The 1,153,433-nt window shown below is 35.0% G+C and overlaps 6 protein-coding genes and 2 pseudogenes across 47 annotated transcripts; 4 read left to right on the top strand and 4 right to left on the bottom strand.

Moving 5' to 3' along the window:
- Positions 1-29,928: 29,928 nt before the first annotated feature.
- On the bottom strand, positions 29,929-595,259 carry LOC129397991 (protein eyes shut homolog). Of its 40 annotated transcripts, none has more exons than XM_063605366.1 (14): positions 594,987-595,190; positions 594,349-594,483; positions 406,843-406,952; positions 397,600-397,714; positions 300,962-301,081; positions 252,520-252,654; positions 251,324-252,268; positions 247,264-247,377; positions 160,653-160,846; positions 157,952-158,079; positions 139,848-139,962; positions 108,642-108,801; positions 99,232-99,371; positions 86,655-90,358 (listed from the first exon to the last, which is right to left on the bottom strand). In XM_063605366.1, exons 7-14 carry the CDS (start codon positions 252,069-252,071, stop codon positions 90,089-90,091), a joined length of 1,869 nt encoding a protein of 622 aa, XP_063461436.1. In that variant the 5' UTR covers positions 252,072-252,268; positions 252,520-252,654; positions 300,962-301,081; positions 397,600-397,714; positions 406,843-406,952; positions 594,349-594,483; positions 594,987-595,190; the 3' UTR covers positions 86,655-90,088. The 40 variants fall into 40 exon arrangements, with proteins under 40 accessions (XP_063461413.1, XP_063461414.1, XP_063461415.1 ...); XM_063605364.1 differs by lacking the exon at positions 300,962-301,081 and adding an exon at positions 274,817-274,957 and having other exon boundaries at positions 594,982-595,108; XM_063605344.1 differs by lacking the exons at positions 300,962-301,081; positions 406,843-406,952 and adding an exon at positions 29,935-30,610 and having other exon boundaries at positions 90,192-90,358.
- Positions 35,411-42,310, top strand: LOC129397998 (zinc finger CCCH domain-containing protein 11C-like). Its single transcript, XM_055113775.2, has one exon. The coding sequence runs from the start codon at positions 37,065-37,067 to the stop codon at positions 39,294-39,296; it is 2,232 nt and encodes a 743-aa protein (XP_054969750.1). The 5' UTR covers positions 35,411-37,064; the 3' UTR covers positions 39,297-42,310.
- On the top strand, positions 51,582-63,667 carry LOC129397995 (zinc finger CCCH domain-containing protein 11C-like). The gene is made up of 2 exons (XM_063605342.1): positions 51,582-56,603; positions 56,971-63,667. Exon 2 carries the CDS (start codon positions 57,494-57,496, stop codon positions 59,723-59,725), a length of 2,232 nt encoding a protein of 743 aa, XP_063461412.1. The 5' UTR covers positions 51,582-56,603; positions 56,971-57,493; the 3' UTR covers positions 59,726-63,667.
- LOC129398008 (nucleoside diphosphate kinase 7-like) lies at positions 238,613-239,779 on the bottom strand. The gene has a single exon (XM_055113847.2). The coding sequence runs from the start codon at positions 239,696-239,698 to the stop codon at positions 238,628-238,630; it is 1,071 nt and encodes a 356-aa protein (XP_054969822.2). The 5' UTR covers positions 239,699-239,779; the 3' UTR covers positions 238,613-238,627.
- On the top strand, positions 456,198-505,533 carry LOC129398007 (probable small intestine urate exporter). Of its 3 annotated transcripts, XM_055113846.2 has the most exons (13): positions 456,964-458,513; positions 478,777-478,811; positions 487,315-487,441; positions 494,369-494,574; positions 495,457-495,690; positions 495,774-495,861; positions 496,316-496,402; positions 498,664-498,782; positions 498,902-499,063; positions 501,994-502,126; positions 502,211-502,358; positions 503,305-503,395; positions 504,433-505,533. In XM_055113846.2, exons 3-13 carry the CDS (start codon positions 487,351-487,353, stop codon positions 504,565-504,567), a joined length of 1,494 nt encoding a protein of 497 aa, XP_054969821.2. In that variant the 5' UTR covers positions 456,964-458,513; positions 478,777-478,811; positions 487,315-487,350; the 3' UTR covers positions 504,568-505,533. The 3 variants fall into 3 exon arrangements, 1 of the variants encoding a protein (XP_054969821.2); XR_010112437.1 differs by lacking the exons at positions 478,777-478,811; positions 487,315-487,441; positions 494,369-494,574; ... (7 more) ...; positions 503,305-503,395; positions 504,433-505,533 and adding an exon at positions 462,633-468,783 and having other exon boundaries at positions 456,198-458,915; XR_010112438.1 differs by lacking the exons at positions 478,777-478,811; positions 487,315-487,441; positions 494,369-494,574; ... (7 more) ...; positions 503,305-503,395; positions 504,433-505,533 and adding an exon at positions 462,633-468,783 and having other exon boundaries at positions 456,971-458,513.
- Positions 595,260-595,675: 416 nt separating the features above from the next.
- On the top strand, positions 595,676-596,546 carry LOC129398009 (mitochondrial nicotinamide adenine dinucleotide transporter SLC25A51-like; annotated as a pseudogene).
- A 46,246-nt stretch (positions 596,547-642,792) lies between these two features.
- Positions 642,793-646,867, bottom strand: LOC134730598 (alcohol dehydrogenase class-3-like). Its single transcript, XM_063605372.1, has one exon. The coding sequence runs from the start codon at positions 645,180-645,182 to the stop codon at positions 644,163-644,165; it is 1,020 nt and encodes a 339-aa protein (XP_063461442.1). The 5' UTR covers positions 645,183-646,867; the 3' UTR covers positions 642,793-644,162.
- Positions 646,868-905,981: 259,114 nt separating this feature from the next.
- On the bottom strand, positions 905,982-907,979 carry LOC117980817 (FMR1-interacting protein NUFIP1-like; annotated as a pseudogene).
- Between the last annotated feature and the right edge of the window lie 245,454 nt (positions 907,980-1,153,433).

Below are 1,153,433 nucleotides of genomic sequence, written 5' to 3' on the forward strand. Positions count from 1 at the left end.
TTTTGACCCTGCTTTTGAAGAATATATCAAATGTAACTTACAGAGTAAGGATATGTGGGAAGAACATAGGCTGTGGATTTCAGAAAATGCTCTTATTTTTTAGCTATGCAAACTTAAGCCATTTAACCTAGGATTCTATTTTCTAATCTGTAAAATGAAGGTAACAGCACTCACCTTAACTTACTGGGTGTTTTGAGGTTTAAATGAAATACAGAATTTGATAATATTTTGTAGTTTCTGAGTACACATCTAAAATTTTTTCATCTATTTCTTTAGGCCATCAGAGAATAAAAAAATTAACATTTAAGAAAAAAATATGTTTGCCTTGTAAGTAAGAAATACAGTATTATCCTTCCATATCTCATTCTTGATTTTACTATATCCAAGTTGATAATATAGAGAGAATTTTTATATTTTATTTTGCAGTGTACCAGATAATCCTTCAGATAATTGGTATAACTGTTCAATCAACTTAAGATTATGATATTCTTTACTATTCATTCTAGTTATTGCAACACCTGTAGAACCTATATCTTACTTTCCTGTCAGGCAGCTAGGGGACCATACAGACTTTAAGGACTGGTTAGAGAATGATAATATTGATAGAATAGAAATTGATTCTGAAACAGTGAAAGAGGTTTGACTCTTACATATAAGACTATAAATCTATGAAGGCGGAACTCCATATACTTTTTTCACCATTATTTTCTTTCACTTTGATGCATGGCACCTAAAAGCTACTTTACAAAGATTTGTTGCATGCATGCATGAATGAATGAATGAATGAATGGATGAATGAATGAAATTTAAAAATAAAATTTTAAATCCACAAAAATGTTTTATGTAAATTGATCGTGGTGCATAAGCCTTTTGATGTGCTGCAGGATTCGGTTTGCCAGTATTTTATTGAGGATTTTTGCATCAATGTTCATCAGGGATATTGGCCTGAAATTTTATTTTTTTGTTGTATCTCTGCCAGGTTTTTACAATACTGTGTTAAAATATTAAAAACTAGTTCATTAGTATCATGAGCTCAAAGCAAGAAAGAACATATAAAAAATTTTCAGTGTTAATTTCTACTTAAGCTACTCTACAATATCTGTTTAATAAAAAAACACTGAAAATTTTAAATTAACATTTATAGTTGTTATAAATACACATCTTAATGTGTGTGCATATATATATATATACATCTTGAGACATATATACACAAACATTGATATATATATACACACACACACATACCTTGACATATATATATATATATAGAGAGAGAGAGAGAGATCACACATGTAAAAAATTTGAATTAAGCCCTATTTTTGGTTCACAAATCTTGCTTCTTCCAGAATTTTTCTGTACATGTCTCTCAAGCAGACAAGTACCTCGGCTTTTCAGAAGCATGTGTGATCCTGAAGAGATTTGAAAATATGGACTCCTGGTGCTTTATGCAAGGCTATAGAAAAGCTCCACTTTTCAATTATGATTGGGTAAAATATTTCTCAGTTATATAATATTTTTCTTGATATTAATTCTGCAATTTTCTTTTCAGATTTTCTAGACTGTAATAACATTCCACTGATATATAATAATTCTATAGTTGGGAAAATGACTAATCGCATGAAAAAGAAAGGGTACTGTGAGACCATCACTTGACAAAAATATCAATCATTGTCTGCCTCAACTTGAGAGGCACAGTCTTTATAAGACATTTAATTTGTCATAGTACATTGCCTGCAGGAGTGTTACACAGAAGTCCAACCAGTGTTTTCCATGGGGTTTCACCCTAGATCTGATGAATCATAATTTATCGGATGAAGCACAATAACATATGTTTATATGTTCTTTTTAATACCTCTCTTATATTTTACTTACGTATGTATTTTTCTGTCCTTAGGTTTAGGGGATACATGTACAGATGTTACCCTCAGCAGTGTATAAGCTAGAACACAGGTTCGTAACAATTCCGATTGGTAACTATCATGCAACCAGCTAAATTCCAGGTAAACATATGAGAATCAAAATACCAAAACTTTAAAATTCAAACAAACAAACAAACAAGCAAATGGAAATCTGTTTCCTGCAAAGTATGAAATATTTTACATTTTTCTATCCAATTTCTTCAAAAAACCAAGATGGATCTCTTCTTAAACCTATACCTCTTCAAAAATTGGCCATATTGAAATTAACCTTAGAAAATGTGTGTCTCACTATCTCTCCCCTCTAAACACACACACACCCACACACACACACACACACAAAAGCATATAAAGAAAACATACTTGTGTCTTATTATGCACAGGATATTTGCTAATGTAATAGGCAATTATATTCAGAAATGATTTGCATATTCACAATGTAAAAATGCTGTTATGCTGTGGATATGCAATGAATAATTAATCAGTTACACTTGAAACAATACCTATGAAACACACACTGGTGTTTAGCAATAATCATGAAAGAATCATTGCAAATATGTATATGAAATAGATTACAAATCTATCATTAAAATTGATTCAGCAATTTAAGATATTTGATTTCCACCTACCAAATTATTAAAGAGATAAACTTTACTAGGTAACCCATGGTTTTGGTTGTAGATTGTATGATAAAAAGGATAAATTATAGATTTGAAAAGATCATGAATATTATGTATTTCAATATCATACTTAGTTTTATAAGTAATATAAGTAAACAATAGTTATGATGTTTAGATATAATTTACATCCTCCCTTTTTCCCTACTCCATAAAATATATTTGAGAAAACATACAATCAAACATTAATACAAATAAAGTCATTGATAAAAATAGAGATCACAAGAGCAATTCCCTGAAGATAGGGAGAATAATAGAAATGGTTATGAAAGCATTGCAACCAAGTTAGAACAGTTACTGAGCTTGGAAAGAAACATTTAACTTTGAACTTTTTAGCAACTATATCGAAATTGGAAATGTAAGGGATTGTATCATTCTCATTCTCTAGAAAGAAGAACATCATCGTTTGATCTGGAAAGAAAAACTGCTAGAACTAAACGCAAGAGGAATTGTTTTTTGTAACATAACGTGGTATTTCAACATAAGCTTTTTTTTAAAAAAAAAGATGCTAAGATCTCTTGATATAATTTTATTTTACATTTCTAATATCCTACTAATGGTTAGCTTTAATGATTGTAAAACTTTCAAAAATGCAGTCAAATCAGTAAATTTCATTATAATTTTCTTTTCAAAATTTATAATTGATACCTTAATTTCTCATATTACAAATACTTAAAGAATAAAAAAAGAAGGCAAATATTATCTCCAATCTAAGCCTAATAATAGTCATTATTCAGCCTTGTCATCACCCTGATCATTTTTTCTTGACTCTAGGCTCTGTTTGTCAGTATCAGCTCTTAAAATGACAACCAAATCCTGCTCAATAATTCAAATATAGTTTCTAGTCAATCTTTGTCCTTCATGTCTTTGAACATATTCCCTATATTTCATAATCACCCACACTGTGTGTCCCACTTCCCAAAGCATAAGTTCAAACAAACAAAGAAACAAACAAGCATGTCTAGATTATCTTGGAGTTTAGGTATATGTGTGTGACTCAGATTCTAGATATCACAGTGAGAGAACTGGATTTAAAAGGGAGCAACCTGTGGAGGCAATTGTATAAGGGGGATGTCATCTCCAGACAAGTGTCATGTGTAGGTATTTCCTGAAACAAGCAGTAAAGAACTTGTGACATCCAGCCCTGAGTCTTATAAGACTTGGTAGTTCTGAGTTTCTGCTACAGCAGCTACTGTGATATGTGGGTTAGATGTGATTCCTATCTGTAAAGCTACAGAATCTGAGTTATGGCACTCGTGGAGACTGTCTTAATTCAGCCTGCTATAACAAAGTACCATATACTAGGTGGCCTATACACAACAGAAATTATTTCTCACAGTTCTAGACACTGGAAAATTGAGATGAGGGTGCCAGGATGGTGGGGATCTGGTGAGGGTCCTCTTCCTCTTCCAAGTTTCAGACTGCTCACTTCTCGTGCATCTTCACATGGCAGACCGAGGGCAAGCTAGTCTCTGACCTCTTCTTACAAGTACACTGCTAATCATGAGGGTGGAGTCTTCATGACCTAATTACCTCCCAAAGACCCTACCTCCAAATATCCTTACATTGCGGGTTAGAGGGAAAGAAATATTCAATTCATAACTTTCTATTCTTCCCCCCAAATTCATGTCATTCTCACATGCAAAATATATTCAACTTAACAGCCCCAAAAGTTAACTTACACTAGCATCACCTCTAAAGTTTAAAATGCAAAGTCTTACCTAAATATCATCTAAATTAGATATAGGTGCAACTTGAAAGCCAATTCATCCTGAGGCAAAATTCCTCTCCAGCTGTGAATTTTTGAAACCAAACAAATTGTGTGCATCCAAGCTACAATAGTAGGACAGGCATAAGATAAACATTCTCATTCCAAAAGGGAGAAATAGGAAAGAAGGAAGGGGTGATGGGTCTCAAGCAAGTTCAAAACCTAGCAAGGAAACTCCAGGTGATCTTAAGGTTCAAGGATAATTCTCTTTCGCTAGATGCTCTTCCTTCTGATCCCACTGGGGTAGGTGTCCTGTCTTCCAGAATTATTGGATCAGGAGTTACATCTTTATTGCTTTGGGTGACCCTACCCTCACAGTTTGGGGCAGCCCCTCTGCTCATGGTTTTGAGTGAAGGCCATTTGTACTGTTGAAAGCAACGTGAAGTCCCCAACACCAACACAAAATACATCCTAACTGTTCTCGCTTAACACACTTTCTCATTTTTTTTGTGATATGGATAGGCTGAGAATTTTCTCAATATTTAATTTCTAGTTCTTTTTTCTTAATAATTTGGTCTTCAAGTCATTTATCTCATCACACATTTTACTATGAAAAGTCAGAAAGAAGCAAGCACTTCTTCAACATTTTGCTGAGAAGTTTCTTCAATTAAATATTAATTTTATTGATTGCAACCCCTACCTTCCACAAAACAACTAGAACATAAATAAAATTCAGCAAAGTTCTTTGCTAGTTTATAACACAGATCACTTCTGTTCCATTGTCCAATAACATGTTTCTCGTTTTCACCTGAGACCATAATGGCAGCCATAATGCAGTGTTCTATATATGATTTATGTATTATTTAAGAAAACAGAAACTTTCTCTACCTCTCTTCTCTTTCTGAGCCCTCACCAGAATTGTCTTTAAAAGTCTCTTCACAAGAGTCTTAGCTTCTTCTAGCATATTCTTCTTTCAGCTTCTATCCATTATCCAGTTCTAAAATTGCTTTCACATTTTTAGGTACTTATCATAACAACATCCCACCCTCTCGATACCAAAATCTGTTTTAGGATTCTCCAGAGAAACAGAATCAATAGATTTTATATATATATATATATATATATATATAGATATATATATATATATGAAGATTTATTATAAGAAATTGGCTCACAGGAAGCTGGAAGTTGAGAAATTCCACAATCTGCTGTCTGCCAATTGGAGACCCAGAAAAGTTGCTGGCATAATTTGAAGTTCTGAGACCCAGAGAGTCAATGATGGTTCCAGTCTGGGTATGAAGGCATGAGAACCAGAAGCACTCATGGCAAAAGATCAATGTCTCAGCTCACACAGTAGGGAAGAGGGCAAATTCAACCTTCCTCCAACTTTTTATTCTATTCAAGCTCTCAACAAATTGGATGGTGCCCACCCACACCTGGGAGGGCCACATGCTTTACTCAGCCCACCAATTCAAATGCTAATCTCTTCCAGAAACATCCTTAAAGACATACCCAGAAATAATGTTTAACCAGCTATCTGGGAATCCAGTGGCCCAGTCAAGTTTTAAATTTTTTATTATTTTATTTTATTTTTTTAGTTGGAGTCTTGCTCTGTCACTCAGGCTGTTGTACAGTGGTATGATCTCGGCTCACTACATCCTGTGCCCCCCGGGTTCAAGCAATTCTCCTGCCTCAATCTCCCTCGTAGCTGAGATTACAGGAGTGCACTACCACATCCAGCTAATTTTTTGTATTTTTAGTACAGACTGCATTTCACCACGTTGGCCAGGCTGGTCTTGAACTCCTGACGTCAAGTGATCCACCTGCCTCAGCCTCCCAAAGTGCTGGAATTGCAGGCCTGAGCCACTGCACCCAGCCCCAGTCAAAACATAAAATTCACCATCACAGAGACCATGAGCTCTACCTTCAGCCAGTTGAAGGATAAAATCCTGAATTTGACTTTCAGCATTCTTAGTCCTATGTCTACAGGAGGTAAAGTTCTCAGCATACATACAGCTTTCAGATTGTGTATATGCTGCTTAAACTAGTAATTCAAATTCCTGAGCTCATCCTTTTCTTTTCCCAGTCTGTCTAGCAACATTAGGAACAATCAGCCAATTACTTTATATTTCTAAATTTGAGACAAATATTCAAAAGTATCATATACTCAGTCACCGAGATCTTTGCTTCTTATAAGTGGTTGGTTAGGAGTACCCAATGGTGACTATTTATTTATCTCTATTGCCAGATCATGCCATGGGCAATCAGTGCTCTTTGAACTGCTGAAAATAGTGTCATTATGAGAGGAGAGTGCTCCCTTGACTTTGAACCCCTTGACCTTGACCTTGTCCCTTCATGAGCAGGAACCGAAGGGGCTCATTTCACTCAGCCTGCAGTCCATGGATGGCTAAGAGTTAACAGCTCACTAAAGGGTGACTTAGGGCCAAGATTCCAGGCTTGAGGGTAGAGTTTAGCCAGGAGCCCAGCCATTCTGCATCAATCAGAATCTAAATCTAATCATGTTCCAGAGTCAATTCCAAAAACCCCAGAACCATTTCTGAACAAACTCATCTTTAAAAATCTCTTCCTTTTGAACCATTCTCAGTATCAAAATCTGTATTAGTTATGGAAACAGAACCATTAGGATATATATTACTCCATTCATGTATTATAATTATTACATATATATAAATGTCATTCTAAACACAGTAATGAATACATTAATGTTATATTGAAGAAATTTAAAACTCATTCTCACGGATAAGTAGAATGAGCATTCAAAATATCTTGACATTAAAAAGTATAATATATCTAAAAATAACTTTATGCATAAATATATTGGCATGAGCGGCCTTAATCTCCCACAGATGAATAAGATTAAGATTAGGATGATAGGGCCTACCATAAGCATGTGTGCGATCAAGTTTAATTTATAAATTAGTCACAGTGCTCTTGCATTTTGGGGTCTTTATTAAGTAATGTAAACGTTACTTGAACACAAACACTGCAATAACCATAACAGTCAATTTAATAATCAGGATGGCTAATTGAATAATATGTGATACACTGGATAAAAAAAGATTCATGTCCTAAGAAGGAGGGAGAAAGATGATGTGAGATTTCATCATGCTACTCAGAATGGCACATAATTTAAAATAGCTGAACGGTTTATTTCTGGAATTTTCCATTTAATATTTTGGACAGTAGTCAACTACTTTGACTATACAGTTACCACAGGTAACTGAAACCATGGAAAGTGAAACTACAGATAAGTGGGGACTACTGGACTGTTACTCTTTCTGCCAGCATTCCACAAGTGACTCCACAGCCTTTTACCAGTGTAACTCTGCATTAAGGGAAGGGAAACAATCATGAGATAGAAACTTAAAAATAAATATGCATTCATTCACTCTAAGGAAAGTAACAGGCAAGGCAAGGGTTACAAAGAAAAGAACAAACTTTACTCTACCTAGCAAGCTCACTTCAAGGACAATTATAAGGTAACACTGTCCGGAAAGGCAAGGCCAAAGAAATGGGCTCCAGACACCCCCAATCCAGAGCAAGGTTGAAGAGGAAAAAAAGAGAAAGACAAATTATTTCCCTGGTTTCTTAAGCATGATTATGTTTTACAAATTTCTGTATTTATCCCGTTCTTGTTTTCCTTGCAATGCAGCTACAAGGTCACCAGCTATGCAAGGCCACAAGTTATGTTATGCTATACGTTACGTGACATATCACTGTATGATTAACTGCTTTTGTTTTGCTTCTGTAGGTCTGCTTATAAAAACCCCACTCTGTCTTTGTTCAAGGTTCAGCTTTTTGTATGCAAATGCACTGAGCCAGTGCGTACCTAAAATAAACAATCCTCCTGTTCTCCATATTGGTCTCTCCTGTCCTCAGTTTCCCACAACAATCAGACCTTTTAAGGACTACTGGACACTGTCCCTGAACCCATACTAACTTCAGGAGACATAAAACATCACTGGTGTCTACCAGTTAGAACTGGGGCTTATGGAGGTCAGGTGAGCAGTGGAGTTTTTACACAGGTTCAAATCACAAGGGGCCCAGTGAGTCCCCAGACACACCCTGTGGTTACTTCCCCAGTTCTGGAATGCACAATAGGAATATACATACTCAGCAGCTGACTTGTGGAGTGAAGATTGTTATGGTAGAAAAGGACAAGTGGAAGCCACTAGAACTATCTCTAACCAGGAAAACTGTAAACCGAAAGCAGTATAGTATTTATGAAAAGATTGCAGAGGTTAGTTCCATCACGAAGAATTGAAAAATGCAGGGGTGGTGATTTCCATCTTATCCCAATTCAACTCCTCTATTTGATCTGTGCAGAAGACAGATGGATCTTGGAGAATGACAGTGGATTATCAAAATCTTAACCACGTGGTAATCCCAATTGCAGCTGCTGTACAAGATGTAGCTTTATTGCTTGAGCAAATTAGCACATCTCCTTGTCCCTAGTATACAGCTATTGATCTAGCAAACTGTTTTCTTCATTCTTGTTCATAAGGACCACCAGAAGTAGTCTGTTTTCAGCTGGCACTACCAGAAGTATACTTTTTCTGTTTTACCTCAGGGTTATAAAAATTCTTCAGGCCATTGTCATAATTTGGTTCACAGGGATCTTTATTATCTTTACTTTCTATAAGATATCATGCTGGTTCATTACACTGATAACATCATGTTAATTAGACCAAGTGAGCAAGAAGTAGCAACTACTCTGGACCAATTGGTAAGACATTTACATATCAGAGGGTATAAATCCAACAGAAAATCAGGGGACTTCTAACTCAGTAACATTTCTAGGGGTCCATAGGTCCTGTCAAGATATCATTTCTGAGTTGAAGGATAAGTTGCTGCATCTGGTTCCTCCTACAGCCAAAAAAAAAAAGGAGAGAGAGAGAGAGAGAGACAATACCTAGTGGCCTCTTTAGATTTTAGAGCTAAAATATTCTTTATTTGGGTATTCCCATTTACCTAGTGATCTGAAAAGCTGCTAGTTTGAGTGGGACCCATAATAAGGGAGGGCTTTACGGGAGGTCCAGATTGCTGTGCAAGCTACTCTGTCCCTTGGGTTGTATGATCCAGTAGATCCAATGGTGCTCAAAACGGCAGTGACAGGCATCCTGTTTGGAGCCTTTGATAGGTTCCTATAGGTAAATCATAGTACAGGCCCTTAGGAACAAAATCTTGCCATCCGCTGTGGCTAACTATGCTCCTTTTGAGAAACAGCTGTTGGTATGTTACTGGACCTTAGTCGGAACTGAATTTTCACATGGGTGATAATTCAACCATGTGACCTGAGTTTCCCATAATGAATTAGATGTTATTAACCCACCAAGTCACAACATTGTACCTTACATAGCAGCACTTCATCATCAAATAGAACTTTTATGTATGTGATTGGGCTTGAGAAGGCCCTGAAGGCACAAGTAAGTTACATAAAGTGGCCCAAATGCCCATGGTTGCCACTTCTGCCACACTGTCTTCTCTCTTTGAGCCTGCATCTATGGCTTCATAAGGAGTTTCCTAGGATGACATGAAAAGGAAAGAAGACTTAGGCCAGGTTGTTCCCTGTGCTTGGAAGAAGAAATGGCCAAAAGGGCAATCATAGATGGATTCATGGGCTGTTTCTGTAGCCAATGGTTCGACTGGATGATCTCAGACTTGAAAAGAATATAAATTGGAAATTTGGGAAAGAAGTTTGTAGATAGATCTGGCCCCAAATATGGCACCATTCCCCAGGGTGATCAGCCAGCTAGCTACCTGGTGGCAGATTGGTTACTTGAAACATTGTCATCACAGAAGGGGCATCATTTTGTTTTTAATAAAATAGAAAATTACTCTGGATATGATTTGCCTTCTCTGCATGCACTGCTTCTGTCAAAACTACTATCCATGCACTTACCAAATACCTTATCACCATCATGGTATTCCACATAACACTGCTTCTAATAAAAAAACAAAACAAACAAACAAACAAGAAAACCTCATTTCATGGCAAATGAAGTGATGCATTGGGCCCATGCTCATAGATTTCCCTGGTCTTACCATGTTTCCCACTATTCTGAGATGACTGGTTTGATAAAACAGTAGAAGAGTTTTCTGAAAGCTCAGTTATAGTGCCAGTGAGGTGACAATATCTCACAAGATGGAACAAGGTTCTTTAGAAGGCTGTATATGCTCTAAATCAGTGTCCATAGATGAGTTATTTCTCCCATTGCCAGGACTCATGGTCCAGGATAGGAAGAGTAGAAATAGAAGTAGCACCATTATTCCTAGTGACCCACTAAAAAATTTTTGCTTTTTGTTTCTGAAACCTTATGCTCTGCTAACCTAGAGATCTTAGTTACAAAGAGGGAAGTGCTTTCACCCAGAAAAGAAAAAAAAAAAGATTCCTGACACTTAGTTAAGACTGCCACTGGGTCACTTAGAACTCCTCATGCCTCAGGATCAACAGGCAAAGAAGAGTTACTACACTGCTTGTAGTTATTGACTCTGACTACTAGAGTAGATTGGTCTACTGTTTTACAACAGAGGTAAGGAAGGCTATATCTGGAATAAAGATCATTGAAAGCATTTCTTGGTATTACAATGCTCTTTGATGAAGGTCAAAGGAAAACAGAAAACAACTGAATCCAGTCAAGACTACTAATGGCTAAGTTTCTTCAAGAATAAACGTCTAGGTCACCCAAGATCAGCTGAGGTAGTTAATGAAGCCAAAAGAAATACAGATTGGGTAGTAGAAGAAGCAGGGATTTATCCTAGGTCACAGCCAGCTGTGACCATGTGACTAGTTACAGAAAAAGATAACTGTAATTGACATGAGCATTTCCTTCTTATTTTGGTATAAATATGTGCATGTTTGTATAAAATATTTTTTATTGTCTCTCTTATTTCCTGGTCATGCAACATAAGACATATAACAAAGTATTGAAGTATTGTTAATTTTACATCATGACAACAAACTACATGTTTATGTTCCCCCAAAATTCACATGTTGAAATCGTTGCTCCTAGTGTGATGCCATTAGAAAATGAGGCCACTGGGAGGTAACTATTAGACGTAAGAAGGTGGAGTCCTCACGAATGGGATTGGTGCCCTTACAAAAGGGACCCCAGGGCTGGGTGCGGTGGCTCATGCCTGTAATTCCAGCACTTTGGGAGGCCAAGGTGGGTAGATCACGAGGTCAGGAGATCGAGACCTTCCTGGCCAGCATGATGAAACACCATCTCTACTAAAAATACAAAAATTAGCTGGGCATGGTGGCACAAACCTGTAGTCCCAGCTACTCAGGAGGCAGAGGCAAAAGAATCGCTTGAACCCGGGAGCCAGAGGTTGCAGTGAGCTGAGATCATGCCACTGCACTCCAGCCTGGCCACAGAGTGAGATTCCATAAAAAAAAAAAAAAGTTAATTAATTTTAAAAAAAGCGCCCCAGAAAACTTTTTTTCCTCTTCTGCTATGTGAGGATACAAGGAGTCAGCAGTCTGTATTCTGGGAAAGAACCCTTACCTGAACTCAATCATGCTGGCACCCTCATTTTGAACATCTATCCTTAAGAACAGTGAAAAATAAATTTCTGCTTTATAAGCCACCCAGTCTGTGGTACTTTGTCATATGAAACCAAACTGACTAATCCATCATAGTAATTAAGTTATGGGATATGAAGAAAAGCAAATGTCACTCAATGACTTTACCTCCTTTTTAGAGCAGGTGGTGATACATTTTCCACTGTACACAAGATAGATGTATCAAGTTAGGAGATTCAGACCTTGCTATTGTCTTCATTTGGAGATTGGGTATGAAAGAGATGCATATGGGTGGTTAAATTAACAAGGGATGGACTTACAATGTTTATTTGTCAATTTTACTGGGCCACATGGTACTCAGATATTTGCTTAAACATTGCGGGTGTTTCTATAAAGGTGCTTTTGCATGACTTTACATTTAAATTGGTAGACCCAGTAAAGCACATTGCCATCCTTAATGTGGGCAGGCCTCATCCAATCAGTTAGATGCCAGAAAAGACCTAAAGGCTTACCTCCCTGGATAAGGAGGGATTCCTTCTGTCTGACTACCTTTTAGCTGGGACACCAGGTTGTTTTCTTTTCTTTTCTTTTTTTCTGCCTTCCATCTTAAACTGAAAGATTGGCTCCTGGGTCTAGAGCCTGTTGGCCTGTGGACTGGAATTATAGCTTTGGCTGTCTTGGATCTCAGGCCTTTGGACTGGGAGTGTTATGGCATTGGCTCTTCTGGTGTAGACTGCAGATCTGGCTGCTTGTTAACCTGCATAATCATGTGGGTCAATTCCTTATAATAAATCTCTTTCTATATATATTCTATATATATATTTATAGAAATCTATATATATTCTATAGAAATCTATATATATATAGAATTCAATCTATATTCTATATATAGAATATATATTATATATATTTTATAGAAATATATTTATATATATATATATCTCCTATTGGTTCTGTTTCTCTGGAGAACCCTAATACAGCAGCTCATATCTATATATTACATTATTCAAAAATTATTTTTTCTAATAATGCCATTCTTTTGCTGCAATCTTTTTGGATATTGACTCTACTTTTTATTTCCGAGGATCAATTTCAAGGTTATTCAGTGTGGCATAAATGTATTCACCCCAGTTACTGATAGGGTTTTGTTTTTAATTTGAATTAAACACAAGGCCCAAGTCAGAGGAGTTTACTTTGTCATGCTCACTATTGTATATAATTTATCATTTGTTGCTGACTCTTCTAGTCAATTCATAATTGTTTCTATTGTGCCAGATGACATGAGATTGTACAACAGTTCTGTGAAATATACTACATTTACTACCACTCAGCCATTGAGTTTTATTCAAATAGTATCTGAGTCTCAGATGTCATGATTAACTCTTGGTCAGTCATGGCTCTAAGAGGGTCCTATGAGGTGTTACATAATATGATACCCATGGCCTAGCCCGGTGGCTCCTGCTTGTAATCCCAGCACTTTGGGAGGCCAAGGTGGGCAGATCACCTGAGGTCAGGAGTTTGAGAACAGCCTGGCCACCATGGCTAAACTCCATCTCTACTAAAAATACAAAAATATTAGTTGGATGTGGTGGCATCCTGTAGTCCTAGCTAATCAGGAGGCTGAGGTGAGAGGATCGCTTGAACCCAGGTAGTGGAGGTTGACAATGAGCCAAGATCACGCCACTGCACTTCACCCTGGGCGACAGAGTGAGGCTCTGGCTCTATAAAAAAGAATAATAATAACAAATAACAAATATGGTACCTGTGTACCTCAAGATGTCTGTGCTTAGGGCTCTCTCTTCCTACAACTTTCTTTCCCCCTGACTTTCTCATAGTTATTTCTCTTATTTTTTCTAGATCTCTGCTTAAATGTCATTTCCTTAGAGTTCTCCCTTTGCTATCAATCTAAAATAGCTTTCTACTCACCATATCATCTTCTCCTATTGCCTCACTTTATTTTCCTCTGTAGCAAGTGATAACATTAGGCAACATACCACACTTTCCCTAACTTATATTTTTCAGTCTTCTCCAGTAAAATTTTAGCTTCCCAAAAGAAGACAGGCTTTTTCTTTGTTCATCTGTGTTTTCTTTTTTTTTTTTCCCTAACCATTCCCCCAAAATAGTTGCATGTCTGACAAGCAGTAAGTATAACAACTGATAATATTCTGTTGGGTGAATATATGAATGACTAAATGAGTGAATAAATAAACTTTTATTTTAAGTACTCATCAAGCATCCTTTAAATAATTCTGGCATCACGTTAAAATCAACAGAAATCCTTCCCTTTTTTTTAAATGTAGACTTACATAAACCTTTCTTATGTGACATCTTGATTGTTTACATCTTGCTAAAGATTTTATAAAAAGACAACGTCTTCATTCTTTTTCCAACATGGTTTCAATTCTATAATTTTGACATTCACCGGCCCAGAAAATACAGGAGTTCCTCAGATTATTTAATTTTCCTAGGAGACAATCTCTGAAATAATGAATACCTCAGGAAAGGAGGCTTTCCTAGAGCATTTTCAGTATCACTTGGAAATAGACCCAGGATAGCAACCACTTATTTTTTTGTGGTATCCTCTTATAAAGTCACTTAATAAAGTACTGGATAAAAGAAGTAGATTTATATTATTTCTGCTCTTCTCAGAGGAGCTTTAGTTTAGACTTAACTGACTTCCCCTACCTACTAAACAGCATCTCTAAAAGAATGTTACTAATTTCCAGTTTGTTAGCCACTCTTCCAATCCACAAACAATGACTCATTAGTCAACAGAACATCCCTTCACTCAGCCCCTCCCTCCATTCTGCCATCGACGCCACCTCCAGCACTGCACGACTACTGAGTGTTCTCACTAGGAAATGTGTTTATTCTCAAAAACAAATGTCTGTATCAGACATGTTGGGTGAATTATAACTTTAGTTTTTATGTAGTACGTATATTTTCAAGATATAATAGCTAATTAGAGGCACTTGGAAATTATTAATAGTGAAGTTACCTATTTGAGCACCCTGACGTTTCACATAGAATGCTAGTTTCAAGCTATACTAAGAAATTAATGCTGTATAATTTATATCATAACTAGCTGTAATTTTTTCTTATGAATTTAGGTTTAATAAATATTTGTAAGTTACTTTTACATGATTTCATTTTTTTAATTCGGTCTGTGGGGGATATAATTTTCACATACCTGTAATGTAAAATTACAATTTCCAGTGCTATTTTATGATATTAATTCATCTGATACATATAAATAATAACACCTGGCCGGGCGCAGTGGCTCACGCCTGTAATCCCAGCACTTTGGGAGGCCAAGGTGGGCGGATCGCCTGAGGTCGGGAGTTCGAGACCAGCCTGACCAGCAAAGTGAAACCCCGTCTGTACTAAAAAAAAAAAAAATATATATATATATATATAAAAATATATATATATAGAAATATATATATATAAAAATATATATATATATAGAAATATATATATATATAAAAATATATATATATATAGAAATATATATATATATATATATCAGCTGAGTGTGGTGGTGTGTGCCTGTAATCCTAGCTACTTGGGAAGCTGAGACAGGAGAATCGCTTGAACCCAGGAGATGGAGGTTGCAATGAGCCAAGATCATGCCATTGCACTCCAGCCTGGGCAACAGAGTGAGATGCCATCTCAAAAAAAAAAAAAAAAAGAAAAGAAATAATAACACCTAACTATTGAGGTAAATTCTTTTTTGTCATATATATGTATATGTACATATGCATCATTAATAAAGTGATACTTGGAAAATCTAGAATATTATCTATACCACCTCTCATTAAGTAACATTATTAAGTTAACAATCACTTATATTTTGTTTTCTATTTTGAGTATATTAATTTGATATTCAACTACTCTTATTAGAAGTAGTACTTGTAAGTAAAACTAGCAAAATTAAAGATAAATGTTAATATTCAACAGAATATTTCAGATGTATTTTCACTATAATTAACACTAAAATAATTTCCTTTTATAACTCACAATGTATGTAGTTCTTATTGTGGGATAATTAGTCTCTGTCTAGTCACTGAAAATTACTTTGAAGTACAGTTTTAAACATTGGAAATAGTGTCCTGAGCTTGTGTGTTATATTATTTTCTTGTATTTCAGAAAGATCACTCTCAGTATAACTCTGTGAATGCTTGCAGCTGCACACTTTTGAAAGATCACATAAATGTACATTTGAACATGTAATCATTCTTGCATATGTCAGTACTTTACTTGAAATCTCAACTAAGAAAGGATAAAGCCTTGATAGTCACATATAGCATGAGAGAGAAAAACCATATATTTCTACTAGGCCTCATATCATAAAGAGAATAGGTATGGATTGAATACTAATGACATTGGGGACTTCTTTTGAAAGCTCATAACAGATCAACCAGGTTCTATAAGTTCTTCTGAAGGAAAACTCCATTTCTAGATAAATATGTCTCCTAGTTTTTACCTATAGTTTTGTATTTCTAATTTTATTTAGTATTTGGGTAATTTAAACATATTTAAACAGTACATCTATGTTAAAATTTTTTATCCATTCATCTGTTGATGGATAATAGGTTGATTCCATATATTTGCTATTGTGAATAGTACTGAAATGAATGCTTAATATGTGGAATCTTAAACGATTCAAGTCATAGCAACAGAGTAGAGTGACTGTTACAGAGGATGGAGGATTTGATTGGGGGTGGGGGGTGATGATTAATGAATACAAAATTTCAGACAGGAGGGAAAAAATATATATATAGTTCTATGGCACAGCATGGTGAATATAGGTTAATAATAGAGTATTAAATACATTTCAAAATTACTAGGAGAGTACATTTCAAATGTTCTCATCACAAACATATTAAATATTTAAGGTGATGGATCTGTTAACTAGTTTGATTTAATTACTCCACATTCTATTTATAAATCAAAACATTGCTTTGTACATCATACATTTATAAAAAGTATCGATTTACAATTCAACAAATTTCTAACAATATACTGAATAACAAAATGAACTAAAATTAAATAAAAACATAACATTGGCTCTTAAAATGTCTGAAAGTAGAAAAAATAGTAATAGTTTTAAAAGTAAAACAAAAATAAGTTGTTAACACGTGAGCAAATTTTTAAGTATGTTACTGTGTGCAATGCTGATTTTCAAATTTTACTACATGATTAGAGAACAGAAAACTTTAACTCGGAAAATATAGCCAATTTTTCATAAGCACTGTAAACATTCCATACTTTCTGGGGCCGAATGAGATAATACATTTTTACTGTCAATAATTGATGTCACAGATATTAACAAAATAGCTCACTAATAATGGCTTTCCATAAAGACATGTGCACATTTTAACTTTATATTCTAGGTACAATGCTTTTGTTAGTATTACTTCATTGCTCTATAACTATAATATTTTTATTAATAAATACAGTAGCATTTGTATACTGTTGACTATTGGTCTTATTTGTACAATTAAATGGCTCAGTCTGCAGAGTTTCTTAAATTGTTTCATTTCTCAAAAAGTTTCATGTAACTTAGCATATCTTCTCCAAATGCCATTCATTTTACAGGTAGGCAAAATTAAATATATATACATCCACGTGCTAAAATTTGTCATTTTAGTGACTGTTTATATGTTATTAGACATGTCTATCATCTTACAAAATGCATAATTTAAAAAATTTGATATTTGTTAATATATTACATTTTCAACTACCCAAAGCAATACTAATTTTTCTTTTCTCCCAGAAAATTAAAACAATATGACTCAATATTATTTGTTAGTTAATATTTTTCCTATCAGAACTCCATAGCTAATGTTCTACTTGATCTTTTTGGCACTGAACTTTAAAAAGAACAAGTCTCATTCTGTAATAATTTTATTTTTATTTTAAAAAATATTTCAGCTCATGATGTTAAACCAGATACATCGATATTTATTTTACAATTCCAAATGATAATATCAGTTGTTTATATGGATTAGAAATTAGTTTTATATCTTACTTTTGATTATTCTTTGTTAGCATTTAGTAGCAACATTTATCAATATGGTGGCAGTTCATTGTCGTGACTATTTGTTAATAACATCTTTTATTTTTTCTATTTTTTTACATTTAAAATATTCTAAATTCCTTTCTCATATTATAGACTTGACATTTGTAATACTAATCCCATTCTTTACTGATTTTAATGGAGATTATTTTACTATGCCAATAGTAAAATAGAGTTACTCTGTTTACTTTTCTCCAATTTTATTCAAGTGGCTATTCATTTTTACGGTGGTCTCATTTCATAACCTTTTTTCCACAGTATCTATGCCTTTTTAAGAAAATATTTGTGTCAAGCTAGCTTTCTCATCTCTAGCAGATCTCATAAAGAATTATACTTTTCAGTGTCAATATTCGTTTCTATTTTGGTTTATGTTGCAAATTTTTATGGGCTGTATTTGAGCTTTGTATATTAAGTGAATTAATTTGTATGAGCAGAAATCTGAACAATCTAAATAATTGCTTACAAAATAGTAGGTTATTTTTATTTTAATCTTCTTGCCATTTCTGTGGCCACTATTAAAATCTTAGGTGATCTAAACTCGATTGACTGAATGTTATATACGTTTTCCATCAAAGCGATGCACCAGTACTCCTGGAAGAGTTGAAAGATTCTGGAGCGATTGCTTTCTCACCTGCCAAGAATTGAAATGGCACATAGGAATTCCTGTGTGGCTGTGGGCTCCAGTTAGCCTCTGTTCGCTTGCTAGGTTCATGTTGTACGCTGCGCAATGCCCTAGCCACAAACTTTGGGAAAGCTAATGGCTACCAGATAACAGAAAATCTATCTTCTCAAAAAGAAGTCTGGCCAAATTTTGTGCTTTTTATTTTGCTAAAAATAACTTATGTGAAAATCCTGCTTCTGCCATTTTGTTTTTAATAATACATTTTGCCTGTCTCAGTTGTCATATGAAAAAAGCTACTACTTTTTTTTTGCAGGTGATTTTTAAAAAGTCAGAAGCTGTTAAGTATACCATAAGAAAAAATATCATTTTAAAAACTATTTTTACCATGTATGCTTATAACTATTAAAATAGAAAAGTTAATATCTATTATAATGAATATTATCTAATGCTATATAATGAGAACGCACCTATGCTTCTCTGAAAATATCCTGGCTTACAGATCTATCCAGCTTGAGCTTAACTAATATAACTCCAATCATCATTCATTTTTGGTGTATAAATAAAAAAGGAACAACATAGCTAAATGGTTTTAAATATATAATTAATCACTATGGCCTCATTATACTTGATACCTTGTGCCAAGGTAAGTAAATACAAGTATGGAAGAATAAACAGGTTGTTAACAGATGAATGGATGGATGAATCCATAATACATAACTTTGTTAAAGCATATTTAAAAATACCTAACTTATTGAAAGATTGTTTGAAGCAATAAGCTTAGATTATCCTATAACTTATCTGATTAATTTGCATGTTTACATAGTGTTCATGTAACAAGAGGTATTCTATTTGTAATGAAATAAAAACACTAAAACATCTTTAAAAGCAAACAAATCTATTTTCCTTCTTTCTTAAACATGTGCATATTTATTGTAAGTGTTTGATGTTTTCTGGCTATGTTTTTCTATTAAAGGTCTTCCCTGAAAAAAAAAAAAAAAGAATGACATGTAATGGAAGCTTTCAAAGTGATTGTTGATACGTGGTATCTTTTACAAAATTGAGAAATATATGTTAAAATTTAAAACATCAAATAAACCCTTTGAGGATTGTGTTTAAATTTGTGTTATTTTCTGCTACATTTTGTGGCCTAATTATGTGAAATTTTACTCTGCAATTGTATTTTGCAGCTATTTTACTATGAATAATTTGCATTTTTTTCTATTTTCCATGGAATTTAAATTAAAGACAATCAACTTTTCATTTATGAGAGCAGGGCAGTATCACCTTTACATTGTAGCAAAAATAACAAAAGATAGAGAAATCACTTAGTTTTCTGAGAAATGCAAAAAATGTATCTTTCCTCTCTTGCATTTTTGGATGCTGTTTTATAATGCTTTTTACATTTACTCAGCATTTTTGAAAATTGTACAGATTAGAAATCTTTTAAGAAGTGCCCTAACAGCAAGAAAAGCCATGCTATCTTCTATTCATAAAAAAGATTATTTTGGAAAGGTACTTTCCTTCAGTAGCTTTTGGAGGCTGTTTATATAATGTAGCTGCAAAATAACATTTTCAGATAAATTTTAAAAACTACGAAAATATAAATTGTATAGTGTCAACAAATATGACTGTATTAAATGATAGAAAATGTCCTAAGTGTACAAATCGAGAAATATTACTGTCATATCACATTGAATTATAAATGCAGAGCTAACCTGGTATCTGTTAGAAAGAGAATGGAATTTGACAACTACATCATTTAACTTATAATGGTATAAAAAATCAGGAGAAAAAGTTCCCCAGGTATTGTAGGAACTTACACAACTTTTATCAGTATTCTGGAGGGTGACCAAATTGGTAGTTCACTGATTATTTTGGCCTTCACCCATCGTGAGGTTGCCTAGGTTAACACCAAAATTTTTCTGGGTTAGCAAAGCTACTAGGTCACAGGAGGGAAATTCTAACCGATCACTTCCATACTATGCCTTAAAAAATCTAAACACAGAAATTATGTTAGAATTTGCAGCCAGAAAATTAATTCTGATTGAAAATGTGTCATTTTCATACTTAGACCTGTTCATTTTAATCTCTATTCTCATTTACTCTCATTTAGTTATTTCTCAGTTGCTTGATAATTAAAATAATTATACAGTATGCATATATCACACTTCCAAATTAAGCTGGCCTTTTATACATTATCTCAATCTCTGCCAAATGTAGATTTGTCTTTCTCTCACTTCTTTCTTGTTTACAGTTACCTTGCATTTCATGGAGTATTGGAAGACTCAGTTTCATCCCATTCATCTTTCAAGGATCAGCTCAAATATTACATTTTCTAATACCACAGGCAAAAGTCATTGACTATCCATCAAGACAGATTCTTGATTAAATTTTTAAAAATACATTTCTACATGTGTTGAATTAAAAATCAGGACCTGTAACCCACAGAAATATACATATATCTTCAAAATTTAACATGTGATGTCTTTAATGTTGATAAAACGATATTATCCATGTACATAAGTTATAGAAATGAATACCAAAAATTCTACCCAAAGAATAACAGTAATTCTTTCTTTGAGAGTACTAAAAATGTTCTGAATAAAAAGGGAAGAAAAACAAGCTATCAAAATAAAGTCTCAGTGATATGCCACTTAGTTATGCTGTGTAAATTCACATTAAAATTAAAAACCCACACTTTAAAATTATCTGTGGTCTTGGGCTGCTTGATATTTGATTTAAAAGCAGTTAATTGAAGAGTAGTAATTTTAAAAGTAGTGAATGGGGTTTTAGTTTTGTATTTGTTCATTTGTATGGGTGCTGTATTGTTGATTGATTTCTTAATGGGATTCTTTTAACTTCAATGGGAATGTGTAAGAAAATTAAATTACGTAAAGCTGGGAGCAGCTTATAAAAGTCTTGGGCTCAGTAGTGTTATCACCTTATATTAATATATTGGATTTCCCGCAGGAAGCTCAAGATCCTTTCAGTATTTATCCTAATAGTAAAGTAGGGCAGGTATACAGAGGGGAAATAGAATGTCTATACACCAATAATGGGAAAATTGAAAAAAAATAAGATATTTCATATTTAGATGAAACAGAATCAGAAACCAGGTCTCCTTTAGCTACTTTGGTACAGAATGAATGGTGCTCACACTTATAATTTTACTACCATTTACTTTGGAACACTCCACAGTGTAGAAATGGGCTCAGCATAAATGCTAAACATATCATTACAAATACTTCATGTTATGATGAATATATTTGGTCATTTCCCTTGGGGTCACTTCCCAAGATGGTTATTTTATAACACTTTAATATAAATGCTTAACCTTTAAAAATGTAGTTCTTTTGGAGAAAATCCCAGATGTGCATACAATTAGAACCAACATCAAATATTTTGTGTTGCCAGATCACTAATTAAATTCCTGCACATAACCTTTTCCTTCCTGAAATGCAACATTTAGTAAATTATTTTATAATTATGCAAACAATGTTTTGTATAGCTTTTGCATTTTAATGAGTTTGGGAGAAACCAATTTAGAATTAAATCAGATTCTGAAAAAAAATGAAACAAAACATGTGTTGTACTAAAGAGCTGCCATCTAATTGTAATAACACACACTACTTTCCATGAGTCTGTAATTCCTTTGCCATTTAAAAAGTCACAAATTTTCTGCTTAATTTTTGTTTTTTTGCCTTTTTATGGGAAGATGTTTAAATATTTAAATTCACAAAGGACTCATAAGAATCTTCCAAAGTGAAGAAAAACTGTTCTGTCTCCCATAACCTTTTCTTTAATATTACCTTTCAAAAAAGTTTCTAGAGCTCCTATATTCTATTTGGTTAGATTAGCCTTCAGTACACTCAAAGTCCAGGGATCAAAGTAGGCAAAAATATAATGCCCAACTTTATTTCCCTGATTTCATCAATAATTTCATCAGACATTGTATAGAACAGTATTCTATTAATAGGACTAAATATGCATTAGTTGTTAAATAAAATGAAAATTATGTAGCAGAATAATTATCTTGAAATATTGGACTTTTAAAATTTGTTAAATATCTTTAGCCCCCTTTCTATTTCCTGTTTTTCAGAATGTAAGGTGTATAAATGACCTGTAGGAAATGGCAAACTTATGTCTGAGGGACAAACATATTGACAAACATATTATGTCTGAGGGAATCCTATAAATAAGGAACTGGAGTGAATAGCTGAAGTTCTGACAAAAAATAAGGGAAATATTTGGTATTATAGCTGTCTGAGTCTTCCACTAAATTCTTTGTACCATGGTGTGCTTTAAAAAAATACAGGAATGGACAAAGAGGAGTCAAAGTTATTATAGGACTAAGAATACGAGACAGATACAAACAAACACATATGTATATATGTGTTCATAGATACAAACACACACATGTGTGTGTGTATATATATATATATATATATATATGTTTTGGTACAGTTCTTTCATTTTACTTAATTAATATTGACCTCCTACCATCAAACATCTTTTAAGTATAAAGGTGAAAGGAAGAGGTAATTAGAGAATGGAGAATTCAACACACGAGAGCTACTTAAAAAGTTACCATACATATGGCAATTTGTATGGAATTTCACAAATGTAGGAGATAAGGGCAATAAAATAGTACAATGTGGGTAAATCTAATATTGGATCTATAAAATGATAACAATGTCTCCTGCTATTTTAAAGATATATGGAATAATACATATGCACATATATGTGAAGGGGATTAAATGTGGTTAAATATTTATGACCTTTACCTTGTCTGGAATGTGTAACAAGTACCAATTTCTATTAAAATATGGTAAGCTAATTAAAAGTATTGCAATCCCTAGGTTAAGCACTTAAAGAGTAGTAAAGGTAAGTGTTAATATCAATAAAGGGGAAATTGGACAGACAAAATAATCAATTGAAAAGAATACATAAAAAGGAAAAATATAACATAGAATGGATGAAACAAATAAAAAACAAATAGTGTTGGCATATATTTAGACCTTAATATAAACTAATTACATAAAATGAAAGTAGGTGAAGTCTCCAAATAAAAGATAAAGGCAAAAGTAGTATCCCATAAATAGATTTAAATAAGAAAATATGTTTATTTTATACAAATATGGATTAAAATAAGAAACTTTTAAGTATATGCTAAATAATATAGCTCAAAATTTAAAAGGTAAAATTTTAGAACTGCTTGAAACTTATTAAAACCAACTGGCGTGAGGACCTCTAACTCATTTATATTGGGTTTGTGTGTATGTATATACATTTATGTTTATTATAAATAGATGTAAATGTTATATAGTCAAATTTCCAACATTTAGCTACACTTTAAAACCACATGGGAGTATGTTATATAGATTGAAACATTGGGTTTTTTCTTGAGGACTACTCCCAAATATGTGGATGTGTTATATTTGAGGTGGCATCAAAATACTGCTTTCGGAAAAATGTATTCAGGTAATTCTTACCCCCAGCCTGATATATATACCACAGAAAAAGACATTTTAAAGCATATGCGTAAGGTAAATTTCTTCCAAATATCCAAGCACTGTTCAAAAATTATCACATGCTAAGCCAAGCATAACAGATGAGTCATAGGAATCCAACATTCCTAACTCCTTCCTAAATTCACACATTACTAACAAATCATAGCAGTATTTCTGCCAAACTTTAGGAATTTTTCTCGGCACCCTTCCTTTCAGTCCTCTTGGTAGGTGCTAGAAATTCTCTACAATTGGAAGAATAATAAGAAATAATTTTACATTTCTGTATTTTTCAAAAAAATTAAGAGCAAAAATATACCAAAAAGCAATGATTAGTAATCATATTCTTTATTAATGATACATTAACACTGAAAATTAGTACCAAAAGAGTAAAAAGTATTGCCAAGTAAATTTAGAAGTCTTTTCTTTCAAATGCCATATTTACTCATAAATGGAAATGAAAATCAAGTCTGAAATCTATTTAGAAAATAGTACAAATAAGAAACTTTAATTTAACATTTTTAGAATACAGGCAAAGCAATACCCAAAGTATTTATAGCTCCAAACTTGTTATTATTAAACAACAAACAGAATAAAAAATTGACTAAGGGTTAACAAAACATCAAAAATTAAAGAACACAAAGAACAAAGCATTGTAAAGTTTAGTAAAGATGGAGAAAGGACTCTATCATTAAACATATAAAGTATTAAACAAAAATCAGAGAAAACCTTGAGAATAAATCTATGAAAATAAGTTCTTGAAAATAACAATGATATGTAGAAAAATCTAACTATTATAAGAGAAAATACAAAAGATGAAAAAAATTGATTTTGATTTTATGTCTATATTTTTTTCTCATGTTTTATTAGTTTTTGATTGGAACAGCTAGAATTTTGCATATCATTGAATTGTTATTCTATGACAATTATACTTTTAAATGTGAATATTATAAGTAACTCCAGTAATATACATTAGCAAATTCTTAGCAAATCCTAAGGAATTTTTAAAATGTTTGTAACCATTATGATTCATCTCACTCTATTTAAAACATTTTAGAGTTTAGAGTCAGAAGTACTTTCCATATCTTTGTATAAAGTCAGCACAAGATTGTAAGGCCATAAACAAAACTTCTAATAAACGCATCTAAAAGACCAAAATTGTTAGTGCATCAGTGTGTGCAATTTGCAAAATCTTTAAAAATTATGAAAGTAAAATATCAGTTTATTAAACAGCTGTTGTGCTAAATTATTGCTTCCCCTTCTATTCCTATTTAATGTGTTTTAATTAGAAATGATATCATCTTATTTATCATCTCCTTAATATCAAGCCATCACCATGTTTAATGATAGCAAAATCTAAAGTCCTTTGAAATTCAGGAAGAAAAAAATGGGTGTTTACTCTCACCATTAATACTGTACTTTGTCTTAGAAATTTGATCAAATGGTATTAAACAACAACATAATATTAGTTCAGTAAATAATAAAAAGAAAATAAAAACTACCTTTATTTGCAGATGTAATTCTCTCTAGAAATAATAAGAAAAGTTGTATCTTTAAATTATAAAGAACTATAGCAACTAAGTAAGATACACTTCTCAGGAAAACATGGTAAAGAGCCTGTAAAAATTTCACATTGTAAGCACTCAATGTTTTTTTGCTGCTGCAAGAAGTGAAAATCAAAATGAGATATAATCTGATACATAAGAGTGGAGGAAAGTCAAAACCATAGTGATTAATAATTGGCATAGTGAATGTGTAAACCAAATGGTCCTCCTACACACTGTTGTTTGAAGTGTAAATGAGGACAGAGAATTTGGTTGTACCAAATCAACAACCACTCACATGCTTTTTTTGATTTAGCAATTTTCTTCAAGTTAGGTGCATGCATTTACATAAATACTTCGAAGCCATAAAAAGTGAGGTTGTATATTTATCTTATTGATATACACTGATGGTCAACATTCATGTGTTATTTTAAAAAAAGGAGGTTATAAACATATGTACATGAAATCCACTGTTAACCTTTCATAAGGGAGGTTGTTCTTTCCATGACATGAATGGGTAGGAAGTTGACAAAAACTAAAGGAAAATGCTCCAGGAGCTCATCTCTGGGAATTTAGGAATGAATACTCCTAGAGACAGATCAGCTCTGTGGAGACTCATCTTGGGAGTCTACTAAAAGAGTTATGTTGCTTCGAAGATGAGGCTCATTTTCATGAAGAACTAAATTCTCAGTACATCGAAAGAGTAGGATCCTGCTTCTACCTACATCAAAGATCTTAAGCCACTAGCTGAGTGGTTTAAGAGCCAGTATGTCAGAATATAGTGCAAAGTGATGAAATTGAGCTTGACGTGATCCTACAATATGTCTTGAAAGCCCTGAGCAGATACAAAAGGTTAATGGAATTTTTATGAAGAGAGGGATGTACATGCAGCTCCATGAGAGACAGAATATACTGGGATAAGTGATACCAACAAAAAAAATAGTGAATTTAAGGCACAACCCCAGTGACTAAAAACAAAATATTTTCTGAAGGAAGACTACAATATCATGGTGAATTTTGGGGAAAACCATAAATACAAGCAACAGGCTTATATAATATCTCCTACTTTCTCCTCTTAGGCATAAATTACAAAAGAAAATATATACAAAATAAAAGCAATTACATAAGATATAAAATCAATGTTATTTGTGCATTGGTGTTTTTAAAAGATCAGAACACAAAATAGGCTACACTATAAATTTGTTTTCTGTAAAACTATCCATGAGGTCTTAACAGAATTGGTGATTATAACGGCTAGGTTAATTAAATGTCTATTCAAAGTATAGAGACTGGAATGTGGAAGGAAGCAATCAAGGGTAAAAGTCTTACTAACTGGGTCAGTTTTGAACACCCGACATGAAGTAGTTCAATTCTAATGTGGACGAGATAGTCTTGGGCAGTGTGATCACTCCAGTGAGTGTTCTAGAAGTACGAAGGCACCTAGAAGTTTCTCTCTTTGTATATAACTCCTTTGTATATAAAGTACCCCCTTTAGGTACTTGTAGACTGCTTTGGGTAAAATGAAATTATAACCTGAAGGAATATAGTACAACAGTGAAAATTAGGCATCAATAATTGGCACTGTACAGTGGGAGCTAGGTTCCAGCTGAAATGCAAACGTGGTTGAAACATACTAGTACACTTCTACAGAAATAAAAGTTAGCAGACAAGGAAGGAAAGAGGCCTATGGAAAAAAAATTAATCCTGGAATTTAAACAGTTTTGTGTTGCCACGGTAACTTAGACCTAAAAATAGAATAAAGTTGTCTGGTTGGCATTTTGGAGAATAGAGTCATAAAGATTTGCAAGTCAAATTTATAATATATAAGATTGTATCAGAAAAGGAGTTTGCTTTAGGATAGCAGCCTCATGGAAATTAGATGAAAACTAGCAAATCTATCAGTAAGGCTTATCTCAGTCTCATCTCAAACAGGAAACGGCTGGGCTTGATATTGTCTAAGAACTTGAATCCTCCTATTGGTTAAAGGAGAACTTTCTAGACTTCTCTGGTAATCAAGACAATTATAAGAAAAGTAAGATGAGAAGATGGTTACTCAAATCAAGAAGGACGATAAACTTGCATGGTCTTGTTTTGACCATGAAAAAATTTTAGAGAATAGTAGTGCTGAACGTGTCAAAAGGATGAGGGAAGAATATCAACTAAAAAAACAAAAAATCAATTTTGAGTTCATTACTAAAATATTATAGACATAAATAATACTGGAATTGCAAAAAGGTTATAACCTGAAAAAACACATTCTTTGAAATTATTTCCAGACTTAAAAATCTTTGGAGAGTTTCAGAAAATTGATTGGAATCAGTTTTAAATCCTGTAGGATTCACTCAAGCATATGGCCTTACCAAATGAATGTATCAGCTTCTTCAAGAACTCCAGAGATTAGTGGTTTTCTGCAGAGAAGATTGGACTAGCTGCTTTCCTCATGCTGTGTTTCATGGTAGTTCACACTCAGAAGTGAATTTTACATCTTAGGATCCATACAACTCCTCTTCATTAACATAATTTACTGGGTTTAGAACAGTTTTCTTAAAGTGGTTCACAGATCAGCAGTGTAAGGATCACCCCCGACATACTGGACGCTAGAGCTACCAACTGAGAAACTCCTAACGTGGGGCCAATAACTGGTGTTGTAACAAGACCTCCAGGTGATTCTACTAACCTAACGTCTGTGATCCTCTGGGCTGGAGATACAGAGACTGACATTTAATCTGGAAATTTGACCGTAAGGCTAAAACTTCCAAAAATGTGATGGGGATCAGGGAAATAAAAGGTGATTATACTTGATATAAAAGCCATGGTTACGTTGTTTTTAAAATGTTAACAAATGCCTTCAGAAAGCACATGAGTTTGGAGATGGAGGGAGAGAAAGCAAATGGAGGGGGGAAAAGAGACAGCAAGGAGAAATCAAATGGAAAGGGAGAAAGGGAAGGAGGAGGATCATATGATGGGGAGAGAAACCAGGTGGAAACGGAGAAATCAGATGGGAAGAATTCAAGATGAAGGGAGATACAACTAACAGAAGGAACCAGATAGAGGAAGAGAAGGGGGCTGGAGAGAAAGAGGGGCATCTACTTTAAACTGCCCCCAAAAGATTCCACTTTTAGTGGGATTAACTCTGCATCCCTGGGAAAGTTTAGGCAGATCAGTTCCTTTACTTCTCACCGTGTGAAGAGTTTAGAAGTAGGACTGAACTGAGGAAAGCCAGAGGATTTTTTATAATTCAGTGGAAAGAAAAAGACACAATAGAAAATACGGGCCTTGCTTATAATATGGGCCTGTGAAGCTTGTGTTGGGTTTAATTTGAAAAGTGAAAGAAACATAATAGCGTTTAACCCCACCTGGAGAAGTAGGCCATACCAATTTTATATTATATTCCAGTAATAAGTATTATGTATATATGTGGTAAAACTATATAGTTTATATACAATATATATTTAATGATAATATAATGTACAACCAATATAGAGTTGATATATAAAATAATAGATGATTCATTGATCATGTTTGCAAATACACATATGTATTTAGCCATGCAAAAGGATTATGGCAAATTACATATTCTATTAGTAATGGCATTATGCAGAGTTAAATTCATTCTTTCTCTTATGTAAAATTACTACTTAACTATATATTTACTGATATTTGGAAGATTGTTAAAGAAATGATATATATCTATTTTCTAAGACAGACACCTATATTTTAACAATGCTAGCACATTTATGCAATTTTATTTTTACTTAGAATATGTTTGAATGTGAAGTAATATGACCAACTTTTTAGTAAGCTTACCAGAATTTTTGCGCTCAAATTTATTTTTGCCTTAAAATAGCTAATCTGGATGGCTATACATTTATTCCAATGATATCACCATTTCCATTTTTGGAATTTATCTTTAAATTGCTTCCAAAACCTTCAACATATTACTTTAAATACCAAGCAGGGAAAATATTTTTCGTGTTACGATGAAAATCCAAATAACTTTTCGAATTGGGTCTGCTTAATAAAATGGAATATCCAACTGGACAACACTTAAAAAATGTTGTTTTATAAGTGATAATGTAATTGTTTTTCTGTATGGCCACTGTTCTGATTTTATAAGGCAATCATAATAAGTTTGAAATTACTATAAATAATTATATCAATGTAAGACCAATCAGAAAAATGTCAAGTAATTAAATTTGAATGCTTAATTTCTGACATTTAACCTTAAAAGCTGCCTTATTACTACACTGAATCTTGTTCTCTATGACTGTACAGAGAAAATAGTATGTTTGTGACTTCACTTTTTCTTAAATGTTATTAACGTCACGGCATCAAACTGACCTAGACAATACTGAAACCAAATTTTATTCTTAAACTAGAAAAAATTGTCACTCCATGTGCTTATGCAGCCAAACAAAAGGTTGAAATGCAGTACTAAGCTGTTTAGGCAAAATTATTTGGAGCTTATGGCTGCCTGCTTTTCCCTTCAGACCTTTGACATATACCATCATATTCCCAATGCTTCAGCCTGACCTTATTAGTCTTATTTGCATGAGCAAGGCTGTGTAGTCAGATTAAATTGCCCAAAGAAGCAATCCTATTATTCAAGTGAATGCATTTTTTTTTTACTTTGCCAAATAAGAAATGAGACAACAATACCAATCAATAGACACATTTGAGATATATCAAATAAATATATTAACAACATTATTTACTAGAAAATTTAATTTATCAGGAAAAAAAAAACTTGCCTTTAAATCCTGGGACACACTTGCAGAAGAAATATCCCCTTAAATGTGTACTAGTTGTTCCATTTTTGCAGGACGCAGATTTGCAGTCTTCAGTATCTATCTCACAGATGTTCCTTTCATATCTTTGCAGACCGCTACAGTTACAATTGTGCGAAAGGGCCAGGCAGAGGCCATGCACTGATATACTCTGGTTCCCTAAGCAATAGTCAACATTGACAACACACAATCTGCCAATGTAACTAAGAGAACAGCTGCATCTGAAACACAGAAAAATGAAAAACCCAATTAGTCATATACTTTATTTTGATATATTTAAGTATTTAAATCACACATTTATTTAAAAACACAGAAATAAATATTTAATGAAGATAGTTGTGGGGTGCATTTAAAAAATATTTTCATAAAGTGTCCATTCTTGGCAAAATTACTTTTGATTACTGTGCAGAATTATGAGTGAAAATAACTTTGGTGCTGAATATATCTAGTCTCAAAAACATATTCTGCCACTTAATTGCTATGTTAGCTGGGATAACATCATGAACTCTGCCTATGCTAATGTGTGTGTGTGTGTGTGTGTATTCATATATTATTAGGTTGGTGCAAAAGTAATGGTGGTTTTTGTCATTGAAAGTAATGGAAAAAAATCACAATTACTTTTGTAACAACTATATATATATATACATATATATAAGATTATTCAAACTCAGTTTGTCACTCAGTGCAATTATTTAAGATGTAGCTGTAAGGCAATGCCAGGTATTCTTATATTATTCTTTAAATCTATAATATTTTGAATTTTAAAATATCTGTACTCTTGAATACATGAACATAATTCATGCATTCATTATTTTAGTTTTTTAGATACATTTTTAATGAATTTGCAAATTTCGACGAGATTTTCCCATAGTAATTTCAATTTATCCAATATATTTTTCTAGTAGTTTTTTACATAGTTTTCTTGTAAGTGAAGACAATTGTGAAATAGTCTGCAATTTATGTAAATGTATTTTAAATATGTTTTAGGTTTAATGCTGAGAACTATGTTGGCTATCAACAAAAGTGGGGATATTTTTCTGGAGTTAGAGAGACAAAGATTTTTCACTTTTTTCTTCCTTTCAAATACAGATGTGCACAGAAACACACACACATCTGTTCAAGGCCTAATTTATTTGATCATTATACATTGAACAACTTTTCTTGGGTTCCTCTATATCTAGGCATAGTTATAAGTTATTAATATAAATTCTTAGATCATTTTAATATAATAATACATTATATAATATATCCATATGCATTTCTTTGAATATTTTATATACATACATAATTGAAAAAGAAAACAAAAGATGAAAAAAAATTAAAGTATCATGATTTTCAAGAATTCTTTACCAAGCATTCAAAGGGCACTTAACATTAGCATATAAATATGTCAATGGGCTGAGAAAAGCAATGTCAAATCACTTTGCTTGTTATTATTAATACAAATTAACCTACTGAACCTAAGTCATTACACTTATAACTGTATATGACGGTAAGTGTTTGGAGCCAGCAAAAATGTTAAAGGTGAATTAGTTCAAGCCTTTCTTCTTGTAGTTGTAAAGAACTTAGCCATTTAATGCAATTTGTCAAGGATCACTGAGATTATTAATGGTAGGAAGTGTAGTGGATGCTTTGATGTGTTCAAATCACTGGTCTTGGAGAGAAAACTTTGGTTTTAATTCTTTTCAAACATGTATTAAACAAATATATTTGTGCCTGTTTTCCTCATCTGCAAAATTCTCAGTTGCACATCTATTTCACAGAAGAGTATTGAATGCATATTTTACTGGGCAAGTAACTGTTACCTACTATATCAAACACCCTTCCAACAAAGTTACCTGAAATAAAATCATAGAACACAGTTACTTCCCTTCAATACCTTTCCTCTTCTCCCTCCACATACAGAAAAAGAAAAAAAAACCTAGGTAAATTCAAAACAACTGCCACATGGCAAAAAATTGTTGGCCTGTGCTAGGCCTTGTTTAACTGTATCTTTGTAAATTGTTAATAGTGCTCTTTCACTTTTAACAGTGTTCTGATTGGGGTGGTAGATTACATGGGGCCCTATGTATAATGCCAAGATTATTACATAGTTCTGTGCCTCTACTATGCAAGCTTTAGTCATAATGCTGTTTGTTATTCCATGAAAATGAAAAGAAAATTTTAGAAAGTTCCTTCCTAAATGAACAGGATATCCTGTACAAGAATACGAAGGCATATCTTTATAATTCTTCCTGAGCTAATCTCTAGTTTATTAAATCTCAATAAAGGCATCAAGAGGTAGACTCTAAATTATATATGGGAAGCTTACGGCATTGAGAATATTTTTGAAAATTAAGAGTAATATGGAAGTACTAGCTCAGATACTATAACAAACAAAAACTGTACTAATTGAAAGAGAGTTTGCCACTTAACTATTAGGATCTTGCTTAAGTCTCTAATCTGAGCTGTGTGGAGATAGTGACACCTTTTATTAAGAGGAAGATTTAATAGGAGAAAATTTGGGGTAGAAACTAGGAATCTGCATTTGGCCACAGCAAATTTGAAATGGTAATTGACCTATTTTTATATTTCATTATATTTCATGTATTTTTATATTGACCTCTTGATGTTTGTTTTATTGAGCTTTAATGTCCTCAAGAGAATACTTTTTCTTGTGTACTCGTCTTTTTAAAATTTGACGAGTTGTGGTTAGAGCAACAACCTACTTGTTCCCAATTTTTGAATTTTTCAAATTTTATTTTTGACACAACTTAGGCACATTCCCTTATTGTTTAGCATTACCATTTCTATATCAACCTACCTACAATACAAACCTACCTACACATACATATTTTTATATATATATATTTAAATTCTCAAAAGTGATTATATCTTAGTAATATATAATGCTCTGAAATTTTATCTTTCCATTTAATGATATGTCTGAGATACCAATCCAAATTAGCACATTTTGTTTTCAAAGGTTGCAAATATTCTATTATATGAATGTACCATAATATTTCACCCTCAGAAGGCACTGTAGTTACTATGTGTTTTAATTTGTTGTGTTAATATTTATACAGAAATGGAAGTCCTTGTATAAATATATCAGTGGATTCTATAAAGAGGATCCATAGGATAAATCCCTTGCAAAATTGGCCCTAATCAAAAGGAAATCAAGTGTTTAATTTTAATAGTTCTTATCAAAGCCCTCTCTATAAAGGTTGATGTTCAGAATGCTGGGCTTCCCAAACACTGGCGAGTTCTGCATATCATAAAATGTTTTAGTATTTACCAGTCTGATTAGAAAATCTGTCCTATTTTGCTATGATTTTTATGTGTTTAATTCATGAATTGCACTTTTTTTGCAAAGTTACTGGTCATTTACCTTTTTGTTTTCCTAATAACAACCTATTTTTGGTAATTTTTCTACAATAAATAACATATTTTTAACACTAATTTTATAATTAGCACAAAAGAAAATAAGATAGCAACACTTCCTTTTCCTTTGCACCACACCTTCCCCTGACCCCCCCAAAAAACAACTTGGCAATCTATTGCTTTCTAATGGCCATTGTTTGAAAGCTCATTGGGATGTTCTTAGGAAAGTGTCGCTTCTGATGCATTGGAAGTAGTCCAAAATTTCTGAAATGCCAGGCGTTTTGGTTTTAAATTTATTTCCAAGTTTTAATATTCTGGTTTATTTTAATTTATATTTTCATCAAATACTATGGAAATATTCCTATAATAATGCAAATATTTCTTATAGAATAACTATAGTGTCTTCTGAGGGTCAAATATTACAGTGCGTTTCCATTTCTAACTCATCCTGCCACCTATATATAACTACTTTAAGATGTTTAACTATTTTTGTGTTTTCATTTATCTCAATATTTCCGAATAAAATATTTTACATTTATTACTTAATAAAAAAGCACATTTAAACATTATTCATTGATGTCATCCTATGGAAGAGAAGTATTTACATTTCTTACACTGCTCCTTACCCCAAAACACACACACACACGCACACACACACACACAGACACACAGATAAACACACCAAGCCCATATATCATTCTCCCAATATAAAATTAGGTTAATTTTGTAATAAATTAACATTCATTTTATATAATTATGTGTTTAGTGATATCATTTGTAGCTGAAAGAGGTCGTATGCATTTACTTTTACAGAACATTTTTGTTTTCCTGGCAGTTTTTAATCACTATATTTTTAGTTTTGTTTACTTATTCTAAGCACCCAGTCATCATTACTTCCCCATGTCCCTCAATATGCAAAATACATTGGATATTCTCTCAGCCTCAGTCTTTTTGTCCTTAGAAATGCCTCTTCTGAATGGGTAGATCCACAGGCTCACTTCATAGTGTTTTCTGGGATGACTCTTCACCTTCATCCTGGGAAGCTTTACCGCCTGTCTTCTGGTTTGGATCCTCAGTTTCCTAAATTCCTCATCTTTTCCTTACTTGACTTCCTATTTTAAGCGAAGTATATTATTTTTAGGTTAGACCTCTTAGAACTAAAAATGTTCACATATTGTAGATCTGAAAACTATTTTTTCTACCTTTTTCTTATTACTTTGAGGGCAGTAGTCTTAAGTTTTGGAGTTTTTTTCAAAAGTTTAACATGCAACTCTTCTTTGTATTTCCTCTGAATTTTCTCCCTACCTTCCAACTGACTTTGGTCTCTGGCTGTGAAGTTAGAGAATTTCTTAACTTACATGGTTATGCTTGACTCTCCACTTATATTGAAAAATAAATCACCAAAAAATATGGTTTGAAATTCCATGTATTCATTGTGAGTGGTTTTCTAGTGACTTTATTGCACTGTGATCAAAGAGACCTGGCTGATTTGTTTAAGAACTCTCTAATTCTCTCAGAGTCTGTATTCTTTAACCTACATCCACTCAGTGACAGTCAGGGGAAGTGGCCTGACCACCCACATTTTTAGAGCAGAATAGGGAAAAATACCTTGTTACCTTTGTTTTGGGAGTAGATTTTTACTTAATTTCTCCTCTGTAGTATTGCACCACATCCCTGGGCTCTGTGTATTGCTCAAGAATGGAACAGGCTGTTCACACAGATAAAAGAGAGAATTCAGGAGTTTAACTGTGTGCTCATAAAGCTTTCAACCAATTCTTTGATTTTCAGCTTTACCATGGTCCCACCCTCAGGAATGACTGATGAGTACAATGCCTGTCTTTCGAGTATTCGGCTTATTTAGTGGCTTCCCCTCTGCTACCAACTTAGTTTGGTGGTTCTAGTCTTTCCTGATCCTTTGCATTTTAAATAATTTTTGTTAGGATGTTAGACATTGTAAATATTTTATTGAAAGTCTAGATTTGGGGCTGGGCGTGGTAACTCATGCCTGTAATCCCAGCACTTTGGGAGGCGGAGGCGGGCAGATCACGAGGTCAGGAGATCGAGACCATCCTGGCTAACACGGTGAAACCCCGTCTCTACCAAAGATATATGAAATTAGATCTTAGGCATCGCGTCATAGAGGAACTACGTCTTCCAGAACCCTCGCGCCCTGCGTCGTGCTGGCACTTTTACCGGCCGGGCCTTAGAGCGGAGCCTGTAGCCGGGCGCCATCTTTGACGCTGGCAGTCTTGGTTTTCTGCTAGTGCTGCTGCTGCTCGGAGGACGACGGACGGCAGCGGCCAAGCAAGAAGAAAGACGTAGCAGCAAGCGGGAGTCGGGGATAGTGTCATCAGTTCGGGTCCCACGACTTTGGAGCTTGTCTCAAACTCCACATACAGAAAGCCACCGACCTTATTCCGGTATCCTACACCCATTCCCCACCCTCATTACACTCCCACCCCTGGCCCTCAGCGTGGGAGTCAAGAGCAACAGGGACACTTCCGTACTCCTTGTAGGATTGGTGAAACCGTAATGAAGAACACCCCTAAACTCCCATAATCGGTGCGGATTCCTGTGGGGAAGGCCTATAGTGTTGACATCTTCCAGGCCTTGATTCTGGACCTTGAGAAGGAGGCTGTGGAACTAGAGATAGCGATGCTTTTTAGGATTTGGGGATATTCCCTGCCCAAAAAATTCCTGGAAAATTGACTAGTATTAAGTGTGAAGAAATCTTGAAGACCAGAAATTGGATCTTACTGAAAAACTGATGTTTTTTTTGTTTTTCAGATTATATTGTTCAGCTATGGAAGATGGATTTTTTTTCATGATCCTTTGACTCTCAAGTTCATCTTTAAATGAACTCTTTTTTTTGTTTTTTTTTTGTTTGTTTGTTTTGTTTTGTTTTTGAGGAGATAACTAACCCTAGCTGTCTCCAGTCTGACAAAGGTTATTTGAATGGACTTAATCTCCCAGTAGTTGGGAGATGTTTTAAAAACACATGCTGTGTTTGAATTGTGGCTGAGAGGTTTTCTTGGCAATGTGAGGAGGAAAATTTTTTCTGCCTCATTATTATTAATTCATGGATTGAGTGTTGGTTCGACCTACAGGCGTAATAGATTGGAACTCAGTGAAGACACAGACGTTCCTGTTGAGAGCAACCAGCTAATGATTACAGTTTAAAGACAATTTCTGTGATCAAGTTGTCATTTGGAAGATTAAACCCATTTCACGAGGACTTGGAGCCTTGTCCTTGCTTTGAGGAAGCAGTGGCTTGTTTCAAGAAGCCACTTCTGATCTAAGAATCTACCCAGCATGCCTAATCAAGGAGAAGACTGCTATTTTTTTTTCTATTCTACATGTACCAAAGGTGACAGCTGCCCATTCCGTCACTGTGAAGCTGCACTAGGAAATGAAACTGTTTGCACATTATGGCGAGAAGGGCGCTGTTTTCGACGGGTGTGCAGGTTTCGGCACATGGAGATTGATAAAAAACGCAGTGAAGTTCCTTGTTATTGGGAAAATCAGCCAACAGGATGTCAAAAATTAAACTGCGCTTTCCATCACAATAGAGGACGATATGTTGATGGCCTTTTCCTACCTCCGAGCACAACTGTGCCTGAGTCACCAGAAGAGGAAGTGAAGGCTAGCCAACTTTCAGTTCAGCAGAACAAATTGTCTGTCCAGTCCAATCCTTCCCCTCAGCTGCGGAGCGTTATGAAAGTAGAAAGTTCCGAAAATGTTCCTAGCCCCAAGCATCCACCAGTTGTAATTAATGCTGCAGATGATGATGAAGATGATGATGATCAGTTTCCTGATGAAACCAAAACACCTACCCTGCAACCAACTCCTGAAGTTCACAATGGATTACGAGTGACTTCTGTCCGGAGACCTGCAGTCAATATAAAGCAAGGTGAATGTTTGCATTTTGGAATAAAAACTCTTGAGGAAATTAAGTCAGAGAAAATGAAGGAAAAATCTAAGAAGCAAGGTGAGGGTTCTTCAGGAGTTTCCAGTCTTTTGCTCCACCCTGAGCCTGTTCCAGGTCCTGAAAAAGAAAATGTCAGGACTGTGGTGAAGACAGTAACTCTCTCCACCAAACAAGGAGAAGAACCCTTGGTTAGATTGGGTCTTACTGAGAGACTGGGGAAACGAAAATTTTCGGCAGGCGCTGACAGTGATCCTCCATTAAAGCGTAGCCTGGCACAGAGGCTAGGGAAGAAAGTTGAAGCTCCGGAAACTAACACTGACGAAACACCAAAGACAGCTCAAGTTTCCAAGTCTCTTAAGGAGCGATTAGGCATGTCAGCTGATCCAAATAATGAGGACGCAACAGATAAAGTTAATAAAGTTGGTGAGATCCATGTGAAGACATTAGAAGAAATGCTTCTTGAAAGAGCCAGTCAGAAACATGGGGAATCGCAAACTAAACTCAAGACAGAAGGACCTTCAAAAACTGATGATTCTACTTCAGGAGCAAGAAGCTCCTCCACTCTCCGTATCAAAACCTTCTCTGAGGTCCTGGCTGAAGAAGAACATAGGCAGCAGGAAGCAGAGAGACAAAAAAGCAAAAAGGATACAACTTGCATGAAGCTAAAGACTGATAGTGAAATTAAAAAAACAGTAGTTTTGCCACCCATTGTTGCCAGCAAAGGACAATCAGAGGAGCCTGCAGGTAAAACAAAGTCCATGCAGGAGGTGCACATGAAGACGCTGGAAGAAATTAAACTGGAGAAGGCACTGAGGGTGCAGCAGAGCTCCGAGAGCAGCACCAGCTCCCCGTCTCAACATGAGGCCACTCCGGGGGCAAGGTTGCTGCTGCGAGTCACCCAAAGAACATGGAGGAAAGAAGAGAAGATACTTCAGGAAGGAAATGAAGTTGATTTTCAGAGCCGTATTAGAATGGAAGCTACAGAGGCTTCAGTTGAGACCACAGGAGTTGACATCAGTAAAATTCAAGTCAAGAGATGTGCGACCATGAGAGAGATGCGCATGCGGAAACAGCAGGAGAGGGAAAAATCAGTCTCGACACCTCTTCAGGGAGATGTAGCCTCTTGCAATACCCGAGTGGCAGAGAAACCAGTGCTCACTGCTGTGCCAGGAATCACATGGCACCTGACCAAGCAGCTTCCCACAAAGTCATCCCAGAAGGTGGAGGTAGAAACCTCAGGGATTGCAGACTCATTCTTGAATGTGAAATGGGCAGCACAGACCTTGGAAAAAAGGGGTGAAGCTAAACCCAAAGTGAACGTGAAGCAATCTGTGGTTAAAGTTGTGTCATCCCCCAAATTGGCCCCAAAACGTAAGGCAGTGGAGATGCACCTTGCTGTCACTGCCGCTGTGAAGCCACTCAGCTCCAGCAGCGTCCTACAGGAACCCCCAGCCAAAAAGGCAGCTGTGGATGCTGTTGTCCTGCTTGTCTCTGAGGACAAATCAGTCACTGTGCCTGAAGCAGAAAATCCTAGAGACAGTCTTTTTTTCTTTTTCTTTTTCTTTTTCTTTTTTTTTTCTTTCTTTCTTTTTTTTTTAATATACTGTAAGTTTTAGGGTACACGTGCACATTGTGCAGGTTAGTTACATCTGTATACATGTGCCATGCTGGTGCGCTGCACCCACTAACTCGTCATCTAGCAGTAGGTATATCTCCCAGTGCTATCCCTCCCCCCTCCCCCCACCCCACCACAGTCCCCAGAGTGTGATATTCCCCTTCCTGTGTCCATGTGATCTCATTGCTCAATTCCCACCTATGAGTGAGAATATGCGGTGTTTGGTTAGAGACAGTCTTGTGCTGCCTCCAACCCAGTCCTCTTCAGATTCCTCACCCCCGGAGGCGTCTGGCCCTTCCTCACCCCAAATGAGCATGAAAACTCGCCGACTCAGCTCTGCCTCAACAGGAAAGCCCCCACTCTCTGTGGAGGATGATTTTGAGAAACTAACGTGGGAGATTTCAGGAGGCAAATGGGAAGCTGAGGTTGACCTGGATCCTGGGAAAGATGAAGATGACCTTCCGCTTGAGCTATGAGAAATGATTGATAGCTGAAGGTGGTAGTGAGGACACTTTAAAAAAAAAAAAAACCGCCAAAAAACTGGACTTAGTTTCATCTATTGTAACATTTACCTGAGACGATCATTTCTTTAGTCTAGAATTTGCCCCAAATCAGAAGTATACCTCTGAATTATCTGTATGTGTCCTGGATTCCTTGGGGTCAGATTTTTAAAGTTACTTTATAACCATTTTGTCCATTTGATGCCATTGTTTATCATCTTTTGAGAAAAAAGTTCTGTCATACCCTTCTCTCCACAAAAAAGAGACTGAGAGGGAGATCAAGTGAAAGGGTGTAAGCAAACTTAATGACTCCTTGAGGTGTTTGTCAGTTTTGGCTTTTTTCTCCTTTGTTGTATTCTTTATGTATTGTCTTGATGTACTTAATATTACCTGAGTTTGAAATGGATGAAGACAGCTGCTACCATTAAGGACCAAATTTTATGCTACCACTAAACAAAAATACCCACTCAGTCTGCGTTAAATTGTATGTCTTTGTAAAGGTATTTAGAGATTCAACTAAGCTTTAAAGAGGGCTGAGCAGCTCAGGAAGCCTGTAATGTGGGCATAACTCTTTGGACCTGATCTTGATGCTTCTGCTGCTCTGTTGGCCTCTGAAGAGCAATATCTAATTTATTATTACTGTAATTTTTTAAAAGGCTTTAAAGTGCCTCAGGGGTCCCCTGAAACTAATTTTCTATTTCTGGGATTCCCTGGATTCATTATATGAGATGGTGACATGATTAGAGGAATTCTTTTTTCGTATGAAAATTGTCCCTTTTCTTCTTCAGTACTTGCCTCCTTGCTGGCATTGAATTAACACAGGGACAAAATTTGGTTAATTTTTTATTTCTAATTCTCCCAACAAACCCCTGTTGCCCAGTATTTATGTGGTGGCCTTTAACCACCTGAGGGAAAAAATGAGCTTATTCAAGCTGCCAATATTTATCTATGGGCTGTAGCAGTACACCGAATTGTACTGTGCCAGGGATATTGAGATGCTCTGGGGGTGTATTGTATACCTGCCAGTTTTCTTCATTTCTGAATTGAGTTTTCTTTTCTTGATGTTGGTTTCCTTCATATCACCTCAAGGTTTAGATTTGTGAAGGAATAAGCATGACGGAAATAATAGTCTTGAAAGGAGATATGTTGTATATAATCAGAAGGAAGAGGAAGGAAGGATTTACCCATTTTGATATTTTGCTGTAGGTGGCCAGTTTTGTTTCTCATAGGGAAATCTGACCCACCTGTCATGTTGGCTCCTAAGGAACTGCTGTTGTAAGCGGCTCATCAAGAGTTGAACTTCACGTAGCCTTGTTGGGAATATGGAAAAGGAAGAAAGCCACAGGACTGCCCATTCAGTCTTGTTAAGATTGGGATGATTCTGCACAAGCAAAAATGACTTGAAATTTATGTATCGACACACCTCTAGCAATCCATCTTCAGCTGACTGAATGTTGTATGATAGCCCTTCTCCAAAGCAGGGGTAGAATGTTCAGGTTTCACCACGGATTTTCTACTTATTTCGCTTTTGGAATCAGCTTACAGATTCCAGGTCCCTTTTGTATATATTCTTTATTCTTTTGCTTTTTTAAAAAATAAACTTGTATTAGTCAATGTTTCGTGTTCCGCATTATTTGAACCATTTGCCCTTACAGAAAGAGAAATACTTGTTTGTGTTTTAAATACAACCGATGTAGGAAAAAAAAAAAAAAGAAAGAAAGAAAGAAAGAAAGAAATTAGCCAGGCGTGGTGGTGGGTGCCTGTAGTCCCAGCTACTTGGGAGGCTGAGGCAGGAGAATGGCGTGAACCTGGGAGGCGGAGGTTGCAGTGAGCTGAGATCGTGCCACTGCACTCCAGCCTGGGCAGCAGAGCAAGAGTCCGTCTCAAAAAAAAAAAAAGAAAGTCTAGATTTTGTAGTCTTCCTCTGGAAAGCCGAATTTTGTTTTGCCGGGGAGTTCAGTTACTTACCATTCAACCTGATCCTTTTTAAGCGTATTTTTAAGTTTGGGAGTATGCGTCTAGAGTAAGTTTTTCTTTAGGGCTAATTTAATTATCCTTTTGAAGCACGCCTCTTCAGGAGGCTCGAGGAAATATTCAGGGTGGTCAGCAATGCCTCCATTCTGGCTGGCTGCAACTCAACCCCCAGCTCACAAATCCCAGTAGCTGTTTTTGCCTGGCCTCATAGAGTTTCATTTCATGCATATGTAGCCTAATATTCAATGAAGGACTCAGGATAGCTGCCTGTATAGATTTCTGGAGTTCTTTCTCTCTGTGCCTCACATTTCAGCTCTTTTAGCTCCTTTAACTCTGATCTCTGTCTATTAAATTCAGTAAGTTGGATCTGCCTTGTCATGGTTCCTCCTCTCTTACTGCAGTCTTGGAAGTGCCTACATCCAGAAAGCCATGTTGGTTATAGGGCTTACCTCATTTCTTTTCCTGTTCTGAAGACTCACACTTCTGTGCTGTGTCTGTTTTCTAACGTCTGAAAACAGCTGTCTCATGTATTTTGTCCAATTTCCTAGCCGTTTACGGCAGAGAGACAGATTTGGTACCAGTTATTCTATCACATTGAGAAGTGACAGTCCCTAAACTTGCTCTAAACATGTTTAGATTTAATGTGAACAACTAATGTTTCCATTTTCAGTTTCTCTTAGCAGTTTTCATGAGCTTCAATCCGTTAATTCTCAAATACATCCATAAATCACTTGGAATATCTTAATGCATTGTATGAAAGATAATTCCTCCTCTGTACCCATCAGCAGCACTCTTCCTTTAAATTGTGGGATATGTTTTTCTGAGACTGTGGCTTTAGCGTGTACGAGAACAATTCAGTTGTTATCCCCTCATTTTGGGGAGTAAAAATCATAAGAACGAGGAGCATTATAGTATCTCATCTTGTCCAACAAAAACCTAGGTAACTTTGGAAGTTTTCTTCTCTCTCCCCCACTCTCCCACTTCTATGTGTGTATAAGTGTGTTTATTGAATAAAGAGCCTTTTATTTTTATTTATTTATTTATTTGAGATGATGTCTCACTGTCATCCAGGCTGGAGTGCAGTGGTGTGATCTCAGCTCACTGCAGCCTCCACCTCCCGGGTTCAAGCGATTCTTCTGCCTCAGCCTCCCTAGCAGTTGGGACAGACTACAGGCACATCCCACCACGCCCAGCTAATTTTTTGTGTTTTTATTAGAGACAGGGTTTCACTTGTTGGCCAGGCTGGTCTTGAACTCCTGACCTCAGGTGATCCACCTGCCTTGGCCTCCCAAAGTGCTAGAATTACAGGCGTGAGCCACTGCCTCAGGCTGAATAAAGAGCCTTTTAGATAATGTCTTGCCTGACAAGTTTAAAACAACTTTCTTACCAGATATGCCATAATAAAAATCTCCAAGAAATTTTCCTTAGGCTACATCTCAATGGGCCATTTACTACTATATCAATAAACTTTATTACATAATAAGATCTTGGTGTTTATCAGAAAGGGATTTGAGCCAGGGTGTTTTAAGTTGATTAGTATCTTGAGTGAGAAAGATCTCTGTTTTCATTAGCCTTCTCAGAAAAAATTCCCCCTATTTATCAGGAATGCAAATGTTTCAGATTGAAGTGGGTACCCAGACATAGCTCAACATTGCACAAACAGGTGCCAAGGGGAATCTGTTTCCTTTTCTATCTAACTCCAACTCCTTTGAATTTTTTTGACAGGTACTTAGAAAAACTGGGATTGACAAAGTGATACAGTTTGAGTTATATGTTGCCATAGAAAGAGGCAAGTTGGCAAATATTTTGGTAAATCATTTCAAGATAGCTTTGAGGAGGTCCTCAAAGCTTAGTATTATACATAGAGCAAGAGGATTATATGAAGTATGAAGAGAAAATTTCTTCTGATTTTCTAAGGAAGATATTGTTTAAGATCCAAGACTAGAAAACCAGTTGAATAATGTAATAGTAGTGCTTGGGCGAATCAAACCTTTTGGTGTGTTAAGTTTAAATTCTCAGGAGGATTGGGAAATCCATGGAACCAGATGGCTCCTAATTGTTTACAAGGAGAAAAAAGTCATGCAGAGGTTGAGAATTGCATGGTATTAAAACCTATAGGGTTAAAAAAATTAGAAAAAAACTAGTGTGGAGTTTGGAGTATTTCAACTGGTAATCAAATACAGAATGTTATGAGATAGCTGATGAGATATTATTTCGCTAGATTTCCTCAAATAAATAAAGGCTGTTGATGGTTCCATCAAGACGGTTTTGCGTGTAGGGAAATAATTAGCATGTGTTTTATTTCCGTTAACATATGTTCGTAATTGCACCCATACACTTCCTTAGAAGGGGAAAGTTTGCAGGCCTCTGAAATGACCATTGTACTTCCATAGCAGAATTCAAAACCAACACTATAGAAAGCATCTATAGCTGCCTTAAAGAAAAAAATTGGTGAATCAGCCAAGGGTGACGGGAAACATGGGGCCTGGTAGACTTGTCATATCTTGTTACAAATGTTCTCAAAAAAGCATTATTCATGTGCCTCTGGTTCCTACGACTAGATATCAGATATCACCAAGTCTCTGTCACTGAGGAGCTTATAGCTTAAAAGGGGGACTTTTAAATAAGTAAGCACACTAGTAGACATTAATCAGCTCACCAACCCCAAAATATTGGAGCATTAGGAAGAACTGAATTCGAATCTTTGCTCTGGTACTTAAAGTGTGATTATGGGAATGTGTTTTAATTTTAATGAACATCAGTTCCCATCTCAGTTAATAGCAACCAAGCTTCCCGGTAAAAATTCTATGGTTATCCTTTATGTATCTTTCCCCTTGCCTCTTACTGCCAATTTAGCAGCACGTCCAATTGATCCTACTTTCAAACAGACGTGACTACTTCTCTCCCTTTCACAGTGACATCCAAGGCCTCAACATCTATTGCCTAGACAATTGGCCTCCAGTCTACTTCTACTTTTGTCTTCCTCCCCTTGATCCCTGTTCAATTTTTCTTGGTTGAATAGCCATATTGATCCTTTCAGGATGCATTGGATCACAATACTATCTTGCTCTAACCCCTTCAGGTCCCTCCCATTGCACTGGACTATACAAACTCTTGGCTGGGCATGGTGGCTCATGCCTGTGATCCCAGCACTTTGAGAGGCCAAGGTAGACAGATCACTTGAGGTCAGGAGTTTGAGACCAGGCTGGCCAACATGGTGAAACCTCAACTCTACTAAAAATATAAAAATTAGTCAGGCAAGGTGGCATGTGCCTGTAATCCCAGCTACTCGGGAGGCTGAGGCAGGAGAATTGCTTGAACCCAGGAGGCAGAGGTTGCAGTGAGCCGAGATCATGACACTGCACTCCAGCCTGGGTGATGGAGTGAGACTCTGTCTAAATCTATCTATCTATCTATCTATCTATCTATCTATCTATCTATCTATCTATAGATATATCTGGGATTAGTGGTGACCAGCTTCCAAGATGACCCTCAATGATCCTGCCTGCCTCCGAGTACCCACACTCTTGTGAAGTTCCCTCCCTCACACACTATGCCAGGGTTAGTCAAAAACAAAAACAAGGAAATAAAAAAACCCAAACTCTTCAGTATGCCCTTCAAGGCTCCACGTGACCTTGCCGTGTCTACCTCTTCTGCCTCATCTGAACCTTAGCTCTTTCCACACCCTTCTCATTCTGCTACAGTCATCTAGTTCTTACTGTTCTATGAGCAGCTCATTTGCTAAGCTCATTTCTTCTCCAAGGAGTGGCTCCATTTCTCGAGCGATTCCCATTTCCACTGGCTGGTTTATCATTATCATATAAGCTCCATGTCTAACTCAAGTGTTACCACTTCAAATGGGTTTTCACCATCCTAGCTAAAATAGCAGCCACTGTCTCTCTTGCTCTGTTTTATATCTTCATGGCAATATTGCCAACTGAAATTTTATTGTTATTATTTTAAAATATTATTTATTTCTTACTAGAAGGTTAGTTCTGTAATGACCAACTTTTCCTGTCGTGTTCACTATTGTTTTCCAAGCGCATAATCGATACCCATTAAATATCTGTCAAATGAATACATAATTTTTAATGGGGATGATAAATAAAATATTATTTTTTGAGGAGGGAATAAAAGAACATACGTATATCTATAAATACTACGCTTGATCTTCGCCAAAAGGCCGAGAAGCGATACGTATATCTATAAATACTTAAAAAGTATGAAGTACTACAATATTAATATTCATAGATATATAACTAAAAGGGTTGGATGGTAAACAAAGTACTTGGACATGTTTCTGGTAAGTTTCTCTATGAGCTGGGACATAAGTTTTACATTTAATCCTATTTTCTATGTCAAAGGAGGATAAGTGAGTTTTACCCATTGAACAAATAGACCCATTACTCATATTTCACAATTAGCTGCTTTATGCATATTTGACCAATGTTGCACTTTAAGCAATTACAGATAACACTTAGTCCTGGACTTACAGATGGTTTGACTTATGGATGGGGAACGCAGTAGAATATTGTGTTCCCAATAATGCTGCCTATTTACAAAAGCAGCGTTTCCATCCTTTTCATTAGTTAAAAGTGAATAGTTTTTACTAATTAAATTAATATTTAATATTTAATTTGTGTCAATTAAATATGCACGAATTCTGCACAACCCTCAGCCCCCTTTTGCAGATTCTGATATGACAGTTGAGTATTATTATATGAGTAATGATAACTGTCAGGGCCAATGTTGGAAGCAACCATGTGACCTACTAATACAATATTTATCCTCTGTCCCTTTGATTTTCTGTTTAGTAGGCTCTCCAAATTATCACTCATTATGTATCCCAAAGCAGAAATCAGTGTAGGTAGCATTACTAAACTTAGCGAATAAAAATATGGGATGCCAAGTTAAATGTGAATTTCAGAAAAACGAGTGCTTTTCTGGTATAAGTATGTCCTATGCATAAGTATGTAGGGGTACAGTTTTGCTAAAAATTATTTATTGTATATTTGAAATTTATATTTAGCTGGATATCATGTATTTTATCTGGTAAACATATATATAGGATATAGCCAGTGACATAATTCCTGATGCCATCACTGGTCCTTTGGCTCAGACCACAGTATTTCTAATATCAGCGGAGCACAGCTAGATTGTTCAACTGTTGCATCTGTTAAGGTGGTTAGAAGATGGTATTTCATGGAACAAGAATATTTACTATGCCTTCCTTTATCTAAGTGCCTTTAATATGTTTCCTTTTATTTGAATACCTTTGAGTGAGAAATAGACATAAAGGAGAGTTTTCCTATGATGCCTGACTAACTCTGAATACTTCCTGGCACTTGTAAGATAAACTTGGTCATGATAAATTAAGTGATCAGTTATTGCTCCCAAGGTTTCTGTCATCTGGGTTTAGGGTCAGAGGTGGATTTTCTGTGAAGTTAGGAAAACTATAGCTTTAGGGCCGTCACTCGCATAGGTCACTTCCATGGCCCCGTGCCTAATTTTGCATTCTTTTTCTTAAATACAAAACAAAGAGACCTCCCACACTCTATAAGTGCCATGAAAACCTGCATTCTACCCCCTCATCCCCCACCCATGTCTAGGGATAAACAGTCTAGCATGCTAGCTCTAGATAATTGCTGCTTTGGATAATTTCCAGATAAAATGCCCAAATTGACAAGACAAATGTTTTACATGTAAACAAGTTGCACTTACTTATCTTAGGCCCCCAACAACCTGATTCATTTCAGCTATTGGCTTTTTCTTTTCTCTATGGTCACAGTTATCACAGTATGCTCTCAGGAACATGGGGGCAGAGCTTCAACGTTAAACAGGTCTTTCTGTTTTCCTTTCCACTGGGAGATACCTAGTTCAATGTTCCTGTAACCAGTTGGAATATATGCCAATCTCAAAGTTAAATTCTGGCTCTTTAGGAGGGAGCTTTCATCTGAAGACCTGGGATCTTCAGATTATCACTGCGTTGTCACTTCCCCTAATTTAACAGCTGCTTGTTTTGCTTTACTCCAGTCCTCAACCCCCAGATGAGGTAGTAGAGATTCCCTACTGTTTCGTGGAACACCAGCAACATGGACACAAAGGCAAACTCCAGCTTTCCTCACACCTCTTAAAGAGCATCTTGAACCCTACAAGTCTAGATGGCCCTGGCCTATTCCCTGGGGGATATTTTTTCCCCATAGGTAGGGCTGGTGAGATATTATGTTGGAGTCACCCGGGGCCTATTCTTGTACCTCTTCTGTCTTTCTTCGGGTACTTTCATTCACTTGGTAATCCCATCTTTTGTCATGGCTCTAAAAACCATCCAAATGTTGACAGCTCCCTAGTTTATATCTGGGAAATTATAGGAGGGTTTAGAGTAAAGAAGTGACCCCATACATGCGTGATTAACACATGCTTAAAGGATCAGCCCCGAATTCTCCCTTGACTCAAAACTTATTCAACTGTCTATCTGGGTGTCCTTTAGGCATCTCAGACATACTGTGATCACAGCTGAGCTCCTGATCTTGCCTCCAGATATGGTCTTTCTGCAGTTTTCCGTATCTCGATAAATGACAACTTCATCTTCCCAGTGTTTCAGGCCAAAAATCTTGGAGTCATTTCTGACTCCTCTGTTATTCTCACGTTAGCTGTTCAAACTATCTAAATAACAGTCTACCTACTAAATACCCTTTGTCTCTACCTTCAGAGTATATCCAGAATCTGATCCCTTCTCAGTATCTTCACAGCAAACACCTGGCCCAGGCCACCTCATCTCCTACGTGGCCTTGTAATTGCCTCCTAACTGGTCTCCCTGCTTCTGTTTTCAGCCAGCTTTAGTCTGTACTCAATGTAGCAGTCAAAGCAGTCTTTTCAATACATAAGTCAGAGCATGTTAGTTATCCTCTGCTCAAAAGCCTCCAAGAGCTTCCCACATTAATAGGAATAAAAGCCCAAGTCCTATAATGGCCTGCAAGGTGGTATCTGATCAGACCCTCTGCAATGACTATTGTCCTTGTCTTCTCAAATTTTATCCACCACCCACTCCCCTCCAGCCTTGCTGACCTTGCTGTTTTTCACAGAAGCCAAACATTTCCCCACTTAGTGCCTTTCCATTGGCTGTTCCATCTGCCTGGGTTGCTCTTCCTTCAGGTGTGTCTATCTGTGTGTGTGTGTGTATGTGCGTGTGTGTGTATACATGCTTACATGCTTCCTTACCTCCTTCAAGTACTTTCTCAAATGTTACCTTCTCAATGATCACCCCATTTAAAATCAAAACCCCCCCTCCACAATTGTTAATCCTTGTTTTGATTTTTCTCCATAGCATTCATTACTTCTAAGAGAGGTTTTTAAAAGTTTTTTATTCTGTCTCTTCCAATTAAATATAAGCTCCATGAAATCGGGTTTTTATCTGTTTTCGTTCCTGCTCTATCATTCCTAGCACTCAGAATAGTGCCTGTCACAAGAAATGGAGGGCACTCAACATATATCCATTGAATGCATAAAACAGGATAAGAAAGTCTTAAACATTTGCTTAATGTGTCTTCATCAATCCTTAAAGGTTCAAAAGCACTCAACCCTCTTTCTCTTCTTTGGACTTCCCCTTATGGTATGTGTGTGTGTGTGTGTGTGTGTGTGTGTGTGTGTGTGTGTGTGTGTTTTCCAGCTAAAACCTAATATCCTTGAGTTACACCATTAAGAGAGTTGCAGCTAGCTCTTCAGAAATCTTGTATCTACTGAACTCCAAGAACATCATTTATTCAGTACCCAAGGATGGGACATAGCCAATGATGATGATGGGAACATTTTCAGGAACTGTGCTCACTCACATAGATTTTTGTTCATGGAATAAGTTTCTGAAGGTCTGTTTATCAGGGTAAAACTTCAGTCCTGTATCAACTAACAATCCCATACAGAAGGGTCACTGTTTACATTTCTCCAAAGCCTGGTCAAAATAACTTTGACTAATTTGATTAAATTGATTGATAACTCAAAGTAAATCATATCACCAAAACACTTCTCATTCCAATGCTTGATAGTTATGGAATTTGCTGAGACCACCCACTGAATACCCGTTCAAATGAATGGAATCTCACAGAGCACACATAATCATCTCTGACTTTTGTAGCCGTAGGGATACATTAATACCTGTGCCTCATACTTAACTGAAAATCACCAGTTGTCTGCTGAGTAGTTTACTGCATGTCAAATCTGAGGTCCAGTGTAATAGACTGTTTTACTACTTCTATTCAGAATTTTCTAATTCATAGACATTCTAATTTTATTTGTCTTTTTCTCTCAAATACCATGATAGGGTGAAAGTTTGAGCTTTTGTATCTTAATGTTTATTGAACATTAAGATACATAGAGAATACTCTACTATACATAAATGCATACCACTCAATGAATTGTCCTTGGATGAACATTGCTGTAAAACTACTCAAGTTAAAAAATAATATTTCCAGTATCCAGAAGTCTTCTGATGTCTCCTCCCCATCACTACTCCCTTCTTCCTCCCCAATGTAACTGTTACGCTCATTCTAACACTGGAGTTCAGTTGTGTCTCTTTTCCAACTTTCTATAAATGAAATCATCTGTATAAATCTTGCATCTGGCTTCTTTTGCTCCATATTATGTTTGTGAAATTCATCTATATTATTGAATATAATAACTGTGGTTCATTCAGTATTACTGCTTCATAGTATTCCACTTTATGAATTTATCACAATATATTGTTTCTAGCTTTTCATTTTTATAAATCATGTTGCTCTGGGCATTCTTGGAAATATTTTTGGTTACCATGATCCCCTTTCTGTTGAATATACACTTTGGAGTGCAATATCTGTGTCATAGGTATGTACATGTTCAACTTTAGTAGATAATGTAAGCAGTTTTCCTAAATCATTGTCCCAATTTAACTCCCACCAGCAATATAAGAGACATCCTATTGCTACATATCCATGTCAGCAGTTAGGATTATCTCTCTTCTTTATTTTAGTTATTCTCCTTGGTAAATAGTAGTAGTATCTCATTGAGGTTTTAATTTGCATTTCTCTGACTACAAATAAGATTGAAAATATGCAGATATCCTTTTCCTGAAGTGTCCACTCAAGTATTTCCTTCTTTTCTCTATTGCATTATTTATCTAGTTATAGTTAATTTGTAAAAGTTTAAAAATTATTTATCTGGATGCAAGTCTTTTGTTAGTTATGTGTGTGGCAAATATCTTTCCTCACTCTGTGACTTGTTTTTGTAGTCTCTAAATGGTGTTTGTGTTGAAAAGAAGTTTTTAATTTTAACATCCAATGTATCCATCTTTTCTTATGAACAGTCATTTTTGGTCCCAATTTATCAAATCCTTACCTGTCCTAAAGTCTTGAAGGTATTATCTGCGTTATAGTCTTAGATTATCTTCTAATTGCTTTATTATTTTCTCTTTCACACTTTTCACAGTTACATCTACAATCACCCAGAATGGATTTTCATGTGTGGTGGGTGGTAAGGGTCGTTTCTTTTTTAAATCGTCAGCTTTTTAAAAAAATTATTTTTATACTTTAAGTTCTGGGATGTATGTGTAGAACATACAGGTTTGTTACATAGGTATACAAGTGCCACGGTGGTTTGCTGCACCCATCAACCCATCATCCACATTAGGTATTTCTCCTGATGCTATCCCTCCCCTAGCCCCTCTCCCCCTGGCAGGCCCCAGTGTGTGATGTTCCCCTCCCTGTGTCATGTGTTCTCATTGTTCAACTCCCACTTATGAGTGAGAACGTGCAGTGTTTGGTTTTCCGTTCCTGTATTAGTCTGCTAAGAATGATGGTTTCCAGCTTCATCCACGTCCCTGCAAAGGACACGAACTCATCCTTCGTTGTGGCTGCATAGTATTCCAAGTTGCATATGTGCCACATTTTCTTTATCCAGTCTATCACCGATGGGCACTTGGGTTGGTTCCAAGTCTTTGCTATTGTGAACAGTGCTGCAATAAACATACATGTGCATGTGTCTTGAATTGACCCAGCATCATTTGTTGAAAAGACTATATTCTGTGTGGATTTCAATTTGAAAATTTTATAGAATAAATATTGTATCTATATTTATAACTATGATTTCTCTTTATGTTTGTAAGGCTTAGCAATTAGGATATGCTATCAATTTATCATTTTAAGGCTGATTTTGTCTTTTTTTAAATGTCAAAGTATTTATTTTACCTCAATTGTTGGAAGAACTCATTGGTTGGAGCAGCTAAACCTAGATCTTTGTGGAGAGATAATGGAAAAAATCTGTAATAGGTGTTTGATTTTCTACTTAAATCTATTCACTGATTACTAATTTGCTCAGTTTATTATCTGGAGTCAATTTTTAGTCATTTATATTTCTCCAGAAAATTATACATTTAAAGGCATGTTTTATTTTTACTAATATAAAGCTACATTTAATATTCTGTTAAATGTGTGAACAATTCTTGTAAATACTGTTTTTCATTTGTAGTTTTGGTATGATTTTTGTTTTCCTATTGTTACGGTCTGTATATTTTATAAAATGAATGTCTTTGATTCTGTTATCTATTGCTGTGAAACAAATTACTCCAACACTTAGTGGCTTAAAACAACAAACATTTAGTATCTCATGCAATTTCTGAGGCAAGGAAATCTAGGGGCAGCTTGGCTGGTTCAACATCTCTCACAAAGTCACAGTCAAGCTTTTCTTCCTGGGCTGCCATTGTCTCAAGGCTTGGCTGGGGCTGGAGAATGCACTGCTAAGCTCACTCACTTGGATACCGACAGAGCTCGATTCCTTGCTAGCTCTTGGCTGGAGGCTACATTTCCTTTCTTTCTTTCTTTGAGACAGAGTCTCCCTCTGTTGCCCAGGCTGGAGGGCAGTGGTGCGATCTCGGCTCACCGCAACCTCCTCCTCCGGGGTTCAAGCAATTCTCCTGCCTCAGCCTCCAGAGTAGCTGGGATGACAGGCGCCCGCCACCACGCCCAGCTAATTGTTTGTATTTTCAGTAGAGACGGGATTTCACCATGTTAGCCAGGATGGTCTTGATTTCCTGACCTCATGATCCGCCCACCTCGGCCTCCCAAAGTGCTGGGATTACATGCGTGAGCCACCGCGCCCGGCTGGAGGCTCCATTTTTTTTTTTTACCGTGCAGTCCTCTCCATAGAACTGTTCACAATATGGCAACTTGCTTTTCACTCCTTTCCCCTTCTCACTCCTCTTTTCCAGCAATAGATCAGAGAGAGAGAGAGAGACAAAGACACAAAGAGACAGAGAGAACAAGAGAGCTCAACGTGGAAATTATACTCTTTCAAAGTCTAATCTCAGAAATGACTTACCATCACTTCCACATCTGCTATTGTTCAAACAGACTAACCCTGGTATAGTGCGTGTGGGAGGAGACTTCACAAGAGTGTGGGTACTCGGAGGCAGGCAGGGTCATTGAGGGTCATCTTGGAGGCTGGTCACCACTGATCCTGGTTATATACATATTTTATATATATATTATATATTTTTTATATATTATATGTATTACATATATTTTGTATATATAATTTATATGTAATATAATATATATAAAAGATATATAATTTATACATATAATATATATGTATTTTTTAAGACAGAGTCTCATTCCATCACCCAGGCTGGAGTGCAGGGGCACGATCTCGGCTCATTGCAGCCTCCGCCTCCTGGGTTCAAGCGATTCTCCTTCCTTAGCCACTGAAGTAGCTGGGACAACAGGCATGTGCCACCATGCCTGGCTATTTTTTGAATCTTTAGTAGAGATGGGGTTTCACCATGTTGGCCAGGCTGGTCTCAAACTCCTGAGCTCAAGGGATCCACCCGCCTTGGCCTGCGAAACTGCTGGGATTACCGTCGTGAGCCACTGCGCCCAGCCTGGTAATAGTTTTGTTGTGAATTCTATTTTTTTCTGATATTAATATTATTTTCTACTTTTGATTTGTGTATTTACATATATATATGTTTACATGATTTTTATCTTTATATTTTTAAACTTTTAAAATGTCACTATTTGGCTGGGTGTGGTGTCTCAGGCCTGTAATCCCAGCACTTTGAGAGGCCAAGGCAGGTGGATCACTTGAGGTCAGGAGTTCGAGACCAAACTGGCCAACATGGCAAAACCCCGTCTCTACTAAAAATGCAAAAAAACAAAGACAAAAAAAAACAAAAAAAAAACAAAAAAACAATTAGGGCATCGTGGCACATGCCTGTAATCCCAGCTACTTGGGAGGCGGAGGCAGGAGAATCTCTTTAACCCAGGAAGCGGAGGTTGTGGTGAGCCAAGATCACATCACCACACTCCAGCCTGGGCAACAGAGTGAGTCTCCATCTCAAAATATATATATATATATATTTTTTTTAAATTAAAATGCCACTCTATTTTAGCAAATCATGGGTTTTGTTCATTGAATCTGAAAGTCTTCAGTTTTCCATAGAAGAACCGAAAACATTTAAATGTACTGTCCTGATACTTGGCCTTACTTCTTATTCCTCTTATTTTCAAAAACATTGTTGAATTATATTTGTGTCTTTATTAAGATGATGTCCAAACAGGAGTTTAAAATTTCTTCTGTATAATCATGGAACATTCTCTGAACTGGCACATTGTAGACACTCAATAAGTATTTGTTGAATCAGTGATACAGATAGATGGATGGTTGGTTGAAAGAGGAATGATGCCGCTTTGCTAGGGGAGGTGAGTGTAGGACTCCCTCCCTCAAAGTAGTCTGTTAAACAGGGAAGTGGCTGCTTGGTTATCTCAACAAGTATTCACTCCATATTTTGAGCTAGACATAATCATTGAAAGAGAGCTAGAATGCCTTCCTATTGACTTCCTGGTCTGCTGGGAAATTTTGCTTCCTTCTCCCCCAGCCATCCAATTTTTCAAGAAAAATTTTCTGTTTGCCAGCTTATTTCCCCAACTCCCCTACTCTTTTGCCTTTCCTACCCTCTAAAGAGAGTCTAGGTCTCACAGGTGATCTTTTGTAGCTCTGTGATGCCTAATAATAGAACGGAAAAGGAGATGGGGAAGAACTGACAGAAAGACTAAAGAAAGGAATTAACTAGCGAGTGTAAATGGAGCTGCCTAAGGATGCAATGCAGGGGAAAAAAATAAAAATAAAAATAACACACACAAAAAATGGATGGGGACTACATGCTGAAGGGACTCAAGTCAAGAGGGAGAATTTGGGCTGCGAGTCAGCCAATGAGAGATTCCAAAAGGAATAGAAAGTGCTGAGAAGACAAAAGCACATGTAGCCTGATAAGGGCATGGTGACCAGGAGCTCAGGTCCCTCAGAAATGAGTGTCTAGTTCATGCCATCAGGTAAGCTACTAAGACTAGCAGAGCTGCAGCCTGATATAGGAGGAATCCAGATGGATAATGGAGGAAGGAGATGATGAGTATCAGTTGCAGCCCTGGGACTGGTGCAGAAGCAGGGGTGGAGTTCCTCCTATTAACTTCCCCTATTGTAGATTTCACTGGGAAGAGATGCCTCTTGGTACAGTGGAGGAACTGCTCCTTGAATGTATTCAAGTGGCACATTTGGCTCCTTGAAGTGGATCCAAGTGGCACATGGGATAGATGGTGGTAGAAACAGAGATGTGCATCTCAGAAGGACATGTTGTCCTTCTGCCAGTTATAGTTCTGCCAGTAGATAGCCTCTAGGGCTCAGCCCCTTCAGGGATTCTTTTAGCTGCAGAGGTGCAGCTTAAACAGGTGGCCTTAAGGTGGCCCTTAACAAGTGGCCTTAAACAGGTGGCCTGAAAAAGGTGGCCTTAGCTAAGGCCACCACCCCCATCCCCTCAAAGGTTGGCATGCAGTGACTGATGGAGGGCCATGTTCACCCTAAGTGAGGCAACTCCAGCAGGCACCTACAGCTTCCTGTGGAGTTGGCTAAGGCAATCAGGTCTGCATCACAACCTGACTTCTCCCTCTGCTCAATTGTTTTCCCCTTCTTTTCACAGCTGTTGGTCCCAAGGGATACCCTAGAAATATACTAAACGCTAAACATTGTTTCAGGTCTGCTGTTGGACAACTCAACCCATGGCAGTGCTCTGTAAGACTACGGAGATTTTGTGGGATTAAAACTAGTAGAGGGTATGAAAGCCTTTTTTTTTTTTTTTTTTTTTTTGGCAGATGCAGTATTCTGAGAAATGGATTAACATGATTTAAAATGGTGGCCAAGAAATATGATTCTTCTTATTTCATTGGAAGGCCTGGAAGTGTAAGAGGCTAAAATATAAAAATCTGTTTGTATTGACTTATTTTTCTCCTGTTATGGCTTGTACTTTGCTGATCCTTTGCATTTTAAATAATTTTTGTTAGGATGTTAGACATTGTAAATATTTTATTGAAAGTCTAGATTTGGGGCTGGGTGTGGTAACTCATGCCTGTAATCCCAGCACTTTGGGAGGCGGAGGCGGGCAGATCACGAGGTCAGGAGATCGAGACCATCCTGGCTAACACGGTGAAACCCCGTCTCTACCAAAGATATATGAAATTAGATCTTAGGCATCGCGTCATAGAGGAACTACGTCTTCCAGAACCCTCGCGCCCTGCGTCGTGCTGGCACTTTTACCGGCCGGGCCTTAGAGCGGAGCCTGTAGCCGGGCGCCATCTTTGACGCTGGCAGTCTTGGTTTTCTGCTAGTGCTGCTGCTGCTCGGAGGACGACGGACGGCAGCGGCCAAGCAAGAAGAAAGACGTAGCAGCAAGCGGGAGTCGGGGATAGTGTCATCGGTTCGGGTCCCACGACTTTGGAGCTTGTCTCAAACTCCACATACAGAAAGCCACCGACCTTATTCCGGTATCCTACACCCATTCCCCACCCTCATTACACTCCCACCCCTGGCCCTCAGCGTGGGAGTCAAGAGCAACAGGGACACTTCCGTACTCCTTGTAGGATTGGTGAAACCGTAATGAAGAACACCCCTGAACTCCCATAATCGGTGCGGATTCCTGTGGGGAAGGCCTATAGTGTTGACATCTTCCAGGCCTTGATTCTGGACCTTGAGAAGGAGGCTGTGGAACTAGAGATAGCGATGCTTTTTAGGATTTGGGGATATTCCCTGCCCAAAAAATTCCTGGAAAATTGACTAGTATTAAGTGTGAAGAAATCTTGAAGACCAGAAATTGGATCTTACTGAAAAACTGATGTTTTTTTTGTTTTTCAGATTATATTGTTCAGCTATGGAAGATGGATTTTTTTTCATGATCCTTTGACTCTCAAGTTCATCTTTAAATGAACTCTTTTTTTTGTTTTTTTTCTTTGTTTGTTTTGTTTTGTTTTTGAGGAGATAACTAACCCTAGCTGTCTCCAGTCTGACAAAGGTTATTTGAATGGACTTAATCTCCCAGTAGTTGGGAGATGTTTTAAAAACACATGCTGTGTTTGAATTGTGGCTGAGAGGTTTTCTTGGCAATGTGAGGAGGAAAATTTTTTCTGCCTCATTATTATTAATTCATGGATTGAGTGTTGGTTCGACCTACAGGCGTAATAGATTGGAACTCAGTGAAGACACAGACGTTCCTGTTGAGAGCAACCAGCTAATGATTACAGTTTAAAGACAATTTCTGTGATCAAGTTGTCATTTGGAAGATTAAACCCATTTCACGAGGACTTGGAGCCTTGTCCTTGCTTTGAGGAAGCAGTGGCTTGTTTCAAGAAGCCACTTCTGATCTAAGAATCTACCCAGCATGCCTAATCAAGGAGAAGACTGCTATTTTTTTTTCTATTCTACATGTACCAAAGGTGACAGCTGCCCATTCCGTCACTGTGAAGCTGCACTAGGAAATGAAACTGTTTGCACATTATGGCGAGAAGGGCGCTGTTTTCGACGGGTGTGCAGGTTTCGGCACATGGAGATTGATAAAAAACGCAGTGAAGTTCCTTGTTATTGGGAAAATCAGCCAACAGGATGTCAAAAATTAAACTGCGCTTTCCATCACAATAGAGGACGATATGTTGATGGCCTTTTCCTACCTCCGAGCACAACTGTGCCTGAGTCACCAGAAGAGGAAGTGAAGGCTAGCCAACTTTCAGTTCAGCAGAACAAATTGTCTGTCCAGTCCAATCCTTCCCCTCAGCTGCGGAGCGTTATGAAAGTAGAAAGTTCCGAAAATGTTCCTAGCCCCAAGCATCCACCAGTTGTAATTAATGCTGCAGATGATGATGAAGATGATGATGATCAGTTTCCTGATGAAACCAAAACACCTACCCTGCAACCAACTCCTGAAGTTCACAATGGATTACGAGTGACTTCTGTCCGGAGACCTGCAGTCAATATAAAGCAAGGTGAATGTTTGCATTTTGGAATAAAAACTCTTGAGGAAATTAAGTCAGAGAAAATGAAGGAAAAATCTAAGAAGCAAGGTGAGGGTTCTTCAGGAGTTTCCAGTCTTTTGCTCCACCCTGAGCCTGTTCCAGGTCCTGAAAAAGAAAATGTCAGGACTGTGGTGAAGACAGTAACTCTCTCCACCAAACAAGGAGAAGAACCCTTGGTTAGATTGGGTCTTACTGAGAGACTGGGGAAACGAAAATTTTCGGCAGGCGCTGACAGTGATCCTCCATTAAAGCGTAGCCTGGCACAGAGGCTAGGGAAGAAAGTTGAAGCTCCGGAAACTAACACTGACGAAACACCAAAGACAGCTCAAGTTTCCAAGTCTCTTAAGGAGCGATTAGGCATGTCAGCTGATCCAAATAATGAGGACGCAACAGATAAAGTTAATAAAGTTGGTGAGATCCATGTGAAGACATTAGAAGAAATGCTTCTTGAAAGAGCCAGTCAGAAACATGGGGAATCGCAAACTAAACTCAAGACAGAAGGACCTTCAAAAACTGATGATTCTACTTCAGGAGCAAGAAGCTCCTCCACTCTCCGTATCAAAACCTTCTCTGAGGTCCTGGCTGAAGAAGAACATAGGCAGCAGGAAGCAGAGAGACAAAAAAGCAAAAAGGATACAACTTGCATGAAGCTAAAGACTGATAGTGAAATTAAAAAAACAGTAGTTTTGCCACCCATTGTTGCCAGCAAAGGACAATCAGAGGAGCCTGCAGGTAAAACAAAGTCCATGCAGGAGGTGCACATGAAGACGCTGGAAGAAATTAAACTGGAGAAGGCACTGAGGGTGCAGCAGAGCTCTGAGAGCAGCACCAGCTCCCCGTCTCAACATGAGGCCACTCCGGGGGCAAGGTTGCTGCTGCGAGTCACCCAAAGAACATGGAGGAAAGAAGAGAAGATACTTCAGGAAGGAAATGAAGTTGATTTTCAGAGCCGTATTAGAATGGAAGCTACAGAGGCTTCAGTTGAGACCACAGGAGTTGACATCAGTAAAATTCAAGTCAAGAGATGTGCGACCATGAGAGAGATGCGCATGCGGAAACAGCAGGAGAGGGAAAAATCAGTCTCGACACCTCTTCAGGGAGATGTAGCCTCTTGCAATACCCGAGTGGCAGAGAAACCAGTGCTCACTGCTGTGCCAGGAATCACATGGCACCTGACCAAGCAGCTTCCCACAAAGTCATCCCAGAAGGTGGAGGTAGAAACCTCAGGGATTGCAGACTCATTCTTGAATGTGAAATGGGCAGCACAGACCTTGGAAAAAAGGGGTGAAGCTAAACCCAAAGTGAACGTGAAGCAATCTGTGGTTAAAGTTGTGTCATCCCCCAAATTGGCCCCAAAACGTAAGGCAGTGGAGATGCACCTTGCTGTCACTGCCGCTGTGAAGCCACTCAGCTCCAGCAGCGTCCTACAGGAACCCCCAGCCAAAAAGGCAGCTGTGGATGCTGTTGTCCTGCTTGTCTCTGAGGACAAATCAGTCACTGTGCCTGAAGCAGAAAATCCTAGAGACAGTCTTTTTTTCTTTTTCTTTTTCTTTTTCTTTTTTTTTTCTTTCTTTCTTTTTTTTTTAATATACTGTAAGTTTTAGGGTACACGTGCACATTGTGCAGGTTAGTTACATCTGTATACATGTGCCATGCTGGTGCGCTGCACCCACTAACTCGTCATCTAGCAGTAGGTATATCTCCCAGTGCTATCCCTCCCCCCTCCCCCCACCCCACCACAGTCCCCAGAGTGTGATATTCCCCTTCCTGTGTCCATGTGATCTCATTGCTCAATTCCCACCTATGAGTGAGAATATGCGGTGTTTGGTTAGAGACAGTCTTGTGCTGCCTCCAACCCAGTCCTCTTCAGATTCCTCACCCCCGGAGGCGTCTGGCCCTTCCTCACCCCAAATGAGCATGAAAACTCGCCGACTCAGCTCTGCCTCAACAGGAAAGCCCCCACTCTCTGTGGAGGATGATTTTGAGAAACTAACGTGGGAGATTTCAGGAGGCAAATGGGAAGCTGAGGTTGACCTGGATCCTGGGAAAGATGAAGATGACCTTCCGCTTGAGCTATGAGAAATGATTGATAGCTGAAGGTGGTAGTGAGGACACTTTAAAAAAAAAAAAAACCGCCAAAAAACTGGACTTAGTTTCATCTATTGTAACATTTACCTGAGACGATCATTTCTTTAGTCTAGAATTTGCCCCAAATCAGAAGTATACCTCTGAATTATCTGTATGTGTCCTGGATTCCTTGGGGTCAGATTTTTATAGTTACTTTATAACCATTTTGTCCATTTGATGCCATTGTTTATCATCTTTTGAGAAAAAAGTTCTGTCATACCCTTCTCTCCACAAAAAAGAGACTGAGAGGGAGATCAAGTGAAAGGGTGTAAGCAAACTTAATGACTCCTTGAGGTGTTTGTCAGTTTTGGCTTTTTTCTCCTTTGTTGTATTCTTTATGTATTGTCTTGATGTACTTAATATTACCTGAGTTTGAAATGGATGAAGACAGCTGCTACCATTAAGGACCAAATTTTATGCTACCACTAAACAAAAATACCCACTCAGTCTGCGTTAAATTGTATGTCTTTGTAAAGGTATTTAGAGATTCAACTAAGCTTTAAAGAGGGCTGAGCAGCTCAGGAAGCCTGTAATGTGGGCATAACTCTTTGGACCTGATCTTGATGCTTCTGCTGCTCTGTTGGCCTCTGAAGAGCAATATCTAATTTATTATTACTGTAATTTTTTAAAAGGCTTTAAAGTGCCTCAGGGGTCCCCTGAAACTAATTTTCTATTTCTGGGATTCCCTGGATTCATTATATGAGATGGTGACATGATTAGAGGAATTCTTTTTTCGTATGAAAATTGTCCCTTTTCTTCTTCAGTACTTGCCTCCTTGCTGGCATTGAATTAACACAGGGACAAAATTTGGTTAATTTTTTATTTCTAATTCTCCCAACAAACCCCTGTTGCCCAGTATTTATGTGGTGGCCTTTAACCACCTGAGGGAAAAAATGAGCTTATTCAAGCTGCCAATATTTATCTATGGGCTGTAGCAGTACACCGAATTGTACTGTGCCAGGGATATTGAGATGCTCTGGGGGTGTATTGTATACCTGCCAGTTTTCTTCATTTCTGAATTGAGTTTTCTTTTCTTGATGTTGGTTTCCTTCATATCACCTCAAGGTTTAGATTTGTGAAGGAATAAGCATGACGGAAATAATAGTCTTGAAAGGAGATATGTTGTATATAATCAGAAGGAAGAGGAAGGAAGGATTTACCCATTTTGATATTTTGCTGTAGGTGGCCAGTTTTGTTTCTCATAGGGAAATCTGACCCACCTGTCATGTTGGCTCCTAAGGAACTGCTGTTGTAAGCGGCTCATCAAGAGTTGAACTTCACGTAGCCTTGTTGGGAATATGGAAAAGGAAGAAAGCCACAGGACTGCCCATTCAGTCTTGTTAAGATTGGGATGATTCTGCACAAGCAAAAATGACTTGAAATTTATGTATCGACACACCTCTAGCAATCCATCTTCAGCTGACTGAATGTTGTATGATAGCCCTTCTCCAAAGCAGGGGTAGAATGTTCAGGTTTCACCACGGATTTTCTACTTATTTCGCTTTTGGAATCAGCTTACAGATTCCAGGTCCCTTTTGTATATATTCTTTATTCTTTTGCTTTTTTAAAAAATAAACTTGTATTAGTCAATGTTTCGTGTTCCGCATTATTTGAACCATTTGCCCTTACAGAAAGAGAAATACTTGTTTGTGTTTTAAATACAACCGATGTAGGAAAAAAAAAAAAAAAAAAAGAAAGAAAGAAATTAGCCAGGCGTGGTGGTGGGTGCCTGTAGTCCCAGCTACTTGGGAGGCTGAGGCAGGAGAATGGCGTGAACCTGGGAGGCGGAGGTTGCAGTGAGCTGAGATCGTGCCACTGCACTCCAGCCTGGGCAGCAGAGCAAGAGTCCGTCTCAAAAAAAAAAAAAAAAAAAAAAAAGAAAGTCTAGATTTTGTAGTCTTCCTCTGGAAAGCCGAATTTTGTTTTGCCGGGGAGTTCAGTTACTTACCATTCAACCTGATCCTTTTTAAGCGTATTTTTAAGTTTGGGAGTATACGTCTAGAGTAAGTTTTTCTTTAGGGCTAATTTAATTATCCTTTTGAAGCACGCCTCTTCAGGAGGCTCGAGGAAATATTCAGGGTGGTCAGCAATGCCTCCATTCTGGCTGGCTGCAACTCAACCCCCAGCTCACAAATCCCAGTAGCTGTTTTTGCCTGGCCTCATAGAGTTTCATTTCATGCATATGTAGCCTAATATTCAATGAAGGACTCAGGATAGCTGCCTGTATAGATTTCTGGAGTTCTTTCTCTCTGTGCCTCACATTTCAGCTCTTTTAGCTCCTTTAACTCTGATCTCTGTCTATTAAATTCAGTAAGTTGGATCTGCCTTGTCATGGTTCCTCCTCTCTTACTGCAGTCTTGGAAGTGCCTACATCCAGAAAGCCATGTTGGTTATAGGGCTTACCTCATTTCTTTTCCTGTTCTGAAGACTCACACTTCTGTGCTGTGTCTGTTTTCTAACGTCTGAAAACAGCTGTCTCATGTATTTTGTCCAATTTCCTAGCCGTTTACGGCAGAGAGACAGATTTGGTACCAGTTATTCTATCACATTGAGAAGTGACAGTCCCTAAACTTGCTCTAAACATGTTTAGATTTAATGTGAACAACTAATGTTTCCATTTTCAGTTTCTCTTAGCAGTTTTCACGAGCTTCAATCCGTTAATTCTCAAATACATCCATAAATCACTTGGAATATCTTAATGCATTGTATGAAAGATAATTCCTCCTCTGTACCCATCAGCAGCACTCTTCCTTTAAATTGTGGGATATGTTTTTCTGAGACTGTGGCTTTAGCGTGTACGAGAACAATTCAGTTGTTATCCCCTCATTTTGGGGAGTAAAAATCATAAGAACGAGGAGCATTATAGTATCTCATCTTGTCCAACAAAAACCTAGGTAACTTTGGAAGTTTTCTTCTCTCTCCCCCACTCTCCCACTTCTATGTGTGTATAAGTGTGTTTATTGAATAAAGAGCCTTTTATTTTTATTTATTTATTTATTTGAGATGATGTCTCACTGTCATCCAGGCTGGAGTGCAGTGGTGTGATCTCAGCTCACTGCAGCCTCCACCTCCCGGGTTCAAGCGATTCTTCTGCCTCAGCCTCCCTAGCAGTTGGGACAGACTACAGGCACATCCCACCACGCCCAGCTAATTTTTTGTGTTTTTATTAGAGACAGGGTTTCACTTGTTGGCCAGGCTGGTCTTGAACTCCTGACCTCAGGTGATCCACCTGCCTTGGCCTCCCAAAGTGCTAGAATTACAGGCGTGAGCCACTGCCTCAGGCTGAATAAAGAGCCTTTTAGATAATGTCTTGCCTGACAAGTTTAAAACAACTTTCTTACCAGATATGCCATAATAAAAATCTCCAAGAAATTTTCCTTAGGCTACATCTCAATGGGCCATTTACTACTATATCAATAAACTTTATTACATAATAAGATCTTGGTGTTTATCAGAAAGGGATTTGAGCCAGGGTGTTTTAAGTTGATTAGTATCTTGAGTGAGAAAGATCTCTGTTTTCATTAGCCTTCTCAGAAAAAATTCCCCCTATTTATCAGGAATGCAAATGTTTCAGATTGAAGTGGGTACCCAGACATAGCTCAACATTGCACAAACAGGTGCCAAGGGGAATCTGTTTCCTTTTCTATCTAACTCCAACTCCTTTGAATTTTTTTGACAGGTACTTAGAAAAACTGGGATTGACAAAGTGATACAGTTTGAGTTATATGTTGCCATAGAAAGAGGCAAGTTGGCAAATATTTTGGTAAATCATTTCAAGATAGCTTTGAGGAGGTCCTCAAAGCTTAGTATTATACATAGAGCAAGAGGATTATATGAAGTATGAAGAGAAAATTTCTTCTGATTTTCTAAGGAAGATATTGTTTAAGATCCAAGACTAGAAAACCAGTTGAATAATGTAATAGTAGTGCTTGGGCGAATCAAACCTTTTGGTGTGTTAAGTTTAAATTCTCAGGAGGATCGGGAAATCCATGGAACCAGATGGCTCCTAATTGTTTACAAGGAGAAAAAAGTCATGCAGAGGTTGAGAATTGCATGGTATTAAAACCTATAGGGTTAAAAAAATTAGAAAAAAACTAGTGTGGAGTTTGGAGTATTTCAACTGGTAATCAAATACAGAATGTTATGAGATAGCTGATGAGATATTATTTCGCTAGATTTCCTCAAATAAATAAAGGCTGTTGATGGTTCCATCAAGACGGTTTTGCGTGTAGGGAAATAATTAGCATGTGTTTTATTTCCGTTAACATATGTTCGTAATTGCACCCATACACTTCCTTAGAAGGGGAAAGTTTGCAGGCCTCTGAAATGACCATTGTACTTCCATAGCAGAATTCAAAACCAACACTATAGAAAGCATCTATAGCTGCCTTAAAGAAAAAAATTGGTGAATCAGCCAAGGGTGACGGGAAACATGGGGCCTGGTAGACTTGTCATATCTTGTTACAAATGTTCTCAAAAAAGCATTATTCATGTGCCTCTGGTTCCTACGACTAGATATCAGATATCACCAAGTCTCTGTCACTGAGGAGCTTATAGCTTAAAAGGGGGACTTTTAAATAAGTAAGCACACTAGTAGACATTAATCAGCTCACCAACCCCAAAATATTGGAGCATTAGGAAGAACTGAATTCGAATCTTTGCTCTGGTACTTAAAGTGTGATTATGGGAATGTGTTTTAATTTTAATGAACATCAGTTCCCATCTCAGTTAATAGCAACCAAGCTTCCCGGTAAAAATTCTATGGTTATCCTTTATGTATCTTTCCCCTTGCCTCTTACTGCCAATTTAGCAGCACGTCCAATTGATCCTACTTTCAAACAGACGTGACTACTTCTCTCCCTTTCACAGTGACATCCAAGGCCTCAACATCTATTGCCTAGACAATTGGCCTCCAGTCTACTTCTACTTTTGTCTTCCTCCCCTTGATCCCTGTTCAATTTTTCTTGGTTGAATAGCCATATTGATCCTTTCAGGATGCATTGGATCACAATACTATCTTGCTCTAACCCCTTCAGGTCCCTCCCATTGCACTGGACTATACAAACTCTTGGCTGGGCATGGTGGCTCATGCCTGTGATCCCAGCACTTTGAGAGGCCAAGGTAGACAGATCACTTGAGGTCAGGAGTTTGAGACCAGGCTGGCCAACATGGTGAAACCTCAACTCTACTAAAAATATAAAAATTAGTCAGGCAAGGTGGCATGTGCCTGTAATCCCAGCTACTCGGGAGGCTGAGGCAGGAGAATTGCTTGAACCCAGGAGGCAGAGGTTGCAGTGAGCCGAGATCATGACACTGCACTCCAGCCTGGGTGATGGAGTGAGACTCTGTGTAAATCTATCTATCTATCTATCTATCTATCTATCTATCTATCTATCTATAGATATATCTGGGATTAGTGGTGACCAGCTTCCAAGATGACCCTCAATGATCCTGCCTGCCTCCGAGTACCCACACTCTTGTGAAGTTCCCTCCCTCACACACTATGCCAGGGTTAGTCTGTTTGACTAACCCTGGTTAGTCAAAAACAAAAACAAGGAAATAAAAAAACCCAAACTCTTCAGTATGCCCTTCAAGGCTCCACGTGACCTTGCCGTGTCTACCTCTTCTGCCTCATCTGAACCTTAGCTCTTTCCACACCCTTCTCATTCTGCTACAGTCATCTAGTTCTTACTGTTCTATGAGCAGCTCATTTGCTAAGCTCATTTCTTCTCCAAGGAGTGGCTCCATTTCTCGAGCGATTCCCATTTCCACTGGCTGGTTTATCATTATCATATAAGCTCCATGTCTAACTCAAGTGTTACCACTTCAAATGGGTTTTCACCATCCTAGCTAAAATAGCAGCCACTGTCTCTCTTGCTCTGTTTTATATCTTCATGGCAATATTGCCAACTGAAATTTTATTGTTATTATTTTAAAATATTATTTATTTCTTACTAGAAGGTTAGTTCTGTAATGACCAACTTTTCCTGTCGTGTTCACTATTGTTTTCCAAGCGCATAATCGATACCCATTAAATATCTGTCAAATGAATACATAATTTTTAATGGGGATGATAAATAAAATATTATTTTTTGAGGAGGGAATAAAAGAACATACGTATATCTATAAATACTACGCTTGATCTTCACCAAAAGGCCGAGAAGCGATACGTATATCTATAAATACTTAAAAAGTATGAAGTACTACAATATTAATATTCATAGATATATAACTAAAAGGGTTGGATGGTAAACAAAGTACTTGGACATGTTTCTGGTAAGTTTCTCTATGAGCTGGGACATAAGTTTTACATTTAATCCTATTTTCTATGTCAAAGGAGGATAAGTGAGTTTTACCCATTGAACAAATAGACCCATTACTCATATTTCACAATTAGCTGCTTTATGCATATTTGACCAATGTTGCACTTTAAGCAATTACAGATAACACTTAGTCCTGGACTTACAGATGGTTTGACTTATGGATGGGGAACGCAGTAGAATATTGTGTTCCCAATAATGCTGCCTATTTACAAAAGCAGCGTTTCCATCCTTTTCATTAGTTAAAAGTGAATAGTTTTTACTAATTAAATTAATATTTAATATTTAATTTGTGTCAATTAAATATGCACGAATTCTGCACAACCCTCAGCCCCCTTTTGCAGATTCTGATATGACAGTTGAGTATTATTATATGAGTAATGATAACTGTCAGGGCCAATGTTGGAAGCAACCATGTGACCTACTAATACAATATTTATCCTCTGTCCCTTTGATTTTCTGTTTAGTAGGCTCTCCAAATTATCACTCATTATGTATCCCAAAGCAGAAATCAGTGTAGGTAGCATTACTAAACTTAGCGAATAAAAATATGGGATGCCAAGTTAAATGTGAATTTCAGAAAAACGAGTGCTTTTCTGGTATAAGTATGTCCTATGCATAAGTATGTAGGGGTACAGTTTTGCTAAAAATTATTTATTGTATATTTGAAATTTATATTTAGCTGGATATCATGTATTTTATCTGGTAAACATATATATAGGATATAGCCAGTGACATAATTCCTGATGCCATCACTGGTCCTTTGGCTCAGACCACAGTATTTCTAATATCAGCGGAGCACAGCTAGATTGTTCAACTGTTGCATCTGTTAAGGTGGTTAGAAGATGGTATTTCATGGAACAAGAATATTTACTATGCCTTCCTTTATCTAAGTGCCTTTAATATGTTTCCTTTTATTTGAATACCTTTGAGTGAGAAATAGACATAAAGGAGAGTTTTCCTATGATGCCTGACTAACTCTGAATACTTCCTGGCACTTGTAAGATAAACTTGGTCATGATAAATTAAGTGATCAGTTATTGCTCCCAAGGTTTCTGTCATCTGGGTTTAGGGTCAGAGGTGGATTTTCTGTGAAGTTAGGAAAACTATAGCTTTAGGGCCGTCACTCGCATAGGTCACTTCCATGGCCCCGTGCCTAATTTTGCATTCTTTTTCTTAAATACAAAACAAAGAGACCTCCCACACTCTATAAGTGCCATGAAAACCTGCATTCTACCCCCTCATCCCCCACCCATGTCTAGGGATAAACAGTCTAGCATGCTAGCTCTAGATAATTGCTGCTTTGGATAATTTCCAGATAAAATGCCCAAATTGACAAGACAAATGTTTTACATGTAAACAAGTTGCACTTACTTATCTTAGGCCCCCAACAACCTGATTCATTTCAGCTATTGGCTTTTTCTTTTCTCTATGGTCACAGTTATCACAGTATGCTCTCAGGAACATGGGGGCAGAGCTTCAACGTTAAACAGGTCTTTCTGTTTTCCTTTCCACTGGGAGATACCTAGTTCAATGTTCCTGTAACCAGTTGGAATATATGCCAATCTCAAAGTTAAATTCTGGCTCTTTAGGAGGGAGCTTTCATCTGAAGACCTGGGATCTTCAGATTATCACTGCGTTGTCACTTCCCCTAATTTAACAGCTGCTTGTTTTGCTTTACTCCAGTCCTCAACCCCCAGATGAGGTAGTAGAGATTCCCTACTGTTTCGTGGAACACCAGCAACATGGACACAAAGGCAAACTCCAGCTTTCCTCACACCTCTTAAAGAGCATCTTGAACCCTACAAGTCTAGATGGCCCTGGCCTATTCCCTGGGGGATATTTTTTCCCCATAGGTAGGGCTGGTGAGATATTATGTTGGAGTCACCCGGGGCCTATTCTTGTACCTCTTCTGTCTTTCTTCGGGTACTTTCATTCACTTGGTAATCCCATCTTTTGTCATGGCTCTAAAAACCATCCAAATGTTGACAGCTCCCTAGTTTATATCTGGGAAATTATAGGAGGGTTTAGAGTAAAGAAGTGACCCCATACATGCGTGATTAACACATGCTTAAAGGATCAGCCCCGAATTCTCCCTTGACTCAAAACTTATTCAACTGTCTATCTGGGTGTCCTTTAGGCATCTCAGACATACTGTGATCACAGCTGAGCTCCTGATCTTGCCTCCAGACATGGTCTTTCTGCAGTTTTCCGTATCTCGATAAATGACAACTTCATCTTCCCAGTGTTTCAGGCCAAAAATCTTGGAGTCATTTCTGACTCCTCTGTTATTCTCACGTTAGCTGTTCAAACTATCTAAATAACAGTCTACCTACTAAATACCCTTTGTCTCTACCTTCAGAGTATATCCAGAATCTGATCCCTTCTCAGTATCTTCACAGCAAACACCTGGCCCAGGCCACCTCATCTCCTACGTGGCCTTGTAATTGCCTCCTAACTGGTCTCCCTGCTTCTGTTTTCAGCCAGCTTTAGTCTGTACTCAATGTAGCAGTCAAAGCAGTCTTTTCAATACATAAGTCAGAGCATGTTAGTTATCCTCTGCTCAAAAGCCTCCAAGAGCTTCCCACATTAATAGGAATAAAAGCCCAAGTCCTATAATGGCCTGCAAGGTGGTATCTGATCAGACCCTCTGCAATGACTATTGTCCTTGTCTTCTCAAATTTTATCCACCACCCACTCCCCTCCAGCCTTGCTGACCTTGCTGTTTTTCACAGAAGCCAAACATTTCCCCACTTAGTGCCTTTCCATTGGCTGTTCCATCTGCCTGGGTTGCTCTTCCTTCAGGTGTGTCTATCTGTGTGTGTGTGTGTATGTGCGTGTGTGTGTATACATGCTTACATGCTTCCTTACCTCCTTCAAGTACTTTCTCAAATGTTACCTTCTCAATGATCACCCCATTTAAAATCAAAACCCCCCCTCCACAATTGTTAATCCTTGTTTTGATTTTTCTCCATAGCATTCATTACTTCTAAGAGAGGTTTTTAAAAGTTTTTTATTCTGTCTCTTCCAATTAAATATAAGCTCCATGAAATCGGGTTTTTATCTGTTTTCGTTCCTGCTCTATCATTCCTAGCACTCAGAATAGTGCCTGTCACAAGAAATGGAGGGCACTCAACATATATCCATTGAATGCATAAAACAGGATAAGAAAGTCTTAAACATTTGCTTAATGTGTCTTCATCAATCCTTAAAGGTTCAAAAGCACTCAACCCTCTTTCTCTTCTTTGGACTTCCCCTTATGGTATGTGTGTGTGTGTGTGTGTGTGTGTGTGTGTGTGTGTGTGTTTTCCAGCTAAAACCTAATATCCTTGAGTTACACCATTAAGAGAGTTGCAGCTAGCTCTTCAGAAATCTTGTATCTACTGAACTCCAAGAACATCATTTATTCAGTACCCAAGGATGGGACATAGCCAATGATGATGATGGGAACATTTTCAGGAACTGTGCTCACTCACATAGATTTTTGTTCATGGAATAAGTTTCTGAAGGTCTGTTTATCAGGGTAAAACTTCAGTCCTGTATCAACTAACAATCCCATACAGAAGGGTCACTGTTTACATTTCTCCAAAGCCTGGTCAAAATAACTTTGACTAATTTGATTAAATTGATTGATAACTCAAAGTAAATCATATCACCAAAACACTTCTCATTCCAATGCTTGATAGTTATGGAATTTGCTGAGACCACCCACTGAATACCCGTTCAAATGAATGGAATCTCACAGAGCACACATAATCATCTCTGACTTTTGTAGCCGTAGGGATACATTAATACCTGTGCCTCATACTTAACTGAAAATCACCAGTTGTCTGCTGAGTAGTTTACTGCATGTCAAATCTGAGGTCCAGTGTAATAGACTGTTTTACTACTTCTATTCAGAATTTTCTAATTCATAGACATTCTAATTTTATTTGTCTTTTTCTCTCAAATACCATGATAGGGTGAAAGTTTGAGCTTTTGTATCTTAATGTTTATTGAACATTAAGATACATAGAGAATACTCTACTATACATAAATGCATACCACTCAATGAATTGTCCTTGGATGAACATTGCTGTAAAACTACTCAAGTTAAAAAATAATATTTCCAGTATCCAGAAGTCTTCTGATGTCTCCTCCCCATCACTACTCCCTTCTTCCTCCCCAATGTAACTGTTACGCTCATTCTAACACTGGAGTTCAGTTGTGTCTCTTTTCCAACTTTCTATAAATGAAATCATCTGTATAAATCTTGCATCTGGCTTCTTTTGCTCCATATTATGTTTGTGAAATTCATCTATATTATTGAATATAATAACTGTGGTTCATTCAGTATTACTGCTTCATAGTATTCCACTTTATGAATTTATCACAATATATTGTTTCTAGCTTTTCATTTTTATAAATCATGTTGCTCTGGGCATTCTTGGAAATATTTTTGGTTACCATGATCCCCTTTCTGTTGAATATACACTTTGGAGTGCAATATCTGTGTCATAGGTATGTACATGTTCAACTTTAGTAGATAATGTAAGCAGTTTTCCTAAATCATTGTCCCAATTTAACTCCCACCAGCAATATAAGAGACATCCTATTGCTACATATCCATGTCAGCAGTTAGGATTATCTCTCTTCTTTATTTTAGTTATTCTCCTTGGTAAATAGTAGTAGTATCTCATTGAGGTTTTAATTTGCATTTCTCTGACTACAAATAAGATTGAAAATATGCAGATATCCTTTTCCTGAAGTGTCCACTCAAGTATTTCCTTCTTTTCTCTATTGCATTATTTATCTAGTTATAGTTAATTTGTAAAAGTTTAAAAATTATTTATCTGGATGCAAGTCTTTTGTTAGTTATGTGTGTGGCAAATATCTTTCCTCACTCTGTGACTTGTTTTTGTAGTCTCTAAATGGTGTTTGTGTTGAAAAGAAGTTTTTAATTTTAACATCCAATGTATCCATCTTTTCTTATGAACAGTCATTTTTGGTCCCAATTTATCAAATCCTTACCTGTCCTAAAGTCTTGAAGGTATTATCTGCGTTATAGTCTTAGATTATCTTCTAATTGCTTTATTATTTTCTCTTTCACACTTTTCACAGTTACATCTACAATCACCCAGAATGGATTTTCATGTGTGGTGGGTGGTAAGGGTCGTTTCTTTTTTAAATCGTCAACTTTTTAAAAAAATTATTTTTATACTTTAAGTTCTGGGATGTATGTGTAGAACATACAGGTTTGTTACATAGGTATACAAGTGCCACGGTGGTTTGCTGCACCCATCAACCCATCATCCACATTAGGTATTTCTCCTGATGCTATCCCTCCCCTAGCCCCTCTCCCCCTGGCAGGCCCCAGTGTGTGATGTTCCCCTCCCTGTGTCATGTGTTCTCATTGTTCAACTCCCACTTATGAGTGAGAACGTGCAGTGTTTGGTTTTCCGTTCCTGTATTAGTCTGCTAAGAATGATGGTTTCCAGCTTCATCCACGTCCCTGCAAAGGACACGAACTCATCCTTCGTTGTGGCTGCATAGTATTCCAAGTTGCATATGTGCCACATTTTCTTTATCCAGTCTATCACCGATGGGCACTTGGGTTGGTTCCAAGTCTTTGCTATTGTGAACAGTGCTGCAATAAACATACATGTGCATGTGTCTTGAATTGACCCAGCATCATTTGTTGAAAAGACTATATTCTGTGTGGATTTCAATTTGAAAATTTTATAGAATAAATATTGTATCTATATTTATAACTATGATTTCTCTTTATGTTTGTAAGGCTTAGCAATTAGGATATGCTATCAATTTATCATTTTAAGGCTGATTTTGTCTTTTTTTAAATGTCAAAGTATTTATTTTACCTCAATTGTTGGAAGAACTCATTGGTTGGAGCAGCTAAACCTAGATCTTTGTGGAGAGATAATGGAAAAAATCTGTAATAGGTGTTTGATTTTCTACTTAAATCTATTCACTGATTACTAATTTGCTCAGTTTATTATCTGGAGTCAATTTTTAGTCATTTATATTTCTCCAGAAAATTATACATTTAAAGGCATGTTTTATTTTTACTAATATAAAGCTACATTTAATATTCTGTTAAATGTGTGAACAATTCTTGTAAATACTGTTTTTCATTTGTAGTTTTGGTATGATTTTTGTTTTCCTATTGTTACGGTCTGTATATTTTATAAAATGAATGTCTTTGATTCTGTTATCTATTGCTGTGAAACAAATTACTCCAACACTTAGTGGCTTAAAACAACAAACATTTAGTATCTCATGCAATTTCTGAGGCAAGGAAATCTAGGGGCAGCTTGGCTGGTTCAACATCTCTCACAAAGTCACAGTCAAGCTTTTCTTCCTGGGCTGCCATTGTCTCAAGGCTTGGCTGGGGCTGGAGAATGCACTGCTAAGCTCACTCACTTGGATACCGACAGAGCTCGATTCCTTGCTAGCTCTTGGCTGGAGGCTACATTTCCTTTCTTTCTTTCTTTGAGACAGAGTCTCCCTCTGTTGCCCAGGCTGGAGGGCAGTGGTGCGATCTCGGCTCACCGCAACCTCCTCCTCCGGGGTTCAAGCAATTCTCCTGCCTCAGCCTCCAGAGTAGCTGGGATGACAGGCGCCCGCCACCACGCCCAGCTAATTGTTTGTATTTTCAGTAGAGACGGGATTTCACCATGTTAGCCAGGATGGTCTTGATTTCCTGACCTCATGATCCGCCCACCTCGGCCTCCCAAAGTGCTGGGATTACATGCGTGAGCCACCGCACCCGGCTGGAGGCTCCATTTTTTTTTTTTTTTTACCGTGCAGCCCTCTCCATAGAACTGTTCACAATATGGCAACTTGCTTTTCACTCCTTTCCCCTTCTCACTCCTCTTTTCCAGCAATAGATCAGAGAGAGAGAGAGAGACAAAGACACAAAGAGACAGAGAGAACAAGAGAGCTCAACGTGGAAATTATACTCTTTCAAAGTCTAATCTCAGAAATGACTTACCATCACTTCCACATCTGCTATTGTTCAAACAGACTAACCCTGGTATAGTGCGTGTGGGAGGAGACTTCACAAGAGTGTGGGTACTCGGAGGCAGGCAGGGTCATTGAGGGTCATCTTGGAGGCTGGTCACCACTGATCCTGGTTATATACATATTTTATATATATATTATATATTTTTTATATATTATATGTATTACATATATTTTGTATATATAATTTATATGTAATATAATATATATAAAAGATATATAATTTATACATATAATATATATGTATTTTTTAAGACAGAGTCTCATTCCATCACCCAGGCTGGAGTGCAGGGGCACGATCTCGGCTCATTGCAGCCTCCGCCTCCTGGGTTCAAGCGATTCTCCTTCCTTAGCCACTGAAGTAGCTGGGACAACAGGCATGTGCCACCATGCCTGGCTATTTTTTGAATCTTTAGTAGAGATGGGGTTTCACCATGTTGGCCAGGCTGGTCTCAAACTCCTGAGCTCAAGGGATCCACCCGCCTTGGCCTGCGAAACTGCTGGGATTACCGTCGTGAGCCACTGCGCCCAGCCTGGTAATAGTTTTGTTGTGAATTCTATTTTTTTCTGATATTAATATTATTTTCTACTTTTGATTTGTGTATTTACATATATATATGTTTACATGATTTTTATCTTTATATTTTTAAACTTTTAAAATGTCACTATTTGGCTGGGTGTGGTGTCTCAGGCCTGTAATCCCAGCACTTTGAGAGGCCAAGGCAGGTGGATCACTTGAGGTCAGGAGTTCGAGACCAAACTGGCCAACATGGCAAAACCCCGTCTCTACTAAAAATGCAAAAAAACAAAGACAAAAAAAAACAAAAAAAAACAAAAAAACAATTAGGGCATCGTGGCACATGCCTGTAATCCCAGCTACTTGGGAGGCGGAGGCAGGAGAATCTCTTTAACCCAGGAAGCGGAGGTTGTGGTGAGCCAAGATCACATCACCACACTCCAGCCTGGGCAACAGAGTGAGTCTCCATCTCAAAATATATATATATATATATATTTTTTAAATTAAAATGCCACTCTATTTTAGCAAATCATGGGTTTTGTTCATTGAATCTGAAAGTCTTCAGTTTTCCATAGAAGAACCGAAAACATTTAAATGTACTGTCCTGATACTTGGCCTTACTTCTTATTCCTCTTATTTTCAAAAACATTGTTGAATTATATTTGTGTCTTTATTAAGATGATGTCCAAACAGGAGTTTAAAATTTCTTCTGTATAATCATGGAACATTCTCTGAACTGGCACATTGTAGACACTCAATAAGTATTTGTTGAATCAGTGATACAGATAGATGGATGGTTGGTTGAAAGAGGAATGATGCCGCTTTGCTAGGGGAGGTGAGTGTAGGACTCCCTCCCTCAAAGTAGTCTGTTAAACAGGGAAGTGGCTGCTTGGTTATCTCAACAAGTATTCACTCCATATTTTGAGCTAGACATAATCATTGAAAGAGAGCTAGAATGCCTTCCTATTGACTTCCTGGTCTGCTGGGAATTTTTGCTTCCTTCTCCCCCAGCCATCCAATTTTTCAAGAAAAATTTTCTGTTTGCCAGCTTATTTCCCCAACTCCCCTACTCTTTTGCCTTTCCTACCCTCTAAAGAGAGTCTAGGTCTCACAGGTGATCTTTTGTAGCTCTGTGATGCCTAATAATAGAACGGAAAAGGAGATGGGGAAGAACTGACAGAAAGACTAAAGAAAGGAATTAACTAGCGAGTGTAAATGGAGCTGCCTAAGGATGCAATGCAGGGGAAAAAAAAAAAAAAAAAATAACACACACAAAAAATGGATGGGGACTACATGCTGAAGGGACTCAAGTCAAGAGGGAGAATTTGGGCTGCGAGTCAGCCAATGAGAGATTCCAAAAGGAATAGAAAGTGCTGAGAATACAAAAGCACATGTAGCCTGATAAGGGCATGGTGACCAGGAGCTCAGGTCCCTCAGAAATGAGTGTCTAGTTCATGCCATCAGGTAAGCTACTAAGACTAGCAGAGCTGCAGCCTGATATAGGAGGAATCCAGATGGATAATGGAGGAAGGAGATGATGAGTATCAGTTGCAGCCCTGGGACTGGTGCAGAAGCAGGGGTGGAGTTCCTCCTATTAACTTCCCCTATTGTAGATTTCACTGGGAAGAGATGCCTCTTGGTACAGTGGAGGAACTGCTCCTTGAATGTATTCAAGTGGCACATTTGGCTCCTTGAAGTGGATCCAAGTGGCACATGGGATAGATGGTGGTAGAAACAGAGATGTGCATCTCAGAAGGACATGTTGTCCTTCTGCCAGTTATAGTTCTGCCAGTAGATAGCCTCTAGGGCTCAGCCCCTTCAGGGATTCTTTTAGCTGCAGAGGTGCAGCTTAAACAGGTGGCCTTAAGGTGGCCCTTAACAAGTGGCCTTAAACAGGTGGCCTGAAAAAGGTGGCCTTAGCTAAGGCCACCACCCCCATCCCCTCAAAGGTTGGCATGCAGTGACTGATGGAGGGCCATGTTCACCCTAAGTGAGGCAACTCCAGCAGGCACCTACAGCTTCCTGTGGAGTTGGCTAAGGCAATCAGGTCTGCATCACAACCTGACTTCTCCCTCTGCTCAATTGTTTTCCCCTTCTTTTCACAGCTGTTGGTCCCAAGGGATACCCTAGAGATACACTAAATGCTAAACATTGTTTCAGGTCTGCTGTTGGACAACTCAACCCATGGCAGTGCTCTGTAAGACTACGGAGATTTTGTGGGATTAAAACTAGTAGAGAGTATGAAAGCCTTTTTTTTTTTTTTTTTTTTTTTTTTTTGGCAGATGCAGTATTCTGAGAAATGGATTAACATGATTTAAAATGGTGGCCAAGAAATATGATTCTTCTTGTTTCATTGGATGGCCTGGAAGTGTAAGACGGTAAAATATAAAACAGACTGGGAATTTGTTTCAGGAGTCTAAGAGTAAATCCACAGGCTAAAAGAGGGTTGCAGTTGGAGGGAAAAAATGTACTTGCTATTTTTCAAAAAAGAGTTGGAAAGATTTGGTGTCAACCTGGATGTGAGGATGAAGACAAGCCAGCTAGAATAAATATTGATTCCAAGATTGAGGGCAGAGGTTTCTGGGAGTGTCACGGATGGGAACAGACAAAATGGAAAGAGACTTAATGAAGAAGATAATATCCTCAAGTTTTGACATCTCTAATTTAAAATGTCAACAAGCTATTTAAGAGGAAGTTTCTTTGTGTTGGGAGCCACCTTAGTTGTCCAGCCATATTAAGGGGCTGCAATACAGTCATGAAGGCTATAACCAGCACTATGGTATCATGCCCAGTCTAAAATGAGGCTGAGCTCTGGCCAATGTGGGGCTGCATGTGCCAGGAAGAAGGGGTGCCTTTTCTGACTGGCACAAAGATGTTGTGTGAGCTGGTAGGGGGCCTGGCCATTGCCTCAAAATCAGTGAGAGAGACAATGTGATGCCTGGTGAAATGCACAAATTAGGTTTAGATTAGAGATGGAAAGTTAGTGAAGGAGAAAAGGCTTTAGTAAGTTAGATTTCTTTAGGGTCAGAGAATAGGCAAGTCACTTAAACCTTCTGAATCTCATTTTCCTTATTTGTGTGGCAGGATGCTTTTCTTTTCTCCACTCCCTCACAGCTTCCTCGTACCAAGATATGATAACTGAATGAGATATTTGGCAAGGCAGAGAAAAGAGATGGAGATGCTTAGCCCAATTAATGTGCTACACTTATGCCAAGAAGGGATTCTATGCTTACCTAGCAGATAATTTACCCTGAAACTGGACTAGGCAGGTCACCTTTTTCTTCATTTTATTCTTGCATATGCAGGATCTAATTATCCAGACGTATCCACAGAGAGAGGAACCAGATGAAATGCGGAAAGCACGGTTCACCTTCAAGAGAAAGAAGTAGGACTCTGGGGTTTTAAGCTGAGGCATGAAATGTACCGATTAATAGCGTCATTTTGTAACCACAGGTCTCAGGAGTTTTGGGAAGGTTAGTATGAGCTTGTCAGCATTGCTTATTAATAACAGTGAGATTGCTGCTTTGCACCTGATCTCAGTCAGACCGCAGAGGCTCAGCCACTGGGGCTAGTTATGCAGCAGGAATATATCCATGCGACCAGCAGGGTGTAAGAAGTCCAGGCCAGGACGGGCGCAGTGGCTTATGCCTGTAATCCCAGCACTTTGGGAGACCAAGGTGGGTGGATCACAAAGTCAAGAGATCGAGACCATCCTGGCCAACATGGTGAAATCCCGTCTCTACTAAAAATACAAAACTTAGCTGGGCCTGGGGGTGCGCGCCTGTAGTCCCAGCTACTCAGGAGGCTGAGGCAGGAGAATCACTTGAATCCAGGAGGCAGAGGTTGCAAGTGAGCCAAGATTGTGCCACTGCACTCCAGCCCAGGTGAGAGAGCAAGAATCCGTCTCAAAAAAAAAAAAAAAGAAAGAAAAAAGTCCAGGCCAGACTCCATCTCAGGCTCACTGGTTCCAATGTGTTCCATCCATACCTCAGTGGCTCTTGATTTAGGGAAAAAAGCACATCCTGCTATTTAATTTGCAAAAATTAAATAACTACTTGATGTGTCTTTTGTGCAGATAATACCCACAAAATATTAATTTTTGCCCTTTTCCCCTTATAATTTTAACATACTTATTTTCTTTACTTGTCTCATGTTTTCTTTCAGAGATTCTAACTCTCTTTGCTAAATGGATATAGGAATAAATACTCTTAAAATACATTTTTTATTGTATTGATGTGGAAAATGTAGAAAAGCACAAAGCGATTTTTTTAAAACTCTGCAATATCATCCACCAGTCATAATCATTATTAAGATGTTTTCACAGATATTCCCAGCTTTTATTCTATAAATAAGACTCTCATGATTCACTTATCCCTCACTTGTCTAACTATTTTCTACTTTTTGACGCACTAAGATTCTAAAATGAACCATAAAAGCTGGCACATATTTATAGTAATCAGTTTTCTTATTTAAGAGGATGAGATAGATGAGTGTAAATAATCTTGCTATACACAAAATTGTTTCTGCTACTCTGAAGACAAGGTGTTCTTACATCTCAGTCTTTGAGCATATATGTAATAAAGTTTTGCGTAAGGTTGCAGACTTTGTCTTTAATACAAAGGAAAACAACAGGTATAGCCTTCATATAAATTATCTCATTTAATCCATACCGTGATTTTATGAGATTGGTATTGTTACCTTCATGTTACTGATGAGGGACCTGAGCCAGGAGAGGCAAAATATCTCAGTCAAAGTAGCCCAACTGCTAAATGATTCTGCCTTTGAAAAATCACCTGCCATTGACACCTTTGTCACCGTCACCTCCATCTCTGTCTGAGCCACCATGATCTTTTTTGACCTATTGCAAAATCTATTTAACTGCTACCTCTACCTTGGCCCCTGTATAGTGACCAAAGTGAGCCTTTCAAAAACATAAAGCAGATCATGTCATTCCTCTGCTTAAACCTTTCACTGGCATATCCCTCAGGGTAAAATCCAGAGCATTAGTAGGGCTTCTAAGGTTCTATATAATCTATTCCCCACTCCCTCACTTTCCCAGTCACTCTGGTCTCACCTCTCCCTCTTGCTTCCTGAACTCAGTGTTGCCATTCTCCACACAGCTTGACATGTTCCTACCTCAGGGCCTTTACACCTGCTCTGTCTCCTTTGCCAGAAATCTATCACTTTATTCCCATCTCTGATTAAATGTCACTGCTCCTTCAAACCCTTGCCTGGCTACGCTATATAAAATAGCCCCTTTCCCAACTTTCTTTATCAATTACCCCGATTCATTGTTTTTCCCATGGTATTTGTTACCACCTGGCTTTTATTTGTTTATTTCTTCATTTGTTTATTTTCTGTTTTCTCCTGCAAGAATGTTACTGTATGAGAGTGGGGACTTTGTTTTATTTGTTCTATTTCCAGGCCCAAAACAGAGCCTGGGCCCACTAAGGAAAATTTGTTAATGAGTGACAGAAAGGAAGGAGCCAGATTTCCCGTTCACATCTTTACCCTAAGTCCAGGCTATTTCCTCTAGGCATTCTGAATACCAGAGCCACTTGAAGGAAGGAACATACAGCGAAACACCGGTGATATTGTAAACCCTCCTTGCAACCCTCTTCGCTTGCCTTGCTGAGATTAGGAAGATTGGAATGAGTCAAAGCCAGAGTCCTTCCTCGGAAGGTCACTCTAGCATTTGCTCTTCTCCACTGTCAGGAAAGAAGAGAAAGCATAGAGAAAATGGTACCTATAACAGTGAATTCACAAGAAAGAGGACATGAGACCATTTGATTGTACATAAGTAACCTGGACTTTGGATCAGAGGACCCTGGCTCTGCTGTGTGACTTGGAAAAACTTTTTAAAAACCTTTCTAAGGTTGTTTTTATCATTTTTAAAATGAAATTAATGATCCTTCCTTTGGTCATGAGAGTCAGGTTCTCTAAAAAGCCAAAGGAACTGTTTCCTCACAAAGTGTCAGAGAGATTTTTGAAAGAGCTAGATACTGTATCTCTGGGATTAAAGTGACAAAGCATGGCCTTTAAGAGATCAGAAGTAAAAGATATTTTAGCACAGTGGATTGTCAGTCTGCATTAGCAGGTGGTGGAAGAGCTTTTGGCAGACATGCCCCTATAACTTCAGTTAGTGGCAGCACCATTGGCACAGGTACACCCCCAGGCAGCTGGCCCTGGTAACAAGGTGGCAGCAAGGGGAATTCACATTTAGAGGCAATGGAGGCAGCTGTCGCCACCATCATAAACTTCTCCTCCTCCTCCTCCCTTACTCTTCCTCATAATTCTCCTTTCTCCCTCTTCTCCCCTCCTCCTCTCCCTTCTTCATCCTCCTCATCCTTCTTCATCTAGCTGTGATATTTTTTTGTCCTGGATTTAGGTTGTACTGGTGAGGATAGAGACAGCAAATCAATAATAATATTTTAAATAAATTTTTAAGCACATATACAACAAACGCTGCATTTGATACATACACTGTCTCATTTCATCATTATTTAATCTCCCTTAAGGTAGGTATAGTAACTCTGCAATGGAGTTGAGAGAAATGAGGCATAGGAGGGAGAATGACTTGCTTAAGGTCTCACAATTCATAAGTGATGGCAGGAGGATTTGAACTTCTCTTGGAGGTTCAGATTTGAACCTGGAGTCTCTGACTCCAGGACACTTGTTCTAAAGTCACTCAGATTCAAAAGGTAGAATCAGATGGCTTAGTGATTGGATGTGTCAGGGACAGGGGACTGTGAGGAGGAGAAGGGGTCTAAAATACTTCCTAGTTTTCTGATTTGGGTGGCCTGTTGAAATGTTAATGGTGCTTTACCCAGGGTAGGGACACTCTGACTCCTAGAAATAGTTCCAGCCTCTAATTAGTGTCGAGATCATTTTTTAGGTTAAAAATGAGCTTTGGGCTAGAGTTACAGGAATTCTTATTTCAATCTTTCACTTGGTTTTGCCTGTAATAGACTGGCTAAACTGTAAGAGGCCTCCTATTAATTTTAAACTGTCTTGAACTCAAAATAGTCAAAGTATTAAGCTAATGAAAGAGCAGTGTTCTTGTTGTTGAGTAATCTACTTATTTATTCTATAGCTTCCTCTCCCATGCTCTTTGTTCCCTTTGATCATAATTTTAATGGGTTTTGGAAAAAATAGAAACCCATGTACTACATTGGCTATATTTAACAGGAGTACCTATAAAATATCATTTTGTCTAATGTACTGTAAATATTTTTTTCCAGATGCTTGAATGTTTTTGGAGTTTATACCTTTATAAATTATACATTTTTATATAACACCTGTATCTGTTTTTCCTTTAATTGCTTCTCAATCTTGTGTCACATTTAGAAAAGCCTCCCCATTTTAAGATATACAAATATTCACTCTCATTGTCTTTTAGAAAGCGATAGATTTATTTCATAAATTATCTGATAAATTTTTAAATGGTGTAATTTTTTTCTACCATTGATTAGAAATGCTATGTATATTAAAATAAATTCATATAGATAAGTACATATATTTATATATAAGATATACATATGCATATGACTCATATATATGAGTCAGTGTCCCCCTCAGTAGAATGTTTGATTTAACACCCCAGAACATATTTTAATACCTTGTTTTAATATCTTTTCTCATACTCCTATAGTTTTTCTTTCTTTCAACTTTTATCCTTTTTATATACACAGTAAAACAAAAAATTTATTTTTGTTTTATATGAGACCATATAGAATTTATATATGAATTTAGAATTACCATATCTAAAACATTGAGCCTTTCTACCCAAGAACATGCTATGCAATTGAAAGCATTTAATAATCTTTCATAAATCATTCATTATAATTTTAAGATTTTCTTTTGTTATGCATTTATAACAGTTTATTCCTTGGTGTTTTATCTTTTGGGTTACTATTGTAAATAAAATATTAGTCTTCATTTTATTTTCTAAATGACATTTATCTCTTATTGGAAATCTATACATTTCTTACAAAGATTTGTCAGTAGACCACAAAATAAAATTATTTTATTTCTAATAAGTTTTTTAAATCAATTCTTTTGTTTTACTATATTCATAATCATATCTATAAACCACAATAATTGTGTTTCTTCCTATCCAATTTATACTTCCTCATTTTTTGACTTGTTTATATACTTAAATACTTTCAGGAGCCTAAATTAATAGCAGGCATTATTGATTGTAATGCAAAATGCTTTATTACGTCAACATAAAGCTAAATAAAAACTACTTTTTATCTGGTTTAACACTTTCTATCCTAAATTCCACCTTGATATATCAAGTCTGTAGTTCCAGCCTTGTTCTCATTAAGATCTCTCCAGTAAGTTTTTCTGTTGTGTATTTTTGATCCTTCTAAGTCAAAGTGTTATAATGAACCTCTTAACCTAGAATTGCTCTTACTTTGATTTTTGAGGTAATTTAATAGATGTTAATAACCAATATGTCTTTCATGTGTTTATAATATTTTTGTTTTCTATTTTGAAATGTGAATTGTGTTTTATTTATTTATTTTGTGGTTTGTGATGTTATTTATTTCTTATAATTTTGAAATATTTGTCTGCTTTTGATCCTCCATTATACTTTTAAAGGTGTATGATCTACTTAGCTTTGTACTTCCTGAAATGGATACACTAAAATCAATGAGACCAATATTTTCTGTTAATAGTGCATTTTTGGTTTTTGTAGCACACACTTTACTTCATACAATGGAATTCATAATGTATCCTACCTACACACCTAATATTAAAAATTAACCAAGATAATTCCCTAACTCTAATATAAAAAGTATAAGAGACCACTAATTTACAAGACCACTATTTCTATACAAAAGATACTAAGGAATGACTGAACTAGAAGATACATTGAAGTGGTTAGCTCTTTGCACTCATACACAGAATTACCATGGGTTTGGTAGCCATAAATAAAGACTGATAATAGTCATTTCCTATTAGACACTCAAGTAGGATGATGTATTTTTTTCAATATAGTTAAAAAATTCTAAGAAATTTCTGAATGAAAAATAATATTTATTGACTTAACATAAAAAATTTATTCCTGATATAGTCAATGATTATTAAAATTGTGTAAAAATATTTTGTGCCAATATGTGACATGAAATTCAGATCTAGGCTTAGATATTCATGTATAGGTTTTATACACACATTAACATATGCTGTGACTTTTAGAAATTGTGCAATCTGTGAAAAACGTTTGCTTTGCCTGAACTGTTCTGTGAATTGAAAGATTTATAACATTCATCATTCACTACCCATATCCTAAAATTAAACTGTTCCAGTCAATTATTCTGAATATTGACAATGACTCTAGAAATTCCCAAGATGCCTCTAGAAGACAAAATACTCTCCCTGAAAATCACTGAGCTGAAATAAATTTCTCCAATTTACAAAAGCACTCATCACTTTTCACCCAACCATGTACTAGTACGTCTAGCATTTTGTCATCATAATTAATAAATTCAAATAAATTGTAATATATATGTGTACATTGATATTGAGTACTAAGAGAAATGGCTATCAGATTGAAAGCTTTTCAGTGAGTACATCAATTTTGCTAAAATATCAATTTTGATGAAAATTATAGTAACCTATAAATGTTATTGATATCTTGAAAATATGTAAATCTAAAGAAATTTTCTTTGAGAAATCAAATTGGACTAAAATAATTTATGAATGTATTACTAACTGTATTAAATATATACATTTTAAAATATAAATGGGAAACAAGTGAATAATATGATAAAAAGTAAAAAGCAGAAGTCTACTAGGTAAAATTATATAAGTTAAAAATATGATCTAATGTGAAAATATTATAATTATTAGTTTTTTATCATTTATGTTTTTAATGAAAAAAATTCTAGGAATAGAAAAACTAAAATGTATTCCTTTACACATTATCCTGAATCCTAAAGTTATGACCCAAATACCTTATAAACTGTGGATGCTCAATTACTGTTGCATTAATATGGTCAACAAATGCATTTTAAACTTGAACAAGCTATGCTTAAGACAAAGGTCACCTTTTAAAGATTCTGCATAAAAGGCTGCATGAAACTCCAAGTCTTAGAAAATAATTTGAAAAGCAATGCTAAAAGGTTATACCTATAAAAACGATTTAAATATAAATTTAAATAAAAATCTGGCTTAGGTAGTATAAAACTATATAACATGCGCAAATCATTTTATTGTTTGAGATATGAAATTGAAGTATGAAAAGTCATAAAACCTGAAGCTATAATATGGTCAAACTTTAATTTTAAATATATAACTTATGTATTTGGGAAAAATATGTGAGAGATAATTGTGTATAGATGAGTTAAATTTCAACCCATATGAAACTTGAAACTTTATTATTCAAAAATGCTTCATTTAATGAAGTTTGTTATAATAATTTTGGTATGTGTATGGGTAATACAATGATATGTACTCTAGAATTGCTTAAATGAATGATTTCTATATCATTTTACTATAAGGATTTAAGAACCAAGATTATTTGGTTTTCTAGAGCATAATAAAGAGAGAAAATGTATCAGTGTATGTAAGTGCCTTAGACAAAAAGATTTAGACACTTGATCTAGTGGTTTCAAGACTGGCCCCAACCCAAAAATACATTCAATATGACACTTTCATATGCAGTTCAATATCTTTTTTGCTTTAAAGGTAAAAATATACCCACATAAAACTTTTACTTGAAGGCAGAAAAGTTTGCATAGTATAGCCAAAATAAATAAATAAACCTAAAACCAACTATTCAACTTGTTAATAAAATCACAGACATCACGGCAGAAATTACAATAGTCTTAGAATAAATAATTATTAGACTTTTGGGATCAGAAATAATTTAAGAAAATCCTGGTCAAATTATACTATACTTTTGTGCCAAATTCACATAAAGCTCTATTTTTACAAGCCTCCTGACTCTACAGAAATAGTTTTTGAAACTTCACCTGATTTTCTTATGGACTTTTAGATTCTACACTTTGAAACAGAACTCTTACTTATAACTGAAAATTACGTTTTGGATATATTTAACATTACACAGAAAATGTGAATCTCCTAAAATAGCCTGTAAAGGAAACAGGTTAAATTTAAAACTTCCAGAAAGAAAGCCAGAAGACACACTGCTATAATCAAGCAACTTGTATGTTCAGAAAGTGAAAAAAATAATTACTTTAGTACTTTAAAAATGTGTTCACTTTCTAAATGAAACAGAAGAACCATGAGATGTGTTCTGAAGAGTATATAATCTTACCTATGTATAGTACATTACCTGGGGACAGGTATCATGTCTCATTGTCATAACATTTTGAAAAATATCTTCCAGTTAGAGGAGATTCAATAAATAATAAACGTATGAATGAATATATTTCATTCTGTTATGATATTTCTGGTAGCAAGTAGGGATTGGTGACTTAGACATAAATTTGAGGCTTCAAAAACAGGTGGGAGTCATGAACACTTCACAGTCTGGGCATGGTATTAAGAAATTAACATCCCAGACTTAGCAAATCTTTCCTGGTCTTAAGTAACAATATGGCTGGTATGATTTAGTCTTTGGCTCATTCAACATTTTATAAACTCCCAGAAAAATTTTTTGAAGATTTCAGGGCAAAAAAAATGTGGTAATATGCAGACCTGTTTGAAATACATCATTTATATGATGAATTTTAATCTGCACCCATTTAAAATACACTTTAAAAGAAAATGTTTATACGTTATTCATTAACTTTGTGTCTGTTAACATCATCAACATTATTAGTGTCTATCATTATAATACTATCATTATTTTGCCTTATAAATTGAGTTTAATTGAAAAATTTCTCCATCCCGAAATCACAAAGATATTTTTCTACATTTCTTTCATTTATATCGTCATTTTACCTTAAACTTTTAGATCCCTATACACATTTAGAGTCTACTTCTATATAAGGTATAAGGTTGTAATCCAGTTTCATTTAAGGTCTCATTATGAGCCATTTCCTCAATACCATTTACTAAAGAACCCTGTATGTTCAAATGAAATTATAGCCAAATTTCTCATATATTGAATTCCCGTATATACTCGGGTTGTTGTCAGAGCTCTCTGTTGACCCATTATTATTTTTTTTCCTTTAAAGGCACCCATATGTGTTATGTAGTCTGTCATGTCATATGGTTCATGAGATCCCACCCCATTAGTCTTCCTTTTCAAAGATGACTTCATAATTTAGAAAATATTATTCATAAATATATATAATATGATCATTAGTTTCTAAAATAACTTGCAATATTTTTACTATTGCATTAAATGTGTGAATTAATTTGGGAAGAATTAATATTTTAGCTAATTTAAGGCCTAATATTTAACTCCATGCATTATATTTCCATTTATTCAGTGTATATATAATTTTCTCTTTTTCATTGAGCTTAGTGGTATATAGAGTGTCTTTTTAATGGAGAATTAGAGCATCTTTTTTTTAATTCTAAAGATTTTGCATATCTTTTGACATTATAACAGGTGGTATCACACATATAATTTCTAGATATTGCAACTGATATAGAGAAATTTAATTTTATATAAAATACTGGTATCTGCAACATTTGTTGGGCTCCATTGTTAGTATTAATTATGAGACAATATCAAGAACTCATTAAAGTGTTGATAAATTACAAAAATTTTGTAATTTATCCAAGGTTCTCTGGATATCAAAAAATAATGGCAAACAAAAGAGAATCACAAAATCAGAAAAAAGGAAATAACATCACAAAACGAAGGATAATTTTCTTAATAAATAAAAAAGCTTCTGAAAATCATTGTTTCATTAAACAAGTATTTGTTGAGCACTATTCTATGTGTCTTTTGTGGCTTACTACTTTTCCTTATCAAAATGTTTTCAATGTTTATTCGTATTGAAGCACATATCAGTAATTCATCTTTGTCTATTGCTGAATAACATTTCATTGTATGGATATAACAAATTTTATATATCCATTCATCAGTTGATGGTCATTTGGGTTGTTTCAACTTTTTGACTCTTTCGAACAAAACTGTAAACATTCACATACAAATTTTTGTAAGAACATATATTTTCAATTTTTTGAGTATATACTAGAAGTAGAATTGCTGGGTGTAAAGTGTTATCTCATTGTTTTGATTTAAAATTCCAGTCTTTCAGCCTTCCACCGTAAAGTATAATGTTAGTTATGTTTCTTCATTCTTCTTATTTTTTTTAACTTCTCTTATCAGATTGTGGAAGTTCCCTTTTATTCTTTATTTGTTGAGTGTTTGTTTCATAAAGTGTTGTGAGATTCTGTAATACAATTTTTTTCTCCATCTACATTATCATGCATTTTCTTCTTTATTTATTCTATTGATACATTAAATTACATTAATTGATTTTAAGCCACTAAATCAAACTTATATTCTTACGATAAATCTCACCTGGTCATGCTGTATAAACCTTTCTATATGTTGCTGAATTTGGTGTGGTATCACCGTGTTGAGGATTCTTGTGTGAATTAATTTGGGAAGAATTAATATTTTAGCTAACTTAAGGCCTAATATTTAAGTCTATGCATTATATTTCCATTTATTCAGAGTATATACAATTTTCTCATTTTCATTGAGCTTAGTGGTATACAGAGGGTTTATAGTGCTATATAGATGGATTGAAAACATAGATTTGCCTATAGTTTTCTTGTGATTTGTCTGGTTGTGCTATTGTAATATTGGCCTCATAAAATGAGTTGGGAAATGTTCTCTTCTCTTCTATTTTTGGAGGAGGTGGTGAATAACTACTCTTAATTTTGCTTTAAATATTTGTTACAATGTCTCAGTGAAGTCATCTAGGCATGAGCATTTCATAGTGTTAATTTTTGTTAGTTTGTTTAATTACTGATTCAATTTTTTACTTGTTATAGGTTAGATTTCCTATTTCTTCTTGAATCAATTTCAGTAGTTGGTATTTTTCTATTTTATCGAAGTTAACTAATTTTTTTAATTTACAGTTGTTCATAGCATTTCTTTATAATTATTTTTCTTTCTGTAATTTCAGTAATATTTTATATCTTATTCCTGATTTTAGTATATTTGTTAATGTTTAAAACAAATGAAATTTTGTTTTTTGATATTCTTTATTGTTTATCTATATTTTATTTTATTAATTTTACTCTACATTTTATGATTTCCTTCTTTCTACTTATTTTATTTAGGTTTAGTTTCCTCTCTTATCCATTGTGTTGTGGAAGTTTAGGCTATTGAGGTATTTACGGCTATAAATTTTATTCGCAGCACTGCATCACCCACATCCCATGAGTTTTGGTATCCATTTTCAATAATCTCAAAGTCTTTTCTAATTTCTCTTGCAATTTCACTTTGATTCATTGTTTAATAAAGATTGTGTTATTTAACTTCCATGTAATTGTAAATTTATCAAGTTACTTATTGATTTTGATGTTTAATCTCATTCAATTTTGGTCAGATAATGTCCTTTTTATTATTTCAATTTTTTGAAATATATTACAGCTTGCTTTATAGCATAGCATAGGATATGATCTATCCTGGAGAGTGTGCCATGTACATTTAAGAAGGTTATTCTGCTGTTGTTGGGTAATGTGTTTTATAGCTATCTACTATTTCTAGATGATTTATAGTGTTGTTTGAATCTCCTATATCTTAGTTGATTTATAGCCAAGTGTTATATCTGCTATTGAAAGTAGAATATTAGAGCCTCTAATTGTTATTGTTGAATTGGCTATTTCTCCCTTAAATTATTTTTTAGCTTCATTATTTTGAGGCTCTGTTGTTAGTTGTGTATATACATATATATATACACACACATATATGTTTGTAATCACTACCTTTTCTGATAGTTTGACTCTTTTATAATTATAAAATATCTTTCTTTTTCTCTACTAAGTGTTTCATTTTTTCTCTTAATATCTATTTTTTCCCTGATGTTAGTATAGGCACTCCAGTTTTCTTCTTGATGCAGTTTGAATGATATTTTTTTTTATTGCTTTACTTTCAGCTTATTTGTATCTTTGAATCTAAAGTGTCTTCCGTAAACCATATATATATATACACACACACATATACATAAAGTGTATCTTCTATAGATCATATATAGTTGACTAAATCAGAAAACAGCCAGTCTAAACATCTCTAAATTTTGACTGAATTTCTGAGATCACTTTATTTAAATATTTTTGATATATTTGAATTTATGCCTGCCATTTTACTTTTTGTTTTCCACATGTCTTATATCTCTTTTGTACCTGTATTTTTTTTCATTGTAATTATTCTAATACTAGTTTCTTTTATACTAAGTAAATCTCTAGGGCAATATTTTATTTTATTGTATTTATTCTCTCGTGATAGGGTCTCACTCTGTTGCCCAGGCTGGAGTGCAGTGGCACAATCATAGCTCATTGAAACTTCTAACTCCTGGGCTCAAGTGATACTTCTTCCTCAGCCTCCCAAGTAGCTAGGGCTAGGAGTACAGGTGTGCACAACCACACCTGGCTGATTTTTTAAATTTTTTGTAGAGACAAATTATCACTATGTTGCCCAGGCGGGTCTCAAACTCCTGGCCTCAAGCTATTCTCTTGCCCTGGCCTCCCAAAACACTGAGATTACAGGCTTAAGTCACTGTGCCAGACCCTGAGGGCAACATTTTAATTTTGTTAATGCTAATTTTACTAAAGCATATGAGTTTTTGTTTGTTTTGTTGTTGTTTTTTGTAGTTGCTTTGGAGCTAATCGTACACATCTTAACTTAGCAGAATTTACCACAGATTTATGCTAACTTAATTCTACAATGACATAGAAAAGTTATTTCTATACAGATATATTCCTTCTTCCCTCCTTTTATTGTGCTAGAATTGTTATACATAACATGTATTATGTAACATAATATATAATAACTATATATGTATATGTAAGTGTTTGTTATGGAAATTCCAATCATTTTAATCAACAAAAACATTGTTACCATGAAACAGTTCGATGACTATCAATTTAATTATAACTTTTTGAAATGTGATATTATCTGCGCAAATGATACATAAATACCTGGGTCTTTTAATTTCATCTTTACAAATAGCTTCATGTTGACACTCATTTTCTTGATCATCAGTTGTATTTTCCAGATACATGTTGCCAGCCCATCTGAGAAAACATAGATACCGATATTCCTGACTGTCTTCTTCACTCAAACAACTGCATCCATTTGCACAAATCTATAGCAACAAAAGAAGTAAAAATGTTATGAATTCCCATCACTTACTACAATATTACAATTGTGACCTGAGAGATCACGATAGATGCCTCTCTGTCTACTAAGATGAAACCTAGGGTTAAGGAAACAGAAGGTAACTATTGGACAAGGGTTCAAAGCTTGGCTGGCACAGCAATTCCCTAAATTTCTAGAGCTACAAGAAAAACCACACCCTTGCTAAACTCCCTAATAGGAGCTATCAGTCAAATTGTCATTTCATTTCTAACTCTGATTTACAACCAAGGCCACCATAACCCTTATCAGACAGAGAATCGCCTTACAAAACACTTTTCTGATAAGCAATTGTAGGCCTCAAACCAGTTTCAGCCAGTTTATACAGACAGGACATAAACTGTCTTTGTGTCCTATAGTTCACTTTTTTTATGTGAACTGCCAAATTCCACCTCATTTTAAAGCTAAAACCCTGCTTCAAAGAGAACATGGGATGTATGTTACATACATGTTTACTCATTGAACATGTGCTTGCCTGTCCCCCATAAATATGTATTGCTTTCCCCACAAACTTGCTGAATATGTCTGACTCTATTTTGAACACAGACCTTATGAGGCACAAAAATCACCTTGCCCTTTACCACTTCTAGGAGAGCACCCTGGGTCCACATCAGAGATGAAGTTTTCCCAGTTATATTATTTTGCTCTGTTTCCTCAGCCAAATCTCATGTTGAATTGCGATTCTGACTGTTGGAGGTGGGGCCTGATGGGAGATGATTAAATCATGGGGGCAGTTTCCCCCTTGCTGTTCTCCTGATACTGAGTGAGTTCTCCTGAGATCTGGTTGTGTAAAAGTATATAACACCTCTCCCTTTACTCTCTCTCCTGCTGCCATGTGAAGACCATGCTTGCTTCCCCTTCACTTTCTGCCATGATTGTAAGTTTCCTCAGGCCTCCCAGCCATGCCTCCTGTAGAGCCTGTGGAACTGTGTGACAATTAAACCTCTTTTCTTTATAAATCACCGAGTCTCAGGTAGTTCTTTATAGCAGTGTGAGAATTGACTAATACACCCAGTTAGCAAACTGATATCACAAATAAACTCTTCTTTCTACTGTTTAGTCTTTTTGGTAGTCTTTTGGATGACACAATCATTTCAAAGTTTGAATTTCAAGCTTTCATTTATTTGTTGAAATAATATGTTTCTTCAGCAAAGGTTAAAAAAATCAGCTTTGATTTATGTCAAAATCATTTTTAATAGTCAAATTGTTTATACTCAAATTGTGACAGAAATATATATGTATGTGTAAATATATGTATGTATATATGTATTGAATATATGTACATTTATTACACAATTTTTTAAAATTCCATTTTATTTTAACCAAATTTTTATAGACATTATTTAAATACTAACTGATGTGATGGAAATAGCATTGTATTGATAGACAGATCCATGGAAAATCTATTTGTGGTTTTGCGAAATACTTTTATCCTTCAGTGCTTTACTTGTTTTCTCCTTTGAACTGATAGCAAAGCTTTACTGGATTCCTTATTAAAAGTAAATTAAATAATATCTTTCACACATATTTGTTTAATATTTTCATAAAGTTATGATGCTGTGTTTTATTGAAAATTATATTTATATTTTTAACAGCTTTAAACATCTTCCACAGATATGCCCAGTGGATTCACCTGATGGTTAGGTAAACTGTCAGAAGAGAAATGCACTTCTTATGGAGTGCTTAAACACAGGTATATATTTATATATTTACATATACATATATTCCTAATTTCTACAAGTAAATTCAAATGACAATAGAATTTTACTATCTTTAAAATCATTTCTCTGCATATTTTCACATTTTCTTTTTGGTTTTGGTTCATAGCCAACAAGTTATTTTCCATCTGTAGCAACAAAGATTAGGAATTTGGTTTCATGGTCTGATCCTTTATTGATATCTACATAGATGAATGTTTCATAGAGATTCACTCTCTGTTGAATTAGAATCAAATGAGAATCTGTCTTTTCACTTTTTACATAGAGCTCAAAACAAGTAAGAAAGTCAAATCTACTAGGAAGTAGAATAGTTCTTTGACATGAACAGATAATAAAGTGTTAATTACACTTGCCCCAAGTCTAAAATATTACAATTGAAGCTATAAGTTTTCTCTGTGTCTGTATGTCTATGTGTTTGTAATTCACAAAGGCTTTCATTTCTGTTTGAGTATGTAATGATTTTCTACATCCAGAGGATATTAGTTGTAAAGTTTTTTTTCAATTAAAGGAGCACTTTTATAACTGGCTTACAAATTTAATAAACACTCGTATAAGAAGCAACAAATTCTAGCATTTTATGACAGTACTTTATTTTTCTATCTATCTCTATCTCTATATCAACAGGTAGTTTAGCTTCCTGAGATTTGAGACTATATTGAACATTGTAACTTACTGTGCTTTTCTTTAAAAAAAGAGAATATTCTCTTTTGTTACCTCAGAAAAATTACCAAAGTTAGAAAGTTGACTTGGCTATAAAGCTATATTTTCTAGCTTATAAGCCTTATTCAAAATTTGTTAATTTTTAAAATATTCTTTATGGAAAAATGCCTAATGTATCATTTCTGCACCTTATATATAATTAGAAAATATGAAACACCAAAACTTCAAATTACCCATTGTATTTTTAATAATTATATATCTATATTACAAAATAATACATAATGAAATCTTGAAAGAGAGCAATATTTTAACAAGGAATATTAGTATGGAATTTGGAATAGGACAGACTTACTTCATATAACCATGTGCTTTCCCTTTTATTTTCAAAATAATTATTACTGGGATTTAAGAAAATCTGAAAGAACTAAAGTTGAATAATGAGTTTTTCTCTTGGCTATACCTCAAAAACCACATAACATTTTTTCTAAGGGATGTGATATGAACACCTAAATTATATCTAATGCTCTGGTTGAGATGCTTTTATTAAATGGAAAAGATGGTGAATTATTTTATGCTGCAGTTATGTACTATATCTAGGACTAAAAAATAATTTTGGATTTCAACATGATTTCTCATCTGTTCAGGTAGTCTAGACATCTACTAGAATTTTGGTTTTCTATAAAATTTACAGATAAGAAGTCTCTCAGAAAAATTAGCAAGAGAGTAAATTATATCGGTAGACATATAGAAACTTGAATCTGCCTTGTAAAGCAGAGGAAAGATTTCTCAACTTTGTGTATACAGAGAATCAAAGATCTGCTTAAAGGAGTCCATTAATCTTTAAAATTTTTATACAAAAAATTATATTAAACATTCTATCAAAACATTACATCAAACGTGTTAACAAACTTTGGACTGAATAGGGGTCGGCAACCCTAACTCCTGTATTTCACAGGTCAACTGTATATATATTATGTACATAAAATATATAATTAATTATTAAACTTTGATTGCACAAAAACCTCCATATTACAAAATACACACAAATTAAATTAGAAGTTTTATTCTAGATATTTTAAAATGTTTACTTGATGAAGGAATGCAATAAAATCATGATTTTGGGCAGTGGAAGATCTTTTCTTCCCGAAGGAAACAGAAGTAAAACAAACGGCTGGAAATTCCCTTTTTGATAATTCATTACTAGTAATGTATATACATAACACAATATTATTACCCCAAAGTCACTTCATCTGTAGAGAAATTAACCTTCCTGAAGGATATTTATAACATACTTACAGAAAATGTTCTGCATAGGTAAATAAACAACTCTAGTTAAATAATGCCAGCTATCATTTCAGGGAATATCGTGTAATTTTCTAGAAATAATTTTGTCATATCCACATTATATTAGTACATAAGGTCACTTGGCAAAGGACTCTGTGGGAAAAAATTCTGTAAGATCTAATATATGCCCTTTATTTTGCCATTTTGACTCTTGTTATTAAATAGATAAATAAAGTGACTTCAGAGGTGAAAGTGACTTTTCTTAATCATGAAAGGTAGAAAGCTGGATCCTTAAAATAATATCTGTCAAGGTAAAAATTGCACCAAAGTTAGATAGGTAATTAAATTTTATTAAAGACTATTGAAATAAGGGAGAGAAACTAAACTCAATTCTCCAAAAATAGGAAGCAGGAGAGATTTTAATTGCGAACTTGAACTAATAAAAAATGACAGCAGTCCTCCCTTATTGTTGGTTTCACTTTCCATGCTTTCAGTTACCACGGTTCAAAAATATGTTAGTGTGGTTTAGTAAGACATCTTGAAAAAGAGAGACCATAGTCACATAACTTTTATTATAGTATACTGTTATAATTGTTCTATTTTTATTAGTAATTGTTGTTAATCTCTTTTTGTGCCTGATTTATAAATTAAACTTCATCATAGGTATGTATGTATAGAAAAAAATACAGTAAATACAGGGTTTGGTACTATTCACAGTTTCAGGCATACACTGGGGTCTTGGAAAGTATCCCTGCAGTTAAGAGGGAAGACTGTTATACTTGATGTCACTGGAGAAGAGTTTGATCAATGAAATGTGTCAAGCAGATTGAGTTATTATTGAGTTTGCAAAGATTTTGCTCTGTGAGTAGGCCTTCTGTAGAGTACACAGGGAAGTAAGAGTACTATTTTCTTTGATGTTTACATTTCAGAGACATGGTTCCAAGGTCCTTGATAAAGACATCCCATGCATCCTTAAACTGGCAAGAGGTTGGAAGAAGATTTACATACATTTCAAAAAGGCAGATAATTTACAACTGCAAAAATTTTAAAGTACATCCTATAAGAAAAAAAGAGTGCAGGGGCCTGTAGGCAATAAGAAACCTGTCTGAAGTTTACTCAAGGTGAGGGAAAGAGGAAGGTTGTTTTGGCTCTATATTTAGCTAACTAAAAGGGAACAGATTTTAAAAATCATATCTGGATGAATTAAAGTTCAAATTTATACTGGATTAAGACCTAGTCATAAATTCTGAAATAAAATAAACTTGGTAAAAACCTTTCACATCCCAAATTTTAGTGCTCCATGGACTCTTCTACTTTGTTTGAAATTCACCTTCCCGTCCCAGTAACTCATAATAATATATAATTTCATAACATTTTTGTAGCAGGGGTGTAGAAAATAAGGTAAACTTATTTGTAATTATGTGTTTCCACTCCAGAAGCATTTGCATTTAAAAGGACCTCACTCAGAGAAGGAACACATTTTAATACAAAAAAAATTAAAACAACACTCTTGGAATTTCTGTCTTTGATGATGAAAACTAAAATAAACCTAATTTCCCATCATATGTTTCAAAATACTGAGAAAAAGCAAGACTAACTTACTATTTACTCTATGAAATACTTGCTTCTGGAACATAAGACTGTGAACCAACTAAAATAAGTTATTTACAAAAACTAACAGTTTGCACATCGAGACTCACTTTAAAGATTCTCAGTATATTGTGCCACCAATTCGAAGCTTTCCTTCATAAACTCTAACCAATCCCCACTAAATACCCTCTACAACTGACTCAAGGCTCTACACCAAATAAATAACTTTCCACAACTTCTCCCATCTGATGCACTACCAAGACTCTACTAAGGTGTTGTTTTCCCTTATTGAAAGAAGTCTAAAATAATTAGTTTTTCTCCATCAGCAGAATAGTCTGGTGGTCTTTTGGAGGGTAAAAAGTGAATAAATCCAAAGTTTCACAAAATCTCTTTAAAATGCCCTCACTCTCAAGGCTGGATAGCAACCAGTGCACTACGCTGAGACCACTGGATATTCTCTCCAACTGTGAAAGTGACATAGGTACAGTATCAAGTCTAAACTCCAATATTTTTCATCAACTTCACAAATGCCATGTTTCTGTTGTTTCTTAAGAATAAAAAAAATTCGAATATATATAAATAGGAAAACTCTCCGTCTTCATCACTTTTTCAGGTGAGTCTATACGAGGAAGCTCAGCTGGGAGAGGAAAGTGTGGGTTCTATAAGTACATCATTCAAGTGTTCTAAATAAGCGATGAGTTCAGATGATCACATCACTCTGGTGTTCCTTTGGGCAACATTTTTATTGTCACCTTTTAAAAAATCTTCTAAACAGTCTTAGTTGATTTGAAATCGATAGATCTTTTGAATTTTCTGGAGACATGATATTGTACAAATGCTTGCTGACATAAGTTTTCACGGGTTCTTCTCAGTCTTTTATACCTGGACACCACACATTCCTCCCCTCATATTGTAAGCCATATACATATCTCTCTAATTGGCATAATTTCTCAAAGGACAATGTGAAATTGCAGTGACCACCCTGGGGAAATTTTGACATGAACAAGATTATTTATTTGACAGATCTAATAGAACAAAAAGGGAAAAATCCTCATGAGGAGATTCTCTGTCCTGTATATCTAATAGAGAGATTACTGTGTATTATACAAAACCTCCTCTTTCATTTTCATGCTTCTGGGATTAAGAAGCACTAGATTTTTAATTATATGGCTCTGTGGAATTGTCAAGTATGTGAGTTGTTTAAACTGTCTATAATAATTTGTTCTTGTGTGTTTGAAAATAGGTTTTTCTTCATTTAAGCATCTCCAATGCTGTTCAGAAGGGAGATAATCAAACTTTGCAATCATAATTTTACATCTACCAGAATCTAGATAAACTTCATTTATTCATTTTTCACTTTTTCTCCTTTTCTGTTTTGCTTAGAAAAAATAGAAATTAATTGATCATAAATATTTTTATAACATTCTATATTGCCATTCTAGGATGATTTTTCAGATAGTCTACATTTTACAATGAAAGGAAACGATTAACTGTGCTTTATTTACATGATTTCTCTTCCCAAATTTTAACAAATCAGGAAAAGCATTCATGTGTATGGGTAATATTGTTAGTCTTTTAGTTGAGAAAAAAATTGGGCTCCACAGAGCTTTGGCTTAATCCTAAAGTTCTGATTTTTCAAAATACATAAATACTGAGGTTTGCTTATTTATATTAGTACATATGTATTTATTTATTCTAAAGAGGTTTATTTATTTAAAAAGGACTCATGTAATTTTTAAATAAATGACGCTTCAGAAAAATTAGCCTGATTTAATTTAACTTTAAGAGAAATACTCTATAATTATGTCCTCAAATTGTCTGATTACACAATCTAAAATTGATATAATCGAAATTTTAAATAACAGATATAATTTAAAAGGGTTGAATCTTGTGAATTCTTACTAATTCTACTACACTGATGTATTAGAATATTTTATTGATGATACTGCAAATCATAAGAACTTAAAATGATTGTGTAAGTTTGCAATTTCTAAATATTTAGTCAACATTAAGAACTTACACAGATATTTAATCAAATTAATCAAATTATTTTGGATGCCTGAACAATTAATCAAATTAATCAAATTATTTTGGTTGCCTGAACAATTCCTAATTAAGAAAATTATAAAAATATAGTCTCTAAATATAGATTTAAATTACCTCTGTCCTTATAGAATGGAAATAAGGTGTGCAAATACAGTTGAAGGATGTGTATTTATATTTATTTTGCCTATGATAAAAGTTGTTAAAGTTATATAAAATATGTAATCATAAAGTAATAAAATAGCCAAAATGATCTTAGATTGCTATATTTGTGTATTTTCTTGAGTCTAAAGAAATTGTCTAATTTAATTAAAGTTGGTGATTTATATTATAAAAGGATACTGAGAACTAGAAATACATAAACAAAACAACAAATATGATTTGCTTGTTCCTAACAAAGGTTTACAGTTACTGAATTATTAAGTGTATTATAATATGTAACTATTTTTAATATACAGATAAAGCTAAAAGTCTTAAAGATAAAGCTGTAATGTAATCATCTATGTGTATAGTGATGTATATGTGATTGGCTAAATATATATATATGTAAGAACGTATTAAGCTTACTTCATATATTTATGACTTGTAAACATATATCAAAATATATTTTAGGGCATACTTTTAGATGTTCTGTGGTATTTGAAGTCTTTTTGCCTGTAGTTGTAATGCCTCTAGATGAATTCGAAGGAAATAGTGACTTGTATCAGTTTTTACAAGGTTGACTCAATATAAATTGATACATTAATAAAGAAAAGGGCTTATGAGTCTTTACTGAAATGTATACAATATGCAGAATTAAAACATGGCTTTCTTAAAATGACCAAATTAGGATGTATCAAGACAAGATAGGTTACAAATACTTTGTTAATTCTCTTTTGGGAAAATTCTTGAATCATTTTAACAAAAAGTTCCTACTCCTAAGTTGTTTAAAATGAAGATTCTTAAATTTTTCTTAATTATTGTTACATATTAAAAAATATAATCTTAATTTGTATAAGACAGTGGTGAGGGGATAAAAGGAGGGCCTCTCTTTTATTCTTGCCATAGGCCTCACAATTTTTAGTGATGGAACTGCCTAGAGATTAGAAATTATTTTCATTTATTTTTATTTATTTTATTTTTTAAGTAGCTTGCTCGTGTAAGAGATTAGAAATCTCTCAGAGATTTAAACATATCCAAAAGACAAATGCATTTCATTATGATCTGTAAGCAAAAAAAGTGGCATAATCACAACTGTATCTGAGAGGCTTTAGTCAGCCTGCAAATTATAACATTAATAAAAAACAAGAAGACTAGGAACAAAATGATTCTTCAAAATTTTTACTTTCCCATATTATAAATGTATGACGTAAATATAAATTTCCAAGTAGACTGTTGAGAATTTGTTTACGAAGTTATATTTAAACTATGCAAACTATATATTTTGAATATTGAAGAATCTGTAACCTAAACATTTCTAACTTTCTAAAAATCAGACAATTACAAGCTAAAGATAAAAATGAAAAGCAACTACATAAAATTACCTTACCTCTTTTGTGCCTTCATGTGGGAACCAACATGAAGAATTATTATCTTCAGGATCGTTCACATAGGTTGCATCTTCAGTGCAGTTTGCAGCCAGAAAGAAATAGGCATCAATAACCCCTTGGCACTTTTCACCTTCAGATCCTTTAAAAAAAAAAGAGATAAAAAATTAAATAAACTCTTACAAACTTGAATTCAGAATGAATTATTAAGGACTGTGGTGAAATTACTTGAAAAGATAAACTTGACAACATCTGCCACAAAATAAGTTCCTGTATGCATATGATATTGAATTTGAAGAAGACCTCAAAGCCCAACACTCTCATTTTAAACATGAACTGAGAAATACAGCATCACAAGAAGAAGAAGAGACAGCTCCCAGGCCAATTCATTTTTTAAAATAATCAAATGTTGACTAAACTGTAATTAATAATTATAAGAAAGGATGGTAGAACGATAAAAAGAGCACTGTCCTATAACAAAAATAAAAGCAGAGATTGCAAAAGAGCAGAAGAAAGAAGTGACCTATATTCAAGAGAATGTGACCTATATTCAAGAGGAAAACTAAAATTTTAAGGCCCAGACCTAGAATTCTCAGACAAGGACTTTAAAATGATTATATTAAACTTTCTGAAAAATCAACAGGAAAAGATGAATAAAATAGATAATTAGATAAGGAATTAGGGGATGAGAGATTTTGAAATTGTAGGAAAAACCAAACAAAAAAATGGTAAATCTCAGAATTGTAGGGAAAAAGGAGTTAATTAAACTGGGCTGAAAACCCATTATTGGTCATTAATAGTGGTAATAAAAGAACATAGAAGACCTGATCCAATCTTTTTGTAAACATGACTACATCTCCTAGTAAACAAACAAAAAATATTTGTCAGAGGACAGTATTTATCTAAAGAATCTTTTAGCAAAATATCTCTGGCTTTGGATTGCTTATAGTAAACAAATCTAAACTCTAGGGACTCGCAAGGCATCATTTCTTGGAAAATAGAATGTAAGCTATGCATTTTACAACAGAGTTGTAAATTAGAAATGATTCATAAACTGACGTCTCCCTACCGTGTGAATATTTCACCAAGAAATCTCACTTATTACTGGAAAAAAGGAAGGAGCTAGGAACCAAGCACAATATCCCAAATCTCTTCAATCATATGTATGTAATTTGACTGTTTATAAATTTAAGATTACAGAAAATTATGGCTATGTTAATAAAACAATTAATGGATGAGATTATCAGATCAAACACAAGAGAAGAAAAGATCAGTAAATTTAATGATAGGTCAATAAAAATTCTACCTGTAACATTCTGAGAGTAATTAACTCAAACAGGATTATGCTAGCTCCATATAATTAATTGATATGTGTTCCTCCCTCTGTGTTTTTGTGCAAATTTATGTAGTATTAGAATGAATACTTTATTGAAAATTTGGAGAACTTTAATAGAAGGCCATATATTTCAAGTATGCTTTTGTGGGATGATTTTTAAAACTATTTTATTCAGTTATTTAAGAAATTGTAGGATTATTTAGAATTGAAATTTATGATTTGCTCAGTTTTTCCAACTAGTATTTTTTTAGAAATTTATCCATTTCATTTAAATTGTCCAATTTATTAGTATAAAGTTTTTCATAATGATGTATCTGACTAAACATTTGGATTTAACTCTTAACATCTTCCCTCTGCCTCCCAAGACCTCAAGAAAACAGAGAATTAAAAAAATAAATAAAACAAACATTTTAACCCACAAAAAAGAGTGAGAAGATGAAAAAAAATGATACACTGACTAAATTAGCAGAAAGGCTACAGCCAAAACACAAGTGAGGGGACATAATTATGAAAAAAAATTGGACTAGCAGAAATACTGAGATGCTCTGGGTTTAAAAAGCATCTGAGAATCTGATACTAAGGTGGGCTCTGGAAACACGATTAGCTGGCACTGAGAGTCTCTCTCCCAACTCAGTGATCCAGATTATTATTCTAACTCCTCACTCAGCTTTACAAACAAACAATTTCCGAGATTTGTTTTCAGGAGTTAAAGAATCTCAGGAGCTCCTGCCTTAAGGATACCAAGCTCCTTGAGGGTCCCCTAGCGAAAGCCTAGTTGCCATCCTGCAACCCTGTCATAGAGCTCCAGTCATCATGGCCCATCCTTGTATGGTCAGTTTCCAGTCAGCCTTCTTAGTTCCTCTCCATTAAATATGATCACCCCACATTTGGCAGAAAGACTCCAAACGAGAGAGAACAAATCTTTATAAACAGTATTTACAGAAAACTGAGACACTAGGCAAAAAAGAAGAAAATTAAAACAAACAAAACTATAACATTTTTAGAGAGAGAAGAAAAGCCATTTTACCCTTATTGAAAAAAAAAAAATGGCCGAAGTGTGTATAATTTAAAGGATGGAAAACTGCCCTAGATTATTACAAATATAGTAAAACAAATTAAAAATTCAAACTCATTTTGAGATATTCAATTGGAGGAATGGAGTAGAAAATAAAGCAATATGAAAAGAAATAGGAAAGAGAAAAGAAATTATGAGAAAACGAGAGGATGAATTTAGGAGATGTGATACCCAATTTTTGGAATTGGGGCTACAGAAAGAAACAGGAAAAAGGACTTTTTAGGGGAAAAAATACAGAAACTACCTAAAAATGGAAAGACCCATGCTTCCAAATAGAAGAGTTTAACAAGAGACAACAAGAACATACTATGTAAAAGTCTCAACATTGTGAAATTTCAGAACACTGAGCAAAAAACATGGAAAAGTGTTCCACAGAAATAAACACAAATTATATATAAAGAAGCACAAGGTTGTCTACTATACACATGATTCTACACTGCTGCATGCCTTTCTTTCACCTTATCATGTATCTCAGTCCTAGATGAATTCTGCATTCATTTCCATATTTATGTTTATTTTTTTCTTAATAACCAATGATACAAGGTATAAAATTACACCTATATTATTTAGCATGTGGATGTATTCTCAATGATCAGAAGGCTAGGTCAAATGGTATAGAATTTGTAATATTGACGGATATTGCAAAACTATCCCACTTAGATATTATAGTGATTTTACATTATTGCCAGCAATGGATAGTCATTAAATTGTCCAATTCTAAAATTTTTACCAGGCTAAGAGGAGAAAAATTATATACTTACAGTGTTTTTTTAAATTTGCTTTGATTGCATTATGAATAGAGCTTAGCATTTTCCCCACATATTTAGGGATACTCTCTGTGTCTTCGTATGTAAACTGGGTGTTTATATTACTGACTTACCTTTCAGCTTTTTCAGTTTTTCCTTCTTAATTTCTAAGTTATTGATATATTCTCGATCCTAATCTATCTTTTGTGAAGTAAAATGTTTGTGCAGTGTTTCTTTTGCATTTTGATTTTTATGTCTTTCATAAGCAGATATTTTTACTTGTCTTGTAGTGAAATTCACCAGTCTTTTCTTTCTGACATTAACATTTTTAGTATTAACTATAAACATCTTCCCCATCCATTTTTTTTTGTTTGTTTTTCCCTTTGAGTTTTTGTGGGTAAATACTAGGTGTATATATTTATGGGTTACATGAGATATTTTGCTACAGGCATACAATGTATAGAAATCACCTCAGGGAAAATAGTGTGTCCATCACTTCGAGCATTTATCCTTTCTTTGTGTTACAGATAACCCAATTATATTCTTTTAATTACTTAAAAATGTACAGTAAATTATTGTTGCCTGTAGTCACCCTGTGGTTCTATCAGATACTAGATCTTACTAATTATATCTAATTATATTTTTGTACCCATTATCTATCCCCACTTCCATCCACCTCACTATCCTTCCAAACCTCTGGTAACCATCATTCTACTCTCTATCTGTATGAGTTCCATTGTTTTAATTTTAAGCTCCTACAAATACATGAGAACATGTGAATTTGTCTTTCTGTGCCTGGCTTATTTCACTTAACATAATGACCTCTATCTAGTTCCATCCATGTTGTTGCAAATGACAGGATCTCATTTTTTTCTATAGCTGAATAGTATTCTATTGAGTAAATATACCATATTTCCCTTACTCATTCATCTGTTGGTGGACACCCAGGTTGCTTCAAAATCTTGGCTATTGTGAACAGTGCTGAAGTAAACATGGAAATGCAGATATCTCTTCAATATACTTATCCCCTTTCATTTGAGTATATACCTAGCGGTGGGATTGCTGGATCATATGGCAGTTCTATTTTTAGTATTTTTTAGGAACCTCCAAACTGTTGTCCACAGTGATTGTACTAATTTACATTCCCACCAACAGTGTACAAGGGTTCCCTTTTCTATACATTCCTGCTAGCATTTGTTATTGCCTGTCCTTTGCACTAGGGTGAGATGACATCTCATTTTAGTTATGATTTGCATTTATCTGATGACTAATAATGTTGAGCACATTTTCATATGCCTGTTTGCTATTTGCATATCTTCTTTTGAGCCACATCTATTTAGATCTTTTTTCCCATTTCTAAAAATCATATTATTATTTTATTCCTGTAGAGTTGTTTGAGCTCCTTTTGTATTCTGGTTATTAATCCCTTGTCAGACAGATAGTTTGCAAATATGATATACCATTCTGTGAGTTTTGTCTTTGTTGTTTCCTTTCTTCTACAGAAGCATTTTAACTTGGTGTGAGATCATTTGTCTATTTTTTGTTTGATTACTAGTGCTTGTGGGGTATTACTCAAGAAATCTTTGCCCAGTCCAATATGCTGGATAGTTTCCCCAATGTTTTCTTTTAGTAGTTTCATAGTTTGAAGTCTTAGATGCAAGTCTTTAATCCATTTTGATTTGCTTTTTGTATATGGTGAGAGATAGGGGTTTAGTTTCATTCTTCCCCCATCCAAATTTACAAAGCATTTCTCCAACATTCTCTAATATTTTTATACTTTCTTTTTTATGTATTAAAACTTTTATCTATTTCAGTTTAATCCAGAGAATGTTTAAAGGCATAAACAAGTCGAATTTTTTTTTCAGACGGCTATCCAGTTGTTCCATGTTAATTATTAAATAGTCCCTACTTATTCTAATAATCTGAGATGGCAGTTTTATTATATGTTTTTTCTTTCATGTTTTGGATTCATTTTGAGACTTTGTGTTTTGTCATATTTGTTGACTTGCATGCGGTGGTGCTATGCTTTTCATTAATGAAGCTATGTAATCTAATTTAATATATGGCAGAGCTCATTCTATACACCACTTGTCCAAACAATGCACTTTCGCAGAGTACACTTGGCTTTATTTGTCTTTTATTCCATGTGAACATTAAGAAATAAGATGTCAATTTCATAGAACACAAAAATAACACCATTATTTTATTAAAATCTCAATAAACCTACAAAATAATATGAAGAATTGAAATCTTTAAAAGTTGTATGTCCAGTATAATATAAGTTTTTCAGGGGGAAGGTTATTATTATTTTAAATTTACAGATGAAACCGTATGTATCATACATAAGGTTATGATTATGTATGTATGATATACAACATGATATTTTGAAGTATATACACATTGCAGAATGACCAAATCTAGCTAATTAACATATGCATTACCTCATATAGTTATCATGTTTGTGGTAAGAACACTTCTGAAATTATAAAACTCACTGGCAAAAGTAAACACATTGTAAAATTCAGAATACTCAAATAGTGTATGGTAGTGTGTAAATCACTAATATAATTAGTATGAAGTTTGAAAGAAAAAACTATTAAGAATAATAGTAGCTACAGTGTAATATATCTTTAGGATTTTCTTTCAGATTATGTATGCATGCGCCTATACTACAGCAATATCTAAAGTTTTCTCCATGTAGAAGTTGCATGTTTTTGTTACTTTTAGTCCAATGCATTTTAACATTTTAATTCTTGTTTGTAAGAAATATTTTCTTCCTTATGATTTAATTAGCTTTATTCTGTTTATTAAAGTTGTTTATTTCTAATTAGCTACTTAATTAAGAGAATTCTCTTTCAAAGCATGTAAAAATGCTTTAAAAACTTACTATTAAGTGATATGAATGAAAAATACTAAACCAGTTTTTTTAATACTCAGTTTTTTAAAAAGCCTTCAACTAAAGATTAAAACTAAAGTCCCTAAAATACTTAATAGATATATAAATAGCAGGCATTTGACAAAAGAAGACTTGAAGGTAGAACAATATACTAAGAAAAATAGATTTTGATAAAGATTGCTTTGTTGATACAGCATTTCCTATTTTCACAAAAATCGTTTAAAATTTAAGAAGTAACGTATAATGCATAGATTATAATTAATATTCTGGAAGGTGTTCTACCAGAAGATCCATTACTTTATAAAGGAAAAATAAAACTTTCAAAGTAAATATTTGTTTGCAATATCAACTCACAAATGCAACAATCACTATTTATTTAGAAAAAAAGTTCACTAGTACATGTTAAGTGTTTTAACTCTATGTTTAACTTGGATAAGCAAACTGAAATAATGACATGCTTCAAGAAGAAAGAGATTTAAAAGAATTTCTCTTATTTTCTTTTTTTGTCTAGGATTTTGTCTTTTCTTAAGCATGATTCATATTGTCTTACTTCACTTCGCAACTCTTTATCCACTCTGTCAGTAGCTCTTTTCCTCAAACTTAATAATACACATAATGAACATAGATGATGACACTGAAAAGAAACAGTGCATGTCAGCTCTTTCTCAAGATGTGCACTGTCGACCAATTGTCCTTGAAGGGGCTTCTTCTAATTAATTACCATCCCTTCTCTGTAGAGCAATCATATTGGCAAGAATTGATTGGGCGTGTAAGACACTTAATTTAGTTGTTAGAAAAATCCCTTAATTAAAATAATTTTCCTGCTGGTAAAATTAATGCACCCCATGCAAAATTACCAGCATGATTTTAAAGTTCCTCTTCAATTACATTTTATATTTCATGAGGAAAAATAAAAGAAGATCTTAATGGCAGTTATCAAAAGAAATAAGAAGGAATTTTGCAATACGTAAAATGTATAATTCTATTTACATATTTTTCATTTATTTTAACTTCTATTTTGTTTTGAAAACTTGAGAAGTTTCACTGCTGAATCTTCATATTGAAATTCAAAATGAGTTTAAGTGTTTTACTTAAACATTCATTCGGTCTGTGCATTATCACACTGTTTCTTTTCCATTGGAAAGCCCAAGTCATTTAGATTCTCAGATGTAGCGGTCACATAATTTTAATTTTTGTTATAATTAGCTATATTCAGTAAGTTCTGTCCAGTAATTCAGGAAGGAATAATGATTAAATATGCATACACTGTTTTGAAGATAATTGCTTTCTTCTAAGTTTTCCATGAGTAATTTTAAATTTGTATTACACCACCCATTTTCTAAAACATATATTTGTTATTTTACTGCCATTCATAAAGTTGACTATATTTGCTCAAAGCTGATTTATCCATGAGCAATTTGACTTGCTATTATTCCTTCCATTTTCCCTCAAAAATACTTTTGCCATTTCATCATTGTGAATATGTTCCCTGTAGCAATTTATAGTTCTCAAAAGAAGTTTAATATTTAAAAATAACCAAACATATGAAAGCATTATTCCTACTATGAGACAAAGGAAAATGAAGTGCAAAAATGATGCAAGCACTGAAATATGTGAACTAATTTGGTTGTAACAGTAGAGAGCATTTCTCAATCTGCACATTGAAAGCATTTAGGGAACCTCAAAAAATACTCTGTCCATCTCACTACAATTCCAGTTTGATTGTTCTGTAATGAGAGTTCACCATTAGTATGTTTCAAGAGCTCCTTCAGATGATTCTAATATGTGGTCAGGGTTTAAAAACAACTGAACTGACACAATCCCTAAATAGTACTGAGGTTAATTCCTCTAACCTCAACTCTATTTATTTCTTTGTTTCGTCTGATTGTGTCATTTATAAAATAGTAAGTATTCATAACAGAGTCTCTGAAAGTTCCTTTCAGCATCAACATAGTATAATCAACAATGCTTTGCTCTCTTCTACCACTTTTGGTCTTCAGTGTGATCCGATTAATGAACTGATAACTATTTCTGTCACTAAAGGTTGTTAACTCTACAGTATACTATTTTATGAGCATGGTGAAATAAATTATCATGTTTTCTGTTTAAAAGGCTAATTGTTAGTTTACTTCAACACTGTTGTGATGTAATACAATGTTAGAAATTCAGCTGCTGTTGGTTAGCTGTTACTCAAAAACAGAGACATCAAACTGTTAATTTGCTGGTTGTTTGTAAACTGAAGTGCCAAAATATCACTGTCAGAGGAAATATTCTTTAAAAGAATGAAAATACCATATAGTCTTAAGAATGTAAATCAAATTTGCATCAGCTAAGTTAAATAATATTAGAAATGTAATCAAAGAATGACAATTAAGCTCATCAAAACAGATTGCGATAGAAATTGAAACTCTATAATATAAACAAAAACATATATGGGAACACAAGTGCTGGAATGATTTCATTTCAAGTGTGTAAGACAGAAAACTAGGAGTCCTGTTGACACCTTCATCACTTGCTATTTCCAATTCATAAACAAGATCTTCCATTTATTTCAAGCTTCCAGCATTATGACTCACATTATTACTCCAACCAACTCCCTAGCTTTTTTCCTTCTCTTCCATGTGTTTCTCTACTTGTTATAAACTTATCGAATGTGTCAAAACCTATAGTAATTTTCTATTCCTTTTAGAATAGAAATCAAAATATCTAACCCAGCATTTTAGTTCTGGCTTCACCCCCTCCATGGAATTGTTATTAGTCTTTTCTCACAGCCCCAGACAGGCCTTCAAAGAAGCCATTTCTTCTAATATAATGTTTTTACAAATACAATTCCCTCAACCCAGAATCCTCTCTTCTCCAACTTCTCTGCCATGACATTATTCTCTATATCTCTCTTCAGGGGTCATTTTCTCGTGGAAACCTTTTCTGGCAACCCAACTCAATATCTCAATTGCCAAGTTTTTTTTTTTCTTTTTTTCTAAATAGGCTCATTGCTTATAAGCATTCATGGAATGCTACCTGTTCTCATAAGAGCATTTTGTTTTTAAATAAAATTACATAGTTATCACTGTATTTGTCCATTAACCACTCCCTTCCAACAAATGGATTTATGAAAGTAGGAAATAGCTCTAGTTTACTTCACTATTATCTCTCTTGTACCAAGTAGATTTCCTAGGATGTAGTCAGTGTTAAACATGTCAGTTAAAGGAATACATCAGAAAATAAGAGTATTAATTTTATTTTTAGTTTATATTATGTTTTGAGATGTAAAATACTTTGTGTGTTTAGAAAATGAATACGTGACTAGCAAATTTTGAAATGATTCAAGCAGATTGAAAAAAATTACATAAATTTGTTACCTGCAAATCCCAATTGCCACATGTATTCAAATTGAGCAGGACCTTTATCTTGGCAAATACCATGGAAGGTGACTCCACAGTAGCAGAGGTGTTGATGAATTAGGTAAACATTCTTCAAAAACCAACATGGATTTTTTGTGCACCCTGGAATGCATACATACTACAAAAAGGAAACAAGGAAAAATGGTAAATTGTTTTTTGATGTATTTTTCAATATATACATATAACATAAACAACTAATTTTTAAAACCACAGTGATTATAGAAAACTTTATGGGACACACATTTTATACTTCTCTTTATTTCTTCTATTTCTTTATCTTTTCTTTCTGTACTATCTTTTGTCATATCCATGTTCAAAAGCCTATATGATAATCTTTTAGCTTTGACTCACTCTCAATATACAGCAGTCCCTAATCTTCTGTTTGATGGGCTATAATACATCTTTCCCCTCACAAATTAAAAATACCTATGGTATAAATTAAGAGATACACCATTTAAAACACTTATAACAGTAGAATTAGCACAATAAATGTCATGGTGTGTTCAAATTAGACTTTTGCTATCATTTGAAAATAGTTGAAGATAATCAGGGCATATTGTCTAATAATATGATTTGTTTATGGTAATCTCCAGCATCTTCAAATACAAAAATCATATATAGTTATATCCACAATTGAACTAACTAAATGTAAACCATTTTAGGTCACATTGAGGTCATCACTAAGTTTTAGTACATGCTGCGCTACTTGGGTATTAGGAAGACATCAACCAGCATGAAATGTAAGCCCTAGAGACAAACTAGGGCTATGTATTCTCTTTAGGGCATACCCCTCAATTATTTCTACTTCTCCACGTTTTTTATTAACAAATCTCCCTTGAATTTGGCAGAGAAAAGCACAGCTGAGACATGCAGTACAAGGAATCTGACAGTTCCATTAATGAAATTACTACACTAAGTAAGCATTGTTCTGTTTCAAGTCATGGTGGTCTACCTGGATTTGCAATCACAATTTCCTAATTGCACAACAACCCTAAAGTATGAGTCAACAATAAATGTGAGGAAAAAAAAAATTGGCCAGGCGTGGTGCCTCATGCCTGTAATCCTAGCACTTTGGGAGGCCAAGGCGGATGGATTACCTGAGGTTGGGAGTTCAAGACCAGCCTGGCTAACAGGGTGAAACACTGTCTCTACTAAAAATACAAAAACTGAGTCAGGTGCAGTGGCGTGCACCTGTAATCCCACCTACTCTGGAGGCTGAGGCAGGAGAATCACTTGAACTAGGGACACAGAGATTGCGGTGAGCTGAGATCACACCACTGCACTCCAGCCTGGGCTACAGAATAAGACTTTGTCTCAAAAAAAAAAAGAAAAAGAAAGAAAAAAAAAGAAATAATTTTAAAAATAATTATCATTTAATTATATTAAATGATTACCAAAAAATACAATTTTATGATATATTTCCAAGTTGTGAGATGATCAAAAGCTTTAACCCATTACTTTTATACTGAGACATCAAATGTTGAACTCTACAAATGGCATTAATCAATCTTCACCGTCAGTGGAGATTGTCTTTATTGGATTTGGGTCCTCATTGTGATAGAAAATATGAAGGCCTAATAAATTCTGAATATATGACTGTACAAAATAAACTTAGCAGAATAGTACATTATTCATATAGATAGGATCCTGTAGAGTCATTTCTTCACTTAAAACTTAACAAAACAATAGACAGTTTTTATCTCTCATCCCCCTCTCACCCTTCCCTCTGAGTCCCCAAAGACTGCATATTGAGTACAGTGTAAACTGCTTTGGTGACTGGTCAACCAAAATCTAAGAAATCACCACTAAAGAACTTATTCATGTAACTAAAAACCACCTGTACCCCCAAAAGTATTGAAATAAAAATTTAAAAATAATTTCAGAATATCCTCTTCTGGACACTGGCCTAGGAAGAGAACTCATGACTGAGATCTCAAAGTACAAGCAACTAAGACAAAAATAAACAAATAAGACTTGATTAACCTAAAATGCTTCTGCACAGCAAAAGAAATAATCAATAAAGTGAACAGACAACCTTCAGATTGGGAGAAAATATTTGCAAATTATGCATCCAACAGGGGACTAAAATCCAGAATTTATAAGGAACTCAAGCAACTCAACATCTTCAAAATACAACCAAATAACCCAATTAAAAAGTGGACAAATGACATGAATAGACATTTTTCAAAAGAAGACATACAAATAGCCAGCCCACATATGGAAAAATGCTCAACATCACCAATCATCAGAGACATGCAAATTAAAACCATAATGAGACATCATCTTATACCAATCAGAATGGCCATTATTAAAAAGTCAAAAAACAATAGATGTTGGTGAAGATGCAGAGAAATGGAATGCTTATGCCCTGCTGATAGGAATGTAAATTAGTACAACCACTGTGGAAAATAGTATGGGAATTTCTCAGAGAACAAGAAACAGAAATGTGATTTGATCCAGCAATCGCACTACCGGATATCTGCGCAAAGGAAAAGAAATCATTATATAAAAGAGATACCAGCACAAGTATGTTTAGATTCATTATTCATGATACCAAAAATGTGGAATCAATCTAAGTGTCCACCAATTGATGACTAGATAAAGAAAATTGTTTATACACACATACACGTACATATACATACACACAATGGAATACTATTTAGCAATAACAAAGAATAAAATCATGTCTTCTGCGGCAAAAAAATAACAAAACAGCAACAACAAAAACTAAGTTTGAATTAAGTCCTGTCTGAGGTATTTTGTTTTGTCTGCAATTGTTTTTGTTCTTGTTTGTTTGTTTTTTGAACTAAGAATATCAGAGGAAGTTGGATCAAAGATATGAATCCCTGTTTCTGCCACTCAGGAGCTAAGGAACCATTTAAAAATGAGACATTAAGTATTCTGTAACAACCTTGAGAGAGATGAGCTGGTAAGGAGCAATGAGAGATGCCAGGAAAAATGACACAAATAATATGAATCCCTGCTCACAGGGGTGCTGTGGTATTCTTCCTACTACTTTAACCTGAAGACCAAATTTGACTTCTGGCTTTTCTTAATGAAAAAAACAAAGTCACCCAGGATATATTTCAATGGGTGTCTGAACGATTTATCTGTACTTATAACCTTCTATATTGAATAAGGACACTATGAAGATATTATAACTTTAGATACAATTTGGATTTAGAGGGAGTTATTTGTGATTGCAGCTCTTAATACCTTTTTAAAATTATTGCAACACCAGTACATTATCCTCTAACATAACAACCTGAATGTTAAGAGCAGTTAATTTAAAAGAGCAATTTATTTAAGCCATATGTAGAGGCTAGGAGTATTTTCATATAGGTCTATCTCTGATTCTGACCTCTCATTTATACCTTGTGTGTTCATGTGAGGATGCTGATACACACACACATTTCACAGCACCAACATGAAAATAGATGTACAATATAACTTTTAAAGCATGTTAATATAAGTAAAGTATGATGGTGAGATGGAAGAGTGGAAGCACTTTTTGTGTAAAACATTTAACTTAATGGTCTTTTGTAGGAATTAGATGCATCACCGCTGTATTACAAATGAGCCATTAATCTTGAAGCTTCATCAGTATTAACTTGGTTCAATTTCATCATGTTGTTGAGAGGCTCATCATTTCTGTAGAGGTTCAACAGAAAGGCCTTTTGAGCAGTGTACAAGTTCTTTTTGTATATTTACAAAAGCTTTATTCAGTTTGTTAACTTCTTAATCATTCATAATGTTTATCTTCTTAAGATTAGTGGTAACTGGTGTTGCTTTGTTTTTAGTCTTAAAGTGTTTTTTGGCTTGCTATATGAAATACATTCCTGGCCTTTTCTCTCTTAATTTGTTCTTGTCCATTGTCTATAATACGCATGTGCACCTTCTTAAGCTTCAAGTGATGCCATCTATTGAGTGAATAAACTAAATGTTTGTCTTTAAATTGCTCTGACCTTTCTAGAAGCCAAGGGAAAAGGGGAAACATTAAAATATACCACAGCTGTTTTTTATTGATTAATTTTATACTGGTAGATTCATTTTGGTTTATTGGATGAACCAGATTTCCAGTTGATATTCCTAAGGAACAATTGTTATATGGTGGAGAATATAAAACAAATGACAATACTCTGGTAATACTATTATGAAAAAATATTTATTATATTGACCAGGAGTCTGCAAAGTGTTTTCTTAAGTACTATGTTTTACAAGTAAGATGATTTTTAACTAAATCAACTTCCTTTTTTTGAGTATGAAGTTCAAAAATGCTGCCAATAAAAGAAAAGTAATTATTTCAAATTCACAGTGAAATGGCGACTAATGTAATGCTCATTGCTTGCTGAAACACTATTTTTTTCATTTTTGTAAACTTAAATAAAAAGACAATTAAGTGAGTCAAACGTTATTTGTATGACCAGATAGCTGTCTTTGTGGAATTCAGTTATTTTAATGTGACCTCTCTTTTAAAATGAAGTTAATTTTCAGTAGAATGATGATCTTCTCTGTTAAGATATCTTAAGTTTCACAGTGACCTCAGGTACTATGGTAATATTAACTTTGGCCCATCAATCTTATTTAGAACCAAAGAGATTAAAAATTAGTTAGTTTACATGGAAGTGTTCACTTAGTTTGATTTTTTAATTTATTTAAATTAATATTTGGAATTAATGCTTTAAAATAATCCCATTTTAAATACTATTTCCCATTTAATTCATAGATTAGGTGACAAATATTTAACAGAAAATTTTCTGTGGTCTGGGAATTTATATCAAAATTTATACATTTCAAACTTTACCTCTGAAATAGAAGTATGATTATCTTCATTTAAATAAGTTCACTTATTATGGTATGGCGAATTTAAGGTGATCAACTTAACTGTTTGCTTGGGACTTTCTTTTTTTAAAAGCTAAAAGTCTTATGTCTACCGAACTACTCATTCCTAGGCAAACTGGGATGGTTTCTTTTCCTAAGTGTTGATTATACACTCAAAGCTTTATTTCTGAAATTAAGGAGGATGAGTAGTAGAGCTGTATTTGGCATGCCATGAGAGAGAGAAATGATCCTCTGTTGCTGTAGGTTTCTGAAGTGTGTGTGTGTGTGTGTGTGTGTGTGTGTGTGTGTGTGTGTGTGTGTTGGGAGAAGGGGGGATTTAGTTACCATAGAATAACCCAACTTAACATGCTTATCAGAAGTTTCCTCCACCTATAGGTGAGACTAAACTCATTATCAAATATATTAAATTAGACCTTATACTATAAAATGTATAGCTCACATTTCTATAAGAAAATAAAAATTACATTAATTGCAGTAAACAATAGGTGTTTATAAGTTGCTAATAACAATATACATGAAAAATAGCAATGTGTTAATCTATCCTGTACTTGACAGCCCACTCGATATATAAAAACTGAAAAGAGGAATCAATTCAGCATTTGATCTATTTCTTCTTTTAGTGAGTTGAATGCCAAGGTTTGGAAATACACAAACATGCCTTTGGAAGCAAACATCTATCTTACTTTTGACAGTGAACTAATTAACTGGTACATATTAGACAACTAAACTTGAACTGACTTGGAACCTCAATAAGCTTGTGAGAGGAGTAATTCTGGTAAGCAAACAGTGAAATTAAGACAAAGATGAAATGGTTTCACAATGACAGTAAAAAGAAACAAGAGAATCAAGAAAATTGTCTATAAAAAGGAAAGTAATCTATTTCTTGTATCTCACGTCACATCAGAAATAAGCAAATTTTACAGTATCAAAGTTTTGTGATTTTTATTTGATTGACACAAAATACATATTTATAACAATTTTATAACCTTAACCAACTGATTTGTCATTTCATGTGCCAAATATATTCAATGTTGCTTTCCTTAAGGCTTTTCTATTTTATAAGGGAAAACTAATTTTGATTGCTAGTATGAAGAGGATTTTAAAGCAACTTTAGATGCTGATTTCTTATTTCAGCAGCAACCTTTCTTAGGAAAGATAAGGATTTCCATTAGAAATCTTGCTTTTCATGATGTATTAAGCATTGTAAACTTCTCTTTCTTAAAGAAACTATATCATGAAATTATGGCATATACCTAGAATTACAGCATCTATATTCCCTGGTGATTCTATTTATATTTATTTAAAGCATTTGCTAGTTTTTAGAAACCATACAGAAAAATGAAAAGAAATTCCTTCATATAGGCAGATATTAATAGTGGGAAAACCTCACCTCTCTCTCTTTCTCTTTTTTCTTAGTATTTGTATATGTGGCCATTTTACCACATATGTGAATTCATTGTTCAAATGGGTTCAAAAGCATTAACTCATTCTATTCATTTCATCATTTTTTTCAATAGCCTGGATAGAATATTTGTATATTCATTTCCATACTTCAGATAAGGAAATAAAAATTATAGAATTTTTTTCAACTCACACACCTCAATTCTCACAGGTCTAAGACATAAAACCTTTATACTTAGGTTTCAAATCTCATCAATTGTTACTTTATTTTAAAATTTATTCTCTATTCCCCAATAAAAATATTTTCAATGGAAGTTTTAATTAACACATAAGAACTATTATTGTTAAAAATTGGAAGTATATAACCTTATAATTCTGATGTTTTATTGTTTTTATGACACCACCTTCTTGCTTGGACATCACTTATTCACTTATCCTTCTGAAGTTTAAGTACTAATAAATTATTAACAGATTATTTCTAAAATATCTTATTCTATCCAGTTTAAAGAAATGTAATGATCCTTCAAAAAGCAATGATGAATTTACATAAATTAATGTTCAATTTCCACTCATAGTCAAAATCTTCTATGGAAAATTAATAAAGTAAAATCAATAGTAATTATATTATTTAAATTAAAAAAACATTAGAATTATTTTTCCTCTAGCTTTTCTAGGTAGCACCTAAATTTAGGAACCGTATCAAAAAAATGTAGAATAATGCAAAATAAAAAACAAAGCTGGCCTATTTTGGCTCTCTGGGGACCAAGGGAAATCTGATTTTAACAGAAAATTCTCAAGTAGTTTGGGAAATTATATAAGATCATTTTCTGGTCTCCTATTATTACTTTAACATTTTTCCATAAATCACAGTAGTTGCTGACAACTCCACGACCATACTATATTCTAGAGAAATGTGAAAATTCAACAAATATTTTCTGAAATATAACTCTTCTCCAACTTGTTATGCTAAAAAGAGACAAAAAGTTTAAATTACGGCATCCTTGCTCTCACTGAGCTCACAGTCTAATGTGTGTTTACGGTCATTCCAAGAAATCCCATTTAGTGTAGTCACTGCTATGTAGAAAGACAGTATTGCAAACAATGGGAACAGAAAGGAAGAAGTAGTCGACATAATCACAAATGTTGTGAGGTAGTTTCATTCTGGATGAAGGCATGTATTGGGATAGACATGAAATAGGAAATGCAATCTTTTCCATATTTCCATCTATATTTCTACATATAAAATTGTGACTGGAGTTCAAGGAATGGTAGGTGACCATAAATTATTGAATATCTGTACTTTTACCCAAGATATTATAATTAATTTCTAAATTTCCTTTAGAAATACCATCATTCTCAGCAAACTATCGCAAGGACAATAAAACAAACACCGCATGTTCTCACTCATAGGTGGGAATTGTACAATGAGAACACATGGACACAGGAAGGGGAACATCACATACCGGGGCCTGTTGTGAGGTGGGGAGTGGGGGAGGAGGGATAGCATTTGCAGATATACTTAATGTTAAATGATGAGTTACTGGGTGCAGCACACCAACATGGCACATGTATACATATGTAACTAACCTGCACGTTGTGCACATGTACCCTAAAACTTAAAGTATAATAAAAAAAAGAAATACTCATATATGGATATGTGAATGATCAATTTAATTTAATGACTTGTGAGGTGACTGACAGGAATTTCTTTCTCTTTCTTTTTTCTTTCCTTCCTTCCTTCTTTCGTTCGTTCGTTCTTTTTTTTTTTTTTTTTTGGTCTGTGTCTCTCTCTATCGCCCAGGCTGGAATGCAGTAGTGCTATATCTGCCCACCGCAACAACCTCCACCTCCTGGGCTCAAGCCATCTGCCCATGTCAGCCTCCTGAGTAGCTGGGACTGCAGACATGCACCACCATGCCTGGCTATTTACATATTTTGTAGAAATGGGGTTTTGCTATGTTGCTCAGGTTGGTCTCCAGCTCATGAGGTCAAGTGATCTGTCCATTTCAGCCTCCCAACATGCTGGGATTACAGGCGTGCACCACCATGCTCATCCTGAAAGTAATTTCTTAGACTACAGTGATTCATTATCTAATGTTTCCCTCCAAAAATAACACAGATAACACAAAGCAAAACAAGTAAAGCCTCTTATTTTCTAATTATGAGAAAATGACTGAAGAAATTGAGCAAATACTGGAATTTTTCATGATTGTGAAGAAATGTACACTATTCTAAAACATATATGAGTAACTAATTTATTATTCACAATCTGTAGTATCCCATAAAAGTGCACCATAGCTAATGGCCAGAGAACCTGTTCTTCCCCTATTTTCATTTATTTCCTTTTAAAGATTTCTTTGATTTTCAAAAGTATTACTACAAGAACAAAAATGTGGCTACCTAATTCATCACCAAGTATTTGATTTTCTTGTTTTAAGACATGATAATCACTATTATTCAAGATCACTTCTTTATTCAATAGGTATTTATTTTAAGTATGCTCTGGGGAGTTATTAATCACATATGGCACAAAGAAAGTAAAAGAATGAAATTGTCCCAGTTCTCTTAGATATAACTTTAAAATGAACACAAACAAACAAATGAAAATCTCACAATTCCTAAAGGCAATACATTCTAGGACATCGTTAATCCAAGATGCTGCAAGTTGAGTATGTCATTTAAACACACGTAGATATATTTTACTATTTGGGAGTAAAGTAAAATTGACATATATGTATTTATGGGCATGTGTATATATATATGCGTGTGTGTGTTTGTATAAATGTATATACACATGCATATACATTACATATATGTATGTATACACATTACACATTATTATATATATACATATATGTACGTATACATTTATATATATGCCTATATATGTAATGTACATGCATGTGTATATATGTAATGTTTTTACTACAAGTGTTTAAAGATTTTCTTCTTAGGAGACAGTTTCTTCCCCTTCTTAAATATATACATTTTCTTTAAAAATTTCTACATTAGTATTTTATATCACTGTAGACAAAGTGTAATATTCTCCAGTGCTATACTGTTCTCTGATTCTGATGTATTTATTTTTTCTCAAGGACTTTCATTTTTAAACTTTATAAATACAGTGTCTCTTATTAAACTCTTATCATAGCTTTAAATTCAAAAAAAATAGAAAAGTTATGGGAAATCTTTAGAGAGTGAAGTCACCCTTTTCTTTTCAACAGGAAAGCAAGCAGTCTCAAAGAACCATGAAAATGATCTGATTGCATTTAGTCCTAAATCAACTTTCAGCTGCTGAGGTAAAAATGCCTTTGCCGTGACATTACACCTTTGTAGTTGTCTCTCACATACTACATAGACTTGCATGCCAAATGTCATTCAACTTCAGAAATGAATGTGATCATCATGGGCTACAAAAGAAGATAAATGATCACCTTACTCATTTAAAATGATATTAAAACTCTTTTTTTTGCAGTTAAATCTTCCTTTTGCTCTTATAGGCTACATAACATCTATTTATTTCATTTTTCTATCAAACAAATGACTGTAGAAAAACAAAATCCCTATTTTCCTTTCCCAGCTAATTGCTAATGCAAACTTCTTTTAATAGTGGCATAATATTAAATAAACAATCAATTAAGCAATTAAATATACAGCTTTAGGTTCAAGATAACCTACATTGACTCTACTCATTTTTTGTTACAGTTATATTTAATCATTTCAGAAGAAAAATAACTCCTTTAAGTATATGTCATTTTGTTTCCACAACATTATAAATGTTCTGATTGATGCTGTTTTTCACGGCATAGACAGACATATCTGATAACGTTGCCATCTCAGGAAGAGTACATCTTTAACAGGCTAAAAGTGACTTTAATGTTCTTTTTAATTTTCATAATTAGTTAAAAACTTAGATTGATAATTGACGATTTAACTCTTTTAATACAAGTCAAGTTTATTTAGTAGCATTTATTTAGATTACTTCAATCTATCAGTAGTTTGCATTTTGTAATTTAACTAAAAACTTAGATTAAATATATGTGTCACATATTTTTTCCAATTGTAGAAGTGTATGTGAACTAAATTTTCCCTCAAAATACCTTATTATAATTTTTTAATATAATTTTTATATAATCAAACTTTACCCCACTGATTTCAGTTTATAAATTCAGAAAATGACTTTAAATATATTCTTGCATTTGATTTTCTCTATTTTAATTTAATTATCTTTTTTATTGTGCTACAATAATATCTTAATTATTGGGGCTTTATAATTAATTTTTTCACCTGGTATTCCAAGTACTTCTTTGGTATTTTTTCAAAGTTTCCCTATATATTTTTAAATTTGTTTTTCCAAATAAATTCTTGGATATTTTTTCTTAAATATCCCTTATATGTAAATTATTAAATAACATCTGATACATCACATCATTTGATTTTGTCTTTGTGAATTTTTGAAACTGTAGGGTAATATGATTTTTCTCAGGCTTTGACTAAAAAATAAAATCAACTAAATGGTTTTTTTTTTCAATTTTTTTTCAATTCATGGTAGAACATTGATTAGAACATTTCCTTCCATAAGAAGTAGTAAATAATCAACCTCAGAATTGTATTAGTCATTACATAGGAAACATTTACAGATATACTAGAGTAATAATATAGAAATACAAAATGAATAAAACTTTAAAATATGATAACCTTGCATGAGTTGAAAAAATTTTTTTCAAATAGTCCACTCATTACAGATATGCGCTTCAGATATATTTTAATTCATGGTCCTCATAAAAGAGATCAAGTTGGACTATATTAAAAATATTAAGACTTATTATGATATCCTTCTCTTTAGGTTTGATTTTAGGTAATTTTATAATTATTTCAGATATTTTTTATATCTACCTTTTATATCAGGCATTTTAACGAGATAGTTCAGGGACAATGTTCTCTTCTGGGTTAATTTGGGTACTTTTAAAGTTCAGCTCCTTCTCCCCGGATGACACCATGGAGCTCTCCTATTTTAAGTAGGAGTATCCTACTTAAAGAGATAGGATGCATGTATTAAAAACAAGTACTTGGCCAATTAGAATATTATGGAGTTAGAAGAGAGGCAGCTAAATTTTTAAAAAATGAAATGTGTTTCTTCAGATTTCTATATTCATTATTCAAATGCGAAAAGCAACTTTTTCTTTGGATGAAAATCTCAGTGATAGTGTGTGTCAAACATTTTTGGTACAATTGCATAATTAAACTCTCCACCTCATTTTAAGGAGTTCTGGTCATCTGCATACTGTCAAAAGGATTTTTTTGTGAGTTGAGATAGATTGCTTAAAAAAGTCATCCTAACTCTGAAGAACAGCTGGAAAAATAAACAGTCAGGACTTCAGACAACTATCAATCTAGGGAAACTTGGTAACCAACAAAGAATGAATAAATTCCTTTTTCTGTTCTCATAACAGAAGTAAGAATAGTCAAGAACTGACCTATATTTGCTAATAGTAAGCTTATCCAAAATACAATAGCAACAACCAACAAAAAACTCACTCATATTTTTCCAGGACCTAGGAGGATTCCTGTTTTGGCCCTCCATCTGCCTGCCTTCTTACGCCTGAAAAATTTTCTGCCTGATCCCAGGTTTAGATTGGAAATGATTATGAAGAACTGAGCAAAAGATAGAAAATATTAACCTGTGGATCTCTGTCTCCGTCTCCTGTATCTCCCCCTGTGTGAGTGCGTATGTGTGGTCAGTCCCTCCTCAGTAACAGGTGGACACTATTTTCAAATCTGAACTTTCAGCAACTGATGTTAGGTTTCTCTTTTATCTTTTATTTTGTTTGCAATTAAAGTTAAGATATATATCTCATTGAGTGACTATTACAAAACATAAGGTAAGATCATGGCCTGTCTTCTTCAACATTGTGTGCCTGGAGTTGAGAGTTTCCACAATGCAATGTTTTTGATATTCTTTCAATGAGCTGTACTAGTTACATAGCACTAAGAGATTACAAAAGAATTAGAGAGAGATTTTCCTGAAAGACAAGTGACTAAAGATTTCACCAAAACTTACTGAGGCCAAACAAAAGTTACTTAGTCCATGGGCCTCTTGTAATACCCGTGATTACATCTGCAATCAGAATGTTGGCTGTCTAGTAAATTATGTATGATTCTCACTTTGTAATGTGGATTGCCTTATTTTTTAAATCAGTGTTTCTGTTGACTTTTGAGTACAAGGTGAAAACATGACTTCGCAATTGTTATAGATAACATAAGAATCATGCAGACACCAATTTCTAAACATTAGATGTTCATATTGGGAAGAATACCAGTTAGTGCCTTTTGTGTAAACCAGACCTAGTTTAATGCCTGTTACTCCAGCCAAGCAACTGTTCGGACTCTTTTTCATTCTCAAATGTGTCCTAGTATGAATGATAAATTAGTAAAGTATGTACACATGCAGGATATGGCATTAGCACGGGCTATTCCTGTCTGCGTTAGAAATGGGACAGCAAAATGTTACAAGCCAAGATCTCATTTGTGAAAGTCTGCTGTTTCACTAAGCAGTTGACAAATGGATCTCCTAAACGTGCCAACCATGTCAAGGTAAATGCAGAATTTTAACTAATGAAAGTTAAATCCATTTGTTCTGAGATATGCAACTAACTAAACATCTTGCTGTTTTGGTTTTTCCTGATCTACACTCAATCCACTTGTATCAGTTAGTTCAGATGGATCTAAAAGCTAAGACTAAAAATGACTGCTAAGAATAAATCTTGATTGACTTCTTTTGTGTATTTTATATACATTTTTAGAGAGGACCTATCACCATATTTACATTCAAATTTATGTGTTCAGTTAGAGAGCTTCTTGAATGATTTTCAGCTAGCAAGTTTACATTGGTGTAAATTTTAGAATAAAATTTCTTGAAGCCTTTGTGGATTTGCTTTCTATTGCTGCTGTAATGAAACACTACAGATGCAGTGGCATAAAACAACATTTATTCTCCAACATTTCTGGAGGGCATAAATCTGGAATCAGTCTTATTGATGTAAAGTCAAGGTGTCAGCAAGACTGGCTTCTTCTGCAGGTTCTGAGGGGGAAATCTGTTTCTTTATCTTTTTCTCAGCTTCTATTGGTAGCCTATATTATTTGGCTTGTACCTTCCTTCCTTCAGCTTTAAAAAATAACACTCCAATCTCTGCTTTGTTATCATATCACCTTCTCTGTCTCTGATTCTGTATGCAACATTTTAATAAGGACCTCTGTGATTATATCAGGCCCCATCTGATAATCAGGATAATCTCTTCATCTCAAGATACTTATCTTCAACGTATCTGCAAAGTCCTTTTTGCCATGTTAGATAACATCCATAGGTTATGGGGATTAGGCCACAGAGGAAAATTTGGGTACCATTATTCAGCCCAGCATACTCTGGATGCTCAGAAACTGTTGAAGAAAGTTTATGTTCTGGTTTCTTTCCCAAATATTTGTGAAACTCCTTCTAAAGTACTGAGCTTTACCATATGTACAGATAGAATGGCTCTAAATCCTTGTTAATAAGCATCTTGGTAGAAGAGCTGCTATCTTAAGGATCCAAAACATAATATGAAATAGATTCACATAAATAACCTGACCTTATTTTGTTTTTCTTTCACAAATGATTTTTTCTTAACCATAGCAGGCAAATTTTTAAATAATAAAACTTGTTAAAACAAGTTTTTTTCAATTATTTTTCCTGTTCCAGCACTAGTAAAGACATTGTGACATTCTCAATTTCTCTAAGACATTTAAAATGTTTATATGTTTCCTTTAAATATGAATGTTTTAACTATTCACAAGCATTGCACTAATTTGAATGAATTAATCTATCACTTCTTATAGTTGTTTTAATTTATTTTATCACTTACAAAACTTCCGCTGAAAAAAAGCAAGATAAAAGATAAACTTGCAACTCCTTTGGTGCTTACTCTTGTAAATGGATAATAGCATAAAAATCAAGTTTAAAAGTGTGAGAGAAGAAGCTTATGAATTCATTATTAGAGGTCTCCCTTAAATATTTCCTACTCTATAGCTAATATCAATTATTATAGCCAATCAACAGAAAACATGTGGAATTATAAAGTACTTCTCATTGGAAATTAGTTAATTTACATATCATGCATGTAGAGGTAACATTGGCATAGCACTAATTCCTGAGCATTTCTGTATTAGTCCATTCTCATACTGCTAATAAAGACATACCTGAGACTGGGTAATTTATAAGGGATAGAGGTTTAATTGCCTCACAGTTCAGCATGGGTGGGAAAGCCTCAGGAAACTTACAATCATGGCAAAAGGGGAAGCAAATATGTCCTTTTTCACATGGCAGCAGGAAGGAGAAGTGCTGAGCAAAAGGGCAAAAAAGCTCCTTAAAAAAAACCATCAGATCTTGTGAGAACTCACTCACTATCACAAGAACAGCAGCATGGGGGAAACCGCCCCCATGATTCAATTACCTCCTACTGGTTCCCTCCCATAACACATGGGGATTATGGGAACTACAAGTCAAGATGAGATTTGGGTAGGGACACAGAAAAACCAATGTTAATTTTTATTTTTGTCCTAGATCTATTAAGATACTGGTAAATTTCCTGTACATCAAATCCTTCACACATAATGGAAGTTATGTGGTAACTTTGATTTCTATTAATCTTCTCAGTTGAACACATCTGAAGCTTTATTATTGTTTGCTGCCTAGGAAAGGACAAGCCAAAAGGCCCCAGATAATACTATTTATGGTTGACCAAAAATAAAGTTTCTACCACTTTGAATGACTAACAATTTTATGGCAATAAAACCATTTGAGAATGACTTAAACATGAATCCTGTGAAAGATGCTTCTTACGTTATTTGAAAAAATTCTTCCAAGTAAAAGCACATTGTTGTTTGCTTATTTAAAATATGAGAGTAATTTAAATTATTAAAATATATCATAGAACTAGAAAAACAGTAACACATGCACATGAACAATATTTAAAAGTGAACAGCTAGTTTGAGGATGCTGCTCTCTTTCAAGTAGTACTTTAAGCATAAGCCAACTTCCCTCCCAAGAGTCAGTACAAGTACAGGATAAACTACTCAGTTAATGAAGTTCTTTCAGAGAGCCATTGAGAAATATGTCCATGAAAGAGAGAGATGAGAGGAGATGTAAGGCATAGACCAGGACATGAATGAAATGGATCATGATCGTATGGTATTATTGAAGCTACATCAGAGCAATTCAGTGGCTATTTGATTTTGTTATTTTATGCTTAATACATCTGGGATCCTACCTCTTTCTCCCCGTTTTCTTAAAAATGAAGTAGAGCAAGCTCTCTGTTATTATCACACAAGTTCATTCTACTTAACAAAACTCTTTCAAATTTTTCACCTACATGACTAATAATATACATAGAGGAAAAAATCAAGCAAATTTAATGTAAGCAAGCATTTCAGAAGGAAGAACTGAAAAGCAAAGTTTGTGACCAAGCAGTACATATATATATATATACACACACATTTGTGACCAAGCAGTGTGTGTGTGTGTATATATATATATTATATATATTATATATATTTATATATATTATATATATTATATATATTTATATATATTATATATATTATATATATTTATATATATATATTATATATATTTATATATATTATATATATTATATATATTTATATATATTATATATATTTTTATATATTATATATATTATATATATTTATATATATTATATATATTATATATATTTATATATATTATATATATTATATATATTTATATATATTATATATATATTATATATATATAATATATATATATCTCATTCTGAACCAAAAGTGCTTAGTCTGTTCCAACAAAGCAAGAAAATAACAAGGAAACAATTTGTCCTAACCAATTATGTGCATCTAACTGTCAGACGCAATGCCCACATGAACCAGAAAAAGATTTCCCAATCTGGAATCTATCTCCTGTTATTATGGTCTGCTAGTCTGAAACAGTTTTTCTTTTGTAAGTCTGGGGTTCTCTAACTTTCATAAAGTTGTATGCATTTGATCTTTCCTTTTTTCTTACTATTTTCCATTTTCTGCAACCTAAACTTCCTCTAAGGAAGAATTTTTCAACCACAACGATATTGGCATTTTGGACTCAATATTGCTTTATTGTAGGAAACTCTCCTGTGCACTGTAGGATCCTTAGCAGCAACTTGGCTTCTATAGCCAAACGCCAGTAGCAGCCCTGATCTCTACTTGTGACAACTAAAAATGTCTTTAGACATTGCCACATATTACCTAAGGGGCAAAATCACACTTGGTTCCTTCAGGGATCTTCCTGATTCTGACTCTAACTATTCCTTTTCAAAGATGTCTGCGACTCTCAGCACAAATTATGGCACTGACAACCCAGTCCCTAAGTGTGAAGAAACTGTCTCCGAAGACTGATAAATAATGAATATATTGGTGTGTTTATTTGGTTTGGGGTACAATCAGAAGGTATCTTTCACAGATTAAAATGTAATTGGTAAGGTGATAGATGGTCACAGTATTCCTGTTTAATTCAGGCTTTAGTAGATCAGCATAGCATGAATTTCAGATTTTGCAATTTTGTGTATATTTGAATACTAATATTTTGAGTGTCATAACATACTTAGCTTACCCAATGCCTCTTCTTTCTTTCTTTCTTTCTTTCCCTCCCTCCATTTCTTTCTTTCTTTCTTTCTTTCTCTTTCTTTCTTTCTTCTTTCTTTCTTTCCTATTTCTTTCTTTCTTTCTCTCTCTTTCTTTTTTTTTTTTTTTGAAACAGGATCTTACTCTATTACCCCAGGATGAAGTGCAGCAGCACAACCATAGCTCACTGCAGTCTTAATTCCTGGGCTCAAAGTGATTATCCTACTCCAGCTTCCCAAGTAGCCAGGACTATGGATGCGTGCCACCAGATCACACTAATTAAAAAAAAAAAATAGAAATTGCATCTCATGATGTATTCCAGGCTGGTCTCGAACTCCTGGCCTCAAGCCATCCTTCTATCTCAGTCTCCTTGTTAGTTTGGATTACAGGCCTGGCTGTAACGCTTCTTTCTTTGACCAACTTTTATATTTTTTTACATAAAACCATAATGCAAATGTTTTTTATGCATCACTTAATTTTTCCCACCTTTCAACAAATGCATCTTTTCCCATGTTCTATGTATTGCTATAAAATGTAATCTGGCTTTCCAGGCTTGGTCAAATTAGCTCTGACTATCTCATTACTAAGAAAGAGTTCTCCTGGTCAGTTTCTATAGTCTGCGCACTTCCTATAAGGGAGTCCCTCCAAATAGGGTTCCACCAACTACATTTGGCATAATTTGCCTTTAGGGCAATTTTTCTGCCTTCCCTGGAAGAAAGTTAGTACCATACAAAGAAACAAATATATCTTTCTTCATAGAGATTACATTTCAGCCTAATCTAGTCTTCTAGTCAATAAAAATAATGTTTGAAGAACTATGTTGTAAACTGGGAAGCCAGATGGCAATAATTGTCAAGAAAAAAAAAAACCACAGAAAGTGGAGATGACACATATGGGCTGGATGAGAGTATGGGAGTGTGGCTGGCTCTCCTTCTCCATGAGTTCTGCATCCATGGATTCAACCAACTGTGGCTGAAAATATTTTTTAAGACAAATGATGGTGGCCTCTGTATGAAACACACAGACTCCTTTTTCTTGTCATTATTCCTTTCAAAATACAGTATAACAACATAGCATTTACTTTGTGTTAGGTATTACAAGTAATCTATAGATAATGTAAAGTATACGGGAGGATGTAGACTGGTTATATGAAAACACTATGTCCTTTTATATAAGACACTGGAGCATCCATGAAGTATCCAAGTGGGTGGAGGTCCCTAGTACCAACACTCCACGGATACCTAGGGAGGACTGTATATAACATTTTAGATTGGGTTTCTACAGAAGGACAAACCGAGGATGTAACATTTGAGAAAATACCTGCACAGAATGAAGAAACTGATGAATAATAAATGTGGGTGAAAATTTGGGTGTAAATGCTCACAAAAAAGGCCTCAAGCAGGAATATGCCTGAGTTCTTATGGGAACTTCCAGGATGATATCGATGTTATTGTAGAGCAAACCAGGAGAAGTATGATAATATTGAGCCTCTGGTTAAAAGCTTACCTGCTTTCCTCTCTGCAAAGTTTAATTATGTGAGCCTTCAAATTCCTCTCTCTCTCTCTCTCTCTCTCTCTCTCTCTCTGTGTGTGTGTGTGTGTGTGTGTGTGTGTGTAATGGGGGAAGTGGGGACAAGGAGAGAGGGACAGACAGAATGAGAGAGAAAGACAGAGACAGAGAGAGATTTTCTTTAGATTTTCAATTGTTGCAACTAAAATTTAAAACTTTTAATCCTACCCGAATGCAAATTGTACTCATATGGAATTCTAATTCGAGCTTTACTTCTTCCAGCGTGAGTTTACATAAGTCACTCTTGTTGAGGATAATTGTAAAAAAAAAAAAAGCAAAAATGATTTAACTGGAGGATAGAAATAGAAGACAGAAATAAAGCAGATGGTGAAGTTAAAGTAGATTAGTTTTAAATTTTGTGTTTTTTTCTTTGTTCTCTAATGACGCCTTATAGGAGATTTAAAAAAAAAAGATAAAACATAAACCGAATTCTTATATATACACTTCTGAGCCAGTTGCAAAAGAAGAGAATCAAAGGAGCTTTGTATAAAGCTCTGATGCTATTTTCTTTGATATAACAAACAACACTCGATAACTTTAAGTCATAACATTAGGAAGTTATACAATATTTGAATAGACACAAACCAGAAAGTGCATTTCTAACTATATGTATTAAAATAAAATAAATGAAAATAAATGTGTCAGTAAATTACTGAAACTCTAAGGAAAAGAATGCCTGAATCATTGCGGTAAGGCATAATAAATAGTATTTAATTGCATAGTACCTGTATTTTACAATTATAATATGCATAATATCAAACATTTTTAAATGTATTGGATGCCATTTATTTATATAAACATGAAAATAACTATAGGATTTTTTTTGCCATGAGCTCTTAATCTCTTCAATAGTTTATACATATGTGATGGTGATTAGAAACCTAACACCCTCAATTGTAAAGCAACAATTGTTTTATCATTGAGGCCATTTATATTATTAATATTGAGAATGCAATTGACATTGTGAATGTGCTTGATTAGATATTCCTCATCACAATTTCAATGAGGAAGTTCGCCATCCTTACGCCACTTCAATTATAAAGAAAATGAATTGAAAATAGAGAAATTTAACTCATAATGAAGAGCATGACTTAGAATTAATAAGGTTCTGACCTACAGGGTTTTTTTATCTCCTCATATTTTCCAGCCTATTTTATTAATATCAGCTTCCTAATCTTAATGTTACTCTGAAGAATGCTTTATTCTTCATAAAATTTCATTAAATGCATATTAAAAAAGAAACATTTTTGTTCTCTTTTTAATTTTAGTCTAATCCCATTAACAAGAGTAAACCACTATTAAATTTGTTGGTTTATTTTCTTATAGCTTATTTAATACACATCTGCACAAATACAAATTTCATCCTGGCCCAACTGGCCATCAAAACTCTGATTAAACTTGGTCTTAAGTTAAATCCTCATACTAACAGAGCCACTCTGTGAATTCCAAATCCATTCTTCCCCATGTTTCTCTTTGGATCCTTGCTTCGGTGTCCCTGTCTGTTTCAATTTATCCCTGGGCCAGGTAGGTCACAGGCTCTGGAAATTTTAATGTTTCCATCAAACCAAATCAAATATGCTAAGAAAATTTCATGTTAAATGCTAAATGAGAATGGGGATGGATGACATCAAATACCACATCACCTTTTGCCATCTAAATGGCTCCCCTCCCTTATGCTTTCTGCTGCTTGGGAAAGCCTCTGCTCCTGATATATAATATTTTCTAGTGTCTATACCACTCTGGGAGGTAAAATCAATTTCTGAGGGAGCAGTCCTGGAATGACTTCTAACATTTTCAGCACCTCAGAAAATACATAAAAATTATTTTTTTACAAGTGGATAAATACATACAAATATCTAAAACCAAATAATAGAATGATACAGATGCTTTTCACAAAACATTTTAACTTGAGCATTTTCAATGTGATTAATAACCTTCAAAAACAAGGCCAAATGGATTCATCTTTTATTATATGGATACACTATAATTTTTAATATTCTTGTTGTTTAATTTGATTAATTTTCCTTTACAATAAATAATATTATAATGAACATTTTATATGCATGTTTTATATAATCTTTTAAATTTACTTTAGATATTTCTAGATACTGAATTATTACCGGTTGAAAAATTTCAGGCACATACTGCTAAATTGCCATTCAGTGGACTTATTACAAGTCATATTTTCCCTGGATACATGTGAACATACTCTCTCAATTTTCCTTTGTGATACAGAAATATAAACTGCGTATGCTTTTATGTTCTGTGATATGAAAATATCAAATGATATCTTCATAGTGCCTTAAATAATATTTCATTAATTTTTTGACAGTTTGGATTACCAACTGTAGTAAGATGGCTGAATAGGAACAGCTCCACTCTGCAGCTCTCAGCAAGACTAACACAGAAGGCAGGTGATTTCTGATTTCTGTATTTCCAACTGAGGTACCCTGTTCATCTCATTGAGACTGCTTAGGCAGTGAGTGCGGCCCACCAAGGGTGAGCAGAAGCAGGGTGGGGCATTGCCTCACCTAGGAAGTGGGAGTTTACATAAGGGGTCAGGGACCTCCCTACCCTAGCTAAGGGAAGCCATGAGGGTTTGTGCCATGAGGGACTGGGCTATCTGGCCCAGATACTACACTTTTCCCATGGTTTTTGCAATCCGCAGACCAGGAGATTCCCTCGTGTGTCTACATTCCCCGGGCCCTGGGTTTCAAGCACAAAACTGGGAGGCTGTTGGGGCAGACACTGAGCTACCTGCGGAGTTTTTTTTTTTTTTTCGTACCCCACTGATACCTGGAACTCCAGTGAGAGAGAACCATTTACTCCCCTGGAAAGCGGGCTGAAGCCAGGGAGCAAAGTGGTCTGGCTCAGCGGGTCCCACTCCCTTAAGCCCAGCAAGCTAAGAACCATTGGCTTGAAATTCTCACTGCCATCACAGCAGTCTGAAGTCGACCTGGGATCATCAAACTTGGTGGGGATGGGGTATCCGCCTTTACTGAGGCTTGAGTAGGAGACTTTCCCGTGACCCTTCTAAAGACTGGGCGGAACGCATCACAGCACAGCAAAGCTGCTATAGCCAGACTGTCTTGCTAGATTCCTCTTCACTGGGTAGGGCATCTCGGAAAGAAAGGCAGCTGCCCCAGTCAGGGGATTATAAATAAAACTCCCACCTCCCTAGGACAGAGAACCTGGGGGAAGGGGCGGCTGTGGGCGCAGCTTCAGTGGACTTAAGCATTCCTGCCTGTCAGCTCTGAAAAGAGCAGTGGATCTCCCAGCACAGCGCTCCAGCTCTGCTAAGGGATAGACCGCCTCCTCAAGTGGGTTCCCTGACCCCTGTGCCTCCTGACTGTGAGAGACCTCCCAACAGAGGTCGACAGACACCTCGTATGGGAGAGCTCTGGCTGGCATCTGGTGGGTGCCCCTCTGGGACGAAGCTTCCAGAGGAGGGAACAGGCAGCAATCTTTTCTGTTCTTCAGCCTCTGCTGGTGATACCCAAGCAAACAGGGTCTGCAGTGGACCTCCAGCAAACTGCAGCAGACCTGCAGAAGAGGGGCCTGACCATCAGAAGAAAAACCAACAAACAGCAAGCAATAACATCAAAGTCAATAAAAAGGACCCCCACACACAGAAACCCCATCAAAAGGTCATCAGCCTCAAAGGTCAAAGGTAGATAAATCCATGGAGATGAGGAAAAACCAGCAAAAAAATGCTGAAAATTCCAAAAACCAGAATGCTTCTTCTCCTCCAAATGATCACAACTCCTCTCCAGCAAGGGCACAAAACTGGACAGAGAATGAGTTTGATGAACTGACAGAAGCAGGCTTCAGAAAGTGGGTAATAACAAACTCCTCTGAGCTAAAGGAAGCAACGCAAGGAAGCTAAGAACCTTGACAAAAGGTTACAGGAATTGCTAACTAGAATAACCAGTTTAGAGAAGAACATAAATGACCGGATGGAGCTGAAAAACACAGCATGAGAACTTTGTGAAGCATACACAAGTATCAATAGCTGAGTTGCTCAAGCAGAAGAAAGGATATCAGAGATTGAAGATCAACTTAATGAAATAAAGCATGAAGACAAGATTACAACAAAAAGAATGAAAAAGAACGAACAAAGCCTCAAAGAAATATGGGACCATATGGGAAGACCAAAGATATGATTGACTGGGGTCCCTTAAAGTCATGGGGAGAATGGAAGCAAGTTGGAAAACACTTCAGAATATTATCCAGGAGAACTTCCCCAACCTAGCAAGACAGGCCAGCATTCAAATCCAGAAATACAGAGAATGCCACTAAGATACTCCTTGAGAAGAACAACCCCAAGACAAACAATTCTCAGATTCTCCAAGGTTGAAACAAAGGAAAAAATGTTAAGGGCAGCCAGAGAGAAAGTTCAGGTTACCTACAAAGGGTAGCCCATCAGATTAACAGTGGGTCTCTCTGCACAAACCCTACAAGCCAGAAAAGAGTGGTGCCCAATAGTCAACATTCTTAAAGAAAAGATTTTGCAAACCAGAATTTCATATCCAGCCAAACTAAGTTTCATAAGTGAAGGAGAAATAAAATCCTTTACAGACAAGCAAACGTTGAAGGATTTTGTGACCACCAGGCTTGCCTTACAAGGACTCCTGAAGGAAGTACTAAATATAGAAAGGAAAAACTGATACCAGCCACTGCAAAAACATACCAAAATATAAAGAACAATGAAACTAAGAAGAAACTGCATCAACTAATGTGCAAAATGACCAGCTAGCATCATAATGACAGGATCAAATTCACACATACCAATATTAACATTAAATGTAAATGGGCTAAATGCCCCAATTCAAAGACACAGAATGGCAAGTTGGATAGAGTCAAGACCCACTGGTGTGCTGTATTCAGAAGACCCATCTCATACGCAAAGACACGTATAGGCTCAAAATAAAGGGATGGAGGACTATTTACCAACAAATGGAAAGCAAAAAAAGCAGGGGTTGCAGTCCTAGTCTCTGATAAAACAGACGTTAAACCAAGAAATGTCAAAAAAGACAAAGAAGGGCATTACATAATGGTAAAGGGATCAATGCAACAAGAAGAGCTAATTATCCTAAATATATATGCACTCAATACAAAAGTGCCCAGATTCATAAAAATAAATTCTTAGAGGCCTACAAAGAGACGTAGACTCCCTCACAGTAATAGTGGGAGACTTTTTAACACTCCACTGTCAATATTCGACAGATCAATGAGACAGAAAATTAACGAGGATATTCAGGACTTGAACTCACCTCTGGACCAAGCAGCCCTAATAGATATCTACAGAACTGTCCACATCAAATCAACAGAATATACATTTTTATCAGCATCACATAGCACTTACTCTAAAATCAACCACATAATTGGAAGTAAAACACTCCTCAACAAATGCAAAAGAATGGATGCAAATGTAAAAAAACAGCCTCTTAGACCACAGTTTAATCAAATTAGAACTCAGGATTAAGAAAGTTACTCAAAACCACACAATTTTGTGGAAACTGAACAACTTGCTCCTCAATGACTCTTGGGTAAGTAACAAAAATAAGGCAGAAATAACAAAGTTCTTTGAAACCAATGAAAACAGACAACGTACCAGAATCTCTGGGACAGAGCTAAAGCAGTATTTACAGGGAAAGTTATAGCACCAAATGCCCACATCAGAAAGCAGGAAAGATCTAAAATTGACACCCTAACATCACAATTAAAAGAAATAGAGAAGCAAGAGCAAACAAATTCAAAAGCTAGCAGAAGACAAGAAATAACTAAGATCAGAGCAGAACCGAAGGAGATAGAGGCACGAAAAACCCTTCAAAAAATCATTGAATCAAGGAGCTGTTCTTTTGAAAAGATTAAAAAAATAGATAGACCACTAGCCAGACTAAAAAAGGAGAAAAGAGAGAGAAATCAAATAGACACAATAAAAAATGATAAAGGGGATATCAACACCGATCCCACAGAAATAAAAACTACCAACAGAGAATACTATAAACACCTCTATGCAAAAACAAAACAAAACAAAACAAAACAAAAACTAGAAAATCTAGAAGAAATGGATAAATTCCTGGACACATACATCCTCCCAGGAGGAAGAAAATCCGTAACTAAACCACGAAGAAGTCAAATCGTGAATAGACCAATAAAAAGTTCTGAAATTGAGGCATTAATTAATACCCTACCAACCAAAAAAAGCCAAGGACCAGATGAATTCACAGCTGAATTCTATCAGAGGTACAAAGAGGAGCTGGGACCATTCCTTCTGAAACTATTCTAAACAATAGATAGACAAATGCAATCTAATTAAACTAAAGAGCTTCTGCACAGCAAAGGAAACTATCATCAGAGTGAACAGGCAACCTGCAGAATGGGAGAAAAATTCTGCAATCTATCCATCTGACAAAGGGCTAATATCCAGAATCTACAAAGAACTTAAACAAATTTACAAGACAAAAACAATCAACCTCATCAAAAAGTGGGTGAAGGATATGAACAGGCACTTCTCCAAAAGAAGACATTTATGCAGTCAACAAACATATGAAAAAAAGCTAATCATCACTGGTCATTAGAGAAATGCAAATCAAAACCACAATGAGATACCATCTCATGGCAGTTATAATGACGATCATTAAATGTCAGGAATCAACAGATGCTGGAGAGGATGTGGAGAAATAGGAACGCTTTTACACTGTTGGTGGGAGTGTAAATTAGTTCAATCATTGTAGAAGACAGTGTGGCAATTCCTCAAGGATCTGGAATTAGAAATACCATTTGACCCAGCAATCCCATTACTGGGTATATATCCAAAGGATTATAATTCATTCTACTATAAAGACACATGCACACAAAAGTTTATTGTGGCACTGTTCACAATAGCAAAGACTTGGAACCAACCCAAATGCCCATCAATGATAGACTGGATAAAGAAAATGTGGCAAATATACACCATGGAATACTATGCATTCATAAAAAAGGATGAGTTAATGTTCTTTGCAGGGACATGGATGAAGATGGAAACCATCATTCTCAGCAAACTAACACAGGAACATAATACCGAACACCACATGTTCTCACTCATAAGTGGGAGATGAACAATGAGAACACATGGAGACAGGGAGGGGAACATCACACACCGGGGCCTGTCAGGGGGTGGGGGACTAGTGGAGGGATAACATTAGGAGAAATATATAATGTAGATGACAGTTTGATGGGTGCAGCAAAACACCATGTCACATGTATACCTATGTAACAAACCTGCACATTCTGCACATGTACCCCAGAACTTAATGTACAATAATAAAAAAGATAAACAAGAAAAAAATAAATAAATAAAATAAAACAGAAAAAAAAGAGAGGGACTCCTCCCTAACTCATTTTATGAGTCCAGCATCATCCTGATTCCAAAACCTGGAAGAGACACAATGAGAAAATAAAATTTCAGGCCAATATCACTGATGAACTTCGATGTGAAAATCCTCAATAAAATACTGGCAAATGGAATCCAGCAGTACATCAAAAAGCTTATCCACCACGACCAATTTGGCTTTATCCCTGGGATGCAAAGATAGTTCAACATATGCAAATCAATAAACATAATCCATCACATAAACAGAACCAATGACAAAAACCACATGATTATCTCAATAGATGCAGAAAAGGCCTTCGACAAAATTCAACACCGCTTCATGCTAAAAACTCTCAATAAACTAGGTGTTGGTGGAACATATATCAAAATAATAAGGGCTACTTATGACGAACCCATAGCCAATATCATACTGAATGGGCAAAAGCTGAAAGCATTCCCTTTGAAAACCGACACAAGACAAGGATGCCCTCTCTCACCACTCCTGTTCAACATAATGTTGGAAGTTCTGGCTAGAGCAATCAAGCAAGAGAAAGAAATAAAGGGTATTCAAATAGGAAGAGAGAAAGTCAAATTGTGTCTGTTTGCAGAATACATGATTGTATATTTAGAAAACCCCATCGTCTCAGCCCAACAACTCCTTAAGCTGATATGCAACTTCAGCAAAGTCTCAGGATACAATATCAATGTGCAAAAATCACAAGCATTCCTATACACCACTAACAGACAAGCAGAGAGGCAAATTATGAGTGAACTCCCATTGAGAATTGCTACAAAGAGAATAAAATACCTAGGAATACAACTTACAAGAGATGTGAAGGACCTCTTCAAGGAGAACTACAAACCACTGCTCAAGGAAATAAGAGATGACACAAACAAATGGAAAAAATCATTCCATGCTCATGGACAGGAAGAATCAATATTGTGAAAATGGCCATACTGCCCGAAGAAATTTATAGATTCAATGCTATTCCCATCAATCTTCCATCGACTTTCTTCACAGAACTAGAAAAAAATACTTTAAATTTCATATGCAACGAAAAAAAGGCCATATTTCCAAGACAGTCCTAAGCAAAAAGAACAAAGCTGGAGGCATCATGCTACCTAACTTCAAACTATACTTCAAGGCTACACAGTAACCAAAACAGCATGGTACTGGTACCAAAATATATATATAGACCAATGGAACACAACAAAGGTTTCAGAAGTAACACCACACATCTACAAGCATCTGAGCTTTGACAAACATGACAAAAACAAGCAATGGGGAAAGAATTCCCTATTTAATAAATGGTTTTGGGAAAACTGGCTAGCCATATGCGGAAAACTGAAACTGGACCTCTTCCTTACACCTTATACAAAAATTAACTAAAGGTGGATTAAAGACTTAAATGTAAAATTTAAAACCATAAAAACCCTAGAAGAAAACCTAGGCAATACCATTCAGGACATAGGCATGGGCAAGTACTTCATGACTAAAACACCAAAAGCAATTGCAACAAAAGCCAAAATTGACAAATGGGATCTAATCAAAATGAAGAGCTTCTGCTCAGCAAAAGAAACTGTCCTCAGAGTGAACAGGCAACCTACAGAATGGGAGAAAAATTTTGCAAACTATCCATCTGACAAAGGGCTAATATCTAGAATCTACAAGGAAGTTAAACAAATTTACAAGAAAAAAACAACCTCACCAAAAAATGGGCAAAGTTTATCAACAGACACCCATCAAAAGAAGTCATTTATGCAGCCAGCAAACATATTAAAAAAAGCTCATCATCACTGGTCATTAGAGAAATGCAAATCCAAACCACAACGAGATACCATCTCATGCCAGTTAGAATGATGATCATTAAAACGTGGAAATAATAGATGCCATTGAGGATGCGGAGAAATAGGAACGCATTTACACTTTTGGTGGGAGTGTAAATTAGTTCAACCATTGTGGAAGACAGTGTGGTGATTCCTCAAGGATATAGAACTAGAAATACCATTTGACCCAGCAATCCCATTACTGAGTATATACCCAAATGATTATAAATCATTCTACTATAAAGACGCATGCACACGTATGTTTATTGCAGCACTATTTACAACAGCAAAGACTTGGGACCAACCCAAATGCCCATCAATGATAGGCTGGATAAAGAAACTGTGGCACATATACACCATGGAATATTATGCAGTATAAAAAAGAATGAGTTCATGTCCTTTGCAGAGATGTGGATGAAGCTGGAAACCATCATCCTCAGCAAAGCAACATAGGAACAGAAAAGCAAACACCACATGTTCTCACTCATAAGTGGGAGCTGAACAGTGTGAACACATGGAGATAGGGAGGGAAATATCACACACCAAGGCCTGTTAGGCAGAGTGGCGGGAAGGAGAGGGAGTGTATTAGGACAAATACCTAATGCATGTGGGGCTTAAAACCTATATGACGGGTTGATAGGTGCAGCAAACCACCATACTACATGTATACCAATGTAACGAACGTTTACATTCAGTACATCTATCCCAGAACTTAAAGCAAAATAAAATTAAATTTAAAAATTTGAGACAGTTTGAACATTTAAAATGTGTATTTACCTTTATTTTCATTTATATCTAAAGATTATCTATACAATATATTTTCTAATTTTATTTGTTCTTTCCCTTTAAAAATTAACAATATAACTCACACATAGTTTTTCATGAAGAAACAAATACACCCCACCGTGAAAGAGGATTTATTAATTTCTTAATTTTAAGAATTTTAAAAATCAGAATTTTATGATTTCTGATTTTAAGTTTTAAGGTCTGTTTTACATAAAAGTAAGGTAGGCATCAACTGGTTTCTGGTTAGTATTTCTCTCAATTTTTTCCATCATTTTGTTTCAATAAAGACATTTTATTTCATATTATCTCATGTGAACAGTACATACCTCTATTATGATTATGTTTATTTCTAATGTAAATTTAGGTGGGTAATCACTGGTTATTGTTGTCTTTTTAAAAATTATTTTGATGCACAGAAGTTTTTAAATTTAATTAAGTTCAATAAACCAATTAATTTGTGCCCTATCTAACAAAGTTTAGTCTAATACATGGTCATGAAGAACCTCATCCTTTGGTGTTTTTTTTTTTTTTTTTTTTTTGCTCCATTTTATTCTCAAGAAGTTTTATAAATTTCTCTTTAACTCTCAGGTTTATGCTTCATGTCAAATTAATTATTGTGTGGTTTGACGTAGGGGATATGGACTCACTTTTTTTCCACGTGTGTTTTGATAAGATGTTCCTTTGTTAGTTAAATTACCTTGGTGTTTTTGACAGAATTCAACAGAAATTTCCCTGTGGATCTATCTTTGAAGTCTCCTTTCCTCTGTATGTGTGTGTGTGTGTGTGTGTGTGTGTGTGTGTGTGTGTGTGTGTGATCTTCTAGTTCATCCTTATGCTATGTATTAGTCAGGGTTCTCTAGAGGGACAGAACTAATAGGATAGATTTATACGAAAAGGGGAGTTTATTAAGGAGTATTAACTCATACTATCACAGGGTCCCACAGTAGGCTGTCTGCAAGCTGAGGAGCAAGGAAGCCAGTCTGAGTCCCAAAGCAAAGAACTTGGAGTCCAATGTTCGACAGCAGGAAGTATCCAGCACAGAAGAAAGATGTAGGCTGGGAGGCTAAGCCTGTCTAGCCCATTTATGTTTTTCTGCCTGCTTTACATTTTGGCTGTGATGGCAGATGATTAGATGGTGCCCACCTAGACTAAGGGTGGGTCTCCCTTCCCCAGCCCACCAACTCAAATGTTAATCTCCTTTGACAACACCCTCACAGACACACCCAGGGTCAATACTTGACATCCTTGAATCCAATCAAGTTGACCCTCAGTATTAAGCATCACATGCTAGTACCACATTGCCTTGATACTCTAGCTTGAAAGTAACTCCTGAAATCAGGTTGGTAAAATCCTTCAGATTTGCTGTTATTTTTGATTGCTTAGCTATTGAAGTCCTTTGATGTTTCATATCAGTTTTATAATCAGCTTACCCATTTCTACAAAACATTTGTTAATATCAGTAAGAAGAAAGGACATCATAAAATATTAATTTTTCTAATTCATAAATATTTTATAACTTTATTTATAGGGCATATTCCATTTCCCTCTAATCTTTTTTTTAGTTTTCAGCATAGAGATATTAGCCACATTTTGTTAAATGTTTTCTGAAGTGTTTTGATACAATTATAATCATACTTTATTTCACTTTTATAGTATTAATTTTTAGTGTCATGTCTTAATTAGTTGTTGCCATATTACAGAAGCACTATTGGTTTCTAAAAAGTTATAATGAATCCTGGGATTTTGCCATATTTAACTTGTTAGTTCTACTTTTTAATTTTTATAGCGTTCCAATGAATAGTAATGAGGAATGCTTATCAAAACCATACCATTTTATTTATTCTATCTTCATGTTGTATTTATTTTTCTTGCCTTATTTCTCAAAAAAATTATTTTTTGAAAAAAAAAAGCTTTGGGGAAACATTGGAAGTTCCCTTTGTACTCTCCCTGATTTCATTCTCCCATCTACCTCCCTATAGTTTGCCTTTCAAATAAAGCTGGTGTGTGTAATCCTCAAGTTTATAAAATTTTAAAATTCAATATTTTGATATTTGTAAGTATTAATACATATAGCTATTGTCTATTCATTTTAACTAGTTTTTATAATTCCATTGTAAGACTACACCATGACGAAATTGTCCGTTCTCTTATTTACCAGGTTTAGTTTCAGATTTGAAGTGAAAATTCCTGTGTAGGTCTCTCAGTAAATACCTGATAATTTCTCTAATACACACACCTACAAGTAACATTGCTAGGTTGTGGAATATCCCTTACCATGTGTAGTACAGATATATTGTATTTGTAAAGTAATTTCCAAAACTATTCACTAAAAAAGCATATTTTATGGACCCTAACAATCAACCACTAGACTGATTTTATTTCTCATCTAGTTAAAGAGCTTAAAGTATTAGTAACTGGGGTTTTATATACTAAGAAGTATATCACCAGGCCTCAATTAGCTTTATACTTACTTTATAATAAAAACACCTCCTAGAACATTTATTAATTCCCTCCCAACATAATTCTTATAAATTAAAACCCCTATTGCTAAGCTTTACATAACTCACATTTAAATATAAATATAAGGATATATTTCTCTGGCTAAGATTAATAAGAGCATTTGAAATATAGACTAACTGAGTCTATTGTATTTTGAAGGGCTAAATTATGTTGCCATGTATTAAATTACTTACTTTGAATCTTCCAATTATATTGAAACACCATTCTTCATTCAGACAGTTGATGCTCAGCAGTCTACAGTGGTCAATTGCTTTCTCACAGTTTTTTTCAGTAAATCCTGATATACAGCTGTAAATACATCAGTGTAAATTAGAAAAATTATAATTTAAATGTTTTCAGAAAAGCCTATTAACATTATTCCAAAAGGAATAAGGCTTTGTTTAAATTATATGGTACTATTAATCATTTTTTTATACATACCTGTGATCTTAGCCAAAAAGCTCCTATTTATGTATTTGGAAAGAATTACAGTAAACTAAATTTTCAATGTATGCTCTTAATGATCTCTTTTGGGAATTTAAGAATAAAATAAACTTTGGCCTAAACTGATACTTAACAATACAGTATATGTTTTGGAAAACTAGTGGAATATGAAGAAAAAACATGACAAATGTGATTTTTTTAATGTTTAGTAGAGCCAGTATATACTGATGATGTGCTAGCAGGAGTTAATGATGACTACATGAATTTGAGACAGGATAGACTGCCAGTGGATGATAATGGTCTAGTTATAGTTGGGCTACTTATAGGACTTCTGTTTGTTAGTTGTCATTTTTAAAATTGTTTTTCAAACAATCTATATTCCAGTCTACTGTATTTCATTAACTGCAATCTATAAGTTGCTAAAGAACACACACTGGTGTTCTGGCTTCTACTGCCCTCACTTCTAATTAATTTGTAGGAAACAGTCCTGTGCCTTAATTTTTAGGCACTTAATATTTAGTAAACCTTCTATTATAAAATAAATGGGACCCCAAATGAAAGAATGTTTTTTCTAATGTAAACACCAAATATTTTAAGACCAAAAATATGACTTCTCATGACTTTAAGTTGGTAGAAGCTGATTTATTAATGAAGTGAATTTAACTATACATTTATTATTTTAAATCTGTTATAAGAACACAAAATAATTTCATAAAAGGGATCAAAGGCCGTGTTGGCACAATTTCACTGAAATAGCATCAATAAAATGCTGTAGTAATTTACCTTTCCTATAGTTTGAGGCATACAGCTTTGCATTTTCATCTTACAGAATTAAATTATTTCTCCATTCATATCAGAAATAATCATCCACTTTTTTTCAGCACCCATCATATGCCAGCCACTAGGCTAATTACCTTTACACAATTTTCTTAAGTTCTCATTCAATTCTTGTAAGTTGTGAAATATATTATTATTTATCACTTTTATAAATGAGGAAACATACCCATAGAAATTACATTAGTTGCTTTGGCCATATTACTTACAAATTTTAGAGTGGTTAATAAAATTAAGTTTGTCCTAACTTTAAGTGCATTATTATACTCTGCTATTCCATAGATGAAGACCTTTATGTATTTTACTCTACCACTCCACAGATAGTAAGATATATTTACTTTACGTCTCTCATTCTGAGGGGCTGGCTAGATATCCAGAAATCACTCCAAATACCAACTTAATGAGAGGTAGCATCGCTTCCTATTGAGGATGAGCATGTAATAGCATAGAGAAGAAGAGAAGAGCTTTAGCACATCCTAAAAGTTGATGAGTTTCAATTTTCCTTTTGAGTTGGAATGGACTGAATTGACCAAGAGCAGTTAAAGACACATGTGACATTTGGGCTTACTTTGTGTTGCAGTTTCCAAAGAACAGGATCAGGTCTATGAATTGAAGAACCAATATTTAGCCACTAAGAAGAATCAGATCCAAATGGTGTTGGATGAACACTGGGCAGCAGCAACTCTGAGAAAGTGTTTCTAAACAGAGCAAGTTTTATTGATCCAAAAAAAAAAAAAAGGCCAAAGATTTTCTACTCTCAGTACACACTAGGTAAGAGACCCCCCAAATACTATCTGCAATGTGTGGCTCAGAGAGGTTTGACCCAAAGGCGGAGGACTAATGTGTACTAGGCTTAATACCTGGATGATAAAATAATCTGTACAACAAATCCCCATGACCCAAGTTTACCTATGTAAGAAACCTGCACTTGTATCCCTGAACTTAAAAGTTTTTTTTTTTTTTTTTTTTTTCAAAAAGGGAAAACTTTCCTACTGAGTTTCAGGCAATCATCTCCAATCCCCCACTCCCAGTGATGGCTTGAAATCTAAGAGGCACTTCCAAGTCTTACTCATAAGAAAAATGTCATCCTATCAACTCAGCCTGCTGTCAAGGAAAAAGAAGTTTCAATAGTAGCCTTGACATTTAAGAATGTAAAACAGAGAAAACAAAAGCAAAGTAAACAAAAGCAAACTCTGAAACAACATGGACCTTTTTAATAAATGTGTTTACAAAAGTGCATTAACTTCTGTTGAAATGCTCAGAGAGACTTATTGCTAACTAATTTGAGCTACTCTAGGTGTCCAGCAGCCATTTTAGTCAGAGGCCAATTGTTTTAAATACAGGGGGAGAGAAAGGAAAGACCTTTCAGATCACCATGTTTCTAAAACATCCAATTTATAGTTTGTTTTTATATAAAACTATTTTGAGACTTTAGGGTAAGGGTAACCTCATGATTGTGATGGAAATATTTAAGGTGTCATTTTAGTGGTAAAATGGGAAATGATACATAGGAAAGCAGCGAGGATCTGTGAAGATACATGAAAGGGAAGGAAAAAAATAATGAAAATAAAATATAATAGTGGAAAAGAGGAGACAAAAACAATACTCTTATCCTCTTTTACTTTTTCCTTCCTAAAATGATTTCTTACCACTGATTTAAATATCTTTCTACTATTAGGTTTCCTTTTGCCAATAAAGCCAATATTCATTAGTTAATTAGCTTTACTCTATTTCTTGGACATAACATTCCAAACTTGTCCAGTGACCTATGGAATGCACACTACTGATTTTAATGAGAAGTGTCAGGCACTGTTGGGAACACAGCATTAATAGAGTAGGGACAGCAATATCAGAACAAAATTCCATCACCAGCATTTTGGTAAATGTTTTATGTAATACAGAACTACTAGTATTTATAACTGCTATTTATTTTTAAAGTTAATTTATCAATTAAGGTAAAAATCAGTGAAACAATATTTACTACATTTTAAATAGGTTTCAAAATGTATTTTTTCAAAATATTAAGAAAAGCCCATAAATTTAATACAATTAAAAATAAAATGTTCAATATTTTACTAACAGTTAGTAAAAATTATTACTGTATTAAAATAATAATTTCATAAAGCAAAAAATTAGAAAAAATATTTTTTAAAGAGTTAACTTCAAATTGGAAGTATACTTCTGCTTAAAGTTTTCTAGCTGCTGAAATAGCTTTTTCAAACTCTATACTATTCTAGCAAATGGAAAGGAGATAGTTATAAACTAACTTCAGATAGTTTTCTCTGCCTGTGGTAACTTGAAATACTCTCATCACTTGTTTGAAAACTTGGAATCAACTTTTGATACATTTTTTTCCAGGAAATGAACAGTTATATTTGTAATTTTTATAATGTTTAAGTTGTAATTTTTGTCTTAAAGCATTGTAGTTCACATTTGTCTCTTTGGTTTCATCATGCAGACATGGGGATTCTGATGGAAAGTTCCTTGTATCAGTTTCAATGCTGTCATTGAACCTGTTCCGCTACTTGGGCAAAAAACCCTTCGAAGTAAATTAAGATTTATTCTTATAATAGAATCTTTGCAATACTATTGCATGCTTACATACTGTGACTTGTGTGGGCATAGACAAATGTCCAGACCTATGGACTACTTCATATGACGAATTTATCTTTTAAGCATAAACTGAGCAACAAGGTCACTGCCTGGATTTCGGAAAGCAAATAATTCAGATGTAAAAGTTATTTAAAGATGAAAATAAGAATCTTAGACAAAACCATCCATATTTGATAAGTAAAATTAACATGCTATACCTCTATCCTAGAATATAGAAAGCTAGTATTAAACCTATTAAAACAGCAACTCCTCTGCCTTATTATACATTCGTTTATGGGGAAGGGAGAGAAAATTATAAATACATGAGTATAATGACAGATAGGGAGAGGTGCTATATAATTAATAAATTAAATCCGATAAAAGTGGAGGGAGAAATTGAGATTAGGTATTTCCAGGCTGTGTCAGGATCAACAGGAAAGACATCTTTGAGGAGATAATATTTGAGTGAATGGCTGAAGGAAGTGTACAAATTGCTACTGTGCTTTCTGGGAAATGTGCACTTCAGAAAAGGGAACGGCAAATACCGAGGATTGAAGCAAGAGGTCCTTGAGATATTCAGGAAACATCTCAAAGACCAAAGTGGTGACTTAGTAGGAGATGGTGGCAGAGAGATAGGCAGGAGGAAAATATGGCTCACCTTGTAAGCATTTTAAATCCTTTAGGTTTTATTAATGTACGGGAACCCCCTGAATGGCATTGGCAGAGGAATAACATGATTTTAAAACATATATATTCTTTTTTTGTGGATAAAAAATGATAAACAAGCAAACTATTTTACAGTTACTTTACCTGTAACTTTCAGCATCTAAAATAATCACAATCTGTTTTCTAGTTGCTCAGGTCAAAAACTATGGAGCCAATATATTTGTTCTTTTTCTTTCTCATTCAATCCGCTCTAAAGAAACATTGTATTGACTCCATCTTAAATATACATCCACAATCCAACCCCTTCTTATTATGCCCTCTCTCCAATTCTAATCTAAGTCACTGTCCTACCCAGTTTGCTATACTGTAATTACTATAATAGCTTATTAACAGGTCTCTTTGCATGTGCCCTTGTGTCTGTACAGTTTCCTTTCAAAACAACAGTCACACAACAATTCAAAAATATAAACCAAATAAAGTAACTCATTTGCCAGCAACACTGCAATACTTGCCATTGTACTTAGAGTGAAAATGAAGGACGTTACAAAGGCATTCATGATCTAAAGCTGCCCCAGATTCTGGTTTCTCTTCTAACTTCATTGCTGCTACTTCCCTTGCTTTCTCCAGAGCAGTTAGTCTGGACTCATGCATGGATAGGGTCTGAATAGGCCAAGGATTTTGCAATAGGTACTCCCTCTGCCATGAACACTCTTCCTTAGACAGCTGCACATTCCCTCACATCATTCAAATCTCCGCCAAAATATTAGCTTTTTTGATGAGACTTCCATTCACTATTTGACATGTACCTGAATGAAGGTTCAAAACAATGAGGTCAAGAGGGAAGCTATTGAAATGTTCCAGCTGAGAATTTGGCTTGAACAAGGGTGTTAACATTCCTAATGATAAAAGTGTTCATATCCATGATACGTAGTTATGGGAGAGTTTAAAGGATTTGTTGATGGACAAGACGTGTCAAAAGAGAGAAAAGAAGAAATAAAAGAGTAATGTAAATGAATACTGGCAGAAAAGAAGCTTTGTCCAGGGCTCAGTAATCAATTATGAATTTGGAATACATTAAGTTTGAGCTGCTATATTAGATATATATAAAATGGACAAGAGTTTAATGGTAGGATGAGAATTAAACAGGTTTGATGTTTTCAGGTCAATGGAACATAGAAAAAGAGAATCAAGGAATTTGAAAGTGGATGTGTAAGTATGTTTTTTAAAAGAAAATGGGGACCTGCAGGGGATACTAGACACAGGAATGTCAAATGTAGTCATATAATTGGAGGTCCTGTTGCTTTTTTAAAAATTTATGAAATTTTGTCATTACAGTACATGAGTGAGTGAACTTGAAATACAGGAAGTGGGGATCAGAGAGTGAAAGAATTTAAATTAAAGGTATTTCAGGGTGTGCAATTAAAGGCATGATAACTTATAGGATAAGACCATGGGAGATGGACTGAGGTGAAGGAGAGGGGGAAATTAGCAAAATAATTATCAAAAAATTTAAACAACCAGAGTGAGTGGATTTCCAAGAGGGATACCAAAGTTATCAAAAAATATGACCACAGTGGTGATAAAGAAAAGGTCAGCAAGCTAGATGCTAAAACATTTAGTAAAGGATAAGCAGAAACTGAGAGAAAAGCTACTAGAAAAGGAGCGAGGGAGAGGGGGAGGGGGAGAGAGAGTCAGAGAGAGAGAGAAGATACAGCTGCTGGCTAGGGTTTTCAGAAGGAGAAGGGAAAAAATGGCCTGAATATGGCAACAAGGGCAACACTGTCTATACACTTCACTGTCTGTGGTACACAACTGTAGAAGAATGAATAGTGACCAACTCAGAAGGCTACAAGAAAAACTGTCCTCAGGTTTCAGTGAGAAAAAGAAAGAAAGTGTAGAAAAAATATTGTGGGCTGGGTGTGGTGGCTTATATCTGTAATCCCAGCACTTTCGGAGGCTGAGGCAGGAGGATTGCTTGACTCCAAGAGTTCCAGACCAGCCTGGGCAACATAGTAAGACCCCATATCCACAATTTCTTTTTTTCAAAAAATTAGCCAGGTGAATAGCCCCAGCTACTCGGTTACTTGGGAGGCTGAGGTGAGAGGATTGCTTGAGCCCAGGAGGTTGAGACTGACATGAGCTTGGTTCACAACACTACATGCCAGCCTGGGTGAAAACATGAGACCCCGTCTCTAAAAAATAAAAAAATAAAGAAAAAGAAAATACATTGTGGATACTTGGAAAATATTCTGCGGACAAAATGAGATACAGAGGGCACAGTGGAAGAATACTGGATATTAAGAAATATTGGAGGTTGTGCAAAGCATTATGGGGCTAAGATTCCTTTAATCAGGTATGCCAGGAAGACTTAAAGATTTCATGATGTTGATTCAAATTTTATCTGCACATGTCTGTACTAACTTACTATTTTTTATATGGAAATTAATACATTGAAGGAAGGAAGAAAGTTTATACTGATGAGAACATATGTTCTTAAATGGGGCATTTAGGGGGCCAGATTACAGGATACCTCCTGTCCCCTATAACAATATTGCAGAATGTAAAGTTGTACTAATAGTAGCAAAAGCTACTCTTGATGAGAAAATGGCAACAATGTCCTAGATATTTTTAATAGTTATATAGTTTATGACCAGAAACTGAAGTTAAAAACTATGTTTAGACTTTAAAAAACTTTTCCCTATGTTAAATTTCAGAATGATTGATTCAAGAAAACCCCACTGTCTCAGCCCAAAATCTCCTTAAGCTGATAAGCAACTTCAGCAAAGTCTCAGGATACAAAATCAATGTACAAAAATCACAAGCATTCTTATACACCAACAACAGACAAACAGAGAGCCAAATCATGAGTGAACTCCCATTCACAATTGCTTCAAAGAGAATAAAATACCTAGGAATCCAACTTACAAGGGATGTGAAGGACCTCTTCAAGGAGAACTACAAACCACTGCTCAAGGAAATAAAAGAGGATACAAAAAAATGGAAGAATATTCCATGCTCATGGGTAGGAAGAATCAATATTGTGAAAATGGCCATACTGCCCAAGGTAATTTACAGATTCAATGCCATACCCATCAAGCTACCAATGACTTTCTTCACAGAATTGGAAAAAACTACTTTAAAGTTCATATGGAACCAAAAAAGAGCCCGCATCACCAAGTCAATCCTAAGCCAAAAGAACAAAGCTGGAGGCATCATGCTACCTGACTTCAAACTATACTACAAGGCTATAGTAACCAAAACAGCATGGTACTGGTACCAAAACAGAGATATAGATCAATGGAACAGAACAGAGCCCTCAGAAATAACGCCACATATCTACAACTATCTGATCTTTGACAAACCTGAGAAAAACAAGCAATGGGGAAAGGATTCCCTATTTAATAAATGGTGCTGGGGAAACTGGCTAGCCATATGTAGAAAGCTGAAACTGGATCCCTTCCTTACACCTTATACAAAAATCAATTCAAGATGGATTAAAGACTTAAACGTTAGACCTAAAACCATAAAACCCTAGAAGAAAACCTAGGCATTACCATTCAGGACATAGGCATGGGCAAGGACTTCATGTCTAAAACACCAAAAGCAATGGCAACAAAAGCCAAAATTGACAAATGGGATCTAATTAAGCTAAAGAGCTTCTGCACAGCCAAAGAAACTACCATCAGAGTGAACAGGCAACCGACAAAATGGGAGAAAATTTTCGCAATCTGCTCATCTGACAAAGGGATAATATCCAGAATCTACAATGAACTCAAACAAATTTACAAGAAAACAACAAACAACCCCATCAAAAAGTGGGCAAAGGATATGAACAGAGACTTCTCAAAAGAAGACATTTATGCAGGCAAAAGACACATGAAAAAATGCTCACCATCACTAGCCATCAGAGAAATGCAAATCAAAACCACAATGAGATACCATCTCACACCAGTTAGAATGGCAATCATTAAAAAGTCAGGAAACAACAGGTGGTGGAGAGGATGTGGAGAAATAGGAACACTTTTACACTGTTGGTGGGACTGTAAACTAGTTCAACCATTGTGGAAGTCAGTGTGGCAATTCCTCAGGGATCTAGAACTAGAAATACCATTTGACCCAGCCATCCCATTACTGGGTATATACCCAAAGGAATATAAATCATGCTGCTATAAAGACACATGCACACATATGTTTATTGCGGCATTATTCACAATAGCAAAGACTTGGAACCAACCCAAATGTCCAACAATGATAGACTGGATTAAGAAAACGTGTCACATATACACCATGGAATACTATGCAGCCATAAAAAATGATGAGTTCATGTCCTGTGTAGAGACATGGATGAAATTGGAAATCATCACAAGAACAAAAAACCAAACACGGTATCTTCTCACTCATAGGTGGGAATTGAACAATGAGAACACATGGACACAGGAAGGGGAACATCACACTCTGGGGACTGTTGTGGGGTGGGGGGAGGGGGGAGGGATAGCATTGGGAGATATACCTAATGCTAGATGATGAGTTAGTGGGTGCAGCGCACCAGCATGGCACATGTATACATATGTAACTAACCTGCACATTGTGCACATGTACCCTAAAACTTAAAGTATAATAAAAAAAATAGCCTTATAAATGTGACTATTGATTTCAAGCAAAGAAAAATGTAGCAGCCCAGCTTTTGAGATAATTAACTCCAAAAGATTAAGCTTTCCTGTTGAAAATTATTGAGTGACCAAGTGGAAGCATTCCATTAATTAATACATTCCTCATGCAAATATGTGATTGCTATTTTTAAAATCATTTTTCAAAATTAATAAGAAAATATAATTTTATTATATGTTGAAATATGTCAACCTATGCATTTCTGCAAATGCAGTGTCTTATTTCATAGTCACAGTGCATACTTAGTTAGTTATATTTGTGACATAAACTGAAAACCTTAGTTATATTTGTGACATAAACTGAAAACCTTAACTTTACCCATGACTGACATGGTGAGATTTATCACAAGCCAAATAAAATAAATGCTGAAACTGACTTGGGGATGGGGGTGGGGGAAGTTATGTTAATACATCAAATCGAAATTTAAGTAGTGTAAATTATAATAATCTAAATCCAGTGAGTAGAAAACAGAAAAAAAAACACAATAAGCTGAGAATATAAAAGAGAATATCATTATTGTTGAAATATCTCAGAATTTTGGAGGAGAAAATAAAAGGCTTAGAAAGCAAAATTCTCTATATCACAACATTTCTGATTTTTAAAAACATAGTATTCATATTTCTCTAATATTTAGTCAGTGGCATATTTTACAAAGTTTTCTCCCGATTAATTTGGTTAAATAGTTGATTTTCAGACTTGAAAAATTTTTATGAGGAAGACACCAGCTGGTTTAATGAAACTTTATTTCCTGGCTCATTTCCTCATTTTACTCTAAATAGAAAAATTTGATCCTCCTGATATGTTGAGAATATTGGAGTCATTGCATTCAGTAAAAATTAGTGTGTGTGTGTGTGCGCGTGCGCACGTGTGTGTGTGTGTATGCAAAATGGCAATACTAATAATGTAGTTCATGATAATCTTCAAAGCCATTAAGTGATTTTGGTGAATAAACACTTTCCACTCTACAAAAGTGGGAAGTATGGTGGAGAATTCAGAAATCTACATGTCAGGTCACAATGAGTTTCCCTTCTCTACCCATGAACCTCCATCCAAGAGGTGATCAGAGACCCTAGGAAGCATCACTGGAGCTGTGTCCTGTAGCGCCGTGGACACTGCCACCTGTGTAAGTGAAGTGCAGCACAGAGTCTTGTAGCTGTAGCACTGCCTTTGGAGAAATTTCCAAATGTCTATCCAGCTCTGTGAGCTTCTGACAGAACCCAGCACTATTAACTTTATGCCAACTCTCACAATCAACCCACCATGATCTACCTTTGAGGCCATTAAAATTAATCCCTTATTACCATTACCTCAGATATCCCAGGAAGCCAGTGGTTTCCAAGTCATCCCTCACTGTGTGGTTCTTTTCCCCCAAGCAGCTCTGTACACTTCTTTCATATTCTTCTTAGGAATCTCTTTCCTTTGACTGTAAACTCTCAAGTGGTGGTTATTCTTTCTCCCTCTTCTCTCACAGCTCAATGTCTACATGTTATATAGTTGTCTTCATCTTTTCCTCATGTCCCGTCCTCTTCCTTAAAAGCTTTACTTATTTCAAGATGATGCCATCAAACCATGCTACCCATATCTTCTCCTTGTCATAGTCATAGTCAACCTTCCTGAGCATCCCCTCTAATTCTTTAACATTTAACCTCTGACATGTTATATCTTTCTCTAATGTAATCCCAACCTTACTTTATTTGTTTGTCTGTCTGTTTTGAGACAGAGTTTCGCTCTTGAGGCCCAGGCTGGAGTGCAATGGCGCGATCTTAGCTCACTGCAACCTCTGCCTCCCAGATTCTATTGATTCTTCTGCCTCAGCCTCCCAAGTAGCTAGGATTAAAGGCATGCACCACCATACCCAGCTAATTTTGTATTTTTAGTAGAGACGGGGTTTCTCCATGTTGGTCAAGCTGGTCTTGAACTCCCAACCTCAGGTGATCCTCCCGCCTCAGCCTCCCAAAGTGCTGGGATTATAGGCTTGAGCCACTGAGCCCAGCAATCTCAACCTTACTTTGCTATTTTTTTCCAACTTTATCGAAGCATAATTGACAAAGTTGTACAAATTTAAAGTGTAAAGTGTGATAATGACTTGGTATATTATATATTGTGAAACGATTATCCTGAGTTAACATATCTGTCACCTTGCACAGTTATCATTTGTATGTGTGGGGGATAGCAGGTAAGATCTATTCTCTTAGCAAATTTCAAGAATGCAATGCATCATTTTTAGCTATAGTCATTACCTTGAACATTAATTCCCCAGAAGTTATTCATCTTTTTTGCCTTTATTTTTTTATTGATAACTACTGTTTGTACATATTTATGAGATACACGTGATGTTTTGTTTCATGCTGAGAATGTGTGATAATCAAGTCAGATTTAGGGCATCCATCACTTCAAGTATTTACCATTTCTATGTCTTGGAAACATTTCAAGTTCTCCCTTCTAACTCTACTGAAATATACAATATTATAACCCTTTGAACACCCCCGCATTTCTCTCAGTCCCAATTGCCTGAAAACCAGTATTCTGTTTCTATGACTTTGACTTTTAAAAATTTTACATATTAGTTAGATGATACAGTGTTTGTCTTTATCTGGCTGATTCATTTCACTAAGCATAATGCCATCAACATTCATCCATGCTGTCGCAGATGACAAAATTTCCTTCTTTATGTGGCTGTGTAATATTACATACATACACATGCAAACACATCACATCCTCTTTATCACAATAGCCAAGGCATGGAGAACACCTAAGTGCCTTCATTATTTCAATATCTGCAAAGTTTATTTATTTGCAACATTAGCATCTCCTAGGAGCATACTGTCTCAACTCAAAGATCTGAATCTTCCCTCTAACTCTACAACCTACTCCTACTCTAGTATGCTCTATACTACCATAATATATAACTATGTCATCTTCTCAATGTTAACTTACATAATCTTAATGTTAAGTATTTTATATTTTATGCACGGCCTCATTTCTCTTTCTAATTTACTCCTTGTAGTCCTTTTCTCCCCCAACGTTTATTCCATCCCACGATCCATTGACCCTACCAACCTTCAGTGTCTGTCATCCCCATCATATTCTCTATTGCCTCCTTGTGTGAATTAGATTACACCTTTTACTTCTATAATCACTAATTGCATACACCCTTAAATCACTCTTTCCCCTCCATTGTCATAGCCTGATAAAGCTCAACCCTACTTTAATTCAACACCCTAGCTATTTCTGATGGGCATATGAGTAAATTACACTTGGTTTGAGATTGACACATATTATTGCAGGCTGAACTTACTTTAAATTCATGTTCACTAACTTCAAGGAGATGCTGTAGCATATCAGTAATACTCTATTTTCCTCATACTCACTTGGATTACTATTTCATTAGACATTGCTGCTTATTTCACTTGAGTAACAGAGCCATCAGAAGACACTTTCCAAATGATTCAACAACCACACATTCAAAGCAACCTATTCTATTTTTCCTTCTATGACAATTCATTTAACATCTGCCATCCTATCTAAGCTAACTCTTCTGCTTGTGCCCTATATCCCAACCCATTTCTACTACTATCTAAATATAAACTACTTTGAAGTTTCCTTAGTTGCCAGTTTATTAGCTTCTCTAATAATTGTCTGTATTTTTATCATCTTAACTCACGGAGTCCTTTTAAATCTCATGTTCTAATCCATTAACTCCCTCAAATATGAGTGTACCAAGTCTCATTCGAAAACCTTCTCTTGTTCCTATCTGGGTTCAATGTGAGGTAATTTCATTGAGTTTCCTGTTGTATTTTTTATTTTTTTCTAAGCTAACCTCTTTTATTTATTTATTTATTTTACATTTAGAGACTACAAGTGCAGTTTTTTGTTTGTTTGCTTGTTTTTTGTTATTTTAACATGGGTATATTACATAGCAGTGAAGTCTGGGCTTTTAGTGTACCCATAACCCGAATAGTGAACATTTTACCCAATAGTTCATATTTCATTCTTACACCCTCTCCCACCATCCCACCTTTTAGAGTCTCCAATATCTATTATTTTGCCCTGTATGTCAGTGTGTACCCATTGTCTAGTTCCCACTTATAAGCGAAAAGATTAGGTTTTTTACTTTCTGGTTCCGAGTCATTTCACTTATGATAATGGCCTCCAGTTCCATCCATGCTACTGCAAAGACATGATTTTATTATTTTGGATGGCTAAGTTGTATTTCATGGTGTGTGTGTGTGTGTGTGTGTATCATGTTTTTAATCCAGTCATCCATTGATGGACACTTAGGCTGATTCCATGACTTTGCTATTGTGAATTGTACTGTGATAAACATATGAGTGCAGGTGCTATTTTGATATAATGATTCCTTTTCTTTTGGCTAGATATCCAGTAGTAGCATTGCTGGATAAAATGGTAGTTCTATTTTTAGCTCTTTGAGAAATCTTCATACTGTTTTCCATAGAGATGTACTAATTTATTTTTCTATCAACAGTGTGTAAGCATACCCTTCTCTCTGCATCCTTGCCAACATCTGTTGTTTCTTGACTTTTTAGTAATAACCATTCTGATTGGTGTAAAATGGCATCTCACTGTGGTTTTAATTTGTATTTATCTGATGATTAAAGATGTAGAGCATTTTTTATATGTTTGTTGACTGCTTTTATATCTTCTTTTAAAAAATATTTGTTCATGCCTTTTGCTGACTTTTTAGTGGGGTTATTTGATTTTTTCCTTGCAGAGGTGTTTGAGTTTCTTGTAGATTCTGAATACTAGCCTTTTGATGTATGTTTTCCTTGAAAATGTTTCTCCTATTCTATAGTTTGTCTGTTTACTCTGTTGACTTAAAATTATACTAAAAGGTTATAGTAACCAAAACAGCATGGTATTGATATATAAAAATAGACACATAGATTAATGAAACAGAATAGAGAACCACATACCTACAACAAATTGATCTTTGAAAAAGTCAACAAAAATATACATTGGGGAAAGAATATCCTATTCAATAAATAGTGCTGGGAAAAATAAAGAATTATATGCAGAAGAATAAAACTAGACCCCTATCTTTTACCATATTCAAAAATTAACTCAAGTTAGATTAGAAACTTAAACATAAGACCTGTCATTTTAAAAATCCTAGAAAAAAAAACTAGGAGAAACTCTTCCAGACATTGGCCTAGGCAAAGAATTAATGACTAAGTTCTCAAAAGGAAATGCAACAAAACAAAAATAGACAAAAATGGAATATAATTAAACTAAAAGGTTTCTGCACAGCAAGTTTCCTGGTTTTAAATGTCATGTCTCTGGCACTGGCTTCCAAATTTATATATTTAGCCCTGATAGCTTCTCTAAAATGGAAACATACTTGATATCTACTTCAATATCTCTACTTGGCTCTATTAGGTGTCTTGTCTAACATGTTCAAAACTGACATCTTGTTTTCCACTCCTGCCAACCAGGCCCTTCTTTCTACAGATTTTTCCATTTTGGAAATGGTATTAGAAAACAGTTAAGGTTTATTTCCCAACCTTTCAATTAAGCAAACAACCTTAGAGTTACCCTTGACTTATTTCTGTTACCTCACATCTAATCCTTCAGCAAAAGATTGAACTATTCTTAGAAATATATTCCAGATCTGATCCTTAATTACCATCATCGCGAGTCATCTTGATGGCAGTGTCAGTCACCACCAACTCTGGGCTACATACTCATAGTAGCTTTCTAGCTGGTCTCCCTTCCCTTGGGAACATACACCAATGCTCTATTTAATAAAATTGACTCAGAGTGATCATTTAAAGCAGTATCTGCCTACTGGAATGTAAGTTTCTAACGAAAAGAGCTTTTTTTCTTTTTAATTTTTTTGGCCTTTTTTATGGTTGCAGAAGAGTTTTACTTAGAGTAGGAAAGTTTCTGAAAAATATATAAATATTCTTTAAATTAAACAGATTAGTCTTTTCATATCACCGCCCAAGTCAAGACCTTCCATTTCAATCAGTAAGATCCAAAATAATTATTATAAACAAATTATATAATGAATCAAATAAATTAGTTAGAAAATATTCTATACATAGCACAGTAAAATAATTTACAAATACAGTCATGAATAAAACACATTCTTCTTGAATATCTTACAGTAGAGTACAATTTCATAGTAATTCAAAATCATTTTCATAGAGTACTCAGCAATATTACAGAAATATTTGATTTTCTTTTAGTAGATAACTAATAATTGAGTGAGCAATAAAACTACTTGTATGGTTGAAGATTAACCATTTAAAATATGTGAGCAATCTAACTCAGTGGTTTGTAAAGAATTTCAGTATATTTACATGGAAAGTTTTCAGTGGTAAATAACATAATGCTAACTCAAACAGACTAAACCAATGCAGGGAATTATTGGCTCATATTGTTAAACTGTCTATAGGTAGTTCTTTCTTCATAAAGAATCTGATCATTGTTCTGGCTCTCCTTTTAATCCTTTCAGCTCTATATCTGTTTTGGCTTTGTCACCTTGCTGGACTTCATGGTTGCAAAATGACCTCCAGTTGCACAATTACATGCTGCAATACAGTTTCTTAGTGTTACTGTAGAGTGTGACTTTCATTTCCCTTTAAAACCTCTGGTAGGAGTTTCACTGTTAATCTTAAGTGCAGACTTTCTTCCAAATGGTTCAAGTATCAACATGCAAAAGTGCCAAATATACCTTGAAAAAATTTACCTTCTAGGGCCAAACAAGCAAGTAGGGGGTAAAAAAGTTATTTCACTTTTGTAGACGGAAAGCAGTAATGCTGGAGAAGAGTGAGAGGAATTCTCTAGGAATTCCTAGTATTTGGATGGCTAAACCGCCACCCAAATAATGTTCAAGTATCCTTTTTAAAATATTTGTTTCTTTTTTTGCAGTTGCTGTATTTCACAAACTCCATTTTATTTTCAAATCATTTTCCAAAGTATTCACATAAACAATCAAACCATTCTTCTATAATTTAAGAGAGTCACCAAAGTTGTATTCTATCTGTCTGATACCTCCAAGACATCAATTATTCCTTTTCCTTTCCTATCAGACTCTACTTGTGTGCTACCTGCTCCCAGCATTGCCCCTTTTGATACTTTACAACTCTTTCTGCTCATAATAATAACATTTTTATGCTAACTTCCCATAGACATCTAAAGCTTTCAGTCTTCTAGGTGGTAAGGAATTTTCTGATTTTTAACTACTGGAGAAAATTAATTTCTTTCTAACTGTATTGCTTTAAGTTACTAGGTACCAAATAAAAATTTCCATAACCAATGTTTCACTGTCTTTCTCAGGGAGGTAATTTTGTTTCAGTTTCTCTCTCATCTACCCATATAAATTTAGATCTATAGCATATGTTCAGGTAGGGAAACTAATATCATTATAATCACTCTATTCTTCTCCTTTCCACATTTGACTCCTTTTCACCTTAACACATTTTTTTTTCTCCCAAATTCAGAAGAGTAAAACTTCAGTAGAAAAGAGTAGTTAAACTAGTTGGAAGGTATAAGACAATTTCCCTCATTGAAGCTGTTTAAGGCCAAGCTCATCTTGACTAATAGTTCTCAAAGTATGGTGTCTCCAGATCAGGACCATCAGCATCACTTACGACTTGATTGGAAATGTACATTTGCAATCCTCATCCCAGATCTATTAAATTATAAACACTAGAGACAAAGAACAACCATTTGTACTTTAGCTCTTCAAGAAGTTCTAATTTCAAAGTGTTAGAGTCACTGACCTAGGAAAACATACCTCATAAGTTAGTAACACACAGATAAATCCTTAACATAAAAGCATTGAAGTCAAGTCGTTTTTATTTTTATTATTATATTCACTGATATTCTTTGACTCATATGAGAACAGAAAAATAGATTTCAAGATTAATTTCCTGTCATTTTTTTCAACTTCATACTTAATTAATATTTATTATATCTCCATTATTTCACCTGAGTCAGAGTTAGCAATTTTTTTTAATCAGTCAGTTTTATGTTTGGGGAGGAGATGTATTTGGTTTTTTTTTTTAAGATGATCACTTTTCTAAGTACATTCACTAATCTACTAGCACATTGAGGCATAGAAATAGAATTGTAAATTAAAAGTAAATATTTTTAAAGGGATAACATTCAGGTTTATTGATGAATTAATATACGATTGAAGGCATGCAAAAATTTGACGGAATGGGTTAGAGTTTTCAATATCTTGATATAATGATAAGGTTTATTGTCACTTCTTTTGAAAAAGTCACATTTCAAAAGGTTAATTTTAAAAAAAACCTTTAAATTTGGATTCCTTTGAAATAGATTAAAGTATCGTACAGTGTGAAGTGGATGCATATTCTAAGTTTCTTTTCAGTGTGTTCCAAGGCTATTCTGTACCCCGCATGTTAATTTTCTGCCTTTATGAATATTCTAAAATTTTGAGGCTACTTACTGCTTTTCAATAATGCCCAACAGAATTTACTTTAAGCAGTCAGATAAAAGTCAGGCAAGTGTGAGGAGTATAAATTGTATTTCTTAATGATGTGAGAAAATGTCTATAAAGCTATTTAAAATTGACTAAATTATACGCCCAGATATTTGGGTCACTTCTGCCATTTATAAATGAGTAATCTGTGGCAAATTTTTACTTAAAGAAAGAATGAATTCCTAAAAGTCTGCCTAAAGACCCTAACTAATATCTATCTGCTGAGGTTTGTGAAATACAGGAAGAAATATTCTATTATTTTAAAATATTTCAACGTTATATATGTATAACAGAAATAATACTATGGAGACATATATCTCTCTTTTCTTTCTAGACCTTCAATTATTATTTGATTATATTAAAACCTCCATTATGAAACAAAATATTTTTTTGATAACCGTATACCTAAATTATGCTTGAGAATTTCTCAAATATTTATTTTAAATTAATACCACAACAATTAACCCAAAACATGCAAAAAAATTTACTTTAACTTCAAATAGAATATTATATACCATTAAGTAAAAGTTAGGATTAAAACCAGAACATCATTATATTTTTGTTCACGTGATTTAAAAACCATGTATTTTGTATTAAAAATAAACAGAAAATTAGTTATACCTGCAAGGATAATCTTTCTCACATTTCTTACACGTAGCGTTATTCCTCAAAGGAAATGACTCACATGATGTTTGAATGCTCTTACAAAGCAAATCTGTAAATATTGGTGAACAGATGCACATAACATCCTAGGAAAGATTAAAAAAAATTTTTACAAAGTATTTTGGATATTTCAAAGGTAATGAATGGGTTCTTACCTGGAGAAGGGTTAAAATTATTTTCATGAACTTGGAGTAGAAATTATCTGTCAGCAATGTGGCAGATTCTATTTTCCAAAATGTCACAACACCATCTCCCATCTCACACACTCTTCCTGCTATGTGAAATCAAAGCTCCTCTATTAAGAGTTAGCAACTATATTCCCTTCCTCTTGAATGTAAGCAAGATTGTGATCATGGAGACAATGATGCTTTAAAGGCCATATAGATTCTATCTAATTATCTTAGAATGCTTGCTCTTTGAACCCAGCCACCATGCTCTCAGGAAGCGCAGGCCACATGGAGAAATCATGTTTAGGATTGTGGCTAATAGGCCCAGTTCTGGGCCAAGCTAACAGCCAACATTTACTACCAGACATATGAATAAGAAAACCTTCAAGATGAAGTCCAAGTCTAGACACTTTCCGATGGCAACCTCAGAGGGACTCTAAACAATATCCTAGCTGAGACAAGTCAGCTCACAGTACCATAAGAGATAATAATAAAACAATTATTTTAAGCCACCAAGTTTTGGGGTGACTATGCATAGAAAATAAACCATTGGCACCTGAAACAAGTCCATGCATCCATGGGCAGGTAAAAATAAAATGAAATTAAATTTGCTGGGCAAAAGTTAATTTCACCTGCATTCAAAATACAACCTAGTCATCATATTTCTTCCTCTTGCTGTCCTCCTTATTTTTTCCTCTCTTTTTTCTTTGTTATCCTTATCATCAACATCATCATCATTACCATCATTTTCATTATCATATTTATCTGAACAATAAGATTTATTAAGATTCCAAGGTAAAAAGCCCGTATACTTAAAATTGATGATTTTTTTATTCTCATGGAATCCAATCAAAATTTATTTAATTTAACCCAAAATTAACGTTGAAAGAGGTATATAGCTTGTCCAACCTCATACATGGTAGCAGTACAAATGATAACATGTACAATTTTCCAAGTAATTTATCTACAAAATAATTCTTCTAATGAATAATAGAGAATATTAAATAATGAGAATATTAAATAGAGAATATAAATAATGAATAATAGAGAAGCAAAATAGAATTAAAGTACTTCTATGAATTAATAGTTAAGCATACATCCATTAAAAGTCGCTTCTTATATTAAGATTCTTTTAACTAGTAAAGTTATAGAATGTGTTCAATTGTTCATTATTGTCAACTTTAAAAGCAAAACATTTTAAATGATACTATTAATAGTTCTTGATAGATTATTGTATTAGTTTTCTATTTATATAACAACTTTTTATTTAAATAGCAAATTCTTACAAACTTAGTAGCTTGAAGCAACAACAACAACAAAAAATCATTATCTTAGAGTTCCAGAGGTCATAAGTCTGAAAAGTTTCAGAAGGCTAAAACCAAGATGTCTGCTGTGTCCCTTCTGTAGGCTCTACAGGAAAATGTTCCCCTGACTTTTCTAGCTTATTCTAGAGGATGCATTCATTTTTTCATTTATGGTCCCTTCCTCCATCTTTAAAACCAGCCTCATTACATCATCAAATCCCCCTTTGACTCTGATTCTTCCATCTCTCTCTTCCACTTTAAAGGACCCTTGTGATTACACTGGATCCACCCAAATAATCCAAGATAACATCAGCTGATTAGCAGCCTTTATTCCATCTGCGATCTTAATTTCCTCTTGCTGGGTAACATAACACATGCACATATTCCCAGGATTAGTGCATGGACATATTTATTTATTTTATTTTTATTTTATTTTTTGGTGGAGGATGAGGGGCATACATAGTCTGCTTACTACAATAATAGTTTCCTTGATTTTTAGAAGAAGCATGTATTATTGCTCTTTGCCCTTGTATCTCCAAATATTTGGGGCTAGTATATGGTACATTGGTAACAAATATTTGCATATTGTAGAAGAAATTTCAGGTGGAGTAAAAAATGTTCTTCTATAAACTTTTATCTGTGTGTTATGTTCTATATAATGTAACTAATTCTTCTCAGCAAAAGTTCAGCAATTTTTTTGATAAAATGGACAATTCTCCAGGGGAAAAAAATTTCCTTTTCAGAGTGTTAGTAACAAAAAGTTTAGGAGGTTGGAAAAATAATCTCTTAAGGTTCTTTAAAGAATAAATGACAAATATGAATCTAAAATGAAAAGACAGTAATTTGTGAGAAGAGCTAATGAAATATTTCCTACTCTTATTTATTTAAATGTTAAATTGAAAAGTTAAAGTATAACAATATTGAATAACTAAAAGATGAAAAAAAGCAATAAGTAAAAATGAAGAGTGTACAAATTTATATTCTTTTAAAAGGGAAAATACTGATGGAAGAGCAAAGTTTTTTCCTATATAAATGGGAAAAATTAAAATAAGTAGACCGTTCTTGTTCGTCTGAGTTTAACAATTAAACTACCTTAATAAGGATTCTAATTATTTATTCTTTCCAAATTGCTTGGTAATAGTAAAAAAAATTTAAAACCACTCACTTATATGTTAGATTGAGACTTACATTTGATATTTTGATGCAGTCAGTACCATTCTGACATGGTACTAATGAAAACTCACTGACATCAGTTTCACCATTTTGGCTGGAAGATCCTTTTGGGCATTCATAAGTATAAGCAGAACTGCTATTTGGGCAAATTCCTCTTTTCCAAAAAAGCAGAGAAACACAAGGTTTTGCTGACACCTCACAGAATGGACCTTAAAAAAATCACACACAAGGAAGAAAAAAAAAAGAAAAGGAAGGAAGGAAAGAAGAAATGAGCATAGATATGTAGCAAAACATTCTAGAAAATTTCTCTAGAGTTTATGAAATATTTTTATTTAACAAATGCATTGCAGTGTAAGTTATATATTATAAAATTCATTCACTGCAATTCTAGAGTAACTTTTGCAAATGTATAGAGCTACTCAAGCATCATCACAATACAGTTTTAGCACAATTCCATTACCCAAAGAAGAGCTCTTTTGTAGTCAATCTTTGTACCCAAGCCCAGTTCCAGGCATTTCATTAGAAAGGTATGATGGACTATGTGGTCTTTTGCGACTGGCTTCTTTTGCATAGCAATGTTTTTTAAAGAATTTTCATGTTGTATCATGTATCAGTAGTTGGTACTTTATATTGCTAAAGAGTAATTCACAATATATACATTTTGTTAATCCATTCATCCTTCAGTGGACATCTGTTTTCAGTTTTTGGTTCTCATGAATCATGAATTCATATACAATTATTTGAGGGAATTTTTTTTATATTTCTTGAAAAGATTCCCAGGAATGGAATTGCTGGATTTTATGGAAAATTCATGTTTAATATTTTAGGAAACTGCTAAACTGTTTTCCAAAGTAGCTGTGCCATTTTAACATTCCCACCAGCGATGTGTCAGGTTTATGTTGCTCCACATTCTTGCCAACATTTGATATTGTCCGTTTTCTTTGTTGTACTCATTCTAGTAAATGTACAATGGTATCTCACTGAGGCTTCAATTTTCATTCACTAATGACTAATTATTTTTAGCATCTTCTGGTATGTGTATTAATCATTTGTATATCTTCAAAAATGAAATGTCTTTTTAAATCTATTAACTATTTTTAAATTGTGTTATCAGCTTTCTTATGATTGAGAGCATTTTTTGAGTGAGTTCTTTGTATATATTGAATAAAAGTCCTTTATGATATATGTGATTTGGCTTTCCATTTTCTCACTTGTTGACATTTGGATAGCAAAAGTTTTTATTTCATGAAATCCAATTTTTCTACTTTTCCTTTAATTGAGTCCATTTTGTCATTTTTATATCATATATTTTGGTATCATATAATTGGTGTCTAATAATATTTTGCCTAACCCAAGGTCATGAAGACATTTTAATATATTTTATAATTTTAGCTCCTATGTTTAGATTCCTAATCCATTTGAGTTTATTTTTTATATGGTGTGGGATAATGATTTAGCTTATATGTTTCACGTATACACGTACAATTGTTATGACACTTTTTTCTTTTAAGACTGTCCTTCCCTCATTTCTTTGTTTGTTTGTTTAAAAACTGTTAAAACTGACCTATTATATGCCTTTTTATGTGCAATAAAGTTGCACATAGATATGCAAGAAAGTTGATTTCTGGCATATCTATTTTTTTCCTGACTTATATGCCTTTTTATGTGCAATAACCCATTGACCAGATAAATACATAATGCATATAGCTATATAGTAGGTTTTGAAATTGGGTAGTCATTCAACCTTTCCTTCTTTTTTTCCAAAAATAATTTTGGCTATGCTATGGATTCTTTTTATAGTTTCCTATAAATTTTTCTATGAGCTTGTCAATTTCTACACAGAAGCCTGCTGGAATATTATAGGAATTTTATTAAATCAATAGATAAAATTGGGAAAAATTTCCATCCCAACAAGATTGAATTCCAATCGATGAATATGCAATGTATCTCCATTTCTTTGGCTATTCTTGCATTTCTCTCAGCATTGTTGCATAGCTTTATGTTAAAGTCTTGCATTTATTTGTTAAATTCATATCTAAGCATTTTGAAGGTCATGTAACTAGAATTGCTTTCTTAATTTTATTTTTGAATTTTATTTTTATTCATTTATTTTTTTCAGTCATAGTCTAGCTGTGTTTTCTTGTGGCAGCTTTGTCTTTGGTTTTGGTATGAGGGTAATACTGGCCTGATAGCATGACTTCAAAAGTGTTCCTTTCTCTTCTCTTTTTTCCTTTTCTCTTCTTTTAAGAGATTAGTGCCAGTTATCGAGGATTGGTACTAATCTCTTAAATATCTGGCAGGTCTATATGAATTTTCCATTTCTTCTTGAGTCACTGTTAGTAATTTACATATATTTAAGAATTTATTCATTTCCTCTAAGTCGTCACATTTGTTGGCCTAATGTTGTTCATAATACCTCCTTATAATCTTTTAAATTTTGAGTGGTCATTAATGAGTCCTCACTTCCAATGCTTATTTTATTTACTTGTGTCTTTCCTTGTATTTTTTCCTTGTTCATTCCGACTAAAGATTTGTCCATCTTGTTTTCCTCAAAAATCAATTTTTTTGTTTCATTGATTTTCTCTAAGAAGTTTTAATGATTTCTGTGCAAATCTTACTGTCCTCTTTTGTTTGTATGCTTTGCACTTAATGTGGTTTTTTTCCATTTATTTAAGGCTGAAGCTTAAAATATTGATTTGAGAGTTCTTTTTCTGGTGTAGAAACTTGGAACTATAAGCACTGTTATAAGTACTTAAGCACAGTATAAGCACTGTTTTAGCTAAGCACTGTCTTAGCTGCATTTCATAATTTTTCATATGGTTCCATGTTATTTTTTTCTTCTTTACTCTCAGGTTATTTCAGAAATATGTTGTTTATAATAATTTCCAGATATGTGAAGATTTCTAGAAACAACATCTGTTGTTAATTTCTAATTAGTTTTGTGAGGGTTGAGGAACATATATGATATGATTTGTATTCCTTTAGATTTATTAAGACTAATTTTCTTGCCATGCCTATTCGTCGATACACTATCAACAGCAGAGTTGTACAGTGAGGTTTGGCACTTGAAGGGATGTGAAAGCAAATGCCTCTTTAAACTTGATTTCCTAGGCAAGTCACTTGCCTCCCCTTAGTCCCCACCCTACTAAGATTATGCAAATAGAGTTAACAAACTAGTATTATTAAGGTCCAAGCCTGGGGTACCCACTGCAGCTTGTATAGAACTTGGATCAGCAGGTGTTTCACTTCACAGTTAACAAATACTTGTCAATCTGTTCAATGTGCTGTCATTAGGCACACCATAGTGACATTAAAACGTAACTGCAGTAGTAGGCTGACAGGCCTTGCCATCTCTGTGAACTTCTAGATTTTGAAAACAAATTTTACTCTTTTACTCCTCTTACCTTGAGTAAGGCTTTGGACAATTGATACATGTTAGAAAAAACTGAAAAGGGAGATATCTGACTCCTAGCTAAAAATGATATATGTGGACTTTGAAAATTAAGGTATTTGTACTTCAAGTTTATAACCATTTTCATCCAAATCACTATATAGTGTAAGAGTTTTTAGTAAACAACATATTTATTGAAAAATTTCTTATATCCAACTCATTTATTACTATGTGAAGAGGAGCACCAAGAAATATTTATCTACAAAATATTAAGTTACTTAGTGACAACTTACTAGCCAGAAAACACTGCTTAGATTATATAATATTAATTCATTTGGATTTTGGATTGTGTCAGTTTCTAAAACAGACAGTCATAAAGGCAGTATAAAATGTTCAGTGACCACACCATTGACATTATTATTTGAAAACAACTCAACCTTTAATTTGTGGATATTTATTAATATATAAGCTTTTATTTTGATCATACAAAGAGTAAATATGTATTTCTCCATGTTACGATACATTAACATAATGTTTTCCTTTTAAATAATCAAATATTGACGATATTTGATTAGATATTTAGTGGTACTTAATTAGACATAAATATTACTTGAAATTATAGTAAAACATTGTTTGAATGATCCTACCTTATAAGTATGTAATTCTTGGCATTTCCATAGTGCTTACATCCATAAAGATTTGATAAAATTCTTAAAACAAAACCTGAAATTTATAGAGGTCTATTCTTACCCAGTTTTATTTTAGTTGACACATTGTAATGGTACATATTTATTGAGTATATTTTGACATTTTGAAACATATCCATGTGGTATAATGATCCAATCGGGATAGTTAGTATATCTATCACCTCATGCCTTTATCATTTATTCGTGGCAAGAACATTCAAAACCATCTCTTCTAGCCCTTTTGTAATATATAGCACCTTACTTAAGCATAGTCACTCTGTGCAATCAAACAGCAAAACTTCTTCTTCTTATCTCATTGTACTTTGTACCTGTTGACCAACCTCTACCCATTTTCCCTCTTCCCTCCCCTCTCCAGTCTCTAGTAACCACTGTCCTACTTCTATGATACCAGCTTTTTTTTTTTTTTTTTTTTTTAGATTTCACTTATGAGTGAGATCATGAAGTTTTTGCAGTTTTTGTGTTTCTGTGTCTGGCCTATTTCAGTTAATATGATGTATATCTCCAAAAGGAATTGAAGTCAGTATACCAAAGGGATATTTTTACCCCCTGTTTATTGCAGCATGATTTATAATAGCCAACAAATGGAATCAACCTAAGTGTTCCACAATGGAAGAATGGATAAAGAAAATGTTAACTATATACACAATAGTATACTATTCAGACATATAAAATAATTAAATTCTGCTATTTGTGAGAAGGATGGAAATGGTGGATATTATGTTAAGTAAAATAAATGAGTTGTATATTTTCATTTTATTTTATTTAAAAGAAACTAATTTTTCTAGATGTTAAGCAATTTGCCACATGTCACACATCTGGTTAATTAATGGAAGATTGATAATTTTAAAAACCGCATACCACCTAATCCCATAATAATTCCATGCTCTTTTCACAGCAATACATGTCCAGATTAATTCTGTACAAAAAATAGAAGACTCAAATGCCATTTGATTGTTAGTACTAGACCAATATTTCTACTCTCAGATAAAATGTTGTTCAACATCATATGTTGAATATAAAAATATACAAAAACAAATGCATTTTATTTGGCTTCTTCCAGAAACAAACAAAATTCTCCCAATGTATAAATATATCCTGTGTGTATATTTGTCATGGCAGTTTCCAAAGTAATCCATTGGGTAACATAGTAAACAGTGAAATGTGTGATTTTTCACATTTCATTTTGAAATAGTAATAGATTCATAGGAAATTACAAAGTTAATACCAGGAAATCCTGAGTATGTTTACATCTTATGTAACTATAACACTATATCAAACTAGAAAATTGGCATTAGCATAATATTTGGGTATAGTTCTATGTCATTTCATCACATGTGTAGATTGAGGTAATCACCACTATAAAAATGTGAACCATTCCATGATTACAAAGATCTCTCTCATGCTATCCCGTTATAATCTTTCCCACTTCTCTGCCCTCTACCATTTCCTGATCACTGACAACCATCGATTTTCTCCATCTCTATAGTTGAGCTATTTTGATAATGTTCTTTAAATGAAACCATACAATATGTAACTTTTTGGAATTGTCTTTTTTGTCCCTCTTGTTATAATGCCCTTGAGATACATTAAAGCTCTTATGTGTACCAATAGGTCTTTTTTTTTTTTCGGTTAATTGGTAAATAGTAGTATCTGGTATGAATGTACCACAGTTTGTTTAACCATTCACTTATTGAAGGACACTTTTATTGTTTCCAGTTTTTCACTATTACAAATTGCTAGGGACTGAAAATTTGTGTCCCCCACATATTATGTTGAAACCTAATCCTCAATACAATAGATTTGGGGTGGGAATTTTGGGATGTAATTAGATTATGACAGTGGAGCTCTCGTGTATAAGATTAGTACCCTTATAATAATCAGATAGCTTGCTCTCCCTTTCTCAGCTCTTTACCATGTGAAGGATACAACAAAAAGACAGCCATTGACAAACCATGAAGTGTGCCTCACCAGGCAACAGATCTTCTGCGACCTTGATCTCTATTGCCCAGCCTTCAGGACTGTGATAAATAAATGTTTAAGCCACTTAATCTGTGTTAATTTGTTATAGTAGCCTAAACTGACTAAGACACAAATAAAGCTACCACAAATAATATATAGGCTTCAGTGTGAAAGTAAATTTTTATCCTACTAGGATTTGCTGGGTCATATGGTTAAGGCATGTATAGTTTTTAAAGAAACTGTCAAATTGTTTTCCAAAGTGGCTGTACTAGTTTACATTTTCCACAGCAATGTATAAGAGATTTAGTTACCCCTCATATGCACCAGCATTTTGTGTTACCATTTTTTTATTTTAGCTATTTTAATAGGTATGTAGCAACATATTATTGTGGCCTTAATTTGCATTTATCTCATGGTCAGTGACATTGAACATCTTTTCATGTACTTATTTGCTATCCTTATAGCTTCTTCAGTGAATTTTCTCCTTGTATTTTTTGTCTATTATTTATCGAGATTTTTGGATTTTCATGGTATTGAGTTTTGAGATGCCTTTCTGTCATCTATATATGAGTCCTTTGTCATATATGTGGTTTGCAAGCCTATCATTTGTCTTTTAATCTTCTTAACATGGTATTTCTGGAAAAAAAATAGTTTATTTTTATGAACACTGATTTATCTATTTAGTTTTTCTTTTATGAGTTGTGCTTTTAGTGCCATATCTAAGAGCTCTTGCAGTGATCCATTCTCATAAGCTTGACCCCAAGATTTCAAAATGGGGACAACTGCTTTTCCTGAGGTGAAAGCATTTTGTTGTGCACATTTTAAGATGTGATTTTCTGTGCCTTGGCTTTTTAATTTACCTGATCCAATCACTTCTCAATTTCCCCAGAATTCCTGAATAAAAAGTCTGATAATGGTCTCCATGTTATGCTTCAGAAACACCGTATTTGTTTATTTTTATGGAATGTTTGATGAAAAGAAAATGATCGTATATGCTTAGACCCCCAAATTAAGATATCAGACTTTTTCTTATGTAAAATATTCTTCATCACAGCTATGAAGCAATTAAAGTAATACTTTAATTAATTTAGAATAATGTGTCTATTGACACTGATTATATGTCAAGAAATAGTCTATATACTTGGATTATAGCAATGTACAAAATAGATTTTAACCTCATGAAGTCATGAATTTACAAGGAAATAGAACACATTTAAAATACATATAATCAATTAATTATACAGTATGTTTACTAGTAATAAATGATGTTAAGAAAAATAAATCAGTAAAAGGATTTCTAAGAAGAGTTCTTAAGAGAGGGGGCACATTGTGCAGCCTCAAAGATGCAAGGAATATCTAAGATTTATAGAAATAATGGAATGAGTCCTGTGGATAGGTTGTTTAAGAGCAAAGTGGGCCAGGTGCTGTGGCTCACACCTATAATCCCAGCACTTTGGGAGGCTGAGGCACACCGATCATGAGGTCAGGAGTTCGAGACCAGCCTGGCCAAGATGGTGAAACCCGTCTCTACTAAAATACAAAAATTAGCCAGACATGGTGGCAGGCACCTGTAACCCCAGCTACTCGGAAGGCTGAGGCAGGAGAATTGCTCGAACCCAGGAGGCAGAGCTTGCAGTGAGCGGAGATTGCGCCACTGCACTCCAGTCTGGGCGACAGAGGGAGACTTTGTCTTAAAAAAAAAAAAAGGAATAATGTGAACACCAACTTCCCTCATCTTGTTGTATTTACACTTTTCAGTTCAGATAATGTTCTAAAATAATATATTATATAAGGATTTGTGTATATAATATGTTTCCTTCATTTAAATATAAGCTCTACTTGGGCAGGTAATTCTGTTTGTTTTATTGGCTGATTTATTACAAGCAAATAGAATGCTGCTACCCCACAATAGATTCTCAATAAATATTTGGTGAAAAAACAAGTAAATGAATAAATAAAGAGCATATCAACAGAGAAAACAACAAATGCAAAGACTTTGAGTTGAGAGCATGCTTAGGTATTCAAGAAACAGAATGAAAGCTAAGAGACTGAGTCAACAATTGTATGGGTATGGAGATGAGCTCAGAGGAGGATGTAATAAACTATTTCAGGAATTCTGGCATTTACTGCTTTTAGATTCTATGGAAAGATTACGGAGCATTTTGTTCTAAATAGTGGCATGATTTCACATTTTCAAAATATTTCTTCACAAGTAGCCTGTAGATGTCCAAGAAGGAAAGCAGAGAGACAAGATTTTAGACTACTGCAGTATTGCAGTAATGGAATTATAGAGACTGGATTAGGATGCTAGTGAAGAAGACAGTGAGAAAAAAATCATGCTCTAAATATATTTTGAAAGTACAGTCATCTACATTTGTTGATGGATTTAAAGTGAAGGAAAAGGAAAAGGAAGATTTAATCTTTTTTTTTTTTATGTAAGTAACCAGAAAGAAAGGATTAATCTTTTCTAAGATAGGGAAAAAGAATTTAAGGGAAGAAATCAGAATCACTTTTAGATATGTTAATTTCAAGATATTTATTACACATCCAAGTGAGGTTGGTTTATAGGCAGTTAATTAGAGCGATCTGCAGTTTCTGAGGTGAGGTCATAAGTGAAGATAAATATTTGAGATTTGCCTGTATGAGGATAGTATTTAAAGCCAAGAGAACAGGTATGATCCTTTAGGGAAAAAATGGAGAGAGAGATGGCAACACTGATATTTAATGTTACTATAGCAGAGTTGTGCTATCAATGTATAGAATGTGCACTTCAATGTATAGAAAATATAAAGATGTGAAGGTACCTGAAAAGTTATTAAGAAAGAACAACCAAGGAAGGGGGAATGTAGGAGAAACAAGAGTGTGATGTTTTAAAAATACAAAATTTGTCAAATACTGCAAATGGTTTATAAAAGACGAAGAATTAGACTGAATTAATTAAAGATTAAATTTAGCAATGGCGATTTAATAAACATTAGTAGAACTGTTTCTATGGTATAGTGGGGATAAACATTAGTTGCATAGGTTCAAGAGGAAATGAGAAGAATAAAAATGGAAAGAGGTAGTATATAATTCCTGGCAATTCAAAGGATGGTCCCTGAACCAGTAGAATCAAGATTTCACCTGGTATCTCATTAGAAATGCACTCCAGACCAACTGAAGGAGAATCCGATTTAACCAAGAGTCCCACATGATTCATATGTAAATAAAAATTTGTGAAGCATTGATCCAAATATCTCTTCTGAGTTGTATGAAGTACAGTGGTATGAAGTAGCAACTAAGGAGGTCTTAGAGGTTGTCAGGTCATATTTGTGAACAGATGGGATGATTAACTAGAGAAAGAAAATTGATAATGAATGCAATAAAGGGGACAGATTCTAGATTAATGTCTATAAGTAAGGTAGAGTGACACATGGAATCCCACCCACCGGTAAAGGGATTATCAGGTAAGAGACATCAATATAACAGGAGAAAAGACAAAAATAGATGGGCAAATAATCAAGTTAACTGGTGGCATCCAGGCAGAGCCTGGAGATCTCTTTTTCTGGTTGTTTCTGCTGTTTACTAAAATATGAAGCAAAGACAAAAATGAAGTCTAATGAAAGGGGTGGAAGTTTGAGTAAGGAAGAGACGTAATAAATGGTTGCCTAGCATATTGAGAGAAAAAAATGTACACATTAGAAAAACCTATCAAAATTTATGGGCAGTGTCTACGAACTCCTTGAAATTAGTGAATATATGAGACCAGGTAGCATGGTTCCATGTATATTTTACTGCAAACAAATTAATAAGTAGAGATAAATTTAACAGGTTTGTAATTTTGCAGGGGGTTACAACGCGAGGAGAGAGGAACAAGAAATTGAGAATGTGAAAAAGTGGTAGTAATGACAGACCATATAATTTAATTGCACAAGAAGAGAAAGGCATCACAAGGAGGAAATAATGAAAGTATGGTAAAGGCTCAATAGACTTTGTTGTTTGAGGGAATGAAAAACCAACAGAATTTGGAATCCTAGAAGGAACAAATTTGAAAAGTGAGACAGGGTTATATTCTTGGAGTAGAATGCTTAAAAGTTTATCTAAATACAAAAAATACATAGTGTGGGTTTGCTATAAGAGTACAGTACATTTTTCATAGTAACAGTAAGTGTGGCATAAATAAGGAGCCATTTATTAAAAGATGTCCATGATAAAGAAACAATTCTCCAGGTGTAAGTTATTATCATTTTTATCTCAAAAAAGTCTCTCTCTGTCTCTCTCTCTCATACACACACATGTACAAACATACAGACATAACCCAAATAATTTGAAGTAAAATATTTAAGCAGCAATCCTATTAAAATTATCTAAGTAATTTTTATTTTAGTAGAAATCATAATGGGGCTTCTATAAAACAAACTAGCTCTGCTATCCTAACAATGTGCATATATCCATAAAAAAATCACAATGAATAAAAGATTATTTTAGACCATTATGTTTTATTACAATTTCAGTAAATTCTTTTGGTCAATCCTCTGATGAAGTGTCAAAAATTTCTGAAGCAATTCTGTGTAAAATAACGCACTGCAGTTAGTTGAGTATTTTATTCACTCAAGTTCGTTTTAGTCTACTTTCCTGTAAGAATGAAGCTATTATACTCTTAGGATAGGCAACACAAAGGCATCACCAAGTAGCATGATAATTTGCCTTTCATTTCTATGGGGAGAGAAAGAAATGGTTGCTAGGGGCTCTGTTCAAGAACTTGAAAAGTGACAGAAGAAGTAAATACAAGAAAATTGAAGAAAGACAGCTAACTTGTTTACCCATGTTTGATTACATTTTTAAGAGTTTGCCAAGACAAAGAATTGCTCCAAAATAAGAAAGAACATTTAATGAAAATACTCAGTTATTCATCCATGGTAAAAGTAATTATGTAAAAAGTTGCTAGTTTAGCATTTCAGATAAACAAAAAAATATTTTAAGTTATTCATTGTAAACATACCTTAACAAATACCATTTAAGTAAAGTTATTATCTTGTTATTAATTCAGTTTTGGCCATGCAGGATATGAAAGTTTAGCAGTTAAAAGTACTGACTTTGCTAAGTTTCTAATGTGTGACTCTCACCACTCAGCTCTTCCACTTAAATTACCAGGATTGAGCACACAACCTATTGCAAGGAGATTAAAACCCAATATATTCCTCCATTGTATGGATCTGCAATTTTTTTTCTCTAAAGAAGCAGATAGTAATTATTTTGGGCTTTGTGGGCCATCAGGTCTCTTGGATTATTCAACTCTGCTCTTGTAGTATGAGAGGAAAGATTATACATAAATGCATAAGAATGATTGTTATATTGCTTTTCATCTATGTCTTTAATAAACCACACAGTGCTCTAAGCCCTTTATATGTAATAATGCAGCAACTTTTATAAAGTAGATATTGTCGTTATGCCTATTAGAAGCAAGGTGACTGAGGCACAAGGGGGATAGTCTAGAAACATTCCATCTCTACATTATTCATCAGAAACTTCGAGGAATGGCTGCCAGAAGCCCAAAATGCAATACTGGATTTAAGAAAGTACCTAAAAACATGTAAATCATGCATAGAATACCAACAACAAAAAGCACATGGGGAGCAAATAGATATGGCCCCTAAAATAAATCCATTCACATCTCTTACTTTGAAGAAGCAGGAGACTGAAATAAAAAGGGCTCCCAGAGCACTGAATTATGATATGAGAAGGGTGTGGTAGAATTCAAAACAGACTGTGAGGTATAATTGTTGGAAAAATATGCATATGTTACATATCCTGTTGTGCAATTTTAGGTTAGGCTACATGGGACTACGTTGTACATACCAGCCTAAGTTCCTATTTAATAAATTCAAGTATTCCTAGTAGAAAAACTACATTTCCAGTTAGAAAAGTAATTTTGAGCAACACAATCAAAATGATGTAAACAAAAAGTAATACAGAGAAGACCTGTCAAATGGTATGTCTGGTTCTAGATCCTTGAGGAATCACCATACTGTCTTCCATCATGGTTGAACTAATTTACATTTCCAATAACTCTGTAAAAGCATTCCTATTATTCTGCTATAAGGAGACATGCACACATATGTTTATTTCAGCACTATTTACAATAGCAAAGACATGGAACCAAACCAAATGCCCATCAATGATAGGCTGGATAAAGAAAATGTGGTACATAAACACCATGAAATACTATGCAGCCATAAAAAGGAATGAGATCATGTCCTTTGTCCTTTGCAGGGACATAGATGAAGCTGAAAGCCATCATCCTTAGCAAACTAACACAGGAACAGGAAACCAAACACCACATGTTTTCACTTATAAGTGGGAGTTGAACATTGAGAACGCATGGAAACAGAGAGGGGAACAATACACAACAGGACCTGTTGGGGGTTGGTAGGTGAGGGGAGGGAACGTAGAGGATGGGTCAATAGGTGCAGCAAACCATCATGACAAACGTATACCTGTGTAACAAACCTTCACGTTCTGCACATGTATCCCATTTTTTTAGAAGAAATAAAGAGAAAAAATCTGTCATGAATACTAAAAGTATGGTCTCAAGCCACAATTAGCAAACTACCAATTGTGGTTGGACAGTGAAGCCTCTCTACATCTAATTTTATTTTCATGTTTCATCAAAGCTTTAAAGCTTTGATCAGGGGCTTGCCTAATCTCTGGCTGAAATCACCTCAACCCCTAATACCATGCAGATTTAGTCATTTCTCTGGGAGAATGAGAGAAAAGAGAAAATAAGGCAGACATATGAAGAGTTAATATTCAAAAGAAAAGTTGAAAAATAAGGCAGTCATTTTTTTTCAGGAGCAGAGCTATTGGAAGGTGAATAAAATATAAATGTAAAACTTACGGATGTATAAACCCAAACATGAGGCTTTAAAAAACAAATAAAGCAATCAGTCCTTTAGTAGTTCTTATTTAAAAAGTGAGAGAACATATCTACACCTCATTAAGAATATTAAAATAGAAATTTTATAATTTGATTATATGTGTTTTAAAAGACTGAAAATATAAGAGAATGATGAACAATTCTGTTCTAGTAAAATTGCAATCTAAACATGTACAAAAATTCACACAAATAAATTTATAGTGGTTGAAAATACCAATAACAAAATATAATTTATCAAAAAAAAATCAGAGAATTAACCTCCAAAAACACATTGAGCCTAAATTTTGATTCTTTAAAACCTGTGTAATCTGTACAATTTTGTTCATTATGTTCTAGAACAGCTCCATTCAAGAGAAACAGAACATTTCACATGCGATTTTAAATTTTCTAGTCATCACATTTTAAAAAATAAAGCAAGTAATATTCATTTTAATAATATTTAATGTACCTCAATATATCCAAAATAAAATTATCATAACACATTATCAATATAAAACATTATTAACATTATATTTTAAGTTTTGTTTATACTAAGTTTTTGAAAACCAAAGTGGTAAAGTGCGTACAGGCATATCCTGGAGCTATTGCAGGTAGGTTTCCAGATCACTACAATAAAGTCAATATCAATCTGAAGCAAGTCACACAAATGTTTTGGCTTCCCAATGCATATGAAAGTTATGTTTACACTATATTATAATCTATTAAGTGTGCAATAACTTCATATCTGAGGAAAACAATGTACATGCCTTAATTTGCAAATACTCTATTGCCAGAAAATGCTAACAATCATCCATGCTTTCAGCAAATCCTAATATTTTTGCTGATGGAAGTTCTTTCCTCAATGTTCATGGTCACTGATGGATCAGGGTGGTGGTTGCTAAAGATTGGAGAAGCTGTGATAATTTCTTAAAATAAGACAACAAGCTTTCATTTCATGAAATATTTCTCTGTAGCATGCAATGCCATTTGAGAGCATTTTGCCCACAATAGAACTTTTTTCAGAATTAAAGTTGGTCCTCGCAAACCCTGCACTTGGTTTTACCAACCAAATTAATGTAATATTCTAAATCTTTTGTTGTAACTTCAACAATGTTCACAGCAGCCTCACCAGGAGTAGATTATATTTGAAGAAACCACTTTCTTTGCTCATTCGTAAGAAACAATCTTCATCCATTAAAGTTGTATCACGAAATGGCAGCAATTCATTCACCTCTTTAGGCTCCACTTTTCATTCTAGTGTTCTTGCTATTTCCACTACATTTGCAGTTGCTTCTTCTACTGATGTTTTAAACCACTCAAAGTCACCCATGAAGGTTGGAATTACTACCTCCAAATTCCTGTTATTGTTGACATTTTGATCTCCTCTAATGAATCACAAATATTCTTAATGGCATCTAGAATGGTGAATTCTTTCCAGAAAGCTTTCAATTGACTTTGCTTAGATCCATCAGAGGAATCACTGTCTATGGAAGCTATAGCCTTACAAAAAGCATTTCTTAAATAAAAAGACTTGAAAGTAAAAATATTCTTTTATTGGTGGGCTACAAAAGGGATGCCATGTTAGCAGTCATGAAAACAATATTTATCTCCTTGTATAACTCCATCAGATCTCTTGGGTGATCCGTTGCATTGTCACTGAGCAGTAACATCTTGAAAGGAATATTTTTTTTTTTCCTGAGCAGCAGGTCACAATGGTGGGCTTAAAATATTCACTAAACTATGCTGTAAACAGGTGTGTGGTCATTCAGACTTTGTTCATCCATTTCTAGAGGGCAGGCAGAGTAAATTTAGCATCTTTCTTAAGGAACCTAGGATTTTTGGAATGGAAGATAAGCATTGGCTCCAACTAAAATTCACCGGCTGCATTAACCCCTAGCAAGAGAAGCACTCTGTTCTTTGAAGGTTTAAAGTCAGCACTGACTTTTCCTCTCTAGCTGTGAAAGTCCTAGGTGGCACTATCTTCTGATACTAGGCTGTTTTTTTTCACATTGAAAATATGTTGTTTAGTATAACAACCTTCATCAATAATCTTAGCTAGATCAGGAATTCCTGCTTCACATTGCACTATTATGTTATGGAAGTAGCTTTTTTCCATAAATTTCATGAGTCTATCTCTGCTAGCTTCAAACTTTTCTTCTATACCTTCCTCACCTCTCTCAGCCTTTATAGATTGAAGAGAGCTAGAGTCTTGCTCTGGATTAGGTTTTGGCTTGAGGAAATGTTGTGGCTGGTTTGGTCTTCTATTCAGACCACTAACATTTTCTTCATATCAACAATAAGGCTCTTTAGGTTTCTTAACTTTCATGTATTTACTATAGTAGCACTCTTAATTGCCTTCAAGAATTGTTCCTTTGCATTCACAACTTGGCTAACTGTTAGGAGCACAAGGCCTAGCTTCTGGGCTATCTGAGCTTTCCACATGATTTCCTCATTAAGCTTCTTTCTACAAACATACATTGTCTCATTTAAATTGAGAGATGTGTGACTTTTCCTTTCACTGAAACACTTAGAGGTCATTGTAGGGCTATTCATTGGTCTAATTTCAATATTGTTGTGTTTCAGGGACTGTGGAGACATGAGAAGAGGGGGGAGAGAAAGCAGAACGGTCAGTCGGAAGCAATCAGAACCACACGACATTTATCTACTAAGTTTTCCGTATTATATCGATGCAGTTGGTGGTGTTCCAAAGCAATTACAATAGTAACATCAAAGATCAATGATCACAGAGCCCCATGTAGATATAACAATAAAAAAGTTTGAAATATTGTGAGAATTACCAAAAGGTGACAGAGACACAAAGTGAGCACATGGTGTTAGAAAAACTGGTGCTGATAGATCTTCTTGACTCAGGATTGCCACAAACTTTCAATTTGTAGAAACTGAAGTATCTGTGAAGCCCATTACAGCAAGGCACAAGAAAACAATGTATGTCTGTATTTTATGCTTATAGCATATTTAACTTTGAAATAACTAAATTTCAAGTGCTCAATAGCCACATGGCTTGTGGTTCTATACTGAGTAGCACATTTTTAGAGCATGGAAAATAAATAAAGCTTCCAATCTAATCTCAAGAAGTTATTGTAACTTGATACAAATACCTTATAATGTACCATATTTAATTCTAGTCCCATGACTGACTAAAGTTGGAAGAATCTTAAAAGAAATATGAGCAATTACATTTTATTAGTATTGACATGTAGCAATAAACAGAACCAAATTGGATCCACTTTAATACTGAAAATTTTAGAAAATCTGTGAATATAATAAGTTACATTTATACTCAATAGGAAAAGAAATTTAATAAGAAAAATACACTTCACATAGAAAAAATGCAAATGCCCAATAAACATGCAAAGCTTTTATATCATTAATAAACATAAAATTAAACAAAAAACTGCTGCTACCTAATTGCCAGAGTGGCTGAAATAAACATCTGTGACCCACAGAGTAATGTGTTCATATGAAGCAACAGGAAATATCCTACACATCTAACAGGAGGGTAAGTTGGAACAATCACTTTGGAAACAATGTGTTATCATTTAATAACATTTAACAAATACATAAATCAGGACCAAAAAGCCTCTCTCTATATAGAGAGACATATATATATACATATATACACACATATGTATATATGTATGTTTATGTGTACATCCTACAAAGGAACAACAGACAAGTGCAAGAAAGCTTATGGTAGCATCATTCATAATAACTCCAAACTTAAAATTACCTAAATTCTGTCCATCATCATTATAACAGATATATAATTTTGATATGTTCATTCAGTCAAAAAGCACATGACGATAGAAATAATTGCTAAAACTAAACACAACATGATCACACAAACATCCTATAAATAGAAAAAGGATAAAGAGAATAGAGAATATACTGCATAATCCTCACCCACATAGAAATTAAATGAGGGAAAACAAAACTAAAATTTAAAAATTCAGATTGGTTTTTATCGTTGGGGCATATTTACTGAGAAGGGGGAGGAGTAAAGATCTGAGAACGCTGGCAACATTTTATTTCTTGATCTATGTCACATGTATGTGGGATTTTGCTTTGTGAGAATTTTGTATTCAAAATGTTAAATTATTCAATTTTAAAATACATGTAATTAAACCATGCATAAAATTAAAAGGCAGGTAATTTGTTAAAATGTAATGTGTGTGACAGGCAGATGTTCTTCAGTGTTTTTAGCTGTTTGCTTGTGTCACTGGGAGTGAAATGTTAGCCAATGTCAGAATCACAGGGACAGCTTTTTAGAACAGATCCCGGGACCTAGCTTCCAAAACTTCTGATTCAGTGGGTCTACATTAGGTATCATAAATTGAGAATTTTTATTGCCATGTTCCCAGGTGATTCTGATGCTGCTGATACAGGACCACACATTATAAACCTCTGGCTTTTGCTATGCCCATTGAAATATACTTCCCTCCGTCCTCACAGTCACCTAGCTAACTCACTTTTACATTCACCCTAGGCCCAACTCCAGCAAGGCCGCATAATTAGGTTACCCTCTCCTCCCAAACCTACCATTATCTTCAGGGAGCCCGCTTCTATTCTTTCATAATATTTTCCTGAGAAATTTACTTAAGATATTTTATCTCTCTGTCTAGCCTTCTAATTGCCCCACTATAAGCGACATTCTCTAGGGTTTACTTTATCCCTGAGAGTGTTTATTTAATTATATCTGTTGAATAAATAAATCCCATCCATTGACTTTTCAATTCCTTTCAGTTGTCAATTTGTCTTTTAGGTTCCTATGTGTCTTGCCTTTAGCCCCCTATTTCAAAGTCTAACTTTAATCCCAGCTTTCTTGGGAACACCTTCCTTCCAGGTTTCTAAGGTGTAATGAATTTAACGTGAAATTTGTGTCCTGGCAGCCTCCTTCTTCATTAACTCAGCCAAAGACTGCCAACATTTTTCTATACATTGGAAGTTTTACTTGCTTCTTTCTTGGTAGGGTGCACTGTCCTTCTTACTAAGTTGCCAGAAGATTAACAATCCATAACCTCCCTTTCATTATGTTCCCTAGCAATTTTATTTCTATTATTTTCTTTCTTTTCCTCATATAACCTTGCTCTTAAGATTTTTCTGATGGTCTGTGAATTACCTTATTATTTTCTTTAGTCTTACTATTTTCTTTAGTCTTACTCTCCACAAAAATACTTTATGGAAAATGAATATTTATCCTATGTCCTTCACTTTGTGGCTTCGGAAATAATGCTTCCTTTGTTACTTCCTTTCTCTCTTCCTTTCACGGCCATTGAAACCTATTTTTAATACACAGTATTAAATAAATGCATTCATCCTCTTGTGCTTGAAAATATATTACAGATTTTCCATGTTTAATGAAAGGCATCTGTTTTATATTACATCAAATCTAACTCATTTTACCAATCAGTACACAATTATATTTTTAAGAAGTGACGTTTTGAGAGTAGGTATCCTAAGTTTATAAATGCTTTGGTATTTTGCTGCTACCTCAGAAATATTTAAATATTCTGGTATCCAGATGATGTGTGTTACATTAACTGAGGCATGTACAGGTTAATGGATCTCTCACCTCTGTCTGAAGATGGAAGAAATAGTATGCCTTCAATAACCCTCAAACCTAGAAGCTATTATTAATAAAAAGCAGGGAGATTTTCTCTGCATTCCAACCTCAAGTGCATATGAACTATTACTCTATATTTTCTGCCCAAATGAAATTTACTCCAGGAAGGCAAATAATAAATGAAGCTAGAGATTGTTTTTCTTGTTTGGTGTCTCTGTGTCTAAGGGTGTTATTGCAGACATTGATAATGAATAAAAATTGAATGGCTAATGTAATTATATGTGCAATTCAGTACCAAAGCGCTCCTTTGACTAACTATCTTGGTCAGCTGAAAAGCCTTTAGCTGTATAAATGTATATTTGATTACAAAGGTAATGTTGAATATTGTGGTTAGTTATTCTTTCAACAGGGAAGGAAAATATTATTTTTGTATATGGATAATGACTGTAAAGGGTACATTAAAATACTTGAATTACAAACTAATCTGTCTCTAGATGTGTTCTCCATGATCATGAAGAGAATTAATATAGTCAATTTTAAATAGATTTAGTAAACGTGCAAAACAAGTAAAATTTTGAAATGTGTTTTCTGGTTCAAGACTGTGGCTTCCATATACACTTGTTTTCTTTATGATTTTAGAGCATATTAAAATGGTGCCATTAAATTACTCATATATTGAGGAAAGCTAAAAAATCAATAGACCCAGATTGCAAAGAGGCTGAGTAGGTAATTTAATTGTTTTTGCTTTTCATAATTGTTGGGGAGGCTATCTTGCTTTATAAAACAAGATTAACTTCAATAATATCTATGTGTTTTAGAGGTGAAAACAATGTCTAAAGCATTTATGTTAAACTTGGTTGGATTTGATTTCTTCTTATGAGGTTGTCCTTCCATAAGAAATTTAAACAGCGAGCAGAGGCTAAGAATCCTTTTATTACTCATAAAATTTTGGCTTTGATGGACAAGTGTTTATAGTTCATGGTGAGGGACCAGTCTTTTAAAGCATTTTCATCTTTGCCAAAGTCTCTTCCTGGATTTAACTGGTCATCTCAGCAGGTATTACAGCACTTTATGGCTTTATGATGACGAATTTTCTCTCTAGAAGTGATGGCAGAAATGTTAGGTGTTTTTCAGCTGTATTTATCCACCAAACTCAAGTGCATGTAACCAAACTGAAGACTACAGAACAAAGACTTCTTAATAAGTCAAACAGAAGAATTCCATTTTAAGTTTTAGAAAGAGAGTCTCACTCTGTCCCATAAGCTAGAGTGTAGTGGCACAATCATAGCCCACTGCAGCCTCAAACTCCTGGGCTAAGTGATCCCACAGCCTCATCCTCAAAAGTATCTAAGACTAGAGGTGTATGCCACCTCACCCAGCTAATTTTTATTTTTGTATTTTGTAGAGGTGGGTTCTTGCTACGTTGCTTAGGCTGGTTTCAAACTTACGGCTTCAAGGGATCCTACCTTGGCCTCCTAAAGTGATGAGATTACTTAAGGCATAAGCCACTACACATAGCCAAAATTCTGTTTTATTATTATTAACTTTTCATTTCCTGTGCTGAAACAAATTGCTCTCCATCTGTTGTTGGCTACTAAATAAAATACAGGGGTAACCTTGCATTTAGTGGCTCTGATGTATGGATATACATAAATAAATATATTTTATTATTATCTTTAATGTCTAAAAAATCACTGAATGAATGAGATTGTCCCACTTTGGATAAGAGGCAATGTGGTAAAATGTCTGCTAGACCTAAGCAGATTAATTTTCTGATCCTATATTCTTTGGAGCATGTTTTCCTAAATAAAGTTGCCTGCTGAATCATCTCCACTTTTTAAATTGCCCTGTTCTTTTTGTCTATCAAAGCTGATTTTATAAAAGTTAATTAGGAAGAACAGAGATAATATGATGAATAAATCGTAGGGTTGTGAGACTTTTCTTTTACTATATATCCTTCTACACTATTTTCCTTTTTAATCATAGGCAAGAAATTTACAATACATATTGTAATGTAAAAATTTTGTTTTAGGAGTTTCAACAGCCGTTAATAAGTTATAAACCTTAATTTAGTAATTTACATGACTAAATATGTAACACCTAAAAATGAATCTTTTGTTTACATATATGGAAATGTTGTGGCTTGATGTAAACTTTATGGATTTTTAATTATTAGAAGTTCTTAATATTAATGTAGTTAAATACATAAATATTTTCTTTTAGGTTTAATTTTTGAATGTGTGTGTTGTATCTCTGTATGTTTTTAAGGAAATATTTCCCATAGTGAAGCCATAATCTTCTCTATTATAACCTTAAATAAAATTTGTAAAGTTTAGCCCCCTGAAGCTTTTTCTTTAAATGGTGTAGGGTAACCCTTACTCTAGTTCCACCTTCATAAGCAGTCTTGATATCTGCCAGGGCATTTCACTTCACTTTTTCTTCAGGAGCATCATAGTTATTCTTTGGCCTTCCATTCAAATTTTGTAATCATTTTAGCACATTTCTTGGAAAATTCTTTTGGAATATTAATTAAAATTATAGATGAAGTTTAAAATTAATTGAGATGATGAATTATCTCAAGGAGATGATGAAGTCTCCTTGTGCATGAATATGCTATTTCCCTCAATACATTTACACGTTTAAATTTTTCAAAATACAGATATGCATTGACTATCTCATGTTAGATTTGTTTCATAGTTAACATGTATTTTTGGTTAATACTATAAAATATTTCCCTTTAAATTGTGTTTTCAATAGCCTATTAATGTAATTATAAACATATATTTTAAAAATAAATATAATGTACATAAAAAATAGAATTTTTTTTTCATTACAGGGGTAGAATAAGAATTACTTCGAAGATAGGCAGCATATTTGAGTCAACATAAAATATGCTCTCATCAATTGCAGACATGCAACAGTAAAAGGGGCACCATTATGGTGTAGAAGTACCCCGCTGAATGCTGAATTATATCATTCAGTATTAACTGAATTAATATCATTCAGTATTAACCATCTGTAATAAAAATTGCAAAAGAAATTCATACAGATTTGAAATAATCAAAATAGTATAAAATGCAATATATGATTTATTATATTCAGGATATAATTCATGACATACTAAGGAGAGAAAGCAGGAGATTCAAAATTATATATTTAGGATGTTTCCACATATAAGTGATATCAAGAACATGATATATAATTACAAAAGTATACATGATACATTCTATGGTATGAAAGTACAAGTCAAGAAAATTTCATTTTATTAGTAATAAAATGTAAATTTAAAATATTAACACGTTATACATAATAAGTGAAATTTGATGTTCAACTTAGCAAATATTTTTTAATTTTTGGAATGATATCAACTACTGCTGGTGAGAGTGATGTACAATGGCCTCTTTTATACAGCAATAATGGAATTACAAACTTGCTCATCAATTCTCAGAGGGAATTTCTTAGTATGCTTATGTTCATTATTTTGAACATTGACCCAGTTATTCTATGTCTGAAAATTTATTCTAAAATACAAATATATACTCAAAGATCTAGATTTATATGACAGTATTTTTTAATAAAGGCAATATTAAAAAGTGAATGTATACATAGAATGGTTAAATAAATACATTGAAATGATAAAAGGCCAAGTAGTCATTAAATTTCATAATAATTACATCAAACACTTGTATTGTGCTAATTATGTGCCAATCATTGCTATTCATTTTTACGTATAACTCATTTAAATATCACATATTTTTCTATGAAATAGTCACTGTCATTAAACTCATTTTTTTTTTTAGCAATATTGAGGTTAAGTAACTATCCAAGCTGGAATTGTATGCCAAATCTATGCTGTTTTTTGATTCTCCTTCTTCTCAAGCCATTAACAGACAAGACAATGGACTGACCACTTCGACACATAAAATTCTCCTTCCCTTAAACTCCACCCATGCCCTCAGGTCTTCAATAAAATAATATAAAATATAGATAATCTTACATCATATTGGGAACTGAAAATCACTGAGGAATTTTTGTTAAATATAATGTAAGTTGGATCAAATTGCAGTAAAGATACCAAAAACTGTCAAATGCATCTTGAAGCACTGTGCTTCATTGCTAATAAATCCCCCACATGAGGCACCAATATGAAATTGTGGCCTATAAATAAAAGATGTTCTGAGCTGGGCGTGGTGGCTCATGCCTATAATCCTAGCACTTTGGGAGGCCGAGGCGGGCAGATCACCTGAGGTCTGGAGTTCGAGACCAGCCTGACAAACATGGAGAAACACTGTCTCTACTAAAAATACAAAATTAGCCGGGCATGGTGGCACATGCCTGAAATCCCAGCTACTCGGGAGGCTGAGGCAGAAGAATTGCTTGAACCCAGGAGGCAGGGGTTGTGGTGAGTGGAGATGCACCATTACACTACTGCCTGGGCAACAAGAGCAAAATCATCTCAAAAAAAAAAAAATGTTCTGGCACAACACTTGTAGCAACAATTAACTGGAAGAGAAATTACCAGGGGCCAGTGCATGGTGTACAACTAGAAATATACTATGTGGAATCTCCCTTTAATAATCACTAATCCTCAAACGTATTATAAAGCAGCTTACTCTTCCAGCCTCTGGGATTCTTCCACTTGGATATAAAAAATTGAAACCAAAACAAAACAAAACAGTGAGGCAGAGTTATTCAATTCATTTTCCAGCAGGCAAAGAAATGAAGCTAAATACTAACAGCTTCATTTCTTACAGCCTTATAGCTAAAGAGAAAGCTAAATACTAATATCTGAGCCCTACCATAGTGGCTTCATTGTCCGTATACAGTAGTACCAAGCACACTCTAATATCCTTACTTCATTGGTTCCAAACCCAATTTGCTAATTTATGTTGGTAACACCAACCCTCCAGATTACACACTATAAACAAAGTGATATTGGGACTTGACTATACAATAAAACAAGCAAAAGAGAATAAAATGTATTATCTATGGAGAAACATTGAGAATGATTTTTTTTTTCTTATTTATGATGAGTTTCCAAAAACAGATACACAAATAATTTCAGGCTAATGAAAATGTCTTGGAAAATAAATGAAGAAAATAACACTTGATAGACAGAGAAGAGATACTTTTAATTATTGTAATGACAATAATAGTCAATGTTTTGTAATAATACTTTTAGTAATACTTTTAGTTTACTACGCCAAGCAGTGTTTCAATACCTTTACATGGATAGCTGTTTTAATCCTCATAATAACCTATCAGATAGTAGCATTATTATTCCCGTTACAGATAAGTGAAGCATAGGAAAGATGAGTAATTTGCTCAAATTGACACTGCTACAAATGATAAACTCTTGTGTCTGAACCAGGGGTTGAGAGGTAGAGCAAGATGGCAGAATAGAAGTCTCCATCAATCATCCCCCCCTTCAGGGACACAAAGTTAACAACTATCTACAAAGGAAAAACACGTCACAATAACCAAAATCAGGTGAGCACTCATAGTATCCTGTTTTAACTTCATATCACTGAAAGAGGCACTGAACTCAGTGCTGTTCTGTTAGAGCAGAAAGAAAAACCAGACCGAACTCATCTGACACCCGCCCACAAATGGAGCATTTAAACAACCCTAGCCAGAGGTGAACCACTAATCCCAGCAGTCCTGACTTGAGTGCCCACAAACCTCACACTGAGGTCCAAAATGCCGGTCTCTGAGTAAACTTGAAAGGCATAAGGCATAAGTTTCTAGGCCATAGGGACTGCAACTCACAGGCAAGTCCTAGCACTGAACTAAGCTGATACAGTTGACTTGTAGGGAATGTGACATACAAAGACACCAGCTGGGGCAGCTATGGGAATGCTGGCATTACCCCTCCCCTAGACCCAGGCTAACCGTAACCCTTTCCTTCTGCTTGAGCAGAGGAGAGAAAAGAGTGGGGAGGACTTTATCTTGCATCTTTGATCTTGATCAGCCACAGGATAGGACACTGGTCAGAGTCATGAGGCCCCTGTTCCAGGCCCTAGCTGCCAGATGGCATTTCTAGGCACATCCTGGGCCAGAAAGGAATCTGCTGACTTGCAGGAAAGGATTCAGTCCTGGCAGCATTCATTACCTGCTAACTGAAGAGCCCTTGTGTCCTGAAAAACCAGCAGTAACACCCAGGTACTATGTGGAGGGCCTTGGGTGAGCCTCTGAGACTTGCTGTCCTCAGGTGAGATGCAGCACATTACCAACCTTGGTGGCCATGGGGGAAAAAAATCCTTCTTGAGGAAAGAGAGGAAAAAGAAGAGGGAACTTTGTCTTACACTTTAGATACGAGTACTGCCACAGTCAGGCAGAGCACCAAGTGGGCACTTAAGAATCTTCTACACTACTACTTTCAATTTGCCTTTTCTACCACCACTCCAGATTGTGGACAAGATCACTAACAACCATCTTACTTCAGAATCCGTTGTGAACTCTTTCACCATTTTTGTTAATTGACCTGTCAGCAAAGCAGCATTTAAAGTGTGGGTCATAACCTCCTTTTGAGAAACACCTTTTCCTTTACTCCTTAATATCACCATCCTGTATCTTGGGTTGTTACTTCTCAATGCCCTTTGTGTCAGTGTCTCTTTGTCACATACTTCACTTTCACTTTAATTGCTGGTATTCCTCCTTATTCTGTTCTGAAGATAGTTTTCTTCTATTCAGCTTTTTTCCTTTGGTGGATACTACCAGATCCCAGGAAGTCAACTAATATGTATATGATATTTATGACAATAAAATAAATAATATATTATTTGTAATTTACTATTCTCTCTTCTGGGGAGCTTTCCTTCTTTAAATATGTTGAAAACACTACATTATTTATCATAAATATTTGTTCATTATATATGACAGTAACATTATTAGGTGGAAATATTATGTGTTGGAAAAAATTGCTCAAATTATATTCATGATCACTGGCTGTTCTAAAATCAATTTTATTAGGTAATATCTGTGTCACATTATCTCTAAATTTCTGTAATTTTCATAATGAAAATGAAGAATAAAATCAAACTAAGTTTTAAAATGTGAGCTAGTAATTTTAGTTATCATGTTTATTTTAACATTAAACTCATGAATAAATAACAAAATTAAATGCAATTCATCATTCTTTGAACATTTCTGAATTTTTGAAGATCAAATATAAATCTTTCACAAGGCTTGTATTGACAATGTTGAGCAACTATCTCTGGTGGGAGGTTGTTATTGTACATTTTAAAAATAATTTAGAATACCAAAAACAATTCCTCACTAGATTCCTTCTGGAAACCAAGAAAATATCCAATAATAATGGCATTCTCTAAACCCAGTTAATTAAAATCTTATGATCCATAAAAGTAAGATAAATATTACTCATATTTGTAGATAGAACATTAGAGGATTGTTGCTGTATTTTCAGAGTAAGGGTAAAGATTAATCTTTTCATAAGACAGGATTGCAATAGCTGTTTTATAAATAGGGTTTTTGGAAGTTAATTATTTATATGAAACATAAAATTATTGTGTCAGATGCTTTCCTAGGGACTGGAGATAAAATAATGAACAAAACAGATAACCATATATCACCTCCTGGAACTTAAATTCTGGTGGGAGAACACAGAAAAATAAGTACATACATAGGTACATACATACACACAAAACCTATGATTATGTAATAACCATTATAATTTATAATAATTTAGATGCAGACGAGTATTATGAAAAAAATGAAACAAAAGAGGGTGGGGTTGCTCAGGTATGGGTATAGGTTCATTTTTAAATAATGTGGTAAGGAAATGCCTAACTGTGCAGAACAAGAAGGAGACCAAGATGACTGTGAAAGAATGAGAGGAGTACAGACGTGGGAGACCAGGTCCAAAAGGAAAGGAGGTCAGACAATTTAGGTCCAGGACATTTTGAAGGCTCCTCTTCTTAGTGATGTAAAAGCTTCTACACAGAAGGGGATTTAGCAAATTGACATGGTCTGACCCACATTTGAGCAGAATTGTTCTCCCTGCTGTTGGAGGTAAAAGGCAGAAGCTGCCACTGACATGGCAGCAATGAAATGGGTGAGAAGTGGTCAGATTTTAAATGTATTTTGTAGGTAAGAGCAACAAACTTTTCTGAGAGATTAAGTAAGAATGTAAGAGAAAGGAGAAGTCAAGAAAAAAAAAGACTGCAAGGTTTTTGTTTGTTTTTTAACCTTGGCCAACTGAGAAGATAGACTGATAATTCAGGGAGGAATGGGAGGGGGTGGATATCACGTGTTTGTTTTGTGAAATTAAGTTACAGTGTTGAATTTAAGATACATCAATATATAATAGGTACCATTAAGGAAACACATCAAGTGGGCAGTTAGATACAAAACTATGGAGTCCATGGGAAAAGTCTATTGAGCCTTTTCAGGTTATGGATTGTTTTTAAATATATAAAACTAGACAAGAATCCAAAGGAAATGAAGATAGCAAAGACATGGAAGCCAATATGTAGTGTCCTGGAGTCCAAGTGAAGACGGTATTTTAAAGGGCAAGGAAGGATCAATTTTATGACAATCACTAGCTCTTCTAGAATGTCAGTCACTTCAACTGCAATTGGAGGCATTGGAACCTGACCTGATGGACTCTATTCATTCCGGGTCTTAACATTTTGTGGGACTCACCAGGGTACATGATTAAAAAAAAAAACAGTATGCCTCAACAAGATTATATTTTCATGGTCATCTCTTTTCAGTGCTGTAAATGTGTGATTAAGAGAATGTTTGAGATTAATCATGGAAATAATTAAATCATGTCTAAACTCATTATATGAGAGATGAAAGTAATAACACCCAGCCAAATTTAGTGGCTGTGAAACATTTAAAATTTGGGGTCAGCCTACAGACTCTTAGGGACAGATTTAGTACGTTTTTCAGAAGGCAAAACAGAAATATTTCGGGAGTTGTTAATAATTTGATAGCTTTATAAGATTATTTGTTAATAAAAATGGTACTAGAATGAACCAAGTAATGACTTTAACATTTGAATATGCACTTACTTTTTATTTTACTTGATCACGATTTGGCTCTTTATTAATTTCATTTACTTTTAATCTTTCTTTTGGCCCAGAGGAAAAATTAACAAGTTGAAATGCCATGTTTGGGTTTAATTTGAGAATGAGATTTGAAATATGAAATATACCTCTTCTTCAAATCACTTCTGTGGCTTAGAGAATGACAAAGACCTCTATTTCCTACCACATCAGTCACAGCTCTCCCTAAGCATCACACTTTCAACAGAAATACAGCTGACCTCATAATCATCCCAGATAAACCATTTTTTATTTTCCCTGATCTTCAGTGAACATTTTAAAAAGGCAGAGTGATTGGAGAGCAATGTGGAGGAGTGAATAGTGCAGCATAGTGCTGAGAGCCCTCAAGAACTAAGCTTTGCTAAGAATGTGGACCTTGTTGAAGACATAAGTCATTATCCAGAGATGAAGAGAAGCACCAAGTATTGTGACACAAAATTTTGCAGAAGGAAGAGGCAATATTAAAACAACAACAACAGGTTATATCAGGGACATTTTCCTAGGTTTGCATAATTTTTTTTTTTTTTTTGAGACGGAGTCTCGCTCTGTTGCCCAGGCTGGAGTGCAGTGGTGCAATCTCGGCTCACTGCAAGCTCTGCCTCCCACGTTCACGCCATTCTCCTGCCTCAGCCTCCCGAGTAGCTGGGACTACAGGCGCCCGCCACCACGCCCAGCTAATTTTTTGTATTTTTAGCAGAGACGGGGTTTCACCATGTTAGCCAGGACGGTTTCGATCTCCTGACCTTGTGATCGGCCCGCCTTGGCCTCCAAAGTGTTGAGATTACAGGCATGAGCCACCGCGCCCGGCCACAAAAATTTTTAAATAAGGAAAATTTTAAAATTGTCACTTCAACTTAAATGTTTCATCTATGAGAGGCTGCATAGCGCCTAAAATCTCTCATCATCCTTCTTCTCCTGAAAGATGCATTTAATGCTAGAAACATTGACATATGCTACTCTTTATATCTAAAATGTTCCCTTAATATGAAAATGTATTAATATTTTAAGGCTTAATTTATATTGCTACTTCTCTGTGAAGACCTGTTTGTCTCATTTCAATTAAATATCTCTTTCTTTTCTGTACCTTTATTATCTAATTATCTCTACTATTCCTAGTATTCTTAATATTTATTATACATAGGCTCTTGGGGACAGAAGGACTAGTATTCTGCATGGCTTGTATTTTGCATTATTACTGGGTTAGTATATTAAATAATTAATAGATGAGTAAATTAATATCACACATCTAAAGTCACCAGATTTTATGTTAAATAAGATATTTTCTATCTGATTTAAGAAAAAAAATTGAAAGACAAATTACTGTACCTATTGGGTTTCATTAATTGGTTACAGAGTTATAAAATAACCTCAAAAAACAACATGTTTAAAATGTTACCTATATAATTAAATGTTGACCTTGTGGGACAGTAGATGAAAGTATCAATGTAATATTAATTATTTATGATGATAAAGCCTTTATGAGACTTAAAGGAATTTCTGTAAGTCAAAGATTATAACAGTTCACATGTTATGATTTGCTATTTAGTAGTTCTATTTTCACAAATTTTCTAATAAAATTTTGTTTTATATATATGAATACAAATACATATTATTTAACAATAGATGTCTTTTTATGGGCTGATTATCACAAAAACTTAAAAGGAAATGATTATGTAAGCATGTTTACAGTCTCTTATGGAATTACTAAGTAAAAAGAGAGAGATTAAACTGTTAACTTTAAAGTTAACAATTTTAACTGGGTGAAGGGCCCATGGAATCCTCCTTTATTATTTCCTACAAGTGCATGTGAATCTACAATTATCTCTAAATGAAAAAAACCTTAATAGAAATATTTTCACACTTACTAAGGACTGAATTGTGTCCTTGTCAAAATTCATTTGGTGAAGTCCCAGCCCCCACCCCAATAATTCAGAAAGTAACTGTATTTTTACATAGGGCCTTTAATGATATAATTAAGGTAAATGAGGACATGTGGGTGGGCCCTAATCCAATATGATTAGTGTCCTTATAAGTAAAGGAGATTAGGACATAGAGGCACAGAGGGAAGACCATGTGAGGACACAAGATGGCCATTTAAAAGCCGAAAACAGAGAGGCCTATGAAGAAACAACCCTGCTGACACTTTAATCTCTAACTTCTAGTCTCCGGAAATGTGAAAATATTAAATTTTAGTTTTTAAGCCATCCAGTACATGGCACTTTTTTTTACGATTGTCCTAACAAATCAATATAACACTAAACAGAGCATTTTATTTTAAAATACATATAACCAAAAGTAGAAGAAAAGTCTAATAGCAAAGAAAACTATCAATGTAATTGGCCATATTAGCAGATGGAATGAAACAAAATCATGGCTCATCTTTTTGGATGCTGGAATAAATATTTAATAAAATTCCACATACTTTTGAAGATTAAATGCCAGAGCATTTGGAATGAAACGGAAATCTCTAAATCTGACAATGGCTACTTACTAACAACCAACAACAGACATTATTTTTTTCATCATTTTTAAGGGTGAAACATTACAAATGTTTTATTTGAAAATGAGGAGCAAGAGAAGGTAGACTGCAATCACCACATCTATTCAAATCCATATGAAAGGACTCGGCCAGAGCAATGTGACAAGAAGAAAAAAGAAGAAAAAAAAATGATGTTTTGATTGTCTATTCAGTGCTTCCCAGCATTTTTCATTTCAGGGGAAACACAGAAATTGCTAAAGGAACCAGATCAATATCTTCCCTCAATTGTAAACCATTTGTGACACAGCAGTATTCTGCTGCAAATGGTTGAGAACCCTGTTCTATATTGTAAATCAACATAGTGACAATCTTCCAGAAAAAGTATTCATCTAGATTGCTGAGGAAATATCAATATACAAAATAGATAAATGTCCTATATACCTTCAATAAATAATTAGAAAAGATGTTCAAGATATGTATAAAGATAATTATAAATCTTTATTGAAATAAAAAATATCTGAATAGATATAAAGAATGGTTGAAATTTTAATATTTTATTTAAAGAAACCATTCTCCCAAAAATAATTTACAAATTCAGGAAATTTCTAATCAAAACCTACAACTTAATACACAAAAACAGAGTCAAGAATGGCCAAGACAATTCTGTAGCAAGCATAAAGGGAAAGCAGGTTTTAACAGGTGTGTAAAGTAAAAATTAGAAATCTACAGTAAGTAATAAAGTATAGTATTTTGGTGTAAGCTGGCTGATTGGTAGCAGAATAGAAAGTCTGTATATAAAAGGAAAACTTAATTTATTATGTTTCTCTTTTTCTTTATACTACAGAAAATGTTGCAGATGATTCCACTGAATTTATGCAACTCTGTTGTTTTACTAAAATGGCTCATAATGTGAAATTTATTTTAAAATAATAAAGCAATATCCTAACAACTGCAGTTATGGGTGTGCTCAGTGTCAAAAATTAATTAAAGGATTAAAGAGAGAAAAACATATATTAGTGTTTTTTAATGGTAACATGAGATTAAAAGCTGTTTTCTATTAGGATACTTGCAAATTCATGAATGAACATTAACTCTTAGATGATAGTTGAAATATAGAAAGAAAAAGGGAATTTTGGGATTTCTTCAGTATGCAGTTTTTTCACGGAAATCAGTTTCTTTCATTGTTATCGCCACAATTATAATGGGAAATTGAGAAAATAAAGATAGCAATTTAGATTGGTTACCATATGATATTTAAGTACAGAACTTACTTTACCCACAGAATAACATATGGACATGTTAATATAACTTAAAATTTTAAAGAGTACTTCATGTATGCTTCTTTAAGAACTGTATAGAAGAATCTTCTTTAAGAAACTTGGCATCCAAAACTGTTACAAAAATATTTTCAAGTGGGGAAGATTCATTTTTATTCCTATTATAATGGCTTAGAGATTTTGATATCTCCTTTATGCAAACGTTTGATAAAACAGTCTCTGGCATTATGCTTTTTGTCAATTTCAAACACCTCCAAATTTAAACATTCATATTTTGGGTTTTATTTCAGTTTTTCTTTTTTTCAATTATACTTTAAGTTCTAGGGTACATGTGCATAACGTGCAGGTTTGTTACATATGTAAACATGTGCCATGTTGGTGTGCTGCACCCATTAACTCATCATTTACATTAGGTATATCTCCTAATGCTATCCCTCTCCCCTCCCCCCACCCCACGACAGGCCTCAGTGTGTGATGTTCCCTGCCCTGTGTTCAAGTGTTCTTATTGTTCAATTCCCACCTATGAGTGAGAACATGTAGTGTTTGGTTTTTTGTCTTTGCAATAGTTTGCTGAGAATGATGGTTTCCAGCTTCATCCATGTCCCTACAAAGGACATGAACTCATCCTTTTTCATGGCTGCATAGTATTCCATGGTGTATATGTGCCACATTTTCTTAATCCAGTCTATCATTGATGGACATTGGGGTTGGTTCCAAGTCTTTGCTATTGTGAATAGTGCTGCAATAAACATACGTGTGCATGTGTCTTTATAGCAGCATGATTTATAATCCTTTGGGTATATACCCAGTAACGGGATGGCTGGGTCAAATGGTATTTCTAATTCTAGATCCTTGAGGAATCGCCATACTGTCTTCTACAATGGTTGAACTAGTTTACAGTCCCACCAACAGTGTAAAAGTGTTCCTATTTCTCCACATCCTCTCTAGCACCTGTTGTTTCCTGACTTTTTAATGATCGCCATTCTAACTGGTGTGAGATGCTATCTCATTGCGGTTTTGATTTGCATTTCTCTGATGGCCAGTGATGATGAGCATTTTTTTCATGTGTCTGTTGGCTGCATAAATGTTTTCTTTTGAGAAGTGTCTGTTCATATCCTTTGCCCACTTTTTGATGGGGTTGTTTTTTTCTTGTAAGTTTGTTTCAGTTCTTTGTAGATTCTGGATATTAGCCCTTTGTCAGATGAGTAGATTGCAAAAATTTTCTCCCATTTTCTAGGTTGCCTGTTCACTCTGATGGTAGTTTCTTTTGCTGTGCAGAAGCTCTTTAGTTTAATTAGATCCCATTTGTCAATTTTGGCTTTTGTTACCATTGCTTTTGGTGATTTAGACATGAAGTCCTTGCCCATGCCTATGTCCTGAATGGTAGTGCCTAGGTTTTCTTCTAGGGTTTTTATGGTTTTAGGTCTAACATTTAAGTCTTTAATCCATCTTGAATTAATTTTTGTATAAGGTGTAAGGAAGGGATCCAGTTTCAGCTTTACACATATGGCTAGCCAGTTTTCCCTGCACCATTTATTAAATAGGGAATCATTTTCCCATTTTTTGTTTTTGTCAGGTTTGTCAAATTCAGATGGTTGTAGATGTGTGGTATTATTTCTGAGGGCTGTGTTCTGTTCCATTGGTCTATATCTCTGTTTTGGTAACAGTACCAAGCTGTTTTGGTTACTGTAGCCTTGCAGTATAGTCAGGTAGAGTGATACCTCCAGCTTTGTTCTTTTGGCTTAGGATTGACTTGGCAATGCAGGCTCTTTTTTGGTTCCATATGAACTTTAAAGTAGTTTTTTTCCAATTCTGTGGAGAAAGTCATTGGTAGCTTGATGGGGATGGTATTGAGTCTTTAAATTACCTTGGGCAGCATGGCCATTTTTCATGATATTGATTCGTCCTATCCATGAGCATGGAATGTTCTTCCATTTGTTTGTGTCCTCTTTTATTTCGTTGAGCAGTGGTTTGTAGTTCTCCTTGAGGAGGTCCTTCACATCCCTTGTAAGTTGGATTCCTAGGTATTTTATTCTCTTTGAAGCAACTGTGAATGGGAGTTCACTCATGATTTGGCTCTCTGTTTTTCTGTTATTGGTGTATAAGAATGCTTATGACTTTTGCACATTGATTTTGTATCCTGAGACTTTGCTGAAGTTGCTTATCAGGTTAAGGACATTTGCTCTTATGTGTGTCCTCACAATTTCAACCCCAATCATGCCCAGTTCTCATTCCTGTATTTCAATTTAATTAAACTCAACAAACATTCATAGACATAAAACTATAATATGAAAAGTACTGTAACGGATCTATCTTTAAACAGCAGCTGATAAAAGACAAATGAGTGAACAGTTCATAATGGCCAGATGAAACCAAAGATAAAAGGTGACAGTGGAGGGCAAATAAGTGCTTGTCAAGCAGACAAGGAGGAGGGGGTGTTTCGGACAAATAAAACAGCATTGGAAAGGTTAAACAGCTGTTTTAGTGCATAGAGTTTTCAGAGAAAAAATTAAGTGATTCAAAAAGGATAAATCACATAATTGTGAAAGTCAATGGAACAAATGGATAAATACAGATGAGCTTAAAATAAAGGTGAAGTTAAAGTTGCAGTGGCTTTTTAAGCAATTGTTCAAGCATGCATTTTACTCTATACCAGTGATACGTAAACAATGCTCACTGGACAGGGCCTTCTATGCATAAATAGTTCCAAGATGAACAGGAGTGAGAAACATTTGATAGATTCAATACCATATGTCTACTTGAAACTGTCTTGAAAACTTACAATGCATGTTAGTTTATAAACAACCTTCAATAAAAAAAAAAATTAAAACCCCAAAAACAAAACCAAAAACCCCCTTGACTTTAATACATTTTCTAAATTTTATGAAAATGAAAATTTTCCTCATTTGGAAGACCCATTATAATATCAAGAAAAAAATCCCAGAGAATAGAGTTTGAGAAACGTATTAATAGGACGTGCAAGCTGGTGATATCTTTTACTTTACTGCTCACAAGTAATTTTTGCTTGTCTTTAATGAGTCTTCCCCACATTTCCTCCATAAACATCCTCATAAAGCTGACCATGTAAAGCTAATTTTTTTTGTACTCACACCATATACTTCTACACTGGAAGGTGTTTGGGATGTAGCATAAAGTATCGTTGAGAAATTTTTTTGATATGGCTAATAACATTAATTTATATTAATGTCTGCTTCACCAGGAATACTGCTTTAGGAACCTGACTTAATTCCTTTGTGTAGAAAAAAAATATATGTGTGTGTATATATATAATATATATTTATTTATTTATATTATGTATTTATATTATATATATGTTTATATATAATATATATATTTAAACAGTATATATATAAAAAACAGTATCTGTATATGTATATAAATATATATATTAAACAGTGTATATATATATCTATATATATTAAACTGTGTGTGTGTGTTTGGCACATCATAGGAACTAAATATATGCTTCTGAAAAATAATAAGATTAATTAATTAAATTCATTAATGACTTGATTTGTCATGTTTTGTGAATCATGGAGCAATAACAAATGTGTGTATTTTGCTGATAATATTTTTTGCTACAAACCATTTTTATTAGTATTTATTTTCAACGTTTAATATCAACATAGCATAATACTGAATTTTATGAAATTCACTCATTGCACATTATGTCTCTTCAGGATTTAAATTTTTATATTTTGTATCATCTCAATATTTATATTTTTAAGAACTTTTACTTTTTAATATTTTTGCACTATATTTTGACACTATATGTGTTAGTTTTAGATCTGTTCTATTTACGAATGTTCATGAACAGATTTTCCCATTTTCTAAAACTCTTATTTGAAAATGCATTATGAAAGAATTGTATTTTAGAAATCATGACTCCTCTGAGATGGAATGACAAAATCTTTCCAGGACTTATAAAAAATTCACTAAACAGTTAGGTCTTTCAGCTGTTCTATGTGTTGACAGACGGTTGCAGATCAAAACTGTGCATCAAAAAGATTATGTTAATATAATTACAGTGGAAAATATTCTGAGGAACACAGGAACTTTTCCTTAGCACCATTTAAATGTGCTAAGGAAATAGGTAAAGTAAGCAAAGTCAACCTACGAAATAGGTAAAGTAAGCAAAGTCAACCTAAAAACACAGAACTGTAGAACTTGAAGGGACTAAATATATATCTACTTCAAATTCTCCTGCTTTCAGAGGAGGACACTGAGAACCAGAGAAATGAATTGACCTTTGCAAGGACATTCAGAAGTACTATTTTCTAAATCCTGCTCAGACATATCAAGGAATGACACAGCAAGTTCAAGGCCAAAGTCATATCTGAAGCCGTTAAATTTGCTTGCTTGAAAAACTAAATGTCATTTCTTCATAGAGGCCTTCTGGAGATCTTTTTCTTTTTTGTGACATGATTCATTCCCAAAAATATGACTGTACTGTAACTGAAAGCCTGGTTTATTTACTTCATACACCCCGTTAGAATTTATAGTAATTTTATTTAAATTGTGTTGCTTTTAGACCATTGAATTATTTGTGTTTTCTTCTTTAAAAAATATGACTATAATTTTTCTAATAATTAGAGTTCTTCATATATGAAAATTTCAGCATTTCTTAGTGACTCCTGAAATACCTGATACTTTATTTCCTATCTAAATATCAATATCTTATAGTCGATATTCATTACTTGGTCTCACCTCAGGACTATTGATTTTGATTATTGGGTTTGAATTATATGGGCTTAGAATTCTAAATTTTGAATATTCTTATGCATTCTAAAGTTTAAGAACTTAGAAATTTTATTATTTATTTTATGGTAAGGCAATTTTATTACTTCATACTGCTGTAAACTACTGTTTTTCATGAATTTAAAAAATGAATAGGCCAGGCACAGTGGTTCATGCCTGTAATCCCAGCACTTTGGGAGGTCAGGGGGGCAGATCACGAGGTCAGGAGATTGAGACCATCCTGGCTAACATAGTGAAACCCCGTCTCTACTAAAACTACAAAAAAATTAGCAGGGCTTAGTGGAGCATGCATATAGTCCCAGGTATCTGGGTGTCTGAGGCAGGAGAATTGTTTGAACCCAGGAGGTGGAGGTTGCAGTGAGTCAAGATTGTGCCACTGCACTCCAGGCTGGGTGACAGAGCGAGACTCCATCTCAAAAAATAAAAATAAAAATAAATAAATAAATAAATATATATATAGACACACACACATGCATATGTGTATATGTACATATATACATACATATACACATACATATGTACATATATACATACATATACACATACATATGTACATATATGTATATACACATATATACATACACATACATATGTACATATATGTATATACATATACACATGCACAGACATATGTACATATATGTATATATACATATACACATGCACAGACATATGTACATATATGTATATATACATATACACATGCACAGACATATGTACATATATGTATATATACATATGTACATACACATGTACATATATGTATATATACACATATACATACATATGTACATATATGTATATACACATATACATGCACATACATATGTACATATATGTATATACATATATACATACACATACATATGTGCGTATATGTATATGTACACATATCTGTAAATATACACACATATATACATATAGACATATGGGAGTATGCATATATGTGATATGTATGTGTCTATACATACATGCATATGCATATACATATATGTGGATCATATATGTACACATCATACACATACATGTACACATCATACACATATATGCGCACATATATGTACACATCATATACACATATATGTGAACATATAGACATATGTGTATACATATATGCAAACATATGCACACATATAGACATGTATGCATACATATATGCATACATATATGTACACATATAGCCATATATGCACATATATGTACACATATAGCCATATATGCATACATGTATGTACACATATAGACATATATGTATACATGTATGTACACATATAGCCATATGTACATGTACGCCATACACATATGCACATATATACACATATGTGCATATACTTATATGTATAGACACATGTATGTATATACATATATTTATGGACACATGATACGCATACATGTATACACACATATGTGTATATACACATATACATATACATCATATACACATATACACACATATAAACATGTGTATAGGCACATATATGTCTATACACATACGTATACATCATATACACACATACACATATATACACATATGTGCATATACACATATATACACATACGTGCATATACACATATATACACATACGTGCATATACACATATATTCATATATAGTTACATATACATTATGTACACATATATGTAGTAATATTCCCTTACTGTTAAGAATATTAATCAAATATAAGTCTAAATTAAATGAAAAAAATCTAAGTTAATCCTCATGTTAGTTCCTATACCTTTTTCTTTATATCCATAAGATCAGAAGAACACTTTAAATAATTAACCTAAGCTGGATGGAACAAGTAATAATAATAGTAATAATAGACTTTAATAATAATTATTAAAGCATGGTTCAATGGTTAAAAGTAAGGTCCCTGTGTCTGTGTCTGAAATCTAAAGACTGCAGTTTTATTAGAAGGACATTAACTATACGCATATTACTGAAAATTGCTGTCAAGGAACCAGAGTAGTCAATTTCCTTAACCCACATATTCCCATTGTACACTAGAGTCACTATTCTTCAATATAGTCTCAAAATATATATTTTTACTAATTTCAGGCACTATTTTTTAAAAGCTTATCTTCAATAAACCTTCCCATACTAAATTTTGGCTTTGTGGATTCTAAAGACAACAACACAGTGCTAACTTTTGACTTTAAACAAGTACAGGATGGGACTCAAAGTCTTCTAGTTTAAAGTTGATGTAATTGATTTATTCTCCCCTCCTTCACAAGAAAGTTTATATAAAAAGAACATAAACAAGTGGTGTTTATTTTGCCACAAGGCCTACTAATACAGGGAGACCAGGATGCTGGGCAGGTTAGCGGAAAGGTCAGTCTTTGGAGAGGGTTGGATTGTAATCCTTTAAGGCACCTATAAACTATGTGACTTTAGGCCAATTATAAAGTATTTCTGATCCTCCTTTTAAATATTGGGTTTTGTTGTTCTATAAAATAAAAAGAATAATACCAGGTAAACATTCTGCTAGGCAGTCTACCTTAGGTCTTCTATGTTAGGAGCTTCTATTCTAGCCAAGATTAACATTTAGTATAAATATTATTAGTTGCAATTATGACATTTTCTGCTATAGAGCCCAACAGGTCATCTTTACAAATTCCTTTATTTCACAGAAAAGTAATGAACTATATCAACTATTTGATTATATTTATACTTAGATGCTAGAAGCAGGACCAATATATTGCGCTTCCATTTCTCAATGATGTATTCAATTAATTCATGCTTTTTCAGTCTTCACTAGCTTGTTACCTGTCTACACCTAAGACCTTATCTTGTTTCTATTTTAACATCCAAATACTTTATGCATAGCATTTGTTTCTCGATTAATCTGACAAAAGATCTCTAGAATAAATGCTGCATTAACAAATGAAAGTGAATTTAATGCCTGCCAAGTTGGTACCTGAAAAAAAAAAAAGGTCTTTAAAACTCCTTGGATAGTTTTGATTGTTAATGTTTTGATAATTATTTTTGTGGTTATTTAAGTGTTCCTAGTATGACAAGCCAAAGGTCTAGGTTCACCAATCCACCATGATTGAATATTTCTTATAACTTTTTGTACTAGGTGGAAAATGATCACTTTTATTAATCCTGTGTACTGATCACATAAAAATAGCTAAGGCTTGCTTTGCTCAGGCCTATAGTTTAACTTAATTTATTAGGGAAGTATAATAGTATTCATCTTTAACAACTAAACTATAAAGTTCTCCTAAGAGAAAATCAGAGCGATAAATATTTTGAATAAAATTTTACCACTTTTTTTTAAACAAAAAAGCATAAAATTAAATTTGCCTGCTAATTTATATTTTAACTTGTTAAACTTGAAGCCCTTTTTGGATCTAATGATTTCCTCCTTCATGTGATTTTAGGTTTATTCAAACTTACTTTTGATTATGAAAAAATTTACCTGACAGCCAAAGCATACATTCAAACAGATAGCAAAATCATTGGTTAATAAGATGTGTACTAAGACACAGTCTCAACAGTGCAGAAATAAACCAAAAAGGTATTCTTTTAAAATATTTGCCTTTATATAGAAATAATATATCATGTCTTCATATTTAACCGTCATGGAAAATCTTGAATTCAGTTCTACTTTATTGATGTTCTCTGAACTTCCTTTTTAAGAGATAATATTTTAGAAACAAGTTAATATGTACTGAATGTTTAAATTCCTAAACTATTTGTTTCCATAATGTTATGATATATAATTTTCCACATAAAATTTCCCAATTAGCTTATAATATCAATAAGATTCATGTTTACTACTCATAATTCAGGAGAAATAAAATTTGAACTAAAAGTAGTAGAGTTTGAAATTTTTCATAGTATAAATAACATGGTTTTAACCCAGAGGTTTTTTAAATCAATCATAGCAAAATATTTTCAAAAACTCAGTCACTTTGCCTAATGTCAATTAGTGGACCCAATTGATCACTTGTTTTATCATATATGTAGCAAATTTATAGTTTATCATTTGTCCAAAGGGTGTTAAGACACAAGAGATAATACATCAATATTGAGTAATAAACACAGAAACAGTAGTTTTAGAAAAAACAATAAAATGTTAATACTTTTAATGAAGCCATTAATTTTTTTGGCAAAATCACCTTCAATAATTATAGCTAATTAATACTTTTTCATCAAGTAAAATTTTACCAGATAGTGTGTTTAAACTATATTAACTTCAAAGAGAAAACTGTCAGAACTAAAAGTATTTTTAAGCCTGAAAGTTTAAATGATATAAATGTTTTTAAATGCTTTGATTTGAAGAGGTACAATCCTCTGTTTTCATGACTTTGATTCATTGCTGTGTACACAGAATTAAACTCAAGATAATACTGAGAGTTGTGCTAGCTGTTAAGTTCACAGTGATTAATGGCAAGACAAGATATCAGGCATCTAAGAGTTGAGAAAGTATTAACTTGAGAGAAAGCTGAAAAAGCCAGAGGGAAATAAGTCACAGTAACGAAAAGCAAAGAAAAAGCAAAACATTGTTCTTGATTGTACTTTGATACATTCCTGAATTCATCCTAAATTGTCAAAAGACATGTTAAAGCAGTGTTCATGGGATCTAAATCTAAACTGGCCTATGAAATAAATAACTAATATATTATTACATAAAAATTAAGAAACATATAAAATATTATAAGCAAATTTTCTGGTTTTGAGTACAAAATGTAGTAAGAAATATTAATTCTTAAAACCTTATGAGAAAAAGAGAAGGCACAGAAAAAAAGCCATTCTAATAATTTATACAGTTTTCATATAATATTAGTTATCAATTATTAAAGACTTCTCACATTCCAGACATCGTCTTAGATGATTGTATAACCTATCTTAATCCTCATAACATAATCACCAGTATGTGAGAGGAAGTGTCTCCTTTTAAATTTTATATATTTTGTAAGCTAAAATTCAGAAAGATTCAGTACTTTTTTAAAGATTGCACAGAAGTAAGACTTTAAATACAGTTCAGACCAGTAATTAAACTTTGTTTTATTCATTTGCTTAATCATCTGTCTTCCCCAATGTTGCAATATTTGTGAGGGTAGGTACCAATATTGGCTTTTCTACTTCTAATTTCCAGCAATTTTCACAGAACCTGACTCTCTCTCTTTCTTTCTCTCTGTGTGTGTGTGTATATATATATGTATATATATGTAAATATATGTATATAATTATATATAATTAGAATTATAAATTTACTATACTGTGTCATAAATCTTTCATAATTTTTTTAGTGTATATGTGTGATATTTCTTTCAAAACAAGAGCACTTTCCCAGATCAAACATTGTAACATGTATTTCTATGTATTTCTTTTTTTGCATAGATTTACTCACTTTTTCATATGCTCTTTGTATTTTTTTTTCATTTGACATTAATTGGGCACTTAATGAACACATAGATTTCAATGTGCTAGAGTCTCCATATGTAAAGACGAATAAGAAGTGATTCATTGTCTGAAGGCAGCAGCATGCAAACAACATTAAATCAGACAAACAGGTGCACACATCGTATTAGTGGAATGGTTTGTGTTTTGCGGATGCAGAGAGATAAATAACTAATGAATCATGAGGGAGCTAGGGAACACTTTGCTAAGGAAGCCACCTGTGGGCTGAAACTGGGAAAAGTAGTTAGTTGTCTAGCTTCATGTTGGCAGAGAATGGAAGAAAGGAAAAGCATTTCAGGAAAAGGAAACAATGTACAAAGACCCAGGTTAAAGAAGATAGGATGCTCAGTTTGCCTGTGATGTAGTGTGTGAATTAGAATGAAATGAATGTAAGCTAGCAGAAATACAGTCAAGTCAGATTACGATGAAGTGTTGTTCAGCAGAACTATTACTGGCAATTTGGACAAATTTTTCTTTGTTCAGACAAATTATTTGAGGGAAGTTAAACATCACTTGCCCTATCCACTAAATTCCAAGTACTCCCTAGTATTTGCAACAAGCTGATACAAACACAACTCACCCATTTCTCCCATCACTTTTCCAAGTGCCTCCATCAGGAATTGTAATCTCACACATACACACACTGCACGGCATTAAGGGCCAATGTGAAGTACTGAGGAATTTGGACAATATTCAATGACAAATGAAGATAAAGAAGATGTTAGATGACTAACATGATTGTATTATGCTTTCTAATTTTCCAATTTTAATTCCTTAATATGATTAGCCCAAACTGTAAGAGGAAAGCTGAAATCATTCTTAAAACTGTGAAAAGTTTTATTAAAATTCATAGAGATTGCAGTTATGAAATGTGCTAATTTTCAGGTTATGACAACTTAACACTTGTCCATTACTGCTTCATTGACATGAAACTGCATTAGAACATGTCCTTATTCTATTAACACTTTTTTATGGCCTTCAAAGATAAACACAATAGGATATTTTGTTCATTGGCACACACACTCATATACATACACAGTCACATAGACTTGTATACACTGCTTTACTGCTTTATAAAGCTCTTACAAACGTATTTTTGAACAGTAAGTTTTTGACTTCTTTGAAATAATTGTTTTCTATTTTTTTAACAATTTGGCAATATCAAATGCAATGTTTTTAGTAATTATATTATGAAAACAAAAAGCAACTTAAGACTTGATGAAAATAATGGTCAAAGCAAATAAACACAGTTTATGTTTCAGCCAAATTACTGCATTCAAGAAGGCTGTGTCCACAATGTATGATTCTTTTCAACATGATTACATAATCTTATCTGTAAGCAATACAGCATGCCATTCTAGTTAGAAACAACAGTTCTGATTTAATGTTAGGTTTGTGAATTTGGTTCTCACCTTAAGAAACTAACACCCACATCCATATGCAATGCTTAATTTGCTTCCACTTTATTCACTTTCTTTCATAAGCTATGGACCGAGCACAAAAATAACCTAGTCCAAAAGATTCTTGGGGCCATCTGCTCTGTTTTGCCTTCTGAGGCTTCTGTTGTTTTCCTTTACTAAAGAATGGTTTCCTTGATGTTCTCAATGACCTATTGTTTTGCTGATGGTTATCTTGGCTCTCTTCCTGTAAGAAATTCAAGAATTGTCTCCAGCTGCCTATAGCATGGATGGCCAGTCATATGACATTTCCCTTATTGGGATGCATATAAGACAGGTGAAGAACTTTCTAATTAAAATATTTGAGTTGTCAATTCATAGAAGAAAATAATTTCTTAGGAGATTTTTCTGAAATTTTTATAATTAAAAGAATGCATTGGGTTGTTATCTTTCTCAAACCTTATAAATTTCTATTGAAATCTGTACAATTGAAAACAAAAGAACAACACTGAGATTAAGGTTAGTATACATTGTTGCCTATAATTATTAAGTATTGGAAATAGAAAGCTACTAGTAGCTGAATGGAATTTCATTTTGGTCAGATTCAATTGTGAGATAAAATCAAACAAAATCAAACAATTCATTCAAGTACACAAAGATGATTTTGGTATCTCATTTTAAAGCAAAGGCAAGAAAAATAAGCCTTACGAAGAAAAGACCTTGTTCATTTCCTCCCTTTACTTTCCTCAGAATATTTTGTTTCCTTTTTTTCCGCTCATTTCCCACCTTCTGTTCTTCAATTCTACTCTTCTCTGTTTTAAAGTAATTTCTTCCTTTAGCTGGGCCTCTCAACTTTTTATCTTCCTGGTTTTTATTACAACCTCTCTAGGACCTCTTCCTCATTTTAGATGCTAATTAGCACTTACTAATTGAAATTTTAAAAGCTGAGTATTTTAAACACTTTAGCACATCAAAAAATTCTGTGATCATAGGCAGATTTCAAAATAGTTTAGTGTGTAAAACAGAAGATACTAGAGACTCTGCTGCCTTTTAAAGAAAGTGTGAAAAACAAGATATGTGTCTAAATTTTACACTTATTTTAACATTGCATGTCTAATTCTGACATTCTTACACAGTTTGAAAACAAACCAGGTTTTTGTTGGGTTCTGGCTTGTGTGATTACTGTCATCAGAATCCTAGCCTATTCATTTCTTCAAATACAACACAGTTATCACAGATTTTATAGCATTTTTTTCTAGATTCTGCCATGTCTGTTCCATGCTTTCTACAGAAAATCAGCTATGAATAAATGTAACTTTATCCTAGGTACAGGGGGAAAAGCAGTCATTCTTATGAAGTGCAATTTTATATATAATTATTTTTAAAAGTTACATTGTATTTACGAGATGTTACAGATTGGATTCTCTGGGAATCAGATGTTGAGACAGAGTTTAGTGTGTGGAATCAAGGGGGAAAGAAAGTAGTCCTGACAGAGGTAGAAGTGGATTTCCATATGGTGACCAGAAACTTAGCTGACCCAGTGATTTATGAAGGTAAAAATGACCAATCAGAGTTGTTTTGCTTGAAGTGGAAGTGGCCTAGGCCTCTATATCCCTCCCTCTGTCAGTCACAGATATGCAGATGTGCCCTGCTCTGGAAATGGGTGTGACCTTGGGCAGGGCAGCTTCTCAACTCAGGCAATCCCTTAAGGGGCTGAAGCTTTCCTGCCACCTACACTCCTAAGACCAGTGGCAATAGGATACTTCCTGCGAAATGGGGGTGACCCATCTCCACATCCAACACCTAAGAAACATTTAACATCCCTAGACTTATGCTGAAGAATTTTGTTTTAAAATATTGATGCCTTCTTAGCTCATCATTAATATGAAAATTTCTGACAAACTCAAAACTCACCCTTTTTTGGTATTACCCATTTTATTCACATATACTTTATCTTCCTTTTAACTTTTATTCATGGGTCAGAGATACTGCTGTATATACATGCTTTGTACTCACATAGTTCTTTTAATTTTTGCTTTATTTTTCCTTTGGCGTACTTATAATTATAAACTACTGGTATTAGTGTTGTTATCACTTATTCTTCACTTGTCTTTGCTATTTTCTAGATTAATAGAATGTTTCTATTCTATTAATCTAAATTTCTAGATTAATAGAAAAACAATGCATGCAGATAAGTAGTGTAGCCAATTCTAAGTCGGAGCCTTTAATTGTGGCACAAAGTAGAGAAAGATAATAAAGACTCATGTTTGTAGTGTTTACTAATAGCACATTTGAGGATAAATGAGAAAATACCATTAATTTGTTTATTTACACCCCTCACACACAATTTTGACCATGCTTTCATTTGTTTAATTCAAAGAATTTATGTATTTACTACCTCAATCAAAATGCATTATTTGACACTCTAGTAACGACTCAGATGCCCCTTTAGCATCTAATAATTCTTGTTTCACTGTAAATGCTCAATAAATAAATATCTGAAAGATACACAATCACAGATCCTTAAGAGTTCTTTAGGGATATACAGTATTGTCAAATACTTTAGGGATACATAGTACTTTAGAGATATATAGTATTGTCACATTTTAAACTCACATAACTTGGATTTGTCATTAGCTTAAAGAGTTTGCTCAAATACAATAAAAAATAAAGTTAGCAAACATAAAGTCATTTGAGTATGAAACACACTGTTTTTACAATTGCTACTTCCACAGTGAAAACTTCTCATTATAATTAGCACTTCTTAAATATAGGCACTGATCTATACTTTTTATTTCTTTTTATTAAATGCATATTCCAACATTTTATCTTTATAAACATTGATTCCAAATTAAAGTGTCTAATTTTTTAAAAAATGTATTCAATGGTATGTTATTAATGAACAACTGTAATTTGAACAATTCATTTAAAATAAATAATTTTATATCTTTTGCCTTGTTAAATGTTTTAAAGGAAAATTAATTTTTAATTTGAAAATTATTCACAGAAACTTTGAGAAGTTTTACTAATCTTAATTTTTAATATGCTTACATGCAACTATTAGTAGAATTTAATAATAATTTAATTAAATGAGTTAATATATGTCATACACTTGTAATAGTACCTTATGACCTCACACTTAGTGTGAAATGGAGGTCAGCTCTTATTAACAGCAAGAAGTAAACAAATAACTAGGGTATAAAAAAACTTGCTAATAGTAAGATTATCAGCCTAAAATTTAAGGGATATTTTTATCATTTTTATAGAAAACAATGTATTTTGATTTTAATAAAACATGAAAAACATGTTAAAGACAGAAGTAAGAACATGGAAAGATTTTTTTTTTACAAAATTAAATATTTTCTGAATTAAATAAGATGTTCTAATATTGAGCCAGATTTATCTGCTTAAAATAATTAAGTTTTTTAGTGTGTATCAGACATATGTATAGACGCCACTAGGTAGGATTAATTAAATTATAGCTTGCAATGTATTACCTCATTCGAGATAATAATATGTAATTAGTTGACTTCACTGGGAATTTTCAATTTATATTCCTAATAAAAAATATTATGTAATTGAAACCAACATCTGCCTAAAATCAAAATGTCATTTAGAAGATTTGCAGACTACTGCTAAAGTCAATGGACGTTGTCCCTAAGGAAGTTCTCAAAGAAGTGTTGTAGTAAAGAACTTTCTGTGAATTATTCCAGCCTGAGGGAACTATGTTAGCAAGTATCTTACAGTCCAAGACATTGGTCTTCTTATATATGGGCAAGTAATAAATCACTGTACTTGCATATGTCATGTACGTGGCCCATATCAACAATCAGAGAAGATGTAAATTTGTTGAATACAAATATGAACAAACATCCATTGACCAACAAACTGTAACAGGCAATCAATCTGATAATGAGAAATCCAAAAGAAGACTTTCTTTTAAAGAAAGACATGAAGGACATTAGATCACAGACAAGCTCCGTAATGTTCTCAAAAAACAAATTCATCTACAAAGCACAGGGAAGGATTTATAAGTACACAGCCTGAAGTTGATTACTTGTTTGTTCATATTTTTCAAAATAAATGGCCTAATATACCCTAAAAGAACAAATTTTCACAGACATATGTGTGGTTGGTATGTATGGGCAGGTTTATTGTTCAAAGTCCATATACAAACATAGCGTGTATTTAACTATTTATGTATTTAACTTCTATACTGTTTTCAAGCAAACTGTACCATCTAATTGCACCATGTATAGAGGAGTAGGCTAGGACATTTAGATAGCATTTGGCATTTTATTCCAAATTCTAGGAGGAACACCAATAATCTCAGCTTATGTATTTAAAAATTAGAACTGATTTTAAAACTCAAATTTATTTAAAAAATTTATTTAAAACAACAGAATTCCATTCTTTTTGATGGCTAGATAGTATTCCATTGAGTATAAACACCATATTTTCTTCATCCATTCGTCCCTTGTTGGACTTTTAGGTTGATTCTATATCTTGGAAATTATAAATCGTGCTGTAATAAGTATGAAAGTGCAGATATCTCTTTGAATACTGATGTCATTTTCTTTGGATACATAACCACTGGGGGATTGCTGGATCATATGGTAGTTCTATTTTTCATTTTTTGAGGAATTTCTATACTTCTTTCCATAATGTCTCTACTAGATTACAATGTGTGTAAGTGTTCCCTTTTCCCCATATCCTTGCCAACACTTGTTTTCTTTAGTCTTTTTGATAATAACCATTCTAACTAGAGTAAAGTGGTATTTCATTGTGGTTTTGATTTGCATTTCCCTGATGACTAGTGATGTTGGGTATATTTTATATACCTGTTGATCACTTGTCTTCTTTTGAGAAATGTATATTAAGTTTTTTTGCCCACTGCTAAATCAGATTATTTGTTCTTTTGCTGTTAAATTTCTTATATATTGTGAATATAAATCCTTTGTTAGATGTATAATTTGCACATATTTTCTCTCATTTGTAGGTTGTTTCAACTTGGCTAATAGTTTCCTTTTCTGTGTAAAAGCATGTTAGTTTGATGTAATCAAATTAGCCTATTTTTGCTTTTGTTGCCTGTGCTTTAGAGGTTTTATTTAAAAAAAAAAAATCCTTGCCCAGCCCAAAGTTGTAAAGCATCTCTCCTGTTTTCTAATAGTTTCATATTTTCAGATTTTACATATAAATATTTGATTCATATTGAGTTGATTTTGTATATGGTGAGAGTTTGGGGTCTAGTATCATTCTTCATGTAAATATCCAATTTTCCTGGCACCATTTGTTGAAGGGATTGTCTTTTCCTCAATGTGTGTTCTTCTTACCTTTGTTGAAAATCAGTTCACTGTAGATGTGTGAATTTATTTCTGGGATCCCTATTGTGTTCCATTGATTCATGTATCTGTTTTTATGCCAGTACCATGCTCTTTTGGTTACTTTAGTTTTGTAGTGTATGTTGAAGTAAGGTAGCCCGATTTCTCTAGCTTTGTGATATTTGCTTAGGGTTGCTTTGGCTATTTAGCATCTTTTTGTGGTTCCATATACATTTTGGAATTATTTTTCTTTTGTGAAGAATGTCACTGGTATTTTGATAGGGATTGTAATAAATGCATAGGTTGCTTATGGTAGTACAGCCACGTAACAATACCAATTCTTCCAATTTGTAAACATGGGATTATGTCCGTTTATTTCTGTCCTCTTTGATTTCTTTTATCAAAGTTTTATACTTTTCAGTTTAGAGATCTTTCTCCTTCTTGGTTGAGTTGATTCTTATGTATCTTATTTTTTATAGCTCTTGCAAATGAAATTGCTTTCTTGAATTCTTTTTCAGATAGTTCACTATTAGTGTATACACATACTACTAAGTTTTGTATGATGATTTTACATCCTGAAACTTTACTGAATTTATTAGTTCCAACAGTTTTTCCTGATAGAATCTTTAAGGTTTTCTATAAAGAATTTTAAGATAGAAACTAAAAGCAATTTTAAAGGTGAACAAAATAAAGAGTTGGATGATTGAAAAGATAAAATTCACAAATCTTTAACTAAACTAAGAAAAAATGAGAAAAGACTCAAATAAGTAAAATCAGGTGAAAAATGCATCATTACAGCTGACACCACAGAAATACAAAAGGAGATGTGAGAGTATTAAGAACAACTATATGCCAACAAATTAGATAACATAGAAAAAACTGATATGTTTCTGGATACGTACACTCTGCTAAGATTAAATTTTGTAGAAATACAAAATCTGAACGGAACAAAAATTAGTAAGAAAATTGAATCAGTAACAAAAAGTCTTCCATCAAAGAGAAGCTCAGGGTCTAATGGGTTCACTGCTGAATTCTACCAAAAATTTAAAGAAGAATTAATAGTAATTTTCCTCAACCTATTCCAAATAATTGAACGGAATGAAATACTTCCAAATTAATTTTACAAGGGTAGCGCTACTTTGATTTTAATACCATACAAGGATGCAGGAAAGACGGAAGGAAGGAAGGAAGGAAGGAAGGAGAAAGAAAGAAAGAAAGAAAGAGAGAGAGAAAGAAAAAGAAAGAAAGAAAGAAGGAAGGAAGGAAGGAAGGGAAGAAAGAAAGAAAGAGAAAGAAAGAAAGAAAGAAAGAAAGAAAGAAAGAAGGAAAGAGAGAGAGATGCAAGCTACAAGCCATATCTCTGAGGGACACAGATACAAAAAAGTTCAGCAATATCCTAAAAAATTCAATCCCACAGTACACTAAAAAGAACAGGCCAGGCGAGGTAGCTCACACCCGTAACCCTAGCACTTTGGGAAGCTGAGGCAGGAGAATCACGAGGTCAGGAGAGCGAGACCATCCTGGCCAACATGGTGAAACCCCATCTCTATTAAAAAATACAAAAATTAGCTGTGCATGGTGGAGTGTGCCGGTAGTCCCAGCTACTCAGGAGGCTGAGGCAGGAGGACCACTTGAACCTGAGAGGCGGAGGTTGCAGTGAGTTGAGATCACACCACTGCACTCCAGCCTAGCGACAGAGTGAGACTGTCTCAAAAAAAAAAATTTACTCTTAATGACTTAATACAATTCAGTTTTAATTTTAAGATTCATTACCACTGTTCTTGTATAATTATTTTATAATTATAAAAAAAAGAACATTCACTATGATCAAGTGGAAATCATCCCAGGCATGCAATGAGGGTTTAATTTATGCAAATAAATACATGTGATACATATCCCATTAACAGAAAAACAAAAGCATATGATAATTTTAATAAATGCATAAAAAGCATTTGACAAAATTCAACATACCTTCACGATAAAAAAAAAACCTCACAACAAATTAGAAGTATGTAACTTTATGCCTAATTTCACCATTTCTATTCAGCATAGTACTGAAAGTTCTAGCCAGTTATTAGGCATGAGAAAGTAATAAAATGTATCCATATTAGAAAGGAGGAAGTCAAACTGTCCCTATTTGTAGACAACATGATCTTATATAGAGAAATTCAAGTGTTTCTGACTTCAAAACTGTTGAAGACGTTAGTGCTACTTACCATTATCTCCTGAGCACATGAGGGTCAGTATAGAACTTCTTTACCCCCTTGAGTTTAGGCATAGCTTTATGATTGGTTTTAGCTAAATAAATCTATGCAGATGGAACATATGCCATGTGTCACTTAAAGATGGAAGCAATTAATTGCTGATAGAAGCCTCTCCAAGGTTGTTTTCTCTCTTTTTTTGTTGTTGTTGTTGTTGTGTTTTATTTATTTATTTTTTTAGACTAGGTCTCCCTCTGTCATGTGGGCTGGAGTGCAGAGGCATAAACACGGCTCTTAAAGCCTTGACCTCATGGGCTTAAGTGATTCTCCTGTCTCAGACTCCTATGTTTCTGTGACCACAGGCATGCGGTCACAGCTAATTCTTTTTTTTTTTTTTCTGTAGAGATGGGGTCTCACTTTGTTGCCCAAGCTGGTCTCATATTCCTGGCCTCAAGCAATCCTCCCACCTCAGCCTTCCTAAGTGCTAGAATTATACATGTGAGGCACTGTGCCTGGCCGAAGGTTCTCTTTCAATGCAGTGGCAATCCTCGATTGGAATTGATGTTGGAATTGCAAAGTTGAACTATCCTTTGCTTGATGGTTGCCTTGGAATATCATCTGAAACTGCAGTTTCCTTGTATAAGTAAGAAATAAATCTTTCTTGTTCTAAATAAGTGCTATTATTTGTTTTGTTATCCTAAAATAATCTAGCACACTCTGATGAATAAAAAAAAAATCAAGTTTACCCTAATATGCTACATTGTCACGGAATCAAGCTGAAAGTTACCAAGCTAAAGATAATTAATATTTTCACCTACAAATCAAGCTTAAACATTCTTATATATGTTCCTAGACCTAATTAGATGTGTACAAGTTTGGTACAAATTCTCAAATATCAGTCATCTCATCTTTTTAAATGGCCCACAGTAGTAGCCATTTAAAGCTTGAGTAGCTCAAGCTCAGCAAGTACAAAATTAGACCATTATTTCTGCCTACCCTCAAACCTATATTATCTTCTTAATCATATCCAGGGAGAACCAGGGAGCAATCCTGCTTCTTAACTCTTCATCCCTCCCATAAAAACCTTTATGGAAAATCATGTGGATTTTGAACATGTATCTATCATTGTCTGTTTCCTTATTGGCACTACTAAGTTTGGACCAACATCTTTGGAATATAACTAGGTTAGTTGCAACCTCCCAAACTCTGAATTATCCTCTAATCTTGTCATTCAAGATATCACTGTAAAATTCAAATCTGATCATGCATAAAGTACTTTACTGAATGTTTGTTATAGCAACCATATATTCTCTACCGTGGCACGTCACATCTTCCACCATAATTTCTTTGTATACATTTCTGTCTTCATTCTCCACCAACCTGTGACTTGCTCGAGGACAGAAACTACAGATTCATCTTTGTAGTCTTAGTTCTCAATCCTCCCTCACCCATCTTATACTTGTTCCCAGCCTAACCTCAGGGAATATCCCATGAGAATCCTAGTTGTCAAATGAAGACAAAACATTAATACCTAAAAACAGCATAATTTATGCTGACTCAAAAAAGGTGCTCTCAGAAATGTTTCGAGAACTTCAAGACTAATTTTCCAATTCCTATTTATCACTGCAAAGCTGAAGTAATGTCACTTATTTCTGTTAATAGAATTGCTCAGAAATAGTTTCTGTTGTTAAGTTCAGGATTTACATAATTTAATCAAGTACATGTAATGCATTAAAAGTTTGTAATTTAGGGTATACCCAATCTAAGCTACCTGTTTATATTTGCCTACAAAGCACATACACACTTATATAATTGTGAAAACAGTTTGGGTAGACAAAGACTTTTTTTGTTGCCTACTAAAAATACTGAATTTTGCCAGACACTGAGGAGAAATTGCAATGTTTCAAATAAAACATCATTGCGGGTACTATTGTAAGCCTAATAGCATATATATATTTAGAGAGAGAGAGGTAATAGGGAGACTTATTGTCACAACTTTGTAATGTACTTGCAAAATAATCTTACAAAAAATTTAATTAAAAAGTATAGAATTTTAAAATTGTTGATATTTAATAGGATTTGTTCTAAAAAATGCTTTTACATTTTCATTACAAAAATCAGAGAAAAACACTTTTGCTATGATAGAATTATACACACAGTCATTAAAATCTGATAAGACGGCTCCTGCTAAGTGAACTTTGCCAAAATTAATTGAGCAAGATGCACCTGCTGGCTTGAAAGGGCAGCTGTAACAGTATATGAAAGAATGAGAGAGAGGATGTGCTGAGTGTATATGTCACAGAGACTAGGGATATTCAATTAATATTTTCACTTATTAGAAAAGATGAAGCAATTGATGTTCCTAGTGATATTTTAAATGCCAGTGGTATTAATTCTGAATAATTGCTGTCATTATCTGTATATTGTTTTGCACAGGTAAGCAGAGTAAATTTAGAGAACATTATAGTTTAAGTGTGAAACAAAATGACTAAAGAACCTACTATAACTTTCAAAATCAATATTTGGAATATGCAAATGATTAAGATAATAAGAATGTACATATAATGAAGAGTATATGATATTTTAAATCTGACAATTTAATGAATGAAAAGATAAAATAAAATATTATTATACAACTTTAAACCAAAGATGCTAAGGCAAGAAGTGCCTGACACCTGGTAGATGTTTGATAAATATTTGTTAAATGAATGAATGGATAAAAAAGAGTTTCATAGAGAGTCTTGAACAGAAGACTGTTCAAGAGATCTCAAATATCTGTTTACATGGAGAGACAAATATTTTTTAGCCCATAAATATTTAAAACCAACTGAAATATTTGAAAATATATTTACAGTCATAGTATGATAAATTGTCCATTCTCACAAAGTAGTCACTGTATTTTGGTTGGCTTTCTTAAACAGAAATTACCTAAACTAAAAGGATTACTACTGTATCTTTTCTTATTTTTCCATACTTTTTCTGGTACGTGTGTGTGTGTGTGTTTGTGCATTTTATATATATATATATATATAATTTTATTGTATGTATTAATATAATATATATCACTGATATATGTGTGTATATATGTATATATGTATACACACACACACACAGACATACATATAAAATATCCTCTAAGAGAAAAGAAAGAATGGAGAGAGAAAAAATAAAAGGAAAGAGGAAATTATCCAGAGAGACACCATGAGTTATGGTATCTACTCTTTCCTCCCTAGAGATAATCACATCTTTCTAAACTTACATATAAATTAATAAATCCACAAAGTAAGAAATAGGCAAAAATTTCTATTATATATAAAATACAAATTTACACTAGCCATACTATAAATGTTTGCATTGTTAATATGCAGATAAAAATGTAACTTCTGTCAAATATCTAAGAAGATAAAGTCCCCTTGTTCTTCCATCTTGATTAATTATTTTCTCTTTTGAGAACATATGGTACAGAAAGAAAGAACTCTCCATAGTTGTGAAACTGTTTAGCTCATCTCATCAGACCTGATAATTTGGACCTTATGACCAGGCCAGTTGAAAATAATTATAGTGTTAATAATGGAAAAAATGAGATTAAATCAAAATTAGTTCTATTTAGCTCAGATTCATGCTGACGTAGAGCCAAAAGCCAGCTTTAGTTTACTCAGTCTTCCTTTGGCAATTTTTCAGTCAAGTACATGAACATTTATTCCGGTAATATCTAGTGGTGTTTTGGCCTGAACAAATCAATGGATTACTACAAACAACACAATAGTTGCCAAATAAACTTAAAATATAGATCAATTAGTTCACATACAAACACACTGACTGCTTCACACTATATTATTAAATTGAAAAACTATTCCATTAACACGATGCATTACTATAAAAGATTTGGCATATATGAATTTCTTAACATGCTCCCAACTCTACTTCTAAATAAGGAAGTTTACTAAATGATCCATAATATTCTTCATACATGAAGGTCAAACACTGTTTCTATATCAAACATTAAAATAATAAATTACCAAAGATGTATTTTCCAAGTTTGGTTTATCCAGATATTGATAAAATATTATGATTCTCTATTCAGAAATTGTATTACTCAATTGATGTGATTGATTGGATCAAATGCCATATATAGTTGTACTTTCTTCTGTCATATAAATGAGGCAACAATGGCCTTGGTAAATTAACTCTACCATTGTTTACTTCTTCACAGAAGGCTAAGACCATTACCTCAAAAGCCCAATGGTGCCAAACACAAATTTTCACACATGCAATTGTTCTGAACAAACTCCTGATAAGCATTATTTTTAGCAATTTAGAGCCTAGCTCCATTACATATCTAGGAAAACTTCACTCAACATTTGTTAGTCATAGATAAGACACATCCTGAGGCTATAGATGACACCAAGCGACTGTTGATCTTTGGAGTTCTCTAACTCATCGACTTCCAGTTATAGTGCTGAGCTGCATCACCCAGATGTATAAGCTCTCTCTCATATTCCTTTCTTCCTGGAGCTCCTTTGCCCTCTCTGCGATTTGGGTTCTGGCCTTCTGCTTCTGTTTCTGAAACATCTGCTGTGTATGCCCCTCCCACGTAATCCTAAATCTACACAATTAAATGTTATTGCCACTTCATGATCATGTCTTTTTCCTTGATCAGCCCTGAAACCCTCAAGTTTTAAGCATACCTTCTTAAGTTTTAAGGGCACTGAATAAATTTTAAATATAATCGTTAAAATATTTTATATCACAAGCTGCTTGCTACACAATTATTAGAATAACTAAAACAATAGAAGAGTAAAATTATTAATTAAAATGCCAAGTAACAGGGACTCTCATACTTTACTGATAGGAAGTAGTATTACAGTATTGCCATTCCGAAAAATGGTTTATCAGTCTCTTATGAAATTAAACTATACTTTCATATGACTTAGCAATGCTATTCTTGGGTATTTACCATAGAGAATGAAAACCTATTACTCTAGAGAATGAAACATTAATCCTATTCATGAACGCTTATAGCAGTTTTAATTCATAATCATTAAAAGTGGAAATAACTCAAATGTCTTTAAATGAGTGAATATCTTATACTGGCCACTGCATAACAAATTTTGGGACATTTGTATAATAGGAAACTACTGAGAAATAAAAATAAGTGAACTATAAATATAAACAACACTTGGATGAATCTCAAAGATATGCTGAGTGAAAGAAGTCAACTTAAATAATTCATGTAATGTATGATACTTTTATATAATGTTCTTGAAAAGTCAAACTATAATGACAAAGAACAGATGAGTGATTGGTAGGGTTTGGAGTGAGGGAGAGTGTGGCTGCACAGGGATAGTGTGAAGGAAGTTTTGGTGTGAATGGAAATGTTTTGTATCCTTATTATAACGGTGATTACAAAAATCTTTATGTGTAAAGATTCATAGAACTCTGCACACACACAAAATCAATTTTGGGTATGCTCCTTTAAAAAGTTAAATTTAAGTCTTTACATTGAACAATAACTGGAAGTAGAAATATTAGAATTCTATTTATTATTTACAGTATATTTTATTATTTGTAGTGTATTATTTACAGTATATTTTCTCTTAGGATTGTGTATGTCTTTACTACAACATACAAGCAACTGTTGAAATATTCCATTATTATTTTCACTGTGTTTTGATGTCACACCATTACTCTTAAATTTTACAGGAACTTTAATGTCTATAATTTCATAGTCATTAAATTTAAAACTATTCATTCTCTCACAATAGATATTTAAAATTGTGAGTTATATGGCTTACATTTTAAATATGTATACTTTTTATGGTTCTTAATATGTGTTGTCAATGTGTCAAATTTTTAACATGTACACATTTCATTCTCATTATATTTACATTTTATTTGGCTGAATTTTTTTCTATACTTCAATAATCAAGCTTGTTCTCTTGATTTCCAAGGTATTCAAAATAATATTATTTCATGGAAAATTTCTTTTCTCACATGGATAACTGGAGAAGACATTTAACTGGCTTTCCTGCTTCTATTCCTGCCCTCATCTCTGCCGTATTTCCCTCTCACCACAGCAGTCAGAATGACTGTTTCCAAACATGTCAGACCTTGTTACCCCTCTGCTCAAAACTCTGCAGTAGCTCCCCATTTCAGGGTCAAAATTAAAGTCTTTCAGATGGTCTCTGAGGTTCTGACTCTTACTTGCTTATCTGACATAATTCTCTATTATTACCACTCTTTAAATTGCACCCCTGACACACTCCTGGTTGTGCACTAGCTGTTTCTTTTGTCTACAACTTTATTTCCCAAACAATTGTCACTGTTCATTGCCTGACACCCCCAAATATTAGATGAAATATCACTTTCTCAATGAGATTTCTTCTAATCACCTTGTAAACAATTGATATAAAATTGGTAAACCTATTCTCTTAGCATTTGCTGATTTTCTCATATTGTTTTACTGTTTTCTATTTTTATTAACCTATCATATATTAACATAAAATTATTTATATTTCCAAGTACCTAATACAGTGCTTGACATATAGAAGGTGATCAATACATATTTGTTCAATGCCAGAGAATAATTTATAAATTAATTTGTGCAAGAAGTATTTTATGTATGCATATAAAAATAATAATTCATGATCAAATATTGCTTGATGTGTTTATTTAAAAAAGTATGGTTTGTCTCCTTAAAATATTTGTCAGGAAAATAAACGTTGAATTTAAAATAAAATATAATTATGTAAATGACAACTCAGTCTTGAACATTGAGATATACTTCAAGTTCCCTCTTGACCCATTTATGCCTAGTGTTCCATTATTGGAGTGCTAAGCATGTGGGAGTTATTTATATTCTATTGCTCAAGGTCATCACCAAGGTCTGACTGCAAAAATTCAAAAAATTGCAACCTCAGGCATAAATGGGTTAACTGTGATGGTATATAATTTTAATATATTGTGATACTATATACTTTTAATATATTTAATTTCATACAAATGTATGATTTGGTGCTTTTATCTTTATCCTAAACAAAAATCTACCTATTTTCTTTTTTCAAATTTCAGTTATGTTTTCAATTTTCTTCTATCTATTGGATTCCGATAAATGGATGTAAATTGTCATGTAGTCTAACCTTATGCAATTACGCGGTCCCCAGTTAATGCAGAGATCATTCAAAAGTATACACATTGATGCATTTTAATTGTTATTTTGTACATACAACCAAGATCACAGGAGACACAGGAGATAAGAAGCAAAGAAGACTTTTTGGATACAGTTTGTAAGATTAGATATACAACTACAGGGGGTAGATATTTCTAATATTTATCTTGGCTGTCCCATGAAGGTAGTTAAATTTTGTTTACTACAGAATAGCAAATTACACTGTCTGGCTTAAAGAATGTCTGAGTTGTAGTGCATGATAAGATATCTCCCAAATTATGTCAAATATATCTGTGAAAACTGAAAATAAGACTAAAGTTTGTAATACAACTAAATGCCAAAGTTGAATCTCTACCAACATCAAAGTTAATGTAATCAATATACAAATATTTTGTCTTCTCATCATCTAAAAGAAAGTAAAAAGTTTCATCATCCATCTACATGCCACCTTTTAATAAATTGGAGCCCTATCTCCTCTAAACCATCTCCTCTCCCCAGTCGTTTTGCATCTATTCTGAAACAGCAACTCCATATGATACTCCAAGTGAGCATACAGGAGAGAGTCTGGAAACTTCGGTTTCTCATGCTTCCATTGATTCAGAGCATAGAAGCAGAATCCACCACAGTAGACTAGAGAATCTGTAGATGTTCAACAAGAACCAATGACTAGGTTGGAAACTTACCTTGTGTTCCACGTGTGGGACTGAGAAATTTATTTTGCCATTACTCAGTGAAGAGAGATGAGGCTTAAAGGTATCCACATGACCTAATTACTAAAAATTTCTGAATTGGGGTAGCTTTCACTTCTTTAAGTAGTGTTGAAAAAAAAACAGCAATATTTATAGATAGTTCTACAAAAATAGAGAATAGAACCATTGTTCTGAATACTGAAATAAAATATAATTTAGATAATAGTCTACTGCATTAATAAGAAAAACCTTTTGCCATATTCAAGAACATACAATGTCTATAAAATGAAAAGAGAAGAACACCAAGAGAGAAATAAATGAGATAAAAAGATAGCAGAAACCAGTTGTGGTGCTTCACGTCTGTAATTCCAGCACTTTGGGAGGCTGAAGAGGGAGGATCACATGAGGCCAGGAGTTTGAGGCCAGCCTGAGCAACATAATGGGACCTCATCTCCCCCCATTTTTTTTAATTAGCCAGCTGTGGTGATGCACACCTGCAGTGTTAGCTACTTCAGAACCTCAGGTGGGAAAATCACTTGAATCCAGGAGGTCCAGGTGGCAGTGAGCCACGATTGTGCCACTGTATTCCAGCCTGGGTGACAGAGTGAGGCTCTGTCACAAACAAACAAACAAACAAACAAACACCAAGCAAACAAACAAAAAAGACAGATAATAGAATGAAATGGAAAAGAAGGGTAACATAAGTTAGAATTTATAGACAAATAAAAATTGGAATTAAATTTACATCAGAGTCAGAGAAAAGCACAATTAGCGTTGAGATAAATAAATATATTTTTAAAATTCAAATTGGAGGAACTTTCTAATACCAAAACAAAATCAGGCCAGGCATGGTCGCTTACTCCCACTCTTGTAACTGCAGCACTTTAGGTGGCCAAGGCAGGAGGATCACTTGAGTCCAGGAGTTCACAACCAGCCTGGGCAACATCATGACACTCCAACTCTACAAAATTTTTTAAATCAGCGGAATGTGTTGGCTGATCCCAGCTACTCATGAGGTTGTGGTGGGAGGATCCCTTGAGGCTGGGAAATTGAGGCTGCAGTGAGCTGTGATTGTGCCACTGCCCCACAGCCTGGATGAAGAGTAAGACCCTGTATCAATCAATCAATCAATCAATAATAAATAAGAGAAAGAAAATTCTACAATTTTGAGAAAGAAGAAATGTTAATGGGACAGAGAATTAGAAAAACAATTTAGAAATTGCATTGCCCTCAGCAATATACAATGTATAATAGTGTAACAATTTTTAATAATTTTTCTAGATCATTATATTATAATGTGTATATGATTTCAAATACCACCACTAAAACCAAGAATTGGAACTAAAAAAGGCATTGAGGTAATGGAAGCAGTAAATATAAGATAATATTTTCTTGAAGAATTTTGTATATACTGTTTTTATTAAGGGATTCAGTTAAAGAGATATTTCATTGTTGACACTTAGACCTAGAATATAAAATACGACATTAAGCAAATGAGTTGAAAGAAATAAATCCTCAAAATAAAATATAATATGTACCATTTAATAGAAACAAATTCATTCAGGATAGTTACAAATAAAGCCATGGGAGAATATGTTGGACAATGTATATTTCATATGAAATGGAAAAATTAAATTAATTCCCTTTAATATGAGGAACATTGTTAAAATTCTCACTGTTACAACCATTTACTACTGTCCTAGAGGTCTTGGTCAAACCAAAATGAAAAAAAAAAGGAAATAAGAGATATTTGGAGATTGGAAAGATTTGGGGGTTGATCAAGGAAAACAGATGTGATGAAAAAAGACAGTAACGCACACACAAACTTCATTGAATGGCACTTGGACAGGGTTGCATGAGAAGGGACGTCTCTCTAACTTAAGACCTTCAGACACTAATTGTGAGGAGGCCACCATCCAGAAGAGAAGGAACACAAGGAAACTCCTGAGGTAAAAGGGAATCCGAGAGAGACTTACTTGTCCAAGTGATAACTAAGCAGCACCACGGAAAGTTTCTGGGTCAGAGAGCTCTTAAGGGCAGTAGCAGCTTAGGCTTTATCACCACAAAGCTCTAGCTCATCAATGCCCAGCAGATGCTATATGTAGTTTTACAGGTTATACAAAGTAGGCAGGCTCTAAATATTAGTTTGGTGCAAAAGTAATTCAGGTTTTTGCCATTGAAAGTAATGGCCAAAAACACAGTCACTTTTGCACCCACCTAATAGCTAAAAATCTTCTTGTTTGGACTATTTTTAAAACCATTATGTATGTAAAAATTTTAATGTGGTACCAGCTGGCATTTGAGCTAACAGATATCAGCCTGTAGTGAAGAAATATCAATGTAGGGGCCAATATACAGAGGCCTTTTTGCCTCACTTATATAACAAAATTTAAAAATTGGAAGATAAGTTAGTTATTCTAACCATATGCAGAGAAACTGGATTATCTAGCAAGTAAATGCATAGAACAAATAGGTAAAATACTGAATTTTTTTCACAGACAAAGATTTCCACAAGGTTGCAGAATACAAGATTGATGCCCAACATTCAATGCCATTTCCTTACCAAAAGACTAACAGTTATAAAAAAAATCAGAAATAAGATATTATTCCCTAGAATGACAAAACTGATACACATGACTATTTAAACACACACACACACACATACACACACACACAAACACTCATACAAAACCCATATGAGAGAAACTATCATAATGAAGACTTAAAAATCTGAATAAATGAAGAGATATGTCACTTTATGAGATTTCATGAATTAACAGTATACTGTCTGTTCTCTCCAAATTATCCTATTAATTTAAGCCAAATTAAATTATATATTTAATAATGCTTAATAACATTACTTAAAAATACATAGGTAAAAAGGAGCCGCAAATGTAGGTTAACACTAGAAAATAATAGTGTGGGGGTAATTGTCCAGACAAAATAAAAATATATGACAGAATTATATTAAGAAGAATGTGTAGATTTTGATTATAGCTTTTCTTTTGATTAAAAAAAGCCACAGACAAAGATAATATATTAAGAGATATACCTAAAATGTCTCCAAACTAGAAGGGATTAATTACTATCATGCACACATTACTTTTGAAAATAAAGAATGCACATCACTGACTGTGGGAACTCCAATGCCCTGTTTGCTCCTTTCCCCAAAGTCTCAAACTAGACTCTCAGTGGTTTCTCTGTTGGGTTTATACCAGAGAAGAACTAAGGGCAACTCAGGAAAATTAACCTCCTGAGCACTCCTATGACACTTTATCCTTAAAGGGAAAGTAACAAAAAGCTGTTTCCAGAACCTTAAACAGGGAATCATGGCAAGAGATGTTCTGATGCTTCTTCCTAATCAGAGCCGAAGCTACAAGAAGAGACAGTGACACATATAACTTATTTTTGCTGTTTTCTTTTTTCAAAGCCTTCTTCTCATGCTTTTTGGGGCAAGAATAGGGGAAATTTTATTCTTACTTCCTCTAGGACTTTGCTATTATTCCCAGTAAGCTAGATTAGCTACTTTACATTTAGTTAAATAATATTATGCACAGTGAGGGAGAAGTCTATGACCTGGGTGCTTCAGGATGGACTTACAACATAACAGCCAGCCTTTTAAAGTTATTTATTTATTTATTTAGTTAGTTAGTTAGTTATTTAGTTATTTATTTATTTTTGTTGCATGGCCCTATTTTGCATGTCAGGAGCTGAATATAACCTCCTTTTTCATTATGACTCTTATGTATTCCAGCGTCCTTTTAAGTATTTGGGTGCCTTTGGTTAATTCGAACAAAAGTTACCTATTAAGGAAATCACAAATAAAAAACATATACCTTGATATACCTATGATTGCAAAGCAGTGTAAGTTTTATGGAAGCCCAATAGAAGGAGAATTCTGAGAGAGAAATTTCAGTTCTGGTGATTGTTACATTTCAAGAAAAACCAAAACTGAAGCTCTATTCCACAGAAATGTCTCATTCATTTCTGTGAAGGATATCTTTAATGTCCTTCACAGATGTTAAAACTTTAAGATTCTATGAGATATGGCATCAGGAATATCTCACTCTTTTTAATATTTTATGTAGTCTCTACTTAAATACTTTACTTCTTTGATCTAATGAATTTTTCTGTGAAACAAAGAAGAAATCAAAGTTCAAATTCACCTCTAGGGTTGCCAGATAATATATATCGTACACTATTAAATTTGAATTGCTGATAGAACAATATTTTTCAGTATAAGTATTTCCCATTCAAGATATGAGATATAATAATACATCCATTCCTTTTCTGAAATTCAAATTTAACTGGACTTTTTTCTGTTTTTATTTGCCAATTCTAGCGACCTTATATAATACATCAAATTTTATGAGTTCATAAACTTTGTTAACCATGAAATTGGAAGAAGTATGGTAACAACCAATTTTTTGACATGTAATATCATAAGTAGTTCAAACTGAAAAAGTTTAAAACAACATTTTTATTTCAGTGAAATTCTTTCAGTTATACTTTTGAATCTTCATAAAAAATATTTTCAGTCTGGTAAATATACATAGATATGTATTTCTTTTCCATTAAAATTTTTAAGGACATAATGTTTTCATATATTCTTTTATCAAATATTTTAGGTCAGTGAATCTAAAAATAGGATCAAAACTCAATGTATGAAAGAAAATGTATACACCTTCAAATCTATGAGTCACATGAACTTCACCAAAATCAAATGTTGTTTTTCTTTTAAAATTATTCTTCTCTGTATTTTTTATTTCTTTAATTTTCTTGAAAATTTGTATTGTTCAAGAAAGAGGGACATTTTGCCATTAGTACTGGTGAATACCATTCAGCTCTTTTTTTTTTAGTCACAAAAAGCCAGAGGAATTCAAACTTCAACACATCTCTCACTATCCTCAAAAAACTTTCTTCCTCAGCTATACATAGGCATCTATTCTGCCAAGCATCTGTTGAGGAAATGATGTAAGTAAATTTCCAAAGATTTTAAGTCCCTAGCTTTAGCCTAAGTATAGCAATTGCCAGATTGCACTGTGACTTAAAATCATATCAAAGAAAAATGCACAAGCTTCCTCCACATGGCATTTTAAATTTTATGTATGGCTTTTAAAAATTGTCTATATAAGAGATTAGATACAAAATAATACTTTCTCAGGAAAAGGATGTTTCTAGAGGAGTTTATGATAATACCATCTTCCTTAAAATGTGCTTACTTTAAAGGACGGATAGCAAGCAAGAGAAGAGTATATGCCAGCAATTAAAATATTGTCTCCAACTGAGCATCAAGGAGAAAAATATGCTGATGGCATTAATGTTTAAAAACATTCCTTTTACTGCAAGTAAGGTATAGACTTAAGAAATTTTTAAACTCATGAAAGCCTTCTGAGCTTTCTTTTCTCTAATTAATGGGTGCAATGGGAAGTAAAGTGGCAAATACTATTTGGTATCATTCTGAAGATTAAATGTAAATAATGCATAAAATACAATGAACACATTGCCCAACATGTAGCGAGTACTCAATAAATAGAACTTATTATTATTTTTAATTCAATTTTAATTTAATATATTAGATTGGTTTTAAAATTTATGAAGCTAGATGTCCTTGATGCAGTCTGACCAATCTAAATATACATTCTAATATTTTTGCATTAAAAGCAATATTCATTAATCAAGAATACAATATATTGTCACTAACCATTCTATACAATAGATATCACATTTAAATGTTAAATGATTACATATGGCTAGTACTGTGTTAGCCAGTCCAAAGACATGAAAATAATCTGAAATTTTTAAGTAACTGAGCTGATAGAAAGACTGATGATTATATGATAGTACTATAATCAAAGAGAGCTAACTGTAAATCTCTGGAATTTGACATGTCATCCACATTAATGTATAAGTTGTTAAGTGTGATACCAAGAAGAGAAATTGTTACCTACACGCCAAAGTCACTTAAGAAGATGGATGTGGATATAGTGTTTAGTTCTAAAATTAAAGGTGAAGCTATAAAAAAAGGATGGCTTGGGAGGCTGAGGAGGGCAGATCATGAGGTCAGGAGTTTGAGGCCAGCCTGTTCAATACAGTGAAACCCTGTCTCTACTAACAATACAAAAATTAGCTGGGCGTGGTGGCACGCACCTGTAATCCCAACTACTTGGGAGACTGAGGCAGGAGAATCGCTTGAACTCAGGAGGCAGAGGTTGCAGTGAGCTGAGATCGCGCCACTGCACTCCAGCCTGGGTGACAGAGCACGACGCCGTCTCAAAAAACAAACAAACAAAAACGAAAAAAAAAGGATGGCATAGAATGTTTACAAAAGCACCAGCCTGGGCAACATAGTGAGACCTCATCTTTACAAAAAAAAAAAAAAAAAAAAAAAAAAATTGTCAGGTTTGGTAGGGTGCCTGTAGTCCCAGCTACACAATGGCTGAAGTGGGAGGATTACTTGAGCCCAAGAGGTTGAGGCTGCTGTGGGTTGACATCACATCACTGCACTCTAGCCTGGGCAACAAAGTGAGACCCTGTTTTAAAAACAAAAACAAAAAAAAGGAGTTTATAAAATCAACTAATAAAATAAAGATAAATGACGATGAATTCTGGGATTGTATATTATATTAGTACAAGAGAGTAAAACCAATGATTTTCAGATCTTGGACAACTTGCTTAGCATATCACAACCAGCTTTTCACTAACTCCTGCTTTGACATCATTGTAATTTATGTTGACGTAATTGAAAATTCAGAATATGACCTCATTACCTCTGTAGCCAGAGCCATTAGAAAGAAAAATATTCCTTACTGTAAAATAAATGATATGGAAAATACTAGTTGACTATTTTTTCTCTTCTATGAATCATAATTATTTGTATTCTTGTTCACAATAGAAATCATGTGATTATGTAAATTACCATTACTATTCTATTTCTAATAAAATATTTTAAGATATTTTAACCTTAAGATAACATGGTATTGTCATGTTAAACTATATTTCATAATATTTTTCATGGCATTATCCTTTTAAATGAGACATATTTGAAAACTAAATATAGAACCTAAATGGGAGAAGAAATTTGGATAGATTATGCTATGTTTTATAGCGTTAAACTCTTCTATATATAGTTTATATGAAGATTATTACATTTGTTCATCTTGCTTTAATTCATATTACTCAGTGCCTGAATAAACAGTACATTTTTTTATGGACACAAACTAACAACATATTGTCAGTTTCCATGCACTTTGAAGGGGATCATGTGATACACGGCAATACGTATTTGTTTAATTACTTCTCAAAAACGAAATCATAGAGTTGGAAGATCCATATAAAGAAGTGTGTACCAATGTTGAAGATGAAATGTAATTATAACAAAATATTTTGTAAGTCTGAAAGCCATTTATGTCTGGTAAACATAACCATCATGGAAGAATATGGGTATGTTTGGCAGATCCATGTTTTCTCTTGGAAGGCAGTACGTTATGATGATCACAAAACGGGAGATGTTTTATAATTATTTTGCAAATTATATTTTCAATATCTACACTAAAATGTCAGATACATATTCTTATGGAAAAGTTTGTGGAACAAATTTAACTTAAAAATTTTTTAATGTAAGCAGTTACAAATTTGATGAGCTTTTGAATAACATGCCTTGAATTTCCTGAACAACTCTTCATTATGGCTTACAAATTATTTGGAATTCACTAGAGTATAGGATTCAATAATATAGCACATAAACAGAAATATAAAGTGTCTTATTTGTACAAAAATGTGATTTTACTGACAGGAAAAATTTACAGATGAGATAAAGTTCAAAAGAGAGGAAGTCAAACACTAAACTACATATATTTGTGTATTTGAGCGCCATCACTCCATCTCATTAACTGGTTTATGTATTTAGGCATATTTTATTTAAAACTCACTATTTTTCTTACTTAATTCTAGGTTGGTTCTTGTAAATATTGTCTTTATAAAATTGTTTCTCTCTTAAGATTTATTTTTTTTAATAATATGCTCTTATTTGGTATATCCCCTCTTGTGGGTCCAAACTCCTAAGGTCCCTAGGTTACTGTGTCAATACCTAAGAAAAGATGGAAATAATGTATTGGCAGTAGTGCTGAGACTAGAGGCCACTGTATTTTTAAAGCTATAAAAAATGTTGGGATTTCCACCAACTGTGGTCAGTAACTGTGACACCTGGGTTTTGATTAATTACTAAAGAACAAAAATTTATGCAAGAGAAAACCAATAATTAATAATTTGGTACTATCTAGATGCTAAGCACAATATTTATATTTTAGATACAAGATCTAACTAAACTTCAGAATAATTCTCTTTTTTGTTTTTTACTCAACTACTGCACATGAAAAAATTTAGCTTCAGAAAAGTTAAATGTTTTGGACAAGATTAATAAATAGTAGATATGGGGTGACATTGAAGTCCTTGAACTTCAAAAGAAATATTTTCCCAGCAAATAAAATTTCCTCCACAGGAAAAACAACAATGTTGGTTATGGGATTTTTGTCTCAAAAAAAAAAAAAAAAGGAAATGTAGAATGATTCAGAAAGTGAGAGAACTAGAAGTGTAACAAGGCCCAGTGTTTTTTAGAGTAATGATGAGGTTCTTGGCACTTTTGTGGATGAGTTGCTACATTAAAGTGGTTGTGATTTTCCTTGCAGTTAAGGAGACCAAAAAATTTGAAGTAAGATTTTAAAATACTGATGACAAGTTTTGTATTTGAAAAGAAAGACTATCAAGTAGGTGTATCCATCAATTAGGAGAAACCAAGAAGACAGTAAATGACAAAGCTAAAAGCAGTAGCAAAGCTGATATAAGGTGACATGGAGCTCAAAGAAGAAGCAGATTTTGAATAATATGTGTAAAGCAGTAGTTTCATAAATGCAATTGTTAGCTTAGAGAAAGTAATAATGACCCCCATGGGGAATGGTATATGGTAGAATGCGTAGCTTTCTATGATTCTATAGCAAACTGCAGAAAGAGAAAAAAGAACTTGTGGTGTGGTAGCCTATCAAAAATATCTTCAGCAAAATTTCCAACCAAAATTGGTCTTACAGACCTTTCTCTACCCCTTTATCCTAAATGAGCTTCTATAAAATCCTCAGCAAATATAATATACAGAGAATGACAATGTATGATTTCTGAAGATGTCATAAAAGTTAATACAGCTCATTGTCTCTATTGAAGCTTATTGTGGAATTTAGTACCATGTATAAAGAAGCCAATGCCATGTAGAAAGTCAGTATGTAAGTCTTCCAACAGATAGCATCAGCAACATCTAAGCCAATGGCTGGCATCAACTTCCAGATTTGGGAGGAAGCAATCTTTAGATAATTCTAGCACCCAGTCTTTGCAATGACAATGATCAGAGCAAAATCAAAATAAAATTGCTGATTTATGAAAATAAATGTTGTCATTGTTTTAAACCACTTAATTTAGGGTTAGTTTATTACACAGAAACAGATGACCAGTAAAAACTTTGAGCAGTGAAGATGAAAGAGCACTAAGAATTAAAAGTGCTGAAAGAACTGGAAGTGAACGACAGAGGAGGAAAAGTTAGGAAAGAAATGAGAGCTCCGGAGAATGTAAAAAACAGAGAGACTTGCATTTTGGCTGAGGATAAGAAGAACATAGATCAAAGGCACAGAGAAAAAATATGCTTGTAATATATACTAAAATCCCAGAGTTTCAGCTATTGATAAAAGTCAGATTTTTTCAGACAAAAGTATTTTATCAGCATTCAAAATAAATTACTCAGAAAATTATAGTGTCTCTTGTGGGAAAACTAACCACCTCCTAGTCCAACTGTCATATATATATATATAGCACTTAATGGTTATTGTATTTATTTTCTCATAGTTAAAATCACTGAAGGCCATCTTTGTATAAAAACATTGTACAGAGTTCAAAACACTAAAAATACACAAGTAGTTCTTGGTTTTGGGTCATTAAAACAAACTACGTTAGGTGAGATAAAAGAGCTACTGCTTTTCATTCATTCAATAATAAGTACATTGAATCTTTCTAGCATTGGTCTTTATATATACCCAGTGGAACAATGTTTATTAATAATATTTTGAAATTTTAAAATAAACTGAAAATTCAAAATTATAGGCTAAATTTACACATAATCATAATGCTATACTAATAAAATTCTGTGTGGTCAAGGATATTTATTTGAAAATAATTTTATATTTAGTTAATGATAAGTAGCCAGATCATTACTTTTCTATGAAAAAATTCTGAAAAGTATAAGAAGGCACCATTTTCAAATTAACATCTGGGATTTACTCAGAAAGTCATTGGTCAATAACTGTTTTAAAATAACTGAAATAAAAATCATCTGACATATGTTGTTTACCTTACCTAAAGTATATACTCATTTTATAAATTTTTGTACCCCAACAGACAGACAGACAGACAGACACACACACACACACACACACACACACACACACACACAGAGAGAGAGACAGAGAGAGAGAGAGAGGGAGAGAGAGAGAGAAAGAGAGACATTAGCAGTTTTCCCAGCTTTCTCTTCATGGAGTAATTAAATTTACTCCATTTTTAAAATCTTAGACTCAGAAAATAATAAATAAGGAATATTACAGAACCGATTACATGATTTCAGTAAGCCAAAAATGATGTTCACTCTGTATTTCTTACTATCTCAATGATATTCTTCATTATACAAGTATAACACCTCTTAAGAGCAATTATTTAAGTAAAATTTTGTCAGGGAGAAGATATGAGGATTACTCTCTTATTAAAAAAAATTTTTTTTAAAGTAACTTGCCAAAAAAAGGCATGATTGAATTAGAGAAGCTCCCGTTTTTTGCGACCCTGCTCCTGAAGTGAAACCTTGGGTTCTAAACACCAAATGGTGGCCTCATCTGCCATGACGCATGATATTTGTTTTATCAAACAGAATAAACTCTGTTAAAGATGCTCCTTAAAAGCTCTAATTTCAATTATACCCTGCTATCAGAGTTGGTCTACCATAGATAGACTAACAAATACTAATAGAATAAAATCTAATGCATAAAGGACAGAAAAAGGAATTACATTTTTCCCCAAATTTACAAAATTGCTCATTAAGATATTTATATGTACATCTTAATTTAATTCACTTATCTCAGATTATTTTTAAATTTGCTTTTAAACTTGATGGAAAATTCTCCTGAATTGTGGCATAATTTGAGTTCAAAATATATTAATTATTTCCAAATCTTTATCTTGAATCAGGAAATGTTCATTTATTACAAGCCATTTCTAAAACTGCTTTTCTTTTTTTGAGACAAAGTCTCGCTGTGTCACCAGGCTGAAGTGCAGTGTGGTGCGATCTCAGCTCACTGCAACCTCCACCTCCCAGGATCAAGTGATTCTCCTGCCTCAGCCTCCCTAGTAGCTGGGACTACAGGCGCGTGCCACCAGGCCCAGCTAATTTTTATATTTGTAGTAGAGACGGGGTTTCACCATGTTGGGCAGGATGGTCTCAATCTCTTGACCTTGTGATCCACTGGCCTCGGCCTCCCAAAGTGCTGGGATTACAGGCATGAGCCACAGTGGCCAGCCTAAAATTGCTTTTAAACCTATACAATAAGAATTTGATTGGGTTATTAAGGTAAGCCTGAATATGATTAAGTAGGTTGTAAAAATTTCGAATTTTTATTCACGCTAATCAAATCAACATTCTAAGAAATCCAGTATGGTATCTATCGAAAGGATGATGACACTTTAATAATTATGGTATTGTGCTTTTATAGCCAGCTTCTGAAACTGTAATATCACTGAGTAGCACAGACAAGATACAATAATAAGGTTACCCACAGAGAAAAGGTAAAATGCCTTGTAAATTTAACTTTTTAGATTTTCATTTTCAAGTTTTTGTACTAAATAAAAACTGAAGCCATATGTTCAGAAGTGTTCCTGTATCTGAAAAATAAGCTTATGGCATTTCCCCATAAAACACATTTCTAAGTCCCAAGATGGAGTAATTAGAGAGATGTTTCTACATGGAGTTCTATAAATTGTCACACCTGTTTAGTTGAACAAAGAATGAAAATATGCAGACTTCAACAGAATTCAAGAACTCATTAAAAGACTTACACTTTACCAGCAGAAATTACTTAATATAGGAAAAACGTCAGTCATTTTTCAGGCAGTCATGAAGTGATTTTTAAATCACTGAAAATGACAAATTAGAAGTGGAAAATTATCACAATTATATAAGCAGTATTACTGCGATGTATAGAACATCTGCCACCAGTGATAGCCAATTCAACATTCTACAAGGGAAGCCAATTGACGCATTCAATATTACAAGGCTAAAGGCAGTTATTACATTTTTTTCACTTTTAAAACAAAGAAAGCAATCATGTAATTTTCAGTTAGTATAAAAATTGAATACACTCTGAGTCAAAAATAAGCAGGTATCATATTTTCCATATGGCCATTTGTAGCAAATCATACATTTCATTTTTAAGAAATGATATATTTTTCAATCTTTTTTCTGTGTGTTAATAAAACATGGAGAGAAAGCTGTGATTCTTTTCGTTCTACACATGGCCATAAGAATGTCAGTACTCAAATATAACTCTGTGATTTCAGACTAAAAAATTGTGTCATACCTATTTTCAAATATGTCTGTCAGAAGAGAATGATAATACTTTGAACTTCTTTTAAGATTAAGAACATCCCCACATCTCATATTCTCCTGATTATCAAATATTTATTCAATACCTTATATGTGCTGTAAAATAGGGCTGTAAATTTGAATCGATCACAGGCTTTGCTGTCAAGAACTTTACAAATCAGTAGGAGGAGTAAAGGAAGTGGATTTTTGCAGAAGTGAAGGAGAAGGAGAGAGACTTCATTCTAGAGAAGATATAATATATGAATGACAGCAGAGAAAATATGAATGTATATGGCTTGTTTATGACACAATCACTAAGACTAGTTGATTAGAGCAAACGACTGGTTAAGAAAATATTGAAAAATGCTTATAAAAGTAGATAGACATAAATTACATAAACACCTGAATGCCATAAAAAGGATACTGGATTTGGCTATATTCACAAAATGGTGGACATAAAATTGAATGAGAAGTTGTTATGCCAAACAATAACAAAAGTAGCAAAAGCTAAAATTAATTATGTGCTTACCAAGTATTTTACATGAATTGGTTCATTTAGTCTTAAGAAAAACACATGAAAGATGCTACTCAATTCTCTTTCCCCTTAAATTCACCCTCTTGACAGTGCTCCATTTACTGGTTTCCTCATTTATATTAGTGAATTTCATTTTTAAACAATTACCAAATTATAGTGAAGTCAGGACCACTTTACAAGAAATTGATCTTTACGCCTAATTATACATAATTGATTTTAGTTAAATATCCCAAATTACTGTTTCTACTTGGAAGGGCCCTGTTTAGAACCACTGAAGAGTTGCTTGTTTCACTGAAAACACAGAAAAGTTCTTAAAATTAAAAAGAAAAAGAGAGAGAGAAAGCCACATTGACATTTGCTATTCTGTGTTGGTGGTGTCACTTTTTTCAGATGAACTCTCTCACTGAAAACTACAAAAATTCTGTATAAAAACACACAGAAATCTGCAAAGTCCTTTAAGAACGAACAAAACCAGGCAAAAATAGAATGCATGAGTAAATGCAGAAATTTATCCAACGAAATTATCTAATCTGTAGAATAGTGAGAGGACCACAAATGGTTGAACTAAAATGAATAGAGCCTCAGTGACCAGTAGGAGAATTCTTAATCTACCATACGTGTAACTGTAGAAGGAAAGGAAGGAGACATTCTGGCAAATAACTCCTTGGCATATATTTGGCAAATATCAAAAGAGGCTGAATTAAAATTCTGGTAGAATTTTTAAAATAAATTGACAAGTGGATTCTAAGATTTATATGTATATGCAAAGGATCTAGAATAGTCAGAACAATCTTAATAAAGACTAAGAAACTGGAAGATTTGTTTTATAGAACCTCAAATTTGATATAAATATACACTAACCAAGAAACACTAGTATTGGCTAAGGAAATAAAAATAGACCAATAGAATAGAACAGAGATTACAGAACTAGACATACACACATATATATTTAATTTATTTATGATAAGATCTCAAGCAAATCTATGGGTAAAAGGAAGTTGCCACATGGTGCTAAACTGTATTTCCATATATTAAAAAATTAAACCAACCTTCTATGAAATGTAAAAATTAACTGAGTGGATTATAAACCTAAACAGAGGACTAAAACTGTAAGTCTTCTAGAAGAACGCATTGGATAAATTCTTTGGGATTTTGGAACATGCAAATGTTTCATAAAGAAGGCACAAAACATACAAAATGTGTTTTAAAATGATAAATTTATTTTATTAACATTGAAAACTTTTGCTCATCAAAGTACATGGAAAAAAATTTTAAAGTATGCTGGGTGTGGTGGCTCACACCTGTAATCCCAGCACTTGGGGAGGCCAAGGCAGGTGGATCAGGAGGTCAGGAGATGGAGACCATTCCGGCCAACATGGTGAAATCCTGTCTCTACTAAAAATACAAAAAAAAAAAAAAAAAAATTAGTTGTGCATGGTGGCACGTGCCTGTAGTCCCAGCTACTTGGGAGGCTGAGGTAGGAGAATCGCTTGAACCCAGGAGGCACAGGTTGCAGTGAGCTGAGATTGCACCACTGCACTCCAGCCTAGTGACAGAGCAAAACTCCATCTCAAATAAGTAAAATTAATTAATTAATTAAAAGGCAAGTCAGAGACAGAAAAAAAATTTTGTATTATATGCATACATGACAAGTGACCTCTATCCAGGACATATACAGTTTTTCTACATATCACTAATAAAAAGACAACTTAAAAATGGCAGAGTGAGTGAGCCATACTGGCTTTCAATGACTACAGGATATTACGGGCCTTATATAAATATACACAGATACTACCATATTATTAAATATTTCATTGACATTTTCATGAATAAACCAGAGAAGCAACATATTATATTGATTTAAGATCAAATCACTGGAGTCAAATAATTCCAAATTATACTTATATTTCTGCCATTCCCTCAAATGGTAAAATAGAGATGAGATTATCTATTTTATTTACTACTTTATGGACTTTCTGATAAAAAGAAAGGTGCATATTAAATAGTAGTTAAAAATAACCAAAGGACATTAAATTAGTATACCAAAGGGATAGCTGAACCCCCATATTTATTATAGCATTATTCATAATAGTCAATATATGGAATCAACCTAGATGTCCATCAAGAGATGCTTGGATGAAGAAAATGTGGTCTATATACACAATGGTATACTATTCGGTCATAAAAAGAATGGAATCCTGTCATTCCTGGCAACATGGATAAACCTGTAGGATATTATATTAAGCGAGATAGGTCAGGCACAGAAAGATAAATACTGCATGTTCTCACTCATATGGGAGAACTAAATAAAATTTGAGCTCATGGAAGTAGTGAGTAGAATTGTGAGTATTAGATGCTGGGAAGGGTAGGGAAAAGGAGGATAGGGACAGTTTGGTTACTGGATACAAAATTATAGCTAGATAGAAGGAATGGTTTATGGTGTTCTACAACATTGTAAGGTGAATGTGGTTAACCGTAATTTATTATATATTTTCAAAAAGCTAGAAGGGAGTATTCTGAATGTTCACAACACAAAGAAATGATAAATGCTTAAAGTGATGGATAAGTTAATTACTCTGATTTGATCCTTACATATTGTATAGATATATCAAAATATCACTCTGTATCTTATAAATATAATTATTAAGTGTCAACCAAAAAAAGCAAAAGGAAAAAATAAGTATTCTATACATTGAACAACAATAAAAAGACGTTCAAATTGGCATATATGTATATCTGTTTAATAACTTTAGCTAAATTTATGCTTTATTGAGCATTCAGCTCTTTTCATTTTATAATCAATTTACACTCTCATTTCTCAATATAAGCAATAAAGTTTCATTAGCATCCTGAGATCTCATAATTATCAATAATTACTATTTATTAAGTATAGTATACACTACCTTGTTGGTAGACACAAACTATTTTGAGACAATTTTTTGTTTGTTTGTTTGTTTTGTTTTGAGACGGAGTCTCGCTCTGTCGCCCAGGCTGAAGTGCAGTGGCGCGATCTCGGCTCACTGCAAGCTCTGCCTCCTGGGTTCACGCCATTCTCCTGCCTCATCCTCCTGAGTAGCTGGGACTACAGGCGCCCGCCACCAAGCTCGGCTAATTTTTTGTATTTTTTTTTTTTTTTTTTTTTTTTTTTTTTTTTTTTTTTTTTTTTTAGGAGAGATGGGATTTCACTGTGTTAGCCAGGATGGTCTCGATCTCCTGACCTCATGATCCATCCACCTCAGCCTCCCAAACTGCTGGGATTACAGGCGTGAGCCACTGCGCCCAGTCCAATTTTGAGACAATTTATAGTAGGGTGGAGAGCACTTGGAAATAATGTTTTGCCAATAAATCTATGGAGGATTCATCACAATGGAAGAAATTAATTGGAAGATTCAGAGGAAGACTCAGTTCTTTATCTGGATGGAATACGGTAGCAAAGGAAATTGTTCATGTTAGTAATTGATACAGAGCCTTTGCTTTTAAATGTTGTGTTATTGTGGATTATGCTGTGTTTGGAAATAACAGTCACCATCAATGCCAATAATTATCATAGTGACTAGAGAAACAAGAAGAAAAATGCTACAAAATAAAGTTTGACAATGTAAAACTCATAGCAACCTAGAATAAGCTTATATAAACACCTGCCTATTCAATGCCTTAAAAATTATTTACATTATTAAATGTGTTAAACATTTGCCATAAATTATCATTCCAAATTTTATAAATACTAAGTCTTAACATTGACTATACATGTGTGCTTATCAGCTCATGTGACTCCATTATTTTTTAAAATTCCACTTATGAGAGCAAGGACTAGTTCAATTCTCTACATGGCAGGGGGTTAGAGATAGGGTTAAATTGACAGAGATTAATTTTCCAAACTCTATCAGAATTGAGTCTCAAAATAGGATTAAAGTTCAATTATTAAAAATGAAGAAAGTTATATCTGATTTAGCTCCTGCCTGCTTTTCTTTCCATGAGCAAAATTCTATTCTTCACAAATTCTACCCACTGGTGAGGATTACTCAAATGGAGAAATACGTACTTTACATTGGAAAATATTTTGTCTACCCTCTGATCTAAACTGCTAACTAAATGTCTTACACTATTCTCTACTAGTCAGATTGGATCTCTTGTTATCTATCCAAAATGGTAGCTGAAGTTACCATCATTGAATGCCATTGCAAAACCTTTTTAACATCACTCATCTTGGATTCAAACATCCCAGCATCCTTACAAATAAACTTTCCTATCTTGAAACTAAATTTGTTTATGGTAGCTTTAATTTAGTCAAACTAAAAACAGTTTATTTTCTGACAATCACCTGTTTCTATGTCAAATTCACACTTGAAAATGTGTCATTAACTAATAATGTATAGCATAATAATTTTAACATTTCCTGGCATTGATCAAAAATACACATGTAAAAATTTAGCAATAAATCTTATAAAATTTGAATAAATCACTTTCTAATGGATGCATAAATCTTACATAACATTTCAAATTTGGGATTACAATTAAGAATACATTTTCATGTGGTCTTATGTTATATTTTAATTCTTTTTTTTTTCTTTTTTTTTTATTAATTTATTTATTTTTATTGATCATTCTTGGGTGTTTCTCACAGAGGGGGATTTGGCAGGGTCATAGGACAATAGTGGAGGGAGGGTCAGCAGATAAACAAGTGAACAAAGGTCTCTGGTTTTCCTATGCAGAGGACCCTGCGGCCTTCCGTAGTGTTTGTGTCCCTGGGTATTTGAGATTAGGGAGTGGTGATGACTCTTAACGAGCATGCTGCCTTCAAGCATCTGTATAACAAAGCACATCTTGCACCACCCTTAATCCATTTAACCCTGAGTGGACACAGCACATGTTTCAGAGAGCACAGAGTTGGGGGTAAGGTCACCGATCAACAGGATCACAAGGCAGAAGAATTTTTCCCAGTACAGAACAAAATGAAAAGTCTCCCGTGTCTACCTCCCTCTACACAGACATGGCAACCATCCGATCTCTCAATCCCTTCCCCGCCTTTCCCCCACTTCTATTCCACAAAACTGCCATTGTCATCATGGCCCATTCCCAATGAGCTGCCGGGTACACCTCCCAGACGGGGCGGTGGCCGGGCAGAGGGGCTCCTCACTTCCCAGTAGGGGCGGCCGGGCAGAGGCGCCCCTCACCTCCCGGACGGGGCGGCTGGCCGGGCAGGGGGGCTGACCCCCCCACCTCCCTCCCGGACGGGGCGGCTGGCCGGGCAGAGGGGCTCCTCACTTCCCAGTAGGGGCGGCCAGGCAGAGGCACCCCTCACCTCCCGGACGGGGCGGCTGGCCGGGCGGGGGGCTGACCCCCCACCTCCCTCCCGGACGGGGCGGCTGGCCTGGTGGGGGCTGACCCCCACCTCCCTCCTGGATGGGGTGGCTGCCGGGCAGAGACGCTCCTCACTTCCCAGACGGGGTGGCTGCCGGGCGGAGGGGCTCCTCACTTCTCATATGGGGTGGTTGCCAGGCGGAGGGTCTCCTCACTTCTCAGACGGGGCGGCTGGGCAGAGACGCTCCTCACCTCCCAGACGGGGTCGCGGCCGGGTGGGGTCGCGGCCGGGTAGAGGCGCTCCTCACTTCCCAGACGGGGCGGCGGGGCAGAGGCGCTCCCCACATCTCAGACGATGGGCGGCTGGGCAGAGACGCTCCTCACTTCCTAGATGGGATGGTGGCCGGGAAGAGGCGCTCCTCACTTCCTAGATGGGATGGCGGCCGGGCAGAGACGCTCCTCACTTTCCAGACTGGGTAGGCAGGCAGAGGGGCTCCTCACGTCCCAGATGATGGGCGGCCAGGCAGAGACTCTCCTCACTTCCCAGACGGGGTGGCGGCCCGGCAGAGGCTGCAATCTCGGCACTTTGGGAGGCCAAGGCAGGCGGCATGCTTCGCCGGGTGGTCAGCTATTCGCCCATAGTCCGTAGCCCAGAGCCGGGGCTGCTCGGCTCTCCGTCCTGGGGGGCCGGGGCCGGGCTGGAGGCATGCGAGCCTCTCATCGCCGCCTCCCAGCGCAGCCACCCGAGCCAATCCTGGACTTTTTAATAGGACCATATTCTATTTCGAAAAATCTATTCATTTGTCCAGTACATGACTCTAGATGTATTCTTCCATTCATTTGTTCCACCATCAACTATTTATCAAGTGTTTTCCACATTCTAGGTACTCTGCTACATGCTAGAAATACTAAGATGAATAAAACATGATCTTGGGGAACAATTTCAGGAAGTAGACAGACGGTAAATAAATAAGTACAGTAAAATTTAACAGGTGATATAAAAATAGTATATATAGGGTAAAATGAGGCCACAAAAGAGGAAGTAGCCATTCTGTCTGAGGGTGGTGGGACCAATATTTAATTCTCAGGTGCTTGGGCAAAGTTTCAATAGCTGAGGAAGTTTCTCTGTAGTCCCAGCTACTCAGACGGCTGAGGCAGGAGAATCACTAGAGCCTGGGAGGTGGAGTTTGCAGTGAGCCGAGATTGCACCGCTGCACTCTACACTGGGCAACAGAGTGAGACTCCAAAGGATCAGCAGGTCCACAAAATTCTCGAAATGTCTTTGTAGCATTATTCTGTTGAATCTCCATTGCTACACAAGGGCCAGAATACATTTCTGTCACCATGTCATGATATTCGGTCACTACTCCTTTATAAACTTCATAGAATTCCTCAACATTAACCCGATCCATATTGAACATCTGCATAGCTGAGATTTCAAAACCTGCATCTCGGATAGCCATCAGGATCTTTCCCAACAGTCCTTCACTGACAGCATGGGGTTTAACAATGCAACAGGTACAATTATTAAATTTAGCAGTGTTTGCCGGCCCACAACCTCCACTTGAAGGAAAAAACAACTCCATTTCTCTGGCCGCAGAAGCAAAAGAATCAGGGCCATGCGCTGCATTTCTTATGCCATCTGTTCCAAAGAGGGCTCTAATGCTTTCAGAAGCATCTGTGCGTGCCACTCCAGAGTTTGCAGGTCCCAGCAGTCTTTTCCATTCACATATAGCATCATCTCTTAAAATCTCCATGGCAATAATAGGACCAGTTGTAATAAACTGGATCAGCTCATTGAAAAAGGGTCTTGATTGGTGATCTACATGAAAATCCAATGCTTCTTTCCTTGAAAGCATCATCATTTTGAGTTTGGTTATAGTAAATCCAGCTTTGTTTATTATTTCAATTATTTCTCCAGCCTTTGATATTGCATCTGGTTTAATTAGGGCTAGCGTTTTTTCTTTCCTACTGCCCAGCTGGCGAGCTGTATATTGATCACCATAGTCAATTAATACCAATTGTCGAGAAAAGACATTCACTTTGTTGCCTATAAATAAATCTTCCAAGTGCAGGTTATCATATTTGGTCCGCTTTAAAAAGGTGCGATGATTCTTTACATCATGCATTTCAACAGATCCATCCCCTGGGTAAAATAAAAGCTCATAACGTCGAAGAAGTGAAGCATTTGGATCATACCACTCTGCAATGAAAACGAATCTTTCACTATGATTCATTGTCTCAGGATCTCAGCACTAGAAAATAGGTATCGTTGAGACAGGAAGACACCACCACCACCACCATCATACGGTTACTCAGGCAACCTATATTTTAATTCTTAATTTTACTTTTATAATGTTTGAAATTGAAGTCTGACCTTATGGCTAATGATTCTTATTTTTACTCTATTTCACAATATGTGAGATATCTGAAAAATCAAGAATTTGTTTTTCTAAGGGCTCTTAAGTTTTGAAATATGATTGGCATACTCTATACCATATTTATTTGCAGTCTTAATGTAAATTTGCATTAGATGTGGGTTATTAAACTGCTTTAGGTATGACAATTATAATATTCCAAATTATATGAATTCCAAAATTCTGTTTGGAAGGAAATTCAAGAGCAATGAGAACTTGACATAATGGCTAATTTTATAATAATCACTGGTTGATATGGCATTAGGAATATTAATTTTCTATAGTTTTACTGTGGCTCATTAGAACATAATATTGATTATGAATCCAGACTCATATTTCAAATAATATATATTAATATGCACAGTTGATCATGGTAGAAAAATATACATATATTGGTTTCTGAAGAGTTTTGAAGAAACCAATAATAAAATATTAGAAAATATGTATCAAATAAAGAGATAGATGGTGTATTAGTTCGTTTTCATGCTGCTGATTAAGACATACCTGAGAATGGGCAATTTGCAAAAGAAAGAGGTTTAATGGACCTACAGTTCCACGTGGCTGGGGAAGCCTCACAATCCTGGTGGAAGGCAAGGAGGAGCAAGTCACATCTTACATGGATGGCAGCAAGCAAAGACGGAGAGCTTGTGCAGGGGAACTCCTTTTTTTAAAACCATCGGCTCTCGTGAGACTTATTCACTATCATGAGAACAGCATGGGAAAGATGTGCCCCCATGATTCAATTACTTCCTACCGGGTCCCTCCCACAACACGTGGGAATTCAAGATGAGATTGGGGTGGGGACACAGTCAAGCCATATCCGATGGATAGATATAGACATATTTTATACATCTTTTAAATGTGATGCTTCCTGTATACATTTGGCACAGGCTGTACATCTCAAAATATTTTTTAAAAAAACCCTATTATAGTTACCAAACCTTTATAGGGTAATCACTCTAGTTTGCTCAAGATAGCACCAGTTTATGCTCATGGGGTAGAAGACAGAATATTGCTGAAGTATCTCAGTTCTCTCCAAATATTAAAATGCCATTTGTCCTGGATGTTTTAACCAAGTACTATTATTTATGGTTGCACTAAAACAAATAGGGATGAGTTTGATAAATCACCACTTGGTATTTTATATTCTGCCATCATCTTTTCCAGAAGTGTGAGATATAGAGTTATACATAAGCAGAAAATTATTTTTAACATGAGGATAATATGGTAATATAACCAGTGATAACACACCTCTCTTTCTCAATGCTTTCCAGATGCAGATTTTATTGTATCAATCATTCAAAGACAGCTTGTTGGACTTTGAAGACCCAAGCAGACAAAAGTAGGTAATTCCTTCTTATTTCAGTTGGTATGCAGAGAAGCTACTAATAATGCTACTCTTCCAGCACAATGTTTCCAGGCTGCCAGTGAGCTTGGTCAGTAGGAACACAGGAAATTATGAGTTATGTCTATGTTATATATGAGAGGAAAATTGAGGCTACTAGTTTTGTCATAGGGTTTATAGATAATTGTCTGTATGTTCTTGCTATAGAGGTTTGGTCAATTATTGTGTGGTACAAAACAGTGGTCAGTAAACTATAGCTGTAAGCTGAATAAGGCCTTCCACCTATTTTTGTAAACAAAGTTTTATTGATATAGTGAAATCCACACATTTATGTTTGTCTATGGCTGCTTTCATGCTGCAATAGCAGAGTTGAATCATTGTGATAGAGACCATATGGATCAAGAAGTCTAAAATATTTACTATCTAACTCTTTACAGAAAAATTTGCCAGCCCTTGGTATAAATCTACAACTATTTACATACTTTACTATGCACTGATGAACATTTCTTATTCTACAATAAATACTTACTTTTTAATAAAACTAAGTTTCAAATTTGTTTCCCTAGAAAATCAATGATGAATATGTAGTTGCCCCTAAACTGTGCCACTATTAATGATCCACTGTAGGATATTAGTGACATTACTGACTATATACAAACCAGAATGCATACATTAGTTGAGCAATCATCAGCATCTACTTTTAAAAATGTTAGTAAATATTTTAGAAGACTGTCTTCTGATGATGAGCTAGGTTCATAGGCAGGTCTTCTTACATATCACTCTGTGAAGCACGTCTTTTCATTTAGATCAAATGACTGTCCCAAAATTATTTTTGTCATTTTTTATCACAAGTTCCTCTGTGCATACAAAAAGTAAAGTGATAGTTGTCAAAGTGTCAGCTCAGCTAGTAGACAACTTCACTTACAGTTAAAAAATGCCAGCTTGGGCTGTGCGTGGTGGCTCACTCCTGTAATTCCAGCACTTTGGGAGGCCAAGGCAAGTGGATCGCTGGAGGACAAAAGTTTGGGACCAGCCTGGCCAACATGGCAAAATCCCGTCACTACTAAAAATACAAAACTTAGCCGGCTGTGGTGGCATGCACCTATAATTCCAGCTACTTGGGAGCGTAAGACAGGAAACTCACTGGAGCTTCGGAGGCGGAGGTTGCAGTGAGCCGAGATTCACCACTGCACTCCAACCTGGGTGAAACAGTGAGACTCTGCCTCAAAAAAAAAAAAAAAAAAAAAAAGTGAGCCATATTAATAAAAGCAGAAACTTCAAATTGATAATCAGTTAATTCCAACAATGGTTTTCTTTTTCCCTCCAATTCATTAAATTAAAATAAAGTTTTGCAAGTTTATTCTGTCAAAGGCAAGACATCTGACAATGTTGGTAGTGCCATTGGGAATTTGTGAATTCAGCAAACAATATTCAAAAATAAAGTTATTGGTTCCTGTGGTGAAATTTTAAATACACATTTTGTTAAGTATGTGGCATAATACATTGTTTTGATCAAATATAGAAAAATGTGGAGCAGAAAATATAGGAAATGTATTGTGGTTCACACATAGTTCATATTTTGTTTCAAATCAGTCATGATATTCACACAACTAAAATAAAAACTGTAGTTTCAAAATTCACAAATAATTTTAAATACTTATAGAGTAATGGAACTAATTTGTTGTGACAAAACTATTATTGAAAAAATTGTAACATGGCATAATGTGCTTTTTTTCTTGCTTCTTTTCATCAACATTCAAATTTAGAAATGTTTAAGTCTCTAAAGAATGACTTTGAAAATGAATCTAAGGGTGCAGGGAAGCTTTGACATTTTGGTAACAGAATGCTCTAGCTGCATCTTGCTCAAAATCAGTTTCAAAAATTTGATTAAACAGCTAAAAAAATTTAAGTACCAAAGAAATCAGTTTTTGAACATTACAGTAAGTTGCATTTTTTAGATAAAGCATTGAAGTTTATTCCTCCATGATTCAAGAAAGACACTTAGCAAATTTAATAAGATTTCAAAAGTATATAAGATTTTAAATATTATAACAGTGCTTTGGAATAGCTGGGCTTGTGGGAAGCATTTGAGGGGGCTCCTAAATTTCAAGGATAAACTTACATACTAGAGCATAATGGAAATAAATTGAGAGAGTCAACAACTTTGCAGTATCTAAATTTAGCCAAACGTTCTAAAGAATAATAAATAGAAATCATTTACTTCATGAATATCTTGGAAAATGTTATCTAACAAACTGATTTTGAATAAGTAAAATATAGAACTCCTAAAAAATATTTTATCCTGGAAGAGGTCCTTCACATCCCTTGTAAGTTCTTTCCTAGGTATTTTATTCTCTTTGCAGCAATTGTGAATGGGAGTTCACTCATGATTTGGCTCTCTGTTTGCCTGTTATTGGTATATAGGAATGCTTGTGATTTTTGCACAATGATTTTGTATCCTGAGACTTTGCTGAAGTTCCTTATCAGCTCAAGGAGATTTTGGGCTGAGACAATGGGGTTTTCTAGATATACAATCATGTCATCTGCAAAAAGAGACAATTTGACTTCCTCTCTTCCTATTTGAAAACCTTTATTTCCTTCTCTTGCCTGATTGCCCTGGCCAGAACTTCCAACACTATGTTGAATAGGAGTGGTGAGAGAGGACATCCTTGTCTTCTGCCAGTTTTCAAAGGGAATGCTTCCAGTTTTTGCCCATTCAGTATGATACCGGCTGTGGGTTTGTCATAAATAGCTCTTATTATGTTGAGATACGTTCCATGGATACCTAGTTTATTGAGAGTTTTTAGCATGAAAGGCTGTTGAATTTTGTCGAAGGCCTTTTCTGCATCTATTGAGATAATCATGTGCTTTTTGTCGTTGGTTCTGTTTATGCAATGGATGACATTTGTTGATTTGCGTATGTTGAACTGGCATTGCATCTCAGGTATGAAGCCGACTTGATCGTGGTAGACAAGCTTTCTGATGTGCTGCTGGATTCTCCTTGCCAGTATTTTACTGAGGATTTTTGCATCAATGTTCATCAGGGATATTGACCTAAAATTCTCTTTTTTTGTTTTGTCTCTGCCAGGCTTTGGTATCAGGACGATGCTGGCCTCATAAAATGAGTTAGGGAGGATTCCCTCTTTTTCTGTTGATCGGAATAATTTCAGAAGGAATGGTACCAGCTCATTTTTGTACTTATGGTAGAATTCGGCTGTGAATCCATCTGGACCTGGACTTTTTTTGGCTGGTAGGCTATTAATTATTGCCTCAATTTCAGAACCTGTTACTGGTCTATTCAGAGATTAAAATTCTTCCTGGTTTAGTCTTGGGAGGGTGTATGTGTCCAGGGATTTGTCCATTTCTTCTATATTTTCTAGTTTATTTGCATAGAGGTGTCTATACTATTCTCTGATGGTAGTTTGTATTTCTGTGAGATCGGTGGTGATATCCCCTTTATCATTTTTTATTGCATCTATTTAATTCTGCTCTCTTTTCTTCTTTAGTAGTCTGGCTAGTGGTATATCTATTTTGTTGATCTTTTCAAAGAACCAGCTCCTGGATTCATTGATTTTTTCAAAGTTTTTTATGTCTCTATCTCCTTCAGTTCTGCTCTGATCTTAGTTATTTCTTGTCTTCTGCTAGCTTTTGAATGTGTTTGCTCTTGCTTCTCTAGTTCTTTTAATTGTGATGTTAGGATGTCGATTTTAGATCTCTCCTCCTTTCTCTTGTGGGCATTTAGGGCTATAAATTTCCCTGTACACACTGCTTTCAGTGTGTCCCAGAGATTCTGGTACGTTGTGTCTTTGTTCTCATTGGTTTCAAAAAACATCTTTATTTCTGCCTTCATTTTGTGAAGGACGTCTTCAAGGAAAACTACAAACCACTGCTCAAGGAGATAAGAGAGGACACAAACAAATGGAAAAACATTCCATGTTCATGGATAGGAAGAATCAATATCTTGAAAATGGCCTTACTTCCCAAAGTAATTTATAGATTAAATGTTATCCCCATCAAGCTACCACTGACTTTCTTCACAGAATTGGAAAACTCTACTATAAACTTCATATGGAACCAAAAAAGAGCCCACATAGCCAAGACAATCCTGGGCAAGAAGAACAAAGCTGGAGGTATCATGCTACCTAACTTCAAATTTTACTACAAGGCTACAGTAACCAAAACAGCATGGTACTGGTACCAAAACAGATACATAGACCAATGGAACAGAATGGAGACCTCAGAAATAACACCACACATCTACCACCATCTGATCTTCAACAAACCTGACACACAGAAGCAATGGGGAAAAGATGCCCTATTTAAGAAATGGTGTTGGGAAAACTGGCTAGCCATATGCTGAAAACTAAAACTGGACCCCTTCCTTACTCCTTATACAAAAATCAACTCAAGATGGATCAAAGACTTAAACATAAGACCTGGAATCATAAAAATCCTAGAAGAAAACCTGGGGAATACCATTCAGGACATAGGCAAGGGCAAAGACTTCATGTCTGAAACACGAAAAGCAATGGCAAAAAAAGCCAAAATTGACAAATGGGATCTAACTAAACTAAAGAGCTTCCACACAGCAAAAGAAATTGCCGTCAGAGTGAACAGGCAACCTACAGAATGGGAGAAAAATTTTGCAATCTATCCATCTGACAAAGGGTTAATATCCAGAATCTACAAAGAACTTACAAATTTACAAGAAGAAAGCAAGCAACCCCATCAAAAAATGGGCAAAGGATATGAATAGACACTTTGCAAAAGAATACCTTTATGCAGCCAATAGATATGTGAAAAAATGCTCATCATCACTGGTCATTAGAGAAATGCAAATCAAAGCCACAATGAGATACCATCTTATGCCATTTAGAATGGTGATCATTAAAAAGTCAGGAAACAACAGATGCTAGAGAGGTTGTGGAAAAATAGGAATGCTTTTACACTGTTGGTGGGAGTGTAAATTAGTTCAACCATTGTGGAAGACAGTGTGGTGATTCCTCAAGGATCTAGAACTAGAAATACCATTTGACCAGCAATCCCATTGCTGGCATATACCCAAAGGATTATAATCATTCTACAATAAAGACACATGCACACATATGTTTACTGCAGCACAATTCACAATAGCAAAGACTTGGAACTAACCCAAATGTCCATCAATGATAGACTGGATAAAGAAAATGTGGCACATATACACCATGGAATGCTATGCAGCCATAAAAAAAAAAAGGATGATTTCATGTCCTTTGTAGGGACATGGATGAAGCTGGAAACCATCATTCTCAGCAAACTATCGCAAGATCGGCAAACTATCGCAAGATCAGTAAACCAAACGCTGGAAGTTCTCAGTCATAAATGGGGGTTGAACAATGAGAACACATGGACACAGGGAGGGGAACATCACACATTGGGGCCTGTTGGGGGTTGGCGGCTAGGGGAGGGATAGCATTAGGAGAAATACCTAATATAGGTGACGGGTTGATGGGTGAGCAAACCACCATGGCACATGGCATACCTATGTAACAAAATTGCCCATCCTTCACATGTAACCCAGAACTTAAAGTGTAATTTAAAAATATATATTTTATCTGCATTTTATATCAAAAAAAGATGTAATAATATCTTCCTTTAGCAGACTTTTTTTAAAGAAATTAACAGAAACCTCAACATGTGTTCAGTGAAAATGTCCATAATTTAAAATTTAATGGTTAAGAAGTGTCAAATAAACACATGAATAATTTCAAATTCATTGGTCATAAATGCAAGTCTGAAGAAAGATGTAAGTAATTTTATGGTGAAAAGCATGTGAACTGTTGTTCAGACTCTTCTTATGCCATAAAACATTTAGCAGTAGTATGATTTAATTGTATTAACCAAATTGATTTATTAAACTTTACCATAAAAGAGTTCAGTATATATAAATTCTAAAATCGTATTTTTCAATAATAAAGGAAATATTTCACATTTAATTTGAAATACATAGATAAAATTAAAGTTACTTGTGTATATGGATGTATATATATGCATTTTTTACCTGAAAATTGCTCATCACATTCACAAATGAAACTATTTGAAGTAATATTGCTGCAGTTTCCATGGAAACAGACATGTGGTTGACATTGGCCAATTATTTCTGAGCAATTCTTTCCTATAACAATGAAAAAAAGTTTTTTTTACATTGGATATCAATATTATAACCATCAGTTTTCCCTCAATTCTTTAATAATGAAAATATCAAATTCTGACTAAAGTAATTTCAGTTATGAAACCATGTTATACGATGATGCATTTAAATTGAAATAAAAATTAATTTTGATACTTTACATAAGTTTTCATCTTCTGACCCTAGACTATAATATCCAAATATTTTTTCTGGCTTGTAGTATTTGAGCTTTATTTAATTTACATAATATTTTAAAATTTTAATTGTATTTTCATGATAGATAATATTCATACATTTAAGTACCAGTTTTTCAACATACATTCATAGTATTGCAGTGATAATTTACAAAATGACACATTCAAATGTGTACTGTTTCTCAGACTTACCCCCTAGCCAAGGGAACAATTCAAAAGCAGAAATGGCTGCCTGGATTCTCAGAATATGTGCACAAACTTCCAAATTCAACACTTCTTTGCACTTGCTGGCATATCAAATTTTCCAAATCTCACTTACACATACTATTGTGGTCCCACTATATCAGATATATATATATATATATATATATATACACACACACACACACACACACACACACACACACACAGCCTTCCATAACATACTCATTCTATGCATATTTAATCATCTTATAATACCTTAGTAGAGGAATGTGCCTTGAAAATCCCAGGGCATAGCAAGTGGACAAATGTTGTTACAAACCAACTGCATGTAATTTGGCAATATGTTTTTTCCCCAGTTTAATTAAGCTCTTAATTTAATTTATGAGCAGTTTTTGCCATTATCATTGATATCTTTCAAATTCCTTATATACTGACATCCCTGCCTCACTAATGCAGAACTTTTTTCTTCATTTGCCTCCAAGCAACCCTAAATGTAATGAAAATATAAATAATGAAAATATAAATAAAAATCATTCTGTTTCAAAAGGTTTTCCAAACATAAAAACTAAATTAACAGTATAATGCTCAATAGGCCACACCCTAATTAAAACTTAGTGAGTTTTATGAGCTAAATTGTGCCCACCCACCCCCGCCAAATTCATATGTTGAAGTTCTAACCCTCAGCATCACAGAGTATCTATATTTGGAGATAATATCTTTAGAGAAGTACGCAATTAAGGTTAAATAAGGTCAGTAGGGTGCGTCCTAATCCAATGTGACTGGTGTGCTTTCAAGAGGAGAACATTTACACACAGATACATACAGAGAAATGACAATATAAAGACACAGGGAGAAGACAGCAGTCTATGGACCAAGCAAATAGATCTCAGAAGAAACCATATCTGCCAATCTTTGACTTTTGGCATCTAAAACTGTGAGAAAATAAGTTTCTGTTTAAGCCATCCAGTCTATGGTACTTTGTTATGACAGCTCTAGCAAACTAATGCAGTAAGCATTCTCAATTGTTTTGACAATTCTACATATTTCATTATCTTCTTTGATTTTTAAAATTGAAGTAATTATTTATAATTAAAGTGGCAAATGGAGTATTCTTAATGTTATAAAAATAAGTAAGCATTATTTAGGCATTTTATAGTGCTCAAAGCTTAATGATTTAAAGCACCTATGGCTGTAAGAAAGAAAGAGAAAGAAAGAGAAAGAAAGAAACAAACAAAGAGAAAGACAGAAAGAGAGAAAGGAAGGAAGGAAGCAAAGAAGGAAAGAAGGAAGGAAGGAAGGAAATTGAGTAGGAAGCAAACCATTCTATGCAGTTATAATAAAACCACTAAAATAATATCCCATAAACTATGAATGCATACACGCAAATTAATATTCTGACACATAGTAGAAATTTTCTGGCCAAATGTTCTTTAAAACTCTTTGGACAGGTGAAAATGGATGCTTTAAAGACTGTCTATTAAATTGCTTTATCATTCACTCCAAATCAGCAATTTGAGTGTTTTCACATTTTCTCTAGTCTTCCTTAACTTTAATCACCTGATATACCCCAGCGGAAAGAAGACGTATAACTTGCACCTTCTATCACCAATGCCAACACAGTCAAATGAGAATTTGATCCACGTTATAGAGACAATATATTCAGTGGCTATTATTGGTATTAACTTCTATAAGGATCTTGGTACTGAGCTACCAAGTTCAAAATGACTATTTGAAAGATTGGATTAGGTGAATTTTACAGCCTACAATGGCTTATTGAGGTCTTCTACTACATCTTTTTATTTTATCTTATTTTATTTTTTGAGACAGTCTCCCTTCATCGCCCAGGCTGGAGTGCAATGGCGCGATCTCAGCTCACTACAAACTCTACCTCCTGGTTCAAGGTATTCTTCCGCCTCAGCCTCCCGAGTAGCTGGGATTACAGGCACCCGCCATTATGCCCGGCTAATTTTTGTATTTTTGTAGAGACGAGGTTTCACCATGTTGGCCAGGCTGGTCTTGAACTCCTTACCTCAGGTGATCTGCCTGCCTGGGCCTCCCAAAGTGCTGGGATTACAGGCATGAGCCGCCTCCAAGTCGGCTCCCATTACATGTTATCACACAGCCTCTTTAAACTTGGCTCCAATGGAGTCAGCCTCAGGCACAGGGGAGAAGGAATCCCCCTAAAGCCTGCCTAACAAAAGTACAGTTATCCCTGCAGGTGATCTGCTCTAGATATATCTCTGCTCTAACCTTCCTTCCTCTTTTATGACCAAAATACATACCAATCTGCTGTTTTCCTATACTATTATTATCAGCCGTGTCAAATATTTCTCTTTGTTAGATCATCGTGGTCTTATTTCACTTGTAACTCTCCATGCCAGGTCTGTCAAACCCTCAAATAAATTCTTTCACAAGTTTCCAAGCTTTAAATGTTCCCTACATTTTTTCAATCTTTCTCCTCACTTTCCTCCGATGACCCAGATTCCTCTAGTATATTCTCAAGTAGAGAGAGTTTTATTCCCTTCAAACTTCACGTTAGCCTCAGGCAGCATCATTTACAGTTTTTTTAGATTGCCTTTCCTCTGGCTTAATTACTCACCAAACATCTTTTTACAACCTTCTTTGATTATTGCCTTTTATTGAGCTTATTACAACCGTTATTAATTATAACATCTTCTTTCCATCCTTGTCACTATTGGTTATAAATCACCATTTGGATGCCACACCAACATCCATTTAAAACATTGCTCTTGGCTCACAATTATCTGTTCCTCTCCAATTCTGCCAAGCAGTTTCAATCACTTCCCTTCAACCATAGTTCCCTAACTTCCTCTACTGAGATGCATAATTTATTTTCAAGTTATCACCTATCTAAATACCATAATCTTGGGAATTCATTCAGTGACTAAAAGCTTTTATATTATTCTGATAATCTTATGTTTTAATGTATGAGACGTTAAGAATGAATGTTGGGAAAGATGTAGATATAGATATTTCACTATTAAACATGTTTCTAAGAGCCCTCTTTCAGTTAAGCAAAAAGCTTATTTTGGAGGATCCCTGATAGGATTTGTATATGTCCAGAATCTATATTCAGCCAAATCTAAGGAATCTATTAAATTTTTTATTTATTTTTATTTATTTTATTTTTATTTTTATCTTTTTTGAGACGGAGTCTCGCTCTTTTGCCCAGGCCGGACTGCAGTGGCGCTATCTCGGCTCACTGCAAGCTCCACCTCCCGGGTTCACCCCATTCTCCTGCCTCAGCCTCCCGAGTAGCTGGGACTACAAGCGCCCGCCACCACGCTCGGCTAATTTTTTTTTTGTATTTTTAGTAGAGACGGGGTTTCACCGTGTTAGCCAGGATGGTCTCGCTCTCCTGACCTCGTGGTCCACCCGCCTCGGCCTCCCAAAGTGCTGGGATTACAGGTGTGAGCCACCGCGTTTAAAATGTACTTTGATTTCTGTTAACAGTTTATAAATGCACTGTGTTTCTCTATTTTAATAAAATTATATATTTTAAACAATCTTACCTGTAAATGGTGGGTGACAGACACATTCATATGCTTGCTCATCCCAATTTTCTCTTTTATTAATGCAACTGCCATTATTTTTACATGGTTTAAAAGAACATGCATCAAGTTCCTGGCAGTATTTTCCAGAAAATGGAGGCTGGCAATGGCAGCTATATGTCTTGCTCCAAACTTCACTAAGACATTTACCATGACCAGAGCAAAATTCTGAACTCAGAGATTCCTGGCAGAACTGCTGTTTCACTGTCACATTTAGTCGAAGTCCCAGTGGACAAGGTGATGGACCACTTGCCATAACTGTGATAAAATAATGTGTCCCAACACTCAGCCACTTAGAATTAACAGTGTGCATTCCTTTTAGTCTGCAGCCAAAAAGTAACTGATCTTCCGTTGTGGTATTTTGCACACAGCCAACGAAAGATGTTTCAGAAACATTCATCAAATTTATTTCTGGAAATTGAAGAGATGGTTCAGAAGAAATTACAAGGATATCTCCTAATTGAATTTGCAAAGGGCGAATCTGGGGAACAGCTCGATTGCCTGAAGTATCTATTTTAGTGTTTACACCCAAAAACCAGCAATCTCTGTAGAAGTCCAAGCAGATGTTTTCTGTTAGTGTCCAATTTACCGCATATGATGAGGGTTGTGGATGCCATTCTTCCACCAATTGCCGTCTACATGTTTTTCCATTTATGAAAGAGCTGTGAAAAACCATCAGGCTCAGAATGATGATTGATTTGTCAGTCATTTTTGGGTAACTGTATTTTACAGTTTATCATAAAGAATTGCTGCAAAATGGTGTTTTAAGTATTACCGGAAATTTCCAAGTAAAGTTGTGGTTAGGGATTCCTGGGAATTGGAATTGACCTTTTTTCTATCCCCAAAGTAGCTTTGATGACAGTGTGCTTTGATGGAGAAACAGGAATTCAAATGTTGTAAATATTCCTTTAAACAGAAAAAAACATATATTGTTAGTGAAGTTTTCCCTAAATTAATAATATAGAAAATGCTAGCTCTTTTTGTAGATTTCATAAGAGCCTACACTGCAAAGATAGTGTCACCAGCAGCTGGGGACCTTCTTTGGGAAAGAAGGCCAAGAAAAACATGATCAAGATATGTTGATCTGGTCAAGCTTTATATAGTCACCTGATTCTGAAAAGTTCTGGTTTCATGACATAATTAAGCCAGCAACTTACTGCGGTCTTTTGTGTTTTCTCTTTACACCAAACTTCAATCTAATCAAAACACAGCACAGCCAAGATTCTTTTACAGATGGTTTCAATTTTCTTGGGAGATAAGCATTCCTCTTCTGATTAGTTTTCAAAAAACACCTTTAAAACATAGAAGAGTAAACACCATTTAAACATATTTTTCATGTAATATTTTATATAAAAATAAGCCTTAAAATAACTGATAGTGATAATCATGTTCCTTTTATGATAATCCAGAGGATGGGAACTCCCATATATATGTAAAATTCTGTTGTGCAAATGACTAACCTAGAATGAGTCTTCTGTAGGAATGGTGGAAGGTGCCAGATAAAGAGGGAAAAGAAAGTCACAAAGCAGTAATGAAAAGATTATAAATATAAGTAAATAAAGTAAAAATAAATATAAGTTAAATGGTAGTAACTGAAAGGAGGGGTCAGCCCATCAATTCTGTTGTTCCAGAGGGCAAGAAAACATAAAGGATTTCTGAGTTTAATATATTGACCTATTTTTTTTAAAGGGTAACTACCAATTATTGAAGGTTTTCTCTGTACAAATCACTCTACTACTTGATTAACAAAGAAACTGCAATCCTCACAATTAAACTCAAATTTTGAGAGGAAAGGTAAATGACGTTAGTGAAAAAAACGTGTTCTTTGGATCTCAGTTATGTTATTCGTTTGTTTAATGTCCTTAGGCAACCTGAGATTTAATTCTCTCCACTTTCAAATAGGTACACCAGGGAGAAGTACACCTAATTAACAAGGTAGTATTGAAGATGGAATGACTACGTAAACATATATGAGTCACTCAATAAATAGTAGCTTTTATTTTTGTTATTGTACAATTTCATCCAGCAGGTAAGTGGTATATGTTGGATTAAAATTCAGGTTTGTCAGATTCAAAATATCGGCATTTTCTACTGTACCATAAAGATCAATTAAATGTTGTTAAAATACATTATGGTATGCCATTATATAATTTATTTGTTAATTCATATCAAATCTTTATGGTAAGTCTAACATTTTAATGGGTATTTTAGATCAGGCAGAAATCAAATTTGAATTATAAATTACCTCTTTGCAATTTCAGTTCTACATATTATAAATCTATGAAATATAAATTCATGTGACAAATAACACAAATATGCATATAGAAAGATAAAATACAACTTCTACATAATTAAATGTTCTACATAATCATGTCAATTTCAAATATATTAATCACCTTGTTAATTTTATAGATTTAAATTATCAATCTTGCTAAAGGTTTAAAAAATAATTCAAACAAGTATATTTGAGCTCAATCTATGTGCAAGGCAATATGCTCAGTACCAAGATTCATCAATAATCAGTTGGAATAGGGTATCAATGGAAGGAATTAAGAACTCAATGAAGGAGACAGATCATTAGACAAGCAACATCATCAAATTGCTATCAACAAAATAGTCTAATGGTCTGAGACATGTAGCAAGGACATTTAGTCCAATCCAGGAAACAAAATCTAAGCTAAAATGATAAAACGGAATCACCTGGGAAAATTGCCAAAGGAAAAATGTTCCAGGAGAGAGCATCTACATCTAAAGATTTTGAGGTGAATGTGACGCTGGATGCCTTTAAGGAAGTAAGAGAAGTGGAGCTTTCTCATCAAAGAGGGAAAAGGAATTACAATTAAAGATAAGCACTCCATTTAGGAAGAGATTATATCAAGAAGGAGCAGCCATTCTCAGTAAAGGAGCTCATATTTTATTCGAGAGCAATGAAGAGCCTCTTGAAGATTTCACATGGATGATTAACAAAATAAATAAATAAATAAATCCTCACTTAACTTTGTCCATAGGTTCTTGGAAACTGCGACTTCAAAACAACATATGACAAAATCAATTTTGTTCTCTCTTCAATGTTATAATGAAAAGACAGAGAAGGAAAAGATGTTGAGGACCAACATGTTGTGTGTCGTTTTGCTTAAAGTCACAATTTTGAAGAACCTGTCAACTACATTGAGAACTCACTATAATTTAATAGCATTAGTCTAGTTTCAAGGTGAGGAACATATTGGTGAGTGCAATTAAAAGAATTGAGACACTTGTGGAGGAGAAAACAACACTAATGTAGTGAAACAATAATGAAGACTAATTAGTACAGAGGCAATACAAATATAACACTCGTGAAGTCCATAAATATTGAAATGGTAGAATTACTACATCTCCAAGGCTGTTGGCCTAAAGAAAGAGAAGAAAATCCAGGAAGACCAGTTGGAGCAGTAAGACGGCAAGGAAGAGGGGAGAAGTCTGATTCACTTGTGCATACGCTCAGTTTAAGGCCTATCTGAGTGATTTTCTAGCACAAGTGTTCAGAAATCACAAGAGAGAAAGTGAGGTTTTAGAGAAAGATATGGATCACTAGGCAATATTGAAATACTTTTGTACCTGTAAATCACAAATTTACAGTAGTAGCAACCTGCACAGGTGTATTATTTTCCCAGCAGCTTAGTTGAAAAGGATACACTAAAGATTAAATAGCAAATGAGTTAAACACAGTCACAAATTTATTTCCACATGTAAATGCGAGGAAACAAATTACATTTGCATTGAAGCAAAATTAGGCCTATGTGACATTTTTAGACCGACTGCAGATGTGAGCCCACATTATTGTGGGGCTAATCCCACGGTTCTTAGAGCACGCTGGGTCTCTAGTTATTGTGCATTTATGTTTTCAAAGAGAAAGTGGCTTGATGCATTGCATTTCCGCCTTGTGAAAATTTAAATAAATGAAAATAGCAGCAAAGGAAAAAAAAACACTAACAGAAAAACATCTATGAAGTCACTGTATATCTATACATGCTGAATACAAAATGCTTTGGATTTTATTGGGAACTAGAGTAATATAAACATTATAAATTTGAAAAAGGTGATGTAATTTTGACCCCAAAGGTATGATGTTATGTGTCTCAGTTTTTCATTTATAAAGACATTTTTCAAACTCTGTCAAAATAGCAAGCCAAATGGCATTCTCCTCAATTCTAAACACACATATTGATTAAAATCAGGAAGTAATTTTATCCCAGGTGATATTACCATTAACATCTGATAAATTCTTGAGCCAAGAAGTCCAGAAACCCAGAACTACGATGGAGCCATTGACAGCATTTCACATAATTACAACCATAACATCACTTGACAGGTTACGTTACCAGAAAAATATTTCACAGGAAAATATGTGTAATTTCAGAACTGTATGAACTGTATCACTTTTATAGTAGCTTTGTAGTTAGGTTATTCTAACAAATAAAGTCCAACTTAAATTCAGTAGTTAAGAAAACATGAACAATATTTCTTCTTTCACAAACAGCTGTCATCTTAAATTACATCTTTTTAAAAAAAGGTAATAAGTTTAAACAAATAAGTTTTATATAAGCCAAAAAATAATTTGAATAGAACATGCTCATTATAATAGTTGGCATATAATAGGCATTCAATTAAAGATAGTTGAGTAGAGATTGGAGATGATGGATGTAATTTATTTCTATTTGCACTCAATAGACAGTATTATGAACTGTGGAAGCCTTTAATAAGCTTGTAGTTGATTCTATATACCTGATATTTTTCATGTTTCACTTCTTTAAGAACTATGGCCTCCACAATAAGCAGCTTTTTATTTGTATAAATTATACATTGTACTTTCAAAACATATACAAAGAGGAAAATTAGAAATAGAAGAGATAAAATTAACAGATATAAAAGTTCTCATAATTTATGCCTGTGCTCTAGAAAGTAAGCAACAAATTTTACCTACCACAGATTGGACTAAAATTATAGGAGTGAAAATGTGTGTTTCAGAAATGCTACCAGCAGTGTGAATGATGAACATTTTAGCAAGGATACTAGAAAAGGGAAAAAAATGGTAAATTTTAAAATAAAACTGAGAGTACTAGTGAAGAGACAGCTGATGTATTCATATTTTTTAAGGGAGTAGTGACTGACTTTATCAATTATGCTCCTACTATTGGGAGACACCGGTCCTTCTTTAGTACACTGTCTTGATTATGACAATGATCCTGTGAGGTACATAGTCACGGCCCTATTTTAAAAATGAGAAAACTTAAGTCACCATAGTGTCCAAAGAAATAAAAATAAAAAGAGTAAAAAATAAAAAATAAAATGAGAAAACTGAAGCACAGAAAGATTAAGGACTTGCCCAAGCTCACACAATCAATAAGCAGTGGTGCATATATTGACCTGACTCCAAAACACATGCTCTCAGTCACATTTACCATCTCATACACAAATGCACACACCCAGTTAGGCTTCTGAGGCAAAGGAGGCAGGTAATTTAGGAGAAAGAATATTCACAACATGATTGCCAATAAGGCATAGGATTAAACAAAGTGGCTCAGGCAAAAGATGATAAACAATCCTGGAGAACAATAATATTCAAGAGACAAGTGAAAGAAGGTATCTCAAGTTATCCTTGCATTTTGTTAAGAAAAACAAAGAAAAAGGTTTTCAGAATTTTTAGAGTTGGCACTTTTATAAATTATGAAGTGAGTTTTCTATATTTGATTATCATAATGGTGGTAAACTCAGTAACTGGTCAGTTGATGCTATAAGAGCAGGTAGATTTGAGTGGTATGGTGAGATTATGGGAGAGAAAAATCAAATTTAAAAAATCTTTGAAAAAATTGTCTATGGAAGAAGAGTAATTAAGTAAACAAGTTGCCAAAATAGAGTTAAAATCTCATTTCCTACATCAACTTCTTCATAAAGCTGTGTTTAAACTCAGATCTCTACAAGTGCCTTCACATTATAGTATCCTTTTTGAAGAAGAAATAATAGGTAGAAATGTACCTTCATTCAATTCCCTCTTATTTCTGTCTCCCAGGTTTATATAATCCTAAAGTAAATAAACAGTCAGGAATGAAGTGATTGTAGGGAATGTGCAAGGGTCAGTGATGTCAGGAGGTAGAAAGAGCCACAAGACTGTCACAGATGAGCTGAAGAATGAAGTGCATTGTGGATTACGCTTGGGGGTGGGGGAAGGTCAGAACTTTTTGTTTTGCTCATCACTCAGCTACTTACAAATGTATAATTTTATAATGCTTTTTAACATGCTTAAATGTTTAGGGATTAAATTTAATATGTCAGTATTTTTAAAATATTTTCCTTTTTAATCCGCACACTCTATGAGTAGGCCTCAGAAATTTTAAATAGCTGTATTAAAGAGTACTTATTAGAAACAGTTTGTCTTCTGTGAAGTGAAATCGATTTTCTGTAAGTAATCTAGAATGGAAAATAATTGACAATAGTATCACTATATCTGTGAATGTCCATGTATACATGTGCGTTTGTCCGTGTGTGGGAGAAGGGAGGTGTATGCAGCCTTCATCTCAATTTGAGTCATCACAGCATATTGGTATTGTTAGTTATTTCTCTTTTGTAGATGATTAAAATGAGAATTTAAATGATTACATTGAGGTTTCATTATTCTACTCTTTTAAGATCATATTTCCTATCTCTTAACAGAGATAATATATTTTTTCTAGAATATTTTATATTTTAATAAGGAAAAACTACATTTAAGAAAAACACCTAAATTATCGTTGCCATTATACAGTTGGTCTATAGTATATGGATTAAAAGTGGTAAAGGAAATGGAAAGAAACATCAATATATTGTAACTGGAGTAAAGAATGACGCTTGGTAACTCACTGATTATAGAGTATAAAAGATTTACCATTCAAGATATCATTTCAATTGCAATTATAAATTTTGCATTAACATTTCTTTAGCTTGTGGTTAAATTTTTATCAAAATATATAATTCCATATATGACATTATTAAAAAGTATAGAGATTATTGTTGACATATTAAAATATGCTGTAAGAAATTAGTTTTTTTGAAACACTTTAAGCTTGCCTTAAAAAATATTATCTAGACAACTTTGCCGTTATCTAGAGGGTGAAAATATTATTATTAAACAGAAATGGATGAGACCATAGCATCATACATTTACCAACATGATTATCTGCTTTTAAAAAACAGAGCTGGTTTTATAAAAGAGATTTTAAATAAATTATGCCTTATTTTGTACTTCCTTTTCCTTTCTCCACATATGGTCTTATAGATTATTCATTTTTTAAAAAATATAAGTATAACTTCTTTTCCATTGTCTATGTTTTAGCTTTCATGAAAAAAGGTTCTCTGTTTAAACATTGACCTGTCATTGAAATTAAGATAGCTTAAGTATATAAAAGTCAAAGGCTATATGCGACTTATAGACAAAAATGTTTTGCTTCCATGTTTTGACAATTATGAATAAAGCTGCTATAAAGAGCATAAGGATGTCTTACAAAACAAAACATACTCTTACCATGTGATCCAATAATCATACTCAACTCACACAAATCATACTTTGGGTATTAACTCAAAGAAGTTGAAAAATTACATCCCAGAAAATCCTGCACATGGATCTTTATTATATTAACTTTTTAAATACATATTTTGTTAAAAAAATTTAGTAGAGTTTTAAATTTACAGAGTTATTAGGAAGAGAGTGCCGAATGTTCTCATGTATACCATATTGTCCAGTTTCTATGATTTTTAATGTTTCATATTAGTATAACACATTTGTCACAATTAATGAGTTAATATTAGTATATTAACTAATGAATTTTACTTAATGTCAATGCTTTATTCAGACTTTTTCATTTTTTACATTATGTTCCCTTTTCTTTTCTAGGATCCTATTCAGGCTACTACGTTACATATAGTAGTCATATCTTCTTAGGCTCTTCCTGGTTGTTACTTGCCTTGTTTTGATGACCTTGAGATTTTTTAGGACTATTGGTTAAGTATTTGTAGAACACCCTGCAGTTATGATTCATCTGATTTCTTATCCATTGTTGTACAAAAGTAATATGTACTGGGGAGAAAGGCCACGGAAGTAAAATCTTCTTTAAGAAGTGAAGCAGTAAAGTGTCATTTTCATCACATCATATGGTATATAAGTAGTCACCATTAATGTTAACCTTGATCACCTGTCTTGAGGTAGTATTTGTCAAGTTTCACCACCACTCTTTTAACCCTGCCTCCACTGCCATACTAATTCTTTGGAATGTAATAAACTATACTTAGTTTTGGAAGAAACTATTAAACTGTTTTCCAAAGTGGTGGTACCATGATTTTAAAAAAATGTTTACCAGAAATTAATCAGGAGTTATTATTACTTTGCATCTTTGCTAGCGGTAGCAGTGTGAGTTCTTTGGATTTTAGCCATTTAAATAGGTATTTACTGGTATCTCATTGTTGCTTGCTTAAATTTCTAATGACAAATGATGTTGAACACCATTTTATATGTTTATTTACCATCTGTATATTTTGGGGGTCGAATTGTCTATTCAGATCTTATGCACGTTTAATTAGTTCTTTGTTTTATTATTATTGAGTTTTAAGAATCCTTTTACATTTGGATAAAAATCCTTTATTAGATATGTGTTTTGCCAATATTTCTCCAAGTAGCTATTTTTGTTCTCTTAACAGTGTCACTTCAGAGCAGATTTTACTTTTAATAAAGTCCAAATTTCCATTTTCTGTCATGAATTATGCTTTCGGTGTTGTATCAAAAAATGTATTGCCAAGCCCAGGGTCATCTACATTTTATCCTATGTTTTCTCCTAGAAATTTTGTAGTGAAGTGTTTTACATTTAGGTATGTAATTCATTTTGATCTAATTTTTGTGAAGAGTGTAAGTTGTAAATTCAATGCCTATGTTCATTTTATTTGCATATGAATATCAAATTCTTCCAAAACCAATTAATAAGAAGACTATACTTTTGGCTTTGAATTACATTTGATTATTTATCACAAATTAGTTGACTACATTTGTGTGGGTCTATGTTTGGACTATCTATTCTGTTCCATTGATCTACATGCTTGCTCTTTTGTCAATACCAGGCTACCTTGATTATTGTTGCTTAATGGTTAAGTGTTGAAATAAGGCAGAGTGTATTCTCCAACCTTATTTTCTTCAGTATTTTGGTGGTTATTCTAGTCTTTTGCCTTACCATAAAAACTCTATAACCAGGGTGCCAATATTGGCAAAATAGCTTGATGTAATTTTGATTGGGATTTTACTGAATCTATGGATCAAACAGGTAAAAAGAGCCTTAATTATGTTGAGGCTCCCAGTCAATGAACATGAAATCTCTTTCTATTTATTTATAATATTTATTTAGATTTTTATCAGAGTTTAGTTTTCCACATATAGGTCAGTACATAGTTTTATAGGTATATACCCAATTATTTATTTATTTTGGATACTATTACAAATGGTATTATTTTTCCTTTAAATATTAGTTGTTCATTGCTGTTACAGGGGAAAGCAGTTGACTTTGTATACAGTATTAAATTTTATCCTGGACCCATGCTATACTGACTTATTTAAGGCAATTTTTAATATTTGGGAATACAGACCATTTTATGTCTTTCTTATTAGTCTGCATATATTTTCATGCTTTTATTTTCTAATTGCACTAGCTAGAATTTCCTAGTGTTGAATAGCAGTGATGAGAGGACATTCTTGCCTTGTTCCAGACCTTTGGAGGAAAGTATCCATTTTTCTACACGAATTAGCATAACTGTAGGATTTTACAGATGTTCTTTACTAAATTGCTGTTTTTCTCCTCTATTTTTGGCTTTCTGAGAGTTTTCATCCAGATTAGTTGTTAAATTTTGTAAAATATTTTTTCTGTGTCAGTTCATATAATTATAAAATATTTTTCCTTTAGAGTATCGATATGGTAGATTACAATGATTAATTTTAAAATGGAGACCTAACTTTGCACTGTGGAATAAATTACTGTTTATTTATTTCTATAATAAATAAAAAATTTATTATTCTTTTTACTTATTGTTGGATTCAAGTTTAAATATTTGTTGAGAATGTTGTGTCTATGTTCATGAGAGTTATTAGTCTATAGTTTTCCTTTATTTTAATACATTGGTCTACTTTTGGAATTAGGGTAATGTTAGCCTCAGGAAATGACTTAGGAAGTGTTCCATCTGCTTCTATTTTACTGGAAGAGGTTATTTAGAATTGGCATCATTTCTTCCTTTCACAGTTGATAGAATTTACCAGTGAATTAATCTGAGGTGATTTATTTTATGAAAGAGTATTAGTTATTGATTCAATTTCTTTAATATATGGAGGCCTATTCAGATGATCTTTTCTTACATGAGTATTGATAGTTTGTGTCATTCAATAAATTTGTCTATTTTATCAACATTTTCAAATATTGAGACAGAAAATTGTTTTTAGTATCCTTTTATATATCCTCTTAATGCCCATAGGAACAATAATGGCAATCCCTGTTTGATTTATTATATTAATAACTTGTGTCCTCTCTCTCTTTTCTCCCTTGATTAGCCTGACTAGAGTCTTTACCAATTTTATTAATATTTTCAAATAATAACTTTTGTATTAGTTTATTTTCTTTATTGTTTTTCTATTTTTAATCTTACTGAGGTCTGTTCTAATTTTAATTATTTCTCTTCTTTTGCTTAGTTTGGCTGTTATTTCTCTAGCTTCTTAAAGTAGAAGCTTAAGTTATTGATTATAGATTTTACTTTCTAATATATGCATTTAATGTTATACGTTTGTCTCTGTGCACTGCTTTTTCTGGATCTCACATGATTTGACCAGTTATAGTTTCATTTTCATTTAGTTCAAAATATTTTTTAAGTTTCTCTTCAGACTTCTTTGACCAATGTGTTATTCAAAGTACACTGTTAAATTTCAAATAATTTGACATTTCTTCAACTATCTTTCTTTTACTGAATCCTACTTTTATTCCACTGTGGCATGGGGATATATGTTTTATGATTTCATTTTGTCTTCATGTGCTCAGGTGTGTTTTATGGTCTAGAATGTGTGCTATCTTGCTAAATGTTCTACACAGTCTCAAAAGAATTCCTCCTGCTGTTGGACAGAGTACTCTATAATTGCCAATTATATCAAGCTGTATTATAGTGCTGATTGGTCAAGCATATCTTTATGAGGTTTCTGCCTGCTTGGCTTATCAGTTACAAATAGGGGTATTTAATGTATCCAACCATAATGGTGGGTTTTCTCTTATTCCTGTCTGTTTTATCACTTGTCTAATATATTTTGGCATAACGTTGCTAGGTGCATGCACATATAGGATTGTTATGTCTGTTTGCAGAATTGATTCCCTGAAGACTGCTTTATCTGAAATTACTTGAGCTACTGAAGATTTCTTTTGATTAGTGGGAGCATAATATATCTTTTCTCGTCTCTTTTAACCTACCTGAGTCTTTATATTTAAAGTGTTTCTTGTAAATAGATTATAGGTGGGTCTTGTTTATTTGTTTTTCTCCACTCTGATAAGCAATTTTTTTGTAACTGTATTTCATTGATTTCCATATTCCTCTTTTTCTATGTGCTCTGGTTTTAGTTGGGTACTTTACATGATTATTTTTATCTTCTCTCTTAGAGCACCAATTACACTTCTTTTAATTATTGTATTGATTGTCCTGAGGTTTACAATATCCTTCCTTCCTTTCTTTCTTTTTTTTTTTTTTTTTTTTTTTTTTTTGGCAGAGTCTTGCTGTTGCCAAGGCTAAAGTGCAATAGTTTGGTCATAGCTCACTGTAACCTTGATCTCCTCGACTCAAGGAATCCTCTGCCTCAGCCTCCCGAGTAGCTGGGTCTACCAGCACATGTCACCAGAGCAGACTATGAATTTTTTTTTTTTTTTGAGACAAAATCTTGCTATGTTGCCCAGGTCTTGAACTCCTGCCTTCAAATGATTCTCTTACCTCAGCTTCACAAAGTGCTGGGATTACAGGCATGAGCCATCACACCCAGTCACAATATCCTTTTTTAACTAATTTACTTTGATTTTTAAATAACAGTATTCTGCTTCATGTGTAGCACCTGTACCCTATAACAGAGTATTCCTAATTTATCTATCCTGATCTTTCTGACATGACTGTTATTTCACCTATCCATAGGCTACAATCACCCAATATATGGTTATCAGGTTATCATTATTACTTTGAAGTTATTTCTATAACTATTAATAAGGAAAAGAAGGCATTTTATTTTATCTTTACTTATTCCTTCTCTGTCTTCCTTTCCTCATGTAGATCTGAGTTTCTGACCTATATTATTTCACTCTCCCTTTTTCAATATTGTTTGCATGACATGTCTGCCTTCATTAAAATCTCTCAGATTTTGTTAGTCTGAGAAAGTTTTTACTTCTTCACTTTTAAAGTATCATTTTACTAGGTATAGAATTCTAGGTTAGTGGGCTTTTTCTCTTGAAAGGTGTATCATTGCACTCTTCTCATTTGTATAGTTTCTGATAAGAGGTGGGCTGTAATTCTGATCCTTGTTCCTGTATAGAAAAAGTGTTTTTTTAATCCCTCTGGCTTTATTTAAGATTTTTCCTTTGTCTTTCATTTTCTGCAGTTTGCATATGACATGCCTAGAGAAATTTTTTTGTTTGTTTTGTTTTTATCTTTATAACTTATTTAGCTTAGTGTTCTCTCAACTTCCAGGACATGAGAATCATTTGTCACTCATTTTGGAAAGTTTTCAGCCATTATTTTTTCAAATATTTTTTCAGCTCTGTTCTCTTTCTTCTCCTTCTAATATTACAATAACACATAATACACTTTTTGAAATTGTCCCACAGTACTTAGATACTCTGCTGTGATTTTATTTTATTTTATTTTTTCCTCTTTGAGTTTTAGTTTGGGAAATTTCTGTTGAAATATTTTCAAGCCCACTGATCTTTCCTTAGCTTTCTACCTATGTCCATTCTCTAATGAACCTATCAATGGTGTTTATTTCTATTATGGTATTTTTTATTTCAAGCATTTTCTTTCAGTTCTTTCTTAGAGTCTCCATCTCCCTGTTTACTCATTTGTTCTTGCATTCTGTCTTCCTTTTTTATTAGATCTCTTAACATATTATTCATAGTTATTTTAAATTATCTATGTGGTATTTACAACATCCTCGTGATGTATGAATTTGGTTCTGATGATTACTTTGTCTCTTCAGATTATTCTTTCTTTCCTTTAGGTATGCCTTGCAAATTTTTGTTGAAATTCAAGCATACTGTATCGGGTAATAGGAACTGAGATGAATAGGCCTCTAATGTGGAGATCTCTGTCAATGTGGTTGGGCTTTGGCTTTATTTAGAGTTTGCTATACCTAACGGTGCCTAAGACTTGATTTCAAATTCCTTTAGTGTCTGGTTTTGTTGTCCCTTTTGCTTTGGACTTTCCTAAGTACTCATCTACAGAGAATGTCTATGATTTGCAGCTTTCAACTATTGTCTTTTATGGTATTGAGGTTCTGTTGGTTTGATGGTAACGTATAAGAGAGGGAAATGATATAATCTATGATCTATGGTCTATGATCCTCCAGTTAAATCTCAGTCTTTTCTTGGGTCTGTGTCTCTAGCCTGTAGCCTTAAGAAATGTTTCTTCTGCCGGGAGTGGTGGCTCACACCTGTAATCCCAGCACTTTGAGAGGCCTAGATGGGCAGATCACGAGGTCAGGAGATCGAGACCATCCTGGCTAACATGGCGAAACCCCATCTCTACTAAAAAATACAAAAAATTAGCTGGGCATGGTGGCGGGCGCCTGTAGTCCCAGCTAGTCAGGAGGCTGAGGCAGGAGAATGATGTGAACCCAGGAGGCAGAGCCGAGATCACGCCACTGCACTCCACCCTGGGTGACAGAGCAAGACTCCGTCTCAAAAAAAAAAAAAAAAAAAAAAAAAGAAATGTTTCTTCTTATATGAATTTCCCATTTTCATTGAGATAGAAAGTATACAGGGGGCTAGAGTATGATAAATGCCCTTGCTAACAGTCCTGGCATGACTCTGGCCAAACTCTTCCCCACTGGAGAGTAGGCCTTTGTTAGAAAGAAGATCTGGGTTCATTTAAAAAGGATAACTCTTCCCTCCCCACTCCCTGGATCCCACAGAATCATTCTCAGATCTTTACAGTGAGAGCGTGGAGAAAAATCCTGGAGGAAAAGCCTCTGAAAGTGTGGGGACCTACCTAAGACTGCAGTGTAGCCCCAGGGAGATTCTCCCTCACACGAATCACATGAATACACAAAGTGTATTTTGTTAGATGACTCAGGACCCAGAGGTATCCAATGAGTAAATTGGAGATGAAAATAAACATAACATAAGAGTAGTAACATACTATAAACAGAAAGAACATTCATCTTCCTTTCGTTGATTGGATGACAGAAGAATGCCAGAAAGGAAGCAGAGCCTCTGCAGGAGCTACAGACTGACAGATCGTAACAGATTCTCCTTAGAGAATTTAAGATGGTTAATGTGGAATCTAGAAAATTTAAGATGGTTGGTGTAGAATTCTAGCTTTTCTCTAAGATTTTTTTCATCATAAATGGTTTATATTACACATTCCCATCAGCAGTTTTTGAGGGTTCCAATTACTCTGTATCATCTCCAATACTTGGTATGGGTGGTCTTTTTAACTTTTTAACTATTTTAACTAAACTAAAATATTTTATTGTGGTTTAATTTAGTTATCAATTATGTCAAACATCTTTTTAATCCTTGTTTGCCACCTTCATATCTTCTTTGGTAAAATAACTGTTCAAACATATTGCCTACTGTTATTTGGGTTTTTTGTTTTTGTATTACTGAGTGTTTAGAGTGCTTTAAACATTCTAGATGAAAACTCTATGCTAGACATATGACTTGCAAATATTTCCTAACAATCTGTGGATTAAATTTTCATTTTCTGATGAAGTAGCTCTTAAGATTTTCATTTGATAATGTCCAATTAATAATTTTTCTCAGTGCTTTCAAACTTAAATGTAAACCTCCTGTCAATATGGTGAAATACAGCAAGCAATTCCTTTCTGTTTACTTGTTTGTTTCCCCACTGTAGACTCCCACCTTGGAATGCTGCAATGTGAAGTGACTTCTTCTAGATGTTAACTCAGCTGTACTTCTGAAACCTCCTATCAGCGTCAATCTGCCTATTACTATTGCCTCACTTCTCTGTTGGATCCTTGTTTCCTGGACCACACATATTATTGTTATAATCTCTCTTTTTGCTGGAGAAAATTTTCTTTTTTTTTTCTTTTTTTTATTATTATTATACTTTAAGTTTTAGGGTACATGTGCACAATGTGCAGGTTAGTTACATATGTATACATGTGCCATGCTGGTGTGCTGCACCCACTAACTCGCCATCTAGCATTAGGTATATCTCCCAATGCTATCCCTCCCCCCTCCCCCCACCCCACAACAGTCCCCAGAGTGTGATGTTCCCCTTCATGAGTCCATGTGTTCTCATTGTTCATTTCCCACCTATGAGTGAGAATATGCGGTGTTTGGTTTTTTGTTCTTGCGATAGTTTACTGAGAATGATGATTTCCAATTTCATCCATGTCCCTACAAAGGACATGAACTCATCATTTTTTATGGCTGCATAGTATTCCATGGTGTATATGTGCCATATTTTCTTAATCCAGTCTATCATTGTTGGACATTTGGGAAAATTTTCCAATAGGTCTCTCAGCAAGGTGAAATGGGATATGCATTTTTAAAACTTCAAATATCCCAAAAATATCATTTGATTCACACTTTTGATTAATATTTTTTGACTGAAGTAGAGTGCTGGGTTGAAGATCATTTTCCTGTAGGAAAGGTATTTCTTCATCTCTTCCAGTTTCTTTGATGTAAAAGTCCATTATTCTTCTTACTTCAAATCCTTTGATTATGACCTTATTTTTGGTATGTTTTTCTCCCACGAATCCTTATCTCTATTGTTAAAAAATTTTCAGTGATTAAGACTTGAAGTATGTCAGTTTTCATTCATTTAGATGTATCAAAATAAGGCATGTATGTGTGTTGTTGTTAATTTAGAAATTTGTTATTTAGTTCTAAAATAGTATTACTCAAGGCAATTATTTCATTCAATGGTTTCTTATTCCATTGGTAAATATGGTGCAATGTTTGATGATGCACATAATATTCTCTGTCTGCCTCTTGCTCTTTTTGAGGCTGAACTTCAAAAGCATTCTTTGACTGTACTTAAAACACTTTAAGGCGAGGGTTAATTTGTGAAGAATTTGTGAATAGGAGTTACTTTCTCACCAATTCCTTAAGGATATATTTGTTTTTAAATTTTACCTACAGAGATTCCAATTCCATTCTCACAGTCATGCAATAAAATTGACAAACAGTAACTAGACTATTTTATTTTCTTGCAATAAGAATACATTATACATGACATTACTTAAAAGAGCTGTAGGAAAATAGCACACCTGCTGCTTTTCCCACTAATGGTATATGCTTTTCATCTACTAGGGAGAAATTACTCTTTAAAGAGTATGTAAATAATTCTATTTTAAACCAGAGAAAATTATTAATTAACACTATTAACTTCTTAATACAAATGCATTCGGTGTGTGTGTGTGCGCGTGAGAGAGAGAGAGAGAAAAGAGAGATCTAGAGAGATGGAATTGTAGCATGTATTCAGAATATTTTTACAAGACGAAAGTCTATCAGAACTCCTAAAGTATAGAAATTAGATTTAAATACTCACCTATCTAGGACCTAAGGTTAACAACCTAACCTTCTCTTTGCTTACTTCATCTCCCATCTACATGCTTCTACATATGCTTTATCACACAGTCTTATAGGCAAACTGCTTATAATATGATGTGTATTGTGGAATCCACCTGCCCTAACCTAGATTAGGTAAATTTTTTTAATTGTTATTCCAGTCTTCCCAGGTAGGTACTATTTTTTTCCAATTTATGGATTAGCAAAATTGATGTCAAAAAGATCCAATAACTCAGGACAGGCGAGGTGACTCATGCCTATAATCTCAGCATTTTGGTAGGCTAAGACAGGGGGCTCACTTGACGTCAGAAGTTCAAGACCAGCCTGGTCAACATGGCAAAAAGTCATCTCTACTAAAAATACAGAAACTAGCCGGGTGTGATGGCACACACTCCTATAATCTCAGCTACTTGAGAGGCTGAGGCAAGAGAATCACTTGAACCTGGGAGGCGGAGGTTGCAGTGAGCCGAGATTATGCCACTGCACTCCAGCCTGGGTGATGCAGCAAGACTCTGTCTCAGAAAAAAAAAAAAAAAAAAAAAAAAAATCACATGACTCATCTAAAATCATATAAATTGTATATGTTAAATTGAAATTGAGGATTCAAAACCTAGTGGCTAACTCTTAATATGTTGATCACCTTCAGGTTACCATTTCTGTGAAATTTTCCCCTACCTTTCCGGCACACTTAGACATTACTACCGGCAGTTACTCATACGCCTTACAGATCGTCTTAGTATAAAAATTACATTGTAGGCTGGGCACGGTGGCTCATGCCTGGAATCCCATCACTTTGGGAGGCCAAGGCAGGCGGTTCACGAGGTCAGGAGATCAAGACCATCCTGATTAACACGGTGAAACCCCATCTCCACTAAAAATACAAAAAATTAGCCTGGCGTGGCAAGCGCCTGTAGTCCCAGCTACTCAGGAGGCTGAGGCAGGAGAATGGCATGAACCCAGGAGGTGGAGCTTGAAGTGAGCCGAGATCGCGCCACTGCACTCCATCCAGCCTGGGCGACAGAGCAAGACTCCATCTCAAAAAAAACAAACAAAAAAAATTACATTGTAAGGTAATTTTAATTATAAAAATGCTTCTTCACAAATGTAAAAGAACAGAAATTATAACAAACTGTCTCTCAGACCACAGTGCAATCAAACTAGAACTCACGATTAAGAAACTCATTCAAAACCGCTCAACTAAATGGAAACTGAACAACCTGCTCCTGAATGACTACTGGGCACATAACGAAATGAAGGCAGAAATAAAGATGTTCTTTGAAACCAACGAGAACAAAGACACAACATAATCTCTGGGACACATTCAAAGCAGTGTGTAGAGGGAAATTTATAGCACCAAATGCCCACAAGAGAAAGCAGGAAAGATCCAAAATTGACACCCTAACATCACAATTAAAAGAACTAGAAAAGCAAGAGTAAACACATTCAAAAGCTAGCAGAAGGCAAGAAGTAACTAAAATCAGAGCAGAACTGAAGGAAACAGAGACACAAAAAACCCTTCAAAAAATTAATGAATCCAGGAGCTGGTTTTTTGAAAGGATCAACAAAATTGATAGACCGCTAGCAAGACTAATAAAGAAGAAAAGAGAGAAGAATCAAATAGATGCAATAAAAAAGGATAAAGGGGATATCACCACCGATCCCACAGAAATACAAACTACCATCAGAGAATACTACACACAACTCTATGCAAATAAACTAGAAAATCTAGAAGAAATGGATAAATTCCTCCACACATACACCATCCCAAGACTAAACCAGGAAGAAGCTGAATCTCTGAATAGACCAATAACAGGCTCTGAAATTGTGGCAATAATCAATAGCTTACCAACCAAAAAGAGTCCAGGACCAGATGGATTCACAGCCGAATTCTACCAGAGGTACAAGGAGGAACTGGCACCATTCCTTCTGAAACTTTTCCAATCAATAGAAAAAGAGGGAATCCTCCCTAACTCATTTTATGAGGCCAGCATCATCCCGATACCAAAGCCAGGCAGAGACACAACAAAAAAAGAGAATTTTAGACCAATATCCTTGATGAACATTGATGCAAAAGTCCTCAATAAAATACTGGCAAACCGAATCCAGCAGCACATCAAAAAGCTTATCCACCATGATCAAGTGGGCTTCATCCCTGGGATGCAAGGCTGGTTCAATATACTCAAATCAATAAATGTAATCCAGCATATAAACAGAACCAAAGACAAAAACCACATGATTATCTCAATAGATGCAGAAAAGGCCTTTGACAAAATTCAACAACCCTTCATGCTAAAAACTCTCAATAAATGAGGTATTGATGGGATGTATCTCAAAATAATAAGAGCTATCTATGAAAAACCCACAGCCAATATCATACTGAATGGGCAAAAGCTGGAAGCATTCCCTTTGAAAACTGGCACAAGACAGGGATGCCCTCTCTCACCACTCCTATTCAACATAGTGTTGGAAGTTCTGCCTAGGGCAATTAGGCAGGAGAAGGAAATCAAGGGTATTCAATTCGGAAAAGAGGAAGTCAAATTGTCCGTGCTTGCAGATGACATGATTGTATATCTAGAAAAGCCCATGTCTCAGCCCAAAATCTCCTTAAGCTGATAAGCAACTTCAGCAAAGTCTCAGGATACAAAATCAATGTACAAAAATCACAAGCATTCTTATACACCAATAACAACAGACAAACAGAGAGCCAAATCATGAGTGAACTCCCATTCACAATTCCTTCAAAGAGAATAAAATACCTAGGAATCCAACTTACAAGGGACGTGAAGGACCTCTTCAAGGAGAACTACAAACCACTGCTCAATGAAATAAAAGAGGATACAAAGAAATGGAAGAACATTCCATGTTTATGGGTAGGAAGAATCAATATCGTGAAAATGGCCACACTGCCCAAGGTAATTTATAGATTCAATGCCATCCCCATCAAACTACCAATGACTTTCTTCACAGAACTGGAAAAAACTGCTTTAAAGTTCATATGGAACCAAAAAAGAGCTTGCATTGCCAAGTCAATCCTAAGCCAAAAGAACAAAGCTGGAGGCATCACGCTACTTGACTGCAAACCATACTACAAGCCTACAGTAACCAAAACAGCATGGTACTGGTACCAAAACAGAGATATAGATTAATGGAACAGAACAGAGCCCTCAGAAATAACGCCGCATATCTACAACTATCTGATCTTTGACAAACCTGAGAAAAACAAGCAATGGGGAAAGGATTCCCTATTTAATAAATGGTGCTGGGAAAACTGGCTAGCCATATGTAGAAAGCTGAAACTGGATCCCTTCCTTACACCTTATACAAAAATTAATTCAAGATGGATTAAAGACTTAAACGATAGACCTAAAACCATAAAAACCCTAGAAGAAAACCTAGGCATTACCATTCAGGACATAGGCATGGGCAAGGACTTCATGTCTAAAACACCAAAACCAATGGCAACAAAAGCCAAAATTGACAAATGGGATCTAACTAAGCTAAAGAGCTTCTGCGCAGCAAAAGAAACTACCATCAGAGTGAACAGGCAACCTACAAAATGGGAGAAAATTTTCACAACCTACTCATCTGACAAAGGGCTAATATCCAGAATCTACAATGAACTCAAACAAATTTACAAGAAAAAAACAAACAACCCCATCAAAAAGTGGGCAAAGGACATGAACAGACACTTCTCAAAAGAAGACATTTTTGCAGCCACCAGACATATGAAAAAAATGCTTATCATCACTGGTCATCAGAGAAATGCAAATCAAAACCACAATGAGATACTATCTCATACCAGTTAGAATGGCAATCATTAAAAAGTCAGGAAACAACAGGTGCTGGAGAGTATGTGGAAAAATAGGAATACTTTTATACTGTTGGTGGGACTGTAAACTAGTTCAACCATTGTGGAAGTCGGTGTGGTGATACCTCGGGGATCTAGAACTGGAAATACCATTTGACCCAGCCATCCCATTACTGGGTATATACCCAAAGGACTATAAATCATGCTGCTATAAAGACACATGCACATGTATGTTTATTGTGACACTATTCACAATAGCAAAGACTTGGAACCAATCTAAACGTCCAACAATGATAGACTGGATTAAGAAAATGTAGCACATATACACCATGGAATAGTATGCAGCCATAAAAAATGATGAGTTCATGTCCTTTGTAGTGACATGGATGAAACTGGAAATCATCATTCTCAGTAAAGTATCACAAGGACAAAAAACCAAACACCACATGTTCTCACTCATAGGTGGGAATTGAACAATGAGAACACACGGACACAGGAAGGGGAACATCACACTCTGGGGACTGTTGTGGGGTGGGGGGAGGGGGGAGGGAAAGCATTAGGAGATATACCTAATGCTAAATGACGAGTTAATGGGTGCAGCACACCAGCATGGCACATGTATACATATGTAACTAACCTGCACATTGTGCACATGTACCCTAAAACTTAAAGTAAAATAATAAAATAAAATAAAATAAAATGCTTCTTCAATATACTAAAGTTCTTTAGGGAAATATTATATATGTAATCCACATCCCCTAGGCACATATTAAGACTGAAAAATATTTATAGTATAGCTAAATAAGGGAAGAAAATGAATGAAAAAGAAAAGAAGGAAGGAAAGAAATAAGAAAGGTATAAAGCATAAGGATGCTGAAACCATTAAAAGAGAACATATATATTAAAATAATTCTGGCACATAGCAGGTTTTCAGTTAATTTTTGTATAATGTGACAAATTAGTTCCCTGCCCATGTATATGAATAAATCTTTTATTTATATACTTGCATGTTCTATATGTGAAAGCCAATATTTCTCATGGAAATCTGTCTACTTCTAAGCATTTAGGCCTGTGGCTAGACAAAGACCACTGCTAATCCTCACAGCTATTTAGGTACTTTTAATGATGATAGGTTTAAAGTCCCTACAAATGTGAATTTAATAATGAAAGGAGAAATTATGACATGTAAACAACTTTCAGAAGTCTTGTTTAGGATTAGGACTGACAAGACATAGTAGAAGCATGAATGGTAGTTTATGTTTCAGGAGAAAATATAGGGAAATAGACAAATAGATATTTCAGTATAGAGTGAGATAATTTCTTAAAGATGTCAGGGCAAGAGTTACAATTTTATTAAGGGCTTAATCTGCATCAGGCCCAATGATAAGTGTTTTGTATGTTTTATTCTTTTAATCTACAGTCTTTGAAATTAGTACAAATATTTACATCCATTTTACATGAGGATGTACAAAGGCACAAGGATGCCTGGTATTACTAACTCCTCTTTTCTCCAAAATTCTCTAAAAATTGTCCTCAAAAAATTTTTCTCAAAGAGAATACAATGCAAAAGGAAGAAGAGTTTATGAGAAAACAAATTAGATTCTACTCTAGATTCTGACACTTCCTAGTCAGAGAATACAATCTCTTACTGGGAACAAAAGAGTTTCAAGTTAACACACACTTTTCAACTATAACACTGTATGATGTTGTTATTTTTCCTTTAAAATGATAATAAAAAATACTATGTGGATAATAGCTCTATTATTTATAGTGCTCTCAATGTCTATTACATGAACTTATTTATCCATTTGCAAATAATTCTTAGCCTCAGTTTCCTTAGCTATAACATGATATTAATGAAAAATATACCTGCTCTTGGAACATGGAAATTGGATTTATACCAAAGCAACTACTGCGTGTGGAAGGGCTGTAAATCTAAGGATATTATATTATTTTATTTTCCATTATAAACCTAGGATATATTTTATACCTCATATTTTAATAGCTTATTTTCTGTCCCATTTTTTAAATAAAAATAATTGTCTGTAACAAAAGTATTTTGGAATCTGTTTTTTTCAAAAAAAAAAAAAAAAGAAAGAAAACAAAAGCCCAAACCTTAAACCAGTTTCTTTGAATAACTAAAATCAATCTTCTTACTCTACCTGAATTCATCACTCAAAAATCTTTAACAATGAATTAATCTGCCTTTACATCCAAGCTAATAAAATTACAGTTGAAGCAATACTTATGTATTATGTAAAGTGAGGTTACGGGTAAATAAACTATTTTAAAATGATGCTGTAATTACATCCTCATTAGGTCTATGTTTAGGCAAGTCATTTTGGGCTTTTTATCAACTTATCTGTGCTAAATAAAACTAACATTTTAAAGTAAAATAAATAAAATTTACATTTGGAAATTAACATTTAAGAATAGTAGTATGAAATTACAGTTTAATTATTTCAACCAAGTAAAGGTAAGTACAGGCATACATGACACCAATGACAGATTATTACCATTGTTGCGAATTACAGATATTAATCATTAAAGGGAATAAAAAAATTCAAGAATATACAAGTTTGCACGTGTAAGTTTGAGGCAGGATAGTAAAAATTCAACTCCAAACACGTTCTATGTGTAAGAGTTTCCAGTGATTTGGAAGTGGTTCCTGCACTCAACAATCTTGATGTTTAGATAGAAAAAATAAACAAAAAGCTAAGGATAATAAAAATAATTAACAACATGATTCTTAATAGACACTCTTCCTTTAACAAGCTTAACATATATACATTATCTAAATCTCACAACAGCTTTAAGAGGTAACATTATTACCTCTATTTGATAAATGAAGAAACTGAGTCTCAGAAAAGTAATGTTCCCAACGTCTTACAGCTGGTATTTGGCAGAATCCAAACTTATATCCAAGCATTCTGTTATCAGTGCCTGAGTCCTTAATTACTGTCCTAGAGTAGACTAAATTGAAAGAAAAATTTTACTTCTATAAAATTAACAAACATATTATGAAAAATCTGGAGCATTACCCATATCTTATAAAAATTATGGTTTTCACCTCCAACTTTCCACCTTCATCTCTTCTCCAAAAAGGGCAGGCAATACATCTCAGTTTTTGTATTTGTATTTCACTAGTACAACAAGTTGGCAAACACAAGGTAAATGTTCAATAATATATTAAAGTGTCACAGGATTCCATGAACATTAAAGAAGGAAATAGACATTTTGAAATATGTATGTTCTATATTTAGTGAACACATTATCTAATCAAGAAGGTAAGATTTATTTTATTTATTTTCTTTAGGTCATGCAAAATTGTGGTATCATCTTAAAATTAGAATATAAACCCCATGAGGGCAAAAGCTATTGTCTTTTCTTGTTCATTGCTATAAATATAGCAATATGTGTGTATTAGTCGGTTCTCACACTGCTAATAAAGACATACCCAAGACTCGGTAATTTATAAAGGAAAGAGGTTTAATGGACTCACAGTTCTGCAGGGCTGGGGAGGCCTCACAATCATGGCAGAAGGCAAAGGTGTAGCAAAATCAGGTCTTGCACTCGCCTTTATACAACATCAGATCTGGGAGACTTACTATCATGAGAACAGCATGAGAAAGACCCGCCCCCATGATTCAATTACCTCCCACCAGGTCTCTCCCATGACACGTGGAAATTATGGGAGCTACAATTCAAGGTGAGATTTAGGTGGGGACATAGCCAAACCATATAAATGTGTAATGCCCATGTCAGAAAAACAAATTGTGAAATTCTTTGAAATGAAGAAAAATGATTCTTGTGTGTTCTATCAAGCACATCCTTCTGGGATATCCCTCTCTTTCATTGTGTTTGAGTTGTTTTACAATTCGGTAAATTGTAGCATACTATTAATAATGCTAATAATGCTTGGTCGTTGACATGCAATTTGTGTCCAATGGAGATACAATTGATTATTGGATTGTGGATATTTATCAATTTTGCATCTATTTGTACATTCAATTCAATATACATTGTTGCCTCTGTGTGTGTTTGTGTGTGTGTGTGTGTGTGTGTGTGGCGGTGGTGGTGGCAAATTAAACTTTAAATGAGTTTGAACATTGTGCTAGTTTCCTCTTCAATTCATGAGTTAAATTAAACTTTTATCATGTATTGATATTTAAGAGTTATGATTTTACCTTAAACATTATTTTTAACATCTAAATTAGTAAACAAAGGCATACCAAATACTAGATAACTAATAAATATATGTATATTAATCTATAAAGGTTAATATAAATTAATAATAGAATACTAAATTAATAATTGAATTAATGAGTGAATAAGATATTTTTTATGAAATTACACAATTAATTGTTACGGTCTCTATTAGTCTGCATTCATTGTTATAATATTCTTGGCCAGGTGACTGAGAACACTTGCAAAAACTGTAGTAACTATATATATATATATATATTTTTTTTTTTTTTTTTTTTTTTTTTGAGATAAGGTCCTGCTCTGTCACCCAGGCTGGAGTGTAGTGGAGTGCTCACAGTTCACTGCAGCCTCAACCTCCCACGGCTTAGGTGATCCTCCCACCTCAACCTCCTGACTAGCTAGGATTACAGGCACATGCCATCACACTTGGCTAATTTTTGTATTTTTTTTTTTTTGTAGAGATGAGGTTTCACCATGTTGCCTAGGAATCAATACTTTTCTAAACCATGTATGGATTTTCACTCTTTATAGATTAATTTTACTCTTTATAGATTCACCCTTTAAGTTTACTATGCATATTAGATTAACTTTTCAAATATGTACAACATATTTCATGTATTTCAGTAGTACTTGATACACATCACCCCCTCTGGCTATCCAAAATAAAATAATTGTGTTATATAGAAAATGTGTACTTGCAAAAGAATTCCATTATCATTTGAAAACTCAGAAAGCATACGGGGCCAATACTTCTGAATTTGGCCACTGTACTTTTTGATATCAGATAAGATACAGAAATAATTTATATATGATAAAAAGAAACTCAATTTGATTTCCACAAAATTTATAGTTCTAGACATTTAAAAATGTGTTTATTTTTAATGAGTGTAACAAGGATATTGCTAAGATAACAAGACATATGTTGAACTGGCTAATTTTCTTCAAGATGTAATGAGCCCTCTTGGGAAGTAGGCCTTGTGCTGGACACTAAGGAAATTTGAAGTTATAATGTCCAAGTTTTCATAATATAGTGCAGAATATGGAAACATGAGAAGTAAAAATGTTACACAATATGTGTTATTGCAGAGGTACAATTATATATACACATATATATCATTTATATAACAGTCTATTCCTGATATGTATATATATGTGTGTATATATGTATATACATATATCAGAGGAATATAATGTATACATATATACATATATGTATATATCAGGAATAGACTAGAATAAGGATTGACTGATAATTGTGAGTTACTGTTATGTCTACCCTATTTACAGGGTCTCTAAGCAAGACCAGTGTCTTTGTCTGCAATGTTTCTTCTACCTTCTTTTTTATTAACAACATAAATCATGGATTTTACAGAGTGAGAATTTCATTGGACGAAGGGTAGTCCAATTTTAGTGCTTGATTGCATATTTCTTTGCAATTGGAGAGGCAATTAAAAATTAAGAGTAACAATCATCTTCTCAAAATCCTAAATTTGAGGACAAATATGAAATTATGACTGCTGATGGACTAGGCTCACATGTTCCAATTTGCTGTTTGCAAGGCTGACACCAAAAAATTATTACAATTTCTATCATTCTGAACAAGTTTATATGGATGCATTTGCTGCAATTAAGATAAAAATATAGTTTGTTCAGGCTTATCTTATCAATTTTTATTCTCACATAATTAGACGCTGAGTAAAACTTTTGTTTTAGAGATGTAGAAATCATGACAGAGAATGACCATCTGCTCAACATATATACGTGTTGTATCAAATCACTGCAGTACTTAAGTACAGAGGCTCTGGAGTCAAAATCCCTGGGGGAAGAAATCTGGGTGTGTTTGCTTTCTACCTTTCTTACACTGAATAAATTACTGAACACAGTTTCCCCATCAGTGAAAAGAAGGTAATGCTTGTTCTTATCTCAAAAAATCATGTGAGGACTAAATTATATAAATCATAAAAGTATTTTTGAGAACTCAGACCTTCCAAATAGAAAGTTAGTAAATTTATTACTTTAATGAAATAGTATATGCGTGAAGAAATCCAATAATCAGGTTTTGTTAAAAAACCCCTCTATCCCATATCTTAGTCTAACTTACATAGCCGAACATACCTGACAGTTCATATCAAAAAATCTACAGTAAGAAAATTTTGACAATTTGAATAAGGTTTCTTATGGAATTAGGTCTCATTATTTTGGAAGAAAGTAATTTGTTTGATTGGCTATATTTAAAGTATTCATTTCTTCTAATCTTGTTTTATCACACTTAGCAGAGTTACAGAAGATTTTAAATGTAATTTTTTTATTAATGCCACTCCGTGTTAAGGGTCCTCAAATTATGAAGGGCAGAGATTCTAATATCTCCTACTCATCAAAATATTCTCAGTGTCTCGTAGGGTTCTTGGTATATAACGGATGTTTTAAAAATATTTTATTTGATTAATAGTCAACAATGTAAGTGAATAAATGATAATTTAATTCATTTTTGCTCATAAATAATTTTATTGTTCAGAGTTTGAGGAATTTTACCTTCAAATTTCCTGTGGGTCTCTTCTTACAAAAAATCACTTTTAACATTTATAACAATTCTATCAAATCATGGTGACATGTTATACTTTCCTCAGCACTTGCAAAAATATTTAGTATTTCTAAAAAAATACTCTGATGTAAATCTATTACATAAGCTTTAGATTTCATTCTACTTGAATTATTTATCTAAGGTATATAGAGTAATTATTCTGGTAAATTGAAAATAAGATTCTATATATTCTGATCTCTGAAATGAATTATATATTCCTCTGTAATAGTATAACATAGTTTTTATAGCTGTAAATTAAATGAGAAATTAGTGGGCCAGCACAGTGGTTCATGCCTGTAATCCCAGCACTTTGGGAGGCTGAGGCCAGAGGATCACTTGAAAACAGTGGCTCAAGATCAGCCTGGGTAATGAAGTGAGACACTGCCTGCACATTAAAAATAATAGTGAAAGTATTTTGTGTGGATCGTCCTTAAGTCTGTGTGTGGAGTGGGGTGGAGATGGGTTGTTTGTTTTTGAGAGAGTCTTGATCTGTCATCCAGGCTGGGGTGTTAGTGTTCTTAAGTTTTGAAATATGTATGCATATTTTTGTATCAAAACACATACAAGCATAAATACTTTAAGAATTTCAATGCAATTTTGCTTCCAAATTATATGCTAATTTTTATTATGTATTTTGCATATTATATAGTTTAATCTTTGAAAGTTATTGAATATGTATTTGATTTAATTTGATCTTCCCTTATATTCTCACATTTTTGATACCTTTTGTGCAGCTGTGCTATAAAATCTAATGCATCTGAACATTTTTATAATAACTGAACTTTTCACATTTTATGGCTAATTCTGCCTTTTAACCTTTTCCTTGATCCTCTATGAACAATTTAGTGTAACATTTAATTATAATTACCAGAACACAACAAAACATGAAAATAAAGTTAAATGTAGGATATTACATTTTTGTGTTCAAATAGTTTCAATTTTTAATTTAATATCTGATTATTTTGTGAGAATTATATGTACAATTACATGTAAATAGAATCTTCAAATACATAGATTAACAATTAAAAAAACACTTGTTGTCATATGACATGCAAACCCCAAGAGCAGTCCTGTTATATATCATTTTTTGAAATGTCTATGATTTTTATTAGTAACATTTTATAAATGCATTATGGGGTAATGTATTCTTTAATTACCTACATTTTACCATTCCACAACATATATATACCTCAAAACATCATACTGTAAATTATAAAAACACTTATGTGACAGTTAAAAAAATAAATTGTGATACACACACACAAACACAGAGAGACAGACAGAATGGCGTACTATTTAGCCTGAAAAAACAAAGAAATCCTGCCATTTGAAACAACATAGGTAAATCCGGAGGACATTATGCTAAGTGAAATAAGCCAGACACAGAGAGAAAAATAGTGCATGATCTCACTTATATGTGGAATCTAAAACAGTACATCTCTTAGAAGCAGAGAGCAAACAGTTGTTATGAAGAATGAGGAGGTGGGAAAATGGGGAAATTTTGGGCAAAGAGCACAAAGTTGCAGCTATGTAGGATGAATAAGTCTAGATGTCTAATGTAAAGTAATCATTTCACTATGTATATGTCTATAAAAAATTGTGTTGTATACCCTAAATATGCCCAATTTTATTAAAAATAACTTTTTAAAAAAAAAAAAGTTTAAATGTTTATATACTGCTAGATGGCAGGTGGGTGGAAATTATATAGCTACATCAGGGGTAGTCTACGTTATGAGAGAACAAGTTCTCCATACGGATGGTTTGCTGAGTTAGTGTTTCTCAAGGATATATTCCAGACATACTTTTCCTTACAGCCAACGTGGAATAAAAGTCCAACTTTTTTTTTTTTTTTTGAGACAGAGTCTCACTCTTGTCGCCTAGTCTAGAGTGAAATGGCACGATCCCAGCTCACTGCAAACTCCACCTCCTGGGTTCAAGTGATTCTTCTGCCTCAGCCTCCTGAGTAACTGGGATTACAGACACACAACACCACGCCCTGCTAATTTTTGTATTTTTAGTAGAGACGGGGTTTCACCATGTTGGCCAGGCTGGTCTCGAACTCCCAACCTCAGGTGATCCGCCCACCTTGGCCTCCCAAAGTGCTGGGATTACAGGCTTGAGCCACCGCACCTGGCCAGAAGTCCAATTTTCCTATAGCAGTCAGAATTAATCACCCTGGCCTGCACAGTAACTCTCTTCTTTGTCTGTTTATTCAGAGGCATGAGGAGTCCAAAGTGGCCATATGGCAGTCTTAACTTTCATTTCAATGGAATAATTGTTGTGTCTCCTGGTGGAAGCATTCTCCTTTTTGGAACTAACGGATTTAGGTCAGCAGAGCACAAGGTCACAGAAACAGGAAGTAAGCATTTTGCTACTGGGTCAGTAGGAGTAACAGTGAGTGGTACCACTTTCATTTCCACTCTCTAAATGTTGGACCGTGAATCATATACATGAAGGATATACAGCCTTCTAGAGAACATTTTCCCAGCCCTTCAAGATGTTGCCACCTAGCTGGTACTGTAACCAGCTCTTCAAAACAGAATTTCACTGTTTTATCTAACCACTTACTTCAGGTTGATGGGAAGACATGGAAACACTGGTGAAATCTATGAGTGTGGTTTCACTGCCACACTTCATTTGCCATGAAGTGAATTCCTTAGAATCAATGTTGTGTGAAATACCATGATGATAGAAATGTATTCTGTAAGCCCATGAATGGTAGTTCTAGCAGAAGGATTGCATGTAGGGAATACAAATCCATATCCAAAGTATCTAATATAGCAAGAACAAAATGCTGCCTCTTTTATGACAGAAGTGTCTCATGTTATTAACTTGCCATCAGAAAGCTGGCTGATCACCTTTGAGTGTCATGTGAGGGCCTCAGTGTTTATCGTTGCTGCTGGCAAATTGAGCACTGAGCGATGGCTTTAGCCAGGTCAACCATGGTGACTGGAAGTCCACGTTGCTGGGCCCATGCATAATTTCCATCCTTGCCACCATGGCCACTTTTTCTAAACTGATTCTTTTTTTGCTTTTTTTGTTTTTGTTTTTTTTTCAATTTTACTTTAAGTTCTGGGATACATGTGCTGAACATGCAGGTTTGTTACATAGGTATACATGTGCCATGGTGGTTTCTAAACCCATTTTAAAGTCATATGTTGAAAGCATTTGAAGATAGGGCTCAATGAAACCACTGAGAAGTCACTGAAAAAACTGGGGAATCATGACTGGTATCCACAGAAAAAGTCATCCTATCAACTTGATTATTGTAATCATCCTCTGCAGAGGTCACTGTTTACCAAGCATCTGAGTGAAAACAAATATTTTCACATTATTTGCCCATTCATAAAGGTCTATTATACACACCTCTTACCAGACCTCCTCAACACTGATTTTCCAATCAAGTCACTTCCAAGTGCCTGGCCATCCATTCTAACCGGAAAATTCAACTTAACTCATGATCTGCTAGCCTTCCCAGCCTTTCTGATTCCCCTCGCCCACCATCAATTACTCTCACAGGCATCTCTCTAATAAAATCTTTGATTAATCCTGTCTTATTGTTTGTTTCTCAAAGAAATTAATCTAACAAAGGTATTGTTAGTGGAGATCAGCAACACAGAGTATGGCATTTGACATGAAGTAACTAATCACTGACTCTTTTGTTTTCCATATCCATAAACAGGAAGTATCTAAAGCAGTTTACTTTTAGATGAAATGGACAACAGTATATCTTTCCAGTCTTGCCTCATGGCAATGAGTGCTCCTACTTTATCTAACAGAGTAGCTCAGAAGTCTTGATTGTTTTGGAATTTCACAAAGTAGCACTCTTGCCCATTTATGAATTATATTCTCTTAATTAGACTACTAATAACATAAGAAATGTCTTAAATGTTCTAGTAATTACATACATGGCAGTGAGTCTGGAGTGTTTTAGTCCATTTTCTTTTGCTATAATTACAAATTACCCTGAGACTGGGTGATTTATAAAGAAAATAAGTTATTTTGGTCTGGTTCCTAGAGGCTGAGAAGTCCAAGGTCAGGGAGGCATATCTGGTGAGAGCCGTGTCATAACTTAGTGAAGGGTATCACATGGTGAGAGAGCAATAGCATGTCAGTTAGGGCTTTTCTTCCTCTTCTTACAAAACCACCTGTCCCGTTATGGGCCTCATTCTATTGACCTTATCTAATCCTAGTTATCTTCCAATGGCATCAAATCTGATTCCCATTGACATATGATTTGGGGAATTAAGTTTTCAATACATGATATTTACAGAAAAAATCAAACCACGGCAGGTGTAGAACACAAAGATTCAGAGATCAATTGTAAGTAAAATTTTGAGAAGGTCCTTTGGTCCGAAATATCTTAGAATATTTCTTTTCTCTTAAAAGATGCCATCACTCTTCTCATCTCTCATCACCAAGCATAATGCACAGCACTTGATAAGTCTCTTTAGATCTGTAGCTAGCAAACATTTGGAAACACTGCTCCAACCTGTCTTTTTTAGTTTATTCAAAAGGCTGCTTGGCTCACGCCTGTAATCCCTGCGCTTTGGGAGGCCGAGGCGGGTGAATCATGAGGTCAGGAGATTGAGACCATCCTGGCTAACACGGTGAAACCCCGTCTCTACTAAAAAATACAAAAAATTACCTGGGCGTGGTGTCGGGCGCCTGTAGTCCCAGCTACTCAGAAGGCTGAGGCAGGAGAATGGCGTGAACTCGGAAGGCGGAGCTTGCAGTGAGCCCAGATCGCGCCACTGCACTCCAGCCTGGGCGACAGAGCAAGACTCTGTCTCAAAAAATAAAATTAAATGTAAAAAAGACTGCTAATCTTGAGTGGAATCGAAATAACGAGAGGGCACTGCATAAAGTCCAGGTGGCAGTATAAGCTTCTCTAAAACTCAACCCAAATAATTCAGTATATTTTATAAAGCTATAGGAATCGGTGTTGGAACAGGAGTGTGTGGAGTTTTGGGTAGCCCAAAGGGATGAGTCCCTAGGTTTCTGGAGAAAGGTTAAGCAATTTTCTCCTTCTCATCACTTAAAAATTTCCATGTCTGTTACTGGACCATAGTAAAAACTAAGTGTCAGTCCATGGGACAGAATGACTTTCAATGAGGTGCATGTCCTTAGGTACATGAAGGTTAGTCAATCTCAGCAACAACCTCTTGTGGCCTAGGAGTAGTATATTCTGGTTAACCCCAAGTAACTCTAGAAAGCATTTTAAATTACAGACACCTATATCACCTCCCTAACTCACACTATATTCACAAAAGGAGTTTCCTTATGACTAATTAATGGTAGAGAAATATACTGGGGTATGACTCACGTATGGGTTGGTTTATGGTAGCACTATTCAAAACTGCACATCTTCTTCATTATAGGCCTACACAGGACAGCCCAGTAGCATGATGGAGAACAGAAATCCTTTCAGAGGATAGATCTCTGAGCACTAAATTGATCACACCTTTCAACAGAACAGATGACATACCTTTCAAAAGTCATCCAGTTTCTCTTCAGGTCACCCCAGTGTTAGCACAGAAAAGTCATAAATGTCATGGTGGCACAAAAGGTTATGCACAGGCCCAATAATACAGATGCCTTCTCATCCAAACTGATCTAGTTATTTCCACTAGTCTATGTCTGACTTGCCAGTATAATTGGACGCTGTCTTTGCTATCACACTGTTACTCAGGGAGACCGGGCATACACCTATTACAATCAAATGCATTGACACGAAATGAAAGTCATTCATCCATAGTAGACATGATAAACTGTGTAGATATGGGTTTGATTTTCCACACATGGGACCTCCCTAAACAGCTTTAGTTAAGGGTTACAAAGTAACACATCCATCAACATGATAATCCATACAACATTGTCTGAAATTAAGAAGCTCATTTTATGGCAAAGGAGTTGGTTCAACAGGCTCACGACTATTGGATTCACTGGTTGTGCCATGTGAAATAGCCTAGGATCAGTTTTTAAAAACTATTAACTGAATGGCTGAAAGTGTTACTAAGGCATCAGCTCGAGCACTATACTTTCAGTGTTGAGAAACTGTCCTTCTGGTAACAGCACATATGTTGAAACAATGGCCAATATAATGAGATTGTAACTTAATATGAATTGAGAAAATAAAGGTGAAAGTAGAAATAATTTATATTTCAAAATGTCCATATTGTGGAATTCTCTCCTCACAAACTCAGTCTCTGTTTCTGATTGTTAGGAGCAACATTTCTCCAAGGGGAACATAGAAAAAAATTTCACTGAAATAGAATTGATAACTACAATCTACCAACTAGGTTCTAATGCTATTGATAAGCAGACAAAATGTATTTGCTGTGCAGGCTGGGTGTCCTGGTTATAATGAGGATCTATGATTGATGTTATCTACTATGGTTTGAATGTTTGTTGTGTTGAAATTTAATTGCTGTTGTAACACAATTAAGAGGTAGGACTTTTAAGAGTTGATTAGGCTATGAGGGCTCTACCCTCCTGAGAGGAATGGGTTCCTTTGTAAAAAAGTAACTTGACCCCCTCTTGCCATCTCTCACCCTCTTGCCTTCTGCCATGTCATGGCCCAGCAAGAAGGCCCTTGACAAATTCCAGTGTCTTGATATTGAACTTCTCAGTCTCCTGAACTATGAGCCAATATATTTCCAATCATTATAAATTACCTAGTCTCGACTATTCTGTTATAGCAGCACAAAACGGACTAAGACACTAACCAATCAATTGGGGAAATTTATTTACATATAAAGTAAAGAGAATTCACTCATTATTCCATGTTCCTTGAAAATTCTTTATGGAAATTTCAATAATAACAAACCAATAAGAACATGGTAATTAAAGGTTCAGACCCTTAAGAAATAAGGTTCTAGGTTTCTTTTCTTGGCAAGCTCTGAGACAAGCTAAAGTCTTTTGCAAATTTTCAGAAATCTAGAATGGATGATTCAAGAGAAAGAGAAGAAATATCAATTAATTGCTCAAGAGGAGATGCAGAAGCAAGTATTATAGATGACTTCTTTAACCGTCTTAAGTTCTCTAGAAGATCAAAATTAGCCACCATCTTGAAGTGGATATTATGACCGATTAGGCTTTAGATTTCATCTTGGGGGCTTGCTATTCTTAAAAGAAAAATAGTATGGGATCTTGGCATAATGAAAGGACATTTCAAGCAATCGTGAATGTTGCAAGGAGTGACACATTTTAAGCTTTACCTAAAATTATCTCAACCTTATGATGTTCTGGCTTTTGGATGCTTACTTCCTCATAATTCTGTGTAAGTAACCACTCTGATGAGGCCTATATGCTTGTATCACCTAAAGCAAATATCTGGAGTCTCTGGGCTCAGATGAATTACCAAAGAATGTGAAGAAAGATCTGGCTTCCCAGAAGCTGCTTAAGATACCAGGTGATACAATTCAGAAGTACAGGAGAACTAAAATCCCCTAGAACAAACTTTGACAGATGAAACACAGGACACCAGAGGAAGTTGATTAATAAATTGCCTTTCTATTACTTCCCCTGAAGCAATAATTTCTTATATACGTTCCCCTCAGAGTTGTCTTGTAAGCATGAAACACATGTTCTTCATGAAATATCAACCAGCCTGATAACACATTATTATGGACTGAATGTTTGTGTCCACCCAAAATTAACATATTGATATCATAATCCCCAAGACGAAGGTATTAAGTGTTGGGCCTTCATGATTAAATCATGATGTAATAATCATTACAGCCCTCATGAATGGGATTAATGCCTTTATGAAAGAGACCCCAGAGAGCTCCCTTGCTCTTTCCATCATGTGAGGACACAGTGAGAATGCTGTCTATGAATGAGGAAGCAGACCCTCACTAGAACCCAATAATGTTGGCATTTTGATCTTGGAATTCCAGCCTCTAGAAGTAGGAAAAATAATTTTCTGTTGTTTAGAAGCCATTCAATTTATGGAACTTAGTTATATCAGCTCAAAATGATGAAGAAAATATTATCTTTTGTTTGCTTTTTACATTTCCCTGCCTGTCTCATATTTTTATTGTTATTGTTTTTGTCTCAGCCTTGGGATTGTATCCTATAATAAATCATTAAAATCCATCTCAGGTTTTTGGTTTTATAAAGAAACTAAGATTAATATAATGAGATAATCAACAGTGAGCTTACCATTTGTCAGTCAGTAATTTAAATGGGAAGATATTCCCAATTATTTTGCTTGGTAGCCTACTTGGTGAAACTTCTAGAGACAGCAATTTCTCAGTGTCTATCAAACTCTAAATTCACATACTCTTTGACCCAGCTCCAAAGTAGGAGTCAGCAAACAATGGCCCATGGGACTCCAAATTCAGCCCACCACCTGTCTTTGTAATACAGTTTTTCAAAACGCAGTAATGCACATTAGTTTAAGTATTGTCTATGACTTCTAAGCTACAAGATCAGGATTGTGCCAAAGATTGCATGGCTTAAAGAGTCTAAAATATCTACCTAGACTTAACAGAAATGCTGGTGGACCCCTGGCTTAAATGTCAACAGTTGTTATTATTTTAAAAAGCTTATAAAAACATAATTTTTGTATCATTCCAAGAATTAAACTGGATTCATACTCTGTTTTTCATGACTCATTTTTTTCTTATAATAAAATATACCTGCCGTCTTGACAAAATCATTTAGTTAACCTCAGTCAAGTTACTAAACTGCTTTACACCTCAGTTTATGAAAAGGAATGTGGAAAGACAACATACATTTCCACTGAATTTGAAAAGACATCATGTATGTAGAGTGTTTAGGTATGGCCAAAAGTTTTTAGGGCCATTTGGTCTGCATACTTTTTGTTCCTTGTGCTTGCACTTAAAAATATGAAGTCCCATATTTTTCTCTTTAAATAATTCCAATAAACATATTTTTCTAGAAAAATAAAGAATCTAAATTGCCTACAAAATTTTAATATGATAGTTAATACAATCACTCGCTCCTTTAAGAAAAATAGTAATAGATTAAAGAATTTTCTGTATTTAGATCTCCTTTACAGTAGAAATATAAATGCATAATCTGTGTTTGTTATGGCACAATGGAAAGTGTGGATGACCTTACTGAAATTTAATTATTCAGTTCTTTTAAAACTCTTTGATCCATGATGCCTTATGATCTCTGATCAGGAAATAAGGAATGCCACAGAGTTCAGGATAGGAAATTTTATAGAAATTAATATTCTCCCGGCAAGAGGGAAATAAACAGGCATTTATCTCTTAAAGGAAATGGCTTTAAGAGGCAATACCTATGTTATCATCATTGTATTTGCCACATTTATCATGGCATGAGTTATAAAGAAAATGCTTCATAAATGTTTTTCAATAACTGAATGAATACATGAGTGAAATACAAAGGTCTATGTTATGTTCAGCATTCGGGATTCTGGGATTAAATGGAACATGAGGCAAGAAAGAAGATACAGTGTGGCCTCATTATAATCTGACAGAACCAGAGCGGTATAACTAACTGAAAGCCCAATCCCCAAAGTCAGACTACATGAAAGGAAACATTCAAGTCCTAGTATGCACATAGGAGCCTTTGTTCAGAGTTTTAAATGGATAGGGAGATCCCTATGAGCAGCATAAATATTAAAGTCAAGGCAGAATCTATTTCCTCTTCATTTTATGCACGCTGCTCAGTGTGGGCAAACAAGGTTGGTATGAATTTGTGGGCTGGGTGCCAGAGCTGGGAGCAGTAATCAACAGGTGCCCACAGATGCTGATTGAAAGATAGAAAACAGCTAAAATAGATTTGAGCTATCTAATTAGGAGCCACCATAAGAAGCAACTGACACATTAACCTTTTGTTTCATCGGTAATATATAGAACATCTTGATTTTTAAAACATCTTTCATTAACCTAATTCACAAGATCTGCTTGGTGATGTAAATTCTTTGAACCTAGAAGGGAATTTGTTAACTCTGTGTAAGTTACTGTGTGATGTGGATAATATATGATAAAATTCTTATTATTATACTAGGCACTTATTAAACACTCTACATATGTAAATTATTGTTGTTATTATTTCTATTGCTGTTATAGAAAATGTATAAAAATGAAATATGAATATTTTAAATACTTTAAAAGGTGGTGTTTTTTATTTTAATTTAAACAATTATTGAACTCAACTACCTGCTAAATTATATATAATCATATGCTTAACAAATTTTTTAAAATTAAAACAAAAATCTAAGATTATAACCAGTATTATAACTCTACATGTAAGAAAGTCTATATTTACTCTGCTACTTATTTTAAAGCCTTCATATTTCTATTCAATCTGAATGATCTCAAGTCATAATATTTTTCTTTGATCCAAAATTGTTTGATATCCATATTATGGTGCATGATGTTAGAATACTTGTTTTGTTCTGCCATGTGCTGGTGAATTAATTCTGTCTAATTCTTCTAGTTCTGACTTAGCCTTTCTTCAAGATTAGATCAAAACATTAAGTATTACAGCTACAGTCCCTGATGCATTATTAGTTCAAGAAGCAATGTAATATCACATTTGTTACTGTTTTATCAAGCTAGGTATAAAAATTGCTTTACGCTTAAAGGGGAAAAAGTGAAAATTCCAGCAAAGCAGCCTCGATTTCACACCGGGACAATCAGGAATATTTTCTCACTTTTGCTGTCCTGGAGCACAGGTCTGACAAATAACAGAGATTAGAAATGATTCTAATGCTTCCCTTTCCCACATTCCCTAGATGGATATGTACTAAAAAGCTTTAGAGTAAACATTACCAACAGAAAAAAAATATGGCAAGTATTTTTTTAGATAAACTAAAGGGTATAATCTCTACTTCTGCTTTCTAAAGTTTCCACTTTTACACTGTTGGTGGGAGTGTAAACTAGTTCAACTATCCTTTTTAATGAAGTTTGTTTTAGGATCTTTAAAAATATCTCTACAATTTATTGTAATTGCTTCCTCAATTTTAACTTTGCAATTGTCGATTTTATAGATTTTTAATAATAAAAAAGGATAAATTTTGTTTTTAATTAAAAATATGTATAAAAGTTACTAATATTAGCTGCTTTAAAAGATTGCTAAGCTCTATTTGTGTATAATTTATTGCCATATTAAATAGAAAATAAGTATTTATGATCATAATGAACAACACCGATCCCACAGAAATACGAATTACCCTCAGAGAATACTATAAACACCTTTATGGAAATAAACTAGAAAACTTATAAGAAATGGATAAATTCCTGGACACATACACACTCCCAAGACTAAATCAGGGAGAAGTTGAATCTCTGAATAGACCAATAACAGGTTCTGAAATTGAGGCAATAATTAACAGCCTACCAACCAAAAAAAAGTCCAGGCCCAGACGGATTCACAGCAGAATTCTACCACAGGTACCAAGAGGAGCTGGTACCATTCCTTCTGAAACTACCCCAATCAATAGAAAAAGAGGGAATTCTTCTTAACCCATTTTATGAGGCCAGCATCATCCTGATACCAAAGCCTGGGAGAGACACAATAAAAAAAGAGAATTTTAGACCAATATCCCTGATGAACATCGATGCAAAAATCCTCAATAAAATACTGGCAAACCAAATCCAGCAGCACATCACAAAGCTTATCCACCACGATCAAGTTGGTTTCATCCCTGGGATGCAAGGCTTGTTCAACATACGCAAATCAATAATCCATCACATAAACAGAACCAATGACAAAAACCACATGATTATCTCAATAGATGCAGAAAAGGCCTTCAACAAAATTCAACAGTCCTTCAGGCTAAAACCTCTCAGTAAACAAGGTATTGATGGAACGTATCTCAAAATAATAAGAGCTATTTATGACAAACCCACAGACAATATCATATTGAATGGGCAAAAACTGGAAGCATTCCCTTTGAACACCAGCACAAGACAGGGATGCCTTCTCTCACCACTCCTATTCAACATAGTGTTGGAAGTTCTGGCCAGGGCAATCAGGCAAGAGAAAGAAATAAAAGGTATTCAATTAGGAAAAGAGGAAGTCAAATTGTCTCTGTTTGCAGATGACGTGATTGTATATTTAGAAACCCCATCATCTCAGCCCAAAATCTCCTCAAGCTGATAAACAACGTCAGCAAAGTCTCAGGATACAAAATCAATGTGTAAAAATCACAAGCATTCCTATACACCAATAACAGAAAAACAGAGAGCCAAATCATGAGTGAACTCCCATTCACAAATGCTTCAAAGAGAATAAAATACCTAGGAATACAACTTACAAGGGATGTGAAGAACTACAAACCACTGCTCAACAAAATAAAAGAGGACACAAACAAATGGAAGAACATTTCATGCTCATGGATAGGAAGAATCAATATCATGAATATGGCCATACTGCCCAAGGTAATTTATAGATTCAATGCCATCCCCATAAAGCTACCAATGACTTTCTTCACAGAATTGGAAAAAACTACTTTAAAGTTCATATGGGACCAAAAATGAGTCCACATTGCCAAGATAAACCTAAGCAAGAAGAACAAAGCTGGATGCCTCACACTACCTGACTTCAAACTATACTACAAGGCTACAGTAAACAAAACAGCATGGTACTGGTACCAAAACAGATATATAGACCAATGGAACAGAACAGAGCCCTCAGAAATAACACCATACATCTACAGCCATCTGATCTTAGACAAACTTGATAAAACAAGAAATGGGGAAAGGATTCCCTATTTAATAAATGGTGCTGGGAAAACTGGCTAGCCATATGTAGAAAGCTGAAACTGGATCCCTTCCTTACACCTTATACAAAAATTAATTCAAGACGGATTAAAGACTTAAATGTTAGACCTAAAACCATAAAAACCGTAGAAGAAAACCTAGGCAATACCATTCAGGACATAGGCATGGGCAAGGACTTCATGACTAAAACATCAAAAGCAATGGCAACAAAAGCCAAAATTGACAAATGGGATCTCATTAAACTAAAGAGTTTCTGCACTGCAAAAGAAACTACCATCAGAGTGAACAGGCAACCTACTTAACGGGAGAAAATTTTTGCAATCTACCCTCTGACAAAGGGTTAATATCCAGAATCTACAAAGAACCTAGACAAATTTACAAGAAAAAAAATATCGAAAAGTGGGCAAAGGATATGAACAGACACTTCTCAAAAGAAGATATTTTTGCAGCCACCAGACATATGAAAAAAATGCTTATCATCACTGGTCATCAGAGAAATGCAAATCAAAACCACAATGAGATACCATCTCATACCAGTTAGAATGGCAATCATTAAAAAGTCAGGAAACAACAGATGCTGGAGAGGATGTGGAGAAATAGGAACACTTTTACACTGTTGGTAGGAGTGTAAACTAGTTCAACCATTGTAGAAGACAGTGTGATGATTCCTCAAGGATCTAGAACTAGAAATACCATTTGACCCAGCCATCCCATTACTGGGTATACACCCAAAGGATTACAAATCATGCTATAAAGACACATGCACATATATGTTTATTGTGGCACTATTCGCAATACAAAGACTTGGAACTAACCCTAATATCCATCAGTGATAGACTGGATTAAGAAAATGTGGCACATATACACCATGGAATACGAGGTAGCCATAAAAAAGGATGAGTTCGCAATACAAAGACTTGGAACTAACCCTAATGTCCATCAGTGATAGACTGGATTAAGAAAATGTGGCACATATACACCATGGAATACGAGGTAGCCATAAAAAAGGATGAGTTCATGTCCTTTGCAGGGACACGGATGCAGCTGGAAACCATCATTCTGAGCAAACTATCACAAGGACAGAAAACCAAACACTGCATGTTCTCACTCATAGGTGGTAATTGAACAATGAGAACACTTGGCCACAGGGTGGGGAACATCATGGGGTGGAGGGATGGGGGAGGGATAGCATCAGGAGAAATACCTACTGTAAATGATGACTTAATGGGTGCAGCAAACCAACACGGCACATGTATACCTATGTAACAAACCTGCACGTTGTGCACATGTACCCTAGAACTTAAAGTATAATAATAATAAAAAAAATTAAACTTCAGAGTTCCAAATAAGACTACGGCTTTTTCATTCCAACAGCCTCCAACCAGGGTCTTCCCTTTTTTTTCACTATAAAACTTTCCCACTCCTCCATCTGCTTTTGAGTCTAGGCCAAACACAAGTGATTGTTCCCAACTCCCTTGCTATATAGCATATTCTGAATAAATAGCTTTTGTTTGTTCTCACTTGGGTAGTAATGGCTTAACTGTGCTCTCCCCATCCCTTCAAATGTTTAGGTCCTAATCCCCAGTATGCCAACATTTGACTGTATTTGTAGAGAGGGCTTTTAAATAAGTAATTAAAGTTTAACTAGGTCATTAGGGTGAGCCCTAGTCCAATATGGCCAATGTCATTATGAGAAGAGGAGATCAAGACACAGACACACAGAGGAAAGATCATGTGGAGACCCAGAGAAAAGAGGGCTACTTACAAGCCAAGGAGAGAGGCTCTCAAAAGAAACCAACCTTGCCTACATCTCAGTCTTAAACTGCTAGCCTCCAGGATTATGAGAAAATAAATTTCCGTTGTTCAATCCACCAAGTAGGTAGTATTTTGCTGTATTCATCAGACCCTAGGTAATTCTAAAGTTGAATTCAACAACCTTTATGGGGCAATTGACCAAATACCTAAAAGAGACTGACAGAGATCCAAATATGTAACCTAGCTAGTACTATAAATTGCCAGGGCTGGAAACACTGACTCAGATATGAGCTCCAAAATAAGGTAACTGCTGATTATACAGGCACACTATCTGGAGAAATTACTGCCTCATTGTTTATGCAATCAGAGCATTGTTCCCATTGGTGGCAATCATGCAGCTAGAAAAGACTGTAAAAGAACTAACACTTAATACTATAGTCTGAATGTTTGTGTCCCCAAAAATTTCATATGTTGAAACCTAATCCCTAATGTGGTGGTACTGAGAGATGTGAATTGGGGGAGATGATTAGGTTAGAGGCCTCTGTCCTAATGAATAAGTGCCTTTATAAAAGAGTCCCAAAGGAGCTTGTTCACCCATTCAGCAATATGAGGACACATAGAAGATGCCATCTATGAGAAACAGGCTTTCACCACATATGGAGTCTGCTGGCACCTTGATCTTGAATTTCTCAGCCTCTAGAACTGAAAAAAATACATTTCTGTTGTTTATAAGCCACCCAATTTATGTCATTTTAGTACAGCAGCCTGAATGGACTAAGACACTCACTCTGGCAGAAGTTATTGATGATATTGCCTTTGTCCGAGGTAGAAACACAGATCAATCTCAACTCATTGGCATGGGTAGTGATAGACAATAACATTACCCTAATTTTTTTTTTTTTTGTCTTTTAGTCATCCTGGTGTCTGTGCCATTGCTCATACTTCTTGTACTTGGATCAAAGAAACAAGCAAGTTGGAACTATTTATATATTGTTTTAAAGTATAAGCTATTTGGCTCTCTAAGGTTAATCTTCATGGTCTATCAAATTTGTTATTTTGGCCTTGATTTGGCAATTGAGGTTCCTAGTTCCAAATCACCTTATAGGAACTATTAATCATTCTGGCTTTGTGAGAGAGGCATGATGCTGCGTGCTATCTAGATTTTTAAAAGGTTCTGCACATCTGCTCTCTAGTCAGAAAATCACTATGATAATACAACAAAAAGGTCAAGAATATTTTGTAATACCGTTTTATATGAACTTTACTGAATAATCTCTGAGTGGTAAAGAGCTGGATTTGCAGCTTTCCTTAAATTGGCTAACCTCTTGAAAGTAAGAGAATGACCAAAAGGGGTGACTATGAGCCGGAATATACAAACACAATGGCCAGACCATATATGAAAGTAGAGCTCTGACCCACCTCTACAGCAACCAGTCCAGAAAGCCAAAAAACAACCCCATAGCAACTAGCTGAAAAACAGCCAGCACTTCATTGACTGACGGCTTCCTTAATTTTTGCATCTGCTTGCAACTTAGGACCAAATGAAGAAAGTCAAAGATGCACACATAACCAATCACATTGGATGTCCTGGTTCTAGTTAGCTTATCTACAGCTTCTCCATGGCAACAGCCTCCAATCAGGGCACAACTGAAGCCTTCCCCTTTTTCCACCGTAAAGCTTCACACTCCACTGCTTGCCTTTAAGTCTTTGCCAAATACAAGTGATAATTCCTGACTCCATTGCTCTGAATAAACAACTTTTACTTCTCATTTGGGTGGTTTATGTTTATTTCTACACTCATTTACCTGATTTAGCTGCTGCTGGAAAACACGATGTTTCTGTTTTCACATTTCAAATATTCTTTTACACGCATCTCATTGAATCAAAAATCATCCTGATGAGAGACAGTCTGGAAAATGTGCTTGTATTAGTCAGGGTTCTCCAGGAAAACAAAAGCAATAGGAGATATTTTGTTAGTTACTATAAGGAATTGGCTCCTCCAGTTATAGAGGCCAGCAAATCCCAAGATCTGTAGGGTGAGTTAGTAAACTGGAGACCCAGGATAGCTGATGTTTTAATCTCAGTCTGAGTCTGAAGGCCTGAGAACCAGGAATGCCTATGTAGTTCCAGTCTAAAGGTCAGTGGCCTTGGGACCCAGAAAGAGCTTGATATGGTTTGGCTGTGTCCCCACCCAAATTTCATCTTGAATTTTAGCTCCCATAATTCCCATTTTGTTTTGGGAGGGACCCAGTGGGAGGTAATTGAATCATGGGGGCAGGTCTTTCCTGTGTGTGCTGTTCTCATGGTAGTGAATAAGTCTCACGAGATCTGATGGTTTTATAGATGGGAGTTCCCCTGCACAAGCCCTCTTGCCTGCTGCCAAGTAAGATGTGATTTTGCTTCTCCTTTGCCTTCTGCCATGATTATGAGGCCTCTGCAGCCATGTGGAAGTGTGAGTCCTTTAAACTTTCTTCCTTTATAAATTACCCAGTCTCAGGTATGTCTTTATTAGCAGCATGAGAACAGAGTAATATAGAGCTGATATTTTAGTTTAAGTCTAAAGGCAGAAGAAAGGCCAATATTCCAGTCTGAAGGCTGTTCCTTACTCAGCGATGTCAAACTTTTTGTTCTATTCATGCCTTCAACTGATTAAATGATGCCCACCCACATTAGGAAAGGCCATCTGTTTTACTCAGTTTATCACTTTAAATGTTAATTTCACTTAAAAACACCCTCACAGAAACACCCAGAATAATGTTGGTCCAAGTATCTGAGCAGCCCAGGGCATAGTTAAGTTGACATGTAAAATCAACCATCACAGTAATATACAGGTGTCTAGACCCTACCACACAGAAAAGAGTGGAAACAGTGCTATCAATGGACAATATAAAGCACGAAGTCAAACTATCTGAGATAAGGAAAAAGAGGAAATCATGGAAGAAATTTAAATGTGGTGACGTGATGATGAATTTACTTCAGATACATTTAATTTGAGATAGAATGATATATTCAAGTAAATACGGGGAAGAAGACAATGACACTAAATAGATAAACTTGAGAATCATACGACTATAGAAGACAAGCAAAGCATGGTGATAGGAGAGATACCTTGTTAAAGACTATAGTTAAATAAAAAAATAGCACCGAGACCTGAGTTCTGAGAAATTCTAGTATTTAGAGGCCAGATAGGAAGATAATATAGGGCAAGTGGTTGAGAAGGAGTAGCAGAGATTTTTTTTTTTTTCAGGTAGACAGGGAATAAAGTGTCTTGAAAAACAAATAGAGGAAATGTTTACAAAATCTAGGTGACACCTTTATCAAATGGTACTGGGGAGACTAATAAGTTGAATGAATATTAACAATTATGTTTCACAACATGGAGGTAATTATTGGAGTTATCAAGGGCTGTTTCTTTAGAGTAGTTCAAGAAAAAGCCAGCCTGATGTGGTTTGCAGAGGCTTCAAACTTCTGGTTTTAATGCTATAGTGCACTAGCTATTTGGATAATATCTAAAAATGCTAGAAAAATGTGATAGTAATATTTTTTACATGCTTGTCTGAGATGGTGTAAAACAGAAGAAAGTAGTGAAGGCCACAAATCAAACGAAAATTAGATAAGACCTCAACAAAGAAAAGGATAATCAACCCTTATAAAAGACATAAAGCATGCACAACCCTTTGGGGAGATATAATATGCTTGTGGGCAGAAAGACTCAATATTGTCAGGTTGTTAAACGTCTCTAAATTAACCTATAAATTTCAATCCAAGGCACCCAAAATAAAAATCACAATTGGACTTTTTTCATAGAAACTGAGAATATTATTCTTAAACTCATATGGCAACGCTAATAACTAATAATTACTAAAACAAGTTTTATAACTAAACAGATGTGTATTGATGTATGTAGCCACATATGAATACATGGACATAGAATGAGTTCATGTCCCTTGCAGGGACAGGGATGAAGCTAGAAACCATCATTCTCAGCAAACTAACTCATGAAGAGAAAAACAAACACTGCATGTTCTCACTCATAAGTGGGAGTTGAACAGTGAGAACACACGGATACAGGGAGGGGAACATCACACACTGGTGCCTGTCAGGGGGCAGGGGGCAAGGGGATGAATAGCAATAGGAGAAATACCTAATGTAGATGACGGGTTGATGGGAGCAGCAAACCAACATGGCACATGTATACCTATGTAACAAACCTCCAAGTTCTGCACATGTATCCCCTAACTTAAAGTATAATAATAAAAAATCATGCTATGTGGAATATCATACCCTTCAAGTATGTGTATATGTAAATTAAACCCTAAACATTAAATATTTCCTACGATTTATATACATTTATGCATAAACAATAATTAAATAAGACTTGTTTATGCATACATAACACACTTGTTATATTTATATATAACATGCACACACACACATATATTTATATATACAGAGAGAGAAAGAGAGAGAGAGAGATCTGGGAGGATAAACATTAAATTATGAATGTATTTACTATTAGTTGGAAAATCAAAAATTCATTTCAAAAGGAAACAGAAATTAAAGAAACAGACACTGAAGACTAATGGATACTTTAAGATGATCGTCTCTGATAAAAATTATTGCTACCAGAAAAGACTTGTAGATATGCAAAATACTAGAACACGCTTGAATATTCATCGGATGAGCCATTAGCATGGGACAGCTAGAGAAACAGAAGATGAATAATGGAAGAATCAAAATCCAGGAAATATGAAGACAGATTGGACTTTACTGATAGCAGGATCCCTGCAGTAAGTGCTGATGCTGAGAGGATTTTCAAATTAGTATTGAGAATGATTAAGAGTCAAACTCTTTGGTCAGGCTGAGTCTGAATCTGAATTTCCTGCTTTGCCTCTTAGTAGCTGTGTAAGCCTGGGAAAGTTACTTATGCCTTTCTGTGTGTCAATTTCCTCATTTTATTAAATAGCAATAAAAAATATAACTTGATTAGGTGAATTGTTAAGAAGACCAATAAAATGTACTTTAAAGAGTTCCTAGCAAAATAAGTGTTTAATATTGGTGGACAATTATTACAATCCTTTGTTTTCCACAATAAATGGTAAGGATATAAGTTGAAAGAAAAGGTAAATGTCTTTAGGAGAATTAAGAAAGCAAGAAGAGTGGCTGAAGGAAATAATAAAGAATAATAATAAGGAAATATAGTTTGATTGTTGGACAGTTCCAAGGGTCCAATAGAGGTTGGCAATTGAGAATCTATATTTTAACAAACTGTCTTGGCATTACATTATCATACTTATGCACAGAAAAAGATGGTTACAGGTATCCAGGACATACTTATATTTAGCATTCCCTTTGTACCAGATCCTGTTGTTAAGTGCTTCACAAATATTACCTCATTTAACACTTAAAAATTGCTATTTGTAAAACAAGTACTTCCAGGTTCACCTTCCTAACAAATAAAACATATATTGAGTATCTCCCAAAAAAAGTAGGTAATTAAGCAGAGAATGTCATGAATAGACCACTGCTATATTTTAATGTTTGAATGGATAATGACCCATATAATATAATGACCCATTTATCCATTCAAACACTAAAATATAGTCGCAACAATTCTTTCAAAGTTTAAGGAGACTTTTTTGTTTGAAACCCTTCCATGACTCCTCCTAGTATTCAAAATTCCATACCATAATAAGCCTTACAAACCCTACATAATCTGGCATCCTGCTAAGTCTCTGACCTCACCCCTCTGCCTTCACTCACTGCATTCCAGCCATACTAGTGTTGCCACACCTTGAGTATTGCAAAGATATATGCCATCCTCAGGGACTGAAAACACAATTTCTGTTAATATTCTGGCAACAAGTTTAATGCAGTTAAAGCATAAGTGAACTAAATGGAAATTAATAAAAAGAAATAGAGAGCTTATTAGAATAATTATGTCTTTAAGGTAAATTATTCTCCATTGTATTTAAAGTGTTTATTATTTTATTGCACTGCAAAATATATAAACTCTGCAGATTAAAGAATATCTAACTGGAAATTGCATTAATTCTGCTTCTCCAGTCTTGTAGCTGGTGCACAAAAATATGCATCATTGCATCACTAAGGAGATTCAATAATTTCCAAAATTATTTGACCTCAGAACACATCTCATAGAATAATATTTCTCAGAAACATTTTTGGAAATGCACTAGGAGACGAAGTTCTTCGGCCATCTTTGTTCCTTACTTTGATTTAAATTATAACACTACATAAGCCAAAGACATAGTTCTCATTCAGTAAAATTTCCTAAAACAAACTTATAGAAGACTAATCAGATAGCAATTTCTGAGAAAGCTATGATATACAATACAAATATATTGGACCGATTCATTGAGAATGATTAGAATTAAACAGAATGATAACACTCAACATAGTTTATAATGAATCACATTTGCAAATGATGACATTATAATAATACTCCGAATCACCATGCTAATTTAGACAGGTAGGCATATATCCTTAAAATGGTTCTTATATATATCAAATATGTGTTGTATTTCTAGCTACTAAGAATGACATAAAACAAATGTTTGAAAGTATATCACGGTCTGATGAAGCTTCATTTTCAATATAAATAAATATTACAGCAGTTTGCTGGAAAAAATTAAGATGAAAACTATGTTCTTTGAAGTAAAATTGATGAGTGAAAAGTTTCAATCTTGAAAGTATTAAAAATATTCATGAACTGTCTACTGATCGAATTCTCTCTGAAGTATAGTCCTTCAAACACCTTCTGTCATGCATTTCATCCAACCAGATGTGTAAGCTCAAGACCATGAAAAGAAAGGGAGAAAGCTCATAATGCTTTGCTGCCACTATAGCACGCAGCCATCTGTGAAGCCTTGTTTTAACATTATTGCTTCAGCGGGTGTTTATCTTTGCATAAAAAAGTTTAGACTGATATATTCCCATGTCTTTGCACACACTAAACACTTACATTTGTAGTAAAGGGGAATCTTATTTTAGTTTTTAACAGAATCATAAATCCAGAAGGGACATAAGAGAAGAGCTGGGTTTAGATGGAAGTTTTCTGTCCCCAGCTCAATGCTTTCTCCATTAAGCCACCATTCCAATGATACCAAGCACATTGTATTCTAAGAAAATGGAACAAACTCTCTAACCTGCCCCACTATCTAGTTTTAGTGGCATAAATACTTTGTGGGCAACAAAGGAAATGAAATAAAGAGGGTGAGGAGAAAGGGGAGGCATCAAAATTCAGAGCTGATGCTTTAGAACCTCTTCAGCGATGCCATATTTGTTAAATGCAAGCAGATAAAAACATGCCACATTTTAAAGCCAATTTGTGCCTCTAGAGACAAGAATTATAAAGTCTATTGATCAGAACGAGGTAATGTTAGAAGGGAATTAATTATTTTAGCTGATGCCAAATATACATAAAATTCTTAGCATACTTTTAAATACCAATATTAAAGCAAAATTAATGTGAGCACATACTTTTATATAGTAGGAAGCAATATTCTTTTAAAACTTAGAGAAAGGTGGCTGGGTGTGGTGGCTCACGCCTGTAATCCCAGCACTTTAGGAGGCCAAGGCAGGCAGATTACCTGAGGTCAGGAGTTCGAGACCAGCCTGACTAACATGGTGAAACCCCGTCTCTACTAAAAATACAAAAAAAAATTAGCCGAGTGTAGTGGTGGGCACCTGTGATCTCAGCTACCAGGGAGGCTGAGGCAGGAGAATCGCTTGAATCCGGGAAGCAGAGGTAGCAGTGAGCCGAGATCACGCCATTGCACACTCCAACCTAGGCAACAGTGCGAGACTCTATCTCAAAAAAATTAGAGAAAGGTAATTAAAAATCACTACCATAAAACTGACATAAGTATCACAATTTTTATTTTTATTTAGTACTTATATTTATTCCTTCATTTTAGTAAATAAAATTGCCTATGTAGTTTGCATAAATTTATTCACATCTTCAATCTTGCTGACACTTTTTTTTCCTGTTGGCCTCATATTCCTTTTCTGCAAATTTTCTCACAGCAAAATCTGGAAATATAGCCCTTAAAGTTAGGTGGTGCCACTTTATCACACAAATGTACATTAAATAGTTCAAAACTATGTTCCTTTAATCTAATATACAAATTGTATACTGATTGTAGGAGATTCTGAGTTAATTTAAACATTGCTATTAATAGTGTATAACCACTGATGAGTAAGACTCTTTGTTGAGTAAACAAGTTTGATTTCAGAGATTATTGAAGTTTACGAACATTTGTTCATGAATCAATATTTGGCCATTATGTAAGTTGTATTTTTTTAGAAGATTAATTGAGCTGATTAAGCCATCTTGTTTAAACTGAATTTGGAGGTTAATTCTGAATCTCTTGTGTTTCAAAATCACAACAATGTTATCCATTATTTTGTTATAATCCAGACTATATTTTAACACATCTTTCAACTTAATTGCTAATTTAATTTGAATTTTAAATATTAACTTTCCCATCAAAAAACTTTATCTGCCTTTCCAAGATTTAATCACTAGATGCATAACATTTTTCCCCAAGGGTTGATACAAGCTGTCTTACAAATTAGCCTACCCTTGTCCCATGTGGATAATAGTGTATTTATTAGAAACTATAGTCAGATCTTGTATGCTGCCCAACAATACTGCTTTAAATAGATATATAAGCTATCTCTTTGCTCAAAATGAAGATGTGTTCCAATAAGATTCCTTTGATGAATGCCTACAGAACATTTAAGACATGAGTGATGTATATTAGCCAAGTGCTCACCATCACGGAGGATGGAATGCAATTACCTGGGAACCTGGAATGATAGAAGGTTTGATTTTCTAATAAGCTAGAAGGCTAGTAAAGCATAAAATTTCTAGCATGGTTGGAAAGCTTAAAGAGAGCTTACACAAATCAAATTAATAATATTTAAATACAAATACATTAATGTGCAAGGAATTGACTGCACACTTTGCAAATATTTAACTTCATTTATTCTAAATATACAGATAGATTTGACTTTTTAGCAGTTTTCATTGAGTAGTTTATGAATTCTAAGATTATTTCCAACTATGGGATTATTTCCAGGCACTTCTTTACTCCTAACTGGTTTTAAATACATTACAAAAAATATTTCATAAAATCAACTAGATATAGTAGGCATCTATCTTCCAATAATAGCTAGATTTGACTCAGACTTGATAGTTTACAAAGTATTTTACAATATACCATTAAATTTGTATTTGAGTGAACATTGTATAACCACCAGTCTATCGAATTTTAAAATACCTAATATTCTTTTCCAAATAGTATTTCATATGGAGATTTTTCAAAAAAATAACTGTGGCTATGGATAACAATAGAATGTGTGTGTGTGTGTGTGTGTGTGTGTGTGTGTGTTATGTTTGGAAACACTAAGGATATGTGTCAACACCAATCATATGTTCACTGTATTAAAAAATTAGAATATTTGGTCTTGACAGCAACCTCGGTCATATTCCAAATTCCATTTTTAATTTGTTTGAAGATTAAAAGCTGATTAATTAGATTTTAAGTTATTTAAGGGATGGCTCAAAGATGATTTATAACCCCAACTCTATTTCAATGACATAAACACCTGCTACTTGATAAACCTTGATATTGGCAACATTAAAAATGACATTGGTAAATACTATTATGAGCAAATCTACCAATGACTTGAATTTTTGTAAAGACATGCATATTTTAAGCATTCAAATATATTTCTACACAAAATATTTATCTGCACTGTTACTTTGATAACATGAATAAAAGCACCAACATTTATACTAACATCTCTTCTCTGAACTAATTGCACAAACCACATGAAAAATTAAATTAGACAATTATATAATTAGAATGTGATCACAGTTCTCTGTTTTATTTACTTTTATTTATTTATTTAGAGACAGAGTTTCAGTCTTTCACCCAGGCTGGAGAGAAGTGGCGTGATCTCGGCTCACTGCAACATCTGCCCCCCAGGCTCAAGTGATTCTCCTGCTTCAGCCTCCGGAGTAGCTGGGATTATAGGCACTTGCCACCATGCCGGGCTAATTTTTGTATTTTTAGTAGAGACGGGATTTCACCATGTTGGCCAGGCTGGTCTCAAGCTCCTGACCTCAGATGAACAACCTGCCTCGGCCTCCCAAAGTGCCAGGATTACAGATGTGAGCCACTGCACACAGTCAGCTGTTTTTTTACATTATTTTACATTGGTATTTTCCTACTTAACTAATTATCTTTTGCTAAATATTTATATATATTATATAATTATATATGTAAATATATAATATATAAATGTATATTATGTATAAATACATTATATATTATGTATACTGTTTATATATTAATTATGTGTGTGTATATATCTATATATATATAATTATATTATAGTCCCAATAGTTTTACCATGTGAGAATTGATAAAATGTTTATCTCTTCATAGAAAAGGGAATCTCTCAGACCAGGTGTTTTCAAGATTTTGTTGTTTTGCTTTGTAATCACTTCAATCTTTGTTATTCATTAATCGTCTCCCTATGATTTAAAACCATAGTCAGCACTGATTGCACCAGAGTCTACAATTGCTTAAAATTCAGATTTAAGTAGAGTCATGACTATGATATTTTTTGCTTTTGCTCTAACATTGTGAATCACAATTTGTTAGTTTCTAAAATAACAGATGACTTTGAGTGGAACAATCCTTGCTCCATAAAAATAGTCTGCTGCAGTGAATAGTAATTCGTCAACTTCTCTCTACCATTGCTGGAGTGAAGGGTATGAGGGATCATAGTAGAGATGGCCTTGCTTTTGAGTTGAGAGTGAAAAATTTCAGTGTGAACACAGAATCAAACTTTTCCACTTATTATTGAAAAGGAGAAAGTGTGTGTGTGTGTGTGTGTGTGTGTGAGAAAGACAGAGAGAGAGAAAGAGACCTCTTTACAGACCCTATATGGAAGATCTGTTTTGTTTTGTTTTGTTTTGTTTTTCCATTTAACTCTTTCATGACCACATGTGTGGCCTTTGGTTTGTAACTTGGATATGGATGTTGTTTGTCACTGCACTTTGTATTTTATAGCAGTAGCTCATTACTCATGAGAACACATGAAGTTCTTACTGAAAAACAGTTTTTAAAAATTCATTTAAGTCTATTTTGCAGAATGTCATTTTGTGCATATTTTCCAATTTAATAGTTGCATCTGGCTGGTAACTTTGGCTAAAATTATTTTTGGACTAAAGTATCCTGTATATACTGTGATACGGTCTGGCTGTGTCCCCTCCCAAATCTCATCTTCAATTGTAGTTCCAGTTTCCCCCATCTGTTTTCATGATACTGGGTGAGTTATCATAGATCTGATGGTAAGGGGCTTTTCCCCCTTTTGCTCTGCACTTCTCCTTGCTGCCACCATGTGAAGAAGAATGTGTTCACTTCCCCTTCCGCCATGATTGTAAGTTTCCTGAAGCTTCCCCAGCCCTGAAGAACTGTGACACAATTAAACCTCTTTCCTTTATAAATTACCCAGTCTCAGGTATGTCCTTATAGCAGTGTGAGAATGGACTAACATGTGCTGAGTAAAATTTTTAATATAGAGAAAAGTAAAAATAAAAGCCATCAAAACTTTTAAATGTGAAATTCCATGCCAGTGATCTAAACAGTTTGAGAAAATTCTGTCTTGGTGTCTCATTGAGGCAAAAGAATAACTAACATGATTATTTTAATAGATTTTTTTGACATAATTCATTCTAACCAAAGTACATGTTTACAAAAATCTTCTTTATAAAATAATTTAAAAGAACTGATAATCACAAGACAGATTACTAATAATTTTTAAAGTTCTATGTAAAAAGTTATTTTATTCAAAAGTATTAAGGCAGTTACTTGGGCAGTGAATCTAATTTTGCTTTAAATATAACGGAAAATTACATTTTACTGGAAAATAAATTGGGAAACAGACTTTTCAGTACTCTTACATTCATTAGTTTAAAGAAAGAAGATGTTAAAAAGAAAAAAGTTGCCTCTAAACTAAAAAATTGCCTCAGCTTCCCAAAGTTCTAGAATTACAGGTGCGAGCCACTGTTCCTGGCCTAGATTTTTTTTACTCTGTTTTTTTTTTCTCTGATCATTATTGCCTCTAAAGATTAAAATAAAATGTTATTTAGTTAGAATATATGACTGGTTGTGAATAGGTGCTTGGTTTAGTACTACAGATTTTAAATTAGTATTTAGATATTAGCCAACATTTTTATACATGTTTATTTTTTAAAGTGATTTTATGGAGCTTGATATGAGTAGCAAAATCACATGGCAATGATCTCAAAATTGAATTGTGTTTTAAGAATCTCATGTCAATATAAATAATCTTTCAACCCATAAATGTCAATGAAGAAAGTGGGATCAAAGAGTATATTATCTGGGTTATGTTATAATTACAAGAGACAGAATTACAACTTGCTGTTTTAAATTTCAATATGTATGTTGTATATGTATGTAATGTAAATTGATAAAGAAGTATCAACTCAATTTTCAATACAAATGGCTAAATCAAAATAAGCTACGTATTTATGGAAGGATTAAAGGATTAAAAGCAATGAACAAACATGGAATATCTTCAAATTTAATAGTTAAGAAAGACCATCAAATAAAATTTACAAAGACCAATTATTTCATGACTATTATGGAAGATCCAGTGCTGAATACAAGATTAGATAATTATGCAAGATTATACAAGATTTGATGCTGATTGATGAAATAGTTAAACTTGTATACACTAGCATTGCTGTTGAACCATTTTAGTATTTATATTATTTAGCAAACTTATAAGCATCTTGGCAAACCTTTTTAGATTTGTAAAAAATTTAATTAAAAAATATTTTAACTTTTTTTTTTTTTTTTTTGAGATAGAGTCTGGATCTGTCACTCAGGCTGGAGTGTAGTGGCGTGATCATGACTCACTGCAGCCTGTACTTCCCGGGCTCAAGCGATCCTCCACTTCAGTCTCTTGAGTAACTGGGACCACAGGAGCACACGACTACATCTGTCTAGTTTTTTTTTTTTTTTTAATATATAGGGACAGGGTTTTGCCATATTGCCCAGGTTGTTGCTGGGCAAGCTATCTGCCTACCTCAGCCTCCCAAAATTCTGGGATTCTCCCAAAGTTCAGCCTAGACTTTTTTTTTTTTTTTAATTCTAAGTTTTATCTCTGGTCATTAATTACATTGAAAATGTATAATTTTCAAAATGGTAAAACTGTGACTCTGTAAATATAAAATAAACATATGTCATTCATTTTATTTAACTTACTGATTAATGTGAATATAAATGAAATAAGTCAATTCAAATGAGAATTTGGCTTACAAAGAGTTTTATTCTCCACTAGACAACATTCATTTGTATTTTTTAATTTTTTTAATACAACTCGATCTTTTTGTTTGCTTGTTTGTTTTTTGTTTTTTGAGACAGAGCCTTGCTCTGTTGTCCAGGCTGTCAAGATCTTGGCTCACTGCAACTTCTGCCTCCTGGGTTCAAGAGATTCTCATGCCTCAGCCTCCTGAGTAACTGGGATTACAGGCGCCCGCCACCATGCCCAGCTACTTTTGTATTTTTAGTAGAGATGGGGTTTCACCCTGTTGGCCGGGGCGGTCTTGAAATACTGACCTCAAGTGATCTACCCACATTGGCCTCCCAAAGTGCTGGGACTACAGGCATGAGCCACCACACCAGGCCATTCATTTGCACTTTAATGAAGAAAAAGTATCTTCACGGCTAGGAGCAGGCAGCATTTGCCGTTAAGTTTTCTACAACTCTACTACTCCTTCAGAGTTATAAATAGCTTAATCAATCTAAAACAACTAAAGGTACACACTTCTATAGAATCAGAAGGTTCACTAGACAATGTCGAGAATGCCACTACGAAAAAACTGCCAGTCATCTCTTCTGCCTGTTTCAAGTCTGACAAATTTTGCTGACTGTAACCCCAACTCCTCTTTATAGGTCTTATCTACTTCCTGCCACTGTATGCATATTCTTATGCAAAATGTTCTTTATAGAGTTGAGCTCATCTAGTATAGCCAATTTTAAATTTCACTATTTCCACAGATATTTTCATATCATTAGGAAATCCTTAGAAAGATTTCAATGGCTGCATGATATGAATCTACTAAAAACGATATAAGCCCTCTTCTAATGTTGGTCATAGAGGGTATTCAAGTGTTTGCTATCTTAAATGGATCTGAGAACAGCAGTATACATACCATATTCAACTACAAAATAAATTTTAATAATATTACAGTAATGAATGTTTTATACTACTTCTAGAATTAGATCTATGTAGATAAAATATGTTCCTGATTACTTGTATGTGTGTGTGTATGTATGTGAATGTTTGCATGCCTACTTTTAATATTAGTGTATATAGTGTCTGTATTGTATTGGGATTATTGGATTTTGTAGTATCTAATATCATAGGCAAAATACAACACTTGTAAAAGTTGTATTTATGCAATAACTGAAATGGAAAATATTTTATATATTTATGTGCCATTTGAATTTTTTACTTTGAAAATTGTCTGTATCTTTTGGAATTTTGTTGTTGTTATTCTTTTCAGGTTAAGGGAATCAAATGTAATTGGTTATAGTGACAATGTTGCAACTTGCCTAAGCCCTATACTCCCTGAAACAGAGAATGTCAAGAAATCTTCCTAATCCTTTTGTGATTTGGGCAACAGCTTCTGAAACACTCTTCCCAATATGATTTAAACAGATACAGAGGCCTCCTTATTTACCTTGACAAGGCTAGACAGACTCTCCAAATTCCCATTCTTTATCTCATAAATGGTTGGCTGAGCTGTTTTCCCCACTGACAAATTTAGATAAAACTTAATCAAACTTTAGTCAGACTTCTCTCCTTCACCCAGGCCCCTGAACTTTGACCCACACTTTGGTATATAGTTTATTCTTAAATTATAAAAATAGTGGTGTTATCTGCTACTAAAAAACTACAAAAGTGAAAATGTCCAAAGAACTATTCTACAAATAAGTAATGTGACATGATCATACTTAATGCAGAATTTATTGATAAAGAAAGATACTTATGTAAGGAAATGAAATATATTTTCATTATTTGTGATTATTTAAATTTTAGTTTGCTAAATTGAAGGTAAATTCCGTAAACCTGTATTCACTGAATCAATTAGGTTATCAATTATGGCAACTTCTTTTTCTAATTATTATTTTTATAGGACATTAAAAAATTGCAACTTGTCAAAGCTTTTAATAACTGAATGAAGTCATTTCATAATAACTGTAGACTTCTGTAGACCCAGCACAGTAGTACCTCTTGAAAAGTAAATGTACACTTTTATTTTTAAGTTGTACTGCAAAGGAACTATCCAATGGAAGTTTCTACAGCGATTCAATCTGTTCCTTTTTCCCAATCCATTTCCAAGAAATTCTGTATCTGTCTGATTCCCGGCACTTATCTCCACCTCTTCTCTATGATTGTATCCTTTCCAATTTGAACCCGATGATCTAAATTCATGCTTCTCCTTATGAACTCACTTCAATTTTCTGCAACTGTTCTACAGTGTAAGATTTGCTGAGTATTAAACCCACCCTATGAAGCCCTGCTTCAGCATTCTCTGGATACAAATACACAGACAATTCAACTCAAACTTGCTCAAAGACTAACTCAGTTTTATGCCTGAGGAAGGAGGTGTGCTCCTGATGTTCTGTAGCACAGTGGTTCCCAACCTTTTCGGCACCTGGGACCAGTTTCCTGGAAGACAATTTTTCCACCAGATGGGAGGGGAGGGTGGTTTCAGGATGAAAGTGTTCCACCTCAGATCATCAGGCATTAGATCCCTCATATGCGCAGTTCAAATAGGGTTTGAGCACCAGTAAGGCTCTAATGCACCCCTGATCTGACAGGAGGCAAAGCTCAGGCAGTCATGCTCTCTCACCCTCCCCTCACCTCCTGCTGTGAGGCCTGGTTCCTAAATGGACACAAACCGGCACTGGTCCCTGGCCCAGGGGCTGAGGACGCTTGCTGTAGCAGATATTCCTGGACTAATAGATCTTACTACAATAATCTGTATCCAATTTTACAGCAGAAAATGTATTAACTAAACCTAATGCAGAGACTTAAAGCTATATCACCAAATGTCCATGGGGAGAACTGGAGATGCAGTATGTTTCCTATATAAACTATTTTAAAATACTTTGGCTCTACTTTGTTATGCTCTATACCAGAATTTGGCAAACTGCAGCCTGAACCCATATATGCCTGCCTTCCTGTTTTGGTAAATAAAATTTTATGAGACCACACCTCTGCTCATTACTGCTGTGTGTAGCTGCTTTTGTGCTTGTAGCTGTGTAGTTGCTATAAAGACCTTATCTGTTGTATTCCTAGGGCTGTCTTTACAAACATGTGCCCAGTGCACTCCCACAGGGTACCACACAGAGAAGGGCTTATATTTAAGGTCTAATTTTCTGCAATTACGTTATTGAAATTCTTAAAACATTCATTTTTGAATTAGTGTTTATAAAGTCTGCTGGGATAACATATGATATACTGGGGGCTTAATGCCTCAGCTCATGTTTTTCCAACCTGACTTTCTCCTCAGGAAGAATTTTTCTGACAGCTGCTCCCAGTCAACCCTGTCTGCCTATCCTTGTCCTTCCTGATCTGGTTCAATGGCTGCCGCCCATTGGCCAGAACAGTTACAGATTACATTAGTCAGGGAGATCCATGTTCCACCATACAGATGTCCTGGTCTGGAATGCAGGGAGCATTGGGCTCTGGAGTTGGCCAGAAATGTCTCAGGGCCCTGGGCAAGGTGGCAACCATCCTCCCCGGACCAGCAGTGGTACAGTGAATTCCCCAAATGACTAGGCAGATGCTTTTTGTCCACTCCCATCCATTATTTTTCACTGAGCCCTTTTATAGCTGAACCTGTTTTTCCCCTAAGCCTGTCAGAAGTTAATATCTGACTCTACTATATATTTCTGATCAGGGAAAAACCTCAAGGCAAAATGGATTCAGATTCCAGACTTACCTCTTATCTCCTTATCTTTCACGGCATCTCAAACTTGTTATCTCGACTACTTTGCTAGCTTTATGTTGTCTTTAAAGATTGCTTTTACATTTATTTGGAACTTTTTCAGTGACCCTAAGCAAAAGTGATCCATCTTTATTAGAAGTAAAAATCCACTAACTAAGAAATAAACATTGTTCTCTCAAGTTGTTCAAGACATTTTAACAGGAGTTTATTTTTAAAAATCTTGTAATCATTATACTTAACATGAAAATGAAATTGCCTTGATGATTCAAATTATTTTAAATAATTTTACTTTAAACTGCAATTTTCTTTTCAAATACTGCACAAACCACCAATTCAGCAGGTAACATTTGAAGACCTGCTGAATTTCTCATATATCGAGAATGACACCATACACATAGCTGAAGCTGAAATTTTCAATTTATTAATCATGTGCAGATGCATTCTCTCCTGCAATTTAATTTATTTAATGCCCAGGAACAAATGGATAAGATGTTTATGTGTCATATTAATGGGGACATAGCATCTTTCTCACAAGGGGATCAAACCATTTTTAAATTTAATTTACTCTCAAACTGTGATGATACTAATGTAATTATCTTTCACATTAGAGCTAAGATTCAAAATAAAAGGAGTAACCAAAATTGCCAGAAATTATGAGATTCAAATTTGTGATCAGAGGCAAAAGCCTTTCAGTTCTAAGGTACTTATTTTAAACAATAAAGCCAAATATCGAGGAAATTGCATTAATGAAAAATATATTCACTATCTGTTGTTTCTTTTAAATGAAGAATTGATTCAAATCGGCACTTTGGTTTTGGGAACAAGGTATTGGAGTTAGAATCTCACCTGAATTTATATGATGCAAGTGATGGCAGACTAATTCATTGTTTTTAAGTTTCTATGTCCACAGCTCTACTGAAATCATTCTGACAAAAATCATTAGAAAAATATAAATTCACTTCTATAGTGATATCCTCCTAAAATGATAACCTGACATGTCTTATTTTTGCCAAGTGGCTTCATCTGAAACAGCATATTGTAATGTGAAAAGGATTTAGTAATCAGAAGCAGTTTAGAAATGTCAGTGTAGGCAACAGAAGATCACAGCAATCTATTACTGAGGTTCCTTTCGTGGGATATAGGATAGATCATAATGTTTTGTTCAATAAAAGGAAAATGTAAAACTGTAGAAACATGAAAACAAAGTGATAAACAGGAAGCTATGTCCAGCATCTAAAACAAGAATCTGGATTATGCTCCTGTCAGTACTTTTGTCTAAAACGAGCACAGGGAATTCAATGATTTATATCTTAGAGTGATATTGTACTATTGAGGGAAATCATATTAATAGGAAAAAAAAGTTTACCTATGAGACTTTGGTTATTGTTAATTTGATGAAAATTTACCAGTTCCTTCATTAAGATTAACACTTAGAAATCTTGCTTGTAAAAACAAATTAAAACAAAACAAACAAAAACATCTCTAAAACACCATAATAATCTTTTATAAAATAATGATGAGTTATAGGTAGTTAATTTTTGCCAACGTATTAGAACATGAGGTGTTCTGTACTCCTTTTTAAGCAATTGATAATGTCCAAATCTCAAGCTGATTTTTACATTTAAATAAAGGAAGTTATTTATTATTATATACTCATATTCATTAATCAAAGTATATAAAATATTTTAAAAATATGTCAATGGAAAGAAACCTTTCTGTTATAAACTTCATATATGTGTCCTTCTAAAATTCACAAGATGAAATTCCAACTACCCATGTGACATTAGGAAGTGGTACCTTTGAGAGGTAATTGGGTCATGAGGGCTCTGCCTTTATGAGAGAAACTCCAGAAAACTCACTAGTTCTCTTTTTGCCATGTAAGGATATGAGAAGATGGCAATTGGCAATCTGAAGCATTCCATCACTAGGATCCTATCGTCCTGTCACTGGGTCTCTGTCTTCTAGCCTCTGGAGCTGTGTTAAATTTTTGTTGTTTATAAGCCATCCAGGCTATGGTACTTGTTATAGTAGCCCAAAGATACAAAGATACTTTCCCTTTCCTGTGAGGGTTTTTCAAAGATTTAGTATCCGCATGATATGTTCTAACACCTATCAAGCAATTATTTGACTACATTTTTATTATTGTATCTTTGAACAAGAAATTAATTAAACAATCTCTTTCCTGAACTTTCTCTCAACCTCCTTCTTTATTTTTTGGTTTGCTTTTATACTGATATCAGCCAAGAAAATATTCCCTTTTCTTTTAAGAATCCTTCCCTAGCCCATCTTCTTTTGATAGATGCTTTTCCTATATGTTCACTCTATTACAGTTTCCATAACTTTGTCATGGTATGCCATATTTGCCTACTTATCTATCTGCCTTCTACAGTAATTACTATACACCACTTTTACTTTCTGTCCTCTTCACCATTTCCCCCAGACACAAGACTTAGTACTTCACATTTTGCAGGTACTCAGTTGAATAGATAAAGTCCTCAGTTAAAAGTAGCAATGCCCTATCAGAAAGATTACTAAGTGAATGACGGCCTTCTGTTCCCTGATTTATAAAATGGCACAAAGGCTAATTACAGAAAGCAATGTCTAGCCAAGAAGGAGTAGAAGGCTTTAAGTCAGTGCATACAGTGCACCACAATTAAAGTTAGAAATATCCCAGTTTTGTCTGGTATCAGCCCTGATCTCAACATATATTTCACTACAAAACTCTTAATTTGCACAATTATGCATTCATATGTTGTTTTCAATTTCTTCTTGGTCATAAAAGTATTGATTTTGTACTGTAACTTTACACAAGGAAAAAAAAAAGAAACGATTCAAATTGTACCTGGTGTAATTATATTCCAAAGACTGTTTCAAAGCAAATTTCAGAGCACAAACCCAAGATGATCATCAGGCTATAGAATGTGATAGTTACAGTCACTATCAATTAAAAGTAATAAAAGTGATTTCTGACCAAATAATAAAATTTATGTTTTCATTATCTTTATGGTACACCTAAAACGACCATGAAATAAACTAATTCATTCTACTTTGTGAAATAAACTGAATTTACTTCACATTATTACTAGCAATTCTACTTTAATAGATTTATAAATTACCAAATAACATTCCTGACGGTGTAGTAAGAAATAAATTTACCACCTAGAGTTTTATTTCTTCTCTTATCTTTTACAATGCATATGACTGCTTAAATGATCTATTTAGCCCTTTACTTTATTTTTTCACTATATATTAGTTCATATTACTTAGCAATATACTTTTATTATTATACATTTATTCAAGAAAAAATGTTTATATATTTAATTTTCACTTTGCATAAAACTACATTTGACACTTTTATTAAAAACATTCATATTGTAATTTAATTTTACTTTGAAGTTGTGATTACTCACAGAAGCTGGTTCAAATATTTTTTAGTCTTAAAACACTCACACCTCATTATTGTCTAGCCAAATTTTGTTGGCAAATTAATAACTGTTTCTTACTTTCGTAATTAGTTTTTGGGACTCTAATTTACATTTTAGAATTGAACTGTCTGAGACAATAATGAATAGTCACTATTAGACATGTAAAATTTGAGTAGTTCAAATTCAGGTGTGCTGTAAGTATAAAAAATGCAGATTTTCAAAAACAGTAAAAAGATGAATACTGTAAAATATCTCAATAAGGCAATTGAAACTTTTAAAATATATTGGAGTCAATCAAATATATAATTAAAATTAATTTTACCTTTATTTTCACTTTTTTAACATGGCTACTAGAAATTTTAAAATTGCATAAATAGCTTGCCTTTGTGGCTCACATTATATTTCCTTTGGTCTATGCTGTTCTAGCTTTGCTCAATGGTCCTTCTGCATATTGTTGCCCTCATTTTTCTTTCAATCTTTAACTATTTTGTTTTTCCACCTGAAAAATACTGTTTTAGGGGGTCATTTTCACATTATTGGTACCAACCTATAATACTTAAACTCTTAAGTTGGGTGCAGTGGCACACACCTGTAGTCCTAGCTGTTCAGAAGGCTGAGGCAGGAGGATTTCTTGAGACCAGGAGTTTGAGGACAGCCTGGGCAACATAGAAAGACCCCATTTATTTTTAAAAATATATGCATAACTGAACTCATAAAATTTCCCTTACAGCTTTACTATTTAATATGTGGAGGAGACTGCTGGGTTTGTGTGTGTGTGTGTGTATGTGTGACTAAGAGAGAATTTTGAAGGACTAACGTGTGTCAGATCCTCTTTTAGTGATATTACATGAGATGTCTCATTTTAATTAAAGTCCATGTAAGAGAGATATCATTCCTATTTTACAGACAGAGAAAGAATCTTGAGGAAGATTGAGTAACTTGTCCAGTATGTGCTTCTCTAAAGAAAACATTATCTTACTTGATGAAATCTTTACAATACCATATTATGATAATGTAGGTATTTTCAGAAAAAAATATTAGCAATATTAGTTCCATGGGCATTATAAATTTTAATATCCTCAAAATTTTCTTGTAATATCTCTTTAGTTTTTTCAGGTGTACCTTGACTTAATTTTGCAACAATTCACTTAAGGTTGCTGGTACTTTTATCTTGTCCAATGTTACTGTCTTTTCATATGAATTCTATATAACTTAATGAATATGAACTTTAAGTGTTTTAAAATTGTCTCTAATATCACATGTACTTAATTCTTAGGATAATTTGGATAATAAAAGTAGAAAACAAATACCATTATTTGTATCATAACAGTATATGGTAATAATATATGTCATAGATCTGGTTTCAGTATATTAAGAACTGTTTTGAAATCAATATAAAGAGATTTTAGTCATTAAAAATGTACAGATGGTATAGTTATGATAAATTGTTGATATTCCAAAGTAAATTATAACAAGAATTATAACAATGTCGCAAGATCCTTCGGGTATCACTTCACCAGCCAGACACCTCTGTGGCCAGTAAAGCCTCTGCTTGAGATTTGCTGGCACCTGCTAGGCTTGTTCCGCCCACCCAGCCCAGCAGGCTTCACTCATCTCACGCTGCCAGCCCAGATCCCACACCTGCCAAGGCTGAGCCAGGTGCAGAGTGGTGAGGAGTGTGTGCATGAAAGAGTGCAGGGTCCAGCCACTGCATACAGGCAGGCATGCCAGCTACTGCTACTGCAGTGGGGCAGGCAGCTCCAGGCCCTGGCACAGGTGCGAGTTTGTGTGAGGCTAAAGCTGGACCAGACATACAACATGCCACAAGCAGTCTCTGCTGCAGGCACCAGCATCCAGAGGAGGAGAACACAGTGGCAACTGAGAGCTCAAAGATGCCAGGAACTGCGGAGCCCCAAAGAGGGTGTTACAACATGTCACAGGCCTGGCTCGTGGAGCTCTTAGGTCTGGGCTCCCAGAACTGCCACTCTTTACTCTTACAGTCTGGGAGTGCGTCACCACCTGCAGCTCAGCAAGCCAGCCAGGAACATGTTACAGCTCCTTTCACTCCCGAGGTTTGGTGGGTCCTGAGTTCTTTTCCTGAATCCAAGAAGGATGAGGTTACACTGACAACTGGAGGGTTAGCAAGGCAGAGAGGAGTTTTATTGAGTGACAGAATAGCTCTCAGGAGACCCAAAATGGGTCCTTTCCACAGACAGGTCTTTGTGTAGAGGAGACCCAAAGTGGGTAGCTCCTATCTACAAGGAGGTCATCAGGAAGAGTGTCTGAATCTGGCTGAGTCCTGGGGTTTTTATGAGCTCACAAGGGAGGAAATCCATGCTGATTGGTTCATGGGTGGCCATGGGAGGACCTGGAAAAAGTACCATAAGTTCTCACTCTGGTCACAGACTCCACCCAGAACTGGCATCCGAGCCCCCAGGCTTCAGGCTGTCCATTGCTCTTGCTTGAAGGTGGGGTTTCACTGGGGACCTTCTTTCCTGCCTAGAAACCTGTCTGCCTCCTACTGCCATCAACATGCCATCCAGCGTGCCCAGGCTGTCTGTGCCAAGGGGCAACTGCAGGCCAGCACCAAGCTGACCTCAGACACCTGGCCTCCCTCCCAAGCTCACCAGCACCCAAAGCCTGGAGGGGGTCAAGGCGGCAGTAGGGGTGGTGTGTCAGTGCAGCCTTGAGTGTGTGCACAGCAGGCTGGCTTATGACGGTGCCTGGGCTCGGCCACAACTTTGCTCTGCACTGGAGCAGGCATTGGGAGTGCGGAGAGGCCAGAGACCAGGAGCAGGCACTTACAAACCTGCAGGGGCAGGGGGTTTCCCCGGATCCCAAGAGCACAAGGATATCTGGGTCAGGAGCCACAGCTGGGTGGCTGCCACTGCACCTGGGAACACTGGGCAGCCCCTGCCAGCTCCACAGATTGCACATCCCCAGTCAAGCCTCCTCCACTGCAGCTGGCTTCCATGTAGTAGCTGTTCCAGATGGGCCACCACTGCCACCAACAAGATGAACAACAAGAATACAGCAAGAAACACAACTTCGGATATAGCAAAAAGAAAAATGGGACTGAAAGAAATTACCTTTCTACTTGACCCCAAGATGCACTGTCATGTCATTTATTCCGCAAATGCATCAGCCTGGCCTATGTCTGGAGAACACACAGAGGATAATTCTAACAATGTCAAATCTAGGTAAGTTCTACACTGTTTTGCTCCGTAACTCCAGAAAAGTCACAACCTCACCATATCCTAGTTTCCTTAATTATAATGAGAGAGTTTGATGAAATGGAAGATTTTAAACAATCTCCCACTTTTAATAATATCACAGTCCTTTAAAATCTGTTTAGAAACATCAAAGTTAATATTATACAAAATCCATAAAACATGAAATAGAATAAAGAGAGAAGCTATAATAAATAAAAACCTAAGGAAAATAAATAAAAGCAGGCCGGGTGCAGTGGCTGATGCCTGTAATCCCAACACTTTGAGAGGCTGATGATGTGGGCAGATCACTTGAGGCCAGGAATTTGAAATCAGTCTTTAGTTCTTTTCTGGCCAATATGGCAAAACCCCATTTCTGCTAAAAATACAAAAATTAGCTGGGCATGGTGGCTTATGCCTGTAATCCCAGATACTACAAAGGCTGAGGCACAAGAACTGCTCGAACCTGGGAGGCCAAGGTTGCAGTGAGCTGAGATCACGTCACTGCACTCCAGCCTGTGCAAGAGTAAGCACTATCTCAAAAAGAGAAAAAAAGAAAAGAAAGAAAAGAAAAAAAAATTGTTTTGGCTACTCCCAATAGATTTTGCATGTAACTACTGGGTTGTTTTTCTGCAGGTACAGAAATGATTGCCACATATTCACTCCCCAAGATTAGGCTGTAAGGTTTTTCATGGGCATAAATATAATTTTTCATCTTTGCGTCTTAATAACCAAACTCAAACAGGAATAACTCAATCTCAGTTAACTATTAATAAAGTAAAAAGAAATACTATGTTTTTACTATAGTTTACATCATCAAATAAAGTATACAGTTGAGCGATCTTCTGAATAATTATCATTTAAATACCATGTTTAATTATTTCATTAAATGTATCTCTGATATTTTGATACACTAATAATACAGTTATAAAACTTTTCCAATAAAGTTGTCCAATTTTTGAATTTATGGTACTGAAAATTACTTTATAGCTAATTTTTGATGTATATTTTAGCTTGTACCTTTCAAGCAGCATTAATTTAGAATTTACAGTCCTTTGAATTTTAAAAATTAGTTCAAAGATTTTTATTGCAGTCTTACTTAAAATACTTTCTAGTTTCTTTAAAATATTTCAAACACTTTGATGACATTTTTTTCAAATGATATTAAAGAATGTATTTCAGTTTTAGTTTATGTTTTGTCAAATATTTATAATGATCAATGATCATATCCTACATTATGTCTATTACTCAAAACATTGACAAACTATAATCTGCATTTACTAATATACTAAGATGCTAATATTCATTCATTCATACTAAGCTATGTCAATCACTATAATACTTGTAATAATAATATTTATACTTATATTTATATTATAAAATATAATAATTATAATATATTATAATTATATACGATTATATATAATATATAACATATAACATATTAATATAACATATAATAATATATAATATATTATTAATATAACATATAATATGTTATATATTGTATATAATGTAACATAAAATAATACATTATTATATATTGTGTATAATATATAACAATTATATAATAACAATATTCAAAACTTGTATATATTGCAGGACACAAATAAAGGTGTTAGACTGTTCTTGGTGTCCATTATTTTGTAATTTTCACTTCAAAAATACGTGTGTGTATGTGGTGTACGTGTGTGTATTTAAGCAAGACTTTTACTCATTGTATAGAAAATATTGTTCAACATGCACTGAAATGATGGCATGCATCTCTGCCATCCAAAGGCAGACATAATTCTGCATGTCTTTCACATATTTTATTCTTTCTGAAGAATCTAAAGGCACACAACTTTTAAGTTAAAGCATATTAAATGGATATATATAATGAATATGTGTAATATAATGAATATACAAAGTACAACATTTACATTAAAGAGTATAAAGTGAGTATGTATATTATTATATATACTGGTCCCATACACAGTATCTTCTTATTCTATGGGTACATCCATGTCATTATATTTTTTAAAGCTTTCCAGTTGTTGTAAGTTGCAGAGAGATTTGACAACCAATGGTCTAGCCATAATCTTCAAGCCTGAAGATTTTTTTTTAAAGACCTATTGGTACTTTGTTATTTTTTCATCATCTCGTATTTTGATTGTTGCTACCTTGGATAATTCACAGATATTCTCAGATTAAAAGTTGTTTGCTCTTGAATTTACTCTGTATCTTGCGGACAATACTAATGAAAATGTGATTGGAAAGACCCAGAGCATCAGTGTTATGTCCTGCTAAGGCTGACAATCAACTTTGCCCCCAGTGGCATTTATTTTTCTACAGGCAAGTTGGGACCCACATCTTAGACTGCCATCCATAGGCAGAGATAATTTAAAACTCCATGTTGGATATTTTCATGTAAGCTCTACTATTAACATTACACTCTGTAACACAAAATTGGCTTGGGCAAACACTTTCCATTAACCAAACCTAAACCTTTAATGCTCCCAATTAGCTGAAGAGACTTCTTGAGTCACCATTTACTTCTCTCTCAAGGGTCCCTCTATTAGTTCTATTTCTCAAATATTTATAGTGCAGTCCCCCTTTTCTATTTCATTTGTCATTGAATTCAGACCCTCATTATCTCTTACATTTTTTGTTGACCTAATTGTTAACTCCCAGGTGTATCACATTCGTGTGTCTCATTTTGCTTTTCTAATGGGTAATGGTATGTATTAAATGGTGTCTTTTAGATATATTCAAAAGGTAATGTAACAGTTTTATTTTTAAGTGTCAATATGTACAATGTTTTAGAAATTACCACCTTTTAAATATTTAAACTAATAAATTTTAGATGGCATCTTAAAAACATGTAGGGCTGTCAACGGTTTTTCAAAATACTTTTGGGGGTTAGAAATGCAAAAGCAATGAAAACCACTACTCTACTTCTATTACAAATCTTTTAAAATACATGTTATTATAACCTTGAAAGTGCTGATTCATACCATGAATATTATTTAGTTAATATTAATAAGCAGAATTTAATATAACATTTAATATTATCAGAAAGTAATTTTCTAAATTAGTTAAATGGTTATAAAAATACAGTATTTTAATGTAAATATTTTACAATATCCTGATTTCTCCACCAACTTTTTCATTGTAAAATTTTTTGTATATTATATAAACATGCTATATATGTATATAATAATTTTTGTATATAATAATTACAGAAAATTACCATATACACCATATACACATATAGCATGCATGTTTAGTAAAGACAAAAAAAAATTAGCCTACTATCTGACTACTATATTTCCTCTGGAAGAAGCTATGTTTGTTCAAGAGGCAATTTGACATTTTATATTTGCAAAAGGTTATCAGCAAATATCAGGAACAAACATCAGATGTGAGCTAGCAAAGACAAGAAAACATCAAATTTGAATGAGGCAGTTTAATAATAAAACATATAGCAGGATACATATCACCCATGGGGTCATAGCCAAACAATTTGAAGAGGAAGAGTTAATATATTTTAATAGTCACCTATAACTTATTGTAGTGTATTCCCATACTGTTATCCAAAATTTGTAGTTAACATAGGGACAGAATGGAAAGAATGAAATAAATGAAAAAACCCCTGAAATATTAGAAATCTTCCAAATTTAATAAACATAGGAATCTTGAAGTAGGTATACCATGGTCTCTGGACCTCCACATAGCAAGACCCTGGAGATAGTTGGTCAGGGTGCTCAATTTCCCAAAATATATAAAGTTTGAGGCAATTTTATTTTAAATTTCACAGGGACAGAATGCCTTCAGTAGATATGACTTATATATAATTAGCCTGACTGAAATGAAATGAAATGAAATAAATACTGTGTTAATTAAGTTAATTTTATTTCTATAGTCTGTTGTAAAAGTTTCCTTTGGTAACTGTTAAAAATGTGCTGTGATTTTAACAGTCCTCTGCATGAAGTACAGTTTAAATAATTTTGTAAAAATGTGATATTAATTGGCTAAGACTTCCAAAGCAATTATAATATCTGTGGGTGGTTTGAAGCTGATACTGATCATTGATGCTTCATCAAGTTTAATAAAATGGTTCTTTTTTTGCCTGAATACATTCTAAGCCAGTGAGCCATGTAGTACCACTTTTTAAGCAACACTTATAGAATTCATACAATGTTAGTTCTAGAAAGAATTAAGTATCCTTTCATCCAACTGCTTCTTTTTACTGATAAAGAAATTGCAGTCGAGAGAATTTGAATAAATTGTTCAAACAATTATATAACAAGCCCCGGCTTGTGAGACAAACTTGAATTTATGTCTCCAGCTTCCTAGTTTAGTACATACTCATTTCAACACAAAACACTGCCAAGGTTTCAGTGAAAAGGATATCAGTAATTCATTACCAATTATACCAGTTGCAAAATTAAATCAAAATATCTCAGAAATTCAGTAGAATATTCAATAATTATTTCGAGTTCATTCACTAAATATGTAGTAATATTACAGAGTAATTGCAGGAGAAAATTAATATAAAACTATGTTATATTTTTATTTTTGTTAATTTAATATTCAGCTACAGTTTCATGTATGATCAAAATTTATTTGTTATAGAAAACCATTCAATTTCAGCAATATTTTATAAAGCATGGTATCTCTTTTGAAATATATAACAAAATTAAGACTATAAATCTCCAAAAGTTAATTCTGCAGTTTTTTTTTCCTAAAGAAAACCCCACTTTCCAATTGACAACCATTATGACATTGTACACAGAGAATATAAAAATTTAGTTAACTAATGCATGGCACTTAAAACTGTGAATCAGATTCAGGTTTGCTATGAAGTTAGAGTAGGTAGATAGGCAGATAATAGTAGGGCAGGATAGTGCCCCAAGTAATGTCAGGTGACTGTCTTGTAATTGTCAGGTGGCCCCTTAATTGTGGGCCACAACTCCCAATAAAATCCTAAGAATTGAGCAAACATGTGGCAGATGACACGATTGTATATTTAGAAAATCCCATCGTCTCAGCCCAAAATCTCCTTAAGCTTATGAGCAACTTCAGCAAAGTGTCAAGGTACAAAATCAACGTGCAAAAATCACAAACAATCTTATACACCAATAATAGAGAGCCAAATCATGAGTGAACTCCCATTCACAATTGCTACAAAGAGAATAAAAATACCTAGGAATACAACTTACAAGGGATGTGAAGGACCGCTTCAGGGAGAACTACAAACCACTGCTCAAGGAAATGAGAGAGGACACAAACAAATGGAAAAACATTGCGTGCTCATAGATACGAATAACCAATATTGAAAAAATGGCCATACTGCCCAAAGTAATTTATAGATTCAATGTTATCCCCATTAAGTAATCATTGACTTTCTTCAAAGAATTAGAAAAAAACTACATTAAATTTCATATGGAACCAAAAAAGAGCCCATATAGCCAAGACAATCCTAAGCAAAAAGAACAAAGTGGGAGGCATCATGCTACCTGACTTCAAACTATCCTACAAGGCTACAGTAACGAAAACAGCATGGTACCGGTACCAAAACAGATATACAGAGCAACGGAACAGAACAGAGGCCTCAGAAGTAATGCCACACATCTACAGTCATCTGATCTTTGACAAACCTGACAAAAACAGGCAATGGGGAAAGGATTCCCTATTTAATAAATGGTGTTGGGAAAACTGGCTAGCCACATGCAGAAAACTGAAACTGGACCCCTTCCTTACACCTTATACAAAAATTAACTCAAGATGGATTAAAGCTTTTAACATAAGACCTAAAACCATAAAAAACCTAGAAGAAAACCTAGGCAATACCATTCAGGACATAGGCATGGGCAAAGACTTCATGACTTTTAAAACACCAAAAGCAATGGCAACAAAAGCCAAAATTGACAAATGGGATCTAATTAAACTAAAGAGCTTCTGCACAGCAAAAGAAACGATCATCACAGTGAACAGGCAACCTACAGAATGGGAGAAATTTTTCTCAATCTATCCATCTGACAAAGGGATAATATCCAGAATCTACAAGGAACTTAAACAAATTTAAAAGAAACAAACAACCCCATTAAAAAGTGGGTGAAGGATATGAACAGACACTTCTCAAAAGAAGACATTTATGTGGCCAACAAACATGAAAAAAAGCTCACCATCACTGGTCATTAGATAAATGCAAATCAAAACCACAATGAGATACCATCTTATGCCAGTTAGAATGGCGATCATTAAAAAGTCAGGAAACAACAGATGCTGGAGAGGATATGGAGGAATAGGAATGCTTTTACACTGTTGGTGGGAGTATAAATTAGTGCAACCATTGTGGAAGACAGTGTGGCAATTCCTCAAGGATCTAGAACCAGAAATACCATTTGACTCAGCAATCCCATTACTGGGTATATAATTATATATCATGCTACTATATATAATTATATATCATGCTACTATAAAGACATACACACATGTATGTTTATTGTGGCACTGTTCACAATAGCAAAGACTTGGAACCAACCCAAATGCCTATCAGCGATAGGCTGGATAAAGAAAATGTGGCACATATACAACATGGAACACTATGCAGCCATAAAAAAGGACTAGTTCATGTCCTTTGTAGGGACATGGATGAAGCTGGAAACCATCATTCTCAGCAAACTAACACAGGAACAGAAAACCAAACACCACATGTTCTCACTCATAAGTGGGAGTTGAACAATGAGAACATATGGACACAGGGAGGGGAACATCACACACCAGGGCCTGTTGTGGGGTGGGGGGCTAGGAGAGTGATAGCATTCAGAGAAATACCTAATGTAGATGATGGGTTGATGGGTACAGCAAACCACCATGGCACGTGTATACCTATGTAACAAACCTGTACATTCTGCACATGTATCCCAGAACTGAAAGTATTAAAAAAAAAAAAAAAAGAATTGAGCAAACATATTCAGGCATGGGCAGTAAGGGCAAAATGTTGGAATTTGACTTTCCTTGGGGACATGTATAGGTGTTTACAGTAAGGGTCAAAATGGTGGAGTTTGACCTTCCACCAGATGCACTAGACTGGTAAGGGAAAAGTTCCCCAAGAGAGCATGCCTGTAACTTCAACCACCAAGTGGCGCACTCAGCTCCTCCAGTATACTGGCAAGTCACTGAGCATGCGGTGATTAGCCAACAGCTCACACAAGGGGAAGGATGAGGGGACAAGACCTGGAAAAAAAAAAGAACAGGAAATAACAATTCTTTAAGAGCCTTGAACCAACAATCAGGTAGGGCACTCGATCTGTTGAGTTGCCCACTTGGTTTCTTCCAAGTGTGTTTTTCTTTGCATCAGTAAACTCTCATTTCTGCCTTAAATCTACTTTTGTGTGTTGGCTGAATTCTTTCTCTGAACAAGACAAGAATTGAGGACTGCAGAGTCTACCCAGACTTGCCACCAGTAACAAAAGTTAAAAAACAAAAACAAACAAACAAAAACCTCTATATTTAATCATGGTGTCATCAGCCTAGCTCTATGACCTTAAGAAGCTAACTTAACATGTTAGAGCCTAAATTTCATCATCTAAAAAGTAATAAAATTATACACAATTAATTCAGAGTTTCCTTCTTCTCTAGGTTTATATGATTTAGTAGTTTAAAAAATCATACCCAAAGAGTTAGCTCAGAAATTAACAGAAAGTACAAAATTACAATATGACTGCATTTTTAAAAATCAAAGAAAATTTGTTTACCACAGAAACATAGGTTAAATTACTTAGCACATCATCATGATTTTAATGTGTCCCCCCAGATTTCATGGGTTGGAAACTTACTCCCCAGTTCAAGTGTTGGTAGGTGGGGCCAAATAAAGGTGCTTAGATCATGAGGGCTCTGCCCTCATGAATGGATTAATGCTGTTATTGTGGGAATGGATTGTTATAAAATCTAGCTCAGTCCCTTCTTGCTCTTGCCCTCTCTTGTCCTTCCACCTTCTGCCATGAGAAAACATTGCAAGAAGGCTGTCACGAGATCCAGGCACTTCAACCTGGGAATGCCCACTCTTCAGAACTGTCAGAAATATATATGTGTATGAATAATATATATATATATATACACACACACATATATAATATATACATATAAATTAAATATAAGTTACCTGTTCTAACAGATACATTTTCTAAAATGGTGACCCAAATGAAATGAAAAAGTATTTATATTTGTATAGTAATAAAAGAGAAGTAAAAATTTTAAATTATAAATTGGTGTTTATTAAATATATATTAGTCAACATTCTATCTAAACTCTATAGTCTAAAAAGAGTAGGTAATAAAAATGACGCAGCTTTTTAAATAAGGCCAGATGATCGCTGAATGTCTTCTAATATTCCACTGAAGAATTGCTTCAAAAATTCAAGTCCAGTAAGGATTATTCAGGTTTCTAGGAAATATATCATTATTTTATATTTCATATTTGCTATTAATGAAAGCCTTACACTTGGTGAAGTTAGATGTTAACCTCTAGTTTTCAGACCAATTAAAATAAATTTTGGTAGTAAAAAAGATAACCCCTAGCGGATTTATAGTTATGCAGGGTTTTAACCAGTTTCTTTTCTAAGCTAGTTATATTATTCAAATACTGTCTTTGAATATTGCTCCCTTAAGTGGGCCTTTCTGGACCCTTAACTGAACTCATAATTGCCTAATTAGCTTGCTAATGTTGTGGCTCAGAAAACAACAGCTCAGAAAACAATACCCCAAAATATGGCATTTTGACATGCTGAACTGAAGATGAAGCTCAAGTTCTCTGATTTTTCCCCACCTCTCCATGTATCTCCCACAGATGTTGAAGTTTCCGTTTTCCCACCTAGAACAATAATTATTTTTTCTTCCCCCTCCCTATTACCTCATTATCTATTGCAGAAAAGAAGATCAAGAGTAACAACACCTGAGCAAACCCTTTTACAATTATGATGACTGTCTCTGAGGATTATTTAAATCCCCAACTGAACTATTTACAAGTTAATCTCTGTTCCTGATCCATGTCCATTCATTCCTCCCTAGAAACCATTTATTGTCCTTCAATAGAATTCCTCTTCTCCCCTCTCCCATAATCTGTTTTACCAGAATCTGAGCTCCCACTTTCTTTTTTTCTTTGTAACCTTAAGATGGTATATAAGGTTCCTCATAACTCGTTGGAAAGTTGGGTCTTCATTTTAAAGGCTTCTGTGTATATACACTAAATACATTTGCATGCCATTTTTCTTATCAGTCTATCTGCCTCATGTCAGGGATTTTTCAATGACTCTTTAAGGGACAAAGAGCCCATGGCCCCCTCACTAGCTATTTAAACAATTAAATAAACTTTTAAACACATGTTTATGTTTTACATAAGTGAAAATTATACTTCAAATTAAAAACAGAAAATAATAGCAAAAGAGTTGAGCATGACTTTTCAATGACAAAATTAGACTAGGAAATTTGTATGTGGTCATGTCCTCCAAGCTGCTTTTGTTTCGAAAGTGGCTCACTTATTTGATTTTCTCAGGAGAAGCAGTTGAGAAATAGTGCTGTGTATGTCAGGCTGTCTTTTCTAATTGACAAAAGTTACTCATGACTTATCTCAAGAATACAAAATTGAAGAATTAGAGACAAATGTAAGTATAAAAAACACTGATGAAACCACATTTGCAAAAATGATCACAGTGAGAATATTATGACAGTGAAAGTGATCTGACCTGAGTCCATCTTGCCTCTAACTTCCAAACTGTCCTTGTTCATCCCTGGGCATAGGCCAAACTAACTTTGTGAGGAACTTAGTTTACAGTTTAACTTTGAGACAAAGATGATAACTGTCAGGCCTCTGAGCCCAAGCTAAACCATCATATCCCCAGTGACCTGCATGTATACATCCAGATGGCCTGAAGTAACTAAAGAATGACAAAAGAAGTGAAAATGGATTGTTTCTGCCTTAACTGATGACATTACCTTGTGAAATTCCTTCTCCTGGCTCATCCCGGCTCAAAAGCTCCCCCACTGAGCACCCTGTGACCCCCGCCCCTGCCCGCGGGGAACTACCCCCTTTGACTGTAATTTTCCTTTACCTACCCAAATGCTATAAAACGGCCCCACCCTTATTTCCCTTCACTGACTCTTTTTTGGACTCAGCCCGCCTGCACCCAGATGAAATAAACTGCCTTGCTGCTCACACAAAGCCTGTTTGGTGATCTCTTCACAGGGACACGAGTGAAAATAACAGTTTTTCGAAAACAAATTTTCTTCTTGCCTGGGGACCAGACTGCCATTGCAGAACTAACAAATTAGCTACATGATTACAAATTATGGCTTAGGAGTCATGCAGCTGGTGGCCACAAGATTCTGAACCTCCTCAATTGTTCCTAGGGTTAACACCACTCTCCTAAAACCTAAGATTGGTGCTCAAGATATTCTTCAGACTCTGCACTCAGTGGATCAGTTGCCCCCACCCAAATCAATAAACTGGCTCATCTGGTTTTGTGGTCTCAACCCAGGATCTGACTCAACACAAAGGACAGCTTTGATTCCCTCTGATTTTAACTCCAACCCGACCAATCATCAATGCTCACTCCCTGGCCCCCTACCTGCCAAATTATCCTCAAAAAGATCCAGTCTCCGAACTGGGGGTGAGACTAATTTGAGTAATAATAAAACTCAGGTCTTCCTTTCAGACTGCTCTGTGTGAATTAAGCTCTTTCTCTATTTTAATTCTTTTATCTTGATAAATCAGCTCAATCTAGGCAGTAGGCAAAATGAACCTGTTGAGTGGTTACATTGATGTGGAAGGACAAGGGAGGTGGAATGAGGGAAAGAGGAGTCAGCCATGAAAGAAAGATTCAAATATTCTAAGCATGGACTCTTATTCCAACCTCAATGCCTGGCAGGTTTTCAGCTCTAGGTGTGTGGGGATAGGTGGAAAATAAAAAATAAAAAAAAAAAAGTTATTTTCCTCTAGGGAAAAAGTAAAAGGTATTCAAGGGGATAGGTTTCCTCCTCCAATTCTGCCAGTATACTTGAGATTACTGAACAATTTCCCTAACAACTAAATGAAGCTTGCAAAGAAAGAAGAGCCTAGACCTTTCTTAAGAATGGTCATGAATTAGCATCATAAATAGCCTATGCAGAAAACATGCTAAATTATGCTTAGCAAATAGGTTCTCTATACTCTTCAATGATTTACCAGGACCTTTTTTGGGAACTCATCAGCAAGTCATTTTGAAGTTATCATGCTGTGATTAACTGCTGTGCCATTTTTCCCCTCAAAATTCATGAAAAATGCAGAGTTACTATCTACTTCACCCACTGTATGAGTTTCACAACTGATTTTTATCATGATCTCTCATGCTGGGTTTATAGATTGCTTGAACTGGGGGTGAGAACTCCTGCTGATACTGTCACAGAGCAGTCTAGTTAGGTTCCACCAAGTGAATCTGTTAAAACTGTCAACAAAAAATAGCCAATAACTTTTAAGATAAACAGAGATGGACTCTTTCCTACAATGTATCTAGAAATGGAAGCTGAATAAAGTCTCAATAAAAGGAAAGGTTTTGTTTATTTTCATTCCTTTCCTTTTGCATTATTGTTTGGACTGCTTCTGGAAACTTCAGCCTTAGAAATAAATAGAAGTGAATACCTTTTAAAATGAATGTCTTCAGTAGATTAAAAGTAACTGAAGATTTTTTTCAATGTATTTTTTACTTGTTCCTTTGTTTATATTCTAAAAGAAATGTACTTGGAGGCCATATGTTTTAGAAACTCCATTACACATGTACATTTGTTTCTCATTATTCACATCAGTTATGTTCTGTAAGGTTGCCATAAATACTGAATAATTGCTTTGGTGGGGTGGGAGAATATATATTACACATATTATACTTTAGAAAAACAATAGTTTTCATTCTATCCTTCTAGGTTTTCAGCTGGGGCATTTGTAAAAAAAGACAGATTAACAAGAGAAAAACAAACATGTATATCTCATACATACATGGGAGAAAAGACAGAGCAATCAACTCTCAAAGGGGTAGCTCAGCATTTAAACTTAAATACCATCTTCAGCTAAAAAATATATATATATATAAAGAGAAGGATATCTGAGAGGTAAGTTATGGCAAGGTGACCATGAAAACCAAGGTGAACAAGAATAAAAGTTGATAGGCAGATTTACGTCAGTGTCTTCTCCATAGATAAAATTACCTTGTGATTTAGAGTCATATACTCTTTCTGGTACAGAGAAGGATAGACTTTTACAAATAGAAATTTCCTTTATAAATATACTTTTCCCTTATAAAAGTGTAATTTCTACTCTGGTTTTAGAGTTTCTATTATATCTGCTGTTTCTCAAAATAATCTTATAGGCCAAAAAAAGTGTATTTTTTATTTTGGGATGACATAATCTGGTCTCCTATAGCCATAGTCCTGGGTAACAGATTCTGATCCACTATAATATAAATTCCATGTACTATGATCAGTTGCATTTCTAAACAACAACAGTTCGATAATGAAATTTTTCAAATGCTTTTGATAAAAATGTATAATGCCCAAGTCCAGTCTATATAGAAAGCTTTTATAAAAAACATTTTTTAAAAAACCTTCGAAAAACAGTAAAGAAGATCCAAATCAATGAAAATATATGTTTATGGATATAAGGTTTAATACATTCAAGATGTCAATTATGCCTAAATTTATCAATAGATTTTAAGAAATCTCAATCAAATTTTCAGCAGATCATTTGTAAAACTTGAAAAGAATGTAATGAGATGCATATGGAAATGCAAAAGCCCAAAGTTACAAACATTAAATAATTTTTTTTAAGGAACATTACCTAAAATGAGAAAGGAAAATCTTCTCTGGTGAATATCAAAACATGAAAAGCTATGCTTGTAAGATACCATAATTTTACTCCATTAATTCCTTTTAAATCAACTCATGAAACAGAATATGGCGTTTAATTATTGAATAAATATGACAGTGTAGACAAGCTGGAGAATTATAGACTCTTCAATAAATCATGCTGGAATAACTGTATATCCTTACAGAGATACAAAATTATATAGCAGTCTTTCATATTCAAAAATCAATTTCTTGTAAATTAAATACATACATGTGAAACATAATGTTAAAAACTTTTAAAATATATGTCTTGGTTCTAGATAGAGAAACAGTTCTTTAAAAAGGCACAGAAGCCAAAAATAATAATAAACAATGTTGTTAAGTCTCAGAAAATACAAATCATAAGTAAAGAAAATTAAATGATAAGCCACAAATTAGAAGAAATTTTTGTCATACATGAAAAATCGATGTGGGGAAGGATAAATTATATTTCTTTCTACTAGTTTTATCATATGCAGGGGAAATGAAATTAAAATATACAGTCATGTGCCACATAACAGTATTTCAGTCAATAATGAACCGTATATAAGATGGTGATCAGAGCAACAGGCTATACTGTGTAGTCTAGGTATGTAGTAGTGAGTACCATCTCGGGCTGTGTAAGTATACTCTTGGATGTTCATACAATGGCAAAATTGTCCAACAATGCATTTCTCAGAATGTGTACCTTTTGCTAAGCAAAACATTAATATATTTATATATGTACTCCCCCATTAGTCTTATGTTTTATACAGGAACATCTATTTTAAAAATTGCAAAAAAACCATGATTAAGCATTTTAAAAATCTATTTGCATGCTTTCCATTAAACAAAACTACATTTTTCTCCAGGCAGCTTATATCTGCTTTTTGATAGATGTGATCAAGACAATTGATGATTTACTTCAATGGGCTGAGGAGATAATTCCATGGAAGCTCTTAAAGATCTAATATGTGTGCTTCTGAAACATCTATAATTTAGCCTTTATGGTTATGTTAATATAGGCAATGAGAATCAGGAAATTCACCTTGGGAGTGATGTCACAAAGACTGCGGAGTGGGCATAGCAGCTCTCATCTCCCCCCTCAGAAAAACTACAGACAGCTATTCAAAATCAAAAATAGGCCAGAGAGGGCTCAAGAGCTCATTAATGAATCTGCCACAACATGTTGAAGCAAAAATGGAAAACATGTATATAGAAAGGATCACTGATGAGATCAGAATACCCAAGATGTCAGTGCAAGCAAAGAAGAAATGTAAAAGCTACTGATATCAGCTACATGGTCGGAACTACTGTGGTCTCCACAAGTCTGCTCTGCAAAGGAGACCAACATCTTTTGCCACTGAAGGAATCAATAGCTATCCTGGCTGAGGAACCCAGAGAGGGAAACACCACTGTTTACTCTTCTCCCATACAAGAATTGGCTGCTGTTCAGTCACCTCAGGAAAGAAGCTTCTTCAGGAAAAGAACTGCCACAGATACATGCATACGTTCACGCAGGTATTCTGCGCAAAACCTGACTCTGAAGCCCAGCCTCCCTGTAAGTGCCCATGTTTCAGCTCCAGGCTCTGTGGCTGTACTGGTACAGCCTGCCTTTCAGATACTGGAACCACAGCTATAAGATGTTAGTTTGCACACATAGGCTCCAGGGCCAAATTCTTGCAGTATATGCCCATGCTTTGAACATCAGCCCAGCTGTGATGAATACCTGTTTCTGAAGCTGCTCTAAACCTGCACACACCTGCATTCCCATTCTCATCTTCTCAACTATTTCATGAGTATACTGTTTCATGATCACCTTGCATACTGTTACTAATGTGGCAGTGTAAGCCTCTATGACCCAGGCACTAGCTCAGCTGCCTAGAGAGTTAAGCAGTATCCTAGTCCTGGGGCTGCTCTAACACTGTGCATGCCTATTCTGTCATTCTTGGCACTCTGGCTAGTTCACAATCATCCATGCCTCACAGACAGTAACCAACATGGCAGTGGGAGTCCCTGCACCCTAGACACTAGTGTTATTACTGCCCCAGTTCCCAAAACTGTAGTTTCTCCACACATTCTCATTCTTTAGTCCTCAGCTTTGTGACTGTTCCATGTGTGCCACCCAGACATCAGTGCCACTGGCACCTCTAGTGGGACCCTAAACCATTCCGAGTGCCAAGAGCAACCCACTAGCTACAACAAATATCTAGGTACAGGAAATTCAAAGGCCTCCAATCAAATTCGGTCCAAACAAGACTACACAAAGACACGATATAATCAAACTGTCCAAAATCAAAGACAAAGAGATGGTCCTGCAAGCAGCAAGAGAAAAAAAGCATAACACATAAGAATATATGTACACTGAGAGTGAAAGAATGGAAAAGATATTCTATGCAAGTGGATACCAAAAGAGAACAGGAGTAGCTAGCTATGCGTGTATCAGGTAAAATAAACTTTAAGTAAAAAACTCTAAAACAAGACAAAGAAGGGCAATATATAATGATAAATGTATTAATTAATCAAGATGTAATGATTGTAAACATATATAACCAACATTGGAGAAGCTAAGTAATAGTAATATATCTGAAGAGAGAAATAGACTGTAATACAACAATAGTAGGAGTCTTCAATACTCCACTTTCAAAAATGGGCAGATCATCCAGACAGAAAATCAGTAAGGAAACATCGGACTTGAACTATATGCTTTAGACCAAATGGCCTAACAGACATATACAGAACATTCTAACCCACAGCTACAGAAAACAAATTTCTCTCAAGTGCACATGGCACATTCTCCAGCATAGATTATACTTTAGTCCACAAAAGAAGTCTTAACAAATTTAAGAAGATTGAAATCATATTAAATATATTTTTGACCATAGTGTTATGAAACTAAAAATACGTGCTAAGAGAAATTTCAAAAAAGAATAGAACTATTTGAAAATTAAACAGCATGGTCCTAAGCAACAAACAGGTCAAGAATAAATTATGGCTGGATGTGGTGGCTCACGCCTATAATCCTAGCACTTTGAAGGCCAAGGTGCATGGATCACTTGAGGTCAGGAGTTCGAGACCAGCCTGGTCAACATAGTGGAACCTCATCTCTACTAAAAATACAAAATTTTTTTGTATTGCAAGTGTGTATTGCACACTTGTAACCCCAGCTACTCCGAAGGCTGAAGCAGGTGAATCACTTGAATCTGGGAGGTGGAAGGTGCAGTGAGCTGAGATCATGCCACTGCACTCCAGCCTGGGTGACAGAGTGGGACTTCCTCTCAAAATAAATAAATAAATAAATATATATTAATTAAAAGAAAAAAGTTTAAAAATATCTTCAGAGAAACAAAAATGGAAACACAACATATTCAAAATTAAAACATTTAGCAAAAGTATTTCTAAGAAGGAAGTTTAGTAATAAATGTCTACAAAGAAAAAGGAAAAGATCCCAGATAAACAACCTAATGTGACAGACATATCAAGGAACTAGAAAAAGAACAATATAAACCCAAAGTTTGTAGCATGAATGATACAATAAAGACTACAGTAGAAATAAATAATATAGACATGAGAAAAGCAACAGAAAAGAAATCAACCAAATTAAAATTTGTGTTCTTTTAAACTAAACGAAATTGACTAACTTTTAGCTAGACCAACAGGGAAAAAAAAGAAAGACTCAAATACATGAAACCAGAAATTAAAGAGGAGATATTACAATTGATAACACAGAAATATAAAGGATCTTGAGACCACTTTAAACAATTATACACCAATAAATTGGATAACCTAGAAAAAATGGATAAATTCCTAGACACATACAAAATACCAACACTATTTTGTGAGGAAAAAGAAAGTTTGATCAAAACAATAACAAGTAAAGAGATTAAATCAGTAATGAATATTCTTCCATCAAAGAAAAGTCCAAGACTTGATGGTTTCAGTGCTGAATTCTAGCAAACAATTAACACCAATTCTTCTCAAACTCCTCCAAAAATTAAAGAGGAGATAATACTTTCAAATGGATTTTATGAAGTCAGCATTACCCAAATACCAAATTCAGACAGCACACTACAACAAAAGAAAATTACAGGTCAATAATCTTAATGAACATAGGTGCAAATTCCTCAACAAAATAATAGCAAAAAGATTTCAACAGCACACTAAAAGGATCACTTACTATGATCAAGTGGAGGATTTATCCTTGGATGCAAGGATAATTTAATATATGCAAACCAGTAAATGTGATTCACTACATTAACAAAATGAAGGACAAAAGCGATATGATTATCTCAATGCATGCATCAAATAAGTTTGAAAAAAATCAACATTCTTCTATTATAAAAACTCTCAATAAATTAAATATGGAAAGAATGTACCTCAACACAACAAAGGCCATGTATGAAAAGCCCATAGCTAACATTATACTAAATGGTAAAAAGTTGGAAGATTTTCCTGTAAGATGAGGAATAAGACAAGTATGCCCACTCTCCCCATTTTATTCAAAAATAGAGCTGGATGTCCTAGCCAGAGAAATTAGTCAAGAGAAAGAAATAAAATGCATCCTCTTTAGAAAACAAGAAGTGAAATCATTTTGGTTTTCAGATTACATAATCTTATATATAGAAAACCCTAAAAACTCCATCCAAAAACTGTTAGAACTAATAAATTCAGTAAAGTTTCAGGATACAAAATCAACATACAAAATTGATTAGTGTTTCTATACACTAACAACAAACTATTTTAAAAAAGTCAAAAAACAAGATTATTCACCACAGCTATAAAACAAATACTTAGGAATACATTTAAACAAAGAAATGAAAGACTTTGTATACTGAAAACTCTAAACACTGATGAAAGATATTAAAGAAAAAACATAAATAAATAAAACATATCTCCTCTTCATGGACTAGAATAATTAATATTGTTAAGATGTCCATACTACCCAAAGCAATCTATGAATTTTATACAATTTACATCAAAATTTCAATGACATTTTTCACAAAAATAGACAAAATAATTTTAAAATTTAAATGAAAACACATACAAGAAAACCTAATAGCCAAAGCAATCTTGAGTAAAAAGAACAAAGCCAGATATATCACACTACCTGATTTCTAAATCTATTACAAAGGTATAATAATCAAAACAGCATGGTACTGGCAAAACAAGCAAACAAACAAAAACCTGTAGTCCAATGGAACAGAATAGAAACTCCAAAAATAAAATCCATACATTTATGGTAAATTTATTTTTGACAAAATTTCCAAGAACACAGAATGAGGAAATGACAGTCTTTAAAAAATGGCACTGAGAAAACTGGATATCCCTATGCAAAAGGATGAAGTTAGACTCTCATCTCTATCTAAAATCAACTCAAAATAAATCAAAGCCTTTAACATAAGACATGAAACTATACAACTACTAGGAAAAAACATAGAGGAAAAGCTCCATGACATTAGTCAGGGTAATAATGTTTTTGGATATAACCCCAAAGACACAGACAACAAATCAAAAATAGACAAAGTTGATTACATTAAACTAAAAAGTTTCTGCACTGCAAAGGAAACAATCAACACAGTGAAGAGGCAGTCTACCAAATTGTAGAATATATTAGTAAACCATACATCTGATAAGGACTTTATATCCAAACTATATAAAGAACTTAACTCAATAATATTAATAATAATAAAAGCCTGTTTTAAAAAAAAAAAAAACGGACAAAATACCTGAATAAATATTTCTCAAAAGGAGACATACAAATGGCTAGTTGGTATGTGAAAAAAATGCTCAAATTACTAATCATCAGAGAAATGTAAATCAATCCAAAATGAGATCTCACCTCATGCCTGTTAGAATAGTTATTATAAAAAGAGGAAAGATAACTGCTGGAGAGGATGTTGAGAAAAGGGAACAACTGTACACTTGTTGGAATATAAATTAGTAAAGACCTTATGAAAAACAGTGTGGAGGTTTCTCAAAAAATTGAAAATAGGAGCACTAAATGATCCAGCAATCTCCCCAATAGGGATATATCCAAAGAATATGAAATCAGTATGTCAAAGAGATATGTCTACACTACACTTTTTGCAGCACTATTCACAATAGCCAAGGTATAGATTAAACAGGAGTGTAGATCTACAGATGAACAGATAATGAAAATATATATTTTATATATATATATATATACACACAATAGAATACTACTTAGCCTTTAAAAAGAAGGAAGTCCTATCATTTGTGACAACGTGGATGAACCTAGAGTACATTATGTTAAATGAAATAAGCCAGGCACAGAAAGACAAATACTGCATGATCCTACTTACATGTGAAAACTAAAAAAGTCAAATTCGTAGAAAACTAAAAAAGTCAAATTCATAGAAACAGAGTAAAATTGTTGTTACGAGAGGCTTTGGGGTGGAATTCTTGGGAGGATGTTGGTCAAAGGACACAAAATTTCAGTTAGAGAAATAAATATAATAGATCTATTATACATCATGGTGACCACAGTAAATAACAATATATTGTATACTTAAAAATTGCAAAGCAATAGATTTTGAAGTGTTCTCAGTATTTAAAAAAATGATAAGTGTGTGAGGTAATGCATAGGTAAAATAGCTTGGTTCAGTTATTTCACAATTTATACACATACCAATACATGTTGTATACCACAAATATATACATAATTTTTACTTAACTAAAAATTAAATTTACAAAAACAGAAAAGAAATTGGACTCATCTTTCACACACTTAATTTAATCTTGCAACAAAATAACCTCATAATAAATTGAGGACTATAATTTATTAATCCTTTTATAAAATGTTCTTGCATATTGACTGAGGCATTAAAGAAGCACAAAGATTACAACGTACCCCATTCTCTTATGGTCACACAGTATTTAATTAGATAATTAAAACTTTGTTTATGTATGCTTCTAGTTTAAATTATTTTCCAAAGCCATGTAAGAATAAATCCAGCACACAAAAGAAAACACATTTCGTCCAGTTACTTTTGCTCTGACTGGATTAAGTTTTCTTCAAATATGGCAGTGACCTAATGGCCAATTCAACTTTGACTAATGAGAAACTTTTGACGATTATTCGTTTGCCTGTATACATGTGTTTTTTTGTTCCTTTCTTAGGGAACTTAAGCATACTTGAAAATAGCAAGTACTTAAAAAACATAAGCCAGTTACAAGAATCAAGAAGATACAACATATATTAGATTTAGAAACTTGAAATATGAGGCAGCTTTATAGACATTGAAATACAAGGATTTCCAAAGTATAATTTTAGTGAAGAAAAGGGGGAATATAAACAGTATGCTGATATTTGTACAGAAAATACATATATTTACAATATATTTCTGGAAATATATATCAGAGACGGCAAAGGTCTTTGTGTATTAGCCAGCTCGGCTTCCAAAAGAAAATATCATAGACTGGGTGGTTTAAACAACAGAAATATATTTTCTCACAGTTCTGGAAGCTGAAACTTTGAGATCAGGGTGCCAGCACGGTGAGGTTCTGGTGAGGCCTCTCTTTCTTCCTTCCAGATGACCACCTTCTCCATGAGTCCTCACGTGGCCTTACCTATGTATGTGCTATGGAGGCAGAGAGACAGAAATCTGTCTCTTTCTTTTTATAAGGTCACCCATTCTATCGAGTTAGAAACCCACAGTTATAATCTCACATAACGTTAATTACCTCCTAAAAGCCCTATCTCCAAATATAGTCACACTAAGGGTAAATGTTGCAACATATGAATTTTGAGAGGGCAAAATTCAGTCTGTAGAACCTTGTCTCCAGGGAGATAATTTGCATTGTCAGGAGACAAAAAAGAGAAGGAGACGTTTCTCACTCTACTCTTTTGTAATTTCCATCTTTTAAATGTGAATGTGAAATTTACTCAGAAAGGTAAGTTACATAAAATTTAAATAATAGGGTTATTGTATCTACATGGTCATGTAAATATTAAGTATCTCCATTACCATGGCATTTTACTAAATAATATATCAGAATATAATTAATTCAATAATTTTGTTTTACAGACCTAAGACACATGCATCAGTACTTTGTTAGGTTTTGAAAAATGTCACAGAAAAATGTCTGTATCCTCAGGAAGGAATAGCCCATTAAAATATTATTCAAAATCAACAAGTATATTCCAAGATTAATTCAGCAAAAGTGGAGTGTATTTAGTAAAATTGCAAATGTTCTATTTGGAGAAAAGATTGCTTTGAAATAAAAGTTAATTCAACTCAGAGAGAAAACAACTATAAATATTAAGGATACGATCAATAAAGTTACTAAAAATATGGCTGTGCTTATTCAAGATTTAGAATCCAAACAGAACTCATTGGGTCTAGTAACTACTAGCCTGAAATTAGGAAGATTTGTAGACAACAAATTACAAAAGTAATTAAGAGACTAAGAAGATTTAGGACAATAAATGTAAGAAATTCTCTTTTAATTGAAAACCTAATTTTGTAGAATGCTTAAAATATAACTAATCAGTCATAGATAAAATAGCATTTGTAAGTACTCTACACATTGCATTCTTTGAAGCAATTATTAATGATTAATACTTTACTCTGTGCTGTTATTTGAATGTCATAGATCTGTATAAAAATTAAAATGAAATGAGACAGAGTCCATTCAAAATGGCATAATGCATAATTGGATACAATTTTAACCTTGACTCCATTGTTCTATATAAAGCTACTATTTCAATTTAATATAGCTAATGTTCTAACCAGAAATTTATAATGTTAAATACTTCATCCTAAAACTTCAAGTGTCATGTCTCCCCCAGACAGAGATATTAAAGGCCATTTTTTATCTCAAGGTAAGCCTGAAATATAGATAATATATTAATATTCCAGTATTTCAAATTGTAAGCATTAAAATGTCATCTAATGAATTTTGTGGTTAAATATAATTTGACATATTTTAATCTATTCAGTTGCAATGAGTAATTTTGGCACTTTGTTTCAACTTTTAAAAAAGTGAATTTCTCATAATGGATCTCTTAAGGAATTATCTATTAACATAATTAGAAATTAATACATGTTATTAATGGCTTAATCAAAGAAACTGTAAATTGATGTGGGACTTCTTTGCAACTTTGCTGTGGGTCTAATCAGTAATATTTCATGTACTCGTTGTCTTCACCCACCCCATCCTTTATTAAATATAGAGGGGAAAAAAGTGGCTCATGTAGACTAGGACTGGTTCAAGAATTTTATGAATATATGATTTATAAAGTGATATGGAGGAAAGACATGAAAACAGAACTGACTTATTGTACAGCAAACGTTTTAAAAGCCACTTAACAAAAATTAATGCTATATTTGTTCTATTTCTATACAATCGGAAACCATTAATAAATATATATCTTTCATCTATAATGGCCAGAATTATTCTTAGTAGGCCTCAGGAATGGTCAAAGTAAAATTTTTGCCAGGGAAACACAATAATTGCCAATGTTCAATACTTGGTGTGCCAGTCAATGAGGGAAACAAAAATGTTGCTTTACAACAATCCCTTCTAATGTTTAATGTTACTGTTAATTGCTTTATGTAAACTCTATGATCTTAGTTCCTTAGTGATGCTCTTATTAACCAAAATTCTTGTAATACTTAAATAAGTACCTATATTCACCTAACCAAAAATGTGTATATACATCATGCTTTTATTAGTCCCATTAGTAAATAATGAAAATCATTTATAAAAATGACAAATAAATATCTGTAAAAATAAAAAAAAATAGTAGCAAGATAAATCCATTATATCTCTATTATGTATACATCCAAGTCTTTAGTGCACTGTGATTCCTATTGGTGATTTTTTTCAAAATGATTTTAAAATCTAAAAGCTTGGCTGGGCATGGTGGCTCACACCTGTCATCCCAGCACTTTGGGAGGCTGAGGCCAGCAGATCATGAGGTGAGGAGTTTGAGACCAGCTTGGATAGCATGGTGAAAACCTGTTTCTACTAAAAAAAATATATATATACATATATATATATATATATATATATGTATATATATATATAAATTAGCCAAGTATGGTGGTGCACACCTGTAATCCCAGCTACTCGGGAGGCTGAGGCAGGAGAATCGCTTGAACCCGGGAGGCGGAGGTTGCAATGAACTGAGATGGCGCCACTGCACTCCAGCCTGGTTGACAGAGTGAGACTCCATCTCAACAAATAAATAAATAAATAAAAGCTTTCTGAGAACATTTGATCTTTTACCAGTGTTTTGTTGGAAAAGCAGGCGTGAAGTTATTTCATTTATAGGGAATACTTTATATTACTTCATGAATTTCTGGAGTTATGTATTAAGACATCACCCACAGTCAGGACCAGGAAACTTAATAAATAGAAATTCAGTTTTAAGATTGTCTAACGAATTTATAAATTTCTCCTTAGTCCTGTTTATAGAAGCTTAGGTAGATTAGTTTTCAAAGAACAAAGGCTAGCTCTCATGTCAACTGTATTCATTTCTGCATGTCATTCTGAACCAAATAAATGGATGAAACTCATCTGTACTTTTGACTGAGGGAATTACATGATATTTTGCTATCATTGGAAAACAGAATAAAATGATCTTTCTTTACTTTCAACAAACCCATACACTCCCCCATCACTATCCACACACCATCATGATTCTACAGAAATAAATAAATTCATTTAGCCTATCCCAACAGAGGGATTTCATAAATTTAGAATACCATAACCAAGTAGTTTGGAATACTCCTGTACAAACAAGACAGATTACATGTGTAATAAGTGACAAAGAAATATACCTAAGCAATGTTATAATTGTCACTATTTTATGGACTTTTTTGTTTTGTTTTTTGAAAGATGTAACCATATTAAAATGTTTATGCCTAGTATCTTACTTGCAAACTCTAGGAATGACTTTATAACAATAGTAGCTAACACTCATGTTACTAATATACTGATAGTAGTATACTACTACTTCATTTCATCACAGTAATGGCAAGCGGATTGTAATATTGATCACTATAATGCAATTTTAAAAGTTATTTTTAAATTTAATTTAAGTTACATAAGTGACAAAAAAAGAAATTTGAATTCCATGTCTATAACTCAAAGGTACTGTTCTAATTGTTAGATAATACTGCCGTAAAATCTTTTTAATTCCCTTCTGCTCTGGAATAAAATCTAGGTTATAATACTCCAGATTTTAAATGGGGGCTCAAGTATACTTATTTTAATATTGTTTTCTCTTAAACTAATTTGCCGTAAGAAGAATTTCATAAAGAATATTAAATATAAAAATGCAGAGGATAGTTTAATGGTATATTTATGTCACATTTTCAGTAAGGCAATTACTATGCTTTTCCTTAAGTATGAATTACTTTATACAAGTGGTAGAAGTTTTCTTGTAGTGCTTTATACGCCTTAAGGATGCCAAAAGTAAAACAAAATGGCAAGTCCGAGCCGGTATTCCACTACAAATAATATTTTAATTCTATGACTCTCATTTCATTTGGATAGCTTTGAACTCCATCTGGTCACTGACAGGAGGAAAAAAAAGTTTGAGTTCCCATTTTCATTAATATCTTCACTTTTTAAAGTGGAAAATGGAAAGCTTCAACTGCTAACAAATCAGCAACTAATACATTCATAAATGAACCTGCTCCTATAATGGTCTAAAGTGGCTCTCTGTTTAAGAAAGCAATTGATGCAATTGGAACTTCCTATTATTTTCTTTAAATAATCAAGTTATTTGTTTTTAAAATACGAGTGCATTTATATTCACAGTTTACATGAGTGGACAATATTATATTTGGTTTTATGTTTTACACAAAATAGGGATATTGACAGAATGTTAATATGTTCATATTAACATATTACCTAACATATCTTATGAACATATTACTTAATGTATCTTATGACCTAACATACCTTATGAACATATTACTTAAAATAAAAAAAAAAATTTCAGACTACAGAAAGTTAAAGTGGAAACTTTTATTGACTGGATGAATTCTAAGGGTGAATAGGAAATATATTTCAGCCAGCTATGACAAATAGAGAAAAACACAACTGAAAAAGAACCCCAGCCATCTCTCTTTGATACTATGTCTCTAGTTAGCTACATGAATTTAATAACTCATGGAGTATTTCTGCATCATAGTCTTATTACCTGGAAAATAGGTAGGTTGTATTAGATCAACAGTTCTTTGCTGGCTGATTTTGCATCCCTACGGGACATTTGGCAACGGTTGAAGACATTGTTTATATCACGACAGTGGGAAGGGGGTTAGGGCTGGCAATACTGGCATCTACTAGGTAAAATGGAACAGGAGAACTCCACACAACAGAACATTATCCAATCCAAAAGAGTAATGTCAACATTAGGAGACCCTAGAACAGGCGGTATTTATGGTTTCTATATCTGGGATTTCAGGATGAGTTTTTTAGAGTTAATTGGGGAACATGAGGTAGAGTGAGGGGCTGAGATGCCTTTTTACCAATTAGGTTTTTTTCAAACAAAAATTTGAAGAATTAGTAACTTTTAGTTCAAACTGTATTATCCAGAATGTTTATAAAATACCTTCAAATGAATCATTTTTCTTTGAAAATACTATGTTAAGGCTAATCTTTCACTTTTCAATGTGGAGGTCCCCATCCAAAGTTTATGGCATTTATTTATCCAGTCTTACAATAATATCTTACATTGCTATATAATTATAATATGAATATTATGGATGATATACCTATCTTTATAATCCATTTAAATCACTTCTAAAGCATGAATAATATATATGTCTTTTACACATGATTGTATACACGCAAATACAATTTACTTATAAACATATTAAGAAGTTAGCACTATAGGAATATTATATATATTATATATACATATAACATTTTTCATCTCTCTGTCCCCAAACTTTGTGATTTTATAATTTCAATAAAAGTACAATTTTGTTCAAACTGTATTTGTATCTTATGTTTCTGTTCATGCTTCTGCAGGATATTTTACAAGATGAAAGTGTGGTCCATTGCTATTTGCTTTACTAAAGTTCTAAATTTTAAATAGTACTAAGACCACCAGGAAAATACTTTCTAATTTATTAGAAAATATTTACAATAAAGCATTAATTTGATAATTCAAGAATGCCAATATAAATACATGAAATGGAACACAGTAAAAAATAAATGTATGAACAGTCACATAAACCATTTCATGTCATCATTTTCTGTATTTACCAAAGTTATAGCTCTTTTGAATGATTATTGCTAATGTATCCATCTCTGACAAAGAACAATTATTTATTTAAATGAATGAACAAAAGAAATAAACAGACTGGCTCATTTTCATGGGTGACTGACTGAAGGAATTTAAGACTTGCTTCAATAATCCTCAATTCATGAATCTAGATGGTATAAACACATATTGATAATTTTAAAACTAAAATAATCAAAAATGTACATTAAAATATTTTTAAAATAAACTGAATTATTATTCACATAAAGAATTTGAAGTGATATAAAAATGTTAAATAAATAATACAATACAATTCAGTATATTATTTCAATAAGTTTTTAGTGTACTCTTTGAAGCAGAAATATTATAACATTCTTTGTCATAATGAGAAGACAATTTTAAACATCTTTTCCAAATATTAAGGTTGTCTGGCATATGAGACTACATTTATGTGACTGTATGTTGTATTTCAATGATGAAGGAGTTTTACCTAGAAAAGATTAATAGAAGATTTTAATAAAAGTAAACTATATGAGAGTCTTACAGTTATTGTTGTAAGAGCTAAAATAAAAGCTTCACTTATAGAAAAAAATACTAAAAGGTTTAGTAACTACTCAATATGAATTTGCCTGTTACTAAAATATTTTATTATTAGGTTGTTGCAAAAGTAATTGTGGCTTTTACCATTACTTTTAAAGGCAAAAAGAGCAATTACTTGTGCACCTAGCTATTCATAGAAGGAGGAAAATCAATATTTTATTTAACATTCCATGTTATGTGGCCACTCAATTATTTGGTGGTTTCAGGCTCCATTTTGGGGAATTCTAGAGTTTCTTTATGGTTTCAGGAATGTCTGCATTAGGAGAGGTTGGGAGAGAGGGTATTTTGTTGGATGTAATTTCTTCATTTTACTTTAATCAAAATAGTTTCTCTTGTAACTATACACATAGAGAAATTCAGAAGAGGCTTTTAACTGAACAGAGGGATTTATAGAACAACAACAACAAAGGTAGATAATTTCAAATTAATATGGTAATATGCACTGCTGTTACACTGATCTCTTGGTCAAGTAATTTAAAACAAGAATTAAAAACTAAAATTGAAGTTTAGGTAATTAAATTCTATGAATAATTTTATAACCAAAAGGGGCAACTATTGAGATGCTGGAGATTAAGGGTATCCTATCTTAAGGAATGTAGCCATTGTGGAATTAGGACAGCACTTTTAAATGTAGAACATACCTGCATTTGTTTCTTGTCAAGTTCACCATTAGAGACAAAACTGATTGTCAGAACTGTGGAACATTTGAGTAGCAACATACTTTTTATACTGAAAATTAGGTTGAAACAACTGAAGAATGAAACGCATAAAGAAGTGTGTTCATTCCCACCACAGAATAAGAATTGCACTTAAAAAGTTAAGGAAATATAATTTTGATAGGAAAATATTTGTTATTAGAGGGAATAAAGAAATTTTGTAAAGTAAAAAATAAACCCATTGACATATTGAGTAGTAGTGTGTACATTCCCTGTCCAATTCTATTACAAGCAAGTCTAAATCTAGAGCCACTAAAATTTCTATGATAGACAGTTTATCTTTAACTAGATGTATTTTTTTCTTTTCAACTAAAATGCCTTAGTAATTTCAGTACGATTTTTTTTTCTTAGATGTCAAACATCTTTTAAAATTCAAGTTATGGATCACTTAACTCTAAATACATGCTTTTATTTTATTTCCAAAGCTTAGAAGACAAAGATTATTAAAATCTGAGTGTTCAAATATAAAATATCTTGAAGTATATGCATTAAATGTTCCATATTTTAGGCTACCATTGAGAAGATGTTTCTCTAAGCAACATTTGATAACACTAATCATGAAACTAAACAGCCAGCTGTTTAGATTATAGTACAATCCTTGCTGCCATGTATAACACTATTATCATCATTGGTTTTACAATCCTTTGGCTCAACTTACTACTTGCTGGAGATAGCCGAAGAGAACTAACAAAGTTTTTAATGTGATGGTGTTAAAAGGTGATATGGTTCAGTTGTGTCCCCACCCAAATCTCATCTTAAATTGTAGTTCCCATAATCCCCAGGTATCGTGAGAGGGACCCCATGGGAGGTAATTGAATCATGGGGGCCATGTCCCCAATTCTATTCTCATGATAGTGAGAAAGTTCTCATGAGATCTGATGGTTTTTATAAGGGGCTTCCCCCTTCCCTTAACTCTCTCCTTCCTGCTGCCATGTGAAGAAAGAGGTGATTGCTTCCCCTTCTGCCATGACTGCAAATTTCCTGAGGCCTCTTCAGCCCTGCAGATCTGTCAGTCAATTAAACTGCTTTCCTTTATAAATACTCAGTCTCAGGTATGTCTTCATTGGCAGTGTGAGAATGGACTTACACAAAAGGCCAACATAAATCCCTTTCTATTGGGACAACAGTATTTGGAGTTAAGAGTTAAAAAGAAAACATAAAAAGATGAACTGTAAACCTTCATTCAAAAATAAAACAGCATATTATATTACACTTTCATATGCAATAATATTTTTAGAAGTTCACTGTAAGTATAAATTTGTGTGAGATATAACCAACTTATTATAGTTGTAGTTTCATAAATTAAAAGATGTGGATGAAGTTCCAAGATTTGAAATTACTGAGCTTTTATTATCAAAGTTAAAGATGGCAGAGTAATAATAATTATCTTAAGTTTGAACAATAAATCATTCAGAGGGTGGTGCCCAGCTGGTTGTTTACTTTTCCCCTTAGAGAAGATTGAGGAAATAGTGTTAAGATTTACTATTAGAAAGATGTTTAGAAGAATAATTTTGTGACAGTGATTAAATTCTAAAATCCTTGATCCAAAAGGGAATTGAGAGTATGAAATTAGATAATGAAATTTCCTGCTGTGTATCACATGCCATCACTGAATAAATTCTCTTGCCACATATTTTTGTATTGTGTTTCTTTTCCTCTGTGTCATAAACCTCTATCCACCTCATTTAACATTTTTACTGATTTTTTTCTCCCACAAATCATATTCTTATTGTGCCAAATACTATTAATATAAAATCTAACAGGCTAACATAAAGAAAGAGATGTCACTTTATCCTTAGAGGTATCTCCAGATGTGGGCCTGTCATGTGGCGGGGGGAGTATCTGCTGAGCCTCTTAAGACTGTGGAGATGGCAGAAGCAGTTTTATGCCTCTGAGGTCTCAGCAAATTGGCATCAGTCACACTTGCCTGTCTGTTTCCTTCCCTGATCTCTTTTAAGCTATTTCTAAACCTTCCCCCTGTCCATATCGTGCCTCTGTATTCGAAATATAATATTATTAGACACAGAATTTTACTTAAAAATACATGCTCACAGGAAAATAATGAGACTTTCTCAAAGAAAGATCATTCCTATATTTTTGGCAAAGGGATGGGCTCCTCTGGGAAGCCTTTCAGAGAGCTACATTGACACATTTGTATAAAAATAAATGAAACAGTATTCATCATAACTATGTGTCTCTTGCAGGACTCTATAACCCCTAAACTAACATTCTGCAGATGGCATGCCAATATATATATTCAAGAGGGATCATATATAATTTGGATAGTTTTGATATATTAATAGGATATATACATCAGGCTTTCTTTTTAAAAAGTGAAATAAACGTATATGATCTTAGAGGCAAATCAATGACTTTTATATTTTTGAAACCCCTAAATTAACTTTTTAAACCAAATGAGGCTATTATATAATAGTCATCATTCTTTAAAAGTTTCTACTTCCATTTCTTCCCCTCCTGATAAGTTTATTTTCTCCTGTATCACACCACTCAAATTTCTAGTAACCTCTTAACTTCCAAAAGGAATAATGGTGTGTTCCTCATGCCCTGTGACTTCCTACCAGGATTTGCTTACAGTCACTATCCCTGAATGGAAACTATTTTTCTCTGATCCCAAGATCCTAAGCAGAGCATTGTGTGCATGTTGTACTCTACTTCCAACCAACCCTTTAAAGCACCAGGCACTCTGCATGTTGCATTCTGGCCAGAGTGCACTGCTTTGAATTCCTCTCATTTGACTCCTTGACGATCCTTACTCAGTGCTCTTCTTCAGCCTGTTTCGTCAGTCTGCAATTATCTTTTTTTTCTTTACCTCCAGTTGAAATTTTACTTCTATTTCAATATCTATTTTAAATACTTTCTCCTTTTAATGATTACCCTCACACCCACTTAAGTACATACACTTGTACACACAGTCACTACCTCTCTAGATAGAAATGGTTGATTCTTGTCTTGAATTCTGCTTGTACTCTTATGTAGCAAATTTTTTCAAACAGCCAATATATAAACTTCAATTGGACTTATCGCTGTATTGAAGGCCCAGATTATTATTTTTTTTAGAAATTGGCTACATTCTAGAATGCCTAGAAAACCAAACTAGATTCTATACTTAAAAAATTAAATTAAATCTTAAAAGTACATATTAATATTTCTAATAATTCAACTGAGAAAAAACACTTTCTCTGAATGTAGCATTTTACCATTTTCCTGACATTTCTATTTTCTAATGTATTAGAAATAAATGTTAAAGGTTTTGGGGGGTGATAATGGCCTATGTTTTAACTTCGGCTTAATGTTTATTAATCTGTTACTTCTGAAATCAATTATTTCTATAATTGTTAAATATGTCTTTATAATGTCTACAATTGTTAAATATATCTTTATAATTTAAAAAGTCATATGCTGAAAGCAAAACCATTGGCAAAATGAACACGTTGGACATTTTTAAAGCATATAAGAAAGAAAGAAAGGATTACAGCACAATACTAGAGACCTTAGTGCTTAATAAAATTCTTTGTGTTTTCCCACAATTCCACTTTAATATTAAGTGTAATTGTAAAATGATTCTGAAGATGTAGCAAGATGAGTGTCAATTATAGGCAAAAGCAAGGAAGGGGTAGCATGGAACCTTCTAGTTCTTTCTTCCACTACCACAGTAACCAATGAAGCAATGTGCAACAGACGGTATAGCCTCCATCAACCTGAAGCAGAATATCCTGCTGCCTACAATACACATAAACATATCAACACAAAACTTTTTCTTTTTAAATTTTTAACTGACACGTAATATTTATACATATTTATGGGATACAGTGTGATGTTTCAATACATGTATAAAATATGTAATGATTAGGGTAACTAGCATATCTATAACCTCAAATATTTATCATTTCTTTGTGGTGAGAACATTCCAAATTCTCTTTTCTACCTATTTAAAAATATACAATATATTATTGTTAACTATAGTCACTTGACTGTACAACAGAACACTAAATATTATTCTTGCTATCTCACTGTAACTTTGTACCCACTGGACAACTTCTTATTCCCCCACTCCCAAATCCCTCTAGGCCTCTGCTAGCAACTATTCTACTCTTTACTTCTAGAAGATCAACTTTTGAAGATTCCGTTTATGAGATCACGTGGCATTTGTCTTTCTATGCCTGGCTTGTTTCACTTAACATATTGTCCTCCAGGCAATTTCGTGTTGCCTCAAAAAACAGAATTTTAATTTTTTTTTTATGGCTGAATAATATTACATTGGGTAAATATACCACATTTTTTAAATCCATTCTTCAGTTGATGGACACTTAGATTCCATAACTTGGCTATTGTGAATAGTGCTACAATAAACATAAGAGTTCAGATATTTCTTCATCATATTTATTTCATTTCCTGTGAATATATACCCAGTGCTGGGATTGCTATATCATACTAAAGTTCAATTTTTAATTATTTGAGGGATCTCCATACTTTTTTGCAAAATGGCTGCACTAATTTACATTCCCACCAACAGTGTGTGAAGGTTCCCCTTTCTCGCCACATGGCCTCTCCAACATTTGTTATTTTTTGTCTTTTGATAATAGCCATTGAAGGTGAGGTGAGATGGTATTTTACAGTGGTTTGTTTGTTTGCTTGTTTTGAGACAGGGTCTCACTCTGTCACCCAGGCTGGAATACAGTGGTGCCATCACAGCTTATTGCAGCCCTGACTCCATCTCAATCAATCCTCCCCCCTCAGCCTCCCAAGTAGCTACTTACTATATACTTAATCTCTGTGTGTGTGTGTGTGTGTGTGTGTGTATATATATGTGTGCCTGTGTGTGTTTCTCATAATGCCTTTCCATAATGTAACGAACATATTGAGAAGGTCCTTGGAATTGCAGTAAACACAATACATTTAAAAGAAAACAACCCATTTCATAGTTCTAGATATTATCTTTTCTCTTTCTCTTTCTAGTTCTTGGTTTATTTTCTTGCCTTTTTAGACTAAATCTCTGACTCACTTTTTGAAGCTCCAAATAATGCAAAAATTTCTTCTGAATTTACTAATTTAACCTCTTTTGTTATATTCACCCACACATTATATGCATGTCACCATTCTCTCTGTCTGGAATAATCTTTCCCCTGATTTTTGCCTGGTTATGTACTACTGATTCTTCAGCTATCACTTGACATGCCTTTGCATTGGAAAACCTCTGGGTCCTGGACTTATATACTCTCTCATAATTTGCATTCTTAACTCTTTTTATTCTTAACAAAATTGAAAATTAAATTATTTTTTATATTTAATAAGGCATTTCTGTATCCACCATTAAGCCATATGCTACCTAAAGACAAGCACCATGTGTCATTATCTCTGACATATCTTGTCACAGGCAAGCACAGTGCTATGATGAGAACATAACAGATACACAAAAGCATGTGATGGATAACTGCAGTACCTTATAATCAACTATTTTGAAAACGGTATTTCTAGGCTAATCATACTTAGCATCATTGTACCAATTTGTATGTTCATCTTAATATTTGCTAATTTTGATCATTTTTTCAAAACACATTTCTATTCTATAGCTTTCACTTTTCATAATTAAAGTTTAATAAAAAATGAACATTTTCATAACTTCAAAAAAAGGCTTTATCAATTATTCTAACGGCATTCAGAGTAAAAGGCAACTTAATTTGATTAATTTTGGATTTAGTTAAGTTAGAAGTTGCCAAATTATAATATAGTATATAACTGAATTCTATATATGTTAGATATTTACAAATTATGCATTGAATTCAAGTTTTAATATTTAACATCTGGTAACTTTTATGAAACAGATATTTTATTACTATATTTCAAAGTTTCCTGTTTTATTGCATTTTATTTACTTGAAATAAATAAATAACTGAAATACAGGATGAAGACAATAACAAAACTCACAGCTAACATTTATCATGAGCAGGTATAGGATAAGTGATTGACATATGCTATCTTATGTAACCCTCACAACCACCCAGAGGGGTAAACGCCACTATTCTCATTTAGACATGAGGAAACTATAGTCATAACTAGGTATCCAGTTCTAAAAAAGAAGCTTAACTCAAATGCTTGAGGCCCTGCCATGATGCACCACTACTTCATTGCATTAAACACAGTTTAAAATTAAACTACACATATCCTTAAAATTTATCTGTGGGAGCAGGAGAAATAAAACTAAGAAGAATGGTTGGTTTTATTAAAATCCCTTTCCTAATGTCACTGAGCAGTACAACATGTTTATAATTAAAATGAATGAAACTTAACATTGGCTTTATTCTTTTGTGATTCCTGCACGTAGCATCCTTCTCTACCACATAGCACAACATTATGGACAACAGCATGAGAACCATCTTTAATTCCGCCTCCTGTTTCCAGTAACTCCAGCAATAGGAGTCAATGTTGAAGATAATATGTAAATAAATCACTAATAATTCAGCATTACCCCTAGTTGGGCTAGGGAAGAGCATATATTATTTCAATGTACAGTCCAGTAAATCCTTTGTTTTTGGCCTCTGATGCGTAACCATTAAAGGTGCACCTTATTAAGAAATTCTTATGTAACATTTCTAGACATAAATGTCATCTGTCTTTCCAAAACTGTCTTTCAAAACAAACTTCTATTCAGCTATCTTTACATAGTTGAGTAGTATAGGACATTTGTTAAACATAAATGGAAAAAACCATATTCTTCAGAAACAAAATATTATTCATATTAGAAGATCAAATTGAGACTTTTTGCTTCTCTATAATATTTTATTAGTTCTCTGTTTTTCTTCTGATACTTCGGGTGAAACTGGTGCAAGCTAAGAGTTGAAAATCAATGCCTTAGGGCATGGGCTTTTAATACTACTACATATTAGAATCACCTTGAAATAGTAAATACATGAAAGCTGACAGCCCACCTCAGAACACTTAAGTTGTAATTGGATGGGGCCAGAATGTTTAGAGTTTGAAAAGTTTCAAGGTGTTTCTCATATGCATACACTATTGAAAACTACTCTTAAGAGGTAAGAAACCTAAACAAATAAAGTCTATTCTTAAAATTCAATTTTTCTACATACTCTCCCGTAACAAATTTCATGTATTTCCCACGATATTATTTTTTTATTCTCCCCATATACATTACAAAGAGGTCATTAGTACTCTAATTATATTTTGTCCTTCTCTTTAGGAAGTGTTTCTGTCAGGTATTATAATTATTTTACTTTATAATTATAATGCAATAATATTTTGCATTAAAAATTAATTAACACATAGAATGTACCAGGTATTGTTCCAAAAAACTTTTCCAATACTGAGTCTACAGCACTATCGCTATCTTCATTTCACAAACAAGGAACTTGGAGCATAGAGAAGGTCAAATAACTTGACTAAAAATCAGTCAGCTGTTAGGTAGCATAGACATGATACAACCCCAGAGCAGCATGGTGCTTGACTAATAATAACAAAATAATGAGTTGATAGTTATATAGCAATTAGAACAGCTCTGGCAAGTGTTAGGTTATTGCTTACTTCACTGTTATCATTATGATCATGATTATTATTATTTACTGTGTGATTACCATGTACTAGGCATAATGCTAAGAACTTTACATAGTTACACGGTTGTATATGCTTTATTTCATTTTAACCTCACAATATCCCTGTGAGATGAGAACACTTATTGCTGTAAGCAACTTGTCTCAGTCACCCAACCAATAAGCAGATGAGCCTGAACAAAAACCCATAGTTAAAACCATGGCGTTTTTCTTTTTCATTTTGTATCCTGTACAGGATTTAATAATAGTTTTCTAAAACAGTAGTAAACTATTATTTATTGAATTGAATTAAATTGAATTTGTATATCTATGATTCAAACTTAGTTACATTACTTTGCAGTAGAGACATTTTCCTTTTTTTATATATATTTTTGTCTGTCTTACTTAATATCTGTTAGCCTGACGTTCTTAAAAAATATCAGTTTATCAGATGAGTAGATTGCAAAAATTTTCTCCCATTCTGTAGGTTGCCTGTTCATTCTGATGGTAGTTTCTTTTGCTGTGCAGAAGCTCTTTGGTTTAATTAGATCCCATTTGTCAACTTTGGCTTTTGTTGCCATTGCTTTTGGTGTTTTAGACATGAAGTCCTTGCCCATGCCTATGTCCTGAATGGTATTGCCTAGGTTTTCTTCTAGGGTTTTTATGGTTTTAGGTCTAACATTTAAGTCTTTAATCCATCTTGAATTAATTTTTGTATAAGGTGTAAGGAAGGGACCCAGTTTCAGCTTTCTACATATGGCTAGCCAGTTTTCCCAGCACCATTTATTAAATAGGGAATCCTTTCCCCATTTCTTGTTTTGGTCAGGTTTGTCAAAGATCAGATGGTTGTAGATGTGCAGTATTATTTCTGAGGGCTCTGTTCTGTTCCATTGGTCTGTATCTCTGTTTTGGTACCAGTACCCTGCTGTTTTGGTTAGTGTAGCCTTGTAGTATAGTTTGATAGACTGGATTAAGAAAATGTGGCACATATACACCATGGAATATTATGCAGCCACAAAAAATGATGAGTTCATGTCCTTTGTAGGGACATGGATGAAGCTGGAAACCATCATTCTCAGCAAACTATCACAAGAACAAAAAACCAAACACCACATGTTCTCACTCATAGGTGGGAATTGAACAATGAGAACACATGGACACAGGAAGGGGAACATCACACACTGGGACCTGTTGTGTGGTAGGTGGAGGGGGGAGGGATAGCATTAGGAGATATACCTAATGTAAATGATGAGTTAATGGGTGCGGCACACCAACATGGCACATGTATACATATGTAACAAACCTGTACGTTGTGCACATGTACCCTAGAACTTAAAGTATAATTAAAAAAAAAAAGAATCCATCATCCACATAACCTTGAGCCAATGACCTCCACAAGCTTCACTTTCCTTATCTGTAAATTCAGATAATGGTACTTCACAGGACCGTTTGGAATCTAAGGAGTTAATGCATGTAAAATACCTAGCACATAAAGCGTCAATAAAGCAGCTCTTTTATCTCAAAAAAAAATCAGTTTAGTTAAATAAAGGTTTATCTCTTTGGGAAATGTAAGAGAGAAAACAGTCTAGAATTGCGACATCACTGTCTTTTCACCAAATACAGAATATGGGTGTGGTAGGCAGCTTCTAAGGTGACCGCCAATGATCTCTGAGTCTTGGTATTCCTACTGTTGAGTCTGGGTTGGATTTAAAGACTTGTTTTTAATGAATGGAAAATATCAGAAATAATGGGATATTACTTTTGAGATTAAGTTATAAAAAGAAAGTATCTTCAGCCTTGAGCTCTGAGTGTTGCTATTTCTCTCTCCAACCCCCTACCTCAGTGGAAAAACAGCCTATTGCGAGCACCCCTATGAGGAGAGAGGTCCATCTGAAGACGAATTGATATCTCTCATCAACAGCCAGTAAAATTCTGAGGCCTGCCTATAGCTACATGAGTGAGTGTGAAAGAGCGTCTTTTGAGGCCTACTCTCAGTCCCTTTGACAAGTTTTGGGGTGGATTATCTTCCAATTCAGCTCTAAGATGACTGTGGCTAAATAACATCTTGGATAAGCTGATTCACTTAGGTGTCCTTAGAGACCTTGAGCCAGAGGAACACAACTGAACTACATTCACAACTGTGAGATAAGCTTTTTCTTAAGGCACTTCATTTGGGGATAAATTTTTATGCAGCAATAGATAACTAATAATTTATATTTTGGTTATGTGATATATGTGAATTCATTTTGGAATCTTCACATAAACTTCAAACAGATAGATATATATGCAGCTAGAACCAAATAAAAACAAAGGCCTACATTACTGAATATTGGGAAAGATGTGATTTTTATGTAAATGCACCATATGTGCAGATAACAAAAATGTGACCAATATGAATCCTGAAATGAAAGACAGGAGCAGGCACTATGAATTACAGGTTTTCATGTACAGTGAGGCTTCTCTCACAGACCAGTTCTCCACAGCATATTCTAGGTTAAATGCAGGAAGAATTTTTTTTTTTAAGTAAAGGTGTTTGATAATTCTCCTTATTAATGCCAAATATGTCAGTAGGCTTTCCATAAAAAAATAAGGAATGGTACATCATTTTCTTACTTTTTATTTATAAAACTAGAAATATTCATTACCATTAGAAAAATTGATTTGGATAACAAAGCATTTAAAATTGATATGGATGAAAAAGCATTGTTAATATCTTATTCTAACTATTTAGAGGGATGATAAGATTTTTGTTTCAGTAGTTCTAACAGAACAAAGTCATCAATTAGGGAAATGATAGTCCTTCAAGAACATCATTAGAATGATGCACTTCTGCTGAAGCCAGAGAACTGAAGCAACTCAAATTTGATACAGATTCACAAAGGATCAGAAGTTCAAAATATACTAATGCATATGAACATTATATTAGAGACCATTGCATCCCAAACTGGTATTTTACCTAATAATATATAAGCAGTTATAATATTTTTAAAAATGATTCATGCTCAAATAAGTTTGAGAAAAAAATGCTGGTTAGACAGGCTTGTTAATTGTAGGGCTCTCCTGTGCTTTAAATTACTAATACGCACGATTAATCTCTAAGAGTGAGCCAAGAAACAGCATTTCCTACCTTCATTTGAGCATTGAGATTTTTGTGAAGGCTAAACGATTAGCCTTGCCCAGAGTAATGTTCCATGGAACAATAAATGAGGAACACTCTTAAGTATCATAATTCAAAGAGTTCACAGTAAGCTACAAGAAAGCAGGAACCACCTTTAGCCACTCCCAGTGTACTCCCAGTACTAAGTACAGTACTGACAGTGCAGGCTTTTACTAGGAAATTACTGATGAATGAATAGATAGACACCCCCAAACTGTACATTGGAAAGTATTAGCTACATGCATATATTATTTTCAATTGTAGTCTTGCATCAAATAATGATTTATTTCTCTTCATCTTTCTACCAGCATCTCAATGCAAGGTCACTTCAGAAGTCTGAAGGCTTCTATAACAGCACACAGGATCAAAGGAAGGACCCTCCACTCAAGAATAATCTGTCATGACTGCGGCTAATATCAACGTTATCCAAGACCTTATTTAGGTTCCTTGAAAGCTGGTATCTGTGCAGCTTCCATTCAGGTGGAAGGTATTGAAATCATCATAGACTGGCAAAAATGGCCAAGCGCAGTGGCTTACACCTGTAATCCCAATACTTTGGGAGGTCAAGGCGGGCAGATCACTTGAGCTCAGTAGTTCGAAACCAGCATGGGCAACATGGTAAAACCCTGTCTCAACTGAAATAAAAAAGTTAACTGGACATGGTGGCATGCACCTGTAGTCCCAGCTGCTCAGGAAGCTGAGGTGGGAGGATCATTTCAGCCTGGGAAGTCAAGGCTGCAGTGAGCTGTGATCCGGCCACTGCACTCTAAACCTGGCAACAGAACAAAACCTTGTCAAAACAAAAACAAAACAAAACAAAACAAAACAAACAAACAAACAAACAAAAAAACTCTATTTTTAAGTCCTCACTGCTAAATGCAAAATTTTCTACCACAGGGTGGTAGTAATAGATTTCTGTTATTGAGAAGACTCTCCTCCCCACCCACCCAAAAAAAAAAAAAAAAAAAAAAAAAACTAAAACTTTTCTCTCCAGGTATTTAGTAATTCCTTCTTTTTTTCTCTTTTATCAGGAAAACTGATACACTATTTTCAATGAGTTTTGGATTTTCTAAGGGCACACACAGAGAGAATAACTTTAGGCTACTTCTTGAAGATATAATTCAACGATTTTTAACCAATATTTATACCATCCAGCATCACCTGGATTATAGCCAATCGAACAAAGCATATGAACCAAGTAATCACACAATATCTGCATTGATGTGTTGCCTACATGCAGCAGAATGATCTGGATAGCTCACCAAAAACATAATTCATATATACCTTTTTTACTCCATTTGCCAACATACTTTATTTCAGAGAAATTTTAAATTATATCTCAGCTGTTTCTCAGAGCTCCTTTGTGGAAATTACATCCTGGTTTCTGTTCCATACTTGGGTAAACTACAGGCTTTCCAGTACATTGTCCATTGGACCAAAATCTGGAGCAAGAGAAATAGTGTTATGGCAGTCAGGACACAGTAGCTGGAGACAAACTATCTCGGTTCAAATTTTCGCTCTGTCACTTACTAACTCTTTATCCTTGAATGTATTATTTAACCTCTTTGCCTCATTTTCCACAACTGTCATCAAAGGGAGTAGTAATAGTATGAGTTAGGGTCATCACTTAAATTGAATGTATTAATACATGCATCACTTAGAACAGGTGTGTGGTGTACATATCTATATCTATATTTATATATCTATATCTATACAATCATCCCTCAGTATCCTCAGGGGATTGGGTTCAGGACTGCCTGCATATACCAAAATCCATGCATACTCAAGTCCCGCAGTCAGCCTTGTGGAAATCATGGACACAAAATGTTGGCCTTCCATATATGCGGATTTAGCTTCCTGCAAATACTATTTTTCTAGCTGATTTTGGCAGATGAATGTGAATGAGGAACCCACGTATAGTGATGGCCAACTGTAATTATTGAAAAAAATCTGCATATAAATGGATCTGCCTAGTTCAAACCATGTTGTTCAACGGTAAACTGTATATCTCTTCTGGACTCTCCATTTGGAAACACATGGACCCAGAGGATTTCTTCCTTTGCTTGTTTATTTTTATGTGAGTGTGGGCCCACATTTATCTCTATTGGCTGATCCAGAAGATTCACAGAGGTTATGTTCTTCATCTTGCTATCCCAACCGTCAGGTCCAAGACTTTGTATTATCTTTTTCTCTTACTTCATTGACTTGTAGATGCCCCTGGTCCTTGATCCATCTTTGTGAACTTAATGATTCAAACTCTCTTGTTTATAGCAGGTTTAAAAGAACAGCTCTTATTACTAGATGTTCAGAAAAATATAAATTTTATGTTTCTATTAAATTTAGAAGATCCTACCCATTTTTAGCATTAAAAATATGAAATGTTTATTCAGATAAAAATTTAGTCCAGTAGATTTTCAGTGTCTTCTAGGTAAAAATGTTTAGTCTCCCAGACACCTTTCCTTCTTAGTTTTTGTCTCCTTAAGATAGTGCCTATTCATAGGGGAGGGGTTGGGGGGATAAATGGAACTTATTTTATAAGGTTTCATGGTGGTAGGGGAAGCAAACAAACAAATACCTTGAGGGCTATGTCCTCAGATTTCTACGGTTTCCAAAGAATTGGTTATGTGCTGTTGACACAGAATTGGTTATGTGCTGTTGACATCTGCTAGTGATCACTGCTGATTCTGTATCGAGTGTGAGTCTCTCAGCTTAGAAAGAATGTAAAAGTGATCATGTGATCAAGTGATCTTGATCAAGTGGAAGGTTCATCTCAGCTTCCACTGCACCTGTCACTTATGAGCTCTCGCTATAATTTCATTTTCCTTCATCTGGGGATAGCAGGTAGTGATTCCTAACCTTTTGTGCAAAGACCTCTGACTTCATACGTTCTCCCATCAGCCTCTTGGTAAATTCTGAGTCCTGTTGTAACTCTGGAACCCAGGGTGGTTCCAAAAGGCTACAACATAGGGCCTTTTCTCCCTGACCTGTTGCATTGCTAAGTAATTATAGCTGAGCCCCTAGTGATTCAAGTAAACCTTCAAGAAGAACCTCATCCCAGACTCCTGGACTATGGGCAAGAGTTTTCTCCTCATTGTTATTCCTTCAATATATGTAACATACCTCATGGATAAGGATGGCTCTTATATTCTTATATAATCCTAAATTAAATGTCAACTATTAAGTATTATCTCTGACATCATCTTTATATTCCCTCCATCCTTATTCTCAAGCAAATGAAAGCTATACAACAACATAGGGAGGTACTCAGAAATGCAAATGATGAAAGCATAATGTCCCCTCATGAACACGAAAACAAGTTCCTGGTAATTTATGTGCATTTTGTGGTACCGCCAAATCCCAATCAGGAGAATAAGTACTGTGTATTGAAATTGTACCTCTGATTTCAAAATTAAAACATAAAAATTTTTAGTAGTTATATAATTATGTTAGTTGCATGAAATTTGTTTCTAAAATATGACTTTGACAAAGATATATATAGGACACATAGTAATCAAAACAAAAGTGGCAATTTTCTTGGTAGTACTATCTACCCTCATGGGCTATTCTATGGAATTCCTTTCCCTATTGTTTCAGGTAAGCCGTTAGTATATCTGTTTTGCAAAGAAAATAATGATACTGGGATTTTAGTACAAGTCATGTCACTTAGTTTCCATGTCTATTTCTTTATATGAGTTATTTTTCCTTTTAAAACTATCATTTATGTATCGTGATAGATTCAAAATATATCTAAATACACATTGCTTATTATGAATACTAAAGTTAAGTAATGCAGAATTTATAGATTCATACTCCAGTTTAAAATTAGGTAGCTTACATAGGGGCATTTATATTGTTTCATGGAAGCAAGTTTATTAGTGCTTTCCTTTCAAGCATAGCCTAAATACATTAAGATTAAATACATTAAGGTTAATTTGAGAGTAGTTTTAATTCCATAGGAACATACATTAGCCATATCTTTTCATCTGGAAAAAATTATAACAATAGCAAAACAATAAGTCTAATAATGTCTACAAAGAAACCATATGAGATTAGAAATATGAAACCTTGTATAAATCCCTCTTATCAGTCCCCATACAATTGTCTGAATCCCCATGGCTACAGTCAGTTATGCTTTTTTTTCCCCCACAGAGATACCAGCACCAATAAGAGAACAGTTTATTCTGCCTCTTGCAGTGATTTTTGTGAATATCTCGAAATATCGATAATAAGAAATGGGTCCAGTCAATGCATCTGATGGATGCTAATTCTATCCAGGAGACAATATTAACCTTTACCACTGTAAGCCTATCAAATACTAGAGATCTAAGATGGAATAATAGCTCAAAATGAATTTCTCCATGAAATAAAAATAGAACTGATTGTTAATTTTTCTCGAAACACAGATTAGTAAAACTGCAGCTGTTTCAAGAAGTGAATATGTGGGAAAATGTCAAGTGTGAGACATTTTTCTTTCTTGACCAATTAAAAGTAATAACATGCCAACTTTGAGAATAATGGTGTGGGAAATAGTGGCAGTTTTTAAACTTTGTAAATAGAAATATCAAAACATATAATTAGTTTCAAATTTTTGGTTAATTAAACACAAATACCTATTTATCTGTTGTATTTTGCTTTCATAGTGGGCTTATAATGTTGGTATGAAGAAAATAAAAATAGCTTTATTGTTACAGCCTATGTAACAAAGCATGACAAAAACATCCAGATATCTAATTTCTCACTGGTCTGGGTCTTTCGCAGTGTGGATGCATAATTTTGTTATCAAATTGAATGGATATTTTTAAGGATATAATTACGTTTCTTGGGGAAGTTCAACAATTTAAAGTATCTTGTCAATGTTTTATATTTTCCATTCCTCCAAAACTTAAAATTAAGTAGTGAGTCACTGATTCAACAAGATGTACACAAAAGTATGTCTACTAGTATAAATTATAAATGTGAAATTATAGTTTAGAACTCTCATCATTAAAGTTATTGGGTTATAATAGAAACACATGTAATACATGTAAAAATGTATAACACAAGCTCAAGTTGAGTTATAAAAACACGTTTTGCTCATGAAATTTAATTTTTTACTAAATTTGATTCGTTGAGGCTTTTAAATAAACATAAACATTAATGAATTAAATAATGTATAATTCCACAAATGTTTTCTCCACATGCATCTTAGGCTATGGAAAAATATTTATCCATTCTTTCCACAAATATTTATTGAGCTTTGAAATATGCCAGACACTGTTGTTGGAAGCAAGAACACATGAATAAACAAAAACATTCTAAATGCTGGCCTTTGTGGTACTTGTGCTCATGTTTTGTATATTAAATAAAAAAGACAAAAACTATTTTTGTGACATTTGCAGTTTGTGGTTAAGCAGGCAGTAAACTCTTCTTCACACAAGTCAACAGGGGAAGCACAGGTTGTAAATATCTGAATGAAAGAGTGATGTGATACAGAATAATGTGTGAAGGCCCATTGTAGGGAAGAGACAGGGAAGCCTTTTTGAAGTGATAACTCCATGGCGTCACACACTTTTAAGTTTGCCTAAGACAGTTTTAATTCACATTTGTTGTCCTAACAGTCTGTCAGAGTAGCCTTTGCTCCACTCAAATATTTAGGAGAATGACTAAGGTAAAGTAGGAGACTGATTGTAAGCATTGAAGCAGGTTCGGTAAGGGATGGTTTTGATTGGGTTTAGGGTGATAGTAACTGAGATTCAGAAATGTGGATACACTTGATACAAATACTCTAAATAATCTTCTTTTCCATTCCTGTATTTAAGTCACTTATCTATTCAAAGAAAAAGTAGCATTCAAGACTCTAAAGTTCAAATAACAGAATGATACACCACTTCCTGCTTTAGAGGCTCACAGCCCATTTGAAAGAGACAGACAAATAAACACATGCATATAACTTAGAGCTACAGGAATCCTAGTGTAATTGGCAATGGGTAAGTGGATCACCAAGGAAAGAGAGGTGAATTCTAACTATATTCAAAAACAAAAAAGATTCACAGAGTAATGGACCATGGACTTGAGATTTAGAAGTGAATGATGGTCATTTGTCAATTGGGATAATATCTCTGTAGGTGTATGAGGTCCTAACTTTGGTGAATGAAAACTACAATTTGCCTTCATAAATTGCTTACATTTTTTCTGAAGAAAGATAGTTTTATAATTCCATTTATTAATATTTCTTTGAACCCCCTGTTACCTGAGAAGGCAATCTATTTTGAAATGAAAATAATAGAAGCTTAATACATTAACCTGGAAACACTTTATAATACATATCACATTGAAGAGTTCCTACATAAATACTCTTCTGTTCATTTTAAACTTGAGCTTTATTATCTGTTTTTTGTAAACCCCAGAGCTTTCTTAATGAGCACTATGAAAAATCTTTTAAATAAGACAAAAACATTTTAGGTTTCTATTCCTTTTTCCCCTCAGTGCTTTCAAAGAAATTTCTGAGCATAACCTGTTGTATAAATTATACTAGCAGGTTATGATTGTTTGGGGTACTTCCTTGATTTTTCACATTTAAAAATAAAACTGCTCATGTTTTTTTTGTTTGTTTCAAACAGCAAGTAGAAAAATTGTCATACAGAATGTTACCTGCAAACTTTATCTTTGTTCATGTTTTAGATTTTTTTCCTTGATTTGAATGACTTTTTTTTTCTTTTCAGGTACTTATATGTGAATTATTTTCAAATTGTACTTTTTAAGCAATAGATGCGGAAAAAATAGGAATACTGACTTATTATGTCCTCAAAGTCTCCTCTCAACAAATACCAAGAGATTTCCAGTTTTCTCTTACATAGTTTGGTTGGAATTAGCTCTGTTTTGATTAATAGTCATGAACAATGTGTTTGTTCTGCCCTGTTTTTTAAATATGGGAGGGAGTTGATGTTGGTAATTATTCATTATTTCTCTCAACTTTGCTATAAAACAGGAGGAATTTCATTCAACTTCCGATCACATTTGAATTAGATACCAGAAGACTAATAATAAGTAATTTTACAATGTTGATGTGCGGGCAATTCTAGGGAAGACTCAAAACCCAGAATACATAAAAGGGAAAATTCACACAATTAATTACGTTTAAAAATTCACATGGAAACACATTAAAGAGTTCAAAAGAGAAAAGGGAAAAGTAAAGCCATGAAATACAAACTATCCACATGAGTACTAAAATATCAAAGTGTGGGTTATACATGTGTATATATTTGTCAAAATTTGGAATGTACACTTAGGGTTTGTGCATTTTATTATATGTAAATTTACATTAAAATAAATAAATTTGAACTCTAGTTAATGATAGTAATAATAAGGTATTTAAGCGAAAGTACGCTGATTCCTGCAAAGTATTTTAAATTGCATCCAAAAATAAGGTAGAATAATATATGGATAGGATGAAGGAAATATGGATTGGTTTGTGCCACAAGTTTAAATAAATATTAGTGTTAGAATCTAGGTGGTAGATCAATGATGTTCATTGTAAAAGACCTTTAAATTCACTGCCCTTTTTTTTTTTTTTTTTTTTTTTGAGACAGGGTCTTGCTCTGTCACACAGGCTGGAGTTCAGTGGCACAATCATGACTCACTGCGGCCTCAATTTCCCAGGCTCAAGCTAGTCTCCCACCTTAGTTTCCTGAGTAGTTGGGACTAAACGTGTGGCCGACCACGCACAGCTATTTTTTTTTTTTTTTTTTTTTGTAGAGACTGGGGTCTCACTATTTTTCCCAGGCTGGTCTTGAACTCCTGGACTCAAGCAATCCTCCTGCCTTGGCCTCCCAAATTGCTGAGATTACAGGCATGAGTCACCATACTGGCTTTCACTGCACATTTGAAATTTTCATAATAAAATGTTGAAAAATTTCTACATGATGACTTCTAATAAATAATATAATGCAATTGAATACCAATTAAAAATTGCATTGACATGAATGGTATCAATAAAAAATTTAAAATAAACACACAAGTGAAAAAAAATGAAAATAACGCATAACTTCATTGTCGATCACATAAATTAAAATTAAATTGATATTTATTCTATTATGTCTTGAAAGAAGAAAATAAATTATAATACACAAGGTTTTTGAGTGTGAGGGTGTTGAGAATTATATACAATGTCCACGTGTATATAAATTTGTACAGCCTTTTAGAAATACTCCTTTTGAATATATGTCTAATAAATTTAATGACATTACCTTTGATTCAGCAATTCAAATTTTAAAAATGTATTTTCATAAAACATTGAAAGACTGGACGCAAAGATATATATCCATAAGTTTATAGTTATCAAATTGAAAGTACATAACATACATATTTAGCAAAATTATTTGATTAAATACATTTGGTATAAATAATATGATTAAACTTTTTTATTGTATTGTAAGCACTGATATAGATTTATATTTATGGACATAAAAAGATAGCCACACTTTTTTGAGTGAAAAAGGCAAGCTATGAAAAATTATGTTGAATATATATGTGTGTGTAAGTGTGTATATATTTATATATGTTTGTATGCATAAAAGAATAAATGTCTGAAAATGCAGAATAAAATAAAATTTGCTATCTCTGGAAATGCTGTATTGTGCTCAATGTTTACTTTTATATATTTCCTTTTACACATTTCCTTTTACATATTTCAGTAGTTTGAAAAGTAAAAATAAACATTTACAGATAAAAACTTGAGGAAATATTTCACATCAGATATAATGAATAATTAATATTCTTAAAGTACCGAGTTCTTACAGTTAAAAACTACCAACAGTCGCAAATTTTTAAAAACAATATTTATTTACATGACAAAATGGTAGTCTCTAGGAAACACAGAGAATAAGAAATATAGAGAATAAGTATTCTTTACCTTCCACATATTTACAACCAGTATTCAAAAATAGTTTTAAAAACATGTTTAACCACTCTAAATGTACATTAATATTCTATACACACAAGTGTGAAATGATCACATCAAAGTAAAACTATTTATTGCTTTATATTTACTTACTACATATTCTAAGCTATACTAAAATGTATTTAAAATGTAATTGTAATTGCCTAAAGAAAGCATACGAGTTTGTATAAATAAAATACCATTTTCGTAAAATGAAATTCTAAGATAAATTTGTTGAATTTTGTTTTTTTGAAAAGGATTATAAATAACATTCAGATTATATCATCATTCATGAGTTCAAAGAAGAAATGAAATCTCCTTTGAATGTAGCACCATTCTGCCCTGATTAGATCAATTTTGGACATTGACCATGGTAATCAATTACTCTTAGCCTTCAGGATGATGCACAACTCAAAATGTGGAAAACTGAAATTCTATAACAAATACAACTGGCTTTACAACATCTGAACCATTTAATACATTTAAAATTACTTAAATGAAAAGTAAAAGTTAAAGTTATTGACTCAAAATTTTAATCAGCTTGACTATCCTTCTGCATCTAAACATGAATTAAACAATCTTAAAGCTAGAAATCTAACCACAGACAGATATAAGTAAAAAAAGAGAAGTTTACCAGTTTACTTTTTTCTAATATCTGAGTTGAATTAGTCTCTTCCAAAGTATTTTTTTTTTGCAATTTTGAATTTACTGGTTATTTTAATGAATGAAGAAATAATAATGGGATATAATGTCTTAAGCAGGAATGAGTAGAATATACAAAAATCTAATCTAAGAACAGGAATGAGATATTGGATATTTATTTATGAAAACTGAATAACTAATAAAAATGATCTCAGCAAATATGCTTAATTTAGATATTGTGACAATTTCTTGTGAAACTTTTGAAGTTAATGTTTTGAGGGAACTTTAAATTCTCTCAACCACTTGCAATTTAATTAATTAGCTATCAGGCATCAGTGATATTCAAACTTGCCTCCAGAATCTCATTTATGAGATTTCACCCTGGATCACATTTTTAGTTTGTCATAAAAGTTGGCACTCTGCACAAAATTGGCAAGGCAAAATATTTATTTTCCTCTGTAGTCACTTTAAAAAAAAATACTGTCACATCTGACAGAAACCATAGTAACTTCTCTCTAAAGTTATTCTTTCTCAAGTTTTTTACCCTTTGTGCTCTTGACAACTTTTCTGCAAATTTCATTGTAACAGAACCAATACAACTAATAAGATTCCTGCTGTAACTTTCCTCACGCCTTCTATTTATTTTTGTCTGTTTATTAAAATAGTACTTTTTATAAGAGTCGCCCTATGATATTACTGCTTCTTTTAATTACTTTTTGAAAAATAAATACTTTTATTTTTAAGAAGTATGTTTAATCAAACTCATCTTAAATTTATTTTGCATACCTTCAAATATGCATTGTTATCTGAGATAATTAATCTGTTTTAATATGGCCAAACAAAATTTGTGCTTTAAAGTTCATTATCTCAGCGAAAAGAATGGAGTGAAAATCAATTATATTTAAAACCACACACATACATTATGCAGAATTTTCTCCTTTCAGAATTGATATTCACAGAAATAAAATGCCACTCTTATTGTTTAGTTGGAAATACAGTTAGAAAATTACATTTCATCTTATGTGTCAATCTCTGCACAGAAAAGCAAATTAGCTTTCCCTGGAATGTGAGAAAGCAGCAAAAGCAAAACACTCTAAAATTATAATTTCATATTCTTATATTTTTATTTTTACCTTGCTAAAGAATAAGAATAGATTCCACTCAAAAATTCTTGATTTTGTGGAGGAAACACATTCAGCAATCTTTAGAATGATATAGTTAAGTGTCACTTAATTATGAGGATACATTCTGAGAAATGTGTCATTAGGCAATTTTGTTATTGTGTGAACATCACAGAGTGTGCTTACAGAAACCTAAATGGGATAGCCTCCTACACACCTAGACTAAATGCTATAGCCTATTGCTCCTAGGCTACAAACCTGTATGAGGTACTACTGTACTGAATACTGGAGACAACTGTATCACATGGTAAGTATTTTAATATATTTAAACAGGAAAAGGTACGGTAAAAATACAGTTTAAAAGACTTAAAATGGTACACTGTATAGGGCACTTGCCACAAATAGAATTTGCAGGAGTGAAAGTTGCTCTGGGTGAGTCAGTGATTGAGTGCTGAGTGAATGTGGAGGCCTAGGATGTTACACTATTGTATGCTTTACAAACACTGTACACTTTATAAACAGTGTACACTTTATAAACACTGTACACTTAGGCTACACTACATTTACTAAAAATATATTTTATTTTTTCAATGATAAATTAACTCACCATAACATTTTAGGTTTATTTACTTTTTAATGGTTTTAACTCTTTGACTTTTCTGTAATAACACTTAGGTTAAAACACAAAAACATTCCACAACCGTAAAAAATATGTTCTTGCTTTATATCCTTATTATAGAAGCTTTTTCCTTTATATCCTTACTATACAAGATTTTATAAAAATTTTTAAAAATTTATTTTCGTTTGTAGTTTCTAAACTTTCTTGTTAAAAACTAAGATACGAACACACATATTAGTCTATGCCTACACAGTGTCAAGATCATCAATATCACTGCCCTTCACCTCCACATTTTGTCCCACAGAAAGGTCTTCAGAGGAAATAACACACACGGAGCTGTTATCTCCTATGATAATAATGCCTTCTTCTGGAATACCTTCTGAAAGGCCTACCTGAGGCTGTTTCACAGTTAAATCTTTTTTAAGAAGTAGAAAGAATACAATCTAAAATAATGATTAAAAACATAGTATAGTAAATACACAAATCAATAACATAATCTTTTATTATAAAGTAGCACATAATTATATTTGCTTATATTTTTTATATGACTGGCAGAGCAGTAGGTTTGTTTTCACCATCATCACCACAAGCACGTGACTAATGCATTGCACTACTACATTACCATGACTACCACCACTAAGAGATAGGAATTTTCCAGCTCTATTATTATCTTATAGGACCACCTTAGTATATGTGGTCCATCCTTGACTGAAACAACTTTACCTGGTGTACAACTGTACGTATCCAAGATAGCCAAAAAAAAAAAAAAAAATCTAATACTAACATTGTAAGAACTGTATAAAATTTAATTTTAAAATTACATGAATCTTTTAAAATAGAGAATGTACCCTTGTTACTCCTAATACTTAGCTGACTCTCCTTTTTCTAGATGAGAAAAATATCATCACAATTGCAAATCATCTTAAAAGGAGATTCTCATTCAGTATAATATAATTTCACTTACACTGAATATCACTTTTTATTTCCTTTATTGCATTATCTCACACACTTGGAAAGGTTTGAATTGCCACCTGGCAGTGTATTATAATATATTTTACATTCACTCTTTATCAGATATCTAACATGGAAATTCAAGTTCATATTTCTTTGCAGACAAAACCAATGACAAAAAGTTCTTTAAACAATCAGTTTCTCCAAAGCTATTCTAAATACATTTAATCCTCTGAATCAAATGCATAATATGAATATGTATCATGTTCATAAGCAAGTTACATAAAACTAAATTGTTATGCCACTAAAAATATATAGGCCACATATCATGTGTCTACACTTATCTTTTTGAATGCATTGTGTTTCACCTTTTGAGATATAGTTCACACACTGGATATAAAAATATCCAGCCCAGGCTGGAATGCAATGGTGCAATTTTAGGTCATTGCAGCCTTGAACTCCTGGGCTCAAGTATCCTTTTGAATCAGCCTCCCTAGCAGTTGGGACTACAGGTGCATGCCACCACGCCTGGCTAGTTTTTTCATTTTTTTTATTTTTGTAGAGACAGTATCTTACTAAGTTGTCCAGACTTGAAGCAAACTCAGGCCACAAGTGAACCTTTCCACTTAGACTCCCAAAACACTGGGATTACAAATATGAGCTGCCATGCCCGGCCTATTAAACTATTCCTTATTTGTTGGTGGTTTTTTTTTTTTTGGTTTCTTTGTATTGTGTTGTTCTTTTTTTCCCCCTTTTTTTAACTATTCTTAACATATCAGAGTTTGTCTACTCAGATTTGCATGACTTCAAACTCATAGGGATTATTTATCTTCATTAGTCATTAATTGCTAACAATGAAATCTAAATTGGTGAGGGCAGAGAAGGATACGCAGATAAATTTTGTTCCATCATTTAGATACATTTTTATGTTTATATTTTCCTATTATGATACTTTTAGGTTTCTGGAGCTGCAAATTCCAGACTTTCTACTTCTCTTTGTCAAAAGGTGCATTTTTTCATTGCAAATATTCTAACCTATGTGCCATAACTACAGGGGAACATCCTATATATAAAGCAAATTATTCTATTCAAATTTGACACATGTCCTCTGTCTCTGACAATATTTCAAAGTCTTCCTAACTGTACTTTATTTAAAACTTCTATAACTTTTCTAGTTTTATTAACGGATTAATTTTCACAGGATGATTATGATGCTTGCAATATTCAGCTTCCTTATGATCAAAGCCAATTCTAACTCTGCTATTTACTCACAAGCATACTAATTACTTTTTAAAATATCGTGTTTATAATGATCAAAATATCTCTCTGTGTAACTGATTCTTTTTCCTAGCAAAAAGCTCATTAGCAGTCATAGGACTCGATAATGTTAATATTCCCAGGATGAATGATACAAAAGATTCATTATCTTTATGCCACACTGGAATCATTGAACTGAATCATTTTATACGATTACAATTATCTTTCAGGCAATGTACTCATATAAATTTAACTAAATGCTTAAATGGCCTGTTGACCCAAAGGGCACTATTAGTTTTGGCTTGATAATTTAATAAATTAATGCCCAGGAAATAATACATACTTTTTATTCCACACTTTTCTCTTTTATGTTTTGAATCAAATAATCATGTGGGTATAATTAGAATATTGAAAAAAAAAAGCTTCCTTTCTTCTTGGCTACCCTTCCTTGGTATATGCATGTCTTCTTCACTGATTATGATGAAGAATTGAGAGAATTCAACCTACATAAGTTCATTTTCTGTATAATTGCAATTTAAAACTTTAAGCAGCATGCTTCCAACCAGTTTTGGTGAAACTCTAAGAACATAAATAAATTATTTGAAAAGTCAGTATAAAGTATACCTTCAGTATGAATATAATATGGGTATATAAGAAAGACTATTTCTTGTTTTCTCATGAAATCTTAATTTTCTTAGTTTTATGTTTAGCTTTCTTTTTATAGATAAATTCCTTAAAGGCCTAAGTCATGATAAGCAGAAAAAGACTGAAAAGATCTCGAATTAAAATTATTTTATCGTAAAAATTATATTGATTGATCAGAGACAGTTAAATATTATATTTACAAATTCCAGTCTGTTTAAATGTCCTATTAGTACACATAAAGTTGTAATAGTATGGCATTTGCGATTTATCGCAAGATTTCTATACCTTTACAGTACAGTTCTCTGACATTGGCTGCACACAGCAATTTCCCATAGAGCTTTAAAAAATACTAATAAAAGGGCCTCAAACCCACTACTTCTGGCTTAATTGGCCTAGGATGTTGCCTCATCATCAGGATCGTTAAAAGATCCCCAAGAAGTTCTATTCTTGAGCCAAGCTTAGGAAACATTGCTCAAAAGGTATATCAACAGAAGAATAAAGTCTAAAGTGCAAAGTAGACATTTGCTTTAAACTTGTCACATTTCTCAAAATTTATCTAGTAATACAGAAAACATTATTTGCATATATAAGCCATTTAAAATGGCCCTAACAATACTTATTATCTTAACAATTTCACTAGCAAACCCCAAAAGAACACTCATAATGGTATAAAAATATATTAAATTATTTAGACATAGCCAGCATTTTAGACACCTAACAGGATGTTAAAATAATTAATATAACGGTGCTTGGATTGGCATGTGTCTTTGAATGTAAACCCTGTATATATATGTATATATATGATATATATGTGTATATGTATATATCATATATATTTATTATGTATGACATATAATCCTGGGTATTACTATTTTAATCAAAAGATAATTCAGAGCTCATGAAATATGATGAATTGAACTTCCTTGATACTGATTCGGATTGTTGTTTGGTCCATCTATCTGATTACTGCTTAAAGAAAAACACAGGTACTAAATTTACCATGAACTGATTAAATTAGGTAATACTAAATTTATTATGCACTGACTAAACTAATTCTTGCAAGCTATAAACTAAATTGTATTTATTAACTGCATTATGGAATAAAAATATTCTCATAAACAAATTCCTAACCCTCTGGAAAAATAATACTTTATTTTAAATATTTCTATTGCTGAGTTAACTAAGCAACAACTAAACATTCTACAATATGAAATGTTAATATCATTTAATTAAAACACATTGTGGATATTGGTATTACATAATCACTCATTCTATAGTATTAATCATAGAAGTTTTCTTTTCATATATTTTATAGAATGTTATTAATCTTTATTCTGGTGTGTTATTTATTATAACTTAAAAAAAGCAAGCGATTAAATTTAAATTGAGATAGTTTATATTAGTTGATTGGGGAAAAATAGAATTGCTCATCATATTTTCCCTCCTTTTAAGTATTTTTTTTTTTACTTATTTTACTTTTTCTGGTTAGAATTTCATCAATTTTATCAAAAATATGAAGGCTGTTTAGGTATGAATTTTTCTTGAGCATTACTGTGTAAACAAGATAAATATATAAAGAAAATAACAATCTTAAAACTTAAATTAACTTTTTTCTAACCACCCCAGAAGTCTCTGTAAATGAAACAGCTACAGAGGCATCTCAGTTTATAGATGGTTTTTGCTTCAACTATTTCCATTGCACAGATATACACGTCTGTCTTATAACTTTAATTTTCTTGTCTTTCTTATGAATATAACAGTACATGCAAAATCACATTATTTAGTGTTGCAGAAATCAATATATTAAATTAGAGGTGTCTGGAATACAATAGATGTTCAGAATATTGGTATATTTGTTGACTAAATTAATTTTATTATTTAATATGGTGGTGACTTCTCTATGGATAAGGTGAGAGACCTAGTTGAATCCTTTCTATGAATATTCTTCAAGCAATCTTGTCAATAATTCACTGTTCATCATAGTAATTATGAACATAAAAAGGAAAAACATCTGCAGTGTGGGAAATCTGAATTTGAAGTATAATTTTCAGTCTGGTACACTGGGTAAGATCATTTTTAAGTGGAAAAGAAAGAAATGAACCCTGAAATATTCTGTGTGTGAGCATTAGCAGCAATTGAAATACATGATCTGATTGCCAGCCAAACAGAATTTATTTAAATATGTACACAAGTAAATGGGTTTACATGATTTAGGGTAGTTTTTACAGGTACTAAAAGTTAGCAGATAACTTTGTCTTGAATGTAAGCCATGTGTACAACAGAATGTAAGGATCCAGGCAATTCGTTTAACTGAGTATTGACTTTTTTGAATTACGATGAATTATGATAAAGTGATTAAAAACACACTACCTCAGTCTTCACATAATACATGTTTTCATTTGTAATATGATTTCCTACTTTGATAACTTCAAACCTAATTTTTTTTATGTTTTTCATATGGATGGTTTATGGTTATTAGGTAAAAATATTTATTTAGATTATGAAATAAAAGAGCCTAAATTAATAAAGTTGGAAACTTTTGCATAATTTTCTTAAACAACTGAAAAAAAAGCAATTTAGTTACTACAGGCAACATGGTGTCCATGATTAGTACAAAATTTAATTATTCACAGAGTGCCAGGCACATGGGATATACAATATGACATGTCTTTAAATTTTACTTATTTCATTTTCCATTATCTTTAGGTTTATATTATTTCACAGATAATAACTACACATTTCATAACTAAATCTGAAATCTATATAAATGCACATTATGAGTGTTTTTGGAGATATGGACCCCCAAACAGATGGTGAGATGCTGAAAATTTAGACTACAATATAAAAATTACTCTTGCTACACTGTACTTCACCAAAATACACAGGACTAGTTAACAATTACACCCTAATTAAAGAATCTTGTTGTCTGGGGTCAAAGCTTTAATTCATTTAATGTCCATATATTTGGTAAAAATGGTAATATCTATGGATATCTCCAGAAAAGTTCGCCACCTAGCAATATCTATGCCTGTGAAAGGATCCAGAATACCTTGTATTAAAAAATTATATATATGTTGGATGTAGTCCAATGAATGTCATGACTCAGAAGAAAGTACAATAAACCATCTTCCCCATAGATGACCAGTTGTCTCCACAAAATGTACATTTGTTATAAAATGCATAAAAATGAACTAGGTGTACTTAAAATGGATCTACATGAGGTTTACTCTACTTGGCAAGAAAAACATTTATATTATTAGATAGAGAAAGTGGTTGCATCAATTATAGCAAATAAATGACAGTATTTGTTTTTTATTTGTCATTATTCTTAAATCCTCTAGAGGCAAAATGGTTAATGAAATACTTCTCAGCCTGCATTTATATGCCAGCCTTTTAAATAAAATCTGTAAATATTCAAATACAATCTATGCATATTCTGTAGTAATCTTTAAAGATTATCAATAAAGATTATAGACATAAACATATACATGCATGTTTGTGTGTGCATGTATACATACTACAAAGGCTAGTCCTTGCAAAAGATGAGAGGTATGTTCTCATTGTTCATTAGCTATTCAAAACCACTAGCTTACTGCTACACTGTGCAGAATCAAACAAAACTTTCTAGAACATACCAAAAGGCGAAATTCAATCATCGTGTTTGCTATTTCAAAAATCTGAAAAATGTTGCTTAGTAACTTGTCTGCAAGTAGGTTAATTGAATTCGAATAATTATTTTAAAATACTTTGCAAATTACTTTGTCCTTTCATTTTTAATTTTACATCTACATTACTATTGATCAATACCTTGCTTGAGACAAAGTTTAGGGTACTTTGCAGTTTTCATCTTTTGAACAAGACTGGCAAGTAGTGGGTATTAAATGAGCATTGGCCAATTTAAATGAATACTCTGAGAAAAATAATTCATCCCAGTTATCCGAATATTCAAAACCGAGTTCATTTTATTTATATATATATATATGTGTGTGTGTGTATATATAAATATATATATTTAGTACATATATATGTACTCTATTATCTATGTAGGCACAAGGCTAAATGATGTTTACTGTGCCACATTTTTACTGTCTTTTGGATAATATGATTTTTAATTTTTTAAATATTATGTTTTCTTGAGACCAGATATATATATTTGATTTTTAAAGTATGTTTTCCCCCAGGGCATCTACACGAATACTTCTCAGATATGGTTACTTAGCAAAAAAAGTTCTCAGCCAGGTGCGGTGGCTCATGCCTGTAATCCCAGCACTTTGGGAGGCCAAGGCGGGCAGATCATGAGGTCAGGAGATCAAAGTCAACCTGGCTAACACGGTGAAACCCTGTCTCTACTAAAAATACAAAAAATTAGCCGGTCGTGGTGGCGGACGCCTGCAGTCCCAGCTACTTGGGAGGCTGAGGCGAGAGAATGGCGTGAGGCCAGGAGGCGGAGCATGCAGTGAGCTGAGATCGCACCACTGCACTCCAGCCTGGGCGACAGAGCGAGACTCCGTCTCAAAAAAGAAAAAAAAAAAAAGAAAAAATAATTATCAAATAGTATGAACACAAATTAATTTGATGTGAACTTCTTGACACAAAATTGTATCAAGAGTTAGAAGAACATGTTAATGCATTAGCATCAAGTATTAAACGTTTACTCTTACAGTTTTTCAGTTTTAAGTAATTAATTTTATTAAATTATATATTTTAGTATAATGGAAGGCTGATATCCAATTTTTAAAGCCAGCTTTTATTCTACATGTTTTACTCATTTTTTCTGATGTAATGACATTTTTCTAGTGTTAATAGTCATATAAAATGTTTCTGCTCTGTGAGTTTCTTCACTAATTCTTGTGTTTAAGTCTTCTCTGAGTTTGTTTTAATTCACTCAAAATTATTTGTTCACTCTCTAGAAATTCATTACTCTTGCAAATAATCAAATCACTGTTTAAGACAATTAATGTGTTAACCTTGTTTGCTTCAAATAATAAACCCACAAGTTAGACCAATTTTAAGACTAATTTTATTGAACCAGATAACTTAATATGGCATTATTTTCCTATATGTTTTAAGAAGTAAATCTTTAGGCCGGGCGCAGTGGATAACACCTGTAATCCTAGCACTTTGGGAGGCCTAGGTGGGTGGATCACGAGGTCAAGAGATTGAGACCATCCTGGCCAAAATGGTGAAACCCTGTGTCTACTAAAAATACAAAAATTAGCTGGGCGTGGTGGCACGTGCCTGTACTCCTAGCTACTAGGAAGGCTGAGGCAGGAGAATAGCTTGAACCCGGGACGTCAAGGTTGCAGTGAGCCGAGATAACGCCACTGCACTCCAGCCTGGTGACAGAGTGAGACTGTCTCAAAAAAAAAAAAGTAAGCCTTTATTTTCTAATAAAACTAAGAAAAAATAAATACGTATATAGTTAGTTCAGTATTTTTACTTCGATTGGTGACTGATCACTATGACTAACTAATACATTGAAGCTTCTAAAAATGTTATTATTTCCCTGGCTTATTTATACGAATTAAGTATTGAATATGTGTATAAACATTAAAACAAATAAAAATTAAACATCATATGCAGTTACAACAAATGATTTCTAACATTAGGACATGGATTTTTATGGAAAAGGAGAAATATTTTTATACTTTCTTTGATCTTTAGTTCAGGTGATTTTAAATAACTTTAACGTGCTTCTTTCTGCAGACATTCATTAAACATCTAGAGTGTTAGAAACCTATGTATAACTAAGAAATGTTGACTTGGAGAAAAAATATTGTTTAAACTCTGATCTATATTTGATAATAATTCAGCAGGTTGACAATATAACAAGAGCCTGTGAACGAAGCTACTGATTTACTTATGAGAGACTTAAAATATCTAGTTTACTAGTGACAGTCAGAATGCAAATTAATAGGGAAAAAGAAACTCACTTGTTACGACTTCAAAAACTATTCTATCACATATCTATTGGTAAATGTTTAATGATACCTGAATTAAAATTATATAAAATTAGCAAGGTATATTGGTAAATGTTTAATGAGACCTGAATTAAAATTATATAAAATTAGCAAAATAAGTTCATATGGTATTATTTATAATTTTTTTAAGTTTATTATTATTGTACTTTAAGTTTTAGGGTACATGTGCACAATGTGCAGGTTAGTTACATATGTATACATGTGCCATGCTGGTGAGCTGCACCCACTAACTCGTCATCTAGCATTAGGTATATCTCCCAATGCTATCCCTCCCCCCTCCCCCCACCCCACAACAGTCCTCAGAATGTGATGTTCCCCTTCCTGTGTCCATGTGATCTCATTGTTCAATTCCCACCTATGAGTGAGAATATGTGGTGTTTGGTTTTTTGTTCTTGCAATAGTTTACTGAGAATGATGATTTCCAATTTCATCCATGTCCCTACAAAGGACGTGAACTCATCATTTTTTATGGCTGCATAGTATTCCATGGTGTATATGTGCCACATTTTCTTAATCCAATCTATCATTGTTGGAAATTTGGGTTGGTTCCAAGTCTTTGCTATTGTGAATAATGCTGCAATAAACATATATGTGCATGTGTATTTATAGCAGCATGATTTATAGTCCTTTGGGTATATACCCAGTAATGGGATGGCTGGGTAAAATGGTATTTCCAGTTCTAGATCCCTGAGGAATCGCCACACTGACTTCCACAATGGTTGAACTACTTTACAGTCCAACCAACAGTGTAAAAGTGTTCCTATTTCTCCACATCCTCTCCAGCACCTGTTGTTTCCTGACTTTTTAATGATTGCCATTCTAACTGGTGTGAGATGGTATCTCATTGTGGTTTTGATTTGCATTTCTCTGATGGCCAGTGATGGTGAGCATTTTTTCATGTGTTTTTTGGCTGCATAAATGTCTTCTTTTGAGAAGTGTCTGTTCATGTCCTTTGCCCACTTTTTGATGTTTTTTTTTTTTTTGTAAATTTGTTTGAGTTCATTGTAGATTCTGGATATTAGCCCTTTGTCAGATGAGTAGGTTGGGAAAATTTTCTCCCATTTTGTAGGTTGCCTGTTCACTCTGATGGTAGTTTCTTTTGCTGTGCAGAAGCTCTTTAGTTTAATGAGATCCCATTTGTCAATTTTGGCTTTGGTTGCCATTGCTTTTGGTGTTTTAGACGTGAAGTCCTTGCCCATGCCTATGTCCTGAATGGGAATGCCTAGGTTTTCTTCTAGGGTTTTTATGGTTTTAGGTCTAACGTTTAAGTCTTTAATCCATCTTGAATTGATTTTTGTATAAGGTGTAAGGAAGGGATCCAGTTTCAGCTTTCTACATATGGTTAGCCAGTTTTCCCAGCACCATTTATTAAATAGGGAATCCTTTCCCCATTGCTTGTTTTTCTCAGGTTTGTCAAAGATCAGATAGTTGTAGATATGCGGCGTTATTTCTGAGGGCACTGTTCTGTTCCATTGATCTATATCTGTGTTTTGATAACAGTACCATGCTGTTTTGGTTACTGTAGCTTTGTAGTATAGTTTGAAGTCAGGTAGTGTGATGCCTCCAGCTTTGTTCTTTTGGCTTAGGATTGACTTGGCCATGTGGGCTCATTTTGGTTCCATATGAACTTTAAAGTAGTTTTTTCCAATTCCGTGAAGAAAGTCATTGGTAGCTTGATGGGGATGGCATTGAATCTATAAATTACCTTGGGCAGTATGGCCATTTTCATGATATTGATTCTTCCTACCCATGAACATGGAATGTTCTTCCATTTGTTTGTATCCTCTTTTATTTCATTGAGCAGTGGTTTGTAGTTCTCCTTGAAGAGGTCCTTCACATCCCTTGTAAGTTGGATTCCTAGGTATTTTATTCTCTTTGAAGCAATTGTGAATGGGAGTTCACTCATGATTTGGCTGTCTGTTTGTCTGTTGTTGGTGTATAAGAATGCTTGTGATTTTTGTACATTGATTTTGTATCCTGAGACTTTGCTGAAGTTGCTTATCAGCTTAAGGAGATTTTGGGCTGAGACAATGGGGTTTTCTAGATATACAATCATGTCGTCTGCAAGCAGGGACAGTTTGACTTCCTCTTTTCCTAATTGAATACCCTTTATTTTCTTCTCCTGACTAATTGCCCTGGCCAGAACTTCCAACACTATGTTGAATAGGAGTGGTGAGAGAGGGCATCCCTGTCTTGTGCCAGTTTTCAAAGGGAATGCTTCCAGTTTTTGCCCATTCAGTATGATATTGGCTGTGGGTTTGTCATAGATAGCTCTTATTATTTTGAGATACGTCCCATCAATACCTCATTTATTGAGAGTTTTTAGCATGAAGGGTTGTTGAATTTTGTCAAAGGCCTTTTCTGCATCTATTGAGATAATCATGGGGTTTTTGTCTTTGGTTCTGTTTATATGCTGGATTACATTTATTGATTTGTGTATATTGAACCAGCCTTGCATCCCAGGGATGAAGCCCACTTGATCATGGTGGATAAGCTTTTTGATCTGCTGCTGGATTTGGTTTGCCAGTATTTTATTGAGGATTTTTGCATCAATGTTCATCAAGGATATTGGTCTAAAATTCTCTTTTTTGGTTGTGTCTCTGCCCAGCTTTGGTATCAGGATGATGCTGGCCTCATAAAATGAGTTAGGGAGGATTCCCTCTTTTTCTATTGATTGGAATAGTTTCAGAAGGAATGGTACCAGTTCCTCCTTGTACCTCTGGTAGAATTCGGCTGTGAATCCATCTGGTCCTGGACTCTTTTTGGTTGGTAAGCTATTGATTATTGCCACAATTTCAGATCCTGTTATTGGTCTATTCAGAGATTCAACTTCTTCCTGGTTTAGTCTTGGGAGGGTGTACGTGTCAAGGAATTTATCCATTTCTTCTAGATGTTCTAGTTTATTTGCGTAGAGGTGTTTGTAGTATTCTCTGATGGTAGTTTGTATTTCTGTGGGATCAGTGGTGATATCCCGTTTATCATTTTTTATTGCGTCTATTTGATTCTTCTCTCTTTTTTTCTTTATTAGTCTTGCTAGTGGTCTACCAATTTTGTTGATCCTTTCAAAAAACCAGCTCCTGGATTCATTAATTTTTTGAAGGGCTTTTTTGTCTCTATTTCCTTCAGTTCTGCTCTGATTTTAGTTATTTCTTGCCTTCTGCTAGCTTTTGAATATGTTTGCTCTTGCTTTCCTGGTTCTTTCAATTGTGATGTTAGGGTGTCAATTTTGGATCTTCCCTGCTTTCTCTTGTGGGCATTTAGTGCTATAAATTTCCCTCTACACACTGCTTTGAATGTGTCCCAGAGATTCTGGTATGTTGTGTCTTTGTTCTCGTTGGTTTCAAAGAACATCTTTATTTCTGCCTTCATTTCGTTATGTACCCAGTAGTCATTCAGGAGCAGGTTGTTCAGTTTCCATGTAGTTGAGCAGTTTTGAGTGGGATTCTTAATCCTGAGTTCTAGTTTGATTGCACTGTGGTCTGAGAGATAGTTTGTTATAATTTCTGTTCTTTTACATTTGCCGAGGAGAGCTTTACTTCCAACTATGTGGTCAATTTTGGAATAGGTGTGGTGTGGTGCTGAAAAAAATGTATACTCTGTTGATTTGGGGTGGAGAGTTCTGTAGATGTCTATTAGGTCCGCTTGGTGCAGAGCTGAGTTCAATTCCTGGGTATCCTTGTTGACTTTCTGTCTCGTTGATCTGTCTAATGTTGACAGTTGGGTGTTAAAGTCTCCCACTATTAATGTGTGGGAGTCTAAGTCTCTTTGTAGGTCGCTCAGGACTTGCTTTATGAATCTGGGTGCTCCTGTATTGGGTACATATATATTTAGGATAGTTAGCTCTTCTTGTTGAATTGATCCCTTTACCATTATGTAATGGCCTTCTTCATCTCTTTTGATCTTTGTTGGTTTAAAGTCTGTTTTATCAGAGACTAGGATTGCAACCCCTGCCTTTTTTTGTCTTCCATTTGCTTGGTAGATCTTCCTCTATCCTTTTGTTTTGAGCCTATGTGTGTCTCTGCACGTGAGATGGGTTTCCTGAATACAGCACACTGATGGGTCTTGACTCTATCCAATTTGCCAGTCTGTGTCTTTTAATTGGAGCATTTAGTCCATTTACATTTAAAGTTAATATTGTTATGTGTGAATTTGATCCTGTCATTATGATGTTAGCTGGTTATTTTGCTTGTTAGTTCATGCAGTTTCTTCCTAGTCTCGATGGTCTTTACATTTTGGCGTGATTTTGCAGCGGCTGGTATTGGTCGTTCCTTTCCATGTTTAGCGCTTCCTTCAGGAGCTCTTTTAGGGCAGGCCTGGTGGTGACAAAATCTCTCAGCATTTGCTTGTCTGTAAAGTATAATTTTTATTTTTAAATGTTTCCTTGATGTGTCTCTTTTACTGAGCTCTAATATGATGAATCACCAAATACAGATAATCATAGCATTCAATGAAGAGAAGTTAAGTGAATTAATTAACAGGTGTTTATAAAGCTGTGGTGTTACGCTTTCACTAATCTTTCCTTGTGGCAAATATTGTGGCACATTATAGAAACAATAATAAAACTAAACAAAACAAAAAATAAGCAGTTCCCAAGTCTCCAAGCACAAGACAGAGATGCCTATAAATTTTACTGAACAACTTTTCCAGTTTATGTCAGCAATAAAGGGATATCTAAACGGAGACCAGAATGAGACAGAATCGTTTGTCCTTCTCAGCTGATTCTCTCTGGGGCTCACTCTTCTCCCCAGTTGGTTAATCCATTGTTTTCTTCATACAGGTTAGACACAGAGGAGAACTTTGGAGATGAGAAATTTGAACTTTATATTTTTCTTCTTTATTTCTACAGGCTACACTGAAAACAGTTGCTCTGTATCTGGTTAGCCATAAGTTAGAGCACCAACTTAAATTACCTTGAAATACATCAACTTTTTATAAATTTTCTGATTTAGAGATTTCAAAATTACTTCTGCTATTAATCAAATTTTCGTTAGAAATGTTTTCCATTATTATTGTAATATTATTATTATTAAAATAATAGTAGTAGCTACATTCTTTTATACATTATTCAATTATGGTAAGTAATTTGCATATTTTTTCCTATTTAAGATCTATACAACAGTTTTATGGGATGGTGGTGTTAAAATTATTTTTCCTTGGAATAATAAGAATAAATATTTGGGACACCTGGTTTGGATTATTGCATTGGAGAAAAACGTACTTCAAAGCAGACTATCATTGTTAAGATTGTTGCATTTCTTGAGTTAATCAAGAGTAAGACCACATTTTTAATGAATATCTCTTACTATATAGGAATAATCTTTCTTTTTTTTTTTTTTTCTGGTTTTGAAACAGTATCTCCCTGTCACCCAGGCAGGAGTGCAGTGGGGCAGCTGCAGCTCATTGCAGCCTCAACCTCCCGGGTCCGGTGGTCCTCCCAACATCACCCTCCCAAGTAGCTGGAACTATAGGCATGCACAACACCACCCGACTAATTTTCAAATTATTCGTACAGCTGAGATCTGTCTATGTTGCCCAGGCTGGTCTCAAAATCCTGGGCTCATGTGATTCTCCCACCTCAGACTCCCAAAGTACTGAGATTGTAGGCCTGGGCCTCCACGCTTGGCGATTCTCCTTTTTAATACCTTAATTTGAGATATGGCCAGGCAAACAGTAGACCTTACTTCTAATTACAGAATTGGGAGGAAAGAAAGAGTCTGAGCTCTGGGCACACAAGCTGATGCAGTTGATGGACAATGTCCTGCTGGATAACCTCCAAAGACTTGGTTGTAATTTTCTCAATCTCTATTTTTCGTAGGAACCTAGTAGAAAGCAGGGGACAGCGAAGTCGTCATCCAGGAGGAACTAACATGAAAAACATTTTGCATATATATTATTATTTTAAAATCATTTGCCTTAATTTTTAAACTGCTTATATAAAATGAATGTTTATCCCTTGAAATGAACTACATTAAAATTTAATGCAGATATTTCAGGTGGCTTCAGCTCAAAATAATTTGGGTAATTTTCAACAATTGTTTATAATAAATAAATTTATCTTTAAAGGACAGCTGAGATAAATAATTTTTATGAATTTACACGTACAAATTTTTAGTATAGTATTGTGCCTAGGGGAAAGTTTAATACATAATAGGTATTCACTAAAAACTTTTTGAAAAAAAAATTGAAGCGATAATAGGTTAGCCTGGATTTGCCATTTAATCAGTTCAGTTCAGAGTCTTGAGTATGTACATATGAATCATTGTTAAATAAACATGGAATTATTTTGTGAATTAAAAGTAATGTATGTACATTTCTTAGATGATGTCTAACATGCAGTAGACGTCCAATGAGTCATAAATGGTGCATAGTGTTTACTTTTGGAATAAAGTGAGACAGAAGAGAATTGGTATTTTCTCTGTCTCTCTTGTATAACCTAGCATAACTCACCTTTCTTGAACATAGGCTCATGTTGAGTGGGAAGCAAGGGAGTAATCACATGGAAGAATGTTCTGCTTTCAGGAATTAATGCATCCTATTCCTAAATAATTAACTACAGGTAAGTATATGATAGATGGATGGATAGATAGATAGGCAGACAGGCAGATATTCTCAAACAGCAATTAAAGTAAACATTACAACTTAATTCAATATCTCATATTACAGTTCAAGAATCTGAGAAAATATTTTCTAAAATAATGATATTAGGCATAGAAGAGACACACTTAGTGGCTATATAGAAATCTCAAACTTATACAAAAGCAATGAAAGTTCCCCTGATAGATATCAGTATGGGAATGTTATGTTTACATTAAACCCTGTATTTTAAAATGACTTAGTATTGGGGTTGGCAGTTTTGCCCCCTTAATCTTCAATCCCTTGATATTGCACCTACGAATATGTCAGCTTACATGCTAAAAGAAACTTTGCAGAGGTGATGAAGGGTATGATGAGGAGACTATCCTGGATTAGACAGTTTCAGTCTAATCACTCTAGTCCTTAAAGGAGGAGAGCCTTTTTTCAGCTGAATTCAGAAAGATGCTGTGATGGTTAATATTGAGTGTCAGCTTGATTGGATCGAAGGATGCAAAGTATTGTTCCTGGGTGTGTTTGTGAGGGTGTTGCCAAAGGAGATTAACATTTGAGTTAGTGTGCATAGGGAGAGGCAGACCCACCCTCAATCTGGGTGGGCATCATCTATCAGCTGCCAGAGCAGCTAGAATAAAGCAGGCAGGAGAAGGTGGAAGAGCAGACCCGCTGAGTCTTCCTGCCTTCATTTTTCTTCTGTGCTGGATGGTTCCTGCTCTTGAACACCGAACTGCAAGTTCTTCAGCTTTGGACCTTTTGGACTTACACTACTGTATGTCAGGGGCTCTTGGGCCTTTGGCCAGAGACTAAAGATTGCACTGTTGGCTTCCCTACTTTTCAGATTTTGGGACTTGGACTGGCTTCCTTGCTCCTCAGCTTTCAGACGGCCTACTGTGGGACGTCACCTTGTGATCGTGTGAGTCAATTCTCCTTAATAAACTCCCCTTTATATACACATCTATCCTATTAATGTTGTTCCTCTAGTGAGCCCTGAATAATACAGATGCTCTGGAAAAGGGAGGGAGGGGAGAAATTCAAAGCCTGAGAAAATTTCAACCTAGAGGAAGGGGGCTGTTATACAGGGAAAGTGGGCTGCCTCTAGAGGCTGAGAAGACCTCAAGCCAATTGTCAGAAGGAAAACAGGGACCTCAATCTCAAAATCAAAATGCACTGAATTCTGCCAGCAATCTGAGCGAGCAAGGAAACAGATTATCTTATATTCCCCGAAAAGCCATGGTACTCTGTCAACATTTCGACTTCTTCCTGGGGAGACTTGGAGCAGAGAAACTAGCTGAAATCACCAAATTCTGACCTCTTGAAACTGTGAGATAATCTATTTGTGTTGTTTTATTTCACTAAGGTTGTGGCAATTTGTTATAGCAACAGAAAACTAATGCAGGCATAATGGAGGATTCAGATAATTACAAATTTATCCAGCTTTCATTTGCTTACTTTTAAATCTTTCCAATATGAACAACAAAAACATGTTAATTTTGTGACTTGCCTCAGTTAACAAAAGGAAAGTTCTGGTGTGAAAATGTCAATATAATACCGCATATTTTAGGCAAAGAGAGGTTATGAAATAGTCTCATATAATTATAACATACATGTTTTCTATTTTTATGTTTACTGAATAAATGAAATTTAACTAGTTTGAGTTAAGTTTCTGAAAATTAAACACAATTGCTTATATGCAAATTGAAAACTTGCATCTAACTATTTTGTTTTGTTTTATATTTGAAATTACAGTGACAATGATTTCCATTTAGCTCTAAAGCCATTAAGCAAGGCAAATTTCTCAAGAAAAGGTTCTTAATGTAGTCCCTGAAGTTAAATGTAACAATTGTCTATCTAAAGTTGCTCTTGGAATTCTACATCGCAATAATCATTTGCAAATGTAATATTTTTCAGTTACCAAAACTATTTTATCTTTACTGAACTTTCCTGTGGATGTTCTGAAATTATTCCTTCCCTTCCTTTAATTGCAGATTTTTCAAATGTAGCTTCCAGATAGCAGCTTCCAGGTAGCAATCATGATCTAAATCACTGAAGCCTGTGTAGTGATGTGTATAGTCTCTTAGTCCCTAAGAGGTTCCACAAATATCATCTCCTGTACACGTTTTGAACCTCCTAGACGATGATACAAAGCACTTATAGTCAGACTATTCAGTCCTGGGAGATTTTTGAGGTCTAAAATCTCACAGTGATTATTTGGTTCTTGAATTTGTAGTTCATCAAGTCACACAGTTCATCAAATTCATTTCTGGCTCAGACCTTGCCATATTTAGGGGCTAAAACAGAGCCACTACCTAGAGTTTGCTTGAATTCTAAGGCCAAGATCATAGTCTTTGTTTTCTTGTTGTTGTTGTTATCTTCTATATGCATTTAGTAATCTCATATCACTGGGAAGTCTGGAATGTCCAAAAGCCTAGATGATGTACTGTGGAACTCACATGATCCCTCTGATAAGGGTGAGAGTCTATACAGGGATAGATACAATGAATAAACTAAACCTTAATCCACTCCCTGTATAATTGAATCTGTTTTAAACAAACCCTAATTTTTTAATTAAAGCTCCTCTGACCATTGAAATCAATTGTATTTGTATAACTAAAACAAGCCATGGACCTGAATAAGGAGTAGATTAGAATACAGACCAGGAATGGAGTAAAGAGGTCAAAAGTGAGGAATGACTAATTTACAAAATAACAAATTCAAAGATAGTAACAAATATCCCAGCCTCAAAGTTGTAATTAATAATGATAGTAATAGTAATAATAGATACATATTGACTATGTGTGTTCTCGGCAGTGTTTTATGTATTGTATGGACTCATAAGAACAGAGAGCCCCCGGCTCAATGGAAATGGGCATATTATGTAAAAAACACACACACACACACACACACAAACTGTCTTGTTAAAAACCAATATATTTCAGGTTTTCTTTTCTTTCTTTCTTTCCTTCTTTCAGCCTGCCTTTCTTTCTCTCTCTGCCCTTTCTTTCTTTCTCTTTCTTTCTCTTTCTTTGTTTCATCTCTTTCCTTTCCCAGTTTATCTTCGTATAAATATTGATTACCTGAAATTGGTGCTACTGTAACAATGACAATAAAATGCACAGTATTTACTTTAAGTCTGGGCAGTAAACAGCAAGGGAACTCTTACTGGAGGCTGTAAGAATGGCAATTTGTATTATGCAAGAGTGAAACATAAAACTGTCACTTGTGATACCATGAAAGAGAGAAAATATCCCAGTGAACTTGTAGCTTTAGGTCAAAAGTTGAACAAGTTTAACAGAGAATTTGTGATGGTTGCATTTGTAATGGTACTGAGAGGTGACAGCGTGCTGGCAGTCCTCACATCCCTCGCTCACTCTTGGCGCCTCCTCTGCCTGGGCTCCCACTTTGGCGGCACTTGAGGAGCCCTTCGGCCGCCGCTGCACTGTGGGAGCCCCTTTCTGGGCTGGCCAAGGCTGCAGCCCACTCCCTCAGCTTGCAGGGAGGTGTGGAGGGAGAGGCGCGAGCAGGAACCGGGGCTGCCTGCCGCGCTTGCGGGCCAGCTGGAGTTCTGGGTCAGCTGGAGTTCCGGGTGGGCGTGGTCTTGGCGGCCCCACACTCGGAGCAGCTGGCCAGCCCTGCTGGCACCGGGCAATGAGGGACTTAGCACCCAGGCCAGTGGCTGCGGAGAGTGAACTGGGTCCCCCAGCAGTGCCAGCCCACCGATGCTGCGCTCGATTTCTCACCGAGCCTTAGCTGCCTTCCCGCGGGGTAGGGCTCGGGACCTGCAGCCCGCCATGCCTAAGCCTCCTACCCACTCCATGAGCTCCTGTGCCGCCCGAGCCTCCCCAGCGAGCACCACCCCCTGCTCCACGGCGCCCAGTCCCATCGACCACCCAAGGGCTGAGGAATGCGAGTGCACGGCGCAGGACTGGCAGGCAGCTCCACCTGCAGCCCCGGTGCGGGATCCACTAGGTGAAGCCAGCTGGGCTCCTGAGTCTGGTGGGGACGTGGAGAGTCTTTATATCTAGCTCAGGGATTGTAAACACACCAATCAGCACCCTGTGTCTAGCTCAAGGTTTGTGAGTGCACCAGTCGACACTCTGTATCTAGCTGCTCTGGTGGGGCCTTGGAGAACCTTTATGTCTAGCTCAGGGATTGTAAATACACCAATCAGCACCCTGTGTTTAACTCAAGGTTTGTGAGTGCACCAATCGACACTCTGTAACTAGCTGCTCTGGTGGGGCCTTGGAGAACCTTTATGTCTAGCTCAGGGATTGTAAATACACCAATCAGCACCCTGTGTTTAGCTCAAGGTTTGTGAGTGCACCAATCGACACTCCGTATCTAGCTGCTCTGGTGGGGCCTTGGAGAACCTGTGTGTGGAAACTCTGTATCTAACTAATCTAATGGGGATGTGAAGAACCTTTGTATCTAGCTCAGGGATTGTAAACGCACCAATCAGCACCCTGACAAAACAGGCCACTCGGCTCTACCAATCAGCAGGATGTGGGTGGGGCCAGATAAGAGAATAAAAGCAGGCTGCCCAAGCCAGCAATGGCAACCCGCTGGGGTCCCCTTCCACAGTGTGGAAGCTTTGTTCTTTCGCTCTTTGCAATAAATCTTGCTACTGCTCACTCTTTGGGTCCATGCTGCTTTTATGAGCTGTAACACTCACCGCGAAGATCTGCAGCTTCACTCCTGAGCCCAGCAAGACCAGGAGCCCACCGGGAGGAACGAACAACTCCAGACGCGCTACCTTAAGAGCTGTAACACTCACCGCGAGGGTCCGCGGCTTCATTCTTGAAGTCAGTGAGACCAAGAACCCACCAATTCCAGACACAGTACTATAGGAAAGAGATGAGCTTGGAAAATAATTCAATGGTTTTCATGCAAAAATATGATGGCATTGTTTAGAATTTTAGGGTGTGTAGGGTTGAAACACATTTTTAACCACAACCATTAAAAAGCAAAATTGAGAAATGATTTGATCAGCAAAGGTCAATCAAAACTCAGATTCACAGTAAAGTCAAGTGTATGACTATCACACTCACTGTTAAAACTATACGGTAGTTTAAGATGATGCTCAGTCAATCCTTTCAGTTGAACAAATAGTGCAAGGAAATGAGACTGAAGGTAAGCCTGTTCTACAGATTCCTGGCAGGATCAAGGTACCCAAAATTAAATCTAAAGGGAGAGTCATATCATTAAAAGAATAGTATGTTTTATAACCAGAAGTTATCACACACACACAAAAGACTTGAATCTTTAAGGGGGTTATTCTGAAGCTGTCAACACAGGGTTAACAAGAATTCTGGACAGAAATATAGTTACAAGTGTGCATTAGTCAGGCTGCAATTTGATTCACTTCCTTGTAACCAAAATCAAAGTCACTAGATATCGACCATTTGCATGTCCATTGTTCTTCTAGGTAGGATATCTAAAGTTAGAATCATAAGACTTTTAAGAATCCTGAATTCCAGCAGAACAGATGATGCCAACCCAAAAACCCCACATGAGAACTAAATCAGCATGAGAATGCAGTTTCTTCTTCTCCCTGTCTCATGACTGCACCCTGCACTCTTCAACTAATCAACAATCTCCACACATCAGTCCACTCCAAAACCTTTAAAAACCCTACCCTCAAACTCCTCGAGAAGACAGCCTTCAGGTTTCCTCCTGTCTCTTTGTTTGGCGGCCCTACAATTAAACCTCCTTCTCTGCTGCAACCTGATGTCTTGGTGTATTGATTTGTCTTGTGCGTAGGGCAATGGGCAATGAACCTTTTGAGGCTATAATTCCACTAAGTAATCTACCTCTCTGGAATAAAAAATAAAATGACCTCAATATTCTAAAGATGTAAAACAAGCCTATAAAAAAATCCTGCACAGCCTCCAGAGAAGACAAATTCTCAAATTCCCACTTTAAGTGAAGACAAGAAGGATAATAGAAAGTTAAAGAACTCCCAAAGGTCAATCCCATGGATGATGGAGAACAAGGTACAGAACTGGATTGCTAATCCTAGGAAGTGAAATTAGGGTCTAATCAAGGAATACACTTCCAGTGTAAAAGCACCTCATAAATTCCACACAGCTGGATTTCAGAATTGCTGTTGATCAATGACCATTATATCTCCTGTTCTTCCCATGTCAAAATGGTCACTGTGGTTGTCTTGTGTCTGCTTCACTATGTAATATTTGGTAGGGGAAAGGGGATCATTGACACTTAGGTCAATAGGAATCACATCCAGACTTCATTTGGAGACTATCACATTACCTAGATTCATGGATTTTAGTTAGATACTAAGATTGCTTGGGACTTTGTGTTCCCCCCGCCTGGGGAAACAGGAGAAACAGAAGAAGTAAACAGTTACACCTTATGGAACATCTTCTCCATTAATATTTTCTTAATAGAGCATTTTTCTGCTTTTTCTATCCAAACTAGTAGAACTTACATATTTCTCAATGTAAATATTTTGACCAATATTTATCTAAAAAAATTTCAAAAACTCAATAGCAATATTTTAGCAAAAATGGTATATGTGAAAGTCTCAGGTTGCATAACAAATACATTTGACAGAACTTCTAAATCATATGCAGATATCTTGAAAACTTGCAGAGTATCAACAAAAGAAATACCATTCTTATATGAAGCACATCACAGTGTCATTGTCAGTTAAAATATTCTGTGACTTTGTACTTGTGTTGAACATCTTGCCACGTTACTTTTTATATTTCTATAGTACTTGTCTAAAATAGTAAAACAAGTCCTCCAAACAATAAAGAAATTTGTATAAAAATTATTGAGAAAAGCTGTATCAATGGAAGAAAACTTACTGAATGCAAAAGAACTGCTTGTTAACAACCGTATTAGTTGTTTGGTAGTTAAGAACCAAAGATGTAAGCAATTTATATACTTAGGCAATAGTTCATAATGTGTATTCTTCAATGCATTTTAAAAAGTAATATATTGGTTGTAAATATTTGACTGATGTGTAACTCATTAGGAATATTTTTCATTTAAATTATTAAGAAATAGACTACTTGTTAGTATTTTCACACATAAACCTCTAATTCGCAGGAATAAATTACTGTGATTAATGGGAGACCCCTGTAAAAAAGAGGATCAACCAAGTTTTTGGTGACAATGAAGACAGATGTGACCATTATTTGTGCTGTTGAAAAATATCCTCATTCTCCAGCCCACCTTCTGGACACAAGGTAGTTGCACTTCCTGAATTCTGTCTGGAGGATGGGGCTGGGTGGTGAGTTTCAGTCCGTGAGGTGTGGGTGGAAGAATGCACATCATTTCTGGACCAAAGTACTTAATCCACTATGCTATCCTCCAGTGTGTTATTTCCTCCAGCTACTGTGAAAAGTAATATTAGCTTTGGTCCTTGAATGAGGATGGCATATACACCAGATGGGCTATAATGGACACCTAACATGAATGGAAAAAAAAAAAAAATCCTGTCTTGTTTTCCCTCTTTGGGGCAAGTGGGAGGTGAGTTTTACTTGAAAAATTTAGTCTGATCTCTGTTTCTCTACAACTTCATTATGACTGAACAAGCGCAAATACTGTCATCTCTACTCTGATTTACTATAACAGACTTATAATTGATTTTTCTCTTTCATGTTCATAATCTGCAAGTCTTCTTTCCATAGAGGGAGAATAAATTTTTTTAACATGCAAATAAGATTCTGTCAGCAGTTCTAATGTGCCTATGGATAATTCGAGTAGAGTATAAGTAAAATTTACTAGTAGGTGTTCCAGGAACTGTGAGGCCAAATTTTAGAAAGTCCATTATTATGGATGTTAGAGTTCCCAAGCATAAAAGAGAATAATGAATGGAAAGAAAGGTTATAATTCAGTTAGTGGCTAAAGTCATTGAATATTTACAATGTGGCAGACACTCTTTAGTTCTCACATCACTCTAATTCTCTTACAACTTCTCTTACTTTATATATGAGGAAATTTAATGACAGAAAGATTATGGTAAACAATATGTCTTAGGTAACACAATTGTTAACGTAATAGAAGTGGGATTCAAACTTGCCACAGAGTCTAACACTTAACTGCCAAAAACCAAAAAAAAATCCTGAAAGTTCTATGGACAGAACCAATAAAAAGTAGGCAAAATGAGCTCATGAGGAGTTTATGAAAGTGCCTGTTACAATGCTGAATGCAAAGCAACTGCATGCTTTGTACTTATATTCTTATCTGGATGCTTTATAGGTACCAGATTTTCTCTGCTCGTTCATCAGTAGACAGATGAATGTTCCTGATTTCCACTTGACAAGTTAATGCATTTTGGAAGTGTAAATACTTAAATAAAATTCAAAATCAATGTCTAATAAAATTTTTCTGAGCCTGGACTCCACCACTAGACAACGTATGCATGTAAGAAATCCGCACTTATACTCACTAACTCTATAAAGAAAAAAAAACACAAATTTTCTTCTTTTTCCTATAGTATAAAGAGCTCCCTTGGTGCGGGTGAGCATGTTATTATTCATGCTCTATCATATTCCAAATTTCATTTTATGCTACAGGTTAGCATATCAACTACTATCCTCATTTTCCATTGAAAGGTCAGTGTTGCTGTTTGTGTGGTTTTTGAGCAGAAGAAATATGCATTCTGAACAGTGTTATAAATGTATTAGTTATTCCTTAATAACTTATTATGCTACTTGGATGACTATAAGAATGTAATATATACCACTAGGTAAGTTATATTTTCTCAAGTAGAAACAAAGAATTGAAAAACTAGAAGATTATCTTATGATACCTAGTTTAACTTCCATGTTCCATAGGTGAAGAAATTGAGTCCCAAGTAAGTTAAATAATTTTCCCTGAATTTCAGAGGATACTAGTAAATAGGGATAAATCGAGGACCATAACTGAGGGCCCTTGAATCTGTGTTCCATGTAGCTTATGTAATTAATAAAATAAAAGCCTCAATGTTACACAGCAAATATGTCTATCTACAGAAATTTATTAAATAGTATTTTTAATAGTAAATGAGAAGTCAAAAAGGTTGGCTCATATAAAGATACTATATAAAGCATTTTTCTTGCTACCACAACGTAATCATTGCATTGTTAGGGTTGTGTTTTCTCTGAACTATCCATCATAAGATTTATTTTTTGACTTTTGTATATCTAATGCTTTCTCACTTAGATCTTCTAGTAATTCACATCTGAGTTCACTTTGCTCTCACCACTTTTCTAAGCAGGGTTAGGCTACAATGGTAACACTTTACCTTCTTGCAGTGTGCTATATTTCATTTTGTAATTATATGAAAAGACATTGTAAAAAAGAGGAAAGAAAAGCTCAATGTATTTTACAGAATGCATTTTGTGCCAAGTCTGAAGTACCACATACTTGTGAATACCAGAGAGTTTTCAAAGCATTTTCATTTTATTTCACATTATTTCATTTAATTCTCCCACTAATCTGTAGAGGTAGGCGAAGTAGGTTTTAATGTCTCTGTTTTATAGATGAGAAAACTTGGCATTAGAAGGATAAGTGACTTGCCCAAGTTCACACTGGTATTAAGTGGTGAAGCTGTCCATTATTCAGTGCTTCTCCCTCTACAGTTTACTGAGATAATCAGTGTTGCTTAATAGTAGCTGCCTAGAATACATCTACTATAATTATGAAATACCTACCCTCAAAGCCACAAACTGGCCCTTTTCCAATTTCTCACACTTTTATAGAGCAGAGGTCAGCAAACTAAAGCCCACAGATCAAATTGGAGTCCTTCCTACTTTTGTAAATAAAGTTTATTAAAACACAACCACAGTCATTCATTTACATATTGTCTATGGCTGTTTGCCCGCTGCAATGGCACAGGTAAGTAGTTGGGAGAAAGGTCACATGGTCCCAAAGTCTTCAGTGCTCTTTGGCCTTTGCCTTGAATGTGTGCTGACCCCTGCTAGAGAATATGAAAAGCCAAAGTATACTTCCAGACTCTTGCAGCTATTCTTTCAGAAACTACAGAAATCTCTAAGTAATCTTTCCAGGAAATGTTTTTAAAATAAGCAGACTTGACTGGCTTGGCTCTTCTTTTCTTTGTCCCTTTCCTATATTTGCTTCTTCCAACCTGTATTGTGAACAACACCTGGGATTGCAGTCGTTACTTTGTATACATGAAGAGACAAACATATGGACAAATGAGGACGGATAGAAAGAAAACAGAGTTAGGGTGCCTAATTACATTTCTGAGCAACTTCTTCAGCCCTGGACTTCGTGGATCTATAAAGGATTCTCTACATATTAAATACACTGTTAGTAGTGTTACTTGATTATAATTTTAAAAAATTATAATGGATGCATTCAAATGTCCTGTCATTTACTGAGTCATAACAATAGTGTTAGCTTCCATGTTAAGGCCACTAAATATTGAATCACTTTAGGATTCAGCATTTTACTCCTTTATCTACACCCACTCCCTTAGCGATCTTATATAACCTCATGAATATACAGTGTTTATGTGATGATTAATCTTAATTCTATCACAAGGCCAGTCATCTATTCAGCTAGCTACTTGTCAACTCTACATGGAAGTTTATCCGTATTTCAAACTTGACTTCTGCAAAACCTGATTCTCTTGAAGATTTCCCCATTCCAGTTAATAGCAATTTAATGTTTCAGTGCTTGTGCCAACAACTGTGGAGTCATCCTTGATTTCTCTCTGTCATCTACATTCCATATTTTTAGCAAATCTAGTCGTAACCCCATCAAAATATTTCCTGAGGCCCTGCAAGCTGAAGCTTAGTCCTTGTTATACAGGTGAGAAGAATATGTCAGATTGCCAGTGCCTTCCTCTTCTATAACTAAAAGTTCTTTGAGTCTAACATCTGGATAAATTGTGCCCAACATTAAACTTCATTTTTCTTCTGTCTCTATGAAATGCCTCTTATTAAAAATCAATTTGCCTTCATCACAGACAGAAGCCTAGACCACCTGAGATGCCATCTCCTCATATTGGAAACAGCTGTTTAACTGAACTGATCTAGTTTCAGGACTAGTCTGCAGTTCATTTAAGTGCTGTGCTAAAACTGTTGGTAAGGATATCAACATCTTTGACACATAAGCCTAGGAACACTAACTGGGAACCCCATGAGTAGATGCAGATAACTGCAAAGTGGTTTTATTTTTATTTCCCTTGTGCATAACCCACCTCAACCCCACAACTATGCCTCTTGTCAACAGGAAGAAGCTAGAGTGATCATCAGCCTTTTCCCATCTCTATAGCCAACACCTTAAGAGTAAGGTGCTATGGAGCCCAAAGCAGGGTTTAAAACTACCTTTGCAAATTATATCAGGGAGAAAATTATGACAGTAAAAGAGATCTGATTTAACCACCCCGCCCCATCTTGCCTTTCCCTTCAACATTCCTGAGCTTAGGCTAAGCTAACTTTGAGAGACATTTAGTTTATGACTTTTATCTTATTTTGTTATTTTTATAGAGATGAGGTCTCCCTATATTGCCCAGGCTTGTATCAAACTCCTGGATTCAAGCAATCCTCCCACCTTGGCCTCCCAAAGTACAAGGATTACAGGCACGAGCCACAGCACCCATTCAATATAAAATTTAGTTTTAAATGATAATAGGCCTCTCCCAAAACTCAACCACCTTTGTAAATCTAATGAAACATTATCAGGCTAGGGGGAAGAGCTAAGGTGTGGTCTGATCACAAGATATGCAACATCACTATAGTATATTGCCCTTTTGAGATATTTGTTCAGGTTTTTTGCCTGTCTGACACCTGGACCTGATTGCTCCTATGGCTCCACATGGAAGCAACTCAGCTTAAGAGGATAGCTGTGCCCTCCTACAATTTCATCTCTGCCTGAACCAATCAGCAGCAAGTACCCATTACCTGGCCACCCCATCCCTTCCCTCAAACTGTCTTTGAAAAACTGCTAACCTAAAAGCCTGAGATGAGATTGATTTGAGTAACAACCCCATCTTCTGTGTAGTGTGGCAGGCCTTGTGTCAATTAAACTTTTCTTTAGTGCAATGCCATGGTCTTTATTTATGCAGCGGGCAGGAAGAACTGATCAAGCAATTATCCTTCTACTCTTGTCTTATTTGGTCTATTCTCTATACCTCAGTCAGAATGACCCAGTAAAACTGAAAAGAAGACAAGGTCATTTCTCTGCTCAAAATTTTTCAATGATTTGCTGTCTTTCTTAAACAGAAGCCAAAATCTTTGACAACAACCTACAAAATGTTTTGCAGTCAGTCCCACTTCCTCCCCAACCCTACCTTGTTATTTCCATGACCTCAATTCATATTATAGCCTCTTTCATTCATTGTCCTCTGGCTACACTTTTTTGCTTGCTTGTCTTCCTGAACATGCCAAGCATTCTCCTGTCTGGAAGTCTACTCTGGTTATTCTTTGTTTGCATTGCTCTTCACCCAACTAGCTACATGGATATCTCATCTCTTGCAAATTTCTGCTCAAATTTGATTACCTCAGTGAGCTCTTCCTTGACTATTCTGTATAAAACAGCCAACAATTAACCACTTCCCTTAAGATGACAGCAAGAATGAGGAAAATAAAAATAAAAATAAATAAAAGCATAAAAGATTATCCACTTCTCTTTCCCATTAGTACTTCCTATATTCTCTAATCTTCCATTCTTTGTTTATTTCTATCATTAACGTTTTATTATGATATATAATTTATGTACTATAATATACACTACTCTTAAGTATTTGCTTTTTCTCCTTAACTCGTGTCTTCTATGACACTATATACTTTACTTTTATTTATTTAGTTATTTATTTTTTGAGGCAGGATCTCAATTCTGTCACCCAGGCTGCAGTGCAGTGGTGTCATCACAGCTCATCAATGCAGCCTCAACCTCCCAGCCTCAAGCAATCCTCCCACCTCAGCCTCCTGAATAGCTGGGACTACCAGTTTACACCACCACAGTTGGATATGTTGTTTTTTAAAAAAATTTTGTAGCAATGGCATCCCCCTATGTTGTGCAGGCTGGTCTTTAAGTCCTGGGCTCAAGCGATCCTCCACCTCTGCGTCTAAGATTAAAGGCTAAGCTTAAAGGCATGAGCCAACACACTTGGTCACATTTATTTATTATTTACTACATGTCTTCCTGAATTTAATTTAAAAACGATAAAGGCAGAAATTTTGTTTGTTTTATTTGTAGAGAGCCCACAGATTTTTTAGTAAGTTTCTGGTGAAGTATTTAATATGCATTTTCTCATTTAATCCTCACATTAATGAGTTATTTCCGCCACAGAAAAAAGGAAAAAACTCAAATTTATTATATTTAAAATAATTGGCATTAGTCACATTGCTAGTAACTAGTGATGGAAGTGACAACCAGTGTGGAGCAGCTGCTGCAAGGATGCTGGTTGCACAGCATGAGACATGGACAGGGTTGCATGCTCTGCAGAGCTGGTGGGAGCCAGGAGCAGGCGAGAGCCCAGACCCCTACTTAGTTGATGAGGCAGAAGCCCGTGCTCCCTGGCACAGCTGCAGCCACCCAGCTGTGGCTCTGGACTCCAGCATCACTGCACTCTTTGGGGGCCCAGGAAGCTCCTTGCCATCGCAGGCTTGAAAGTACCTGCTCCTGCTCCCTGGCCTCTCCCCACTTCTAGCACCCACTCTGGCATGGAGCAAAGTTGTGACCAAGCCTGGGCACTGTTGCAACTCTACCAAGTGTGCGGGCACTCGGGACAGCACTGACACACCAGCTCCCTGCTGCCTCAGCCTCCTCCAGACTTGGGCACCAACAAGCACAGGAGGGAGGCTGGCGGGCGGGGTGGGTGGTGAGAGCAGGTCAGCATGGGCCTGCAGCACCCCTCAACACAAACAGCCTGGGCACTGGGGACAGCATGTTGATGGTGGCAAGAGGCAGACAGGCCCTTGGGTGGAAAGAGGTGCATCCCAGGTGAAACCCCACCTTCAAGGCAGGGATGGCCTGAAGCCTGGGGGCCGGGTTGTCAGTTCCAGCTGGAGTCCACTACCCAGAGTGAGAACTTACGGTGCTTTTTTCGGGCCTGCCAATGACAGCCCATGGACAAATAAGCGCATATTTCCTCCCTTCTGAGCCCACTGAAACCCTGGACTCAGCCAGACTCGGACATATGTCGGGACTACCAGCTGTGGGAAGGAACTACCCACTTCAGGTCTCCTGGAGTGATAAGGATGACCTGTCTGCAGAAAGGAGCGATCCACTAGGGGTCTCCTCTGAGCTGTTCTGTAGCTCAATAAAGCTCCTCTCCACCTTGCTCACCCTCCAGTTGTCCGCATACCTTATTTTTTTAAGAGGCAGGACAAGAAGTCAAGACCAACTGAATGGTGGGAATGAAAGAGCTGTAACACAAACAGGGCTGAAACTCCCCCCGATCGCCATGCTGTGGACGATGAAAAGGAGAGAAGAGCTGAAGAGGCCCTTTGGGGACGCCAGACCTAGGGGCTCCCCGAGCCAGAGCCGTGACACCCTCTTTGGGGCTCTGTGGTTCCTGGCGTCTCAAAGCTTCTGGGTGCCACCGCAGTCCCCTCATCCAGACACAGGTGCCCACAGTGGAAGCTGCTTGTGGTATATCTGATCCAGCCACAGCCTTACACAGAGCCCGCACCTGTGCCGGTGCCTGGAGCTGCCCACCGCGCTGCAGCAGCCAGCATGCCTGGCTGTGCGCAGTGGGTGGACCCCACGCTCACTTTCTCACATATCCCTTGCCACTCCGTGCCTGGCTTACCCTTGGCCGGCGTGGGATCCTAGCCGGTGGTGCAAGCCAAGCACAGCCTGGCAGGCTGACGGGGCAGAACGAGCCAGTGGGCCCAAGCAAAACTCAGGCAAACGCGCCACTGGCCACAGAGGTTTCCAGCTGGAAAAGCAACACCCTAAGGAACTCAAGACAGCAGTGTTGCCAAGATTTTAATTTAGAAATTGTGAAGTCACACAATACCCTCTTAATTACCATGCTCTATATTCTCCTAGCTGCTCTGTAGAAAAAAGTTCAGACAAAACAAATAGTAACATGATTGAAATGGAGATTGGCAGGATACTAGAACAAGCAGATATCAAGCTACTTCAGAACAATATCCTATTAGTTGCCAAATCTAAGAGAAAAAGCAAATAAGCTCATAATAAAATACAGAGAACAAAAAAGCTGAGAATGTATGATTAAGATAATATCAATATGAGAAAATACTACATTTAAAACTAGTTGTCAGTAGAAGGAGTAGAGAAAGGAAGAGAATAGAACTCTATTAAGTCAAGTTTCAGGAAGAATTTTCCAGTCTGAAAAAATAAGAAAAGTTATTAGGGAAGTAATAAAGGGTCACTTCTAGAAGAATAAAAACCTGTATATGTTTATCCATTAACTCAAAAAAAAATTTTTCAACCCTTTCATCTTGAAAGAGAAAGAGATGCATTTAATAATGGATTATTTAAATGCATCTCTTTCTCTTTCCAAGGCCCAAATAATGTTATGACAAAGTAACACCAACAATGTGAAAACCCATAGAATTGTGACTACAAAAATTGAGATATTTCAGCACACTTTTAGCGGATCTAAAGTGAATTTAAGAGGTAGGAACCATTTAGTAGAGCCAAAAACGATAAAACCTGAAATTCTCCAGAGTAGGATGTTAATGAATGGTGAAAGATTCTGAATAAGGAAGCAAAAATTGCCATGGAAAGCAGGGAATGAGGCAAGATTATAAAAATACAGAACCTGTTTTTTCCTCATGACTCTTATCCTTACCTCAAGTACACAGGTTCCGTTGCTGTTTGAGATCAGTGTTTTATTTGCTAAATAAATATGGAGCAGAGGATCCAGACTTGACTCCCCAGGTGTAAGAGAAGAGTGAGGCACAAAGCTGGAAAAAAAGAAATAAGAAAAATTATTTTATCTTTCAGTTTCTTCTCATCATCCCTAAGCTCTCCCACATCTTATGGAGGGATATAATCCCCTCCTTTCAGATTAGCCAGTATCCTGCCTTTAGCTATAGTCCTGCATTTATTGTCTGTGTAATTACTGAGAGAAATAAGATGGTAATTAACTTTCAAAATGGGCAGTGTAGCTGTGACAAAGTCTTTGAAAGCAATTGACATGCAAAAATTCTACAAATAAAAGTAAGTATAAGCTCAAATAATACAATAGTACATTATTTATAGAATAATGCTTTTCCCATTCCATTGTATTTTAAACCTATGAACCCAAATGCCATACTGGAAAGAAATGTTAGGGAAATGTCAGCAGTAATTCAGTGGGTCCATGAAAGGGCTTCAACTTGGCAGGAAACCTCTAAAATTACATGCAGGATCATATTTGTATTTTCATAGTGATGATTTTCATGAGAGTATCTCTAAATGAATTTCAAAAATAATTCTTTCATTAAAAAGAGTTTTTTTTTCCTTTAGGAAACTTTTTAATACATAGGCTATCCGTGAAATATGTATATGTCTTCAGTTGCTGTTGAAAGCAAGATCAGCTACTCCTCTGTCTGAAAAGTATTTTACTTCATCTTCATTCTTGAAGGGTATTTTCAAGGCATATAGAATTCAAGGTTGGGAGTTTTGCTGTTATTGTTCTTTCTGTGTTGTTCTGGGTTTTTATTTGGCATGTTGAGAATATCATTTTACTGTTTTCTGACTTTTATTGCTGCTATTGACAAGTCACCTTTCAACTTAATATTTTCTCTTGGGCCATTTTTTAAGATTTTTTTATGGTGTATTTGATGAGGTACAGTTTCATTATAATGTTTCTAGTTGTGGATTTATTTTTATTTCTTTTTTCCTGAAATTACTTAGGATCCTTGACTCTATGGATTTCTGTCATTGACCATTTCTGAAAAATTATCAGCCACAATTTTTTTTTACCCTTGGCCGGTAAAATTTATTATCTGTGCCCTATTTCTTTTTTTCTCCTCTTAGGACTTCAGTTGAAATAATGTTACATTTTCTCACTCTGTCCTGTATATACTTTATTCTCTTCCTGTATTTTCCTTTTATTTCTTTGTCTCCCATGCTTGTGGTGTTTTTTACAGTGTAAACTTAGCTTAGCTAGAAATATGTTTTCCATATGTGCTTCCCTATATGCTTCCAGGTTATAGTGGGCCAAAATAGAAGTTTGTACATGATTTGGAAAGTGGAGAGGAAGAAACAGCCATAACCTCTGTTGGTTGTTTTGGTGTTAGGCTGTAAGAACCAGAAGCATCAATGCTCAGAGAAGCAAATTCAAAATTAACCATACTCTTCCCAACTCTGCATTTGTAATATTCACCTGCTAGCCCTATTGACCAAGAGTGACCTCAGGCCTACTCCATCTCAGATGCAAAGGCAATACCCTGACACAGATGTCTCCACTAGTTCTCCTTAATGGTCCCATTCTGCAAGTCAGCCATGCCTGGTTTCTGAGATCTCTGGCAAGTTCTAATTTGTCCACCCATACTGGTTCTTCAGAGAGGAGGAGAGCAAATTTTTCTCATCCTCTAACTCACCCATTCTGACCCTTACTTACCCAGTGTCTTGTGTAGTTGTCTAAAGTTTTAGTGCTATAATAAATGTCCTATTCTGTATTACTTACAGTGGTAGTGCTCACATGGTTGAACTTTGTCTGTACTGCGTACTGTTTTACTGCACTCTTTTTAAGAACACTAACTTCACATCCTTGTATATAATTAGCTATGAGGTCTATGCAATGAATTTTTAATTTATTAAATTTTGGAGATCTTTATGTTCTTTATATCCTTTTTTACATCTGTAGCATCACATTTTATTTCCCTGTTTCTGTTGATATCCTTAACTTTTGTTTTTGACTTCTTTAAGTTAAAAAGCTTAAGAGTTTCTTCTGCCTTGACCTCCTGGGCTCTAGTGGTCTTTCTGGCCTGAAATTAGTCATCTCACAGAGTAATCCACGAAAAGATTTAGAAACAACTGAGCTCAAACCAAAGCTTGGACCAGTTCCTAAGTAATAAATAAGTTCTCCTTGTTTAACATCACACTAGATTGTAAAGTCCTTATAAAAAATAGATTTGCTTATTTTATCCACAACTGAATATATAGGGCCTCGAGGAGTTCTGAGTATCTGAGAGGTACTCAATACATATTTGTTGAATAAAAGCATGGCCAAAAAAGGATAAATTATTTTGTGCTCTCCCTGATGATTTCAATAGGATGTACTTCTGGGTCTATTTATTTTGTTGTTTGTGTTTCGGTGGGTACATGCTTTTGGTGTGTTTTTACTTTATGTACCTGGCTATCTTTGATCGAGCTAAGCATTACACATAATTAATTGTATAATTAAGCATAATTAAGCACTGCATAATTATTTGTAGGAATAATTAGAGGACTGAGATGAAGGAAAGCCTTCATCCAGAGAGGATTTCTGTTTGTTTCAGTCAATGGGGGCATTACTTGTCCTCAGTCACATTCAACAATTTGAATATGTTAGATTACTGAAGCCTCCAGACTTTTAAAATTGGGCTACAATTCTTCAAGAAAGCCAATCATTTTATTTTTTTAATACACCTTTGTCCCAAAGGTGTATTTATTAGGTAGCAACTTATTGTGGGACACTTACCTGTTAGATTCTTCATTTTGTTCTATATTTTTTAACTATAGATATGTCAGTACAAATATTCACATTTATGTAACTAACAAATACTACTATTAGTTCTAGTTTTCCCTTTGATTTCAGTCTAATAACTATTTCTTTTCTTACAAGACCTGCAGTGATTTTAAGAAGATATTTTAAAATATATCTTATGCAGATTTTTAGAAGTTTTTAATAGAATTGTTTGTACAAACAATCCTCCCATTATGGGAAACACCTAGCCTCCAGAAAATAACTTTAAGAATAATTTAGAGAGCTTTGATTAAAAATGTAGATAGGAGGCAGGACTAGCTTGCAGTTCCTGCTTGGACAGACAGAGCAGTGTGTGAAGACTTACATCATAAAATTTTGCTCCAAGAACTACCACAGGAAAATACCAGGAAAGCTGAGAGAATTATCTGACCCTTTGAAGGAACTGGATTGCTACTGCAGGCTCCCTGAGATGCCAAAACATTGTGAGTGTACTTGCTTTCTCAGCAGGGACGCTGGTGGTCTGAGGCAAGTTCTCAGCCCTGGTCACCAGCTGCCTAAAAATAGACTCAGTGTTGTTGGGGGGACACAGTGGGAGTAAGACTGGCCTTTAGGACTGTGGGCTGTGTGGGAGCAGGGTGAGTCCTGTGACTGCTGACTTTCCCCCACTTCTTTGGTGACCTGTACGACTCAGCAGAGGCAACCTAATACACCTGGGAATAAAACTCCATTGGCCTGGGAACCACATTCCCATTCCACACAGCAGCTGCAGCAAGCCCCACCCAAGGAGAGCCTGAACTAAGACATGCCTATCCATGCTACCACCCGGTGGTCTTTCTCTAACCAGTGTAGTTGCGAAAGAAAAAGGACATAATCTCTTGGGAGCTCTATGGCCTTGTCCACTGGCTGAGAAACCTGAATACTTAACCAGACATTCCTAGGGCAAGTTTGCATCCTCCCTATAGTATCACAGCTGATGCACTCTTGAAAGCGCCACCTCCTGCCTGGAGGGCAACCAACACAAAACGAGCGCACTGAACAAAAACACAACCAAAGACCCTCACAGAGTCCACCTCACTCCCCTACTATCTCCACCAGAGCAGGTTACTGGTATCCACAGCTGAAAGACCTGAAGATGAATCACATCAGAGGACTCCCCAGTACCGGCCCAGAGCTCAGTACCTCTGCTTGGTGGCTAGATCCAAAAAAGCAAAAACAATCACTGAAGTTCACCTCTCAAGAAGCCCTATCCCTAGGGGGAGGGGGTACAAGAATGCCACATCAAGGGAGCACGCGGTGGGACAAAAAAATCTGAACAGCAGCTCTTGAGTCCCAGATCTTCCCTCTGACATAGTCTACCCAATGAGAAGAAAACATAAAAACAATTCTGGTAACATGACAAAACAAGGTTTTTTAACACCCTTAAAAGATCACACCAGCTCACTAGCAATGGATCCAAACCAAGATGAAATCTCTGAATTGCCAGAAAAAAAATTCAGAAGGTTGATTATTAAGCTAATCAATGAGGCATCAGAGTAAAGTGAAATCCAACTTGAAATCAAAAACATGATACAGGTTATTAAAGAAAAAACCTTCAGTGAAATAGATAGCATAAATAAAAACAATCACAACTTATAGAAAGAAGGATACACTTAGAGAAATCCAAAGTGTACTGGAAAGTCTCAGCAATAGAATAGAACAAGCAAAAGAAAGAACTTCAGAGCTTGAAGACAAGGCTTTCAAATTAACCCAATCCATCAAAGACAAAAAAGTAATAAATAAATGAACAAAGCCTACAAAAAGTTTGGGACAATGTTAAGCATTCAAACCTAAGAATAACTGGTGTTTCTGTGGAAGAAGAGAAATCAAAAAGTTTGGAAAACATACTTGAGGGAACAATCAAAGACAACATCCCCAGCCTTGCTAGAGATCTAGACATCCAAATACAAAACACTCAAAGAACACCTGGGAAATTCATCGCAAAAAGATCATTGCCTAGGCACATAGTCATTAGGTTATCTGAAGTCAAGACAAAGGAAAGAATCTTAACAGCAGTGAGGCAAAAGCATCAGGTAACCTATAAAGAAAAACCTATCAGATTAACAGCAGATTTCTCAGCAGAAACCCTGCAAGCCAGAAGGGATTGGGGGTCCTATTTTTAGCCTCCTTAAACAAAACAATTATCAGCCGAGAATTTTGTATCCACTGAAATAAGCTTTATAAATGAAGGAAAGATACAGTCTTTTCCAGACAAACAAAAGCTGTGAGAATTCGCCACTACCAAGCCAGCACTACGAGAACCGCTAAAAGGAGCTATAAGACTTCAAAATAAACCAAAATAGAACCTCCTTAAAGCATAAATCTCACAGGACTTATACAACAATAACATAATGAAACAAACAAGGTATTCAGACAACAAATAGCATGATGAATAGGATAATAATACCTCACATCTCAGTACTAATGTTGAAAATGAACTAATATAGGGACTTTAGCACTCCACTGACAGCACTAGACAGGTCATTAAGATACAAAGTCAACAAAGAAACAATGGACTTAGACTATACCCTACAGCAAATGGATTTAATAGATATTTACAGAACATTCTACCCAACAATTGCAGGATATACATTCTGTTCATCAGCATATGGAACATTCTACAAGATAAACCATATGATAGGCCACAAATAAGTCTCAGTAAATTTAAGAAAATCAAAATTATATAAAGTACTCTTTCAGACCACAGTGGAATAAAACTAGAAATCAACTCCAAAAGGAGCCTTCAAAACCATGCAAATACATGGAAATTAAATAAACTGTTCCTGATTGATCAGCAGTCAACAATAAAGTGAAGATGGATATTAAAAATGTTTTGAACTGAATAATAGTGACACAACCTATCTAACCCTCTGGGATACAGCAAAAGTGGTGCTAAGAGGAATGTTCATAGGATTAAATGCCTATATCAAAAAGTCTAAAAGGGCACAAATAGACAATCTAAGGTCACACCTCATGGAACCAGAGAAACAAGAACCATACAAACTCAAACACAGCAGAAGAAAATAAATAATGAATATAAGATCAGAACTAAATGAAACTGAAACAAAAAAACTACAAAAGATAATGAAACAAAAAGCTAGTTATTTGAAAAGAGAAATAAAATTGATAGGCCATTAGTGAGATTAACCAACAAAAGAAGAGAGAAGTTTGAAGTATGCTCAATTAGAGATGAAATGGGAGATATTACTATTGATACCACAGAAATACAAAAGATTATTCAAGTCTACTATGAACACCTTTATGCACATAAACTAGAAAACCTAGAGGAGATGGTTAAATTCCTGGAAATAAACAACTCTCCTAGAATATACCAGGAAGATAAAGAAACTCTGAACAAACCAATAAGAAGCAGCGAGATTGAAATGGTAATAAAAAAAATTCCCAGCTAAAAAAAGTGCAGAATCAGATGGATTCACAGCTGAATTCCTTCAGACATTCAAAGAAGAATTCAAACGAATTCTACTGATACTATTCCACAAAGTAAAGAAAGATGGAATCCTCCCTAAATCATTCTATAAAGCCGGTATCACCCTAATACCAAAACCAGAGAAGGACATCACAACTACAACAAGAACAACAAAACTGCAGACCAATATCCCTGTTGAGCACAAGGACAAAATACTAGCTAATGAAATGCAACATCATATTAAAAAGATAATCCACTATGATCAAGTGGGTTTATACCGGGGATGCAGGGATGGTTTAATATCTGCAAGTCAATAAATGTGATACCCAACATAAACAGAATTAAAAACGAAAGTCACATGATTATATCAATAGATGCAGACAAAGCATTTGATAAAATACAGCATCCTTTATGAATAAAACCTTCAGCAAAAGTGGAATAGAAGGGACATACCTTAAGGTAATAAAAACCATCTATGACATACCCACAGCCAACATTATACTGCATGGGAAGAAGCTGAATGCATTCCTTCTGAGAACCAGAACAAGACTAGGATGCCCACTTTCACCACTTCTATTCAACACAGTACTTGAAGTTCTAGCTAGAGCAATCAGAGCAGAAAGAGATAAAAGACATCCAATTTGGTAAAGAGGAAGTCAAACTGTCACTGTCTGCTGATATGATCGTATACCTAGAAAACCCTAAAGACTTATCTAAAAAGCTCCTAGAACTGATGAATGACTCAGCAAAGTTTCAGGATACAAAATTAATGTACACAAATCAGTAGCTTTGCTATACACCAGCAGCGACCAAGCTAAAAATCAAATTAAGAACTTAACCACTTTTACAATAACTGCATAAAAAATAAAATACTTCAAAAAATACCTAACCAAGAAGATGAAAGACCTCTGCAAGGAAAACTACAAAACACTACTGAAAGAAATCACAGATGATACAAACAAATGGAAACACATTCCATGCTCATCTCATGGGTAGAATTGAAATCATGAAAATGACCATACTGCCAAAAGCAACCTGCAAATTAAATGCAATTCTCATTAAAATACCACCATCATTCTTCACAGAAGTAGAAAAAAAATCTGAAAAATTTATACGGAACTAAAACAGAGGCCATATAGCCAAAGCAAGACTAAGCAAAAAGAATAAATCTGCAGGTATCACATTACGTGACTTCACACTATACTATAAAGCCATAGTCACCAAAACAGCATGGTACAGGTATAAAAATAGGCACATAGACCAATGGAACAGAATATATAACCCTGAAATAAAGCCAAATATTTACAGCCAACTGATCTTCGACAAAGCAAACAAAAACATAAAGTGGGGAAAGGACAAACTATTCTACAAATGATGCTGGGATAATTGGCAAGCCACATGTAGAAGAATGAAGCTGGATCCTCATCTCTCACCTTATATAAAAATCAACTCAAGATGCATCAAAGTCTTAAATGTAAGACCTGAAACCATAAAGATTCTAGAATATAACATCAGAAAAACCGTTGCAGACATTGGCTTTGCCAAAGAGTTCATGACTAAGAACCCAAAAGCAAATGCCACAAAAACAAAGATATTGTAAATAGATGGGAGTTAATTAACCAAAAAGCTTTTGCTCAACAAGATAAATAATTAGCAGAGTTAACAGACAACCCAGTAACTGGGGGTAAATTTTCACAATTTATATATCCAACAAAGGACTAATATGCAGAATCTACAAAGAACTCAAACAAATCAGTGAGAAACAAACAAACAAACAAACAAAATCTTAGCAAAATGTGGGCTAAGGACATGAAAAGACAATCCTCAAAAAAAGATATACAAATGGCCAGCAAACATATAGAAAAATGCGTAACATCACTAATTATCAGGAAAATACAAATCAAAACCACAATGTGCTACCATCTTACTGCTGCAAGAATGGCCAAAATAAAATAAAAAATAAAAAATAATAGATCTTGGCGTGGATGTGGTGAAAAGGAAACGCTTTTACACTGTTGGTGGGAATGTAAACTAATACAACCACTATGGAAAACAATGTGGAGATTCCTTAAAGAATTAAAAGTAGATCTACCATTTGATCACGCAATTCCATTACTAGGTATCTACCCAGAGGAAAATAAGTCATTATAACAAAAAGATACTTGCACGCACATGTTTATAGCAGCACAATCTGCAATTGCAAAAAATGGAATGAACCCAAATGTCCATCAATCAATGAGTGGATAAAGAAAATATGTGTGTGTGTGTGTGTGTGTGTGTGTGTATACCATGGAATACTACGCAGCCATAAAAAGGAATGAAATAATGGTATTTGCAGCAACCTGGATGGTATTGGAGACTATTATTCTAAGTGAAGTAACTCAGGAATGGAAAGCCAAACATCGTATGTTCTCATTCATATGTGGGAACAGAGCTATGAGGACACAAAGGCGTAAGAATGATACAATAGACTTTGGGGACTTGGGAGAAATGGTGGGAGGGTCGTGAGGAGTAAAAGAGTACACATTGGGTACATTGTACACTGCTTGGGTGATGGGTGCACCAAAATCTCAGAAATCACCATTAGAGTACTTATTCATATAACCAAACACCACCTGTTCCCCAAACACCCATTGAAATTAAAAAAAAAATCAATTTATAAAACAAACAGAGAAAAGGGAAGAAAAAAGAAAACAACCTTCATTCATATTTAACTGAAATTGGTGGCTGAACAACGCACTATTCCACCTAGGCTTTTACACATGTAAGAAAGAGAACAAAAGATTTTTTAAAAGTGTCCAGGCTTTGTGGCTCATGCCTGTAATCCCAGCACTTTGGGAGGCCGAGGAGAAGGTAGATCACGAGGTCAGGAGATAGACACCATCCTGGCTAACATGCTGATACCCCATCTCTACTAAAAATACAAAAAATTAGCTGGGCATGGTGGCACACACCTGTAGTCTCAGCTACTCGGGAGGCTGAGGCAGGAGAATCACTTGAACCTGGGAGGCCGGTGAGCCGAGATCGCGCCACTGCACTCCAGCCTGTGTGACAGAGCGAGACTCTGTCTCAAAAAAAAAAAAAAAAAAGGAAAAAAGAAAAACTTAAACAATAAAAATTGACATTACTTGCAAGACCCAACTATTTTCTATGATTTCCTTTATTCTAGCAAGAGTTTTGTATGTGTTTTGTTTTGTTTGTTTTGTGTTTAAGATTGGACGCCTTTTCAAAGACCTTAACCTATGTGTTTGTGCATAATGTGTATAGCATAGGTTCTTTTCTGAAAGTGTGTCCAATCTTAAAATACACACACACACATACACACATTCATGTGCATTTGTAATAACTGAAACTAAAAGAAGCTGATTACTAAGAATATAATGAACCTTATTGTTTACTCTTCATCAAACATATAATCATCAAATATCCATTTAAATTATAAATAAAAATAAGTGATTTCATAAGATAAGTTTGATGCCAGAAAACAGGATTGAACTGGTTTGATCCATGAAATGCTGATACATGCAAAATAGAACTCCATTTGTAATTTCTTTAAAGTAATACTCCATTCTTTTTTATTAGACCATTGATGAGTTCGCTCCTTTCTCTAGATCAGAACTATTTAGATTTTTTTTACAAATTCAGTATGAAGGAATTTGTTTTTTAATAGGTGTGAATAGCATCGATGTAATGATGTGTCATTGAGCCCCACATTTCTGTCACTAGAGTGGTAAAATGACACAGAGGATGAACCAAAAGTCACCTGTAGATGACAATGGGTGAAAGAAAACACACTTAATTTACATAGAAACATACAGAATGTCAAGAGTTAAAATTCATGAATAAAATTTCATTAAAAATGCATTCTAAAATATTAGTTAAATATACACTACTTAAGAATGATTTAAAACTAGCATTAAATGTATTAAAATGGATATATTTTGCAGGAAAAGGATGCCTGTGTTTTCAGTGTTTTATCTGAATTATTTAATGGTTTACATAACTTTCTGTGAATGAAGGGAAAGCAGTTTTTTATCTGAGTATTCTCAGGGTTATCTGAGCATTCTCATTGCCTACATAACTTATTCTGAATGAAGGCAGGCAAAATAGAGAGAAAAAACTGAGTATCTATACCATATAATACTTTAAATAGAAAACATTAGCCCTTTGTTACATATCTATAGGCTGAATAAGAACTCAAACACAGCTCTTCCAACTCAACACACAATGCTATCTTTGAGGTCTGAAGGTTATAAGGCTATACTCATAACAGATTCTCAGTCTCACAATTAAACTAAAATCTAGGCTTGAAGAGATTAACACTATTTAGCATGCCAGGCTGGGTTGTAACACAGTAGCCATATATTTATTTTATTTCATTTTGATTTTAGACCTGCAGTGTATTGCCAGACGCCAGGTGAGTTTGAAATATTGCAATGGTTATTTCAGAATACTTTGTGTGGCTTTACTGTCATTTATGTTAAAGGTAAACAGGATTCTCTGTTCGATCATTGACATCAAAGGCAAAGATGAATGATAAATTATTTTCCCTCTATTCTTGCATTTTGAGACAATTTTTGTTGAAGTTCAAATTTACAAGTGTTTCGGGAGGATGTTTTCTTCTGGGGAAACAACATTCACAGCAGTCCAGACTGAGGGTACACAGAGAGCAAAAACAGCTCTAGCTGCTGAGTGTCCTGCTTATACTCTCACATTTGCCCATCTACTAATCTCTATTACTGTTTTATCTTATTTTTACAGATCCTACATATCTAGGAGGTTCCTTTTAAAATGCAACTAAAATACCTAAATGGGAGTGTCACTGACTTCATTATCATTCATCAACGCCATAACAGGGATTATTTTATCACATTAGTTTGCTTCAGAGAGTTGAGCTGCAAGAAAATGGGACTGAATTCACTTATGTTTTGAAAATGAAAGTGCTGGATAACAAGGTAGCAGTTTCCAACAAATTTAAATATAAAAACCTTTATTAATATAATAAAATGTCTAATATCTATTAAATTATATAGTGGCAAAAGTCTTAGAGAACTCAGGGACGTGTTAATATTATCAATTACAAATTGTACTCGAGAAAGCTACTCCAAATGGGTGGAAATCAAAGAAGCTGATCATTTTCCAGGGAATGACCTTGCATGCTTTTACCTAAAGGAACTGTTTAAATTTTTAGATCAGAAAAATAAGTGAAAAAAAACCAGAAGAATGGTCTAAAATATATACATATATTTAATGTTACTGTCAGAAAATATAGGCTTGTAAGAGAGCTTGGATTTCAATTTTAGAAAGAAACTTCGGTTTCTTTGGAGACAATGTTTATATTAATTCAATAGTGTTTCTGTACATATATATCTGATATTGACTGCCATTGTCTCTTCTATAACTTTCTTTGAGTCCTAGGTTTATATTTAATCTTATGATATCTTCGTGTATATCTCCTATAAATATTTCAAACTTAAATTTTTAAAAGCATAAGACATCATTTCCCCTCTCCAGTTGGAAAACTCTTCCTTCTTTGTAAATGAATGAATAACACAGCAACCGCTAGAGGATGCAGGCTAGAATCTTGGAAGTCTTACTTTATTTCTTCTCTTATCTCATTATGTCCTTACTTTCATATTTACTTTTGAAACTATCCAGTTCTCTCTTTTTCTGTAAAAAATCCGGAGTCTCCTATTATCCAGTCAAAATTTCTGCTGTAGTTGTGTAACCAGTCTCTTTAATCCAACGTGTATTTTCAGTGCTATATTAGCAGTCATACTGAAAAAATAAACTAACCATTCTTATTTGGGATAATTTGTTATGCAGCAATAAATAACTAATACGCTAAATTGAGAACTCCTGGAAAGAGAGAAAAACATATAAAAGATCCTTTCTTTTACACTAAATCCCTAGGCTCCATCTCACTTTGATGGTATTAGACACAATAGAAACTCCATTTTTTTCTGATGTGTGTAGAATTAAAATAAATAAAAGCAAAACATCAATAATTAAAACAACTATAAAAATGTGTAGCTCAAACTAGAGGGAAGCTGGAATGGCTTGAGGAAGGAAAATGATAAATGAAATCAAAGAATTGATTGATGTGAAATAAAAGAAAAATGCTTTTTGCAAACAATACTGCTTACTAAAGGGTATACATCTTAGGAAATGAAATAATTTATTTTTTTGCTCACTGAACACTATGATGGAGTTATAGATGCAGAAGTAATTTTGTAGTTGACTTTGAAAATTGTTTTGAAAAGCAGAAGAAACGAGTTAGATGTTTATTGAGGCAATTGGAGGAAGAATTGTGCTGAAGTTAAGGAGGATAGGGAGGAGGAGACAGGAAGAGAAAGAAAACATCCCAGAGAAGTGTAATGGTGGTGGCATTGGATGGCTTGTTGGTGTCACTTTTTTAATATTTTGAAATTTTTTAATGTATGTTCAAATCACAGAAAGGACTGATTCCACTTCTGTGTAGTTAGTGTAAATATAGAGAGCACCTACTCAGTGAAAAGAAAATTAATAAGCTTAAATAATTTAGAAGAAGATGGAACTCTTAGCTAGAGGTCACTAAAAAAAGAACATCAGGAATGTAAAGACATACTAGGGAGAATATTGAACTTTCCCCTAAAATACAGTAAAATTTTGAGCTGATATTGTCTAGATCTTTAAGGCAGGAAGGGTGCAGATGAAATACCAGTTATCTAATATCAAGATGAGCTTAGTTTAATGAATCATGAGATTGTACTTATGTTAAATAACTACATTTTGAATCAGTGATAACTATCCAGGATATAAGAAATCATTTCAAGTATTTTCCATAACAGGACTGTGATGCAGAGGTTTGGTTACACAGATGATGGAGAAGCCAAATATCTCCCAGTAGGAAGTCACTACCAATACTAATTAGGAGGGATAAACGAAGAGGAGGTTCAACCTAAGCCAGAAGATAGTGTTAACAGGCAGAAGCTACAATCATGTGGACATGTCCTGAAAAAGTGGGAGCCACAAAGGATACACAGATTCTGGATACTACCTAATTCAGAGAGAAAGGGCGAGGGAGAGAGAAATACCCTGTGTTTTTTATTTCTTTAATTAATTTTTATCTGTGCCTACCTTTGTCCAAAACCACCCAGAAGCAGATGACAGGGTTTCCCAGAAAATACAAGATTATCATTCCTGTTACACAGAGCACAGCAAGAAAAGAACAAATAATTGGTCAAACACACCCAGGATGGGCATAGTTTATATGTAAGGGGGACCAAATTATCAAATAACTTGATAAAAAGAGTGAATCTAGAGATATAAAGTAACAATGAAGATAAAATTGCCACCAAACAAGTTTGCCTAGCACTAGCTTTGATATACACTGATTTCAGAGCCCCATTAGGATACTGGTGCCACTGAGACAATTAAATTTCAGAACCCATTTAATTTTATACAGGAACCCACTTCAGCTCAGATATCATATCATTGCCGTATTCACAACATTTAAACTGATTTGCGGGCAATCCAACTTTTAATTCTGACTCATGTAAGTCTTCTTGATTTACAGCAACACCATGTTGAACTGCACTGGTTTGTCATCTCTCCCATTCCAGGATCTGTTTATATTCAGCACTGTATCTCAAGGACAGGCAAATAGAGTCAGATTTTTGACATAGCCGAAGAGTGGTGACTTTAGAGAACCCTATTTCCTCTTATAAGAGCTTTTTAGGAAATAACCAGTTACTAGCAGCAGGTTTAATGCATTGGCAAAGTCCAAGTGTCCTCTACATCTCACATCCTTTGTGTCATCTATAAGGACATAGGAAGGCAACTTCCAGAAGCAAAAATATGTCTGTATCTTCTGCCCTCACTTTTTAGGTCAACACAGTCACCACAACCCGAGCTGCCATTTTCACTTCCTGCCATGGATATCTGACAGTCCTTCATACTGAAGAAAAGTTTCATTGATATAAAAAGTTATAGGATTATTAGAAGTATTTATACTTATTTTTGTTTTTAGCATGCCCACTAAATACTTCAGAGTTAGTCATAAATTGACAAGACAACCCCTCGGCTTTACTCCTTTCATTATTTATTAGTTCTCAAAACAATTTTCTCAAAGTGTGAAAGTTTCTTTTAAAAAAGGTAGCATGAAACTATTTCAGCCAGAAATAGCCTATGAATTCATAGTATATATGTCACTTTCCTTTGCCTTTCTGTAATAGTTACTCACAGACCTGAGCTTCTGTAATTGGCTTATTTTATTACTTGGAATAAATAAGATTGTATATAAGAAATCCTGTAGGAGAGGAAAACACAATTCTTGGGCGTGGATATTATTCTTTGACAACCCAAAGATTTTTCCAAATGGTTAATAAATGGACCATTATCTTATTTACTCTTGAGGAAACTTCTTTTCCAGCATCTGAGGTAATGACTTCCCAGTTTTTGACCTGCCACTGTAAGGTTTAAATTTGGTTTTCCTCAAAACTGATAAATATCAGAAATTACATCTAAAGTGTTAAAGATTCTGAGCTACATAGTACTGGGTGTCAAAAGGTTACAGAGACATCCCTATACCAGGTGAGAGTCCATTAAAAAGGTCACTCACTTCTATTCTCACAAGTATTGTTCACTGAATTGAGTCAAGAAACGCTCAATAAAAGGGAAAAAGAACTAAAATTGTTCCTGAGAATTACCTGACAAAAGTGAGATCACCGAAAGAAATGATTTAGGACCATACCACGGAGAGACACAAAGTGGTACCAGAGACCAGCTCATTAAGTTTACCATAAACAACTATGGTAATTTGTTTTTAAAAGATATTCTAAAACAGGTAAGTCAAAGTTTCACATATGGAAATATGTCCAAATTAAAATGTGCTTGTCTTCCTGAAGAGTCTGGGTCATTCATTAAAAAAAAAAAAGTGTTTGTCCAAGATTTTAGAGCAGGAATAAAATATCTTCATGAGAATTACTTTTCTATTCATAACAGGAATTTGTAGTAACTCAATGCATTTTTATAATTAAAATGTATTATTAATTTTGTGTAATACAAATGAAATCGGATTTAGAGATAAGTTTCTGGATGACATTGAAAACTCATTATTAGAAAAATTCCAAATAATTTATAGAGAATTCTCAATAATTTATTTAAATACTCTGCCATCAAGTAGATACAGCATAACTGCTCACCACTTAAGTATGAGATGCATATAGTGACTTCCTTCTAAAGAATATAGTATGAAAATGAGGGGAAAAATAACATCTGTACAATCAAGATACCTGGAAAATACTGCTTTAGTGAGTTAATCAAGGTTAACATCATTAATAAGTTGTTGTTTATAGTATATATAGTATATATACCAATTATAAATATATGTTGATAGTGTATCCCCTTGAAATGGTACAATGAAAATGGCACTTTACCTCTTTATTTTCCTTGAAATAGATAAACCATATCTAGCCATGAGAAAAACCCAGACTTAAGGATTTTTCATAAAATATCTCATCATGTTCCTCAACACTTTTAAAATAGGCCTACTTTGTTTTATTGTGCTTTGCTGATGCTGTGTGTTTTTTTATTTGTTTGTTTGTTTTTTAACAAATTGAAGGGTTGTGGTAACTGTGTCCAGCAAGATGTGACTGAATTGCTGCAATCTTATGATCAAACTTGGAGAGATGAGAGTTGCTTTTTATGGATGAGCAAATAACGTGGTTTCTTGAGATGTAATCTATTCCTGGCGAAGATGCTGTGAACAATGTTGAAATAACAGGGATTTAGCATATTACATAAAGTTAGTTGAGAAAGCAGTGGCAGGGTTTGAGAGGATTGACTCTAATTTTGAAAGAAGTACATTGGTGTCATTTTTCCAACACCATGTGCTCACTTCGTGTCTCTGCGTCACATTTTCGTAATTCTCACCATATTTCAGACTTTTTCATTATTATATCTGTTAAGGTGATTAGTGACCTTTGGTGTTACCATTGTAATTGTTTTGGGGCACCACAAACCATGCCCATATAAGATCACAAACCTAATCAACAAATGTATGTATTCTGACTGCTCCACCCACTGGCGATTCCCTCTTTCCTCCCTGTCTCCTCAGTCTCTCTATTCTTTGAGAAACAACAATATTGAAATTATGCCAATTAGAAACTCTACAATAGCCTTTAAATCTTCAAGTGAAAGGAAGAGTAGCACATCTCTCATTTAAAATCAAAAGCTAGAAATGATTATGCTTAGAGAGGAAGGCAGGCTGAAAGCTGAGATAGGTTGAAAGCCAGGCCTCTTGCACCAAACAGTTAACCAAGTTATGAATGCAAAGCGGAAGTTCGTGAGGGAAAGTGCTATTTCAGTGAACATATGAATGATAAAAACAGGCTTATGGCTGTGTGATCTGGATAGAAGATAAAACCAGCTAAAACATTTGCCCAAGCCAAAGTTTAATCTGCAGCAAGGTTCTAACTCTCTTCAATTCCGTGAAGACAGAGAGATGAGGAAGTTACAGAAGAAAAGTTTGAAAGTAACTGGGAAGTCATTACCTCAGATGCTGGAAAAGAAGTTTGAAACTAGCAGATGTTTGTTCATGAGGTTTACAGAAAGGAGTCATTCCTATAATATAAAACTGCAAAGTAGAGCAGCAAGTGCTAATGTAGAAGCTGCAGCAAGTTATTCAGAAGATCTAGCTAAGATAATTGATGAAGATGATTAAGATGAACAATGGATTTTCAATGGAAACAAAACAGTTTAATATGAGAAGAAGGTCCAAATAGGAATTTCATAGCTAGAGAACAGAAGTCAATGCCTGGTTTCACAGCTTCAAAGGACAGGCTGACTTTCTTGTTAGAGGCTAATGTAGCTGGTGATTTTAAAGTTGAAACTGAATCTCATTTACTATTTTGAACATTTTAGGCCCCTTAAGAATTATGTTCAATCTACTCTGCCTGTCCTCTAGAAATGGAGGAACAAAGCCTCAATGATAGCACATCTGTTTACAGCATGATTTACTGACTATGTTAAGCCCACTCTTGAGACATACTGCTCAGGAAAAGATTTGTTTCAAAATATTACTATTTATAGATAATGCACCTGGTCACTCAAGGGTTCTAACAGAGGTATACAATGGAGAAGCATGTTGCTTTCATGCCTGCTAACAAAATATCCTTCTGTAGCCCATGGATTGAGGAGTGATTTTTACTTTCAAATTTTATTGTTTAAGAAATAAATTTCATAAGGCTACAGATGCCGTAGATCGTGATTTCTCTGAGGGATCTTCCGGAAAAGATTCACCATTCTAAATTCCATTAAGAACATTAGTGTTTCATGGTAGGAAGTCAACATATCAACAATACTAGAAGTTTGGAAAAAGTTGATTCCAAGTCTCATAGATGACATTGAGGACCCAAGATTTGAATGGAGGGAGTAACTACAGATGTGGTAGAAATAGCAAGAGAACTAGAAGTGGGAGAGGAGCTGAAAGATGTGACTGAATTGCTGTAATCTCATGATCAAACTTGAAGAGATGAGAATTGCTTTTTATGGATGAGCAAATAACGTGGTTTCTTGAGATGTAATCTATTCCTGGTGAAGATGCTGTGAACAGCGTTGAAATAACAGGGATTTAGCATATTACATAAAGTTAGTTGAGAAAGCAGTGGCAGGGTTTGAGAGGATTGACTCTAATTTTGAAAGAAGTTCTACTGTGGGTAAAATGTTATCAAATAGCATTGCGTGCTACAGAAAAATCTTTCATGAAAGGAAGTTAATTGATGTATCAAACTTTATTGTTGTCTTATTTTAAGAAATTGTCAAAGATATCCCAACCTTCCTTCATCAGTCAGCAAAAGCCAATATTGAGGCAAGATCCTCCACCAGCACAAACATCATAACTTGCTGGAGAGTCAGATGATCACTGGAATTTTTTAGCAAGAAAGTATTTTTAATTTAAGATATGCACATTGTTTTTTAGGCATAATGTTATTGCACACTTAATAGATTACAGTATAGTGTAAGCATAAGCTTTATATGTGCTGGGAACCAAATAGCTTGTGGGATTTACTTTATTGAGGTTGCCTGGAACTGAACTCACAATATCTATGAGGTATGCCTGTATTATCAAAAGCAAGGAAAGTCTGAGAAACTGTCACAGTCTATATGAGCTCAAGGAGATAAGACCACCAAATGTAAAATAATGTCCTATATAGGACCCTATAACAGAAAAATGAAATGACATAAAAACTATAAAAATCTGAAAACTGTATGGACTTTTGTTAATCATAATGTATCAATATCAGTTCATTAGTTGCAACAGATGTATCACGGGGAAACTAGGTGTGAAATTTAAGAGAAGACTATTATTCCTGCAACTCTTCCATAAACTTAAAACTATTATAAAATGAAAAGTTTATTTTTTTAAAAACTTAGATTAGTAAAATATAGTTAAAATATTAATAAACTCCCTGAAAACTATGAATAATGATAACTATGACTAACATGATTGTATTTTGAGTGATCAATCTACTCAGATATTCAGTATATTTCAAATTTAATGTTTGCTTAATGGAAACATACTTAAAAGTAAAACATTGCCCAGAAGTAAATGAGTAAAGTTAAATTTTAAATTATGATACACATGTAACATATATGGAATTGAACTGCAGCCTTTCCTAACTTAATATGGAGCATCTCCACCTCCCTACTTGCCAATTCCAACACTAACCCAACTCTAAGCACACTGGCAAATCATATTGTGTTTACAGATATTGTCTTGGGATGGGGATAAAGGAAAGAATACATTGTATCTCATATAGAAAGCATTATAAAAATGAACTTTAAACATTTTTTTTCTTTTTTTTAATGAAAGGTCTGGAAGGTTTGTTTAGCTTTATTCTCACACTCTCCAGAATCTTTTTCTTTTTCTCTTTTTGAAGACCACATGGGTGCAGCTTTATTTCACTCTTAGTTTATCTAGATCCTATTGTTTTTGTAGTCAATTTAAATCTCTCTTGATTTATTTAATTTATAGCCTTACATATCAATATCCTGGAACAACTTGAAAATGTTCCTTTAGATTTTTATTTTTAAGAAGGAAAAATAAAAGTATTGCAGATAACTTTTTAAACTTCCTTTATTATTTGCTCTGTCACAAACAACATATATTATATTCAGTATTTTTTTCCAGGATTAACAAAAGGAAACTTTGTTTTCAACAATTTTTATTGTGCAGGAGTACTATCTGGCAATACAAGTTTATTTGAAACAGAACTGCATGACACTCACATATTAAGCACTTTATGAAGGAAAACCGTAAGAAAATATCCTAGAAAGTAAAATGTTGGAATATAAAATAAGGAATCCTGTGCTAAATCTCTGCCTTTGGTGATTTCAATGATTGAGACCAAACTCAGATTTCCATCAAGATTCATAAAACTTATCATGCCATTGTTGAATTCACTACTGGAGTACATATACTGTTCCTGATCAATTTTTAGAAACAGCTGAGCTGATAAAAGTTAAAAGAATCACAAGGAGAACTGGAAATACTGTGTTATGGGAGATACTAAATATCCTTAGATTCATATACTATGAAAAAATGTTTTGCTGTCTTCTTAGCTGCTATGCTTTCTATTTCTTTTTTTTTTTTTGAGACACAAACATTAGAATTTTCAAACAAATTTACTAATTTTATGAACTTACTATTTTATTTATTTATTATTCTAAGTACAGTATTCCATTACTATACAATGAAGAGTATATTTTCTTTCATTTTTAGGTGGTTAATAAAATAATGCACACAAGGTTATGGCTAATCAAATTATTGTAGTCAAGAAGTCAGAATTGCAGATAACAGCTCTTGGAAGTCCACCCCTAAGTATGGAGGGTGTTCATGAGTTTAGAGAAATTTTTGTGAACTGACTAGTCACATAAACTGGTTTCTACTATAGTTGGGGACAGGACTGGCTGTATAAATGACAGGGTATAGTGCAAAATGAAGATAAGGAGCTGCTTATTAAAAATTTATTCAGAATTTTAAAATGGTGTCAAAAGATCATGAAACCAACAGCAAGAACCTTCTAAGCATTGAGTCCTGTGCAAATGTAAAAAATCATGAAGCTGGTCCTGCATAGGGGTAGTGAGAATTAGGGAATAAATACTATTTTCCTTTTGGTAACTTAGTGATCCCCTGTTTTAAGTATGAATCCATAATCTTAAACTATTTTCTCTTCTTTGGTATACCATTGCATGTACTATCTCTCCTTTTAAGCTTTTCTGCTTTTCTCTTGTATTTATTTAATTGATAAACCTTCAAATACATGAAATATGATGAGGGGACAGTTCCTCATGTAGCACTTAGTCATAGGTGAGGAGTGGAAAAGCGCTTCATGGCTCTTTATTTTAATGTTTAATTTATATAACTATATGCCTTTTTGAAACCTGTAAGGACAAACAACTGAACATCTAAAGACAGATATCCATATGTACTGTAATTTCCTGAATTCTACATTTTTAGGAAAAAAGATGTTCTTCTGTGGTAAGGGAAATATATGTATACTCACACAAACACACTCACACACAATTATATATTTTTAGTACCCTATTATGTTTGAATATAACATGAAATAACAGACGTATGCAATGTTTACAGAAAATTGATATATTAACTTTCTGATACTGTGATCACCTTAATTTCTTGATAATTCATTTTATTTGCATGTGAAGCTTTGTAAACTTATATTTTGAAATTGAAAGAGTCAATTAGAAAGCACCTCAGGACTCATAGTGTCCTTCTTTTATTGCTTTGTAACACACTGCTCTTATGTAATTGCTTTAATACTCTACTATGTAGCACTAGTATGACAATGATTATTATGATAATGATGATAATAAAAGCGATATTTAATAATATAAATTGTGCCTTGAAATAAGCTGTAAGTACAGTCTACAGAGCTTAAATGCTAAATTCTCAAAATAACTCGGTCTATAAGTGGTAGTCTTTTATTTGTTTTTCTGCAGCTCCTAAACACTTTCCAAAATGTATTCAGAAAGTGATTATAATGGAAAGATGGTCTTCCTTACCAAAGGAATGTTTAGATCCTTTCTGAGACCTAGGGACTATATCTCACCTCCAGAGAACCATACTTAGGTTTATATAACCACCATATATGAGACGGTAAAATATTAATTACAACAATAAGCATCTTTTGAGAACTTTTTCCAGGCTATATCAGAAGCAAAAAAGGTTTTGTTTGGTGTTTGTTTTTGCTTTGTTCTATGCCCCTTCCATGTAGTGACCATTATTATACGTATCTTGAGGGAACTGAGGCTTAAAAAGATTATATAAATTTAAACAGAGTAAATTTGCACAAGGTTATGCTACAATGTTAAAATACTTTCACAGAACTTTACAACTTACAAAGTATTTTCCTACTTAGCTCAATAATAAACACATAAACAAAGTCACTTAGGCTCCAATAATAATACAATTTTGAATGAATGAGATATTCTTGCCTTACACTTCCGTGGAAGAGAAAGGAATTGCATTATACACTATTTTCATGATTTAGTTACAGACATATTGCTATGTGAACAGAAAGGAGGATAAGGCAAATTCTACCTGGAACTTTCGGATGATTTCATGAGTGGTCATTTGTACCACTTCTTCCAAGCAGTTTTAGAATTATATGAGCAAATGTATGAAGATGGTAAAAATCTGTGCCTGCACAAGGAACAATACACAGTCTGGTTTGGTTAGAGAATAGAACACAAAATGGCAGCTATTCTTGGAAAATGCATATTAGGCTGATCTATAAAACTTTGAATTCCTACTTATATGTACAGGATCTTTCTGTGTCAGTTTTGAATGGAGGCATAATGAAAGGATGGAGAGGCAAGAAGGAGGTTACTTAAAAGGCTACAGCTAAGGCAAAGTTAATAATCACCAGAGATTAGACAGTAGGGAAGAAACTGGATGCAAATTCGCCACACTCATTTTACTTTTTTTCTGGTCACACCATATTTCTAGACTTCCTTTAAGTAAAGGTTAAGGATAAATTAAGGTTAAGGATTTAAAAAAAGGCGAAAGTAAATAAATTATTTGCAACCTATCATACATATCTAACAACAGAATAAAAAGATAAAAGGTACTGATTCTGAACATTCCCAAAATTTACCACTTAATTTCTGGAAGAGGTTTATCTTCTACTCAAATTTAGTGAAGAGAGAAGGTCACTGTGGCTTAATGAAATGGCTCATCTCCAAGCTAATGTCCAATCTCATATCAGCCAAAGTATGATCACCAAGTTACATTAAGGATGAGCTTGATATATATTTTTTCACTCAAACACCCATCAGCTTTGCAATGCAATATTCTCTCTCAAAGGCAAGGGAGACATCGATGTTAAATAAAAAACAAAAGAATTTAGAACAATCTATTTTGCATTGTTACATACTTATACAATTGCAATTAATATTTGCTTTATTTTAATCTACCATAAAATTGTCTGTAAATGGAATTTCTCCCCAATAAATGAGTGCTCCACATCTTTTGCCCCATCTTTCAGCTCAATAATCCATGCTCAGGGTGGATGTGGAAACCCCGTATTGAAGAAGGCAGCATGTCAAGAACCACAGTGTTGAAATGACTACATGCTCTGTTATAAACACTAAAATTTTAAGGTTTATCTTTAATATCTGCTAGCATTATCTGGAATGCTAAACAGTACTATAGAGAAAAAATAAAAGGGAAGGTGGAAGAAAAATAACAAGTTAGTCAAGGTTGTTATAAAATGTGACGATTTAGATAAACAATAAAATTTTACCTCTGGTAAACTAGGATGTTGGCACTATAATACCCAAAATGGGATACATAAGAAAAAATGAATCTACTCTGAAATGTAATGATGATCAGGCTAAGCGTATGTTAGGGTTTAGAGGGAGCGCCCCTAAAATATAAGAAAAATATTTGAAAATAATACTTTGAAACTATTTTTGACAGCTCAAAGAAGCAGCAGCTTCTTTCTTGAAGCAGCAAAGTAATCATACGGGGGTAATCACAATGTTTCTTATGCTCTTATATGCACTCTACAGTTTGGCATTGTTTATCAATTTCATTCTTTCCAGCGATTAGAGCCTCTAAAAATTCATGCTAGTTTAGAAGTATGTCTGTGTTTAGGTATCTAGAGAACAGGAAGAGAGTTCGATATGTTGCTCAGCAGAGAAACCAATTCTAAGAGTATATGGCACAGGAGTCAAACCCTTAGAAAGATTGTTAGAGCCATGAATTTGTATAGGACCACAGGAGACACCATAGAAAAATAAGAGTAGAGTGTCATCAGGCTATAGTCCCATTTACAAAAAGGAAGGGTAATTAGCAAAACTAAATATAGTCAAGAGATAGGAGAAGAAACTTAAAGAAAGGAATTATCACTAGCAAATATAATGAGAATATACCATCTTGGACTTATCCTTACTGGAGGCATCAGGGAAACCAAATGGGTTCATTGGCCAAAGTGGGCAGAAAGATAGCTTTGAAATGCATCTGTCATGGTTTGGATCACGGTACAAAAGCAAGTTAAACTTATGTAGATACATCATTAGTAGATAAAATCTTTATTTATTTATTTATTTATTTATTTTTTGAGATGGAGTCTCGCTCTCTTGCCCAGGCTGGAGTGCAGTGGCAGGATCTCAGCTCACTGCAAGCTCCGCCTCCCGGGTTCAGGCCATTTCTGCCTCAGCCTCCCGAGTAGCTGGGACTACGGGCGCCCGCCACCACGCCCAGCTAATTTTTTGTTTTTTCTTTCTTTCTTTTTTTTTTTTTTTTTTTTTTTGAGACGGAGTCTCGCTCTGTCATCCAGGCTGGAGTGCAGTGGCGCGATCTCGGATCACTGCAAGCTCCGCCTCCCGGGTTCAGGCCATTCTCCTGCCTCAGTCCCCAGAACAGCTGGGACTACAGGTGCGGCCACCACGCCCGGCTAATTTTTTGTATTTTTAGTGGAGATGGGGTTTCACCGTGTTAGCCGTGATGGTCTCCATCTCCTGACCTCGTGATCCGCCTGCCTCGGCCTCCCAGAGTGCCGGGATTACAGGCATGAGCCACCGCGCCCGGCCCATAAATTTTTATATATTTCAACCAAAATTAGAAAAACAGAATAATAATAGTGAAAGAACCAGAAAGTGACAATCTTCACCAAACGTTCAGTCTCAAATGGTATGGGCAAAAGCACACCATGCACACAGAAGAAAGGGCAGACTGAGATGAATGTGGGTCATTAGGGTTCAAGAAGTGTTATGGAAATGAAGGGAGTAAAGAAAAGAACATCAATCCAGGATACAAAACCCATGGATAACTTCAGACAATGCATTTTTACAGCTGTGAATATTTTAATATGATAGCTAAGTAAAGCAAACATATTAAAGAAAGTTGAAGAGAGGAGTTACAAAAGAAGTATTGTCTAGAGGAGTCAGAGGGAAATATAATTTGATAGAGAAAAGAAGACAACGGCATTAATAAGCACTTAGTATATATGAGAAAGTTGCTAGAGAGGATGGTGGGCAGAGGAGAAGGATTCTCTGGGTTCAATATGAAATTTCTCCACTTATAAATTATTTCACCTTAGGGAAGTTATTCATTTTTAATATGCTCACAAATAAACAGGATAATAATTTGTTTTCATATTATTTCTTTCAGAGGGAGTAAACAGAGATCCTTTTAATAATTATGATGTGACAACAGGTGCAAAACTTAGACAAACTAAGGTATCTGATCACCATATTTACTAGGCAAAATATTGAGGTTAAAAGAATTTGTGCTTTGTGTTTTCTTTTCAGTTTTCAACGTTCTCATCCCAGTAGATAACAAAAGGTCTGTGACAAGATGGGACATAGCAATTCTGTCTCTGTGATCTGCCCATCAGGAAAAGAGCTCTTAATAATCCAGGCTAAACTTTTCTGCAGTTAAATGTACCCAGTTTCCTCCTTCAGTGGTATGATCTTAGACATCAGCTTTCTTTGAGGGAAATCTTCATAGAGACATTGAGAGAAATCTTTACAATCTAAAATTACATAATGGAATAGGTCTGTGGTTATAGTTCAGTTTTAACTAGGGACATACAAGTCATAATGTCTTAACTTCAAATATCGAAAATCCATAAGAAGTTAAGGTATGAGAACTGAAGGACAGAAAAGGCAGTCTTACTTGTGCTATGAGATGTTCTTAAATCCCTCACATAATTGCGCCAGGAAGTATACTTTCTTTCTTCATTTATCTCTTAAAGCTCGGTCTTAAGACGAAGGGGCTAAAGGCCTGAGTTTCAATTTATATTTGTTTCATAATAGCTGTGACCCCTCAAGAAATGGCCACTAAACTGTGGGAAACAATGAATTCCTACACAGTAAAATAGATTATTTTCTTAAAAATGGCACAAGGTTTTATGAGAATTACAGCAGAAACATTGCTTAGCATCATGCATGGCATGTACTAAATATTCAGTCTATGCTACTTAGGTATCCTTGATGTTATAATATGAAATTGTGGATATTTGTAAATATGCAGTCTCCTAATACATAGTTGTAAAAATGTGTGAAGGGGTCCAGTGAGCAATTAATAGATTCTTAAATAATATTCCATTCTTACCCTTCATGATTTGTATGAAAGATTTAGAGAATGAAACAAAACTCTGGGATCTGTACCTTTTAACTGAAACAACCACCAGATCTAAATTTACATAACCATGATAAATAAATCTCTAAATAAGATAAGAATGGATAAACTTTGTAAACTTTCTCTTTTTAAGATACAAACAACAATAATAGTGTGGGTTATTTCTTCATAAATCATATACACTCCCAGTTATTTGTGTCAAACTTCTCTCTTGTGCCTGATGGTTTCCAATTCAAAACATGGTAATATTTTTCCAGTATTCAAAGGAAGTTCTGATTTGTCAGTACATAGAACTTACCATCTCCAGGCATACGTATTGATGGAATGTAAGTTAACAATTCAAATCTTTTTTTTTTTTTTACATTGGGTGGTAATTTAGATTTATGTTTCTTTAAAACTAAGTCATTGGTGTCATGTTCATTTCCCTATAGCTAAGATTCCATCATACTAAACCAGAAAGAAATAGTATGTGTGTACAAAAATGTAAGAAATCAGTACTCCAAGCTATATAATAGGTTGTCAAACATTATTCTCATAAAATATCTATAGACACATTGGCCAATATTTACTTATTTTTTTATAGTAATGTAGAAGCAATAGTAGTTAAAAACAGGGACTTTGGAGCCAGAATAATCTGTATTGGCTCCCATCTCCATTTCTTATTTGCTTTGTTCTCTAACAAGTCTCAAAATTTCTTGTCTCAGTTTTCTCAGTTTTAAAATGGGGATAATTATACATATGCTTTTCATAGCATATTTAAATTACTAATTACTGTAGTAATTAAATGTTAGCATAACTAAAGTTTATACCTGTCAGGTAGTAAATATTATGTGGTTATACTAAATAGTAAGCTGTGGTTGTCAATTCTAATATTCTTAATAGTACACACTTCATTGTGTTCTACAGATATTGATTAAATATAATTTTTGAGAAATTTAAATTTTGACTTTTCTCTAACATATTAAAATATTCTAAAATATAGAATTGCTGGGTTCATGAGACTATAGAAACCATATGTGAAAATAAAGTAATATCAGCATCCTATAGACATCTTCTAGAATCATAGAATAAAAAAGGTTCTTTATCTGTTATTTTTATTTCATTTTATTAAGCTAAGAAAGATTAAGGATAAATACTCTTGAAAAATACATAAAAATAATAAAAATTAAAAATAAATAAAAAATACATAAAAATATAAAAAATAGAAATGTAAATCTACATTGCCACCCAATGTAAAAAAAAAAAAGATTTGAATTGTTAACTTAAATTCCATCAATACATATGCCTGGAGATGGTAAGTTCTAGGTACTAACAAATCAGAACTTCCTTTGAAGAGATTTATTAAGAGATTTGATGAAAGTGATTTTAAAAATGCAAACACAGAATTAATCTCTTGCTCTGACTAGTGCCCTATCTCCTAATTTGTTGTTCTACTTCTGTTCTTGCTCTTACTTATTCTATTTTTCCCACAGTAGCCAGAGCAATTTTTGTAAAACATGAAACTGATTATGTGACTGTTCTGCTAAAACTCTTCAAATTCTTCCACTGTGCTTAAAATACAACTAAATTCCTCACCCTTGTTTACAAAACTCATGTAATCTGTTCCTTGCCTAATGCTCTCACTTAAATTCATACCATTCTCTTTCTCACTTATTTGGCTTCACCCATAACTTTCTATTTCTGGAACACATTTATGTTCATTTCCAGCAAAGACACTTTGTAATTGCCATTTCCTCTGACTGGTAAGCATTGGATCTAGATTTTAGCACCATTACCATATTCTTATGATTCAGATCTTAACTCAGTGACGCCTCTTTTCAGAGGACTTTCCCAACTACCAAATCAATTGTTGTTTAAATTCCATTCTTATCACGAATACCCTTATTAATTGTCAATCACATTACTCTTGTAGCATATTAACATGATTGTTCTCAGAAATTATCTGTTCATTCATCTACCTCTTGATTGCAAGATTGCAAGCTCCTTGAGACCAAAGATTTTGCTGGCATTTTCCACTGGTACATTTTTCCCACCCAGAACAATATTTCCTAAATTACAGTATCACAATACATATTTGTGTAAGCAATGAATAAAAGGACATAAATCAAAAGAGAAGCTTGTTGATATGCTAATATGAAGATGCTGATGTTCAAACAGAATTTTATCAGTAAATTTGGAATAAAAAGTGTTGGAAAAGATATTCAATGGTAATGGGGTGAGTGGCTGATATGTATTGTACAACAGCAACTGAGAAACATTAAGTGTGAATAGAAATATCAGCAAATGCACCATTGAAGTAGTATCAGTAGTACACAAAGCCAATTCATCACGAAATAGTTTACACTCTAACTCTTCCATAAGTTTCATATTTGGCTCTTTCTTTAGATCCCCTTTGCCCACTTTATTTTGGGCTATCATATTTCTTCCCGTCTTCTAATTAGGTGTTGTCTTTATACTGTGAATCTTAGTCTTACTTGAATCAATGATTAGTAGAAATCACTGTTGTGACTAACACGCTTCTTCACATATGTGTTTAAAAGTACCCTAAAATCAATTCATTTAAAGTGAAAGCCTGACTGTTTTCTAAAATATCTTTCAATACTACTTCATTATCACATTAAATAGGCAATAACCTTGCACCTCATTATTTTATATTGGGTCTTGGCTAACTGTGGCTCTTGGACTAAATCCAGCTGGCAGCTGTTTTTGTAATCATGATTTTATTGAATCACAGCCACACCTATTTATTTATTGTCTATGACTGCTTTCACTCTACAATGACAGGATCATTGCAACAGAGACTGTACAGCCAACAAAACAAAAGAATATGTATTATCTGCCCTTTATCAGAAAGCTTCCTTGTCCCTACTTTAAACCACTGTTTTACAGAGATTAAAAAGTATATAAAATTCAAATCATTTTCTTCCATCAGCTTTACTGAGTCATATCTGTCTCTCTCCCTTTCCATACAATATAAAGATTACCTTTCAAGATCTCTTATTAGCCTTTAAACATTGAAGACATTGGCAAACAGACACTACTTCGTTTTCACTAGTTTCTTAATAAAACTGTTAATTGACAAGTTACCTTATTTAGCAGGAAGCCAATAAACCACAGTGTAAATCAGTAGATTACGCTGCTTTAAGCTTTTGAAAAAATGATTAGTTTCACTAAAGGGGTGGGCAATTACTGCCACTGCTAACTAATTTTGTACCTGGAAATAAAGATCTGCAATTTGTTGCCCATAGCTATAGCACACAGCCTGTTGACTTAGTACCTATACAGTTATAAACTATGGATTCTAAGAAAATTTAAATGTATGATGTTTATTTAAGTATATATGGTTATGATGTTATCTAAAGTACATTTATTATGAATTTCTTGGTATATAATCATTCATGCAGATAGGAGGATCTCTCATTTTGCAATAAAACTTTTAATTTTGACCCACAACAAGGTAAAGAGATGCTCTTGAGGTACCTGCTTCTAAACTACAGGTGATGAATGTGTGTGTGGACTCATTGGTGAATCCTCATATGTAAACAAAGTAGATGATATATTCATGCTAAAAGGAATCTGACTTGGAGCTAAGGCCCTTTTCTAGAGGCATAAGATTTAGTCATACAAAAACACTTAAATAATTTTAAAGGCATCAGACTCTCTGTACAGTAGGGATTATAAAAGACTGAAATTTCCCTTTTGTAATAGGGTTTCTGGCCTCTCTGGCCCTCCAGAAATATTAGGTATAGCTTAAAATCAGAGAAAAATAATACCAATTGCCAGAGAATGCTTTGTCCTTCATGATGTCAATAGCTGTCCCTCACTGGTTGCTCTGATCTCTTCTTTCTGTCAGCTTCTCTTCACCTATACACAGACAACTATGATTTGCAGGCCAGAAATGTAAGAGCTATGCATATTGGTGCCACATTAAATCCATGGTCATCACCATTAAATGAGTCCTTAATATATCAAGACCAGCTTGTTTCATTTTTTCTGTAAACTCCTGTTTCCTTCATTACTATCATTGTGTAAAAACTGTGTGTCAAATAGAGTTATTAACACCCGCACAGTTGGACATATGCGAGTTAACTATGGCTTTGTCACACAAGAATGGCATGATCTGGAAAAAATGGGTTAAACTCTCCATCTCTTAGTTTTTTCTCCTGTAAAATGATGACAATAATATTTATAACATATACTTGTGATAGCATTAATGGTACATAGCATATAGTTAGTCCTAATAAAAATGATTTATTGTCTCCATCATGCCTCTCTGACTCCTCCTCCTCCTCATCGTTTTTGAACATGTAACCCATATGCTACTCTTTCACCTGAGAAATTAGAACAAATACAACAAGATTAACCCTGCACCTGTCTGTTTCTCCTTTTATCATCTTTCAATGGAGGACTTGGCTTCTTTCTAAGGGCCATTTCTCTCTGTCCTCTAGTTTAGATGCCTTCTAACTGAATGCTATTTACTGTTCAACTACTTGTTATTTTCTTAACATTTCCTTGTAATATAAACACTCTCTCATTAAAAGTCAATTATGGAACCAAAGAACTTCTGTTGCATATCTCCTTTTGCATGGATGGACCTTTTGGTTTCCCTTATCTCTTTGGGTTTAGGGGTGGTAAGGGATTCCCATTGTTGCTAGGCATGAGGTATTTCAACATTCTGTTAAGGTTTCCTCACCCTGTTCACACTTCTGTAAATAGTTATTTCATTGAAATATCATATTAAACTCTGTGTGTGCTACTGTTCTGTGCCAGGACCTTGACTGATACAGATGCCTATGATCTTTATGGAGTCAGTAGAAGTGTTAGTCTAAGTTTCAGGGTTAATCATCCAAACTCTATTAATAGCTTATTACATGCCAGATACTGAGAAATTTGAACAATTGATAATGAATGCTAACTTAAGACTAATAAGATCAAACAATCAGACCTTATTTCAAGAAAAAAGCCCTGCTACTTACCTTAGGAACTAATTTCTCTTCTTTTCCAAAATATATGCCATTTCAAATGATCAGTTTACCCTCGACACTAGAATATTTTCTCTTCATCATTCCATATTTAAAAACATTTATTTAACATAAAAAGAGCAAGTTAATTACAATCCTTGTTTCCTTGGCCACAGTTATAGCTATCTCACAGAGGAGAAAACACATTTTATATGAATGGCACCTATATTTCTTTTCACCGAGACACATTTAACAACCCATCTTTTAAAGCACAAAGAAAGGAGAAAACCTTCAGAAATATGTCTTTTCAAATGTTCTTAAACATTGATTTGTCTGATTATTATAACTTGAGATAGTCCTTATTGTAGTAATTGAATACTTAAAATTTAAGAATTTATGCCATGTTATATGTTAATTTTATGCATCCACTTTCTATTTCTCCTGTTCCAGCCTCCCACATCCTAGGGCATCTGTGAAGATAACAAAATTGCAAATGCCAGATGGTAGTATGATTATTAAATTAAAATCAGTTCCACTCTTGTTTCAATCATGAAACAGAACGATCAAATTTGTAAATGTTTCTATTTTGGATATTATTTTATTTTACATGAAAACAAAGAGTTGTACTTTAAAAACATTACATTGGTAAATTACAGTATTTTTTACTCTACTAATCTTATTTTGTAAGGTTCTAAAATTTGGTTGACTAACACTTGTGTTCTGCAAATTAGTTTACCTAAAAAGAGGAATAAATAATAATAAACTTTGAACAAAAGAAAACTAATATAAAATACTGTTATATTTCACATAACTAATGGAAAAAAAATTCTGACAGGCTTTCTTGACACAATAATATTAGGAATAAATTTTGTTCCTTGTTGCACGGTGAAGTAAGGAAGATGGCTGAATAAGTACCAAACCCTCCTCTGAAAGGGACACCAACTCAACAATATGCAAAACATTCTCCTTTGTGAGAAACCCAGAGACCAGCCAAGAGACTCCTGTAGCCCAAGTGAGTATCATGCCAGCCACACTGAAGTTGATGGGAAAATTTGTGGCACCCACTTGCCAAAGCCCTGCCCTTAGCTCAGAAATGTGCAATCAGAAGGAAGATCCTAACTCCTCACTTCTCCCTGGGGAGGAAATAGAAGACTGGAACATATGTCTAATGTTCAGATTTGGAGGGCACTACCTAAGAGACTGATTTCTTCCCTATTTGAATCTAAGTGCTGACAGGAAAGGGTGTCAGATAAGAAACCAGTGGAAACAGAGGCAGCCCTTTGAACTAGCACACACTCAGTTACCATCATCTTTCTCCCCAGCTCAGCATAACAGTTTCACCTGACTTGGCATACTGACAGGAATTTGAATGCTCTAGATGCTTGAGGATACTGAAAACAAACATAAGAGCTCCGGAGGACCTACAGTATAGCAGACAGAAGCTGATTCAACTTGACAGTTTGTCCCTCAGGGGGAAAAGAGAAGAATAAAAGGTGTGTCAAATATTCTGACTTTCGGGAGGAGCTGCCTGAAAAACTGGTTGTTTACTTGCTAGTCTCAGAGCACTAAAGGGAGCTGGCATACTCTAAACGCCTGAGGCCAATGAGGAGAAAAAGAAATGAGTGACTTACAGTAACATCAAAGGATCTTCATTAGTGGAGACAGACACCATAAGAAGGAGGAAATTTCAGCTTCTAAAAAAGGAAACCAGTAAAATCTCCCTAATTAGGAATTTACAAATTCACAGAAAACATTTGAGAGACCCGCAAAATATGTAGCTGGGTCATTTCAAGAAAAACTTTCCCTGTTTGGAGCTGGTCCACAAATACTGGGAGAGGGGGCTACTTTTCAAATGCATAGATCCCAACAAAAAGTAACAAGGCACATGAAGAAACTGTTGTAACCAACAGTTGGGCACATGAACCAAGCAAAGTATCAAAAAACTGTCTCCAGAAATAAGTCCTAAAGAAATGGAGATATATGAATTACTCAACAAAAAATTCAAAATTACCATTGTAAAGATGCTCAATGAATACAGAAAATAAATACATAAAATGACAATATCAACAAAGACAGAAAATTTTCATGCGAGTCTGTGTGAAGAGACCACCAAACAGGCTTTGTGTGGCAATAAAGCTTTTTAATCACCTGGGTGCAGGCGGGCTGAGTCCAAAAAGAGAGTCAGCGAAGGGAGATGGGGTGTGGCCATTTTATAGGATTTGGTTGGGTAGTGGAAAATTACAGTCAAAGGGGGTTGCTCTCTGGCGGCAGGGGCAGGGGTCACAAGGTGCTCAGTGGGGAGCTTCTGAGCCAGGAGAAGGAATTTCACAAGGTAATGCCATCAGTTAAGGCAGGAACCAGCCACTTTCACTTCTTTTGTGATTCTTCAGTTGCTTCAGGCTGTCTGGATGTATATGTGCAGGTCACAGGGGATATGATGGCTTAGCTCGGATCAGAGGCCTGACATTCCTGTCTTTTATATTAATAAGAAAAATAAAACAAAATAGTGTTGAAGTGTTGGAGTGGCGAAAATTTTGGGAGGTGGTATGGAGAGATAATGGGCGATGTTTCTCAGGGCTGCTGTCAGTGGGATTGGGGCAGCGTGGGAACGTAGAGTGGGAGAGATTAAGCCGAAGGAAGATTTTGTGGTAAGAGGCAATATTGTGGGGTTGTTAAAAGAAGCATTTGTCATACACAATGATTGGTGATGGCCTGGATGTGGTTTTGTATGAACTGAGAAACTAAACAGAAGATACAAGGTCTGAATAAGAGAAAGAGAAAAACAGGTATTTAAGGAGTAAGAATTGGGAGGACCCAGGACATACACTTAGAGAGTGGCCAAGGGGGTTCAGCGTAAGTTTTTGGGCTCTATCCTTGTCAGAGTTCTCCTTTTTAAGTTGGAGGCTGAGCTTGATGAGGCGTGTTTTTAAAAGACCATTAGTCCATTCTACGTTTCCTGAAGATTGAGGACAGTAAGGGGTATGAAAGTTCCACTGAATACCAAGAGCCTGAGAAACTGCTTGGGTGATTTGACTAATAAAGGCCGGTCTGTTACTGGACTGTATAGAGGTGGGAAGACCAAACTGAGGTATTATGTCTTACAGAAGGGAAGATATAACCGCGGTGGCCTTTTCAGACCCTGTGGGAAAGGCCTCTACCCATACAGTCAAAGTGTCTAACTAGACCAAGAGGCATTTTAGTTTCCTGATATGAGTAAAGTCAATTTGCCAGTCCTGGGCAGGGGCAAATCCCCAAGCTTGATGTGTAGGGAAGGGAGGGGGTGCAAAACTAATAAAAATAAACACACAGAAATTTTGAAACTAAAGAATAAAATTATATAATTAAATAATTCTCTAGAAGAACTCAAAAGCAGGCTTAATTGTGCAGAAGAAAAACGGTGAACTTTTGAAATGATCCAGACAAGCAAAAAGAAAAAGAATGAAGAGTGAAGAAAGCCTAAAAGACTGATGTGACTCCATCAAGGGAACAAATACACATTATGAGAGTTTTAGAAGGGGAAGAGTTAAAGAGGTAAAATTCTTGTTGGAAGAAATAATGGCAGAAGACTTCCCAAATTGGGGCAAGGAAATGAACATCCACGTTGAAGAAGTCCAGTGGCATAAACTCAAAGAAGACAACAATAAGACACAATGTTATCACATTGTCAGAAATAAAAGACAAAGAGAGGATTTTAAAAGCCAGCACAATATTGCAGTGAGGCGAGATCACACCACTGTATTCCAGCCTGAGTGACAGAGCGAGACTCCGTCTCAAAAAAAAAAAAAAAAAAAAAGCAGCACAATAAAAGTGATTCATTATATACAAGAAATCCTCCATAAAACTAACACAGGATTCCTCAGCAGAAATATTGAAGGCCAGAAGGACTAAAATGACATATTCAAAGTGCTGAAATAAATAAAGTTGCCAACCAAGATTACTATATGGAACAAATCTGTCCTTCAAAAATGAAAAAGAAATAAAGACATTTCCAGATTAACAAAAGTTGAGGTAGTTTATAATTATACTTGCCTTACAAAAAATACTAAAGGGAGTCCTTCAATTGTAAACAAAAGAATGCTAGATAGCAACAAAAAAAACATATTAAAGTATACAGCTTGATAGCAAAGGTAAATATTTAATGAATACAGAATCCTTCAATACTATAATGGTAGCATATGAATCACTTTTAGTTCTGGTGTATAATGAAAGTATTAGTATAAAAATATAACTAAAATAAATTTATACACAATATAAGAAAGTATAATTGTGACATCAGTAACAGAAAGTGTATGTGTGGAGGAGGAAGTAAATATGTAAAGTTTTTTGTATGCAATTGAAATTATGTGTTATCAGCTTAAAATAGATTGTTATAATTATAAGACGTTTTATGGAAGCCCCATGGTAACTGCAAAGAAAATATCTATAAGAGATATGCAAAAGAAAATAACAAAGCAATTAAACACTGACAGTATAAAAGTCAATGGGAAGAAAAGACTGCAAGAGAGGAAAAGAGGAACAAGAAAAGCTACAAGATAGACAGAAAACAATGAATAATATGGCAATAATAAGTCTTTATCAATAAATATTTTAAATATAAACAAATTAAAATCCCCAATAAAAAGATATAGAGTAGCTAAACAGATTAAGATAAAAACCAAAACCATGATTTAACTATAAGCACCCTACAAGAGACTCACTTTAGCTTTAAGGATGCACATAGGTTGAAAATGAAAGGATGAAAAAAAGATATTGTGTGTAAGTGGTTAGCAAAAGAACGCAGAGGTAGCCATATTTGTATCAGACAAAATATAATTTAAGTCAAAATCTGTCATAAAACAAAAATAACATCTTAGAATTATAAAAGGGTGAAGTCACTAGGAATGTATACCAAATATATATGCACATAGCACCCAAATATGTAAAGTAAAATAGGCAGAACTGGAGTGAGATAGAGAGTAACATGATGATAGCAGGAAATTCCACACTCCCCTTTTAATTATGGATAGAAAACCAGATAGTTGACCAACAAGGAATAAGAGAGCTTGAACAACACTATAGTCTGATTGAACCCAACTGATACATAGAATCAGTCTACACAAAACCAGTAGAATAAACATTCTTCTCAAGTGTACATATTCTTCTCCAGGTAAGAATACATTGTAGGTTGCAAAACAAGTCTTAAGAAATTTAAAACGATTGAAATCACACCAAGTATCTTTCTTGCACACAACTGAATAAAAATAGAAATCAATACAAGAAGGAGAAGTGGAAAATTTACAATTATATGAAAACTAACACACTACCAATGGATCAAAGACAAAATCAAGGGAAATTAGAATATGTACTGAGACAAACAAAAATGAAAACCTAACATACCAAAATTTATGAGCTGTAGCAAAAGCAGCACTAGGAAAGACCTTCATCATGATAAACACCTACATTATAAAGAAAAGGTATCTCAAATAAACAACCTAACTTTATACCATAAGAAACTAGAAAAAGAAGAACAAAATAAGCCCAAAGTTAGCAGAAGGAAGGAATTTTAATGATTAGAGCAGAAACAAATAAAATAGAAAATAGAAAAACAATTTTAAAAATCAACAAAAATAAGAATTGGTTTATTGAAATATCAACAAAATTGACAAAACCTCAGCTAGACTAAGACAAAAAGAGAGAGTATTGAAATAAAATTATAAATTGAGACATTACAACTGATGCCACAGAAATTAAGATTATAAAAGAGTATTACAAAAATTATACGTCTACAAATTGAATAACGTCAAAGAAATGGATCAATTCCCAGACACATACAACCTACTAAGACTAAATCATGAAGAAATAGAAAGTGTTAACAGGCATATATCTAGTAAGAAAATTGAATCAATAAGCAAAAACCTCTCAACAGAAATAAAGTCTAGGACTAGATGGCTTAACTGGTGAATTCTACCAAATATGTAGAGAGGAATTAATGTCAATCTTTTCCCACTTGCTAAAATATTGAAGAGGAGACAATACTTCCAACATCATTTTATGAGGCCAGCCTTATTCTGAGATTAAAGCTAGATTAAAAACACTAGAAAAAAATTGCATACCAATATTCCAGATGAATACAGATGTAAAAATCCTCTGAAATTTCCTAGGAAACCAAATTCAATAGTATCTTAATAGAATCATAGACCATGACCAAGTGGGATTTCTCTCAGGTATGAAGGGACTGTTCAACATAGGAAAATCTATCGATATGATACACCACATTTACAGAATTAAGAGTGAAAACCACCTGATCACCTTCATAGATGTAGAAAAAATTTGACAAAACTCAGCACTGATTATGATTAAAAAAATTTAAAAAATTAGAAATTGAAAAAAAAATCTCAACACGATGAAGGTAAAATATGTAAAGCCCATAGCTTTATCACAGTCATTGGTGAAAAAAAAAAAAAAAAAAAAAAAGAAAGAAAGCTTTTCTGGTAAGATCAGGGATAAGGCAAGAATGTGCACTCTTATCACTTCTATTCAACATAGCACCAGAAGTCCTAGCTAGAGAAATTAGGCAAGAGAAAGAAATAAAAGGCAACCAAATCAGAAAGGAAGAAATAAAATCAATTATATTCACATAGGATATGACCTTACATGTAGAAAACACAATAGATCTCATATAAAAACTGTTAGAACTAGTAAATGAATTCGGAAAATTTCCGGGATAAAAAATCAACATATAGAATCAGTTGTGTTTCTACACGTTAACAAAGAACAATTTTGAAAAATAAGTTAAAAACAATACCATTTACAATGACATCAAAAAGAAGAAAAAAATACTTGGGAATTATCTTAACCAAGGGAATGAATGACTATAAAACATTGATGAAAGAAATTAAAGGAGACACAAATAAATGGAAAGATATCCTGTATAAATATTGGAAGCCTTAATATTATTAAAATGTCATTACCACCTGAAGTGATCTATAGGGTTGCGGCAATCCCATCAAAATCCCAATGCCATTTCATTTTTCAGAAATAGACAAAATAATCCTAAAATTCATAAAGAACCACAAACGACCCCCAATAGCCAGACAGTCTCATGCAACAACAAAGCTAGAGGGCTAACTTCAAAACATACTACAAAGCTACAGTAAGCAAAATAACATGATACAGGCATAAAGGCAGATATATAAACCAATGAAACAAGTTTGAGGGTGCAGAAATAAGCCCATGCACATATAGTCAACTGATCTTCAACAATACACAATGTTGAAAGGATAGTATCTGTGTTAGTCCATTGTTGTGTTGCTGTAAAGGAATAGTGGAGGCTGGGTAATTTATAAAGAAAAGAGTTAGTTGCCTAATGGTTCTGCAGGCTGTACAAGCATGTCTCCAGCATTTGCTTCTGGTGAGGGATTCAGGAAGCTTATAATCATTGTGAAGGGAACGGGAGCCAGCATGTCACATGATGAGAGCGTGAGCAAGGGGATGTGGGGTACCACGCTCTTTTAAACAACTAGATCTCGTGTGAACTCAGAGTGAGAACTCACTCATTATTGCAATAATGGCCATTAATGAGGGATCTGCCCCCATGAGCCAAACATTCCCCACGAAGCCCTATCTCCAACATTGGGGATTACATTTCAACATGAGATCTGGAGGGGACAAACATTAAAATTATATCAGTATCTTCAATAAAAGGTGTTGGGAAAAATTGAATTTTTTTCACATGCCAAAGATATTCAGATGCAATAGAATAAAATTGTATTCTTATCTAACAGCATAAACATAAATTAACTCAAAACAGATTAAAGACTTAACTATAAGACATGAAACTATAAAATTCCCAGAGGAAAACATAGTGGAAAGCTTTATAATGTTGGTGCAGGTCACGATTTTATGAATATGACACAAAAAGCACAGGAAACAAAAGCAAAAACAGACAAGTGAGACGGTGTCAAACTAAAATACTTCAACACAGCAAAGTAAAAAATCAACAGAGTAAAAAGGCAACCTGTAGAATAGAAAACAATATTTGCAAACCATATGTCTAATAAACAGCAATATCCAATATATGAGGAACTTGTAAAACTCAATAGAAAAAAAGAAATTATCCAATTATAAATGGGCAAAGGACATGAAAAGATACATCTCCAAAAAAAAAAAAAAGACATACAAATGACCCACATCTTCATGAAAAGATGCTAAATCTTTTTAAACAGGAAAAAACAGATCAAAACCACAATGAAATATCAAGTCATCCCTCTTATAGATGGCCGACATCAAAACAAAACAAAACAGAAAATAATCAGTAAGGATGTGATAATAATAATAATCCTCAATAATCCTCAATAATCAGAGAGGATGTGAATACATTGAAACCCATATCCCCTCTTGGTGTTACTGTAAAATCGTGCTGGGGCTATAAGAAATAGTGTGAAGATATCTCAAAAATTAAAAATAGAACTACTATATGATCTAGAAATTCTACTCCTACATACTTATCTAAAGTAACTGAAAGCAGGATCTTGGAGAGATACTTGCACTTTCATGCTCACTGCACCTTTATTCACAAAAACCAAGACATGAAAACATAAATGTCCACTGACAGATGAATGTTTAAAAAGTTGCATATGTGTGTGTGTATGTGTGTGCATGTGTGTATGTAAGTGTATGTATAAAATAGAATATTATTCAGCTTTAAAAAAGAAGGAAGTCCTGTCATCTGTAACAACATAAATGACACTTGAGGACATCATGCTAAGTGGAAAAAGCCAATCACCAGGACAGATACTGCATGATTCCACTTTTATGAGTCACCAAAAAATAGTCAAACTCATAGAAGCAGAAAGTAGAATGTTGGTTGCCAGAGTCCAAAGAAATGGGGAAATGAGGAGTTATTGTCTAATAAGTATAGAGTTTCAGTCATACAAGATGAAAATGTTTTAGAAACCTTTTCTACAACAAAGTATATATAGTTAACAACACTGTACTGTATAACTAAAAAACTGTTAATAAGATATATTTCATGTTGTGTGAGATTTTTTCACCACAATAAAAAGTATTCCTTGTTATGACAAATTAAAAACAAGAAAATCACTACAGTATAGTAAAGGAAACTGCATCCTGAAATATTTATGAATTATTTGAGATCATGTTGTAATCTGTTATTAATCTCAAGTCGTACAATAGCAATTTGTTTCTTCTACCAATTTCTCACAAAGTGTGGTCTGCAGTAGCCTTCAGTCAGAATAAAAACTCTGGTATCTAAGAACATCTCCAGACCTACTGAATCAGAATTATGGTGGATGGTACACAGGAATCTGTATTTTAAGTATTCTTTCCAGGTGAAAATTATGTACATAAAACTTGTGACATGGCTTTATATGAAAGCTTATATTCATATATATTATGCCCTCCTAAATTTTCACACACACACACACACACACACACAAAGCAAATGTTCTTAATCAATATAAGTTACATTGAAGTTAAATTCATTGTTTGACTTTGACTCTAAGATGTGGGTCACGTATCTTCACTAAACTCTTCTAATCTTACTGATCACACTTGATAATCCATACTAATTTCAGATCTAGAAAATTAAGTAAAACTATTCAAAGTTCCTTAACAATACGAACTAGATTTGAAAGTTCCAACCACTTTCAACATTACATAAGATCCTGATAATCATACTATTTGTTTTCAACCTCAGAAATAGCAAAAAAATTTAATTTTGAAAAGCAAAGAATTGGTGGTTTTGAACTTTATTAAAAGCATCATCAGCATTTTATTCATTCTATAGTAAAGAAAATAATATAAGAACTTAAAAGTCTATTAATGACAGTAAAGTAAACTAGTTTATTTTGTTTTCTAAGATTCAAGAAAAATGGATCACTTCTATGGCCAAACTAATATCTTGAAATTCCTTTATTATAGACCTAAAAATGTAAATATGGTTTAAAGACTGCAATTTGTTTAGGTTAGCCCTGTGATTGACTCTGATTTATATGCTGAGTTCAATTTCAGCTTTCTATTATAAATGACCTAATAACAAATATTCTCACAATTCTCTTCCGACAGAGGAGATGTGGGGATTCCTCACCATCAGCAAAGAAGTGATCAATTCTGCAGAAACACCAGCTGGGCTAACTCAATTCAATTCAATTCAATTCTCACACTCTACCTCGATGTAGCAACTGAGCTACATCTAATTCTATTCAATTCTCACACTCTACCTTGATGTAGCAACTGAGCCACAGGTTGAAGGTTCAGTTTCATGAGATTGCCTCCCATTGGCCACCGGTGATCATTTTAACCTTCAGCCCCAACTCGTCCCTAGAGCCTTGGTCTATCTGGCAACCAACTGTCATCATCTATGGGGGCCAACAGCTGTCAGCCAACTTATTAGCATATTAGAAGACTTTGGAGATTCTAAGGATTCAATTCAATTCTCTAACTCAATTCAGTTCTCACACTCTACCTCGTAGCAAATGAGCCACAGGTTGAAGGCTCAGTTTCATGAGATTGCCTCCCATTGGCCACCAGTGATCATTTTAACCTTCAGCCCCAACTCATCCCTAGAGCCTTGGTCTATCTGGCAACCAACTGTCATCATCTGTGGGGGCTAACAGCTATCAGCCAACTCATTAGCATATGAAAAGACTTTGGAGATTCTAAGGATTTTAGGAGTTGTATTCCAGGAAATGGGGTCAAAGACCAAATATATATTACATAATACCACACTTTGAAGAAAAATTTAAGTGAAATTAAATCAATATCAATATTTCAGTGGAAAGCTTCAGTGAGGAAGATAATTTAACAAAGGAATTAACTTTTTGCTTTACGTTAATGATCTTCACGATATAGCAGAGCTGAATTACAATGGTAGGCTACAAGCCTTTATTTAAATTTTCCCCTTAGACATGAACAATGTGTTTTATGCTAGCAGAAGACATGAGACTCCTGGGCCAGAGACAAAAGACCTTATTACTTATGGCTTAACAGGCAGCATAAATATCATTCTCCTGTCCTCTGACCAAGACAATTTTAATGTTCCCCTCAGCTTGAGTAAATGCTAAACAGATTTCTTCTTGATTTTAGGCCCCTGACTTCCTTCGCCCTTTGAGATGTAAAGCATCTTTGAGCCTCTTGCTAGTTTTATAGCTCACGTATATTTGTCTTAAGAACTTGAGAGCCATCCTTCTAAAAATCTAATCGTTAAGAAATATAGTGCCTCTACCTGTCAAGCTCTGTGAGAGAGTGGGACTCTGACTTTGGTAAGTGCCAATCAGCAAACACAGCCTAATCACGTTGACCCCTACCTAACAAATAGTCTTCAATACTTTCCCACTAGGCTACTCCAGCAATTAAAAACTCTCCTGCCTTTTGTTTCAGTGGTGTTGAGTTCAATCTCTCCCCTATTGCAATAGTCTTAACCACAATTGCAATATTGTTGAATAAAGTTTGCCTCCCTGTTTAGCTGTCAGGTGCAATTTTTCTTTGAAATTCTGAAGTCTCTTGGGAGCAATGAAGAGTGGTCCAGGTAGAAGCTGCAGTAATAGTTTGTTTATGTCACTGCTGAGAAATACAAGCATAGGAAACTCCAGTTTCATCAGAGGGTTGCTAGCAAGTCTGTCCAATCTTAGCTACAGAGTGGGAAGAAAACATGGTATTTATTATCCTGATTAGGAGACAAATCTTGTCTCTGACCCAAAAGGAAACCTTATCTGTATCTTCCAAGGCTTTTAGCTATCCTAACATATGTCATCAATAATTTTATATATAAGAGTTAATACTTACATAATAAATGTTTGTTCATTTGGTATATTATAATTTGAAAATATTAAAATATAGTTATTTCTTGAAATACAAATATTTTTATTATTCAATCACATATTAATTTATTTAATACAGTGTTCAACAAACATTTTTATAGATTGCCTAATATATATCACATGCTATGATCAAGAGCTATAAGACACAGTAAATTCATGCTCTCCAGGAGCTCCAATATAGCAGCTAAATAATTTTCTAGTTGTGTACCACATTCAAAGAAATCAGAGCCAGAGCACAGAGACAAATACAGAGTTTCAAGAGGTGATGCTAAATTTATCAGACAAGGAGAAGGAAAGGCCATGTATATAGTAAAAAGAAAGAAAAGAAGGTAAAATGGCTTTAATATGGAGTATCTGAGGGAACAGTAAATACCATATGAGAGAGGCTAGAATTACCTGGAAATATAAATGCGGTCATGGCAGAAAGGAAAGTTTAGGCCACTATCAATAAGTTGGGCTTTATTTGTAAATGATGTGGTGCCATTTAAGCATTTTATGCAGAACAGTACTATGTTCAGATATGGATCAAAGAGAGGCAATGCTCTACACAGAGACTGTTATTAGAAACTGTCATAGTCTTGAATTAACTACAGGGAATATAAATTCCCAAACCTTCTTTACCCATGGTGTATTCATTTCAAAAATATATTTGATGTGTTTTTATCACTCATGATAAAAATTGCCAAATTGTTTCTCAAAAATATTTTACAGCAGTATTATATCTTCATTAGAATTTAGTTTTAATGTCAGCACATCTGATGAAAAATAGTCTAAAGTCAAAATTATCCTTGTCAGTTTCTGATAAAGGTGCCATTTTGAAGATCCACAATCTGTCTTTCAAAGTACTAGGTTACTCCAGCAATGAAAAACTCTCCTGCCTTTTGTTTCAGTGGTGTTGAGTTCAATCTTTCCCCTCTTGCAATAGTCTTAACTACTATTGCAATAATGTTGAATAAAGTTTGCTTGCCTGTTTAACTTTCAGGTGCAAATTATCCTTGTCAGTTTCTGATAAAGGTGCCATTTTGAAGATCCACAATCTGTCTTTCAAAATAACAACACTACTTTTTTCTCCATGGTAAAACAGTTTACAATTCCTCCATGGAAATATCAGATGAAGTAGTGGCTTGTATTTAGGGTCCATGTTTTATTAAGATAAGTACTGTGTTTTTAAAAACTAGCGGCACATTCAGTGCTCACTGAAGCTCACAGTATCAGGGACATGAGTTGGAACTGACAAGGATTGAGAGAGCAGCAGATTCATATTTTCTTCCACAACCCACTGGGTCTAGGACATATACTCAGCAGAATGGTAGGCAACATTTCCAACAGTATCTGAATGTATCCACTCCCTCTCTCAACCATGTATAGTTAAAGCCAAGTAATTTAAATAGAACCAGTGCAAATGGACTATACTGTGTTTTTACTTCATTTTCTTTGCAATAATGCTAATTTTGGACCAAAGTTTTAGGCAAAGGGTATCATCACTGTTAAAAGGGGAAAAAGCTGGTTTTCCTTTTGGTTTCTGTTTATTCTTTAGTGGATTGTAGATTAATATTCATTGCCTTAGAATTTATTAAAGTCATGATACTTGCCAATCAATTTTTGTATAAGCAATTTGTTTGGTGGAGATGTAACATGATAACAATAAGGACTGATTTATTGTCTTCAAATTCTGATAAAACCAGGATTGAAAACAATAGGAGACAAACATTCTGCTATGTTACAGAAGGGTGCGAGACACAGTCATGCAGGATTTAGTTAAAAATAGCAAATCCTCTTATCTCCCCAAGCTCTACAAGAAAATAATAACATTTTAATGGATTATTTGAAGGGAATTAATAGGCTATAAAGAAAGCTGTGGCACTTCCTCTGTCAGATGGTGGGAGGGGGTCCTTTTCCTAAAGCCAAACGTGGGAGCACGTTCAAAAGAATGTAGAGAGGACACCCGCCAGCACCTTCTTTCTCAAACAATGTTTGCTGAGCTGCAGAAATGTATAGACGCTACATGGTACAGAAATGAAGTGTTGTGTGAGAGTTTTTGATACACGTTTGTGTGTGTTCTAGAGAATTTGGTAATATACATGAAGCTAGGGGCTGTTTTCCACTGGAGAAGTTTAAAAGCAGCAGCAGTCTGTTTTGAGATACTTCCCATGGTAAGGTGAGGAGAGAAGGGTCAGCAGTTAAACATGTGTCCTTTTTTTTCCAACTTTTATTTTAGGTTTAAGGGGTACATGGTTAGGTTTATTACATGGGTACATCGTGTGTCACGGGGTTTTGGTGTTCAGATTATTTCATCACCCAAGTGATAAGCATAGATCTGATAAGTAGTTTTTTGTTGTTGTTGTTTTCTCTTCTTTTGTTTTTGTTTTTCTTTTATCTTCAACCTCCTCCCACCTCCCATCCTCCACCCTCAAGTGGGCCCCGGTGTCTGTTGTTCCCCTCTTTGTGTCCATAGGTACTCAATGTTTAACTCCAACTTATGAATGAAAACAGGCAGCCTAAAGATGTATAGGGCTTCTATGGCCTGAGGAGACGATGCGGATAATGGGCTGGCTCCTGTTATTTTTATGTAGTCCAACCTATAATAGGGTTAGAGTGAGGGTAATAATATATGGAAGGAATGTTTTCACATGGGTCACTCTATAAGGGCATAGCCTATACTAGACAGGTGAGTAGGGACAAAGTCCCTGTAGCACTTCCAAAAAACAGCAAGCCTGATACATGAAGAAGAACCTCAATTTGAATGATGGACACATAGAGACGTCAATGGCCATATTTCAGCAGCATTTTTTCTCTAATTCCTTTGCTCACTTCCTCTATTGTTTCTTAAACCTAGAATCAAGAATCAAGTCTGTGCTGGGAAGAAAGAAGCTACAACTACGACATCAAATTGAAGGTTTGTTTATATAAACTAGACATTTTAATGTCTGAATGTGTCAGAATTACCATAATAAAAATTTTCTTTTAATTGAAATTGATTGGAAAGCCAATAGATAGACTTAAGGTTCAGCAAAAAGAATTTACTAGAGTATAATTGAAGGCAAGGTCTGGAGAAAAGTAAAGTATTTTCCTATTTATATCACATAGAGTTCAACCTTCATTCCCTGTTCAATATACCAGCTGCAAGAATATTAATCATTTGACATATTTGCCTTAATATTCTCTTTTTGTTGTCTTAACCTCTTTTTATTTCCATTACAGCGAAATGTGTGTTTCCATGCATATGTGAGAGAAGACAGTTAATATGTCCAAATTTCATATTTTCCTTTGTAATCTATATCTTTTATGTACTGAATGAGTCATTCATATTCTAGAAGGTACAATAATGTTGCAATATATTCTCATTAAAATTCTAATGCCTTCAATCCTCAAATTAATATTCTAAACATTAAATTCATATAAAATATATTTGATCACTGTTCTAAGGTAAGTACAGAAGACCATATGGTGTGCTTCCCAGATCTCCGTTCAAGACTGAAAAACTTATTCCCCCATCTACTGGAAGTGCATTGCGAGATTATTTCGAGCTCTTCCTCAACTTCAGGAATTGTTCTACCTGAAGAATGTTGCCTTGATTAAGATCATGTTCTTCCCAGTGTCACCCTACATCTAATGATAGCCAGATGCAGGTATAAAACAAACTAACAGACTGAAAACTTAATCCTTTCTTTTCAACTTAAGACAACCTGAAGGGACATCTCTAGAGGTCTTTATTTAGACTGTATCAGAGCCCATTTTCTCTGGCGTTCTTCCCGGCTCTTCCCCAGAAGACAATGCTAAGAGCCCTTAATTGATACTGATGTCTACCTCTGCATCTTGAAAAATCTAATATGGGACAGAAAAGACTGAAATCAGTCCTCCTCCAAGGTCAAAAGCCATTTATTACAATGCCATTTTTTAGTAATTATTATTTTCTTTCTGGTGCTCCAATGGCTCCTTGATCATACAGTAAGGAGGCCTATGTAGTGGAGTCGACGCGATTATGTGGTTATGCATGTGTATGCTTCTGTGCTTGTGCTAGCACCCACACAAACACATACGAATACATAAACACACATATATAACATATGCTCACACATAAATGGGGAGAACAGGAGGATTCATATGTTTGTTAAACAAACTACAAAATGAAAGATAAATACAAATGAACTTTTAAAATATCACTTTAAGGAATTCTTATTTATCCCTTGGGTAATGGGTTGTTTTTAAAGCAAGAGAGTATTATTATCTGAATGTTTTCCTAAAAGGCAAATAGTAGCCATGTGTTGTATACATAAACAGGACCAATGCAAAGGTTATTATAACACATGAGGTGAGAGATGATGAATACCTGAAGCTGGGTATTGACACTGGTAAAAGTTAAGAGGTACTCATTGGAAGCTAGATTTGATGGGGCTTGGTGACAACATGAAAAATTGAAAGGGAGCTTTTTTTTTTAATGTTATAGGCTATTTAAATAGATTTTATTAGAACACAAAAAAGTTATTTTTAATTTAAAGTATTAGAAGTATAATTATTCTATAGAAATAAAAGGCATAATATATTCTTTAGTCACACATTTATACCTAGACTAGTTTCACGCATGAGTGATAAATGATGCATTAGCCATATTATTGTTCTTCTTGTGTTTTTGAAACCAAGAAATATTCAGATTTAAGTTTATACATCTTTAAAGCATAAAAAATGCAACTGAATAATTTATGAGCAGTAGCACTGAGACTACTTCAAAAGAATACAGCAGTATTTGAAAAATTACATACTAAAAATGCAAGGTTATATATGCAAGAAAAAAGATAAACTCAAGATAATATTTCAGGATCTATAAACATAACAGTCCAGTTGGAAATTTCCAGCTTTAAATATGACATATGCTGAAGTGAATGACAATAGAAAAAATCGGAATAATTTAGGGACATATCAAGGTCAAATAACTCCCTACTTTTCCGCCTTTTGTAATAAATTACCACCTCACTTTTCCAGCAGTAAACCAACCTCTAAGTAGAAAGATTCTAAACATAAACAGATAAAGATTATGTGGGATGCCCTCTCTCACCACTCCTATTCAACATAGTGTTGGAAGTTCTGGCCAGGACAATCAGGCAGGAGAAGGAAATAAAGGGCATTCAATTAGGAAAAGAGGAAGTCAAATTGTCCCTGTTTGCAGACGACATGATTAGATATCTAGAAAACCCCATCGTCTCAGCCCAAAATCTCCTTAAGCTGATAAGCAACTTCAGCAAAGTCTCAGGATACAAAATCAATGTGCAAAAATCACAAGCATTCTTATACACCAATAACAGACAAACGCAGAGCCAAATCATGAGTGAACTCCCATTCACAATTGCTTCAAAGAGAATAAAATACCTAGGAATCCAACTTACAAGGGATGTGAAGGACCTCTTCAAGGAGAACTACAAACCACTGCTAGATGAAATAAAAGAGGATACAAACAAATGGAAGAACATTCCATGCTCATGAGTAGGAAGAATCAATATCGTGAAAATGGCCATATGGCCCAAGGTAATTTATAGATCCAATGCCTCCCCATCAATCTACCAATGACTTTCTTCACAGAATTGGAAAAAAAATACTTTAAAGTTCATATGGAACCAAAAATGAGCCCACATTGCCAAATCAATCCTAAGCCAAAAGAACAAAGCTGGAGGCATCACACTACCTGACTTCAAACTATACTACAAGGCTACAGTAACCAAAACAGCATGGTACTGGTACCAAAACAGAGATATAGACTAATGGAACAGAACAAAGCCCTCAGAAATAATGCTGCATATCTACAACCATCTGATCTTTGACAAGGCTGACAAAAACAAGAAATGGGAAAAGGATTCCCTATTTAATAAATGGTGCTGGGAAAACTGGCTGGCCATATGTAGAAAGCTGAAACTGGATCCCTTCCTTATACCTTATACAAAAATTAATTGAAGATGGATTAAAGACCTAAATGTTAGACCTAAAACCATAAAAACCCTAGAAGAAAACCTAGGCAATACCATTCAGGACATAGGCATGGGGAAGGACTTCATGTCTAAAACACCAAAAGCGATGGCAACAAAAGCCAAAATTGACAAATGGGATCGAATTAAACTAAACCTACGGAATAGGAGAAAATTTTTGCAAACTACTCATCTGACAAAGGGATAATATCCAGAATCTACAATGAACTGAAACAAATTTACAAGAAAAAACAAACAACCCCATCAACAAGTGGGCAAAGGATATGAACAGACACTTCTCAAAAGAAGACATTTATGCAGCCAAAAGACACATGAAAAAATGCTCATCATCACTGGCCATCAGAGAAATGCAAATCAAAACCACAATGAGATACCATCTCACACCAGTTAGAATGGCGATCATTAAAAAGTCAGGAAACAACAGGTGCTGGAGAGGATGTGGAGAAATAGGAAGACTTTTACACTGTTGGTGGGACTGTAAACTAGTTCAACCATTGTGGAAGTCAGTGTGGCGATTCCTCAGGGATCTAGAACTAGAAATACCATTTGACCCAGCCATCCCATTACTGGGTATATACCCAAAGGATTATAAATCTTGCTGCTATAAAGACACATGTGCATGTATGTTTATTGCGGCACTGTTCACAATAGCAAAGACTTGGAACCAACCCAAACGTCCAACAATGATAGACTGGATTAAGAAAATGTGGTACATATTCACCATGGAATACTATGCAGCCATAAAAAAGGATGAATTCATGTCCCTTGTAGGGACATGGATGAAGCTGGAAACCATCATTCTCAGTAAACTATCGCAAGGACAAAAAACCAAACACCGCATGTTCTCACTCATAGGTGGGAATTGAACAATGAGAACACATGGACACAGGAAGGGGAACATCACACACTGGGGCCTGTTGTGGAGTGGGGGTAGGGGGGAGGGATAGCATTTGGAGATATACCTAATGTTAAATGACGATTTACTGGGTGCAGCACACCAACATGGCACGTGTATACATATGTAACTAACCTGCACATTGTGCACATTTACCCTAAAACTTAAAGTATAATAAAAAAATTATGTGTCAAAATTAAGATAAATTGAAAAGTAGAAAAAATTATCCTATATTATTTTGAGTTGCTGTGATATATATGAATATAGATATGTTTAATAATAACATAAGTATTTTACTGCTTCATCCTGTTTTCAACTTTATATGATCTTCCTTTAGAAAATCTACTTTTTTATATATACACTTTAAGTTCTGGGATACATGTGCAGAATGTGCAGATTTGTTACATAGGTATACATGTGCCATGGTGGTTTGCTGCACCCCTCAACCCAACATCACCAGATATTGTGGGATCTGGCCAGCAGCCCTCAATGCAATGGGGATCTCTCTTTGTTCCCAGACGGATCGGCAGGTCGAGAAATAACAGACACACACAAGATAGTGAAAGCTGGGTCCAGGGGGGTCACCGCATTCTGGTCCCGCAGTGCCAACAATGCACTGGATATACCAGCATTCATTACTAAGTTTAGTGAGGGCGGGGGTAGGTTAGTGAGGGATTTAGGGTCATTTCATTATGAGGTGAGATGGTCACATGGGGATGAAGTAATTCTTTAACATAACATCTGTATGCAGAAGTACAGTATACAGAGGTAAGAATTTACAATATAGTGTGTGCATCAGTAATTTCTAACAGAGCCTTAAAACAGAAACAGTCTTTCTATAACCTATGATTAGCAAGATATTAATCAGCAGTAACAGTTGCAGCAAAAGCTGGTTACAAACAATCCATGGAAGCAGGACGTGAAGCTAGACAACCAGTTAGACCAGAAATTCTCAGAAGGGAGTATGCCTTAACCCTAAACAGGCCTAGAAGACCTGTGCCAAGATGAGGGCGTTTATAGCCCTATCTTATCCATATGGACAGGCGCCCCTCATGCGTCCGTTTATAAACTCCCCACAAGGGTCGCATTCCATTCCCAGAGCTATGAACATCTGCTTTTCTGGGATAGGAATCTTGGTGATGTGAAACCTCCCTGACTGCACGTCCATTCGTAGGCTCTCTGCAGGCGGAAGCACATCACGCGCTGTTGGCTCATTCTGGCAGTCCAACCTAGCATTGTCTTAACACAATCCTGCATGCAATTTTGTATTTACAATAATCAGGAGCATTTCATCTTTTATTCCGTAGCAATAGTTTCACGGGGTCTGCCTACATCAACCCATCATCCACATTAGGTATTTCTCCTAATGCTATCCCTCCTCTAGCCCCCCACCCCACAACAGGCCCCCAAGTGTGTGAGGTTCCCCTCCCTGTGTCCATGTATTCTCATTGTTCAGCTCTCACTTATGAGTGAGAACATGTGGTGTTCGGTTTTCTGTTCTTGTGTTAGTTTGCTGAGAATGATGCTTTCCAGCTTCAACCATGTCCCCAAAAAGGACATGAACTCATCCTTTTTTATGGCTGCACAGTATTCCATGGTGTATATGTGCCACATTTTTTAAACCCAGTCTATCATTGATGGGCATTTGGGTTGGTTCCAAGTCTTTGCTATTGTGAATAGTGCTACAATAAACATACATGTGCATGTGTCTTTATAGTACAATGATTTATAATCTTTGGGTATATCCTAGTAATGGGATCACTGGGTCAAATGGTACTTCTGGTTCTAGATCCTTGAGAAACCGCCATTCTGCCTTCCACAATGGTTGAACTAATTTACACTGCCGCCAACAGTGTAAAAGTGTTCCTATTTCTCCACATTCTCTCCAGCACCTGTTGCTTCCTGACTTTTTAATGATCACCATTCTAACTGGTGTAAGATGGTACCTCATTGTGGTTTTGATTTGCCTTTAACTAATGACCAGTGATGATGAGCTTTTTTTCATACAATTGTTGGCCGCATAAATATCTTCTTTTGAGAAGTGTCTGTTCATATCCTTTGCCCACTTTTTGATAGGGTTGTTTGTTTTTTTACTGTAAATTTGTTTAAGTCCTTTGTAGATTCTGGATATTAGCCCTTTGTCAGATGGATAGATTGCAAAAATATTCTCCCATTCTGTAGGCTGCCTGTTCACTCTGATGATAGGTTCTTTTGTTGTGCAGAAAATCTTTAGTTTAATTTGATCCCATTTGTCAATTTTGGCTTTTGTTGCCATCGCTTTTAATGTTTTAGTCATGAAGTCTTTGCCCATGCCTATGTCCTGAATGGTATTTCCTAGGTTTTCTTCTAGGGCTTTAGGGTTTTAGGTCTTACATTTAAGTTTTTAATCCATCTTGAGTTAATTTTTGTATAAAGTGTAAGGAAGGGGTCCAGTTTCAGCTTTCCACAAATGGCTAGCCAATTTTCCCAACACCATTTATTAAATAGGGAATCCTTTTCCCATTTCTTGTTTTTGTCAGGTTTGCCTAAGATCAGATGGTTATAGATGTGTGGTGTTGTTTGTGGTGTTGTTTCTGAGGCCTCCGTTAAGTTCCATTGGTCTATATATCTGTTTTGGCACCAGTACAAGATACCTCACTTGTATGTTTATTGCAGCACTTCTCACAATAGGAGATATGAAATACACTTAAGAGTCCATCAATGGATTATTGGATAAAGAAAATTTGTACACATAAACACAGACCATGCAATACTACTCAGGAATAAAAAAGAATAAAATTATGTCTTTTAGGTGGAACTGGAGGCCATTATACCAAGTGACAAAGTCAGAGACAGAAAGTCAAATATTGCATATTTTCACTTGTAAGTAAGAACTAAATAATGTTAACAGTGAACATAGAGAGTGGAATAATAGGCATAGGAGACTTGGAAAGTGGGGAGGTGACGAATGAGAAATTACCAACGGGTACAAAGTACAGTATTTGGGTGATGTTTACACTGAAGGAGTGAACTTCACCACTATGCAATATAGCCATATAATAATACCACACTTGTGCTCCCTAAAACTATAAAAATAAAATTAAAAAGAAGCAGAATATGAAAAAATTGACATAATTCATAGAAAACACTAAATATTAATTTGAGGTACTTAGTTTATTAAAAGAAGATCTTTTCATACTTGTTTCCTGGTAATGAAAAAAGTGGATATACATTTTTCCTTGTGATATTATAATTGTAAAAGATGTCACTACAATGACAAATATAAATGGAAAGTATAATTTTCCAATTAATCATTTATAAGAATTGTTTTCCATAAGGAACTACAAAGGGACTAAAACATATAATTTTTTTGGTTCTAACACGACATGTAATATTTATAAACATGTAGAACTATCCAGTTCTGGAGAAAGAAAGTCATTCTTTAAAATATGTTTTCAAATTGCTACAATTTTAAAAAAAGGTGGAAAGACAATTTTCAATGCTTTGCATTATATTTTGTTTGAAAGATATACTCTAGGCTAATTTTCAACTCATAGAGAAGGTTTATATTTTACTTTTTAGAACTTTGGAAATAATAACTGCACCATTACATTGTAAGTTTTTGATCCCTTCTTTCATATGGTCTTGGCTCCTGAGATACCTAGATGCTCAGACATCTATTAAGCAAATAAATAAATAAATAAATAAATAAATAAATACCATACACTTCAAGGTGAGACAAAGCTTTGTAAAATGGTCTTCATAAGTAGCACTACGCAAGAAAATAATATAAGGCATTCTATCAAATTTCCCAATAATAACAAGAAGTCAAATAGATTTCATCGTTTCCTTCCTTTCTTCCTATTTTCCTTCCTTCTCTTTCTTTTCTTCTCTCTCCAGCCTTACTTCTGTTTTATTTTTTCCCTCTTTCCTCCCTTTTTCCTCTCTCTTTTCTCCCATTTTTCTCCTTATGTATTCTACAATGAATTTATGCTGCATAATTTTACAGTTCATATAGCTTGTAACTTTGTAAAAATGAAGAAAACATGTAGGAGAGCTCTGATAGAGACACAGCCCTCAAAAGCAAACAATCTTCTTTTTTCCTTTCCTTTTTTTTTTTTTTTTTAAGTCTTGGGCCATAGTTACAACAAAACTGTACCAGTGGTGGTTTATAAAATGCAAGAGAAAGGAGGATGTTTGGCATTTTAGGGACACATTTGCTAGTACCATCCTGATTTTTAACATGAGGTTATAAAAAAAAACCTATTTTACAATAAAACCTGCAGAAGTCACTAGTCTGATATTTAATATTAGAGAAGTATTAAGATTTGGAAAATTATAGAATTTCAAGTATAAAGATAATGACAGAGAAAATTAGGAAAGGATAATAGGAGGAGTAAGAACTTGCTTTTATGCATCTGAGTTTAGAAAATCCATCTGAATTTTTTTAAAAAGACATGAAGTAAACGCAATGAGATATGGAAGAACCTATGTGTCTTGTGAAACAATGGCTCATAAGACACTGAGGAAATGGTCAATAGACAAATCTAAGCACCCATCTCAGCTTGCACAGTACATTGCTGGTTTCTATGGGTTGTCCTAGACCTTTGTTTTCATTTTAATTGCTCTAGTGTTTACTACTTTTAAGAATGTCCTGATTTTGATGCTATAGTCACCTGATGAATACAGAACCCCCACAAGGAGGATGAAGAAAGTAGATAATATCTAAGATCAATGAAAAGACTGAAACTTTTGTTCTATAACTGAACATGATTGTTTAAAAATTATAATAACAAAATTAGCCAGGCGTGGTGGCACATGCCTGTCTGTAATCCCAGCTACGCTACTCAGGAGGCTGAGGCAGGAGAATTGCTTGAACCCGGGAAGCAGAGGTTGTGGTGAGCCAAGATTGTGCCATTGCACTCCAGCCTGGGCAACAAGAGCAAAACTCTATCTCAAAAAAAATAAAAAATAAAATATATATATATGTATGTATAATAAAACATATGCACTCTGCGTAAACTAGTATGTAAATATTTTTAAATCTAGTAACTTATGGAGTTTAATCATATTGCCATTTGATTCTTCATTTTTTTTTGTCTCTTGAAGTTGTGATGCAATTTAATATTTTTGGTGATTGTTAAAAGAAATTTCTTCAGGTATATTTTTAAAAAGACAAATATTTGCATTTAAACTAAATTACTCCTTCTTGATTATAATTTCTAAGCAGAGATCGCCCTTGTGTAATCAGTAGTATAGAAGAGGCTCAGGTAACTAAAACTATAAATATAGTTAACAGTGTACTTTCTGGGGTCAGCCTGCCTGACTTGGAATCCCAGACCCAACACTGACTGGTTATTTCACCTTCTGCAAATTGATGCACTTGTGCAAAATGATGTTAACTAGCAACGAGGTAAACCATTGGCTTGTTGTGGATTTAAAAAAAAAAAAAAAAACTTTGTAAAACCCTTAGCCATTTATATTTGCCCATAGTTTGCTCTGCCATGTTAGATTGGGAAGACAAAGGAAAAATGTTCATTTTCTTCCTTCAAAGTGTTTAATAATCTCAAGAAAAGACAGTATTGCGTAAGAAAAATTATTAATAAAATATAAAATTTGATATAATGACTAAGAGAGAAAATTCCTTAATCTCCCTGATAAAGTTATAAAAATTTTCAAAATGAAGGAGAATTTGAGGTGAGACCAGAAAGCTTAGGAAGAGTTGAAAGAGAGCAGAGGCAATAATTTGTGAAAAATATACATTTTACAAGAAAACTATATATCATTCAGTAATACTGAAATATAATATGCAAGGGCAAATTAGGTGTCCATGTACATAGAAATAAATGTTCATTTAGTTTCTTAAATGATTAGGCACCACTGAGAAATTTTCAACAGCAAGTTATGTGTGTAATATTTTAAAATTATCAACCTCTGGGAAAAGTTAAATATAGATTGCAAAATTAGAAGAGACATGGTATTTATCACCCTTGTTTGGCAAGATTATGACAAATAATATTACAGTAGGATTAATAATATTTCCCGAAACTCTCAGAAGGTATATGGCTAGTAAAGAGCAGAATTAAAACACAATTCTGTTATTAAACTGCAGGTGTTCTGAGAAATTCTACTGCATTTATTGAATTTTAATTTGATATATACCTCAGATCCAATGTAATCTTTTGATTTTTCTTCATATATCATGTGATAAAAGAGTTTTCAGTGGGAAAATAGGAGAATGGTAGAAGTCAGTGAAGGAAAAAGAGAGAGGAAGTTGGGTCACAGCCATATTAAGTTGATGCCTATTAAATATCAAGGAGTCAATCATTGTTATTTTTTTTTTACTTTGCCTACTTTAGCAATGTTATATCTATATGTAACTATTTCTACAATAACATTTTATAAATACATGCACATACAGGTAATATGGCTCTGTCAAAAAGTTGATTTTTTTGTTGACTTTTATAGAAAACTATCTTTATAGTCAAGTATGAAGCTATATAAACATAGTTATATAATTACAAAGTAGCAATTTGGCTATTCTATATCCTGTGAATATTCAAACACATACAGAAACACACATGGTTCTGTATTTATAGTGTTAAGAAATGACAAGTTAACTGCAACTTGAGCATTTTACTCAAATTTGGTCTAAAATAATTATTCTAAAGCCGTATGAAATCCCAGAATTCAGCTGGGATTAGAGGGAATGATCTAGCTTGTTTTGGCAGGAGAATATATAAAAGGTAATATAATAGGTCTCTTTCCTACTCAGCAATCCTATAAAACAAAACAAAAGTTCCTCTGCCTGCAGTAGTGTATACTGAGATGAAAGTCAAAGATTCTGTTGTATTCTTCAAAACGACTGATCTTGGTTCCTGAGCCAGTATGCCTGTTCTGATTAAACATTTTCTGGCAAATTCTCAGAGATATATTTAAAAATGTCATACTCCTGGTTAAAAAAAAATCTGTATTATTTATCTAAACATCTTTATTTACTTTACCATATTTGGTTTAAAATGTAAACTGATTCTAAAATACAATTCGTTGTTTTCAAATTATATTACCTAAATATGCTATAAGAATATTAGACAACTTTTGAAGTTAGTAACTTTGAGCTGATTTTAATCGTTTATTTTGAGAGGAAACTATTTGTACATTTATTCATTTTGTGCGGTTGTTCTTAACGGTAGTCTTGATTTTCTTAGTTGCTATCATTATTACAAACCTCTTTCTCTGTTTTTGATAAGCTAGATTATTAAATGAAGGAAAATTAATGGAAAATATAGGGGGAGCTAAGAGATGGAAACCTCTCCAAATTCTCAATTATATAACAATACATAAAAGTATCGCATAAATTATCTCACTGGTAAGGTAAGGCGGTACTTGAGTCTTGCACATCCTAAAAATGAAATGCTATTTTAATAATGATAAATAATTCAACGATCACTTAAGCCATTGTAAATAAAATATTAAACTTTGAAATGTATTTTATGCACTGCTTAAATAAATTGACAAAAATATTTCTAAAGAAAATTTAAAAATCATCCAGAGTACTTAGAATGTAGAATTCTTAATCTATATTGTTTCTTCTGCTAAAGGTAAGAGCTATCGAATAGCATATGTCTTCACTTTTAAAATACACCATATTGAATTCTGTAAGCTTAGTCTGGTTTTTGTCAGGATACCAAAGGCATGAAAAGATTCGATAGTTAAAAAATTCAAACTGCAGCCAGATTACATATATTCTGAGGCATGTATATCTCACATATATGTTTTTGTGTGTTTGTGTGTGTGTATATACATATACATATGATAATTCACTTTGAATAAAAAGGTATGTTTTGTCTCTTAGTTTTAAAATTATTATAATTAACAGTCTAATAATTAAAATGATATAGATTAAAAAGTCAATTCTCAGTGTATATCATGACGAATAGCTACTTCATCATGTATACTTTAGACAATTTAAAACTATTCTTCACAAGCTAATGTGAAATTCATGTTAAGTGCATATTCACATCAAAGTCACTTTTACATTAAGTGTTTACTGCAGGCATGCTTTCCACATGATCATCAAGGCTTGAGTGACCATTTGAGGTTTCATCTTGCATTCTATTTGTGCAGGTAGTCTTTCATTAGATCTGACATTGATCGTCTGTCAATTTGATTTTCTAATCTTATGAGACTCATTGTAAACAAAATAACTAAATGTTTGCAGGCCCACAGAGAAAACACAAGAGCTCTGCATTTTATTTCTGACAGAAGCATTCTTTTCAATCAAGCTTAAAAATAGAAGAAAATAACAGTATTTTTTCACTTTATGAATTCTTACCAAACGATTGGGTCCGAGGCATTTAGAATTTAAAAACAACTAATCTAAATATAGAAAGAGCCTGGCTTGTGAAGTTTTAAAATTAGACGATGGAACCAATAACGAGCATATGTTAATGAAGACATGAAATCATCACGGCATTACATCTATCTTAGTCACAGCCTGGCAGTGTGCCCATTGCCTAATAAATTGTATCCTTAGTCACAGTTTATAAGACACAAGAAGACATTTTCAGAACCTACAAATGAAGCCAATACGTGACATTTCAAAACTGCCACAATTAGTGGAAAATATTGGCTTAAAGCTAGGCGCCTTTGGCCTGGCCTGGCCTAGCCCTAGCCTGGCCTAGCCCTAGCCCTGGCCTAGCCCTAGCCCTGGCCTAGCCCTAGCCTAGCCCTGGCCTAGCCCTAGCCTAGCCCTAGCCTAGCCCAGCCCAGCGCAGCCCAGCCTAGCCCCGCCCAGCCCCGCCCCGCCCCGCCCAGCCCAGCCCCGCCCCACCCAGCCCCGCCCCGCCCCGCCCAGCCCAGCCTAGCCCCGCCCAGCCCCGCCCAGCCCCGCCCCACCCAGCCCCGCCCCGCCCAGCCCAGCCCAGCCCAGCCCAGCCCCGCCCAGCCCCGCCCAGCTCAGCTGATGGTCGAGCGCTTGTCATAATGCGCCAGGCGGGAAGCCTCACAGGCAATGCACTCAAAAATATCACTAACAAAAGAATTCATGAGGCCGGGCGCGGTGGCTCACGCCTGTAATCCCAGCACTTTGGGAGGCCGAGGCGGGCGGATCACGAGGTCAGGAGATCGAGACCATCTTGGCTAACACGGTGAAACCCCGTCTCTACTAAAAATACAAAAAATTAGCCGGGCGACGTGGCGGGCGTCTGTAGTCCCAGCTATTCGGGAGGCTGAGGCAGGAGAATGGCGTAAACCCCGGGGGGCGGAGCCTGCAGTGAGCCGAGATCGCGCCACTGCACTCCAGCCTGGGCGACAGAGCGAGACTCTGTCTCAAAAAAAAAAAAAAAAAAAGAATTCATGATACTCATGGCCTTGGAAGAGATTCCAGTGTCCGCGTGGATCTGCTTCAGCACCTTGTAGATGTAATTAGAATAGCTCTCTTTGCGGCATCTCTTCTGCTTTTTGTCCTCCTTCGAGTTTTAGCGACTGCCTTCTTAAAGCCCTTTTAGGAAATGGTAGTGCCCTTTGAAGCAAGCTCCAGCATGTTTATCTTCCAAGTTCACGGGGAGATCACTAACTGATGTTTGACTGGAGTGAAGGGTGATATTTACAGGCATGGCCCTCAACCTACCTCATTTACATCCAACATCTGGTTGGATAATAGGCACAGTATGTAAATAAGGCAATAGCAGTATGGTTCTCTGATTGGATAGATGGCTATCAGCCAATCAATCAGAGAATCCACAATCTGCTCTCAGACTAGAAATACGCTGAGTGCCCGTTTTAACGGGTGTCTTTTTCCGTTATAACTTTTAGTTTTGGGCTATGGCTTAGACTAGGGAAGCTCGGGGGAAGGGTACGCGCTATTCATTCAGAGAGGTTCTGCAGTTCCCCGTGGGCGGTGTCAACCGGCTGCTCAGCAAGGGCAACCATGCCGAGAGGGTCGGGGGCTGCACACTAGCGTACCTGCCGGCGGTTCTGGAGTACCTGGCCTCCGACATCCTGGAGTTGGCGGGCAATGCCGTCGGAACAAGAAGCCTAGCGAAGCCTAGCCTAGCCTAGCCCAGCCTAGCCTAGCCCAGCCCAGCCTAGCCTAGCCCAGCTGATGGTCGAGCGCTTGTCATAATGCGCCAGGCGGGAAGCCTCACAGGCAATGCGCTCAAAAATATCACTAACAAAAGAATTCATGATACTCATGGCCTTGGAAGAGATTCCAGTGTCCGCGTGGACCTGCTTCAGCACCTTCTAGATGTAAATAGAATAGCTCTCTTTGCGGCATCTCTTCTGCTTTTTGTCCTCCTTCGAGTTTTAGCGACTGCTTTCTTAAAGCCCTTTTTGGAAATGGTAGTGCCCTTTGAAGCAAGCTCCAGCATGTTTATCTTCCAAGTTCACGGGGAGATCACTAACTGATGTTTGACTGGAGTGAAGGGTGATATTTACAGGCATGGCCCTCAACCTACGTCATTTGCATCCAACATCTGATTGGATAATAGGTAGAGTATGTAAATAAGGCAATAGCAGTAAGGTTCTCCGATTGGATAGATGGCTATCAGCCAATCAATCAGATAATCCACAATCTGCTCTCAGACTAGAAATACGCTGAGTACCCGTTTTAACGGATGTCTTTTTCCGTTATAACTTTTAGTTTTGGGCTATGGCTTAGACTAGGGAAGCTCGGGGGAAGGGTACGCGCTATTCATTCAGAGAGGTTCTGCAGTTCCCCGTGGGCGGTGTCAACCGGCTGCTCAGCAAGGGCAACGATGCCGAGAGGGTCGGGGGCTGCACGCTAGCGTACCTGCCGGCGGTTCTGGAGTACCTGGCCTCCGACACCCTGGAGTTGGCAGGCAACGCCGTCGGAACAAGAAGAAGACCCGCATCATCCCGCGCCACCTGCAGCTGGCCATCCGCAACGACAAGGAGCTCGACAAGCTGCTGGCCCGAGTGACAATGGCTTAGGGTGACGTTTTGCCCAACATCCAAGCTGTGCTGCTGTCCCAAAGGATTGGGAGCCACTACCACAAAGTCCAGTATGAATAACCACGCAAGTTGTAAAAGCCAGCGAAGTGACTTGAATGTCTAATGTGTAGAAGAAACAAAAACAAAAACAAAAACCACAAAGCTGAAATCAAAGGCCCTTTTCAGAGCCACTCAATTTCTGAGAAAGAGCTAGTTTACAATAGATTTACACAATGCTGTTTCGTCAATAAGACTACAGCTTTCGTAAACAGGACTCAGAACAGTTCTGGTTATTGGGGTATCCGAAGCAGTTTCCTTTAACACTCGGTAGTATTGACAGCAGAACTTGATGTTTCTGAGTGGAACTGTTTCAGCACCTACTTCAGGTAGGCAGAGCAGTGATTATAGCAGGCTCCTGGAAGGGAAAATGCCACTCTTCTTGGGAAAATGAACAAACAAATTAGGACGTTATTGTGACGACCTATGTAATTCCTGAGAAAAATAATATGAAGATGGGGAATCATATTTTGGGGGTTGAATTTTAGTTAGAGTGTCGAATTAGACTAAATGATTAGAAGCAAAGGAAGATTTGTAAACTTGCAGCTTTCAGCACAACTCTTGTTGGGAGAGCATGACTGTATGGACATCAGTCAAGGAATGGGCATATCTAAACATACTCCTAGGGCGCATGTTTTCTTCTGCCAAAGAATTACCTTCCGAGAATTCTAGGATGGTTATATGTCTAGAAGACCGTAGCCATGCTATGTTAATAAACCAAAAGATAAAAGGTACATACAGATATGTGATACCTTACTTATGTGAAGTGCTTAATACACTATAATAAAGTTTATAAGGTTTATAAGGTTTATAACATACACACTAAGATACAAACCTATAATTAGCCTTTGGTTTGAGATATAATGGACACACTGAGATATAAATATGTTCATACTTATAAATACTCGTATTTATAAGTATAAAGATACTAATATTTTAGTATGTGGGTTATATCTCAAACCAAAGCCTAATACTGTGTGTGTGTGTGTGTGTGTGTGTGTGTGTGTGTGTATGTGTGTGTGTATGACAGAGTATTGCTCTGTCACCCAGGCTGGAGTGCAGTGGTACAATCTCACTGCAACCTCCACCTCCTGGGTTCCAGTGATTCTCCTGCCTCAGCCTCCCGAGTAGCTGGGATTACATGCACGTGCCACTATACCCGGCTAGTTTTTTGTATTTTTAGTAGAGACGGGGTTTCACCACGATGGTTAGGTTGATCTCAAACTCCTGACCTCAGGTGATCCGCCCACCTGAGCCTCCCAAAGTGCTGGGATTACAAGGGTGAGCCACTGCGCACGGCCAAAAGTTATTTTCTTCACAATCCTTGTGTCCATAAAATTATTACCCTAAACCTATAGAATTAAATAAATATAAGAGCTATTTGTTGAAAACAATTATTAAACCTCCTGGGAACTTAATTTAGATAGAGATATTTAGGAATTGTTTTAAGGTTACAAGGACATAGTTTAAAAAAACCTATGTTAACATATTTGAAAATATTGAAGAAATGTGAGAGTTTCTGAAAAAATAGAAATTGCTTAAATTAAACCTAGAAAGCAGTGAGGATTAAGACGAATGGGGAAAAAAATGAGGTTACCAATGAGCTAACATCCTCAAATATCAGGCTTCTTCTTAGACATTTAAGAAAAGGATAAATCTATAGCTAACGAAATGGTTTCCAATTATTAAAAAAATCCCAAAAGTGAATGCAGAAGGCATGCTACTAAGTGCAGCACATTCTCAGTTATAAGTAAATATACACAAATCTTCCATTAAATATGAGCAATCAACTCTGGTAGCCAATTAAAAAGTTAACAGTGATAAACCAGGATCCATCTACGAGTGTAAGGATGTTTGAATGCTGAGTAAAATGCAAACCTGTTTGCTAAAGGAAAAATAAATCTTAAACTCAGTAGATGCTTAAAAGGCATTTGTTAATATGTTTAGATGGATAATCTTTGTTTCTTAGTGGAATACTGGTAGTTGTTGTTAGAGGACTTTTAAAATCACTGTTATTTAATAATGTTCTTGATGATTAGACAAATCTTTAAAAAGGGTATTAAAAAGATTCTCCTATACTAGTAGAAGGAAAATAAAATCAGATTTAAGTAACAACTGCAGGGCAATGCCCCACAATTAACTGGGAAATAATTGTTGGAAATCAACAGTTCTCCTCGGAGCCACACACCCTTTCAGAAAAGGAGCTGTGATCAAGTTTCAAAAAATATCATTTCAGTAACTCGCTTATGTTCAATGTAGTAATTGCAGCTGCTTCAAAATGATGGCATTAATCTATCATCCTTAGTTCATGCAGATTGTATTATATGACAAGGGATTTTAATAGGTAAAACAGAACATTTTTGGTGAGTGTTGGCTATTTTTCATTTATAAATTCAGAAAGCCATAGTAAACATTTGCTAAAGGAAATGACAATATTCTACTGTAATTATACTGTGGAAAATAGGGAATGTAGCGGGATTAAAGACAAATGAAATGGAGAATGAGCAAGGACACATAATACTTGGTGTTAAAGCCCAGAAGGGACATAAGTACATCTGATTACCCTCTAAAGTGGGTGAATGAGGAGCAGAGAGATTAAGTGAGCAATCATGCTCTAATGCAGTCTGTTCTGCAAAAGACCAAACAAGGGAACAGTCTTACTGCTGTAACACATCACAAACTCCTAATCTGGAAACATCAACATTGACTGAATTCAAGTACCCAAACCATACAGTAGAGCTAAAAGTTTTTTCACTTTTTTTTTTTTAACTACAACAAACATTTAAGAAATACCTTTTATTCCATGACCCAAAGTCACAGTTAGGGAAACATGTACACACCAAGAGCTAAAACAAAAGTTTTCAAAAACAATATGCTATGGTGGAAGCATTCTGACATTACTTTCTAAATTATTGTGTTGTGTTCTATTGTTTTATTGTATGTTCTATTTCACAAGTGGTTCATGACTTGCTCTTCAGAACAAGATTGGGATGATGAAAATGGTCAATCAGGGCAGTCCACTCTGCACTCAGGTTTAATCAATAAAGGAACTGCACTCACTGGGGTACCATGATTGGTTCAAAGGTTGGGCATGCCACCCAAGCTGAGCCAGTAAGAATCTTTTCTGATATGTTCAGACCTGGAGATTGAAGAGACATATTTATAGGGTTGCAGGACAAATAAAAAATTTTAGAAAATTAATCCAGAGCTGCCAGTGGCTGAATCTCTTGCTCTTGGAGCACTTAAAAAAATAAAGGTGACATCAGAAATAAAAACTTCTGTGGCTGTTGAAAGAGAAGGTGGTGGGGGTGGGGTGGTAGGGGGAATGTCTGTGTATCTCAGATTCCACTCTCTGAGGACTTCAGTCCCAGCAGCTTTTCTTTCTAGTCTACGGTTACCCTAGAAGAGAACTGTTAATGGGCCCCACCCTTTCCTCCTTAATTTATCTCAATAATGAGTTTCTTTTGTAAGAACATCTGTCTGACAAATTTAAGCAAAATTTTCGGCTTGACACAATAAAAACCCCTCCCCAAAATCATAGTCAATTAAATGTGTTTGGTCTTTAACCATGGCCCCGTATCTCAGTACTCATTTCGGTGAGATTAAATGGCTTTGTTCTTAATCCGGGTGTGCCAGAAGGGATAAGAATAAGGAAGAAGCATGAAATTAAGCTAAAAGATGGAATTGTTCTCTTTCCTTTAATACTGTAAAGCAATTAGAAGACACATTTAGAGCCAAACAAGGGGTATGGCTGGTGCTTTGAGAAGATTTTTGGATCCTCAGAACATTTTGACTCCCTTCCATGGGGTCATTAACCCATTCCTTCCTTCTACTGTTAAGAACCCATATCAGACCAGTGGGATGGGCAGGTCTGACTCTCAGTGTCTTCTGTCACACCAAGATTCTTTTAAAATCCTGAAATGTATCAGAACTGGACCATATTTAACTAAATTGTTCTCAAGGTCTTTCTACACAGTAAAAATAAAATTAACACCCTATTATCTTTTCCATTAAATTGTACAAAATTACATGGTCCAACTGAACTCATTATAAAATCACATTTGCAAAAATTGTAACAGTGAGAAAATTATGACAGTGAAAGAGATCTGACCTAACCAACTTCATCTTGCTAGATCTTGTTAGATCTTACCTAACTAACCTCCAAACCGCCCTTGGTTATTTCTGGGCATGGGCCAAGCTAACTTTGGGAGAAATTTAGTTTCTAGTTTAAGTTATAATAGCCCTTCTCAATAAATTAAACCACCTTTGTACAACTAATGAAAGCCTACCAGGTTAGGAGGACGAGAGGGTCTTAATTTGTAGTTGAAACATTATTCCATTACCAGCCATTATTCTATAGGTGACAAGATTTGCAACTTCTCCAATTACTCTTGTAAATAATGTCATTAGTGTAGAATCTAAGATTGGATTTTTGGATGTCTTTTCAGGCTTTTGCATTTCTGATGACTGGATGGCCCCACTGGATCCATGACTCTTGACTCAACTGGTCCTATGGCCACTACTCAGAAGTGGACTCAGCTTCAGGAAGGCCATTTTCCCTATCCCTATGATTGCTTTCTCAATCAATCAGCAGCACCCATTCCCTAGCCCCCTGCTTGCCAAACTATCTTTGAAAAACCCTAGCCTCCAAATTTTCGGGGAGGTTAGTTTGAGTAGTAATAAAACTCTAGTCTCCCTTCTAGCCTGTTTTACATGTATTAAACTGTTTCTCTATTGCAATTTCCTTATATTGATAAATTGGCTTTATCTGGGCAGCAGGCAAAAGAAACCCATTGGGTGGTTACAACTGCTATTACAACCAGTAATATATGACCATCATATGGCACCCAAATAACATGATTTTGGAAATAAAAGTTACTGCCTTCCAATGAAATAACAATGTTACTAGATCACTGACAGTTTCCCCCTTTCAAAATATAATAACAAAATTAGGAATTCCTTCAAAAGAGTCTTCTCTACGATTGTTATGACAGAGAAATATAAGTCCTACATTATATAAAGTGTTTTATTCTTAACATGTTTCTTCTGATTCCCCTTAATCCTAGACATTCAGATTCTACCTGGATTCTAGATTGGTATCTAAGATCAGGAGCAAGGCGAAATGTTCACTCACAATTAAATTCAACTGTATACTGGAAGTCCTTGCTAGTACAACAGGGCAAGAAAAAGAAATTAAGGGCATATGTATTTGGGAGAAAATAAAACTCCCTATATTCGCAGATGATATGATTGTTTATGTGAAAAATCACACTAAATCTTAAAAGTACAAGTAAAAGGAACTAGAACATCTAAAACTATTTTGAAAAAGAATAAAGTGGTAGGGATAACTGTAACCAAATTCAGGACTTATTATATAATATAGTCATCAACACTGTGTAGTAATGGCAGAATAGATCAATGGAACAGAAGAGAGAACACACAGATAGTCCTACACAAGTATGACCAACTGAGTTTTGACAAAGATTAAAAAACAATTTAATGAAGGAAGGATAGTGTTTTCAATAGCTGATGCTAGAGCAATAGGCAAAAATATGTATGTTGACTTAAACCTTACACCTTGCCTAAAATTAACTCATATAGATCATATATTTAAATATGAAAAATGTAAAACTATAAACCTTTTAGAAAAAATACGTAGGAGAAAAGTCTTTTGAGTCTAGATGTATGCAAAAAGTTTTTAGACATGAAATCAAAACAATCCAGAAAAGAAAAAAAAAGTAAAAGCTTTTGTTCTGTGAAAGTCTCTGTGAAGAAAAAAACGACAGGCTGCAGACTTACAGAATATATTTGCAAACCATATATATGGTAAAATACTTGATCTATGTTAATATAAAGAATTCTCAAATCTCAACAATAAAAAACCAAACTATCCCAGTAAAAAATGAACAATATTCATGAAGAAACATTTCACTGCCAAGGACACACAAAGGGCAAAAAAGCACATGAGGAGATGTTTAACATTAATGCTCATTAGGAAAGTGTAAATTAAGACTAGGATGAGGTATCACTACACACTTACTGGGCAACTAAAATAAAAAAATTGACAACATCAAATGATGGCATGAATATGGGAAAACTTGATCTCCCATACATTGCTGGTAAAACTATAAAATGGTACAGATCACCTTGGGAAACATTTTGCAGTTTCTGTAAAATCAAAACATATACTTACAACATGATCTAGTACCCCCGCTATGGAACATTCATCCCAGAGAAATGAAAATGTATGTGTTTTAGTCAGTTTGGGCTGTTACAACAAAAATACTATAGACCAAGTAGCTTAAACAAACAAGCAAAAATATTTCTCGCAGTTCTGAAATCTGGGAAGTCTAAGATCCGGGTGCTGGCAGATCTGATCTCTGGTGAGGGAACTCTTTTTGGTTTGTGGATAGCCTTCTTGTATCCTCACGTGGCAGAGAGAGAAGAGAGATAGAAAGCAAGCTTTCTGGATTCTCTTCTCATAAGGGCACTAATCTCATTCATGAGGGCTCTACACTTATGACATAATTACATTCCCGAAACTCCACCTCCTAATACCATCACACTGGAAGTTAGAATTTCAACATGCGAATTGAGGGGACACAAACATATGAACTAAGGGACACAAATATTCAGTCTATAATGTTATGCTCACACAAAAATCTGTATGCATATATCCATAGCAGATTGTTTTTAATAGGTAAGCCTTAGAAACAATTAAGATGTCCTGTAATGAGTGAATGTTTAAACACACTGTGGTATATTTATACCGTGAAATATTACTCAGCAACAAAAAAGAAAAGCTATTGGTATACAGAATGAGTAGAATGGACTTCTAGGAAATTATGTTGACTGAAAATAAAGCCAATATCAAAAGATTACATACTGTATGATTCCATTTATATAACATTTCAAAATAAAGTCATAGGGATGGAGAATAACTTAATGGTTTCCAGGGGTTTGGGATGGTGAGGCCGAGGGGATAGCATGAGGTGTGGTTATTAAGGTGTAACATTAAGGAGATCCTTGTGATGATAGAATTGTTCTGTACTTTGATTGTGATGGTTACACAAATCTACACACATCATAAAATTATATGGAACTATTCACACATTGTACCAATGTCACATGCCTGGTTTTGAAATTGTGCTATAGTAATTAAGATAAGGCCACTGGGATAAAATTAATGAAGGATACAGGGCACCTCTGTATACTAGCCTTGCACCTTCCTGTGAACCTATAATTATTTCAAAACAAAAAGTTAAAACCAGCCCCTTTTAGCTATGAGGCAACAGTATAACTGATATCCATTAGTTACTAGGGAAAACAAAGCCAGAGCTGGAGAAATCTGGGATCAAATAACATTATAAAAATAAATTAAAATTTTATGAAGAGAAATGTAAAGTCACAGGCTGGAGCAGGAACTGACTGACATAAGGGAAGACAATGATCCTAAACCTTAGTTACTTAGAAAACTAAAATATGATCCACATTCTCCAGACAATGGAAAAAACAAACCAAACACCTGGATATTTACAAGATATAACAACTTCAAGCATCTACGAAGTCATTTTTTTTTAATTGGGTTTCTCAAATATTAGAACTTATTGATTAATATAAGTTATTTGTTGTATTACAACAGTTATTAAACTGAACTTCTAATTTCATTAGGAAAAGAATAAATAACAGTAGGGGTGGTTTAAAATTACAATAAAATATAAGTCGCAAAAAATTTAATCACCAAAGAATGGACTATATGGAATGCAAGATACTGACTTTACTGATGAGCTCCTTTCTCAGAAAAGTGAGTTTATTCTGAGATTTTTATAAAGATAATTCTGAAAATAAAATGGTTCAAAAAATGAATCTCAATTGTAACACATTAAGAAAATATATAAAATATCTGCACTTCCATGTTAATTATAGCATAACTCACAATAGCCAAGAAATGGAATCAACTTAAGTGTCCATCAATGGATGACTGGAATTAAAAAATGTGCTATATATGCACAGTGCAATACTATTCAGCCTTAAAAAAGGAAATCCTGTCATTAGCAGCAACGTGGGCGAACCTGGAGGATGTTAAGTGAAATAAGACAGGCATAGAAAGAAAAATATCACATGTTCTCAGTCATATGTGGGAGCTAAAAAAGTTGATCTCATGGAGATAGAAAGTAAAATTATGGTTACCAGAGACTGTGAAAGGTGGAGGAGGTGGTAGGGAATGAAGTAAGGTTGGTTAATAGGTAGAAAATAAAAGGAAAAAGTTCTACCATTTGATAGCACAGTAGGATGAGTATAGTTAATAATCACTTATTATATATTTTAAATTAGCTAAAAGAGAAGATTTGTAATGTTCCCAACACAAAGAAATGATAAACATTTGAGGCGATGGATATCCTAATTACCCTGATTTAATGATTACACATTGAATGCATGTATCTAAATATCACATTGTTAAAGTATACAAAATATGGCTGGGCACTGTGGCTCACACCTGTAATCCCAGCACTTTGGGAGGCTAAGGTGGGTGTATCACTTGAGGTCAGGAGTTTGAGATCAGCCTGGCCAACATGGCAAAACCCCGTCTCTACTAAGAATCCAAAAAAAAAAAAACAAAAAAAGGGTGCAGTGGGTCACGCCTGTAATACCAGCACTTTGGGAGGCCGAGGTGAGTAGATTACCTGAGGTCAGGAGTTTGAGACCAGCCTGGCCAACATGGTGAAACCCTGTCTGTACTGAAGATACAAAAATTAGCTGGGCGTGGTGATGGGCCGCCTGTAATCCCAGCTACTCAGGAGGCTGAGACAGGAGAATCGCTTGGACCCAGGAGGCAGAGGTTGCCATGAGCCCAGATCACTCCACTGCACTCCAGTCTGGGTGACAGAGCGAGACTCTGTCTCAAAAACAACAACAAAAATACAAAAAGAAAAAAAGAAAATTAGCCGAGCATGGTTGTGCATGCCTGTAATCCCAGCTAGTCGGGTGGCTGAGGCAGAGAATCCTTTGAACTTGGGAGGCAGAGGTTGCAGTGAGCGGAGATCACACCAAGACAGAGTGAGACTCTGTCTAAAAAAAAAAAAAATGTATACAAAATATCACATTGTTGAAGTATATCCTTGGCCGACAGACAAAATGGACTCCCTGTGACAAACTGAGACTCTCAAACTTCAAACAGAACCAGAGGGCCACAGCTGGGTGAGGGAGCATTCAAATACTCTGTGTTCTCAGAAAAATGTTGTAAAAGTATCACAAAACTTCCCTTTCTATAATCAAGCCAAACCGGTCATTGTTGGTGCCAAGGTAAAACTACAGCCAAAGCCTCTGGGCAACCACTTCCAAGGTTAAAAGAATCATCTGTCCCAGAGACTTCTGGGCTTGGAAGCCAACCAATCAGTGTTCAACTATGGTGGCCAATCAGAGTTCAGCCATATCAGGACTTGACTGTATTGACCAATCAGAACTAAGTTACATTGACCGATCAGAACTAAGTGAATTTAAATCCTTTATTTGCATAAATGGGCCTGACTGGGAACCTGGGCAGGAAACTTTTGTTATAAAACCAAAACCCAGTGGGGCATAGTGACTCATGCCTATAATCCCATTATTTAGAGAGGTCAAGGAGGGAGGATGGCTTGAGACCATGAAGACTAGCCTGGACAACATATTGAAATGCTGTTTTACAAAAACAAACAAAAAACAAAATAAAAAAAAAAAAACAGCTGGGTGTGGTGGTATGCACCTGTAATCCTAGTTACTGGGGACTCCAAGGCTGTAAGAGAAATAGGCACACTCATACAGCTGCTGGTGGAAGTGAACAATGGTATAATATGTATGGCGGGAAATTTAGTCGGGTGTGGTGGCACACACCTGTAGTCCTAGCTACTCAAGGGGCTGAGGTGGGAGAATTCCTTGAGCCCAGGAGTTCAAGGCTGCAGTTAGCTATGATCCTGCCACTGCACTGGGCAACAGAGGGAAACCCCATTTCTCAAAAAATAATAATAAAATAAAAACACAAATTAATACATTTTGTGCGGAATTTAGTAAAACCTAACAAAATAACATATGCCTTAACCATGGACCCAGGAATTCTCCTGACAATCTATCCTGAAAATACAACTCCACATATATGAAACAACAAAGATGTACAAGGTTGTACATGCAGATTATTTGTAATTTAAAAAATTGGAAATAATGTTAAAGTCTATCCACAGGGGAAATGTTGAGTAATGTCTAGAACAGACTCACAGTAGAACACCTGGGAAGCCATGGAAATGAATGAGAATCATCTCCATGTGTTGGTACAGAAATCTCCATGATATATTTGAAGTTTTTATAAAAAAGGTGAAAAAACTGTGTATTGAGTACTACTTTTTTTTGTAAAAAGGAGTAACAATTTAAACCATGTTAATGATTTACAAGCTCAAGAAACAAAATTAAATCAAAAGGAAAATAAGCAAACTCTGACACTGAAAGCAAACTGAAACGAATGAAATAAATTGTATTTTGTATTGGTAACATGATTACACAGAGAACAGATTATTTCCAATGACTTTTGAATATAGTTCTCTGATGATACATTCTTTATGAGATGCCTTCTATTTTTGCCAGAAACTTAAAAAAAACTTTCTAGGTTTTATAAACCAATTCAAAGCATAGGAAAATATAGCACCTTCTATGTAATTCTGTGAGTTAGTGTTACCATGAAATCAAAACTAGACGAAAGAAAAACAAGACAACCTGAAGCTAATCTCAATTACTAGAGTAGATGCAGAAGTCCTAAACAGAATAATATGAAATTCAATTAAGTAGTTTATTAAGAAAAAATATATTGTGAAAGTACTTGATTTATGCTTGCAATGCCAGTATAGTTAAGGTCTTAAATGTCATCCACATTAAACAAGGGTTACTGAGCATGCACATATGACAGATACTGCTCCTGGCCTGGGAAAATTAGGTAATGTTTCAAGGAGTTTATGTGTAATAAAATGGATAAATAAATAAACCACATGCTTTCAGAAAATCATAAATGTGAAAGAAAGCTGTGCTATAGCAGATATATGTACAAAAGTTCATGAGAATTACTGGGTTGAGCATATGGTTCTGACTGGAGGGAGAAGAGAGTGAGAAAAGTTTCCCAAGGAGAAGAATATTTGAGTCAGATCTGGAAAAGGGTGTCACTAAGTTCCATGCAGAGAAAAGGGCAAGGTCCATTCAGGGAGATAGAAGAGAGTCATTGAAGGCACTGAGGTGTGGCCAGCCATGGCTTCTTTGAGTAATAAAGACTAATCTAATATGACTAGAGAACATGGACATAGAGTGGGGAGATATGACTGGATGGCAGCTTAAGGTCAGTTGACACAAACCTTTGTGTGGCATGCTAAGGAGATTGGAAACTCTAATTTAAAAAGTAGACATCCAAGGCTTCTGAGTACAGGAGTGAAATGGTCAGATGTGTGAGTAATCAAGAAACTGGTAGCATCAGTGTGGATGGATTGCAATGGGGAAGTGGTGAAATATGAGGAAACACACCTGTCCAGTTTGCTTGAGACAGAAAGTTGGGATTCTCTTAAGCAGTCACTTAATCTTAATCTCTATAAGCAGTCACAGAGCCAGGGTTGTGCTGGAGCTGGCTCAAATGAATGCAATCTTACTCACAAGGACCAATTATTAAAATTGCAGGAATTTTACAAACTGGTTGTTAAACACCACCATTATTAAAAATTAAATTATATAAAATTACAGTTAAATTAAATTTAGAAAGGTGAAAATATGGTACATTTTACTATTTGCTCTCCATGCTCTTGAGGTTATTTATGTCAATACTATCTGAATTGTAGAAATGCTATTTAATGGTATGCTATTGTGCATCTCTTCCCAACTCTGCATTCAATAATGTGTAGGTAGCTGGAAATCAGCCTGGTGGACATTCCTACACCATGGAAATCAACAACCACTATAAATTAGGACTTTATTATTGATTGTCTAGACTTAAGAAAATCTTGGAGAAAATGTTAATAATGTAGATTAAACTTAAAAGTGTGACATATCTATAGCTATTACATTCTGAATAGCCCGAAATATTAAGGAAATATTATTTCAGTACCCCAAAACTATTATCCAATTCAGCAAGTAGTTGCTCATGCCATTGACATCTGAGCAAAGTTTTGACATACTTTCATTTTCCTTCATTTTTTTTTGAAACCTGAAATAAAAGCACATAACCAACATTTATGTCAGGACTGCACCCATTAGTTAATGTGTAAGTGACTTCTCTGATCAAACAGATAGTAATCAAGCAGTTTGCAGTCTGATTTTGTGACACTATTGTTGGCAATAAAATTCTAAAAATTGATAGAATTTTTACAAGAAATAGTAATTCTTCTGAAGTTATAGGTCTAAACTGAAAATCAAGAAAGCAGTTTAGCTTAAAATTTATTTCTCAAATTATATACAGAAATGTTAGTGGAAGTTTTTACTTTAACTTGTAAGGGGTACCATGGATTTTATTAACATATGTATGTATGGATATAGGTGTGTAAATGTTTTGTGTATGTATATGTGCGTATTCACTTTTCTCTTAGAGCCAGTTGTTAAAAACATACCAGCACATAACTATCTACAAACTATACATTTGAGAGAGGCCTCCAAAGGAAATACGTGTACGGAGGACAATGAGAGAGAAAGGAATACTTTAACATTTACTTGGTCTTTGGTCTGAAATTCACACGTTTCCCAATGTGGGTAAGGCCAGATCATGGCAAGAACACCTTTTCCCTTCACTAAAAAACATAGAGAAAAAGTAAAACTTGCTCAGTCTTTGTGTTACAGACTTCCCTAAGTTGGAGGCCTCTTCTTAGGCTCCAGGTCTTTCTATTTCAGACCTACAGAATAACAAATCATCAAAGTAACCAAAACAGATGATCTGGCCTCTTTCTAGAAGGAACTAATCCATTACTCACAATACTCTGATATTGTGGCTGAAAGGTCTGAGGGACCAAACCCAGGTGGGCATCATCAGGGCATTTATTAGTTGTTTCTTTAGAGCTTCTCCCTTATATGAAAAATTGGTTCTACCATATTTCATCTGTAAAGTTCAGCCAACAGACCCTGATAGGCTTTGTAGAAAAAGTGCCATTGGACAAGATTGCTTCAGAAGTCTTTAAAGATATACTTGGAAGTAAATTCACATATTTGACTTAAAAGACAGAGAGGATCACTCATGAGCAGATTTCGCAATCCTAACGATAAATAGTATTAGCCGTTATCAATCTAGTGAACTTAAATGTTTACTGCAGCTTCAGATAATAAATTCAGCAAAAATGCATCATGTCTTATCTATATTACCTGTCTTATCAAATTAACTGTATGATTCATAAATAGCATATAAATATGGAAAGCATATAAATATGGAAACCATAGTTAATCACAGCTCTTATTTTTAAAACTTAGTTGCTCTGAAAAACCTTTAGTTTTGATGATCCTTCAGCAGCTTATTTTCAGGTGGAGCCTCATGGAGTTCCTCTTCAAAGTGCAAGGATGTCCATGATTCCAGTATAACATTTATAAAGGTAATTAACTAAATAAGTCAATACTGATAAAATATTATATTCCTGACAATAGTTGCTAAAATGCATTAAAAATGCTAGCTATGGGCTCTTTAAAGTTTAAAGCTCTTAATAAACTGGGGGTAATGGGATAAATTATAAAAATTGTTGAATGAATACATCCCAAAAGAAGGAGCAGCATCCTAAGTTCAGTAGTAAGATAGTTTTATTGCCATTAGAATCAGAAACCTCCAAAAAAAATCAAATTCTTATCACCACCCTATGCCTTGTTGTGGAATATTAGACAAGTTATTAAGCATAGAATTTAGCCATGGTCAACTATAAGACAGTATCATACTTTTGGATGACTTAATTGTAGTCCTAGTATAATAGCTAGCTTCTAAGGTGGCACCCTATTATTCCTGCCTCCTGCTATTCCAACCTTGTGTATCCCCTTCTGACCCTGTACCAGGGTTGGCCTGTGCAACCAATGAAAAACAATATGGCAGGATTGATGGTATGCCACTTTAGAGGTTAGGTTATAATATGTAATGCAACTTCTTTCAGTCACAAAGTAGGAAACAGAGCCAAAAAGCTACTGACTGATTCATCAGGGATAGACTGACAATAAAAAACAGTACTTTTGTCACAACTCTTATAAGTTCACAGTATGCTAAAAAGTATCTTTGATTGTAATAACAGGGGCCTCTCAAAGCAGTTCACCAACAATATCACCAACAGAGAAACTCATGATGTTTAAGGCTGCAGAAAGGATGCCAGTATCAAAGTGGATCTACTTTAGCACCTCCTACAGGTAGCAGAGTAATCAACCCAGTGCATTCCTGCAGCAACATTGCCATTCTTCCGGGTTAGGGCATTCAGGGTAAAGAAGCAAAGTGCAATTGTTCTGGCATTCTGACAACAACACAGTTCCTGAGAAAGAAGAATAAATATGTAGATCATGGTAGATCCATGGGGAAATCTTATTTTATGGCTTCCATTTCCACAATGTAAGAGCTAGGCTTAAATGCTGGTTGGACTAGAAACAATGAAAGGAGGCATGTAAACTTGCAGCCTTCAGCTCAACTGTCTGATTGGAGAATATGACTCTAGGATGTCAGTAAATCAGCCAACAAATAACACTACACCTCCAAAGCTGCACAAATTCTTCAAGTATATTTTAGCCAAAAATATTCTTCCAAGAAACCTACTGTTATGGACTGAATGTTTGAGTCTCCCTCAAATTCATATGTTAAAATCCTAACCACCAACGGGATGAGATTAGGAAATGATTAGATCATGAGGCTGGATTCCTCATGAATGAGATTAGTGCCTTTATAAGAAGAGACATGAGAGCATGCTTTCTCTGTTGTTCACCACTAGAGGATACAACTCTTTGGAGTTGGAGAAGACAGCTGTCCACAAATTGGGAAGTGGGCCCTCATCAGATACTGAGTCTGGCAGTATCTTGAACTTCTCAGCCTTCAGAATTGTGAGAAATACATTTCTGTTGTTTAAGCCATCCAGTCTATGGTATTCTGTTATAGCAGCCCAAATTGACTAAGATGCCTAGGATATATTGACATTTGGAAATCTATAATATGGAATTTATAATTCCAAGCCAAAAGATTCAGAAAAGTGAATTCAAAAAACTCAAAATTTGCTAGAAGGGCATATGTGTATATTTGTTACTTATTTTACATGAAAAAACACTTAGTAAAACAAGAATAACATTATTCTTAATACATGGGCCAAATATACCTTAACCTAAACCCCAATGTCTTGTTTCATGATGAAAAATCAGTACTATGTCTATGACAGTCAGGAACACAAAAGGTCTCAGACTGGTGTTACTGAACAGAGGCAAACAAAAAACCTCTCTGGAGAAACAATCTCTCAATTCATGGCAGGGTTAGCTGAGGTGAAACTCATTAAATATGAGCTCACAATCTGAAATTACACAACACACCTGAAACAATCCCATATGAGCAAGAATCAGGAGAACACAAAAAGATTGGACATCCTACTCCAGATCTTGAGATAATAAAACACCATAAGAAATTACAGAAACTAAGAAAATAGATATATAAAACACCAATAAACTATTTATAAAGACTAGAAGAAAAGGGAAAAAATGGGAGGAGTGAAGGGATGGCCTGCCCCTCCACACCTGTGGGTATATCTCGTCAGGTGGGACGAGAGACTGAGAAAAGAAATAAGACACACAGACAAAGTATAGAGAAAGAACAGTGGGCTCAGGAGACTGGCGCTCAGCATACGGAGGACCTGCACCAGCACCGGTCTCTGAGTTTCCTCAGTATTTATTGATTACTGTTTTCACTGTCTCAGCAAGAGGAATGTGGTAGGAGAGCAGGGTGATAGTGGGGAGAAGGTCAGCAAGAAAACATGTGAGCAAAGGAATCTGTGTCACAAATAAGTTCAAGGGAAGGCACTATGCCTGGATGTGCACGTAAGCCAGATTTATGCTTCTCTCCACCCAAACATCTCAGTGGAGTAAAGAATAACAGAGCAGCATTGCTGCCAACATGTCTCGCCTCCCGCCACAGGGCAGTTTTTCTCCTATCTCAGAATTGAACAAATGTACAATTGTGTTTTGTACCGAGACATTCCATTCCCAGGGGCAGGCAGGAGACAGAGGCCTTCCTCTTATCTCAACTGCAAGAGGCCTTCCTCTTTTACTAATCCTCCTCAGCACAGACCCTTCACAGGTGTCAGGCTGGGGGACGGTGAGGTCTTTCTCATCCCACGAGGCCATATTTCAGACTATCACATGGGGAGAAACCTTGAACAATACCCAGCTTTCCAGGCAGAGGTCCCTGCGGCTTTCCGCAGTGCATTGTGCCCCTGGTTTATTGAGAATAGAGAATGGCGATGACTTTTACCAAGCATACTGCCTGTAAACATTTTGTTAACAAGGCACATCCTGCACAGCCCTAGATCCCTTAAACCTTGATTCCATACAACACGTTTTTGTGAGCTCAAGGTTGGGGCAAAGTTACAGATTAACAGCATCTCAGGGCAAAGCAATTGTTCAGGGTACAGGTCAAAATGGAGTTTCTTATGTCTTCCTTTTCTACATAGACACAATAACAGTCTGATCTCTTTTTCTTTTCCCGACAAGGAGACAAAACCTAAAAAAATGAAGTCATTGAAAATAAAACTCAATACAAGTGAGTTTGATATCAAATTAGACACTGCTTACTTCTTGAACTGTATACAGGTAATGGCTTAAACAAATAGATTTTTATTTTTCCCAATTTATAGGCAGTTCAGATCTGGTATACCAGTTCAATAAAGCCAGAGGGACTCAAGTTTTTTTTTTTATTTTTCTACTCGACCCCATGGTAGAATATATTACTGTTCACAGATACTTGCTGCCTTCTTCATACTTCTTGGCTGCATTAATATCCATCTGGATCATGTGACTTACTTTGATCAATTCAATTTAATTAGAAATAACGTTTCCAGCCATAAGTTTCTTCACATATTCTCTCTTTTCTGTGCCATGAGACTGGCTGTAATGTTTCAAATGGAAGCTGCCTATAAGCCTGGTCCCAACATGAGGATGATGTGGATCACAGCTGCTGCTGGCCTGTGCTAGACACGTATCTTGAAGCAGGAAATAAAATTACATTGTATGCCACTAATTAAGGCTTCATCTCTTACCACAGCCTAACTTCTCCTTTCCTAACCAACACAGAAATTAGTGCAAGGCATAGCATAGGGTGTTGCCATAGATTAAAAACAAAATAAAACAAAGCACCGCCTTTTTTGGGGCATTGGCTTCAGGGATGGGATAGGAGCAGAAAAGAAGCTGTTATTAGAGTTTAGAAGGGCAGTAGTACTTAATTTGCATAGGTGAAACATTTAGAAAACTTTAGAAATGAATTTATAGGTAATTTCCCTATTGAGCTTATTATTTTTGGTGAAGTTCTTGGCATAGTTAATGTAAATCGTGTGATTTACTATTGACTATATTTCACAAAGTATAATAAAACAAGACATAATCTCAAAAAGTAATTAGCTGGTTTGAAAATCAGAATGAAGGAAATTGAGAGAAACTAAAAACTGTAGACTTACTGAGTTGAAAGACACTATTTCTCAACTCCCAACAGTTAAAGATAAAACTGAGAAATGATTTAAGTAAGAAAGTCCTTTTAAAGCTTGGTCTTGTGCAAGTATCAAATCAAGGTGGTAACCATTCATAAAAATAATGAAGCAAAGGTTATGGCTTTTCTATTGAAGCCTGGTAGGCTCAAAGTAACCCATGTCAGAGAGAGAGAGAGAGAGAGAGAGAGAGAGAGAAAGGAGGGAAGGATAAGCACTTGTATAGGAAACTGGTTATGATTTTGAGTGACATAATACCACAGAACTACCAACCTGGATAAAGGAGACTGTGACTTATCAAGGGTTATGTCACTTGTGTGTGTGGGGGGGGGAGGGGAGTGTCCTATTTAAAGAAAATTTTTTTTGTCAGCAATGGGCCTAGCATTCTGCCCAGTCTGCAAGGACTATTCAAATATGGTCAAAGGAGATATTGGAAAAGGAAGGACTGGCCAGAGCATGGAGCCAAGACCTGTGAAAAATAATATCCTAGGGGAATTACTCATGGCATGCACAGCCACAGATTAATTAGGGACTATCACATATGGGGAGATAGGAGGAAGACTGAAATAGCTACCCACATGATCTCAGATTTCTCTGAACTACAAACTCCTGTGCAATTCTGTCTGCAATTATCTTTTCTGTGTCCTAGCATGACACATTGGGTGTGCATGGGTGTGTAGGGGAAGCAGACACCTTGTCTCGTTAGTTCATGAGTTTCTGGAGCAAGACAAGTCATATTCAACCTGACGAGATAATATCATAAAATTGTCAACATCAGCCCTGAAGCTATAATTAAATGAGACTTTGACTTGGCTTTTCATAGGAAGGGATTAAATATATTTTGTGTGCAGAAAGGATAGTTAACTAACTAAATAATTTTGAATTGAAGCTTGGACAGTGATAGCTTATATGACTGTTCAAAAATTTTCCCTGGCTCTGCCCTGGAAAGAATTGTATTTCTCTATTTTGGTTCTATTGGGCTTGGCCATCTGACTTGCTTTGCCCAGTGAAATTTGAGTGGAAGTGACACCCAGGCAAAACCTGTAAGAGCAAGCACTTGGCTCACCATAATTTCTCTTTTACTTCTGCCATGAGACCATCCATATTCCAAATAAAGCCTGATTTGTCAAACTGGGCCCCTAAGTGAGGAAAACATGGTGAGAAGCTGTAGCCAAGACACAATGGTCATGAATTGTGAACAGCACATAAAACATTGTTATTATAAGCAACTGAGATTTTTGGGTCATCTGTTATCCCAGTGTAACTTAGCTTATCCTGACTGATAGAGCCATCATCAGTTTATTGGCTTTCATCTTGCTGTTGTCTCATGAGCATCAGGTACTTGCCACACCTCAAGACCTGATATCCACTGTTATGGCAGAAGGAAAAAGAAAAAAGAAAAAAAAAGATGAGACACAGGCCTACTTCTTTTTATGCATCAATGGCCAGAAATGTGTAGGCCCCATTTGTTTCAAGGAAGCCACAGAAATGAAGTTTTTGTTTCTATATGCCTTATAGTAGATACAAGCTAGGGCACAGAAATTTGGAAATGTGGTTTTGCTTAACCAATTAATAATGCTGGCCACAGAAACTCATCTACTGCTTCTTCTCCCCACAGAGCATGTGCTGTATATTTGCTATAATACAAACACGCGACGCTTAACCATAGGAATACATTCTGAGAAATGTGCTGTGCGGCAGTTTTGTTGTGTGGATACCATAGAGTGCAGTTACACAAACCTAGATGGTAGAGCTTGCTATACACCTAGGTTATGTGGTCTAGCCCATTGCTCCTAGGCTACAAACCTGTACCACATGTTACTATACTGAATATTGCAGGCAATTAAAACAGTGATATCTGAGAATCTGAACATATCTAAACATAGAAAAGGTACAGTAAAAAGATAAAAAATGGTACGTCTAGGAGACTTATCATAAATGGAGCTTGTGGGACTGGAAGTTACTCTGGGTGAGGCAGTGAGTGAATGTGAAGGCCCAGGACATGCCTGTACACTGCTGTAGACTTTGTAAACACTGTGCACTTAAGCTACACTAAGTTTATAAAAAAATTTTATTTCTTCAATAATAAATTCTAGCTTACTATTTCATTTTGACTTTATAAACTTTTAAATGTTTTTAAACTTTTTGACTCTTGTAATCACAGCTTAAAACACAAACATATTGTACTGCTGTACAAAAATATTTTCTTTAGGCAAGGCGCGGTGGCTCACGCCTGTAATCCCAGCACTTTGTGAGGCCGAGGCGGGCGGATCACGAGGTCAGGAGATCGAGACCATCCTGGCTAACATGGTGAAACCAAGTCTCTACTAAAAATACAAAAAATTAGCTGGGCGTGGTGGCAGGCGCCTGTAGTCCCAGCTACTCGGGAGGCTGAGGCAGGAGAATGGCATGAACCCGGGAGACAGAGCTTGCAGTGAGCCGAGATCACGCCACTGCAGTCCAGCCTGGGCAACAGTCTGAGAGTCCGTTTAAAAAAAAAAACAACAAAAAAAAAACCCAAACATTTTCTTTATACCCTTATTCTATAAGCTTTGATCTATTTTTAATTTTTAAAAATTAAAAAAGATGTATTAAAACTAAGACACAAATATGCAAGTTAGCCTAGGCTGACACAAAATCAAGACCATATTAGAGGCTTCTTGGAAAATCTATTTTCAAGTGTTTTACTTTTCTAACAACATTGGTAAAACACTTGGTAATCATCTTGGGGAATTGGGCATCACTGACAGGAGGAACTGCAAGTGTAAAGGCCTTGAACTTCATGGACGAGGCAGAACTGGTTGGAATTTAGTGAGGGAAGAACAGCAGGGCAGAGGTCAGTAAGGCTGGTGTGTCCAAGGTGATGTAAGGTGTTGGAGCACCTTCAGGAAGGTGAATTTGCTCTCTTTTCTCCTAGGTTCTCTGGGAAGGCTTTGGAAGACTTTTATACCAGTAAGTAACATGATCATATGTACATTTCCAACATTCTGCCTGCTATGTGGGGTGGATTAAAAGAGAGAGAATGGAAACAGTGGGGCCAGGTAAATAATCATTTTATTTACCCTGGTGATAGATGATTGTGATAGGAATGGAGAAAATAAAAAATAATGGAAAGAGATGAAGGTGGAACTGATAGAACATACTGTTGGAATTAATGTTGATGGAAAGTATAGAATGAAGGCTGACTTTTTTTGGCAAGATTAACAGGGAAATGGTAATGCCATTAACCAAGATGGGGGATCCTGGGCCAGGAGTAGGGTTGGAGGGAGATTCAGTTCTGCTTGCAGTCATAAGACTGAGATACCTAATGGGTACTCAAGGAGAGATGGATGAAGTTGAAGTCGAAGCTCAGAGAAGAGGTCAGAATTGGGTGTGAAAGGAAAGGGGACTGGCTGAGATCTCCTTGGGAGCGAGTTTAGATAGGGAGGAAGTTCAAGGACAGAGTCTTAGGCATATCAACATTAGAAACCAGAGAAAAGATAAGGATTCAGCAAAACGTATTGACAAGGAACAACCAATGAGACACGAGGAAAATCAGATCTGAATGAATTAAATGAAATAAGGCATCAAGAAGGAACGAGTGGTGGAATCTGTCAAGCACTGACAGATGGGGCCTGGGATGTGACCACTGGATTTGCTGGCAGAGAGGCTGGTGATGGCTTTGCTAAGGGCTGTCTTGTTGCTGATGGATTCATGAGAAAACTAGAGGTAGGGAACCAGAATGCAAATATGTATGAGTCTTCTGAAATGTTTTGCCATAAAAGGGAGGAGAATCACAGAGTTAATTTTCATGGAAAACTCAATGGCCTTTGTGCAAAAAATTACAATCAGAAAACCATAAAAATCACTCAAGTCGACCAAAATGTATTAAGTCTCTCCTCTTTGGAAAGCTCAGTTCTATTAAACAGCAGGATGGTGGAAAAGGGACTCAAAAGGGGCAAAATATACCCCATCTCCATGAAGATTATAATAACTCTGAGAGACCCCAGAAGGGGACAGTGCTGTCAGTGAAACATGTGGGGTGTCAGGATCCTTATAAGAAGGGACATTGATTCTGATTAAGGATGAGGGAAGACATAGGTGACCTCAGCTGGGCTTGAAGCATGAGGAAGATTTAATGAGCTTGATTTGCTTATCAATCAAACAATAAAATGTAAAGTTAAAAATTAAACCACTGAGCCAATAAAATTCTCCAAGCTGGTAACATAAGGGCTAAAGGTTTTGGGTAATTATTTACCTCCCAGAATTAGACAATTGCAAAGAGCTTAGAAAATTTATTTGAAAGGAATGAGGATCCTGCACTCTTCCTCCCTCAGGTTAGTTAGCTTTCAAACTTTTACCCTTAATATTCTGCTTTTGAGATGATGGGAATGGGTCTGTTTCCGTTAGAGAGCAGCTTAATTTGCTGTTTAGGGGCAGAGATTGTGGGAGTGGAGAAGAGAATGCCTGTGTCCTGAGATAATTCTGGTAAGTGAGAAGGGATGTTGCATTAAGAGCCCTGGAACTACAGGGAATTAATTCAAGAGAATGAAATTTTCTAAAAGTATAGCTGAACAGAGACAGACAGACAGACACACACACACACATACACACACACACACACACACACAGAGGAAGAAAGAGAGAGGAAGAGACAGAGAGAAACTAAATGATATATTTGGATTGTTTTTGTGAAATACATTAATTTTTTTAAGCAGTGATCAAATCCACAGTGAGACAATAAATGCCAATACTGAATTCTCAGAGAGGAAGATTTTCATCATGCCTAAAAAATTAATGAAAACCAAATGGTTCTGGTTTGGTTCCAGCGAATTTATGGGAAAGCAAAATAAATGAAATCTAATATGGCTTTGGGAAGTAGTTAATGATGAAGAGTTTAGGGCAGAGGACTTTATTTGCAAACTGTGAATAAGAGCCATGGGCTGTTTCTCATAAGGAGGAAAAATGTTCAGTGCTGAGACCACATAAGATGACATTTGAGCTGTTAATAGCTCTGCACAGCACCTTAAGGAAAAGTCTCATTCTACAGTGAACTGATAACTAGCAGAGGAACAGGGTGCATATGAATCCAAAAAGAACAGACACAAGCAGTCTTGGCAAGAAAAACTGATGAGAAATTGATATAAGAATGGCTGGCTCCATTTCTTTGCTGTTTTTTTCCTCATTTACCTGGTTTCAAAATAAATAGATAAGGCTGATGACTCACACATTTATATTTCTACAAAGGCCCTTCTGTTCTTAGCTATGGACTCACAGACACAAAACTTACCTGTCAATCTTCCCTTCTGGGTCTAACAGGAGTCTAAACCCCAAGTGTCCAAAATAAAGTTCTTGCTTTTCCTCTGGAACCTGCTGCCCTCCCTGCTCATTTCGCCAACTTCTTTGAGTGCAACACTATTCACTCATTTGCTCAAGCCGTAAGTCTAGAAGTCTCTGATGAGTCTTCCCTTTCTCTCATTCCCATATACACCTCATTAGCAAGTCTTAGTGGCATATCTCCAAAACAGGTCCTGAATGTGGTCTTTTTCACCACAGCTAGCCTAGCCCATCCACCATCAACACTTGTGCAGGTGAAGAAACAACTTCTTGTTCAGTCTCTTGGTTCTCAATCTTGTCCTTTACAGCCCATGTGCCACACAGTGGTCATAGTAGATCCAGTCCCCTTACCAGGCCTATAGGACCCAAAATGGTCTGGCCATTTTGGGAGATCGAGACCATCCTGCCCACCCCTTTGATCTCATCTCCTACCATTAACCTCCTCATTCACTCTGCATCGCCATGTTGGACTACCTTCTGCCTAGAAAAACGTGACAAACTTGCTGGTTCCTCTGCCTGGAATTGTTCTTGCTCAGCGCTGTCTCCTTCTCAGTGTTCCCGTTTCAGCTCAAATATAACCATTTCACACAACCACACTAGGTAAGTGGTTAGACTAGGCAGAGTGCTTGCCCTCCTCTCCTGATGCTAATGACCTAGTTGCTGTCAATGCTACTCTTGTTTTTTTCATACCATGTGGCATTCTTACTTCTTTCTTTTCATATGTGCCCCTCCTGGGATGTAACTTTCTCGCAGGTGTACTGTCCGTGCCTGCATCACGCTGTCCCCACAACAGCGCTGTCCTCCCTTCACCCTCGGCTGTCTGTTCCCACTGCTCTCATTAACGCCAGCAAAACCATGATCGCCCGTTACTGAAAAAACTGGCAATTGATTTCTGGTTATAATAAGTAAAAGGAGAGGGCAATTTAATGAGAACTAAGTTCTTCAGTCATGCAGGAGATGGAGCTATGAAAGCACAACATTGCATTCATTGATTCAATAAATGTTTACTGAATCAATGAATGAACTTGCGGCCAGTGAACTCTTAGACATTGGAACACTCGAAGAGTCTGTGTGGGTATAGCTTGTGGAAAAAAATGTTGCCCTGAAAGCTGTGTCTTTAGTTCTTGTAACTGATATGATTTTTTCAATTCAACTAATTGCCCTGAGGTGTGAAAATTAATGATAAGCAAATTATTTTTCCAGCAGACTATTCAGTCCCCTCATTTTACCAAGTTTCTTTTCAGAATTACCAGAACCATTCCATTTGCCAATGAGTATTTGTTTGGATTTCAATTCAATTTTGAGTGTGTTTTCGAATTCCAGTGCAGACTAGAGGGTTCCATGGTCTAACATCTGTGGTTTTGAATGACATCATTGAGGCAACTTCTCTGTCAGTTGCTTACTTACCAGCTTTAGTGGTACGTTACATAACATTTCCACTTATCTTTAAACACAATAGCACCAAAGGATCAGGTCTATTTTCTTTTATATTAATAAGAATAGTCCTTCACAGAGAGCACATGGAAAATGATTTCATTTCACCAGCACCTACTGCTTATCCCTGTACATTTTATTCCTTTACATCTGCTTGGTGCTGTAACTTTATATCTGCTTGGTGCTGTAACTTCTCTGATCATTGTCAGTAGTAATAGATTTATTGCTTATTTGTAGTCTTCAAATAATCTCATTTTTTAATTAATAGGTCCAGTCCAGTGAAAACCAGAAAATTCCAAACTTGATCTAAAAGTATACCTTCTTTCCCCTGCCCCCCAACCCGCTGCTCCAGTTTGGGCCTGGGGAGGGAAGGGATCATTTGGTTGGTTTCTTGATCCCTTTCTCTGTCAGCAACTCCTCTCACCCCTCTTGCTAGCTGTGGCTTCTGATCTTTCCAGGGCTGGTGGGTAGGGAGTTAGAAGCAAGAAGCAGGAAGTGTCTTTCTTAGCTGGAGCTCTTGTGACCTGGCATTGGTGGTCTCTGGGTTGGATGAATGTTCAATGCTGAATCCTTTATTGTACCCCACTGGGGGCATCCACCAGTCCTCCCATGTCAGGGGTGATATGTGTTCACTAACTCAGCAGTTAGGGTTCCTTTCTCAGGTGTTGGGCATCAGGCAGTCCGCCCTGTCTTTTGGGGTCGTGTGGCTTCTCCAGACAGTTGTCATTTAAGAGATTGTAAACTGGATTTTTCCTGAGTCATCCGTATCTGGTTCACAAGGGACCTGCTGGTCTCCACCTGTGCATCTTCACCTCTGCTGCCGTGGGACGTATCACAGCCTCCAGTGTGGTGTAGACCTTTGCTGTGCTCTGCAGACTCAGACCAAGAGTCACCACCTCATGCCCTTAGATTCTGAGGCATGTGTCACTCACCTTTACGCACACACATGCACACACACATAGGGGACATATGTCAAGCTCCCTGAATGACCCCCTTGCAGGCAGCTCCTATAATTTGACTTGAAGTGACGGGGCAGTGCCCTCCTCCTTTCTTTCCTGGAGTGAGAGTGAATACCTGACAGAGAATACCAGCAACTGTCTCTAAAAACATTCTCACCTTTTTCATCTCAGCCTACCTGTGTCCCTGAAATTTATTTTTAATTACAGTAATAATTCAAATTACATTATTGTTGTAGCACATGTAAACACCAAAGACAAAGTTCAACGCCTGCATGGCCGTTCCTACCCTCCCCATTCCTTTGCAGAGAGAGTTTCTATTTCTTCCTGGTTTAATCTAGGAGGGTTTTATATTTCCAGGAATTTATCCATCTCCTCTACATTTTCTAGTTTACACACGTAAAGGTGTTTATAGTAGTCTTGAATGATATTTTGTATTTCTCTGGTATCAATTGTAATATCTCCCGTTTTGTTTCAAATTGAGCTTATTTGGATCTTCTCTCTTTTTTCCTTGGTTAATGTCTCTGATGGTCTGGCAATTTTATTTATCTTTTCAAAGAACCAGCTTTTTGTTTCATTTATCTTTTGTATTTTTTGTTTGTTTGTTTCAATTTCCACTTAGTTTTGCTCTGATCTTGGTTATTTCTTTTCTTCTGCTGGGTTTGGGTTTGGTTTGTTCTTGTTTCTCTAGTTCCTTGAGGTGTAAACTTAGATTGTCTATTTGTGCTCTTTCAGACTTTTTGATGTAGGCATTTAATGGTATGAACTTTCCTCTTAGCACCGCTTTTGCTGTATCCCAGAGGTTTTGATAGGTTATGTCACGGTTGTCGTTCAGTTCAAAGAATTTTTAAATTTTCACCTTGATTTCATTGTTGAGCCAATGATCATTTAGGAGCAGCTTATTTAATTTCCATGTATTTGCACAGCTTTGAGAGTTCCTTTTGGAGTTGATTTCCAATTTTATTCCACTGTGGTCTGAGGGAGTACTTGATATAATTTCGATTTCCTTAAATTTGTTGAGACTTGTTTTGTGGCCTATCATATGGTCTGTCTTGGAGAATGTTCCATGTGCTGATGAATAGAATGTATATTCTGCAGTTGTTGGGTAGAGTGTTCTGTAAATATCTGTTAAGTCTATTTGTTCTAGGGTATAGTTTAAGTCCATTGTTTCTTTGCTGACTTTCTGTCTTGATGACCTGTCTAGTGCTGTCTGTGGAGTACTGAAGTCCCCCACTATTATTATGTTGCTGTCTATCTCATTTCTTAGGTCTAGTAGTAATTGTTTTATAAACTTAAGAGCTCCAGTGTTAGGTGCATATATATTTAGGATTGTGATATTTTCCTGTAGTCCTTTTGTTGTTATATAATGTCTCTCTTCATCTTTTTCAACTGCTGTTGCTTATAAGTTTGTTTTGTCTGATATAAGAATAGCTACTCCTCACTCCAGCCTGGGCGGCAGAGTGAGACTCCATCTCAAAAAACAAAACACAAACAAACAAAAAAAGAATAGCTACTCCTGCTCCCTTTTGGTGTCCATTTGCATGGAATATCTAGTCCCACCTCTTTACCTTAAGTTTATGTGAATCCTTAGATGTTAGGTGAGTCTCTTGAAGACTATAGATACTTGGTTGTTTACCTGTCTTTTAAATCTTTATATGCTTTTATATATGTATCCAATTCTTTGATAGCTGTATAGTAGTTCAGAAAATATCTGCATTTAACTATGCAAATATTAAATAATCATTAGTTAGCTCCTGACTTTTTGCTTTTACAAATATTGCTTTAAGGAATGTCCTGAAACATATTATTCTGTGTGGCTGTGCTTATTAGTCTCTGGTACACACCATGAAGCAGCAATACAAGTGGGAGGATGCAGCTTGACTCCCTCAAACAATAGCTCATTTCCCCACATTTTTGCCTAAGCTTGGTGATCATAGTCTTTTAAAATGTTTATGAAAACTGATAGGTAAGAAATAATAGGATCTGGTTCTTTTAATATCCATGTCCTTGATAGCGAAGTGAAGCACATTTTCCCATGTTTGTTCTTAATCTATATTCATATATTATTCCAATAGTTTCCTACTTTTTACCAATTTATTGTATTTTATTTTTTTTTTAGCTTGAAGAAGTTGAACAAATGCTACTCCATATCTGATAGAATGCTGTAATTAATTTATCCCCTTCTATAAGTGATCTTTTATGGTATCTATTATTATAAATAAGTTTTGTTCTTTTTGTGTCCTGCAGTATCCTTAAAGATGTTTAGGTGTAAATTTCATTTCATTTCTCTAGCTTGAGACTCATTTTGATTCCTGAATCTGAGAAATCTTGTGGTTTCATCTCTTCTGAAAAATTCCTATTCGTTATTTCCTAAAGAATTGCCTTTTCTCAGTTCTCTTTATTTTGTCCTCCTAGAAGTCCTATTCGACATACATTGGACCTTTTCACTCCATTTTCCAGGTTCTTAACTTTGCTGTCATCCTTCATCATCTCACTGAGCTTTATTCTGTACAATTTACATAGCTCATTACCGTTGATTTTGCTAATTCTTTCATTAGCTATGTCTAGTCACTTAGTTTCAAATTTTAATGCCTAATTTTTTTTGTATTTCAAGTAGTATCTTTCCTAAATCTGCCTATTCTTTTTGGTATCTTTTTATGTTCTAGGGTCCCTATTTTATTTCTTCAATTATTTAAAGCATACTTACATAATGTCTTTGTCAGTTTATTCTATTTTTGGAAGTTCTCAGTAGTTTAATTTTGCTACACATTGAATCTGAAAACTTGTTTTGGATGGATCACTTCTTTGAGTGTTTATAATTTTTTATTTTGAGCTCATAATATATAGAGCTTCATCTGCAGTAATTCTGTGTAATCTGTTTTGAGTGAATCAGACTGGGCTTGGTTCTTTGGTCAGTTTTTTAGCTGGAGATGAGTTCTCAGACAATGAAGACAGTATGAATTCCAACCCTCAATTCTCCATAACCTAGATATGAACTTTCGCAATTTTCAGGTGAAGTACTTTATTTTCAAACCATAACTCAGGACAAAGAGGGTTGTCACTGTTATTGTTGAAAGGGGAAGAGCCTCTGTAACCAAGTTTTGAACCCCTGTGAGGCATCTGACTCTATATTAGAATCTCCCTTATAATCGCCTCCCTGGCATGGGCCTAAGGCTTCATCCTTCATCCCCACAGGCACTTAGATCTCAGGCCCCCACATCACTGAAATTGATGCCTCTGTGACACAATCTCATGGTCACTGAAGTTAGCACAGACATCTAACTCGGTGGAGATATCTCTTACTGTCTTTGCAGCTACGTAAAAGGGTGTTTGCTATATTTTATGTAATATGTATAGGTGTTTATAATAGTTTTTCAGGTAATTTAATCCACTGGAATCTCCTAGATGAAATTTCAAATAAGGTTGTCAAGTTTTCATGTCCATTTGATACTAGTATCAATTTAGAGACATGGGAACACAGAACTAGAAAGGATGTTACAATTTATGAAGGCAATCCAGGCCAGATTTCTCACTTGCGAGATATAAATACTAAGACCCAGGGTAAACTGCGACCTTTCAAAGACCAACCAATTGATTAGTGATAGAGCCAGGATGACAAGTTAGTTTTCATAAACCCTAATCTACCACTTTTCTTATACAGCAACATTTGCTCCTAGTTCTTAGAAAGAATTGGGGTAATATCATATAAGATTCTCCCTGTATTTGCTTTTGTATTCTTTTTATTTCAGTAAGTAAATGCCAGTCCCTAGGAAGAGAGAACCAAAATGTCTACCGGACCAGATGTCAAGGCTACAGTGGGGGACATTTCCAGTGATGGCAATTTAAACGTGGCTCAAGAGGAATGCTCCAGGAAAGGTAAAATCATGCACAGTAATCTGGTAGTAAATAAAACTAGGATCTGTGGCACTGTAACTTGTGGTACTAAATAAAACTAGGATCTGTGGCATCTTTTGTTGATACACATCATTTTCCTTGCTACCACCAATTGCCAATAATTCTATATGGTTATACATTGTTATTGATAATTATTTCATTTCTCATAAGAAACTTTGAAGGTATATAAGACAGGCAGGTATCATGACATTATTTAGAGATGAAGGAAAAAAATCAGAACAGGTTCTAAGTAGGAAATATAGAAACCAACCTTGGCTTGTCTGATTCTAAGTCCAAGACATGTCCTATTAGATCTCTCTGCTCATGCTAAATCCAGACCTGACCCTGAACCCCAAAATGGGCTTTTCGCTTCTACCATGTCATAGAAGTCACCTTTCTCCCTTTCTCTTATCTATATTACAACATCATGCTTTTTATAATATGCATTAAGGGAAACTGTAGAACATCTTATTTTACCCTAAATGCTTAATGAGTTATAACTATGTTATCCATTAATTCTTTTAAGGATATAGTCATTTCATAAGATAATGACTTCAAAAGGCAAAACCCTAACCAAGATGGAATGCTTTGTAATACTCAACATTTTAGCCAGTTTGTCTGTTAAGAATTATGCATATCTTCAAGAAAAGAGATTTCTCCTAATCTCAACCATCACAGAAGAAATCAGGAAATGTGCATGTTAGTACTCATCCTACAACTAGTCACCATTTGACCCAGAATGAATACTATTCCAGTAGTCTCGGCTGAAGGTCTCATCTGTTTCTAAGGATTTCAGAGTCTACTAGACTATACCATTGGCCAAATTCTTTTATCCTATCATTCTGTCTCTCCCTCAAAATTAATAATACGAAGAACTTATGTGTAAAATTTTACCAAGGTGCAGTATGGCATACTGGGTAAAAGCACAGGTCAGAAATCAGAATGCTTGAGTTTCCAATCCTGATTTTGCCATTTATGAGCTTATTATTACCACTCACATAGTGTCCCTTCCTCAGCCCACCTTTGGGCAGTCATTGGAAAGTTCATTTATAATTTGTCTAAAGTGGAACTTCTATGGTCTTTCTGGTTCCTTCTATAGTCTCCTACAACATCTGGCCTACCATGCCACCCAGTCCTCTGGTGACTACTCCAGGCTATAACTATATCAGACAACAACTTTGTAACCCACTTTACCCTGGCCTGTTGTTTCAAACAGCATCATGCTACTAACACTCATCCTGTTTTGGTAGTCTCATCCTACCTAATAAAGCAGAACCCCAGCTACTCCTCCAAGCCTTACCAAGTTATTTTGTTGTGTATCCAAGTATTTCTCACAAATGCTTAGGAATAAACCTTGCAGAGTGCTTTGTCAGTTGGTGTCCAACATCAGTTTTATTCTCATCTCCTTCTCTGGCTCATGCTTACTGGACATGGCTGGATCTTCTGTATTAGACTCCCAGGGCACTGCTGGGGCTTTCTCTGGGTACCAGTACCCCCATCTCCAAAGGCCACTCATATCTTTGCTGTGTTTCTAAGGCACTCAGTGAGCTGAATCCAGGTGTTCCATGGGATGTGGAGAAATGCCCCCTCCCCCATTATCTGGTCACCTGCTTATGCAAAGTAACTGTTCCAATAACCCAGAAACCTTGAGTGAAAAAAGCTGGGCCTTCAGGTTCTGCCTGAAGATCAGTAGTTTTTCTCTATCAGTCTCAGTTAGGGATTTCTGGGGCCAGGCTGTAGACAGACATCACTTTGACCTTCTGATCCCCTTTTCCCCCAGAAGTCCATGAGCTTCTTTCTGTATCAGTCAGGGTTATATCACAAAATCAAAAGCAAATCTAGGTATTTCTGAGAAGAAAGAAGATTAATATAGGGGACTGGAAGATTCCACAGACGTTGGAAGGCTAGGGAAGCAAAAGTCAGGTTGGTTACTTTCAGAAAATCCAGGACATGACACTGCCAATGATCCCAGCCATGTGCATCACAAAGTGGGTATTTTTCAGGAAGACACCCTAAAGTCATAGGCAGAAATCCCATGTCTAACATGACTGATCCTCACTTATCCACCTGCAGCTGCCTCCAGAGCACAGTGGTTTCTCATTGAGTTCGGCCTGCCACCTTGGGCCAGAATGCCCTCATTTGTGGAATCTGAATGGAATCCTGAGGATTGTAGCTTCCAGATATTTGTCCCTCTGTTACTGTGGAGACTAGAGAAGGGTGGGAAAGGCACTGAGAACAATATCAGGGACGGTATCCTTTCTCCATATCAAATGCCTGCAGGAAAGATATACTGCCCCCCACCATGGGGAAGAATGCCATCTGAAGGACAATTTACAACAACATCCCCTTCTGAAAGCCATGGAAATGAATAAAACAAGCACAACACTTTGAGAAAGTACTTCCATCTAGATTGAAACTAAGGAATTATTCCTACCACACACTACAAACTCTAAATCTTGCAGACAGATTTAATACAATTTGGAAGAAATTGAGAGAGGAGCCAAGAGCTCATAAAACTCCCATCCTTGAGGCATGGTGCAGTGTTATAGGAATAACAAAGAGGATGCTGTGGAGCTTCAGCTTGTGCTCCTCAGCTTGGAGTGGCAGTGTCCAGAAGCTGGGCAGACCACAGACCCCATGAGCCCCTCAAGGGTCTGCAGTGCTGGGATGTGCTGGGTGAAGCGTGCATGGGTCCACATCCTGCAGCTTTCCCCTCACACTTCACTGGCCTTTCTGATCTGCAATTTAGCATCAGGAGCCAGTGCTACAAAGCAGAGGAAAATATGAGTAACTGCAGAAATCAACTTGGAAATTTGGAAGGCTTTCTCTCAAATTATACAATGTTATTGCAGAATTAAAATGGTACAGTAGTTAGCTTCCCTTGAATTGGTGAAAGAATTCCCTACCTCCTCCTCCCCACCCCTGCCACCAGCCCACCCACATACACCACCACATCACAGCTGGGCCTCAAACCAGCATGGGTGGCCCTGTGCAGGGGTTTCAAAATGTGAGAACAAAGTCACACACAACTGGCTTTTATGGTCCAAGGCTGTAGGGGTGGACTACAAGGAACCTACGTAAATATGTTTGCACAAAGGAAAGAATAAGATAAGGCATATGTTAGATAAAAAAAGAAATTGACAGGTACACTTATGAAAGATAACAGTTCATTATATAGCTGTCACATAATGAGTGCATGCCCTGTGTTAGACACTGTTCTAAGCAGTCTTTATGTATTAATTCATTGAATTCTCACAACAATCCTTCAGGAAAAGTGCTACTAGCATCATCCCCATTTTGTAGGAGCCTGCTCAGGCACAGAGGGATGAAGTAACACATCTTAATCATCCAGGCACAAAGAGGTAGCAGCTGGATTTAAACCAGCTGTTGTTAGCTTTTACATCACACTGCTGTGCTTACGTTATTACGGGGAAATTGAGGAATATTTTCATCTTCAATTTCTTAAAGTTCTCAATAATGACAATAACAATAATAATAAAACATAGAGTGTAGGAAGTAAATCAACAGAAGAATATGGAAGAAGTCCCAATATAGATGAGAAAGGAAACTAAGGAGGAAAAAAATGTCACTGCAGAGTTAAAATGGAATTAGTAGCAGCAAGGAGAAGGTAGATTTGAGAAAGGGAAGAAAACAAAGATTGTGTAATAAAAAATGAAAACTAGTTAATTAAACATCCAATTCACTGAGCCTACAACTTCAAGGAAATTACATAGAAAAATGAAATAGACAACTTATAGAAAATAATGTGAACTCAAATCATGAAAAAATTGGATTAAAAATACATACAAGAGCTGGTTCTTTGATAAAAATGATGCTATTCAAGGCAATAAAACAATCCACTACTCAGATTAATCAGGCAGAGAGATTAAATACAAGCAATTATGAGAAAATAGGAGACAGAAGCATTGAAAATGTATAATATGCTAATTATAGGGAAAGTACATAAGTAAATGATTTTCTAGGAATTATAATTTATAATTATAAAAACTTTAATTACATAATCATAATTAACTTATTAAAATTTAATATTTAAAATATAATTTAATTATAATTTTCTAGAAATTATTATTTCTAAGAATTACACATTTTTATGTTTCTAATTTATAAATATGAATAAAGAAAAAATTATACATGTCAAAAAACAACTAAGTGAAGAAAATTGTCAAAAAGTTATTCCTTTTAAAACAAACACAGAAACAAACAAATATATTCTAGTAGTTTCACTAGAAAAATTATATGAGATTTTTAAGGAGAGGAAAATGCCTATTTATCCTGTGCAGAAGAGTTCCAAATAGTTCATATAGCACTCTACCTTCTGAAGATGGAGCTTAGCTCCTTGCTCCTTAAGTGTGACTGGTGCTTGTGACTTCTTCCAGAGTACATTTGTACATATTAATTCATACAAAAAATTAAAAGGAGAAAAAGAAAAAAGAGAGTAATTTTACAGTGGAGCAACCTGACAAACACTACCTCAAGCCAGGGCACCAAGATCAACTCAACAGTAAGAAGTCTTGTTGACAGTGTGTGGCCTTAATATGATGTGATGAGAATGAGTTTACCTCCATGGCCTTCCTCTCAAAAACACATAATCCCAGTCTAATCATGAGAAAAATATCAGACAAATTTCAATTAAGGGATGCCCCACAAAACACCTGACTGGTGCGTTTCAAAACTATCAAGGTCTTTAGACATTTTAGACTACAAAGTATTTAGAATACATTTTAGAAACAAGGTAAGTCTGAGAAAGTGTCATACCAAAGAAGAGCCCAAGGAGACATGACAACTAAGTGTAATGTGGCTCCCTATATGGGATTCTGGAACAGAAAAAGGACATTAGTTAAAAACTAAGAGATCTGAATAAACTGTGGACTTTAGTAGTTAATAATATATCACTGCAGGTTTATTAATTGCAACAAATGCACCATAAGATGTTAATAACAGGAAATTTTGTGTGAGATATAGAGGAACTCAACAATTCTATATATCTAAAACTGTCCTAAAATTAAAAGTTTATTAAGAAAAATGGCTATGTACCTAAAACATTTCAGATCACAGATTGAGATGGAAGCTTATAACTTTTAAAAAAGAACAAAGCTAGTATAGCAAAAAATAACACATACATATGTACATAAACAACATTTTAAGCTCAACTATATATACTAGATAAAATTCCAGCTAAAATGCTAGCAAAATACATCATGTTTTTAAATTTTGTAATAGCCTATTAAGAATAAGAAGAGATCATCCCAATAATACGAAGGTGGTAGGCTATTATAATTATAATAAACTTACATAAACTTATTCAGTTGTTATCACAGTGCCTTGAGGTAGACTCTATTATTAATCTCATTTTTCAGGCAAAATTTGGGGGCCACAGAGAGCTCAGTACCTTGCCCCAGAATACACAGCTATAAGTAGACCACACAAGCTGGAATTGGAATGCAGGTGTCTGATTCTAGGATTAAAATACATTTTATAAAACTTATGTATCCCCATAAAAATATTTAAAAGTAGGAACAGAGTAGTTTAATATAATTAAAGGACATGTCACACCAACAACTAGCAGCATACCTAGTGGTGTAATGTGAGAAGCATTCTCAGTAAATGCAAATATAGGTGAGGTGCCCATTCTTACCATTCCTGCTTTGTCCATTTTTTTGAAAATGCTGGTGAATTAAATTACCCAGGAGAATGAAATATGTGTTGCAAACGGTAAACATAATCAACTATATTTTTCATTATTTGTCCATAATTTGTCTTTCTTTATTGAATCAAAACTCAGTGGGGGAAAAGCTGATGAATATGATAGGAAAAAGAACAGTTACACAACAATAAAAAGTAATTTACAAAATTTGTGAAGGCCTTAACTGAAGATAACTATAAAATTCTACCTCGGACTGAGTAAAAGACCAATACTGGTACATGGGTAGGTATCTCTTCTTGACTAGAAGACAATCCTACAAATGTGGCAATCCTTCTTAATTTAATCTGTCATATCAATATGACTGATCAAAATTCCAATGTAGATTTTCATGGGTGGTGCATTGGCTGGGTTGGGGATGGGGAACTAAATGCTCTCAGAGTTGAACCAAAGGTAAGAGCTAGAACTTAGCAAGAGCATTACTACACAAAATGAAACCATGCTGTCCATTCCAAGAGCATTTGCTCCCTTTCAGGAACCAAGAAAATGGGATCTTCATACCTTGTGATCATACATTACCTCTGGGATTTCTCTACAGGGATAGTGGATGAATTCTTCCCACTGTTGTCAAACTAATGTATATGGACTCAACCACAGGGATATCCCCAGAGCTCCTATGGAACACTAGCAAATTTTGTGTAAGCATAGATTATAGTATTAAGATGAAGTTTAAATACTTCTATGATCTAACCATAGCCTATCTTTCAAGTTTCATCTCTCCCCAGCCCCAGACAAGCTAATCTTCCATGTTTCCTGGTTATAAATGGCACTTCCAGCTATCCCAGCTGCCCAAGCAGGGAACTTGGGAGTCATCTCCAGCAGTTTCCTCTCTCTCACTGTCCATACCCAATCGGTCACTGCTCCCAGCCAATTCTTTCTCTAAATCCATTTCTTCCCATTCCTATTCTAATCTTCTCATCCCAGAGCCCTGCCTAAAAAGCTCTCCCCTAATGCTTGTTCTGACCAACTCCACACATTCCTCAAGTCTCTGAGAAATGCTTCTGAGGGAGCCACCTCCCCCATTACCTCCCAGGGGGACAAAATTCCACTACACACCTACAGAGGAATGTCTGCTCTCCCTATATTTCTGCATCTCAGACAGATACCAATCTTCTCCTTCTTCCAGACTTAGGGAGAGTGGGAGAAAAGCATTCTGATTGTGATTTTTCATGCCCTTTTCCTCTCAGGTTTTTGTTCAGTCCGACATGGGCTGGCCCTCATCTTGCAGCTCTGTAATTTTTCAATTTACACCCAACAAATGAACTTGAGCATTGCCATCCCAGCTATGGTGAACAACACAGCCCCACCTAGCCAGCCCAATGCCTCCACAGAACGGCCCTCCACTGACTCCCAGGGCTACTGGAATGAAACTCTAAAAGAATTTAAAGCAATGGTAAGTTTAATGAGACTCTGGACTCTTTCTTTGACTCAAATAATTTGACTTAAAGAGTTATAAAAGAGTGAGATTCATTTAACCACTAAGTATTTACTGAACATGTACTATGTGCCAGGAATGGCACAAGTACCTAAGTATCAGGCCGAGCATGGTGGCTCACACCTTTAGTCCCAGCACTTTGGGAGGCTGAGGCATCTTTACTAAAAATATGAAAATCAGCCAGGCATGGTCATAGGCACCTGTAATCCCAGCTACTCTGGAGGCTGAGACAGAAGAATCTCTTGAACTGGGGAGGCAGAAGTTGCAGTGAGCGGAGATCGTGCCACTGCACTCTGGTCTGGGTGACAGAGTGAGATTCTGTCTTAAAAAGAAAAAAAAAAAAAAAGAAAGAAAGAAAAGAAAGGAATAAAGAACATAATAAGTATCTAAGGGGATTGCATCCCTACTTAGTGTCTATGAGTGTAACCAGGGACTAAGTTAGAATAAATGAAACATTTTACTATTTAGTGGACATAAATTCTTCCCCTACAATGATGAAAGTCACTACAAAATATGTTTCACAGATTTGTCTGCTTTTTCTTCCTTCCACGTATTTTTTTTTTTTTACTACCTTGCTTATGATGCTTTCTTCTTTATAGCCTTTGTTTCTTTACGAACTCTCTTATATTTTAATTTTTGGTTAATTGTGTCAGGGTGAGCGGAAAGAGTATATTGGGCATATATTTAGGGTTTTTAAATACATGATACTGGTATATTGGAGGAACTGGAGAAATGTAAAAAGAAAGATAACTGCCAATTAATTTTTGCCTCTCAAGTCCTCACAATGAAAACTGTCAATCCTTCAACTAAAGACAAACAGTAACTCTCTTTGTCATCTAGGCCCCTGCATATGACTGGAGTCCTGAAATCCAAGGAATCATCCTCAGCTCCCTCAACTATGGCTCATTCTTGGCTCCAATCCCCAGTGGCTATGTGGCTGGAATATTTGGAGCCAAGTATGTGGTTGGTGCTGGCTTGTTTATTTCCTCATTCCTGACCCTCTTCATTCCACTGGCAGCTAATGCGGGAGTGGCCTTGCTCATTGTCCTCCGGATTGTACAAGGCATAGCCCAGGTACCAAGATGTTTTCCAGGTATAAGTGGAATATAGGTTCCAGAATGACCTCAGATCTCCAAGAATGGAATTTTCCCCCCCAGGTTATGGTATTAACTGGTCAGTATTCAATTTGGGTCAAATGGGCTCCCCCACTGGAAAGGAGTCAACTCACCACCATTGCTGGATCAGGTAACTGATACCCTAAACCCCACTTTACATGCACTGTCCAAGAGAACTCAGCAAAGTCCTGCCAACAGAACCAAGATCTTATATATCAATCTCTGTGTCTTCATAGTCCTTTCCTTAAAGCACTACCCCATACTGCCTTACTTGATTGTAACTGAATGAACTGATTGCTTACTATGTGCCAAACATTCTTGTGTTTTGCACATATTTTCATCTTATCCTCAAAATAATTTTATAAGTCAGCTATATATAATTACTTCCATTTCACACAAATGGAATTTCAGACACAAATAGACTAATAACTTCTCCAAGATCACATAGTTACCAAGTGAAGGAACCTAGATAGTTTGGCTTGAAACTCATACCTTCACTCACTGTGCAACTCAGCATTGTAGAAAGCGCATAGAGCCCCAAGAAGAGTCCTTTCACCCAGAACATCCTCGTCTCTTCTGTTCAGGGTCAATGCTGGGGTCCTTCATTGTTCTACTTGCTGGTGGTCTCCTCTGCCAGACCATAGGATGGCCTTACGTCTTCTATATCTTTGGTGAGTGTGCTTTTCAAATCTCCAATTTTTATGACAGAGACTTCTGTGATGCAATTTATCTATGGTTAACCAAATCCTAATAGATATAGATATTTACATAGCTAAAGCTGGTAGTGTTCAGAGCCAACTACATTTAACATTTAAGTTTCAGCAGCCCGAGTGTGTAGCTAGAATAATCTTATGACATTAGAGGCATCATAACATTCCTTACTGCTTCTAAATTTGACCTAAAGGAATTCAGAGCAAATTATCTCATAAAATGTTGAAAATACTACCTTAGGCTAGGCGTGGTAGCTCAAGCCTGTAATCCCAGCACTTTGGGAGGCTGAGGCAGGTGGATCACATGAGGCCAGGAGTTTGAAACCAGCCTGGCCAACATGGTTAAACCCCATCTCTACTAAAAATATAAAAATTAGCCGAGTGTGATGGTGCATGCCTGTAATCCCAGCTACTCGGGAGGCTGAGGTGGGAGAATTGCTTGAACCCAGGAGGTAGAGGGTGCAGTGAGCCAAGATCACACTACTGCACTCCAGCCTGTGTGACAGAGTGAGACCCTGTCTCAAGAGAAAAAAAAAAGAAAATGTTATTTTAGTCAGATTACATTTTAGTCATGCTTTTTAATTTAATATATTCTTTAAAATTTCTCCAGTTATTATTATGGCAAAAACCACAATTACTTTTGCACCAATCTAATATCATAGCTAGAAAATTGTGTGACTGTGACCTAATCATAGGTAAAATACTAATTAGAGTAGAGAATCAACTAGTGGAGACTGCAGGACAGGGCAGATTATGTGAGGTTCAGGAGTGGACATAATACACAGAGAGATGCTGCAGAAAGTTTCCAAAGACACTTGGAAAGTTCCAAAGGCAGTATTTTACTGCGTTACAGTTTTACCTTCATGGAGCTGTGGTTGGAATCTGCCTAGCTGCTGTTACCTTTAGTTTGTTTAATATTTGAAACATTCTCCAAAATCGCACCCCTAAATTGTTTATGGTAATACCTTATAGTCCCACTAGTGTGTTCATTAGAGGACAGGCCTGTTAGATCAAGGGTCTCTGTAAAATCAGGTGAATATATTCACCAAAAATAAAATATGTAATGATTCCATAGCATATCAACCTTTAAAGTTTTTATCATGAAAACTTTGAAAGGGCAGATTACAAAAATTATTCAAACAACAAGAAAATCTTACTGTGCTTATGGTTTCGAGAAACAGTAAGGAGCATGTACACAATAGGAACTCACTAAATATTTGTTGAATAAATATTAACATCCTCCAACCCCAATGTGCAACATTGCTAATTTTCATATCTATCCCTCCGCACTTGATTAAGTTCCTCGATGGCAAAATTGTGTCTTCACCATTTTATATTCTCAAAATTTAGCAAAAAGCCTGGTGTATAGTGGCTGCTGTATGATGTTTGTGAAGGAATTTGTAAATGACATGCTAGCCAAACAAAGAGAGCTCATAAGATTTCTTAAGATTCTAAAAAGGGAATTTGAAGATGGGCCATATTTCCACTCAATACTGATAATGTTAAATTCCCAACCCTGTAATAATGTACATATTAGAAAAAATGTCTTTGCTGAGGATTCATTTCATTTCATATCTACAAATTGGGTAATTAATTTCACATAATGTACTGCTGCTCACTCTTATGTGCTTTGAGGAAGATAAGAGATAGATACGGAAAGGTTTAATGATGAAAGGAACTCTGCAAAGCAGGACTAGCAGGAGGGATGCTGACTGGTACGTGAATGGTGAGGGCATTTTCAAGCACGTGGGGCAAACACACTACTAACTTGTAAGGGTGCTATAGCTTTAATAATAGTGCATTTCAAAACCTCCCAAAACTCAGTGGTTTAAAACAATAATCATTTATTCCCATGGTTCTTTGTGGGACAGCTGGGTGGCTCCACTCTCTGTGTCTGTCATCTGCCTTGGTCAATGGATGAGCTGGAGCATAGTCTTCCAATAGCAGTGGGCAAGACCCAAGAGGATAAGTTTAAAAAAATGCTTTTTCATGCCTAGGCTTGAAACTCCTCCATGCCATTGGCAAAAGCAAGTTGTATGGCCAAGGCCAAAGTCAAGTGGTGAGGAAGTACCCTCCCCTATGATAGGGCCATGCAAGGGATAGATGTCAGGAAGAGTGGTGTACTGAGGCCAGTCACTCTCTCAACCACAGGAATCATCTTAGAGTCAAACTGAAAGAAGTACTTCAATCCATCCAGTGCTAACTGGATCCCCTTTTCCTAGGAGGAATTGGCTGTGCCTGTTGTCTTCTCTGGTTTCCTCTCATTTATGATGATCCTGTGAATCATCCCTTTATCAGTGCTGCTGAGAAGAGATACATTGTATGTTCATTGGCTCAGCAGGTACATTGAGGAACTCCTCTGACATTTCTCTATGTCCCTCTAGACGTCTCAGAGATGAAGAATGTGATAGAGAGAGCTGCCTTCTGATGGAGGGGACATTGATGTGTGCTTTCTTCCAGGACTGTTCACCAGGCTGGTCTCTTCCCATTAGGGCTATGATCAAATCCTTACCACTCTGGGCCATTTTAGTCTCTTATTTCTGTGAATACTGGCTTTTTTATACCATTATGGCGTACACACCAACGTATATCAGCTCGGTACTTCAAGCCAACCTCAGAGATGTAAGTATAGAGAAAGCTCATTCTGATCTTCTGTTTAAAGGCTTAAATAATGAGAGCTCATATATAATCCTCTGTCCCATAGTCACAAAATCGGGGGATTAGGACCAGGCAGGACCTCCATATAGGAAATGCAATCTAGTTAATTTGGATTCTGATTGATCTCAATGTGGTTCACTACTTACTGCAGGAGGATGATACATATGGTTCTAGTTTGATTTTCATATACTATCATATTTTATTATACTATTTTCATATACTATTCATATTTATCATATTTTAAGGGCCCTGTGCAAAAATTTTATACTCAATCCCATCAAAATTTGCAAACAAGATGCTCTGCTGGCAGCATAAATAATAAAGATTAACCAAACAAATTCTGCCTTTGAGAAAATTGTGACAGAGAAATATAAACAACATATGCTGAAAATAAGACATTAATAGGACATAAAGTCCCAAATAAGACTTACATAGACATTCGTGGAGTAATGTTTGTTTTAAAAAATCATTTTTATTCAAGTATAACATAGAGAAAGAAAAGTGTGTATATGTGTACAGCTCTCTGAATTTTTACAAAATAGACAGATACTCTGAATGGCTGACAGGAGCCTTTCAGTTCCTGCTGGATGGATGTCTTAAAAGTGGCTATCAGATTTCATAACATGTTAGTGACAGTTCACAAAGCCAGTGTTATTCTTGTACTCTCACTCTGTACTCAGGAAGAAGCCTTCTCGTATTGATTGGGTTCCTCTGGTGAAAATGTGCTAAGTAGCCAACAGAGAGCTGACCTTCTTAGCAGTAGTCAGCATCTGCATGCAAGCAGGCTGCAGGCACTGAGATTAGAAAGCCCCAGGAGGGAGTGGCTCTGGGTCTTTTCAAAGAGGAGGAGGGCCAGAAATTAAACCAGAACCTTAATCCAGGGGATTGGGACACCAGATAAGCAGGAGTCCAGTGCTAAGCAACAGACTTCCTGAGGCTGGCTGTTGGGAATGATTTGTCTTTGGTGTGAGGCTGGGTGGGCTTGACCCTCAGAGGCCAAGGCTGAGGAAGAGGAAAATGGGAAAATGAATGGAAAGACAAGTAGTGACCAGAAAGCAGAGCTTTCCAGGCTAAAAAGTCAAGAGACCTGGATTCTCATTGCCTTCAGGGCATTTTCTCACAAAGTCACATAACCTTGACTGCCTCGGCTTACTCATCTGTAAAATGAACTACTTGAACCAGGTGAGTGCTGAATCCTTTCCATTGTTTGGATTATATACAACAGAGGAGTCTCCTTTTCATTGCATTATATTTGATAGAATTTTAGTTTAGAAGTTTAATTGATAACAACAAGGTTCAACTTTTAAAAACTATATTGAAACATAGAGTGGGTCAGGTGTGGTGGCTCATGCCTATAATCCCAACACTTTGGGAGGATGAGGCAGGTGGATCATCTGAGGTCAGGTGTTTGAGACCAGCCTGGCCAACATGGTGAACCCCCTGTCTCTACTAAAACTACAAAAAAATTAGCCAGGCGTTGTGGCATCTGCCTGTAGTCCCAGCTACTTAGGAGGCTGAGGCATGAGAATCGCTTGAGCTGGTGAGGCGGAGGTTTCAGTGAGCCGAGATTATGACATTGCACTCCAGCCTGGGCAACAAGAGCTAAACTCTGTCTAAAAAAAAAAAAAGAAAGACTGAAAAATCTTTCTTTCATTACTCTTCCTAATCTGCCCTGTCCTCCCAGCCCATTCCAATGATAATTCTTTCTATGTCTTTTTTCTTTTTCTTTCTTTCTTTTGAGACAACATCTCACTGTGTTGCCCAGGCTGGAGTGCAGTGTTTCACTCATGGCTCACTAAAGCTTCGACCTCCCAGGCTCAAGCAATCCTCCTACCTCAGCCTCCCGAGTAGCTGGGACCACAGGCGTGTACCACCATGCCTGGCTAATTTTTTGTGGAGATGAGGTCTTGTTATATTGGCTAGGCTGGTCTCGAACTCCTGAGCTCAAGTGATCCTCCCACTACAGCCTCCCAAAGTGCTGGGATTACAGGTGTGAGCCACCATGGCTGGCCTAAATTTCCTATATATATTCTTTCTTTGTTTCTTTATGAGAATGCAAGCATACATGAATGTGTATTCTTATTTTCCCAACTTTTAAAATACAAAACAGTATACTCTGTAATATGCCGCTATGCTTATATACTAGGTTTTTGCCAATTAATATGTCATGGAAATCTTCATATCAGTACATGAGAACCTTGCTGAGCAGTATTTGGATTGTTTCCCATCTTTGAGCAATGCTGCAGTGAAAACCTTGTTCATTTCTCATACCTTTGTGCAACCCTCTGTGGAGTAAATTTCTGCATATGAGATTATTGAGTCAAAGGGTAAATGCACTATAAACTTTTATATTTGTTGTCAAATTGCCCTCAAGAGAGCACCAGTAATATTTGTGAGAACCTGATTCTCCACAGTGTTAGCACAGAGCATGCCAAAAAAAAAATGGGTGTTTTTGCCAATCTGATCCATGAAAAATAATATCTCACCATAGTTTTACTTTGTATTTCTTTCATTATGAGTAAAGTTGGATACCTTTTAACATGTTTAGGAGCCACTTATTTTTCTTTTTTTCTTCTTTTCTTTTTTAAATTGTCTGTTATTATCCTTTGCCTATTTTTGTACTGGGTTTTGGTCTTTTAAATATTTATTTCCAGGTGATTTTTATATATAAAGAGAGCCTTGTTCTTTTTTTTTTTTTTTTTTTTTTTTGCAAGCAGAGCTATGAACATATACATACTAAAAGTATATTGGCTCATTATAGTAACATGGAATTTGTATTAAAAGTGATGCGTATATAAAGAAAAGCCGCAAATGTGGACAGTCTGTCCAAGGTTGTCTGTGTCGTGGTGGGGGTGGTAAGGGCACATGCACCTGACCTAGTCTCTGGTCCTCAGAGTGGGATCCTGTCTGCCTTGCCGTTTGTTGTTGGATGTATCTGCATTATCCTTGGAGGTCTACTGGCAGACTTTCTTCTCTCCAGAAAAATCCTCAGACTCATCACCATCAGGAAACTCTTCACTGCCATTGGTAAGGGAGAGACTGGACACAGGGGTGAACGTGGGAAGCTCAGAGCAGCCTTCAGTTTACTCTGTGTTTGTCCTCCTACCCCAGGGGTTCTCTTCCCATCCGTGATCCTCGTGTCCCTGCCCTGGGTCAGATCCAGCCACAGCATGACCATGACCTTCTTGGTGCTGTCTTCTGCCATCAGCAGCTTCTGTGAATCAGGAGCCCTTGTTAACTTCTTGGATATTGCTCCTCGGTAGGGACCTCTTTTGCCTCATCCTTTCAGACACTCAATTCAAGTCTAGCAGCCCTAAATCTACTCTGATGTGAAAGTAAAATGTGGCAGGTACAACAGGTTGCAGGAAATGTCAGCACCAGCTCTACATCCTACATCTAAATAATTCCTGGAAGAGACTCAAAGCTGGTGGACCATTGTGAACTTAGTTTTTCTGGGTGTGAACAAGAGGAGTCAGTGGCCATGCTCAGAGTCAACTGAGGGAGACTCACACAAACCTCTCTCTGTTGAGGAATGCAGCACTTGCCTAAGGTGGAATCACTGAAAGAATTCTTGAGATTCTATAGGGTATGCTCATGAAAATCTTTAATGAAGGCAAAGGACACAGGACTGCAGGAGAAATATCTGTCTCTGATACAGTAAAAACAGTTGACTGAGACTTCCAAACATAGCTCCCAGGGTGCTGTCCCAGTCAACAGGACATCCTTCATCTTCAGATAATGAACCACCAAGAAATGTGAGAGATGCCCTTGTCACAGGGGAGCCAACGTCTCATCTGGTGAGGGGTCTTTTATACCCACGGCGCGTATAAAAGTTACAAGATCAGACTCCACAGCAGAAGCCAAAACAACAACAACAACAACAACAAAAAACCTTACAAACCAGGTGCAGACCATCAATCTGACCATCTTGCATAAACAATGTTGACAAGTTAATAGAGGTTACCCCCTTGGGAGTACCAGTCCCTAGCACAGGATTATACTAATCATTGGTCAGTACATTTCATTCAGGTTTCACCAAGGCTTACACAATTCCAGTCATCTCCAGAGATAAGCACAGAGTTGCAGCAGACCAGCTGATATTAACCCTTTGTTTGCACAGGAATATTTGCCTCCCTCTCTCGGGTATTGAGACTTTCAAACATAGGTATACTTGGTTATAATAGAGTACCATCTCTCTCTCTCAGGTACACTGGCTTTCTCAAAGGACTATTGCAAGTCTTTGCACACATAGCTGGAGCCATCTCTCCTACTGCTGCTGGATTTTTCATCAGTCAGGTGAGGTCAAATGTTCTGATGAATATTCATAAAAGAAACCTATAGAGGCATGGTTTTTTCACATATGCACGGCCTTGTATCCTAGAAGATGCTTTTAAAGTAGTCAAAAATAAACTAATTTACATGATGACTTAAGAATTAAAGAAACTTAAGATTCTTAAGTTTCCTAAGAATCTTACTGGTATAAACTTTACATGAATAAAGAAGTATGTGGCATTCTTATTTTCTGCCATATACTTCATTTACTGGAAAAAAACACTGCCATATACCATTCACTTACTGGTGAAAAACCACAGGAAAGTTAAAGAATGACTTTCCTGTGGTTTTTCACTGGTAAATCAGAAAAATAAATGAAGAATAACAAAGAAAGAGTATTCTTTATGAAATCAAGTCCCTTCTCTTTTCTTGAAGCTTCAGTTCCCTCCCAGGCACTAGCATACTGTCAGGAAATGGTTGTTTAAAATGCAAATTCTCAAACTGCTCTTGTTTCTCCTGTCATTCAATGACTTATTCATTCATTCATTCAATAAATATTAAACAGTAGTATGTGCTACGTGCTATTTAAGTGAATAAAACACAATTCCTTCCCTTGTGAAACCTATATTGTAGAAAAGAAACAGAAAGAAATCTATGAAAGTAAAATATATGACATATTGAATGGTAACAGGAGAATAGCAAATGCTTAGCAAATGCTAAGAGGAGAATAAAGGACAAGGGGTGGAATTTCTAACTACAATGATCAAGGAAGGACTCACCGTAATCACTTGCTTAAAAAGAACACTTAAGCAAGGACTGAAAGGGAGTGAAGGTGTGAGACAAATAGGTATCTGTAGGAGGAGCATTCCAGCCAAGGAAATGCCCAGTGCTTTGGACTCATGGCAGAAATGTACTTGAGTATTCTAGGACCAACTGGGAAGCCCATGGAAGCCAGAGTGGAGGTCGGGGAGGGAGCAGGAGGACACAGAGCCAAAGCCTTTCTGAACCAAGAGGGACAGGAATTGGGTGACCGTTAATAACTTGTAATTTTCTGCCTCCAGGATTCAGAGTTTGGTTGGAGAAATGTCTTCTTGCTTTCAGCTGCTGTTAACATATCGGGCCTGGTTTTCTACCTCATCTTTGGCCGAGCAGATGTGCAGGACTGGGCTAAAGAGCAGACATTCACCCACCTCTGAGCAAACTGAGAGACGTGCTAGATCCTGGTGCTTAGTTCATCATTGTTTTCCCTCACAGACATTTCTCTTTCATGCCTGCTTGACTGATAAGCCATTAGCTAGACCCTGACTATGTAACGCTAAAGATTTTACCATGCCTGGAAATTTTACAGGGGAAGAAAACACACTAGTTATTTAACTGCAAGCTACTAAAAGCATAGGTGTGTTGAGATTTCTGTGTTCTCCACTCTTCCACTGTTATCCTAGTAAAAGCATCAGGGGCTGGGGACAATTTCTTTCCAAAGCAAAAGAGGAAGCCAGACCTTGGGACCGAGAACTGAGAATCACAAGGGAGTTGCGCCCAACATGCAGAACATGAATCCTCTGAGCTGTCCTCAAAAGAAAGCCCCAAACAACAGAAAGCATAGTGTTGCCCTGCCCTGCCCTGCCCAGCCCTGCCCAGCCCAGCCCTGCCCAGCCCTGCCCTGCCCAGCCCAGCCCAGCCCAGCCCAGCCCAGCCCAGCCCAGCCCAGCCCAGCCCAGCCTATCCCAGCCCAGCCCAGCCCAGCCTAGTGGCTTAAAGACCAGCCTAGTGGCTTAAAGACTTGCCTAGCTCATCAGCTTCCTATGAAACATTGTCAGGTAATATTTATGTGTGTCAGGGTGGGAGGGAGACGGATATGGTTTAGGTCAGACGCTGGGGGAAGGAATGTATTATTTCAAATACGGTATCTGGGAAATACTTATTTGTCTGACAAAGGTGCATCATTATACATAAAGAATAGTTGCCTTCCTAAGCACTGACACAAATAAATATTTATCTTCCGTACATAGATGACTTGCATTAAAATTTGTAAATTTTTTATTGCTTAATTGAGAAGCATAATCTCTGAATATTAATAGACAACATGGAGAGTTAATGAAGTTTTTGTCATAATGCAGTACATTTCTCCAACATTCTCTAATAAAAGTATTTGTAGCTAACTCAAAATACTGGTGGGTCCTATATAATTAATGCATCGATTAAATATGAACTACAGGTTATATCAACAATATAAGACTTTTTCTTGAATTATAAATCAAAAAGAGATAAGAGCTGATGAAAACTATCCACATTTACTTTTAGGATGCTAAAAAAATGAAGAATGCATCTAGAAATTGTATTCTATGTAACTCAGATGGATTCTATCTAACTCAGATGTTATATCACATCTTCCTCTGAGTGTTCTCCCACAGCTGTGGTGTGCACTACTGTTTTTTGTGAATTTCAAGGCACCTTCTGGTTTCTATTACATGAATTGCTAAAACATTTACCATGCTGCAGGTGTCTATACATGTTATCCTTTGACTTCCTCATATACCTTTCCTTACTAAAATTCTACAACTTTGCATCAGCACAGTGTTTGCTAGTTAATTCTTGAAGTTTTTTCTAAAATTCCCCACAGAAACCATTAAACATGGATTGTTTCACCATAAGAAAAACTAAAGAATCAATCTTCCTGATATTATTCAAAACAGATTACTTTTTCCTACAATTACTTTTCTAAACTGATACAACATAATGTGTATTTCTTCAAACTAGTCAATAAGTAGAACAAAATCACCAGAGTTTTCACATTTGATTCAGCACGAGCTTTATTTGCTATTCATGAATTGGATTTACTTCCTATATAAATATTTCTCCCAATTTTTCTTACCATTTGGTCAATGTTAACAATGGCACTTGATTCTTGCCAAGTGAAAATAATTTTAATTTATTATCTTCTACTTGCATACGTATTCATTTTAGATCACATCTATATTTCTGTTTTATTATTTTTACTATGGCTAGATATGATATTTTGGATGCTTATTTGTGCTTATAATGAAGTTGAAGTTTCACATAATTTTATTCCTCTTTACAAGTATTTTTATCAAAATTATGAAACCCTATTTTACATATAATTGAAAATTGAAACTAATTATGAATTTCCCTTACTTAATAAATATTTGTCAAATTTTGCTCAATATTATGGTTCATACTGGGCAATGGTAATTACAAAACAAAAAAAAAGAACGATGCAGACCTTGCTTTGAACAAGTTCACAATGTGGTAGGGAATAAGCCAATAGATGTAAGTAGTAGTCCTGTACCCAATTTCACAGAAAAAGTCTGACATGAACATGTATAGTAGCTGCATAATAACCTGGTGTGTGTAATCTATTCATCCTAAGGCAAGGAGATTTTTAACTGATGGGGTACTTATCAGCAAACAGTCGAGAGAGAAGACATGAACATTCTTCTGTAAAATGACAGGAAGCCAAAGTGCTGGAATGACTGGACAAAGGAGGTGAATGGTGAAATATGGAAAGGGACAGTCCTAATCAAAGTCTTATTAATGAAGGCCATGAACCAACCAAGCTGAGTTTGGATTATTCCCTTAAAACTATATTAAAACAGGCCGGGCGCGGTGGCTCACGCCTGTAATCCCAGCACTTTGGGAGGCCGAGGCGGGCGGATCACGAGGTCAGGAGATCGAGACCATCCTGGCTAACATGGTGAAACCCCGTCTCTACTAAAAATACAAAAAAATTAGCCGGGCGTGGTGGCGGGCACCTGTAGTCCCAGCTAGTCGGGAGGCTGAGGCAGGAGAGTGGCGTGAACCCAGGAGGCGGAGCTTGCAGTGAGCGGAGATCGTGCCACTGCACTCCAGGCTGGGTGACAGAGCGAGACTCCGTCTCAAAAAAAAAAAAACAACTATATTAAAACATCACAAGGATTTATGAAAGGGAGTTAAATAATCACATTTTCACTTTTGGAGAGATCATAGCTGCTCACAAGACTGGACCCTGGGAGACCAATTAGGAAACCATGGCAATAATCCAAGTGAGAGACAATCAGAACTTAAACTAAGACCGTGACAGTGACATGGAAAAAAGAGGGAAGCATTTTAATGATAGATATTAGGAAACAGAGTCTGCAAGAGCTTTTGACAATTGGGAAACAGAAAAGCCCAGGAATCAAGTAGGCTACACCAGAAATATCCAAAGGCCAAATGGGGATACTGTGGCTACATATATGTTAAATATTCTATGTTACACTTTAATTATTTTAACTTTTAAAACTTTTAATTTGTATGGTAGTATTGATCTAAATGTTTTTCTTTATCCTACTTCTTTAATATTTTAAATTAAACCTCTGGTGCGTAATATTGAGCTATAATATTTACTATATTCATTAAGCCTCACTCAGGCATACTTTTTTACATTTGCCGTGTCAGAAATTGGAACGCACCTTATATTTCTTCTTACTGTTAACATATTACCATCAACACAAAGCCCATTTCATGTTTGGGTTTTCCCTTATTTCTTAATCCCCATCCCATCTGTTTCCTTTCATAGGAAACCATTTGTAATGTGTTTGCCGTATGTTCTTCAGCATAGATATAGTCTTGTAAAATATAGTGTGGGTTTTGTGTATTTTCAGTTCCATTAAGGGTTTTGTAAATCCCATCTCTGTCCTACTTTACTCATCCAGCCTTGTTTGGGGACCAATCTATGTCACATATCTGGTTTATTGTTTCATATTGCTATACAGCATCTCATAGTGTGATTTACTGTATTTTATTAATCCATTCTTCTGGAGATGGATACACAGGTTGCTTTCAACTCCCTAATGCCATATACACCATCCTTGTATAGATCTTTGCAATAATTTCTCAGGAGTATATATCCAGGAGAGGAATCCTTGCCTGTACTTTTTAAATATATTTCTTCCTCAAAGAGTATTGGAAAATTTATTTGACTATGAATATAAAAATATTTAAAATTATCCTCCCATTATTGAATAAATGGGATTGTGGCAACAGGCTACCTATGTGCATAAAATAACACGAATGTCTATTTTACTCCTTATGCCAAAATAAATCACAGATGGATAAGTATTCAAACACTAAGAAGAAATGAAGTCATATTAATACTGGGAGAAAGAACATGGGAAAATTGAAAATAAATCTGTCCATTTTTCTAGGTTCCCTATTATCATCCTCCTTCACACTTGCTCATCTCTCTGCAGTCAAGTCTCCTCACACAACTGCCAGATGATTATTTTAAAACAACTGACCAATAATACTCTTGCACTGTTATAAAAATCTCAGTTTAAACATTAACTTGCACTGCAATGCTTCCTGACCACCCAGTCTAAAATACCCTCCCAGGCAATGTCTTCTCACCCTATTTGAATTCTCTGGATAGCTTTTATTATTTATTATTTTCTTCCTTATTTATTTCTTGATTTTTTTTTCTCACACCTCTCCAGAAATAAAAGCTTAACAAAATTCACAATCTTTGTTGTCTAATTTGTCACTGTTTTCTCAGGACCTAGAATGTGCAGGGAATATTAACAGTGCATTTGTTGCATAAATAAATAAAAGGGCATATACATATAGAGAGAGAGATAGAGAGAGAGAGTTTTTTGGAACAGGAAGCTTTGTAATATCACAGTTTAGAAATATTTCATAAGGCATTGAGTTGCATTCTTTTAATACTTGAACATATTTCTCTGACTTCAGTGCAAACCCACAAAGGTAGTATCGGACATTTAACCATCAAGCTGAAGCCAAACTTATATTTAACGAGCTAATATCAACATGTTGTGCCCTATGGGGTAATGACTGACATGTGCTTAACAAATCGTCACCGCCACAGGGTAGGGAGATGATTAGGATCAGTTTTCTGCCCTACCATATCCTCAATGGCTCTCAGTTATTTCTTCCGTGTTTTGGAGAGAATATTTCTCTACTTTGTTTCTTTGACTATTTTCTTTCAAAAATAAAAGAATCTTTTTTTCTCATTACATTTTATTTGTAATTGCTGAAGCTACTTAATTTTACATTAATTTTCAATGTTTCAAAATAAGTTGTAGTTTATGAACAACAAAAAAGCTCACTAAGCTTAATGACAGTATTTACACTAATTTGATGATTGGCTTACTTATTTTCTGTAATAACCAAGAAAACAGATTAGCTTATAAAGCATATAAGGTGGCCAGGTGCGGTGGCTCATGCCTTGTAATTCCAGCATTTTGGGGGACCCAGGTGAGTAAATTACTTGAGGTCAGGATTTTGAGACCAGCCTAGCCAACACGGTGAAAGCTTGTCTCTACTAAAAATACAAAAATTAGCCAGGCGTGGTAGCACTTGCCTGTATTCCCAACTAATTGGGATGCAGAGGCAGGAGAATCGCTTGACCCTGGGAGGTGGTGGTTGCAGTGAGAAGAGACAGCACCAGGGCATTCCTGCCTGGGTGACAGAGTGAGACTCCACGTCAAAAAATAAATAAATAATAAATAAATAAATAATAAAATAAAATATATAAGGCAGTGTATAAATACATAAATACATATGTGTGTGTGTGGGTGTTTGTGTGTGCCTGTGTGTGCGTGTGTGCATAATGATGATTAATTTTATGTGTCAACTTGGCTAGGCCATGGTGCCATAGTATCTACTTTTTGGTCAAACATCAGTTTAGATGTTGCTATGAAGGTAATTTTTTAGATGTTATTAACATTTAAATCAGGAGACTTAGAGTAAAGAAAAGTGCCTTCCACAATGTGAGTGAGCTTCATCCAATAACATTAAGGCTTTTAGAGAAAAGACTGAGGTCCTCTAAAAAGAAAAGCATTCAGCCTCTAAACTGCCTTCCAATTAGAGCTGCAGCATTAACCCTTCCCTAGATCTTCAGCAGCTGGCCATGCAAATATCAGACATGCCAACCTGCACAATCCCATGAACCAATTCCTTAAAGTGCCTCTCTCTCTCTGTCTCTCCTCTCTCTCTCTCTCTCTATATATATACTGTTACTCTCTATATATGTATGTATTGTTACTCTGGAGAATTCTGACTAATGCATGCACATATACAGGCAGATAGATACATAAACCATAAACAGATACATAGAAAGATACATGGATAGATAGATATATAATAAGAAAATATGTGAGCAATAATTCTTTTTTTATAAATTTAACTATGTTAGTTGCTAATTTCCAGACTTATATCCTAAAATGTAAATAATACATTGAATAAACCACTTTAATGGTTGCATATTAACTTATAAAATAGATTTTTGCTAATATTACATTTTTATTGATAATATATTCCTATCAAAAATTTGAATGAGAAAGGTGCATTGGTTCCATGTGTATTTATTTTCTACATATAAAAATTGAATTTATATTTATATTTAAAAATATTAAAATTATCTATTATCTATATTTACATTGAAGTTACAACTCTATGAATGATAAATTAATACTTTGGAAGTAATGAAAGAAAGCTCCTAGAAGAAATCTGATATTTTGAACTAACAATGTGAGAAATTCACATTATCTCAATTAAAGTATTTTATTCATATTTGGGACATCTAATGACCTTCTCTCCAAGACCTTGAGGACAGAAAAATGAATTGTTTCTGAAAATTAACTGTAAATTCATTATGTAATGGATTGGCATGGTGCTACAAAGTCACTTCAAAGATGCTGTCCAAGACTGTCAGATCTGGCTGTAATCTGTTAAACACAGTATTAACATGTCTGGAGAACGACTGAGCGAATTGAAAGTGGGGGTTGCTGAGAAGGAAGGTGAAAAGAAGAGCCATGGAAGCAATATTAGGCAGAGTCTTCGAGCAGATTCTAAGGAGGAGTAAACGCTGATATAAAAAACTCCACTGGAACAAGCCCAGTATTAAATATGCCACCACTGTGCATGTGGGTGCTTTGAACTTTCTTTGTGTAATAAAGCATGCAAATCACATAACTCATAATCCTTAATATGTATTGAGTTCTCAGCTCACAAATACAGTGCATAGCACATTACATACAATAGTTTATGTAAGCTTCAACTCAACTAGATGAGATGTGTACTATTGTCTCCATTTCATAAAAATTATCTCCATTTTATGAAAATTCATTTGCTAAAAATTGCAAAGTTAATGAGTGACAGACTAATAGTCTTAAACCAGTGTGTCTGACTTCAGAGCCCATGCTCGATTACTCTGCTAAGCTAATATTTTCCAGATTCAGATTCTAAATTCAACAAGTTCAGTTACAATTATAATTCAGGTTTACATTTACTTGTTCAAAGAAAGAATGTGTGCTTGATGGAGAGTATATCTCTTCAGACTTTGATGTGGTTCTATTTCTTGTCACAAAATAATAGACTGTTATACATTTATAACTTAATATTCGGTTATATTTGATTTCTCAGTAGCTTTCCCAAATAGATAAAATATAATAACTCAAGAATAGACACCTTCTATTCATCAGAAATTTTAGTTAGCATCATGAATTTAGTAAATACTATTTTGATCATTAGAAAATGCACTTGGTGAAAATAAGCATAACACTGAAAGTAAAATGCACCAAACCTTACACAGCAGTGATGCACTCACTCTCTGAGTTCTCTTGGGGCAAAACCCAGAATATGACCTGAGGCACATTTTCTAATCTTTGTTTCTTCCAGTTCATTCAAAGTTGAAAATTGTTTTCATCTTTATTCAGCATTATTTTCCAGGGTTATCTTCTGAAGTGTTAGTTTTATTATATTTAAAAATAGAATTTCCTCTGGGAACACATGGTTTTCTTAAAATGGTATTTTTTTCACTTTTTTATTTCAATGATAGAGAAGTGTAATCGGCATTTATTTATATCAGTTGGGCTAGCAAAAACTTGTATGATTAGACCACCTTCTCCAGTGTTATATGGGCGCCATAAAAGTTACTATGAGCCTCTGCAAGCATACATGATTTTCATTAAGATTATGAAGTGGTTAGCTCCTGACAACTTAGGGCACTCACAGGGAGCAATTAACTCTTTGGCTACTGCCATTTAGGGCAGGAGCTTGGCCAGAGTTAAAGAATCTGGGCTGCATAAGAGGAAAATTTATTCATGCAACAGCTAAGCATAGCTTAACGTACTCAGGGCTTGTTGGCCACTCTTCACCAGAAATGTTTTATTTCTTTTGGTCCTTTCCTCTTTTTTGTTTTCCCTAAGTTTTTTGTTATTGTTTTAAGGATGCTACAGAAGGGGAAAGTGGAACCAAGTAAGTCAATACAGTTTTGTTTTGTTTTTTAACGCATTAACTCAATATTTGTGGAATGCCTCCAAATCAAGGTTTGGTATTAGGTTTTAGTAATTCCATGGAAAAAGGGGCATTGTGCTTATTCCCTATGCTCACAAGTTATTATCTAGTTGGTTAAAATGCAGAAAATTATACAAATTTTGTCTGTCATTTATTTATGGCAACTGCAAACATGGAAGTTTCTTCATGGTTTGGGATTTGAGTTCTTGAATATTGAGTATAGTCAGGATTAAATCAATATCAATGCCCTTTTCCTTTCTAAATAGTAAAATGTTGCAAACACTTTTGTTTAAAAGGGCCATTTTTAGGCCAATTAAAACTATTAAGTTAAAAACTGAGAATTATTTTTAAAAAATCTGAATTATTAACAATTGCAATTTTTGTTGATAATAAAAACACACTTTATCCACTAGTAATATTGTATTTCCTTAATCCTGCTAATAATATAAACTGAATCATTATTACCTAAATATTAAGTTTTAAATAAAAACTTGTTAGAATTGATAATATAAATATAGTACGAAAATTAACTGCAAAGTAATATATATCAAAATTAATGGCAAAATAATATATATCAATATGTTGCATGCTTCAATATTCATTTCATATGTATTTTATGAAATCACATTTAATAATTTTAGGCAGAATGATTGATAGACATATACTCATATGATATAGATGATATGAGTATATATATGAGCATATATACACATGAGTATATATATCAATAGTTTCTAATATTATGCAATTAACTTTGAAAATAACATTAACCTTTAAGGTAAGCAATGGTCCCTTATTTTAATATTGTATACTAAGTAATTACAAATAGTTCAACATACCTGATTTCTGAAATATTTAAATAATAAAGATTTTTAAGCTCATTAAAGTCATAAGAATTAAACAGAACTAATAAATCTTATTGAACCATAAATCTCCTAAATAATAAGACTGGTAGTGTATTAATAAGGTAAGAGTGTTGGACCTGTGAAACACCTTTACGTTTTCTTTTTAAAAATAAATAATCACACTACAGCTGTTAAAAAATCATCATATCTGATCAGTTGTAAGAAAACTTAAACAACCACGTACAAAGGAAACACTATCCTCACAGTGCCATTGAAGAGGAAAAAAATGTTGATCATTAACATGAGAATAAACATCACCTCCAACAAAACTAGTATGAGTATCTCTAGATTTATGGCCAAAATCTTTTCTAAACAAACTGAAAAATCATACAATTTCATTTGCAATTGACATTTCATGGCCCTATGTATATGCTAGCAGACAATGGGGGAAAACCTCAAAAATCGAAAGCAATCATAAGTACTTCATGACTAAATAAAGATTCTCTAGCAATCCCCCAAATCCTGTATCTCAAAGGAGGTGAAAATTATATTATTTGTATATCCAAGGAATATAAAGCACATGTTGTTCTTGATTCAAACAGAATGAATATCCTTAAGCAAATGACAGAGAAAATTTAGTGAAAATGTTTTATATATAATAAGTAAAAATAACTGGTTAAAGAAATGCTTATGATTATAATTAGAGATCTTTGTAGTTGTGTTCAGCTAGGCAGTGTTTTTATCTAGTAACAGAAAAATAATTTCTAGGTGGAATCAAGTATAACTTACCCCAACCATTAGCCAAGGAGGCTTGCAACCCTAGGAGGCTTCTGATTACCGTTAATGTCTGGACATGCCTAGCGTGTATCACTTTGTTTCTTAGAAGCCTAATCCAATAAAGCTTCTTTTATATGTGGCTTCTGAAACATAGCACTAAAAGCCTTAACCTTTTGCAGTACAAAGGTAAAGTCATTAAAGCCATGTGCAGGCTGACATAAGGCCTGGCCTTTATTTAGCTAATCTGGAGATGAATATAGCAAATCACCATCTGGAGCTTTGTGTAAATCCATAAGCAAAATACTTCTCTACAATTTAATTATTCCTTATTTTATTTGTAACTCACCATTTTCATTGCTAACTTCGTATGTCTCAGTCTGAATGCTTTCTTGTGTTTTTAGAGATTATTACAATTTTTTTTTTGTTTTTGTAAAAAACTCATATACAGACAGTGGGAGAAAGAAAAAAGCTTTCTGTTGCTAGGGAAACCTGATGCTGAAGGTTTAGTAACAACCTCAGATGGTGTTGTACAGCAAAGGCTGTCAGCATAAGAGAACAGAAAGGGGGCCTGCTGATGTGAAGAACGATTTTAGTATGTTACTTATTGATTCTATGATGATCTTTATAAAAGAAGTAATACAGAATCTATCTTTTCCTAAAGAAGAATTATGGGACTATAATAAAGAAAGCCTCAAGAAATTTATACCATTGAAAGGTAGAATAAATGAAATCTCACCTCTATCTGTGAGATTATAGAAAGAACAGTTACTGAGTGCATTAGAATTTTGTCAAATTAAGATTCTATTAGTATATCCTGAACCCACAGTCCCAGTTGGACACTGGCTTTAATACTATCCTTATATTTTCAAATTACTAAATTAAACATAAATCATTTGTATTACACTTGATCCTGCAGTAAGTGTGTGAAACATATATTTAATCACTCTCCTAATGAAAGAAAAGTAATATCTTAAAATATTAAAATCACACTGTAGAAAAAAATTTCTATTTGTAGCAATAAATAAAATTATACATGTGTATATGTTTTAATATGATTTATTCTTTATATAATTTATATAATGTTTACACATTTTTCATGAATCAATATGCTACTAACATTTTCTTATCTAAAGGGAAGAACTTTTATATGTTGACTCATGGAAATGAGTTATTCATGATTATACACTGTGGCCTCCCAAGACAATTTACGGTGAACATAACATAGTATCATGATGCACATATCCATTTATATCTGGAAAACAGTTCATCTACTATATCTTGCTTCTTGTAAGACTTAGAAGTTTCCTCCCTTTCCCCCTCTCTTCCTTTCTCTCCCTTCTTTATCTTTCTCCCTCTGTTACTTTCTCTTCCTTCTTCCTTCCTTTCTTCACTTTTCTTTCTCCTGCATCTCCCCCTATTATTTCTTTCATCCTTTCTTATATCTTTCCCCTACCTTCCCCCTCCCTTCCTCCTCCTCCTTCTCTTCCCTTCCCCCTCCCTGTGTCCCTTCTCTTCCCCTCCCCTTCCCTTCCCTCCCCTTTCCCCTCCTCCTCGTCTCCTCTCCCCCCTCCTCTCCTTGCCCTCTGCTCCCCCTTCTCCACTCCCCCCATTCCCTTCCCTTCCCTCTTTGCTCCCTCTCCCCCTTCCCTTCCTCCTCCTTTTCCCCATTCCCTTCCCTTCCCTCTCTGCTCCCCTCCCCCTTCCCTCTCTGCTCCCCTCCCCCTTCCCTTCCCCCTCCTCTCACCCATTTCCTTCCCTTCCCCCTCAGCTCCCCTCTCCCCTTCCCCCTCTGCTCCCCTCTCCCCTTCCCCCTCCCCTCTTGCCTTCCAGTTCGCCTCCTCCTTTCCCTTCCCCCTCCCCTCCCCACTCCCTTCCCTTGCACCTCCCCTCCCCTTTCTTTTCCCTTCCCTTCCCCCCGCCGCTAACCCTCCAACCCTTCCCTTCCCCTCCTCTCCGCTTCCCTCCTCCTCCCCTCCCCTTTCCTCCTCCCTCCCCTCCACTCCTCTCCACTCCCCTCCCCCTTCCATCCCCCTTCCCTTACATCTCTCCTCCTCCCTTCCATCACCCTCCAGTCCCCTCTCCCATTCCCCTCCCCCTCCCCTCCCTCTCCCTTCCACCCCTCCCCTTCTGTCCTCTCCCTCCCTGTCCTCTCCCCTCCTCCCTTTCTCATCCCTTTAATTCTTGCTTTCTTTTTCTTTCTTTTTTTTTCTGAAGCCAAGTCTCACTCTGTCATCCAGGCTGGAGTGCAATGGCACGATCTTAGCTCACTGCAACCTTTGCCTTCCGGGTTCAAGTGATTTTCCTGCCTCAGCACCCCCAGTAGCTGGGATTATAGGCACCCCCTCCACCATGCCCAGCCAATTTTTATATTTTTAGTAGAGATGAGTTTTCGTCATGTTGGCCAGACTGGTCTCAAACTCCTGCCCTCAAGTGATCCACCTACCTTGGCTTCCCAAAGTGCTAGGATTACAGGTGTGAGCCACCGCACCTGGCCCCTTTCCTTCTTACTTTCAAGTGACATTTGATAGAAGAACAAAAAGAAACAAAGACAGAAATTTAACTATGCAGACATCGGTGGAAGAGATATTTAGGTAGAGAAAACACTGATTAAAAATATCCTAAAGCAGGCCAGAGATGACTGGAGTAGAAACTATAATTGGGAGCATGACAGGACAAGAGGCTAAAGCGGTAAAGGATAAATCAGAATGTGAATGTCTCCCTATTGGCCATTTTATGGACTTTGGCTTTTACTTTAAATCTCATAGAAAGTTCATGGAGGTTTTGAGAAGAGAAAATACATGACTTGACTAACAATTAAAGGATTAATTTTGCGGTGACTAGAGTGAGAGGTTGGTGGAAATGGGAAGATACTAAACCAGATTAGAGGCTATTATATTCATTCAGACACAGGCTAGCAGTGGCTTGGATCAAGTTGGCAGTAATGAAGGTAATGTTGGATTCTGGATATAGTTTTGAACAGAATTTAGAGAAGAGATGATGAATTTGTTGTGAGGTATGAAAGAAATATATCCCAAATCTGTAAAAATTTAAATTTAAGACCTCAAACTATAAGAATCTTAGAAAATAATCTAGGGAACACCATTCTGGACATTATCCTTGGGAAAGAATTTATGACTAGGACCTCAAAAGCAATTGCAATAAAACCAAAAATTCACAAGTGGGACCTAATTAAACTAAAGAGGTTCTACATAGCAAAAGAAACTATCATCATGGTAAACAAATACCCTACAGAATGGGAGAAAATATTTGCAAGAAAAAAAAAAACACAACAAAAAAGACATAAACAGACACTTCTCAAAAGAAGACATCCCAGTGGCCAAGAAACATGAAAAAATGCTCAACATCAGAGAAAAACTGATCATCAGAGAAATGCACATCAAAACCATGCAATATCCTCACATACCAGTAAGAATGGCTATTATGAAAAAGTAAAAAAAAAAAAAAAACAGATGTTGGTGAGGCTGCTGAGAAAGAAAGAATGCTTACACACTCCTGGTGGGAATGTAAATTAGTTCAGCCACTGTGGAAAGCAGTGTGGAGATTTCTCAAAGAACTGAGAACTACCATTTGAACCAGCAATCCCATTACTGTGTATATATCCAAAAGCACATAAATTGTTCCACTAAAAAGACACAAGCACTTACATGTTCATTTCAGCACTATTCACAATAGCAAAGATATAAACTCAACATAGGCGCCCATCAATGGTGGACTGGATAAACAAAACGTAGTAGTTATTCAACATGGAATACTATGAATCTATAAAAAAAGAAGAAAATCATGTCCTTTGCAGTAGGATAGATGCATCTGGAGGACATTATCCTAAGTGAATTAACGAGAAACAGAAAACCAAATTCTTCACGTTCTCATTTATTAGTGGGAGCTCAACATTGGGCACTCATGGACATAAAGATGGCAACAACAGACGCTGGACACTACTAGAGGAGGAAGGAAGAGAGAGAGAGAGAGGCAAGAGTTGAAAGACTGTTGAATTCTTTTAGTGCCAGGGTGATGGGATCATTCTTACACCCAACCTCAGCTTCACACAATGTGCCCAGGTAACAAGCCTGCACATGTGCTCCCAAATCTAAAATAAAAGTTGAAAAAAAAGAAAGATATCACAAATTTAACCACTGCGCATTATTTTCACTGCTGTCACTGGCTGAAACCGTCACCGTTTATCCCAAGAGTTAATGCAAACGTCCTTTAATAGATCTTTTTGTTTCCACTCTTGCCCACCTCCCTCTTCCCATGTTTATTTTTGGGAGAATAGCCACAGTGATCCTTTTAGAAATTAAGATATATAGTGGCAAATATTTACCCAAATTTTGTATTATTTTTTATTTCACTTAGAATAACAGACCAGAGTGGTTACAAGGACCTGAAAGGCCTTTCAGGATCTGTCCTTCTGTTACCTCTTTGATTTTCTTTATTGATTACCCTGTTCCAAACACATTAGTTTTCATGCTTTTTCTCAGAGATAGCAAGGAGGTTAGCGCTTTAGCTTCTTTTCTTAGTGTTCCCCTTCTTAGAACACTCTTCTCTCAGCTATCTTGACTCAGGTAAACTGTCTCACCTTCAAGTGTATGAGTGCCCTTACCTTCCAGAATATACCTACCTTAACCTTTCCACTTAATATTATAACTTACTATTCTCATTCCAATCTGCTCCACCCAGCTCCATTTTTGTTTGTCCAGAATATGTCACCATTGAGATACTATTTAACTGCTTATTAATATGTGTACTGTATAGTTTTCATCCTTCCTCTTGATTGAAATCACTAAGAGTCTAGGGATCTTTGTTTTTTTCCATCATGTACAATTGCATAGGACACTGTCCCTCTTAGTAAGTGCTCAATAATTTTTTGCTGAATAAGCAAATGAAATAATAATAACTAAGTCTTATGACCTGGGATAATAGAGAAGTCAAGTTTTATTTTACAAGTGGGGGAAGAATATGAAAAAAGTAGGTTTGGGGTGGGGTGGGAAAGGAGGTCAAGTATTAGCACTTGGCATTTTAAGTTTGAGAGGACTATTAAACATGCAAGTGATGAAACTATGAAAGTAGGTAAATAGCCAATGTTTGTAGTTCAGAGAAGGGATCCAAGTTAGACATAAACATTTGGGAGTTGTTAACACATAGATTATTCATAAAGCTATGGGACTAGAAGAGATTTCAGCAAAATTTAGAGATGTTGGAAATGAAGAAGAATCAGCAGATGAAAATGCAAAGGAATACTAGCTGAAATGGAAGAAAAAATAAGAGAATGAGGTCCCTGAGGCAGGTGAAGTAAACATTTCAAGAAGGGAATGATAATCTGTGCCATATACTGCAGACAGATATTTAGAACACTGGACTACAGGCATTTTCAATATATAACTTGCATATGTAGCTGAAGAAATGAGAATCATCATTCTCCCACAACAGTCCAAGGAAGTGTGATCCAGTAGGCTACCTCAGGCTTCTCTGTTTCTGGCATCCAGCATGACTATCTCTACTTTATACCTCAATATCTATGAGGTAAGGAAGGTATCTCTCAAAATTCTTGATGAGAGTAGGACCACAGATCCTTCCTAGTCTGAGTTCCCTATACTTAAAAAGGAAGTTATTTTCTTCCCCAACTCTCTCAGCCTGAAAGCAAGGGGAAAAAAATTCTTCCTCAAACCCCATTCTCTCTAAATAACCTCTCCTTTATTCATGGATTGAGTTTTTGGAACTATAAGCTCCCCCATCCCCAAAATTGCCAGTTGCCATTGAGTACTTTGTTTTCTTTAAGTGCCATTAGAAAAATCATTAGTGAGAGAATATATTATTATAGAATTATTATTAGAGACTATATGAGACAATTATTATTGTCCCACATATTCCATTCAAGATGGTAAAGGAAAGTAACAGTATTAAAGTTTGTTAATATGTCTTCTGGGAAAATTAGCCCACCCTGTCACAGATTCGATGTGCTGCACAGATTTATCCCATGGGGTTTGGGAATTTAGACAGCTAAACCTAATTTTTCATGCCAATGTTGTTCTCTTTTCAGATCTTTAAAAACAGTCACTCATATCTGAAAAAAATTCTCACTTATTTGTAGGGAATTTTCTTATCTCATGGCTCCTGACAACAATAATCAGACAATAAATTATTTTCCCAATATCTGGGTTTTGCAGAGACAATAGAGTGTAGTTGAAAACTTGGGCCCTAGAATCACAGGACCTCAAATCAAACTTGGCTCTTCCAGTTACCAGTTATGCGACCTTGAGAAAATTACAAATTTATATATCTGTAAAACTAATATCGTAGTAATGCCTATATTTGAGGACTGTTAAGAGGATCACAAATCAATGCATGTGACACACATGCACGCACACACACACACAAGAGAGAGAAAGCACATGAAAAGTATTTAGCACCTGGCTAGTGTTCCACATATGTTAACTGGTATTATTTCAAATTCATGGCCAGAGGTGCACATCACCATGTCAGATGCTCTTATGGTTTCGTGACTGTGTGAGATGAAAATATGTCTCTATGTTTTTTCTGTCTTCATTTACTCTTTGCTCTTGATATTTTGCAGTTGTTTCTTGAACAAAAGCAAAGGCATGGACCTATACACAAACACACACACACACACACACACACACACACTCTTAAACACTCTTACAATACTTACAAACATTTACCGAACAGATACATAAGGGGAATTCAAGAATGTGACTCTACACACAACAAAATCAGCCATTTAAAACATTAGGGATCCCATTTCTTTCTTGAGTGTTTCAAACATCACCATTCTTCAGTGGAAACTTTACCTAAACTTTCCACAAACATTCTCCAAAATAAAGAATCTTTTTGTTATCAGAAAAAGTTCAAATTCTCAAAATAAATAAAATACTGTAAATAACAAGCACGGTAAAAAACTAAAACAATAGACCATTCTGTCATTTAAAGTACTAAAAATATTTAAGTATGACTATTTCAATTCTCAGAGCAACTCATTGCAGAGATTTATAATGTTTTATAGCTCATGAAACTTTATTCCCGGCAACCTGCCCACTAGCAATTTTAATTCCTTCCATCCCTGGGGATTTCCCCTTTGACACTGTTAATCCCTTGAGTTAGTTAATGTTTGTCTCCTTTTTCTTAAAACTTGAAAGACTAGTGCCCCTTTTTCTTGTTATCTGCTTACTTTTAAATCTCTTTCAAACTCTCTTATGCTTCCACAATCCCCCTAAAATAACTTTCTTGATGGTGACCAGTAACCTCCTTATTACTACTTCAAAAGGCCTCATAATTCTTTTTCTAACATCTAGGATTAAATTTCAGTTCTATCTTTTACTATTTGTATGACCTTTGTCAATCCATTAAAATTATATGAATCTCAGACTTTTACTTCTCAGATTGGTTGTAAAGAGAAGACTCTAAAACATTTCTGAAAGCACCCAATATAATAAATGGGATTTTTCTTTCTGACTCTGTTCATTTTGCCTTCCTTTTGCCTGTTTAAATCTTTTGACTCTGGCCACTTCCCTGAAAATTTCGGTTTGTGTGGCTACTATACTACACTCTGTTACACCTTTGTCTTTCTTTCACTGATCCAGCCCTGCGCTCCTGACTCCAAAGTGCGGTGTACTGACATTTGATGGTACTGACTTGGCCCTCAGTTCTGCCCAGTCTCTCTCTCTCATCAACCTATTTTATGTTTGTGGAAATCTAGGCTTGTAATTTCAAATTTTACATGGCTCTAATGAACATCTAAATTTATTCTTAATTTTTAGTAGAGATAAGGTATTGCCATGTTGCCCAGGGTGGTCTCAAACCCGTGGGCTCAAGTGATCCTCCTGCCTTGGCTTTCCAAATGTTGGGACTACAGCCATGAGCCACCACATCCAGCCTCTAATGAATACTTTTATCTTTATTAAAAATATCAATTCTTCATTTGTTTTCTAAGTACCTACTCACAGGCTCTCATCATGTCCCTGATTTCAGTCCTCTTCTTGCATGACTGTAGGCATAAAAATGACCAAGAAGGTCATTTGATCAATGCTACCTATTGGGGAGTTTTTTCTGAACTGGTTATTTTTCCAGTACCTGAACTTCAAATCAATTCCACATTAAAAAAAAAAAATAGCTCTGATGAGATCAGAGCTTCCCACATCACAAACTTCTACTGGCCTGTGCAAACTAATATTAGTTGTGGTATAACTTAACCACATGCTCACTACTTGTTAGTTTGTTCAAGATGCTATAAAAAAGTACCATATACTGGGTAGCGTATAAACAAAAGAAAATTATTTCTTGCAGTTCTGGAGACAGAGAAGTCCAAGATCAGGGCTCTAGCAGCTACAATGTCTGGTGACGGCTAGTTTCCTGGTTCAAAGAAAGTACCTTTTTGCTGCATCCACACATGATGGAAGGGCAGAACTCTAGTCTCTTTAGCCTCTTGTAAGCCCACTAATCATATTCATGAGGGCTCTGCCCTATGATCTAATTACCTCCTCAGGACTCTATCTCTTAATACCAATACCTTGGGGGTTAGAATCTCAACATATACATTTTTTTCGGCGGGGGGTTGGGCATAAATATTCAGACCCTAGCAATACCTTGTGTTCTATTAAATAATATACAAACATTGTCATATTTGTATACAAATGGAACCTAATGAAGTGGGTATTTTCTCCCATTGTTCAAACGAATGTCAGGAAAATTAAGCAGAATGTGTAAAGATCACAAAACTTTTGATTCATTCTCAGAAACTGTAGGCTTCAAAATCTGTACACTTCCTACTGAACTATATCACTTCCAAGACAAGGTAGGAATCCACTTCCAGATTCCTTAACAGAGCTACTTCATTATCTGGCCTCAAATCTTGTTTCAGTTTTATTTTCTACTCATCTTCACATACTATATTATTCTTAAGTAAAACTGACCAATTTATATCACATTCTGGAAAAGACAAAACTGTAGCAACAGAAAATAGAGGGGTTAACTACCAACAGATGAGGGAAACTTTTTGAGGTCTTGGAAATGCTCTATATCTAGATTGGGTGGTGTTTATGCAACTATATGTGTTTGTCAAAACTTGTGTACTATACACTAAAGATGATAAATTTTTCTGGATGTAAATTATAACTTGATAAATACTTTTTAAAGCTACCTAAAACATTGTATTCACCAGGGTTCTCCAGAGAAACACAACCATAGAAGGAGCTCTCTCTCTATATATATATTTACATATATATACACACACACAGTATATATATACATACATGTATATACACACATATATACACACATATATACACACACACACGTACATATATAGTACAGTACCATATAGACAGATAATGTTTTATATATGTGAGATATATATATACACACACACATGCACACACACACTGAGCGTAATAAATATACTCAAAAGAGTTTTATTCTGTTCTCTCACTTGATTGTAACAGTCAACACAGAAGACTTCTGTGACCAAATGTATAGGGGTTTCTCTTCACCACCAAGCAATCAATTCTGCGGTGGACACCAACTGGGTGACCTCCAATTCAATTCTGTCACTATATACCTAAAGACGGCATCAGATCCCACCGGTTGAGAGTTCAGTTTCACAAAACTGCCCCTCACCCTCTTCCCCACTTCACACACCAGTAACAAGGCTGGGCCTCCAGATCTTCTGACCAATAAGCTTCAAGTTGGGGTTCCCACAACCCTCTCTTTGGCTTCAATTAATTTGCTACAATGGCTGACAGAGCTCAGGGAAACATTTATGTTTATCAGTTTATTATGAAGGGTATTACGAAGGATACAGATAAAGAAATGATTAGAGTAAGTTATCAGGAAATAGGTGAAGGGCTTTCATGCCCTCACTCAGTGTACCACCCTCCAGAAACTGCCACATGTTCAGCTGTCCAGAAGCTCTCCAAACCCAGGTTTGGGAGTTTTATGGAAGCTTCATCACATAAGCATGATTGACAACCATGTAGAAATGTGATTGGAAAAAAGAGGTGTGATCTAACACTAATAGACCACATGGGGAAACCCCGCAAGGCCTGTCTGTTCAGATTTTTCTTCATCTCTCTGTGGAGCATTCATTCTTCCAGAATATGGGGCAGGATGCCTTCTGAGATGAGGGGCTTAAGATTACAGTCCTGCCTTTGGCAGATGAAAGTGAGGCCCCTACACAGAGTCCCTACTGGGGCACTGCCTACTGGAGCTGTGAGAAGAGGGCCACCATCCTCCAGACCCTAGAATGGTAGATCCACTCACAGCTTCCACGGTGTGCCTGAAAAAGCCAGACACTCAATGCCAACCCATGAAAGCAGCTGAGAAAGGAGACAGACCCTGCAAAAGCCACAAGGGTGAAGCTGCCCAAGGCTGTGGGAGCATACCTCTTGCATCAGTGTGACCTGGGCATGAGACACGGTATCAAAGGAGATCATTTTGGAGCTCTAAGATTTAACTGCACTGCTGGATTTCAGACTTGCATGGGGCCTGCAGTCCCTTTTTTGGCCAATTTCTCCCATTTGGAATGGCTGTATTTACCCAATGCCTGTACCATCACTGAATCTAGGAAGTATCTAACTAGCTTTTGATTTTTCAGGCTCATAGGCAGAAGGGACTTGCCTTGTCTCAGGTGAAACTTTGGACTGTGGACTTTTGAGTTAATGCTGAAATGAGTTAAGATCTTGGAGGACTGTTGGGAAGGAATGATTTGTTTTGAAATGTGAGGACATGACATTTGGGAGGAGCCTGAGGTGCCATGATATGGTTTGGCTGTGTCCCCACCCAAATCTAATCTTGAATTTCTATGTGTTGTGGGAGGGACCTGGTGGGAGGTAACTGAATCATGGCGGCAGGTCTTTTTCATACTGTTCTTGTGATAGTGAATAAGTCTCACAAGATTTGATGGTTTTAAAAAGGGGAGTTTCCCTGCACAAGCTCTTTTCTCTTGTCTGCCACCATGTGGGACATGCCTTTTACTTTGCACCATGATTGTGATGCCTCCCTAGCCATGTGGAACTGTAAGCCTATTAAAACTCTTTCTTTTGTAAATTGCCCAGTCTCAAGTATATCTTTACCAGCAGCATGAAAACAAACTAAGACAACTGCAAAGCCACCCTCCTTTTTAATTAGTTAAATTTTACATTTTCAAGGTCTAGATTTAGAATTACTGACTTCAATATTTGAAAATAACAATGATTCATTATCCATATATTAATAATCATGGCATTAAGAAGGATAATTTCAATAAAAATGCTATGACTAATTAAACCTCTCATTAATATCAGAAATAATTTGAAAAATTTTAAGTGTATTAAAAAGAAAAACAATAAGCAAATGGTCAAGAGAAAAGAAAGAGAAGGACAAATAAAATGAATATTTTTGAGTACCTAATTTTTGTCATGCCTGATGTTAGCATTTTCACATAATATACAACTGTATTCTCACAATAGCAACTTTACAAAGTAAGTACAGTTATGCACCACATAATAAAATTTCAGTCAACAATATACTGCATATACAATGGTGATCTCATAAGTTTATAATGGAGCTAAAAAATTTAAATTACCTAGTGGCATCTTGGTGATTTTGATTCTGTGTAAGCCTAGACTAATGTGTGTGTTTCTGTCTTAGTTTTAAACAAAAATTTAAAAAGTAAAAATATATTAAAAATGAAAATTAGAGAAAAACATATAGAATAAGTATATGGAGAAATAAAACATTTTTGTATAACTGTACAATGTGTTTGTTTTAAGCTAAGTGTTGTTACCAGAGTCAAAAAGTTAAAAAAGAATTTAAAAGTTTATAAAGTAAAAATGTTACAGTAAGTTGAGGTTAATTTATTATTAAAAAAATATTTTAAATTTACTGTAGTATAAGTATACAGTGTTTATAAAGTCTATAGTAGCGTACAATAATGTCCTAGGCCTTCACATTCACCACCACTCATTCACTGATTCACCCAGGGCAACTGCCAGTCCTATGAGTGCCGTTTATGGTAAGTGCCCTATACAGGTGTACTGTATTTTATATTTTATGCAATATTTTCAGTGTACTTTTTCATTTTTAGATAGGTGTAGGTAGACAAATAATTTATCATTGTGTTACAGTTGCCTACAATATTCATTATAGTAACATGTTGTACAGTTTTACAGCCTGTATTTATCAGATTCACATACACACTATTAAAATTGTGATTAGTTACACTGATATGGTTTGGTTCTGTGTCTCCACCCAAATCTCATCTTGAATTGTAATCCTCAAAATGCCCAAGTGTAGAGGGAGGAACCTGGTGGGAGGTGATTGGATCACGGGTGCAGTTTCCCCCATACTGTTCTTCTTTTAGTGAGTTCTCACAAGAGCTGATGGTTTCATAAGTTTGACAGTTCCTCCTTCAAACACACACTCTCTCTCTCTCTCTCCCTCCTGCGACCATGTAAGATGTGCCTACTTCCCCTTCTGCCATGATTGTATGTTTCCTGAGGCCTCCCCAGTCATGAGAAACTGTGTCAATTAAATCTCTTTCCTTTATAAATTATCGAGTCTTGGGCATTTCTTTACAGAAGTGTGAGAACACACTAATACATACACCAATAATAAGCATGCATTTACATGGTGGTTTAGAAGTAAATAAAATTCATCTAAAAATTAATTGTCTGTCAAATAAATGGGTAAACTTTAGAGGACATAAGTTTTATTATCTTCATATGGGAAATTGAGAGCTGTTTTAATAAGTGTGCATTTTTGGCATTTTCAGTAAAAAGGTTGTGACATCTTAACCTGATCATCCTTTCAGAGAAATTGAACGTCAGGGCAACATACCTAATAAACTTTTACTAAAGTTTCCATGTTGCCAAGAAAAACAACTATTTTACTTACTAAAAGAGAGTTACAGATTACTAATTAATGCAATGATTTAAATTAAAATTAAGCCAAAGTTGAAGTTTTAATAAACACAGTCTAAAAAATTGATTGATCAAGTTTTAGTAATTGCAAATTGCACCTTTTTTTATTACTTGTATATTCCACTACAGAATTTCATACTCAAATTCCAGTATCATTTTTATAAAGAAGTTAATTGACTGTATGCATGTCCTACTAAATATTAAGAATATATTTTTATTGTATTAGGCAAAGTATATAGTGTTATCCATATTTTTGAAAACACATGATGTTCAATGCTTAACTCTGACATCGAAAATGAGAATTATTCATTTAAATATTGTTACATTAATGTTTTGCTTTAGGCATAAAAATAAGTATTAGGCAATTGCAACAACAAAAACCAATTTTTTAACAACATCAGTATTACTTGGGGGTACATACAAATAATACAAATCATAAATAAATTATTTTTTGCTGATTTAGAATGTACTGCTGTTTTTGTCATATGTAAATTTGGTCTTAGCTTTTTATTTCAAAAACAAATGCCAAAATCAGGGTTGTTTACATTTTTTATCTGAAATTGTGAATCAACTGCTTACCTATGAGAAAAGTAAAAAAAAGGTTAAGAAAATTTCCACACAGAATGCAATACAGATATTTGTATAAGAATGGGTATTAAGCAGACAGATGAATGAACATTTCAAGTGAAATGATTTGATAAAGGCTTTTAAAAATAGACAATATTTGAAAGGTCCCTGTGAAATTTTACTGGAATTTATACACACACACACACACACATACACACACACACACACACACACATACACACACACACACACACACACTTCTATGAAATAGTTTCCAAGTTTGATTATTTTCATGCTTTTTGTTAAGATAACTTTTGAAAGATATTTGTTTTCTATTACTCTCTACCTATACACAGGAATAGCTATAGCTAGTAGTCATAATGATTAAACTTCAACAAAGATAAAACTGCATTATTTTTAGAACTAGATATCTAATAGTCATTTGCTAATCTTAGTATAATATATTCATATATGTAATTGGAAACAAAATGTCTGTTGCCTCTGGGTACTAAGTTTCTTCAAAGTATTGCTATAACCATCTTCTTTTTTGTTTTATTATTATTATTTTAAATTTAACTTTTATTTTAAGTTCAGGCATACAAATGCAGGTTTGTTACATAGGTAACCTTGTGTCATGGAATTTGTTTTACAGATTATTTCATCATCCAGATATTAACCCTAGTACCCATTAGTTACTTTTCTTAATCCTCTCCCTCCTCCCACCCTCAACCTGCTGATCAACGCCAGTGTGTGTTGTTCCCCTCTATGTGTCCACGTGCTCTCATCATTTAGCTTGCACTTATAAATCAGAACATGTGGAATTTGGTTTTCCATTGCTACACTAGTTTGCTAAGGATAATGGCCTCCAGATCATCCTTGTCCCTGCAAAGGACATGATCTTGTTCTTTTTTATGGCTGAATAGTATTCCATTGTATACATGTACCACATTTTCTTTATCCAGTGTATCACTGATGGGCATTTAGGTTGATTCCATGTCTTTGGTATTGTGACTAGTGATACAAAACATATGCGTTTATGTATCTTTATGATAGAATGATTTATATTCCTTTGGGTATATACCCAGTAATGGGATTGCTGGGTCGAATGGTATTTCTGTCTTTAGGTCTTTAAGGAATCACCATACTGACTTCCAAAATGGTTGAATTAATTTACACTCCCACCAACAGTGTATAAGTGTTTAATTTACACTCCCACCAACAGTGTATAAGTGTTCCTTTTTCTCTGTAATCTCACCAGTGTCTGTGTTTTTTTGACTTTGTAACAACAGCCATTCTGACTGGTATAAGATGGTATCCCTCTTCTTTAGTAGTTAATTAAGACAACATGAATCCTCATATATTGAGAGAACAAGTATATTCCATAATTTATTCTTGGATTGTTGGGAGTGAGTCTACTATGATTCCTTATGTCTTTCTCCTGTAATCTTTAGCCTTTCACTTCCACCAAGTTCTGCATCTCTGCTCTTGACTCCTATTGGTGTTACATTTCCAGACAATATTGATCAGCAATAGATGTTACCCCAACTCCTGACTTTTCAAAATACCATTAAAATGAGGCTGTGTTATTTGTGGAATATTTTACTGATGATTTAAGGAAAATGATGAAAACTGATAGTATTGTACTGTATAAACAGCAACTCAGACCTGAATATTAGCCATTATTAAACTACACTTAATTAACCATTTACTACCATGAAATATTTCTTACTATAGCCTGCACTTGAAGCAACTGCTCCTGTCTCCTGCTTTACCCTTTACCACATTTTTAACTGTTCATAGATTATAAATTTTTCCTATATTTCTATGAAAAAAGTGATTTTATTTTATCTACAGTCATCTAACTTAAGCCTTTTAGTATCTTCTACTTTCATTGGCAAACAGGAATTTTGTTAATTTTTTTCTATTTTTCTTACTCATTTTTTCTTACTATTTCAATTTCCTAGATAATATCAGTGAGTTGTGTTTGTCTTAAGTAGTTTACTGCCTTTTATATAATAAAATCCTTCTGAGCTGTATTAAATTTAATTCACTAAAAGCTAAGTAGTTATTGTAGACCTAAACTTTGAAAAGTGGGTATTCAAGTCAATGATGTTAAATATTTTATCTTAACTAGCCCAGATTCTCAAGTTTTGAGAATGACTTCACTGAGGAGATCATATATTTTTCATTCAGGTAATGATGACTAACAGAAAGTTGTACTTAATAAAATTTACTTCACTGAGATAATACTTTAATGTATCTTATGTGTGACACTTTCTATAAGTATACTAAGATTGGGTGTACAAAATAAATGCTCTGCATTAAATATTGATCAAAGTATATTTCTATAAAAATGATAAAGGTAAGTTAAACATTATATTCATTCATAAAAATACCTTATTTCTAAAAATCATCGAAAAACTTTGTTTTATTTGGTCACATTATACTGTAAAGTACTGAATCACAGACATCTTGGTGGTCATAAGCGCCATCGACAGTTAAGGCTCATTACTCCAGTATTAATGGAGTAATTACTCTATTGTAAGTATTTTTAGACCAGGCATAGTGGCTCATGCCTGTAATCCCAGCACTTCGGGAGGCCGAAGTGGGCAGATCACCTGAGGTCAGGAGTTCAAGACCAGTCTGGTCAACATGGTGAAACCCCATCTCTACTAAAAACATAAAAAGTAGCTGGGCATGGTGGCGCATGCTTATAAGTCCCAGCTACTGGGGAGGCTGAGGCAGGAGAATCACTTGAATCTGGGAGGTGGAGGTTGCAGTAAGCCAAGATCGTGCCACCTCACTCCAGCCTGGGTGACAAAGCAAGATTGTCTCAAAAAAAAAAAATAAATAAAGTATTTTTACTTATTCATATAAAAGGAAAATAATTAGAAGTATCTGTCTATTTTCATTAGAACAGGTTTTTTTTCTTTAATGAGAAATATGTATTAAATAAAATTTTAGGTTCCTTTGGACTCTAGCCAGAATGCATTTATTTGTGATTTCCCAGCCATGCAAATACAAACCATATTCACAAGATCCTGATGAAACTTTTTAACTTTTACTTCGAATTCTTCCTTCTACCAAAAATAGAGACAACTTCTATCCTTTGTATTAAAAAATATGAAGTTTATATTTTCCTATTGTGTCAGGAATGTAATTAATTACACAGCTAGTTGTGTAATCTTCTTGATAAACTACAGATTCTCTATGAAACATAAACAGAAAAGTCAAAAATGATTTAATTAGACAATAATACTGAGAAAATTATTAAGCATCTTAAGTGAGTCCTGTTTATCTGTGAACTCATTCTTCATCCCCTTTTGTGATTTATTTTTATCATCCCAAGCCATCTCCCCGTTGTTGTCCTTCTGTCAGCCTTTAGGTTGTTCCTAGTTATGCGTTCTCCTACTGAGGTACATGCATCCCAAGCAATTCTTCATACTCCAAATCTGTCTTTCTTTCTTTGCCTACATTAAAGCTAACAATAATAGGCCTTAGATTAACAAAGCTTAACTTGTGTGCAACTAATTAATTATAGAAAAGTTTATTCATAGCCAGATATGTATATATGTGCATAGGAGGATCTTTATTATTGGACTTCTTAGTACATTTTAATTTTAACAAAACATGCAATCAATTTGCCGAAATCTTGCAAAATAACAGCCTTGAAAAATGTAATAGGGATAACAGAATACCATTGCTAAGTTATTTCAGTTTTCCCATCTATATATGTGTATTTATATTTAATTTTACCTTATCAGGAACAGTTCAGTTAAAACTTGTTTTTAGTATATTTTGGTGATTGTTAATGATATCATGAATACTTTCTTTTCTTTAATGGATAATCTGATAGTACAGTAAATACTGTTTAAACATCAGAACACAAATTATTTAAGGTAGAACTATTTGCACAAGTTGTTTCCATTACAATTTAATTCAAAAAGGTTCTCTGAACAAAGGTAAATTAACACACAATATTTACAGGCAGAATAGCCTGAATATATGCCTAATTTTAGTTTCAAGCAGGTTCTTCTGCTCTTGTCATAGATTCAGAAATTGAATTGTGTTTATCACTGTCATGCAGATGTGATGTACATTTATTTTTCTACTCTTCAGTGATATATAGGATAAATCATCGGGGCTACTGAAATGTCTGTTAGATATTAAATCACTGATGTCAGCTGCCAAGTCATCTCACTTAACTCAAAAGGAAAAACTCTGGCTCCTGACTTTTTTGTGTGTATTTTTGCTTCTTTAGCTAGTACCAACTAAATATCAACTGCCTGTATGTCCAAGGTGAGGAATACTATTTGTAAGGCACTGAGACTCATTAACTCATTATCACTTAGGCTATACATTACAGTTATGCATTCCTTCATTTCTTGAACTTAAAATGTTAAAGCCTGCAAGTCTCTCTTAAAACCCAAATTAATGTAATTTTTGTCTACCACCTGAATAGGTCTAATATATATGGTAATTTGGCTCAAACTAGTTGACAGAATTCATGTCAAGATAAAATAATAAGAATGAATTTCACAATTAAATTTCCCCATTGACTACTTTAAATTTTAAATGCATTGATTTAAAATTACTTCATTACTTAGAGATACCTTATGCCCAGACTAATGTAATTTATGTACTATACTTCCAACATGCTTTGGTATACATTGACATTTAAAGACACAAATCTTTTAAAGTTGTACTCATAAGTTGCACGTATGAATATACTGTCAAGGCACTTCTCTTTTAAGATCAATTTCTCTTGGTTTTCATTTTTTCAGGGATTTAAATTTAGTTTTTAATGATTCTTGGAACATTTTTTATCTTACTGAAAACAATAAAGACTTCTGAACTTTGTTTCTCCAGAAATTTTAGACATTAATTTTTGACTACATTGATGCTGTTTTAGAAAATGTATTTTACACACCCACACACCCACATGCTCACACACATTCACTTTTTCCTTTTCTTTAGATTATTATGTTAAACTCCACAACAAAATTGCATTTTATCAACTATCTGTAAACTGTGCTACAGCTTTATACACCTATGCCAAAGCAAAACTTGCCCCCAAATTAGAGTGTTAAGGAAGGAAAATTAAAGTGTTAAGGAAGACTTTAGGCTATTTAAATACAAGACAGACACCAGAATATAGTTTAATTCAGTTCTCCTAAAACTAAAGGAAGGAAGGTTTTTAATTTCTGGAGCGAATAGTGAGAAAGATTAGAGAATTTTGAGGGGGGACCAATGGAATGTGTGGACTGCCTTGAGTTATTCCTGAGTTTGCAAATGTTTTTCTCTGTGATTAGGGCATCGTCGCTCACTAATCGGTGCCACCAGAAATTAGACAATTACCCTCCTTCAGAAACTGGGAAATAGGGCACAATCTTCTTTGAAGATTTCAAAGGGATGACTTTCAGGTCGTATAACAAGACATTCCTAGGTCATAAAACTGGCAAAAGGCTTTTAAGAAGATTTACTCCCAAAGAGGCAGATAAATAATTTACAGTTACAAGTTTTCTAAAGTAAATGCTCAAAGAAAAGGGACGTCAGGGCCTAGAGTCAGAAAGAAATGCTTTTGAAGCATAGTCAAGTTAAGGGGAACACTAAGGTTGCCTTGGACAAATATAAAAAAAAGACTGTGATGGAATTCATCCTTATTTTATATTTTTGAGTAACTATTTCTCAGGTATAGAATTTTCAACTATGTCATGTAACTATTTTGCCTTACCCAATAACATAAATTTCACAAAACAGAATTTAATTTGCTTCATTATATATTTTAAGCCCCTAGAATAATCTCTAACACATACTTAGATTTCAATAAATGTCTATTGAATAAATGAATTAATTAGAAACAATTTTTTATTATACTTTAAGTTCTGGGATACAGAGGCAGAACGTGCAGGTTTGTTACATAGGTACACACGTGCCATGGTGGTTTGCTGCACCCATCAACCTGTCATCTACATTAGGTATTTCTCCTAATGCTGTATCTCCCCTAGCCCCCCACCCCCTGACAGGCCCTGGTGTGTGATTTTCCCCTCCCTGTGTCCGTGTATTCTCTTTGTTCAACTCCCACTTACGAGTGAGAACATGTGGTGTTTGGTTTTCTGTTCCTGTGTTAGTTTGCTGAGAATGATGGCTTCTAGCTTCATCCATGTCCCCGCAAAGGACATGAGCTCATCCTTTCTTTTTATGGCTGCATAGTATTCCATGGTGTTTATGTGCCACCTTTTCTTTATCCAGTCTATCATTGATGGGCATTTGGGTTGGTTCCAAGCCTTTGCTATTGTGAATAGTGCTGCAGTAAACATACGTGTGCATGTGTCTTTATAGTAGAATAATGTGTAATCCTTTGGGTATATACCCAGTAATGGGATTGCTGGGTCAAATGGTATTTCTGGTTCTGTATCCTTAAGGAATCGCCACACTGTTTTCCACAATGGTTGAACTAATTTATACTCCCACCAATAGTGTAAAAGCATTCCTACATCTCCACATTCTCTCCAGCATCTGTTGTTTCCTGACTTTTTAATGATCGCCATTCTAAATGGCATGAGATGGCATCTCATTGTGGTTTTGATTTGCATTTCTCTAATGACCAGGGATGATAAACTTCTTTTCATATGTTTGTTGGCCACATAAATGTCTTCTTTTGAGAAGTGTCTATTCATATCCTTTGCCCACTTTTTGATGGGTTTTTTTTTCTTGTAAATTTGTTTAAGTTCCTTGTAGATTCTGGATATTATCCCTTTGTCAGATGGATAGATTGCAAAAAATCAGAGTAGGTTGCCTGCTCACTCTGATGATAGTTTCTTTTGCTGTGCAGAAGCTCTTTACTTTAATTAGATCCCGTTTGTCAATTTTGGCTTCAGTTGCCATTGCTTTTGATGTTTTGGTCATGAAGTCTCTGCCCATGCCTATGTCCTGAATGGTATTGCCTAGGTTTTCTTCTAAGGTTTTTATGGTTGTATGTCTTGCTATTAAGTCTTTACTCCATCTTGAGTTAATTTTTGTGTAAGGTGTAAGGAAGGGGTCCAGTTTCAGTTTTCTGCATATGGCTAGAAACAATTTTATTCCCAATATTTTTATAATTAAAAGAAACAAAAGACTTTGCAATTGTTCTCTGAGGGATGATATAGCCATTCAAGGTAATTTGTGCCACTAACACATGACTTTCATACTAAATAGTCAAGCAAAGTAAAGGCATTCAAAAATAGAAGAGTGACAGGACAAATAGAGGGTATTGCAGAATTAGTGAATAATATTGAATGTCAAAGTATTATATCAGAACCCTAAAACAGTCTTATTTGTCTTCTCCATTTCAATTTTTCCTTTTGCTATTTCCCACCAGACAGGAAGGATTATATCTTTAAAACTGAACTCTGGCCATATCATCTCCCTGATTAAAATCCTTGAGACACACACACAAACACACACACACACACACACACACACACACAGCAAGATACTAATCTAAGCACTTCACATTCATTAACTCAAATATTCCTCAAAGCAAGCCTATGAAGTAGATGCTTATTATCCCCATATTTACAGGTGAGAAATCTGAGGTACAGAAAAGATAAATAACTTCCCCAAAGTTCAAATATCTAGTAAGTGTTACAAGCTAGGTTCTATTCACCAAGTCTGGTTTCAGTCCATGACCTTATCCCCTCTTCAAGCTGAATCTAATATCCCCATCTTGGCCTACACAGCTCCCCCTGACCTAGCCCCTGCCTAAGTTTCTGTCTATATCTCATTCAGTTCTTCCTCTTGTCTAGTGTGCTCCAGCCACTCCAGATTCCTCACCTTGCCACCTAAAGGGCTTAATGCTCTCCAACCACCCTTCTGCCCTGTACATGTTTTGGAGGCCTTCTCATTCATTAAGTCTCAGCCTAAATATCACTTCCCTTATCTCCTTATCCAAATACCTCCTGAACTCCTCGTATCATTACTGCTCTCCCCTTCTTCTATCCATTTTCTTCATTCATCTTATCACAACTTGTAATTATATATTTGTTTATTTATTTATTTACTCTGATTCTTCTCTAGACTTTAAGCTCCATAAATACAGGAGACACGTCACCAACGTCTGCCTGGTTCTTAGCATTGTAGGACTTCAATAAATATTTATTCATTAAAGAAATAAAATGTTTATAATTACAAGAAAATTTGTCAAGGTGTATTAATACATTCAGAAGTTATGTAAACTTAATCAGCAACAGTAGCAGGTTTTATTTTGTTTTCAATAAGACTACATTAGTCTGAAGGTACAGTTGAGGTTTTACAAAAAGCAATAAATATTTTCTAATATAGCATAGTAGCAACAGACTTTGTTTAGTTTGAATTCTACCTCCAAAATGGTGGGGTTGAGAAAGGTAAATTCAGAATTTTCACATCCTCGTGGTCTCTTAGTTTCCATTGTACTTAGGTAGAGTCCAGCAGCTTCAAAGTAGCTGGAGGCCTCCTACCACTGATGCTGGCACTACCAAGGACAAATGCCACATTGATATGACCCTGATGCCACCAAGACAAAGCTTCTCCAGGGCTGTTATTCTCACTTAGGCTACTGACTCACGATTGCTGTCTTATGTATCAGTGCCTGCACTGCTGTCTTAGGGATTCACTACCTCAGGCCCAGTTTATCTGCAACTTTAACATTCCCACTCCCCCTCCTTTGACAGTGAAACAGCAGCTGCTTTTACTCTTTTGTACTCTGGACCCTATAAAAAACCTTCTTGATTAGTTCAATAATTCAGGCCAGACAATATCTCACTGTAGCCCAAGGTTGTTTTTGTAGATCTTTTTGTTCTCCTTCTTCTGAAGGATTGACAGGAAGCAAATTGATCCTCTTGCTTTTTTCCCCATGGAGTAGAACTGAGTGAGTTCTAGAAAGGGAGGCTCAGCCTGGGGATAGCATACCCACTGCTGGGCGCCTGCCTCCTTCCCACCCTTTCGTCTGGATGGCTCCTTAACCCAGAGGAGTTAAGGAAGTTAAGTTGGCAAGTTTAAACTATTCTTTCTCTCTTAAAGTCTTTTGTTGCACAACCATAAACTAAATGTTCTGAGATTTTGACACTAATCATAACCTGGAAGATTTAAAGCTTCCTGAAAGAGATGAGGCTTAAGAAAAGGAAAGCCAAAGGGGAGGACGTCATTCTGAGCACAGACAGTGATGAATTTTGAAATTAAAAAAAATGAGTGCACGTTATACTCATGTTATTAGAGCAGAGGTGGAAGAAAAATGAGGTAAACATAATGGGATCAAGTGAAGTGGGTGCATTTACCTTACCATAATTTACCAAACTCCATAAGGAGTTTGGATTTATGGATACAGTTTTACAAGAATTAAAGATTTTTAACAAGAGTTAAAGATGGCCGGGCGTGGTGGCTCATGCCTGTAATCCCAGCACTTTTGGAGGCCGAGGCAGGTGGATCACTAGAGGTCAGGAGTTCAAGACCAGCCTGACCATCATGGTGAAACCCTGTCTCTACTAAAAATATAAAAATTAGCTGGGTGTGGTGGTGGGTGCCTGTAATCTCAGCTACTCAGGAGGCAGATGCACGAGAGTTGCTTGAATCCAGGAGGCAGAGGTTGCAGTGAGCCAAGATCACACCACTTGACTCCAGCTTGGGTGACAGAGTGAAACTCCGTCTCAAAAAAAAAAAAAAAAAAAAAAACGGCTTTGCAATCAGACAGCTTCAGTTTGGATTTTGATTCCATGGCTTATTAGCTTTGTGACTTTGTCAAGACACTTAACCTTTATAAGGTTCAGTGTGTTCATATTGGTAATATTATAATATACACCTCAGATTGATATAAACATACATCAAAGCACTTATTGGGTTGTAAGTAGCAAAGCACACAAAGAGGCACCACTCCCTTTGTGCTCGCCACCACTGTTACCATTATCAGTGTTATTTAATCCAAAAGAACAACTATATTCAGCCAAATAGGAGGGGGCACTCATGAGAAAGTCTCCAGTTTTACAACGTATTACATAGCAGATATTCAATAACCATTTAACAAGGAAACAAAAGTTATAGCATGTAGAGTAGGCTACTTGGGGAAAGTTTTGATAAGAAGACGACATCGATAATGTGATCTACAGTATTTTAAAAGCATGCACAGAATGTTGTGCTAAGCAACATAGCAACAGGCATTCATATCATTTTCTGTCTAATCCCTTGCTAGATGAGTGATGGATTAGAATTCAAATATGGCTGAAGACGGTCATTCCTGGCTACTTATTGTTTCTATATTCAGCAGTTAAAAGGTTAAAGCATTGTCCAAAAAATCCAAAAACACCTAGCAGTATTGTCTCACTCTATCCAGTATTTTCAGTAAAGAAACTTTTGAATTGAGAAAAAATTTGAGAATCTACACATTTTTAAATGAAGACAATTAGTATTAAGACCTTACGAGCTTCACATTTTACAGAGTAAACCTAAATAAGCTAAAGTTGGCTTTTCTTAAACACCAAGATCCAAAAATTGTTGAGGAAGGGCTTCTCTTGTTTTTTGGTTTTAAATATACTGTGTAGGAGAGACAAGTGAAAGCACCTCAGAAGCTGCGTGGCCTGGAGAGTGGCACTTAAGCGTCGCCTATATCACTTCTCCAGGTCTCCTCTGCTAGAGATCTTTAGTTCAAAGGCAGACAAATGAGGTTACAATGTGCTTAGAGCTCCCCTGAAAGAATGCCCAATTTTACTATTTGTAGAGCTTTATGACCTCTCTATCAACAGGTAATTTTTCAGGGTTCCATTTAGGGGATAGGACTCATGGACAATATTTGACTCCATGACTGTAATAAAATAACAAGCATAAAGTTTACCTAAAAATATTTGAGTATTACTTTATTTAACAAAACAAAACTTCTAAGCTGAGTGTGAGTGACCTCTGTATATTCTCTTTGGGTCCCCATGAACTTGAAGTATTATGTATGTCAGGTAACAGAGGATGTCTGTCTAAAAGGGGAAAATGATTTTTATTTCCCGGTAGGAAATTCAGTTTGAACTGCCAAAATTTCCCAAAAGCTCAAAAGGAAACCCCATACAAAACTGATTTAAAACCATAGTTACACTCATAATGAAAAGATTATACTGGATCTGGGGTACTCCAACGAGCATTCCCACATGTGCTGTGCTGTATAGTACAAGCCTGGCCTTCTATGCCTGGGCCTCTTCAGACCACCTTATTTTAAATTCCCTGGACCTACTTTTCTATCCACTTTTTGTCACTGAACCTTTCTTTCTTGGATCCTACTGTCTTGGCTTCTCCTTGTGCAGTCTTATAATAGCTTATGCTTGATAACATGTTGCATTAAACAACAACAAAATGTAAGAGCATTATTGGATTGCTGTCTCTGCTGGGATGTTGCCTCTGAATAGCCTTTTGCAGCCATAGTGCTTCTTCTTTGAGACTCATTTACTGGTATTATGTATTTCAAATTTAGGTAATCAAAGATCACCATTACTCTATCTGTATGTGGAGATTAATTTTTTAAGATTAATATTGACATATAGGTATATATAGCTAAATGTAGACCCATCACTCACCTAACTTTGACCTCTAAGTAAATAAAAGTAATATATTTTGTTTTAATCTCTAGTCAGAAAATTGAAGTTGAAAATTCACCATACAAGAGTAGAGATTCAGAGCAACTGCATTTGATCAAGACTTTCAAGTGCTGAACTCAATCTTCCTCTCTTACTAATTTTGTGATCATTAATACCTCAAACTCTCTGTGACCCAGTTCTCTTACCTGAGAAAATAGGGATAAGAAAAACAAAAATAATAATCACTTTGAAGGGATAATTAATATAAAAAATCTCAGAAGCATGCTTGTCACACAGTAGATACTCAAGAAATATAAACTATTATCATAAACAGAAATTACATCATTGGAGGCTGATAGGTACAGCTTTACTAACAAAGAGACCCTGCAAAAGTAGTCCTATTCATTTGACTTAGTATGAGTATTCATTCATACAGTGTTTCAGGTGCCATGCTACATGCTGAGATAGTAAATTGTTGTAGGAATGGCACAGTTCTGCCAAAAAGGTATGACAACTACTAGGAGGGGTGGCAGATATATAAACAGAAATTTTTAAGTGAGATTGACAGAGCACTTACAATGATCTGAGTTTTCAGGGAAGGTTTAATGAAGGGAATGTTACTTGAAATAAGTAATGAAGAATGAAAATTGGCAAGATAAATGAAGTAAGGGGGACTCTTCCAGGAAGAGAAAGTCACAAGCAAAGATACAGTCGATAAAAAGTGGTATGTAAATGAACAGCATAAAGTTCAGTATTACTGGAGCAGATATCAGTGTAAATGTACACACAAAGAGAAATAGTGGTCAGGTTGTACACTCATTATATTAGTCAGTTTAGGCTGTTATAACAAAATTATCGTCTCGGAGTTTTGGAGGCTGGGAAATCAAAAATTAAGGGAATGACAGGTCTGGTGTTTGGTGAGAGCTTGCTTTCTGGCTTGTAGACCCCTCTAATACCTTCTTAAATACCTCTATACGAGAGCAAAACAAGAGGCAATGTTATGTCTCTATTTATAAGGGCAATAATCCCATCATGAGGCCCCACCCGCATGACTCAATTATCTCTCAAATATCTGACTTTCTAATACCATGTAATTAGGGGTTAAATACTAACATACGTGTTTTAGGGGAAACCAAACATGCAATGCTTAACAAGTATTGATTTTCAGGTTTTTTTAAAAAAAAACTCAAACTTTCTTCTTGTGAAAACTTGGTTTAACTCTACATAGTGGCAAATAAATTGTTCTGAAAGAGATATGATGAGATCTGAACAAAAGCAGTGGAAATAGAAATAAAGTGAAAAACATTAAACATTAAAAGAAATATTCAGAAAAAATTTCTGTCAGAATGTATTATGCTATGGATACATGGAAAAAGAATATGAGATTTCATAGTTTAGCATTCTAGTTTATGTTTTGCATAAACAGTTATACCACTATAACACATTATTAGAAGCAATCTAAGAAAGTTATGGATTCTGAACTCTGCAATGTGGTCTATGCAAAAGAAATTTGTGTATAAGTGTCTGAAAATTGAAGACAAAGACAAAAATAGAGACATTTGAAAATCTTTAAGAGTTAAAATAAATGCAGTGGAAAGAACTGTCAAGATTAGTATGCAGAGAGAAAAGCACTGGGGCAGGATCAAACAGAAAACCACAAAGTCCAAAGAAGAACATATTTAATTTACACAAAGGTTGATAAGAACAGATGATCAGAACAGTAAAAAGAAACCCGGTGAAGGAAGATCAAAGATAGAACAGAAATTAATATAAAGTAGGTACGAACAGAGTCAAACACATCAAAGAATTTCAGCAAAATAAGGAGACTAAAATTTACCCATTAGATTTTGCAATTGGAAAGAAATTGGTGGGGCTGACCAGGAAGAATTAGTAATTAGTGGCAGGAGAAGACATGTGCTGGATTGATGTAGAAGGAGACATGGGTGAAGGCCAAATAAACTCATAGTATACAAACTGAGCTTTTATGAAACTTGGCTAATAATGAGAAGGAATGTATAAAAATATTTTGACAAAGGGGAATAAGAAAGACTTGATTATGTTTATTGACAAATAGTTAAGTTCATGGAGAGATACTGTAAGACAATAGATGAGATAACTGATGGAAGAAGCTCTTGGAGAAACAGGAAATAAGATTTTCCTCAGATAGATGGAAAGGCTGTTTGTTCTATGAGATATAAGAATATTATAGATTTAGAAAAGTATGAAGGATCAAAGAATGGGTGTTTCCTCAAGGGGATAAAACAGATGATATGGTGGAATAATAGAGAAGCAAAAATATAGGGAGATGTGTCCTTTCCCTAGTGCATATTTTTGTTGAATTTGTCAAAGATCAGTTGATTATAGATGTGTGGCTTCATTTCTGGTTCTCTATTGTGCTCCATTTATCTACGTGTCTACTTTTATACCAGCACCATGCTATTTTGGTTGCCATAGCTTCGTATTATAATTTGAGGTCAGGTAATGTGATTCCTCCAGTGTTGTTAATTTTGATTACGATTGCTTTGACTATTCAGGCTCTTTTATCAGTTCCATATGAATTTTAGGATTGTTCTCTCAAATTCTGTGAAAAATGACATTGGTATTTTGATAGAGATTGTATTGAATGTGTATATTGCTTTGGGCAATACAGTCATTTTAACAGATATGAGTTCTTCAGATCCATTAGCATGAAATGTTTTTCCATTTGTTTGTATCATCTAAAATTTATTTCATCTTTGTTTTGTGATTTTCTTTGTAGAGATATTTTATTTCTTTTGTTCAATACATTCCAGAGTATTTTATTAATTTTTAAAGCTATTATAAATGGTATTGTCTTCTTGATTTTGTTTTCAGCTTGATGTTTCTTCTATGCCAAGTTCATTGAGTTTTCTATCATGAAGGAAATGCTGTATTTTATCCAGTGTATTTTCTGTACCTATGAGATAATCACATGGTTTTTGTTTTTAATGTCAGTTTATGTGATGAATCACATTTATTGATTTGTGTATACTGAACCATCCTTGCATCACTGGAATAAAACCCACTCAGTCAGGGTGTATTATCTTTTCAATGTGATTTTTAGATTTTGTTTGCTAGTATTTTGTTGAGAAATTTTGGAAAATTGGGTTGTCATATGCAGAAGAATAAAACTGGCCCCTATCTCTCACCATATAAAAAATCAACAGAAGATGAGTTAAAAACTTAGATGTGAGACCCGAAATGATAAAATACTACAAGAAAACTTAGGGGAAACACTTCTGGACATTGGTTTAGGAAATGAGTTCATGGCTAAGAACTAAAAGGCATCAGCAACAAAAATAAAAATAGACAAATGGGACTTATTTAAACCAAAAAGCTTCTGCACTGCAAAATAAAAATATAAATAGACAAATGGGACTTAGTTAAACTAAAAAGCCTTTGCACCACAAATAATAATTATTATCATTATAATTATCATTAATCATTATTATTATAAACAGAGTAAAGGGATAGCCTGCTGAGTGGGAGAAAATATTTGCAAACTCTGCATCTGACATAGGACTAATATCCAGAATTTACAGGTAACTCAGCAACAATAAAAACACAAATAAACCCATTAAAAAGTGGGCAATGGACATAAATAGACATTTTTCAAAAGAAGATATACAGATTGCCAACAAGCATATGAAAAATAATGCTCAACATTACTCATTATCAGAGAAATGCAAATCAAAACCACAATGTGATGTAATCTTTTCCTGGACAGAATGGCTATTGTCAAAAGTCAAAAAATAAAAGATACTGGTAAGGATAATGAGGAAAGGGAACACTTAAACACTGTTGATGGGAATGTAAATTAGTGCAATATCCATGGAAAGCAGAAAGGAAAAGATATCATCATATTAAAAATATATCTGCACTTATACGTTTATTGCAGCACTCTTCACAATAGCAAAGATAGAGAATCAATCTAAGCATCTATCAACAAATGACTGGATAAATAAAATGTGGTACATATACAGAATAAAACACTATTCAGCCATAAAAAGTATAAAATCATGTCTTTTGCAGCAATATGGATGGAACTAAAGGGTATTATCTTAAATGAAATAACTCTGAACCAGAATTTCAAATACCCCATGTTCTTATTTCTAAGTGGGAGCTAAATAATGTATTCACATGGAAATAGAGTCTAGAATAATAGTCCAAAGGAGAACCAGAAGGGTGGGAGAGTGAGGGTGTTGAGGAATGAGAAATTACCTAATGAATACAATGTACATTCTTTGGATGATGGTTACACTAAAAGCCCAGACTTCACCATCACACAATAACATGGAACAAAACTCTACTTGTACCCCTTAAATTTACATCAATAAAAAGCATACAGGAAGGTATTACCAAGAGTAAAATATCAGAATTTAACACAGCAGAATGAATTGGGAGAATAAAAAACCAACAATCAAAATTGTGAGGTTGTCAAGAAGTCTGTGAAACAGGTTTTATTTTGTGTTTGAGAAAATGTAAGGATCACTGAAATAACCAAAAGATTGAAAGAAACTGCAACATGCAAGCTTTGTACAAAATCACACACAGACTTGACTCCCTGAGACTGTCAGCAGCATCATAGTGACCAGATGGACAGCAGGATCAGGGAACAGTGAGATAGTAACTCAAGTGAGACTTCTACTACTTTTCTTATAAATTGAAGACTAAAATGACTATTCAACAGTTTTTTCAAAATAAATCAAACATATAAACCTTTGACCTTACCACTTTTCACTAACTCCATTGGCCTCGTATCACATCCCTCCTTACTCATCTTACAGTCTAGTGTACATCATTTCAATTGCTCTCCTAAAGCCATCTGTAATCTCGTTCCATTTTTATTTTATTTAAATATCCGAACGATGGCAAATGCTATTTTCTGCTTAGTCCATGACAGAACTTCTTTACAACTTAATTTGTTTGATAAAACAGTCAGTACTGCTAAATAGCTCACCTTTAAATTTATGACTACAACCTCAGAGTTATCAGATATGCTTCATAATTATATAATATTTCTATAGACAATTTACTATCACTATGAAAATACCATTTCATGGTTTTTTCTCTCTTCTTGTGTAATTGTGAAATAAAAGCTATCAGACAAGAAATTTTACATGTCCCCACTACTGTGCCTGCCACACTGCCTCACATCTGGATGCTCATACTTTGTCTTTCCACCGGTTATGGTGAAAACTGTCTATATTTCTAGGACCAGTAATTCCACTTGAACACTAGAACCAAATGCCCTTTTACAGCCATTGCCCTAGAAATCATTCACTTTTCCATCGTACAACAAACTTATTCTCTCTTAATTAGACAATTCTCAGCAGTATGCAAAGATTTTCTGATATATTCCATATATGTCATTCTATATATATATATCTCTATATATACACATAGATATATACTCTCTCTATATATATATGTGTGTGTATATATATATACTCTCTCTATATATGTGTGTGTGTATATATATATATACTCTCTATATACATAACTTAATTTATCCCCATCACCTGTGGATACTTCTGTATTTCTTTACTCTGCTTTAAAGCAAAACTCTTATGAGAGTGTTCTATTTTCTGTATTTACTTGCTCTCCTCCTGCTTTCCCTAGAACCCACTTCAGACAATCTTTGCCCCCAACTTTCTATTGAAATATTTCCTTTAAGAGTATCTTTATGGATGGGCATGGTGGCTCATCCCTGTAATCTCAGCACTTTGGGAGGCTGAGGCAGGTGGGTCACTTGAGGTCAGGAGCTCAAGACCAGCTTGGCCAGCATGGTGAAACCCTATCTTTACTAAAAATACAAAACAAATTAGCCAGAAAAAAATTAGCTGGGCTCTGTGGCACACAGCTGTAATCCCAGCTACTCAGGAGGCTGAGACACAAGAATCGAGAATCGCTTGAACCTGGGGGACAGAGGTTGCAGTGAGCCAAGATTGCACCACTGCACTCCAGCCTGGGCAACAGAGTGAGACTCTGTTTAAAAAAAAATAGTATCTTTATGTAACAAAGCAAGATGAACTCTCTGATAATAACATTTGATACAGTCTTTCCCTGCTTGAGTCTTGAAATACTTTCTACTCTGCCAGGAGACCACATTTTTTTTTCCTGGTTTTCCTCTTACTTCACTATACTTTCTTGATTCTACACATCCTTACCCTCCTCCAAATAAATTCTGGAATTTTAAGATTTTTAATACACTGCATCTATAGCTATAATTTCTAACTATAAGAAAAGCCATTACCTAGTATTTATATTTTTGTTTTCATTCTAACTAGAATATTATAAGGTAGGTAATACTATTTTTCCCCTCTCCTAGATAGAAAAAATTAATCATAGGACAATCACAAAGGTAATTTATACTTTTCATATATATATGTATAACTTCACTCTCTACCCCATCAGTAAACTTCAGGTTTATACATCCAAGTAACTCTTAATATGTCTACCAGGATGTCTAATAGATATTGCAAAAACACTATTCACTCATGTTGTAGAGAGAATAATGATCACCCAAAGACGTCCACATTTTAATCCATAAAACCTGAGAATGTTACCTTAAGATACAGTTTTGATCTTTGTCCCCACCCAAATCTCAACATGAAATGTAATCCCCAATGCTGGATGCTGGGCCTGGTGGGAGCCAGTGGGATCATGGGGGCAGATTTTCGCCCTTTGGTGCTGTTCTCATGATAGGGTCCTCACAAGATGTGGTTGTTTAAAAGTGTGTTGCCCCTCCCTTGCCCCATCTTCCTGCTCTGGCCATGTAGGACATGCCTGCTTCCCATTCGTCTTCCACCATGATTGTAAGTTTCCTGAGGCCTCCCCAGGAGCAGAAGCTGCTGGACTTTCTGTACAGCCTGCAGAACTGAAAGCCAATTAAACTTCTTTTCTTTATGAATTACCCAGTCTCAGCTATTTTGTTATAGCAGTACGAGAACGAACTAATATGCCTTACATGGCAAAAGGGATTCGCCAGATGTGGTAAAGATAAGGATCTTCATGTGGAGAGATTTTCTGAGGATATCTTGGTGGATCTCATATAACCATAAGCCTTTTTGTGAAAGAGAGACAAGGGGGTCAAAATTAGAGATAGAGATTTGATGAAACAGAGGTCAGATGATGTCATTGCTAGAAGGGGACCATGAGCAAAGGAATGCAGGTGGCCTCTACAAGCTAAAAGAAGCAAACGATAAACTCTCCCCTAACCTACAGAAGTAATACAGTCTTTCTGAAGCCTTCCTTTTAAAACTTGTGGCCTCTCACACTGTAATATAAGAAGTTTCTATTGTTTAAGCTACTAAATTTATGGTAATTTGTTATAGCAGCAATAGAAAATGAAAGCATTCAGGATGTACTCAGCATAATCAACTTTTTCCTTCTACAGTTTTCCCCATTTTGATACATTTAACTGCAGGTAATCGAATTGCAGCTGCAGAGTCACAATTTGGTAGGAAGTTACCCTGAGGAGGAGAAAGAGAATCCCAGACCTAAGGGCTTATTATAGATGATTCAATGGAATAATAATCCACCAAAAAACACTGGGCTAATGCCATGACATTTGACATTCCTTTTGCAACACATGTTCGCTAGCATATGTGTTCTGTATGATTAGGCAGTACCAAAGCTGGCACTGGGAAATGGCTGTAAAATTGATCCAACGTAAGTTGAGGATACTCCTTTAAGGAGTTACGGAAGTGCCAGAAAATCCAGGCCAGTTGTATATTTGTTCACAATGAGCCAGGCACCACTTCATGAAAACTTATTTACACATTCAAATGAAATAAGAAAAAGGTTAGCTTACGAAGGGAAGGAGGAATGAAGCTGCTTCACAGCTTTGAGGATAACATTCCACAACATTTTTTTCAGGCAACACATAGGAACTGCTTAATTATGGCAGAAATTGTTCAGAAAATGGTGAATTGCGTATCATTGTATGTTTAATTTCTCAGAAATATAACCTCCTACCACAAAGCAAGCAAATATAAAAATTCTTGAAGCCTTCATCGGAATAGTAAAATAGGAACCACCTTTCGTTTCTATTTTCAAGATGGGTAACATGTTTTCTGAGAAATAAAATCGATAAGGACTTGATTACTCTTTTTTTTTTTTTTTTTTTGAGACAGAGTCTGGCTCTGTCACCCAGGCTGGAGTGCAGTGCGGCGATCTTGGCTCACTGGCTCACTGCAAGCTCCACCTCCCGAGTTCACGCCATTCTCCTACCTCAGCCTCCCAGGTAGCTGGGACTACAGGTGCCCACCATCACGCCCGGCTAATTTTTTGTATTTTTAGTAGCGACGGGGTTTCACCACGGTAGCCAGGATGATCTCGATCTCCTGACCTCGTGATCCATCCGCCTTGGCCTCCCAAAGTGCTGGGATTACAGGCCTGAGCCACTGCGCCCGGCCTGATTACTCTCTTGTTTAATAAAAGTTTCCCTTATCCTGACAGTTGTAATTTAACATCTAAGAAGCTAAACATTTTGAACATTTGTTTGTGTGTGTGGTCTGGTATCATTTTCTATTACTTTTAGACAGAGAATTTTCTCTGAAGATACTGTGTGTGTGATAGAGTGGAGCGAGAGATAATAATAATTCAGGAATTATTATTCAAATCTATATGAAACCTGATGAAATAATGTTTACTTTACCTTAGAGGAAGGCTGCAAAGAAAAGGAATTGGTGTGTTGTAGGAAGAGTGAAATGATTGATGGTAAAATTCACAAAAATGTTATTCAAACTTTCACATTAGAGTATAATACATATACTCTATATGTATTATATACTCTCAATATTGAGAGAGAGAAAATGACAGAACTGTTGGCCTATGTGTATTGTATTCATACACACATATACACACATTCTCAGAATCACAAGAACAAGGGCAGTAAAAGGAGATATGGGTTAATGAACTTTATAATAAAATAGGGGGTGAAAATCTGTGTCTTAGTACACTTTTTAGCACAAAAGCTTGATATCATTGTGTACCTTTGGTGTTGTTTTTGTATTGATCTTCAAGACAGACTGAACAAGATACTTGAGGACACTAAACCTCTCATCATATTATAATGACCTAATCACACAAGGAAATACTGGCTGCAAGAGCAGGTTATGCCAATGAGCATCATTCTGAGTCTAACTAGAAGAGAGTATAGATGGATTGAGATCAGTGTTAGATGGAAACTAATCGAAGTATTTGGAGAGATGTCTATAGGTCCAGGACTACAAGTGGCACATGTATTTTCTTCTTAGTCACTATTGGTCAAACCTTAGCCGAATGGCCCCAACTAAATGCAAAGCTTGGAAATAGAGTTCATGTTCAACAGCCACTTCTCAGCAAAACTCTACACTGTAGGAAAAGCTACTCTTCTCTACTACAATTTGCACACATTCTAGTTTCTCAAAACGATAGGAGGGAAATTCTAAGACCTAATATTAGGTTATGTACTGCTTGCCAAATATTGAAATCTTTCATAACTTTTTATTATTTATTGCTCTTTATCATTCAATAAGCTGTTAAATTGTTCAGCCTGGTCTCAGACATGTTTCAGCCTGGAAGGTCTTACTGTGACAAGAGTGTTAAAGTAGGAGTAGAGAATACATACATAAGCAGCATTGAATTGACAACGTTAGTTAGTTAATTCCAGCAAATGTGGGAGAATTTCCATACATAATACGTCATGTTCCAGTTCCTACATCCTATCATCTTTCCTAAGTTCCCAAGGTTACCTTTCTAAAACTTAAATGATCTAATGTTCAAATACATTTAACAGACAGTTGCTATTTTTTAAATTTTGTTTATGAAATTTAAAAAAGAATATGTTGAACTATAAAATACAAATCATAATCCTTTTCCTGAGCTTAATATTTAATGTTTTCCATTATTGTTAAAATCTTACCATTAAAAATAAGCGGATGTTCTATATTGACTACCATAATCAGGAAAGTAAATACGCATATAAGCAGCTAAATAATTACCTACTTGAAATTCATAACAAAATTGTATTCATGACTTTCTCTTCATTGTTAACTTGTGTCGTAGAAATCATTGATTATACAAAGAAGGTTTCTGTTTGTTTGTTTTTTTTTCAATTTAAGCTACTAGGTTTCCATTTTCTATTACATGAAGAAGTAAAAAGACCATCTTCTAACTTCAAATACCAAAAAACAAAAACAGCCTTTTTTTAGTAAAATAAACCATTTCTGAATGTGGAATAAAGTATATTCACCTCAAACTCTGGGTTACAAAAATATTACAGGAATACCAGAAACATTCTATAACATTATTGCTTACAGAAAACACACAGTGTTGCACAGCATTGAACATAAGTGGAGATATGTGTAGCTTCCATAAATTATAAATCAGTCATCAGAACACAGACTAAAAAAAAATATGATACAGAAAATGATACAATCCACAGATGAGAAAAAGCACAAATATCACACTACAAGTCTGGCTTCAAAAATCCGTCAGTTATTTCTTACAGTGTGTTAACTGAAGGAGAAAAATAAAGCTGTAGGCTATATGGCCTTGTAGCATTTCAACTGGAGTCTCCTAATTGTGGAGATTCAAAAGCTATTCTTCCTTTTCAACTCAAAAAAAAAAAAAGTGATGTTTTCTGACCAGAGGGCAACTTGTTCAAATTTCAGATTGTACTCTTCCTTGCCTCATATGATTTTATTACAGTTGGTTTGTAGTGGCACATAACTTTTGTTTACCCAGAAGAATAAAATGATACTTTTTCTCAATAGTAAATGTTTCAAAATTTGAACTTTTGCAACTAAATTTTTCTTATACTTTTATTTTATTTAGCTTGCTTTAGATGATGTACAAATATAATACATTTCTAAAAGCCTTTATATATATGAAAACTCTAAGAGAAAGATGATAAATATGGTTCTTATATAAATTAGGTAATTAAGACTTTAAAATTAATTGTACCTTTCTATTGAATTAGATAGTATAGGGAAAGCAATTTAATTTTTTAAATAATTTGTGTATATTAATAATAATTGTCATGATAAATGAACCTATATATTTTAAAGTTAAAATGGAACAGATTGTAAGAATCTGTTCTCAAAAAGACTGAAGTATGTATAATATTGCAGATAAATGAAATAAACTAACCAAGTACACATTTCCTCCAAAATTTTTTCCTGAATTTTCTGAATATTTCAGCACATATGCCTTTTATTTTCTTACACTTCAACATTTTATTCATAGATTATATTCTAGTCTTTCAGAAAAAAAGTGGAAATTTCTACACATTTTACCATATACTTGCAGTTTTCAATGTGGATAACATAATTTGAATCCAGTCAAATATTTTAGTAGACTTTGCTGTAGAGACAATGTTTTAAAAGTTTGGTCCAATGTTCTTCCAAAGAACCAGAGAAGGTATGCATCTTCATGTTCTGAGTTAACTGCAGAACTTTTCTAGATGGAATTTTGTTAATGTAATCCAAAGTATTTTTGAAGCCCATTGCTTCTAAGGGTTTAAAATATATACTGCTTCAAGACTTGCTACAAGTTTCTCAATTTTATTAGCCTTTCAAAGAGCCAACTTTATATTTCACTCATTTTCTCTGTTATTTTCTCATTTTCAATTTCAATGATTTCTACTTTTAATTTTCCTCCTTCTCTTTGTGTTGGGTTATTTTTCTTTACAATTTCTAGTCTGTTGAGATACACTATTCATTTGATGTTTTCCTCATTTCTAATGTAAGCATTTAATGCTGTACATTTCCCTCTCAGCATTACTTTAGCTGCATCCCATATATATGTTTGGTGTATTGTATTTTCATCGTCATTCTATTCTATGTAAATGTTAAAAGCTTTCGCTGAGACTTACTCTTTGACATATGGATTATCTGGAAGTATTTAATTTCCAAGTGTTGAGAAATGTTCCTGTTGTCTTTCTGTTATTGATTTACAGTCAGAGTCCATTTTGGGTGGAGAACACATTTTTGTATGATTTGAATTATTTTAGATGACTTTTCAAGAGAGCCGACTAGAAGCAGCTAGTGTGTGTGGCTCTTATGGAGGGGAACAGAAGGGGCAAATAAGTACAGTACCTTCAACTCAAACATTCAGCTACTCACATTGGAATAAATCGAGGAAACAACTTGATCCATAGAAAATGGAGAAAAGCAAGGCAGGACAATGGCCCACCTAGGAGAGACATGGAGCAAAGGGAAGTTCCCCAACCCAGGAAAGTGGTGAGTGAATGTGCAACCCCAGGAACCCATGCTTCTCCCATGGATCTTAGCAACCTTTGGGTCAGGAGATCCCCTTGTAAACTCACTCCACTAAACCCAGGCCTTCAGTCTGACACACACAACTGCATGGAATCTCGGCAGAGCAGCCACTCAGGCATGCACAGAGACCTAAGAGCTTTAGATACTCCAGCTTTCTGGAGGTCTTAACAAAAGTAGTTGCAACTTTGGCAAAGAGGGATGTTAGATCTCCGTATATACTCCTAGGAAAGAGGCTGAATCCAAGGGGCCTACCAGCAATGGCCTTCAGGCCCCACTTCCATGGGCCACACAAGATAAGACCCACTGGATTGGAATTTCAGCCAGCAACTTCTAGCAGCCTTGTGCCTCCCTGGGATGAAACTCCCAGAGGGAGGGGCGGGCTGCCATCTCTGCTCTTTGGGCGACTTAGCTGTTCCAGCCTTCCGGCTTTGGACAGTCCAAACTGACTGGGGGTGAAAGGGATCCCCCAGTACAGCACAACTTCTCTACCAAAACATGGCCAGACTGCTTCTTTAAATGGGTTCCCAATACCGTTCCTCCTCACTGGGCAAGACCTCCCGACCAGGGTCTCTGGACACCCCTCCCAGTGTTCTCCAGCTGATAGAGAACCCATCGCCCTGGGACGAAGCGCCCAGGGAGAGGGGGCAAAACACTGGTTTTGCTGTTTGGGCAACTTAGCCCTTTTAGCCTGTAGGCTTCAGAGTGCCCTAGGCGACTGAGGGCTGAAGTGGACCCTCAGCACAGCACAGCTGCTCTATCCAAATGTGACCAGACTACTTTTTAAAGTGGCTCCCCAATCCTGTTCCTCCTGACTGGGGTCTTCAGCCACTTTCTACAAGTGCATTCAGGCTGGCAACAAGCTCATACTACCTGGGCAGAGCTCCCAGAGGGAGTGGCAGGCCACCATCTTTGCTGCTTTGTAGCCTTCATTGATGACACCTCTAGGTACCAGAAAAATCTGAGGTGACTAGGGACCGGAGCAGACCCCCAGCATACTGCAGCAGCCCTATGGAAAATTGGCCAGACTGTTATGTGGTTGCCTGTTTCCATATCTCCTCAATGGGCAGGTCCTCCAATCCTGGGCCTCTAGCCATCTTCTGCCAGAGCTGTCAAGTCAGTAGCAAATCAGCAACTCCCTAGGCAGAGCCTCCCAGGGAAACTGAAAGCCTCTCTGACACTGCCTCTTCAGTGGAACTGTCCTTACTACCCTTAGACTAACAAAGGAGCAAAGACCCTAAGTGCCTTATCTATACCTCCAACAAGCTGCGGTCAACCCAAGGATAGGAGACCAGTCTGACTTCCATGGGTCCCAAACACCCCTTACTGCTTGTCACCAGACAGAGAACCCCAGTCTTGAGCTCACAGCACAGACTCTGCATCCTGGGTTTATTGCACTGAGCAATTGCTGACTCACATCTCTTCGGGGTGGAGCCCTTAGGAGACAAGCAAAGTGGGGGAGCAGCAAGCCAACTGATGTGGAGCCCACAGGGTTTTGTGCAGGAGCTTCTGCAGCAGAGCATGGCTAGGGATGACCAACCCTCTAGGTTTGACTTGCTCCCATAAGAGACTTTAGCCCTAGGGGAATTGTCAGACCTGATCTCTGCAGGGTGGTCTTGCACATCAGAGAGGGCTGATCTGACCTGAGAACTCTTGGTTTGCTGGCCTCTCCTGGGGCCTCAGCCTGGCCATGCTTGCTTACAGAACAGTCCTGGGTGCCCTGGGGCTCCACACCATTGCTTCTGTGCTGTTGGATCATGCCTGATCAGTGGGGAGCTCCAGGAGATTGACCCCTACAGTCGCACACCAACCTGCACACTCCAACCCCATGCTGCAGCTTCTCCTGAGCCCTCAGAAACTGCCCACATTACTTTGCTGGCATGTGTCTGCACGAGCAGGTTTTGCCTTACTTGCCTCACCAGTAAGTGTGAGTGCAGTACAACCCCTGACCCTTGTTGACTGCCACTGCAAACAAAGCCTTGGTGGGTACGCAGCCAGCAAGTTCCAACACTGCCAGTACCCCTACTCTTGTGCTAACACTGCACTGAGAACAGGGGATCCTCCCACACCCCAACCGATCACTCCTGGTTGCAAGGCACACAGAACGCACCCAGACCTGCGCTGCCCAGCACCCACCCCAAACCAACACCACCTCCAATGCAACAGCTTACAAGTTCTCCAGCTGGTGTCCTCCACTCCCGACCCTCACACCAACTGCTTTGCCTCTGACACTGTGGTGAAAGCCTGCAGGGAGGCAGGCACCCCAACATCCTCTAGCACTCAGCTGTAGGCTTCTGCACATTGGTCCTCCCAGTGCAGTAGACTCCCACTCTCAAGGAGCCAGAGAACAAAGTTGAGGCCCAAAACAAGTCCCCCAGAGTTAGTACATGCAGTCTAGGAGTTGGGATCTGAATGTTGGCCCACTAAAATTTTCCAGAAATGATGCCCGGTGACTGAACCCACCTTATATCATAATCAAACCCTCAAGGCCATCAAATAGAATAAAAGAAAAAAAAATCCAACAGTTGGCAGCCTCAAAGATTGAAGGTAGATAAACCCACAAAGATGACAAAGAATCAGTGCAAGAACACTGAAAACTCAAAAAGTCAGAGTACCTTCTTTCCTCTAAGTGACTGCATTGCTTCTTCAGCAAGGGTTCAGAAGCAGGCTGAGCTGAGATGGTTGAAATGACAGAAGTAGAGCTCAAAATATGGATAGAAGTGAAGTTCACTGAGCTAAAGGCATATGTTGTAACCCAATGCAAGGAAGCTAAAAATCATGATAAAACATTGCAGGAGCTGACAGAATAGCAAGTATAGAGAATAATGCAACTGACCTGTTGAGCTGAAAAACATACTACAAGAATTTCATAATGCAATCAAAAGTATTAATAACAGAGTACACCAAGTAGAGTAACAAAGCTCAGAAGTTGAAGACTACCTTTCTGAAATAAAACAGGTAGATAAGAATAGAGAAAAAAGGAAGAAAAAGAATGAACTAAACCTCCTCTAAATATGGGATCATGTAAAGAGACTAAATCTATGACTGACTGGTTACCTGAAAGAAATGAGAAGACTGGCACCAACTTGGAAGAGACATATTTCAGGATATAATCCATGAGAACTTCCCCAGCCTAGCTAGAGAGGCTGACATTCAAATTCAGGAAATCAAGAGAACTCCAATAAGATACTCTATGAGAAGATCATCCCCAATTCACATAATCATCAGATTCTCCAAGGGCAAAAGAAACAAAAAATGTTAAGGGCAGCTAGAGAGAAAGGCCAGGTCACCAGCAAAGGGAAGCCCATCAGACTAACAGCAGATCTCTCAGTTGAAATCATACAAACCAGAAGATAACTGGGGGTCAATATTTAACATTCTTAAAGAAAAGAAATTTCAACCCAGAATTTCATATCTGGCCAAACTAAACTTCATAAGCAGGGGAAAAATAACATCCTTTTCAGATAAGCAAATGTTGAGGAAATTCATTACCACCAGACCTCCCTTACAAGAGCTCCTGAAGGAAGCACTAAATATGGAGAGGAAAGATCGTTACCAGCCACCACAAAAACACACTGAAGTAAACAGACTAGTAACACTATAAAGCAACCACATAAGCAAGTCTGCAAAATAGCCAGCTAACATTATGATGACAGGATAAAATCCACACATATCATACCAACCTTAAATGTAAATGGGCTTAATGTACCAATTAAAAGACACAAAGTGGTAAGTTGGCTAAAGGACCAAGACCCATCAATATGCTGTCTTCAAGAGACCCAAATCATGGCAATGACAGACATAGGTTCAAAATAAAAGGATGGAGAAAAATCTACCAAGTATATAGAGAACAGAAAAAAAGTAGCAATTGCAATTCTAATTTCTGACAAAACAGATTTGAAACAGACAAATATCAAAAAAGACAAAGAAGGGCATTACATAATGGTAAAGATTTCAGTTCAACAAAGAAAAATCTCTAACTATTATAAATATATAAGCACCCAACACAGGAGCACCCATATTCATAAAGCAAATTCTTAGACACCTTCAAAGAGACTTAGACTCCCAAACAATAATGGTGGGCAATTTTAACACCCCACAGACAATATTAGACAGATCACTGAGACAGAAAATTAGCAAAGATACTTAGGACCTAAAATCAGCACTGGATCAAATGGAACTGAATATCTATATATATATATCTCCACCCCAATATGACACACTATACATCCTTCTCATCACTTCTCATCACCACATGACATATACTCTATAACTGATCACATATCAAAAGTAAAACACTCCTCACCAAATGTGAAAAAACTGAAATAACAGTCTCTCAGATCACAGCGCAATCAAATTAGAAACCAAGGACTAAGAAATTCACTTAAAACCATGCAATTACATGGAAATTGAATAAACTGCTCCTGAATGACTTTTGGGTATGTAATGAAATTAAGGCAGAAATCAAGAAGTTCTTTGAAACTAATGAGAACAGAGATACAACATACTGGAATCTCTGAGACACAGCTAAGGAATTGTTAAGAGGGAGACTTATAGCAAAAAAGTTAATGCCCACATTTAAATGCCCACATCAACAAGTTACAAATATCTCAAGTTAACAACTTAACATCACAACTAAAATAACTAGAGATCCAAGGGCAAACAAATCCAAAAGCTAGCAGAAGACAAGAAATAACCAAAATTGGAGCTGAACTTAAAAAGATAGAGACACCAAAACCCATTCAAAATATCAACAAATCCAGGAGCTGGGTTTTTTTTTTATCTGAAAAAAAATGATAAAATAGATAGACTGTTAGCTAGACTAATGTAGAACAGAGAAAATCCAAATAAACACAATCACAAATGAAGGAGGTATATTACCACTGACCCGATAGAAATACAAACAACCATCACAAAATATTATAAACACCTCTATTCATATAAACTAGAGAATCTAGAAAAAAACAGATAAATTCCTGGACACATACACCCTCCCAAGATTGAACCAGGAAAAACCTGAATCCCTGAACAACCAATAATGAGCTCTGAAATGGAAGCAGTAATAAATATCCTACCAACCAAGGCTCAAAACCAGAAGGTTTTACAGCTGAATTCTACCAGATGTACAAAGAAGAGCTGATACCATTTCTACTGAAACTATTCCAAAAATTCAAGGATAAAGGACTTTTCCCTAACTCATTCTATGAGGCTAGCATCATCCTAATATCAAAACCTGGCAGAGATAAGAAAAAAAAAAAAAAAGAGAGAGAGAGAGAAAACTTCAAGTCAATATCTTTGATGAACATCACTGCAAAAGTCCTAAACAAAACATGGACAAACCAATACCAGCAGCACATCAAAAATCTTATCCATTGAGATCAGGTAGGCTTTAATCCTGGGATGCAAGGTTGGATCAACACACGCAAATAAATAAATGTGATTCATCACATAAACGAACTAAAGTTCAAAACCACACAATTATCTCAATAGATGCAGAAAAGGTTTTCAATAAAATTCAATATCCCATCATATTAAAAACTCTCAATAAACTAGGTATTAAAGGAACATACTTCAAAACAATAAGAGCCATGTATGACAAACCATATCAGACAACATCATACAGAGTGGGCAAAAGCCAGAAGCATTCCCCTTGAAAACCAGCACAAGACAAGAATGCCCTCTTTCACCATTCCTATTTAACATAGTATTGAAAGTTCTGGCCAGGGCCATCAGTGAACGGAAAAAAATAAAGTGCATTGAAATAGGAAGATAGGAAGTCAAACTATCCCTGTTTGCAGACAACATGATCCTATATCTAGAAAAACCCATAGTCTCAGCCCAAAAGCTTCCTAAGCTGATAAACAACTTCAGGAAGTTTCAGGATATAAAATTAATGTGCAAAAATCACTAACATTCCTATACACGAACACCAATCATGCCAAATCAGAGCCAAATCAGAAATGAACTCTCATTCACAATTGCCACAAAAAGAATAAAATACAAAAATCATAACAAACAGTATTTCGGGCCACAGGGCAATCAAATTAGCATTCAGGAATAAGAAACTCACTCAAAATGGCACAACTGTATGGAAACTGAACAACCTGCTCCTGAATGACTATTGGGTAAATAATGAAATAAAGGCAGAAATAAAGATATTCTTTGAAACCAATGAGAACAAAGACACAGTGTACCAGAATTTCTGGGACACATTTAAAGCAGTGTGAGAAATTTATAGCAATAAATGGCCACAAGAGAAAGCAAGAGAGATCTAAAATTGATACACTAACATCACAAGTAAAAGAACTAGAGAAGCAAGAGCAAACAAATTCAAAAGCTAGCAGAAGACGAGAAATAACTAAGATCAGAGCAGAACTGAAGGAGATAGAGACATGAAAAACACTTCAAAAAATCAGTGACTACAGGAGCTGGCTTTTTGAAAAGATCAACAAAGTAGATAGACTGCTAGCCAGACTAATAAAGAAGAAAAGAGAGAAGAATCAAATAGACGCAATAAAAAATGATAAAGGGGATATCACCGCCGATCCCAGAGAAATACAAACTACCATCAGAGAAAACCACAAACACCTCTATGCAAATAAACAAGAAAATCCAGAAGAAATGGATAAATTTCTAGACATACACACCCTCCCAAGACTAAACCAGGAAGAAGTTGAATCCCTGAACAGACCAATAACAAGTTCTGAAATTGAGGCAGTAATTAATAGCCTACCAACCAAAACAAGTCCAGGACCAGACAGATTCACAGCTGAATTCTACCAGAGGTGCAAACAGGAGCTGGTACCATTCCTTCTGAAACTATTCCAAACAATTGAAAAAGAGGGACTCCTCCCTAACTCATTTTATGAGGCCAGCATCATTCTGATACCAAAACCTGGCAGAGAGAAAACAAAAAAAAAAAAAAGAAAATTTCAGGCGAATAGCCCTGATGATCATCGACGCAAAAATCCTCAATAAAATACTGGCAAACTGAATCCAACAGCACATCAAAAAGCTTATCCACCATGATCAAGTTGGCTTCATCCCTGGGATGCAAGGCTGGTTCAACATATGCAAATCAATAAACATAACCCATCACATAAACAGAACCAATGACAAAAACCAAATGATTATCTCAATAGATGCAGAAAAGGCCTTTGACAAAATTCAACAGCCCTTCATGCTAAAAAGTCTTAATAAACTAGTTATTGATGGAACATATCTCAAAATAATAAGAGCTATTTACGACAAACCCACAGCCAATATTATACAGAATGGGACAAAACTGGAAACATTCCTTTTGAAAACAGGCAGAAGACAAGGATGCCCTCTCTCACCACTCCTATTCAACATAGTACTGGAAGTTCTGGCCAGGGCAATGAGGCAAGAGAAAGCAATAAAGAGCATTCAATTAGGAAAAGAGGAAGCCAAATTCTCTCTGTTTGCAGATGACATGCTTGTATACTTAGAAAACCCCATTGTCTCAGCCCAAAATCTCCTTAAGCTGATAAACAACTTCAGCAAAGTCTCAGGATACAAAATCAACGTGCAAAAGTCACAAGCATTCCTATACACCAGTAATAGACAAACAGAGAGCCAAATCATGAGTCAACTCCCATTCACAATTGCTACAAAGAGAATAAAATACCTAGGAATACAACTTAAAAGGGACATGATGGAACTCTTCAAGGAGAAATACAAACCACTGCTCAAGGAAAAAAGAGAAAACACAAACAAATGGAAAAAAAAACATTCCATGCTCATGGATAGGAAGAATCAATATCCTGAAAAAGGCCATACTGCCCCAAGTAATTTATAGACTCAATGCTATCTCCATCAAGCTACCATTGACTTTCTTCATAGAAGTGGAAAAAACTACTTTAAATTTCATATGGAACCAAAAAACAGCCTGCATAGCTAAGACAGTCCCAAGGAAAAAGAACAAAGCTGGATGCCTCACACTACCTGACTTCAAACTATACTACAAGGCTACAGTAACCAAAACAGCATGGTACCAAAACATATATATAGACCAATGGGATAGAACAGAGGCCACAGAAACAACACCACACATCTACAACCATCTCATCTTTGACAAACCTGACAAAAACAACCAATGGGGAAATGATTCCCTATTTAATAAATAGTGTTGGGAAAATTGGCGAGCTATATGCAGAAAGCTGAAACTGGATCCCTTCCTTACATCTTATACAAAATTAATGCAAGATGGATTAAAGACTTAAATGTAAGACCTAAAACCATAAAAATCCTAGAAGAAAACCTAGGCAATACCATTCAGGACATAGGCATGGGCAAAGACCTCAAGACTAAAACACCAAAAGCAATGGCAACAAAAGTCAAAATTGACAAATGGGATCTAATTAAACTAAAGAGCTTCTGCACAGCAAAAGAAACTATCATAAGAGTGAACAGGCAACCTACAGAATAGGAGAAAATTTTTGCAATCTATCTATCTGAAAAAGGGCTAATATCCAGAATTTACAAAGAACTTAAACAAATTTACAAGAAAAAAATAAACAATCCCATCAAAAAATGGGCAAAGGATATGAACAGACACTTCTCAAAAGAAGATATTTAGGCAGCCAATAAACATATGAAAAAAACCTCATCGTGAAATCCCATTCACAATTGCTTCAAAGAGAATAAAATACCTAGGAATCCAACTTACAAGGGATGTGAAGGACCTCTTCAAGGAGAACTGCAAACCACTGCTCAATGAAATAAAAGAGGATACAAACAAATGGAAGAACATTCCATGCTCATGAGTAGGAAGAATCAATATCATGAAAATGGCCATACTGTCCAAGGTAATTTATAGATTCAACACCATCCCCATCAAGCTACCAATGACTTTCTTCACAGAATTGGAAAAAACTAAAGTTCATATGGAACCAAAAAAGAGCCCGCATTGCCAAGTCAATCCTAAGCCAAAAGAACAAAGCTGGAGGCATCATGCTACCTGACTTCAAACTATACTACAAGGCTACAGTAACCAAAACAGCATGGTACTGGTACAAAAACAGAGATATAGACCCATGGAACAGAACAGAGCCCTCAGAAATAACGCCGCATATCTACAACCATCTGATCTTTGACAAACCTCACAAAAACAAGAAATGGGGAAAGGATTCCCTATTTAATAAATGGTGCTGGGAAAACTGGCTAGCCATATGCAGAAAGCTGAAACTGGATCCCTTCCTTACACCTTATACAAAAATTAATTCAAGATGGATTAAAGACTTAAATGTTAGACCTAAAACCATAAATACCCTAGAAGAAAACCTAGGCAATACCGTTTAGGACATAGGCATAGGCAAGGACTTCATGACTAAAACACCAAAAGCAATGGCAACAAAAGCCAAAATTGACAAATGGGATCTAATTAAACTGAAGAGTTTCTGCACAGCAAAAGAAACTACCATCAGAGTTAACAGGCAACCTACAGAATGGGAGAAAATTTTTGCAATCTACTCATCTGACAAAGGGTTAATATCCAGAATCTACAATGAACTCAAACAAATTTACAAGAAAAAAACAAACAACCCTATCCAAAAGTGGGCTAAGGATATGAACAGACACTTCTCAAAAGAAGACATTTAAGCAGCCAAAAGACACATGAAAAAATGCTCATCATCACTGGCCATCAGAGAAATGCAAATCAAAACCACAATGAGATACCATCTCACACCAGTTAGAATGGCGATCATTAAAAACTCAGGAAACAACAGGTGCTGGAGAGGATGTGGAGAAATAGGAAGACTTTTACACTGTTGGTGGGACTGTAAACTAGTTCAACCATTGAGGAAGTCAGTGTGGCAATTCCTCAGGGATCTAGAACTAGAAATACCATTTGACCCAGCCATCCCATTACTGGGTATATACCCAAAGGATTATAAATCATTCTACTATAAAGACACATGCACACATATGTTTATTGCAGCACTATTCACAATAGCAAAGACTTGGAACCAACCCAAATGTCCAACAATGATAGACTGGATTAAGAAAATGTGGCACATATACACCATGGAATACCATGAAGCCATAAAAAATGATGAGCTCATGTCCTTTGTAGGGACATGGATGAAGCTGGAAACCATCATTCTCAGCAAACTATCGCAAAGACAAAAAACCAAACACCGCATGTTCTTGCTCATAAGTGGGAACTGAACAATGAGAACACATGGACACAGGAAGGGGAACATCACACACCAGGGCCTGTTGTGGGGTGGGGGTAGGGGGGAGGGATAGCATTTGGAGATATACATAACGTTAAATGACGATTTACTGGGTGCAGCACACCGACATGGCACATGTATACATATGTAACTTACCTGCACGTTGTGCACATGTACTCTAAAACTTAAAGTATAATAAAAAATGAAATAAAATAAAATGAAATTAAAAAAAGAAAAAAACCTCATCATCACTGGCCATCAGAGAAATGCAGATTAAAACCACAATTAGATACCATCTCACGCCAGTTAAAATGGTGATCATTAAAAAGTCAGGAAACAACAGATGCTGGAGAGGATGTGGAGAAATAGGAATGCTTTTACACTGTTGTTGGGAGTGTAAATTAGTTCAACCATTGTGGAAGGCAGTATGGCGATTCCTCAAGGATCTAGAACTAGAGATACCATTTGACCTAGCAATCCTGTTACTGGGTATATACCCAAAAGATTATAAATCATTCTACTATAAAGACACATGCACACATATGTTTATTGCAGCACTGTTCACAATAGCAAAGACTTGGAACCAACCCAAATGCCCATCAATGATAGACTGAATAAAGAAAATGTGGCACATATACACCATGGAATACTATGCAGCCATGAAAAAGGATGAGTTCATGTCCTTTGCAGGGACATGGATGAAGCTGGAAACCATCATTCTCAGCAAACTAACACAAGAACTGAACACCAAACACCACATGTTCTCAATCATGAGTGGCAGTTGAACAATGAGAACACGTGGTCACCGTAAGAGGACCATCACACACTGGGACCTGTCGGGGTGGGGGGCTAGGGGAGGGATAGCATTAGGAGTAATACTTAATGTAAATGACGGGTTGATGGGTGCAGTAACCCACCATGGCACATGTATACAAATGTAATAAACCTGCATGTTCTGCATATGTACCCCAGAACTTACATATATATATATATATATATATATATATATATATATATAATAAAATACTTAGGATACATCTAACTAGAGAGGTGAAAAATCTCTACAAAGAGAACAACAAACCACTACTCAAAGAAATCAGAGATGAGAAAAACAAGTGAAAAATATTTCATGCTCATGGATATGAGGAATCAATACATTCAATGCTATGCCTATTAAACTGCCATTGACATTGTTCACGGAACTAGAAAAAAGTATTTTAAAATTCATATGGAACCAAATAGAGTTTGAATAACCAAGGCAGTCCTAAGTCAATTGAGTAAAGCTAGAGGCATCATGCTACCAGACTTCAAACTATATTACAGGGTTCCAGTAACCTAAACAATATGCTACGGGTATAAAAACAGATACATGGACCACTGGAACAGAATAGAGAACCCAGAAATAAGACTGCACACCTACAATGATCTGATCTTCAACAAACCTGACAAAAACAAGCAATGGGGAAAGGATTCTCTATTCAATAAATGGTGCTAGAATAACTGGTGAGCCATATGCAGAAGATAAAAACTGGACCCTTCTTTTAGCAATATACAAAAATTAACTCAAGATGGATTACAGACTTAAATTTAAAGCCCCAAACTATAAAAGCCCTGAAAGACAACATTTGCAATAACATTTCAGGACATATACAGGCAAAGGTTTCATGAAGACAATGTGAAAAGCAATTGCAACAAAAGCAAAAATTGACAAATGGAATGTAATTAAACTACAGAGGCTCTGCACAGCAAAAGAAACTTTTGACAGAGTAAACATAAAACCTACAGAATAGGAGAAAACTTTTGCAAACTGCACATTGAACAAAGCTCTAATAACCAGCATTCATAACTTAAACAAATTTACAACAAAAATATCCCACAAAAAAGTGGGCAAAGGACATGAACAGACGTTTTTAAAAGAAGACATACATGCAGCCAACAATCATGTGAAACAAAGCTCAACATCATTGATCATTACAGAAATGTTCATCAAAACCACAATGGGGTACTGTTTCACACCATTCAGAATGGCTATTACTAAAAAGTCAGCAACAACAACAAAAAGCAAAACAAAACAAAAACAAATGCTGGCAAGGTTGTGGACACAAAAAAACACTTATACACTGTTGGTGAGATTGTGAATTAGCTCACGCATTGTGGAGAACAGTGTGGCAATTCCTCAAAGACGTAAAGACAGAAATATCATTCGACCCAGCAATCTAATTACTGGGTATATACCCAAAGGAATATAAATCTTTCTATTATAAAGACACCTGCAAGCATATGTTCATTGCAACACCATTCACAATAGCAAAGACATGGAATCAACCTAAATACCTGTCAATGACAGACTGGATAAAGAAAATATGATATATAATATATGTATATAATTATATATGTTGTAATTTATATAACATAAAATACCATTTGCCCCAGCAATCCCCACTACTGGGTATCTACCTAGAAGAAAATAAGTCATAATATGAAACAGACACTTGCACATGCATGTTTATAGCAGCACAATTCATAATTTAAAAAATATGGAACCAGCCCACATTCCCATCAACCAGGGAGTGGATAAAGAAAATATGATTATATAATATATATTATATATATAAAGTATATATTATATATCCCATTTATATGATATATATGTGATATATATCACATATTATTGATTGTGATTTTGTAATTGCTGATACATATATCACATTTTCTTTATCCACTCCCTGGTTGATGGGAATTTGGGCTGGATCCGTATTTTTGCAATTGTGTGAATTGTGCTGCTATAAATAAACATGCATGCGCAAGTGTCTTTTTCATATTATGACTTATTTTCCCCTAGGTAGATAACCAGTAATGGGGATTGCTGGGTCAAATGGTATTTCTACTTTTATTTCTTCAAGGAATCTTCATAATGTTTTCCACAGTGGTTGTACTAGTTTAAATTTCCACCAGCAGTGTAAAAATGCTCTCTTCTCACATTTACTCCAATATCTATCATTTTTTTATTTTTAAATTATGGCCATTCTTGCAGAAGTAAAGTGGTATCACAATGTAGTTTTGACTGGCATTTTCCTAATATTTACTGACATTGAGCATTTTTTCATATGGGTTGACCATTTGTGTATCTTCTTTTAAGAAATGTCTATTCATGTCTTTATTCACTCTTTGATGGGATTTTTTTTCTTGCTAATTTGTTTGGGTTCTTTGTAGATTTTGGATATTAATCTTTTGTTGGATGCATAGATTTTCTTGCACTCTGTGGGTTGCCTGTTAACTCTGCTGATTATTCCTTTTGCTGTGCAGAAGCTTTTAGTTTAATCAAGTCCCATCTATTTATCTTCGTTACAATTGCTTTTGGGTTTTTGGTCATGAACTCTTTGCCTAAGCCAATGTCTAGAAGAGTTTTTACAACGTTATCTTCTAGAATTGTTATCATTTCAGGACTTAGATTTATGTCTTTGATCCATCACGAGTTGATTTTTGTATAAAGTGAGAAATGAGGATTCAGTTTCATTCTTCTACATGTGGCTAGCCAATTATCCCAGCATCATTTGTTGAATACGGTGTCCTTTCCTCACTTTATGTTTTTGTTTGCTTTGTCAAAGATCAGTTGGCTGTAAGAATTTGGCTTTATTTCTGCGTTATCCATTCTGTTTCATTGGTCTCTGCGCCTGTTTGTAATACCAGTACCATGCCTTTTTGGTAACTATAGCCTTATATTACAGTTTGAAGTCAGGTAATATGATGCCTCAAGATTTGTTATTTTGCTTAGTCTTGCTTTGATTATGCGCGCTCTTTTTCAGTTCTGTATGAATTTTAGGATTTTTTTTTCTAGTTCTGTGAGGAATGATGATGGTATTGTACGGGAATTGCATTGAATTTATAGATTGCTTTTGGCAATAAGGTCATTTTATGTCAGTTTTTCCTTCATAAATTTTGAAGCTCTGTGTTTTGCACACATTTATGATTATTTCTCTTCATACGGTATTAATTCTTTATTAATTATATAATATCCTTTTTTAATAATTTTATTTCCCCTGAAATCTACTTTATCAAATATTAATATAGACAATTGTGCTTTTCTTTTCATTAATATTTGCATGACATACCTTTTTCCATCCTTTCACTTTTGGCTTATCTATATCATTAAATTTAAAGAATTTCTTATAAACAACATATAGGTATTTTTTAGCCAACACTATGCATATCTGTCTTCTAATCAGTGTATTTAGACCATTTACATTAAAGATAATTGTTGATCTTCTGAATCATAATTTTGCAATTTTATTATTTGCTTTTTGTTTGTTTCTCTTTCTTGTCTTTCTTTGGGCTACTCAAACATTTTCTAGAATCCAATCTTAACTAATTTATAGTGCTTTTGAGTTGATCTCTTTGTATTGTCTTTGTAGTTGTTGATTTTTAGTAATACATTATATACATGTAGCTTATCAAAGTCTACTGGAGTTTTTACAATTTCAAGTGAAATATGAAAATCTTACTTACATTTAGTCACGTTATCTTCCCTTAACACCATCAGATGGTATTATAGTTTATTTCAATCATCAAATATAATTTATATAACTCATTAGAAGCTTATGCTGTCTTTATTTCTGCTGTTTCCACTGTTCTTTCTCCATCTGCTGATGCTCTAAGGTTTTTATTTTTATTTTTTCATTTCCTTTTTTTTTTGAAGGAATTTCTTTTTTTTTTTTTTTTTTTTTTTTTGAGATGGAGTCTCGCTCTGTCGCCCAGGCTGGAGTGCAGTGGCACGATCTCACTGCAACCTCCGCCTCCCAGGTTCAAGCAATTCTCCTGCCTCAACTTCCCGAGTAGCTGGGACTACAGGTGTGCGCCACCACACCACACCCGGCTAATATTTGTATTTTTAGTAGAGACCAGGTTTCACCATATTGGTCAAGCTGATCTTGAACTCCTGACCTCGTGATCTGCTCGCCTGGGCCTCCCAAATTGCTGGGATTACAGGTGTGAGCCACCACGCCCGGCCTAATATGCATTTCTATGATTTTAAGTGAATCATTAGGAATTCTGTATATCTAACCTGTGTATGCCTAAACTGTGTTAAAGCTACCTACATTAAAAATTAATTGGGAAATTTCTAAATAGGAACAATCCTAGGCTTTCAAAATCAGATTTCTGAGAACAGAGTCAGAGAACCTGTATTCAATATAAAGACAAATTCAAGTCTTGACAGAAGTAATAAAAATAATATAATAAAAATATACCTTTTAACAAATGAGCAAATAATATTTAAGTATTTTGTAGGTTGATCACATTATGTGTAAAATCTAAAACCTTGCCTTACTTCCAAAAGGTCTTCATCTCTTTCAGAAGATTAATCTCCTTCAGAAGATTAAATGGTCACCTGTGCTATTTAGTCAAAAGAATCTAATTTAAAAATTCTATCATTTGTATGAAGAAAACTACACTGAAGCTTATGGAAAACTTAATATTTGAAAATAATATTTTTACAAGTTAAAAAGTGGTAGATATTTGTAGGATGAGCAAGCCATAAGATCTACTGTACAACATGAGGACTATTGTAATCAGGATTTTTGCTAAATTAGTAGATTATAGCTGTTCTAGCCACAAGGGGAGAAATGGGTAACTATGTGAGATGTTGGAAATGTTTGTTTCACTATTTCATTTTACTATATATATGCACGTGGGGTGTGGTATCTTATAACATCATATTGAATACCTTCAACATGTTCAATAAAATTTATTTCTGAAAAAGTAATTATGTATATACCCTAAAAGAGAGAAAAGGTTTTGTTCACAATACTTTATCTCTTTGAAGAATTACTGAACAAAACACATGGTAGGATGGGGACAGTGGTGCTGTAGTTAGGATGACTAAAGCAGAGTTGACCTAGTCTGCCCTAGGATGTTTCATTGGTGAGTCATCCAACTCATCAGGGAAAGGCATTGTCCTGATACTACTGTGTGGGCGGATGGACTCCAATATAGCAGTTGTGCTTTTTCAATTTTGAAGTTTAGTCACCTGTTCATGGGTAACCTAGTATCCATAGGTTGCCTCAGATTTTCTTTATGTCACCAAGATCCAAAGCTTGGTCCTTTTGTTGGATTTCATAATAAAAGTCTACACACACAGAAACATTTAGTGAAATTTGGACTATGTTAAACATTAAGAGGTCCTTGGGATAGCAAAGCAGACAATCTTTTGCAAAAGCTGCCTTACTTCCCTTTCCTTCTTCTCTCTCAGTTAACAGAACTTGGATATTTTTGTAATATATCTTCTACTTTAAATGAATTTATCAAGAAATGTATTGTAAATGCAGATAATTCCATCTATAAAAGGATATCTGAAGAAATATCTTTTCCCCATGAGAGAATGAAAGTTCTCATCAGGTATGAATTTTTGCTTGCTTTTGCATTACTCCTAGCAAGAGGGGGGGTGGGGATGTGATAGACTGAGTCACATCCGTATCAACCCCAGATCCTTAAATGAGGCTAATGTTGCTGGTCCCTACCTGGCTGCTTGGTCTTGCTTTCTATGATTAATTGGAGTTTTTCCTTTTCACTCATCTTAAGAAGTAACTACAAATATTTAATATTGTTTTCTTGGTCTGATACAAGTTCTTCGTTTCTGGGAACATGGAATACCCTACTTCCTCAATTGGGAGTGCTGTGTCTCTTCACAAATTGCCCTGTGAATTTTTTTTAGAACTGGGGATTTTTGTTTGTTTGTTTTCCAATCTATAGTTTCAGCCACTGGAATAGGGTGAGTGAAATGATGTAATTCAAGGATGTGCACTGTTCTAGTCGCTGCTCTAGATATGTCACCTTCCAAGAGCTACAGCATCTATACATCTTATAAGCATCATAAGCAGCTGAAATCAAGCGAAAATGAGAAAGGGAAATGAGAGGATGAGAGAAGTCAGTAGAGAGGATGTTGGCAGCAGCCATTCATGGATCATTTATAAAGGCAATGTTCAGAGGCAGAGAACTGTCTAATTTTTTAAAACTATAGTAAGATTTGTTTGCAAGTGTTTTCTATTATCATAAAATTCTATCCTGCTGCACAGCAGATAGAATTTGATTTTTGCTCCCTGAAAATAATCACTTGACATGTAATATAAGTCTTTGCACTTTAAAAATTGTTTTATCACTTGTCTCCAGGATGGTTATTTTACAATCCAATATAAATGTAATAATCTGAATAAGAATGTATGAGGCTCTGACAATTTTAGAAACAAGAACTCATAGGATATCATTTCCCCAATACTAATGTGGTAACTCTTTTAGTATTGAAGGTAACAAATCTTTAGTAATAAAGAAATATAAGGCCTCTCATTTTTGTTTGCCAAGCGGCATTTCATGAGAATTCTTGCCTGTGTCATTAGCCATGGAGGAAATATTAGTTTTACAATGGAAATACTGTACAGCGAACCTGCAATCACCGGATTGTCTACATAAGTAACATCAATGTGGATTTCCATCCAATAATTCACACTCTTTCAGCTCCACTGAACTGCAGTAGAAATGGATGTTATATATAGGCCTTATCCAAATAAACTCATAAATTTTAAGAGTAATCTCCAACCACGATTCATGCCATGCCCTTTTTCTCCCTCCTCATGTCAGAGATGTTGCTGCTGCCTTTGTCATGATAAATGCTGAAAACAAAGCAACAACTCACACATGAACTCCAGTTTTCAGAAAGTAGGTAAGTTCAGAAATAGCAGCTGGAAAGTAGTAGAACCTGAAAAAATAATTTGAACCATTGAACCATGTAACAGATTCAGGTAGGGCAGACTTCTCTATGTGCTTAAATCCAAATATTCCTATTCCACTGGTTAGGCTCAGGGGAAATCTATCTTCCTCTGAAAATGCATTAAAATGTATACTTCACTTTGATATCCAGAAAAGTCCAAACAATAAAATAATTAAAGGGGTGCATAAATATAATATTTCTTAGTCATCACCCTCCAACAACAGTTGTGCTAGTAAAATTATTAGAACAATATAAAATGCTAAACAAATGGAATATTTAGCTTTCAGGAGATGAGAAAGAAATGCATGCATGTAGTTAGGATAAACTTTATTTATGAAAACAAGTGTCCAGCCCACTTTGTGAAACAATTGTCAGATTAGTTTGCCAATATGATTCCTTCAAATAATAATATCACAATAACTATTATTTATTTGGTTACTAAGTTTTCTGGTGAGCTCCTAAATTTTGTGTCTTATTTGCCTCACCCTAGTCATGGTCTTGAGTGCCAAAGATGAGTGGTACATATTTTGAATTCTTTTCAGTGGCCTGTCTTGCATTCAGGATGCTGAAAATACCCTTTTCCATTGTTTTCTCTCCTTTATGCAACAGGGCTCCTTGACCATGACAAACCAAGTTACGTGGTATTAGCTAGGGACTGAGTTACATCGATATCTTGTATTTTGTTACTATCATTTTAATAGCATGTTTCTAGGATAATGTGTTTTAAGCTCCAAGTAGTCAAGCAATTATTTTTAAGAGTTTTGTTTGGAGAATGGGAGAAGAAGGGGTTGATATTTACACATTCACACACATGAACACACACATATTCTTCTAGGAGTCTTCCTTTAGGACTTTAGGAACCAAGGGCAGTTGTCTTTTGGAGAGATACTCAGGTTGTCTTGAGGAATGCCTGATTTACTGGTAGAATTTCCTTAAAGTCATACAGGTCTCTTATGACCACCGAAAGTTCCAGATCACCATGTTTTGGGGAGGGAAGCAAGTTAATGTCTGGTTCCACAGAGAAAACACAGTCCCTGGAGTGTATATGGTATATACAAAATGGTATTGACAATTGTGCAGGAGTACCAAGCATGGCCTAATATAACCAGGGGAAGTTGACAATGCCTCCAGTGTGGTTCTCCAAACAGATGGTCAACCTCACAACTCCCATTTCAGTTAAAATGTTTGAGTGTAGTCCCTGGTTTTGGAATGACTCCCTGGGGGCTTTCATTCAGCCTTTCTTATTATTTCCATTGAGAGCTAGGATTTATGTCCCTTCCCTTGAAACTGGGTAGGCTTCTGTTTCAACCAACAGAGTGTGATGGAAGGGAGCCAGTGATTTCCAAGGCTAGGTCATAAAAAGCGACTCAACTTCTGCCTTTCTTGCTGGTACACTTTCATTTCTACTACCTTCAGCTGCCATGCTAGCAATCTGATTGCCCGGAGACTACATAGAGAGAGATGACCTGGGGAAGCTCTGAGACCCATGGATCTGGAGAGAGAGAGAGAGAGAGAGAGAGAGAGATCTAGTCCTCAACTATTCCATCTCTCCACTGGTACAGCTCCAGTCACAGCTGACTGCAGCCAACTGAGGGACTCTGGGCCAGAATCATCAAGCTGAAAATTTCCAGAATTTTTGTCCCAATGAAAGTATAAAAGAAAATAAAATCATTGCTTCAATTTTAAGTTTAAATTTAACTAAATTTTGGGGTGATTCATTTCCAAGAAATGAATTACCAGAATTTTGAGTTTTCACTGTGTGAGGCTAGCCCCACAAGATGGCCAAATATCTACTATCTTTTTATTTCCTTACAGTTTGTCTACTCAGGTGAATAGAAACAGTTTGTACCAGATCTGGAAAATAGAGGAAAAAAATAACTGGCAATCATTAGCTCATTTCAAAGGACTTTTCTTTCTCTGAAATTTTAACTCATTAAGTCCTTGTTGCTTCCTTCAGTCTCCGCTGTCTTTACAAACACATTTTTTTTGCAATTTATTTTCTTTTCCAGTTACTGTAGTAAAATTCTTGGTCTGCCGAGACCAAATCCATCCTACTCATACCCCTGTTTAAAGGTTAATTCTGCCTGTACTTCCCATACTCATTTCCAGCTTAGTTTTTTCATCATCTGTCACTATTCAGAACAAAGCATACTTCACACAGACACACACACACAGACACACACACACACACACAAAACATACATTTTTTTCACTTTGTTGTAGTACCTAGAAAATTGATTAATAAAGACTCTAATATATTCTCACTCCAAAATAAAGTTATAAATATTCTGTTTCTTATCTTTTTTTTTTTTTTTTTTGAGACGGAGTCTCACATTTTTGCCCAGGCTGGAGTGCAGTGGCGCCATTTCGGCTCACTGCAAGCTCCGCCTCCCGGGTTCATGCCATTCTCCTGCCTCAGCCTCCCTAGTAGCTGGGACTACAGGCGCCGCCACCACGCCCGGCTGATTTTTTGTATTTTTAGTAGATACGGGGTTTCACCCTGTTAGCCAGGTTGGTCTCAATCTCTTGACCTTGTGATCTGCCCGCCTCGGCCTCCGAAAGTGCTGGTATTACAAGCGTGAGCCACCGTGCCTGGCCTCTGTTTCTTATCTTAAATGATGGTTTATTTCCTCAAGTTTTATCTATTTAGAGTGTTATGAAAGTAGATGACAAAAACCTTCATATCCAGAGCAAACAGATAACTTCAAAAAAAAACAAAAACTATTGCAATTCTTAATAGCCACATTGGACCACACACCCTTACGTGACCAACCGCTATAATGCACCCTGGGATCTAGTAATTAGTATAAGCCAAGGCCCACTCCTGGATTTGACAGTAGGGCAGTCACTAAGAATTTGTGGGCTCTGAAAGAATGGGGATGGAAATGTAGCAGTTAGCATTCTTAATACCGAACCGCATAAAACAACTTTGCTATTAAGTTGGTGCAAACGTAATTGCAGTTTTTGCCCTTGGCAAAAATGTTTGCACCAACCTAATAATTTCTGCTAAAAATATTATTGGAAAGCTGTTAAAAGTCCTATAGAACTTATTATCTAGGTAAACAGTTATAGAAATGGTGTAAGGCACAAATAAAAGAACCACCATACATCCAAGATCTGTCATTTTTTAAAGATATTTTCGAGATAGTAAAAAATAACACTTTCAAAATATTATTATTTCTATCTTTTATTAATGTACATGTAAGTCTTTTCTTAATGTACATATAAGCCTTAGACACTTCCTAAATTGCACATTTAAAATAATAATAATCCTAAAAATCTAAATGCAGTTGGTATAAACATGATTTTTCTTCATATTATGAGTATGGAGGATGACAAATAATTCATATTGATTGTCAACCTTGACTTGGCTTAGGTTTCCTACTTCGCAATCTGTTGAGAAGAATTATATTATTCAATTTCAAGCTCTTAAGTGCTTTAAATTAATATAACTGATATCTAGGTATCAAAATCACACAATTTACATATCTCTCAAAGCACAACAAATGTATCCATTGTGTATATTTATTTTACATGTCAGCAGCAATGAAATTACCTACTGTATTAAAATCTAAAGACTTTTGACTTATATAGGCTTATCTGACTTCAATAAATATAAAAGTTTTACTTTCGTCTAACACTGTCTACTTTCCACAGACTCAGGAGCATGTTTCCGATTAATAGTAAAGAGAATTTAGTTGACAACTGGCTACAGCTGTTTCAATCAGCTTAGTCTCAACATTTAGCCTAGGGGTAAATGTTCCTTTATTACTAAGAAACAAAATACAAATTAGACCTTTATTCATCTCCTTAAGTTTGGAGACTATTAAGGAGCTCCATACTTGTACTCTTCACCAAAGGAATGTAAGTGCACAGTAGACATTTTATTTAGTCAAGTTCTATCAATATTTTTTGAGTAATTATCAGTGTTGAGTTGACAGTATGATTCAACTCATGTACCAACACATAAGGGATGATAAGTGGAGTATAGTGTTGAAAAGGACTCTAAGGCTTAACCTGAGTTCAGTATCAAGGGTGCTATGTTAACTAGTGACACTGCCTGGTGGTGTGCAAGACTGAGAAAGGGGCTTGAATGCCACATATCTGCCATCACGTAAAGGCAATGAACAAGTAATAGATGAATGTCCATCCCCAATACCAATATTTCTCAATCTTTAGAGTATAAGAATCATCTTGTGAGCTGTGAGAAATTCAAATTGCTGGTGTCCACTTGTAGCTATTATTATTTAGTATATTTAGGCCAGGGTTTATTAACTGGCTTTTGTTTCAAGAACCCATATGAGCCTGGTGACAGTGGAATAATAACCATGCTTTGAAAGCACTGCTCTTTATAGCATACTTTCTGTTCTCACTAAAGCTCTGAAAATGCCAATCAACTAGATATTTTATTGAAATGGTATAAGGTCAAAAGTAGTGAAAATGTGAGGAGTTGGCCTAACACCTAATCCTTTATATGTACTCTTGCTATAAATAAACAAAGTTCATTCCATAAAGATAATTATCTAGATTGCTTACATAACCCCAAACACTCATGATGTCCCAGGGTACCACTGATGATTTTAAGTGTCGAGCTAATGTATCAGTAGCTAAACTCAGTTGTCATTTGAGACAAGTCCAAGTAATACTAATCGCTTTTTCACAAGCGGTCTTCATACATATTTTTTCTTTTCTAAGTAAATCTCTTTCTTTAATAGGTCCCTGCATTTGTAGTTTAAGACCTTTTTCCATCTGAGTTGCTTAGCAGTTTGCTAATAACATTCACAGTGATGTTTGCCCAGGCTTAAACATGGTTTTCCATGTGCTTCTAGTCATATGCAGTTAGTTTGACCCACTTTCCTCATCTAGTCATTTCATACCCATTAATGTCATGATTCAGCAAAGTCCTGAAGAGATTTTGGTATAGTTGAGTGGGTTAATACATAGACTTGGCTTGAAGGAGAAATGGGTTTTACTTTTGGCTTTGTTACTTATATGTCTGAAATTGAGCAAGATTGTTACATATGGATGGATAGTAAATAATTTTTCAGGAAATGTGTTTAATTCATTTTACTTTTAGAAAACATGCCAAAAATTCATAGCAAATTTATTAATAACTCCTGAATGAAAAATTTGGTTATGTTTTAGTTTCCTCTGGACCTGGACATAAAATTAAAATGAAAAATAAGATGTAAGTATAATTATGATGGGTAAGTTACTAGCTGCACAGGGAATAAAATTACATGACCAGATCCTTATCATCCCAAATTGAACTACTCACATTAGCACAGCAAACATGGTCTTTTCTAGAGCTAATATTTCCTCTGCCAAAATGTCCTATTTGCTTGGATTATATCAACAAATTGGCAGACCCGCCCAGCTACTGCCTTCGCCTGTCTATACATATCTTGGCCATCAGAGGCCTTGAACTCCATGCCAAATAAGCTAATCTCCTTTACCCCATTCCACAAACATTTTTCTTTTATCATTTACTCTGATTTACCTAATTATTGTCCTTAATCCTTGTGGCAGAAACTGCCATTTGCCTATATTTTATCCATTCTTGTCTTTTACCTTAACAACAGAAAGCTGATTTTATTGGAAATGAAATGCACTGGCAAAGAAAAATGCAATTTCTTGCCCCCTAGACAAGTAGGACTAGCCTTGTAACTGCTTACTTCTGGCTAAAGAGCTTTAACAGTAGTTTTAGGTCATGAAACTGGAATCTTAAAGGGAAGTAGGGGTGAGGAGTCAACTAGCATATGCCATTTTGTCTTTTTTTTTTTTCTACCTGAAAAGCAAATGGGATGGTAGGCATCCTAGTGGCTATCTCATAACCATGAGGTCACCTCAAGTATGGTAGCCTAAGGATGGCAGAACACATATATGGAAACAAGAGGGAAATCAATGTGATTGAGTGGCTCCCTTGGGTCTGGACTTCCCAATGTACATCTCATTATTTAGAACAAGTATGAGTTCCTAACTTATTTTAAGAATTATTGACTGATTTCTGTTACTTATAGACTACCACATTGATTCATTACTCTGATAGAGGCAACTCAGATAAAAATGATTTTTAATGGGTGTAGCACACCAACATGGCACATGTATACATATGTAACAAACCTGCATGTTGTGCACATGTACCCTAAAACTTAAAGTATAATAATAATACAATTTTAAAAATGATTTTGACAATGGCTTTATAGAATCTGGTAATTTTCCAATAAAACCCTTTCCTATATGTAAACTTTGTTTTTCTTTTATTTCAACTAAAAAGGGGGCAATTATGGCAGAAGGTATTGCCAGTTATTTGAATTACCAAAAAGTTAGAAGAAATTTAATCTAAATTCATAAGTTTTCTACTTGCTTGTGATAAATAGTTTGAGGAACACAGTAAGCCATCATATACGGTAAAATATTGTTTGTACAATTCTTAACTGATGAAATAGTCATATCCCTTAAAATATGTTAGAAAAAAGACCCTTACCAGTATTGAGGTATTACTGGAACTTTAAGTGGAACAATAACTTCGAGTTAGGAGTTGCCCTGTTTCTGGCAAAAGTTTAACATTTCTGCATCCCACCCACCCAACACTGTATTCTATGCATTTATTGTGTGGGTCAAAAATGCCTCTGGGGAGACACTGCCTCTCTGCCCCTCCTCTTATACTTCTTTCTCTTCTATCAACCCCCATTGAAAAACTGCTGGATCAAGAAGAATCTGAGACAATTCTGCCTTAAGAACATATCCATTTATTCCTCTATTTTATCTGTTCTACATTTAAGTCTCTATCTCTATTGATTTAAAATATTGAAGATATATAAACTCTATTATTCTCTAATAATAAAATTATGTCCATTCGAACCCCTTTTATCTCTCATTTTCATGAAATATGTCAGAAGATGGCAATCAACACAAATTTTTAGAAGTATGTGTAAATGAAATTATTATGAATGTATAATGGGTACAACAGAGATTTTTAGTCTAGAGTCGCCATTAACTTGCTACAAACTTCTTAGAGATTTTATTTATCAATGAAGTGTAGTTAACAAAACCTTCAAATTCTATGACATGGTAATGTTATTACAATAATATAGAATGATGTGTGTGTGATCATTTTACATGAAACGCTGGGATAGTGTTATTTCTTTAAAGTGGGGAAAATTTAATGTGTCCAGATATTCATGTATTCACAAATATATGTCTTGAGGCTTAAAGAATCTGATCACTAGATTCATCAGTTTCTGGCTAGTTATATAAGATGTACAGTGATAAACAAATTATGAATATGACACCATCCCCTTATTTATACTTATATTTAAATTTGTACTTAGTGTGACCGTGAATCACATATATTTGTAACCATTTTCCATTAGTAATGAAGTTTTCTATATTGATACTACTGAAGTATGTTAAAATAGTACCTAATTTCCAGAAAAAAAGCTCTTAAACATGTACATAGTACATAATTAGTACCCAACCCTGTCTACCAGTATTAAGTAATTCCATAAATCTAACCAACAAAAAAACAAAAATACTATTACTACTTCATTTTAAAGACGATGAAACAAAATCACAGAGAGTCTTAAAAAGTGTAAAAACTTACATGGCAATTAAGCACTGGAATCCACATTATAATTCAGGTAATCTGACTAAAAAGTATATATTCTTCGCCACTAACAATACAAAGAATGTATATATTTTATGTAAAAATAATTTTGATTTGATAGTCATTTTATTTTAAATTTTAAAAGGCATTTTGAGCTCTAAAAATCAAATATCCTTCAAGTTTGCCACCTGGTAGCTGCTTTGACAAAATTCTATTTTAATTTTCTTCAAAAATTAATATCTGAATTAAGTGTTGAATGGAAGCTGCGATTTGTGAATGTCCAATTTGTTTTTCTCTTGCTAGTCATGTCAACAATCGAATTGGACATTTTTACTTATACATAGTAGGTAGAATTCTGGCAGGAAAGAATATGACAGAGAGGGAAGATGAAAAATATTAATCAACTATAAGGTATCAATCAACACGTTTATGAGAAGAACTTTATAAACTGCTAATCTTTCCCTAATAACACATGACACACAAATGGGGGTGGGACAAGATGATATTAAATTTTAAGAATATTCTGCTAACATTTTAAATTATGCATTATTCCATGTTTTTATACATCCAACATTTAAATAAAATTTATTTGGTATAAAAGCCTGTCTAATAAAGTAACATCACTAATACATTTGATTGTTTCAATGCTCAAGTACAGATAATGTGTTGCTACCATAGAATACATTTCACACCTTTCTACAACAATTCACTTTCTGAATATATGTCAAGGGCATGTAATTTATCTTTTTCGTCAAAGCTAGCTAAAATATTTACAGTTTTAAGGTGAGCATTTTATGATATACTGCATTATTTTCTTATTATCTGTATGTCATCATAAGTATCTTTTGATTTCTATTATTAAATTTTAAAGTACAATGGAATTTTAACCAGTCTCATTTTGGCAATTTTAAAGTTAAAATTAATACACAAAATAGAAATCTCACCTAGACTTGGATGCTGCTTCTGATTATATCAAGTTTATGAAAATTACTAACAAGCCTCTATCTTTTCCAAACGTTTGTTGTGTTTTTTTTTTCTCAATACAGTGCTTGACATACACCTGATAACAAGAATGATAAGAAATATTTGGACAATTTTACATGAGGCTATAAAATAAAAAATAATTATTTGATCATGAAACCTAGGTCTCAATTAGTGACTTCAAGTCCCTCCCTGGGTCTCAAATAGTGACTTCAAATTCCTCCCTGCTGCAAGGGAAGAAATAAGAACATACCAGCAGAAATTATATTACATTAATTCAAACTATTTCTTATTCTCTAAAAAACTGATAAAGATCCTAAGAGATGTTTATTTATTTCTCATGATGTTAAACATATTGCATAATTATAAATTATTAATGAATATAATGAATTATAAAGGATCTCAATTAGAAAAGGAAACTTTGAAGCCTTTTTCATTGCATTTTAAATAAAATATATAGATTGGGAGCCAAGATGGATGATTAGATGCAGCCAGGAAGAGCATCTCCCACAGAGATCAGATGATCAAGAAGGATGGTATACTCTGGTTCCTGGCCCCCGGGGGCTCTGGGGGAAGAGGTGAATTAAATAGGTGAGGAGTGACCCATTCTCACCACAGACCTCCAGAATCCTAGCTGCAGGAGACCCCATGACCTCCATGGACATTTGAGCTAACAGGGAGAGCTGCTTGGAGAGGTGTTGGGGATAAGATTCCAGCCTATGTAGAGCCAAGAGGGTTTGGCATGGGAACAGCTGCCATGGAACATGACCAAGACATCGATCCCCCAAGGCTTGCTATGCTCCTTTAGGAGGCATTGGCTTTTGTTGACTGTCGAACCTGGACACAGCAGTGTGGTCTTACCTGTGGGAGGGGAAAGTCTAATCTCAGTGCCCCACTGTGTGCTGGCCTCTGACACGGTCATTGCCTGGTCATGCCCACTTGCAGCACAGCCTTGGATGCCTGAGGGGGTGTGGGGCAGTTTCTTGGCAGCTGACATTATAGCTCCTTTGCCAGCAGACCAAGCACAACCATTGAAGAGATTCAAAAGACGAGTCCCTGCTGATGGGCACCCACCCATCCACAGCCTCCTCCCATCGCTTTGACAGCATGCATTTGCTCATGGACTTCTGCACCACTTTGCTGGTGCAAGAGGGTACACAGAACTCACTGCCCCATTGCCACCCGCACATGCATGTGCAGATCTCATGGAGGCCACCCTGCCTCCACTAGCATGTTTGCACCCTGCCTCACCACCACTACTGATGCGAATGTGCACACACAGACCTGCCACCCAACTTCTGCTGTTGCCCCACCCCAGCTGACACACATACCCCACTTCACCACCACTGCCACTAACACATGTGCATAAGCATGGACCCCACTGCTGACTCCACTTTGCCACCACTGCCACTAACACATGTGTACAAGCATGGATCCCACTTCATCAGCACCATGATAAAACAGTTTGGCTGGTACTCCCGACCTGAGTGTTACTGTTAACAAATGAGGAACACCTTGCCCCCTCCAGGGCAGGAGGTGCTCAACCTCGAGAGGCCAGAGAACAAAGCCATGGGCCAGGTACCAGCCCCCAAGTGTTACAGCATGCAGCCCAGGAGTGCTGGGTTGAGCCTTGGCCCAGTACAATCTTCCAGAAATGAAGTTAGTCAACGGAACCCTCTTTATACCACTCTCAAGGACATCAAATAATATAAAAACAAAACAAAAAAAAACCCATCCGAAGGACAACAACTTCAAAGATTAAAAGAACATCAGTCCACAATGATGAGAAAGAACCAACACAAGAAGTCTGGCAACTCAAAAAGCCAGAGTGTCTTCTTATTGCCAAATGATGTACCAGATCCCCAACAATAGTTCTCAACCAGGCTGAAATGGCTGCAATGAGACACACAGAATTCAGAATCTGGATTAGGATGATAATCAAGCCTCAGGAGAAAGTTGAAACCCAATCTAAGGAATCCAATAAAATGATATAAGAGCTGAAAAACAAAATAGTCATTTTAAGAGAAAAAACAAAACCAACCCCATAGGGCTGAAAAGCTTACTCTAGGAATTCGATGATAAAATTAGAAATATTAGCAGCAGAATAGACCAAACTGAAGAAATAATCTCAGAGATCAAAGACTTGTTCTTCAAATCAACACAGTCAGACAAAAATAAAGAAAAAATAATTTAAATAATGAACAAAACCTCCAAGAAATGTGGGATTATGTAATGTGTAAATGTGAGATTAGTGCTACACATGAAATCAAACCTAGGATTTATTTGCATCCCTGAAAGAGAGGGAGAGACAAGAACCAACTTGGAAAAAGTATTTGATGATATTGTCAATGAACATTTCCTCTACGTTGTTAGAAACATCAACATTCTAACTCAGAAAAGGCAGAGAACCCCTGTGAGATACTATACAAGATGTCCTTCCCCAAGACACATAATCATCAGATTTCCCAACGTCAATGTGAAATAAGAAAATATTAAAAGCATTTAGAGACAGGCCACTAACAAAGGGCACTCCATCAGGCTAACAGCAAACCTTTCAATAGAAACCCTATAAGCCAGAAGAGATTGAGGACTTATACACAGCATTCTTAAAGAAACACAATTCTAAGCAATAATTTCATATCCAGTCAACTAAGCTTTATAAGCAAAGAAGAAATAAGACCCTTTTCAGACAAGCAAATGTGAAGGGAATTTGTTACCATCAGACCTGCTTACAAGAAATCTTTATGGGAGTGCTATACATGAAAGTAAAAGACTGTTACTAGCCACCACAAAAGCACACTTAAGTACACAGACCATTAACACTAAAAAAGGAGCCACACAATCAAATCTGCATAACAAGGAGCTAAAAACAAGATGACAGAAGCAAATCCACACGTATCAATATTAACATTGAATGTAAACAGAATAAATGCCCCAATTAAAAGGCACAGAGTGGCAAGTTGGATAAAAAAGCAAGACCCAACTATATGCTATCTTTAAGGGACCAATCTCACATGTAGTAACACCCATTGACTCAAAGTAAAGGAATGGATAAAAATCTACCAAGCAAATAGAATACAAAAAAGAGCAGGTGTTGCTATTCTAATTTGAGACAAAACAGACTTCTTCAAACAAACAGTGATCAAAAAGACAAATAAGGGCATAACATAATGATAAAGGGTTCAATTAAACAAGAAGAATTAACTATCCCAAATATATATGCACTCAACGCTGGGACACCCAGATTCATAAACCAAGTTCATAGGGATCTATGGTGAGATTTAAATGACCATACACTAATAGTGGGAGACTTCAACACCCTGCTGACAGTATTAGACAAATCACTGGGGCTGAAAACTAACAGAGATAACTGGGAGCTAAACTTGGCACTTGACCAAATGAATCTATCACATGTCTACAGAACACTTCACCCAACAACAGAATATACATTATTCTCATCTGCACATGATACATAATCTAAAATCGACCACACAATCAACCATAAAACAAATCAACAAATTCACAAAACCAAAAACATATCAACCACAATCTTGGACCACCGTGCAATAAGCAAAGAAATAAGTACCAAGAAGATCTCTCAAAACCATGCAATAACATGGAAAATAAACAACCTGCTTCTGAACGAGTTTTGGGTAAACAAAGCAGAAATCATGAAATTCTTTGAAACCAATGAAAACAAATAAACAACATACAAGAATCTCTGGGACACAGCTAAAGCAGTGTTATAAGAAAAGTCATAAGAAAAGTTTTAGCACTAAATGTCCATCTCAAAAGTTAGAAAGATCTCAAATTAACAAGCTAACATCACACCTAGAAGAACTAAATAAACAACTCCAACACTAGCAGAAGAAAAGAAATAACCAAAATCAGAGCTGAACTGAATGAAATGGAGACATGAAAACCCATACAAAGGATCAATGAAACCAGAGTTAGTTCTTTGAAAGAATAAATAATATTGATGGACTGGTAGGTAGACTAATAAAAAAAGGAGAAAATACAAATAAACACAATCAGAAATGATAAAGGTGATATAACCACTGACATCACAGAAATACAAAAACAAACAAACAAAAACCTTCAGACAAGACATTATTACAAACATCTCTAGGCACACAAACTAGAAAACCTACAAGAAGTGGATAAATTTCTGAAAACATTCAAACTCCCAAGATTGAACTAAAAATAAACTAAAACGCAGAACAGGCCAATAATGACTTTTGAAATTGAATCAATAATAAAAGCCTGCCAACCAGAAAAAGCCCTATACCAGACAGATTCACAGCTGAATTTTACCGGATGTATAAGGAAGAGGTAGTAACAAACCTACTGAAACTATTCCAAAAAATTTAGGAGAAGGGATTCCTCCCTAACTCATCCTGATATCAAATCCTGGCAGAAACACAGCAGAAAAAGTTAAAACTTCAGGCCAATTTCCCTGATGAACATAGATACAAAAATCCTCAAGAAAATACTGTATTCAGCAAACTGAATACAATAGCATATCAAAAAGTGAAGTCACCACAATCAAGTAGGGTTTATCCCTGGGATGTAAAGTTGGTTCAACATACATGAATCAATAAATATGGTTCATCACATAAACAGAACTAAAAGCAAAAAACATATGATTGCCTCAATAGATGCAGAAAAAGCATCTGATAAAATTCAACATCCTTTATATTAAACATCCTCAATAAACTAGGCATTGAAGACACACACTTCAAAATAACATGACAAGAGCCATCTCTGACAAGTTCACAGCCAAAATCATATTGAATGGGCAAAAACTGGAAGCATTCCCTCTGAGAACTGGAAGAAGAGTATTACTCTCACTACTTTTATTCGACATAGTACCGGATGTCCTAGCCAGAGCAATCAGGCAAGAGAAAGAAATAAAAGGCATCCAAATAGGAAGAGATGAAATCAAGCTATCTTTCTTCACATACATAATGATTTTATACCTAAAAAAAAAAACAGGGTTTCTGCCTAAAAGCTTCTAGAGCTGATAAACAACTTCACCAATGCCTCAGGATACAAAATCAATGTGCAAAATTTACTAGCATATCTATTCACCAACAACATCCAAGCTGGAAGCCAAGTCAAGAACAAAATACCATTCACAATAGCCACAACAATATTAAAATACCGAGGAATACAGCTAACAAGGGAGGTGAAAAACCTCTAGAATGAGAATTTTAAAACCCTGAATTAAGAAATCAGAAACAACACAAACAAATGGAAAAATATTCCATACTCATGGATAGGAAGAGTCAATATTGTTAAAATGGCTATATGGTCCAAACCAATGTACAGATTTAACACTCTTCTTATCAAACTACCAATGGCATTTTTCACAGAATTAGGAAAATATATTCTAAAATTTATATGGATATAAGGGGTTTCATAGCAATATATTCAAGCTTCTGTACAAGGCACTTGAGGTCAGGGCATAGAAAAACACTGAGGTACTGTGTGTATGTTGTTTGTGCATGAGACTGTAACTCCTTGACCCTGAAAACAGGACAAGTAATTGAGTGTGTGATACGGAATGCTGAAAACAGTCTCCTAAGAATGTAGTTTAACTGCTTTTACAAGGCCATATGTATCTCATGACCCGATGGCAAAATGCCATCTGGTGGATGTCTGTAGTAGCAAGCCCTTTCAATAAATACTTGGTGGATGGATTCTGGGGGGCACTCTCTCAGAAGAGCTGCCCCTCACCCCGCTCAGCTGGAATTGTCTGAGTACTCATTCTTAGCATTCACTGAAAGCTATAAGCTGCAATGGAACCAAAAGAGAACCCAAATACCCATGATAATCCAAAGCAAAATTACAAAGATGAAGGCATCATACTATCTGACTTCAAACTACACTACAAGGATACAGTAAACAAAACACCATAGTACTGCTTAAAAAGTAGACACATAAACCAATGAAACAGGTTACAGAACCCAGAAATAAAGCCTCACACCTACAATCACCTGATCTTCGACAAAGCCAACAAAAACAAGCCATGAAGAAAGGGAACCCTATTCAATTAATGGCAAAATAAATGACTAGTCATATGCAGAAGATTAAAAACGGACCCTTTCCTTTCACCATATACAAAAATCAACTCAAGATAGACTAAAGACTTAAATGTAAAACCAAAAACAATAGAAAACCTTGAAGAAAACCTAGAAAACACCATTCTAGACATAAGCCCTGGCAAAGACTTCATGTCGCAGATGTCAAATGCAATTACACCAAAAACAAAATTGGCAGAAGGGACCTAATTAAACTAAAGTTTCTGCACAGCAAAATAAACTATCAACAGAGTAAACAGACAACCTACAGAATGGGAGAAAATATTTGCAAACTACGCAACCAACAAAGGCTTAATATCCAGAATTTATAAGGATTTTAACAAACGAACAAGTAAAAAACAAACAACCCCATTATAAATTGAGCAAAAGATATAAACAGACATTTTTCAAAAGAAGTTACACACATGACCAACAAGCATATGAAAAAATGCTCAACATCTCTAATCATTAGAGAAATGTAAATCAAAACCACTGTGAGATACTATCTCACACAAATCAATCAGAATAGCCAACATTAAGAAGTCAAAAAATAAGAGATTCTGGTGAGGTCATGGATAAAAGAAAACATTTATACACTGCTAGTGGGAAGAGAAATTAGTTCAGTCACTGTGGAAAGCAGTTTGGAGATTTCTCAAAGAACTTAAAACAGAACTACCATTCCAACCTAGCAATCCCATTATTGGGTATATACCTAAAGGAACACAAATCATCCTACTTTAAAGACACATGCACACATGTGTTCACTGCAGCACTACTCACAATCAAAGATGTGGAATATACCTAAATGCCCATCAAAGGTAAACTGAATAAAGAAAATGTGATACATATACACCATGGAATTCTATACAGCCATAAAAGAGAATGAAATCATGCAGCAACATGGATAGTGCTGTAGGCCATTATGCTAAGTGAATTAATTTAGGAACAGAAAAGAAAATATTGCCTGTTCTCACTTGTGTTTGAGAGATGAACATCAAGTACACACGGACGCAAAGAAATGAACAACAGACACCAAGGCCTACTTGAGAGCTGAGAGTGGGAGGAAGATAAAAATAAAAAATCTACCCATCAAGTACTATGCTTATTATGTTAGTGATGAAATACTCTGTGCACCAAACCCCCATGACACACAATTTACGCATGTAAGAAACCTGCATGTGTACCCCTGAACCTAAAATAAAAGTTGAAAATAAAATAAATATATAAATAAAATGAAAGTTTTTGTAATCACCTTAGCTTACTTTCTTAGAAAATTCTGTTATCAATAGGAATATAATTTATTCATGATGTAATATTTCATATTTTTAATATTTAAAAGCATATAAATAGCATGTCAATTTTATATATGTGAATTAGTCCATATGTAAATGGGACATAATTATACAATAATGAATTATTTACTAAACTTATAATTCCCAAATTTCCAAACTCATGTTTTATATTTATACACATTTTTTTTTGGATACAGAGTCTCGCTCTTTTGCCCAGGCTGGAGTGCAGTGACTCTCGGCTCACTGCAACTTCCACATCTCAAGTTCAAGTGATTCTCCTGCCTCAGCCTCCCAAATAGAGGTATATGCTTTTTATGTGGTAAGCTTTGGTGATGTCTGAATATTTAATAACTTGCATGGCACAGACACAGAACAGACACTAGCTTTGACAAAAAGAAAAGGACAATCATTAGTGTGCAAATTTAGAAAATATCACCCCTTGTAGGTCACATTACAATTTAGTAATTAATAGAAATCTTTGACCTAATTCTTACTCTTGGAACCATTCTTCCTTTCATATCCAAGTGACTTTCCTCCCTTATCTTCTTTGTCTTTGCACAACTATCACCTTTACAGTGACTACTCCTTGACCATCCTATTTAAAATGGCACATGTACTTTCCATCTTCCTCATTCTGCTTAATATTTCTCTATAGCACTTATTGTGAATAAAATTTTATTGACACATAGCCATACCCATATATTTAGCTATTGTCTGGGGTTGCTTTGTCACCACAGTGCCAGTTTGTAAAAGTATGAGAGATCCCGTGGCTGGCAAAGCCTAAAGAAGTATATAATATCTGGTCCTTTGCAGAAAGGTTTGCCAATCCACACCCTGCATAATTCACTTATTTATGATGTTCATTGTCTGTCTCACCTCAGTAGATTATAAACTCCATGGAAACAGAAGTTTTGTCTTTTTTGTTCTTTGCATCACTTTTCTATCCCAATTACCTATTAACAGCACTTGACACATAGTAGGCACTTAATAAATATTGGTAAAAAAAGGAATGGATAAATGGAAAACTAAACAAAATGTTTATCACATTTTCCATATATTTGCTCTCTTCACTAGTTATGTTTTTAAAAGACTTCTGCACAGCAAAAGAAACTACCATCAGAGTGAACAGGCAACCTACAAAATGGGAGAAAATTTTCGTGACCTACTCATCTGACAAAGGGATAATATCCAGAATCTACAATGAACTCAAACAAATTTACAAGAAAAAAACAAACAACCCCATCAAAAAGTGGGCGAAGGACATGAACAGACACTTCTCAAAAGAAGACATTTATGCAGCCAAAAAACACATGAAAAAAATGCTCACCATCACTGGCTATCAAAGAAATGCAAATCAAAACCACAATGAGATACCATCTCACACCAGTTAGAATGGCAATCATTAAAAAGTCAGGAAACAACAGGTGCTGGAGAGGATGTGGAGAAATAGGAACACTTTTACACTGTTGGTGGGACTGTAAACTAGTTCAACCATTGTGGAAGTCAGTGTGGCGATTCCTCAGGGATCTAGAACTGGAAATACCATTTGACCCAGCCATCCCATTACTGGGTATATACCCAAAGGACTATAAATCATTCTGCTATAAAGACACATGCACACATATGTTTATTGCGGCATTATTCACAATAGCAAAGACTTGGAACCAACCCAAATGTCCAACAATGATAGACTGGATTAAGAAAATGTGGCACATATACACCATGGAATACTATGCAGCCATAAAAAATGATGAGTTCATGTCCTTTGTAGGGACGTGGATGAAATTGGAAATCATCATTCTCAGTAAACTATCACAGGAACAAAAAACCAAACACCACATATTCTCACTCATAGGTGGGAATTGAACAATGAGATCACATGGACACAGGAAGGGGAATATCACACTCTGGGGACTGTTGTGGGGTGGGGGGAGGGGGGAGGGATAGCATTGGGAGATATATCTAATGCTAGATGACGAGTTAGTGGGTGCAGTGCACCAGCATGGCACATGTATACATATGTAACTAACCTGCACAATGTGCACATGTACCCTAAAACTTAAAGTATAATAATAAAAAAAAGTTTACAGTTTCATTAAAAATAGGTATATGAGAACTTAAAAAATAAAAAGCAGTATGTAAATTTTTTTATGGCAGGCATTATAAATTGTGGCCAATTATTCATAATAAAAATAAAAATAAATTGTTTAATGATTTCATGACTTTTAATATATTATAGAAATATGTAATATATTTAATTTTTGTATTGTCAGACATAATTCACTGGCAGATGGAAAAATAGGAGTACTTTACCCATTTGAAAGTAAAAGTGAAAATGGATATTGCTATTCTTTTTTTAATGTGACAAAAATTTTTTTAAAAAATGGATTTATGATGTGGAAAGAGTATAGAAAAAAAGTTGCTTCATTTTAGTGTTCATAATAGACAAGTAAAGTAATGTAAAGAGTTGTCAGATTTGAACACAAGATATTAAGAAAGTAGATTTCAAAAACATAATAAAAAAACAAAATTTCAAAAGACTTTACGTGTGACTACGGCTTAAACAAATGGAAAAAATGTGGTAAGTAAATTTTGATAAAACAATATGATGCAATGTCAGTGACAAAGAAAAAGTTCTTTCTTAGACAAGACCTAAGAAATATAAGTAGTTTTTCAAGTTAATGGTTATGTTAAAAGCTTATGTACAGAAAATTGTGAAACATTTACATTTTCAGTCATTAGCTGAGACCTGACACATGATAAAGGCTAGGAAATGTATGTTACAATATTACGAGTCAAAAAACAAAAAGAAAAAGAATGTTCCCACTAAAAAGAAAAGATGGTGTACTGTTCTACACTGAAAATAAGAAAAATTAATTCTCCACTTTACCATGGCCAGTTGGGTTCCTAGGTGCTAGAAAACAGATTCTGAGACATACATTAGCCTGAAGAATGTTTGTTGTGGAGTTCTCCTGGGATTATCATCTGTGGAAGGAACAGAAGTAAAGAACCGAGCAAACGACGAAGATGAGTTGTAATGCACTCCCAACCAAAAGGGCACCCTTTGGGAGTACTCTGGAGATATGGCCCATCAGAATTGTTTCAAGTTGAAGTGACATAACCAGGACATTTTACCCTTCCTTTGATAAGCCATGGGTGAGGCTACTATTGGAAGGAGTAATAATGTGGATCATGGTAATTTTCTTCAGAGGAACAATTCACAAATAGGGCTTAAATGCAAAAATGTCTTTGGGCAGAATTCACAATTAGTGTGTTGATAACACAGGGAGTTCATGCATGAAAAGACATCTAATCAATGTATCATAATATCAATTATAGTCCACTAACTTCAATGAGGTCTGGGAGTAGTTCCGCTTGGGTCACGGTGAACCTCTCTTGCTGAGGTACTTAGAAGATTAAGGTTAATGGAATAGGTTCTAGTCCTTGCTTCTGCAGCTATTCTCAGGACCACAACAGAACAATCATCATTTCCATCCTCTGCTGTATATTCTTAATTCCCCTTACCTTCTGGGGGCTTATTTGGTGTTGCAAACCAGGCATCATCCCAGAGGGTTGTGAGAAGTTGGTTAGCATGCCCTATTTGGTGATATGTCTTTTATTTATTCTTGTTGTTCATGTTTTCTATATATTTGCTGATTTTTTTCCTAGTAAATGTATCTATCATTGAGAGTAGAATATTGAAGTCACTCAAAATTTGTCTATTTCTTCTTTTAATTTTTTGTGTTTGCTTACTATATTCCTGGGGTCTGTTTTAACATGCTTATGTATTCACAGTTTTTAATCTCTTGATAATAATAGATACTTTAATTGTGATGATAAGTTGTCTTTAGTAACATATTTTTAAAACTTATTGTGATAAAATTAATGTAGTCACTTCATCTCCTTTATGCTTTCTTTTTGCACAGCATGCCTTCTTTAATTCCTTCAGCATTTCAATTTATTTTCATATTGATGGGAATAGAATTGTGGGTTATGTGTTGTCAGGGTAACCCCAACTGTTTGCCAGTTTACTTATATCATTCTATTGTCCTCTGACTTACATAGTCTCAAAGAGAATTCAGTATTTCTCACAGTTTTCTCCTTTATATAATGATCCCCTTCCCCTTACAGCTTTCTTCAAGATTTTCTTCTTTACCTTTTGTTTGTATAAGTTTAAATATGATATGTCTAGGTGATATTTTTGGTGGAGTGCCCTTACTTATCCAGTTTGGTTTTCTATGAGATTCTTGAATCTGTGGTGGCTCTTTATTATAATTTTGGAAAATCCTCATCCATTAGGTATTGAAATATTTTTTCTCCTTTTTTTGAGACACAATTATGCATATATTACAATGTTTAACATTGATTCATAGCTTTTGGTGGTCTTATGGTTTTTATTCTTTTTCCTTTTTTCTCTTTACGTTTCTGTATGGATAATTTTTAATGACTTCATATTGAAATTCATTAATTATTTCCCTAGGTATTTTGGGTCTATTCTGAAGTTTGTGACAGTGGCATTTTTCCAAATACATTTTTCTTACAATTTTTGTAGCATTTTCATTTAATTTTTTAGTTTTCATTTTATGATATTTTCTATCTGATCTTGCAACTTTTTCATTAGAATCATTAATCTATTTTAATCATAGTTATTTTAAATTCTCCATCAGACAGTTTGAATATTAGTATCATGCCTGTGTGTGCTGAGAAAAACAACTTGACTCCTGAAAATGGCCACAGCTTTTCTTCTACTGGGCCTTTAGTGCAAGGTGTTAAGTAATCTAATTAGGAGTTGGGTTGGGTTAGATGTTAGTTTTGTTTTGTTTTTGGTTGCTATGAGTACCCTCAGTGAACCACAGATTTCAAATTCCTATAGCTACTTCATGGGTTTATGGTATAGATTGAGTTTTTAGAGCAATGTCGGTTGGAGTATAAAATTTAGGTCTTCCCTTTATATTTGCCTCACGACCTTTGCATTCTCTTGATCCTTCTGTCCTTCTTCCAGGAATAATATACTGTTGATTGTTACTCAAAACTTGTTAAATTGGTCATGAGGAGGGCAGTTGGAGGAGTCCATTCTCTGTGGCTCTGGATTAAACTTCTGTCTTAGGTATGACTATGTTCCCGAGTCTCAGGATTGTAGGCTTACTTTTTTCACCCACCAAGGACTGTAGTTGTGGGCAGAGTACCTGTCCTGCCCTTCTCCTAAGAACAGCTCCCCCCTCCCTCTTTTTCCTTCCCACAGATGCAATTAGTCCTTACCAATGCCTTAAAAACAACAATGCTTTTTGTCCTTATACCTACCTGAGGCTTTTGCTTCACAGTGAAGGTATGCAAGAAAGATCTCGGTAGAATTTCTTGCACTTTTATACAGCTCCTGTTACCCAACCCCAGCTTGCATTCCAATCAAACTTTTTAGGGATCTTTCTGATATCATCTGTGAGTAGAGTTAGTGTAAGTATGTCTGCAAAAGGGTATGAACTTCCCCAGTTTCTGTGACTCCCAGGTCACAGATTTATACTGTTCACCACTTCACATTCAGCTTTTAAAACTTTTCAAATATTCTGTTTGAACTCTTCTTACTGATTTCCAGTGGCTTGTAACCCGGATGAGCAAGTACTCACATCTACTGTTTCCCAAGAAAAGTATTTTATCCTTAGATTTTGGCCAGTTTGTTGTTCTGCATCCTTAGCTATGCAAGGAGTTTAAAAATAAAATCTGAATTTAAAGTTGACCTGATTTTTTAAATTACATAATGAAATGACCTTTTTCTGTTATCTACATTTACAAGCAGAAGTATACTTAATTTTAATTAGTAGTTATTCCCATTTCTCAGAATATTAAGACAGCTTAGCTATAGCCACCCAATTCCATTGTCCTTATAGCCATTATTTCAACTCTACTATTCTTCTCATCTAAACAGAGCAAATATTTCTCCACAAATAAATCATACCACTAGTTCATAAAGCTTACCACCGGTAACTTTTATAAATTACATAGCTATCTTTTTTCAGGAACTGTCTATACTTCATCTACCTGCAATGACAGTTTCTCGTCAAAGCAGCAAGTGATTCAACTCCAAAATTTAACTTTAAATTTGCTTGTTTGATCATTTCTGACTTCAACATTCAAGTTGAATTACAAAGGAAATGGAATATGACACGTAGATATGCACACAGGAAATGTATAGGGGCTGCTGGAATCAGTGTTCTTGAAATGGAGGAAAAGGAATGAGGATTACGAATATAGAAAATGTGAGTGCTATTCAGTTGCAACAAATGCTCAGCTGACCCCACAAGGATTTCTGAAACTAGGATACACTTCAGAGTTGTCCTAAATTGAGAAGAGGACTTCCACACTCCTATGTTGTTAGGTCATTGGAGGGGTCTGCCCACAGAAAGAGTCATGACATTGGGAAAAGTAGTTTTCTACAGCTGAGACAATGCTAAAGAGAGCTTACAGCTAAGACTTGTTAATTGGCAAAATTTGAGTAGGCAGCTACAATGACACCTTCACGCGAGAAAAGAGATCTGGGTGGCATATTATAGCCTCCGACATATTTACTTTTTTTTTCCTTTTAAGTAAAAGTATCCTTAAAATTAATAGAGTTATCATTATTAAGGATTTACTAATTAAAATACATATTCTGGTTCTACAGAGTCCACTGACTAGTTGGCATGAAGTGGAAGTAGGCAGGCAATAAAAATACTGTAGTGTGAACATTTATATTGTTACTAAGCTGGAACTTTTCTGGAAAGTGCCCCTGCCTCTGTCTGCCTTAAAAACAAAAGCGCCTGTGCCTATATAAATTTAATGTTTACTCCAAGAAATCCTCACCCAAGAAGTTAGGATTATGAACTAATAAATAACTTTACTGTTTGCTTAAAGAAATTATTGCAACAAAAGTATCTGAGAAAACTATTTGTTCACATCTGAGCAAGCAACTGTCAGACAACATTTTTCACACCTAAAGAAACAGCTCAGTTATTACAACAGTTCCATCTAGTCTTCAAAATCTTCACCCTTCTTTGTCTAGCAATCCTATTGTGTAAAAACTTTATTCAGTTCCAAAACATTCCCCATCTCTAAAGACCCACTTTAAGCCACTTGAGCTAATACTTTAAAATCCCATAAATACCCTTCGCTAACATCCTGTCTTTGAGACACTATTGAGACTGTGTCCAGGTAGTGTTCTTTGTTGCTGCACAAATTTAATAAACTAAGATTTGCTTAACCAACAGATGTTTTGGTGGTTTGTGGAAGAGACTATAATTATCCATTCTGGAAATCACTTCAAGAACCTTTTAAGATCTTCTTGGCATGGTTGAAGATCCTCAATTCAGAAACAGTGCATTATCCTGTCATCTAATAAGTATCCTATATGGGAACCTTTCTGACCACAATAGTAAATTATGCCCCACATTTAGCCTGAGCTATGATTTCTATTGTCCAGATCAGTTATAGCCTACAGACTATAATTGTTCATTTATGTCTATGTCTTTGCTGCCACACCAGCAGTGTCAGATAGGACAAAGACAATATGATCCCCACAAATGAAAATATTTACTATTTACTCCTTTAGAAACAATATTACTGATCTCTTATTTCAAACTGATGGCTGAGTTTATCTCCTGAGAATGGAGGAATCACTCCTCTATAAATCATTTGCTTATGTGCTCATGAATTGAAAACTATTATCTTTGGTAAAAACATGTCAGTAGCAACACTCTAACTTTTCTCTCTGTTTGTCCTTGTCACTTTTTGTTTTGAGTCTTTTTAAGAGGTAGTTTATAGAGTGGGCATAGATCCAAGAAGTCTGTCCCTTAAGATGGCCCCAGTGCTCGTAAGATAAAAAAGTCTTATCATGTGTTAATCCTTACCAGGTAAACTTTGTCTTCCTTAATGTTTCAAACTTAATGAAGAGTTTCCTATGTCTTGTATTTGTTTATTTGTTTTATACTTGTCTAGATCAGGAATTGCCGAATTATGGCCTGTAAGTCACACCTTTCTTTTATGTGTATGGCTATGAATTTACTTGGTTGCCTCTGTTCAGTGCTGGAGGTTTCTCTGCACTACAGTTGGTGATGGTTGGTCTTTGACCAGATTCTGGAGACACCTGATTTTACAAACACCATTTTTACCTACTGCAGTTCTCTTAAAGTCTTATTAGTCTCTCCGCCAAACAGAGCTTTCTTCATGTTTTAATTCATGTATACATCTCTCTAACTGACACAATTTCACCAAGATCAATTTGGAAATGCACTGCCAAGTTCAGGAATATTTTGATCTGAAGATGATTTTTCAATTTAGAACACAAAAGAGGAAACTTCCATGAGGAAATCCTTTTTATTATCTGTCTATAGAAGTAACATAGAAAACCTCTTTGTCTCCGTATTTCAGAGATTAATAATCTGTTACACTTTATTTTGTATGTTATTTTCTTATATATATTATTATTTCCTCTTTGATAAATTAAGTTTCTATAATGTGTACTGATACCAACTAACTGTGATATCCACAAGGCTTTTATCAATAGTATTATTCTTGGCTGCCATGGTCACTCCATGGTAAGAGCATAATATTTGGCTAAAATTAACTTATGATTTTCCTAAAATATGCCTGGCTGTGCGCAGTGACCAGACCCCGTGCTTGCTCACCCACACACCCCTCCCCTGGTGCTCTGTGCCTGGCTCTCCCTTAGCAGGCGTGGGATCCAGGCCGGTAGCAAGAGAGGAGCGCAGCCTGCTAGGCCTAGTGGGCCGGGCAGAAGGAGCCCAGCGGCGGCGCAAGCAATACTCACACAGACATGCTGCAGCCCACACAGCTTTCTGGCTGGCACAGTGACACCCCAAGGATCCTGTGATAGTATTTTAAGCCCATCTGATCCTATTAGTCTTCTTGGGCAGTCATAACAAAATACCACAGATTGGATGGCCTAAACAACAAGAAATCAATTTTCTCACAATTGTAGAGGCTAGAAGTCCACGATCAAGGTGCTTGTTTATTCGATTTCTGGCGAGGCCTCCCCTCCTCACTTGTACGTGGCTTCCATTTTATGTAACCTCACATGGCCTTTCCTCAGCGCACTAAGAGAGTGAGCGACCTCTCTGGTGTCTTTTCTTATAAAGACACTAATCTTGTCTAAACAGAGTCCGACCATTATGACCGCATTTCACCATAATTACTTAATTAGAGGCTCCATCTTCAAATATATTTAAGCTGGGAGTTAGAGCTTCAAAACCTTTTTTTTTTTTTTTTTGAGGAGAGGGGCACACATTTTCCATCCTAATGAGATCCTGTCTAATTTAGGCAGCAAATGAAGCACCGAGCCAACAAAGTTTAAGGCTTCTCCTAGCATTTAACACAAAGTAAAAACCAAACACCAGCATTTTGAGATCCACTTCACAACGAGAGAAAGGCAAAAGCAATTTACCTTACCTCACCCTACAACGAACTTGTTTGTTCACAACAAGAGGTTTAGAAAAAACACAACATGGCCGGTCTGGGCAGCCGACCGCTTTAAGCGCCCACCCCAGTCCTCTGCGAGCGCCAACTGCCCTGGCCCAGTCGTTGTGGACCCCACCCAGGCGGCGCGCGCAGAATCAGTTCTGAGCCTCCTCGGCTCTCCCGCCCGTCGCGAGTGTTTATCCGGCTGCTGGGCGACCTTTCCCGCGAAGGAGGCTGTGCCATCATTCGGTCACGCCCCGGGCTGGTGAGGCTCCTCCCTAGTGCGCAGAAACCGCAGGGGCGGGGAGGAGCTGGGCTCTGCCTGCGCCCGGGGGAGAGCGGGGCTGGCACCGCGCAAGGGGCCCTGCCTCCGGGGAGACTGATTTCGGCCTCCTGACCTCGGGACCCCTGACTGTGGAGTGTCAGAGACGGAGGAGGACTTAGTGATCTTGTCCAGCCCCCTCCCCGCTTTTCACAGGTTGGGGAGATGGGCGCCTGGAGGACGGAAATCCAGTTATCAAAATTGACTCCAGAAGAGAGAAACTAACAGAACAATAACAATGGAAGAAATTGAGAACATTATCAAAAAGCTATCATCCTGCCAAACTCCAGGCTCAGATTGTGTTACAGGTTAAAAAAAAGTCAGTCCTTCATGAAAACGAAAGACCTTAAGCAACACGATGGATTCAGAAGCTCATGAAAAGAGGCCACCAACACTAACATCTTCAGAACAAGATATATCACCTCGTATTACAAATGTTGGTGAAATGAAGCATTACTTCTGTGGCTGCTGCGCAGCCTTCAACAACATCGCAATCACATATCCCATTCAGACGGTCCTCTTTCGACAACAGCTGTATGGCATCAAAACCCGGGATGCAATATTTTAGTTGAGAAGGGATGGATTTCGAAACTTGTATCCTGGAATCCTTCCCCCATTGATGCAGAAGACAGCTACACTTGCACTTATGTTCGGTCTCTATGAGGATTTATCCTGCCTTCTCCACAAGCATGTCAGTGCTCCAGAGTTTGCAACCTGTTGCATGGCGGCAGTGCTTGCAGGGACAACAGAAGCAATTTTCACTCCACCGGAAATAGTTCAGACGTTGATTCAAGACCACAAGCATCATGACAGATTTACCAACACTTATCAGGCCTTCAAGGCACTGAAATGTCATGGAATTGGAGAATATTATCGAGGCTTGGTGCCCATTCTTTTCCAGAATGGACTCAGTAATGTCTTGTTTTGCGGCCTTTGAGGTCCCATTAAGGAGCATCTGCCTACAGAAACGACTCACAGTGCTCATTTGGTCAATAATTTTATCTGTGGAGGTCCATTGGGTGCCATGTTGGGATTCTTGTTTTTTTCCAATTAATGTAAAAACTCGCATACAGTCTCAGATTGGTGGGGAATTTCAGTCTTTCCCCAAAGTTTTCCAAAAAATCTGGCTGGAACGGGACAGAAAACTGATAAATCTTTTCAGACGTGCCCATTTGAATTACTATCAGTCCCTTATCTCTTGGAGCATAATCAATGCAACTTATGAGTAAAGGTTATATGAAAAAAACCAACAGTTAAGTGCCATTTATCAACTGAATAGGCCTTCTAAGAAGAATGTAGTTTGGCCTCTTTCTTAGTTGGCCAAATACAAGTTGGTGTCATAACTCCAGGCCACAGTGAGTTATGGGCAAAGCTGTTTTGCTTAAGCCTCAATAAAACAGAATAAAAGATTCCAGTAGGAAAATATGAGGGATTTTTTTGTTTTGTTTTCTGTTTTTTGTTTCTTTGTGTTTTTTTTTTTTTTTTATCATTACCTAAGAGCCTTAGGCTAAGTGCCTGATAAATAGCTGTCCATCTGATGGCCTTTGACAGGGAACCTAATCCCCAAAATAGGATTATTTTTCTCAAACCAGTCTTGAAATCTGCATTGAAACATAAGTGGCTGTGAACGGCCAGAGAGAAGGTCCTCGGGGGCCAGGGGCTCCTCAGGCTTCCTTTGTTACTCCATTGCTTGCTTCTCTGCCTTCAGGAGCAGCTGCAGAGGATAGTCTTCATTAAGCTCAAGCATATGACAATGGGGCAGAACAAAGAAGAAAAACAGCTTATTAGGTGTAGGCTTTTCATGATAAATTGCTTGTATTTGTTTTGAAACTAAGTACCTATTGGATAGTCATGATACTATTTCTGTTTAGATACGGTAGATCAAGGAGTTATGAAAGTTCCCATTTTGCTTTCTAGGTTTGAAAGTTTTCTGTTTGATTCTGACTGTGACCTTCAACGCTTCCAAAATATCCTTATGTTGATTTCACTTATTTCATTGCCGAAAGATGAAGGGACTTAAATGTTGTTATAGGTGTTCCATCTTGTTAAGAAATTTTCATACTAATTGTGTATAGATCAAATTCTGGTTAGCTTGGTTTCTTGGAATTATTGGGGCCATCTCAGCAAAGGTCTGTGGTTATTTTTCCTGTTGAGCAGGAGTTGGTCATACTCAAGCATCCTATTCTCTTAAAACTCTCCTTTTAAAAGATAAACACTTCCATAACATTTTGTTTTGGAAGTCTGTTAATGCAATCCCACTTTTTTTCCCCCTAGTTTCTAAATGTTTCAGAGTGGGAAAAAGGCTCAGGATAGTTTTCACTTCACAGTGTTGGCTGTCTTTTATTTTACCTTTGGAAATAGAGACTCCATTAGGGTTTTGACATTTTGGAAACCCAATTTTACCGTTGTGTTAGTAAAACAATAAGATAGTTTGAGAGAATATGCTCTAAATGAAGACATTTGAAGAGTTAGTTTGAATTCTAAAAGTAGGCAATAGCCAAATAGCATTCTCATCCCTTAATAGATGAAAACTTCTTTGTCAAAGGAATTGGAAAATGTGAAAATATTTTTTCCAGATAAAGCAAAATGATTCATATGCCACTTCCAATTGACTAATGAAATATAAGAGACAGACTGAAAAAGTGGATTATGAATCTTAAAACCCTTTCTGTAAAGATTTATTTCCAGCATCTGGCATGATGGTAGGTTTCTTGTTAACCAGTTTTTCTTCTTTCTGGGTAACTGCATGTGAATATTTGCACATACTGACCAAAATAAAATCAGGGCCTCAACTTGGTAGTTTACTGAAAGTTTCTGGGCAAATAGCCCATAAAAGCTGTTTACATCTAAATGCAGTATGGCTGGTTAAATACAGTGAATATCCTTCTTTCAGCTGTAAAGGATGAAGCATATTAAGCATTAGCCAGGCAGTAATGAAGCTAAGTAACCATACAGCACCTCTGTCTGACAATATTGTGCTGGATATTGCAGTTTACATTCAAGGTGTAGATGTAAGGATTAAAAAATAATAATCTGGCACCAAATAAAGATGAATAGCATCCTTTGACCTATTAAACAGAGTCAGGATTTGAAGGGAGTTGAATTTGAGAAATGAATGAATAAAGGCACCTTGGTGCCTGACCCACTAATTCACGTGCATGACTCTGAGCACTGACAAGCGTATCCAGCTACTCAGCACAGGGCAGGTGGGTTAGCCTGGGCTAATACCTTGGCCCTGGGAATAGACACCATTGGGCCTTTGGTTTTGTTGGGCTTCCTTTTGTCTTTACACTCCATACAGATGGTAAAAATCTGAGTTCTAAAGCAGATTTCACTTTTGTGAAATACAAGCTAAGTGAGAATTCTAAGGAAAACTCTTTGGTTTCTGCTGTCTCAAATAAGTGATATTTAAAAACAATTATTAATAAATACTTTTAATGGTTTTTAACTCAGTATTTTTTTTTAATTTCTTTGTCACTCTTTACAGCTTTTGAAGACCAAATTGCAAATACATTACCAGGGATGGTTTTGTGTTGTCCTATAGACTTCTTGAATTTGACAAAAAAATTCAACAGAACTTGTAACCAACAGCTTTGTCTGAGCTTGAAGTCAAAATGTGTTGTTAGTAAGAGATTCTAACTGTTGTTTTTACCTTCAATGTGAACTAGTGTGGTAATAATTTTGAAAAGGCAGGCTGGCACGGTGGCTTATGCCTGTAATCCCAGCACTTTGGGAGGCCAAGGTGGGTGGATCACTTTAGGTCAGGAGTTCGAGACCAGCCTGGCCAACATGGTGAAACCCCATCTCTACTAAAAATACAAAAAATTAGCCAGGCATGGTGGCCAATGCCTGTGATCCCAGCTACTTGGGAGGCTGAGGCAGGAGAATCGCTTGAACCTGGGAGGCAGAGGTTGCAGTGAGCCAAGATCTCACCACTGCACTGCAGCCTAGGCTACAGAACAATACTCTGTCTCAAAAAAAGAAAATAAATAAATAAAAGGGCAAACATGATTGAATATCTGAATAGCTTTAAAAGTGGCCTTTCTGTTACGTATGTGGCACAAATGGCTCATGAGTGCAGGACGTTTATGGTCTTGTGTCCTATACTTCATGTGTGATGCCACCAGAAATGTTATGAATTCTGTATTTAACACACTGAGAGTGATATGAGCCCTCATGACTGCACCACAGAGTAAACACAACCTTTATATGGTGGTGAATATGTTTGTCTTTCTTGTTTCATTTGTGGTTGGGGACAAAATCGATGTTTTTGTCTGCATAGTCGATATTCATCTTAACATGGTTGGCTGTATAATCACCGGCTATATTGTGAACTGTGCAATAAAACAGAATCGTCTGTGTATATAATTACCTTTGGATAACTGAAATTCCCAAGATCCATTACAATGTAATACTCAGTAAAAGGTTGTGCAAACATGTAAGGGGGTAATGGTGGTAGATGGGATATATGAAATGGGATCTAGAGGGCTTTGAGTGAAGCCAATCATGTTGAACTAACACTGGTTCAGTGTAGATGAAGTAGAGTGAGGGGTATGCAGTCATAAAATGAAGGGTGGACAGGAGATTATATTTGAAGAAAGGGTAAGCACTCAGACTTGGTTTCTTTTAAATTAAAATATTTCTTTTCTCATGTGCAAATGCATATCAAAGACTTGATCAGGCATTCTCTTGAAATTTGAGGGTTTTTAGTTTTTAATGCTGTCTTTGCTTAATATTAAATATATGTTATATATGTTGCCTAATGGCTCCCAAATTGTGTGGGAGTCTCTACATGTTTCCTCTTAAAGGTTCATTATTAAAAGTGGTTAAGTGTACAATGCTATTTTTGTTTGATAGTTTGAGTTTTATGACCATATGAGTTTAAATGAAATCCGTTAAATGTTTCTGAATTCAGATTTTTAAAAAATAATTTGGAATAAAGTTTGTGTTTTAAGCCTCTCCCGCAAAAGAAAAACAAACAAATGAAAAAAACCTTTTAAAAGTCACCTGTGAAAAATAAATATAATTAATTTAACACTGCACACTTATTAATTGCTTCAATCTGATGACAATTACTGAAAGACTGTCAACATTATTGTTTCATCTATGGAAATCATATTCTCCTCTGGTCAACTTTGGATGCACCTAATGATATGGGGAATATATTATCTGAAAAATAGAGCCCACATCTGAACCTACAAATACATGACTTAATTTGAAAATTTTTAAATTTTCCACGGGGGTCACATCAGGAGATTGCAGTAATTTACTATCTCAAGAATCTCATTAAGGCAATTCAAACATTGTTTGTTTAGTTACAAATCAAAAATAATGAGAGGACATAATTGAAGAACTTTTATCATTCATCTCACTGTGTCAGAAAGATTTCCCAGAAAAATAAGTGAAGCAGATACAATTTATTTCTCATATTTTTCAACATAAGGGCATGTAAACAACATATGTATTTAGATAATTTCGAATTCAAACAACAAGATACTACTACAAACCTGTTAGAATGGCTAAAATCCAAAACACTGACAACACCAAATGCTAGTGAGGATGTGGAGCAACAGGAACTCTCTTATATTGTTGGTGGAAATGCAAAATGTATAGTCACTTTAAAAGATAGGTTGGCATTTTCTTACAAAACTTAACATGCTCTTACCATATGATCCAGCAATCACACTCTTGAAACTTCTGTCAACACAAAAACCTGCACACAAATGTTTATAATAGCTTTATTTAGAGTTACCAAAACTTAGAAGCAACCAAGATATCCTTCAGTAGGTAAATGGACAAATAAATTGTAGTACATCCAGACAATGGAATATTATAGCACTAAAAGGAGATAAACTATGATACTGCAAGAAGAAATGAAGGAACCTTAAAAGCCATTCTGAAAAGGCTACCTACTGCATAATTTCAACTACATGACATTCTTAAAAAGGTAAAACCATGAAGGCAGTAAAAAAAAAAAATGAATGATTTACAGGGATTTGCAGGATAAGGAGGGATGCATAAGTGGAGCACAGAGGATTTTCAGGGCAGTGAAACTGTTTTATATGATACTAATGTGGAGCATATATGTCATTATACATTTGTCAAGACCCAAAGAATGTACAACACAAAGAAGGATCCATCAGATAACCTATGGACTTTTGGGTGATAATGATGTGTCAGGGTTGGTTAATTTTTTGTAACAAATATCCATACTGGTGCAAGACGTCGAATGGGAAAGCTGTCTCTGTGGGTTATGGAGCAGGGAAGATAGGAAGGGAGATGTGGAAACTCTGTACTAACTTTCTGTTCACTTTTGATCTGAACTTAAAACTACTCTAAATGTAAACTCAATTAAAAAAAATTAGGCCAGGAAAAGGGACTCTTTTTTTTTTTGTCTTCAATCACAACTTTTTTAGATGCACACGCCATTCAAGTGTATGCATGACTAAAGGGATCAAAGCAAAACTTCTATAATGAATTATAATTTTCACATATCATTTGATCACTTGGCACAACTGTGTGTACTGTGCCTGTCTCTCTTTATTATAATTATACTTTAGGACAACGGTGCCCAACCTTTTGGACTGGGACTGATTTCATGGAAGACAGTTTTTCCATGAATGGGAATGAAGGGATAGTTGTGGAATGAAACTGTTCCACTTCAGATCATCGGGCATTAGTTAGATTCTCATAAGAAGTGTGCAACCTAGATCCTTCACACGGGCAGTTCGCAATAGAGTTTGCATTCCTATTGTGATCGCCGCTGCTGATCTGACAGGAGGCGGAGCTCAGGCAGTAATACTGGCTCACTGGCCACTCATCTTCTGGTATGCATCTGAGTTCCTAACAAGCTAGGGACCAGTACTGGTTGTCCATGGCTCAGGGATTGGGGACGCCTGCTTTAAGAAGTGATGTTAGAGGTTGAATTTTTATCAGAGAAGTGGGAATGCCTTAATCTCCTTTTCCTTTCTCTTTAATTTTTTGTTCCTTTCTTCTTTATTTTCCCCTTTTCAACTCATATTCAAATGATTTAAAGCAGTATGTTTATAATTTTTTTTTTATCTTACATCAGATTGCTGCATTCTATCTAGTGTTTGAAACTTGCATTAGGTTAACACAGAATAATAACTTTGGTCTTCATGGACCTCTTTGAGTCCATGGCCAGGTATTATGGGATTGATTAAACTTTTGTAACTTATATTTTTGTTTAAGTGAATATCTACTTTTTCTAAATAGAGGGTCCATATCTTTCATTAATTTTTCAAAGGGACCTAGGACATAAAATTGATTCAGAAATATATGCTGTTGTTCTTTCCTGTGATTTCATTATATTTGCTTTGATAATTATATTTTTATTCAAAGTTTGATACATTATATATGTTGATAAAAGAAACTCTAGTTATAATTTGCCTTTCTCAAGTCAAATTGAATTGCAATAAAGAGTGGTTAAGTTCTAGTTATCTGAAATGACTCCTAACTCTCACTACTGGTGATCTTATCTTCATGAAGAGTAATAATGTTACAAGCAAGAAATTATCAGGTTGGTTCCTAATACATTATAAAACATCATCTTTAATTGGTACAAATTTCTAATCTATGAATTTAATTCTATAGAATTATCAGTATCAGATTATCAACAAATAACCTATATTTTAGGAAATGAATTATATTTTAATTCGAATGCCTCTGCTTTTAGTCTCCACTCAGTTTTATTGTTATTTTATTATATGTATTTCCCTATAACATATGCCACCTTGTATCCGAATATTTGGATTGCTTTTTAGAGTGTATTTATATAATTTTTACAACATAGTCATTTCAACAATTTTCTTGACTTTAAAAGACTCTAAGAATGCTCAAAATTTAGGTTCAAAAATTATTAGTGACCTGCCAATGTAAGAAAAATGGTACTTCTTTACTTATAATGTTTGTAGTTTTGAAGGTAAAATATTTGATAGTTCTGAAACCCATTTAGGAAAAAGCATTTTAATAATTGAAAAATTTATAAATTACTCTCTATAACAGTGCTATGTCTAGATCTCTTTGTGTTCATTTAACAAAAAAGAATGGTGTGTCATAAAAAGTTTCATTAAATGCCTCTTGTCAGCCAGATTCCTAAATGTACTTAGACAATAATCTCAATAGAAATTACTGACAGGACAGTCTGAATATTAGGGCTGCTTTGTATTCTGCTAATTTCAAAAGATATGTAGCTCAAGTGCAAGCATTCTATTGTATTCCAAATGAAAGTGGCCAGGATCCTACGGGGACATTTAATAAGCTCAAAAAAGCCTATATGATAACTCATTACAACCATAAAAATGGAAAAGAATATTTCTACTACTCTTTGCCTACTGTTTTCATTCTGCAATTCTCCAACTACCCGAGACTATTAAAAATGAAGAAAAAAATTTCTGTGCATTCTGAACCTCTGAAAATTAAAATTATATCTAAGGTTTTACATTCTATTGAGCATCTTACCTTAGTTCTTAATTAATTTATGAGGAGACCATTTCAGCTATTTTGGTAGAAGCTTGAAAAATTGATTTGTGATACTCCATTTTGTCTATTTCATTTGCTGGTTGTATTGTTATATGCAGATCAGTTGACTGTGCCTGCCTCTAGAATAAAAGTTTCAAGTTGTATTTATGTAGCAAGTTGGTACACTTTATACTGTTTCAACTGTGGTGGATAAACTTAATAGTATTTCCAAATTATTTTCAAATTATTTACTAAGATAAAAGAAAATAAAAATTAAAAATTAGCATGATTGTGTAAAATCATTTTGATATAATGTATTCTACCTCAAAAAAGTTACATTTTTAAAAATAAATACAAGATGTAGAGAAGCTGTACAACTTTATTTTCATAATTTCTATTTAAGCACTTTTTAAATGATCTATAAATATTTTTAAACTCTGTTGTATTATTGGACACAAATAAAATCTGAGGAGACAAGTACATTAGTATAATAATATGATGATTAAATCCTTATCTTTAAAATAGAATTCAAGGCCATTGTAGATCATGGAAGACATCCAATAAGTTATAAATAGTTATGAAACAGAGTATTTGCTCTCAGAAACAAAATGTAGTAACATCGAGTATAAATAAAATATTAAAATTAAAAATATTAAAGAGTTAAAAAGATTGCACCATATACAATTAATTAACAAATTAAAATTTCAGGCAATAATTCTCTGAGAATGGCAATAACTCGAGGAACTAAATAGTTTTGGAATGACTTCAGGGAAAGTGGTTGGACTTCAATTAGGCCTTGAAAGATTTATAGGTTTGGACGATGAAGTTGAATGGTGGTGACAAACAAATGTTATTAAAAGAGAAGCGCAAAGTCAAAATTGTGCACAATATTTTGAAAATTTTTTTAAAAATTGATTAAATCAGAGTTTGAGGCTACAAGTAGTAGAGGCCACAATTTAAAAGATACAGTGAGATAAAATAACAATGCTTTAAATAATTAACTAGTTTACACATGACATTAAAAGCAATGAACAATAGTTAAAATTTTTTGAATAAGTGAGTGGCATGATGAAAAAATATTCTTTAGGACAATTTAAAAAGAATCAGTTTCATAGGAAGAACTGAGCATTGTGACAGTCATGTATTATTTATCTGTATTATGTATCCTGTTGATTGTTATTCTCTAGATATGTGGTAAAGCAATTTATTTTGAATATCATTTACTATCCCAGATGTTGGTAGTTTTTGTATACTGTGAGTTTGGCATGAGAATATGCAACAAATAGGCAAAAATTCAGCACAAATATGACAGGGTTACTTAATATCACAATCTTTACTCCATCTTTTTCCAGATATTTCAAAAACAACTGCAAAAGATGAATTTGAATTGAAATTCTCAGGCGGTGTGGGGATGGAGCAAAATTGGCTGGAGGACTGTGGAGGCAATTCAAATGAGATAAACGAATGTGTTCATTGGATCCATGGTAGGATTGAGATGGAGAAGATAGACTTGAAATACACTGTAGAGACAAAGAGAAGTCTGGATTAAATGGATGTGGCAAAAAGGGAGAGGGATAAGATAGAGGTGAACTCAAGTATTCTAGCTTGAATAACAGACTGAATGACCATGCCACCAAACGAAAGGTTAATTATTGAAGTTGAGATTAATTTTAGGAGAAATGATAAGTACTTTTTCAGTATGCTGTGCTTAGAGAAAATTGTGGCGTGAAGAAAACTCTGGGAACCCTCAACAGTTAAGAGATAATTATTGGAGGAAACCATGAAGAAGACTGAACAAGAGCAGTTATGGAAAGTTATGAGGAGAACCAGGAGAGCACAGATCTCATGTGAGCTAAAAGAGGAGTGTTTCACTGAGAAACCAGTGATGAATGATGTTGAATGTGGCAGAGATGCCCCATAACATAATGTCTGCAAAATAATGAAGCATTCTAGTGAAGTATTAATTTAATGAGGCCCTTAGGTACAGTTTATAGGAAATTGGTGAATGTTTTTCTTTGAAGAAAAAAAAAAATCCTTGATTTATATTCATTACAACGCACTGCAAGGATAGGATGCTCTATTTATTTAATAAATTGTCTCTAGTGCACATTGAACTTCCCAGTTAATTAAATAACACCATAATTCATTTCTATTTATGTTTTAGTGTTTTCCCTGGTGGAATCTAAAACATCCTTAATATTTTGGATTAGAATGTATAGTGCATTTTTGGAGCTACATTAACTCTTTCCTCTTCAATCAATGCAGCAAAGGCAATAATACACGTGGTAAAGCCTACAGATGGAGGCAAATTGGGCTCATCGATCTGTATGATCAAGGACAGTTTTACATTAATTGTAAAAATGACCTCCTAAGATAGTCAGTTCTCTTAATGTGTAAATTACTTCCTGCGAGAATTGAATCATTTTTGAGTCAACAGTAATGTTTGCAGGTCATGATTAGTTATTGACATAGGCCAAGTTTACATGATATCCACAAAAGAAATGTTAAAAAGAGAGAATAGTGGGACTTTAATTCATACAGACATATTAGCATGTATAAATTTACACACACACATGCACACACACGCACACAGACATAATTAGAATGTAAGATAACAAGGTTCCAAATTTCCTGTTCTCTTCTGACTAAGTTTCTTTGTTCATTACCTGATTGAATAGTAGATAACAAATTGATTTAACAAACGTACATTGATTGTGTACTATGATCCTACACTATTCTATACTCTGGGGATACAGCAGGAAACATAGCTTATATTTCCCCTCATCATAAGGCTTATAATTAGTAGGTATTAAAAATAAATAGAATAAGTAAATAGTAATATTAGTAAGTGGCATGAAGGACCTAAAATAGAGGAATTTAACAGAAAGTAATGGGTTGATAGTGTTTAATGTAAGTTGGATAATATATTTTAATTGCCCATTCATCATCCACCCTGTTACTCCACCTCCACATAACCCCAGTAATTATGTATCTAACCTCCTGACCTCATGCAAACACTGGTCACAGGGGAAGATTATTCCTTTTAGAGCTCCAGCACACAGACAGCATGTAGTTGAGTACTAGGTTAATACACCAAGGTGTCTGAATGAAAAGTCTGTACTGTTAACCAGTATTTTGTTTCTAACAGGCCAGACATCTATCAATAACAATAAATGAAAGAACTCCTCCTTAACTTGAATATTTTGAAATGTAAAAAAAAAAAGAAACTATGTGTTTAAAGCTAGTAATAACTTAAAAAACTTATAAAGTGATATTAATTTTCATTAAGGACATATGACACATATTTTTCTGTATTTTTCATATGGTATGTTGATACATTTTTGTCCCTTTATAGTTCTGTAGTGGAGATCATTTCCTTGTATTAGGCCTGCATTAATATTTTAAAATAATATTATCTCTATATTGCTTTACACATTTTATTAAAATTATCTATAATTTGTGACACATAGAAACAGGCCACAGTTTATTAAAATTTATTCTACTAACAACGCTACATATTGTTAGAGCTTCTATCCAGTAAAAAGTCTAAAACTAATAATAATTGGCGAACAACCCATTGTTTTTCACTTTTATGATAATATAGCTTTCCACAGATTCTATCTTTTGTTCATCTGTATTCTCTGCAATCCCTGTAGCAGCAGAAGAGTTTATGCTACTTGGTGAAAAAGTAACTTCCAGTTTCAGTTAGTTGAATAGAAATATGAACTCTGTCTCACTTTCTCTGTAATACTGCTCAATATTCCCTCTGATAACAGCAAGGTATGGGTTTGCTGTTTACTCATTTCTAATATGCACAGTACACTAAGGTCTAGAAGAAAGAAGAGGTTACTGAGAATGAAGGACTTGTGGACATCTATACACTTTAACAATGAAAGTACCTCTCTTCTTTAAAGGATTTCATATTTATGCCATTAAACCTGTCTGTAAAACTAGTTTACATATGTGATTTTGTATGTGGTCAAGTTAGCATTAGCTCTATCAAACTCCCCCATTTTCTGTCTTCTGACAACAGGCTCTTGTTTTAAGACCATGGGAGTAAGCATAAATGTCAGTGGAACCATTCACTGTTTCTTGGATTCAGTTCCATTACTGGCTGCAATTCTTTACTCCTTCTGGATTCATACTCTTTGCTGTGTGATCTTTTAGTCCCTTTACAAGAAGGATCTTAAAGAAGTGCAGTATATTTACTATCATTTAACTTAACTTTGGATTTAGTCACGTGAATTGCTTTGATGAATAAAATGAAGTAGAATAGACAGTGTGCTAGATAGAATCCTAGACCCAAAGAAGCCTTGCACGTTTCTTGTTGCCGTCTTGTGACTCTGCCATCACCATGAGAAAAGCACGTCTAAGCTAGAAGGAGGATGACAGATGTGTGGAGCAGAGCTGAGCTGACTAGACCAGATGAGCTATCCTTTGGACTTGTGAGCGTAATAAATGCTGGTGTATTGAGATGTTATGGTTGGTTCTTTATGCAGCATTATTTGGTTTACAGTTAAGTGATACACATCCCATATACCTAGTCTTGATTATAAGTTAAATATGAACAATGGAACAGAAGTAGGCTAATCTGAGTCCTTCCCTAGCATTTTATATACCAAAACATAGAAAAATAATCCTTCATCATCTAGGATCACTATGGTATATGGATCTTGCATATTTTTATGGTCCCTGTAATAAAGAGAAAAGCACCCATAGTAGCGGAAAATGATGTTGACAAAAAGGGATAGGCAGAGTTAGAGACAGAAAAAGAGAGATTTCCAACATTAGTGTCCCTGGAGTCTGTTATTCCTAATACCATTTCCATTCTCTTTTTCAGTGGTGAAAAAGCCTGAGCAATATTGCAAGACACACACCACAAAATGTGAAACTGCTTGGGTTAAGGCCCTGAGAGTTGCCAGATCCTGAGCTAGAAAGATAAGTTTCCTCTGTCTTTCCTATGCAAGAGATTCAAACCAATGACTGCCCGGTGGTTTAATCTTTCCCCCTCTTATTTACACTATGTTAATGATGTTTTATTTTTAAGTCTTTAGAGCATCTAGAATTATATTATTTATATGTAATATGGAACTCAAATTTTATTTAGTCCATGTGTGTAGAAAATTGTCCTAATATAGTTTGTTAGACAGAATGTTCTATATCTTCAAAATGACAAACTTGTAATATATTAAATATCATATATGCTCAGGTTGGTTTTGTTTTTCAATTGTCTGTTTTATCTTTGCCCTGCCTTCAGCTGATACCAATTGTTTTAACTACTGTATTTTTGTACTTGGTAGACATGTTTGTACATATTTATACAAATATTTGTTATGATCATTTCTCCACCATTCTTCTTTTTCACTTTTAAAAATATTCTTAATAATTTCTCTCGGCTAAATTTTAGAGTCAGCTTGACAAGTTATTTACAAGGTTTTCTGTGTTGAATTTATAAACTACTATGGTGACAATAGATGCTTTTATAATATTAAATCTCCACATCCAGGAATATATTCTCGCCATTCCTTCAGTTTCTATTTTATTTTCTTTTGTAGCTTCATAGATTTATTCATGTCATTCTTACACATCATTTCTTAAAAAGAATTACATTTGGAAAACTTAGTAGAAAAATGGTGATTGAATTTAGTCTACTACCTTATGTGAGCGAAGAAATATACAAGAATACAACAGGCTTCAACTTAAGGAGGCCATTTGAAAGCAAAAAAAGAGAGGGAATTATATCACTTTTCTAATAAAGGTTATTTTGCCTCTGGTCAATGCTTCTAGATAGCTGACAAGTGGGGAGACTAGAAATAGTGATATTTGGGAAAGCCAGAGGGATATGGGGAAACCTAGTTCTTCCAGACTTACTCTTAAGCTATTCCCTTGTGAATTATTCTTCCAATAAATAAAATCCACTTGGAAGTATCCTGGGGGACATAAAGCCAATTAATACTGTTTTTCCAAGGGAGTATGTTGTTTCATGTTAGTCTATGGTAGAACCAAGACAGAAACTGTTGATTAGAAAGATGTGTGGTTGATGGGAAAGAAGAAAATCACAAGTTTAGCATCCAGACTCAAGCATTGCTGTCTCAGCAAGAAGTCTAATACTGAATGTTTGGCAGTGGAGCCCTCCAGATTGAAAATGACACATGGTCATTTAAGTGTTAAGGGACAGGTATTGAGAAACCTCAATTCCGGCCAAAATGAGTCCAATATTTCTCAATACATAACACATCACCTTCGTGCTTAAAACTGGTTCATGGGAACATAGATATCTACATGATATTACTTTCAAAATAAGAATCTGTTGTCCAGTTTAGTGTCATATGGACAGTACCTAAAATAACACTCAAGCTAGGAAAACACAGCTAAAAGAAACTTTTCAGCCTATAGCTCTCTCCACCTCCAGGAACATGATTAAAAAATGGATGCACTATCACATCTCTGGCTGACAGTGTATGGAATATTTTTTCTGCGTATTATATTGCTTCCTATTTCCCTATTTTTTAATAAAAATTTTATGATGATTATGATTGCATTTTGTTCTGTGGTGGAAATTTTTGTCATTTGTTAAATAGTTTGCCATGTCAAGAGAAGACAAAAATTATGGGTCCAAAGATAGAATGCTGGGGAAAAGTTTTACTGTTAAGTAGAAAACCCAGGTTAGGATATAAGAGATGAGGGTAAAGAATGGAAACAGAGTGTGTTCTTTAAAAGCAGAAACAAACAAACAGTCTCTATCCCATGTTTATAAAACAAAGTCTCAGAGTGATGCTGATTGGCTAACAATATTTGGACAAAATGCTGAACATCTGGATAAGTTCTTGCTTGCAATTTTTCCAAGAAATTGTCTTTACAGTTCACATGAAATAACCAATACTGGTTTATGAAACTACTTTTGTCATTTTAGAAAAAGTAAAGTTTGATGTAAGAATAGACATTATAGGTAAATGAAATAGAATAGTGAGTTCAAAAATAGACATATACAGTATAGTCATTTGATTTTTGACAATGTTGCCCAAGTAAATTAATGGGGAAAGAGTAGCTTTTCTTTTTTTTTTATTATACTTTAAGTTTTAGGGTACATGTGCACAATGTGCAGGTTAGTTACATATGTATACATGTGCCATGTTGGTGTGCTGCACCCAGTAACTCGTCCTTTAACATTAGGTATATCTCCTAATGCTATCCCTCCCCACTCCCCGCACCTCACAACAGGCCCCGGTGTGTGATGTTCCCCTTTCTGTGACCATGTGTTCTCATTGTTTAATTCCCACTTATGATTGAGAACATGCGGTGTTTGGTTTTTTGTCCTTGTGATAGTTTGCTGAGAATGATGGTTTCCAGCTTCATCCATGTCCCTACAAAGGAGATGATCTCATCATTTATTGTGGCTGCATAATAGTCCATGGTGTATATGTGCCACATTTTCTTAATCCAGTCTATCATTGTTGGACATTTGGCTTGGTTCCAAGTCTTTGCTATTGATATCATCTTCATTACAGTAACTTTATTATGTTTTGAAATCAGGTATTGTAAGTGGTCTGTTTTGCCATTCTTATTAAAAACAATCTTGGTTCTCTATTGCTTTTGTATTGTTGTGTAAATTTAAGAATCAAATTGCCTATTGTTACAAAAATTATGTGTCAATGTTGATTGTAATGTTTTTGGTGTATATTTCACTGTGGGGAGAATAAACATCCTAATAATATAAAAAAAAGAAAAAAGAAAGTTTGTACTTTTATTTGTAGATTAGGCAGCTGTGTTCAGATTAATTAGATGTATCACAAAGTGACACACCTAAGTTTGATTAAACAGGAGGCTGTTTATTCACAAGTTCTCTACTCATAGCTGTATACAGTAGTTAAGCATGAGCATGTCCCTTGGGAAGGGAAGACTACTATTTGCAGTTTTATGTGGGGCTATTTTATGTGAGATGCCTGGATATATTTTGGAAATATATAAAAACTCTATGGAATTCAATTCCAAAGGCACAACCAGAGAGCTACTCTATTATTATTATAATTATTGTTTGTTTGTTTGCTTGCTTATTTCTTATTTGTTTTTATAGGTTTTACCTCCAGGCTTCATCTCCACCTTTCTTGCAGTAATAGCACCTGTCTTCCTGAGCATGGCAGGGGATAGGTAATCTAGACTGGTATAATTATATTTTTCAAATTATCTGAGCAAGATGATTGGGCTGAGAATAGCATGTATGTCAATAACTCTCTGAGATTTTATATAGTGAAATCACTTGTTTATTCACTAAACAATTTTTAGTACCCACTATGTTACAGATAATGTTCTTGGTACACTAGGAACATAGCAGTCACTAATAAAGATAAAGAAAATTGAGCTCATATTTTTGTGAGAAGATGCAGATAAAAATTAAAATATGTATATATTTGTTTGTGTGTGCATGCACACACACATGTGTATATATATGGAGAGAGAGAAGTGTTATGAAAAAAATAATCAGGAAACAAGGTAGGAGATTCTGAAGAGAAACAGAAAATTTCCAATTTAAAGGAAGTGTGTGCCATACTAAGAATGTGAAATATGAATGAAACCTTGAAGAGAAGGACAAGAAACATTTTGGATATTTGAATCTGGATGAAATAAACCTTTTTAGTATTCAATGCAAATAACTGTGATGCCTGATATTTTACCAAATTTGCAAGCTAATGAGTTAGCCTGCCACAGTTTTGTGAATGCTGCTATAATATACAAGACTCCTGGATTAGAGACAAAGGGCCATTTATTACTCAGAGCAATAGCAGTGGTCACAGAGTCATCATTTTTGCATGTTTTCTCAAAGTCCTAATTCCCCTATGGTGATAGGAAGAATACCAGATTATATCTGTAAACAAGTAGGTAGCATTACAGAACAGGAACTCCAAGTTTAAGAATAACAAATATTTTATGATGGTCCTAAGCATGCCTTATCCTTGTTCTAGAGGGAGGCACTATCTCCATTTTCCAAGGCTGTTCACTATACAAACATTCTAGAAATAAGCGTTTAGAACCAAGGGTCATCAGTGCTTCACTCTGTAACACATGCATAAAAAGGTTAGATTTATTCCTGACTTTACATTATTTTAAGATACAAAACTACACAATCTCCTTTGCTTAAACTAGCTGAAGCAGTTTGACTTACATTTCAAATGATTTAGCCCTCATCTATCTATCTATCTATCTATCTGTCTATCTATACGTCTTTCTATCTATCTATATCTATCTAGCTAGCTAGCTATACATGTTTACATATGTTTGTGAGTGCTTAAACTCTTTTTTAAAGTATAGCCTGTGATGACCCATGATTTCTTTATGAAGTATCAATGGACATCTTCCTATCACTCTAAAAATATCCAATTGTGCTATTAAGTGAATCGTCACTAGTGTGTATTAAATATTCGCTGATCCATATTCTTTGCCAACCAGCCTAACATCAGGCTTTTTAGGAAAGTCTTGGTATCTATTCAATGTATGCCTTACTTACTGCTTTTATCATATTTTAGGTGACTCAGTCCTGTAGAACTAGCAATTTCAAATTATAGTCAATTTTCTTTAGATATATAAAATTAAAATTGATCACATAATTTTAGCACATAGTAGCTCTCATGCATTTTCCAAAGGGCAATATTAAAAATATATATATTTTAAAAATTATTAACATATTTTAAATGAGATGTTAGTGAGTAATTAAAATGCCAACTTGGAAGAGTGGAGACAAAGGTTCTTCAAGGCCAGTTATATCCTTGTCTTCATAAAAAAGATTTATGGACATCACTACTTGGGTATATGCTAGTGTCATATGTTACATTATCTAAGTCAAATTCCAGGGTTAAAATCCCAGCTGTACAGCTTACTAGTCTTATAACTTCAGATAGTTGATTTAACTTCTCTGTTCCTCCATTTCCTCATCTATGAAAAAGGAATAATGATATTATCTACCTCCAATGGTTACTATAACAAATGCATAAGCTTTTTCCCCCTGTAATTTAGAATGGAGCTTGCCACATAGAAATGATGCAATAACTTTGTGTTGTAAATCTTGTATTTTATCTCATTCCATTGTGACCATATACATACCTCTATGAAATGGCCACAATTATATTGCCACTTATGGATGTTGAAGTCTTTTTCTTGAAACAGTTAAGTATCCCATATGGAAATTGAACACACCATTCACTTTATTTGAATCTGGCTAAACCCAGATTAGCTAAATTGGCCTGGATACCAAGTTGGCTATAGTGGGCAAGTCATAAAACAAGGGCATCCATTTGGATACTGCAGTCTCATGCATTACTGACTTCAAAGTAAACACATGAATGCTGCTCTGTGTCATTGTTTTACATCAGGCATTTCTATGTAAAAGTATTATTATTCTAGAGAGTTCTTTTCTGTATGGAACAGTTTTATTTATGTTGCAAATATAATAGGCCTATAGTGGGCAGGGTAATGTAGAACTGTACCGAGGGCATAATGCTGCGATTCTTGTGGCTTGTTAAGATCAGTGGGTGCACACAGAGACAACAGCACTAAGAAAATGATGAGATGATTATTACGTGTTTTAAACCACAGTTAATTACACAAATTACACCTATTAAGTGAAAGAGAATTAACCATTCACTTTGTATGTGCCTATTTGTAGCAATAGGTAGCTTGGTAAATATAGCAAAACAAGGAATTAAAAAAATACCTATTGTCTCAAAAATATCACAAGAACCAGACAATATGGTTTGGTCCCTATCACTATTAGGTATATTCATATTCACTCCTTTAGTTCATTGTAAGAATGAGAAAACAGTGGGTATCAATAAAATATCACAAATTAAAAGTTAGTTAATATAGCAAAATGTAAAACACACATAGTCTCTTTCACATTATTCAAAGTTCTGGAACTTAATAATAACATAATCATTTTACCACACTTACAAGTACTGTTACAACCTGTCTGGAACAGGGTTCTGGATTTTATAACCTGTGTAATAACTAGGAGTAAGGAGAGACATTGCAAAAATAACCGTAAGATTTGAAGTTTGAGTAAGAATAAATAAGGAGGTAAGTAAGAACAATTTTGACTTTTTTAGCCAGGAGAAGAAAAGAGGGGTTAATAAAATATTTCATTTGTGGGAAACTAATGCAGTATTTCCCATGCATGTTTGCTGTACTTAATAGACCATGACAGCCTTAAGATTGTAGGCTGTCTACTATTTTATGACGATTTTGATAAGTATCTTTTTTTCTCCCCTAGAATGAGTGTCTGGAAAACTTAATATATCACATATGTCCAAGGTAAGTGACAGATATTCTGCCATCACCATTAAAATTTCAAATGTTTCCTATGTCGTAGAAATCAGCAAACTTTGTCTCAAAGCTTCCATGAATACAAGGCACTGGGCTCAAGAAAGCTGGGAATTTAAGATAGGTAAATAATGCCATGGAGGCCAAAGCTCAGGATTTTAAAGATGATGGTTATCAACTTGCATTAGCCAATTTGCCCATATTTAAAACTTAAATTTACCTGTATCCTGGATGTGATAACATTTGCTGTTTTCCCAAGAGGCTTAAAACCTTTTCCCCTTTGTGTTGAGCAGGGCTCTGTGCCTTTCCCACAGCTATGTCACTCCCCTCTTTCAAGCTTCCACCATTGAGGAAAGAATCATTTCTTCATAGATTCAAATAGATATTGTTGTAATTCTACTCAAAATTATCTAAAGTCTTCTTATTTCAGTGAACACAAAGGTAAAAATTTTAAATGGCCTGTAAGGACCTATATAATCAGGCTCCATTCCCTATATGAGCTGCTCATCATTTAGTCACCCCATTGCTCCTGCTGTCTAGCCAGAGGACTTCTCACTATTCATAAAACAGGGTGAACAGTTCCAAGCTCACCTTTGCACATGCATTCTCAATGAGGACAATTCTCATCCCTCTCACATCGACACAACTCATTACTTTTCTTCTTTCAGCTCCTGCTCAATGTCTCCTAAGAATGAGACCTTCGAAGACCACCCTACAGAAAATAGTAAGCCACCCCCTGCATATGCTATACCCTTACATGCTATACAATTATCTAGCGGACTTATCACCATTTGAGTAACTATATATTTATTTACTTTCTTTTTACCTCTGCCACACATATATTGCATGAAGGTAATTTTTGTATGTTTTGTTTACCCCTGTATGCCCAGTACTTAAAACTATGCTAGGCTAGGCATAGAGTAATTCTTCAAAATTTATTTATTTATATTTGGTTTGTTTCTTTGTTTGAAATAAGACCTTGCTCTGTCATCTGAGCTGGTGTGCGGCAGAACAATCATAGCTCTACTGCAGCTGTGAACTCCTGGATTCAAGTGATCCTCCCACCTCAGCCTCCTGAGTAGCTAGGACTATAGGCATGTGCCACCACACTCGGCTGATTTTTAATTTTTTCTGCATAGATGGGTCTCACTATGTTGCTGAGGCTGGTCTCAAACTATTGACTCAAATGATCTTCCTGCCTCAGCCTCTCAAAGTGTTGGGATTATAGGCGTGAGCCACCACACCCAGCCTTGTCTGTTGAATAAATGAAAAATTGGAATAACAAATGAATGGTATTATCACCACTTACGTATTTGTCCGATTTTCCTTATTAAAATTCAACTCCAAGAGGGCAATTTCTTTTTTAGGTATTTTAACTAAACAAGCAGTGACTAATTTGTGTCTGTTAACTTTTGAATTCTTTTTTTGTTTTGTTTTGTTTTGTTTTTTTGAGATGGAGTCTCACTCTGTAACCTAGGCTGGAGTGCAGTGGCGTGATCTTGTCTCACTGCAATCTCTGCCACCTGGGTTCAAGCGATTCTCCTGCCACAGCCTCCCAAGTAGCTGGGATTACAGGCACCTATCACCGTGCCTGGCTAATTTTTGTAGTTTTTAGTAGAGATGGGGTTTCTCTATCTTGGCCAGGCTGGTATTGAACTTCTGACCTCGCGATCCACCCGCCTCGGCCTTCTAAAGTGCTGGAATTACAGGGGTGAGCCACTGCGCCCGGCTGACATTTGAATTCTTGACAATAAAGGGCAAAAATTAAGGAATACAATGAAAATATAAATGGTTTGATTGCATTTCAAGATAGTTCAGATAAGAATAGCTCTAGTCTTAATAAATAGACTCAAGAGCACAATGATAAGAATGTGGAGGGTCAATATATCATAGTATAATCACTCAGTAATTAACAAGTACTTATTGAATGCTATGTTATGATAGACACTGTGCCATACTCTAAGGATATAATGGGAAGGAAGACATTATCTGCATTCTCAAAGGGCTTGCAGTAAGCCGAGGATACAGAAAAGTAATCAGGTGGCTGTTATAGTCTGATAAGATGTCCTGTAGGAGGACACCTACTAGTCCAGTCATGGAGATAAAGGGAGTGAACCTGAAGGTCGTCATATAAATTATCATATAACATATTTTATGAATGAATAGTGTGGTTGCAGTTAAGCATGAAATATTTTGAAATATATATATATATATTTTTTTCACACACTGAACTTTTACTATTGTTAAGTTAAAAATAAAACCATGGGGAGAAAGAATGCAGCAAAAGGAAAATGTGTTGTAAAACTATAAAGATAGAAGTGTAGTACTAGACTAAACAGAAATCAAAAACATAAAATTTAAACTAACAGTTGAGAGAAATTCCAAACGGATTTAAACAATATACTTCAGAAAGGGTCAGAAATTTTCTCTGAGAGTAGTAGTTCAGTTAAGGTAGAAAACAGGTGCCTTAGTTAAATTTCTCTATACAAAACAGTTAGACAACCTGATCCTCTTCCCAGCCTGAAAATTTGGACAATTTTCTCTTTTTCAACCTAATGTAACAGATTAATTTGGGACTCAGAAAATCTAGGTTCAGCAGAAGGAAGCATAGGTACTATATTAAAGATGGATTAAATAAAAGTCTATTTATTAAGTGGCATAATAATATTAATTATTTCTCCAATTAGACTCTAAGAACACTAGAAATTGGGCTTCTGCATCCTATGCAGGAATTTGTCAGGTTACTCTTTGGGAAAACTGACTAGGACCAAAGAAAAAGCTTATAATACTGAAATGACCCAGCCACAATAACCAAAAATAAAGCCATTGACTTCAGAAAGAGTTTCTTAAAAAAAAGAAAAAAAAGTTTTAGTTTTTGGATACTGTCATCCAAAAACTAAAATAAAACAAAGACATTTTAATTTTTGGATATTATCATCTGACAATAGTAAAAATAGCTTCAAAATTCAAAGAAAAATTATTTCTACATAGAATTATACCCAGATAAACTATTAATCATGGGTGAGATTTGGAGGACATTTCCAGGCATACAAATTATTAGAAACTAATATTCTATTGCATGACTGGAGGCTGTGGCTTGTGTTCCACCAAAACAAGGGAGACATTTGAATACAGAGGAAGATCTGTGATGCATGATATAGTGGATCCATCTCAGAAATTAGGCAAAAGAAATTTTCTGGATAATTGAGGCTGACGAAAAGTCCACAGATGAGATCTGTGCCATGGTCTGGTAGATGACATAGCCAGGATTGGAGCAAGAAAACAAAGAGCTGCAGAAGGGACACTTTCAAGAAGAAGATAAAACTGTACATGATCTGATTTATTTGAGTGTATTTCAAGGAGATGCATTATTCATAGGTACATTGAAAAATAACCAAATGAATAAATAAAATGCTTGTTCATTTCGGGCAAAAAAATTATTTATTTAAAAAATAAATAAAATAATATACTACATAACTGCTAGTGTTATTTACATAACTTTTTTTTTTTGAGATGGATTCTCACTTTGTCACCCAGGCTGGAGTGCAATGGCACAATCTTGGCTCACTGAAGCCTCCTCCTCCCAGGTTCAAGCAATTCTCCTTCCTCAGCCTCCAGAGCAGCTGGGATTACAGGCACATGCCACCCCACCTGGCTAGTTTTTGTATTTTTAGTAGAGATGGGGTTTTACCGTGTTGGCCAGGCTGGTCTCGAACTGCTGACCTCAAGTGATCCACCTGCCTTGGCTTCCCAAAGTGCTGGGATTACAGGAGTGAGCCACTGCGCTCGGCCTATATAACTTTAATAATGTTAAGTACTGGATATTTTTAACCCAAAAATTAAATAGAAAGGGAAGGGCAAGTGAGGTGAGGGGAAGAAGAAGTTAGTGAGTGATATCTATAATGTAAAAATCAACAACAGTACACTTTAATTATTTTAAAATGTAATGAAAAAAATTTACACATAGCCAAATGATTTGAAAATAATTGTTGGTAGTGAATAGAAATAGGAGTGAGGAGGAGTGAGGCAGAGATTACTGCTTTCCATTATAAGGCAGGTTGAATTTTTTGTAGACTTATAACTTGTGTAACTATAAAAGCAAAATAAAAATAAATAGAAGCAGTTCATGGAAAAGACAGTAGTCAATGGTTCAATTCATCAACATATTGAGAAAAATCTATAAAGGTAAAAACATCATGAATGAGTTTGTAAGGCATGTTAAAAATGTTTTAAGCTTTATTGTAGATTGTATCACTAGGCTGCCCATATTCACACAGCATTTTTCTCTACACGCTAAATGGGTATACTGCAAAAACCTTTAACTCTTTTCTGAGGGGCGTTTGTTATTCTTTATTGATCTTAGGACAAAGTTATTCCATTGTCCAGGAAAATCTGAGTTCCTAAGGTTAATTTCCTCAGAAACAGCTATCAAATTTGATGAATGGAAATTTGATTAAAAGATAATCCAATCTGTTATCAAATCTGTTTGGTGTGCTACATTGATACCTTGCCCCCCCAACCCCTGCCCTGGCCCCATCGCCAATAATGCAGATCTCGCAGAATACTCACACTTATGAGGTCCTGTCCTTAAATCTAGCCTGGCTTTGAAAATTTCCCTAACCAATAGAATACAGGGGAAATTATATAAAGCTGAAGAATCATCCAATTGAGTCCAGTTGACTGAAAAATATCACAGAAGAAAATAAAGTTGTTTTAAGTCTCTACTTCTACATTTTTAATGGGTTATTACACAGTCATACATAATTAAAACACTAGGTGTTTTCACTGCTCAGTTGTCTTTCAGTTTCCTAGGAGAATGAAAGCTTCAGCTGCATGCAAAGGCAACAGACTTGTTAACAGATTCTTTTTTAGGTTACCTCCCTTCCTTGCCTTTATTCCCCAGTCTTCTGTATTTGTTTCCTGGGATCACCTCCCAAATGTAAATCCTTGTTTGAGGTTCTGCTTTTGAGATAAAACCAAGTAAGGCAAGAAGCGTTATTGAAATGATACATTATGACAAATTCACAGTTCGGTAATAGAAAATCACTTTCTATTTAGGAAAAAGGTTTGGAAGACATGTGTAGAAAAGGACATCAGGTAGAATGCTATTGTAGTAATCCAGATGAAAAGGGAAGATGTGCTGAGATGAAATATTAAGATGATGCAAGTAGACGATTATGAAAGATACTTCAGAGGTAGAATCTATAGTTATTGACAATAGTTTTGGATGTCAGTGATAAGTAAAAGCTGAGAAGACAAGGGTATCACTCTGCCTTAGGCAACTGAATTGTTGGGGAGAGGATAAAGGAGGAGGGCCAGATTTAGGGGGAAATTTCATATAATCAAAACTGAATGTGTTTAATAAAACTACCTATGGAACACCCAGCAGGCAGTTGATCATATGTGTTATACGGTACTGGGGTGTGATGTAGTGATCTGAATGGACTGAAAATAGTAAATTAAAGATCTCCAGGATTTAAGTGGTAATTGAGTAATAATTTTATATGAGATATCTCAGGGTAATAATAATGATAGGTGTTGTATGATAACTTCTAATTTACACAGTAATTTTACATGTACATTTTGGCTGTAAGGCACTGAATATAGCACTAGAAATGGAATTAGAACTTTTAGATTGTGTAGTAGGACATCAACAGATATTCCTATTAGTTTGTGGTGGCTCCTTACCCTAAGCCTGAATCACAATCTTTCTACTCATGCTTTGATTCAAAGTGTTAATCCTTTTTCAGTATTGCTAATTAAGTAAAGCCTACATTAGTCCATAGAAGAATATCAAAGTAACAAAGAATAAAAGTAGACAATAAAATGGTAATTTCAGGTACACTAGAGACACACCATAGTTATGAATTTGAAGACTAAACTTTAAATGTTACACTTACAGAAGTTTAGTGCTTTGGCTTAGGAATGCTGTTTCAGCTTGCAGGTAAACTAGAATTACCTAAGGAAATCACCTTCATTTGAAAGAGTGATTAAGATCCATATTATGTCACTTTAAACTATGAATTGCTCTGAAAGAAGCCTCTACTGAGGATAAAAGTCCCCAGCAGAGGCTTGATTCCTGAACGGCCATCTTCCATTCCCCTGTTTCAAATCACCAAGTCAGACCACTTCTCTAGAGCAGGTCTAGCTGTCTCAAATCAGTACTGACATAGACTGATTCTGTAGATCATGACCTTAATTTTGTATAGGTACTTTGAAAAGAATAGACTCTGCCTGAATTTGACTGAGCAACTTCTTTTCATTGAATGGCTTTGAAAGCTACTTCTGTGTACAGCATTTTCCACAATAGAAATTCAAGGATCTTTTCTATCTCAATACTGTCAGCCCAAATGACTTCAAGCAGTTTCAATTCTGCCATCTGTAAGAGATGAATTTGTTCAATCAAGTTACATCACTGTACCAGCTCGGTTTCACATTTTGCCCTGAACCAGCAATTTATATATTTGTAATAATATATTCAGAAAATATTCATTAGCTAATTTAAGATGTCACATGGAGTGATTGTTTGAGCTTCTACTAAAAACATATTTTAAGATTCATTTTTAATAAAAAGAAACAATACTCTATTCATTATAAGTTGAATTTTAATCCATGAACTATGTATGTTAGGTATAGTGTATTCTACCTTCCTTACACATAGAGAAGTTCACATATGCACATATAGGCACATATACAGAAGGCTGAAGTCCGGCTCACCTTTAAAATTTCCTGATATTTTCAATCCTGCTCAACTTAGGTCAAGTCTCCTTTCACATCCAGCTTGCTTTATTTCCACATTTTCTTTCCTTGTCTACAACTACCATTACCTGTCTTGAACCCTCATCTAAATATAGGAGCTCATTTCTCTGTTCTCAGTTTATTTTTCTAAACATTTTCCTACAGGGGCTTCTTATAGTTATTTCTTACAGCACTTTTACTGATAATACAATAGCAGGACATGTTTTAAAATCACAGAATAGGATATTTAATACAGCTATTAGGAAATAATATTTTACACATTAGATTTTGCAGTGTACAAAAGTAGCCATCTTGTTTAGTTAGAACCACCTCCATGATACATTGTCAAGGTATAAAATGAATATTCATGAGCTAAAATTTGAAAAAGAAAGAAGGGGAGGCATTATAAACAATTTTTCATGTAACCATATAGAATATCTGCAATACAACTACCAGAAACCAGTAAGATGAGTTGTCAACTGGAAGAAAACTGTCTGGGAGCCAAGCATGAGAGGGAGAATTTTCATTGTGCAAAATAAAAACTTTGAAGCTATGTAAATGAATTATCTATCAAAAACATTAAAAATAAATAAATGGTTTCTGACCAAACAACTATAGCGATTTCTTTGATTGAATAAAGTGATCATGAAAGTCTGTTCATTAAGTAAAGGGGATACTGAACTTAAATAGGTTTGTAACTCAAGGATAAATATTAATAAAAAACGCAGGTATAGCCGAGCATGGTGCCTCATGCCTGTATTCCCAGCACTTTGGGAGGCTGAGGTAGGCAGATCACCTGAGGTCAGCAGTTCGAGACCAGCCTGGCCAACATGGTGAAACCCCGTCTCTACTAAAAACGCAAAAATTAGCCGTGTGTGGTGGCACACTCCTGTAATCCCAGCTACTCAGGAGGCTGAGGCATGACAATGACTTGAACCCAGGAGGCAGAGGTTGCAGTGAGCCCAGATCATGCCACTGCACTCCAGCCTGGGCAATAGAGTGAAACCCCATCTCAGAAAAAGAAAAAACAAAAAAAAGAAAAGAAAACGTAGGTATAAAGTCATAGATTGGATGGACAGCTTTCTTTATCTTGATTGCAGTTATACAATACAAAAACAAAATAAAACTTAAAAGTTGTTGCTCATTTATTCTAAATTTTTTTTTCTAATTTCTGAATAGGCTACAGATATAAGGTGTTCAATGAATTAAATATTGTTCCTGTCCATGTATGGCTTATAACCTAGTGGGGAAAATGATATTTAATTTTAAAAATAGAAAATCAAATTCATAATTACTAATGTTTAGTAAATTTTATATTAAAAATGGAATTTTCAGATAAATATAATAAAAGGGAAAGGTTAGAGAAGATCTCACTGCAAAAAATTACATTTGGTTTCATAGACTTAGGCAGACAAAGAAAGAGGGAAAGAGTGTTCAATAACTAATGAAAGAGACAAGAAACAAGCTTAGAAATGAAGATTAAAAGCAAATGATGCAGAACCTTGGAAAACAGGTTATAGATTTTCTATATTTTCTTAAATGCAAAAGAAATCCCAAACAGATTTTTGGAAGCCAGCTGATACTGCTGTATTTGCATTTTAAACTATCCTTCTGAGTAACACAAAGAGAAGCCCAGCTTTATTTAAAACATAGAGTCATGTGCCACATAACAACATTTCAGTTAATGAGGACCTGCATAAAAGACAGTGGTTCCATAAGATTATGATGGAGACTCCCCTATAAAAGTGGACCATTTCATTTAATCTTTTATACTGTGTTTTTACCATACCTTTTCTATTTTTAGATATGCAAATACTTACATTTGCATTGCATTTGTCAACAGTGTTCAAGACAGTAACAGATTTGTAGCATAGGAGCAATAGGCTATAGTATCTAGCCTATACTGTCTAGCCTAGGTGTGTAGCAGGATATACCATCTAGGTTTGTTACACCCAATCTATAATGTTTACACAATGATGAAACCACTTCACTACACATTTCTCAGAATATATCTCCATTGTTAAACCATGCATGACTGTTCGGTGATAATCTACAGAAGAGATTTACTAGGGTGCAGAGAGATTAAGAAAGTTAGATTTGAAATATATTGAGAGGTAAATTAATAGAATTTGGTGAAAGTTGATGGGTGTTAAAAATTGAGTTAAGTGTCTTCAATAGTGACTCCTGGTTTTGTGGCTTGAGCAGTTGGGTACAAGCAGATGAACTGTTATCTGAATAGAAAAGACTAGAAGAGGAGCAACTTGGGGTACATGGAGAGCTCACATTACGTGTAAGTTTCGAAATTTTTGCTATCAATTTGAGTGTTGTGATATCAAATAGGCAGCCTATGTTGAACACTAGGAATAAATCCAACAGCCATAAATGTTCCCTCTCTTTTTTTCCCCCGCCCAGAGGAGTAGTAGATCTTTCTTTCATTACTGTTTGGCATGGACCTCTGTCTTCATTCAGAGTTATCTGATATGAAAATGAGCTCAGTGCACAGAAGGAGAGATTCAGACTAGGACAATTGCCTCCCATATGGCAGGATAGTGAATACTGTTAAGGAAAAAATGAGGAATATTATCACCTTTATCAGAAAATGACACACAAAATGTCTCAAATTCCCAATGTCAATTAACCTGTTTGTTCAATGTCATTAGCAATTATCATTTACCAAGCAATTCTCATTGTTCATTTGGAACATTTCTTTATTTAGCCCTTTAGAAGTCAATTTTGAATTGGCATGTCACTTTGCCCCAGTAGACACCATGGAAACTAGGATAGACTAGTTAAAAGAAGATTATTTTAAAATTACCTCTTTGTATAAAAGAAACTGACACAAAACTGCTGTTTTGCAAATTATTCTTAAAAAGTGGCCTTTTCATTTTAAATGACTTTAATACTTTTAAAAGATCAAATAAGAAACGGAAAATAGTGGTTTAACATTCATATTTAGATTGATTTTAGCTTCAGATCAATTTGTTTTTATTTATGGCTAACTGTTTAAATGATAGATTCTTTAACTTGTACTTATTTTTTTCTACTTTATCCTCAGATTATTTGTGCTAAAAACTACTCAAAGAAACAAAAGACAGAAGTTTGTGTCACTGAGTCCTAAGCTAAATGGAAGAACTTTGATGTTACTGTTTTCATCTCTCATACTTCCAGAAGGGTAAAGCTGGCAGATCCACATTCAGAGACAATCCCCATTAACCATTATTACACAGCTATGATTAGGACCCCAACCACTCTCTAAGTAGAGATATGATTTGCTTTTATAAATGCTGGGTTTAGTTGTGAATTTAAACTTGTTATGAATAAATATTGACATAAATTCTACAAGGAAATTGTTCCTCAGGCTTGGCGGATGTACCTCTCAGGAATAATAACAAATATCCTGTTCCAGATCGAAACTATGCCAATCAGTCTGAAAATAATTTGTCCAGTGATTTCCATGTGTCTCTAAGCATATATATTTTACAAATAACAACTTCTTTAATCTTGGACTTGTGTTGTTTGATATGTGTGTCTCCTTTATTAGAGGATGGAAATAGAAGTTATCAAGGCTAGGCATACCTGATCAGTTGCATGAGATGCTAGAATGGTGAAACGTATTATTAATGAGGCTTTAAGAATCTACCACATTCTCTTTCTCCTAGTTAATATTTGGTGATCTTGTGTGTCTCATTTTAGATGCCTCCTGTAATGAGAAGATATCTCTAACCCCACACTGAGTTGGATTATAAATTTTCAGGGAGTACAGCTATTACAAAATTTGTTATTATTTATTATATTTACCTTTTTTGTTTTCCTGGTTTTTACTTTAGGTTCCTCTTTAAATCTATTATAATTTTAATGCAAGAAGCACATCTTTTTTTCATTCAATCTATGGTACAATGTTGTGGGTGTACCAAAGCTTATTTTCTATTCCTCCTTTCCGGACACATACAAGATTATAGAGCTTATGTGGTAAAGTGTAGCCATGTGACTGTTTCTGGACTATAATATCTAAATGATACTTTTAATTTCTGAGCTGAATCAGCAAATAATCTTGTTTTACCGTGGAACGACCACCATGGGGTATGTGTGTGTGAGATAACAGAATGTTTATTAATCTGGGTTCCTTTGTAAATATGTAGAATGAGGCTACATATTTGTTAATCGCTGATATTTTGGGGTTAAAATTTATTAAGCACAGCTTATTTTTAGCTATTCTAAGTAATATAGTGTTCTAAGATGCTAGTAACATGCTTGGCCTATAAGGTATAAAAATATGAATTGAATGACTGAATACATGGAAATGTTTTTCCTCCTCAGCTGAAACTCCAGATGTCATTAACTTTGAAAGTCAATATTCATGTTGAAAACTCCTGTAAATCAAAGTACGCACTTTTAAAATTCATCTCCTTCATGATTTACTATATAAAATGTTTACCAATGTCAAAAACTTAGGTCTGAGATTTTACCCTGGTTACAGTGTAATGACTTAGGCTGCCACAGTTTCATAAACACTGGCAGAAGATATGAGACTCTCAGGTTGGAGACAAAGGACCTTACTCATCATGACATAGCAGGCAGCAGGCATTTCATGTTTGCTTTGGTTCTCCTTATTCCCCATGTCTCACAGAGTAATGCAGAGCACAGAGTGACTCAGGACTCAGAAAAATGCTGCCCAAGTGGTGAATATCCATCACCGTGAGGAAACCTTAGCTAGCAACACCCTAATCCTTTAAAGTGGCTGCATGCAAACCTTCTTGAATCTTGTCCTGGTGAACAAACAAATTTATCTTCTTCACTGGAGGGAGACATTATCCAATTTCCGAGGTTGCATGCTATACAAGCATACTTGAAAACATAGCCCTGAATCTGTATGTCTTTCATGCACAGGTTAAAATGCCTGTGCATGGAAGACATACAGACTCACAAGACATTCACCAAAAATTGTCTCCCAGAAATTAAGAAAACAGATGCTTAGAAATTTCACTTTTTACAGGGATTGGCAGACTATGGCTTTCCACAAAAAATTATTTTACCCTTTCATTTACTCATTCAGCAACTATTTGTTAAGATACTTTTATAGAATAAATATGGGGTTTGACCTTTAATACATATTTACCTACCCAAAGTATGTATTGCTTCCATCAATGAGGTCCATAGGAGAAAGTTTGAAAATTTCAAATATGCAAGATTGAGTATAGACAAATTTAGGTGTGATTGGGAATAATATAAAACAACAACAGAAACAGCAACAATACCTAATATTTTTGAAATCTATTGTGTACTGGATGGCTTTAAATAGATTATGTCATTTGTTAAAAATAGCATAATTAGGAATGCTCTATTATTATCTATATTTTATTTGTAGTGTGTTTAATAGTTTAATTTAGAACGAGCATTATGATGAGATGAGTGAGGCAGGGTTAGGAAGTAAAAGGCCAGATCTTGTTGCTATTTAAAAACTTGGTATCAATGACTTTCTTCACCAAATAGCATGGTGCTGCCATAAAAACAGACACATGGACCAATGAAATAGAATATAGAACCCAGAAGCAAATCCATACATCTACAGTGAACACATTTTCAACAAAGGTCCCCCAACATATACTGGGGAAATGCAGTCTTTTCAATAAACAGTGCTGGAAAAACTGGATATCCATATGCAGAAAAATGAAGTTAGTCCCCTACGTCTCGCCATATACAAAAATCAAATCAAAATGGTTTAAAAACTTAAGTATAAGACCTCAAACTATGAAAGTACTACAAGAAAACATTGGGGAAGCTCTTCAGGACATTGGATTGGGCAACAATTTATTGATAATACCCCACAAGCACAGACAACCAAAGCAAAATGGACAAATGGGATCACATCAAGTTAAAAAGCTTCTGCACAGCAAAGAAATCATTCAGCAAAGAGAAGAAACAACCCACAAAATGGGAGAAAATATTTGCAAACTATACATCGGACAAGGGATTAATATCCAAAATATATGAGGAGCTCAAACAATTCTATAGGAAAGTATCCAATAATCTGCTTTAAAAATGGGCAAATGATCTGAATAGCCACTTCTCAAAAGAAGACATACAGATGGCAAACAAGTGTATAAGAAAGTGCTCAACATCATTGACTATCATAGAAAAATAACTAAAAACTAATGAGATATCATCTCACTCCTGTTAAAATGGCTTTTATCCAAAATACAGGCAATAACAAATGCTGGAGAGAGTGTGGAGAAAAAGTAACCCTCTTACGCTGTTGGTGGGGATGTCAATTAGTACAACCACTATAGAGAAGAGTTTGGAGATTCCTCAAAAAACTAAAAATAGAACTACCCTATTGTATTAGTTTATTCTTGCTATAAGAAATACCCAAGGCTAGGAAATTTATAAAGAAAAGAGATTTAATTGGTTCACAGTTTTGCAGGCTGTACAGGAAGCATAGCAGCTTCTGTTTCTGGGGAGGCCTCAGAAAGCACCCAATCATGACCGAGGGCAAAGGGGGAGCAAGACAGTTCACATGGCTGTAATAGGAGAAAGAGAGAGAAGGGGGAGGTGCCACACACTTTTAAACTACCAGATCTCATGAGAATTCACTATTGCCACAACTGCACCAAGAGGCTAAATCATAAGAAACTGTCCCCATGATCCAATCACCTCCTACCAGGTCCTATTCCAACATTGAGGATTAAAATTCAACAAGAGATTTGGGTAGGGCACACAGATCAAACCATATCACATATGATCCAGTAATCCTACTGCTAGGGATATACTCAAAACAAAGAAAACTAGTATATTAAAGAGATATCTGAACTCACATGTTTACTGCAGCATTGTTAACAATAGTCAAGATTTGGAAGTAACCTGAGTCCATCAACAGACAAATGGATAAGGAAAATGTGGTACATATACCAATAGAGTACTATTCAGCCATTAAAAAGGATGAGATTCAGTCATTTGCAAAAACATGGATGGAGCTAGAGGTCATTATGTTAAGTAAAATAAGCCAGGCACAGAAAGGTGAACTTCACATAGTCTCACTTATTTGTGGGTGCTAAAAATTTGAACAATTGAACTCATGGGGATAGAGAGTAGGATGGTTACCAGAGGCTGAGAAGCGTAGTGGGAGTGGGGGGAAGTGGGGATGGTTAAATGGTTAATGGATACAAAAATATACTTAGATAAAATGAATATGATACAGTATTTGATAGCACAAGAGGGTGACTATAATCAACAGTAATTTATTGTTGTTGTTGTTTTGTTTTGTTTTGTTTTGTTTCGTTTTGTTTGAGACAGAGTTTCACTCTTGTCATCCAGTCTGGAGTGGAATGACATGATCTCGGCTCACTGCAACCTCTGCCTCCCAGGTTCCAGTGATTCTCCTGCCTCAGCCTCCCAAGTAGCTGGGATTACAGGTGCCCACCACCACACCTGGCTAAGTTTATTGTACATTTTTAAATAATTAAGAATATAATTGGATTGTCTTTAACAGAAAGAAAGGATAAATGCTTGAGGTGATAGGTACTCCATTTATCCTGATGTAATTATTACACATTGTATGCCTGTATCAAAATATCTCATGTATCTCATATGTATAGACACCTACTATGTACTCATAAAAATAAATAATAAAAATAAAAAATAAAAATTTGATAAAATTCCTGCTCATATTGCATTTTTGTCATTGGCATTATTCTGTCAGATATCAAATAATTCTAAATATATTTTGGTTGTGGCCCATAATTAATTATTTTGATAATGATGGAGAAAATGTTTGATGAACACTCTACTGACATTTATTGATTTTATTCTAAGCTTAGGTTATATATAGCAATCCTTAGAGTCAAGATTTGTGGATGACCCATGAATAAAAATCATGTATATGGGAATGCTTATGGTATTTAAATTTCTAGTAAATAATAAATTTTCAGTGACCCCTCTGTTGACATATACCATTTTTATTTTTGTCTACACAAGATGGGGTGAGGATGCTGTCCTTGCTAAAGAAGGAAGTACTGAAGAAAGATGTAGCCAGGTGGCTTAAAAAGCTACTTGGCAGGCAACAGGATCATGCTGGTGTTCTGGACTTATTGGATATTTTATTCTATTCTTTTCTTTTTTTATACAGAGTGTCACACTATAGCCTGGGTTCGAGTGCAATGGTGTGATCTCAGCTCACTGCAACCTCTGCCTCCCAGGTTCAAGCGATTCTCCTGCCTCAGCCTTCTGAGTAGCTGGGATTACAGGTGTCTGCCACCATGCCCGGATAATTTTTTGCATTTTTAGTAGAGATGGAGTTTCACTATGTTGGGCAGGCTGGTCTTGAACTCCTGACCTCGTGATCTGCCCACCTTGGCCTCCCAAAGTGCTGGGATTACAGGCATTGAGCCACTGTGACCAGCCTATATTCTTTTATTTCTTTGCAATGTTCCAGAGAACTTTCTTAAGCATTCATTATGTTTAATAACTTCTGCTTCCAAAGTAGACTGAAATAAACCCTTCTCCCCAAGATGAAGAGAGGCACTTCTTTCTACTGATGACTTATTTCTAGATTCAGAAGGCTAATTGTCAGATTTTTGTAACCTCTGATGCTATGAGGAAAGAACATGAAAGAATCTTAGAGAAAAGCCTATATCATCTTAAATATTCTTCCTCTGATGCTGTGAGGAAAGAACATGAAAGAATCTTACAGAAAAGCCTATATGATCTTAAATATTCTTTACTTTTCAAGGTTACTCACTCTCCCAACAAATTTTCTATCCTCGTTCAGTTTCTGTTCAGTGTATTAAAGCTTGGAGGCAGGAGCAGAAAGACATTGTGATGGTTAATTCTATGTGTCTATGTGACTGGACCACGAGGTGCCCAGATATTTGGGGAAATATTCTCAGTGTGTCTATGAGGGTGTTTCTGGATGAGATTAATGTTTAAATTGCAGACTGAATAAAGAAGATTGCTTCCTTCCTATGTGAGTGGGCCCCACTCAATCTGTTAAAGGCCTGATAGAACAAAATGTTGAGTAATGGAAATTTACTTTCTGCCTGACCAACTTCCAGTTAAGACCATGGTCTTCTCTTGCCTTCAGACTCAAATGGGAACTTACATTGTTGACACTCCTTCTCTGGCCTCCAGTTTGCCAACTGCAGATCTTGGGACTTCTCAGCCTCTTTGACTTCATATATATATATATATATATATGCACACACATATACATATAATTATATATTTATATATGGAAATATGTAAAAATTATTTATAAAGATTACATATAAAATTATATATAATAATATATAAAATTATATATATGTTCATGTGTACATACATATATGTGTATATATACATATTTCTGTTTCTCTGGAGAATCCCGATAATACAGACATATGGGAGCAGGGGAAAACCTGGCCACTGGAGAGATGGTGTAGCACAAGCAAAGTTAATGCAGAGAAGGTGTAAGAGCAAAGAATAAGAGGGCAGAAACAAGTGTCTTAAAGTCTACTCTTCACATATCAACCTGGAGCTTTCCCACATGTAGAACACACAAATCTGAAAATCAACCCAGCTGGGCTAATAAACCTTGCAAAGGCTATTGCAGAGCAGCTGCAGCTACGGCAAACCAAAAGCTCTAGAAAATATCTCAATAATTCAGTGAATGTTTATTTGGAGAATCATTGATTCAGGAAATTTTCTTTTGTCAAATCTGCTTTGAGTGAACTGGTCATTTTCTGAATTGTGTTTCAATACATCATAATTTGGTGATTTTTCTGCTAATTGGACAGCACTAAAGCAAAATCAGGGTGCTGTTGAGTCAGGAATTAGCTTTGGTGGCCTCTGGAGGGGATCAAGTTGGTTCTATCAATCAGTGGAGAAAAAATAAAAATGTAAAAGTTAGTCAAACGTATGAGGAAGAAATAAAATTTAAACAAATAATAAAGAGGTCATTCAAACAGCTACTCTATTACTTTCTTTAAAAGTCAGTTTAACTTTGGGAAGAGTAGCTAGGAATAGGCCTGTGGAGATCAACAGATTCTCTCTCTAGGCAATCCATAAAGAAAAATTCTGTGTGAAAAGTGTATTTTTAGATCTTCAAGAAGATGAAAGTAAGAAATGCACAGCTAGAATTATTTAAATTATAGAGCTAAAGCTTTGGTTTGTATACTTACCTGAATGAGAAAGGAGTAAATCATTTTCATATTTATCTCTTATACATCTCTATAATTCTAAGAAGAGTCAAACTAAAATGTATATTGAGGTCATCTGAAATTGAATTGTTATACAAAAGGAATATCTTAGCACCTTATTTGTAATTATTTTACTGTTACTGATATTTTGTGATTTTGCTTATTTTATGCTTATTTCTCTGGAAATAAATTATTTTCTTTTTACTCTGACTTAGTTTTGTTTCTACATTATTAACATTTCTTTGGACTTTTGAAGACTATGAATTATTATGAGATTAATAAATTTTTTTAAAAAATGATAAATGAAGAAATCTCATTGAGGTATTATTTGTATTTTTGTTATGTTATGTCTTGTTATTAAATGTCAGATAGAGCATATACATTGATCCATAGTTTTATTAATACAAAAGCTTGGATCATCAAGAGATACATATGAATTAATAACACTGACAAAGAGTCAATTCAGAAAATAATTAAACACATTGTCTCCTGTACTGTCTTTTGTGACTGAAGTGTTTATTATTATTATTTTTTCTTAGTTTTCAGTGATAGCTTTTCAGTCAAGTTCATCCCTTCCTTGAAATCAACAGTTCTCATCTGATTTTAAGACTTTATATTGACTTCACATTATTATATGTCAGTGAAGTACCTGGGGAATGTAACACTCTCCCAATGATAGTGTCCTGTCAATTTCTTTTCACATTCTTTTGTTTCCAGGGTATAATATTAGGTATAGACTTTATTAAAGAAAGGATTTTATAGGTCTCAAAATCCTAGTAAAGTCATATTTTTTGTGAATATGGTATTTCAAACACTAGTGTCAAAACTTTTATTATTTTCTTCTTCCCCATTATCTGCTCACTTTCTCTAGTATTTTGTTATCTTCATTCCTTTAAAACAAAATGGTATAACCTAGAAGATACGAAAAGCTATGATTCCATGAGTGGGGTTCAAAGGATGAGCTAATGTCTAAAATTGTACATGTTATTGTGTGTGAATATCTGGTTATGAACAGCATTTTTTTTGGAGAAGGAGCCTATAACTTTTATTAGTTTTCAAGGAGTACATGGTCAAAGACAATTTTTAAAACTCTATAGATTTAAAATTATTTCAGAAATATTTAAATAATTTACCTCAAAATTTAATAATTTAATAGTGTATTATTTTACCATACTGTCTAAAATGTAATGGAAATTGAACTTCTAATTTTCTCCCATTTTAAGGAGTTTCTTTCTTTCTTTAAGTTTTGGAGTACTTAAAAGTACCTCAAGCCAAATAAATTACCACTAGTCATGTATACGTTCAAGCAAATATCATCCACAGACAAATATCAATGGGATCCTCTTGAATTTGGTTGTTCTTTCATGTAAACTTTGTTTCACATATATCTTTTTGAATTTCATATGCATTTGATACAAGCATGTAGTAGATTCTTATAATTTTATGTTGTTTCAGCATTCATTTTGAAAACAGGTTTGTCTTTGTTGTACCTCAAGCAGAGCTCAGTCTCTCTTGACACAGTTTTTAGTTCTATGCCTCACCCAAATATCTCAAGCCAGTGGGCAGACATAAGAACTTACAAGTATCTCTCCGGTCTAGTTGACTGGGCTCCTTGCTTTCCCACAGCTTCCTTTAAGCTGACCATTCAGGCATTTGCCTAGACTCTTCAAGTGACCCACACTCTGTTCCCTTCTCTATACTGCCAATTGCCACATGCTCTACTCTCTCCCTACTGACTCCTCATTCCTGCCTCATATGACCTAGATACCAAGTACTGCCTTCCTGACTCACTGGACCCTCCTTGCCCAGAATCTGAAAGTAAAATCTTTGAACTTGTTTCCTATTGTGCTGGTGCATCGAATCTGTGGCATCCATCTAAAGAACTAGGGGATGCCCCAGGCTGAGATATCGCCAGGATGCTAGGAGTAACACAGCGTCAGGCTCTCAGCTTCAGAGCAATGGTCAGGCAGACATAAGCTGAACATGGGTCAGACAAGAGCCACAAGGGCATCTGCCAGGATAAACAAGTTTGCCATGTGAGGGGTCCCCTGGTCATGGGTTGTATAACTGCATGTTAGGCTGGGTGGCAGATCAAAGCAGTACCCTGTGAAAGGCACACTGTAAGCACTCACATCGAGTCCCTTTTCATTTTCCTTAGGGAAGGGTTGCTAGCTGCTTGGATACCAGAACCCCAATTTAGCTGGGGGCTCACAAAACAAAGTATTACTGGATTATTCATGAAAGCTGTTACAAAAAATTTTTACACAAATGTTGTGGTTATTATTTTAGACAAATTATGCCTGAGAGAGAAGCTTATCTGTACATGTTTATCTATATGAGAACTGATTTCTCTAAAATCAAGTGCATTTTACTGTCTTTCCTATAAATAAGAAAATGTACATTTTCCCATAGGACATAGTAATAAAACTGATAAGCTCTAACCACACGCTGGACTAGGGCTTCCTAACTCTGGGGAACAGACAGCCTATCTGTGAGTGCTGGATTCAGAATAGGTATCTTTCATATAGAATGACAACCAAGCCCCCAAAAATCCAAGTCATAAAACTCTAATATAAAAACTCCAAGTCCAAAGTATTTTAAGCTTTAGAAAGCCTTTTCAAGAGATAACCTGTTGGAAGAGACAATATGCATGTTCATTGTCTGTAATTTTGACACTAATTTAAAACATTAAAGGCTGCAATGTTGTAAATGATATACACATTCATTTCAAATTTTCACCGTACTTGATATTATGAAATGAGTAAGATATAATCCTCAGTGAACTGTTCTACCCAAACTTACCTTAGTTTGTAAACACAAAGACATTATCAAGCTTTCAAGGAAAATAAATATTTGATATTTTCTTTCAGAATGCTATATTCTACTCCTTATAGGTTCCAAATCTTCTTTTCAATTATTAGATATGATATTTTGAAATAATTCTGGAAAAGGAGAAGGAATAGTCATTTATCCATGTATTCACTTTTTGTTTGTCAATCTCTACTACAATATTGGCCATAGACACTGAAGAATTTTAGGAGGAAGTAGGGGAGAGTGTGATGTGGCAGGATGGGGAATGAAAGAATGTGCCATAAATGTTTTGAATTACATGAGCCAGAACTCACTTTTAGCTGCAAGAGTAATAAATGTCACTAGAACATGCTGTATACCATCCTGCATTTCAATACACATTCTCCTTATTTTTGAGTGATTATCTAACTTTTTACCAACTTTCATTTATTTAACAACTAATATTACCTCAGGATTGAATGAATATATTAGACAAAACAGCAAGTTAAAATTACAATGCAAAGTAACAAATACCAAAATTTATTCTAGATTTAAAAATTTTCCATTTTATTAGATTTTAAGTGATCAATATCAGGACTATTATATGATAAGATATTCCATTAAAATTCTATTAGCTGAAGTTTTTAAAGGAGAAAGATACCCCAATATTTGAAGATTGATTTTTAAAGAAAATAGTGAGACTGATATTTGATTATTTGATTATGAATGTTTTATATATACTTTTATCATATGTATTAACCTTAATGGATATAATAAACAGCAATTACATATTTATAGTTCCTTTGAAAAATTAATTGCAGTTTTCTTTCAGTATTTGTTACTAATTGGATAACAGCAGAAAAAAGCTAATTAAAAGTGCATATAAGAAGTATTTTCAGAAATAGTAATGGAATATAACCAATCTTGCTGTCCAAAGAAAGCAAATACAAATAATATAAAAGTGTATAAAATCATGTTCAAAAATGGTATTCATTATAATCCAAGAAATAAAATAAATATCCATGAGTAAATAAATAAGTGGTGGAGAAGGGACAACTCTTCTTTACAGAAAAAAATTCAATACATGAATGTGTAAGTATTGAGAGAAATAGATCAGGATTGTAGAATTACAGCAATAATTGCAATAGGCAAGATCCACTGATGACTTCTAAAATTACTGACTAAAATTCTAAAGAGAAACAAAATATTTGCATAACCTACAGCATACTTTCGGATATAGTCTGTAGTTACTATGGCGATTTTAACATACGTGCAAACTTCTCAGATTATTCTCCCTCCAAGAGATGGAGCTGAAGTCCCTTCCTGAGTGTGGGTTGAATATAGAAATTCACCTCTAATGAATTGAGTATGAAAAGGGGAAAGTAGTAAATTTACACTGCAGAACATTGGTAGATACTGCCAAAATCAAGTGATCAAGATCGGCATCACCTGTAATAACACATATTGACATCACGTGTCCTCAATATGTGATGAGGACGGCATATCACCTCTCTAATATCTTTCCTCCAAATCCTTATCTTCTGTGTAATCATGAGAAATTCAAAGAAACTCAATTTAAGCAACAATCTAAAAACCACCTGAACATTATTGAAAAATGTTTCCTCATGAAATGTAAGGTAAGACTGAGTAACTCTTACCAACCGAAGGAAACTAAGGAGACATGACAACTAAATGCAGTGCAGAATCCTGGCTTGAATCCTGGAAATATCCATTAGTGAAAAACTGGTAAATCTGAATAAACTCTGCAGTTCAGTTGATAGAATTGTACCAATGTTACTTTCTTCATTTTGCTTATTATAGTTATATATATTATTATAGTTATGTAAAATTTTAACATTAAGGAAAGCTGAGTGAAACATATTTGAAACTCTCTTACCATTTCTAGTATTCTGTAACTTTAACATTATTTTAAAATAAAGAAGTTTTAAAAAGAATATTCAGAATCATTGTTTTATTAAACATTCTTAAAAATTTAAATTCTGTAGTATCACTACAATTCTTGTATCACCTGACAACTAAGATATCCCTGCTATATTTTCCTATATCCTGCCTGATGTCCTCCATTACATGTTTCTGTAATCATCTGTTATATGTCTTCTGCATGGTGGTATACGGCATCAGGAACAATTCCTGATTCACAAAGGCCTCATCATTTATATAATAAATTTATGTGAAATCCATTCCCAAATATTTAGAAGGAGTTCATGTTGGGTTTATTGCATTTAATGGCGTACTCAATATTGAATTTATTTGATTCAGAGCAATAAGAAGAAAACTATTTCAAAATCAAAATGACATCATTAGTGTACTAAATTGATTCAAATTAATTCTGTATATAGTATTTCATACACAAAATAATTTGAGAAAGGAGTTTTTATAATTTAATATAAGGTAAGATCTTTAATTTTTCACAATCTCAAATAATTGTATTGAAATACGTTATAAGCTATACATCACAAACAATATTTTAACAGAAAAATAAATTTTTATACATGTACATTTTTTCCAATTTGAAAAAAACTAATTAAAGTCTTCCAATATCAATCTCTAATCCTCTGGGCACCTCTAACAACTCATTATACTGTAACACAGGAACAATACAGTCATTTTAATTATTTCTAAACCTACTGAATACTTTTACGATTATTTTAAAATAAGCCACCTGACAGTGTTCCAATTGTCCTGAGAAATGAAGGTTCATTAGTTTGAGTGAATGAATTGTTTAATAGTGTACTGATTCTTGCCTCACAGGGAATCTGAGGAAGTAGATATGGAAATTTCCACATAGATTCCTGTATTATTCATAAAAAATATATGTAGTTTTACCAAAATGTATGAGTTTAAGTTTTTACAAATATTAAATAATAAATTTCAATATTATCTATGCCTTTCAGAAATTTGATTTATGTGTTTTTAAGTACAAATAATATCTCAGTAATTTCTTCCAGAGTTTTCTATGTTCTAAGGACTATACTTCCTTCATGTATTACTGTGTTATTTGAATGGATTGTTTCTGATATATATGTTGATATTTGTAATAGAAATAGACATCCATGCAATGTAATGAATTGATTTTTAAAAAGAAAATGCTTCATTTTAATTTGTGTAAAAATAAAGAGAAAAGAATTTGTTAGAAGCAAAGTGATATTAAGATTTCCAGTACTTGTGAAACATAAGATAGTGATGATGATCATGATGATGGCTTTGAAGAACATGATAGTAACAAAGCTAACCTTTGACTTCTACACTGTGAGCTTTACAACTCATATGAGGAGAAGGATTGCTTCTATCCCTATTTCACGAATGAAGGAGAGAAAAATGCAGTAAATTTTCTGAATTCAGAAGACAAAGATTGAAAGCTATCCTGGGATTTGATTCCACAAGTTTGCCTAGTAGGTCTGGGGTAGTTTCAAACGTGTGTATTTTATACCACACCCTGTTTTTGTTTTTTACAGTATTTATCTTAGATAATGCTGATGTACTCTTCTAACATAGAGTACATATTCAATAAATATTTACTGTTGAGCTATTGATATGTTTTGGACATTGATATGTCAAAAAGCCATCTTGACTTTTGGAATTATTAACTTTATGACATTATCGATTATGATAATTGGAGCAAGTGCTACATGGGATTGTTGAAAGGGGATTCTTGATGAGATATACAACTCTCAGTGCTAGGGGTTGTTGTTAAGGCTGCAGAAATGAGTTCAATACATCATCCCATGGCTGAAACACTCATTCAGTAATATTTTCAGGCTGAAAAATATTCTGTATGACAATACTCTAAAGATTATAAAAACAGGGTAGAGTCATGAATTTAAACATTTTCATTGCTAGAATTAATTGCTATTGTATTATGTTGAGGCCTTTACTTTCTTCTTAATGAAAGAAAATGTTAATTAATATATGTTGTATATAAAGAGTTGAGTAAGAACTTTTGCAAATTGTATCCATTCTCAGGGAAAGAGATTTAATTTTTATTGTATTACCTGTGGCCTGGTAAAGTTGTAGCAGTAACACTGTATCCCACCCTGGGTTAGCTGCCCTGGTGTTTTCTAAAGATAACTAGAATTTTTGTATCTTTGTAAACTGGTTCCTGGTCAAATATCTTTGAAAAGTATACCCAGTAAACTTTCTAGATACTATCATCAGCTAATTGAATTTAAATGGCTATTCTCTTATTCCCTTAACAAGCTTTCCCAGTATATTTCCTTCTTGGACTTTCATAGAATGTAGCAACTTACAGGGAAAGAAAAAAGAACTGCATAACTTTAAAGCATAATAATACTAATAAAACAAACTTTAATAAGTATGATGAGGAGTCTTTGTATAGAAAGAAACAAAGTTGTGAGTGTCATAGTAGAGGCTACTTGTTAGAAAGCAAAGATTCAAAAAAAAATAGGTAGTAGCAAACTTGTAAGAGCAAGACCATAAATTCTGATCCATCGTTTCTTTATCAAATATTACAATCAGTTTATCTGCCCTAACAGTCTTCCGTAATTCTGCTTGCATCTCTCTCCTCAGAAACAAAGTCTAGGAGAAAGGCAGAGCAGAGTAAGTTCAATTCCCCTAAAAGCCATTACAAAACGATGAGGCAGCATGATTCAGTGGAGAGGGTACAGGTTTCAGAATCAGATATACCACTCTCTGGATCCTAACTGAAGTCATTGCCTTGAACAATATTCTTGACTGTAAGCTTCAGAACAATATTGCGAACCATTCTAATCACCTGAACATACACATATACATTAAGTTGAGGGCAAATTTATGAAAGAACACTGGAGTTTTTCAAAGAAATATAAAATATTGATCAGTAGCAAATCAAGAAGTGAAGAAAAAAGGCAGATGCAATTCTATAACCTTTATTTATCTATCTAACATTGATCTAACTTAGTTTATATTAGTTCTCTGTGTGTCTCACAAATTGTAGAGCAAGAAAATATGATTGGTTACACCTATATTTAAACTTACCTATTCATCTGCAGTTAGGTCAATAAAATTTAAAATTTGTGTCACATTAAATGCATAAATGGCTTCTGGAATTCTTTTAAAAAGAAGTGCACAGTCTTTGCAAACCCTTTAATAGTGGTCCACTGCATTTGATTTATTAGCTGCTCAGCAAACAAGTTTATTCTCATCTATATAAATGTCCAAAGATGACCCAATTTAATATGATCTAACTATTTCAACTATTACATTATTTCAGTAGTGACTATCAATTTGTTCATGCCTCTCTCTATGACCCTTTTTATAGTTCATTCAGGCTGCAATGACAGAACACCACAAACCAAATGGATTACAAACAACAGAAATTTGTTTCTCATAGTAATGGAGTTGAGGAAGTCTCAAGAACAAGATGCTGGCAGATTTGGAGTCTTTGTGGACCATTTTCTGGTATACAGATGGCTGTCTTTTCCTTGTGTCCTCACACAAGGAAGGAGTAAATGAGCTTTCTGAGATTACTTTTGTAAAGGGCACTAATCCCATTAATAAAAGCCCTCATGACCCAATCTACTCCCAAAGGCCTCACTCCCCCCAGTACCTCATACTGGGAATTAGGTTTCAACATATGCATTTGGGGTGGGATGTGTTTACTCAATAGAGCTTCTATATAATATGACTTTGACTGACTTTCCATTTAAAGAGAAGTCTGATTCTTCATCACCACTGGTCTTCAAAGGCCAATGCCATTCTTCATGTTTACATTGGGCTGTTTATGTTGGCTGTCAGCTGAGAGTTCAGCTGGTGTTGTCTGTGGCAGCACCTAGGTATGTCCTCTCCAGCATGGATGTTTCAGAGTCATTCTTCATGGCATTGGCCTTTGTCTTGATTTTGGCAATGAGAGATAGCAAATATGATGCACACAGGGACTTGAAATGTTCCTTTGCACTGGTACTTGGCTTCTGTTGATAATGAAAACTCTTCATTCATCACATGAACAAGACTGGGCTAGAAGAATGAGAGAGGCCCTTAGTCTTCTCAGACATTACAGCTCCTAACCTCCACAGACATTGAGGTACCTTAGACCCTCCAGCTTCAGCTGACCTGGACCAGAACTGAAAAACTGCCAGAACAATATACAGAATCATGAAGAAATAATAAATTTGTATGCTTTAACTTGCTTAAAGTTAGAATATCTTGTTTTGCAGGATAAGTTAACTGATACAGAAATTGGAAGTTGGGTACAACATAACCAAAAATTCTAAAACATAATGGCATATGATTTGACATGGTGGCTCGAACAGGATGAAAAAACAAAGTGGAAACTCTAAGAAGACTGAAAAATGATGAGAACTTTGTTAGTAAACGTGAAAAAGTAGTGAGGAAACATCTAAACAGGCTTAAAATATGGTGTCTCATATGAAATAGCAAAACAATTAGAAAATTGTACCCTATTGGTAACATGGAAGATGGAAAAAATCTAATGGACGTGTAGACATTGTTAAGGCTATTTCTCAGCAAAATATTGAAACATTGTATGGGAAGAAAGACATGAGTGGAAGAAAACAGTCTGCAAGCAGAATTTAGAGGAAATATAGAAAATCCAGAGTTTGTCTACATGGAGATTAAAAACTTTTTCATCTCCATTCTTTCAAAAGCAAATATCCTTAAAGTAAGAAATTATGAGATAAAATTAAATCAAGGGAGTGGCTATAAGTTCTTTAAAAATATTTTTGAAAGATGTAGTGGGGGTTAACTTGTAGACCTTCTAAACTAGGCAAAAGAGCTTCCAGGAATTTTAAAGACTGTTCCATAGTAACCTGATACATGTACCAAACAAGAGAAAGGCATACCTTGAAAATAACTTATCTACATGGTACTTAAAAAACATATAGGCATAAGATATTTGGAAGACAGAAAAATGAATGGTAGAGAAGACAGTTAATCGACAAATGATAGATAGAGCTATAAAAATTCCAATTTTAAAGGGGAAATAAGTAAAATAGAAGGCAGATGATGATTACATATTAGGATAATTCTGGAGCATGTTATGGTAAGGCTATGTTCCAGTTACCTTTTGCTAGATTGCAAATTACATTAAAGCTTAGATGTTTAAAATGAGCATCTTATTTTGTTCATCATTTTGTGGGACAAGGATTTAGTGAGATTGACTGGAAGTTCTCAAAGTCTCTTACACAATTTAAAGTCAGATGTTAGCTATGGTGAAAATTCAACAGGTTAGGGCATCCAAGATGGCTCTCACACTTGCCTGACTGTTTATATTGGCTGTCAGCTGAGAGCTCAGCTGGTGCTATTTACGGAAGCACCGAGGTATGGCCTCTCCAGTATGGACATTTCAGAGCCATCAGACTTGTTACCTGGAGACTGCATTTCTAAGAAGAGTGCTTCAAGAGAAATAGAGAAAAGATGAATGGCTTTTTCTGGTCTGAACTCAATATAAATTTCTTCAGACATCAGAGTGTGAGTTCTTGTGGTATGGGTTGCTAATCATGATGAGGTGAAAATAAATTATTCCAGGTCAGGAGTGCTATTCTTTATAAACCCCATAGAAGCAATTGACCATACATTTTTGGGTCTATTCCTGGACTCTCAATTCTGCTCTGCTGGTTATTAATCTAATCTTTATGTAAATATCACAGTCTTAATTAGTGTAGTTTTATTGAAACTAAGTTTTCTTGGAATTAGAAAGCATAAGTCATTTAAATTTGTTGTTCATTTTCAAAGTTGTTTTGGTATTCTTAGTCCTTGCATTTCCATATCAATATTTGAATCAGCTTGTCAATTTCTACAAAAAAAAACTGCTGAAACTTATTTTCTTTATTTGACTACATTAAAACTTTATTCAACAAAATACCGTAAAGTAAAAAGAAAAGTCACAAGATAGACTAGAAGATATTTGCAACATATAAAACTGACAAATGATTTATGTCTAGAATAAAAGAACTCCTAAAAATTATTCAGAGAAAGAGAAATAATTCAATACAAAGGTGGGCACAGGATATGAACAGGTTCTTCACAATAGAATGTCCATTAGAATGAAGGATTTAATGAGTAATTGTGGAAAATGCAAACTAAACTCATAATAAAACACCATTCCATACTCACGTAATTCACAAAAACTCACATTTACTTTGAAGATAAATTTGGCAATGTCTATAAGGCTAAATGTGTTTATTCTGTGATACACATCTTAAGTAACTAATGCAGTGAGCCCAATGCAGAAGAATGTTCCACTACAGTGTTGTAATACAGAAACTGGCAACAACTTCATGCCTTCAACTGGAGAACAGATGAATTAAGATAGTTCGCGTAATTGAACACTGCTACACAGTACTAAAATTAATGAATGAAAGCTTCACATATAATTATACAATAATGAGTGAAAAAAGAAAAGCTGTAGAATGAGAAAGTATAAGGCTTAAAAATATATAAAACAGTACTAAAGAGTAGATGGTTTAGGTTATACACAGTGAAAGTACAACAACACAGGAATGACAAACATCAAATTTTGGATAATTGTTACCTCTGGAGGGGAGGAATGGCAATGTGATGTGGAAGTGGCAAAATGTTAAGATTTGACAAAAGTAGGTGCTGAGAACTTGGATATTCAGTATGTAATTCACTATACTAGAAATAGTACAGCCACAACCAACACACACATACACCTATTTAAGTCCAGAATGCTGTTTCAATAATACATTTTAGTGCCCCCTGAGGGGCAGATGCCATACTAGGAATTTGGGGTACAGGCATGAACAAGGCACAGTACCTCCCTTCAAGATAATATCACAGAAGCAGACTTGGCTCCTGATTAACTTTGTCACTGATGGCTAGGATCTGTTCTTTAATCAACGGGACTGAGACCCTTAAAAGTTCAACGAATGTTTCTGAGGTTTCAGACACCCACCACTGCCCGCTTCCTTTACATTTCCCTTACAGAATGAAGATAATGGGCGGACAAACCATGACAATGATTACAGCATAAAACAAAGACAATTTCTACACAAATGTAGAAATTACTTTTATTATGTTAAAATATTCCTTAATAAGCTAGCAATTATTTATGTGGAGGAGCGTCCAGAAAACAGATCCATGACTGAATTATCCTTGTCGTTGATTATAGAGATTCATGAATTACACACATAACACTATTCTCTGGGGTAGCTGCGAAGCTCTACGAGGCTGTGAGTTTGGAGGCGCTTCTCCCTGCCTGTTAAGCTGTTCCCATCACATCACGACAGGTTGGACATTATTTTTCTCTTTTGAATTAAATCTTTACAACAGTTCGAATGCTCTTTCCAGAATGCATCAGTTGAAAGGCTTTGTTAATTTCATCAAAAGACAGACTGTGAGTCACAAATTCATCAACTTTTATTTTTTGGACATATATTCAGACACCAACTTTGGGACACTTTCTACACTCTTCCATCCTCCAAAGGCAGTTCCTTTCCATGTGCGACCTGTTACCAGCTGGAATGGACGAGTGGCAATTTCTTCACCTGAAGCAGCTACTCCAACCACCACGCTGATTCCCCAGCCCTTGTGATAAGCCTCAAGTGCTGCTCTCATGACCTTCACATTACCAATACATTCAAAGGAATAGTCCACTCCTCCATCAGTCATTTCAATGAGCCCTTCCTGGATGGGTTTACTAAAACCCTGAGGGTTAATACATTCAGTGGCTCCAAACTCTTTGGCCCTTGCAAATTTATCTTTATTGATGTCCACACCAATGGTCCGGGATGCACCAGCCACTTTACAGCCCATGATAACTGCCAATCCAACTCCTCCCAGACCAAAGACGGCACAAACAGAGCCAGGCTCCACCTTGGCAGTGTTCACAGCAGCACCATCACCAGCTGAAATGCCACAACCTAGAAGGCAGAGTTTATCCAAAGGTGCTAAAGGATCTATTTTAGCAACAGAGATATCAGCTACAACTGTGTATTCAGAAAATGTGCTGGTTCCCATGTAATGCAAAATTGTCTTTCCTTTGCAAGTAAATCTGCTGGTACCATCTGGCATTAAATCTTTCCCTTGAGTGACTCTTATCTTCTGGCAAAGGTTAGTTTTAGGATTTAGACAAAATTTGCATTCTCCATACTGTGGGATGTAAAGTGGGATGACAGTGTCACCCGCCTTCAGCTTAGTAACTCCCTCGCCAACACTTTCCTCAATTCCAGCACCTTCATGTCCCAAGATCACTGGAAAACAACCCTCAGGATCAGCTCCCCTCAGGGTATAGGCGTCGGTGTGGCAAACCGCAGTGGCAATGATCTTGATTCGAACTTCATGAGCCTTTGGGGGTGCCACCTCTATCTCCTCTATGGAGAGAGGCTTTCCAGCCTCCCAAGCAACTGCAGCCTTGCACTTCATAACCTGGTTCGCCATGTCCACGGATTCTGAAACTTATTTTCAGATTGTGTTGAATACAGAGACCAATTTTCAGAGAACTGAATTCTTAACATTATTGAATCTCCCAAACAATAAACACAGTATCTATCCCCATATATTTAAATCATTTAACATTAGTTTCAGCAATATTCCAGTGTTTCAGTACACAGAGAATGCACATCTTTCCTCAGATTTGTCCCTAATTATTTGAATGCTTTATAATACCGTACATTTAAAATTTTCAATTTGATTCTTAATTTCTAACATATAGAAATACAATTGTATTTTCATATTGACCCAATTGACTGCAACTTTGCAAAACGCAATCGTTTTAATAACTTTTTTGTAGATTCCATAGGACTTTCTACATATGTAGATGATCATCAGTATACCTCCTACAAATGTGGAGGCACAGAAAAGTAGGACAATATTAATAAATTCATATATTTTAAAATCTCGATTTGTTTCGGCTCTTCACTTTGTCTGGACCTTGCTCAGAAGATCACAGATTGCCCGGTGAATTTTACGATCTATAAACTATACCATTAGTATAGTGCCTCATGGTTTCCCTGTCTCTCTCTCTCTCCTACTGCCTCATGGTTTCTCTGTCTCTCTCTCTCTCCTACTGAGACAGCCAGGTGGGAAGAGGTTCCCAGAGAAACTCCAACCAGCCTGCGCACTGGGAAGAGTTCACATAGGGGTGGAGCCACAGAACTTTACATCCTTTGCAGTGGGGAGGATCCCGGCCCCTCCTTTTCTTGGGTGGAACTTGGAATTCAATCTGTGAGGCTCGAAACCCACTGGCAGAGAAACACATACTCTGGCTTTAGTAACAGTCTCTGTTTCCTCTTTTCTTCCTTTTCACCCAATAAAACCCTGCCTTACCCTTCAAATTGTCTGCAAGCCTAATTTCTCGTGGCCGTGTGACAAGGACCCTGTCTTTAGCTGAACTACAGAAAAGTCCTGGAATGCTACCACCTGTTTTTCTCAGAGAAGAAAAATCACAGTCATGGTGACTTGCTTTCCTTTTATTCAGATAATTTCAACATAGGCCATTTTTTGGTTCCAACTATTTCACTTTAGTAGCATTTTTTCAAAGTGTGATGCAAGGATTCCAGTGAGTCTTCAAAACCTATTCTGTGGGTCTGTGAGATCAGGTATCTTCGTAATACTAAGATGTTCTCTTTTTTTTGTTTCTGTCTGTCACAGATCTATAGTGCAGTTTTCCACTGGACACTTAAAGTGATTTTACACCAGATTGAATGCTTTCTCAGATATGAAGATCCAGCAGTCTTCTATTAAGTTGTATATTAAAGTAATTTGAGAATATGTAAAACAAGGGCAGTTCTCCCTATAACATTTTTTGTTGTTGTTTGGAAAATATTATTTTTTATCAAGATCATGTTACTTTTGTTAATAGATAGATTATTGTTATTTTAAAATGAATTCATTTATAATTATTTTTAAACATTCTGATTTAATTTATTTTATGGTAACGATCCATAGATATAACCAGTGGTGTGCTGGAACTAGCTTTCCTGGGCTTGTGAGAGCTAATTGTGCACATGTCTTTCCAATTGTTTGTTCAGTGATATCACATTGGTAGTCTGACATTGAAAATGGTAGAAGTATTGACATCACAACAATCAGTAAATACAGCAAATAAGGTTTGTTCACCCATTTCTTCCCCGAGAGCCTGTTGTTAAATATTTATCACATTACTGGATAAAACCCTCCTGATCAAAATGTCTTTCGATTCCTTGGAACAAAAAAGTTTGAGAACAATGGCTCCATAGCCATCAGTGCAATGCCAGCTAATATTGGTTTGAAAAATATTAACTTTTATTAATAGGATATCTTTTTTACCAATTTTCAAACCTCTTTAGCAAATGTGTAGAAACATATGGGTCACATGCGAACATTGTTCCAAGCTTTGCTTTAAATCTATGCATGTCTAATTGATCTGATACTGGGGAAATTCAACCACTAACACTATGGCTCTTCCAATAAAAGTTTTAGATGCTCATTTATTGATAGAACATAAATCAAACAAACAAAAAGAATAAATCCACTACACTTCCCTAAAAAGAAAAGCAAAGGAAAGGACAAACCTGTTTTGTTGAATCTTTGCAGAGAATACAGAGATGTATTTTCTTTGTTCTAATACAATGGTACAAAACCAATCCATGCATTATTTTAGAGTGGCTGAGTCCTTTATTTAAAATAATTATTCGCTAGAAAATAAAAACTATGAACTTTAATTTTAGTTCAATCACCTACTAGATATTTGAACTAATTGACTCTTAGTGGCTGAATGACCTTGGCCAAGTTATCTGTACCAGTTGTAAAACTGGGATAATTGTACCAGTACTGTCCAAATCACAAGACTATTTTAAGTATCAAATGAAAAAATTAGTGTTAAAATACTTTGTATATAGGACAGTGTTCTGTAAATACATTACAAAATAAAACATTAATATATGCATAATGTTATAAAAACATAATGGAAAATATAAATCATATAAATACATATTTAAATGAGTAGGAGGCAATATTACCCAAATACATTTATTGATATATTAAAATTTTTGTTTTATTAATATAAAATTTACCTAGAATATTCAATATGTAAATTCTCTTTTTTCTGTAAAAATTAAGAATAAATATTATGTTTTCTGTTTTCATTAAAATACAAAAAATAAGAGATTACATACCAGTACATATCTACAGGTATTAATACAAAAATAAATGTATGAACTTGTATCTATTGCTACACTTTTATCAGTAGTACAGAATGTCTTTTTTACTACAATAGTAATCAAAGAGCTAAGATTAAATTGTAATCAAATTCCACTTATTGTGCATGCTAATAATCTTAAATATTTCATTTTTAAATGAACATTTAAGCATAAAGTTTCAAATATTGAAACTAATACAACTTGAAACTAATACAATGTTATTATCAGAAACTGGCACAGTGCTAGGAATTCATAGATTTATTAAATACTGAATTCCAAGTTGTTGAACTTGGGAATGAATCTGGATATACTACTTTATTATTATTTTTAAATGGGATTTTGAAGTATGGGTACTTTATATTCTGAGACAGCCAAATAAACATGTGTTTTAAATTGGTAAGCTAAGGTTTACAACACTTACAATAAAACTCATTTTTCATGGGATGACAGTGGAGGAAATTGAAATCTGCTGCTCATTTTATAGCTGAACAAACTTCTAAGGGGTACATGTATTTGTATATTTTATGTGATTCCCTTTGTAAATAACTTGTTTAAGACTTTTGAGATTTAGCAATATGTAACAATGAATATGCAGCTTATGAAGTGATATATTTTATTGTGATTCACTTAAATATTGTTTAACTTTAACTCTGTTTTTTACCTCCATTTCTATTACAGTTCTTTCAGTTGATTTTTTAGCTGCTGCTAAAATCCTACACAAAACATTAAATGTCAACAAAGTTACAGTTTCAAATATTTATTATTGGTGTCAAACACATAAGACACTGATGCCCAATAAAAAATATTTGTAAATATCAATAGTCTTAATTGTTTAAGAACTATATCACATTTTGACAAAATATACATTACTAATTTTGGGGGTCTAGTCTTTTATTGACACTTTCATTTTCTTATAGAAATTTATTTTAATTGGAAATACATTGAAATGTAGGCAATATGGAATATCCATTTACGTAGGTCAAATTATTCTTCATAATAATTTCAACCTTATATAATTGCAAATACATTATGCACACACAATTATGTACATAAATACGTACATTAAACTTATAGTGAGATTATAAAAACAACCAACATCTAATTACTCAATTTCACTACAAATTTTCAAAAACATCTGGTTTCATAAATCTAGCTCTTAATGTAAGGTGTTTAGCATTACTATGTGTTTTTGGTGGTATTTAAACAGAATTTTTTTATAAGAAAATCAGTGATGAGAATAAATACAAATGAACTGCAACAATGCCTTTGTCATAAATGGTTCCCACTTTGTGTGATGTAGTCAAATTTTGCCTTAATTTTATTTTGATTTGCACCTTCAAAAGTAAATCTAGTAACAGACAAAGAAATTTACTTAAATCAGACTGCAGTAGCACTTGTTTCCCAGAATACTTGTTATTTTTATTACAATTATAGTCATTATTTATCCTACATTGCTTGCAGTGTCTTTCCTACCACATTATTGCTGCTAGTAACTCTTACACTTCAGCTTGCTAATTAGTCTACTCAATCCATTCATCTCTTCTTCACCCTCTTGTCCAGTGGCTATTTTGTGGAGTGCACATTAATGATCTGTATCCATTATAGATTATACATCATAGAACGGCTCTTTGTGCTTGTTAATTTAAGGTGCTGAGTTGGAGGGCATAAGAAAATCTAATTAAAATTATTGATCATAGGTTTACCTGAGTTTTCTAACTTCAAATAACACAAAATTTTGGTAATTTCACATTTGAATTTATTGCAATATTTTAAGTGTACAATGAAAAGTACAGTCTTATAGAGAATTTTTTAATGTAGTTTCAGATCAACTCCTCCAATTTCTAAGTATTTGATTGTGGACAAATTAACTTCCAGAAATTACAGTCCCCTTGTCTAAGAATGACTCAATAATGCCACTTCATTTACTATATTTAAGAGAAATAATTTGTTAAAGTTTTTACCATCCAGGTTAGCAAATATCAAATTCAAAATATGCTACTTTTATGATAAATATAGTTTAAAAGCACAGATTTTTTTAGTCCACATAGTAAAATGTAATGCCTTTTGCCATTATTAAGTGATTTTAAAATTTATTTGATGAAACATCTAAAAATATTTCAGAGCCTTTCTTTTCTAAATTAGAAAACAAACAAAAATAATCAAGTTAAAAATATTCCTAATCTCTAAACATTTATCAATTTATTAATTTCAAAAATATATCTGGGGTTCCTACAACATATTAGATATTGCACTTAACACTGTGGAAAAATAAGAAATAATTGTTGACTCTGGTAAATCTACTGAGAAATTTATGATATAGTAAGGTAACACATTTCTTTTAGAAAAACTATTGTTTTCCATATTTATCAGATATCACTAGGACAGGAATAATAGCCACCTGGAATAGTAATAATGGTTACCTGAAAGATGCTCACTTTTATTTTTAATACCATTTCACATAAAAAATAATGTACACAAATAACTGGAAGACATCACTGTGACTGAGTTTAAACATGAACACACCTGGCCTTTAACTATTTCTTACATGTCATCACATAAAATATATTATTTTTGCTATTCTACATTAACTAATAAATTCTGAAACAATATCCCATAAAGAAATGTATATCTAAATAATTTTTCTTTATAAATATCTTGATTAATTTGCAATAACTGTGAACATAGAATTAATTATACTTTTTATTACAAATGTGCATCTTCTCTTGTATTGGAGATGAAGACTGCCTTCTAAGTTAACATTTGGATTTGAAGAAATCTATCATAAAAATTAACTGTAATTTGGTGTAACATATGTTGGTCTCTAAGTATGTTTCAAAACACAAATTACATGAAATACTAGAATTTCCTTAATGGAAATTCCAGTTAACAGTGTTCCAAATTGATAACTGAAAACAAAATTACAATATCATTGTGTTTCTTAATGCTTTTGATTGAGGAAAAAATGTGCATTGAATGTGGATGTAGATTATACTTCATCTTAAGTGGTAACTTGAATGAATTCAAGGCAGCCACTAAAAGCCTGTATTAGAGATATGTCTGAAGAAGAATTCAGTCAGCCATGTTAGAAACTACTCTTGGCAATCAGAGATGTTGCCCTCAGGGATTTCCCTGATGAAGCATAGATAACTATGCTTCATTTGTCCCTGGCACACATTCTTCTGGTATCATTATTTTGCTACTACAAGAGATTACTAACAGAAAAATAATGATACACTCTATTTTATGTTTTATGCTTTTCTATATTAAACTACATAAAACATGTCTACGGATACAACCCCTTCTCCTCTAGGTGACACCTTTCTATCTAGTTCCCACTGAAATATCCAAAATAAATCTCTTTTGGCAGTGTCTTGATTCATTTAGTTGCTCTGATTGTGCTAATGTCATGTTTCTGTTGCTATTTTTCAGTACATACTTCGAAATTTTTATGTATTATTTAAAAAAAAAACCTCAGAAAGATAGATACAAAACCAGACAGCAGAGTATAATTAAAGCCCATGTACCTGTTGGCTAGTTTTAGCAATTATTAACTCATAAACAGTCTGATATGTTTATACTCTATCCCATTCTTTAGTCCATATTATTTTGGAGCAAATCCTAATTCCATGTGAAAAAAAATAGTATCTACCTCTGAATGACAAAAGCACTAACATTTTGAAATACAACCCTAACACCGTTATAACTTGTGAAAATTAAAAATTAAAAATTTTTTTATGATATTTAATTCATAGTATTAAATATCCAAATGAATGTTCAAATTAATAAATATCTTACAAATGTTGCATTTATAAGAGTTTTTTAAATAAATCATAACCCAAATAAAGTTCATATTACAGTTGGTTGAACAGTATTATTAAAGCATTTTAAATTTATACATTTTTCCTCCATCTCTTACTTTTTGACTTTTTATAATTTATTTATTGTAGAAACCGAGTTACCCTTTCTGTGGAGTTCACCAAAGTCTAAATTTTGGAAATTGTATCCCATGGTCAAGTTCACTTGTTTTTCTTTCCCCTGCATTTCCTGGAAATTAGCACTTTATGTAGGGAGAATTAATCAAATTCAGATTCTATTCAGTAGGAAAGGGTAGAAAAATTACCTCCTAGGTATTGATTTTTCCACCAAAAGTCACATAATCATTCTGATATCTTTGTTGTGATGTTAGCATTTCTTGAAATACAATACCTGAATCCATGAATTCATTAGAAGTTACAAAATGATGGAATTAAAATTCTATTATTCCTTCTTAATTGTTTGGCTAGGATTATTCTATACAGAAGAACTTTCTTTCATCAAATACTTGCATACCCAGTGACACAGTTTATATAAGAAAGGCAGGATGCACTAATAAAAATTTAATATATTTCAATACATTGCAGTATGATTCCTATTAATAGTCCTCCCTGGAAGGGTTCTGTGGATGCAGATACTGAAATGGGGTTTGAAATGCAAAATATTGTTTAGCAATCAATAACTCTGAAGGAAAGTCAGAGAGCAGAATTGGGTGGAGGAAGAAGTAATCTCCACTGCAGATCCATCAAACCTCGCTCAACCCAGTGGGAAGCTTTGAAGCAAATATTATCTGTCAGAGTAGTCCCACATCATGACAAAATGGTTGCGTTTCTATACCCTCATCTCATCCAGGCATATCATGCAGGTTGCTCTGAGAAAGTCTATGTGACAATGGAGAAGGCATCTCTCTCCTGCTGAGGAAGATTCAGGAGGAGCTGGCCAGTGGAAACTGCTAATTATGGTCCTTGAAAAAGGACAGCAGTTCCTTTTTTGAAGGGTATGGGCAATTCTAATGCATTTTAACTGTTGAGCTACTATCTTTAAAGTTCAACTCTGTGGATTTTTTTTTTTAAATTGTCATGTGTCTATTACAGTTCCTTAAAACAAAGTTATCCCCGAAAAAGTCGGATAAGAAAAAGTAATACTAGCATGTTCTAAAGCGTTAGGAACAGGAGCAACTCTTGGTATGTACATTCCATTGTTCTATAATTCATTAGCTTCTCTGTTTATGCCTCTATGCTATTATGCTAATATGTCCTAACCCCTTGTTTAATTTCACGGATATTATATCCTTTCTATTCTTTCTAGTAAGGTCTTCTTATCTGAGAGTTTAGAAGTGAGGCAGGCACATGTCAAAGGACTTTGTTAATCATATTACCCAACAGTCTCACATCTTACCACAGTTAAAATTTGTATTAAAAAAAAGAGCCTGGTTTATCCCTTTATGAATTGTTATATTCCTATAAATGTCAACCATGGCATTTGTACATTTTTTTATGGTAGCTTTTTTCATTACTCACAAATACGTACACACACACACACACACACACACACACATGCTTCTACTGTTTCCTCTTAACATTTCAAATGCTGTAAAAGTACATTTCCTGGAATCCTTTGATGCTGAGGTTCTGGATATTGGTTAAGTTCTGACAATTTGTTCTACTTTTAGGAGATTAGTGGGCCAAAAGTGGAACTGCTTTGTGTTTTTCCCCCTTGCTGGCAACCACAGTCTTTCTTTTCTTTAAGGAATGTTTCTAGTGTCCTGGTATCACCTCTATGGAGAGCAGGATGCAATTGTTAAGGGTTTTAGCAGCTTCCTGAATTCTGTATTGTTGGGTAGCCTTATTTTTTCCTGCCTTCCTGATGGTAGTGTGATGGGCAGCCAAATGGAAGGCCCATCCTAGAGTTTACTCCATCAGGCCTCCAATTATATCTCTCTCTCTTTTTCTTTTCTTTCTTTCTTTTTTTTTTTTTGCTTTAAAAGAACTAGAATGTTTGTAGCTTCTGCAACTAAATTCTTAGCTATGCTCAAACTGTTGTAAAATAGACAAAAATACTTTCCTCTAAAAGAATATCAGATAGTGCGTTATAGAAGACACCTATTATATTATATAGAAGCCAATGCACTTTAAATTGGATAATTTGACAAAGTATAGACAAATACTATCTACCAAGGATTTTAAAATACTTCTTTTGCATTCTGGCCTTGAGCATCACACTGTACTTAAATGTATTCTTTTACTTTATTTTTTTTTACATTTTTGGTTAGTGATAGTTCAATTTTTAAAAATTGATCTCAGAAAATTTTTGTATGAAACCCCAAATTCTCAGAGGTTCAGCGGTCCCTAATAATTAAGTTTGCACCATCACGATTTTCGAAAAAGTTTCAAAAGCATTAGAACATACATTCAAATTAATATATTGAATTAGCAAGACATATCTAAATATTTTAGATTTGAAAACACAAAAAATCTATATAGTGTATTATAGAAAACTTGATGTGCCACTCATAATAGTTACTGTATGCCACCTCAACAGTATCATTCAGATACCCAGTCCCAGTAACTTATCATACAAATGAATAATTGGAGAAGGAAAGGAATGGAATATAGATTGGTGTTGAAGTTAAAAAAATAAATTAATAAACAAATAGAAATACATACAATAAACAAAACAGAATGATAGTAATATGTACGGCGTCTCAAGAAAGATTTTTAACTCAGTTTTGAGCATCTGAGGACTAGGAAAAAAATGAAACAAACAATCACATTTTTGATACAATGCAAGGAACTTTTGGAATTTCAGTCATTAAAAGAAGTCATTTCACAAAAGATATTCACAATTTAGTCTAGAAGAGAGATACTAAAATCTGTTAGAAACACAAGACAGATTTAAATGGTGTCTTAGTCCATTTGCATTGCTATAAAATAATACTTGAGGCTGGGTAATTTATAAAGAAAAGAAGTTTATCTCATGGTTCTGCAGGCTGTACCAGAAGCATGGTGCCGGCATCTGCTTCCAGTGAGAGCCTCAGACTGTTTCTACTCATGATGGAAAGTGAAGGAGAGCCAACGCATGGTGAGAGAGGAAGGAAGGAAGAGAGAGGAAAGGGATAAACCAGGCTCTTTTTTTTTTAATACAAATTTTAATTTAAATAGATTTACGGGTACAGATGTTTTTGGTTACCTAGATAAATTATACAGTGTGAAGTCTGGGCTTTTAGTGTACCTATGATTTTAATAGTGTACATTATACACAATGGATAATTTTTCATCCCTTACCACTCTCATACCCTCTTCTGAGTCTTCAATGTCCATTACACCAATCAGTGTGCCCCTGTGTTACAGGAAAAGGGTCTGGATCCAGAACCCAAGAGCGGGTTCTTGGCTCTCTTGCAAGAAAGAATTCAGGGCAAGTGCACAGTGCAAAGTGAACGCAAGTTTATTAAAAAAGCCAAGGAATTAAAAAAAAATGGCTTCTCCATAGCCTCCCTCGGGGCTGCTGGTTGCCGATATTTATGGTTATTTCTTGATGATATGCTAAATAAGGGGTGGATTATCCATGCCCCCTCTTTTTAGACCCTAAAGGGTAACTTCCTGACGTTGCCATGGCATTTGTAAACTGTCATGGCGCTGGTGGGAGTGTAGCAATGAGGACCACCAGAGGTCACTCTCATTTCCATTTTCGTTTTGGTGGGTTTTGGCCAGCTCTTTACTGCAATCTGTTTTATCAGCAAGGACTTTATGACCTGTATTTTGTGCTGACCTCTTATCTCATCCTGTGACTTAGAATGCCTTAACCATCTGACAATGTGGCTCAGTAGATTTCAGCCTCATTTTACCCAGCTCCTATTTAAGATGGAGTTGCTCTGGTTCACACACTTCTGACACCTGTGTACCCATACCGTAGCTGCCACTTATAAGTGAGAATGTGTGGTATTTGGTTTTCCATTCCTATGTGACTTAACTTAGGAAAATGGCCTCCACTTCCATCCAAGTTGCTGCAAAATACACTATTTCCTTCTTTTTTATGGCTCAGTAGTGTACAAGTGCAGATGTCCTTTTGATATAATGACTTTTTTCCTTTGGGTAGATACCCAGTGGTGAGATTGCTGGATCAAAGGGTAAATCTACTTTAATTCTTTGAGAAATCTCCATACTGTTTTCCAAAGAGATTGTGCTAATTTACATTCCCACCAATGTTGTATAAGCATTCCGTTTTTACTGCACTATGCCAACACCTATTAATTTTTTTTTTTACTTATTAATAATGGCCATTCTGACTGGGATAATATGGTGGTATCTCATTGCAGTTTTAATTTGCAGGATGTTTTGAACAATCAGATCTTCGGCGAGCTAATAGAGTCAGAGCTCCCTCATTACCATGAGAATGGCACTAAGCCATTCATGAAGGATGCAGTCTTATAACCCAAACCCCTCTCATTAGTCCCCATCTCAGATACCAGGGACCAAATTTCAGCATGATATCTGGAGGGGACAAATATGCAAACTATATCAAATTGGATATATAAAATATGTATGCAAATACTTTGAAGATAATAAGGGGGAATTAATCTAAATGTCAAAAGTAAAATCGCCTTTATCATTAAGATTTGCAGTTAGTTCAAAGTACATGGCTCCTGTCCTGTCTTCTGCTTTGCCTTTTTGTGAGCATTTATCCATTTATTTTTATCTCTTATCAGACTATCAGTATTTTGTGTAGCAGTAAGATGCCTTTCTAATTTCCCCTTACAAACTTGGGGGGTGTCACGTGCATCCGTGTGAAGAGACCACCAAACAGGCTTTGTGTGAGCAACAAGGCTGTTTATTTCACCTGGGTGCAGGCGGGCTGAGTCCGAAAAGAGAGTCAGCAAAGGGTGGTGGGATTATCATTAGTTCTTACAGGTTTTGGGATAGGTGGTGGAGTCAGGACCAATGTTTTGTGGGCAGGGGGTAGATCTCACAAAGTACATTCTCAAGGGTGGGGAGAATTACAAAGAACATTCTTAAGGGTGGGGGAGATTACAAAGAACCTTCTTAAGGGTGGGGGAGATTACAAAGTACATTGATCAGTTAGGGTGGGGCAGAAACAAATCACAATGGTGGAATGTCATCAGTTAAGGCTGTTTTCACTTCTTTTGTGGATCTTCAGTTGCTTCAGGCCATCTGGATGTATACGTGCAGGTCACAGGGGATATGATGGTTTAGCTTGGGCTCAGAGGCCTGATGGGGTGGAATAACAATATAACATCTTTTAAAAAATAATTTTTAATTTTTATATTTTAAAATGGACAAAACTGTGTATATTTACCATACACAGCATGATGTTTTGAAGTATGTATAAATTGTGGAATGACTAAATCTAGCTAATCAACATATACATTACCTGACAGATTTATCATTTTTGTGGTGAGAACACTTATATCCACTCTCTTAACATTTTTCAAGAGTCTTAAAAGACTCTACTTACCATTACCATTTTTTAAATTTAATTTGAATATAGAAACCTGTAAAACAAAATGTTTTTCTTGCCAAACCATGTATATTGAATTACTTTTATATCCTATGATTTAAAACATTTGAAGGCAAAAAAAAAAAACACTTCCATGTATCAACTAATATTTTTAAAGGCTATAGTACCTCATATACAATATTAATCACATAAAAAAGCTTAGATGCATAAAATAAGAAGACATTAGTGTTTAATATATGTGTATTTGTTTACTTTCTAGCTTGTTTTGTTTTGAGACGGAGTCTCGCTCTGTCACCCAGGCTGGAGTGCAGTGGCGCAATCTCGGCTCACTGGAACCTCCGCCTCCCGGGTTCACGCCATTCTCCTGCCTCAGCCTCCGGAGTAGCTGGGACTACAGGCGCCCGCCACCAAGCCCGGCTAATTTTTTGTATTTTTTAGTAGAGACGGGGTTTCACCATGCTAGCGAGTATGGTCTCAATCTCCTGACCTTGTGATCTGCCCACCTCGGCCTCCCAAAGTGCTGGGATTACAGGCCTGAGCCGCTGCGCCTAGCCTACTCTAGTTTCAACTACACAAACCTCAAGAGATTTCTGACAAAAGAATGTCTTGAGTCTATTTCTTTCTAAGTGAGAATGGAGAGGAATGCATGCCTGTTTACAAATCTACAGCCATTTTATTGCACACTGCATGTAATGCATTGTGTAGGTTCTTGTTTAAAATTATTCTTCTGACTTCACTAAATAATAATTGTTTGAAATTACATTAGAAAATATTCAACTTCCCTTGCAATTCTTAGCAGTATTCAGTACATGATTCTATTTTCCTAAATCTAGTTACTCTGAGCTAAGAAAGTATAGGAAGCTCTGGTTGTTATAGCCAGTGGGCAGGGAGTGACATTTGCTAAAGCAACACATAACAAACTGAATTCAGTGACTTCTAAAGAGATGGGTGCTTCTCTCTCTCACAAAGTGGCAGAGAGATGTGTAAAACCCCTTCTCCATAGCACAGAAGCACAGATCAAAGACTGAAAGATGAAATCCATTGATTAACACAGGTAAAATGCAGAAGAATGGAAGTCATTCTGGATAGAATGGGCTTATATCAGAAATATCTACAAAAACATTAAAAGAATGAATATATTCCAGATTTGAATGTACCTTTATGTTAGTATATTGAGAAGATTTGCACAGACTAAACATTTTCTTCAATAGGTATGAAACTGCAGATTTAAAAGTCAATCCAACTAACCCATTCTGCATAAAACATGGAGCATATAAAGGGAAGAATTATGTCCAGAATCACTATATTTTCTTTTTAAATAATTTTAGGCAAGGGTATCTGTAATTACTAAAATCTGGAAGAAAATAGCTGAAGTAAATGTATAGTATTTACAATTTTATACATACATGCTTACATGCCCCTCATACACAGGGGGTATTTTATATATTTTCAAAGTAACACTTTAATAGCACTTAACATTTTATATTTAAATTAGAGTTTGAAAAAAATGTATACCTAAACTTAATTCAAATATTATTATTATTGGCATAGGTTTATAAACTATGGTCAATTTAAACCAATTAAAGGCTTTAAGTGGTCCTATTTTCCAAATATAACGTATAAAACTGAATCAGAAACAAAGGGTCATTTTAACAATGTGTAAAAATTGAAATATAAATTTTAAAAAATCTTAATTACCAAAAAAGCAAATAATCACATGTATTTAGAGATGTCTCCTACCCTATTTGGATTTCTGTTATTTATTTTTATTCACTGTTGTCACTGCCATCAATTTTGTCATTGCCATCATCATTATCACTATCACCATCTAATATTTTACTGTACTCTTCTTGTGAAATCAGCACTGAGACAGGCACTTTGTTAAACATTGAGTCATGAAATCTTCCCAACCACCTGCAAGTAGATGTTATTATTTCCAAGGTAAAAAAAAAGAAAAATAACACATGTAAAATGTAGATAGTTTGCGAATGCAATAAAACACCTTGGATTTAAATTGAGGTTTTTAAAATTCATATCAAATTGCTTTCTACTGCACCATGCTGATCTCTAAGACTACTTAGAGTTCTAAAGATAGGTAACATGTTGAAATTAAATTTAGTGTGTTTGTCTTCATCAAATTTTAATTGCGCCTATGCCATCGGCATTCTCTTTTTCTCATTTTTGACTTTTTGTTATTCCATGCTATCTTGTACTTTAATATTGCCTTCCATCTTCTCTGACTTAATGATTGATAGAAAAGCCTTAAAAAGGTGTAGTTTTTAATATTTTGCCATCTCTCTAAATGATGTAAAGTCTTCAGCAAATGATTTAAACTTTTAAGCTTTAGTTTACTCATAATTAAAATACTGTCTATTCTGTGCTCCTCAGAGTGACCACAATTCCCTCGCTTCTCATTGGAGTGACAGTGTTGATAGGGAAAACCTGAAGGAATTATGAGGATATTTCTGTTTTCAATCATAGCACCATACCTTCTTATGAAATGTACTTTTTTCCTCAAGCTGTCAACACTCCATGTCAGCCTCCTTCCTGATGTGTTAGCATGAAAAGATAATGGAAATATAGAAGCCATGTTTATCAATCATTGACTAGATGCCTTACGGGAGATGCAGCTGTGATTGCCCTTTGGTGGTACTAATGAAGTTGTGAATAGCAAAGAAAATGTATATGTGAAAACAGTTTACAAATAGAACGACTACTGAAGGACAGAGCAATATATGTTATAATATATATTATGTAATAATATAATCTGATATTACATATTAATACAGTAATACTTATCTAATATATATTTTACATATAATGTACTGTCTACTTCATATATAATACATAATGTATTGTCATATATTATTTCTTACAAAGAGCTCATAGTGGTAATTTTAATGTATAAAATAACAAAATAGCATTTTTTTGGTACAGCATTAAAAAAATAAGGACTAGGCCTTTAAGCCTGAAGGGTGACTTAAAGCCAGGAATTTGAGGCTAGCCTGGACGACAGAGTGAGATCCCATCTCTACAACAACAACAAAAAATAATTAGCTAGGCACGGTGGCACCTGCCTATAGTTCTAGCTACTGGGGAGGCTGAGGTGAGAGGATCATTTGAGTACAAGAGTTTAAGGCGGTAGTGGTCTATGATCACTCCCCTACACTCCAGCCTGGGCAACAAAATGAGACCCCATTGGCTTAAAAATTAATAAAATAATAATACAATGTTTAAAAATGAGGTCTAAAGGAAAATATAACTCTCCATAGAATTATGCTAGAGCTTGGTAGATGTATATTGAAAGAGCCCGTTTTCCTCAGTCTAGTTTAACTCGAATCTCTGCATCCAGTGTTGACATATCCAGAATAATGTGTAAGCTAAACTTGCATTGAAAGGATATCAAAGGATAGAATGGGTTAATGTTTTGTCCAAATATCTTATTTGAGAAGAAAAGATAGTTTCATGTCTTCTAAATTCCATCATCCAGCTAAAGCCAGTTGAGTTTGATAATACAATTGGGCTTCTACCCCAGTAATCTAACTTCATTTCAGATCTGAATCATAGCTGTGGCAGTTCTGAATTATAGCTCATTTTATTAGAGTGCTGATACACTGACTAAATCTATACAATCCTCTTTTTCACTGACTAGTTCTGCTCCACATGGATAAAAATGGTACAAACAATGTGAGAGCTTCCAGAAACAAAAGACTACCATTGTGCTGAAATTTATTCTTGAAGATGTTTTCTATTGAACATGATAGTTCTGTTTCACCACTGACACTAGGTCTGCTGGTTTTCCCCTCCCACAACGTACACACCAAAGTTTTAGTATTTTTACAAATTGAGTTCCGTTACCACCTTTTTCTTTCCTATCTATGTGTTTCTGCATCCCAATTTGCTCCATATCTGAGCCTGAAGATCCAGGTTCAGTACATATAACATGATTCTTTTCATATTTAACTTTCATATTAAAATGATTTTAATATTAAATAAATATTTAAAATGTTATACAAAAAGGAAATAATGAACAACATTTGAATACGACTCTGAAATGTTGTTTTGATGTTTACTGAACATATTTAGAAATTATGTAGTACAAATGCTTCTTCTCCAACATTTAATTTTTGAAACATATTTTTAAATGATAAGAGCAAAAATTTTCTATGGTAGAATCATAGCAATTTATGTCATACCACATGAAGTAAAGGACATTTAACCTTGTTGTGAGAAGCTCACTATTAAGATCAGGAAATAGTACTGCAATTTTGAAATGAAAATTTCACTTGAAATTTTCCTTATACATTTTAGCCATGATTATTATATCATATTTATTCAATGCTACAGTTAAATATGACATTATGCAGAAAATTTAACTGAATCCCTTTTTCATATGTCCACTCTGTCAATAATCATGTAAAGCACCAGGCATGGCACTATAGAGAGTAAAGATACTCTCTTGGAGAGTATAGTAGGAGTATATAGAGTGTAAAGTAGGAATTAGCACATAAGACCAGATATTATTTAAGTGCATGCATAATAGACACAAAAATATAAGCTCAAAACTGAGACACAGCTAAAGTGACTTGGGGAGTCAGAGGAGAGCTCAGTTCCATCCCAGGGATTCAGAAACACTCTGCGCATGAGAGAGCATTGAAGACCCCTTGAGAAGCAGACAGGGTTTGCATGTTCAGAAGTCACAGGAAGACAGGGGCATTTTTCTCAGTAAGGACAGATTGGCAAAGGCAAACAGTAAAGTGTAGGGTAACTGTAAAGAAAATAACTCATTATGGCAAGAGCATGAAATGAAAAGTAATGAGCTATAACATTGGTAAAATAATTTGAGGCATTTTCGTAGAGAATTTTTAATGTAAGGCCCCATGAATTATTTTTTAATAGCAGTAATCATAGGTATTAAAGATCAGTAACTAATTCTTTTTCTTTAGTCATAAGCATGCAAATGCCAGATTATTCAAATCCTTGAATATGCTACATTCTTAAACTTTTAAAAAAAATTCTTCTTTCAGTGCTAACTGCGTCCACACTACCCCAACCTTTTAATTTGTTCATTTCTTGGTCCCTGTAGCTGAGACAACAGTTATCAAATATTATATGTTATTTCCTGAGTAGAAGTAAATATATGTCTGTCAACTGTGGATTTAGCTGGGAGAAATTGAAAGTAAAGAAATAAGTATATTAAAATCAACCATTTGTGTATTTGTGCTCTTAGAGTAAGGAAGATGACACAAAGAATAATCTTTTCAGTAGCATTCTGCCAGAGATGTGCATTTGCGTTAGCAAAGTTTCAAGTGTAGAGTTTCCTAATCCTTTGTTATGCAGAGAAGGAAAGATTGAGAGTTATGATGGTAAAGCTAGGTAGAACTACCTTGCTATAGCCTGGGATACAGACACTAAGAGATTTCAAGGCTCCTAGCAGGTAACGGCCGCGGTAAACAAGCTAGAAATGCATGAGTATAAATAATGTACAAGTTAAGAGTTGACTCTTAACAGTCAAGTTAACAGAGTTAAGTGTTAAGAGTTAACAAGATAAGAGATAACTAAACACTGAATGCATGTATAATCTTCTGGACTATTTGAATTTGTAAATAATTATATATATATATATTTATCTTATGTTATTTAAAATATACGTTTATATAGTTATTTTTATATTTATATATTTACTTTTATATTTATATAAAACATAAAAATTCTAATATTTATATTAAATTTATAAATTTTACTTTCAGAATTGTATCTATCTAAATCATATTTTTATATATAAACATGTATATGTATGTATATATTATATATGTTTATATTATATTAAAATATATATTTTACATTATATTCATTTACATATGTTACAAATATAATGTAAATAATCATTTGAGTGAGGACAGCTAATCAAAGAAGCACTTGTTAGCGCCCTGCTTTTTTTTTCTAGATAAATATGAAATTGAGGTTAATGCAGAAATAAAATCTATGCAGTTAAAGTATATCAGTTGTTTGTTGTTTGCATTTAAGTTAGTAAATACAATATGAAATAATGATTATGTTGAAGGATGAGATTAGTAATCATGTTACCTTACATTTTTATAGTATGCAGCAATTTTAATTTATCGATCCCTAAATTCTATTAAAATTACTGACACAATATATTAATTTTCAAAGTACATGTATTAATCTGTTCTCATGCTGCTAATAAAGACATACCCAAGATTGGGTAATTCAGAAAGAAATGAAGTTTAATAAACTCACAGTTTTATGTGGCTGGAGAGGCCTCACAATCATGGTGGAAGATAATGGAAGAGAAAAGGGACTTCTTACATGGCAGTGGGCAAAGACAGTTTATACAAGGGAACTCCAGTTTATAAAACCATCAGATCTTCTGAGACTTATTCACTACCACAAGGACAGCATAGAAAAGACCATCCCCCAAGATTCAATTACCTCCCACCAGGTCACTCCCATGACACATGGGAATTATGAGAGCTACAATTCAAGATGAGATTTGGATGGGGACACAGTCAAACCATATTATTCCACCCCAGCCAATCCCAAATCTCATGTTCTCACATTTTAAAACCAGTCATGCCTTCCCAACAGTCCCCCAAGTTCTTAACTCATTTCAGCATTAACTTAGAAGTTCACAGTCTAAAGTCTCATCTGAGAATAGGTAAGTCCCTTCTGCTTAGAGCCTGTAAAATCAAAAGCAAGTTAGTCACTTCCTAGACACAATGGGGGTACAAATATTGGGTAAATACACCCATTCCAAGTGGGAGAAATTGGCCACAATGAAGGGGCTACAGGCATCATGTAAGTCCAAAATCCAGCAGGGCAGCCAAATCTTAAAACTCCCAAATGAACTCCTTTGACTCAATTTCTCACCTCCAGGTCACCTTGCTGCAAGAGGTGGTTTCCCATGGTTTTGGGTAGCTCCACCCCTCTGGCTTTGCAGGGTACAGCCCACCTCCTGGCTGCTTTCTCAGGCTGACATTGAGTGTCTGTGGTTTTTCCAGGTGCATGGTGCAAGCTGTCCCCAGGCGCATGGTGCAAGCTGTCAGTGGATCTATGATTCTGAAGTCTGGAGGATGGTGGCCCTCTTCTCACAGCTCCACTAGGCAGTGTCCCAGTGGGGACTCTGTGTGGGGGCGCCCAGCCCACATTTCTCTTCCACACTGCCCTGGCAGAGGCCCTCCATGAGGTCCCCATGCCTGCAGCAAACTTCTGCCTGGACATCTAGGTGTTTTCATACATCCTCTGAACTCTAGGTGGAGGTACCCAAACCTGAATTCTTGACTTCTGCACACCTGCAAGCTCAACACTACATAGAAACTGCCAAAGCTTGGGGCTTACTCCCTCTGAAGCCATGGCCCAAGTTGTACCTTGGTCCCTTTTAGTCATGGCTAGAGCAGCTGGGACTCAGGACACCAAGTCCCTAGGCTGCATACAGTAGAGGGCCCTGGGACTGGCCCATGAGACCATTTTTTCTTCCTAGGTCTCCTGGCCTGTGATGGGAGGGGTTGCCACAAAGGTCTCTGACATGCCCTGGAGATATTTTCTGCATTGTCTTGGCAATTAACATTTGGTTTCTCGTTATTTATGCAATTTTCTGCAGCCAGCTTGAATTTCTACCCACAAAATGGGTTTTTCTTTTCTATTGCATCATCAGGCTCCAAATTTTCCAAAATTTTTAGGCTCTGCTTCCTCTTGAACAACTTGCTGCTTAGAAATTTCTTCCAACAGATATCCTAAATCATTTCTCTCCAGTTCAAAGTTCCACAGATCTCTAGGGCAGGGCCAAAGTGCCACAAGTCTTTCTGCTAAAATATACCAAGAGTCACCTTTACTCCAGTTCCCAACAAGTTCCTCATCTCCAATCTGAGATAAGCAGCACTTGGTCAAAGCCATTCAACAAGTCTCTAGAAAGTTCCAAACTTTTTCACATTTTCCTGTTTTCTTCTGAGGCTTACAAACTATTTCAACCTCTGCCTGTTACGCACTTCCAAAGTCGCTTCCACATTTTCAGGTATCTTTATAGCAGTGCCCCACTACCTTGTACCAATTCACTTTATTAGTCTGTTCTTACACTGCTAATAAAGACATACCTTAGACTGGGTAATTTATAAAGGAAAGAGGTTTAATGGACTCACAGTTCCATGTGGCTGGGGAGTCCTCACAATCATGGTGGAAGATGAAGGAAGAGAAAAGGGACTTCTTACATTGCAGTGGGCAAAGACAGAGCTTGTGCAAGGGAATTTCTGTTTATAAAACCATCAGATCTCATGAAAATTATTCACTACCATGAGAACAACATGGGAAAGACCCACCCCCATGATTAAATTACCTCCCATCAGGTTCCTCCCATGATACATGGAATTATGGGAGCTACAATTCAAGATGAGATTTAGGTGGGGACACAGCCAAACCATATCAGCACATAATATGAACAAGAGTTATTATTATTATTTTTCAGATGAAACTTGTGGGAGCAGAGCCAAGACATCTACACTGATACCTGAGACTTCTGTGTGGAGTCTTTCTCCTGCATCAATCCACTCTCTGTAAAAATGTTTACTATTTATGATTGGATTAATTTTAAGCAGCCACCTCACTTTCCCAATGCAATAATTTAGAAAACTCAGTGGAATTTTGATTATGTTACCTACATCCTATGGGCCATTTTACCAGGAAATGAGTCAGAAGCAAATTGATATCTTGAGACCTCTTTTGGAAGAGCTTACAGAGAGAAAAAAGTTTCAAAACATTGATAAAGCAGAAGCTGCTTTATTATATAGATTATTATTATTATTTTTGAGATAGGATCTCACTCTGTCACAAAAGCAGGAATGCAATGATGCCATCTGGGTTCACTGCAACCTCTGCCTCCTGGGCTCAAGAAATTCTCCTGTCTCAGCCTCAGAAGTATCTGGGACTACAGGCATGAGACACCATACACTGCTAAATTTTGTATTTTTAGTAGCGATCGGTTTTGCCATGTTGGCCAGGCTGGTCTCCAACTCCTGGGCTCAAGCAATTCACCTACCTTGGCCTCTCAGATCGCTGGGATTACAGGTGTGAGCCACAATGCCCAGCCTATAGGTGAATTTTTATCGGTAAGTAAAAGTTGCTGAAACTCAACCTGGATCTTTTACCTGTCTTATTAAACAAATTAGAGGAGAAAGAGGATGGAGCTATTGGTTAATGAAATGAGGTTAACCAATTGAAATGAATGGGTTTACTGTTTCGATTGAATTTAATTTAAGACATAATACCTTCTAATTTCAAGCAATGTGTTCACAATGACATGAAGAGAAAATCTATATAAAGATTTTTTTTAATTTCCAAATTTTAATAGAACACTTCATTTTAAAATTAGTATTAAAATTACAGTTGGTACTAAACAAAATTATCTGGAAAAAATTTTCTATATAGCTATCACTAGTTCCATTTATTACTAAAACAAGAAAATATAGATTTCCATCTGGTCATGATTACAAAATGTCATGTAATGTAAGATTTACCACACATTTAATTATAGCTCTTCAAGAAAAGAAAGGCTAAATTAAATATATACATCTATTTTAATGCATATTATAATTTTAGTTATGTACAAATGTGAACAAGTATAAATCTGATAATTGAAAAGATAAAATAATTTTCTGTAATAATTATAAGATCATTAAAACAATTAAAATTACAGTCAAGTCATGGTTATTTTGGCTTTATTAGAAATATGAACTGTGAATATACAATTCTTGGTTTTAAAACTTACCTCTGGCACTTTTTGCTTTGTAGCCCTCAGAAGTGGCTTAACCTTACTCTTATTTGGTTTCTACTTCTATAAAACAATAATAATAATACGTATCTCATTAGAATAGTTGAGGGAAAAATTCAGCTAATGCTTGTTAAATGATAACCAGACTGACCAATTTGGTCAAACCCCATCTCTACTAAAAATACAAAAATTAGCCAGGTGTGGTGGCATGCACCTGTAATCCCAGCTACTCAGGAGGCAGAGGCAGGAGAATTGCTTGAACCCAGGAGGCGGTGGTTGCAGTGAGCTGAGATCACCTGCCACTGTACTCCAGCCTGGGGGACAGAGCAAGACTCTGTCTCAAAAAAAAAAAAAAAAAAAAAAGGAAAGTCTTAGCATATAGTAAGTATTCAATTAATGCTAGCTCTCATTATTATCATTATTATGATTTTATATAAGCTATTGTTCAATGTCTATGTTTATGAATGAGTAAATTAAAATAGATTAATTAAAATTAACTAACTATAGCAGTGTTTCTTGTTAGTCCAATATTCTAAATTTAATTAAAAAGTATTTTATTTCAGAAAATACCTTTTTATGTGATGAAACTTTCAAATTTGAACTTTTATCAGACTTCACATCTTTGAACTGAATTCGAACATTTAAAAACATTTTTGGTATCTTTATCTTTGTTTGCTACTTCTTAAATTTTTTTCTGTCTATGGCTTGCTTTGTACTTGAAAGCACCAATTATTGAAAATAATTGCTCTTGAACATCATTCTCTCCTTCCTCCAAAAAAATAAAAAATAAAAATTCATGGTTTTATTTCTTTTACCATTTCTTTTACCATTTTTTCTCAGTTATCTAGTAAAGTCTTTTAAAGTCTATCTGATTTTATTTTAGAATAGATCTGTTACTATTTCTTGAATGTTTTTCTTTTCTTCTTAACCATTATTAAGTAACAGCATTTTTAACCCACAATGAATATTTTAGAGTAATTTTAAAGAATGGTTTTGAATGAAAGATGGGTGTTAGGTTTATTTCAAAAAGCCACCTATTTTGCTTATAGTGACATTAAACCCACCACTACATCATAAAAATTTAACTACAAATTATATCAGAAATCCACTGATTCCTCTTTGTCGCCACAGTCACTATATTTACGGGCATCAACTTCACTTCTCATCTTCATAACTTCAGGAACACTCACTGGTCTCCGGCATTCCACTCTTTCCTCATTTAATTTATTCTTCACACAGCAGCCAAGCTGTATGTTTTAAAATACAAATCAATCATTCCATGACATTTATTAAGTCATTCCAATGAATTCCTATTACACAGTAATAAAAAATCTTTTTAAAATTATGAAATGAAACTCACTTCCAGGGAAATGTACGATATATAAATGTATAATGTAACTAATAATTACACGTTAATACCAGCTGTCTTAGTTTTGGGGTTAACCAAGCTTAGGAAAAGCTTAAGACAAATGCTTAGATGCACGCAGTATGTTTGGAAGGAACTGCCAGGGACCAGGAGCAAGGAGTGAGATAAAGGCAAAAAGGCCAAAATGAGAAAACTCTATTGACCTTACTCCAGTGGGAAGTACAAGTTCTACTCCATTAGGAACTCAGGGAAACATAACGAATGGTTCCTGTAGTTGTCTGTTGAAAAGATAGAATTGATCATTTATCCATCAGCTTTCATTCACATTTTTTGAAGATTGCCCCAGGGAGAATCTACTTTCCCACATGTGACAGACTTCTCATGCCTTCACGCTTAGTGGACTCCCACTGCTTTTGAGACGGTCCTGTGGCAGAAATCTGAAATATGTACAGAACAATGGAGGTGAGATACCACCAACTTCGGGTCATGTTAACATGGAACTTTTCAATGCATTAAAGGTCAAAGTTAATTTGGTGGTCAAAAGGATGTGATATTGGGCAGCCGAAAACGTCAATCAAAATCCATCCCATTAATTACTCACATATTCTGGTGCCCCAAATTAAATCTCCTCTTTAGAATATTTCAAAATAGTGGTCAGGTACAATCTCAATAAAATACTTATTTAAGAAGGCTGTTGTAACAAATTAGTCTTCTATAGAAGCTGTCTTATCATCTCCCTCTTTTACTATCCTTACTAGCTTTCCTTTACTTTCAGTGAATACTTCAGCTGATCTAGAATGCTAACCTTGTGGAGTGACCCAGACTGCCATACCTGAAAGATCTGGGCTATTGATTTCATTGTCCTTGCTGCCAGGTATGGTTGCTGAAAATACCTAAACAAGGTTATTACAGGCCATGAAGCAAAAGATGAGTCCTCTGAGTTTAACATGTATGTATACTACTCTTTTACTCCATTCTGTTGCAGAAAACTTCTCTTGAAAATAATTGGGATCAAAGACTCTATTCGTTATGGTGTTTACTGGTCATCAGATTGCTCAAAGTAACCAGAGAGCAGGGTTGCTGATTATTAGGGCTATCCTCAGTGGTTTGTCATTGAAGGCTTATCTTCAATGCCACAGAAGGCACATAGTTCCAAGGGCATTCAGAATACTAATCTACTTCCTATTCTTCAGGATTAGTTAGCATGATATTAATAATATAAGACCAGTGTGGAAGTCTAAGGAATAATAACTTAATTAAGGCTCCTGGGACTACGTCATTTCTGAGAATAGGAGAGTCACCATAGCCATAAAGCAAAGATGGTGAATTTGTACTGTAGTACTTTGCGCCTAAAAGTGAATGGGTTTTTGATCCTCTTTAATGATGGAAATTGGAAATAACACGTTTTTCAATTCAGCAACAGCATATCAAGTGCTGGAGGATTTGTTAATTTGCTTAACTAAAGGGGCACAAGTTTAAGGAAGTACATCTAACCCACAATAATTGGATTTGTGCAAGGACTACACATGCCAATTAACTGTGAAAAGGATGAGACGATGCCTCCTGTGTCCTTTGTCTTTGAAGAAAATGATTACCTACCTCTGGTAGAATTCAGCTGTGAATCCATCTGGTCCTGGACTTTTTTTGGTTGGTAGGCTAGTAATTATTGCCTCAATTTCAGAACCTGTTATTGGTCTATTCAGGGATTCAACTTCTTCCTGGTTTAGTCTTGGGATGGTGTATGTATCCAGGAATTTATCCATTTCTTCTAGATTTGCATAGAGGTGTTTATAGTATTCTCTAAAGGTAGTTTGTATTTCTGTGGGATCAGTGGTGATATCCCCTTTATCATTTTTTTATTGCATATATTTGATTCTTCTCTCTTTTCTTCTTTATTAGTCTTGCTAGAGGTCTATCAATTTTGTTGATCTTTTCAAAAAACTACCTCCTGGATTCATTGATTTTTTGAAGGGTTTTTTGTGTCTCTATCTCCTTCAGTTCTGCTCTGATCTTCATTATTTCTTGCCTTGTGCTAGCTTTTGAATTTGTTTGTTCTTGCTTCTCTAGTTCTTTTAATTGTGATGTTAGGGTGTCAATTTTAGGTCTTTCCTGCTTTCTCTTGTGGGCATTTAGTGCTATAAATTTCCCTCTACACACTGCTTTAAATGTGCCCCAGAGATTCTGGTATGTTGTGTCTTTGTTCTCATTGGTTTCAAAGAACATCTTTATTTCTGCCTTCATTTCGTTATTTACCCAGTAGTCATTCAGGAGCAGGTTGTTCAGTTTCCACGTAGTTGTGCGGTTTTGAGAGAGTTTCTTAATCCTGAGTTCTAATTTGATTGCACTGTGCTCTGAGATAGTTTGTTGTGATTTCTGTTCTTTTACATTTGATGAGGAGTGCTTTACTTCCAACTATGTGGTCAATTTTGGAATAAGTGCGACGTGGTGCTTAGAAGAATGTATATTCTGTTGATTTGGAGTGGAGAGTTCTGTAGATGTCTGTTAGGTCTGGTTGGTGCAGAGCTCAGTTCAAGTCCTGGATAGCCTTGTTAATCTTTTGTCTCGTTGATCTGTCCAATATTGACAGTGGGGTGTTAAAGTCTCCCATTATTATTGTGTGGGAGTCTAAGTCTCTTTGTAGGTCTCTAAGGACTTGCTTTATGAATCTGGGTGCTCCTGTATTAGGTGCATATATATTTAGGATAGTTAGCTCTTCTTGTTGAATTGATCCCTTTACCACTATGTAATGGCCTTCTATGTCTCTTGATCTTTGTTGGTTTAAAGCCTGTTTTATCAGAGACTAGGATTGCAACCCCCGCTTTTTTTTTTGGTTTCCATTTGCTTAGCAGATCTTCCTGCATCCCTTTATTTTGAGCCTATGTGTGTCTCTATACATGAGATGGGTCTCCTGAATACAGCACACTGATGGGTCTTAACTCTTTATCCAATTTGCCAGTCTGTGTCTTTTAATTGGGGCATTAGGCCATTTACATTTAAGGTTAATATTGTTATGTGTGAATTTGATCCTGTCATTATGATGTTAGCTGGTTATTTTGCCTGTTAGTTGATGCGGTTTCTTCCTAGCATCGATGGTCTTTACAATTTGGCATGGTTTTGCAGTGGCTAGTATGGGTTGTTCCTTTTCATGTTTAGTGCTTCCTTCAGGAGCTCTTGTAAGGCAGGCCTGGTGGTGACAAAATCTCTCAGCATTTGTTTGTCTGTAAAGGATTTTATTTCTCCTTCATGTATGAAGCTTAGTTTGGCTGGATATGAAATTCTGGATTGAAAATTCTTTTCTTTAAGAATGTTGAATATTGGCCCCCACTCTCTTCTGGCTTGTAGAGTTTCTGCGGAGAGATCCACTGTTAGTCTGATGGGCTTCCCTTTCTGGGTAACCCAACCTTTCTCTCTGGCTGCCCTTAACATTTTTTCCTTCATTTCAACTGTGGCAAATCTGACAATTATGTGTCTTGGGGTTGCTCTTCTAGAGGAGTATCATTGTGCTGTTAGCTCTGTTTTTCCTGAATCTGAATGTTGGCCTGCCTTGCTAGGTTGGGGAAGTTCTCCTGGATAATATCCTGAAGAGTGTTTTCCAGCTTGGTTGCATTCTCCCTGTCAGTTTCAGGTACACCAATCCAATGTAGATTTGGTCTTTTCACATAGTCCCATATTTCTTCCAGGCTTTCTTGATTTCTTTTTACTCTTTTTTCTCTAAACTTGTCTTCTCGCTTCATTTCATTCATTTGATCTTCAGTCACTGATACCCTTTCTTCCACTTGATTGAATTGGCTACTGAACTTGTTGTGCATGTTTCACGTAGTTCTCGTGCCATGGTTTTCAGCTCCATCAGGTCATTTAAGGTCTTCTCTACACTGTTTACTCAAGTTAGCCATTCATCAAATCTTTTTTCAAAGTTTTTAGCTTCCTTGTAATGGGTTCAAACATCCTCCTTTAGCTCAGAGAAGTTTGTTATTACCGACTTTCTGAAGCCTACTTCTGTCAACTCGTCAAAGTAATTCTCCATCCAGATTTGTTCCATTGCTGGTGAGGAGCTGCGATCCTTTGGAGGAGAAGGGACGCTCTGGTTTTTAGAATTTTCAGCTTTTCTGCTGTGTTTTCTCCCATCTTCGTGGTTTTATCTACCAGAGGTACAAAGAGGAGCTGGTACCATTCTTTCTGAAACTATTCCAATCAATAGAAAAAGAGGGAATCCTCCCTAACTCATTTTATGAGGCCAGCATCATCCTGATACCAAAGCCTGGCAGAGACACAACAAAAAAAGAAAATTTTAGACCAATATCCCTGATGAACATTGATGCAAAAATCCTCAATAAAATACTGGCAAACAGAATCCAGCAGCACATCAAAAAGCTTATCCACCAAGATCAAGTTGGATTCATCCCTGGGATGCAAGGCTGGTTCAACGTATGCAAATCAATAAGCATAATCTATCACATAAACAAAACCAAAGACAAAAACCACATGATTATCTCAATAGATGCAGAAAAGGCCTTTGACAAAATTCAACAGCCCTTCATGCTAAAAACTCTCAATAAACTAGGTATTGATGGAACGTATCTCAAAATAATAAGAGCTATTTATGGCAAACCCACAGCCAGTATCATACTGAATGGAAAATACTAGAAGCATACCCTTTGAAAACTGGCACAAGACAGGGATGTCCTCTCACCACGCCTATTCAACATAGTGTTGGAAGTTCTAGCCAGGGCAATCAGGCAAGAGAAAGTAATAAAGGGTGTTTAATTAGGAAAAGAGGAAGTCAAATTGTCCCCGTTTGCAGATGACATGATTGTATATTTAGAAAACCCCATCATCTCAGCCCAAAATCTCTTTAAGCAGATAAGCAACTTCAGCAAAGTCTCAGGACACAAAATCAATGTGCAAAAATGACGAGCATTCTTATACACCAATAGCAGACCAACAGAGAACAAAATCACGAGTGAACGCACATTCACAATTGCTACAAAGAGAATAAAATACCTAGGAATACAACTTACAAGGGATGTGAAGGACCTCTTCAAGGAGAACTACAAATCACTGCTCAATGAAATGAAAGAGGATACAAACAAATGGAAGAACATTCCATGCTCATGGACAGGAAGAATCAATATTGTGAAAATGGCCATACTGCCCAAGGTAATTTATAGATTCAATGCCATCCCCATCAAGCTACCAATGACTTTCTTCACAGAATTGGAAAAAACTATTTTAAGGTTCATATGAAACCAAAAAAGAACCAGCATTGCCAAGATAATCCTAAGCCAAAAGAACAAAGCTGGAGGCATCACGCTACCTGACTTCAAACTATACTACAAGGCTACAGTAACCAAAACAGCATGGTACTGGTACCAAAACAAGAAACATAAACCCATGGAACAGAACAGAGGCCTCAGAAATAACACCACACATCTACAATCATCTGATCTCTGACAAACCTGACAAAAACAAGAAACAGAGAAAGGATTCCCTATTTAATAAATGGAGCTGGGAAAACTGGCTAGCCACATGTACAAAGCTGAAACTGGATCCCTTCCTTACACCTTATACAAAAATTAATTCAAGATCGATTAAAGACCTAAATGTTAGATCTAAAACCATAAAAACCCTAGAAGAAAACCTAGGCAATACCATTTAGGACATAGGCATGGGCAAGGACTTCATGACTAAAACACCAAAAGCAATGGCAACAAAAGCGAAAATAGACAAATGGGATCTAATTAAACTAAAGAGCTTCTGCACAGCAAAAGAGACCACCTTCAGAGTGAATAGGCAACCTACAGAATGGGAGAAAAATTTTGCAATCTACCCATCTGACAAAGGGCTAATATCCAGGGTCTACAAAGAACTTAAACAAATTTACAATAAAAAATCAAGCAACCCCATTAAAAAGTGGGCAAAGGATATGAACAGATACCTTTCAAACGAAGTCATTTATGCAGCCAACAGACACATGAAAAAATGCTCATCATCACTGGTCATCAGAGAAATGCAAATCAAAACCACAATGAGATACCATCTCACACCAGTTAGAATGGCGATCATTAAAAAGTCAGGAAACAACAGGTGCTGGAGAGGATGTGGAGAAATAGAAACGCTTTTAAACTGTTTGTGGCAGTGTAAACTAGTTCAACCATTATGGAAGACAGTGTGGCGATTCCTCAAGGATCTAGAACTGGAAATACCATTTGACCCAACGATCCTATTATTGGGTATATACCCAAAGGATTATAAATCATGCTACTATGAAGACACATGCACACATATGTTTATTGTGGCAATGTTCACAATAGCAAAGACTTGGACCCAACCTGAATGTCCATCAATGATAGATTGGATTAAGAACATATGACACATACACAACATGGAATACTATGCAGCCATAAAAAAGGATGTGTTCATGTCCTTTGTAGTGACATGGATGAAGCTGGAAACCATCATTCTCAGCATACCATTGCAAGGACAGAAAACCAAACACTGCATGTTCTCACTCATAGGTGGGATTTGAACAATGAGAACACTTGGACACAGGGCAGGGAACATCACACACCGGGGTGTGTCATGCGGTGGGGGGATGGGGGAGGGATAGCATTAGGAGAAATACCTAATATAAATGATGAGTTAATGGGTGCAGCAAACCAACATGGCACATGTATAAATATGTAACAAACCTGCACGTTGTGCACATGTACCCTAGAACTTAAAGTAAAAAAAAAAAAAGTGATGACCTATGTGATTCTGGCAGGGATGTATATAATTTCTTATTTATAATCTTGGATACAGAGAGGTAATTTTAGTGGTTTCCTCTTGGTCTCTTCTACATAAGGCAAATTATCTGTAGGTCACATATCCTTGTGTGTGATCTTTGCCACCTGGTACATACTTCATTGCAGTAGAGGCTAAAGGCAATTATAACCAAGGGGAGGGCACAGACTTAATGAACTCACTGTGCAATAGACTCGGGCCAGGATTTAACTTCCCTAAACTTACCTCTAACAAAGGGGTCGTATGGAAAATTGAGGCAGCACAGATACTGTATGTAATACCTCTTGATATGCCTGGCTACTGGACTTTCCCCAATGTACAGGTTTTTTTTTTTTTTAAATGGGTTTAAGTTATTTTTTAAAAATAATTCAAGAAATATCTATTGTATGTATTCGAGGTAGTGTTGCAACATTCTTGCACAAGGAGACTCAGCCAAATATGCATTGTGAAGAAATTGAAATATAATTGATATGATTGACATAAAATTCACTTTTTATGTGTATAATTAACTGGTTTTCAGTATATTTACAAGGTTATGTAACCATCACCACTATATAATTTCAGAAAATTTTCGTCATGCCAAAAGAAACTCTGTACCCATTAGCAGTCACCCCGTTTCTCCCTGCCTCATTCCATAGCAATCAGTAATCTACCTTCCGCTTATTCTGTAAAATCCTTATAAATAGACTCCTGTAATATGTGGCCTTTTGTGACTGCCTTCTTTCATTCAATATCATGTTTTCAAGGTTTGTCCAAGTTATAGCACACATTCATACTTCATTCCTTTTAATGTCAAATAATTTTCCTTTGTATGGTATGCCATCCAAAACAACAATATAGTAGGAGATCTTAGATCCAGGTAAATTTTAGTTACTTGGAGAAAAAGTATGATTTTCAAAAACTGGTGCATGAAACATTGGAAATCGACATTAAAAAATTCACTTTTTTCCCAGATCAAAATAGATTTACTTTCACTAAAGATAAAAACAGAAAGCAATGCCATAGCCTGTGTCTATATAATGCACACACACTGATAAATATATCTTCAAAATAAACAACATACTCCTAAGGATAATTTCCTATAAAAACCAAAAGATACATTTTATGACAGAAAACCAAAAATGAAATTTTTTTTTTAAGAAAAGAGAAAAGGCAGGAAAAGCTAAGATGAATCCAATTTTGGCTTTATTTTATCTTGTATATCTATTAAATTTTAATTTATATATGTTTCTGTTTATATTACAAAGTAACCTTTTTATTTCTAATAATTTGTTTTTATTACACGTATCTACTCATATTAATAGATCAGTTTTTATATTTGTTATTTGAGCAGCATAATCTATTCTTTTATTTGGCCCCTTGCAGTATTGTGTTTGAGATAGTCCTCTTGTAAATTGCGTATCATTGTTCAGTAATAGAAAAATACATTGCATACATTTTCTTTGACTAAAGCATTCCAAAATATTATGTAATTGAAATTTTTATACTTTCCTGTAAAGCCGGAAGAAAAAAATATTAAATCCAAGTAATAAATTAATGTGAAAATTTAGATACTGGCATTGATAAATCTGACAACCTCAATCTGTAAAAAAAAGATTAATTCATTATTCATATTTTCAATAGGATCACAGAGAACACATCCATTTCTCAAATTTGAACTAGAAAAAAATTTATTAAACTTCTATGTAAGAAAATAAGAATGTTAAGAGAATACTGTATAACACAATACTCCTTGAGGGACTTGAAAAGTCAATGTAGTGAATGAATATGTGTCTTTATACTTCCTTTCACCAAAGACCCCTCTTAATAAAAGGCTTTTCAAGTCTAGCTAGAACAGCTTTCATGTGCCTTTGCTTTCATTGAACATTTATGATATTGTTCCTTCATTACCAGATAAATTTGTCATGAGATTTCTAGTTTATGAAACATACGTGTGTGTGTGTGTGTGTGTGTGTGGCCAATTTTCTTAAATGTCCTATAAAAACTTGATACATTGCTCATTATTGAGGCTTTAAAATTTGATACATATGTTAAAGGAAAAGTGACTGAGGCAAGAGTCTCAATCAATGGAGTTTAATTGAGCCAAAGTTTGATGTAGTGCTCAGGAGAATCACAAGTCACAGGAACTTCTGTGACTCGTGCTTTCTAAAGAGTGTTTTGGGAACTCAGAATTTAAAGGAAAAAAAGCTGTTTTTTAACTGGGTAAATTTTTTAAATTAAAAAATAAAAACAAATAAAAAGAAAAAGCAAGCAGAAGGGAAAATGGGACGGAAGGTAGGCAGGTAGGCAAAAGGTTACATTCCAGTGAGGCTCTGATAAGCCCTCAGTAAATCTACCTTTTACATTAGTTAAGGTAAACCTGTGAAAAGAAGAAGTAGAGGAAAAGTCAATTATGCATAAGTCTCAGGGTAAGAAGAAGGATGATTTCTGGTCTTGTTTGGTACCTGTGAAGATATGCTTGTAGTTGACATTGTCATATTTACTGTGGATGCTTATAATGATTGGCTTATCTATGTGGTTTGTAAACTTTTCAAAATTTTTTTCTATTGCTATTTTTCATTATTTTCTATTGCATTTTTAGTGATTTTCTTTATAATTATGACTTTTATATTTTTTGTAGTGACCTATTTTATCATTTAGTTCCTTTTGTTAGCATTAAATGCTAACATTTTATTATTTTTTCCATTTTTTCCTTAGAAGTTATCAATGAGCTTCTTCTACTTGTCTTTCTCCCTTCTCCAAATTATTTAATTATGTTATGTCTACTTGGTCAGAATATAGGACATTGACATATTATTCTTTCACTCATTTTTACTTTTCTTTTTCTTGGATGTATGATTAAACATATTCGATGTTCATTATCAGAACTTGTGCAAAGATATCCCCAGTCATATCTTATTTGGGTGAAGCTCTTTTTATAGTAGGATGCTCTGGAAGACCCTGTGTGTATGATTTTTCCTGAAATCCCATGTGTTTACAATCCTAGTACAATAGCTTTGCTACTTGAAGAATAGCTTGGCTCCATATAAAACTCATGGATTATAATTTATTTTCTTGAGATTTTTGAAAATATTATTCACGGATATCTCTTTTGTATACTGTTGTTGAGTATTCTGAACAACCTAGCTGTCTTTCCATTTCAATTTTCTCAATCTTTTTCCCTGGATTCAAGTAATGTCATTGGTATGTATCTATAGTGTGTCATTAGGATCAGGATTTTCAGTTACACGATGAGCCTGTTTTATTGGTAGATTCAAGTGTCTCTTTTTTTTCTGGAAATTTTGCTCATGTTATACTTTGAATATCATTTCTGTCCTATTTTTCCCCCAGAGATGTTAACTGTATGTATGTTGAAGTTGGTTTGTTTATTATCTAAATACATCACTTCTCTAATCCTTTCTACTTCTTAATTCCACTATTTAAACAATTTTTGGATAATTTTCTTTTCTTTCCTCAATGTATTTTATTATGTCTTTAGTGAAAACTATTATTTCTTATATATTTTAGATTTAGTCTCAATTCTGGGATGAATTTCTGCCCCCCACCTGCTTTAATTTCTTTCCCGAATTTGGTCAACTTTGTTTTCACATCTTCTTACGTTTTTCTTATTTCTATTCTGGATTTTAAATCTTGATTGTTTTTTCTTTTATTCTGCAAGTGAAATAATATGTTACAGTATTTTTCTTCTTTAGGATTGCTTTGTTATTGAATATTTTTATCCGCCATAGTATTTTGATCTTTTGTTCAGTTACTATCTCTTTATAGATATTACCCACAATTTTCCATTTTGAAATGTCATATAATTTTCTTCTTCAGGAAAATGATCATATATAGTGATCATATAAAGTGAAATGCATTTTAAGTAATAAATTGGTGGTATTTAGGGAAGAGAGGAATTTGCCTTTTCTGATTTTCTAATTTTCTTATTTCTAAGATTCTTAATTTTCACTTTTCTCTTCCTTGTCTTTTTTTCATCAACAAACCGAAACCTCCAGAGGATGTCATCCCTTCCCAGTCATCTCCCCCATTCCTAGAAGTAGTGACTTCTTAAAATTGCTTTTGATGTCCATAGTAGCCAGTGTCTTAAAAATACCAGATCTTAGATTATTTTCCACATTTTTCCACTTAGGGAAATTTTGAGGTAATTTTAATGTATGTTCTACCATTGTTGGTCCCATGCTCCTCTCCTCTTTTCCATAAAAATCTACACCCAACTCTCTCAACCAGCATGCCCTGTGGATGCCTCTGCCTGTTTTGAATGCTTCATTACACATGAATTGTAGCTAATAGTGATTTATAACTTCTCTATAATGTGTAGGTATGAAAGATAATGGATTATTTACTCTTCATAATATGTGTGATATTGGTAGGATGTGTGCAAAGACTGAGTGATACAATAAGAATTTATTCTATCAATGTATGATTTTTTCAAAAAATACAGGTTAATAGAATTGATTTAATGACTATAAAGAAGACAAATATAATGGGACAATAATTATGGGAGAAATTAGGAATATAACTAAGATAAACGTGCTCACATTTAGATCAATTTCTGATACACTGAAATTTGAAAATTAGGGTGATGGAAAATTTCTCATTGTATTTTATAATGTTGATCTAACACTAAAACTCAAAGATGAAAATTAGCATAAAAACTTATGAATCAATTATGTACACTCATGAACATAAAATCTATTCATTATAACAACAGAAAATAAACTCCCCCAAATTTGTATTATAATAGATAATAGAAAATTAAAACTTAATTTCAGAATACAGGAATTTGGCAAAACTAAGAAATGACATAAATATATTAAGCAGAAATCAATATGTTTAAAGGGTGGTGGATAAAATAAAAATATACATCTCTTTTTAAGTTTATTAATATTTTTAAAAATCACATGTAACAGCTTGAGTATTGAGGATTTTCTTAGCGTCAAAAGTAACGTCTATCAAGAAATAAGACTCAACTTCATATTAAATGATAGATTATTTCTTTAAAGAAATGTCCCACTCTCTGAAGTCAACTATTCTAGAATTATTAAAGATGTATTCTGAATTTACTTATTATCAAAAGTTACAGTAGCATAATGAAAATGCCAGAATATAAATTTCTAATTTTATAATAAAAGCTGGGTAAAATTAATAAATGTACTCTTTTGAAGATATACCAGTGCTTGTGTCAAAATAACTCTTGAAAATAAAAAAAATAATTCACGAGGTTTGAGTAAACATGTTGAGATAGAATTAAGAAATATTTTCTTTAAACTCCAGATCACTTTTATTTCTTTCAGAATAAAAATATAATGAAACCAGAAATTATCTGAGTCCCTTGAAGAAAAAATCATATTTTGTTTCCAAAGTAGTCCATAGTGAGGACAGTTAACTCAGATAATAACCAACATAAGACCTGTTCTGGTTCCTACTCTACTCCTCTGTCAAAGACAGGTTAAATCTCCCTCTTTCTTCTGTCAAAGAAAAATTGCATTGAACATGTTAAACAGTCAAGGAATACTTTGTTCAAGACTATTTCAATTGGTGAGAAAGACTCTACTAAAACAAAAGTTAAGAGAATTTTTTTAGCATTGTGGAGAACAGTGAAAAAATAGAAGAAGTTAAGGGAAATATTGGCTAATATAATTAGGCCGTGTTGGGTATTAATAACTGGTGCCTATGGAAGTTAGGCTTTCACCTTGACATATAAACTGAAAGATAGGGGCTTGCCATGGTTTGATGTGCTCCCCAAAAAGCATGTGTTGAAAACTTAATCCCCACTGCAATGGTGTTTTCAGGTGAGGCCTAATGAGAGGTGATTAGGTCTTGAGGGCTCTGCCTTCATGAATTGATTAATGTAATTATCACAGCCTACTTTTCTTTCTCTCCCTTTCTCTCTCACTCTCTCACCTTCTGCCACAGGATGATATAGCAAGAAATCCTTTGTCAGAGGCTGGCATCTTGATAATGAACTTTCCAGCTTCCAGAACTGTAAGAAATATATATATATATATATATATATATATTTTTTTTTGGTAAATTACCTATTCTTAGGTATTCTGTTGTAGCAGCAGAAAGTGGGCTAAGACAGAGCTCTATCTTTCTGAGTGATTGCATTCCAAAGGGATGACTTCAAGGTCCTTGAGAAAGACATTCCTAGATGGTAAAACTGGCAAGAAGTGAAAGAATATTTACATCTCAAAGGAGGAGAGAAAGAATTTATAATTGCAAGTTTTCTAAAGTAATGCTTTCAGAAAAGCAAGGTCAGGAGTCCATAGTCAGAAATAAATCCATCTAAAGTTTAGTCCAGTGAAAAGCAATATTAAGGTCATCTTGGTAAGTTTCAATAATTATATTTTCACTGACCTTTTAAAAATATGTTTATGTCTCTTTTTCCTTCCCCAAACTGTGAGCTTCTTCAGAATAAATGTTATATTGAATTATACAGCATATTATTTTATATTATTAGTATTGTATTCCCTTCTCCCTATTCAGGCTCTTTGGTTATAGCTTCTCAAACTGATGTTGGGCTGGCTTTATGATTTGTTTTGTCCAAGAAAAAATTAGCTGTTTGAGAAAAGTCTTTGTGCCTTAAGACTTTCTCTCTTGCTGCTTTTTGGATCCTTGGTGTTACCAACTGGAGGAGCATGGGGTTAGTCCATAAGTGGGAAAGAGAACTTCATGGGACAAAAACAAAGTGTTCTAGCCTAGAACAAATAGCCCAGTCCTAGGAAAGATCTAAATCAAATAACCTGCCAAATGCCAGATACATAGTGTGGCCATCCTAGAATAATCAGTTTTTGCTGAGCTACCAGCATAACACAGATATTAGATAGACTGACCCATAACAAAATAATGACTCTACCGCAGAACTGAAAGAAATAATGAATATTTTCTTGCTAAAGAACTAAGTTTTCGGGGTTTTGAAAGCACTAAAAATTAATTGATAGACTACCTCTAGCCACTACCATAATGCTTATACTGAGTGTCTAAGTACTTTTCTGAATAAACAAGCAAGTTAATTACATAAATTTTGTATAATAAATTACAGCTGAAATTGGAGTGAGAGATCTGAATTAAGCTATATAGGAAAACAACTCATAATTTACATAAAGCAGTTCACATAGAATCAAAGTTATGTTAAGAAACTCATAAAATATGATATTCTCATCTAAGTTTCTGGTAGGGCCAGATTTGATAAAATTTGACCTAATTTTAGAAATACATATGTTTACCCAAATAATGTTCTAGAGTTGTGTTTTATATGTTAGCCTGACCATAAAGATAATTAGGGTGAAGCATCATCATTCTCCTTTATATGTTGTGCGGAGAGGCCACTCTTCAGTGTAAGTGTATGCATTAATTTAGTATGGTCCTACATTTGTGTACTCTAAGAGAACCCTAACAATTAAAAAAGCAGGCATACTTGAGTTGACATTACTTAGGCATACACTTGTGGATGCACACACCCACACACATAAACAAGGCTTATCATTTGATACTCTAAAATCCATGCACACCCATGCTAATTAGTTCATGACTAATATATTCTCTCAATGTGGAAGTGTTTTTCTCTTACTCTCTGTCAAATATTTTATGAAAATAAATATTCATTATTAGTACAGGGTAGGTATCATCTATCTATCCTAATTCTATCCTAGATATTACTATCTATCCTAACATCATTAGCAATAAGGTTATGCATCAGGAAAAAATTAATGTTTTCAAAAAGTTAACAGTACCTATGTCTTCATAGTATTTATTACATTCAGAAATTTTAATTTACCTACCTTTCTTATCCATAGTTTCTAATCTTATGAAATAAGCATGCATTTGTTCTGTAGTAAGAAAAATAATTTTTATTCTGTTATTTAAATAAAATGTATATATCCTCATAGTTGAGTAATAAAACTTTTCATCTAGATAAGTTTTTTAAAATGTGTAATACATTAAATTAAATTTATTGTGAGTAGGAATTACCTATATTTATACTTTTAAATAAATAGGTTTTTAATAAAATAACATTTATAGAGTTGCAGTCATTGTTGTATTAAGAGTTCTAAATACTTTTATGTATGTTAGTCTGCCCTGAAAGAGCCAGAATTGATCTGATTTTCCTTGAGCTGTCCTCAAGATGCTGGATATATTTGGAAGTTAATTTTTACCATATTGGAAAGATTTAACCACTGACCACCCAGTGAATGGATATAAATACACCAGCTTCCTAATACTCTGTTTGTTATTACAGAGGCTTGTGTTTTGCATTTGTAGAGTTTCTCCTTGGATTATTCTCCAGATTCCACTACATAGTTGGCTTAATAGCCCACCTGTTACTGCTGCCTTTACTTTCCTGTATCATTGTTCCTCACCTACTCACTTTTTGGTCACTGCCCATGAATCAATAGAATGGAACCCTTAAATTAGAATCTGATTCTGACCCCCCAAATTATATCAATGTGAGGAGCTTCCTTTGGCTCTGACATTACTATCAGGTGAGGTATATCATAAACAAAACGATTTTGTTGTGAATTTAGAATATGTACACATAATATTACATATTTCTCTTATCTACATATAATTTTCAATAAAAAATGAGTAACTAAAATAACTAAATCATATTGTAAGGACTCCGTTTCTCTTTTTCTTTCAAGACTAAAGGAAAATTCTATGCATGGTTTTATTGGGGTGCCAATTATAGACCAGAAGTCCAACAGCTGCTTCTTGAGTAAATTACTAATATAGAAAGAGAAAGAAAACTGGTAGTTATTGAGCAGACACTGTTGGAGACACTGTTATCTTACTTCATATTGAAAACAAAGGCGAGGCTTAGCAATGGATAAAGGATTAGATCTCAGACTATCTGGAAACTTCATACTTCTGTGATATGCTGTTCCAAATCTGCTGAAACTAAAATGAAATCAGGTTGAGAATATTTTACTATAACTTTATATAATTCAGATTCTAGTTGTCTAAATATATATATGTATATATATGAAAATATGTAGAAACACAGCAGCAAACTTTCTCAGTTTTATGTGTCTGTATTCCTCATACATTACTACTTACAAGTTCCTCAAATAGTAATGTCTAATTTTTTTCTTCAAATAAAGCATTCTTAGATATCTGATATTTTAAGTCCTTATTTTTTTAAACCATAAACACAAAATCACTACTTTTTCATGGTTGTGATATTTAGAAGTAGAGTTATTATCCAGTTAACATTTTAGGTGGCTTTACAGCAAAGCAGAGTTTATTTCAGTTATAAAATAGGGAGAACAGGTACTATGAAAACATTTTATATCTTTGCATGACATAAAAGCTCCATTCCGTGAATAAAACTTTAGATTTTCTTCAAACATTAAAGTATTAGAGAATTTTTAGAATGATATTTTTAAGGCTTAAGGAGACATGACATTTTTCTACAAAAATTGAGGTAAAAGTTACTACCAGTTACTAAATTAGAAATAGAAATGCAAAGTTGTCCTCCTTTTTCTGCCAGCTCAGGGGAGAATCACATCAGTAAGCTATCTTATTTAAAATGGCAACAGACATCAAAAATCTATTCTGAAGGTAATAGCAACATGATTACCAATTAGGATTTAGGAACTGCTGTTAAAATATTACTCTGATATTCAAAATTTGGATTAGAAAAAAATCTCACATGTATCATACATATTGTGCAATTTGAGCTGAACTTTGGTGTATTCTTCCCATAAGCACAGCTACTATTTTCTACTTTAATAGAGGACTTCTGTGATTAGTCACCGAATATGAATTGAAACTACTAAACATGTTTCTTTCAATCCTTTCTGAATTGCAAGGAACCTGTGTCTTAAGTTGGAGGACATCACTCAGTGCTACATAGAACACTATTGTTGATTAATTAAATATTCAGTAATCTAAAACTATCTATATAACCTCGCAACCTTGGCTCCTGGAAATCTTTCATTTCCCTTGAAAATTTCCTGTTATTAAATAAGGGAAGTTTAAACGTTCTAGACCTTTTTTTTTTTTTTTTTTTTTTGAGACGGAGTCTCGCTCTGTCACCCAGGCTGGAGTGCAGTGGCATGATCTCGGCTCACTGCAAGCTGCACCTCCCAGGTTCAAGTGATTCTCCTGCCTCAGCCTCCTGAGTAGCTGAGATTACAGGTGCATGCCAGTATGCCTGGCTAATTTTTATATTTTTAGTAGAGACGGGGTTTCACCATGTTGGTCAGGCTGGTCTCGAACTCCTGACATCGTAATCCACCTGCCTCAGCCTCCCAAAGTGCTGGATTACAGGCGTGAGCCACCGTGCCCTGCCTAAAGGTTCTAGACTTTTAAAATAAGAAAACAGCCGATCAAATAAACTAAATAAAAGCCTAGACAAAATCAACTGGGTTTACAATTCATAAAAACATACAGCCAAATATCAATTTGATTGGGGGTGAAAAAAATAATAAACTTAGTCCTTACAACATCACTTGTATCTTTGCTAAGTTTAATTCTAATGTAGTAATGGGGACACTGGAAAGGCTTTAGTTTTCCTTTAATACTTCAAGATCCACATAACTTCTGCCCCTTTTTGTATGTCACCTGGAGCCTTCCACTTCTCATGCAATCTAGTTAAAGAGTTAGGATCTTGTGACAATAGGAATTTAAATGACATTTGTTGGTCCAAGGATAGACACTTTACTGTACGAGCAAGAATAGCCATGTGCTGGATTCTGTGGGGTTTTATTAAGGGCTTGCTTATTCACACCTGTCTTATTTTAACTGTAAACATTTAGGAAACAGAAGTATCTTCACAAACAGATATTGATCTCCATAGGCCAAGTTTACACTCAGTTATAATGCATCAGTGCTTCAGTATGTTTGTCCTAATATAGTTGAAAACACAGTTCTCCATACATTTGAGTTTGCATTATATGAGGAGTGCTTCCTATTTTTTTGTTAGTTTGTGTTCTATAAATAAAAAGGCATTGGAAGTACACAATTCTTCATTCCTTTAGGTTTCTTTTTGCTGAATGTCAGTTGGTCTCCATGCCTCACAATAGGGCCACAAACATATTCATCACACATACACACAACACTCAGAGTGTATTCTCAACAATCATACAGGGTGATGTTCACATTTGAATAATAACATAAGTTAAAGGGTTGATTCACTTATGAGTTTACTCACTTGGAATTTTAGTACTGGAATGGTCCATAGTAAATTTGAAACCCTGACATTTTTTGAAAGTAAAAGCTACTTTCCTTTCTTTCATGCTATCTACGTTTATCTCTTTTATGTTATAAATGTAATTGCAGATAGCATAAGCCATAAGAAAATTCATGTAAAATTAAATACATTTAAAACTAGGTTAAAATAATAAAACAAAAAAATGCAGGAAAGCAAGATATAACAACCAATATTAGGTTACATATATACATATTTTCAATCTTTTATACACTTCATACTGGGTAAAAATTTTTTACTATGTTTTCCGTTAGCCAATATGAAGACAGAAATAGTTACAGATTTCACAAGTTTCATAAGACAACAAAACAGATACTCAGGAGAACAATTATTACAAGCATTGAGGCCAGGTCAATGTTTCACTGAAACGTTTTCAACATGAGAACACTATGTAATGTAATTAATTAATTTCCTCAAAATAATCCACCTAGTAAAAATGCCTGGGGGACTCATAAGGCTACTTCTTGTTAGAACACAAATTACAAGTTTGCCTTGGAATATCTGTAGAGAGTAAAGGGTCTAATAATCAGAACCATACTTGCTAGTGAATGCAAGAGTGAAATCTTAGAGTGGTGGTTCCCTATACTTCTCAAGAGTATACTTCTCAGGTTGAACATATATTAGACTGGTATTTCTCAACTTTTTTTCATTGTTATCCATTTAAGGAGAGAATTTGATATTTTTCTAAGTTTTTCCTAATTGTCCCTCCCCTAAAGAAAATTTTAATAGCATAGAATGCTGTATATCTCTTTAGGTGTTGCATGTGTATCTCTGCTTTATACATAAAAGAGTACTCTTGTTTGCCTCCCCATGCCCCAAAACCAATTTTTCATCTATTGTAGGCAATATCACATCCCACTGAGGAAGCATGTGCTAAGGAAACAGACTTTTCTCTTGCAAATATTAACTCTTCATGATATAATTTCCACACTCTATTAGCTCCACTCCCAGATCCATAGACCCAAAGAGTAAGAAAAAAAGAAAGTGAAATGTATCTGTTACTACCATACATACAACAACTTGGTAAAACACAATTTAGTAAAGACTATCCAACAGCAGATCAATTAAGCACTACTTGTTCATGTACCCATTTCTCTTATAATCTATTTCAGGAGATTTTTGAAAATGTAAAGAAATTCCATAGTCTTCTCAACTACTTTTCAAAATGTGTTAGCAATGGTAAGTTCAATATTGTACTAACAAATTACTGGTGTGAAGCTAGGTAATCTATATTGGAGTAAAATGTAGAGATTTCATGTATTATAATGAGGGGTTAGGCAGATGGTTTTTCTTTATTTCTTTTTAATCCTTCTGAAAATTGAGAGTTTAACAATGGACCCATAGAGGAAAATCAGGGCCCCTGGCCAATCTTTTGGATCTGGAATTGTAAAATATCTAAAACAAGTTCCTTCTGAAGCCATTGATTTCTTGCACAGTAAATATATCCTTTAATGGAAATGGTCGGGTGGTCTCCATTTTATAATCCCTATATTCCACACAAGTTTGTCTGTGGAATAAAGGACACACACACACACACACACGATTTGTATTTTTTTAACATTTCATTTTGCTGCTTAATTTTACATGCTAAATTAAAAAAGAAAAAGAAAATTGATTTTTTTCAAAATTAATTTTTGCCTTAGACTCCAATCTCTAAGGATTTTATATTTTGGTATTTATTTTTATGGGTTAAATGTAACCTTGATCAAGTCCACTTCAGGGTCTCTGTCTATTCTTCACGAAAGGCATGGTGTATATGGTCATTTTGTTCATCTAAATTCTCCCATAGGCTTTGAATATGTGAAATGTGCCAGGAAATGAATTGAGAGGAGGAATTTGAAGTAAGTAAACTTGTATGAATAATAAAATTAGAAAAATTATTAGTTGTCTGGGTAACTATATTTTAACAGGGTGGGGAAAAGGAGAGTTAGAGGAAGAAAACGTTTCGACTAGATTTAAAGATGGAGAAAGGTATGCATTGTGTGATTTAATATACAAAGATCTCTGGTAGCTCAGCGGTCAAAATAAATTTGGAGCTGTTATTACATTTTAAACTGTTTATATTAATTTAACGTAAACCATCTTCATTTATCCAACTTAATAAAGTCTGTTGAACATTCAAAACTACTCACAGAAAAATAAGTTATAGTGGACTGTTTAATTCCTTCATTTTAAGCCAAAATCAACAAAGAAAAAGGTAAATGGCCTGAGTTTCAAAACGAGTGAGATGATCCATAACCTGAAATAATTTTATCAAAATCAATGCTTAACCTCAGGGTTAGGGAAGTTAACTTCAGCTTGATGTTCTCTCTCAAATATTTTTCAAGTCTTGGATAAGAAGTCTGCATTTGCTATAAAAGTATATCCTATGTAGTAAAGTGAGTATATTTAAAGTGCCATACATTTGCAAAATACAGCCATCAACAATTCTTATTGGTGCTAACTCCAAAAGCTCAATTATATTCACATTTTTTGTCTGGTCTTTTATTCCAAATCACCATCGACTTTACTGAATGGTTTGTTATAACAATTTTTAACTTATAATTGTTTTCTAAAATGTAAAATAGATTGTATTAACCACTTTTTGGAAAAGCATTTTAGAGCTTTTCACTGAGTTTGTAATACAAGCTAAAGTCACCATGGCCCTGCATGTTAGGACACTGCCTATCTTTCCAACTCCATCCCACATGCATCTTCTCATGCTTACAATGCTCTAACTACAGTGTCGTTCAAACTTACCATGCTCATTTCTACTCCATCACTTTTGCAGTTTTTGCCTCAAAGAATGTACTTCCTCAAGAACTTAGTGGTTGGTTCTTTTTCATCTTTTAGAATCCTGCCCAAGTCTAAATACTATCTAAAATACTTTCTGCTCATCAGTTACTCTCTATTGTATAATCCTTTTAGTTTCACTTTTCTTATGTTTTATGTTTTGTGCATTTCTGTATATGTTTATAGCCTCTCACCTCCTTTAGAGGTACCCAAGTCTTGACTGTCTTATGCATAATTGTAACCTATAACATAGGGAGTTGCTTAACACCCAAAGATTAATCAAAATGTAATTAATTATTCAGTTAATAGTATTATCTAATATATTGATAATATAAACAGCCAAATAATATGTAAAAACATTTTTGTTTTGGTTTGCTTGTGTCAAACCAAATCATAGTGTTTGAATAAAATAAATCTAAATCAAGAATATAATTTTTTTCTAGATATCTATTTCTGATTGTTTAAAAAAGTAAAAGTCCCTGATGGCCTCTAGAATTTACAATACAGTTGCTTGTAATATGTAGTCAAGGAAATTTGATTTTTCTCGTAGCTCTTACTCTAACAAAAATGTTAATATTTCACATCTCATTTTTCATCCAAGACTTTCACTTTTTTTTTTCATTTGGAAGCAATGTTATACTTGTTTTAAGCATTTAAGCCACCCTACCTCAGATGCCAATCGTATCTTTTAAAAATTTCATTAATTAATTAATTAATTCTTTGAGACAGAGTTTCACTCTGTCACCCAGGCTAGGATGCAGTGTTGCAGTGAAGGCTTACTGCAGCCTCAACCTCCTAAGCTCAAGCGATCCTTCCTCCTCAGCTTCCTGAGTAGCTGGGACCGCAATGTGCACCACCACACCCAATTAATTTTTTGTTTTTTGTATTGACAAGGTCTCACCATGTTCCTCAGGCTGGTCTCAAACTCCTAGGCTCAAGTGATCCTCCCTCCTTGGACTCCCAAAGTGAGATTACATGCCTGAGATTACAGGCATAAGCCATTGCACTTGGCTCTCAATCATATATGTGTGCTATTCCAAAGTTAAGATTTAGTTCTCTTAGTTTGAACCAGTTGTGAGGAGCAAAGTATGCTTTCCTTGGTTTGCCCTCCAAACTTTCAAACCCATAGATCACAGATTGAAAGAGCTGAAATTAAACAGCTAAAGCAGCTTTTTCTACACTAGCATTCTTCCATCTAAGTTATGATTTAAGAGATTTTTCCCAAAGACAGAGGAATCTAGATGAACTTTTCAAATCCAAAGAGCTCATATAGCACATATTTTATACATGCAGAGAATCATTTGTGCTATTTTAGTTAAACTTAGAATGTTGGGAATATTGACAGGGATCTTACCAGATAAAAGTATAAATGCAGTGAATACTCTGCTTGGTGTATCAGTCAAAGTAATGAAAATCAGTCTGACACAAGTTACTAATCTCTCCATATGTGATATGAGGGTCAGAAAGCTCATGTTTTATGGCTGAATTGATACGTTTTGCCAATATAAATGTCTCTCAGTAAATGTCTCACATATTTTTCAAGGACCAGTAGGTTTGACACCTTGAACAAATGTAAGATGAAGTATAACATGTTGAAATGATACCAACTTAATCTCATCCTATCAGCACACAATCCATCACCCAGTAGACTATGAGCCTGAATAAAATATTTTTAAAAAAATCTATATCTCACAAGCAAGCTGTCTCAACTTATAGCTATATATCAAAGTCTAACAAATACAGTTTTCCACTAACTTGATAAATACTGAGAAAGGCAAGAATAATTATTTTATAATACTAAAATTAAACTCTAAGAAAGTTTACTTAAATATTTTATATTATATGGAAAATTAGGTGCAGATGTCAAGTATGTGTATTTTTCTTTATTTTTAGTTCAAAAATTATAATTGTGTATATTTGCTGAGTACAGTGTGATGTTTTGATCTCTGTAGGCTTCACAGAACGATTTAATCAAGCAAATTCACGTATTTGCTTACCAGCTTATTTTTTTGTGGTGAGAATGCTAAAAATCTATTTTTTAACAATATAAAATATACAACAGTATTAGTAACTGTGGTCACTATGCAGTGCAATATATGTGTGTTTTAAATTTGTCTTTGTTTCACAAGAACTGAAAGAACAGACTCATCACTGCATAATGATGTTTTGTATATGCCTGTATTCACTAATAAATGTAAAGTTTAATGATATTTTTACACAAATTTCTACGTAACAGTTTCAGTATGCCATTAATAAACCTGATTAAATTAGGTTGTACATCTAGGCAGTCAAGGCTGTTATGACTGAGAACATGGAATTTTCATGTTAAATTTTCTGAAACTCTAAATTCTCTGAAACTACTAAATGACAATTATCTGCAAAATATAAGCCATAATTATACTCAATAATCATCAATAGATAAATAATTATCTCACATGGAATCATTTTTTAATCTCAAATTGTCACCATGGATTACATTTTGTTTCTTGACCCACTGACCCTACTAACAAGAGACATTTTTATTTTTATTATAGGACCTTTTATATTTAATAGATGTTGCTATAGTTTATCTGCAAATGTATTGAAGGTGCTTAGATATCAAATTTGAACATAGCTATCTTTATATTCATTGCCACATGTATCAAGAAAAACAGCAAGGGTATTGCTTAGATTTTTAAAACAGATTTTGAAAGAATCTAAACATATTTTCACATACTGTTTCTGTTTTGTTTGCTTTTATAATTACCAGGAGTTATATTTTAGTTGAAATATTATAAAGAAATAAAGAAAGTAGCTTGCAAGCCAAATATTTCCACAGAGAATAGAAATTCAATTATTTTTTGAAAAAGAAAACTGTCAATGAACATACTAGCCAATTTACAGGCATAAACAACTGAAAAAAAAGTGAGCTTAAAGTGGACATTGGGACTATGAGGATGTAACATTGAGTTACATGTTATTTGCTCTTTTCTCAAAAGAGAAAAACACAATATTTTTAAAAGATTGGAATTAAAGATTTTCTGTTACTTTAACAGCACAGGGAATGCTATAAGAAATCGGAGGTTACAACTGATCCTACACCACACATAGGGGATACTGAAGTGGTTTTCCTACCAGGTGTACTACAAGTCAGCCACAGATTCTCTTTCAATACGCCTGAGAATAACTTCACTGCCTCCTGGGTAACACATGAAAATAGTTTGAATTGAAACAGAATTAGTTTGAATGCACTGAAATAATTTTAGGTGAATTATTAGCCCCTTTTTCTCATATCTGTGGTCAGAAATATGAAGGTTGTAGATTTTGCAATGAATTCGCTTTTTCTGTTTGCCTCAATTGAGTCTTGCTTTATGAAGGAAATCAGAATCATACACAATGTTTATGTCCCCCAACAGATTCTAACCATTCTACCCAAGAATATTACATATATTGGTATATGAATAGAAGAATAGGAATATAAATGATGATATATGTGAAGAGAATACAAAACAAAGAAAGAAAAGAGAGAAGTTGAATGTTAGAAATAAAAATCCAAAGGAGGCTCTAAAGGTATGTCCTTCATCTCAATAATAAAGAACTAGCATTAAAATAATTAAATGGAAATTTAGTATACTCTTGATTTGCAAACCAATGCATTGATTTTACTTCTCTCTGTTTATATATTAATTATCACTTGATTACTTCTTTTATTCATATCTACTCAATAATTAGCCATAAAATTCCTAAGATTTGCATTTGGTAATTTTATGAGATAAAGAAGTAACTTTGGTATGATGAAGAATTAGAAATAAAGGTAACTTTGGTATGATGAAGAATTAGAAAAGTGAGCAAAAGATAAGAATAATGTAATTAGAAACAATCTGCAATCTGAAAGAGAATAATCTTAACATAGTGTTCTGAAAAGTTAGAGTTGCCAAAGTCAAAGAGAAGTTTAAAGAGTTTTAAAGTTTTATCCTGGATTAAAAATGTACTAAAAAGTATTCACAATTTTACTCCAGTTACCAGACCTATTCCTAAAGTAGAAATGACCCTAATATCCCGGAAACTTAGAGCAAATCAAAACCTGTTGACTGAAAAAACATGCCATTATCAATTCTATGGATATGATTTGACATCAAAACTGACTCTGAGAGAACAAACTGTGGCCAGATTTTATAAGCTCCAATATTATATTGCTCACTTGCTGTTAGAAGTGGTCTTGGTTATTTTATTATTATTATTATTATTATTATTTTTTTTTTGAGACGAAGTCTTGCTCTGTTGCCCAGACTAGAGTGCAGTGGCATGATCTTGGCTCACTGCAACCTCCGCCTTCCAGGTTCAAGCGATTCTCCTGCCTCGGCCTCCCAAGTAGCTGGGACTACAGGCGCATGCCACACCATGCCCGGCTAGATTTTTGTATTTTTTTTAGTAGAGACAGGGTTTCACCGTGTTAGCCAGGATGGTCTCGATCTCCTGACCTTGTGATCCACCTGCCTCAGCCTCCCAAAGTGCTGGGATACAGGCGTGATCCACCACACCCGGCCAGAAGTGGTCTTGGTTATCAACATGGTTACAGATAAAGCATAATGGTCAATATGACCAGGTTCTCTTATAATCTGTCACAAGTGATCTACAATACATTATTGTCATTTGAATCGTTTTTTATGTCAGTTTTTTCTTCTGTTAAATATGAAAAATAGAAAAGTAATTATTTAACACTTAGTAGAAACACCACAAAGAAATGGAACAACAGGAACTACATGTAAACTAAAGATTGTTTAAAGCCTTTTACAAAAATTCAGAGAATAAAATGAGTGATACATTTAAGTGTTTTAATCTCACCTGAGAGCTCACTCTAATTCACCTTTAAATAAGTCTTTGAGCATTAATATATTTTAAGTTTTATTTATCACTTTATTTATATAATCAAACCAAAGAAAATAAATCAAAATAAATCCTGCTGATTCTGAAATTTTTAGATTTCTTTCCAAAAATCAGATAAGTTTAAGTTTTATGTTTGGATTATCTTGCTAGCACCATAATAAATATGTTTAAACACTGTTTATAGGATATATTTTAATCTCAACTTATCAATTATAACACAGTGATAAATAACCATCTGATAAAATAGATCATTTGAAAGCTTTGTAATAGTTAAACATATTTGAGTCTATTTAGACTCAAGATTGGCAAACATAAATGAAGAGCAGACAAATGAGAACAAGAAAAGGCTACTTATTCAGAGCTTGCTATAGCAGGGAAATCACTTGATTTTGATATATAGCAGAATAAAAAAAGAAGGTCTCAGGTATGCTGTTGACATAGACAAGTTGCAGGCAGGCTAGCAGAAGTGGGGCATCTCTGTAATTGGGTTCCTCTGATTAGTCCTGTTTTAAATAACAGCAAATATTAGGGAAGCTGACAAGTATTAAGAGCTTATTGTTATAAGGGTTATTGTTTGTCTTCCTAAATTGGTTGTCCGAGAGAATCGTCTGACTTCTTGGACTAGTTACTGTAGACAGTAGGTTAGCTTTTGTGGATGGTTTCTGGAGATAGGATGTTGGCTTCCTGGGCTAATTGCTGCAGGTTGTGGGTGTGGATTCTATTTTTACATACAGTCTTGCCCTTATCCATTTATATATTCAGTCACATATTAGATATTTATGTGCACCTTACTTTCATTGCAATATACTTTTTTACAGAATGAAGAAGCATTAGACTATGTGAAATTTATATCATTTGAAAAAATTCCAAATATAATTATAAGCATTAAATGTTTTCCTTGAGTCTCCAAGTCATTTCAATTAGTATTTAATTTTGTTAATAGCAATATTCAGAAAATCTAACTTCAAGATTAATTTTCACAAAGTTCATATAGGCTTTGAAAGAGTTAAAGAGATATCTTCATTCTTAATAAAAACATAATATACAGCACTACAACTTTATTGAAAAATAGATTAATGAAACAGACAAGATTTAAGCATTTTTAAAATAATTTGATTAACTTACATGTTTTCAAAGTTTGTATAAATCATTGCAGACATTAGAAATTTATTCATATTCCTTATTCATTCTCTCAGTCATTTCATATATAATCATAATAAACAGATAGATTCTGAGCAGTTACAAAATGTTAGGCACTTAACTAAATACCAATGTAGAGTGAGAGACAGTATGTAGAATAATAAAGACTTTGGATCCTGGAACCAGATTGGTATGATTTTGAAGAGACTGGGCAAGATTATTTAAATAATTTATTACTCAGTTTCAGCATCTGTAAAACGAGGAAACCGTATTTTGTTGTTTTGTTACTTAAATAACATATACTAGATATTATATCTAACACTTAGATAACTGCATAATGAGATTAAACTTTATTCATTTTTATTTAACTTTTATTTTAAGTTCAGAAGTACATGTGCAGGTTTGTTATATAGGTACATTTATGTCATGGGGCACTTTTTTGCAAAGATTATTTCATCACTCAGGTATTAAGCCTAGTACCCACTAGATATTTTTCCTGTTCGTCTCCCTCCTCCAAAACTCCACCCTCTGACAGGCCTCAGTGTGTGTCATGCCCTCTGTGTGTCTATGCGTTCTCATCACTTAGCTCCCTCTTATAAGTGAGAACATGCAATATTTGGTGTTCTACTCCTGCATTAGTTTGCTAAGGATAATGGCCTTGAGCTCCATCCATGTCTCTGTAAAGGACATAGTATCTGTTATATGGTTGTATAGTATTCCATGGTGTATAAGGTTTAAGTATTTTTTCAGGATCCTAGAAATCTCGTGGATGTTTTTAAGCACCAGTATGTTATAAAAACAAGACAGTTGACAAAGTTTGAAGAATATCAATTTCCTTTATAAGATAGTTATCAAAGAGTCTGATGAAGATGAGCATATTTCATTCCAAATGAAAGTTGAAATGCTGACTAGAAAAAAAATCCCAATGGAAGTAAAATAGAATAAAAAAGGAGATGAGGGATACATGTTAGAATTAATCAGTATAACTTTCAGTTCTAGTTAAGGGTGTATTTAAATATATTTGTGAATAAAAAACTCATTTTAATCTCAATGAACTGGAAGAAAATATATCAATATTTAGCTTTTAGAACAATTTTTAAGTGAAAATTCCTCTCAATTATTATTACATTTTCTCTATGTAGATTGATCAGTATATTTCTATATAAATTTTACATTAATATATTAATATAATACATCAATAAAATTAATACATTAATTTTCAACTCATTAAATTTAACTAAAATATAGTTAAAATTGGGAACAAATTTTATTTTTTTGTCAATTTATAATGATCAGATTGAGTAATCAGCATTGACAAAAATTGTATAGATATTAACTTCATTTTGTGAATGGCTTATTTTCTTGGCAGTTATTTTACTAATACTTGATGTATTTTGAAACATTTTCTGCCATATTTAATGCTTTAAATTTATTTTCATTATGTGTATTTCTGTAAGTTGAGCTTCTAGAATTGTGAGTTAACTGCAAATAATAAAATTATTGGGAGTTTTGTTTTTCTTTTCAACCACATTTCATGTCCATGGTTCACTTAATATAGAAAATGAGAGACAAATATAAAACAGAATAACACTGAATTTTTCAGTGTTAACTTTGAAATCATTTTATTGTCTGAAATGACAATAATATTCACTTTCCAACTATTTCAATTACATATATAATATAAAATAAGAGTAAATATTTGAAAATAAAATATTCTTTCCTCTTACTAGATATCTATTAAAATTGAACTATTGAATTTTAATTATACTTAAAATATATAATAAAATGATTTTAATTATTATAGAGTATAATATTACCGTAAGTGATTTTCATAATATTGATTTAGCTGCTCTATTTAATGACAATATTGGAAAAGCTTACAATGAATAATGAATTGAATAATAATTACTTCTTTTATGGGGTTAAATTATATGTAGAATCTGTAAAACTCCAACCATTGTCAAATGCAGTGGGTGCTAGATTTTAATAGACTCTACATAAAAATTTTAGAGAGTTTGTCTTCTCTAATGCTTCATCACCAGTCCAGCTGCCTTTTAGGCATCTCATAAGGAGATGTTTAAATGAAGAACTCGTAAGGACTTCATTGGTATACATTATAACAACTAAACTCACATTGATCCAGAAATAAAAAAGAATCCAATGACTAATGCAACTTAAAATCCCAAGGATAAAATTAACTTCAGGCTTAGCTGGATCCAGGAAATTAAATATATTATTAGTACAGTTTCTTCATCTCTGTGTTGGCTTTATTCTCAGGCAAGTTATTTTTATATGGTGACCCCCCCATTAATGCTATGTTAATATCTTACCTCTTTACCTTGGAAAACAGAATTGTATTTTCTCAGTAGTTAAAAAAAATCACTTAAACAGATTGAGTCAGTTATCCATCCATGAAGCAATCTTTATGATTCATAGGTTAGAAAATGTAATTGTCCAAGACTAGGTAATAGGACCACCAGAAAGCTGCTCTGTGTGTAGCAGGTGGTGGAGTTGTCGTCAAATCACGTGAAGTGACTGGGGCATCAGTGGCTTAGGTTAGTAAGATATTAATTTGAACCATATATGGAAGGACAAAAATCTGACTGGAACACAATTTTTGTAATGGAGTAATTTATGTTATTTTATGTAAAGTAATTTTGCATTTTAAATTTAATAATGTCTTCAAACCTTTATGATGGTAAACCCATGCTAATATTTTATAATATATAAATTAAACACTTTAGGCTTTAATAAATAGAAACAAAAATAAATACATATAGACAATATATTCACATTTATATAGACAATATATATAGACAATATATTTATTGTCTATATTTCAAAGGCAGATTAAAGTTTCAATAATTCTAGGATAAATACTATCAATATTATGTCATGGGAATTCAATGATTGTGTATTACATTATACAAAGTTTTCTGTTTTTTACTCAGAGCCAAGAAAATGAATTTTCTCACCATAATTCAGTAGTGGGTATAATGTTCATTATGCCAAATTAGAATCTATTATGAACTAAAGAGAAATAACAAAAAGTTAAATGCAATAAACAAAAACAACTAAGAATCATGACATTATTTTTCAAGATTCAAAATAACTCCTTTTGCTTTGAAAAATGTTTTCTATGAGTTTCAAGACAAAGATGTACATTTGTGCATGTATATGAGAGCTGAATATGTTAATTTATCGTACTTTTTCTGTAACTGGTTACCTAGAAAATACAAGAACTCTTTTAATATGGTTGAAAAAGCAGACCTAAATCAGAGAAATGGTGAAATGGTGTCTAGGCAGGACCCAGTGATCCAATATAAACCAGAGGCAGGAAATTAGAAAAAGAAGGGCAACTAGAAGAATATTTTAAATTTAATATTTAAAGATTAGATAAATAGATATTTGTAATACTATAAGAGTACAGAAAATCATTACTATAAAACGTTGTTGTATTTTCTGTGTCATAGTTCTTAAATTATTTTCTTCCAATGATGACTATTTACTATATATATATTATATACATACATTTAATGTCATGATACAAGTTAAAACAATAAAATTTGTGATAAATTATTTTAAAATAAGCCAACTTCCATATAAATGACTTATATTAATCATGTATGCTCTGGCTCACTCCTCTGATTGTCTTTCTTCATTAGCTGTGTATAGATTATATACTATACTATGTAATGACTATTGCAGAGGCCATCACTAGTGGTCACCAGGATTTTGACTCTTCTTTCTGGCCACACAGTGTCTTGAAGTTAGCTGTGAATATGTGATTTGTTTCATGGTCATTGCAATGTGAACAAAAGTAGTGTGTGCCACTTGGAGGTGGAAGCTCTTGATACCTGATAAGTGATCCTTCATGCTCTCTTATCCAGTTGTGATGAATTCTGAAACCTTGTACTGCAATGCCAGCATCTTCCATCACTCCTAGTGATGACAATAAATTGACCTCTCCTTTAGGTCTGCACTGGACTTGTGGAATGAACAGGTAATGAACCTTCATTGCTTTAAGCCATTGAGAATTTGGGATTGTTTGTTACAAAAAAGAATTTTAATTTTTTCTAATACAACTATGGATGGTTTATCTGGTAGTTTTATCATTAAATTTATTGGGTGATTAGCTTAGTTTTGCACAGAAACTTCAAAGATAGAGCTGAAGATATGTAAATAAATAATTGTATTACAGTCATTAAAGTAAGAGATATAAGAACACATTCTCAACATTCACAAAACTTGTAGTCTAGTGAGTGCTGGATTGCAAATGAGATAACTGTTGTAAGTACAAGTGAGATGAGAGAGAGTACAAAAAAAAGTAATTATACTGGGAAGAAAATTTTATAAGGAATTTACCATTTTAACTGGGACTTGAAGGACAAGGATACCAATACTAATAAATCCTAAGAGACTTTATTGTTATATCAATAAAAAATATGAGCTCATTGTTCCCTTTCAACCACTTAAATTGCAAATTTTTTTGTATACATAACCTTATAAATCATGTTTGAAATTACTACAATTTTTGCACTTTGAATAGTACTTAATAAAAATAAAAGTGGTACAGAAATTGCAGAATATATATTACATCGCATTTGCCATTTATATGTATCAAAGAAGATAGTGACTCATATGTACATTAAGAGAAACACATTTCAAAACTTGAATATAATTCATTTTTTTCAGTTTGTTCACCTCTAAGATTCCTAAGGGAAACAATTTTTCCGTTGCTGTTTGACTTTTTAAAATACTAGGGATTACTCAAAATGTTGATTACTGAATAGCAGGACAGATATATTGCAAAGTATTAAGTAATGTTTAGGAAAAGATTAGTTGGGGATTTAGCATTCAAAGGTAATGTGGCATCAAAATAATGCAGAGATCTTGAGATATTTCTATATGGAACTCAGTGATTCTGAATAGTTTGAGTAGGATTGAGTAATGATAAATTAGTCTAATTTTAATTGATATTCATTTAAATATGTTGGAGATCAGGTAAGTTCATGCATGAGAGTGAATAGGGGTTTTGCATTTATGGCTTAGTCAAAGTGGCATCTCGTCATGAAATAATATAAATAATATTTATTTACTTTCACATTCTATATCAGAAAGATTGACCTTTTTTTGCTTATAATCATATCACCTGAGGAATGCAGCTGCCTACAGTAAAATTCACCATCAGGTCTTTCAATGGTTTTAAACAGTTGTACACAAATTATTTGATGCATCTACCTTCAAGACATGAAGTTTTGTTTTTATCCCTGTGAGTATGAGCTGGACTTAGTGGCATGTGTTTGGTGAATAGAATACAGCGAACATGATACAATTTCACTTCTGAAATTAGATTTTGCCACCACTGTGCCTTCCACCTTAAGTGTTCTCTAGCACACTCTCAAATCCTTAGCTGCCATATGATAAAAATACTTGAATAATCTATGGAAAAACTTACATGGCAAAGAATTAAGGCTGTAACAACCATGTTAGTAAGTTTGGAATTACATATTCTAAGACCTTCTAATAGCCACGTGAATGAGCTTATAAGCAGATCCTCCAGCCTGAATCAAGCCCTGCGATATTAATAAATTCAGCCCAGGACCACAGCTTGTCTATGGCTTTTTGAGCTATCCTGAGCCAAATATACCCAGCTAAGCCATTCCCAGATTCCTGAATCACATAGCTTGTGAAATACTAAGTCTTTGTTGTTTTAAGCCATAAATTTGAGATAATTTGTCATGCAGCAATACATGCAATACATGACCAATACAGATCTCATAGAGTTTTAACTGCCATATAAAACACACCTATGACTAAAATGAACTTTAGAAGATCCCCGGTTGTGACCATTTTAGGATAGTTCCAACTGAACCCTGGTTCATTGTAGATGCTGTAGTCATCCCTGAGGAAATTGTAATACGGGGATTAGGTTAGAAATTTCTTCTGCTTTGCTACCTTCAAGCATAGCATACATATTTCTATTTGTTTTACACATTGTAATTTTAAATAAGCTTGTGTGTAAAAAACTAGAGTTGAAAACCTTACTCTGTTCATTTTAAAGATGAAGAAAGAGGTATTCCAGAAAGTTTAAGTGGTTTACTTATTGTTATTACATAATTATATTTAGCAGAACTGAATCCAAAATGCAGGTTCACTGTTTACCCAGGTATGTTTGTTCAACATAAAACTGAAATTACCACATTTTCTTAAATGTTATGTACAAATGATCAAGTTGTGCTCTACCATTTGTCAACTTTAAACAGCAAGCACTAGATATTTTCAATAAGAAACTATTTTCTCTCATCATTTATGGGCTACTGTGATAAGAACAGCAAGGGATCTGTATTAGTCCATTTGAGGTTTAATTGACTCACAGTTCTTCGTGGCTGAGAAGGCCTCAGGAAACCTAACAGTTACAGCAGAAGGTAAAGGGGAAGCAAGGCACGTCTTACATGGTGGCAGGAGAGAGAGCGAAAGAGAAAGAGAGAGAGAGAAGGAGTAGAAGAAAAAGAACTGCCAAACACTTTTAAACAATCAGATCTCATGAGAACTCACTTGCTTTCATGAGAACAGCATGAGGGAAACTGTCCTCATGATTCAATCACCTCCCACCAGGTCCCTCCTTTGCCACATGGGAATTACAATTCAAGATGAGATTTGGGTACAGACACAGAGCCAGACCATATCATTCCACCCCTGGCCCTGACCAAATCTCATGTCCTCTTATATTTCAAAACCAATCATGCCTTCCCAACCAGTACCCCAAACTCTTAATTCATTTCAGCATTATCTCAGAAGTCTGCAATCCAAACTCTCATGTGAGACAAGGCAAGTCCCTTCCACCTAGGAACCTGTAAAATCAAAAGCAAGTTAGTAACTTCCAAGATACAATGGGTATATAGGCATTGGATAAGTGCTCCCATTCCAAATGGGATAAATTGGCCAATATGAAGGAGCTACTGGCTTCATGAAATTCCAAAATCCAATGGGTCAGCAATTAAATCTTAAAGCTCCAAAATGACCTCCTTTGATTCCATGTCTCACACTTAGGCATGCTGATACAAGGGGTGGGCTCCCAAGGACTTGGGCAGCTCTGCCTCTGTGGCTCTTCAGGGTACATACCCCATGACTGCTTTCACAGGCTAGCATTGAGTGTCTGCTGTTTTTCCAAGTGCACAGTGCAAGATGTCAATGGATCTACCTTTCTGGTGTATGGAGGATGGTGGCCATCTTCTCACAGCTCCACTAGGCACTGCCCCAATGGGCACTCAGTGTTGGGGCTCCAACCACACATTTCTCCTCTGCATTGCCCTAGTAGAGGTTCTCCATGAGGGCTCTGCCCCTGCAGCAGACTTCTGCTTGGATATTGAGGCCTTTCCATACATCCTCTGAAATCTAAGCAGAAGTTCCCAAAGATCGCCTCTTGTCTTTTGCATGCCCACAGGCCCAGCACCACTTGGAAGTTGCCAGTGCTTGGGGCTTGTACCCTCTGAAGCAACGACCTGAGCTGCACTTTTGCTTGTTTGAGCCACGGCTGGAGCTGGAGCAGCTGGGATTCAGGGCACCATGTCCTAAGCCTGCACAGAGCAGCTAGGCCCTGGCCTGACCCACAAAACCATTTTTCCCTCTTAGGTCTCCAGGCCTGTGATGGGTGGGGATGCCACAAAGATCTTTCATATAACCTGGAGACACTTTTCCCATTGTCTTAACATTCAGCTCCTCATTATTTATGCAGATTTATGCATCTGACTTGAATTTCTCCCTAGAATATGGGTTTTTTGTTTCTACTGCATGGTCAGGCTGCAAATATTTCAAACTTTTATGCTCTGCTTTCCTTTTAAACAAAATTTCCAGTTTCAGATAACCTCTTTGTTTACACATACGGGACTACACTTTCAGAAAATGCCAGTTTTCTGCTTAGAAATTGCTTCCAACTGATACCCTAAACAATCTCTCAAGGTCAAAGTTCCACAGATCTCTAGGGTGAGGCCAAAATATTTCAAACTTTTATGCTCTGCTTTCCTTTTAAACAAAAGTTCCAGTTTCAGATAACCTCTGTGTTTACACATATGGGACTACACTTTCAGAAAACGCCAGTTTTCTGCTTAGAAATTTCTTCCAACTGATACCCTAAACAATCTCTCAAGTTCAAAGTTCCACAGATCTCTAGGGTGAGGCCAAAATGCCACCAGTCTCTTTGCTAAAACATAGCAAGAGTGACCTTTTACTCTGGTTCCCAAAAATTTCCTCATCTCCATCTGAGACCACCTCAGGCTGGACTTGATTGTCGATATCACTAGCAGCATGTTGGTCAAAACCATTCAACAAGTCTCTAGGACTTTTCCACATACTCTTGTCTTCTTCTGAACCCTCCAAACTATTCCAACCTCTGCCTGTTACCCAGTTCCAAAGTCACTTCTACATATTCAGTTTATCTTTATAGCAGTACCCCCTTCCTGGTACCAATTTATGTATTAGTCTGTTTTCACATTGCTGTGAAGAACTGCCTGATACTTGGTAATTTTTAAATAAAAGAGGTTTAATTGACTCAGAATTCTGAGTGGCTGGGATGGCCTCAAGAAACTTACAATAATGGGAGAAGGCGAAGGGGAAGTAAGGTTCATCTTACTTGGCAGCAGTATTGGGGGTGGGGGGATGTGCAAAACACTTTTAAACCATCAGATCTCATAAGAACTCACTCACTATCACGAGAACAGCATGGGGAAACCACTCCCATGATTCCATCACCTTCCACCAGGTTCCTCCCTTGATACATGGGGATTACAATTTGAGATGAGATTTGGGTGGGGACACAGAACAAAACCACATCAGGATCTGAGTTCAAAATCCATGATTGACTAATTATTTGCCCTTGAGTAAACCACTTAATCTCTTCTAATTTGTGTTGTTTTTAAAATAGGGAAAATAATATCTATTTCTTGACACAGTGTTGGATACTTAATACAGTTTCATTTATAATTGGATTAGCAATGTATATTTTGGTACTTTTTGAAGTACCAAGTATAAAAAACTGTATATTTTTATTGTTTTAGGAAAATGATTATTTTTATAGCCTTACATAACTTGCATATTGTTATTATGATTAATGTTTTTATCTCACCAGTATAAAATTCAAAGGAAGATCATATCACTTTTTAATGTTCATATATTTATGAGCATTCATTATATCATATATTATGAACATTCATTCAACAAATATTTTTGGAATATATGCTAATAGCCAGATTCAGTTCAAGGAGCTGAGGTGAGACTAGCAATGAACAAATACAAGTAGGTGGTTTGATTTTTCCTTTTAAAGTTCTAAAATTGTGTTTACTTGTCTTATGGGCACTCTTGCCTGTTTCTCTCACGAAGTACTATACTCTACTATACTTAGTGAGAGGAACAGGGAAGAGTGCCCATAGGACAAGGAAAGAACATCTGAAGGTCTAATAATTTCCTCTAACATTTGTCATTTTACTGCTGTTGTGGCCATATGCTATTGCTGCCATAAATAGAAAGTTTTCACAAGTCCCTACTTTATTATTTATTCTAGTAATGACCAAGTTAGTGAGGTTAGCATATTTCCTCATGGGGAAGTGGGAAGAGGAGGAGGTCTTTCTCTTTAGGGTAACATTTAAGCCTTGTGCCATCATTAGATGATACTTTAAATAATGTCATATTTTATTTTTCAGCTTTTTATTCACATGTCTATAGCATGCTCAGTAATGTCAGGATAGCCAGAGGGAAAACTATGCTGAACTCAGCCACATTGTGCCACTGCAGCTAACTTTACTTTAAAATAATTGTCTCAGTTATTGTACCTGGGTCACCAGCAAAGTCATTACTTATTCTCATGGTGAGTTTCTTTATTCATTCCTGTGCCCTTTCCTGAGAGCACACCTAATCTGAAACTATTTCAATCCATCAGTCATTATCAGTATCAGTCAATATTGCTGAAAATAAAACTATCACAATGTTTAGTGATTTAAAACATCCATTTCATTAGCCTATGATTCTGTTGGTCTAAAATTTAAACTGGCCTCAGCAGGACTTCTTCATATGTATGTTTGAAGTCAACAGCATATTAGTAGGTTTTCTAACTCTTAAGATGACTGATGGCTCAGATGATGGAGGTGATTGAGCCATGTACCACTTATAATCCAGTAGGTTAGCGTTGGCTTCAACTCATGTGATTGTGTAGATTTCCAAAAGATGGAGAGGAAATAGTCATATTTTTTGAGGCTTTGGCTTAGAACCAGCTCAGTGTCACTTCCACATAATTTTATTGATCAAAGTGAATGAGAAGGCAATTCCAGAATTTTAATGCAAGGAGCTACAAAATCATATTGAAAAGTGGCATGCATGTGGGAAGAGAAATAAGTACAGCCATTGGTACAACCAATACATGATAGCTCTTAGTTTGCTGCAATTAATCATATCAGTGCTACATGCAAAATATACTCACCGACCCTAAGAACTCTGAAAGTCTTATGTAAGCATGGTGTCATGTTCAAAGTCCAAAATCTTGGTATTACTTCATATTGAGATAAACTTCTAAAATGCAGCTCCTCTCTTAATTCATAGATCTATGAATTCAAAATGCAAGCCATCTTCCCACACATTCTCAACATGTAATGATGAGAAAGGGAGATGTTATCACAATAGTCCTATTCAAAAGAAGGGAGAATGGAAGGTACACAGCAATCACTCCTCCAAAAAAATTCTGAAAACCTGCTAGATATACAGTTTGGCCCCATATCCATGTGTTCCGCATTCATGAATTCAACAAACCAAGGATCAAAAATATTTAGAAAAAAATCCACAAAATTAAAAAAAAAAAACTTAAATTTGCCGTTTGCCAAGTACTACATTGAATCCATTCAATGAATTAATATGTGTGTGTTGTATTAGGCATTATAAGTAATCTGGAGATGATCTGAAATATGCGGGGGGATGTAGATCATATGCACATTCTATGCTATTTTAAATAAGTTACTAGAGATTTCATGGATTTCAGTACCTAGGGGAAGGAGTTGGGTTCTGGAAGCAATCCCCCAAAGGATACAAAAAGATGACTGCAATAGACCAATTTACTTCAGAAGTAGTGAATAATCCTTAATCATGGCCTTGTTATGCTATGCAATTGGAGCCTTGGGCATTTCTTATATACTGCTCTATAAAAGAAGCTACCCAGTCCATTGGATAGCTTTCTCAGCCAGCTTTTTTACCTGTAAAAAGTTGGGGACCCAGAGACATTTATGGAATTTGAACCATTTAATCTCCTTTACCCTAGAATGGTTCTGCTTTTGCTGGCAAGCCTCCCTCAAGAATACTTTGAGGTATTTCTAGATGAAATATTTGCAAAGCTGTACTCACAGTTATTTTTGAGACATTTGTCTTTCTACAGCTACTGTTCATATGTCAGAGCAGCAAAGTTGCATTAAAAAGGATTTAGGCTGGGTTTATCACAGCTATTACTGAAAATTTTGGAGGTTGTCAAAGTTAAAATGGAGTCATTAATGTTAAAATTGTCCTTGCAAATGGAGCCAGAAAGGCTATGAAGAGAATGTTCTTACGCTTGTATGCTTGATAACAAAAACTCTCACAAAAATCTCTGCAAAAAACACAATCTTGTACAAAGGACATTGCAACCTTACTAAAAAAATACTTCCGCAAGGACATCTATTGAGCAACTGTCTGTCCAACCACAGACTCTAGTCACCCTTATTATTCATCTTTGTATCCAAAGATAACAATTTTAAAACAATTATGTAATCCTCCTCATTTTTTATTTAAAAAACCTTCGTCTTCTTTATTCTCTGAATATGCGTATAGTTTGTTATGGCAGGATTATCCCCATTGCAGTATCCTATTTCCAAATAAGTAGCTTTTAAAAAATATTAGAGAGCCCCTTTTGTTATTTAGGTTCACAAAATAATCACCCACCTGGTCCATGTTTACCTCAAAAGGGAAATGTTTGGTGATCTCTGTCCTTTCTCTCTTAGAATGTTGCTTACCTTTCTGCCCAGGTATACTGTTCTCCTGGGACACAACTTGCATGATCTGATAATTGGGAAGTGACTTCATCTATTTTAGTCATCTTAGAAAATAAAAAAAGGGGGAGAAAAATGTTTAACTAGTATGCACCTGATAACTTTTTTGGTTACTCCAACATACATTTATGATTACTTAGCATTTTAGGGAAATAATTAGAGCACATCTGTTACATAGTAGGTCATAAGTGGGATGCATACCTGCGTTTATTAGACTATTATCTAATATCTATAATATTTTCAATCTATACCATTGAAGCTATATAAGATAATCACAAAGAGTTCTGTATTTTATACTTTAAGATTAAAAAAGTAATCATATATTTGATTACCTAAGAGTTGTGCTTATGTTATTGGTCATAAGTGACCATTATTAAATGATGATATTTTTTCATAAGTATATTTAAATTGTATGTCTAATTTAAATTACCATGAATAAGTTCAGTCATGATTTTCATATGCTGATATATATGATTAAAACAAAAACATGATTTATACAATGAAAACTTAGCATACTCAGTAAATGTAGAAATAAGGTGTTTATTAGTTATTTTCTATAGCAAAATAAGATTTTGCAATAAATATTTATATTCCTGTAGTTGTATCACTTTATCTGTCCTTATTCAAACATAAAGGTCTAGAGTAACAGGTGTCAACTTCTACAAAATATATAAAAAGCTTGTAACTTTATAACCTTGGCAATTTATTTCAGTAATTGCAATAAAATAAAGTTATCTTAAATTTTTCTTTAGTTTCTAATTGTGTTCCGTAGCTATTTCTCAGTCAAATACAAAATTTCATGTCTATGAATATTTAGACCAATAATTATCATTATATTTAAATCATTATTTTGTGTTAAAGATATTTAATACCAGTGAAAGGATATTTCTGACCATAGATTGTAGTTATTACTTTGAAAAATGTTTAAATTTTGTCAATGTTATTCTATTTTTTTAAATAAAAATATTCTCCCGTAAGAAATTCAGCCCCATCAACCCTTGCATATCCAGCCTTTAAGTTTGCCTAGGTGAAGTCCAGATATTATGAAGCAAGATATTTCGAGAGTGGATCTTGAATTATTGCAGTAGGATAACATTTACATGTAATGTATTTAAAAATATTTAGCACATACTAAACAATGTGTCAAAATAACCACTTCTGGTATTTTCTGTTGCAAAAATATTTCTTTTCTTTGTTAGAAGAAAGTTCCTATGTTATTAACAAGTGATGAACTCATGTGCTAAAGGAATTTGAAACTCGTAAATTTATCTCCTCTTTTTGCTCTTTCCTCTTCATTTAATTCACAGATATTCAAAGTTTAAAAATTCACAAATATTTATTAAAATTGCAACACTATAGTGTAAAGGATAAGCCACTCTACAGTGGCCTTAGGGATCTTGGTTCCCACCCTCACTCTCCCATTGACGTAAGGCAAATCATTTAAACTTGCTCATGAATGCTTCTTATCATTTGTAAAATGATTACTTGGAATCATGCATTTATAAAACCTCTTTAATAGTCGTCTAATATATTGTTATTGTAAATCTAGATCTTTTATATTTTTCTGAAGCGTTCATTTTCTTTATTCTTAGACATTCCTTTTATATAAATAAATATTGTTTATGTTTATTCTTTATTATTTAATTCTATTAATAGATTTTTTAATGAATTAACAATACTAAGGAAAGCAAACCTCCCAGAGGTGGGTCCCACTGTCTTTACTTGCTCTCTTAAAATAATTGTGATAATATAAATAATTATTAAATTCTTTTTGAACATTTGCAATATGCCATAGACTGTCCAAATAGTTTACACATACTAATTCACTAGATACAAAAATCTATGAAGTAATTATTATTATTATATTTCTTCTATAGTTTAAAAAACTCAACTAATAAAGTTAGGCAATTTGCTCAAAATTAGAGAACTCTAGGTGATTGTAGCAATTTTTATAAGTGATATTTCTTCAAAGGGCAACTTGGGTGACTCATAATAATAGAAGGTGATAAAAGGTATAATGTATATCTTCAGAGGAGGTTAGGTTTAAGACAGCGATGCAATTGCCACTGTATTTCCTGTAACACTGGCACTTGGAGCCCTGAGTAGGCTTGTGAGTAGTTAATACCATGCTGTGAGTAACAGCTTAGAAGAGGCCAAATGTAGGCATTTAGATTTGCATTAGCTCTAGTCTAATAGTTCTATGATCCCAGATGCCAGACAGATGAGTGAATGAGTCTTCATATGTTTCTGGCCCCACCAACTCTTGTATACCCAGCCTTCGAGTTTGCCCACCTAAAATTCAGATTTCATAGAGCAGAGACAAGTCTCTCCAACTGTGTCCTGTCCAAATTACTGACCCACTGCACCCATGAGCATAATAAAATACAGCCATCCCTCAGTGAATGTAGGGGATTGGTTCCAGGACCTCTGCTGTATACCATAATCCAGGCATACTCAAATCCCTCAGTTGACTCTGTGCAACCCAATATGCAAAATATAAAAAAGTTGATCTTCTGCATAATCAGCTTTCACATCCCTCACATCACAAAAATAATACAGTATTTTTGATCCACAGCAAGGTTAAAAATATCTGCATATAAGTTGACCAAGACAGCTCAAACTGGTGTTGTTCATGGGTCAGTTGTAATTGTCTTAAACAGATAAATTTTAAAGTATATGTAACACAGCAGTAGACACTGGAACAGGAAGAGTCAGAATTTCCACACAGGTAGTCTGGCTCCAGAAGTTATGCTCTTAACAGCTACTGTGTGGAATATAATACCAGAAAAAGTCTGCAAAGTTAAAGAATATTTTATAAGTTTATTCAGAGTTTTGGATATCAGATGTGTATCAGATGTGCCATTATGCTTAAGCATCATCTACTGGATCACAGCCCGAAGCTTCAACACCAAAAATACATTGCTAATATAACCTCAACCCACCCTGTGAAACCAAGGACAGTAATTCAGCTACAAGTAAAGACACTGCACAAAGCCTCACACCCTGAAAACACTGAGAAAAGAAGTCTAATAACTGTGCTCAATTTACATTGCATTTAAAGGAACACCAGCACATAAAGATGAGAAAGTACCAGCATAAGAATTTTGGCAACACAAAAAGCCAGAATATCTTTTTCCTCCAAATGTCTGCAGTAGTTTCCCAGCGATGATTCTTAACCTGGCTGAAATGGGTGAAATGACAGAAACAGAATTCAGAATATAGAGAGGAACAAAGATCTTTGAGATTCAGGAGAAAGTTGAAACCCAATTCAAGAAATCTAAGGTTTACAATAAAATGATACAGAAGGTAACAGATAAATAGTCATTATTAAAAAGCTGTATAAATGATTTTACACAGCTCAAAAACACATTACAAGAATTTAATGATGCAATCATGAATATTAACAGCAGAACAGATCAAGCTGAGAAAAGCATATCAGAGCTTGAAGACTGGATGTCTGATATAAGACAGTCAGATAAAAATAAAGAATAAAGAACAAATAAAATCTATAAGAAATATGGAATTATATTAAGAGACCAAAGCTAGGACTCACAGGCATCCCTGAAAAAGATAGGGATAAAGAAGTAACATGAAAAACATATCTCAGGGTATTATTCATGAAAACTTTCCCAAACTTGCTAGAGAGGCTAACATTTATTTTTGAGAAATGCAGAGTATCCGTGAGACACAACACAAGAAGACCATCCCAAAGACAAATATTCATCAGATTTTCCAAGGTAAAAATGAAAGAAAAAATGTCAAAGGCAGCTAAAGAGGAGGGGTAAGTCACTGAACCAAAGAGAACCCCACCAGGCTGACAGTGGACCTTTCCACAGAAAGCCTACAACCAGAAGATATTGGGGGCCTATATTCAGCATTTTTAAAGACAAGAATTTCCAACCAAGAATTTTATATACTGCCAAACTAAGCTTCATACAATAAGAAATAGTAAGATCCTTTTCAGACACACAAATCTCAGAGAATTTGTTACTACTAGATTTGCCTTACAAGAGGCCCTGAAGGAAGTGCTACATAAGGAAAGATCTTTACCATGCACTACAACAACACACTTAAGTACACAGACCAGTAACATTAAAAAGCAACCACACAAACAAGTCTGCATAATAGCCAGCTAATAAGACAATGACAGAATTAAATCCATACATATCAATACTAACCTTGAATGTAAATAGGTTAAAAACCCCAATTAAATAAGACAGAGTAGCAAGTTGGATAAGAAGCAAGGTCCAGTAGTATGCTGCCTTCATGAGATCCATCTCACATGCCATGACACACAGATTCAAAATAAAAGGATGGAGAAACATCTACCAAGTATATTAGTCTGTTTTCATACTGCTATATGCTAGAAAGAAATACCTGAGACTGGGCAGTTTATGGAGGAAAGAGATTGAATTAACTCACAGTTTGGCAGGCTGTATAAGAGGCATGGCTGGTGAGACCTTAGGAAACATACAATCATGACGAAAGGTGAAGTGGAACCAGGTACAATATTCACATGGTAGAGCAGAAGAAAGACAGTGAAGGGGGGGGGGCGGTTTACACACTTTCAAATAATCAGATCTTGTGAGAACTCTATCATGAAAACAGCAAAGGGGGAAGTCCACCCCCATGATTCAGTCACCTTCCACCAGGCCTCTCCTTTAACACTTGGAACAATTCAACATGAGATGTGGTTGGGGACACAGAGCCAAAGCATATCACCCAACAAATGAAAAAGAGAAAAAAGCTATGGTTGCTATCCTAATTTCAGACAACATAGACTATAAACCAGCAGGTATAAAAAAGACAAAGAAGGGCATTACATAACAGTAAGGGGTTCAATTCAACAAAAGATCTAACTATTATAAATATACATGCACCAAACACAGGGGCACCAAGATTTATAAAGAAACTTCTGAAAGACCTATGAAGAGAGTTAGATTCCCAAACAAAAATAGTGGGAGAGTTCAACACCCTACTGACAGTATTACACAGATCATCAGGCAAAAAAATTTTAAAAAATAAAAAAAAAAATTCATGAGCTGAACTCAATACTTGACCACATGGACAAAATGAAAATCTACAGATACCCTAAAACAACAGAATATATATTATCCTCTCTACCACATGACACGTACTCTAAAATTGACCACACAATTGGCCACACAACAATCCTCAGCAAGTTAAAAAAACAAAAACAAACAAACAAATTATATCAGCCACATTCTCAGACCATGGTGCAATAAAAGTGAAATCAATACTAAGAAAATTGCTCAAAACCATATCATTGCTTCAAAATTAAACAACCTTCTCTTGAATGACTTTTGGGTAAATAAGAACTGTATTAGTCTGTTTTCACACTGCTGATAAAACATACCCGAGAATGAGCAATTTACAAAAGAAAGAGGTTTAATTGACTTACAGTTCCACGTGGTTGGGGAGGCCTCACAATCATGGTGGAAGGCAAGGGGAGTAAGTTATGTCTTATGTGGATGGCAGCAAGCAAAGAGAGAGATTTTGTGCAGGGAACCTTCCATTTATAGAACCATCAGGTCTCTTGAGACTTATTCACCATTATGAGAACAGCATGGGAAAACCTGCCCCCATGATTCAATTACCTCCCACCGAGTCCCTCCCATAAAAGCTGAGAATTCAAGGTAAGATTTGGGTGGGGGCACAGCCAAACCATTTCAAGAACATTAAAGCAGAAATGTTGCATGTAGTGAAATCAAATATACAACATGCCAGAATCTCTTGGGACACAGCTAAGGTAATGTTAACTGGGAACTTTATAGCACTAAATGCCCAAATCAAAAAGTTAGGAAGATCTCAAATCAATACCTTAATATCACAAATAGAGATACTAAAGAAACGAGAGCAAATTACCCCCCAAAAGTAGCAGAAGACAAGAAATAACCAAAATCAGAAGTGAACTGAAGGAAACTGTGACATAAAACTATACAAAAGATCAAATAATCCACAAACTGGTTCTTTAAAAAAAGTTAATAAGATAGACCACTAGCTAGAGTAATAAAGAAAAAAAAAAACCCAGAAGATCCATATAGACACAATTAGAAATGACAAAGTGGAATTACCAATAACACCATAGAATTTTTAAAAAAATCCCTGTAGGCTATTATAAACTCCTCTATGCACATAAACTAGAAAATCCAGAAGTAACAGAAGTATTCCTGGATACCTACACCCTCCCCAGAATGAACTAGGAAGAAATTGAATCCCTGGATAAAACAATAAAAAGTTCCAGAGTGAATCAGTAAAAAAAAAAAAAACCCTACCAACCAAAAAAAGCCCAGGACTAGACAGATTCACAGCCACAATATACCAGATGTATGAAGAAGAGCTGGTACCATCCTACTGAAACTACTGCAAAAAACCAATGACATTTTTCACAGAATTCCAAAAACCGATTTTACAATTCAAATAGTACCAAAAATAAATCCGAATAGCCAAGGCAATCCTAAGCAAAAAGAACAAAGCTGGAGGCATCATCTTACCCAACCTCAAACTATACTACAAGCCTACAGTGACTGAAACAGCATGATACTTCCACAAAAACAGACACATAGACCAATGGAACAGAACAGAGATATCAGAAATAGTGCCACATACGTAAAACCATTTCATCTTCAACAAAGTTGACCAAAACAAGCAATGGGAAAAAGACTCGCTATTCAATAAATGGTGCTCTGATAATTGGCTAGCCATATGCAGAAGATTGAAATTGGACCCCTTTTTATGTCATATAAAAATCAACTGATGATAAAGACTTAAATTGAAAACTTAAAACTATAAAAATTCTATAATATAATCTAATAAGTACCATTCCGGACATATACTCTGGCAAAGATGTTATGATAAAGATGTGAAAAGCAATTGTAACAAATTAAACTAAAAATCTGTACAGTAAAAGAAACAAATTTTACTTAACAGAGTAAACAGACAACTTACAGATGATGGGAAAAAATATTTGCAAGCTATGCATCCAACAAAGGTCAAATATGACCAGAAACTAAATGGAAATTAAACAAATTTACAAGCAAAAAAACAAACAAGCCCATCTGAAAGTGGGCAAAGGACATGAATAGCCACTTTTCAAAAGAAGGACATTCCCAGAGCCCTGGAGAACTTGCTTACCTGAAAGAAAGGAAATAGGTTGGCTTGCTTTACCACATGCTGATTGTATAGCTATGGGGCCTTCAGCAGTAGCCAGGTAGTGGTTACAGCAGGCCTTGGGTGAGGCACACACAGTACTGTGCTGGCTTTGGGTCTGACTCAGTGCAGTCCCAGTGGTAGCAGCCACAAGGACGCTTGTGTCACCCCACCCCTGGTTCCAGGCAGCTCAGCACAGAGATGGAGAGACAGAGAAACTGACTGACTCTGTTTGAAAGAAAGTAAGAGTGGAGAACAAGAGTCCTTGCCTAGTAATCAAGGTAATTCTTCTAGATTTTATCCAAGAAACCAAGGTGGTACCTCTATGATTCTGCAAGAACTACAGCATTACTGGGATTGGCTTGCCCTCAAGGCAGATATGAATGCAGTAGTCAAAACTTGGATTACAGCACTTAAGTCCCATAAAACACCTATAAAGCATTCTTAAGAAATGTGAGCACAAACTCAGACTGTGAAGTCTGTGAATACCTAACTCTTAAATGCCCAGACACCAACAAACATCCAAAAGTATCAATGCCATTCATGAAATCATAACCTTACCAATTGAACTAAATAAGATACCAGGTGCCAATCCCAGAGAAACAAGAGATATGTGACCATTCAGAGAATTCAAAATACCTACTTTGAGGAAATTATAAGAAGTTCAAGTAACACAGAGAAGAAATTCAAATCCTATCAGGTAAATTTGACAAGGAATTTGAAATAATTTTTAAAAATCAAGCAGAAATTCTGGAGTTGGAAAATGCAATGACATATTGAAGAATGCACAAGAGTCTCTCATTTTTTTTTTTTTTTTTTTTTTTTTTTTTTTTAAGACAGGGTATCACTATCATCCAGGCTGGAGCACAGTGGCATTGTCTTGGTTCACTGCAACCTCTGCCTTCCAGGCTCAAGCAATTCTCCCACCTCAGCCTCTCAAGTAGCTGGGACAACAGTTGCATACCACCATGTCCAACTAATTTTTGTATTTTTTTTTTTTTTGTGGAGATGAGATTTCTTTTTCAAAGACAATAATACAAAAAATGGTCAAAATTTAAAAAATGTTTGCTTATGGGTTACATATAAATTTGGAGTCAGGAATGACACCAAACAACCACAGATTGTCCACTAGGTGAATGATATAGTAACACCTTTTGCTTTTTGGTGGTTCACTGTTCACACACATTGTTTCATGCACAAAATTATTTAAAATATTGTATAAAATTATATTTTTGCTATGTGTAAAAATGTATATGTAAAACATAAATAAATTTTATGTTTAGACTGGGTACCATCTCCAAGGTATTTCAAAATAACAAAAAATCTGAAATCTAAGAAACTTCTAGTCTCTAATTTTGGATAAAGGATACTCAGCCTGTATATTTAAATGTGTTAGAAATTACCAATAAATTCTCAAATTTGAGTATCTTTTTATTCCTATTAACGAGGTTTTATGGTTCCAGTTGTTCTACATCCTTGCCAACCCTTATTGTTATCAGTATTTTTAGTTTTAACTATTTTGGTGTATGTGTATTATATCTGATTTTTATTTTAATTTGCATTTCCCAAATAACTAATGACATTGATGATCTCTTGACATGGTCAGAAGACAACTGGATAGCTTATTTTGTATTTTGCTGATTTCAGTCATTTCTCCCTTTTTTATCAAGCTATTTATATGTAAAAGATTTTTATGTGTTTTATATATAGTGACATTTTCTGATATATGTGTTGCAAATAGTTTCGCCTTGTTTGCGGTTTGACTTTGTACTTTGCATTTTTTGGTGTGTAGTGGTAAAAATATGATTCTTTGTATTTGTGTTTAAAGTAAAATCTAAAACTATTGCTTAATTACTCTAATTGCTGATATTAGTCAGATCACAGCTTTCCTATGCTTTATGGTTGACTATAATCATCCTTCAGATTTGATACGTATTTTCATTTTAGCCTACCATTTCTTAGCTTCTGACACCTTTAATTTTTATAAAAGTTTAGCTAAAGTGGACAAAAGAATGTGACATTCAGTAGATTAGAGTAACTATGGGAACCAAAAGTTTTTCTTTCATTATAGGCTGTGGGAATTGTAACGTTAGCACATTTTCTGCTATATGTTATTTTATGTTAACCATTCTCTTGGAATTTTTTATATTTTAATAAAATAATAAGCATTGCTTTCCAATATAAAATGTCTACTATAGAGCTTCCTTTTCTTTAGTAAATTGTTCTCAAATGTAACTCTCAAATTGATAAATTAAGTGGCCTTTAAAACTTAAAACTATAGTTCCTGAAATTTCAGAAGGGTAGGTCTTAAGAATCCTACCAATGAATATCAATAACTCTAGCTCTAAAGATAACAGAGCACTCACAGAATTTATAATACTAAAATATGTGATTTTCTACTACATTAAAACATAGATTTAAAAATATCTGCTTAACGGAGACTTTCTTATTTAAAATCATACATCTATCCATATCCTGAGCTAAGAAAAAAGAAACCATGGAATTTCTCTCCTAAGGAGAACTAATAATAATATTTATCCAGATTAAGTTAAAAACACAGAGGACTTCTGTTGTCAGTCAAAGTAAAGTATAATCACTACAACCTAACTTCCTGCTATTATTACTACAGTTGTGGATAAAATATAAAAAGCAATTATGAGAAAATTGAAAAGCAAACTGAATCTAGCACATTGAGAGGGAAGACAAAATTTAGCAAACCTTTTTTGGGTGACACATGAGCAGTACAGATTCAAAGCAAGCAGAAGGAATGAAATTTTAAGACAAATTTGGAAATTATAAAATAGATAAAAAATAAAGGAATCAATCAAATCAAAAGTTGATTCTTTGAAAGATCAACAAAATTGACATAACTTTGTCTAAACTGATCAAGTAAGATAAGAGAGATGACAACTTAGAAAAATTAGAAATGAAAGAATCAGAATCACTTCTGACATTACAGGGAAAGAAGTAAAATCAAAACGGTATACCATGAACAATTGTATGCTAACAAATTAGATAATCCAGAGGAAATCTACAGATTTCCAGAAAGACGTGCTAATAAGACTGAAGATTCAAGATCACATAATAAAGTTTCGACACATAGTAAACAAAAAGAATGAAATCATAACAAAAAAAATCCCTAAATAAAGAGCCCAGTAGCTTCACTGGTGAATTTTACCAAATATTTAAAGAAAATTTAACAATAGTCCTTCACAAACTCTTGTGAAAAAATGGAAGACGAGGGAACATTTTTTATCTCATTTTTTGAAGTCAAACTTATCTTTATACCAAAACTAGACAAAGACTTTACAAGAAACAAAACAAAACAAAACAACTGGAGACCACTGTATCTTTTGATTTAGATTTTTCTAAATCTAAACATTTTCAAACATTTTCAAAATACTACTACTTTGCAAAAGGTGATACTGTATCATTTGTATTAAAAACAATGAAACTTGACTCAGTTTACATTAAGTACAAGAATCAATTCTAGATAATTGAAGATCTAAATGTGCAGCAAAATAACGGTAACACAAGGCAATACCTTAACAAATTTGTGGCAAGAAAATAAATCTTCCAACAGGACCAAAAATCACTGGCATAAAGAAAATAGTTAAAAGTAGGAATTTCTGTTTATTAAAGGCACTATTGAGAAGGTGAAACACGAAGACACACAGACAGAAGGTAGTTGACAAAAAATAAAGCCAGAAGATTAGATTGTTGACAAAAACTAGAAAAGGTATTGAATACAGAATATAAAAGGAATTCTTAGAGATTCATATAAAACAACACATTTAATTGTGCTTCTCACAATCAACACATACTATAAGCACAGGCACACACACATACAACTTAAAACTTAAAATGATTTCCAATATTATTTGTGATCAGAATCAAAATATATTTGCTGTACTTTGGAATTATTTATAATCTGGCCCCTGACTCTCATTCCAACCTTATTTTATGCTGCTTCTCCTAAAAAATCCAGGGTATTTCCTTCCAAGAAGTTTGCACAGAGGGATAGTTTTTCACAAAACTTTTTTTTTCTAGTGTTTATACTGCCCAAACTTCAGGACTTGCCTTAAGTATAACCTCTTTATAAGCTGTTTAAAAATAAGAAGAGGAGAAGAGAAGAAAAAAGTCAGAAATTTGAAGCACAAGGATTATGCTTATTGTTTCTGGCTTGAAGAGACAGATTGCGACATGCAAAGTATGACAAGGAAATGAAATTTCGACAACCTGAATGAGCCTGGAAGAATATTCCTCTTCAGAGCTTTCAGATAATGGATAAGCCCATTAGATCTACTGATTTTGGCCCTGGGTAATCAAGGCAGAGCAGCCATCTGAGTGTGAGCAGCCTGGACTTCTGACCCATAGAAAGGGTTACGTAACAAGTAATCATTGTTTTAAATACTAATTAGTAGTAATTTGTTATGGCAATAGGAGAATATACAGATTTGGTACCAGGAGTGAGGTTCTGCTGTGACATACACCTAAAATATGTGTAAGTGGCTTTGGAATTGAACAGTGGGAAGAAACTGGAATACTTTTGAGGAGCCCATGATAGAAAATGCCTAGATTATTTTTAACAGACTGTTATCAGAAATATGGACATTAAAAACGCTTCAGGGAAGGACTTTGAGAAAAAGTGAAGAGCATGGTAGAGAAAACTAAATTTCCATAGAGAATACTTAAATCACCACAAACAGAACAAATATTATGGATGAGAAACAGACGGATAGGTGGCATTGTATTCCTAGCACTATGTATTCAGGAAATGCCACTGTATAACTCTGTCATAAGTAAGTGTAAGGAAATGATGGGAAGAAAATTGTCTTCTATTCAAAAAGAAAAATTATGTGTTTATAATAATACATTTTCTGAGCTTTTAGTACTGCTGATTTTTAAATAGAAGTGTAAATATAAAATATATTTTCTCAACATGAAAAGGAGTATTCATTTCTAAAATTATGAAAATGACATTTTGATTAGGTATGACTCTGATTAGCATTTTCAAGAATTATTTGTGTTGAAATCAATGGTGTAATTCATTTTGCTTTTATTCCACTGCTAGTTACATTGATACAACAGTGGAATGTGTCCATGCTCTAGTGGGTAAATGATTCAGGGAAGACACAAGGGAGATTTTAGTCCTTTGAAGTTTATAAAATTGGGGTTTATTCCTTGGTTAAACAACTACTATGGTTTGGTAGCAATTTATAAATATTTTTAGCAATTGTTATATTAGGCATAGAAATACTGATCCTAAATGAATGGTAGAAAACAGTACTGCATTTTCATATCTATGCATATTCAGAAATTTTTTTTTACTCAGTGTAGATATAAAATTTTCATTTACTCCAATTCTATAATATGAATTAATGGAAAAATGATTATAAATGAATACAAATAATTCTTTCATAAATGTTAAATAATGTTACTTACAGTGAAACATTTGAAACATTTTAAAACTAACATCCACATTAATTCATCAGCAAGTATAAATAATATGAACAATTTACCAGGCATTCTGGGTTCAGGATTTCATATTCCTGGCTCTTTTTACTTTTTGTAGGAGGATTATTTCTTTAATTTAAAAAAATGTATAAAATTGAAAATATAAAATTATCACAGCCTCTCAATGCCAATTGCCATGAAAAACAAATACAAACTACAAGCAGCCTATCTGGAATGCAAGTATAGGGCCCTGAAGTTAAGATTCCTTAGGATCTGGAAAAATTTGATTCTGACAACATGTATTTACTTTAAGAAGAGCCCTGATTTAAGAAATATGGAAGGTATAAAAGAAACAGGTACTTCTTTCTTTTGATAATTCTCATAGAGTTCATTAGATAATCATAGGTAACATTTATTAAATCTTTCCTCTCTATGACACAATGCTAAACACTGTGTCTAATAATTAGCTTATTTATTGCTTTTAGCGTTCTGAGAAAAATATTACTATTATCCCTATTTTTCACAGAAAAAATAATTGTCAAACGTAAAATATTTAAAGATTATAGAATTTGGATGCTGACAAGGCAATTGATATTTGAAGCTTGTGTTTTTAATCCCTTTTCAAAATTGCCATTCAGAAAAGGTAAATAACAATGAAGTAAAACAAGAGTGGAAAGGAAGCCGTTTACTCATATTGTCAAAATAGTTGTATATTCTAGTATGTCTGTGAATTATTGGAAGATATGAGAGAAAAGTCATCATGATACTCCCTAACCAACAGGACAAACATATTTTTGATGATATATTTGGAAGGAGATGTAATCATGGTGATGGCTAACAGTCTTCTTTTTTACATATAGATTTTTCTCTTCTTTTCTATTTGCCTATATCTTCAATTAATAAGCTGTACCTAGAAGATTATACTGTTAGTTATGAATATATTCTATTTACTCATTTTTCCATATTTTAAAATAATTCTACCACTTATTGATTTAGATTTATATGATGACCAAATAAATTTAAATTCCAAGACATGGTTTAAGGCAAATGAATACTAGAGTATTTTCCTTCTCTTTGCCTCAGAACTTTAAAAATACATGGAAATGTAAATAAGGTTCAGAGAAGAATGGTAGTGATTATTCACAATGTCAAACAAGAGCTACAAGATAATGTTAAAGAAACTGACTAATGAAAAGCTTCAATAAAACAAAAGATTCTTGCATTCAGGAGAGTGACCAACTCCTCTCAATCTCCACTAATAATGAACTGAGTAGAAATAAGTATAAATCACAGAATGAAAAATTTGTTAGCTATAAGAATTTTATATTTGTAAAATGAATACTAAACATATGTAAAAAGATTGCACAAAGGCCCTAAATCAAATTACCGTTCCATGTCAAAAAAATTATAAGAAAAAGAAAGAATCTTACGGGCAATACAAAGAATTCAAAAAGGACCGAATCTTGTCTCTGATTGATAGGATTAAATTGCTTTCTGTTCTCCTTGTATAGATCAATTTTACTATTGTTTTAGAAGGTTTGGAAATGAGACTGAAAGAATAAAAAATTAAACATACAAGTGAAAGTATTTATTATCATCAGTGTAGATGTTTTCTACATGTAGAAAAGGAAAATCAACTATCTCTTTAATTTAGCACTTAAATATAGTCTCCATATTGTTTGATTGATTTTTGTTGATTATCTGCTCATTACTGTAATAAGGAAGCTGAGACTCAGAAAGGCTAAATTAGCTTTCACAGGCCATGTAGTTACAGAATCAGGATTTGGGCTATGGCCTTAAATGTTGGTGTAATGAACTATATATATATATTTTTCCCAATTGTTCACTGTCTCACCTTCTTGCAGTATTTTCCATTTCTATGTTAATGGCATCTCACTTGATCTTGCGACCTTCTTTTGTCAAAAATGGTGGGTGAAATGCCATTTGTTACTTCTGATGTAATTTTTGAATTACATCAGAAGAAATTAAATTTATGAAGAAATTTAACATAATAACCAAAAATAATCTCTACAGTTGATTTCAAAACTAACATAAAATAAAAAGAAAAAAAGGCACTATTTGTCAATGGAGAAAGTAACAATTATTCAGGAAGTAACAATTACTTAGAATATAGAATTGATATTACTGTTGAGCAATTAAGAAAAATTACTTCAGAGATGCTCCTCTTGATTTACAATAAAATAATCTCTATAAATTAGAGTTAATATTTTGAAGTTAAATAAACGTTTATTTAAAAAAAAGTTGATCCTAAAAGATACCTGAAATGAATCTATATCTGTATATATGTCAATAAAGAGCAGGAGTCATTTCAGGAACTGAAATGATTATTTTAAACCTGTAAATAATTTATTTTGGAGGGGGGTATTGTATCAATTTCTGAGTTATTTAGGAGAGATAAATATAATGTCTAAAGATCAGGGCATTGCTGAAAAGGAAAAGTGTCAAAACAAAAAAATTGTTATACTTTTTAAATTAAAAATATAAGCTGAGCCCAGGAGTTTCATACCAGCATAGTCAACATTAGTAAGACCATATTTCTAAAAAAAAAATTTAAAAGGAAAACAATAGATAAGGAAACATATTTGTGATTTGTTTAATACACCTATTATTTTAACATTGCAAATAATAAAATATAAAGATCCTAGTAACTCAGTTAGCAAAGGCTAATGACTATTAGCCATTAATTGGTCATTAATAACCAATTAAATTATTGTATTTTTAAAACAGAGGTATTTTTAAGGACTTTTTTTTGAGCAACTTTAGGTTCACAGCAAGAGTGAGAGGAAGATACAGATATATCCCATATACACACTATCTCTACACATGCCTATTCTCAAAAATGGGGAATTTAAAATCTATTAGGAAATATCATTATAAAACTTATGTGAGACTATGCTATTTTTCTTTGTTAATTTCAAGAAAAACACACGTTGAAAACAACTAGAAGAGACCAAATACATACACATAAAGTTAGTATATGTTGTGTAAAGTTTGTAGAATTTTGGATTGATCATTTTCTCTTCCTTTCTTTTTTTAGCTTTCCAAACTTTCTGACACTGTATTTTTTTCAAAATACTCATAATAATTTCCCAATGTGATATGTACTTCAAACTCCTGGGCTCAAGTGATCCTCCCACCTCAGCCTCATGAATAGCTGGGACAATAGGCAGGCACCACTATGCCTGGCTAATTTTTTTTTAATTGCTATTGTTTTAGTAGTAACATGGTCTTGTTATTTTGCCCATGCTGACCTCAAACTCCTGGGCTCGAGTGATCCTTTCACCTTGGCCTTCCAAAGTGCTGGGATTACAGATATGATCCACCATGTCCAGCTTTAAGTGTTTTAAAACTGTCGTTTCAATCTGTGATTTCATTGCTTGACCCTCAAAACTATTCTCCTCAATGTATTTGTGAATTAGTGTTGTTTTTCAAAGTCATTCAGTCTCAGTAAAATGATAAAAATTGATCACTGTCATTTGAGTATACATGAAAATTCAGGTGATGCCGCTAAAAAAAGTTGAATCGGGGGAACACTGAATTCATTCAATTTCAGTTTAGTGTACTATACTTATGAACTGTGTAAATCACTTTTGTGATCGATAGCTGTCCTAGTCGAGAAATATTCATGCAAATAGACGAATTTTACCTTAATCATGTGAACTTCCATGATCTTATTTATTACGTAGAGGCATGAGTGTGGGTTCTCTAATTGCTTTTTTCTAGAAATGCTAATATTTATCATAATATTATAACTACTTAGAAATCATTCCTGAGGGAAGATGGAGATTGGAATTTATTGTATTTATGTAGGTTGCATTTTTCTTCATTTGATATAAGCAACACAATAGACTATCATTTGAGAATTTTTCATTTGTGCTCATAACCATAATGTATTTCAATAGTGTTATCTTAGATAGGATGAATGTAATGAAGGTGGAGGGATTTATTTTTCTTAAATTAATATTTTGAGATAGAAATTACATAATAAAAATCACAAATATCTGAAGTGTCTACTTCAATGAGTTTGACTATATGTATCATGAAACCATCATACAAATCAAGATATAAGCTTCCATTACCCAGAAACTTCCCTCAAGTACCTTTCTAGTCTATATGCCACCTCCTATTCACACAACACCAGGAAACCATTTTCTGATTTTTTAAGAATCCTAGATAGCTTTTGCCTTTACTTAGAAGTAGAACCATACTGAACATGATGTTATTGTAAACTTTTTTTATTCCCTCCATACAATGTCTGTGAGATTACTTCATGAGATGTGTATGTGTGTGTGTGTGTGTGTGCGCGCGTGTATTCTGTCCTTATGTTGATGACTGGTATTCCTTTGTTTGAATGTAAAAAATTTTGTTTATTCCCTGCATATGTGCATATATTGCTATATAAATATATATGCATATGGCAACATGTGTATATGCAATATATACAATATGTTCATATACACATATTGCTATATGTGTATATATATTTATATTGCTATATGGGCACATATGCCTATATTGCTATATGCATACATATATTTACATAGCAATATGTACATATATATGTATAGCAATACAACACATATATAGCAATATTGTATAAGGCTGCTATGACATACTATTTTTTTTGTGGGAGGAAAGGGAAATATTTCTGGTTAAAATTGATAAACATTTGAGTTGTTTATATTTTAGTGCTATCATAAATAAAGTTGCTATGAATATTTCTAAACTAGTGTTTTGTGGATATGGGTAGTTTTTTTAAATTTTGTTTTGTTTATCTTGGTAAATACTTAGGAATGGAATTGTTGGACCATAGCATATGTGTACAGTAAGTCCTCACTTAAGATCATCAAGAGATTCTTGAAAACTGCAACTTTAAGCAAAACTCAAAACAAAGACAATTTTTCTTCTCATCAATGTTATAAGGAAACAAGGAGTTTACATCATTCGAGGACCTGCTCTACATCATTTTGCTTAGTTACAAAACCTACCAACAATGTTAAGTGAGGACTTACTGTATGTTTAATTTTATAAGAAATTGCCAAATAATTATCAAAGCAATTGTACCATTTTACACTCTTGTCAGCAAGACATGAGAGTCCCAACTGCTCCACCTCATTATGAATACTTGCTTGTAAAATTTTTAATTTTAACAATTCTAATGGTTGTGTGGTAGTTTTTAATTTGCATGTTTCTGATGACTAAAGATATTTAGAATCTTTTCATATGATCATAGCCACTCTTGTTTCTTTTTCTATGAAGTGGCCAAGTTTTTGTTTGATGTTAAATTATAAATAATTTCTATTCTGTTGTTAGTTGAAATATTTTATGAATTTTCATTAACTGGATTAAAAGTGTTGATTAAATCTTCCATATCCTTATCAAGTTTCTGTCTATTTTTTCTATTAATTACAGAAAGAGGTTATGTTAAAATCACTAAGTATAATTATGGACTTGTCTATTTTATTCTTTAGTTCTGTCAATTTTGAAGCTCCATTTTATGGTGTAATTGCATTTAAGATTTTATAGTTTCCTGATACATTGAAACTTTTTATTGGAAAAAATTCTAGTAGTCTGCTGTTTAAGAATTTTTTTCTTAAATCATCTATATTTTAAAAAAATTTGAATATATTACTTTATGCTTGTTTGTGTTAGTGTTTGTTTAAAATCTCTTTTTCATCCTTTTACTTTTAACCTATCTATGAGTTCATATTTGAAGGGTATCTGTTGTAAACCACTGTGTTTGATTCCGGCTTTTTCATCTAATCTGACAATCTCTGCCTTTTTTAATTGAAAAATGTTTAATTTTAGGTTCAGGAGTACATGTGAAGATCTGTTATATAGGTAAACTTATGTAACGTGGGTTTGTTGTACAGATTATTTCATCACCCAGGTATTAAATCTAATACCCAATACTTATTTTTCTGCTCCTCTCCCTCCTCCTACACTCCACCCTCAGGTAGGCCCCAGTGTCTGTTGTTACCTTTTTTGTTTTCATGAGTTCTCATCACTTAGCTTGCACTTATAAGTGAGAACACGTAGTATCTGATTTTCTGTTCTTGTGTTAGTTTGCTAAGGATAATAGCCTGCATCTCCATCCATGTTCCCGCAAAAGACATGATAGTGTTCTTCCTTATGGCTGCAGTATTCCATGGTATATATGTACCACATTTGCTTTATCCAATCTGTCATTGATGAGCATTTAGGTTGATAGTATGTCTCTGCTGTTGTGAATAGTGCTGCAATAAAAATTAATGTGCATGTTTCTTTATAGTAGAATGATTTATATTCCTCTGGGTATATACCCAGTAATGTGATTGCTGGGTTGAATGGTAGTTCTGCATTTAGCTCTTTGAGGAATTGCCATACCGCTTTCCACAATGTTCCCTTTTTCTGCAACCTCGCCAGCATCTGTTATTTTTTGACTTTTCAGTAATTGACATTCAGACTAGTGTGTGAGGATATCTCATTGCGGTTTTGCTTTGCATTTCTCTAATGATTGATGATATTGAGCTTTTTTTTTCATATGCTTGTTGGCCATATATATGTCTTCTTTTGAAAAGTGTCTGTTCATATCCTTATTCAACTTATTTTTAATGTAGTTATTGATAATGGTGGGCTTGATTCCATCTCTTCAATTTTTTTTTTAAATTTTGTCATGTGTTGTTTGTTTTTGTCTTTCTCTTGTCCTGAATTTTTGGTGTAATTTTTTTGTTGTTGTTTTTTAAAAAAATTTATTTTATTGTCATTGATGTTTTTAACTATAGCTCTATGTTGAATTTTTTAATTGTTGCTCTAGTATTACAATATATATTTTCAAATTAACACTCACACCTCTGAATTAATACTATATGCAATTTTCAATCTAAAACACTTGCATCCTGGACACAAATATTTATATTTTTCCCATATGCCCATATACTCACTGTCTACTCCAAAATTCTAATCACATTACTACATCAGAATCATGCTTAGGTTTTAGTATCCTGTTATCTAAATCACTCCCAAGTGTGTATGAGGCAGATCAAGTCCCACTCATTTGTAGCTTCTCAGGGAACCCTCTTAACTGAGACCTATGAACTAATACCTCTGAATTCCCAAACTACAAGTGTGAAACAGGGACAAGATAACAGCAGGATTCACTCTCATTCAAAACAGAGAGGATTGAGAGCACATAGCAGTTACTGGTCCACAACAACTCTGGAATTCAGTCACACATATATCTCCAGATCTCAAGAAATGGGGAATAGTCCTTAAGTAAGGCCCAGTTTGGCTCCCTGAGGATGGTACCTTCTCTCTGCTTTAAGTCATGTGTCAAGCCATCTGTCAATCTCTTTTTTATCAAAGATGTTTTATGTCTGTAATTAAGAAGATTTCTCAGTCTGTTTAGTGCCCTTAGATATTCTGTAAATTTTGGTGAGAACTCCTTGCTAATTTGAAATGAATATTTGTCACAGTCTGGGTTTCAGTTTGGTTAAATTCAAATTGAATTGTTCAAAATGTTTATATACTTACCAATTCTGCCTGTGAGTTTATGTGTGTGTGTGTGTGTGTATGTGTGTGTGTGTGTGTGTGTATTCCAGCTATTACTTACATGGTTTGTTAAAATCTCTAGCTGTAATTGTAAATTCTTCTATATTTTATTTTAGTTTTCTCAACCTATACAAATAAGTTGGTAATGTTACTAGGTACATATGTGGTAGTGTATGTTTTATGCTAGTTACATAAATATTACTTAGGTTTTGCTACACATATGTTACAAATATGTCACATGGTAATTAACTTTTAGGATGATTACATTTTCCTGTTAAATTGGATTATTTATAATTGTGAAGTAGCCCTCTTCATCTCTTCTAGTATTTCTATTCTTAAAGTGTAGTTTTTATATGGCATCAGCAACTTTCTTTTGGTTGAAATTTGAGTAGAACACTATTTTTTATCCTTTTTCTAGGAAAGTTAAATGTTCTACAGCTTTAAAATATGTTTTTTGTGTGTGAACAGCAAATTATTTTTGTCGATTTTGTTGAAGATCAGATGGTTGTAAGTGTATGGCATTATTTCTGGGTTCTCCATTCTGTTCTGGTGCAGGGATAATAGGCTAGCCATATACAGAAGACTGAAACTGGACCCATTCCTTAGAATCAACTGAATATGGATTCAAGACTTAAGTGTAAAAGCTAAAACAACTCTAAAATCTCTGGAAGATAATCTAGTAAGTGCCATTCTGTACATAGGCCCTGGCAAAGATTTCGTGATGAAGATGCCAAAAGCAATTGCAACAAAAAAAATTGACTAATGGGACCTAATTTAACTAAAGAGCTTCTGCACAGCAAAAGAAACTATCAATAAACAGACACCCTACAGAATGAAAGAAAATTTTTGTAAGAGATGCACCCAATAACGGCTAATATCTAGAATCTGGAACTTAAACATATCTACAAGCAAAAAACAAACAACCCAATTATAAAGCAGGCAAAGGACATGAACAGACACTTCTCAGAAGAATATATACAGCCCTCCAACAAGCACATAAAAAGTGCTCAACATCACTAATAAAGAGAAATGCAAATCAAAACCACAGTGAGATACCATGCCACATCAGTCAGAATGGCTATTACTAAAAAGTCAAAAAATGACAAATGGTGACAAGGGTGCAGAGAAAAGGGAACACTTATATACTGCTGGTGAGAATGTAAATTTGTACAACCACTGTGGAAAGCAGTTTGGTAACTCCTCAAAGATCTCAAAGCAGAATTGCCACTTGCTTTGACAATTCCATTATTGGATATATACCAAAAGGAATATAAATTATTCTGTCATAAAAACTTATGTGAATGTATGTTCATCACAGCATTATTCACAATAACAAAGACATGGAATTAACCTAAGTGCCCATCAATGGTGGACTGAATAAAGAGTGGTTCATATACACCCTGGAATAACATGGAGCCATAAAAATAATGAGATCATGCCCTTTGCAGTAACATGGATGGAACTGGAGGTCATTATCCTAAGTGAACTAACACAGGAACAGAAAACAAAATACTGCATGTTCTCACTTAAAAGTGGGAACTAAATACTGAGTACATATGAACACAAAGAAGGGAACAACAGAAAACGTGGCCTGCTTGAGAGTGGAGATTCAGAGGAGGGTGAGGATAGAAAAATTACCAACTTGGGTACTATGCTTATTACCTGGGTGACAATAAAATCTGTATGCCAAACCCCCGTGACACGCATTTTACCTATATAACAAACCTGCACATTTACCCTGGAACCTAAAATAGAATTTTTTTAATTTTATTTTTTATTTTATTTTATTTTATTTGTGTGAGATGGAGTCTGGCTCTGTCGCCCAGGCTGGAGTGCAGTGGCGGGATCTCGGCTCACTGCAAGCTCTGCCTCCCGGGTTCACGCCATTCTCCTGCCTCAGCCTCCCCAGCAGCTGGGACTACAGGTGCATGCCGCCACGCCCGGCTAATTTTTGTATTTTTAGTAGAGCCGGGGTTTCACCGTGTTAGCCAAGATGGTCTCGATCTTCTGACCTTGTGATCTGCCCGCCCCGGCCTCCCAAAATGCTGGGATTACAGGCCTGAGCCACTGCGCCCGGCCTAAAATAGAATTTTAAAAAAGTTTGTCCCTTTTTTAAAACTCTTAGCCATAGTTGTTTTAATATTTTTTCTAATAATTTTTATTACTTATAAATCTTTTTCTATTGCCTTTTATATAATTCTAATTATTTGTTTCTATGTTCTGCTTCCTGGTAAACATGGCAAATTATTTTGTTGTTAAATGTATGAGTTTGTATATGACAAATTGTAGTCACTCTGGATAAAGTAGTCTTCCATCACAGAGGATGTATTTATTATTTATTTATTTATTTATTTTGGCAGAAGACTGTAAGATAATAAAAAAATACTTTGAGGCTATTAATAATTTTTCCTTTATTTCTAGGTCATCTCCAATTACCTCAGAGATATCCATTTGAAACCCTGAAGTGTTTACTGGGCTGCTTCCTACTTGCAGTCTTTGAACTCAAATTGTTTTCTTCTCTGTACTGTAAGAATGTTGAGATCTATACTTGTTATTTTTAGTTAGCACGTGTATTCTGCTTGCTTTCTCTGCAGTTGGTCCATTTATGTTTAGCATATTATTTACTATATGCCCCAAGGAGAAATTCCTGCAGAATGTTGGGTTTACTTCTTAATGTCCTTTTGTTCTTTGGGATTCTTTTCTCTGAAATCATTTTTGCCTCTATAGACCCAAACTCCCTTATATTTCACTTCTAAATTCAGTGAAATGCATTAAATAATATATGCTTTTTTCTACTAAGTCCTTATTGCTCTTGTGTGAACCAGCAAATACTCCCTGGAAAAAAAGCTGCAGAGAAGTTTGGCTTGCATCAGTGAGCATTTATCTCCAAGATCTTTGTCCTTCAAATCTTGACTGCCTTAGAATACTATGTGGTGTTTTCAAAACTGTTTTGTATTTTTCCAACTCATAGATGGTATTTGTGGGGAGATTAGTCTGAAACCAGTGATTGAGTTTATATACAGAGTACTGCATGGACAATACACCAGAGGGAAACAAACTTTCAATACATTTTTTATATATTTAAAAAAATGTATTTTCAAAAACTACAACCAAAAGCAAAAATACAGAAAAGTTTCTGTACTATATTTCAACATATTGTATTGCTATAATATATATATATTTCTTAATGCATATCTTTATTTTCTTGTGAGTGTTAATCTTGTCTGAACTTATGCTGTAAAACTAATTAAAAAGAGAGAAAAGAGAATATACCTAGGTAGTCCCAGATTCCAAGGAGCTTACAAACACTTTCCACAAATTTCAATTCAGTAGCTTATTTATAGTCTTCTAAACTGTTCTTTAATAAATGGTAACTACAGAGATAATTATGTCTCTGTGGTACATTTACACTCTTCCAAACAAACTTGGCAATAAGCCAACCATATTATTATTGAAAGGGTCTTTAACTAAATCTATAGAAAATTAATTCTATCCTCAAATAAACTTTCTGAGGTATCCATGACACTACGTGTGTGCGTGTGTGTGTGTGTGTGTGTGTGATTGGATGTAAATTATTTCTAATAGATGGAATTAGAAAGGTATGGATTTGCATTTCTATACATTTCTTCAATTTTTTTGTCATTGAAATATGTCAAAAATGCATTAGATGAACAAAGGAATGGTAGAAGCTAATGGTGGGTATATAGATTTTAAACACGCCATTTTCTTGTCCCTGAACTCACAGAATATTTTGGATGCAGTACGGGAGGAAATTACTTCTTTTCTGATATTAGATGCAATAGTTATGGAAATTCTCTCCCAGGATAGCGTCTTTCTCATTCAGCACCAAATTACCATTATCGTAACAGCTGTGTCAGCTAGCCAGGGTTCTTCTTAAAGCAAATGGAAGTTATATAATCTTCCACTCACTGTCATGCAAGATAAAGTATAACCTCATAATAATTCTGGATTTTTACATTAAAAACAATTGCATAACAGTGTCCCATTTATGGGGAAGATTGTATTAAAATATAACAAGAAGCAATAAGCTTTAAATTTTCAGGTTGTAATGAATGTGAACTAAAAACAATGACATCCCATTAGAAAATACATTTAAATAACATGGAAAGGCAACTCATGATAAATATTTTTAAAATATTGAAAATAATCTGTACAGAAACATGGTGAGATAATTAAATTAAAATTAAAAATAAACTTACATAATTACATAAACCTGAATAATGTATAACAGATAATTTGGGCTTAGTATTGAGAATACTAGATGATAAATTGGACAGATATCTTATATAATTATGCTACCTTGCAAGAAATGTACCCATAGTCATCATCTCCCTTAATGTTCACAATAAAAAAGAAAGTTAGAGTAATACAATTTTCTAAATCTTAAATATACTCTATATCCAATTAAAAATCTAATACAATAGTTGGAAGAGAAAATTTTACATGCTGATGTTTATGTCTAATGAATGAAAAAGTCTGTTATTGATTTGCAAGATCTCTTAAATATTAAGTACTTTAACTTTCTGCTTTGTATATATGCTGCAAAAAGTTTTGATTTCTGATGTAATTTCACTTTTTACATTCCTCGATAAGGGTTTTTACTATTTGTTTGTCTGCTTTTAAGGGAACAAATACCAAGTCTTTATCTTGCAGTATGGCAGAACAAATGCCCTGATCAACAACCTTGCTTAAAGTTTTGTAAATGTAAGGATGAGTTTGCAACAATACAAGAATTCATTAGATGACAAAAACGAAGTGAAAGTGAGAATCAAGAGAGGGAGAAGAGCTCTGCACTCACTGCCACTCACGCTGAAGGACAAAGCTCAGTATCTCTCCTAAAAGTTCCAATAGAATGCTCCCAAAAAATGCTGGATCACAAAGGACTATCATTTTTAAGAATAAGCCAGGAATAAATTAATGTTTTCCAGAAGAGAGCAGAGAAAAACATCTGTCTAAAAACTTGATACTAAGTTTATAAGAATGGTATTTTCCTATAAGATCTACTTGTTCTATGAATTCATAGTAGATCAAATTGTATATGAGTACTTTGATGAAGATATATTCCCTACAATGCGTTCTGCCAATCTTTGATTATACAGATTTTATCTTGTTCTCTTAGAAACCCTCTCTCCACTTTGAAATATTTATATTTGCATTTTCCAGCAGAATTTTGGTTTCTTTTTTACATTAAGTTTTTTAATCCAGTAGGATACATACTTATGTTAGGCATGAGAAAGAGGTAGAGCTTTTTTTTTTCCACAATTAATTTTTTTCCTAGATCATTTTTCCTTCAGATGACATTAAAATTATGTCTAATGGATTTTATCTATTTTTTGTTAATTTTATTCCTAGGTATGTTTTCTACTTATGGCTAATATTTTATTTTATATTTTTAAGCTAGATGTTAGGGGTTTAGAGCAAAACATCTCTTGTTTTGATTTTGTAACCTGACATGATAAAGTACGCTACTTTTACTTCTCATGTAGCTTTTTACATTTTTTTGGTTTCCTTATTTGTTTTTTGGGAGGATACAATGAAAGACTCTGTGTATACTTATTTATTTATTATTTTGATACGCAGTTTTGCTCTTGTTGCCCAGGCTGGAGTGCAATGGCGCAATCTAGGCTCACTGCAACATCCGCCTACCGGATTCAAGCGATTGTCTTGCCTCAGCCTCCTGAGTAGCTGGTATTACAGGCATGCCCTATGTTGCCCGGCTAATTTTGTATTTTTAGTAGAGATTGGGTTTCACCATGTTGGTCAGGCTGGTCTCTAACTCCTGACCTCGTGATCCGCCTGCCTCAGCCTCCCAAAGTGCTGGGATTACAGGCGCAAGCCACCGCACCCGGCCGTGTACTTTTTAAAAAAATATTTTAATGCTAGAGGCATCGTATTACTCCATTCTCAGACTGCTATAAAGATACAACCCAAGACTGGGTAATTTATAAAGGAAAAAGATTTAACTGACTCACAGTTCCGCATGGCTGGCGAGGCCTCGGGAAACTTAAATCATGGTGGAAGGGGAAGCAGGCGCCTTCTTCTCAAGGCAGTAAGAGAGCGTGTGTGTGTGTGTGTGCGTGGGCGCGCGTGTGTGCGTGTGTGTGTGTGAAGGAGGAACCGTCAAATAGTTATAAAACCATCAGATCTCGTGAGAACTCACTCACTATCGCAAGAACAGCATGGTGGAAACCGCCCCCATGATTCAGTCACTTCCTACCAGGTTTCTTCCTCCACACCTGGGGATTACAATTCAGAATGAAATTTGAGTGGGTACTGGTCATGAAACAGAGGGAGATAAAACTAACAGATCATATTCTTAAATGTATTATAAAATGATTTGAATAAAATAACTTACATAGGCTATAGGCATATAATACTAGACTGTAATTTGAAATCTGTTTTGTGGTGGTGGATGCAGACTAGAAACAATGTTAATTTTTTAATTTTTTTTTTTTTTTTTTTTTTTGAGGCAGAGTCTCGCAATGTCATCTAGCCTGCAGGTGCAGCATAGCTTATTGCAGCCTCAATCTTCTGGACTCAGGCGATTGATCCTCCTGCCTCAGCCTTCCATGTGGCTGGGACCACAGTAATGCACTACTAGGCCCAGCCAATTTTTTTATTTTTTTTGTAGAGATGGTGTCCGACTTTATTTCCCAGGCCAGTCTCAAACTCCAGGGCTCAAGCTATTCTCCCACCTTGGCTTCCCACAGTGTTGGCACTACAAGTGTGAGCCACTGCACCGGGACAAATGTTAAATTTCAAGAAAGAAAGAATACAACGATGAGAAAAGACTTAATTCAGGTCAGGTTCAGAAGGTATTTTCTTACTTCAAATAACAGGCTCAGGGTAAATTCTCCCAGTCACTGTGGTACTTAGCACACTCCTGTATAAACATCTTTTCTTGTGTAGGTGATTTCCTTTGAGTTCAGGAGATGACAAGCTATACCCTTTTGTACTGTAAAGGGAACAATATAGTTGAAAAAATAATTATATCAGTATTAAATATTCGTATTAAAAACAAAAATATTTGTTAAGAATTAGAATATTATTTAACATATTTTATTATCAACAATAGTGCACTCTAAAATGGCATTAAAATAGCCACCAGCAACATATCTTGACCTTATTTATATTAATGATCTTTTTTTCAGTAAAATTATACCTATTGCAATGAGAAATGATTTCTTGGCATTCTTGTAATAACTTATATGTATCACAGCTTAAAATATCAGCAGTTACATACTTTCCTATTAATAACAGCATGCCTAATTTATTCTGAAATGAGTGACATTGGTAATTGACACAAATAAAAGTTGTTTCTTTTTTAAATGTCCCTGGCTGTTTGCTTGCTGGGAAGTTTAGAAGAACACCATCATCTGTTACTCTTATAAATATATGAAAACAACAAGAACACATCTGATGTTGAAGGAAAAAATTGCATTTTCAATCAGTGTCTTGTGAAATGAATTAGAAGTTCTGTCAGATAATGTAAATCAATGAAAGCTATATGTAATATCCTGTTTATAGCACCTGCCTTTTTTACATTTGCAGGAAATTGGAAGAAAATAAATAACAATTTGAAGAAAAAATAACTTGTTTAATTTTTCGTTTTAAATATCCCCAAAATAAAATTTTAAAATAACAAAAAATAAGCAATGTTATTAGCTTAGGTGGCATAATTTAGGCTCAACCTATGTAGTTTATTTTTGTAACCCAATGTTTTTCAAATTATCTGGCACAGAATTGATGTTCAATAGCTGTCTTTAAATTGATAGTGAACTGAGATTAAGGAAAAAATAGACATGATCTATTAAAATATAGTGAAAATCTATGACTAGATTGCTATGATTAATGGACAAGCAGTGGAGATATTATGAAACTGAAATTAGTGAAACCTGAGAAATGAACAAGTTTATCTGTTTGGTCTTGCATCTATAATGTTACTTAATTCACTGCTCACTTAGGGTGATTTGTGAAAAATACATACAATAAAATGGAAATAAATATTAAGGTATTACAACCATGAAGGATATGAATAAAAATGGAAGATACACATTTGAAGAGATAACATCATTTCCAATACATTTATTTCAATTAAAACAATAAAATTCACTTTTTTGCTTTTATATATCACAGAAAATTTTTCCACAATTAAAGGACTGATGAACAAATGTAGATATTTTATGTACCTTATTGACTTCCCTAATCACTAATCATTTTTATGTATAACTAGATGTGTTTAAATTTCATTTTGTAATATGGTACCCATAAAAACAGAGGTTTCATATTCAATCTGAAACTATTAACTAAATCCAAAGAAATTTAATGGCAAAACTACAGTTGTTTTTTAATCAAGTTTTCTAAGAAACGGTAAAAACTGTCTTCCAAAATGGCTATGCTATTTTTCATTCCCTTCAGCAATGAATGAGAACTCCTGTTGCTCCACATCCTTCTCCAGCATTTACTATTTTCAGTGTTTTGGATTTTGCTGATTCTAATAACTGTTGTTTTAATTTACAAATCCTTAATGATATATGATGTAGAGCATGTTTTCATGTGCTTATTTGCCACATACCATTTTTGGTAAGGTTTTCATTTATGTCTTTTGCCCATTTTTTATTCAACTTGTTCATTTCCTTATTGTTGAGTGTAATTGGATTGATCTTTTTCTTATTATTTATTTTCCTATAGTTGAGTTTTAAAGGTTAAAAATGTCAGTTATTTCCAAAATGAGCTATAGTTTCAATGAAATCTCAATTAAAACCCAGCAAATTATTTTATGTACATTGACAAACGGATTCAAAATTTATATGGGAAGGAAAAAAACACAGAGTAGCCAACATAATATTAAAAGAGAGGAATAAAGTCACAGTGTTACATGATCCTTGGGGTATAGTTTTTCTGGCCAGAAAGGTGCCTCTGAAGCCAGGGACGCCTTTGGCTGCATTTTGCCTTGGATCTGCAGGGCTCGTTTTGCCCACTCAGCCTATCAAGCTATGCTCAGCTCACCCTAGAGGCCTCGGTCTCACACCTGCCAAGGGAGAGTCAAGTATGGAACAAAGAGGGGTGTGTGAGTGAATCAGACATGCCAGCTGCTGCAGGCTGGTGGGCAGCTACAGGTGCCAACATAGGCGCCAGCTCTCTGCGAAGCTGCAGACGGACCAGGCACACTGGAAGCAGCTTCCATGGCTGGCACAGGGGAACATAGTGGCACACAGAAGCTTGGAGATGCAAGGGACTACAAGGCCCCAAAGTGGGAGTCACAGCCCTGACCTTGGGAGTTTCTAGGTCTGTGCTCCCTGAAGGGCCTCAGCTCTTCTCCCCTTCTCCTTGCCTGAAACATGGCAAGCAAGGGACATGTTTCTGCCCTGTTTGTGTTACAGCTCTTTTAGCCCTGCCATTTGACAGTTCCCAAATTCTTGTCCTGTGATCAGGAGGAATGAGGTATGCAGAGAAGTGAAGGGTGAGCAAGACAAAGAGATTTATTGAGAGATAGAACAGCTCAGTCTCCTGAAGGAGGCAGCTCCTTTCAGCAGCCAGGGTATCCCTATGATGGGTGTTCAGCTCCTAGGCATGAGGAAATCGTGGAGTGGGAGGCTCCTCTCTGCAGGCAGGTTGTCCCTGTTGTCTCTGCAGCTCTCAGCAGAGAGGAGGCCCTGGAGTGGGTAGCTTCTCTCTGCAGCTGGTCATCCCAACATCTACCCAGCTCTGGCTGAACGTGGGGCTTTTATGGGCCTCAGAGGGGAGGAAGTGCACACCAATTGGTCCATGGGCAGCCATAGGCAAGCCCAGAAAAGGCACCACAAGTTCACACTCAGGTCCATGGGAGTAGCAGCCCAGACACCAGCCTTAAGGCCCTCTCTGGCCTGAAGTTGAGGCCTTGCCAGGGACCTGCTCCCTTCTCCCCAGGAACTTGTCTGCTTCCTGCTGCCTTTCATGGAGCCCAGTCTGTAGGTGCCAAGGGGAACCTGCAGCCCAGTGCTGAACTTCCCTTAGTACCCCCTTGGTTTCCCTCCTATGCTCATTGGTACCCAAAATCTAGAGGGGACTGAGGTGGGAGGGGGCTGGTGTGTCAGCACTGTGACACGTGTGTGTGTGTCTGAGCAGGATGTAACAGCGCCTGGGCTTGGCCCTGACTTTGCTCTAAAATTGGAGTGGGCACTGACAGCAGGGAGAAACCAGGCCATAGGAACAGACACTTCTGAGCCTGTGGAGGCAGAGGGGCCTTCCTGGGCACCCAAGACTGCAGGGATGCCTGGGTCTGCAGCTGCTGATTTGGGTGGCTATAGCTACACCCATGAGGGTGCCCCCCCACCATTCTGTGGAGAGGGAGGCCTGGGTCTGCAGCTGTGGTTTGGGCAGCTGCAGCTGTGTCAGGGAGGGTGCGGCTCCCACCTGCCCCTGGACCCCCAAGGGCACAGAGATGCCTTGGTCCACAGCCTGGCTTGGGCAGCTGCAGTGGCACCTGAGGAGCTCCCACTTCAAATCAGAAGAGGTGAGGCTTCCACTTGTCCCTGGCTCCCGCTGACTCCATGGAGCGTGCAGCCCCAGCCATGCCTCCTTGTTGAGGCTGGCATGATGGCAGTAGGCTGTTCCAGGCACCCTGCTGCTGCCATCAGAAGGACTCATTACCCTACTTTAAGACTTACTATAGAGCTGCAGTAATCAAGAGATGTGGTATTGTCAAAAAAATATGCAGGCCATTGAAACAGAGTAGACAGCCCAAGAATGCATCCACAAAAATATTTAGCTAATCTTTGACAAAGAAGCAAGGAAAACAGACAATGAAGCAAAGATTGTTCTTTCAAAAAATGCTACTGGAACAACAGGGCATCCACATGAAAAACAAAAATGCATACACAGACCTTACATCCTTCACAAAGATTAATTCAAAATAAGTTATTAGACCTAAAGATAAAATGCAGAACTATAAATCTCCTAAAGGATAACAGAGAAGAAAGCAGATATGACTTTTTAGATACAACACTATTGCATGATCTATGAAAGAAAGAACTGATGTGTAAACATTAATATTAAAAACTTCTGCTCTGTGAAAGAAAGGCACTGTCAAGGGAATGAGAAGATAAACTACAGACTGGGAGAAAATATTTGGAAAAGACATACTTAATAAAGGACTGTTATCCAAAATGTACAAACAATTTTAATATTTTAAATATATTTTTAAAATAAATTTTCAACTCCTTCTCCTTATTTATGCAATTATTTTCTATGTTTGTATTTTGGGAGGTTTGATTAGACATATAATAGCCAAACATTATGGTGTAAAACTATGGTACTGTGATCCATTCCATTAAACAATATTTTAAAAAATAGTAGACAAATTTCAAAACATTAAATAGTTGTATACTGATCCTATATTATACATGATTTATGTACAATCATGTATAATCACATATTTTACATTTATAAAATATTTTCTACATTCATATTTCAAAGTATGTTACATGTATGATGATACATAGAAATATAAAATATAATTTAGGATACATAAATAGAATACATAAAAACATCTATATTATATACACAATATACTTTTTTAATAATTTACCATGGAACACATAAAGGAATATGTCATAAGTATAAGAACACTATAAATCATACAAATATAAAAAATATAAATGTTATAAAAAATTAAATGTATTATGTAAAATAAATATATAACATCAGTTAATATAGTATATTGTATCAAATAATAATTTAACAATAAAATATAATTAATATCATATAATTATATAAAATATCTAACAAAGATTTCATGGTGGAATAACATAGCCCAAAACTAGTAGATATATAGGATCTGACATTGAGTTTCTGTTGGGGTAATAAAGGGGGATGTTATTCATTCTTGCTGGGTTATTGCTCTCTGTCTGCCCTAGAAACATCCTCTTTATTTTTCCAGAGATTACTTAAAAAATATTTCTCTTTGTTGACATTTCTAGCACCCAAACCACTGTTAAAGTATTCTTTCTATGTAGCATCATAGTAATTGCACAAAATAGTAAATGTCGCTTTAGCCTTTAACATTTTAATATTATAGTAGTAAAATCATCTGTGAATTTCCCTAATAAACTAGACCTCATTGAACATAAGATTAAGGGCTTCCTCCCTTTTATAGCCCCAACAATAGGACAGTGCTTGGCTTTTAAAAAGTGCTGAGTAAAATTTTCTTAAGGAATTAATATAATAATGTTTGTGTATAGTAGCTGTAAATAATGGATTACTGGGTAGCCTGTCTAGTCATTCCATTATACATTTTTTCTATCTATAACCCAGTACCATTCACTCGTTAGTACTCTTTCTCTCCTATTTAAGGCACATAATGTTAGCTTAATAAATAATTATTAACTAAGATTCTTGACTTTACATCACAATGTAGAATATGTTTGCTCTATGAGCACAATAGTCCATTAGAGTAAGTTCTTATCCATAGATGATGTCAGGATGCAGTCTCTTCCCCGAGGGTGGGAAAGCTTGGAAAAAAGTTATTTGGTTGCAGAAAACTAAGAATAATATTTGTAAAAAGAAGAGAGAGGAAATTAAAAAACAGAAATGTGAAAAAATAAAGTTAAGTTGTAATGATACAATTATTCAGGTCACGAAGCGCCTCTACTTTAAAAAGAAAACTTGCGTATCACAGTTAGAAAGCATAAATTTCAACCAAGTAATAAAAAAAGCTAAGACCAATTTCTTATATGGCACAAATTGCCCAATATTTATCCCACATTTTACGGTAGATACGGTTTCAGCAGGGTGCCATAAGTACTTGAATTAACATTAAAAAGCCAATGTGGTTTTTAAATTATTGATGTGCATGTTCATGGTGTTTTCTTGCTCAAATTTAATAGCCCTTCCTTCAGCTCCATATCAAAAGATTACATCTTTTACTACACCTTAGACTCATCCTCACCCAAACATCTTTATTACAACATATTAAACTTTCATGTTCCAAGTGAAGATTCTTGTTCTCTGAATCTCTCATTCCCTTCTTACCATTGTTTCTTGATTCATGGTGGCCTAGAATTATTTTTACCCTCTCTCTTCTATTAGTCTCTTAGCTCTGTATTATTTTCCAACAAGACATAAGAATTTATTACTTCAACTCTCTTGACAAAATTTTCAACACTCTTGCTTTTCAGATAACCTGTCAAGCAAAGGCATAACCCTGAATTCCTCCTCTAATATACCCAAGTTATTCATCAGGCAGTATAAAACCACTTTTTTTACACCCCATTTGTGGCAATGTAAATTCATCCTCTTCTACATTTCCTAGGTGCTACAGAAATTTCTTAATTGGGAAGTTGTGTTAGCTTCTTTACCCATTCCCCACTTCAGCACATTTGGAGATGTGCACTTTTCTTAAATCTGCTCTGGTATCTGCTGCCTCTCACTCTCAGATTTTCTAGTAGGATACATTGTGAGATTACTAACATTTAAAAAATATATATTTAAAGTAAGAAAAACCGGGAATAAAATCTTCAAGTATCCCTTAGGTCTGTTTTGTACATTTGTCGTGAATATTGTCAGTATTTACTGCACTTAACATTTTGCTTCATTTTGATAAAGAAACAATTATAAATTTGGACAATGGTGATGAAGGATACACTTCAAAAAATTTAACACTTCACAATATTTTATGTGAAGTATTTATGAGAAATGGACTATGGCATTTTTATAATGACCAATCATATGTTGACCTAATTTTATTCAAAGGATGTAATTTTTTTCTTTTTTGTGATGCTTACACTAAAGTGACCTTTTTTTTTTTTTTTTTTTTTTTTTTACAGAGTCTCACTCTGTTGCCCAGGCTAGAGTGCAGTGGTGCAATCTTGGCTCACTGCAACCTCCGCCTCCCAGGTTCCAGCAATTCTCCTGCCTCAGCGTCCCAAGTGGCTGGGACCACAGGCGTGCGCCACCACACCCAGCTAATTTTTGTATTTTTTTAGTAGAGACAGGGTTTCACTATATTGGCCAGGCTGGTCTCGAACTCTTGACCTCATGATCCACCCGCCTCAGCCTCCCAAACTACTGGGATTACAGGCATGAGCCACCATGCCCAACCCAAAGTTACCTCATTTTTTTGAGAAATTGAATGTGACTATTTTATGTCTGTAGAGGACTCAAACTATGTGACACTTAAATACATTTGCTATTTAAAATACGTATTGACTTGATTCTAAAATCACAGAACTTCATAAGGCTCTAAAAAACATGCAATAGCTTAACTTTCAAAATATGTACAGCAGCTTCATAACAAAAAGGGAAAGAAGTTCATAGATGAGGAATTAAGTTTGAATGTTGATTTTCTTATGAAATACTGAAACCTCCCTAGCCAGAAATGCTGTTGTTTTGCAAATGCTGACAGTTAATAGAAATTCATGGGTATGGTTTTGATGTGTAAGCATTTTGAAACTGTAGTACAACCACTGTGATTCATTGTGCTGTATATAAAACATTTTGATTTTTCAATCTCATAGGGAAGTAAAAAGATTTATAAAGGCCTATAAAATGTTTTGAATGTTCTACAGGCACAAAGTAGTATTATTCAACTTCACCAGAAATAGTACAGAGTGGACATTTAATTGAAACTGAAATTTTGAAGAAATCATACTCCCTGGTTGCTTCCTTTGTTTAGGAAAATTGTTTAACATGTTTTGTGCTTATCTTTCTGATCAATAAAATAAGAATAGAACAATGCTATCTGGAGCTTCTTGACTATCTTATAGAAGTGTTATGTAAAATATCGAAGCTTCTTTGAGCTTTAGGAAATTCAAAGATTTGTTTTCTGTCCCTAATGCAAAATATTTGAAAATCTAGTGAGCTGAAAATATTCAAAATCCAATAATACACTCAATGCACAAACAACAACATTTGTTTTCTTTTAATATCCTCTAAATTGCTCCCGTTTGTTACATAGAGGGTTGTGAGACTTTCTTAAACATTTGCAATCTCAGATAGTAAAATTACCAAAAGACCTGTGAAAATTACATTATCTGTGGAAAAAGAAAGTTTTTTATTTTAGCTATAAGATTCTACTTTTTCTTTTCCTGATTTGTTAGTGGAACTGGATTATCAGAATTCAAAGCATCGTAAGTGCCACAAGGATGACCATAACAGGAAATTATTTTGATATTAATCCTGAAGTGAAAAGACAAAGTGATTGAGAAAAGAGAGGAAAGAGAGCAAGCTAGTTACTGCTGTATAACAAATCATCCCCAAAGTCAATGGCTTAAAACAGCAATCATCCTTCTCACAGGTCTGCAGATCAGTAGGCATGAGCAGATACGGGCTGTGTTTGGCTAGGCTCTGCTGGTCTTGGCTGCAACATGTAGCTGAGAAAGAAGTCTACATTATGTGTCTTTATGTTTATTTGTTCAGTGAGCCAGCTGGGACATATTCCTGTTATGACAACAATAGGGCATAAGTTAGCAAGTTGACACATAACAATGTTTTCTAAGGCCTAGCTTCAAAACTGGTAAGCTCTTAACTTCTGCCCACATAGGTCAAATTAAGCATTATGACTGAAGGCAAAGTCAAGTAATATCTATGGAAAAGCACAAGAATTCTTGTATGGCAAATTTGTAGCTAGATACAAGAATTTTGGATGGAAGATAAAGAGGCAACATTAATAATTCAGTTTTTCACAGGCTTGCTTCAAACATGAGAATGAGAGCGATACCAAACACATTATCATTTATTATTATTTGAGATGGAGTCTTGCTCTGTCACCCAGGCTGGAGTGCAGTGGTGTGATCTTGACTCCCTGAAACATCTGCCTCCCAGGTTCAAGTGATTCTCCAGCCTCAGCCTCCCAAGTGGCTCAGATTATAGCTCAGCCTTCCGAGTAGCTGGGACTATAGGCATGCACCACCACTCCTGGCTAATTTTTGTATTTTTAATAGAGACAGGGTTTCGCTATGTTGTCCAGGCTGGTCTCAAACTCCTGTCTTCAGGTGATCAGCCTCCCTTGACCTCCTGAGGTGCTGGGATTACAGTCATGAGCCATGGTGCCTGGACAAAACACATGATTATTATTACTATTGCTATAACTATTATAATTGTTGATTATTATTTCCTTTACTGATAAACAAGTGGCACATACATAATAGTGGCACATACATAATAGTAATATTGGAAGACTAACATAAAATTTAGATACTAAATTTTGTTCCCTACTCTGATTATCACATCAAAGATTCTTTCAAAAAGAAAAAAATAACACATTTAATTGAACAATACTTGAGAGGTGTCAAGGTTGACCTTTATCCTAGATTTTGACCACACCATGCATGTATGCCTTTCTTCCAAGGACCCCTAAATCAGGCCTAGGGGAAACCCTAGCTGCTGCTCCCTGCAAAATGTCCCTTTCCAGGAAGACGTGGCCAGGAAGATCAACACAAAATCTCCCTAACAGCAGTTAGGGTCTCCACTCCTGAAGGTGGACTAAAAGGAGTTAGTTAGCTTGCCTTAGGTAGACAGCAAGGAAATGGTCTCCAGGGAGCCCCCGGCCCATGGATCAGTGCTTCATCCCCACATAAAATAAAAAACAGCCTGGGAAAAAATTCAAGCTTCAGGCACTGATAAGGGAACTATCATAGCTTGTTCTTCCTCGAGACATGCCCTTGGCTGTACAGATAGAAAAAACTCCGGCCCATTTGGATAAAAACTTGCACAAAGGTCCAGCTCACTCAGATAAGGAGACAAGGCCTAGCATAGACATGCCTTTGTTCTTTGTATAGTGACAGGTTCCCCCAAAAAAGTTTTTTCTCTTTTTGTGGGCATGGGCATGGTAGGCTCTGGTGGGTTCTGGCAGGCACTCTACTTTCCTTTATTTGGATTGTAAGTCCGGCTTCTATGAATCATCCTTTCAGCCCCGATTGGTCCTGGGTCAAGGTCCCATGCCAAGCTTTTACTTAAGTTTCTGATAGGTCCTGGGCCAAGCTAAGGAGCATCTGTGAATCATCATTTCAGTTCCTGATTGGTCCCAGGCCAAGCTTTCTGATTGGTCCTGGGCCAGAATCCTGGGCCAAGCTGAGTCACACATTCTTCAAGACAGCCTTCAGACTAAGCACATTCCTTCCCCTTCACAGTTCATAAAAACCCTGGACCCCAGCCTCATAGGGGACACCTTGCTTGGGCCCCATTTTCTGCTGGCAGAGAGCTTTCTTCGTCATTTATCAAACTTTTGCTCTAACCTCACCTTTGTGTCTCCACTCCCTAATTTTCTTGGAGGTAGGACAAAGAACTCTGGGCGTCATCTCAGACAAGAGACTGTTACATCTTGGTGGATTGCTGAGACTACAACATTAGGGCTTGAATGATCTTTGGTAAATAAGAATATTTTTTGGTTTGATTAAAAACAGGCATGTCTTCAAAGTTTTCAGTATTAGGTATAATACTGATGTATCCTTTTTTCTACTATAGTTTAATGATAAAATAAGCCTACATTATATTTTTACTACAAAATTTGTCAACAGGAAAAATAAAATGATGTCCAGTGGTTAAACATCTTTTCTTTATAAGTAATCAAGGCATAATTGTTAAAAATAAGTGAGTTAGACACTGGTAACATAAAATTTCCGTGAAAAATATGTACTTTCTATACCAGAAAATTTTAACATATTTATAATCAATAATGAAAAATTGAGGTTGAGGAAAATATGTACAAACAAGAATTTAATTATTAGCTCTAGCCAAAGAACAAACAGACAAACACAAGAAGGTAGTGATACAATTTTGCCTCTTTTATAGTTTCTTATTACAGTGAGACTAAAGATATTAGAGACTGTTCATAAACATGTTCTATGCCACATTGCCAAATTGTACTATGGGAGAGTACATGCTTCTTACAAGTGCAAGATATATATATATATATGAATCTACAGATTATGGATGTAACAGAGAGTTCACGGTTTCTGCCAAGTGTTCACTGAAAATGAAAGTCATTAAGTTTAAGAATTTTAAGAAATATATGTAACTAAAATTACTAGAAATAATAAGGACAACGTCTATATGAAACTATACAAGAAAGATAAGATGTTCTTTGGTAAAGAAAAGCTGTAAAGTATGAGGATATTTTGTTTTGTTTAAAGAAAAAGAAATTTCTGTCCTAAAGCAGAATAAATGTTTTTTTCCTAAAATGAGAAGAGAAAAAATATAAGGCAAAACTGAATTGATTAGAAAGTTGTAGGCTTGTGGAAGAGAAATTTCATGAAAGAAATTTTATGTGTGTAAGATGGCTAACATCTAACATTAGAAAACAATTTTTTTTTTCTAAAAAGTAAGCCTTATTAATAAAAGTACACTGATGCGAAAGTAGAATTTGGTTCTCTCCATTCAAACAATAAGGCTTTTATAAAGTATTGGTCTGCTCTTAGTAGGAAAATGTGAAAGGTCTTTATTTAACTTTTGGGTAATTGGTCTAGGAAACAAAGATGCTCGTTTTATTAAGTTAATTTTCTAGGCTTCATGTTGTCTTCGTTGGGTTTTAATCTATTTTAAAAACCTGAGTGCTGTCTATGAAAGAGTTAAGGTTTTCTACAACTATGTAACTTTCTGTATTTGCCTTTGAAGTCTTTTAATTATGAATTTGGTTAAATGAGTAACTATTGTTCACAGTGACCTGTGATCCTATTTTGATAAAATGTTTTAAACCTTTGATATTTTTGACAAGCTTCCCAAATCAAATTCTAAGTTAAATCTTTTTCTTTACCTCAAATTAGCTTTGTAATTTTCCTGATGGGTCTTTGGAACATTTCAAAAGGATATCTCATTACATAGAAAGAGAGATTTATATATTTAATTATATAAAAATTATTGCAAATTCATAATTTTAAACCTTCTTTAAGTTATATTTTATGGACATGTTATTAATGTGTGTTTTACACATTGTATGAAATTCATAGGAATCTAGCACTCCTTGTATAATGATATTAGTCATAATTCTAGTTACTATCTTAAAATATTGTATACAACAGAAATAACTGAAATTCCTTGTCAATTGTGTTATCACATCTTTAACCACGGCCATTTTAAGTCTTATTAACAGTTAATTCTTTACTCTGGTACTTTCCAGAGCAACAATAAACAACATATTTTGTCTTCACGAAGATTCTTGGAAAGGACTCACAAACACAGGTTTCTGATAACTTTAAGATTACACCATTGGACCGGGTAAGAATTCTCAGAACTGTAATGACGAAACTAATTAGTTAATAAAACTGCTAACATAACATGAAACAGAACAATAATTAAATATGAAGAAAATTATTGACTGATTTTCATGTTAAGTCAGTCAGTGGAGAAATTGTTAAGGTATGCAATAGAAGGAAAGCCATAAGATTGATCCAAGTCAAATTACCTATAACATTTTTAATAAACAATATTATGCACCTGAATTGGAGAAACAAAATTTCTATTTAAGAGGATCCAATGTTAGCTGTGGGCTAATGGAGGACCTAGGACAGCCACCTTATCCTTCATAAGTTGATATAATAGTCCAAAAGTTAAAGAAATGTTAAAATTATTATTAAATAATTAAATGATTATTAGAATTTTGGCATGCATTTTAATTTCTTAAAAAATTGCAGTACCTTATTTTTCCTCACCACATTAACTGCTGAGAATAAGTTTGATTGATAATGCAAGTTTGAAGTTATATCTTGCCAGTAATTTTAGCAGAGACACAGATAAATAGCTTTTAAAAATTCAATACATTATAAGTAGTACAAAATGTGGTGGCTTTTTTTCCCCTGTATTATATGCTTCTTACCATGGAATAGTATTACTTTTATTTAAGATTCCAAGTTTTTCAGGAGTAACAATTCTGTTTTCAAAAATAATGTCTTATGGATAGCCAAGATAATTGTGATACTTACCTTTCTTTGGCAATTAGCTTATATCATAATATTCAGGTGGAAACAGATGGTAGAGAAGATAGGTTCTATTGGTGTTTTAGTTTAGAAAAATCTAAGAATTTGTAGAATTGAGTAGGTGCTGAAATCATAACTCAATTGACACAGTTATTGAAATTCAGGCAGCTCTGTGAGGTAAAACTACCATTTCTTAACTATCCCCCACTGCACATGTATTAGTCCGTTTTCACGTTGCTGATGAAGGCATACCTGAGACTGGGCAATTTACAAAAGAAAGAGGTTTAATGGATTTACAGTTCCATGTGGCTAGGGAGGCCTCACAATCATGGCAAAGGATGAAAGGCACATCTTACATGGAAGCAGCAAGAAGAGAGAGAATGAGACCCAAGCGAAACAGGCTTCCCCTTATTAAACCACCAGATCTCGTGAGGCTTATTCACTACCATGAGAACAGTATGGGGGAAACCCCCTCCATGATTCAATTATCTCCCACCAGGTCCCTCCTACAACACATGGTAATTATGGGACTACAATTCAAGAGAGATTTGGTTGGGGACACAGAGCCAGACCATATCAACACATAAAGCAGAAATTAACCAAGTTCTACTCATGTCTGATATGGCCCCATAAAACATATTTAGGATCCTTGCTGAAGCAGATTTGAAGCCTATATATAGTACGTAAATTTATGTAATATCCATCTACATAAACTCAGATTTATTATTCAAGTTTCCTTATGAGAAAAATAAGAAATTAAATGACTAAGCAGAAAATTGAGCCTGGTCAAAATTTTATAATAAAATTCTGATTGGCTCAGCTGTCATGGTAGCTTCTAAATTACATTGCAAAACCTGACTAGTTTGCTGGTCAAAACACTTTCAAACATGGTATTATACTGACAATTTGTTCTGCCACATATTAGTACACATCAGAGGTAAAAACATTATTTAATGGTTTTTAAAACTCCATAAACTTTATAAACTGAGAAGATGAATGTGTTATAATATAATAATGTTGACTACATAATTAAATAAGATATTGAAAATAAGAGGCATAAAATGAACATTTACATAGTTCACTCCACTGATTTTTAAAAAGATCAAAAGCGGGTTAAATATACTCAATTCTTCAAAAATGATTATAGCCACTTTTAAATATATCATGTATCATAATATTATCAATAGTACTAGTTATGTGGTGTGAATATGGATAGATATAGAGATAGTAATATATATCTGTCTATTCCTAGGCTATAATTTAAATTGCACTATGCCATCCTCAAGCAGCTTTTTCTAAAAAACTATTTTCATCTAAGTCCATTTGTTCTTCAGAAACAAAATAAGCTCATTGTTGAGAAAATTGCATCCTTTGAAACCTCAGTATCAGTCACTTGGTGGTTTGTTCTTTACAGTCACATATATGGGGCTAAAGAGTTTGCATTGTTATCGATTACCTCAAGGAGGATGCTGTAACAATTCAGATTTTTTTCACAAGGTTTTCCTTTGTTTAACACTAGCATCAATATTATTATAAGTATTGTACTTTTGGTATTAGGCTTTATTTTTATTTTTAATTCTTTTGTATTGAATATTCAAAATAAACTAGACTCATCTCCATATTGAACAACAAATATATTCGATATGTTCTTATTCAAATTGTAAAAAGTTTAATTTTAGGCAGCCATATAAAAATTTTCAGATTTCTTGAAATGTACAGTTTATTGTTTCACAGTGCTAAATGTTTAATATTAAATAGACTTTAAGCTCTCATTCTCTTTTTAATTTAAGGAATTACATAATTCATTTAATCATAATTCAACTTGATCTCTTTTAGGAATACTTTTGTAGATTTGTATAGAGTTCAAAGATTAGGTTTCAGTTGAACTGGGTTTTACAGTTATATTGTAAAAATATTTTAAAAATTAAACCCTTAAGATTAAGCCTGCCTATAACTTAAAACTATACATGCCTGTATATAAAATGTTCACATTTACTTCTCTTCTTCTTTGGTAATTACTTTATTATTTTTTATATTATTGAGTTATTAAAATTGCATTTCTCAATGTCTTATGCAAAATGTTGCTTATATATTTCATGCAATAAAAATTTCATTTTTAAACAAGCATTGTTATTATGAAAGAGAAGCTACTCACATAGCATTTGTTGTGTATCAGGCACTATTCAAAATGTTTTATGTATTCTTAGCACCATCTGAAGAAATGTGATTATCATTTCCACTACTGATGAGGACACACAGGTAAAGAGAAATTTAGTATCTTGTGTAAGGTCACACAGCTAATAAGCAAGCACCAAGGTCTGGATTTGAACTCAGGCATCCCTATGCTAGAATCTGTGCTTTTAACAACTAAAGTATTGCTCCATGTTAGTCAACAATGCTATCAAGGCTCCAAGCTTCCATGATCCTTGGGTGGGATCATCCTTAACATGTGGCTTTTGTCTTCTTGGCAGTGGGACAAATAATTCGTGCCTTAGCATAAGGCATTCCAGGCAAGGAGTAAAAAACATGTTTCATATTTGTGTTATGGTTATGTGTTTCCAGTCTCCAATTTCCTCAAGGGGCCCTATGTCTGTATATGGGGCTCTGTTCTCTCTTCATAGCTAAATTCAGATCTCTGTTCACTAGATCTGCAGAATTTTCAGTTTGCAAGTTAAGTTTTGACTTGAAGCGCTGACCATCTCTTTTGGTCTGAGCAACCCCAAGATAAATTAATCACCATTAGGGATTCCTTTAGGCCACAGCATTTTGATCACCACTCCCATTTGTCTCTTTTAAGGCAGTCATGCTTACTTCATCATTTACTTCTATCATTTACATTGAAAAGATAATAATTTCTACTGCAGCAACAGCAGCCCTGGTCATCTTTGCCCTATAAATAATAAAAATTAGCACTTTCTATAACACTCATACTTCACTTATTAATCCTTTCTAACACCTAGAGAAATGACTATATTTTGGGCTCTCTTGATTCAGTTTGAGGTAAGCGGGCACATATGATATACCTGCTCCCAAATTATTTTCTTTATAATTCTTAAGATTTGTTATTTTGTATCACCTGAGAAACTTTTGCAAAATAAAAATTTTGGAGCTTTTCTTCACAATTTAAGTAGAATTTCTGGAGGTGGAAATTTGGGAATCAGTATGTTTTAAATAGCACTTCAGGTGACTCTTACGTGCACCTAACCTTATTGAGCATGTAACACTATAGTACCCACTGCACCTAATTCACAGGATAAATAACCACATCTATTTTATAGCTGCTAGAACTAGTACGCTTTTTCAGATATACCTATTGAGTTCAGATTAAGTATTAGCTACTCTTTTAGGGTTGTAGGGTGTATCACTGAGTAACAACATCAACAAAACTTGTATAAGCAATCCATAATTTCTGGTAAATGTAGGTTTTAAGAAATAGAGCTCCTCTAAAATATAATTTGATTTTCTTGTTTTAGCATCCTCAAAACCCATTTCCACAATTCTTTCCAGGTTTCATCTATTATAAAGGAGCAATCTCTTCCAGCTCATGAGTTAGAAATTCCTAGGATACGCTAGCATCTTATTCTAGTTTTATATTTGGAAACTGTCTGTTATGGTGTGTGGAGGGGATAGGAACTGACAATGGCTTGCAAGAAACCTGACTCTGGTTACCTAAAGACTACCTTCTTATCACAGAAGAAAATGTGAACATTCCCTCATTACTTTTCATCAGTTAGCAAGAGTTCTATCTATTAATAATACCAAAGATTTTATGTCCATCTTCCTCAATAAGGCCACATAACCAATTTCAGAATTGCTTAGTTTCTGTGAAGCTTTTTAGTTGGCAGCATTTCCTAGAACACATTTTTGTTTTGATCAGGGTTTTTAGTTATAAGCAAAAGAAGCCGATCCTATGTAAAGAACATTGGGCAATTCACTGACAGTTTTAGAGACTAGAGAAGCAACTTCAAGACGAAGCTGCCAAAAAAATGGCTGTAAATGTAATTCTATAGAACGGGCTTGCGGAGCCAAAAATGATACAGTTGATTCTGCTGTCAGGACTTGGATTTATTCCAATCACTGCTTCTTTTAACAAAAATTCCTCCTCTGTTTCTGAAACTCAACTTTGTAACTATTAATATCCCCTACATTTGAACATCCTCTGCCACAAACACCAGCAAAGTGAAATCTACAGGGAGTCCTTTTCATCAAATCACATTCTTCTGAATTTAGGACTACACAAGTGATTATGATTGAAGTTGCCTAGCTCAGATGAACTTAAATTAGCTTTAGCTGTAGCTAGAAAAGATCCTCTATATTCTTTGGCTTCTTCTCCAGGGAACAGAAATTTATAAGCAGGGAAAATTTACAAACATAGCAAGGATGTTCAACAATCGTGGGTGCAAAATGCAGTCCCTCTATGACCTTGCAGACTTGGCTTGGTGGTAACTTTTCTGTGGTCTCTAGAAACGAAAGGTAGAATTTTGCACAGCCTGCATGCAGCTGCCCCCTGGGCTCCCTTGGCAAGCCTCCACTCCACTGCATGCTCTAAAAGCCTCCAGCTCCACAGACACCCGGATTTTCACTGCATCCACATTACTGGTTGTTGATCTGCTCTTCCACCTGTACTCTAGAAGATGACCTACTGTTTGCTGAGCAACACCAGACCAACTCCAGTTTGACAAAGTCAGCCAACTCCTTTGCCATCCTGTGCTTCAAATCAAATATTCTTTAAAAAGACCTTAGTCTCTTCCAAGTTTGTCCTTCCTTGTGAATTCTCCCTCAGCCCTGGAGTACCATACAGATACCTGAGATACTTTATATGTTATAGTTACTCTTTTATCATAGTAACTATTATTTATATTAAACATCTCCTATTTAACTTACTGAGTAATTTTAGTTTCCAAATTGGATCTACATTGCTATGCTGTACATCCCAGATATGTCCTTCCTTCCCTCCTTCCTTTCATTCTTTCTTCCTTTTATTCTTTCTTCCTGCTTTCTTCCCATCCTTCCATCTATTCGTTATTCCTTCTTACCCTTTCTTTTTTCCTTGATTTTCATTTGGCTTTCTTTCTTTTCTTTTGATTTTCATCTGGAAGACTCTAGTAGAAAACTAGATGAAAACCATACATATGAAATTCTCACACAAAAAATACATTTGATCAATTAATTTATTAAAGACAATAAACCTTCACAGTATCCAAAAATGTAAATTACAAAACAAGTTTCTATTTGTCTGTCTGTGCAATCAAATAAAGTCACCACTAGCCATATATGGCTATTTAAATTTAAACTAAATAATATTAAATAAAACTGAAAATTTAGTTTCTTTGTCACATTAGTTATGTTTTCAGTGTTCATTAGCGATATATGATAACATATTGGAAAGGGAAGATCTAGAGCATTCCAATCTTTGTAGAAATTTCTATTGAAAATATCTGGTTTATAGTTGGCAGATAACTTTTTCTTTTTTTTTTTTTTGAGATGGAGTCCCACCCTGTTGCCCAGGCTGGACTCCAGTGGCACGATCTCAGATCACCCCAACCTCTGTCTCCTCCTGGGTTCAAATGATTCTCCTGCAACAGCCTCCCCAGTAGCTGGGACTACAGGCATGTGAAACCACACCTGGCTATTTTTTTTTGAATTTTTAGTAGAGATAGGGTTTCACCATATTGGCCAGGCTGGTCTCAAACTCCTTACGTCAAGTGATCAACCTGCCTCGGCCTCCCAAAGTCCTGGGATTACAGGTGTGAGCCACCGCGCCCCTGCCTAGTTAGCAGATAACTAGAACAAATGTTTATTTTATTGTTAGAGAACATTTTATTATTTTACTTATAATAAAACTTTCTTATTTTTTGACTCAGCTTTTTTATTTCCACAAATTTTTGATGAGGAAATTGCTTTAAATTGTACAAAAAATACATGTTCTCAAAGACATATTATTTTGTAACATATAAATATATATTATTAACAAATAAATGACTTCAAATAGAAGATTGGTATAATAAATTATGATCAAATAGTGTGAGCTTATATGAAGTTATTAAATTAATTGGGTTATAATTTTAAATTCTGGTTACTTTATTCTCATGAGATGGACTTTTGGGCATACAAACTATAAATGTTTGCTTCCCATTAAACAGAAGTGCTTATGAATTTTTTTGTTTGCATTTGTCCCTGCAGTTACTTATAGCTTCCAGAGTAAAAGTACCACAGTACTAGATGTTACCTATAATAGTTAGTCCCCTGAGTAAAATTTAAACTTGATAAATGAGAATAAAATGTAGTGAAGAGAAACTTGTTATAGTTCATTAACTCACAAATCACAAACAAAATGTACTGCTTCATAGACTATTTAATATATTTTATAGAGTTGCATAACCTTGGATTAATAGTTGCTTCGCTTTCATGAAAGATGTTAGCTTACCCTTCTGGGTTGAGTTTCTCTTCCAGTAAATACTTTAGAAAATCTCTATGTCTTTAGGAAAACCTGGCATCTGACCTTTGCTTTCATTTAAGCACAGCTTTGTCTCTTCACATACACTCAATTGAACTCTTTGTTCCCTTTCTCCTTTCCATTATTGTCATCAATAACACTAGAAGCTCCCATCTTCGTTTTCCCAGGTAATTGAATTGGTGACTTATTTTCACATTAATCTGGATTTTTTAATGAACCTCCCCTTCAATGAAACTCCCAATCTTAATGGTTTTTTTTTTATCTCTTTCCTATAATTAAATTGGACATGATTTCTTAGAATCTTGAAAGTGGAAGATTGGAAAAGCACCGTTGCTTCCCATGAGGTCAATGAAGTTTAGTACACTTTATTTTTGCCAGTAAATTTCCGCTTGTCTTCTTTTATACTCTTCTAAGAAACTGGAATTAATGAATGAGAGGATACTTTAAAAATCTTCCTTCTTTGCATATTCACTTCCTCTAGTAGCAACCTGTGGTACAATAACACGTAATGAAGAGAAATTAAAAGGGGCTGTGTAAGTCATGAAATTTTATATTTTACACGTTATAAAATGATTAAAACATATTTATGCCATTAATTTTAGAACTTTTGAGAGATTATCAACATATGATAAATACCCTTACATTGGTAGCTTTTATTTCAATTGTTAAGGGATGGTTTCCTGAAAAAATCACATAATACTTTTTTTTTTCTTTTTGAGACAGAGTCTCACTCTGTCACCCAGGATGGAGTGCAGTGCTGTGATCTCAGCTCACTGCAACCTCTGCCTCCTGGTTCAAGCGATTCTCCTGCCTCAGTCTCCCGAGTAGCTACAGGTGTGTGCCACCACGCCTGGATAATTTTTTGTATTTTTAGTAGAGACAGGGTTTCACCGTGTTAGCCAGGATGGTCTCCATCTCCTGACCTCGTGATCCTCCCACCTCAGCCTCCCAAAGTGCTGGGATTACAAGAGTGAGGGGGCCAACCAACATAATTGATTGTTCTGTGATCATCTTTATCCAAATAAACAGTACCTGTCATGTTACAATCAGGAGTGTGGTGGAGTGGTCAGTAGCAGGAAAGAACAATGAAAAGTAAAGTAAATCAAAATATTGTATAAACAGGTATGCTATATAAACAGCAAGAAGACAGAACTTAGTGTTGCCTGGTAATGGTTAAGAAAATCTTCATAAGGGAGTTAGATTTCAGGTAAGTCTTCGAGGACAGATAAGGAATCACCAGGTGCAGAAAAAGAAAATTGCATTGGGTGACTTGGATTCAGGCCGTAAGTGGTACATTTTCTGTAGAAATTTAAAAAACAATGATAAACCAGTTAAAAGTCAGCCTTATTTTAATTAAAAGCATATGTGAGCAATTCTAAGCAATGCTAATGATAAATTACTTCTCTCAGAGCAAAATATTTCATTTTATTTATTTATTTAGAGAAAGGGTCTGGCTCTGTCTCCCAGGCTGCAGTGCAGTGGTACAGTCATTGATCACTATAGCCTTGAACTCCTGGACTCAAGTGATTCTCCCACTTCAGCCTCCTGAGTAGCTAGGATTACAGGCACATGTCACCACGGACAGCTAATTTTAGTGTTACTTTGGTAGACAGAGTCTCTAGCTATGTTGCCCAGGATGATCTTGAACTCCTGGCCTCAAATGATCCTTCTACCTCGGCCTTCCAAAGTGCTGGGATTACAGGTATGAACCACCACACCCGAGACATTTATTTAATTTTAAACAGTGGCTGGTGCTGTGGTTACTTTTGAAGTTTTTTAGAAACATAAACGTCAGATTAGCACATTTTATTACTTGTACTTTAACCAATATTTTTATTTTATATAGATGTTAATTTGGAAAATTTCAAATAAATATATGATTAAGAGCATAAGTTCAGAAATAATAGTATTGTTTGCGTGAGATGTAGAATGCAGTCAGTGATTTCAATTCTGTGTACTACATATATTTACTTTTCAACAGTAGATTCAAAAAATAATAATAGTTCACCATGTGAAAATTAAGAAACAGAACTTGAGTTACCTCAGTTCTTTCTACTTAGGCACTTGAAAATTTTAAATATGTTCACGATTTAGAAGACTGAAAAAGAACACAAAGTGTGACTTGCAACTTTTTTGTTTGAAAAGTACAAATTTAACTTTTGCATGAAATAGTTTGATAAATTTAACCAAAATCTCTACATTGCAATTTACTTTGAAAAATTCCAATTGTTTTAACAACAAAGAAATCAACAAAATGATGAATGTTACTAATTATTAAATTATTTTAATTAACAATAATTTTGTCATATAGAAGAAAGAGGTACAAAACTGATTTACTCAGAGTGTCAAATATGCTAGGTAAGCATGGAGGCATAACTCATCCAGGAAAATGTAAGTAAAATGGCGTGGCTGGGATACAGGATGCATATCACAATTTAGTTGAAAATGAGATTGTTACTAGTAGGCAAGAGTGATAAATTGATATTGTGTGCAAACCATAACTTTGCAAGCCTTCTCATTGATTGATTGATTGCTTCATTTATTTATTCATTCCTTCAGTGGTTATTTATTGGGTCTCTATTATATTCTATGTATTTCACTTAGCACTGAGAGTATAGACATGAGCAAGAAAAACTCAGGGCCTGTTTTCACAGTTTATGTGGCTTAACTTTCAAAATCATGCAAAAGAGAAGCTGAACAATGACATAGTTGAAAACTACTAACTAAATATATAACCAATATTACTAATGAAAGCACTCATGCCATTCTACAAGTAGATTTTTATAGCATTTCTTCATACATGTAAATATTACATAAAAGACCATTGCATTTATTAAAATGCCAATTACTTTTATTTGTACTCTAGAATGGCTTTTTTTTAATTGCAAGGTTCATTTCTCGTCTTGCAAATGTTACACAGATTGTAAGTTAGATAACCTAAACTAAATTTTTAAATGTTGTCTTAATTTTTGTAGGTTATCTAGGCTTTCAAATACAGTTACATGAGCCAGCCTCTCCTTGGCTTTTAAATAATCATTCTAAAGAATTTAAGAAAAAAATCATATTATTATCTACACTATTGAACTTATTCATGTCAGAAAAAATACGATGTCACTTCAATATTTTCTAGTATTTCCTAAGTATTTATTACAATTACTTCTAGGACCACCGAGGCTTATTCGTCTACACAATGCCAAGCTGTTAGCAGAGGAAATTCTTTTCTCTTTTTCTCCCCTTTTCTTTTCGTCTGCTTCTGTCTCTCTGTTAGCTCCCTGTCACTACCTCTCTCTGATTAATAATGTCTTTGCTCACATGTCTTCTCTGAGCCACAAGAAGCTCTGCCATTAGGATTGTGATTTTTTAAAAGATATTTTTAGTGATATGTTTCGAAAGCAAAATATATCCATGTCTATGCCAAAATAGCTGCACATAGTTTATATGGATGAAGTAGATGCAGCAGCACATTTACTATAAGTATTCAGTTAGTAGATCTTACCCCATATCAGCTTTTTAATTATTGGTCTATCTTTAAAAAATAGTACAAGTTAATTTCTGTCCTATTAGAACTATGATATAAGTCAAGTTTAAATATATGGATGGATGATGAACATTATTAGTAAAATTGACATTGAACCTTCAGTTGCCATCCCTAAATGAGCTAAAGATTTTGGTATCTATATGTCTGCATATGCTTTCTCATAGCTGTGATATTGAAACACAGAACCATTTATACATAAATTTTTAAAAGTAATATTAAATTGTATGGTTTAATTGCTTAAAATTAAAAGACACCATTTAAAATATACAAAGTTTTGGGGCAAGGTAATTATTTTTACTCTCTTTGAATTATGTTAACCAGGCTCAGGTATTTAATGGTAGTTAAGATAAAGTCTGGACAATTACTCAGGTAACCACACAATTATGTTGACTTCTATAAAAGAGATTTTCCTAGTCTTTATTTTATCATTTCTGATTTCGATAACTGATCCCGAGCACTTATATAACTTCTACAATCAGTCATTATTTTCTTTATGTATCTTGGTGCCAATATAGAATGCAAGTAATAATTAAGTATAATGAGAACACTAGCTGTTTCAGACTCTTATGTCCCAAGACTACAATGCCATAACTTCACATAGGCTTATGTGTTTTAAAAATGAGAACACCTTGGCTATTTAAAAATCCAGACCAATCTCTGCTCACATTAAACTTAACTTCTACATGAAACCATGACTAAAAGCGGCCTCCAAATTTTCTAAGATCACTTGCCTTTCTTCTTTTGAGATAATAGTAAGACTCACTCAAGTTGGTGCTCTCCCTTGCTCAAGAAAGTTAGCTTTGCATGATCAAGATTTTCTCCATATGGGGTAAGGGAGGAGCCCACAATAACTATGAGGTCAGATTCATGCAAAATCATTAATTACTGTATGTCAAGCATTTGAAATAAACTTTCAATCAAGGAACTTCAATCCAGAACTCATCAATTTGTTTATTTTTAATTTTCCACCTTTCTCCAATTTTCACTTGCATCTCTATATATGTAAGATCAATTGTCTGTCATTATTAATCATTTTCTAGCCAATACTCCCAACCACATTTTCCTTCTCCTTCTATTACATGTGCTTGAATAGACACATCTACTTGAACTCAGCTGTCCATCTTTGCCCTAACTGAATTACATAGCCTGTAACTGCTAGAAAAAGTCAGAAAACTAAGCTGACAATTTGCAACTAAAAATCATGTTTAAAAACCTCAACTTCACACACAAAACTGCCTAGAAACTTTTTTACTATTACCCAGTACATTGATTTTTGATTCTACTATTTAAAGACATATATTTTACCCTAAAATATCCCAGACTTTAATTTCCCCTATTCTCATAGAAGACTTATTTTTTCATTGAGAAAACAGAAGACTTGGACTGGAACTTATCACTCTTACCGTAAGATAATCTTCAAAATTACATGTGTATATGTGTGTGTAGTGTGTAATTCAGTCTGTTACTATGTATAAAACATCCCTGCTTTTTATAAAGCCCAGTTCCTCCCTGAGCAAATAATGACAAGTGAAAGAAAAATGCCTAATAAAAGATATTTATTTCTAAAATACTCATTTTAGAATAAGTGTTTTTGGCAAGAAGCTTATGCAACACTATCATCATGTGACTCATTTTGAGAGGTAGAATTTCAGTATACTAATTGAAGAAAATAAGCTAAGAGTTTGCTCTTTCTTGAATCTGAACTAATTCTTTCTAAATTTTAGTCAAAGCACAACTTATAAAAAGAAAGTAGAAGCTAAAATTTCAGGGCATAACTTTCCATATTTAGGAAAGTACACCAAGTTAAGTATGCCTCACTGAACGTTAAATTATACAATTAAAAATGTTAATTTTAAAATCTTATCCTAATATTTGTACTACTTAATTAGTAATAATGATATGAATGACTGAACTTTGTTCCTTTACCACAACATATCTTTTTTTAGTTGAGATTTAGTTCATGCCTGAAAGTAGACGTTCTTAAATTCTGTATGTTCTTGTGTTATATAAACCAAAGGCGTTTCCTTTAAGTTATGCTCCCTTGGCCATATTTCCTCATTAAAATACATTTATTTAACACATTGCATGTTGTGTGTATGTATTTACATATTGAAACATATATACACATGCATGATTCACATAAATTTCTACAAAATTAGCTAAAAAATTAACATCTGTATTTGCTAAAAGACTTGGAACTTAAAACAAGGTAAGCCAGACGGAGGACCAAAATAAATATCATCAACTCTAGTCAAGAGTTTTATCTGTTATCATACAACATATTTAGGGAAATATGTGATCGTGATAAGCCACTTATGATGAAAATGTGTTCCATCCCAATTGTTAAAATTTTCATCTCTGAAATTTGAGTTTCTAATAGACAAATGTCTTGGACCCTTAAACTATTAAATCAGTTTTTAACAACAACAACAAAATAGTTAGTGAACACTGGAAGACATAAAATTTGATGAACTGTTAGTGTTTCACAAGACCAATATTCTACTTATGTGCATTATGGTAAATGCTTTTGATGCCTTAATATAATCACATAATGGACAGAAAGAAAACATATAACTATAAAAAATGTTAAGAGATATTAGATTTGTTATTGTCTAGTTATAAGATTGAACAGTATAGGGTCAGGAGCTTCATAGTTAGAATTACATAAAAAATGTAGAATTACTTCAAAATCAAAATGCAGCAAAATTTATAAATGCAAATAACTAACTGAGGTATGCTGCATTTGTTTTTAAATAGCCACTTTAATACCAAATAGATACATTTTTTTTTGATATAACATGTGTTCCTTTGTAGAATGTGTTAAGGAAACTACGTTTGACATTGTTTATCTCAGTGAGAAAACAGACTGTTTTTACAATGAATTTGATCCAAAAACCTAGACTGGGAATTAGAAGTAAAGTAAGCAGGGTTATCAACTAATATATGACCTTCCTCACTTCAATTAAAGTTCCTAGACTACTGTTTTGATATTACCTTATTAGTTATGTCGAATCAGTTAAAGTAATATCTGTAGTAGTTAAAGTAATATCAGTTAAAGTAATATCTGTAGTAGGTAATTTTAGTTAAAGTAATATCTGTAATAGTTAACCTCTCCCATGTGTTATTATCATAATGCAACAGGAGATAGTTCCGACTGCTGCCTCCTCATCCAATCAGGTCTTTAGTGAAGTCCACACAGAGTACAGTAAAAAGAGACTGCCTGCATTATAGACTGCTGTCTGTCTGATACTTTTGTTGTAAGATTAATGTGTTAGGTAATCTTTTCTGGTGGAAAAACAAGAGTATATATCAGAGTAACCATCCTAATGACTCAAGGATCCTCTTAGAGATAACAACCTGAAAGCTCTGACAGATCTTGCTTTTGTTTAAGACAGTGTAAATATCTTTTTTTAAAAAAAGAAATATATATGTAAACATGGCAACATCTAGATCTATTGTATAATTTTGAAATAGGTCTAAGAAGCAAACCTTGGATTCTATTTCTTTTTAAACAATTTCGCCAAAAGACATTTAACTGGATGAAAGAAATTTATCATATATTGTTGCATAGATATATTTTAATCTTTCTTAGGAAGTGCTTACCTGATTTGAGATAATTTTTCTCATAGCATACAATACCAAAGCACACTAATTTTAAAGATTTATACATTTTCTTTGAAGATACTCAAATCTAGGCTGTCCTCTGTAAACTTGTTTGTTTTTAAAGTTTTTCTTTGTTTTGCTTGTTTGTCTTGTTTTCATCGTACAACATGGAGTAAGATAAGAAGACATGAATGCATACAGGAAAACATACGTATGAATTAGTGATACAAATATTTTTAATTTAAATTCATGTAATTTCACAAAAATATATGTGATGATAGACTCCCTTAGTTTACTGGGATACAAGGTTTTTTTTAAAAAAAATATAATATCTAGGTTATATAGATCAGATTAGATTGGCACTAAATGGAGATACCAAATTGTGAAAATACTAACACTGTGACAATTTCTAATCTACAGTAACATATAAGCAAATCTGGAAGGAAAACTCATGTCTGAAATATATTCCCATTTTAAATTTCATAGCAAACAATCAATGATTTTCAGGTCTGAAAAATTTCAAATCTTAACTTACACAGAATTATGAACCATAATTTAAAGATTTTAGTTATTAAGAAGCAGATTATACCAAGGTAAAACTCATTAATCATTTGTGTTCAGGTAATTTATTTTACTACTTGTTTCTGTGCCAGTTAACAATATAAATATTGGTCTAAAACATACAAATAATAATAGTATGGGAATAACAACTCTATTTTCTTAAATAAAGAAATTGTAGTTATATGACTACTACATTGTATTTTGAGAGTAAAAAGAGATACCTCAGAGCTGTTAAATATGCTACATGAGATAGCAATGATTCTATCACAAACAATGATTATTGTTATTATTCTTCACATGGGATTCTGAGGCCAAATGTCTCAAGGGGTGAGACCTATCAACCACAATTGATTTAACAAGGACACTACCAATAAAAGATTTACATTCATACTATTCCCTCCAATGCAAGTCTCTAGAGGAATACACAGAGAAAACTGGCTTGATAAATATTTCAAATAGCTTTTTTACTAGTTCTGAGAGCTTCCTATTGACAATATCAAGGGCTTTAAGGAGATGTTCTGCATAGTAAATGCACAAAGACAGCTATAGAAAGGTCTTTGAAGGATAATGCTTTTTAATTTAATAGATGGGTTATAGGAAAGGTAGTGAGCAGTTTGCCAGGGGTTCCAACTCTAGCTAAGGAAACAGTGCCAAGTGTGTGAATCACAATATTGGATTGTAAGTTATTCAGAATGTTCTGAGAAGCGATCCAAACATAGAAACACCTGAAACTTCAATATTGAATCCATTTACATTAATAACATTCAAGGAGTCTTCTAATCTTAACACATACACCCAGTAATACTCCTACTGAAGCCTTGTAGATAAGATAGATCACCAGTATTTAATTAAAGGAATATAATTTTATATAGTTAGATGATTGTCTTAACAGAGCCTGGTATATTGACCCTGAAAAATGTTAGGCAAGCAGGAAGAAGCATAATACAAGTAAATAAGCTTAAACCTATATTAGCTACATATTGCACAGACCTAATAGATAAAGTATCTCATCTTTTGAAATTTTATTTCCTCTAATTACTTAACCAGCCAATTGAATTTAATCATCCAACTGTCAATTCAAACAAGTTTATAGAATTCTCTTTGAAAAGGTTCAGTCTGGAAATTAATGAAGACCACAGTGATAGCCATCCATTGAAGATGAATGGGAAGATTCCTGGATGACAACTAAGCTTTGCAAACAGCAATGCTGCCTTATCATTAAAGTTCCACACTGTACTTTACTCTGAGGTGATTTACCAGAATATGTGCTTTAATGTGTGTTTAAAATCTATTATCAGTTGTTTTAAAAGGAAAAGTTGTCTAAGAGATAAGTATTTTAAGGCAACAACATGGCTAATAGAAACCATTTAAATAGGCTTAGTTTTAGTTGACTTTTTTATTGTGTGTGTATATATATATACACACACACACACACACACACACACATATATATACACACAACATTAAGCATTAGGAATTACTCTTTGTATCTAGGATAAATCAAGTACCTTTTAGACCACAGTGGAATAAAACTGGAAAGTAACTCATAAGGAAACTTCAGAACTATATAAATTCATAGATGTTAATCCACTCTTGAATTATCTTTCGGTTAACAATAAAATCAAGATGGGAATTTAAGAATTCTTTGAACCGAATGGTAACGGTGACACAACTTATCAAAACTTTTGGGATAGAGCAAAGTGGTGCTAAAATGAAAGTTCATAGCATTAAACACCTACATCAAAAAGTCTGAAAGAGACAACCTAATGCCACATCTCAAAGAAATTGAGAAACAAAACAAACCAAACCCCAACCATGCAGAAGAAAAGATCAGAGAAGAGTGAAATGAAATTGAAACAGAAAAATGAAACAAAAAGCTGGTTCTTTGAAAAAATGAACAAAATTGATAGACCATTAGCAAGATTAACTAGGAGCTGATAATTTTGTGCCGAGTGACCCAGATATATTACCCTTTCTACCAGGGTTTCCTTTTGTGCAAGAGATTAGTAATAATGTGAGAAAAGCATCTGGCATATGATAACAATAATCCAATAACAATAGTAGTAATAATAATTTGTTGAGCACTTTTCTGAAGACACCATGGAATACTTACTTCTTAAATGGGCAGCAGGAGCCTGACTGCCCAAGTGAGTATCCGGGTTCTTTCATGAACATCTAGGAAACTTTAAGAAAATTGCTTCACTTCTATGTGCTTTAGGTTCTCTTCTTTATGAAATGTAGCTAATCACCTACAACAGTATCTGGACCACAGGTAAGTGCTTTATAAAATCTGCTGTTATCATTTTTACTGCTTTAGGTATAATTACTAATGATATTTTATAGATTCTTAATGAGAAAAAATAAATTTATACATAAAGTACTTAAAACAGTGTCTTGCATGTTTTAAGGACTTCACAAATGTTAGTACAATTTACCTGTATTCTTTAATTCCCTCAACAGCTGAATTAGGTGGGAACTATTATCAGGTGTAATTTCTATTAGGTATAAGACAGGTGGTAGCTATAATATAATATCAAAATCAGTTTTAACTTGCACCATTTTGTCCACAGGAGCTTTTGTTAGTCTCATAAGTCACTATTTACCTGAGGATTGGCACATATGTATTTTAGTGCAATATCATACATTTAATCATTGAGGCAGGGTTGGAAACTTACTATCCTGGCTTAAAATAGGTCAAATTATGTCTGCAATCAAGCAAGACATTTTTACTGAGAAAAAGTTGGCTGAGATTTTGAAAAACAGTATAATTACAGTGTGACATATTCCTTCCATCAAAAATCATCTACATTAATGGTTGTCTAGAGATACTGCCAACTATTCCAATGTATCTCAGGTCTTGCAAATTCATATTTGTGAGTATTTTGAAGTTGATTTATGTTGATATTAATCCCCCATGTTTTGCTGACCAACTCAGGTCCTTTGACTCTTGTGATATTCTCCTTTCAACCATTTTCTGAATTCCTTGGGACCCAGGACACAGATTTTGAGCATCATTCTTCTACTAATGAGCTATGTCATTAAGTGGTTATTCCTCTTCAATCACCAACACTTTCAGGACTCAGGTGTCATTAGCAACTGGTTGAAGACCTTGATTAACCAAAACTCTTTTGTAGTTTTGAGGTCTATAATGAGAGATATTCATATCGGGTTAACAAATAGCTGTTTAACAGACCTCTGTGGCCCCATTTGGGTTACTTTTCTTGCTTCAGCTTCAATGCATTGCTGTTCTTACCCCCAAAGATACAATACTTTTGTGCAAACAGAGTGTTCTGTTCATCTTTATAGCCATTTCCCTAAGGCTCACACACAAGCACTTGGAGGTGGGTTAGGGAAGCCAACTTACAAATAAACCCTATGCTCTCAGTTCAACACTCTTCAGATGATGTAGCCATTTAACTGTCTTACACAAAATGCTTGTAAAAATCTACTAGATTCAAAAACATTTCACTGGACACCAAATAGTGATAGCCATGTTTGAATCTCAGCCTTGGCCAAGGCTTTGTCTAAAGCTGAGCATTATTTCAATGAATAAGATGTTATTTGGGGGATAAAAATATATCAGTTTTTATATTTAAAAATTATGTTGCCATTATGTATGAGGCTCAATGGAATCATAAACAATGTACACATCACCCAAACACGTTGCAATGATGCAGTATTTCTATAGTTCCAAGTTTCTGGTATTAGTATGTGCATTTAAATCCTAGCTGGGTAACCATGGGAAAGATACTTTCTTAATCTCAATTCCTTCATCTTTAAAATGGGATTAATAATACAAATATATCTTATAGAAGGTTTTATAGAAAGAAACTTAGCATATGGTAAGTACTCAATAAATAATAGTTATTATGATCACTATATCATTAACATATTTATTTCCTCCAAAGCCTTGCATATACTGTAAAAGTTGTTCGTAATTTTCGCTTGCTCTTGTCTGAATGAAATATAGTGAATGATAAAATATGTTAATATAAACACTAACAAATTTTGTCACATAATTTATAAGTAAATTACTTGTGACAAGCCAAAACAATGATGTGGCCATGTGTTAACCCATGATGGTATCCATATTAATACTTAGTAAACAATATGTTACCAAAGAGCAAATATTTAATGATTCGATATTATAGTAACAAGAAACATCTATATATGCATACAAAGTCTGAATATATATGATTTTATAGCAGTGTTATATATAGGAAAGGAGAGTCTTGATTATTTTTAATCTTTACCTTTTATATATTAACACAATTTTTCTGTCGGTATTATAAGTAATCAGAAAAAAACCTATTTTAAGTTAAAAAGAGAGATATATATGAGTACATTTGAGCTAAAATGTTCTATTAGCTTATTTATTCTAATTTTTCCAAATGCATGTGAAGAAAGAAATCATCTTGTCATAATCAAAATTTCAGTGAAATAGGAATAAAGTTATTTTAGTAGTAAATTTGCATTTTGCATCAAATATGGTAATGTAACATGGCTGTACCTGTATGTTGAAGACACCTTTAAAGATGAGCTATTGAGTTTGACTTAAAAAGAATAAAGTGGAAATACATGAGCTTATGAATTTATTGGAAACTTGATAATGTAATCCACATTTGCAGGAACCTATTCTTCTTTTAATCAGTATGTTATTTATTTTCTGTTTTATATACTGTAAACTGATTTATGCCTTTTTTAAGTATATTCAAGTGGTGGTGATTTTCAATCGGCCCCTAAGTTTTCTTCATTACTAAATACCTTTTTCAAATAAAAAAAAATGACAATGATTTTCCCCTTAGGACTTCGAGAAACTCTCACAAATACAAACTTAGATTGTGCTCGACAATCTAGGGCGATATTTTTAATCTTGAGGGAAAAAAAGATACTCTGTTGATATTTTCTGGATCATAAAATAAAAAGAGTATGACTTTTATGCTGAAGTGTTTGGCAATCTTCATAGCCATCTTCTAAGAGACGTTTAAACACATATAAAAGAGATGCAAGATCATAAAAATACAATAATCACTACATTGTATTCTTAGCTGAAATGAGTGTAATAACACAGCATGGCTACAGAATTGCTTTGAAATATTCTCCTCTGAATAGATTTTACAAGAATTACCAAAAGAAATAACTTGCATCTCAGTATAATACTGTCTATGGGGAACATTTTCTAAGACTATTTTATGCGTGACTCAGTTCCAGACACAGGTCTTTGTAATACTTTCAATAGCTATCTTCTACAGATAGGGAAAGAGACTCTTGACAAGAAATTTAGCCAAATTTTATTTTAATAAGATTCAAAAAATTGAATTTAATGAAAAATATAACTATATAAAATAGATTATATTTTTATTATTTAAAACCACAATTGAAAAATAAGTAAATAAATAAAATAAAAAATTAGAAAGTGATGCATATTTGATTTGATGATTTGGGTTAATATAATGAGGATTTGCATATTAGGCTAGCATTCCTATTTTAATTTAAATGAAAGTCTTCATTATTTCCCCAGACACCAACTCAGCACAACCAACCAAGGTGCTCAAGCCAAACACTTAGGCATCATTGCTGGTAACATCTTTCTCCATCCTCCAAATAGTTAAGCCATCAGCAAATTCCATTAATTTTACCACCAAAATATATCCTGACTGTTTGCTTTCATAGCTAACATCACCTCCCTGATCCAAGCTTTTGTCATCCTCTGTCATCACACACCATCTGAAATAGTCCTCTGCCGGCTTTCTCTGCTTCTATTTTTCCTTCTTTATAATTTATTCCCAGGATGTTATTTTAAAATTTACATGAGATCATAAAATTTAGCCCTCTCTAAGCAATCACATTTAGAATGAAATCTGTATTTTCTGTTTGGTAAATTAGACCAATTTGAACTAAATCATGCCTACATCTCTAGCTTTGTTTTCCAATTCTCTGTCTCTTTCTGTTTCTCTCTGCTTCTTTCTGTTTCTCTCCTGTTCACCCTCTCCTCCAGTCTTATACTCAAGTTGCAGTATTATTTTTTTATGTTCTTCTAACTAGCAACATTTGTTTCTTCCTCTGAAACCTTGGATTTGGTTGTTCCTATTGCTTGCAACATTCTTTCACTAAATATTCCTATCCTGTCACCTAAAGTGTTACCTTCTCAGAGAGGTCTGTCTCACCACCACCTGTTAACTAGGAAATCTCCCATCTAGTCCCACTTTATTTCCAACTGGATATTTGTCAGCACTAGATTTGGGGGCATATTTTTGTTACCTTCAAACAGACGTGTAAAATTTGAGGACTAGAGACTCTTTTTTATTTTTCTTCTTTTTCTTTTTCACCATTGTGTATGCTAAGGACTTAAGGAAGTGACTAACATAAAGCATATGATGTGCTAAGTGACTGTATGGAGTATGAGCACAAAGTTTAGAGCTGGTAGATAGAAAACATCCAGAGGTAGTTCACAAGATTTCAAAGTAAGTGATCTTTAGTTTTACTAAAAAATTAAAACTGGATTTAAAATTGAAGATGTCCCATCTTTTATAACATGTTACAAATAAGTTTTTTTTTTATCTTACTATAGCAAGATGAGTAAAAGCTTACTAATTAAGGAAAGAAAAATTCTCACTGCCAAGGGCAGGCTACTCCATTTTTCTTTGGATTGACTATTCTTAGAGCAAAAAGTATTAAAAAGAAAGTGCTATTAAACTTTATTATGTACATGTCCTGCTGAAACACTAAAATAACACCCCTAAAAACACCACCAATCATTTCTGCCATCCTATTTCAATTTTTATCTTCATTTATTTCTACTTTAGATAATAATTCCTCTTAGATTTGTTAAATATTTTATTTCACTACTACATTTTTGTTTTGTTACACATTTCTATTTTCCAGAGCTAAAATATTTAATTATTTATTTAAAAATTTCCTCTTATATTTCTATTTACATACATATTAAAAAATATGTAGAGAATATATATAGAAGAAATAAAAATATATATAAGATATAAAAGATATGATATATAAAGAAGACATAAAATATATATATCCTTATATATACGCCCTACTATAGATACAGATATACATATATAGAAGATATATTATGTATCTTCTTACATATGTGCCCTATTATAGATCTATATAGAAGATGTATATTGCACAGTATATACATGTATAACAGAGCGGGCTTGGTACTGCTTCAGTACTTTGGATTGGCTCCTCTCTCTGTCTGGAATGCTGTTTCTCTAAATATATGCATGGTTTATCTCATCTTCTTTATTCTTGACTCAAATGTCACTTTCTTAGTTTCTTAGTAAGGTAAAACCAGAACACACCAATTTATTATTAGTATTATTTTTTGAGATGGAGTCTCGCTCTGCCACCCAGGCTGGAGTACAATGGCGTGATCTCGGCTCACTGCAAACTCTGCCTCCCAGGCTCAGGTGATTCTCCTGCCTCAGCCTCCCAAGTAGCTGGGACTACAGGCGCGGGCCACCACGCCCAGCTAATTTTTGTATTTTTAGAGGTAGGATTTCACCATGTTGGTCAGGCTGGTCCCGAACTCCTGACCTCAGGTGATCCACCCAATCTCTCTCCACCAACAGGCTGGTTCTACCTTTCTTTTCTTGCACTTATCAATTTCTACTGCACTATGTAAACTACAGTGTTTATTCTTTATTTGTTGCAAATCTATCTCCTCTCACAAAAAATATAAGCTTCACTGGCGGCAGAGATTTGTATCTATATGTGGTATATTCCAGCACCTAAAAATGTTCAATAAGTAAATGAGTCTCCTTGGAACTATAATTGCTAATTCTTTGACCTTGTTCTTTATTTGCTATGCACAGCAGAGCACACTGGGTATATTTCATATCGGGAAGAGTGAGGGTCCAATTATCACAGGCCAGGGCAAGAACAACTCTTTCCCGAATCACTTATGCTCTATATGCAACTCAAATGCCGGAACTTTAAAGGAGTAAGCCAAGCCAGGATGAATTTCTAGAGATAGGCATCAGTAAGCTAAATAATGGATGAATATAATGTAGTTTTAATGAAACCTGTTAAAGTTTCTAAAATCATTAGCAAAATAATTGCTCAAGTTAGTCCATAAATAAAAGAATAATGATTTTCTTCCTTTGGTAATATCAGGAAAAGAAGAAAAATGTGACTTACAAAACACATACACCACATGCATGAGCACATTTAAATGGTAAGAGCAGGATGCATCATTTGTGTGGTGAGAGCAGGATTTATACATAGATAGGATCTATCATATTTACACATTAAAGAATAAATGCAAGATTGCATTACACGTGGAGGCTTCCTCATTTTTAACTTTTTAAATAGAGCATATTAATTTACATCATTTCAGACAAAGTATCACCAGTTACAAAATAAGCAAACTTCAGGGAAAACACATGAACACATATACATTAAAACCTAGTTTTTAAACAATAACATGACTATATTTGATATTCTAAATGCTTCCAACTTCTTTTTCATGAGATGCCATTTTATTTGACAAAAGGTGCAGATAAAAGATCTCATCAGATTTCTAGACTGCCTAAGCAGTAAGAGACTTACTACTGTGAAAAGCTATAAACTCTGTATTGCATGTTAGCAGTTCAAGTATTACTTTGAATTACAACATTTTCAAAAGCTGACAAAAATCTAATGCAGTCTTTTTGTACTAGAGTCACTCTAGTAATTCTCAGAAATATTTTCTGGAGGGCAGATAATGTAGTGTGGTTAAAAATTTTGGACCAAGGACATAATGATTCCTCCCTGGCATTCAGGTATTAAACATGAATTATAGAAAGTGATTATCCCTGTCACCTTGCCTGAAGTAATGATGTTCTGGTTTTTACAGGGCTATCAAAAACCTGCTGTGTCAGAAATGAGTATGATTTCAGGCTATTACCAAGCACACAGATGTAAGGTCTTGATTCAAATCATACTATGAATATCACTGAAAACATGTAAAGCTAATTTAGACTTTTATACCAAATGTTTACATTTGAAATTAAAAATAGTGTTTACACTTTTTTGATATTTTTTATTGTCTGGGTCACTTTGGACAAATTCTAAGCAAATGAAATAAATGGTATGAGGTTAGGGGAAAAAAGCGCTTATTAACTAAGTTGCTTAAATCACTCAGACAATAGAAGGTAAAAATCCCTTAAATTACCCCAGAAATGGAGGTAAGGAACATAACAAAAATAATGTATCCTTGGTTGTATAACAATTATTTCCCTGTATATTAGTCATTCCACAAAAAATAATGATTGTATATACTAGAAGTTAATAATTTCAAAGCAAGATTTGTAAATATTTGTGATTTACAAATAAATCCTTTAGAATTATTTTTGGACACATAATTGTTATGGGTTTTCAATTGTTGTCTCACCTTATTTTCAACATTACCTTTTTTTTAATTTAATGAAGATGCTATTGGGTTATTCTGTTTAAAAATTACTGTGATATTCAAAAGTGTTTCACCATATTCCCAGAAAGAATAAAGGCACATATCTTTTCAATAAAAATAATAAATGTATGCTTATTCCTTGTTGTGAGGAAGCAGTTTTGCCTCACCTCCACAAAAACATGCTTATAAAATGTCACAGCTTAGACTGCACATACCTGGTTAAACAAGAATTATGTGACCTAGAATCTGTCCATGAATGAGTTAAGGGGTGACAAGGGCCAATCCTGGGAAAAGAGAATTAAACTATAATGCCTTCAAAATCCTTCTTTATTTTTCTTTCCTTTCCAAATGGAAATAGGATTTGAGACTTGAATGTTTAGAAAGACATTGCCAAGTTTTTTTTTTCCTTTCTTCCTTGTGAAAAACTACTTGGTTCCATGGTTGAGAGAATAGCTCAAGAGAATCCGTAAGAATAAGAACTATTCCTTTGAAGCAGGACAATTAATCAGGAAAATGTGTCATTCTTATAAATTAGTCCATTCAGTTGAAAACCCATTTAAATAGTCCAGAGTTAAACAACCTGGTATTAGGCCAAATAATGGCCCCAAAAAATACATGTCCACAATCTAATCTCCAGAAATTTTGACTATTACCTTATATGCACAAAAGATGTGATTAAGTTAAGGATATTTCCAGGATAATATTTTCCTCCCCACAATGAACCCCCGTTTTGAAAGCCCTCAGCTCAACGGGAGTTCTAGTACCAGAGCAGCTGGCAATCCTACCCTACTGGGAAATGCGAGGGACCTAGACATGGGTGTTCACATGTACCTATCACAGGAAAGTTCCCTTACCTGGCACACAGCTTAATGTGTAGTTGTCCAAACCACGAACAGGGGGTCTGTCAAGTGGCACACTTGTTTATACTGGCAGACACTCCTGTGGCATATGTCTGACCTGTGTTCTGTTTATCCTGTCTGACCATTGCTCTGACACTTGGATCCTGACTTCGTGTTCCTCCTGATATCCTGGGGAAAACCCAGCCTGGGGTAGCCCCTAGTTCTTCAAATGAAAGCCACAAATTCAATGCACCACAACAGGAAAGAAGTTCAAATATTTTACTTTCAAATTCTGGGTAAGGAGGACATAATGTGTCTGTAGAGAAGTCATTGGTCCCTGGGTCACATGAGGCAGGAATGGAGTCAGGCAAGGAGAGAGAAGTTTTTGGCAGGCAACTTGTGGTATGTATAATAGAATGAGGTATTCACTTTAAGTTTGTGGACAAATGCCTGAATGGTAAACTTAAAGGAATCAACAGGAAAGCAAGGAGCCCAGGCTGCTGGGCTGGAGAGATGCCTCTAAGATCTTATCTCTGGCCACTGGCTTGAGCCATTTGAGTGTGGTGTAGAACTGGAAACCTGTGTCAAGGATGAGCAAGTCCTGCTTCCAATATGAGTTAAACTTGCATTCAAAAAGGATGCAGAGACAACATAGAATTATGAGTTAACTGCAGCCCTCAATCCAATTGCATGTCTTTTTATAAGAAACAGGAATGGAAAGTTTTTAGATAAACATACAGAGAAGACACATACAGAGAAGAGGCAGCTATGTGAACATAAAAAAAGAAATTGAAATGATGGGCCACAAGCCAGGGAACATCTGCAATCACCAGAATCTGGAAGAGGCAAGAAACAGATTATCTCCTAGAGCCTCTGGAGAGAGTATAGCCTTGCTAACATCCTGATTTTATATTGCTGGCCTTCAGAACTACAAGAGATTAAATTCTGTCATGTTAAGCTACCCAATTGTGGTAATTTTTATGGCATCCCTGGGAAAGTAATAGAGTTTGTTACCAGAGGTGGGTTGCTTTTGTATAACAAATCCTAAAAACGCAGAAGTGGCTTTAGAAATGGATAATAAATTAGGGCTCACAAGGAGTGAGAAATATGGTAGACTAAGCTGCTATCTTCTAAGAGAATACATAAATAGTCCTGAATAGAACGTTGGTAAAAAATAAACACAAAGGATCTTTTGGTGACAGTTGAGAGGAAAATGAGGAATGTGTTATTGGAAAATGCAGGAAAGTGATTGTTGACATATAGTGGCAAAAACTTGGCTTAATTTTGTCCTATATTTGGGTGGAAAGTAGAACTTGTAAGAGATGAACTCGGTTACTTAACGGAGGAGATTTTCAGGCAAAGTATTTAAGGTGTAGCCATGTTTACTCTTGCTGCTTACAGTAAAATGCAAGAAAAAAGAGATAAATTGAGGAAGGAACTATTAAGGAAAAATTTGTTGGATTCAAATTATTCAGGCAGGAAACAGGCTGATTAAACTACTTGGGTTCAAATAGCTGCTTCTGCTCAAAAAGCAGTAAGAATAACTCTGTAGGCAAAGAATTGGGCCTAGAAGTATGAGCTATAGGCCCAGAGGGCAGATCCTAAAGTCATAGGAAATTATATATATATATATATATACACACACACACACACACGTATATATACATATATATGTGTATATATATGTACATATACACACACACACACACACACACCACACACACACAAGCCCCTAAACGTATATATGCGTATGAAATGAAAATATATAAAATAGAACCTTATTTGGTAGAAAATCATTATTAAATTTAACATAAAATTCATTTTTGTGAGGTTATTTTAAGGTCACCATAATATTCAGATATCCTGATCCCCTTAAAGTAATGGCATACCGGCCGGGCGCGGTGGCTCACGCCTGTAATCCCAGCACTTTGGGAGGCCGAGGCGGGTGGATCACGAGGTCAAGAGATCAAGACCATCCTGGCCAACACGGTGAAACCACGTCTCTACTAAACACACACAAAAAAATTAGCAGGCATGGTAGCGGGCGCCTGTAGTCCCAGCTACTCGGGAGGCTGAGGCAGGAGAATGGCGTGAACCCGGGAGGCAGAGTTTGCAGTGAGCCGAGATCGCGCCACTGCATTCCAGCCTGGGCAACAGAGCAAGACTCCGTCTCAAAAAAAAAAAAAAAGTAATTAAGTAATGGCGCACACAACACAGCCCAAACATGGGGGACAATCACGTTATAAAAAGGAGCTAAGTTGCGCAGAAGTATCATGTTTGACAGAGCTGTTTTCTTCGGTTACAATTTGTCCACTTCAATGACTTATCACAAGCGATGCATTTTTATACCATTATGGAAATAAAATATCAGTCTATGAAAATAGCCAATAGAAAAGCAGTTTTACTTAAAAGTAGTTAAGCATGATCCCTTTGAAATTTTAAATACATTCTTAAATTTTCCAATAATATCTATAGAATTAGTTAATTATATTACTCATACAAGGGCAATAATATTTTATTATCTATATTCATACTTTATTCCTATGTATGGGGTATATGAAGTGCAAATTTCTACAAGCACATTGAAAATAAATATATAAAATGAATGCCCAGAGGCAACTGTAGATACAGTGTGAAGTACAGAAAGTTTTTCCTTTACAACTTCTCACCAAGGGAGGTTTTGTGCCTGTACCTATGATTGGGTACCAATAGACAGATAATCTATGAATATCATTTTGGCCTTCTTGTCAAAACATCTATCATATTCCTTCCTTTTTAAATGTGTCTATCTTATTTCTTCTCGTTCTAGTCCAGTCTTCACTAAGGTGTAAATCAAAATGTCTCTTTCATGGTGTAAATCAAAATTTGAAGAACTATTCAATATTTGTATTCTCTCCACAAGCCCCAGGTTGATAGCATGAAATAAAAGCAATTGCCAAGGGAAAATAAAGAGAATGACAGGAATGTCTCTTCTTAGTGCTCACTGGACAGGGGCAGAGCCAAAATCAGAACCACTTCTTGGAAAGAATGGTCCAGTTATGTCAAAGTGGGTTATTTATATTTGTTCATAAAAACTATTACAACTCAAAATAAATTCAATTTAAGACTAGAAGATGAACGAGGAAAAGTTTCATTGAACAGGAGCCAAATGCTCACGTAAAACAAGATTGTGAAAATACAGCATCTGATAATCTTTTGGTAAGGTTTTATGGAAATATCTCTGCTAGTCATCTAAATAAGCTTTCAAGAAAATAAAAATGTTTCTTATTATTGATGTATATGAAAAGTCTTCTATTTCTATATTTACCTATATAAAGTTCAATTTCTGTTTAAAATTATAGTGTTGGTTTACTGAAATTATATACAAAAATTTTCACTTCCTTCACCTTGAAATAAAAAAATATGCAAATTAGACATAGATGAAGACATGGGCAAATAAAAGCTTGCAGTCAGTTTTTACTATTTAGAATTGTAAAAATGAAAAGAGTGGAATTATTATTAGGGAGGTGTTATTTTTCAAGTTTGTTTTCTAACAAAATCACAAAAACTCCTATTCTAACATAGATAAGACACAGGAACTTCCTCCCTCTGCACAGGAACTGCCTTCCTTACTATTTACAGTGTTGTATGCAGTGCTTTCATGGGACTCTCTCTTACAAGTGTTACATTCTTTAATAATAGTTGATGGGTAAAAGAAGAGCTTGTCTTCACTCCTGTTGCCCCACTTTAAAATGTAAATTGTACTTCTTTGGCAATCTAAATTACAAAATTACAAAATAATTTAAAATAGCCAGTTTCCAAAGCCTTAGTTTGCTCTTTACACAAAAATATATAATGCAGAAAATGAGAAGAATCCCTAAACAAATATAGATGCCTTGATTTTTGACAGCTCACCAATTGAATATTTTCATTTTGAATTTCACTGTTGTTTGGCACCCTGAGGTTTGATTAACATTCCAGAGCCATGTACTATAGTAATATTTAGGACGAATGAGAGGTGCATTTTCCTTTTTTTTTTTTTTTTGAGACTGAGTCTTGCTCTGTCTCCCAGGCTGGAGTGCAGTGGCGGGATCTCGGCTCACTGCAAGCTCCGTCCCCCGGGTTCATGCCATTCTCCTGCCTCAGCCTCCCGAGTAGCTGGGATTACAGGCGCCCGCCATCACACCCGGCTAATTTTTTGTACTTTTTTAGTAGAGACGGCGTTTCACCGTGTTAGCCAGGATGGTCTCGATCTCCTAACCTTGTGATCCGCCCGCCTCGGCCTCCCAAAGTGCTGGGATTACAGGCGTGAGCCACCGCGTGCGGCCCATTTTCTTTATTAGAGTATGAGAAGGGTGATTGTGAAAGAGAATGGGGAAAAACATGCATGATGATTTGACAACAGAATTGTAATGCAATTCAAGTTCAGGAGTGACTAGAAATGAAAGTTAAGAATCTAAAAATTTATTTTCTTAAAACTACTCTTGCCAATATGTCTCTTAAAAGTTCTTTCTTTACCCAAAGATACATGTACAACTCAATCAGGCTTCTACTCATACAGGGGCAACAGACAGAAAAATCCAGGCAAATGAAAACGAGAAGGAGCTAATCAAATAGACTATATAGACGGTTCTGTATTCTCGGAGTATCTCTGTCCAAGAAAGAAAGAAAATGTATTGATAAATAAGTTAAAAGTTAGCATTTGAGGACCTGATCTTTCTCATTCATTACCATACCTTGTCCATTCCAACCCTCAATAACAATTAACTGATAAAAATAAAGTTGCTTATAATTCTTACTGATATGAAATTCACCTTCATGTATTTTCTTTAATATTCGAGTTAATATTTTATAACCTGAAGTACTAAACTTTAATCATTTAATCTATTTTAGTACAGTTTCTATTACATTAATCAAAAGTTTTACTAAAAGGCAAAATGTAAGGAATCATCGTTAGGTTTTTAACAAAGTTATATTTAAGTATCCTCTATTAGCCAAAATATTGTATTAGAAATTTAGTCCAAATATTTTATTAGTAATTGAATAATTAAAGATTTAAAGCATGTATTGGTTTTACAATAAACACTTGATATATCATAGGAAATATTCAACTTAGACAAATTTATTATTTTGGAACTGTTATTGTAGAACATAATAAATTAGAATTATCTCAAAAAATAAACAGAAATTTAGCATGGAATTATTTCTTTGTTTCAAACAATAGAGATAAATGCTATAGGTGGTTTGACATACATAGCTGAGGTTGAATATGGATTTTTTATTAATAATTAACTGAGAAAATATTGGTGGCATGGAGAAATAAATTATTATTCAAGAAAAATATAGATATTAAAATAACATGGGGTATAGGATAAGAAAAAGTTGAAATTATATAATATTGCTCCCTTCCAAAGTTTGGTAAAACTATACATAAAAACCACTATGTAAAATTATGAATGTATTTCAAAAGAGTTGGAGATTTTCTATGAAATTCTATGTGGATGCTTCCTTTTGTGCAGATAAAACCTTTGAGAGAAGATTTATCCAAGTAGCTGTTTACTCTTTTAAATAGGGAAAACACATTCCAAATATTTTATCATTGCCAAATGCTTGAAGAGTCTGAATATATTAAGAAATATTGTACGTAACATCTTTGGGTCCTCTCTGCTTGTTAGACCATATCCAATCTTGTTGGCCAAGTGTTTTTTAGAGATTTGTATTGCTCCCTAACTCAGCATAAAAATTACTTCGACCATATGCCTTTGAGAACCTATAGATTTTTTCTCTAGAGAACTGAAAATCTAATTATTTTCTCAGCACAACTCAATGAGTTAAGAAGAAAATATATGTTTGTTTTTTTATTTAGTCTCTCAAGAGATAGATATTTTGCTTCTTTCACATGTGATGATGCTTAATTCATAAACTGCACATTCAAATTGTGGTGAATAGTTAATCAATTACCTTGATAACAGAAACAGTGAGCTTTTTTTCTCAACTTCATGAACCTAAAGTTGAAAGAAAATTTCTATAACATAAATTTTCTAAATTAGAGGCCATAGGCCATATTCTCTAATTAGTTCTGTTAATTATTTACTTGGTATCAATTTATTTAATAACCCCATTATGTTTTTGTTGAGTTTTAATAATACTATTTCAGAAAATGCATTAAAAACTTTAAAACTTCTTGGGAAAGGGAATTGTTTGGTAATAACAGGAAATATCTTGGTGTGTGTGAGTGTGTGTGCATGCATGCATGCATTGAAAATAGGGAAGTAGTTTCTAGATACATGTGGGTGACATGACAAAATTAACAGCTGCATAAATATTAATTACTTAGTATTTTCTAATTTATTGTTGCATGTAAATGGTATAAGATTTAAATGGCAATAGATACTGTTATGGACTGAATTTCTTCCCGCAAAATTCATATGTTTAAAAGTACTAGCCCCCAGTACCTCAGAATGTAACTGTATTGGAAGACAGAGTCTTTACAGTGGTAATTAAGTTAAAATGAGGCCATTAGGATGGACCTTAATCCAATACGATTGATGTCCTTGCAGGAAAAAAAAAAATTAAACATGGACATTTACAGAGGAAAGACCATGTGATGACACAGGGAGAAGATAATCATCTACAATCTAAGAGAGAGGTCTTAGAAGAAAACAACCATGCTGAAACCTTGATATCAGACTTCTCACATCCAGAACTGTGAGAAAATAAGCTTATATGGTTTAACTCATCCAGTGTGGTACTTTGTTATGGCAGCCCTATTAACCTAATATAAATACTGATGGGGAGAATGAAGAAATATTGATATCTATGTGTACATTTTACTGATTTGGCCAAAAATGTATATCTTCTATACTTCATCTATATCCAGGGTGATCTACTTTACTCTTCAAAAAATGTAGTACAAAGATTAATAGAGGATGTTTACATGGTATTTCCTTAACATCAATCCCATTGAAAATGGTTAAAGTTGGCTGTTGATTTTTTTTGAGTAATGAGAAATAATTTAAATCTACTATCTTAAATTATTATTTAAAAAATACTGATTATTTTCTTGATTATAACATTCAGTTATTTGTTGCTCGAAGTATATTTCCTTGAATATTAACAATACATGAGGCTAATAAGTCTAGAATCAATATTGTCCATTTCCTTCATTAAGAAAAGGTACTAATTTAGAGAAGAGAGAAAAGGAGAAGAAACAACAAAAACAAAATCTTTTGCTTCACCATGCACAGGCAGTCATAATATTTAAAAAATAATTGTAATTATGTTTCATATTCCTTTTCATCCTGTGTTACTGTCATTAAAAGTAAGCAAATGACTAATCTCTAGAAAGGATAATTTACTGAGGTGCTCTGGGCTATTTTTTTTTTCTTGTTTTCTCCATGTTTATGCCCATGCGACCTATACAGGGTATGTTATGGTAACATTACAGGCCTGTTAGGTCAATATTAAAATTTCTTTTGCTTTTTATAATTAAAAACTATTTTTATTTTCAACTTTTTTTTTGTAAATATTATTGCTCTAAGATGCTTAGCCTGTAATTTTTTCCTACAGTTGACTTTATTTTGTTTAGTTTATTTTTTACTCTTGATAACATTTCTTTTCTTAATACTGTGCTTTTCTGACGGGCTTAAAAAATGGCGCACCAGGAGATTATATCCCGCACCTGGCTCAGAGGGTCCTACACCCATGGAGTCTCGCTGATTGCTAGCACAGCAGTCTGAGATCAAACTGCAAGGCAGCAGCGAGGCTGGGGGAGAGGTGCCCGCCATTGCCCAGGCCTGCTTAGGTAAACAAAGCAGCCAGGAAGCTCAAACTGGGTGGAGCCCACCACAGCTCAAGGAGGCCTGCCTGCCTCTGTAGGCTCCACCTCTGGGGGCAGGGCACAGACAAACAAAAAGACAGCAGTAACCTCTGCAGACTTAAACATCCCTGTCTGACAGCTTTGAAGAGAGCAGTGGTTCTCCCAGCACGCAGCTGGAGATCTGAGAACCGGCAGACTGCCTCCTCAAGTGGGTCTCTGACCCCTGACCCCTGAGCAGCCTAACTGGGAGGCACCCCACAGTAGGGGCAGACAGACACCTCACACGGCCGGGTACTCCTCTGAGACAAAACTTCCAGAGGAACGATCAGACAGCAGCATTTGCAGTTCACGAAAATCCACTGTTCTGCAGACACCACTGCTGATACCCAGGCAAACAGGGTCTGGAGTGGACCTCTAGCAAACTCCAACAGACCTGCAGCTGAGGGTCCTGACTGTTAGTAGGAAAACTAACAAACAGAAAGGACATCCACACCAAAAACCCATCTGTACATCACCATCATCAAAGACCAAAAGTAGATAAAACCACAAAGATGGGGGAAACACAGAGCAGAAAAACTGGAAACTATAAAAAGCAGAGTGCCTCTCCTCCTCCAAAGGAATGCAGTTCCTCACCAGCAACGGAACAAAGCTGGATGGAGAATGACTTTGACGAGTTGAGAGAAGAAGGCTTCAGACAATCAAAATACTCCTAGCTGCAGGAGGAAATTCAAACCAAAGGCAAAGAAGTTAAACACTTTGAAAAAAATTTAGACGAATGTATAACTAGAATAACCAATACAGAGAAGTGCTTAAAGGAGCTGATGGAGCTGAAAGCCAAGGCTCGAGAACTACATGAAGAATGCAGAAGCCTCAGGAGCCGATGCGATCAACTGGAAGAAAGGGTATCAACAATGGAAGACAAAATGAATGAAATGAAGCGAGAAGGGAAGTTTAGAGAAAAAAGAATAAAAAGAAATGAACAAAGCCTCCAAGACATATGGGACTATGTGAAAAGACCAAATCTACATCTGATTGGTGTACCTGAAAGTGACGGGGAGAATGGAACCAAGTTGGAAAACACTCTGCAGGATATTATCCAGGAGAACTTCCCCAATCTAGCAAGGCAGGCCAAGATTCAGATTCAGGAAATACAAAGAACACCACAAAGATACTCCTCGAGAAGAGCAACTCCAAGACACATAATTGTCAGATTCACCAAAGTTGAAACGAAGGAAAAAATGTTAAGGGCAGCCAGAGAGAAAGGTCGGGTTACCCACAAAGGGAAGCCCATCAGACTAACAGCAGATCTCTCAGCAGAAACTACAAGCCAGAAGAGAGTGGGGGCCAATATTCAACATTCTTAAAGAAAAAATTTTCAACCCAGAATTTCATATCCAGCCAAACTAAGCTTCATAAGTGAAGGAGAAATAAAATACTTTACAGACAAGCAAATGCTGAGAGATTCTGTCACCACCAGGCCTGCCCTAAAAGAGCTCCTGAAGGAAGCACTAAATATGGAAAGGAACAACCGGTACCAGCCGCTGCAAAATCATGCCAAAATGTAAAGACCATCGAGACTAGGAAGAAACTGCATCAACTAACGAGCAAAATAACCAGCTAACATCATAATGACAGGATCAAATTCACACATAACAATATTAACTTTAAATGTAAATGGACTAAATGCTCCAATTAAAAGACACAGACTGGCAAATTGGATAAAGAGTCAAGACCCATCAGTGTGCTGTATTCAGGAAACCCATCTCACATGCAGAGACACACATAGGCTCAAAATAAAAGGATGGAGGAAGATCGATCAAGCCAATGGAAAACAAAAAAAGGCAGGGGTTGCAATCCTAGTCTCTGATAAAACAGACTTTAAACCAACAAAGATCAAAAGAGACAAAGAAGGCCATTACATAATGGTAAAGGGATCAATTCAACAAGAAGAGCTAACTATCCTAAATATATATGCACCCAATACAAGAGCACCCAGATTCATAAAGCAAGTCCTGAGAGACCTTCAAAGAGACTTAGACTCCCACACATTAATAGTGGGAGACTTTAACACCCCACTGTCAACACTAGACAGATCAACGAGACAGAAAGTTAACAAGGATACCCAGGAATTGAACTCAGCTCTGCACCAAACAGACCTAATAGACATCTACAGAACTCTCCACCCTAAATCAACAGAATATAGATTTTTTTCAGCACCACACCACACCTATTCCAAAATTGACCACATACTTGGAAGTAAAGCTCTCCTCGGCAAATGTAAAAGAACAGAAATTATAACAAACTGTCTCTCAGACCACAGTGCAATCAAACTAGAACTCAGCATTAAGAAACTCACTCAAAACCGCTCAACAACATGGAAACTGAACAACCTGCTCCTGAATGACTACTGGGTATATAACAAAATGAAGGGAGAAATAAAGATGTTCTTTGAAACCAATGAGAACAAAGACACAACATACCAGAATCTCTGGGACACATTCAAAGCAGTGTGTGTGGGAAATTTATAGCACTAAATGCCCGCAAGAGAAAGGAGGAAAGATCCAATATTGACACCCTAACATCACAATTAAAAGAACCAGGAAAGCAAGAGCAAAGACATTCAAAAGCTAGCAGAAGGCAAGAAATAACTAAAATTAGAGCAAAACTGAAGGAAATAGAGACACAAAAAACCCTTCAAAAAATTAATGTATCCAGGAGCTGGTTTTTTGAAAGGATCAACAAAATTGATAGACCGCTAGCAAGACTAATAAAGAAAAAAAGAGAGAAGAATCAAATAGACGCAATAAAAAATGATAAAGGGGATATCACCACCAATCCCACAGAAATACAAACTACCATCAGAGAATACTACAAACACCGCTACACAAATAAACTAGAAAATCTAGAAGAAATGGATAAATTCCTCGATACATACACCCTCCCAAGACTAAACCAGGAAGAAGTTGAATCTCTGAATAGACCAATAACAGGCTCTGAAATTGTGGCAATAATCAATAGCTTACCAACCAAAAAGAGTCCAGGACCAGATGGATTCACAGCCGAATTCTACCAGAGGTACAAGGAGGAACTGGTACCATTCCTTCTGAAACTATTCCAATCAATAGAAAAAGAGGGAATCCTCCCTAACTCATTTTATGAGGCCAGCATCATCCTGATACCAAAGCCGGGCAGAGACACAACAAAAAAAGAGAATTTTAGACCAATATCCTTGATGAACATTGACGCAAAAATCCTCAATAAAATACTGGCAAACTGAATCCAGCAGCATATCAAAAAGCTTCTCCACCATGATCAAGTGGGCTTCATCCCTGGGATCCAAGGCTGGTTCAATATACGCAAATCAATAAATGTAATCCAGCATATAAACAGAACCAAAGACAAAAACCACATGATTATCTCAATAGATGCAGAAAAGGCCTTTGACAAAATTCAACAACCCTTCATGCTAAAAACTCTCAATAAATTAGGGATTGATGGGACATATCTCAAAATAATAAGAGCTATCTATGACAAATCCACAGCCCACATCATACTGAATGAGCAAAAACTGGAAGCATTCCCTTTGAAAACTGGCACAAGACAGGGATGACCTCTCTCACCACTCCTATTCAACATAGTGTTGGACGTTCTGGCCAGAGCAATTAGGCAGGCGAAGGAAATTAAGGGTATTCAATTAGGAAAAGAGGAAGTCAAATTGTCCCTGTTTGCAGATGACATGATTGTATATCTAGAAAACCCCATTGTCTCAGCCCAAAATCTCCTTAAGCTGATAAGCAACTTCAGCAAAGTCTCAGGATACAAAATCAATGTACAAAAATCACGAGCATTCTTATACACCAATAACAGACAAACAGAGAGCCAAATCATCAGTGAACTCCCATTCACAATTCCTTCAAAGAGAATAAAATACCTAGGAATCCAACTTACAAGGGATGTGAAGGACCTCTTCAAGGAGAACTACAAACCACTGCTCAAGGAAATAAAAGAGGATACAAAGAAATGGAAGAACATTCCATGCTCATGAGCAGGAAGAATCAATATTGTGAAAATGGCCATACTGCCCAAGGTAATTTATAGATTCAATGCCATCCCCATCAAGTTACCAATGACTTTCTTCACAGAATTGGAAAAAACTACTTTAAAGTTCATATGGAATCAAAAAAGAGCCCGCATTGCCAAGTCAATTCTAAGCCAAAAGAACAAAGCTGGAGGCATCACACTACCTGACTTCAAACTATACTACAAGGCTACAGTAACCAAAACAGCATGGTACTGATACCAAAACAGAGATATAGATCAATAGAACACAACAGAGCCCTCGGAAATAACACCGCATATCTACAACTATCTGATCTTTGACAAACCTGACAAAAACAAGCAATGGGGAAAGGTTTCCCTATTTAATAAATGGTGCTGGGAAAACTGGCTAGTCATATGTAGAAAGCTGAAACTGGATCCCTTCCTTACACCTTACACAAAAATTAATTCAAGGTGGATTAAGGACTTAAACGTTAGACCTAAAACCATAAAAACCCTAGAAAAAAACCTAGGCATTACCATTCAGGACATAGGCATGGGCAAGGACTTCATGTCTAAAACACCAAAACCAATGGCAACAAAAGCCAAAATTGACAAATGGGATCTAATTAAACTAAAGAGCTTCTGCACAGTAAAAGAAACTACCATCTGAGTGAACAGGCAACCTACAAAATGGGAGAAAATTTTCGCAACCTACTCATCTGACAAAGGGATAATATGCAGAATCTACAATGAACTCAAACAAATTTACAAGAAAAAAACCAACAACCCCATCCAAAAGTGGGCAAAGGATATGAACAGACACTTCTCAAAAGAAAACATTTATGCAGCCAAAAGACACAAGAAAAAATGCTCATCATCACTGGCCATCAGAGAAATGCAAATCAAAACCACAATGAGATACCATCTCACACGGGTTAGAATGGCAATCATTAAAAAGTCAGGAAACAACAGGTGCTGGAGAGGATGTGGAGAAATAGGAACACTTTTACACTGTTGGTGGGACTGTAAAGTAGTTCAACCATTGTGGAAGTCAGTGTGGCGATTCCTCAGGGATCTAGAACTAGAAATACCATTTGACCCAGCCATCCCAGTACTGGGTATATACCCAAAGGACTATAAATCATGCTGCTATAAAGACACATGCACATGTATGTTTATTGCGGCACTATTCACAATAGCAAAGACTTGGAACCAACCCAGATGTCCATCAATGATAGAATGGATTAAGAAAATGTGTCACATATACACCATGGAATACTATGCAGCCATCAAAAATGATGAGTTCATGTCCTTTGTAGGGACATGGATGAAATTGGAAATCATCATTCTCAGTAAACTATCACAAGGACAAAAAACCAAACACCGCATGTTCTCACTCATAGGTGGGAACTGAACAATGAGAACACATGGACACAGGAAGGGGAACATCACACACTGGGGCCTGTTGTGGGGTGGGGGGAGGGGGGAGGGATAGCATTAGGAGATATACCTAATGCTAAATGACAAGTTAATGGGTGCAGCCCACCAGCATGGCACATGTATACATATGTAACTAACCTGCACATTGTGCACATGTACCCTAAAACTTAAAGTATAATAATAATAAAATTTAAACAAATTGAAAAAATTATGTTTTAGGGAAATAAGATTATCTAACAATTAAAATAATTTTGAGATGATGGTAATATTATTTTATGCCTTGATAAGACTTTGGGTTACACAGTGTAGACATTTCTACAAATCCATAGTTTAGTATACTTAAGATTTGTTTATTTCATTAAAAGTAAATTTACATAAAAAATATTGATCTGTAGTTAATAATATTGCTTAGTGTTGAACAGTTGAGCACGCTGTTTAGCATTGAAATGTACTGACATTTGCAATATTCTTTGAGATGTAAAGAATAATAATAAGAATGGATGTTTGGATATGTGAGAAATTGCAAATCTCAAAATGTTTATTGTAGAATCTAGATGTTGGGCATGATGGTGTTCACACCACAATACTTCCAAACTCTTTTGTGTTTGAAAATGTTTCATAATAATACGTCAGGCAAAAAATGACAAGTTAAACATGAAGAGTTTTTCCATTATGCTGGTATTCTCTACTACCAACTACCCAGATCAATTTTCTGCCCTCTCGTGCCCTACTTTATGCTCCAGGAGGCTTGTGCCTGTGGCTACATCTTTCAGTATCCCTTGTACTCTGACTTCTTTTAAGAATCATACAGAAGTGGACAGAGAAAGGAATCTGGAGGACGGAGGGAGAAAACAAAGCTTTTTCTTTTTTCCTCTCTCATTATCCCTGTTACACTTTCAGTGAGTGGCTGACGTTTTCATAATTCCATGCTTTCATTCTCTTTGGTAATTTATGTCTAGGGGTAGTAACAGTTATAAATGTTACAAGTCTCTGTATGTCAACATACACATTGTTATATGTTACCTCCACATTTTCCTACATCTCTATAAGCAGCCCTTCCTTAAAATAACACAGAAATACGAATTGTGAATTGTATGGTTCACCTTTTCTGCCAGTACCCTGATTGAGAAAGTCGATGGTATTAGAAATCATTCCAGAAAAGCCAACTTGTAGATGGGATTTTGAGATTGGATTTTTCCATATTTGATGACACATAAATGACCTTTTTGGTTGTGAGATCACGACATGGACAATCCACACATCCATCACCCCTGATGATAGGTGCTGGTAGACCAGCAAGTGTCAAGTTGGAGAGCAAATCGCTGCAGCTCTCCATCACTGGGGCAAACATGGAAATTACAGAAGTTGGTACTATGATTTGGATATGGTTTGTTTGGTCCCACTGAGTCTCATGTTGAAGTTTGATCCTCACTATTAGAGGTAGGCCCTGGTGAAATCATAGGGGCTGATCTCTCATGAACGGCTTAGTGGCATTTTTGAGGGAGTGGTGAACTCTCATTCTTAGTTCCTGGGATAACTGGCTGTTGAAAAGAGCCTGGCACTTCCTCCATTGTGTCTCTCTTGCTTCCTCTCTTGCCATGTGATCTGCATCTGCACACATCTGCCTTCCTTAGCCTTCTTCTATGAGTGGAAACTGCTTGAGGCCCTATCAAAAGTCAAGCAGATGCAGGCTCCATGTTTTTTGTACAGCTGTGAGCCACATTAACCTTTATAAATCACCCAATCTCAGGTATTCCTTTATGGCAACACAAGCCAACAAAGACAGCTGGTGTTCTGGCTCTGTTGACTGAACTAGAGAGCTTACAAAAAAAAAAAAAAAAAAAAAAAAGAACAAAAACAATACTGACTAAGTGTTCATAGCTGCTATTTTCTTACCCTAGGCATTGTCTTAACCAAATTTTAGGCTTCTCTCCTTCCTACAGGTCCCTGAACTCTGTTTTCTCCCAAGCCTGAGCAAACACTAAAAAAGTGAAAATTTGTCCCCTTTATCGGTTTTTCTCTGAAAATCAGCTTGACACAGTGAAATTCTAATCCTATCATACCTCGTGGTCATTTTCTCTTGCTTGTCCAGCTTTCCCTGGAAATATCTGAAATATTCTGTTTATTTCTAATTATCCTTCCTTTACCCTATAAAAGAAGAAATTCTTATTCTGTTTGATTTTGAGAGGCTTGAAGACTTCTGAGAATGGAGGAGTTTTCTTATTCCAATAGTCTTTCTTCTGAATAAACCTACTTCCTGAATCTATTTTTATTTGACAGTTTCTGGTGTCTTGACTCATTTGGAATGCTGATGACTTCCTAGCCCTTGCTGTCTTCACCCAAGTATTTACGCCAGCTACTCAGGCCATTTTTGTTCTTCCTGGCCTGGGAAATAGGGACTCATGGTGATGAGTTACAACTCTTAATCCAGTGCTCCGGACATATTTGCCTGAAGTTACAAGGCAGGAAGTTGCTTTAATTCTATTAAATGGTGTTCTTCACAGTCCTTTAAAGTCTGATCAGGATGTTTCCTGGTTTTTTACTGTTTGAGCAGAACATTTTATGGGTCTTTTATATGGATTGAGAATCTTCCTATATAGAAGTATTTTTGGCTTTTTTGTTTGAGTGGGGTTTTACTTTCTCACTCTTTTTGTTGAGTAGAATTCTTCCTGGAATTTTTCTAGTACACAGAGAATATGTCTGAGTTTTCTTATCTCTTTTCAAGTGGAGATTACTCCTTGACTCTCAAGTGGGAAATTCTGACTCTTTGGTGAAGCCTTTATTGTTTTCTGGACTCCTTGTCCAGGGATTGCCTAGAGCAAGTTCTTAGGCTCTTTAAGAACTATGGTGCAAGAAACCCTTTTGGATTTTAGATAGGCACTGTGCATGGAATGACTTTTTCCTCCTGTCTTTTTTCTCTACTTGATCTTGCTCCTCTTATAGATAACTCTCAATCTACTGGGCACTCTTCTTCCATCACTCCAGCTGCCTAGAGGTTTCATCACTATGGCATTAATTCTGTCCAACATCTTCAAAATGGCAAAAATCTTATTAAGAGTAATTTAGAATTACAATGGGCACTTTGGGGCTTTGGGATCTCCCCAAGTTAGTTTATCTTTGAAGAGCTTTTGAATCTCAGGGATCTAAAATTTCTTGTAAATAATGATCTTTTTTTCTTGTTTTAAAGAAGCCAAAATGTGGTTTTTCCAATCAAATCTCAAGCAGCACCTTCAACAATCTCAATATTCCTTATTACAAGCTATTTAGTCACTTAAAAACACCAGTCTTCCTCCAATGCTACTCCTTGTTTCCCCCCCAAATCTAAGATATACTTTCCCTGGACACTTGGCCTTCCTCTTCCTCCTGTTCTTCCAAATGTATTTCTGTCCCCCCACCCCATCTTGTTCTGACCCATCTTGTGTTTACCCTCTACTCTATTATCCCATCCAGACCCCATCAGTTTCTCAATTTCCTATGGTAGCCTGTGACCTCCATCCTGTTTCTCCAGTATTAGGACTCTGAGGATAAGTAGCTATTGGATTCCACTTAGCCTCTCCTCAACAGATTATTTTAAAACTTTTGCGTAGATATCATTTCTATGTTACAACGATTTTCAAACCCACATAAAAATAGAAAAAATTTCTACACAATTTAGGTTGGTCTTAGGGCTTATTCTCTGAGATTCCCAGATCTCTACCAATTTATTCAACTCCTTCTAGAATCTAGAGATGTCTCTTTATGTTTTAAAAAAGCCAATTGGGTTAGAGTTAATAACAATTTATGAATAAATCAGAGTATCACTAAGACCTATAACTGAGGTAAAGAAATTAGAAAAAAAAGTTCTTACACTCCACACTGATGGCTTTCCCATCTAAAATTGATGGGTAAAAGACTCAAAAGTCTGAATGACAAAGAAATGAATCAAGGTCTAATTACATATAGCACCTAGAAAATGTCTGAAGAAATTATTCATGTCAAACTCTAGATGACTGCATGACATCTGCTTTGGTTATCACCTTTGTTAATGGACTTGGTTCAGGACTGGAAGAGGCTATTAAAAACATCACATTCATTGGCAAAATATGCCTGTTTTCAAACTAATGCTTTAGCACAAGACCATTAGGATGTACAGGTTGGTGATGCTAAGTTTACACATTGTAAGTTTATAACTCAGACTTAAACGACTTGAGGAAAACCATCCTAAAACCTTCAGGCAATCTTCCAACAAAAATTTTAGTAGATCGAGATACCTGTAGATACTGAAGAGAAAAGAGTATTGTGCTAAAATATGCCCCATCGGGGCAGAAAAAAAACAAAAACAAAAACAAACAAACACCAGCCGATATCAGAGTCTCAGTGACTGTACCATAAGGAATCTGCTTATGTTTGCCCTCAAATACACTTAAATACCCTCAGGAAAATAATAATCTCAAATAATGACCACCTCACCACTTTCTGGTAAAAACCAGAAACTCTTACTCCCTTAACACCTCACAATTCCCCAACTATAATCCCTCAGAGAACACAATCCTTTGTGTACTAAAATTGATGGGTAAAAGATTCAAAAGTCTCAACAACAAAGAAATGAATCAAAGTCTAATTACATATAGCACCTTTAAAAATGTCTCAAGAAATTATTCAACTCTAACTCTAGATGACTGCATGACATCTGGAATCCCTTGTGTACTCTGTCGGATTATAGTGGAGAATTGTGAGGTATTAAGCTTTTTATTAAAATCCACAACCTTCGTTAATCTATTAACCATAGACCTATTTTCTAATTAAAATATTAATATTTAATGTTCACCTGTGGGACTAACCCTTGAAGTTGCAGACCCTTACTCTGCTATCTTTGCTTTCTGACTATTCTAATAGATTACCTCAGCTTTCTTGCCCCTCTCACAGCTCTCCAAGCCTGTGAAAAACTTTACATTATAGACATACTCCATCCCAATCCTGACTCAGCTTGAGCTATAAGAACTATAGAGGTAGGATGTATCTGGGAAGCAGAGTTTTTGATCCCCCTAAGCCCCTTCCTAAACTACCTCAGTATTCTTTAAAACATGATGCATTTGAAGGCTTCAAACCTATTATTGAAGGACCCCCTGCAGGGGGGCTCCTTATTTCCACTTCTAGTCCCTGCCACACACCTATTTAACTATTAAAAGACCCAATAAAAAGTTACTAATTAGTCCAAAATTTGTGTGCTATAAATAACATTTTAAAACCTGGGTTGCTTCTCATCCTAAACCCCAATACTCCCCTCATTTCTGTATCTTACAATGCTATTTATTTTACTATTGTTGACTTATTCTCTGTTTTTTAATCAGCATATCCATTGATCCTAACTCTCAATGTCAGTTTAAATTACATGGAAAAATTAACATAATGCTTGAGCATACATACCCCAGAGATTTGTCGATGCTTTTGCTTATTTTTCATGAACATTAAATGTAAATCTGAAGATTTTCATCTGTCCTTGCAATTCAACCCTCATCCAATATATAAATTACCTCCTTCTTTGTTTTATGACGTTAAACAACTCTCTTTTATCAGAGACTAGAATTGCAATCCCTGCCTTTTTTTGTTTTCCATTTGCTTGGTAGATCTTCCTCCATCCCTTTATTTTGAGCCTATGTGTGTCTCTGCATATGAGATGGGTCTCCTGAGTACAGCACACTGATGGGTCTTGACTCTTTATCCAATTTGCCAGTCTGTGTCTTTTAATTGGAGCATTTAGCCCATTTACATTTAAGGTTAATACTGTTATGTGTGAATTTGATCCTGTCATTATGATGTCAGCTGGTTATTTTGCTTGTTAGTTGATGCAGTTTCCTCCTAGCATCGATGGTCTTTACAATTTGGCATGTTTTTGCAGTGGCTGGTACCGGTTGTTCCTTTCCATGTTTAGTGCTTCCTTCAGGAGCTCTTGTAGAGCAGGCCTGGTGGTGACAAACATTGTGGAAAATAGTGTGGTGATTCCTCAAGGATCTAGAACTAGAAATACCATTTGACCCAGGCATCCCATTACTGGGTATATACCCAAAGGATTATAAATCATGCTACTATAAAGACACATACACACGTATGTTTATTGGGGCACTATTCACAATAGCAAAGACTTGGAACCAACCCAAATGTCCATCAATGATAGACTGGATTAAGAAAATGTGGCACATATACATCATGGAATACTATGCAGCCATAAAAAAGGATGAGTTCATGTCCTTTGTAGGGACATGGATGAAGCTGGAAACCATCATTCTTAGCAAACTATCACAAGGACAAAAAACCAAACACCGCATGTTCTCACTCATAGGTGGGAATTGAACAATGAGAACACATGGACACAGGAAGGGGAACATCACACACTGGGGCCTGTTGTGGGGTGGGGGGATGGGGGAGGGATAGCATTAGAAGATATACCTAAAGTAAATGACGAGTTAATGGGTGCAGCACACCAACATGGCATATGTATACATATGTAACAAACCTGCGCATTGTGCACATGTACCCTAGAACTTAAAGTATAGTAATAAAAAAATGCATCTAGAATTGAAAGGAAGAAGTAATATAATTTCTATTCACATGTGACATGATCTTGTATATAGACAATTCTGAGAAATCCACTGAAAAACTATTAGAACTAATAAAAGAATAAAGCAAACTTGCAGGATACAAGATTAATATAGAAAAATCAATTGCATTTTTACACATTTCCAATGAATGATTAGAAAATGAAATTAAGAGAGCAATTTCATTTACAATAGCATCAAAAAGATCAAAATACTTAGAAATAAATTTAATCAAGGAGGTACAAATCTTATAATCTGAAAACTACAAAATGTTGAAATGAATTTTTTAAAGATATAAATAAATTGAAAATAATAGACGGAAAACTATCTCACATTTATAGGCTAATATTATAGTCTCACGTTGTTAAAATGGCAATATTTCTAAAATTAATCTACCATGTAATTCCTATTGTTATCCCAGTTAGCTTTTTTGTAAAACTTGTCAAGCTAATTCTAAAATTCATATGGAATTGTAGGGCAGTCTGAATAGCCAAAATAATCTTGAAAATGAATAATAAAGTTGAAGGGTTCACATATTCCAACTCTTTGAAAACTTACATTGCAGACAAACAGCAATCAAAACAGTGTAGTCCTAGTAGAATGAGGGACTCCTAGATCAATGAAATAGAATTAAAAGTTCAGAAATGAAGCCATGTGTCTATGTTCAGCTGACTTTGACGAGGGTACAAGATCATTCAATGGGGAAAGACTAGTCTTTTCAATAAATGATGCTAGGAAACTGGATAGCCAAAATAAATAAATAAATAAATAAATAAATAAATAAATAAATAAAGTTCAGTTTTGTATCCCCAAGTGAACTATTTAACTCATATTTTCCCGATGGGAAAACCTTATCCCCAGATTGTTCAAGACCATTCTTAATGACCTCCTACATAAATCCATGAGACAGTTTGGAGGGATTCTGGAACTGTTTGGCTATTGTAGAGTATGAATATCTAATTTCTTTACTATAGTATCCCCTTTCTAGGGCATAACTAAAGAAATTATGTCTGAATCCCTAAAATGGAACTCACTTTCTATAACAGCATTTGAATTTCTAAAAAAAAATGCCTTTCCTCCATCCCCATTTTAGGGCTTCCTAACTATCCCTTCCTTTTCTTTCTATTTGTTTAGGAAAGAGAGCACATCTTGAGGGTCCTTACATAAAAACACAATGAAAACCACAAGGTCCTTCTGATATCTCAGTCTTACCATAGATCCTGTGGCACAGGCTTTTCATCTTTGCTTTTAAACAACAGTGGCCACTGCAAAATTAGTCCAAGCAATGACTGCCCTTCGATGAAGCCAGAGTCTAAACATTTATATACCTCATGCAGTCCAGACCCTTCTACCTGAAAACACTCAAAACTTCACAGCTCCTCAGTTTACTTTTCATGAAATTCTTCTACGCGCTTCTAATTTCACTATACATCATTGTTAACTGAGAGTACCACTCTCCTCCCTCTCTCAACTGATAGACAGCTACATGATTATATTATGGCCATTCAAGACTCAATATTCTAGACTTAGTATCTCTTGCCCAGACTTTCACAGATCCCACTTCCAAATCCAGAACTTACCCTCTGTTGAGGGTTCATATCTGAGCAGCTCAGAAGGAAATTTTTAGGCATGATTTGCCATTATACATTTTCAAACAGCCAACATCATATTATAAGTGTCTAGCTCAGATTGTTGAACATGTGGCACTCACAAGAATCTGCTCTTTAGCTAAAGATGACATAGCATCTATTCAGACAGTAGATATGCTTTGGGAATAGCACATAATTTTGGTATGTTATGGAAAACAAAATGATTTATGACACCATTGGGGACACCAATTAAAAATGAAAAACAGGTGTAACGCCTCTTAGAAGCTTTCTTATTGCCAAATGAGATGGCCATACTTAAAATAGAAACTCATGTTCTCCAAAAAACCTTTGAAGCAAAAACAAACAAAGAAAACAAAACAAAAACAAACAAAAAAACCCAAAAAAACCCATCTGGGTTGATAAATATGCTAAACTGACAGCTGTTTCATAAAGTTCTCACCGCTATCAGAAGATATTTTAAATCTACTCTACTTAACCACCCGATGCTGTAATGGAGGAACTTACAATCTCCCAATTCAAAGCCCCTGAACATAAAAAGACCAAAGAGAAACAAATTGGATGTATTGTCTACCAGGGAGTATTTTGGAGACACCCACAAGACTGCTTTGTCCCTACTCAGTCCCAAATCTGGATGCAGTCTTACCTTCATAAAAATATTCACAATGAAAGAGAGAAACTAAATCAACTGCTCACCGATATTAATGGAGAAACTTCACTGCCTATCTGAAAGAAGTGGGTCTTCTGGCCCATTCTGTCAAAAACACAGCCCCGGTAAAGTTGCAAAGGTAGTGCCAGGAAAATAACTACCTTCAGCAGGACCTTTTTTTCATTGACAGATCTATTTCATTCAGCTCCGTAAATCTCATGAATAGGAATATATTCTTACCACCATATGCATGTTCTCTTTCTGGCTTTTGCCTTTCCCTTGTAAAGAGGTAACTGCAACTGCTAAACTTGGGTTAGAATGAGTATTACCCACATGGAGAGCTCTACTGGCTCTTTCAAGTGACTATAAGAAATAGGTTCATTTCACTGGTAAAGTCATCCAAGAAATCCCGTGAGTTCTTTTTTCATTCAAAATTACATTTCTTCCATTATCCCCACTCATCTGGAATAATAGAGAGAGCTAATGAACTATTAAAATTAAAGCTTGCTAAATTAATGGAAAAATTTTATCTCCCATGGCCTGGGATTTTATTCTTAATCCTAATTCCCCTCTGTCTCTTCTGGGTCACACAAAGAGCGCTCATCTAAAATAATAACTATCTGGCCTATGCAAATTCTCTATTCTATCTGGGTTCTCAAAGATTCTATCCTGATTTTTCAAACATTCTAAAATAATGAGAAATTAGTTAATTTTATTCAAACTTATCATCAACAGGCCAAGGTTGCCTTTCCTCCAGTTCTTCCATCAAAACCACTCTATAACCTAGAAATTGGAGAAGCAGTTCTCTGGAGGTGACATCACTGGAATATTAATCTTGAATCTTGTTAGAAGAGCCCTTACAATCTCCTCTTACCACCAACACTTTATAATTTCTCCATTCTTGCAAGGACTGCAGAATTCCCAGAGTGGCATTCCTTCACTCTATCCATAGCACAATCTTACAGCCCCACTTTGAGTTGCTGGTTATATGCTCCCTTTCCCTTGAACGCCTCTGGTTTGCTTCAAATTCTGTACGATTCTAAGATCTAAAAGAATTCTTTATCACTTGGAGGTCCTTTTGCTTTTTTCTCTAAACTTAAAAAAAAAAAAAACCTTCTTTCAACCTCAATGCATTTCAAACAAAAGCAATCTATATTTCCACCAGAACATAATCAAGTATCCTTTCATGGGCCTAAGTATTTGCAATAACACCTGTTTTGCCACTAATACAGCTATCTACACTATAGGGGGCAAGAGTACGTATTCCTTACCTTGTTATATAAGTCTAATAGACCCAGATTTATCTTAAACATAATGTTACCACGTTTGCTTGGGACTGACATCTCATAAACAAGAACTTAACACTTTCGTGTTACCACTTGAATGGGACAACATTTCCATCAAAATGGCTGATATGAATTCTGAGATGCAAATCCATGGGACAGTTATTTCTGTGAACCTGAATAGCCCCAATGAGACATATTTTTTTGTAGAAACTTGCCTATTGGTACCTGCTGGCTAATTGGACTAGATCCTATTATCTAGATCATTAAATTAGCTCCCATTTAATCTTTAACCAGACTGCCCTTTGTTCATCACAGCCACACTATTATTTCTGATTTAACTTTTCTAGGGACCAGACAAGCCAAAAAGTCCAGGAAAATGTGTTAGAACTACAACCTCAGACAAAAAATCCCAGCTCTTGAAAAGGCCTGTGACCTTCCTTTCTCACTAAGTTCTCAAAATGGTATAAGCAAGAAAATGTAAAAGCTACATGTGCAAAAATATGAGAAAGAAGTTTTAAAAATAATGTTAAGATATTTAGCCACACTAAAATTATTAAACTATTTCTCTCTGTATCTCATTTAATAAAATATTATCCATAAATTTCACAAAAGGATGTAGCATTATATGACATATTTAAGTATACATCATTTAATAAGACAGCAATAAATCTTTATTTAAAGGATGTGAAAGTTTTAGCTAAAATTAAAAAAAAAATCGCTTTAATCTTTCCTTATTTAAAGTGTTACTACTTCATGGAGAGAAGTTTAGTGTTTCTTATTATATCTTTTGATTTAATGTTTTATTTTTCTGGCTCATTATGGTTATGGTTATGTTCTTTGAATATTTTATTGTTATTGAGGTCACTTCAATTATGTTTAGGGGACTTTTATTTTAAGAATACATTTCCAGTTTTATAGTGAGAACTAAAACACATAACAGATTCCATATAAAATATTTAAATTCCCAGCAAAATGATTAGTGTTTGGCCTTCAGTGCTTTATGAGAAGCTGTAGTACTTCAACCTATTAATATTCTGCCATATTTTCATATGGGAAATACATTCTTTTTTTAATTCTCTTTTTAGTATGTGCCAAGCACATAGCACAAAAAGAGAACTAGTTTCTCTGGGGAGTAACTAAGCCAAGAACATTACTTCATCAACTTTATGATGAACTGTAGATTTCACATTAAGAGGCAAATTCTTCATTTCAAAACATTAGCCCACATAGTATTTAATAATTGAAGTCTGTGTGATTTAGAGTTAAGAAATGAATTAAGTACAAAAATAGATTTTTTCCTCACTTTCCTTTGATTGTGCCCTGGATTGATTGTTATTCATTTTAGAATCTTGCCTGTTAGGACTTTTTTCCAATAGAGTTTGAGAATTTCCAATAATAGCTGACTCCAATAGCATTTCCGTCTTGTGGAAATTATTTGTCAATTAAAATGCTCTTCATGAAATTGAAATTTATTTGCACTTTATGTCTACTGGAAGATTTGAGGAACTATTCTATTATTCTGTAATGAAGACGCTTAAATAAATGTTAAGAAATCTATTAAAAACTTAATATAGCCTGGTGCGGTGGCTTACGCCTATAATCCTAGCACTTTGGGAGGCCGAGGCGGGCAGATCACCTGAGCAGAGATGGCACCACTGCACTCCAGCCTGGGCAACAGAGTGAGATTCCATCTCAAAAAAAAACAAAAAAACAAAAAACAAACAACAACAAAAAAACCCTTAATATATTCCCATGGTGGAGCCTAGATTTGAACTCAGGGAGTCAAGCTCTGTAATTAATGCTCCTAAATATTGTGTAGGAAACTCTCTTATTAGAGTAAGGCAGGAGAGATTGAATAAATCACAAATATACTGGAAATGTCATAAACCTATGGTCTTCACTTTTTTGGAAAAGGTAGTTTCTCTGCTCTGTCTTCATGATTAAAAACTTCTCATTTCTCACTACTTTGCCAGCATCTAGTTCTCATGTGGAATAAGCTATTGTGTTGTCTTTATTATCCAATTTTGTTTTCTTACATTCTTTTACCCTCAAAAGGATTCTTGGTAGACATCTGATTTTATTCTTAGGTCCAGGTAACAATCAGGATGAGTATGAGACAGCTAGTAAAAGAAAGCAAGAGTGTTTCCACTGTAGACAGAAAAAAATATATATATATATTTTTCCATGATGGTGGACTGAAGACATTGTTAGCATGCCTCTCCCACTTGGAAAGGCGAAATAGTGTGTAAAGATTCATGCTGTGAAAGAAACCACAGGCCTTTGGAAAGAACCAGTGGGCAACGGCCTAAACCATGAGCCAGAGGAAAACTGTGTGTCTCCATAGCATGTGAGAGAGAGAGAAACCGCTGCAGGGACCCACACTCCCAAAAGGGACTCAGGCATTTTAGGTCACAGAAGGTCTTAATCCAATATAGCAGTGGAGCTGATTTAGTGAGCAGTGGGGACTCTAAGAGAAGGAGTGGCATTGGGATAAGATTTGCATGCACTTTCAAACTCCAGTGGGACAGAGGGAAGCCATTCCAAATCCTTTCTCACAGGAGACCTCACGGAAATCTGCCAGCCAACTCATGATGTAGTCACAGGTTGAGAGAAGCATCAACTGAGCATTGCGACAGAATCATGACTGGGGACAAAACTCATTGGCCAGGACGGAAGGACGTGCAGGAAGTGTGCTATAGCCATGGGCACAGGAGCTGAGCACCTCTACTTCACTGGCAGATCAAGAGGGGCATGGCCTGAAACTCACAGTTTTTGTCTCCACTGGGAAGGCTTATGGCCTGGGGCAGTTTTGAGTTCTATGCGCAGGCTCCCTGGAACCCAGCTAGTTGCGGCAAAGCACTGTGGGTGTGAGACCTGCCTTGCCAAGTACTTGGGAACTGAGTGGGGCCTACTGCCACCGGCTCCATTGCTGCTCCTCATGTGGATCTTTTGTGCAGCAGAGGCAGCAGCACTCCTTCCTGGAACAGTATTCCAGTGGTCAGGGAACTGCCTTCTGATCACCACTGGGGCCACTGCTTGAGCCTGTATATGGGGAGCCAGAGTGCAAACTTGCTGGACCCACCCGCACCCAGCTTTGTCCTTCCATCCATCCTGATAGCCTAACGTGATGGGCAGGTACATTTGGGAACTCCATGGCCCAGCCCATTGCCTGATACACAAGAATATCTACCTTGGGTAAAATAAGGCAGGCACAAATTCCACTGTTACCAACATAGCTGGTGCTCTTTGGCAAGCTCCACTTCCTGGCTGGAGGCCAACTGGCACATCCCATTACACCATCTGAAAACAAAATGACACAGTGCTCAGGAAGGAGAAAATGTTTATGTGACCTCAACTACTGCCATTGCCTGCATTACCCTGGCCAACAAGGAGGTCTTGAGTATGTCCACGTGCCCAATACTACTAAAGCTGGCATTTGAGAAAGCCAACACAATAACGTTATTTATAACCAAGGAAAACTTACTTCTTGTCCACCCTCATCAGAGCTGGTGCTGGTACCTGCCACTGGGAGACTAGAGTACAGGTGACATCACCGGATCCCTTGCAGACATTCCCTAGGGCCATCATAAGTATGGCAGCCCCACTGGGTGAACAGACCCAGAGGAGCAGCAGGATTACAGTAATCTGGCCGGCAAGGACTGCTACTTTTAGGGGAAGGGAGAGTAGACAACATTAAGGGAGACCCCATGAGACAAAAGAAACCAAACTGCAGGCCCTGAGTCCCTGAACTTTCCACTTATGAGAAGTTTCTTACAGCAGAGGCACAGGTGCAATGCTGGGTTCAATGGGGAAGGTCTGCCCAACAATCAGGCAGCCCTGGTGCTCATGAAGGGTCTTGGAGAAGGGGAGTTCTCCCCCTCATCTACCACTGCAGACACAGTTGGGACTTCTCGCACAGGAGCTTGGAGTGGATAAACCCGTAGACAGCCCTCCTCGAACACTTCAGGGTGACAGCCTCCCCACAGGAGGAATGCCCTCCAGGTTCAGGCTTGCAGAAGAGGTAGCCTCACAACCCCTCACAACATGCAACAACAGCATTCCTGCAGCTGAAAAGAGGTGCCTGTCTGACCTGAATAGCTAAAACACTGAGTAAGGAGTGTGATTGGCAGGTGGATTGTTTTCTTGCTGGTTTGGAAGGAGAGCTGTAGTGGCGCCCTCTCTTCCACCTTAGAAGACCTCAGTGCATTTCACTGAGAACTTTCCCAGGCACCTCTGCCAAGGATGGAACCTTTGCCCACCACTTGGGTACTGCATTTACTGGCCTGCTTTAGCCACAGCTAGTTTTTACCTGTGGGCACTTCCTACTGGCTTGAAGCCTGAATTGTTCAACCTAGTTGTATTAGTACATTCTCATACGGCTGTAAAAGACTGCCTGAGACTTTTACCAAGGAAAGAGATTTAATTGACTCACAGTTCTGCAGGGCTAGGGAGGCCTCAGGAAACTTACAGTCCTGGTGAAAGGGCAAGCAAATATCTCCTTCTCCACATGATGTAAGGAAGGAGAAGTGCTGAGCAAAAGGGGGAAAAACCCTTATAAAACCAGCAGATCTCATGAGAACTCACTACCATGAGAACAGCATGCAGATAACCACCCCATGGTTCAACTACCTCCCACTAGGTTCCTCTCATGACACGTGGGGATTATGGAAACTACAATTCAAGATGAGATTTGGGTGAGGACACAGCCAAACCACATCACTAGTGAATAAAGCACTGGGAGAAATTTTGTTTTTTTCAAATTACACAATACTGAGTAATGAGATAAGCTTCATGAGACCTTTGCCATTCCAACTGCACAGGAGACAGTGAACTTGCTTTCACAACTAGTATATCACTACTGTAACCAGCATCACTTAAATTACAAACAATATTTAATAATAATGCTTAGGAATGTGTACATTGGAGTACAATAATGAAGAAAAGAGAACTTATTACCCTCAAATTTGGATAATGACCATTGAAGAAGGAATCATGGAGGCTGTAACTAGCTAAGGACACAAGAGGAGGCTCCAGGTTTTTGCAGTTTTCATCGTCATAATTTGGGTTGCTACGTGGTTGTTTGTTTTGAATAAATGGTTAATCTGCACTTTCACTTTTTTTGTACTTTCTACATGTGTTTTCTGACACAGAGAAAAAAAATGTAATTTTAGTGTGCCCATTTTGATGAGCAGACAAACACAAAATTGACCACAAAATGCGTTCATAGAGACAATGTCATACAAGGGTAAAGACTTACCTCTCACTCTAACACAAACAAAATTACAAAGAGACTTAAAGAAAAAAAAAGTTAGGATAGTATATTTGTTTATCCTTACACTGATATAAAGAAATACCTAAGACTGGGTAATTTATAAAGAAAAGAGGGTAAAGTGGCTCACAGTTATGCAGGCTGTACAGGTTGCATGGCTGGGGGGGTCTCAGGGAACTTTGAATCATGGCAGAGGTTGAAAGGGAAGCAGGCACATTTTACATGACCCAGAGCAGGAGGAGGAGAGAGAAGGGAGTGGTGCTACACACTTTTAAACAACTAGATCTCTTGATAACTCACTCACTATTATGAGACCACCACCAAAGGATCCAATCCTTTGATCCAATCACCTCCCACCTGGCCCCACCTCCAACACTAGGAATTATAATTTGACATGAGATTTTGTGTGGGGACACTGACCCATACCATATCAGATAGTTTAACACTATCTGAATAAAAATGTAAAAAAATTCTTACCTTTCTAAAACCACATTATACTTACTTTCGGATGAAGATTTAAAAAGCTGATTTATTCTGAAAGTTTATTCACTAAGTTTAAGCTTGTATCTATTTTGCTGCCCTGCATCCAGTTTCTGTATTAGTTCACTGGTGCTGTCAAGACAAAGTACCACCCGCTGTGTAGGTTAAACAACAGAAAGCTATTATTTCACAGTTCTGGTGGCTAGAAGTCTAAGATCAAGGTGTTAACAGAATTGAATTTTTTTTTTTTTCTGAAAGCTGTGAGGAAGAACCTATTTAATGGCTTTCTGTTATCTTCCGGTGGTTTGCTGGCAAATCTTGGTGTTCTTGGCTTGTAGAAGCATCACCCTGATGTCTGCCTTTATTTCCGCTTGACATTTTCTTTGTGTCTATGTCTGCCTCCAACGTTCCCTTTTTATAAGGACATTAATACAGTTGAATTAGGGTACACCTTAATGACCTCATTTTATCTTCATGACCTTTGTAAAGACCCTATCTGCAAATAAGGTCACATTCTGAGGCACTCTGGCTTGGAACTTTAACATAGAAATTTTGAGGAGACACGATTTAATGCGTAACAGCTTTTTTTCCCCCTATATTTTCATCTGTCAACCTTTTTCTCCTTTGGTTCTGATCCAAACATATTTAATGGTTTCTTTTTTATTGTTCGCTCCTGCTACCACCTGTGTACTCATTGGCCTAATGTACGTGAGTTACATTTTATGCATGTTGAATTAAAATTATCAGCAACATTTTTAATCATCACTAAATCTCTTGTTATTTACTACTATAAATCAAATGAAAATTATTAAGATATTTCTCAAATTTCCAAAAGATAGATCTATGGTAGAAGAAAACTTCCACATAAGGACTTTACAGTTAATTAAATCAGCTAAAGCTGGTTCCCCTAATCTTCACTATAAACTTACTCTTACTCTGTTCGTCTACTCATTAGTGATTATATGTATGTTTTCTCCCTTAAATGTATTTCCTCATCTCAAACTCTTAGTGCTTCTGAATTTAGCTATGTATTATCTATTGTTTTTGTTTATTTTTAAATTTGCTTATTATTTAAATTTGCTTATTTATTAAATTTAAATTATTTAAATAAATTTAAACAATAACCAAATTATTCCTTTATTTTGGGACCCATAATTTCATTAGAGCATAACATGCTAATTAACAGAGATGTATCTATGAGATCTCTTTATATAACACATGTTTATGAAAAAGTAGAAAACGTTGTTATTTGGAGAAATGCTCATAGGACTTTGAGATGTACCTTGAAAACATTGCTACTGAAAAGCATAATTACAAAGATCAACTTATTGTTATCAGAAACTGTTATTAACTATTTTGACAAGTCTTTATGTCTTAATTAAACTAGTATGTTAGAAATAACAAATTCTGCCACAGAATTTTAAATTCCACACAATGTATTATTTACTTAAGGTAAATGTATGCAATACTTCTGAAGTTATATTAATATTGTAATTTAGAATCTTATTTAAATAGCTGAAACTACATTGTCTCTGGTAGTGGAAAGAATCCTGTAACAAAGATTTACTGCTATGGGGTATCTTATTGTTCAGAAAACTTTGCAAATAGATTTTATGAACCTAAAAATCCATAATGTATTTTGAATTCTGTAGAGAAAAGCACTGGGTCCACAGTAGAAATACAAGTGTTTTATTTTTTCAATATTTCTCAAAATATCCCCTGGGTTAGTCAATCAAAGATTTGGAGTATAGTGATTGGTAAAGAAAAAATTGAGTTACTTAACAAAATGCTGTGCCCTCTGCATGATATTTATTACCTCTCTGATAGAATTTATTTTTCTTCATTTATATTCACACATAAGAATAGTATACAGTTTTATTCAGCTTATGCATTATATTATTGCATGTCCTTAAGACATGATGATACTGTAAATGAGTATTGCTATCTGTTTAAAAACTAAATTGAAACTTATTTTTATTTCCTATGTAGAAAATAATGAAATGTCCTCCTTTCTCAAATTCCCATTGTGGTCATTATGCTTTTGAACAGTCAATAAATGATGTATATACTATTCTGTTGACTATCATCTTCTTATTATGTTTCTTAAAAGACTCTCAACACAGTTATATTGAAAATGTATTCTTCATAAGAACAAATTTATTTTTATCAAATAAATACAATTTTAATAAATGTATTCTTTACCATTTATTCAAGGCCTTATTAGCATTCCTGTAAATAACAATAAGTTTTCTATCTTTTCATAAACATGCATTATATAAATAAATAAATGTATTCTGAATAAATAAATAAATTAATCAGAATCCTTTGTAGGGTTAGGAAAGCATCGTTGCAAGTGTTAAGTTTGTTTACCATATTTTCTGGAAGGATTCTTGTTAAACTATTATTTTGTATTAATAAATATTTTATAATATGAATAATCAACTCTAAAATATTTCTAATCTCATTAAAAACTTTTTAAAATTATGCTTGTAGCAGAGAAGGGGAGGAAATGAGGAGATGTTAGCCAGAGGGTACACACTTGCAGTTATGTAGGATGAATAAGTCTACAGATCCAATGCACAGCATGAGGATGACAGTTGATAATATTGTATACTAAAAACTTGCTAAGAGGGTAGATTTTTGATGCTCTTACCACACACAGAAACAAACACACAGAAGGGAACTATGTAAGGAGATAAATAAGTTAATATGTTTAACTGTAGTAATCATTTTACTATGTGTGTGTATATGTGTGCGTGTACGTATATTAGAATAGCATGTTGAACACATTAAATATACAGTTGTCCCTCAGTATTCAGAGGGGATTGGCTCTAAGACCCCCAAGATAGCAAAATCCACAGATGCTCAAGTTCCTTACATAAAATGGTGCGGTATTTGCATATAACCTATGCACATCCTGCTGTATATTTTAAGTCACCTCTAGGTAACTTATAATACCGAATACAATGTAAATGCTATGTAAATAGTTGCACTTTAAAAATTGTATTATTTTTATTGTTGTATTGCTATTTTTTTTCCAAATAATTTTGACCTATGTTTGACTGAACACACGGATGTGGAACCCATGCATAGGTTCTACGTTATGCTTCATAACACAAGACAGAAATCTAAACCATGATTTGATGATGATGATGGGAAGGCCTACTTGTGATGCATACTTAATTTTATTATAAGCTTCTATTAACCCTCTAGATAATATCATTAATTAACGCAAGTAGCATAGCAGTATTCACTAACTTTATTGCACTATGATATCGTTATTAATTTGAAAATATGAACATTAAAGGATGCATACCCTTCTCTAAATACTTTTTGCTGTTTACTGGCTGTTGGATACTGAGAAACTTCTCAAATGCCTCTCAGAACTATGTGTTTCTCTGAAAATTTTGAATAATAATAACTATATTGCAATGTTGGTATACAAAGATTATCTGTATATGTATAAATATTGTGCATATTGTATATACATACACTTAATAAAGTATGGATGGCTTATAAACATAAAAGAAGTTCATTCTTTGAATTAGTCAATTGGTTATTCATTCTTTTATGTAACAGAGAGTTGTTGAGTTTTTTATTATCAGACAATCTGCCAAGCACCAAGGATAAAACATACAAGTCAGACATGGCTCCAGCAAATTGGCAAAGATAAAGATTACATCAGGAATGGAAGAAACAAGTGGGTGCTTAAGTTGATTTTATATTCTAAAGTGCTCACGTTATTGAAGGTTTACTGTATTCTGGGCCAAATATTAAAAATATATAGTAAATTCATATCTGGAATTTCAAAGTAATGCACCGTCATGTCAAATCTGAAGAGAAGAATGCAATGGGCATACAGCCCCTCTTTTATCTCCTCTTTTTGAAAATTCTATTGTCTATTTACATATCAAAAGCACTAAAAAGGCAAATATTTCAGGTCAATTGCTGGAATATGTTGACTTTAAATCCGATTTAAGCAATTAAGTAGCAGTTATAGACATTAAATTTTAGTGAACAGGAAAGGTATACTAACTCTTTATGGCTTTAGCAAATAGTTTAATATGACCTACATTTACTGAATAGACAAGAAAGAGTATCCTCCAAAAGTGTTAGTCATTAAAATGTACATAATATACTTTATTTTAATAAATATTCACATTTGTGACTTTTTCAAGTTTTTTAATTCTCTAAATATCTTTCATCAACATGTCCTTATTGTTTGTAAGGGTTAAATATGATTTTAAAAATATTTTATAAATTCTAAATGCTAGCAATAAAAGTTATTATAATTGTTTGATGAAGTTAGCAGTTTATGTTCCGTAAAATTACAACACGTTATCATGATACTGTGGAATTGACTTGAGAGGAAGATAAATAGGACACCTGCCCATTCCTTGGATATCCAATCCAAGCTGTGAGACTCTGGGCAATTAAATTCATATCTTAGTCATGGAGATTATGATATCTACATTGAATGTAGTTGTGTAAGACAAATGAGAATCTTATATCATGTCTGCAGTGGAGAGTTTTATAAATACATCTTATCTCTTTTTTCCCCATGTTTTATATCTACGACATTTAAGCAGAAGTGATATTTATTCAACATATTGTGTATATTCATTCACCATATATAGCTTTGATGAGTTCTTATGACATCTTATTTTTGTTTTTCTTTTACACCTATCAAAACTAAATTCATGTTATTTTTCTTATTGTGATGTGTGCTGATCCTTATTATAATTTCTTCCTAAAAGTATTCTTTGAGTTCTGGCTTTTCACCCTAATTATGCTTCTGGGCAATATTGTTTCAGACGTACTGAGCTCCCATTTTTGATTTTGCTTATGTTCATTAATAGAATATCACAAGCATTTCTTTGTTGTCTCAGTTATCATAAAATTAAGATGCCTACTGGAAAATACCTAGCATTGTGTCCTTTGGTTACTCTTGACAGGAACTGTCTTGTTAAGTATTGTGCTACTTTCATTTCTCTTTGTTTCACTTCTCTTCATTATACCCTTGTTTGTGAAAGCAAATCCACAGACATTTCATTGAAACAGATTTTTAAAAATTGATCTGGGAGACAATCAGAAATATTTGAAGAAAACAAAATATCACTCTCTTGCTCAAAACTGTTCTGGTGTGCTAGATAATTATCAAACTCCTTATCAGGGCTTTCAAATGCAAACACATTTTGAAACTTCGTCTCACTGTATCTTTATATATGTATTTGACCTAAGCCAAAGTGGTGTTTTCAGGTATCTCAAACTCAGTAAATATTTGCCCACCGCTATCTCTTTTGAAATGTTCCTCATTCAGTTAAGATTTTCTTTCTCACCCATATATAATCATCAGAACTTTATCCAGTTTGCTCTGAATAAAGCAATTTACAGTCTAAGGTACCTACATTCATAGTCAGTATGTTTGGCTTGAGACCTCTAATAGATTTTAATATTCTGGAAACAATGTCATGTAATTTTTGCATTGTTAAGTGCATAACGGGTGAAGTGCTTGTATTTGGCAGTAATGAATAAATGTTATTTAGAATGTTTCAGTGAATATGTTGGGCTACATTTTTGGGTTAAACACAAGTTAAAAGACAAAGCAGAGAAATTATTTTGTAAAAGGAATGATCAATTAGACTTATATGATAAAGTATTTGAACATGAAGCAATTAAATACTTACATAAAATTTTAAGTGTTCGAAGTTTTCTCTAATATGACAAGGATGCTTTCTCTTTTCCTTTGCATTGCATCAGTGTAAACATTGTCAGTTCAAAATTAAAGCGTATAAAAATGGAAGTACAATTAATCTACCAACATTTCAAGTGAAATGTGTCCGAAATAGCGTGTCCGGAATTTGTGGGTTCTTGGTCTCACTGACTTCAAACATGAAGCCGCGGACCCTCGCGGTGAGTGTTCCCGTTCTTAAAAGCGGTGTGTCCGGAGTTTCTTCCTTGTGATGTTCAGACGTGTTCGGAGTTTTCTTCCTTCTGGTGGGTTCGTGGTCTCGCTGGCTTCAGCAGTGAAGCTGCAGACCTTCAAGCCGGGGCGCCTGGAGCTGGCGCGCCTTGGAGCTGGCGCGCCTTGGAGCTGGCGCGCCTTGGAGCTGGCGCGCCTTGGAGCTGGCGCGCCTTGGAGCTGGCGCGCCTTGGAGCTGGCGCGCCTTGGAGCTGGCGCGCCTTTGGTCGTTTCTCCCAGTGGGCTTGTGGTCTTGCCGGCCTCAGGAGTGAAGCTGCAGACCTTCGCAGTGAGTGTCACAGCTCATAAAGGCAGTGTAGACCCAAAGAGTGAGCAGCAGCAAGATATATTGCAAAAAGTAAAAAAACAAATCTTCCATAACGTGTAAGGGGACCGGAGTGGGTTGCGGCTGCTGACTCGGGCAGCCTGCTTTTATTCCCTCATCTGGCCCCACCCACATCCTGCTGACTGGTCCATTTTACAGAGAGCTGATTGGTCTGTTTTACAGAGAGCTGATTGGTCCATTTTGACAGGGTGCTGATTGATTGGTGCGTTTACAATCCCTGAGCTAGACACAAAAGTTCTCCAAGTCCCCACTAGTTGAGCTAGACACAGAGCAATGATTGGTGCATTTACAAACCTTGAGCTAGACACAGGGTGCTGATTGGTGTGGTTACAATCCCTTAGCTAGACAAAGTTTCTCCAAGTCCCCATTAAACTCAGGAGCCCAGCCAGCTTCACCTAGTGGATCCTGTGCTAGCGCCACAGGCAGAGCTGCCCCAGTCCGGCACCATGCGTGGGCACTCCTCAGCCCGATGGGACCGGCATTGCAGAGCAAGGGCAGATCGGGCTGCACAGGAGCCCACGGCAATGCGGGGGAGCCTTGTGCATGGTGGGCTGCAGGTCCCAATCCCTGCCCCACGGGGAGGCAGCTGAGGCCCGGTGAGAATTCAAGCGAAACGCCAGCAGTGCCCAGCGCACTCTCCGCAGCTACTGGCCCGGGTGCTAATCCCCTCACTGCCTGGGGCCTGCAGTGCCGGCCAGCGGCTCCAAGTGCAGGGCCCGCTGAGGCCACGTCCACCCGGAACTCACGCTGGCCCGCGAAAGCACACAGCCCAGGTTCCGCCCGCGCCTCTTCCTCTACACTTCCCAGCAAGCAGAGGGAGCTTGCTCCAGCCTCAGCCAGCCTAGAGAGGGGCTCCCACAGTGCCGCGGGGGGCTGAAGGGCTCCTCAAGCGTGGCCAGAGTGGGCGCGGAGGCCGAGGAGGCGCCGAGAGTGAGCGAGGGCTGCCCGCACGCTGTCACCTCTCAATAGGTAACTATTGCCTAATTAAGATTAAAAATATATAAAATTCCTTTTTCAAGAAACAAAAGTCAGTGTTGACACATTTTCTCCTTAATTTGTGTGTTGAGAAGCTCTATGGATGTTTGTCTTATTCTAACAATCTGATTAACACATCTTGATATAATTTACTGTAGATGGTATAATATTCATATCCTTTTTCTCTTAATATTGCCTCTAAAATATCTATAGATTAAGCAGTCCCCAAATGGCTACCTAAAATCTTTCATCAAGCCGAATTTTCTCATTTAAAATGGCTTATATGCTGTTCAGGTAATTTTAAAACAGTTGCTTAAATATGAGCTAAATTGGTTGTTTCCCCATGGCTCTTTATTAATTAAATGACATATAAATACTGGAATTAAGCATAAAAATTAGAGTCTACCCTGCCTCTAAGAAATAGATCTTTTTCTCTCTAATGAAAATCAGTCTGGGCAAACAACTACTGAATTGTGCTAGTAATCAGCTGAATTTTTCTTTACTGTTCATAAGATTCCTAAACTCCAAGCAACTTTAGAATCTGCTACTGGAATTCTGTAGGGTGTCAAAAATGATGATAATGATTGTTATGTTAGTTGTATGAATTTCTGATTTCAAACTTTATCAAGAAAACAGTCAGATAATAGGAATAAAGTTTCAGATATGTAAACCAGAGGGCTCGATAGTGTGTTGCAAAATTACATAGTATAAAGGTGTTACATCTAGCAATAAAATATAAATGGTCTACTTTCAAAAATAATGTTTTAGATATCAATATATGTATTGCATAATTTATTTTTGTGAAAAAATAGTTTTATTTATACATATATAAATATTAAATAACTGATGTGTTTCTGTGCAGCTATTCACAGTTATAGTTTAAAAGAAATCTTAAACTAACAAACATCCTTTTTTAAATGATTAATATATCATGGGATAAATCTTATTTTAAAAAACAAAGTTATTTAAATCCATAATATAATTTTAAGAAGAAAGTACTGTTCTTAATATTTTAATATTGAAACTTTACAGACTACAGACAAAAATGGAGCATATAGAAAGATGGATAGATGGATGAATGGATGGATGGATGGTTGGATGAATGGATGGATAGATGGATGGATAATAGGTAGATAGAAGATAGAGAATAGCTAAATAGATGAAAATAATACAAAAAGCATTAATTGCAAGGAAAACAATAATATCTGTTCACAGGAGAAAATAGGGTATTCTGTTCCTGAACTTTTTTTTTTTATCTTCATACTAAATTATATGGGCTCATATATTTCATTTTAATTTTCTTCTATGTTATACAATTAAAAACAAAATAGTTTGTTCCTTTGTATTATTATTATTATAGTAAGAACACAACACAAAATCTAGCCTCTTTACTAATTTTCTAGTGGATAGCACACAGTATTGTTAAATATTGGCACAATGTTGTACAGCAGATCACTAGAATTTCTTCTTCTTGCGTAACTGAAATTTTATACTCAAACGGGTATAAATCACTTTTCTTCTCTCTGTTTTTATGAGTTTATATTTTAAGTAACAGTCATTCCTTATCACATAAGTGGAATCAAATAGTATTTGTCTTTTTGTGCCTGACTTATTTCAGTCAGCATAATGTCCTCCAGGTTCACACATGTTGTCATATATGGCAGAATTTCCTTCTTTTTAAAGCTGAATAGTACGTTTTATTGTATGTATATACTACATTTCCTTTATCCACTCATCTGTCAATGAAAATGTTTTATTCATTAATATATCTATTGTAAAATGATTAAAAATTACATACACATGCTGTTTTAAGATAAAGAATCTATTGAATCCATAAATTCATTTTACCTACATTTAGAAACATCTGGATAACAAAGGAAACATACAGTACATATATCTTTGGAAAAATGAATGAAAATTGTATTATCGTTTATTATTTCAGACAACTAAATTAAAAATTTGTGAATAAGAGCTTCAGAGGTAGAGTTTAGAGTATTAAAAGTTAAAGGTGATAGCCTGTGTAATAATAATTTTTGAAGTGTTGAGAGATTTCTTTATTATGAATGCAGTAAAAAAGGTAAAAATATATTGGTAACAGAAAACATAAAAGGATTGTTGCAAGTTATAAATATATATGCAAGTCCTCATATTGAACAAGAAAATGGGATTGGAATTCTTAAAGACATTTTTATTGTCTAATCTTAAAAGTTCCTGAGACCTTTTTAATTTAGGATTTAATTTTGTTTTATATTAACATCCACAGCTCTTTCCTCTTCTATCTATCATAACTTCTTTCAGAAAGAACTACTACTTAAACAGATTTTACTACACAGAAATTTTATGTTTTAGCTGCACTTACAAACAAAAAGTAACATGCGTAATGTTTAACAAGTAAAATGGAGGACTAGAATTTCAACCAATTCAAAAGAATGCAAAATTCTGTTTCTGCATTTGGGTGCCACTGTGTATCCGGCACTATGCCTGTTCTGGCAGACAAAGATGAGCCTGACTTTGAGGGGCTTATATTCTAGTTGGGAGATAGAAATATAAAGAAATAATTATTATGCAAATAAGTGATATAGCAGTAGAAAAAGATTGTTACCACTGGAACAGGATAAAATGGCTATTGAGTGATCTCTAGAGGATTTTTTGATTTTCAGGACAATAGTGATTTTTACACTGGTTCGGGAATCACTAAGTAGAGAAGATGGAAACCACCCCAGGCAATGGAACAACTGGGTAAAAAGAAAATATCCAACGCACTGCAATATGCTTTAGCAAATTGTTCAGTGAAGCCACAGTGGTTATTCTCAAGTTTAATGGAGAGATTCTTTCCTGTATAAGTAAATTCAAAGCTGCCAGTAATTCATTTCAATTACACCTCTTACTCTAACTTTAGAAATTAATATCTAGCTGATATGACTGTCAAATTTAGAGTCATTATTTCTTATTACAAAAGATGTTACTAATGGAATTGTTTTACACACGCAAACGTTGATGAGACAGAAAATTTTATATATATATTGTTAATCGTTCAGCAGGAGATATGATGACATACAAAATGTTTAGGTATATATGTGTGTAGTACTTATGTCTAAGTTCTAAAATAATCACTCCTGGTGTTGTAGAGTTAAAATGCACAGGAAATGACAAGAGTTAGTAAACTTTGCAAGGGCCTTAAATGTTACTCCATTTTTTACATCTCTGTATCCTCGACCCCTCATTCATGTCTTTTTATTTTTTGCCATTCTCAATGCTTTCCATTTAGTATAATTTAAAGGTGCTAAAATGATAGTTTATGTGTTATCTTTCATCACCTGGACACTTACACCCCAAGTGGCTCACTCTTTGGACTTCACTCCTTTAGAGATTTATTCCCCTCCTACCCTTTGACATAATTGTCATATTTGGCAATTTATTTAACACTCGCAGCAAAGATACTCACTCTTTTGATTTTATAGCTGATAAAATTGAGATAACAGAGAATCTATGTTAACTATGCTGATTGCTGTGATTTTGACATATAACATTAAGCCTTTGAATGGAATTACATCTAGTATAATTAACAGTAATTAAGAATTAAGTATAGTACATTTTTATGCCATAGTGAGTTTTGATGACATTAAAAAGTCTATTTAATAACGTGAATTAGAAAGCTTCGATTTTGCCCAAGTATTAAATGTATAAAGAAAATATTGTATGGTAGAGGGATAAAAAATATTTTGCAGTGAATACAACAGACCACAAAATAATGATATGGTTCGTATTTAATAAAGTATGGTGGGGAGTCAAACATTTTCATTATTACATACAGGTAGCTAAAATATGTCAAAATGTCAGGGCCATAAGAGACTTTTATGTTACTTTACCTGAACCCCGCATTGAGGGTGGACTCTATACATCTGCACATATACTCACAGCTGTGGTAAATAGTTATCTAGCAAATTTCCAGATAATTTTTTAATGAATATCACTACTTCCTAAGGTCATCTCACTTATTTGTTGCACAGATTTAATTATCAGACATTAGAAATGGTACATATTTGAAAGAGAGCATAATCTTTTCTTCAAAGCTCTGGCATTATAGCAAAGGTCTTCATTCTTTTTAGTGTTAGCACGTAATTTTTTTATGAATATCATAGTTCAATATATGTTAAGGAGAATATTTTGTAGACAGAAAATGAAGTCAACTATGAAATAAGCTTAAGAACTGAAATAAAAATGACATGGATAGGTATGAAAATGATTTTTAAAAAGTTATCAGTGAAGAAAAGTAGTCATATGACAAGTATGAAAGCAGAAAATATGAAGAGAATTAAGAGGATTACTAAAGCTGAGTTTATAAAAGGCTAAAGTGACAACAAGCCAAAAATTGGTAAAGAATCCTACAATTCATGTAAGGATCAGTAGTGCTCTACTATATTCAGCTTGTGTCTACCCATAGCTACTAGCTCAATTTTAACTGTAAATAGTTAATTCATGTATGATTATTTTGTTATAAACTCAAACTTTCTGTGATTTTCATCAAATGCAGGAATAATGATATCTATTTCAATTATCTTTATATACTGCTAAAAATCTTGGGTCATGATTCAACCCTCACTTAATTATAGTTTAGGTGATAAGATTATGACAACATTTAGTTGGGTTTTAATCTTAGAGTTCTATCTCTATATATAATAGTGTAGTATGGCAGGTCATTCAAGTTAAGTTAATTTCTGCTTTGATAGTCAAGTAGGTAATTATCAGCACTTGTAAAACATTCTAGATATTTTAGCCTCCACTTATGAGTGAGAATATGAGGTATTAGTCTTTCTTTGCCTGGCTTATCTTAACATAATGTCCTTCAATTCCATCTATGTTGCTGGGAATGACATGATTTTATTTGTTATGGTCAAATAGTATTACACACACCATACATATGTGTGTGTATACATATACACACACACATATACACACACACTATACACTGTACATATATATTCACATATACACATATATTTTCTTTATCCATTTTTCTATTATATACACATACACAAACAACGTTTTCTTTATCAGTTTATCTGTTGATGGACACTTGGGTTGATTGCATTATCTCTGCTATTGTGAATAGTGCTGCAATAAACATATGAGTACAGGTATTATTTTTATATATTTATTTTGGATAGATACCCAGTAGTGGGATTGCTGGGGATCAAATGGTAGTTCTATTTTTAGTTTTTTGGAAAATCTTCATACTTTTTTTCAAAATGGTTACACATTGCCCCCAACAGTGTGTAAGATTTCTCTTTTCTCTGCATCCTAACCAGCATCTGTTATTTTTTTATATGTATATATTTACAAATAGCTATTCTGATTGGGGAGAAATTATATTTTATTGGTTTTATTAAATTTGCATTTCCACAGTGATTAGTGGTGTTGAGAAAACCTTCATATACACATATTGGCCATTTGTAAGTATTCTTTTCAGAAATGCCTACTCATGTTATTTGCCCATTTATTAATGGAATTATTTGTCTTTTTTGTTGTTTAGTTGTTTGAGTTCCTTGTAAATTCAGCATGTTAGTCCTCCGTCAGATAAGCAATTTGCAAATAGTTTCTCTCCTTCAACAGGTAGTCATTTCACTCTGTTGATTGTTTCTTCTGCTGTGCAGAATTTTTTAGCTTAATATGATCTCATTTATCTATTTTCGTTTTTGTTGCCTGTGGTTTTGAGGTCGTAGACATAAAATCTTCACCTAGACAAATGTCGTGAAGAATTTGTGCTACTTTTTTTTCTTGTAGTTTTACAGGTTGGGTATTACCGTTAAGTCTTTATTACATATTGAATTGATTTGTTGTATATAGTGAGAGATAAGCATCCAGTTTTATTTTTCTGCATATGGTTATCCAATTTTCCCAAAACCATTTATTGAATAGGGTGTCCACCAGTGTATGTTATTGATGACTTTGTTGAAGTTCAGTTTTCTGTAAATATGTGGATTTATTTCTGTGTTTTCTCTTCTGTTCTTTTGGTCTATGTGTCTACTTTTATGCCAGTACCATGCTTTTTACATTACTGTAGCCCTGTAATAACGTTTTAAGTCAGGTTGTGTGATGACTCCTTTTGTTCTTTCTGCTCAAGTTTGCTTTGGCTATTCAGACTCTTTTTTGGTCCCATATGAATTTTAGAATGGCTTTTTCTATTTCTATAAAAATGACATTTTTATTTTGATAGGGATTGCTTTAAATTTATTAATTTTAGGGGGGCAGTGTGTCATCTTAAGATTATCATGTTCTCCAATTCATGAGCATGGAATGTCTCTCTATTTGTGCCTTCTTCAATTTCTTTTGCCAGTGTTTTGCAGTTTTCCTCATAGAGAGCTTTCACCTCTTTGGATACATTTATTCCTAGGTATTTTACTTTTGTAGTGATTGTAAATGGAATTGTCTTCTTGGTTTCTTTTTTGGCTACTTTATTACTGGTGTATTGAAATGTTACTGATTTTTGTATTTTGGATTTGTGTCTTGAAATTTTACCAAATTTGTTTTTCTGTTCTAAGGGTTTTTTGGTGGAGTATTTTTTTTTTAAGATAGAAGACATAGTGTTTGCAAAGAAAGAAAACTTGGCTTCCTCTTTTCCAAATCAGATGGCTTTTATTTCTTTCTCTTGCCTGATTGCTCTGGTTAGGACTTCCCCTACTATGTTAAATAGGAGTGGTGATAATGGACATCCTTGTCTTCTTCCTATTCTTAGAAAAAAGGCTTTCAGATTTTTCTCCATTCAGAATGATTTTAGCTATGGGTTTGTCATGTATGGATTTATTATTTTGAGGTATGTTCCTTCTATGACTACTTTCTTGAGAGTTTTTGTCATGAATGATTGTTAAATTTGTTAAATTATTTTTCTGTATGTATTGATTAACATATGCTTTTTGTCCTTCATTATATTGATGCAGTGTATCATGTTTATTGATAATTTGCATATATTGTACCATCCTTGAATCATTAGGCTAAATCCCTCTTGATAGCGGTATATTATTTTTTATGTGCTATTGGATTCAGTGTTGTTGAATATTTTTGTGGCTATGTTTATCTGATATTTTATCTGATAAAACTCTGCGGCGATCTTTTGTATTTCTGTATATCAGGTGTAATGTCTCCTTTTTCACTTTTTTTCTTCATTAGTCCAGTTAGCCATTTATGAATTATATTTATCTTTTCAAAGAAACAACTTTATATTTGATAGATCCTTTGTGGGTTTTTAAGCCTCTATTTCATTTAGTTCTGTCCTGATCTTTATTATTTCTCTTTTTTTCTGCTAATTTGGGGTTTGGTCTGTTCTTGCTTTTCTAGTTCCTTGAGGTACATCATTACATTATTTATATTAATTGTTTTTAGTTTTTGATGTAAGCATTTATTGCTATGAACTTCCCCCTTAGCAGTATTTTTTCTGTGTCCCACAGATTTTGGTATGTTGTATTTTCATTTTCATTTGTTTCAAGAAACTTTTTTATTTTCATCTTAAGTTTATTTATTAACTCAATGGGCTTTCAGGAGCATGTTGTTTAATTTCTGTGTATTTGTATTGTTTCCAAAATTCCTCTTGGTATTGATTTCTAATTTTATCCCATTGTAATCTGGAAAGATATGTGATGAGATTTTGATTTCTTAAAATTTCTTGAGACTTGTTTTATGACCCTAAAGTATGCTCAATCTTGGAGAATGTTTCATGTGCCAACGAGAAAAAAAAATGTATTCTGCAGTTGGATAAAATGTTCTGTAAATGTCTGTCATGTCCATTTGGTTTAAAGTCCAGTATAAGTACAATGTTTCTTTGCAGATTTCCTGCCTTAGTGATCAGTCTGATGCTGAGAGTGGGTGTTGTGAGAGTCCCCCATTATAACCATATTGTGATATGTAATCTAAATAATAATTAGTTTTTCTTTAGATATAATAATATTGGCTTTATGAATCTGGGCACTCCAGAGTTGGAAGCCTATCTATTTAGAATTGTTATATCCTCTTGCTGATTTCTTTATCATTATATAATGACTATCTTTATCTTCTTTTTTCCATTAAAGTCTGTTTTTATCTGATACAAGTATTGTTACTCCTGCTCACTTTTGGTTTCCATTTGCATAGAATATCATTTTCCATCCCTTTACTTTCGATCTAGTTATATCTTTTCAGATGAAGTGTATTTTTTGTAGGTAGCATATTGTTGGATCATATTTTTAAATCCGCTCAGTGAGTTTATATTTTAAGCCACTTACATTCAAGGTCATTATTGATATTCAAGGTTTTGTTCTCTTCATGTTGTTTTCTGGCTGGTGTGCATATTCTTTCCTTCTTTCTTTTTCTTATTGACTCTCCTTGTGGTTTGCTGATTTTCTGTGGTGGTACCATTTGAATCTTTTCTTCATTTGTGTGTTTGAAATACCAGTGAGTTTTATTTTGTGTGTGTGTTTTCTTGGTAAATGTCATCCTTTTGCTTCTAGGTTTAGAGCTCCCTTAAGCATTTCTTGTAAAACCAGAATTCCCCTATCATTTGCTTGTCTGAGAAAGACTAAATTTTGCCCTCCTTTATGAAGGATAATTTTGCTGAATATGGTGTTCTTGACTGGATTTTTTTTCTATCTGCATTTTGAATATATCATCCCATTTTATCCTGGCCTGTAAGGTTTCTGCTAAGAAGTCTGCTGTTCGGGGCTCTTATGGTGACAAGATGTTTTTCTCTTGCTGCTTTTAGAATTTTCTCCGTATCATTGACTTTAGATATTTTCACTATAATATTTCCTGAAGAAGGCCTTTTGGCATTGCATCTGTTTGAGTATTGTCGGGCCCCGTATCTGAATGTCTAAATCTGTTGCTAGACTTGGAAAAATTTTATCTATTATTTAATTAATTAAATTTTGAAAACTTTTCATTGAATAGATTTTGAACCTGTATCATTAAATGGAGTTTGAAAATTCTTTGCCTACAGGCCTATTTTGTATTTTATTCAAGGAGTTCTTCAACTCCAGAATTTCTGTTTGGTTCTTTTTTTTTACGATATCTATCTCTTTGGTAAATTTCTCATTTATATCCTTATATGATTTTCTGATTTTTGTATTTTTTAATACTCTGGGATTTCATGAATTTCTTTGAGATTAGGATCTGTTGCTAGAGAATTATTTTGTTCATTTGGAGGTGTCATATTTCCTTACTTTATTTATGCCTCCTGTGTCTTCATGTTGATATCTGCACATCTGGTGTAATAGTCACTTCTTTTAATTTTTGAATTTACTTTCATAGAGGAAGACTTTTTTCATGAGGATATATTTATAATATTCGTTGAGTGGGGCCCTTTGGCTTTCCTTCTGAGTGTGTTCAGTAGTGCAGCCTATGTATGATTTATTCAACTGTAAACAGCATAAGTAATATATGCAATTTCCTTGGTGGTTTAGGGTTTGGTTATTAGCAGAGGCTATGATGAAGTTTTGCTTGGAAAATGGATCCCTGGTTGGCCAGTTTTGGGGCACCAGTGGTGGCATCAATGGACTTAGTGTGCCTGTTCTTGGGCCCCAGGGTGGTTTATGCTGGCACTGGTGTTAACAGGATTCAGTGGGCAAATTCTTGGGACTCTGGATTGCCTCATGGGATGCTGGTAATGGCAGTGTTGGGACAGGCAGAGCGGGTTCTTGGGTCCCTAGGCAGCTGGTGTAATGTGGGTAATGGGAGTTGTAGTGGTGAGATGATCCTTTGGATCCTGAGTCATGTATGCTACTGTCTGCGGTAGCAATGCAGGGTGTTGTCACTCACATCCCCATAAACACAGTTTTCAGACTTGTCTGCTCTTGATGGCAGTAGCACTACAGCACTGCACAGATAGAGGAGGGACCCCGCTGTTCACACACAAGCCAAGCATAAGGATCACACCACCAATGAAGGCATAGTCACCACTTACAGCCCCAGTCAGCCCTCTAGCTCACCCACCTCAGCCTTTGTCAGCAGCAGCAGAAACTATGCCTGCAGTGGTGTGCAAATGTGCAGAAGAAGTCCCGTTCTCTCCACGTGAGTCTGAGCCCAGAGGCTGCTATGCCCATGCGAGGGGATCTCACTCTCTGCTTGTGAGGCTTAGCACAGAGTTTGTGTTGCTGCTGAGCATGGGACCACTTCTCACAGACCCCGACAGGGAGCACTCAGGCTCTGGGAAGCATATGTTTTAGTTTTCATTGTCTCAGTTTCCAGATTTTTTAATACATTGTGTTGTCCTTTCCCCAGAGAGTAGTACTCTCTGTGGGCTAGAGTACTGGGGACTGCACAGCACCTTTTGTCCAGCCAGTGCTGTGCCACTGTAGCCCTCTATGTAGACACTAGGGGTTGTTAGTGAGGAATTTTGGGATGTGGAGATATGGAAGCTGTGGTTTCCAGGTCAGGATGCAGCCCCATTATGGCTATACTCTCACAATGGTGCTTTATTTCAGATGCTTAGATCTTGGGAGTGTAAATGCCCTAGCACGTGTTGCCTGTCTGGTACAATGCTCTCTTGGGAATTTCAAATCACTACCCATGCTAGTGTCAGGGACTGTGTGGGCAGTGGAGCTCTCTCATGGTTCTGATTACAGCGGCCCAGAGCGGGGAAGTGGAACACTGAAGTTCTCTCGCTTACCCTTTCCCCGTAATAGTGAATCCCTCAAGGCTCTCAGACTGTCGTGGGTGAGTTGACCATTTATTTCCTTCTCTTTCTATGCCTCAGTGTATCCCCATAACTTCTCTGTTTCACTCTAGTGTTCTCTCCTAGTGTTCTCTCCTAGTTTGAGGAGTAATTATCTATTTGTAATTTGGGTTTTTCTTTCTGGAGAGGATGACTGTTCAATTTCTCTAGGCAGCCATCTGGAGCCAGGATCTAGTTTTCCATTTATGTACATCATATTATTTAAAATAAAACCACAATCACATTTTTAGTATTATACTACAACACAACTGCAGCTGTAATACATATTCATATTTTATAAAAGTGTTATATTATTGTACATTTATTTCACGTTTGTAATTTAATAAAATTTATTTTGTAATAATTTTGCATTTTTTCAGATATCATAGATATAATGTAGAGGTTCTTGCATACTCTTCAACCAGCTTCCCCTAATGTTAATATTTAATGGTTCATTTGTCAAATCTTAGAAATTAACATTAGTCTAATATGATTAATTAAACTAGAGACTGCAAATTTCACTAGTGTTTCCATTAATGCTATTTTTCTGTCCTGGAATGTATTCTAGGATACCACATTGTGTTAGATACATTAGGATGTCAAGTTCCTTTTAGTTTTTATGAAGTTCTAGTCAAATTTTACGGTCTGAGTTTATGAACTAAACCTTCTCTAGGTCACGTTAAATTTTGTATTTGTTCCATAGTGCTTGAAAGTCCTATGAACTTTACTCATGTTTGAAGCTCCTGATAAGTGATAAATATGATTTTTCTATGCCATTGATATAAACATATTTAATATATATTTTTTAGATAATATGCCTGTAGTTTTCCCATGGAGTTTTTTATTTTTTAAAACTGCTTTATGTAAGAATACACTGAGGTACTTGAAGTCAAAGATTGTTCAATTTATATGAGATTATTTTCCCTTTTCTCTGGACATTTAAGAGTTCTCTGGGGAGAAATAATTTAATTCGGTGATATTAAATAGCTTTAATGACATAGGAAAAAACAGTCTTCCCTGTTCACAATTTGTAAACCCCTCACCAACCTCCACATTCCCCTATCATCTCAGACAAGCTTTTCTCATATTCTTATTTGCTGTTTTTGGAATCAGTGTTGACACATTCGTTGAAATACAAACACATTCAGTCATTCCAATTATCCTTGATTCCTTTTTCCAACATTGGTCTTTGCTTCATATCTGTAGTTAGTTATTTGTGATTCTAGTTCAAAGTCTTATATCCATCTAAACATTTATCTCCTATATTACTTATCGTGCCTCAGTTCAGGCCCTCCTTGCAACTTACCTCGATGAGCTTAACAAACTTCTGCTCTGATTTTCTGACATTAAATCCTTTAGCTCCTAATTTTATAATTTTTAGAGTGAAGAAGATGAAGCAATGTGAAAAGAGTGTGAAACAGTGTTGATATTTCATTTGAGACAAGCAATAAAGACTTCTCTGATGAGATAATATTTAAAAAAATCTGAAAGAACAGAAATGAAATCTCTATATTCATATGGAAAAATGAATTCTAGGTATAGAGTTTAGCATTCTACAACAACCTCAGAGACTTACTGGGCATTTAAAGAAATCACAAGTGTCTGTGTGACTAAAAACAAATGAACATGAAGAGTATTAGAAAATTGAACTAAGAGGGTGGGGAGTAGGGCATGGAAGCAACAAGTTACCAAAATACTGAAGGAGAAGGTAAGAGTTTGAGGTTTTGCTTTGAGTGATATTGGAAGCCATAATAAAGATTTGGGTATAAAATGACATGTTATATATCCGTACAATCACTATAGCTCTTATTTATACTGCAGGCAGATGTGAGTGGAAGTAGGGAGATTAAATTGAATAAATTATGGGAAATTTTCTGATTTTATTTCTCTAAATATACAATGATTTTGCTTGGAAAATAACATTTGTGTGAGATCTTGATAATCATCTTACTAACTTTTACACGAGTGAAGTTTTCAGGGGAGAATGGCTATAGATATGTCTGAGAATAGTTAAAATAATACTTAGAATATGGTATGTCAAAGGATAAGATGTGAATAAATCCCCAAAGGAGTTAAGTCCAAAGAGTGAGCCATTTCAGGTGTAAGTGTCCAGGTGATGAAAGATAAGTTAGAAATATTGCTGTTGCTATGGTGACTGTTGTAAGCACAATGGTGGGGCTGATGGGATTAGCATTGTTGGCACTTAATGCAAATTGTGATTTTGAACTTGTGAGTAGTAGTGAGGCAGCATGGATTATGGAATGGTCTTACCAGAAGCACAGAGTTTGAAAAATTGCTCTGGGAGTTTGCTAAAGGCCATGTAGAGGTCAGTGGTAAGTTTGCCTCGCTAGAACATGAGGGCTTTTGTGGGTCATTCCAATAGAACTCCCAAGAGCAATGACAAGACTGGTTAAATAGCTGGCTTAGGGTTCTCTGAGCCTCCCTAGCCTCGTACTTCCTATTCAGTTTACTTTCTAGGCTCTATTTTGTACTTTTGTTTTTCTAGTCCCAGCAGTTCCTTAAAGTTCTGTTTTATTGTCATATTCTCCACACTATCTTTATGATACTATATTTGTTTCCTTGGCCTCATCTGTCACCTCTATGTTTAGAACACTCGCCCTGTGTCTTTAAATTTTTTTTATTAATTTGATCCTATGTCTTAATGGTGATGACGCACAATGCTGCAAAGTAAGTGTGTTTAAAAATAAACTCCTTCCTGAAAACTCATAAATAAAAGACAGAAAATAGCTGATGGAAATGAACAAAACATTTAAACATACATACAATGATAAAGGTCAATAAATATGTAAAAAAATTCAAAACTTTATTTTTCCAAAAAATTCAAATTAACACCACATTTGGAAAAATTATACAAGTGTATCAGAATAACAAAAATGGAAAAAATAGAAAATTCCAAATATAAGTAAGAAAACAAAGCAATTGGTACTCTCATGAAGTGCTGGGAGCAGTTTCAGTGGCACAACTGTACTTGGGAACTGTTTATTAATATTCTCAGAAGATGACTATATGCTGTCTTCCAACCTAGAAATTTTACTCTTTGGTATATACCCAATGGAAATATGGCATATATTCCCAGAAAGTATTGAAATGCATATTTAAACATTTGAAATAGCTCTGAAATGGAAAATTGTCAAATGTCCATGAAGATAAAAATGAATAATTAAATTAGGAAATATCTTTATGATAGGTTACTGTATAGTAACTATAACTATATACAACAACTTGGGAGACTTTCATAAGAAAACTTGGATTAAAAAAATCAGATATAAAAAGATGCACTTGTCATATGGTTTCAATGCTATACAGCACAAAACAGCTAAAATGAGTATATAATTTTAAAGTCAAGATAGTAGTTACTCTCTGGGAGTCATGACTAGAAAGGGACATGATTAGTTTTTGGGGTGCTTGTAATATTCTGTTCCTTGACAAAATGTAGCTGGAATAAGATCTTGGTTTTCTAATAATGGTGTATATTTACCAGTGTTCCACAATGTTTTTGTGTGTGTTATCAGCTACATTTTAGATTAGGCTTAAAAACAAGCTTCAAGGACAGGATTACAAAAAACAACTCTGAACACAGAAGAACATCATTAAAAGAGAAGTACAAAAGAATAGAATCTTTTGAGTAAAATAAAAACTGTGTAACAAATGAATTCTTCACAAAAAAATGTATACACCAAAACAGATTAGGTCTATCAAACCTGGCAACTGCTGAAAAAGAACAAAAGCCTTAATTTTTAAATACTCAAATATAAGCTAAGGTTTCAGCAGCCTCAAAAGTAAAGGAAATCTCAAAGCAAAAAATATGTATGGTTTATCTTTGAAAGTAATCTATTTATATGCTGAATAAATTATAGTTAAACCTGTTTGCCTAGAAAACCAATGAAAGCTCTGCAGATGTAGTTTCCTTTTGGCATGAAGTGCCTTTGAAGTTAACCATAGTTTAACATGCTGAGTGTGAAATAAACATCAGGGTAATGCAGGCTCATTACAGATACAAAATCTAAAAATAAGCTTACAAAAATGAGAGAAAAAGGCTTTTTCCTAAATATATGAGTATATATAATAAAACTCATTGGAAAACCTCAATATCTGTAGACTGCTTAGGCATGTTCAAAGGATGGCATACATATTGTGAGTATGAGAACTGTGGTTTTCTAAAATTTACATGGGCCTGGAGCTAAGCTTTTGTATAGCGTCTTGTTTTATTCTTCACTTGTTCCCTTGTCATTTTTAATCAGTGTCATGGATTTTCAGACTATCCATACACCAATAAATGCTCAAATGTGTGCTTAAATGTGGGTATCTCCAAATTAACATGGCCCACTGCTTTCTCAGCATAACTACCTGGGAATCTAACAGGCATCTCAAACTCATCGCATAAAAAACAAACACCTGTTCATCCTCCCCACCTTCATACTCATCTAAGAAAAAGAAGCTTAAATTTTTACTTCTTCAGGTTAAATGGCTTTGTGTCAACGCTGATATTTCTCTCATACCACATATTCAGTGTGACAGAGTGACAGAGCCTTTGACATTTTAACCCACTCCACTTGTCGGTGAGGATTGAACTCTTTGAGAAGGGATAGCCAAAATTTCATCAGATCCAAATTATTATACTTTCACCTAAATTCCCATACTGTCATTTATTATTTAATTTAGTATATTTTCTTCTATTAACTCTAAGTTTTAAATTGATTGGCATTCCTCTTCTAAGAGCCAAGCACCCTGCCAACGTCCCAAATGAGAATCTACATTTAATAATGTAGTTCACAATTGGTACTGAAGGAACTTGCTAAGCATAATTTCATGGTTTAGTAACAAGGAGGTTCTAATATTTTAAAAACCCTTTGCATATTCGATAATTTTTTACGTTTATAGTTTTTAGGGGTACATAGTAGGTGTGTATATTTATGGGGTACATGAGATATTTTGATACAGGCATACAATATGTTATAATCATATCAGAATAAATGAGGTATCCATCACCTCAAGCATTTATTATTTGTATTACAAACATTCCAATTATACTCTTTAGTTATTTTTCACTGTACGATAAATTATTATTAACTATAGTCACCCTGTTATGCTAATAATACATCTTATTCATTCCATCTAACTATATTTTTGTACCCATTAACCATCCCCACTTCCCACCCCAATTTCCACTACTCTTCTCTGCTTCTGGTAATCATCATTCTACTCTCTATCTCCATGAGTTCAGTGGTTTTAATTTGTAGCTTCCACAAATGAGTGGAGAAAGGGGAGCCTTCACACACGGTTGGTGGAAATGTAAATTAGTACAACCACTATGGAGAAGAGCATGAAGTTTCCTCAAAAAACAAAAAAATAGAGCTCCCATATGGTCCGGCAGTCTTACTGCTAAGTATGTACCCTGAAGAAAGGAAATAAGTATATTGAAGAGATATTTGCACTTTTATGGTTATTGTAACACTATTTAAAATAGCCAAGATTTAGAATCAACCTAAGTGTCCATCAACAGATGAATGGATATAGAAAATGTAATACAGAAACACAGTGGAGTACTATGCAGACTATAAAAAAAGAACTATAAAAGGAATGAGATCCTGCCATTTGCAACAACATGGCTAGATGATGATTTTTTTAAACCTTTGGCTTATCTAATAAGATAAAAAAAAATCCTCCAAGATCAATCCAAAACTGAATCATGAATACTGAAAGGCAAGCACACCCTGAAACTGGGTCATGTCCTAAGGGAATGCTGATCCTAGATAAAACAGAACTTTTTGAAGACAATTGTTTTGTTTTAGAGAAGTTTTATGTTCATCACAAAACTGTTACGGTATAGAGATTTCCTATATCCCTTCTATCCCCAGGCAAGCATAGCCACTCATATTATTAACATCCCACACAAGAGTGGCACATGCTACAATTTATGAAAGTATGTTGACACATCAAAATCACTCAAAGTCCATTGTTTCATTAGGGTTCTCTTTTGATGTTGTATAGTCTATGGGTTTGGATAAATTTATAATGACAGTTGCTCATCAGTATGGTAATACAGAGTATTTTCTCTGTCGTAAAAGTCGTCCGTATCTTTTTGACTCTCCCCACGTTGGCCCTAACCTCAGGCAACCACTGATCTTCTTACTGTCTCCATAGTTTTGTCCTTTCCAAAATGTCCTATTTTTGAAATAATAAATTATATTGACTTTTTAGATTGGCTTTTATTCACTTATTAATATGCGTTTAAGTTTATGTATTTGTAAGACTTGGTAGCTAGTTTCTTTTAGTGCTGAATAATATTTCATTGTCTGGCTGTACCACGGTTTATTTATTCATTTACCTAGGGAAGAATACTGTGATTGATTGATTTCAAGTATTTGCAGTTATGAACAAATCTCCTATAAACATCTGTGTAAAATTTTGCTATAATTACTGGAGAGAATACATATGTAAAGGTTAGAGCCCTTGAAAAGTGAGAGAAAGCTCAGCAACTTTCTGGAAGGAACACCAGAAATCCAACACCTATAAGCTAAAGAATAAAGTGATATTAAGTACCTCAATGAATGATAGAGAGAAAAATATGTTCTTTAAAAATTCATAATCACAATCTAACCTTCATAAATACATCAGATTCAGATTAAAATAACCAATTTCAATCTATTTCTTGGGCATTTAACTTAGGAGAAATTACCAAAGTATGTAAGAACACTGAAAGCATCAATAAATATCACTGCCTGTTCAACATTATAAATATCTAAAAATAAACACTGGAATCAACCTCAATGTTTCTTAATTTGTTTGCAGATTTTTTGAATAAATGATAATAAAAATGAAATATGACACTGTTTTGCTGAAAGAGGAATTAGATTGAATTTCGCCTTTCCAGAAAAAAAGGTAGTCTAGAAAGATTAAAAGAAAGATTCTGATGGGTCCTAAAGTTAAAGGGACTGTGTCTGCTTCTGGACAGTTTCATTACAGAGTAGCATAATTTCTGGAAATTAAAAATATCTAGTTGATGTGATGTGTCTATATTAAATGAGATAAAGGATATATATATGGATATGGATATATATATATGGATATATATATGGATATATATGGATATATGGATATATATATGTTGCCTGTAGGCCATGCTTGGCATATATCTATGGATATATCTATGGATATATGCCAAGCATGGCCTGCAGGCAACATAAGACGGAGCAGAACAAGAGAATGAAGATAATGAATGTCTTCATGCTAGCTTATAAGTACACCGGCGACTGAGAATAACTAGATGTCCCCTATATCTAGGATGCTTAAACTGTGACATGCATTTAACTTAAGATATAAGCCCTTACTTTTTGGAGAGATTCTAACTATAATGAATGTGAAGCTTATAATCAGAAAAGTGTACTATTATACATGTACGTATATACTTGAATATTTCAATAAATTTTACTTTATATAAACCTATTATATATGTTTATATAGAAGTTATATACCTGTAGGCTATTTAATCCATACCTCAGATTGCAGATTGAAGTTTATACCATGCAGCTACGCACACACACATATGTAGTTGCATATATGTTTATACGATGCAGCTACATATATGTGTGTGTATGTGGCTACATTGTATAAACACAATGGAGTACTATTCAGCCATAAAAAATAATGAACTGAAAGTATATATATATATACACACACACACACACACAAACATATATGTAGCAGCATAGTATAAACTGTATAAATATATAACTATATGTAAAACAAAATATATAGCTAGAAATATGTGTGTGTATATATATATATGTATAATGTCTTATTGGTATAAAAAAATCTAGTCTCAGATTAATACATGTGGTATGATAACATTTAGTGGGAGTCTTGATTAGGATTTTCCTCAAAGCAAACCCAGAGGCAAAAAGTTGACTGCAGACAGATTATTTAGAAGGTTATCCTAGAAAACACCTGTCAGAGTCCCTCTGAAATAGTTTGAAGTGTGTCTCATAAGGTTCCACTGGAGGACAGAGGGAAAATTGTAGGTATTTATCCATAGACTTCTGTTCTTTATGTTGTAAGAATCCTCACCTCCCTACCCTGTGATTTCTAATGTCTTGGCTACACAAACTTTCATGATGTTAACACTGCCTCTAAGGCCCCAAAGAAGAAAGACTTAGATGATTCAAGTGAGAAGTTGTCAATGTGCTGTACAAAGTACTGCAATACCTGCCAAGGAATGCAGGTTGCCTATGGACCATGGTGACTATGGGGACCCTGGGGCATCAAGGGCATCTGCTGTGGGGAAGAATGGAGAAATTAGAATACCTACATGAGTAATTGAGTTTGAAGCTGTTTTAATTGGCATGGAAAATTGTGTGGAAGAATATATTTAAAATTTTTAACCTGTCAGCTGGAGAAGGGCTAGCAGGATTGCATTGTTTGATTTGTTGTCATGTCTATATATTATTTTTGATATTAAATATAATAGTTACCAAGCAACCCATTATAAGTGAATATTCTATTACACTGGTAGTCCATTCATTAAACAAATTTAGTAGTTACAAGCTTTGATTTCTGGAATTCACTGAGTTAATTAGCGAAGCTCATTTTATAGGAAGAGATTTAACAAGGAAATTCAAAAAGGCATTCTTTGGCAGATGATTCTATTACAGAAATATAGTGAAGATAATGAGTAACCAAAATCTCATTTCCGTATTTGGGGGTTTTCTCATTTCTCAAACTCCATTCATGTGTTCAATTGTTTAAAAATATTAATTAAAATACTCTAATCTTTATGATTGAGACGAAAAATAAAAAAAAATTCAGAGGATGGTGATTAGGTAGTTTCCTTCTTCACTTAAAAGCTGAAATCTAAGTTGGGTTTTGCTAAGCACACAACTTATATATGACAGAGAGGCAACAAAAATATGTTGAAAAATGATGCCTACATTGATTAATACTTGGTTGACTGAATGAATGAATGATTCAATCTGTTAATCAGTTTTCTAGATGCAAAGATCTGGAAATATGAAAACAACTGTAATGTATTATAAAATCTAAAATTCATAAATCATCACTTTTTACCGTAATGAAAATCTACGTATTAGGAAAAGGTAAATCTGTTTAACCCCAAAATCTCAGTGGCAAACCACAAAGTTTTTTTCTTGCTCACATAAATTATCAGTTAAGATCAGGCATCTTTCTCTGGAACGTTCTTCCAATCAGTGACTTAAGAAAGTGGACTCTTTCAATGATGTTACTTTAGTGTTTTGAAATCCCTTGTTTCCAGCCAGGTGGAAAAGGGAGAAAGACATCATAAAAGATAGCTCAGATTTATTCTTTTTTTGTCCAGGCTTGCAAGTGACTATCACTTCTGCATACATTTTATTAGCCAGAATCAACTTTGTCCCAATCCAAGTTCAAATGAAGCTGAAAATTGTTGAACATCTAGGTAGTCTTCATCATACCTACTACAGTTTCCCTACTACCTTCCCAATAGCAAATATATTAAGTGATTTAGTAAAGACAGAATTATACCTATATGTAATTAAATATGAATTAGAATATAGCATTATTCTTTAACATATTTTTATGTGAATAATTTAGTTCACATTAATGTCAAAGTCTTAATATACTCAAATAGGTATGAGTGATTAACAGTAGATATGAAGAAGACATTTCTAACAAAGGGAAAAACCTAAAAATGTATTTATAGTGAGGTCATAGAACCAAAGATTGTTTTTGGTAGTCATCTGGGAAGATTTAGTTACATGTTTTTCTAAAGGAAAGAGAATACTACAGGCTGGATGACCTTTAGTAATCTCTACTGGCTATATAAGTCTGTGACATTTCCTTTGGCTCTCTAAATTATATTCAATTAGGATGACATTATATATGCTTTATAGTATATGGAAAAAAGTTGCCCCTGGCCTGGCCTTATTAAGTAAAATTCAAAAACACGATAATATATGCCTCAAAGTCTGCAGTATAAACCTGCCAGTGGGTGAAAAGTGGTTGGGGGAAAATCTAGACCTCACACTCCCTCGTTTTTAAAAATTAATAAAAATCTCATTGTACCATAGCTTTCCTGAAAATTTCAAAATGATTTCACAATGATTTTGGGAGTGTCTGTATAGTTAAGAAAAATGGTTTGCATCCATGGCCACTTACTGTACTGATGACTGTTTTATGTATAAAATCAACTCTAAGCAAACACAAAAAAGATAAGTTGAAAAAAATTTGCCTAGATGATACTATGTTGTATTCAGAACCTCCTCTTCCATTTTAAGATTAATGTTGTTTTTTTAGGTCAAGGTCTTAGAGTCTGTTTCTTTATCCTATAGAAAAATTCATTCAAGCAATACTCAGTGGTTTCTTGCCAAACTTATCTCAACCTCTCCAGGTCAATCTGAAAGATCTTTACATTCAAGTGGCAAACCTTTATGCATTATAATTGACATAATTGGTTCTTGTTATCTATTGTTACATAACAAATTATCACACATTTTAAGACGTAAAACAACATTTATTAACTCATAGTTTCCACGAATTAGGAACCAGACATCAGTTAACTACAGCCTCTTCTCAGGGTCTTACCAGCTGAAATCAAGGTAACGACCCAGGCTGCTATCTCTTCTGAAGCTTGGGTCCTCTTCTACTTTCACATTGTTGGCAGAGCACAATTCCTTGCGGTAGTAAGTTTGAAGTCTCCATTTTTCTTGCTAGCTGTTGGCTAGCAACCTCACAGAGCACCCTTATACCCTTGCCATGCAGTCCCCTTCATAACTGCTTTCATAATATAGCAACTTAGTTCTTCAAGACTGGCAGGAAAAGTTCTGTCTAGGCTGCTAGTCTGCTCTAACATAAGTATAGGAATAACTATTTCAACATTGGTGTCTTACAACTTGAACAAATCAAGAAAGTGTCTATCCCATCAGAATACAGGTTTGGCCCAACTCAAAAGAGGCAATTATTGAACATGTATATACCAGTAGCAGAAATTCTGAGTGCTTAGAATTCCGTTGACTACATAGTTCTTTCAATATTAGAAATAATTTCTAAGAGTGATTTTACAACTGATACTAACTGGAATTTTTTCTCCTGATTTAAATTACTTCTGAAAAATTATTTTAGTTTTAGTCAATAAATGTGACATGGATTAATAAATGACTTTCTAACAAAGATTTAAACTGTTTTTAAAAATGCATAAATATAGAAAAATAAGATTCACTTATATAAGTAATAAAAATGAAGAAGGAACAATTTTGCCACATAAAGATTATACTTTGAGATTTTTATTTGGATGATTTGGACAAATCTGTAAGACATAACCCTTACCCCCCTCAACAACAACTTTAAGAAGTTTTGTTTCAACATTGGAAAGGGCTTTTGAGAAAATCATTTCTCATTTCATTTTTTCCTCTTTATTAGCATATCTTTTATATTTATCTTTTCACTTTTTTGGTTTAGTAGTCGCCTTAGAGTTTTCACTGTATATTTCACAAGTAATCAAAATACACTTTCAAATAACGGTACACCACTTCATGCCTAGTTTAAGTATCCTACAATAAGAAACTATTCTGAATCCCTTTCTTTTATCCCTTATATCATTTTTGTCATTCATAAGCATGCACATGTAATCACCTACATTATTTTTATTATCATTTGGAACAGAATGTTGTCTGTTAGATTAAGAAAGAATAAGACAATAAAAGCTTTTATTTTATCTTTACTTATTTGTTTTCGAATGCTTTTGTTTTATTTATGTAGATCAGAGTTTCTGGCCTATATTATTTCTTCTCTCTGAAGAAGTTCTTTTACCATTTAGTAAAAGGCAAGTCTATTGGCAACAATTTTTTTCAATTTTTATTTGTCTTTATTTCCCCTTCACTTTTTTAGGAAATTTTCAGAGTATAGAATTCTAGGTTGGTGTTTTTTTTCCTTTCAACATTTTAAATATTTAACTCAACTCTCTTCTTGTTGGCATAGTATTTGAAAAGTCAGATGTAATTCTTATCTTTGCTCTCTGGTAGGTAAGGTATTTTTCCCTCTGGCTTATTTCAAGATTTTTTTCCTTATCTTAGACTTTCTGAAGTTTGAATATTACATACCTTGGTGTAATTATTTTTGTCATTTATCTTGCTTGGTGTTCTCTGACATTTCTGGATCTGTGGTTTGGTGCCTGAACTAATTTTAAAAATTATGTTATTATTGCTTTAAATGTTGCTTCAGTTTTTTTTTCTTCTGTCTTCTTTCTTTGGCTTTTCATTATGCATAAGTTATTCCTTTTGTGGTTGTTCCACAGTTCTTAGCCCGCTTTTTTTTTTTCAGACTTTTTCTGTTTGCTTTTCAGTTTAGAAAGTTTCTATTGTCATATTTACAGGCTTAGAGATTTTTTTTCCTCAGTCACATGCAGTTTACTACGGAGCTACAGAGGAATTGTCATTTCTTTCACAATGTTTTTGATCTCTAGCTTTTTTTATTTTAAGTTTTTCTGAGATTTCTATCTCGTAGCTTACATTATATTTTTGTTCTTACATGTTATGTATTTCTTCCTTTAAAACCCTTAGTGGCCAGGTGTGGTGGTTCGCTCCTGTAATCCCAACACTTTGGGAAGCTGAGGCAAGTGGATCACCTGAGGTCAGGAGTTCGAGACCAGCCTGGCCAAAATGGTGAAACCCCATCTCTACTAAAAATACAAAAATTAGCCTGGCGGGGTGGTGGGCACCTATAGTCCCAGCTACTCAGGAGGCTGAGGCAGAAAAATCGCTTGAACGCAGGAAGCGGAGGTTGCAGTGAGCCAAGATCGTGCCACGGCACTCCAGCCTGGGTGACAGAGTGAGATTCCATCAAAAAACAAACAAACAACAACAAAAAAACAAAAAACAAAACAAAACAAAAAACTCAGCATATTAGTCATGGTTGTTTTAAATTCCTGGTCTGATAATTTCAGCATCCCTATCATATCTGATACTGGTTTTGATGCTTGTTAAGTCTCTGAAAGATGTGGGTTTTGTTTGTTTGTTTTTGTTTTTGCCTTTTAGAATTTCTTGTAACTTTTTTTTTTAAATCTGAACATAATGTACTGGGTGAAAGGAAGTTAGGTAAATAGACCTTTTGCTGTGTGATGGTGAGCCTTGGAGGAAAGAGAAGCATTCTATGGCCCTATGATTCGGTCTCAGTCCTTTGGGTGATACTGTGTTCTTGGTCTGTGAACTTCACCAGTTCTTCCAGACTGTTTCCCCCCTTAGGTAGGCCAGAAGGGCTGGAGGGGTTGGAAAGTTGTGATTTTCCTTTCGCCAGTTGGTTAGACTGATAAAACCTAACCAGGTTAGGCTCTACTAAAATAGCTTCTCCCGAAGCCAAACCTTTTAAGAACAGAATGCTGTAATGCATTTCAAAATCGTTATTTTACCTCTTCTGCCACAAGCACACAGGATTTTTCTGATATTTTCTGTGAGGACCTGCAAGAGCTCCTTGAGATGAGACTCACTAAGGAGTGGGATCTTTAACATAACAGGGGTCTGCCTTGAGTATCTAACTCTCAGACTCATCCTCACTGAGCCTCTAGCAACGTATCAATTACAGTTAAGCTTTTCCTGCCCTGGTACTGGCTTCCATGGAGGTTTCTGCTCATAGGTTTCTGCTGTGGTAAGTTGTGATTCTCTGTAATTGCTTGTCTTTCTCTCTGATTTTTGGGTCAGGGGTTTTCCTCATGTTCTTACTTCTCTGACAGATCTAAGAGGAGTTGCTGATTTTTCAGTTTGTTCAGCGTTTTACTTATTATTAGGGTGAGTGGGAACTTCTAAAGCCCTTACATGCTGGACTGAAAACCATACGATTATCAGTTAAATTTTAATTTCAACTAACCAGAAAATTCATCCCTCCAGATTTGAATCCACAGGCACGAGTAACAATTCTCTGAAATGATTAACACTTAATAATTACCACTAACTCAGGCCGGGCGCGGTCGCTCACACCTGTAATCCCAGCACTTTGGGAGGCCAAGGCGAGCGGATCACCTGAGGTCGGGAGTTTGAGACCAGCCTGGCTAACATGGTGAAACCCCGTCTCTACTAAAAATACAAAAATTAGCTGGATGTGGTGGCACACACCTGTAATCCCAGCTACTGAGAAGGCTGAGGCAGGGGAATCGCCTGAACCCAGGAGGTGGAGGTGGTAGTGAACCGAGATCTCACCCCCGCACTCCAGCCTGGGCAACAGAGTGAGACTCTACCTCAAAAAATAAAAATAAAATTGCATCTAACTCATATTCTCACGTTCTGGAATTAAAATGTTTTCAAAACGAAGCAAACATAGCCATTTTGAGTTGTATAGACTGAAAATATTTTTCTGTTATGTCCAGAACATTCTTATAACTATTCTTGAGGAGAAAGTTCTAATGATTATATTTACAGTTTTGAGTCTTTATTTAATAAACCAATGTTTGTCTGTATATCTTCGTATCAGATATAAAAATATATGCACATGCACACAAAGCTTAACTCTACATCACCTTTGACTGTACATATGCAAAAATCAACCCAAAATATTTTATTCTGAGCAGTAAACTGAAAATATTAAATAGGATTAAATTGCAAAGGTTTAAAAATATATATGAATTAGTAATTATTTATCTTAACAACTGTAAAAATATTACCAAGGTTTTTAAAGGAGAAAAGTAAAAGAAAATGGACAGTAATAAAGGATTACAAACTCATAATCAACAAAACATCATTTAATGTGGGATGAAATTTTGAAGAATAATTTTATTTTTAACCTACTTATCTATTTTTATATATTAAGCTTTTATCCAACTCAAACAATTTCATGACTATTTTCTAAAATCTTTAATCTTTAACTCAGAAAACTAGAACATGATTATTAAAGAAAATTTACCACCATTATTTTTCCCCTTTCACATGTAAGAATGAGTGAAGAGGTAGTCATCAGTAAGGAGCATTACTCTTGTTAAACTTCCAAATTGAAACATGAAAGTAACAAGAAAATAGGTGACCCCTTCCCCCAGTAGTGGAAGGTCAGTGAAGAAAATAATTTATGAATACTATCATTCAACCTCTACATCTCTCCTAAACTCCAACACCAGAAAACCTATTTTCTCTATCCAATTTCAAAAGCTATGCTACAATAAACTTTGGCACCACTCGGAGGAGGAAGTTTTACTTCCTTGAAACTAACGTCCTGAAAATTGAAATGACCTATGTCAACATCACTCACTATTGGGACGGAGAATATGAGACCACCTGTGTCAGCAAGACTTTGTTCTGCACAATTCTTGCCAGGTAAATAAGATTTTTAAACAATAAATAACTGCTGCTTGTTTCTAAAATTTCTGGGAAACCAATTAACCTGGGCAAACAATTTGCTCATCTTGGCTAAAAACTTTCCTATTAGGGCAACGGTTTGTTCAACTGGGTTAACCACTAGCTCACTAGATTTCTTACCCCGACATAATGACAAATCATGTCAGAGATTTTTTTGAATCTAACCTACTTTCTACCATGAAAGACTCATCATAAGCAATTTGTCCCCTAATTTATTTAAATATCTATTTTCTTTTTTAATTTATTTTCTGCTTTTTTTCCCCAGGTGAAGGTAAATGTTTCTCTTTTAAATATATTTGGAATGGGAATGTGGGGGTTCCTTCTGTCCATTACCAAATAATATTAACATAAAAAATCTCAGCACATATTTTAATAAAGACAAAATAAAGGTTGCATTTTTTAATATTTATTTTACCCGGAAATGTACCAGTTATGCAAACACATGTGAGAAAACACTGCATATGCATACACAATCTATCAATAATATTCCTCCCAGAGACAATTTTCTATATATTTATTTAAAAGTATATTTTCTGTTTAATACGTTTTTTTGATGCAGAGATAGAAATACAGATATTTGATTATCTGTAAATTCTGGCCATTTTTATCTTATTATATAATAATGTTTTTGCACATTTTTATAATTGGCATTATTCATGTAATTTTGATAAGATTATTTATTTCCAAGATGATTTCATTTGTCTGATAAACCCATTGCATGTTTGTGTTATAAATTATATTCAGAATTCTGAATTGACCATTACTTTGTTCCATTGCTGTCAGGATTACTGTATCTAAATCATTGCTCCTATCTTTTTCTTTAAATTAGACTCCTAGAACATAACTCTCAAAGGGCAAGTACGGATGTTTGGCTTTTGATAACACAGCCAAATAGCCTTTCAACTATTTGTATCATTTTATATTTTCAACAGTAATTCTAAATATGAGTGATAATTTAAAAAAGATTTCAATGTGGTGCATTAAGTATTTTGTTTTCATTTTAATTTTTAGTTAAATTTTATTAATGGTGATACTCATCTTTTCATATTTGTTTTTCTCTTGTATTATAGCTTTACCTTTGTGAAATTTCTGTCTCTGTCCCTGTTCTTTGCAATTTTTTATGGAGACATTTGTGGCTTCTTCTCAAATCTAAAAACTATATATTAAAAAGATATCTGCATAAGTCAATCTTTGTTAACATTATGTAATATTGCATAATTTACAGCATATTTTTAGGCAATGTGTGTATTTGCTTATGATGACATTTTCACTTCAAAAAAATAGAACAGTATTTCACTAATTCAAAAATATAATTATTTCAATTTAGGATATTATTTAAATAAGCAAAAAAAGCAATGTGCATATGAATAAAGAATGGTGAGCCTGTATCTACCTCAAAAAATGGGTATGTGTGATGATTTTGGAGAATTAGCTAAAAAAGAAAATTATGTATAAAATTATGAATTCTATAAGAAAGACAAGTTGTTACCCCTACTGCTAGCACTGCTAGCAAACAGAACTGTAAGTGACATTAGAGAGAATTACTAAAATCTCTTGAAATACCAAGGAAAGGTATTGTACATTATGATTATATTTGAGTCTAGAAATAGAGTGAAAAGATGCACTGGGAAGTATTGAGGGACTATCACCTATATTTATGAAAGGAATTATGTTGCTATATTAATAAGATGAATTGTTTCTCATGCCAAACCACATGGTATCACTTCAACAGCTGAGGGCAATACTGCCTCCTGATTTTGCTTAATTAATATAAAAAATGGTGAAACTATCATTTATCATCCAGTCATTGTCCCTCAGTTCCCTCAGTTTATTTCTTCTCCACAGACTCTGAGAAGAACTATTTAATAAAGAGAAGGCTGCCTTCTCTCATTGCCAAATGCTGCTAGAAACGACTAAATGTGGTATTGTGAATTTCTGAAATGAGGAATTAAATTATAAAATAGATATATATTTTATTTTTATGATGTGACAAAGCCAATAAAAAAGGTTTTTGTGATTTCAAATAATCTCCCTGGGAAATCTTGTCAATACATTGGTTTCTTTAATAGCCAAAACCATTGATCCAGAGCTTAAATTCCTGACTTTTCATATATAGGAAGCTATATGAAGATTTTTAAAAATGGCTCCATAGGCAAGGGATTATTTTTCAACATTTAATAATTTTATTTAATTTTCACAAAATAAAGGTACATTATTATGTGTATTTTAGGCCAGGTACAGTGGCTCACGCTTGTAATCCCAGCACTTTGGGAGGCCAAGGCAGGCAGATCACTATAGGTCAGGAGTTCAAGACCAGCCTGGCCAACATGGTGAAACCTCCTCTCTACTAAAAATACAAAAAAATTAGCTGGGTGTGGTGGCAGGTGCCTGTAATCCCAGCTAGCTCGGAGGCTGAGGCAGGTGAATTGCTTGGACCTGGCAGGCGGAGGTTGCAGTGAGCGGAGATCGTGCCACTGCACTCCAGCCTGGGTGACAGAGTGAGACTCTGACTACAAAATAAGTAAATAAGTAAATGAATATTATGCATGTTTTAAAACATATCCAAATGCTATATGAAAACATGATGGAATACTTACTGGAGGCAAATGTGACAGATACTCTATGATCTCACTTATATGTGGAATCTAAGAAAGTCAAACTTGAGGGAGCAGAGAGTTGAATGGTGGTTACCAGAGGCTGAAGGGATGAGTACGGGCTGGTAAAGGGAAGACATTGGTCAAGGAGTACAAAATTTCAGTTAGACAGGAGAAATACAGTCTAGTTTTGTGCTGCAAAGCACAGTACTATAGTTAATATTTATTGTATATTTCAAAATAGCTGAAGGAGAGGATTTCAAATGTTCTCACCACAAAGAAATGATAAATATTTGTGTTAAGGGATATGTTAACTAGCCTGACTTGATCATTCCACAATACATACATGTATCAAAATATCACATTGTGCCCCATAAATACATACAATTACTATTTTTCAATCAAAAGCAAGTAATAAATAAATAAATACAAAGAGAGAGTAGACTCAGAATCCATTCAGTGCTTTCTTCAAAATGAAATATTCAACCTTCCAGTTTCTGAGTATAATATTCTTTTCGATTCTTTTTGTTGTTGGCTGGAGTATAGAAATGGCCTTTAGTGAAAAAAAAAATGCTCCTTTATCTGTTGCCCTATATTCAAACCAAATATCCACTTAACTGTCTTAAAAGCTCAAAATATGATGATTCAGCAATAATAGTATCAGCATCCAGTTTTATTTCACAACATATATCAGGCAGAACATTACAAAGCTAAATGTGTTATTTTATGGAATCAAAGTTTTTTGCTCAATACAGCATTTACTTCAGGCAAATGATTTATATTTCTTTTGCTTTTTACTGAGAATTCATCATTTTATTTTTTGATAAATTCAATATTGCCATTAAAACCTTGAAGCAATTATCTTTATCACTACCATGATTGTTATTATTATCATTCCAACTTTATGGGACACTAGTAATGATCGTTAGTGCTGAGTCCTGACGTGGATCATCTCATTTAACACAACAAACCAAAGAAAGAGTACTATCATTATGTCTATTTTACAGAGAAGAATTTTGAAGCTCCAAGTTAATGAGGTCTCAGAGCAAATAAGCTAATCACCCTTGATTGGATGAGCTTGGGGAAATCTGCTTTAGTAATATATAATCTTGCAATACAACTCCTTCATTGATTGTCATATTCAGAAAGCAGTCATTTTCTTTTATTTACTTATTTTAACTTGCCATTTTAAACTAATTGCAAATTTCTTTTTATTTATTTATTTATTTATTTTTGAGACAGAATCTTGCTCTCTCGCCCAGGCTGGAGTGCAGTGGCGCGATCTCGGCTCACTGCTACCTCCGCCTCCTGGGTTCACGCCATTCTCCTGCCTCAGTCTCTCGAGTACCTGGGGCTACTGGCGCCCGCCACCACTCTCGGCTAGTTTTTTGTATTTTTAGTAGAGACCGGGTTTCACCGTGTTAGCCAGGATGGTCTCGATCTCCTGACCTTGTGATCCGCCCGCCTCGGCCTCCCAAAGTGCTGGGATTACATGTGTGAGCCATCGCGCTCGTCCACTAATTGCAAATTTCTAACACTTAATACATAGTTCCATAATAAATATAAATAGTATTTATTTATTTTAGGTTTCCAAAGCAAATTAATTTTTCTCTTATTTAATCTATTGATTTTATGCTAAGTGCATGTATGCAGGATTCATTTTTTTTTTTACAAAATATGTACAATATGACTCATAACTGTTACTTTCAGGCAGCACGATAGCACTTTACAAATGTTGGGGTCTATGTATGTTTTATTTCAAAATTTTCTCAGATCTAGTAAAGGATTTCAAAGATGATTTAGCAATGTCCCTGCACACCAAACCTCCTGACAGATTTGTTAATGTAATCATTTCAGTGGGACAGAGTGGGAGAGTTCAGAGGACAGCTGTAAATAATTAGTTTTGTTCATCACCTCTCAATTTGTTCTGCACAAGTTATTTCTCTTTGCAATTGTATAAAATAGAAAGTCATTCTTGTAGCTTTGCTGATACCTTTGGGCCACTTCTCTGAAAACAAAAATTAAAAAGTTAAACTACTTTAAGGCTAACCACTTACCTAAGATTCACTGAGGTACTAACTACTAGACTCAAATACTTAACTACCTTAACTGTTTGAGAAAGGGAACTGTATATGAGAAACTATAATTTAAAAAATGGTATTCATAGAACCTGTGACAGATGATGAAAGCATGTGATCTTCCACTGTAGATGTTCAAAGCAGAGTGATTTTTCAATTTAAAATGGGTTTTCCAATTTTGAGCCAGTAATTTTAAAATTGCATTGTATGTAAAAATACACTGAAAATATCTTGGTAAAAACACATGTAACAGGTGGTTTTGTGGGATTTTGTCTGAGGCTCCAAATGCTGGCTTAATATATTGTAAACATTCAAGATAATTAGCCCAGAACATTGCAGTGGCTAGAATGAGATGAGGAAACAGGTTGGCAGGGACCAGTTTGTTCTACATAGCTATGCTCTGTGAGAAAAGAATTGCCAAGAACTGTGGAGGGGACTGTGTTGGAGAGCATAGTCTCCACACAGAAAAGACAAAACTATTTTTTTATCCTTAGAATGTGTGAGGGAGCGCCACTGGGACTACTCACACGATTACCCTCTCAAAATGAACAGAATGAGTTGTACCCATCTGAAATCTAACAGCATGTCTAGATATGAGCTAATGTGGAGAGCAGAGAGAGACATTGTGGCATTTTAAAGCAGGTGTACTTGCACTGATTGTGGGGCAAAGACATGTAATTCAGACAATTAGATAAGAACCTCAAGGAGGCCAGGCGCGGTGGCTCACACCTGTAATCCCAGCACTTTGGGAGGCTGAGGTGGGCAGATCTCTTGAGGTCAGGAGTTCAAGACCAGCCTGGCTAACATCACAAAACCCTGTCTCTACTAAAAAATACAAAAAGCTGGGTGTGGTGGCACGTGCCTGTAATCCCAGCTACTCTGGCAGGCTGAGGCAGGAGAGTGACTCTAACCCAGGAGGCGGAGGTTGCAGTGAGCTGAGATCGTGCCACTGCTTTCCAGCCTGGGTGACAGAGCCAGACTCCGTCTTGAAAAACAATCAAACAAAACAAAACTCAAAAGAGATAAGATCCCAAAAGAAATGAAGATAATTGGAAACACAGGGGCTGAGGGTGACAGGTCAGGCAGCCATATGGCAGAAATGAGTTGCTCACATCAAGGGAATTCCCATCACAGATACCAACAGAGAACCTCTGAGCACCCTGCAAAAGAAGCCATGAAAAAGCCTGCAGTTATCCATGGGGAGTGGAGGAAACACTGCATTAGATGACAATGCTTCAGACTGGCAGTATGGACCTCAACTTGTCTTTTGGGTGCTTGAAGTTTATATAATTGGGGAAACCCATTTTAATAAAAATATTACATAATTATTGTGATTATTATTTTTGAGACAGAATCTCACTCTATCGCCCAGGCTGGAGTGCAGTGGTGCAATCTCGGCTCACTGCAAGCTCCACTTCCCGGGTTCATGCCTTCTCCTGCCTCAGCCTCCTGAGTAGCTGGGACTACAGGCACGCTCGGCTAATTTTTTCTATTTTTTAGTAGAGACGGGGTTTCACTGTGTTAGCCGAGATGGTCTCGATCTCCTGATCTCGTGATTCGCCCGCCTTGGCCTCCCAAAGTGCTGGGATAGGCGTGAGCCACCCTGCTTGGCCCATAATTCTTAATATAAAGTTAAGTATAAGATGAGTATCTGTTTAGAATGAATTAAAATGTAAAATAAAATATAGTTCTGCACACTTTCTCTTTAACCACCTGTTAAATATGTTTTTAAGAAGATTCCTAAAGAATCCCTATATGTATTACTATTTTAAATTGCTGACTCAGAATAACAAAATGCAACTTTAACTGAAAAGTTACTATACTTTAGAATACAGGATGTGGAAGTCCACATCCTTTCATTGTTTTTCTTTTTCCATCTTCCTGAGCCTAAGAAAAATAGGCCAAAAATAAATATTAGTGATTGGTATAAAGTTTCTCTACTAAAGTTCTTTTTTCTTGAATATTTCCAGCTGGCAGTATTAGAGTATAGAAGTTCTTAAGAGTATATAGTTCTTAAGGGCCTAGACTTAACTGTTGATATATTTGATCAGTGACTCAAAATGCCCAAGCACAGCACTACCTCTGAAAAGTGATGCCTTATTTAAATTTCTAATTTGATAAGTAACACAATATATTGTGATATTCTATTATTTGCTTTAAATGTGTTGCTCAGAAAATGCCAAGGAAACATTTATTAAATAAAAAATTAAAATCATTTTGCCTAAGTTGAAAGAAACTTATAAAAGAAGAAATGAGTTTAAATTAAGATGTAACACAAGTAAATTTCATTTTGAAATTAAAATAATTTTTTTGTTTTGTAACTTTTATTTTTTAAAGTTTTATGGGTACATAGTAGGTATATGTATTTATGAGGTACATATTTTGATATAAGCATATGATGTGTAATAATCATATCAGGATAAAGGAGGTATCCATCACCTCAAACATTTACCCTTTGTGTTACAAACAATCCAATTATATTCTTTTAGTTATTTTCAAATGTGCAATTAAATCATATTTACTATAGTCACCCTGTGCTGTCATCAGCTACTAGTTCTTATTCTTTCTTTTTAATTATTTTTTGGTATCCATTTAACAGTCCCAGTTTGGTCCAACCCCTCTAATACATTTCCCAGACTTTGGTAACCTTCCTTCTACACTCTCTCTCTCTCTGAGTGCATTTGTTGCAGTTTTTAGCTCTCACAAATAAGCGAAAACATGCAATATTGGTCTTTCTGTGCCTGGCTTACTTCACTTAACATAATCATCTCCACTTCCATCCATGAGGTTGCAAATGACAGGATCTCATTATTTTTTAGTGGTTAAATAGTACTTAATTGTGTGTATGTTCCACATTTTCTTTATCTATTCATCTGTTGATGGACAATTAGGTTGCTTCCAAATCTTGGCGATTGTGAATAGTGCTGAAAAAAAAACATGGGAGTGCAGACATTTCTCTGATGTACTGATATTCTTTCTTTTGAATATACACCTACCAGTAAAATTGCTGGATCATATGGTAGCTCAATTTTTAGTTTTTTGAGGAACCTCCAAACTGTTCTCCATAGTGGTTGTATTAACTTTCATTCCCACCAACAGTGTGTGAGTTCCCCTCTCTTCACATCCTTGCCAGCATTTGTTATTGCCTGTGTTTTGGATAAAAGTCATTATAACTGGGGTGAGATCATATATTATTCTAGTTTTGATTGGGATGTCTTTGATAATCAGTGATGTTGAGTACCTTGTCATATACCTGTTTGGCATTTTTATGTATCTTCTTTTGAAAAATGTGTATTCAAATCTTCTGCTCATTTTAAAATTGGGCTATTAGATTTTTTTCCTATAAAGCTGTTTGAGCTCCTTATATATTCTGGATATTAATCCTTCCGCAGATGATGATACATTTTGGATGGTGTCCCTGCCCAAATCTCATGTTGATATGTAAACCTCAATGTCAGAGGTGGGGCCTGGTGGGAGGTGATTGGATCATGGGGACATGTCTCATAAATGGTTTAGTACCACCTCTTGGTACTGTCCTTACAACAGTGAGTTCTTGTGTGATTTGGTTGTTTAAAAGTGTGTGGCACCTCTCCTCCCTCTTTCCATCCTGCTCCCACTATGTGAGATGCCTGCACCCTGTTAGTCTTCCATCATGATTGTAAGATTTCTGAGACCACCCCAGAAGCTGATCAGATGCCAGGATCATGCTTCCTGTACAACCTGCAGAAACATTAGCCAATTAAACCTCCTTCCGCAGTCTCAGTTTTATTATAGCAATGCGAGAACAACCTAACACAGATTGGTAGTTTGGAAATATATTCTTACATTCTGTGGGTTATCTCTTAAATTTGTTGATGGTTTCCTTTGCTGTGCAGAAACTTTTTAACTTGCGGTGATGCTATTTGTCTATTTTTGTTTTGGTTGCCTGGGCTTGTGGGGTATTACTCAATAAATATTTACCCACTTTAATGTCTTGGAGAGTTTCCCCAAAAGTTTTATTTTAGAAGTTTCATAGCTTGAGGTCTTAGATTTAAGTCTTTAACCCATTTTGATTTGACTTTTTATATGGAGATAGAGGTCGAGTTTCATTCTTCTGTACATAATTATCCAGTTTTCCCAGAAACATTAATTGGAGAGACTATCCTGTCACCAATATATGTTCTTGGCACTGTTGCTGAAAATGAGGTCACTTTTAATGTAATTTGTTTCCTGTTTCTTTATTCTGTTTTATTGGTTGGTGTGCCTGTTTTTATGCCAGTACCATGCTGTTTTGGTTACTCTAGCTATGTAATATAATCTGAAGTCAGGTAAAGTGATGCTTTCTGTTTTGTTTGTTTTGCTTAGAATATCTTTTGCTATTCTGTGTCTTTTGTGGTTCCATATAGATTTTAGAATTTTTTTTTCTATTTCTGTGAAAATATTGGTATTTTGAGAGATTCCATTGAATCTGCCAATAACTTTGAATAGTATGGACATTTTAGTGATATTGATTCTTCCAATCCAGGGAAATGGAATATTTTTCCATTTCTTGGTGTCCTTTTCAGTTTCTTTTATCAATCTTTCATAGTTTTCATTATAGAGGCCTTTCACTTCTTTGGTTGAGTTAATTCCTAGGTATTTTATTTTATTTACAGCTATTGTAAATGGGATTGTTTTCTTGATTTCTTTATCAGATTGTTCACTGTTGGCATATAGAAATGTTACTGATGTTTGTGTGTTAATTTTGTATCCTGAAACTTTACTAAATTTGGTTATCAGTTCTAAGAGTTTTTTGGTGGAGTCTTTAGGTTTTTGCAAATACAAGATTATATCATCTGCAAATAAAAATTATTTGATTTATTTCTTTCCAGTTTGGATGGCTTTCTTTCATCTGATTGCTCTAGCCAAGACTTTCAGTACTATGTTGAATAACTGGTGACAGTGGGCATCCCTGTTGTATTGTCAACCTTAGAGGAAAGACTTTCAGTATTTAGCTGTTTAGTATGATACTTACTATGTTAAGGTATGTTCCCTCTATACCCAGCTTTTGGAGGATATTTTTTATCATAAAGGCATGGTGAATTTTATGAAATGATTTTTCAGCATCAATTAAATTTATTACGTGGATTTTGGCCTTTGTTCTGCTGATATGATGTATTGATTTGCATGTATTAAATTATCCTGGCATCCCAGGAATAAATCCCACTTGGCCATGATAAATGATCTTTTTATAATAATGTGTTGTTGAATTTGGTTTGCTAGCATTTTGTTGAGGATTTTCACATTAATATTTATCAGGGATATTGGCCTTTGGTTTTCTTTTGTTGGTGTTTCTTTGTCTAGTTATGGTATCGACATAATGTTGGCTTTGAAAAATGAGTTTGGAAGTATTCCCTTCTCTATTTTTTAGAATAGTTTAAGTAAGATTTGTATTAAATGTTCTTTAAATGTGTGGTAGAATTCAGTAGTGAAGCCATCAGGATCTGAGATTTTTTTTTTTTACTACACTTTTGATTGTGATTTCAATATTGTTACTTGTTATTGGTTCTTTTAGGTTTTGGATTTCTTCATGGTTCAAACTTGATAGGTTGTATATATCTATGAGTTTATCTATTTCTTTTGGATTTTTCAATTTATTGTAATATTTGCTCACAGGAACCACTAAAGATCCTTTGAATTTCTCTGATATTGGTTGTAGTATCTTTTTTTCAACTCTGATTTTATTTATTTGTGTATTCTCTCTTTTTCTCTTAGGCTCAAGTTTGTCAATTTTGTTTATCTTTTCAAGAAACAAACTTTTTATTCAATTTTTGTATTTTCTTCATTTCAATTTTATTTTTATTTCTGCTGTAATATTTTTAATATATTTACTTCCATTAATTGTCGCTTTAGTTTGCTCTTGCTTTTCCATTCCCTTAAAGTGAATCATTAGGTTGTTTATTTGAAGTTTTTTTTTTTTTTTGATGTTGGCTCTTATGGCTGTAAATTTCCATCTTAGAACTGCTTTCACTCTGTCTCATAGGTTTTGGTATGTTTTGTTTGTATTATTATTTGTTTCCAGAAATTTTTCATTTTCCATCTTTATTTCTTCATTGACTCATTGGTCATACAGGTGCACATTGTTTAATTTTTATGTGTTTGTATGGTTTCCAAAATTCTTCTTGTTATAGATTTCTAGTTTTATTCCATTTTGGTCAGAGAAAACGCTTGATACTATTTTAATTTTTTGAAGTGTTTTAAGACTTGTTTTGTGACCTAAAATATGCTCTATACTTGAGAACAATTCATGTGCTGAGGAGAAGAATGTGTATTCTATAGCCATTGGATAAAATATTCTGTAATTATCTAATAGGTTCTGTATTAGTTCATTCTTGCATTGCTATAGAGAAATACCTGAGACTGGGTAGTTAGTAAAGAAGAGGTTTAATTGGCTCATGGCTCCATAGACTTGTACAGGATGCATTATCCTGGCATCTGCTAAGCTTCTGGGGAGACCTTAGGAAACTTACAATCATGGTAGATATCAAAAGAAGAGTGGGGCATCTCACATGTTGAGATCAGTTGCAAAAGAGAGAAGTGGGTGAGTGTTATACACTTTAAAATAACCAGAACTCATGAGAACTCACTGTTGCAAGAACAGGAGCAAGGAGATGGTGCTAAACCACTCATGAGAAATCCACCCTCATGATCCAGTCACCTCCAACAAGCATCACCTCCAACATTTAGGGAATTATAATTTGCTATTTGAGGGAGGACACAGATCTAAGCCATATCATTTTATTCCTGGTGCCTTCCAAATCTCATGTGCTTCTTAACATTTCAGAATACAGCCATGCCTTCCCAACAGTCTTTCAAAGTCATAGTTCATTCCAGCATTAACTCAACTGTCAAAAGACCAAAGTCTTACTGGAGAAAAGGCAAGTCCCTTCTATCTATCAGCCTGTAAAATATAATATAACTTAGTTACTCCCAAGATAAAATTTGGGTATAGCCATTTGGTAAATACTCCCATTCCTAAAGGGAGAAATAGGCCATAACAAAGGAATTCCAAAGCTCACGTAAATGTGAAACCCAGCAGGGCAATTATTACATCTTAAAACTTTAAAATAATCTACTTTGACCCTGTATCCCACATCAAGGGCACACTGCTGCAAGGGGTTGGGCTACCAAGGCCTTGGGCAGCTCCACTCCTGTGGCTTTACATGGTTCAGCTCCCACAGTTGCTTTTCTTGGACTGGCATTGAGTGCCTACAGCTTTTCCAGGCACATAGTGCAAGCTGTAAGTGGCTCTACCATTCTGGGATCTGGAAGATAATGGCCCTCTTCTCAAAGCTTCATTAGGCATTGCCTCAGTGGGGACTCTGTATGGGGGCTCCAACCCCACATTTCCTTTCTGAACCGCTTTAGTAGAGGTTCTCTGTGAGGGTTTTACCCCTGCTTCAGGCTTCAGCCTCAACATCCAGGCTTTTCTATGCATCCTCTGAAATCTAGGCAAAGGCTTCCAAGCCTCAACTCTTGCATTTGGCACATCTTCAGGCTTACCACCACTTGGAATCTGCTAAGTCTATGGCTTTCATCCTCTGGAGCAGTGGCCTGAGCTGTACCTGGGACCTTTGGAGTCACAGCTTGAGCTAGAGTGGCTGGAAGTAGTTTCCCAAAGCTGTGCTGTGGAGTGAGGTCCTGGGCCTGGCTCATGAAACCATTCAGTCCTCCTAGGCTTCCGGGCCTATGATGAGAGGGGCTGCCTTGATGGTCTCTGAAATGCCTTCAAGGCCTTCTCCACCTTGTCTTGGTGACTTGCACTTGGCTCCTTTCTGTTTATGCAAATTTATGCAACCTTTTAAAATTTCTCCCTTGAAAACTGGCTTTTTCTTCTTTTTTTTTTTTGCCACATGGGAAGGAACACCAAATTTAACAACTTTTTATACACACAAGCACCTCATAAGAACCAAAAATCAGGTAAGCAATCACAGCACCTGATTTTAACTTCATGTTACTGAAAGAAGCACTGCAGAAGATGGGAAGGACAATCTTGAATTATCAATACCACCCCTCTCCCATCTCCTGGCAGCAGCCATATAGTGTGGAGAATCTGTTCACTTGGGAGAGGGAAGTGCCATGATTGTAAGACCCTGCTTTGAACTCAGTGCTGCCCTGTCACAGTGGAAAGCAAACCCAGGCTAAACTCAGCTGATTCCCACACACTGAGAGAGTGTATAGACATGCCCTAGCCAAAGAGGACTCACCCATCCCAGTGGTCAGAATATGAGCTTCAGTAAGCCTCACTACTGCAGGCTAACGTACTCTGGAGTCCAAACAAACTTGAAAGGCAACCAAATCTAGTCCAAAAGGCAAGTCGTAGTGCTGTTCTGGGCTGGGGAGCAGTAGACGTGGGCGGCACATGACCTAGTAAGACACCAGTCAGGGTGGCTAAGGGAGTACTTCTGTCACCTCTCTCCCAGCTTCCAATAGTACAACTTGGAACAATAAAAGTGACTCTTTCCTTCTGCTTGAGGAGAAGAGAGCAAAGAGTAAAGAGGATTTGTTTTACCTCTTGGATGTCAGATCAGCCACACTAGAATATGATAGGACAGAGTCATGAGGCCCCCATTTCAGGCATTAGCTCCCGGTCAATGTAAACTATAAATAAAATTATTCAATTGGACTAACCTGTAAACTCACTGGTTAATTTTAAAATAGCATTTGAAATTATCATAAAATATCAGCTAAATTCAAGATCGTGTCTTTGTTTTTTCTTCTTTACTTTTTCTTTCATATAAATTTTACATACAATTATGAAAAAACTACATAGAGGAATCTCAAGTACATTTTAACCAGCTTTGAGCAATGGTAATATCTTGTCAAAATGTAGTATAATATCACAAACAAAAAATGTCCATTGCCACAAGAATCTTTCATATTGTTCTTTAGTTGCAGCACTCACTGCTTTTCAGGACCTACCTCCTCCTTTATCTATGAAAACACTCATTTTTATACATATTGCAAATTGTATTTGCTAATATTTTGTCAAGAATTTTTACATTTATAGTCATGTAGAATATTGATCTATAGTGTCTTGTACTTTCTTTGACTGGTTTTGCTTTCAGGTAATATACTATCTTAATAAAATGGAAGAGTTATCTCCTCTTCTATTTTCAGAAAACTATTATGTAGAATTGTGTTATCACTTCTATTTTCTAAAAAAGATTGTGTCAAACTCTTCATGAAATGATTGGTAGAATTCTCCAGTAAAGTTGTCTAAGTATAAAAATTTATGGCCAGGCACAGTGGCTCACACCTGTAATCCCAGCACTTTGAGAGGCCGAGGCAGGCGGATCACGAGGTCAGGAGATCAAAACCATCCTGGCTAACACGGTGAAACCCCGTCTCTACTAAAAATACAAAAAAATTAGCTGGGCATGGCGGCGGGTACCTGTAGTCCCAGCTACTCTGGAGGCTGAGGCAGGAGAATGGCGTGAACCTGGGAGGCGGAGCTTGCAGTGAGCCAAGATGCGCCACTGCACTCCAGCCTGGGCAACAGAGCGAGACTCCGTCTCAAAAAAAAAAAAAAAGTTTATGTTTTGGGGGGTTTTTCAATTACAAATTTATTTTATAGAGCTTTCTACATATATGAAGATGCCTGTGTAACTGAGTCTTCATATTTATTACATGCTCATTGTTTCCCATTAATAATTGTATAGTGAAAAAAATAAGCGTCTTAGTTTTAAGATTACTTCAATAATTAATACGCTTGGATATTTCGTATGTCAGTTGATCGCTTTTATTACTTTCTACTAATTTTCTATTAATTTTCTTTATCCGTTTTACTAATGTAATAGTAAATATTTACCTAATGGATTTATATATACCCCAAATTATAATTTTTTGTCTATATAAATATTTATATATTTTTATGTGCCTTTTAATTAATATTAATTATTTCTTACATAAATAAATATATTTACTGTTTGGTTAAATTTATATATTTATATATTTCTTTAAAAATTAATTTTATATTTTAAAAGAAGGTAAATTACTCATATGGGAAAGAGTATGGATGAACCTAAAAAATATATGATGACTGAAAGAAGCCAGATACACAAAAGTACATGTCTGAGTCCATTCATATGAGATTGTATATAAGAAAAATTAAACTGCAGTGACAGAGAGCAGTAGTTCCCTGAATCTGAGGAGAAACCATAAGAAATCACTGTGAAGGGTAATAAAAGAAAGCAGTGGGGTGAAAAAAATGTTCTGTACATTTATTATAGTAGTGATTACACAGATTTATAGATTTGACAAAACAGATCTAACTTTGAGCATTTTGTTGTACATAAATTATGCCCCAATAAGCTTGATTTTTAAAAGGTGAAGAAAATTTATTATAAAGAAGCTAGGGGCTCTATAAATATAGCATACATTCTAATACTTTTTAATCTACTGACGTTTTATTTAAGGTTTAGAATTGAGATAAAATTTCTCTTTTTCTTCAAATAGCCGAATTTCTGATTAATTCTTATTGAATTATCAATCTCTTATAGCTATTAGGGTTTAATATGTGGCTTATCATTATATTGATCTATGGCAACTTAATTTATAAATTATTTATGGATTCTCTAACATTAAATAAAATCTTTACAAAGTTTTTCTGAGGAGGGGCCGTAGGAGTGGGTATGTCTTTCTTCAAAATTATAGCAACTTTGTAACATATAAAATATTAACATCTACTGATGTATAGGTGTGTCTTCATCCATTTTGTGTTGACATAACAGGATAACAAAGACTTAGTGATTTATAAACAATAGACATTTACTTGGCTCATGGTTCAAGGAGTTGGGAGTTCCAAGAGCAGGGAACCAGCATCTGGAGAGGATCTTCTTGCTGTGTCATCTCATAGCTGAAGGCAGAAGATAAAGATAAGGCAAGGTAGCCAAGGAGCAAGAGAAGGCTGAACATACCTTTACAAAAACTCACTCTCACGGTAACAAACCCACTCCCACAATAATAACATTAATATATTCATATGGGCAAAACTATTTTGGCCTAATCACCTGTTAATGGTCCCACCACTTATACTATCACAATGGTAATTAAATTTCAACACACATTTTTGAGGGGACATTCAAACCATAGCAAAGTGATATGATGATAACTGATAGGTATTATGTGTTTTTTAATGACAATAACATGTAATGCCTTACTGACACTACTAACCTGTGGAATTTGTGTTATTTTAACCACTGTGTCTATACATACAGTTTGTACAAATTTTAATAAAAACTCACCACTATTATTTGAATGCACTCTCCAAAACTCATGTGACATATCATTGCCATTGTAATGAGTATTAAGATATGGGGACTTCAAGAGGTGATTAGGTCATGAAAGCACTATCCTTATGAATAGATTAATGAAATTATTTTTGCTGTAGTTTAGTTATAAAAGAGGGAAGTTTGGTGCCCTTTTCTTTCTGTATGAAGAGGTCATTCTCACCTTGCCAGATGCGGTGCTATACCCTAGGACTTCCCAGTCTTTATGAATATGAGCCAAATAAACTTCTGCTCTTTATAAATTACCCAATCTGATATTCTGTTACATCAACAAAAACTAAGAAACTCACATATTATTGGAAAATGTATCCTTCAACAAAATATTTAATAAAAAGAATTAAACATAAAATATATGTTTTAATCAGAGAGATTCCTGAATTAGTATGGACATTAAGAATAAATAACATTTTTATTCTGCATATTAATCAATAAAAGACATCCCTTGCAAGTACCAACAATGCTGAGGTTGATTTAGTAGACATTTCCCCATATATATCACTCTACTTTAGGGAGTCTCTTTTTATAAGCAGAACATCACTGTTTAAGAAATCTCTCAGCAAAGATCCTTACATTAAAATAAAATTATGTTTCTTAACAAATGAAGACTAATTTGAGAGTGATAAGTTAGTCCTTTCATTGAATATTTCTCAATCTTTCTAATAAGCAAATGAATGTGAATATACATTTATCTTTGCTTTTATTAGTTTTTTTGCAAATGATAAAATATATTTTTAAAGTGATCATATAAGATGCTATTTATACATATAAGATTTATAGAAATGTTCCTAAATTATATATAAAACTTTGAGAGTTTTCATGAATTTTTTAAATAAAAAAATAAAGTAATATTTACATGCCATAAGGTGCCAGCAAGAAAATTATGGTAGCTAATCTTTGTAATTTTTTACAGTGGTGGGTGATATGATTTGGATTTGTATCCTTTCCCAAATCTCATGTTGAATTGTAATTCCCAGTGTTGGAGGAGGGGCTTGGTGGGAGGTGATTGGATCATAGGGGTGGATTTCCTCCTTGCTAGTCTCATGATAGTGAGTGAGTTCTTATGATAGCTATTTGTTTGAAAGTGTGTAGCACCTCCACTTTCACTCTCTTCCTCTCGCTCTGGCCATGACATGCCTCCTTCCTCTCTACCTTCTACCATGATTGTAAGTTTCTTGAGTTCTCCCCAGCTGTACCTCCTGTACAGCCTGTGGAATAATGAGGCAATTAAACCTTTTCTCTTTATAAATTACCCAGTCTCAAGTAGTTTTTTTTAACAATGTGAGAATGGAGTAATACCTGGGGAAGGGTTTTCTTCCCCCTCTTTTCTTTCTTCTTCACTCACCATTCTAATGATTCATAAATTTGATGAAGTGTAAGTGATACATAAGTTTCTCCTCCTAAAATAGATTAGGAGAGAATCTGACTGATAGTTTCACTGTCCTAAGCTGCATGTGAATGTTCTTAATGAAGAGAGGTATTTAGAGATTAATTTGGTAACAGATTTAATTTCTCCAAGTTTAAGAGATTCTTATGTAAATATCCTAAATTTGGAAAACTGATAATACACATATAATCTAAGATTAACTATAACATATGCAGAAAGATATTGCTTTCTTTGTTTCTTTTTTTTTTTTTTTTTGACAGAGTCTCATGCTTTCACCCAGGCTGGAGTGCAGTAGTACGATCTAGGCTCACTGCAACCTCTGCCTCCTGGGTTCAAGCAATTTTCCTGCCTCAACCACCCGAGTAGCTGGCGTTAGAGGCGCCCGCCACCACGCCCAGCTAAATTTTGTATTTTTAGTAGAGATGGGGTTCATCATGTTAGCCAGGCTAGTCTTGAACTCCTGACCTCAAGTGATCTGCCTGCCCCATCCTCCCAAAGTGCTGGGATTACCAGTGTAAGCCACTGCACCCGGTCGTTGTTTTCTTTTAAAATAGCACTTTTAGGGACATTAACCATTTTCTTATAATCACGTTGTATAATATTTTTAATATTTGTCCCATTGAGTAAGGCAACAAGTTATAGTGAAAGGGTATTGGAATTGAAGGTGGAGGATTTTGGCTTTAATTCTTTTTCTGCCATTTACATAAATGTGTTTTGTGGAAATCTGTAAAGGTTATCATTAGCATTCATACAATGGCAATGAAGCAGTAGGGCATTAAACATTTTACATGTTTTAAATTTTTTTTAAAGTCTGGCTTTGGGGTCAAGGTACAGTTTTAGATCGGGATGTTGCTATTCTCTGAATATTGGTGTCTCCCAAAATTCATATGTTGGAACTTAATACCCAATGTGGTAATAGTAAGAGGTGGGGCATTAGGGAAAGCGATTGAGTCATGAAGGCTCTGCCCTTATGAATGAAATCTGTGTTCATATGAAAGAATTTGAAGAGAACTGCCTTGCCCTCTTTTGCCATATGAGGACACAGCAAGAAGGCATCATTTATCTATGGGAAAAAGCTCCTCACCAGAAACCAAATCTACTATTGCCTTGATTTTGGGCTCCCCAGTCTCCAGGACTGTTAGCAATTTATTTTTATTACCTATACATTATCCACTCAAAAGTATTTTGTTATTGCCACCCAAAAAATACTAAGATGGCAATTTGTACTGATAAATGGGTTGCTGCTATAACACATACCCCAAAATTAGGAAGCAGCTTTGAAACTGGGAATGGGCAGAGGGTGGAAGAGTTTGAAGGCAAACGCTAGAAAAAGCCTATATTGCCCTTAACCACGAAGGCTGATTTTGATGAGGACTTGGAAGAAGACAGCTGTAGAGAGAGGCTCAGTCTTCTTATAGGTTACCTAAGTGGTTATGATTAGAATGTTGGTAGAATTGTAAATATCTGTAAAGCCCATTCTGATGAGATCTCAGATGGAAGTGTGAAACATGCTATTTAAACCCAAAGGAAAGGCCACCATTGTTATAAATTGGTAAACAACTTTCCTAAATAGTGTTGATATCTTAGTTCTTTGTGAACGTTATGACTTGTGAGCAGTGAAATGGATATTTGGTGGAGGAAATCTCTAAGTGTCGAGTGTGTGGGATGGTTTTTCTTGACTGCTTATAGTAAAATGTGAGACGAGAGAAACAAATCAAAGATAGAATTAATAACAGAATAGAAGGAGAACTTCAATTTGGAAATGTTTTAGCCTAGCCATGTTCTAAAATAAAAAAGCATGGTCAGGAGAGAACACCAAGAGTGTGGCCAAGGGACCAGCTGATGGTGATATTAGTATGGGTGGGCAGAAGCCTGGTGCTATTCATCAAGACAATAGAAGAAATCTTAAAGGTGTTTCAGAGATCTTTGGGACTTTCCTAGCCATCACAGTTCCACACTGCTGGAGACTTGGGAACTGAACAATCTCAAGGCTCCGCTGCCTCCGTTCTGGTGCGTGCTACTTGGCTGCCGCAGCTGAGGTTCAAGTGAGCCCAAGTGTAGTTCGTGCTGCCTCTCTGAAAGGTTCAAGTTATAAAGCTTGGCTGCATCTTTGTGGTGCAATCTCTATCACGATGCAGTATACACGAGTTGTAAGGATCTGGCTCCCTCCACCTAGATGACAAAGGATGTACCAGAGAGTCTTGGGGCTCAGGCAGAGAACTGCTGAAATGGTGTACATACCACAATATTCCTCTACTACAGCAATGTTCAGTAGAGCCCTGGAGTTAGGACTACCACAGGCAGTACCCACCAGGGTGATGCTTAATGGAGCTATGAGAGTAGGGCCAACCCTATGAACTCAGACTGGTAGAGCCACCAACATACAGTCCAGCTCAGCATGCGCCTCTACCCAACTAGTGAGAACTGAGGTATGTACTCTCAACAGAGCCATGTGAGTGAGATCCTCTAAAGCCTTGGAGACTGAGCTTCTAATCCAGTGTGCCGGAAGGTATATCTTTCCTTCAAAAAAGATTACTCTGGAGTATTAAAATTTAATGTTTCCTCTGTTGGGTTTTGGATTTGGTTGGGACCTATTACCTTTTTCTTCTTTCCTATTTTCCTCTTTTGTAATGGGACTATCTATTCTATTCCTGTTCCACCGTTGTATTTTGAAAGTACTCAACATTTTCTGTTTTGCATATTGATACCTGAAGAGTGATTTGCCTAAGGATAATCTGTACCCTGAGTCTCACCCATATCTGATTTAGGTATTAAGATGTGACTCTGGGCCAGGAGTGGTGGCTCACGCCTGTAATCCCAACACTTTCGGAGGCCAAGGTGAGTGGATCATCTGAGGTCAGGAGTTAGAGACCAGCCTGCCAACATGGTGAAACCTCTTCTCTAGTAAAAATACAAAAATTAGCTGGGCGTGGTGGCCCGTGCCTGTAGTCCCAGCTACTCGGGAGGCTGAGGCAGGAGAATCGCTTGAACCCGGGAGGTGGAGGTTGATGTGAGCTGAGATCGTGCCATTGCACTCTAGACTGGGCAATAGCATGAGACTCTGTCTCAAAAAAAAAAAAAGAAAATTTGACTCTGGACTTTAGACATGTAAAGTGGTGCTGTAACAAAACTTTGGGAGCTATTGTAATAAAATGAATGCATTTTGCATATGATAATAATATAAATTTTGGAGAGCCAGGAGCAGAATGCTATGGTTGGAATGTTGGCATAACCCCCAAATTCATATGTTGGATCATAATACCCAACGTAGTAGTATTAAAAGGTAAGGCCTTTGGGGAAATGATTAAGCCATGAGGACTCTGCCCTCATGTTTGGGATTAATGCCTTTATAAAAGAGGTTGAAAGGAGATGCCTTGCTCTCACCCTTCTACTATGTGAAGATACAGTAAGAAGGTGCCTTCTATCTATGAGAAATGGCTCCTCACCAGAGACATCTAGTCTGCTGGTGCATTGATCTCAGACAACTGTGGGCAATAAATTTCTGTTGTTTGTAATTTACCCAGTCTTAGATATGTTGTTATAGCAGCCTGAACAAAGTAAGAGAGATTCTAAACCTTAAAAATTCAGGTTTCACTTGAAAATGTGAAAATAACAAACTCACTTCCCTTCTAACCACAATGCATGTCATCTAGTAAATGCTCAATACATTTTATGCCAAATTTTAAATTTCTTCTGTTTTCTTTCTTCTAGAATTTGGAGGAATTAATTAATGTGAACTGTATTGTTGCTTATTTGAAAACACATTATACCTAAAAAGGCACATCTTTGCATCTCAAGGAGAGAGGTTATTTTTTATTATTTTATTTTTTTGGTTCTTTTTAAAATTGAATTTGGTGATAATCCTCCCCACCATACTTTCATACCACCTGATAAAAATGTAATACATATTTGTATAAGATATGGTTTATTTTATTCAAAGTTCATAATAAATGTTGGTTTAATATGTAATTTGAAGATATTGGGCCTTGTAAATGTTTAAAGAAATTATAATTGCATAGAATTCTCTAAAATTTAAAATACTGTCTGTCAACATTTAATAACATAGAAAAATTCACTAAAGCCTAAATAAAGTTTTTAAAAATATGCTATTTTGTGTCTTACAAGACAGCAAGACAAAAACGACTGTTTATATAATACTCCATTATACTGTTAAATTAAATTTGGCCTAAAGCTGCCTTTGTATGTAGCAAACTGTAATGTAACTTAGTATGTAAACAAACTGCAACATAACTAAAATTGTATTTTTGTAATATGTAGCTGAGTTTCAGCCAATCACAGCAGCCAAACTTCAACCAATCACAGGCTGCACACGAATCACACTAGATTCATATAAGGTGATTATTAAGCTATAACCTATCAAGCTCTTTCTATATGTCTCTTCCTTTTTCTGTCTGTAAATACTGCCTGCCCACATTGCTGGATGGAAATCTCTGAACGTCTCCTTGTTCTGAGGGCTGCCTAATTCATGAATTTTTCTTTGCTCAAATATACTCCGCTAAATTTAACTCATCTAAAGTTTTTCTTTTAATAATACTTGAGTCTTTAATAAAACATTATTTCTGTTTGAGTATTTCCCTGTTCTATTTCTTAAGATTTTGTATTATATAATTTTTCCTCTATGAAATATTCTGTAGTTTAATTTTTAAATTAATGGAACATATAGAAAACTCTGTTAGCAGAATCTGCATATGGACATTGTCAGAAATGATTACCACATATTTATATAAACTTGTTTGGGCTAAAACTAATTATTGAATTTTATGTTTAATGTTTTAATTTTTCATGTTGTTTTGGTATGTTGTTAAATGGTATCTTTTTCACCGTTAGAAAAGCATTAACTAGCACAGTATTTAAAATAATAGAAGTGTTCAATAAATACTTGTTAAATGAATAACCAAAAGATAAAATGATTAGATGGATGAATAAATATTCTTTAAAGCTGACAAAAAAATAATAGTTTTATTATCTGTCAACATAAGGTTTAAACCACTAGATAAAACTTTTTTTATTGTTTTTAGCCAGAGTAAAATATCTGCATGTTCAGATGCCTTCTCTCTCTCTCTGTGTGTGTCTCTCTCTTTCTCTCTCTCTGACTGTCCATACTACTAAGAAAGATAAATGAAAATAGTACTTTCTCTTTTTGCCTCTGTCCTATTTCTGACCACAAAAACTGTCACAGTGATCTACTAACATTGTGGATTTTTTCTTTAGTTCAAATGACAAGGCTGCTATTTTTGAAATAAGTTCTATCTTTTTGTTACAGGCACAATGAATGATTAAAGGTTTCAGCACTGAAAATTACTAAACCTTTGTCTAAAAATATAGGCATTCTTAAAGTTGACTTACTGTGATAAGAAGAAGAAGTAGAAATTTCACCTCATCTGTCTACTCAATGTACAAGATATAATATGATGGGTCATAATGAAAGACACAGGTTATTTTTTTCTACTTTCAGTAGAAATTTCTTTTATGGAACAGATAAGTGCATCTTCCTAAGTCTAACTCTTGAGAAGGAAGAGGATAAATTTAGTGAAGGAGTACAGTGTTTCGGTCTTGTCTCATATCAAACTTCTAAATATGTCTATTTATGTCTATTTTCCTTTTGCTTTATTGTTCATAGCTGAGGTTAAAACAAAAATAACTATCTTACAATGTACTAATTATGTTATTAATAAAACAAATTTGCTTTGTTTTGACCTTCTTTTGTTTTGACATAGAGAAGTCATCAAATTTTTTAAATGATGTGGCAAACAATTTAAAAATTAACGGCACCTTGTCACATAATATAGTGATTAAAATAATTTTAGGTTAATTTATAAGTACAAAAACTATCATTTTAAAACAGCAAATATATTTAAAAGTTTCTATTTTATTGAAAATATTGTTACTCTTAGTCAACCTCAAGGACAATATGAAATATTAATGTTGGTATTAGTTATGCAACCGGTAAAATCCTAGTTTTGTAATAAACAATTTCATAATACTATATGTCTCTATGTAAATTTAAGTAGATTCATAGCTTTGTGCACAATGTCATTCTGAAAACATGACCTGTAGTTGAATATGAGAGATCTGAACAACAGGTTTACTTTTTAAGTAAGGGTTCTATTACAATCCCAAATATCTAAAATGTTATAAACCATATAAAGTCATAGAAGAATGTACAAAGTTCTTTAAACAAAAAAGAATAGAATTATTTTTCCAAATAAAATATTACCCAGATGCTCAATACATAAAGATAAAGTTTAGCTGCTAGGGAGTAGAATGTGGAAGAATTGGTGGGGGCTGAGGGTTAGCTTCATGTGCTTCTTCCCAACCCCTCCTCTCATCTTTAAATTAAGGGACTTCTGAAAAACAACCTAAAAATCATTGGAATAACTTATTCAAAGTACTATACATAAATTGTGACTAAAAAAGAGCAACTCTAAAAATTTATCTATCAGGAATGTAATCATTTTATGTGGTAACTCATGTGAGCAATCTTTTTTACTCAAGTATTCATTGTCAGCACCCCGCTATGTAATTTGTAATTTAATTTTATGGGAAAATAAACAATCAAATCTAGGTTTATTTCTACTCCCTTTGAATCTGGACTGACCTATGCATTATTGCTTGACCAATAGAAAAAGCTTACAATAAATGACCACTTAAAGAAAGAGGCCCAGCTATCCCAGCTGAGCCAGGTCTTCAGCTCACCCACCCGCTAAATGCAGAAGCATGGCAGAGCCTAGGTAGGGTGATCAGGCTCTCACTTTGCACATGAATGACTGATTTCCTGAGATGTTGGCTGGGCAGGCGCGCAGAAACCTTTTGAGTACTTGACCTGTGTCTCTATCAGGATGAGTCAGAGATCCCGATCTGGTATTACTCAAAAGTACCAGAGTATTATTATTTCTGGAGTAGTCAAGGTCTCAAATTGTTGATAAAACCAAACTGGTATTCATAACTGGTCATATCTATGTGTCTGGACTGCTCAGTTTAATCAGATTGTCAGCATACCAGTAAAAGACATTTGTTTACCCAAAACAGAAACTTTGACTCATGCTGGCTTAAATAAGGACAGATTTTAATAAGGAAAATAATTTACTTATATAAGTATGTATCCAAAGTTAGGACAGACATCAGGATTCACAGATTCAGTCATTAATCAATGTAACTCTAGAAGTTTCTGTCCTGCTTCTTTCTAAACTATCATGCAGAATATTTCTTTCTATGGCTGATTGTCTCATGGTCATAACATGGCTGCCAGAGCAATTGGCACTAAGACTTCTTCACAATCTGGATTGAATTACTCCTGGAAACAAACAGACAAAAAAATTAGAAACTTTTCAGAAAATATTTTGTCTCATTAAGTCGATTGCACTATAAGTCCACTCCTAAACCTTTCACCAGCAAAATGTGGAATTGCTACTATAACAGTTCTTAATCAGGATCAAGCCCTGAAGCTCAAATTCAGCAGCTTCCCTTGAATTACACAGGTTGCCTAAACAGAAGGTGGAGGCTGAAGGACAACAAGGATAATGACTGTTGGGCAGTAAAATGATGTTCACAGTAGTCCATTTTGTTTAGGGTCTCAAAGGGTCTACCATAGTCAGTGCTTCAAGCATGTCAGTCTATGTAAATACAGTGGTCAGTCTGTCCAGTTTATTATTACGTCTAGATTGTTTAGTCTGTCTGGGCCTGTTTTCCACTGCTATATTCTTGAACATAGATAAAGCCTTATGAGTGGATTTTGAGAAGAATGTAAAGGTGAAAGAAATATCTTACAATCATTTTAAAATACAAGCTTCTTTACCTAGCATTCCCCTTCAATATTGGGAACTCCTTTTATTGGTCAGCTCCTTTAACCTTACTTAATCTAGTTCTGCACCAAGGTTCTGATGGGAATGGTGAGTTGTTCCAGCCATGGGGCATGAATTAAACCTGCTCTCCTATTCTCCTAGCATGGGTATTCTCATCCTATGCTTCAGGAAATCTGAGTATCAGTGCTTCCCCCACAAGCAGCCTCATCCATGCTTATAATCTCAACAAAGACCTTCTGTTTTTGCCAAAGTATCCCAGATTCTATGGCCTGCGTATATCTACTCTTCCCAACCACCCTAGGTTTGGATAGTGAAGCACATTATGAGGAATTATTGCAAGGCTTAGAATGGGATTGACTTCACGTAAGCCTCTGTCTGCTGGTTCTGCACCCCTTGGAAAATCATTTAACCTCTTTAAACCTCACTTTGCTTTTCTGTAAATATTGAATTAATAATAGCACCTAGTCATCATTTTTGTTTGAAGTTGAGTGAGTTCATGAGTCGATGTATATTAAGCCATATTAAAACAGTGCTTAGCAGAGATAAATGGTTGGGTACAGTCTATTAATGTGCTGTACTTCACACACATCTCACACACACACACACACACACACACACACACACACAGTTACACATATGCAGAATATTTAGATATATTTTCCAAGGTTCAGATTTACATTTTTTCTGTGATATCAGTGTGTGACATGTTTATTGATTGGATTGATTGAGTGAAAACCCCACTCAGCTGAATCCTAGGAAACATCATAAAAACTACGACCAGCTGAGTCTCAGGGAAACATGCCTAAGCACTTTATATAGAGAGATAACACCACAATTTGTTCAGTCAACTAGATTCGAAACCTCAGAGTAATTGTTTACCATTCCCTCTTCTCCACAACCAATTAATTCGCAAATCTCACAGATTTTCATTCTGTAAACTCTTCCCCATCTGTCCCTGCTCTTTGATTTCCAATTCTATCTTCCTGATGCTTATCTATATTAATTCCTTCCCAACCTAACGTATTGTGTCTCCACTTTTAAAAAAATTCCAGCTTATTCTACAGATCATCATTAATGCCACTGCCTCTTGCTATTTGACAGAGTCCTTATGTAGTGAGGATAACATGTATTTTTAGACAACTAAGGACGGTTTGGCTGGCTGAATTTTTGGAGTTATTCTTAATGTTTCTACTTTGGGAAAATGGGTATAGATGTCTCTGCTTAGGTCCTAATTTGATTTTCTGGACAAGAATTTTTAATAAAGAGGAAAACAGCTGCATTCATTCATAGCTCTGTGTCACGACACTCACAATGTAAGCTCCTCTGAATACAGTAAAAGCTAACATCTTATGATGGAGGTGGGAGGGGACATTACCTGTTAACTTAGAAGTAACTTGACACTGGGAAATTTACATGGCACAGAAGTATTATTTTGACTTGAATCTGAACTCGTGTCTTTGAACAGGAATCACTTTTTAATCTACTACTAAAGAGATCAGATAAATACTCAGAACTACACAGGTATTGCACACAAGCTAGGAGAAAGTAAAGCAATCAAAGGCCAGGGAAGTGTATGTTATAACCAAGGAGTTGTCAGTGAGACACAAGAAAATTCACATTAATTGACTCCACTATTGTTTATTTCTTGAAAAGTTATGACCACAATTTATATGATGAGCTCAAAGTTGCTTCCACAATTTGATACAAACCTTTTCCAATTTACTGTCCATTAGTCGTAGCATTGCATATAAACCAAGATGCCTATCACTGTACCATTCAATACTAATTTTTCCTCTTTGAATTAAATAAAACTATTAGATTTCCTTCAAACAGATACGAAACTTTTCAGTATCATAGCTTTGGCTTATTATTCTGTTTCTTCATAAATTCTTTCTTTCTTTAGCATCCAGGATTTCTTTTCATGATCCAAAGCCAAACTCAAATCTTACTTCTTTCCACTAACTTAACTTAATGCCTTCAGGCTGTGTTCTTTCTATGCATAAGCTTACATCATCATCTTAGTATGAAAAATTCAACAAGAAAAACAAAAATTAATCGTAATCTAATTAATCAAAGATGGTCAAGATCAATAATCTGTATACTTCTTTTTGCTATTTTCTGTAAAAATATTATGTTAATATACATGTATATACACTATTTTTTATATAGACAAGCTTTAAGAACACGAATTCGAGGGATCCAGCTCATGGCCCAAAACCTGTGTGATTTTTCAGGCCTGACCATAGGCAAACAAGTACATCACAGGGAAGTTGCCCTCCCAACACCAGACCTGGTGCAGAGCCAATGCATTGCAGTTTGTGAAGGCAGATGCAGTCAGGAACTCACTTTCCCTGGCCAGCTACCTTCTTATGCATATCTGTATTGCTAGCTCTGGGACCCAGAATTTATTAGTTGAGTGACATTGTAGAAATTACTAAAGCTTCTCTATGTTTCTTTTCTTTGTCAATCATAATAAAGATGATATTACTAACTAGTTCATAGGTTGTTTTGTGAGAACTAAATGAGATTATGAATAAAAATTAAGTTAGAATACCTAGCATATAATAATTTTAAAAATATGTTACTGCTTATTATACTCAATTTATTTGGACCAATTATAAGAAGAAAATTTACTGGCTCTGAGGGAACAAACATTTTAAGGTTACTATTGCGTTATTTTAAATTTTCTTCAGAATACTTTAAACCTATTCTCTTGTTGTTACATTATCTGATTCCTGTAATAGAGACTTCCAATGTCCAGCTCTTTTCTCCTGTACTATATTGACCTTTTGGCTGTTGAGCAGGCCTGTGTGATTAGTTTCAGCTAGTATATTCTGATACAAGGGCTTTGCCTTACTTCCAGGTAAATTGATTGTTCCTTCGTTTCTCTACTCTTTTCCTGACAAGGGAAACTATTAAATATTGTTTTCATTTGGCAGTGTTACAGATTCTGTAGAACAACTGTGAGGAAAAGAGGTCTATCACTGTATTGCCTTAGACATGAACAAGAAGTAAACTTTTAGACCATGATTTCAGCATAATTTATTCCCCCATAATTACTATAGTACCCCTTTACTGCACCACTGTCAACCCTAGGTACTCAGAGAGATATGAAAGTGGCGATACAGATAACTGATAGCTAAAATTTGATCTTTGCCAATTTATAATGAAAATATCATTAAAGTGACATCCCTTCAATATTGGAAAAGTGAAAGGTTTTAATATTTTTAATTTATATTTATTATAGTAATAAGTACAAGACTATAGAAGAAATAGAAATATAATAATATACACCTTTAAATAATAAATTTCCATTTATGATTTTGCCCTTTTCATATTTTGTATTGATTTTTATACAATTATCTGCATTGTAAATCAGTTGCTTTCCATTTATGTTAGATGTTGTCCATTTCTTCAGTTTTTAATTTTATTTATTGTAGGCATTTACTATAAATAATTTTTAAATATTTATACAGTCAAAATATTCTCATTTCTATTTTCTTTTTCATTAATCAGTGTACCTGTGCTCAGGCTGCCAACAAAATACCATAGGCTGGGTGGTTTAAACAGCAGAGGTTTATCTTCTCACAGTTCTGGAGGCTCAATGTCTCAGAGCAAGGTCTCACTATGGTTGGTTTTTGGTCAGGCTTTTCTCCTGTGACTTGCAGATGACACCTTCTTGTTGTGTCCTCACATGGCCTTTTCTCTGTTAGCATACACACACACACATGCATACATAGAGAGAGAGAGAGAGAGAGAGAGAAGAGCCCAAGAGTGCACTTGTTCTGATGTCTCTTCCTCTTCTTACAAGGACACCAGTCTTACAGGATGAGGGCTCCATTTTTTTTTTTTTTACCTCATTTACTCTTAATTATCTCCTTAAAGGCCCTATCTCCAAATATAGTTACCCTGATGTTTAAAACTTCAACATATCAATTTGGATGAGACATAATTAAGTCCATGGCACTCATGCTTGAAGTTTTTCCCTATTTGAATATCAGTAACCTACTCATTCATAATTTTTGAAGATATCCCATCCATGACTTTAAATGTAAATTACATTTGTATTAATGCTATGTTGTGGCAACATTTATTTTTCTTTCTTTTCTTTTTATTTTTTTGAGGCAGGGTCTTGCTCTGTCACCGGGACTGGAGTGCAGTGGCGTGATTACAGCTCACTGCAGACTCAACCACGTGGGCCCAAATGATCTTCCTGCCTCAGCCTCCTGAGTAGCTGGGAACACAGGTATGCACCACCATGTCTGGCTAATTTTTGTATTTTTTTGTAGCAATGGGATTTTGCCATGTTGCCTAGGCTAACAATTCTTAAGCATTAGTGTTTTAATAAGTAAATACATCAGCCTATGAATTATAAGGAAAATGTAGTAAATATACAAAATGAAATACTATTTAGCCATAAAAAAGGAAATTTTGTCTGTTATGACAACATGGATGAACCTAGAGGACATTATATTAAATGAAATAACCCAGGCACAAAAGCACCAATACTACATGATTTCATTGATACAATCAAAAAAAGTTGATCTCCTAGAAGTAGAGAGTAGAATGGTGGCTACCAGGACCTGGAGTGATGAGGTAGGGTGTTGGGGAGATTCTGGTCAAATGTTACAGAATTTAGTTAAATAGGAAGAATAAGCTCAAGAGATTTCTTGTACAACATAGTGACTATAGTTAATAAAAAATGTATTGTTGACAAATGACAAATGCTAGCAGAGTAGAATTTAAGTATCCTTATCATGAAAACGACAACTATGTGAGGTAATACATGTATAAATTAGTTTGACTTAGCCATTTCACAATGCCATAAACATATTTCAAAACATGATGTTGTACATGATCAATTTATTCACTATTATCTATCAATTAAACATTTAAAAATGAAAAACAATTTGGAAATCTTACTTTTCATTTTTTTTCTCAAACTTTTATTTTGGTTTTCAAAGCTATGCAAGGTCTTTCTCATTCTCTCAGAGACGACAAAGCTATAAGATTCTGCACTAGCTCTGAAATGTTTCAGCCTGAGAGAAACAATGTCATGCCACCTCTACAAAAGGTTGAAAATATAGGTGTTAAGTAGTAAATGACAGTGCCACATTTTTTTGATTATGAAAGAATATAAATTATATTTATAAAATACAGAATGAAGAATATTAAGATTAAAAAAATACCAATAGTTTTCGTTTACCAATTGATAATACATTATGCAGTTCAATTATTCTCAAACAATGTTGATTATAACTAATAGCAGCAACATTTTACTGGCTTATATCTACAAGAGATAGATATTAATATTGTATTCTATAAGTTAAATAATATTAGAACTATTATGTTAATTTTAAACCATAGACAACAATCCAAATTTTAAAAGGTTAAAATATAATTAAATAGAAGGTCTATTTTGCCTTCGCTGACATTAAAGAATGCCCCAAGACTCTAAGGGGCATTCTTTTAATGAAAATCAAATGCAAAAAGGCAAAGATTTGCTGACAGTCCCCTTCCATTTATGGCTGAGTCATCCAGGAAGTCTCTGTCTCTCAATATTTTCAAAAAGAAAATTGTTCTTGATCAAGAAAAGACAATGATGCTGGCTGCCTCACATGCCAAATTTAAAAAGATGCAACAAACCCTCTGGCATTGGCAGCTCCACACCCCAGAGGTGGAAGTGATCATTGAAGGTGAGTCAAACTGTCACTACACCATCTTTGGATCCATGTGTTCTTTTCAGGTTCAGGAAGACTGCATGTAAGCCAAGGTGTTGCAAAAAATCTACAAAGGATCTGGAGATTCACATTAAGCCCATTTTGTTTCTGCAAATAAAAGCATTGGTGACAGCTTCTCTACCAGTCTCTGCCCTATTCCTTCCAATGATTTTGTAAGGTTCTATCTCAATATGCAAAAATAAAGCTGGTAGTTTAGAAAGACTCACTTTGAAGCTTCAGTAAACTCCACATCTGTTCACTTGTCTCCCCATCTCCAGAAAATAACATGTCTTTCTTTTTCATTTTTCAGATATCTACAAAGCATTCCTATCATTAGATTCTAATCCAGAACCACATGGTAAATAAAATTCTGAAAAAAGTAAAAAATTACTTGTAATGACGTATGAGTGCTACTAAGTTAAAATAGATAATCCAACAGAAGCATCGTGTGAGAGTGGGTGTCTGCTTTTTTCAATGATTTGTTCACAGAAGATACCTAGTAGAAGTTGTTTTTTTTTCCAGATTCACCTTGTATGGCTGTTTCTGTGGATGTTTGTTAAATAAGAATATTGAGAGCCAAGGAATTCTATCAAGCAAAGATGTTCTACTCAGGTTTATGAACAGTTTTCCCCCTGTATGGCTGTACTGTTTATTCCACTGAGCCTGGCTGCATCCTTCTGCTTTGATTTATAGGGAAGGCAGAAGTCAACACCTAAAAGATGTGACTTTTAAAACAGGTGAATTTATTCTTCCAAAAATATTTCTGAAAATAGATATTTCATTGCTAAATAAGGATAAATAGGTAAATTGTTTACTTCTCACTGGTGCAATATTTTATGATTCCATTATTCAGAAAAGAATTAATTTAGAGTAGATTGCATGATTGTATTTTAAAATACAAAAATTAACTTTAATACTCATCTCAATAGGAGGGATACTAACTTTCAGTTCTAATTCACAGTTGCCTATAATTTCAACTCGACTTTCTATTACCAAAACACATACTGCTGTGAATCCTTATTATCAAGCGGCAATTGAACATCACAAAATGGCCAGCAGATAAATAGGTAACATTAAGGAGGACTTAATAAGTCATTCAAACATTTTAATATATATACACTTTATAAGAAAAATATTCAAATTAATTTTCTCTCCAGGAGCCTAACAGAATATACTATCTAAAACATAAAGTGATGGTGAAAAGAATTTGCATGCTTCTCTATGGTCAGCACTGTCGTATACAAGTTGTAAAGAGCCCTCAAGAATATATTAAAGGGAATGTAAATAAATCACAGTGTTTCTAGTGTGACGTAATTAATCTGTGCAACAGGTAGGTCATATATAAACTTTATGGCTTTCTTTTTATAAGAACGTATTTGTATGCACTGCCTATTAAGTTTGTCAAAGACAAAATTCTGTAGTAAAACAGTCTCAAATTATCTATGAAGTTCATGCAGACATTTTTAAATGAATTGTTTATAAACTAGTCTTACTATATAAAAGAGGTCTACTGCCTGAATTTTCTAGATTGGCTCCATGCAGATGTATCCATACACTTGCAACAAGATTTTACTTCCACCTAATACAGTATCTGGATTTTACATCAATGATTTAGAATTCGATTAAGATAAGTCTGCTTTCTTAAAGTAAAATACTACATTATTAAAAACCTCTTAATATATAGTTTATTAAAAACTAAACTCTCTATTTTGCCAATATACCAGTTCAGGTTTTATTTACTTACTAAAATAGTAAGATAATACTTCTAATAATAGCATAAAAACCTTTTTAAAAGTCAAATGAAGTAGTTAAATTAAGTAGTGACCAGGAAAGTTAATGCTCTCTGCCAATCATACTATATTTCCCTTGTCCATTATTCTCTAACCCCTCTAAAACATGACCACGTGCCTTCTCTTCTCTTCTCAAATGCTCAGTAATTTCATTTCAACAATCACCCCAAGTGCATTCTTTCTACTCTCCTGTGGACCTGAAGCAATCAGAAGAGGATTTACTCAAAATACCACCACCATATCCAATACCCACCAGTCTCCTTAATCATGTCTTCTGTCCTGTTTCTTTAACTAAACTGTGCTAAATTTCATCCTTGTTAACTCTTTTAAAAGCCACTATGCCAGCAATTTTACCATCTTATTTATTTGTCATCAAATTTTTCTTTTCTCTGGACCATTTTTATGAGCTTATAAGCATGCTGTATTACTCCCATCTTATTATACTCACTGACTCCAATTTGGTTAGTGGTCACCTTTTCTCCTCCCCATCTTTCAGCAACACTTTTCAAGATATTAAAGGGAATATACTTTTGTCTCCTATTGCTCAATATCATTGTCTCTTGAATCAACTCCAATCAGAATTTTGCCTTCATATTATTCTGTAGAGGGTTCTGGAAATACGACCTCCAAAGTCCAGTGGTCAAAGCTGAAGTATGTATGTAGTAATTTATGTCTTCAATTTTTTTCATAGTAAGCCCAACCAGAGGCTTATCAACTTCATTTAAATTTTGTGGAATCAGACTTTGAATTTGCTGGTTCTTTTAAATGTTTTCCTTTTTCTAAATTAATTGATTAGTATTTTAAGTTTTATCATCTTTGATTTTGCTTGGTTTATGCTTAAATTGCTATAAGGTAGAATCTAAACTTGATTTTAGGTCTTTATTATTTTCTAATATGGGCATTTAATAGTATAAATTTCCCTCTATGCACTGCTTTTATTTATCTCTTTCATGTTGAGTAAGTTGATTTTAATTTCCATTTACCTTAAAATGAAAAATTTTAAATATTTAAAATTTTTTCTTGAGATAACTTCTTCGACTTGTGATTTATTTAGAAATATATTGTTTAATTTCCAGATATTTGGAAAATTTTCAGCTAACTTTATGTTATTGAGATCTAGTTTAATTCTGTTGTAGCCTAAGAAGAAACTTTGTATTATTTATATTTCAAAAAATACTTATGTATTATAGCACACAATGTGGTCTATTTTGGTTAATGTTATATATGTGCTTGAGGAGGATGTATATTGTGCTGTTGTTGGATAGAGTATTCCATATATTTATGGTATTATAGATCAAGTTGATTAATAGTTCTATTGAGATTATCTCAATCTGACTGATTTTCTGCATGCTTGACATTAGTTACTAACGGAGGGGTGTTAAAGTCTCCACCTATCATAATAAATATATGTATTTTTCCTTTTAATTCTATCAGTTTTAAACTCATTAATTTTTGACACTCTGATGTTAGTACATACAAATTTAATGTTGCTGTGTCTTGGAGAATTGACCACTTAAATATTACACAATGCTCAACTTTATCAGCGACAGATTTCCCTGTAGAAAGCAGAAATTAATATAACTAGTCCAACTTTTTTGATTACTCAGCAAGGTGTATCTGAGTTTATAAAAGTATGACATTTATTTATAAATACCATATTTATAAAATTTATAAAATACGGTTCTATGTTTCAATTTGGTTTCTTATAGGCAATGTATAGTTGTGTCTGTTTTTAAATCATCCCTTATAATACCTGTTAACTGGTGTATTTAGAACATTCATTGAAAAAGTGGTTGTGACACAGATTTATAACTTTCATGTTTTAGTCATTTCTATTTGTTGTGTTTCTTTTTCTCCTTTTGTTACCTCATTTTCTGCCTCTGGCTTTTCCATTTTATCTCTCTTCTTAGCATATTGATTATATTCTTTTTAAATTTTTTAGTTTTTGCCCTAGATTTTTCGGTGTGCATACACAATTAATGTTAATTTACCTTCAAATAACACTGTGTCATTTCACATATAGTGCCGTGACCTCTTAACAGAGTATTCCAATTTCTCCCTCCAGTTACTTATATTGCTCTCATTCATTTTATTTACAATATGTGCTATAATCATCCAGTACATTTGCTACAGGTTGACTATCCCTTATCTGAAATTCTTGAGACCAGAAATGTTTCAGATTTTGGAATATGTGCATATACATAATGAGATGTCTATGGGGTGGAACCCAAGTGTGAACATTAAAGTATGTTTCATTTACACCTTATACACAACCTGGAGATAATTTTATTCAATACTTTAGATAATTTTGTGCCTGGAACAATGTTTTGACTGCATTTTCACTGCAGCCTATCATGTGGGATCGAATGTGGAGTTTTCCACTTGTGACATCATGTCAGAACTCAAAAAATTTTAGATTTTAGAGCATTTTGGATTTCAGATTTTCAAATTAAGGATGCTCAATATGTACTATAATTATTTTAAACAAACAGTTGTCTCTTAGATCAATTAGGCATAAAAATAGTTTTCTAAACTAATAAAAAATAGTTTTACTTTACCTTCATGTATTCCTTCTCTTCCCTTTTCTATATAGATCTGAATGTCTTACCTATATGATTTTCCTTCTCCCTGAAGAAGTTACTTTCATATGTCTTTCAGAGCCTGGGATAGTCTTTATTTCTCCCTTTCTGTTGAAGTCCAGTTTCTCAGTTTATGGCTTCTGCTCCAGGTAAGCAGATCTTGTCTTTGACTCTGCAGATTCATCTGTCTTTCCACATTTTCGTATGGCAGTTTGCCCTCCAAACTTAGTTTTCTGATTAGTGAAAGAAAAATGAATTTCAGTTTTTTTAGGATTGTTTTTATCATAAGAAAGTGACTGTTTGCAAACTCTTTTCATGCTGGATTTGAAACCAGAAGTAAAATAATACTTTTTAATATCTGTCCTTACAGTCTATACATTTTTATTAATGACTTGTGCCTTTTAGCAATATAGCTTCCATCTAAAGAAAGTCAGTTGCGATCTTCTGATAACAATATTTTGACACTTAAATTCTTTTATGAAAAAGATGAAACAATTGTTGGTAGCTTCCTGTAATATTACTGTGTTATCATTTTTATGTTTATTTCTTACTGGCTTGTGAAGAATTCCCTGATATTTATTTTTATTCATGCTCTGATGTGTCTTAGCACATTTCTAATTTATTTAAATTGCAGGTTAGTGAAATAATAAGTTTTAAGGTGGTTTCATTCTGTAGAAATCTGTGGAACAATAGATTGAAAGCATAAAATAGAGTGAAGAGAATCATGCCATGTTCTACGGGGAGATATGTTTTACCCTTTAGCAGCATATTAGAAATGCACGCTTTAGAAATGGAGGCAAACTACACTGTACATCCTCCCACAAGACACATTTCTCAGCCTTGAGCAGAATTTTCCTCTTGGCAGAGAACTTTTTTGTGACGGGAAAGCTCACGAGTTTAATCTATTTATTATTTTTCGTACTAACAGAAATCAGCACACAGAATTTTAAAGTACATTAAAAGAATAAGCCATTTGCTTTTCAGAATGGTTTTATTTGGCCAAGATATGTCATAGTTCTCCATAAAGTTTGTTAATATGTTTCATTAGAATTTAAAAACAAACTAAATGTACACCTAGAATGGTTTTGTTTGGCCAAGATACATCATATTTCTTCAAGAAGTTTGCCAGTATGTTTCATTAGAATTTAAAAACAAACTAAATGTACACCTAGACTTATCTAAAAAATTGGAATATACAATACTAAATATGAAGCGAGTTTCAAAGATTTGTTAAAAACGCAATAAAAAAGTATTTTATCTTGAACTATAACAGCCAAGTATTAATTATACTTTTGACTTTTGAAATATTCAGTGATATTTCTTAACAACATGAAGATATACTTTTTAAAAATCAAGCAAGACAATACATTTCAAGAGGTTATCAGAAAAACATTCTCACTGTATCAGGTGAGAATGTAGACACAAAAGTTTTACTATTTTTTGCTTTGTTCAGGCACCTGGCAAGTAGAAAAATTGCTACATACATATTAAATTATATGAAGTTAATGTGTTTATAATTAATATATTCAATATATATTTCTTTTGCTAACTTCTTCCATTGTCCTCTTCACTTTTTATACATGGAAACTTCTTTAAAGCATCACAAATGATCAGAAAATTACAATATAATTTGCATGTGCTATTCTTTTTGAGATTGCTACATCTCTTTTAGACAGAAAGTGTCCTTGAGTTATCAACATTGGAAAGTAGCCTCAAGTTTTTCCTTAATATTATTAAAAATCATAAATTTATAGCGCTACCGTGAAAACACCTTAGCTCTTCAGAGTAGAAGAACAGACAAGCTGTACGTCAAGGGAGACCTGTCAGCTATTAAACTCCATGGAAGTCATCATGAGGCTCAAACATGGAATTTACAGTTATCTCCAAAAGAATCAGTTAGAAAATGCACAAGTGCCTCAAATGAACTACTTCAACATAGCATCAATACTTATATCCTTGGCACTGAAGCACAGACCAAACTTTGAAGATTTTAAACAACTTAGTGTTGAATTAGGAGTCTCTTAAGGTGAACTATCCCCCAAAATACCAGGAGTACCTTGAAATCTGGGACTACAAAACAAACAAAGAAAGAAACAAAAAAGATATAAAGAAAGGTAATTCTTGTATTGACACAGCTTTATTTTTAAATAATTGTTTCAGAAAAGCATGGGGATTTCTTTCCTGGTTTAATTTTACCAGTGTATAAGAAAATTATTCACTTAAATGATATTAGATGATAATTTTTCTTTAATTCACTTCAAATATTGTTATTTTAATTCATACGATAATACCGTAATAACTAGCAGATTTCAGTGGATTTCTCAAAAAAATGAAATTATTGTTTTTAATCTATTTTTTAAAAAGGTTTATCAATTATATGGTGGAGTTAATTCTATAAGAAGATTTTTTAAAACATATTGACTCAGTGACAAATGTTTGAACCTTCATTTGGGAAGATTTACTGACAGGAGAGCTTTTCATATAATGTAATAATCATTTATCTTTTATGAAACTAGTAAGAGTGTCAAATAAAAAATAAGGTTGAAACAAATTTTACTAAAAGATTCTTGGAAATTTTTATCTTAGTTATTATGCAATAATCAAAATAACTATGAGAATCTCTTAAACAGAACAGAAACATTTTTAAAAACAAGAACATAAAAGAAAGATTCTTACATTAAAAATAATTGTGCTCACCTATTTAGTCTTTAAGGGCATAAAATGTGTCACCTGTATTCCTACTACAATTTCTTGCATGTATTAGGCATTCAACAAATAACTGATAAAAAGCTAAATGATTGACTCTAACCTGGATATGTACAATCACGACTCAGTAATTATTTTCATGTAGATGATGACAATCCTTGTGAAGCTGGGACAAAATTGCAAAGTATAAGCCCAACAGCTATTGTATAAGTTGACATAAGAGTTGGTAGTGTGTTTTAATGGTGAAATGATTGAGAAGTAGTTGAATTCAGTTAAATGTTTGGCTGAAAAGTTTATTGAGCCCTCGGATGAGAAATTTGGGGCGTGTGAAACTCTAGAGCAAAGATGACTTTAAGAAAGTTTTTGTTAGTACTGCCTGAATCGTAGTGTTTCTTAATGAAATGGGCAGCAAATGTAAAAGATGTATTTGGTAAGGGAAAACCCAGAATTCAAATGGGGGCATGTTATTTTTGAACCTTTTATTAGATATACAAGTGGTGATGTAAAGATGGTCAAATATAGAAATCTGGAGATAAGAAAATGAGTGTAGCTGAAAAAAGTTAATTTATATCTCCCACAAGAAAAATAATATTATAAGTGAGGGAGTGGATATAGCTTTTTAAAGAGGAAAAGAGCAATATTGTGTTAACAGATAGAGGGAAGTCTGTTATAAATATTTTGGGAATTAACCCCTGGAGATGGCACCAGGTAGGCTCTGTGACTTTTACAAGAGTGGTTTTATTGGAATTGTAGGGTAAAATTTATTTGTGTATATTTTCCACCTCGTTAAATTTTAAATATCTTGATGGCAAGGTCAATGATTTTTATCATGGTGTTGTACACGGCAAATTGCATAGTGTTTTCCAAATGAACACTTAATAAATATTTTGGAAAAATTTATTGAGTGATGTCAAGAAGGAAGACCAGCTCTTCATTTTGAAACTGTTTGATTTATTAAGTTGCCTATTTTAACTTGGTCTATATTTTTTGGAGAAATAGAGGATGTCAAAATAATTCACTTTGCACTTTTTTAATACTCTTATTGAATGATTATGCTTTTTAACAAGAACAAATAAAAAATGTATTTAATACTAAAGAACAAAACTGTTGCAGCCTTTAAGGGTATTTGCAAATATGTATTCTCCTTCTCAGCAACGTCTTGGATTGAGTGTAACTTTACTGGTCAAAGAATTTTTAAGTAGTGTTTTATTTCTAGACCAGTATAGTTATTTGGCAATTTAAGACCTTTATTTTTCCTTTGTTACAACCAGTACATTCCAAATAGCAGCCCAGGTCCTGGAGCGAGGCCAGCAGTAATGTTTAAAAGGCTCCCTAAATGACCTTCAATTAAATGAATAAGAAAAAAAACAAAACAAAAATGTTCGTTGTTTGAAACCACAAAGTTTGGAGAGTATTTGCTACGTCAGTGTAACCTAACTTATTTTGATTGATACAAGCACAAACACAAAGCAAGATTGCTAAAAGCACTTATGTAGTTAAACTTACGACTGGATGATATTTTGAATTAATAACATCCTATTTCTCTCAATATATTTAACTTCCCTGTACCTGCACTCAAGCAGTGGGAAAGTTATATCTTTTACTTCTGTATACAAAGTACAATGTAGGGAAGAAATGAGAAATAGAATCAAGCCATTCTATTTTTTGTATCCTAAATGCTTAATATACTGGGAAGTCAGATAATGAAAAGGATAGAAGTGAAGGAAGATATTTGAAGTCATACAAATACTATGTTGGGGAAGAATCTATATGTGTGCAGCTTTTCCTCTAAAACAAGAAAAGAATTTCCCTGGAAAACTGGAAGAAAATGTTCACTATGTGGTGGTGAACAGGGTTAAGCTTCTGGCAGTTTGAGGAGGAGGCAGTAAGTTGAGAGAGTCTGGGCCGCATAAAATATTTAGGCAGATGAGATGATAAGCAACTTTTGAAAAATAGTTAAATATTCTGAATATCTCAGAAAACTATGAAAACTCATTGAACTTGACGGATACCTTCAAGGCAGTCATGAGAGATGGGTTTGCAGTAACATATGTGAGCTGAGTATCTGCCCTGCTGTCTTCAAATGTTTACATTCTGTAACAAACAGAATTGTGACTCAATCTCTAGGGATGGGTTGTATGTGTGGAAACAAGATTATCTGCCAGTTCCATGGAAGAAAATATCAGAAAATGAGCTATTGAAAATAAAGTTCTTACATACCTGAATCTGAATATTGTGATTGATATTCATAACTGCTATATTTATTTATGAGGTAAATATACAATACATTTGGTTCCTATTTGCATGTGTCCAACACATGTTGAAACATTTTATCACACTACCAATAATTATAATGTCAGTTAAAATTTCTATTCTTTTTGGAGTTTTATAAAACCTTTTCATAAATATTATCTAATTTTTATAAAATCCTTCTAAGATGGTAACATTGCTATGTTTAATTCAATAGTTAATAAACTAAATGTACACTTCTTTTCATGTGAAACAAGAAAATGAGCTGGCGAACAGTAGTTTTCCCAAATCTATGTTTTATTCAATGTTACAATATAATTGCTAAAGTTAAAAACATGCCGCTTGAAGAAACAGTTTTATTATAAGGAACTGGAATGATCAATAAGAACCTAACAGATGTGATGAATCAATTTAGTTCTCATAAAAAGTCTGAGTCTGAGGGTGTTCCTTAATTTGGAAGACTAATAGAGATTTAATATTCTAGCTTGAAAAATTCACAACAGAGAGGGAACTTCCAACATTATTTCCTTACCTCTTTTTCTCTGTCTACTCCATATTTACCTTTTTGTTTTCAGAGAAAATGTTGCTATTTCTATTGCTCAGTATGTAGGATACTTAAAACCCTGGACACTCTTCTGTTGAAGTTAGGACACATAAGTGGACTTCTTTACACCCCTCTGCTTTCTAGGGTAGAGTCTGTACGGCATCTCTCCTTGCAAGCATGTTACTTATTCAGCAACCCTGAATCTCAAAGGTTTAAGTAGATGCAGAGTTTTTTAGGGTGATCAGCTATCTATAATGGTGAGAGAAGAGAAAGCCTTACTTAAACTTATCATCTAAGATTTATTCTCTAAATATTTAGAACACTGTGCATTTGAGTAGATTGTGTGCATGTTCAGCTGTTAAAATTGTACTAGGCTTGTGATTCTGTTATCAGTCCTTTTGTGTACAGCCGCAAGAGTTTGAAACACTAAAGGAGGCTGAGGCAATGATAAATATGAGCTCCAAGCCTCCACCCTAAACTCTGAATATATTGTTTTAGTGTACTTTCCTTTATCACTTAAGGACTACTAAATTCTGTTCCTGTAATGAAACTATATGTTGTATTGGAATTTGGCTGAAATAGTACAAATAAATAATGTGTTTTCCTCAGAGTTTACATGAATAAAATGGATTGCTTTAATGCTATTTAGATAGCATTTTGCTAAATCTCTTCCAGAGGGTGAGATCAAATGGATCCCACTTTAGTAAGTTATAATCACTCTTGAATTCCTAGTAACTGTAGAAAGAACTGGTCCCCAAAACACTTTTTAAAATAATATTATAACTAAGTGAAAATAATTGGACTAATTAAGACTTTTACATTAGAAATTAAAGACCTTAAAATACTTAGCAGCTATGAAGAATCTTGGAAAAGGATTGACCAATTTCTCCCATTTGGAATGAGTGTATTTATGCAGTAAAATTTCATAGTGAATTTATATAAAAAGTATAAAGTACTAGATAATTATTCATATTCAATGAAATATTAATTTTTTATTTAAAGAGCCCACACATTGCTTTTCTAAAAATGAAAGATTATAGTAAATTGTCTTCATATTAAATATGAATTTAATTCATATGAATTAAATATAATTATGTGGTATGAATAAGAAAAGCCATTAATGATACTGAAGATATTTTCTAGTATACATAAAGACAAAAAGTTACAAATAAAAAAGGCAGTTGTTCATGGAAAAAGAAAATCTGTAAATTAAAAGGCACAATTAAACTGACATGTCTTCTAGCATCTTTCTGACAGGTAATCTCACTGATCTGAATGCTGATATTTCCAAGTATGGAAGCCCCAAGTTTGAGAACTATGAATAATAATAATAACAACTTTAGAATAAATGTTTATCTGACAATGACATTAGTATATTAATTTCTGGAAAGAGATAATACACACAAATATAATATGTAAAATTTAATTAAATTTGGAATATTATGAAGCCATTTAAATGAGTTATGGTTCAACCCCCTTGTAGGACAGCATATAGTTATTGAACAATTTTTTTCAAGGTGTCTGTGATAATATGCTGACATGGTCTGGCTCTGTGTCCCCACTCAAATCTCATCTTGAATTAGAATCTGAATGGTAATTCCCACATGTTGGGGGAGGGACCTCATGGGAGGTGATTGGATCATGGGGGCACTTCCTTAATGCTGTTCTCAGGACAGTAAGTGAGTTCAGAAATGATCGTTTTGTGAGGGGCTTTTCCCCTCTTTGTTCTGCAATTCTCTCATTCTTCTCCTTTCTGCTGCCTCTTAAGGAAGAATGTGTTTGCTTCCTCTTCCGCCGTGATTGTAAGTTTTCTGAGGCCTCCCAAGCCATGCTGAGCCGTGAGTCAATTAAACCTCTTTCCCTTATAAATCACCCCGTCTTAGGTCTGTCTTTATCAGCAGCGTGAGAATGAACTAATACAGTAAATTGGTACTAGTAGAGTGGGGTGCTGCTATAAGAATACTCAAAAATATGGAAGCAACCTTGGAACTAGGTAATAGGCAGACATTGGAACAGTTTGGAGGACTCAGAAGTCAAGAAAAACGTGAGAAAGTTTGGAACATCCCAGAGACTTGTTGAATGGCTCCGAATGAAATGATGGTAGTGATATGGACAATAAGGTCCAGGCTGAAGTGGCTTCAAATGGAGATGAGTGACTTGTTGGGAACTGGAGTAAAGGTCACTCTTGCTATGAAAAGAGCCTGGTGGCATTTTACCCTAGCCCTTGAGATCTGTGGAACTTTGATCTTGAGAGAAATGATTTAGGGTATCTGTTGGAAGAAATTTCTAAGTGGCAAAGTGTTGAAGAGGAAGCAAAGCATAAAAGTGTGGAAAATTTGCAACCTGACAATGCAGTAGAAAAGAAAACCCCATTTTCTGAAGAGAAATTCAAGCCTGCTGCAGAAATTTGCATAAGTACAAAAGGAACAGAATATTAATCACCAAGATAATGGGGAAAATGTCTCCAGGGCATTTCAGAGGTATTCATAGCAGCCCCTTTCATGCCAGGGCCAGGCCCAGGGCCCCCCTGCTGTGTGCAGCCTAGAGATTTGGTGCCCTGCTTCCTAGCCCCTCCATCCATGGCTAAAAGGGGCCAAGGTGCAGCTCAGGCCTTTGCTTCAGAAGATGTGAGCCCCAAGCCTTGGCAGCTTCCATGTGCTGTAGGTCTTGTGGATGCACAGAACTCAAGAATTAATGTTTAGGAACCTCCACCTAGATTTCAGAGGTTGTATAGATGTCCAGGCCGAGGTTTGCTGCATGGGTGGGGTCCTCATGGAGAACTTCTGCTAGGGCAGTGCAGAAGGGAAATGTGGGGTTGGAGCCCCCACAAAGTCCCCACTAGGGCACTGCTCAGTGGAGCTGTGGAAAGAGGGCCACCATTCTGCAGACTCCAGAATGGTAGATCCACCAACAGCTTGCACCGTGTGCTTGGAAAAGCTGCAGACACTCAACACCAGCCTGTGAAAACTGCTGGGAGGGGTCTTTATCCTGCAAAGTCACAAGGGGGGAGCTGCCCAAGGCTGTGGGAGCCCACTTTTTGCATTAGCATGACCTGCATGTGAGACATGGAGTCAAAGGAGATGTTTTGGAACTTTAAGATTTAATTACTTTCTTGTTGGATTTTGGACTTGCACGGGGCCTGTAACCCCCTTTGTCTTGAACAATTTCTCCCATTTGGAATGAGTGTATTTAATGAGTGTATTTAATTGAGGTACCAATGTCTGTACCTCAGTTGCATCTAGGAAGTAACTAACTTGCTTTTGATTTTACAGGCTCACAGGTGGAAGGGGCTTGTCTTGTCTCAAATGAGACTTTGAACTTGGACTTTTGCTGGAATGAGTTAAGACTTTGAGGGACTGTTGAAAAGGCATGAGTGTGTTTTGAAATGTGAAAGGGATATGAGATTTGGGAGGGGCCAGGGGTGCAATGTATGGTCTGGCTCTGTGTAGCCACTCAAATCTCATTTTGAATTATAATCCAAGTTGTAATCCCCACATGTTGGGAGAGGGACCCCACGGGAGGTGATTGAAAAATGGGGACAATTCCCTCATGCTGTCCTTGTGATAGTGAGTGAGTTCTAATGAGATGTGATAGTTTTGTGAGGGGATTTTCCCCCCTTAGCACTGAAGTTCTCTCAGTCTTCCGCTTCCTGCAGTCATGTGAAGAAGGACATGTTTGCTTCCACTTCTGCCATGATTGTAAGTTTCCTGAGGCCTCCCCAGCCATGCTGAACTGTGAGTCAACTAAACCTCTTTCTTTATAAATTACCCAGTCTCAGATATGTCTTTATTAGCAGCATGAGAATGGACTAACACACGTGCATAATGGGTAATAATTAAAAACTTCTTTCTTCCCTTTTTAAATACATGACTTTTATCCTGTCTCAACCAATTTGTCTCTTTACCTTGTAAGAGATTAGGATTAGGTATGAAAAAATGTGAAGATAAAGTATAATATTTAGCTGGTGACATTCAAAATTTTGGTGTAAAAATCACAAGGCTATTTTCTTGAGACATAGTCTAAGTCTGCAGGCATATCACTCTAAATACACCTGATCTCATTTGATCTCAGAAGCTAAGCAGGGTCAGGTCTGGTTAGTACTTGGGTGGGAGAAACACTCTCTAAACTATGCTTCCTACTTTAGTTTTGTGGGCTGGGCAACAGAGTTGTATGTAATAAAATTATTCAGATAGGGAGAAGTAGATGGAAATTCCCTTTCCCTCCTGAAATTTATAGTGAATAAAGGAGAAACATATAGGTGAATCAGAATCAAATGTTTACATGCGTACTCATTTCTTTTCTGTGGATTTTAGTTTGAGGTGCAGGTGGTAGAAAGATGAAGGTATTACAGAATGCATACTCCTCTGATTAGGAGTTCTACATATACACTCTTCTGTGTCAAAATGGGGAAGTCTAAGCCTAATCAAGAATAGAAACTTGCTGGTTAGAGAGAGAGAGAAAGACAGACAGACTAGCAAGTATTCAGAAGCCTCTCCTTCTTTCAGGGCTGCACGGCCACACTAAGCTGAGAGCCAGCAAGTTTGTTATGGAGCCTACCATTATAGGACTTATTAGCTACAAAGTTGACGTTAGTGGTGGACCACTGGGCCAGGAAGCTGAAGGGAGTACATGGCAGGACCCAGGACCCACAGCCAGTAAACTCTGAGGGGGAAAATATTTGCAATTAAAAGCTGATCATGGCATCCTAGAATTTGTCCTGAGCCAAATAAAGAATGTATTCACCAGTTGCAGATGTCAGCATCAGAGGCCAGCAAGACACTATGTGTCTGGGCTGTGACTTTAATGCTCCCAAATATTTATTTGATTTGACTTTTTATGTAACTACCCCTTGTGCTTACTTAATCACACTCTTCAATGCGTGACCTTTTTACTATTAACTCCCCCAGCATTTTTCCCCAACATTTCCCACCTCTTGTCTCCAGTTCCTGGTAACCACAATTCTGTGTTTCTGTGAGTTCAATATTATTACATCCCACATATCACTGAGATCAGGCAGTATTTATTTGTCTTTCTGTACTTGGCTTATTTCACTTAATGGAATGTCCTCTAGGTTCATTTATTTTGTAAATGACAAGACTTTCTTCATTTTTATGGCTGAATAGTATTCTATTGTGTATATATACCACATTTGGTTCATCTGTTAATATGTCGATGAACAGTTAGACTAATTCCATCTCGGCTATGTTGAAGAATGGTGAAATGAACATGGGAGTCTAGACAACTCTTCAACATACTCACTTCATTTCATTTTGATACATATCCAGTAGCAGAATTGCTGGGTCATATGGTAATTCTGTTTTTTATTTTTTGAGGAACCCCCACTACTTTTAAACATTAGAAATAAAAATAATATAATTGGTTCTTGCAAGTTTTCTCTGCTACTGGAAAGACGGACTCTAAGTTGGAAGCAGTAGAAGGGGAGAAAACAGGAACATAATCAACCCTTAAAAACTATTCGCCACTCTCAATATGTTGGATCTCCTGTCATCTATGTCTAGCCTTGTCTTTGAAAAAGTAAAAATGTGTGCAAAAACCATTTACTGCAGGCTAAATACTGAACTGTCTTTGTGCTCACAGTCTCTTTTCTGTGTTAGTTTCTTTTTTCAAACCATTTTAATCTTCTTAAAAATGCATTTTAGAAATGATTTTTATCTGATTTTATTTTTCTTCCCCTCTCTGTCTTATATTTCCTTTTCTCTTTTGATGCTACTTATATCTGATTTTAGTATAATTAGATGTTCATGTTTGAAAATTCAGAAACTCCCAAGTTACACATATCAAAAGAAATAAAATCACAGGATAAAATTATTAATTTTTTAAATTTCAGCTCTTATTTTAGATACAGAGCATACATGTGCAGGTTTGTTGCATGGAAATATTGCATGATGTTGAGGTTTGGGATACGGATCCCGCGTCCAGGCACTAAGCATAGTTCTCAACAAGTGGTTTTCCAACCCAGGACTTCATCTCTCCTCCCCGCTCTAGCAGTCTACAGTGTACATTGTTCCCATGTTTATGTCCATGTGTGCTCAGTGTTTAGCTCCCACTCATAAATAAGAACATGTCGTCTTTGGTTTTCTATTCCTGTGTTCTTTTAGGATTATGGCCTTCAACTGCAAAATGATTAATATTTTAATGAGCTTCCATCAAGTTCTCATACTTATCTGTGTGCAGTTCTATAAACACAGGCAGTAACATATATATATTTATATATATGTTTATGTATAAATATATAAATATATAAAATAAATACATTTATTTATATATACAGTTATACATTTATATATGTGTTTTGCATCTATGCCTAATATTTTGTTATATCTATTCATGATTTTTCACATAAATTCTGAAGATGTAATTATGTAATTTGTTGAGATATTTTACATTAAAGGTTCTAAAAAAAAATTAAAACAACTCAATTGAATTCCTATTGTATGATTATTTTTAGAAGAAGGGACATAGGCATAACACCAGTTTGCTTGACTTAGCATGATGACCATTTCTTAACTTTTTAATTAAAAACCTATTAAAGTTTTATCATGTTTTAAGGTTTTTAGATAATTTCATATAGTGTGTCAATTATTCAAGGCAGTTGCTTATATGGAAAAGAAAGCAAGTTCCTTCTTGCCTACCTTTTACCCCCAACCTACTGCTAAAGGAATAAGCAATGAGAATTTTTTTTTTCAGAGTCAAGGTTTCAAAAAAAAACAAACATTTGTCAAATGCATGCTTTATAGCAGATCATTTTGTTTTCCTGCTTCTGCAATGTGACATAGAAAAATGAGTGTTGGATTAGAAAAATCCCCTGGTAATAGAATGGTCTATTTGTTTGGATGATTAGAAGCAGGAAAAATAGATAAACTAAGAATTTAGGAAGGCAAAATGGACCTCTGATAACTGAGGTGAGATAAACACTAAAGAAAACTGCCAAAAGACAATTTTGACTCAATATAAACTAAAGAAAAAAGTGGTAACAAGAGAGACAAAACCTAACCTGGAAAAATTTAGTCTACAATAAGCTAAATTAATGATTACCAAAAGTTACTGAATAATGACCATGAGCCAGATACTAAGTCTGTCTTATCTATTGTCTGATTTAATTGCCACAGAAGCCCTATGATATAGTGACTGTTAACCTAAATTTACAGATAAGAAAATGAAGCCTGAGGGTATTTTGCCCAAAATCACTGCTAGCATTTAGCATACTGGGGTGGAAATTGAGGTTTAACTGTGTTAGTATGCAATTGTCTCAGATGCAATATTCTATTTCCCTGTGAGGAGCAATGAAGAGTTTCTATCCCAGAAAAAGATAAGTAGTGATAATGGTTGAAAACAAAAGTTACCTATTTTTATTTTACCTACCCTTAAATATTAAAGCACATTTAAATATAATTGCTTAATATACATTTTGTTTTTTGAAATTTAAAAAATCTGTTCTAAAAGGGCATACATTTTCTCTTCTGAAAAGCAAGAAGAATATTGCTATCTCACAGTGTTAAAGTAAAGATGGAACGTGGAAATGAAGGTAAAATGCTAGCTAAGTGCACTCCTGGCTCATACACACTAAGCACTTACAAAATAGTTAATGAGGGTATTGTTATACTGGCTTTGACAAACCAATGACTTATTGCTGGAATTGTTTCTGATGTGCCTTAAATGTTTAAATTCTTAAAATGGGCCTACTCCTGAATGAATCTGTGTGTCTTTTCAAATGGTTCACAGTGATATATTTTTATTATATTCAATTTTTGGAAATGTTTCAGTTATGTATTTTTCTGTATGATAATTTAAGTATAAAAGCATTTTCTTGAGTAATTCTCTTGTTTTTGAAAACATACAAGTATAGCTGTGTTATGTACATATATTAATAATTTGATTTAAGAAACTGAATGCCTCTCATGTGTCTTTCAGGGGATGTTTACCTGATTTTTGTGGTCAGTGATAAAAGTTCTTAAGTCATTAAAATGTTATTAAATATTAAATATCATTAAAATATTTGTTGAGTCATCAAGTAATAAAGCATTTAATCTGATTCAGGTGTTTAGTTGATTTATGGGATTTCTTCAGGAAGAATAGATAACAAGAAGACAGCAATTGAAAATTCAAAATGAATTAAGAAAAATCCACTTAGGAAATAGAGAAATGTATAATAAAAAATAAAAAGTGGTAAAAATGGCAGAGGTTATAGTGACAAGCAAAAAAGGAAAGAACAAAAATTATGATCGCAAAAATTACTCAAAAAAAAGTAATTAAATAAGCCCCCATTTAAAGATGTGGTTTAGATAAAGCCAAAAAATCCTGATATTTAAAAAATAGCTCTATAAAATGAATACTTTGTATGCAAGATATTGAATAGTTAATAATTATTCTAAATAAGACTTCCTTCTAGGTCTCAAATCTAAGGTTTCTGATATCTGCCAATTCTGGTTTAACTATTAATAAAAATAAATGTGTCAATTATAAATATTAGATAATGTGTGGTAATAGGTTGCTAGGTAAAATACAGGGCTCTCAGGTTAATGTAAATTTCAGATAAATAACTAATACTACTTTATATGAGTAAATATAGGAATATGTAATTTAAGACATACTAATTAAGTGTACTTTACTTTTATTTGCTAAGTCCAGCAACTCTATGTAGGAGTTATGCTTTACAAAATATTTAAGCATATATTCAATCCTTCACTAATAGTCAAGAATCATTTTTTTTTTTTTTGAGATAGAGTTTCATTCCTGTTGCCCAGGCTGGAGTGCAATGGCATGATGTTGGCTCACTGCAACCTCCGCCTCCTGGGTTCAAGCGATTCTCCTGCCTCAGCCTCCCAAATAACTGGGATTACAGGCGCCCACCACCACACCCGAGCTGATTTTTGTATTTTTAGTAGAGATGGGGTTTCACCATGTTGGCCAGGCTGGTCTTGAACTCCTGACCTCAAGTGATCCATCCGCCTTGGCCTCCAAAAGTGCTGGGATCCCAGGCATGAGCCACCACACCTGGACCTTATTTTTTATTTTTTGTTTATTAATTACATATTGACATTTGAAAATAAATTGAGGCACCATATGTTAAAGGCAACATATTTAAGGGCACTAAAATTTCACTTTACCATAAAATCTAAATTATATTAGGAAACTGGTGTATGATATAGTTTGAAGAAACACACTCAAAAACAGAGTTTGAAGCAAAATTAGATAAGCTGAAGTCAATAATGCTATGAATATTAAAAGTCAAGTCAAAGAGGACCCATATTACAGGGAAACCAACAGAGAAATCAAATATATGAAAAGACAATCATTGATTGTCAATATTTGAGATTCCAAACCACCCACAAGTTCCAAAGGGTGCTGTGAGAAAACTGATTTATTGTATTGAAATGAAAGTTCTGCACATGTATTCCAGTACTTAAAGTATAATAAAATAAAATAAAATAATCTCTGGACAGACGCTTCTCTTCTGGCATTATAGGCTCAGACGTAAGAACCACAGGGGTCATGCAAACCTGGGGAGTATTGCTCAGGCAGTTCCTTCCTACTCATGGCTGGGCCGTCACTGCATTATTAATCAAAGCTTGTTCAATCAACGCTCTCTCCTGCCAACCTGTTTAATACAATCTGACACTTAAAAAAAAAAAAGAAAAGTTCAGAGCTCAGGCAGTCAAAACAAATGGGCAAAGTCATTGCAGACCAAGAAATGGAATGAGCAGCATGAGAAACAGGAATCAAGTAAAGCCAAATCTTGAAAATTCTGGCCTGAAACCAATCTCAGGATAATAGCCAACTACACTTCCAAGTGAAAACATGAAGATACAATAATTAGATTTAATTGCAAGAGTCTGAGCAGTAAAATGGTTGTAGAATTCTAAAGAAAAGGACCAGTTCTGACAATGCCAGGATGAAAGTTAATAACTGAAATGTATATACATAGAGGCTTATATACAAATATGAATACAAAATTATACTGGGAATATTAAATAATTAAAAATTAAAGCATAAAAATATGCGCTTTTGAAAAAATGAAAATATATAAACCAGTCCTTAATTTTGAAATACTTATTTTGACATCAGCTCTATTCTGCAGTTTCCTAGAGATATATTGGTCAGCAAAACAAATATAGACCCTGCTCCATAGAGGCTACAGTTTTGCATTTACAAACTGTAGTAAGTATCATGTAAGAAAATTATAGTGTTAACTGTTTGACTTAAACATCTATAAGGAGGTTGGAGAACATTGCACTAAGGAGTTGAGTGTGTGTGTGTGTGCGTGTGTGTGTGTGGCGTAGATCAACAGAGGCTTGATCATAAAGCTCTTTATAAGCCATGCTAAGGATTGTTAGACTTTGTCCTAGAACAATGAAGGGCCTTTGGAGGATGATGAGGAAAATTTACATGGTCATATGGAGGTGAGAATCAAAGCTGAGGAGTAAGAGTTTCACCAAATGTCCAGTTTTGGTGTAGAAGTACATCCATGAAAACATTATAATGGTTATATACTGAGATCAGATATGTGCATGTCTGACATTATTCTGAAGCCATTTCTTTTAATCAATTACTTTTATTGAGGAAGAATGAGGCAAACCACCCTCAGATAATAGTCAGTATTATAGCCAATGTGCAACTATTGGTACAGCAGTATTGGAAATTTTGAATTGTATTGCTTTAACCATGTCCACATAAAAAATGGCTTGCAGTATTAGAATAAAAATGATGAAAAATTTATAGATTAACTAAAAATAGATTTTTTTCTTAAACACTTTTAGAAGCACTGGTGATACCTTGATCAACATAGTTCTTTTGCATCACAGAATACTGTGTGTGTAACACATTTCCTTCTCAGAAAAAAAATGCAAATATTAAGGTTTCTTTCAAAATCGAATGGGACATATTTTCTAAGAAATAGTCACAGATAAAATTTTTTAAATTAAAAGACTATACTAGGAAAGGAGGGAGAAAGAGAGGAAAGGAGGGCTGGAGGAAGTAAAGGGTAAATATTGATACATTTTAAATATTAAGTCATTTTAAAAGTATTTGTATTAACACTGTTTTTCCATTATCTCCTATTAGCCTAAATTTTCTGTGTTGCTCCAGCTTCTTATTATACAGTACTTGACAACCCCTCATGACTGAGGTTGTTGTGAATATTTTAAATGATAACTATCTATCCCTTGAAGAACTATCCTATCTTCAAGAACACTTAGGATTATTGTGAGAAATTATGTTTCTGGTAACTGATGGAGAGTAAGGAGCGAGAATAAATATTTTTATGTCAGAATTGACTATAGATTTTCTGCATATTAATCAAAAGAGTTATTTGCAATGCCCGATTTTCATGTTGTTTGTATAGTATGCAGTACTACAAACTCTGTAGGAACAACTCCAGGAAAACACATACAGGGTACATTAAATGAATTACTGTATTCTCCAAGCTACCACGATGTAGAGGCAAACATCAAATATAATCAAATCACCAAAGACTGTTTTTTCCATTTTACAAAAAGATTAAATATTAAATGAAAATCAATTGTTTGTTTCTGCAAGAGGTATTCCCCTATATGTAATGTCCTCATTTCTCTCTGAGTGTATATGCCAGATGGTTTTTTAAGGAGAAATTTTCAGTGCTAATGATTTAATAGATTACCTCTACTCCTGCCAGATGCTTTTACATGACTTAAGTTATAAAATGTTGCTTTGATTCTCCCCAAATTTACATCTGTCCCATACATTGCACATTTGGAGACACCAAGTTTCACACAAATGTGTTTGAATTCTATTTCTGAAGGCAAATCTCCAACTCCATTGTTTCTGTTACTTGATACAATGTGTATCTTAAAATAAGAGTATACCAACACAGAAAATGTGAAATTAAAGAATGAGAATCACGCAGATAATTTTGAAGTAAAAAAATTGTTTGTTGATCTTCTGAATATATTTAACACTTATGTCTTTCAGTCTCATCGTAGGCTAGCTAGTTCAATTTGTACTTTTGCAGTGCATGAGTATTTGTAACCTAAAACGTCTTGTAAAATATAATTTGCCCCCTTATTTCTATGAACTGATTTGAAAGCTTATTATGAATTTCTTCTCAATTTCTCTTAACTCTTAACATTCATTAGACTTCCATTAGTGGTACTTAGACCTGCTTTTGCCTTCAATAAGGTTTAAATTAAATCCTAAGAACATAAGCGATGAGACAGCAGAATTAACCCCCTCTTTGGCCAATCTTATGTCTCCCACAATGGTAGAACGGAGTATTAATACGGGAGGCATAGAAATGTCCTGCAAGGAAGTACTGCTCACAATAGCGAAGACATGGAATCAACCTAGATGCCCATCAATAATAGACCAGATTTTTAAAAAAATTGATACATATACACCATGAAATACTATGCAGCCATAAAAAGGGATGAGATCATGTCCTTTGCAGGGACATGGATGGAGTTTGAAGCCATTATCCTCAGCAAACTAGCACAGGAACAGAAAACCAAACACTGCATTTTCTCACTTATGAGTAGGAGCTGAATGATGAGAACACATGGACACATGGGAGAAACACAGAGTGGGGCCTGTGGGTGGGAAAGGGAGACTATCAGGAAGAAAAGCTAATAGATGCTGGGCTTAATACCTAGGTGATGGGATGATCTGTCTAGCAAACCACCATGGCAGATGTTTACCAATGTAACAAACCTGCACATCCTGCACATGTACCCCTGAACTTAAAATAAAAGTTGAAGAAAAACAAAACAAAACAAAAACAATAAGCATCCTTCAAGGAAATATTTTTTAAATTGTATAAAGTAATTGTTTCACCTTTTAAAATTAAATCATGATTTAATGTTAAGGATTCTTTAATCTACTTACATTTTATCTTAAATGAATAGTTACATCTTTATGTTTAGTACTGTGAAATAATTATATTGTTCTAATTTGTCATAATAACGTCTACCTTCAAGAGACAACTTTATTCTCATTTTCTATCTAGTAATCAACGTCATTCTCAAACTTTCCTTTCTTTTCATAACCTTGTAGATGACTCTGATCTTTCTGTGGATATTAGTATAGGCAGTGTATACTTGAATACTATAGTTCTACACAAACTTATAGGAAAAAATATTTATACAGTACTATATGTTTTAAGTGTCATAGAAAATTCAATATTGGATTATCTTCAAATAGAAGTTAATGTTACAATGACCCATTGTATTTAATCTATTTAGGGTCCTTCTTTTCCTCAATTTTTTATGTCTTTTTATGTTCTAATAGATAAAGTGAAATTTTGACTGGAAACCAGAATATACTGTCATATAATTCTCAGATTTTGATAATGCTAATATTTTTATTGTGCTGTTCATAGCAAATGCATTAGGTGTGGTGCCTTATAAAAGCACATAAATATTCCGAGTACAGGTTGTACTAACAAGTCTAATGTTATATAACAAATTAAATATTGTTTTAGATGCATTAATATATGTTTTCCTATTTGAAACTAACCAGGCTTCTACTTTTAGAACTCAAAGGTAATACTCCATCACTTTCATTTGTCTTTAGAAACTGGCAATTTTTGGTATAATATACAATTTTTCAGTTTTAATTTTGCTCAATTCCTTCAATTTCTAGGAATATCGAGTTTTTTATAACCAGAAAAATTTATTCCCACATTATGGTATTCTTCCTAAATACTCTTGAAACAATTCTTAAATGACAGCTAAACCTTTTTTCCTTTCATTGTAATTCTTTCTACAGAGTTATTTCATGAACTGAACTATTTCCAGACACTTAATTTGATACCATCAAATTTATTTTCAAATTAGAGGTATTTTAAAAGAATATTAACAATTTGGCATTCCCAGGTAGAATAAAAATCTAGGTTAACGAGGTGGGTAAAGACTTATGAAGATGAGAAAGAGGAATATATGGAAGAGAGCAGCTAGCGAAAAATATGGTTGAGGGAGATCAATGAGGGTAGTGAAGATATGTGGTTAAGTGTCCCTTTGTATTCCTGTGTGTATAGTCATCTCACCCAATTTCCCATAACACTTCTGTAGCATTTGTGTGCACACAGACACAAAGACTCACACACACACACCCCCCACTGTCTTATTGTCAAACATATAGAAATTAGCAGTGTTTCACGTTTACATCGAGTGATATTATCTATGCTTGTGTAATCTTTTCAGATTTCTTGATACATCTCAACCAACATTTATATCCCCTCTAATGTTATTCCTCAGTTGCAAACCTATTTGTATATTCTCTGATTCTGTACATATTCTTAAAATCATATCCAATTCTCTTCTGGATTGGGTTTTCTAGACAAATCACAAAACTTTGAGATGAGTTTTGACATGATGTGTTATTATGCATTGCATGCCTGTATCAAAGTGTCTCTTGCACCCCACAAATACATACACCTACTATGTACCCACAAAAATTAACAATTAAAATAATAAATAAATAAAAGAAAACAAAAAACTAAAATGTGGAGTAATTTTATTTTTCAATTTCATTTTTAATTGACAAAATTATATGTATTTATTATGTACAACATGATTCAAGTGTATACATAATGTAAAATGTTAAATATAATTAATATGTACATTGCCTTACATAGTTATCATTTTTGTGGCGAAAATACCAATTGTCTTATCAATTTCAAGAATAAAATATATTATCATTAATTATATTCACTATGCCATACAATAGATCCTTGAACTTATTCCTTTTAACTGTAAATATGAATCCTCTGACCAACATCTCCCCAACCAACCCAGCCTTTGAGAGCAACCATTCTACTCTCTGCTTCTATGAGACCCACTTTTTTTAATAGCTTCTCTCTATTAATGAGATCATGCAGTATTTGTATTTATGTGCCTGGATAATTTCACTTGAAATAATTTTCTCCAGATTCATCCATACTGTTCATCCATACTTCACCCACAAATGACAGGACAACTTTCTTTTTTCTGGACAAATAGTGTTGCATTTTATATAAATATACATTTTCTTTATTGTATGTTGCTGGACACTTAGGTTGATTCTATATTTTGGTTATTGTGAATAAAGCTGCAATAAATATGGGATTGCATTTGTCTCTTTGACATACCAATTTCATTTCCTTTGGGCATATACCCAGTAGCGGAATTGCTGGATAATATGGTAATTCTATTTTTAACTCATCGAGAAAACTTCATACTGTTTTTCCAAATATCCATACTAATTTTCATTCCCATCAACACTGTGCAAGGGTTCCCTTTTCTCCACATTGTTTGAAAACTTATCCTTTGACTTTTTGATGATAGCCATTTTCTCATGAGGGAAGAAATATCTATTGTGGTTTTGATTTGCATTTTTCTGGTGATTAGATATTTTGAACATTTTTAAATATAATCTGTTGGTCATCCATATGAATTATTTTGAGAAGTATCTATTCAGGTCAGTTGTTCACTTTTAAATCAGGTTATTTGTTTCCTTGCTATTGAGGTTTTTGAGTTCCTTGCAGATTTTTCGTGTTAACCCTTTATCAGATATATGGTTTGCAAATATTTTCTCCTATTTTGTAGGTCTCTTCACTCTGTTGATTGTTTCCTTTGCTGTGCAGAAGCATTTTAGTTTGATGCAATCTCATTTGCATGCTTTTGCTTTTGTTTCTTGTGCTTTTGAGGTCATATTCAGAAAATCATTGCCCAGACAAATATCATGGAGCTTTTCTCCTATGTTTATTTTAGTAGATTCATAGTTTCAGGTCATACATTTAAGTCTTCAATCTTTTTGAGTTGATATGTTTCTATGATGAGAGATAAAGGTCTTTTTTCTTCTGCATGTGGACATACAGTTTTCTCAACACCATTTATTGAAGACACTTTCTTTTACCCATTGTGTGTTTTTGATAACTTTGTCAAAAATCAGTTGGCTATAAATGCCTAGGTTTATTTCTGGACTCTTTATTCTATTTCATTTTTCTATATGATTGTTTTTATGCCAGTACCATGTTATTTTGGTTAGTACCTCTTTGTAGTATATTTCGAAGTCAGGTAGTGTGATGCCTCCAGCTTTGTTCTTTTTGCGCATATATATATATATATATGTTTGTGGGTTCATAGTATGTACATATATTTATGGGGTACAGGAGCTGTTTTGACACAGGCATCCAAAATGAAATGAGCACATCATGGAGAATGGGCTGTTCATAACGTCAAGCATTTGTTATTTGAGTTACAGACAATTCAGTTACACTCTTTAAGTTATTTTGAAATGTGCAATTAAGTTACTATTGACTATAATCACCCTATTGTGCTATCAAATAGTATATCTTATTCTTTCAACTTTTTGTACCCATTAGCTATCCCCATCTCTGCCCCTCCACCTGCTGTGCAACCCTCCACTAACCTTCCCAGATTCTGCTAACCATCCTTCTACTCTCTATGTTCATCAGTTCAATTATTTTAATTTTTAGATCCCGAAAATACATGAGAAAATGTGATGTTTTTCTTTGTGCCTGGCTTATTTCACTTAACATATTCAAGTTCCAGTAAGCTGTGTTTCTATTTTTGTTTATCTTAACATATTTTTAATTTCCCCTTTAATTTCTTGATTGACATAATGGTTGTTCAAAAGCATATTGTTTAATTTTCAGGTATTTGTGAATTTTCCAAAGTTCCTCCTTTTATTGATATCTAGTTTTGTGCCATTGTAGTCAGAAAATGTATTCTATATGATTTTAATTCTCTTACGTTTGTTGAGACATGTTTTTCAGCCTAACGTGATCTATCTTGGGTAAGGTTTCCTGTGCACTTGAAAAGAATGTGTATTTTGCAGCTATTGGATAGAATGTTCTCTGTATTTCTGTTTGGTCCATTTGGTATAAAGTGTAATTTAAGTGCAATGTTTGCTCACTGATTTCCTGCTTGGCTGATCTGTCGATTGCTGCATGGTATTTTGAGGTCCCCGACTATTATTAAAATCTATTTCTCTATTTGTTTTATGTATTTAGGCACTCCAATGTTGGATGCATACAGTTGTCCTTTGGTATTCACGAAGAATTGGTTTCAGGATCTTCTGTGAATACCAAAATCTGCAGACACCTATGTCTACCATAAAAAAAAGATGAAGTATTTGCATATAATTTATGTAAATGTTCCCATACACTTTAAGTCATATCTAGATTATGTATAATAAGTAATACAATGTAAATGCTACATAAATAGTTGTTATACTATATTTTTATTTATATTATTTTGTTATTCTATTTATTTATTTATTTGATATTTTTGACCTGTAATTATTTAAATCTGTGGGCACAGAACCCATGGATACAAAGAACCAACTGAATATATTTGCAACTTTTATATCTTCTTGTTGAATTGACCTTGTTATCATGATATAATGACCTTTGTCTCTTTTTACAGTTTTTGATTGGAAAGCTGTTCTATCTGATATAAATATAAGTGTTTCTGCTCTCTTTTGGGTTCCATTCGCATGGAATGTCTTTTTGAATTTCTTTACTTGCAGTCTATGTGTGTCCTTACAGGTGAAGAGAGTCTCTTCTAGCTGGTATGCACTCTTGATTTTTTTTTAATCCATTCAGCGCCTCTATGTTTTTGATTGGAGAATTTAATCTATATATACAAGGACTTACTACTTTCATTTTGTTAATTGTTTTTGGTTGTTTTGTATATCTTTTATTTCTTGATCTCTTACTGTCTTTCTTTGTTGGTAAGTTATTTTCTTTAGTAACACGTTTTATTCTTTGCTTTTCATTTTTTGTGTTTCTGTTATAGGTTTTTTCTTTATGGTTACCGTGACCCTTACAAAAAATATTTTATAGTCATAAAAGATTATTTTAAGCTGATAGCAATTTAACTTTGAATGTGACGAAAAAACAAAACTCTACACTTTTACTCAACTTTCCCCCACATATTTTTAACTTTTATTTTAGATTCAGGGGGCACCTGTGGAGGTTTGCTACATAGGTAAATTGTGTGTTATGGTGGTTTGGTATACAGACTATTTAATGACCCAGATATCAGCATAGTATCCAATAGATAGTTTTTCAATCCTCACCCACCTCCCGCTCTCCACCCTTAAGTAGACTACAGTGCCTGTTGTTCCCTTCTTTGTGTCCATATATCTCCAATATTTAGCTTCCAATTATGTTAGAACATACAGTATTTGGTTTTCCGTTGCTGTATTAGTTTGCTTAAAATAATGGCTTCCAATTCCATCCATGTTGTTAAAAAGAACATAATCTTCTTCTTTTTATGGCTGCAGAGTATTCCATGGTGTATATGTACCATATTTTCTTTATGCAGGCTACATTCATGGGCATTTAGAAGGAGTCCATGTCTTTGCCATTGTGAATAGTGCTGCCATAAACATAGGCGTGCATGTGACTTTATGGTAGAACGACTTATATTCCTTTGGGTATATACCCAATAGTAGGATTGCCGGGTTGAATGATAATTCTAAGTTCTTTGAGAAGTTGCCAAACTGCTTTCCGCAGTGGTTGAACTAATTTAGATTCCTAGCAGCATTGTATAAATGTTCCCTTTTCTCCATGGCCCCAGAAGCATCGGTTATTTATTGACTTTTGAATAATAGCCATTCTGACTGGTATGAAATAATACCTCATTGTAATTTTGATTTGCATTTTTGTAGTGATTAAGTTGAGAATTTATTTATATGCTAGTTGGCCACGTGTATATCTTACTTTTAAAAATGTCTGTTTATATATTTTGCCTGCTTTTTATTGGGGTTGTTTGGTTTTTGCTTGTTGATTTGTTTAAGTTCCTTGTATAGATTCTGGATATTAGACATTTGTCAGATGCAGAGTTTGCAAATATTTTCTCTCATTTTGTAGGCTGTTTACTCTGTTGATAATTTTATTTGTTGTGCAGAAGCTCTTTAATTTAATTAGATTCCATTTGTCCGTTTTTGTTTTGGTTGCAGTTGTTTTTGGCATCTTCATTATGAAATCTTTGTCAGGGCCTATGTCTAGAATGGTATTTCCTAGGTTATCTTCCAGAGATTTTATAGTTTTAGGTTGTGCATTTACATCTTTAATCCATCTGGAGTTGATTTTTGTATGTGGTATAAGGAAGGGGTTCAGTTTTAATCTTCTGCGTATGGTTACTACCATTTATTGAATAAGGAGTCCTTTCTCCATTGCTTGTTTTTGTTGATCTTGTTGAAGATGAGACGATTGTAGGTGTGCAGCATTATTTCTAGGTTCCATTCTGTTACATTTATCTAGTGTCTACTTTGTAGAAATATCATGCTGTTTTTGGTATTGTTGTCTTGTAGTATAGTTTGTAGTTGGATAATGTGATGTCTCCAACTTTGTTCTTTTTGCATAGGATTGCCTTGGCTACTAGGGCTCTTTTTTGGTTCCATATGAATTTTAGACTAGTTTCTTTCCAATTATGTAAAGAATGTCATTGGTATTTTGATAGGAATAGCATTGACTCTATACTTTGCCTTGGGCCATATAGCCATTTTAATAATATTGATTCTTCCTTTTTGGATGCCTTTTGTTTCTTTCTGTTGCTTACTTGCTCTGGCTAGGACTTCCAGGACTATGTTGAATAGGCGTAGTGAGAGAGGGCAGCCTTGTCTTATGATTTTTGAAGAGAAAGCCTTCCAGCTTTTGCCCATTCGGTATGACGTTGGCTGTGAGTTTTGCATAGATGGCTCTTATTATTTTGAAGTATGTTCCTTCACTGACTACTTAGTTGAGGATTTTTGACATGAAGTGATATGGAATTTTATCTAAAGCCTTTTATGCATTTACTGAGATGATTATGTGGTTTTGTTTATACTTCTGTTTATGTGATGAATCACATTTATTGATTTGTGTATGTTGATCAAATATGCATCCCAAGGTTAAAGCCTACTTGAACATAGTGGACTAGCTTTTTGATGTGCTGCTGGATTTTGTTTGCTAGTATTTTGTTGGGGATTTTTTCCATCAATGTTTATCAAGGATATTGGCCTGAAGTTTTTCATGTTGTTGTTATCTCTCTGCCAGGTTTGAGTATTAGGATGATACTGGCCTCACAGAATGAGTTAGGTAGGTGTCACTCCTCTTCATTTTGTGGAATAGTTTCAATAGGAATGGTACCAGGTCTTCATTGTACATTTGGCAGAATTTGGCTGTGAATCTATCTGGTCCTGGAATTTTATTGTTAGGTAGACTTTTCCTTACTGGTTCAATTTTAGAACTCATTATTAGTCTGTTCAAGGATTCAGTTTCTTCCTGGATCAATCTTCGGAAGTTGTATGTTTCCAGGATTTTATCAGCTCCTAGGTTTTCTAGATTGTGTGCAAAGAGGTGTTCATAGTAGTCTTTGAAAGTTTTATTGTATTTCTGTGGGGTCAATGGTAATGACTCCTTTGTCATTTCTGATTATGTTTATTAGGACTTTCTCTCCTTTTTAAAATTGATCTAGCTAACGGTCTATCTATCCTATTAGTTCTTTCCAATAAAAAAAAAAATCCTGGATTTGTTGATCTTTTGTATGGTTTTTGTGTCTCTATTTCATTCAGTTCAGCTTTGATTTTCATTGTTTTTGTCTTCTGCTAGCCTTGGGGTTGATTTGCTCTTCTTTCTCTAGTTCCTATAGTTGTGATGTTAGACTGTTAAATGGAGATCTTTCTAACTTTTTGATGTGGGTGATTATTGCTATAAACTTCCCTCTCAACATTCCTTCAGCTGTGTTCCAGAGATTCTGGTATGTTTTATTCTTGTTCTCATTAGTTTCACAGAATTTGTGGACGTATGTCATTATTTTCCCAGAAATCATATAGGAGTAGGTTGTTTAATTTTCATGTAATTTTATGGTTTTGAGCACTTTTCTTGGCATTGATTTTTATTTTTATTGCACTGTGGTCCAAGAGTGTGGTTGATATAATCCCTTTTTAATTTAATTGTTGGGGATTGTTTTATGCCTGACTATGTGGTTGATTTTAAAGCATGTACAATATGAAGGTGAGAAGAACGTATATTCTGTTGTTTTTGGTGGAAAGTTCTGTAGATTTACATTAGGCCCATTTTGTCAGGCGTCAAGATCCGGTTCTGAATATCTTTGTTAGTTTTCTGCCTCAATAATTTTTTTTAATACTATGAGTGGAGTGTTGAAATTTCCCACTGTTAATTTGGGGTTTTCTAAGTCCCTTCATAAGTCTCTAAGGACTTGCAGTATGCATCTGGCAGTATTTATATTTAGAATAGCTAGGTCTTCTTGTTGAATTGAGTCCTTAACCATTATGCAATGCCTATTTTTTTTAACTTTTGTTGGTTTAAAGTTCATTTGTGTTTTTTTTAATTTTTTTCCCTCAGAGTAGAGTAACAATTGCTTTTTTTTTCCTTTTTTGTTTGCTTGGTAGATTTTACTTCATCACCTTACTTTGAGCTTCTATGTGTAATTACATATGTGATGAGTCTCTTGAAGACAGCATACAGTTGTCTTGCTTCTTTATCCACTTGGCACTCTGTGCCTTTTAATTAGGGCATTTAACTCATTTACATTCAAGGTTAGTATTGATATGGGTAAATTTGATCCTTTTATCTTGTTAGCTGGTTATTATGCAGACTTTTTTTGTGTGGTTGCTTCATAGTGTCACTGGTTCCTGTACTTTAGAGTGTTTTTGTAGTGGCTAGTAATGATCTTTCCTTCCTATATTTAACACTTTCTTCAAGACCTTTTGTAAGTCAGGTCTAATGGTAACAAATTTCCTTAGCATTTGCTTGTCTGAAAAGGATCTTATTTCTCCTTTGCTTATGAAGCTTTGTTTGACAGGACATAAGATTCTTGGTTAAAAATTCTGTCCTTTAAAAATGCTAAATATAGGCACCCAACATCTTCTGGCTTGTAAGGTTTCTGATGAAAGATCTAGAGTTAGCCCAATGGGGTTGCTTGCTTTCTCTCCCTCTCTTTCATAGATGCCATCTTGATCTCTTTACATAATCCCATATTTATTTCAGGTATTATTCATTCTTCTTTATTTTACTTATTTATTTATTTATTTATTTATCTGACAGAGTTATTTCAAAGATCCAGTCTTCAAGTTCAATCTTTGGGATTTTTCCTCACCTTCGTTGATTCTGCTGTTAATACTTGCAGTTTACATTCTGAACTTCTTGAAGTGAGTTTTTCAGCTCTTTCAGATCACTTTGCTTCTTTATTAAAACGGGCATTTCACCTCTCATCTTCTGTATGCTTTTGTTGTATTTTTTAGATGTCTTGGATGGGGATTTGACTTTCTCCTGAATCTAGATGATTTTCATTTTTATCCATATTCTGAATTCTATTTCTGTCATTTTAGCCTGTTTAAGAACCATTACTATGGAACTATTGTGGCCAGTTGGAAGAAAAAACACTGGCCTTTTGAGTTGCCATAGTTCTTACACTGGTTCCTTCTCATTTTTGTGGGCTGATACCCCTTCAATTTTTGAAGTTTGGTCCTTTGGATGTTTTCTATTTTATCTTCTTTGATGTCTTTTGGGGTTTGATTGTGGTATAGGGTGGTTTCAGTCAACTGATTTTATTCCTGAAATATTTTAGGCGCTCAAGGCTAAACTCAAGACTCCTGAGTTGCATGCTTTAACTCTGGGGGGCTGGTATTGGGCCCCCAGCTTTGTTCTCTTGCCTCTTGCGGTTATGAATTTACTGCCCTGCAGGGACCAAAGTGTTCCTGGACTGCTTATAATAACACTCCAATAGGTGGTGCCAGCCAAAGTGCTTTGCTGGGCAGTAGCAGTAGGATCCATGCTTGTTCACATGTGCCAGCAGGAGCAGCAGCACAGTTGGGTGCATACTCATTGGCTGAGGTGAGGTTCTGGTTGGCACAGATGTGCCAGTCTCCATGTGCATGTTTGCAGTGGTGGTGGTCATAGCATAGCATGTGCTGGGGGTGAGACCATTGGTGACTGTGGGCACATTCATGTCAGTGACACTGTTGGTGCAGGGGCAGGGCACTGGCAGGAACAAGGTTGGCACTTTCTGTGCATTCCTTTGTGATAGTGGCATTGGTAGTGCTGTGTGGGGGTGGGGCTGCCAGTCTTTGTGTGCAGGTTTGGTCTGGCTACAGTGTCAGCATGGGAGTGAGATGCATGTGGGCATGGATCTTGTGGGCTCCATGCCATGAAGCACTGGCTGCAATGGCAGTGCAGGGTGGGGCTGCTTGTCTCCTTCTCTGTGTTTGCATTGGCAATGGTGGCACAGTTTGGGGGGGTGTTCTTACAGCAGTAGTTGCACATTGGGATGCAGACATACATGTACACTGGCAGGGAAGGGGAGGTAAGTTTTTTCCATGTGCACACATGCTGGCATAGCAATGTTGGAGTGGCCATGGAAAAGTGCATGCTGGCAAAGTGGCATGGGGGTGCTGTGGTATGGAAAGGTGGGCTGGTGTGTGTCAATGTGAGCTGCTCTGCTGGAGCTCTCTGACAGTCAGGCATGGTCTGCCAGCACAGGAGCTATGATGCAAGCCCCTGGAAGACACTCTGGCTAGCCATACAATGCTGCACTACAAGCAGATATTGCCAGGGTAGGGCACCAGGAAAGGCCAACACACAGGAGCATTCTCAGATAAGACTGACCCTGTCTCATGGGCAAGATCACCCTGCTCTGTTCATGCCCAGTAGTTTCCCTAAGGCTAAGGTCTCCTAGAGGAGCAAGGTGAAACTTGGGGGATTGGTGCCCCTGGCCGTGCTCCACTATAGATACTTCCACATCAAACTCTAGGGGCTCTGCACCAGCTGGAGTTCTCTTCCCCGAGAGGTTGAATTTTTGATGTCAACATTAACATCTTTTTATATTTCATATTGTTTTATAAATAATTGCAGTTATTATTTTTAATAGCTTTGCTTTTTAACTTTCATACTAAAGGTATGAACGATTTACCTACTGTCATTACAGTATTGGCATATTCTAATTTTGACTGTATTTACTTTTACCGTGAGTTTTCTACTTCCAAATGTTTTTGTGTTACTCATCAGCATCCTTTTCTTTTAGCTTGAATAACTCCTTTTATTATCTCTTATAATACAGGCCTGCTGGTGATAAATTTATCCAGCTTTTGTTTGCCTGGGAAAGTATCTTTCCCGCATTTCTGAAGAACAGTTTTACTGGGCACAGTATTCTTTGCTCACAGATGTTTGCTTATTTTTTATTCAGCTCTTTGAATACATCATCCCACTCCTCCTAACCTATAAAAAGAAAGTCTGCTGGCAGATATATTGGAACTTCCTTATTTGCTTATTTTTATCTTGGTGCTTTTATGATTGTCTCTTTGTTTTTGATCTTTGATAGTTGGATAATAATATGTCTTCCTGTACTCTTAATTGTATCAAATCTGATGTTCACCTTTGATCTTCCTTTACTGGAATATGTATGCCTTTCTTTAGGGCTGAAAAGTTTCTTACTATAAGCTTTCTACCCCTTTGTCTTTTTCTATTCCCTGTTAAACTTCAGTGACTCAAAAATTTGCTCTTTTCATGCTGTCCTGTAAATCTTGCAGGATTTCTTCATTTTTTTCTTCTTTCCCATGACTGTATATTTTCATATAACCTATCTTTGAGTTCACAGATTCATTTTTCTGCTTGATCAATTCTGCTGATGACGCTCTCTATTAAATTTCTTACTTCATTCATTATATTTTTTAGTTTTAGGATTTGTTTTATTTCACTTTTAATTTTTATTTTATTCTGTCTATTAAATTCTTTATTCTGTTCCTTTATGGTTTTCCTCATTTTTTTGTATTATTTCTCTTAGTTTTCTTAAAGTTTTCTGAACTTCCTTAAATGGCTATTTTGACATTTTGGGGGGCAGTTCATACATCTCCATAACCTTAGGGTTGGCCACTGATAATTTGTTTTGTTTATTTGGTGACATCATATTTCTCTGATTGTTTCTGATCCTTGTGCTTATTCATTGATGTCTGCACATTGAAAAAATTCCAGTCTTTGCAGTCTAGATTTATCTAAAAATATTCTTCAACATTAAGTCTGTTCAGAGATACTGAGCTGGTCAGCTAATGTGATCACTAAGCCTGTAACAACTGCAGCAGTTGCAGTGCTAGAGATGGATTATGCATAAGATTTCCATGGGTAGTGCAGTGTTAGGCTGTAATCCTGTGGACATCAAGGCTGGTGCTGTGCTGGGGTGCATCCGAAGTCCACAGCCACTGAGGCTAGTGGAATAATGGGGCACACGTGAAGTCAGTAGCATCCGAGGGCTGCCTCCTGTAAAGTTTTTCCGGAAGTCAAGCCTTCTGTAGTCAGCCAGCAGTGATTTGAGCCAGAGACCAAATTTGTTTTAAGGGGGCTACAGGTTCTTGGCTGGCACTGAGGCAGATCAGGAGGCTCAGTCCACAGTACTGGCACGGATTGAGGGGATTTAGGGTTCTTCCTGGTACTGGGTTTTAGTATGATGGCCTCAGTATACCAAGACAAAGTCCTATGCTCACTTTCTTCTCTTTTTTCCAATAAGACAGTATATTTTTCACATTGTGCTTCCTGGAGTTGAGAGGAATGACGTGGATAAGGTAATATGTTTTTTCTCCCCTATTCAATGCATCTTTTCTTCTTATGCCGAAACGATGCCTATGATATTTCCCCTCACTTCCTTAGCTCTTCTGAAGATACTTTTGCATGTGGATAACTGTTCAAATTTATGTTACTGTAGAAGAACAATCATGGGATTGTCCTATTTTTCCATTTGCTCTCCCCTCTTACCAATGAAAAATAGATTAAAAATGCCTGACTAGAGATTAAAGTTCCTATTACTTTCCATGTAATATAACTTAAAATAGGCCTATGCCAAGATATATGCTAGCGTTCACCAATTTTAACTTTTTATTTAAACATCTTCCTCTATGTTTTCAAAAGTATTTTTCTACTTCTTTGCTAGACTTCTTTGTTTTCTCAAAGCTTAGATCATTTACACTTCTGATATGTTGTCTTTATTTTCCTGATTCTGAGAAGCCTCCTGTGTGTCTACTTTAACATTAGGCCCAGGAATTTTAGTAAAAGTTACTTTTGTACTTTACTTTTGCTAATTGTGTGGACTTTGGTAACATTTAATGAGACAGAGGTGATAGAAAAAGAAATAGGATTTGGGAGAGCTCTATATTTTATGCAGAGGTTCTAGAGTATTTTATGACCTATTACCACAAAATTAGTTATTTGATTGCACAGGTTTATACCTCCATAGAGGTATCTCCACTTGGGAGTTAGATTCAAGAATTATCAGCAGAACTGAAGATATAGAGGTTGAGGGGAGGAATGTACCATGAAAAAAGGGACTTAGGATGGCCACAGGAAACACTCCCAGTGAAAAACTGGCAAAGGAAGAGTTTGCAAAAAGACAAGACAGATTATAGGCAGAAAACCAAGAGGCCTACAGAAGACATATACATAATGAAATACTATTCAACCATAGAAAAGCAGGAAATTCTGTTATTTGTAATGGCTTGAATTAACCTGGAGGATATTTTGTTAAATGAAATAAGTCATAAACAGACAATACTGCATTATCTCACTCATATGTGAAATCTAAAAATGTTGAACTCATAGAAGCAGAGAGTACAATGGTGGTAAACGGGCTAGGATGGCTGGAGTGGGGAAATACTGGGGAGATGATGATCAAAGGATACAACATTTTAGTTAAATATAAGGAATAAGTTGAAAAAGTATATTGCACAGCATGGTGACTATAAGTCATAATGTGTTACTGAAAAATGTTAAAACAATGGTTGTAAAGGGTCCTCATCACATGAAAGAATAACTGTGTGAGGTAATTCATACGTTAATAACTATAATTAGTCATTCTGCAATGAATAAATCCTCAAAACATCATGTATATGGAAAACACATACAATGTTATCCATCAGTATAAAAAGAAAGAGAAGAATGAAGGTAGGAAGAAAAAGAAAATAAGGAGGGAAGGAAGGAATAAATGATGGGTATTGGGCATTTCTGAATAAAGAAAAATGTCTCAAAATCAAATTCTGTTCATGAATCAAAATATGTTTTGTAAGAGGGATGTCTTTGGGAACCATACGTTTGCTTTAATCATACTGATTTAACAGGCTGTTTCAAGTGATGTGATAGAGTGCAAATAAAATTAATGGCTGTAGATGTTTGACCAAGATGAAGAAATAGAAAATATAAGCAACATCAAAGCTTCTATTATGCATATTTCTTATTATACAGCCATTTTAATTAAAATGACAACAAACCTGGTACTTTAAATTCTATACCAAAACTGAGTTGATAATTCCTTAATCCCTCAAGTGCTTGCTATATATTAAACTCTTAGTAAATAGCTGTTAAATAAATTAATAGATTTTTGACATAACAAATTATTTGCCAACATATATTAGCACCTGGCGTATTACCTAGAAAATAATAAATGCTTGATAATATTTGTTGAATTAATTCATGTTAGAAATCAGTATTAGCAAGAGGCCTCCAGAGGGACAAAACCAATAAGTTATATGTATATATATTAAAGGTATTTTATTAGAATTGGCTTACAAGATTACAAGGTAAAGTCCCACAATAGACTATCTGCAAGCTGGGGAAGGAGAGAAACCCATAGTGCCTAAGTCCAAGTCCAAAAGCCTCAAAATCAAGTAAGCTAACAGTGCAGCCCTTTGTCTGCTGCCAAAGGCCCAAGAACCCGCAAGAAGTCACTGGTGCAAGTCCCAGAGTCCAAAGATCGAAAAGCCTGGAATCTGATGTCTAAGGGCAAGAGGAGTGGAAGCAAGCTTCTGGCATGGAAAGAAGAAAGAGAGCCAGAATACTCACCAAGTAAATGTATCTCACCTTCTTCCACTTGCCTTGTTCTAGCTGCACTGGCGGCCGATTAGATGGTGCCCACCTACATTGAGGGTGGGCCTTCCTCTCCCAGTCTGCCAACTCAAATATCAATCTCAGGCAATGCCCTCATAGATTCACACAGAAGCAATACTTTACCAGCCATCTAGGTATCCCTCAATTCAATCAAGTTGACACCTAATATTATTCATCACAACATATGTGTAATGGATTTACTTTAGCCAACATCTCTAAAGCCATAGTGTTATGCAACTATGTGGTAATCAATTATTTGTAACTCATCCAAAGATATTTCCATTTCCCTGGTTCATTTTATGTTCATCATTTGTAAATCTGACATTCTCTTTAGGGTGTAAATTTTTAATAATGAGCATTGCAAATGGAATTCTACACATTTGCTTAGATGTCATGGAATAGCTGAAGAGAGCTTGGGCTTTTAATAGGCAAACTTGCTCCCAAGAGGGTGAAGAGTAAGACAAAAGATGTTTGTGCCTAGTTGTTTCCCTGTGCTTACAAATCAAATGAATCATTCTATCTCCTTAGAGGCAGATTAAATGAAAAAAAAAAAAAAAAAAAAAAAACAGAGAAAGGCCTATTGGTATTTTGTGGAAGTTCTGTATCATGGCCTTTGGTTGCCATGATTAGAGGAAGTATCATTCTATAATTTTAAGGAATTTTTAAAATCTTAATAATGAAACAGGAAAGGAAACTGATTCTCTCTTGAAAGCTCCAGAAGGAGTGCAGCACTTCTGGCACCTAGACTTTAGACTTCTGACCTAAACTCACATTGCTTCAAGCCTCTGAATTTATTCAGAGCAATAGGGAGCTAATATAATATTCCATTTTGATTTTATAAATCATTGGGTGTGAATCTAAAATATTTTCATAATTGGCAAATCCTGTAATGTGCATGTAATTTTAATCCTGTTGTTGTGTTATTAGGGTCAACAGAGACATTTGTTGTAGTCTCTCTGTTACAGATGCCTACCCTCCTCATTCTTAAGCAGATTCTTTACTTTTAAGAGGCTGTAATGAAACAAAATTATGATGTAAGTTTATTATGTATATTCTCAGTGATAACACTTAACTATAATTTATTAAATAGAAGTGATTATGTCTCCAAAAAGAAATTTTAGACTGTCAGAGTATATTTCTTATGGAAGAATAAAAGCATTAATTTTTGATCCAAAACATAATATTACTTCATTTGACTTTGATCAAATGTCAAGAAAGTTATAATATATCTACTTTAATCAGCTTATTTGTTTAACATTTGTTAGACAACTTATTGAAACGGGTTTATTGCTTTGACTAAATTCCTCATGTGGTTTGGCTTTGAGTCCAAATCTCATGTCAAACTGTAATCCCCACATGTCAGGAGAGGGACCTGGTGGGAGGTAATTGGATCATGGGAGTGGATTCTCCCTATGCTGTTCTCATGATAGTGAGTGAATTATCACAAGATATGATGGTTTAAGACGTGTAGTACTTCCCCCTTTGCTCTGTCTCCTGATGCCTTGTGAAGAAGGTGTTTGCTGCTTCTTCTCCTTCTGCCATGATTGTAAGTTTCCTGAGGCCTCCCCAACCATGCAGAACTCTGAGTCAACTAAACCTCTTTTCTTTATAAATTATCCAGTCTCAGGTAGTACTTTATAGCAGTGTGAAAACAGACTAATACAATTCCCAGTCACTTTATTAAAACAATACACAAAATTGATTTTAAACCTGAGTGAATAATTTAAATAATTATATTTGCATTTTATAGATTTAGTCTTAATATTTTATTTTTTTGAATAGTCCAAATGTTTTAATAATCTTAATTAATATAAATGTATTAAATTTCCCAGAGCTGGTTTGATTAAGGAAACTAGAAGTCAATTATAGAGGATATGAGAAAAAGTAAAGTATTTCAGTTATAAAAGGCAGAGCTCAACAATAGTCATGTAATGCTTACATTTCAGGAACTGATTAAATGAACAATAAGATAGGAATGTAGAAGGCAGAAAGTTTGAACAATTAACAAGCTAAATCCAAAAAAGCCTGTACCCAAAACAGGCAAAGCACCCCTCTACCCACCCAAAACTCATAGAATATTTACAAATATTGACCTATAATTCCATAAAGTAGAAACCATACAGGCTATATTATATCTCCTTAGAAATTTTAAATACACTTGGAATCTGAAATACCCATTAAAAATAAACAATAGTCACCATAGCTAAAGACTGTCAGACATACAGCCAAGGGAGTACTCAGAAGTATTTTCAGTCCTAAATACATTGATTATCAGGAAACAAGAAAAACGGAAAATAAAACTGTTTATATAATATACCTTAAGGCAGTGTGGGGATCAACAACATCCCTGGAGATATGGTCATCAATGAAAGTAGTCCAGGAGTCCGTGAATTCATTTATTAACCATAAGCCTATAAAATGTGTATGCTAACTAGTAATAAAAGTACAAACTGTGTTATATTTTAGAATATCAACTCAGTTGTAACAATAGTTACTTCATCCTGAGTTGGTTGGGAATCACATCTTTGAATATATCAAAATTAAACTGAGTTCCTTGAAGTCAGACATGGCCTTATTTATTTGTATACCTTTAATATAGGCACAATAGAGGTACACAGAGTAAGCACTCAACAGTGTTATATGAATTGAATTAGTTAATGTATGAGGCAGATAATTTCCCAAAATATGGGGCTCACTGGAGGAGTAGAGTGAAACAGAATAAACAGATCTGTATGGTGGGTACAAGGCTGGAAAACACCAGCTAAACATGAATCTTCATCTCAGGTCTGTGACGTCACTAGGGTCACATGCCAGGTGTTCCAAGATTCTGGAGAGGATTTTACCAACATGGAGGAGCTATCAGCTTTCTTACCTTTCTTCCTTGACAGCAAGATTCATGAATTTCAATAATCACAATGTTAAGAAAAGTTAATCTTCAACTGTAACAGACTAATTTTTTAAAAATTTAGTCCCTTTTAGCTGTATGTCAAAAGGGCAGACCAATAGCTACAGCTAGTACAATGACTAGAACACAAGCTCAAATTCCCTGGTATTATAGAAGACAAAAAGATCTCACTAGCTTTCATTTACTTTACAATTTTTAAAAAGCTTCAATTAAGTACTTCAATTGTATCTAAACATAAACAGAGGCCCCATCTGTATTAATATTTTAAGCATTCAATATTTGAGCTATGTAAGTCATGCTAGTAGGTGAATGTAAACATGTCTTAAATAAGGAATATTTACATTTCGAAACCTTCTGATTGTATTAATTTGATCTGGTTTATTTTTAAAATATTCCCCCTTGCTACAGAACATCTTCCTTTTCTGCATTAAAAACAAAATGGCTGTATTTCTCTGCCCAACTTTGCTTAGCTGAATCAATCCTTTTAAAAGCTTTCTTCTTTACTGCTAAACCTATCTTCAATTCTTAACTGACACAACATCAGTCATTTTTACATGAGAACAATACATTAAAATAAATACAAAGAAAAAATTCTCCCAGCAAATACTAGATTCAATCCCAACAATACAGACACAGTCTTAAAAAATCAGTTATGTATTTATTTGCATAGAACCAAAGGAAAGACTTAAAATTCCAACATACATCCTACGAGGCTTACAGTTTAATTACAAATCCAGTTTTGAGGGAAAAAAGGGTTTTGGTTTTCCTCTACTAATGAGGATGATACTGTTTCACATGCTTCAGTTATGTATGCTGAAACACCAGACGCCTATACATCTTTACTTTTCACAGAATTAGTATCCAGTCCAAAAAAGTCTTTTTTGATGATGTACCGAACACACTGCAAAATCACATTTCTTTCGTGTCGTATGTCCGGAGCTAGAAGCATTTCCAAGAGATATGGATGGTGTGTTCTTGGTTCGAATAACGTTTGATAGTTGTAATAATCTTTTTTTCTCTTAGGGTTTGTCTTTTCAAAACTTTTTTTTCGGTTCTCACTCTTGGCTTCTGAAAAATTTCTAACAGTTGCTTTAACATCTTGACTTGGACTCTTAGGAGCACTGCTATCAAGAACCTGGTTTTCTGCCAAAACATCTGCTTCAGTCTTGATAGGAGTTTCTTCTGGCTCACTCTCTGAACCTGAAAGACTGCCATAGCTACTCATTAGTGAGCATAGGGCTGGTGTCACTTCCTTGGGTATCACAGAATGTTGTGGTTTCTCCTCCTTATCAGACTCAGAATCACTGTTTATCAAAACACCAGGAGGATCTGCATTTGCCTCAGGTGGACCTTCTGGCTTCAAATCACACAAGTGATTGCCTGATCCAGTGACTGCTCTCTGTCTAGAATTGTCGTTTTTCCATTTGTGATTCTCGCCAGGACTTCTGATCTTTGCCATTTGTGAATGTCTGGACATCCCCTTCATCTTGCCATATTGTGTTGTTGTCAATACTGCTCCTCTCTTCTCCTTTTCAAGTTTTAACTTCTTCTTCCTTTCAATATTGGCCAGAGTTGGCTAGTTTTTCCTTCTTTCTTCCCTCCACTGTGCAATTTCCTCTGGAGTGTCTAACTTGATCTTCTTCATGCCAGGAGCATGCATATTTCTCCAATGGAACTGGACAGTCTTCTCGAGTGCAGTAAAAGAGCAATCTACTTCAGGGCATTTTGTATGTTCAGACGTGTTTGTCATACTTTTCTTGATTTTTAAAACCACGATCACAGGTATCACAAAAAAAGTGAAAAACTGGTTCCTTTCTTTCCTTTTTTTTCTGTTTTCTACTGGGAGGTAAGCTGAAGTCTGTGAATTTTTCATCATACTTTCGTGGATAATAAGAATTTTTAACTGAAGGGTTGAAGGACTTCTGATGCCGAGGAAACCTATCAGAAGACTGTCTCCAATACCACGATGTGGAAGCATGGAAATTCCAAGGCTGGCCGCTGGGTTGAGGCTGAGAATCAAGGGGGGACTGGGCGTCGAAGCGGGGTGGAGCCCCGGGGAGAGACTGGGCCTCTATGGGGGGCTGCGACTCAGAGGAAGGCTTTGACCCGGCTGCGGGAAGCGAGGACGTAAGCGGTGGTGGTGGTGGCGGCAGAATTGCCCAGAACATCCAGCTGTCCCGCGGCGGGGCAGTGTCGGTCAGGGGCCCTAACGTGGGAGTCAGCCCGGGAGACGCACGCCACCCGATAGGAGTCGCGAAATCACTAGTCGGCTCAGCCATACCACCGGCCGGGTCCAGAGTCTAACCCGCGACTGTCTAGTCTTAATATTTTAGAAAGGAGAACTTATCAAAATGAAATCTGGATAATTTATAAGCTCAAATAAATACATTCAAGAGGTTCAGTTATTGACGAGTTATTTATATTGTTTTAAATACCTCTCAAATATTTTCGTAAAATACTTGTGTATACACTGAAATAAGTAGATATTAATCTTATCCATTTATTCAACTTTTATTTGCTGAGCACATCATCTGCCCCAGGCACTATTCTAATTGATACAGATAAGCATTTCCTGGGAATGGTACATGTTTTCTCTCAACTCACAGTATAGAAAGGGAGACGTGCATATATCACAAAGTACTGAATGCTACTTGAAATTTCATCATCAGCATTGTATGATAAGAATGACAATATTAAGAGTTACTCATATTAGTACTTACCAATTATAAATGTGCTCCTACCAGATATTAGCATCTTATGTCACTCATTCTTTGCTAAATAAATGCATTATCTAATTAAACCTTTTTAATAATCTTGTCAAAGTAGTATGATTTATTCCATTTTGTAGATGAACAAAATTAGACTCATAAAAGTGACATTACTAGGAAATGTTTACACACCTAAAAAGGAATAACAATGGGGTTTGGAGGCAAAACATGAGCTTTCAAAGCCCTAACTTTCAGCATCAATAACATGCAGCCTCAAATTACAGTTGATCTACAAAGATCAAACTACAGTTGATCTTTTTTGCTGAGAGTTTCAAAAAAGAATAATTCTGACTAACAGGGTATATTTGGGTCTTCTATAATGGAATAGATGGTTTGGAATTTATAATTCAGGCAATGAGAAGTCATTGGAATATTTCAAATAAGAATCAGACCTAATTGAACATTTTAATTAAATAAAGATTATCTTATATAATACCATGTCACATTGTATTTTGTCATATTATGTCATATCAGAAGGCATTAGAGAAATAATTCATAAAACAGAGGGAAAGGAAGGACAGAGAAGCATGTTGACAGTGACAGCTGATGGAGAGAATAGCAATAGGCATATTGCTAGCACAAAGTCACAGCCAAAGAATAATGGAGTTACTCTTTTAAGTATGGTACATATACCCAATTTCTTTTTCTTTTTTTTTTTAAGATTTTATAATTGAAGTTCATCTTAATACTTTTATTTTTTTATTTTTTTATTATTTTTTTTTGCTAGAAACTGGTTAATCTCTTATTTATTTATTTATTTATTTATTTTTTATTGATCATTCTTGGGTGTTTCTGGCAGAGGGGGATTTGGCAGTGTCATAGGACAATAGTGGAGGGAAGGTCAGCAGATAAACAAGTGAACACAGGTCTCTGGTTTTCCTAGGCAGAGGACCCTGCAGCCTTCCCCAGTGTTTGTGTCCCTGGGTACTTGAGATTAGGGAGTGGTGATGACTCTTAACGAGCATGCTGCCTTCAAGCATCTGTTTAACAAAGCACATCTTGCACCGCCCTTAATCCATTTAACCCTGAGTGGACACAGCACATGTTTCAGAGAGCACCGGGTTGGGGGTAAGGTCATAGATCAACAGCATCCCAAGGCAGAAGAATTTTTCTTGGTACAGAACAAAATGGAGTCTCCTATGTCTACTTCTTTCTGCACAGACACAGCAACAATCTGATTTCTGTATCTTTTCCCCACATTTCCCCCCTTTTCTAGTCGACAAAACCGCCATCGTCATCATGGCCCATTCTCAATGAGCTGTTGGGTACACCTCCCAGACGGGGTGGCGGCCAGGCAGAGGGGCTTCTCACTTCCCAGAAGGGGTGGCCTGGCAGAGGCGCCCCCCCACCTCCCGGATGGGAGGTGCTCTGGGGAGATGGGAATGAGTAGCGACTGCTAATGCATGTTGGTTTTCTCTTGGGGGTGATGAAAGTACATTGAAATTAAATAGTGGTAATACACTTCAAAAGGGCATATACACTTCAAAAGGGCATATATACTTCAAAAGGGCATATATTATTGCATGTTAATTTAATTATATTTCAATAATGCTGTTTTTTAGAAGTCACTATTATTAAAAGAACACTTCAGGATCATTTTGATGTGCAGTTGTAACATGTTTAGGGGATACAGATTAAAAATCAATTATTACCTCATGCAATTGAGTGAAAATAAAAACAAACTGTTTTTCCTCTGTTCCAACACCACAACAATCAACACAGACTTCTGTGACCAAATACGTGAAGACTTTTTTCCCACCAATAAATGAGCAATGATTTCTATTGCCAACACCAGTTGTGTGTCCTTCAATCCAACTCAATTCTGTTATTATCTACTGGGAGATAGCATCCAACCTGGAAGGTTGAGGAAGTCAGTTCCACAAGACTGCCCCCCCCCCAACCAACTTCTGATGCCAGTCACAAGGCCTAGGTGGTTTTATCTCCACTTCTGACCAATTGGCTTACTGGGAAATCCCACGACTCCCTCTGTAGGTTCAATTACTTTGAAAGAGCAGTTCACAGAACCCAGAGAAACTTTTAGTTACATTGACCAGTTTATTTAAAAGGATAAAGTGAAAAAGGATACAGATGAAGAGATGCATAGTGTGAGGTATACAGGAAAGGTTGTGGAGCTTCCATGCCCGCCCCAGGCATGCCTTCCTCCAGGAACCTGCACATGTTCAGCTATCCCAGAAGCTCCCTGAGCCATGTCCTCTTGGGCCTTTTATGAAGAGTTCATTGGATAGCCATGATCAATTCATGGAAAATCATGTCAAAATGTGATTGGACAAAGGGGTATGTCTGATTTAATACTGACAGACTGATGGGGGACCCAGTGAGGCATGTCTGTTGATACTATTCTTGGTCTCTTCATGCAGCGTTCCTTCCTCTCAGGTATGGAGCAGGATGCCTTATGAAATGGGGGTCTTATGACCTTCAATCAGATAAGGTAGGTCAGGGAATTTCTTTACAGCCAGGTGCAAGACAAAAATGTTGGGGGAGACTCTCACCTTGAGAAGTAAAGCAAAAACAAAAACAAAAGTGAACAGGAATGCAGGAGAAGGTCAGAGAGAGAGAGAGAGAGAGAGACTGTTTTCTGAGGCATGCTTCTGAGGTCTAAAGTGTTCCAACATTATAAAAAGGCTATGGGAGTTATGATCCAGAAACTGTAGATGGAAACCAATATGCATATAATATCACAACAATGCATGATTTTATACAGTGTTCAGTTTAATATCATATTATGTTCAATTTGGGTAACAAAGGTAAATGATATGTGGAAATTTCAATCCCCATCAATATTAACTATTCCATCCCTCTATGATATAACCTTGGTTTCCTGGTGGGTGAATTACAAATTAGTCAACATATATAAATATCCTTAAATTCTTGAAGATTGCTTGGGTTCAAATAAGACATTAATAGCCTGACTTCATGTCTTAGTTCCTTTCAGCTGCTGTAACAAAATATGATAAACTTGTTAGCTTATTAATAACAGATATTTATTTCTCATAGTTCTGGATACTGGGAGGTCCAAGATCAAGGCACCAGCAGATTTGCTATCTAGTGAGGCCTCACATTCTTGTTCATAGACGGAGTCTCCTAGCTGTACCCTCACATGATGGCAGGAGCAAATTAGCTCAGGTCCCTTGGGCCTCTTTTATAAGGGCACTAATCCCACTTATGAGGTATCTGCCTTTTATGACTTCATCATCTCCAAAAAGGCCCCACCCTCTAATACCATTGCAATGGTGATTAGGTTTCAACATATGAATTTTGGGAGGACACAAACATGAAGACCATAGCACTGCAGATTTATCCTTCTAGTCTATCTACCTATATCTGTCTATCTATCTATCTATCTATCTATCTATCTATCTATCTATCTATCTATCTATCTATAATCTGAGGTTTAAAGTGTTCCAACATTACAAAAAGGCTATGGGAGTAAAAAGAAATTTCTTTTTACCTTCTGGAATTTTTACCACAGAAATGCAAGCAAAGAGAAGAGAAACCCACTGAGGATTAAGGATCTCTATCCCAAGAGGCAAAAGCATTCTGAATGCTCAATCATATCTACAGTTAATGGACAAACACCGTTCATTACCTGGTGAATATACAAACTTCAGCAATTTGGAATTGTGAGAAAAACAAGGATAATATTTGGTAGAATCTGAGAAAACTGACAGTAGAGAACATCAGTCCCATTCTTTCTTATTTTTATCTGTCTATTAAATTAGAATATCCATCACTTTAACATATTCAGAAATATTGGAAAGTATAGTTCTATCCTTCTCTTAGCCCCATTATTCATATATTCCTAAGAATGAATAGTGAAGATGGCAAGATTGGCATAAGCATATGGACATACCTATTTTCTTTCTAGTTGTACTGCTGTGTGGTTTACCTAGTCATTGAGTGCTCCTGTCCTCCATATAGTAAACCCACCAGTGGTATGTGCTGAGTTCTGCATACTAGAGATGAGTCTTCTGGCAAATTCTTTCTGCTACACACTACTGAGAGCCCAAGAGCCATTGCAGAGCCATTCCTCCTTAGAAATGGTTAAACCTACAGATGCAAACTTTTCCGTGGGTGGATTGTTCCAAGATCTAACTTGGAGGAACCAAGATATAAAGAAGGCAGGTTCAGTATTACTGGGACATGTTAACTAAGATGCGGGTGCTCATGGCAGGTTACACAAGCTTTTCTGAGATGCTGTCTTCTCTGTGATCATTGATTTAGAAGCTAGAGATGGGTCTGTAGCATTTATAACTTATTAGTAGATGTAGTCACTGGACAAGTCAAGACAAAAATTAGAAAATTGATGAAGTGTCTAAAACATTTGTGTACTCTTCCCTTGATCTACATATTTAGTCCTACAGCTTTGGGATGCTAAGCATCATTAATCATTCACATTAAACCTTGTTGCCAAGTAGCCTCTACTGGTATTGTTGAATAATTAACTCCCCTTGAATCTGCTGCTAATTGCTATATTTCACAGGGTACTTGGTGGCAAGTGTGGCTTCCTATTAAACACAGGCCTAAGACACTGACACTCCCTTGACCATCACTAGTGCCACATTCACCATTTGCCACTGGTTTTTCCACAGTTTTCCCAACAGAGAAAACATTGCTCATACCACAGAAAACGGGAATCCAGATAAATAAGAAAAAAATAAATCTTCCAGGGGGAAAAAAGCATAGATATAAAACAATAGGAGAAAAAGGTCAAAATCATGATTCATCAACTGGAGTTACTGTTAATAAATTGTGCCATATTCAGTGAGTCAGGCAGACAAGGTCATATATAATATAGACTCAAATTTATAAGACCAAGCTCTGTCTCCCTGTCTTTGTGTATGTGTTTATATGTGTATGGAAAAGTATTTTAGTGAACCAGGATAACCTATAAGACATAATCCTCAAGGATTGTTTTTTATTTTTAAAAAATTCAGCTTAATTTATTATTACTTTCTTCTACTAAAAATATAACACTGGTAAGTTCCATATATTTTTAGTAATTTTAAAATAATTCAGATTCCTCTAATGAGGAATTAAAATATCCAACCCAATGTATTAGTGAAAACTTTGAATGGTTTAGTGTCGTGGCTTCCTCTCCATCCTTCTTGAACCAGTCCACCTTCAGCTCACATGACAGAAGACTAGAAGCCAGCCCGCATTTAAGAAAGGGGTGTTGTATATTTATTCTATTTTAGTTTTTTGTCTTTCTATTTTTCTTCCACCAACTTTGATTCTGAACACTCCAAAGTTGGAGCACAGTGAACTTGAGGAGGCAAATAGGCACTCAAGTGCTGAGTTAACAGGTAGTGTTATAGGCAGACATCATACTCTATGGACTTGTAATCAGTATAATTTTTATGCTCTTCTATGACTGCTATTATGTGTTCTTCAGAAAATCAGCTGACACTTGGGAACCTTTTACCTTCAATTTCCTATGGTTGTCATCCTGACTCATTGCTTTCTAATTTACTTGCACTTCTGCATCTGAACATAACTCTAGCTTTTCTCTGGTGAAGTATGCTCTCTTAAAAGGAATTTGAGAAAATCTTATCCTGACTCTCTATCAGCTGTAACTCATATCAAATTCAGAGGAAACAGACAAAATGTTTGTTTAACAAAATCTGAAAGTACAAGATGGTGAATCCAGCCATCTCAAATTTGGCTCACCCCTCAGCAGCTAGCTTTGCAAATCTTTTGCTCTAAGGTTTGTAAGGTGAACACACACACAGGTCTACATCAAGTGACAAATTTCAAGCTCTCTAAGTGATTCTGCTCAAGTACCTTCTACTAAGTGTATGATGAAGAGCAGGAACAACAAACCATTACCCTCTTAAAGTAGTAAAGCTCACAGGTCAATGAAAAAATTATGCACTCCGCCTATGCTTCTTTTCTTAGCCTTTTCAAGCTCCTTTGAAGTGTAGATGTTGGTTGGCAGGTTTTCTGTCATTAACGTTTTGCAATTCCAGCAAAGTGGCATAATTGGAATGCAGCATCAATTGTTTTCAAGCCCCAGCTGAAACTGATGTCATAGTTTTCTAAATATATCTCTTGCTTGTTTATCTAAATATCTCTCTCTCCCTTTTTCTGAATGTGTGTAAGTGAGTGCCTTCCCAAACAGGAAATTCTCCTTTACTTAAATATTTATGCCTAAGTGTCCTTATTAATCTTCTTTACTGTCAGGCTGTTAATAAACACATATAGAAATAAATGATCAAGTTTCCCAGACAAGGTAGAATAACAACGATTAAACTTACACTTACTTTTGAAATAAAAACAAAACGAGATGGACACAGTGTATAAAACAATGGTTTCAGGCAATAGGCCATCAGGCAAAAAAAAGGTGATTCTTGAGAAAAGATAAAAAAGAAGATGGGTCCCCAAATTGCCTCACATCACCGAAAGACAGTTTCCAGGGCAAAGAGAAGGAAGAGTGAACCCAGTCAGAGGCTGATAGACTCCACATTTTGAAGAGATAGAGCTCAGAGCCAAGACAGACTGAGGTGTCTTGAGTTCACAGGGAAGAGTATCAGAGAGGAAGCTGCCACACAGAGAAGAAGCTTTGGATAGCCAGTCATCAGAGGTTTCTGCTAAAATCTTTAGCTGAGTACTGATGACCACATATGTGTCAAGAGACTGTGTGAAGCCATGGAAATAACTACCACCACCACCACCTATAACGAAAAGAGCAGGGAAAGAACACCGAAGGCTCTAAAATGGCCAGGTGCTGTTCATGTTTCTACTAGCAAGAATGGAAAACTTAACAATTCACAGGTTATTTGGTAGGATATTCTAAAAGGTATTGCCTTAGCAGTAGAGCAAGCAAAATTAGTCCTAAAGTGTGAATAATCAAAAATTTTGAGATATCTTCATTGTATCTTAAATAAAAGCCCAAGAATACCTACATAAAAAGTTAAGAGCAGATGAAGTTAAACAGATAAATAGACTAGTTAGCATAAATAAGAGATAACAACAGAACCTGGAATAATGTTGTTTGGATGTCTTATCCTTCAGGAACTATTGAAATAAGATGACTGTGAGAAATTGTGTACTACTTGCTTTGTAATTTAAAAACTTCTGATAAGTGAAACCACATTTTTTTTAATAGGGCCTCACTCTGTAGCCCAGGCTGGAGTGTAGTGGCACAATCATGGCTCACTGTAGCTTCGACCTCCTGGGCTCAGGAATCCTCCCACTTCAGCCATTCAAATAGCTGGGACCACAGGTATGTATCACATGCCCGGCTAATTTGAGTTATTTTTGGTTTTTGTTTTGGTAGAGATGGAATGTTTGTATGTTGCTCAGGCTGGTCTTGAGCTCCTGGGCTCAGGCGATCTTCCCACCTTGGCCTTTCAAAGCCCTGGGATTAAAGGCGTGGCCTGACGCTCCTGGCAAAACCACATCATGATGGGAGAAATTGTGTGTTAGCATTGAACTTACTTGACTACAATGACAGAAAAAACTGATAAAAAGTGAAGTTCCTTCTTAACCTGTGTCCAAGTGACCTGTAGGAGCCTCGTCCTTCGGCAGCTATATGAGCCCTGTGTTAATGAAGAGACAAACATCAGTGTTATGTGGTAACTTTTGGAGATGTTCATAAGACTGACAGGTTGTACATGCACTACATACCAATTTGATTGGCTAAAACAAACTAACAAAACCATTGTTGGACAAGGATCCGGAGCAACTGGAACTTATAGACTCCTGGAGAAAATGTAAAATGGTACATAAGTTTCAGAAAGCAGTTTAGTAGTTTCTTCCATAAACATTCACTTACAAGACAACCCAATAGTATCCTAGAGCTTTTAGAAATTGTTGTAAATGTATTTTATAATTTACATGCAGAATTCATTAATTTCTAAAGTTTCATGTTTTTTTGTTTTTCTGTTATAAATGTCTTTCAGCCTAAAAAACCTCCTGTAGCATTTCTTTCAGAACAGATCTATTGGTGATGAATCCTCTCAATTATTCTCCATGAGATAAAATCTTTATTTCACTCTTATGTGTAAAATATATTTTTGCTGGATATAGAACTGCTAGTTGGCAGTCCATTTCTTTCAGAATTTTAAATATTATTCTACTGTCCTCTGGCTTCAGGGTTACTAATGTACAATTCTCCAAGTCAATTGAATTGTTGTTCCCCAATATGTATCACTGTTGTCTGAAAGCCTTAAGATTTTCTTTACCTTTGGTTTTGTTCCAAGTCTTTGCTATTGTGAACAGTGCTGCAATAAACATACATGTGCATGTGTCTTTATAGTAGAATGATTTATAATCCTTTGGGTATATACCCAGTAATGGGATTGCTGGGTCAAATGGTATTTCTGGTTCTAGCTCCTTAAGGAATCGCCACACTGTCTTCCGCAATGGTTGGACTAATTTACATTCCCACCAACAGTGTAAAAGCATTCCTGTTTCTCGGTTTTGGACAATATTTTAATGGTGTGTCTAGTCATGGTTTATTTTGAGTTTATCTTGTTTGAAATTCACTGAGTCTCTTAAATCTGTACAACTAATTTTACCAAATTTGAGAAGTTTTCCATAATTATTTCTTTGAAAATCTTTGCTGTACCAATCATTCAGAGACTACAATGACATGGAAGTTAGACCTTTGGATATTGTCGCATAGGCCCTGAGAAGTGGCGATTTTATTTAGTTTTTATCTTCTTCAGATAGGATCATTTCAGTTGATCTGTTTCCAACTTCACTGACTCGTACTTCTTTTATCACCAACCAGCTACTAAACCATCTTTTTAAAAATTTTTTCATATCTTAGTTTTTAGTTTCAAAAATTATATTTGCTTTTATATAGTTTATTTTTACCTACTGTGAATTTCTATTTTTTTAATTCAAGTATATTAACAATTATTTTATCAAGCATTGTTATGGTGGTTGCTTTAAAAGTTTTGCTTAATAACAACAACTAGGTTATCTCATGGCTAGCATGGATCATCTTTCTCCTTAAGAAATGGTAAAGCTGGATGCAGTGGAGGCTGAGGTAAAAGGATCTCTTGAGCCCAGGAGTTTGAGACTAGCCTGGGTGATATAGAGAGATCCCCTTTCAAAAACAACAACAACAAAAAAAAAAACGAAGAAGGAGATTGATTTTTTTTCCCACTGGTTTTTGGTATATCAAGATATCAAGAATGTTTGCATTATGACCCTGAACGTTTTCCTTCTTCTTCTTTTTTTTTTTTTAGAGGGCAGTGGCGCGATCTCGGCTCACTGCAAGCTCCGCCTCCCGGGTTCACGCCATTCTCCTGCCTCAGCCTCCCGAGTAGCTGGGACTGCAGGCGCCCGGCTAATTTTTGTGTATTTTTAGTAGAGACGGGGTTTCACCGCGTTAGCTAGGATGGTCTGAATCTCCTGACCTCGTGATCCGTCCTCCTCGGCCTCCCAAAGTGCTGGGATTACAGGCATGAGCCACCGCGCCCAGCCATGCCCAGAACATTTTCAATATTATGGTATGAGACTCTAAATTCTCATAAAATCTCTTAAAATCCTCCTAAAAATGCTCATTTCAGTTCTGTTTTATTATGGTTTAGCAAGCAAGTATTAAATTTGGTCTGCAAATTGTCTCTCATCTTCTGTTCATAACAGTTTTAGTATCAGTTTAGTTTCAAAGCCTTTGCTATACTGTTTGTTTTTCCTTCACGTGTGCCACTTAGAGTTTGATCTGGGACTTGAATGATGGTTTAGATCCTAGTTAATTCTCAAAGTCTTTGTGTACTTCTCTGGGCGCGTTCATCCCATGCACTCCTTAGAAAAATTCCAGTAATTGTCTCTGTTTGCATACAGATTTAGTAATCCCCTGGCAGATATTTCCCTTGGATATTTCCTCTTGTATTTCTTTCCCCCTTCCCCCACCTCCAGTATGTAGTTGCTAGGGCCCCACCTCAGTTATCATGGGCCATATATGCAGATTTCTTTCAGAGTTTCAGTTTTCCATACCATTGCATGCTTCCACACAAACGGTCCACATTAACTATTAAGCATCTACGAAAAAAATATATAAAAAGAAAAAAATTTCTTAGAAATAATTCCTCTCACATTCTTAGTACAATAGGCATCCCATTTTCTGTATTCGGAGAGACAAGTTTTTCTTAGAGTTTTAGGTGCTCAAATTTTTCAAACTGCACAGCTGCAGTTTAATTCCATAACTGATGCTTACTTCAGGGCAAGGACAGAAAAGAAAAAGAGAAAACACACACACACACTCACACTCACACACACACACACACACACAGAAAAAAGAGAGAGAGAGAGAGAGAGAGTAAAAAATGGCCATTCCCACACTCTAGGGCTGGCAGAGACTTTTCTCCACAAGCTCTCTGGCCAGAAAGAATCCTTTTCAAAGTTTTCTTAACACCTGCCATGCATTTTCTTAATTTAGCCTGCTGTTCTGTCAGAGAATAAAGGAATAATAAAAGAAACCACCCAGGAAACTTATTGCCAGCATTTTGTTGTTCTTCAAATTTTAGCTTCCTTCACCAGTCTGCCTGCTGTTACTTACTTCTCAGAGTCCTTAGGTAGTTCTTTTATGTATTTTGCTCATTGTTTTTAGTTGTAATCAGTGGGAGAGACAAGCTGCAGTGGCTTACTCCATTTTACCTATAACCAAAAGTATCCACTTCTAGGTATCTAGACAAGATATAATAACAGACATATAATTTCATACAATAACATAACAAAATGTGGCAACTTCATTTGTAATGATCACAAATTGAAAACAATGAACATTGCTATCAACTGCTGCAGTGATCATAAATTGTGGTATACCTGAACAATGGATTATTACTCAGCACCTAAGAAGAGTGAACTATTGACACATGCGACGCATTAATGAATCTCCAAAGCATTATGCTAAGTAAAAGAATCCAGGCACGAAAATGTATATGCAGTTTAATTTCATTTAGAGAGTAGTCTAATAAAGAAAAAATGTAGTGGCGGAGCAGTGATTGTGAAGGGTCATGGTGTAGAAAGGGCATCAAAAAAAGAGCACAAAAGAATGTTTTGGAAGTAACAGAAACGTTCCATATCAAAATCATGGTGTCAATAGTGGTATGACTTTATGCTCTTGTCAAAACTCATAAATCATACATTTGAAATTGGTAAAATTGTATTGCATGTCCATTTAAAATTCAATAAAGATTATTTAAAAATTTAAACACAGATGCGATGTATACTGTATTTTCTCCCTGTGTCTCTCTATTAAATTAATAGAGTATGTTATGTCTTGTGAGTTTGATTATCAATACAAACCTGAAAACGCTGTGTGGTGATTCTAGGAGAAGTAATATCATATGTCAAATGGACTCAGTATTCCTCAATTTTGTTTAACATAAAGAGAAGTTCCTAAACCAATTTGCATATTCTGTTTTCACGGTAATTCTTCCCAGTTGTCAAAATCTTCCCCAGAGGACTCACATCCACTTGAAGGGGACTGAAAAAAGTTAAGTTTTATTCTATTTGCCTACGTCAAAAGGCTTTAAGCTATTATATGGAATATAAAACTCTCACTCCCAAATGCCATGGTGGACATCCTCTTAGGCCATAAGGAAAGCAGAACTCAGAATCAATGTGACCCTTAATTGAAACAGTTTCATCTGTGTTGTGACCCATTTAACTCCTTTGTGGGCAACAAGGAATGACTAATTATATCTCTAAAAATCATTAGCCAAATTTCCCTCTGTAATTAACTCACAGAAGCTATATATTCATCAGTACTTAAAATAAAGGTAGACATTTCAATCCATAGTAGAGAAAAAAAACCTGAGTATATGTACTTACATTTAATCGGAAACTATCACCAAAGAAATACATTATGTTTTAGATGTAATAATTAAACATTATGCTGTTGAATAAGAATATTTTTCAAGCCTGAGAGATAATTTCAGCAGGCAACATAGAAACAGCCATGTCTCCCTATCAGATGTAGTCATATCCATCTTCTCAATTAAACCTTTAGGAACGCATTTAGTATCTGAAATTAATATTAGATATCAGTTCATCAAGCTGGATTTTTATGCTAAACAAGAACAAATAGCCAAATAGCAATGCCTTGGATAGAATTTGCAAATAGTAGACACTCCATAAATATCTGTTGAAAAAAATAATTACATTTTTAAACAGATAAATGATTCAATGACATTAATAACCCTTAAGCTCCATGATACCCAAAAACAAAGTTGAAGCACTAAAAAATAAAAATAAAAAAGCAAGAAAAAACATTAGAAAAGGAGATATTCTACACAGGTAATAGAAGAGACTTGAAGAACTGATGTTTTGATATTTTTTTACCTGCAATTATAATGTGAAGTGAGATTCTTGTCTCTAAAATAAGGTATCTCCAGATAAGTATGCTCTTCAATTTTCAAAAGAGAAAAAATAAAGCAACTCAGCAACTTTAAAAAACTAAGCACATAAATAACTCTTCATAAAAACAATATCATTTTGATTTTTATAGTTTATGTACATTTACATTACTTTAAAATCACCACCATAAAATTATTATAGATTTTATCTTATAGTCAAGTATTAACTATTGACTGTACTATCTACTAAAATATTTGAAAAAGTAATTCTTCACCTCCAATTCCATTCACTAGGAAGCTAATATTATCTTTGGGAACCCAAACATTAGATTATGGGCATAATAGCACACCTACATTTCAATCCCAGCTTTGTAAATTGAACCAATTATTTATCTTATTTGGGAATGTTTACTCATCTCTAAATGGGGATACAAATACCTCCATTAGGAAGTGTAACCTCTTTACCAAGTCTTTAGTAATAGGTAGAAGACGTAATACGGTTTTTCAGTAAATATCATTACTGTTAATTAATCAGACAAAGGCAGGCAATTCAGAAGAATGCATACTCTAGAACCCCATTTCATGGTTTCCTCACATATTTCATAACTTACAGGCTTCACAAAGGAAGTTCTCGAAATGGATCCTCCTATCCATAAAACTCTTTACCTCAGCAGGTTTTTGTGATACCGGCCTCATAATTCCAACAGTAGTAATCACTAGAGAATAAAAACACCTGCAAAAACACTTTCTTGTTTTTAATCCTCCCTGGCCTCTCATCCCCCACCTTGTGTCTTCTGTCTTTAATCTCTTGTAGGTATTATCATAAACCACTAAAATAAGTCTCCTGTTAAACCACAATATCTCTTAGTTTTTGTGTGTGTATGTGTGTGATAAGAACATTCAACACCAGACCTAGCAAATTTTAAACTATTCAATATAGCATTGTCAGCTGTAAGCACTTAGCTGTACAGTAGATCTCTAGGACTTAATTTACCTTGTATAACCAAAACTTTGTGTCCTTTGACAAATATTTCCTCATTTCCCTCTCCACCTAGCCCCTGATATTAGTCAATTTTATACTCTGCTTCTAGGAGTTTAACTGTTTTAGATTCAGCATACAAATGTTATGCATTATTTGTTCTTCTAAGTCTGGCTTATTTCACTTAACATGATATTCTCCAGGCTCATCCACATTGTCGCAAATTGCAGTACATCCTTCTTTTTTAAGGCTGAATAAGATTGCATTGTATGTGTACACCACATTCTCTTCATCCGCTCATTTGTGAATAAACATCTATCTTTTCAAAACTACAATACCTCTTGTATCTTACTATCATTGGAAAAAATAGTTTTCATTATTATAAAGTAAATCAGTTTGTGAGTTTGACTTTATATGTGCCACAATCTATAGCTAAACGTGGTTTTGACATATGTTGGGCAAGATGTAGTGGCATATTTCATTCTGCAATCAAAGATTTAAAAACTATACCTGAAAATATCTAGTTCAAAGCCTGCTTCGTATGAAGGTTTAAAAATCACTAATTCAGTTTAACTTGAAACAATAATGATTTACTGTGTTAAACACAATATTTTAAACATTTTAAACAAATTTGTTGCAAATATACTGAAATACTCAGAAAAGGAACTATAAAAATACTCTGTCTTTGAAGTAACATTGTATGCTGTTATTTACAAACTTTTTCTCTAATCATTGCCAATGTTTTCTCTACATATCAGGTAATTAACTTGACTTAGCATCATTGTGTTTACCTCTCAGTTACTCTTCATTGAACACTTTTCAAATGCCTTCTATTTTTCTTATTTGGAGTTGGCAAATTATCTTGCTAACATTCTTTCAAAATGACTTTTAAGGACCTCTGGTATATCAGTTTATTCACTGTATTGATTTCATTATGCATTAGTTGAACCAACTATTGCAAACCTTTCAAAACACTATTGTTTTTTTCTTGCTTTGCAGCTTCATTTTGGGTATAATTGACAAAACTGTTTACGCCGTTTAGAGTTTACTCCAATTGTTAAAGTTTTCATAATAACAAGCAGTTGTTTCTTGGACCTATTCTTTGTTTTCTGTTGAATATTTTCTGAGTTAATAGTTTGAGTGATCTCTTTTAAACAGTGAAAAATCTAAAATTGTGTTGGTTAAAATTGCATTGTTTTTGTTTCTTTCAAATCCTGACCTTCAAAATGGAACATAATTTTAAAATATAATTACTAGAATTGAGTTATCATCTAATCATAATAAGTAAACACCTTTTTGTATTTTATGAAAATGAGCTTTAACAAGCAAGAGAATGAAAACATCTCAAAACAAAAAGTAGTATCTAACACAAATAGATATTACCCTTTAAAATATGAGTGATCAAGGTAAGTTCAGAAAATGTTCCATATTCCAAATAACCTTCCCTCCCCCCCAAAAAACCATGAAAATAAAACATCATTGATAATATAATCTGTTTATTAAAAATAAAATGTTATAGGATAGGTTTTGATAGCTAATTTAAATTGTATCAATGTATATCAATGTATAAACACAGACATAATACACACATACATATAGTTATATAGGCATACACATATAGGTATAGGTATACGTACCTATACCTATATGTATATGCATATGTGTATGTATGAATACATGCACATATACATAAATTCGTATAAATGTATACAATTTAAATTCACATTAATACCAAATATATGGATATAGGCATGTGCATTTCTCTGTGTGTGTGTGTGTGTGTGTGTATAACACACAATCGCCCTTTGATATTCGTGGGTTCTAACTTCTCATATAGACCTAGACCCATATATAAAAGACAGTAATTGTGAGATGTGGAAACCACTGATACTGAGAGACTGACTTTAGTAATCCTGGCTTTTGTAGGGCCTACTGTGGAACTTGAGCATCCACGGACTTTGGTAGATGGGGTGGTCCTGGAACCAGTGCCCCAGAGGTACCCCAGGATGGCTGTGTATGTAAATATTTATAAGTTTAAATACAGATTGTGTCAGGAAAAACCCTTAAATATGGTGAGTTCTTTGGTCCCAGCCAATTTTCTTTAACTAATTTATCTTCACAAACTAATAAGATGCCCATACAATGATATAATTTCAAGGTTGTTCTGTGAAGTTTTATTCATGGTAGAGACAAATGAAAATAATATTGATGTCTAATGTCAAATAATTTTTTAATTAAGATAAAGTCTATAGCTATTTTACAGTATAGACTAATATAAAAATAGTAAGAATTATATCTTAAAGGGCATGTAACAGATATTAATAAGTGAAATTATAAAAAATTACAAAGCAATGCATGCATACAGTGTAACACTAATATATACTAACATAAACACATGTATATAAGTACACAATAAAATATATTACTTATAAATTAATATTTAATTTTCATGAACAACTATTATTCTCTAATTCTATTTAACTATTATTAGCTCTAGATAATTTTTAAATTTTTGTTTCCACAGCTTCTACTTGATAACATATAATTTATAAATATAAAATTTTTTAAAAGCAGCTCTAAATACGTACACATACACACATTAAAAATAACAAGAGATTTTTTTTTCTTGTTGAAATAATGTTAATGTTTAAATTTCATCTGTGGTTTGAATATACAATAAGGAAAATTACTCCCAGGATGAGAAGTTGCCTTGCTTTTTTTCTGTAAGTGGAATCTACACTCTGAAGCTAGAAGAAGAGGTCCTTCTTGAAGGAAAAGTTCTCTGATTGTTCATTGATATTACCAGTTCCTGAACCTCTATGGTAACACTAGTCTGAGGAAAGCAGTAGCTAACATTCTTAAAAGAGTGATAAGTGCATCCTTTTAAAGTTGAATCTGCTAAATAGGAATAGCCTATCTGTCTTTTATTGCTATTTAGTGTAGTGATGCTTTTATTATAATGAGAAATATGGTCTAGGAGATTGGCTGAGTGGGAACCCCTGGGGTAAGAAAAGTGAACCCATTTGCTAGAAAATATGCTACATTGTATTACTGAGAGTTAGAGGGCTTTCGTGAAAAATTCATTAATGCGAAAAGCAATGATGGTGTTTCATGACAAGGATGTGTCATATGCCAATAGATGAAAATAAAATTTGTATGTAAATTGTGATACAAATTCAGTGCAGCAGTCAAAGTGGGTGTAATAGTATGTCCCATCTTATTTAGCAGTTTGCATGCTCAAAGAATAGTTAACCTGCCTGTATGCACTCTTAGCATGCACAAATGTATATACATATATACACGAAAACATAGGCATATACATATAAATAAACAAATACATACAGATGTATATATAATTGTAAAAAATAAAGCTTTTAGTCCTAAAAATCTTGGTATTTTTATGGCTAGGTAATTTAAAACTTTCTCTTTGAAACAAGAGTAATCATACATATTTTTAAAGTAGAACTTTAAGATGGAATACAGGAATAAATTTTTGGTGCTGGAATTATCAGATATTTAAAAATTCATAATTTCATTTATTCTGTTTTTAAAAATATCTATAATAACATTTTGCTTTATATTGCAGAAATAGAATGCTTATTAAAAAGAAAGACATCAGTGGATTAAATTACAAAATAATCATTTCTGTCTAAATGATCTATTTTGGTGTAAGAGGAGGCCAAAGAGAAGGATTTTAAGTATGCCATAATCATATTAGTTTTTCCTACTTAACTTCAGAGGTGTTATGGGAGTAGTTTATATAGTTTAGGGTGACTTCACTCTTATTTCTAATCATTCAAGTTTTTCTACAGCTGGTTTATATCTCAAATGTGTTATAATAATTTTAGGAAAAAGGGAATATGTTCTACTTGTATGGAAAAATATAGAACAGATTTAAAGACAAGCATCTTTTTTAAAGAAAAGATGGTTAGTAATCTCTTAAAAGCCCATCACTTTTATATTTTTTTAAATATTAAAGATATCTTGTTTATCAAAGTTTTTTCCTTAGTTTATATAATTTATATTTATTGTATAAACTTTATTTTTGAACAGTTTTATATAGCACTAGGAGATACTCTAGGCTAATTTGCATATCCTCTGACCTGTCTTGGAATCAACCATTTCTTTGAGAAGCTCTGGTTTCTTTAATTGAAAAGTTGTATTAGGAACCAAGATCTAGGCTCTAGGTATGATTATTGCTGCTGGAGTGTCATTAAACCTAGGCCCTCTCAGCTGGCAGAACAAGGACAAATATGTGTGTATACTGACATATGTATATATGTATATATATGCATATATTTCTATGTGTAACCACCTGTAGCTATATTAAGCTAAACGTGAATTCATACTGATGTCTTTCACTCTACTCCCTTAGCACTTGGATGATTCTACACTCCTCCCCTTCCTGATCTGTAATCTGTCACTCCAATAATAAAAAGCTGGCTCTCACAACCTGTCATCTATGTAATTATTTAACTCCAGTGGGCATATATATATATATATATATATTATATATAATAATTAATATTATTAAAATATGAGTTACTCAAAGTAACTACAGATTCTATATATATATAGTAGTTTCAGAATGTTAACCCATATCTTCACAGAAAAAATTTATCAACAACAGTACAGTGCTAATGTCATTTAATCACATAGATTCCATTCATTTTCAAAATGACTTAAGTGAGCACTTTTTCCCACATAACTTCAGTAAAGTTGTTTCATACATTTTAAGACACTTAGTTTTTTTTCATTCTATACTGGAATACCTGGATCTCCTAAATAATTTTCTACAATTTGCATGCATTAAGTTTATTTTTTGCAATGTACAGTTATATGGATTTAAACAAATACATAGTGTCATGTGTCCACCTTCATAGTATCATACAGAATAGTTTCACTGCCCTAGAAAGATCTGAGATACATTACCTACTCAAGCTTCCTCTCTCAAACCCTGGGTCCTTGGTAACTACTGATATGTTTATAGTGTGTATAATTTTGTATGTGCATGGTGTTGTATAATTGAAATTACACAGTTGCAGACTTTTAGAATTAGTTTCCTTCACTGAGAAATATGCCCTTAAGATTCATTCATGTCTTTTCATGGATGAATATCTCATTTATTTTTATCACTGTATTGTATTCCTTGTATGAACATAACACAGTTTTTTTTATCATTCATTCACCAATACTCTTTGACCACTCCTGTTCAACATAGCACTGGAAGTCCTAGCCAGAGCAAATAAGCAAAAAAAAAAAAAAAAAAAAAAAAACCAAAAGACATAGAGGACATCTACATCAAAAAGAAGAAATCAAATTATCTTTGTTTGCAGATAATCTGATCTTATATTTAGAAAATCCTAAAGAACACACCAAAAACTCTCAGAACTAACAAGTGGATTCAGTAAATTGCAGACTACAAAATCAACATGCAAAAACTCAATTGCATTTCTATACCCTAACAATGATCAATCTGAAAAATAAATCAAAGCAGCAATTCCATTTACAACAGCTACAAAATATAAGACACCTAGGAATAAATTAAACCAAAGCAGTGGAGGATCTCTACAAAGAAAACTGTAAAACACTGATTAAAAACACTGAAGAGGTTACAAAAAATGAAAACATACATTATGCTTAGGTAACTGTTTAAAAAATAGAAATGTAAGCCTACAGCAAGATAAAGTAAATAAAGCATAAAAATTAAAGCAAATATTAGTGAAACTGAAAACAGGAAACTAATGGAGAAAATTAACTAAGCCATAACCTAACTCCTTGAAAGATCAGTACAATTAATTAACCTCTCATTAGAGAAACCAATGAAAAAGAAAATGAACTAATTATCAGAAATGAAAGAGAGGTCAATCTCATGGCCATTAATATGGCAATAAAGGAAACCATGAGCAATTCTACGATCATAAATTTTATATCTTATATGTAATGAATCAATCCTTTCAAAGACACAAATTATTACAACTCATGAAAGGATAAATAGGTAAATTGAGTAAATCTAGATCTGATTTACTCAACATTAAAGACAGTGAATCATTAATTAAAATCTCTTCTAGAAAATAGAAATAGAGGGAACATTTCCCAACACATTTTATTAAGTCATTATTATCCTAACATCGAAACTAGATAAAGCTATCGCAAGAAAGGAAAAATATAGACCAATATTTCTCATGAGCAAAATTTCTGAAGAAAATATTAGCAAAGTTAATTCAACGAGGTACAAAATCATTTTTAATATTTTTATGTCAATATTGTACAATCCTTTTTCTTTTCTCGAATGTTTCTTATAATATTTTATTACTCCATGAACATGTGAATCTTCCCTGAAACCAGTTTGGCTATGATTCTGACCTCATACTACCATATCACCAGAAAACTTCACCCAGGACTGAGATCCATTTCCTGAAAGTTTTGTTTCCAATAGAAGTCCTCCTACAAACTGCGCAGACAACTTAGAATTGTAAGACTACCACCACCAAATCACCATGTTTGACACCTTTGGAAATCATTCACAAATAACTTAAATTCAATTTTATTTATTTTTTATTTTTATTTTTAATTCAAAGTAATATTTTATTGTATTTCTTTTATTTTTATTTTTTATTTCAGTAACTTAAAAGAGTCAAGTGGTTTTTGGTTACATGAATGAATTTTATAGTGGTGAAGTCTAGGATTTTAGTGTACCCATCAACAGAAAGTAGTGTGCATTGTAAGCAATAGGCAGTTTTTCATCTCTCACCCCTCTCCTACCCTATCCCCTTCTGAGTTTCCAATTTCCATTATACCACTCTGTATGCCTTTGCGTACACATAGCTTAGTCCTGCTTATAAGTGAGAATATGTGATATTTTCTTTTTAATTCCTGAGTTACTTTACTTAGAATAATGACTTCTAGTTCTATCCAGGTGGCTGCAAAAGACATTATTTTTTATGGCTAAGTATTCCATGGTGTGTGTGTGTGTGTGTGTGTGTGTGCGCATACATTTTCTTTATTCACTCATCAGTTGGTGGGCTTTTAGTTTGATTCTGTATCTTTGCAATTGTGAATTGTGCTACAATAAATATACAGGTGCAGGCTCTTTTTGATATAGTGACTTTCTTTCCTTTAGGTAGATACCCAGTAGTGGAATTGCTGGATCGAGTGGTAGATCTATATTTAGTTATTTGAGAAATCTCTATACTGTTTTCCATAAAGGTTGTAATAATTTACATTCCCACCAGCAGTGTATAAGCATTCCTTTTTCATTATATGCATACCAACATTCATTACTCTTTGACTTTTTAATAATTTTTTTGTGTGTGTGGCTGGGGTAAAGGTGGTATCTCATGGTTTTAATTTGCATTTCCCTAATGATTAATGATGTTGAGCATTTTTTTCATATGCTTGTTGGACATTTGTATATCTTCCTTTGAGAAATGCTTATTCATGTCTTCGCCTATTTTTTAATGTGATAATTTATTTTTTTCTCGCTGATTTGTTTGAGTCCCTTATAGATTCTGGATATTACTGCTTCGTTGGATATGTAATTTGCAAATATTTTCTCCCATTCTGTAAGTTGCCTGTTTACTCTGATAATTATTTCTTTTGCTTTGCAGAAGCTTTTTTAGTTTAATTAGGTCCCATTTATTTATTTTCTTTTTGTTGCATTTACTTTGGAGTTCTTAGTTATAAACTCTTAGTCTAGGCCAGAAGAGTTTTTATTAGGTTTTCTTCTAGAACTTGTATGGTTTTCAGGTCTCAGATTTAAGCCTTTAATCCATCTTGAGTTAATTTTTATATATGGTGAGAAATAAAAATTCCCATTAATTCTTCTACATGTGGCTATTTGATTTACCCAGCACCGTTTATTGAATAGAGTGTCCTTTCCACAATTTCTGATTTTGCATGCTTTTTTGAAGATCAGTTGATTGTAAGTATTTGGCTTTATTCTTGGATTCTCTATTCTGTTCAATTATTTTCTATTTCTGTTTATGTGTCTACCTTTATAACATACCAGTGCCATCCTGTTTTAGTTACTATTGCTTTATAGTATAATTTGAAGTCAGGTAATATGATGCCTCCAGATTTGTTCTTTTTGCTTAGATTTGCTTTGGCTATATCTGTTATCTTTCGATTCCATGTGAATTTTAGGATTGTTTTTTCTAATTCTGTGAAAAAGAATGTTTGTCTTTTGATAAAAATTGAATTGAGTCTGTAGATTGCTTTGGCAGTATGGTTATTTTAACACTATTGATTCTTCTAATCCATAAGCATGGGGTGTATTTCCATTTGTGTCATCTATGATTTCCTTCTGCAGTATTTTGTCATTCTCATTGTAGACAACTACAATTTACCTCCTTGGTTAAGTATATTCCCAGGTTTTTTATAATCTTTGTGTGTGAAATTCTTTTGTAGCTTTTGTAAAAGAGATTGAGTTCTTGATTTGATTCTCAGCTTGGTCATTGGTGCATAGCAGTGCTACTGATTTGTTTACATTAATTTTGTAAACTAAGACTTCACTGAATTCATTTATCAGCTCTAGAAGGTTTTGGAGGAGTCTTTAGGGTTTTCTAGGTATAAGATCCTATCATTGGCAAACAGAGATAGTTTGACTTCTTCTTTTTCAGTTTGGATGCCTTTATTTCGTTCTCTTTTCTGATTGCTCTGCCTTGGACTTCCAGTACTATGTTGAATAGAAGTGAAGGTGGGGATTCTTATCTTGCTCCAGCTCTTGGAGGAAATTCTTTCAACTTTTCCCCATTCAGTATGATGTTGGCTATGCATTTATAGTATACAGCATTTATTATTTTAATGTGTGTTCTTTCTATACCTAGTTTATTGATGGTTTTATTATAAAGGGATGGTAGATATTATCAAATGCTTTCTCTGCATCTATTGAGATTATCATATAATTTTTGTTTTTAATTTCTTTTATGTGAGGAATCACATTTGTCGACCTGCATATGTGGAACTATCCTTGCATCCCTGGAATGAAACCCACTTGATTATGATGAATTATTTTGTTGTTGTGCTGTTGGATTCAGTTTGCCAGTATTTGGTTAAGAATTTTTGCATCTATATTCATCAAGGATATTGGTCTGTAGTTTCCCATTTCTGTTATGTCCTTTTCTAGCTTTGGTCTCAGAGTGATACTGGCATCATAGAATGAGTTAGGGAGGACTGTCTCCTTCTGGATCTTTTTGAATAGTTTCAGTAGAATTGGTATCAATTTTTCTTTGAATGTCTGGTAGAATTCAGCTGTGAATCCATCGAGCCCTGGGTTGTTGTTGTTGGTGGTGGTGGTGGTGGTAGTTTTGTAAATTACTGATTCAAAATCACTGCTTGTTATTGACTGCTCAGGATATCCATTTCTCCTGATTCAAGCTAGAGGGATGGCATGTCTCCAGAAATTTATTATTTCTTTTTGATTTTCCATTTTCTGTACATAGAGGTGTTCATTGTAATCTTGAATGATGTTTTGTATTTTTGTGGCGTCAGTTGTAATGTCTCAATTGTCATTTCTATTTGAACTTGTTTGAATCTTCTCTATTTTTTTCTTGGTTAATTTAGCTAATTGTCTATCAGTTTTGTTTATCTTTTAAAAGAACCAGATTTTTTGTTTCATTAATCTTTTGTAATTTTTTTGTTTATATTTAGTTTAGTTCTGGTCTGATCTTTGTCATCTATTTTCTTCTGGCAGCTTTGTATTTGGTTGGTTCCTTTTTTCTTTAGTTTCTTGAGGGGTGACTAAAAACTAGAGAAATAAGTTTCTATATTGTCAATTTATTAAGTTGTCAATTTGTGACTTTTCGGACATTTTGGTGTAGACATTTAGTGCTACAAACTTTCCTGTTAGCACTGCTTTTGTTTTATCCCAGAGGCTTTGGTAACTTGTGTGACTCCTGCAGTTGCATTTTGAAAAGGTTATTAAATTTCTATCTTTATTTTATTGTTTAGCCCAAAATCACTCAGGAGCAAATTTTTTAATTTCCTTGTATTTGTACAGTGTTTAAGTTTCCTTTGGAATTTATTTCAGTTTCTGTGCATAGAGGTGTTCATGGTAGGTGTTGTTCTGCTGTGGTCTGAGAAGATATTTGATATGATTTTAATTTTTTAAAATTTATTGAGATTTGTTTGTGGCCTATCATATGGTCTACCTTGGAAAATGTTTCATGGGGGTGAAAAGAATGTACATTCTGCAGTTCTTGGGTAGAATGCTCTGTAAATATTTGTTAGATCCATTTGTCCTGGAGTACAGTTTTAGTCCAGTGTTTCCTTGTTGACCTTTGGCCTCAATGATCTGTCTAGTGCTTCAGTGGAGTGTTGAAGTCCCCCACTAATACTTTGTTTCTGTGCATCTCTATTCTTAGGTTCAGTAGTAATTGCTTTATGAATCTGAGAGCCCTGGAGCTGCGTGCATATGTATTTACAGTTATATATTTTGTTGAATTGATCCTGTTATCATTTTATAATTATCTTATTTTCTTATTTTTCTTTTTTCTTTTTTTTACTGTTGTTGCTTTAATGTCAGTCTTATGTGATACAAGAAAGTTACTCCTGCTCAATTTTGGTTTCTATTTGTGTGGAATATCTTTTTTCTATCTCTTTCTCTTGAGTCTATAAGAATCCTTATGTGTTAGGTGTGTCTCCTGAAGACAGCATATATTTGGTTTGTAATTATTTTTTAATCCAGTCTGCCAATCTATGTATTTTAAGTGAAGCATTTAGACTATTTACATTCAACATTAATATTGAGAGTGAGGTGCTATTCCAGTCACAGTATTGATTGTTAACTAGTGACTTTGTTTTCTTCATTGTGTTTTTTTATAAGTCCTGTGAATTTTATGCTTTCAGGAGTTTCTGTTTCCATTCTGCTGTGTATTAACCTTTTGTGTCAAGATGTAAAACTCGCTTTAACATTTCTTGTATGGCTGGTCTAGTATTGACAAATTCTCTCAGCATTTCTGGTTTGAGAAAGACTTTATTTCTACTTCATCTAGGGAACTTAGTTTTGCTGAATATAAAATTATTGGCTGATAGTTATTCTGTTTAAGGAGAATAAAGTTAGGATCCCAAACCCTTCTGGCTTATGTTTTCTGCTGAGAAGTCTGTTGTTGGGCTGATAGATTTTCCTTTATAGGTTACCTAATGCTTTTGTCTCACTTCTCTTAGAATGATTTTCTTCACACTGACTTTAGATACCTTGATGACTATATACATTGTTGATGTCTTTTTTGCTATGAGTGAGTCTCACAGGAGTTGTTTGAACTTCATGTATTTGAATGTCTAAACATCTAACAAGACCAGGGAACTTTTCCTCAATGATTTCCTCAAATAGGTTTTCCAAACTATATTTTTTTCCTCTCTCAATAACACCTATAATACTTGGGTTTGACTGTTTTACATAATTCCATATTTTTTGAAGACTTTCTTTATTTCTTTTACATTTTACCTCAGTATTTTATTCATTGGGTTGAACAGTTCAGGCTTCAGGCAAGTAGGGGGTGCCCATGGGTAAAAATTGGCTGCAGCTAAAGCAGGTGGGTAAATCCAATATCCCCATGTTAGGAAGAGGTCTCAGCCTTGATAGAGGTGCCTGGGTAAGCTCTCATTGAAATGCACTGAAGTCTTTTCACAGGAAAGGAAGGGAGCTACCCCAGCTCTCCTTCCAAGCCAGCAGAAAAGCAATCAGCCTCCTAGTCACACTCCCTACCCAGTGTCCCAGCTATTTCAGATCACACTAACACCCCTTTTTATCTGCAGGAATGCTGATGTTCCATGTAGAGAGCGAGTTTGACTCTACCTCTTGTCTGAGCCTGAGCATGGAGGGCACTCCTCTTGAGGTGATGCAGTCACCCTGAGGTGTTCCAGGAAGGTTGTGTATTGCACTCATGCCATGCTCCCATAGAAGAAGCCCTAGCTGTGTTTTCAGTAGTGGGAGAAGGGGATTAGAAGTCCCCTTCTCCAAAACCCTTCACTAGCACTGTGGCTGCCTGATTGTTGGGGTAGAGCTGCAGACTCCCCACTGAGCCCAGCACTGCACCTGTACCTGTGCTGAAATAAACTTCTCACACGTCGAGAGTTCAGAGACTCAGGCCTGCAGGCTGGTTTTCTTTGTCCTATGGGGTGCTTCCTTAATGTGATGCACTTCTCCTTTCGCTTGGAGTAACAGTCCCTGAGGGACAGACTACTGAGAATCCTTGTGCTCTTCTGGGCTCTTCTGGGTCTAGCTGCTGATTGGGACTGCCACACTCCAGGATGGTGCTGGGGAATGTCAGTAAGAGATCCAGTGATGTGACCTCCCCTCTAATCTCCTAGCAGTGGGTACCAGCATCTGCACTGACAGGAGTGGGAGGAGAATGACATAGGCTCTGAGGTTTCCTTGGTTATAAATAGCCTTAGTATATTGGCTTCCTCAGATGCCAAATGTAGTAGTAATGTACCTGACACATGGACTCAAGACCTCCTGATTAGCCAGGGTAATCTAGGCAATGGAAATAGCTGATATCATGCAAAAGTTTTCTCTTTCTTTACTGTTGTGTTATTGTGCCTGCAAATTTTGTAATGGGCTATGCCAGTTGACCTCCATCTGGGAGCTGGTGATTGCAAAAAGCACCAGCTGTGGTGGTAGTGGTGGAAGAAGTGGAATTTATGTTTTCCTTGTGTTACCCAGGGGATGTACTCTGGTGCCTCAGGCAAGAGGGAGGGCCATGGAGCTCCTAAATGTTCCTGTTGTGTTATCCTACCAGGGTGGGTGGAGAGGCCAGGTAGGGGTTGGGCCAGGTAAGTCTGTGCTCTGGCTCCCTGCACGCAGGCACAAGTATCCGCTCCAACGGAGATCAGAAGGCAGTTCCCTAGCCTTTGGAGAAATGTTCCAGGGAGGAGCACAGCTGCCTCTGCTGCACAAAATAATCCACACAGAGACGGGGTGTGGTAGCAGGCAGCAGTAAGCCCCACTCAGCTTCTATACACTTGAAAAGGCATGTCTTAGAACCAGTGTTCTGCTAGTGGCAGCCAGTTGGGTTCCAGGCAGCCTGTGCTCAGAACTCAAAACTGCCTCAGGCCATAAGCTTTCCCAATGGAGACAGAAACCGTGCTTTCAGGCCACACCCCTCCGCGCCTGCCCATGAAGCAGAGGTGTCCAACTCCTGCACCCATGTTTATAACACACTTCTTACTTGCCCCTTGATTCTGCTCATCAAGGTTCCTTCCCATTCAATATTCGACTGCAGATCTCCATTGGGAGCTTATCTCAACCTGTGCCCACCACCTGAGTTAGCTGGCAGAGTTCTGTGAGGTCCCCTGTGAGGTATGATCTGGAATGGCTTCCCTCTGTCCCTGCTTTAGTCTGGGAGTGAATGCAAAGCACGCTCTGATGCCTCTTCTTCTCATATATTCCTCACTGCTCACTAAATCACCTCCAGCACTGGGTAGGGTTAAGGCCTTCCCTGTGGCGGGGTTTGCCTGGCTCCCCTGTGGGAGAGTGCATCATGAAGGCAGTCTCTCTCCCACTCATCCTCTAGAGATACAGTGTTCTGTCTGATTCATCATGTGGGCTACTGCTTGCTGCTTCCTTCGAAGGTCGGTGGTTTCTGTAAGTTATTCTGTTAAGTTTCTGAGTTGCTTCTTGGAAAACAATTCACAGAGTAAATTTCTACATACTATTTTCTCTTTCCAAGTGAGAGAGGCATGCTACCGATGTCTCCAATTCACCATCTTTGCAAGGGGTGGGAGGTGGGGAGGAATTACATCAACTTTTTTAAATTTGAGATTGGCTGCTCTTTTCTAATATTTTAGCATCATGCAGGACAGCAGACAGATTAGTTGCTATATTTCCTTCTCTGCTTTTTCTCTGTTTCATACCTACAACTGAGGTTTTGATATGACTTGAAGCTACAACATGAAATATGATGTTATCTTTTTTATTCCCTTTTTATGATTATCCAAAACAGTAATTTAACACGCTATTCTGGAGCGTTCCCTTTCTCATGCTCACTACTAGGCTTAGCAGTCCACTTTCCAAACCTATATTTATTCCATTAAAATGAAGGCTATATGCCATGATTAATTTTCTGACATTTATCTCTGGCCCTTGCAATCTCAAATATTTCAGAGTCTTGGTGAACACATCAGAAAATCAGCTTTTGGTCTATTGAATTAGCTGTTCTCATAAAATATTTTCTTATTATGATATAAAATTAGTACTTTTTTAATATATTGTTTACACTTCCAATATATTTAATACCAGTCTCTTGGGATTTATGTCATAGATATTTCTAAAATTTTGAAAACTAATATTTTAAGACATAATTCTATTTCCCAGGTTCAAAGTATCTCTGGGCTTCTACACAGTATTTTCTTCATAGTTTTTTGTTCTTATCCTTTTCCCAAATTATACTAAATCCACATACAACCTCCCCAACCTAATCTGGATGGCTTTATAAAGCTTGCATTTGGTAGCATTTCTGAAGATACCTTTTGCTCTTGTACAAGACACCTTTTGTTCAGTCAGTCTCCTGCTAATAGTTTATTTTCCTGAAGAGGTCAATTTTTATCTATTTAATGAATCCAGTTTCTAGCACTTTGAACACTAAAAGCCTCATGTTCTTTCCTGAATGCTAAAAGCCCGCCTTGTTGTGACACACACTGCTGCCATGCCAACAGGCTGGCAAACCTTTATTTTGAACTGACAACAGGCACATCTCTCCTACTGATTTTTCCCAAAGCTTTTTTGATTCATTTGGCATTCACCCTATCAAGTATGCAATTAGAAAGTACTATAACAATTAAACATTATAGCCCTTCTTAATATTTTCAAACTTATTCCACAAAGAAGTGCACAGAAAATTTTCTATCTTAATATTTATAATTTCAAACTCTTTAGTGTTGTGTAATTATTCCTGGGAGGTACAATGTGTGAGCTGTTTATATGAGATGAATGGAACCATGAATTTGTAAGTACATGCTCCATTACACTCATAGTGTATTGCCTCTTAATTTACATGTTGCTTTGGGCCATGAAGGAGATTATTCCGGTAATTTTAAAAGAGCTTCTTTCAGAATCTGTAGATTCATCTCCCAAGGCTCCTTTTCATTCTGTGATTTGAAAACCATTTGGTGGGCAGAAATTTCACCATGTGTTTGTCAGATAAATTTCCTACTTATCATATTTGGCTTATGGCAATATGGTGGTTTTAGAAGAAGAAAGCATGAATCCCATGACTTACTCTAATGGGACAGGAAACTGTAGAGTTAGAAGACAAAGAACATAATTACATTTTTATGAGCAATCATGTGAATATATTACTAAAAATGTTCATTTAAATAGCATAGTCAAATGTAGAAAGAAGAAAAACTGTCAGAAGCCAGACTAAAAAATCCTTCTATTTGACTTCCAGACTGCTCTATCTAAAGAATTGACATGATCAACTTTGTATGCCTGCCTAAAAGGCACCTTAATTAACTAAAAATATTAACCAGGATCATACTGGAGGAACAAAAAAATTAGAACTTGTAAAGCTTAAAAGTAAATATTACATCCAAATAAAATGAATAACTTAACTTTAGAAGAAAACAGTAGTTAACATACCCAAATAAGCATATTTGTCACTAAATTTCCCTTTTTAAACAATTCAAAATTATCAGTATTTCCTGTGGTGGAAGAAGCCTGAGAGTTATTCTGATTTTCCTGTCACGTATATAACATATTGATAAGATCAAAATGTATGGCTTCATTCGAATGCACAGTATTGGAAAATAGCACTAATTAAGTCAGCAGACATGAGTTTTTCACAAATTAATTGTATGTCTTGGAAAAAGTTTCTGAAGCCTTCTGTGTAAAACATGATAGCTAGAATAGAAATGGCCATTCTTGGAAAGTCAGAAATTTCTTCCTAACCTACTACCAAACATAGGTGAACAAAAGAGAGACAAAATTTTATTTCAGATTTACTGACTTTTGGGAAGTGCATTGTGTGGAAAATAAGTGATTGGATACTTATGCTTTGACAATTAAATTGATGAGATCATAAGGTTGCCTGGAAATGGCTGGAAAAAAATGCCGCTCTGAATGTGTTAGGGAATGTTTCCCAGATTGCACACGCTCTCTGTCCTTTGTTCCTTTGTCTTATTCTGAACTCTTGGAGACTCTCCTGCATTTAGGAGGTTTGTGGATTAAAGCTGGGAAACCAGTAGATAGCATCATATATTTTGAAAAAGCTCATAGGGTATCTAATATGATCACTTCCTAACACAGCAGAAGAACACTGGTTTCAATTGATTTGATATTTTTTGACAGTATATGTAGCTGTGTGGACAGTATTTTCCTAACCTTTCCCAAATGAAATATCAACAATATATAAACATTCACACTTTTTAAATTAACTTGTGAAGTTTTATCAATGGAATCCTTGAAATCCAATCACTTTTAATTATAATTTTAGTGAATCATCACTCTTGAACTTCAAAAAGTATTGTTATTAAGGCTAATCTGAACTGTTTGTTCACCATAATTATACATGTTATATTCTACATTATACCTTATAATTGCACATAGTAAATATTCATTAGATATTTAGCTTTTATTCAATATATAGGTCCTTTGACTGCATACACTTGTCTTCTTACTCCTGAACATATCTGTGAACATAAGTCATGAGAGGAAAGTGTTCCCTGAAAATTAGATGAACTAAGGTTATGAAAAGCTCATTGAGAGAAAGCTGATAAGATGACAACCTCGTGCTACAGTGCTTGTTGTATAAGCCCAGTCATTTATCCTTATCAGGGCCCAAAGAGGAATAGAAAATGCACAGGTAACTAAAGCAAAAACACTCACAATTGCAGTTTATTAAATGCATACTATGTACAAGGCAGAACACTAAATATATCCAGCTTATTCCTTTCCACAACTTCAGGAGGTTAATAATGCTTTACCTGTTTTAGTGATGAGTTTAAGTAACTTATTGAGGCTGTAGAATGAGTAACACTATAGTTAACTGGCATTTGCCTCAGTTCTGTATGATTCTAAGTGCATGGACTCCAGAGTTATGTAGAGATCAATATTAGAGACCCTCGTTTGCAGCTTACTAGGTATAGAATCTAGGAAAGCTGCTGATAACTCCAACACAGCCCTGAACACTCCTATGTGTACTTAGTAAGTTGGTTTTGCTACTGATACTTAAAGTACATGGGCAACAAAATCACAATCAAAATGATTTGTTAAGTATAGAATAAGATCAAGGAAAGTTTCGTAATTTAAATATTCAACGACTTCAAGCTAATACTGCCCCATAGCAACAATATCACTGGTTCTGTCTCAAACATAGAAGCATAGTACTCTTCAAGTACATATTGATAACTTTGTTGGAAGGGATTGAATGTATATTAAATGTAAGTGTGTATATGTATAGATAGATGTAAATATGTAGGTCTACAGACAAATAGATATATAGATACACATGTGACACATCAAATTTTCATCATACAAGCAACAAAAATGCTTCCCCAAATCTTCAAAATACTGAGAATATGTAGTAGATAGACACTGAAAATATTGCATTCTAGAGCATGGTGAAGATACAATCAGAAAATTTCATTTGGCCAATGAGAAGAAAAATAATCACTCTTTTATAATTTCGAGCAGACAAACACAAAGCAAAGGTCCTGTATATAAGTCTGGAAATTCCTAGTATTAGATGGCATGGAATCTTTTCTCCTGGGACATTGTTTAGATGAGTACTACAAATATTTACTCTCATTCTTCTTCTTAGACAAGGTCTACTTTGCTGTTTATTATGCAGTCCTTCCATAAACAAGTACATGAATTTCCATGATTTTAAATATTAATATATTGATCATAAAAATATATTGATAAACATTGGTATGTAATAATTTAAATTTATTTAAATTATTAAATAAGTTAATAATTTATTTCACTTGCTGCTTTTAAATATTTTAACTACTTCCCATTATTCATAGAATAAAATAAGCAATCATTGTCATGGTCTAATAGGCCTTGAGTACTTCAGTCATTTTTAAAATTTCTCCAGGCTTAGGTGCCATCACTCTTCCTCTTCAGCTATTAATAATAGGCTTTTCACAGTTTTTCAGAAGTTCCTTTAACTTTCCTGCCCTTGGCCTTTGAACATACTGTCCTTTTTAGTGAAACACTTGTATTTCCACTTGGTTTTCTAGCTAAATCCTATTCATCCTTTGGTGCATACCTTAAGAATTACTTGTTTAGTGAAGCTAATCTCAAAGACAGGTTAAGTCTTATTTTACGTTAATCTCCAGTGCTTGTTCTTTGTAAGAACTAAATTGATACTTACAGCAGCTTATACATAGTATGTTTTAAATAAGAAGAATGAATAAATGATTATTCTGTGCTTTTATTGAATTCCAAAAGTATTTTAGAATACTATACTTAAGAAAATTTAGATAGGTTAATGGGAGGTTAAGCCCTGTTCTGAAAGTTAATTTTGTTTCTTGTGGGTAACTTTTCATATGATGCATTTTTTTTCTTTAAATACTGATTTTTATGATTTTTACCCCATTATTTATAAATACTGCACACAGTAAATCTCAAATATAGAAATAGTGACATTTCAATTTAGTAGGCTTCAAAATGGTTTCATTATCTCTTTTTTAGTGATGATATTTTAGCTCCTTAAGTTCATGGCATATCTCTGATTTCTTCTACCCTCCACAATATTTAGTGTTGGAATCTTTCTTCCTATCATTTTTGTCATAACATCATCTTTATTGCTCGCACAAACAGAGTACTTAATGCCAGATACAATCTTCACAACAATTTTGAGATAAGTACAACTATTGTCCTCATTTTTAAAAATGAATAAACTGAGGCTACCTTCAAAGTGACTTCTTCCATTAGCAAATATCAGGGGAAGAATTTAACCCAGGAAGCCTTTCTAAAGAGTCTTTTTAAAATTGGCATTCAAAGAATATAGGTTTAGTAGGGTAAGATTGCCAGAATATCTAGCAATCTGTGTATCATAACAGAATAGCATAAATACACTCAAAAGCAGAACTACAGACATTGGAATAGAGACCCCAGATAGATATTTGATTGGTGTGTGCTTTTGTATCTGCCCAGGAGAGAGGTATCAAATAACAGCAAACATAGTTGCCAATAACAAAACTCATTCTTATATTCATAACTCTTTTCTTTTCTCTGAGTCTATATACATTGCTAATAACAATGTCATTCTGTTTCTAATATCACAGTAGCTTACTCTAATAAAGAAGTGAAAATCAGTTATCAGTGTAGGCTTCCTGTCATTAGCTTTTCTCATGAAATTTAATGTTTTTTTTCTCCTGTATGGTAGTAATTTGTGTGACTAATAGCTTATATATTTTATTAACTAGCAAGCCATTCTGTTTTGTTAATTACTAAATAAAATAGTTGTCAACTATGTCTGGATTTCTTCAAATGTGAAAAAACTACAAAGAATGTATTATAATTACAAAAAGCACCTATTTTGCAAGTTTGAGATGTTAAGAAACAATTTGTGAATATTTTAGAAAATTTGATTATAAAAAACTGAGAACAAATTATTCAAAAAATATCTAATAATGTAACTCTGTGTGTTGTTATTGATATAAATCCAAATAAATTGTTCTTATTCTCATTCTCTCTCTTAAAAATAGAAAAATCTCTTTGATCTATGACTATCTTTAAGAAAATGAGATGTATCTCCCTTCTGCAGTTTTCAATTCATATAAACATATAAATGGACTTTTGCCACCTTATGTAAAGAAGAGCTAAAATAAATTTTCACCAAAAATAAAGAACCATCAAAAGGGATTGACAGTTATCCAAGTTTGAGCCTATTCCATTCTTTATCGGAGTGTTAGGTCATTATTGAATTGCTATAAAGAAATACTTGAGGTGGTGCAATTTATAAGAAAAGATGTCTGATTGGCTCACAGTTCTACAGGCTGCATAGAAAACATAGCACTGCTATCAGCTTCTGTTGAGGACCTCAGGAAGCTTACAATAATGATGGATAAAGAGGGAACAGGTGTCTTACATGGCAAGCATGGGAGCAAGAGAGACAGTGAGGAGAAGTCACATAATTTTATAACAACCGGATCTCATGAGAACTGATTCACTATTTTCAAGCAACACCAAGCCCTGAGGGATCCACCCTCATGACCCAAAAACACCTCCAACCAGGCCTCACTTCCAACCTTGAGGACCACATTTCAGCATGAGATATGGGGGGACAAATATCCAAACTCTGTCATCAGTAATTTGAAATAAGAAATAGAAAAATGAGTGACTTGACTCTTAAATTGGACATTGTGGGCAGTAAAGTAAGTAGAACCAGCTAACAATGGCACCATTATATGCCAACACTGAGCAAGTTAAATTTGAGGAAGCTGAAACCGAACACTGAGCAGAAGAACTGTTATACTTAGGAGATATTGATGTATGTGTACACAGAGGAATAGAAAACAAAGACCATGCAGTCCCAGACATGGAGAGAAGATCACTGTCTAAAGACTTTCCAGTTTTGAGGGAGTTCCAACTGTGTTGCTTCAAATTGGATGCCTGGAGTTCTCGGTACATTACCAATAACCTACCTTTATATGCTGGGCTTATCAGAAGACTCTTGGACCCATGAAACAAAATCCTTCCTGAATAAAACAACCTCATTCTAAACAGTTAACCTGAGAGTGTATTTTCACGCAACAGAACTTCTTTTGATTGTAGATAAATAACCACAGCTGTTTATATTTGGATCATGTAATATATAAGAAGGATAATTCTTCATCAGGTATATTCAGATATTGACTCCTTACTTTACAATTTTTTACTCTAGAGGTCAAATTATCAAATAATATTTTTATTTTTAGAAACTTAAATACATTAAAGCTTTTTAAAAGCAAAACAATAATTATATTTAAAAACTGAGAATGACTGAAAAACTGTATAATAAGAACTATTTGTATTTTTTCTCTAACTCTATAACTACTTCTAAGTTACATAGACAAAAATCATAGAAAAAGTCTGAGTTCTAGGTTATCCTCAGTGAACTGTGACACTTATCTTTATGTAAGTGTCAATCATAAAATCCCTTTCTCCCTCTCTAAAATTCCCAAAGTTATATGGTCACCTTGATCCCATATCCTTCCTTCCAGATCATTGTCCTGATATCCACTACCTGAAAAACCAAGCCTAAATGTTTCACGAGTTGATTCCAGGACCTGCATAGACATGGATCTCTTCTTCAATGTGTCCTCTACAGGGTGGGCTCTGCTGCAATTACGTTGATCTCTAAGCCTAGGAGTAGAAGACTGGGGACAAAGAATGGTTCTTGTCACACACTGTGGACACAGCTTAAATAGGCTGTTGTGTCCATGCTCATGTGCAAAACTCTTGTCATGGTGAGAGTTTGAACTTGGCAGAGGTGGAGAAGGGGAGATCAGCCAAAGGCCAGGAGCTGGCTCTCTCCTTACTAGCATATTCTTGTTCAGAGCTTAGAAAAGTCTAAGTATCCTCCACTCAGATATGATCTTCCACATTATTATGAAGGAATGTTAGTCAGGTTAAGAAGATAAAACACATTTCATTGATTGGTTTATAAGTTTTGGGTATTCAACACATAGTATATGGACTTTAATTGATATTATCACTCCCTGAACTACAAATATGTTAAGGGCAGACCAGAGATAAGACGTAATCTTTTCTCCAATAATATCTATCAAAAGTTAAAATTTTTGGTCTAGAATATCAATACATTTTCATTTATTTTAAGAGTAATGTGAACCTAGATTCTAAGCAGACTGGCACTTTTTCTTTTTTTATATTAATTCTGGGACCACAACTGGATAATGAATTAATCCTAGACCAGTCTGTGTATATTTTGGGTCCCAAATTATTTCTATTCCAGGTGTCCTGTGGTATCTGCTTTCAGATATAGAACTGTTGCTATTCAGATGGTTTTCAGTGTTTAGTAATGTACTGGGTCAAGAGGGTCTTTAAGTATCTGTTGTCTGTCAGTTGATTTTGCTGAAAGACTATTTCCTTCTAATGCCCTGCAAATTTTTTCCTGGGTGATGCTGCAGTCCTTTATGCTTCTGCACTGTAGTGGCTCTCAAGCCCATTGATGGCTTACTACATACCCTTTTGAGGAGACCCAGGAGTGTCAATCATATAATTCTCTCCTCACTATCATTACTCAGTTCAACCCAGGACACATATTAGTCAGTGAGTTTCTTGGGGTGTGCATTTTCTCTGGTCCAGTCAGCTTATTTTTCTTATTAAGCAGTATCTTTTTCAATCTAAAGAAAGAAAAGGAAGGCACAAGATAGCCAACAAGACATAGCCAGGAAAAGCCTCTTGCACCAAATGAGACAATAATATCAAGTAAATGAACATATATCCAACTCATCTTTTGAAAAAAAAATTGAGAGTTGATAGAGAAGTGACACCGACAATGAGGCTGAAGAGGGGGAACCTAAGAGCCCTGCAAGGGGTTGTTGTGTGCACCACGAATCATTCTTGGCCCTGAATGACTCCTAAGGAAGTGGTGAGTTAAATAACTGTGGGACAACCCACTGTCACTATGGTATCCTAGCTACAAAGGATCCTACAAACCCCATCGATAGTTGAGCTAGTTGGAGATACTTCCCAGAAAGTAGGCAGATACAGAGCTTATGCCTTCACAGAGCCTAGAGTGTTTTATAAAGAGAAAGCTGCAACAAAACACAGCCATAGGGGTCTATCTCCCAGGGCTCTCCATACTGCTGTGAGTGGCTGTAGCCTTTGTTCACTGCCAGATCTAGAAAAAACAGGGCTGTCTTTTCTATAAGACTGGGGATGTCAGGTCTGTATGCACCTTACTTGCAAGCCCCTCCAAAGGTCCATGCCTGGCCACTCCCACAGAAGCAGGCTTGTAGCACAGTCTCGACTGTTCCACTGAATTGCCTTTCTGGTGGCCCCCACTGGAGCATTTTGCTGGCTACCTGTGCTGGAGCACTTCTCCAGTAACCCCTGTGAGAGTGTTTTGCCAATGGCCTGAGAGCATCTTGGCCCCTAACACAGCTGGTGCATAATATTTAGGGGCCGGATTAAAAAGCCATGGGTCTGGTGTGAACACCCCAGAGTTAGAGCACAGAACCTAGGAGTGCAGAACTGAGATCTGTGGCCAGAACTCAAGTGAGGGAAAAGCCCTCACTCTCAGAACACTGGGGAGAGAGAGGCATGGGTTTGTGGGCCAATGTTGGAAGCCGGGTGTGCCTCCCACCACAGGGCTGGCTTGGGAAGAGTGTGGTTTGTCTGCCAGCCACAGCTTCTGCTTGGTGGATTCCCTTGGCTCAGGACACCTAATTGCCTAGTGATCTGGGCATAGGAAGTTTGGGACAAAACTAACTAACTGGGCCAGATACTGAGAAGGAGATCTCTTCAAGGGAGAGTGGAGAATGAGTTGGTGGTCCCCACAGCTGCCTGCTGGGTAAAAATCCCCAGGCTGCAACAGTTTCACCTACAGCAACACCACTATCCCCAAAGATTCCCCACCCTTGACCTTCTGCATCAAGAGACCACCTGTAGACATACCCAACAACCCTTTCTGACATTGACCAGCACAGAAGACCAGCAGGTTCCCACGGAACAGCAGGTCTCCTGACAACCTAGCCTTTGGTTTTCAAACTGCCATTGAAAAATTATAACTGAGACAGTGAAAGAGATTTGGCCTAACCAACTCCATCTTACTTCTAACCTCCAAGCTATCCTTATTCATTCCTTTGCAAAGGTCAAACTAATTTTGTCAGGAACTTAGTTTGTTGTTTAAAACAAAGACAATAACAGCCCTTTACCAAAACAAATATCCTTTTTACCTGGGGACTAAATGGCCTTTGTAGGACTAACAAATTAGCCAAAAGATTAGAAATTATGGTTTAGGAGTCATGCAGCTGGAGGCTACAAGATTCTGACCCTCTCCAAATTGCTCCTAGGGATAACATCACTATTGTAAAATCTAAGATCAGTGCTTGAGATATTTTGCAGGCTCTGCACTTGATGTATCAACTGGCAGCACCCAGATCAATAAACTGACTCATCTTATCTTGTGGCCCCTACCCAGGAACGGACTCAGCAAAAGAAGACAGCTTCAACTTGCTCTGATTTTATCTCTGCCCCCATCAATCAGCACTCCTGACTCAGTGGCCCCTACCCACCAAATTATACTTAAAAACTCTGATCCACGAATGCTCAGGGAGAGTGATTTGAGTAATAATAAAACTCTGGTCTCCCACACAGCCAGCTCTGTGTGAATAATTCTGTATTGCAAATTCCCTGTCTTGATAAATTGGCTCTGTCTAGGCAGTGGCAAGTTTAACACGTTGGGTGTTTACAAATTTGGGGGCCCAGGAGAGGTTGCCCTTGGGACTATTTGCCTGTGGTTTAGGAGCCTCACTTCAGTGATGGATCTGGAGGCCAGCCAAGTGGCCACCTAGTTCTCTTGGACTGGGGGCTGACTCTGACACTGTCTCTACCAGTGGGTCATTGCCAACCCAATGTGCATGGATTTGATTGCAATAGAGAAATAGTCTTGGGAAGACATCCCATAACTCTATCCCCATTATGCGGAGTCTGTAGTCCCACAATGGAGTGCCTGTAGATGTATTCTGATTATGGAGTGTCTAATTTGGTGAGTATTCTAGTTGCTGCCAATACCTCCTTTCTTCTCCTGATTGGTCCAGATCCTTCAGCGTCTTGGTTTGGCACCTTTGGGGGTCTCAATTGGCTCTTCCTAATTAATAGAAATAGTCTTGGTTTGAGAGATTTCTCCTCAATCTGGAAGGTTTGAAGGAGGTTAATGGAAAATGGAAATGGGAAAATAAGAGGTTAGTTTGGAAGGAATACTCTTAGAACTTTTGGTTAGGGATCTCGGTTTGGAAAGCCTTCTGTCTGTCTTGTCTTTGTTGTGTTTGTATGTGTTGAGAGGATCTCTGAAGGAATTGCTGATGGAAATCCAGCAGGCATAACTCAGAGAACCCTTTGTAAGTCTCGTCAAATTCCATGAGCCCTGAAGAAAGCTCAGGAGTTCTGACTTCGGGTGACCATTCTCTATTCTCCTGACCCAGAGACAACACATTGATCAGGGGTTTCTCATTTACCTAGCCTGCAGCTTTCAACTCCTCATGGGAGGGAGCATGCAAGTGAACGAGGTGGGAACTGGAATGCATGAACTCTGGAGACAACCACCCACTTTGGAGCTGACAGGAGCAAACTTCAATCACTCAGACTTCCTGCGCTTCATCCCTCATGAGAGGGAGCACACAGGTGAGTGCATGTAGAAGCCAGAGCGAGTGCTCTTGGGTTCTGGCAGGCATAAACTCTGTGCAGGCCCTGTGACAGCAAATGGGGGTTTCCTGTGACCCTGAATATCCAGAGGGAGTGTTAAATTGCTCTTCTAGCTCTGCCATCCATGGACGGCTTAAGTGTTACCAGCTCTGTGGGCCCTCTGCCTTTTCGCATGAGGTGGCTGCCTTCTGCTAGTGAGGGCAAAGGGCAAGTGTGACAGCCTTTTGTATCCACACATGTGGCACCTGAGCTCTTGTCTGGCATTCAGGAGAAATTAGGTCGCATGAAGAAATTGAAGGATAGTAAATGTGGGAGGTTATATTGCCAAAGAAATTGGTTCTCTGCAGGAAGGGAACCTGAAAATGGGATGGGGCAGGAAGTTAATCTTTCCCTGAAGTCCGGCCATCTTTGACCAGATTCTTCTCCAAAGTTATGCCATCCCGCTGTCCTTCTGAAGTCAAGCCAATTTTCTACAAAGTCCAGCAGTAGTCTTTGACATCCAGCTGCTTCTCCTCTCTCTGCCAGCTGAGTCTGGGTTTTTTATAGTCGCAGTATGGGTGGAGCGGGGCCATGGGTGTTTTTGAAAAAGACAACATTTGAGCAGAAAAACAGGGATGGAAGTTTTCACTTTGAGCCATGGTTGCAGGCTTGAGGATGGGATTTTGTTGGGGACCACCTTGTTCTGCCTAGAATTTCTCTGCCTCCTCTTCCTACTATTTCCCTCCTCTTAAGAGACACATCTAACTGCAGTTAGAATATGGATGATGACCAATCATAGCTACTTCCTGCTTACAGGGGACATTGCTTTGGGGAGAATTCCTCCCTGAGGAATTCCTCCCAGAGGTCTACCTAAGGGTCCTCGGCAGAAGGGAGCCATCATCTGAGGCTCCAGTTGCCTGATCATTTGGAGTTTAATGGACTCTAGACAAGAAGAAACAAATTTTACAAGGTTAAGTATGCATAGATCTAATATGTGTATTATACAAAAAAGGAGTTAAGAGGAAAGAATCTATTGCCAAAGATTACAGAAATAAAAAGTGAAATATACTAATTCTGAAATTATTCGATCTGGTATAGAACAGATCGAAGGTAAGAATAACAAGCATAGGCAAGACTATAAAAAGGATATCAATGGGAGGTTAATTATTAACACTAATCCTTTGTAAGTTTTAGCTCGAGGTCACCGATATCTTCACATTGGTACTTTGGATGCTCTTCTGGGTTGACAGGGTAATTCTGTTAACTTCCCAGTCCTTTACTCAGCTATAATGAATCCAATAATCTATTCCAGTGACCTTCACTACCATATGAGTAGAAAGAAGTATGGTGTAAGGTCCCTGCCAGTCTGGGCTTATAGAAAGGGCAAGAGAATGAAGTACCTTTACCAGTACTAGATTCCTTGGGTTGAATTGAGTGGGCATAGTTCATCGGATTGGGCCTCCATCAGTTGTTTCAGTTCCTCTTAGATATGGTACAAAAAAATTATATGTTTAATTAAATCAGAGGTTTCTTAGTCTAGCAAAAAACATCAGTGAGATAAGGCCCTCCATATATCATTTCAAACGGACTCAAACCTAACTTTGAAGGGGTGTTTCTAACATGTAGTAGGGATATGGGGAGGATAGTCCAAGGGATATCAATCTCCTGAGACAGTTTCCTGAAGTGTCTTTTGATAATATCATTTTTCATTTCTAACTTTCCCAAGGATTCTGGTCTCCAAGCACAATGAAGATGGTACTGTATGCCTAGTGCCTTTGAGACTCCCTGGGTGACAGCTGCCTTGAATGAGGGTCCATTATCACTCTAGAGGTACTTAGGAAGTTCAAAACAAGGAAGTATCTAATTAATTAATATCTTAATCTTCTCAGAGGTATTCTCTGTTCAACATAGAAATGCTTCTACTCAGTTAGTAAAAGTACCTATCCATACTTGGAGGTACTAGATGCCCCTTACCATTGGCATACTGGTGAAATTCATTTGCCAGTCTTTCCCTGGGTAGCCACCTGTCCTTTGGGTTCCTGGGGGAAGAAGGCATCAGTTGAGGGGATTCTTTTTAAGGCAAGTCTGGAAAGCATTAAAAACCTATTTAACCACTTGTATCAGGTTTTTACCTGAGAAAAAGATCTGGACCAGTTGATAGGTTTTATCCTTACCTAGGTGGAAGGCCTGGTGGAGGCTTTTAAGGACTTTCTGTTGGTTGGCAGCCAGTAGATAGATGAAGCTTGCCATCCTCTCATTTTAGCCATCCTGAGGACTGAAAGATATATCCCCAAGAGGTGGCCCATTCTATTTTTGCAGGAGATCATTGAGGTTTTATTTCACTTATGAAGCCCTCTCAGATCAGTGGGGCTTCAAGTGACTCCTAAATGTGGACCCCTTTTGCTGCTGATTTAGCCACTTGGTCTATCAACGTATTTCTCTTGGCTATTTTATCCAATCACTTTTTGGTGGCATTTACAATGTATTACTGCCACTTTTCATGAGAGGATAACCTAGGATAATAGTCTACTAATTTCCTGATGGTATTTAACGGGAGACTTGTTAGCTGTGAGGAAGACTATGCTGACTAGAATCAGCATAAATGTGAACCATTTTCCCTTGTTTCAGTGCCCCTGTGAACACAATTAGCTCATCTAGTTGAACACTTGTGCCTGAAGAGAAAGACATGCTCTTAACAATGTCATTCAGAGTAACTATTGCATACTTTGCTTTATGGATTCCTTGTTCTACAAAAGAACTGTCCATAAAGATAATCCAGTCTTGTTTCTCTAATGGTGTTTCTTTGAGGTCCTCTCTGGACACATAGGTTTGTACTGCTGTCTGTTCACAGTCATATTCAAGCTCTCCAGCTTCCTGTGGGAGGAAAGTGGCTGGATTTAGGGACTAGGGACAGCTTGTTAAGTGGAATGCAGACCCTATAATAGCAGAGCTAGCTTGTTACCTGAGGAGGCAGTTGTCCATTAGCCAGAGACAAGACAACAGTCTTGCCACATTATGTGGAGTATAAACAGTTAAGTTATTCCCTATGGTTGACTTAGTAGCCTCCAGTACCAGCAAAGCTACTGCTGCAACTGCCCAGAGACAGGCTGGCCATCTTTTGGCTACAAAAACAAGTTCCTTACTTAAATACCCTACAGGCTGCTGGGCTGGACCCCGAGCCTGGGTTACAACTCCCAGGACCATTCACTTCCTTTCTGACACGTAAAAGTTAAAAATATTTCCTATGGAAAAACTTATGACTGGTGCCTTAAGCAAGCCTTGTTTTAGTTAGTCAAGGGCCTTTCTAGCCTCTGGTTCCAAAACTAAAGAGTAAGTATTAGCTGCTTAAGTCTCTTTTATTAGGTGATATAAGGGATGAGCTATTTCACTGTAGCCAAGGATCCATAGTTTGGAGAATCCCATAGTATCTATGAATCCCCTCAGTTGCTTGAGGGTTTGGGGAGGGAAAAGGAGAAGTCGGGCTTAATCTTTTCTTCATCCAATTTCCAGGTCCCCTCTGAAAGGACCAGACCTAGTCACTTCACTGAAGCTTGACAGAGCTAAGCTTTAGATTTTAAAACCTTATATCCTCTGTTAGCCAGAAAAATTAAGAAGAGCCTTACTGCCCTCTTGAGAGATTTCCTCAGTTGGAGTGCACAGAATAATGTCAACTACACATTGTAAAACTTTACCCTGATGATAAACAAACTCAGAGAGGTCTTTTGATAAGGCCTGCCCAAACGAAGTGGGGAGTGTTTCAGAATACCTGAGTAACATCATCCAGGATAAATGGGTGATTTGGTTAGAGAGATCCTCAAATGTAAACAAATACTGTCAGTCAGGGTGTAATGGTATTCAGAAGACATTTTTTAGGTCCAGGACTATGAACCATTTAGTTCCCTCAGGTGTTTGAGCTAGCAGGGTGTATGGATTGGGAACCACCTGGTGAATTGAAACCACAACCTCATTAATGAGTTGAAGGTCCTGAAGTAGTCTCCATTTCCCATTGGGTTTTTGTACCCCCAACATTGAGGTATCACAAGGTCTGTTTTAGGGTTTGAGGAGGCCCTGCCACCTTCAATTACCAATGATGGCTTCTAGTTCTTTCCTAACTTCTGATTTCACAGAGTATTGTTTCTGGTTAGAAAAGGGGTTGGGATCCTTAAAATGGATCTGGACCTGTATGGCAATTTTGGCTCAGCCAATTTTCCCTAGAATTGCCCAGACTTCTAGGTTAATATTGGTATTCACTAGGAAGAAACAAAGAGTTTGTGCTGAAGCCATCAGGATGGTGGTCTCCATATGGACCAAAATATCTGTGTCAAACAGAGGAGCTGGGCTTTCAGGCATAATTAGAAAGGCACAAGTGAACAAGAGGTCTCCCCACCAACAACTAAGGGATCACGAAAAAATATCAGGTTAAAGACCTTCTTGAGACACCCCACATGGTCATGCTAAGAAAGTAGAGGGGGCCAGAATTGGAGAAAATAACCAAGAGACCAGCCCCAGTGTCCAGAAAGAGGTCTACTTTCCTTCCTTCAGTTTCCAGAATTACCCAGGGCTCCTGGATGTTAATGGTGATCTGGACCATCAGAGCCAGGGAGAGAAGCCCCACGACTCCTCATTCCTACTGGACCATTTGGGAAATTGGCTCTGGGCCCAGTGACCAGCATCCCTGGGGGAAGTTCACCTTCCAGTAATCCTCATTGTAGATTGAACAGCATCAAAATGGGTTTTTCATGCTGCCTAGGCAATCCTCCCTAAAATGCCCTGATTTACCATATCTGTAGCTGTTAACAAGTGCACCTCAGAGATTCTGGGGCTTGTGGGCTTCCATGGTGGCCATTAAAGTCTCTACCTCTTTCCTTTGTCTTCTCTCTCTCTCTGGGGTCTCCCTGTATCTATTATAAAAGACCAGGGTGGCCACTTTCAGGAGGTCCTCTAAAGTACTGTCTGGTCCCAGGACCTGTTTGTATAGTTTCCTCCTGATATCAGGGGTTGCCTGAGTAATAAATTTATCCTTTAGGATTAGTTGTCCCTCAGCTGAATCAGGAGGTAGAGAGGTGTGCTTTACCAAGGCCTCTCTTAGCCTTTTCAGGAAGGCAGTGGAATCTCATCAAATTCCTCATCTATTATGGATAGCTTGGTATAAACAAGAGGCTTGGTTCTAGGCCCATGTAAGCCCTCCATTATGCACACCTGAAAGTGTCTTCTCTTCCATTCTCCCTTCTCATCATTGGGATCCCATTTAGGGTCATTCAGTGGTACTACTTATCTTCCAGTTGGATAAAGTTTGACCCCTTCTCTGACAGTATATGTGATACAAATCTCATTCTTAAATCTCTCTGCTGCTTGTGGAGTGGACTGCTTCTCAATGTTAGTCAGGGTTTGATTCAAAAGTAACATAACACCTTTTCAGGTGAGTTAAAATACTTGGCTTAAATTCTGGATAGCCTCTAAATATCTGTCAGGGTCATCAGAGAACTTACCAAGATTCCCCTTACTTTGCTTTAAGTCCTGTAGAGAGAAGGGGACCTGGATCTTACTGGGGCCAAATTGACCAGGCATCTTTTGGAGGGGCAACAGTGAGACTGGGGCTTATCTAGGATGAGGATTTCTAGGAGATGGCAAGTGCGAGTGAGAAACTGAATAGGGAAGATGGAGTGGACCCAGAGGAACAGGGACAGACAGAGCTGACTGTCCTGCTTGAGGTGCCTCTGGAGTTTGTTTCTTTAGTTTCCTGATATTGGACAGCCTCTCCTGAGATGGCAGTAAGGAGGGCTTGATCAATCCTACACTGTTGACAAAGGCCTGGATTACCCTGAAGGGTAAAGAAAGCCTGCACATATGGGGCCTCAGACCACTTGTCTTCATATTTACAGAAAAGGTCCAACTGCAGGATGGTATGAAGATGAATGGGTCCTTCCCAAGTCAGTCCTTCTAGCAGATTATAATTTGGCTAAGCCTTTGTGCAAAACACATTTTTGCTCCAGAGTCTAAGGATCAAAGCAGCCCCCGTGATTCAAAATACACTTCGGAGAAATAGAGACTGAGGATGGTGAAGATAGTTGGTCACCCATTCTGAAGAGGAAAATAGATGTCCCACATTTCCCTTCCCTCTTTCAGCAAAAACTCAGCATGTGGGAGAGAAAGAATACAGGATTCCCTCTTTTCTGTTTTGTCTTTTTATCCCAGAGACCTGGAGACCTTAGACACCACCCATGGGTGCCGTTGTGGCCTGCACTCATAAAGCAGGAAGGCCCTAGGGAAAAGGAATTATTCACACACACACACCTACATCTCCATCCCCAATTTTTGGGTTCCCTGAGCCTTATCTATGCCATTGAGCATGGCCTCTTTCGAAGAAGAGAGGGCGTAATCGGCAGAAATTAGTCCTGCCAATTTACACTGTGCCTGTGGCCTGGCTTTGGATCCATCAGATCTGATTTTACTTTCAAGTGCGAGAAGAATCTTTTTTTTTTTTTTTTTTTTTTTTTTGATGGGGTCTCACTCTGTCGCCCAGCCTGGAGTGCAGTGGCGCCATCTCGGCTCACTGCAAGCTCCGCCTCCCGGGTTCACGCCATTCTCCTGCCTCAGCCTTCTGAGTAGCTGGGGCTACAGGCGCCCGCCACGATGCCCGGCTAATTTTTTGTATTTTTAGTAGAGACACGGTTTCACCATGTTAGCCAGGATGGTCTCGATCTCTGACCTCATGATCCGCCCACCTCGGCCTCCCAAAGTGTTGGGATTACAGGTGTGAGCCACCGCGCCCGGCCGAAGAAACTCTTGCTCTATGAATATGGGTTCCTTGAATCACCCTATTCTTCCCGTGGGTTGGACCGAGCTGGACCCCTCAGACAGAGGAAGAAAGACTCTTTGGGCATGTGGCAGAAGGGGACTGCAAGTGGGAAACACTGGTCAACTGGCTGCATGGGGCCCCTGGCGCCCTAGAGTGTCTTGGGACCCTGGCAGCGGCTGCGGGTCTCACCCACACCACATGGCCATTGGGTGTGGCAAGTGCATGCTGCGAACACACCCAAGTACCCCAGCTGGGAGGGGAGAAGGTAAGGAGGGAGCCACTGTGTGCTGCACTCACCGTTGGGGAGGGGGTTGGGATGGCATCTCTAAGAACAAATGGAAATCACATTTTCCGAACTGCATATCTGGTGGCTGGCCCAAATGCCCATTTTACCTAATAACATTTCTGCAGTTTGTAGCAAAACCCTTAACATTATAAAAGAAGAGATAGGAGCCATTTCACACCCTGAAAGAAGAACGGAAAAGATGCGACAGAAAAGTCTGGTTGTCAGGTGGTTGAAGACAGGGCCCAGTCTAGGGGCCTTCCAGCAACGCTGAAGAGTGTCTTTGGCCAGATGACTTCAGTGTAGCTCCAGGACTTTATTCTGGTCCCACATGATAGGTAGACCTTCATGAAGGGAAACTGAGCCAACCTTTCTTTCACCTGAAAGAGAGAGATGGCAGGGTTGCATCCTGTTATCTGAAAATGGCATAGCTCGGAGGAAAGTCTGAGGACAAGGAGTCTTGGGAAAAAAGTAAAGACACAGATCCAGTATATCTGCATTTATTTATTCACCCTTCTGATACATCCCAGACATATCCCCAGATGAAGCGGGATATTTCCGTGACCCCTCGTGGGACCCTTGACAGGGGTGCCTCATTTACCCAGTCCACAGCTTTCAGCTCCTCATGGGAGGGAGCATGTGAGTGAATGAGGTGGGAACTGGAGTGCATGAATGTTTGGAACTACTCAGCCACTTCAGTGCTGGCAGAAGTAAACTTCACTCACTCAGACCTGCTGCATTCCACACCTCATGGGAGGGAGCTCATGGGTGAGTGGGTGCAGAAACCAGGACTAGTGATTTTGGGCACCTGCAGGAGCAGCTTCCATGCATGCCCCGCAGCAGCATCTAGGGGGCGTGGCTGCAACCTCTGAAGGCCCAGAGGGAGTGTTACAGTGCTCTGTAAGTTCTGCTGTCCACAGGTGGCTTAAGAGTTAACAGCTCAGTGGGTCCTCTGACTTCTCATGTGAGGTGGCTGCCTTCTGCCAGTGAGGGAAAAGGGCAAGTGTGACAACCTTTTGTATCCACACTCATGTCACCAAAGCTATTGTATGACATTCAAGAGAAATGAGATTGCACAAACTCCTACTCTGTCATAGAAAGCCATATATGTACCAGTGAAAAGGGGGCCCAGCATGACTATCTCCATTTTGCTTCTAACTCTTCCTCTCCCTGTGGTGATAACTTTTAGGATAAATCCTTTTACTTATCTCTGCTTGTAAGAAAAACTAACAATGGGAGTAACTTAGTTTTTAGTTCAACTTTAAGGCAAGAATGATAATAGTCCTTTCCCCAAACTAAACCTTGAGGATATAAAGAGGGCGTACACACAAATAAAAATGTTATGCTAAAGTTTTGTAAGAGCACTGTGACCGGATCAAGAACAAAGAAGTTTCACAATCTCTTCAGACCCTCACTGCTGCATAGATGTTTGTGGTCATCAATCATATCTTGACCTCAACCTCCTCCCTCTTTCCTCTTCCCCTAACATAAAAGGTATCTAAAATTCATATTAAGATGGTTCTTTAGGATGGAAGTCCACCATCTTCTCGTTTTGCTGGCTTTCTAAATAAAGTCAACTCTTTGCTCCATCAACTAGTCCCTTGACTTATTGGCTGACATACAGTGAGCTGTAAAAGTTTGACTTGGTTACAATATAGTATTTTTATTTTGGAGAAAAAATCCAAACTGATTTCCCATTTTTTCAACTTTTAGTTAAAAATTATAAATTTAACTTTAACTGTTTGCTCATGTAATCAGGGTAAAATTTACTGCTTCTCTTTATTGGTTATTTTAAAAGAGTGAAATTAATTTTTATAGAAAAATCTACCATATGAAGTAAGAACATAATTACATTTTATGTGTTAAATTATATATTGTTACAGAAATATGCTTATTAAACTTTATATACATAGAGAAATTTCAGAGTTAATTTTAGGCCTTTAATTTGTTTAAAGTTATAAATAGAAAAATCTAATTTGCATTAATAGTAATCTTTATCCTCTTACCAGTAGTAAAATATTTCCACAAAATTCCAAAGTAATCTTGAATGTTAGTAAACATTGTAAAATTAGTAATAAAGGTGTTTATTGGCTTATGAAAGTAAATAAAATAAATATTTAGATTCCATTAAAGTACTTATAATATGCACCGCATGGATTCAAGTCTCATTTCTACTCTCATTTTTTCTCTTTGCCATTCAGTGTCCCCACCTGTCCCACGCAGATCCTACATTACAGCTGCAGCCTCATGGCTACCTCTTAATTAACTGCTTCTGTGACTAATGTAAGTAATTTTTCTTCTTTACAAAAATTAATTTAATAAAATTTACAAGAAAAATTTAATAAATGAGCTATAAACCTAAAGTTAAAAATTTTAAGCATTCTATGGAGTCAAACTTAGAGCTTAAGATACATTGTTGTGTTTTTTTAGTTGATTGGAATACATTGCTGATAAATGTTTCATTATTATTATTATTGTTATTTAAACTTTGTTTCAGTGAACGTATTTTTGAGGTATACCTCCCCACAAACAAATAAATAACCTATAAATATTTCCACAAAATTTTAAAGATATTTTTATTTATTTATTTGTAAGATATTTTTATGTGAAAATAATAGATTACTTAGGGGTGTCTTCTGTAAAGGACTTTTCCCGTACCTTAGCTGACATATCGTGCTGGGTATTTTTGTTTGTTTTTTTATTATACTTTAAGTTTTAGGGTACATGTGCACATTGTGCAGGTTAGTTACATATGTATACATGTGCCATGCTGGTGCGCTGCACCCACTAACTCGTCACCTAGCATTAGGTATATCTCCCAATGCTATCCCTCCCCCCTCCCCCCACCCCACCACAGTCCCCAGAGTGTGATATTCCCCTTCCTGTGTCCATGTGATCTCATTGTTCAATTCCCACCTATGAGTGAGAATATGTGGTGTTTGGTTTTTTTATCTTGCTATAGTTTACTGAGAATGATGATTTCCAATTTCATCCATGTCCCTACAAAGGACATGAACTCATCATTTTTTATGGCTGCATAGTATTCCATGGTGTATATGTGCCACATTTTCTTAATCCAGTCTATCATTGTTGGACATTTGGGTTGGTTCCAAGTCTTTGCTATTGTGAATAATGCCGCAATAAACATACGTGTGCATGTGTCTTTATAGCAGCATGATTTATAGTCCTTTGGGTATATACCCAGGAATGGGATGGCTGGGTCAAATGGTATTTCTAGTTCTAGATCCCTGAGGAATCGCCACACTGACTTCCACAATGGTTGAACTAGTTTACAGTCCCACCAACAGTGTAAAAGTGTTCCTATTTCTCCACATCCTCTCCAGCACCTGTTGTTTCCTGACTTTGTAATGATTAAACATTAGACCTAAAACCATAAAAACCCTAGAAGAAAACCTAGGCAATACCATTCAGGACATAGGCATGGGCAAGGACTTCATGTCCAAAACACCAAAAGCAATGGCAACAAAAGACAAAATTGACAAATGGGATCTAATTAAACTAAAGAGCTTCTGCACAGCAAAAGAAACTACCATCAGAGTGAACAGGCAACCTACAACATGGGAGAAAATTTTCACAACCTACTCATCTGACAAAGGGCTAATATCCAGAATCTACAATGAACTCAAACAAATTTACAAGAAAAAAACAAACAACCCCATCAAAAAGTGGGCGAAGGACATGAACAGACACTTCTCAAAAGAAGACATTTATGCAGCCAAAAAACACATGAAAAAATGCTCATCATCACTGGCCATCAGAGAAATGCAAATCAAAACCACTATGAGATACCATCTCACACCAGTTAGAATGGCTGGGTATTTTATTAAACATTGTTTTGTAGCCTATATATCTACTAGAATACTAGGTATTTTCATTTTGGTCTATTGTCATCCCATCATGACAAGTATTTGGGGTTTACTATAAAAAACTATAGCCTTCTGGATAAGAAAATATCCATTTGATTGTCCAAGGTAATGCTAACATCCAGCGGCTTCACTAGGTTAATTGGAGGTCTTGCCTAATGCTGCAGTAAATATACAGTAGATCCTCTCTAAATTGCTTAATTGAGAAAGTAATGTAAAAGATACAATGAAATGCATTTGTCATTGGAATTATCTGTGATGCTTCAAAATAAATCTAATATCATCTATGAACACTTATTATTCACACAAGAGAAAACATATTTCTTTCAAATTCCTAATATTGTCCTAAGGAAGGGTGGTGAATTATCTTCCTTGTTACTCATGCCTCTGTAAAGCTGTGCATGTCTGTGGTTACAGTGATTGCAGAAATAATAATGGTGATAATAAAGTGCAATTTTTGAGCTGGCTTTGAAGACAGCAAGGCAGTCCTTTCACAATACATCTTTGAAAAAAATTATCTTGTCCATTACCTATTCCAAGTTCTGGCTTCCTAATTTCTCCCTCCTTTTGATGTTTCTCATTCTTCTAGCTTTCTTTTATTTCACACAGTTTAAATACTTACTTAAATATATAGCTAATTAGATTTTCTGAAACAAATCCTTAGTGACTTTCTAATTGAAACTTTATTTTCATTAAGGGGAATAGTAGACAAATATTCACTATGTAAATACCTAATGGATACTGTTCTTGCATTAGTTTTATTAACAGCAAAAGCTACTTGTTTCCCCACTTGAATGCTTTTCTTCAAGGCTAATTTGCAAAAATCATTAAATATGGGTGTGAAAACTTGTAAAACATTCCTTCATCAACTAGTATCCATTTATTTGTCACTGCATTAATTATAATACCTCACATTATTTATTCTAATTTCTTATTTCCTCTAAGAAAATCGACACTTTTGTATATACTTTTTATTCTTTCCCCATTGTTTTTAATCTAAATTCACAAAGAAGTTTTTTTAAAAATGTATTTTAAAATTTAATTACACTCACTAATACCATGATATATACAAAAACTGCCTATTATGTATAATCGTTTTTGGCAAAAGCAAAATAAGTTAATGTGTATATTATATCTGAGAAAGTAATATAAGCATCAAATAATTAAAAACTAATTATCTTAATTTCAAAACAAGTCCCTTTTTACTTCTCTTTAAGACAAATTCAAAAATATGATACAAATACAAGCTACTATAATTATCCACATTGTATAATCTTTTTCAGTTTTATTTAGGTATGAGTGATAAATAAATATTGCATGTATTTCAGATATACTGTGCAATATTTTGATACATGTGTACGTTGTAAATGGACTCCCAATCAAGCTAATTAAACTATCTCTTACTTCTCTTTTTGGGGGTTGCAAGGGAGAGAGGGGAAGAACATTCTATATCTACTCCCTAGCAACTTTCAAATGTACAATACGTTATTATGAACTATAGTGATGATGTACATTAGGTCTCCAGAACTTAGTCACTTATAAATAAAAGTTTTTATCCTGTGAACCACATGCCTCCTGCGACCACCATTTACTCTCTATGAATCCAAATTTTTATATTGCACATATAAGTGAGATCACACAATATTTTTCTCTCTGTGTCTGGCTTATTTCACTTAAAATAATGTCCTCCAGGTTTATACATGTCAAAAATGGCAGAGTTTCCTTTTTTTTAAGGCTGAGTTGTATTCCATTGTGTACAGGCACTGCATATTCTTTATGTATTCATTCATTGACCAGTTCCTAGAATTTTGTATATTATGGCTATTGTCAGTAATACTGCAATGAACATGTGGGTGCAGATATGTTGTCAAAAGACTGATTTCATTTCTTTTGGGTGTATACTACATCATGAGATTGCTGTGTCTTATGATAGAAACACTTCTGGTTTTTTGAGGAACCCCTATATTGTTTTCTATGATGGCTCTACCAAATAACAATACTACCAATAGTGTACATGGGTTTTCTTTTCTCTAAATTTTCACTAACTTTTTATTTTACTTTTTAAATAATAGTCATCCTCACAGATGTGAGGAGACATCTCAATATGGATTTGATGTGCATTTCCCTGCTGAATAGTGATGTTGAAGATTTCTTCAGATATCTGCTAGCCTTTTGCATATCTTCTTTCAAGAAATGTCTTTTCAGGTCATTTGGCTATTTTTAATTGGTTTATTTGTTTTCATTTTTGCTGTTGAGTTGTATGAGTTCTTTATGTCTTTTGCATATTAGCCGTTCATCAGATAAATGGTTTGAAAATATTTTGTGACCTTTGATAAGTTGTCTTTTTATTGTGTTGTTTACTTTATTGTGCAAAAACTTTTTAGTTAGATGTAGCTCCATTTGTTTGTTTTTTATTTTGTTACATGTGCTTCTGGTGTCATAGCCAAACAAACTATTGCCAAGACCAATAGTAAGAAGATTTTCTTCTGGAATATTGATAATATCATGACTTATATTTAAGTCTATAGTCTATTTGAGTTGATTTATGTGTATAGTGTAAGATAAGAATCCAATTTTAATTTTATTATGGCTATCCGGTTTTTCCAACACCCTTTACTAAAGTGACTACAAGCATACTTCAATTTATTGTACTTCACAATACTGATTTTTTTTTTAACAAATTGAAGGTTTGTGACAACCCGGTGTCATTCAATTTTATTGGCATTATTTTTCCAACAATATATGCTCGCTTTGTGTTTCTGTGTCACAGTTTTGTTATTTTTTCAATATTTAACCTTTAAAAAATTATTATATTTGTTATGGTGACCTGTGATTACTGATCTTTGATGTTACTATTGTAGTAGTTTTGGGCATCACAAACTCTACCCATAAAAGATGACAAACTTAATTGATAGAGACTGTTTGTGCTTTGACTATTGTACTGACCAGCCATTCCCCATTTCTCCTTCTTCTTGGGCCTCCCTATTCCCTGAGATACAACAGTATTGAAATTAGCCCAATTAATAACCTTCTAATGGCCTCTAAGTGTTCATGTAAAAGAAAGAATTTCACATCCCTCACTTTAATCAAATGCTTGAAAAAATCATTAGGCTTAGAGAGAAATGCATGTAGAAACATAAGATAGGCCGAAAGGCAAGCCTCGTGTGCCAAACAGTTACCCAAGCTGTGTATGCAATAGAGAGATTTTCAAAGGAAGTTAAAATGAGACTCTAGTGGACACATAAATTATAAGAAAGCAAAACAGTCTTATTGCTGATATGGAGAAAGTGAGTGTTCTGGATAGAAGATCAAACCAGACACAACATTTCTTTAAGCCAAAGCCTACTTCAGGTCAAGGGCCTAACTCACTTCAAACCTGTGAAGGCTGAGAGATGTAAGAAAGATACAGAAGAAAAGTTTGATACTAGCAGAGGCTGGTTCAAGAGTTAACATACCATTAAATTTCCATAACATACAAGTGCAAGGTGACATTTCACCTGTAAAAACTCATATAAACTAAAAATAAAGACATGGGAAAAGATACTGTATGCAAATGGAAGCCAGAAAAGAGCAGGAGTAGCTATACTTATATTAGGTAAAATAGGCTTCAAGAAAGAAACTATAAAAAGAGACAAGGAAAGTCATCATATAATGATAAAGGGGTCAAATCAGCAAGAAAATGTAGCAGTTATATATATATATATATATATATATATGCACCCAAAGCTGGAGTACTCAGATATATAAAGTAAATATTATTAGACCTAAAGAGAGAGATAGACCCAATACAATAATAGCTAAAGACTTAATAACCCCACTTTCACCTTAGATAGATCATCCAGGCAAAAGATCAACAACAAAGACACCAGATTTAATCTGCACTATGGACCAAATGGACCTACAAGACATTTAAATAATATTTTCCCAAACAGTTGCAGAATGCACATTATTCTTCTCAGCACATATATTCATTCTTAAGGACAGACCATATGTTAAGCCACAAAAAAACCCAAACTTTAAAAATTCAAAAAAAATCTTCTCTGACTACAATGGGAAAAAAACTAGAAATAAACAAGAAGAGAAATTTTTGAAACTATACAAACACATGGAAATTAAACAATATGCTCCTGAATGACCAGTGGGTTAATAATGAAATTAAGAAAAAAATTTTAAAACTTCTTGAAACAAATGAAAATGGAAAGAGAGCATACCAAAGCCTATGGGATACAGAGAAAGTGGTACTAATAGGAAAGTTTATAGCAATAAACACCTACATAAAAAAATTAGAGAAACTTCAAATAAACAATCTAGGGATGCATCTTAGGGAACTAGAAAAGAAAGAGAAAGCCAAGCCCAAAATTAATAAAATGAAAGAAATATTAAAAATATTAAAAGTCAGAGCAGAAATAAGTAAAATTGAAGCAAAAACAATACAAAAGATCAAAGAAATGAAAAGATCATTTTTTGAAAAGATAAAACTGACAAAACTCGAGCCAGATTAACAAAGACAAATAAATTTTAAAAATCAGAGATGAAAAACAGGTAATTACAGCTGAAATTGCAAAATTCAAGGGATCACTGGAGACTACTTTGAGCACCTATATGCCAATGAATTGGAAAACTTAGAAGAAATAGATATATCCCTAGACATGCAATCTACCAGGATTGAGCCATGAAAAATTCAAGACCTGAATAGACCAGTAAGTAATGAGATAGAAGTTGTAAAAAGAAATAAGTAAATAAATTAATCCCCCAGAAGAGAAAAGCCTGGGACCCAATTGTTTCACTGCCAAGCTTTATCAAACATGTGAAGTAGAAATAATACCAGTTCTACTCAAACATTTTTAAAAATTGGGGAGAAGACATAGTTTCAAACTCATTCTATGAGACCAGTTTTATACTGATAACAAAACCAGACAAAGACACATCAGAATGTGTCCCTAGTGAACATTGCAAAAATCTTCAACAAAATACTAGCAAATTAAATTAAACAATAGTATAAAAAGAAGTCCATCATGACCAAGTGAGATTTATTCCAGGAATGCAAGTGGGGTTTGCCATACACAAGCCAGTCAGTGTGATATATAATAGCAATGAAATGAAGAACAAAAACCATTTAACCATTTTAATTGATACTGAAAAAGTATTTTATAAAATTGAACATCTCTTTATTATAAAAACTCTTAAAAATGGCTATAGAAGAAACATACTTCACCACAATAAAGCCATGTATGACAAACCCACAGCTGGCATTATACCAAAAAGAAAAAACCTGAAAGGCTTTCCGCTAAGGTCTGGAACAATACAAAGATGCACCTAGTCACCACTGCAGTTTAACACAGTAGTGGAAATCCTAGGAAAAGCAGAGAAGAGAGAGAAATAAAAGACATCCAAATTGTAAAAGAAAAAGTCATTTAAGATTTCTTGAGTTATACTCCACAAGCACAGTCAACCAAAGCCAAATTGAACAAATGGGGTCACATCATGTTAGAAAGCCTCTGCAAGGCAAAGAAAATAATCCACATGGTGAAGTGATAACCCACAGAAAGGGAGAAAACATTTGCAAACTATCCATCTACAAGGGATTAATAACTAGAATATAGAAGGAGCTCAAAAAATTCAATAGGAAAAACTCCAGTAATCCAATTAAAAAATAAGCAGAAGCTATGAATGTACATTTATAAAAAGAAGACATACAAATGGCTAACAGATGTATGAAAATATGCTCAACATCATTGATCATCAGAGAAATGCAAATCAAAATACAATGAGGTATCATTTTACCCTAGTAAAAATGGCTTTAATCCAAAAAACAGGCAATAGCATATTTTGGTTAGGAAGTGAAGAAAAGCAAACCCTCATACACATTTGATGAGAATGTAAATTAGTACAGCCACTATGAAAAACAGTATGGCATTCCCTCAAAAAGCTGAAAATAGGACTACAATATGATCCAGCAATCCAACTGCTAGTTATATACCCCAAGGAGAGGAAATCAATATATTGAACATATATCGACACTCCCTATTTATAATAATCCTATTGAAGCCCTACCCATAATAGTCCAGATTTGTAAGTAACTTAAGTGTTCATCAACAAATCAATCAATAAAAAACTGTGGTGCATATACACAATGGAGTACTATTTAGCCATAATGAAGAATGAGATCCTGTCATTTGCAACATCATGGATTGGACTAAAGGTCATTATGTTAAGTGAAATAAGCCAGGCAAAAAAGACAAACTTCACGTGTTCTCACTCATTTATGGGGGTTACATATTGTTTTAATATTTAATATTACAATCATGAGGCTAGAGAGTAGAATGATGGTTATCAGTATCTGGGAAGGGTAGTGGACCTGGGAGGAGTTAGTGGGGGTGATTAATGGGTACAAAAATATAGTTATAATAAATAATATCTAGTATTTGATAGCACAACAGGGTAATTACGGTCAAAACATATTGTACAATTTAAAATAATTGAAAGAGTATAATTGGAATGTTTGTAACACAAAAAAAGTATAAATGCTTGTGGTGAGATGAATAACCCATTTATCCTGATGTGATTATTATGTATTGTATGCCTGTATCAAAATATCTCATGTACTCTATAAATATATACAGCTACTATATAACCATAAGCATTTTTTAAAGGGCAAGGTGAAACAGCAAGCAGTGATGTGGAAGCTACAGAAAATAATCTGTAATATCTAAGTAAGACCATTAATGAAGGTGTCTATACTTTTCAATGGAGACAAAATTGGCTTCTATTGGAAGAAGATGCCATATAGGACTTTCCTGGCTATAGAGGGGAAGTCAATGTTTGGCTTTAAAGCTTCAAAGGACATGCTTACTCCCTTGTTAGGTCCATTCTGTAGCCAGTGCATCAAGAAGTAATTTTGACTTTTAAGTCTCATTATTTAAGAAATACTTTCATAAGGCTATAGATGCCATAGATAGTCATTTATCTGATGGATCTGGGCCAAGTCAATTGAAAATCTTCTGGAAAGAAATCACCATTCTAGATGCTATTATAAACATCTATAATTTGGAGAAGAGGCCAAAATATCCACATTAACAGGAGTTTAGAAGAAGTTGATTCTTACCCTCATGAATAACTTTGAGTAGTTCAGGATTTCAGTGGAAAAAGTAATTGCATATGTGGTGGAAAGACCAAGAGAACTAGAATTAGAATGGAGCTTGAAGATGTGACTGACCTGCTACAATGTCATGATAAAACTTGAACAAATGAGGAGTTGCTCTTTATAGAAGAGCAAAAAAAGTAATTTCTTGAGATTAAATATACACCTTGTGAAGATGCTGTGAAAATTTTGAAATTACAACAAAGGATTTAGAATATGAATTAAATTTGATAAAGCAGTGTCAGGGATTGAAATAATTGACTTCAATTTTGTAAGTAGTTCTACTTTGAGTAAAAAACTATTAAACAACATCACATGATAGACTAAAATCTTTCATGAAAGGAAGGGGTCTATTCATGTGGCAAATTTCACTGTTGTCTTGCTTTAAGAAATTGACACAGCCACCCCAGCCTTCAGCAGCCATCACCCTGATAAGGTATCAGCCATCAATTTTGAGGCAAAACTCTATACTGGCAAAAAGTTTATGACATACTGAAGGCTCAGAGGAACATTAGCATTTTTAGCAATATTTTTAAATTGAAATAAGTATTTTTAGACAATGCTTTTGCATACTTATAGACTATGGTATAATATAAATATAACTTTTATATACACTGGGAAAGAAAAGATTCATGTGATTTATTTTATTGTGATATTTACCTCATTGCAGTGGTCTGGAACTAAATCCGTATCTCTCCAGGATATGCCTGTATCTTTACCTTATTGCATATTTTTGGTATCTTTGTTGAGTATTAGTTGACTATGTATGTGTGGGTTTATTTCTGGTCTCTGTATTCTGTTTTGATTACTATATCTTTGTAAAATAATTTGAATTCAGGGTGATGCCTTTGGCTTTGTTCTTCTTAGTATTGATTTAGTTATTTGAGGTGTTTTCTGGTTCCTTAGGAATTATACACTTATTTTTCTTATTTGTATGACAAATGCCTTTTGAATTTTTAATGGTATTGCATTCAATCTATAGAGCTTTGGATAGCATGGGCTGTTTAGCAATATTGGTTCTTCTGATCCATAGATGAAAATATTTTTCCCTTAATTTGTGTCTTCTTCAATTTCTTTCATCGATATCTCATAGAGTTGGTATACATATCTTTCACTTCCTTGGTTAAATTTATTCTTAAGTGTACTTTTATGCTATTGTAAATCAGATTCTTTTATTTCTGTTTTTTTGGATAGTTTATTGTTGATATATGGAAATGCTACTGACTTTTGTATGTTGGTTTTGTATCCTGCAACTTTGCTGAATTCATTTATTAGTTCTAACTACTTTTGGTGGAGTCTTACTATATACAAGATTATGTCATATGCAAATTGAGACAATTTTCACTTTTTTCTTTCTGATTTAAATGCCTTTTATTTGTTTATTGCCTAATTGCTCTGGCTATTCCTATATTGGTTAGGAGTGGCGAGAATGGACATCCTTGTATCATTCTTGATCTTAGAGGAAATTTCACTATTAAATGTGAAGTTAGCTATGACCTTTTCTTAAATGCCATTTATTATCATGAGGTTCAGTTTTTATAGATAGTATTTTGAGAATTTTTATCAGGAAAGATTATTGAATTTTGTCAAATGCTTTTCTGCATTGCTTGAGATGATCATATGTTTGTCTTTCATTCTGTTAATGTGGTGTATCATATTTATTGATTTGCATAAGTTAAAGCATCCTTGCATCCCTGAGATAAAGTCCACTTGGTCATGATGTATGATCATGTTCAGTTGCTATTTAATTTGGTTTGCTAGTATTTTGTTGAGGATTTTTATACCTATGCTCATCAGATATATTGGCTTACAGTTTTCTTTTCTTGTATTGTTCTTCTCTATCTTAGATGTTGGTATAATCTCTTGCTTACTGCAGTTATTCATTTGTAAGCACAGATGAGAATACATTTTTTGGGCAGAATATTTCACTACTAATAGAGTTACTATAGACAAGTCCAGAGAAGATTTTAAAAACTTCAGCTTAGGTGGTGAACTGAAAAATAAGTTTAAAACCCACCACAATGTTCACCATACTGTGCATACAGACACACACACACACACACACAAAACAAAATAGCAAGAAAAATCAAAACAAATAAACCCACAAAGCTTTTTAAAGCCAATTACCTCATTTTAGTTGCCAAAATGAATCCGAAGTTTTCTAGTCAAGAAAAAAATATAGTTGACAAATTATTATGTTCTATGTAATATTTTACATACTTTACATTTACCATCTTAATGACATGTGCAGACTGTTTTAAAAAGTATTTAAGAATGGAGATTTAATAAAACTACATTTTTTAACATTATGAATTTTTTTAGATACTTAAATTTACCATTAGCCTCATTAGAACTAAAGTTCAAGGCTCCAGTTTATTTTTTTCTTCACTATCTTATCCCTTTCACCAAGTGCCCAGGACATTGAAAGTGGTGATAATTGTTGAAGGAAGTAATATAAAACCAGGTTAATATATCATAGTCAAATTTAATAACACCTATAATTATTATACATATTTTCCACTAAAAGGTTTAATTTTGATTGAAGATTTTCTATTTCAAACTCCATCTTCAATTAGTTTTTATATAACTGACATTCATTCTCAAAATTCCAGGCAAATAGATTTTAACACACTGCTCATTCAAGGGTCAGAACTCCAGTTGATGATAAGACTACCACTGTAGCATTGGATGTGAAGAGCAATATTTGAAAAAGAGATGTGAATACTCCCATCAGACAATGAAAAGTAAAGGAAGAAAATTTATTGAACATTTATTGAACATTTATTGAACCACTGATAATATTTACTGGTGCATTTAAAGAAATGATTTAACCAATTTATTTCCTTACAGCCACAGAATGAGATGCAAGTTGTTATTCTTGTTTTATACATAAGAAAACTGTGACTTAGAAAAGTGAAAAGTCATACAAGTACTTAAGTGGTGGGTTTGGATTCAAGCTCTTGAGTGACTTCAAGCCCAGGACTTATTCAAATTTTGCATTGGTGTTATACTACACGTTTCTTTCCAGATTAAAAGAAAACAATTTTATAAACAGTATACACTCTGTTTTGATTCTCTATGCCATTAATATCTTCTGCCAGTATTTGTTAAAAAAACTCAGCCTCAATGTCAAAGTTTCTTGAATTTTTAACGATTTCCTATATACAAGTTTATGTCATATGCAAACCAAGATGATATTTTAAATAAAACACTGCCTATTTTATTACTCAGTATACATTCATAACCTTCTTGTACTATAATTATTTAATCATCCATACATATCTCTATCAAATTTTGTTCTGTTTAAACTATAATTTTAAAAAAATTGTATTTACTTCCTATGTTCCTTCTTTTTGTCTGTCTCTTTCTATTTAGCTACTATAAGTTCAAATATTGACATTTTTGCAGGAGAATTTGTAATGTTTATGGAATAGATTCTTCTTTTAGGTCTGATATGCAAAGAGTTTGGAAATCATCACTCCCATTATAAAGCTAAGCGATCTGAAAATTGATCACTTTTCCTGGACTCCTCAGAGAGCTGAGTTTTCTGATACATTTTTGGAAACTAAGTATGGACTTGCTTGACAGTAAGAAACTGCTATGGTCACAGTTTGAAGGGGCCTTAGACATTCATGAGTTTTTTCTCCAGGAATTTCCCTAGGGTTTTCAAGGTGAAGAGCCAAGAGAGTTCCCCTTATGGCTCTTTCAGGGGAAGGGAGGAGTAACCCTTGTTAAATGCATTACCAGATAACTCTCCGGTAACGAAGCCTATGCTCCAGGATAAAGGTCTTTATCTTACCTGCAAGAAAGGCATTTCCCTCATTCCAGACCCTTCTAGCCTTCCTCTCTTACTTAAAAGAGGAATCATTTGTGAAGGTCACAGCCCAGGGATACAGGCTCACTAAAAAACAGAAATTTAATTATAAGATTATAGAATACTTATCTTTCTGCACACATTACCACCGCACCATCATCATTACGTCATAACAACAGTGGATTACAGCTGAAAAAGCTGCAAGGTGCCACCTCTATTTGAGGGGGAGCCTTAAGGAAGCCCAATGATTATATGAAGATTTAAAAAGAGGGATAGCAACAAAAGCACTTGAAGCCTCTGGTACCTAAAGCTATAGCAAATATTGAACGCAGAGCAACAACTAGCCAATCTAACAACAAACATCACAACAAAGGCCTATTTATGTCAGTTACTATTACATATGATGTAACAGTGACACAGGAAATTTTCCCTGACCCCTTCGTGGGCCTCGCCACAAGGGTGCCTCACTTGCTCAGCCTGCAGCTCTCAAGCCTTCACGGGAGGGGAAGCAAGCAGATGAGTGGATGCAGGAGCTGGGGCAAGTGCTTCTGGGCATCAGCAGGAGCAAAATTCCATGCAGGCCCCATGGTAGCATCTAGGCAGGGAGTACCCATGATCCTCAAAGCCCTAGAAGGCAAATGCTACAGTGCATTCTTTTAGCTTTGCTGTCCGTAGATGGCTTAAGTGTTAAACAGCTCACTGGGTCCTCTGCCTTTTCATGTGAGGTGGTTGCTCTTCATCAGTGAGGAAAGAGGGTCAGTGTGACAGCCTTTAGCATCTGCACCCATGGCAACCAATCTTTCGTTCGGGGTTCAGGAAAACTCAGGTCATGTGAATGAATTGAAGGATAGTAAATGTGGAGACTTTATTGCCAATGAAAGTGACTCTCAGCTGGAAAGGAGATGGAGTGGGAAGGTATCCTTCCCTTGAAGTTCAGCTGTCTCTGGCCGACTCTTCTCCAAAGTCCTGCCATCAAGCTGTCCCTCCAAAGTCAGGCTGTTTCTCTTTGATGTTCAGCTGGTTCTTCTCTTCTCCCCATCTCTACTCTCTGACAGTGGAGCCTGGGTTTTTTATGGATACAGCATGGGGGGCAGGGAGGAACATGGGTGGTTTTTGAAAAGGCAACCATTGGAGCAGGAAAACAGGAATACATGTCCTCAATTTGGGCTACAGTTCTAGGCTTGAGGGTGGGCTTTGCCAGGTACCCCACTTTTTCCTGTCTAGAATTTTCCTGCCTTCTGTCCCAAACAATAGTAACTGATATAAACCATATTTATGTAATACTGTCAGACCATACACCATATATACCTTTAAACAAAAACAAAATTACAAATTTGCTAAAAAGAAAAGGAAAACAAAACACAACCTTAATGGACAAAATAAGCATCATCATTAGATTTAGATATAACATGAATTTTGGAATGATCAGACAGGAAGTTTCAAATAACCATGTTTAATATTATGACAGTAATGGGAAAAGTAGAAAAAATACAAGAAGAAATTCATGATTTTAGCAGAGAAACAGAAATTTTAAAGAAGAATCAAAAGGAAATGCTATAAATTAAAAGTAACAGAAATGAAAACAACTTTGATTTGCTCTCTGGTAGAATGACATGAGGAAAAAACACTATGCTTGAAGATATGTCAATAGAATCTTCCCAAATTGAAATGCAAAGAAAGAGAGATGTTGGAAATAAAGCTTGGAGTTGCAAAGAAAATGGACACTTAAACAAATAATTTCTCAGCAAGGCAAATTTACTTCTGCAGAAGGGTGCTTCTCACAAGTCTGGTCGTCCTGAGAGCACACTGAACAAAGGAGGGAATGGGTTTTTATTTCTAAAGCTGCTTGTCCCTGCCAGCGTGTCCTGCCTCTTTTGGCTGGAGTTGGACCACACAATTTAAGCTGAACCTGGGTGGCTAACTTGAAAAGTGCAGGAATGCAGTTACACTGGAGAGAAGGACAGTTTTGGCAGGAAGGGCTGTTGTGATGGGAGGGGTAATTTATAGAGTGGTTAGCAGATGTGGGCTCTGTAGATAAGGACTGATGGGGGAGTTGTTTACTGAAACCAAGACAGGGAGGCACAAAGAGCAAGGAAGTTTGGCCTTGAAAGTAGAGAACAAAGAACAAGGAAACTAAACAAGCTAAACCTTTGAAGAGGAACTTTTTCTTGTATCTGAAAAATCTCCCCTTTTTAATTTTTATAAGTCTTCCTCTTCAAACCTTTTTAACATTTCTTGACTTTGTTGTTTTGCTTGGCCTTTTAAAAGAAAATGTTCATTTGAATAGGGAGGGGGGAATTGAGGGAGTTTTAGGTGAGAGCTGTTTTAATAAGTTTTTGTATTAATCTCCAGGCACAGGTTATGATAGCACATCTTATAAGTACACCTATGACAATTGCAAGAGAGGTTAGGATTGAGGACATGAGCCCTTTCCATTTACCAAACCACCTTTCCATATAACTTGTGAAGGGGTCATTTGTCCTAGAATTTTTGGCCAGTTTATTTGATAGTGAGGTGAAACCTTGTAAAGTTTTTGGTAATTGTTCCATTGGAGCTGTGTTGTTGGGGATAAATATACATAACACAGACTCCACCTTTTTTTTTGCTAGTATCATGTTTAATGCTATTTTATTTTCCTAAGCCATTTGACTGATGGGTTTTAATTGTTCAGTGATTCCTTTAATAGCATCCTTGGTATAAGGATTATACCAACAATTAACAAATTGTTGTTGATTGTAATATATGTAATTTGTCCAATCTACATTTTTATTTATTGTTGATCACCTGAACAACATGGACTCAAACCCTGTAGCTATTGGATTTTGAGCTTTAAATTCATTTGGACCTCTCATGGGACTCCAATAGCATCTATGTAAATGTGAGTGTTAAATGATCTGGGTGGGGTGCTTCTTCTAACTCAGTGGTGATTTTCTTGCTTACTGTGAGAATAGGAATGCCAGGGTGAAAGGGATGGTCAATTGGACTAGAGCGTAAGTGCTGCTCCAATTATTTAGCATAGAACTCCACCATACCACCATACATCTGCTCGGGAGTGAACAAGGGCAGCTAGACTGGAAAGTCTTAGTTTCATTTCACTCTTTTAGGTCTCTGAGAGATGTCAATTTCTCCCCCCTCTCGTGAGAGACATGAGGTAAAATTAACATCCGAGGCTGTGGGCATGATGGCTATCAGGGGCTGGCCGGCAGAGCCTTTGACTTCAGGAAATAGTAGTGAGAGAGTCTTGCACACCTTACTACCCCAGGATATGAGGTTTTGAAAGAGACTTATCATGCAGCTCATGCCCAATTGGTCAGAGGACCGTCCAAGTGGGAAGGGACTATTTGAGCTTCTGGCCTGCCTGCTGTACAAGCATAACAGTCACTTTTATTTAATTTGTGAATAGAATATTTAATCCATTCCAACCAGGCATTTGTATCTTCATATCATGTTTCCATTGATAAAGTTTGTTCTAAATCTCTAATTTCTACAATGTTGACTAAGGTTTTGTTATTGGAAATAACAGCAGTTTGATCAAGAGAAGGTTCTGGGGAAGGAGAAAGGAAAGGGGGTGGAGGATCAATGAAGCTTATTTTAAAAGATCCTATTGGGTCTGTCCCGGATTGAAAATTAGCTCTTAGGCCATAGAAGTGACTTAGAGTGGGGTTAGTGTTGGTGGAGGTGGGGACAGTGATGGAGATTTGCAGAGGATTACACTGATGAAGCTGACAATTAGAGGGAGTTACTCTTTTGGTAAAGTGGATTTAGGGTTTTCGATCAATGCAGTCTCTTCTCGGGGAGGTCCAGCCCTGATATTTGGTGGTCCAGATTACATCTCCCCAGCCATAACAGAACCTTCACTCAGCGCTTCATGCAATTTTGGTACAAGTGTCACTATTATAGGCAGTTTTATTTATTCTAGAGGGGCAGAGATACTTGTCAATAGAGGATAGCTTTCTTTGGTTTTGGAGATCCCCACAGGGCAGAATGAGACAAGCATCAAAAGTGATAACGTAAGGTAGGCTTGATCTAGTTACATTAATAATCAGGTGACTAGCTGTAAAGTGAGGAAAGGTGACAGAATAATATAGTAGGTATAAGAGGGTTAGGTTTTTCTTAGCTTTAGTTTGGTAGAGCTTTCCCCTGGAATGATGGCCCATGATTCTGTAGGTGGTGACGTTTTCTTGATTCAGATATGATGAGTCCATCGTTTCTCTGCTGTTCAGACTGTGCTTTCAGTGGTCAGGAGCACTAGGTAAGGTCCTTCCCAAGCTGGTTCGAGTTTTTCTTCTTTTTACCCTTTGATAAAGACGTGATCTCCAGGGGTGGCACCTGTGCTAGGAGACTTTTGGACTTAAGAGAAAGTGGAAGATAGATCAAGTATATAATTTTTGAGGAACTGATCTTTTGTTTCAAATGTAGGAGTGTCAGTGGTGGATGTAAATAAGGCAGCCCATATATCACTTCATAAGGGAACAAGATGATATCTTTTCTAGGGGTGGTCTTGATTTTTAACAAGGCAATAGGATGACATTTAATCCAGGGTAAACGGGTCTCTAGGACTAATTTTGTTAGGTGGCTTTTTAGAGCGTGGTTCATTTTTTTCTACTTTTCCCGAGGAAGATGGATGCCTAGGGATATGGTATTCCCATTTTATGTCAAGCACCTGGGCTAACTTTTTAATCACATGTGCTGTGAAATGAGTTCCATTCTCTGAATTACTGTTTTCTGTTACTCAAAACCTGGGTATGATTTTTTAATTAATGCCTTAGCTCCGTTACTGGCGGTTGCACTTGAGAAGGGGATAGCTTTTACCCAGTGAGTAAAGTGGTCTACTATTACCAATAAGTACTTCAGGTGACCAACTGGGGGCATTTTAGTGTAGTCAATTTGAACACTTTGGAATGGCATTAGGCCTGGATCCCTTCCCCAGAGGAGTGAATTTTTAAACTTTGCTTATTAGTATTCTTACATATCAAGCAACTGTTTGTAACCTGTTTGGCTAGGGTATAGATTCCTATACACCTATAAGCTCTGGAAACTGCGTCACACATAGCTTGGGGTCCCCAGTGGGTTTCTTGATGTAGTTGAGACAAGACCTCCCTATTCTTCTTCAGAGGTCATAAGTGGAATGATTTCTTTCTTTTTCTCTCATTCAGAATATTCACTCTTAAAATGACCTACTCCTCTACATTTGAAACATTTATTTTGTCCTTCCACTCTTCCTATTTTTGGGGTTCCCTGTCGCTGCCTTCTTATGCTCTTTGTATGGCCTGGCAAGTGGGGGCTTAAATTTTTTATCAGTCCTGGGCCCTTGGATACTTTGTTTAGATGCATGTGGGCCTTTGGGTGATGGAGAGTAGTATCGGTGGTCTCTATTTTCTGGGACCCCCTCTTGGAAAGTAGAGAGCATAATTTTTGCTTTTTTTTTTGTTTTTTCTCATCCCTTCTTATATATACTTTTTGAGCTTCCCTTAGAAGTTCTATGGATTTATTTTTTTCAATTTTCTCTCTTTTGCAATTTTTTGAGATGTCTGGTCAACTATCAGTAACAAAATGAAGCTTTAACATTCCTTGCCTTGGACGATCTTCTCTATCTAGGCCCACATATTTTCTCATTTTTTTTAAGTCTATCTTAGAATTCGATGGGTCCTTCATCTTTCCTTTGTTGTATATCGAATACTCTGGGCAGGTTTTGGATCAGGGGAACTGACTTCTGAATCTTGTTAATTATCATTTCCCTAAGGTCTTTCATATTTTTCTGTTGAGCTGCGTTATTGTCCCACTGGGGGTCTTGGGCTGGGAATTTTTTATCTGTTGCAGGAACATTTTGACCAGGAGGATGTTCACATTTCCAGACTACAATAGTGGGCCCGCGAATCATGCTTCTTTCTTCCCCTGAAAAGAGGATGCCCAGGATGGACATTAACTCCACCCAAATATACAGTTGTGGCCCCCAAAATGGATTAATTTGATCTGCTACCCCATAATGGTTACCTAACAATGGCTTGAGTTCTTTTTAAATTTTGGACTTTTGAGCTGGTTAAGGGTGTATTTTACAAAGCCAATACCTCCTCCTCTAAGGGGCACTTCCCTTAAGGGGGAGAGGGTTGGGGCTGATTCCTTAGAGGTGAAGGGGAAAGGGAAGTTTTGGATATCCTTTTTACATTGTTCTATCTCACACTGGAGCTTTCCTGAGGGAGGCACATGCTCAAGCGTGTGGCTAGGGGAAGCATGGGGCATTGATTCAGGGTTATATGTTGGAGGAACTGAGTGAGGGGATTCCTGTGTGTCTGCTTGGGGCAGGGGATTTGGCGGAGGCAGGTGGTCTACTGGGTTCTAGATGTTAGTGGGCTGTTTGGGGGTAGAAACCTCACTCCTTTCAGAGGAGTTGGTTTCTGGCTTGCCCCCTATAGCCTTTAAGGGATAAAGGAGGACAGGTCCTTTCCACCAACACAGGACATCATCTATTTCCTCCTGGGAGATGGGACTTTTGTCATTAACATACTCTATTAAAAGTTGAAAAATCTGAGGGCTTCTGTTCCAAGATGGCCAAACAGGAACAGCTCCGGTCTGCAGCTCCCCGTGTGATCAACACAGAAGACAGGTGATTTCTGCATTTCCCACTGAGGTACCTGGTTCATCTCATTGGGACTGGTCAGAAAATGGGTGCAGCCCATGGAGGGTGAGCTGAAGCAGGGCGGGGCATCGCCATACCTGGAAAGTGCAAGGGGTCGGGGGACTTCCCTTTCCTAGCTAAGGGAAGCCTTGAAGACTACACTAGGAAAATCGGGACACTGCTACCTAAACACCTTGCTTTTCCAAAGGTCTTAGCATATGGCACACCAGGAGATTACATCCTGCGCCTGGCTCAGAAGGTCCCACGCCCACGGTGCCTTGCTCACTGCTAGTCCAAGATCCAACTGGGAGGCTGCAGGCGTGGCTGGGGGAGGGGCGTCCACCATTGCTGAGGTTTGAGTAGGTAAACAAAGTGGCCGGGAAGCTCGAACTGGGTGGAGCCCACCACAGCTCAGCGAGGCCCGCCTGCCTCTGTAGACTCCATGTCTGAGGGCAGGGCATAGCTGAACAAAAGGCAGCAGAAACTTCTGCAGACTTAAACATCCCTGTCAGACAGCTCTGAAGAGAGTAGTGGTTCTCCCAGCATGGTGTTTGAGCTCTGAGAACGGACAGACTGCCCCCTCAAGTTGGTCCCTGACCCTCCGTGTAGCCTAACTGGGAGACATGTCCCAGTAGGGGCCGACTGACACCTCATACAGCTGAATGTCCCTCTGAGATGAAGTTTCAGAGGAAGGATCAGACAGCAATATTTGCTGTTCTGCAATATTTGCTGCTCTGCAGCCTGCGCTGGTGATACCCAGGCAAATAGGGTCTGGAGTGGACCTCCAGCAAGCTCCAACAGACCTGGAGCTGAGGGACCTGACTGTTAGAAGGAAAACTAACAAACAGGAATAGCATCAACATCGATAAAAAGGACATCCACACCAAAACACCATCTGTAGGTCACCATCATCAAAGACCAAAGGTAGATAAAACAATAAAGATGGGGAGAAAGCAGAGCAGAAAAGCTGAAAATTCTAAACACCAGAGCACCCATTCTCCTCCAAAGGATTGCAGCTCCTTGCCAGAAATGGAACAAAGCAGGAAGGAGAAAAACTTTGAGGTGTTGAGAGAAGAAGCCTTCAGAAAGTCGGTAACAACAAACTTCTCAGAGCTAAAGGAGGATGTTCAAACCCATCGCAAGGAAGCTAAAAACCTTGAAAAAGATTAGACAAATGGTTAACTACAATAGACAGTGTAGAGAAGACCTTAAATGTCCTGATGGAGCTGAAAACCATGGCACGAGAACTACATGATGCATGCACAAGCTTCAGTAGCTGATTCAATCAAGTGGAAGAAAGAGTATCAGTGATTGAAGATCAAATTAATGAAATGAAGTGAGAAGAGAAGTTTAGAGAAAAAAGAGTAAAAAGAAATGAACAAAGCCTCCAACAAATATGGGACTATGTGAAAAGACCAAATCTACGTTGGATTGGTGTACCTGAAAGTGATGGAGAGAATGGAACCAAGCTGGAAAACACTCTTAAGGATATTGTCCAGGAGAACTTACCCAACCTAGTAAGGCATGCCAACATTCAAATTCAGGAAATAGACAGAACACCACAAACATACTCCTCGAGAAGAGCAACCCCGAGACACGTAATTGTCAGATTCACTGAAGTTGAAATGAAGGAAAAAATGCTAAGGGCAGCCAGAGAGAAAGGTTGGGTTACCCACAAAGGGCAGCTCATCAGACTAACAGCCGATCACTCGGCAAAAACTCTACAAGCCAGAAGAGAGTGGGGGCCAATATTCAACGTTCTTAAAGAAAAGAATTTTCAACCCAGAATTTCATATCAAGCCAAACTAAGCTTCATAAGTGAAGGAGAAATAAAATCCTTTACAGACAAGCAAATGCTGAGAGATTTTGTCACCACCAGGCCTGCCCTAAAAGAGCTCCTGAAGGAAGCACTAAACATGGAAAGCAACAACTGATACTAGCCACTGCAAAATCATGCCAAATTGTAAAGACCATCGATGCTAGGAAGAAACTACATCAACTAATGTGCGAAATAACCAGCCAACATCATAATGACAGGATCAAATTCACACATAACAATATTAACCTTAAATGTAACTGGGCTAAATGCCGCAATTAAAAGCCACAGACTGGCAAATCGGATAAAAAGTCAAGACCCATCGGTATTCAGGAGACCCACCTCACGTGCAGAGACACACGTAGGCTCAAAACAAAGGGATAGAGGAAGATCTACCAAGCAAATGGAAAGCGAAAAAAAAGCAGAGGTAAAACAGACTTTAAACCAACAAACATCAAGAGTCAAAGAAGGCCATTACATAATGGTAAAGGGATCAATTCAACAAGAAGAGCTAACTATCCTAAATATATATGCACCAAATACAGGAGCACACAAATTCATAAAGCAAATCCTTAGAGACATATAAAGAGACTTAGACTCCCACACAATAATAGTGGGACACTTTAACACCCCATGTCACTATTAGACAGATCAACGAGACATAAGTTTAACAAGGATATCCAGGACTTGAACTGAGCTCTGCACCAACCAGACCTAATAGACATCTACAGAACTCTCCTCCCCAAATCAACAAAATATACAATCTTCTCAGCACCACATTGCACTTATTCCAAAACTGACCACGTAGTTGGAAGTAAAGCACTCCTCATCAAATGTAGAAGAGAAATCACAACAAGCTGTCTCTCAGACCACAGTGCAATCAGATTAGAACGAGGATTAAGAAACTCACTCAAAACCACACAACTACATGGAAACTGAACAACCTACTCCTGAATGACTACTGGGTACATAACAAAATGAAGGCAGAAATAAAAATGTTATTTGAAACCAATGAGAACAAAGAAACAACGTACCAGAATCTCTGGGACACATTTAAAGCAGTGTGTAGAGGGAAATTTATAGCACTAAGTGCCCACAAAAGAAAGCAGGAAAGATCTAAAATTGACACCCTAACATCGCAATTAAACGAACTAGAGAAGCAAGAGCAAACACATTCAAAAGCTAGCAGAAGGCAAGAAATAACTAAGATCAGAGCAGAACTGAAGGAGATAGAGACACAAAAAACCCTTCCAAAAATCAATGAATCCAGGAGCTGATTTTTTTAAAAGATCAACAAAATTGATAGACCGCTAGAAGACTAATAAAGCAGAAAAAGAGAAGAATCAAATAGACAAAATAAAAAATGATAAAGGGGATATTATCTCCGATCCCACAGAAATACAAACTACCACCAGAGAGTACTGTAAACTCCTCTACTCAAATAAACCAGAAAATCTAGAAGAAATGGATAAATTCCTGTGCACATACACCCTCTGACGACTAAACCAGGAAGAAGTTGAATTGCTGAATAGACCAATAACAGGCTCTGAAATTGGGGCAATAATTAATAGACTACCAAGCAAAAAAACTCCAGGACCAGATGGATTCACAGCCGAATTCTACCAGAGGTACAAAGAGAAGCTGGTACCATTCCTTCTGAAACTATTCCAATCAATAGAAAAAGAGGGACTCCTCCTTAACTCATTTTATGAGGCCAGCATCATCCTAATACCAAAGCCTGGCAGAGGCAACAAAAAAAGAATTTTAGACCAATACCTCTGATGAACATTGATGCAAAAATCCTCAATAAAATACTGGCAAACTGTATCCGGCAGCACATCAAAAAGCTTATCCACCAAGATCAAGTTGGCTTTATCCCTGGGATGGAATATGTGCAAATCAATAAACATAATCCATCACATAAACAGAACCAAAGACAAAAACCACATGATTATCTCAGTAGATTCAGAAAAAGCCTTCGATATGATTCAAGAGCCCTTCATGCTAAAAACTCTCAATAAACTAGGTATTGGTGGAATGTATCTCAAAATAATAAAAGCTATTTATGACAAACCCACAGCCAGTGTCATACTGAATGAGCAAAAGCTGGAAGGATTCCCTTTGAAAACTGGCACAAGACAGGGATGCCCTCTCTCACCACTCCTAATCAACATAGTATTGGAAATTCTGACCAGGGCAATCAGGCAAAAGAAAGTAATAAAGGGTATTCAATTAGGAAAAGAGGAAGTCAAGTTGCCCCTGTTTGCAGAAGACATGATTGTATATTTAGAAAACACCGTCGTCTCAACCCAAAATTTCCTTAAGCTGATAAGCAGCTTCAGCAAAGTCTCAGGATACAAAATCAATGCGCAAAAACCACAAGCATTCTTATACACCAATAACAGACAAACAGAGAGCCAAATCATGAGCGAATTCCCATTCACAATTGCTTCAAAGAGAATAAAATACCTAGGAATGCAACTTACAAGCGATGTGAAGGACTTCTTCAAGGAGAGCTACAAACCACTGCTCAACAAAATAAAAGGGGACACAAACAAATGGAAGAACATTCCATGCTCATGGATAGGAAGAATCAATATCGTGAAAATGGCCATACTGCCCAAGGTAATTTATAGATTCAATGCCATCCCCATCAAGCTACCAATGACTTTCTTCACAGAATTGGAAAAAACTACTTTAAAGTTCATATGGGATGAATAAAGTGTCCCCATTGCCAAGTCAATCCTAAGCCAAAAGAACAAAGCTGGAGGCATCACGCTACCTGACTTCAAACTATAATACAAGGCTGCAATAACCAAAACAGCATGGTACTGGTACCAAAACAGGGATGTAGACCAATGGAACAGAACATAGCCCTCAGAAACAACACCACACATCTACAACCATCTGATCTTTGACAAACCTGACAAAAACAAGAAATGGGGAAACGATTCCCTATTTAATAAATGATGCTGGGAAAACTGGCTAGTCATATGTAGAAAGCTGAAACTGGATCCCTTCCTTACACCTTATACAAAAATTAATTCAAGATGGATTGAAGACTTAAATGTTAGACCTAAAACCATAAAAATCCTAGAAGAAAACCTGGGCAATACCATTCAGGACATAGACATGGACAAGGACTTCATGACTAAAACACCAAAAGAAATGGCAACAAAAGCCAAAATTGACAAAGGGGATCTAATTAAACTAAAGAGCTTCTGCACAGCAAAAGAAACTACCATCAGAGTGAAAAGGCAACCTACAGAATGGGAGGAAATTTTTGCAATCTACCCATTTGACAAAGGTCTAATATCTAGAATCTATAAAGAACTTAAACAAATTTACAAGAAAAAAACAACCCCATCAAAAAGTGGGCAAAAGATATGAACAGACAATTCTCAAAAGAAGACATTTATGCAGCCAACAGACACAGGAAAGAATGCTCATCATCACTGGCCATCAGAGAAATGTAAATCAAAACCACAATGAGATACCATCTCACACCAGTTAGAATGGCGATCATTAAAAAGTCAGGAAACAGCAGATGCTGGAGAGGATGTGGAGAAATAGGAATGGTTTTACACTGTTGGTGAGAGTGTAAACTAGTTCAACCATTGTGGAAGACAGTGTGGAAATTCCTCAGGGATCTAGAACTAGAAATACCATTTGACCCAGCATTCCCATTACTGAGTATATACCCGAAGGGTTATAAATCATGCTACTATAAAGACACGTGCACACGTATGTTTATTGCAGCACTATTCACAATAGCAGAGATTTGGAACCAACCCAAATGTCCATCAATGATAGCCTGGATTAAGAAAATGTGCCACATATACACCAAGGAACACTATGCAACCACAAAAAAGGATGAGTTTATGTCCTTTGTAGCGATATGTATGAATTTGGAAACCATCATTTTGAGCAAACTATCACAAAAACTGAAAACCAAACACCACATGTTCTCACTTATAGGTAGGAACTGAACAATGAGAACACTTGGACACAGGGTGAGGAACATCACACTTGGGGGCCTGTCATCGGGTGGGTGGTTGGGGGAGGTATAGCATGAGGGGTAAACCTAATGTAAATGATGAGTTAATGGGTGCAGCAAACCAACGCAGCACATGTATACATATGTAACAAACCTGCACGTTGTGCACATGCACCCTAGAACTTAAAGTATAATAAAAATAAAAAAAAGTTGGCAAATCCAATCTTCATTTGACCCAAACATTGGCCAGAAAACTGAGGGTTTGAGGATGGGTCATTTGGTCCAAATGAAACAACAATATTTTATGATTTATCATTTGCTGTTTTTTTTTCTTGTGTTTAGTCCTTTCATTATCCCTCCTTTATTTTAGCATGAGGTCTAGGGGACTGTCGGGGGAATTTTATTATCCCCTTGACCCTTTTTATCTCCTGGGGTATTTACCTGTGGTATTTTCTATTTTGAAGGCTGCTGAGGCTCAATCCCTCATATTAGGGATTTCTTGCCCTCTCTTCTCTAAAGACTGGCTGAGGCTTAATCTCTCATATTAGGAATTTTTTTACTTCCCTTGTCTTAGAGGCTTAACCCGCCCAACTGGAGGTATCTTGATGTCCCAACCAAGGAATACTTTACTGCCCCCAAGGCTTTTCTTGCCTTGGAATGTCCTGACCAAGAAATACTTCATGACCTCCGTGGCTTTTCTTACCTTGGTCCTCATCAAGAAATACCTCACTGTCCCCATGGCTTTTCTTACCTTGGTCTGTGCACAGAGTTACCTGGTTGCCACATTATATTTGTGGGCCTTCTCTTCCTGCGTTGCTGAGTGTCTGGGTTTATTCATCACGCCAGGTGGGTCTTGATCTCTTACCCCTGTGGCCACCAAAGCGAGGCAGTGGGATGTGTCTCCTCATGAGAGATGATCAGAGACCCCACCTCAGAGGAGAATGGGTTGCCAGGTGGATCCCCAAAGTTGTTGGAAATAAAGCTTGGAGTCGCAAAGGAAACAAGCACTTAAACGAAGAATTTCTCAGCAAGGCAAATTTACTTCTGCAGAAGGGTGCTTCTCACAGATCTGGTCACTCTGAGAGCACACCAAACAAAGGAGGGAAGGGGTTTTTATTTCTAATGCAGCTTGTCCCTGCTACTGTGTCCTGCATCCATTGGCTGGAGTTGAACTGCACAATTTAAGCTAAACTTGGTTGGCTAACTTGAAAAGCGCAGGAATGTGGTTACATTGGCAAGAAGGACAGTTTCATGGGGGAAGGGACATTGTGACAGTTGGGGTAATTTATAGAGTGGGTAGCAGATGTGGACTCCATAGATATGGACTGACGGAAGGGTTTTTTACTGAAACCAAGACAGGGAGGCACAAAGAGCAAGAACATTTTGCCTTGAAAGTAGAGAACAAAGAACAAGGAAACTAAACAAGCTAAACCTTGAAGAAGAACTTTTTCTTGTATCTGACAGGAGAGAAAAGAATAAAGCAGAATGAAGGGATGTCCATAAACTATGAGATAACTTTAAAGGTTTTATAGACCCATAACTGAAATACTAAAAAAAGAAGAAAGATTGAAAAAGAAGCAATATTTTAAGTAATATTAGGTAAAATTTTTTCAAAATTAATGACAGATAGCAAACTACAGATCTAAGATGCTCCAAGGACACAAGCAGGTTAAAGAGAGAATTTTGGCAAATCAATTATATCTATCCATCTATCTATTAATATGTTTATATATTAATAATTTTGGCAAAATATACTTCATACAGAATGAATAAGTTATTTTTTATGGTGAACTCAGGTGGTAGGAGACATCTTAGTTCCTAAAGAGACCCACTTAATATAAAATAGTATAGTAATAGGAGTGTTTTTGTGACATGGAGGTCAAATTTGATTTAATTTAATTGTAGGACCTGTTGTTTGGTCAGTTAGTATAAAGAAAAATCTTTACAGTCACAATAGGAAAAAAACAAGTGTGCAATAAAACCTTTTAGTTTACTGCTTTTTAATTTTGTCTGTAACTTTTATCGTAATTTTATGTGTTATTTGAAAGCAAACAAACATGAAGATATTATGTCAAATGTTATATACTTTTATGCATCTATTAATAGTTAAAAATAGACTCTAGTTTAAATTATTTATATTTATGCTGTAAATAATTGTGTATAATTATTCAGATTTATAATATCACTTAAAACTGTTTAAATGCTAATAAAAATAAAACCAATTAAGCCTTTGTACTCTGGCACGCACTTTTTAATCTCTCTGTCATTTTAAGAACAGAAGAGAATCAGTTGCTCTCAGTGTTCACAGAAATCCCGGTAAAGTAAATCTTTACTTCTGACTTCACCCATGGGACATTTTAAAATTTCCCAGTTATTTTCATGTTTGCTAGTTACTCTGAAAGAAAATGAAGACTAATACATCTGAAACCCTTGTTGGGAGGATTATTTCTCTTCCTATGATTTCTGGCGATCCCTGTAGACAGAACACACAGAATTATTTCATGCTTCACGTAAAGGCCATTATCCACACCTAAATTGATATTTTTTTAAACTTCTTCATTCTGAGAAACACATTTGGGGAAACTGACATATCGAATATTGTCAATAATTCCTTCTACTTTAATAGCTGTGATAACATGAGAGAAAGATGAAGCTTCTTTCCTTGAGGAAATAATATTTGAGTAAACATCTATTATTTTATTTTTCTGTATTTTTCATTGTCCTGTTTTCTTTTTGGCTAAAACAAGTGCCAGCAGTAATTTTCACTAGTAGAACTAGGGACACCAAGAGGAATTTAAAAAATATGAATAGCTGCCGAAAGTGCTTCCTTAGACTCCTTTCCACCTGGAAATCTGGATCCTGAGTGTTCTGTCTCCAGGTGCCTTGTCTTGGCTCTTGTCATGAAGTATTTCTGACATGAGACCATTTGAAACCTCACATGACCAGTTAAAATAGCCTCAACTGCCTCTTTAGTGAGATTTGCTCAATATACTCACAAGAGTTAATGCTGGTAACCAGAATAATACATTCTTTTGTCATATGCAAATAGACAAGCCAGGACAGAGTGTGTGACACTGAATATTGTCTGTAAAACTGACTTTTAGCTTTTGTGTGTGAATTGTTCAGGCTCTAAAAGTGACACTGATACCACAAATAGGAGATAAGTGAAATGATTATGAAAGAATATAATCAATAAGTGATGAACAGTAATTATTTATTGGACAATAAATCAATAGAAGCAGCTTGTGCACATTTTCATATTGTCACACACATAACAGATAACTAGGCATGATCAAGAGAAAGCTAAATCCTGTAGCCCCAAATAAATGACTGATTTCATAAATATTTATGTGTTCAGGATATCAACTTGGCATAAACTCCTTCTAAATTAGTTAGTAATATCCTACGTTGTCTATTCCTGATAATTTCCTATAGTCTATTTGTGAAGGTTTAAAAATTATACTATTTATTTCATACTAAATGTAAGCATCCTGGCATCATTGTGAATATATCTTGTTAACTTATATGTTTCAAATTATTTACAGATTCAGAAAAACAATCAGTTGTCAGCAGACCTGCATGATAAGCCATACCAGAAAAGCCCTTATGACTGGAAGAGAATTATTCCAAGTGAAAATTCAGATTTACAGGAAGAAGAAAGGCAAAAATAATAAATACGTGTGTATATGTAAAAACTATTTTTCTCTTTTTTGATTTATTTAAATCAAGAAATTGAGTTATTTAATGAAAATATAATAAAATATGCTTTGAGATTTATAATTAACATCGATGTACAAGACAGTGATAGAATAGAGATTGATGGATATCAACAGAGGTACTCACTGTTTCTCATAAGTGAAATGATATGCATATGATAGGTAAAGTGATATAATATTAATTCAAATTAGATTGGGAAAAGTTCATTTATATAGTGATTCCTAGAAAACCAACTGATGGTGGGAGGCAAAGAAATATAGTAGTATGTCCAGACAAAGGATAAAAAAATACTGAATTAGTTGAATTACTGATTTTAAAAACTTAGTCATTCAAAATAATCAGGAAAAGAGAACTTAAAATAAGTGAGGTATGTACCAAATACCATTATCCTCATTTTAAAGATAAGGATACTGATACCAAGTGAAGTTAAAAAATTTGCCCAAGATTAAATAATTATTTAGTGTAAATTCTGTGATTTAGAGACCTGGCTTATCCCAATTATGCTTTATCCTTAAACAATACTGAATAAACATTTTAATTACAATTGTAACTGAAGAAAAATACAGGCTTCGACTGGATATGATTTGAGTATAAATATTTCCACTGAAAATAAAACTTTTATATAAAATGTGAAATAAAGTTGATTTAGGTAAACTTTTATTCTACTTTCCTTTTATTGCTGCCTTTTCTTTCTGCTTCTTAATTTTAATTCAAAAAGCAGTCATTTAAACAGTATAATAAAGTCACATAACTATATGCCAATAGAAGAGAAAAAAATAACAAAAATTTTAAAATCATGCAAACCAAAAGTAATAGAAAATACAAGAAAACAAGGAATACAGGAAACAAGTAAAAAACAAATAATAGGAGTATAAATAGATCTAATCATATTAATAGTTACATTAGATGTAAATTTACTCCCAATTCAAAATTAGATGGCAAGATTGTCAGAGTAGATTAAAATATGCAATACCCAACTCTGTGATATCGTCAACAGCTCCATTTTAAATATAAAGACACTGATACTTTTAAAGTAAAAGGATAGGGAAAATGTATGTAATAGAGACACTAGTTATAAAAAAGAAAATGTGACTACATTTATATTAGAAAAACTATATTTAAAGACAAATGGTATACTAGAGATAAAGAGGGTCATTTCACAGTTATTAAAGCGCCACTTTTTCCAAAAGACACAGTAATCATATAAGAAGATATGCTTAATAGAACTTTCAAACATAAAATAAAAACTGACAAAGTACAGGACTGAATAGACAAAATTTATAATTATCATTCAAGATTTTATCTTTCCATTTTAGGAATGAATAGTATAAGAGTAGGCAAAATGTAAAGAACATCTTTTTTCAGACATGACAGAATAATTATTATGCTAGGTTTCCTACTAGCAGCAGCTACAAAAATAGCAAAATATATGAGGCACAGTTTTTAGTCATGGGAAACAGACATTTTAAGATGGCAATTGCTAAAAGAAAGTAAATTCATGAGATGAACCCTACGATTACCTCAGTCAATGGCCTGTGAACAATTTCCCAAAGCAAAACTTTGCTCTTCTGTTGAGCTAAGGAGGCATGGATCAGAATTTGTGGCTGCTGAAGCATTTGGAATTTGGGAGATAGGGCACTTAGAAAAAAGAAGAATGAGACACAGCAAAGCAGTATGGGGGTTTCCCTCAATTCTTAGTTGAGGGGTAGGCTGTGTAAGTGCAGAGCAAAACAATATAATGTTAATAAAAGCGGCTACTGTGAGGTTGTGAGCAGACAAACAATACCAGAGGGCACACATTATGAAACGTTTGTTCTAGCAGGTAGTTACTACTCAAGATAGATCTCTTTGAATTGCTTATCTTACTTTTCTGGTAGAGCTTGTCCACATTTCTTAGAGCAAATAATCAGAGATGGAAAATGACTTAGTTTCATTGCTGGCTTTTTAAAAAAAAATAACAAAGGTCATAACTTCCTTGGGAATAAAATCAATTAAAGACACAGATGGCTTCTTCTAAAACTCGGTGTTTCTTGCAATCATCAGAGACAGTTGTCTTTTCAATGTGCGCAGATTGCTCAGGAAGCAAACAACCCCTTTGCAGATTGCTATAGAAACACAATTAAATAAGGTTCTAAAGACACTTAAGATCTCCATCTACTGGGGCTTTTGAGATTAATTCCTATGAAAAACTTTCCATCTATGCTTCTTTAATTAGGTTTCTGTTACCACTAAAATGTAAGAGTCCCTTGACCTTCATAATCTCATACACTCATTACCACCTAGACTTGGCTTCTTCTCTTTGGCCCACATTTCCCCACTTCATGTCTAAGAAAATGAGCACACAGACTAAATTCCTGTCTTAACCATCTGTAAAGCTTATTCTCTGATAGATAAATATTGTTATGTGTAGTTGATCTCATTACTGCATACTTACTCCATCTATTATTCCCAGTTAAATCTCCTTTCCTTTTGGCATATTCTTTACTCTGTGGCTTCTCAGGACTGCCTCTCACCTACATCCCATGTACCTCAGTATCAATACGTGAGTTCAGTCATACTCACTTTACAATACCACTCCATATAATCCTAATACTCTTTCTTTATATATGTAATACTCTCTTTATAATCGTAATACTCTACATATATATAGTCTCTCTATATATACAGTCATCTAGTCATTATTGCTCCCTATCCAGCTTCAGGCCTTTATTTACAATATGGTAGGCTGTAAATTCATTTACATATATTTATTTAAGTTATCAAATATTTGTTTATTGTAATTTATTGAAAATATTGACACTGAACTCTTTCACACTAAGTCCTCCTATTATGATCAAGAATTTAAAATTGTAATGTGGATGAGCTAAGTAATAACTCAGCATCTCTCTTTATTTACTCATGTTAGCCAGCCATCCGATTTCCATAGACATGTCTTAGAATTTATAGTTGGCTGTGTGTCGTAACTGTTTAACAGCCAATTCTCAGAAAACAAACAAAAAAATTCTGATTTGTAGATTTACATGTAATAAATTCTTGCATTGAACATCAGTTGGAAGGAGATATGCTTAATCTGCTCCAGCACCCCACTGTTTATAGCCCAGAACTTACATACTTTAAAATTTTCAGATAACAACTCATTACATTTTACTTGCTGCCAACTTCGTCATTTGCAATTACACAACTTTCTTTATATATCTAAGGTAGACTTCAAAATAAATCACCAGAACTTTTTCCTTACTGAAGTCACTACTTCCTTGGCCCATTATCCTGTGTTTCAAAGCCTGGCAAAATTCTAACATTAGATCAGTCTATCTGCCTGTCTTTTCTGTATCTGTTTTAAGCTACTAAACAAAAATGGAGAATATCTTATAACTTTAGGCTTTATGTCTTTAATTGGTATCAAGTTATCTGATCCCAGTTTGGCCCTCAATATTTACCAGTTTTCTGTTTCCCTATACAATTAAGAATCTGTTCTTATTTTTAGAGAAAGGGTCTCATTATGCTGCTCAGGCTGGAATGTGGTACCTATTAACAAGTGCAATCGTAGCACACTACAGCCTCAAACTCATGAGCTCAAGCAGTCCTCCCGCCTCAGCCTAACGAGTGCTGGGACTATAGGTGCACACCACAGTGCCTGGTTTTAGAATGTCTTTCGGTCTACTTTACCTAAATTTCAAAATCTACTATTATCATTCTCAGGTTTTGACAACCATCACAGAAATTTTTCTTCATACAATCAGTCAGTGTAATCCCACCACTCTGGATCTCTTCATCCCTAGCTGTCTTAGAAACATAAATCTTACAATTTCTCCCTTTTTGGCCAGTATTTTCACTCCCTCTATGTGATCTTTTAATCTAGCATTAATATGTTTCAGTATCTCCTTTAAAAAATTTGAATCCTATGTTTTATAGGAATTCTTCCTGTAGCTGCTTGTCAGAGAACTTATACTGTCTCTTCTTTCTGAGGTAACATTTCTACCTCAATACATCAAACTTGACCATGACCTGTATCACCCCAAAAAACCTGGAGGGATTGTCATGCTAAAATCACTAGTAGACTGGGTTTTAGCATGTGCTTTAAACAGCAGATGGCATCATTGATCATTCTACACTCCTTATAATTCTCTTTTCTTTGTTTTCTATTTCTTGATCCTTCACTGTCTTCCTCTTAGATGACTGCTATTTGTTTTCCTCAAGAATGATCTTGTTTTCCTTCTCATTCATATCATTATTATTTTATTTATTCCTATGTACCCAATTAACATCAGGGTCTCTCAAATCTATATTTTTATAATAAGTTCCATAACCTGGATGATTATACATTTATGTGCCACAGACATGAAATTCAAAGTTAACATGTCTAAAGCTGAGCATATATTGTCTCCTCAAATATGCCTCTTCTCCCATGATCCCTTTTTGTGAGTGACTCCACCTCTACACATTTACCTGACTAGAAATTTGGTCAACACTCTTGAAACCATGTTTCTTTCCAATAATTTAATCACGAATTTATTTTTGAATATTCTACTTTTTTATCTATAAACTTCTTTTCCTCCCCACTGTATATCTCTTCTTTTAGAAACTCATTATTTTACTCAAGTTATTTTGACAATATCCTTCCATCTGCAGTCTTACATACAGCAAATTTACACCATGGCCATAGTAAATATTGTAAAATGCACAACTAGTAGTATAATTTTCAAATTAAAATACTTCAATAGCTCAGTATTTTATTGAGGATAGGTAAATTACAAAAAAAGAATAAACATCGCTTATACTGACTTTTTTATTTGTGAGAGAAGTCTTTAATCTATAGATTCTTTAAAATAAATTTTGTTAAATGCTATAGTGATAAAGAAAACTAAGATGTTATATTAATTAAGTTAGCTGCTATAAGAAATAAGTCTCAAAATTTTAGTTGCTTATACATAAAATTTTCTCTATCATTAATTCTAAAATATGTGTTTCTAATGGGTGGTAGAAAGTGTATTTCTAAACATTCAAAGATCCAGGAGACTTCACCATCTTCACTACATGATTTCTGAGTCACTCTAGAGTCAACATCCAATGTCAGATGGAAGAAGATAGTGGAGGATGGTGTGCTGGCCAATTCTGCAAATAAAACATATTACTTTATTTATTTAGATCTGAGTCCATTTGAGAAATTCTAGAAAATAAGGTCAATGCCCATCACGAACTTAAGGAATAGTTTATCAAGTAGTAGCCTCTCTTTATAGTGTATAAGAAACAGCAAGATGGCACACTCAACCTATATTTTCTTATGCTTGCCACTATTGTTCAGAATATGTTACCTAACTATTATCTCTCTCAATGTGCATGACCATTTTTTCTAATTATTATTAGTGAACCATAACCCAAAGCTCCCTGGAATTTTTCTTATATCTTTTCCTTCCTCTTTTTTGTTAGATAGTTATGTGATGGCTCAGTCTGTCCGAGCCATCTTACAACTCTGAAGTTGATGCTGAAAGAATCACAGGTGTGTTGTTTCTGATACCATTGCACTGTCAAACCAGTAAGCTTCTACCTGTAGACTTGTCATCCTAATAAATCCTAAAGAGTCCTATTTCTTTAAGACAGTCTCGTCAGATGCTTAATAACTTGCAGCTAAAACATCCCTAATATATAAATCTAGCAACTAGCATCATGTAATTTAATATTTGTTTTGCTCATAGGCTCTATTATTTTGCCTCTTAATGCTCTACATACATTCTCTATTCAGATTTCAGAGGGAAAAGGGGATGCATAAAATAAATGTATTGCCTCGTATGTTAATGCTCTTGCTACAAAATACAAGAAGTGTGGAACTAAGCCATACCTATCAAATTTATGGTTTAAAAAAATTGTAATCTCTAAAATTTGATATTATTAAGTTAGAAATTTAATGAATAAACTTGAAGAAAGTCATATCTCAAATATAAAAGAACATTTTTTTCTTCAAAGATTTCCTGTGTCCTTTTAAAATATTTATTTGTAAGAAATATTTTATATTTGTTGAATTTTAAAAATTTATTCTCTTCCAGTGGTTGATGCACTGTTACCTATTTATTGATAGAGGGAAATATGTATATATTTAAATTATATATTATATATAATTATTATATATAAAGATAAAAATATATATATTTATATATATATATCTTTATTACATTCAGACAGGTAATGTGTTGTTATACAAAGTTAAGAAAGCACAAAATAAAGTGCAGAATAAGTTTCCATTGTATCCTTTTAACTCTTTTACTCAAGCCACCTAATTCTTTTTCTCCAAGGCAAGCACTAATACCTGTTATCTGTATTTTCTTCTTGAGCCTACACAAATGCCAGGCATCTATACAGATTGCAAATGCATGATTATTCAGTCACTTTGGCAGTTTTGTGTTTTCATCTGCATTACCATTTGTAGACATTGGAGAATGTGTCAAGTTATTGTTTAAAAAAGAATTTTCAAGCTTAGTCAGGCATTTATGTTTGCAAGTATGGAAATATGTAATATGTTAACAAATAAATAAACTGGAAAGCACATATTCTTTGGTTTTATTGTAGCTGATGATCGTAGAATGAAAACATCAAAGATACTTCATTCTGGTCTCATTGTTTATTTTTAGACATAGTAAATCACCATTGTGGATCTCATAATTAAACATGATACATAATTCTGATATGTTTATTTAAAAGGAAGAATAGCTTTAGGTATCTATGCTTGATATCTATACTTGAACTGTAATTGGTAACAGAGAATATAATTTCATAATTCAGCTGGGATGAGAAAGGTGGAATTCTGTAGCAGCTTGCTGTTTGTGATGTAGAGATCTAATGGTCTCAAATAGCCTTCAAGCAACCCCTGTTATCTTAGCCACCAATCCTTTATTGCTAATTTCAAAGACACCTGTTCCTCATCCTCTTTAGGGATCTTTAGTTGAAATCATGTATTTTCTCATCTTTGTTCACTCTAGTTTAGGTTTCAGTTACCTCAGAGCTGCTTTCATTTATCTCTTTCCAACTGATAAACTTTTGTAGCTGTTGTCATGTATCTCCTATAATCTCTATTATTGTAGTTTTAAGTTTTAAAAATAGTATTCTTACAATAGCTAGAATAAAATTTCGTAAGGACAAAAGAAAGTAAGTCTTTATTTTGTTAACCTGGAACTCCAAATTAGGTTTTTCAGATAATTTCTGATTTCTAGTATTTAGGGTGATATATGGTAATATAGGGTAGTACATGACCTCTATTTTTACAATAGTCACCTCAAAATTCAAAACACATATACTAACATTATGGGAACAACGTAAAATTGTGGGTGGCCTTTTTTTTGTCAAAGAGTAGCTCAACTGAAAGAAAATTCTTGATAATTCATTAACTTATGAGACTTTTTTGATTCTTCACAACTGATGAGCTTTGATGGATTTCGTGAAGGGAAAAATACTATATATTTTAAACCTACTGCCATGAAATCATATCTCTATGAACTAAAACTTAAAGCCTTTTCAAGTGGACTTGTAAAAATCAAAGAGAAAAATGCAAAGTTTCCCAACTACATAATGTTTAATAAAGCATGTGATAAAATAATTCATTCAAAATCTAGCAGAAGGATCTGCTTTTAAATGTAAGAAAAGGCCACTTTTAGAATAATTTGAAAATAAAGAGTAAATCCATAACGTGGCTTGTTTGGTAGAGTTTTAGGAATGTATGAGTGAGTAAAAGCATTTGGAATTCAAAATCCTGCAAGTCATTATTATGAATTCTGCTTTTGGCCTAGCTAGTACTCTGTACTCTATATTAAAGTTACTTGGGAAAGGCAACTATGCAAATTATCCTATTTAATTTATCTCCAGGCAGAAATCTGCAGAAACTTGGAAACTCTGAAGAAAATTGTTGAAGGTTACCCTTGCTCAGATGACCTCAAAATTGAAACATAGATTTGTAATGCTTTTTTTGTTGACATGGACAGCAAATCAATGCGGCAGACCTTGCCAAAAATGACCTCACTGACTTTAGGACAAAGGGAATGGGGCTTCATGAATTTTACTCAACAAGTCTTAGAGAAGTCTGTTGTTCTTTGACACAAACTTACCCTTATTTATCACACTGAGATGTGTGCATTTTGATTCTTTTTCCTATACTTTTCTTATTGAGCGTTTCAGCACTTATTGCCATAAAAATGGCAAGTGAAAAACTGGAAATCAGAGATAGCCTTTGCTTTACAAAAGACCGCTCAGTAATTTAAAATTACTTTTCAAGACAATCAAACATATTTTAATTGAATATGTAAGTAGAAATAAATATGACTTTTTGATTGATGCTCACAATTCCCTTTTACCTAGAAGTGGAAGGCAGTTAATAGGCTGCTTCAACATCCTTAAAATCTTCTAGGACTGTTCCCTGTAACACTTAGCCTTAAAGTTGGTAATTCATAAGATTGCTTTCTTGAAATTGTCTCAAGTGGAATTTTGATACTTTTTCAAATTTTGATACTTTTTCACTCATGTTACTGATACAGTAACTGATACAGTAACATGAGTGAAAAGATCACTTTCCTCTTTATTTTCCTAAGCAATGTTTTTCTGAAAACATTGTTCCTTCATGGTTTAAATTTAAAAATAAATAACTAAACACATAAAAATAAATAAGCAAGTCCTTGTTACTCAAGCTTTATATAATTTGCCTATTTTGTCCTATAGCCGCATTCATTTTTGCACTTAACAACATTCTGGTCAATCTCCATCATTCCTCAGTAACTTGGCAATTGCTTCACAGTCCAGATTTTGACAAAATTTTATCTTTGTGAGTGATCCATTCAAAATCCTGGCCTCTTGCTTTCTTGACCAACTCTTCCAACGCTCTTCCTTTCCATTTTTTTCAATCCTTTTTCCTTGGCCATATAATGACCTTTATTATTAATGTAAACTCTCCTGCCTTTGAATTACAAGTTCATAAATCCCAGTTACCATTTCCAAATTTTCAGCTTTCTTATTTTGTAACACTTGCAATATGTGTAATACAATTTTGTTGAATTGAATTACATTAAAATAAAAACTCAAGTGGCATAAGCATACTTCATTATAAAATATAGTATAAAATAGTTTAGTTAAAAAATTAATTTACATAACAAAAATCAAAATAGATTAAAATTTTATATGAATTCCATGTAATATTCAAATGATTCTGAGATGTACTCTATTAAAATTACAGTCATTATGTGCATTATGTGTGTATACCTGTGTATGTATATACATATATTTGTACATATACCTACAGATAAACACAAACATATATGCCACTATTATAAATATGTTGATAATTCCTTCAATTGAAAGTATGAAGGATATAAAATATTTATGCAAGGTATTCTTTCTTCCAAATTTTTAATGACCAAGAAAGCAGGAGAGATTGTTTCTATTTTCCTATATCCAACACATCTGTATCCAGAAAATACTCTATGCATGGCATGTGCTCAATAGTAGAATTCCTAAATTTAAATATTTCTTTCTAGGTCGTGCTTAGGTTTTGGAATGAAATATAATAAGCTATATAAAGAAAAAGAGAAGTTTAGTGAATATATAATTATTTGAAGCAAAAAAAAAGAAAAGCCCACCCAGAAATAACACTTGACGGCAAACAAGCAAAAATAATGTTTACCAGAGACAGTGAAAATAAAGGCAACATCAGAAAGAGGAGAAAATATGAAATTGTCATAGTTAAAGTTGAAGAGAAAAATCAAATCTTAATAAATTTCATGAAAGATATATTTGTGTGCCAGAAAAACATACAAGCAAACCAATGATCATATAAAGCATAATTTCTTAATCTCTAGGCAATTGTCATATTGGGATGGGTAATCCCTTGCTGTGGGTCTGACCTGTTTATTACAGGATGCCTGGCCAGCATCCCAGTCCTCTACTCACTGTATGTGCTAGTAACCACCTCCTCCTGAAGTTGTAACAAAAATGTCTTTAGACATTTTAAAATATCCCCTGAGAAGGGCACAATCACCCTTACTGATTTAGGTAAGGGCACAGGAAAGTATCTTGCACGCTGTGGTGGAATCTGACTTCTGTTTGTTGCTTCTGCTCTTGTGAAAAGAAGAGTAAAGTTCATATCTCCTTGGCTTTAACGTCCTATTGGGTGTCAGTGACACTTATGAGGCATAGGCCAGGAGATTTAAGGGAAAGATGTATAACACTGGCAATGAGAAAAAGAACAAATAAAGTAAAGGGAAAATGAATATTTGTTTTTAATGAAGTAAAGAATTGTTAAAAGAAAAATCTACTATGAACCTCTTGTACAGTATGACTTCCAAACTATAGAGGTACATTTATTATTTTATTCTTTTCTTTTTCAAGTTAGTGCATACTATTTTAGTTGCTCTTCTTTTCAAGGAAAAAAAAATCCTACCATTTTCTACAGTTTCTGAAATGTAAGGATTTATAGAAAGCATTACACAGCAAGCTTCACAATTTGCATTACAATATATGATTGAGAATCACTGTATAACTCTGTTCCTGCTGTTTTGTATTGATTGTACACTGTGTGTTTCATTAGACTACCTTCAAAACTATTCCAAATGTGTTATAGATTTGCTAATTTCAATAAGTGCCCTGAGACTGGGACTATTGCTGTAAGTGACTAAAAATATATGCTGCAGAAAGGCAATGCTAGTCAGTCGTTTTAACAGCTAAAATGTGAAGATTCAGTATGGTTTTAATGATTCATATTGATTGAGACCACTCTCTGAGTTGAACAATTGAGATAAATTTTTGGTTTGAATGTGTGTTGGTTTACTTATTTTTTTCTCCCCACTATGCAAATGTATATTTCATAAAGTTTCATAAATTTGCCTATGGCAACTGTGACACAGAATCCCAGGAGTACATGTGGAAAATTCAGATTCTCGAGTGTGTAACAGAGCAGAACAGGGTAGATTCTGTTTAGCGTCTATTCCACCATTAAAGTTGACATCACTCCATTGTCCGTTATGGAGTAGTATTATTTGGGTCATTTAAAGAGGACTCAAAATAAAAACCTGAATATAAGCCTGTAACAAGGCATCATTTTTTTCACATATTTTAAGAAAAAAGAAAGAAATGTTTTGCCTCAGTGATCAGGTTATTTTGTATTCTGTTTGATATACTTCTCATTCTGTCTTACATTTATAGACAGTCAAACTCTGATGTGAAAAACACATGTATTAATTATCATCTTATCACTTTATAAGGAAATATCACTTCCATATGGTGATATAATAGGTCTGTGGACTGACAGTTCTCAGTTTAAATATTATATATTTAGTGATTTACATTCTATAATACTTTGTTTCACCTATTTAAAGCTGCAAATAGTTCAAATATGTTTATTACCTTCTGCCCTTTCAAAGTTACAAAATGGCATATTTCATTTCTGCTAACAAGGAAAGGGCAATTTTCTGACTGCCATATATGAATGTAGCATAAAAATTCAGTGAAGTCATTCAGAAGTAATTTGAAAAGAAGAAATCACAGAATTATTTAAATTAATAATAATACATTTTGTTAAGTAGATAGTAATAGAATATCTAAAGCATCTCACACTTAAATTTCATAATCCTTTTTCTATATGAGTAGACTTTAAAATACAACAATTAAGTTTACATTAGAAAATATTTTTTATTTAGCAATGATATGTAATCATAGTCTATATAATTTAGACATTTAATGAAGCTATGAGTTCATTTAAATATCATGGAGAACACATGGATAATAAAATATTATCCAATAAGTTGAGGCTTTAGCTCAATTACTTTTCAGGTTGGTCACTTACATCAGCAGTCCCCCAACCTTTTTGGCACCAGTTTCATGGAAGACAATTTTTCCATAGGACCAGCCTGGGTGTTGGGGGTGGGCAATGATTTTGGAATGAAACTCTTTCACCTCAGATCATCAGGCATTAGATTCTCATAAGGAGCACACAACCTAGATCCTTTGCATGTGCAGTTCACAGTAGGGTTTGCCCTCCTATGAGAATGTAATGGCACTGCTGATCTGACAGGAGGCAGAGCTCAGGTGATAATGCTTGCCCACTGCTCACCTCCTGCTGTGCAGCCTGGCTTCCAACAGGTCACAAACAACTACCAGTCTGTGGCCTGGGGGTTGGGGACCCCAGGTGACATGATAGGGATTAGTATAAAATATATAATTACAAGAACTCTACCACATGAAATAATAGATTTCAAATTTTGTTATCTTGTGAACATTGACGTGCCTCAATGTTAGCCATTATTTCTTTAATATTGGTTATGTTTTCAAATAAGTTTAATAGAAAAGAGAGAAAACTATGGGAGTTACTCTTCTAACAACTTTAGTAGATTAAGGTGACTTGATTGAGCAGTTCTGTGTCTTTCACATATAAATGGTAGAGAAAGGTAAGCCACTGGAGTTCTTTTATGAATTTGATATCATACAGAGGTTACAGTTTTGTGGACGCTTCCAGTGCTATTACTTAAAAAGCTAATATGAGCTGTAAGAATAAGAATGTTGCGGATGACTGTAGACTACAGCTGGTATCATCTCTGGTGTTTTCCTGCCCGAAAATGCTTAGAAAGATAAGGTAGACACAGCTTTCTGAGATTTCATATTAGTTTGAATTGAGTCAAATAATTCACACATGCATGCTGAAAATGCATTAATTAAATTATCTGTTCTGTATTATGGTTACATCCTTCCCTAAATTGCTAATTGTTAAATTTGTCATATTTGAGGAGTTTCTTTCTCTCCTGCTGTTTGATCACATAAGAGGTCATAATTCATTGCTTATGATCTCACAGTCTGTTGATTAAAGTGTCTACAGTATCAAAAGCAAGAGTATAGGCAAGACTTCTCAGAATAAACAAGAAAAAATAGGAAGAAATAAAAAAAGTTAAGAATCTAGTTAACAGGCACACATATATTAATAAATTGCATTTATTAATACACAACTGTTATTACTGTAAAACAGAACCAAGTTAACATTAACGCATTCAACAAATGCATTGTTTATGTCAAATTTTCATAAAAGTTTTGGTTACAAGATAATCAAGTTGCAGATATGTGAGGCGTAAACACTGGAGGAGATAGATTGAAGGATGTATTAAAACTCCCTAGGCTATTTTTACGACTATTCTATAAATCTAGCAGTAGATCAAAATTTTAAAAAATTTAGAAGACAGGCATCTATGAGATTAGAACTTGTGGTCAACCGGTGGAATAATTATTTACCTAGAAAACTTTCTTGAATATATCTAAAAATCTCCCACAAAATTGCATGAGGAATCAATGACTAGACCTATATTAATAGAACATTATTTCAGGTTAGACCTATATTAATGGAACATTATCTCATGATATAAGTATGAAATGGACAATGGAAGCATAATATTATATGCAATGAAATAGTTTTGTTATAAATATTTGTGTGTACACATGTGAGTGTGTATATACACACAACTATTCATACATATGTTCATATGTATTAGTTGCCTTGGGCTTCCATAACAAAATACTATGGACTGAGTGTCTTAAACAAATAACTCCTTGTCATTTTATAATGACAACATAGATCTGTTTTCAGTTATTTATTGTTTACTGAAGTCTATGATTGAAATGCTAGCAAATTTGATTTCTGGTGAGAGCCGTTTTTTGTTTGCAGACCACTGCCTTCTTCCTGTGTCCTCACATAACCTTTTTTCTGTGTGTACTTGGCAAGCGGGAAAGAACTCTTTGGTGTCTCCTCTTCTTATAAAGACACATTCCCATTAGATAACGGTGTCTTTCTTATGACTTCATTTAAACTTACTTACTTTTATTAAGGCTATGTCACAAAATACAGTCATATTAAGGGTTAGAGCTTCAACACATGAATTTTGGAGGGAGATAATTCAGTCCATAATATATATAAAATATATATTAACATATAATATATTAATATGTAATGTTACATTAATATGTATTATATGTTATGAAGTTATATATTATTACATAAATATGTTATATATATTTAAATATATTCTATATTATATATACATATAATATTTAAATATATTTATTTATAATATATAATATATAAATTTATAACATAATATATATTATTATATCATATATTAACATAACATATATATTTGTATGTTATATAAATTTTAATATATATGTTATATATTACTATTAGGTACTGTTCATATATTACATATTACGTATATTACTATTGTGTTATATATGTGTATTATATATTATATATACACACACACACATACATACACACACACACACACACACATTCAACACAACTTTGAATTATGTCAGCTGTAAAAAATAATCTCAGGACCAAAATAACTTAAGCCAAGGGAAAATATCAAGCTTGATACTGCATCTGGCAAAACTGCCTCCATTTTATTTCTAAATAAGATTGCCGCAAAGATAAAAAAGCTACACACCTGCCTCACAATTTTCACACAAGAAAATTTCCCATAGACAAAGGACAGAGAGAACTGGAAGTCAGCCCTGTGTTCACCTGAGACAAATGCGTATCTGATTGCTTCCTCTGCCCTTTTGTTTCACTAAGCCAGACTGAGGCATAAGTGACTACTCCTCTGCCCTCCTGTCACATGTAAATTGTGTATTCAGTGAAAGGGTAATCAGAGACTCAAAAGAATGCAACCTTTGTCTCCTGTGACCTGGAAGCACCCTCTTTTGCTTCAGGTTGTCCTGCCTTTCCGGACCAATGTACATCTTACACACACTGAGGCCTTATGTCTCCCTAAAATGTATAAAACTAACCTGTGCCCCGACCACCTTGGGCACATGTTGTCAGAACCTCCTGAGTCTGTGTCATAGGTGCATCCTTACCCTTGGCAAAGTAAATTTTCTAAATTGATTGAGACCTGCCTGTCTCAGATATTTTGTGTTCACACAACAAACTGGTACATAATTCAATCTCAGACAGTTTTGGAGATGCCTCTAATGGTTGAGAAAGGGCTTTGGAACTTATACTGTGGAAATCTCTTAAGTAATCTACCTATCACTTATTCATGTTCACTATGTTCAGTTGTCCATCAGGCCCATGTCCCTTCAGTTAAAGATCAGTTCATTCTAGGTCACATCCGGAACACAGGACTCCAGGAGGGGCAAGGTGTTTTGTTTTGTTTTTGTTTGTCCTTTATCCCTTTCTGGAGCTCAGACTTTAAGCAAGCAGACATTAGAATGGAAAATGTCTCATATGCATTTTCTGATTTTTGCCCAGAAAGAGAAAGCTGAACAATAAAACAAATAAGAATAAAAGAAAGGCTGCAATTCAGCAGCCTCCTCCGATTCCTTCACGGAGGATGGCCAAATAAGAAAACATAAAGACCTAGTATCCCTAATGACTTCATATCCCCTCTCCCATCCTGAACCACCTATTTTTAATGTATGAGAAAAAAATGAAACTTTCGACTTGAGCCATTGTTATTTTTTTTCTGTTAGAGAAGAATTTAATCTTACTTAGCGAAAAGGGGAAAAAATACAGTGTCAAAAAGTGTGCCAAGCGGTGATAAGACATTCTCTTCTTAAAAGCTGTTGTAGTTTACATTAATGATTGTATAGATTCAGGCCTGGTGCGGTGGCTCACACCTCTAATTCCAGCACTTTGGGAGGCCAAGGTGGGCGGATCACGAGGTCAGGAGTTTGAGACCAGCCTGACCAACATGGTGAAACCCATCGCTACTAAAAATACAAAAATTAGCTGGGCTTGGTGGTGAGTGCCTGTAATCCCAGCTACTCAGGAGCCTGAGGCAGGAGAATGGCTTGAACCCAGGAGGCAGAGGTTGCAGTGAGCCAAGATTGTGCCACTGAACTCCAGCTTGGGCAACAGAGTGAGACTCCATCTAAAAAAAAAGAGAGAGAAAATTGTATAGATTCATTCCCAAATAATTCTGAAAAAAGACATAAATAAACAAGCAAACATGAGTTTACTTGAGCACTTACAAATAGCTTTTCTTTTATGGCATTGTCTCAATTTAAGAGAACTTTTAGAAAAAAAAATACACCTGCACACATATCACAATAAGAATAACAAAAATTTTAAGGCATTTGTCACCTAACTTCCTATTTTGTGGAGCTAAGATATTTCTAACTTTAGAAGGATATAGTCTTGATAATGTTACATTAAATTTTCTTCATAAATAAACATATTAGCATGGCATAGCGTAGTGAAGCATGTAAATTAAGCTTAATTGTATCACCATTGTCTTATTTACAACGAATGGAAAAAAATATTTTGAGTAACTGAAAAGTAATTCTCTTTATTTTTAATTTCCCACCTCACATGTCCTCAAAAGTATGCTTCTAAAGTAAGTGAATATATGCCTTTAGAAAACAAACAAACAAATAAAAGGGGAAACAAAAAACAAAAAGAAAAGAAAAGCAAGAAAAAAAGAAGAAAAGAATGAAATTTACAACACAGTTCTTTAGCTTTGTCTCCTATAACATCTCGGTATTATGTATAGTACAAATTTTGTATGGCTCTATTTTCTTACTATTTGATGTTTCTTGGACAGATAATGATGTGTTAAAATCCAGTACATTTGTGTAGTTTGTATATATCTCTGACTTTCTAACACTGCTGCCTAATATACTTTTATGCTCTGTTACTTGGTTCATAAAATTTTATGACTATGATATTTTCATTGTACATAGTATCTTGTATCCATGTAATAGGATGTTTTCTGTCACCTTGAATGCTTTTTGCCCTAATACTTTTTTCTTAAATTAATAGAGTCCAACATTTAATTTTACTTATTTTCTTTTTATATATTTGCCCATTCTTATGCCTTAAAACATCTTTGCCAATTTGTTTTAGATATATTTTAGGGAGTAGCAAATAATTTGTATTTTTTTATTATTAATCATTTCAATGCATCCTAATTTTCTTCCCATTTTAATAGAAGTAAAATACTGATATAAGTTGTTATCATTCATATGATTCATATTATTTACTTGTTTTTTCATCATTTTATTTTGCTTACCTGCTGTGTTTTACATTTCTTGTAATATGATTGTTTTTGTTTGAGTTTTTTGGGTGGTTATTGGTTTCCTATTTGTTTTCCTTATAAATAAGTGATTTATACACTAGCTACATAGAAATAGGACATTCTCTTTTAGTTTCATAAGCTTTGTTTATTATTATTTATCCTAATTACTTTCCCATACATTTACTGTTGACTTTTACATGCCCTGAGATACATCATAAAGAATTATAGTGTATATATTTAACCTAATTTCACCATGTCTACTATTTAAGTAGAGATAATTGTTTCTGTGCATTGCTTGTAACCACAACTTTATATGAATTTATTTCTACCATTATAATTTGCACTTTTGATTTACATGGTTTCTTTCTGTGCTTCATTTATTCTACTCTCCTGCCTTCTTTTGGATCATTGGTGTTCTTTCAGTATTTTCTTTTTTATTGGTTTAGAAATTATTCTTTATTTTAAATTTTATAATGAATATACTTAAAGGTTTGCTAAAAAACTTAACTTTTAACACTAAGAAATTTTGGCCTGGTGCGGCGGCTCACGCCTGTAATCCCAGCACTTTGGGAGGCCAAGGTGGTTGGATCACGAAGTCAGGAGATCGAGACCATCCTGGACAATATGGTGAAAAAAGATCTCTACTAAAAATACAAAAATTAGCAGGGCTTGGTGGTGCACTCCTGTAATCCCAGCTATTCGGGAGGCTGCGGCAGGAGAATCTCTTGAATCTTGGAGTCAGAGGTTGTACTGAGCTGAGATCGTGCCACTGCACTCCAGCCTGGAGACAGAGCAAGACTCCCTCTCAAAAAAAAAAAAAAAAAAAAGTACTAAGAAATGTTAACACCAAGAAATATCTCCTTTCTTCTCCTCAATAGTACAAAAATCTTAGAAAGCTTGAAAACAGGCCATTTCATATAAGCCTATTCTAAATGTGTTCTAGGTTTTAGAGTTTAATTATTTTCTAAATTCAGATTGGTTATTGTAAAATTAAACAATAATTTTTGTAGATAAAGCCACGTTTACCAATTATTTCTACCAACATTTCAACTGAAATAATTTTCCTTCTTCCTGATGTAAATATCTGTTTCTTAAGTGACAAACACTATGCTTTCACTTATCTAAAAAGAGTATTAAAATTGCCTTTATTGTCAAGTCATAGTTCAGCTACGTATAGAGTTATGGTTTCACAATTGTTAATTTTCATATTCTCCTAGGATATTAACCATATTGCCTTCTCCTTATTTTGATAAAATATATCATTTTTATTATAGTTCCTATTTAATAAATTGCCTAGCCTCCCAAAACTGTTTTTCATATTTCAGTACATCAAACTTTAAAAAGAAAATCTCAACATTATTATTCTTATATCAAAACCAATACCACTCACTATATTTTAACTGTCTAGTTTATTGAGTTCTGACAATTGTTAGTACATTATACTTACCACACCCTCAAAGAATATAGAAAAAATGTTTCATCACAAATTCATCAACATATGTTGAGTGAAAGAAGATGAACTAAAAACAATATATCATATAATTTTATTTATATAAAATTATAAGATGGTATAATTTAATCTATGATTATAGGAATAATAATGAGGCTACCTGTGTGAAAATGCAAATGGACTAGAAAAGTGCACAAGAGACACTTGTTTTCTAGATAATGGAAACACTATCTCATCCTATGTGTTGGTTATACTATGTATACAATACTCAGATGTCATCGAACTGAACACATAAAACCTGTGTATTGTATTGCATTTAGATTACACTCTCTTATTGTATTGTTATGTTATATCATATTTCCAAACAAATTTTTTTTTACAAAAGCAGCCCCAGACTAGTAGAAAATATATAACAAATCTGTGTCCAGATTATATAAGAAATATATGCAAATCAATCATAAATTTTAAAGTTCTGTAAAATATAGGCAAAAGATTTGAAGAAACATTTCACACACACACACAAAAAAACGATGTACAAAGGGCATTCGAAAAGATGCTCAAGGCCGGGTGCAGTGGCTCATGCCTGTAATCCCAACACTTTGGGAGGCCAAGGAGGGTGGATCACGAGGTCAGGAGATCGAGAACATCCTGGCTAACACGGTGAAAACCCGTCTCTACTTAAAATACAAAAAAATTTAGCTGGGCATGGTGGCATGTGACTGTAGTCCCAGCTACTCAGGAGGCTGAGGCAGGAGTATCGCTTGAACCTGGGAGGTGGAGGTTGCAGTGAGCTGAAATCATGCCACTGCACTCCAGCCTGAGTGACAGAGTGAGACTCCATCTCCAAAAAAAAAAAAAAAAAGAAAAAAAGAAAAGATGCTCGAAATCATTAATCTCTGAGAAAGACAAATTACAAAAAAATTTCTTTTCACACCTGCTAAAATAGCTGAAATTAAATAGCCTGACAATATATAATATGGGCCAAGATGCGGAGGAGCTGGAATTTACCTTCATTGTTATAGAAGTGTAAAATAGCACAAACATATTGGAATACTATTTTGCACATTTTAAAAATTAAAATACTCATTTAATCTATGTTCTAGCAATTACATAACATTTACCAAGAAAAATGAAAATTTAAACCCTACAATAAATTGATACATTCATAATTATTTGCCCCAGACTAGAAACCATCCAAATGTCCATCAAATAATGAACAAATTGTTTTATATCTCTACAATAAAATATTAGTCAGTAACAAAAGGGGAGAAGTTTGCTGATACAGTAAAAACATATTTGGAATCTCAATTTTATTATGTTGAACAAAAGAAGGCAAACCAAAGAGAGTATATATTGCATGATTTCATTATATACAATTCTAAAACAAGCCATGACTTATCTATCATAATTAAAAGCAGATCAGTAGTTGCATGTTGCCAGGAATTGGGAGGAGGTGACTAGAAAGAAGCTGAGATAACTTTCTGGAGTGACAGAAAATTCTACATATTATTTGAAGTAATGATTGCAAAGTTCATAAGTGTATTGGAATACCTGAGGTCAGGAGTTCTAGACCAGCCTGGCCGACATGTCAAAACCCTGTCTCTACTAAAAATATAAAAAATTCACTGGGTATGGTGGCAGGCACCTGTAACCCCAGCTACTCGGGAGGCTGAGGTAGGAGAATAGCTTGAACCCAGGAGGTGGAGGTTGCAGTGAGCCAAGATCACGCCAGTGCACTCCAGCCTGGGCAATAAGAGCAAAACTCCATTAAAAAAAAAATCCAATTTAAACATCAAAAAATTGCATTTCACTATTTAATTTTAATTTATTAAAAATTGTCTGTAACAAGATGTTTTTACATTTTATAATTTATTATTTATGGCAAACTATTGCATAGTAGTAAAAGTTGATTTTTACATATTATATTATTTAGTCCTTTTAATGAAATTATTTTGATAAAAGCAGTGTAAATATTTGTGATAAGTCAGTATACACCAATAAGAATAAGTGTTTGCTGTTAGTTTATTGATATGAGCCACTTAATCTTAACCTACTTAAATATATCAGTATAAAATGTATAAAAATCTAAATTCAACAATTTAAAGACTTTCCATAAAACAGAGAATCTGCTTGGAAGATATACATTTGAATGAGAATTTTTAAAGTTAATTATGTTAGTTTAGTAGTCTAGATAATGTATTTTATTATTTCATTAATTTAAGTAAAATATACTTGGAAATCAGTTTTTTGATATTCATATTCCAATAATGGTGATGTATGTGATTGTATAACAAGTTGTTTCCAAATTATATAACATAGAAATATCTAATAGAAAACTATTGTCTCAAAAATAAAACAATATAATAATTGTTGAAACTTCAACTTGATAATCAAACGTAAGAGCTTCAAAATGAGAATGCATTTTTTAGCCAAATTAATCTAATCATAGTTGCCTGGGATGTAATCGAGCTGCCATCAAGATATGCATTACCTCAGGTTAGCTTTCTTCCAACTCTTCATAAGTATTAAACAGTATATTTTGGTAGCATTCACAGAGTTGTGAGTTTGATTTTGAGTTGGACCTAGCACTGTTGTAACTATCTGCTAGATCTGTGTCTCACTGACTCCAGAGGGACTTGAGGATATGCTGGAATGAGCTGTCACACAACAGTCCATCCTCATAGGTCTACTCTATTAAGAGATAAGTTAAAGGTTTTAAATTGTATCCCAAATCAACACTTTGTAGTTATATTACTTAATTGCCATTGAAAATGTGTCTCTTATAGGTGATTTTTTGTTGTGGGAAGTCAGGGACCCCAAACGGAGGGACCTGCTGAAGCCACGGCAGAAGAACATAAATTGTGAAGATTTCATGGGCATTTATTAGTTCCCCAAATTAATACTTTTATAATCTTATGCCTGTCTTTACTGCAATCTCTGAACATGAATTGTGAAGATTTCATGGACATTTATCACTTCCCCAATCAATATTCTTATAATTTCTTATGCCAGTCTTTACTTTAATCCCTTAATCCCATCATCTTCATAAGCTGAGGTTGTATGTCGCCTCAGGACCCTGTGATGATTGCATTAACTCCACAAATTGTTTGTAAAATATGTGTGTTTGAACAATATGAAACCCGGGCACCCTGAAAAAGAACAGGATAACAGCGATGTTCAAGGAACAAGGGAGATAACCATAAGGTCTGACTGCCTGTGGGGCCAGGCAGAACAGAGTCATATTTTTCTTATTGCAGAAAACAAGTAGGAGAAATATTGCTGAATTCTTTTCCCAGTAAGGAATAACCCTGGGAAGGGAAGCATTCCCAGGGGAGGCCTATGGATGGTCACTCTGGGGGTGTCTGCCTTATGCAGTTGAAGATAAGGGATGAAATATACCCTGGTCTCCTGCAGTGCCCTCAGGCTTGCTAGGATTAGGAAATTCCAGCCTGGGGAATTCTAGTCAGACCAGTTCTCTGCTCTTGAACCCTGTTTCCTGTTAAGATGTTTATCAATGGCAATGCGTGCACAGCAGGACATGGAACCTCATTAGTAATTCTAATTTCACCCTGGCCTTGTGACCTTGCTCTGCCCTTCTGCCCTTGTGGTCTTTTATTGCCATTTGAAGCTTGTGATCTCTGTGACCCACTCTCTATTCACACCCCTCTCCCCTTTTGAAATCCCTAATAAAAACTTGCTGCTTTTGTGGCTCAGGGGGCAACACAGAACCTGCTGATATGTGATGTTACCCCTGGAGGCCCAGCTGTACAGTTTCTCTCTTTGGTGCTCTTTCTCTTTATTTCTCAGATTGGCCGACACTTAGGGAAAATAGAAAAGAACCTATGTTGAAATATTGGGGGCTGGTTCCCCCAATAATTTTTCCTCTTCAAAAATTTAGTAAAAGTACATTCAGAACAAATGATTTTATTTTTTGTAACTTCTAGTAATCCCTCAACTAACTTAAATAATAATTTTGTTCTGAATGTTTTATTAGAGAATTCATATAATATAAATAATTGTTTTCACTTTTGATTAATAAGTACATTGCTAAAGAAGATAAACACTGCTGATTAACTTACACATATGTAATATATTGTGTACTACATTAAATTATCCACATAAAAGGAAATAATAAATCTTGGCACTTAACATTATAAAAATATTACTCAATATTAATTTTAAGATAAGTTAATAAAATGAACTAGGTAATAAAACAAAGCCTATTGTTTGCCATTGTCATTTTTAGCAATGAAGTAGATTGATTATAGATCACAAGCTCAGCCCTTAGAGATGATAATTTGTCATTTTTCAATTATGGAAAATATAGCAATATCATTAACATTCTTGGCACTCTGTTTTGTGCAGCATTAAAGAAAACTCATAAAAGGAAATTTCAAAATTCTTCAAAGATGAATTGAAAATATTTTCAGTATGAACAACAGCCAAGGGTCAATATGTAATGAGGTAAGATTTTGTGCTGAAAGCTAAAAGCAAAAATAGATCAACTTCATATAAAACTAGAGTGTCAGCTAGATATGAATTTGTATCTGCATGTGTGTGTTTCCATTTGCGCAAGTGAGTCTTCACATTTTTTCTGTGTATATGCTGAAAGTGGCATTGCATTTCCTAGCCCAAGATATAAAAATGTTATATTCTATACTGATTCAAAAATATAAAATTTGTTATAATAGTAATGTGCCATTGATTTAATACAAAAATAGGCACTAAAGTAACTTTTGTAACTGTTATTAAATCCATTTGTCTAAGGTATATTTTCTAACCAGGATGATTTAGAATGACCACAAGAATGAAAGAATACCCATCAATGGGAAATTATGCATTTATTTTCAAAGTTAAGGAAGAAAAGAGAGTGTCGTGAGTACATTATTTTATAGTCCTTAACAAAAAAAATTGTAAGAGATAAAGTAGGAAATAAAATGTGAGATAGGATTAAAGGATAAGCAGGCCAACCTTCTGTGTTATCAGAAGAAAAATAATTCCTTTTATTGTGTGGTGATATATGTCACTTGAGAAAGATTTCAGATCAGTATTGACATTGATTTGCCACATCTGATGTAATTTGGAGTGGGTAGAATTCTAATACACAAAAGTTAATATAAATAAGAAAAGAAAACCTTAGTGTTAAAAGAGACTTTAGGAATTTTTTTGAGGTGGAGATGAAAGGATTAATTTATTTTTAAATACTCTGTAGCATTAGTAACTGTTTCTTGCATATCTGTTATTAAATCGAAGAAAAGATTTCTTAATCTTTTAAAAAAATCAGGATATTTAAAAAAATATCCTGATAGTAAAAGACAGGGTCAGATTTTGGGAACATCACTTACTTAAAGTTGCTCCTTTTGTTTTGTTTCCATTACAGAACTGGTACAAGTATATAATAAGTTATAATTTTCTTTTCAAGTTATCCAGATATACCTCTTGCATCTCAGTATTTTTTCCAGAAGGGCTCTCATTTCAAAATATGAAATGTAGCAAGAAATAACAATAGAAATGTGTGTATATTTTAGTAGATTTCAGTTGATGACAGTGTCCTCTTTCTCATTGCACTTGGTCCCTGAGGAAGCAAGAAGTGTTCGTGAATATTTTAACGAAGTACAGAAGAGTGTACAAAGTGCTAACCACTGTGGATGGAGGAAAGAGAATAAATCCATACTTCAAAATAAACCTTAAAATGTGAATAAGGGAAATAAAATGCTGAGTAAAGTATGTCAATGCTTTGATATTTATGGTATAGGAAATCTTGCATTCAAACATAGGAAAGATAAAAGATAGTTTTGAATGGTCTTAATAGCAAGATGCTATAAATTATAACCTACCTATAACCTTCAGTTGTTCCAAATGATAATTATTCTAGTTTTCTGAATTATACTAACATATTCAAGCTCTATGAACAAACTCTAGAGATATTCAAATATAAGCCATATATATGTATATATAGATATATTTAAAAGATAGAAGAATAAACTAATTTGGATTTTCAGCATTTGATATATTTCAGTAGCAATATATGTTTAAGGAAAGAACATGTAAGTTGATCTTAGATTCATTCTACATGAGTTAATTAAAACTTGCTATATATGTAGATGATGCCATTCAATGTACTACTACATGAGAGGAACTTATAGTTTAAAAATTGTCCACCAGCATTCACATTATTTTGTTTTATTTTGTTATTGATTATGTTAACACTTTCAAATAGTATTCAACATATCTACAGATTTTTAGCTACTACTGCATTTTTCTAATCTGTATTTGTATCTGTATTTGTAGTATTCTATCTGTTAATCTAGGTGATGATCTCCAAGATTAAAGACTGTAGTCCTTTAGTCATTCAGAATGCCTTTTGGTTAGTCAGAAGATAACTAATCATAAATATGTCTGAGCTTCCTCAATGGTTTCTTACCACTCAAAACTCTCACAACCCAGTGAAACATAATGTTTCACTTAAATCCAGTGGGAAACCTAAGGGAATTACCATTAAGAGAAAAATGAGGATTACAGAAGTAACTGTGTTGGAGTTTGCTAATTGATAAGGGCAGGATGGCAATCACTGCTAAAGTGCACAATTTCAAAATAATATTTTTAAAATATTGTCAGGCGTATTAGTCAGTGTTCTCTAGAGGGAAAGAACTAATAGGATAGATGTATATATAAAGGGAATTTACTAAGGAGTATTAACTCACACAATCACAAGATGAGGTCCCACAATAGACCATCTGCAGGCTGAGCAGCAAGGAAGCCAGTTGAAGTTACAAAGCTAAAGAGCATGGAGTCTGATGTTCGAAGGCAGGAAGCACACAGTACAGGAGAAATATGTAGGCTGATAGATTAAACCTGTGTAGTCTTTCCAACATTCTTTGGCCTGCTTTATATTCTGGCTGCGCTGGCAGCTGATTAGATGGTGCCTACCCAGATTGAGGGTGGGTCTGCCTTTCCCAGTCTACTGACTCAAATGTTAATCTTCTTTGGCAACACCATCACAGACACACCCAGGAACAATACTTTGCATATTTTAATCCAATTAAGTTGACACTCAGTGTTAACCATCACACCAGGCATGGTGGTTACTGCCTGTAATTCTAGCCACTCCAGAGGCTGGTGCAGGAGGATCCCTTGAACTTAGGAGTTGGAGACCATCTTAGGCAATAAAGTGAGACCCCATTTCAAAATAACTAAAAAAAAAAAAAATCAATAATCTCACTGGTCATACCACTGCTTGGGCAATTAATCATTGCTCTGAAAACTGATTTAAAAGGATGGAGGAGTACCAATTATTTATCCAAGATTTTCTGTATATATTTTATCTTACTGACCAAATGTGCCAATTCGGGAAATTTCCACTTTGTAAAACAGTTATAGCTAAAAGATGTGGAAAACTTATGCAACACAAACTTCACTAGTTTATATTTCCTAAATAAATAATGAGTCTAGAAAACATTCATCAATATATACAAAAATTAGTAGGTGAAAAATTGATGGGGAATTTTACAACGGATGGATTGAATCAAATAACATGGGAAGCCACTGATCATCTATTAAGAGTAATAGCTACAGGAGACAGACAAATTCCTAGGTGCAGAGGGGCGGGTCCCCAGTGAAACCCAACCTTCAAGCGAAAGACAGTTCAAATCCTGAAAACTGAGCTGCCAGTTTCAGGTGGAGTCCTCGACCAGAGTGAGAACTTCCTCGATGTCTTTTAGCCCATCAAAAGATGCTTTCTTTAGGTCCACTCATGGACCAACCAGCACACACTCCCCCAGTTTGAGCTCATAAAATCCCCAGACTCAGCCTCACAAACTGCAACCTGCTTTGGGCCCCCTGTCACACAGAAGACTACCCGCTCTCGAGTCCCCTCTCCACTGAAAGCTTTCCTTCTGCTGCTGAATAAAATTATTCTGTGCCCTACTCACTCTCTGATGTCCACACACCTTTGTCCTCTTGGTTATGGGACAAAAACCTGGAACTCACAAAGTTTCAGGTGACAGGAATGAGCTGTATCATGCCTCTTTTCACTGAGCTGCAGACAGGAATAAGACAGGGGCTGTAACATTTCTTGGGGGCTCAGACCTCGGGACTCCCCAGAAAAGAGCTGTAAAACCCCTTGGGGCTCCGTGGTGGCTGGCATCTCTGAGTTTTCAGGCATCACCAGTGTGACATCACTGTCTAGATGTCAGTGCCCAACATGGAAGCCACTTGTGGCATCCCTGGTTCAGCTGTGGGATGAGCACAGATCCTACAGTGGGCTCAAGATCTGGGCCATGGTGCAAGCAGAGAGCAGCCTGACAGGCTGAGCAGGTGGAGTGAGTCTGGTTGGCCCAAGCAAGTTCCCAGGCAGAGGTCACAGCAACCAAACAGATTTCTGGCTGATGAAGTGGCACTGAATGAATCCTGTAGCACTGTAACCCTACCTCCTGCAACAAGGGAGAAAAAGAAAAACCTGCTGGGCGCCATTCCCTACCTCTCACCAAACTACAAAAGCTACAATGAGAGTAGGGCACTTAGGCATTATATGCCTCTGGATAAGTAACTGCCCTAAGACTGTGACTATTTCTACAAGTGACTAAAGTACAAAATAACACCTAAGTGAGTAAAGCTCTGAATCAAATGATTGATTTACAGGGAATACATAAGGCAACAGAACCAGTAGTACAAAGATGCAATCAACTCAACCAAAAATAGACAAAGCTTTATTTATTTATTTTTGAGACAAGGTCTCACTTTGTTGCTCAGGCTATAGTGTAGAGGTGTCATCATATCTTATTGCGCCCTCGAACTACTAGGCTCAAGTGATCCTCCCACCTCAGTCTCCTGAGAAGCTAGGATTACAGGTGTGTGCAAGCAACCCAGCTAATTTACTTTCTATTATTTTTATTTTTTGTAGATATGGGTTTTTGCTATGCTTCCCAGGCTGGTCTCCAAGTATTGAGTTTAAGTAAATTGCCCTCCTCAGCTTCCCAAAGTGCTGGGATCACAGGCATGATCCATGGTACCCAGCCTAAAATATAAAACATTTCAGAGGATAAATGATGGGGTTTCTCTTTCATCATATATGTTACAATGGAAAAAAGAGAGAGTAATGAGATAATAGTTATAGATTGAAAAGACTTATGAAACATATCAATCAAATGCTATGTGAAGACATTGTTGGAATACTTATTTTTACTAAACAATTCTAAAAATTCATATTTAGGACAATCAAGGAACTTGGAAACAATAGATTATATTAAGAAAGTATTGCTAATTTTGCTGTACTAGTTGAATGGTGCTTATATAAAAAATAAAATTGTTTGGTTAGAGTTGCATTCGTTTTAAGATACTCTAGACTGTAACAGCCAACAGATGGGGAGGAAGAAAGAGAGAGAGAGAGAGAGAATATGTGCGAGATGATGAGACAAGAATAGCAAAATAATAATAACTACTAAAGCTTTCTGAAAGGCGTGTGACAGTTTATTATTCTGTCCTATCCTGTGCATGTTTAGAAATTAAAAATTCACTAATAACAATAATCTAGCATGATATTAGTACTTTAAAAACGTTTACCAAAAAAAATTTAGAAATGAAGTTAATTTCAAACTTCAAATTTGTCACATTATACATAAGGAACCCTTTACATTATAATGTCTGTTTGTCTCACATTCTGTTTGTCTCACAGTCAAATTTTATAGGCCACAGTGTTTTTAACCTGCTCTATATAAACTATTATGAAAACCTTGTGAAATATTATCACATGATTTCTAATTTATTTATTTTTTAAACTATTTCCATACTCTCATTTGATAGTTTAGTTTAGAATTATAATTAGGAGCACTGAAGTTTAAGCTAGATTCAGAAGCTCATTTCTGCCTGCCACCTCCAAGTTTGTCATGGAATTCTGCTTCCAAATTTATATGGAATTCAGCTTTAACTTTACATGTAAAACAAATGTTCAAGCGGCAATTAAGACTCAGGCGTCTACATTAAGCTAATGCCTTATTCAATAAAATTCCCACTGATTTGTTTTTAGGTACTATATATTGAAGGGAGGAGGAAATAATGCTTTTCTACTAACAGAGTAACTGCCCCCTCTTCATGTCATATAAACACATAAAGTGTTGTAAATTCTCAATAAATGTGCTTATTTCAGTGACTTCTTAGAAAATACAACACATACATACCAGTAATTGAACATAATTACAGAGTGACATCTCCAGAACTATAAAATAAAGTTAATTCAAACATTCAAAATGCACATGAAGATGCCTCAATAATAATTTTATCATATATATAATATATATTATATATAATATATATATATATTTTTTGAGATGGAGTCTCACTCTGTTGCCCAGGCTGGAGTGCAGTGGTGCGATCTCAGCTCACTGCAACCTCTGCCTCCCGGATTCAAGCAATTCTCCTGCCTCAGCCTCCTGAATAGCTGGGACTACAGGCATGTGCCATCACGCCCGGCTTTTTTTTTTTTTTTGTATTTTCAGTAGAGACGGGGTTTCACCGTGTTAGCCAGGATGTTCTTGATCTCCTGACCTTGTGATCCACCCACCTCAGCTTCCTAAAGTGTTGGAATTACAGATATGAGCTATTGTTCCAGGCCTATCATATTTTTTGTTAGCTTAAATTATGATATGTAAGAAAAAAAAAGCTCACCTGGCTTTTTAAAATAAAATTAAATAACTTTTTTATTCTTAAAAATGTGTTGTATGTGGACCCTTCCAATCAACTTTGTTGTAATCTTCCAACCTCTTGATGTCTCAATGAATATCTCCTGAACCCCCATTAACAATAGAAGAAAATGTTATCGACTTTCAAAATACTCAATGGTATTAATTTTTATTAGCATTAACTAACACCATATACAATACAATTATTTCATAAGAAAGCTGGTGACTATCAAGATTTTGATTGAGGATTTTCATTCACTTAAAGGATCACTTAATGACTATGGGGCAATATATATTTTTAAAATTATCATTATACACTCTGGGATGATTGTTAAAGTCAAATGCTTCAGGCTATCACATTCTTGAATTACCCCTGTGTATCATTTCAGATCCTTTGTAACAAGAGCTTTGATTACTATGGGTCATTATATCATTAAAATTTGAGATCATTATTACCTGCCATTCACTCTGCACAAAAAGGTCATATCTCCATTGACAGCTTGGATACCCTTAAATCAGTTTCAAAGATTCTCTTATTTCAGTTGCTTTATATTTAAGGCTCTGTATGGTAGTCCTACTTACATAACTCTTACAGCTGACTTTTCTGTAATAATTTCAATGTGAATAGTCTCAGCATGGTAAAATCTCTTTTAAGTCTAGGCATTTATCATAGCTCCAGAATCAGATTTATTGCCTAAAAAAACTAATCAGACTATTTGGAAACACCTGAAAAAATAGGAAATTAAAGACATATTTTTAATTTAAAATTGGGAAACTAAGACACACAGAATGTTTCTGAGCAAAGCCAGATGACAAATTTGCTTTGCATTATTCCAAATAATTTTTTGGGCCTGAACCTGTCTTCATCATGGATAAGTTACTGTGCATTTAGAGAGATTTAAAAAGTTTAGAAGAATATTCCTTTATCTCAGATTCTATATCTTGATATCTTTATGACTTTATTCAAATCACTTCTCTCAGTTCCTCTTCTACATCAAGGTAAAATAAGTTTTCTTGCATAGAAATAGACCATACAGCACACCCTTTGAAGAAAATCACATTGCCTTATCTTCTGGGCTTGCAGTTGGCAAATAACTTTCAGTTGGCCTTCAGAGACTGCCTCAACTTCAGTAAGATGCTTTACATGGGATTATCATATTGGGGATGGCTCACATCTACAGAGACAGATACAAGAGGATAAAGGGCTTATTTTAATTGCAATGTACTTGGAATGCTTCTAATAAGCTGTTTTAGCTCTTGAGCTTTCTGTAGGGTCAACTGAGGCTGTTATTGGTGCCTGAACAAGAACTGGACCTCTCCTTTAGCCCAATCTCACTTCCCCATGCTCCAAACCAGAGCTGATGCCAGGAGTGCTCCCACATAAACATAATAATAAGTACAGCAGTCTTTGCTGAGAGACTCTTCCCAGTGGATTCAACCTGCAACAACAGTGAAAATCAATGAAGAAAACCTCTTTTACAGCTTTGATAAAGTAGGTACCACAGAAAGGTAAGAAAAATTTGGACAAATCGTCTCTCAATACAGTCTTTTGCCTCTGCCTGGGAGCACATAAAGGAGTCATTTAAACATCTTCATGTTATTTTAATGGTATTTATAAAACTTACAGGTTCGTTGTATTTTCAAATAAAATTTGTTTAATTTTCCCTAGTCATTTTATACTTTAAAAATTTCAAAATACAGTAATATATTTATCAGTGAAGACAGCAATTTATTTTATTAAGTCAAAAAAACGGATTCATGTCTATGAATATTATTATCATAATGCTTCATACCACTACAAATACACTACAGAAACATATCACTACTCAGGTTCTTTGAAAATGTTTCATATTTTATAATAAAAAGAAATATAATTATGATTATGATATATGCAGAAAGCAGAGGAGGGAGGGTCTCCAGAGAAGCTCTGACCTAGCCCACAAGTGTTTACATGAAATGCTTTTGTGCAAATGAGGGAACCTGCCCAGGCCCTTGTTTGGGAATGCTTTCAATGAACTGGGGGGCCTGCTCATACCCTGGGAGAATGAGGTGGAGCCACTGGGAAGTTTGTGTCTCATGCAGCAGGGAGGATCCTGGTCTCTTCAGCTTATGTGGTGGCCTGGTATTCACCCTGTGAGGTGGCAGCCTGTTGGTAGGACTCCTTTTTTTTCAGTGCATGCTATCTTTTAATAAATTTTGCCCTCCTCACCTTTCAACATGCCCGCATGTGTATTAGTCTATTTTCACACTGCTGATAAAGATATACCTGAGACTGGGTAATTTATAAAGAAAAAGAGGTTTAATGGACTCACAGTTTAATGTGGTTGGGGAGGACTCACAATCATGGTGGATGGCAAAAGGCGCATCTTACATGGCAGCAAGCAAGAGAGAATGAAAGCCAAGCAGAAGGGGAAAAACCTTGTAAAAACCATCACATCTCATGACACTTATTAACTACCATGAGAACAGTATGGGGAAAATCACCCCAATGATTCAATTATCTTCAACTGGATACCTCCCACAACATGTGGGAATTGTGGGAGGTACAATTTGAAATGAGATTTGGGTGGGGACACAGCTAAACCATGACATTCTGCCCCTGGCCCTTCCAAAATATCACATCCTCACATTTCAAAACCAATCATGCCACCCCAACAGTCACCCAAATTCTTAACTCATTTCACCATTATCTAAAAAGTCCAAAAGTCCTCATCTGAGACAAGGCAAATCCCTCCCACTTATGAGCCTGTAAAATCAAAAGCAAGTTAGTTACTTTCTAGATACAATGGGGGCACAGACATTGGGTAAGTATAACCATTCCAAATGAATAAAATTGGCTAAAGCAAAGAGATTACAGGTCTCATGCAAGTCCAAAATCGATCAGAGCAGTCAAATCTTAAAGCTCCAAAATGATCTCCTTTGACTCCATGTCTCACATTCAAGCTGTGCTGATCAAGAGGTGGGCTCCCATGACCTTGGGCAGCTCTGCCCCTATGGCTTTGCAGGATACAGCTCCCATCTCTGCTGCTTTCATAGGCTGGCATTGAGTGTCTGTGGCTTTTCCAGGTTCATGGTGTAAGCTGTCGGTGGATCTACCATTCTGGGTTCTGGAGGACAGTGGCCCTCTTCTCACAGCTCCACTATGTAGTGCTCCAGTAGGGACTCTGTATGGGAGCTTCAACTCCACATTTCCCTTCTGCAGTGCCTTAGCAGAGGTTCTCCATGAGGACTCAGTCCCTTTAGCAAACTTCTGCCTGAAAATCCAGGTGTTCCATGCATCCTCTGAACTCTAGGTGGAGGTTCCAAAACCTTAATTTTTTACTTCTGTGTACCCACAGGCTCAACACCACATGGAAGCTGCCAAGGCTTGGGGCTTGCACCCTCTGAATTCATGGACCAAGCCTTACCTTGGCCCCTTGTAGCCATGGCTAGAGTGGCTGGGACATAGGGCACCAAATTCCTAGGCTGCACACAGCAGGAGGGTCCTGGGCCCGGCCCAGGAAACCACTTTTTCCTCCTAGGCCTCTGAGCCTGTGATAGGAGGGACTGCCCCAAAGGTCTCTGGCATACCCTGGAGACATTTTCCCCATTGTCTTGGCAAGTAACATTTGGCTTCTTGTTACTTACGCAAATTTCTGCAGCCAGCTTGAATTTCTTCTCAGAAAATGGAATTTTCTTTTCTATTGCATTGTCAGGCTGCGAATTTTCTGAATTTTTATGCTCTGTTACTCTTATAAAAGTGAATGCTTTTGACAGCACCAAAGTTATGTCTTGAATGCTTTGCTGATTATAAATTTATTTCACCAAAACCCTACATCATCTTGCTCCAGTTCAAAGTTCCACAATCTCTAGGGCAGGGGATAAATGCCTCCAGTCTCTTTGTTAAAACATAGCAAGACTCACCTTTACTGCACTTCCCAATAGGTTTCTCATCTCCGTCTGAGACCACCTCAGCCTGAATTTTATTGTTCATATCATTATCAGCATTTTGGTCAAAGCCATTCAAAAAATCTCTAGGAAGTTCTGAACTTTTCCATGTTATTCTGTATTCTTCTGAGACCTCCAAACTTTTCCAACCTCTGCCTGTATGTTACCCAGTTCCAAAGTTGCCTCCACATTTTAAGGTGTCTTATAGCAGCTCCCCACTCTGCAGTGCCAATTTACTCTATTAGATCTTTTTCATGCTGCTGTTAAAGACATACCCAAGACTGGGTAATTTATAAAGAAAGAGAGGTTTAATGGACTCACAGTTCCATGTAGCTGGAGAAGTCTCACAATCATGGCAGAAAGTGAAAAGCATATCTTCATGGTGGCAGACAAGAGAGAATGAGAGCCAAGTGAAAGGGGAAACCTCTTATAAAATCACCAGAATTTATAAGACTTACTCACTACCAGAAGAGTATGGGGAAAACTGCTCCCATACATCTTCCCCCAGGCATCTTTCCAATTCTGCATTTTAAGCAGTTTTTTTTTCCTTTTCTCCACCTTGTCAGCTGTTAATAGAGTCCTGCACTCTCATTTTTAAAAAATTTTCTCCACTAGGTTAGAAATTAACTATTAAGAAAGAGGCTTATTTTCCTTTTAGAAGATGTTTTACTAGGCCAGGACCACAAATATCACTGTTTATATTTTTTGTAAAGTTTTCATTATGAAAAATAATTTTTGAGGTTGGTCTTAAGCTATAGCCAATTTGGTGTGCTTTGCATGGCTTTCTGTATAATCTGTAGCAAACTTTGCTGCAGGCCTTCATCTTGTTTTACATCCCTGAGAGTGTGACCTGTAACCACATGGAAGTGCTTTGTTTTAGCCTCTACCATTTTACAATGGCTGCCAGGGTTCAATCCTGGCTTAGTGAATAAGTTCTTTCTGGTTTGATATCTGTGTGATGTTTGCCATTTGTAGATTCTCTTCCCCTCAATGAACCACCTTGTGTTTTCTTCTCTCTGAGTCTCTAGTAAAGCTTAAAAGCCAGAAATATTGACCACTTTGCACAGCTAAATTCAGGTAATAAAGGATTTAAAAGGATTTTCTTAATTAAAAGTGGATATACAAGTTATAGGTATATTTAAAAGGGCTTTATGTTTTTCCCTTCTTGGATCTTGTTTTGCTGGAAAAAGGATTTTTCTCAACTAAATTATTTTTCTCCATTTTGTCTTGCCACACTTAATGCATACATACAAGGCCCTAAGATAATTTCTGATGGCTTGGAAATCCTTGGGAAAGACAGAAAAGGTGTCACAAATTCAATTTTGAGAGAGAGCTGTGTTTTTCTCATGTAGCCCCAGGAATTAAAGGCAGTTAGATCCCTCTTGGGAGGCTGAGGCAGGCGGATCACCTGACATCGGGAGTTCGAGACCAGCCTGACCAACATGGAGAAACCCTGTCTCTACTAAAAATACAAAATCTGCTGGGCGTAGTGGCACATCCCTGTAATCCCAGCTACTCGGGAGGCTGAGGCAGAAGAATTGCTTGAACCCAACAGGTGCAGGCTGTGGTGAGCTGAGACTGCACAATTGTACTCCAGCCTGGGCAACAAGAGCAAAACTCCATCTCAAAACAACAACAACAACAAAAAAACAAAAACAAAATCTGTTTTTGTCTTACAGCTGTACCTGTTTATTAGGCCCTGGAAACTACATGCTTTCCTAGCCTCGCTCATAAAGGGCTCCACCCAAAGGCTAATAATCATACTAGTAGACTGGCAACACAAAAATCTTATAGCTACTGAATCTTCTTCTACCTTTCTGTGGAGTTATACATGTGTCATGTGTGTGATGTCTATAAAAAAGTGCTCTAATTAATTGACTTAAATAAGGATAAGCACTTTGATCAAATATTTTTTAAAGAGAAGATAAAACTTGTGGTACATTTTGGTTCATGTGACTTTTATCTTTGAGAAATAAAACAGCCTTAAAGATTATTGGTAAAATAGAGATGTCATCAAAATGTAAATTTTTTTGCCTGGGGTTAAAGGATTGTTTTGAATTAGATGAGATAAATCTAAAAGTTCAAGCAAGTTGTAGAAGGATTGTAAAAATTAATCTTGCAAAAGAAATTTCATGTGTGAACACATTGACTAAATTCAAAAGAGTGTTATATGGTTTTTTTTGTAAATTGAGCATGGAAATAAAAGCAGAACAAGGTATTCTTATTGCACTAATCTGTTCTTTAGCAAAATTTGTAAGGGGTTATAAAAGGTTTTTGCTCTTTTAAAAAATTTCTGAGTCATCATTTTGGCAAAATAAACAACCTATGGTAATCTGGAATTTTATTTCATAACATCAATCCTTTTAAACCTCTAACGTTTAACAGGTTTCCCAAAATCAAGCTTCAGTTTCAAAATTGTCTTTCGTGACTATCCAAAAACCTGGCTTTTGGATGATACAGAGGGCCAGTAGAGCATCCAGAAGACAGGTAAACAGGATTATCTGATGTGTTTAGGAACATGGGACTGCCAAAATTATGTTTAATCTTTTTCAGTTATATTTTAAGGCATAATATTAATATAAGTTCCAAAATTGTATGGGATCTCTAAAATTCTAATGTCTGAGTATACGCTATCAATCACAATTAAGGTTATTATGATAAGTTATTGTAAACCACAGAGATAACCAAATTTTTCTGTAAATAATGTTTTTGACTGTAACTGCCCTGGACATTTTGTTATTCACAGACAATTCTTGTCTTGTTTTGATTCTCTTCAAAGGATGATTTATAGTCAGCTTTATAACTTTGACTGGTGCTCTCAAATGTAGGTTTCTGATAACTTTGGAGATTGTGACATTGTAATAAAGGAATAACATACAGGACTCATGAAGGGCTAAAATGTTCACTAATATCAAGCAAACCAAGAGTTAACTGAAAGAACTGAACTAATAGAAAACTAAAGTAATCTTTTTGACTATTGCTTGGAACATTGCTGATCCTAGTTTTATTTCTCAAAGTCAAGGAAACTAATTTTGAGCTATTTAGAGCCTTTAATAATTGAGTAATGTGTACTCCTGTGAACAAAATTTGGAGCATACTTGTCTCTCTCTTCCTGGCTTCTCCAAAATTTGGAAACTAGTTGTGGATATTCTTAACTCATGGCAAAATAATTGTTTGCATCAATGCAAAAAAAAAATCCATTTTCTTTTGCAATGGGATGCAATTGGAGAAACTGGTTGTTTTAAAAAGGCTTTGACTGGAAGAGTATCCTCCTTAGGGAGTCAAACTCAACTTGTACAGCCAATAAAAGCCCCTTGGGAAAACTGGCCTCATACTTTGTCTACAAAGTCCCCATACAGGGTTCCTAACCTGTGGTAAGTAAAGAATATCACTTTCTAACAGGCCCAGGAACCCCATGCTCCTGGAACTTCAAGAAGAGAGAAGCTTACCCACCTCACAGGTATTTGAGGGTGCAAACCCATGGCTGGGCTTAGTTTTAGAAAGTCCTAAGATGCCATGTGGGATAGAGTTCCATCAAAGCAAAGGCCTATGTAAAAATGATTATTCTTGCTGCACATTATGCAAGTAATCAGGTCAATTAAAAAACTAGTCTATTTTGAAAATTACTCAGTCCTATCATGATTTGTTTTGAACAAAAATGAGGCCTGGAGAGAGAGAAATTATGTTTCAAAACTTTTCTTATATTTGTCTTTAAATTCTAGGCTCATTAGCTGTCTTTAACATTTTGCCTACATTTTAGACTACCCACGCTTATTCCTGTGAACCAACCAGCAATCTCCAGCTGCAGTTCAGAAGGAACAAAAAGGATGGGTAATGTAAAAACTGGGATCAATATTCTAGTTCTGAACAACTATCCTGCAAATTCTGCCAGGTGATGGGAATAAATAGGGTGCCCATCAGCTGGAGGTTTCCTTTTTGAGAAAATAAGAACAAGAGAGTTAACCAAAGCCAAGCCCCATGCATCCAAATCTTAGCAAGCATAACTATAGCCACCAGTTATCTGGTTGTGTCATGATACATCCTTTTATCTCCCTTGTTGGAGGAGGACTCTATTCCACAGCTTCACCTTAGCATTTGACTTATGATAAGGAGTCTATGCTACTTCCCTTGAGACACATTTTTTGTCCCAAACTCAATTCCAAGCTTTGGGTCAAAGCCCTAAGGTGGGTTGGGAAACAAAAACTGGATCTTCAGGATCCAGGGGCAGATGATAACAGGAGTTAAAAGGTAGAGTGAGGGTGAACATGACTAATTCCTGCTGATTAGTCCAAGCTTCTCATTTCATGAATAAAGTTCATGCTAGTATCCATGGCATAAATGAGGTCTAGGGAATTTGAAGACTACTGACAACAGGGGAGATAGGGTGTATGTGGGTAAAAGCAGATATTCCCAACCCCTAGGTCCCCCCCGTTAACATGGGTGAAAGCCATTTTGACACCCATGGTCAGTACCTTATTGTGGTCGCTGGGACTCAGGGATATAAAGATGGAGGAAAGAAAGAGATGCCTCACTTTCTCTCCCTCACTTACCTGGGCTATTTGCCAGGAAGGGAAGGGAAACTTGGGATGCCTGCTTGCCTCCATATAGATGGGTAGCCATTGAACTTCAATCTGTACCCATTTTAAATGCATCCTGAAACCCTGGGACTACTTTGAAAAAATATGCCCTTTTTTCCCTTTTTTATCCTCTGTCCTTTCTTCAATGATAGGTAATTGTGTCTATGTATCATGAGACACTTCCCTTGGATGCATCCTCCAAACTGGGAAAAGTTTATTTTCCCAAACCCTAAACTCTTTGGCTTAGGATAGGGCTTGGGGGAAGGAAACCCAGAAGCCTGACATGCTGGAAAAAGGATAAAGTGTTTTTTTACCAGTTGGGCTTTTGCCCTCCCTCTCCCGGTGCAAACTGGTAAAAATCCTTGGACTTTATGAGCTGTCCTAACCCCCCTCCTTGTTTTGTTTTGATACATTATTTTCTAATAACCCATTTTGTCTCTTCTCATCTTCAGGCCATTAAATTCCAAATGGTTCATGCAACCAGAGCCTCGGAGAATAGTCCCTTTTGTTGGGGACTGTTAGAGAGACCTTTCAGGGAGATCTGACTGCCATTTTCCCAAAACAGTACCTCATGTCAGCAGAAAGCAGCTAAGATCAGCCTTTGTCCTTATCCCTATGCTTATTCTAATGGCAGTTAGATGTACTTCTTTAGAGAGAATGATGTATGTAGGAGGCAGTTAAGGGGGAGGGTCCCTGGAGAATCTCTGACCCGCCTCACAAGTGTTTGCATCAGATGCTTTTGTACAGATGAGGGAACCCACCCAGGGCCTTGTTTGGGCATGCCCACAACGAACTGGGGGACCCACCTGCACACTGGGAGACCCACCTGTGCACTGGGAGAGTGGGGTGGAGACACTGGGAAGATGGTGCCTTGTGCAACGGAAGGAGCCTGGTCTCTTCGACACGTGTGTGTGGTGACCTGGTATTCAATCTGGGAGGTGAGACCCTGTTGGCAGGACTCCTTTTTTTCACTGAGAGCTTTCTTTTAATAAATTTTGCTGTCCTCATCTTTTCTTTTTTTTGAGACGGAGTCTCACTCTGTCGCCCAGGCTGGAGTGCAGTGGCGCGATCTTGGCTCACTGCAAGCTCCGCCTCCCGGGTTCACACCATTCTCCTGCCTCAGCCTCCTGAGTAGCTGGGACTACAGGCACCCGCTACCACGCCCAACTAATTTTGTTGTATTTTTAGTAGAGACGGGGTTTCACCGTGTTAGCCAGGATGGTCTTGATCTCCTGACCTCGTGATCCACCCGCCTGGGCCTCCCAAAGTGCTGGGATTACAGGCGTGAGCCACAGTGGCCGGCCTCTCCTCATCTTTTAATGTTTCTGCGTGCCTAACTTTTTCTGTTCGTGGGACAAGAACCCAGATTTTAGCTGAGCTAAGGAGCAAAAATCCTGCATCAATTATAAGAAAATATAGTATTTTTAATTATCTTATGATTAAAAGGAAGATAATGAATGATTGGTCTTAGAACTGATCCCTGGTGAAATATAATTATGACAATAGACTCTATGGTATGGCATTGATAAATACTGAGTTAAAATTTGAGGCATAAAGAGATAATCAACAACAACAACCTGAGCAATCCAACTTTGCTACCTCAAGAATAAAATCAGAGGCTTTGCATTATTCCTGGCTTCTACCCTCTGTGTATGACGTCCTCTGGGAACCATATTTCTGATGGTGCAGAAGGTTTCAGGTTTGTTGTCCTTAAGTTACTTCTCCCTAGGGTTACCTCTCCATGTTGACAGGTGAAAGAGATTTTTTTTTCTAGGAGGTTCAGTTTTCTTACTGACACAGAATTCCCATAGACTCAGTGATGTCTTTGGCAAGCTGCTGCCTGGATGTTAATATTTTGATAAAGTGAAATAGTCAAAACTTTATAGTCAAATATGTCTGTACTAGAAACCTTGTTTTGCCACTTCTACAAACTTACATTACCTTGTCTATAATGGGGGAACTTAATGTCTATATCTCAGGGCTTTTATTTTAATTAATGGTGAGTTATATAAAGCATCAGCATTTGAAATGCACTAGAAAAATGTTATTTACTCTTTTCCTCATTGGTTTTCATTTGTTTCTGGTCTTGTTTGCAAGTCTTGAAATGCTGAGTGAATTGTTGTAAGACCTTTTTCTCTTTCTTTCCTTTGAAAATGATTTCTTCTCCCTTTTCCTGTCCTCTTCATCTATGATTATGGAGGAAATCTGAAAATAGGAGAGAAGATATGTAAGTGCCTTTAACACTTGCTTCTTCATAACAAACATGCTGAGAATTTAGTGGCATACAACAAAAAATATTTTATCTTCATGAATTCACAGGTCCAGAATTCAGAGAGAGCACAGTAGAGATGTTCATCTTTGGTTTAGTTACTTGAATATGATTTCTTCTGTTTCTAGGAGAAAAGAGGCTGATAATCTTTCCCATACACATTTAACATACAATGGTAATCTGGGTATACAATAACTGTAATAGACACCCCAAAACTTGCAGGGGAGAAGCAAGCATTCAATCACCAGTCCTTCACATTCTGAAATAGTTGGGCATGTGTTCCCAGTTTCTTGATTAGGGCCCCATCCCTAAAAATGATTGTCCTTAGCTCTTAATTTCTTATCTATTGGTTTATATTTCATTCCATTAGACAGAATCTACACCCACAATTATGTTGAAGATAAGCCTTCTTCTTTTAGACCCTTGTAAAGAAATGGTGCAACAATGTTTTTAAGAAGTTAGAAGCATTGTTGTCTAGCCAAGAGAGTCAATGGGGCATGCTCTTAGATTCTTAGAGAATTTTTTGCTGAACTTAGAAGGCATTTGAAAAAATGCTTTATATCTTTCTGAGGTCTTAACAAAGGCCTTTCTGCCATACCCTGGATTCCCAGAGGCCATGTTTTACTGGCAATATTCCAGATTTCTTTGATCTTTGTCCTGAGACCATCTATTACTTTGAAAATGTTTCCTTGGCTGGAAAGACTGCCCTAGCCCCAGATAGTTCCTAAAAATTCTAACAAAAACTAAAAAGTTATTTCTTTAAATCATCTATCTCTTTCCAAACTTTATCTAAAACAACGGTTGTCAAGAGACCGGGATTCCATTTTTTCCTTAATGGATATAGCAGCTTCCAAGGGAAGGGTTGAGGGGTGCAGCTCACAAGAAACAGCATTATTACAGAAGGATGACTAGGGAAAACGAGTGGAAAGAGGAGGACTTCCACAACAATGTACAGTAATAATAAAATATTTTTATTTTTAAATATTTCATTATTACAGAAGGATGACTAGGGAAAAAGAGTGGAAAGAGGAAGACTTCCACAACAATGTACAGTAATAATAAAATATGCTCAGAAGGCATTGGACTCTAGTGTGACACACAATATTCCATTCTCCTCTGTCTTGGGTTAATTTTTATGTTGATATTTATGCAAAATGTTAAGCTGTCTAAAATAGTCTGCAATTAAGTCTGTCCTCATGCATGGCTCCTCAAAACAAAAGTGCGTTTTTATTACAGTACTCAATATTAGATCCCAGAAAAAAAATAAAATCCCCCTAAATTTTAAGTCTATCTGAGACACAATATTTTAGAAACTGGCAAAATAAAAGAAACAGAAAAATATACAGAGCAGGAGTGTTTCCAGAATAAAAGAGTAATACAAAAAAAGAAAAAAAGTAAAAAAAAAAGTGTTTTAAAAAATACATAGTTACTGGCATTACATTCGATAAAGAGATTGAATAAAATATACATTCAAAAGAAACAATTGAACTTTGAATTCAGAAATTATTAAAGATTTAAAGGACCAGATAAAGTATAATACATAGTTGATTGTCAGAAATGAGAATTCAATCGGTTAAGAACTGAATATTTTCAGAGGAAGCAGAGCAGAAAGCGTAGAAGACATCCAAGGATGAAAATTGATGGGCATTAGCGTGCTAGAGAAACAAGATTAAGTGAAGCATTTTGCTTTTGTTTTTATTTTGTTGGGGATCAACTCTAAAAGACTGAACATAAAAACAGAGAAAGTCAGGGAGACCAGAAGAATGCAAATAAGTTCAGCTGCTCCCAGCTTGATGATATTCAAGTCAGGATACTATAATATAAAAAGAAAAAAGTTTGTATTCTTTCAAATAAACAAACATTTAATGAAAATGTTTTAGGCCATTTGGAACATGAACTTTTTTTATCCCATTTCTTTAAGTTATAAGAGGTCCTTCCCACCATTTTGGAGATTGGTAAAGGATTCATAAATACATGTAGAGATTATGAACAAGGCTCTAAATCAATACAGCTACAGGACAATGCACATAACAAAGATTACATGTTCTTGTTTGCTAATTGTAGTAATGTTCAATGAGCTTTAGCTAAACCTTGTTTGTTCTTCATACAATAAAATACTCCAAGTTGCTAGTAGGACACCCAGCTGGTAGTACCCAACAGGAAATTGAAAATGAAGAATTAGTGAGGGAGTGGTTTAGACTAGAGATGTGTATTTGAAAGATATTATCATAAAATTGAAAGCTGACACACTGGGAGCAGATGTTATTGCCACAGAACATAAAAGAGAAGAGCTTGGCAAAAAGAAATGGGAAATGCTTATATTTGTGGCATGAGAGTAGGAAGAGGGTTGGTACTGTGGATATTAAGCAGAGAAAGTGATTAAAATAACGTGATTTATTTTTTAAAATTTAAAAGATTTAGAAATCCCAATGAAATATCAAAATAACCAACATCAGTGGTCATATCACTTGGCTTATTATTATTCACATATTTGTGTATATATTTTATACTATCAATATATATTAATATATTTCAAAAATAGGAATATTTACACACATTTAATTTTACACAATGGGTATTTTGCTCTCTGTTTTTCTATGTACATATGTATATATGTATGTATTTAGATATCCATTATGTTGTGAGAGTCATCCTGGCTGATAAACGGAGCTAACATTTACTTATTTTTGTATGTAAATGTGGCTAACATTTACTTATGTTGTGAGATTTATCCAGGTTGAAAAATGTAGTTAACATTTACTTATTTTCAATGCTGGATAGTATTCTGTTGTCTAAAATAAATCATTATCTTCTCATCAACAGACTTTTGGAATTTTTTCCTACATTTTTGCTAATATAGACACAGTTCAATGAATATTCTTTTGCAGGTGTTACTCAAGACTTATGAATAGAAATCTTTATGTTTATATGGTATGTATATCTTCATTTTCAACTTCACCTCATATTGCCAAATAGCACTCAGCCAATATTCATCTCAGCCAGCAGTGTTTAAGAGTTCCTATTGTTCTTCATTTTGTCTGATAGTGTGGCTAAAGTATGTGTTTGTTTTTAAAATAGATGTGGATTTTATTTTCTCAAATGATGGTTAAGGTTAAGTGCTCTAAAAAGTATGTATCAGCATTTGTTTTTATTCCTCTATGAATGGTGTGTTGGGTTTGTTCATTTCTGTCTCTTTATGTATAGATTTCTAGAAATTTTACATAGTCTAAGTAATAGACTTTTCATTTATTATTCTGAGGCTGAAGACATTTTAATTTTAAGAGAAGATATCTTAATTTTAATTTTACCAAAAATATAACTCTTTTGATGCTTTCACGCTTGTACCTCTGTGGTTTACTTAAGAAAGCTATCCCTAAACCAAGGGCGTAAATATACTCCACTATATTTGTTTCTAAAATTGAAAGTTTAGCTTTTCACGTGTAATTTTTTACCTTATTTCAAAACGCTTTTTGTGCGTGGCTATGAGTTAAGTATTACATTTTGTTTTTTCACGTAATTGACCAATTTCTGCACCTGCATCTGCTGTTCATGTATTAAGCATTCATCAGTGATTTTCACGTCACCTCAGATGTATTTCTTCTACAGAGTACTTAATTGTCTTTTATTGACCATTTGTTTATTCCCTCCTAATCCTTCCTGGTATTATTTATTATAACTTTACAATAAGGCTTGTTACCTGGTACAGTAAGTCCCTCCATTTGGCTCTTATTTTAAGATGTCCCAATTTTAGCCATTTATTTATTTATTTATTTATTTATTTATTTATTTATTTATTTTTGATGGAGTCTTGCACTGTTCCCTGGGCTGGACTGCAATGGCATGATCTCGGCTCACTGAAACCTCTGCCTCCGGGGTTCAAGCGATTCTGCTGCCTCAGCCTCCCTAGTAGCTGGGATTACAGGTGCCCACCACTATGCCCAGCTAATTTTTTGTATTTTTAGTAGAGACAAGGTTTCACTATGTTGGCCAGGCTGATCTGGAACACCTGACCTCGTGATCCGCCCACCTCGGCTTCCCAAAGTGCTGGGATTACAGGCGTGAGCCACCGCGCCTGGTCTATTCTTCTTCATAAAACTGAAGATCAAAATGTTGAAGTTCTGTGAAGGGTTCTGTTGAAGTTTTCAGTGGAATTGAATCAAATGTAAAGATTAATATGGAGGCAGCTGACATTAATCATATTTATTTTTCTTCTTATTGATAAACACATTAGAATTTTCTATTGCAGTCTTCTTAAAGTCATTCAATAAAGTATTAGAATTTATTTTGTTAGATCTTTATACAGTCCTTCCTTGTTTTCCTCTCTCCTCCCTCCCTCCCCCCCTTCCTTCCTTCCTTTTCTTACTTTCTTTCTTCCTCCTTTCTTCTCTTTCTTGCTTTTTTTCTTTATTTAGCTAGTATAAATCATATCACTTGCACCTTTTTTCTCTCCTTCGATTTAGAAAAGTTTTGAATTAGGACAACTCTTTTATGAGTCTAGGTAAGAGTCATTAACTTCACTGTGAGGAGGATAATGATGACTAGGTCAAAAGCTAAGGCAAGAAACTTGGAAAATCTGAAACCTCCCGAATCAAATCTTCACATTCAAGCTCAATTATAATTTTCCTTACTCCTTTACTCTTACCTTTTCTCCCAATTTCATCCTTCCCTTCATTCTTCTTTTCTTCTTTAGTTCAATTGATTTCCAGGTTATCAATTTCACATGCAGATGGAAACATACACGTTAATTCCAAATCAAAGGGTCTTATAACTAGAATTGTTATTTAATATTTAAGTGTCATTCTGTCGGAATTTTTCCATTTTGTAGAAAAATCTGAACATATTTGAATGTTTTCATATTCACTTCAGATATTTATAAAGTCAATTTCCAGGAATGTGAGTTGCCCAATGATCATAAGATTTTCATTGTTTTAAACATTTTACCATTTCAAAGGAAATAAGTCTTTATCTTCAATGGTCCATATCTTTTTGAAGCATATTGAATTTGTTTTTACAATCTTTGATGAACATCTGAAGCCATAATTAGAATGGAGCTTTACTCTAAAACTGATATTGGCAAACTATAGTGCACGAGCTAAATCTTACCCCCTTGCAGGGCAAACATAATTCTGTCCATAAATTACATATTGTCTATGCCTATTTTCATCCTGCAATAGCAAGTGTGACTACTAGCAACAGATACTGTGTCTCCCACAAAGCTGTGGATATTTACTATCTGGGCCTTTACAGAAATAATTTTCCATGATTTTCCTTGGCATGCAATTTAGACTAGAGCAGAAGTAGATTTACACATTTTATTTAAACCAACTTCGGAAAATTGTAAACCTGGTGGCTGTGGTTTCACACAGAAAAATATCTGTACCAGCTTTTTAAATACTTAGATTCACAACAGCATACATTATGAATTAGACATTGAAAAATGATGATTAAAAATGTTCTAAACTTTTTCCTGATTTTATATACGGATATGATGATTTTAGGTCCAACCTGACAATTCTTACTTTCCTGGTTTGAACTTCAGTCAGGTAGGTATGTTGAGTTTCCAGCTTCCTGGGGAGTGGCTCGGAATCCTGGCTTCAGGTAAACATTCTCCTCAGTTTTATCCCTCCAGGGTTATGTGGGGAGAAGGCAGAGGCTTCTTGTTCATGCCACAGTCTGGGTTGCCTCACTTTCCTGTGTGGCTTCCAGTTTTGACATTATCTAAATAACTAATTCCTCATCTAGCATTTATTTATTTTAAGAGAAATCTCTGTGCTTTTTTGTTTAATTTTAGAAATTGGTTGTTTACTGATACACTTTGGGGGAAAATCTGGAAATGATTTTGAACTAGTATGCGTGTTGAGGAGGTGTTGGCTACCTGACAGGCAAAAGATAATTGGAAGTGGCAGTGAGTTATTATTGAAGTGGCCATGCCATTCTGGTGAGGAGTTCTTTTCTGTCACCACCATGAAAATATCATTCTACTGGCTCTTTGCTAAGAAGTCTGCTGTTAATCTCAGAGACTTTTTAAAAAATGCATTTTTTCCATGACTCGCTTTTGAGATCTTTGTTTTTCTTTAGTGGTCTACAGCTTTACTACAATATTTGAAGGTAAGTTTCTTTCTGTTAATCCTAATTGAGAGAAGCTGTGCTTTCTGAATGTAAATATTCACATCATTCATCAATTAAGCAAAAATCTCAATTCAATTATATGTATTCATTCTTTTATGCACATTCCCCACTTATTCATACATTTCAAAATGTATTATTCTTTTTGGTCAATATAGGGCATCTTTCTTGTTTTTTTCTCGCTTTAATTATCCCTATGTATTCACAGTTTGCAATAACATTTTTATAAAATAAGAGAAAATGAAGTTCAAATCATATTTTATATAAAAATATCTTTCTAATATGTAAACTATTTTTTGTATATGGAGATAATTTCTGTGCAAGGAATCTTTACTTATATAAATGACATTAAATTATGTAACCTTATTATATTATTTTTATTTTTCATTCAGCACTCTTTAAAAATTACCCTTACATGTGATATAGCTAGTTCATTTCTTTCTGATGCATTATAGTTTTTCAGATATGCATATATCACATTGTACATAGACAATCTCCTTGTGATTGTCTTCAATGAATAATTTCTACAAAGTATTTTTTACTCAATATCTATTTTATGTTCTCCTAATAGACCTCTGGGAAAATTTTTTAAAAATAGTGTACACTCAGAGTGCCAGATTGCACTCTTGTAATTTAGAGCGGGCGGCACAGCTACCAAAACTGCATGAAGCTTTCTATTTCCCTGTATTTCCACAAAATTTTGGCATTATCAGGTTTTTGAATGTTTGACAGGACAAAATATGTCAAGTTGTTATTTTATTATTGTTTCAATTTGCATTTTAAAATTAATAATGTCTGAGAACTTATTCCTACCTTTGTGAGTCTTTGAGGTTTCCTTTTTTGCTGATTTCTAACTCATATTATTATTTGGCTTTTAAGATTGTTGGCTTTTTCTTTTGGATATGCTGAAGTGTTCTATTATTTATATATTAAACACATTACCAGGAAAATGTATGCCTAAGATAAAACTTTTCTCTACAGTTTAGGCATTGGCATTTAGGTGGTGGCCTAGACAGATTCAAATGCTGTTTCAAAAACCCAGATGCTTTGACCTTAGAACGCTTAAGTCGAAAGTAAGATTTAAATAGTTATTTGTTTTTTAAAATAAATATTGTTACCAATGTTTGGCTGATTACTGAAGTGTATAAATAGATCGATATAGTTTTTGTTCCATTTGGACTTTAGGACTTTACTTTCTCTTATTTATATGCAGCTATTATGAATCTCATAATGTGGTAAGGAGGAACCATAATTTACAAGGAAGAATCATGATACTAAGTTTCCTTACTAATTATTATGATGGCAATTCTCAATTACAGGCTTATGAAAATGGAGCCAGTGGGAAATATTCAGAAATCACATACACACAAATAAGCAGACACATAAACATGATGTTTAATCTTGTCTTATTTTCTTTTTTAATTTTGTAATTTTGAAGTTTGGATAGTTTCCTTAAATTAAAAAAAAATTGAACCACTGTACTTGGTCTAATTTGGAGACAAGCATATGATGACAAACTCATCAACTATTTGTACTCAAGTATGTCAACAAGCTGTTCAGAGAAATATAATATTTTATATAATTTAGATATAGCATAAATATATTTCAAAATTAACATATGGCTTTGGTTTTAAATAGAAACATTTTAACATATCTCACAATTATTTTAAAATTACATTTTACCTCCTGGATTAAATTTTGAAATTCCATGCAATCCTGTGAAAAATATTCTACATTTGCCGGAAGTGGTGGCTCACGCTTGTAATCCTAGCACTTTGGGAGGCCAAAGTGAGTGGATCACATGAGGTCAGGAGTTCAAGACCAGCCTGGCCAACATGGCAAAGCCCTGTCTCTACTAAAAGTATGAAATGTAGCCAGGCATGGTGGCAGGTGCCTGTAATCCCAGCTACTCAGGAGGCTGAAGCACAAGAATCACTTGAACCTGGGGGACAGAGATTGCAGTGAGCTGAGATCCTGCCACTTCATCACTCCAGCCTGGGCAAAAGAGTGAAACTCCATCTCAAAAAAATAAAAAATAAAAAGAAATGATGAGCAAGTGTCCCTAGGAAAATTATATTACAAAACTACACATAAAAAGAATTTGTTCATAAAGATAGTGATCCCATGATTACTATTCCTAGGAGAGAGTGACATCTTGACATAGCTAGTGCTGTTTAACATAATAAAATGGGCAAACTACATAAAGTTTGTACGCTACAATTGCCATTATTTTTCAAGATACCATTTATCTACTATGAGACTCAGTGTTCTACTTGCTCTTTATGGTTTTCAGTAATAATTGTGAAAATAATTATGAGATAATCATTCTATAGCATTTTCTACATGTCATGTCTCTGTAACCAAATCATAAAATATATTTATTTTTAGGCAGAAGATTTTGCATAAACTTGTTCTCTTCAGCTTGAACAAAGTTTTGGAGAATGTAACTGCATTATCTATCCATCAGTAAGTCTTTAATGCCAACATGGAAATAGTAACAGGAAAATTTAGGCAAATGTTAAGACAGTATACCTGGATAATACCAAATATCTCATAAGGCAAATAAAAATAAACGGATTCCATTATTCTTTTTTGGCATTGAATTTTCCAAGTTCAGTGTTTCTCATAGCCTAAAAGAAATCTCCAGATTTATCCAAAAGGCAAATATAAAATTTTAGAAATAATGCCATTAAATTTGTTTTATAGATTTACTCTTCTTATGCATGTGTGAATATTTTTGAGAGCTGGTTATAATCATATTTGAATAAATTTTTAGAAATATCAAAACTATTTGCAATATATATTAGAAAGGGAGAAGATATTATGCTTTTAAATGCTTCAAATATTTTATTGCTTCAAATACAACACAGGCATAGCCATTTAAAAATAACATTTGTCTTTTTCAGGCCACGTGTGGTGGCTCACACCTGTAATCCCAACATTTTGCGATGTTGAGGCAGGTGGATCATCTGAGCTCAGGAATTTGAGACCAGCCTGGGAAACATGGTGAAACCCCGTCTTTATCAAAAATACAAAAAGTTAGCTATGTGTGGTGGTGCACACTTGTGGTCCCAGCTACTCGGGAGGCTGAGGTTGGAGGATCTCTTGACACTGTGGGGCAGAGGTTGCAGTGAGCTGAGATCGCGCCACTGAACTCCAACCTGGGCGACAGAGTGTGACCCTGTCTCAAAATAATGATAATAATAACAATAACACTTGACTCTAAAAAAAAGGAGTCTAAATTTAAACTATGAATGGACAATAACAAATGTCTTAGAATAGTAAAAAATGTTATTCTTTAAAAATATGAAGAGACATGATGCATTTTTATATTTTGTAACCTATAAACCTTCATCAAGTAAAACGTACTCATCTTTGTATCAACTAAAAAATTCTGTTAATAGGCATCTTCATGAAACTATAGTGCAATAAAATTCATCTGTGTAACTACAAGCATGAAGAAATAAAACAATTCTGATTTCACATCCTTCCAATTACTTATTGGAATAACTTGGGCAATTCAATAAACATTTGAGCCTTCACAGTTTTGAATGAAGCTCACCAAATCAGCAAGCACCTTACATCTTGCTAAAAACTCAAGGCTAATTCCAACTTAAATCTTACTCCTGAACCTGTCTGGTCAGGCGAAGGAGAGAGAGAGAAGAATGAAAATGAAGAGAGAACTGAAAAATGTACAAATATGGGCAGTATATATGAAGTCCAGTAACCCAAACAGCTGCCTAGATAAATAAAGCAGGCCTGTTTCACCTTGTCCATTACAGGCAGAAAAAGAAGCCAAGAAGAACTCAGTTGTATGCCCCATGACTAGCTAGAAGTTGACCTAGGACATTCAGTTAATTGGTTAGTAATCCTAACAGAATCCTGACACAGGCTGCCACTCTGTGGTGCCCAGACATCCTTAAACACTCAAAAAGCTTTGGCTCTCTTCCCAAATCAGGGAATAGAAGCCCGTGCATTTCTCTCTGACTGCCAACAAACAGATCCTAGCACATAATAAAGGCAGCCGTGATGAATATCAAGCTTGCAAATATTTGATTGCCAAATCCTCTACCCTTGGATAAAAGACATTATGAAGGAGCAAAAATATTATATCCAAGTCTCTCTTGAAAACTAAAAAAAAAAAAAAAAAAAATTGTTGAAGTTCTCCCCTTAGTTCTCTCTCCAAGAGTTCTCCCCATTGTTGGTGGATATTTAGGTTGTTTCCCATGTTGGCTATTAAAAGAATGCTGTCAATGAACTTTCATATATGAGTTTTTGTATGAGCATATGTTTTTATTTATCCTGTGTAAACACTTAGTGGTAAAATAGTTGAATCACATGGTAAATATATTATTAACATTATAAGAAACAAACAATTTCCCAAAAGGTGATGCTATTCCGCATTCCCATTATGAATGCACAAGATTTGCATTTGCTCCACTTTCTTGTCAATGATCTGTCTTTTTAAAAACATTTTAATAAAATTCACTATGATTTTAATTCACATTGATGTTTACCTAATAGGTAATGATATTAGCAACTTTTTATGATGTATTTGTGATCTGCATATTTTCTTAGAAAAGGATCTGCTCAAATCTGCCTATTCTGTTAATGGTTTTTGTTTTCTTATTATTGTTTTGAGAATGTGTTATAAATTCTGGATAGAAGTTCTTTATTAGATACATTATAAATCTCCCAGTCTGTGACTTGTATTTTGGTCCTCTTAACAGTGTTTTTGGAAGAGCCAAAGTTTTTAATAATGATTATTTACTTAATTTTTGTAATGAATTATGCCAGGGTCACGAAGATTTTTTTCCTATGTTTTGTTATAAACTTTTTTCTAGTTTTAGGCTTTACTTTTAGGCCTATGATCTATTTTCAGGTAATTTTTGTTATGCTGTGACATATGGATTTAAGATTCTTACTTTTTTAGCATATAGATATATCTATTTCAGTACCATTTATTGAAAAAGATATTATTTTCCCACTGAATTCCTTTTGTACTTTTGTCAAAAATCAATTGCTTCGATATGCATGGGTATAAGAAATACACCTTCCAGACTGTTCCATTGATTTATTTGTGCATCTTGAGGTCAATATCACACTGTATTAATTACTGTAATTTTATAATAATGTTTTAAGTGGTATAAGTCCTTTAACTTTGTTCTTTTTTTTTTTCAAAGCTGTTCTGGATATTCTAAGGTTTTTCATTTTCATAAAAATTTTTAAATCAGCTGATTATACAAAAAAAGGGTTTCTGAGATTTTTTCATTGCTATTTTGTTGAATTTATAGATCAGTTTTGGAGGAACTGACATTAACTATATTATGAACATAGTATATTTGTGTATGTATTTAGGCCTGACAATCTCTTTCTGTGCCATAGCTATTTAAACCATTTAAATTTAATGTGACTTTCTTACGAATGGATTTATTTACATCATGCCTTTTGGTATTGGTTTTATACTCATTTCTTCCATTTTTTGTCCTTTTCTTCGTCTTTTACTACCTACTTCTAAATTAATTTATTTTTATATTATTATTATTATTATTATTATTATTATTTTGTGAGAAAGGGTCTCACTTTGTTGCCCAGGCTGGAGTGCATTGGTGTGATCACAGCTCACTGTAGCTTCTACCTCCCAGGATCAATTGATCCTCCCTCTTCAGCCTACCAAGTAGCTGGGACTATAGGCATGCCACTACGCTTGGCTAATTTTTGTATTTTTGGTAGAGCTGGGATTTTGCCATGTTGCCCAGACTGGTCTGTAAGTCCTAGGCTCAAGTAAGCCACCTGCCTCGGCCTCTCAAAATGTTGAGATTACAGGTGTGAGCCACTACACCTGACCCAATTTAATATTTTTATTATCTCATATTATCTCTTTTTTGACTAGCTGTGCAATTTTATGTAATTTAAGTACTTGTTTTAGGATTGTCCATATATACCTTTAATTTATCAGTCTGCTTGCAAATGATATTATATCATTTCAACTAGGTCAAGATTCTTATAATATTATATTTCATCTTTACCCTTCTGGTTTTAGGAGATGGGTATCATGCATTTTATTACTAATGTGTTACAAATTCCACAATATATTGTTTTTATTATTGCTTTAAAAATCAATTGCATTTTAAAGAGATTCAAAGAGTAAGACAAAATGTCTTTATTGTTACCCTATGTTATCATTTCTTGTACTTAATACCGTTTTCTTACTCTTTGAGAGCACAAAGTTTATTCTCCAAATTCCACTGCTATTGCTTGCCTTTGTCTCCATAACAAATATAACATCTTCAATATTGCATACTTCCCTTGAACTTGCTCAGGTTTCAGATACTTTTTATTGTTCTCTGATCATAGATATATATTTTCCTTAAGTTTTCTAGCTCCAATAATATCTTTGAAGCAATGCGGATTTTTAAAAAATTGTTGTATGTTTGTGGGTTGTTCTATTGCAGTGGAATGGAATATTTGTATCTTGTTTTCATCATTAGTTTATTAAAGATCTAGTTGAATTATACCAGAAAGTCCCATAATGCTGAAAACAAACACAAAGCAAGATTTACAATTGCATGATTTATATATTTTTTCTTTGCACTTAAAATTTATAATATAATTGATCCCTATTTTTATATAAATGTAACTGGTTTGTCTGAGCATAGATTTGTGCTTTCAATAGTTCTCAGTCATGCTACTTCAGATGTTTGCCTATTATATAGCATTTCAGTTTTTCTTTCAATTCTCCCCCAGAATAGTTTGGTTATTTTCTAACCTATTTATCTTAATTGGTGAGTTTATGATACATAATCATCTAACATAAATGTTTAATTTTAATTTTAGTATTGTATTCTGGATTTTTATTACCTCTTTTCTGTTTGCTACATGTATAGCCTGTGTTGAATTTTCATTTTGTTAACCCTTAAAAGACTAGATATTAACTAAGCATTATTGAATTAAGCTATAATAGAACATACCTTGCATCTTCAAATGGCTTTGAAAACGCCTAGTTTATTTAAGTTCTTATAAATGTTAATTTTCTAATATAATTATCACTTTTGTTACTATTGTTAGTTTCTGTATTAAGGCACTTTCTTACTTTGCCTGCCAAACTATTGTTTCTATCCTATAAGGTAAAACTACATGTTAAACTCTTTCAAAAAAATTGAATAAGACTAGGCAATAACAAACAATTGGCCATATAATGCTTTTTAATTTCATGGAGTCAATATACATGACTATAAAAAGAAAATGATTTCTGAGAATATATTGAGTGTTTGTTTTACATAATATTTATGTGACATAGGGGACATTATAGGGAATTTTTAAATGTATGTTTTACCTCAATACTCTAGCATATTCCTCTAAAGGAACAGGAGGAGTCTTTGACACATTACAGATTTTTTTGTAGATGATTACTCTTTCTGTATGTTGAGAAACATTGTCTTTCAATTTACAATGAATTAGCCAGTGGCAAAGATTTGAAATACAAAGATTTTTAAAATTCATCTACATGCAATAAAAACTGACCAAAGAAGGAAAATAGAAATACATATTACTATTATATGCCAGTGGTTCTATGTGAGCATATTAATCTAACTTTCTGTTGTTTAAGAAGGAGAAACATATACTTCTACAGATATAAAAATGCTGTTATCATTAACAATATGAATTAAAACATAAATATATTAGCCCATTTATTAGACAAGACTATTTGATATTTGTCTCTAACAAATCTATATTCTTTTTTTTACTAACAATATTATTGGCATGCCATTTTGTTGTACAGTTTAAGAAGATAAAAGCCAATAAAAGCTATGTGTAAATAAAACCACTCTTACAGCATATAATGTCATGTCACAAAAGGTATATTTACTCCCAACAGCTTGGTATTTATGTGCTGTGATATAGAAATCTCTCAACATTATCTTTGTATGTATAGCCCCAGGTACTTTGCATGTCTCATGACATTAAGAATGGATAACTGAATCTCCCAACTTAAAAGCCTTTGTGGAATTCATACTCTATCAGAACAAAGCATTAGTATTTGACATTTTAGACTAATGATTTCGGAAGAGAAGTGTACAGTTATTCGATATTTCTTTATGTATTCTCCAATTCAGTAATCACATGGCCTTCAGTCACAAGATTCTGGTTCTGTGGGCATGGAAATATTGAAAGGAGCAATTTTAAAAAATACTAGATGCCATAATCTGAAAGTAATATTCATAACTCTTGTAGTAATAATCATTAAGTATTTACAGTGAACTGCTTCTTCTACCATTCTTTGTTGGTGTTTTCTTTTTCTTTCTTTATTTTTTTAAATGAATCTGGAGGTTTGCCAAGCATAGCAAATGGACAAGCAACAGGAGATTGTTGTCAACACATGACCCGGCAGAGACACTAACACCTTTGAGCCAATGCCAACCGTGTTGCCATGAACACTGTTGGTTTTCTAATAGATGAGAATAAATAAAAGTTACTGATAGATCTGTTTTAAAGGTTACTTTGGATCTTCAGCATGCACTTAGATCATTTAAACTATTATCTGAAAGTAAAAATGTTACCATTCAACCCTTCTTCTGTAACTAATATTTCAATCCTTTACATTGAATTCTGTTAATAAATCCTCTACTCTCAATGAGATATGCTATAGTTTGGGTTAAAAGCTTGCAATTTTTTTCAGTTCTTAGATGTTGATATTTATAGTGATGTTTTGTGTTTCAGTTTGTTTGGGCAGTTATAATAGAATACAATAGAGTGGGTGACTTATAAACAAAAAAATATTAATTTTACAGGTTGAGGTGTTGGGAAGTCCAAGACCAAAGTGCCAGCGGATTCGCTATCTGTCGAGGATCAACTTCCTGCTTCATAGATGGCTTTAGTCTTGCTTTAACTTTGATGGGAGGGTGAATGAACTCTCTGGGCTTCTTTTATATTGGCACCAATGCAATTTATGAGGGTTGAGCTATCATGATTTAATCACCTCTGAAAGGCCCCACTTTTAATACCATCACTTTGAGAGTTAGGATTTCAACATTAATTTTGGTGGGACAAAAATATTCAGTACATATAGCAGTTTATAAAACACTGATGATAGTAGATAAATGGTGATTTGTATGTTGTTCCTTTTTATTCACTAGCTAGCTAACTTTTTATAACTACAGTAACAAAAAGAACTCATTAAATCAAGTTTTTACCTAGAAATGCCTTTTAAAATTAAATACAAATTTTAATTATCAGTATTTATTTTTAACTTATACTTAATATTATCTAGTGTTGGAAATTAGAAATCTAACTGGTTCTTCCTTAACTGATGCGTAAATCATTTATGTAATGTCTGGAATAGAGTATTATATAGAAAAAGAAAATAGATTAGTGGTTGCTTAAGGGCTATGAAGTAGAGTGAGAGGATAAGGAGGTGATAACTAATGTGCATGGGGTTTATTTTTGCAGCCATAAAAAGAGTTGTAACATTGATTAGCATGACGACTGCACATGTCTATAATACACTAAAAATTATTAAATTCAATGCCATAAATAGGTGTTATATGATATTTGAATAATAGCTCAATAAAGCTGTAAAAAACAAACAAGAAACTATTTTTTAGCCATATTTGAATAAAGAATGGCTACATATTCTCCAACATTTTCTTAAGTCTATTTTGTGCTGCTATAACAAAATTTGTGAGACTGGGTAATTTGTAAAGAACAGAAATTTATTTCTTACAGTTGTAAAGTCTGGAACATCCAAGATTGAGATGCCAGCATCTGGTGTCCAGTGAAGGACTTTGGCAGATGGCAGAAGATCAAAAGGGGTGATAACCCTTCTGCAAGCCCTCCCATTCATGAGGGTGGAGCCCTCATTACTCAGTCACCTTCCAAAGGCCACACTTCTCAATTCTGTTGCATTAGGAATTAAATTTCAACATGAATTATGGAGGGAACAAAAACATTCAAACTATAGCAACTACCAAGCTCAACTAGAGCATTCAGTTGATAAGAAGTTGGGTGGTGTCCTCCTAGTTCAATGATGAAAGTTAAATGCTTTGAGAGAAAAGAGAGAAACAAGAAACTCCCAAATGGAAATGTGCCAGAAAATAAGACATTGTGTTAAATTTATTTATTTTTTATGATGCAAATAGATTTGTACAATATCTTAATGTATATTTGTTCAGAGTGTTTTGTAAAATTGATATTATTTGGAAGGTGAGAAGAAGCTTTAAGAGAGGAAGCAGAGAGGTAGATGACAAATTGGTGATACATATCATTTTTAGAATAGAACAGAATATTTTATATACAACACTTTACTGTTGTGGTTTTTTCTAAGTGGTGAGATTATAGAAAACTTTGTTTTTTAGTTTGGCTTATCTATGATTTTAATTTTTTTCTAATGAATACATGTAAATTGGGAAATGAAAATAAACACACTTAATACTTATTTTGTATTAAACTCCCTAATATTTTTAAACATATTACTTTCTTTAGAAAGGTAGAAAAAACCCTAGGGGAAATGATTTTTTGGAAAGAGGCGACAGGGAATGTCATACTTAACTCAGAGCAAGAAACCATAATGTGGATTGTAATCTGACTTCAACATTTACTAGTGATAAGACGAAGAGTGATTTAGCCTTTCTGTGCCTCCTCTTTGTCTTCTAAAAGTATTGTCTACCTTATAAGGTAGAAATACTTGAAGTGATTCAGATAAAGCCCTAGGAATCATGCCTGACATTTAGTAAGTACTCAGTATTAGCTATTATTTTTAACAGCAATTTTCAAATATGTGATGGGGCTGTCATGTAAAAAAGAAAATACTTATTCTATTTGGGTTGGAGAAAGAATATTATCAAAAACATGCCGTGTTAGAACTGTACAAAAATATTAATATCTAACTATAACAGCACCAAATTAGAATTTGACGTCTCAGTATCTTAATGTGATGGTATTAGGACTTTCAAGAGATTATTGTAGCATATTTGTGTCAGATAATTTTTAGGCTTGATAAATTCTAAGATTCCTTGTAAATCCTGAATTTTTTGCAGACACTATTCTCCAGTGTCTTGCCTTCTATTCTATAGATGTTTGGTTAAAGACGTTGTCATTCCAGACTGATTTGATTTTAGGGAATTAGATCTCCTAGCTTGACAAATGTAGTGAGAGCAAGAAACTTGACCTATTACACATATTCACAATATGTAAGATATTTATGCTGTATTGTAAAATATTTAATAGTAAGTCATCTGTTACACCGTAAAAGGTTTCCTTCTGGGAGTGGGTGTGCAGTTTAAACCAGATTCTAATTAACTTAAAAAAATCCATTAAGTCTTTATTTCCACTGTTTTAGAATAAGGGGGTCAATTAAAGAGTCAAGATTTAAAATTCAAATTAAATTAACTGTGCTCTGTGAAAAGATTTCTATTCATAACCTCCTACAAGATGTGAAAAGGCTTAACCTCCTTGAATTATTCCCCCACTGCTTGACACCTGTTTAAGGAAACTCATTTTTAAATTTCTGATTACTTTCTGATTACTACTATACAGCTTATACAGGAAACACATTTAGGAGACTTTGTATGTATCCGCTTGATGGTAATTAGTGTACTATTTTGTGTTTAAGGGAGAAGGACTGAAACTTACATTCGAGTCAAATAAAATGGTTTTGAAATAAATGATAATATTTATTTTTTAATTTAACAAATTATATATATTACACAACACACACACACACACACACACACACATTCTTTATATATACAATTGACCATTGAACAATGGAGGGGTAGGAAAACTGACTCCCAAACCATCAAAAATCTGCACTTAGGCGGGGCTTGGTGGCTCACGCCTGTAATCCCAGCATTTTGGGAGGCTGAGGCGGGTGGATCACGGGGTCAGGAAATCGAGACCATCCTGGCTAACACGGTGAAACCCCATCTCTACTAAAAATACAAAAAATTAGCCAGGCGTGGTGGTGGGCGCCTGTAGTCCCAGTTACTCGGGAGGCTGAAACAGGAGAATGGTGTAAACCCAGGAGGCGGAGCTTGCAGTGAGCTGAGATCACGCCACTGCACTCCAGCCTGGGCGACAGAGCAAGACTCGGTCTCAAAAAAAAAAAGAAAATCTGCACTTAACTTTTGACTCCTCAGAAATATAACTATGAATAGTCTTTTATTTGACCAGAATCCTTACTGATAACATAAATAATTGCTTAACACATATTTTGTGGGTGTATTACATTCTGTGTTCATAAAATAATGTATGCTAGAGAAAAATGTTTTAAGAAAAATCAGAAGTACTAGTACCAGTTAGCTTTAAGAAAAATGCTAGTTAGCTCTGAGAAAAGTATTTTAATTTTTAGTTATATCTCAATAAAACCCAAGTAGATTAAAAATATCTAAAGCACTATTAAAAATATGGATAACTATTTATCTGATCCTACTGTTAGCAAAACCTTATCAACTTTAAAACAAAGAAAGTGTTCAGAATTAACATTGGTGAGGACCAGGGATAGGAAGCTCCATAGACTGATGGAGTCATTACTCCAGGAATGTCACAGAACATTTGTATAAATAAAATGACTATTAAGGTTAGGGAGAGAAGAGAATTCACTACTACAATAGATCTAAAGAGGGGAAAGTTGCAACATACTGTAGTGAATACAATAGTCTTATCTCAGAAAAAAATTTTCCAAGCACATTAGTTTTCTTAGTTCATATTCTCTAGAAAAATATGTCCTGAGGCAAGATTTACATGCTATAACTTTACTGGTCAGTGAGGTCACAGGAAAACAATATAAGGGGATTATGAAAGTGAGGCCGGAAAGGAAATTGGGAAAATACAAGGATACAAGGAGATGCATTACTGAAATAGCTTCAGTTCCTGACAAGCACAGTTGGTGGTTCACACAGTCTCAGTAGGAAACCTCAGAGGACTATATGAAATAGTGAGTCTCTGAAAAAATCTGTCGTGCAGGGAAAGAGATAAGACTTCATCTGCCTGAACCTCTCTCTTGTACTTTTATTTCCCATTGATCCAAAGTTCATGCCATAGTCCATCAACTCTTCCCTAAATTTGAGTGTAGCTGCTGGGACTGTCTGGGATACTATCACATAGTTAGAAGCCAAGAGAGCAGTAGCAGCATCATGGTGCAGACCACACACAGTACAAGAAGGTCACCAAATCCCTGCCTGCCCTCCTGTAGTCACACAGCCAATGAATCCATGTGCATGTTACAGCTATAAAATTTGAACAATTAAAAAAAATAGCTACTATCGGCACATGTCAGTTGTAGACTCTATGGGATACATACAAAACATCAATCAATATCTTTTCATTAAAAAAATAGCAGTTTAGTTATAACTGCAAGAAACAGAAAGCCTTAATGTTGCCTCTTAGAAAATCGGGGTGCTTTTTTTAATAGAATAATAAAATCAGGCAAAACCAGGGCTGCTACTGATTGAGTGACTCCACAATATTGTGGCTAACATTTCTATGATTATTTTCCTCAGGTTTGCTGTCTCCTTGTTTCCTGAAAGCTGCTTCAGTCAGGTATCAGGTTGACCTTAAGTTAGAAAGGGGAGAGGATAAGGGAAAATTCATGTCATTTCCTTTCTATCAGGAAAACACAGCTTAAGAAGAAACCTCAGCAGATTTCTAATGGTGTGATGGCAAATGCATAAGCTATATGCAAGGCAATTAGGAAGGTGGCACATAGCTCCTCTCTCAAACTCACGGTTATCAAGGAAAAAAGCAAGAAGGAACATTAAGATACCCAGATGACAATATGTGCCACAAAAATAAATTGATTTACATCATTTTATATATCTTTTTGAGATAAACGGATATCCATGCTTAATCATGTATTTTAGGACAAAGCTATATATTTTAAAGTACTCATCTTCCTTTTAATTTAGAAAACATCAAAAATTAGAACAAAGCAAATTATTAAGAATATTATTAATAGCCTTCAGGCTTAACATTCTCCAAGGACTCTCACACTATTTAAAGACTACAGGCATAAATCACTAGACCGTACAATACTAAGTTACTAGACTTATTTAATAAGCCTTAGATCAATAGAAGCAAGTAAATGTTAAGACTCCAATGGAAACAACAAGAACCCATTTAAACTCTATATTCTTCAGCTATTTTCCCTATGAGTCTTGAGGGGCAGACTATTTTAACTGTAGTAGCCAGCATCAGTTCTCCATTTTAACAGCAATTTGCCCTTTCAAAGAAACAATAGCTTCAAAGAGATTGAATCAAATATTTCAATTGGCTGGCATGGATCACTTGTTCAGAAATAGCCTTCAACGTCATGTTCTCCATCTCCCTCTTCCTTATACTCACTCTAATCTGGTGGACACTTGCCTATAAATGATTTAAATGTCCTGTAAAAGTTAAGCAATAAAAGGCAGCTAAGTAAAATAAAGCTATTATGTCTCTTTAGACAGAAATAAACTGGCATTCAATCTATTTTCTTGAACTATAAAATATTTGTAAGTAATTGTCACTGTTTAAAAGATTTTGGCCTCTTATGTTACTCAAAATGGATAATGAGCAGAATGACTATGAAACTAGAAAATAACTGGCTTAAGAAAATAATTTTAGGCACCGTTTGTTAAAATTCTATTATCATATGTTTAGAGAGCAGTTATGGTTTTTAACCAGGCAAATTTCTGAAAAAGAAGAACAGAAACAACTTAATGTATCCACAAACATTATGCTGAAGATTGGTAACTCATTATTTAGAAAACATGTGTGATCTACATGCTTCTGTGGTTGTCCATATTGCCAATCTTGAAAATGTAGACCAAGGTGACTTTAAACAAAACAGCATTTACTATCTGATTATGCTGTTTTTCTAAAAAAATTGTCTTATGTGCTTTCCTTTTAGTGCGTACCAATGTAGCATTTCCTATTTTTTACAAAACAATTCTAATCTGGATGTATTGTTTAATTGTTTTATTAAGTTATTGGTAAGGATTTCATTATGCTTCTTTATATATATTGTATCCTGGATTATATTCAATTACTATTTAGCTGTCAAAGGAATTTGGTCTTAAATTAAGTTTACCTCAGTAAGTTTCTATTGCAAATGATTTTCTAAAAGGGGATTTCTTTTTTTAAAATAGACATTTAATAATTTCTTTTTTTATTGCAATGAGAATCTGTTTATTTTAGCAATGCAATTTTGAAGAGTTACATGGATTTTTAAGTTGGTATTTTAATGTTCCTTGGATATTATGAAGTCCCAAAGAAAATATGAAGACCAGAATTTGTATCTCATACTATTTAAAAATTGAATATAAACGTGCTTTTGGTATACTCAGGACATATACACTTATGTATATGTTTATATATAGCATTACTCATATTATTATGAATTTTAAAGGTATAAAATGAAGTATTTATTTTCATGACAAGTGTTTTAAAGAAATCATAATGTAAAATGAAAATGTGATGTTCAACAATCTAGTTAAAAAATGAAGTAAATCAAGATCCTATATGGTCTTTAAGTTCAAAGAAAAAGATCCCCTTTGAAATTTGACTTTCATTTTTTCCGAGTTTTTTAATACAAAAAAGCAAATAGTCACTAGGTTGTTTAATAGCTTTTGGTGAATGGTCATATATTCACAAAAGTTATGAATATAAAAGATATTTATTTCTACTCTCATTTGAGATCTTTCCATCTTACTCTGAAATAAAATGTTAGAATTTCCGTTTTGAAAATTAGAAAAAATCTTAATTTTTACTCATACAACTGATAAAATGTTCCTGTAAATTATCATTGAGTATAAATGATCATGGCAATGTTTGCTATAAATATTGGATAAAATTTAATATATATGTGCATTTATAACATAGTGATTAATATTATAAGCACAAGCAGGACATTTTTCCACTTTAAATTCTGGTTCCGTCTTTTAGCTGTGTGTACTAAAACATGCTGCCTGACCTTTTTTTGTGTCTTTGATTCCGTATGTGTAAAATAGGGATAATAAGTGGACCTGCCTCATAAGATTATTATAAAAATCAAAGGATCCAATATATGTTAAGCATTTAGAACTATTTATGACACCAATCACTCAACAAATATTTGCTATTATTTTCCCTGTGGCATAGACCATGCATATATGCTTTGACTAAATTACTGCTTAAAGTTTCAATACTGATATTAGTGCTTTTCACATGTTCTGTTTTATTCCATATGTCATCACCATTTCTGTTTGTACAGATTGGAGGGCATCTTTAGAGCAGTGTCCTTTAATTTCATTCTGCGCTACTTGGCACAGTTGTAATCATTAACATATTAAATTCATCTCAACTCTTTTCTTACCCGCTTGTTTGTGCCAGCTTTATTGCAAATACAAACACAAATGCAAGTACCTCTTTCTTGTAACAATAACTTGCTAAAGAAGTTTTGCTATTTCTGTAGTCTATGTTGATGTCCTTTAAGATCATCCCAAAATAAAACATAGCAATAAAATAAAATATCAGAGAATATTTTCTGAGGCTTCCAAAATTGTTTCATAAAATTCACTTTTGAAAATGTTTCAACAGGAATTTATGTTTTGAAATGTTTGTACAAGTTGCCTAAGTCTGCATTATTTATTATTATTACTGCGTACCAAACTGTTTAGATCATGGTATAACCAGTTAACTTGTGTATACTACACTTGAGATAAAGCAAATTGTTGACACCAAACTGACATAATATGTCCACAACTGATAACTCAAACAAAATATTTCTTTTTTGATGTTAAGTTTATAATTCTGAGTATTCTGATAATACACTGATTCTATATAAAAATTTCTATAATGATAATTGTTTTTATAGCGATGAAGTCTTCCTGTGCTGCCCAGGTTGGTCCCAAACTCCTAGTCTTAAGTGATCCTCCCTCCTCAGCCTCCCAAAGTGTTTGGATTACAGGCATGAGCCACCATGCCTGGCCAAAAATTTCCATAACTTTTCTCATTACTGTAGTGATTTAAGCAATTCACTTATATCTCATATATATGGCCCAGGATTTAAGTATTTTTAAAATTTTAACAGTAATACAAATATGAGAAAAAATAAGATCCAAAATGAAAATAATTATTTAAAATGTATAAATGTTATTTATAAGTACATAAGCTAAATTTATTTACTTAATGAGATATAATAACCTAGACTGCTTTAAATGACATACTGTTTGTTAATCATTATATAAATGGTTGTCACTCCTCTAAGGAAATCAGGAAGGGACTTTTTTTTTTTTTTTTTTTTTTGAGATGGAGTTTTGCTCTTTTTGCCCAGGCTGGAGTGCAATGGCACAATCTCGGCTCACTGCAACCTTCGTCTCCTGGTTTCAAGTGATTCTCCTGCCTCAGCCTTCTGATTAGCTGGGATTACAGGCCTGCACCAGCCTGCTAATTTTGTAGTTTTAGTAGAGATGGAGTTTCACCATCTTGGCCAGGCTGGTCTCGAACTCCTGATCTCAGGTGATCCGCCCACCTTGGCATTCCAAAGTGCTGGGATCACAGGCGTGAGCAACTGCACGCGGTCAACATATTTTTATGTAATGAAGCTTTAAGGCCTGGAGGAGAAATAGATTCACTGCTTTTATTCTGCATAATGAAATAATCCTATATAAGTGTATAATTATTTCTTCTTAATTATCTTGGCATTGAAAAAACAGAAGGTTATGTGCGTAATAAACTCCTGCATATTAAGTTGGAATCCACTGCTTATCTTGCTTGCTATCTCATCATCATTCTCTTACCCAGTTTCTGCCTTTCAGTCAACATTATCTGCTAGCAGTAAACTCTTCATTCTCAAGTAGAGTACTCTCAAAATGCTGTCTTTTTTACAAATAATCTGCAATTGTTTAGAACTGAAAAGATAATCTAAATATTTGTGTTCTTTATCTGTTCTTAATCTCTCCCCCAAAGAACCTTCCATACAAAGTAATCTGTCAAAATTCTCAGTTCAAAAAGTAAAGTTCTCCAGGTTTTTAAGAAGTTCTTTTTGATGCATTCGAGGCTTTCAAAAATTGTTTCCCCCTTTCCCTCAGATGAGTGGTTCCTTTAAATTTTAGCTCTCTCAGAATCTCCTACAGAGCTTATAAAAGCACAGAAAACTGTTCCTCTATCCAGAAGTTCTCATTCAGTAGCTCTAGGACAGAGCCTGGTAACTTACCTTTCTAACAAGTTCCCAGGTGATATGAATGGTCTGGGTGCACACTTTTGAGAGGCACGTGTCTAAACAAATTGTGAGTTACAACCAGTTTCTCTGAATTGTCATACTTAACACTCCTTTGTCCTAAAGCTATTTCAACAGTTAAAAAATAATAATTTTATATATGTGTTCCATATTTATGCCTTTATAATCTTGGTGTTGTAATTTGCAGGGCCAACTTTGTAAATATCTCTTATTGTTAGGACCAAAAAGTATCATACACAAATTAGATACAAAGCGAATAATTGCTATTCCTGTTAACGATGGTGATTACTGAGTTATTTAAAAATATTTGGCGGCAAAATACAAATCCTCTAGCATTTTTACCTTATTCATATATTATTCTTCAAATGACTATAAAAATGTTTTCTAGAATATTTTATTTATTTCCAAAGCCAATGAATTTTTCATAAAAAATTAATCATGTTTTAATTTCTTTCTACTTATACTGTGAAATTGATGTTTTTAATAGCTTTTTGCTGTGTGAATGCCCTAATGCCAATGAAGGTCTGCGAAGCCTTTAACCTTTTGGACATCACAACTTCTTCTAAGCAAAAAGAAAACAAAAGCAAGTAGAAAACATGGGTTTTAAAAAATTGTTGTTGTTAGTGTACATTAACTTGTGAATGGAATGTTTAAAATAAAATGCAAATTTTGAAAATTGCTTTCTCTATTATAAAAGCCTATGTAGTATTTGGGAGCACAGTTAATAAATGGATGCAATAACTTAAATCCCTAAAACAAAGTAATGTAGACTAACAGATGAAATAAAGAGAAGGGGGTAGAAACATCATCTCCCTCTCTTCACCAACACATTGTACAAGCCTGGAAAAGTCAATTAATTTTTCAGGGGCCCAGATTTATTTTGATAAAATGAGCTAGAGGGTGGATTTCATAGTAAGTTAACAGTACTAACTAAATCTTAAGATCGCTGGAATAAGATTAAGAAGTAGCTCCATGTTTTATAAGATTAATCTCCCAAATCATGGCATTTTTCTTAGGGGAATATAGTCAGAATAGAAAAACTTATATTTGTGAAATGTAATATGAAAATATGAATTATACTGCAAATTGCTCCATTACTTTAAGGAAGTAAATGAAGCTTGATATCTGTAAAAAATGCAGCTAGGTAATTAATGCCACATGCTATAACTACAAATTCAAAACATGTCTGTTTGTAGTCATCACTATTTATTAAATTTGCTTCCATAAATATGGCAACTGGCATAGGCAACTGATCAGTTTCCTTTGTATTCACAATGAGAATGGTTTGCTGCCTCTATATTGATATATTAATGCAAATAACAAAATTAAAAGATTTTCTTTTTGTGATAGGCAGAATTCCTAAGTTGCCTTTGCCACTTTCAAGTTTCTCAACTCCAGGTTATTCAATCAAACACAAATCTAGGCTGTGTTATGAAGGGCCTTTGCAGATGTAATTTTACATACCAATCAGCTGACCTTAAATTTAGAGACATTATTCTGAATTATCAGGTGTGCTCAATGTAATCACAGGAGCACTTAAAAGCAGAAAAGAAAGAACATTTAGAGAGATGCAACAGAGGAGGAAGGCAGAAAAGAGATGAGGTAGAAGAGGACATCGTATATTTTTAATGCATAAGGAGGAGTTGACTGATCATTGCTGTTATTAAAGCTGAAAGAATATCATAAACCTTGAAATGTAGGTTGCCTCTTAAAGCTTGGAATGACCCCAACCAGTAGCCAGTAACCAAAGGGTACTGTAGTCCTACAGCCACAATGGGACTGAATCATGCAAACACCTCTAATGAGTCTGGAAGTAGATTCATGCCCAGATCTTCCAGAAAGAAACACAGGCTGCTGGCACCTTGAGTTTGGCCTTGTGACAAACAAAGTACCAACTGAGCAATGATGTCCCTGGACTTTTGATGTACCAGACTGTGGGATAATAAATGGGTGTTGTAAACTGCTAAGTTTGTGGTAGTTTGTTGTGGCAGCAACAGAAAACTAATGCTCCATCCTATTTTCCTAGTGATTATTGTCAAGCTTTTCATTGATAAGTACTGGAACGTGTGCATATACACACACACACACACACACACACACACACATATACACACACACTCGCATACACATATACACACACACACGCTTAAGTCCTCAATGTCATCGATAGGTTCTTGTAAACTGTCACTTTAAGTAAAATGATGTATAATGAAACCAATTTTACCATAGGCTAATTGATATAAATGAGAGTTAAATTCCTACCATATATTTCTGCACACGAAAACACCACCAAACTTTAAAATAAAGTGCAAAATGCTTCTAATTTTTTTCTTTTCTTTCTTTTTTTTTTTTTGAGATCCGTCGCCCAGGCTGGAGTGCAGTGGCGCAATCGCAATCTCAGCTCACGGCAAGCTCCGCCTCCCGGATTCACGCCATTCTCCTACCTCAGCCTCCCAAGTAGCTGGGACTATAGGCGCCCGCCACTACGCCCGGCTAATTTTTTGTATTTTTAGTAGCGACGGGGAAAATGCTTCTAATTTTAAACATTGAAATAAATATGAGCTATGCATATATTTAAAAACATTAATAAAAATAAGTAAGATAATTTACCCAATAATTCCAGTTCAGAGTCACAGGTGGATGAAGCCTACCTATGCCAGCAGCTCAGGACATAAGGCAGGAACAAAGCCTCGACAGGATGCATCCAGGGCGCTCACACACTCACCCACATGCCGACAATGTAGATAAGTCAATTCATCTAATGTACATATCTTTGGGATGTGGGAGAAAACTGGTGCATCCAAAGAAAAACCTATGCAGAGATGGAGAGAACATGTAAGCTCTACACAGACAGTGGCACTGATGGGAACTGTTTGTTGTTGTTGTTGTTTTTATTGCTCAATGTTGTCAGGAAACTATGTTGAACAAAATGATGTTATCGAGGGACTTGTTCTCTCTCTCTCTGTGAGTGTTTGTGTTTATGAATTTCTACAGTTTTCTGATTATTTTTACTCAGATACTTAGAATAAATAAGTGGAGACAGTGAATATTAAATTATTGTGACAATATTTTTCTATCAATTTAACATGTACTGTAGACGTGTTATGAAGTTTGAAGCTCATTCAATAAAAATAATTTTCAGGAACATGAGTTTCTATAAGAGGTGTTATTAAATGACAAAATATAATTTACTACAAAAGTTACAACCAAAACAGCTTGGTTTTACATATATATATGTGTATATATATACATACACTTGAAAGAATATTCAAGATCACTGGATAATTATGAAATTATGAAAGACAAATATAGATGATACATGGATGACAAAATGTTGATAGGCTGACAGAGTATTAAAAAATTATCAAATGAGTCTTAAGCAACAACAAAGATTTCCACCAATTATAGAGCACCTACTTTGGCCAAGAATATGTAAGTATCACAACAGTCCCATGTGACTGATACTATTCATCTAATGTTTAACTAGTCAAATTTTGAACTAATGTTTAAACTAGTATTTCCATTATGCTTTAGAGACTGAATGTTAATCCCCGTGTGTCAAACACTACTAGTTATCCTCCAAAATTCATATATCCTCTTCCATTCTAAGAACGTTATAGCTGTGTACATGGTGTTCAATTGGAGATGATATAAAATACAATGTTGCATTGTGCAAACCTAGATATTGTTTCCAGAATATATATATATAAATATAATAGCAAGTATTAGCCTAAAATTATTATAGTACAAGATAATCTAGTTTGAATTTCAGAGGCCTTGAAAATTATTTATGTTTTATAAGAATCCCTACTATCTTGGGCTATCAGGGATTATCTCATAAATTTTAACCACTTTTTTTCCCCATGAAACCACAAGAAAAAAATAAAAATCAATAGGCTACTATAGGCTCATTGGGCCTCCTTAAATTCAGCAGGAATTTTATTTTAAGTCATTAAGACCATTGACCATATAGTTTAAAACAAAGAGACAAACAAACCTGAGTATTCACATCAGCAAATAAGTGTAGTTTTAGTAATATGGACACTTCTATATAGGTACTGTTTTTACCCTCAACATACGATTTTATTGCTCAATGATAAATACTTGATTTGGAAAAAATATCAATTATAAATAATCAGTAACACAGTAGCTTTTTTACCAAACCAACAACAAAGAAAACAAACCAAATAGCAATCAAATTATTATGTGATTTTAAGCATATGTTTTGCAATGTCAATTTCTGAAACTATGCTATCTTTGCCCTAAGCTCATCTTTCAATTCATGAACACACTGCTGAGAAAATAACTACTTCAAACATCTTTGTGTCTGAGCTGGACCATTGCTGTTGTGCACATATATACAAAATACACGTACTAACACATACTACACATCTCACAGCTCCCAAGATGTCAGTTAAAGAAATTGTGCATTAAACAAATACCAAAATTCTTCTTGAAATCTCAAAACAGTATCACATTGCTACACACAGTAAAACAAGTAGTGAGATATTTTCTATTTTTCCCTTTTTGTCAGCATATAATGCTTATTCATTTATGATGATTCAGGGATGATAACAATAAACAGTATAATATGAACAGCAAAATTTTTATGGAAAACTCTTAAGATAAAATATAGACATGGACCTTAATCCAGTTGAGGAAACCTATCCCTTTCAATGTTTGCTCTCATCGTCTATTTGAAAGTATTTTTATATAATGCTTGGGATTTCTTACTCCAGAATTATTTGGTCTCCTGTGAATCATGGAGAGATTTTATGCCAGAAGAACACAGACAGCAGGAAGACATTATTCCTGGGCCAAGTACCATTCTGAGTGTTTCTCTTTGTTTCCTGGTAACAAAACTGAGCCAAATGAGGTGCAGAAGTCATACACAAAATACTGAAATATCTTTTTCTTCAGTAAACAAAGACTAAAATTGAAGAAATAACCTCCACAAAATCTCAATATTCCCTACTGTTAGACTTTCTATCTGGAATAATATCTGGCCTTCTCGGTTTACACACGCAATCAAAAGTAGGAGATACTTGTTTTACTAAGGTGGGCAAAAGGGTATGCTCAATGGACTAGATATTGTTTTCATCGTGAAGTTTAAGCATCCATTATGGAACTTCTAAAGGTGCTATGTCTTCTTTTCAGTCTTTTCTACAATATATTCTCTATTCAAGGCTCAAGATTATTCCCAGAAGCATTAATGAGACAGAATATGAGTGTTCATTTGTAAGCAATAATCATGCAAAAAAAGCAAAATTTTTAGTTTTGGAGGAAAAATGCAATTTGATTATGTGCTTATGTTTTCAGTATTCATTCTTCACTTTTTTTTTTTATTTTTTATTTTTTTAATTTGAGACGGAGTCGCACTCTGTCGCTCAGGATGGAGTGCAGTGGCATGATCTCGGGTCACTGAAACCTCCACCTCCCAGGTTCAAGTAATTCTCCTGCCTCAGCCTCCTGAGTAGCTGAGATTATAGGTGTGTACCACCATGCCTGGCTAAGTTTCGTATTTTTAGTAGAGACGGGGGTTTCACCATGCTGGCCAGGCTGCTCTCGAACTCCTGACCTTGTCATCCACCCACCTCGGCCTCCCAAAGTGCTGGGATTATAGGCATGAGCCACCGCTCCCAACCTTTCACTTTTATAATCTGTATAGTTATTGAAAAGCTAATTTAAAGAATAATTCTAGAGAGTCCATTTTTTCACCAGCTAGTCATTCAAGCAAAACAAACATTGTTCATTAGATTAGCAAAATTAATTATTCAGTATATACATTGACACCAAAGGAAGAAAGGTATACTGATCTTAAATGTGCTCTCACATTTCCTTCAGGCTACAATATATAATATAATGTAATGGCTTATTATTCTATAAAAAGCAATTCAGGTCAATGCCTATTTGCTTTATCCAAAACTTTATCACCTTTTGGAACAAAATATAACTTTATATTTTTATCTGCTGCAAATATACTCAATTTTATTTTAAAATGTCTACTAAGAATTATAGCAAAAAAATCACTTATATACTTTCCTCACAAACAAAGATCAATTGTGACTAAAACTTCTGGGTAATTAATACTTGACACATATAGAGTGGCAATGAGCTGACAGATTAGTAGCATAGATATTCCCAATAACTATTCAATTTAAAGTATCTAAATTTACCTGAAGGCAATCTCTCAATTTAAGAATACTGGACTTATTATTAAAAATATAAATCATATAATTGTTCTGCTCTGTACCATGGTGTGTATTTGTATATCATAAATCTTATTTTATTTGCCTTTTTTACTGAAGAATATTTGCTCTCAGTTCTTTAAAAAGTCATAATAAATAAAAATTTGTGTGCAAAATGACCTTCTATAAAATAGCATGGAAAGTGAATGGCTTACTGATGTTATCAGATATACCTGCATTTTCCTCTATTTCCTAATTACATAGGAATAACTTAATATTAAAATATAATGAAAGTACATTAAAATTAAATATAAAGTAGTGCATACTACAAGTAATTATATAAAGGTTATGTTGTTTAGTATATCCAGTAAAAGTGTTCTTGAAACATTATGGAAAAATAAAGACTTTCCAATACAAACAAAAGCTGAGGCATTTTATCAACACTAGTCCTCTACTACAAGAATTGCTAACAGGAATTCTTTCATCTGAAATAAAAGAACGTTAATGAGGAAATGAGAAATCATCTGAAGGTACAAAATTCAATGGTCATAGTAAGTCTAGAGAAAAAGACAGAATATTATAAACTACTCATATCTTGAGGGGAAAAACTAAAATATGAAGTGATCAAAATAAAAGCTATACCAACTTTTCATGACACAAACAGTACAATAAGATAAAAATAGAAACCACAAACTTAAAATGGGGGAGGATAAAGTTGAAGTGCAGAGTTGTTATTGGTATTCTCTTTGCTTGTTTGCTAGGTTGTGTGTGGATGCAATCACTGTTAAATTGTCATAAGTTTAAAATGGTGGGTTTTAAGATATTATTCATAAGCCTCATGGTAACATCAAATCAAAAAATATACAACAGATATCTAAAAAGTAAAAAGCAACAAATTAAAACATACCACCAGAGAAAATCACCTTCACTAAAAGAAAGACAGAAAGGAAAAAAATAGGAATAGAAGACCACCAAACAACCAGAAAACAAATGAAATGATAGGAGGAAGTCCTTACTTATCAATTATACTTATAATATTGACTGTAAATGGATTAAAACTCTCCAACTGAAAGACATAGAGTGGTTGAATGGATTTTGAAAGCAAGATGCAATGATCTATTGCCTACAATTGCCACACTTCACCAATAAAGAGACTCATTGAAATTGAAAATAAAAGGATGAAAAAATAAATTCCATGTAAATGGAAACAAAAAAGAGAGCAGGATTAGCTATACTTATATCACACTAAATAGATACTAATACAGAAAGCATAAAAAGATCATCAAAATTGATAGACCACTAGCAAGACTAATAAAGAAGAAAAAAGAATCAAATAGATGCAATAAAAAATGATAAAGGGGATATCACCACCGATCCCCCAGAAATACAAGCTACCATCAGAGAATACTATAAACACCTCTACACAAAATAAACTAGAAAATCTGGAAGAAATGGATAAATTCCTGGACACATACACCCTCCCAAGACTAAACCAGGACAAAGTTGAATTGCTGAATAAACCAATAACAGGCTCTGAAACTGAGGCAATAAGTAATAGCCTACCAACCAAAAAAAGTCCAGGACCATATGGATTCACAGCCAAATTCTACCAGAGGTACAAAGAGTAGCTGGTACCATTCCTTCTGAAACTATTCCAATCAATAGAAAAAGAGGGAATCCTCACTAACTCATTTTAAGATGTCAGCATCATCCTGATACCAAAGCCTGGCAGAGACTCAACAAAAAAAGAGAATTTTAGACCAATATCCCTGATGATTGTCAACGCGAAAATCCTCAATAAAATACTGGCAAACCAAATCCAGCAGCACATCAAAAAGCTTATCCACCACGATCAAGTTGGCTTCATCCCTGGGATGCAAGGCTAGTTCAACACACCCAAATCAATAAATGTAATCCATCACATAAACAGAACCAATGACAGAAACCACATGATTATCTCAATAGATGCAGAAAAGACCTTCAACGAAATTCAACAGCGCTTCATGCTAAAAACTCTAAACAAACTAGGTATTGATGAAATGTATCTCAAAATAATAAGAGCTGTTTATGACTAACCCACAGCCAATATCATACTGAATGGGCAAAAACTAGAAGCATTCCCTTTGAAAACTGGCACAACACAGGGATGCCCTCTCTCACCACTCCTATTCATCATAGTGCTGGAAGTTCTGGCCAAGGCAATCAGGCAAGAGAAAGAAGTAAAGGGTATTAAATTAGGAAAAGAGGAAGTCAAATTGTCCCTGTTTGCAGATGACATGATTGTATATTTAGAAAACCCCATCATCTCAGCCCAAAATCTCCTTAAGCTGATAAGCGACTTCAATGAAGTCTCAGGATACAAAAATCAATGTGCAAAAATGACACGCATTCCTATACACCAATAAAAGACCAACAGAGAGCCAAATCATGAGTGAACTCCCATTCACAATTGCTACAAAGACAATAAAATACCTAGGAATCCAACTTACAAGGGATGTGAAGGAGAACTACAAACCACTGCTCAACGAAATAAAAGAGGACACAAACAAATGGAAGAACATTCCATGCTTATGGATAGGAAGAATCAATATCGTGAAAGTGGTCATACTGCCCAAAGTAGTTTATAGATTCAATGCTGTCCCCATCAAGCTACCAATGACTTTCTTCACAATATTGGAAAAAACTACTTTAAACTTAATATGGAACCAAAAAAGAGCCTGCATTGCCAGGACAATCCTAAGCAAAAAGAACAAAGCTGGAGGCTCACACTACCTGACTTCAAACTATACTACAAGGCTACAGTAACCAAAACAGCATGACACTGGTACCAAAACAGAGAGATAGACCAATGGAACAGAACAGAGGCCTCAGAAATAACACCACACATCTACAACCATCTGATCTTTGACAAATCTGACAAAAACAAGAAATGGGGAAAGGATTCCCTATTTAATAAATGGTGCTGGGAAAACTGCCTGGTAATATGTAGAAAGCTGAAACTGGATCCTTTCCTTACACCTTATACAAAAATTAATTCAAGATGGATTAAAGACTTAAATGTTAGACCAAAAATCATAAAAACCCTAGAAAAAATCCTGGGCAATACCATTCAGCACATAGGCATGGGCAAGGACTTCATGACTAAAACACCATAAGCAATGACAACAAAAGCCAAAATAGACAAATGGGATATAATTAAACTATAGAGCTTCTGCACAGCTAAAGACACTACCATCAGAGTGAACAGGCAACCTACAGAATGGGAGAAAGTTTGCAATCTACCCATCTGACAAAGGGCTAATATCCAGAATCTACAAAGAACTTAAACAAATTTACAAGAAAAAACAAACAACCCCATCAAAAAGTGGGCAAAGGATATGAACAGATACTTCTCAAAAGAAGACATTTATGCAGCCAACAGACACATGAAAAAATGCTCATCATCACTGGTCATCAGAGAAATGCAAATCAAAACCACAGTGAGATACCATCTCACACCAGTTAGAATGGTGATCATTAAAAAGTCAGGAAACAACATGCTGGAGAGGATGTGGAGAAATAGGAACACTTTTACACTGTTGGTGAGAGTGTAATCTAGTTCAACCATTGTGGAAGACAGTGTGGTGATTCCTGAAGGTTCTAGAACTAGAAATGCCATTTGACCCAGTGATCTCATTAATGGGTATATACCGAAAGGATTTTAAATAATGCTTCTATAAAGATACATGTACACGTATGTTTATTGTGGCACTATTCACAATAGCAAAAACTTGGACCCAACCCAAATGTCCGTCAATGATAGCCTGGATTAAGAAAATGTGGCATATATACAACATGGAATACTATGCAGTCATAACAAAGGATAAGTTCATGTCCTTTGCAGGGACATGGATGAAACTGGAAACCATCATTCTCAGCAAACTATCACAAGGATAGAAAACCAAACACTGCATGTTTTCACTCATAGGTGGGAATTGAACAATGAGAACACTTGGACACAGGGCAGGGAACATCACACATAGGGTGGGGGGCAGGGGGAGGGATAGCATTAGGATAAATACTTAATGTAAAGGACCAGTTAATGGGTGCAGCAAACCAACATGGCACATGTATACCTATGTAACGAACCTGCACGTTGTGCACATGTGCTCTAAAATTTAAAGTATAATTAAAAAAAAGAGAGAGACATAAATGTCATTATATAATGATAAAGCAATCACTTTAGCAAGAGGTTATAACAATTATAAATATATAAATATATATATATATATATGCACTCAACACTGGAGCAAACAAATGTTTAAAGCAAATATTACTAGAGCTTAAGAGGGAGAAATAACCCAAAACAACAATAGCTGGACTCTTTGACAGACCACTTTTAACATCGGACAGATAATCTGGAGAGGAAATCAATGAAGAAACAAAGAACTTAGTCTGTGCTACAGACCAAATAGACCTAACGCGATATTTATAAAACATTTTATCCAACAGCTGCAGAATACACATTCCTTTTCTCAACATAAGAATTGCTATCAACAATAGACCATATATTAGGACATAAAACAAGTCTTTAAAAATTCAAGTATATTGAAATCATATCAAATGTCATCTCTCCCCACAATGAAATAAAACTCAAAATTAATGACAATAGAAACTTTGAAAAATATAAAAATACAAGTAAATTAAACAATATACTCTTGAATGTCCATTGGATCAAAAATTATGATGGAAATTTTAAAAAATACTGAAACAAATGATAATGGAAACAACATACCAAAATCTGTGGGATACAGCAAAAGGAGTATTAAGAGATAAATTTATAGCTATAATGCCTACATACAAAAGAGATAAACTTCAAATATACAACCTATGGATATATCTTAAAGAACTAGAAAAGCAAGAGCAAACCAAACCTAAAATTAGTAGAAAAAAATTTAAAAATTAGAGCAGAAATAAATGAAACTGAAATGAAGAAAGCAATATAAAAGATCAACAAAACAAAAAGTTGGTTTTATGAAAAGATAAACAAAATCAACAAAAGCTTAGCAGACCAAGAAAAAAAGAAAGATAACTGAAATAAAATCAGAGAAGAAAAAGAAGACATTGCAACTGAAACTGCAGAAATTCAAGGGATCATTAAAAGCTACTATCAGCAACTGTATGTCAATAAATTGAAAAACTTAGAAGAAATAGATGCATTCCTAGACACATACAACCTACCAAGATTGAACTATGAAGAAATCTAAAACCTGAATAGACAATAACATATAAAAATTCAAAACCATAGTAAAGTCTCCCAACAACAACAAAAAAGCCCAGTACCAATAGCTTCACTGCTGAATTTTAACAAACATTTAAAGAAGAACTAATACCAATCCCATTCAAACTCTCTAAAAAATAGAAGAGGAGGGAATACATCCAAACTCATTCTATGATGCCTGTATTAGTCCATTTACATGCTGCTGATAAAGACATACCCAAGCATGGCAATTTATAAAAAAAAGAGGTTTAATGGACTTACAGTTTCACATGGCTGGGGAGGCTTCACAATCATCACAGAAGGCAAGGAGGAGGAAGTCACATCTAATGTGGATGGCAGCAGGCCACGAGAGAGCTTGTGCAGGGAAACTCCCATTTTTAAAATAATCAGATCTACTGAGACTCATTCACTATCATGAGAACGGTGCAGGAAAGATCTGTCCCCATAATTCAATCACCTGTCACTGGGTTTCTCCCACAACATATGGACATTGTGGGAATTACAATTCAAGATGAGATTTGGATGGGAACACAAGCAAATCAAAGTCTTAACTCATTTCAGCATTAACTCAAAAGTTCACAGTCCAATGTCTCATCTGAGACAAGGCAAGTCCCTTCTGCCTATGAGCCTGTAAAATCAAAAGCAAGCTAGTTACTTCCTAGATTCAGTGGGGGTACAGGCATTGGGTAAATACAGCCATTCCAAATGGGAGAAATTAAAAACAAGGGGCCTACAGGCCCCATGCAAGTGTAAAATCCAGTGGGGAAGTCAAATCTTAAAGCTTCAAAATGATCTCCTTTAACTCCATGTCTAACATTTGGGTGATGCTGATGTAAGAGGTGGGTTCCTATGCTCTTGGTCATCTTTGCCCCTGTGGCTTTGCAGAGTACAGCCTCCCTCCTGGCTGCTTTCATGGGCTGGCATTGAGTGTCTGTGGCTTCTCCAGGTGCACAGTGCATGCTGTCAGTGAATCTACCATGCTGGAGTGTGGAGGACAGTGGCCCTCTTCTCACAGCTCCACTAGGTGGTGCCCCAGTAGGCACTCTGTGTAGGGGCTCTCACCCCATATTTCCCTTCCACGCTGCCCTAGCAAAGGTTCTCTATGAGAGCGCTGTGCCTACAGCAAACTTATGCCTGGACATCCAGGTGTTTCTATACATCTTCTGAAATCGTGGTGGTGATTTCCAAAACTCAACTGTTGACTTCTGTGCACTCACAGGCTCAATACCACATGGAAGCTGCCAATGTTTGAGGCTTGCACCCTCTGAAGCCATGGCCCAAGCTCTATCTGGCCTCTTTCAGTCATCACTGGTGTGGCTGGGAACCAAGGAACTAAGTCCCTATGCTGCATACAGCACGGGGACGCTGGGCCCAGCGCACAAAACCACTTTTTCCTCCTAGGTCTCTGGATCTGTGTTTGGAGGGGCTGCCATGAAGACCTCTTATGTGCCCTGGAGACATTTCTCCCATTGTCTTGGGGATTAACATTTGGCTCATCATTACGTATGCAAATGTGTGCAGCTGCCAGATATCCTAAATCATCTTTCTCAAATTCAAAGTTCCACAAACCTCTAGGACAAAGGCAAAATGCTGCCAGTCTCTTCGCTAAGTATAACAATAGTCACCTTGCTCCAGTTCTCAACAAGTTCCTCATCTTCATCTGAGACTACCTCCTCCTGGATCTCATTGCCCATATCATTATCAGCATTTTGGTCAAAGCCATTCAAGAAGTCTCTAGTTAGTTCCAAACTTTCCCATGACTTTCTGTCTTCTTCTGGGCCCTCCAAATTGTTTCAACTTCTGCCTGTTACCTAGTTGTGAAGTCACTTCCACATTTTCAGTTATTTTTTCTGCAGTGCCCCACTCTATTGGTACCAATTTATTCAATTAGTCCATTTCATGCTGCTGATAAAGACATACCCAAGACTGGGTAATTTAAAAAAGAAAGGGGTTTAAGGGACTTACAATTCTACATGACTGGGGAGGCCTCACAATTATGGTGGAAGGCAAGGAGGAGCAAGTCACATTTTACATTGATGGCAGCAGGGAAAGAGAGAGCTTGTGGAGGGAAACTCCCATTTTTAAAACCATCGTATCTCCTGAGACTCATTCACTAACAGGGGAACAGTGCAGGAAAGACCCACCCCCATAATTCAGTCACTTCCCAATGGGCTTCTCCCATGAAACATGAGAATTGTGGGAGTTAAATTCAAGATAAGCTTTGGGCAGTAACACACCCAAAACATATCAATGCCAGTATTACCCTGATATCAAAACCAGACAGAGACACATAAAAACAAAACAACAAAAACTACAAGTCGATATCTCAGATGTACCTTGACACAAAAATTCTGAACAAAGTTCCAGCAAACAGAATTCATCAACACATTAGAAAAATCATTCATTATAACCATGTGGGATTTATCCATGGAATGCAAGGATAATTCAACAAATGCAAATTAATCAATGAGACAAATTATATCAAGAACAAACACCATATAATCATTTCAATTGATGCTGAAAAAGCATTTGTAAAACTCAACATCCCTTCATGTATAAAATGCTAAAAAAATTGTGGGTAGAAGGAACATACCTCTACACAATAAAGCCATATGTAACCAACCCACAGCTAGTATCATACAAAACAACAAAAAACTGAAAACTTTCCTTCTCAGATAGGCAAACACAACAAGGATGCCCACTTTCATTGCTGTTGCTCAACATAATACTGGAAGTATTGCTAGAGCAATCACACTAGAGAAAGAAATATAGGTCATCTAAATTGGAAAGGAAGTTGTTAAATTATCCTTGTTTGCAGGTTATATAATTTTATTTTTGGAAAAACCTAAAGTCTCTATGAAAAAATATTATAAATGATAAATTTAGTAAAGTTATAGGATACAAAATCAGCACCAAAGATCAGTAGCATTTCTATATGTCAACAGACTAGAATCTGAAAAGAAAATCAAGACAATAATCTCACATATGATACTACAAACAAAATAAAATATCTAGGATTTAAGTAAACCAATGAAGAGAAAGATCTCTGTGATAAAAGTTTTAAAACATTAATGAAGGAAATTGAGGAGGACATAAAAAATAGGAAGATACTTTATGTTCATGGACTGGAGGAATATGTATTGTTAAAATGTCCATACTACGAAAAGTAGTCTGCACATTCAATGCAATCCTTATCAAAATCACCATTATATTATTCACAGAAATAGAAAAAAAACCTAAAATTTATGTGGAACCACAAAAGGCCCAGAAATAGTCAAAGCTCTTCTGAGCAAAAAGGAAGAAAAAAAATGAAAGAATCACATTACCTGACTTCAAATTATACTATAGAGCTATAGTAACGAAAACAGCATGGTACTGGCCTAAAAACAGACACATAGACCAATGGAACAGAATAGAGAACCCAGCGACAAATATATATATATATAAAAATTATATTTTTATATAAATATATAAATTATATATATTTACATATATATACAGTAAACTTATCTTTGACAATGGTGCTAAGAACATGCATTAGGGAAGGAACACTTTCTTCAATAAATGGTGCTGGGAAATCTGGATATTCATATGCAAAAGAATGAAGCTAGGCCCCTTTCTTTCACCATACGCAAAAATAAAATCAAAATGAATTATAAAGACTTCAGTCTCAGACCTCAAGCTAACTAAAGGAAAACATTGGGGAAACTCTTCAGGACATTGAACTGGACAACAGTTTCTTGAGTAATACCCCATGAGAACAGGTAACTGAAGCCAAAATGGACAAATGGGATCACATCAAGTTAAAAAGCCTCTGCACGACAAAGGAAACAATCCACACAGTGAAGTGATAACCCACAGATTGGAAGAAAATTGCAAACTATTCATCCAATATGAGATTAATAACCAGAATATATAAGGAGCTCAAAAAACTCAATGGGAAAAAATATAATAATCTGATTTAAAATTAGGCAAAATACCTGAATAGGTATCTCTCAAAAGAAGACACACAAATGGCTAAAAGGTGTATGAAAAGGTGCTTAACATTATTCATCATCAGAGAAATGCAAATCAAAACCATAATGAGATATCATCCTACCCTAGTTGAAATGACTTTTATCCAAAATAGTGGTGATCCCAAATGCTATCAAGGTCACTGAGAAAAGGGAACACTCATACACGTTGATGATATAAATTATTATAGCCACTAGGGAGAACAGTTTGGAGGTTCATCAAAAAGCTAAATATAGAGCTACCATATGATTCAGCAATCAAACTGTTAGGTGTATACCCAAAGGAAAGGAAATCAGCATATAGAAGAGATATTTGCATTCCCATGTTTATTGCAGTGCTGTTCACAATATCCAAGATCTGGAAGCAATAGACAGACAAACAAATAAAGAAAATGTGTTACATATGCACAGGGGAGTACAATTCAGCCATATAAATGAATGAGATCCTGTCATTTGCAATAACATGAATGGAATTGGAGATGATTATGTTAAGTGAATTTAGCCTGGCACAGAAACACAAACTTTGCATGTTCTCACTTATTTGTGGGAGCTGCAAATTAAAACAATTGAACTCATGGAGATAAAGAGTAGAAGGGTGGTTATCAGAGGCTGGGAAGGGTTAGATGGGGTGGACGTGGGGACGGTTAATGGGTACAAAATTAAAATTAGAGAGAGTGAATAATCTCAAGCATTTGATAACACAGCAAGGTGACTACAGTGAACAATAATTTTTGTACATTTAAAAATAATTAAAATAGTATAATTGAATTCTTTGTAACATAACAAAAGAATAAATGCTTTAGGTGACAGATACCTCATTTACCCTGATGTGGTTATTATGCATTTTGTTCCTGTATCAAAATATTTAGGTACACATACACATACTATGCACCCACAAAAATTTAACATAAAAATATAATTTTCAATCCCATGTTTATAAAGACAAGCTTCCTAATTTTTTCCTAAATTTGAATTACTTTACATTCATATGTAGTTCTGGCATTACTCTCAAATAGATATCTTCTCAATTTTTTAAATGAAGGGAATGGCTATAGTACTATTTATTAAAATGATTATCTAAATCCACTAAATTCTGGTGGAACTGTTCATTTAATTAAGGTAACTATCTTTGTGCTGCTATAGCAAAATACATGAGATTAGGTAAATTTTAAAGAACAGTATTTTGTTTTCTAACAGTTATGAAAGCTGGGAAGCCCAAGATCAAAGTGCCAGCAGATTCAGTGTCTGGTGAAGCCCTGTTTCTCATAGATGGCAACTTGTAACTTACCTCATGTGGTGAAAGGACAGAAAGTCAAAAGAATGCTAACACTTTGTTCTCACATGGCACAAAAGAGGAAGAGAGCAAACCCATTGCCTCAAGTCCTTTAACCAAGGGCTCTAATTTTATCCAGGAGGACTGCACTCTCATTACTTAATTACTCCCTACAGTACCCATTTCTTAAGACTTTCACATTGGCAATTAAGTGTCAAAGTATGAATTTTGAGAGACACATTCAGACCATAGCAGTAATCAGGTATAAATGGGTCTATTTCAGCACCTTCTATCCTTTACTTTGGTCATTTGCCTACCCATTCAACAACACCACACAGTCTATGGTACCGTTATGGACATCTTAACATAACTCAACATGTCAATTTATTACTATAGTATAGCTCTCAGTTTATTTACGTCTCCTTAAATATACCTCACTGTAAGAGTATACAATGCAGATGTCTTTAAAACTTTAATGATATGAAGTCATGTGTTTCGTGTGATTTTTCTGCTATTTTCATTTGGCTAATTTGTTTTATTTTCTAATTTTTGTTACTAATATATAAAAATACAATTACTTTTTATGTTGTATTTACCTTGGGCAAACTTGATACATTCACTTAGCAATTATGTTTTAAAATTTGAAAAAAAATTCTATGTACACAGTCATGCCACTTGCAAATAATAAAGGTTGTACTTTTTTCCAATCTTTAAATTTGATTGCAGTGTTTTTTCATTTTTTATTCAATTGCTAAAATATCAAAACAATGTTGAATAGAAATGGCAATATTGGAGATGTACTCTTCCTGATCTTTGGGAGACAATATTCAATATTTTATCATTAAATACAATATTTTCTGTAGTTGGATTTTTTTTTTAGGTGTTTGTTTTGTTCTGTTTAGAGATGGAGTCTCACTCTATTACCCAGGCTGGAGTGCAGTGGCCTGATCTCAGCTCACTGAAACTTCCGCTTCCTGAGTTCAAGCAATTCTCCTGCCTCAGCCTCCCAAATCACTGAAATTACAGGTGCCTGCCACCAACCCCGGATAATTTTTGTAGTTTTAATAGAGAGTTTAGTTTCACTGTTAGATATCAGTTCTAAATTTTTCTTCAAAGAATCAATGTCAGTATGTTCAATTATTTGCCTTCTACTTTTAAACTTAACTTCCTTGTAAAGCAATCTTTCAATTACCTTCTCTGCCCTGACTCATTCCAATTACCTACTCTACCCCAACTCATTCCAATTATCTGCTCCACCCTGACTCATTCCAATTACCTGCTCATTCTCCATCCTGACTCATTCAGATTTCCTGCTCTGCCATAACCATTTTTCCCACCAAACCACTCACCCCGTCACTCTCTCTAAATTAGCCAATCGGAATTAGTTTAGCCTGTGCAGTCTAACCCTAGCCAATAGGGGAATGACACAGCAGCAGGAGCCACATGTGTCAGGGATAAGAACCTCTTCCCCTCCCTTGTTCAAGTGTGTGCTCACCATTGCTCCATCTGCAAGGGCACATGCTTCTATAGAAGTACATTGCCTTGTGAGAATTAAAAAGAAAATTTTATATTGGAGTGATATTTCTTTTGTGGCACCAAAACCTTATTTATAACAATTTGGAGGCTCATCCAGGATTACATTCCCCTCCAGGGGTGATCTCTGGTTCTCTCTTGCAAGCAGGCTTGCTCCGCCCCCTTGTGGCAGCCTCAGGGGTGAGAAATCAGGACCCACCCAGTGCAAGATATAACTTGAGCTCTCAGCAATGCGGAAAGCAACTGCCCAGCAACCTAGCTGCAGGAATGACTCTGTGCACAGATCAAGAAAGGAGAAGCCGCAGGAGCTGGTAAAGTACTTCCTTCGTGGTCAGATTCTGGAGGGCTAAATGTGTGTGTGCGTGACTGATGACAAACAACCCTACTTGCAGTGTTGTTCGTGTGGATGGTGACAAGTCCTACTGCTGGATGGAGGGAGTGGGTTCTCTCTGCGGTTCCATAGCTACCTCATATGGCTTAGGGCGTATCCTGCCATGGGATTTATACTGGCACGCTAACACTAAGAAGGGCCTAATTCTCCCCTAGGGGAGCAGCCAGAGAGTGGGAAGTGTGCAAGGGACCTTCAGAGGGGGAAAGGGAGGAAACAGGTCAACCTTACAGAGCAGCAAGGTGAGATATCCCTGGTTTGAGAGGTTGACCCTTCCAGGGCAGGCAAGGCAAGACATCCCTGGTTTGAGGGATTAAGCCTTCTGGGGCAAGCAAGGCGAGACATCCCTGGTTTGAGGGATTGAGCCTTCTGCAAATTTCAGCGCGTCGAACCTCACACAAAGCTCCAGTAGTAAGAAAAATACTCAGTACTCCCCTTTCCTTTTGTCTTGGGGGAAGACAGAGTAGCTCCACTCCCACCACCCCCTCCCCTAGGGGAAGGGGAAGGAGAGGGGAGAACAACAGCGTAAGTGGCTGGCAGAGGCAGGGAAAGACCAGCAAAGAGGAGAGAGAAACTGAGAGAGGAAGTCAGAAAGAAAGAGAGAGAAAAAGTCAGAGAGTCAAAGAGAGAGAGAGAAAGAGGCAGAGAGAGAGAGAGAAAGAGACAGAAAGACAAAGAGGGAGTCAAAGATAGAAAAAGAAAGAGACAGAGAATCAAAGAGAGAGAGAGGAAGAGAGGGAGAAAGAGAGACTTAGAAATAGTAAAGAGAAAAGAGTGTATCCTATTTCTTTAAAAGCCAGGGTAAATTTAAAACCTATAATTAATAATTGAAGGTCTTCTCTGTCACCTGATAACACTCCAATACCACCTTGTTGTCAGTGTAAAGAAGGGCATAGCCCGAAAGAACTGAGACCACTGACAACCCGTAGCCTTCCTAATCAAAAATCCTTAAAGCGGTAATCCACGGTTGGCCCAAATGCATTCAATCTGTAGCAGCAACTGCTTTGCTAACAGAAGAAAGTAGAAAAATAACTTTTAGAGGAAACCTTATTGTGAGCACACCTCGTCAGGTCAGAACTATCCTAAGTGAAAAAAAAAAAAAAAAAAGCAAAAATGTAGCTTATTGACTCAAGAACCTTAAAGTACTTAAAGTGTAAGATGATTCTTTTAGAAAAAGATGATTTAACATTCACCACTGAAAATTCCCAGCAGGTTTCCTAACAGAGGATTTAAATCTTAATTACCATACAAAGGTCCGACCAGACCTAGGAGGAACTCACTTCAGGACAGGACAATAATTGGTTCCTCCCAGCTGATTGAGAGAAAAAGACACAAGGGTATTCAGTAAGTGATAAGGAAACTCTTGTAGAAGCATTGTTAGGAAAATTGCCTAATAATTGATCTGCTCAAATGTGCAAGCTGTTTGCACTCAGCCAAGCCTTAAAGTACTTACAGAATCAGGAAAAAGCCATCTATACTAATTATAAGTTAATATGGACTGAACTAGGTCTTATTAATAGCAAAGAATAATTGAAATCCCCAACTTAAAGTTTTTCAACAAAAGTAAAGTTTGCTAAAAGTTAGCAGTGTGACATGTATTATCCTAACTTCTAATCTTGTGGCCTTAGACAGCCTAGTCCACAGACATGAAGGAAGTTCGCTTTGGAAAAGAATGATTATCATCTTAAAAAAAAAAAAAAAGAAGCAGAGGAAGAATTTATGTAAAAAGGAAGGTTACATGGGAAGTTCTTGCTCTAAAATAAATTAACTGGTTGTTTAAAGAAAGAGATGTTTGCAACAAGTCAGAAAGTTGAGGCATGTCAAAGAATTGTCTGTAAAAGTCATGAAAAAAGTTATAAAAGGGAATTTATGCAAGAAATGTTGTATAATTTAAAAGTAATTAGGCCGCCTGAATGTAAAACTATTCAAGAAACAGTTTATGTGCAAGGTGTATAAGGAAAGTAAAATATACGTTTTGTAAAAGGATTATAAGGAGGCATAAGAATGTGGATTTTTACCTACATTAAAAGGTTAAAAAATATTTTGTTTTAAAGGTTTAAGCAATTCTGAAATGTTAATTGTAAAGGAAATTCTGTGTGTAAACATATTAGCTGAAGTTAAAGTGGTATCATCCAGTTTTTCTGTGAACTGGATATTAAAATAAAAGCACAACAGTTTTTTCTCAAAGCACTAACCTGCTCTTTAACAAAAACTATAAAAGGTTAAAAAGAGTCTATAAAAATCTTACCTTATGGTCAGACATTAAAAATTGAATAAATATGTCTACAAGGTTTTATTAAAATTAAGTTTAACATTAATAACACACCAATATAAAGGTGAAATTTAGCTTATCTGGTATAAAAATCATACAGGAAACATTGTCAAATATAAAATGGTATTTGGCTTTCCGTGGTCTAAAAACTAATAAAAATAGGTGCTAAAGGACATTTCTTAGTAAGAAGGCACCAAGGACTGTGAAGTCCACTGCTGATGTCCCCACATTTAAAACAAAGGTCAGTTTCTTAGAAATTATATACTTGGTTTATCTTCCACTTTCCTTTCCCTCAAAACTAAGTCTTTTAGCAAGGTACCACCTACAGAAATTCCGGTAAACCAGCACCAGCCTGAGGTTCACGTGCTCATCAAAGGGTGGAAAGAAGGAAAACTCAAGCCAGCCTGGGAAGGAACCTACCTTGTGCTGCTAACCACTGAGACTGCTGTTCGTATAGTGAAAGGGGGATGGATTCATCACACCCGGGTCAAGAACGTGGCACCCCCTGCAGAATTGCGGGCCATAGTCCCAGGGGAAAACCCTACCAAACTAAAGCTAGAAAAATTTAACTCTCTTTCATCTATTCTGTTACTCTTTTTTCTTTCCTCACTCTATTGCTGACCATCTAGTTATTAACATAACCAAATCAATTTTGCCTCAAACTATTGCATTTAATGCTTGCCTTGTTATACCCTGTGGGGATTTGCCAAGTCAAAGATAGCTCTCTACTTCAGAAAAGTACCTCTGTCCTTCCTGACTTTCCTCAGACTGGGCATTAGTGAATTGGGACCATTTAACCCAGGGAGATTTCAATAAAGACCACAGTGTCAACCAGGAGTCTTTTTCCCCCATGTAGAGCTTTTATGCCATAGTTGGTCCAACGTTCTGTGGACCACTAACGAGCAAGGATGGACTTCCCCAACTGGTTTTTGTAATTTCCTAAAACCATACATTCATTTTACTAGAGGGACAGCCGCCCCCCCCCCCCACAAACTGTCAGCTAAACCAGTGTAATCCTATACAGGTTATTATCTCAAGCTCTCAAAGCTCTTCCCATTTTCTAAGTCAGTTCCCTTCTTTAAGCCGGTTTTATGGTATGGGGGCTGAGGTTTCAGGGACAGGCCCTGTTGGATTCTTTGAAATGCATTTCTTGGATCCCTCACCGCCTGCCCCTTCTTCTAAGCCTTCTTCCAAAACCTCTCACAATGGAACAATTGCTCCTCCTCCGTCTAATGACAAGACCAAGATAGCTATCATGGAAGTTAAAGACTTAAAACAAACTTTGGTAATTAAGACAGGATACCAGTATGCAAATGCCTGGTTGGAATGGATCAAATATTCCATCCACATGTTAAACCAAAGCAATTGTTATGCTTGTGCACATAGCAGGCCAGAGGCCCAGATTGTCCTCTTTCCACTAGGGTGGTTCTCCAGTCGACTGGGCCTGGGCTGCATGGTAGCTCTTTTCCAGGGTTCTACAGCCTGGAGTAATAAGTTGTGCCACACTCTCTGTCTGCTATATCCTGAAGTCCAGCACCCTGTGGGTCAGCCCCCGAGAGTCATCCAGCTTCTGTTTCCCAATACTAAGTTCACATCGTGTCTCCCATGACAGGGAGGAAATTGAATGTTCCTTGGAGACCCGAAGGGATGCAGTGAGCTTAAGAATTTTCAAGAGCTTATCAATCAGTCAGCCCTTGTTCATCCCTGAGCAGATGTATGGTAGTATTGTGGTGGACCATTACTGGACACTCTGCTGAATAACTGGAGTGGCACTAGTGCTTTAGTCTAATTGGCTATCCCTTTCACCCTAGCATTTCATCAACCAGAGGAATGAAAAATAAGACATCGTAAAGTGAGAGAAGTGCCTTACAGGTCTTTTGACTCTCACGTGTATTTAAACGCAATTGGAGTCCCATGGGGAATACCAAATCAATTTAAAGGCCAAAATCAAATAGCTGCAGGATTTGAGTCAATATTTTGGTGGTGACAATTAATAAAAATGTAGATTGGATAAACTACATCTATTACAACCAACAGCGATTTATTAACTACACTGGAGATGCTGTTAAAAGAATAGCTGAGCAATTAGGGGCTACTACCCAGATGGCTTGGGAAAACAGAATAGCCTTAGACATGATATTAGCAGAAAGAGGAGGAGTTTGTGTCATGATTGAAACTCAATGTTGCACCTTCATCCCAAACAACACTGCCCCTAATGGACGTATAACAAAGGCATTGCAAGGTCTGACTGCTCTATTCAATGAGTTAGCCAGCAACTCAGGGATAAATGACCCCTTTACAAAATGGCTAGAAAAGTGGTTGGGTAAATGGAAAGAATATTAGCCTCAATTCTTACTTCCCTCACAGCTGTAATGGGTGTACTTTTTCTTGTCAGGTGCTGTGTCACACCATGCATCTGTGGGTTGGTGCAGAGGCTTATAAAAATGGCACTTACTAAAACCTCCCTTAACTATCTTCCACCTTATCCTGAGAAGCTTCTTCTTTTGGAAAATCAAGCAGAACAACCAAGCAAAGACATGTTAAAAAGTTTGAAAAGAAAGAGCTGTAAGGAAATGCAAGAGGAGGGGTTGTTAGATACGAATTCTAAATTTCTTTTCAAAGAATCAATATGCCAGTACGTTCAATTCTTTACCTTCTACTTTTAAACTTAACTTCCTCTAAAGCAACCTTTTTCAATTACCTGCTCCACCCTGACACATTCCGATTACCTGCTCCACCCTGACTCATTCTGATTACCTACTCCACCCTGACTCATTCGGATTACCTGCTCCACCCTGACTCACTCCAATTACCTGCTTCACCCTGACTCACTCCAATTACCTACTCCACCATGACTCATTCCGATTACCTGCTCCACCCTGACTCATTCCAATTACCTGCTTCACCCGGACTCACTCCAATTACCTACTCCACCCTGACTCATTCCGATTACCTGCTCTGTCATAACCATTTTTCCCTCCAAACCATTCACCCTGTCACTCTCTTTAAATTAGCCAATAGGAATTATTTTAGCCTGTGCAGTCTAACCCTAGCCAATAGCAGAATGACACAGCAGCAGGGGTCACATGCATCAGGGATAAGAACCCCTTCCCCTCCCTTGTCCAAGTGTGCACTCACCATTGCTCCATTTGTAAGGGCGCACCCTTCTATAGAAGGAGCTTGCCTTGCTGATAATTAAAAAGGAAATTTTATATTCGAGTGCTATTTCTTTTGCAGCACCAAAACTTTATTTATAATGTTATTGTATTTTGAATGTCTATCATATCTGTAATAATATCTCCTTTTCACTGATGATATTGTAAACTGTGTTTTATTTTATTATTTTATTTTCAGAGAATCAACTTTTGACTTTGTTGTTTTTCTCTTATATCATCAAGAGCACTGTTGGAAGTGGCATCATCTGCACATCAGCTTTTCATGACCTTGATTTCTGCTCTTAGCTTTAGGGATTCTTTCTTTCTACTTTATTTGGATTTAATTTGCTCTTTTTTATATCTGTTCTCAGGGCACCCCAGAGCATTAATTTTAAAGGTCCTTATTTTATAACTTAATGAAATAAATTTGCCATCAAGTACTACTTTTCCTGCATCACACAGGTTCTGACAAGTCATATATCCACTATCATCCAGTTCAAAATACTTCATAATTTTTACTTAATTTTTTTGAGCAATGGGTTACACAGGAATGTGTCATTTAATTTCCAAACATCCAGGATTGATTTATGTTGAATTTCACTGTGATCAGAGATCTTTCATGGTTTCAGTCCCTTGGAATTTGTTAGGTTTTGTTTTCAGCTCAACATATAGTCATTTTGTTCCATATGTATTTTTTTAAATGTGTATTTTGCAGTTGTTAGTCTTCTATAGCATAAATCTGTTGATTATGCTGTAGGATATCTCTATATACTCTTACTTATTGTTTAATTGCTTGCCATAGCTGTTAAAATTTCCAAATATGCCTGTGGATTCATCTATTTTTCTCTCTTTTATTCCTGTAACTATTTGCTTTATATATATTCAGCGCTGTTAGTACTTGTATAAAATTCTAAAATATCATGTTTTTCTATTGAATTCAACTTTTTATTAAATTAGATAAACTTCTTATCACTCTGAATAGTTCTTGGCTTACAGAATACTATGCTTTTATTAATATGTCACATCTACTTCTTAAAGTGAGTTTTAAGTGATGCTTTTTTCAACTTTTTATTTTTAATCTATTTTGCCCTTAAAGTGTAACTTTAATTGTCAGAATTTATTGAGTCTTATTTTTGTTTGAAATCTTGGTTGACAATCTGTTTCTAATTCAGTGTACTTAATCTAATTTAATGTAATTGCTGGCATGGCTACATTAATATCTGTTATCTTGTTATATGTTTTCTAATTGTTTCAGCTGTTGCTAGTTATTTTCATTTTTTGTACTGTTTTTGGCATTAATTAAATCATTTTGAAATAACTTTTAACCTGTTTTCCTCCTTAGACACACTGCACTCCTCTCCCTCGTGGGGAGAAGCCTCAGGTTCTGCAAATTCTCCCAACCTTGCAAAGTTGTCCTTGCTGTAGCAAGTCACGAGCCTCTTTCTTTTGTTTTTTGTCACTCCTGGGTGTCCAAACTATGCCAGTTCCAACAGTGCTCTTGGTGATACAAGACAGAAACCCAACTCTTTCAGCGTATTAAAATGCTGGGGACAATGGACACATGTCCTGCTCTCTCTTGCCCAAAGCAGAAATTGCCATCCAAGATGCCCTTTTGTTATTTGAATGTGTCCTTCCAAAAGTATCTTTTGGAAACTTAAAATTCAATGCAACAGCGTTTGGAGGTGGTGCCTAATAAGAAATTATTAGGCCATAAGGGCAAGGTGAATGAATTGATGCCATTATTGCCAGAGGGGATTCATTATAAAAGATGGAGTTCAGCCCCCTTTTAATTCTCTCTCTGTTACTTTCTCTCTCCTTCTACCACGGATGATGCAACAGAAAGCCTCACCAGATACCACCCCCTTCTATCTTGAACTTCTCAGCCTCCATAACTGTGAGAAATAAATTTCTGTTTACTATAAATTACTCAATCTGTGGCATTCTGTTACAGCAGCACAAAATGGATTAAGACATCTCTCCTGGTACTTATGCTTTCTTGGAAGAGGAGGTAATGTGGGTAAGTAAAAATTGATCTTGGTACCTATTTCAATGCTATGTTCTTGGTTTTATATTTTTCTGCACTACTATAATGTTTTAAATAGATTCTGGAGTTCCCATAAAGGTATTTTGGTCTGTATTCCATTCTAAAACCAATATTATTGTTCAGGAAACAAGAGCTTTAACTTCACATTTTCCCATCTTGCTGATGTCACTCACATTTGTAATTTTAATTTAAAATGTTGTGTGTATATATATGCACATGTAGTATATGTATGTATATGTATATATACACATATATATGACATGAGCATATATATGTGTATGTATATATATGCACATGTAGTATATGTACATATATACATATATACGACATGAGCATATATATATGTGTGTGTGTATATATATACACACACACAAAATACTGTGTGTGAAACGATTTTTACAGAAATTTCAATACACACCCCTCATTGTGTCAGGAAGCAGGGAAACGTTTTGCTTTAGTATGACTTAGTTTATTTTTCGTTCATTGCTAGTTGTGCTCCCTCTCAGGCTATTAATTAAGAATCTGGCCAGTTTTTCTCTTAAGACCTGAAATATTTCAGAATATTTAGTTGTACTGTCCAGTAATTTTCATGTTCATTCTTTATCCTATAAAACCCATATGGCTTCAACATCTGAATAACTTGAGAGGGTGACCAATACTGTGTTTTTTCAAAGCACCTTTTCTTAGCAGGATTTTGTTTTCCCAAAACAGGAGTCTACAGAACATTTCACTCTGACCTTTAAAAGCTTTAACCCAGGGTCTTCAGCCTTTCAAGCTGTAAACTTAGTAAATGCCCCACAAAGAAAACTGGCGGTGCCTGTGTGCTCTTCTGTGCATTAATACCTCATGTGTTCCCGGACAAACATCAAAAGCACTGCTGGTTTCTCTTTTTCTTCAGTAGAGTTCTTCTGAATATTCTAAGCTCAGTCCTTAGCCTACATCTGAAATTGATGTATAATTATACAAAGAAAGTGACTAAAGATCATCAGTTCACCTGGGAAAGGCTGAAAGTTGTGTACAATTTTTGCCCATACATTTCTTCTTCCCTCCATACTAGTATGATGTTTTTCAAAATGTGGTTATTATAATTTATCTGTTTTATCCAGTTGTTTTAATAGAAGTGTTGGCTTCTCATGATAAGGTAATCCTCTCCAGAGACATAAATCTTCCACTAGTGAATTTTACATATTTTTATATAGTCTCAAGCTTAAGTCTATGGGTTGCATGTTATAGGGACCAATAAATATTCCATTAGAATGTTTAGGGATATTAAAACTGTAATCACTGATGATCCCACTGAAGTAATGTAACACTTAAATATTACCCTAAAAGACATATATGTAAGATATAATGAAATGTGAAATAAATTAAGAATAATTTCAAATATTTCTTCACAAATATGATCTAAAAATATTGAATTGGTGACATATAACAATTCACATGCAGTGACTGAATACTATGTGTTAGGCATTAAATATTTATTTTAGATAAATTATACCATTTTTGCTTCTGACAATGATGTAACTACATTGGCTCTATTATGTAGTTAACATACTTGACATCAGAACAGTAGAAAATAAAGAATATAGAACTTAAATCCAGGTTTTGGTATTCCCAGTTTGGATTTTTAACCTCTAAGCTCTAATTTATTCTAAGATAAAGGCATGGAATAGATTTTTTATTAGATCTTTCAGAGAGACCATGACCTTGCTGAAACCTTGATTTGGACCTGTAGCTTTCAGAACTATGAGATAATAATTTTCTGTTGTTTTAAGCTACCTAGTTTGTAATACTGTGTAACAGCAGCCATAGAAAACTAGTAAAGATTTTTGCAATGGGAAGTGGGTTGCTGCTGTAACAAATATATAAAAATGTAGAACTGGCTTTGGAATGAGTAATGGGTACAGGTTTGAATTTTGAAGTCTTTGATAGAAAAAGTATAGATGTCTTTGTAATATTTCAAAAGTACTGCATTAATCTTATTTTGAGATTATGGCTAAAAAGCTCTTAGTTTCCCCTGTGTGGACAGTTTGCTAAACTCATACCTCGACTATTTCCCTTATCAGATGCTAACACTCCTAGATTATAAGACATATATCCAACTGCCAAAAACCCTGATACCAAACATCTAGGATGACCTCTTTTTCTTTGGGCCCATGGAATTACTGAAACAATCTAAAAGAAGCATGTTAAACCTAGCTAACCTCAACCTACTGCCTATACATAAGACTCTTCTTACAGTTTCAGATTGTTGTTACCCTTTTCTTGGATGCAATTCCCTGCGTGGTTCTGTGTGGCAGCCTTCTCTATTAATTAGTCCTTGTTTGCAGACTACATTATTTTACATTAAAGAACCCCCTAAAGAATCCATGAAAAAACTCAGAACTGATAAATAAATTTAATAAAGTTACAGGATACAAAAATCAAAATATAAAAATCAGTAGAATTTCTACATGCTAACAATCGTCAATCCAAAAAATAAATTATGAAAGCAATCCCATTTGCAATAGCTACAATAAGTAAGATACCTTGGAATAAATTTAACCAAAGAAGTGAATGGTCTTTATAAACAAACAAACAAACAAACAAACAAAACTATTAAGGCCGAGTGCAGTGGCTCGCACCTGTAATTCCAGTACTCTGGGAGGCCTAGGCAGGTAGATTGCTTGAGTCCAGCAGTTTGAGACAAGCCTGGGCAAAATAGCAAACTCTGTCTCTATGAAAAGGACAACAACAAAATAAATTAGCCAGTTGTGGTGGTGCATGCCTGTAATCCCAGCTACTCAGGAGGCTGAGGTGGGAGAATCACCTGAACCTGGCAGGTTCAGGCTGCAGTGAGCTGAGATAGTAGCACTGCACTCCAGCCTGGGGAACCAGAATGAGACCCTGTCTCAAAAACAAAGAAACCAACAAACAAAAACTGTAAAAAGAAATTGAATAGGCCAAAAAAAAAAAAAAAAAAGGAAAACATATCCCATGCTCATGAAAGAGAAGAGTTAATATTTTTAAATGTTTAGGCTATCCAAAGCAATCTACAGATTTACTGCAATTCCTATCAAAATACCAACGACATTCTTCATAGAAATATTTTTAAAAAAAGCTTAAAATTTGTTTGAATCCACAAAAGACCCCACATAGCTAAAGGAATTCTGAGCAAAAAGAATAAAGCTATGGACATCACACTACCTAATTTTAAATTCTACTACAAAGCTATAGTAGTCAAAACATTATGGTGCTGGCATAAAAACAGATGCATAGACCAGTAGAACAAAATAGAGAAGCCAAAAGTAAATCCATGCACTTACAGCCAACTAATTTCCAACAAGGTGCCAGGAATATGCACTGGGGAAAGGACAGTCTTTTTAACAAATAATGCTGAGAACATTAAATATCCATATTGCAAAAGAATAAAACTAGATCTTTATCTTTCACTACATACAAAAATAAAAATAAACTCAAAATGGACCTAGGACTTACATGTGAGACATGACAATATGAAACTATTAGAAGAAAATATTGGAAAATGCCATAGGACATTGGTCTGGGCAAAAATTTTTTGGAGAAAACCTCAAAAGTACAGGCAAAAAAAAAATAGACAAAAGATATTACATCAACTAAAGTTTCTGCACAGTAAAGGAAACACTTAAAGTGAAAAGATGACCTTCAGAATGTGAGAAAATATTTGCAAACTCTCCGTCTCACAAAGAATTAATAAACAGTATATATAAAGAACTCAACCAAATCAATAGCAAAAAACAATCTGATTTTAAACTGGACAAAGACCTGAATAGATGTTTCTCAAAAGAAAGTATACAAATGGCCAGCAGGTTTATTAACAAATATTCGACATTATTAATCATCAGAGAAATCTAAATACAAACCACAGGGAAATATCGTCTTACTCCAGTTAGAATGGCTATTTTCATCAAAATAACAAAAACAAAAACAAACAAACAAAAAAAAAACAACAAACAAACGCTGACAAAGGATGAAGAGAAAGGGGAACTGCCATACACTGTTGGTGGGAATGCAAAGTAGTACAGCATGAGTTTCTCAAAAAAAAAAAAAACTGCAAATAAAACTACCATACAATCTATCAGTTCCACTTCTGGGTATATATTCAAAAGAAATGAAATCAGTATATTATAGAGCTATCCACACACTTATGTTTATTACAGCAGTATTCACAGTCACCAAGATATAGAATCAATCTAAGAGACCATCAACAAATTAATGGATAAAGAAAATGTGATATAAATACACAATGGAGTAATACTCAGCTATGAAAAAGTAATATTCTGTCATTTGCAGCAACCTGGATGGAACTAGAGGTCACTATGTGAAGGGAAATAAGCCAGGCACAGAAAGACAAATATTGCATATTTTCACTCCTATGTGGGGGCTAAGTAAAGTGGATCTCATGGAGGTAGATTGTAGAATGGTGGTTACTAGAAAGTGGGAAGACAAGGAGGGAAGGAGGATGAAGAGAAGTTGGTTAATGGGTACAGTTAGATAGAAGAAATAAGTTCTAGTATTCAATAATAATATCCCAATTACCCAGATTTTATCATTATACATAGAATAAAGTATCAAAATACCACAAGTATTTCAAAAATATGTACAACTATGATATATACTTTTAAAAAAAATCTTAAAGAGGTTGTTGGTAGATACATGGATGTTACAACCAATTCTGTTGAATGATCAGAAATAAGAGACGTGAGCCGTAGAGAGAACTCGAATTACCATAAATAATACATACACTGTGGTGAACAGAATGTTTGGCTGAAAAAATTTCCAAGAGAAGTTTGTAAGGTACACTCTAATTTTTTTTTCTTGTTGCTTATATTTAATACGAGAGAAATGAAAAAATTTTTTAAAGCAATTTTCTAAGCAAAAAGGAATCAACACTTGATGATTTGGAAAACCATCAGCCCATCCAGATAGCGTAGCCTCAAAACAAAGTCTAAGGTGCGGCTGGAAAATTAGTTATTAAAAATATAAGGTGCTGGACTCATGGATAGGATCAACCATCTCAGCTGAAGCTAGGAACAAAAATGCAGTTATCCAGGAAAGATCTGTGTAGGACCCTTTTGTCTGATGGCAAGAACCCATGTAAACTGTATGAATGACCAAGAATTTTGCAAATCTTTAATCAGCAGAAAAACTGCCAGCTTAGACTGGAAACGTCAGAGATTGGATAGAATGGAAGAAGAATTACTCCAAGGGCAGAACTATAGCTGTAGAGGCCTAGGCTGATGGTAACTCCTTGGGGTCAGAGGGTGAGACCACTGCTCCAGTGGGTCCAGAAAACAGATTATGAAGCCACAGAGGATTATTCTCAGGCCTTAAAATCTAATGAAATGTGTTCTGTGGGTTTTGGCCCTGCCTAGGACACATTATCCCTTTTTTCTTTCTAACATTTCTTTTTTTAAATAAAAATGTTCATTCTATGACTTTCCCTCAATTATAATTTAGAAGCCAATAACTTGTTTTACGGTGTCACAAATCCACAAATTGAGAGAAATTTTTCTCTAGGATGAGCTGTACCCTTCATGTCTCACTCATAATAAATGTTTTACATATAAAACATAATTAATATAATAAATAAATATTAATACAGTCAATATATTAATACATGATATAACCAATGTTAATATATAATTCAATTAGCATAAATTTAAATAATGTTACTGTCAATATATAAGGCAAGGTTTGCCTTCATTTTATTATATACTTTTTGGCTGTTGACAAGTTGACACAATGCATAGTAATGTAAATTATGCTGTGATTAGAATTAGAAGACCTCAGCTTCCATCTTAGTCATGTCATATATTGATCTCTGTTTTTTCATAATAAAACATATCTAAAACTTGCATCACAATGATGTCATGGATGCATAGCACTCTGTTTGATATATAGTAAGTATCCCTTATTCAACATACATGGGAACAGAAATGTTTCAAATCTGATTTTCTTTTAAATTTTGGAATGTTTGCATGTATATAAGGGGACATATTGGAGATGGAACTGAAATCTAAGCACAAAATGTATTATGTATAATATATACTTTATACACATAAGCAGAAATTGTAATTTTATGCAATATTTTAAATACTTTTCTACATGAAACAGTTTTGACTGCATTTTGACTGTGGCCCATCACATGAGGTCAGGCAGGTGTGGAATTTTCTACTTGTGGCATCATGTCACAAGTAGTTTCAATGTATGTAACATAAATTGCTTTGAAAAGTTTCAAATTATGTAACATATCAGATTTGAGATTTTTGGACTATATGCTGTCAACATGTGAAAAAAATACATCTATAAATAGATGCTATATGACCTTGACTGTTTGTAAAAGATCTCATCCTAATGGAGGACCACTGTAGTTGGAGAAACAGTGTGATAAACAGCTAGGGTGGAAAAACATCTGAAAATTAAAGGCAGAATAAAAAATATCTCCATCTTTAGAGAAGGTGGCTTATATAAGCATTACAAAGAAGACAACGTTATATTGAACTAGTTGAAATTTTCTGATAAATTACGCTAAATTATTAGAAAGTTTCTGGGTAACAGCAGGATAGGCAATGTGGTTAATGGAAGGCTAGTTAGAAACTGATTTAGAATTGAGTTTTCAGGGCACAGGTCAAGAAGAAACAGAGTGTTATAGTTGATTGTGTTTAATTTCTCACTCTTCTGTTTACTAGCTGTGTGACCTTGAGCAAGTTATTTAATCTCTCAGTGCTTCAACTTTAATATGTGTGTATATATATATATATATACACACACACACATATTATGGATATGTGTATATATATCTACACATATCTTCTATGGATATATATACACACATATATATATACATATATACATATCCTCTATAGATATATACACACACACATATATATACACACACACACATATACATATCCTCTACGGATATATATATATATATATATATATATGTACACACACACATATCCTCTGTGGATATATATATATACACACACACACATATCCTCTATGGATATATACACACACACACACACACACACATACACATATCCTCCATGAATATATATGGAGATATAATATGAATATATATGGATATATGTATGTATATATATAGACATAGAGTTGCTATGAGGATTAAATTGTTAATATGCACAAAATAACCTTATGCTTTCTGGTTCATAGTAAATCCTCACTAAAAGTGATTTTTTGCTTGTTTTTTGTTTTTATTAGTGGCTTTATTGAGGTATAATTCACATACCATATACTTCACCCATTTTAAAGTATAAAATTCAATGTTTTTTGTATATTTGTGATTAATTAGCTTGATTGTGGTGATTATTCTTCAATGTATATGTAGATAAGAAAATCAAAATATACACTTTAAATACATACAACTTTTAATTGTCAATTATTCCTCAATAGTGATGGAAAATGTGACTTATTGTTATCACCCCCATTTCTTACCACTATGACACTTAAAGATGATCAGATATAATCTCTAATCTTCAGCTTACATATCTAAAAGAAAAGTAAGCTAGAAAAAATGAGCTGCAATATATATTCTAGTAATTGAGGTAAATTAAAGATGAGGTAAATAAAATATTGGCACTCCTCTCACCTGGATGTGGGGCTAGGTTATTTTGTCTTGCATTTCAGCAGCCTGTGCAACTATATGGATCAATTAAATATGGCTAAATTGAGGCTCTTCTTGTTTCCAGGTCTGGACCTTAAGAAAATAGGACCTTCCATTTTCTAGCTCCTGGAACACTTCCACTTAGCACCCAGCCATCAGACTGTGTATGAGGAGAGGAACTGAGACCTGCAGACCAATAACCTAAGCTGAACTCAAAGCTGAAAGCTAACCCACCTCTAATGGACTCTCCACTCAAAATCCAGATTAGTGAACCAAATATATGACTGTTGTTTTTAAGCCACTATGTTTTAGCATGGTATGTTACACACCAATAGATAACTAAAACTGTTCTCTTACCATCTCAACATCCTCTTCATATTTTCTAAATAATAAAATATGCCATTTGATTTTACAAGAAACAAATGTTAGATGGCAGGGCTGAAGTTAAATAGGAACCTAATGTTCACAACGACTAACAGATTTGTAAATTGAGCTTATATTTCTACATCAAAGTTCTCAATCTTTATTTATGCTATAGTTTAAAGCATGACTATACTTTTCAGCTGACTCTCTTGAAAAGTGGAGTATAATTAATATATTGATACCTGGATATATTATATTTTAGTTCATGATTCCATTTAGTCCTGAAAAATAGAAGGCATTGTCATTTTATAGACATCTCCTTGATAGATTTGTGTTAGAGTTAACTCAATTTTTTAAATGTAAGTTTTAACTCTATGACACTAATCACCTGTCATCAGTCACTGAATATAGTTCAATATCATTTGAGTCACCAAGGCTAAGACATACCAGATAACTGTTTCAGTACAGGTGATTTGCATTTATCATCTAAGAGCTTATAAGAACCTCCTCTAACTAAAATATCAGAGGTCTAACTTTTACCCCCTTCCTCACATCAAAAGCATAAAACGCTGAGATATGTAAAGAGGGGATTTCAGGGAGTTTGAGAACTTACTCAAATGATGTGACTCATTTGGCAAATGACTTGCTTCATGCATCTTTTAGATAGCTAAGTCCAATTAGCTAAAATTATAGTTGAATTGAATATGTAAATATCTATAAAGTTGGCCTAATTAGATCCATAGGGTGGTGTAGCATCTGTGTTTAAAGCCCAGCAATTGTGAAGAGGTTTTGGTTGCAAGCTTAGGGGAGGCTGTGAAGACTGGCAAGTCGAAGTCCTCTCGTGGAATCTGAGATTTCACAGGTAGTATCTGAGGATGGGTGTGAGATTACTGCTCAAGCCAGAAAGATTAACAGCTGCCTCAATGGGAATAAGAGTCACTAGGAAATTTGATTCTATCATTCCTGAATCCAAGGTGGCGTTAACAAGCTTATTATGCAAGAAAGCAGCCTCTGTTACTAATCTAAGCTGTATCTGTTTTTCTGCTTACGCCTATGAACCAGAACATAAGAAGTAGTAGAACGAATGATATGAATCTACAAATTATGCCACGTATTTTAATTCTTCACTATTTAAATAATTAAAAACTAAGTTTTCTTCTAAATGTGTCACATAGTATAGATTTTCTAGGGTGCACTTAAGAAATTTGGTGTACTCAAGATGATCAACCTGTATCAAAATAAACTTAGATTTTTTGAAGACTGTTCTGTTAAATTGGCCTTTGACCATCACTGACACTTATTTTGACCTTATAATACCATAAATATGTACCCTTGATCAAGACTCCAGCAGAGAGACCCTTAGCATAGATATATAAAAATAATAAACCTTATCTGAAAATCTGTTTTAAGTCAGCTTTTGCTGTGGAAGCTGTTACAATTACAAATTATTTCCATTTGATTTCACTAAAATTCAATTAACTTCAAGCAAAAATTAGCAACACTAATTTTTAAATAAGGATGGGGTGAAGGTGATAGTTATTGTGGAGCATTGATATGATAGAAGCAGTGAGGGTAGAAAATGTGTGAACGTTAAATGCCTTTATTACTCATTTTACATTTCATCAGGTATCAGATGGCATGAAAATACGCTGTCTTGGTCTATTTTCTTGCTACCACCCCTAAGATATCACATACTTGGCTGTTTCTTATTCTAAAAGCCACAGTCCCTTGGGGGCTAGCTATTATTTTAATGATCAGAGTGATGATGAGTCTCTGAATACCTTAAGGTTTGTATACTAAGGATTATCTCAATTTAGCTAACATAAGCTCTATGAATGTGTTGCATATAAAATCATTTTATCTAAGGCCACATATTCTCAAAAGACATATTATGTTGTATTTTACACCTGATGCATTTACAGTTACCACTAACAAGCAAGAAAAAAAAATCTCCTTTACAGATTTTGAAGTATATATTTTTAAATTATTGTTGCTTCTAAAAATACAAAAATAGATTTGGAGGTTGATATTTTTGGCAGGGGCTCTGAATATTTTCATGTGGAAGTCAGCAACCTAATAAGCTTGACTTACTGAGTGGATCAGTGGGTTGTAATTCTGGTAACTTATTTTTCAACTAGCTTGAGGCTAGGTCTATCTCAATTAGGCTTCAGGTTGTATAATGGATTATATGGCATATTCAATAAAGTTGATATTGTACTAAACACAGTAGAGACAATTAATGAATATTTTTCTCCTGTGAGTTGATATTTTAAAAAGAGTTAATTATGTAGAATTTTTTGAAAGGCTTTATTCAATAGGACTCAATACTGGTCTGATCATCATCCTACGATAATGGGATATGAGTTGCAGCAGGGAGAAAATCAATAGTGCTGATGGGTTATTTTATTTAAATCTCAAGCAGTTTTCTCTTCATAATAAGAAGACGTTTTCCAATTAAATTGTAAATTTGAACTAATATATTGTTTTCTTTAAGATACTTTATAACTTAACCAAAGCATTAAAAAATGTATCTCATCAATGATAGAAAGTTATCACATTTAAGCAATTAGTTTATAAAATTAATAACCATATTGATTTAATAGAATTCATCTGAATTTTCTTAGGAGAAACAAATGATTATTTTTCAATGTCTTGTGTGCACCTGCATCATGCATTGCATGACAGCCGAAGGTTGCTGACAGCCACTTCACTCTGCATTTTATCCCCCAGGGGTGATTTGGCACTCTAGGCTAAAGCATTGCAGGACATCCTGTTCTAGGAGGGGCAAGAACAGAGTCTGGACTGTTCTAAACAGTTTCTTTTTGTCTCAGGGTGTTGAATTCCCAGCAAATTCTACAGTTATTTTTGAGAACTACAAGCAAGCAAGAAGGGAAGAGCTGGATTGGCAAAGGCTATTCAGGGACTTGCCCTGCAGAGATAGTAGCAAAACAAGTCTCTGAAAGCTTTTTAGATGGGTATCAAGAAAGTTATTCTGCAACAGTTTTCACCTGTTATTGACATTAGATAGAAATAATACTTCACTTTCTACATTCATTAAGACATTATTTCATAGGAATATCAGGAATAAATGCTACAATAAATTAGACTACATATAACTAAGCCATTTTATAAAGCTTCAGTCATCAAATTTTACTAGTGTAGTCATTCTCAGTCTAACCTAACAAACAATCCATTTTTATGCACAATCTACCGAAAGTTCGTGTAGGTGATGAGAGAAAATTCTGTCTTCCAAGTGCTTAATTTAAAATTAAAAGAAAAAGACAAATGTATTAAAAAGTTTCAACACCAGTAAACAATGCAAATAATAGTTCAAAGTCATCATATGAGAAATGATTTAGACTATATGTGTTGTAGGAATATAATAGATTTATGAAAATGGAATAAAATGGTCTTTGAATAAAGCAGGACAGAAGGACTTGACAACTGCAAAATCAGCATTTCAATAGATAGGCAGAAAGTGAGCTCTATAGGCAAAAAATTCACACAGGTATACAATGAAAAAATATATGCATATAGAAAATTTGTGTGTCATGGGGGTTTGGAGTACAGATTATTTTAATACCTCATCCAGGTAGTAAACATAGTACCTGTATTAGTCTTACTTCACACTGCTATAAAGAACTGCCTGAGACAGGGTAATTTATAATGGAAAGAAGTTTAATTGACTCACAGATCCACATGGCTGGGGAGGCCTCAGGGAACTTACAATCATGGCGGAAAGGGAAGCAAACATGTGCTTCTTCACAAGGCACCAGGAGAGAGGAGTGACATAGCGAAGAGGGAAGAACCCCTTATAAAACCGTCAGATCTCATGAGTATTCATTCACTATCATGAGAACAACATGGGGTAAACTGCTTTCCATGATCCAATCACCTCCCACTATGTCCCACCCTCAACATGGGATTATGGAGATTACAATTCGAGATGAGATTTGGATGGGGACACAGAGCCAAACCATATCAGTACCCTATAGGCAGTGTTTCCATCATCTTCCTCCTCCTATACTTCACCCTTAAGTAGGCCCCAGTGTCTGTTTATTCCTTCTTTGTGTCCATGTGTACTCAGTGTTTGGCTCCCACTTATAAATGAGAACATGTGGTGTTTGGTTTTGAGTTCCTGAGTTAGTTCGCTTAGGATTATGACCTCCAGCTACATCCATGTTGCTGAAAAAAACATGATCCCATTCTTTTCAATGGCTGCATAGTATTCCATGGGTTATATGTGTCACATTTTCTTTATCCAGTCTACCACTGATGGACATTTGGGTTGATTCTATGACCTTGCCACTGTGAATAGGACTGCAATGAACATTATGTGTGCATGTGGCTTTATGGTGGAATGATTTATATTCTTTTGACAATTTTCTGATGAACGTATTGATTCTTAAGTTTATCTGAAATAATACTAATAACAATTTAATAATATTTATTATAGCCTACATTACTCTGTTCTGAACACACTTTCCATTAGTTTACAGGTATTGATCCATCAATATGAGTGTTTATAGTTTCATCTTACTGATATGGTTTAGCTCTGTGTCCTCAGACAAATCTCTTAAATTATAATCTCATAATTTCCACATGTTGTCAGAGGGATCTGGTAGGAGATAATTGAATCATGGGGCAGTTTTCCTCATACTGTTCTCATGGTAATGAATAAATTTCATGAGATCTGCTGGTTTTATAAGGGGTTTTTGCTTTCGTGTCTCTCTTAGTCTCTCTTGCTGCCACAATGTAAGAAGTGCCTTTCACCTTCTGCTATGATCGCGAGGCCTCCTTAGCCATATGGAACTTTGAGTCCATTAAACCTATTTTTCTTTCCAGTCTCAGGTATGTCTTTATCAGCAGCATGAAAATGGACTAATACAGTAAATTGGTACCAGTAGAGTGGGGCGCTGCTGAAAAGATATCCGAAAATGAGGAAGTAACTTTAGAACTGGGTAGCAGGCAGAGGTTGGAACAGTTTGGAGGGCTCAGAAGGTGACAGAAAAATGTGGAAAAGTTTGAAACTACTTAGAGACTTCTTGAATGGCATTGAGCAAAATGCCGATAATGATATGGACAGTGAAATCCAGGTTGAGGTGGTCTCAGATGGAGATGAGAAACCTGTTGAGAACTGTAGCAAAGGTGACTCTTGTTATGTTTTAGCAAAGAGACTAGCGACATTTTGCCCCTGCCCTAAAGATCTGTGGAACTTTGAGCTTGAGAGAGATGATTTAGGGTATTCTGGTGGAAGAAATTTCTAAGCAGAAAAGCATTCAAGAGTTGATTTGGGTGCTGTTAAAGGTATTCAGTTTTAAAGGGGAAATAGAGCATAAAAGTTCAGAAAGTTTTCTGCCTGACAATGCAATAGAAAAGAAAAATCCATTTTCTTATGAGAAATTCAAGCCAGCTGCTGAAATTTGCATAAGTAACAATGAGTCGAATGTTAATCCCCAAGACAATGGGGAAAATTACCCCAGGGCATGTCATAGACCACTGCAGCAGCCCCTCCCATCAGAGGCCTGGAGGCCTAGGGGGAAAAAATTGGTTTTGTGGGCTGGGCCCAGAGTCTCTGTGCCGTGTGTAGTCTAGGGACTTGGTGCTCTGTGTTCCAGCTGCTTCAGCCATGACTAAAAGGGGCCAAGGTTTAGTTCAGGCTGTGACTTTAGAAGATGAAAGCCCCAAGCCTTGGCAACATTTACGTGGTGTTAAGCTTGCAGGTGTATGGAAGTCAAGAATTGAGGTTTGGGAACCCCTGCTTAGATTTCACAGGATGTACGGAAACACCTGTATGCCCAGGCAGAAGTTTGCTGCAGGAGCGAGGCCCTCATGGGGGACCTCTGCTAGGGCAGTGAAGAAGGGTAATGTGGGGTCAGATCCCTCACAAAGAGTCCCTACTGAGGCACCACCTAGTAAAGCTATGAGAAGAGGGCCACCACCATTCTCCGAACCCCAGAATTGTAGATTCACTGATAGCTTGGATTGTGTGCCTGGAAAAGCTGCAGCCATTTAATGCCAGCCAGTGAAAGCAGCTGCCTAAGGGAGTGGGAGCCCACCTTTTGCATCTCAAGGCAGTGGAGCTGCCAAAGGCAGTGGGAGCATACCTTTTGAATCAGCATGACATAGATGTGAGACAGAGTCAAAGATCATTTTTGAGCTTTAAGATTTGACTCCCCTGCTGGATTTTGGACTTGCGTGGGACCTGTAGAACCTTTGTTTTGGTTACTTTCTCCCATTTGGAATGGCTGTATTTACCCAATATTTGTACTCCCATTATATCTAGGAAATAACTAACTTGGTTTTGAATTTACGAGCTCCTAGGTAGAAGGGAGTTGCCTTGTCTCAGGTGAGACTTTGGACTGTGGACTTTTCAGTTAATTCTGAAATGAGTTAAGACTTTGGGGGACTTTTGGGAAGGCATAATTGGTTTTGAAATGTGAGAACATGAGATTTGGCAGGAGCTGGGATGGAATAATATGGTTTGGCTCTGTGTCCCCACCCAAATCTCATCTTGAATTGTATTCCCATAATTCCCATGTGTTATGGGAGGGACTTGGTGGGAGATAATTGAATCATGGGGGCAGTTTTCCCCATACTGTTCCCCTGGTAATGAATAAGTCTCACAAGATCTGATGGTGGTATAAGGGGTTTCCACTTTTACTTCTCTCTCATTCTCTTTTGCTGCCACCATGTAAGAAGTGTCTTTCACCTTCATACATAATTGTGAGACCTCCTCAGCCATGTGGAACTCTTGAGTCCATGAAACCAATTTTTCTTCCCAGACTCGAATATGTCTTTATCAGCAGTGTCAAAATGGACTAATACATTTACTTAATCCTCAAATAAGACATCTGAGGCACAGAAGTAAATTGCCCTACCCCAGATCACCAGGCTACTAACTAGTAGAGCATGTTTGCTAAGTCAGGATATCTGGTTCCAGGGACAACATATTGGCCATATATATTCCATCTATCCTAAGTTCACTTTGAAACACTACAGATTCTTTAGAGGCAAACAAGAACACACCCTTTTTTCTTTCCCTGTCAAAATTCACATATCAGTATATTATAGCAGGTAATCTCATAGACCTGTAGTTGCTGAGGTCCAGGTTAGAAATCTGGCTTTGCCATGTACAAGCTGTATGACATTAAATAAGTTTACATGTTCACTAGTTCTTTCTGTTCCTCAGTTTCTTAATATAGACAATAATGTACACCCTCCCTAGTTGCTGTAAAGATAATTGATCCATTACATGTAAAGTGCTGAGGACAGTACAGGGTAGGACATATTATAAGTATTTAACAAATAATCTTAATAAAGAAATAGGAAATGAAGCAACAGCAGAATACATGGGAAAAAGAACAACACTGAGGTAGCAAGATAGAATTAGCATATAGCTATGCTCTTATTATGTACTAAGGATTATTTTAAGCATTTGATATTTCTGAACTCATTTACTATTCAAAACACTTTAAGACTTTGGTGGTATTACTATGCCCATTTGTAGATCAGAAATCTAAGGCACAGAGAGATTAAATAAAATTTCCTACGTTCACACAATTCTAAAGTCTAGACACATATATATTGCACTAAATTGCTTTTTATTAAATACGCATATGTTCCTGTGTAAATCAGTAATTCTCAGGTAGATGAGGCATATCCTCCTACGGTTCAAGTCAGAATGAACCATGCAGGCTATTTTCAAATCATACCCACTCCTCCTTGCTCATTGCTCTATGAGCTCTTGTGAATGATAGGTACATTTTATCAGGGGAGTTAAATAGTTGACACATACAACATTTGATTGTGTTGAATTTTTAGACATAATTGAAATTCATACAAGTTTAAAATGTACTTTTCTAGGAAAAAAGTACATACTTTTCAAACTTTTCTGTCTGGAACAGAGAAGTACATTTCAAAATGCTTCAGAAATCATATTTCTGTTAATTTGGTCTTCAGATTTAGGCTTATTTCTTGGATTAAAATATCTCTAGATCTTGCAATTGCTCTAAACAATTTTCTGCTTACCATTGAAAAGCTTTAATACAAAATTCCACCATGAAACCTGCAAATGGTATTATGTATATACATGCCATATGTATATACACACACACACATATTGATCTACACATACACATACCAAATACAAATACTATATACATTGTGAATATATTGATACATTATAGAGTTACAGATATAGTGTGTGTATATATATATACAGTGTGTATATGTATAAATATTATATACATATATGTGTATATATATTTTAATTTTAGATTTTAGAAAATTTGAGAAGATAGTACAATGTTTCCACATACACAACTCCTAGTTTCTACTCTTATTATGTCACATTAGCGTAATACATTTGCTACAATTAATGAACTGATATTGATATAGTACCACTAACTGAAATATGTACTTTGTTAAAATTTACTTAGATTTCAGATTGACTTAGTTTTTAGCTAATGTCCATTTTATGTTTCAGGATCCTATATAGGATACCATGTTTCATTTAGTTGTTATGTTCCTTAGGGTTTTCTTGTCAGTGACAGTCTCTCAGACTGTTTTTGATCATCTTTAGAGTTTTGAAGAGAATTGGTTAGGTATTTCAGAGAATGTACCTCTATTGTTTTTCTTTTTCTTTTTAAGTTTTTCTTAGACTGATATTAAGATTTTTAGAAGGGAGACGACAGGGGTAAGAGCCCATTCTTACCATATCATATTAAAAGCACATGCCAAGAACATGACTTATTATCATTGATGTTAACCCCGATCACCCGGCAGAGGTAGAGTTTTTAAAGTTGCTCCACTGTGGCAGGGCACGGTGGCTCATGCTTGTAATCCCAGCACTTTGGAAGGCCCACGGGAGCAGATTGCCTGAGCTCAGAATTTTGAGACCAGCCTGTGCAACAGGGTGAAAACCCATCTCTACTAAAATACAAAAAATTAGCCAGGCATGGTGGTGTGTGCCTGTGGTCCCACTACTCGGGAGGCTAAGGCAGGAGAATTGCTTGAACCTGGGAGGTGGAGCTTGCAGTGAGCCAAGCTCATGCACTGCACTCCAGCCCGGGTGACAGAGCAAGACTCCATCTCAGAAAATAAATAAATAAATAAATAAAATTGCTTCACTGTGAAATTACTCTTTTGTTCTTTTCTGTATTATATTGTTTGGAAAGAGGTAATGTGCACAACTCACACTTGAAGAGTGGAAAGTTGTGCTCTGCTTCCTTAAGGGGAGATGCATGCATAAATTATTTGGGATTTTTCCACATGGAAGATTTGTCTCCTCTCTCTTTTAAAATGTATTTATTTGTTCATTTTTTAAAGTAACAATACAAACTAATGGACATTTTATTTTGTTGTCCAAATTGTTCCAGCTTTGGCCATTGATATGGTTTGGCTGTGTCCCCAACCAAATCTCCTCTTAAATTGTAGTTCTCATAACCCCCGCATGTTGTGGGAGGGATCCAGTAGGAGGTAATCGAATCATTGGGTCAGTTACCCTCATGCAGCTCTCTTTATAGTGAGTGAGTTCTCACAAGATCTGATGGTTTTATAAGGGGCTTTCCCCCTTTAGCTCAGCAGTTCTCTCTCCTTCTGCCATGTGAGAAGGATGTGATTGCTTCCCCTTTCCACCATGATTGTAGGTTTCCTGAGGCCTTGCAAGCCATGCTTAACTGCGAGTCAATTAAATCTCTTTCCCTTTATAAATTACCTAGTCCTCAGTATTTCTTCATAGCAGTGTGAGAACAGACTAACACAGTAAAATGGTACCACAGAGAATGAAGCACTGCGAAAAGGATACACAAAAATGTGGAAGTGACTTTGGAACTTGGTAACAGGTAGAGGTTGGAACAGTTTAGAGGACTCAGAAGAAGGCAGAAAAATGTGAGAAATTTTGGAACTTCCTAGAGACTTGGAGGGCTCAGAAGACAGGAAGATGTGAAAAAGTTTGGAACTTCCTAGGACCTGTTGAATAACTTTGACCAAAATGCTGATAGTGATAAGGACATTGAAGTCTAGGCTGAGGTGGTCTTAGATGGAGATGAGGAACTTGGGAACCGGAGCAAAGGCGATGATTGCTGTGTTTTAGCAAAGAGACTGGTGGCTTTTTGCCCCTGACCTAGAGGACGCAGAGTATAAAAGTTTGGAAAATTTGCAACCTTGGTGATGTGCTAGAAAAGAAAAACCAATTTTCTGGGGAGATATTCAAGCCGGCTGCAGAAATTTGCACAAGTAACAAGGAGCCGAATGTTAATCACCAAGACAATGGGGAAAATGTCTCCAGGGCATGTCAGGATCTTCATGACAGCCCCTCCCCTCATAGGCCTGGAGAACTAGGAGAGAAAAATGGTTTTGTGGGCCCAGTTCAGGGATCTCCTGTGGTGTGCAGCCTCAGGACTGTATCCCTGCCCCTCCAGCAAGGGCTAAAAGGGCCCAAAGTATAGCTCAGGCCATTTCTTCAGAGAATGCAAGCCCCCAGCTATGGCAGCTTCCAAGTGGTGTTAGTCCTGTGGGTGCACAGAAGACAATAATTAAAGTTTGGGAAGCTGTGTCTAGATTTTAGAGGCTGTATAGGAACGCTTAGATGTCCAGGCAGAAGTCTGTTGCAGTGGTGGAACCCTCATAGAGAACCTCTGATACGGCAGTGTGGAAAGGAAATGTGGGGTTGGAGCCCCCACACAGAGTTCCTACTGGGGGACTGCCTAATGGAGCTTTGAGAAGAAGGCCATTGTCTTCTGGACTCCAGAAGGTAGATCCACCAACAGCTTGCATAGCATACCTGGAAAAGCCACAGACACCGAATGCCAGCTGGTGCAGGGAGCTGTACCTTGCAAAGCCAGAGGTGGAACTGCCCAAGGCTGTGGGAGCTCACCTCTTGCATCAGTGTTACCTGGATGTGAGACATAGATTCAAAGGAGATCATTTTGAAATTTAAGGTTTAATGACTGTCCTGTTAAATTTCAGACTTACATGGGACCTGTAGCCCCTTTGTTTTTGCCAATTTTTCTCGTTTGGAATATGTATATTTACCCAATGCCTGTAACCCCATTATATTTGGGAAGTAACTAACTTGCTTTTGTTTTTACAGGCTCATAGGCAGAATGGACATGCCTTGTCTCGGTTGAGACTTAGGGATCGGACTTTTGAGTTAATGCTGGAATGAGTTAAGAATTTGGGAGACTGTTGAGGAGATACAATTGTGTTTTGAAATGTGAGGACGTAAGATTTGGGAGGAGCTGGGGCAGAGTGATATGGTTTGGCTGTGTCCCCAACCAAATTTCATTTTGAATTATAGTTTTTATAATTCCCACGTGTCTTGGGAGGAACCCAGTATGAGGTCATTGAATCATGGGGGTGTTTACCTCCATGCTGTTCTTGTTACAGTGAGTGTATTCTCATGAGATCTGATGATTTTATAAGGGGCTTTTCTCCCCTTCACTCTGCACTTTTCTGTCCTGCTGCCATGTGGAGAAGTATGTGTTTGCTTTCCCTTTCTGCCATGATTGTAAGTTTTCTGAGGCCTCCCCAGCCATGCAAAACTGTGAGTCAATTAAACCTCTTTCCTTTATAAATTACCCAGTCTCAGATATTTCTCCACAGCAGCATGAGAACAGACTAAGATAGCCATGTAGAGGTTTTATTCATTTGGCTTTCACCTGTGTACTTTTGATATACTCCCATTATTGTGTGTGTATTTGTGTGTAAGTGTGTGTGTCTGTACTACTGTTTTGCTTTCTGACACTGCAATATACTCTAATCATTTTTTATGTGTTTCCTGCCTTAATCTTACAATCAGCTATTCCTCCAAGGATCCACAGTTTATTTTGTTGAAAAATATATTGAAAACAGTCCTGGGTGTTAGGTGTGGTCATGATTAGTGGGGTGTTGTTGCTTCCAAGTGTTTTAGCTGACAGAGTATGGAAATAGATGTATACATACTAATTCAGGTATCTATATATATAACTATAAATATTGCTATATGTAACTGTGTATATAGTTATGTATATTTGTATTTCTATAGGAAACAATATATATAGTTACAACTATAGATAAAATATACCCTACATTTTTATACATTTTTTAGCAGGTTGAGCAAGTTCCCATGTATTTCTAATTTGCTCTAAGTATAAAACAAATACTTGTTGAATTTTGTCAAGTTTTTCATATTTGAGCCAGCCTTGCATGCCTGAATGAAAGCCCACTTGATTCTGACATATAATTTTTTATACATGGTTACATGTGATTTGCTAATAGTTTGTTTAAAATTACTAATATGTGCATTTAGTGAGCTACATTTCCATTTAGGCACTGATTAACATCTTATGTATTTGATGAGTTATATTTTGTTTTCATATAGTTCAAACTATTCTAAAAATTTATCTTGAGACTTCTTTGACCCATGGGTTATTTAGAAATGAATTGCTTAATTTTCAAATATTTAAGGGTACTGTAGCCATATTTCTGTCATTGATATTTAATTTTTCTGTGGTTTGAGAGCATGCTTTCCATGATGTCTACTTTTTAAATTAGTTAAGGCCCAGAATGTGGTCTATCTTAATGGATGTTTTATGAGAGCTTGATGAGAATGTAAATTTTGCTGTTGTCGGGTGGAGTATTTTAAAAATTCCAGTTAATTTAGTGCTGTTCAACTTATCTATATCTTTGTTGATTTTATACATGCTTGATCTGTCAATTCCTGACAGAGGGAAATTAAAGTCTAGATTAATAATAATTGATCAGTCTATTTGTATTTTAAACTCTATTGTTTTTTGTCTCATATGTTTTGACACACTGTTAGGCACATGCATGATTTAAATTTGTATGTTTCTTCAAATTTAAATTTATTTATATTTAGATAATTTATTATATTTAAATTATAATTGCATAATGGCTCTTTATTATTGCATAATGGCTTTCTTTATTACTGATAATCTGTCTTTCTCTGAAGCCTGCTTAGTCCAGATTTCTTTGGATTAATGTTAGTATGGTTTATCATTCTCTCTTCCTATTAACCTATCTGAATCTTTAAGTTTTTTTCTTTTTTTTTTTTAGACAATCTATAATGGAATCTTTAAAAAAAATTCACAATGAGAGTTTCCTACTTTTAAGTGGCATTTTAAAATTAATATATTTAGACCTTTCATATTTAAAGTTATTGATGTAGTTGTATCAATATCTACTATATTTGTAACTGTTTTCTACACATCACATTTGCTCTTTGTTTCTTTTTCCTTCCCTCTTTTGCCATCTCTGACTTTAATTACACATTTCATATACCATTTACCCTCACAACTACTGTACCAATTATACTTCTTCTTTGGTATTTTTTTAGTGGCTGTTTTACATTTGAATGTAAATTTTTACTTATCTAAATCCATCTCCAAATAATACTCTTCTGCTTCACATATTGTTTAAGTATCTTATAGCAGAATGTTTCTAATTTCTGTCTCCTGTTTCTTGTGACATTGCTCTCATTCATTTCATTTCTATATGCTAGAATTAGCTACTACCTTGTTATTAACATTATTTTAAATAGGCGGTTGTCTTCTAGTCAATAAAAAATGTTTAAAAGTTGCATATATATGTATATATATTTACGGGCATGTATATTTACCTTTATTTATTTTCCAATGATCTTTATTTTTTACACAGATTAAAAATTAGGAGTTTCTCCTCTATGTTATTTTCTGTCTGTCTAAGGAAATTATTGTAACATTTGTTGTTGGTCAGGTCTGTTTTGCTGGTAATAAATTCTGTCAATTTTTGTCTCAGAAGCCTTTTATTTTTGCTTTAATCTTTAAGGTTAATTTTGCTGGATACAGGATTCCAGATTGCTATATTTTTTCTTTCTTCTATGCATAAATAAACAAAATATTGCATATTACAGCCATCTAGAATTTCTCCTATCAAACATTTCATTATGTGTTTGGAGATGTATGTACATACACTCAAATGTTATTTTAGCATATGCATCTTAGTTCTTTCTTGTGTGGGTCCCCAAGGAACTCATCCATTTGACTATGTTAGTTATTTTCTAAGAATAAAATAAGAAATATAGAAACATATATAGGTACAAAAAATAGCATAAACCTGAAAAACAATTTTAAGCTTAATTATTAAATAAATGAAACTCATAAAAGATGTTAGAGACATTATGAAATATTTCTCTGTATGTTTGGAGTAAGAAGTAGCACAAAGAATAAATAGGAAATGCTTAGATTATATACTTTTAACAGATGACAGAAAAACATAATGGCATAAATACTCAATTTATCTTTCATCTGTCTTTTCTAGGAAGAATTCTTCAGTCTCTCAATGACCATTAAACTTATTTTTTTACATCTTTAGAAACTACCCTTGTGCAGTAAACTTTAGTCTTTAATGAATGCTTGTTAGAGCATACATTCCTGAGAATATGAGAATAGAAACTGTTTGTCAGAGTTTTTTAGATAAACAGAGCCAATAGGATAGGTGATAGATAAATAGATAGATTATAAGTTTAAAGATGTTTATTATAAGGAAATCACTCTGATAATTATGGAACCTTAGCAGTTTCAAGATCTGTAGTTGCAGAAGGTATATTCTGCCCAAGTCTAATGGCAGAAGATCAACGACACAGCTTGAAGACAGGCAGAAAAAGTGAATTCTCCTTATTCAGCCTTTCGGTTGTATTGAAATCTTAAACTTATTGAATGAGACCTACCCACACTGGGGAGTTGGAGACTGCCTTCCTGTTTTTCAAGGGATTCTGAGTACTAAGTCTTCAGACTCAAGGCTAGAAATTGATTGAGGGGCCATGACTTTCTGTTTTATTGATTCAAGTTAGACTTTTTTTCATTTGACCTAGAAGTTTCTGCTTATACAAATGAAGTAATATGTGATAGGCTTTCTATCTGTATCCATATGGCAATGCTGTACATCTGTTTGAGTCAGACTATTCTGATTGCTGCTTTGACTCTGCTGTCCCATTATAGTAACCACACACACCTTGCCTTTGGTTACTGAAAGCTGTCCCTTCACCTGACTCCTACCATGCTAGAATCCAATTACTCTCACTGCATTTAGGTTTATCAATTCAGTGACTTATTTACTACTGTAAATTCCAATTTACAGAGAGTAGTGATTTTTTTTCTAAATAGCTCACAGCTTCTTCAAGGTCTTCCCATAATGAGATTTACAGGTTCCCATTGTTTCCCAATTAATGTCCTCATTTAACAGTAGACACCCTGCCAGGCTGGGAATTAAACTTACTTTGTTATTCAGCCAGTGATAAGATGAGATTCAGCATTTGATTTTCAGCCATTTTAGCCCTCTGGCTATACGGATCTCCTTCAGGGCATGCAGATAAACTTTTGGGTTATTTATGGAATGTTTGAGCTGGGAATTCAAATCCCTGAACTTGTTCTTTTATTTTACCATTTTGTCCAATGACAATATGATCAATTGACAAACTATATTCATTCATTTTCCAAAAATATTCAAAAGTATCAGGTATCCAGACATCCAGCTCCATGCTTATAAGGGTGGATTAAGAATGTTCCATGGAAATATTTTGCATATCTCTATTCCTCTATTGCCAAATTATCCTGTGGACTATCACTGCTTTTTTTTTCACTGTTTGAAATAGGGTAATTGGTATCTTTAAATCTAGTCACATTAAAGAACCAATTCCAGAAACCACAGAACCAATTAAGAAAATGTATTTTAACATTATATTCCTCTAGAACCACTCTCAGTACCAAAACACATATAAAGATATTTTTATAAGGAATTGCTGTTTGAAATTATTGGGGCTGAGAGGTCCTAAGACCTGCAGTCAGGAAGCTGGAGACCTAGGACAGCTGAAGGCATAGTTCCAACTGAGTCTGAAGACCCTGAGTAAAAAGAGAAGTGATTATATATGTTCCACTACAAGTCCAAAGGCTTGAGAACCAGAGGAGCTGATGGGGTAAATAGAAAGCTGAGTCTGAGACTGAAGGCAGTAGAAGATTGATGTCCTGACTAAGAGATAGGCAGAGAGAGCAAATTCTTTCTTACTCAGCATTTTATTTTTATTCATAATTTGAACAGATTGGATTGGGCCAACTCATATTTGGGAGGGCAATCTGCTTTATTTAGTCTATCAATTTGAATGTTAATTTCATCTACAAACATCTTCACAGATATGCACATAATCATGTTAATCAAATATGTGGTTACCCTGTGGCCCACTCAAGTTGATCACTCAGAGCAACAAAAGAATTGTTATCCAGGAGGATTATACTGTATATCAATTTATGTCTTCTGCCTCAAAAGAATGCTATTAATAATAAAATACAGTGCAAATATTAGGCTACATCAGAAATAGATTGTCAAGAAGGAAAGATGAATTAAAACACTTTTATAAAAGTTTTGTGAATAACTTTTTATTACAAGATTATGCAAACTTTCTTCTATTACTCAAAAATGGAAAAAAAATTACTGAACTTGATGTTAATATCTGGCAAAATTATATGTGTGATAATCATTTAAAAATTAGAAACATTCTGATAAGATGACCATTAAATTAAAACCAGCACAAGATTTATTAAACAAATTTATCATATTATATGACAATGTTACCAAGTATTTTATAAGGTTACTTTTACACTGTATGTCTTAAATTTTTAAAAAAGGATGTCTACAAAGACATTATTATTCTTATTATATTTTTAAAATATTGGTAGAATTTCAATATTATTTGATAGTTTCATTTTGTTGTATTAAAACTCTGAAAAATTATATTATTAGTAATTCAAATTGGATTTTCAGGGCAGCCTATGGTCCAAAGCCATAAGGATTTTATCTTGAGAACAAAATTAGATCATGATTTTACATGTACAGACATATATGTGGGTATAAATTTGTAATTTTTAGTCAGTATTGCAGCAAAGACATACAAAATAAATTTTAATATAAAATACCGGTAAAAAACATTTTAAAGAAGAAAATTTTCCTTTTAAATTAAAAAAGAAAATGTAATATGTTTAAGCTTGGAAAGGCTTGACTTGGAAACAGTTATTTAAATAAGATGGGGAATGAGAGGAGTTTGTCGTAATTATTAGGGAAAACATGATACACCTGCAGCCACACTAGAGAAAAAGAAAAGAAGAAAGTACTTAAGTTTTGCATATTCATGATATGCCAAGCACCAGTGCAGGTATTATGAAATCAGTACGCACTCCATACAATGTTGTTGTACTTGCTGTTTTCCAAATGAAGCCAATTGACTTGCTGATCTTTTACATATTATTTTTGCTGAAAAATGATTTAAATCAAGTCTAACGGAAGTCATGCCTATACACTTACTCTCATAACACATAACTGTGGTTATATGCCCCCTCAACATCAATCATTAACTCTTGTTCAGATTCCTGAATGTAGTTATGCCTAAATCAGACACCAGCAAAAGGAAACACGTCCAGAAGAAGTAGCTGCACTGGAAAAAAAAAAAGTCTGTAAAGTCCTAACAGAAATGACTGTGGAAATGGAGATGTAACCTGCAGGAAAGAAAATTGAGACTGTTATTAGATAAACTATGTTCCCCCAAATTTCATAGGGTGAAGTTCAAATCCAAGTACTTCAAGATATAATAATATTTGTATATGGGTTCACTAAAAAGGTGATTAATTTAAAATGAGACCACTTGGTGGGGATATAATCCAATATGAGATGAGAGGTGTCCTTAGAAGAGGAAGAGATGCCAGGGGTTCTCATGCACTGAGGAACAACCATATGAGTACAAAGCAGCAAGAAGGTGACTACATGCAAGCCAAGAGAGGAGGCTTCAGAGGAAACAAACCCTTCTAATACTTTGATGTCGGACTTCCAGTCTCCAGAACTGAAAGAAAATAAATTTCCGGTATTTAAGCCATCCAGTATGTGATATTTTGTAAAGGCAGCCCTAGCAAACTAGCAAACTAATATAGGGAAATAATATAGGGAGATAAAGACACTGAGTATTTGAAGTAGTATCATCTTAAGAGGTACACATACTTGTGAATTATCCCATAAGAAAAAATGAGAATTAAAAGCATCCAGAGATAAATTTGATTAAATCTACGAACTACTTTTTCAATTAAATTATTTTTTTTTAATGAATAGCAGTTTTTTAATGATGCTTAAAAGGGAAAAATAATTGCTGGGGAGTAGTAAGGAAGAAAAGAAGTAAGAACAGTTTTAATTTCCCTTTTGCCTATATAATTCTCATCTTTAGAGGTCAACTTAGATAATACTCCAGGAAATCATCTGCTAAGTAGACATCCTGTAGCACTCATTACATTGTCTTGAATGTGCTTGATTTATTTCATATCTTGCATCCTAAAATACAAGGCACTATAAACCAGGTAGGTTTTTATCTTCATATTTAATTTTTAGTCACTTTCTGAAACAGAGGGCAGTCAGTATACATTTGCAGAAAGAATAAATAAGAAATAATACAAAAAGAAGGAAGGAAGAAATGAACAAACTAATAGATAAATGAAGAGATAAAACTGTAATCCCATTTAATGGAGTTATTCACAAAATTAAATGATTGTCAGGAGTTCTGAAGAATAAATTCTCAATAGTGAGGTTGTTAGAGGCTAAATGTCCTCTACATTCCTTTAGGATTCAAAATTCTATCAACTTATAATCAGTTATATTGAGAAATACTTAAAATATCAACATATCCTTCAAAGCTCCTTCAATTTACCAGTAAATAATAAACTGATACATGACATCTACGACATTTAAAATGAAATCACAGTTGATTCTAGTCTGATTAATTGCTTGTTAGAATAATCACGCTCTCCACCTTCCCCAGGGAGTACTCAAATTAAGTGACATCCTTTGTAATACATTATGTGCTTCCTCTTTTGAATTAAGAATCTTTTTAAAATAGCCATATAATAAGAAATGAATTAGTAAACATCAATTTGCCTTTATTTTATGGATAATTGTTAGGTTATTTAAAAGTTATTTTTAAGCACTTAAAATTTCTCTTTGGGAATAGTTCTAATAGTTTTTTGTTGTTGTTGTTAACCATTTTTTTGTTTTGTCTTAGATAAATGTATTTTTAAAAATCATTTGGCTGTGAAAAATGGAAGCAATAGCCATATTATTTAGGGCCCAATTCGCACTCAGCTAAAACAAATCTCTTTCTCCAGTAACAACATATACACCGAGATACTTTTAATGAACCATTCAATTATTTGTTCTTTTGTAAAATTTACATTACTAATTTAGAACTGAGTGCTTTTGTGTAGGATTTACATACTTAACAGAAACCTTTTCCAAGAGATTTATATATTCACATTCAGCCACAAAACCAAATAATTATAATGCAATGATAATCATAATAATAGGAAAACAAGTGTAGGCAATTAAATGTTTTCTCTACATTTATAGCTCATAGCTTCTTTTTTCTTATGGGAAGCTTTTTCATAGCATTGTCTTTAATAACTGAGAAAATTTTTGTACCAAAATTAGAAATTTACATATATGCTGCAAATTAGTAAAATAAATGTAGTTTCCTATTTTTAATATCTGATGTGGTTTTTTATAGAGCTACAGTATTTTAGATAACTCAATCTTGTTTTAGTTAAAATTCTCAGTATTCAGTGTCTAAAGAGAGTAGGACTAGAAAGTGGCTTCATAGTCCTTAGTGTTCTGCTTAAGGGTGGATGACTCCTTTGTGGTGTGCTTAGATTTCACTCACGGGTTTTTTTCTGGTGGCTGAAGTCAAATTGTACAATTAGAAGATATTCATCTTGTCTTTCTCTTAGCTCTTCCATGATCTATTGGTGATCTCTGGGACATGAGGGAACTTCTTCAGCTTTCACTGATCTTGACATGTAATGGACTTTTATTTGTTTTTTGGCCTTGCATGGTAAACTCAACTGGCCTAGGCTACAGGGTCGCTTAGCTGCCCCTGTGATAATCAGCTGTACTACAATGGTCTCAGCATAGTTCCTTCAAGCACATAGAACATGTAAGCGTGTTTTGCTCCATTTGGAAAATGAAGGAAAAAAAAACCTCAGTCTTTGCTGTGTAATCTCTCTCTCTCCTCTCTCTCTTTTCCTTGGTTTCTCCCCCCTACCTCTCTCTCTCTCTTTCACACACACACACACACACACACACACACACAAACACACACAGCATACTGTAGGTGTTTGTCTACCACTGAAGAAGTGAAGGCGAAGCCTTCAATAAAGTTGTCTAAAGGATCCTTAAATGAGAATCCAGACAAAAACTTGTCTAGTTCCCTCCCTCTTTCTCACTTGTGTCTCTGGGATCTCCTCCTTCAGCATGTAGCCATATATGTATCTGGGGCTTATTGCCTCGATTTCTATTTCCATCCCCATTTCACTGTCCCTCAGAACTGGGTGTGGGGAGGTAATTTATTTAGTTAAATCATATTTTTTTCCCTTGTAATAAAATGTTATATCTAGCTAGGCAGAACTAGCTTAGAACATGCTAATTGAAACTATAGTAATACTATTCAGAAAATGGTGTTCTTTTAACAAGGCTTCACTTTCAAAGAGATTGCTGTTTCTATACTAATACACTCTTCTAGTAAACAAAAGCTGAACATTTATTCTTATTTTGCTTAGTGTTTTAGTTACACCAGGCCTAATCACTCACACTCCCAATGTCATTTCTCTCACCAAAACTCCACATTCTAAGGCACATAGGTGTCTTGGCTGAGGAAGACAAATAAATTATATGGTGAAATATGAAAGAGAAGAGTCAACTGAATAATTTTAGAAAGTGTTACCCTCACTTTATTCCAATTATTCAGAAAGTTTGAGAGTTCAGGAAAAGACCCAGCAATAATTTGAAATTAATTGGTATATGAATTGGCTAGGACTGCCATAACAGAATATCACAGAATGGGTGGCTTAATTAACATAAATATATTATTTCCCAAATCTGGAGGCTGGAAGACCAACATTAAGGTGCAAGCGGGGTATGTTTCCCCAGAGGCCTCTCTCCTTGGCTTGCAGATTGCTGCCTTCTGTCTACTTTGTCCCCACTTAGCCATGAATCTGCTAATGAGCTCCTGGCATCTTTTCATCTTCCTATAAAAACACCAGTCATATTAATAGATTGAGGCCCAACCCTTATGACCTCATTTAACCTTAATTGTGATTTAAAGGCCCTGTATGCAAACATAGTCCCATTGGGGGCTAGGTCTTCAACATAGAAATTTGTGGGGATACAATTGAGACCATAACAAGTCGTTGAAGAAAATACATTTTAAATTAATTCATGCTTGTTTTTTTCTTATCACATTTTTCTCATTGTCCTTTTATTTCATCCCCTCAACTGTAGCAAATTGCTCTGATTTAATGTTGTCCAATTGAACTTCAGATGAAGAAAGTTAAGTTAATTAGATCACTCAGTTAATGCCCTAATTTTATCATTGGTCTGCATAATTTGTTCTGTTATTTAATTGATTGATTGGCTAATGGATTGATCAATTCTATTTTCTCCCCTTCCCACCTCTACCTCATAAATAATTATTCTAATATCTTAATGGATGTCTATTTGCATGTCTTTTTCTGTCTTTTGAAAAATAAGTATTGTTTAATACAGATCAATCTTTAAATATTATTTTACTATTATCGTTTATCTTGTTTTTTCTGTTCTTTTTTCAACAACTGTGTTTTTAAGATCTGCTCATCTTTCCATGCATTACCCCAATCTTTGTTTCTATAACTGTAAACATTCCCTTGTGTGTGTCCACCACGTTGCATTTCCATTTGATGCAATTATCAGTACAATTTTTAGTTACATAGTTGAAATACAGACCAAGTCACATACCCGAAGTTTTTACAACTCTTACTGGGAATTAACTCTATAATTTAAATAACCTACAAATTAAAAATAGCAAAATATCTAATTGCAAATAAAACATAATAACAATACCAATGGCAATAGAATATATTGATAACGATCAACTGTCAGGTAAACCTCTTTAAGCAAGTCCTAAAACGTAAGTAATAAAATCTGAGCCTTCAAAGTCTTCAGCAAGTTTGCAGTCCAGAGTCTTGATGAGATTAAGCTATTTGTTATAAATAAGTGAAACAGATAAATGAATGAATATAAAGTATGGTGACTTAGTTCATGTTGCTCAGAAGCAAAGCTTAAGACAAGTGTTATGTAACTGACTTGTTAGACAAATTACCTTAAGAAAAACTGTTGAAGAATGGAAAAAAATAGAGCAAGAAGAGGAAGACAAAAAGCAAGGGTTCCATTTCAGTTGAAATATCAACTGCAGGCTATCTTTGTAGGAAAATCTTTCCTCAAGGTTTGTCCCTCTATAGAGATGTAACAGCATGACTATCACATCAGTTATTGATTGGCCAGCGACTGAATAAATGTTTACTGGAATGCTTCAAGGAGAAAAATAAACCTTCCAGGCTCTGGTTTTTGTTGGCTAAGTGGCTACAGGAGCATATGAATAGTTCTCTGAAAAGAATCTCGGTTCAAGAACAGTAACAACAGCATACTTAAGCTGGGGAATGAGTCTGAGAAAATGGTAAATGGAATCACTGTGATCTGAGCAGGGCACTGATAATGTCTGCTACATGTGAAAAATTGCAGAGACCTTTGTCTAGTCATTTGATTTCTAAAAAGTGGTATCATGCAGGACTGTAAACTGAAAGATTTATGGTTAATCAAAGATTGCTAGATAGCAATTAATATACTTATTGATATTTTAGTGCTATGTAAAATTGTTATAAATTTGACTTCTCAAGAATTGACAGTGTCTCCTCTGTTCTAAACCAACACTTTCGTTTTACATTTGAGAAAATCTGAAACCTGGAGAAGTTAAATGACTTGTGTTGTCATGACAAGTTCCAGCATAACATCTGGGGTCAAGACCTCTAAACTCCATATTTAATTATGAATATTAAAAAAATCATTTGCAAGATGCCATTTATAGTCACAAAATACAGTAGTCAGTAACTGCTGTAAACTGAAATCCTTGAAAATTTAGATATTGTTGGAGTCAATAAAAGTTAGTGGTATAGAAATGCTCAGGATGAAAAGCAAAACTGACAGAGAAGTGGGTAACAAATTATTCAATAAATGAGGCGATACAAAGAGAGACATAGGTGCAGCACAGCTGAGGATAAAATTGATGTCTGGATTATTTTGTTTAAGGATAGGCATATTTTTAAGAATGCTTGTTCAATATATTTGATTTTTGAAAGAATGTTTTGATTGCTTAGTGTGCCATGGTTTGAAATCTGCCAATGAAAGCACATTCTTAAAAAAGAATTGTTATCTTTATTTAATGTCCTACTCTTGACCTATTTTCATATTTTAAATTATCCCTTACAATTTTTCTGATATAACCTTCTTGAACTTAATAGTACTTTTAAATGTAATGCTTCTCTCTGCTGGATAGGTGTATTTTTTTACAGCTCTTTCTTCGAGTTGATGTCATAAGTGGGTCAGCATAACGAAATATATATGGAACAATATAAATGAGCAATTTTTGATAAGCTGCAGATTCAGTTTTGAATTGCGAACCCTTCTAAGTCTCAGTTGTGAGAAAATTAGACCGCATTACTGAAAGCTTAAGCCATTTTTACTATCAAGTGAGCTTCTTCTTCAGGTTTCATAGAAAATAAAAAGAAATTAAACAATTAGACATTGCTTTTCACATTAAGAATAGAGAAAAATATTTTATTTAAAGCATGAAAATGATAGTACTTAATACTTGATTATAAAATAAAAAGACAGTCTAGCATGAAAAAATAATCTATTCAACCTTTTATAATTCAAGCATTTTAACTTTTTAGTATTCTACCTGCTTAATATATATAAATACATCTTTAACTTTTAAATTGAGTATTTTTCCAAGGATCATTTAAAAGTAACCAATACTATGATTTACATAATTTTTCTGAATTAAGGTCAAGCTTAGACCCATACATAATTCAGATAAATTATACAAAAAATTGTGTTTCTCTTTTATTTTCATTCCGTGATTGCTTTTCTCCTCAGTATCTTAGAAAAATAACGATCAGATCTCTCAAATGAATTAATAGCCATTTGATATGCAAATACGTTAACATCTCTTAACCATCTGGGGTTACTATAAGCTTTTTATTCACTATTTTAATAGAATCAACATGTCAGTCAAATTTACAAAACACGATTTTATTAATACCAGATAGAAAACATATATAATTGTCAGGGACAGATACAGATTTTGTGGAACTACAGCTAATGTAATTTGTGGGAACTCTTTTAGACTAAAATGGGCCAGATGCAGTGGCTTATGCTTATAATTTTAACACTTTGGGAGGTCAAGGCAGGAGGGTCACTTGAGGCCAGGAATTTGAGGTCAGCCTTGGTAACATAGCAAGAATATATCTCTACAAAACATCAACAAATTAGCTGGGCATGGTGACACACACCTGTCATCCCAACTACTCAGGAGGCTGAGTGGCGAGGATCGCTTAAGGGAAGTTGAGGCTGCAGTGAGCCATCATCATGCCACCGCATTGTAGCCTGGGTGACAGAGTAAGACCTTGTCTCAAACAACAATAACACACACACACACACAAAAAAAAGAAAAAAAAGAAAAGGAAGATAGGATACAATGATTCAAAATTAAAATTATAAAAGTAGTCTACTTATGAATGCTTGTTTTATGGTGTGAAAATAATTCAAAAAAATTAGAATCTTTCAAAGATGAAAAATACCATAGGTATTTTCTTTACATTTAGATTTTTTTATTTGCCACTCATATACTTCATTTTGCTCACATTTGAATTCTGAAATAATTCTGAAAAGGTATACAAAATTAATCATAAATTAATTAAAAAGAACAATGGTAATGAATCTTAAAATTAAAACTGAATTTTATGAAGTTATTAAAAGTAAATTCTTTTTTTTTTTTTTTTGAGACAGAGTCTCGCTCTGTCACCCAGGCTGGAGTGCAGTGGAATGATCTCTGCCCACTGCCACCTCTGCCTCCCAGGTTCAAGCAATTCTACCTGCCTCAGCTTCCCGAGTAGCTGGGATTACAGTTATTTATTTATTTATTTATTTATTATGGAGATGGAGTCTTGCTCTGTCGCCAGGCTGGAGTGCAGGGGCACAATCTTGGCTTACTGCAACCTCCGCCTCCCGGGTTCAAGTGATTCTCCTGCTTCAGCCTCCCAAGTAGCTGGAACTACAGGCATGCACCACCACACTTAGCTATTTTTTGTATTTTTAGTAGAGACGGGGTTTCCCCACGTTGGCCAGGATGGTCTCAATCTCTTGACCTTGTGATCTGCCCGCCTTGGCCTCCCAAAGTGCTGGGATTACAGGCCTGAGCCACAACACCCAGCTATAAATTATTATTATAATGTGTTGAATTCCTGGTAATTATGCATAGAAGTTTTCTTGTGGGGGGAACACTTATTTATTTGGATCATTTTGATGCTTCAATGACAGTTTGATTGACTGTTTCTTCTTTAACCACCCTAGTTAACCAGGAAAAAAATTTCTCAGACACTGTGTAAAATAATCCTCATACCTTAGGTTGCATAAAATATGTAATTTTACACACCAACATAATCGCTATATGATATTTTACTCCATGTGTAACCTAACATAGGAAAGTACCCATTTTATTTCAGGAAATTAGAATAAAAAGAAAACAAATATGTAGTGTGTTTACAGTACTATATACTGCATTGCTGAGTATTTTTCTTTTTTCTTTTTTTGTTTTTGAGATGGAGTCTTGCTCTGTCACCCAGGCTGGAGTGCAGTGGCGCGATCTTGGCTCACTGCAAGCTCAGCCTCCCGCGTTCACACCATTCTCCTGCCTCAGCCTCCTCAGCAGTTGGGACTACAGGCGCCCCCCGCCACACCCAGCTAATTTTTTTTTTTTTTTTTTTTTGTATTTTTAGTAGAGATGTGGTTTCACAGTGTTAGCCAGAATGGTCTCGATCTCCTGACCTCGTGATCCGCCTGCCTCAGCCTCCCAAAGTGCTGGGATTACAGATGTGAGCCACCACGCCCAGCCTTTGCTGAGTATTTTTCTAACAGGAGAGAACTTCCAATTTGTCTAGGTCTTGATGGGAACCTAATCTTGTTACAACTTTATATGCCTGATGATTGGAAAAAGTTTCCATAGGCTAGTTATTGACTCTGTACCTTTCAGATCTAGTTTATTCTACAACTCACAGATACTTAAAATGAAATTTAGAACATGTTGAGATTTAAAAAAACATGTATTCTCTGCTACCTTTTTAGAAGATACTGAGTAAGCTAATTCAATGAATGGCAAGGGTATTCTGGAAGCCATCTCACTAGCAGTAGCAGTAACTATTCAATGAAGTGAATAGTTCAATGAAGTTAATCTGCTTCTTTTATTGAACGCTGACAAAGATAATACTCATGTTTTGTTGCTAGTTTCCATCATTTTTGTTTGCAAGCATGGCAGCGAAGAGATTTGATAGTTCTGGTAGCAAAGTAATGGAAATGGCACATCCAGGTGTCTGGGCTAGACAGAGAATGAATAAAGCTTTTTACCTGTAACTGTGATACATGAAAAATCAACTTTGTGAAGAATTTTCATATTTGCTAAAAGTAATTGCTTTATTTTTTAACTGTAATAAACTCCAGGTGTATGTCATTTTAAATTATTTTTATCTCACATAAACTATGTGTATGCTCACATTAAAAAATGTTTTTTTTGCTTCTACTTTTCCACTTCACTCTAGCCCTGCCCCACCAATATGCACAGAGTAATATCTCTGTTTGGGGACTGGCTAATTATCAGATTCATGAATAATATATTAGGTTTGTGCATGGTATTGTACTTTTTATATATTTGTGCACTACGAGTATGTGGTTCATATAGCGAAACGGTATCTAGAAGTTTGAAAAAGTGAAATGTTTATATTGTATTAAAACAGAATAGAAATATTAGTAAAAGTAAATGACATATACTCTACATGTGGACAGAGTTCTATTTACCTTTGTTGTTAATTATTTACAAAAGATATAAAGGAAGAAAGATTTGCAATGATTCCATGGGTGAGTGTGAGAATGATTGTGTGTGTGTGTGTAGATATTGTAATAAATTATTTAGATTTACATTTGTGTTATCTGATGGCACTGAGGGCACTATCTTTTCAAATGTTTACATACAACTCAATGTAATGGAAATGTAAATCTAAATGCCCTGTTTAAAGAGAGTAGAGACAAGTTATAGTTACTGAGTAGAGGTGAGAAATTAACAATTCACAAGGACCTGTCATATTATTTAAAGTAATTGCATTCTATTAAGTAATGGCAAGAAATGTATCTAGAGGCAATTAAGGTGAACTAGTCGATCTTTTACTTTAAAATTCTAAATTTAGAATTCTCTATGCTTTGAAATAGGAAACCTATTAAACTTTGTTTATTCTGTGTTACAGAGTATACTTGTTATAGGGAAATACTGAAAAACTATATTTCAGGCCCAGCACAGTGGCTCTGGCCTATAATCCCAGCACATTTGGAGGCTGAGGTGGGTGGATCACTTGAGGTCAGGAGTTTGATACCAGCCTGGCCAATATGGGTGAAACCCCATCTCCGCTAAAAATACACAAAAATTAGCAGTGTGTGCTGGTGCGTGCCTGTAGTCCCAGCTACTCGGGAGGCTGAGGCAGGAGAATTGCTTGAACCTGGGAGGCAGAGGTTGCAGTGAACTGAGATCACGCCACTGTGCTCCAGCCTGGGCAACAGAGCAAGACTCTGTCTAAAAAAAGACAAAAAAAACACACAAAAAAACCCAAAAAACAAAAACTATATTTCAGTTACTGTGAGAGCACTCCAGTTTTGTTTCACAAATAATGAAAAGTTGCAAGCCAGACAGAAGTGGTTGCTGCAGTATTGTAAATTTCTGCTTCCAGTTTTTCTTTAATTTTGCCACATTTCCTTTCATAGATGGAAGTCTTCTTCTATTTGTAGATATATTTTGTAACTCCAGGATAAAGTGATTTATATAAATTCACCTTAGTTTTGTGAATTTTACAGGAACATGCATTTTTATTGTTTGTTTTTTGAGACAGGGTCTTACTCTGTTGCCCAGGCTGGAGTACAGTGGCATTATTATATCTCACTGCAGCCTGGAACTCCTGGGTTTAAGCAATCCTCCTGCCTCAGCCTCCCAAATAGCTAGGACTACAGAAGTGTGCCCCCATGCCCAACTAGTTTTTTAATATTTTTGTAGAGATGAGGTATCACTATGTTGCCCAAGGTGGTCTTGAACTCCTGGCTTCGGGTAATCCTTCCACTGAAGCATCCTAAAGTTCTGGGATTATAGGGATGTGAGCCACCATGACGTACCAGAGCATGCATTCTTTTTTTTTTTTTAATGGTTTTATTTCACTGATTTTCTTTAAAGCAATGTTTAGAAACAAGTTGGCTATAGGAAGGTAGAATATAAGTGTGATTATGGGGAGAATTTAGAGATACATAATTGAGTTTGAATGCCAGCTTTATCAATTATTATTTATGTTACTTTGGACACATTATAGACTTTCCTTGAAACTCAGTTATCTTTTAAGTCCTCCTGTTCATTATGGAAATTAGGAGTCCTAAGCTAATCTTCAGGTTGCATAAGAAACTGATAATCTAATGAGAAGGTATTATGTGTGATTTACTTCACGAATGACACCTTTCATAAGCTGAACTCGTCCACTGCTAGGATAGATACTAACATACAGTTTAAGATACACACTTTATTAAGCCATTCAGAAACTACCCTTGGCCATATTTTGCTATGGTTGCAAAAGAGATTATTCTCAACTATCTGAAAAAAGCATTAAAATATTCTTTTTTTTTCCAATTGTGTAAGATTGTAAGCCCAGATTTTCTTCATATACGTCCGACAAAACAATGCACAGAAACTCTTTTAATGCAGAAGCTGATATAAAAATTCCACTGCCTTCTATTAAGCTAGACATTAAATAGACTGGAAACATTAAAACTATTTTGGATTTTTTGCTTGTTTGGGAAAACATTTTTCATAAGAAAATTGCTGATAATATTATAGGTTTGATTTTGTTATTTAAAAATAAATTTTAAATTTACATTTTACTTTTTAATTTTATTTTGAAATTAGCAACTAAGTATTTCTATTTTTTCTAATTTAATTTAGACTATAATAAATATAGAAGTAAAAAAAAAGCCCCTCGACATCCTCAATAATGTTCTAAAATTATAAATAAATCTTGGAATCAAAAAGTTTGAGGACTTTTTTTCTATTTTATTTTGTTGGTTAATTGGTCTTTTTTGGCCTACCTGGAACACTGTCAACTACCGGAGCTTTAAAATAAATGTTGATGTGTAGTAAGGCTAGTCTTTTCACTTTCTTTTTGTTCTTTATAAGTTCCTTGTGGAATTGGGAAATAAGGTAGGGGAGGGAAATTTTACCATATATTTTGAATAGTAACATATTATTTGAATTTGTATTTCTATATGCACATGTATTATTTATATAATCAAATAAAAATATAGAAATGTTTAATAAATACAACTTAATGCCACAAGATTGAATTAATTCTAAAATTGTTATAGCCTAAATCATTTAAAAGTTCAAATTTCAGACCCATTAAAACATCAACAGTAGAATTTGGTCATGATTCATGAAAAGAAAATGAAGCAGCCACAAATCATAAGAATCCAAAAAAAGCCATTCCTCATAATTAGCAATGTGTATCTTTTTCCTTTACCACTCTGTCCAGGTGGATTCTTTTCAAAGAATTGTCTCTTTAATTAATTTTCTCTATTATTTTTCTGCTTTTAATTTTACTTCTTTTTTTTTTTTTGTGAGATTAAGCCTCACTCTGTCACTCAGGTTGGTGCAATCTAGGCTCACTGCAACCTCTGCCTCCTGGGTTCAAGCAATTCTCCTGCCTTAGCCTGCTGAGTAGCTGGGATTACAGGCACCAGCCACTACACCTGGCTCATTTTTTTTTTTTTTTTTTTTTGTATTTTTAGTAGAGAGCGGGTTTCACCATGTTGGCTTGGCTGGTCTTGCATTCCTGACCTCAGGTCATCTACCCGCCTCGGCCTTTCAAAGTGCTGGGATTGCAGGCGTGAGCCACTGTTCCCAGCCTGATTTCAATTATATTATTTTCTGCTTTGATCTTATTCCCTTTGCCTGCTTGCTTAAAGTTTATGTTCTTTCTTTTTTTTTAGATTATTGAGGTAAGAGCTTAAATTATTGATCTGAGACTTTTCATTTTTTTCTAATATATGAATTTTGTTCTAACTATCTTCTAGATCCTGCTTCAGTTGTGTCCAAATTATTTTTTAACGTATAGATTACAGGCTGAGTATCACTTATCCAAAATGCTTGGGACGAGAAGTGTTTCAGATTTCAGAGATTTTCAGATTTTGTAATATTTGCATATACATAATGAGATATCTTGGGGATAGTACCAAAGTCTCAGCACAAAATTCATTTATGTTTCATATGCATCTTACAGACATAGACTTAAAGTAATTTTATACAACATTTAAAAATAATTTTGTGTATGAAACAATTTTAACTGTGACCAGTCACATGAGGTCAAGTGTGAAATTTTCGACTTGTTGTGTCATGCTGACTTTCAAAAAGTTTCAGCTTTTAAAGTGTTTCAGATTTTATATTTTCAGATTAGGGATTTTCAAGCTTTATTTATAATTTTGCTTTTCAGTTACCAGGAGTTTGGAGAGTTTCCTCTTATCTTTATGTTATTATTAGTTTGCTTAACTTGTGGTCAGAGAACATGCTCTATATTACTTTAATTATTTAAAATTTTTTGAAATTTGTTTTATGGCCTCCGATAGGTCTATTTTGGTAAATGTCTTACAAGCATATGAAATGAGCATATGTTCTGCTGCTGTTGGAGTGTCCTACACATGTTGATTAGATTCAATTGGTTGATGGTGCTATTGTATTCTGTATTTCTGATGACTTTTTATCAAGCTGTTCTATCAATTGTTAAGAGAAGGAAGTTAGTTTATGTAGAGTCAGTTTAGTATAATTGTGAACCTGCCTTTTCTCTCAGTTCTGTCAGCTTTTGTTTCAAATATTTCGAAGAGCTGTATTCTAGTGCACACATTAATCTCTTGATAAACACTTTTTTTCCTTTTAATTCTGAGACAGAATCTTGCTCTGTCACCCAGGCTGGAGTGTGGTGCAATCTTGGCTCACAGCAACCTCCACCTCCCAGGTACCAGTGATTCTCCTGCCTCAGCCTCCTGGGTAGCTGGGATTACCGGCACACACTACCACATCTTGCTAATTTTTGCATTTTTATTAGAATTGGGGTTTCACCATGTTGGCCAGGCTGGTCTCAAACTCCTGACCTCAGGTGATCTGCCCGCCTTGGCCTCCCAAAGTGCTGGGATTACAGGTGTGAGCCACTGTGTCTGGCCAATAAACACTTTGTTTTTATAAGCCCTTTTATCATAGGCAATATTCTTCTTTGCCTCCGGTAATTTTCTTTACTCTGAATTCTGCTTTATATATTATTAATATAGATTCTTTTCCTTTTGATTAATGTTTGCTTGATATATCTTTTCCCATCATTTTACTTTTAAGCTACCTATACTGTTATATTTGAAGTAAATTTCTTGTAGATAGTGTAGAGTTGGGTGATATTTTTAAATACACTGATGATTCCCACATTTTCAATAGTGCATTTATATGACTCATATATAATGTAATTATTATGTTAAGCCTAAGTCTGCTATTTTAAATTAATTTTAATTTTATATTTGTTTATTTATAAGGTTTTTTTAGTGTATTTCTTTGTATAGCTTGTTTATTGGTGGATCTAGATATTAAACATATACATTATCGCACTATACTGTGATTGGCATATCTTCAATTTAAGTAAAGTGTAAAAATGTTATCTCTTTTTGTATCCCTTTGTCCTCTCTGGGCTATAAAATAATTGTCAAATATTTTTGCTACATAAATTAGAACTATTTTAGACAATTTTTAAATTTTTGCTTTAACCTGTAATCCCAGCTACTTGGGAGGCTGAGGCAGGATAATTGCTTGAACCTGGGAGGTGGAGGTTGCAGTGAGCTGAGATCGTGCCTCTGCACTCCAGCCTGGGTGACAGTGAGACTCTGTCTCAAAAAAAAACCAAAAAACAAAAAACAAAAAACATCTAATGTACTCTATAGACCTCAAGAGGTTTACTTTAACACAATTTTCTTATCATGTTCTGTTTTCCTTACTAATGTTCAAAGTTGTCTTTTCTTTAACTTATTTTTTGTTTAATTTCCTTTGGCAATTCTTTTGGGATAATTCTGTTGGTGATAAATTATCTTAGGTTTTTTTCTTCTTTTTTCTTTTCCTAAAAAATATTTTGCTTTCCCCTTTGTTTCAGAAGACTGTTTTTGTTTGGTGTATGTTTTGGGGTTGATATTTCTTTTCATTAAATGCTTGAAATATATTCCACTTTTTTCTGGCATTCATAGTTTCGGATGGGAAGTCAGCCATCACTCACATTGTTTTTTCTCTATTTTGTCTATCATTTTATATATCTTTATTTTCAGCTATTCAATTACGAGACATCTTGGTTTGGATTATCTTAGGGTTTGGTATTCACTCATTTTATTGAATATGTTGCTTTATTTGCTTTGCCAAATATGGACACTTTTCATTTACTGTATCTCCAAGTACTTTTAAAGCTCCACCGTCTTTCTCTTCTGCTTCTGTACTTCAATGACATACATTATCAATCTTTTATTATAGTCCTAGAGTTCTCTGAGGCTCTGTTCATTTTGTTCTCAGTCTGTTTTCTCTCTGTTATTCTGGTTGGGTAATGTCTATTGCCCTATTTTCTGTTTTTTTTTTTTTTTTTCTTACATCACCTGTATTCTGCCCTTGAACCCATCCACCAAACATTTTATTCTTTAAAATAGTTTTGGGTTCTAAAATTTTTATTTAATCTTTCTTTATATCTTTCATTGCTTTACCTAGACTTTCCAATTCTTTGCTGAAGCTTCCCTCCCCACCCCAAATCTGTTCATAATTATGTGCTGAAGCATTTTTTTTTACCATAACTACTTTAAAAACTTTGATAGATAATTCTAATATTTCTATCATCTTGGTGTTTCATGTGTTGATTGTCCTTTTACATTGATTTTGAGGGTCTCTTATTCTTGGTCCAAAAAGTAATTTTTGATTGCAGCACAGAGATTTGTGTATTATGTTCTGGAACTCTGGGTCTTAATTAAACCTTCTTTTGTAGCTGACCTTCACTGATATCTCACTTCAACAGGAGATTGGAAATGCCATGTAATTCCTGCTAGATAGAGATAGAAGCCCAGTGTCCTCACTAGGCTGCCATTGATTCTTAGATATGGGGCTCCTCATTACTGTTGGGTAGAGATTGGAGACTATCTCTCATTTAGTATCCACTGACACTATGTTGAGTGTGCAGCCATTACAACTGGACAATGGTTGAATGACTTAACTCTAAATTAGACCTCCTTTGATACCACCCCTCAGAGGAGGGATGGAAAACCTCATTATGACTGGCTGATGGTGGGATTTCAAGATCCATGTGTGGTTTTTATTGATGCCACTGATGGTGGCCTTGTTATTGACTGAAGGAGATAAAAGTCCAGAATTCCTACTTTATCTTCTTTGACAGTGCCCCAGTGAAATGTTCAATTTTCTCATTACAGCTTAGTAAGGGTAAATATGTAGGTTCCCTGTTTGGTCTTTGCTGATGTGTTTGTGGGTGGAGCCATAGTTTTTCTTCAGTGGTTAGCTAGTGTAAAGAGGTTATTGTCTAAAAGTTTGTGTCTGCTAACCTAACTCTTTCCTGATCCTTTTGTTGGAGAGCATAGCCTTTGGTTGGCACTTATTTTTTCTATGCTTGTTAATGTTCTGAGGTTGCCAACTTCTTCAGATCCAAGTCTGGAATATATGAAGAAAAAACACACAAAAACATAAGGACTCTCTACCTTGTTGTGCAAGCCCTGCTGTCTCTAGGTCCCCAGGCATTTCTTTTTTTTTTTGTCTCAAATTTTCTACTTTGCTTGTTTTATATAAAATATTCAGGGAGTTTCATCGTATGTGGCAAAAACATTTTAAAAAATGAGAACACTGTATCTATTCCACATTTCTCCAATAAAAGTCTCAATCCCATTTTTAAGCATTAGAAAATTATTTCTAAAAACCTAAACCACAGAGGTACAGCTTGTCTTCCTTTATCAGTTCCCTCTTTCAAAATTCATTCAGGGTCTCTGGAAAAGTTTGAAAATTTCATATTCAAAATATTCTAGAATATAATGTGTCTAAATGAGAGAAGTAATTTGATATAGTCAATTGTAATACTATTTAAAAAATAGTTTTCTAGAGGTAACTTTTTTTTTACTATTTTCAGTAAAATCACCATCCTTTAAGGGAAACAAAGATTTCAACAATTCCATTATTCATCATTTGTTAGAATTATAATATTAATATCTCATTAACCTAATTGACATCATTACAGTAAAACTGAACTCTTTTAAAATAACTATATTAGTAAAAAAGGTAAAATTGTTTAAATGTCAAGAGATCAGGTGTTTTAAAGATTACAAATATTGCATCTAAATAAAGAAAATAATCTTCTATATTAATCTATGTTTTTTACTAACTTACATTGTGAAGCCCTAGATTGTGTATTATATTTTTCTTTTTGTTGTTGTTGTGTATTCATGAGCTGAAAGTTTGACTTCCAGTACCATAGTTTAAATACAATTGTTTCCTAGCAACCATCGCATTTGGTAACTTGTCTCAGGAGCAGAGCTGCTCAAAAGGTGCTTTCCATCCTTTAAATAAATATTAAAAAGAAACCACAAACACAAAACAAACAAACAAATGAAAAAACAGGCAAGTAATTTAAGATGATTGTAAGGTCATGATTGTTCTCTCTGATCCATTTTTCAGACCTATTCTAAAAGGTTCTGTTGCTTATATAACTTGAACTAAGTCCATTGCTGAGATAAAAAAATGGGTCTATTATGAACTATTAGATAAAACACTGTCTGTAGTTGACTTTCATATGCATTCTTAAAAATTGCCTTATTTCTAAATTGAAAACCTCTGGCTATATTCAATAATTGTGCAATTGATTGTTGTATGCATCTAGTATTTATTTAAAACAACAGACTAAAAAATGCTCCAGTTTCATTCATTGCAGCCATCACACATATATTCAACTATTTTTAAAAATTTTAATGAAATAAAATAAATATATACTCTTTGAAAGCAAATAACATTTAAAAATTAGACTTTAACAAAATAAGTGAATTGTGATGTAAATTAAATGACTTATTTTATTATATATCCATTAATAATGCATATAATTTCTGTATAATTTTGTCAATGAAAAATACCTCTGTAATCTTTACTGAATTAGGTGATATGTCAAAGAAGGGCAGTGTAGTGGAAAATGTAAGAATTTACTGTCACTGAGATGAGGAATTCAGAGTACTAAGGATATTGTCTGATACAAAATAAGGGCTCAACAAATGCCAGTTTTACATCTTCTTTTGAGTGATTTGTAGGATTGATGGCAGGGAGAGATTAAGAGAGAATTTTAGTTTTACTAGCTGCAATAAACCATTTAAGAAAAAAAGAACACCAGTTATAATTACTTTGATCAGAAATTAAAACATTCTATAAAAATAAAATACTGTAGTTTTTTACTTGTTTCTTTAAAGAGAAGTAAGTGATATTTTAGTAGAATCAGTAATTTTTGCTATTTCTGGTCTCTATAGATCTGCAAGCCAGAATTATAAGCTTGCTTTTGTATACAACATGCTTTTAAATATTAACTTCTACTATTCAAAAAGCATACTATCCCCTTCATGAAACATATAAGAACAAAGGTCAGGTAGGATGTATATAGGAACTCTTATGTCTTATTATTAGTGGACTTTGAATTTTATCAGAGAAATAATAAACATGCTGTTATGTTCAGAAATGTCACTCTTTATCACTTTTTTTATTTTTGGTTCATTTATTTCACTAAGATACGAAATAACTTAATTACTAAAATAAAAAAAGTCAAAGCAAAGAATAATGTTGTCTCCATATTAAATAATTGTGTTCCATACATTTCAACAGAATCAGGTAAATATAATATTAACTGAAATATATTAAGATATAAATACAAATAAAAAAATCTAATTAACTGCATTTTAAGTACTATCCTTATTTTTTTTTCAAATGCCTGTTCAGATAAAACTAAATGTTCTACATTTTATCCCTTATCTTAATGTAGAATACAATTTTGTGTTTCTGAAAAACTAAAAGTAATTCTAGTCAATTACCATGTACCCTTTTTATAATAGTAATCATGCCAAATTATGTAATTACGAAATATTACAAGTGTCAGCAATCATATGCTGACAGCTTGTAATTAGGTAATTACCATGTGAACTTATAGAAGTATGATACCCAAAGATATCAAAAAGATTTTAATATATTAACTCTTTCCCAGTATTATAAATCTAATTGAATTGTGTAACATATCGGAAAAACCAGTGGCTCATCCTGGAATCTACAATTATGAAACCAATAAAAAATTTTTAAAAAACTTTAGGACAAGTAATTTATATTTTAAATGCTCTGAAGTATCCATTTTATATACACAGATATACCAAGAAAGCTAGTATTTTATAGTATTTTTATTGAAAACTAAATTGTATTTGTTAAACTACTACAGTTGTTACATCAGCAAATATAAAATAATTCAAAACGTCTATAGGTTCAAATATTCATATAAATTCTTTTGTAGAAAAACTATTCCTTAAATGAAAAAAAAATGCATAAGCAATTTTTGACTTAGAAAGCATTTCATGTGTATTCATCTAATCTAGTAGCTAACTTAACATATATTTTAAATAATATACTGAATGTTGAGCTGAATTATGTTTCTTGAGGACTTCTTAAGCACAATGGGAACACAAAAGGCATAAATAACAGATATATTTGTTGACATAAAAATTAAAAGCCGTGGTTCTGCTTCTCAAATGGTGAGGTAAGCTCACTGCAGCCTATATATTTCACTGATGATTACAACCAAAACCTCTAAACAAATTATAAAGACAATTACTTAAGAACCCAATAAATGAAAAAGGGAATATAATTACAAACACCATAGAGAATAAAAAGATCATAAAAAATTATGAAATAATTTATGCTAACAAATTCTACAACTTACTGTGGTTCAATTTATTGAAAAGCAGTGTTCACTCAAAAAGTGAGAGAAAGAGAGAGTGAATGAGAGCACTTCAATGGTCTTAAGTCTATTAAAGTCATTAATTCATAGCTAAAACTTTCTATAAAAGAAAATTCCTGGGCAAGATTGTTTCACGAATGAATTCTACAAAATATTTCAAAAAGAAATTGTAGTAATTCTATGGAAATTGATTTTGTGAAACCACTATTGATTTTAAAATAAAATCAAGTAATCATAAAAATGTAAAATTGTATATTATTCATAAACATAGAAGCAAACATCATCAACAAAATAATAGAATCTAACAAATACACTCTTATAGCAAGTAGAATCGAGCAATGCATAAAAATATAATATATAAAATCAAATGGGGATTATTCTGGTAATGTAAAGGTAATTTAACTTTTGAAAACCTTCAAAATATCATATGACCAGACTAAAGAAAAAGCTGTGTAAGCGTCTCAATTAATGTATAAAAATATTTGACAAAGCTCAACACTATTTCTGATTAATAATCTCAGTAAAATAGGGATAGAAATTCCTTAACATTGTAAATAACATCTACACAAATCTACAGCTAATATCAAAACTATGATAAAACATGACATACTTTTAAAAATTAAAATTGAAAACAAGGCAAGGGTATCTATTCCTACCACTTCTAATTAACATTATACTGACACACTTATGATGTCCAATAAGCTAGAAATATGGACTTCCAGATTGTTAAGGAAAAAATAAAACTGTCTCTATTTATAGAAGACAGAGCTATATGGATAATCATATGGAACCAATAAAGAAATGTCTATAAAACTAATAATTTAGGTAGGCATTGATATAGAGCAAATATAAAGAAAACATAGCCTTTCTTTATGTTAACAACGAGCAATTGAAGTTAATTTTTTTAAAATGCACCAATAACACGAGTTTGGTAAGTATCGGCTAACAAAATGTGCTCAGGAATTCTATATTGAACACCAAAAATTAATGACAAAAGAAATTTAAAAAGACCCATATGAATGTAGATGTGTACCATGTTCACAGATTGAAAGCTTAGACAATGTTAAGATAGAAACTCAGAGCATAGTTATGAGTCATTGTGAGCCCTATTTAAAATATTGGACATCCCTATGCAGACAACTGAATCCCTATCCATACCTTGCACCTCATTGAAAACTTAAATAAAAGGTTTAATATTACAGTAAAACCTAAAAATATAGAATATGTGGAAGAAAACATATATTTGAAATTTGTTATTCATCTTATTTCTTCAATTTTTTTTCTGTATATATGTCTGTATATATATGTGTAGATAATAAATGTGCAAATAATAAATAAACTGTAATGTGTGTGTGTGTGTGTGTGTGTAGGCATAGAAGCATTGAACACCACAAAGTACAGAAAAAGAGTTATGGAGACAATTAAACTTTGTGGGTGAGAGGGTGCAGGCAGTTATCAGAAAATGCTTTAAAGATGAAAGTGATACTTCATTAGAGTGTGGAAAAATGACCTGATATTCAGTTGAAGGAAATTGGTGAAGATTTCTATCAGAAGATGCAGCACAAAACAGATAGCTAGATGTGAAATATAATGGTGAACTTCACAATTATGTGTGAGGATTGGTTAGGAAGAATGGTAGTTTAAGTATTCTGTTTCCAAGGATTGCTACATAACGCTTTCGGGACCAAAGAGATTATCTCCTGCTTGTGTTTGGTATGTGATAGGTGTGTGGAGACAATCACTTGCCATTAAAATGAAAACTGCATAAATGTCTGCCATTTTATTTGAATTACTGCCCATTTTTAAATATTTGCACCAACAAGGTTAGCTTCTAAATACTCTCCACGTATGAAGGTAATATATGCTTCATGAAGTTTCATGAAGATAAAGCATGTCATTTAAATTTTCTATTTGTTCAGTAAAAACTCAATTGAAACCTGTTCTTCCCCAACTTAGAAAAAGTTTACTTATATATAAATATGATGATGTCTCTGTCCACAAACTTTGTATGGTTTAAAACAGTTATTCTGAAGAATCTTTAAAAATGTTGTAGAAGAAAGGAAAGGAAGAATTAACACAAAGAAGAGCTTCATGTTATAAATAAATAAATATTTTAAAACATGTTTCCTCAGATCTCTTTTTTTTTTTTTTTTTTTTTTTTGAGATGGAGTCTCGCTATGTCACCCAGGCTGGAGTGCAGTGGCTCGATCTCGGCTCACCGCAAGCTCCACCTCCCGGGTTCACACCATTCTCCTGCCTCAGCCTCCCAAGTAGCTGGGACTACAGGTGCCCGCCACCACCCCAGCTAATTTTTTGTATTTTTAGTGGAGACAGGGTTTCACTGTGTTAGCCAGGATGGTCTCGAGCTCCTGACCTCGTGATCTGCCCACCTCAGCCTCCCAAAATGCTGGGGTTACAGGAGTGAGCCACTGTGCCCGGCCTCCTCAGATCTTTTAAAACGTAAATATTCACTTTGAATTTCCAAGAAATGTGTTTATTATTATGTTTTTATAAGTTATATGACCATAGCCAACAATTTTTCCATAAGGCATCTGTTAGGACTATTGTTATTCAGAAAAGTTTACGTAACATAAGATAAGAAATGTGTAGCTCATTATAACTATGGAAACGGAACGTAGCATTTTCTAAACTCTAAAATAAATTAACGTAGATGTCATCAGAATATTGTATCCTTAACTATACAGAAGAATCAAACAGACTTGTAAAGTAAGTTATCAATATTTTAATGATAGGACAAGTGAGATAATGAATATATTGTCCAGCATAGCACCTTCTAGAACACAATGAATAATGCTTCTCCCTGAATTTTGCTCATTTTTTGCCCCTTTCCATTTGAATATGGCACTGTATATTCAAAATTAAGCATACAAAACCAGTCCCATTTATTTGATATATCCAGTGGAATTCATGATAAAGTGTTTGAGAGAAATGCACCCTCTATTTGCTAATTCTTCTATTGATGCGTATGATTTTGTAAGATAAGTGAGTGCACTTTGTGTGTGGTGTGTGTGTGTGTTTGTGTGTAGGTTTGTGGTATTGGCATATGTGTACATATATATGGAAAAAATAAATGTTGAATTTTATATTTTTAATAAATATGATATTTAAATATTCCCCATAAAATTCAATATAAAATCAGTTTTTAGAATTACTGATTCAAACATTTTAAGTATATTGAAACATATATCAGTAAAACAAATTTGTGTTGCTCTTAAATATGTGTGCACGTCTGTGCATTTTGTCCTGTTTGTTGACAAATGCTAACAAATATTTTCATTCTGCATGCTTGATAGGCCAAGACATGTAGGCAGTTTCTTTTACAGTAATAGGGGCAGAGCATATCTTCAATTACATATAAAATATTCTCACATTAAAATTACTTTAGCATTTTTTATTTTATGCTGCCACTCAATTCATGTAGTTAACTAATTTTGTAGACTAATGAGTACTTTTCTTCCCACATCCTGAATTTAGATGAAGATTCAAGTTCTGAAGCTGTTCAAATTATTCAGTTCTAGGTTTGATAAATCTAATATGTTTATAACTGCCTGAGAAGTCCTAATTCAAAGCTCTTCATATCTAGACCTTTTTGGGTTGCTGATTACTCCGAGAAACTCATTTTTCCTAGCTTAAAACTATAAGGACTTCTCATGACATATTTTAACCGAAGGAATAGAGCTATGAAAAAGGTACATAGCTGAAAACATAAAACAAAAAGAATTTTAATGATTCACTAAAATTCAAGACAACTGTGAATATAGTTGATTCCACAGAAAGTATTTCTTGTCGTATATGCAATCTCTCCTGCTAGACAATAATATAATAGTTTAAAAATTTAAAGGAGGCATTCAGAATCACTTTTGACAATTATTTCAAGTATTTTGATCATGGTTAAGTCCTTTTTATTTGCTTTCCTCCCATTTTATTATTTGCTTAAGTTTTGGCCCTTGCAGTTTGTTTATAGTTGTTTACACATTGGTAATAATAATGTTTAGAAGTTGACTTTTTCAAATTTAAACTTTTGTTGGGTAAATCACTTTCCACAGATAGATGCATATTTTAATCTACTAGAAACCTTAGGTCTGAACAATGCTCTATTTTTGGTATTATCCTTATCTTGTAATTTATCCTTCTTGGAGATATATCTTTATACCCTAGATTTAGAAAGTTATTGATTTCGAAGTTTCCCCCAAGACACCTACTCAAATCATATACGCTATTTCTGCCTTCCTTCCTTACTCCTTCTGATATGGTTTGGATGTTTGTCCCCTCCAAATCTCATGTTGATATTTAATCCCCAGTATTGGAGGTGAGGCCTGGTGAGATGTGTTTGGATCATGGCGGTGAATTCCTCATGAATGGTTTGGTGCCATCTTTATGGTAATGAATGAATTCTTGCTCTATTAGTTCCTGGAAGAACAAACTGTTAAGAAGAGTCTGACACCTTCTCCCGTCTCTTGCTTCCTTCACTGCCAAATCATGTCTGCTTCCCTTGGTTTCCACCATGGATGGAAATTTCAGGAAACCTTTACCAGAAGCAGATGCTGTCACCATGCTTCTTGCCAGCATGGTGAGTCTGAAGAATTGTGAACCAAATAAACTCCTTTCTTTATAAATTACCCAGCCTCTGGTATTCCTTTAGAGCAGTTCAAATGGAGTAAGACACCTTCACTCCCTCTCTTCTTTCCTTCCTTATATCCTCTCTTCTTTTGCTATCCATTTCATTTTATAAGACGAAGAAAGCTGAATTAATGATGGGAGGAGATTTCTTTAGGAAACAATTAAATCTAACGAAATTAATGCCTCTCTGAAAAGTCTTTTTGTTAGGGTGCTAACCGACCTACTTTGGTTAAGCTTACATTTTAAATTTTACTTGAAACAAGGCACAAATAAAAGCAGGACTATCATGCTTTTGTGCGTCACTAACAATTTATTTTTAGCTTTATAAAACTGAAACTCCACAAAGAAGTTTCCAAATCCATAGGGTGTTCCCACTTCTTACATTTTGCCCTTGGATCAATGGTTTAGATGACAGATGAAAAAGCACATAGCAATTTCCCTAGTGCCCGTATTCTACTGCTGAAGATAAAGAATTAAGAGAATTTTTTCAGGTAAATCGGGCACCTAATACTACTCACAATATCCTTATGGTAGCTTTTATTTTATGTTATGACATGATTTTAATTGTATTTTAATGATTATAACTTGTTTTAAACATGCAAAGTTTCATTGCAGAACATATGTTTTGAGGTATGTTTGAACGCATTTAAACATTTAATATGATTTAAATTCTTCTGTGTGTTTTCCTACACAACATTTTTAATCTTGTACGATTGTGCTTCATTTTCTTCAGAAAAAGAAATTATTTTGTTTAGTTTTCTTTCTTCACCTAGTAATGAATTAGATTAAGAATTTCAATACATTAATATTCAGCGTAATTATGTTTCTAGATAACACTCTTCTCAACCATATTTAACACCTAACAAGATTCAAACTAAGCTATATTTTTACCATATCAACATTTAAAATTATTTTCCTCGAAAGAAATACAAGATAACTGCAGGAAATACATTTTAGTGAATGTCAGGTTAACAATTTTGAAAAATCAACATGTACACACAAACACACACCCCTACATACACACAAATATTTGCCAAAATATTATATAAATAGATATAAGAAATTATAATCTTTCTAGAGTCATTAGTTGTAACATTGGTAAAAAACAATTTCAGCTATGAATTCATCTACAAGCCAGACCGAAAATATAAGTTTATAACACACAAAGAATTTCATAAAAAGTCAACGTACATTTGTTTTTGATTATGTACATCTGTGAATACTGGAAATTTTATTGAGCATATCTAGAGAAAAGGGGATGTGCTTGTCCCCACAATCTGCATGAATAAAGAAATGTGGAATAATAAAAGCAATATATTTTTTTTCTCTGACAAATGGTAAGTGATATATTACAGGTCAGTCCTAAGAAGATTTTGGATGTATTTGAAGAGTTACTTTAATAGCTACCCTATCAAGTCTTCATTTGCCTTTTCAAATCCTGCTTATTTAAGGCTTTTCCTGCCTTCATTTATTGACCACACTTAATGTTACCTCTTACATACAGCAGGCTTGATATGAGACATTTCTTTTTTCTGCACTTGTTTTTGTGCATAACAGTGTATACTTTGGTAGAGAGTGTACTAGAATCTGTACTGGTTTTACTAGGCTCTACTTTAATTCCATCAATAATACCTATGTGATCTGGGCAAGTGGGGACATATTCTAGATTCTTAATTTCTTATTGTGTAAAATTTATAATGCTTTAAAATGGCCCTTTTTAGCCTTCAAACACTGTACATTAGCCCCAAATAGGAGAGTCTTTATGGAAAATCCTGCTGTCTTGAAGAAAGTTTCTTTTTTCTTTTCTTTTCTTTTTTGTTTGAGAAGGAGTCTCGCCCTGTCACTCAGGCTGGAGTGCAATGGCGCGATCTCGGCTCACTGCAACCTCCGCCTCCCGGGTTCAAGTGATTCTCCTGCCTCAGCCTCCTGAATAGCTGGGACTACAGGCATGCGTCACCACACCCAGCTAATTTTCTGTATCTTTAGTATAGAGACGGGGTTTCACCTTGTTGACCAGGCTGGTCTCGAACTCCTGACCTCATGAACCGCCCTCCTCGGCCTTCCAAAGTGCTGGGATTACAGGGGTGAGCCACTGCGCCCAGCCAAAAGTTTCTATTTTTAATTTGTCAGGACTGATCTTTTAGAAGACCCTAATATCAAGCTTTAAGCCTTTGCTTCCTTAGGTTTTAATTTTTGTCCCATGTCACATACTTCTGAAAGCTACTTTATTCTAATTGAATAAATCAGTCTTTTTCTCAAGATGAATTCTGAAAGTACTAGAGTATATATGCATTTATGATTAGCCAACTTCTATAACAAAGTCAGTTTTTATTAATTGGAATAAAGTCAGTCATCCCCAGTTTCACAATGATCAAATGTGTGTTAGCCTAATGTATTCTACAGGTACATAAAGCATATTAATCGACAATGGATTATCATTTGGCCCACACTGAAATTTCTCTGGGAGAATATTCATGTGCCACAGGTTGAAGTTTCTCTACACACTAACTCTTGCAATAAATGAAAGATATAATGTGCAATTTTACAAAACAGGAAGCTATTGTAATATTTTGTATAACTACTAATTAATATTTTGACACATTTTATTATTTATGTAAAAATAAATGCATTTATCTCAACAAATATTATTGATGAAGAAATCATACTTGGTAGATATGTATTTCATACCAAAGTATTATTTTTCTTCAAATATTCATGGCAACTGTAAGCAATCGAATTAAGCAGCACAATATGTAGACAAATTGATCTCCCCAAGTTCCCCAAGCCGTTCTGCTCTGTTTGGCAACTTAATAGAAATGTGAGAGAAATAGACATACGCCAGGAGGCTGGTGATTCTATATCTAAGGAGTTTGACTAACAGACATGAGAGAAAGGAAAGATGTAACTCCTCATCTAAAATATTTCTCTCTAAGAACAAAATCACTGTCCACTACTATTAATAGCTCTTGACTATTGCATATAAAACTTTTTTTTTTCCTGCTTAGAATGATAGGGCAGCAGCAACTCCTTTTATCAACCAGTATCTGATATTCAGGGAGACAGACTCTTGAGAAACAATCAGTAAAATCAGCAGTGTTTTCTTTGACTGCTACAACATTTTAAATTCAACATTTCAGTGAATTCTGCAGCAACCATTTGCAGTTTAAAAAATGGAAGGTCTAAAAAGCATTCAGAAATTTTATATAACAAAAAGTCCTTCAAGCTGAATTTTATGTCCAAATGAGTGAATTTCAGAAGCAAGAGTTTCAGCATTACACAATTTATCAAAAGTGCTTCATCACTATTATTAAAATTAGGGAACCCTCTAAAGTTAGACATACCCTAGGTATATTCCTGCTGATCAATACAGCTGGAGCCATAGATTACAATTATTGTTGGACAATTTGTCCTTGTCTTTAAAGCAGCTAGTTATGTTCCATTAAAAACAATGCAGGTGGTTTTTTTTTTTTACAGGGAAACTTCTCTGTGCATTACTGACACAAAGATTCAGACTAAGGAGTGGTAAGCATTGCATAGATCTGGTTCTTAAAGTTGGCCAAAGGTATAAAACATTCCTCCTTAGTAATCACAAAAATAACAGTGAAAAGAAAAGAATGAGGACTTTGTAGAATCCAGATTCAAGACTTACTCTATATGTTGCTGTTATGTTTATCCAGACTCACATGGATTCACAAGAGTGAACCAAAACCACAAGAAACTATTTACCGCATTGAATACCATTTTACATCCTCATCTGAGGAAGATCATAGTTAAATATGATAGCTAAATACACACAAAAATATAATATTAAAGAAGGCTTTGCTATAATGTAATAATCTATATAATTTATACACCATGTAGGATATATACCTAGAGTTATAGATATTCTACCCTAATTATTTACCATGCTTATTTTTCTGATGTTTCAGAGGTCAAAAGAAAATGTAAAAAATGCATGAACACGAAGGTCATTATACTGAGGTTCTGTTAGGTGATAAAATGAAAGGAAATTCAAAGATGACAACCATGTAAAACATCTGGCATTCTGTCACCTGAACATTTTTATAACTAAACTGCTACATGTGCTTTTGTGGGACTGTGCCAGATGGACACCGCAATTATACACTGCACTGAATTACAGCTCTCAGAGGAGGAGATTTGCATGCCGCCACTTACATCATCTATGCACTCAGAATAAAAAAGGGCTACGGAAGGGAAAACAAACTAAATGTTGAAAAAGCCTAACTGGCTCAATCTCAATTCTTCTTGATCATGATTGCTTTACACTTTAATGGAAAATTACTAAACTGCCAATACATTCAGTTGTTGTTGTCGTTAATAATGTTGATTTCTATCTGAAAAGAACAACAGTTTGACTTCCCACACACTACCTTTTTCACAAATGGGATGACTTTTAATTCAGGCATGGAAGTAGCATGTAAATGTAAAGCTCATTTATAAAATTCTGAATATACCGATTCTCTTGGATTTATTAACATTAGCTGGATAAGTCGATGCCTTCATTACAATGGAGACACTAGTCCTACACACACAGTAGCACACCTCCCGACTGGCAGTGTCCTGTTCCTCCACACTTGTCGGCATCATTTTCTCAGCAGCTATTGAATATCAACAACTGCTTCCAGGGGCAATGGGAACTTTTAAATATTCCTATTAAATATAAATTACACTGTTCGTTAACAAGCTAATTTGAAAATTTAACCTCTAACAGCATCTAGAAACAAACTAATGACTTGAATTTAATTATTAAATATACACATATATTTTAAAGAAACAGCAAAAGAAGACATTGTTATTTGCTTAAAGTCTATTTTGGATCTGACATTTAAAATATATTACCTAATTTAATCTTTACAAAAACATTTGAGGATGGTAATATGTCCATGTTACACTGGGGAAACTCAGTAATGAGGAAGAAAATTGGAACAAGAGAGGAGGGAAGTCATTTTAAAAGAGGCAGAGCCAGAAGTGGAACTAAGCTCTGATTAGCAAGAATGTTCATGAACTTCCCATAATGCCAGACTGATACACATAATTAACAGCAGTAACATGCTCATTGAGATAAATTATTACTGTTAGAAATGAATTTTTTCATCTTCAGCTGATAACTGCATCACCCGATCCTGCATTAAGTCTGGAATTCAAAATTAAAATGGAACTATATAATCATGGTTTATAATCCAGAATGAACACAGAATAAATGAATTCCAGAAAATTTCTCCCTTAGTTATTTCAACTTTATTAAATATTTAAAGTGTTACTATATTGGTTTTGTTAATGCCTTTTTTTTAGTTGAAAATCACAGGCTGTGATTTTTAAGGGTAGAATATAATAGTCAATATATCAATGTTCTTAGTAGAAAAAAATTGTAATGGTTATTTTTGCTTGCAAATTTATTTTGTAATGATTTGGTTTCCACTGTGCCATCTACTCCAGAAGTCTGAGAATATTCAATGTTATTTAGTAAATCTAGATTTTAATGATTGCTAGGTTGAAAAAAAATGGAAAACAAAATGAGTCAGTGAGCTGACAGCCATATTTTATTCCAGTTACCCATACTTTGCTGCTTTTATGTATTTAGTAAGATGTGTCTAACATCCTTTCCCATAAATATATAACACACTCAAGTACCAATTAAAAATGAATGATATTCTGTGAAATACAGTCCATTTCCAAAGACTATGACTCATCTTAATGCAGAAATATCCATCTGGTCATTCCAATAAGCTTTGGATGTAAGTAAAGAAATCTGGACAGGATCTTCAACTTCATCAACTCTGGTAAGGTTCTTTAATCTTACCAACTCCCATGGAAAAGAAGTCTAGTAGACACTGTAATTCAATAGTATGCAATTATAGCCTGGATGTTGCAAACTTTCCATTCAATACAATTTCTGTTCCTTACAGGGTGAATTATACGAGAGCTGGCACCTTCTCCCATTGGTTATCTTTTTAAGTTATCTATAGCTGGATGAGAGTAATTACAAAAACAATTTAAGTTTAAAATCTGCTTAATTAGCACTAAGAACACTCCATTACGTGATACCTAGAAGGATCAAGGTAAATCATGTGGAGCAGACAGTTGAGCTCTTTGTCCATTGAGAAAAATCTTACAGACTTTCTTGGTTGTCATATTTCAACATAAATTTTCTTTTCCAGGAAAAGTGCTGAAGAAAATAATCTGCTTTCTTTTTTCTTTTTTCTTTTTTTTCTGTGATAGGGTCTGGCTCTGACACCCAGGCTGTAGTGCAGTGGCATAATCACAGCTCACTGACCTCCTGAGCGAGCAATCCTCACACCTCAGCCTCCTGAGTAGCTGGGACTAACAGGCACAGGTCATCGTGCTTGGCTAATTTTTATTTTTATTTTGTAGAGACAGAAGTCTCGCTTTGTTGCCTAGGCTGGTCTCCAACTCCTGGCTTCAAGTGATCCTCCTGCCTCTGCTTCCCAAAGTGCTAGTATTACTGGCAGAGTCACCGCACCTAGCCCATGCACCTATTCATTTGTAAGTTACAATTATCCCAAAATAAATAAAATATATTTTAAATGCATGTATTCATAATCCTGCTAAATGTACTTTACAATTATGATATATTTATAATTCTAACTTCACATTGCAAACCTACTAACAACAAAATGTCTCCATGGAATAAAACTTTTTCTTTTTTGAGACAGAGTCCTAGGCTGGAGTGTGGTGGTAGGATCACAGCTCAGTGCAACCTCAAGCTCCTGGGCTCAAATGCTCCTTTCACCTCAGCCTCTCAAATATCTAGGAGTACACCACCACATCCAGGTAATTTTTTAATTCTCTGTAGAGATGGCATCTCATTGTTTTGCCCAGTCTGGTCTCGAGCTTCTGACCTCAAGTGATCCTCCTACCTAGGCCTCCCAAAGTGCTAGGATTACAGGCATGAACTACCATGATGGCCCAGACTTTTTATAAATTTAGTATTTGCAACAAAATAATAAAATGAAATAAAGGTAAAATATGTTAAAATATTTTTTAACTAAACAAGAAAACACCCTTCTTCTATCCTACAATTATTATGAAAGCAGGTTTAGGCCAAATAAACAATTAATTTTTTTGGAAGTTTGCTGCCATAAATCAACCATGCATGAATATCTGATATAAACAGTGTTTACCAAGTTAGTTGCTAAGACTGTAACAACTTAAAAATATATGTTTTTCTTTTTGCTGCTTGCTTTACTTTGAGAAAAAAATATTTGACATTTCTGCATTAGTTGAAGAAACTGTGACCATATTCATGTTTCTCTTCAATGCTTTCTTACAGTTGTCCATATATACTTTCAAATCAATTTCTCATTTGGAAAAAAGAATGAAAAGAAAAAAAAAACTTTTCTTGTACCAAAAAAACAAAAAAAAATTACCATGATTTAGATGTGCCAAATAAGTGAAAGCACAGCTATTTAAATATTTAACAGGTATCACTAAAACATAAATATGTCTTTAATTATTTATATGATTACAAAATTGATGGATCATTGGTTGCACCAAGTAATATACTATCCTTATATTACATTAAATCAATTCTGAAACCAAATATTATATTGCATAATGCAGAGAAAAATGAAATTAATACAATTTCTAAGTGATTAAAGTAAAACTTCAAGATGAAAAGTAAATGAGTTCATGTTTATATTTCAAAAATTGGGCAAAAATATTAATCCAACTGTTTAATAAGTTAACAAAAAGCCTAAAGACTAGAAATAATGGATTCTGTTGTACTTGAAATTAATTTGTTATATATGAAACATAGTGCGTACCAAATGGATATAGGCAAAATGAGAAGTACATTTTAAGTGCCATACAGTATAGTAAAAGCTATTTGATCCCATGACAACGCAAGGTCCTGTGGGATGAAATGATTAGAGATAATTTTACAGGGATGAAGAGATCTAAAAGGGCGGAATAATCACAGTGGAGAAACTGACTCTACAAATTGAGTTAAGATCCATGAAGATTCACTTGTTACCTGGTACTCAAGAGCTAACTGTTCCCAATTTTAACCTGGCAATAAAAAGTTCAGAGCTTTCAGAGCACAGGATCTAATTTCATGGTATTCTGTTTTTGGAGCTCTAAATAAACCTCATCATCCAGATGTAATAGAAGAGAGATTTGAGATCCAACTCCCTGAGTTTGTCTTTGAATAGCCTTGAGTAAATCGAATTCAGAGATTTTGCCCTGCAGATATTCTGAAATTTGCTGGTAAAGCTAGAAGTTGTAAGATTGATGTTTGAATGGAAAGGTAGGGGGGTGGGAATGAAGGCTGATAAAGGTAAAATTAACTTTGTTAGTAACAAGCATCAAAATTAATTAACATCTCTCCTCAGCTTTGCTTCCTTAAACAACTGTCTCCTTGTCAAATCTAGATATATTATTTTTGACTCTGAACAAAGGACATCTTATTTCCATCAAATTGTATCTTAAAATAGGTTTCTGTTTCTTTGTGACTTCAGACAACCTGGGAGTACCATGGCAGATGTTGGCTGCTGTTGTTCTTAACGTTCATTCTGATTTCATGTAGAAGCCTGGGAAATCTTTATTGCTGTATTCTTTTTTGCCAATAACTTTCATTGATTTTAATTCCTTCTATGAATTTGTAATACAGCCAGGATATTTCTAAATGATTTTTTTCTCCTTTCCTTCTTTCTGTAAACTCAAGGTCACGGCCTATAATAAAGAACTACGTAATAAACTGGGTCCATGCAGAAATAGCACTAGCTTGAAAAATGATTCTAATTTCATTATTCTTATTCCTAAATCTGAATGGCATTCTAAACATGCTCTGTGAGGGTTAAAAACTGAAAGTAAATGCAAAGTGAAGTTTCATATTCTGTATTCACATATTTTTGTTTTACTTTTTGGTTTAATGCCTGTTTTTTTTCAAGAGATGTAAAGCTCTAAAATGGCAGGTATCATGCCTGCTTTATTCAACACTGTATGCCAGGTATTTAGCATCATGCTAATCTTTTTTGTAAGCAATCAATCTGTGTTGAATGACTGAAATCAGCCTAATTCCCAGAGATGATAGTTACAGATTAATTTTCAGGAAATATGAGCCTTCATTTGCTTTCCAGCTTAAGGGAAAATAAAAACCATGAATGTAACAGTGACTTTTACTAGCATATTAAGTATTAGTATGCATCTTAAGGAAGCTAATTTAATATGGTAATTATATTTATAGAAGTGAGTACCTGCACTTGCCATTCTTTGCCTTGCCTCTGTCTGAACATCCATGCCTCATTAGGTAAATAAATTCTCCCACTGTCTGATGCTCACTGCCCATTTTCTCTTATTTATTATTTTTCCAATGTTCCATCTCAGCCTGAGTCATCTACCATATACTGGTCAGGCAAGTGCACAATTCCAGCTTACCGTGATGAGAAGATATTCTTTATAAGAATTATTTACGTGATAATTTGAGTCTCTCAGTTCAGTTTACTCAGGTTTATTTACTTAACAGCCTCAAAAGTCTTGAAAAAGAACAAATAAGAAACCCGACAAGTCATTTCCTTTCTCATTGTTCATTCTTGAACTTTGTCCTGGGCCTCATGATTTAAAAAATATTATTTGGGGCTGTGTGCGGTGGCTCACACCTGTAATCTCAGCACTTGGGAGGCCGAGGTGGGTGGATGGCCTGAGGTGAGGAGTTTGAGACTAACCTGGCCAACATGATGAAACTCTGTCCCTACTAAAAATACAAAAATTAGCCAGGGATAATGGTGGGGCCCTGTAACCCCAGCTACTCAGGAGACTGAGGCATGAGAATTGCTTGAACCTGAGAGGCGGAGGTTGCGGTGAGCTGAGACTGCCATTGCACTTCAGCCTGGACAACAAGAGTGAAAGTCCAACTCAAGAAAAAAAAAAGGTTAATAAAAAATATTATTTGGTATATAAACTATTTTTTTCTTGCATTTGGTAGTCTAGGTTACAACTATGATAATGTATACTTTTATTGTCCAAAATTAGATACCGTAGAGAATGAAATGAAGTACTTAATTAGACAGGGAAATATGCATAAACCAGCACTATTCCAGGCAAAATTATAGTACAAATTATATTAATACATTAATGGAAAATTTGCTATAATCCAGTTTATAACTGTCTCTGTCTTCAAGAATCCCCAAATTTACTGTTTTCTGATTTTTTCATCTATGACATAGCACATCCTGGATATTTATTTTACTTCACTGAAACAAACATTTGTCAGTTACATAATACATGTGAGAAAGCACGGTGGGAGAGATGTTACATCTTCGACATTTTTGCATATTGGGAGATACAAAGATAAATGAGACATAGTTCTCTACAAATAGCCATTTAAAATAGACAAGCTTGCATAAAACTATCATCAGTATGAAATTGTGTTGAGTATAAATAGAAGAACAAAGTATTAAAAAAAGAGAGTTGATTTTTTTAATTAAAAAAAGCAAGAAAAGCATTTAAGGTGGACTTTGAAGAATGGTGAAGATTCTGATAGAATAAAATAGACATAAGTCACAATCTAATGAGAAAAATAGGACATTTAATTGTTTGAAATGACTATACTTGATAAAAGAACTATTATATTAAACCAAATGGGACTGTGAAGCGATCTTGAGATTAACAGCTACAGTAAGATTGGCAGCAACACAGCCTACTATTTTAGACTGGAGAAACTAGTAGGTTAGGCAGTGTTACTAGTGCCCAGGTGCCAACATTATCCAACAGAAGCTAGAAATTTGATAAGCCTTGCTCATGGAAGCCAGCACCTCAGAGATGATGAAGTGACTTTAGGAGGCAAAGACAGAAGGAGAGACATTCAGTCTTCTCCCTTTTCCCTGTTTGCCATTTCCCTCTGAGTGTCTTCCATTGGCCAAATTTATCAGGAAGCCAGTGATATGGAGCTCTGAAGAAGACAGCTTTCTCCAAACCCAAGTAGAACAAAGATAAAAGGCAAGGGAGGGGCCAGAGTACATAAGAACAAGGATTTTAGTAAAAATTGGAGGACACAGAAAAATAGCCAGTGCTTCCTCTAGAAAACATACTTACTAGTGCACATCCATTGTTAATCCGCTCTTCAATCCTTCTTTTTTGATTCCTGTATTTTTGATTCCTTTATCAGTTTTCTTTGTGATGCTTTTGTTTTGAGAACTACTCCTTGGGAAAGCTCTGTGTGTTCAGCAAGAACATGAATCATAGTAATACCCCCTTGACCTTTGAGAATAGTAGATCATATGGCCTAGTACAGTCATCATTTATTCCTGACATGTTCATATGGAATTTCAAAATTGTTCTTTGTTTCACTTTAGACCAAAAGTTGTAAAGACCAGAGCTGCAGGCAGCTGGGTTCCCTGCCAGGAAAACATAGGAGCCCTGGAGACAAATGCTGCCCTCCTCACAAATCTCCATATTCCACCCTCTTCAACACACACACATAGTCATCCTATGCTATGTGTCATATAATTACACACCGATTTAAGAGAATATGTTCATAGAAAAACCAAACATAGCATCAAGTCCCCAGACCCTATCATTGTGACCAAGTGTTCTACACTAAGACAATCAAAAGAAAAATTAATAAACTGCCATTGTCAAAAATGCCTGGAAAGATAACACTGAAATTTTTAAGAAAGTACTGAAGATAGATAAATATTATATTATTCATATATTATGTTATTCTATCTAAATCCTGGAGTACTTAACACTAAATAAATTTAGCTTATAACATAGGTCATTTATTTTGATCAGGTAATAAGGGAAACAGAAATTGATATACTATCACTGTCATCAATAAGAGTGTAGTTGAGGATGTCAGGGGAAAGAAACAAACCAAAGAAATACAAACACTAAGCATTAGAAGAGGGACTCAATCAGTAAACGTGGTAATCAAAGTTTGCAATTATGTGCCAGGCTCGCTTGCTCACTCCTATAATACCAGCACTTTGGGAGGCTGAGGCAGGCAGATCACAAGGTCAGGAGATTGAGACCATCCTGGCCAACATGGTGAAACCTCGTCTCTACTAAAAATACAAAAATTAGCCAGGTGTGGTGGTGCGTGCCTGTAGTCCCAGCTCCTCAGGAGGCTGAGTCAGGAGAATTGCCTGAACCTGGGAGGTGGAGGTTGCAGTGAACTGAGATTGGGCCACTGCACTCCAACCTGGTGACAGAGCGAGACTCCATCTCAAAAAAAAAAAAAAGAAAGAAGAAAATTCTGTAGTATTTAAATCAGATTTAAGAAACAGTTTAATCCTAATGGCTACAACTAAAAATTGTGTTAATTATACTTTCTGATCCTTCCCCTCACCCACCAACCAAGGAATTGTGTAAAGAATTGATTACAGGGAGGTAATTTTGAAAATACAATTTTAAGCTCAATTTTAAATGTCTTAATGATTTGATCATTCCACAATGAATGTATGTATAGAAACATCACATTGTACTCCACAAATATGTACAATTATTATCTGTCAATTAGAAATAAAATAAAACTAGAAAACATAAAATAAATCAGACTTTACAAAGACGGTCTGTTGAAGAAAATGGTCTATGTCACATATGCAGAAACACTCTACAAATAAGATCTAAAGATAATAATCTTAATGATGGAGACACATTTCCAAAATTGAAGTACAATAGCAAAACAAAAGGCTAATAAGAGCACAATTATTGTTTTGCTTTTGTTTTTTACAAATATGTTTTATTTCATTAACATTTAAAATCTTTTAAAATACATAAAATAAAATGCACATATTTCACCTGTTGGTTTGGCAAATTTTAATAGTTGTATAACCTAAGGTAACCATGACTCAAAACAAGAGATAGGGCGTTTCCATATTCCCAGAGTTACATCTTGCTTCTTTCAGTCTATTTCTTCTCTATTCTCCAAGAGGCAAATAATTTCATATTCCTAAAATTATAGATTAATTTTGCCTGTTCTTAGATTTAATGTCCTTGAAATAACAATCTGGCTTTTTGTGTCTGGCTTCTTTTCCTTAACATACTATATTTGAAACTATTCATCTTGTAACATTAGTTCATACCTTTGAATATTTGAGTAATATTTCACTTATGACTAAAATAGGATGTGTTCATCATCCTGATGATGGAAATTAAAGTTGTTTTTAGTCTAATGCTATTAAAAATAAGTCTGTTATATCTACTATTTCCCAAGTTATTTTAATCACTTTTTTTATTCCTGGTGTAAGTACTGATAAATTATTGGCTATATTCATGTTTATTTTTATTAGAAACTGCCAGTTATCCAAATAGCTACATAATGAAATATACCCATCAGCAAATTATGAGTGTTTTGGTGGATCCATATTCTAGAAAATATTTCAAAATTCTGACAACTTAAAAATTGTCTATTCTTTTTATTTTTGCCATTCTAGTAGGAGATTAGTGGTATCTCATTGTGATTTTAATTTGTATTTTCTTGATGAACTAAATAACAAAATACCTTTTCATATATTTTTTGTTATTCATACAAGTTATTTGGTTAAGTGCCTGTTTAAATCTACCCAGCTTCAACTGAATTTTTTGTTCTTATTAAGTTTTAATAATTTTTTAAATAATTTTTTTTTAAACATCAATTTTAGGTTCAGGGATACAAGTGCAGGTTTCTCACATAGGTAAAGTCGTGTCACAGGGGTTTGTTGTACAGATTATTTTGTCACCCAGGTACTAAGCCTAATATCCAATAGTTGTTTTTTCTGATCCTCTCCCTCCTCCTCCAGTAGGCCCCATATCCATTTTCCTGTCTGTGTCCATGTGTTCTCATCATTTAGTTCCCACTTATAAGTGAGAACATGCGGACTTTGTTTTTCTTGTTGTTGTTGTTCCTGCATTAGTTTGCTGGGGATAATGGCCTCCAGCTCCATTCATGTTCCCTCAAAGGACATTATCTCATTTTTCAAGGCTGCATAGCATTCCATGGAGTATATATGCCATATTTTCTTTATCCAATCTGTCACTGATGGGCATTTAGCTTGGTGAAACGAACCAGACCCCAAACTTGCCCCATCGTTACCCTGACGCTTCTGAGCTCCCCTTCTTACTCACCAGGGGGATTGCTTTAAGCGTACTCGGGTGTCCTCCAGCTAGTTTTCCGTTCCAACCATCGCTCCGGCGACGCTTCGACCTGGATTCGAGCCCCCACAAAAGGGCGCCACTTGCCGAGACCAGCTTGGTTGGGGAGACTCTAACCCAGCGGCGCTAGAGGAATTAAAGACACACACAGACACAGAGAAACATAGAGGTGTGAAGTGGGAAATCAGGGGTCTCACAGCCTTCAGAGCTGAGAGCCCGGAACAGAGATTTACCCACGTATTTATTAACAGCAAGCCAGTCATTAGCATTGTTTCTATAGATATTAAATTAACTAAAAGTATCCCCTAAGGGAAACGAAGGGATGGGCCGAATTAATTGCAGCGGGAACATGGCCTTAAGACACAGATCGCTCAGGCTTTTGTTTGTGGCTTAAGAATGCCTTTAAGCGGTTTTCCGCCCTGGGCGGGCCAGGTGTTCCTTGCCCTCATTCCCATAAACCCACAATCTTCCAGCTTGGGCGTTATGGCCATTATGGACATGTTACATTGCTGCAGAGATTTTATTTATGGCCAGTTTTGGGGCCAGTTTATGGCCAGATTTTGGGGGGCTTGCTCCCAACACATTTAGTTTGATCTTCGTATTTTATGGATTAAAGGCTTTTAAAAGATGCATTTATGAAAACAAATTCAGTGTATAATTTTTCTATCCAATTTCATTTAGATGTCATTTAATGAGCAGAAAGTTTTTAACTCTAATAAAAATCTAATCAATTTTTTAGTGCTTTTTATGTTTTATCTAAGAAATGTTTGCCTAGCCAAAGGCTTCAAATATATTATCTTGCTTATTCTAAAAATATTCTCTAGTATTTACATTTAGCAGTATAATCTATCTCAAATTATTTTTTGTGTATAGAGCAGGATAGAGTATTTACTTTATACTTATTTATTATGTTACTACAGACAGGCAATTTTTTCAGTACTAAATGTAAAAAGTACTTTATCTTCCTCATTAAGTTGACCTGACATTTTAGTCAAAAATTAGCTAACTATAAATCTTCAGATTTATTTTTGGAATCTATTCTGTTCATAGATCTTTGGTCTATTATTTCATGAATAATAAGTTTCCTTGGTTATTATAAATTATAGTAAATTTTTAACTTAAGTAAGACATCTTTTTGTTCCTTTTAAGGATTATTTGGGCTCTTTTAAATATTTACATTTTTATATAAATTTTAATACTAGCATATAAATTTCTTCAAAAGTCTGCTAGTATTTTTATTGAGATTGCATTGAAACCATAAATATTCCTGGGAAGAATGGATGACTTAAATTTGTTGAGTCTTTCAAACCAAGTACATCCCATATACCATTGTGTAAGTCAGCATTATTTAGGTCTTCTTTAACTTCTCTAAGCAATATGTCGTGGTATTAATGCATAGATCTTGAACACATTTTATTATATTTTTCATAGCAATTTGGTATGCTTTTAAAATTATTGCAAATGGTATTTGTTTTCACTTTCCATTTTATTTCTAAAATATAGTAATGCAAAAGATTGTGCATTCCGACTTTGTTTTCTGCCACCAGGCAATAATAATTTACTAATTCGCATTTGAAGATCTGAAATAATAATGTCTGTACACAAGCATGTCCTCTGTAAATGAAGAATCGAACTCCTTCCTTTCCAATCATTATGCCACAGGTCTGTTCTTTCCTGGAAGAGGGATATTATTTCCTGGAATTTAGTTCATTTAGATTTCTGTGTTTTTTTTAATGGATTTTTTTAACTTTGATTTTGTAGTTTATTTGGCTTGCTCTCGGGGTTTGGATCCAAGCAATATTTCATCTGGTGACTTTCTACTTCCTTATCAGAGTAAAATTCTCATGTATATTTTTGCTACAGCTGGGGAATTAATTTTTTAAATGAACAATTATAACATAAGATTAAGTATATCACAAATATCCTCACATCAGAAATAATGACAAAATATAACTTTTTGACTATTGATGATATTATCACTTTCAATGTTTATCAACATTAATTTAAAGGTCTAGTGATGTTTTAAATGCTGAACTTCTCCTCAGATAAACTTTATTTTCATGTTCTGCATTAAGAAAACAGTTAAAAGCAACACTTGAAAAATTCTGGCATGTATCAGAACACAGAGAGCTAGAAATTATCAATCTCACACTCACAATAGTACTAAACAATATAAATTTTTAGGAAAATAAAAAAATACAAATAACAACAATAAAATGCTAATACACAATTATTAAAATGACTAAAACCAAAATAAAACTGACTATGCCAAGGACTTGCAAGGATGCAAAATACCTGAAACTCTCCTACTTTGCTGACGGGAGTGCAAAACTACACAGCCACTTTGGAAAGCAGTTTTGTAGTGTCTTGCAAAATTAATATACACTGAACATGTAACTCAGTAGTCCACTCCAGGATATTTGCTGGAGATGAAATGAAAATATATATTTACACACACAAATCTGTACTTGAATGTTTGCAGAAGCTTTATTTTATTTATTTATTTTTTTTTTTGAGACGGAGTCTCACGCTGTCACCCAGGCTGGAGTGCAGTGGCACAATCTCGGCTCACTGCAAGCTCCGCCTACCGGGTTCACGCCATTCTCCTGCCTCAGCCTCCCAAGTAGCTGGGACTACAGGCACCCACCACCACGCCCAGCTAATTTTTTGTATTTTTAGTAGAGACGGGGTTTCACCGTGTTAGCCAGGATGGTCTCGATCTTTTGACCTCGTGATCCGTCCGCCTTGGCCTCCCAAAGTGCTGGGATTACAGGCGTGAGCCACCGCACCCAGCCTACAAAAGCTTTATTGTTAATCATTCTGGAAACCCAAAAACCATATGTCATTCAACCACTGATTACATAAACTGATACATGCATACATTAGAATGACTCATAGCAATAAAAAGTAGTAAATTATTCGTACAAGCAGCAACATGCATTTTGCTAAGTGCAAGGAACAAAACCCAAAAGGCGATATACTATCTGATTATATTTGTCTGGCATTAAAAATGGCAAAACTATAGGGACTGAAAGTAGATCGGTGGTTGCCAGCGGTAAAAATAAGGGGCAGCATTTGACTACAAATGGAATTTACAGAAAAAATTTTAATGTAATGAAACTCTTTTTTATCATGCCTATATTGAAGGGCACATACTGTGCATTTGCCAAGCCAATAGAACTATACATCACAGTGTGAATTTTAATGAATATATTTTAATAATCAATAATAAAAACAATGTAAAAGACAAAAATAAGTAAAGCACTAGTGTAGGAGATTACAAACTCTCCAATCAGTTCCAGCAGCAAGCAGATGCACAAAGCATTGCTAGGAAGTGCCTCACATGATTTCTTAACCCAGTTTCCTAATTTACTGGGACACTTTCCTATCAAGAATTAAGCAACTTGCAGTCATTTAATATTATGTGGCAAATTTGAAAATTTCAGTGCACTCAAATAAAACACAGCAAAACCAATTGCAAAGAAATTAGGTGGTTATGGGAAGAGATGTGAGTGTTGCCACTTCATGGTGGCTACTATTGTTCCTTAGCAACATGTAATTCCCTGATACTTTTAGTGATATCCTGTCGTGATTCCTTAACATTCCTGTAGAATTAGTTAATTTAAATCAAATTGTTATAAATAAATAAAAAGTCTAAATGAAAAGAGTTCTTTATTACAAAGTTAAGCTGATGTAAAAAAACAAAGCCCAGCCACTTCCCTTTCTTTTCTTAATTACATCAGGGACAGAAGATATTAGGTAAGTGTCTTCATTCAAGACATTGCTCTTCATGAGGTCTTTTCCCAGTATTGTTTTGGTAAAATTCCATAGTTTTTGAAAACCATTAGAGAGTAGAAAACTAAATGCAAGCACTTACAAACTGCAAGTTGTTTAAGCTATTTATGTCTTTCTCTTATGCATGAAATAAAGTGATTTAAACTTTGAATTTTAAAATTTTATTCAGTAGTACATAATTCCATAAGTCTTTTTCCTCTCTTCTTCTAATTCTCCTTTAAAACATACACAAATACGCATGGACCACGCACATATACCAATACTTGCCCTCAAACCCACTGCCAACTAAACAATATTTATATAATTTTTTATAATTTTACTCAGATGTTTTTCTAATGTTTTTGGTTTGCCGAAGTAGTTGATAAAGAAAATTTTATTAAGTACTGCCAGAAAACCACATTAGTTTAAAAAATAATTGATTATTTTATTTCTTAAAATAAAAGATATAGCATGAATATGGCCTCATCAATTGGAGAAAAAAATGTTTTGCTGCCATGATTTAATCAAGTGTGTAATCTGGGGAAGAGGTAGTTTAATTACCACGATGTGGAAAATTTTTATAAACTTCTTGATCTTCATGGTTCTTGAATTACTCAGGTAAATAATGACAATGAAGTGTTGAACTAAAATAAAATGAACACTTCAGAGTAAGTGCAAAATATTGATAGTTAGCTTTGGGTGTCTTTGGGCCAAAAAAAAAAAAAAAAAAGCACCTAGACTCCTCATATTTGTACGTTACTAGTTAAAACTTGCCTCCAGTTAGAAAGGAGGAACAAATCAATGTAAAAATAAATTTACAGAAATATAATGTTAATCATTTTCTCTCTCTTTATTCCCTTTATATAATTTAATTCAAGAGTTTATTTCTCATGTAGCTTGTTCCAACATTGTTTTCAGATTCATCAAGTTTAGAATTTAACTTCAACATGTTCACTAGTGTAGAATTTATTAGTTACAATACACTTCCCACCCCACTACCCTTTTTTCCTTTTGCAGCCTCACTTACTTTAGGAATGAGTAATTTTTCAACAAGCACAATTTGTTCTAATTCAATTTATTTTGATTCATGAACATAATACTTGTTTCATTTTGATACTATCCAGTCAATACACTTTCGTAACATAAGACATGATGCATAAATGTGAAAAGCTATGATACACGTGATTACAAAAAATGAAAGATCCTGTATAAAAAAACAGACTAAAAGGAATCATACTTTCTTTGGATTATCACGTGAAAAAGAAACCCATTAAACATGGGAGAAACATTACCAATTATTTCAACCCATGCACTTAATTTGTTTCTCCAAATAGAGTATATTTCCAACCTCCCTAGAGTTGTTTCTCTTAACAGAATACATGATTTATAGCTACTATACTTATTTGTACCACTTTGCCAACTGGGGATGACTTATTTCTTCTGCAAGAAATAATGCTGACTGCATGGTTGTGCATATTTTAGATTCTTTCAAATCCTGGGCAAAATATCACAAGTTGTAATCAGGATATAGCATTTTTAGAGCCTAATTTATTATCTTGTGCTTTATCTTCAGATATTTTTCATAAGATTTCCACCATAAGCTGCTCTTTGTCTTTAGAAAAAGTAGAGTAATTTAGATGTCATTATATAGAATTTTTACCCCCAAAGGCAACTTTACATCTGAAAACAGTTTTATAATAATTAAAACAATTCCTTACACTGTATGAGGCTTTAAATTTTATGTACACTTTAGCAAACATCTGTTTTGTTTCAGAGGTAAAACTAAACATCAAATGCTAACCTACTAATACTGAAGAAAGAAATGGAAATAGCACCTTGTGTCATTTATAAGAAATATTTCAGTAGCACAAATTAAATTATAAGTTAAATGCATTAAAACTTGATCAAAGGTGTTAGTTACTATGTGGTTTGCACTTTGAGATAAAAGCAAAAACATTGAAAATTCAAGTATATTCTTATTCTAATACTTTTCCGCAGAACATTCAAGAACTTAATTCAATACATGTTAATCTGTTATCAGAGTATAAACTAATTTTCAGTTTGTTTTTTAGTATGATGCTAAAGATACAGTATCATTGCTCCATAATTTTCTGCAATTCCTTTCTAATTGAAAGTGTGTCTCTCCTAATGTCCAGTGAGATATTTTTTCTTCCCATTCCATTCAGGTAATATTTTTTTCTTACAGCGTCTGGAGTAGTTTTGTCTATGGGTGTTATCTAGTTTTGGTTTAATGATTTTATCTTAAAGAGCATATGGCACAGTTGAAATAGGGGCTCATCCTGGTATGTCTGGAGTTGCATTTACCTATATTACTCTGTCTAGGCTGTCATAATAAGCTTTCATTGACTGGATAGTTTATACAACAGAAATTTATTTTCTCACAGTTCTGGAGGCTGAAGTCCGTGGTCAAGGTGCCAGCGTTGTCAGATTTTGATGAGGACCCTATTCCTGGTTTGCAGACCCTCTTCTTGCTATGTCCTCACATAGCAGAGAGAGAGAGAAAAAATAGAGAAAGAGAGAGGTAGAGAAGGACAGGAAGAGAGAGTGAAAGCTGGAATTCATGTTCTCTGCTGTTTCTTCTTCTTCTTTTTTTTTTTTTTTTTGAGACAGAGTTTTGCTCTTGTTGCCCAGGCTGGAGTGCAATGGCACAATCTCGGCTCACTGCAACCTCTGCCTCCCGGGTTCAAGCGATTCTCCTGCCTCAGTTTCCTGGGTAGCTGGGATTACAGGCATGTGCCACCATGCCCGGCTGATTTGTTTGTATTTTCAGTAGAGATGGGGCTTCTCCATGTTGGTCCGGCTGGTCTTGAACTCCTGATCTTAGGTGATCCGCCCACCTCGGCCTCCCAAAGGGCTGGGATTACAGGCGTGATCCACCGCGCCCAGCTGTTTCTTCTTGAAAAGACACTGATTCCATCATGATAATCCCACCTTCGTGACCAGGTCTAATTCCAAGTATCTCGTAACAGCCTTTTCCCCAAATAAAATCACATTGCGGGTTAGGGCTCCAAAATAGGAATTTGAGAGGACACAATTAAATCCACAGCAGTGCCCTTAGGTTTCTCGCTATTGTTGCTCTTCCAGATTACTTGAAATTTTGCCTCATTGTCATCAAATAGAGTGCTTCTTTTAACTCTTCTCCTGCCTTGTGTTTAATACATTTCTGCTTACGTTAGAAGGTTCTATTTAAATTTAATGTTGTACTCTCTTGGTTTTGCTGTGTGCAAAGCAACTGGCTCTAGGAATCTAGGGCCAATTAAGAATGTAGATTACCATTTAATATTCATTTTCAAACATAAGAACTTTACTTATTGTAAAACCGAATGATTACTATTCGATCTTATCATTCCCATCTATGTAAGACTTTCAGCATCATCTTTCAGCTTTATCTTTCGCTGGAATTTACACACTGATTTTTAAAACCACTTACCAATACTGACATTGGATTTTTTTATTAATATAGACAATATATTGTCATGCCTCATTGTATATAAAAGTCTAAAATGTGCAAAGGTCTAAGGAAAATTATGATGAACAGATTTTACCTGAGCTAGCTTTTGAAGACTAGGTAATAATATTAAAAGGAAAGATTGGGGTCTGTGATGATTGGATTGAATGAAGTATGCATACAAATATTTCACTCCTTGATAGTGATTTGAAGAGATGAGTTAAAAAAACACTATAAGTTAACTATATATATTAATTTAGATGAAACAGTAAATGAAGTCAAACCAACAGACATTTTTCTTCAACATGCTTTTAGGAAGATGCTGAATGAACTTGTTAAAAATACACATTTCCGGGATATTCTGATTTAGTATGGAATACGTTTTAGAAAATACTGCGCTAGGCAAAAAAAAAAAAAAAAAAAAAAAGTCATATTGGTTTTTTGCTTAGGAGAGTTGCATTGTTCAAATTGCATAACGTATGGTCAACAAGGGTCATGATTCTCCCAGTACTTAACAAAGAAGCTGCCACACAGTAGGTGATTAATAACTAGTTGTCCTATAAATAAAACCTGCACAAATTATTTTCAAAATAATTAATCAGGAGGTTGCATAAAATATGTATTAGAATGGAGAAATACTGGAGTCAAAGAATAAAGCTATGATATACTAGAATTGTATAAGTAGATGCCAACAAAAAAGAAAAATAAATTTAAACTAAAGAAAAAAGAATCTATGTCACTGTTCCCAAGGATTTTTGACAGTCATTAGGTTTTGTATTATACATTGTACTGAACTTCAAAATGTCAACTGTGTATTTTTTATATTTTCCCAAAACACAGTGTAAATAAAGAAGAGAAACCTTTAGAACAATCAGCATTTTATTTGTAGACTGTCAAACTTTCATTGTTTGAATGTCACGTTAAGATGTTAGCCTGAACACGTGGCTCACTATCACTAATGTAAACCGATCACCCATGTTCTTGCTGTTTTCTCTACGTGCAGCAACCTTCATTTGTCCCTATTTCTAAGTAATCTTATCTATTCTTCAAGAATGAATTGAACTTTTGCACCATCAGTTTAATTGTGTATTTCTCTACAGAACTAAAACTGATCTCCACTACAATGATAATAGTGCTTAGCAGTGCTAAAGAAAAAATAATCATGATACTTGTTAACACCTGCTAAGGTAAACTTTACTTAGTGGGGACTATTGTGATAGGTACACAGGGAGACAGCTACTGTGAAGTTTTGTATTAGGAAAGAAAAATCTGGCCCAACTTTGAACAGCAAGGAAAATGGCAAATTATAGCCAAGGAGCTGGGTGAGGGACCGTGGATGGAAAATTCACAGGAGAAAACATGAGGGGTAAGTGGGGATTCTGGCTAAACAGACAACAGACTTCTTACTAAAGTCATGTCTGCATGGTCAGATATCACATGGGGAACGGTGGAGGATGAGAAACCTGATCAGATATGGAGGGTGATTGGATATGGGAGATGAGAAACTCGTGTTAAACTGATTTACATTGGACAATGCAGAGGTGAATATGAAAGCCCAAAAGTCATAGCCGACTTGAGAAGATAGTTCAGAGGAACCCAAGAAGAGTTTAGTCAAGGAGAGAATCTTTGTCACTAATTCTTTCAAGGTATTACGTTATAGTTTGTAATTTAATTGTGTACATTGGTGCCATCTATATTATAGTCAAAATTGTCTTTTATCTTTTCTATGATCTTTAAATTGAGTATTTTGTATAAAATTGTTCTCAATTAATTTTCATTCAATAAATGAATGATAAAAAAGAAAAACATGATATTCTAATAACTCCTTAATTTTCTTTTATAGTTAAAAGGGGTGAAACCTTTGTGTTATAGATTGTTAATGTGATGTTGAGATTGATTTAAAGTTTATTTTTATATGTGTTTTTCTTTACTACTTTTATTTTCAATTTTTGTTTTCAATAATTTTACGTGAACTAAATAGTAGGTTAACTTTTTTATTATTACTTATCCTGGGGCATATATACATAGCAATTGACAATGTGTTTTTCAAGCAAAACACACTGCAACATTCTGAAATTCATTCTGAAGTTTTGAATGCAGGGTTTAAAGCACTGCTAGTTTTTTTATGTAAGTGGTAGCATATGTGGTAGCAATTACTAATTAGATAATTGAATGCAGATGGCAGCAATTACAGTCAACCAAATTATGCAATATCTCCATAGGTAAAGTAATACCTTCAGTGCAGAAATGTCTGATATATATGTTCTCAATTTGATCAAGGGATTAATGAGAACATTTTATGCTATTGTTTGAGTCACTACCAATGAGCAATGCTTAGAAGCAATCTATAACTTTAATTGAGGTCATGGGTACGGTAGGTGAAAGCAACTATGAATTGGCTCATCCAATTTGCTGTGGCTCATTAAGACATCCATTGCTAGAGAATCATGTAGACAGGTCACAACAAATCATACCAAGTGAATTGTTCAGCCAGGTAGAATTCTACTGTTCAGACATGGCCTGGGGCCACGTTTATGTATCGACATGAAAAATGCTCATGATATAGTATATACAGTGTAACCTAGTCATAGGTGGATTGTCAGAGGCTTCATGTTCTCTCCAGCAATAGTTCATTAAGATCTACATGCAGAAAATAATGGAGGCCATACTTACAATATGTTATGGTTTCTATGGAAGCCCATAGATCCACCATTATTATGCTGGTATGTGAAGAAAGCCTAGTTTTAGACCAGAAGCCGAAACAATCTGCTTGCCCCTCAGAAAATTACCTTTACAAACCATGTGGATATAAAAGCTTTATTGCTGACCCTCCGTGATAAAATTCTATCTTCAACAATGCAAGCTCAGTATTCTCAGAAATATTGCAAGTTTGGCTGAAGAGATGATTAATACATGTATTATGAGGCCATCTGAGCTCAAAGAGCACCTAGTGGCTTCTCTATTTTCATCAGCTGTATGCAGCCCTGTTATTTCAATCTTTATTATTGCCAAAATTAGAAGGTTAAAGACATTATGAAGGCAATTTTCCCTAGGTCCTTGAAAGTCATTTTTAGAACTTTGGATTTTACTCTAAGTGACAAGGGAAGCCACCAGAACCTTCTGAGGAGAGTGAGATAACTATAAAGTAATCACCGTGGTCACCATGTCTCCAACACACTGAAGGAGAAGTTTGGAGTAAAAGATCAGTTAGTATGATATTGTAAGCATCCAGGCAAAACAAATTATGAAACGTGATTGAATTCTGGATTTGTTTTGAAGATAAAGCTAATAGAATATGCTACCCAACTGAATATGAGTTATGAGAAAAACAGAAAACCAAGGGGGTTTTGAGTTTTTAAGTTGCAAAGCTGAAAGCGTGGGCTTTCCATGAATGCAGTATGCAGGACTGTGGAAGCAGCAGTCTTTGGATGGTTATGTGCTTTGTTTGACTTGGCTGTTTGTTAGTTTGTTTACTTTCTGGTGGGGGAAAAATAGTTAACTTTGGAAATGTTAAGTTTAAGCTGACTTTGGGATCTACCTCTAGAGAGAAATGTAAAGCAGGCAGTCTGATATTGTAGAAACGGGTTAACTAAAGTTTTCCTGTTTGGGAAAAGAATTTGACTTATGCTTTGCTCTCTACTTCTGTTTCCCTGAGAACCTGATGAGAATAATATGCTAGTGGTGTTACTAATGGCTGAGGTGGGAGGATCATGAGGTGAGGAGATCGAGACCATCCTGGCTAATATGGTGAAACCCCATCTGTACTAAAAATACAAAAAATTAGCTGGGCGTGGTGGCGGGCGCCCATAGTCCCAGCTACTCCGGAGGCCGAGGCAGGAGAATGGCATGAACCTGGGAGGCGGAGCTTGCAGTGAGCCGAGATCGTGCCACCACACTCCAGCCTGGGCGACAGAGTGAGACTGTCTCAAAAAAAAAAAAAAAAAGATGATACACTGAAAATTGAAACCAAAAGTATAACACTTCAAAATGTACTACAGTAGGGCACACAAAACAGATAAATGTACCAAACCAAAATCATGAGTTACATCACAGATTCTCTAACTGTTTTAACACCAACGAGTTTCAGCCCTGTATGTTGCAAAATGGGACTAAGAACAAATTGAACTAACAAAAACTCTGTGTGAACTCATATGTCCTAAAGACAAGACCGTGTTACAGTACAGCAACATCTTAGTTTGCAAAAATTGACAAATCCCTACTAAGACTATTTTAGACATCAAAATTCTATTAGCATCCTTTTTTTAACTCTTCCTTTTTGAGACATTCCACTGATTCTTAGGTGTATCCTTGTTGTAACAAATTCAATAAACTTAAAGTTTTTCTTTTTTTTTTTTTTAACTGTAGGTGTTTCAATGATGGGTTTTGGAAAATAACACTGCTATGGCCTAAAAATCTATGATTGACAAACTGCCTTTTTACTGGGAAAACAATAACTAAGAGAAGCCACAGCGTTATGCTTCTCCAATGGCAATGAGTATGGTAATTAGGCATTCCCCTTATAAAGACCCTGGAAGCTATGCTTTTTGAATTGTTAGAAAAAATAATGTTCCTGTGGTATATGAGGTTTTTAGCACTGGGTGGATCTTGCATCCCCCTGAAAATGATTCTGTTTCCTTACCTCTGAGCTATACAAACTGCTACGAAAAATGCTACTGGGCTGTGAGCAGTGGCTCACACCTATAATCCCAGCACTTTGGGAGGCCGAGGCAGGTGGATCATGCAGTCAGGAGTTGAAGACCAGCCTGACCAATATGGTGAAACCCCGTGTCTACTAAAAATACAAAAATAAGCTGAGCATGGTGGCAGGTGCCTGTAATCTCAACTACTCGGGAGGCCTAGACAGGAGAATAGCTTGAACCTGGGTGGCAGAGGTTGCAGTGAGCTGAGATCACACCACTGCACTCCGGCCTGGGTGACAGAGTGAGACTCTGTCTCAAAAAAAAAAAAAAAAAATGCTACTAGGACATCTGCAGATAAGGAAGAAGTAAGGATCCTGACAGCAAGCTATGGTAACTGTGTTACATCGTTTTGTGTAGGCTGATGTCAACTGAAGGCTAAGATGGTCTGAAAGTTTACCTGAACTTAGGCAGGCTCTTGGTGAGCTTCCCAACTAGGCAGCATGGAATTCATAAGGAAACTCTTTGTTGTTAATAAAAATGTGGACAATATCAGTGGTATTCAAAGTCAGGAAAATAGATGAGATTTAAGAATGAAAGCAAATACATAAGTAAAGAAATCCATGAACTGAGGCTTGGGGCATTCCAAATCTAACAGTTTAAATAGATGAGAAGAACCAAGAAAAGATGATTGAGAAGAAATCACCAAAAGTAAGGAGCAGTAATTCTGCATACGAGCAGCCAAATAAATAGTGTTTTTAGATAAACAGTAATCAATTTTGTCAAATGCTTCTGATGAATCAAGTCAGGTGAGAATTGAGAACTGCATATTCAGTTAAGTAAAAAAAGGCATGTCTATTGACCTTAACATGAGCACTTTCAGTGAACTCATAGGGTAAATACATTATTGGAGAAATTTCGAGAGGAAATAGGCAGGGAGGAATTAAAATTTAAAATGCAGACACTGCTTTTTGTAAAGAGAAAGAGAAATTGAGGTTTATTGGAGAATGAAGGAAGAAAGAAAGAATTTTTATAATAGCAGTTTTTTTTTTTAAGTAGGACATAAAAGAGCTTATATGTGTGCAAGCTTGATGTTCTACTAGAGAGGAAAAACAATGCTGAAGCATGAGGGAGAGGGGAAAATGAATGTTTTGTGTAGATGAGAAGGGGATGGGCACAAATGCAGGGATTCGCCTTAGGAAAAAACAAGATGTATTTATAGTTACATCTACTCAGAAATGCTTGAGGAAAAGGTTGGGTTATTCACTCATTTTAATTTCAACACACGGAGTTTCTGTTTATTTGTGCATTTGACAAATATTTATTCACCATGTTTCAGGCATTAGGAACTGTTTTAATTGCTGGGGCATAGCAGTAAACAAAACAGATCAAAAGCTTCCCTGCCTTCATGGGGTTTGCCTTTTAACAAAACTATTAAATTTGAAATAACACATTGCAGAATAAAAACGTTTCCTACAATTTTCATCCAACATCTTACAAAAAATCCACTTCAGTGTTGCCTTGGTTATCTTTGTTGAAATTTCAGTCTAAGTATTTGCTTGCAAAAGAAGCATGAAAGGAACAATTTGGGTAATGTTTCTTTTAAAAGAACTCCTTATTCAGCTGACAGAAATGGTTGTGTCTGGCAACCTCTGTTTGCAAAGAACTGATGAGACTGTGTCAGCAGAGGTTTGAGAAGGAACAGTGAACACTTCCTGATCTAGTGTTAAGTTTTCCTGAGAATGGCAAGGCAAAATCAATATAGAGCCTCTATAGGTTTCACATCCTATGGAAAAAAATAACTTGGCCAATGCTATACTCAGTTACATCTTTTTAACATCAAAATCCATTGCAATGACTAGATATAGCTTCTAACTAATCCTTTGTATCAAAGTCAATTCAGCATCTGTTATTTTAAATGTGGTCAAGACAACCTTATTTAAAACTACCATTTGAGGTAACAGCCACAATTTTCCACACAAAGATTTTGTTCATTGTTTGTGCATGGCT

This window comes from Pan paniscus, chromosome 5 (genome assembly GCF_029289425.2).
Source record: "Pan paniscus chromosome 5, NHGRI_mPanPan1-v2.0_pri, whole genome shotgun sequence".
Taxonomy (NCBI): domain Eukaryota; kingdom Metazoa; phylum Chordata; class Mammalia; order Primates; family Hominidae; genus Pan; species Pan paniscus.

Bases quoted from the DNA above. Each gene is read 5' to 3' on its own strand.
- LOC129398007 (XM_055113846.2), top strand. From the start codon at position 487,351: ATGTCTACCGGACCAGATGTCAAGGCTACAGTGGGGGACATTTCCAGT. The intron at 498,783-498,901 runs GTACATTGAGGA...GCTTTCTTCCAG, and splicing joins TATGTTCATTGGCTCAGCAG to GACTGTTCACCAGGCTGGTC. The intron at 503,396-504,432 runs GTGAGGTCAAAT...TTCTGCCTCCAG, and splicing joins CTGGATTTTTCATCAGTCAG to GATTCAGAGTTTGGTTGGAG.
- LOC129398008 (XM_055113847.2), bottom strand. From the start codon at position 239,698: ATGAATCATAGTGAAAGATTCGTTTTCATTGCAGAGTGGTATGATCCA.
- LOC134730598 (XM_063605372.1), bottom strand. From the start codon at position 645,182: ATGGCGAACCAGGTTATGAAGTGCAAGGCTGCAGTTGCTTGGGAGGCT.
- LOC129397995 (XM_063605342.1), top strand. From the start codon at position 57,494: ATGCCTAATCAAGGAGAAGACTGCTATTTTTTTTTCTATTCTACATGT.
- LOC129397998 (XM_055113775.2), top strand. From the start codon at position 37,065: ATGCCTAATCAAGGAGAAGACTGCTATTTTTTTTTCTATTCTACATGT.
- LOC129397991 (XM_063605343.1), bottom strand. From the start codon at position 252,071: ATGACTGACAAATCAATCATCATTCTGAGCCTGATGGTTTTTCACAGC. The intron at 158,080-160,652 runs GTAAGTCTCAAT...AATCTTTCCTAG, and splicing joins ACTGCATCAAAATATCAAAT to GATGTTATGTGCATCTGTTC. The intron at 108,802-139,847 runs GTAAGTAATTTA...TCCTTTTTGTAG, and splicing joins ATATAATTGGAAGATTCAAA to TATGTATGCATTCCAGGGTG.